At 38.4% G+C, this 1,097,629-nt stretch overlaps 2 protein-coding genes and 5 pseudogenes across 12 annotated transcripts; 2 read left to right on the top strand and 5 right to left on the bottom strand.

Annotated features, from left to right (window-relative positions):
* Nucleotides 1-17,087: 17,087 nt before the first annotated feature.
* LOC125281797 (tigger transposable element-derived protein 1-like) lies at nt 17,088-19,378 on the bottom strand (annotated as a pseudogene).
* Nucleotides 19,379-38,543: 19,165 nt separating this feature from the next.
* LOC113251103 (adenosine 5'-monophosphoramidase HINT1-like) lies at nt 38,544-89,610 on the top strand (annotated as a pseudogene).
* Nucleotides 89,611-142,680: 53,070 nt separating this feature from the next.
* Nucleotides 142,681-617,511, bottom strand: DIAPH3 (diaphanous related formin 3). 3 transcript variants are annotated; one of them, XR_008957915.1, is made up of 29 exons: nt 617,162-617,511; nt 591,091-591,123; nt 571,897-572,064; nt 546,707-546,811; nt 504,191-504,321; nt 478,530-478,604; nt 478,370-478,439; nt 473,707-473,843; nt 471,544-471,649; nt 457,780-457,890; nt 457,383-457,501; nt 456,415-456,531; nt 452,346-452,464; nt 449,601-449,665; nt 443,871-443,975; nt 440,365-440,673; nt 439,482-439,596; nt 403,622-403,717; nt 396,838-396,932; nt 392,236-392,337; nt 357,986-358,225; nt 342,988-343,117; nt 325,513-325,636; nt 317,384-317,549; nt 300,597-300,732; nt 266,565-266,660; nt 266,015-266,074; nt 144,960-147,065; nt 142,681-143,220 (listed from the first exon to the last, which is right to left on the bottom strand). XR_008957915.1 is itself a non-coding variant. In XM_057308188.1 (28 exons), the coding sequence occupies exons 1-28, from the start codon at nt 617,336-617,338 to the stop codon at nt 146,803-146,805; spliced, it is 3,570 nt and encodes a 1,189-aa protein (XP_057164171.1). In that variant the 5' UTR covers nt 617,339-617,511; the 3' UTR covers nt 143,576-146,802. The 3 variants fall into 3 exon arrangements, 1 of the variants encoding a protein (XP_057164171.1); XR_008957918.1 differs by lacking the exon at nt 591,091-591,123; XM_057308188.1 differs by lacking the exon at nt 142,681-143,220 and having other exon boundaries at nt 143,576-147,065.
* Nucleotides 617,512-730,775: 113,264 nt separating this feature from the next.
* Nucleotides 730,776-731,185, bottom strand: LOC113251055 (protein BEX1-like; annotated as a pseudogene).
* A 92,036-nt stretch (nt 731,186-823,221) lies between these two features.
* Nucleotides 823,222-987,397, top strand: TDRD3 (tudor domain containing 3). 9 transcript variants are annotated; one of them, XM_048215527.2, is made up of 16 exons: nt 863,567-863,658; nt 875,782-875,848; nt 878,013-878,097; nt 883,424-883,489; nt 902,650-902,810; nt 909,332-909,473; nt 916,764-916,835; nt 919,293-919,442; nt 924,388-924,528; nt 928,732-928,888; nt 929,792-929,917; nt 949,575-950,425; nt 955,949-956,074; nt 966,167-966,252; nt 982,312-982,437; nt 987,139-987,397. In XM_048215527.2, exons 5-16 carry the CDS (start codon nt 902,737-902,739, stop codon nt 987,167-987,169), a joined length of 2,082 nt encoding a protein of 693 aa, XP_048071484.1. In that variant the 5' UTR covers nt 863,567-863,658; nt 875,782-875,848; nt 878,013-878,097; nt 883,424-883,489; nt 902,650-902,736; the 3' UTR covers nt 987,170-987,397. The 9 variants fall into 9 exon arrangements, with proteins under 9 accessions (XP_026349165.2, XP_048071482.1, XP_048071483.1 ...); XM_057308173.1 differs by lacking the exon at nt 863,567-863,658 and adding an exon at nt 873,887-874,028; XM_026493380.4 differs by lacking the exons at nt 863,567-863,658; nt 875,782-875,848 and adding an exon at nt 823,222-823,706.
* LOC125281785 (tigger transposable element-derived protein 1-like) lies at nt 869,451-876,690 on the bottom strand (annotated as a pseudogene).
* A 53,210-nt stretch (nt 987,398-1,040,607) lies between the features above and the next one.
* On the bottom strand, nt 1,040,608-1,042,823 carry LOC113251104 (serine/threonine-protein kinase 26-like; annotated as a pseudogene).
* Nucleotides 1,042,824-1,097,629: the final 54,806 nt, after the last annotated feature.

The following is a 1,097,629-nucleotide window of genomic DNA, read 5'->3' as shown; positions in this document are numbered from 1 at the left end:
CCCATATTGAGGGAATAGAGATCCCAAGACCTGATAACAAATTAGCATTAAACTCTAGTCATATCCTTTTTTTTAAACTTATTTTATTGAAATTCAATTAGTTAACATACAGCTTATCATTAGTTTCAGAGGTAGATATCAGTGATTCACCCGTTGCATATAACACCCAGTGCTCATCACATCACGTGCCCTCCTTAATGTCCCCCCACCCACCTCCCCTCCAGCAACCTTCAGTTTGTTTCCTGTAGTTACGAGTCTCTTATGGTTTGTCTCCCTCTCTGATTTCGTCTTGTTTTATTTTTCCCTTCCTTCCTCTACGATCCTCTATTTTCTTAAATTCCACATATGAGTGAAATCACATGATAATTGTCTTTCTCTGATTGTCTGGTCATAGCCTTTTATGTGTCCTTCTCTTAAATTCAACATTGAATTTAATTACATTCATTGCCTTTGTCTTATCCCCAATTATAAAACTAATATTTTGTAAATTTTTTGCTTTTCCTGTTCTCCACAGAAGTTAGCAAACAACTCTCCCTCTCTAGGTGACTGATTAAAAAATAAAAATTACCCTTAAGCATACACATTACCCCTGGACTGACAGACTTCTACAAAACTAATTTCCCCATCCTCTTATCAGGGGTCTGTACCAAAGCAGCAGCCACATGGAAACTATTTATAAGCTGCACGGGGCAAGCAAATGCCAGGAAGCGAAACTGGCTGCCTTTAAGATTTCACACAGACATTCCAAGCCCAGAGCCATCTCTTTTTCAAAATTTTAATAATTAGTCACTTTCTTCAGCTGTGACAAAAAAAAAAAAAAGGCAAAAGCTTCCTAGGAGGACATTAGGATTGTTATTACGCTCCTTTGTCAGGCAGCTTAATAAGTGTCCCACTGAGAGGGTCAGAAGCCACAGCCCCTCCCAGTCTCACTGCAGATAAAAATTCCAGTGACAGGCGCTGAAGTCCCTGACCCGCAAGTTAACACTCCCCGTTTTTCCAGACAGCCGTTCTCCGGGGTGCAGGCTGGCAATCATGTCAAACGGGGCTAGGACCTGACCACCAGCCTCATTTTCAATTGTGAGTAAAATCAGAATTTAAAGGCAGGTCTCTGAAGATCAGGCGCAATGACATGAACTTGGTCCCCTAATAAATCACAGCCGAAGTTAGCGTTCAGGAGAGCAAATGCTGTATGACGCCGCTGGCAAGATGAACTCCAGTACGGTCTCGCTTGTCCCCTTTTGCCTCGGCGTAAAACTTTCAAAGAAGTTTAATCAGACTTTCCCAAACTCCATGTTTATCCTTTGTTTAAAAGCAATTTTTTTGTTCTTTTGGGAAATCATCGTACGGATGGCCTCAGGGGAAAAATTTTATATTTTATATTTATTCTGAGGGCTGTTGGGCTTTCACAGGAGCAGAGTTTAGAGTAAAAATCATATGTGGATCTAGGAATTCTGAGTGAAGAAGAACAAAAATTACATACCAAGCCATTTTTGAAAGAGCAAAAAATTACATATCAAGTCATTTTTGAAGTATTTTTAACATTTTATGTTTTCTATCTAGAAATGCTGAAAATAAATAATAATACCTGAAAATTGCGATGTACCTTCTGAATTCGGCTTCAGTGGAGCTGGTGGTACTTAAGAAAGCATCACCAGTAAATATCAAAACCTCACAGAACTATTGATGTTGTACCGCTATGTTCTTCTTAGCCATTTTTAAGTGGGCCAAACGGTATAAACTCAGCATTTAAATCTATAAAGTACAAATAGTTTTTTTTTCTGATTCTTAACACAAAGATGTGTACTCACAAAGAAAAATCAATTTGTCAACCTTGCGTGTACATGACATTTTTCATTTCCCCACTTGCTGAGGAGAAACACAGACAATGTGTGCTGTTGAATGAAGTGACATTTACAAGAATTGTGTTGTTTTTTTCATTTACTACCTTAGTCACATTTAAAATTTTAAATATTACGTGAATAAGCCTTCCCTACATATTTGAAATCAAACCAGTAAAATTCCTTGCAAGGAAGCAAAATTTTCACCTATTCAACGCACCCTTTTATGTCTGTTGTCAAAATGATGCATTTAATGGCATCAAAAGGCTGAACAAGTAAAAAAATGCAGGCTCTTTGGACAATATTTTACGAATTTATCCAAGTTTTCATTTGCCCTAAACTGACTTCTTTTAATCCGTATCTCATGCCTTTGGGATCTAGCCCGTCCTCAGTTTCATGACCGCATTATTCTAACTGCTGAACTAGAAGTAATTAACAGTTTCACATCATAGAAGAAGCAGGTTTACCCCTTGAAGAAGATAATTGGTCATTGATGGTTGTCTGCCATATTTAGAATATCCTCTTAGTCATCTTCCATACTTTAAAAGGTGAGCTTTGTGGAAATATACTGCCTGCCCTACTATTTTTCAAGCAGATCACTTTTTCCTAAAGTATCTTTATTATACCAAGTTAAGCCCAGTGCTCGGTTCCCCTGATGCAGGACAACAGCAAATACCCCAACCCATTCTGGCTTCAAGTGCTTTATACTCTGGGAAATGAGTCTTGTTCTACACTAGACCCATTGAACATCATGCCAGACTCTGTTACTTCATTTGTTTCTTGAAAACAGCCCTACAGGACTGGTCATCTTATTGCCATTTTATACTTGAAGAAACTGAGACTCAGAAGGGTTCAGTAGAGTTGAGCTCACTTAGCTGTCAGGAATTGGAATCTAAACTGTCTGCATCCAAAACCTGGATCCCAGTGACTGAGCCATCTTGTTTTTCTTTCTGGCCATAAGTGAAATATAATGGTCAAGATTCGAAGGCTGGATTCAAATTCCACCTCTGCTCCTTCCCAGCTGTGGCACTTTGGAAAAAGTGTTTAACCACTGAGTGAAATGAAGCTAGAGAGGTACATGTCCCATGGGAAGCTCACCAAGATTAGAAGGTGTATGGAAAGCACTCTGCCCAGTGCTTCCCATGCAGCCAAGTGCTGAATATGAGAAGGGCTGTTAGAGCATGGGAAGTACCAACTTCAAACACTCTAAGTCACAGTGTGTGTGTTCAAGGCATCTGTAGAGTTAAATGCAAAAGCTTTCACCAGTTTTTTAGTCATCCAGGACTTTAACAATCATAATTAATGAAAAACGCTTACCACTGCCAGGCGTTGTGGTGGGCACTTTACACACACCATATCCATTGATTCTCGCAACCATGCAATAAGCTAGAAATTAAATCTGTTTTATAGCTGATGAGCTCAGGATTGAGAGTGGTTATATATTCAACCAGCTAGTTATGTAGATGAGTGGAGATGTGAATCCAGGCAGATACCAGAACCTAAGCTTTTACTATAGTTGTGTGGACTACTCTTTGATTATCTCTGTAGTAGGATCCAAAGTGACTTGTCTAAATTCAACTGTTTTGTTATTCCTCTCTTTCTCTATACATTCAAAGGGTGGAATGCAAACATTTTAACTCACCTCCTAGATAATTTGAGGACTGAGACCTCCCTGCCTTCTAAGAAAGGGAAATTAGCTAATCAGTTGCTAACAGTTTGGGTTTTAAGGGTGTGAGCCCAATAATAGGCCACTCTGTAAGAAAAAGAAAACAGGGTTTCACAACAGTTGAAGTCCCTCTAGGGGAGGAGGAAGGATTCCCTCAGAATGAAAGTCAAAAGGAAGTGACTTGGAAGAGGAGGTGAATAAGAAAAGAGTCATGGGGATAGGAACCTCCCTCCTAAAAGTCAGCTTCCCAAAGGACAAGTCTAAAGGGCCTGGGTGAAAGACAATCAACCCAAGTGGTAAACAGCCATGACTCTGAAGCCAGCCTGCCTTGGATCAAACCCTAATTCTACTACTTACTAGTTTTGTGGCCTTTGACAAATGGCTTAACCTCTATGCTACTCAACTGCTGCCTCTGGTTTCTCTTCTGTAAAATGGGAATAATGTTAGCATCTACCTTATAGGGCTCTGAGGGTTAAATGAATTGATACCTGTTAAGCCATGAGAACAGTATGTGGCGCAGAGGACACGCTCAGTTATTATTTATACAGTATTTGAGAGTCGTGAGTTGGGTGGAGCTATGTCATCCTCCGCCCACAGTGGAAGTCTGGGCCCTGGCCCACCCCCACATCTGTGCCCGCACCAGCAGATCCTCCTGTCAGGGCTCAGAAATAATTCATTCTGGAAGGATCCAACGATGTACTTGTGATTTCCCAGTGGGAACAGGTCTTGACTTTGCTACAAAACCCTTCTCTGCCATTTTCAAAAGCCACAAGAGGACCACTGCAAATCCAAGATCAGAAAGCTTGTTAAAGTCAGAACCCAAATGATTAACAACTAAGACTCTAGTTCCCCTTTCTTCTCTCCCCACTACTATATTGCTCAGTTTCCACATGTGTAAAATGAAAAGACCGCCCACCTCACAGGCTCATTGAGTATTAAATGAGATAACAAATAAAAATCACCCAGCAAAGTGCCTGACACATAGTAGGTCATTAAAAAAATATTTATTTCCTTCTTTCTTTCCTTAAGCTAAAGACAGCACTTACTAAACACTGTTAAGGGGCTAATGATTTAAGGTAAAAGGCCTCATGAGAAGCAGGGAATTGGTTCTATCATTAAGACACTGCTGCCTATACCATACCTACCGATTTATTCCTTCCCCCAATGCTTGTTTTTCATAACATAGATAGGTCAGAAAGAATGCCTTCAACATAGGAATAAAATGAGGATAATAATAGTAGTGATCATTAATAACATCTAACTTCAGATATATAAGAAAATCGGCCTCTGTTTCTTTAATGGAAATGTCTATATTTTTCTCTTTTGGTCCCTAGAAAATTAATCATCATTTATTCCTACGTGTTAGGAAGAGATGTGTTCTGCTGTACTCATTAAATTCATTTACGCTCACACAACAGAAGGAGACATTCTGGAGGGCCTTTTTCATCATTAAATGAGCACCTATGTGGTGTTGCCAGAAGTGAAAGAAATAAAGGCACTTCGAGGAATGAAAGAGAAAAGGCACAAAACTTAATCAGATGAAGCGTATTAGTAGAGAGAGACCCACAATCTGTTTACTGCATCCCCTGTGTGACAACCTGACAAAGGTACTGAGGGAAACCACCAGAGAGGACCCACCATTTCAAGACCAAAATACTAGAAACAAAGGCTGACTTGAAGTACTGTTTGTGATGCTACGCCAGACCCTCTGCAGGACAGCTCATTTCTCACATCAATCAGTCCCTGGCCAGAAATGCTGAGGAGGGAGAAAAATCCCTGCTGCACACTTCCCTGTCTTTCCCCAGATTCTAAATCTTCGTACGGAAATCATTTGCAAGCACAGGCATCTCTGGGATTTGATAAATTTTCCCTACCACCTCCCTCTGTTCCTTCAATCCTAGAGGGATACTCCAAGCAGACAGGAAATGTGACCCAGAAGTGTGGCAGCACGTGTGTGTCTTGTTTCAGGAAGATGAGTGTTTCTCAGTCTCCTGCAGCTGAACTCACACATTCCATCTCTGAGGAAAGTTTTGAACAGTCCTGTCCCTTTGTTCTCAAGACCACTTTAGGAAACAGCCTTCAGAGACACAAAGACAATAAACTGCTCGGTGGGATGCTCTGTGCTCTGAATAGATATCTTCAAGGATCAGGATATGCTAGTGATGTTTTCCTATCATGGCACTGTCGGCACGATTCCTTGTTACCAACCAGGACTGTCAGTGCTAGACTAGGTTACACTTCAAGAATCTATCTCAACGATCACATGCTGGTTCATAGAGTGAATATAATATTTGCACATAGCCTTCAAATTAGTTCTGATTTTTCCCTGGAGTATAAAATTTCCTTGACAGTATTCTTCAATAAATGGGAAAATGGGGATATTCTACACCAACATCTACATGTAGCTGGACTTGACCTAAATGAACCCAGGCATAGAAAATTGATCTCTATTAGATAATAATAACAGTCATTCATTTGCTTTCTTATTGGAATGGGAATTAAAGCTAGCGAAAAAAAATTAAAAAATAAAGCTGGGGAAATCAGGGGTGGGTCTTGGGTTCAAACTGACATCAGAAAGTGCAAACATGCTCACAGTCAAAGGAAAATGTGGACACATCCCCACCTGACCCTGAGCAGATGCACCCTGTGGACCCAGTTTGTTGAGCAGAAGGGGGTTCTGAATTTCAGACCCCACCTGTGACCTCAGCCGGGAACAGCATGGCCATGGAAAGCCCTTCATGTACTCTGGGCTCATTCCACAGCAGAATGAATGGGGAAATCAGTAGTGGGCTGTTGCTTCATAATAGGGACTGTCCTACAATCGAGTCTTTAAAAATGTGGCCTCTGCCTCATCCTTGTTGTTATTCAAGCAGAAGTGAAAGGTTTTCCCATCCATGGCATAAAATCAGGCAAAAAATAATCACCTTATCTCCTGCCAATCTTGTCTCCTTGACTGGGGGAGATTTTAAATGCAGGAGGAATGCTCACTTGGCTCGTTCCATCAGCAGCAAACTAGCCTCCACTTCGCTGTTGGATTAATAATGTTTTAGAATACTTGTCCCCGGTATGAAAAGCTCTAGCACACCGAATACTCTGATACACAAGCAGTTTGTAGGAAGGGCTATAGTTTATAATCAAATGTAACATATGGGTGGTAATATTCAGTATGCTTTAGAGGAATGGCTTTAGTTTACAACCTAATTTAATATATGAAGGGTTATATTCTTTAAATACATAGGATAAATTTTATAGTTTCAAAATGAAAATTCCAACACATTACCTTTCGTAAATGTAACAAAAAAGTCATAATCAGGAAAAAAAATTAGAATCCACCCAAGTAATTTCTTCTGAATCATCTCTCTATCTGCTCCATTTCTCTCTTCCCCCGCCCTCCCATAGTCTGTTGTTGCCAGCAAGTAAACATAAATGCTGAAGCAAGAACAAAAGGAAAACAGAAACATATATTTATGTAAACTTGTATTGATTCAACTAGGAAGAAACCCCACAGCTTTCCAGGTCTGAGTCACAAATCATTATGAGCAGAAAAGCTGAAGTGCTATAGGGATGCACAAGTACTTTGGCTTGTTATCGTGGTTCAGGCCTGTTGCAGAGCCAGAGAGAGGTGGAAAACATTAAATATAGCTTTAAGCCTCCATTTATCAGGTGATATTTTGGGAGAGGGAGGACATGGTGGCCGTGAGTCCAAGCTCGTCTATTCAGCACCACACATATTTGCTGAGAGATCCGCATTTGGGAAAATCAGAGGGAGGTCGCATCACCTTTCCAAACATGAGAAAACTCTGTTCTTCCCAAGATGACCCGAAATGTTCTAATTATTGGTTATTCCCTCTGGTTGGTGATGCAGCCAACAAGCACGTAGAGTTCAGTGAACCCACAAGCGCACAGCTGTTATCTTTGACTTGTGGCCAAAACAAAAATTGGAACAGAATTTACCCAGACGAGTGTAAAGGCTTCTGTTTAAAGCGGCTATTTTCTGAGCCAGATAAACAGCTTTGAAATGGAGAAGAAATGAATCCTTTTCTAGAATATCTGAATCAAAGTGAGGTCAATGTCTTAAAGACGGGATGTTAACATAGATTAGCCACTCGGAGTGCAGAAGTCTTCCAAAGAAGGAGGCAGCCTCCAGGCTGCGTGGAGTTCTACCTGCTTCGTCAACTTGTTTCTGGGCTCGGAAACAACTTTCTGCATTCAGGAAAGGTGGGTATGTTTATTTAGTTCATGATATAAAACATCGGAAGACTGCAAACTGCTCTTCTGGAAGCTTCCACGAGCCAGCAGTTGTATAGGACAGTGGCCTGTTGGGCCGGGAGCATCAGCAGCTCTTATTTGGCAGTATGAGGGCAGAAAGAAACAGAGTAGTTTCACTTTGCGATTGAGTCAGTGATCCTGTCCTTTGGATTTCTGCTAAGAAATGACATTAACAAATACCTTGCTTTTTATAGGAAGCAATGGGACTGGTAAGAAATAGCTGGTAGGAGAAGCAGGGAAAAATCACTGTCCCTCTTCCTTACACAAACACTGTGTGCCTGTGCTAATCTGGCAATCCATCTTACAATCACCAAGCAGTACAGAGCAAGGAAGCAATTCACACTGCAGTAGTGCTCCTCAGAGCTTTTCATAGCTTGATGCCTATTGCGGCTGCTTATATTGTACCAGCAGGTGGGTATAAAATAGCAGATTCAGAGCCTACAGAAGTAGTGTCCCAGGGTAGAAGAGAAGATGATTTTTTTTTCCAATAGTGTGAATATGCATATCAGTGTACCTGACTGGAGAGTGGGTCCTGGTGAGCTGTCATCAGCAGCCATCCATCCGTCTGTACTTCCATCTCTAGCGGTCTGTTTCAGCAATAACAAGGCTTATGTAACAAGGGTTTGAAAAGCCTGCTTCTCATGATTCCAATGGGGTTATAGACCACATCTGCCGTGCAGACAGCCCTGAGCCTGCTATCAACTTTCATTCACTCCCCCAAGTCCCCTGCACCCTGCACTTGCAGCAGGAGTAAAATTGCAGTGGTTTCGGAGGAATTTAAGCACCACACACCCAGACGTGGTAAGAACTACAAGACACTGTGGCCTGTTCTAAAATACTCTATCGTTAAGGCAGTCAGCTGCATAATTGGTGTCGACTTCATACCCAATGGGCAGGGATAGTTATCAGAAGCCCATTGAACAAATGGATGGGATGTTTCAAACCTATGAGCATCAAGCTTCTCCAAAAATAACAAGAAGTGACAGCTGAAGTCATGCTTAACAGAATTGGTTTTAAAATGTGAAATGGATTTTAAAAGCAGCACTGCCTTCGTATTGGGTGTGAATGAGGCTTAGTAGGAAATATCACAGGAGGGGGAATCCCTATCAAAGCTGAGACTCTTGCGTTGCTCTCCGTGTATGACAATTGGATATCTCTAGATAATACTTGAAAGGACGAGGATGTGCGGGCAGCAGATGGGTGGGTGGCCAAGGCATGTATAAAACAATGCTCGAAGAGTTCCAGCGTACTTCATAAGCAGCACTTTAGGACCCATCCTTGTAACAATTCCAGAGCTGTTGTTTATCTGGTAATTTGTTTACCTGAAGTAAGCAAGGAAAATTGCACCTGACACCTTCCTCCTCCCCGCCCCCAGACCGTATGTTTTCTGCTGTTGGTTATCTGATTGCTTACCTTTTCTCTACCCAATGCATGCCCTTCTTATAATTCTCTAACACTGGATCAGTAAATTTTTTTTCTGGGAATAGTGAAGAGGCTAAAAGTTTGCAGACCGTACAGTCTCTGCCACAACTTTTTAACTCTGCCCTTATTATAGGAAGCCAGCCACAAAAAAGCCAGTGCACAAATAAATGGGGAGTCTGGGTTCTAATAAAACTTTATTTACAAAAATAGGTTGGGGGCCAGATTTAGCCCACAGCCATAGTTGCAGACTCCTTTTGTAAGACATTTTGTCTTAAGCAAAATTAATCCTGGGAAATACGTGAATTTTCGGTGTGTCTTGGCTCATGGTTCCCTTCCTCCATCCTCAAGGCCATCAAAGGTGGGCCAAGTCTCTTCCACACTTAGAATCTCTCCTGCATCTTCATTTATCCCATTTCTCTGACTCCAGTCAGGAAAAGTTTCCTGCTTTTAAGAGTTCATGCGATTAGATTGGGCCATCTCTGATAATCTAGAACAATCTCCCCATCTCAAGGTCTGTAACCTTTATTATGTCTAAAGTCCATTTTGCCATCTAACATTGCCTATTCATAGGCTCTAGGGCTTAGGGTGTGGACATCTTGTGGGCAGGGGGCCAGTTATTCTGCCTACCACAGATGGCTTGTGGCACTTGTGGCACATAACTTGTGGCAATAAAATCGGAGTTCTTAGTGTCTCTCAGTTACACTGAGAATTTTTTTAAAAAGGTGAATGCCGCTCTCAATGTGGCTGCTCCCCACCACAACCACGGTGAGAGCCACTCCGGTGCTTCTGCATCATCTGGACTCGCCACTCTTACTTATGGCACAGTGGTCTTCACCTACATCTGTGGACCCCTCTATCTCACAGCTCTTCTCCATACTTAGTTGTAAATTAGGGTTTGTGGACCATGACTCCCTGAATATGAGGTTTTCAAGAATGCTGTCGGGAACCCCTTATGCCATTATCTTGGGCAAATGAGCTCTAACAAGTCGTCATGTTTCTAGCCCAACTGCTTCAAGCCTGAGGTGGCTGAACTTAGTATAGGAAAAAGATTGTGTTCTAACCAGTGTCACAAGTTCCTACCTCTACCTACTTAGAATTTTGCAGACTGGTGTATTGTAGTTGATTGAAGTTACCAGGACCCATTCTATATCAGTTAGAATACCTTCAGCGGCAGGTAAAAGAAATCCTGATTTAAACAGGCACACACAGTATGAAAAATTACTATTTCACATCACAAGGAGCACAGACAAGAGACCAGACTTCAGGATTAATTAATTCCGTGGCTCAGAAAAATAATCAAGGTCCCAATTTCATATTCTCTCTCTCTCTCTCCCTCTCCCCACCCTGCCTTTCCTGGTGTCATCAAGCTGGTAGCAAGGTGTCCGCAGCTCTTCCTGGCATCGCATCCAATCATAGCTACATCTGGAGGAAGAAGAGAAATTGTCTCTGCCCGTGCCTCTATCTTTGTTTGAGGAAATGTTTTCCTGCATGTTCAGTGGTAGGCTTCCCCTCCGGGTTCATCGGCAGACTTGACCTAATTTTAAAGCAAGACAAGGAAGGAGAACATGTCACTTCATCAAGCCCTTCCCTGATCACTCTTTTAAAATCACAACCACTCCCCAGTGCTTTTCTTCCAGCATTCCCTTCTGAATTCACCAAGGCCTTTTTTAACTCCTTAGCTTTTATTGCTGTATGTTCTGCTTCATTTGTACATTTTCTTTTCACACACACTATAATGTCAACTGCATTGTATTAGGGATTTGGAACTTTTTTATTTACCTAAAACAATGCCTGGCACATAATAAGTTTCTCTCAATATTTTTAAGTAATTGAGTAAGTGATACCCTTGAACCAATGAGGCCCTTGGAGCTAGAGGTAAGATCCACTTCCCCATGTGGATGCAGTGGGGATGGTGGGTTACTGAACAAAACTGAGTTTATGTTAAGAGTAGATGGGGGGCTTGGAAGTGAATGCTAAATAGACAACCAACATCCTCACTCAACCCCAGTTCCCCACCACCACTGTCACTCATATTGGCCTGGGGTAACTTTGAAAAGACAGGGACTTGGTCATATTGAGTCTTAGAGGGGATTACTGGTCTCGGGTCTTCTTGCTAAGAATCTTGATCCAAGGACCAGGCTTCTAGAAATTTGTCATCACAGATCCATTCATCCAACCATCCTATCATCATTTGGCATTTAAGGCACATTACCAATGTTATAAGTCCAATGGCTTTATTTAATACTTTGTTCTTCCAATATTTGTAATATTTTTATATAATTACCCTTATAATTCTGAAGAAGCAATTTACCTAAAGTTGACATAGTAATAAGAAGGGTTTTTTTCCTGGAAATAATCAGGATGATCTAAAGCAATTAGTTGAAGCAATAAAAGGAACTAAGGAAAGCCATTAGACTGTTGTTTGGATATTCAAGCCACCCCACCTGGGGAAGCCTGAGTAGAGCTTGAAGAAAGACAGCAGGTGACCATATTCCTCTGATTAACATCAGACTTCTGTAGCATAATTCATAATATTCGTACTCATGTTCTGCCCTCAGTTCTTGAGAGCCCCAAGGTAGGGGAACATCCAGTCTCTCAAGCCTCCTTCCGGAGGCCCCACCCTCAGAGAGGAGCCAATATATTCACTGTGGAGGGGTACAGATCAGGCACCCAGTTTATGCCAGTCCCCAAAACCCATTCCCACTCTCTTTCCAAAGAACCTTTCTTTATCCTTGGGAAGATGCAGGGGGACCGTTTGGCCTATCCATCCCAAATTCCGAGAGTGGGACAGTCTTGCTACAACCACTGTAACCCAACATAACCCAGAGTCTTCCCATTTGAACCCATTCTGCCTACATAATGCTGGGCTTTCCTCAGAGCTGAAGAGTCTCTTAGCCATTGTCATCACTGCCCCTTTCAGATTCTGCTTCTTCAGGGGCTACTTCTCTCCCCTTTTCCCCAGGCAACCAGAGGCAACTTCTGCCCAGGCCCCTTCCCTGAATCCCAAGCTCTTTTTTGGAATTCTTCATGGTCTCTAGAATCAGCTCCTCTCAATAAAGACTGACCCTTTTTAGGCACTCTCTGAGGATACCAAGTTATAATCCAGTGTTTTCATTACTTTTTTTTTTTTTTTTTTTGGTCCTCAAATTGTTCCAGCTTTGGTCAGTAAGAGTTCCTTCAGGTTGACTCCGGTGTTCTTATCATAAGTGCCCTTCCTTCTATGAGCACTTTTCTATATCACAAGATAATCCAGATTAATCTTATATTTTCCTGCCCCACCCCAGGAATTAATGATTTCTTTATAAGACCTGGGTACCAGGTGTATTCACTGCTACTGCAGTGTCATTTCTCTCAGGCCCTCACAGCAGACAAAGCTATGAAATACCTGCGTCTATACTAACCCATACATACATACATCTCTGTATTTTTGTAATATATATAACATAGTCCATGCTGGGTTCAAGGGATATCACTTATTCATTTAGTTAAAAATAGTGAGAAAAACTTATTATGTACCAGGCATTGTTTTAGGTAAATAAAAGTTCCAAACCTCAACACAATGCAACTGACATGATAGTCTGATATATATCAAAGTCCATGAATTTATACTAATAGCTCTAATTCCAGCCCAACACTATAGGTTTTATTTTAGCCTTCCCTCTTTCCTTATCGGAAATGTCTTTCTCCAATAGTGAGAGTCTTGGGTAATTATCTACCTTATTATTTGTTATATTTATCATATAAATAAATTTCCGATCTCACTTGTTCAACTATAGTAGACATAAAGTCCTTCAGAATTTCTACCCCATACCCTGTGAGAAACACATTTATTAACTAGATTACAGCATTTGTATACAGTTATTTTTGTATTTAGTCTTACAGTATTCAATCAAAATGCTATTTTCCAAAGTTACTTAAGTTTATTCTTTGCTAGCAGTGGGATTCTTGACTCTGAAGTCTTTTTCAAACAACCTGGAGTCCTCCTCATAGTCCTGTGACCCATTTTATTCATATGCAAATGTATGTAGAGCTTTGGGTTTTAACATCATGACCCCTTTTTTTCCTAAAAGGCAGGCACATTTAAACATACTTTTAAGGTCCCACTTTTAGACTAAGATCCTTGGCCTAAGTAAGTGTCAAATACACATTGTGCCAGATTTTTAAACATCTTCTTTACAAGATAAAACCTCTTAATTAAAGAAGGGGAATGGGCTTGATTCCTGTGTATATTGTATTTATGCTTTATTATTTTTCTATACAATAGTTTGGATGCCTGAGATGATCATTATAAATTTCTTTTTATTATTCTAAATTTGTATTATCCCCTTAAGTGGTATATTGGATTGCTATAGTTCACAACCTCCAGCCATAAAATACAAAGCAATAAAATCTTCTAATTAATGCGCACATATGCAAAGTTTGTAATTAAATGCAAAGCTATAATTGGACCCAGTGCCCCATCTAACATGAAATAGCAATAGCAATGAACTAGGGGGGAAAAAGAAGAGCTGAAATACTCAGCATTGAAGTTGAATGGTTATTTACAGTAACTTAAAGAAAAAACATTATTCCAGATTTTAGGGAGAAGAAATATCCATAAAACCAATAAGGAGAAAATCTGTCTCAATTTATCATTACACAGGAGGATAAGGTCTACTGTATTTATGAGACACTAAGGTGGGGGAAGACTATAGCAAATTTATGGACGTAGTAGTTAAGGAAATAAGCTCATCTATTGACTGTGATCTGCCCACATAAACCCCTACACACAGAAAAAGAAATGCACACATATGCCCTTCCTTAGTGGGAATCTTAAATTCCCACTTCCCTTTTGTTTTTGTTCTACACATTTTCATATAAATATTATGTCTCTTGCAGCAAATGGAGTTGTTTTGTCTCTAACTACAAGCATTTCCAAAGATGATGTCATTTTGATTTCCAAAAATGAACAAGTACATTTTTCACAAGTAATTTGTTTCCACTTCTAAAAACCAATAGTAATAATTAACAAGTTCTGAATTTTACATGAAATGGAGGGAGAGGTTCACATTATGGTATCATCTTAATTTCAGGATCTAACTAACCAAAGTTGCTTCTCCCTTAGTCTTCTGATTGAACACTAACTGCCACTACCACCCACATAGTTACCCAAGCCAGAGCTTAGAAATCATCCATTATTCCTCACTTTCTCTCTGCCATAGGGCACCTTAATTAATCAACAAGTCCTATTAGTTCTATCTCCAAAACGTAGCATGAGTTCATCTTTACTGACACAACTCTAATCCAGCCTACTATCATTAATTTGCTGGACCACTGCAGTGGCCCCTTGGCTTTTTTCCCCAATATTTATTTTTCCCACCTTGAAGCCATCCTTTGTACGAAAGCCAAAGTGACTGATATTTCACAAATATAAGCTGATCACATTATTCCTTTTTTTTTTTTTTTAAAGAATGTTCAATGCCTCCCCATTCCTTGTGGGTGAGAGACCACATAAGTCACCAGAGTCACTCCTCTTACACCACACTTCACCTCACTCTCTGAACTCAAGCCCACAACCACCCTTCAGTTCCTGGAAAGCTTCCTTCTGCTCAGGTCCTTTGCCCATCCCTCCCACTCTGCTGCACCTGGCTAGCTCCCACTGATCACTCATATCTCAAATCTCCTGTCACCTCCTCTAAGAAATCCTCCCTAAACCCCACCTCATAAGGCAGGCTACTTTTCACATATTCTCAAAACACAATGGAATTTTTCTTCATAGCACTCATTATAGTTGAAATTCTGCATTTATCTGGAAAAAATGTTTAAGTTCTGTCTGTCTACTTCTACTGGACTATAAAGAATTACGTCTATTTGGGTTCTCTATAGTATTCTTAGCACCAAGGAGGACCTGGCACTTACTAAGTGATCAATAAATATTTATTGAACAAATACTGAATAGAAAAAGAATAGTCTAACTATGTGGAATTTTCACTTTTGTCTTCTTTATCAACCATCGACAGCAGGCGGAATAAAATCCTGTCAGTGCACGTGAATCTCCTATTGCGATCCCTGAAGTTCTGCTGAGCTCAAGACAGATGGAAACCCTGCAGCACCCTCACAGAATGGCTCTCAGATATGACCTGCATACAAAGCAGAGAGCAGAACACTCCAGGCAGAGAGCCAGCAGCCTGTTGACATCCATAAAATACAAGGCTAGCTCTGGCTTTGACCCTCTCAGGTCCAGTAAAACATGGTAAAGATGTAGAGAAGGGATGGGCTCATTTCCTGGAATTATTCCAGAAAATTTGAATATATGACCAATATTTGAATATATGACCATTTGTCAGCCACTCAGACTACATGTTTCAACAGTGATTTTTCTTCTTTCTGCCATTTCCAGATGACATATTTAATGAGATAAAAATGAGGATAATGCTTTCTGGTCCTCTCTTTTCTAGTTCCCATGAAAATATCATATCCTGACCGTGTGGACTATGGATGGCAGGAGAATGACCCACCTGGAGACACACCACCTCCAGGAAGGATCCAATAGGTCAAACAACTGGGCACAGGGTGTGTAGTGAATGCTTGCCTGCTCTGGAATGGAGTCAATATGCAGGGATTTGTTCCCAGGGAGCTGGATGAGCGTCACAAGGGATTTCCAGGTGGCAGAAGTTCTGTGTATCAGGTGGTTCCTGAGGCATGGACTAGAAAGGTGCTAAAAGCAGAATTCAATGTTAAAACAAAGGATAGTGGGAACTAGGCAAATGGAATCAAGGTTCATGGCCAAGCAAATGGTTTGTGAATGGTGGGAAGGGGAGAATGAGAAACAGAGGACAGAATGTCAACTGGGCGGACTCTGCCGCTCCCTATCAGTCACTCGTCCTTGAATCTTACTGAGATTCTATAAGATTACAGGCATCTTGTTTGGTCATTTTCTGTTCTTTGATGCTCTGATGAACCTGCTGGGAAAATTCTCAACATTAGATCATTTCAACCACCTACCTTTCCATGCATATAGCTGGCCTGGTGATCATGTACTTCAAGAGAGAATTCTCCTAACTATGCAAGATGGCACAATTCCTAGTTAATGACCTCCCCCTCCTCTGAGCTTCCAGTGCGTGCAGTCATCTTTCTCAAGATCCCACTCAAAAATGTTCACATCCAAGTAGACTCTTTTAAACTGTCTCTGCTTCCATCAGGCCCCATTCCCACCCTGACTCTCAGCTAACTGCACCTTCTATTTTACGCAGAAAATGAAAGCCATCGAGCAAGAAATACCTCAAACTCTTGCCCCACAATTTGACCTGAAAAGGTGCCTAGATCTTTGCTTTCTTTTTTCTACTTTAGAAGAGGCAGTTCTGCTGCCTAAAGCTAAGCCCCCCACATGCATTCAGGATCACACTCTCTCTAAGTCCTCAGAGAATTTGCTCCATCAAAGGTTTTCCCTTCCTTTTCTCTATCTTCAACTTCTTTCTTGCTACATACTCTTAGCAAATAAGTCTCTCCCTCTTTAAAAGAATTAAGTTATCCCTTTAACTTTTTATTCCCCACTTCCCCAGGTGACTTAAAAGGCTCTTTTATGCAGGCACACCTTGAAGATATTGCAGGTTCAGTTCGAGACAGCCGCAATAAAGCAAATATCGCAATAAAATGAATCAAGTTACTTTTTTGGTTTCCTAGGCATATAAAACAAGTTATGTTTATGGTATTAATTGTGCAATAGCAATACGTCTCAAAAAACAATGTACATACCTTAATTTAAAAATACTTTATTCCTAAAAGGTGCTAACCATCATCTGAGCTTTCAGCAGTTGTAATGTTTTTGTTGGTTGAAGGTCTTGCCTTGATGTTGACAGCTGCTGATCCATCAGAGGGGTGGTCCCGAATTTTTTTAAATGAGACAACTAAGTTTACCACATCAGTTGACTCTTCCTTTCACAAATGATTTCTCTGTAACATACAATGCTGTTTGATAGCATTTTACCAACAGAACTCCCTTTAAAATTGGAGTCAATCCTCTCAATATCTGCTGCTGATTTATCAACTAAATTTATGTAATATTCAAAACACTCTGCTGTCATTTCAACAATCTTCACAGCATCTTCACCAGGAGTAGATTCCATCTTTGCTCTTCCATAAGAAGAAACTTCTTATCTATTAAAGTTTTATCATGAGATCGTAGCAATTTACTCACATCTTCAGGCTCTCTTTCTAATTCTAGTTTTCTCACTATTTGTACCACATCTGTTGTTACTTCCACCACTAAAGTCTTAACCCCCTCAAAGTCATCCATGAAGGCTGGAAACAACTTCTTCCAAACTCCTGTGAATGTTGATATTTTGACCTCTTCCTATGAATCATGAATGCTCTTAATGGCACCTAGAGTGGTGAATCCTTTCCAGAAGGTTTCCATTTTACTTTGCCCAGATCCATCAGAGGAATCTGCAGCAGCTAAAACCTTATGTGATATATTTCTTAAATAAATACTCTAAAGTCTAACTTACTTCTTGATCCATGGGCTGCAGAATAGATGTTATATTAACTGGTATGAAAACAACATAAATCTCATTGTACTTCTCCATCAGAGCTCTTGGGTGACCAGATGCATTGTCAATGAGCAGTAATGTTTTGAAAGCCATCTTTTTTTCTGAAAGTAGTTCTCAACAGTGGGCTTAAACTGTTCAGTAAAACATATAAACAGATGTTTATATGTTCACCCAGGCTTTGTTTTTCCACTTACAGAACACAGGCAGAGTAGATTTAGCGTAATTCTTAGGGCCCTAGGATTTTTGGAATGGTCAATGAACAATGGCTCCAATTTAAGTCACCAGCTGCATTAGCCCCTAAGAGAGAGTCAGCCTGTCCCTTGAGCCTTTGAAGTCAAGCATTGACTTCTCTCTAGCTATGAAAGTTCTAGATGGCATTTTCTTCCAATAGAAGGGTGTTTTGTCTACATTGTAAATCTGTTGTTTAGTGTAGCCACCTTCATTAAGGATCGTAGCTGGATCTTCTGGAGAACCTTCTGCAGCTTCTACATCAGCACTTGCTGCTTCACCTTGCACTTTTATGTTATGGAGATGGCTTCTTTCCTTAAATCTCATGAACCAACTCCTGCTAGCTTCAAACTTTTCTTCTGCAGCTTCCTCACCTCTTTCAGCCTTCCTAGAATTGAAGAGAGTTGAGGTCCAGCTCTGGATTAGGCTTTGGCATAAGGAAATACTGTGGTTGGTTTGATCTTCTAACCAGACCACTCAAACTTTCTCCATATCAGCAATAAGGCTGTTTCACTTTCCTATCATGTGTGTATTCATTGGAGTAGCCCTTTTAATTTCCTTCAAGAATTTTTTTTCCCCCACTCACAACTTGGCTCTTTGGTTCAAGAGGCCTAGATTTTGGCCTATCTTGGATTTCAACATGCCTTCCTCACAAGCTTTAAATGTCTAGCTTTTGATTTAAAGTGAGAGACATGTGAATTCTCCTTTCACTTGAACACCCAGAGGCCACTGTAGGGTTATTATTTGGCCTCGTTTCAATGTTGTTGTGTATCTGAGAATAGGGAAGTCTGAGGAGAGGGAGAAAGATTGGAGAATGGCTGGTGGGTGGAGCAGCCAGAACACACATTAAGTTTGCTCTCTTAAAAGGGTGCAGAGTATGGTGCCCCAAAGCAATTACAATAGTAACATCAAAGATCACTGATCGCAGATCACCATAAAAATATAATAATAATGACAAACCTTGAAATATTGTGAACACTACCAAAGTGTGACACAGAGACACAAAGTAAGCAAATGCTGTTGGAGAAATGTTGCCAATAGACTTGCTCAGTACAGAGTTGCCACAAACCTTCAATTTGTTAAAAATACAGTTTCTGCAAAGTGCAATAAATTGAGGTATGCTTGTATTCAAAGCTTTCTACTTGTCACCTTCTATTCACTTGGCACAACTGAACCAGCTCTCACCAAATCAACAATAACCTGCTTGTGATCAAACCCAATGGACACTTTTCTCTTTTTATTTAGCTCACTGAAATTGAAAATGTTGGTCACTTTCTCTTCTCTTGGCTTCTGTGAAACTAATCTCTCCTAGTTTTATTCTCTCCCCTCTCCATTCCCTCGTAGTCCTCTTTGCTGATGTCTGTCCTTCTGCCCCTTTCTCTTCTCACAGTTCACATTACTTACAAAATCTCATCCGCATCAGCCATCACAGACAATTTATATACGTAGAACTTTCAAATAGCAACCCTGATCTTCCTAGTTCCGGACTACTCTGCCCAAGAATCTAGTAAAATTTTTATTTGGATTTCCCAGAACTATGTCTAACTCATCCTACCCCAAACTGAATGACTGTGCTTCCTCACAAAAATGCTTACTTTGATAAACCTGTCCCTGATCACTCCTTGGGTCGTCCCTAGTCACCCAAAGCAGGAGACTGAGAGCCCACCTATTTAACTGACTATCCTTTGCCCTTCACGCCCAGTTGGTCCCCAAACACTATTGACTCTGCCTCTTAAATACTTAACGGCTCTACTCTTGTCTTCTCCACTTTTATTGCTGTGGTCAGGTTCTCATCATTACTTTCCTGAAATGTAGCACTGGACTCCTAACTATCTCATTGTCTCTCCTTCTTAAATATATCCTGCAGAGTTCTTCTCTGCTTTTATTCCTTAAAAGACATACTATGAAGAAAACAATAAAACTTCCTAGCATGTCATACAAATGATTCACCATCTCAAGAACACCGTTACTTCTTCTAAAATGTATTATTTAGATATTAATAATAGCTACTTCATAAGATTTTTGTGAGACATACATGGGTTAATATATATAAAATTCTTAGAAGAGTGTCTCATACAAAGAGACTGCTCAGAAAAATTAGATAATATTCTAGTAAGAACTTAATAACGTTCAATAAATAAATGATAACTGAGATGATCAGCAGAGGATTTCATGATTTGTATCCCAGTGCTGTGCTGCACACAGGAAGTTAAGTGTAGGCACACTCAGCTTCCGATTCCAGACTAATAGGAAAAAACTGCTAACGTGATGTCAGGTTAAGGCCCTCACTGGTTCAAAACTATATTTCTGGTTTTTGCAACCCATATCAGGGTAGACGGGCAGTTTGGGACTAAAAAGCACATTACAAGATCTCTTTCTTTGTCTCTTATTTTTATTTCAATTGGGAATGATTTGTTTCCATTTTCTTTTTTGCATTTTCACGTATTTGAAACTTTGAGCATAGACAGACACATGGTGAGGACTATACTGCACACAGTGGAAATTCAAGTTCTAAATGATGTTCTTTGGGTGCATGGTGATGAGAACATGCTCCAGTGATGACCATGAAGACGCTGATCATCAGAATCCCCCTCTCCCACCCACCTGTGTCATATTAGGCTGCCAAAAGAGGTGTCTAACCCTTATAACCTTAAGGAAGATTTTACGTAAAAATACAACCGTCTTGCAGGGTCACAGGTGGCAGATCCTGTCTCTGTCAGAGGCACTGAAATTTATGCTGCAGAAGGACATCTCTGTGCTCATTCACATTAACCTCCAAGACATGCCTGAACTCCCATTAATGATCTGTCATTGTTATTTATCTAAACTAGGCCTACAAGCTGTTTATGTTATTAGTCTCCTTCACCATTTGTAGACAGTGAGCTTCTCAAGTTCCAAACTTCTCTCTTTTAAATTGAAAGGGGTCACTCAGGTGGACTTGGGTTTGAGGGGAAACAAAAAGGGCTGAATGGGGAAACTTCCTCTGTACTACTATGAGATCTGACAACAAAAGACTTAATATTCTCCCAGATCTTTCACTGGGGCAGGATATAGCCACAACTTTTAACACGAGGACCACAAACCACTGCTGATAATGCAGACACATATTTCACGTTAGTAATTAAGGCCAGAAAAGTACATTGTTTTAAAAAGAAAAACAAGTTATTTGATTTTAGACATTTTTAGTCTTCTGACTCTTCCCTGTTCTAAGGATTCAGAAAGAATCATATCATATAATTAAATTCTTTACATAAACATACAAAGCAAGTATAAGGCATTTAATATAGTGCCTGGCACAGAGTAAATGTAATAAATGGTCATCATGGATGTTGTTATTTTCATTATTCTGATCATCTCCCATAGTCCATTGGGGATACGACCAGAAAACAGAGCCAACCACAAGTGTGTCTTCTATTTAGGTAATAAATGTGGATAGAGATAGAGATAGAAGAATATATGAATGTAGATGAAAGTCTTCTGCACTTATCACATCACGTTCACTTAGGACCCCTGTCAGTCAGGAAAGGTAATATAATTATCCTAATGTTACATATAAGGAAACTGACACCAAAAGAAGCAGATCACAGCAGTCAACGAAAGACTTAAGCCTGCAATGTTATCTTTCAGACTCCTACCTTCTTACTCTTTCTCTCTGAGGTTGAGGGAAGGGTGCAGAGGAGGCTGGGGGACAGTGATGCAAGAGAAGTCAGGGAATGAGAAATAGTATAGGAAGCTGTTGTCCAGGTTATCTGATTTCCTCAGCCTATGCAAAGTATATTGCTGTCAAGCAGTTTATTTTGTTTATGAAATTTACCTCTTTACTTGGTCATCATCATCATAATTAATTGTAAGTAGGCATTAGTCTACTTTCATGATGTGTTGTTTATTGCACCAGCATGAAAAGCAGAAGAAAGCGCTATATCCTACAAAGATTCAAATTTCTCTTTGAATTTATCATACTTGTTCTAAAGGAGAAGAGAGATTCTGACAAGCATGGGTTGATTTCCCATTATGTTCCCTAGTTTCTTGGCTCAATAAGCTAGACCTTCAACAGTGCCAAGCATACGCTGACTGCCCTGGATCACCCAAGGTACGCTGGAGGCCTTAGGAGACCATATGTTAGGCATCTGACATATGTTAAAAAAAAGAGCTGGTCATATTTCTGAAGCAGATTTCCATAATGTAGCTTCTCCATGCAGGAATTAGCCCTGTAGCTCGTCATGTTTAATTCATGCTTAATTACATTTGAATCCGTGAACTTTTCCATGAAGTCTTCACAATTGCACTTCCATTGTAGTAGTCATACTTGCTAAATTTTCCGTGCTTTAAACACAAATGTCAGTGCCTTGTGAAATTTCACAATTATGCTATTCACTGTCATTTTTCATTCAGCCATGAATCAACATAATTTGATGATAGCTGTACAATTATGAAAATACTGTCGAGTAGACATCACCCATGTGAACCTAGTGCTAAGCATTATTATAATAAAGTCAGGGAAAAGTCATGAAATTCCTAGCCAGCCTGAACTTAACAGAACATGAAGTCATTTAACTTAATTGAAAGTGTTCGCACTGAGTTTTTCTACTTCAGCAACAGAAGTTCCATACAAATTAGAGCTGCTGAGGAAAGGACTGCCTCCGTAGTTGCCTTTCACAGAGCCGACAAAACTACCAGATTTACAGTGGCATTTCATATTCACTCATCCTTCCTCTCTAAGTACCATTTGATTATCTCCTACTGCCATGTTTAAGTCAAATCCTATGAAGCTCCATATCAGAAAGTCATTGACTCATGGCTGAAAGGAACTTTGCTCACATTCTCATCTCCAAAAGGAACTTACATTCATTTTGGAGGTGAGAAGCTCAGACCCAGACTTTCCTAGTATCACAGCTATTCAGCGACAGACTGGAACCGGAACTCAGGTTTCCTGATGCCCAAGCCAGGAAATCGTTTTCAGCACACACGAGGGCACATCTCAGTAATGGCAGCTGAGGGTTACAAAGTAAAGCTTTGGCCCGATGTGAGAAATGGAGCACTCAAGGCTCAAGTTCTGTCTCCTTCCCCACCCAGATGTACCATTCCCACTACTCTGGCCTTTTGCCTGGAAACTTCACCATTAGGAATTGGTTTTTGGATTTGAACCATCAGGTTCCTAGTAGAAACTTGTTAAAATGGAAATAATGTATTGTACAACAGAGGCTATCCCTTGAAATGGCCCAAGGAATCCTTTGCATGACTTTCAAGTCAGCAATCAGGGCCTGAACAAATGGTACAAGAGACAGATAATATTTGATAGACGTAACTGATGTGGTAAGATGAGGGATGAGACATTGGACATGGTGGGGAACCATAATGGGTACCTGGAATCTGAAAGTCTAGGTAGGAAAGAAGCTTCAGAGAGGCAGAAGTGAGTGCTTCTAATAGGTTGGGAAATGGAGGGGAAGAGACTCTGATAAAAGAGCATTGGAGTGGGTGACTGATACATACCAGAACCCAGGAATAATGACCAGTGACCGGTACTTTCTTCTCCAGAGGAAAATTCTATTTCCATGCAGCATTTTCCTTTTTCATCTCTTTCTTATTCAGAAAAGAGAAGAACACTTCTGCATCTTTCTTAAGCACTCCTGCCCAAGATGTTTCTCTGGGCATGTATTGTCTGCAGGTGGTCAATCCTTTAGCCAGAAGGTCCATGATTTTAGAAAATCTTTCTCTGAGTTCAGGCAGCAGAGAGAAAGCTCCCAAACAAACCATCCTCCTCCCATCCATTTGCTGCAAGCTTCCTCGAGAAGGCTGTGTTCAGGTTTGAAGACCATAAAATACAGGAAAAGAGTGGAAGCAATTACCTAGGAACACCTCTGCCTGCCTCCTCCCTTCTCCATATCTTCTCACACATGTTGGGCAGGGGAAGGTGGTGACACTTAGGGACTCTGGGCTTAGTATACAGCCCCAATTTAAACTGAGTAAAAATATAATGGGGTAGGAATTTCCCATTGAGAGGTAACCTCTTCTTGGGATAAGATATTATATTTAGGTCACTTTCTGGTATGTCTAAATCAAACCACCAGTGAGGCTAGTGTGCTAGGCGATTTGAGTAGAGAGAAGAACACAGGTCTTATACTCAAGAACTTATAACCCACTAAAGGGGAGAGAGCATCTGTGTAGAGAGATAGCCAACAATGACATCAAGATCTGTCAATGAGAGGAAAGGGGAGAGGAAGAAAATGGACGAGAGACATGAGTGGGAAAGAAAGATGTAAATGCATGAAATAGAAGGGATAAGACAGATACCTTTAAGTACATGATAACAATGATTAACTAAGCACTGTGTTCCCAGCATAGTGCTGTGCTTTATACACACTATCTTATTTGATGATATTTGTGACCTTTTCTACAACTCCAGGAAGAAACTGCAATAATCTGTGGATTAGTACCTGTCTTCAAAGACTTGCCTCTAGGAAAAGTAACTGAGCAAAGGTTTATCATTAAAGGATGACAAAACCAAAGCAATGCCTGTGGTTTGATAACGGTGAGTCAATGGCAGGAAGTCTGCCATAGAGCTTCTTACTCTAGGAACGTTGTCTGCCATCTTGTCAACTTTGCTTTGAACGTCCCCTCATACCTGGCTCAGCACCCTGGGCAGAGCAGGTGCCCACTATCATCTATTGGTTGGCCTTGGATTATAACTTCTTGTGCGGGAAGTGACCCTGCATCGTTGTCATCCGTGACCAAATCCTTACCTTTCAGTTTATTAGCACTTCAAGTTCCCAAGATGCTTGACTGAACATGGCCAGACAAGACCCACTGTGGACCTCTGGCTAGTATGTCCTCAACATGGTCAACCATAAAAACTCCCTTACTTCTCCACAGGCCCACGAGTTCCTCCAAGTGCAAAGTCACCCTGAACTGCAAAGAGCACAGTGGAATTGAGAGATTAGTAATGCAAAGGTGGTCAGACAGTGGTAGAGGACAAGAGAACAAAAGCACTTGTCATGTCGAAGACATTTTCACCCCGAGCAGGCCAAACCTTTGTCTGCCAGCTTTGAAAACACTGGCCACAATACATCCTCGGTTTGCCAGGATAAAAGAGATTCTATTGTGGAACTCTCTCTAGGCTCAGGGAAATAATTATTAACTGTGGCTTCCACGGGCTAGGATTATGCCAGGTGGAAAAAACCATGGCTTTAATCTGCTTGATCTGAAATGTCAAATTGGGCCTAAACACTTCCTAGTGCTCTTAGTGCTGCTGGGGAAGCCAAGCTCTTGATGCCTTAGCCCTTCTGTTCACAACTCAGCCTTTTCTTCTACATATCCACATTAATTACAACTCTTTGCAAGGGAGAGAATGATTGTTCTGGCTATTATGTACTATCAACAGGCCATTTTCAAGCTTTTACCCAAAATTCAGTGATTCGGCCTCAGTCGGCATGCCTTCTGGATACCCTCGTTTAGCCCTTCACACTTGCTGCATAGACAATACTCAGTCCTGTGGTTCTGAGATTGGAAAAATAGAAGGCCCCTTCCACCTTTAATCTCTGTGCCTACAGAACTCGGAGGGGGGAAGACCAGAGATGAATCCTCCTCCTGGGACCAAAGCAGAATCTAACTCACTTCCATAAAAGAGCCTGAGAAAGCCCGGCAGAGGCACATGGAAAACAGGCTTGAAACAACACTGGTCACATTGAGAAGCTGGGCACAACCAGGCCGGCAACGTGGACTCTCAGGAATGAGGTGGATTTACACAAAGCAATAAAACGAGACCAGAGCCAGAGGGGCACGAGGGCATTGGCCTCTCCAGATGGAGACTCTCAATGGTGCTGTATGCTGCTGCACGTGCCGGCCTGATGGTGGCTTGTCACTGCCATTCCTTTGCCATCAGGAGCACGGCTGTCATGCATGGGAGGTCACTAAACCAACAAAAACCACAAATTCATTACCTTAGTCGTCACTTAGCTCCATCTACTTTTTGGAAATCGGAAAGATCATTTTCCAAGAGTAAAGAGGATCTGTGTAACTAAGCTCTCAAGGAATAGCAAACACTGTGTAATAAAGAGTCTGACTCCATTTTTTATGTTTGCTGACAGTTTTCAAGGCCCACTACTTCCCTCCTCCCTGCCCCATGGCTGAGCAAGCTAATAAGAAAGCCCAGTGCTCCCTCTTTTGGCACCAGCAGCAAATTCAAACCACACAAGTCACAGTCTGGGTGTGGGAAACTGTAGCCCAGCCACACCCCATGACCACCATAAAACCTCCTTTCTTTGCCTTCTGAAGCCATTGTCAGACCAGCTTGGGAGCCTGCCTTGTCCTCCCCAGAGACCCTCAATGTGTGTCCAATAAACTTTTTCATACCCTTGTGGTGCATGTGTGAAATTGTCACAACCTAATATGAGGTAGGGGTCCACCCTACCTCTGTGGATTGACCACAACACACTGTTTAAAATGCATAAGAGCAAATACTGTTTAAAAAACTTGACTTGAAAAAAAGCGGGGGGTGGCTCAGTTGGTTAAGGGTCTGCCTTCTGCTCAGGTCATGATCCCACGGTACTGGGATCAAGTCCCATATTGGGCTCCTTGCTCAGAGGGGAGCCTGTTTCTCCTGGCTGCTTTGTATGCCATTCCCCCTGCTTGTGTTCTCTTTCTCTCTGACAAATAAATAAATAACATCTTTTAAAAAAATAAAAATAAATTAAAAATTTGACTTGGGGAGATTTCCAAGATATAGTCAAGTTTAGAAAGCAATTTGCAAAACAGCATTGATTGTATGATTCCATTGATATAAAAATAAGTATTACATGTAGTGTATGTTTATATATATAAATGTAATATTGTATATATGTGTATATATGTGTGTGTATATATGTGTAAATGTGTGTGTGTGTGTGTATATATATATATATATATATCTCCTAAAGAAAATGAACTGAAATCTGTTAATTCTGGTCACTCCTAGGCAAGGGAATAGAGAATAGAAAGAGATTAAAAGGTCACCATCATGTTTCAATCTTCATACTTATGTTAGGTTTGAATCATTTATCATAGATGTATTCTATTTGTCTAAGACTCTACCAATGATTAAAATCAAATAAAACAAAATAAAATATTAAGTCTAGGTGTGCCTGGGTGGCTCAGTCATTTGAGTGTCCCACTCTTGGTTTCGGCTCAGGTCATGATCTCAGGGTCATGAGATCGAGCCCCATGTTGGGCTCCATGCTGGGTGTGGAGCCTGCTTCAAATTCTCTCTCTCCCTCTGCCCATCCACCCCCCCAAATATATATATGTTTTATATATATATATATATATATATATATATATATATATATATATATATGGATATGTATATAGGATATAGGATTAGGATATATATATATGTATTTAGGAGATGATAGATAGATGATAGAAATTATTTCAGGATGTAGATAGATAGATCTATCTGTCTACATCCTGAAATAATTTTTTAAACTAATTTTAAAATGGTTTTACTCATCAGGCAGGAAAAACCTTTTTGAATGGGGGTACCCCACATTGAGAGGGATTTAAGGAAATGGGTGCTCTCTGCATTGCCAGTGAGCTGTGGAGAAAACTGATTAATATATATAAAAAGCCTAAAAAATGATCAAATCCTTTGACTCAGTAATTCCATTTCTAGTGATCAATTCTAAGGGAAAAAATTAGAGCTGTGTACAGCAAATTATATAAAAGAGCTATCACATTATTTTTAAAGTTAATTTTTATTTCTACCAGTAGAATACATGCACATAGTTTAAACATGACGTTTGTAAGGCTTATGGTGAACACAACAGCCGCTTCTCTAACATTTCCCATCTCCCGAAGACCATTCCTCCAATTCCACATCTCTCTGCTCTCTGATAGGTTTCTTCTAATGTGTCACTCCATGGTTTGTTTGTTTTGTTAAGATCTTATTTATTTATGTGAGAGAGAAAAAGAGAGCATGAGAAGGGGGAGGGGCAGAGGGAAAAGCAGGGAGCCTGACACAGGGCTCAATACCAGGACCCTGGGATCATGACTGAAGGCAGACACTTAACAAACTGAGCCACCCAGGCACCCCCATATTTTTTCCATACTATGCTTATCCTGCTACTTTTTGGTTCATGGTGGCTGAGACTTCAACTCCTGCATCATCATCCCCACCCATCCTTACTTCCTGTCCCCTCTTCCTCCAGTTCTGTTATCTCTCAGTTTTTATTCTCTATTATTATAACTGTGCAAGTATTGGATTGAGTCAAAAAGTGAGCTATAATCACATTTCCTTTCATGTACAGTACTTTTCCTAAAAAGTTAATCATTGCTTCTTTTTCTTTAACTCTCTTGTGTTTCCAGATGTTAAACTCCTCCTCAGTCAACTCCTCCTCACAGAACTTCCTAGGGCTTCCCTTTCCTGCCTCTCTCATGTTTGATACATATTCATTTTTCTTGATCTTCATCTTTCTTTGTTTACTCCCTACTTTGCTTGAAAGTATCTCCCAGCAGCCTCTCAAGAAGGGAAAAAAGGAAGATCCTTTTTTTTTTCCAAAGTATTGTATATCTAGAAAATCCTTTATTACTTATTATAATAATAAGAAGGTAATCTCCCCACCTTTTTTATTTTCCTCTTATTAGTTAGATGTTAGATGTTCTGCATTGATTTTCTAATTTCCTCCAGTAGCCTCCATTTCTGTCTCTTTTTGTTCTGTTTTCTGAGCATTTGTCAATTTCATCCTCCAATCCTTTTATTGAATTGTTTATTCTACTACCATATTTCTAATTTTAAGGGCTCTTTCTAATCCCTTGATTTTTTTATAGCCTCTTGTGTTTGTTTTATAGAGGTAGTATCTTTTATTGCTCTGAAGATATTAAATATAGATTTTTGTTTGTTTTCTTCAGCATTGTCTCTGTTTTTTATGGGTCCTTTTTTTATTTGTTTGTTTGTTTTTCTCTTTAATGTTGGATGAGTTCCTCAAATATCTAGTGATCCTTAACTGAACATTCACATTTCAGGCTGGCAATTCCAAAGCTGCTGATTAGAAGCTCAGTGTTCATGAGTGTGACTTGCCCACCATTGGAAGTGTGATGCACACAGGCATGATTTCTCCACCTATGAGCTAAACTGGAAGATTCTTAGCTGTGAAGTAAACAAGGCTTTTGGTGAGAAAGAAATAGCATCAGTATGAGATCTCTTCTCTGGAAGGATTACGTTTCTCCAAAAATTGTCTAGTCCCCTAGTGGGTGCAAGGGAATTTGGTGAAAAGGTATCATACGACCGGCTATCGGCATTCTGGAAGAGTAGGACAGGGGAAGATAGCCGAAGACTCGAAGAAGACTTAATGGCCCTGCTTTCAGCTCTGTGCCCTACCTGCTCATTCCTCCCACCTTCTGTGGTGCCATTGCAAGTCCTGTGACACTTAGTGTTACTACAAGAAGGAGACAGATAAATTGACAGTAAAGTGTGGAGCCTGAAGGAAATGTTATGTTATGGGGATGGTGTGCCATGCTCCTCAAAATGCGTCGGGCTGGAGTCTTCTGTAAGACCAGTGTAGTTTATTGACACTTCAGGTTTTCTAAAGATGAATCCTACTCTTAGGACTAACTCTGGCCAACATAAGGAGATAAAATGTTGTAAGCTGGATAAACAGTACCAGGCAGCAGCCTCACATACGGCTATATTGCTAAAATAAATCTTCCCGGTTGCTGGTCTAAAGCTCACTGTTTCTGTGTATTGAATTTTAGCCTATTTTTATAGTCATGCATTCCTATAAAGACGCTTATTACAGACTGCAAAGACCTGATTATGAAGAGTCGCTGCAGAAAATGAATTATGCAAAGGAAAGATCTTGCATTCTTAATAAATATACTTGTTAACAAATATGCAGCAAAGAAACAACAGACTGAGAACCACTACCCTAGAAATCAATGCTTATTATTCTAAGGAGCGGGTCATCTAGAAACAAACTGTCTCGTTTGGCAAACACACATGAATGACATCCTGCCACTGGAGCAGATGAAAGGTGTTTAGCCCACAAGGGCTTTATCTTGTGCCATCACTGGGAGGGAACAAAGGAAGTTCTTTCTGCCCTCTTTCTGGGCTCTTGGTTCAAGTTAGACTTCTGTCAGCATCAAGGTGAAACTCACTTCCACAGCTTCGTTGGTACTTGGCTCAAAGAGCTAAGGAGAAGCATCCAGAAAGCATGTTCAGAGATGGCTTTTGCATGACCTGGGGGATTTGGGAGCCCTATTTCTAGTCACTCCCAACCACCTGAGAGTAGTAGTTTTATGCTGTGAATAACTGAAATGCTGCTTTGCTGAACATCTCGTATGTGTGAGAAATTTTATAATGTATGATCCAATCCAAGGGAAGTCAGCTTGGTACAAACTCCAATGGATACATATAGCAATTCAAATATTTATTAGATATAATGCCGTCTGTCTACCCCCGTCTACTCATGCCTGCACATTAAAGTTACCATAGTGGTTAAATTATCCTATGACATATCCTTCAATCCTCAAGACCATAAGTAAGTACCCCTACTGTAAATTAGCATGTATACTTACTCCATCTTAACACTGTTATAATTGACTATTAATACATCTATTTACCTTTCGGACTCCTAGTTTTGAAGCCATAGATGGGGCAACTATTATATGCCCTGCCCAATGCCCAGCACAGTGCTGGGTACATAGCATACGCTCACTAAATACTTGCTGCAGGAAGGAATGGCTTACAATGTCTCTGTCAAATCTTCTCATCAAGCTTGCCTCACTGCTCATTCCAGCTTCTAAATAGTCTAGGGGTAAGTGTGGTTGTATAACGGGGGAGAGAGAGTGGATATGGATCAAATTGTCAAATGAATTTGACCACTTTCATGTATCTAAACCTGTCTGGAATGTGTATATTAAAAACCACAACTCCACCTACTTAGATGTATTGAGGGAAATGTAGGTTGAGTTTACATACTACGTCTACCATCCAGCAATTCCATTCCTATAGTCTTGAGGAACTCTTGCATATGCGCACAAAGGGACGTGCACACAAATGTCTATCGCAGCTTTCTATTACACCAGAGAAATGGAAACCCCTAAGGGACAATTGACAAGAGAATGTGGAAATGAAAAAATGGTGACTGAGCGGATGTGAACTATAGCTACACACAGTAAGGGTGAATCTTAGAAACATGTGATGATTAATTTTCCATGTCAGCTTGGCTAAGCTATGGTGCCCACTTGTTTGGTCCAAACACTAATCTAAATGTTGCTGTGAAGTACTTTTTAGATGTGATGAAAATTTACAATCAGTAGACTTTAAGCTAAGAAGATTACCCTTCATAGTGTGGGTGAGCCTCATCTAATCAGTAAAAGGCCGTAAGAGCAAAGATCGAGGTTTCTCAAAAAAAGAATTCTGCCTCAAGACTGCAACGTAGGAACCCTGCCTGCGTTTCCATTGCCGGCCTGCCAACCTGGCCTACAAATTTTAGATTTGCCAGTCCCCACTCTCACATGAGTTAATTTCTTAAAATGTATATAGATACATTCTTAATAGAAATTAATATACCTATAACAATATAAGTAAGTATAAAATATGTTTTTACCTTAAATTTTATGTATCTGTGTATAATATCTCCCACTGGGTCTGCCTCTGTGGAGAACGTTGACTAACACAAAACACAAACATGAGTGCTAGAGCGTGTAAAACTACACACAGTCGTACTCCAGTCTCAGGCCTATAAAGCTGAAAAAGAAGGGAAATCAAACAAAATCGTGTTAACAGATGTATACATATGTGAAAAAACATATTTTTAAAAGGAATGGTTAGGGGAACCTGGGTGGCTCTGATGGTTAAGCATCTGCCTTCAGCTCAGGTCATGACCCTCAGGTCTGGGGTCTGGGATTGAGCCCCTGTCGATTCTCTGCTCAGCAGGGAGTCTGCTTCTCCCTCTGCCCCTCCCTCTCCCCCTGCTCGTGCTCTCTCTCTCTCTGTCTCAAATAAATAAATACAATCTTTAATAAAAAAGGAATGGTTAAGCCCCACATGTGTGAATTCACATTTCCTCTGTGCAAGGAGTCAGGGGAAGGAGCTTAGTCTTTCCTTTGGGGTGGTGTTGATAATGTTCTAGTTCTTAGGTAGGGTGGTAGGTTTATGAGTACTCATTTTATTAATATACTTTGTTTTTATATGTATATTAAACATCGTCTTTTTATGAAGCAAATATTCTATGATTAAAACTTTTTAAAATAACAAATCTTATAGGCACCTATATAAAAGAACATTGTGCTGAGCTCCCTTTGTTGGCTTAGCCACTGTTTTTAACATAAAATATTTCCTCTTGGAAGCCTCTGTCTGTTCCTTTTCCTTTAGTAACACTCTTTCCTCTTTTATCCTTGTCCCACTTGTACTTTTCACAGCTTCTAATCCATTAACCACTCTGACATATGGATTTAAATGCCCTTCTTATTACACTCTGTTGGACTCAAGTTCTCCAGGTCCGATTTTCCCAACTCTGTTTCATAATCAGTAGCTTTTCCTGTAGCCCTCATTTTGAACCCCTCATCTGGTTGGACCGCATTTCCCTTACATTCATCTCGCCCAGACTCTGAGCTGAGTCCTGGGAGAGTACAATATCCCCTGTGGACTCCACAGTCTTTGATTACTTCTCCCCTTAACCTTGTTCTTTTGGTTAAGTAATTCTTCTTAGGCAAAAGTTCACGCCTGTTCCCCCAAGTTTCTTTTCTTCAATTCTCTCTTTGACCTTCTCTAATCCGGCTTTTACCCACTTCACTCCACCGAAACACAAAGCTACCAATTACGTCCTCCTCAGGGGCTAAGCCTCCTGGCCTCTGTGCCAGCCTCAGCCCCCTTGACCTCACAGCTGCCTTTGATCTTGTGAAACACTCTGTCTTTGGGTCAATTGATAACTCCCACAAGGGCCAGGCAGAATGCGTTCCTTGCCTAGAGTGTAGCCGAGTCAGCATACAGCTGGCTACCCAGAGTATTCTGCATGCTGCAAAGGAGCTCTCAGCTAAAAGAGGGGAGGCTTGAGATGAGAATTAGTTTTTCATTTAAAAGCTGAATAAAGGATTGATCGTGCAGGCTGAAGTAACTTGAGGAAAGAAAAGGCTGCCGATGATCAGCAAATGCAGACCTTCTTTCAAATAATTTCTCAGCAGTTTAACAAATAGTTGAAGAAAATGAAATTTTTTAGAGAATTTGAATTCCAAAGCTCACTGTAATAATTTGCCTCTGTGTTGTTGTTGTTTTTAATTTTCTGAGCGGCATATTTGGGTTTTAGTTTCATAGCTAAATATACGAGCAGCATATTTGGCCTTTTTTATTTGATTGTTTTTTTATTTAGATTTAGAAAGAGCTAGAAATAATCTTTTCTTCTCTGAAATCATACTAACAAAAATTCCTTTATGGCCCTTATTGAAATCTGTCATACATTAAGACAGAATGCATTATTAGTAATACAGTTGCATGAACTCGAGTTGATAATACGCAGTTGGATAGTCAAGATATCCTCTCGCAAAATATCTCCAAATTACTATTATCTCTATAATTTCGTACCCTTTAGCTAAACAGGACTTTTTTCTCCCTCATGCCTTTACTTTCCCTCCTCTTTATCTTTGCTCCTGAAGTTTTTTGCGTTTTTGTTTGTTTCTTTTTTCCTGACTTTAAGACCTCCTCGTTCTCTCATTTCCTCTGGTCAAAATTTCTCCCATTATTTGACCAGCAGTAATACTTGACTTGTACCCTTTCTGACCTTATTTTGTTTTGTATTATGCATTTGCTGTATTATTTAAACTTTTATTTGGAAATAATTTCAAACTCACAGAAAAGTTGCAAAAATAATACAGAACATAACACCCTTGCTTGGATACACAAATTTTAATATTCACCATATTTGTTGTTATCTCTTTCTTTCTCTGCATGCCTGTGTTACGTATAATATTTCCCTTTTGAACTTCTCTAGGATAGGTTGCAACTATTATGTCCTTTTATCCCTTAACATTTCAGTATGTATTTCCTAAGAATAAAGCTATTATTTTATAGAACCATGGTACAGTCATCAACTTGAGGAAATTTAACACTGACACTATACTTTTTATCTAAGCAGTCCATATTCCAATTTTGTCAATTGTGCCAATAAAATCCTTTAAACACTTTTTTTACTTCCAGTGCGGAATCCAGTCTAAGATCACGCATTGCATGTGGATTGCATTTCATCTAAGTCACGTCATTAGTTGGCCTGTATCATTGCAACTAACAAGCATTCTGAAGGTAGTCATGTTAAGAACATATAAATATCCTACTCTTCATCACACTCTTCCACTACATTAAGCATCCATTGATGATTCTTGCCCAAATTATTATGACCTCTGAAAAATGGTGAATTTCTAATTCTACCACCCCACATTTATCTGTCTGAATTATCCTTTAAGAAAGAGCCCTCCCTTTTCCTAATTTTGTTTAACTATCTAATTATTATCAATATAGACTCATAGGTTTCTAGTTTTTTCACTGGGCTACTGTCCTTATTTATCTTGATGCTTAAAATTGTCTCCGATTTGGCTGGTGAAAGCCTCTTCAGGCGGGCTTCCGGGCTTCTGTATGCTTCTGTTTCGCCCATGCATTTTCAGATCACTTCCTCACTTCCCGGCAGGATGATCCAGACTCTTCTTGCACCTTCTCAGCCCTGCAATCAGCTATTTATTCATTCATCTCGCAAACATTATTTTAGTACCTGCCATGTACCAGGCACTCTTCTAGGCTTCACCGATGGTGATAAGCAAATCTAGCCATCATCCTTTTCTTAATGGAATTTACAGGTAAGTGGATGATATGGACGTTAAAAATTTCTTTCCCCATGTCTCCTACTCATTCATCCTATCCCTGTGTGGTGAAGTACACAAATGTCTCACAAATTGGATTGCATGCTTACTGAATGAGTCTTCAAGTTTTTTTCCGGTCATCTCCAAATTTCTCCTTGTCAGAGGCTAGAGCGGGGTGATCCTGCAGGCTTGTAAGAAGTAGCTCTGAGTCTAAAGTTGTCTTCAGCCAGCAGGGAAGGAAGGTTTTTACAGGGAACTCTGTCCTGGAACCAGAGTGCACCTCAGTGTGTCCTGCTCACCTGCTGTGGTACAGACTTGCTGGGCACGTGCTGGCAGGAGGAGGCACGTGGCATTGGCTCTTAGGAACACAGGGCACTGGATCAACACTACATAGGAGTAATTAATGTCCATATCAGAGATCTTGGTTATGTGGAAAAGCCACAACTTCTCCAGTCACATGTTGAATGATTTTCCATTCATTCTCTTGCTCCTTATGCTTCAGCCACAGTAGTTTTCCTTCCATTTCTTGAAAAAGCCAAGCTCAACCACATCACAGCCTCTCTTATTCTTCTCCACACTATTCTTTTTTTTTTTTTTCAGTAGGCTCCACATTCAAAGTGGGACTTGAACTCATGACTCTGAGATTGAGAGTCTCATGCTCTACCGACTGGGCCAGCCAGGCAGCCCCCACACTATTTTTATCATTCACATGGAGGGGCCATCTCTGGTCATCCCACCAAGACCCTTGCTGACCCTGTTCATTCCTCTAACTTTACCTTTACAGTCTGAAACACAGAACCTTGAAGAACACGGCAGGAAGCTTGGATTTGTATGCAAGGGCAATAGACTCTGAAAAAAAAAGAAGAAGAACCATCATGACATTTAAGGTAATTGACTATAGATATACCTCTCACTTGAGCTATGAAAAGTCACAACCTAGACAAAAAAGTTAGTATTCTTACCTCTATAATTTAGAAGATTTGCTTGAAATCTGAAAACCTAGAAATGAACAAATCATTGCACTCCGTTTCAAAATAAATGAAATGTCCCATGGTGAGGCTTTAAGCACAACCTCTCGTCTTATCCAGGGATGCAACTTCCTGCTTTGGTCATGCTGTTTTAAAGTATTAGTGTGACTGTTAGGTACGCCTCAGGGAGTTCTGAGAATGTAATTTACAACATTTAATACAGACGAAATGTGAATGTTTTTCATACCCAGTTGCGCAAAGCTGAATGCATAAGAGCAGATGACTGAAAAAGTGTATTTGTGTTAGCGGTGCTCAATTTTGAAGACCTTTCCATGACCCTACAATCTTCTCTTTTTTATCGAGAAAGTGGTGGGAAGCAGTAAAATATCCCAGAAGAAAAGGTATCCTGGAGACTTCTCAGCATATAAGCTGTGGGAAGTTGAGGCCTTGAGAAAATGTAATCAATTCATCTGGAAATTGGACAGTAAAATAATCAAATTGTGACTGCTTTATTCACCAACAGATAAGAGTATCTATAATCATGAATGGAGAGATTGTCTCTCTAAAAAAGTCGATATGAAGGAAAGATTAGCATAAGCTTCTTTTAAATTATTTTTTTTCTGATGATAAAAGTAACACATGAAAAAATCTGAAATCTTGAATTGCAAAAAAATGGAATAAAGTAAGTTTGCTACAATCCCACCATCCAAATATACTAACAATTGTTATCATTTTGATATGGTAGTCAGATGATAGAGAATTCTACATTCTGACTTTTGTAATCATTTTCTATTCTGAGCATTTCTCCTTGTTCTTAAATGATCTTTGAAATCATGATTTTTAATGCCTACATATTATTTCAGCATACACATACACCTGATTTATTCAACAACTTCCTGGTTTAGGTAAATGGAGGTTGTTTGCAATTGTTAGTCATAGTGAACAATGTTGTGGATTTCTGGTATAAAAATTGGCAGACTGACTACTCACACTTTAGCCTTCTGCTTTCCCAAACCTGCTAAAATTTCAGGAAAAGGGCATTAATTCACATGGAAAAACAGAGTGTGAGAGGAGACTTCAGTAAATTAGAGATTTTAATATATTCCTTGGAAGATTGAAAGAGGACAGAGGAAGGATGCCTGGGTGGCTCAGTTGGTTAAGGTCATGATCTTCTGTTCAGGTCATGATCCCAGGGTCCTGGGATCGAGTCCCGCATCATGCTCCCTGCTCGGTGGGAAGCCTGTTTCTCCCTCTGCCTGCTGCTCCCCCTGCTTGTGCTCTCTCTCTGGCAAATGAATAAATAAAATCTAAGAAGGAAGGAAGGAAGGAAGGAAGGAAGGAAGGAAGGAAGGAAGGAAGGAAGGAAGGAAGGAAAGAAAGAAGGAAGGAAATAACTGGCCATGGAAATATCTTGCTATTTCTTCCCTATAGATAACCTTTCTTTAGCATCTTTCCCTGCAATACCCATGCAAGAATAACAACACACCTTGAATTTACACAGTGTTACATGTGAAATGTATTTCAATTTAATTAATAATTGATTGATTAATTACTTTCCTTTTACCCTTTAAAAAATGACATCACATTTGTCATTGACCAAGTTAAGAATCAATAAGCTCTCAAAGGGCCACCTGCAAAGAGGGGTGGGTGGGTGGGTCAAGTAGAACTCTCAGTCAGAAGAGAGAATATACTGGTTGGTCACTGATTATTTGGGAAGGCCCTTTATTTTTCATGAGACGTAGGATGTAGTGTGTAAGCACATCCTGTACTGTGGTTTTCCCCTCCTCCTTCCAACTCCTACTCCCCATCCTTTTGTCCAGTTTCTCATGAGTTCTCATTTTGGTTCATAAAGCAAAAACTTGCTTTTTTGGGGTAAACATCCATTCCAATCTATTATTCTCTGGTATTTCATTTAGCTAGACCCTACCTCCAAGTCCACTGCCCTTTTAATTTGCATGCAACATAGATTATCTCATTTTATTCAGTATATATGTTGAAAATCTTAAACCTCACAACTTATTGCATTATGGTAGGAACTATAAGTCTATTTATGTGACTTTGAAAGTAGCCCAGCTTGCACCAGCAAGTTTAATAAAAGCTTCTGATGATAGAATAAGTGGTTCTTATTATGTTCAAATCTGAGTGCTTGGTTTTTGACACTTTCCTTTGGTGTAGGTAACACACTCTTGAAGGCTTTCTACCTCCATGCTATAATAGCTCTTCTATTACTGCATCTATCACTTCACACTGTAACTATTTGTTCACAGAACTGCCTTACATGCTAGCCTATGAGATCACCAAGGTCAGGAACTGTATTTTCATTCCTTCAACACGTATTTTTGGAGCACCTGCCACATATCACCCAGTGTGATAGGAACAGGAAATACCATGATGAACAAGGTAAACGTGGTTTATTAGGCAAATACAGTGTGGTCCAAACCCCAGGCTGGTATATTACTTAGCCATTGCCACTGTAATGTTGTATAACAAACCACTCCAAAACTCAGTTGCTTACAATAACAAGCATGATTTCTCATGCCATGAGTTTGCAGGTTCTCCATAGTTTGCGAGATCCGGGCTAGACTCCCGTGGGAGGTTCTGCATCAGGCCGAAGGATGGCTGGGACTGGTTCCTCACTGTGGCTTGGGTTCAAGTCTAAGATACTTGCATTTCTCCTGGGGCACAGGCTTCTCAGAGCATGCTCTCCTCATGGTGGATCACTGGAACACATAATGTCAAATTCGTGGAGCAGGCAGAACAGCAGCTCCGCGACATCCATTAATTTTCCATTGGTGAAAGCGAGTTCATGACCAAGCTCAACATCAGTGGAGCAGGAAAGAGCCCCATGTGCAAGGACACGGTAAAGGGTGAGATTTTTATTTCCAATAGGAAATTGCAGAACGTAATTCAATCTACTAGATCACTGTTTTTGTTACCGCTGATCGTCGTACCCTGTAGTGCCCCCCTTTAAATTATTCATCATAAATAACTTGTTTGGTGTTTGTCTCTCTATTCTTCTGTAAGTTCTATAAAGATAGAGATCCTGGGGGTGCCTGGGTGGCTCAGTCAGTTGAGTTCCTGACTCTTGATTTCGGCTCCGGTCATGGTCTCAGGGTTGTGGGATCGAGTCCCATGACAGGCTCTGCTCAGTGTGGAGTCTGCTGGAGATTTTCTCTCTCCCTCTCCCTCTGCCCCTTCCCACTGCTTACATGTGGACTCTCCCTCTCTCAAATAAATAAATAAAAATCTTTAAAAAAAATAGAGATCCTGTTTTACTCACTAGTTATTTACTAAATTATCCCTTACACATAGTAAATGCTCAGTAAATTAATATTGGAGTAAATTGAATTGGTAAGAGTCATGATGGGGACGTCCGGAGAGCTGATAGATCATAAGGAACAGAGGTTCATACTATTTCCTGCTTATTGTCATCACCTGAGGACCTTTAAAAACTACATGCCTACGCCCCACCCAGCCCATTCAAAAGGAACCTTCTAGTTTTAATCTCTGAAAGTGGAGATGGGGCCTTGGCGAGTTCCCAGTGCATACCAGGTGATTCTAATATCTAGCCAGGGATAAGAATCACTGAGCTGGGGCCACCTGACTTGGATTAGGGCGGTTAGGGAAAACTTCGTGAGGTACGTGGCATCCAAGCAGAGGCTACCCGGGAAGTAGGTTTTGGCCCAGCGTGGGGCTGAGGAAGATGGAGGTTTTTAACAGAGGCCGCTGCGTGGGCCAAGGAATTAAGGTAAAAGCTGTTTTACCTGGTGTCTGGATAGGGTGAGGTAAGCAATGTGGAGCCTAACAACTATTGTTCAGGGCAGAATTCTTAGATAAAATGGCCAGAAAATCTTCAGCGTTGAGGGGAAAGTTTTCCCATCGGAAGCAGCAGTCTCTCAGGAAAGGCTCTGCCCAGTCTGAGTAACTTCCCTTGGCTGCTTGCCCAGGTGAGGCTTTTGTTTGGTGCCCTTTTGCTCGAGTTTATTTTTGCTGTTGTTGGTATTATGCTGAAGTCTTTCCAGCTCTTCTTTGTTGATGTAACTCTCTGGGCAGACATCTCACATTTGGTTGTGACAGCCTTTCCGGGTGGCGTTTTTGGTTCATGATGGCTGCTGAGTTACATTTTAATAATAGACAAGCACGTGTATTTTTTTTCAAGTATTAATATATGAAGTAATCATACCAAGAAACTCTCTGCTTTAAAAACAATTCCTCTTCGAGATAGACTTTATGCAGCTTAATATTCTCCCTACACAAATCCATGTGATGAATCAATTTCAGATTTTTTTTATCAGTAAAACTTTGTTGGTCTTGTCAAAGTGATTTACTTACTTGCATTCAGTTATGAAAAATATTTATCCATCATGTTTTATTTCTTGTCTCAGGAAGCTTAGAGCTAAAAATTGCAGGATTCAATATTAGCCAGGATTGGGATGTAATTCTCCTCCTGCCTATCAAATTTTAATTTTTTTCCTTTCATTTTTAGCAATTCTGCTCTATATGTGTCTTCAGTGGTAATCTACCTTAAATACTTTCTGTGAAGCAAGAAGCCAACAGATTACCAGGTAAGAAGGTTAAAACACTAACGAGATACTGTGGCAAATGGAAAGGTATAGGACTCATTCACTGTCCCCGAATTCCCAGTCTGTTAAATATTCAGAGAAGAATTTTTCTGCAAATAAGTATATTAGTGAAAGGCTTGTAATACCTAGGCCTCAAATTATCTCGACAGTAGGTCTAAAGCTAAAAATGTATTTCTTTGCATTCTATCTTAAAATCAAAGTTCCAACCATTTTGTAATTAAATTTTTTCCAACAATATACAGAGAGAGACCTGTATGTATGCATATGCACACATCTGCAGAGGTGACAGTAGTTAATACTACTGATTACCATCATTGTGAAGGTTGGCACATGGGAAATGTTTGTTTTTACCGGTTCCAGTTGGAAGGTATAGGGCACGGGCAGTGAAATCGTAAATGCATAAATGCCTGCTGCCTGCTGCAGCTTTCCAGAGAAAATCGTATCAATTGAAATCAAGTAATTTAGAGCCTTGTCATTTTGCAACAGCAGAAAATCTGAGAAAACTGAGCACCCTCCTCCAAGATGTTACGAATACAGGGTTCAATAAACCAACAAGTGGAGACTGCCAAAGAAAATTCTGCCATTGTAGATCCCAACTTTAGGGCTGTCCTCCAACGTCCCTCTTTTGAATAAAAAGAGTAATTTTTTTTAAAGATTTTATTTATTTATTTGACAGAGAGAGGACAAGCAGGGGGAGCATCAGGCAGAGGGAGCGGGAGAAGCAGGCTCCCTGCTGAGCAAGGAGACCCATATGGGGCTCGATCCCAGGACCCTGGCTAGGATCATAACCTGAGCCGAAGGCAGATGCTTAACTAACTGAGCCCCCCAGGCGCCCCAAAAAGAGTAATTTTTTAAACCCTCTGAAAAATACTTGTCACAATTCTACCTTCTGCATTTATTAGCAATTTTATTACCTTCATTTTATTAACCTCTATTAATCATGAAAAACATATTACTGGCATTCCATTGATCTTCTGGTCTGAATTTGTAAGAGAAAACCTTCTTATTTCTGTTTACTAACATGAATGAAAAAAGACACAGCATAGAAAACTCATAAACTTCCACCGAAATAAGCAGTTTCAGAAAAGCAGATGCACCTGGATTGCGTTGGTAAATGGTGCTTGGTTTGAGACCAGTCAATACGGCTCATGCTAATTGTAATGCATTCTGGTCAAAATTGTACTTTATCTTCATTTCTTCTGATTTATGTCACTTTCCATAAAGTAATTCTGAAGACTTAAAGCTGATTGCATTCAGTTCCTACTAAAGGAAGACTGATACAATTTAAATATTATTTTTATCCTGGGTATTCAGATATCAGTTACATATTGCTGTTAGTTCAGAATAGACTGATGTTTACTAGATCATACCCCACCTGCCCCAGACTTCCAGTAACCTAGCTCCGAGTACCCGTGATCAACAGGTCTTGACCTGAGGCAAGCATTTGTCTCCAGAGGCAATATCCTTTATGACTGCCTGTGCAAATATTTATAATGCGTGTGGAGTGCCTTGACCATTTTGTTCAGTAAGCAATGCATTTACAAAATGGAAGAAGAATGAAAATTCAATTTTTTTTAAACTTGATTACAAGTCTCTAGTGAACTGTTCTGTGGTTGCTCCTTATATACAGTTCCTATTCCTTGGGACAAATGCAGAAACGGCAGGAGCCAGATCCATCACATGCTATTCTAAAGCAGCCGGAAAGTTTCACAACTTCCTGCTTCTGTGGATGTAAAAAAAAAAATCCTGCCTGCTCCTCTACTAGGCGGTATCGTGTCAGATGATTGCATAACATGTCCTTGTGCGAGCGCCACTTCCTCCTTCCCCCCCACCTCCCCACCTCCCCTTCCCCATTTAGTTCACATTTACCTTTAGAGAAATTTTTGGCTAGATAATTCACACGCTTTGGGGAAAAATAAAACTTAGCAAAATGCCAGGCTCTATACTAAGACATTTACAGAAGAGAATCCAATAATTTCCTGTAGTTATCCTTCCCAACATAGTATGGAAATGCATTCAGTAGTTTTTCTTTTCCTTCTCTTGCCAGAATTATTTATTGCTGAAAATTGAGGAGTTGTATTATAGTCATTATTTCTTTTAGTTTAAAAATTCAGTTTGATAGTAATCTTAAAAAAAAAATCCCACAAAGTTTAAATGTGGTTTGGAAAGGCAGCAGAGGGATTTGAAGAGAACAGATCTGATGAAAAAGAAAAATGTTTTAGCATTTTCAACCGACTAGAGTGGAATCAGTGAAAAACAGAAGTCTCCAAAGGAAACTGCAACAAAGTATAAAGGGTTTATAAAAGAATACATAGCCATTTTGAGAGTTGTGTTGGAAAGGATAAGGTGATATTTTTTTATCTGAGACTGTAATGAAAAGACCAGAATTACAGATTTGATGCCTCTGTGAGAATCAAACTTCTCCATGACAACAAACTAGACTTCCATCCCTGGCTAAACATCTTGAAAAGATGTGGAAATATGGAATTGATTATACAGAGTTGATCCATGACAATTTGTGGGAAAACAACACATAATTAAGGGTCATAGTGATCATGTTAATTGAGAACTGTTCCCTCAAACTAATCTGAATGATTATTAGAGCTGAAGGTTTCCTAGGCTATACCACACTCTACAGACATGAAGTAAACAAATTATGGCAAAATCTACTCATTGTTGCTATCTGTGGAGACTGTTCTGCCATCAATTCCACAGCCATGATTATTGTCAACAGCCAAAGTGAACATGCAAACAGCATGGTGCTCTGGGGAGAAACACACAGGGAATAGAGGTGAGGCCTTACCCCCTTCTCTACTCTTCCACTAACCAGCCATTTGATGTCCTGTATAGGGAAGCCCTATAAACTCCCTTTTAGTTCCCTCAACTCTCATATAGAAATAATAATAGTCCCTTATCTTCCACCTTGTTAGGACTATTGAATGATATAAGTAAAAGAACCTTAGGAACGATTAAAAGCACTTACAAATGTAAGAGATTGATAGTGTTTATTGATCACAGGTGCCAGAGACTGTTCTTGCATCTACTCAAGGCTTTGCTTTCCTAGCAGTTGACAGCATTGATATTAGTTATGTTGTTTTTCAAACTTCATCTTAACACACTCCAATTTCAAAAATAGTACATGAGGGGTGCCTGGGTGACTCAGTCGTTAAGCGTCTGCCTTCGGCTCAGGTCATGATCCGAGGGTCCTGGGACCGAGCCCCACATTGGGCTCCCTGCTCGGCGGGAAACCTGCTTCTCCCTCTCACACTCCCCTTGCTTGTGTTCCCTCTCTCGCTGTCTCTCTCTGTCAAATAAATCTTTAAAAAAAAAAAAAAAAGTACATGAGATGGTTTTTGCAAAGGGGATTTGTCTTTTGTCCTTGTGTTGCTATAAGTGGAAAAGTTCCTTTGTAGAGACTTTCATTTTTAGTATTTGGGAAACTTTGGAAAGAAGTTCAAATTCAGAGGCAAGTTTTAAATCTCTGCAAGAATTTCAGTGGTGATGGTAACAATAATATTTACACTACCTGCATTGATAAAAGCCTTGACTTCCCTTTATGGTCATGTGTCTTGTGTCTACTGCAGTTCAAAAAAGACTAAGGAATACTTCCTGGGAAAAACCAACTGTCCTCAGACAGGTTCCCATAGAGAGGGAGAACATCGGTATGGTTATCAGGGGTCTGGGTCATGGATATGGAGGTTGGAAATTCAGGGTCAGTATATTCAGAGGTGATTGGGCTCAGGCACATGACTCATAGCAACTCAACTCAGAAGTCTGACATTATAAATATAAAATGTCAACTTATTCACTTATAATCAAAATTATAACTCTTCATGGGTAGATCTGGACAGCACAATGCTCATCAGAAGGTTGCTTGATAGATCTGGAATCAGAAGCTTACTGCCTAAACTGAATGGTAGTCAAGTCACCAGAGTTCTATGGGACATTTGTGCCTCACAGGCCAGGTTCTTGGGCTCATGGTTCAGGAAACCCAGTCTTTTAGACAAAGCTAGAGTTGGAAAGTCTTCCTTGCCCCTTTTGACCTGCCCTATTGTTGGCCAATTGGTTTTCAGATTAAGACATTCTTTTCCTTTTGTCATATGAATATTTTCTCTTCAGAATTAGCCTGGGAGGTATTCTACCTCTTTAAGGTCATTCTGTATCTTTGCTCTGATATAGTAAATGTTTGTTTCATAGAAACAATTGGAGGGTACTCTTTCCAAGTCCTCAGCTGTACTCACTGTTGCCCCACGTAATATACCACCAACCATTCTTCCTCACATTTCCCTGAGCTTGTTCTATGCTCTTCAACTTCTGGGCTTTTGAACATGATTTGGTCTGGAATGCTCACCATAACCAATAACCTCCTACGAAACTTTCAGTACCACTTTAAAAGTTCACTCCTCTGTGTCCACAAGGTAGGCATGGGCTAGTGTTCACTAAAAGAGCTACATTACCAAACTCAAATTGTACTGTAGGGCATAGTCACTTTGTTGGCACAGCCCTTCCTCAAAAGGAGAAAAATAGAGAAAAGCATCCTTCTCATTTTGCAAGAGTGACAACGTAGTAATCCATCCTCAAGGAGCTATTCTAGTTCTACAGGCCCACAGCAGCTATGGGACCTCCTCTTGGCCAAGGGGATTTTATTTCATCAAATAAAAAAGTTTTGCTGTTAATCACTGTCATACTTGGAGATTCAAGGAAGAGCCCCAGCACCAGTGGATTACATTTGTCATTGCAGCTAACATTTATCATGTGCTTACTGCATGCTAGGCAGAGTGTAAAGCAGCTTGTATGGATTATTTCATTTAACCTTCACAATAACCTTATGATGTAGGGGGTTTAATTATCCCAATTTATAGATAGGGAGACGGTAAGAACGGACAAGTGGTAGGAGGTAGAGCCAGGACATAAATCTAGTGAAATCTGAAGCTGTGTGGTGACCAAAAAAAGTGTTCCATTACCAAAAACATTTGTTTTTCCCCATGGAAGTTTCCCCTATAGTATGCCTGATACCTACAAGATAGATCTAGACGTTCCATGATGGCTAAGCATTTTGGCAAGATGGAGGCAAATAAGAAGTCAGTAGGTGTAGAAACTTCGACTCTGTTGATGTAGGAAGAATGCCGGGCACTCCCTGGATCAGCTACAGTGCCCAACGGACAACTCCCTCAGCGGCCGAGAGCCATAGACCTAGCTCCGGGGTCTAGTGATCGGGGCTCCGAGCTGTCCAGGGGAACGCCACACGACAAGGAAGGGTGAAGGTTTGAACTAAAAGAAGGGGGGGGGTTGTGCCCTAAAAACCATAATTCAAAAAAAATTGTCTAATTTTTCAGAGTTTTCTCATAATTTCCAGAATATTAGACGTCTGCTGTTTGTATCTATGCACAGTTTCTACTCCCAAGAACATGTATTTGGCACCTACCAGGTGCAGGCCACTTTGCTATCAGCCCTCAGTGTTTTAAGTTTTATAAACGTATCCAAGTACAGAAAACCATTTGGTCAGGGTAAAAATGTAGGATTCGTGCTTAATGCGCCTATGAAATGTCAAACAAATACAGGTATCCTCTTCTCAAAAGTTTACTTCACGCCACTACACTTTTACAAAAGACCTACTTTTGTACCTGTTTTCACTCACCAAAAGAAATCCAATGGGATTTTCACTAGTATGAAAGAAGGCAAAAAGCAAAAATAGCATTTAGCATTTGTTTCGCAGCAAGCAGCTATGGAGGCAGCGCGCCCCGGAGCAGCAAGGCGGCACCGCCACGCCCCTTGCCTGGGCTTGAGCTCTGTGAGCACCTGTGCTTTATCTTGATTTATTCTGCGCATCTGCTAGTAAGATGCATCCTAAGGTATCTGAAGAGGCTAAGAGGTTATTTTTTGGGTCTGGAAATGCTCAAAATTTTTTTCCATATAAGTTAATGGTAATTGCTTCTTCACTTTATACCATTTTGGTTTATGAAAGTTTTCATAGAAAGGCTCTGTTTTCAGATAGCGGGGGAAACCCAAGCTCTTGTGTAATTTAGACAAAAGTATGGCTTTTAGAATCAGAGGGCACTCAACTTTCGAAGCTGGTTGTTACCTCTCCCTTCTTCATCTGTCTTTTCCCCAAATCTATCTCCAAGTCACCTTCTCTCATCCCCTACATACAAACACACACTTAATCAAAACAGATCTGGAGAGCAGTTTTTCGCATGGCTACTCCATCATTAAGATCTATCACTTCACAGCACCTTATGGTTATAATAGGATTTCCCCCTTTGATTAATTCTTGTTCAACATCTCTCACACTTGCCTACCCGCGAAACTCTTTCCTGGGGGAGAAAACAAAATTATACCTTCTTTTACAATGATCCAGCAGAGAAAATGAGATTGCCCAGCACATTACAGCTTCTATTCAGCGGAGCCACATGCTCCCTCTCGAGATAGGATGGAAAATGAGCTGCCAGCCAAAAAAAAAACCCTCCTAAAGAGTGTCACAATTACAACTTTTCATTGGTGCTCCTAGTGACAGTACTTCTGACCTAAGACGACTGAGACATACAGATGTACTCCCGAGTCTGCTCATTAGCCTAATGAGGATGGAGTCAGGCAAAGAGTTAATTTGACTAATTTAATCAGCATGCCCCTCCATGTGTCTACTGGGAGAACACCAAAGTGACGGAGACAAACAAACACACAGAGGAGAGGAATTTACTGAGCTGTGTTTGCCATCAGGCAGAGCCACTGTGAAAACATAATAGAATCAAAGCTGGAAAGAACCTTAATGATTGTTTAACCCATTCATATCATTTTATAAGATCTAATGAGGTTAAGAAATCATCATAAAAATAAAATTTTTTGTCGAATGATATATGGGAAAACATAAACTGTAACCTACTATGTGTGTATGTAAATATTATTAGATTGTTTTTTCCAAACAACATAGGGGAATTTAAACAATGGATGTAATGTTCTATATTTTCATAGAACAAATACTATAAATAAGTTTCTTTTCCTCCTCCCTATACAAACTGATTCTTTAGCTGTGTGGACAACCTTCAAGCTAGTCATCTTATAAAGATAGTTGGAAATTATAAAAATTTTTTTCCCAAGCTTTTCCTGCTTTTGAAGACTTGAGAAGAATAAAGCACTGATGCATGTTCTTTGATGCTGGATATAAACTTTAGTTTTACCAGATTTAGGGATTTTCAGTTAATACTTGGTGTGGATGATTTATGTGTTTGATTAATGGTTTTCGATTTCTTTAAAGTTCCACCTTAAAATGAGCACCATAAAATGTCTATTTAATGTTGGCAGTACTTCTGATAGCGTGCCTTGATCTTACAATTAGAAATTAAGCCACAATTACCCATCAGATTCAGTAATTCTAAGAGAGTTGATTGAGGGTTTTTCCTGGACAATAGAATGTCATTTGCATTGATTATTTCATTATATTAATTTTCTCATCACTTTTCCTTTTTCTTTTTTTTTTTTATTTCAACATTATTAAGGAAGTTTTTTCAACAGGCTTAAGCCTAAGGGGATGAAAGAGAAAATGAATGGGTTTCTTTGGTTTAAAAAAGAAGAAGAAGAAGAAAAAGGCTTATGGGGATACTAAGCCTCATATCCTATAAATTGGTCCTGTTCTCTTTTTTCCTTGATGATAGTTGGTGGAATTAAAACAGGATAGGAAAAATTATATTTTGAGGTTGAGTCTTTTAAAAAATCAAACTTTTGTAGTGTCCCTTCTATTTGAACAAGATTGCTGCTATCCCAGCAGCCAGACCAGGCAATACATAATGTTCTTTTTCTGTAAGTTTTCTTACAAATCATTTTTCTTTATTCGGTTATTGGTGGAGAGCCTATTATGTATAGTAGGTATAAAATTTATACTCTTGTAGGAGAGATGGACTTTAATTAAACAAATATGACTTTAAATAGAAGTGCAATAAAAGAAAAGAATTTTGTTCTATCACAGAAAAAAAGGAGATAACCTAATTTATATGTGAAGGCAGTCAAGGAAGGCCTCTCTGAGAGAGGTGAAGAGCGGGTGCATGTTTAGGCTTGTAGAGGACAGGAAGAGGGACCAGTCTAAAGCAACTGTATATGAAAACGATCTTGAATCAGGGAAGACCTTGGTGGGTTCAAGGTCACCAACATCAGTGTAGCTGGAATAAAGGAAAAAATGGTACAAAATAAGGCTGAAGAGGAAGCCAGTGTCCAGCTTGGAGCAGTTGAAGAGTGAATGGAAGAGTTGATATTACAACAGTGGTGGACTGAATGCAGGATTGAACTCTGCTTCCTTCCAAAACCTCGCTACAGAATGACAGACAGAAAAGAAAATTGTTATAAAAGGCATAAACCCCCAAGAACAAAAAGAGATGCAGAGGAATCCTTGGCATCAAAATTTTTTGCCTCTGCAAAGCATGTGAGCAAGTGGTGATTGATTTATCAAATCTGAGAAAGTCTGCAGTGGGGGAAAGCTGAGAAGTGACCCAATTTACCAAGTTACCTCTAGAATTGGGGTAAAGACGAGGCTAAACACAGGAGTAGTTGAAAGCCCATTCGAGGAGAACTTAGACTCTGTACCTGTCAGGAGGGGATTCAATACAGAGAATGAGATGCTTCTAAAACAGTTGGAAGAACTAGAGAGGCACAGGTCAGAGAAAGCCATGGCTACTTCTTAGATTTACTGGCAGTTTTCAGAGAATCAAGCATTGCAGGAACTTAAGGAAACTGCCAAAGACATCTCAACTATCTGAAGCTTCATAGCAAGTAATTTGCAAAGAAATGCTCCTCAGTTGCTGAAAAATCTCATCTTTGCTGAAGTCCATAAATTGCCTTCAGTAGCCAGAAAGCAATAAAACCTTTCTTATGCCTTCCAGTATTGTAGGCTTGTATCTCATTGGCAGACTCGAATCCAGAACCTGGCCAGAAGATTATTCTGGAAGTGCAGTTCCTTGGCTTCTAGCTCCTGCAATATAAGCAAGACCTTAGAAGAGTCACGATGTCCGGGACAGCAGAAGGAATGTTGGAACTGAGTTGTTATCCATCAGTCCAGGATAGATCCACCCTCCCAGAACCCATTCCCCTTTGTGCAACTGGGCAATTGCCCTTCCCTCCACAGGCAGAAGATGAGGTATAGGGGCACCTGGGTGGCTCAGCTATTAAGCATCTGCCTTCAGCTCAGGTTATGATCCTGGGGTCCTGGGATCGAGCCCTGCATCGGGCTCCCTGCTCAGTGAGGAGCCTGCTTCTCCCTCTCCCACTCCCCTTGCTTGTGTTCCCTCTCTTGCTGTCTCTCTCTGTCAAATAAATAAAATCTTAAAAGAAAGAAAAAAGAGGTATAGAACAGATGGTCTTTAGACTGGAACACCAGATACAGCTAATGGCTGGGAGACAGTTCTTCATATGAGGGTGTGAGAAAAATTAATATATTAGACCTCTCCTCCCATTTAACTCTGGGTTTAAACTCCCTGGGCCAGACCCTGGATGAGCCTTTCATAGAATACCTCACCAGCCCAAGTGAAAAGGCCTCAGAGACACTGATCTCAGGGGTTTCTCCAGGAAATGTCCCTGTTAGGTCACTTTATAGAGAATCCACAATGGTAAGCCCACACAAGGGCTTAAGCTTTAAACTATTTAATTTTCTACCTTAAATATGAGCCAAGGAACATCAACATTTGAGGAAGGCAACAAACATGGAAATCACAGCCCAAAATAAACGAAAAGAAAAAAAAAAAAAAACACAGAAGACAGGTTATGAAGGAAAGAGGAAAATGTCAAAAAGAAAACCAATAATAACTATCTTTGGAGAATAAGGAGAATATACTGAAGTGAGAACAGAAAGCTTTTTTTTTTTTTTAATTAAAACATGATAACAGAACTAAAGACCTTGATAGAAACCTTAGAAAATAGTATCCCAAAAATTAGAGTAAAAAACTCAGAGGTTTTAAACAAAAAGGGAGGGAAAGGATAGAGAATGGTTCAAATGATGGAATCTCCAAAAATTAAAAACAAAACAAAAAAACAAGGAATTATAAATGAAGAAATTTTAGTGGGAATAATTCAAGATGCTATATCAGAAATGTAGGACACTGCTCAGTACAATGAATGAACATAAACTAAGACATTTAAAACACTGGGGACAAAAATCGTACAAAAATTTTTTTAAACATTTTTTTTTTAAAGATTTTATTTATTTATTTGACAGAGACAGCCAGCGAGAGAAGGAACACAAGCAGGGGGAGTGGGAGAGGAAGAAGCAGGCTCATAGCAGAGGAGCCTGATGTGGGGCTCGATCCCGGAATGCTGGGATCACGCCCTGAGCCGAAGGCAGACTCTTAACGACTGCGCCACCCAGGCGCCCCAAAAATCGTACAAAATTTTAAAGAAGAAACAAACACAGGACTTAGACCCAGGATTGGCAAACTTTTCTGGAGAGAACCAGATCATAAATGTTTTAGAACTTGAGGGCCATAAAGTAAGTGCCAAAACTACCCAAATTTGCTGTTATAGTGTGAAAGCAGACATAAACAATATGTAAATGAGTGAGCATGGCTGTGTTCTAATAAAACTTTATTAACAAAAATAGGCTATGTGCTCAATTTGCTAACCTCTGACTTACATAAAAATTCAAGAATCAAAATGGCATCAGACTGTGGTAAACAGACTGAGGACTAGATGGCAATTGCTCAATGTTGATAAAATACTGAAGGAAAATTATTTTTCACCTAGAATTCCATTCCCAGAGAAATTATCAAATGTGAGGTATGAATAAGTTCTCAAAAAAAATCTGATCTTCCATGAAACTTGACTCAGGACACTAACTGACACTGGGCTTCATCTAAATAAGAAAGAAAATCAAAGAAAAAGACATGGGATCCTGAAGCCAGGAATTAGCTTCCATTTCTTGGAACTCAGATTATGATAAAGCAAAATACCAAGACTGCAAGTCATTCAGCACAGAGGGCAATCACTCTCCATTGGAACAGATCACAGTGTTTTGATAGAAACTGCTTTAAGATGAAACTGAGAGAATACCAACTGTGTTTATATGGATTCACAGAGTATTTATGTAACAGGAGAGGTTTTGGGTGTACTTTAATTATAAGCATGTGGAAAACTAAACAGAACAACTAATATTAACTCCATAGGAAACAAAGTTGCACAGGAAAAAAAATTAATCATTGATAACTATATAATTCCAACTCAGAGGTCTCAGAGTCATTAATAAACATTATATATTGATCTAATCGAAATTATGATAGAACTATATTGAACAGATCGAGGGAAGTTATTGCAGTATGTGGTAGAGATAGGTGTTTGTAGATCAGGGACTTAAAACTTTGTCTCCCATTAGTAGAAAATCAAAAGATAATAGATAAAGCCTAAATTATAAAAATAAATAGTGCTACAAACATTTAGAGCTTTGGAGATAAATACCAAACAAGTCAGCTGCAAAAGTTTAAAGTGGATATTCTGGGTATTCTGGATTAGGGGTGGTGAGTCATTTAACAAGACTTGTAGAACAATTCAACTCTTTGAAACTCTGTCTAACACTTCAAATTTAGAGTTAATTTTAAAGAACAATAAGTAGTTTTTTAACAATAGGAAAATAAGCAAATGGTATATGTAATCAATAGATTTTTGTATAATTCTTAAAGTAATCAGGTAAAACTTTTATGTTTTAAGGTAGATAAAGGTTAATAGCAATGCTGAGCAAACAAAACAGCAAATTGCAGAAAGAGATGTAGGGTATGATAGGAAGCAATACTACATTTTATTTATACATAAATGTGTGCTAAAGAGTAATGACTCACACGGAAAAAATAAAAAATTCAGAATGTGATTGCCTCTTGGAGGAAGGACAATGAGAGCAGAGAGTGGTCCCGAAAGTGCTTCCACTCTAGAATATTTTATTTCTCATAAGCAGATGAGGGGAAGTACTACCTTTAGACAAGACAGGAAGCAGTTAAAGATGCAAGAAAGAGAAGGGTAAACATGAACAGCAACAACAGAGATGGGTTCCTCTTTCTGACAACTCTTGGGCCTTCCGTAGAGTCCTTCCATTTTCCTTTCACTTCTCTTTCCTTCTGTTGTGTTTTGCATTTGTTGTTTTGGGTGTCATGTTTGTTTGGGTTTTCCATCAGCATTTGAACATGCTGCTGCAATGACTCTACCTCTCTCCAATGACCGTCCTGTGCTGCCCCACCGCCTGAGAGGGTCTCCATTTTCTTACCTCCCATCTGCTTTTGAAGTTGCTTGTGGTAGTGTTTTTAAGTAACAAGGCCTCAGTAGGAGTAATTCTGAGTAAAATACAGTATCACCAATTAAAACTGTTTTCTACCCCAGCCCACCATGCAGTCATGTCTTTGGAGAGCAGGAGCTTTAAGTAAAACCCCTGTGAGATTTGAAACACGGATGTAGCATTAAGCATTATGAGAAAACAGGAAGTAGCTCCTGCCGCGATTGGTTCAGTCATGCCACACTGCCATTGGAGCCAAGCTCCTTGTACCCTGCCATCCACAGAGCATTGACTCAGTCCTCAGATTTGCCCCTTGCAGTACTGTGGGGATTGGCATGGTCCCAAAGTCCACTTGAAGGGAGTTGCACCTCTGTTTGTTACAGAGGAAACTTTTCTTGGCAACAAAAGCAGACATTCTTTCAGGTTGCATTCACCAGGGTTCGGTCCCATGCAAAGGGGGGTAGAAAAATGAGAATCTAGGATTCTGCCAGCAAGCTAGCGGGGGTAGGGCATAGCTGTTGGATAGGGAATCCACGGGGCCTACCACTGACCTCCGGTGCTTCAGAACATCCACCACCATACCCCGCAGAGGGCATAGCAGCGCCCCAGCAGACAGAGCCATAGCCAGCAGAAGCGGCGGCCGTGCCTACCAGAAGCGGCACTCCCCAGAAGGAAAGCCAGTACCGCATGGAAGCCTCAGTGGTGCCAGTGGGTACAATGGGCCCAAAAGACACAGCCAAGTCCAGCACAGGGGAGGCTGTAGCTGCGTTAACATGATCACCAATGTCCTCATGTGGTTCTTTACAATTTAAAATTCACTTCCTCAGTCACACCACCTACATTTCAAGTATGCATTACCCACCAGTTGCTACAGCTAGTTGCCATCATATTGTACATCGCAGATAAAGAACATTTCCATCTTTACAAAAAGTTTATTGGACCGTGCTGGGCTAGAGCAAGGAAGAATTTCTTCAATGACAAATCCACATATGTAGAAATAGGATTATATTATAGCTCGTCTCCAAGTATCTCTAGGGATTCCTAGAGTCATGGTATAAACCTTTGGCCAAAGTGGGAATGAAATGTATTAGCTAATGATTTGTAAGATGCTGTTTAAAGCCCAAAATTCCCGTGGAGGCACCCGTTGTCAGCGAGTCCGCATTGTTTAGTGAAAATGTATAGATGACGGTCCCTACCTGGTTTACCTGGTCGTTCGGACTGAGTCTGTGAGATCAGTGCGGTATAAAAACCTCCACGCGGACTTGTGCCGCATCCTCCCTGACACAGATATCTTGTTCTCATGTTGGTGGATCGTGATTTCCAGATGGAGCATATTCTGAGCAACTCAGAGAGGACTCTGGAAGCTGTGCCCAGGTGTTCCAGATCTCTGTAATGTTGCTTTGTGCTTCCTTGCTCCTGGTGCTGTGTATCCTTTGCTTGTAATAAATCTTTCATGAGTATACCTTGTTAGAGTCCTGTGAGTCCTTTCAATTATCTGACCCCAAGTAATTGCTGCACTCCGTGGTGGCCAATCAGATTTGGTCATTAACACATATGAACACCCTCAGGACACTGCTAGAAATAACTAGGTTGAACTTTACAAGGCTCTCGAGGTCCCACACTAGCAGATGTGAGCAAGAAACATCATTATATATATAAGATTTTATTGTTCTTCTTCATTCTTTCATGTCAAAAGGAAGTTATGAATGAAGTGATGTATTTTGGCATGAATATAAGTCAGATTATTTGTGTTCAAATAATTTTAGTGCCTAAACCTCAATTTTTCTCTTCTATAAAATGGGCAATATTACAGAATTCACATCATAGGATTGCTTGAGGGTTGATTTATATAATACATGTATTAAGGAAGTACAATGATGAGCATGTAGGAAGAACTCTGTATGAGCTCTTGTTAGCACGCTCCCCAAATGAACATATCTGTTAAATGTGAACATTAACAACAAACTGGGTGATGCATTACCTTAAAGATCTCATTATATGTCTTAGATTTTATTTTATTTCATCTGGTAGCTTTATCTCAATTACCTTCAATTTTGTTTTCCTTTAAATGATATTTTATAGAAATGCAAACTGTGTCTGAGTAGAGTGCTACATCTTCCCACCCTAAACAGAGTATATTTTCATATGCTCTATATTTTTATTCTATGCATGGCTCTTGCTCAGTGGGAAAATTATGGATGTAATTGTTAGGCCACTAACTCAAATTCTTCCCCTGGTGGTTAATCATGGTTTCTAATCCCAGTGGTATAAACGGCTTTCTGGTAGTCTTCTGGCATAATCCTCTCACTTTATAGTGAGATTTCACAGCTAGTAAATGATAGAACTGGGACTCTAATCCAATCAGACCCATATAAATGCTGAAGTTGTAAGAAAAGCTAGATGATACAGTACATTCTTGGGGAGGATATCCTTTGTGATGGAAGTAAGAGATTATAAAGAGACAAACATAATTTTAAGAAATTGCTCAAACTAATTTATAGGGCAGTGCTACAGGAGAGGCAACAAAGTATGAGAGAGTCTTCCTACTATTAAAGAACTTGGACCCCAATTATACTTGTCCTATTCAAGTTTCTTTAAGTCACATAAAATAAAAACCCATTCAAGATAACTCAAGAAAAATGGTCATTTATTATAAGGCTATCTCAGAGAAGAAAAGGTAAGAGGGATGTGTCTCAGGGCAACTAGAATCGGAAGGTAGAACGGGATTAGGAATTGAGGCAGACACTTCATCTCTTCCTCTCCTGATGATTAGTTCTCTAATCTCTGCCTTTCTTGATTCTTTACTTTGAGTTCTCTTCTGTCTTCTGTCTTTGAGTTCTCTGCCTGCATGTCTGAACAGGGCCGACGCAGCCTTGCTCTTAACTCTGGAGTTCATCACTTTGTCACGACCAGCATTGTGTCTCTTTTCTGTTGGGCAGCACCCTCCTTACCATTACGGGCCATCTGCATTGTTTGCCTTTGGTTCAGAAGTTTATCTGTTGTTAATCGGTTTGGCTGGTGGTTTGTGGACGCCTGGAATCTACAGCTGACCTTTATAGGGCTGTGGGAAAGTAAGTACCTCCAAACATATCCTTTATACATATATATGTATGTATCAACGTTCAAGAACCATACAAGGGCAGTCATTTAGGGCTATTTTAGAGGTGTCATGTGAGGTATATGCCAGATATACCTTTACTATATAGTAAAAACAAATGCTTCAATAATTCATGGTAGGAGATATCCATGTTCACTGAAGCTCCAGGAAGTCGGAATAGAAGAGGTGGGTATTAAGTGGTATCTTGAAGAATGGGTAGTGTATGATTATTTGGAAAGAAGATAAAAGGGTATTCCATTCAGGTAAAAAGGTATAAAGGTAGGAAATGTTAAGGTAGAAAGAGTATTTAAACTGGAATTGAATGTTCATCTACAGGTATAATAAAAGATAAGGTTGTGAAAGGTAAATCTTGGGCTAATTGGGGAGGGTCCTACAGTCCATATTATAGAGAACAGATTTGATTCTAGAGGCAAATTTGGGTAAGAGTCGGTTGTAAAATATATTCTATTTGGGGTAGATGGGGAGAAGTTTTGGTATTGGGGCTGTTAGAAAGTAAGTCTTGGGTGGTCCAGGGTAGGAAAAGAAAGGAAAGGTAGTGTAACATATTCTACTTCTAAGACTCCATCCTTATGAAATTTTAAAAGATAAAGCAAAAGATTTATGTACCAAAATATTTATGGCAACCCTACAAATAACACAAAAATCTGGAAATGATATAAATACCCAAAAACATGGAGACTCATGAATAAATTATGTATATCCAGATGTTGTATCAGAATGTTTCCAAAGAATATTTGATGATATGGAGGGAAGGGAGGTGAAGCTACTTGTCACATATTAAATGCAAAATTCAAGGACAAAGCTAATGTTTATGTATATGGTATTGCCAAAAACTTAAATCTTTCAAAGTTTTGATAATTCAGTCTCTACTTCCTAAACAGAGGAAATTAACGTTACTGTTTCATTCTGTTTTATTGTTTACGTTCTTGACAAAGATATAGCAAATATTGGTATCTGCTATATATGTTAAATGCTAAGTTTCTGTAGCAAAAAACACCAAAAAGTATGGCTTCAATAAGAAGTTTATTTCTCTCTCATGTAATTGGCTGGTGTAGGCTTGTTGGGTAGCCCCACTTTGCAAGGTATTTGCAGGGAACTAGAATATAATAGCTATTCAGAAAAACTTTATTAACTGTTTCTCAAAAATCGAAGGGTTTGTTGTTGTTGTTCTTGTTTTGCCTTTGGGTCAGTAATGGAGACTGTGACCATCAGTAAACCAGCCAGCCATTTGTTTTACTGTTAAGTGAGCAATTAGATAATCAAAATATAGGAAGGATAAATCTCAGATCAGAAACTTAGGTGGGAAAAAGTAACCATATTCCTTTATTTTCTTTAAATCTATTTAAATCTGGCTCCAACCCCATGCAGTCTGGTAGGGAAAAAATTCACTCTTAGGTATTACTGGACTCTTCTCCTGGGGCTGTGTCTAGCACTTCGACCAAGCCCCCATGGTCATCAGCCATCAATGAGCATTAGGTATGCGTTCCTTCAAGTGCTGAACTCTGCACAGGGGACAGGAACATTTCTGAGACCACAAGTGCATGACACAGGTCTTACCTCTGGAATCTTTCTGCCATCAGTTCCCATCCCAATTCTAGCGCTGTCAGGGAATAGGTCCCAGAACCCTGTAGGCGGGGCCTCTGGATCTGGGTTTTCTTTTTCTTTTTCTTTTTTTTTTTTTTTGGCAGTATAATTAACATACAATGTTATATTAGTTTCAGCTGTACAACATAATGATTCAATGATTCTATACATTACTCAATGCTCACCACCATAGTGCAGTCACCATCTGTCACCAAACAATGTTTTTACAATATTATTGACTATATTCCCCATGCGGTATTTTTCATTTCCGTGAGTTATTTATTTTATAACTGGAAGTTTGTACCTCTTAATCCCCTTTATCTATTTCACAATTCCCTCACCCTCCTCCCTTCTGGCAGCCACATTTGTTCTCTGTGTTTAAGAGTCTGGTTTTAGGTTGTTTATTTTTTAGATTCCACATATAAGTGAAATCAAATGGTATTGGTCTTTTTCTGACTTATTTCACTTAGCATATACACTCTAGGTCCACCCATGTTTTTGCGAATGGCAAGATCTCATTCTTTTTTAAGGCTGAGTAATATTGAAGAGTGTGTGTGTGTGTGTGTGTGTGTGTGTATTCTTCCTTATTCATTCATCTATTGACGGACACTTGGGTTGCTTTCATATATTGGCTATTAAAAATAATGCTGCAATAAACATAAAAAAGTACATGTCTTTTTCAGTTAGTATTTTCATTTAATTTGGGTGAATACCGGTTGTTGAATTACTGGATCATATGGTAGTTCTATTTTTAATTTTTTGAGGAGCCTCCATAGTGTTTTCCACAGTGGCTATACAAGGTTTCCCTTTTCACCACATCCTTGCCAACATTTGTTATTTCTTGTCTTTTTGATTCTAGACATTCTGACAGATGTAAGGTGATAATCTGTTTATGGTTCCGACTTGCATTTCCCTGATGATTAGTGACGTTGAGCATCTTTTCCATGCATCTGTTGGTCATGTGTATGTCTTCTTTGGAAAAAATCTCTATTCAGGTCCTCAGCCCATTTTTAAATCTGCTTAGTTTTTTTTGATGTTGAGTTGTAGGAGTTCTTTATATATTTTGGATATTAACCCCTTACTGGATATATCATATGCAAATATCTTCTCTCATTCAGTAGGTTGCCTTTTAGTTTGGTTGATGGTTTCCTTTACTGTGCAAAAGGCTTTTTATTTTGGTGTAGTCCCAATAGTTTATTTTTGCTTTTGTTTCCCTTGCCTGGGAGACATATCTAGAAAAATGATGCTATGGCCAAAATCAAAGTGATTACTGCCTATGTTTTCTTCTGGGAATATTATACTTCCATGTCTCACATTTAGGTATTTAATCCACTTTGAGTTAGCTTTTGTGTATGGTGTAAGAAAGTGATTCAGTTTCGTTCTTTTACATGTAGCAATCAGCTAAGAAAAAGAAACAAAAGGCATCCAAATTGGTACGGTAGAAGTAAAATTGCCATCATGTGCAGATGACATGATACTGCATATGGAAAACCCTAAAGACCACCTCAAAACTACTAGAGATGATAAATGAACTCATTAAAGTTGCAGGATACAATTTTTTTTTTCTTTTTGCTGTTCGCCTTGGTTGCTTTCCTTTACCCTATCTTCAGGTCACTGATCCGTTCTGCTTCTTCTAATATGCTGTTGATTCCCTCTAGTGTAGTTTTTTCTTTCAGTTATTGAGTTCTTCATCTCTGGTTCTTTTTTATATTTTCTAACTCTTTGTTAAAGTTCTCACTCAGATCCTTCATTCTTTTCTCAAATCCAGTAAGTAACTTTGTGACAACTACTCTAAATTCTTTATCAAGCATATTGTTTATCTTCGTTTAGCCCTTTTGCTGTTACATTGTCCTGTTCTTTCATTTGAAACATATTCCTCAGCCTCATTTTGTCTAACTCTCTGTGTTTGTCTCCATGTATTAGGAAAATCAGCTATGTCTCCTGGACTTGCAAATAGTGGCCTTGTATAAAAGGGGCCCTGCGATGCCCTGTAACACAATGTCTCCTGGTCAAAAGAACCAGGCACTCCAAGGGTGTCTCCTCTGTGGGCTGTGTATGTCCTACTGTTATGGCTGAGCTGCATTTGCTTTCAATCCCATTCACTGCAATGATCTGCTTTTCCGTTGTTGGTGCGCTGGGCAGGGTTCGGTCCCTGCACTCTCCGAGGCCACTGCGGGCTTGTAGATGGGCAGGGCTAGCAGTCAGACTAGATGTCTGCACTTAGTCTCTCTGCTAGGGCTGCAGGTACACCAAACAGCAGGGCTTTCTCCCATGTGGTCAATTGAAAGACTTGTTGCTGGAACTGCAGGCACGCTGGTATGTGGGGTTATCTCCCGTCTCCCCAGGGCAGGAGTCACTTTGGAGTGGCATCTGTCCCTACTTGGGTTGCTTGCATAATGTAGTAGGGCAGCAGCTGCTTTGGAGAGAAGTGGCAGGTTGGGTGGGGTAGGTCCACAGGGGCACACAGTACTAACAAGATAAGCAAAGGATGTTTACACTGGTCCCCACAAACGTCTGGCTATCTAGCCAGGGTGAGAGGAAGAGAAATGGCACCTGTCAGTACTTTTTTTATTGGAGAAGTCTCCTGAAGATCCCTGCCCTTCCCCTTATTTATTATACTGGCTCTTTAAGGGTGGTGACTCAATTGCCCTCTGGTTCTCCTGGAACTAAGCCTGCTGATGTTTAAAGCTCGTGAAATTAAGCCCACTGGTTTTCAAAACTTAATGCTGTAGACTCGTCTTCTCAGTGTGGGTCCCCAGTGCCCGGGGTGCCTGGCGTGGGGTCTGCTCCTCTTGCTCCTCCATGGTTAGTCTGGCCAGGAGTTTGGTTCCCAACCATATGTCTGTCCATCCTATTCTTTCAATGTGGCCTACTCTCTACATCGACTGTGGAATGTCTGGTCTTCCCAACTTTGGGTCATCTGCAGAGTTAGTTGTACAGAGGCGGCTGTTATCTCAGAGTATCCATAGGGTGAGATGAACTCAGGTCCTCCTACTCCACCATCTTCCTCACCACCCTCCCAATCTGTGGATCTGTTTTGACCTTCTCAGTTTGATGTAAAACTTTCTTTTCTCCCTCAGTAATGATCAGGGAAATATTGTGAAAGCCTGAAGTCTAGACTAACATTATAAATGACAGAAAATGCTTTAGCCTTTAAGCAGGACTGCTTTCCACCCTGTAAAGTTTCTACTGGCTTAAAATGAGAAAGGAGGGTAAAATAGAGCAAACAAGCCACAAATAATCACCTATAAAAATGATTCTGCCACCAACTTCTGGAATCCCATGTAAAATCGAACCAGCTTACTTCAGCATATGAACTATTTTTTTAATTTAATACTCCTTTATATTTTGCAATAATTATAGATATACATAAAGTTGCAAAAATAGTACAGTGAGTCCCATGTACCCTTCATGCAGTTTCCACCAGTGGTAAGATCTTACAAACTCTAGTACAACTTCAAAACCAGCAAATTGACAATGGCAGAAAACTGCTCGCTAGACTACAGACCTTATTCAGCCTCACCAGATTTTACATGCATTCGTTTGTGGTTATGTGTAGGTCTATGTATGAACTATTTTAAATTCACAGAGATTTTTCCGCTGTGCTTGGTTCCTCATGATTGGTCAGATTTCAGAGAGTTGGAAAGGTCAGATAACCTGCACCTGAGTGATGTGTCTGTGTCTGAGTTCCTTGAGGACAAAAATGGGCGAACAGCACAAGGAAAATGGGAAAGAGGAAAAGGTTACTTATTTAACTGCTGTAACTACAAAGTTTGCCTGGGGTTTGAAATAAAGAATCTGGAGGCTGTCATAAAGCTCGGAGAGCGTTTATTTATTACCAAAACGTAGGTCACCAGATGGATATAGAATAGCATAGGGAGACCTGAGCATACGAAGAGAGTGGGAAAAATGTAAGTTTCACCCAGTTCACAACCAGGGCAGGTAAACGGGCTCCTTGCATTCCGGCGGCAGCTTTCTACCCATTCCCACCCCCCTTGAGAGAAGAAAACTCTCTCTCTTAAAATCAGTTTTTCAAGAATCAAATCTCTTATTTCCCAGTTCTTTGCCTATCCGACTTCTCAAATATCAACATTTCAAATTTTTTTTTTTAGAAATATTTGACATTTTTCCTGTCAATTTAACACAAACTGGTGATTTTTTTTTTAAGAAAACTCATTTTAACACATGAAAACATGACAAGAAGCAGCGTGCAGCCAAGGCTCTGCTAAAGGCACAGGCTGCCTCTTAGCAGACACTTGGTAGGGCCTTGAAAGTCAAACAAACAAGAAGGAGGATCTCAGTTATTTTATGTCAAGGAAAACTTTCTCTACATCTTCACTTTTTCCTGAAGATGAAGAAGTGTGGTAGCAACTTTCCAAGCTGCTATGGTTGACATCTTTATTAATGATCTTGCAGAGACAGCAAATGGTACTTAAATGAAGTTTGCAGATGGTGCTAAATTAAGAGCTGTTGCTAATACCAGTAAAGACAACACAGTAATAAATAAACTCATGATGGTTAAAAATACAGTGAAGAAAAACCCTTACAGAAGAGGCACATTTTGTGATGGTATATGAAAGCTACGCTGCCCCCACAAAGGAGACCCATATTAGGGTAAATATGAAGACAGCGCCTTACGGAAAGAGGAAATTCCATGTCCCTTCCTCCCAACTACAACGGAACTGAACTTGGAACAGCATGTCTGATTTGGAGCCCTTTATTCAACCTGAAAAAGTCTTAGGAAAGAGAAGAAAGCTGAACTGAGAATCACTAAGTGTGATGCAAATTAAAAGGTTAATGGGAATAAATATTTACAATTTCAAGACTAAAAAAAGTCTGCAACTATTTGAAAGGTACAAATACTACAAAGAAGAGCAATTATTTAGTCTGGGGAAAGGGACTGTAACTAGAAATAATGAAGTTAAGTATGACATTATTTCAGAAATATCCAGAAAATTTTTCCCAGCCACAAAAAAATTATAAGATCTAAGCAATAGGTACAAAGAACATTCTTCTAGAATATTCCATCCTGTGGGGAAGAGGAGAAGTAATGGAAAGGATCACAAGGTAGTTTAAGGAAAAGCTTTAGTCCACCAGGGAGCAAAGAGCAGGGAAAGCAAAGACCTGGAGCTCAGGAGAACCAACAAATCCCTGGGGGCCTTGAGATGAGGAGCCGTGTGCCTGGACTTACACAGCCAAGGGGAATGCATTACAAAAAGAAGACTCAGGATTCCCAGAACCCCTCCTTCCAGTCTTAGAAAGACTCTACTCATGTATTATGTGAAATGCTTAGAAGAGATCTCTGACTCATATTGCTGGGGTCCTCTATCAATTAATTTTCCTGTGATGGCAAGTAGCTTATTCATCACAGCAGCAAGTGTACTGAGAACAGACAAATCTTTCAAGTGAATATTGATACATTCTGACAACAATGAACTTTGACGATTTCTCCTCCCATCTCTTCCGGATAGTTAAATTATTACACCATGGAGCAGCCCAACATTGTTGGCAAGCCTCAGCTCTGCCACAGACTATGATATCTTGACTAAGTTACCTGACCTTTGTGAGCCTCAGTTTTCCCATCTATAAAAACAGGTGTCATGATAATGTTTAAAAACTACCATTTGTAGTTTTCTACAATTCCCAAAAGCCAAGAATCTCCCTAATCCCCTAAATAAAATAGTTTCATAAACTACTAATTTTGTAAATAACTTACTTTTCTAAGGTAGGAGGTGGGCAATGGATGGCACATCAGACAGAGTTCTTGATCACACGCAACAAAAGCCATCTTATCAAAAGATGATAAAAATTATTTTTAATATAAATGTTAAGGATTGTTTAAAGGCTATTTAAAATAGAGATGGTATGGGAAAATTGGATATTCACATGCAAAATAATGAAGCTAGACTATGAGAGAATTAACAAAATCAACTTGAAACAGATCACAGGCTTAAATATAAGACCTAAAACCATAAAACTCCTAGAGAAAACATAGATGGAAAACTCTTTGGCGTAAGTCTTAGCAATGATTTTTTGGATACAACACCTTAATCACAAGCAACAAAAGCAAAAATAAGCAAGTGTGAGTACATCAAACTAAAAAGCTTCTGCCTGGCAAAGAAAATGGCCAATAAAATGAAAAGTCAACCTACAGAATGGGAGGAAATAGTTGCAAACCACATATCTGATAAAAGGTTAATATCCAAGATATAAAAGGAACTCATACAACTCAATAACAAAACAAAACAAAATCTGATTAAAAAGTAGGCAAAGGAGCCAAGCAGACATTTTTCCAAAAAAGATATTCAAGTGACTAACAGGTACAAAAAGAGGTGCTCAATATCACTAATTATCAAGGAAATTCAAATTAAAACCACAGTGACCTATCACCTCACACCTGTTAGAATGACTGCTATCAAAAAGACAAGAGATAACAAATGTCAGTGACAATATGAAGGAAAAGGATTCTTTGTGCCCTGTTGCAAATTTGTACAACCACTATGGAAAACAGTATGAAGAGTCCTCAAAAAGTTAAAAACAGAGCTACCATATTGTCCAGCAATCCCACTTCTGGGTATAAATCTGAAGGAAACGAAATCACTCTCTCAAAGAAATACTTGTACTACCATGTTTACTGCAGCATTATTTACAATAGTCAAGACAAGGAAACAACCTAAGTGTCCATCAACAGATGAATAGATAAAGAAAATATGGGATACACACACACACACACACACAGTGGAATATTATTTAGCAATAAAAAGAAGGAAATACTGTCATTTGTGACAACATGGATGGACAGAACTTGAGGGCATTGTGGTAAGTGAAATAAGTCAGAGAAAAATGAATATTGTCTTATCATATTCATACATATGATTCCATACTTATGGAATTTTAGAAAGTCAAACTCATAAACAGAGCAGATTGATGGTAACCAGAGCAGGGGGTAGGGAAATGGGTAAAGGTGGTCAAAAGGTAAAAATTCCTAGTTATAGATAAGTTCTGGGGATGTAACGTGCAGCATGATGATTATAATTTACAATACTGTACTGTATATTTGAAAGGTGTTATGAGAATAGATCTTAAAATTTCTCATAAAAATGTAAATATGTGGGGTGACAGATGTAATTCAACTTAGTGTGGTAATTATTTCACAGTATATTACATGTATCAAATCATGTTGTACACTCTAAACTCATATGTTAATTATATCTCAATAAAACTGGGGGTGGGGTCGAGGACAGAAAAATGAGCTCAAGGGTAAGCTTCTGGAACGATGCTCAAACCTCACCACAAAAACCACTGGTTTTGTCATCATCCCTCTCACCAGTAAAGTCTCCTGCCGTCTGGAGATGCTGTCATTCACAGATCGGCCAGAAACACAACTTGACAGCACGCATGGTTGCCATTAGCACTCTCACAACTTTTATGCCCCCAAAATGACCTTGTAGCACTGCTTATATCAACAGCCAAAAACCCAGGCAGTCATCTCCTATCAAATGGATTCCACTTATGGGAAAAGAGGTGTTATGACTTCTACATGTGGGAGGCAGGACTCACAAGGCTGAATATTTCTCCAGACATAAGAAGGGTTTCAAGAGATGCTGGGCAGGATATGTGGCAATCTGACTGTGACATTTTGATTCAGCTGATCTGGCTGGTGAGAGAAGTATTCCCCTCCTCATCACTCCATATGCGTCCCTACCCAAGCCGAGTGCTCTTCGGTCAAAGAGGACTACCTTCGCCAAGAGAGGGGGAATCGTTCTTCAGTCACAGGTGTATGACTAGCTGCTCTCCCCTGTTAGAACCTTCAAACAAGCTCTCGAGAGATTCTGGGCAGTCCAAAAACATGACAAACAGCTACTGAAGGACTTGGCTCTGAAACATTAACATACTTATGCTTTGTCCATATTTAAAATTAAACAGCAACAGATTTACCAACTCTGGAACACAGAACACTGCCACTGAGAAAGTTCCTCGTATGAGGCATCCCAAAAGACAGTCTCGACTGATACTACCTGTAGGCCCAAATCCAAGTTCTTTGAGTCAAGTCAGTTCCTCCTCTACATCTTTCACAATTTTCTCTGGAGTCTTTAAGCTAGGCACTACTTTGCAGACTTCACTCACACTAAATAAAATATGGAAAGGAACGGTTAGTTAAAATGTACAACAAGTATATGCATGAAACAGGGAGGATAATATGAGTAGCTACAACAGTCCTTATCTCTGAATGGGTCACAAGGTTATAGTACTATTTTTTAATTTCCTTTCTCTTCTACATGTTTCATGCTCCCATTGTTATCAACCAGTACCTCAGCTGGTCAGGATTCTTTGCCCAGTAGATAACCCCCATTTTATTCCCAAGGTAAATAAGCCCTTAGTAAACTTGCTTGTAAAGGGTTGCTGCAGTTTTCTTATCTTTAGCACCGGATAAGGAAAAACTAGGAGACATCACATGCGCTGAGGTCCCCATAAAATCTTCCTTGTCTCCATCGCATAACTTTATTTTCCATTGATAATAAGGATCAACCACTTCAGTTAACATGGAACCCTTATTTTTGCCTGTTTTCCAGAAGCAAGAGGAACGCTAAATGGCCAAGTAGCAATCTCAGCTTCCAACACTGTTGTATCACTTGATGAAGGAAACCTTTCTCTCAGGGCTACTGAGACCCATACTAGATTTCAAAGTTACAGGAGAGGAAATAAAGGCCATCAGAGTGATTTAGCTATAATAGTGCAATGTGCCACGCCCACTTCCACTCCTTGGTTTTCAGGGCCCCTGTTTTTGGGCTATGGAGGAGCAGCACTGGATATTGGTTCCTGGTTGGAGTCAAACAAATCTGTAGAAGAGCACACAACCTGCCAAGGAACTGTTACCTACCCAACCAGAGTGGTAACTGAGTTTTCAATGGACCATTCCACTGAGTTATCAGGCTGGCTGCTTTTGGATGGTTGGGTATACAGTAGGACCAGTAATCCCATGGCTCAAGTACATTGGCTCATGTCTTTTGCTCTGAAATAAATTTTCTGTTCTGTCAATTCTGGCCCCAGCTCAGACCTTACTAAGGGCAATTATCTTACATTTTTCAAATGGGCAGCCTTTGGTATCCTGCCTTTACATAGTTCTCTCCTTAAACTTTCCACACAGTTTAGGGAGCCAGAGAACAGGATTCTTGAGATTGCTCAGAATCACACAGCAATCACAGTAAGGCATTCTAACCCACCAACTGGACTGAGAGGCCAAGTTCACAGCAGTTTCTAATCTCCTCTCTCCCCTCCACTCCCCACCCTCTCCCCCCCATTCCCTTTACTTCTAGAACCTTTCTTCTTCCTTTACTGTCTCTCTTTTTTTCTCTTCCTTCCCCTTCTAATTCTTCTCCTTCTTCCCCTTGCACATTCTTCATCATTTTTGTAGTTTCAACCATCTGCTGCCTATCCATCTTGGGAGAAGCCCAATCCCTACCTAATTTTCCCAGGGCAACCTTTATCCCACTAGACTGCCTCCCCCAATCCCCAGCATGCTAGGTTGGAGGAAACTCAGCACATATAGAAAAACAACAACAAAATAGTCTTGAGACTATTAAATTATTCTCCCTAGCATAAAAACATCAATTTCTCTCATTTGTCTTTAAAATTCCAAACTTTCATTCTTTCACTATAAAGTGTACACATTTAGATATCAAGGGAAGTGTTAACAAATTCCTTCATACAATCTTTACAAATTTTCTCAGTTTCAACCTCTAAGATGATTTTTTTCTATAATAAAAATCCTCTTTCACATCCATAGTCTTATTAAATAATTGTTTTAACTGAGTATTTGATAGGCTTTTAATCTGCATAGTTCTTTGTTGGTTTTATCATGTTAGTTTTAAGTACAGATTTTTCAAGAACAGTACTTTTAACCACCTTGGGCATTTTCGTCTATCTGTGTTGCTGCTGTTATTGTTGTTTTACCCTTTTCTAACTTGTGTTGACAAATTTTATTTTGTGACTTTGATTTTAGTAATAGATCTGTGATAAAAGTAATCATTATTTCTATAATCTGACATCTTTCACAAACTTTGAAGCCCAGGCATAAGTGTTCTCTATTGACTGTCAAACATCTGTTTTTATTAATAATATGGTTTTATGGAAAAGATAAAGAATGACTTAAAATTTCAGTAAGGATTTTTCAATTGAGTCATAAATGGGAATGCACCAAAAAAGCAATTTATTGCAAATAACATGTGAGTAGAAATGGTCTGAAATGGAAGGAAATTTTCTGAGAATAAGAAAAGGAGTGGTTGGAACATACCCACACACATAAACACACACACGCTTTTCTCTGGGGTCATGATTCTTAGCCTTGTTAGGTATTGAATCCTTTTAAGAATCTAAATAAAGCTATGGACTTTCTCCCCAGAAAGAAAGGCATTGATACACAAGGTCCATGGACTCTAAGTTAAAAACCTACGTCTAAGGAATAATATCAGACAATCCTAGTCCAGGTACCCTCTTGTTCCCCTTCGACCCCAAAGCCCCACTTGTTGAAACTTAGTATTCATCCAGAGGCAGAGGTAGAAGGTCAGCACTACCCACGGTTTAACCTTCTATCCATTACAACGGAGCAGAGAAAGAAAGAATGAGGAAATGAGCGAATTAATACAAACACAGTTCCTCATTGATGTAACTAGGTACGAATGTTCTGGGGTTTGGAGAAGGTCATTCTGGGCCTGGGCAAAGGGAGGAGGTGTGAAGCACCATGCTGGATGTGGCAAATTACCAGTGTGAAGGGGCAGGAGAAGAGAGGGGATCATTTCATGGGGCTGGGGAGGGAGCCGTTGTATGTAGTGACTGGCACTTAGATTTTACCCTGTGAAGAAAGAGTTTGGAACAGTTGAGGAACTGGTCAGCTTTGAATGTTAGAGACATCACTCTGACTGAAGTGTGGAGAATGCATTTGAGGAGGACAAGACCAGAATCCAGGAGACAGGGACACCACTGGGAGGTGGTTTCAGCAGTCCAGGACAAAGATGATGGAAGACTGAACTAAAGCAGTGATACTACGACCCAGCAAAAAAAAAAAAAAAAAAAAATGAAACCCATGTAGGAAATTAAAAAGAGCTGGACTTGATAATGGAGTGGAGAGCGGAGGTGATGGAAATGAAAACGTCAATGTGTGCTGCTCTTCCTAGGGATGCTTATGTTTTACAGGAGACTTAAATTGTGGAATGAACAGCTTTAACATGCTAGGACCATCCCACTGAGGGCTTTGGCTGGTCTTGGGCTGAGGACACATCACCAAGACTTTTCCTTCCACAAAATTCCTTCTAAGACTGAAGCAGAAATATTGGGGAGGTGGGGTAAAGAAAGAGGACTCACAAAGAGGTTTATATAGTCTAACTGTGCTTGTAGTCTCCCAAGTACACACGAACATACACGTGCTCCTGGGGGTGCACCCCCCCCCCCCCAGGCTGAGCCCGGGAGCAGCGAGAAGGAGCTATCAGTGTCATGCACACACGTCTGTCCGGCCAGCATTCTTGGGCAACACGGAACTCCGTCACTGAGCACCTCAAGTATGTTTTCTCTAATTTTCAAAATACGTTCTTTCATACTGAAAAATTAATCCCATAAATGCTTACACTAGTAAAATCACAGCTGAAGACTCAGATGTCAGATTCTGCTTCACTGAATTTTGACTCTATTTATAACTGAAATATTTGGGGGATTTTTTTAAATTCCTGGTGAATCCCCCCTTTCTCTCTTCTTTGGGTCACTGGCAAATGAAAGATAGAATCAAAAAGGAAAAGGAAAGGTCAGTAATTTGTGTGTGTGTGTGTGTGTGTGTGTGTGTGTGTGTGTGTCTAAGTCCTCTGAACTAGTGTTAGCTACTGATGGTTATATCACAGCCCTTCACACTTGCCTTTTCTTCATCAAGCCCAGAACAGGTGGTGGTGTCAAGGGGGTGGCTACAGAGAGGGTTTCAGTGCCCCCCAGGGCTTTTTTTTTTTTTTTTTTTTTTTTTTGCACACCCAGTTACAAGTCTCCCAAGTCCCCACCTCCAACTTGTTGTTCCCAAGCCCTGTTAGGTTGAGCCATATTAAATAGCCCTTTTCATATGTCAGGAAGGGATGAATGAAAATTATTTCACATGGTTCAAGTTAATGTCAAGATTCTGGACTCACATCCAGAATGTGTCTCTTCTTGAGATCATAGGGAAGGAAGGCATTCTGAGCCACTCATTCTGCCAGTGTCACCTGTTGCTCGTCTCTGTGAATCCCGTGTCTCCTGCTGCACTTGAAGGTTCTCTGTCCTAGGTTTGTGTTGCGTTGTAGGAGAAATGAAAAGGAGTTCTGAAGAACTTCAGGGTTCTCTTGGAAAAGTCCAAAGGAAAGCCATCTGCAGTCTAGCCTGTTTCAGAGCCGGTGCCGTGATATGCAATCCTCCTCCAGCTTCCCAGGAGCCCCCCACTGAGAGCCGCGGTGGTCTTGTGGCGCCGAGGACAGAGTGCTAGTGCATGGCAAGATGAGGGGAGAACACACTGCCCGCACACCAGAGCCTGTGCTCACATCCAGAGCACTGTCCTGGGCTCCTGAGAATGATCCCTCCCTCCTGCACACAGAAGGAAAAAAATACAGATTTTACAAAATGTGGCCAACAAGAGCAGACTAAAGAGTCCAAGCTTGGAGACACTGCTGGAAAAATTCATATCTGACTTTAATAATCAATAGCTTATGCTGGCATGCCAGCTATCATCACACACGCTGTACGCCTGCAGACTATGATATAATCAAACTTTCATTTATATTTATGTGACCAGGAGGACTCTGTATTTGATGATTTTAAAAGATGCATGGACTCAGCTCTGTTTAATTCTGATATATTGGTCTATTATCTATAAGAGGCCATTGGCTAAATTGTACCATTCACATGAGGGTCCACGATGAAAATTTATCAGAATGATAGGGAAATATTCAGATTTCAGTTTTCTCCAACAGTAAAATTTGAGAATATAAGCATATTGTGTCTCCAAATGGCCGTCGGAACTAGATTTAAGAGGATCTCATTGTATAACAAATGCATTATTAAAATAGTTTGTTATGCTGCATTAAAAGAGAAGCAGTGTGACAACTGATGGAGCAGGAGAGATTGATCCACAGAAGTGCAGCCGAGGAACTGCAGCCTCAGGAGCCAGACCGGCAAGCCTGGCGGGTGCCCCTAATGCTGGAGGTAGCTAGCATTTCTTAAATAAGCAGTTATTTCAGTTTTTGCTTTGTTTCAATAATGCAATATTTATTTAACTTCCTCACTGCTAATTCAGTAGAGACAAGTCACGTCAGTTCTCCAGGCTCTTCAGCACCCAGTGTGATAGTTATTGTGATGGACGTGGATTTTCAAGGAGAATACTCATGGCCACCGCCTTCAGGAATCTCACAGTTCGGAGAAAATACACAATATTGATTGATAAAACACACTAGTTTTTTTTATTTTATTATATTTTATTTTAATTTAATTTTATTTTATGTTATTGGAGTTTCAAGTTTTTATTTAAATTCCAGTTAACATACAGTGTAATATTACTTTTGGGTATAGAAATAGAACACACTAGTTTAGTGTTCTTCTGGGAGGAGGTAAAGAGAAGCAGAAAATTCCTGGTTCCCAGTGGGAATTTCAATAGTATTAGAGAAAGGTGTTGTACGGACAGGAGTCCCAGTGAGCACGTTTTCCTCTCAATGTCATCACTGTGAAGTTGTCCTCTTAAGGGGCAGGGTATATGTCTGCCATTGTTTCAAGGAATGGAAAACGGCTTGCAGCAAGTCATTCTTGTGTGGGATCAGTGACACACATATTCAGAGTGCTTGTCTTGGTGAGCCAAAATAATCGACTTATTGTAAGCAACGTGGAAAATTAAAAATGTGTTAGGTTTAATGTCAGAAGGCCTGGCACTGAGCTGTAGCTCTGCCACTCCTGCCTGTGGGACCCTAGAAAAATCACGCCAGTTCCAAGGATCTCGGCTGTGAATGTTAATCCAATATGCAAAGTCACTAGAGGCCTACGTTTGATGGCTTGATGTGGCACTGAACCTTTGCCCACCATTTCTAGCTAGATATCTTTAAATGAGGGCAGCTGTGGAGCATTTTGACTTTGTTCTAGAGCCAGATATAGAATCCTGCCTATATGAGGCCACGTGGTCATGTGAATAAAACAGAGTTTGTTGTCTTTGCACATTGGAAACTAAAGACTGAGGACCCATCCATTCAATGAACATATACTGAGCATGTAACATAGGTATTGGGAAACAATGGGAATAAGACAAGGTGCCTTCCCCTCCCTGCAGGAATTAGCAAGAGAAAGATCCAGGAATTTAGATCAAGGAGCTCGAATATCTTCTAATAGAATGCATAGCTTATAGCTAGCATTGCAAAATTCTACATCTGAAGTGACCTTAGAGGTCATATAGGACAAGCTCTTCATTTTTCACTAGGGGAAACTGAGACCTAGACACATATATCTTTCCAAAGTCTCTTGAGAAGCTAGTTACATTCTTCATTTATCCCGCAAACATTTGAGCTCCAGACAATTTGCTAGGTACCAAGAAAATAACAATAAGGCACTCCCAAGTCTAATGGGTGACACAGATGACTAAACATGACTTGATCAGTATTATGATCTGGAAACCCATGTTAGACGGGAGTCAGAGAAGGTTTCTTTGAAGGAATCAAGTCCAGCCTGAACTCTAAAGGATGAGCAGGAGACAGAGCTAGGGCACTGAACCCTAATTTAGAGTTCAACCCTCTTCTACAAGCCAGGACTATGGGAACTCGTTGGGATTCGCTGCTCAGTGGGGAATGTTCTTAGAGATTTGCCTGCTCTCACAAAGTGTCAGGTAGCTCCTGAAAACTTTTGACTGGGTTCAGTCTGCCCCTTGCTTCAATGGATGGTGAGTAGAATAACAGTAGAACAAAAATGTCCAGCTGAGTTTGAGCAGACGTGGACTGAATCCTTTCTCTCACGGTGACTATAGCTGTGATCCATGGGCAAACCCTCTCTGAACCTCACATTTCCCCGATGCAAAATGAGGAAAATATCTCCTTAATAAAGTTGTTAAATCTTTAATCAAATAATGGATATAAAACAGCCAGTGCCTCCAGCAGCCAGGCCAGATAAAGAGCCCACAGAGAGTAGCTTTGAAGGGTCAAGCAACTGTAAGCACCTGAAATTGCAGGCTTCTTATCAGAGGTGACTAATTGATTTTGCAAAAGGCAACAATAAATTCAAGGGCTCTAAACACTAAGACACTATCTTCTGTTCTGCTCCTCTGCTTCCTTATTATCAATTAAAATTATTATAAACTTTCTTGATGCTTTACATCAAATCCATGAAAAGATAGCTCTATAAACGCTCCATCCCAAGCTCATCACCACTATAGGCTTACTGAGAAAAGCACAAAGGTACAATTCAAACATACAGACTCACTGATTAGAATCAATTCACTCAGCCATAAAGTGTGAAAGAAGCACAATTTCTGTTGTCTTGTTCTTCTGGCATAAATTAATTATAGTTTATTCAAAGGAATTTTTAATGAAGGACCTAACAAAATTGTAGTCCTGGCCATGTTTTAAATAAAAGTATCAAGTACTCCATTCTACTTTCTGCTTTAGAAGGATTCTTCCACTACAGAGCACGTATGAAAGAAATTGAGGAAGATACAAAGAAATGGAAAAACATTCCACGCTCATGGAATAGAAGAACAAATACTGTTAAAATGTCTATGCTACCCAGAGTAATCTACACATTCAAGGCAATTCCTATCAAAATACCTTCAACTTTTTTCACAAAACTGGAACAAATAATCCTAAAATTTGTATGGAACCATAAAAGACCCTGAATAACCAGAGGAATATTGAAAAACAAAACCAAAGCTGGGAGCATCGCAATTCCAGACTTCAAGCTGTGTTACAAAGCTATAATCATCAAGACAATATGGTACTGGCACAAAAACAGACACATAGATCAATGGAACAGAATAGAGAACCCAGAAATGGACATTCAACTCTATGGTCAACTAATCTTCGACAAAGCAGTAATGAATATCCAATGGAAAAAAGAAAGTCTCTTCAACAATGGTGTTAGGAAAATTGGACAGCCACATGCAGAAGAATGAAACTGGACCATTTTCTTACACTATATACAAATAGACTCCAAATGGATGAAAGACCTAAACGTGAGACAAGAATCCAACAAAATCCTGGAGGAGAACACAGGCAACAACCTCTTCGACCTCGACTACAGCAACTTCTTGCAAGACAATAAAAATAAATTTAAAAAAGGGCTAGTATCCAAGATCTATAAAGAATTTATCAAATTCAACACCCAAAAAACAAATAATCCAGGGGGGCCTGGGTGGCTCAAATCTGCCTTTGGCTCAGGTCATGATCCTGGGGTCCTGGGATCGAGTCCCATGTCAGGCTTCCTGCTCGATGTGGAGTCTGCTTCTCCCTCTCCCTCTGCCTGTTGCTCCACCTGCTTGTATGCTCTTTCTCTCTCAAATAAATAAATAAATAAATAAAATCTTGCAAAAAACAACAACAACAACAACAACAAATAACCCTGTCAAGAAATGGGCAGAAGACATGAACAGACATTTCTCCAAAGAAGACCTACAAATGGCCAACAGACACATGAAAAAATGCTCCACATCACTCAGCATCAAGGAAATACAATCAAAACCACAATGAGAGATCACCTCACACCAGTCAGAATGGCTAAAATTAACAAGACAGGAAACAACAAATGTTGGTGAGGATGCAGAGAAAGGGGAACCCTCTTACACTGTTGGTGGGAATTCAAGCTGGTGCAGCCACTCTGGAAAAGAGTACAGAGGTTAAAAATAGAGCTACCCTATGACCCAGCAATTACCCTATTAGGTATTGACCCCAAAGATACAAATGTGGTAATATGAAGGGGCACCTGCACCCCAATGTTTATAGCAGCAATGTCCACAATAGCCAAATTGTGGAAAGAGCCCAGATGTCCACTGACAGAAGAATGGATAAAGAAGATGTGAGATAGATAGATATATAGATATATAGATGATATATATATCTCCACACACACATAGATATATAGATATATGCACATACATATATTTATGCACATATACACACACACACACACACACAATGAAATATTACTCAGCCATCAGAAAGGATGAAATCTCACCATTTACATTGATGTGGATGGAATTGGAGGGTATTATGCTGAGTGAAATAAGTCAATAAGAGAAAGACAATTATATGGTTTCACTCATGTGGAATGTGAGAAACAGCACAGAGGATCATAGGGGAAGGGAGGAGAAACTGGGAAGAAATCAGAGAGGGAGACGAACCATGAGAAACTCAGCTGTAGAAAACAAACTGAGGGTTGCTGGGGGAATGGGGTAACTAGGTGATGGGCATTAAGGCGGGCATGTGATGTGATGAGCACTGGGTGTTATATGCAACTGATCAGTAACTGAACACTACATCTGCAGCTAATGTTGTACTATATGTTGGTTAATTGAATTTAAATTAAAAAAAGAAAGGGTTCTTCCAGAGTGGGTAGAAATGCTACTCCCAAAACTAATCCTCCTTTTTTGGATACAGAACAAAGTAGGTGAAGAGATGACATCCAGACACAAAGTCCTACACCCCAATGCATAATTTCTCTTCAGGGAGCTGGAGTTCTGACTCTGTCAAAAGTATCCATATTTAGTGATGACCACCATAGTTCTCGGCTGCCTGGTTTGTACTCCATACAATTTCCTTTTTATATTCTCCTCAAATGTTTTGATAAGCATCTCTTAAGACTTTGCAAAGGAGGGAAATGACAAGTTGCAAACTAACCACGCTGGGCCTGGACCAAGCTAATGAGTGGGGGTTTGGAAGACTAGAAGGCTGATCAAATAAATGCCTGCGGGTTCTGGCATGCAAGTTTTTGAGTCTGGCTTTTCAGAAACAGTGATGATACCAACTCACTCTTTCCTACTCAAGGATGTTATGCGCCATCAACTTCCAGTCTCTGATTTTTACAATGTTAATCATCTGTAACCAATAGATTTTTAATTCCAGCTGCAAAAATTCTAAAGATTTCTCTAACTGCTGGGCAAGCAACCAGCAAGTTCTTTTGTCTTTTTTTCTTCACAGATGCCAATGTTATCAATAAAGGTCGAACTCACCACCTTTATGAGAAAGGAAACATAGCACAGCATTTTCAGCCCTGAGAGAGCTTCATCCTGTGATTTAATTAATCCAGTTAGTGACCCTAGTACCTTTCCAGCTAATTTTAAACCTCTATCAGTGGGTGATTACCCCCATATAACTTTAATGAAGAGAGTCAAAATTTCAGAAATAAGCAAGAGTGCTCAAAAAGGGAATATGCAGTTATTCTAACCAATGTGAAAAGAGCCAATTCTAAGTTTTTAAACTCAGCAGGGGCTCTGGTACCTCCCACAGCTTCTGTGTTAGTGTTGTCACCAAACACACTGATAATCTAATAAGGTGGGCTTATTGCAGGTTCGGTTCTACCCCACCATAATAAAGTGAATATCGCAATAAAGCAAGTCAAGTGAATTTTTTGGCTTCCCAGTGCATATAAAAGTTACATTTGCACTCTACCGTAGTCTATGAACTGTGCAATAGCAGTGTCTTTAAAAATGTACATACCTTAATTAAGAATTACTTTATTGCGAAAAAATGCTAACCATCATCTGAGTTTTCATGATTTGCAATCACTGATCACAGATCACCGCAGTATAATAATGCAAAAGTTTGAAATACTGTGTTAATTACTAAAATGTGACATGAAGACATGAAGTAAGCAAACGGCATTGGAAAAATGGTGCCAATAGACATGCTCAGTGCAAGGCTGCCACAAACTTTCAATTTGTAAAAAGGACCCCATCTGCAAAGTGTGATCAAGTGAAGGGCAATAAAACAAGTTACGCCTATCGTTACCGACAGAGTCACTCTTCATAGGGTCTTAATAGCTCGATTCTCTTGTTCCTTCTCACATCGCAAGGCCCATACACCAGAGCAGTGATCCCTGCGGAGATGGTCAAACTGGGGACTCACAGATCTGGGACTACGCAAAGCCCTTCCGAAGGGCATAGGAATTCCTATAGGTTTTTGTTGTGGGTTTGTTTTTTTTTTTTTTCTTAAATTGAGGTACCGTTGACATAACATATTGGGTCAGGTATACAATGTAACATTTTGATATTTGTATATATTGCAAAATGATCACCAAGTCCAGTTTGCGTCCACCACCATACATGATTGCAAATTTCTTTTTCTTGTGATGAGAACTTTCAAGATCCATCCTCCTAGATACTTGCAAATATGCAATACAGTATTATTAACTATAGTCACCATGCTGTGGTGAAATTTATGGCTAAATTGTGTCCCAGCTGTCCAACCCGCTTCACTGTGGCCCTTCTTTTGTCAACCTGATGTATAGGGGTCAGTCAACCGGTTTTGAGGTTTTTCCCAGAGAAAGTCATTCCATATGTAGCTGTGGATTTGGTGTGTTTCTGGGAGGAGGTGAGGTCAGGATCCCATGTTGCTACCTTGAACCAGAATTCCCCTATAATTCTGGGAAATCGATTTCCAGGCTCTCAAACTTACCCATATACTTTCCTGAAACAGATTTGCCTAAGCACGCACCTGTGCTCACCAAGAGCCCCTTTCTCACTTTACTGAAAGTGAGCCGTGACCTGACTCCCCGCCTCCAGTGTCAAAATTGTCAGGGTACCAAAAAAAAAGGTGAAAGTAACTTCTTTCATGACCATTCTAAATGAAGATACACAATAAAAAGGGGCTGGTAGTAAAAATAAAAATGAAATGAAGTGGGAGTAATGATAATTTTTATTTAATGACTTCACTTTGTCTATCCCCTATTATCAAAGAATTCATTATTCATGAGGGAGAATCTGTTGAGAGCAAGGCAAAAAGAGCATCTGTGGGAAATATTTGGTACCAAAAATGGTCCTTTTTTAATGTATTTAAATGTAAGCACTTCTTTTCAGCTATTCTCAATGCTCATCCCTAAGATATGTTATTAGCTGGGAAAAAAGAAAAGCAACTTCCATCAGCCAAAAAAAAAAAAAAAAAGTACCTTCCACCAGCCAAAACAGTATGAGTTAGTGCCATAGATCTTTTAAATGTTACTGGAATGTTTTCTGAGATTTCTAATTTTTAAGGTACATTGGCTAAAATGCACAGATAACCTTCTGTATGGTTTCTTTTAGGATTTGGTTTGTGTTAGTATTAAATAAGGCAGTAAAACCTATTTTATTTAGTCATACCTTGAAATATTCTAATCCTTATCTTGTGAAAAGTTTAATATTTCCACCCCTTACTAATAAAATATAAAATTATGTTAGCTGCCAGACTGATTCATTTTCAGCAGTTTATATAGTTTTCTCTTTTGTTTCATATGTAAGAACTTTGATCTTATCAAACTTTTTTTAGGCTCAAACTAAAACTATGGTGCTATTTGTGTTTATACCTGAACGTTAGTGAAATATACTTAAAAGCCAGGCATCAAAATATAACACGCCACATATGCACATACATACATACTTACCCAAGAAATGCCATGACTTTGGTTATAATCTCTACTTTTTTGGTAACTCTTCATTTCACCTATACATTACACTACCTTGTTACAAATTAAGTAATGAGAAACTATGTATTGAATTATTTTGTTTATATATGTTAGTACAAAGAGGATAAATTATATCTATTAGATTAAAAATATTTAAATATGGATTCAACTGTATTATTCATCACTTTTATATGACGCATTCCATAATTTCTTTCTTCATAGTTTCTAGTATATAACTCAAAATCTACTTATTGGCATATTTATTTAGTTTAGAAATGAAGTCAGATTTGCAATTCTAGAAAATGATGAAGTAGGGCACAGTTCTCTATATTCTTCCTGCTAAGTACAGCTAAGAACTCTGAACATTATATAAAACGCAAGAAGACTCTGAAAGGTGGAGAGAAGAAGGCATTAAAGTGAAGGACCTTGGGACCTATGGAACAATGAGTTCCCTGGTTTTTCTGTTTGCCCTGTAGACCCTGGATTGGGCACTAAAGAAGTCAGAAACACCAACAGGCAGAGGAAAAAAAAATCTCTTTCTAACCAAAGATCAAAAAAGGGTTGCCTATCAAGATAAAAAATGTAGGCCACAACTGCCCTACTTCAACTCCATGGGAAAAAATGAGGCCATGTTCCCACTCCCACCAGCAAAGGCCATATAGAGAGCCAGAGTTTCATCTCACCAGGCCATAACAAGGAGTGCTCTCCTATGACAACAGTGGTGTCAGAGAGGGCCAAGTATGGAGCCAGGATTTCACTACCACCAGTGGTAAGGAGAGCACCTTCCTCCGTGGTGTCAATGAAGTCCTCATGGGGAGTCTAAATGTCCACTCCTGCCCAACAGGGAGGCACTCTATCCCAGAGTTAATGGAACCTTGACATCTACCCCTCCTGAGAACAACTGAGTGATGTCCACCTTTCCCTACCAGTATGGTGTCAGAGATCTACTAAAACAGAACATTTAAATAAAATCCCAGGTCTCATTACACAACATTCAAAATGTTCAGGATAACCGGGGATGTACTGTATGGTGACTAACATAATATAATAAAAAATCATTATTAAAAAATAAAAAAAAATGTTCAGGATATAATAAAAAATCACTAATCACACCAAGAACGGGAAAAAAAAAAAATCTTACCTGAGTTAAGATAATCAATATACTTGAACACTGAGATAACACTGGTGGTAGAATTATCTGATAGAAACTCCAAAGCAGCCATGATAAAACTATTTGAGCAATTTTGAACATGATTTAAACAAATGGGAAAAAAAGAAGTAAGTCTCAGCAAAGAAATAGTAAACTCAGTAAAGAATTAAAAGATACGAAAGAGAGCCAAATGAAAATTTTAGAATTAAAAAATATAATAGCTGAAATAAAAGTCCCAATGAATGGGGTCAATAGAAGAATGGAGAGGACAGAGGAAAGAATCAGTGAACTGGAAAATAGAACAATAGAAATTATCCAATCTGAACAACAAACAGAAAGACTGCAAAAAAAAAATTAACTGAACCTTAGGGATTTGTGCCTAAAACAATAGAGCTAACATTCATGTTGTCAGTCTCAGAACAAGACAAGAAAGGGAATAGTGCTGAAAAAGTATTCAAAGAATAAATGGCTAAAAATTTTGTAAGTTCGGCAAGAGATATAAATCTACACACCTGAAAAGCTGAGCAAACCGTAAACAGATTAAACCCAAAGACATTCATGCCAGACACAACATAATCAAACTTCTGAACGCAAAAGAAAAAATTTGAAAGCAGCAAGAAAGAAACATCTTACCTTTTGGGGGGGGGGTGTGGAATTCTAAGATTCTCATTGGAAAACATGGAGGCCAAAAGAAATAGTAAAATATTTTTCAAGTCCTGAAAGAGAAGAATTTTTAACCCCAAATCTTGTATGCAACAAAAGTATCCTTCAGGAATGAAATGAAAATTAAGACGTTCTGTGAAGGAGGAAGAATAAGAGAATTTGTTACCAGTAAGTCTACCCTAAAAGAACAGTAAAGGAACTTCCTGAAACAGAATGTAAATACTAAAAGAAAAAATTTTGGAACATTATTAAAGAAAAACAATGGAAAGCATAAAAATATGAGTAATACAATAAACTTCCCTGCCCTGAGTTTCTAAATCGTGTGTGGTGGTCAAACCAAAAATTATAATGTTCTCTGATATAGTTCTCAGGGTACATAGAGGAAATATTTAAGACAGTTATATTACAAATGGTGAAAGGCAAAGGGGCTTAAAGGGAAGTAAGGTTTCTACAATTCACTCAATCTGATCAAATGTCAATGGCAGGAAATTGTGATAAGTTATATATGTATAATGTAATACCTAGAGTAACCACTAAAAAAACCTCCCACACAAAGCTATGCACTCATAAGGATTACACATAAATCCTAATGGAATTCTAAAAAACATCAAGAAACCCATGGGGCGACAGGAGAAAAATAAGAAAAAGACACAAAAAACCAGAGGGATCAAACAAACAACAACAATAACAACAACAAATGACACATTTTAGCCCGAGATGTTAAGGATGGAAGTGGGAAGAAGGGTAACTTGTGGAAGATCTTTGTGCTGATAGAACAGTTCTGTATCTTGATTGTCATAGTGGTTACATAAATACATATATGTGATAAATGACCTGGACCTATACACACACATTGTACCAATATCAGGTTCCTGGTTTGACGTGTAAGATGCAACCATTGGGGGAAACTGGGTGAAGAGTACATGAAATCTCTACTGCTTTTGCAATTTTCTGTGAATATATAATTATCTCAAAACTAATTTTAGATTTAAAAAATGAAGTCAGACATCTTCTGAGTTGAAGTAAGTCTGATTTGGTTGATTGGTTTGACAATGTGCTATTGCTTTCTAAATAAGCTCTATGTTGATCATTAATGAACTAAATTTCCTACTCTAAGCTTTAAAGTAGAAAAACTAAGCCATATGACAAAAGTTTTTTATCAAACATATAATACTAGCAAAATGTAATAAAATTAACAATATATTTATTTTCCCCATCCTTCCTGAGTGTGTATTGGATTTGGGTAAACAGAGTGCCTATAAATTTTTAAATAATAGGTACAATTGCCATTTGGTAAGTCTGATAGAGTATTTTTGGTATACTGTGCTCTCCTGAAATTGGAAACTCAAGTTCAGGAAGACAAGGGAAAATTGTAAAAATTTCCAAATTTAAAGAAGAGCTTTGGGGCGTCTGGGTGGCACAGCGGTTGGGCGTCTGCCTTCGGCTCAGGGCGTGATCCCAGCGTTCTGGGATCGAGCCCCACATCAGGCTCCTCTGCTATGAGCCTGCTTCTTCCTCTCCCACTCCCCCTGCTTGTGTTCCCTCTCTCGCTGGCTGTCTCTCTCTCTGTCAAATAAATAAATAAAAACTTAAAAAAAAAAAAAAAAGAAGAGCTTAATCATATATATTTAAACTGGATGATAGTGTGTATTAAATCATTATGATATTTGAATCCCATTGGATACATTTAAAATAGTGATGTAGGGCACCTAGGTGGCTCAGTCAGTTGAGCGTTTGCCTTTGGCTCAGGTCATGATCCTGGGATCAAGTCCCACATCAGGTTCCCTGCTCAATGGGGAGTCTGCTGCTCTGTCCACCCCTCCCTCCACTTTTGCTAGCTCTCTCTCTTTCAAAAATAAATTAAAAATTTTTTAAATTTTAAAATAGTGATGTAGCAGTTTCATATTTTTTTTTAAAGATTTTATTTATTTGACAGAGAGAGAGACAGTGAAAGAGGGAACACAAGCAAGGGGCATGTGAGATGGAGAAGCAGGCTTCCCGCTGAACAGGGAGCCTGACGCGGGGCTCGATCCCAGGACCCTGGGATCATGACCTGAGCCGAAGGCAGACGCTTAAAGACTGATCCACCCAGGTGCCGTTCTGTTTCATATTTCAATGTGAGTATTTATAAAGTACCAAAAATTGCATCCTTTGCAGTTACTTAAACTTATGATGAAAAATCTTTGAGATCAATTTGAAAATGTGTGGGAGGTCAATTAAGCAAAAAATGCTTGAAGACCATATACATAAGCCCAGTATCTATCAGAATTGCCTTCTTCACCAGACCACTCTTGGCGCTGACCATCTATCACCCCAAATGACTATGTAGCCTTTCACATTGGACTTCTAGGATTCAACCTCTCTCCTATTTTCCCTTCTGTCATACTCACTACTGGACCCCTCCTAGAGCAAGTCTTGGAGTCAGGTACTCTGGGTGTGGAGACAAAAGACTTTCATTGTCATCTAAACAAAGAGTAAATGGGGAGCACCTGGGTGGTTCAGTTGGTTGAGTGCCCACCTCTTGATTTCAGCTCAGGTCATGATCTCTGGGCCGTGACATGGAGCCCGCCCCCCCCCCCAACCCACAGGCACCAGGGTCCAGCTCAGCAGAAGTCTGCTTCTCTCCCTTTTCCTCTCCCTTTGCCTCTCTACCCACTCACACTTGCTTGTGAGTGTGCTCTCTCTCTCTCAAATAAATAAATCTTAAAAAAAAAAAAAAAAGGTAAATGGAGGGGTCAGTCAAGGAGGTTTTGTGCCTGGAGCACATTTGACCCAGGACTAGTTCTGACCCATTTGATCTTTTTAATGGTGACTTTTTCAGCTCTTGATCTCCTTTACAAATTTTGCTTAAGAAATAGTTATAAAAAATCTATACACCAGACATGGTACTTCATGCAGGAAGATTTTACACACACACACACACACACACACTCACACATCACTTGGCTTTCAAGGACATTACAACTAATAGATTTCAATAGATTTCAAACAAATAAATGAAGTACTGAAGGAAAGGTGCAGTAATAGAATATACAGAAACACTATATTTTATCAAATCTTAGATACCATGGATTATAAAATGTACCATTACTTCATGTACCATTAAGGAAAACAGCTACCACTCAAATTATGACACAACACTTTCTTATCTCTTAGAATCTTTATTTTATACTTACTGAAAGGACTTTTAAAAATTATTTAGATATAGAGCTTTATCATATTGCATATACATTAAAAGGAAAATATAAGTGAAATAAATTAGGATGTTCCTGAATCTTCTTCCAGTTCAGTTTATCTTTTTAATATTGCATTTTGAATCAGATTTTTTAATGTCTGTGTCCTTCAACATGGTATTAGATTTTCTTTCAAGCTGCTGATACTCTCTCTGCAAGTATCTGCAGGTTTTGATGTTGACCCTTTTTAGACTTTAAAGAGAAATTGTCAGAAAAGATTTCAAACAATTAAGACTCATGATCTCATGAAATTTGGACTGAGCTCTATCTAGATTTGGATGAGAGTTCACGAGATTTGAACTAAGATCTCACTAGGTTGGCTATGAATCTCAGGAGATGTGTGTGAGATCTCATGAGAACTGGAAAAGATATGACAAAATTTGGACTACGTTCTATCAGGATTTGGAATGAGATCTCATAATATTTGGATAGAAATTGCACAAGATGTGTGTGAGATCTCAAGATGTGCACTGAGCTCTGGAGAGATTAGGATAAGATCTCAGGAAATTCAGACTGCATTCTAATGAGATTTGTACTGAGAGCTCATGGGATGTGAGGAGAAATCTCGCAAGATGTGCTTGAGATCTCACCAGATTAGGACTGAGATCGGGAGAGATTTGGATGAGATCACTTGCTACTGGCCTGCGTTCTCAAGAAGTTTAGAGCAGCAATGTCCACAATAGCCAAATATAGAAAGAGCCCAGATGTCCACCACCAGATGAACAGATAAAGAAGAGGTAATACACACACACACACACACACACACACACACACAATGGAATACTACTCAGACATCAAAAAAATGAAATCTTGCTATTTGCAATGACATGGATGGAACTAGAGGGAATTATGCTAAGCAAAATAAGTCAATCAGAGAAAGACAATTATCATATAATCTCACTTACATTTGAAATTTAAGAAACAAAACAGAGGATCAGAGGGAAAGAGAGGAAAAAATAAAACAACAAAATCAGAGAGATAGACAAACCATAACTCTTAATCATAGGAAACAAACTGAGGGTAGCTGGAGGGGAGGAAGGTGGGGGATGGGGTAACTGGGTGATGGACATTAAGAAGGCCACATGATGTAATGAGCACTGGGTATTATATAAGGCGATGAATCACTGACCTCTACCTCTGAAACTAATAATACATTGTATGTTAATTAATTGAATTTAAATTAAAAAATTTAAAAAGAAAAGCAGGAAAGCTAAACAGAAAAAAAAATTAAAAAAAAATAAGAATAGATTAATGGACTCAGCAACATCATCAAGCATAATAACATTCACATTATTGGGATCCCACAAGGAAAAGAGAAAAGGGAGCAGAAAATTTATTTGAAGAAATAACTGAAAACTTTTCGTATTTGGGCAAAGAAACAGACATCCAGGTCCAGGCAGCACAGAGAACCCCCAACAAAATCAGCTCAGGGATTGATCCACACTACACTACATAATAATTAAAATGGCAAAAAAGTAGTGATAAAGAGAGAATTTTAGAAGCAGCAAGAAAAAACAAAACAGTTATATACAAGGGAAACCGCATAAGGCTCTCAGCTGATTTTTCAACAGAAACACAGTCCAGAAGGAAGTGGCAGGATATATTCAAAGTGCTGAAAGCAAAAAGCCTGCAACCAAGAATACTCTATCCAACAAAATTATCATTCGAAATAGAAAGAGAGATGAAGAGTTCCCCAGACAAACAAATGTTAAAGGAGCTCATCATTACTAAACCTGCCTTCCAAGAAAGTTTAAGGAAATTCTTTAAGTGCAAAGAATGGCTACAATCAGGAATAAGAAAATTATGAAAGGGAAAAGCTTCACAGATAAATACAAACATAATAAAACTAGTAGATTAATCACTTATAACACCAGTACAGAGGTTAAAGCAGTAAAATAAATTCTATCTATAAAAATCAGCCTAAGGGTTTTACAAAATAAAAGGATGTAAAGTATGAGATCATATACATAAAAATTGGAGTAAAAATTTAGTGCTTTTAGAAAGAGTTCAAACTTAAGCATCAACTTAATATAGACTGCTATATGTATAAAGTGTTATATATGAAACTAATGGTAACCACAAATCAAAAACCTGTAATTGATACACAAAAAATAGGAATCTAAGCATAACACTAATGAAAGCTATCAAACCACAAAGGAAAACAAGAGAAGAAAGTAACAGAGAAGAACTACAAAAAGAACCACACAACAAGTAACAGATGGCAATGAGAAATACTTATCAATAATTACTTTGAATGTAAATAGACTAAATGTTCCAATCAAAAGTCATAGAGTGACTGAATGAATAAAAAATAAGACCTGTCTAAATGCTGCCTAAAAGAGGTTCATTTCAGACCCAAAGACACATGAACACATGCAGATTGAAAATGAAGGGATGGAAAAACATTTATAGTGCAAATGTTAGCAAAAAGAAAGCTGAGGTAGCAATACCTATATCAAACAAACTAGACTTTAAAACAAAGACTATAACAAGAGACAAAGAAGAGTACCACATAATGATAAGCAATAATCCTACAAGAGAATATAGCAATTGTAAATATTTATGCACCCCACATGGGAGCACCTAAATATGTAAAGCAACTATTACCAGATAAAGGAAGTAATTGATAATAATACCAATAATAGTAGGGGACTTTAATATCCCACTCACATCAGTGAATACATCATCCAGACAGAAAATCAACAACAAAATAGTGGCTTTGAATGACACATTGGATCAATAGACCGAACACATATATTTAAAACATCCCATCCAAAAATAGAGGAATTCACGTTCTCTTCAAATGCACATGGAACATTCTCCAGAACAGATCACATATCAGGCCACAAAACAAGTTTCAATAAACTCAAAATGATTGAAATAATTAAACATCTTTTAAGACCATAACAGTGTGAAACTAGAAATCAATCACAAGAAAAATTCTGGAAAGAACACAAATACAGGGGCGCCTGGGTGGCACAGTGGTTAAGAGTCTGCCTTCGGCTCAGGGCGTGATCCCGGTGTTATGGGATCGAGCCCCACATCTGGCTCCTCCGCTATGAGCCTGCTTCTTCCTCTCCCACTCCCCCTGCTTGTGTTCCCTCTCTCGCTGGCTGTCTCTATCTCTGTCGAATAAATAAATAAAATCTTTTAAAAAAAAAACACAAATACATGCAGGCTAGTCAATATGCTATTAAACATTGAATGGGTCAACCAAGAAATCAAAGAGGAAATAAAAAAAATAAATGATGCAAATGAAAAAAAAAAAATAATCCAAAATCTTTAGGATGAAGCAAAAGCAGTTCTAAGAGGAAAGGCAATAGCAATGCAGGTCTACCTTAAGAAGCAAGAAAAATCTTAAATAAACAATCTAATGTTCTACCTAAAGGAGCTAGAAAAAGAAGAACAAAGCCCAAAGCTAGTAGAAGAAAGGAATTAATAAAGATTAGAGCAGAAAAAAATGAAATAGAGGCTTTAACAAGAGAAAAGATCAATCTAACCAGGAGCTGGTTCTTTGAAAAGATCAACAAAATTGATGAAACTTTAGCCAGACACATAAAAAAGAGACAGAGGACTCAAATAAATAAAATCAGAAATGAAGGAGGAGAAATAACAACTGACACCATAGAAATAAAAAGAATTATAAGAGACTTATGAAAAATTATATGCCAACAAATTAGACCACCAGATAAATAATAATAGATAAATTCCTATAAATATATAGCCTTCCAAGACTGGATGACAAAGCAATAGAAAATTTGAACAGGCTGATTACTAACAATGACATTGAATCCGTAATCAAAAATCTCCCAAAAAACAAAAGTCCAGGACCAGGGCACCTGGGTGGCTCAGTCAGTTAAGCATATAACTCTTGATTTCAGCACAGATGATGATCTCTGGGTCATGAGATCGAACCCCAGGTCAGGCTCTACATTCAGCACAGAGTCTGCTTGAGAGTCTCCCTCCCTCTGCCCCTCCTCCTGATTGTGCTCTCTAAATAAATAAATAAATAAATAAATAAATAAATAAATAAATAAATAAAATCTTAAAAAAAAAAACCTAGAGATTTTCCTTCAAGATCATGAACAAGACAAGAATGCCCACTCTTGCCACTTTTTAACATAGTACTAAAAGTCTCAGCCACAACAATCAGATAAGAAAAAGAAATAAAAGGCATCCAAATTGATAAGAAGTAAAATTGTTACTACTTGCACATGGAATGATACTATATATAGAAAACTCTAAAAACTGCACCAAAAAACTAGTAGAACTGATAAATGAATTCAGTAAAGTTGTAGGATACAACATTAATACACAGAAATATGTTGCATTTCTATATACTAATAACAAAGTAAGAGGGAAATTAAGAAAACAATCTCATTTACAATTGCACCAAAAAGAGTGAAGTACCTACAGACAAACTTAACCAAGGGTGTGAAAGATCTGTACTCTGAAAACTATAAAATACTGATGAGAGAAATTGAAGATGATACAAATGGAACAATATTCCATGCTCATGGATTGGAAGAGCTCGTATTGTTAAAATGTCCATACTATCTAAAGCAATTTATAGATTTAATATAATCCCTAATAAAATACCACCAACATTTTTCATAGAAATAGAAAAACTAATCCTAAAATTTGTATGCAACCACAAAAGACTCCAAATAGCTAAAGAAATCTTGAGAAAAAAGAACAGAGCAGGAGGTATTATAATCCCAGATTTCAAGATACCCTACAAAGGTATAGTAATCAAAACAGTATGCTTCTGCTACACAAATGGACAGATCAATGGAACAGAATAGAGTGCAGAAATAGACCCACAGTTTTAGGGTCAATTAATCTATGGTAAAGGAGGCAAGAATATCCAATGGGGAAAAGAGAGTCTCTTCAACAAATGATTTTGGGAAACTGGACCACTTTCTTACACCATACACAAAGGTAAAGTCAGAATGGATTTAAAAGCCTAAATGTGAGACCTAAAATCATAAAATTCCTAGAAGGTGACACAGGCAGTAATTTCTTTGATATAGGTCATAAAAACATTTTTCTAGATATGTCTCCCCTGGCAAAGGAAACAAAGGCAAAATTAAACTATTAAGACTACACCAAAATCAAAAGCTTTGACACAGCAAAGGAAAACATCAACAAAACAAAAAGTCAACCTATTAAATGGGAAAAGATATTTGCAAATGATATATTCAGTAAGGGGTTAACACCCAAAATATATGAAGAACTTATAACAACTCAACACACACAAAAAAAAACCCTAATAATCTTATTTAAAAAATGAGCAGAAGACCCGAATAGACATTTTTCCAAAGAATACATACAGATGGCCAACAGATGCATAAAAACATGTTCAGTGTCAGTAATCATCAGGGAAATGTGAATCAAAACCACCATGAAATATCACCTCAAACAAATAATACTATTAAAAAGACAAGAAATAGCAAATGTTGGCAAAGATGTGGAGAAAAAGGGAACACTTGTGCGCTGTTGGTGGGAATGCAAACTGATGCAGCCACTGTGGAAAACAGTATGGAGGTTCCTTAAAAAATTAAAAATAGAATTATACCATAGATTCCAGTAATTCAACTACTGGGTATTTACCCAAAGAAAAAACACTAACTTGAAAGATATATGCAGTCATAGGTTCATGGCAGAATTACTTATAAGAGCCAAGATATGGAAATATTCCAAGTGTCCATCAAAAGATGAATGGATAAAGAAGAGATGGCATGTGTGGAGATAAATAGATATAGATATACATATAGATGATATATAGATATAACTTAACCATAAAAAAGAATGAAATCATGCCATTTGCAACAACATGGATGGACTAAGAGGGCATAATGCTAAGTGAAATAAGTCAGAGAAAGATAAATACCATATGATTTCACTCATATATGGAAGTTAAGAAAGTAAACAAATGAACAAAGGGAAAAAAAAAGCACTGAAGTATGGAGAACAAACTGGTGGTTGCCAGAGGGAAGGTGGTAGGAAGGGAATGGGTGAACTAGATAAAGGGGACTGAAAGTACACTTATCTTGATGAGTACTGATAAATGTATAGAACAGCTGAATCCTTATATTGTACACCTGAAACTAATATAACACTGTGTTAATTATATTTGAATTAAAAAAATAAGCTTAGACTTTGGTGGTCAGACTCTATGAATAACTAAAATTTTAAAGTAGATATAGCAGAAAATAACTAAAATTTTAAATCAACTTTTACACTGATTAAAAAGAAAACACTCCAGTCCCCAGGGGCTACACAGGAGGGAGGCCGAGGGAGCAGATGAGATCATTAAGGCTCAGGCCCCCTGGCCTGGTCATCATACAATCTTCAGGAAGATCATTTGCAAAGAAATCCCCACCAAAATCATTTTTGAAGACAACCAGTGCCTTGCCCTCCATGACATTTCCCCTCAAGCACCAACACATTTTCTGGTGATACCCAAGAAACATATATCCCAGATTTCTGTAGCAGAAGGTGATGATGAAAATCTTCTTGGCATTTAATCATTGTTGGCATGAAATGTGCTGCTGATCAGGCCTGAAGAAGGGCTATCGAATGGCAGAGAATGAAGTTTCAGGTGGGGGACTGTGTCCGTCATGTTCGGCTCCATGTTCTTGAAGGTGGGCAGATGAGTGAGTTGGCTTCCTGGTTATGCATGTTCTAGGGATAATTTTCCCTTCTCTAGACAATGATCAATATTTGCCAGTTCCAATATGTTACACAGTATACTTATTTTTGCCTATGTATGGAGAGATTGAGGAAATAATTTTAATAACCCAGATATAATAAAAGACAACATTGCATGGCTAAATAACGACTCCAATTGCCCAGTAGAGGAGAAGTTTAAGTGGTAGATTGCTAGAGAGTAAGGAAAACAGGAAAGAAAGCTTCTGGCGGCAACAGACCAAAGATGATGCTTGGATGCTAAGACAACAGCATGCCTCCCAGCAGTCCTACACAAAACCAAACCAGTGTCTACAACATCCACATCCATGATGCCATGAGAGCCAAGCTCCAGTGCAGTTCTGAGAAGATGGAAATTGTAGAGAGAATCTGGTGCTGGAGTGAATCTCCAGTGGTGGTCCTTTGCCTTCAACCTGTCACATCCCAACTAGGTCTATCTGAAGCTCACGCCCCCAATTCCACCCAAGCAGTATTGAGCCTCTACAACCAAAGAGCTTAATAGGTACTCTCTAGGGGAGGCTAACAGTAGGAACTCAGTAACGCTTTTGTTCTTCAGAAAATATAGTAGGGATTCAATAAACATTTGCTGACAGGAAGAGACAGAGGACAGAGGAGGAGAAGCCATGGCGGGAGGGTGGGAGGAAAAGAGAGAAAGAACTTTAAAAAAAAAATCACTTCAAATAAGAAATGTTTTTGTACTTTGAAAGTTTAAAGGGTTTTAACAGACAATCCAATAAGACATCTGAAGTTTCTTCTGACAGGGTGAAGTTCTGGTAAATTTCTTCATGCTTCCTCCTGTATTTTTACCCATTTCTATTCACTCACATGAATATTAGATTAAGGTATTCCATTCTCTCCTCTGCTTCCAAAACTTCAATTTTATATAAGTTAGACCTTTTTATATCATTCCATATGTCCCTGAGGCTCCATTCAGTTTTTTCATCTTTTCTATTATTCAGATTAGGTAATTTTTATTAATCTGTCTTCAAACTCACTGATTTCCCTCTATTATCCATATTCTGCTATTAAGTTCATTCAGTATTTTTTTAAATTTCAGATATTGCATTTTTCAATTCTAGAATACATAAATGATTCTTATGTCAGCGAGATTTCCTGTATTTCCATTCATTGCAAATGTTTTTTTTTTTTTTTTTAAGATTTTATTTATTTGACAGCGAGACACAGTGAGAGAGGGAACACCAGCAGGGGGAGTGGGAGAGGGAGAAGCAGGCTTCCCGCTCAGCAGGGAGCCCGATGCGGGCTTGATCCCAGGACCCTGGGATGACACCTTGAGCTGAAGGCAGATGCTTAATGACCAAGCCACCCAGGTGCCCCTTCTTTATGTTCTTAAGCATGGTTAAATAGTTGCTTTAAAATCTTTGCTAATTCTAACATCTTGTTCACCTCAGAGTTTGTCTTTTCTTGAGAATGGGTCATATTTCCCTGATTCTCTGAATTTCAAGTTATTTGGGATTGTATCCTCAATATTATGTTTTAGACACCGAATTCTTTTGTATTCCTGTGAAGAGTGTGGATTTTCTTTTTTAGCAAGCAATTATTTCATTGCACTCAAACTAAAAACACTGCCTCCTGGGCAACACCTTATGGGTTCGTTCAGTTCTTTAATCCTTTGCTGGAGTCTGCCCCACACAAGCGTGGTTCACAGCCTGAGGTAAGGTGGAGTTTGTAATAGAACTTTCTCTCCCTCTTGAAATCTCTGGGATCTCCTCTTCACTTGCCAACAACTGTGGTTGTCCCCAACACTGTCCTCTGGTTCTTTAGGACAAAAAAAAATCTGAGAATTTTCATTCAGAATTTTAGTGACATGTTGGTGTCAACTTTGGCCTGCCCACAAACTAAATACTGTTGAAAAATGGGTAATTCATCCAGGCAGTGCCCTTTAAAAAAAACATTTTTTTTTTGAGAGAGAGAACAAGCAGTGTGCAGTGCCCTTTTTAAAAGTGTCAACTCCTCGCAAGACTGCCTGCTTTTGTTCACTCTCCAGTGCCTCTCAGCTATTGGTTTTCCTGCTTTGTCCGGAACTTAACAGTTATCAGCAGGAAGGTGAGGCTCAGTAGGAGCTACTCAGCCATTCTGGAAGGAAAAGTCTGATTATGACTAATCCTAATTATTATTATTATTTTAGTAATCTCCACACCCAATGTGGCCTCCAAGTCATGGCCCTGAGACCAAGAGTCACATGCTCTTCCGACTGAACCAGCCAGGCGCGCCTGACTAACCCTAACTATGATTTATAATTACTTACTGAGCCTTCGCTCTGTACAGGAACTGTGCTTTGTAGATCTCATTTAATCCTGTAAGAATCCCAGATGGAAAGGAAGTGTCATTATTTACATTTTACAGAAAAGGCAATGGAAGTTGAGAAAGGCGGAGGTGGAGGTGATACTCCAGGAACAGATTCGAGGGTTTGGAGACCAAAGTCCGCACTCTTCCTGCTTTAAGAAAGAAAATTAGCTCTCGCTTCCAAAAGGTGCCCTGAGGCACCAAAGACTGCCTTAGGCAGGTTTCTTAATCAGAAGCCAACTTTAAACTAGACGATTGCAGGTGCTTAGAAATTCATCTTTTTACTCATTTAAAGCAGTGTTTCCCCATCTTGGCTTCTCAGAAGGATCACCTGAGGGGACTCTCTGGCTACAGATCACAGATTTTGTGAATCAGTCCCCAGGGGCAGGGGCTGAAAATCCAAATATTTAACAGGCATTCCAGATAATTCAGTGTTCTTTCCAGTTTGAAAACATTTACTAAGAGAAATGAACACCTGGTACCAAACACTTTATTCCCAAATCTGTGTTACCTGGTGTAAATAATGATAGTCATAATAAATGCTAATTATCCCCTAGGGTTGACCTCAGGTCTGGTAGGCTCTTCTCTAAGTGGTTTACATATAGTATCTCCTTTAATCCTCCCACCAGACCTAGAAGTCATTGCAGGTTTTTATGAGGAAACTGAGGCACCCGCTTACCCACAGTCATACCAATGAGCAGAGGACTGTAGGCTGTTTGATTCTATACCACTCTTCGTTGCCGCATTATTCCATTTCCCCGTGTTCCATCTATCCAGGTTGCCACCATCACTCCTGAAAAGAAGTTTGGGTAAACGTGTGGCACAATACATGTTTCCCAAGTACCCGAGAATAACATTCTCAGCCTGCAAAGACTCCTTCTTCCTGTCAGAACCCATTGAAGCTTTGGGTCGTATATGGAAGCTTCAGGTTGATTACTTTCAGCAGGAAGACTGGAAAAGAGGAGGAAAGAACCTGGAGAGGTCAGCCAATTGATTTGCAGCACGCACCAAATTATTTCCACACGTTTACTGTAGAAGTCTCAGTACTAGAGCACAGCAGGGAAACCAGAGGAGTTTAGTCTAAGGAAGGGGGAAGACAATAAACAAGAGTGCCAACTGTTGCAAACTGACCTGTTGGTCATATGCACAATCCTTGGGATCTTTTATAGATTATGGTAGCCACCAAAGAAGTTTGAAATGCATACCGTAGACTATTTCCTTGCAACAGTTTATGCTAAAAGCAAGTCTCAGACCAATAGATGTCTATTTTTTTATTTTTATTTATTTATTTTATTTCTTGAGAGAGAGACAGAACGAGCAGACGAAGGACAGAGGGAGAGGGAGAGAAAATCTCAAGCAGACTCCACCCTGAGCGCAGAACCTGACACGGGACTCAGACTCACCACCCTGAGATCATGACCTGAGCCGAAACCAAGAGTCAGTTGCTTAACTGACTTATCAAAAACAATTCATATGACTTCTGTAGACTGGAGAAGGCCTCTACTCTCTTCCCTTTCAGATGCTTTAACCATTAACTTTGCATGAAAAGCTCATTCTAGTTTAATGGCAAGTTTCCAAAGGCAGGATACTGTCACCCCAACGTCCTGACAGAATCTAGAGTTCATGGCTACTTTTAAGTGCCATGTCTGTCATGGCAGACCTTTTAAGTGCAAACCCTAAGGGTACAGTCAAAAGCTTTCTGGATTCTTACACCCTATTCATGCTTTTTATTAAACACTCAAGGTATATTAAATGCCTAAATTTCACAACTAACAGCTCATTTCTACTATTCCCCACATTAAGCAACAGGCTACATTTTACCTAAATAGAAACCTGTTTCTGACATCAAATATGCTAATGAAAACAATCTGTTGTTGATGGAGATGTGGATAACAGGAGCGCCGGTGATAGCTATCTCTGGAGTCTAATCCTTTCTGATGGAGTGTTAGCTGACCCCTCAGCTGTACCTGGTTAGCACACTAGCCGACCACGTCTTGACCTTGCTTTCTACGTCAATCCCTGGGTACTGGTTTAACCCGAATTTTGCATTTTTTCATATCATATTGTAATGTTGAAGAACTTTTAAGATAATTACAGACACTGTAACAACAACAAATAGGAAAATAGAAACCATGGTAAGTACTATAAAAGAAGCCCATTACCGGGTGTTTTGACAGAGAATTAGAAGTCAAACCAGTTTCGTCTCACTAGAGCCCTATGGCTGGAGCAGGGGAAGGGGGTTTGAGAGTCAGGGATCATCTCCTACTTTCCCTTCTCCTAGCCTTACTGCCTCGGTTGATCAGAAGTACAAGTAGTAAGGCAGTGCAGAGAATGTTCAGGGAGGTGGGGAGAATAGGAATCATGAAAGTCAGGACAGATAACGTTAGTGCCAGGGATCAGCAGTGAAGCTTCTCGAAAACACCCTAACTCACACCATCCCGAGAAGCAGCAGAGCTCATGGCGCAGTCTCAGCAGCGCTTAGACAATAGATTCCTCAGAGTGCGTGCAGTTCCCCACACCAAGAGCCCTGCTTGCTCCCACTAACCAGCTCTCACCTGCCTTGTCACTGCCTCCGCCGCCAGTTCTCCTCGCCTCTCCCTCCTTCCTCTCCAGCCGGATCGAACGCTTCTCCGGAGAAGCAGTACCTGGCCGTTCCTACCTTCCAACACAGATTTCCTCGGCTTCTGACTCCCCACATGATGACAACTAGTGCATTCTGTTCATTTTCATACGTCTACTGGGTGTTTTCTTTCTGGTTACAATAACGTTATGTTTTGCATGTTCATTATACGAAGAAATCAAGCCATATGTAAAAGAATAAGGAATAAAGCAATAATCACCTTAAATCTTACAACCCAAGGAGAACTACTGTTAGCAAACTTTTAATTATCTTGCTACATATAAATACACAAATTTGTATAATTTTACATAAACAAGACCTATTAAACATGTTAGTTTTATCATAGCTATATTTCTTTTTTGATAACATATTTCGTCTTGCTTCCACACATAACATTCTAATATTATCACACACGAATATATACACATGTGAGAGAGTTGTCATTGTTTTCAGCAAAAACATTATAAATTCTTCCCTTCATTTTTTATCACTTAACCATGCATTATGGAAATTCCTTCAAGCCAGTGGTTTTTAACTTCATTCTCGGGATCCCCCGGGTGGCTCAGTCGGTTCAGTTAAGCATCTGCCTTTGGCTCAGGTCACGATCTCAGGGTCCTGGGGTCAAGCACCGAGCACCCGAGAGCGTTAGGCCCCCTGCTCATCGGGGAGTCTGCTTCTCCCTCTCCCTCTGTGATCTCTCTTGCTCTCACTCCATCTGAAATAAATAAAATCTTAAAAAAAAAAATTTCACTCTTTAATGGTAACCTAATAGTCCATGGTATCGATTATCAGAATTTAACCATCCCTTTAATGATGGATATTTACATTGTTTCTAGATTTGTTTGGTGGTATTTGTTTTTGTTTTGTTTTTGGCCCTACAAACAAGGTATGAATACTTATCCTTTTACGTATGTCCTTTATAGATTGGCACTTTTAATTTTTTGGGGGGCCCTTTATTTTTTTTACTATAAAGGAAAAATCTGTTGGTAATTGGGGATTGGTCAAAATTTTTCAGTAGTACAAATAAGACTGCAATAAACATTCCAGATTATACCTTTGGTTGTTAGGTTAAATTCCTAAAAGTTAAATAGGTAAATTAATGAGGTGAAACATTTTTAAGATTCTTGATGCACGTGGCCAACTTTTTCTCCAGAAAGATTGTGGTTGTAGCCTTTTCAGTCTTTCTAGAAGAGTGTGAGAGGCCTTCTTTGAGAACACCCTCGCACTACAGACTGTTCTTATACTCATTTCTTCATTAACTCTACATCATTAGTCCACCTTTAACCATGTCCATCACTCTGTGTGTCCACCTCTCTTGCTGGATTCTGAAAATCTTGACATTGGGTTGGTGGTGTACTTTTTTTTTTTTTTAAGGTGGTACTCTTTGTGGAGTATCTTCAGTAACTTCTGAGCAAAAGGAATTTCCTTTTACATTGGGGGCAATTTTCGCTATTACTGATTACAAGCTACATACCCCAGTGCAGCCACTAACTTTATCTTCCAAGGTAACAGAGCGTATCCCCTGGGTTTTATATAATGGATATAAAGTATATTCATGGGTGTGTCTTCTTGACAAAAGACAGATAATATTAATCTGGAAGAGGCTTAAAGTTCTCATTTCTTCAACACACTTGCTTCTCAGAAATATCTGGAAACCAAGTGTCCATGAAAATTTGCTTATCAATGATTCTCAAACCTAATGTCCATCAGAATCACCTGAAAGGCTTGTTAAAACACCTTTGGCTGAGCCTCAACCCCAGAGTTTCTGATTCAGTGTGTCTGGGGCAGGATTGGAGAATTTGCATTTCTAACAAGTTTTTGGGTGTTGCTAATGATGTTGGTCCATTGGCAACACTTGAAAACTACTGTTCTATCCTTACCCTCCCCCACCTGCTCTGGTAATGGAGCCTCACTATGAAGTTCTATTACTTCTCTATACTCTATAAAGTATCCCTCTTTTTATTAGTTCTATCCTCTACAACAGTAAAGAACAGCTGGTCAGCACCTTCCTTGTTATAGCCTTTCCTATACTTGAGGAAAAAGATTAGGTTTTCCTCATTCTCCTTTTCACCTGAGTCCTGATTCCTTCAGCTTTTCCCTATAATCATATATTGAAACAGCTCATCATTTTTATTACTCTTCCCTGCAGCCCATTTTGAATTTCCACCCATCCCCACCCACTCGTGTCCCAATCTCAGTTAATAAGAAAATATGAAGGGAAGGGAATGTGCTAACATAAACCTTGAATGCATAACATTTTGGACTGCTCCTACCAGGGTCTCTGACCATGACATTTTATTTAAGAAGCTTCATAGAAATTGGTGATTTTTTTCTTCAGTCCTTTATTTCAAAGATTATAGCATTCCACAAATGGGTAGAAAATGTTGGTCACTTCCTTCATATTTTCAAACATAATCGGCTGCATCTTTTGGTAACAAATGCCCATTTATTTAGTCCACAAATATTTTTTGAACACTTAGAACCTGCCAGACACTGTGAATACCACATCAAGTAGATTGACATTAACTTTGGGTCAGGACAACTTGTTTAGGCAGGTCCTAACAGCCTGCGAATATGAGAAATGTTGTCAACAACCCCCACCTACAGTATGGCTGAAAGATAATGTTTATCAACCCAAAATTAGTTTAGCCTCTTCCAAATCCACTATGCATATAGAAATGGACCTAGATTATAGTTAACTTTACATTACCTACAAGGAGGGAATACTGTCTTCTATAATTCAAGTTGGTGCACCATTAAAAATAATCATTTGTCTTTGGGGTATGTTCTGAAACATACATATTCCATTCAATGCTGCCATGGGTAGATAGCACTGATCAATCAAAAACATTATGTCTGCAACTATTTTAGTACTCAAATGATAGGGGAGAGGGAGCTCTGTGAGGTCTCTTTTGTAGGAGCATTAATCCCGTTCATGAGGGCTCTGCCGTCATGACTTAAGCAACTTGCAAGGGCCCTACACCCAAATCCTGACCCACTGGACTGGGCATTAGAATTTCAACATACGAATTTGGCAGTGAGAAAGAAGAGAGTGGGCAGATGACAAAAATGTTCTGCTTATAGCAGAAATCTTTTTTTTTCCTATGGTTATGATTTTCCCCATGCCCTGAGCACTATTCCTTACTCTGAAGTTGCAACAATTTGCAGAGCCAATTGCATTATGCGTTTTTGGTGCTATGCATTCTCGGCACTATGCTGGTGGTTTTGGGACACCAGATGGTTAAGTGAGCCTGGTAACTCTCTTCTCATGTTACCCTGTGTGGTTGTGCTCTGCATGTGAACGGTCTAATCCTCTTTCTTTCTTTCTTTCTTTTTTTTTTTAAGATTTTATTTATTTATGTGACAGAGAGACAGCCAGCGAGAGAGGGAACACAAGCAGGGGGAGTGGGAGAGGAAGAAGCAGGCTCCCAGCGGAGGAGCCCGATGTGGGACCCGATCCCGGAACGCTGGGATCACGCCCTGAGCCGAAGGCAGACGCTTAAAGACTGCGCTACCCAGGCGCTCCCTAATCCTCTTTCTACCAGTTATTCTGGCTTCTGCTGAATGAGTTTTGATTCTTAATGCCCAATAAAATGTATGTGAATGATGGTACTGAACCTATCTCAAAGAAGCAACAATATTAAAACTATCCCATGAGGGGCACCTGGGTGGCTCAGTGGTTAAGCGCCTGCCTTCAGCTCAGGTCATGATCCCGGAGTCCTGGGATCAAGACCTGCTTCCAGCTCCCTGCTCAGCGGGAAGCCTGCTTCTCCCTCTTCCACTCCCCCTGCTTGTGTTCCCTCTCTTGCTGTGTCACTCTCTGTCAAATAAATAAAATCTTAAAAAAAAAAAAAAAAACTACCCCATGAAATGGGAAAAAGCAAGTTTTATGATAGCTCAAGTCTTTCAAGGAAAGGACCATGGAAAAAAGAAGAAAAATCTGTAGGCAACTGGAACTTGATGGAAGTGCTTTGACCTAACAACAAACATCAGACTTTACTGTGGTTGACGCCAGTCTGTGGCTTCCAAGAATTTGACGAATATGAGGACTGATTTCCAGTGTGCAATACCAGGGCCCTATTTCCTTAAGGGGCTGTGCTAATCCTATGCTTTCTGATATCAATTCCATTCTTTCCAGGAACACATGGACCACATCCCCTAGAGAAGAGAGGCAGGAAGTGAGCTCAGAGGCAAGCATTTGAACTTTCCACCCTCCAAACTAATTTTGAAATTTTATGTGCAAATTCTAAGTAAAGTACTAATGTATTAAAACCCACAGTACATTAAAATAATAATCCACCATCCCCAAGCATATTTTTATAGGAAATTTGTAAGTGGACCACTTAAAAAGTCAAAATAAGTAGGAAATACTGAAGGATAATAGTACATCCTGAAAAGACATTTGATAAAAATTTACTCCCATTCTTAGTCTTAAGGTCTCTAAAAATTTGGAATAGATTATTTTCCTTCTTGTAATGATGAACACCTGTCTCAAACCAAAAGGTGATATACTCAATGGTAAAATACCATAAGCTTTTCTAGTAAAATCTGAATGAAGCAAGAATGCCTACTACAAAATTACCCAGAATGCGTTCCTTCATTCAAAAATATGTATTAAACCCATACATTTTCCCAGGCACTGGGGGGTATAAAGATGAACAAAATAGCCTATTGTCTTGAAAGTTCTCACCAAACAAAAAGATATAAAGACACAACTATTGGAAATGAGAAAGAAAATCGTTACTGTGATGGAATTTCAATCTCAAATGGAACCAGAGGTTATCAAATTTAAAACCTCCTGCCCTTGTTGCCCTCAGGAAAAGAAAACTTCAGGACCGAAATACAGATTTCCTTTAAATACCTGATTTACAGAAAACTGATAATATTGGAATTTTCTTAAAAATGCTGAGAGTTGGTCAGGGGTTGCCTTACATCGACCTTGGTAAGGATTACTCATGGCTTCCAGCGGCACGAACAAGAAACAACGCAGGTCGGGCTGGTCTCGCCAAATAAACTGAACTGAGCTTTGTTTGTGTGAGTGGATTGGTTTTGTCTGCTCAGGGAATTTTCAAAGCTGGTCTCCCCTCGTTTTTGATTTTAACAGACTCTTAACTCTCTCCTCCTTACATTCCCAGCCGGTAAATACGCCCACCCCAAACGCTCCCACAGTCGCTCGCACCTTGCGGCGGTTTCCATGTCCCGAATTGCACTTCCTCTGCTATTCCCGAATAAACTCATCTTTTTGACAATTTCGAGCTTTTCTCAGTTTACCCCTTTACGCAGGCTGACATTACTGACAGACCATGTACATTTATGTAGACAGTAATTTACATAGAAAATATCAGATAATAAACTGAAAATGAACTAGAATTAACAAGTGAGATAAAAAACAGGCCTCCAGATTAGCATTGGGGGGAAATATTGCTCATAAAGTACTAAAAAGATAAAATAGCTAGCCATATTACCAAGGAATATGTAACACCAGAATGAAGGTGAAGGATACCGGAATAAGCCACCCCAAAATATGCCTCTTTGGCATACGGATTATATTGAGCTAAAGACCAGTGAGAGCTGGCAAAGGTAGGAGATCTATTTACTGCTCCCCTAACTGCCTAAAAATAGAGCATAACGGTCCCCCTTTGTAAAGAAAATTTCCATTCCTGAAAGTATCCCCACCTGGAAGACAGCTAGTCCTGAGATGAATCTCACCACCTGAGAGACTCTTGTTTGCCTAAGCCAAGCCTTATTTACCCCCCATTTCCTCCCCTCCCCTTCCCGGAACTTGCCTCCTTGGCCCAGAAGCCCCAATCCCTTGGATTTTGTTTAGCAGGAGGCGACACTGAAGCTCCAAACGTCTGACCACGTCTTTGAGTCTCATTTCTTCATAAAATCCCAATCGTCAGGTATTTTAAGTAACTAAGATTGTTTTTTCTCTTGTTAATCTGTCTTTATTAGTGTGATTCTCAGGGCTCAGCCACTGAAACTAGGAGGGTAGAGGAAGAGTTTGTTTGTTGTTTTGTTTGTTTGTTTTACCTCCTCTAAAAGGAAAGTATAGGGGCGTCAGGGTGGCTCAGTATGTTCACTGTCTGTCTTCGGCTCAGGGCATGATCCTGGAGTCCTGGAATCAAGCCCTGCGCTGGGCTCCCCACTCCACTGGAAGCCTCCTTCACCCTCTCTCTCTCCTTTTGCTCCCCTACTCCTCTCTCTCTCCCTCTCTCTCAAATAAATAAAATCTTAAAAAAGAGCGAAAAAGGAAAGTATGAAGTTTCCAGAAAGATCCTAAAGAAAATACCAATACATGGAGAGGCATACTAACTAAACAGAATACAATCTCAGTTTCTTTCAAAATAGCATATAGCTTAAATACGATTTCCATTAAAATTGCAATGATTTTTTTTTTACCTTGACAGAGTGATTCTAAATTTAATCTAACAAAATAAAAGCCAAGACTAGCCAAGAAAATCTTGAAACACATGAATGTTAAAGGAAGTCTTTCTTTAGCAGATATGTAAAATCTTCAGGGCCACAGCGGTAATTTTTGAAGTGTCTGATTCTGACAAAAGACTCAGACAAAACAATACAAAAATTTATAGGATAAGGAAGAAATTCGTCAAATGATTTGGGGAAAATTGACAATTTAGAAATAATCCATTTAGAAACTACAGGTGAATTTTAAAATTTAAACATAAAAATAAGTTCCTCAAAAAGTTGAAATAGAATTACCCTAAGACCCAGAAACTACACTCTTAGATATACACCCAAAATAATTAAAAGCGGATATTCAAATACTGGTACACGAATGTTCCTAACAGCATGATTCCCATTAGCCCAAAGTGAAAACAACCCAAATGTCTTCCCAGTGGATGAATGGACAAACAAAATATGGTGTATCAAATAATCCTATAAAGGACTGAAGTGGTTACACATGCTCCAAAGTGAATGCATCTCAAAAACATTCTATTAAGTCAGAGGAGCCAGACAGAAAAAAGGTCACATATTGTGTGGTTCCTCTTATGCAAAATATCCAGAATAAGTAAATCCACAGCCACTGAAAGCAGATTCCTGGTTGCCAGGGACTGGAGGAGTAGGAAGTGGAGAGTGATTGCTTAATGGTTTTAGAGTCTGCTTTTGGGGGTGATGAAATGTTTGGAACTAGATATGATGGTTATACAACATTGTGAATATACTAAATGTCACTTAAAAATTGGTAGTTTATGTGAATTTCACCTCAATAAAAATGTAAATGAGTAGAATTACAGAAATAATGTGGGTGTACTTTCTCTAAAATCTGAATTTAGAAGAGTTTCTAGATATAAAATCATGAAAGAAACAAGAGGAAAAGATAATACACTTGATGCATGAAAATTAAAATTTAGCGAGTCAAACTCAATAATAAAATTGTACTATATAGATAGGGTTCTCCAGGAATATGTCATTAGGTCTTCAAACCTGCCCTTCCCCATTCATCTCTTCCCTGCTCCACTAACCACTGCAAGACAAATTCAGCACCTTTTGTTAGTCTGATCTACAGCACCAGCTGAAAGAACATCAGACAAATGCATAAGATTGCTGCTTCGCACCTTGCCAACAGCATAGAATAAGCCTTAGTATAGGGTTTGTGAAGACCCTAGTTATGCCCACAAAGTGTTGAATTTAAAAGGGAGCAGATCGTAGCAAGATTTGCTCTAAGTCTCAGTCTGGTTAATCTATAAACAGATTTTATTAGATATTTAGATGCTCTGTACAGATTGCTTTAATTTTGAAATTAAGTTTCCAGGTTGGCAGTGGAATTTTAAATACTTGAATTCTAGAAAGGCAGCAGCTTTTAACCTTTGCACTTCTCTTTTAGAAGCTAATTAGGAAATTAAATCCAAAAGGACTGAATCCATAAAATGTTGGCTTTGTAATGCTGATGGAAAAATTTAAGTCACCTGCTATTTTGGTGTCATCTGATTAGTCATTGGAATGAGATATTCAAAGAATTTTTTAAAGGTTTAAAAAAATAATTTAGGATCTCCACAACCTTTGTTAATATTAGAAACTTTATTGCTCGGAAAATTAAATCTGAACAGAGAAGTATTTTAGATTTTCTTATCACTCCTGGCTAAACGTTTTCTTAATTTATTATGCACTTCATCAGTCGGTAAACTTTGGGGCTCATTTGTAGTGGTGGTGTCAGCTGGAGCTCCAGAGCCTGCCCATTATCTCTGTAGGTGCCCCGGCGCCCTGTGGGTACTCACCATAAACAGCGGGAGTCCACTGGGGCTGGGGGGAAGCACTAAAGCTCTTTCTGCCTCCAAAGGCATTTCAGCCCGTGAGCACTTGACGTGATCAGCAGCATTCAAAATTCCCCTTTCCTTCAGCTGAAGGTTCCATTTACAGCTGTGACCCTTGACCTCTTCAAATGAGTTGAAAATAGCTGGGTCTGAGGATTAAGTTCCTTTGCAATGTATGTATGTATTTTGTAATTTTTTCCCCCTTTTGTCTTGACTATGCCCATAATCCTATGAAATCCTAGCAATGTTCACGGAGATCCGGGTGTGTGCGCCCCAGGTACGTGCTTCCTAGGACTTACCTGTCAGCATCTCCATCTGAAATTCCTTCTCAAATATCGAGTGAAGCATATTTCTGGTGAACTTAATCCTCAGACCCAGATTTTTTTTTTTTTCCTTCAGCAAATGTTTTTAAGCACCTACCTTCTGACGCTTTCCTAGTACAGATGAGAAAACAGAATCAAGTCCTCAAGTGTTAAGGAGAAGCAGAAGTGTAAATTAGTGACTTAAATAATATGTCCGATTCCAGAAGAGAAGCCCCGAAAGGGAAGAGTAGGCCTACAAAGGAGGATGGGCCTAGTTCTGTCTCGCAGTATGGGGAGTCAAGGATGAAGTGGACCTTAAAATGTAAAGGATGTCTTTGCTTACGTTGGTGGAGTGGGAGAGAAGCAAGCATTCCTGACTGGTAGCTAGTCTCCAAAGACCGTCATCATCAATTCCTTCTCTCCTTGTATGTGCCTCATGTACGTGCACGATGTTCCTCACATCAAGAGCTGGAGCTAATTCCCTTACCTTTCAATATGGGCTGACCTTAGTGACTCCTTCTAAGGAGTAAAACGTGGCAGAAGTGTACTGTGTGACTTCTAGAGCGGGTAGGAAAGGACCATGCCCCTGGGACCTAGTCTGCGTGAGATGCTTACTCGTGAAACACAGGCACCATGTTGTGAGAAAGCCCAGGCCACAAAGAGGGGCCTGCACGGAGAGGAGCCCAGGGCTACCAGCATTCAACCTTGGCCAAGCTCCCAGGACGCAGCCACTATTAATTGCTAAACTTCTAAAGGAGGGAAACTTTGAGATGACTCTCGCACCAGCCACCCTCTGATCGCAAACTCATGGGAGGACACAAACAAGAATCACCTAGCTGAGCCTAATCAATCTACTAGCATGAAAGGTTATAATAGTAAATGATTTTGTTGTTTCAAGCCCTAACATTTTGCAGTGGTTTCTTCCGTAGCAATAGGAAACTAGAACACAGACCATTGAGGAAGCCTAAGTAACGGCACAGGGGACACTAAACAACAGCCTGACTTTGGCCATCACAGGTTCACAGAGACGGATAAAAGGGGGAAAGAAGGAGAGAAGGGAATAAAGCTGCAGGATCTGGGCCCTTGTTAATGCCCTACTGAGGGGAAAGGACTCAATCATATGGGCATTGGAGAAACCATTGACCCCTTGGGTTGGGGGGAAAGAGGCTAATATCCTATCTGGGGAAGCCTTTCTAGGGGCAGTGGGCAGAAGGGTTGGGAATACTACATTCACCCCAGCAGGAGAGGATGGTGGCCCTGAAGTAAGGGGAGAGCAAAAGGGGATGGGGGGAGAAGACAGATTTAAACATGCTAAGAAAGATAATCTGTAGGATTTGGAGATTGTCTCGGTTTGAGATTGAGGGGAGGAGAAATTAAAACATTCATTTATTAAATTCTGATTGAGAGCCTACTAAGCACCGCGCATGCTTCTGGGCCCTGAGGATAAAGCAGTGAATAAAATATTTGGGGCCTTCATGAACTTATAGTGAGGAAGAAAAACAAATGGGTTTAAGTGAGTTTCAAACTCCATTTCCAGTTAATGCTTTTCTTATTAATTTGTCTTCTCATTTATCATGAAGTATACAGGAGAAATGGACAATTTTCCAGAAAGTAAAATGAACTCCTTAATTTAATATTCTAATGGTGATCCATGAGGCAGATTATCTGGGTGCTTGAGGGAGTTCAAGACCTATTTTTTTTGATACTACTAGAGTCCACATGGAAATCCAGACACGTGGCGGTCAAAGGAGTACCCTGGGCTGTCGACTGTGGTCTTTGCTTTGACCCATAGCAAAAAGGAAGCATGAAGGACCTACTTCAGCCAGGAAGGAAGTGATTTCCATTCATTTTTCTACAGTCTTGCGCATATTTGTTAATTTAGTAAATATCTATCACTCTGACTGCTGGGTATATTTCCGGGAAAAAGAGAAAGAGAGCCCCTTAGTTCATGCAGCTTATACAGCATTTAGGAAGACCGATCATTAAACTGGTGAAGAAACAGCATAGTATCAATATATCAGCTTCCTTTTGCTGCCATAACGAAATACCATAAGCTCAGCGGCTTAGAACACAATACGTCCATTCCAGTCCTGGAGTTCGGAAGTTTGAAAATTGATCTCATGGGTTAAAATCAAAGTGTCAGCAAGATTGTATTCCTTCTGAGAATCCGTTTCCTTGCCTTTCCAGCTTCTCAAGATCATCATTCCTTGGCTTACAGCCCCCTTTCCCCAGTGGCATCACTCTGTCATCTTCTTCCCTTGTCCTATCTCCTCCTCTGGCCTGATGCTCCTGCCTCCCTTTTATAAGGACTCTTATCCCACCCAGATTATCCAGAATGATTTCTTCATTTCCATATTCTCACCTTAATCACATCTGCAAAGTCCCTTTCGCCATATAAGGTAACAAATCTGTTGATAGGTTCTGGGGAGTGGGATGTGGACATCTTTGGGGACTATTATTCAGCCAACTACACTCAAGGACTGATTACTATGAAGACAAAGCAACATAAGCAGAAAGTGTGAGTGGGCAGAAAAGAATTAAAAATGAGGTAAAATAGGGGATCTGACTATATAAAGACTAGGAATTTTACTCCTGGTATAGTGGGAAAACTGAAGGATTGGCCAGCTGTGGGATGATTGGACTTAACAGTTTTGAAGATTCATTTGATGCTGTGTGGAGATCAAGGAATTTTATCCAAGGAGGAACAGAGAAAAGGGACTAATAGGCAATGTGTGGTCAAAGAAGGTATTTTTTGTTTTTTGTTTTTTTTTGGAGATACTTTAGCAAGTCTGTATGTTGAAGGGAATAGTGCAGTAAAGAGGCGAAACAGGTGATACAGAAAGAAGGGTTAAAGCAGAGGCAAAATCCATGACTGGGCAAGAGGACAATAGGACCAGTGTACAAATAGAGGGGTTAGTCTGATGGCAACAGAGACCCTTCTTTCCTTGTGAACAAGGAGGGGAAGGTGGGACAAGAGGGAAGGGACAGATGCAGAGAGACCAGTACATTGTCCCTACTTTCCTGGTGGAATGAAATGCATAGGCATTGCTAAATGTGAGTGTGGGAGGGGAGAGGTAGGGGAGTGGTTATAAGATAGAAAAGTAATGGTGAAATAGTTATCCAAGAAAGTGAGAGAATGCATTGACTCTAGAAATGTCCTGGGCTAATAGTGAAAGCCCCTTGAGGATGGTAGTCATTAGAGCCAGTAGGGTGTATGTTTTTTTCTCAGCCATGATCCGCTGCTTGGGAAAAGTAATGGGGAATGTGTGATAAGTTGGATTTAATCAGGGTTAAAGTTTCGAATGATGTGAACACAATGGAGAGAGAAGGGAAGGGATTTGAGGGTGATACAAGGGAGCAGTTGTATGTATGGACTGTGACATCTAAGTGGGATAAAGAAGGGAAGTGAGGACATGGGCAGTGAAGAAGAGTAGAAGGAGGTAGGGCCAATGGATAGAAGGTTCCAGGGGGGTAAAAAAAAATTATTGGTGTGGGGGTATCTGGAAAAATAGGAACTAGTGATCAGAGTGGGATGCCTCAAAATGGGATTTTGGAGGTGATCTATGTATTGGTAACTAAGCATACCATGGGTGTGGATAACTAAGGTGCAATGGAAGATAAAATTATTGGAGGTAAGGCCAAGGTGTTGAATGAATTAAGCACAGAGATATTTAAAAACATAAAGGATGAAGAGGGGTGGGGAAACTTTTAGTAATCCAGGGACAAAATTCTTCAACAAATGAAAACAAAAGATTGGAAGGATGGTAAGTGATTAATAAAAGGCAGGTTATCAAATAGTACAATCAAAGGCATCTGGGAGGGGGGCAGGGAGAATAATGGTAACACATGGTTGTACAAAGCACTACCACTCTAGGTATGGAGCTACATAGGGTGGTGGGAAAGAAAACAGCCACCATTCAAAGAGAGCTACAGGGAAAGCACCAGCTTTGGCTTCAAGGGACAGCCAGATTTCCATAAGAGTAAGAAGATTAAAGGAACTTTGAGGATTTAGGGGATTTTGCTGATAAAACTCTGAGTTCTAGAGAATACAGCTGCAAAATTTAGGGGCTTGGAGGAGTAAGAGCCTAAGCCAGGGGAGGGCTACCAGAGCCGGAATGGGGTTAATGCCCTGGGAGGCTGGGGCTTTTTGTGGGGACCGTGGTCACAGGGGATGTAGGGAATCATGGGATTAATCCGATGTTCTCTTAGGGCAAGGGTCAGCAAACATTTTCTGTAAAGATAGTAAACCCCTGAGGCTGTGTGGAACGTAAGTTCTCCGTCATCACTCAGCTCAGCCGTTGCAGGGCACGAGTAGCCGCGGACTATGCGTAAGTGAATGGGGGTGGCTGAGGCCCAGTAACGCTTCACTGGAATAAACTGGTGGTGAGCTGACGCCTGCCTTAGGCCGAGTTGCTTGATGAGTTCTGGGGACTGTTGTTTAGGCAGTTGAAGAGCTCGAGCAGGCAGAAGTGGTGCAGGGGAAGGCTGATAGGAATAGTATTCTCGCCGGAAATTCATGTTCTCTTAGGGCCCTTCATCCTGCCAGGCACTCTCCCGTGTGGCATTTGGATTCCTGTGGGTCCGCTCAGACCCTGCGGTGGCCTCCCGGGTTTTAGCTAGAATGATGTGTGAATGGTGCAGCCCTCCTCCAAGACACAGTGATGAGCGAGAACCATTTCTGAGGGAAAGATGACGAATTTCATTTATGATGTTGACTTCGAATTGTCTGTGAGACTTGAAAGTAGAGATGACCGGGAGCTGGTTGGACTGGGATCTGGAGCTCAGCAAATGTCTGGTTGGGATGGTGGGACACGTCGAGGAAGGCATAGTCCTTGGGGAGGGTATACACTGAAGTCCCACCCAGGCTCTAGTTAGACCGCCTCCAACTAGCTCTCCCTGGGAACCTTGAAGGGCCCCCAGAGATGCTCAGTTGTAAAAATCCCCTCTGAGTCCTGAGGTTTCTGGTTTTATATATTGATAAGTTCAATCTCAGGTTTTCCGAATCTCCTCATTTTGTGCTAGATGGGCACCGAGATGCAGAGTGGGAGACGAGGTTTCCACCATGCACAGCTTGGAGAGGTGCACTACTCGAGGGAAGTTGTACACTGAGAAATCATAAAAAAAAAAAAAAAAAAAAAAGTCTTGAATCTTCCGTAGTTTCTGAGTAGAGCAGGACTTCTTAATGAATGGGGGGAGAGGGTGGTGTTTGAAATTCCCCTCCCCCCCTTTGGATGGCTCATTTGCCGGCCCATCATCACCTCTAGAAGGAAGACAAATAAGGAGGTGATATGTAAATCATCTGACATTGCTACCAATTAGCAGCTTCTGTAGAGGGAAGTAAAGGAAACCTTTGCCTAAATGCATGTTTTCAGGTTGTCTCTCTGCCCTGAGAACCCAGAAGGTCGGGACGAGGTAGTGGAAGGGTGGTTTTTACTGGGAATCTGAAAACTTGGATTTGAGGTGGTTTGGGCACAAACAGGACCTGTGACCTCGGGTCCCTCCCTTCTCCGCACCGTGTTTTTACTTAGGAAGCGCCACCTACGTGCCAAGTGCCTGCCAGACCCCTTAGATGCTTCTTGTGTCATTTGATAACTCCTGCCTGAGACAGGATTGCTGTGAGAGCCCCATACGAGGCAGCTGCAAGAGCACTGCGTAAGCCATAAGACAATATGCCAACATAAGGCACCGTAGAACGCTAATCGTTTGTTTGCTGTACCTTAATTGCCCTAAAAATAACAATACGTTTGCCCATGCCTGAAAGACTCATTTTTTTTGGTGCAATTTTCTTTTGGTCTGTTTTGTGTTATTGTTTTTAGGTTAAGGAACGAAATCACCCATTATTGTGTAAATTTTATATGAAAATTGCCAAACTCAGGAAAGGGAAGGTGGAATGAGAACATTCTTGGGTGACCTGAGCCCCAATCCTCTTACTAAATTTGCTGTGACTTTTATAAACCCACAGTCTGCTGCCCTTTCTAAAGCTCCCCTAAGCAAAGTAAAGGGTTTGGAAAAGGAAGCCATAGGGGTGCTCTTTCCTGGACTGAGGCAGCACTGCCATTAGAATATGATGGCATTCTTGCATTATAATTTACACCTGCATTTCATGCATTTTATTCACTGCCAATAATTATTGAATAATTACTGTGTTCTCCCACTGTGCCCTCTCTTTGTACTCCCACTTCTTCCTAGGGTTTCAGCTAGATTGTTGCTTTTTGAAAGTTTCTTTGCTTCTGAAAAGGAGGCAGGTGGTTTGTAATTCTTAGTTGTGAGCCAAGCATTTAAATAGGCAAGCTTTTAACCCAGTAGCCTGTCCTGTCTCTCTGGTTTCCGTGTGCGCTGTTTACTGGGAGAATAACAGGAAGTATTTGGGCCTGGGAAGTCACTTTTGCTTAAAGACCTTAAAATTCATGTGTTTGTGACTCCCATGTTACCTATTTTCATGTAGCATCTTCCAAATTTGCTAAGCTGATTTGAATTGAGATAAATTAGATCATTTGCAGCCCAACTTGCCTGCCAACTTCAAATTGGCACTTGAAGCACTTTATCTATGTTTGGGGGTTTGTTGGAAGACAAAATCATCAAGACTTAGCTACACTGAAGTTTGTTTTGTTTTCCTGCATGGGAAAACAAGAGAACTCCTGCATTTTTGTTGCTGTTGTTTTTCCTTTGCTGTGTAAAAAAAAAAAACAAAACGCAAAAAAACAAAACAAAAAAAACCCACCAAACCTTCCCCGATTACTCAGTTAGTCTGCCTTGGTATCCATTCTTGAGCTCAGAGGAGAGTCTTGTCTTCTTTCCAGGAAACAAATAAAAACTTCAGAAATGGCCACCTGGGTGGCTTAGTTAAGCATCTGCCTTTGGTTCAGGTCATGATCTCAGGGTCCTGGGCTTGAGCCCCGTGTCAGGCTCCTTGCTGAGCAGGGAGCCTGCTTCTCCCTCTCCCGTTCCCCCTGTTTGTGCTCTCTCTCTCTCAAATAATAAAATCTTAAAAAAAAAAAAAAAAAAACAAACCCAAACCTTCAGAAATGATAGACTTCTTCTATCCAGTACTAGAGATAATCTGGTTGCGTGACCTACACGATCTCCTCGTCATTCTAATGTCACTGCTCCCAGGGAAAATTTTGTTAAGACTAGAATCTCCTTCCTTGATGTTAAAAACCTCCAGTTAGTCTTGGGAGGAACCTCAACTGCTGTCACTTGCAGAAGAGTGCGTATTCTGTGCCCTCAAGTGTGTATTGAGTTTTTGTCACCTATTTTATAACCATGACAAACCTCACTGTGTGACGTTTCATAACCAGGTCTTTCTTGAGTCTGATTATTGAAATGGAGACAAAAGTTCTGGAGTCCAGGCTCCGCACACAGTACCGGGCTCCTTCCACCTTAGAACTTGTAACCGAGACGACTTGAGCTGTGGCGTTACGGGAGAACTGGGTGCTTGTCAGAAGGCCGACTTCACTGGGTAAATATGGACGCTGCTCTGACTGGTGGTTACCCCAGAACAACTAGCACTTGCTAAGGCAGAATTGTTTATTTTACACTCATTTCTCAGTCCTCACATCGAGGACTCCGTGAAATAGGTAGGTGGAAGGTAGGAAGTGATCTGATTCTTTGCTTCAAGAAGAATTGAGCTACTTGAAATCGGTTTGGAAATTTCAGCCGGGGACCTTCAGAGAATCATTTTGTTCCCAGGGGCCGCCTCCTCAGTACGAGGAGTTTCCAAGAGATTTTCCCATAAGAAAAGAGATGATGATAAAAAGAGTCCTAGGAATGTTTGAAATTTCATTTTGTTTCATTGTAAATAATACATTCCTTTAAATAATCTCCCTTCATCAGAACATATGTCACCTCACCTAGCCATCTCTGTTGGGGAAAACTCAGATTTGGAGGATGATGGATTGCCATCTCTAATGCCCCAATTATTATAAAATATTTGATAAAGACGAAGTTGGCCTCCAAGTATTTTTTTAGACATTGGTCAATTTATTCATTTAATAAATTATTACTGAACATCTGCCACATGTTAGATTCTGCACGAGGTGCTGGTGATAAAACAAAGGCCCTGCCCTCCACAGGGCCCTCAGCAGCTGCTAAATGGAAAATTAGAATCAAAAGCTAGGAGATGAAATAAAGAAATGACCGGTCTCACAAAACCGTCTGCACACGGCCTAGATGTTCAAACACACGACCAATAAACACACGTGCTGGTATCGCATCGGGGCTATTCTCTAACCCAGATACAGTGAACAGGAATGGTTGAAATAATTGAATGAGTTCACTCACAGCAGATATTTATTGCTTGCATCCCTTCCCCTGCCCTCACAAAACTTATAGCACTTATTGGCCAGTTTCTCCCTCAGTTTTCCCAGCTGTAAAAATATCACTACATCGTTCAGTTCCTGACATCAAATCGTGGGAGTCCTTCTCCATTCTTCTTTCCTTCAACCTCAAACCTTCCTACCCCTCATCCGCAACACAATCCAGAAACAAACTTTGCCAACTCCAAAACACACCCTGAGTCTCCCCTCTCCTCCGACCTCCATAGTCTCTACCCTTGTCCAGCCCCGCCATCTCTCCCCTGACCCACACAATGGAGTCCTCACTGTCTCCCTCCTTGTACGCTCCCTTCCAACCCCAACACATACATCACGCATCCTCAACTCAGCAGCCAGAGTGAACCTGTAAAAATGGAAGCCAGGTATATGCCAATTCTATCTCCATTAAAAACCAAACAAGGGAAACCAGATTGTGTCACTTCCAGTGTAAAGTGGCTTCCCTTATACAGAATAAAATCCAAATTTCTTTGAGGGCCATCAAGGCCACCATATAGGAACTATCCTCAGAAAATTTCCCTCCTAGCTCAACTCCTACCAATATGGCCCACCCCAAGCCATACTAGCCTTTTGGTGCCTTAAATTCACCAACATCCATCCCAAACTTGAGCCTTTGTACAGGCTGATCCTTCTGATCTTTACATAGTTGATTCCCTCATCACTCAGACCACCACGTAGAGTCACATCCTCAAAACTCTTCCTCGTTCTCTCCCTTCACTCTCTTATCACCAACACTTTAATTCTCCACATACCACTTATCACCACCTTGGGGTTTCCCTCGTTATTAGCTTATTGGATGGTTTGCCACCACGAAAATGGAAGCGCCATTGGGTAAACCGCGGTGCCGAAAACAGTACACGATGATGTATTGGGTGTTCAGCAAATATTTGTGGAATGAATGGGGGACTGGTCTGGAGGGAGAAAAGTTGAGAAGAAAAGGAGAGCTGGATAGGGAAAGGTGTTGACCAAGCAGGGAGAAGTGTGAGAGCCAGAGAGACCGTGAGAGAAATGAACGGAGTTTAAGATTGAGATTCCAAGGACAGAAAGTTAAATATGGCAGGAGTATAAAGTGGAGCAGGGAAGAGGGTGGAAAGGTGAAGATGGAGAGGCGAGCAGCAGACAGAGCATCAAGAAGTCTGAGATCCAAGCCGAAGTATTTGTGCTCTAGCCTATGGAACCCAATTAAGAGTTTTAAGCAGGGGAGTGATAGGATCAGGTTTGTGTTTTAGAAAGATCACTGTGGCTGCTGTGTAAAGCATGAATTAGAAAAGGGAAGACAGAAGAAAACTTATGGTAACAGAAAGGAATGGTCAGTGTGGCAGCTTAAACAAAGAGGAGTCAGGAAGCAAGGATTTGGCAGTGTTTTTCCAACAGTGTCAGGAAAGAGGCAGTAAATCTGAGAATCCGAGCATTCCAGTGAGGGCAGAGGAAGTATATAATGGTGGTTAAGCGTCTGGGCTTGGAGTCAGACAGACCTGGGTTTAACCTCAAATCTATCACTCTGTAGTTTATGTGATCTAGCACAAGTTATCAGTCCTAAGCCACAATTTTCTCTGTGAAGTAGGAATAATCATTGTGAGCATGTAAGCTGCCTAGTGCTCTGCCTGTTACGGTATGGGTGCTAAATAAGTGTTCATCCTATTATAGTATTGGTTGCGCTTTGTTATGGGCTTGCTTAGGTCTATCAAGTCACCCCATGGCTTTGATGAACTGTGCCCCAATAGCCTTCACCTCTTTTGATGTGATTCTCTGCAAACCAGAAAACTCGGATTATTTCCTTGACTTCCTACATACTTGATAGAGCAGTATCCTGGCTGCCAATAAAAGCCTATTTTCCAATGAATATTAATGAGATAATGCTCAGTTTATATTTAGTCTCTTTTGAGTTTGGTTTGGTCGAATCAGTCTCCTGAACTTACTGATCTTTGGGGGGGGGGGACCCAAATGGTGAGATGCAGTGTCTCCCAGGCTGAAGGGTGGGCCCTGGCCCAGTGGCTACAGCAAGGAGCCCCCCCCCCACCCCCCCCCGGAGAGGGGCCGCCGGGCTGCTCTGGACACCATTCCATTTGTGCCGTGGGGAATCGTGTGCTTGCAATGTAACCATTCTACAGGAGGACTCTTTGGATACTTAGAATTTCCTGTTTTACCTCCTTCCCCCAAGTCTTCCCTTGAAGAGAGATAGCCACGTCGGAGAAGAAATGGCTGGCGCTGTTTCACAGCGGGGAGCTTCAAATGCATCAGGAGTGATGCCCACCGATGCATTTGATGTGTTTTTCTTTTAATCTGTCTTTGGGGGCAAGAGCTATATCTGTTAGAGACTTAATATTTTTAGAAATTTAATCGGCTCATTTGGAGGTAAATATTTTAAACGGGCCACCCATGCAGTGCACTAACTGTACCTTACTGTGACATTATCACAAAGGCCTGAGACCTTAGGGACCGAGAAACCTTTTAACAGTCTGTAGGAAACGGCAAACCCTTGGTTGGTGATCTGAGTTCATTTTCCCTCGGTGTCGATCAGGCGCTGAGGCGGGTGATGTTTCAGTCATTTGAATGTCAGTCTAAAGGCACGAACGTCTCTGCCGCACAGCATCAGAGGCCCGGGTCATTTACACTTGTGGTTGTTTTACTTCACAGCCCAGAGCCTTCCCCGAGCTGCTGTCATTGTGACCCTGAGGCTGCCCTTCACAGCCTTCTGACTCCACTCCCAACATCCTCTTTCAAGCTGACACAGAGCAGAGGCTGACCTTGTCCCATCAACCACTTACCCACACAGACCCAATTAATCTTTGGTTGCCAGTCAATCTAACTCACTTCCCTCCTTGAACACTATAGAATCTCACAGAGGGGATGCTTTGGCTTCATTTGCTTCCACGTGGGATGAACGGGGGCTGAAGCCGAGACAGCTGCCCTGCGGAAGGATGCAAGGACCCCTGGTGACCAGAGGTCTCTTCTCATCAGAGTGTCAGGGCGTAGGAACTCCTACCCCTTTCTGTTGCTCCTAGGGCTTCTTTGCAAGGATAAGGAATTCCTAGAGTAATTAACTAATTGCATCCAGTCAAGGAGTCTGCCCGAAGACAGATGCCATGCAAGGATAAGGGGAAGAGGACGGAGAAAGAGCACTGAAGAAGGGGTGGAGGGTCCTAAGACCGAGGAGGGCAGGGGGTACCTGTAAGTCGTGGGTACCCAGGTGAGGGGACGGCATGGTCCTAGAGTCAGAGTAACCTGGGTTTTTTCGAGGTGATGAAACTATGAGACTTGGGTGAGAGATGTTATTTCTCTGAAGATCTGTACATCTGAAAGAGTACACACTACTATCCCCTATGCAAAGGGCTTCCCACAGTGCCTGGGGGCCGTGTAGCTATGCGAGAGCAGAGACAGTGTTGAATTTAACTGTGGCCAGACTTGGCTTCAGTCAAGGTCACAAAAACCCAAATCAGTTGCTATCTCAACAAATGTAGGGTGGAGATCTAGAACGAGGATTCAGCTTCAGCATTTGGTATTTAGAACTTCTGAAAGGCATTCAGATCACTGCAGGGAGATAAGTGTTCTCTACAGGAGACACTCAGGCTGGCCCTGACCTGGGTGTGATGAGCCGAGCTCTCAACCATGAATAGAGCGGAGACTGAGATTTTGGGAATACAAGGCCTGAAAAGAAAAAAGTCATTGCTCATGGAACAAGAAACTTGAGGGGTAGGGAAGGTCAATGGTCCAGCCGCCTTCCAACACTAGGAACGACATCCCATCACACCATCCCTGGAGTTGGTGGGACCCATGTTGTCTGTATGAGTCCGTCTATTCCCCGTGAGTTAGGGAATGTACGTGCATCCTGTGGCAGGCAGAATGACAGCCTCTGCCTTCGGAGCTGTCCATGCCTAATCCCTGGAAACTGTGAACATATTCGGTGACACGGTAAAGGAGAATGAAGGTCACGCGTCAGATCAGCAGGAGGCGGGTGAGACTCTCCTCGATGATGTGGGTGGGCCAGATGTCATCACAAAGAGCCTTAAAGGTAGAAGAGGGAAGCAGAGGATGTCAGTGATAGGGCAAGTCCTTCTTGTAGCACTGGGGGCTGTGAGGATGCAGGAAAGTGGCTGTGAGGCAGGAGATGCAGACAGCAGGAAAAGTCAAGGACGGATTCTCCCCTCAAACCCACAGAAGAAGCACAGCCCTGCCAATACCTTGATTTTAGCCAAGTGAGACCCGTTTTGAACTTGTAATCTACAGAAATGTAAGATAATAAATGTGTGCTGTTTTAAGCCACTGCATTTGTAATAATTTATTACAGTAGTCCTAGAGAACACCTCAAAAGGGACCTGCATTTGGAGACGCAGGGGCCCTCCCACCAGGGACAATTTGTCCAAAGTAGTGAATCTTTTTTTTTTTTTCTAGTCCTTGAAGGAAGGACCTTTGCATCTTTAACCAAAAGCTAAAAGCTTCCCAGTTCCACGTTCCCTTAGGGCATACGCATTGCTTGTAACTGCAGGCATTCAAAAGTTCAGGTGAGTAGCGGAATGCTAAGGGAAGACCATCCCTTATTGGAAGTCAACAGGAAACGTACCTCAGAACTTCTCAGACCCCCACTTCAAAAGAAGAAAGAAACGTTAAGGAGTTTGTTAGGGATCTGAGTCGGCAGCATTAGGGAAAAAAAATTCAGAGACAAAATGTGTCCTGTATCTCAAGTTTACGTTTATTGTTCAAAGAAAAGTGGGGATCTTAGAAGACTGTCATCTTAGAGCACAATGTGTCGAGTTAAAGATGGAGTGGCAGTATTAATGGATTTGCCTTGCTTTAGTAGGTTTAAGGCAAATCCTTAACATTATTTTCCTGCCGTTTTCTAAATTAAATTTATAAGAAATATTATGTATCCTGCTGTGCAGAGTGAAAGCTGTATTCTTGTAAAGGGCTTATAATCATATTAAAAAGCTGGAGGGTAAAGTTTGTTCATGCCATCAAAGTCACAAAGTAAAAAATAGAGTTTTGCATTGTGCATTTTTATAATGGTAATACCTTTTGGGGTATGTAACACCACAAAGTGCCTCACTGATACTGTTTCGCTAATCCTCAGAACGTCCCTGGTGGGGAGGTATATTTTTATCTCCACTTTGCATATGGGAAAACTGAGGTACAGTGAGTGTCAGCAGTTTGTCTTGGCAGCACACCTTGCACAGAGACTCCAGGTTCTTAGCCCGAAGACGAGTCATACCATTCATCAGATGACAGTCCTCTTTCTAATCTACCTTTCTGCAGGTACAGAAATAGCTCCAGGAGGACTTTTGCATCACTCAAATTTTATCTTCAAGTTCCTCAAGAAAAAAAAATCCTATAAATAGATTTTGTTAATTCCACTACATCTGCTTAACATACTTCTGAACAGTTGGTGGGTTGGAGAGAAGGGTTCAGAGTGGGGGCATTTTTGCAAAGTTGGTAGGAAATGTGGATGCTCTGGGGAAAGCCAGCAGGGACACGGTTTAGAGAGGTGGGACAAGGCTTGTGGGTAAGCCAGAAGCTCTCCACAGGAGCTTGCCCGCCAGAAACCACGCATCTCCCCTCCATCCAGGAAATTCCAGGCTCTTTGGGAAGTCCCATTCCTGGGCACGGAAGTTATTCCCCTTTTCTGCTTTCTGCAATTTTGCCCTGGCTTTTCAGCTTCTGCTTACCACGCTTTCGGCCAACTGGTACACCCCAGGTTTGACCGTCTAGATAGAAACCTACAGTAGCTTAAGGTCTTTATCCCTGCCCTGTGCTCTTGCAGGAGAGGGAGGTTTAAAATCTTGTTCTCCCTGCTTGTTCTCTGGGTTGTGTGTCCCGTAGTGACACAGAAACCAAAGGCTCGAGTACCTTGCAGGCAACAGGTGAATAAAATGATGTTTGGAGCGCCCCCTGTGGGTGAGCATTAGTCTCCATGTGTCGCTCCTGTGGCCTCATGAGAATTCAGGCCACCCCCGTTATTACACAAGAGAAAATGTCATTTGTTCAAGGCCACTAAGGGGTGGGGCTGGGTTTCAGTCCCAGGTCTGACGGGACTTAACTACCTACTTTTAACTACCACACTATGTTCCCTCTGATATTCTGGGCTCTGAGTTTTCCAGGTAGTCTGTGACCCACCGGCTCTGCCAACCAGACACTGTCCTCCTGGCACATACGATGCGCTCAGCTTTGTGGGCCGTTTGTGTCTTTAGTATCCCACCATTGAGCCTGATAAGCATGCCCATGTCTATTTTAATTTAAGGGCTTCATATCCTCAACACCCTCCGTAAAATATTAGGATCATGGTTTCTAGGTATTTTCCTGGGAACTTATTTAAAACAAAAATGGTCCATTTTTTTTGGATAATTAACATTTTCTATTTCTTTCCTTCCTGTACCCATATGTTGTATGTGTCACTAGTGTGCTGCAAATGCTCAGTTGTTCTATGGTTTATTTATGCAGATAGTTAATTGACTGGGTGGACAGAAGCACATTCTAGAGCGAAGTTTCCATTCCAGGATTAAGGTTAACAATGGGAGACAAGGGGCTTATTCAGCCTGTTTTCCTCTTGGACAGCATAGATGGTCTTACACACTGTTGGTTCTTAGGGTATCTGCAGCCAATTGGAGTGTTTCCCAGACATGCCAGCAGAGCCCCAGTCATGTCCCCTCACTTCACACCATTCCAGTATGTGTGAATGGCTTCATGCTGCCAGCACCCAGGGCTCTAGAATATCCACTGGCCACGTGCCTGCTGAGCTTGAGCGGAGGGTAGGTCAGAAACACTGGGTCATTACCCTGGGAGCAGCCCTGACCAGTGATGAATTGTAAGGAGTGGATCAATAGCCCATCTTCTTAGCCTCTCAGGTAGAACCCTTCTGAGGCATTTTCTACACTATCTCCCATTGGCCCTTACGGGATTTAACTTTGTCACCCACAGAAGCAACCAGCTTACTAATGCCCCTATATTGGCTTCCTTCAGTTCCCTGTCTCGTTCTCTCTCTCCCTGCCAGTGCTTCCTGTGATAACCTCCCAAATAAATGCAGGGTCTGCTTTTGCGGGAATGCAACCTAACACACCCATGTTTCCTGGACTCTGTCTTCTCTTGTCATCTAAAACACTGACCCATTGAATCATACTTGGACTGGACCTTCCACACCATCTAGCTCCGTACAGACCTCAGGGTGGGGATCAGGGCAAGACGGCAGGACTCTGGCCACTTCCTTCAACTAGAGCAGTAGAAATTTCTCTATGTTTTTATCTGTAATCTTCCATTTGAACTATGGGATCTAAACCTTAAATTGCTTGAAAACCATGGATCTAGGCCAACTTATTTCCCCATGCAGAATCCCATCTGTGTTAGTTTCCTATTGCTGCTGCAAGAAATTGCCACAACCTTAAAAACAACGGGAATGTACTCAGAGTTCTGGGGGCTGGAAGTCCAGAATCAAGGTGTCAGCAGGGTCAGGCTTACTCCCAAGTGCCGGTAGGAGTGTCTGTCATTGCCTCTCCCTGTTTCTCGTGGCTGCAGGTGTTCCCCAGTCCAGGACAGCACATCTGCCTCTATCTTCATGTGGCCTTTTCCACCGTGTTTGTATCTTCTCAGCCTTCATCCTTTATAAGAGCACTTCTCATTGGATTTAGGGTCCACCCCGATAATCCGAAACGATCTCATCTTCAGATTATTCATTATATCTGCAGAGATCCTTTTCCCAGATCAGGTCTTATTCACATGTTTTTGGGGTTAGGACATATGTATATCTCCTGGGGAGCCATCATTCAACTCATGATATCTGTTATAGCATCTCTGGCCATCACAGCTCAAACTTGTGATGATCTGCAACTCCTTCCTCACAGGACCGGGTGATTCCATCTTTGCTAAACTCTAATGTCATCAGAAATATACTTCATATTGTACCCAATACTGTGGCCAAATCAACTCTGTAACTTTCCCCCGTCAGTCCTGCTTCTGCCTCTACAGATACCCAAGAGGCATTCAGTTCTTCTCCAGTGAGACTAATGAATTAAGCTGAGCCTAAATATTATGGGTCAGAGAAATGTGCAAGTTTGCGAATTCAGGGCAATCTGGACAACTAATTCAACTTAATTTATCAATTATTCTGTGTTTCCTTTGTGCGATGTGCAGTGGCAGATAGTGTAAAATATTCTAAAATGGATAAGAGTCCAGGATCTCTAGGAAGTTACCATCTAGCAGGGCAATGGGACAGGTTCATGCATGAGTGCGGTGTACAAGATTAGGCAAATAACTGTAACACAGGTAGAAGGAGATGGAGCTCATGAGAGAATTAACAAAGTACAGTGGGAGTTAGACGACAGAGGGCGTGCTTTGCCATTTCCTCCAATCAATTTTCTACCGCGGAGCCAAAATGAGTTTAAAACCAAACAAAACTGAACATGTCCTTCCAGGCTCAAAGCAGAAAAAGTCAAACTCCTGGTATGGCCTCCAAAACTCCTCCTGATCAGGCCCCAGTCTGCCTCCCAGCCTTCTACACCTGTGCACAGCTCCACATTCCTCCTTGCTTTCTGGGCCAGCCCAGTGAGCTCACGGTCAGTCCCTCAGACGTGCCAAGCCCTGTTCTGCACCACGCCTGTCTCCCCAGCTGCCCCTTGAGCATGGAATCGTCTCACCCCTAATTCTTTGCTCATCTGTTTCTATCTTGGCCTCAAAGAAGGTGTTTGATGTTTGATTTAAATCAAGTCCCCTATCCTATTCTCTCAATGCACCTTGGCTTTTCATCATACCATTCACTATCATTTGCAATCACACGCCTGGGTGTGCGATTATCTGTTTGACATGGTCCTTTGCCATTGGATGGTAAGCGTCATTAGGGCCGTTATTTCTTCCAATGTCCTCATGGCCCACCACGATGCCCGGACGAAGGACGGGCAATAAAGACAGAGTGATTCAGCAGTGAATGAATGAGAGTAACTGGATAAAAGTTGTCCTGAAGGAGGTGACCTTTGAGGAGAATTTCGAAGCAGTTATAGAGATGGGGCAGGAAAAAATATTCCAGGAAAGTGAAGAATGTATGAACGGCAAGTTCAGAGCTTACTATTTGGAAAGCGGCAAAAAACAGAGTTTGGTTTGAATATAAGGACATGTCTAAGGGAGAGATCAGCTAACTTTCTGGAAAGGACCAAATAGTAAATATTTTAGGTTTTGCTGGCCATATGGTCTCTTGTGACTATTTGGTTCTGCCACTGTAGTGTGAAAGCTGACAAAGTGAACGAGTGAGTATGCTTGTGTTCTAACAAAACATGACTTGCAAAACCAGCCGGTAGCCCAAATTTGGCTCATGGTTTGCAGATTGCTGACCCCCGGTTCAGGGAATAATGAGAGGGCTAGGGTTAATTGGAGGCTGGTCAGCACCCTTAATGCTAAACTGTGGAATTAATAACTTTCAAGACAGGTAATAGGGAGCCATAGCAAGTCTTTGGAAAAAGTGTGCGATCAAGTGATTCTTTGGTATCGTTAATCTGGTAGCATCCTCTGATGCAGTGAATCAGAAGAGATTAGAGACACGGAAAGAAGCACTTAAGAGGCCAGTGTAATAATCTCGGTAAGAGATTAGAGTTTTTCACCTGAAGAGATTGAAAGTAAAAAGGTGAGGAAAAATACAAATTAATTCTGTTTTCATCCTGGGTATTAGAAAATAGTATGAGACTGGTAGGGGAGAAACAGGGATATGAGGAGGAGGAATAGCTCTGGTGTTGGAGGGAAATGGCCAACCGAGTTCCCAACATGTGAAGTTCAAGATGTGAGGAGGACCTACAGAGGATGAGAGAAAATTTCAGGCTTAGGTGAGGGATTTCTGCTGTGCGTGCAGACTTAGGTGAAAGGCTGAGACAGTGGACAGAGGGAGGGCAGAGCTTGGAGGTGATCTTCATTTAGACACTGAGTGAAAGAAGGAAAGCATTAGTAAGTGACCCGGGATAGCAGAGCGCCACGGGCAGCAAACAGAGTTTCGAGAAAAAAAAAAAGTGAAATCAGGCCCAAACAAATCCATCTCCAGAAAGCAAACAAGAACCAGTTCTGTTTCTGGGATTATTAAAACGTCTATCCACAACATGGTGCATTAACCAGAAATGAGGTACTAAAATTACAGTGAGCCTGGTCTTGGGGTTGGCACCGCCCTTTTCTACTCAAGAAACTGCATCACAGAGAACATGACACAGAAAAGAGACCTATTTGCTTTCTTCCCTAGGCAGAGTTCCATACTTCAAATGACCTGAAAAAATGCAATAATCCGTTCGTTCGGGTCTCTCTCTGAGACTCTACTGATGGGTGACTTATCAGAGCAGCCGAGGCCAGCACGGGGGCAGTCTCCGCACGGGCTTTCATGCCCCGATGCCAAAGCACATTGCCCATGGAAAACAACGGCTCATGGTTAACACCACCCTGTTGGCATATAATAGGGGAGGGGACTGGTGGCGATGCCGGGGTAGAGTTCGCTGCGGCCCGCAGCTGTCCTGTTGGAGCTGGTCCGCTCCGCGTTCCAGGAAGAGTGTGCTCTTTAGAACGAAGGCTCCAAATCCTGTTCGGCCCTAGGTAAAACCAGGAGGGGAAAAGCCCATCCGGGAGGGCACTGAATAGGCTGATTTCACTGGGTTTTTTTACTTCCACTCTGAGTCAAAGGCATTAGACCACAGATTCGTGTGGTTAGGCCAGCAGAGAAATTAGCGGAAGGAGGAGAGCGATGATCCCAAATAACCTTTCCTGGAAAGGGCCCAGTGTGTTCTCACCTGCTGATTTCTGCACTCTTTCCAAGTGCTCTTGAATCTGAACTACTGTTTATTAGTTTCTGTGGATTTTCTTTGTGGAAAGATTTACCGTTCTGCATTTCTGGGAAGAAAAAATAACTTTGGAGACATCTTTGGGGATTTTACAATCAGGAAGTAGAAAATCGTGTTTCAAAGTTGAAGCTAACGAGAGCTCATGCGGTAATAGATGGGATATGAGGCTCTGCGTCTGCGGAGTGAAGGGATGGAGGGAACAGGCAATCTGCCTGCTGCTGTTCTCTGTCACCAGAAAAGTTTCAGTTTCACCATCTGACAAGGAAGGGTTGCAGCCTGGAACATGTCATACTTCAAGTGAAAAACAACTGTTACCAATTCAGGTAACAATGCATCTGATTTTCACAAAGTCATCTGGCTACAGGATAATGAGTCAGTTATTTCTCTGAAATGACTTTCAATAGAGTTTCTCTGTGAATACATTTCAAATTTTAACAACACTACGGTGTTGCAGGTGTAAAAGCTACCAGGCCGTAAATTGAGCTGTGCTGGTCATTTGCCACTTACCCCTCCAGATCCATTTTCCAGCCTTGTCTGTGCTGCAGGAGGCTGACCTTTCGAAAACCTTTTCACCGGAGCTCCTTGTTCTCTGGCTTCCTGTTCGGTCCATCCAAAGGGAGGCACCAGCCTATCCCAGGACTGATTCCCTTGTCCCCTTTCTACTCCCTCCCTTCCCTGCCCAGATTTGGGTAGTGGCTATGTTCCGCCACCTGGCCCTTCTCGTGGGCTCCTTGCACAGGCTTTCTCCCTTTGCCGCTGCAGATTCAGGGATGCTAATGACATCCCGTAGCTTGCCCCTGGGGGCTCCCCCACCCCCTGCTCTTTTCTTCAGACCTGCCCATACCTCTGGAAGCAGTTCCTTCATTAACCTCTCTTCAGTGAAACCCTCTACAGGTGCCATCTGTTTTCTGACTGCTCCCAGAAGAAATAATAGCCATGTTTTAATGATACCATTTGTAAAATAATGTAAAGGGGAGTCTGGAAATAACTATGCATATCCTAGCCAAAATTTTAACAGGTGTATTGGGAAATTTGATAGAATAATTCTAAATTTCATCTGGAAGAAAAAAATAATATACTCAGGAAAATTCCGAAGGAAAAAAATGTCAAAAGTGATGACAGAGCTCTCAATTCAGCAGACATTACAATTGGTTATAAAACTTCACTAATTGAAACAAATGAACACTTGTGCAAGAAGACAGATCAGTTAGAACAGAGAGCCCACACAAGAAGGTGCGGAAACACTACTCAGGAATATAGTTTATGGAAATGGCAATATTTCTGATCATCAGGGAAAATGATTATTTAATATAAGGTGTTAGGGTAACTGGTTAGCCATTTATTAAAAAAAAAAAAAAAAAAACCGGATTCTCAACTTCATTACTTACATCCCAGCAAATTGCAAAGGGATCAAAGATTTAAGGGGGAAAAAAGACAATAAAAATACTAGAAGAACACATTTTAAACCTGTTTATAATCTTGAAACAAGTGTGTATGGGTGTTTCTAAGTATGTCAGGAAAATATAGGATAATAAAAGGTGCATTACTGTTAAGTAAAATACAGAATTCTGTATACTTAGAAAGAGGACATATATGAGGAAAAATCACCGACAGAACTTTAGTTACCAGCACTTATTGTGGAATAGCCTGAAATTTTTTTCTGCTGAAAACGACTAAAAATGTTGGATTAGAAAAACTTAATGCTCTTTCAATGTCTTGTCGAGCTGGGATAAAAATAAGGAGTTTGGGGAGGTTAAAGAGAAATTAAAGTAGGATCCTGTGAGCTACATAAGGACTAGAAGAGTTTTTGCTCTGGGGGTGTCTGCCAACCCTTTTGCCCTGGATCTTTTCTTTTTGCTGGTCATAGAGGGAAAAGGGGACAAGATAAAGCAAGGGCTGCATGGCCAGCTAAGGCTGCACCTTCACTGTAAGGATGCGTAAGAACCAAGACCTGTTGCGTGGAAGGCGAGAGCAAGGAGAGTTGCCTGTGACCATCTTGGTGCGGAATGGGAAGTCCATTGCCACTGAATGGAAAATCTTCCCCTGCGAATTTGCCAAACCGTTGGGGCTCTGTAATGGAGAGCTCTCCTTGTCCGTTGTAGTTGGTCCAAGAAACTTCATGCTGACAGAGGCACCAGGCAAGTGACAGGAGCAAGTGCAGATGCTCTCTGAGGGCATGAGAATTCAACCCAAGCCTCAAAGAATTCTCGGAGATAATGTTCCAAAGAAAATGAACTTAAAGGCCAAAATAAAGGAAATAAGTCACTAGAAGCAAGAGCCAGCAGATATACACTGGCAAGGTGTTTAGTATCAAAATTATCAGACACAAACTATAAAATAACATTTAATACATGTAGGTAAATACAAGAGAAGTTTGGAAATAAGAGAAAGGAAGAAGAGGTTATTAAAAGCAACCAAACAGACTTGAAAAAGAAGCAAATGGATTTCTAACATGAGCCATATAATAGTTAATATTAAAAACTCAGTGGGTGGGTTAAATGGAAGATTAGACACAGCTGGGGAGAAATTAGTGTCCCGGAAGATAGAGTAGAAGAAATTATCCAGAGTGCCACACAGAGTGTCAACTAGGACATTTAAAAGCACCATTAAGAGACCTAGGAGATCGGCAGTTTCTTATAGATCTAATAGGAGTTCCAAAAGATTATGGAACAGAAAAGAAGCAATACTCAATGAGAAAATATCCCTAATTTTCCAGAATTGTGGAGATACCAAAGCTCAAATTCAGGAAATTCAGTGAATCTTACGGAGAATAAATAAAGACAAAGCCATACCTAGGTAAGTCACAGCGAAACTGTAGAACCCCGAAGATAAATTTAAAACAATCAGAAAAGGAAGATTACCTCTAAAAATCAACAGTTGGACCAACAACAGATATCTCAATAGGAACAATGTAACTTATGGAATAATATCACTGGGCTAAAAGAAAATAAGCGAATGTAAAATCTATCTTTTAAGAATGGGAGTGACATAAAGAAAACTTCTTAATTAAACAAAAATCAAAAGTGTTTACCATTCATAATCCCTTACTACAGGAAATTCTGAAAGTATATGCAAAATAATTCCAGAGGGGTACGATATAAAAAGGAAACAATAAGCAAAGATATTAGTAAATATATGATAAATGAAAAGAAAGAATGTGTAGAACAGTGGTAACAATGTCTAACATGGAGTTAAAGGAAAATCATAGTAAAAATACTGGACAATGTAAGCACGTAGTTTTGAAGGTTTAAAGAGTTACATTATTTGGAAAAAGTGTGAAATAATAGAAGAAAAAAATATATATATATACACACACACATATATATACATATATATATATATGTGTGTGTATGTAAGTATGTGTGTGTGTGTATATATATATAAATATATATATACTCCAAGCTCCTGGCACAGAGCTCCTAACACCCTTGTAATTTCCTAAGTGATAAGAACACTAGAAACATCTCTTGTTCTAATATTTGGTGTTTGACCCCATCCCTGACAGGGCTTCTAAAACCCTTGTAAATTTCTAAGTGATAAGAGCACTGGGAGTGTATTTTGTTCTAATGAGGCACTCTAGGTGGGCTCCCAGACAGCTTTAGGATGGGGGCTGGTCACCCAGAAGATCAAACCATAATTAGAAGCTTGGGATTTTTAGCCCCACCTCTCATCCTCCAGAGATGGGAGAGGAGCTGGAAATGGAGTTAATAATTGATCATGCCCTCATGAGGAAGCCTTCATAAAATCTCAATTATAGGGTGTTCAAAGAGCTTCTAGATTGGCAAACACACCCACATCGGGAGGGTGACGCAGCCCGACCCCACGGGGAACAGAAACTCCTGTGCTCAGGACACCCCCACACCGTGCCCTCTGTAGCTCGTCATCCTTTATCATATCCTTTCATAAACTGGTAAGCGCTTTCCCTGAGTTGTGTTAGCCACTCTAGCAAATGAAACCCAAAGCAGGGAGGGGGCGTTGGAACCTCTGATCTATAGCCTGCTGGTCAGAAGCACAAACTTGGGTTTATGGCTGGTGTCTTCCTAGTTGTTGAGGGGGGGAAATTCCACACATTAGGTGACCAGAAGTGTCAGAGGTGAAGTGTTCTCTCTGAGAGGCAAAGGAGACTGATGTGCGGGATAAAAACACAGTGGGGGAGGAACTGGGTTTGTCCCTACATCAGAAGGAAAAAAAACTGAGCTTGTCACTTACAAAGAGTAATGGAAGTAATTAACCAACTTCAGACTTTCAAAGTTTAACAAGATAGCTAGGGAAACTACTAAAAGAATAGAGTGTAACTTCCCAATTTAAAGAGGAAACAAATGAAGTGAGAAAAGTTAGGGGTGGGGTGGAGTGGAACTAAAATGCATGGTTTAGGAATATATGTATTCATGTATACATATAGTTATATATATTCATATATACATGTATACATATATGGAAAAACCACACACACACACACAAAAAAGTGAGGGGACAATGAACACAAGATTCGGCAAGCCTGTGGAGGCCGGACACAAAGTGTGGCTCCTCTACATGGTCCCTGCTAGTCTGGGGTCAGTGGAGTCACAAGCAGGAGGGACTGAGAAGGACACCTTGAGCCTTCCGTAATTGGAGGCCTGTATCTCCCACCCCTCACCCATTTTTCCATGTCTCTGCTCCCCTCCCCCTGGCAGTCATCAGTTTCTTCCCTGTATTGATAGGTTTGTTTCTGCTTTTTTTGTTCAGTAGTTTTATTTCTTAGATTTCACATATAAATGAAATCATATGATATTTTTCTTTCCCTGACCTATTTTACTTAGTGTAACAGCCCCAAAGTTCCGGCCATGATGTTGCAAATGATAAGATCTCATTCTTTTTTATGGCTGAGCAATACTACACTGTGTGCATGTGTGTGCGTGTGCGTGCACGCGTCACATCTTTACCCGTTCGTCTACCAGTGGACCCTTAGGTTGCTTCCGTATCTGGGCTATTGTAAATATTGCCACAATAAACATAGGAGTGCATATTATCTTTTTGAATTAGTGTTTTTTTAATTTTCTTTGGGTAAATACCCAGTAGTTGAATTACTGGATTGTGTGGTATTTCTATTTTTAATTTTTTTAAAGATTCATTTATGTATTTTAGAGACAGAAGGGGGGAGGAGCAGAGGGAGAGGGAGAGAGAAACTCAAGCAGACTCCCCATGGAGCTTGTCATGGGGCTCAATCCGATGACACTGAGATCAGACCTGAGCCAAACCAAGACTCCGACGCTTAACCAACTACGGCACCCAGGAGCCCCTCTATTTTTAATTTTTCGAGGAACCTGCATACTGTTTGCCACAGTGGCTGCACCAATTACATTCCTACCAACAGTGCAGGGGGGTTCCCCTTTTCTCTGCATCCTCGCCAGCACTTGTTATTTCTTGTCTTTTCGATACTAGACATTCTGACATCCACGAGGTGTTCTCTCATGGTGGTTTTGAGTTGCGTTTCCCCGATGATGAGTGACGTTGAGCCTCTTTCATGTGTCTGTTGGTCATTTGTATGTCTTTTTTGAAAAAATATCTATTCAGGTTCTCTGCCCATCTTTAATCAGATTATTTATGTGTTTGGTGTTGAGTTGTATGAGTTCTTTATATATATTTAATATTAACTCTTTATTGGCTACATCATTTTGCACATATCTTCTCTCATTCAGTAGGTTGCCTTACCATTTTTGATGGTTTTCTTTGCTGTGCAAAAGCTTTTTATTTTGGTGTAGTCACAACAGTTTATTTTTGCTTTTATTTTCCTTGTCTGAGGAGACATTTAGATAAATGTGGCTAAGGCTGATATCCAAGAGATTACTGCCTCTGTTTTCTTTTAGGATTTTCAAGGTTTCAGGTCTCACATTTAGGTCTTTAATCCATTTTCAGTTTATTTTTATGTATGAAAGTGTAAGAAAGTAGTCCAGTTTCATTGTTTTTCATGTGGCTATCCTGTTTTTCCAGCACCATTTACTGAAGAAACTCTTTTTCCCATTGGATATTCTTTCCTGCTTTGTCATGGATTAACTGACCATATACGTGTGGGTCTCTTTTTGCACTTTCTCTTCTGTTCTGTTGATCTGTGTATCTATTTTTGTGCTGGTACCATACTGTTTTGATAATATTTAGCAATCATTCTTCCCTCAAGAGATTATTTTAACAAGACACATCTATAAGTCATGTTGTCACATAATACTATGTCACCTTACGGCAGAGGACCCATACATTGTGGGCCTTATGTAGCTACTAGCACATGTGAAAAATATTCTTCCATCCAAGTGCTGACCAGGCCTGACCCTGCTTAGCTCCTGAGATCAGACAAGATCGGGTTCATTCAGGGTGGTATGGCCATAGAGAGATAGTGCATGTAAAGAATATTCTCAAGGCAGAAAATAGGATCAGAGAGATGGCTGTGCTAGAGATTATCAGCACTTCCGTTGTTCTCCCGTCCTTGGGCACATAGAGTACAGTTCTCAGCTTTTCTTATAGCAAGGGGACTAACTTCTCATTGACAGAACATGAGCGCTAATGGTGTCTGCTACTTCCAAGCATGGCCAGGAAAACCTCCTGTGTCCCCCCATTCATGCTCTTTTTTCCTTCAGGTCCTCTGTCCCTCTTCCTCCCCCCACCCACAGTAAGTGCAAAGCCACAGGCTGAAATGACAAAGCTACCATCGACCTGGGCTCTGCATGGCTATGTGGATCATGCTACCCTCACACCAACCTCAAACATTTCTAGATTGCTGGGTGAGCAGGAAGTTAACTGCTATCATGTTGAGTCATGAGTCTTTGGGTCTATTTGTTTCCACTGTCTTGTCTACCGTAACTGAAAAGTGGCATATTCTCAAGAGCTGCTCGTAATGGCCTGAGAATGAAATTTCTTTAATGACTTTTCGTAAAGTTCTTTTCCGATGAATCCTTAAACACTGTGTGTTGTTTCACCCATGAATGTCAGATTTACCTCATTAGTTAATTTGATCTCCTGGGTGTGAAACCGTTCGTCTTTTCGCTCAGTGTGATACAGGGGCACACTCTGTGGGGTACATCTCAGATGCCAAAAGTTAAGCAGAGCAGCATTTTCCACTAGAGCCATTTGGCTTGTTACAATTACGGGTGGGGAATGTGATCTGGAAGCTGAAACTGCAGTTTTCAAAGTGCAAAAATAGCAGCAACAAGTCTTCTATTTAGAGGAAACAAAAGGTTTGAAATGACAGTTATAACAAAAACTAACATGTGCTGTTCTGGGGTAGTCTGCAGAAATTTCAGAAGAGCTTCTTCTAGAACAAGCCTGCTGTTGTGATTACTTTTCTTGAGCCTGTCTCAGATGTTACCCAAGTATAGTAGAGCTGTTTATACATAGCCCACAAATCTGACTCCAAAAGCCTTGAGAAATAATAGACATAATTTTTCAGGGTTTTGTGGAAGGCATCCTGCAGGGCTTCACACATGGTCCACACAGAAAAAGTGTCTTCAGATTCCTCTTCACTCACCTGTCTGCCAAATCCCTACAGCTTCTGCAAAAACATTTCTCCCCATGGTAATCACTTTATGCTTTTCCCTCTCTTCCTCTCCCTCTTTTTGCTAGTCCCTCTCTGTTCTTTTCAGTGTCACAAACCTGCTACTCTATTCTAGAGTGCCCCCATGTATCCCGCTCCGCACTCAATGTCCTCACCTCCACGCAGACGCAGTGAGGGGGAGGCAAGCAGGTGTGGAATGAAGATGTGAATTCTTACGTAATTTTTCTTTTCCCTGTCATAACCATATATACACTTCTTGAGATTTTATTGGTCATATGATTCTTTTTATACTTTTAAAAAAGAAGCTCTTAGTTCTCCAGCAGCCCCTTAGCCTTTAAGTGAACCAGGAAAGTTTTAGGGCAGGGTGAGGCTTTGATCTCTTCCGATATCTATTATAATTCTGTTAACAGGTTTTGGGAGGGGAGCGGAGGGAGCTAATGCTCCAATCCATTGACAGAAACAGTTGAGAACTGTTCAGTTTATGTCCGTTTCACCCAGGACTCTCATTCTGCTGGAGTTCATAAAAGAGCAGTTCTGTAAGGAATGCTTGTCCTCCTTCGTATGATCTTTGAGGACAGGCAGTCCTTCAGGCTGGTTGTCCAGAGCCTTCCCTAAAGCAAACCAGTGCGAGCACCTGCCCCAGCCCTAGGATGACTATGGTTCTGTCTGCATCCTTGCTCTACAATAGGGAATGATGGTGATTACCTAGCATTGCTATTTCTGTGTCTCATTGGACCTGGAAGCCCGTGTTGGGGTGACTGCCATGAGCCAGTGGGAGCAGAATGTGAGATAGCTGGCCACAGTGAAGACCCAAAGTCCTAGCTAGCAAACGAGAATCCTACTCCAAGATCTGCTTCATTTCACTTACTGGGGTAGAGCGCTCTGAACTACAGCGTGGGGTTCTAGGGGCTTGTAGTTCCATTGCCCTTTTCATTTGGACCGAACCCTCTGATAATTGGCAGCCCACCTGGCACCTCACCGCTGGAGCCTCTGCCGTCCGTGTCTGAGTACTGGGTCTCTGCTCTCCCTGACAGCTTCATGTTACCTATCATCATTTCCTTTGTGACCTTTACAGTTGTCAAGTGAGCTTATGGTCTTTTATCCTCCAGTTCTTTACCCCTGAAGTGAAATAAAGCTGCACATTAATCAACGTGGGTTCCCAGACACTTTGCTATGAGCGTCTTTTGTAGTTCTTTTCTGTCTAATAGAACACGCATTTAGAAGCACGGCTGCCCTGCCCTTTACAGAATACATTGTGTTCTCAAAGGCAGCATGACATAAGCTTGTTTAGATGAAAGGGCCAGGCCTGTTTTGGTAGCTTCTGTTTGGCTTATTTGACTTTGGTGAGATCATATTAAAGTTTCATGCTTTCTGGGTATGTAAAATTGATGTAGCATAAATTAGTTGGCTGATCTATGCATTTTTTGCTCCATTGTTTGAAAATTACTGTCTCCGGGAAAATCCCTAGTGGATACAATCTTGCCTGCATGGATCCTAGACAAAACACCACTGTTAGTATTTGTCAGAAAAGTATGCATCTGTGGAGGAAAAAAAAAAAGAGTTCTCAGAAAAATCATTTCTAAAGAATGTACATCCCACAGTCATGTGGGGGATCCAATGGCATTTTGTACCAGTAGTGTTAAAAATCAGAGTGACATACTTAATCTCAAACTCTACAGTTATTTTCTAAAATAAACACACGAAAGCATATACTGAAAATGTATCAAGTAGGAAGGTGATATGCGCGCCTTAAATATCAAGTTATCTAGAGCAGAATAATTTCTGCAATAATTAATATAACAGATGTTCACCTTGGAATACCTTAAATATAGAAATCTTGGTGCATATAAAATTAATGAAAACTTGAAGCTCCTAATCTAATTATATTTTGCTTTTATGAAACAAAACTTAAGGACATTCGATACCACAAGTAATTGTTAGTTATTTTCCTTTTGTAGGTGGCTTACAGAAATTTATTCAACCCTGTCCTATTAAAAATTTGTTTTACAATGGTTTAGGAAAAATAGTCTTTGTGTTATAGAGGAAGCAGTATGCTAGCTTGATTAGCTTTCCCTGAAACTTAGATCTGTTTTGTACCCCTAAATGAACATTTCATGCTGTTTCCCTCTTTAAAGCCTCTATACACGCTATTCCCTCTACTCTCCCTGCCTGCCTAGTTCTGCCCACCCTCTGAGTTTCAACTTGAGTCACTACCCAGAGAGCTTCCCTGATCCATCCCTCCCCACCCCGTCAATGCAGCCTCCCATTATATTCGCCTCTCAAAGCCTGTGTTCCCGTGCCAAGCATACTCATTCTGTGTTTATCTTCCCTGGTGTACTATACACCCCTCTAGAGCAGGGACTACCTGAGTTTGTCAAGCTTTATATCTTCAGCATTTCGCATAGCCCCTGGCATCATTGAATTAATGGGCTGATGTTAAGGATTGACACCTGAACAGTTTATGATGGACTCTCATATGTAATTGTTATTTTGCTTTTGTACATGGACTTTTCAGCAGAAGGATAAGAGTTGTCCGAGAATAAACGAAGCTCATTCCCTAATGGGTCCTTTGGTCTTCTTTCACTGAACAGATTGTTCATGAATTATTTTCAACAGAGTTGAAATAAATTTTATTGACCTTTATGGCAGGTATCCTATAGAACACTGAAGAGATGGTGATTAACAATACATTGTCCTTGGGTCCTGTATGCAAGACAGATAATGGATACGTATGTTGCTAGATTTGTGCGCTAAAGATAATGTCAGCAATTTCTAACTTTAGAAGGGTTAAACTGTGGAAACACAAACAAGGACTAATAGAAACCTTATCCTGGAATGCTTTAGTAATAAGAGGGAAATTTGCATTTCATTTAGGCTGTCTTAAAAAATCCAATTATTTATTTGTCCATATTACTGGCTATGGAATGGAAAAAGCATACCTGCAGGAGGCCAATACCAAGTTCGGTTCATCCACAACAAACGTCTTAACTTCAATAAGACTGGAACTTAAATTGCCTCTTATCCAAACGATGAAATTCAGAAATCTCTTAAAATACGTTATTCCAAAATGCATGGCTTACTACTAATCAAAGAAATACCTTGACGAGTGGACTAATCTAAAAACTTGATACATTCTGAATTTGTTTTTTAAAGAAACAAAACTCCAATGCTCTAAAATTTCTAGATATTAAGAGTCCTGTTTTGAGCAAAATAATTATTTTGGCAAAAAAGAAGTCTTGTCAAAGTTACTGCTTACGTATCGTGCTTCTATTTCCCACGAAATTCAGAAAGAAAGGAGGGAAAGAAATAAGCCAAGGGAGAAACAAAAATGATGAACATTGTTATTTTTCAGAGAGGCTAACGGTTGGGGAAGAACTCCTCTCTTGTACACACCATACTTATGGAGATCTCAGGAGTCTCCCAAACACAGGGCGTTTGACAAGCTGCTCGTCTGTGCAGGAAAAGCGTTCCTAGTGCGAACCGTGCGCGGAAAGTTGGCTAATCTCAGAGGACCCAAGTTCCTGACAACTGTTGGTCATTTTCACCAACGTTGGCAGCAAATGTTCTTGTTTAAACTTAGTCACCTTAAATTTATATGCGTGATTATTTGACAATGTTACATTCAGAGAGAAGTAGCGATGACAGGAATGTATATGAGAAAATATTTTATAAAATCTGTCCATTTTCATCTTTGGTATATAGGTATTGGAGATTCTGGGGAATCCTAGCATTTTGATCCAAAACAATGAAGCTGAGTGATGAGTCTTGTATAAGGGCAACTATAAAACTGCCAGCAAGTTTTGCAAGGGAGGCAAGGTGTTTGATTCTTATCCCTGGAGGTTTTTTTCCAGGGGGTAGCTTCGAATTATGCAGGGAGACATACAGCTTAGGATCATGAAGTCTAGAGTTTGAGAATGCCTATATTTTATTTTTTTATTTTGATATGTTAGTCACCATACAGTAGTACATCATTAGCTTTTGATGTAGTGTTCCATGAGAATGCCTGGATTTTAGTCTCGAGTTCACTCCTCACTAGCTTCAAGCCATTACTTCTTGACTCAGTTTCTCCGCTGGTAAAATGGGCCCCAGCAGCAATTCCCCTTCACGAGGTTGTTAAACACGGAAAGTGAGGTAAGACACATAACATGCTTACAATGGTGCCTGGCATGAATGCGTGGAACTCACGTTAGTTCACGTTTTCGTTACTTGCTACATTTCTACGTGCTCAAAAGAGCCGCTTTATCACTCGGAGGGACACAGTGCACCAGCCCAGGTCCTAAGCAGCTATTCTTTCCCGCAAGGAATTCTGCCTTTTCAGATCACTTCTTTCTAGAGTAGGGCTGATTTATTTCAGTTGTAAGACCTGGCGCCAGAACATGAATAAACGAAGACAGTTATTATGTTCCTCCAAGAGATAAGCAAGCGGAATATGTGATGGCATGTAGAAGGTGATAAGCCCCAAGGCAAGGGTGCCCACTTATGATTCTATAAAATTCACAGAACTCAGATTCTAAGAGTGATAAAGTCCTTCAGTGCGCCTATATGCCAGCATCGTACCTGAGTAATAGATTCTTTTATTATCTCCCAATCAAGCAGAGTGTGGCCTCTGCCTGTCGCGGTAACGGGGTAACTTGCTAACAGGACTGCGCAAGGAGGGAGGGAGGGCAGAGAGCAAGGAAGTGTGGGCTCTCCTGGCGGGCAGGTCACTTGACCCTTCAGATGGAGAACTGAATTTGAGTTAGGTGGCTTCCAGCACCCTTCCTGGGGACTCGCTTGTGTTCTAGGAATCAGTGAGTCATAATCTTGAAGCACAGCCTCGCATCACTGGGCAGCTTTCCAGTTAAAACTCTGCTTCACACATGCGGTTGACCCTCGCTCTGTCTCTAGAGACACACAAATACATTCAGTATCCTTTTCACATGAATCGTTGAAGGATTTGAAGGCGCTTATTCTGTCTTTTGGGTCCTCCCTCTCTCTGAACATGGCAGACACACCGTGCGTCTGCATTGCTTCCAGCCCTCACCGTGGAGGACTCCTTTCATGGAGGACCACTCAGCAAGCGTCCTTCAACCCCATTCTCCCTATTCTGCACCTTCTCCTAACTCCCCATATCGTGCGTGGTCTCCGTCCACACCTGCACTACCCTGCAGTCAGTGTAGCGTTAGCCCAGTGGGGTGTGCGGCTTCCGAAGGTGGTTACTGTTCAGCACCATGCCCCTTCCAGCAAAAGAACCACATACCCACATCCCACAAAGACCTCCAGGGTTCAACTGACTCCGGCATGGCCAACAATGCTATATAATTTGGGCAAGGCTGGTGTCTCCTTTCTGAGGTCCAGGAAAGGCTTATGTGCCCAGACAATCCTAATGGATATCATCCTGAGACTGAATCAACGGTCGCCATTCTGTAGGACAGCTGAAGATGTAAGAGCCTGCAGTTGTCACTCACGAAGGCACCACTAGGCTCCTTCGTCCCAGGCCATCCTCCTGGAGGACCACACTCCCCAGCTTCTCAAAATGGGAGGGGCGTTGTACTGTGGAGGAGGAGGACTGTTGTTTATTAGCATGGTATCTTTGTTTCTTGTGGCTTCTATCTATCCCTTCAACTTCTCCTCAGAGCTTTGTCAAGTCTTTTAAAAGTCCCTTCTTGTCTCAACTCTGCAAAAGAGAACGGAAGAAAAGGATTTTTGCTCATGCTCTGACTTTAGCATTAAAGTGGAAGGTTCCCTTAAAGTCAAGGTGATCTTAACAAGGGTATTCAGACAGAAAGAACAGGGGGAAGTTTCAGCTCAGGGTTCAGCTTAACATGTGAATGTAGATTCTCTCAGTTTGTGGCTTCTCAATTCTCCATTAGTAAACTTTCAATCCTTTTAGATGGGATGTTAGTTGAAATGCAAATATTCTCATGAAAGGGTAACACTTTGCTGTTATCATCCATTTAAAGAACTCAAAGGAGGCTCAGATATAAAGAGACAAGCCATAAGGATAACAAAAGCCTAGCTTCTTGAGAACATTGGGGCTGATCAAAATCGAGCTATGCCTTCCTCGTGCAGTACCTGGGACACACCCCCAAGACAGTCATTCTCACTGAGGTTATCTTACTTGAACAGGGCCTCTGGCCTCCACAGGCATTGCCTGCCGTTGCCACGTGACACTAACATCTTCATGCTTAACAGCGTCCTTGAAGTGTGTCTGTTCTTACATAAGTGTACTCTCCTTTGGCTCATCAGACGGAAGCTGTTAAGCTTCTCTGGAGAGTAGGAGAAAAGCTATTACAACATATCAAAAACTCCCCTTCTAGGTGGATTCATGAGGAAGTGCCTGAGAGGCAACTTTCCCCGGTGACTGCCAGGATAAAGGAACTAATCATTGAAATCATTGAAAAATGGATGGTAAATTGGTGAACTTGGTGAATACATAATGTGTCCTACAACAGCCTAGGACCCCCAGAAATTATTAAGGAATGAAGCTGGACCCTTCTTAAAGAGGTCTTTTAATCTCTAAGAGACCTTCAGTATTCATTTCATAAAGTGAGACATTTAATCTAACAGATGGAGTGAGTGTTCTGCAGAAAACATATGGAGTGACTTGTAGGACATTTTAAATGACTTTCTTATAAAGATTTTAAAAAATCAGATTTGTTTTCTCAGGTCAGCAATCCTTTATTTTGGGGAGAGACTATGGAAGGAGGAGAGGGTAACGGATACAAGCTATAATTCAGGAGGGTGATACAAGGAAGGTCAGGCGGGACAGAATGATGTGTGAGATCACGTTAGAAATATCACCAGATTCCTTTGGGAGTTATAAAGGTGCCTTAATTCTTGTCCTTGCCAAACATCCTGTAATAGTACGACAAGATTTTATTTATTATCCCAGTCAAATTGGACTCTTATGCTCAGGGTAGACCACAGGTGTGGGGTGTCGGTCATGGCTTATGATCATCAGAATGGCTCTTGTTAGGTCATTAAGGAAAGGAAAGAATAAAGATGAGACCCTCCAAAGAAAACGCCTCCCTCCCACCTCCTGACTGTCTCCCTGTGGAAAGGCACCTGTTTGCTTGTGTTAGGTAACTAGGTGGTTTTGCAATGTAAAGGCCAAGTATGTGTAGTTGATACGAGGGGAAGAGATATCTCATTTTAAAATCAAACTTCCCTCAGAGGTTGAGTACTTGTAGTTATAAAGTCTAAACTTTTGTTGCCTAATTTTGATGTTTTTTAGTAGGGAATGCTTTACACATTTTGAGCCTTGAAATTATTACAAAGGATATAAATAGACATTTCTATATTATTAATATATATTCATACCTAACTGTATTTGCCTTGATACATGTTAAGTGTTTTAAATTAAAAATACATGTTATTATTTATATTTAATCTACTGGGTTTTTTGATGCAAAGATATGCCTGTTCCACCTGAACCCAGCCATGTCTGAAAACACATATTCAGGGAGAGATTAACTAGAATATACCTATTGAAGGACTTGGTCCTGCATTTAAGAAATAATTCACCAGAACATTTGTTTCAATTTGTTTAATTATTCTATTTTTATTTACATTTTATTTATTTATTTATTTATTTATTTATTTATTTATTTATTTATTTTAGTAAGTTCTCTGTCCATTATGGGCCTTTGAACTCACACTCCTGAGATAAAGAGTCATGTTCTGTAGATTGAGCCAGCCAGATGCCCTCAATCTGTTTAATTATCTTATAGCTCCATGTTTGACCATCAATCACATCTGGTCAGATTATACATAAAATATTAAGATTAGATTGACACTAATTAGAGACTCATCATTAAAGTAAATTTTTAGTAACCCATAGTTAGAAAGCAAGGAGAAAAGAGAAATTTTTAAAAATAAGTTTATAATCCAAATATAACATGGGATAAAAATGCCAGGAGAAAAATTGATAGCTACAAACCTTAGATACAATTTTTTAAAAAGTTATGTAATAGGGGATTTACCAAAATGCTTTAGAATGATGTTATGAAAGGAAATGAATAAGCTGCCCTGAGGAAATACATTTGGCTTCCAGTTCTATCATCAGATTGCCTTTAAAATATTAAGATTTCAAACATGAAACATATAATAATGTAGATTTGTGAGAACATGGAGAATGTTGGTGTTATTAATTGTAAGGAGGACATATCTGAAACTTACAAAATATCTTTTTGTCCAATGGTTGGAGTTTCAAAGTGGATAGTAGAGGGGAAAAATTATTTTAAGATTTGCTGGAAGAAACCAAGATTCCTTTTAAGTTTTTGTCTCTTGAAGATGTCTACGGGGAAGGTACTCATTCTGGTAAATAGTGATGGGAATGGGGGAGATTATGCATGTGTGGGGACAGGAGGTATTTGGGAAATCTATACTTTTCTCTCAATCTTTTTGTAAAACTAAACTTGCTTAGAAAAATAAAGCCTTTAATGAGAAAAAATGAGAAAAAACTAAACTTGCTTAGAAAAATAAAGCCTTTAATGAGAAAAAATGAGAAAAAACTAAACTTGCTTAGAAAAATAAAGCCTTTAATGAGAAAATGAGAAAAAAAATGGAGGGTACTGTTGAAGAGTCAAACATGACACTAAACTGTAATTAGGTGAATAGAAGACAGAAGCATCTACAGGCCAACCCTAGAGGACACAGCTAAATTTCTTTCATTCTACCTCAAACCCCATCTCCCATCCTAGTTGTAACATCCTTACACCCACTTTATTTTTTTAAGGATTTTATTCATTTATTTGAGAGAGCACAAGCAGGGGAAGAGGCAGAGGGAGAGGGACAAGCAGGCTCTCCACTGAGCAGGGAGTCCGATGATGTGGGGCTTGATCCCAAGACCCTGAGATCATGACCTGACCTGAAGGCAGATGCTTAACCAATTGAGCCACCCCAGTGCCCCTATTTTTAAAATCTTAATAGAAGTATAGTTGGCATACAGTATTAGTTCCAGGTGTACAACATAGTGATTATATATTTACATAATTATGAAATGCTCATGAGTAGAGTTACCGTCACTATACAGCATTATAATAATATTATTGACTATATTCCCTATGCTGTACTTCTCATTCTTGTGACTTCTTTATTTCATAACTGGAAGATTGCATCTCCCACTTCCCTTCACCCATGTTGCTGATCACCCCCATCCCCCCAACCTTCCCTCTGGCCACCATCAGTTTGTTCTTTGTGTTTATAGGCCCGAATCAGTGTTTTGTTTATTCATTTGTTTTGTTTATAAGAGTCCACATATAAGTGAAATCATATGGTATTGGTCTTTCTCTGACTTATTTCACTTAGCATAATACCTTCTAGGTCCATCCAAGTTGTCATAATTGGTAAGATCTCATTCCTTTTGTTTGCTGAGTAATATTCCATTGTACACACACACACACACACACACACACACACACACACACACCCCACATCTTTGTCCATTCATCTATGGATGGACATTTGGGCTGCTTCCATGTCTTGGCTATTGTGAATAATGCCTCAATAAGTGTGGGGATGAGTAGATCTTTTCGAATTAGTGTTTTTATTTTCTTCAGGTAAATACACAGGAGTGAATTAGTGGATTGTATAGTGTTTCTATTCTTAACTTCTTGAGGAACCTCCATATTGTTTTCCAAAGTGGTTGCACCAGTTTACATTCCCACCAACAGTGCACAAGGGTTCACTTTTCTTCACATCCTTGCCAACTCTTGTTATTTCTTGTTTTTTGGATACTAGTTATTCTGACATAAGTGAGGTGATAACTCATTGTGGTTTTGATTTGCATTTCCCTGATGATCAGTGATGTTGAACATCTTTTCATGTCTTCTTTAAAAAAATATCTATTCAGATCTTCTGCCAGTTTTTAAAATTGGATTGTTCTTCTGGTGGTGTTATAGGAGTTCTTTATAGATTTTGGATATTAACTCCTTATCAGATACACAATTTGCAAATATCTTCTCTCGTTCAGGTTAGCATTTCGTTTTTTTGTTGTTTTGTTTCCTTTACTGTGCAAAAGCTTTTTAGTTTGATGTAGTCCATATTGCATATTTTTGCTTTTGTTTCCCTTGCCTGAGGAGACAGATCCATCTATATGTTGCTAAGGCTGATTTTCAAGAGATTATTGCCTATGTTTTCATTTAAGTGTTTATGGGAAAAAATAGAGTTTTATGGTTTTGTGTATCACATTTAGGTCTCTAATCCATTTTGAGTTTATTTTTGTATAAGGTGTAAGGAAGTGGTCCAGTTTCATTCTTCTGCATGTAGCTGTACTGTTTTTCCCAGCACTGTTTATCAAAGAGATTGTCTTTCCCTATTGTATATTTTTTGCCTCCATTGTCATAGATTGACCATGTAAGTGTGGATTTATTTATGGGTTCCCTATTCTGTTCCATTGATCTCTGTCTATTTCTATACTGGTACCATACTGTTTTAATTACTATGGCTTTGTAGTATATTTTGAAATCTAGGCTTCTGATACCTCTGGCTCGGTTCTTTTTTCTCAAGATTGCTTTGGCTATTTGGCGTCTTTTGTGGTTCTATACAAATTTTAGGATTATTTATTCTAGTTCTGTGAAAAACAGTATTCATATTTTGAGAATCTGTAAGTTGCTGTGGGTACTATGGACATTTTAACTATTCTTCCAATTTATAAGCATTGTGTATCTTTCCATTTGTGTTGTCTTCAATTTCTTTCAACAATATCTTACAGTTTTCAAAGTCTTTTTTCTTTTTGGTCAAATTTACTCCTAGGTATTTCATTTTTTTTTTTTTTTTGTGCATTTGTAAATGAGATTTAGAAAAAAATTCTCTCTGCTTTGTTCCTGGTGTATAGAAATGCAAAATATTTCTGTATATTGATTTTTGTATTCTACAACTCTACTGATTTCATTTATTCTAATAGTTTTTTTTTTTTGTAGTGTTTAGGGTTTTCTGTGTCTTTTGCAAAAAGTAACAGTTTAACTTCTTCCTTAGCAATTTGGATGCTTTTATTTCTCTTTGTCTGATTGCCATAGCTAGGACTTCCAGTACTTTGTTGGATAAAAGTAGTGAGAATGGACCTCCTTGTCTTCTTGATTTTAGAGAAAAAATGTTCAGTTCTTCCCATTGAATATGACATTAGCTACAGTTTGTCACATAGGCCTTTATTGTATTCCCTATAAAACCACTTTGTGAGAGTTTTTATTATGAATGGATGTTATAGTTTATTAACTGCTTTTTCTGCATCTACTGAGATGATTATATGATTTTTATCTTTCCTCTTGCTAATGTGATGTATCACATTGATTTGTAAACACTGAACTATTCTAGCATCCCTTGAATAAATCCCACTTGATTGCGGTGAATGTTAATGTATTGTTGAATTTGGTTTGCTAAAATTTTGTTGAGGATGTATGCATCTATGTTCATCAGGGATACTGGACTACTCTTTTTTTGGAGTGTCATTGTCTGGTTTAGGTATCAGGGTACTGCTGGCCTCATAGAATGAATTTGCAATCGCTCTTTCCTCTTCTTTTAGTTTGAGGATAGACATCAACTCATCTTTAAACTTTTAGTAGAATTTACCTGTGAAGCCATCTGGTCCTGGACTTCTGTTTGTTGGGAGTTTTTTGATGACTGATTCAATCTCATTACTAGTAATTATTTGTTCAAACTTTCTATTTCTTCACAATTCAGTCTTAGAAATTGTTTTCAGGAATTTATCCATTTCTTCTAGGTTGTTCAATTTGTTGGTAGTGGTCCAATTTTTCATGTTAGTCTCTCATGATTCCTTGCAGTTCTGTGGTGTTGGTTGTACTTTGGTTTTATTTCAGTTGATTGTATTTCTCTTTCATTTCTGATTTTCTTTGAGTCCCTTCTCTATTTTTCTTGATGCATTTGGCTAAAGGTCTATCAATTTTGTTTATTTTCCAAAGAACCAGCTCTTAGTTTTATTGATCTTTTCTATTGTTTAGTCTCTGTATCATTTATTTCCACTCTGGTCTTTATTATTGCTTTTCTTCTACTAAATTTGGGCTTTGTTCTTTTCGTGGTTCCTTTAGGGGTAAGGTTGGATTGCTTGAAATTTTTCTTGCTTCTTGAGGTAGGTCTGTATCATTATAAATCTCCCTCTTAGGACTGCTTTTGCTGTATCTCAGATATTTTGGACCATTGTGTTTCCATTTTCATTTCTTTCCATGTGGTTTTTTTTTTTTTTTTTTTTTTTTCCTCTTTGATTTCTTGGTTGACCTACTGGTTGTTTAGTAGCATCTTGTTCAGCCTTCATGTGTTTGGTTTTTTCCAGTTATTTTTCTTGTAATGAATCTGTAGTTTCATATGTTGTTGTCAGAAAAGATACTTGATATGATTTCAATCTTCTTAAATTCCTTCAGACTGGTTTTGTGCCCTAACATGTAATCTATCCTGGACAGTGTTCCATGTTGCCCTGAAAAGAATGTGTATTCTGTGGTTTTTGAATGAAATGTTCTGTATATGTCTGCAAAGGCCATCTGGTCTACTGTGTTCTTCACAGACACTTTCCATCCCATCATGACTGGGCCATGACTGCTGCAGGTGCACTGGTGGGTGGAGTTGCCCCCCAACCCAGCTGGCACCAATGGCTGGCTGTGACTGCTATGGCACACTGTTGGACAGGGGTAGCCCTCAGTGTGGCTGGCTAAGAGGCCTCAATGCAGCTATTGGGAATGCTGGTTGGTGGGGCTGGCTTTCCACTTCTCTGGGGCAAAAGCAGATCTGGAGGGGTGCACATGACTTAAAATTAGTCAATAAATTTCTTTCAGGTATAACCCAGGTATTTTTAGATTGCTATCTCTGGTTGGGTCTTGGAGTGCATGATAGAGTGTCCTGACCCTTTAAGAGCATATCTTCCATTTCTTTCTTTCTTTCAAGATTTTATTTATTTATTTGACAGAGAAAGAGGCAGCCAGCAAGAGGGGGAACACAAGCAGGGGGAGTGGGAGAGGAAGCAGGCTTCCAGCGGAGCTCAATCCCAGGACTCTGGGATCATGCCCTGAGCTGAAGGCAGACACTTAACAACTGAGCCACCCAGGTGCCCCTGAGATTTTCCATTTCTTATAGCCCTTGGGCTGTCCAGCATTAAGCCCTGCTGATTTTCAAAGCCGGAAATTATGAGGGCAGATCCCCACAGGGGGGTAGGGCATGTGTGTCCCTGATGTGGGGCTTGATCCCTCTGCTCCTCAGGAAGGACCTCCTGCCTCAGCTATCACTCTGGCTTGTGGGTTGCCGTGTTGGGGATTTTGTTCCCAACTGTGTCTCTGCCTCACCTACCCTTCTCAACATGGCTCTTTGTATCTTCAGCTGTGGACTAGCTGCTTTGCTGGGCTTGGGTTGTTCTGAGTGAACTGCACTCTATGTTGTTGCAGCCTGGACGGGTCTGTGGGAGGAGCTGAGTTCAGGGTCCTCCTGCTCTGCCGTCTTCCCAAATCCCAGGATATACTCTCCTTATACCTGTCACAAAAGGCAAAGATCTGTTTAGGAATAATGAACTTTTATGGTTTAGGTTACATTATTTTCATTTTATGGGGAGATTTGGATTCCGTTGTGAAATGCCATCCAGTTGTCATGGTTCTTTGGCAACTTCCTGTGTTTTTGCTAAAATGTAGCTCTTAGAGCAAGATGGCTTCACAGTTTGGCCCCAGGACATATTTTAAGAACACTCTTGCCTGGCAAGGCCACGTAATAACCACATTTAACAACTGACTAGACAAAACTGAGTATCGTTACACTGCCAGCTTACAATTCTTGGATTTCAAAAATTTTAATAATAAATACGAAGAAAAAGAATATGAACAATACTTTTTGAGTTTCAAACAAATTAGCAGTTTATTTTTTAGGACCTGTTGCTTTCCAAAAGTTACATAGTCAGTACAAAAGGTTGGCACAAAAGTAACCATGAAATATGCTCCCAGCCCACCTGTGCTTCACCATAAAGGAGAGTTTAAGATGAAATATAGCATAGATATAAATTATAGCCTAAATGATTTAGTTTTTAACTAGGAAACTCAAAGTTTTTTATATAAATTATTGAAATAGTCTACTTCTTCATATAAACTTTGATATATTTTGTTTAAATATTTAAATGCTAACAAAGGACATACGTGAATATAGAGTAGTACCCTCCCGGCCCCCATTTCTGGTTTAACGTTCCGTGGTTGCAGTTACGTGTGGTCAACCGTAGTCTGGAAGCAGAGGATCCTCCCAGTGACGTAATGTCAGAGGTGAACAGTACCCTAATGGTATGTCTGTGTCATTCCCCTCACTTCAAATCATCATGGAGGCATTTTATCAGCTCATGTCACAAAAAGAAGGGTGAGTATAGTACACTAAGATATATTTTTTTAAAGATTTATTTGAGAGGGGGAGAGTAGGGGCAGAGGGAGAGAAACTCAAGCAGACTCTGTGCTGAGCATGGAGCCTGTCATGGGGGCTCAATCCCACAACTCTGAGCCAAAATCAAGAGTTGGACGCTCAACTGACAAAGCCACCCAGGTGCCCCTACATTAAGATATTTTGATAGAGGCTACATTCATATAACTTTTATTATAGTATATTGTTATAAATATTCTATTAGTTACTGCTATTAATCTCTTACTGTGCCTAATTTAAACTGTGTGTAGGAAAAAGCATAATACATATAGGGTTTGGTACCATCTGCAATTTTCGTCATCCCCTGGCGGGGGCTGTCATTAAATGTATCCCTTGAGGCTGGGGGAGGGGGCGGGACATACTGTATGATTAGATTGCTTCCCTTGTTTTTAAATCACTTCAGATATTTGACTGGGAAAACTTACTAGCAGCAGGTCTTTGCTTTTGGACAACTCAGCGATCACTTAGTTGTCTGTGTGTGTTTGCCAAATTCTCTACACAGACCAGAGCGGGGATGAGAACCTCTCTGGGGTTTGTCACTGGCCTGGGTGGAACATCCTGGTCAAGGGTGCTGAGCTGTGTTTTGGCTTCAAGTTTACCTGCTAATTCAAATGAAGAAGACTGTTTGCCCAGAAACATGAAACTGTACCTCAATGTCTGCCCTCAAATTAAAGGTCATCGCTATGGTTTCCAGCTATAGTTGGCTAAACGAATATTAAGAATTTTCCATAAAACCCGAATCAATCATACCCATTGCTGAAATCAGCCCATTGTTGAAATATCTGCAGCAGAAAATGATCTGTTTCTTGGTTGGCTCTTACCGCTGTGGGCTCTTTAGCTGTGGCGAGGAAAATCTGAAACATGGTCCCCTATTCCGGCCTGCTCAGACTCCTGTCAGCGACGGGGAGCCAGCGGGCCGCTGACCCGCAGGAGGCCAGCCCCCGCTGGTGCGCTCCTGGCTTCGGGCTCCTGGTCCTCCTGCTAGACCGTTGTCCTTCGGCTCCCGCAGACAGCTGCTCTGGGGCCTGACGGCTCCGGTTTAGGTCTTGCCTGCGTTCCTCTGCCCCTGGGGGTCTGCGTCATCTTCGCTTCCCTTTACTTGCCGGGCTGCTGCTCCCGTGGGGCTGCTCCCCCGCGCCAAGTTTCTGTTTACCTGCCACCTGGTATGTCCCAACTATCTGGTTGAATTTCAGTTTTGTTTCTGAAAAGCCCCAGTCTTTGCAGAATCACGTGAAGAACTGACAGCATTCTCTTATTTAGCGCCCTTTCTTGCCGTTAGGGCCTGTCTGCTAAAATGCGTCAACATCCTTCACCTTTCTTGAGTTTGAAGATTTGTTCTCAGGAAAATATGCATTTTGCCCTCCAGTTGCAAATCCTATTTCAGCAATACAGAGGAGAACAATTTCTTCCTACACAGGCTGTGGATCGCACCATTCCCCAATGTCTATAAACAGGGCCTGGTTCATAGTTCTAATTAATTAACTTTATTAACTTGGAGCTGAAAGGAGGTGGCAACTTAAGGAAATAAAAAGCAGTGGGCCTCGCCAGACTGGTTCCACATAACTGCTTTTTAACTGAAGGTAAAAGAGCAGTCATTTATTTACTGCGCATAATAAAGCAAAGTAGACGCTTAGACGGCAGAGCAGTCTACTTACAGCTTATCCACAGAATACGCTACCTACAAAAAAAGCCCCAATTTTTTGTCACTTAGTGCAAGTAGCGAGTTTATTTTCTTGACTATAGAATTAAGAGTTAACGTGATGCCCCAAAGGAGGTAAAATTGCAACATTTGCATAGGAAAACCTTCCTTGACACACTTTAGATCTTTGTTAAACTTATTGATTGTCAGATCAAAGAAACCGGATTTTCAAGTTTGTTCACAGAAAAAAAAAATCCGTTACTCGGGAAATTTCAGAATGGCAATTCTATCCCAGAGTCACAATTACCAAGGGAAAAACGCTCTCTCGGTTGAGTTTGGGCAGCACTACGGTATTACCCGTAGCCATCCACTTGTTACAAAAGCAGGTGCATTTTACAAAGAGTGCATACATTCCTAGCACATGATTTTTGGAAATGTGCTCAATGGCCTTAGAGTCTCCTACAGGGTCTAATTAACATGAATTCAACAATGATAACAACGAGCTTACATGCATTTCCTCACAGATCTCTCATATTCAATTTTATGTTTTCGATGCTATGTTGTTAGCATGAAGAGCCCAATGAAAGAGAAACCTGGGCCCATATAAACAACATGCATGAGATATGTATGTATATATATCAAGAGTTGACGATGATTTGACGTACATTAATGCTGAAAACAGGATGGTAAAAATTACAGTGACTTAGAAAAATGGTATTTTCTTCAGGACACATTGCTGAACACATGGCCACCTACCTGTTTTCTAAAGCATTATGTATAATTTCACCACCAAATATAGAACACACGAATACCAGGAGACAAGAAAAGCATTAAAACCCATTACAATCTTGAATAGGCCAAGACCTCAAGTACATAGAAAAAGCACTGCAATATATTAGAAAAACAAAGCTAAATATCATAATTTAAACCATATAAAGTCACCTATATAAAACAATTCTTTTTCCAAGTGGTATAGCTTAGAGCATGGCTTTATATTTGGCTGAATCATTTTTTACCAGTTTAATTTATAAAGCTCGTAATCTTGCCAGCAGGGCTTCAACTTCGGGAACAGATTCGTTTTTAGAAACAGAGCCAAGAAGTTCCATTTCCTTTTTTCTGTTGCTTTCTACATTACAGGCTTCCTTCTTCTCAACTGCCTTGATCCTCCCCGTAGACGTATGAGTGTCTCGATTATAATTAAGCTCCTTGGCGACTGGAGTTCTCGTTGAGTTGCAATTGATATTGTAGTGTGAACGTGACCCTTCTGTCAACTGCACTTTCTGATTTTCTACAGTTAGTTAGGAAGAAAGAAACAGAAAACTTATCACTGCAATAAGCAAGGACTATGCTCATTATGAAACATTAATTTAAAATAATTATTCTCCAACAAGTCCTCTTAGATAAATTAAAATATTCAGAGAAAGGTAGATTGGAAATACACATAATTTAAGAATAAACTAAAATATAAGTAGACAACCCTTTCCTTAGCATACATGCTGATTTCCTTCTGGTCTCTGCTCAAATGTTCTACTAAGCAGAGAGGCATTCTAGGACCATCCAGCAGAAAGAGCACTGCCCCTTTCCATCACACATTTACCCCTCTTCATAGAATGCTTAACCACCAGACACATCATATACCTGTTTACTTGTCCACGGTCTCTTTACTAGGATGTAAGCTCCAAGACAGCAGGGGGCGCTGTTCTAAATACTAAATACCACTTTAACGTCAGTGCCTAAAATGGCCCTGTGGCAAAGTAGTGCTCCATATGCACTGGGTAAGGAAATCCTCTCCATACTCTAGTACCCCAAGACATGCATTAGTTGGACTAATTAATATTTTTTTTTCCTAAAAAACAAAATAAAAGTTTCTACTAGGTCTTTAAAAACTCAATGATTTCCTTCAAAAGATATATTGCATTTGGCAGGCAAATTAAACCTTCCTAGCAAATTAAAATTATGTCCTAATCTGTCAAATATACACACATATATTCATAGACATGTATACATATACACACATATATTCTTTTATTGGTAAGTGATAGTGAGCCTGGAGTGGAAGGCTGCAAGGGGGGAGTTGCAATAGCTAATAACTGATGGCTCTGGCTGATTGACTTTTGCAGGGAATGCTAGATTTTTTTTTTAAATTAACTGACTGGCCTATTGCACAACCTTATGAGTTATTAGACCTCAAACTGTTAAGAAACAGACACCCTCAATATTCATGTAACCTTGAATGGGACTTGAAAATGGCTTCAACAAACTTGACATGACATTTTAAGTTTTTTGGTTATTCGCTGAGAGATGTTCCATTATCCCAATAGTAATGACTTTGGAGCACAAGCAGTCACTCATGACAGTGTGTTTTATGTGAGTGCTGAAAATTCCAACCGAAAACAGCTTGTACATTAAAAGGAGGCTGCTGAAGATATTTACTGCACTGTCATTTCCTGACCAGGGGCTTCCAGTGATGGATGAGTGTTTTACACACCTTCTTGGACAATCTCAACAAATTTTAGAAGTATGATCACCTTTTAGCTGTTGGAAGAAAATAAATACAATTTTCCTATCACCTTCTCTATCAGGTGGGCAATTGTTACTCAAAAATCAAAATCAAACAGAGCGCGGATTTTCTTAGAGCTGTTTATGCTTTATAAATGATAACATACATATTGTGTTTGCAGTGAAGAGGACAGAGGTCATAGGATTCCTGCAGTTCCCATGACTGCACAATTTTTTTTTTTTTAATATATATAGTGTCCACCCTCCTGCCCCCAGAATGTCTGAGACTGCGTTTGTAGCTAAGTGGAAATCTTTGGTCAGCTTACTGCTCCTTTCTCCCAGACGTTCCTATCTTTTGTCATTTGATTTCTTGTGAACGACTCCATCATGATGTTATCGCCAATGAAGTTGCGGGTATTCTGCTGCCGGGCAACTCTAGCTCCAGTTGTGATGGCAAAGACGACATTAAGTTGGCTAAAATACGGGTGTATAATAAACACAAAGTATTCCCTACTTCACTACTGTAAAATGTTATCAAGCCCAATTCCATATGTGGCAAAATGAAAAAAGAGTTTGGAATTTTGAGGATTGAAATCTACACTTCTGCTTGGCTTTAACAAGTTAACCTCTTGTCTCTCAGGTTCTAAGAATTGACGTCCAAGAGTAGTTGTGAGAATTAATGCAAACGATGTGGGTGACACCAGCTTCAAGATACTTGTTTTCCCCTTCTATGAAAGCTGCTTTTTTTTTTTTTTTTAAAGATTTATTTATTTGAGCAAGAGAATGAGCAGTGGGGAGGGACAAAGAGAGAGAGAAGCAGACTTTCTGTAGAGCAAAGAGCCCGAAATGGGGCTCCATCCCAGGGCCCTGGGATCCTGACCTGAGCCGAAGGCAGACGCCCCTCTATTAAAGTTTCTTAAGGAATGCATTTACCGCCCGAGGCGGACCTTTTCTGACTTTCTAGTGACTGTACCGGTGAGGCCAGAAATATCATTTCATTAACAGCTTGCATTTATATAACACCTTTATTTCTAAAGCTTTTGTTGCACTTTAAACATTACCACCCTCATTTTATAGATTGAGAGGTAAAAGCAAAAGGAGGTTAAGTCATTTGGTTAGACTTAGTTACTGAGTAAATCAGTGGCAGAAGCCAAATGCTGTCTCTAGAGATACTAAGGCTGTCTTAAACAAATCTGAAAAGCTTTTTGCCAAGGAAAAGTGCTAAGTAATTCAAAGCTAAGTTTCATAATAATCATATCCTGTACTATACCTCAAAATGCTTTCTGTCACATTTAATTCTCTCAGTAACTTTGTAAAGCAGACCGCAGAGCCATGTAAACTACCTCAGTACAGTATGTCCAAGGTCATACATGTGCTCCTTTTCCTTCTGGGTCTTACTGAAATTCATGACAATGAATTTCAAATATGACCTTCCTACTACTGCAATTCCCTCGTCCGTTCGTTCTTCCATTCTCCTAGACAAATATTTCACACCTTCTCCTTTCTTATCAAATGTTCAATGTGTTCTCCTTCACTGTCATTTAACTCGTTCAGAGAAACAATCAGAAGAGAACTCCCACAAGCTTCCACCTGTCCCCAATGTCTGCTTACTGCATATAGACTGCTTCCCTCCTTAGGGTCTTCTGTGCTCCCCTCTGACGCCAAAGCTTCACAGTGAGCGCCACGTACTACTGTCATTTGTCTGTTCCAGGACATCCCTCTGGCAGCTGGGTCCTTTCTCTAAGGAAGGTTTCCTTCATGTGATCACTCCCCTCAGCATACAAGTATGTTGTAATAACCCCAATCTTTAGAGAAAAAGATGTATTTGACTCCACATCCTCCATTTACTACCTCAGTTGTCGACTGCTTTTATAGCAAAACATCTCGGAAGAATTGCCCACTCTTACTGTCTCAGTTCCTCTCTTCCTATTTTTCTCTTGAACCCACTCCAATCATGCTTTTGACCCTTTACTCTTCTGAAACCGCTCTTGTCAAGGTCGCTAATAAACTGTGTGTTGCTAACAGCAAGGACTGTATATCCACTTGGATATTTTAGTCCTTCTTTCCTCAACCTATGCCAGATCCAAGGATGAAATGCCTGGCAGAGCCCGGGCTGTTCTTTAACTGTTTGCTCTCTGAACTCCTTTGGAGGCTTAGGTGGATAAGCACCGGGTGCAGCAAAGCAGGCAAGAGCATTTCCACTCTTTTAAGGAAACCCCAAATATTATTTCGCTCCTACAACACGCCCACAGATAGAGAACCACCAAGCTGGCATTTAGCTCTTCTGTGTTTCAGGTGGAGAACCTTTTATGAGAAGCGACAGTCAAGATGACACACAACGGAAAGTGGCCATTCCTGAAACCACCAAAGAAATAAAAAAGTAAGTCCACCAGGTCTTCTTGAAGACTCAGCTTAGAGCTCTTAGATAACAACTCTTCACTGCAGCCCTCACATTTCTCGCTCCGCACCGCAGTAGTCTCCAGGCGGGGGCTGTTGCAGTCTCTCTCTCTGCTTTGTTCCCAGTCACGGGAACTGCGGAACTGAGAACAACTCATCTGAAATTGCAAGGCTGATAAAGCTGAGGGAGGAGTCTCCATCCCACTGCCACTAGCCACGACGTTTACAGGTAGAAGGGAGTGCCCAACTGGGACGTTCACTTTTATTATAATGTTGGTTCAAAGCCAGGTGGCTTTTGCCATTACTATTATTTTAAACATCGGCTATTGGTGGCTTCATGGGGGCTGAACTATAGATACAAATTCCACACAAAAACATGCACTTGGTTTCTAAATGGCTCACTTCAAACACCGAGGGTTGGCACAACGCTGTAAGTTGGAGAGAACTCTCAATAGTGCTCAGAGGCATAAAATAAATCGTAATTTGAAGTCGGCGGGCTCATTGCCTTTTCCCATGAAATTAGACCATTTCAAATATAAGATGACACACTTGGACTCTTTCAATGAAAGATAAGACTGGGGTATCAAAAAAAAAATTCTCTATATGCCATCGATTCTAATCCCCCAGTATACATTTTTAAATGGAAACTAAAGGCAAAGCAGAACGGTTGCTTAACTCTCCAAAGAGAGGAGGTTTGTGCTATTATTTTATGAATCAAATCCAGGGCTTTACAAGATGTTACAATTGATGTCTGTGAAGGGAAGTATGATATATCTAGGACTACGGCCAGTACCCAGGGCCATTGGTGATTATGGTACAGATGGCAAGGACCAGCTGCTGTTCTTAGTAGTAGGTCAGTAAGGGAATCTAATCCACACATCTTATTTCTACATTTCTGTGGACATAAACTGTGAGAATACATGCTATTTTCTTTTAAGGGAAAAAAAAAACCCCACCCTCCCTTATTTCAATGTAATTCCTCATATGATTCTCATTCTAAGAATTTATTCTGGAGTCCCACCACGGCTTTTTTTCCCCCTAAAACTGAATGAAAAGTTGAAACCTGTTGAAAAGTTGAATGGCTCTTAGATACAGAGAACCCCCTGGACTTGAATAAAAGCCTTACATGGATTTAGGGCCGGATCCCACATGACCTTTGGCAGAGTATAGATGTGGATGACAAAGCTAAACAAACCTGAAACAAGAAACACCCACCCTCTTGAGCTCATTTTCCCCTTGTTTCCCCCTGAAGAACACAGAAAAACAGGAAACTAGGGAAGTTTCTGACAAGAGAGTAAACATAAATATATGCCACTGGACCTCCACATGGGGAAATCTTTCAGCCACCAGTTGTTATCCTTCGTAAGCTGAGGCAAGGCTGAGGCCCTGGCTGATGGCCCTTGGGGAAAACCCTCTCAGCTGCAGGAAATATCAGTTATGGTTTAGAAAGAGGTATTATTCCCTTTAAGTCAGTATTGATCCCCCATCACATTGTGGTTCTAATGGGCACTGGCTTCTTAGAAGTGCCAACTCTCAGATGAAATATAAAATTGAGCTCCTGCCTTTTGTGGTCACTGGTGAGCCTGTGGCAGCTTTGACAGAAGGAAGAATACAAAACTCTGGTGTCCTAAATTGACTGCCTCTGTTCGGTCTTCCAGAAGTTCGGTCTCTCTTCCTCGTTCTTTACCTTTTGCTCTTAACTATTACTTTGACCTACTAAGTAGCTCTTTGTTTCCCCCCAGAAATGCCTTTACTTTGGTGAGAGAAAAAAATAACCCATAAATATAATTTTTAAAGCACTACTGGGTGTACATGATAGTAAAGTGTGTGACAAATATATGTTTTTAATCTATGCAATAACTGAAGTTAGTGCGGCCGCCAGCAGCCCATTTCCCTGTGGTTTTCCTTACTGTTGATTTACTGATGCTATAAATAATTGTCTTCCCTTAGTTTCATTTCACTGTTCATTTTACCTTTTGTATTGAAAATGTGTAAAAATGACAAAAAGAGCACTTTGTATACTATCAAAATCTCTTGGGAGTAGCAAGAGACTTCCTGAAACCCATTACATAAAAACAAACAACAACAAAACAATTACTCCCCCAATTCAAAAAAGACAAAGAGAATGATAAAGGATATCTCTGAATAGAGGAGATAATTGACACTTGTTAAAGAAACCTGTACAAAATGGTCACTTGTGCTGAGCCCCATGTCACCAAGCCAAGACTTTATACCTAACCTAACTACAGTTTCAGCCTCACCCAGGAATGTAACTAAAGGCTACCAATCAATCCGGAATTACCTGGCCAGTACTAGTAAGGTCATCTGCCTAATAAACCCTTTCTGTCTCCTTTCAAAGGAAGGTGACTTTGTCTGTCTATAAAAGTCTTCCATTTCTTACAGCTCCTTGGAGCTCCTCACTATGTGCTAGATGGGATGCTGCCCGATTCATAAATTTCTGAATAAAGCCAGCTTGATCTTCCCATTTACTCAGTTGAATTTTGTTTTCTAATAGATTTGGTGGCGGCAATGGGGTCTGAAGTGAGCTTTTGGGAGCTTTGGAAACAACTGGAAACAGAGGAGTGGTACCCATGAATGTTTTTTTTCTTGCCATTTCTGAGGGCTGTAAGTTCTTCTTGATTCTGACTTCAGCTTTTGCATTGAGCTTCTAATCTAACTGGCTTTCTAGGCAGTTCAAAATTGGGAGCAGCTGGTAGTTCAGGCCGCAATTCTTGTTTAATTGGCCCTTGATTCGGTCCCCAAATCCACATGGGAACTGTTAGTGGGAGTTTGCAGTTCCCCAGTTATGTGGAGCTCCCAGGCCCCATTTGTTGAGGTCTGCTGCTTTAGTATTTCCTCCAGGCCAAGGTTCCATGGTGGGAAATGGTAGTGGGCCATCCAGGGCCTTTTCCTGTCTGGGCTGCAGCAACATCTTCTGGATACTGCTGGTGTATTAGGGTGCACAGGTTTGTCTGTCTTGTTTTGTGTAGATAAAGGCTATTGCTAAAGGAATCTGGGAAGCAGATGCAAAATTGGCAGGCAAAGGCTTAGCTGTTACAGCTTTTGCCACCTACCCCATGTAAGGATAAGTTAAGTTGGTCACGGGACAGGTCAGATTGACCCTCGTCACAGGCCAACCTCAAATTCTGTGCAGTGAGGTATACGGCAAACACCACAGAACCCTCAAATCAAGAGGCATATCCCTTTTAAGTTTGACTCCAAGAGATCCAAAGGCTTAGCTTTAAAAAAAAAAAAAAAATCCTTAAATTCTAAAAAGTTGAGTGTACCACCTTCCAGCGTACCTGTTTATTTCATGTCTAAGAACTATTGTTACAGAACGTATAAGTATCTACTTATAAAATCTTACTGAAGACAACCAAGATTGTTCATTTAAGAAGTGAACTCAAAAGCAAGAGTTTCTGAATTAAACAGAATGGGGTACCTTCTAAAAGCTTTAAGATTCCTGGGGCGCCTGGGTGGCTCAGTCGTTAAGCGTCTGCCTTTGGCTCAGGGCGTGATCCTGGCATTTTGGTATGGAGCCCCACATCAGGCTCTGCTGGGAGCCTGCTTCTTCCTCTCTCACTCCCCCTACCTGTGTTCCCTCTCTCGCTGGCTGTCTCTCTCTCTCTCAAATAAATAAATAAAATCTAAAAAAAAAAAAAAAAAAAGCTTTAAGATTCCAAATTGTAGCAAAAGGCTCATGAAAAATTAATTAAAGACCCAAGAGGTACCTAAAACAAAGGATGATAAAACTGACAAGGACCCCTACTGTTCTCCTCTACCTTCTGTTACCTGAGTACTCACATTCTCTCTCTGTCTGAACTGCCTCTCCACTCTGAAGAGACTATTAAAGTTATTGTAAAGTTGTAAAGTTACCTTTACAATAAAGCCACCAAAAGTTATGGGTGATCCTTCTCTGGTATCTCTCATTCCTTGATCAAAAATGGAAATAAGGGCCACAATTATGGAAATTTCCTAAAGGGCGGATCCCCAAGAGTGTTCTGAAGAATTTAGTCATTATTGGGCCTTATCATTTTGTACAAATGATGGTGGGACCTGCTGAAGCCCAAGAATGAATGTGGGAAGCAAAATGGCAAAATACCCAGGATGATTTTTGAGATGCTTGATTTTCAACATGGTCCCCTCATGGACCAATAAAAGCTCACAAAATAGCAACTAATCTTTTACAAGCCATTCCTAGGTTCTTCCCTGCCTGCAGGGATTGTTTTTCAAACACACACACAAAAGATAAATCTATCTTCCTACAGCATTCCAGGTTCCATGCAATAAACATCACCCAGCCTGCTCCTGCATTATCTCCTGAGTGGACTGAAAAAAGGCAGAGCGCAGAATGGGAGATCACCTGTGTGTCTGAACTTGATCCACAGCTGAACACTGTGTAAGGTCTTTGGAACGCAACCACAAACAAAAGTCTACCAAGTGAGTGACCTTACAGCTACAACAGATCCAAGGCCATGTACCTGAGATAAACCCTGGCTGCCCACATCACACCCTCTAGGCATCCACCATTAGAATGATGGCCCAAGGGTTAATGTTTCATTTGTAATCAACTGGGACACTGGAAAAAGAAGTGTACTCAAAGGTCCTATGCAATTCTTAGCCTAAGCTCCAGTGAAGTAGCAATTTGGTCAGAAGCTGATCATAGGAGTCTGATGGGAATATTTTTAAGGCTTTCTCCCCTTAGCTAAAATAGAACTACGTAACTAGAAGACAAGAAAAACTTTCCAGCACCTTCATAAAAGGATTTATGAGTGTATTAGCCAGCGATGTCATTTAAGTTGCAACCCAACTCCTTGAGGAATTAAAAGCAACTGTCCTTATCTTATAAATCTTTACAAAACCGGAGAAGTAGCTCCAGAAACAATGTAAAGCCCACCTGTTCTTTTGCCCAATCACCAGACCTCTATTTATCTTGAAAGGCTTGTAAATCTTGTAAAAATTTTGGCCTTAAGAAACAAGCCAGGCACAGAGGAACTTGCATTCTTTCCCTGTGCCTTTGAGATGTAAATGTTCTACTTGATCCCTCCAGGAATTCTTACCCAGGTCATCTCTTTCAAATACTAATGTCAGGAATAAGATGGGCTACAGATGGTGGATGTAGGAGACCCTGAACTCCCCTCCTCCATAAGCACACCAAGTCGACACCTCTTTATGGAACCAGTCCTCCTGAAGAACTGAGGGCTGACTGAAGAGCTACAAAACCGAAGAGCCCAGATAGAGAATGAAAGCGGGATGGAGCAAAGGGACCTGTGCAGGTTCATCTGCTCTGGGGCACAGAAGAAAAAAAAAAAAAACCCCACAGTTTAAAAAGGCAACTAGATCATAAAGGAACCAGCCCTAGAGCCCTGCCAAATGGTAGCAGAGCTGCTGGAACTCTCTCCAGGTCAGAGGGGCCGGTAAGTGCCACTGTTTGTGTTCCTCCTCCACCTCGATAGTGCAGAGGAGAGCAGGGTCAGGCTCAATAACCAGACTGCCACCTTAGGGAGTCCTGGACACCTAGCCCGTACCAGCCCCGGATGGCATGATATAAAGGATCTAACCCTAGAACTTGGCCAAACAGCAGGAGAGCTCTCCAGGACAAATGGGCTGTGAAGTGGTACAGTCTTCATTTCCCCTCCACCTTGATACTGGAGAGGAGCAGGATTCAGGCACCCTAGCCACCCTACCACCTCAGTGAATCCTGGGTCCCACAGCCCACACTAGCCCCAGCCATCCCACCAAAGCAACTCAATACAAAACACACTGGGAAACCCCTAATCGGTGCTCACTACAGCTTCAGCCCTCTCACCAAGATGACACAGGCACAAAATACCCTGAAATACTCCAGGCCCATACTCCAGTTCCCAGACAACTTGCCTGGGCACCTTCCGTACAGAGCGCCTTAGGAGGTCCTGGCCTGTGCACTCCTGGGCTCCAGCTGCCACCTGGCAAGAATGCACCCCTTAGCCCTCACATGCTTCAACCTCAGCCACCCTACAAGGGTGCACCCTATAGAGGGCCCTGGGATACCCTGTTTGTAACCACTTCAGCTTCAGCTTTCCATGCTAGGGCACCCTCCATGGAGAGAGCCCTGAGACTGGACTGGCATGCTCACTTCGGTTATGGTCATCCTATCAGGGCAGCCCTAGCACAGAGGGCCCCAGGAATGCCAGCCCATGACAGCCCAAGCTCCAGCCAGCCAAAGTCACCAGATAAACACAGTCTACACAGGGATGACCACACACAAGATCATTTTTCAAGTTTAGAAGTAGGTGTTCTGCTTAATTCATAGAAATAAACACAAAGTCAAGCAAAATGAGGAGATGGAGGCATATGCTCAAAAAAAAAAAAAAAGGACCAAGACAAAATGTAAGAAAATGTAAATAAAATGAAAATAATCTACCTGATAATCTTTATGATTATTCTTTGAATTCTTTATCACTAGACTTGAGGAATGAATTCAGAGAAAACTTCAACAAAGTGGTGGAATTCATAAAGAACCAGTCAGATGGAGCATATGATAAATACAAATGAAGGAATCAACAGTGGATTGGAGGTTGTGGAAGAACAGATCAGCAATCCTCAAGACAGAGTAATGGAAAATACCCAAGCTAAAGAGCAAAAACAAAAAAAAATTTTTTTAAATAAGGATTTTAAAAAGGATAGGTTAAGGGATCTCTCAGACAAATGCATTAGAGAGGGTCCTAGGAGGTGAAGAGAAAAAGGGGAGAAAACTTATTTGCAGAAATAATAGCTGAAAAGTTCCCTAGCATAGGGAAGGAAACAGACATCCATGTTCAGGAATCAAAGAGAGTTCCAAACAAGATGAACCCAGGGAAGTCCACCCTACAACACATAATTAAAATGTCAAAGCTTAAAGATTGAGAATTTTAAAAGAGAGAAGCAACTAGTTATGTACAAGGAAACTCCATAAAACAATCAGCTGATTTTTCAGCAGAAATTCTGCAGGCCAGAAGCAAGTGGAATAATATATACCACACGCTGAAAGGAAAAAATCTACATCCAAGAATATGGTGTGGCACAGTTATCATTCAGAATTGAAGGAGAGATAAAGAGTTTCCCGGACAAATGTTAAAGGAGGCAATTAACACAAAAGTGGCCTTACAAAAAATGTTAAAAGGGCTTCTTTAAATGTAAACCAAGGTCATAATTAGAAGAAAAAACATTTCATGAGTAAAAGCAAATATACAGAAAAGGTAGTAGAGCAGCTACTTATAAAGCTAGCATAAAGATTCAAAGACAAAGGCAATAAAACCAATTATATGTAAACAATTAGTAAAAGGAACTTGCAGAATAAAAAGACCTAAAACATTACAACATATACGTAAAACATGGAGGCAGGGAGTAAAAATGAAGTCCTTATAGAATGTGTTCAAACTTAAGTGACCATCAACTTAATGTAGACTGCTATACACTTAGGATGTTACATATGAACCTTATGGTAACCATAAATCAAAAATCTGTAATATACACAAAAAATAAAAAGGAATCTAAGCATAGTATTACAGAAAGTCATCAACCACAAGGAAAGAGTAAGAAAAAAAGTACAAAACAACCAGAAAATAATTAACAAAATGGCAATAAGTACATACATACCAAATTACTTGTAAATGGTCTAAATGTTCCAATAAAAATATATAGCATGGTGGAGTGGAAAAAAAAAGACCCATTTACGTACTGTCTACAAAAGACTCACTTCAGGCCTGAAGACATATTTAGACTGAAAATGAGGGGATGAAAAAAGATATTTCATGCAAATGGATGCAAGGGGGAAAAATAAGCTAGGGTAGTAATACTTATATCAGAAAAAATAAACTTTAAAACAAACACTGCGATAAAGAGATCCATCCAACAAGAGGATATAACAATTGCTTAACTATGTATGCATCCAACATTGGAGCATCTACATAATATAAAGAAAATATTAATAGACATAAAGGGAGAAATTGATGGTAGTATAATAATATCAGGACACTTTAACACCCCACTTACATCAATGGATAGATTATCCAGGGAGAAAGTCAATGCACATGGAACATTCTCCAGGATCACAAGTTAGGCACAAATCAAGTCTCAATAAATTCAAAAAGACTGAAATCCTATTAAGGATCTTTTCTAACCATGGTGGTATGAAACTAGTAATCAATTAGAAGAAAATAAACTGGGGAAAAAAATGGCAGGCTAAACAATATACTACTAAACTACCTAAGAGTCAACAAAGAAATCAAAGAGGAAATAAAAATACATGGGCACCAATAAAAATGAAAACAGAATGCTTCAAAATCTTTAAGACACAGCAAAAATGGTTCTAGGAGGGAAATATATATATAGGCCTACCTTAAGAAATAAGAAAAAGCTCAAATAAAAAAAATCTAACCTTGCATCTAAAGGAACCAGAAAAAGAATAAACAATGCAGAAAAAGCCTTTAACAACATTCAACATCTGTTCGTGATAAAAACTATCAACAAAGTGGGCTTAGAGTGAACATACCTTAACATAATAAAGACCACATATGATAAATACACAGCTAACATCATACTCAATGGTTAGAAACAGACCTTTTCTTCTAAGATCAAGAATGAGATAGGATGTCCACTCTCACCACTTTTTCTGGTGGAAATAAAAGCCCTAGCCACAGAAATCAGACAAGAAAAAGAAATAAAAGGATCTAAATTTGTAGGAAAAAGTAAAATTGTTTCTATTTGTAGATGACATGATACTATACATAGAAAACTCTAAAGACTCCAACCAAAATCTATTAGGATAAATCCAGTAAGGTTGCAGAATACAAACAATATACAGAAATCTGTTGTTTCTATACACTAATAATAAAGTAGCAGAAAGAGGAATTAAGAAAACAATTCCACTTACAATTGCACCAAAAATAAAATACATAGGAATAAACTTAACCAAGGAGGTGAAAGGCCTATACTCTGAATATTATAAAACACTGATGAAAGAAATTGAAGATGGGGCTCTTGGGTGGCTCAGCTGGTTAAATGTCCAACTCTTGGTTTGGCTTAGGTCGTGATCTCAGAGTCCTGAGATCGAGCCCAGTGTTGGGCTTCCTGCTCGGTGAGGAGTCTGCTTCCTCCTCAACTCCTCCCCTGCTCATGCACACTCTCTCTCACTCTCTCTCTCTAAAAAAAAAAAAAAAAAAAAAAAAAAAAAAAAAAAAAAAATTATTTATTTTAAAGAAAGAAATTGAAGATGACACAAATGGGAAGACATACCATGCTCATGGATTGGAAGAATTGTTAAAATGTCCATACTTCTTAATGCAATCTACATATTCAGTGAAATCCCTATCAAAATGCCAATAGCATTTTTCACAGAACTAGAGCAAATCATCCTAAAATTTGTATAGCTCCACCAAAGACCCCAGATAGTTAAAGCAATCTTAAGAACAAAGCTGGAGGTATCACAATCCTAGATTTCAAGATATACTACAAAGCTATAATAATCAAAATAGTATGACACTGTCACGAAATAGGCACACAGATCAATGGAACAGAATAGACAGCCCAGAAATAAACCCAAGCATATACAGTTAAGTTAATCCATGACAAAAGAGGCAAGAATACATGGTGGGGAAAAGACAGTCACTTGTTGAGGAAACTGAAAAGCTACATGCAAAAGAATGAAACTGGACTATTTTCTTACATCGTACACAAAAATAAACTAAGGATAAATTAAAGACCTAAATGTAAGACCTGAAATCATAACACTTCCAGAAAAAAACATGGGCAATAATCCCTTAGACATCAGCCTTAGCAACATTTATCTAAATATGTTTCCTCAGGCAATGAAACAAAAGCAAACATAAACTACTGGGACTAAACCAAAATAAAAAGCTTTTGTACAGCAAAGGAAACCATCAACAAAATGGTAAGGCAACGTACTGAATGGGTGAAGATACTTGTGAATGATATATCCAATAAGAGGTTAACATCCAAAATATATAGAACTTAAACAACTCAACACCAAAAAAACCCCCCCAAAAAACAAAAAAACCCCCAAATAATCTGATTAAAACATTGGTAGAGAATCTGAATAGACACTTTTCAAAAGAAAATATACAGATGGCCAACATCACTAATTATCAGGGAAATGCAAATCAAAACCACACTGAGATACCACTTGATACCAAAAACAAGAAATAATAAGTATTGGCAAGGATGTACATAGTTGGTGAGAATATAAATTGGTATAGCCACTGTGGAAAACAATATGGAGTTTCTTCAAAAAATAAAAAATAGAAATACCATACAATCCAGTAATTTCACTATGGGGTATTTAGCCAAAGAAAACAAAAATACTAATTCAAAAAGATCTATGCATCCCAAGTTTATTGCAGCATTATATGCAATAACCAAGATATGGAAGCAACCTAGGTGCCCACTGATAGAATAAAGAAGATGTGGTTTATATGGGCAATAGAATATTACTCAGCCATAAAAAAAAGAGAGAGATCTTGACATTTGAAACAACACAGATGGACCTGGAGGGTATTATGCTAAGTGAAATGAGAGAAAAATATCATGATTTTACTAATATGTAGAATCTAGACAAAAAATGAATGAACAAAAAAAGCATTAACAGACCCATCAATACAGAGAACAAAGAGTAGCCAGAGGGGATGGGGTAGGGAGATGGGCAAAATGAGTTAAGGGAAGTTGAAGGTACAGGCTTCCAGTTACAGAATGAATAGGTCACAAGGATAAAAGGCACAGCATAGGGCATATATAGTTAATGATATTAGAATAGTGTTGTATGGTGACAGGTGGTAGGTAACTTATGATGAGCACAGCAAAACCTAAGAGTTGTCAAATCACAGTTGAACAGCTGAAACTAATGTCAGACTGTAGGTCAACTATTCTTCAATAAAAATAAAATACCAACTTCAAGGAGGAAATTACCAGAAAAATCAAAAACAAAAGGAGACAGGGTTATTTTAAAACTTAAGCAAATGAAAAACCTTGCACCTTTCGCACAAATATTATTAAAAGGCTTTTGCCATCTAAGCAGGTGACCTCAAATTATTCTATCTGCCAGAAATGCAATTTGGATTCAACATCTTTTGTAATTAGTGATTATAAATGGAAGATACATGGTCTCTCTGTCTGTCTTTATGTTCGTTTCTCCATATATGTGCTGTAGAGATGTGGTATTGTCTCCCTCTGGATGGTGTTTCTACAAATAATTTGTAAAAGAGCTCTATGGAATTGGCTTGAAGAGAATTAAGCACTTATATGCATTAAGGACTCCTAAAACTCTCAGAAATACAACAGAAACTAACCCAAATCCTTTCTTAATTTAGTATTTTTTATTTATTTGAGAGAGAGAGTGAGCAAGAGAGCTCACAAGCCAGGGGAGGGGCAGAGGGAGAGAGAGGAGCAGATTCCCCCCTGGGCAGGGAGCCCGATGTGGGGCTCGATCCCAGGACTCCGGGATCATGACCTGAGCTGAAGGCAGACGCTTAACTCACTGAGCCACCCAGGCACCCTAACCCAAATGCTTTTTAAGTTCATGTGATCTGAGATAATCTCTGGTAAACAGAAGCTAGTTGAAATTTGTTGGATTGATTAAAATAGATACATCTTCAGAATTATAAGCATTAAAATTAATATAGACATATATAACTTTATTCCGCTTGAGTTTATTAGTCAAACTGGGTCATGTTATCTCTGTTACAAAATTTGTCAGCAAGAAAGAGCAAGAGATGACGGTTGAGTTTGTCTCATGAAGTTTTTGTGGGTAATTTAAACATAATTATTGAGAACAGTGAATTATAAATAGATGCAAGAGGAGGGAAAAAGGTTTTAGGTCAACTTTTTAAATAGTGTCCCCAAATCTTTTTGGTAGCCTGAAACCTTAAAGTTTTGCTAATTTAAATGGTGGCTAGGCATTAAATAGCGACATCACTTCCAAAGAAGATTAAATGCTGAAACAGTTACTGAAAGCAGGTTTACCTGCTTTGGGCTTCCTTTTGCAGAGGAACTAAAGATATTTGGGTATTTAGTAAATATGTTTTGTGCCACACTGAAGAAAGCATATGTTTCTGCAAATTAAAAAAAAATTATAATTTCTCAAGCCACAGAATGCTCATATAAAAGATAGTCCACAATTGCTTACCTCTTTATTTTCACTAAAAATTACAGTTTTTAGTGTTAAAAATACCAATATATGTAATTAAAGCTGCTAGAAATAATAAGGGAAACATCTCCATATGTAGGAAAAGTAGGATGTTTGTTTTCAGTAAAAGAAGGTCTGAAAAATGGAGATGTATTTTTGTTAAGGAAAAAGTAATTTTGTCCTAAAGTGAGACTGCTTATTTCAGAATGGGAAAGAGTAAAAAAAAATTGGATAAAATTGTAGAAGGTTTGAATCTTGGGAAAAAGGAATTTTGGGAAAGGAATTTTATGGTAGTCAAGCTGGCTAAGATTTGAATAAGTTAATTTAAATTAAGAAAAGATAAGTCTTAGTATTAAAAGCACACTGGTGCAAAATTACAATTGGCTTTTTCTCTGTTAAAAGGACAAAGGTTTTCTGGATTTTGGGTCTGCTTTTGGTAACAGATTGTGAAAGTTTCTTTACCTCTTAATCTGCACTGGAAGCAAAGACTTTGTATCTTAAGAAAACAATTTACTGTGCTTCATGTTAAACTTTATCTTTGGGTCTTTGATTACTTAAGAAAAACTGAGTCTTCTATAATTCCTTAAGTCTTCTAAGTTCCTATGTCCTGCTACAGTATTATAATTCCACTTATCATTTTAAAATGTGTGTCACAGAAATAACCAAATTTCCTTGTCAATTTCATTATAATCAACTCTCATCACATCTTTAACAATGGGAATTTTTAAAGTATTTTGTCATTTGCAGACAGTTATTGTTTTACTCAGATGCTTTTGCAAAAGTGTTCCTGCAAAAGTGCATCATCTTCAAGGAGATTCATATAAAGCATTTTGACAAGTACAGGTTTTTGATACCTTTAAGATCATAAAAATTGAGCTGGGTAAGAATTTCCAGAACTAAGAGAAAAGCCAGATTCAAGCAGAACAAGTAATTAATACACAGGACTGAAAGAACTAAGGAAGATGATTTTAATTCTTAATGATGTTTTGTTTGAAATATTGCTGGTTCTTTAATGTTTTGCTTTTCAAATTTAAGGAAATCTTTTCTTAAGTGACCTATGACTTACAGCAATTTATTTAAGCATACCTTTTAAAAAATATTTTATTTGAGAGAGAGAGAAAGAGAGAGAAAGAGAGAGGGGGTGCCCGCCCCCCCCCCCCCCAGCTGGCCAGTGCAGGGTGGGAGGGTAGAAGGGGAGAGAGAGAGAGACTCTCTCAGGCCAACTCTGCTGAGTGCAAGCCTGACTTGGGGCTCAATCTCACAACCCTGAGATCACAACCTGAGCCAAAATCAAGAGTCAGACGCTTAATCAACTAAGCCACCTAGGCACGCCTAAAGTATATCTTTCTAAATGAAGACTGCACATTTACTTTTTCTCGGATTCATCCAGAATTTGAGAACTCTTAAATATCTGTACATGGCAATATGACTGGTTATTTGCATAAATTCAATAAGAATCTGTTCTCCTCGGAACAGGACACAACTGGAAACACTGGCTATACGTCCAAGACTTTGGAACACCATATTTAAGAGAAATGTGTGTAGACTGAGATACGACCCACAGCTTTGAGGAAATGCCTGGAAAGATCAACCTGGTATCTTGCTTTGAGGGTTCCCAGCAGCCTTAACAGGTAAATAAAGGATATTTTCAGGAAACTTGAGAAGAGAGAAATTCACTCGAAGTATAGATTTTGTAGGTAAAATCTAGTAGCTTTTAAGAGGTCAATCTGAGATTCCTTATGAAAAGTTCCATGAAACCAGTCTTAAAAAAAAGCTTATATGGCACTATTCTTGCTCCACTTATGTAAATAATCAGGCCAGGTCTAATGCAAACAAGTCAGTTTTATTGTGATTATCTTTGGTTAAAAAAAATGGGGGTAATTGTAGAGAGAAAAATCATGTTTGTATCTTTGTAGATATTCAATTCTAATCCTGTTGTCTTTGAGGTTTTGCTCTAAACTAGACTAGATCCTGAATTCTGGTTTCCTCAAACATCTGGCTATGACTCCAAACTAATGTTTCCCATTTCCTCTCACCCTTCTGATGTGGAATAATTAAGAACAAAGACTGTCCTTGAATCTCCTTGGAAGGGATTATGCCAGATCCCCCTCACAACCTAGATGGCAGCCAAACTTCAGGGACTTGCACTTCAGATATCATCTCACAGCCAAGGTAGGCTCCACCTGACCTGGGGTCCTGTGCAGATGCTGGAGATCTCTGAATCCAATTGATGAGGAAGAGTAGTAGCTCACCCCGACTGCTTCCACCAAAGACACAAGATCAATACTTCTTACCTGAACAGAAAATACCTGAACAGAAAACACTGTCTTCTTTTCTTTCTTTCCTTTACCCTGGCAATGGCCTTGAAAGATAACTCTATCACCCACATCTCCCTGGCTACTGCTAAGGAGGAGTAACTTTTCAGACTGCTGGGTTTGTCCTCAAAAACTCCAATCTGTCTATGATACTAAAATACATTAACAGTGCCATGTTAGCAGAAATGGTTTGTGCCCCAACAGAATTTATATTTGACTGCTGTGGTTCTCATTCTTTCAGGCCTAGGAATGCCTAGGTGGCTGACACATACTTGGCAATGCCTCTGAGGTTATTGAACTGTCTTGTAACTGTTCATAAACCGAGTAAGACACCTCATTGCTCAACACCCTGAATTTACAATGTCAAGTTAGAAAAGATCTATCAGGAGGAGTTCATGACTCAGAATTTGCTTGCTTGGACTGGTCCCCTACTTCCCTGGTTAGGAGTGAATGCAAACGAGGCTATGATCTGGAACTTCTTCTTGGCAAGTAGTACAGAATCTGCTGCTAAAGCAATAAAGTCATAGACTCTCTGGTTAAAGTTGGTCTTGATTATGGGATAGCTCTGGATTATCTTCAAGGAAGGAGGTATCTGTGCTATGGCCACCACCTGCTGCATCTTGATTGCTATTTCTGGGGAAGTTGAAACTCAGTTACATAAGATCACTGAGCAAGCCACATGGCTTAAAATGGTGACTCCCTCAATGGATTCTTTGAGTCATTTGATTTTGACTGGTTTGGGTCTTGGGGACCATGGCTCCTGAGTACACTCCAGACATTGGGAATTATCCTACTTACAATAATTATTGTAACCTCCCTGAAGTGCTCTATTCTTGAAAGCTGTCAATGTATGTTCTCAGCCTCTAATCACTAAGCAAATGATCCACTGAAGACTGGAATGTCAGAAAAGGAAAAAAGATAATGACCAACTTAAAAACTCTGAATCTGAAGTAGTGGCCTGTGGATATCACAGAGATTAAACAAGACCCACTGTGGCCTGTGAATACCACACAGAGGATCAACAAAAGCTGTGAGAACTACAGAGAGTTAGCGGAGAGTGGTACTAATGCCTTAAATTTTGGTTGCATTGATGCAGGGCCATCAAGCACAAGGGTCAAGAAAGAACTTTTAAGATGTGTTATGGTGCAAAAGGGTGCTTTTACTATATCAGGGGGACAGGACCCATGGGCAGAAAGAGTTGCACTTGTGATTGTGAGGAGCAACTGATTATATATTTTTAAGTTTGGGGGGAGGTAGAGATAATGGAAGTCTCTAAAGGGATTTCCAGATTTCCGTATGTTAAAGCACACTTATAGGATCCTGAATGTCTGGTTAGTGTCAAGATAAAGTTGCTTTTGGTCTCTAGAAAAGCATTAACATTAAGGCAGCTGTGAGTCCTTGAGGAATGTCACACTTTGCATGCGTCAGGTATTTATCAATGACTATAAGTTGTAAGGAAATGTACTTTTATCTACATTTCTCTTGCCTTTGTTCTTCTCATCAACATCTCTCAGTTAAGTTGGAAAGTTGGAAGTCTAACCAAAAGGGAGGAACTATTAAAAAAAGAAACAACAGGCCCAAAATGGAGTCCCTTGTGCTGAGTCCTATGTCAACAAACCAAAACTTAATACCGAACCTAATAGCAGTTTCAGCCTCACCTGGGAATGTAACCTTTAACCACTCAATCTGGAATTACCTGGCCAGCACTAGTGAGGTAGTCTGCCCAATAGACTACTTTCATCCCCTTTCCAAGGAAGGTGACTTTGCCTGAAACAATTCACTGCTTCCTTGTCTCTCCCCTTTTCTGCCTGTAAGTCTTCCATTTTGTACAGCTCATGAAAACTCCTTTCTATTTGCTACATGGGATGCTGCCTGATTCATCAACTGCTGAATAAAGCCAGTTTAATCTTCAAATTTACTTAGTTGAACTGTTTAACATAATTTAACTAGATTTTTTTCTTTTCAGAAACCCATCAAATATACACTTCTATTCAGTCTTGTTTTATACACTGCCCTTTAAATAAAAATTCAAGACAGCACTTCCATTTTACAATTTCCTGTCCTGGGCCTTCCTAATTGCTCACAAGGCTGGAAGGAACTCAAGATGCTGCAGGATCCTGACTACAGGGCATCCAGGTTAAGTCCAGCCTCTTTTTTTTCCTATAGTGAATAGTAATGTAAACCCTTCCATTCAATTCCTTATCTTTCTGATATGTGATCTGTTTGTAATATATTGCTTGAATTGAATGTCCCTCTCTATAGTTGCTTCCCTTTTTCCCACATCTCTATTCAATTCTTAGCAAATTTTAATTTGGTTTTTATCTATATCTCTCTATTGAAACTTAAGAGCCTCAAAATTCCTAATCTCAATGGAATTTGCAACGCTTTAGAATATGTATAAAAAAGAATTTGGCGGCACTTGGGTGGCTCAGTTTGTTAAGCCTCCGACTCTTGATTTCAGCTCGAATCGTGATCTCGGGGTCCTGGATTCAAGCCCTGTGTTGGGCTCTGTGCTCAGTGGGGAGTCTGCTTCATGATTCTCTCTCTCCCTGTGCCCCTCCTTCTGCCTGCTCTCTCTCTAATAAATAAATCTTAAAAAAAAAAAAATTTGGTTTGCCTCTTTCCAGGTTCCTGGGAAGTAGCCCTTAAACCCTTGGAATTTCCAGAGTGATAAGGGTGTCTTTGTTATTCATGGTAGGTCCCTAGATAGTTTATGGTAATTGCAATTCAGAATGGGGGGATGGCTACATCAAAAAGACCAATCATTAGAATGTTGGGGTTTTGAGTCAAGTGATGTAAGCCTGATCTTCAAGGAGGGGAGGAGGGTAGAGACTGAGTTCAATCATGTGGCCAATGATTCAGTCAATCATGCCTAAGCAATGAAGCCTCACTACAAAGTCTAGACACTGATGCTGGGTTTTCCTGGTTGGCGATATGATGTGGATTGTCACATTCCGATGTGCTGGGGAGAGATAGTATATGCCTGGGGACAATAGAGGCTTCATGTTTGGGACCCTCCCAGACCTCACTCTATGTGTGGTCTTTATTATTTGGCTTGTTCTGACTTGCATCTTTTTACTATAATAAAGCTATAACAACAGTAAGCTGAGCTGAAGAGCAAGCTCCTGAATTCTAGGACTTATGGTCGTGAATTATTGAACCACAGGGTGTAGTGAAAACCCCTGAATTTATAGCCAGCTGGTCAGAAGTGAGGGTGGCCTGGGGACCCCCAAGCTTGCAGCTGGTGTCTGAAGTGAGGGCTATTTTTCAGAGGACTATGCCCTGTGAAGTTTGGCCTAACTCTGGATAGTTGGTGGCATAAGTCATTATTGAATATTATTCATAACTTTTAATATCATATAATTGATAATATCAATATCATCATGTTACCTTGATATACGGCTTTCTGTAGTTCTCACACACTTTCCCGATCCTTCACTCATTTGATTCTCGTAACACCTCTGTGAGAGAGGTGATATATTTACCTTGTTTTACATAAAGCTGAAGAAGCAGACATAATTTTCTGGCAGAGTCAGAGACAAAACTCAGGTCTTTAGACCACTGGTTAGCATGCTCTCTCACGGTAATGCCCTTTACCATGCTTATTCTCCCACGTTTGGATGATTATTTTTAATCTTCTTTGGTAACTTCCACCTTCCCAGCCCCTCCCAAACACAATGCTACGTCTTCCCCGTGTGGCCATCTCTCACGGTTAGATGCTCAGCCCACCTTTCTGTCCATTCTACGTTCTCTTCACCAAGATCTCACAGCTCCAAGCACCTCTGCTACTAAGAAGACTCCCTCATCTGCGTCTGCAGCCCTAACGGCAGAGCCTCAACCCTGTGTCCATCTGGGGTTCCTGAAGCATTTCTGCCTTCAATGCCCTACATTACTTCAAACAAGACATTTTCAAACCAAACTCACGTCCGAAGTAGCTTCCTCTTCATCCCAACATACTAAAACCAACCATAGCATCTGTTTGCCAGTCCTGCTATCTGCTCCGGACAGCAGTCCCATGCTACTACGCACTTCTGGTAACAGTGTGAGGCTTAGCAGCTATTAAGTAAATACTCCAGTAAGCAATTGCCTGTCAGATAATGCCAGGCAGGAAATAACTTGGTGTTTCATAAGGAAGAGGTGGAGAAATAACACAGAGATAGGATTTGATATTATAGTTATTGGATATATACTATATTTCTCATAAACCCCTTTACATGTTACTTAAAAATTTTTGCAACAACTTTAAAGGATAGGTATTAACAAACTGGTTTTATAAATGAGGAAATGGAGGTTTTGAGAAGTCCATAAACTGCAAAGTCCACAGAGACTTTGCTATTTACCTCTGGTAAGCTCAGTCCCAATCTTACCCCTGCGGCTCTGGGGCATGTGATTAGACCATGGAAAATAGACCCATTGTGAAATAAAGAGTGCTTCACTGAGATGAGGGGTTGAGGAAAGGCTGATTTCCAGTGCTAATGACTTGGAAGCTATCTTGGAAAATAACCAGCGAAATAAATACCATGAGACCTAAACATTTTCCTGAATCCATTTCTAAGTAGTATCTTATAATAGTGTGTTTTCAAGTATTTTCCTTTACTTATCTTTCCTAATTCAGCACTTTTAGATATTTCCAATGTACAGATAGATGTTCCTTCTGAACAAGTAACTTATACTATTTTGACTCCATTTCATTTTGATTCACAGAGTCATATAATCTCAGGATTGGAAAGACCCTGAGGTACTTGGTAGAACCATCTCTCCAGTGCTTGAATTTAATTATTCAGCATCCTGTCAAGTGGTTGTCTTGTCTAAGTTTGAAGACCTCTAGTCAAATCCTCACAAGACAATATATTCTTCCTTTGGACAGGTCTAATAATTAAATGTTTTACCTTACATTTATCTAGTGCTTATTCCCCTGAAATCTTCATCACCGGCCTACTGATTTTTTCCACTAGGGATGTAGTAAGTGTGTCCGATTCCTCTTCCACCCACTGGCCCTTCTGCTATATTTAAAGATAGTAATCATATTCCCCAACCTCTTTGCCAAGCCTAGCAGCCACAATTTCTTCAACTGTTCTTCCAGAGATCATGAAGTGAAGTTATGATTATGTCAATTTATTAGTTAATTCAATAGGGGTTTAGCCACCATGCTAGGTGCTGAGTCCCTCAAAAATTTAGGATCTTGTCATTGAAATTATGAAAATACAAAATCATATTCATTTAGTAGTTCAAAATTCTGGGCGGAAAAATCCCCAACTATCATATCCAATACCATAAAATAATGGAATCCATATGCTCCACAGAATCATTTTGAATCTAAACTTTAAAACATTTCAATGTAGACTTAATAGTTGAGGTTGGTTTTCTGTATGTGCCTAATAAAATCTGCTTAAACAATCTGTTTTTATTCATTGGCGAATTCCATCCTGAGACACATCTGTGTTGAGGACCATTTTAAACTCAAATAATTTGATGTATGATTATAGAAATGTTTCTTTACTTCTTCCCAGCCTGTTATTAAATACATATTGGCCATATCTAAAAGATAGTGATATGTTCAAAGAGTAAGAAAAATAAACCCATATCCATGTGAATCTGACCTCACTTGCTCTGATGTAAGCTCCATGAAGGCAGAGGTCTTTGTTCTAGTCACTGGTGTATCCCAAGTTCTTGGAACAGTGCCTGCCTATGAGTGTTCAGGACATCATTCTTGACTGAACCTAAGCATGGCATAACTTTATTATCCTGTTTCACTTTATGTTTTATATGAGTCCTTTCCAAAGAAAACGCCTTGGAATAACATCAGCTGGGTAACAAATTGAAGACATACCATTTTTGTTTAATACATATTTTTTGAGCTTTCTGGCCCTTTGAAGACCTAACACTGAGTCTAGAACAGCACTGTCCAATAGAAATATAGTGAGAGTCACAAAAGTGGGCGGCATATACCACTTACAATTTTTTAGAGGTTACATTAAATAGTGGGAAATAATCACCTGAAATTAATTTTAATAACATATTTTCTTAACCAAATATCAAATATTATTTCAGCATGTATGCAAATTTAAAATATATTAATGAAATCCTTGCCTTTTCTGTTGGTTTGTTATAGGTCCTAAATCTTGAAAATCAGATATGTATTTTATACTTATAACACATCTCAATTCAGACTAGCTACAACAGGCTATTGGCTACTATACTGGACAGCACAAGTCTAGAACCTGGGGTTTCTACCAATGCTATCACCTGCAACATTTCTGAGTCAGATCCTTACAGAAAATTTCAGTGACTTTATCTCAAGTTAGATATTCTACTATCAGAAAGCTGATAATTATTAATAAAAATGGTTTAGGAATTATGACAAAATAAAATAAAGCTTTTTAATCTTTCTCCGTATTTACTAAAAATACTTCTATAGCTTATTTGTAAGTGACTGTATGAGGATCTGAAGTTCACTTGGCTAGAGCAAAAGTTACGAAACCAAGATCATAAGCTCGTTCCACCCTTGTAGAGACTAGCAAACTTGGCTTTGTTCTGTGGTCACAGATTGTTCACTAATAGTGGTTACTTATCAAATAAACAGTGTCGTTTGAATTACACGAGAAATAGATTTCAGATGTTAAGTACATTCCTAATGCTGGCAAAAAAAAAAAATCACAAAAAAATATAACCTACTTGAGACTAGGACGATGAATAAAAGATAATCTATTAATGAAATCTGTTATTACAGAAAATGCTTTTCCAACGTCATTTTGTAGCTACATGAAAAACAAGTGAAAGAAGACAATGCTCCAAAATTTAACGCGTCATTGTGATTTTGTTTTATATATAGAAGGAACAGTTACGCGTTCCTAGGTAGTCTGGATTTATGTAGCTGCCGTGAAAGGTAGGGTGTAGAATACAATCATGAAAGCTGCATGCTAATAATGGCAGTGCCTCCTCTTGCCACTGGCCATGTTCTGACAGGGGTTATCCAGCTACCCGAGCACAGGGAGACCAGGGTACCATTCAGGACTCATAGTCCTGTGCACATTTTAGTAAATCAGTGAAAATTAGAAGGATCTAACTTATTGAATGTAACTTTTCTTTCCAAAATGAGACTGCCCTTTATTTCTTGCCATTCTTTTTATTTTTATTCAAATTGGAACAGGGCCTGTAATGGGGCTGAGGTGCACAGAGTTGCCACTCTGAAACTGATAGACTTGCCTTTTTTGATAGTTCTATTCATAGCCCAGCAGCATTATCTTGTACCGGATTGATGGTACTAAGTTTCGTTATGAAATCTGACACTACCTCTAAGATTTTGGTTTCATGTATTTCTAGAAAATGAGTAAAAAAAGAAATCTGGCATGAGTCATAGGCGGTACCTTAAAGAAAGCAGCTCAGGCTGGTACACTACTGCCTCCTACTGTCAGTTGGAGGAAAATGGGGGCCTCTGAGGTCTTCGCTCAAACTTATTCCATTTGCAGATTACACCTCCCTGGCCCTCTTGCTCCAAAGTACAATTTTGCGTACTATGCCCCTGGACCAGTAACTTGGGACGATACGCTGATTTTTTAAAAAAAATTTCTTTCCCTGCTTAGACACTAGATCTGTGACAAAATCCAGCAAAGACTCCTAGTATGGATCTCATCCAAAAAGAAAAAAAGCGGGGGGGGGGGGGCTGGTTTTTCACAAAATAATATTTGTTCTTTTAAAAATCTGTTTCACATGTTTTCCTTAAGTTTTTAAGTTTTCTCTTCCCTGTTTCTTTTAAAGGCTTACCGCATACTTACCTGTTTGGAAAAGGGAAGAGAGAAAAATATATTATTTTAAAGTCTTTTAGCAGCTTTGTCTAAATAAAAGATATTAACAGTTATGATCTAAAATAATATAGTAGGAGGTATAACAATTCATTAAATCGGAAAAAAGCATAAAAGCTTTGTTATGTATCTAAAGCATGGAAGGAGTACATGACAATTTAGGGTAAATATAAACCATTCATTTCTAGAACTGGCATATCTGGATCAATGATTTGGGTGCTGGTTTTAGAGTCTCTTGTGCTCAAACTGAAATTTGACTTCTGATGGTTTCGGCTGAGTCAAAGAATATCGATCTGCGTTTTAAAGGTGAGATTTTTGATCAGCAAAGTAAGTCAGGCAAAGAGGACCTTTCTTAGAAGCTGCTCCCTTTTAATGAGGAAACAGGAAAAGGAATAGGTCAATGTCACTTCAGTGGTTTTCTTGCAAATAAAACACTAAGTTTGGTTCCTAAGAAACCCCAGGCTGCCCTGAGATCTTTGAAAAATTGGTTTCTGTAAACAACTCATTCTGAATGCAGCATGGCTGGGCCTGTGCACTTCCTACGACCCTATGGACACACAGTCAGATCTGACCACACAATTCCCTCTTTCCATTTACTGCTATAGATTCCTGCCTCAGGCTTCTCTAGCCAGTAGGGACTGTTTCCTCAAAGACCTGCTTCTATTTGTCTTCCCAGGGCTTTGGAGCACCTCCTGTCTCTATGGTAACACGAAACACAAAACACTGGAACTGTACCATACAGCAGACAGAAAAGAAAGAAATTAAAGTGCAGTACTGTTGGTAAGCTCAAGAAGGTGCTGACGGCAGGAAAATGGACAGAGGACAGGATGTAGCAATTGTTAGTAGTTCCATTCTCATATATTCTCTTTAAAGAGCTACAAGTGTTAGCACAGAAGAAACCTTAAAATATATGGAACTTTATAAACCACACGGTATTCGAAATAAAAAAAAATTATTGGAGATCCACATGGGCCATAAATGCGTAGCAATTTATGGTTCACTAAACTATTGAGATAAAAGTTCTCCATTAATTGAGATACAAAGTATAAAAAGAAAAAATTAAATCAAATATTCCAATATGATATATGTCAAAGACAAAGAAAAATATATTACTATCACATGGCAGAATGCTCTTTTTTATTCAACCTCAGTATAAATTGTTTTTAGTCTTTTTCAATTTGGGGCATCATATTAAATGTAGAATCTATGTCCATTTAGCTCAGTGGTTCAGAATAATCAGAGTTTAATTCCAGTCTGTTCCCTGGTCACAAACAGCATGCTTAACTCATGATGGACTACATGATGTACAGAAAGGCTGTGCAATTTGAATCTGAAAATATTCATAAAAACCCACACATCTACACATTATGAAAGACATATTACTTATACAGACATCTAATAAAAAATAGAGCTAGTCTGTCGATATTTTAAAAATATTTCAGACAAGCCAATAAAATAATGCTGAATGTCGATGGTGGAAGCTTGCTATGAACCTCAGAATGACAACTAAAAATGCCGTAGACATTACTTGGCTATTGGGTCTCAGGGCAGGGGTCTGCTGATACGTGTCAAGCACCTGAACTCACTGATGAACAACGCTGGTTCTGAACTCTGTTCTTGGAGTCATTACCTCAACATTAGGCTAGGAGAACTTCAGGGAAGATAATAACAGTACGCTTGCTTTTTGAACTCAATTCTTAGAATCTGAGATTTCTTTCCATAGCCTTATTTATTTATTTAAAGATTTTATTTATTTCTTGGAGAGAGAGAGAAAGGTAGGGAGAGACAGCACAAACAGGGGGGAGGGACAGAGGGAGAAGTAGAAGCAGACTCCCCGCTGAGCAGGGAGCCCGACGTAGAGCTCAATCCCAGGACCCTGAGATCATGACCTGAGCTGAAGGCAGATGCTTAACAGACTGAGCCACCCATGCATCCCCTTATTTTTAAAACCCCTTCAACTGAGATGCACCTACAAGCTACAGCCACTAGAGGTCAGACATTATACCTGTCACCAACCATTACATCTAAGGGGGCACTATGGGACCTTAACTTTTAGTGACTTAAAAATATGGAACAGAACGCATTCTTTTACAACTATTACATTGTGATAACAGTTTGTTTGCTAATTCATTCTGTTTCTAAAGGTCCTGGATTTTGCAATACCTTTCTATACTGGTTCTCATTTCTTTGGAAGAGGAAAGAAATTATAATTAATGGAACCAAGACACCTTTGAACTTATGGAATCCCATGACACGAGAAGGTGTCCTGTGGCGTAGAACACAGAAGCAATGTGTTCTGCTGTTTCATCAAGTCTACTCGGTCCCCCTAACATTCATGGGAATTCCAACATGCATCATTTTATTTCTCTAATGTACTACCTTGTGCCTATTTTCTCCAGGAATACACAAGTCCTGAGATCTTACATGTTTATGGCCCTACTTATCAGAGTAAAGAATTACTTATAATTCTGTCCAATGAGGTTTACAATGTGATAAACTGAAAATACTTTGTAAAAAAATAGAACTCAGATTCACTTCTAATAAAAATATATTCACTTTTTGTCCATCTTATCGATAAGACTCTTGTTTGCAAACCCCTCCCCCCCCATTTTAGGTTATATGTTAGGAAAGACTAATAATAAAAACAATGTGAACGTGTCTGAGCATTTCCTAAGCGCCCCAGCTGCAGGAGGGCTTTATCAGCACCTCTAGGCAGCCTAGTGAAGGATGATTTTTCTTCTCTCCATTTCACAGATGCGGAGGAGAAGCTCTGAGGGACAAGAGACTGGCTCCGGGGCAGGAGGCAAGTTAGGGGGAAGTTGGATGCAAGCCCCCAACCTCTGATTCAGCTCCAGGCCCCAAACTATAGCTGTTACAGTTAACTCTTTTTTTTCTTTTTAAGATTTTATTTATTTATATATTTGGGGGAGAGAGAGAGAAAGAGAGAATGAGCTGCAGAGGAACAGAGGGAGAGGGACAAGCAGACTCCCCGCTGAGCAGGGAGCCTGATGTGCGGCTTCATCTCAGGACCCTGAGGTCACGACCTGAGCAGAAATCAAGAGTTGGACTCTTGACCAGCCGAGCCACCGAGGCGCCCCTATTACATTTAACTTTTAAAAGAGAAACTATAAATGCTGAAGGAGCAGCAGATAGCATTCCTATATCAGCACAAGGAGCTGAAGGTAACTGATGAGACACTTCTTTTCACCAATATTGTTTGTGACAAATGCCTTAAATATCTATTGAGCTCTCTAGTTAAACAGAAATGGGAGTATTTTCTTTCCCAAGGCTTTTGCTTGTATGGTATAAAGTACAGCCTATACTCATACCTGCAACTAGGTACTCACAGAGGAAGCAAAATGTATGGCCCAGATTTACCAGCACATTAGACAATACTCAAAGCTAGTTATTTTGACATTGTTACACATTAAAGAAAAAACACTCTCCATTTTAATACTACCCAATTGGTGCCAAGTAGAGAGCCCAGAGTTATAAAATTATCTTCTAAAAACAAAGCAATGAACAACCAAAACCTCAGTCTATCTAAAATGTTCAAGTTTTAGCAGGTCATTTCCCCTCACTGTTAATCCACACTTGAGGAACCCACTATTCCTTTAGGAAATGGTACGATTCCTTAAACTAACACAGGCGTTTTAACTTCTTCTAGCTGCACTTAGACAGTGAGCTTTCTGTGTAATACTAGCCCCTGCTATTCCTCGGTCCTAACCATTGTCTCTAATAACCTATGACCCCTCAGATCTTATCAAATGCTCCCTCCACATTCCCCTAAAAAGGTGGTGATGTCACTTTCCAATGAACATTCACTGTCCCTCTCTCATGTATTGTGTTCCCTGGTCAGCTTGGTGGTAAGAGTTTTTCTTGTGTCCTTGCCTCACATGAGCCTTGAGTGTGAACATCACTCGGAGGAGGGTCTGTGTTCTTCTCCTCCCTGTGGTGTTAAAAGCAGTAGTTCACATGCAGGTGTGGGGCATTTCATCTTAAGATTCTACATTCAAGAGGGCAGAGGCCGTGTCTCGTAACGGTTTGGCATCCTGTGGGATGCAGGGTGGACAACATGCTTTCAGTCAGTTAGGACGAAATACAGGGAGCCAGCCGTGCTGTAAGTGCCCGGAGCGCAGCAAACAATGGGCAGACATGGTTCCTGCCGACAGGAAACTTAAAGTCTAATCACTTTGATGTATTGATATCCACAGAGATTGCTGGTTATTATCTTTCCTATATATCAAGGAGAAATGGCAAAAATCAAAGTGTTTTGTGTAGTCACTTAGGCCTTTTAAAAAACGTATTATTGAGGGGAGGGACGCCTGGGTGGCCCAGCTGGTTAAGCATCTGCCTTCAGCTCAGGTCATGATCCCAGGGTCCTGGGATCAGAGTCCTGCATCGGGCTCCTTGCTCAGGGGGCAACCTGCTTCTCCCTCTGCCTACAGCTCTCTCTGCTTGTGCGCCTCTCTCTCTGACAAATAAATAAAATCTTAAAAAAAAAAAAGCCATTATTGAACCTAGTATCTGTTATGGCTTTTAGCAAAATTAGGATCCATGACTCATAAATACAAAACACAAATGTGTGGTTAGTCCTGTGGGTGTGCTAGATTTCAAAAGAAAATGCTTAAGCCTGGGAGGGGGGGTGTCATTTGTAGCAGTGGACTATGCATGAAGGGAATAAGAGCAATGTGGGTAACAGGGCCTAATCAGAGGAAATCTAAGGAGAGCTAGTGAACTAGGCAATTTGGGGGACAGAAAAACAAGAGACAGGGAGAGAGAAAAGGAGGCTATATAGAAATACAGGTATGGAGTTGATCAAATTGGGCCTGGTTTATGAAGGGAAACAGGACAGGATTTACAGAACACATAAAGAAGGAAATGAACTTGTAATGAAAAATTCCAAGTCTGAAACAATTTTGTTCCAGACGTGGCTGACAATAATGGCTCCCTTGGCATCATTCTTTCAATGCAGTTGACCTATTACTTCCCTGTTGCTAATGCCATTTTTTCCCCCTTGTTGCTAATGTCCTATTAAATGCAGAAGACTGATCTGAATTCATCATTCTACCCCAGTGTCTCAAGGGACTGGTGATCCAGTTTCCCCTTTCCTCCATTGTCAGTCTGAACCAAGGTCAAAGGGCTTCAGTGCAGAAAGTCACTCCTGGGAAACCGCTGGCCTACATCCACCAATGTCCATCTTATAGCACCCTGTTCTTTGCCTTCACTGCCCTTTCCACTGGTGTCCTTTACTACATTTGACACAAGAAACCTTTCATGGGGTCTTTATCGGAATGGGGGGGACACCACTACCATTTAGTGTGCCTCTCTGCGTGCAGACGGGACCAGCAGCTTTAATGACATTTCCCCAGTTAATGCCCCCATACTCTGAATTTGTTGTTAACATCCCAATTATACATGGAAAAAGTCAAGGCGGAGAGGTCAGCTACTCTGTGGGACAGCATGACAATGTTTTTGGTTTCCTTGCTGAGACTCTCTTCTGGGTCTCCTGGAGAGGGCTCGATGACCTCCTCAAGCACGTTGAAAGCCCTTTGGCGGGAAGCAAGTGCGGCTTCACTCCCTTCCCTGCTGTCTCTACAGATGTGGTTTTAACTGAGCTGACTGCCACGGAACCACCTTTCTGTTTACCAGGGCGCGTGCTCATTGATTTGTAACTTGGATTTCCATGAAAGAGAAACAACAACAATTTCCCCTGGTTCATCTGGCTGGTTGCAGACTCTACGTCCGTAGATCTGAGGGTGCTCTATTAATGGGGCTAATTTATATTGAAAAGGAAAAATTGTAAGAGTTTCTTCTTAGCTCTATCATTCACTTTTTATACCTGGGAACGATTCACTTAATCTCTAGACTTCAGCACCTTTCTCTGTTTACTGGAGATTAAATAAACCAACGCTATAAAGGATTTTTATGACAAAAACAATATATGCAAGAACTCTTTGATAAATACAGACTGGCATACAACTCTAAGGCATTGTAAGTTGTCCTCTAATCACACAGCTTGAAAGTGGCTGTGGCTGGACCTCTTTTCTGATGGTTACAGCAGATGGAATAGTAACAGACACTCCTGAAGTCCTATAACTCTGGGTGAAACAGAGCCACGGATGCTTTTGGAATAACTGATCAAGACGTGTCTTTTAATGTTACCAAAAAAAAAAAAAAAAAAAAAAAAAAAAGAAAGGAAGGAAGAAAAGGAAAAAAAAATCATTGCTAATACTTTTAATGTAATCTATCTCATCAGCAAACTGGCTTATGCTTACATGTAGTATCATTAAATTCACAGTAAAAGTGATAAATCCGGTGATGTGTATTTATGTGTTAATTTGCTGGGGATAAAGTGGGTGGATATCCAAATTCTGAATATATCCGAAGAGAATGGCAGCTGTAATACTTATGCATTAAAGCTCTTTGTCATTTAAAATAATCTGACAGCTTCCCCTTAAAGCAGGATGACAACAATACATTTAAAACCAAGTTTGAGGATTTCAGGGCATCTAGAGTTATTAAAAATTATGAAAAGCTTTATTGGGGGGGAAGGAGATTCTTTCTTCTGAGAGTCAGAGAAACATTTCCCATTTTCCTAAAATGCTGGTGCTTTTCAAGTGACTTCCACGGTCACCTTCAAACATCATTGAAGGAGACACATCTGTGACTTGTTTGTTCGTTTTGAGTGGTAACTAACACATTATGTTCAGGAATCAACTGAAAATAAGGAAACAGACTAAAAGAACCACTGAAATCTCTTGTTCAATTAAATATAAGCTCTCTTGTTCTTGTAGCCTGGCCTTTTCTGAGTGTCTTTGTGGTTCTCTTTGGCTGTCAGGTGCAGGTCTCAAAGAAGCAGGGATGAGGACACGTTAGCACACATGTAATCCTCCTGCGAGGTGGCTGTTGTTTATCTCCATTTATCGACAAGGAAATTGAGACCAGAAGTTAAGTGGATTATTTTAGTGACAGCTAGGCAAAAGGAGATGCAGAATGAAGACTTAATAGTCTCTCTGTTTTACCTGGCACACTGCCATTGTCTTCCGGGTCACAGATTAGCTGCTTTGCTGAAGGGAGTGCCCTCTATTGTAGAAGTGGTTGGCTAATATGAAGAGCTGATGAACAGAGATGGGACAGTGGTCTAGTGGTTGTGGGAAAAAGTGGGATGCTGGTGGTTGTGTGGGGGAAACCCCCACACACCCCTGTACACACATACATATACATACTGGGCCTGCGGGAGAGCTAAGCAACTATGAGCTTAAAGAGTCTGTAGTAACAGAGTCTGAGTAAGAGGAAGTTAATGTTGACTCTAAGTCTTGCTTTGATGTGGGATCTGTTTGGGGAGTGTGGAAAGCACTTTTAGGCAACAGGCTTGAAGGATAGAAACCAGAGCAAGGCAAAAGGGCCCACAGTGGCCCCTGAGCTGAAATGCAAACTGGCTCACTAGGCGACCCACCCTGAAATAGCCTTAGGTCCCAACCGACCAGTGGGCTACTTACAACCAGGCTCCATTACCGAAAAAGGGAAGATTCCTTCTGCTCCCATATTTCCTTCCTCTGCCCTATAACTATAGCCTCTCACCACCACCTTGTGGCAGACAGTGTCTCCTTTGCTGTCCTGACTGCTGTGTATTCAATACACTTTTCTCTCCTTTGTTCTGCCGTGGGTGAATTCTTTTGCCACCCATGCAGCCAGCCCCCATCCGACTGGGGGTACGCCACAGGGAGTGATCTATTTATTTTGGAATTCTTGTTTTCTTTTTATTTGGTTTTAATCTGAGATAAACTAAAATTTACATTCAAAGTTAACATTTTAGTAGTTAAAGGTTGGAAACCCACCAAACCAAATATGCCATGATTTGTGGGTTTTCCTCATTTAGGCTTAGCTTCATCAGTCATGAAATTACCACTTTTCTAAAATCTTTTCCCATTCAAAAGTTCTTTGATTCTAGGAATAAAATAAAATAATACTATAAGTAACATGATAAATATTTGCTAGTAGAATTTTCTACGGAAGAAAGGAGGTAAGCCACAGAAAATGTGAAGACTCAGCAGTTTGTCCTTTCTTCTGAAACAAAGGGAAGAGACAGAATCCTCATTTCAGAAAATATGATCCAGAGCAGTTCTAAGCTGTAAATTTGCCAGTTATTGCTGGCCTGATTTAGTACCTTAGTAGACATTGTGTACTTTCTTTTTGTTTTTTAATCTTAAACTATAAGAATCAAATCACAAAGGATATCTATTCACATCAATGTAGCACTTGAAAAAGAGAAAAAAAAAATCAACTCACAGGTGGTTACCAGGCAGGAGAACTCATGGGTTCTAAAAGGATAAATAGGAAAATGATGAAGCATTTTGGGCTTTTCAGGAAAAAGGGACTGCTATTGACCAAATTCAAAGATCTCTTCCCATTGGGAAAATGTACAAAAAATGTTTTCACTGACAAAGAGGGCATTTATTTTTAACATATTTATGTTTTTTTTATACATTGACTTTGTTGCAGCCAGTGTAATGTCTGATTTGCTTTGGGCTCCAGGTACAGAAAGTTCAGCAGAAGAATAGGGAGCCCTGTGCCTGGTTTGTGCCTGAGGTTTATCACAGTTTACACACACCCGGGGTAAGCACATTCTGAAGCAGAGCCTATCATCCCACATCCTCGGGCAAAACCATGTGCACCAAAGCGTTGCAGAAACAGCCTTCAGAAGTAGAACAGAGCCGTGGCACAACAATGAAAAACATCGCAAAGACCAGAACCTTTCATGATCTTTGACAAGCGATGGCGTATAAAATAGTAACGACTTCACAGCCGTGGAGGTGCTGGGGGTTCATGTAAAAGCACCAGCCATTTCTCTTTGTCTGCTCTTAGCTGAGCTTCCCCATCAAGAGTGAGTCTAGACCAAGAGGCAATATTAAAAACAAAAGGTTAGAGATCATCATGGGACATTAATTATGCAAAAGAAGGCAAACTGAATTTAATCAGAAGCAGCAGACTCAGCGCAGGAAGAATTTTCTCTTTTTGACAGAAGCAGTTAGGAAAACATTTATGGTAATACCACAGCATCTGCTGATTACAGTCAAAGCTGCAGGACACCAACGCTAAATCACTGAGCCATCCTGACAGCTCCTGGGTACTCGAGTCACATCGACCAGCAATTTACAGTGAAATTCATCCAAGTCTAAAAATCAGCCAAGATGTTGAAACCAGAGAGAAATAACTCAGTTTGGACTTTCAAAAAACAATTATCAAAGGGATTATAGCTGATAAAACTTTTGATCTACTACAAATATTTACCCTCAACAGATACATTTTTTTTTTAAAGAACACATGAATTTTCAGATCTATTAACAGGCTTTGTGATCAATAAGATCTGGAAATTTATAGGCAGAAGGAATTTTATAAGGTCAAAAACACAGGAAGTAGAGTTTTAACTCTTGACATGAAATCAGCACAAAATCTGACATTTTTTTTTAGTGCTTTGAAATGAGAGATCTAAAGGATTCAGGGTAATTAATTAGAATATAATTTTTAATCAGTTAACTTGGTTGCCACGCAAATATGGGTAAGATCAAAAGCTCAGAGAAATAATAAACTACAAAGTGGTATAACATGAGGGCGCGTATTTTATGAACTTCCTACGGAGGACGGGCAGGACAACCAAATGCATTATTACCCATCTGAAAATTGCTGAAATGGTAATTAAAAGAATAATGAAATTCTATAGATATTAATAACTAAAAATTTCATACTTAGGTGTTTCAGTGGCCTTTCTTGTGGTCAAAAACATACTGGTGTTTAAATTTAAATCTCTGAATGACACAAGAGCCCAGGGAACAAAAGACTGTGTCTTCTGAGATTAAAATTCACAAAAGTAAATGTCTCATATTTTATCCAAAATCAACGCCAAAGATTTCCTTTTCCCAGTTGCTTTGGGAGTTCAACTAAATATTATTCATAACATGAGAGATTAAAGGAAGAAGGAAACAAAAACTTTAAAATGACTATTTTTGAAGGAAGCCATTGAAAATGGTCACAAGGGATGGCTCTATTGTTGTCTTTTTCTCAGCTAGATAAACTGTTTCAAAATATGTTTGCTACAGTTAATCACTAACACAATATTCATCTGCAATTTTAAAATCTGAACTTCTTTATTCAATTTATTTTCCCAAACACATTAAAAATGTCTCTAGACTTCTATTCATAGACATAACCTATTGATGGTAAAAATGCAACTGGGTAATCAAAACACTGACAAAAAACTAATAACTGAAAAGGTCAAAAATGGATCAGCTGGAAACTTCAACTTAACAAATAAGTCAATATGTAATTGAATAATGAATCAATAAATGTTTATTGAGCACCTATATGTATAAGCTACAAGAGTTAGATACTACCAGAAGTTTAAGGCACTCTTGCTGACTTGAAAAGCACCGTGAACAAAAAAAAGAGCTTACATTGGCTCATCTTTAGTGTTATGGAAATGCCGGATGGGATGTGCACACAATAAATGCAATAGGATTTTAGAGGAGTGAGGTCTAAACCAGGTCAGTGAAGTGAAGGCAGTCTTCACAACGGCAAGGTCTCAGTCGAGCTTTGCAGTAACAATAAGACTTGAGATACACCTGAAACAATGTGCAGGAAATCCTACCTAAGGGGAAATCTACCAAAAATGTTACAAATGTCCTATCTTGTAGATGTTAGGATTTAGAGTAAATGACACCTTTGCTGATGAACAGATGAAGGTGATGAAGAGAACACATTATACGGGTCATATAATACTAATATTTTTAGTATCGGATTGCATTGGAAATTTCACATGGAACATGTTTTTGTAATGGAGTCAGACCCAATAACAACTGTTTATATAGAAGAAATTACATATTTATTATGTACAAGTCAGTCCTTAGGCACAGAAGGAAAGTAATGACTGAGGAAGAGACTGATGTAAATCTCTTGTTACAGAAAGTTAAAGATTCTAAGAATTTACTTCTTTCTTTTGTTCCCGAAAAGTCTCCTCAAAGGTCATAAGATTTTCTGGGGAAGCTTAAATATAGGGCAGAATATAGAGAAGGCTTGACAGTTGAGAAAGGAAGCATTTGGGTCAGAGAGTAAGGGCTGAACCTCAAGCATTTTGTTTGGAGGACAGCGGACCCCCGCTGGCCACATTCTGTCCCCTCCCTCCCCCATAGGAAAGGAGGAAGGGAAAGTGGGAGGTGCAGGTGGTATGGTAAAAACAGACTAAAACGGATTGCACAAAAATAAAAAGCAGTAGTCATCGGCAAACAGATGGCTCCTAATACGGAATGAAGTTTGATTAGACAGTTAGCTGGAACATGTATCTACTGCACCAGAATCGACTCTGCGAATCTCTCAGGCAAACCACGAAGGAAAACTTGACTCTTCGTAGGAGAAACCAGAATTCTGAGTAAGGAGTAAGACTGCCCTTCTGCAAGTCTGGATGCAGATACTACATGACAGAAGTTAGTTTCTATGTAGATTTTGATGGCAGATGTTGGGGGAACATACTGGTTTCAAGGTGGACATATTAGCAGATAAAGGAAGAAACTGTATCAAGCAGTAAAGGGATAACGTACCCAAGTGGTATTTGAAGCAAAGTCGTCACGGAAGAGAAAATGAAGAAATTCAGACCATATTTATGACCCCTTGAGTACATTTTTGATTCCACCAAAGTTACCACTCTGTCCAAATAATGTCAAATACAATCAGATTAAAAGAACTGGACAGTCATCTAATCCAAATGTTTTGTCCAAGAGGAAACTTTTTCCCAGAGGATTTAACTCATGTGTCTTAGGGCTGGTCAGGGTGGAAGAAAGAGAACATGGTGGTTAACCAGTTCCCAGGCTTTGGGGGTCAGGCCAACGGAAGTTTAAACTCCAGGTGTTACTTTATTTTTCACTCCATCAAATGTTCATAATTCAGCTTAATTTCATTTGTGAGTACTTTATACCATGATACACACTGCATTAGCATAGTGCTCTAAATGTTTCAATATGCACTTACACAACATCATCTTGCTTTTTCTAACGGGGGAGCAGGCAACAAATACAAAGTTGGGGGGAGAGGTCGAAACTCAGGCATAGTAAAGTTAAATGATCTACAAGGCAAGGTAGTGAAAGAGCTTGGCTCATGTTCAGCGATCACGCTCTTGTCGCTAGGTCATGTTATGCCTGCCCATTGGTATAATTTGCCCTGGATTGCAGTTTCTACACAGAAGAGGAATTGTATTTACTTAATGCAATGAAAACACTGCACATTTGTAACAGTGCTATTTTCTGCTATTTTTCATTACAACTGCATTGTGTTTCAGCTACATTATGGGTTAAATAGACTCTTGAGGGCTAGCCTGGGAACCTAACCACCATTTATAACATTTATAACATTGTTTCTGTGGGAAATTGCTTTGTGAGTTCCAAAACAACTGATTTAAAAATTAACTTTGGGAATACAACTGGTTTCAAAGTAGAAGATGGTCTGTCAGACATTTCATGTAATTGGTTACTTAATTCATGCACTGAAGCAACAATAATGGACTGCCTACTATGTACCTACCAGCCATTGTGCTGGGGATGCAAAGATGAAGGAGCTCTTAGACCCTGAGGCACTCAAATGTAGCAGAGAAAAAGCATCTTATTAAAACAAATAAATTATAAATAAGTGCTAAAACAGCCATGAAAGAAAAAAAAATGTTGCAGGAAAACAGAGGACAGAGGAACTAAGCCTTCAAAGAACTGACTGTGGAAATAACATTTGTATTGAGTCTTGACAAGTCCAAGCCTATGAACTAAAGAAGGGTAAGAAGGACATCTCAGGTAGCAGTAGGGGCACATACAAAATACAGAGGGTCTCTACCTTATGATGGTTGGACTCACCATTTTTCAACTTTCTCACAGTGGGAAGGTGATACCCATTCAACAGTAACCATACTTCAGATTTGGAATTATTATCTTTTTCTGGGAGAGCACTGTGCAGTACGACACCCTGTCATGATGCTGGGCAGCAGCAGGGAGTGGCAGCTCCCAGTCAGCCACGCCATCATCAGGGTCAATAACCGATACACTTACAACCACTCTGTACCCATAAAGCCATTGCTTTTCACTTTTGGGACAGTATTCAATAAATTACATGAGATATTCAACAGCTTATTATAAAATAGGCTTTGTGTTCGATGACTTGGCCCGACTGTAGGCTAATGTAAGTGGTGTGAGCAGGTAGGTGTAAGGTAGGTGAGGCTAAGCTATGATGTTTGGTAGGGTAAGTGTATTAAATGCATTAGTGTATAAAATGTATTCAATCAGGGGCGCCTGGGTGGCTCAGTCGTTAAGCGTCTGCCTTCAGCTCAGGGCGTGATCCCGGCATTCAGGGATCGAGCCCCGTATCAGGCTCCTCCACTGGGAGCCTGCTTCTTCCTCTCCTACTCCCCCTGCTTGTGTTCCCTCTCTCGCTGGCTGTCTCTCTCTCTGTCAAATAAATAAATAAAATCTTTAAAAATATATATAAAATGAATTCAATCAGGATGTAAGTCCATTGTTAAGATGAGGAAGATCTGTACTCAGATGTGAAAGGGTCTGGTGGGTATGGGGGGGAACGACAGACGTACTGGTGGAGGGAGTTGGGCTGTGAACTATCAGATGTTTTTTAGTCATAAAAAAGATTAATTGTTGGAGAAAAGACTGATAAAGAAAGGATCAAAATGAGCATATAAGCAAAATCAGTCCATATGGGGGCATCTTAAATTAGCTAATCTTCTTGGATTTTCCAAAGGAAAGAGGATGACTAGATTGAGAAAATTATATAGACCTGTGCCCTCCATGAAAGATTGCAATTTCTGCTCTTCATGTCATTAGTGTTGTTTTTGTCTCCTTGTGTTGTATAATCAACCTTCACCAATCTTTTGCTGAACTATATCAAATCAAAGATTATAAAGCTTGCCTAATATTTAGTGTTTTAGAAAATATAGTAAAGGACCAGAACTTAAAATATTTTAACCATTTCCTTACGCTTACTTCTGTTAACCTAATGTTTTATATTAGCAAAAGTATCATCTTTCTGACTTTAAGAACTGTCTCACTGTAAATACGTGCTTTAGAAAAACTCAGAAAAGTTCATCTGACACATCAGTCGTGTATATAGATCAATTTTAGTTATTAATACAAGTAGAACCAATAAAATAAGTGAAGGAAACAAAGAGGGAAGAACGCTTCAGCTCAAGTACATTTTAAATTTACCAGTAACTTTTTTATATTCAAGTACATAATCCATTTGCAGATGGCTGACTGAGGGTGTTTAGGACTAAGTAAACTGTATTCCTTTCATGTGTAACACAAACAAAAGGATACAGTCCATTGATCCTCTGTAAACATTAGTTAAAAATAATCCTGATCCTTTGGTATAAAGCTTATGCAATGTACATGTTAGGACTAAAATACCTCATTCAGCCTAAGACAAGTTAAAAAGGGTTTTTAAAAGCCAAGAATAGAATTTAGTATGTAGAATACCACAGCTGTAGTTGATGGTACTCTTTGTTCTATGCTTTTGATAACTAAAAATAAAACTCCCCCCCCCCCCCCAATCTTACTTGGTACAGATTCCTCATAGCTTTGAGAAATTATTGGTTGGTTCTTTTATTTTTTTTTTTAAAGAAGATATTAGCTTTCATACAAATTCTTAGCTCTTTTTCTGAATCCTGATAATTTATCTATGAAATTTGGTGGGAGAAAGGATTGAGGTTTAAGACTAGGGGGCTAAGAAGGAGTGTGAATTTGGAGCCAAAGAGGTCACAATGAACTCTTAGTTGTACCCTTCCTTCCGACCCTTCTACATCCTTCCAGGCCCCCTGGAATCTCTATGTTCTTGCCTGTGTCTGGAATCCTTGGTATGACTCAACAATGTAACCTATCTTCTGGAAGGAAAAATACTGGAGCCCAAGCCTCAGCCTATTCTATTTGTGGTTGACAATATTACAGTCATAGAACTTAACCACAGAACATAGGCCAAAGACAAGCCCAAATAACTAGTGAGAGCAGACTCTTTCTACGTAAAACCGACACCCCCACCCCCACCGTCAGCACTCTCTTCCTCTTTGAGGCCTCTGAAGATGAACCTGTATACCCCCTATGCTGCACCACACAGCCTCGCCTTAACTTCACGGTTATCAGGCTGTGCGGTGCTCCCCGGGAGTTATTTTGGTCTAATTTACCTGTCAAAGTGTGAAATACTGATTATAATAAAGTCTTTCCTCTGACTCCAACTCCTTCTTTAATCATACAGCTTACACTCTATTGGGAGAGGCAGGCATTAAACAAATAATCAAACAAATGTGTAATTATAACTTGTAAGTGAAATGAAGGAAAAGTAAAGGATGCAATTATGAAGTGTAACGGGGGCCTGATTTAAGTTTTAGAGGCAAGGCAGCAAGAAGAAAACTCCTATGAGAAAATAATATTTGAGACCAGAAAGATACCCCGAGAGTTAGTGAGACAGGTTTAGCGGGAGAACAGCATTCCAGGCAGAAGGAACAGCATGAAGCCCATGAGTGGAAAGCTCTTTTGGTTGGGGCGTAGTGACCAAAGGTAGGAGTGACTTGACGGAGACTGGAGAGGTCTGAAATTTTAACCCAAAAACCATGGGGAGCCACTAAAAAGATGTTAGGCGGGAGTGTGACCTGGCATCTCTTTGATGGTCTTCATCATAGAACTCAGTTTTCAAAGGGTGGGGTGCCTGGGGGGCTCAGTCAACTCTTGGTTTCCATCAGGTCCTGATCTCAGGGTAGTGAGATCAAGCCCCACGATGGGCTCTGGGCTCAGTGCAGAGTCTGCTCGAGATTCTGTCTCTCCCTCTCCCTCTGCCCCTCCCCTTGCTCTCATGAATGCATGCTTTAATACAACAAAATAAAATCTTTAAAAAATTAAAAGGATATGTCATTAGTCTAAACAATAAAGGCAATCATCAGTGCAAGTCCTCTCCTACTTGTAAAAGCAATCTGAAGCAAGTGCTCCTCTGACGGTTTTTATGTAGTATCATAGTATCATGTAATACATGGTATACTAGTGTTACAATCCAACACGAGAACAAACTGCAGTGCTAAAGTTAGAAAAAAGTAACAAAGTTTCTGCAAAATTCATGAAGCTTGTGATATCTTCGAAATAGTGAAAACAATATAGTATTTTTATAAAAAGACAAAGGAAATTGTTACAAATTTTGTAACAAATTTGAGTTTCTTATCTGCAAAATCACATTAGAATCATAATTTATATTGGAAATTAAATTTCCTAATCTGAATTTCAAATGATCTTTATAATCCTCATTCTAAAAGGCCCAGAGTGAATTTTCAAAGAAATAGTTTCTGAAATAAATGATGAAATGATTTAGTATATAATATTCTAAAGTTATCATAAAGAAAAATCTTTAGTAATATCCTGAAACGTGATTTTTTAAATAAGTGACTTCATTTTTCTGATCTTGCATTATTCCTGTGGTGCTATTTATGAACCAAAGCTTCTAAATATTCCATCTTTGATTTTCTACGGTTATAGAGAAAGCGCAGATATGAGAGCCTATTAAATATCTTTGGCTTTGAAATTAATATTAATAACCAATAATCAACCTCAGTAATACTAAGAAAAATAATTCTTGGAATGGATCTAATCAAGGTAAAATAAGATAGGAGACTCGAAAAAAGTCAGAGAATTGTTTACAAACCCTGACCTCCATAGAACACTCAAGATTTACTGGCTACAGAAATCAAGGCTCTCTTCTCAGGTCAGGGTTTATGCTGAGAATAAGTATATATATGAGGTTGATAAACTTTGATTGTGGTCTAGCTTAGTAGAAAGGAAGCTATGCCCTTCTTCATTGCCTGATTCTTAAAAGAAAATTGTAAAGCTCTGTCAAAAAGATAATATGTTGCAGGAAAGCATGTTTTTAGTTTTTACAGTTAAATTTATTTCTTAGTTGGGTACTTTAACAACCTAAGGAGAAAAGTAACTGAAAACATTATAAAATAGCTAATTTTAAAGCTTCTAAAATACTTACTTGTTCAAATAAATAATGTTCTTGGGATGCCTACATTTCTGCTTAAGTAAATTAACCTTAACATAGCTTCTTCGAGAACCTAAGACTTTAGGAAATACTTGCTTTGTTTCTGATTCTTGGGAAAGTGTTACTAAAAACAAAAACAGAGTAAAAAAATGTTGTAGTTCTAGAATGAAACAAAGTTGTTTAGTCATTGAAACATCTGGTACTGAATGAGGATTTCTTAATTATTGAGAGGGCCCTGAAATATAAATATTCACAGGTTCAAAAGAGTGCTGCCAAATAGGTTATCAAGCAAAAAATACGCAACCACCTGGAGAACAAAATCCATCTGTCTGACTGAATTTAGTTGAAAATAATTTTTTAGACTTGTTAGTAAAACCCTCATGTAAAATTTATTTGATTGAATAATTTACTAAGAATATTTCCATAAGCATCATAAAGTGTTACAGTTGATAAAAATGAATATACTAATCATCTTTCTAACTTGGAACCACTGCCACAGCTTCTAGTGAATATACATCGTAGGTTACTAGTTAGGTTTCGTCGTGCTTGTGGTTTCAACGGGAAAAACAGGATTCCCACATCTGTACTGTGGCCAGTCCCATAAATGCTCTCTTTCCAGAAAAAGGGTGAGAGCAACTATTCGTGGGCACAGCTGTTATTTACTTGAAGGCAAGCATACTCGTCTTTCCCTCAGAGATGGGCACCATGGTACATTCCTCCTCTTCCCCCATACCAGACCTTGAGTGATGGCTACAGTCAGAACCAGAAAAGCCAAGGAACAACACTAATACTATATTCTCTCTCCTGGAATGTACTTTTGCAAGTAAACTGTGTATTTGGAAGAACTACTACTGCAAAATACCTAGGTGATTCCTCCCTTCAAATATTTACCAGTTAAAAAGGAGAATGTATTAAATGAGGTAGTACAATGTATGTAAAGCACAAAGCGCAGTACCTAACAAGTAAATCCCTAAACAAATATCAGTTCCATTAGGTGACTACTTGCTCCCCCTTCTAAGCATCCGAAAACTGAACCCGCAAAGTTCCTAACAAAGAAGAGAGGTGGACAACCAGGTAAATCACCTAGTAGGTGAACTGTCACAATCCAACTGGATTCATAATTTTGATACTAACATATGCGTTTACTCTTTCTGAAGACTAATAGATGTACTTTAGTATGAAACTTTTCCAGAATAAGAGCATTCCAACAAAAAAGACATTAAGCAGAAGAATAAAATGACCCTTATCTAAAAAAGAATGACAATTCAGGCTGAATCAAGCAATTAAAAAGATATGCACTGGTACCCTTTCTTCTAACCTAATAGTATGACAAGATGTCTCCTAAAAACATCCTTTTTTCCACCACCAAAACCTCTCTATGTGGTTATCTTTCAAGACAAAACAAAAATCAGAAAGATACACACCCTCATCTTCCAAACAGAAGAAAACAACAGCTTACTAAATCCTTACTGAAGAAGCCTGAGAGGTAGGGACGCAGTTCTTGTCTCTCATGCAAAAGAATTTCTATTTCAACTGTACGCAGTCCCATTCACTAGTTTCTATTCAGATGAGATGGTTATTTGATCTTATGCTTTTAGGAAGAGATCAATCAAGATAATCTACTAAAAATCAAAACTATCTTTTAAATTAATAATCACTTTTTAGGAATAGCTCAACGGATTTCACATCATCTGGATCGACTTTTGAACATTCAACAGCAGATGGCTATTAATGGTACAATATTAGAATATGGAATTTAGGGCAATCTGAAAACATGTCAGTTGATACGATTACCATCTGAGAACACGTGGAGTTATTTCTTAGAGACAATGCCATATTCCCTTATGTCACAAACCTGTTACCATGACAGGGAGGACAGACTCCTGCCATACAGTGCTATGCATCTCATTACGGCAGATTCATTCATATTTATAATACAATCTGTGATGTTGATGCAATCACTTTAGATCTCACTGTTATTTCAAACAAATCCATAACTGAGCAAAAGGCAGAATGTTGACAGGAGTTAATGTGGGTTTTACGCTGTTTACAATTGCTTTCTAATCTACTAAATGGCTGTGAAAATTGATGCACCGTTAGGAGTGCTTTTATATACTAGTTCAGATAAAGAGCTGCTGTGTTGCAGTGATCTCTGTAGCACTAAACTGAATTTTCCACAGTGCTTTATCTTCTCTATCTGTATATGATGAGGCTTCTGATCTTGTGTAAACCATTAATAAACCAAAAACTAGACTCTCATTGTATTAATTGAGATGTATTTGCTTTTACTTCCCAAAAGAAAGTCAAAGTAAACTTGCAATTCTATTCTAGTTACTTGTAAAATGAACCTTTAATTGTATTTCAAATGAATTAAGGAATCGCACATTCCCAAGAGAGTAGGATGATTTCATTCCAAACCCCTGAATCATCGAACTTGACTAAAAACTTGCCTGGCATGTGGTACATTCGATGGCTGTGTAACCTAATGATGGTTGAAAAAACTCACAGGCATCAAAATGAAATAATAATGCCTCCTCGAGTGCTCCGCATGCTGCCGTAAGGTAGGTAAGACGGCAGAAAGGTTTTCCAAAGAAGGAATCAAGGCTCGTGTAGCAATATCTCTAATTATTTCATCTCTGTGTGTGACAGAGTGTCTGTGTTGTGTGTGTGAGTGTGAGAAGGCCCGCAGTCATCACAGCGACCAGGAGACTGTACTGCTTCTCTGGCTGTGACAGATGTAGGATTGTAAACATGTGACAGATCTAAGAATCATTTCTCCCTTTAGTGAACGTGACTCCTGTTTGATAATTGGAACAACCTTCAATCTGAGGACTGAAAGCTGGGTTTTCACATCTACACAAGCTGTGAATAAAGACTACCTATTGATAAAAGCAAAGAACAACAAGTGTTCATGATGTTTAGAAACAACTTTAAATCATCCAACTGATTAAGAGCTACTTGTTTATTGTGCTAATGGTTTTATATTTCCATGAAAGGGGTTAGAAATAGTGGATAATTATGCTTCCATTCTAGGATGTTAATTGTGCTTGTAAACAATGGTTGCTTCTACATAAAATTTGGTTTAGAAGTAAATAATGCTCATGGCCTTTAAAAAAAAAAAACTAATATCTGAAATTACAGTAGTCAAAGAAAGGAGAACTCTATTATGTATTGACATGAATAAACACTCAGGAAAGTCCAATAAAATGCATAGGCCCAAATATGCATATGCCAAAGAATGCCTCTTTTATGGCTATTGAAATAGGGGCAGCATCTTTTCAAAGATCTGTCTTCTTGCTTTTTACATTTATCAATACATTTCATGCTCTTATTATTTCTCTCCCTATGACAAGTTATTGCATTGACATTTATAAAGTGCATCGTTAAGAAAATTAAATAATTGGTTGTCTGATTACAGTTTCACTCTGAGCTTAATGTGGGGTTTTAAAGTCTTTTCCTGTCTGCCATCTCTGATTCCCTGTGGTAAACGGTCTTCTCAAGGACTTAAAATAACTTAAAATGTCTTTCTAATGAAGAAACACAAGACTACTGCCTCAAAACAACCAATAAAAGGAGAAAATAAAAGTAGTGACAAGAAACCTATGACAACCTGCTCCCTCTGCAAGTTGGAACTTGAGAACATAGCAGTTGCTGAACTAACCTGAATATGAACATTACATTTGATGAAACGAAAGAGAACAAAGCACCAGCAAATATCCCTCTTTTCATAAAAATCGTCTACCAACATGGTGGCGCAAATGGGCAAAAAACAAGTGTCGTTAGATTCCTGCATGAAAAAGTGCTGTCGCTGCAGATCTTGACCAGAGGAAGAGCGCAATAAGCCATAGTCCTACTCTCCGGAAAACAGAGAGTCGGCCATATTCTTATTTCCTTAAATCAGCTTGCAGTAATTTATTTCCTAAGAACAACACACATGGTACACGGCAAGGATGAACCGGCCCAGAAGCACGGGGACGGCAGAGTGCAGTGGTCTCCGGCAGCCCCTCGCAAGCGTTCAATATAATGACTCCTACAGTGAAATCTATACAAATCTAAATTAACATTAAGTTCTCATTTGGGGGAGTGTACAAATATTCTTATTAAAAGTGAAATAGAGAGGCTTCTGGCTGGCCGAGTTGGTAGAGCGTGGGACTCTCGATCTCAGGGTTGTGAGCGCAAGCCCCACGTTGGGGACAGAGATGACTTAAAAGTAAAATCTTAAAAAAAAAAAAAAAAAGTGAAATATAGGTATAGATACATATTTTTCTAGTAAAAAGAAAAGAAATATAGGTGACTGCAAAGCATCTCTTACATCCATCCGTTTATCCAACAGTTACTGAGCTCCTATCACAGGCTCTGCTCTAGGAAGAGCAGAGAGCAAAACTAGAGGGTGCCCGCCCTCCTGGAGCCCGCATTCTGGGTGGAAGGCAGGAGGAGGCTCCCAGAGACGGACACGTACGAACACACGTCCGAGGCCAGTCGGCACACATGGACAAACAGGCAGGGCCGACATGCTGAGGATCGGGCTGGCTATTCGACAAAGGATGGTCAGAAGAAACCCCTCGGATAATGTGAAAATGGAGCGGAGATCTGCAGGGACGCAAGGGGTGAGCGCACATATGTTTTAAAAGGAAAAACGTTCCAGGCAGCGGGAATCTCGAGTACAGACTGATGTGTTCTGGGGACAGCGAGGTGGCTGGAGAGCTGGAAAGGAGGAAGCCGGGGCTGGAAAAGAGTGAGGCCGGCGATGTGAGGGGGACAGATGGTTTGGCCTTGTACATACATCTCTTACCCCATGGGACGGTTCTGAGAGGAGTTCCCTGATCTTACCTGCAGTCCAGCAAGCTCCGCCTGGCTGCTGTGTTCACAACAGACCAGAGGAGTACAGGAGAGAAGCAAGGAGGCCAGGGAAGAGACAACTCCAATGATCTGCGTGAGAAATGATGTGACTAGATTTGTTCTCCTTCTCGAGAGATCCACAGAGATCGTGAGAAGTTAATTCCACTGCCATCATTTGAATACTGACTTCTTAATCTATTTCCCCACATCCCAGTCTCTCCAGAAACACTTTTGGGCAGAGATGGGTCTTAGTTCTGGGTTTTTATTAGAAAGTGCTGTCATGGACTTTCTCCAGGACTTCCTCACGGCCTGTGTATTGTGTAGTTCGGTGTTTGGAAGCAGAGCCCACTGGGGAAGGGCTGGCTGTTTGTGACCTTGCACGGGCCATTGGAGCGGAATCAGAATGATGGCCTCATTTGGATTTTCTAATCTCTAAATTGGGTGGAAAGAGCTATTCTTTCTCTTCCGTCTCCTTCCAAACTTCTTAGCAGATCCTTCGCTGGCCCGGAAGTCATACGGCTCGTTCACTTCTCTTTGCCCGCGTGATCCTCTCACTCCTCCACCCTCTCCCTCTGTCAACCCTAAACGTGGGTTTTCCCCCTGCAGAGTGCATGGGGCTCCACAGCTTCGACCTGAGGCTTTGGGTTCCCAACTTTACACCTCTATGCTAAACACTTCTTTTAGTTGCAGGTCTGTTTCTGTGTACAGAATGTTGCCCCCTACGCCTGCCTCTTCCTCTTCCAATTCCTGATGTCTAAACGCAGACTTATTTTCGCCTAGGGGGGAAAACCCCGCTCTTCTTCCTTACATGCCCTGTTTTGTTTAGTGGTGTCACCATTTCCTACTTAGCCCATTATTTCTATCCCGAGGAAGGATAAAGGGGGAGGAAATAGTAATTCTCATGACAGCGTCTCTCTCTACAGTGCAACAGCAAATTGCCCCTTCCCTCTTATCCTGCAATCGCTTGACCACAAAGCTTTGTAACAGTAGTCAAATACCTCTCTGGTGGATACTTCCTGTTTTGGAGAACCTGGAAAAGGAGGATGCGTGTGTACACGCAGGGGTGCATAACACAGGCACATACACATCCATTCTTTTGTCAGGCCGCAACAATATTTTTACTGACAAGTGTCCCCAGAGAATGTAATGTTGAAGGGTGAGGCAGACAGTGCTCACCAAATATTCCACAGGCCTTCCTACACTTCCTGCACTACTCTACAGTTACATTGGACCGTGTGACTACCTCAGATCTCGTAGTAGGAGCTGAAGTGACATGTGTCACATTTAGGATCAGGCAATTAGGGGCCAGTGTCTCCTCTGTCTTTCTTTCCCCTCAGAAGAAACCGTGGTCCTTCTGAGGATTTAGTTACATGGTAGAGGCAGGCTGCCTGGCCCATACTGGATCTTGTGGGGGAGAGGAAGCAACCTTTACTTTGTTATGTCAGTGAGGTTCCAGGGCCTGTCTGCTATGACAGGAAGTCTTTCTTACACTGACTAATAAAGACTGTTTGGTTATCCTTGTGAAATCAACCTTAACTGTGAAATACATTATTTTAGTATTCCTGTCTAAAACTTATCAGAAATCCTCAATTCCATTAATAATCCCTTCTAGTACAATTTTTAGGATAATGAGTCTAAAAATATTTACTTTGTAAAGGAAGTTACCCAGATCAAGCTTCGAGGATACATATCTTTTATTCTAGTATTGGGGGATTTGGTAAATAAGTCTTTCTTAACACAATATCAGCTCCTTCTCCAGCCCTGTTAAAAAATAATAAATTAATTTACTTATTCCACGTGTGTGTGTGTGTGTGTGTGTGTGTGTATACGTCTATTTTATTCTGTTCTCTCTCAGCCTCTTTGAGTCTAAAAAAAATCATATATTTAATAATTGCTTTTATCATTCTGCTCTTTTTAGTTATTCATTCCATTTACCCATCTTGAGGTATATCGGAACTACAGATACTAAATCTTTGAAATATAGATATAACTACATTATGTGTCTGTGAATTTTTAAAAATTTGACTGAAAGTAACCATTGGATGTCAATTAGATGCCCCCCCCGCAGCTATCTCTGAAATCTCTTTGTCTACCCTACAGTCTGAATTACCTCCCTCTCTAGAGTCTTCCAAAGCATTTTGGCAAGGGTGAGGGAGCAGTTATCACATTTTGACATAAATGCTTTTTTATCTCCTTCCCAAAATTGTAACCTATGTGAGTTCAACTGCCAAATTTGTCTTGGTCTATGTATTTCCAGTACTAATTTAGGACCAAGTTTATAAATGAAACTCAGTAAATATTTGTTCACTTACTGAATGAACGGATTGAGGAAAATCACTTTGTAACTTTTTAGCTAATTCAAGATCACCACCTTTAAACCTGACTTCTTATTGTGGGGATTATAGGGTTTTTCCTAGGGAAATGATTCATAATTTTAATTGGATTTTCAAAGGAATTGGGGTACCTTTCAAAAAGGAAAAAAGCCACTGCTTCAAAGTCATATACACAGATATATGTGCACTGGATTTCCACCGACCAGCTATGGAGCATTGCATTTGCCCGTTTCCACACTCAAATGCCCACCTGCACAGAGCCACATGGTTTTTCCTGAGGACTCTTACCAATTTATTGACTTTCTGCTAGAAAGTTCTGTGTTCTCTAAAACCTCTGACATTTGACTGAGTCCTACCTTTCTCCAAATTATGTGTCAAAGTGTTAAGTAAGCTAATATCAATCCTTGAAGAAATTCAGTCCTCACACAACCTTTTCTTCTCATCGTTTTCTTTTCCTAAGACAGATCCTTTACCATAATTAATTGTCTCATCCAACCTCAGAAAATGAAGATTTATACTTATTTTCTCAGATTGGCTATCGGAATTACATTTTTACGTACCTCTGAGCAAAAAGACCATATAAAACACCTGAGCATCCTCAGTCTTACAACCTGCATTTGTCAGATAAGGAAGTGTCTCACCTTTCTAACTAGATCTCTTCCTGATCCTAACATATAATATACTGTAGACTGAGCCACTTATAATTAAAAAAAGAAAAAATCCATGCTTAACTCACTAATTGAATGTGGTTATTTTCAATCTTAAAAAGAAAAAACCCTACATGTAAAAAATTTGGAAATGAATAACTGTATTGATTTTCCTGCTAGATATATTCACAGCATGGAAAAGGTGTTATTTAAAAAATTTATGCTAACAGAGTTTGATCATATTCTAGGGACTAAGGGAAAAGAATTTCTGAAAACCAACCTCAAAACAAACCATACGTTCCCTGACTCTTCACACTGCATATTTAGTGGTCCACTTATGAAGGCATTATAGGACTTGACTAGTCACTTTCAGGACACATTTTTTTTAAAATTAACAACAGCAGAAAAACCAAAGCTAATTTTTAAATCTTAAGTCCCCCCTTCTCCCCTTAATATAAGTGAGTAAACAAAATATGGAAATATACATGTTCCTTACTTCTAGATAAACTTTAAGAAGTCTATTGAGGCTTCATATGATCTGGCTCCCTGTGCTTCTCTGTTATAATCTACTTGTCTCTCAGTTAATCCCTCCATCATACACTAGGCTCCTTGATGTTTTTAAAAATGCTGTCATACCCCTGCCTCAGGTCCTTGCCTTCAGCCTTCTACCCTCATTCTTTTGGAGGTCTCACTTACTTCCCCATCTCCTTCATGTCTATCCTCAAATACTGCCCTGTGGGGAGGCCGTCCCATGTCTTTATTTATTTATTTTAGAGATTATTTATTTTAGAGAGAGTGAGAGAGAGTGCACGCTCGCGCACGCAGGCGCACCCACACATGATTGGTGGAGGGGCATAGGGAGAAGGAGAAGCAAACTCCCAGCTGAGCAGGGAGCCTGACTTGGGGCTTGATTGCAGGATTCTGGGATCATGACCTGAGTCGAAGGCAGATGCTTAACCTACTGAGCCATCCAGGTGCCCCCCTCCCATGTCTTTATTTAAAACTGTATACCTCCTCATGTCCTCCCCACTGTCAATATTTAGCATTCTCTATCCCCTTCCCTACCTACTTTAAAAAAGATATTGCTTCTGATTCTTTCTTCTCTTCCTTCTGGGATTCTAAGTATAAGGATGCAAATCTGAGCTGTCCAATATGATAGCCACAGCCACATATGACTAGGGGGCACTTGAAATGGAGAGTCCAAAATGAGATGTGGTGAGTATAAAATACATATCAATTTCAAAGACTTTGCATGAATAAAAACAAAGTAGCTGATTAATACATGCTAATTATATGTTGAAATAATACTTGAATACATTGGGTTAAATAAATTAAAATTAATTTCAACTGTTTAAGTTATATATGTGTCCTGCCATGACATGTCTACTGGACAGTGCTGTTAAGGCTTTTTGTGTATCTCATGTCTATTATGCTTTTTTTTCTATGTTTCCTCTTTTTCCTTTCTGTGCTTCTGATTGGATATTTTCCAACTGTCTTCTAGCTCACCAATTTTTGTTTACTGTTTGTCTAAATTGACATTTATTCATCATTTTACCCATCCACTTAATTTCAGATTTTGTATCTTTCAATTCTAGAATTTCCATTTGATTCTTTTTTGAGATTCTAATTCTTTGGTAAAGCACTCCATCTTCCCATCTATTTTATGTTTTTGAATATTTTAATCTCAATTAAACTCCTTGTCTAATAACTCTAATGTCTGGATCACCTGCATTCACTAATTTGTGTGTGTTCATATATTCTATCTCTTGACATGCCTAGGAATGTTTTATTGAAATCTGGACATTATCTACATATTAAAAAACAAAGATCAAAACAATAAGACACAGGATGTCTCAGATGACACTGTCTTCTACCCGAGGGTTCATACTTTTCTCTTCTAGGAAGAGTGAATGATTACACCTTAAACCAATCAGGGACTGAGCTGACACTAGGCTAAGTAGCCAATTTAGTAAGACTTAGTGTATTCTGATTTGCTCCAGTTCCTAGTTCCTAGGATATAGTCCTTTAGAGTTTCAAGTGATTTCCTGGCAGGCTGTTTCCTCAACAAGACGTTTTCTGCTTACTTTTAACCTTGTGCAACTTCTCACCATCCACTTCAGAATACAGTCAACATCACAAGGGGGAGCCGACTCTTTTCTGAGGCCCTTCCAGTCTTGCTTTCTGCCAGTTCCGCTTCATACAACTGCCAAAATGTGGCTAGTTTCACTGCTCTGAAGTTGATACCCCACTTCTGGGTCAAGGCCTGATTCCCTGACTCCAGCCTTAGCAGCTACAGGTATCACCCCACAGGGGCAGATATACACACCTCGGCTGCAGGTATAAGAAATGGGTAGACTCCTCTCCAAAATGTCAGTTGCTCTGGTCCTCAGTGTTTCTATTATCCAGCGGGGCTAAGGATCGGCCACCTGCCCCACCACCACCCCGAAGCAGATGTTTGCTTTTTTTCTTTTTCTTTTTTCCACAGCCTATTTCCCCATCTAACATACTATGTATTTTTTTTTAAAGATTTTATTTATTTATTTGACAGAGACAGCCAGCGAGAGAAGGAACACAAGCAGGGGGAGTGGGAGAGGAAGAAGCAGACTCCCAGCAGAGGAGCCTGATGTGGGGCTCGATCCCAGAATGCTGGGATCATGCCCTGAGCCGAAGGCAGACGCTTAACGACTGCACCACCTAGGCGCCCCACATACTATGTATTTTATTTATTTAGTTTATCATGTTCTTTCTTTAGAATTAATCCTCTGGGAGGGCTGGGGGTTTTGTCTCTTTTTCACACCTGTATCCTCAGTTCTCACAAAATGTGGAAAGAATGAAAGAATGCATTTATGACCACTGCATTGCTAAAATTAAGAAAAACCTAAATAAGTGATTCTTAAGTAAAGATGAACTGATTTGTCTTCCCAAGAAAGAGATATTTATTCTGCCATCATTTACTGGGCTCTTGCTATGTGCCAAACAGTATGTCAAAGGTTGGGCATTCAGAAGTGAACACAGCATATTCCCACCCCAAAGAAACAGATCAGCAAAAAAGAGATTAAAAAAAAAAAAAAAAAACCCAAGACCCAAAATGTAATTTCTTGACTCATGACAAGAGAGTAATAATGGATTTTTAAACATTTGAGAACACTGATTAACAAGAAACCCCTTCAAAAGGATCTGGGGGAAGTCACAGTCTTACTCCCTTGATGCCCCTCTCACTCTGCTCAGAACAATCTGCCAAAATTGCCCTCAGGACCCACAGCATCTTTGTTTTCAATGGTAGCAAAAAATTTTCCCCTTGAGGGCAGATTTGACCTTAGAAAAAAATTAGCAGCCCTTTGGAGGTTTGATTAAAAAAAAAAAAAACCTCATAAAATCATTTCTGATCAATGAGGGAAGACTATGAAGCAAACAGGCCTTTTCTTGTGTGGCTTGTAAACTGGCTCAAAGGCAATTTCAAGAAACTGGAACATTTGTGAGAGTGAAAATATTGTTGAAATAAGTATTTTAGTCTTTTGTATTTGTACTTATCGTAGTCTATGGTTAAATACTCAGTTTACAGGATGCAATGCTAGTGAAAAGTGAGAAATAAAGAATACATGGAAGAACAACTCGTATATTAAGAATACGTGGGCACCTGGGTGGCTCAGTCGGTTAAGCATCTGCCTTTGGCTTAGGTCATGATCCCAGGGTCCTAGGATGGAGCCCTGCGTTGGGCTCCCTGCTCTGCAGGGAGCCTGCTTCTCCTTCTCTCCCCTGCTTGTGCTCTCTCGCTCTCTCTCTCTCAAATAAATAAAATCTTAAAAAAAAAAAGAATACAGAAGTATATTAAGAATGGTAAGAGAAATTTCTTGACAGTGTAAGAAGTTTCTAGATTTCACAAAGCCTGTATTTCACAGCTGAAGTGGCAATGCTTTCCTGTGCTAATCTTAGCAAGAAGGTCTTTAACAATTCTATTTTGTGTTTCCTCATACTGAGCTGTGCCCATAACGCTTCAGTTTTCCTCATATGTTGTCACCCACTAAAGACACATGCATACATATATTTTTTACATCTTACGATTCTGAATCACCTGCAAACTTAATAATGTGTCTAATAAGAGACAGCAGTAAAGAAAGAAAGTCAACTTTTCCCGTTTTCAGGTAAGAAGTTACTAGGTAAAACAGGAAGAAGAAAGAAAAGAGAAACATTAAGAACCTGAATAAAGTACAATCTACGAAATGGAATGTGAGCTGCAAATAATGGTGATTATGTTACTTCATTCTATTTTCTTAATAGACTTTGCAAAATGCTGTGACATTTTTATTCATTGACTATTAAAAGAGACTCAAAATGAAGAGATGCTCAAACGTGTCTATAAGCACTAAGCCACCACTTGAAGACACTGTTTCTTTTGTTATCCAGATTCTTGAACAAAACAAGCCTCAACTATGAGAGATCTGCTACCAATAGGAGGAAATAAAGTAGCCTGGAGAGGTTACCTTTCTTCCTTTCCCTTTTTCTCTCCTGCTAGTCATTCTCAGATTACTACTGATCATTTAGATTCGTTACATCAGCATTTTTGGACAATAGAGTTAAACTGATTTCCTCACATTGAAATGGCCAACAAAAATACGTTAATATTTTATATTAGTAACATATTTTCCATGGGAATATTTTGACTGAGTAGAATTGACACATACATATAAATGCAAGGAAGTAATTATGATTATATTATTAGCAGTTATCGTGGCAATAATTTCAGAAAATGGTTATATCCATCTGCCTGAGAAAACAGACTTTCACACAAAATGAAGTCATATTCATGACATGAAAGAAGTGATTAGAACCTAGTAGTAAAGCCAGCTAAATGTGTTTCTAGCAAGCTCCAAGTTTAAGTTTTAATGCATTTTTAAATGTTTCTGGTCTCAAAACATTGAACAGCTGACAATTTCCCCCAAGAGAACAATACCTTGAGGGGAAAAGCAATTAGAATATGGATTGACCAGCAATCAGTAATCATTACTTGGTACATTAAATGCACTATGCTGGCACCTGGTTAAGTAATTTAGAAACTGGTTAAATATCTGGAAAACAGGGCTTTCTCAAGTTAAATGTGAAAGCTCAGAGAAATAAAATGGACTTTCTCACAGTTACAACGTATCAGGAAGAAAACTGCAGAATAAGGTTTTAGAAAGTTAAAATTGGGTGAACATATTAAAGGCAATTGGAATCAAAGGGACTGAAGTAGAAAATCTGGTATTTCTGGAAAGTTTAAATTCCCCCAAGTTTCTAACTCAGAAGAGCACATGATACATGTCATAGCAAGGTTTAATATTTCTGCAAAGATGGCTTAAATAAACTGTACCATTTGGAAAAGGGTTTTTAGAAAATTCTTCACCTACAGGAGAAGAAATGAAAATTAGTTACTCCACCAGGGAGACAAGACCTTCCACAAACTCTCTCCACCAGTGACATTTTTCTACCTACCTCACTGTGGCCCACATACTCTACCTTCCCTCCCATTCCCACCCACAGACTGTGTAGACTCTAGTAGGGTCAACCTCCCCACTTGCACCCAGACCTCAGCCTCTCATCCAAGGACAAAGCTCCAGCAATCCACTCCTCTTTTTCTAACATCATCAATTTCTGCTCATGTCACTGTTCTCTTTAGCAAACCAACATGCTATTTCCTCATCTGGACCCTGACTCCTTCTACTAATCCATTTCTCTCTCTTGTTTCATAGAAAACTACCTTGCAAGAATTACTTAGAACCTCAGTTTCTAATTTCTCTTGTGCCCTTTTGAACGCATTTCAGTATTTGTCCTACCCACAGCACCCAAACTAGCCTTCTCAGTCACCTGTCTCCTCATTCACAAATCCAATGGTTGTTTCTCAGCTCCCTTGAAGGCTCAGCAGTATTGGGCACAGCTGTCACTCTCTCCTTCCTGAAATGTCCTTCCCTTTAGCTGCCAGGATACCATCCTTGCTGGCTTTTCCTTCTCAGTGTTCTGATGTGTCCTCTTCATCATCTTGAGGCCTAAATGTTAGTGAGTCTCAGGTCTCAGTCCTTGGAAATTATCTCCTTTCTATTCACACTTACTTCCAAAGTAATCTACTTTACTCACGTTGTTTGACTACCATTTGCCTACTGAGAATTCCCAAATTTATATCTCCATAGCTCTGACCTGTTTCTGGAATGCATTTTCTGAATATTTTAAGATGTGTTGTTTTTGTAATTATCTCATCCCCTCAAAAAACCAAAACAAAATGCTGCATTTTCTTCTGGCTTAAAAACAAAACAAAACAGGGGCACCTGGGTGGCTCAGTCGTTGAGCCTCTGCCTTCGGCTCAGGGCGTGATCCCGGCGTTCTGGGATTGAGCCCCACATCAGGCTTCATGCTCTTCTGGGAGCCTGCTTCTTCCTCTCCCACTCCCCCTGCCTGTGTTCCCTCTCTCGCTGGCTGTCTCTTTCTCTCTCTGTCAAATAAATAAATAAAATCTTAAAAAAAAAAAAAGAAGGGAGAGGTAATTCCTAATAAAACAGGGAAAGCTCCCCAATAAATTAAAAAAAAAACAAAAAAAACACAACACAACAACAACAAAAAAACAAACCACAACTCTGTTGTGATCAAAACTAATTGAAAAGTGAATTTGTTAAAAAAAAATTTATTGACAAGATTTTTCTTAATTACTAAGATTTGAGAGAGATAAAAATGAATAAAGAAACTTAAAAATCATCTGTCCTCCCATAACCTAGAGATACCTGTATTCAGACATGTAGAAACTCATTAGAATCTATGAAAAAATGCAGATCTATAGCCATTTGAAATGAAATAGTGCCTGACTAAAATTTTTAAATGGACACATACCTTGTATTCTTTCATATTCTTAATGGCTAACTTTTATTTCTGAATGAGCCTGTAGCTTTTATAGAATTATTAATTGAACATGATTTACTAAGTTGGTCATTTTGAATAACAGAATGAGGACATATAAGGTAGAAAAGTTGTGCTAAAAAAAATACCATGCAAACATCTTATTATTACAGACTACTATTACAGACTTATTATTACAGACTTCAAGGAAAAAAACCAAACTTCATTATTGCTATTTTAAATGTATTCTCTGCCTTTAATCTTAGTTTAAAAATGACACAACAAATGATAATCAAAACAGCAATCTGAAAAAGGCATGCAATTAAAAATATAGGAGTAGATTAGGGGCATATTAATAAATTGGTGATTCAACTCTCAAAGTATAGGATCCACCTTCCACTGAATTTGAACTCAATCCTTACTAATCCAATTATTGCTAAACAAGGAAGAGGAAATAATAAAGAACTTGCTCAATCAACAGTGTGGTTAAAAATATGAGGTGTGAATGCTGGCTCTGTCTCTCCAGAGGCATGTGAGCCTGGGGAAGTCTAAGTTTCAGTTTCTTTATCTGTGAATGATGATAATACTAGCATCCATCTCGGGACTATTATGGTTACTGAGATAATATATGTAAATATCTTAGCATAGTGACTGGTCTATAAACTAAGGGCTTAACAAGTGTTAACATTAATATCCTTATATTTACTTTCTTAAACATATTTACAGCATGTTGTTTATTCCTAAGAAGTTTTTTTTCACTAAAGCTGTTCAAATGAACAAGTATCGAAAATAATTAAAACAAAGAGAGTATTCACACTGTGTTCTGAATTCTGCCTGCAAGTTTTTATACAAAACAGTTTATTACGGAGAACAAAGCTATACTTTGAAATCAGTTTGTTCTGTCAAAAAGACAAAAAAGCTCAAAGGACGTAATTGAATGACTATAATGCACCCTGGCCAAGAAGCAAGGCTTTAACTTGCTCTTTAAAGTACATGCAAGTGAGCATTGTTCTTTCCATTTTAATACAGACTTCCCACCCCTAAATTGACTTTCTGAAATAGTTAGATAATTGTTGTACACTTTTAAGTCACTTTGTCAGTGTTCTTGAACTGTGAAAGTAATTCAGCGTTGAACTCATAAAATACACTCTCCAAGGTCCAAGTTTAAGTGAGCATAGTGATTTGTTTCCTAACAATAGAGCCCAACTAAATTTAAAAACTCCTTTGTACTGGACAGTCCTTGAAGCTTTGAGTGCCTTTCTTATCCATAGCCCTTCTGAGCCAAGGGCAGTTTTTTGTGCATATAATCTACTGTCACCACCCCCGCAAGAGTCATGATCAAAAACTCCCATTACCTCCATGCCCACCACACTATTCCGGTTGCCTCAGTGATTCCCTCCATCGCTATCACGACCACCGCCATCACTCCTGCTACCACCACTGTTAATGCCAGATACGAATACACTAAACCATTACTTGAATTACTCCCTGTGATCCTCAGAACAAGTCAAGATACGTTGTATCTCTTTTATGGATGTGAAAATCGAGGCACAGAGAACTTAATAATTCTTAGCCTACATTCATATATTTGATGAACAGAAAAGCCAGAAGTTAGACCGAAGTTTTAATAACTGTAAGTCATGTATTCTTTCCATGGCCTAGTGTATCACTTGGACAGAGTTAATGCTAAAAACAATTTATTGCATGAATGGACAAAAAAGAAGTTGCCATGCTCTGGGTCCTGCAGCGGTGGTAACGGCTCCCTGGGCAGCGGGGAGGAGATGCTGCCCTCCAGGACATTCTGTACTTGATATCTTCTAACTCACTCTGTCAACTCCCCTGTGGAACAATGAAACACATAGAGGGGCACAAATAGTATAGAGATATTAAAATCAAGAAACAGAGAGAAGGCAGTGGGTTAGAGCCATAAAGTCAAGAAAACCAGTGTTAACATACACCAGAAAGGCACAAACACTACATCTGCTGACAATGACAACAGAGACAGAGGCAGAGACAGGAAGAGGGTGCATCATCAGGATGGCACAGCACCCCTGTGGCAATGGCAATATCCCGAGCAGCTTTCTAGTTCTCCAAACTTGGTTTGACTGGGTAGCTGTTGACATGCTCTTTTCAAATGTTTTCAGGCTCCTTTTTCTCTAAACAAGCAGTGATCCTTTCCTTAGGAAACAAAAGTCTTATCCATCTGCTCAAGTCAATGACTCATGAGTCCCACGTTTATTCTGTACATACAACCTCTTACCATGTTCAACATTTTCTCCCTGTCCTCACTGCTTCAATTCTAGTCCAGGGGCATGTGGGTGGCTCAGTCAGTTGAGCGTCTGACTTTGGCTCAGGTCATGATCTTGGGGTTGTGGAATCAAGTCCCTCATGGGGCTCAGGGCTCAGTGGGGAGTCTGCTTGAGATACACTCTCTCCCTTCCCCTCTGTCCCCTCCACCCCCAAAAATAAATAAATAAATCTTAAAAAAAATTCTAGTGCAAGCCACCACCATCTCTTGTTCAGATCACTGCAGTTTCCTCTTTAGTGGCCTCCAGCCAATCTACTCTTACTTCTCTCAATCCCTACACCACACACCTACCTTCTGCACTCAGACGCATTTGGTTCTCACTTAACACATCATTTCTTTGAGGAAGCTCAAAGTCCTCCTGGTATTGGGTCTTTTGTCATACTCTTCTTTCTTCACATGTATCACCCTTAAAACTACTTGTTAACTTTAATAAGTCTTCCTTTCTAGACTATAAGCTCCTTGAAGGCAATACTGTGTTTAATCCTGGACTCCAAGTACAGTACATGGCCCATAAGAAGTGCTCAATAAATTCTGCTATTTCTCTGTATAATACACCATCTGTAATAACTTGAAGATCTATTTTTTAAAATAAAAAAAGAACCTCAGTATCTGATCTAAAATGTTTACGAATATTTCACAATTAATAGAACTAGAATCCAACCCACCTCCATTGAGGACTGCCATTATGCATGCACTGTGCAGGGTGATCTGGGATGGGGAAGGGGTGGGGGGGCACAGTATGCAAAGGGAAGCCCCCAACAATTTTTAAACAATGGAATGATGTGATTGGATCTATGTCTTGGGTAGAAAACTATGGCAGCACTGAACGGACTCAGGTGTGTTAAGACTTGAGGAAGGAAGAGTAGTTGGGGGAGCTGTTAGAATACTCTAGGTAAGAAGCTTTTTGGTTGGAAGAGCCAGTGCCCACATGGCCACGGGACCTAGTTCTGACCACTAAGACTTACAAAGTCTGTTAAAGGACTTCTGAGAAAGAGTTGCCTTCCTAAAAACACAAACTCGGGAGAAGTGAGCCCTTCCCCAGACCCAGATGTCTTTGGACATGGCTGAGCGTGGATGATGCCAATTATCTTGCAAGCATGAGTGGATGCGCCTAAGGACAATAGCCATGGGGAGCAAAGAGGAAGGTTAAAAAGAGTTCAAAACTTTGATAACGCTGTCGCGCCCTCAATGAAAACTAAAAACAAGTTTTACTTAAATTTCAAGATCTCAAACCTCTGCTTATATATTTACTTTTTTCCTTCTCCTCCTCTAACAAGATGCCACATCCTCAGCCTTACCTTCAGAGTGCTCCCTCCATGCCTCCTGTCTCCACCAGTGAGGATGCTCCAACTTCAAGTGACAGACTGTGATGTAAGTGCCTTAACTGAGAGGTGTATTTATCTTCTCATTCACCAAGAAATCTAAGCTATTTCATCTTTTAAGGGGCTGACTGGGGTGTTCAGGGAGCTGGCTAGGGGTAAGGAGAGGATGCAATTCTATTTGCTAGCAAGTACCATACAGCTCAATTTTATAAGAAAAATGTTTTCGGTGAGCAGACATTAGTTACCGTTTATTACAGAACCATCTATTATCTAGATGTTAATGAGGGCACATCATTTTCTCTGCCCTCAAAGAATTATTCAAAATTCACCTCAAGAAAAAGTCACAAATTATCTGCTTAGCCAAGTTCCCAGCACATGGTAGGTAATCAAATATTTGTTTAATGCATCTGTTCTGTAGCATTATGTTTTTGAGGGTTCTAAAGAAACCTTGTGAATGCAAAATCTTCTGGATATGGCAACTGATTAGAGGAGGGTATGAGAAAACAAATCCTTGCAAGTCCTAACTTTGGGCTTTGGAAGGTCTTTCAGTCATTCATATAAATCTCAATTTCTTCATAACATTCCCGCCAAGCAACAATTCTGTCTGTGCTATCTGACAACTGGTAAGGGAGGTCAGCCCACCATTGTACGATATTGTTAGAATGTTCTGTAGAGTGAGGCAAAATCTGTTCCTCAGCTAACAGAGGAGAGGAAATTCCCACAGTTTGTCCCAACTATAGCACTTTCAGAAAGTAGCAGTGATTCAATGAAATTAATAGTGACCCAGTGATACAAGACCAGGTGTAACTTTGAACAAGCCCTAGAAGCTCTCTGAGACTCATATTCTCTTTCTCCAAGATGACGATGATAATCCTCACCGGCTGCATTTATTGTGAGCAGTAAATAAGATACATAAGTGGAACTACACAGCACCTCTTCACACGCCAACGTTTTTCAGGGTGTGTAAGAATATAATGATATCACCGAACGCTTGGTAAAGACTACTCTTTGCAAAACAGTAAGAGTAAAGAAAATTTTTTTAAAGTGGATCAGCCATATGAATGCCATAATTATAATTAAAATCTAAACACACAAATGTCATTTAACAGATATCCCCAGTTATAAATTAGAAGTTGGTTATGGACATATTAATATTTTGATGAAAATTTTTATATTAAAATGAATATTCATGATTCCATCTTTCTTACATTCACAGGAATAATGCCGGGCTTAGGCATATAAGAAATGTTAATTCAAAAGAAATGATAATGAAGATGATGTCGACAACAAAAATAAAGGTGCCCCTCCTGGGGATGCGCCCGGTGCCAGGCGACATCCTAAACCTTTCACATCTGAGTAACTTCGAGTGCTCATAAAAGCCATTTGAAGTAGATATTATAGTTATTATCTCCATCTTACAAATATGAAACTGAACTTAAGCTAGCTTAAATAATTCAAAAAAGGTCACACTATAAGCAACTGAGGCTGGATTTGAAACCTGTTCTTTGATTTTATACTCCCTCTAGTAGGTTCCTTGATACATAAAATTAGTGGGTCTGACAGAATTATTATAAAATATATTCACTCCATGAATTCTGTTTTAAATGAGATGAACTATCTACCAACCGGGGAACACTTGACTGCTTCTCAATGCACATTATTATGCCAGCATTCCTTCACGGTGACCGTGACGACAGTGACAGGTGTGTCTATTAAAAAATAAAAGGTAATGATAATAAAAAAAATTGTCATTTAATTTTTATCTTTAAAATTGTCTCCACTGTGGTAACAACCACAAGATGCATCAGAAACACTGAGTGGTGTGTATCAAGCACACACATACTACCTAAAAAGCACATCAAAGATCTATAATGGAACACTCCAGGAGAGCTGATATTTGAAATAGGGATCAAAATAGAGGGCTGATGAGAGCTAGTATAATTTCAGGAGAAAAAAAAAACGGTAAGTTTACAATGATCTTATAACTACTCTGAGTTTATGAAACAGTTAAAAAATCTTAGCATTAAAATGTTAAGAATTTTTAACATATTAGTACAACTTTTATATTTACAATTTTTAATCTAGATGCATTTAAGATGTATTTAAGCTGTAAATACTTCAAGTATTTTTGAGTATTTTCTCAGGGGCCTAGTTAACAGTCTGCACAGAGGATAGCCATCTGTCAGCCAGTCGCCTTCAGTGCCAACCAGAGATCCACGATGGCAGGAACTTGTGGTCTCTATTGTTTTGTCTAGTTCCAAGTCCTGCATTAATTTGTCACCCAACAGCCCACTTATTCTGGTTCAACCAAGGCCAAGTGTCTACAGTCTGACCAGTTACTCAGACTCTTGGGGAGAAATCTTACCTTCTAGCCATGTGCCTATCATTAGGTTATAAATGGATATTATACTGTAAGAATATATTTACAGAACTAAAAAAAAAAAAAAGAAATCCATAATGATTATGTTTTCAGTTACCTATGCAAGAAAAACATTGGTGACTTTCCTACAGAACCACCAACACACCCCAACACTGCCACCATTGGTATGGTATAGGAGGAGAAATCTTCCAAACCACAAGCTTTGGATTTCCAAATCAAAAAGAGTGAGTTATTAAAATGGACAATCTTATATGTCACTACTGAACTTTTTATCTCTAATCATCTCTATAGAGATCACTAAACACACAACATGAAATTTTGACATTAGAAAGAAAGAAAAATCAATGGTTACTGAACTAGTATATACCAGGCACTAGCCAGGTCCTTTTATATATCAATTCATTTTCAAACTCCTAACAACCATTCAGGGTTGGAACTATTACTATAGTTTTACAGTGAGGAAATGGGCTTAAAGGCCAAGGTCATGCTATTGGCCCCCTTCCTGATACCATGCTGCTTGTGGCAAGGAAAACCCTCACACTTCACTTTCCTCTGTTTAAAAAGAATATCACAGAACATAAACAACCCTAATAAGATCCTAAACCTTTAGAGAAGGTACTATGATATGTCCTTGTAATTAACAAAGCTAAATTCCTCTTGTTCTGAAATCTATTTGAATAACTCAAAAAAAAAAAAAAAGAAATCAAATCCGTTTAGCACTTGACAACCCATTCAAATTTTCAGAAATAGTGGCAGTGTTTTATGCAAGGAAAATCATTATAAACACCAAAGTGGCCTAAATAAAACAGACTACCTAATCCTATTCATAGCTACTGAATGTTAAGTGCTTAAAAAATTAGCTTAATGTGATGTCCCTTGTTAGGATGATACTAGGCAGAAAGGAGACCACCATAACCAAGTTTCCAAAGTCAAATGGTAATGTCTTCTAATAAATGAACACATATTAATGCCATACATTAATTACACAGCATGTGTAATTGAGACATTTTTGACAGGGAAATGTTGAGAAAGGCAGAAACAAGTAATACTATTTTTATAAAGTAATTGTTATTTGTTAAATCCTTTTGGTAGGCTGTATTCCAAAAAGTAACACTTTGAGCTGGTTTTCAATTATCAAAAAGATTAGAGAGGAAATGAAACCATTATCTGGAAACGATATCTGCACTCCCATGTTCACTGCAGCATTATTCGCAATAGACAATAAATAAGGTAAGTGTCCATCAGTGAATGAACGGATCAATAAGTGTGATATATATATATATATGAATAATAGTCCTTTTTACATGTGGGTATGTATATGCATACATATATTCCATTTTATAATGTACACACACACACACACATATACAATGGACTGTAAAAATAATTAAGGAAATCCTATCATTTGTAACAACGTGGGTGGACAACCTGGAGGGCATTATTCTAAATGAAATAAGCCAGATAGAGAAGGACAAATATTGAATGATCTTACTTATGTGTGGAATCGAAAAAACCATCAAACTCCTAGAAACAAAGAGTAGAAAAGGGGTTGCCAGGCGTTGGAGAATGGGGGAAACAGGGAGCAGCTGGTAAAAGGGTACAAACTTTGTAATAGAAGGAATAAGGCCTGAGACTCTAATGTGTAACATGGTGATTAAAGTTGATACCACTACACTGTAGAATTGAAATTTGAGTAAATCTTAAAAGTATTTACCAAAAAAGTTGGGGTGGGGGGGAAGGTAAATTTGTGAGCTGATGGATGTTTTAATTAACTCAGTGGGGGAATTCTGTCATGATGTATAGATATCAAATCACCACATTGTATACTTCGAATACCTTACAATTTTGTCAATTATCCCTTAATAAAGCTGAAAAAAGGAAAACAGATTAAAGAACAGATTTCCATATGTTTTATGAAGGTTTCTGTGAGAAGTAATAGATACTTCACATTCACATATTTTAGTGAAACTGCCATCTCAAAAAAAAGCTTTTTCCCCCAACTCTGATAATTCATATAAAAAAAATATATTCAGAATCCAGCCCTGAAATAAGTATACGGTAATGACCACTGATAGTCCATTTCTTTTCCTGAGGGTTAGCTCATGGAGCCTCTGGAAAGGAAATGCATGTCTCTAAAAAGCCCTCACAGTTTTTAGCACAAATAAATGGTAGACTGCTCTTTTTCTGTGATACCTCATATTATTCCTTCTTTCCAGAATATTTTTTTCCCTTGAAATTAAGTCATACAATAAAATGTCTTGCTTGAAAAGGGGTATTAGTGAGGTGGGACACAGGTACGTGTGTAATCTGAGCTGGACCAAAGCATATATAAAAAGCTACATTTTAACTTAGGGAAGACATCTATCAAATACAATACTGGATATTACATCTATTTCATATTTTTAGGTAAAATTTTACTTAATGAGACACTCAGCTTTAATGAAGAATGGATTAAATGGCAAGCTATGATACACGGAAGTTATGAAAAAAAAAGCTGAGTCTAGGCAAACTGGTTAAATAAGTGAAGCCCGTCGTTGGCCACTATTGCCTCTGGTGACATTCCAATACAGGTACTACTTTTTGTCAAGCTGCTCGTGGCCCTCCTACTACAGGCAATCCTTTCATATGAAGTCTGCTGGGATCGGGACGTCTCCCTACATCTCCTCTTCTGTGTGTTGGAAAAAAAGCTCTTTACCGAGCCATGCCTTTTGGCTCTTGTTGGCTTCTTCCCCCTCCCGGGGAATACAGAAATGACAGATGGCGTTCCAGTAGCCAAAATGGACCACGAGGCAGCCTTGAGATTAGAAGCTAAAGGCGAAAGATAAAGACAGAAAGGGGCAATCCCCCATTTTTGTCCTTTCTAACCTGGGCCTGACAGAAAGGGTCCCATGAAGAAAGATGGCGAGGAGGGTTGTGCCTGCCATCAGTGAAGTGGTGACCAGTGAACACATCATCAATGTTCGCAAGCCTGCCCCCTTGGGCACTCAAAGACTTGGAAACTTGCCGTGAAGGAGGTGGAAAATTCAGATGTGCACGTGGACACCAGGCTCAACAAAGCTGTCTGTGCCAAAGGAACAGGAATGTCATATACTGTCATCCATGTGTGATTGTCCAGAAAAGATCGTGAGGATGAAGATTCACCAAACAAACTCTGCACGTTGGCTACTTACCTACCTGTCACCACCTTCAAAAATCTGCAGTCACTGTGCATGAGAACTAACCACGGATTGTCAAATAAAGTTATTAAGTGGCATTCAAAAAAGATAGAAGAAATCCAAGTCCCTGATGACATCGTAGAACTACTCTGCTGAAGTATTTAAGTCAATGATATGTGAGTTTTCTTTCATATGCATGTGAACCCAACCCAAGCCAACACTCACTTTCGCTGGGGAAGGGAAACTGGCTGGTTGAAAGACAGGTGAAAGAGAGGGATTTTTCACTGTATTTTCTTTTAAAAAAAATCTCAATTTGAACCATGTGAATTGCTTGGTTGAGATGAAATTATACTTAATTAGAAAAAATTCTAAAAAATTAAGAAAACTTTAAAATATTAGAAATTGTGATTTTTAATGAAAACATTGAAGTTTATTCTACAAAAAAGGTCATAAAAATCTGGATATTGATATTTTAGTAAATATGGGCAATGTGATATAACTTCTAAGTATATTAAGGTAGGAACCATTATGTTCACCTTTATAACAAGAGCAACTTGTTCTGCATGTGGTTGGTGTTCAAAAATGCTGGTTGAATGAATAAAATACCAGGAAATACGTTACCATTGCAAGTGCTCTCCTCTGTATGTACCTGACAGTAATCTATAAAACTGAGTGTGTAAGGAAGACATGAGGCAAACACAGAGAAAAAAGATTAGGATTTTTGAGTAGAAGCTTAACAGAACAGTTATTGGTAGATATTTAAGCCACTAAGCAAACATTATAAGCCAAATGATTTATCTGCTCCAATAACTCATTTTCCTCTGCAAGTATTCACTGATTGACTAGTATATGAAATAATCCTAAGTGAAAAGTCTAAAAAAATGTGTGGGGTGGGGCAGACAGTTGCTATTAAGGAAGTATGGTAGGAACTTAGCTCTAATTCTCATTTTTACTTTTCTAATACTTTTATTCTATTATAGCAATCCAAAAGAATAGAACTTACTAAATGTACACTTGGCAAAATTTTCATACTGAAAAATTCCACAAATAACTCTCTAAATATTAAATAAATCAAGAATTTTAATTTACATTTTACATTTACACTATAATACCTTCTTGTTCTATATATATTAAAAAAAATCACCTATCTTCCCAAAAGGGACTGTTAACAATTATAACCAGCTTATATGAAAATTTGATTAGAATAGCTCAAATGGAATTTGCAAGTAAGGCCTTTTTATTGAGCAAATCCATGAAAACTTCAAAAGATTGATAGGAATGTGTAACTTACTTTGTCAGTTTCATTTTTCATGTCTTGGTAATAAATGTTATTTTGATAAATAAAGATGATTTTTATTGCATTTATTGCACTGTGATTTTTATACAACAATGCTTCCTTGAGTGATATAAAAGAAGGAACCATACTTCAATACTCAAGCTGTTAACTCATGTTTCTTTTGAAGTTATTTGTCAACATTTCCACGTCTGTATAAAAACTAGGTGAACTGATAATGTGGGTTTCTCTATGCTCTACAAAATGAAAATCCCAAGGAAAAAAACAGGTGTAATTGCCCTATAAATATTTCTGGACGATCACTAATTCTAACCTACTTGCCTCTCACCATTGCCTGAGGAACCTTTTCACTTTGCATCCATTTGACAAAATAATGGTAATGACAGTGGATAAGATGGCTATAATACCATAAACAAAACAAAATAGAGTGGATCTGAGTATGTCCCACTTGGCATCAATCCAGCCATCAAACTCGGTGAAAAAGGGAAGGAAATTCAGTCCCATCAAGTTACTTCCTTGTGTCTGGAGGAACCAAAGTAGAACCCATCAAGGCAGATTAACTCTGAAATCAATTTCTGAGCCCCATTCAAAGTAATGGCCACAATGGTACTGCCTGCTTGTGTCCTTTTGAGAGTCAGGCTTCATTTTACAGCAAAAGCTTCTGAATAAAGATACAACCATATACAGAAGCTTTACCTTGTATATAAAGCGGTTGTGAAACACTGTCAGTAAGACATGGAATTATCTCTGTCAAAGGTACTGCATTCAAAGTGCTTAGGAGTTCAAGGCCAGAAAAAAGCTTGCCATTGTTCAAGAATTGGTAGATGACCTTACAGATGGAAATAATAATGATGTTACAGAAGGACCTCAGGAGCATTTTCCTAAAGGCATCTGAGATCCTCAGTTTGATTTTTCCCTTCTGTAGGGGGCAGATGAATTAATATGATGTAACTATCACTTGCAAACAAGGTTACACATCCTGGTTATGGTGCACTGACATTCCACAGTCCATTTTAACCACCATTGGAGTGTCTTGTACTGTATTGGCTGGAAAGCTAAAAACCACATCAAGAATCCTTTTGCAGTTTGAATGTGATTTGGCTTGGACGATCTCCATACTGCTCAAGGTTAGTAAGTTGGAAGTGATGTAGAGGCCATGTTTCTGCTGGTTTTCCTTGCAAGTGTGACTGGAAGCATCTGGAGTTCTCTTACAGCATTACCAGAGCTCCCAGTATCTGCTTACTAGGTTTGTGGGTGCTGCAAGGCAGGAAGATGGCTATCTGTTACACTGGCGTAGACAGTAACATGCACGCCCGGGTCTGCAGCTGGCAGGAGTGATGGTTGCTCCCTGATCACACACAGGGACTTCCTGTCGGGGAGCGGCAGTGAGGCTCTGGAGCCAAGAGCTGAAGCAGCAGCTTCCAAAATTCAGCAGGCAGTTCGGCATCACAGAACTGTCCGCTTGTGTTATGGCTTTGGAGGCTCCCTATCAAAGCTCAATCTAGATCGTTTCTTCGTTTATCCCAATGAGACTGTATTCCACTTAATATGCCATTATAAATACTTTTCCACTTGAACTGGATTCTGGTCTTTGCAGCTGAACCCTGATCTCTACATATGCCAGTGCGTATATAACCTTTCCAAGAAACGGATTTCCAGTCTGCAGTGGAGAGGAAGAGCAATGCAGGGTTTAAAGGTCTGTAGGGAATGGCACACTCCGAAATAATGTGTAGGGACTCGTGGGCGCTAACTCAAAACGAAGATGTGCTCTTGGGGACACTGAGCCGCGCTCAAAGACCAGGGGAAACCAATGTTTAAAATAGTCCCTTGACACCAAGTGTTCAGATTGTTAGTATAAGTAATATCCAAGATTTAAAACCCGGAGGATAAAAGGACAGTAAGCGCAGTAAGAACCAAGCTTCTCAGAGTCAGTGAGACTCTACTTCTGGGGCAGCGTCCTGGAAGCTCCAGGCCCTCGAGAGCTCCTAGAGGCAATGTTGTTCTGAGATATGTTACATCCACTCCTGCCATGCAGCCGGCTAACTTCCCGCTGCCACTCTCTCTCTGGCTATTTCGACTGGAACCTTAACGTGTGTGCGCACACAGGCACATGTACGCGCGTGTGGGTTCTCCCCTCACCAAACCATAGCTCCCTTGAAAAAGTCAAGTCTCTTGATAAAAGTTTCCTTTTCGGTTTGATTATTATGTACTGTTTAAAGATTCTTTAAGTCTCTGCCAGAAAATAATGATCTATCTATCTATCCCACTAACCTTTTTAACAAAGGTTTTTAACAAAGGTTAAAACAAAGGTTAAGAAGTTTTAACAAAAGTTAAAAGAAGAGAAAAAGGAAAAAAAAAACGACTATGACTGATAGTCACTGTGGGCCCTTGGTTTTTGTGATAAAGGGACAGTCGCCTATTACAGTTGGTGAGGTTTACCTGCAGGCTGTGGGTAAGGATGCCTGATTTAGCAAAACAAAAATGAAAACAGTTAAATTTGAATTTCAGATTGACAACTGTTTCAGAAAAACAATGAATAATTTTCAGTATCAGTATATCCTGTGTAATATTTGGGACATAGTTACATTTAAAAAGTATTTATGGGACATACTGCAATTAAAAAAAGTATTCATTGTTCATCTGGAATTCCAAGTTAACTGCACATCTTGTGTTTTAACTAACAATCCAAATTATGGAAAACCGCTTGCAAGCACTACAACTGCACAGTGATTTTCTTAGGCTGAGCTTAGGTGCTGCAGAGTGTCCCAAGAATTCAGGACACCCAACTTCAGGCAGAAGCAAAGAGCTCAGTGTGCATTATTTATGGCATTTTATATAATAGGGGATAAAGAATAAATGAAACTCTTAATTGGCCTTGGACTCTTGCTATTTCCTGGGTTTTGCTTTACCAAATACACTCTTGCCCAGGGGATGCAGCCCACATTCTGGCATTCTATATAACCACGCTGCTTCCTTTCTTCCCCCTGGCTGTCTGGAAGCTCAAAAATAAGTCACTGTATTGACTTTTCAGTTTCTTCATCCTTTAAATAGACAAGCCACCTCAGGTTCTTTTAAAACAAGAGATGGATCATACAATATTGATTGAATCAAATGAGCTGGCTTTCCTCTATGGCAGCCATGGATAACCAGCGAAAAAAACAGTTCTAAAAATGACACCCAACAGAAGTCACCTTCCTAATTTTTCCATCTGTGGGGAATAAAACATAATGATTATGCTACTTTAATAGTTACAGAAGGTAGAAATTTGGCGATCCGAGTTTAGAAGCAGCGTAGCATCCTGCACTACTGTTGGCTGTGATGAATGTATGCCCCAGAGCAGAAAAGCTATTCCAGAATTTCAACTTTTATTTGCCAAGGCATGTACTCTATAACACAAAGAGAGCAGTATCAAGCAATTTTGTGTTTTTATTTGTTAAAAGTACACTGCTGTTAAAGTATGAGAAGTGAAAATGTGGCTTAACTTTGAAATGTAATATATATCTGGAAAATAAAATAATTTGCAGCATAGTTAAGTTTTGCTCAAGTCTGGAGAGATCACATGAAAAACTCTCAGACTAGCAATTTGCTGACTAGAAAATCACTATATTTTCAATCAGCCTAATATGGCAGTTGTTTTTCATAGGCAAAGAAAAGCTAAGGAAGACTTACAGTCTGTAGATATTCGGCATAGCTTGGCAAAATTTAGCTGCTAGTTTTCTTCTTATCCTTGTTATACGTTTTCCATATGGGACTTATTATTATCAACAAGAAGAAATAATAGAGGCAAACAGAAGCAAGAGGAAAGGTCCGGACTGGCATGCATTAACTGCTTGTCAACTATGGTTTTCCTAATGAATTGCCCTGTTGCTCTGTATCTCACTGATTACAGTACAACAGCTTTCATTAGTCACTGCAAATAAGACTTAGTGCCACCTTATTTACATTCTATTGCAAATAATTAGCATCTCATATTAGAATCATCCAAGGCACTTCTGAACTTACAGCAGGACTATTTGACATCATCCAATACTTGATTCCATCCTGAACAAGCTTGAAAACAGATTCTGTGCTTTTTAGTTACAACGGTGTCACCAATGAATTCTACCATAGCTTAAATTCCTGCCAATATTGTAGCTGGGGATATCAAAACGCTGCAGTAATTAGACCTTGCAAGCCTGACTTCCCTAGTGGTAGAACTGTCACAGAAGGGGAGGAATTGATATTCAAAGTTTATAATAACTCAAACCTTTACAATTATTGCTAGAACACGAATGCTACCATTTTGAAAGGCAGAAAGCGATTTAAGAAAAAACCTTATTACAAAGGTAAAAGATGGAAAAAAAAAAAAGGCATCATATGCTTTGCTGACCGATGCCTTTTCTCTGCTAAAAGTTCATAATTACTTATTAAAACTCAAATCTGATTATTATTAACTTGGTGAGAAAGTATTTCTTTTGAAAACATACCTGCAACATTTAATAGAGTGTAAAGCCCATTCTATTACACAAATTAGAACTTTACAAGTATAGTATTCTAGAATTAAATATATAGATTTGTATATATTATTTACATAACCAAATTTATAGAAAGAATTTTGTACAAAGCCAGTTATTTCCATCCCTATATAAGTAAGTGTGTGTGGGGGTGTATGGACCTACATATGTCCACACGTCAGTAATTCTTTAAATGAAACTGACATTTTCCCCAGCACGCACGGACAATAATGCAGGAAACAATGCATCAAATAATTATGAATTTGTGTGACTACGTTGTTCACAGGTAAAACGAGTTAATCTGAACATAACACCTCAGGATAGGGTACTAACGGCCCCCCAGGCAATGGCTAGGTCCATATACCTGCTCTTATTTCCCTGACGTTTCCATCACTGGGCTCTGTACCATGTGTATAGATCCTGATACATCCTTCAGGACCTCATAAGAGTGTTGAGACTCCTGGTCCAGTTAACCAACTCAACCATCCCTAACCCTTCACATATTACTTGTGTTTCCACTTAGTCACTGATCCAACACCTATCTCCACATGGCTGATCCGGCAGCCCCTTCTCTCACAAGAGCGGTGATGAGCGGACTCTTCCTGCTTCAGTATTTCAGTCTTGAACTAATAGTTAACTACTTTCATTAGACATTTCAGAAAAACAGGCAAGTAGATGTTAAAATGAAATATAATAATAATAATAATGATAGTAATAATAATAATAATAATAATTAGCCCTAGGTACAAAGAATACAAAATATATTAAAAATAATAGTGTTTAGGACTGTTGGCTAAGGGCTCTCAGAAAATGCAGTAGAGATTAGAGTTTAGAAATCAACGATGATAATAAAATCTACTCAGCTGATAAAGGCCTTTCATACAAATTATCTTTCCTATGAAAAGATCGAAGATCTTCTTTCACATTAAATGTTTTATTCCTTACCACGTCTCTCAATGGGGGCAGTGAATTAGTTCTATCTGAAGAAAGCTCTTCAAAAACAAAACCAACCCCTGCGGGTTTCTTACAAGGTCAGTATGACCTGCAGGAACAAAGGGGTGTTTATTCTCCCCTGGCAACAGCTAGGTGGTCAAATCCAAGCCACAGTTCCTTAGGGGGATAGGTTGTTGTTTAGGAAACTGGGATGATAATTAGGTCCTATATTGATGAAGTCACATAGAACATAGTAAACAATTATTTGATATCCAAAGAAGAGGACCATTAGAACTTGTCTGTGGCTGATACATAGTCCATCTCCTTCCCAAATGTCTGCCTAAAATGAACCAGGGAATTTGGAAACTCTTCTAGGAGTCCCTACCCTTATAAATGCATGGGTTCGAATCCCACTATGCCATTTTTACTAGCTTTTTAACCTCTCTGTGCCTTAAGCTTCTCGCTTATAAATAAATATATAGAAAATATCTACATATACATAAAATACATATGCCTTATGGAATTTTTGTGATGATGGAATGAGTTACTACACATAAGGGCAAAACACTGCCTATATATGGTAGGAGCTACATACATGTTGGCTGTTTTTTCTACTGTTAGGAAGATGTGATATAGAGAAATCATTGTAAACTTAGGAAATTATAAAAGGAATTTCTTATCCAGTTGTTATTAAAGGGGCCCGGCTGTGGTCTTACACAGCCAGCCTACCACCTCATACACAATTTGACATGCAGCCCTAAGGATCACATTCTGGTCTCTAAGAGTCTTCTCCATTAAAGAAAGGGTCTGCGGAGGGTAATTGATTCCAAGCTCTGCAGCAGGGAAAAAAATAGTCAAAAGGAGCTTGAGACATCTTGTTGCCCAAAAGTATGGACATATTAAAAAATGCCTGGGATGGTGTTACAAGGACACAGAGATTTGAAGAGGGTTCTTACTGGATAAGTCAGACAACTGGAACATCAAAAAGATGACAGAAATTTGTCCTTTGTGAGTCGAAATATATTGTCCTACTTTCTTGTTTGTTGCTTCATGTTGTAATACCTGCTAAGGTTAGATCCCCTTCAGTCACTCTCTTCTTTTCTTTTTACTTTTTCAAGTTTTTGCTTCTTTGTTTTTCCATTTGAATTTTAAAATTAGCCTATCTATTTTTAGGTAAAATTCTGTAGCTACTTTTATTGTAAATGGTTTAATGTTGGCTGATAACTTTATGAATTACTACACAAAGAATTCCTGGAAATAATTAAGAAAAAGGCCAAATAACACAAAGATAGAACAAGAATATAAAGAGATGTAAGAGATTAAAAAAAAAAAAAAAGAACAGAAGAGTTACTGGTAACATCAGTTGACTCTGAAAAGAAACTGTATGAAGGACAGGGGTGGGATCAAATTTTTGTAGATTTTAAAGCTTGAACCATAAAAATGTATTACCTATTAAAAATAAATTATAAAGTGAATATAGTCAGTTTATTGGAACCAGGTGAATATGTATAAAACTAGTTAATTACAGCATACATGCCATTTTTACAAAAATGTTAATATTAGGACATGAATATAAAAACAGGCAATAATAATAGGATGTTCAGGGGCGCCTGGGTGGCGCAGTCATTAAGCGTCTGCCTTCGGCTCAGGGCATGATCCCAGTGTTTTGGGATCGAGCCCCCCATCAGGCTCCTCCGCTAGGAGCCTGCTTCTTCCTCTCCCACTCCCCCTGCTTGTGTTCCCTCTCTCGCTGGCTGTCTCTATCTCTGTCAAATAAATAAATAAAATCTTTAAAAAAAATAGGATGTTCAATTTTTTACTAATACATAGGGGTGTATTGATACTTAATGGAGAAAAGCCAATACACTTAAATAGATGATTTTTCTCTATCTGTATAAGGAGAAAAGCATATGCATAGGGACCTATAAATAAGGAACATAGTTTCACAAAAGTAGGATATATTGTAAGAAGTAGGAAGAGTTCCAGAGAAGGGATGTAAGAGGTCACATAAACAACATCTTGAGAAGAGAGTTGACTAGGCATCCTGAACCCCTCCTAGCTCCAGGGAGTTGAAATCTCTGCATGACTTCCCTCATTACAAGATACTCAAGGGGCACGATAAATACATGCAGGTAAGCAGCCTGTGACTGAAATGTTCATGTGGGAAGAAAAGCAGCATCAGGTTTCCCGGCAAGGTGTGGACTTCAGAAGTTCCACCAGTGCAGAATGGGAAGCTTAACTGTAGCCAGTGTACCAGCTCAGTAAATATGGCCCAGGATAGGCTTGCCTTCGAAGAAACAAGAGCCTATGCAAAAATCAGCCAGACAGTTACTTAGAATGGCTGATCTGAGATCATATTGTCTCTCTGGTCTGGTAAGATTGTGGTAACCCTGAGCAGATAGAGAGATAAGAGCTGGAACTCCAATATAAACCAGAAAAAACTCTAATATAGAAGCAATCAATGTTAGGGGCGCCTGGGTGGCTCAGTTCGTTAAGTGTCTGCCTTCAGCTCAGGTCATGATCTCTGGGTCCTGGGATGGAGCCCCATGTCAGGCTCTCTGCTCAGCAGGGAGTCTGCTTCTCCTCCCGTTGTGCAAGCTCTCTCTCTCTCTCAAATAAATAAATTAATTAAAAAAAAAAAGAAGCAATCAATAGTGAAATAGAGATCAGAAAGGAATTATCGAATAATACACACTATGATGGTTCCGGGCAGTTTTCTGTGTGTTTGTGTACGTGTGTGTTGGGGGGAGTGCACAAAAATCAATGGGCCATAAAGGGGTAGCATGAGATCTTTGTAATGATGCAGTCCATACCCTGATTGTGGTAGTAGTGACACAAATTTACACATGATAAAATTGCACAGACTTATACACACATACTAACACACATACACATATGAATGTATGAAAACCGATGAAATCTGAATAAGGTCTGTGGAATGTACCCATGTCAACCTGCCAATTTCTTAGCCCTGTACTAAAGTTATGCAAGTTTCCGTTAGGGGAAACTGGGTGAAGAGTCCATGGATTCTCTTTGTACTATTAAAACAACTTCTTGTGAATACGATTATTTCAAAATAGCTTTAAAAATGTTCAAGTTATAGCAAACACTATGAATCAAAATAAAATTCAGATGGATCACAGAATTAAATACACTTCTTAAACATGAGAGGAAAATTTAATTGGGCTCTTGAGCAGCGGTTGAAAGGGACCAGCCCACGGGGCACACACAACTACAGACAAATTTTATGTGGTCAGACTAGCTTTAAAAAGGAGCTAACATTTTTAAATTGTGGGATTTCACATAAAAATAGAGATTTCTGGTTTTTCATGGGAACCAGAAGAACTGGCACCCCAGGTACCATGTGGCTGAGCTGAGCGGCAGCTGCCTCTATAGACTGAGGACAGAGTCTCCAATCCCCCTCAGCCTCGCTTGGGTGTCCATTTCCACTTGATGTCCGGTCTCTAGGACTATATTAGTTTTTGTCCCTACTCCAGCAGTAGGACAATTTTACACCCTCATGTTTCATAAATCTGGAAGTGCTTGAAAAAATGATAAATGGAAAACAATGCATTTGACTACATAAGGGGCAAATAAAACAAAAATACGATAAACTGGGAAGAAATGAATACCTCTTAAATTATTTTTATTATAGAAGGAAAAACTTAGGGCAGAAATTCATCAAGGTAGAGTCTGCTATTTGTTTTGTCGCTCATATATTTAGCAGCCCCAGTAAAGTATTAAAAGATACCAACAGGAAGGCAAATGTGATCTTAGCGAAACGTCAAATGAAGTTGGTGTGAAGTTTACTGTGGTAGTTGAGAATGTGAGCTCTAGAACCTAACTACTGGGATTCTTCCTTATACTAGAGGTTATAGTGGCCAGTTCCTTATCTCTTTGAGCCTCACTTCAGCCATCTATAAGGCAAAGATATTACCTCTTGCTTCACAGGGTTGTGGTGATTATTAAATGGGATACACGAGTAAAACACTTAGTACAGTTCCTGGTACCTGGTAAGTACCCAAGAAAAATCAGATAGGGTTATTGCTGTCAGCATAAAACTAAGCTCCTTATGTTCCCTACAAAGACCATGGTCCTAAGCCCCAGCCTACCCCTCTGACTCCTCCATTCATTCATCTTCACTGCTCAATTATCACCTTTTCATCAACATCACTCTTTTGTTGATTCCCCTAACAAGCCCAGATCTCCCCTGCCTCTGTTCCTTCAGTATTGCTCTTCCCGGCTCTTTGATTAGCTGTCACCTTCTGGGGCCTCTTTTCACACTGTAGCTCAAATGTCACTACGAAAGGCTCCAGCTGATTATCACATCTCATTTATTTTCTTCACAGCACTTTTAATAAGCTGATATTTCTTTTCTCTATCTACTTGCTGTTGCAAGAGAAGGTGGAGCTTGTAAGGTCCATAAGGACAGGAATAGGAGAGCCCCAGCATTTACAAGAAACAACCCTGGGAGCTACACAATGAACATCTACAGAGCGAATGTCTCAGAATTCAACTACAAAGCACTGATGAAGAAACTGGATATTTTATGTCCAACTGCAAATCATATTTTGAGCTTAAACATTTAACTCTGATTAATGTCTCATAAAGTGAAAAAGAAAATCCAATCATGTAATTATATTAAGAAAGAATATTCGGAACACCGAGACAAGCAAGGCACAACAACAAAAAAGAATGCCACTTTGGTAAATATTAAGCAATCTAATTAGACAGCCACCATACCTACTTCTGCATAACATTTTTGACCTGCAAATTGTGCCTTCACACAGTACAGGCAGCTCTGTAATTACACCGATCACTATAGTTAAAAAGCTTAGAAAGAGAATGAGCCAGTAAATCAACGTAGAAGACATAATTGCCATAATTGCCATATTCGAAGACCATTCAAGGCTGCTTGTTATCTATAGTCCAATATAGTTTTATATATATATAAAGGAAAACAGCAAGATGAACCAAAAAGTCAGGTTGTTTACCTTTTTATAGCTGAAATGAAAATTTTTGTACCTAAATTTAGAAAGATTTCTAGCTTAGTTTCTGCTGGTTTCACTTGAATTTAAAGATTTTTTTTAACATCTCTATGGTCTTTACTGATCATCTGTCAGAATCCTGGTGAAAATATTTAAAAAGCCTGTCATTGTGAAAACTTATCTACTATGCTAAACTACACTGAATCTTGGCGGGGTATTAGATTAATTTAGAACAGCAGCATAATGTTCCTGATACAGCTAGAGTGTGTTAATCTTCGACTTCGACTTTCATCGTTCTGTAAAACCCGATTTGTCATGTTTTCATATCTGTACAGAATACTATTAAAATACCTTCCTAAAAAGGTCCTTTTCTAAAAAAATATAGTTTACGCTTTTGCATTTCTTCAAAATTTAGTTCAAATATTTTGTTTATAGTCTTTTTAGTCTATCTATATTCTTCTCATTAGTATAATCTAAGTATTTATTTGCAATTTTATTTGCTATCAGCTGGTATTAAAGGGAGTGATTGTTAATGATGTAATATATTTAATTGTGTTTGTCCTATTTACATTTCAGCCTGTAAATTCCTCGAGGGTCTGGAACTTAATTTCTGTTCTGAATAGGAGACTGTGGCGTGTGCATTTTCTTCTTCTTCTCCTTTTGTAACAAAACAAATCTCTTGGTTTTGGCTTCAGTTTCTTAATCAGTAAAATGAAAGAATTAGAATAGAATGATATTTTCTACATTTCAGGTCCCTATCCACCAAGGCTGGCATTATATATTCTTTTGTAAATGGAATACAGTAGATCAGAGTAGATTGGATTAGAAAATCAACTATTACATAAAGCAAAGGTAAAAATTGTGAAATTTTTGTCTTCAGATTTTTTTGGTAGGTGTGTGTGCAGATATATGTACTGGGTTTTGATGTATTATTATTTTTTAAAATGTGGGCTGAAATAAAAAAGGTTTGAAAAACACTGGGGATAGAAGATCTTTAGGTTCCTTCAATATCTGCATTCTGTATTTTCTAAGGCATTCACCTAGGTGTTAACCTTTCTTCTTATATCATTGCTCATTAAGGACTACTACTGAATCACATGGAATTTTACCCAAAGGAGACTATTAAGAAAAATTCTAATACATAAGCACATTCATGATAAGAAAATGTTCATTACAGAATAAAACCTGAACTAAATAGATTTCTAACAATATTTCTCAAAAATAAAACAGAGCTTAATTTTCATTAAGAAGTTTTAATTGGAAACATCTTAATCTAACCACTGAGAAGACAAAAACAAAATCTTCTATTGAAAAGGTAGTGTAACTAGTGTATCCTATCATCCTATTATAAAGTTTGAAATAAAAATATCCTGGAATATTTCTGGGAGAAGTCCTTATAAAAGGAAAATATATAAACTTTGATGAATTCATTACAGGTAACATTTAAAGAACGATGTTCAAGATAGGAGGGTTTCATTATACCTAAGTCTTCTATGCCTTCAGTATCACAGTCCTGAAGTTTCGGACGTACGTTTGCTCAGGGGAAGAAAACCCCAAGCACATATTAGTCCCAATCTCTTTCCATGATCAAGCTTGACAGGTTAAAGTGCTGTTCGGAGGGGACAGATGTGTGGGGTAGCAGGCCCCTTCCCTATCCAGCACCGTCCCACACTTCGCTACCTGAGCACAGTGCTCTCCCACTGGAGCCTTCCTAAGCCAGCGCTCCAGGAAGCCAATGTGAGTCAGTAAGTTGTTGAGAGGAAACCTTTCTTTTTCGGGCCCGGATCAGAATCTGTTTATGTCAGAAAACCCTGACATGGAGACCAAGTTACCAAGTTACACACCCCCCAACCCTTGTATGTTCACCTGACTGAATCATACATGCTTTCAGGAATCTGGTTTGATTTAGGTAACACTGAGTCATGATACAGTCCGTTAACTCTAACCTTTTATTGTGTTCATTCCTGAAGTTGCTTGATTTAATAAAACCCAACTGAACTCAAGAGTCAAGGTCATATATGAAAACAGATACCTGGTTCTTACGATCTTTTTGTTGTTCCCCTTTAAAACTCACATTCCTATCAAATAGTTTAATAATGAAAATGACACATAATAAGTGCTATTCTACACGAAAATAAATATAATAAGATAACAGAGCCTTGGGGGTGAAAAAAATAAAACACACGAGGCTAGTCTAATTCAATAAAAAGCATCTTAAAGTCTGTTAAAAACAAATACCAAATTTTCTTTTTGGCTCATCAATATCATCTCATATCAAAAGTTAAAGTTTATGAATTATTGAATTGGTGAGTAAATTTGCCCCTTGAAACCATCTGACTTTGCCTCCAAGGAGTCATGTCACTTCCTCTTCATGTCAGTATCTTGCATGGCTGAGTTGCCACAATCCGCTTTGGCCACTAAAGCTCAAGTCATTCAAAGCCATCAAATCAATTATAACAGCCCCTGCTGTCTTACAACCACAACTAGTGATTGATAACAAAACCTATCTGCTTTCGGTTGTCATCTGACAGCAACAAGCTAGTCCCTGCCTGCTCTTACCAGCATTTGTCATAAATCAATAGCCATTCCATGCTGCAGAGAGGGGCCGGCCACTCTTACTCTTAGCCCATGTAGTCTCACTTTACTTTCAAATTTTGAAAATATAACTATTAAAAAACATCAATGCCAAAAGTTTATTTCTTGAAGTATCTGATGTCACATGTAAGTAATCTCATAATTTAGTACCACGTAATGTTCCTACTCTTCAATTTGATTTCTAAATGCCTAAAACATCACTAAAACTTTGAAAGAGAAAAATCGTACACTCTGGCATCCTGTGATCTCACATTTAGTAGAGAAAAATGACATTTTCTTTCAGATTATTTCAGATCTGCTGTCATGTTTTTAAGTGATTGTTTCAAAATAGCTCGAAAAAGAGGATTTTGTTTAACTATTTGGGAAAGTCATTGCAAAAATGAAGTAAAAACTTCAATGCAATATTCTAAGTATTAGTCAATAAGCATTTAATATTAACTGCATGTAGAAGAATGTACTTTGCAGATAGGAAAATAGACAATTTTCTGAAAAAGCTACATATAGACTGAGACCAGTACTCTTTACCTTATGGAGATGAAAATAACACCTCAGTCATTTGCAGGGAAAGAAATAACACTGATCTAATTTGCAGAATTTGGAAAACACTTTGAGAGTCTGTAACACCTTACTTGGCAATTTTCAACATGAAAAAATACTTAATAAAAAATCTGGATACATTTGACATATTAGGTAGGATGCTAACTTAAGCAGGAATGAATGAGTCTTGCAGGGATCTTGTGCAACAAGAGTAAAACAAAGATAATTCATAATAACATGAAGCATTTATACAGGGAGAGAGGAGATGGAAAGGGAAGAAACATATACTAAGCATCTACTTTGTATAAGGCACTCATACGGCCTTTGTATACATGATTTCATTGGCTCCTTTAAATTCTACGGTGGCATTTTTATTCCCAATGTAGAAAACAGACATAGGGTCACATCCAGCTGAACTGGAAGTCAGTTCTGCTTGATTTTAAAGACTATATTCTTTGTGTGTTCATTTATCATTTACTCACCTATTATTACTGTAAACCTACTGTATGGCTTACGCTAAGGTAAGGATTACACACAGAAAAACGAATGAAGGTCACACCCTGGGACGACAGATAAACAGTATGGACACAAAACCGAGGAGGTCATACCAGCCATGGCATACAAAAAGAGAACATCGGAGTAACTAAGGCAGTAATCATGCTACCAGCTCCAAGCCCCAACATGTGTGTGCTTAAAAGTCTGATTTAAATCTTAATTCAGAGCCAGCAAGTTGTATGACCTTGGGTAAGTTGTTCTCTTAACCTCACCTCTTTCTCATCTGAAAAAATGGATTTACCCCCAAAAAGGTGGATTGGAGTTCAAAATGAATTAACCTGTGTAAGAAAACCCTGGGCATTTGGTAGCTGATCCTTAAATATTAGTCTCACTTCCCCTGTATACACAAATCTTCACCTTCAAAACACCTTCCAAGTTTAGCTGCCATCTTCAGAAATATACAAGATCTATCTTCTTCATTTAACATGTAAAATTTAAAAAAATAATAAAATGTAAAATTACCTGATTTATAGAATTCCCTAACGGAACTAGAAGCCCGGTAATAATGGTCTGGGGTTATCTGAATAAAGATCCTGGTCAGGAAGGTGGTCTGCCAAAGCGGGGGCACCACAGGAGTGAGAAGGTGCAGGTGAATGGGGTGGGGGAAGCTTGGGTGGACAGCTGAAGGAGAAGGAAGGGCTCAGTGGAGCAGCCTCCACAGAGCCCGGGCTCTACGCATTGCCCAGACCCAGAGCACGCCACCGGGCAGCCAAAGCAGTACCTAAGTTGCTTATGAATGGTCAGATTGCTTTTAGCTTGCTTCTTTCCTTCCGTGTTCTGGGGGAGGAAGGGGCTGTTGTGCGAGGCAGGCTCCAGCCAAGACAGATTTGACCTACTGTCAAATACTAACAAGAAAATATGCACAAGAGAATATATTCCTCAACATTACATGATGAAAACCCATAATCCCATTAATCCATGAAGATATTTTTAAAGTGGTACCACTTCAAAAACCTAGTCCTTCATATAATAGCTTGCAGCTATTCCATAAGGGAATTCTGTAGATCCAGTCAGTTCTGCCTCTCTTCCAAGAGCAGTTACAGATTGCCTTGAAACCTAGCTAAGTTTAAATACTTGGCTTGACCACTGTACATATTATCTATGTGCCTCTTTGTATGTTGAGATATTTTCACCAACCTATCATCTGTCCACAAAAACCTGTTTACATGTTTACAACCAATGGCTTTCCCACCTCTCGATGCCTTTTCTTTTTTTTAAACAGCAGTGCAGTAATATAATTTCATGCATTAAGAACATTTCAGAGGTGAAGTTAAGACTCTCCTTACTGGCCTCCTGTCTCTCCTGACCATGCTGTAAAGCTCTATCCCTCATGCTCAGGTCCAAAGTATCAAAATTAACAACTGTTAGTAGAGGGATTAGTAGAGGGATTTGAAGGTTTGAATTTGCATTTCGTTAAGAATGTGATCCTGTATAAAATAAACTAACCACATTCCACCTACTGAATTGTAATTTGAATCTTGAATGTATTTAGCATTCTAATACTGAACTGTCGGAGGCTGCATGCTACAGTAGAAAAAGCACATCAGAAGGAAGAAGCAAATTCTCTGAGCTGGTCAGGTAAGGACTGTTGAGTACCCTTTCTCCATTCATTAACTGAGAATACTAATACCAACACGAGTGCCTTGCAGTGTTGTTCAGAGCATCAGTGACAATACCACCAGTAATAGTGACATCAGAAGGACAGCAGCCTCTGTGCTCATTCACGTCTGTAACTACTAGTCCAGGTCAGGCATTCTATAAAGAGCTTTAAAACACAGAACTTACTTAGTACCTACAGAGTGCCTTTGTTTATGGATTTTAAAGAAAAGGAAACAGACCAGCAAGATTAAAATGCCAAACCTGGAATTTGAACTGAGGTCTGTTCATCCCAATGCATATCTTCTTATCACAGTGCTACAGTGACCCTGGTTAAGCATGCAAAATACAATGGAGAACACCAGAAAATACACAAGGACGTACTTACATCCCAATCATGACACTTTAGGAGACACGCACCATTCACATTTTTGATACCATGTATATGCTCATCTTACCTATGTACTCAAGGGTAGGTTGCAAAATTATTTCAGAATATTCTTTCCTTAATTCCTTGGAAAATATATTCTTGTCTAAGAATAATTCAGGAACGTTTTAAACACAGAACTTAAATACTGGCTTTGAAGTCAGTTCATCTCTGCTGTACTCTACATATGAGACCAACTACAAACGATTTCACCTCTCTTTACCCTGGAACAGGAATAGTTTATCTTGCTTTATCAGACCATTGCAAGAGTCAAGTACACAGTGCTTGCCACATAGACAGTGCTCCGTAAGTGATATCTGCTAACACTAATTGTAATGATTGTTCATGTGCTGGGATTTCTCACATGTTCAGTGTGACATCATGCACCAAGGCCTTCCGTAACCTGTGAAATTAGCAAACAGTGGACATGTATGTAAGGCAGTGAATAAAAATGCCACGGAAGAGAATAAAATCCAGTTACATTCTCGCTTAGGTATCCTTGAGAAAAACTTCAACAAGTTCTATGTGAAGGATCAGGAAACTTATAACCAGCCAGAATGAAATATCTTATCTACCTTTCTTTTACACGTTAAAATCATTTGACCTAAATTAGAGAAACAACAGTTACTCCTCTCCTCCTATTCTTCATGCTGTAGTGAGAGGCTGAGGAATGGGGGACGGGGGAGAAAGAAGATGAACAGAGGAGCTGTGGCCTAAAAGCATGGAGGGCATTTTCTCAAACGGAGTTCGAGAACAGTGGAGTAGCTCAAGGAATCCACACCCAAGGCTGGGAAGGGAAAATAAGCCATGGGGATGAGGAGCAAGTCGGGGCGAGGTCAAGGGGTGACCTGGAATTGCAGGAAAGCAAGGTGGCTCATTATTTCCCATGTGCCACTCCCAGTCCAGCGATTAACAGGTCATTTTTACAGTTTAACAAGCTGGCACCCCCGATAAGACAAACACGATCAACTTAAAGGAAATTTTAAAATGAAGCAGGTGCTGTTTAAAAGAAAGAGAATGGGTACAAGGGATGGGGTAGTTAAGAAAGAAGAAATATATATGGAGGGTTTTTTTTTCCTTGAATTTCTTAACATTACAGGGATATTTGGGGAGGTGTATGTGGGGGAGACAAATATATAAAGAGAAAATGTCAGTAAATATGTGTAAAGGGGAAAGAAAAAATATATCCTAGTAGCATTTATGCTATTACACTTATTTGAGTTTCTCATATCTATATAAGAAAAATATTACAGATTTAAGCGTATTTCAGAGAGAAGAATACCAATGGAAAGCAAAGCTGTAAGTATTGCTGATAGCAAGTGAAAGAGATGGAAAATGCTACTTTTTCAGACGTATACTCCACTCTATAATGCTAAATTATTTATATAATCTTTTTTTTTTAAAGATTTTATTTATTTATTCGACAGAGATAGAGACAGCCAGCGAGAGAGGGGACTCAAGCAGGGGAGTGGGAGAGGAAGAAGCAGGCTATCAGCAGAGGAGCCTGATGTGGGGCTCGATCCCAGAACGCCGGGATCACGCCCTGAGCTGAAGGCAGACGCTTAACCGCTGTGCCACCCAGACGCCCCTATTTATATAATCTTAAGTAAATTAAAAATGATTAGGTAGATAATGAAGACTTCATGCAAGAATAAAATCTATGACCTAATTCAGGTATAACTAATATATTTATAGTAAACATTAATAAAATCTCTTAAATTCCAAAATTAAACTTATTTGAATATTATTCAACATAAAACAATTTTAAAATAGAAAAAACATCCATGGAAATTACTTGTATTCCAATCACATTCACAGTTTATTTTTTTCATCATTGGTAGTGCCTCAAATTTACATAACATTTTTCTGTGGGGCACCTGGGTGGCTCTGTCGTTAAGCGTCTGCCTTAGGCTCAGGTCATGATCTCAGCATTCTGGGATTGAGCCCCACATTGCATCAGGCTCCCTGCTCAGCGGGAAGCCTGCTTCTCCCTCTCCCACTCCCCCTGCTTGTGTTCTCTCTCTCACTCTCTCTCTGTCAAATAAATAAATAAAATCTTAAAAAAAAAAAAAAAAGAATATTTTCTACTTCCTTCATGTAGTTTCAACAGTGCTAAATCAAAATTATATAAAGTAAATTAAAAATACATAAAACAAAGAGTAAAACATTTTCAAATATTTAAGCCATATTTTTTTTCTGACAGCTTGTACTTCACACTTGGGAATTATAAAAAAAAATAGTAATTAAGATTTTAAAATATGTTTTTGTATCCAGATCTGGAATTGTTGACTTTGTTAAAGAAAAGTGGAAAGTATTAAAACTATTCTTTAAAAATATTTAAGTAAGATGGGGAGTTAGTGTTTAATGAGTACAGAGTTTTAATTGTGGAAGATGAAAAAGTTCTGGAGGTGGACAGTGGTGATGGTTGCCAACACTGTGAATGTAATGCCACAGGACTGTACACTTAAAAATGGTCAAAATGATAAATTTTATGTTATGTATATTTCACCAAAATAAAAAACATTTACAAAAAGATGAAAAATACAGGATAAAGATGTAAATAAACAATAGAAGATTAAAAACCCTACATTCTTTTTTAAAAAGATTATTTATTTTAGAGAAAGAAAGAGAGCATGTGTGAGCATGCATGGGGGGGAAAGGTAGAGGAAAAGGGAGAGGGAAGGAGAGAGGGAGTGTTAAGTAGCCACTGCGCGGAGCACGGAGCCCAACGTAGGCTCGATCTCATGACCTGAGCTGAAACCGAGTAGGATGCTTAACCGACTGCAGCACCCAGGTGCCCCCAAAACACTATATTCTTGATAACAGTATTGAATATGGAAGATAAAAAAAAAAAAAACCTTTAGAAGAAAACAGAATGTAGTCATGACCTTGAGATAGGCAAAGATTTCTTAAATAGGACTCTGCAAGTGCTAACCATAAAAAGAAGGGTTGAGCTACATTAAAATTAAGGTGTTCATGAAAGCACCAAGGAAAAAGTGAAAAGGAAAGCTACAGAGAGGAAGAAGTTATTTGCATTATAGAATATCCACCAAAGAACTTGGATCCAGAATATATCAAGAACTCCTTAAATGAATAAGAAAAAGGCAACTTATTAGAAACCTGGAGAAAGACTTAATCATGACATTTCATAAAAGAGGTTACAAATTAAAGGAAATAGAACTTGAAGCCCCAGTGTAATACCAGCAAATTGGCTAAAAAAAGAACTTTAAAAGACTGGTAATACCAAGGGTTACTGAGAATATGAAATAACTGTAATCTCCTTCACTGCTGATGGAAGCAAAAATTAGTAAGATTTCCTTGGGACATCTGCTGGTAGTATTCACGTAAGTGAAACATAAGCACACACTATGATCCAGCAATTCCACTCCTAGGTGAACACTCAACAGAAATGCATAATTATGCTCACTGAAAGGCATGTTTGAAAACATTCACAGTAGCACTGTTCAGAACAGCTCTAAACGGGACACAAATGAGATGTACTTCAACAGCAGGTTGGGTAGATCACACTATTCAAATAATGGAATATTAGACAGCAGAAAGAATCAGCAAACAATTGTCCCATGCAACATTATGATTGAATCTAACAGGTTGAGTGAAAGAAGACAAATTCTAAAGAGAACATACTGTGATACTCCATTTATATGAAGTTCCCAAACAAGCAAAAGGACTGAGGGTCCTAAAATGCACAGAATGGTTATCATTGGGGGGTAGGGTGGGGAACGAGAGGAGTGAGTGACTGGTAAGGGACAGAAAATGGTGCTTCAGGGGGTGCTGGTGATGTATTATCCCTTGGTATGGGTGGGGTTATATGCTGTGCACATTTTGAGAAAATACACTGAACTATATACTTTTACGATTTCTACATTTATCTGCATGCATGCAATTTATTACTAAAAAGCTCAACAATGAAACAACAAATCCATAACTATTAAAACTAAAATCGGAAAATGGGTTAAATGAAAAGATAAAAAACCCTCATATTCAGTAAAAAAATAGAAAGGATCATAATGAACTGAGAGGCATATCTGCAAAACACCCAAGTGGGAGATGCTAATTGCTGATACATACCTCTGTTGATTTTGAGCAAAACAGAGATTTTCTAAAGGTTTCAGAGTCTGGAAGGCAACTGATTCGATGGCTAAGTGAGGGAAGGGCTGGGGAAGGGAGAGCAGAGCCACATTGCAGGAGCGTACAGGATATGGGGTTGAAGGAGAAAGAAGAGGGACATACACCCGCCCAGCCAAGGGAGAAAGCTACAGGCAAAGAATTGAGACCACTAGGCTCCATCAGAGGCGCTACTAAGTGCCACAACTACTTGGACACTGAAAAGTATGAGAAGACCCAGGGCAACAAAAAGAAAATATTTGAAGAAATCTGAATCTCAGTTTGAGATTATTATACAAACTTGCTCTCACCACCCACCCACCTCAATTCTTCCCTACACTATTTTCAGCAATCCATGGATGAGTAGTAATCTCAAAAGACCAGCATGTGATCTAAGCATAGATGCTGCTAAAAGGAGGGGGAAAAAAGGGAAAAGGAATGTATAAAAAGAACAGATCAAGACACGTCTACTCTACACAGTAGGTCATGTTTCTACTTTATTCTATTTTATGTTTATATTTAAGCAGCTTCGACAATTCACCCTTCATGAATTATAACAAGACTCGTTAAAATTGAAGAAATGACAGATTTTGGGGGTGGGTGTTCTCAAAGAGAACATTAATAACTCTTAATGCAAGCAGTTATAATGTTAACATTCCTTTTTAAAAAAGATTTTATTTATTTATTTGAGAGAGTGAGAGAGAGTGCAGGACATGAGGCAGGGAGGGGCAAATGGGGAGGGAGAGGGACAAGCAGACTCTGCTCTGTGTGTGGAGTCCCACTCGGGGCTCAATCCCATGACCGTGAGATCATGACCTGAGCTGAAATCAAGAGATGGCCACTCAACAGACTGAGCCACCCGGGTGCCCCAAGAGTAACATTCTTAATCTTAATGAAATGTTGGAATGTGACATACAGGAGAACATTCCTAAAAGATGAAAGAACTATACACATTGAAAAGTGTGAGTCCCACGGGGGACTACAAATGGCCATGTATAGCCAAGTGGTGGAATCTGGCCATGGCGTGTGTACACAAAGATGAGCCTGGGGAGAAACACAAGGGGTCATGTGGGGAATTTACACTGGAAACTATTGGAATTTACACAGAGCACGAAGACATTTGTATTTTTGGATTATCTCTCTAGTAGCAGCAGTATGAAGGAATGAGTTGGATGGGAGGAACACGGGAAGAAGGGAGTGTGAGCAGGATTACTACTGCAGAAGTATCTAGAAAGTACTATGGACTGAAAGAAGGCAGCAGCACTCAGAGGGAAGGCCAGATTTAACCAACCTTATGGAGATGGGAAAATTGTACCGGTGACCAATGCGGTGTGTATGTACGTGCTGGTGGTGGTGATAAGGCAGGGAGGTTTCTTGGGTGGAGAACAAATCAAGCAGGTTGGGTTGGAGTTAGGAGGTGAGAGAAGAGGAACAAGAAGCATCCTGTTGGGGATCCCTGAGGGGTGATCACGCAGGGAGAGAACATGCTCAACCTTGCCTTACCCCTTATGAGGTCTACGTGACAGCCCAATCTGAGGACTGTCAAAAAAAAAATATGAAGTATTCTTTTCTGAACATTTTAGAAAAAGTGCCCAATTATCTTCGTGTAATGGCTATTCACAGATCTACTGAAGGGCCCCTTCTAGCCTTTTGATTCTATGACAACTGCCTTTTCACAGTCATATAAGGATGCTTGGGGAATTAATGGGATATTTGTAAAGCATTTTCATTTCCTTTAAAGTTTTTATTTACAATCCATTTACATACATTTAAATGCAGCTAGAAAAGCATATTTAAATTCAATTTCCTTTGAAATTGCCAAGGGACTGCAACAGGGAGAATAAAAAGGCACTTTAATAGAGGAAAAAGGTCTGTATACCACAGGCATCACTGTCACTTCCTTGTCTCAAAATACACACGGGTGTGCACACAGACAATTAAGTAAAATGGTGGTAGACCATACTATTCCTACACTGAATTTATAATAGGATCAATTTCTTTATTTTCTCTGGTAAATTCTATATTGCAAAAACACCATATGGATGCTGGTTACATGGTGAGTTCATTTTGTGAAAATACATTGAACTACATATACACTCATGATTATAGCATTTTCTGTATGTATGTAATAATTCAACAAAAAATCAAACAACCAAAAGTAAAAACCCAACTTCTAAAAATGATTATGAGTAAGTCCGATACCACATGAAGATGTAACATCCAATATTTAGACTGATGAAATCAATCATCTGAAAAAAATGTAATTTTTGTGTTAGGTAGAAGCTAGACATGAGCAGTGGAAGGAAGGTTCTAAGGCCAAGCCCCAAGTCCTAGAAGGGAGGAGTGACAGAGAAGCAAGCTGGAGGCAGGGACAATGAGAACTAACTCTCCCCGCCCCCACATCAGTAAGGAAGGCTGATAGGAAGTTTTGGGTACAAACCTTGTAGGGTCAAAAACTCCCTTTGGAGGAGTTTCCCAAAGGACTAGAAGAAGCCTCCATTAGAGTTCACCCCACTGTACATCACAGTTCCTCCCAACCCAGAGAAACCCAGTAATATCCAATTCCAAACAATGTAGGGGCTGGTTCCACTTCTCAGAACCTGCCCGCTCTCCCACCTCGAGAATGTACTTTCACTTTAATAAACTGCTTTGTGCTTGCCACTATCCTTCTGGCCATCTTTGATCTGAGCACGGATCCCCACTTAAATCTTCTTGTGGGGAATCCAAGGATGGAGACCTCCATTCACACAATGCGGATAGATACTCTCTTATCCCTGACATTGGGGACAGATGACATTATGGGCAGAAATAATAACCAACGAACTCATTTAATACATATTACCTGCCAGACACTCTGCTAGGCATCAAAGAACCAAAGATAAAGATGGTTGCTGCCTTCAGCTCATATTCCAGTAAGAGAGACAACTACATAAACAACTCACCAAGAGATAATGGAGACAGAATATAGGGCTGCAGCAGAGAGCAGCAGGGATTATCAGGAGGAGGGGAGGGGTGGGGGGGCTGGGAGGTGACATCTAAAAAGCAAACTGTGAAACTAAGAGTGTGCCTGCAACAAGGAAGGAAAAGAATCTAAATCAGAGAGAATGACCCAAGATGTGGAACGACCAAAGCATTTTAGTTAGGAATGACTAGTGTGGAGTTTATGGACAACTTGTAAAACTCAGAGCCTTTTTGTTCTAGAAAGGTTTCTTGCAGTAGCTGCTGTCATAAGAACTGACAACTTTAGCCTGCCAGGAAGGAAGTATTTTAAAACTTAGTTACTTTTTTGTCTTTCTTTTTCCTCCAGCTTTAACACACAGCCTGAGGTTTGTCAGCACGTTTAATAAGAACAAAGCTAAGAAAGTGAAAGAGAAGGCAAAATAGAAGGGAGACCAAAACCCAACATGGCAGGAACCAATACTATTTCAAGTGTGAATGTTGTTTACCCTGGAGGTTAGCTATCTTTTAAAAAGCGAATGCCAAAGGTTTAACAATTTCTTCTGGTATATCTGGAGAAGGTACTTTCAATAATGGGGGAGCAAAAGCTCTTAGAAGAAGTATTGCAAGCAAATGAGTCAAGGGTGTTGTGTTCTCTCATGATTTTAGTCGAGAGAGAGAAGAAATACTCACTAATGGCTGGTGTGTGCCATACAGCTATTTCTCGCTCGCATGAGAATTACCTGCAAGCCGGTGGTTACTAGTTCCCGAAGGTATGTAACCTATCAGGTGAAACAAGGCTGTGCATATAAATATAGGGTAAATTAAATTGGCATTAATTATAATCCCACTAACCAGCTGCCCAGACTTTATTGAAACAATGAGTTGCTGTTGGGGGTGGGGGGCAGCCTGGACCCAGAGTTGTCAGGTCCAGGGGCCCTGTCACTAGCAAACTGGTCAAAAATGAATGCATACAATCAATGCACACTTTAGGAGCTTCTGAAAACTATTTTTCAAACAAATTTTCTAATTAAATTTCAACCAATTATGTCTGCTCTGCTTGATAGTTTTCATTAATGTTGAAACTATGTTTCAAGCTCTAAGTAAATTGTTTGGAAGGATATGGATTGAAAACAAATCTTTCCAAGTACTAGCTCATGCAATGGTTTTTTTGGGTTTTTTCTTTTTTTCACTCTAGAATTAAAAAAATTAACAACTTTTTACATCTTAAAAACCGCAATTCTGTCCATGTTTGTTATTACTTATACTCTAAATTTATTTTTAGTCACTAGTATTTATCGACTTATCACATTTTACTGCAGATATCTTTTATATTCAAATATATGAAATATTTTCCCTTTAAAGAGAAACAAATATCAACAAAGGACTCAAAGGACAAAAAGAAAAATATAAGCTAGTTTTGAATATCCCTGGAACTGACATCAAGATTTTAAGCTTTGTTTTCATACCGAAACCTGATATCAAAAGGTGAGAAATATTGCTCTAGTTCATTGTTTCCAAAATGCTCCTTTTCCAACCAGGGACATCTCAGGTACACACAATAATCTTTTGAGAAATTTGTTTAAAAACTTCCTAACCCTAGGAGTTCTGATTCAGTTGGTCTCGAATGAGGCACATAAAACTATTTTTTAAAGAAGCTACCCACTTGATTATGACACATAGCAAGGTTTGGAACCACTGACAGTTTTTCTCATTATGTATAATTTAAATAGTGCTAGTTTCTGGCTTCACTGGTTCGTTCTTTCTTTCTTTCTTTCTTTTCTTTCTTTCTCTCTCTCTCTTCTTTTTCTTTCTTTTCTTTCTTTTCTCTTTCCTCCTCCTTCCTTTCTTCCTTCCTTCCTTCCTTCCTTCCTTCCTTCCTTCCTTCCTTCCTCTTTCTTTTCTTTCTTTCTTTCTTTCTTTCTTTCTTTCTTTCTTTCAAATGCAGGGCTTGAACTCACAACCCTGATATCAACACCTGAGCTGATATCAAGAGTCAGGTGCTTAACTGACTGAGCCATTCATGCATCCCTAACTAGTAATTTCAAGCAATGACTGACAAAGAGAAAAATGAATCTAAGTTTTAAATATTAAAAACTTGAACCACCATCACCCAAAGTTATAAAATCAAATTGAACTGCAAAATAATAATAATAATAATAATAATAATAATAATAATAATAACAATAAATACTTAGTAGTTGGAAAAACTTTGAACCAGTTTTCCTAGGAGCAAATTGTTTAATGCTCGGCACAATTAAAAATAAATTAGATAACATTGCTAAACTGTGAATAAGATGTATTTGGCTTAAAGTAATTGAGAAAATAACTATAAAAGTGAACCAAACTATAAAACACAAAACTAATAAAAAAAAATCTAACAGGTTGCCAAGTTGACCCATATCTCCAATTACCAATATGTGGGGAAAAAAATCACCAACATTATTGTGCCAGAACTGTTTTTGAGGCATATGTACTCAGGAAGGGATTTCCAGATAATGTCCTGGAAAAGCTTGATTATGGCAAAGATCAAAGGAAACCAAGTCTTCTAATAAACATTCACATAACATAGAGATTTTGCTGCAAGATTTTCAAATCAGCCTGCTTCCATCAATGCATTGCTAGAATGGTTCATCGACCTAATGGCACATAGGTCCTTCAAGCTTCCTTTCTTTAGGAGGAACAAGGAATGAGTGGTTTGAGCACGGGTTGAAATAGAATTTTTTAAAATAGAATTTTAAATTTCAGGTCACTCATTCTCTCATCTTCCCAGAGGAGTGATTCTTTTAAGCCACATCGGGTCCTGTCTGGGGACTGCCTCAGAATGAATCTCGAGCTGAAAGAGACGGTCATCTAATAAGCACACAGACAACATCGCCTCTTGGCTCTCTTGAGTTACATCCTACAGCGGACGCACATGTGAATGACTGTATTCTTCTCATTTCAGGAATTGATTAGCCTACCATCCACGCCAGCCTGAAGACAGGAGAACCAGTTTGGGCCCTGGATTCCTTTTCCCCATAGTCAATTCTTCTTTCCCACGTGACAGTCCTTGGGTAAGTCCCACTCCAATCGAGTGACCTGATTCTCAAAGCCTATGGACTGTCACCTTCCACTAGATGTTTGGGGACGCTCTGGTTTGTCTCGGCCCAGATGAGCTTAGCTAGCCAGAAGGGGGGCCTGTTGCATCACTAAAGGCAAAGGTCTACCAACCACCCAGTAAGACAAACTGGACAGCCCCTTTTTACACTGGAAGCCTATGGAACGCAGTCAGCCATGGTTAGGATTCTGCCCCTGCAAGAAAGTGGGGTAGGGGAGGGAGCTCTAGCTACCTCAAAGTGCTGGCTTTCCCGATGAAGTTTAATATTAATATTATGTGCTTTCAGAACACTCCTTCACATTAGAGCACTCCTCATCCCATATTCAGGTTTCAGCCCTTTCATCTCTCTGGCCATTAAGGAAAAGAACTTTGGCAGAGTGAAGATGGACTGTCTACTCATTTCTCCAGAGGGCTACTGTGCCCTGATCATGATGGAAATTTATCCTGCCAGTTATCATCCAGTCTACTGCTAAGTTTTGTGTTAACACAAATTCTCCCTGCCAAGGAAATATGAATGTGCAGCCTCATTGTAAGGGTATTTTAGACTTCATTTGTTCTCAGAACCCTATGGGAGACCTAATCATTTGAGGAGGCTGGAAGCCATGATTGGTGATAAATTTGACAGTAATTTGATCTCTCTTGACTGAGGAATTAAGAGTATTTCTTATCTTTTGGAGCTTTGCTCTTATTTATTATGCTGGGAATATAGTGTTGTAGGAGTAGAACCAAATATCTTAAAGTTGAGAATTTAATAAAAATAACCTATTAAAAATATATTCTATAGGGCTTATTAAGGAATATCTGAGATGGCTTTCATATAAAATTCACAAATAAGACATACAGTATTTAAAAAATAGTATTTGTTACATAGTATACAGATTGTTAATTAAAAATTAGGAGAAAAGAAAAACAGATCTTACAATATTTCAACAATTTCAAGACTTTTCTCCTTGGAATTTATGGATTATCTATTTTAATCTAGATGGGAAGAATTTGTTTAGTGTTTGAAGCACACAAATGACTCATGATCGCTATCATCAGAAACTAATTTCTTCAGGGCACTGAATGATACTCTGGTGGCTATCTCCCTGGAAAAAGCAGGACCAAGGATAAAAACAGTAAATAATATGGAGTTCTTTCAAGGAAAAAAAAATCATATTGAATTGAAAGGCCTACTTTCCCTGTTCTCCAATAAAAAGAGGAATCTGTAGTTAATGATTGGGCCAATTTAGACCAATTTTGACTGTCTGAATACAAACAAGTGTGTGATATTAGGTCCTCTGAATTTTAAGAACATTTCAGCCAGGATGCACCTTCTCCAGTCTCCTCGATTAGGAGACACGTACATTAAATTTATACTTAAAAAAACTGCCTTGATATTTATTACTCTGTTTACACAGTAGATGGTTTTAAAAATCTCATGAACTTGACCATTTCTATGAGTCAATATACTTTTAAAGGAAGATCTGATTTAATAACGTAGTAGTACTTCACATGTTCCCTCTTAGCATTATAATAATTTTCCCAAGTACCTACAGCAATTAGGTTTTACAATGAATTACTGCACACTGGGTTTAAGAACATTTTCTCAAATGAAACTAGTATGAAAGACCATGCAATTGGTAGATGTCACTTTGTCTTATTTTTGCAAAGGGTGCCTGTTCTCATTTACACCACGTTGATTTTCAGTTTCAACTCATTTCTGGCATCTGAGGAGGGAGTTGCCAATACAGACTGAATCTGATACCTATGTGAATTACAATTGGTTGTTTTCAACCAAATGAATATTTTTACCTTAGGCCACAGGAACGCAGTTTCAGTGGAAATAAAGGAAGAACCATTGATCTGTCTCCTACAGCCTCTGGGCTTTCCAGTATTGAGTTGAGCCTGGATAAACAGTTGTTATGATATGCCTCGCACCTACCTCTGAGGGATTGGTGTCAAATTAATCTCCATGTCATCAGTACCTTCTCAACAGGTTTTAAACAGTCTTCCCTTCCCCTCTTAGTCCCAGAGCAACAGTTGTCAGAGTCTGAGTCAGGCTGTGCTTCTGCCCACATAGTGGCACTGTCAGCACTGTTGGCTGCTCAAATGATTTTTTAAGCAGAGCAGCCGGTTGCCTTCAGCAGTGATGCGTTTGGGGGCACTCTGTGCTGTTCACCCAGAGTCTCTGGCTGCTGTACAACTGTGCTAGTTAAGGGATCGACAGAAGGAACAACAAATGGCTACAATTAGCATCCGCCCTGCTCCCACAAAAGAATTTCATTGCTATGGCAACGGGAGTTGCCCAGACAACACGGGGCTTTGGCTGAGAACAGTGTACTGCATTATACCAAGAACTGAACAAAATAGCCAGAGATCGGGCTCTCGCTTCACGGCACAAAGATCTCTGCCATCATATTTAAGTTTAATTAACAAGAACTGATTTCTTAATTTTGGGAGCCAAGGTTCTGGCTGTTAATAGCCTGAAACAAAAATACCATTATTGATCCATTCTTTCAAAATCCAGTAAAATAATCAGAGTGATTAAATTAGATTCCTCTTAACTTGATTTTCCTGTTACCGACCTTAAGAAGCAACCCCTACTTTTATTTCTACAACAATGTTATTTACAAACCCATTTTTTTTGCCTCAATCAGTTGCTATGATACAAATGTATACAACCTGTGAAAAATTAACATGAACTTCCTTACGCTTGGATAGTCAAGCAAATTCTGGATGTCTGTAATTGTATGAAAGAAGGAGCCACAATATCTAAGCAATTTATACCAGGAATTACAATCTTATATGTCTTCTGTATTGTTTAAAATCAAATCAGAAAATATCACAGTGTTCGTGAAATAAACTTTCAAAGCAGAAAACTGAAAATTTCTTGAAATTTGTTTGGTGGTAATACAAGCAAAATGGAAAAAACGAATCTAAATGACAAACATAAGCTATCTTGGCTACCGTTCAATACTCCTGCAGCCAACCTACATATCGGGTCACTGCCACTCTTAGTCATGCAGACCGTTCTGTGGATGTGGTCTGGGAGCATCTCTTAATGAGCCATGAAGGGGGATATGTTCAGGCAACAACAGGACAATGTGGCTACCTGGAATAATTTGGCAGATGATCATCTCCTTTTCCTTCTTTTCTAAAATTTCCCAAACTCAAACATTTCCAGAGTATCGTCTCTTTCCCGGCCAACATCTTTGTCCATGCGGGGCCCAGTGTTACCATCGGTAATCATAGTTCACACTTACTGAACGCATACTGCTTTGCATGACTTGTTTCTTTTCTTTTTTACCACAAAGTGGGTATAATTTCTGCCAAGTGACAGGTGATGGAACAAAGGTGCAGAGAGATACGGTAACTGCCAGCATCTAAGCTGCACAGCTGGAATTCGAAACCGAATATACCCTCCAGTATTTTCTTCAAGGATATTGTAAGCATTACGCCACAAGTAGTAATAATGTAGTAATTTTAAAGCTTCAGTCCTTTCAGAATAATAGGAAGTACAGATTCTATAATGGGAAAAGTCCGACAAAAATAATGGTAGTATATATGAGCATAACGATACTCGGTTTGATCAAATTTCTGAAATAATTATCTAGGGATATGGGTGAGTGAAAAGAGAGAACTGAATTCTTCACTGACCACTTTGCTAGCACTAGTTCCGGGACAAAATGCTTAAAAAGATCCGTATAAATAGTGTGAACAGAAATTGTATCCCTTAATAACTTATGTAGATATTTATTTTCACTTCATAAATGATGACTTTAAAAAGTAAACACTTTCTTAGTAAGTAGCCATTAATGAAAGGCAAGAATTTTATTGTATGGCAGAAATAACCCTGCTTTACATGCTATCTGGATAGTTAAGAGCATACCGTATTACTTAGCTCCTGGGTTAATGTTAATCAAGCCAGGTGAAAAAACAAACAAACAAAAAAGAATTTTAGAGTTAATGGGAAAAAAAACCAACCCAAAAACCCATCTTCTTTGTAACAGACAAACTTAAGTCTAATTGTAGTCTAATCTAATGACAAAGGGCAAAGACTGGAAGACTTTCCAGGAAATTCATTATCAGAGGCTTCTACTCTTTCACGAATCACTAGGTATTTATATATGCAATTCTAATTTATGAAAAGACTTTTTGTAAATAATCAAACTTCAGATAAAATGCAGTACCGTACAAAGTTGTTTTTCTTTTTTTTTTTAATGACTCCAAACGCCACAGTAATGTAAGCCTGAAAAATCGTTTTTTTATCAAACTGGTATTTTGGGATTCAAAACTGTATTATACAGGGAAAATTACTTCATTTTGAACATGTTTGAGCAGTGACAGTATTGAGATTTTTGAGATCGAAAAGGAAGGTGTAAAATGAGAGGGAAGAAAAGCAAAGATCTTCCATGACACTGCCTGATGGCCATCGTTTCCCGAATAATAGCTAAATTTAAATTTTGATCATAACTAAACTTGTCATTTATAATGAGATAAATGCACTACAAAGATATGGGCAAAGAAACTCCAGTACAGTTGTGGCTTCTATCCAATTTGGTATAGACATGTTTCTTGTACTTATGGATATTTTGGGATAATAGAAGCAAAATTGTAAAAGTGCTCACCAATATGTTAAGATCAAACAAAATAATGCATGCGAGAGCACTCTGAAAACTGTAAAGTGCTATAAAAATGTGTGTTTCACCAAAAAAGTGTTAGCTTTTATGGGCTCAAAGAGATCACCCTTGATGTTTACTTATTTTAAGTAAATCAATGGAGAAAGGAAGTATATAAATTGCCTACCTTTCTAACTCACCCCACCCCCCTTCTAATCTATAAACCCCCATCTGGTCCATTTTCAGCCTCCTTCTTCTGGGACACCTTTACTTTTTAGCCATTTAACTCATTTAAATACATGCTAAACTCCAGAGAAAAATCCCTTAGCTGATTTTCCCCATTTAGGCTGTCACAAAATAGTTAGGAAGTTAAACACAACTCCTATCTCCACCTTATCTTTCTGTAGTCTAACTCTGATCTTTTTAAGCATATCTTCTCCAGGAAAAAGTAAGTTCCTGATTCCACCCAAAGATAGGCAACTAATTGAAGTGATTCAGAGATGGAATTTGCTGTCACAGACCTGAGTTTAATCAATGGCTGTCATGTGTCAGCTGTATGATTTTGGGCAAGTTCTTTAAGCTCTCTAGGTCTCACTTTGAGACAATGTAAATAATGCAGGTCAACAATGTCTGACACACAGTAAGTGGTCAAACAGTGGCTACTTTATTCTTCTGGGAACCTCATTTTTCTAAACTAGATTCCCACTCCCCTCACTCCGCCTGCCAGGGGCAATCTCTTCCCTTTGTTGCTACCAGTTAGCAATTATCAGCTTGTAGACAGAAGTCCTGAGTTTGAATCCTGACTCTGCCACTTGGTAGCTATAATTATCTACAAAAACACACTTTCCAATAATAACCATAGCACACGGAGAATTAAAATCTCGATTCTGTTTGCTTATAGGAAACCATGCTTAAACTTGTGAAAAACCAAAGGTTCCAGGATCAGTCTCATTCGTCAATGAAGAAGGCAGATCCTAGACCAGTCATCTCTGTGACACTTGGACTATTATCAGTCTTGTCCAACCAAACCTAAAATGCCTTCTACTATCACTTCTTCAACTAATTGAATCTTAATCGTTAGCATTTAATTGAACTGTTGCTATGTGGTAGGCTCTGCTGAGATTTTTCCATGCATTATCTGATTTAAATCCTCACAACAGACCAAGGCAGGAATTAATAAGATGCCACTTGATGCACAAAAAACCCCTACGCACAAGGAGCAAGTAACTTGCTCAAGGTTACACAGCTAATAAGAAGCAGCTGGTACTTTAACTTCTATACAGCCATAGTTAGGCTCGTTACATCCATCTGACCTATGAACTACATTAGCAATGTTCAATTTTTGTAGGTATATGCTTATATACTCTGTGTTGCTCACGCAGCTCATGTTATATACATATTCTCCTTAGAGTTAAAGCTACATAAAATCAGATTCAGCATTTATTTTCAACTATTTCGAAGTCATAGAACTTGACTCTGTAACACACAACTTCTAAGCACTAAATAGATGTTCACCGATAATGAAGAAAATGTGCATGACCAGGGCAAAGTCAAGGTAGCATCACCCACATGGTAGAAATAATTTGCAATAAAACTATAAAATATTAAAACTTAATGAGCACAGTCTCAATTAGGAAATTGAAAATCTCATTAAACTTGCAGATGATACTTAGTTGGGCAGGGGTTAAATACTCTGGAAGAAAGAAATAGAATTTAAAATGACTTGATAGATTAGAGGAATGGTTCATCAAAAAACTGGATGAAGTTCAGTTAAGAGAAGAACAAAACCGTGTGCTTAAGACCGAAACCACAATACACAGGCAAAAAAAAAAATGGGAATGAGTGGCTGGGCACACTGATGGAAAAAAACAACAAAAACCCAAGCCACAAAGAAATAAGCTGACTGTCTTTTGGCAATATGGGCTGTTTTTCTCTCCACTGGTAGCTTACAATTCTGGCTGCACCCTGGAATCACAAGGGGAGCTTAAAAAAATATAGTGCCTAGGCTCTGTCCTTGACCAATTAAATCAGATTACGTGGAGATAAGGTTCCATGTTGGTGTTACGGAAAAACTCTCTAGGTGTTTCTAATGTGGCCATGTTTCAGAACTACAAAGATATATAACCAATCACAGCTTTTATATCCATATGAAGAGTCTTGTAAAACTGATAACATAGATATCATTATGCATGATCAGATATATGGTTTATAAACTATTTAATGAAAAAAAAACTAATATCAAAAATGATTCCAGACACTCCAAACAGAACCAAGATGATCTAGATCCGTGGTTCTCAAAATGCAGTTCCTGAATGAGCAGCATCTGGGAATTAATGAGATATGCAAATTCTCATGACTGCCACAAAGCTACTGAATCACTAAGTCTGGGTTGAGCCCAGCAACCTGTGCTATGATGAGCCCCCTGCGTGATTCTAATACACACCAAAGATGAGAACCAGGGCTCTAAGCTAAGGGAGCCAAGTTTCTTCTGTTTCATTACAAGATCTTTTTTTCTCTTAGAGGATGTTACATGCCTTCTTTTGTAAGTCATCTCAAATTCTTCCTAGAAGCACATATATCAATTTAAGTTTAAAGAATCACATTTTAACAGTGATCATAATATACAAATACCTTTATTTTTGAAATATCTTTTATTAAATGGATGCACGTGGTAAACTCAGTGAAGGAAAAAAAAAGTCTGTTAAAATTGGTGTTAAAAAAGTCCATTAGGTGGTTGGGTTTCTTTTCAATTGGCTCTGCTGGCATCAAGCAGACAAAATTTAGTCATGAGCATCCTTACAGATCTATTAAGATGCTACCCGATGACCCAAAACCCCTGGGAAGGAAGCAGCAGTCGAGGTGATAGTCCAGCTACCCCTTCCTTAACCAGGTAGGTACTGCCGGGATTTAGGTCGATCTCGGATTTCCATCCCCTATCTCTACCATGTCACTCCAAGAAAACAAGTATTAGTTGTATTAGTATTAATGGTGAAAACGTATAAATAAAACCTATGGCTGGGCGGGCAGCACTGAAAAATCATCACAGATAAACAGTAATAATAATTGCTCCTAGTGGAGAGAAACAAGACAGGAGGTAACAATATTAAAGTTTATGATTTTTCCTTAATTGGTGACAGTTTGATAAAAAATACCCAGAAAGTTTCTCTCCCACTGCCCTCTGTTTCTGGTCTCCCTGTTCCTCACATCTTGTCAGTTTTATTAAAAGATAGAAAATTATACAATTTTACTGCTAATTAAAAATGTAAAAAAAAGACATCTGTGTAACTGTAAAAATTTTAAAACACATCTAGTGCTGTTGAGGGTTTGAGGAATGGACATGGTCATAGGCTGCTGGGAGGAGTATAATTTCATATAATTCCTTCACTCTACCCAGGTCAGTGTGGCAATATGTATAAAAAGCCTTAAAATTGTTCCTATCTGTTAAGTTATCCTAAAGAAATAGTGCTATTTATTATAATGATGAAAATTTAAAAGCCATGAAAAGGTCAAACCCTAGGGAAGCTGGTTAAATAATGTATGGCCCAGCCTTACTATGGGGATATTACGTAGCCATTAAAAATTATTCAAAGAGGAATTCATATTATATGGAAAAAACACGTAACACAAGTTACTATGCACAACATGTCTGAATCACAAAAAATATACGTATGTTAAAAATTAGAAAAAGTGATGTCAAAATGCTAATCATGTTTATATATGAGTAGTCAAGTCAGGTTATGGGTAGATTTTATTTTCCCCTTTATAATCTTCTCTATTTTTTAAATATTCTACTATTGATAGATAATTCCATGAGAAAACTCAAATATATTAATTTTTTTTAAAAGATTTTATTTGTCAGAGAGAGAGAGAGAGAGACCAAGCAGGGGGAACAGCAGGCAGAGGGAGAAGCAGGCTCCCTGCTGAGCAGGGAACCTGATGTGGGGCTCGATCCCAGGACCCTGAGATCATGACCTGAGCCAAAGGCAGACGCTTAACTGACTGAGCCACCCAGGTGTCCCTCAAATATATTAATTTCTAAATGAACTAAATGCTTACTTTTAACGAATATATTTTATCCCAAATGGCAGCTTAATTGGTTCAAACGTAGCAATCAATATAGACTACTGATCTCTAGATCATGATATAACTATTAATCAAATAGTCTAATGAAAAAGAGTGGGAGATATAAGTTGTAAAAGAATAATAACTAGTCTAATATCACATTTTACTGAGGAAGAAACATGGTAAGTGATGGACTTTAGAACACACACTTAGCAAGGTACTTATCTTTTCCCCCTTCCACAGAATAGAGTCAACATTTAAAAAGGAAGAACAGCTTCCACTTTATACTCTTTCTCAATGTAAAACTATCTCAATTAATATGTTGCAAATTTGGCCTTGGAAGACAGTGTATGTTTTTTTGAGAAAAATAAATGAGTAATAATCTAGGGAAACGTAAATTTTGGCACTCAATTCTAAACCAAACTCATCAACAGTAGAATCATGTGTTTGGGGTAACTATGAAGGATTTTTTCTTTGGCAATAGACTATTTAAAAGTAGTCTATACAGAAGTCACTTACATTTTATCATAAATTAAATGTAAACGTGTTTTAAGTTTGTGAATCGGAGAGTTCAATCCCCATTCATGTTTGTGAGCTACACGTTGAGGACAAGATTTTATGACAACAGTTCACCACAGTCCAGCAGTATTTCTTGATTAGTAGTAAATACTGAGGCATGACGGAGTGTACATCAGACAACAGTTGAGAGGCCCAGTCAGCTTTTCTAGAAGAATGTTCTTGGAGTGTCAGCAGTTCAGAGAAGCTAGAAAGGTGCTGGGCTGCTACCACATGACAACAAAGACAGATACACCAAAGGCAGTTAACGGAAGAGGATAAGCAGGTCCTTGTTCTTTTATGTATCATACTGAGCAGACCTGTCATTCTAAGGCTTCTTACTGGAAGATCTGAGGGATCAATAAAATTTATAAAACTATCAAATGACACAATCTTTCCTTTAATGGGCAGTTTGACCTAAGTTTTAGTATGGAATTCTAAGTTGTATCAAAATCTATTCTCAATATGAAAAACATCTGTGAACCGATAGAAAAATAGGCAAAGAACCTGAACAGGCACTTCACACAGCAGGATATCCAAAAAGCCAACAAGCAGATGAAAAGGTGCCCAAGTTACTCAGGAGGAAAATACAAATCAAAATCACAATAAGATACCTCACCAGAGTTGTCGAAATGAAGCTCTCACCTATTGCCAATGGAAGCATAAGCTGCTACCATCATTTTGGAAGGGTGTTGTACAGGAAGTATCTGAATGTATGTATACCCAATGAAAGGGCAATTGCACTCCTAGGGATACACCTGACAGAGCACAAAGCCAGGTGTGAGAATGTTCTTAGCAGGACCATTTGTACCAGCGAAAATCAAGAAATAACACAAAGGGGGAAAATACGGTATACTCAGAGTGGAGTACAAAATAACAAGAATGAACAAATTACAAATTCAGACAATGTGGATACAAAGCATATGATCCCGTTTATAAAAAGAACAAGCAAGACGAGTTGATGCTGTCACAGTGAGGGTATGTGTGGGATACAGGGTTATGAACAGGAGGAGTGAGAGGGGCTCCTGTGTTTCTAACGATATCATCTGTTGATCTGTGTGTTGGTTACATAGGTAAGTTCATTTCATGAAAATTCATCAAGCCACATACTTGGGACCTGTGTAGTTCCTTATATTTATGTGACTCTTCAATATAAAGTGTACATTTAAAATGAGGGAAGAAGCAAAAGAGTATATAAAGAAAGTTTAAACAAAATCAAACCTCCCAGTTCAGTGCTATACATAACGCCAAGTACTTAAGTAAAACAGAGAGAGGTTTGCTGAGGCATGAATTTATACATTTATAGTCTTTTGTTCCGATTTTCAAAGTAGAAACAGTGTTTGGTATTTGTAGAAAGAGGATAGTAACAGGGTTAAAGAAGATTTTAGAACAAAATGACAAAGAGATTCTAGATAGAGCTGGAGATCTGTTTAGAAGAGGAACATGTGATGAACCATATGGGCCTAAAATGAGAAAAAATCAATTACACTTTTCAGCACAAACAGGCATGGGGGCAGGGACACAGACACCACCACAAGGAGAGCATACCAGCAGGATAAAATAACTCATCACCAAAGAATGATTTTAGAAAAATGACTCTCAAAACCCTCCCTTTTGCTGACTTTAAAACAAATATGGAGGAGACACGGAGTTCATTTCTAGGAAATATTACAAATTTTGACAACATATTACCCAGGGTTACTAACTTTCCTTACCTCATTCCACGAATGAATATATTTACTTCTTACCCTGAGCAGATCGTGTCTTTTTATGTTAGAGGACAGAAGCAAATGGGGGTCAGTGACTGAAGAGGTTAAGAGGACAGAGAGTAATGGGCCAGGTCCAGTTTCTAGGAAGTGAGGAGCAAGCAGTGTGTAAGAAGTGATGAAGACCTGAGCCTTAGTAGAGGGAAAGTGTTGCCACAGGCGACCGGGGTAGCACAGGACCCAGGTGCTCCTGGCAACGCCTTCCTCCGCCCTGCGAGACTGTCTCGGGGGTCTGTGCACCCGCTGTCCTTCCTTTACTGGTACCTGCACATTTAAACACAACGCAGCAGCATCATTATTTAAGCAGTTGCCTGACGGCAGATCACAATGAATTTTAAAAGATCCTTTTCTCTTTTTCCTTCTCCTTTGGGCCTTGGGGAATAGTAAGAGAAAGATATGAAAATACGCTTTTTCTTCTTTTTTTTTTTACCCTGATAAAATACACTTTGAATTAAACAAAACCTACTGCATGGTTTATCAAACATCAGCTTAAGAACTCCTCAGGCCAACTGTATTAATAAGAAGTAATAAAATGACATGATAAAAGTTTCTTAGTTGTGTCTTATATTTGTAGCCTTCTCAAGTTCTATAGATTGAGTTATTGGCTTGTCAGGACTAAAATACAAGATGCTATTAACATTTTTAATGCTAAATCTAAACAGTATTTATTGGTTCATCTTTAAATATGGATAGGTTAGTAAATGAGGATTTTGTTTTTATTTGCATATCATATTAGGACTTTTCTGCTGCGTGTTTTAATGGGAACAGTATGTACATATAATTTAACAGGCCTAATCATCATATTTCAAAAAAAAAAAAGCTGAATCTTTTAACCTTGAGGCTGTTATAATGGACTAGGTGAAGGTAAATAAAATTGATATATGATGTAAATGGTGATACTTTTTTTTTTTACTATATTTCAATATTCCCTTATTTCATTATTCCTCTAGAAATCGGGATTAGACAGCTCTTCTGACTAATTAACCAAAGGAGGTTTGACTAATAGAAGGAGATTGCAAGCATGATTAGTTAAATGATGATGTACATAGCACTTAATGATCATTATCATTTATTCTAATATCAGTGGTAATAAATGGTGAAACTGTTTAAGCCAAATGCTGTCACATCACAATAATGTACATCATGGCTAATGCTAATAATTTCTAATTTACTTGGGAATCAATGGGACATGCAGCTTTCTTAATGCATGTCAATGCTTTCTTTGATAAATTTATAGACCCTTTATAGTAAAAAATGTTTAATATTTATCTTCTTACCTAGACTACATATAAGGTCATCATAGCACCACTTCCCTCCAAAGCACAAACAGTTCCAGTGTAAAGTATGAAGACACTTACTTACTTACAAAGATGCAATGACTATAACCAACGCTACTGCTTCAAAATACTGATCTCATCCCAGTCTCTTGCTTTCTACAGATTTAGGTCAGCCATCGGGTTCTTACACAGCACTGAAAGGCTACCTTTGCTCTAAGAAACAAACCAGAGTGGTACTTGATTTTCTATATTACTCATTTCCATCACCGTTTTCTCTCATATTAAAAATTACAAGGGAAAGAAGATTCAGGTATGTGCTATAAAATCACTGGCCAATGTTATCTCCAGAACACAAACAAAAAGGTGGGGAGAGTGTCCATTTTATGTGGAGAGACACATTCATTATCTGGAGCTAGAGGCACTCTGCTATTGACTCTTCATCATACCCTATTACTCTTTAGGAATTCACTTTCAATTTGGGATCACATAAAAATGAAAAGCTGAGAGCTAGGACAGACAGAAGTTCCCTTTAGGTTCATGCACGGTACTGGAAGAGGGAAAAGGAAAAAGGAAAAATACAAATGCAGTCAGCATGTTTTAGGAGAAAGGATATTAGGTAACTAAGGACTGAAAGAAGAGATGTGGCTTCTGCTTGTATTTTAATGGGGACAAACTAAGTTACTCTTGGAGTGTCTTCCTATCTCGATTGCCTGCCCGTTGCCCATTAAGACCTTTAATATTTCTAATTTTAATTTTCTTTAAGGTTGTTATTTTACAAAGAAATGCAAAAGGCCTCCTATAAAATAGCAATTCCTTGTCTCTGACTCTGCCTTATTCATGTTCCTCTTGCTATCTCCTGATTAATCAATCTTAGACATTATTTACTGATTTCCTAGTATGACAGACCAAAGCTTAACTTCCTTACAGCTTATCTCAAAAGGGGGGCTCACAACATGGCTTTCCCCAGAACCGAGAGGGAGGAAGAGCAACCAAGATGGAAGCCATAGTATCTTTTTTTTTATAGATTTTATTTATTTATTTGACAGAGATAGAGACAGCCAGCGAGAGAGGGAACACAAGCAGGGGGAGTGGGAGAGGAAGAGCAGGCTCCCAGCAGAGGAGCCTGATGTGGGGCTCGATCCCGTAATGCCGGGATCACGCCCTGAGCCGAAGGCAGGCGCTTAACCACTGTGCCACCCAGGCGCCCCATAGTATCTTTTATAACCTAATCTCAGATGTGACATACCATCAGTTCTGCTGTATTCAATTGGTTACAGACTAACCCTGGAAAATGTTTGTGGAGGTGGTACAGATTACAGAAGGATATGAACACCAGGAGGCAGTCATCATTGGGGCCATCTTGGAATCTGGCTACCACAGAGTTTATATTATTGTGACTGTAAAATTGTACACAAGGCTATGTCAAATTCAAGTAGTATACTACAATTATAAATCCCTATTTGCCCCCAGAAAAGCTCATACCATCGTGCCTCTTCTCTTTTTCTTAGCACCTACCACTCTTTGCATACTCGTCCCCAAAGTTTTATAATACAATTGTACACATAGCCAAACAGATCAGATTATCTTTAAGTTCTACATTTTCCTCCTGATCTTCCCCTAGAACTTTGTTTCTGTTTCTATGTTTATGCTTCTCCAAATATGTACTATTTTCTTTCTGCTACTGTATTTTTCATATCTGAAAGATCTTTTTGTTTTTAAATCTTTTTTATACATACATCTTTTATATTTCAATGATGAAAAAAGAGGATCATATATACACTATTATGATTTAATATATATTAATTATGATGCTATTCCTTACATTTTCTCTGTCTACTAAGAATTGCTTTGGTTTGTTTTTTTTCCTTCTTTTTTCACATTGAATGCTCTTGCAAATGTCAGCTGATGAATCCTTGTCTCAAATTAATATTTAAGAACAAACACTTTAAATAAGTGAATAGGTTTGTTAACTAGTGAGCTTTTCCATGGGAAGTTCTTGTAGTAAGCTAGCATTTTTTTGAGGGAAGGGAGCCAAGATGCCAGGATCTGAAGGCCTTTTCTCTAGACTGCTCATTATCTACAGAGGCATATTCAGACATCTACTCAGAATATAAGCCTCGCTCCTGTGTAGTAAAGACTGGGCGGTGGGATGGGGTCAGGAGAGGATTTTGCCATTCATTTCTCCTCTTTTCTCCCAAAGACCTTCCTCTATGTTCACGTAATCCCTGTTTTTGGTGGAGAACCTCAGCTCTGGTTTGTACTCTAATTCTAGAGCTTCTAGCACATTTTTTCCAAACAGCACACTTTTTATCTCCTGCACGTGTGGAGGAAAGGCTGAGGTGGGGTGGAGGGCTAAGTGCAGCACAGTGGTTGTAAGTCTGGATTTGGAGCCCATGCCTAGTTGGAGGCTGAACTACCCCCTTAAGATTCTCCCATTTTCAGCTCTATGCCTCCTTCCTCCCATCTGTGGTTCCCGAAGCCTCGAGCCCTCGTGTGGAGCTGTGAGGAGTAGATCAGTCTGTTTCTCATCAGGGTCCCCTATTGTTGGGGGTTGAATTGTGTCACCCCAAATTTATGTTGAAGTCCTAATACCTGGTATCCGTGACTGTGACTTTTGCAGATATAATCAAGTTAAGACGAGCTCAAAGTAGATTAGTGTGGCTCTAACCAAATGATTAATGTCCTTCTAAGAAGGCCACGTGCAGAGACAGAGACAGGGAGAAAGCCATGTGAACATGGAGGCAGAAATTCGAGTGACCCAGCTGCAAGCCAAGGAACATAAAGGGCTGCTGGTTACCACCAGAAGCATGGATGAGAAAGAGGACAGAGTCTCCCCCATAGCCTCCAGAAAGAACCAACGTTGCCAACACCTTCAGACTTCTAGCCTCCAGATTTGTGACAGAGTAATTTTCTCTTGCTTTAGGGCCCCCTGGTTTGTGGTAATTTGTCATGCTGGCCTTGGAAATGAATACACCTGGATTCCAGTTTTCTCTCCCTGCACATGTTCTCCCCTATTGTCATATGTTGTTCCAGGCGAAAGATGTCTTGGTTTCAGAGGACTGGAGATTGGTTTTTATTACTCCTTCTCTTAGTGGCTCTATGGTGACTCCCAAGGGGAAAAGGGGGTTAAAACATCTTTACTATCCTATTTTAAAACTAAAAATCTCTATAGTCTTTCAATTTTTCCTTTTTTTCCTTCTAAACTAGTTCATACCAATTAATGTACTTTAAGGGCAATATAGGAACTATTCATAGAAAGAAAATTAATTTCAATCTCTAATTAGTACACCCATTCTATACACTACTGTCACTTTGCTCACGAATCTATAATAACTTTCTAGTGACAAATGCATCACAGAAGGTGGGCAGAGAAGGGGAAAGAACAAGGAGGAACTAACACTGAAGTTATCGAACATCTATCCAGTCTAGGTACTGTAGTAGAGTACTTTCCCATACTTTTACTAAATCTTCCTAATAGTTTATGAAACGTGTGATTTCTCTATTTGACAACTAAGGAAGAGGACATGCAAAGGTTAAATCACCTGTTATCGTCACCCTTTTAATGAGTCAAGAAGTCAAACCAAGACCTATCTGTCTCTAAATCCCAAGCCTGACTCCATGCTGTCTTTCAAGGAACTGCTTGGCTCGATCATTCAAAAATATGGCTAGTTTTATGTTTTTACAAAATAGTCAATGAATAAGAACAACTACTGCTCTTTTTTAAGGAAACTACTATGTGTCTGGTGGGCACTTTGCAAAAGATTCATTTTTAATACAACCATCGTGAAAATGGGTTCTGTATCTGCCTATTCCAAACTCACCTTTAATGAGGACAAATAAGATATAAAAATAAATCTAATGGTACCTTAGCAATAAGTAGGTGAGCACCAAGGGCTGTTTCATAGGAAAGGATCTCAGACACGTACTATAGTGGACACACGCCGGGAAGGAGACCAGCTATGTGAGGGTCACCACTATCCGTCCCTGTTAGAATGCCTGCCTCATACGTAACACAGCACCCCAACAATGCTGAAACACACATCATGTACGACGTCCCAACAGAGTTTCCTTTACTTTCCTAAATAACCACCACACTATTTTAAAGTATGCAATATCTTATCCTCTCAGAAAATGGGAGGACTCTGCTTGACTGGTGCTCCGAAGCACGCTCAGACTGCCTTCCGCCACACTGAGCACTGTGCTGACACCTGGAGAGGAACTTTTAGAACCTTTAGGTTATTGGGAAACCAACTGCCTTTTGTCACAGGGCCTGAGAAGCACCCTGGCCCCTTTTCTTCTCCCCAGGCTTTACAGACTGCTATCATTACATAAGTCATAGTCTCCCTTTTCAGCTGGACCACTGATGCAAACATGGTTTTGTCTCCCTGAGCAGTGACCTCTCACAGTCCATGCAGGACATGCACCATCGGTCCTTCCCCATCACCCTTGCCTCTCTTTCTACTCAGAGACTTTCAGGAGGAGACCTTTTATCTTTGCTCTCGGGGAAAACAGATGTCATCAGGTGAGATCTTCAGATTCCCCCTTCTCTTTGTATCCACTTCTCTCTGTACATCCTTCCTTTTCACTGTCCAAATTCTCCACACTTAGGCTCTCCCATGCCATCCCCCAAGAACCTCACTCTAACCACTGCCCCACTAAATGGTCATCCCTCCCCTCCAGAGCTCCTCCCCTTCAGAATCCAAAGACAGTAAAGCCAATGCCACAAAGGCAAAGAAACATAACCTCCTCATTACACCATGAGGCGTTCTAGTTCCAGCGATTTCTAGCTATTTCTCTTCCTTTTCTTCTTTCATATCCAGGCATTTAGAAGGAGGAGTCTAAACTCCCCCAACCAATGCCTTCTGGCTTCAGTTTCTACTATTCTATCGAAACTGCCCTTCCTGAGGTGAACAATGGCACCCGAGTTCTCAAGCCAATCTCTGTCCAGGTGCTCCCCCATCCTTTTTTGCCTGGCTTCCTGAAGCCTATGGCTTTGCCGACTGCATTTTCCCAGGCTCCTCTTTTCCTTGCCTGTTCCTTCCAAGTTGCTTAGCCCAGATGAGCACTGCACACCACCCTGCCCAGAAGACCCAGTAAGACTAATGACTGTCCACGGCACAAAGGATGCCTTCTCCTCCCTGTATCCTGGGGGAAGCTTCCCAGTAGCACCGTTTCACTGATTTGTAACTGTTTATCTTAAACAATTTATTTGTCATTAAAACTGTAGACTTGCCAACCATTTGACATGTTTTCCACATTTGTGATTATGTCAATGCAACTTTAGTTCTCAAGTGACAAAATGACAGTACAAGTGGCTTCCTTTTAAGGATATACATGCAAAAATATTAACATGTGGAAAAAGAGAAAAATAAACAACACACAAGCCAGTAATCAAACCATAAAATCAACAGCTCTTCTTTAATCTTTCTGGGGGGTTGTGGGGTGAAGTTTGATTAAATCAAGAGATCCTGTCACCAGGAAAGAAAATATGCCCAAACACAAAATTTAAAACAAAAGGACAGAGTTCAAGGAGCTTCTTAAAGTCTATCCACTGACTCCTTCTGAACTTATATTATGAGGAAAGGGAGAAATTTAGTGGGCCAGAAATTTTGAAAGATCATGTAATTATAGTCCACTATGGCACACAAACAGAACACAAGACATATTAATCATAACAACTATTTCAGGGAAGTCAAGGACATTACTTTCCTTATGCAGTAGTCCTTTATCCCTTTTCACTCAATTTAGTTCCAGCCTTCAGCATACATTTGTGAATGCTCATTAAATGAAAGGCATTTGCTATTCCTTGCATAAATGTCCTTTTAAAACAACTTGAAGTCCTCACTGCTTGAGGATTTTTTTTTAACCTGTTCGTGCTTAAGAGTGTGTATGATAATGACTAAGCCAGAAGGTTGTCCCTGCCTTGACTATAAATTAGAAATGCCTTTCCCTTCTGCCCACGGGGCATCCTTACCTAGGCAGGAGCCCTGCTGAGTCCATTCTTCCTTTTGCTTGACTACATAGTAAATAGGAGAGACTGATATTTGAATAAAATGTGAAATCACCCAAATTGTTTTACATTCCTGGCCTAGAAAAATCTCCTTAAAAAAATATTTAAGTCTTTTTTTTGACAGTTACAGGTAGCATTTGATTCTGCTTGAAAGCGCCAGTGTAAGGGTGTCAAAAACAATTAGTATTTTAATAGCTCCCTTTCTTTCTTAGGCATTTAGCAGCACAAGTTCATCGGAAAGAGAACAAAAAATATTCTCAAGAACATGAGCCAGTGACATTTGGCAAAATCATATAATTTTACTTTATTATTCCCTAGGCTCTTTTCTACTTTAAATTAGGATACAGTTCAAAGAAATTAAAATGGTAGTTGTCAACATTCACTTTGACAGATAAGGTTTTCTAGACAAGGAGTGGTTTGGTGTTGTCCTCATTGTTTTCAAACAAGGCTTAAGGCAGCTAGTGTTCAGTAGACACTATTGAAAACCTTACTAATTTCATAATTCTGCCTCAAGACAAATTCTTGTTGTTTGGGGGAAGGTAGGTCGAGAAATAAAGAGGACCCAAAACTGAGTGGATTAGAGTGGGTGGGGTGATTATGTGTGAAGTTTTGATAGATCAAAAACAAAGCTTTTCTTGTGTGCCTCCCTTATTTTGTGAGAAATATGCTAATTCAAAGATATCTAACTAGCTTCACATTTAATTCTGACTTCAAATCTTAGAGTAGCAGAGCAGCTGTGCCTGGCGGCAATACAATCTTATTTCTATAAAAATCTCTCAAAGCTCCGTATATAAGTGGAAGAGTAAAAATAGATAATCAAATCCAAATTAAGGCTATTAAGAATTGATTTAGTGTAAAGATAATATAGCAAGATTTTGTTTAGGTTATGGATGTTCACTAAAAATGTGTAATACTTGTTTGCCTAAAATTTTGATTATGTTTTATCTTATTTTGTCACAGTTAAATAGTTTTATCATTAGGGGTTTTAATTGCATATAGTTTATAGAATTCTTTCTGATTACTCTATATCCACTTAACTGAGGGAAAAAACCCCACTGTACTACTTAATGAAAAGAGAACCTTCTACTGAAGATGCAATCAAACTGCAGGCAGATGTACCACAAGGTGTGGCTCAACCATTCCTATCTGTGAAACCTTTGTTGGGAACATTTTACAGCATCTACATCGTGTGCAGGGGAAGAGACGTCCTGGAAGAGAGGAGGAAGTAACATATCCTGAAAAGCACCAGTCACTCAGCGGTATACCACCGAGTTGTAGAAACAAAGAGACAAACATCTAAAGACAGAAAATGAGAAAACCAAGTCCTTGAAAGTCTCCTTTCCACCTTCGTAATGTTGGCTCGACTATCATGCAATTCCCCAATTTCTTCATCTTTCTTCGGCCTCTTGCTCACTTCATTACCCACCTGTGTCCATTCCTGAGGTGTAGCCCTTGACTTGCATCCTCTAGATTTAAAGATTTTCCTTTAGAGAAATCATTAGCTTAAGTAGCATTAGCAATTCTCTGTGGGGGTCCCTTAACCCACAGCTCTAGACCTGGCTTCTCCCCTCAAACCTTAAAAAGCTCTTTTATTCACTCCCCATCCCTTGTGGCCAATCCATGTCGGCATCAAGGGTGGCTATGAAGTCCTTTTGATTCTTTCCTCTCTCTTCCGTTTGTCACTTCAGTTTCAGAAAACCTGCACAGACCTGTCATTTTCCTGCTCAAAACCCTCAACAGTCCAATTTCTTGGTCTGGCATCAGACTCTCCATATACTGCTTTCCTAGCTGGTCCTTTATTTTTAAGCAGACCATTTGATTCACTAACACCCAAATATGGTACAATCTTTAGAAAAACGCATTAATAAATACTTTGATTATCTTGACTTAAAAGGAAAACACTATTTTCCACAGATTACAGAAAACCTTCAGATATGCAATGCACTGTGTTGAGTAAAGACACGAGATAATGCCCTGTACTCATTAGCAGAAGCTTTCCTTTGTTTTATTTACTGTTGTTAAACTCTGCTTGATTAAGCAAGGGAAAGAAATCTAATTAATAAGCAACCCTCCACTTCTAAGGAGTGAATAATCCAATCAAGATTGAACCGCATCCTCCCTATTTGATATAACACCTTTTGAAGCACAGACCACTGATGATCAAATAGCTCCTTCTGATGACAGATAACATTTTAGGGAGGAGATGAGAGGGGTTAACAGTGTTCACAGCTGGAGCTTTAGCAATTAGCATATTAAATCCCACTTATTTGGGTGACATCCAGCGACCTGATTTTGCTCGATATAGTACATTAATTGTTCCATTCAAACCTAAACATAAACACGTCTGTTCATTCAACACATTCTTACTAAACATCCACGTGTCAGGGCTCAATGCAGCTAAGAGCTGAGGTTACAGCAGTACGTAAGTCCAGTATCTTTTATCCCCTTGTCCCCACCTTGATGGGACTCACGAGTAGTGGGGCAGACATTGAATATTTTATAGGAAATGACTACCGCAAAATGGGAAAGCCATTGGGGTTATTAGAACATGTAGTTTTACAGACTGGGGTTCACTGGAGAACCTCTGAGAAAGTACACACATGCTATTGCTCTTTCATGGCCCACACTTGCCCCTGGCCTTTTGGCCTCACTTCTACTCATCCCTCAAAACTCAGCCTGGATTTCAGGTCCTTCTAGAAGTCAAGTCTGAATTGTCTTCATAAGGTCTGGATTAGTATTCCATACCTGTAGGTATTCCCAATACTTTGTGTGTTGCCTCTATCCTGGCATTAACCAAATGTATGGGAATTGTTACTCATCTGTCCCAACTAGATGATGAACTCTTAGGGAGTATCTCTATATTTTAAGTGCCAAGTGAGTGCTTAATAAATTTTGCTAAATTGATGAATGAATAAAGGTTTAATGAGGAAAAATACTGGACATTTCATTTCTGCTGAGGCTGTAAAAGGCAAAGCAAAAGATAAAACAAGTAATGGTTTTAACCAAAGTATTTTTGGCAGAGGTTCGGAGCAGGGCACAAGGGCTGGATTACTCAGCATGTATAATTTCTGCGCTTTTGAAGCTCATAGCAGCTAGAATGCTTGAGGTCATCTTTTGTCAAAATATATACTGGGACATTTTAGCTGCGAGGTCTCAGAGGATACTCTACCAGGATCTAATTCTGAAATAAAAGATGATCTATGTCTGCAACTACATTTGTATCTGCAGGTATAATCTAAATTTGTACTTATAATCTATACAATTTATATGTTCCATGGTCTTTGTAACAGAGTATAAGTTGGCTAAGATTAATATAGATGTTTTTAATACCGAGTTTATTTTTTAATTTTTTAAAAAGATTTTATTTATCTATTTGTGTGAGAGACAGACAGAGAGAGCACAAACAGGGGGAGCGGCAGGCAGAGGGAGAAGCAGCCTCCCCGCTGAGGAAGAAGCCCGACACAGGACTTGATCCTAGGACCTGGGATCATGACTGAGTCAAAGGCTGATGCTTAAATGACTGAGTCATCCAGGCGTCCCTAATACAGAGCATATTAAAGAAATAAAAAGTGGTCATAATTCCAGAAAATGGTATATTCTTGGAAAACAGTGCTACCTAGGGAGTAAATCTGGGAACAATGGACAAGATGCACTGGAAGCTAGAAAACCTCTGAAAGGGTATATCTCAGTAGGTCACCCTTAGGTTAAGAAGAGGGGAAAAAAAAAAAAGGTACATAGATTGCTCATAGCCCAAGGATGTGAAAAGGAATAGATGCTGATTCAGGCCAAGTATTCAGAGTACAACATGGCGGAGAGATTAAGAACGTGGAATCAGAAGTCAGCTCAGGTTCAAAACTTGGCACAGGACCATAAGCAAACTACCAGAACTGTTTAATCTTTAGTTATTTTCAACAATGAAATGGAGATAAAAATATTGACTATCTGATACGATTACTGTGAATGATATGTATAAAAATTCTGCATGGTACTTGGTATTTAGTAAGCTAAATAACTTAGTAGACATTAGATTATTTTAATACTTAAAAATATTATTTTACTAAGAATATAAGCAATTTTAAAATAATTGTAGAAAATCTAAGTCTTCAAAAAAATGAGATAATATGAACCGCTATAAGCATATAGAAAATGTTAGACATTAAGTACATGAAAGCAGATTAAAAAGTAAGAGAGGCTCAAGTTAGATTTCATTCACATCGTTCAGTTGAGTTGTAGGATTAGCATTTTCAAAACAAAAAGCAATTTTTAGAAATAGTAAGATTATAAAATACTCTGAAATATCATCTTTTCCTAACGATAATCATGATCCTTGTTTCAATGACAATATTTTCCTTAAATTCTATACTTTTCAACATCTAATCTAATAAATCTATCTTTATATATAAAGAGTTCTTGAAGATTAACTGGTCATTTGAATTTTTCCCCACTTGGTTAGAAATATGAAAGGAAAACACAACAGAAATACTGATAGAAAATAAGTGTTAAAAACACTTTAATCCACTACATTTATATTAGAAAAGAATTTGACCTTTATGATATATCTCCTTTGGCTTGCTGTATAACCTATTAGTTTAATTATCACAAGAGCCTTAGAACTTCAGATAGTACCTGTCAACCCGAGTAAAGATAGAAATGCAAGGTTCATCTGCTTTTATGCAATGGACCAAAATACCACAATTTATAAGTAATTACAGATGAGACTTTGTAGCCTGTACACTTTACTGACACTACAGTCGGAAAAGGACTGGGTTCCCCAAGGCCAGTGCACAAAATTATCTTAAATAATCTTCCTCTACATGATACCTAAAACACTTACTTTAAATTAAGCATAACATGGGTATATGTATGCCATTATAATTATTTCATGATCATTGTGTTGGCTGTGGGTCTTTAATGACACACAATGGGGGCTGCTTTCTTTATTTTATACATTTTGTTATTAATAAAAAATAATCCAAAGTACCCATATGTAATAAAAAAAAACATGATGGGAATCAGAACTGCATTAAGGTCATATTTGTGTCACTAACTAGCTCTGTACTCTTGGGAAGGTTTGCAGCTTCTCTGAGTTTCCATTTATTCATCTACAAAACAAAATAATCTCTAGGGTCCAAGATAGCTCTATTCTCTAGACCTTTTGCCATTATTTACTATGTCACAATGACTCCAAATCATAAACCCAAAGTTAGGAAGTACTTAATTACCCACAATGAATATCTGTGACATACTACAGTTCATCTTTTCTTCTGTTAGAGTAGGGAAAGGCCAAATGGTAACAAAAGCATACTGTTGAAAAGACTGGAAAGACCTATTTAAACATTTTACCTTGAGCAATAAACATCTACCCATCTATTCAGATTCATTACCCACATCCACTTCTTTTTCTGATTCACTTTATAGTTTTTTTTAGGCTACCCTAGAAATTTGACACAAATGTCTGTACTTAGTCACACATTAACACTTCCAGAACTCAACTCATCCGTATCCAAAACCACCCTTGAATGAAAATCTGTCAAGTATTTTGCTATTTATAAATCTGGCAAACTTTGATGACAATCTCACTCTGAATAAATGACAATGGTAATTGATAAATTTGTTTATGACTATGGAAGGTGAGGAGAACCCCATAATATATAATAGTGAGAGAAAGGAAACCAACGTAAATAAAACTTGGTCAGCATGAATTGGCACCTTGAAGAGGAGAACTCCATGTGGGGGGTGTGCAGGCACTGGTTAGGGAATTTTGAAAGCAGTCAATCTCGGATAAACATCAGAAACTCAGTTAACTTACCTTTTTTAGTGATTCTAGTGCATCCTTCCACAGTAAGAGCACATGAAACTCATCTGTATTAATGATTTTGCCAAAATGCTGGTCACAGTATTTCAAACTGTACTGGCAAATACGGTAGAGTAAAATACTTTAACAGATTAAATATTTCAAATTGCATCTCGATGTAAAGCAAATCCACTATATAAAATATTACTTTGAGAGCAAACTGTTTTTGAAAGGACACATTGGGCAACACTGATCAAAAATGTTTGAGATAATTTCAAATAATAATAACTTTAAAAATTCATCTGAGACCTGAAAGAAGAACCCTAGATACTACCTCAATCCAATCACATAAGCATGGAATATATGAATATATAATCTCAGGGCAATAGGTACCATCTGCTCATTTCTACCCCTACAGTTATATCTAAACTTGAGAACCTTCACAGCAGCCTACTAAAATAATAGATCAACAAGATAAAAGTAGATAAGAAGAATGTGCAATTTATGAATACGGTTTATTACCATGGTTACAAACTTTCAGAACAGGCCTCTGAGACATGGGACTGAGACTTTGCCGAATATCTGTTAAAAGAGAGAGAGACAGAGAGAATTAGCACAGAGGTCTGTGCATCTCAAGAAGTGTTAACAGTATTAGACTGTTTTCAAAGGTTAAATATGTCTGGACCCAAAGCAATGCTTCAATACCCTGAAATACTTGAAGCAGTGATGTTATGACTTTTACTTCCCATTTAATTATGCTACAGTAAACTCCACTGGGATAAGGTGCATATGGTTCTTCAGATGAGACTTGTCACACTAATCAAGATTTTCTAGGTTCAGTGCTTTGGTTTGTTAATGTGCTACTGACATCGGCCAACTGGAATGCTTCTCTCTCTGACATTTGTCATTGCAAGGGAAGGATCAAGCAAACTCATGAAACTTCTGAAGAGTTGTTGCCCAGAGCACTACATTCTTGACACACGACTTTAAAAGAATTAAAAGGAAAAAGAGAAAACGGTTGTTCTTTGTGATAGTTCCCTAGAAAGTAACATGAAACAAGTATAATGTTCACCTTTTGGCTTTGGTGTCCTTTTTCTTCGGTCGCGGAAGGCAGCCCCCGACTGCAAAGCCTCCAGCAGACTATCCATCACTCCTGTCTCATCACCCTCTGTGAAAAGAGATGCAGGGAATCCCATCAGCCCTCAGGGTTACCATAGCAATGTCAAAGCATACATAGAAACTGGTGATGGTGATGGTAGGGAGAAGAAAGATCGGATGCCAGGACTAAACCAGCAATTTCAAAATAAGATAGGACTGTAACTCTCTCATAAATCAAATATCTTTTAATGAAATCGGTTTCATTAGTGCGTGTGTTACTGTCCACTAAAGAGGACTGGGTTCCATTGATTCACTTCAGAGGGCTGCTTTTATAGTCTGGAGGACCAATAACTTTAAATAGAATGCGGTTCTAGTCATATCTGTGTCTCAGGTTATCATAAATCACATTTCCCTTGTAGAAATGGGCTATTTTCAAAGCATCAGCTTCTATTCTAAAGTTGACCAGGTGTGGGAGAATGTTTTTGTTGTTGTTATCGAGACTCTGCTGCCTAAACTTTTTGCACAAAATTGTATTTCTAGGTTAACTATTGTGAACATGCTCCCAACAACTGATATTTCATATCAGAAGATAATCGTCCCCTGACTTTAGGTGACACAGAACAATCACTACAAACTTTCATAGAACGTAGGAAAAGTTTGTCCTCTGTGATGAAAAATAAACCAAAAGAGGCTCTCAAACACCTAACGTGTTTTTCATCCCATTATGATTGGTTTAAATTGATATTCTGTATATATTTAATGAAGGATGCGGTTATAGAGTCAATCCTCTCTCCAGAGAACAGATTATCTTGCAATGTTCATAGTTATTTATAGTTGTCAGTGCTAAATATTATTCAAAGGGAGTCGGTGGGGGGCAGGGGGGAGAAGCTTCAAAGAAACTACTGACTCAAACCCAAATTCAAGGAAATGCACTATTTTGCCACTCAGAAAGAGGTTATTTGTGGGATTCTCTATGAAATTGTATGGCTGGTATAGTTACATCTAAAGTAATAGAAAACTATTTTCCTCTAGATTTTTTATTTCTTTTTATTGAGACTCAATGCCTTGATTGGAAACAGATGACAAATGAATGCAGTAGAGTACAGACAGCAAATTCACTTACAGTTTATAAAGAGATATATAAATATAAATATGTATTGGCCTCTTTCCATCTGGTTCTATCTCATATTTTTAGAAAAAGTACTAAACTTTGTAGATGTAATTAAAAAAAAAAGGTGGGTGACAGGTAGAATATCTGAAGGTTAATTTACAGATAAATTTAATTCTAAAGTGGCTTGATGGCTATTTTAATTAAAATACATTAAAAATTTCAGACACCTTAATTAGAAACTAGATATCTTTGAAAATTTACACTCAAATTAAAAAAATAAAAAAGAACTGCAAGTAATGCCAGATATTCAAGGTTGTGGATGTATTTCCTTAGTAAAAGGCAAAATTTAAAATATCTAAAACTTTAAGAAAGCAAGCACGAGATTAATGGCATACACTTTAAGGAGGAAAAAAAAAAACACACCAAAAAAAACCCAAAACAAAACCAAAACCAAAGAACTACAAAGATAATTTGGACTTGACATAGTGATTCTGAAACCATTATGTGTGCATTATAAGACTGAGCAGATGGGTAAACTCGCTGTGGGAAAGAAAGGAAATACAAATATTGAATAGGAAGAGAAAAAGAACCATAAAGTGTTGGATTGCATTTACAAGTATCATATAGGCTCAAGGGTTAAAAAAAAAAAAAAACCACTGTTCTTAGCTTTCCAAAATAACCCAGAAGTAATGACTCTGTGGCAGAAATGAGCACACCTGGGCTCCAGATCTTGGTTTCTAAACACCATTACTAATGCGAACCAGAATACTTAAATAGCTGATTTGGGGGCTGAGACCAAGAACGTGTGAAAAAAGTCAGGAACGTACTGGTGTATCAGATGATTAGAAAGTGCTCACAGACAGGGAGGGATGTGTCAAAAGGGCAGAGTGGAGCCAGGCTGAAGGACAGTCTTGGCCAAATTTAGGATGATTTGAGCACTAAATGAGTAACAATAGGGATGGATTATTACACATTGGGGAGAAAAACAATTATGCATCCATACTGATACTAAAAAATTAAAAATATATATGGCATAAGGGAAAGCTCTTCTTTACAGAAGAATGTCAACCAATAGGTGTCAAAGATATGGGGGAATATAAAATATACTATATTACAATTCACATGGTAAGAATTGATTGAGGCAGAAATCATCAATGGGTGCAGAAACTATTGGGTATAAGGCTGTCAGGGAACAGGATTTGGAGAAATCTGGCAGATGTCACCTTACCTAAATAATCAAATCTGACATCAAATGTGACAGTAAAGTATACACTGACAACAACTGCCTTCTGAAAGGGTGCACTGAGACAGACTCAACCTGTGTAGTACTTTGCACAAAAATATTTATCCTGAATCTAAATGTGAGGAAATGATAATAGAAATCCAAAGTGAGGAAAATTCTGGAAAGTGACTGGCTTGGATTCTTAAAGACTATCTATTATTATTATTATTATTATTATTATTATTATTATTATTAAGATTTTATTTATTTATTTGACAGAGAGAGAGACAGCCAGCAAGAGAGGGAACACAAGCAGGGGGAATAGGAGAGGAAGAAGCAGGCTTCCCAGCGGAGCAGGAAGCCCAACATGGGGCTCAATCCCAGGACTCTGGGTCACGCCCTAAGCCGAAGGCAGACACTTAGCGACTGAGCCACCCAGGTGCCCCATTAAAGACTATCAATTATGAAAAACAAGGGAGAGAGGGAGAGCAGGTGGGAGGGAAAGAAAGGATTAGGGAGATTAAGGGAGGTTCAAGAGATAGGACAACCAAATGTAATACACAATCTTTGATTAGCTCTTCGATGGTATCATATAAATGACATTGTTGGGAAAATTGGGGAAATTTTAAAATGGACTGCATATTACATAATTATATTATGCCTCTGTTAAGTTACCTGAATATGGTAATTATGTTATCATTAGGTAGGTTAATTCCATTGTTCTCAGGAGGTAGATGCTGACACACTCAGGCTCACTCAACGACTTATGCCCCCCTTTTCATGTTCTCCATTTCATGCCCTTGAACATGCTGTATTCTCTACACAGAACATCCTTCCCTTTTCTTTGCTAAGCTAACTCCTCCTCCAAGACAGAAATGAGAATCCTTCCCTGATCTATGTGAGCTGAACCTGGTGGCCCTCTGTGTCTTAATGACATGGGGTAGCCACAGCAATCAATCCTTTACAATATAATTTACTTGACAGTTTCTGCCACTAGACTGAGTTCACTGAGGACAGAGATTATGGCTTTCATTTATCCTTAATACCTAGCTAAATGCCAGTATTACACAGAAACTGTTCATTAATAAATGTTGACTAAATAACAAGTGAGGCATTAATATGGCCAATGGGAAGGAGTAATCATGCAGGAGAATAAAGGTCACAGGTGGGAAGAGGGCCAGGGAAGTGGTGGGAGCACATTCCCACAACCACTATAATTTCTTCCTCTTCCCTTGGCTCACACAACCATTCAGTTGCCAAACCTTGTTCGTGCACACTCCCCAGTAGCTCAAGAATTGATCGACTGTTTCCTTTTCTGACTGAACTTTAAGTTCACCGTCCAGAATTGAATTACTTTTCACCTGAAATATCGCATGAGTTGCCAGGAGTCACACTGTGTCTAGTTAATTCCAAATTCAAATTCATCCCATACAGCACTGGTCAGCTCAAAAGCAGAGCCACGATCTTCAGTCTCCCAATCACAAATTTCCAATATCTCTCACTTCCCACAATATAAAGTCCCAACACTTTCACTTGCCCTGACACTTGATTCCAATTGTGTTTCTAATCTTATCTCTTTCAATTTCACAACCTGTTCTTCAGCTAAAGGCAACTTTCTTCACATACCTTTTCTCTCCCATCCTTCACTCTCCAGCTGGAACCTCTGTGCTCTTGCCCCCCAGAGCTGATGGCTTTTCTTGGCCTTCACTCCCATGTGCATAATGGGAAGAATTTATTATGGAAGTAAGAAGACTCATGTTCTAGTCTAAGTTCTCAGACTACCTACCTATGTGACACCAGACTCATTACATAATCGTTCCTGACAAGTAAAAGAAAGAATACCTGTCTAGGATTAATGAGAGGATCAAATGACAAAATACAAATGAGAGTACTTGGTAAACTGCTAAGTGATTAAAAAAAAATGTAGGGAAATAAATTCATAAATGAACTCCATAGCACACTACAGGAAGTTTATGAAATATTTGATTATGTTTCAAGTATTGTTTTAGATACAATATAAATGACTTTTAGAGTGTATTTTATTATGTCCTCGATTATCACCATTTCTAAGGGAAACTGATCAGAAGTACCTATCAGAAGTAGGCACTTTAAAAAGTCTCTAAATAATCTAATGTGTAAGATAAACACATATAATGGAGATGTTATTCCAAATGTTAAAAGTGCATTTAGAATATATTCATTCACCATATGTTTACTGAGGGCCTACTACGTGCCAGGACACCACTAGGCACCAAAAATACCTAGGCCCCCAAAATACCTAGGCCCCAAGAATTAATAAGACATGTTTTCTGATCTCAAGAAGCAGATCAGTGTGATAGGTATGGGGGGGATCCATACGAAGTACTGGAGATATAAGGCTTCCTGGTGAATTATGACCTGACAAGCAAGCAGGAGCTAGCCATGGCAAAGACTTAAAGACAGAACAGTGTCCCTGGCAGAAGGAATAGCAGGTACAAAAGCAAAAGATATGAATAAAAACAAAAGTGAGCTAGAGTCAAGTATTGAAATGATTTATATTTACATGATTCTAATACAAACTTAATAACTCATATTTATATCGCTTTTCCTCTACAAAGAGAAATAAAAATTAGCTATTTTTTAATTGTAGACTAGAATTCAATATCTCTAACTACAAGTCTGTTCGTATTCAAAATATTTATAGCCTCTCTCCTGCTATGAACTCTTTCAAATCAATAGACTAACTGTAATAGTTAGAGTTTTGCTATATCTGAATAACACTTCACCTTGTTTAATTAGTAAATGGTATTTACAGAAATCGTACAGTGTCAAGGGACATGGAGGAGGGAGAGCTAAGGAGGCGATATCCCTAAAGCAGAATCAATAGGACATGCAGACAAGCAGAGGGTGGCCTACGGAGGAGCCAGACAAGTCTGAGGTCTCAGGGGCCTAGGACTGAAGGAGTAGAAAAGATGAAAATTTTTAAAATTAATATTCAGTTTGGTGGAGAATAAATGTTGAAGATAATGAGCTTCCTTTTGGACATGTGAGCACAAGGTGCTAGCAGGGACCTCCTGATAACTTCCAAAAGTAAGCTGAAAATTCTGGCCTCAAGTTCAGACAAAAATTTTGGTATTATTTTCAGAAGTCATTTCTATATTAGAAAAGATACTCATTCAGCACTATGGGCCAGACCCTGAGAAAGGTCCTGGAAGTACCAGGGTTGGCTTCATCCTTGCCTCATGTGCTCCTCTGGAAGTGCATATGACTGAATCAGGAGAGGTGCCATCTTGAGAACCAGGAGGAGAAAAAAGATAAGGCAGTGACTTGATAAGGTATATTCTTTCCTTTGTTCTACTTTCCCCAAGCCAAGGCCCAACACAGAAATTACAGATAACTACAGATACAGAGAAGATCCTAAAAGGCTCCAGAACATTAAAAACAAACCAAATAGGTTGCACACAAAGTAGAGAATCGGAATGGAAATGGATTTCTCGAAAGCAACACCGAGCTCCAGAAGACAAGATACGGATTTCAAATTCTGAAGAGAAATGATTTCCGATGAAGAAAGGGTTAAAAGGCCTGTAAGAGGAGGACAGAAAATGAACGTGCAAGTTTATGAGCACTCATTCTTAGAAAGCTACTGGAAGGGGTGCCTTGGCAAAAAAGGTAAGAAGAAAAAGAAACAAATATGGGATCTCAGAGAGGGGAGGGGACAAAATAGCAAAGGGCAAAAATATTTCCCAGGATGACACGTGTGTCTCAGGCCCAGAACAGCCAGCTCAGATCACACGGGAGAAAGATGGAGTGCAGGAGAGAACCACAGCCAAGGACCTAAAAGCAAATCTGCTGTGTTGAGCCATTTGCGCAAGTGACTGCTGATTTCACAGACCTGTCTGAAAGTCTGGATAAAATTGTGACAGGTGTACACAAATACTGAGCAAATTGAAAACGAAAACAAAAACAAAAACTGTTGGTATAAACCTAGAAATGACATTGTTGCTCAATAGGAAACAATCATGGAATAGTAACTGGAGGGGTAAGGAATACTTCCACAGTTGCGATACTATGAACACTTTTTTTTTTTTTTTTTTTTTACTATTAATTGCAATATAATTGTAATGTGAGGACAGCAGGGGGAGTACAAGGTGGGGAGAAAGCAAAAGGGAACTAAACTTTCACTTACCAGGAACTCAGTAATACCCAAAATAAATTAACAATAGTCTAAGCATATTATCTAGAAATAGAGAAGAGGTAAATAAATATCAGAAAAAAGATCCTAAGATTTAAGAGTGGCTGTCTCTGGGAAGTAGAAGGAAGTTGAGAGGAGAGAGGGAAAGCATATTTTATCATGCTAGGAGCGTAACATATTTCATTTAGGAATTTGCAGACATTATGTTGATAAAGTAATGACAAAGAAAGACCCCAGAACAGTAAAAGACAACAAGGTAGGTAGAAACGAAGGAAGAAGTTGATTTTTGACCTACTCGTGCTTTCCTCTGATAAGGGGAGCAGGAGAGGTAACAAATGGTACAACACAACATGATGAGTTGTGTGATGGAGATCTCCAGGCCAGGAAGGACAGCTGATATGGGGCACAGGGAGAAGGGACAGCAGTCACTGAAGGCCTCCTGAAGAGGGAAAGATCTGCTCGAGCTCACAGAACAGGCAGGGGTTCCGGAGGGTCATAAAACACTTGGGAGACTCAGATGTGCATGGGAGTGGAGAGCAGAGTGCCTGTGGGGCAGCGCTGAGAGGAGCTGAGGGCACAGGGAGGGGCCAGTGCCCCAAGCATTGAATAAGCCACAGGAATCTGGGATTCATCTTTAAGGGAGCCATCAAATTATTTTTATTTTATTTTATTTTATTTATTTATTTATTAAAGATTTTACTTATTTATTTGACAGAGAGAGAGACAGCCAGCGAGAGAGGGAACACAGGCTGGGGAGTGGGAGAGGAAGAAGCAGGCTCCCAGCAGAGGAGCCTGACGTGGGGCTTGATCCCAGCACTCCGGGATCACACCCTGAGCTGAAGGCAGACGCTTAACGACTGAGCCACCCAGGCGCCCCTCAAATTATTTTAATCTAGGACATAACATGGTCAAATTCCCGTTTTAGAAAGAACACTCTGAGGACAGACAAGATGGAGGGCAAGCAAAATAAGGAGAGAGCCTGTCTGAGGATTTAAATCTATGTAAAACATGATTGCAGAGCCCAAGTAAGGAATAGAAGGTGGTGAAAATGTGAAAGAGAATGAACATTAAAATCTTGGTGAGCACGGATGGGAGTATTAAAAAATAAAGTTGAGGTTAATTTCTAGGTGTTCAGTTTGGCTAACTAGGTATGTACTGATATTATTCCCCAAGTACCGAATGACTCTTGTTTGGTGGTGGGAAGGGGCTGAGCCTAGCGAGGAATTCATGTTTGGATGTGTTGAGATGTTCAGGACACATCCAACTGTAGGTGATAAAAGGTGTTCAGAAGGCTGATGGTTTCACAGGTTTAACACAAGAGGGAAGAGAACCGGTTACACTAATAGTGGTTGTACCTGAAGCTATAGAACAGAGCGTAAGCATAGCAGAAAGGTAGCGAACGCACGTGCTGAATTCAAACGACTTGGACTGAAATACTGGCTTTCCAATTAGCCATCAGTGTGACTCTGGGCAAATTATTTAACCTTACTGACCCTCACTCTCTTTCCCCTCGACTTTAACGCAGAAATAAGAATAGTACCTGCCTCACAAGGTTATTGGAAGATTAAAAGACGTACATGGTACGCAGCGCTCAGCAGACTGGCGCACAGCAAGAGCTTCGCGTCAGTTGATCTCTGTTGTGGTGGCTGTTGATCGCCAGAGCGCGAGCTCTCTTAGGAAGAGTGTGCTGAGCGTAAGCCACTAGACAGGCTCACGTGTGAAGGGGATTTCAGGAAGAAATGAGTGTTTTCAGTCTCTGAGCGTTGCCATCGTATTTACTGTGCATGCACGTTGAGAGCTCCTCTTTTTACTCCATTGACCCCTCCATACCTTCTTTAATTCTCACCACATTCTTTAGGGTTCCAGAAGCAGTAAAAGATGGAACGATAACCACCTGGAACTGGGAGTGGGGCTAGAGAAGAAAAGCGCAGTTTCTCCAAAGAAGTGTTGAAATTATGCAGCTGCTGCACAAACTTCATAGGCTCACAGTTTAACCCAGATCTTTCTAAAAGAAACAGTGACAGTTGCCCTTACAAAATTACATGAATTATTTTTCTATGCTGCTGGTTATAGACCTTCTGGGAACCAGACTGTATCTGCTTTACTTGGTAACCCAGTTCAGTCTTTAACCTAGAACAAAGCTCAAAATACAACTTAAACCAGACAGCAAAAAGACAGGAATAACTTAAAGTCTTTGAGCTTGTCTTAATCTAGATGTGAAACTGAAAATTTGAGTCAAGGGAGTTAGAAAGCCAATTTTGATTGGGATTTAACTGATAAAATGATAATTAGAACAGTTCTCTTTTATACTGTAGTTAAGTGGCTCAACCATAAGTAGAATTTTATATTTAAAAAACACAATATTTTAAATCTTTTTTTCTCCATTATTCTTCATTATTTGCACAACTTGAACTCAACGTATTTCCTGTTGTAAGTTAGAAGGAAAAAAAATAGAATCTTTTGCAAAGGAACAAGTTTTTACTGTTTTCTCTCTCCTTTTTTTTATTAAAAAAAACCTCTCTACTTCTGCTTACAATCTTGAGTATCTACTGAGCTGTGACATAGCTCTGTCTGCAATCACAAGCGACTACCTACTTCCTGCTATCCTGAATATGCTCGGGCCTGTGGTGGTCATCTTCTAACTCTGAGCACAGACTATGGGGCCATTCGTAGAGTTGCTCTGGATAAAATATAGGCTATATTTTCAAAGCTTGAGTAAAAACATATTTCACAGGTACATTTGAATGTATAAACCATGGTTATTATACTATTTATTACACTGTATGCAAATTAGAATCTAAATAATTTCATGTCTTATAGTAAATAAGGTTATAGTAAATAGAGCTAAAAATGTATTTGTGAAAGAGAGTATTTTTCTCATCTGAACTCTCCAGTCTCAAAAAAAAAAAAAAAATCCATATTGAATGTCATGCATAAAGCATGATTCTATTTTAATTATATAAACAACCAGGCAAAAAAGGTAATATAAATATACTATAACAAATCATATTGCATTGCTATTAATTTTTAATTTCCCAATTCTTACGATTTAGATTCTGATGTAAGAAAATGATTCTGGCATCATAGTCATTTAGATCAACTCATGAAGATATCCAATCTATCTTCTTCTGAAATCTTTTATTAGAGTTCTTTCATTTTTAAAACTAATGTAAACAAATAGCAAAATTACAGGAAAATAAGTTAGTTGTGTGCTCTTTTAATTCTCTTTTCAAATAAAAAGGGCACACCATTTTTGGAATGTCAACATACTTAAGGCACAAGATTTACAAGTGCCCATATAATCAATGAATGAGTTTGTTATTACAAAATGATATAGCAAAAACTTAGCTGGGCTGTATTAAATAGACATGCCACATTAAAAAACAAAATTTCAATAAGAAAGAGTTTCCTAAAGTGTGTACCAAAGAATGGTAGTCCCATGACTAGCAATGTGTGTGTGTGTGTGTGTGTGTGTGTGTGTGTGTGTGTTGTGGGGGAAGGGAGGGTAGTTTTGTGGTAAAATAAGCTTGGAAAATAATGTGTAGTATATACTGCCCTTGAGAATTCATATCAAATACACACAAAAATTTAATTCATGATTATGATAAATGTGGCATTTCAAATCAGTAGAGGATAAGAAAATGTCCAAGAAGCATTATGGCGACAATGTTTTATCTGGGTCCCACTCTGCTGCTTAAACCAACGTAAATTCTAAGTAGATAAAACGTTTCAACATTAAAAAATTTAATTGCAAAAGTACAGCAGACAGTATGTAAAAGTATATTTTTCATTACTTCTGGAATGGGAAGATCTTCTTGTAAAAAATCTAAATACCCAAATGTCATACAGATTTTACTACACTGTCTGCAAACTGAAAGAATAATAAGAACAAAGTTTATACAAACAATAAAAGGAGAAACCAGAAAAAAATTTAAAACACGGGTATTCCTTATTACTGGTTTTCTTGAAATAAAGAAATTATGACTCAGGAAAAAAAATCAATTAAAAAAAACAAAAAAAACAGGCAAATGGTATGTTCAGGAAACCCATCATTAAAATAAATAAGCAAAGCTTTTATACAGAGAATATCACACTCAAACTCATTCATAATTAAGGCTATTCCAAACACATCAGTGAGAGATCATCTTTCACTTATCAGCATGGCAATAAAAAGTGAGGATAATTGGTATAGGCTGGAAAACAGGTCACTCCACACATTGTTGGTGGAAATATAGAACTAAACCTCTTTAGAATGCAATTTAGCAGTCTATCACAAATAAAACTGCACATACCACTTGATGAAATAATTTTTTCTAAGAAAATTATCCCACTTATAACTCACATGTGTGCAAGGCAGTATGTACAAGGATGCTCAAAACAACATTGTTTATAATATCAGGAGATTGGAAACAGCCTAAATGCCCATCAGCAAGAGACAGACTAAGTAAACTATGATATTCACAATATTAAAATATATTGAGAGGTGAAAAAATAATGAAGCATATTTATTTATTTTAAAGGTTTTATTTCTTTATTAGAGAGAGAGAGAGCATGCACGCGCATGAGCAAGCGGAGGGCAGAGGGAGAGGGAGAAGCAGGCCCCCCGTGGAGCAGGGAGCCCAACACAGGGCTTGATCCCAGCACCCCGGGGTCATGACCTGAGCCGGAGGCAGACGCTTAACCGACTGAGCCACTCAGACATCCCGAAGCATATTTAAATTGTTCGTATGGACTACCTCCAAAATATACCAAGTGAAAAAAGTCAATTACTACTTTGATCAATAAGGACATTGGATATAGACCTTTCAATGACCACACACAGATATTAGCTATAAAGCGGAAGATATTCTCAGACTCCTTGCTTGGCTATTACTCTACCACATGTTGCTGAAAAAGACATTACTTAATCATTCTTCCAGTGCTAAATGTTTGCTAAAATGTCTCCCATGTAAGTACTCAAGTGCCCAACTCTGATTAGCTTGATCACAGTGACCTATTCTAGCAATTACTAAAGAAAGCAAAATTTAAAAACCAGTGTTGACTTTGGTTTAAAAAAATAATGTTGCCGAAGTTGTCCTTGTGTATCACGTAGGGACGAGGATGCTGAGCAGATGCCTGCAGTTGCAAAAACATAGACTGTCAAGGGAAAGATCATGTATCTATTTAAATATATATGTAGATGCGAAATGATAACGGCATTTAGCAAGATGTGACTCACACACACTGAACACCCATGGCCCTTTAACCACACAGTAACCCAGATAGGAAAAGGTTAATTACATGGCATAACATCACTACTTCCGAGTAGCAGTTTCACCTGTTACCCACAAGAGTGTCACTTTACTCTGAGAAATCAGGCTGACAGTGTTTAAGTTTGGCAATTGCTTACTTCCTGTGGAAAATATGTTAGGATGTATTTTAGACTAGTTTTAATATTTTAATATTTTCTAGACTATTTCAATATTTAATATTTTCTTGATACTTTCTCACTATATGAGTGAGGAATTTTGAAAAATATTTTTCAATGGCTTTGTTTCTCAAAGTTTTGAACAAAGAATGGAATGATTTCATATACAGAAGATGAAAATGTTTGACTCAATACCCTGAATTAAAAAAAAAAAAAAAAGGAAGGTAAACTAGGGGACAGTAGTAATTTCACAGGAATTTCCTTCAGGAGAAGCTGGGATAAATGGACTTGAGGCCATGAGGGGCCACTCTCGGCGAGCATACCTGGACGCTGAATGGTGCCCAGAGGGGCCCCAACAGTCAAGTGCTGACAGCAACATATGGTGCACACAGGAAGAGGGGGAGGAAAGGTCGGGAAGAGAGGCCCAGGGAGCTGAGATTCAAGGCTTAAGAACTGCCATAGAATGGTTTTGAAAGGTGTGAAATAATCAAAACTGTACTTCACCATGATTAAAGCTGGCATAGTGTGAAGGTGTCAAGCCTGGGTGACTGGGAAATTGGTGGTATCATTAACCCAAAATGAGAACATGAAAATCAGATTTTATGTGGAACATGATAAGTTAGGTTTTAGATGAACTGATTTTGAGGTGCTGGCAGAATAGTCAAACTGCGTTGTCCAAGAAGTCGTTGGAAATATACAACTATAAAATCTGTAGTTCAAGTCAATCCCACACGTAAGCGCTAAGGAATACGTGGCAGCCACTGAAACCAGCCCCAACCCTTGTTCTCATGGGACTTACAGTCTAAGGGCAATTTCAGCACAAAATCTGTGACTACCTGTGTGATAAAGGTCCCCAAACAGAAAGCAGAGTGCTGTGAGCCTGCTTACTGTAGAGACAGTGGATGAGAGGTATAGCTATGGCTGCCGAGTGATGATTGCAGGGGGTATTCTTTGATACCCGTATTTGCACTTAGATTTCTGAAGACAGGTTTTAATTGCACTTTGAAAGACTCTGTGGATAACACAGTAAACAGTGGAAATTTGTATATTAGCATTCTGAGTGCCAGGAATATTCTTAAATGGCACCTCGCTGCTGCCAACTGTGCCCAAAGTTAGTTTACTAGATTCGAGTTCTAGGTTCATTTCTAATATGAATTTGTGGCTCAAAGTATTATTTTTTTCAGTTTATTTTGAAGGAGAAACACAGATTTATTCTGCACAAATACGGTATTCCCTCCCCATTCCTTCCCCAACCAGATGCACAAGTGTGGCATTAATATTACACACTGAAGAATGTAAAAATCCTCATCAGAGTAACAGCAACATACTTTTCAAAGAAAGGAAGTCTGCAAAGACAATAGGCAACTCTGAATGAGAGGAAAGTGGGGAGGAAAGGAATTGACATATGCTTCCGGAGAAAGTAAATAACACAGAAAAGAAAAGAAAGTGGGAGACAACTGAACTTTCAGTGAACTCATTAACAATTGCAAAGAAACTGGAGGCAAAAATGTGCTAAACTCTTTCAAGTGAACAATGGAAGATTTTCCTCTCAACTACAAAAAAACTGACAAAATGAATACAGAAGCCCCCAAATAAAACCTGATATTAGGTATGTTTGAGCACAATTTTATTTAGAAAAGAGTACATGAGAAAAAAAAATCTAAATATGAATTAAGATATCTGAGGAACCATCACTTTGAGTGAATGCCTGTGTGGAATATTTTACCTAAATTTCCTGATTTATTTCTCACTACAACCCTGCAAAATAACTATTATCACATCGATTTTAAAGCCAGGGAAACTGAAGCTCAGCAAAGTGAAGGAATGTTCCCAAAACCCTACCATGGGTAGGTAATAGAGGGGAGGTATGAACCAGTATCTTTCTGATTCTTTCTATTATATGCTTTTCTTAACATAGAGGTGTTGCATGCTGAGAAGTACTCAGATCCTTAGCTTAGCTGAGTTGTACTTGGAGGTGTTTTTTCAGGAAATGCCTTGAGGTACAAACAGACAATGGCTTTCGTAGCTGGTAACTCAATCAACAAGCACAGGTTAGGTTCCCCCCAGTTCACTAGAAACCTGCTCCCTTTCTCTGGAACCTGGCAATAGATGAGATGCAGGTCACAGAAGACTCCCTCCCCACAGAGAAAGGGCAGAGACATCTTCCAAGTCTCCAAGGACCAAGAGTATCTAGAAATACTAGAATCAGTCTAGTCTGCCTGTGGCTTCATGGTCCCTCCCTACAACCCATTCATTGGGTAATGGTTACAGTTGGGTTAAAACCTTGAGGTCAGCTAAACAACTATCACTATCACTGTTGGTCACAACTGGCCAAAATTTAAGTTCTTCCTGGTCTTTACTTCCTCAATATTTATTAGCATAAGCAACTTTTCTATTCCTCAGTGTCTTCAGTGAACATTCCTTTCACCTCTACGTAGAAACTGGACAGATGATCTCCACTGCCCCTTCCTAGATGTCGTTCATCCTCTCGAACATTATGTGTGTGTAGGAGTGTAGGCAGAGGAGAGGGAGGTAGTTTTCTCCCTCATCTTTACTGCTACATCAGAGCATCACTTCTTTTCCTGGGTGTAAAAAGAATGCTTTGAGAAATGTCATTTGGTTATATCACTGCCATCCCTCTGGGTCAATGTCACCTAATTGTGTACTAGTCTCCCCTCAAGATAGACTTGGTCATCTGATTCGATCTTCTTTTTCCAGCCAAGCTCTGCCGTGATCCACCATGAATCCAACCCCTCGTGAACAACTTACCTAACAGCAAATGAGATCTTTGGGACCAATTCTTTTCTTTAATGGTCCATTACTCATTCTCACATCCATAACTGAACTTTGCCTCCACCCACAACTATTTTATTAATAATAACTTAAACTCATATAAACTGTTCTGACTCCTGCCCTTCTTATATTCTCCCTCAATAGTTCCGTCACGTGTCCCTGGAAATCTCCAAAGCCCTGACCCCACGGTCTTCATTCCTTGCGTGTCTGCTAATACTCTATAGTTCGTTGCTTTGACCATGGTTCACCAGCCAGTATCTTACTTCTTCCACTGATGTCCTTTTTCAGACTCCCAGTAAAATATAAATGAACCCCAAATTCCATCTTCTTGAAACTATATACCAGCTGCTGAGTAATCCTGGTGAAAAATATTAACTGCAGGATCAGGGCCAGTACCTGATCACAGTTGCCGACCTCAGCTGAATTCTTGACGCTATCCAGCACACCTCCTATGTTTCACCAGGAGGCTCTCACTCCCACTCCCTGATAGAGGTTGTTTCAATGCTTCCACACTTTCCTCAAGTCTCTCAAGCAACCACTGTCCTTCCTCAGTAGAGGACTTCCTCTTTTCAGATATAAAATAGAAACCCCTTGACAAAAATACCTTTAATTTCCTAACATCAAATCTACCAGCGTTATCTACACCTGGACGAGCCTTTCTTTCTTCCCACCCATCACAATAGCAGAGCATGTTGCTTTCCAACGCAATTTCCTCCACCTGCACTGTTATCTTATCCTCTGCACTGTTCCTGCTGCCCTCAGGACCTTGTTCTATTGAGCAGAGTCCCCAATCTCCCTTCCTTTCTCATTCCCCCCACTACATCCAAACAAATTTAAACACCTGCTTGGCCCTCTCTTGACCCCAAATCTCCTCTAGTTATTACCTTTCTTACATCTCAGTCTTAATTCCCATATTCATTTATCAACCCTTTAACCTTCCCCTTTTAGTTGAAGTCAATGGGACAGCTGTCATTCTCTTTAATATAAGATCTCTTGGTAGCATTTGACAATGTAGACTAACTCTTCTCCTTTGAAATGATCTCTTCCCTGGGCTCTGTGATGTCAGAATTTTTGTTCCCTACAACTTTCATGGTGACTCCTTCTCAAGCTTTTCTTGGCTCTTCTTCCTTGGCCCACATGTACACCATTCCTCACATTCTCCATCAGCAGTTTATTAAATCCCACAACTTCGTATATTAAGAACTCCAAGTTTTTATTAACAGCACAAGCTCTACTCCTGAGCCCCTACTACCGTGACCAACAATCAACATTTGGCAAAGACTAAGGGGTTTTCTGAAACACAGCACTTGCAGTGCTAACAATGGGAAGTCTCAGGCAAACTGGCTTGAGTTACCCTCACCCCTACCCAATCACTGAGACAAGGTAACTTGGGTGTTCTATAGATATCTCAAAGGTAACATCTACAAAATGGAATTCATCCTCATTTTCCCCCAAATTCTACTTCCTCCCGTATTTCTTATCTCAGTGAATGGTATCACCTATTCAAGCAGAGGAAAACTGTCAAAGGCAAGTATGTATAAAAGGATCTCATAATCTCAAAGCACTGAGTTCCCAGTCACTTTTCTTTCTAGGGAATATCCAATACGATTCTTATATGACCTATTAGTATTTACAAATCCTGTTGAATAAAAAACAGTAAAAACTAGTATATCACTTTTCTGAAAAGTTACATGTCTACTGGCGAGCTCCAATACTGCAAGATTTCTTTCTTCAGTGCTGCATTCTTCCAGCAGTCAAGTTCTTGACACTAATTTTAGTCACCATTTAATGTATTTAATTTCTTCTTTAAACACTCTGAAATATTCCTAACATGCAGTTATGGAATGATTAATTTTCCTTTCCAATAAGTTGAAATAAATAAATAAATAAGTTCCAATAAGTTTCCAGTAAGGAAACTCTGGAAAACAACTGTATTAACTTATGAATGCCTCAGCCTGAAGACAGTATACATTCTGCAGGTCGCCAGGAAATAAAATGGTTGCCTTTCACAGCACATTCTGCAGACTCTGTTATCTTCACACAGCTCCCGTCTCTGGGTGAGCTCTATCAAATACTGCCTTTAAACTTTCTTGGACAAGTGAAATACACCCAGTGCACAAAGGACAATAAATGAAAGTTTTAGATTAAGAACGTACAAAAGAAGTGCAAGACCCAAGACTCTTTAGGCTGAAGGAAATAAGGCAAAGAAATAACTTCATGGTGTTTGGGTTATTATATTTATATCTCTTCATCTTCATTCAGCACGAGACAGTAGATAGGCTGACATTTTAATGAAAAATTGAGGCTAAATTAAGGAAAGAATTATCTAGAAAAAAATGACTTTTAACACAGGACATAAAGTGCCAAAAGAAATGGTGTTTTTTCGTTTATCTCAAATTTAGGGAGAAATTCTCTTCTGTTCCAAGAAGTTCAGGTAGGAGCTAGACATACAGCCAACAGCACGTAGGAACAATTCTCCATTGCTTAATACATTTATCTAAGCTTGTGGGTCCTATTTTCATCCTTTTGCCAGCCATCTCGTGACCACATATGTACGTATTAGTGCTTCTACCACAGGGTATGTGCATCAATAGGAGGAGAAGTTGAAATTACATTAGTTAATTTGCTACTTCATTAACAGCTGTGGTAAAAAGTCCAAAGAGAAAGGAGATTGAAACTAGCTAAAATGAGTGGTTTGCATTGTAAGTGAATCTAAATTATCTATGTCCCCTATTCCTGCGGATAACTGAGAGTCAGCTGTGCACACATCTGTGGGTGTTTATAAACATTTACCATCTGTGAGAAGCTTATGGGTTGTAAATGGTGGGCTAATTAGTTGAAATGCTAGTCATTCCTAATGACAGTTGTTATGGATAAAGGTTTTACCCAGGTTAAATTGATCTCGGAACCCTGTTGATCACTGGAGGCCACTCTACCTTTTATTACAAGACTAAGGAGCTACACTATGCTGTGTAAGTCACACATTAAAGATGTATTATAACTAGATCAGACTGCTAGTTTATGCATGTTAATAAGCTCTGCTCTTAATAGACTGAAGTGCTGATTGAGTATTTGTCAGGGAAAATGGGAAGTTGTCAGTCTGTAAAAAGGTCAGCCAATTCTGTAATATATAACATTTTCATTTCTGCTCTACATATATACTAAACACATTCCATTCAGAAAATTAGGAAAGCATGGATAGCAAACTAGTAACTGATGTAAGAGATAATTCATTTATGAAAAGATGTGTCCTTATACATATTGGCACACGTATGCATTTTCCTAAATTCCCCAAATTAGTAACTTTATCTAAGCCCATGTCTCACTTGGACTAATCAAAAGTGTGGGGAAAACATTCTAAACAGGTTACTTTCAAATAAAATTGTCCTATAACCAAATGGAAAGCAAAACCAAACAAAAAACATACTGCATGGGAAGAGAGACTCTTAATTTCCTGCCAAACGAAAAGTGTCTTATAACAGAGCTTGTATTTTAATAGAGGATAGTGCTGTAGAATGAGTGAGTGGAGGGCCTAGACAAATTTTGACTGCTCAGGTGTGTTTTTATTTAAAAAGTGACTTACAGAACATAGGTGGAATGTGCAGGGTTAGAAGGAGCCTTCTTTGACGGATAAGGAGACTTATATTCCGGGAAGCTAACTGGCGTGTTTACTATCACTTTAGCTACCAGTGGAGCGGGGCTGGAATGCTGGTCACCCTATCCCCTAGGCTGGAGCACTCCACACTACAGGCCGCCGCTTGCATTCGAAGACAGTAACAGCACTGTCCGTAGGACCAAGAACTTTGGCAAGGGAAAGAAACTGCCCTATCTAAAATGTCACTCCTTTGCACACTTCCTATCCCTCATCCCTGCTTCATCTTATCCTCCTTAGAACTTACTGACTTGTGACACTATATATCTTAAACATCGTCTGTCTTCTACGTCAGGACCCACAAGGGCAGAGATACTTGGTTTTGTTTCCTGCTATATCCCCAGGGCCTTGGAAAGTACCCATAACATGATACGTGTTCAATAAGTATTTGTTGGAGAAAACCTTTTGATAGGAAGAATTTCTTTTTACCACTACAGTACCAGTTTTGTTAATAAAGGAGGTATTCCAAGACCAATTTTTATAATTGGTTGTCAGAAATGTAAAACTGCAAGAGCAAATCACGCAGGAGCCTTGGGAGTATCTTTTGGAATGCTAGGTAGGGTGTGATCGATGCTTTTTAAAAATTCACAAAATACGAACTAAAACAATATCACATAGGACAGAAAAGATAAATGTGAATGCAAACTTCAATAAAAAGAATCCCAGAGTCTTGGAACTGAAGGCCTGAGCTGATTTCCGCTAAAAAGTAAGGAGTGGCCTTGCCCCTCTCTCCTCCGAGGGGAGAACGGGATACGTTCTCCGTTTTACCTGACAGGCATCACAAGCTTTAGTCAGCCGCTCCCTGAGACGCCCACCCCTAGTTTACCCTTACGAGCCGACAGGATTTGTTTTCAGCTGTTCTTGGTTGCTGTAGCTACAAAAAGATGCTCAAACTGTCTCTCTTAACCAAGAAGTTTGTTCTCTTCCTCTAGAAAAGAGTTTAACGTATATGTGCAGTTGTGTTTCATATCCTATGCCAGGCCCTTTCAGGTGAAATTATGCCCCACATAAAAAGGCTTTACATTAGAGATGTGAAATCAACATGTCCTAAAGCTCAGACAGGTATCATCTACCCTGTCCCGAAAGCTTTTCCGTGTTCCCCACACATCATCAGCTACAAAGCCCTACTGGTACCAATTTAAACTGCCTTTCACATCTGTCTTCTCTTTCTCAGTACATCAGAGTTCAGGTTGTAGGTATTTAGCTCCTACAAAATTGCAATGGTCCCCTAACTGGTCTCACTCTTTCTACTCGCGCCAGATCCTCTAAGCCTCTGCGTGCATTCTTGCCATCAGAGCCATCTCTCTAAAAGAAGACCCTATCACTGCTCCGCTCACTGCCTTACAAAGTGCCTCCAGGATAAAGCAAAACTCTAATGCTTAGCATGCTCCCCCGATTTCCAATTTAGCCTCGCCGCTTCCTGCAGCTCTACCCAAAGGGCATTTTGGGCCTGCTACATTATTCGTTGCTGTCCAAATATGAATTTCATGCCTCCACGTCTTAGACAGCCCAGTGGATTTCCAGACTTGGAAGCCCTGGTTCATTATACTATGTTCATTTGGTATCCACCTAATTCAAGATTTTGCATTTCAGAGGACCAGTAGAAGTCTGGGCACTACTGCTCAGAGGCCAACCCACCTTCCCTGGCTCTACTCTAAGGTGGAAGCCAAAAGGACTATTCTCAACACTGGAACTATCCGCATAGGAGAGAATGCACATCACATTCGCAGGTTGTACAGAAATGGAAAAGCTGCCCCCATCTGCTGGGAAAGAAACTGGGAAAGGAGGAGGTTTCCTGAAGTGCAGGAACCCTGCACACAGCTCCTCATTCCAGGAGGAAATGGGACTCAGAGTAGGATTTCACATGGAGTGACAGGGAGTGGAATCCGAGAGTGGAAGTGTCTTGTGTCCAGCGTGCAGCCCCGGGAGAGCGGCGGGCCCACCGCTGCACCGTGCGGATGCAGCACGCGCTCCAGGGAAGGGGCCGGGGGCAAACCTAAGCAAAAGGCTGCAGAAGCCCCCGCAGAAGAGCGCTGCGGGAGGAGCACAGTGACTTCTAGGGGCACTGGCTGGGGACAAAAAGAAGTGAGCAGAGATAAAGTGCAAATCCAAGTGCAGAGCAGAGACAACTCTGAGTATCGCCAGCATCCGGGAGCAGAGGAGGTGTCTAAGAGCAGCCAAGCAGATCTGGATTCCCACTCAAGAGTGAGAGACCTCACTCTTACCAAAAGAATACACAAAAAATTATGTCAGCGTAGGGAGGCTGGTTTGGGTCCAGTCAGAACTGAATCAAGAAGAGTGCACGCCGCTAGAAGTGCCCGCGAGCTGGCTTTCAAGCCTGGCATCCGTTTGAGAGAGGAGGACAAGAAGACAGCATGGACGCGGATTTCAAACAAGAATAACTGAATCCGACGCTGGCATTCCTGAGCTGAAACACATACTCAGAGAGAAATGACCAAGCTGTTTCCATTAGGCAGGCGGCTGTTGCAGAGTCAGAAATGAAACTTCATTTATAACAACTTACATCTTTGCACACCTGAGTTTGTTCTGACCGTGAAATACCTGTTTGTTACCGATACTACAAGAGCACATAAAACAAACTGGACAGATGCCATATCTCATCCGAGGATTGGGCCAAGTGTACCTCTAAGTGGTCGGCTCAGATAGAGTATGTACAACTGAGGAATTTCCACCCCACAGATGTGAATTCCATAAATATTTTTAAAATGCTTATTAAACACCTGCTATGGAAAGATAAACAGCAGCTCACTTAAAAAGGTTCTCTTTTAAAAACATGGCTAATTTTATATACAAGAGTTTTATTTTTATAAGATATATTAATTGAGACATATTATGTTAGATTTTCCTCTTTAAAGAAGCAAATCTTTTATTGCCAAATTAGAACATTAGCTGAAGTATCATGCAAAGTAACTCGGTAAATGCTTCAAGTCACTTTCCACTTTTCTTGTATTTTATAAAAGACACATATCATCTAATTAATGAATTAAGCTAGACCTTTATTCCACAGAGGACTCTGAAAAGTTTCGAGGAGGAATACACCAAATTTTTAAGACGTTTCATTTCTGTTTTCAATATTAACCGAACTTAAATGAGAGCAGGCTCAAAGCGCGCGCAGGCACACAAGCCTCCCTAGCTAAGCTGTAACACTCGGACGGAAAGTTTTCTATGTCTAAGAGTTCCTGAGATTCTAACATTGCTAAACACTGCCGGAGATTCTTCTCCTTTCTTACCTTCCCTGTTTAGAGTTGATGAATGGCGACTCAGTTAGTATTCCATTTCCATCACATCCAAGTGCCATGTGTTAGAAATAAGATGGCGCCAAACATAAAATGGGAGTTTTCTCATGGGTGAGCAGAAAGATTTGAAAAACAGTACTCCTTCCCGAGCTTTCCCACACCATGAGCAAAGCAGTTCTGAACAAAGCTCAGCATCATTTGGGCTCTCCTAATTTTCCAAGTAGAGGAGGAACAGTTTTTAAACTCCCCACTGTGCCTCCAAATATAACATTAAGACATTTTACGTTCAGTCTCAGCAGATACCATGATTTAGGAAACAGCATTTCCTCACATTGCAATGCTGTATGTCTTAAAAGTGTCAAGATGTAACAATCAATCGGAACAAAGTATAACCCAAATGCCACGTTTCCTCAGGCCAAGTTCCTTTGGAATCCCACCAATAAGGTCCCTAGAAAGGCTGCAGTCTATGGAGAACGTGAGCAGCATTAGGGTCTTTTTGCAAGAATGAAAGGTATTTTAATTTTCATAAATGATATTTTCCTCCACCAAAGCTGAAATCAGAGTCTAATCAACAGAGGCACAGCAAAATGGTAGGATAATCTATTAAAATATTTAATAGATCTATTCATTGACTAATTTAATATTTATCTAGTAAAAACATTCCATGCATTCAAGAAATAATACTGAGTGACTCTACCAAAAGGCACTACACTTTTTTGAAAGATCAATACTGTTCCACAATAAACATTAAAATAACTGAAGGCAAAGTAAAACAAAAACAAAACAAAAACTTCTATTCACATGTGAATTCAAGGGAAAATGCAATCTAATTAGCATCAAGACTAGCCACTGGAAACCAGAGATCATAACTGCAATCCAGCCCTAGTAGAATCAACACTTATAAAATACACCTGAAGTACAATAAAAAGACTACCTTTCTCTTAATTCTTGGCTTTTGAATTAAAATAGTCCCTTTGGTTCACCAACCTTCTTGACTTTACGACATTTGAGGGCTGCTTTGCAGTAAAAAAGAGGAACTGTCACACTTTTAAAATCTTAGAACTAATGGCAAGTCAGAGAATCAAAGTCAGGATGACTTTGGAGGGAAACTATCCAGCCTCTAAGGGCACTGAACCTTCACACAACACTTGCAAGTTCCTGATGGAGCCTCTAACTCAACACTAATTTGACAAAAAAATGTTTCGACTTTGCAAGAGTTACTGCATGGATAGCACTAAAAGTTTAAAAATAAACCTTCAAAGGATTGTGCTGGACTAAAATTACTGTCACTTTTAACCATTAATGATAATTATTGGTGGAAGTTCTATAAATGACAGTTCATTCTACACAGGCAATGGCCTCCCAAGAATTGCTTATTCCAAAAACAGTCAGTCATCTATTTTCTGTTATTACACTAGTCTGTCAAAATCTTCCTGCCTTGGGGCATCCTAGCTTGTGTTAAGGCTGCCCTCAATGTTAACTCTGTTAATATTATGCTGCTTCTAATTTTCTTGAAGAACATTGGCTATCTGAGGAAGGAAGCTATCCAGGAAACAATATTTTAAAATCCTATTACAAAATAATGTCTAATTTCATCTAAACACTAATGCCTATTTATACCATTTTCAAGTAACACATAAATATTCAATTTCTCTGCTTAATTTTCCCCGTCTGCCCTAGGGCTTATTTATTCATCATCAAAAGCCAAATACTACTGAGTTCCTTTTTTAAAATGGCAAGATAATCACTTTAGACTTAGCAACCTTCATGACCAAGTTCAGCACCACTGAATGGATTTCCTTCAACTTTAAGAATTTAATGTCAAAATGACCAAAAATAGGAAGAGAAAAGAGACAGCCTATTAATAAAGAAATAAAAACCTGGCTTCCCCTATGACCTTTTGACACATTGGTATTTTCATCTCAAAAGATATACAAACAATAGTACAGCAATACTGGGGACTATAAGCTGGGATAAAAGGATAAGAGCACAATAGTTGTGCTGGATTGGTGACTGGAACAATCGGCAGTCCAGATGCTTGCTAGCATTTCAAAAGTTCAACTGCACAACTTTTCATTTTAAATTAACAGAATCTAAAAATCACATGATTCTCTTTCTGTGCTGAAAGATTAAGTTTTCCCTAACAGTTATCATTATTATCAATATTTTTGTTTAACTACAAGATCATTTTCTTTTCTTTTCTTTTCTTTTTTTTAAGATTTTATTTATTTGAGAGAGGAGGAGATAAGGGGCAAAGGGAGAAGCAGACTCCCTGCTGAGGAGGAAGCCTGATGCAGGGCTCGATCCTGATCCTGGGACTCCAGGATCATGACCGGAGGAGAAGGCAGCTGCTTAACTGACTGAGCCACCCAGGTGCCCCAAAGATACTAATTTTCTAACACACACTGGCCATTTTGCAAATGCATGCCTTTGGTTACAGGAAGAAAAGAGAAAAGTTAACGGAATAGGTTTGTTTGCTTGTCTGTTTTTTTTTACATTGTGCCATAAAAATAAAAAAATAGTCTCTATAGATTACTGATCACCATCAGGAGTTAGTAAACTATTTCTGTAAAGCACAAGATAGCAAATATTTTAGGCTTTGTGGGACATATGGCCTGTGTCCCAATTGCTCAACTCTGCACCTGTAGCGCCAAGGCTGTCACAGACAATATGTGAAGGAATGAGCGTGGCTATCTTCCAATAAAACTTTATTTATAAAAACAGGTGCCGGCTAATTTGGCTCAAGGTTCTGTAGTTTGATCTATATTTTTACTTCACACATAAATAACAACATGCTAAACTGAACACAAAATGGAAGAGATGTCATTTGACCAGTTATATTTTTATCAACTGTTTGACAAATCTTATGTGTGTCTTCTGTGGTATTTACTACGCACATACTGCGTGCTAGGTCCTATGAGATAAAAAATTGCTGAAGGCCAATTTCTTGAAAAATGTTCACTTGATTAACAACATAAGACAAAAGCAAATGAAATGAGTGGAACCAAATATTCCGTATGTTAAGTTATACAGCAAGACTACAATGGTTTACCAAAAAGAGATTGTCATCAAGGACAAATATTCAGAGAAGACATTTTAGAGAACACTGGAATTAAAACAAACATTATTGTTAGATTCAGTTAAGAATTAGAGGAAAGGTATTTATGGCAAAAAGGACACCAGAGATAAACACAAAGAAGTAGGAATGAGTGTGCCTGAGGGAAAGAGGGGATGCTATAACCAATTCAACAGAGTCAGAGAGCCGTCACTGAGAAGTACATGTTCGGAGTCTCTTATCCACAAACTCTACAGTCAGATGTTTTAGAATCTCTTTTGCAGACTGTATGAAGGTCAAAAAGGTGAATACGCTGTAAAACACCACCACATCCAGAATAACCTAGGGCAGCATCCTCTAATTAAACTCATTATTATTTCGGCTTCGATGGGGCCTCCTGTCAGTTCAGGCCAGGTCTGGCATCAAATGAGCTTGGGCACTGAAGTTACTTAAAAACGTCTGGTTTTCAGGGGCAATTTTGCATTTTTGGATTGCAAAGGGGTTGTAGACAGAGTGGATTTAGCTGCCCCAAACCCTAAGCAATCCAGTTTCTTTTACCATTTTGTCTGGTTGGTTGTTACTAGCTTTTTGACTGGTGGCATACGTTTCACCTCTTTTTCAACTGTGATATAATTTTTTTTTTCTTTTTAGAAGTGTTGGACTGGACTCTATGCAGGCACCAATCAAGTTCAAAAGTCTGTCTCTCTCTGGAGGACTGTGTTTCTCAAGGTAAATGCTAAAAACAGACATTTACGTGATGTGTAAAGAGTATGGATTAAGTAATAGAAGTGGGATAAGTTTCTTAAAAAAATGGAGAGATCTATGGTTATGACTGAAAGTAAGACAATACAGTCTATCTCCAAAATTAAAAATAAATTTAATTACAAATACTAATACTACTGAGAACTGGCAATGTGACATGGGAGGGCTCATCATGACAACAGTTCACTGGTTTGGAAAGAACACACCATGTAAATAAGGGATGGAGGGACAGTTACGTAAGGAGTAGTCAATGTCACACACACAAAAGATGCACTGTGATTGTAGCCTATGTTGTCAAAGTTATAATGTCCTCCATATGGTACTAAGATTAAAATAAGATTGGTAGGATTTCTGCCCTCAAATACGAACAGGGTGAATTTGTGCTTGGTAATAGAAAAGTCGTAAGTTAAGTGATAGTCATAAAGAGTTTGGTAAAATTCTTAGAAGTAACCCATGTGACACCATGAGGATTGAAATTATTTTGCCCCCCAAAAAGTTTATGATAATTGGCATTTAATCTTGCATTACAAAACAAATTTAAACAACAACAACAAAAAACTGGAGTCATTTTCTACTCAGCCTATAGCTAATGTTACAGAATACTCAGAAGGGCAATGACCCTTTTCAAAATGGTTCTTGAATACTGGATGAACAGTAAGCCAATCAGTATGAAGATGTACCATAAAGATGTTTAACGACAAGTGACAGAACTCAAGAAAGTTACAAAAAAAAAAAAAAAATCTCAGTTTCAAGATAATGTTGTGCTAGAGAAGTCGAGAGCCTCCTCTCCTTACTTTTCTTTTCAGAGACTTTTGTAAAGAGACAGAGGATGCTGTGTGGGCCTTGCCCAGCCGCACAGAGAAGATGTGTCTTAGTGCGCATAGAGGCAGGACTAGGAATGAGTTTTCCCAATTGAAACTGTGCTATTCCAGTGAAAGACATTCCTGCACACAAATGAAAACCTGTGTAACTACCAACAACACTCTCGGAAAAATTTCCCACTGGACACTCCTTGATACTATTCATAGAATATCAGTCTCCTAACACCATCAGAAAATGAATTATTAAATGGCAGAGCTGGTGGCGGGGGTGAGGGTGCCTAAGGGCATTTGTTCTCAAATAAAGCACACCAAGGTATTAGTGCCCCTTCCACAAACTACTATCCTACAAAATTTCCTGGTTCTTTCACTGCGAACTTGGGTCAAGTAATGAAAATACTACAGACGTTTCCACTCCCTTCACAACTATTGAGCTCTGGCTACTCAGTTGGGCCGCGAACTATTCAGACCATTGCAAAACCCTTTTCTAGAGGGGAAGAGTGGTGCTGATGGTATCCTCAGGGTTCCGGGCATTGGGATAAACTAATGCTTGAACAATCGGAAGAAGGAACGTGGAATCTGAACCAGAGTAGAAAAGCCTTCCTAATTTGACAATCCTCCTCAAACTTCCCAACACAAAGGAAGAGGGTATCTATACTTTAAAACCATTGACTATGATACCAAAGACAGAGCTGTCCCTCTCACCCAACGTTTCCAGGGAAGATAATTCTCAACCTCCGTACATAGGTATAAAGTCTAGTGCTAGTTATTAATTACTAAAATTCATTTTGGTCCCTTTTTTCTGCACTATGGTTAGGTCATCAATGGTAACGGCATAACAGCACAGTAGTTTAAATATACGTCCTCTGGTCAGAAAACCTGGCTTCAGTGCTTGCTCAGTCTGTGACCCTGTACAAAGACATTAAGCAACTCTGATAAAAATAGTTCCATAAATTTTCTGTAAGCATTACACGCAATAATGGACACATATAGAACCTGGCATATAATACATGATCAATAAATGGTGGCAAAAGTGGGTGTTGCTATTATTACTGTCCCATAAAAGATGAGGGTGAGAAAAGAGAAATATATCAAAGCCAGGGCAATCTTATTTGTTCTATTCTTCTAAAATAGAGAAATGATTAAAACCATTGGCCTATTTCTATCCATCAATTTCCAAAAATGCTAGAAAGCTGAAAGCACCACTGAACAAAACTAGAATATACACCATTATGGAAAATAATCTAAGTTTTATGATATCTGCAGAGGACAGGGTAATTGTCAAAGCCTTTATGAAAGCAAGTACACACATTAATTGCCTATCTGTTGAGATTGGCAGAGACATTCCTAAGTAGTATTTATGTAATATGCATTTCCTCTAAAATGGAGGCCTAATTGCTTAGTTATTCTAAATTGCAGAATGGAAAACAAAGGAGCCGTTTTGGCCATGTGGGTAAACAACAGATTTCTAAAAGCTAATTATCTCTTTATTTAATAGACTGAAGTTGTACCAAATGAGACATTTAAGCCTAATAAATAATAAACAAATTGTAACCTAAAGACTGAAATATAGGAGCTGCTCATATAGTTTTTATTGCTCCATTAAATAAGCTCTTATTTACTTCCCCCACAAAACATAATTATACAACACTGGGTCCATTTCAAGGCCATTCTGATGTGCTATTTAAAAATTATGTGAATCAACTTACATACTCAGGAAGTCTTAAAGCGTAATATCTGAATTCTATTATCAAATGCCCTATTCGTTTCCATGATTAAGAAACAGAAAGGCAGTCTCGAAAAACTTGCACATAATCACATAAAATTGCTATTACTATTTGTCTTACTAGAAATGATTACACATAAGGAGAGCTGTGCGCTTCAAACAAATAAATACTAGTGTCTATACTTACTAGTTTCTTACATCAGATGTTTAATACTTTGGATAGCTTCTCAATTAAAATAACTCAAATGTAAATACCAACCTCAGAAAATGTATTCAAAATTCACATACCGATTAAAAAAAGACATCACGAAAATGTAGTTAATTTCTTTGCTTGTTTAATGTAATAACAAATCATTCAACAGAAATAACCAAAACTGTATGTGTGACTATTTAAGAGACCTCCAGGCTCCTCATTTTTAAGAGAAAACAAAAATGAGAAAAATGACCTCTTAAAGCTATAATATGACAATACGAGATTCTGTGCTTTCTTAGTTTTGTTGCACAAGAGGATTTTCAATGCTTCGTTTTTCCTCTTAGGGAAATTTAGCCCCCTATTCTATTTTTATTTTCATTCTATTAGCAAAAATCACATCCTGAATGATAGTGATAATAAATAGTAGACTTGAAAATCGTTACCTGCTCTTTCGCCAAGGGCAGGTAATGATTTATGGTGGATAAGAAAGAGCAGGGATTTAATTTACTCTGCTACCTCAGGTGGTGATAAAAGAATTTGTACATCTGTAAAAAAACATAGCTCTTATTTGCATGTTGAAAATGCTAAAGTCATGAAAATATATAGAAGGAAGCTCCCTGTGGGTTTATGTGAGCATTTTTTTCTCTCTCTCTCTCATTCAGGGCTGCGTGCCCTACATACGAAAATAAGAACAAAAGTTCCTGGTCTAGAGAGGTGACAAAGCGCTAACGTAAACTCAACAGTTCACCCTTCTACATTTTTTTTTTAAGATTAGGAAAGCCAGGCTGACAACTTCCACAAAGACTGAAGCCGTACTACGCTCTGTACTAAAATAGAACACTCACAAGGAAAAATAATACAGAGTTCTACTCACAATATTTAAAAAATAAACTCTATTAGCATTTATAGTATAGGATATGAACATGAACCTGGTTATTTCTCCTATCCATTTCTAAGGAGTTTTAGAACCAATATTTTAAATTAGTACATTCCATATACATTAGTATTCTTAGTTCTCTAAGACCAAATTTGTCTCAGCCACCCACCATGTCAGCATCCTTATCTTGTTGCGCTGCCTTTGTTTTAGCTCAGATAACTGTTTATAATCTGAAATTATCTTTTACATGTGGTTGTCTGGTTGACTAGTTAGAATTACAAACTTCATTCCATCGGGGACTTTATCCTTATTTATCAGTGTAATCCCAGCATGTAAATACAAAAACTATTTCTATTAAATAAAACAAGAGTGACCTATTAGATTTCTTTTACATACTAATGAAGAGAAAAACCATAGCACTTATATTTTTCAGTGATACAACGTTTCAGTTAAAGACAGAATTTGTCAAGTACAGGAAATGCATAGAATCCAGTGTATCTGTTAAGTGTCAAAAACTGATATTTTGCATAAGATTATTTTCAGTAATTGTTAGACAACCTACTTTATTGACTTCTACTTCATAAAGCCTCCAAATGTTACGAAAATCATGATTTGACAAAAAAGCATATTCTACATCTAATATTGAAAGGAAAAGGTGATTGCATATGTGTACTATTTTTAGATGTAAAAAAGTTATCAACAAATAATATATTTGATACACAAATGACTAACTTGGCTATAGCAGCTCTAGTAAGAGATTGACTACTTTGCTCTTCTGTATTAGCAACCTTCTTAGGTTTAAAGGCAAACCAAAGACCATTTGGAATAACCATCAACTATTTAGGGTTTTAGAAGAGGTGTTTCACTTTGGTGAGGATACTATATATTTAGGTGCTCTGAAATTTGGGATATATCCCTAGATTCTTTAAAACCCCATAGGCTACAGGAAAAATAGAAACTCAAAGTTGATTTCCAAAATTTTCAAATGTTTTCCAAAGTAGCTTTCTACATGATAGCTCTTTCCTATTAAATGACTTTCTGATTAAATCTATTAAAATATTCATACATAATATAGAGTATCTAAAGATATATTGTCTTAAAGTATTTATTTAATATCATCTATATAAATTAATGTTACCCTGATTATCCTTTGAAGAACACTCTCCTGGGAAATGTCAAAATGTCTGGCACATAAGGACCTTAGCATATTAAGGTTTTGGGGGGAACTTTTATCAAGTGAGAACCCTACACTTATTTGAGACCCAGAGCATGTTTGGGAAGATACAGTATGAAGTTTTATAAGGTAATTCAACAGGTCAAATAAGATAAGTTCTATGATTCACAAAAGATGCAAGAGAAACCTTTATTTAAAAAAATTCATATCTACTTTAACAATTAAGAATAGAAAAGTACAGTCCTCTTGGGAATGCAAACTGCTGTACTTCTGTAGAAAACAGGATGGAGGTTCCTCAAAAAGTTAAAAATAGAACTACCCTATGATCTGATCCAGTAATCGCACTACTGGGTAATTATCCAAAAACTACAAAAAACACTAATTCAAAAGGATACATACGCACCTATGTTTACTGCAGCACATTTACAATAGCCAAACTATGGAAGTGGCTCAAGGGTCCATCAATAGATGAGTGGAAAAAGAAGAGGTGATATAGATAGATAGAGAGGTGATATACACACACACACACACACACACACACACACACACAATGGAATATTAGGCATAAAATCTTGCCATACGCAATGACGTGGATGGAGCTATAGAGTGTAACGCTAAGCAAAATTAGTCAGGGAAAGGCAAATATATGATTTCACTAATATGTGGAATATAAGAAACAACAACAACAACAGAATGAGCAAAGAGAGAGAGAGAGAGAGAGCTAGAGGGCGAGGCAAACCAAGGAACAGACTCTTAACTATAGAGAACAAATTGATGGTTACCAGAGGGGAGGTGGGTGGGGGGTGAAATAGGTGATGGGGATTAAGGAGGGCACTTGTCATGGTGAGCACTGGGTGTTGTATGGAAGTGCTGAATCACTATATTGTACACCTGAAACTAATATTACACTGTATGTTAACGATACTGGAAGAAAAAGAGAACATTCTCAATATAAAATTACCCACGTGAAACCAATATAAACCAATTATTAACCATAACTGATAGGTAAGTATTAGAACAGTTTTAGTAAATTTCAGAAATACACCCTACTATATGAATAAGAATTACAATTAAGTGGAGAATAGTTTTATGAATAACTAAAGCTAGAAAAAGATTGAAATGGATATAAAATTGCTGTAAAGATGACTTTCTAAATTAAAGATGAGAAAAATCACAAAAGCAAAAATTATAAAACATTTTTATATATCAAGATATAAAAATAGATAGCCAAGGTGAGAAAACATATTTAAAAGGTAAATATTGATGCTCAATGAGTTAACATGTATAAAAATCAATAAGGAAAAGACTAAGACAATTCACAAAGAAGGAAATACAAATGGACTAATAAATACTTGAAAAAAATGTCCAACTTCATTAGTACTCAAAGAAAGGCAAATTAAGACAAAAAAGAACTTTCTACTTTATTAACAAAAATCTTTAAAAATGAGAATATCCAAACAAAGCATGTTCATAAACTAATACTAAAAGTTGGTGAAATTAGAACAATATTTTTGGAAATCAATTTGGCAATATGCATCAAAAAGTCTTAAAACTATCCTTTTCTAGTCCATATCCTGATAACAAATATTTGTCAACTATTTATGCATGAATGTATCACATTGAAAAGATGGAAATAACTATTGTTCTATGACCTCATTATGACTAGTGCAAATTAAATTAGATATATCCAGTGAATGCAATGATACAGATATTGCAATTTGCAAATTAAGAATCACAAGAATAACAAGAAACATTCAGAAAGTTTAGCAAGATACTGAACAGCACATTCACTACCGTCATAAGGCTATTATTAAAAAGTAGAAAATTTTCAAAGTGAAAGATGTGCCAAAATAGTAAAAGAGATCTTTTTGGATAGGAGGATTATGGGTAATGTTTTTTTTTTTTTTTAAGATTTTATTTATTTATTTGACATAGAGAGACGGCCAATGAGAGAGGGAACACAAGCAGGGGGAGTGGGAGAGGAAGAAGCAGGCTCCCAGCGGAGGAGCCTGATGTGGGGCTCAATCCCAGAACGCTGGGATCACGCCCTGAGCCGAAGGCAGACGCTTAAGGACTGCGCCGCCCAGGCGCCCCTGAGTAATGGTCTTTTGATCAACTACTTTTTAGGTGTTTTCTGTAACACAAACGTATTACTTTTAAATTGCAAAAATAAAATGAACTTAGTTATTCCTAAAAATAAAATGCCTTCAGGAAAAAGGAAAATTTAAATGAAAACATTATTGAGATTACCCTGGATCTAACATTTTGTTAAAATTTTTGTTCCCTATCAGGTTTTAAATTCCAGGTTGACAGAACAGAACTGCTGAGAGGCTCTCTATGACAGACCAGGGGGTCTGGGCAAAAACTACAAACAAAACAGCCCATATGCTTGCTATCAATAACTCACACAGATGACACTTTGGCCAATACTAAATGAACTAATGTTCAAATACAAGAATGTTGGTAAATTAAGCAGCAATTACTTTCAAATGATTTCCAGAAACATTAAAATCAATGTTAAACCTTTCTGATCTCCATTTTAGTTAACACTTTTAAGATATTTTTGAGAACACTTCCTGAATTTCAAGTGTACTCTTCTAACAAGAAACTGTCCTTAGATGATTATTTTTTTCTCCTGGAAGAAACGTGTGATACATTAAGGTACTCAGTTTGCTTTATTAAAGATAAAATATGTCTGTAAAAGTGAAAGTAAGAAAGGCAAAGAAGGCATCTCTGTCTACCCTGGGGAAACTTTAGGTGAATTTGCAGCCCTAAGTTGTAAACTATGGTAATTTAGCAGTGAAGTTGATGGATTTTAATTAAAGCCTTCTGCAATCCTTAGTGGCTTAGAGGTGGAAGAGCCAGAATTTTGAGGGGAGTGAAATGTAACTATGATTTACTTAATCCCTTTGCTTCTAAGTTAGTGGTATCTTTTAGCTTTGAAATATATACCTATACATTTCTGTAAAACTGTAATTTTTCTTTTTCTTTTAAATTTTTTTCTAAGAGCTTTTTATTAAAGAAAATTTCAAAATATATAGAAGTAGAAAAAATGGTATAGTGAACACACCCTTCCCTCCAAGCACCCATCACCCAAGTTTAGCAATTATTATTTACAGCCAATCTTGTTTCATCAACACACCCCCCTATTTCCCTGGTCATGCTAGACTATTTTGATTGAAGTCCCAGACATATTTTTGTCTGTAAAATTTCAGGGTAAGTCTCTAAAAGATATTTTATAATATATTCACGACAACATTGTCATGTCTACCGGGGAAAAAAAAGCATTCAAATTTTTCAGACTGCCTTTGTTGACACTCATTTGGGTTAGAATATACGTAAGTTCCATTTACTGCAATTGGTTGATAAGTCTCTTAAGACTCTTTTAATCTACATGTTTCCCCTCCATCACTTTTTCCCTCCCTTAGAATATTTTGTTGAAAAAAACAAATTACTTGTCCAGTAGAATTTCCCAGTTTTCTATAGTTGTTAATTTATTGATAGACATAAACTATTACAGATTGGTTATTGAAGTAGCAGTCAAAACAGTGCAAATATACTGGGACTACAAGGATAGACCCAGGGGACCGGTATCACATACAACCAATGACCAGTTAGAATAAAAGCACTACTTATTAGTAAACTAAAGGGTGAGAGCCTTAAAAAAAAAAAAAAAAAAAAAAAGTGCTCTACAGTTTAACTATACAAATAGGTGATCGTATCTTTTTTCACAGAAGTTCATTAAACTGCTAACAACCAGTACAAATAGCAAATCTGACAGTACTCACCAGTCTTCATTTCTAATAAGCGCTTTTTCTTTTGTTGGCGTTCAAGTCTTTCTTTCTCTGCCAATTCTTTGGCTATTTGGGCACGTTTTTCCCTTTCCTCTGCTTCTCTTTTTTTGATGTTCTCCTTTCTTGCTTGCTGTTACAAACAAATTTTGGAAAACGATCAATTTTAACCATAGCAATTCCACAAAAATTAATCTGTAAAACTGTGATTAAATATCTTTTAGATAATGGCTACTTCTAATATTAGTAACACAGTCTTTTAAAAGATTAGCACAGGAACCCTTGTTAAATATGGATCTATAAATACAACTTATGTTTGAAGCACCTGCATCTTAGTGGAATCAACTAAGGGAGACAGAAACTAAAAATAAAAAAGCATTTAATTTACAAATCAAACTGTTTCCCTATATGTATTTCCAAAAGAGGGTCTAGCAAATGTATTAGAGCCTTCCATACATCCTCTGCTAGGTAAACTACTGAGTGCCAGAAAAGTAGTCGAAGAAATGATAGAAAAGAGCTGAAATTTTGCAATGACTGTTTCATATTACAGTCCATCATTTAACAATTTCTCTCACATGAAGACAAGTGTCATAGGGTGACTAGAAGAATATTCAGCATTTCAAAGCTAGACTTCTGACTTCTCTTCAAAACCTACAGGGTCCCAAATAGATAGTTGATTTAATTCCTTATTTTCTAAGTTTTGTACAAATCAAGAAATACCTCTCACATGGCATTAGTGTGAATAGGTAAACAAGGATTTCTCTATGTGCCAACAAACAGCATAGCACATAGTACAATCTCCTATTGTGATTCTCAGTACCAAGGGATGCAAACAGACTATTGAATTGTTTGTTTATCACTAATAGCATTAAATAGAAAAGTGCATAACTAAACTTTAACAAGTAGGTGGCTTAGGTTATTTTGGGGGGAAACTATCATTTCTCTACTGCCATAGTCTTGTTTTTGTTAACCCTAGAGAGAGTGCATGGTCTTCATTAGGAATCAAATAGCAAAATCTAATATTATTCACAAAATGATGAAAAGTACATGGGGAAAAAAGGAGGAACAAAAAAGCCTAGAGTAGAGGCCATATTAATTCATCCACCCATCCCTTCATGCAAGAAATACTGAGACACCGACTAGTAAGTGGTATTATGCTAATACCAATTGACATATGTATGTCTGTGTGTATAGGAATTACATATGCATAGATGTAACCATAGTTCTAAAACAAGTTTATATTCCGTGTGATAGGGTCAGCCAGGGGTCAAAGACAGACAATAAATAAAATGAGTTTGATAAATATCGTACCATGAAAAAAACAAGTGATGTGACAGAATGGCGAGTTACTTTATATTGGAGGCGGTCAGATAAGGTCTCACTCACTGATTGGTTCACACTGAATCTGCAATGTCAAACAGCTAACTAGGGATAATCTGGGGAAAGAACAAATGCAAAGGCTGTTGGTGGGTTTGAGAGAGAGAGAGAGGCCAGGGTGATGGTAGAAGAGGAGGTCAGGAGATGCACTGAAGACTGATCACTTAGGGTCTTCTAGCCAAGATAAAGAGGTGGGATTTTCTTTCAAGGGAACTGGAAAACCACTGGAGATTTCCCAGCAAGAGAGTGGAAGACCAAGCACTCTAAGGTACAAGTGCTAATCAAGTCCCTTCATTCCAAACGATCTTTTCAAAGATATTTTTATTATGAACAGTTTTGGAAGATAGAGGTAGGGTCTCCCTCTTAAGTAAATGGATTTGTTCACCGACCAGTATGTAAACTGGGGCAAAGGTCGGGCAGTAATGCTCTTAATACTCTTAAAAAGATTGGGTTCCCTAGGTTCACAATTTCAGTCCAGTAATACAAACCACTGTGCATGTAGCTATTAAATCTGGCCTTCTTCACATCGCCCTGTGGGAATGTAGACTCAGGAATCTACACAACTGTTGACTCTGGCTAGTGCTATTGCTGTAATAAATTCTTTGACTCCACAGTCTTGTGTCTTCTGCCAACATCCACGAAACAATAGCAGGCTAACAAGCTAAATTCTCCTACTCCTCACAGTTCATGACATAGATTAACACTCTTACTGCTAAGCTACGCAATGCCAGCTACAGCAATAGGTGCTTTCCTATGCAATCCCTCCAATCTTCAAAATGGATTCTGCATTCTCCATTTGGCACAGTATGGTTCAATAGTTTGCTCATTGTAACAAATACAGAAAGAGGCAGAGGCAGGACGGGAAGGCTGCCTGTGGTTATGTTCTTTCCGGCATGCTGCTTCAGACTTACGGGAGCGTATATTAAGCACCAACTCTAAGACAATGGCTGCTATAAAAATCAACATAAGAAAGGTAGCAAAAGGCAGCACAATAGTCGAAAACAAGTGTGGTTTCAAAGACAAGCACGCACACGCACATGGGGTACCCATGTGTGCATAGGTAAGGGAGACGGGGAAGACTGGATTGTGGTAGAGAAAGATGGGCACCTATTCAGAAATCAAAACTATATTTCTTGCTTGAGGGAAATGAGTAAGAGGAACCTACAATAAATAAAAATATATATATAAGGTAGCTTATTTATGAAACTTATTAAAGTACAGAATTTTCTGATGTAAATTTTCTACCTTAATGACTGGATGCATTTCAATGAGAACATTTAATAGACAACCTATTACCAGACATAACTGCCACACCCTTTTAGTATTCCATTGGGCAATAAAAAGTCAAAATTACTTCCTAGGACCTATAAAAATAATGTTTACATTTTAGGAATAAGGTCTGAAGTAGTTCTTAAAGCTATTTTGTTTTATGGAAAATGCACTATTGATTTTCATTTAAAAGCCAATCTCATTTAAAACATATCTTATTCTGACATAACTACCAGAAGAATTTTAGCTGGAAAAACATCAACAGACAGCATAGAAATAGGTATTTAGTCTGAAACTAATATCCCAGTTCAAACAGTAATTGTGAATTTTCTTTTATTCTAAATGTTGAGAAGCAAAAATAGCCGAAAACAGAAAAGATGAACAGTTAGAGAACCACATTATTCTAGATACAATTGCCTCTTAGTTACTTCAATTCTAAATTCAACGCTAGAAAGAAAAGTCAAAGATGAACTGTACATAAAGATAGGTATAAGACATTGATTTTTTAATCCTCTTATTTTAATTTTTTATTTTTAGTATAGTTCACACAAACTGTTACATTAGTTTCAGGTGTACAACTCAGCAATTTGAGAAGTTTATATACATTATGCTATGTTTACCTTATTCTTGACCTGGTTTTCTACTTAGTCAATTGGCAAATAAATTGCACTGCCACCAACTACTTACAGCTATGCAATGCCAAGAAAATTTCTCTGGGTGCTTGCTGCAGAATGTTCCCGAGATAGCCTGGCACATGCTCCTGTCTGAAAGATCTGTGGGCAATGACCACAGATGGTTTTAAAACTTCAGTCACATTTTGACTGTTCGTTTTGAAGTCATAATCAATAATTTACCTGAGCTCCTAAGGCTCACATGCATTTTATGGTAACAGCAGACTCTAAAATAGCTCTATAAAAATACATAGGTATGCTGATAAATAAGTGTACACACAAATATAGATACGTCAAGTATTTGCACATTCGTGTGTATTCTGAATGAAAACGAGCTCACAATTATTTCCCACTTATAATTTGTTTTCTGCATAATATGAGAACTTTGCCACGAGTTTAAATATATATTATAGCATCATACATTTTGTCCCAAAGCCAGTGAATTTCAATAAGCACATGCACGTGTGTGTGCGTGTGCACGCGTGTGTGGAATTTAGAAGAGTCTGGCATAATGTAATCTTCCATAAATTGTGGCTATTCTCCAAACAGTATCTTTCAGTTTTCTAAAAAAATTTCATTTTTATTATTAACTTCTGTGACTCGCTTTTTCCACTCAACATTATATTTCTAAGACTCATTCACATTTTTATGTATAAATAGCACCTCATTTTCACTGCTTATAATACTAAGTCATTTTATTATTTACTCACCTATCTGGGATTTGAACTGCATTGGATTTTTGGCTATGATGAACAATGCAGATACCAACATTTTTGCACATGTCTCCCTGTACCTATGTGTAAGAGTTTTTGAATGGTAGATCCCATTAGTTGGTTCTTAAATCTGTTTAGAAATTGTTGACAGTTTCTTTAAGTGAAAGAGAACAGAACATTTTAGAATGTAACACAAGCAGTAAGGATAAGCATTCTTTGTTGATACTTTTGTTTTTGTTCTAAGAAGTGCTGGGTCCCCTTGTAAAATATTATCTGACCGTGTGGGTTATGACCAAAATAGTTTGAAAGCCACTGCTCTCTTGGGTAGGAGTGGAGTTGGGTGATGAATAAAAGGAGAGGTTCCTCTTCAATCTTACTAGATGGTGTCAAATTTTTTCCTAAGTGGTTGTGCCAAAGATACAGCTACCATCAGTGCATTATCACAGCCTACATCCTAACCAAATTGTTATCATCAGTGTTCTATTTGGCAAGCTTATAATGGTATCACGTGGTGCTTTTAACTTGTATTTCTATGGTTACTAATTAGTTCAAGTTGCTTCGCACATGTTTATAAAACATTGTATTTCCTACTCTGTGTAATGCCCAATGTATCTTTTGCCCACTTTTCCATTAGGTTATCATTCTCCTAATTTGCAGTTCTTTAAATATTCTGGATAGTAATCTTTTGTCAGTTTATTTTATAAATAGATTTTGGATTTTAACTGTCATACTTCGTTTACTTACGTAGTCTTTCAATAAACAGAAGCTCTTAAATGTAGTCAAAAATATCTTTTCTCTTACTGCTAGCACCTTTTATAACTTAAGAAATCCTTCCCTACTTCAAAGACGAAGAGATTCTTCTACACATTCTTCTTAAAGTTTTAATGATGCTATTCACATTTTACCTAGAATACCTACTTTATCTAGAATCAAAGTTTTTGACTGGTGCAAGGTGGGGATATTTACTTTTTTCTATAAAAGAAGAGTTGAACCATAACTTTTGACAACTAACCCACCCTTTGCCTACTGATTGGCAAAGCCATCTCTTCTGGGTTTGAAGCAGCTATATATGTTGTTGTTGGGGGCTGTTTCAGTCCATCTGGTCCAATATATCCCTGTTTGCATCAGTAACACTCTGTCCTAAGTATTATAGCTCATGCCTGATTTTTCTTCTTTAGAATTGTCTTCACTCTTTTTTTTTTTTTTAAGATTTTATTTATTTATTTGACAGAGAGACAGCCAGCGAGAGAGGGAACACAAGCAGGGGGAGTGGGAGAGGAAGAAGCAGGCTCCCAGCGGAGAAGCCTGATGTGGGGCTCGATCCCATAACGCCAGGATCACGCCGAAGGCAGACGGTTAATGACTGAGCCACCCAGGAAGAGGAAGAAGCAGGCTCCAAGTGGATTTACTTCACAATTACTGTCTAGGAGTTAAGCTATGTACCTCCTTTTCTAGGAAACAAGTTAGACATGGTTTTATTGTATACTATCTTTATATTTAGTTTCTTAGTAGGTATGCCTTCTTGTCTCTCAATTCTTTCTTTCTGAAGAAAAAAAAAATGTTGCTTCTTTAAATACATCCTTTAGAGTAGGGGTCAGCAAACTACTTTCATTCGTGGCTTGGCCGGCAGTTTTTATAAACAGCTATATTGGACACAGCCACACCACTTCATTTACATACCACCTATGACTGCTTTTACATGGCAACTGCAGAGCTGAGTAGTTGTTAACATCTGGTTTGCAAGTACTTACTATCTGGCCCATTAGACTGTTAGCCAATCCCTGCTTTGGGAGATCCTTTAAAGAGAGATGTTCATGAAAAACAACCCTTTGCCCTTGAAGATTTCCCCAACTTTCTCACAAGACAGCCATGTTTTAAAATAATTTGTTGTACTGTGGTGGGATTGATCTTTGAGTCTTTATTATATTGTGATAAAATTCTCACAAGTAGGTTCTTATAGAAGGCTGACCAACACATAGCTCTTCATTTCTTAAATACTTTTGTATAATGTGGCAATTCTTATACACTATATATATTTCTGGGTAACTTATGCATGTGTGTTTTAGGACCCAAAGGTGAACAATTTACACACACACACACACAAACACACACACACACGCCATATAAGGTCCTGGGTAGTCACTCAAATAAGTTTGTTGACTGGACAATCAAGAATATCATCAAAAAGACAGTAAGTATGACATTTAACTACTTTCAGAAATAATTTTTAAAAATCTGTTCATTATTGCTTCTTAGAAAGGCAGTAACATGGTTAGGAGGAGGAAATCTAAAGTCTTGTGTCTTAGTTTCCTCTTTAGTAAAATGGGCAAAATAACACCTACTTTATGGAGATATTGTAAGAATTAAGTGCCTGGCACACAGTAAAACTTATATAAATGCAGCAGTTATTAATAATACTAGTAATATTACTAATTTATATTATTTCCATTACTAGATCATTAGTGAAATGCCCCACATAATTATTTATCCAGCAACAATTCAAGCAAGAGCCACTCTCTAGCTTGCATCCATTAGACATACTTCAATCAAGCATACGGGGGAGTGTCAATTTTCATAGTCCCTATGAGAATACAAATGTTTTCCATTCAGAGATGTTGGGATATGACCGTACACTGACTTGATATGAGATTTCTACAAAGCATACATCTAATACAGCTGGATTACTTTGTGGGGAAGGTACAGAGGTGAATTAAATATGGATATTCTTGATCTCAAGTGTAGCTATTTACCACTAACAATTTATATATTTATATTTTCTTATATAGATACATTTTTTAATACTTCTAAATCTAATATACTTTGAGATTTTATTCTGAAGAGTTTACTTTTCTAAACTATTTCCTCCCAAAGTATTGCTTGCTTTTGAAATTAGACATACTTGATAAATTAACTTAAGAATTTGTCCAATGACACAATTCAGATTTTTTCCCTCAAAAGCAAAATTTAAAAAATCAATGTGCATATTGCCTCCTTCCAAAAAAGCTTAACAGTCTATATTCCAAATATACCTTCTCTTGTCAAATATATTAGTCTTATTTTATAAGAGAAAAACTGTAATATGAAAATGAGATTATAAAACACAAGCGGAGGGGCGCCTGAGTGGCTCAGTCATTGAGCGTCTGCCTTCGGCTCAGGGCGTGATCCCGGCGTTCTGGGATCGAGCCCCGCATTGGGCTCCTCTGTTGGGAGCCTGCTTCTTCCTCTCCCACTCCCCCTGCTTGTGGTCCCTCTCTCGCTGGCTGTCTCTCTGTCAAATAAATAAATGAAATCTTTAAAAAAAAATAAAAATAAAACACAAGTGGATTTCCACAGACCCCGACTTTTGGATCATACCTCATCTCTGTTTCTAACTCTTGGCCCATTTAAATAATTTGTCTACCCAACTCAACATTTCCAACATATGATAATATTGTATATATTTTTGTAACTTTGAAAACTACTGGAGAGCTTCTTATATGAAAAAACGTTTGAAAAGTTTATAAACGTATTCTTGTTCAGAGTTATAGTTCTTTCAACATTAATGAATATTTAAACTATGCAAATCAGGGATCTCTTCAGTTTTCACTAAACTCAAAAATTTTTTCCTTTTGCTTAAGTATTTAATTTTTATCTCGGATCCCTAAAGTAAGATTAGACAAACTGAATTTAAATCTGCATGCTTTCCAGAGGGATGGATATCAGGTACTATGAAAACACAGGCTAATTTTCTCAGAGTAAACAACCATGCAAGAGTCCAACACATTCCCATTAAATGCTTTTTTAGCAATTTACTTAATTTTGAGAAGACTCAACGTCCAAATATACTAAATGACTGCTTTCTAGAAATTCCTGATGACTACATTTTCAGGAAGAAATGGAAAATATTTTAACTAAGAAAATCTTAAATATGTATTCCTATACATATTCCTATACTGGAACATGAAAGAATAATTTTTCTTGTAATGAATACCAGTCACAAAAGTGTTTAAGAATGTAAAACATATGTGACCTATTTGTCCATTTTCCATTAAGATTTTCTTTTGTAACTAAATACAAAATTTCCCCCACATGCAAAAAATAAACAATGGAATATAACTACCTTGTGGAAAATGAGTTATTCTTAAAAATCCCTATTTGCAACAGTTATAAGTAGATGATTTAGAGAGGAATCTAGCATGACAGTAAAAATTAAATTAATTTCTCTGGTATTACCAAATTCAATGAAGAAATGCTACCAATGAGAAGAGGAGAGCATGATATACTATATACTGGCACAAACAACTCATCATCTTAACATTCAATATAAGGTGGTATTAGTTGAACTTTTCGTGACCATGAGACTCATGAAAATGGGAAACTATCCTTTGAGAATATCCCTCCCAAGAATGTGCAGGCGCTGATGATTAAACTATTTCAGCTTCAAGTTGCTTTTTTGGTGAAATTAGTCTCAGATGAAACAGCGAATTACCTATAAGCCTATCAGGGACTTAACATTATTGAGCCTATAGAAATACACAATGAGTTTGCTGGCAATTCTCTCACACATTTTGCAAAATTCTCAAATAAATGAGATGATAGTTCAACCTATTCTACAACTTCTGTAACAGAAAAAGTATGAAATACTCTCAGTTATGGTTTCCCAAAGACAACCTGATTTTCTATTAAGTGTGTTTTCTTCCTTCGTGCTCTGAAGTGATATAGTAGTATAAAAATACTCTCTTTATCCTGCAGTTGTGAGGCTTAAAGGCACAGCTAGGCACAAGACGGTAGTCATGAAGTGTAGTGCTTAACAGTAGGCTTGATGTGATAGTGTAGTTTTGTCTGTTTTTGAGCTACTGCTAACCACCTCTTCAAGGAAAACATCCAACTAAAGGCCTACGATCTTCCATGTAAACCTGGTAACGTTTAAAATATAACATTAAAAGTAGCTTCAAGTCAACAGTGCGTGCACTCTGTCTCGTTTAGAATGTAGAGGACCAGTATATATGATGTACAAAGAGCAAGCCATTTTATTCATTTTTGTTTGTGGTCTCTTAGTTTAATGTTGCCTTTTCAATTACATGGGTTAATATACTTATTATTATGTATTAGTTTATTTCTTTTCTTTCCATTGTCTCTCAACAGTTGACCTTATCATTTTATTAGAATAATTCAGTCTTTACCTCTTGCTAATATTATTTCAGTGAACAAACAAAATATTTTTAAAAAGGGAAATACAAATTGCCAGTCATTTAATCATATAGAACCTGCCGTCAGGTGCACTTGTAACCTCAATGAGTAAGGCATAGTGAGAACAAATCCTATCGGTAAAGAGAAAATTTAAGTCAATTAGTCTAGCTGTGCTTTTACTGTGAAGAGCCTAAAAAATAAAGATTAGAAAAACCTACCAGAATTGCTTTCAAAGTTGCAAACCCAAAATATTCAGCACCTGGAATAGCTCTAATTCCTTAAATACTCAATACTAAAGGATAATAAAACCTCCTATAGTTAAAATATTTGTTTTATTCTAGGTTTGGAGCTTTACACCTCCCAGTAGGATCTCAGAATAGCAGTCCTGTCACTAAAGACATTTTTTAAGCTGTAAACTCACCAAAGCAAGCAAGGAGAGAAGATATTTCCTACAATAATTACACAAGTGGGCTCAACATCCAACCACGGGACTTTTACATGATCTTCATTGCTCTGATAACATCATGAATCAATCTACAAGATTTAGGGAGCACACAGGAAAAGCTTGTGCTTCGGCATTCCTGTTGGTCAGCTAGTTAGTCCATACAATGGTCCTCAGAAACAACATTTAAAGTTGACAAGCATCAAATTTGTGTAATTTAAATAATCAGTTTTGTTCTGGTTGTCCTCTTTATCAAGAAAATTTCATACTAAAAATATCCCCTCATTGGATGACTTCATTTTTGTTTGGCAAATCACTACTTTAGTCTCAGTATTCAGAAGACTAAATTGTATTTGATCAACCCATGCGGCAAGATTAAATGAGTTACAACTGATTTTATATTTGTTCGCTACACAGTGTATTTCAATTGTATGAACCAAAAATTAACTTAAAGTCTTCAAGTAGCATGAATGATGGCTCTTTACCTGGATGAAACAGAACCTCAACAAAATTGTAGAAATAATCTAAACACGGAGCTATTGATGAAAAATAGCTATTTAGTTCAAAGTATCTATGCGGAAGCATAAAATAAAAAAGGGACACAATACTTAAAATATTGATCCTATTATAATGACATGGCAGAGGAGAAAATTATTTCTATTCTTTGTAGATAGCTAACTTGTTTTGAGGGTGTATGTACATTATGTCATTTGATCTTCAATATGGAACATCCCTAAGGAGCACATGGTGTTATTAACAGAAAACAGGCTCAGTAAGGTTAAGCAACTTGCCCATGGTGCTAACACCCTGGAAGCTCTGGCGCCAGAGCCCACACTCTCAGCCACTGCCATCTTCCCCAAAATTAGACAGATGGCAAAATACCACTCTTAAAAACAAGCAGCAAGGGTGAGGCTTACCGTAGGCCAAGTTCATAAATCACTTAAGATTTGAAGAAACGAGAATAAATTCTTCCTCTGTGATTTTCATTACACAATTCAGATGGAAGGTATGTATGCGGGGAAGGAAGTTTAGGCAGGAACTGATTGGACTTTAGGGACAAGAAAAACTGCAAAGTTCGGCCCATACACTCAAACCCAGAGCCTGAAAAAGAAAGAAAAAACCTAACAGAGGCTACCACCCCTTTTATGTTTGTAATAGTATTCCCTTTTAAGGCAGGGATTGCTTTTCTCGCCCTCAAAATCCTAACCTAAAAGTGGGATGCCCAGATACGCAGGGTCTGAGAAATGAAAAAAAACGATGTCCAGTGATCTTTTTCAGCACTTTACAATCTCTACAGAAAATGTTCATGTGCTCAGAAAAAGAGCTACCCGAACCAAAAAAGTCTGACTTAAGTGTAATCATACCAATTCTGTATGGGAATATATGACGTTAACTGAGAGGGTCATCATACTGGTTACATATGTCTAATTAAAACAGAAAATTGACAGAAAGAGATCCCTAAATAAGAGAAGACAGTGGTGGCTGTCAGAGGGGAGGGGGCTGGGAGGACAGGAAAAATGGGTGAAGGGGAGCAGGAGATACCAGTCTTCCAGTTATGGAATGAGCGAGTCACGGGGATGAAAGATACAGCATCGGGAATATAGTCAATAACGTTGTCATTGTCATGGCAGATGGTAGCTACACTTGTGGTGAGCATAGCATAATGTATAGAGGCGCTGAATCACTATGTTGTATGCCTGAAACTAATGTAATACTGCGTATCAATTATAATTCAAATACACAGAAAAATGACATATTCTTAATAAGCATAATTTGGTAGGAAAATTGTTTTCAAACATGTTATCTATAAGGGAACAAATAACAAAGGAGAGCCAAGAGGGGAAACATTCAGAAGTATTTCTCTAAGATGAGACTGTTAAGCAAAATAAACAAGGTGTCAGATGAAATTTGCTTAAGGAGTTAAGAGTGTTGTTGCACTGTGCTAATAATTCTCGTAAAAGAAAGAATAGCAAAAGAACTTTCAATGATGAAAAAGGAAAGTATCACCAAGATAAGAAATGAAAATGTTAGGGAGACCACATATTTCAGGCATGAGTAAAGGCACTTTGAGCAAAATTCTCTAATATAAGTATGAGTGGAAAGTGGGGCCAGGACAAACAATATGCTTCAAGGCCACAGGGCCCAACGAGACACGTGAAAATTAAGTTTAAACTCGAAGGACCAACATGAACATGCTACAGCTGTTAGGTAGAATAAGGTGGGGGTGGAGGGTCCTAGTAAAAGCCAACAAGAATTCCATAATGGGCTCAATTCATCCTGTAGAAGCACTGACCTCTGTGAGTAATGGGGTGCATTGGTAATTGCCCCTAACAATGTGTCTAAAACCAGTCACAAGTGGAAAACAATGATTACTGTTCTACGACACTACATAACTGAAGGCACGGACTTCACTTGTAAAGCCTGATGCCTGGGAGGACACAGATCTACTCAGCCTACCATGTGGGGTCAAGTGTTCCTACCTGGTATCTCCAATTTGAACTCTATGCTCCCCATGAGTCCTACAGGAAAGAAAGATCTATTACAGAAAGGTGCTGACTCTCTACCCCTCACCTTAACTCTCACCCCAGCCTTGGGGTACATTAATAGTCCTCTCATTTTAAAAGAGAATATTTTATGTTTTGAAATAGAACCAGACCAGCAAACATCCTTCTACCATGAACCCATCAATGTAGACAGAAAGTTATTCTATCAAGGAGTGAGGAAATTAAGTCTTGTGCTTATTCTCTCTAGTAAGTTACCAAAAATGCCCTTAAAAATCATATTTGAACAATTCTTCCAAACTCTCTGAGCAACAGTCTACTTGGAAATATTTTCAAAAGTACAGGCTTTGTAGTCAGGCAGGCTATCATTCAAATCCTACCCCTACCAATTCTGAAGCCTTCTGCAAAGGCACTGAGATTCTCTACCCCCCAGTTATCACACGGGTGACATTCTACAAAATTGGATAACACACGTAAAGCATTCAGCATGGAGTTGAGCAAGAAGCAGGCACTCGATTAGTGGCAGTTGTTTTTGGATTTGTCCCGTTGAAGATGGTAATAAAAATAAAGCTATATAAAAGATGACAATGGAAACTTACTCCCTATTTCTTGGAAACTGATCAGTTCTAAATAGAAACACCATCTACCTAGAGTAGATTGTTAAAACAACAATAAATTAATTGCCGGTTGAGAATCTCCAACTAGAAAAGAGGTGAGGTAAGCTGCTGTCACAATGAGCAGGTGCTCCTCAGAGGAAGCTACGTGATCGTGGAACTTTTCACCCTTGGTCTACATGGCTTGAGGCAGCAGTCTAGAACAGATGTTCCTTCTTTAGCTATTGTGTAGGGGCTCTCAGAAAGGAAAGGAAAAATAAATAAATGAATGAATGAACGAACCTGAACAGCTATATTGACACAAAGTAGTTAAGAAATCTTAGTGACACTGGTAAGAGATTACACGAGTTGGTAAAAGGTACAGTAAAAGGCTTTAAATAAAAATGAGCCAGGCTTTAATTGCTTATGAGTAAATTCTGGGGCAATTCTAAAATATAAATATTTTTGGATAAATTACTCACAAACCAAATCACTATTAAAAGTGGCCACATTTTTTATTTTGGGGAGGTATTGAGTTTCAGATTAGTCCTCTTAGTCATTTAAATGTGATTTCCATGTTTAACAGGAATTAATAGAGTTCAGCCATATAAGGCAGAGACTGGTGCAAGACTTCCGGTGTTAGCCCCTCAGCTCCATCAATTGCTGGCAAGTCACAATCTCTCCAAGCCTCAGTATTCTAGGACACCTGGCACTTGGCTAGCACTATATATATTCACTATTAAAGCCTGGACCCATTGTAGATGAGATTATCTATTACTCAACAAATTTATCTGTTTGTTGAGTAATAGATAAATGCCATGAATTACACCAGAGAAACAAAGAATGTTTCAAGATAGACACAGGTCTTACTAGATGAAGCGAAGTCTGAGCAGGGAGCAGAAGGGTGAGTATAGTAATTTTGCCAGGCTAAATATGGACAGAATGCTCCAGGCATAGGGAACCATAAGTAGAATGATCTGAACTTGGGAGAAAACATTCCATGGAAAACTGCCATAGTTGGGAGAGGGGGTAGGTATGGAATGAGGACAGTGGTTTCAGCTCCATGCATATAATACAAAGTGGACCTCCACTTTTATTTGCTCACTCATGACCAGGAGTATTTCTAAATGCCAGTGGATAAAGTAACAACATAAATGTATCTTACCAGTTTTTTTCTTAAAAAGGAAATATATTTTTTTGCCTATTGTATTGATATGACTTTCCAGAACAGACCTTCAACACATTAAAGTTCTACATCTGTTGCTAAAATTTTCACACCGATTCAGTGAAGTTAACTGGATTTTCAAAGTTGAATAGTGTGGAATTAAACAGTAACATAAGGGATCAGGAGAATTTGAGAAAACAAAACATTTGTCAAAAATTTTTGCCAATATTGACACTGTCATCTTTTTAAACATACACTGTCTAAAATTCAAGCAATATAACCATATTTACCAGAAAGGAAGAAAGAATAAATTTTGTGTGCCAAATTTCACCACCTTGATATAACCACTTCCCTTACAGTCTTCTTTATTTTTAACCAAAAAAATTTCTTCTCTGAATTATTCATTTAAATAAAATATATTTTTTATGTTTAGCTCTAATGAGGTTAATGCAGTACAATGTGCATATGCGTGTGTGACAACATTTCTAGGACCCACATAAACTCTGAAATAGACAAAGTATAGCTGTCACTCTATTATCTCCTCTTTTGAATACTTCTCCATTCAAACACTTTCTCCCTCTGCCTACCACTTAGTAATACAATGACCAAGTTACCCCCAGAAGGCCCCAAACCCTCTAATCCTACCAGATCTTAGGAAAATTTGGAATTATACTTGATTCAAATGCCAATCTAAATGCTTAAAAGCAGTGTGGCCCTGGTTCCATTAGAAAACCCTTCCTATGTCAGTGATTTTATTTGTAAAAGAGAACACAAGCTATAAAACATGAGAGGGAGCACTACATAGCATTTAATTGCACAGGCTCTTGGAGGAAGCCCGTGTGGGTTCATATTCTAGTTCTACCATTTTTGTAGCTAAATGACACTAAGCTAGGTATGTTCCATCTCTGTGTCACAGAGACATGGTAACAGTGAAAGGTGGAAAATTCTTATGAAGATTGAGATAACATACATAAAGCATTTGGAAGAACATCTTGTTCATGAAACACTCAATATATGATAGGTGTTATTATTTCATATATCTATTTTATACTTTTATGCATAATTGTGTCAGGGGTCCCCAAGACCACCCTCCGGTTTGATAATTTGTTGGAAGGACTCAGAACTCACAAAAGCTCTTGTACTCATGGTTGCAGTTTACTACAGTGAAAGGGCACAGATTAAAATCACCACTGACTTCTCCCAGAGGAGTTCCATTATTCTAGCAATGATGTGTGACAACACATGCAAAGGGCAGAACTCCAAGGGAACTCTCCCATGCCTTGGTGTAAAGAGTTTTATTGGGAAGGCCAGTCACGTAGGCATGGATCTTCCACATGGGCCAACCTTAGCTGCTCGGCTTCTAGCTCCCTATAGAGGAGAAACTGAACAGTGCAGTCCAGGGCTTTAGGTGAACAAAAACAGGTGCCCCCATAAATCACATTTCTAGCAAAATCTATAGTTTGGTCCAAGGCCCCAGGCATACAAAGACATCCTGATGAGACAGGGTATTCCAAGGGCTTATAGGTGATCTCCCAGGAGCCAGAGGAGGGCTAGTACTTTCTTTGAAATATGCAGGGTTGGAATACCTCAAGCCTACTAAGTTAATCCTTCACTGCACACTAATTTATTAAACACCTACCATGTGCAAGGGGCTGTGATAAAAATACTTAATATATATTAGCTGGTTTAATAAACACTCTTATGAGAAAGGAATTAATATTTCTATTTACAAATATGGAAGCTGAGGCTCAGGAAGGTTATGTCAGTTCACAGTCACATAACTAGCGTGGGGTCCAAACCTAGCTCTCCCAGACTGCAAAGCCTGTATAGTAAGATATAAAATTTAAATACACTGTACAATATATCACACATATAAGCACATAATAAATATTATTTATCAGTCAAATCCACTTCTTCCACTTCTGGTAGTGAAAAACTAAAGAATCATTTTGAATTTGTGGAGGGAAAAACTAAAGCTATGAGCAAATATGTATTTACTGTAGACCAGTTTTCCTTTAAAGTATTGAGTTTTTATTAAAGGACTATCTCATCATAACCAAATGATTATAACCAAGTCCAATAAATTCAGCAATATATTTTTCTTGAGAGTAAAAAGAACCACTTCTTTAAAATTCAAGTTTTTTCTTTACCCTTCAAAACTTTTTAATCCCCACAAACATTTGCTGAAAGAGAGAAATGACTTACCCATCTATTAAGAATAACATAATTTTTTGTTGCAGAAATGTATCGCCAGTTTCCCCAGGGAGGCAACAATGCTTTCGCACTTTAATATGTGTGTGGTTTTTTTCCTCATCTAATCAGCTAATACTTTTCAAAAGATCTTTTTAATGCCTAAATGAAAGGATTCCACATCAAAGACCTGACCTCCCTATTAAAGTATCTAAAGGAAACCCTAGGATTGTAAAATCCATTCAAAGGCAAATCGCAGGTAGCTTATTGTACAATGCATTAAGGAAAAAAAAAAAAAAGCTTCATAAGAGCTTCATGGAATTTGGTAAAATTATACCACAAAAATACAAATTGATCTGAAGTATAAAGGAACAAATTCATAGCCAAAAACATATTACAAAAGTGCTCTATAATTGGCCAGGAGGGGAGTCTTTATGAAAAACTTTAGAATTTGTCACATTTTCAATCAAAATTTCTGATTACAGCTTAATGTTGGGAAGGCCAAAAGGAGAACAAACCAAATATTTTTCAAAAGTATTAAAATCTGAAATTTTTAAAGCTAACTTTCAACATCGGGAAAGGTAGGTTTTACTACAGACAACAAGAGTGGAATAAAGTAATGAAATTAATCATCAATGCAATAGTATAGACACAGACACCTTTTTAAAAAACAAATTAAAAATTTTTAACATACCATGAATGTGGTTCTGAAGTTATTCAAGTCATTAAAAAAGTCTTCCACGGACATCTTCTTCACATCAATGGCATAGTATTCCATCATACTCTGGTATAACTTCTCCATATTTTCATGTAACTTTAAAAGTTTCTCATATTGTTCTTTTGCACTGATAACAAAGCTGTATGTTATAGTTAAGGGATTCAGAAATTTACAAAGTAATGTTTTAGAAAAAAAAATAAACCCGTGAGTCCAATGTTTGAATTGTTAGTCATGATTACACATCTCCGAAATGCCAAAACTACCTCTAACAGTTCACTGTTCTTATAACCTAGTCTATCCTGTACAGCAGAGAAATCTTAAATTCAATCTCTTAACTCTGTCAAAATTATCAGAAAAGTTAGACATCTATTTAATATTTCAAGGAAATTCTACTTCCAATTTGCGTATCTATGTCATTCAGATTATGCAATAGGATTTAAAGTATAGCTCAGTACCCGAAATTGAGTAATTTCGACGATATTGAAATCAACTACATGGGCACTGAACATAGATGTTAAACTGGACAACTGGGGTCAATTTCAGGCTCCTGCAGCTGGTGGTAGTTGGCTGTGGACGAGTGTCTCAATCTCTCTGTGCTACAATTTCCTCATCTGTAAAATGGGAATGAGAATACCACCCATTTTACAGGGCTGCTGCGAGGACTAAATGAGTCTATAATGCAAAGTTCTTAGAGAAATGAATAGCATTTAGTAGTTAATGTAAACAGTATCTTTATTGTTCACTTACTCATTTTATGCTTTAAGTTTCTATAATCAATCGAAAAATAATTTGAGAGTTACGTTGAAAACTTCAAATATTTTTTTTTGAAAACTTCAAATATTATGTAACTTCATGTTTTAACTTTTCTTTGGAAAATTGGTGCGTACTTTATTCTATGCACTGCATGATTTAAAATTATGATCTGGCACACACCCATGCACATATAGAAATGTTCTTCTCATTCATGACAACAGTTCAAAGCACACTGATTTTTCAGAAGACTAACAGTATGAATGTAGTGATGCCATTAGAAAACATTTTTTTAAACAAAACATTCCATTTCCTTTGTGCTGTGACAAATCACTAATGCAGTTAGATACATCTCATTCTGAAAAGATGACTCTGTTAAGAGCATCGTTCATAATCCTCAATGGCTCCTTTAAATTGGGACATTTAAAGAAATGGAACATATAGAATTAAGCTTATCAGAGCCATCTTATGCCTCTGATGTAAAATAAATAAATAAGTAAATAAATAAAGATATTGGTATAATTTTTTTTAAAGTCAGTAATAAGAATAACTAGATTCAGACCAAGAAAACCAAACACGGAATGTTTATAACCTAAAGGAAAGATTTTCCATAATTTCAAAAGATAGGATTCCTCTGATCAGAGCATTCCCCAGTGGAAGATGAAATAAGGAAACTGACCTGGGCCCTTTATTTTGAGGAAGAAAGAGGTGGCACTAGTGCCAGGTGGGTGGTGACATCCCAGGGGCCTGGAAAATGTCTCAAAATTAGAACCCAAGCTCCCCAAAAGGAAAGGCGCTCCAGGCAATCACAGCTCACTTGGGCCCATGTTAGGTCAGACCACAGATTACCTACTACCCTTCTATGCTGGTTCTTTCTTCCCCCACACTAGGCTCTTCTTACTTTTATATATAGTATTTTAGGGGGGAAAAAAAAGAATAAACGAGAATGTAGGAAGTCTGGATTCTAATGCAAGAGTTGATATATTTTTTAACAACCTTAAGAAAATCTATAGATCTTTCTGTGGCTCAGTTTATATTCATCTGAATAGCAAAATGCCTCCTTATATTTTCTAGAATCTAGATCAGAATAGTAGCAGTGGTTGATGAATTTATGTGTGGTATCATTTCTTAATGCTTGGATAAAAAACAAAAGATTTTGTATAATTACTCAAATCACAAAATCACAAGAAATTGTAACAATACAGTCACACGTGACAGATTTCCACTTTGTCTTAGGAAATATCCATATTCATGAAATATTATAAAGTGAATTTATGTAAATTAAAAAACCACATTTGAAACACATTCAGGAACTAACATTAAATGGACCATATGGTGATTCATTTGTAATGTGAAATAATCATTCCTTCATTTATACAGTAAGGTCAGAAATCAACACTGGTTTATTTATTCAATCTATAACTCTCACCTAAAATTATTTATGTCCCAGATACAGACTACATCCATATGGATTATTTCTACATCCTCGACTCTTGTCTAAAAGAGAAACTGTTTTCTGCCTTTGCTTGTCCAAACATATCAGTCAAAGCTTCCTTCAATTCTTCCTCTCCCACAAAGCCTTCTTCTCTCATCTCTACGGCTGTAAGTTCTTTCCACTGAACACACAGCATTTGTAATCCATTTACTCTGCTGGAAAAGAGTTGAGTTTTTCCTTCTAGTCCAATTCCCTATTCGTGCTTTGCTCCTGCCACGTTTCTAGAGGATGGTCACCTCTGTGAGCCCTTCTGCAGATGATGCCTTGCTCTGTCTTCTTGGCTGCATTAAGTCTACTCACCTGCCACTACATCGGTGCCAATTATTCATTTTCCCCTAGTGTGCCATCATTCTTAAACTTTGGTGGCAAGGGTAACAGGCCTCCTCAAAAATGCGATGAAAGCCATGGAATTTCCATTCAAAAATTTTTACATCTACGCATTCACACACATACAATTTGGATGCAATGCTAAGGGCAAAGAGAGTCCCTGAAAAGTAGGTGTGCTGGACAACACGCTAAGTATACTACTTTAGGGGGTGTTTCTAATTGTATGGTCCTAAAGCTACTCCTTTTCTTCTCCCTCACCACATGGTAAGGCTTTGCATTTTAATAATAGGCACTTCACAAACACTAGTAATTTTATCCTAATACCTGGGAATACGCCCATTCTCAGGAATCAATTTGGTTGGGGCGCCTAGGTGGCTCAGTTGGTTAAGCGTCTGCCTTCAGCTCAGGTCATGATCCCAGCGTTCTGGGATCGAGCCCTGCATCAGGCTCCCTGCTCAGTGGGTTGCCTGCTTCTCCCTCTCCCTCAGCTGCTACCCACCATCCCCCCCACCCCGGCTTGTGTGTTCTCTTTCTCAAATAAAATATTTTAAAAAGAATCAATTTGGTCAACGGGTTAAAATAAAGCTGTAAGTATTGTCCAACAACACTTACAATATTTTTGGGTAGTAACCACAAGTAGATAAAACATTAGAAATATGCCTGAGCATCTTTTTTTTTTTTTTTTTTTTTTTTTTTGAGAGAAAGCAAGAGAGAACGTGCATGGGGGAGAAGAGGGAGAGAGAGATTTTTTTAAGATTTATTTATTTATTTGAGGGGGGGTGCAGGGGCAGAGGGAGAGGGCAGAGAAACTCAAGCAGACTCCCCACTGAGTGCGGAGCAGGACGTGGGGCTCCATCTCATGACCCTGAGATCAGATCTGAGCTGAAAGCAAGAGTCGGGTGCTTAACCGCTTACTTCACCCAGGTACCGAGAAAGAGTATCTTAAGCAGGCCCCACACCCAGCACACAGCCTGACACAGACTTGATCTCACAAGGGATCAGATCATGACCTGAGCCGAAAGCAAGAGTCAGTCGCTTAACTGACTGAGCCACCCAGGCGCCCGCCTGAACATTCTTAATAAAAATACTACAAATCTATATAAACTAAAAAGATGTGATGGGAAAGAAAACCAAGAGCCAAAACCATGGAAATGACATGGTCTTGTCTTAACAGCTAGAGAGCTTTCTAAGTTAATTTTCTTATCATTGTTATCTATGAAACAATTTGCTCCCAAAGGAATGAAGTGGAGCTTTGAATAACTGGAATTACCCACAAGAATGGCAAAATTGTGATTGAACAGAAACAATTTTCGAAATAGGCAAATTAATTTTCAGTTTAAAATGATTGTCGGATAGGACAGAATAGATGGTTACATTAATGAGGCACTCTACATCATTACTGACGGGCTAGTCTCTCATTAAGAGATGGTGAAACTACCCAGCACAAATCCATCCCACATTCAGGCTCATGTCCTGCCCTGATCATTGTGCTTCCCCCAGCAAGGGGGGAATATCTGTTACTTCCATTAACACATCTTACAAGGACCAGCTTCAATCGGTCCTCTATGTCTAATACCTTTTATAGATCTTCTTAAGTACTCAGGATCCAGCCAGCCAGGCAGCCAGCCAGGCAGCCAGCCAGCCATTCTGTAAGTATTCACTAAGCTCCACTGCATTCCACTCTTCTGGGCAACAGAGAAAACACTAGTTAACGAGGTAGGCGGAATCCCTGCTTTCATGAAACATACCTTCTGGAGAGTGGGGACAGAGGATAAAGAAGTAAATGCATGAGATAGAGAGTGATAAGTATGATGATGAAAATAAAAGCATATAGTATTATACAGACTGAGAGAGGCTCTTTTACGTTGGGTTGTTGCGGAAGTCGTGGCTAGGGTGACATTGCCTGGAACAACTGGTGTGTAACTGTAAAACAGCCGTGAGCACCAAGTGCTGCCCCTCTATGAGCACAATGAGACCTCAGGGAAGGCAAAGATCATTACCAATTTGGATGAGGACCTGGATACTGTCATCTGAGTTTTAAAAGCTCGTGGTGATGGGTAGTAAGGAGTGCACGTATTGCATGGTGCACTGGGTGTTATACGCAACTAATGAATCACCGAACTTTACATTAAAAACCAGGGATGTACTGTATGGTGACTAACATAATATAATAAAAAAATTATTATTATAATAATAATAAAAGAATATAAATGGAAGATAAGGAAGGAAAGAAGAGGGAGGAAGGAGAGGGAGAGAGAGAAATTCAAGAGAAAAATCTATTACAAATCACCCAACTACCCAAACTCCGACTCTTGCAAATGGACACATATTATACGAGTTTATATTTCACAGATCCCATTCCTCTATTTTACTTTCTAACCACTGTTCAATTAAACAGAAATGTACTGAATTCCTTTACCTAAAAGATGTGTTTTACACAGTGTGGAATACAGATATAAGACCGAAGTCTTTCAAGGAATTTATTGGAATAGTTTTAGCATCTACGTAATAATTTCAAAAGTGCCTGACACATTGCTATTACAAGAAAAAGAAAAAAAAGTATGAAAATAGAGTAGGATTGCAGTGAAGAAATTTAAAGACTATAACATGGGAAAAAGCCAAGTAATTGTAACATAAGTTGTGACAAATACAAAAATATTTAACTGTCAAAATGATTTTTTTGTAAGAAACTCAGGAGATGGGATAGGAAGAGAAGAAAAGGTAAATCCTGGGCAAGGAGAACTTCAAGGGCAATGCTCTAAGATCTATTTGTTATTTTCCTTAAAATAAGAAGTATTCTAGAATCCAAAGTTCAAAAGAAACAAATAGGCATCACATGACACAAATCCTGGCTTTTTTCCTAATTTTCTCACGTATAAGAGCTAAGTGTGCATACTTCACATGTAATAGTTTGCATATAACTATGTTGGTGGCCCTGCCTCAAACTCGTGTCCCACATTTTTCAAGCAAATACTTACAGCGGAAATCCCCAACTCCAATTATATTTCTGACCCAGGCTTAGCAACGGGAAAGTAACATAATTATTACTAAAAAGTTAATGTGAATATATGAAATAATTGTACATGCATTTTAAAGGATGTATTAAATTCATATTTTTATACTCAGTAGCATATATAAATAAAAAGCATGCACTGGAAGAATAAAATTACAATATACTATAATTGAACGCTAATAGTGAAATTTCATACAACAAAATTCCATTATAATTTAAAACAATTCAATTAACAGATTATTTAAGTTACTAAGTCATGATTGTTTAAATATCTACTTGTAAAAACGCATCCCTAACAAGTTAGATAATACACATATTCTTTCAGAATTGATGAACCAAATAATTTGATGTTTTAACTAATAAGCACTAAAACTTAAAACATAAAGTTTGAGCGTTACTAACCCAAACTTTAGTTGAATACATTTTTATTCATTGCGCATTTTAGTTTCCAAATTCTTTCATTTTCTAAGATCTGATAAGAAGCACACAATTTGCCATTTTAATAAGATCTATATAAATCCATTTAATATTCAAAATGTGACTTGTTGTCAGTCCTAATTAAAGTAAACAAAGCTTTGCAATGAATGAATTTAATTACTTCGAAACTAGTATGTCTAACCAAGATGAAAAGCAAACGAGTGCAATCTAATCTCAGCAAAGAATATTTATGATTATAAGCTTTGTCAATAGCAAAGTGCACCAACTGTTCATATATCTGACTTCCAAGAGATACATGAATGCTAATCAGTTCATTAGAGGCTTCTAGGTTGTGATATTTAGCGACAGGATGTAGTAGCTTTCTTGTCCATGGAGTATAATTGTACTCAGAATGAAAAATTGTTTCCAACAAAGCATCATCCTTCCTGTTTCTGATTTCCTGCTGGTTGCTTTTTATGAGCTGCATACCTTTCAAGACACCGACATGAATAGAAGTATGCATAGGTCCTGGGATCATCTGCTGAGCAGGATTCTACCACCTTCACTCCAAGCTCACGAATTTATCTTAGGTTATAGGTTCCAGAAACCTGAGCCTCCTAATTAGTACGCTCACAGAAACTGTATGCAAGTAAACCCTTTCCTACAATGCCTTCTCTCTATAGGGAACAATGAAAGCACTTCAATTAACAGTGCTTAATGATTAAAATAAACTGTCACATATGAATATTTTAACAGGATAAAATGATTGGGGGGAGCTAAGAATGAGGAAGCTAATGCAACTCTGCAATAACCAATTTAGTTTCAAAAAGCATACTTTGCCAGATGAGAAGGGGCTGCGAAAGCGTTTATTTATTTATTTTTGATGGGTAAATACAGATTTCACCTTTAGTTGAAAAAAAAAAAAACCCTTCTCAAATGTAGTGATAATGGTGCTTTACCTAATAAAAGAAGAAACTGGATGGGTAGGAAAGATAGGAATGGAAACAAACACATTAGCCTGAATTGATTGTTGCTGGAGTGCCTTTTTATATTTCCCAAAAGAGACAGGGAAGAAAGCTAAAAATTGAACTAATTCACAATTAAGCTGAAAACATATACAATAAAATCTATGATAAACCAAATAATAATTTTGTGATTTGCTAAATCTCAGGGGAGCAGACATGGAACGAGGAAAAGTAGTTATTTTATTTCAAGTATCTCAGTTTAAAATATTAGGAGTGTCTATTTATAAGAGCTCATTGGAAGTGGGTTATCCTTTCATATAAAATTCTGAGGTCCATATGGGATTTTAATAATGCATAGCAGTAATACTTTATTATAACACAAAAGATATCAGTCTCTAATCTCACAGAATGGTTTGCAAAGCAACTCAACATTCATTTCAGGAAATTAAAAAAAGTTTATTACTTCAATTACTCATTAGAGATTAAGCCACATAGTGAAACCAAAGATAATCGAATTCAAAAGAAACCTTAAATGAAGCAGGACACAAGTCTCATCTATACACACACACACACACACACACACAGGCGCATACAGGGATTTTATCTTGGGTTTGGAGAAGACCCTATACAAGTAGTGATCACGACAAATTCCGTTTTGATTTTGGAACCAGCCAGTATTTCTAAGGGAAATATTAAAGTTTCTGGAACATGAGATAACTTTCTGTACCAACCCTTGAAATTAAGCTGACTAATCATACCAGTTTATAAAATCTTTACTTCCTTCCTGAAACATTTCAAAAGTATCTAAATCACATCATGACGTTAGAATCGAACTTCCTCAAACTGAGTTTTCACGTCCTTTCAACATGCCATGAACATCAGAAGGAAACAGGGCAAATGGAAGGGAAAAGAGGAGAGAAAATATTCAAACTGATTAAAAAAAATGAAAGTAGAATACATTTCTGTATTATTCATATAGGTAAACACACTGATAAATTCCCCTGCAAGAGAGCAAAAGTTAAACTGCTATTTGGCACTAGAGAATAACCACTGGTTATGCAAATATACCTACAACATTAAATAAATTGTAACTCTAGTTGACTAGTGACTTATGTTATTTAGATATCAGAAGGATATGGACATCTTTGTCACAAACTTATCATGCAAGTCCTCAGGAGGGGGAAAGGTTTCCAAATCTTTCTCAAGCTGTTGAAGCTGCCTTCCCATCTGCTTCAAATTCTTTTCCAGCGTTTCTACAGAGACTAAAAGAGAGTATATTAAATGCCTTGAAAGGACAAAATTATAATATATAAGAGGTAAAACACTCTAGGAACAAAACATTTGTGAAAAACCTTACAATAATAAAGTAAGATTCTACTAAAGATAAATTTACAAATTTATTTAAACCTTTAAATTTTCAAATGCAAAAATAAAGAAAGTTCCGTATTTTAAAAAACAAGATGAAATTTAGGAAATGATCACACAAACAAACCACATTTATTAGAGTTTTGTTTAAAATTAGAGCCCTTGACCTCTATAAACACTACAAAATAATCAGTCTATTCAGAAAAAGAGAGGAAATATAGACTCTTAAACATTAAACCCATTTCAATACAATTTTAACATTTTTCAAAAATCACAATCTCTTGAGAGGAAAACAGAAGTACGTGGAAAAGATAGGGAAGACAGTGTTCTGTTGTCCAAGCTAATCTATAAGAATGAAAAGGTATCAGAAGCTACCTGAGCAACACGTAGAACGAATGTCACATTTTCTTTACTGGTACCCTGAGCACAATCTGTGTTTATTATCTAATACCAATTGCCCTTCCTTGACGGGGAGTTGCTCTCACAGTGCACGGAAGGAACAAGTGGTAGAGCAGGGCACAAAGACCCCATCAGAACATACTGGTCACCCAGCAGGACACTGAAGAATCACTGCCTAAAATCTATGCATAATTTTAGATGATATCAAGAAGGAAAATTCACAAAATATAAAGATACAGTGACTCAAACCCAATTTGGGGGTTCAGATGAATTTTGGTTAAAACTTTTTTTTCTTTTGCTTCCCATTACCATGAACTATATGAAATAATGTTTAAAAATGCATATAATAATTCTAAGTACACTACCATGTTTAGGCTTCCAATTAATCCTGAGGAACGGATACAAAAGTCAGGTCTCACCTGTAAGAATAGGAATACCTTTGGAAAGCAACCTAAGTGCCCAACAAAATGGGACTGAGTTAAAAAATACATATTTACAGTCTTGGCTCAGTAAAATGGAATAGTAGGGAAGCATGAAAAACAATGTTGCATAAGAACATGGAGAGCTTGTTTTAAACTAGCCGCCTACAAAATAACATTTGCTATTCTAACACAATAGCTGTTAATAAAACCTTAACATACTTTGTTGTAAAATCAATTAGCAGGCTGATTTTCAGATACAGTGGTTTGTTGTCGTTGTTGTTAATTCATTTGAGAGATAGAGCTTGCAAGCAGGAGCAGGGGGCAGGGGGAAGGGCAGAGAAGCAGATTCCCCACTGAGCAGAGAGCCCAATCTCAGGACTCTGAGATCATGCCCTGAGCTGAAATCAAGAGTCAGACGCTTAACCAACTGAGCCACCCAGGCGCCAATGTAAAATGAGGCCAATGAATGAACTCTTCAGAGAGCCACATATACTAGTTGTGCCCAGAGTGATAGGACTTTAACCTTTGGCTCCCACTCTAGTGAAGCCATCTTGAAGTTATATTAGTGCGTATTTTCTTATTAGTTTTGTGCTACTCATGTTTCCCCTTTCTGTCAGCCTTACGTTTAAGATAATAACACAAATAAAAGAGTGCATAAAATATTTTTATCATGACAGCATTTAGCGCATTAATTCAATCTATTTAACTCAAGTGCCCAAATCTTGCTGTACATTGCTCGTGACGGTAACGCATGGTTCCTATGCTCTGCTCTTGCAATTTTATGTCTGTTTGTCAACTATTCACAACCAAGACATCTATTTAATTAGGCCTGGGGTGTTTCATTTATTCTTCTCATTTCCAATTTTTTTTTTTTTTGCCTTTTTCAAAGTTCTGTATCTGCACTACAAGAAGAGATTCCCTTTGCTCTCCTAGTCTATTTGATCTCTTGTCTGATATTTCATTAGCATTTCCTCTATCATTTCTCAAGAAATCTTACAGGTGGTTCATTTTTATACTTCCTTTAACTGTGAAACTTCTCATTAAATAAATACGAGTTCAAAAACACATAAAATCATTTTGAGTAAATACGTGCTCAGAACAGTTTATACGCTGTACAACCACTTTATGCTGTAAATCAGGTTCAAAACAAGCCTATTAATAGTATAATATCAGGAGTGACAGTTGTAATGGTAGTAGTAGGGATAATAGTAGCAGTGGCTAAAATGTACTAAGTGTCCTGAGGTCCTGTCTTAAGCATCTTCCATTAATTTTTTTAAAGGTTTATTTATTTATGAGAGAGAGAACGCAGAAGGAGAGGGTGAAGCTGACTCCCCGCTGAGCAAGGAGCCCAATGTGGGACTCGATCCGAGGACCCTGGGATTATGACCTGAGCCGAAGGTAGACGCTTCCCCGAATGAGCCACTCGGGTGCCCTGGATCTTTCATTAGTTTTTAAAATCTTCACAAGGGGCGCCTGGGTGGCGCAGTCGTTAAAGCGTCTGCCTTCGGCTCAGGGCGTGATCCTGGCGTGCTGGGATCGAGTCCCACATCGGGCTCCTCTGCTGGGAGCCTGCTTCTTCCTCTCCCACTCCCCTGCTGTGTTCCCTCTCTCGCTGGCTGTCTCTCTGTCACATAAATAATAAAATCTTTAAAAAAAAATTAAAAAAAAAATAAATAAAATCTTCACAAGATAATCATGAAATAGATATTGCTATTATCCCATTTTACAGATAACAAAACTAGAGTTGAGTGAGTAAAAGTCAAACAACTAAAAGTAGTGAGGTCGGAATTCGAACTCAGGCAATTAAATTCCAGACTTAACATTTTTAACTGTTTTGCTCTATAGAGATTTTATTTTTACAACTGCTACCTATCTGTCAGTAACAATGTTTAAGTACACAGATGTGGCTTTCACACAATGACTGTCTTTTTGTGTAATCTTGCCTCGTGCAATCACAAGTAATCCACATATGGCCAAACTCAGGGGACTAGATGTAAGCATTCTGGACGGATGGCTGGATGACACATAGATATGCTACCATATTTTTTAAATGAACATTTCAACTTAATGTGTTAATACACTATGGAACAAAACCACATGCTTAAAATACTATCTGTTTTCAGTCCACTAATCCTATTTGTTATACATACACATCACACTTGGGAAATACCTACAGAAAGGACGAATAAAAGTCTAAGGGACTCCAATGTAACAAAAAGCACAAGGCAAACATTGGGAGGAAACGCTGCTGGGTTTTTTTTCCCCCTAACACCTAATACAACGTTCCAATACCTATCAATTCTCTGATTCTCTGACACCGATTGGGTAGTCTTCCACTTCAATTCTGACACTAAGTACCTGGAGTTAATGCAGACCCCATGGAGTTTAAGGCCTCAGCTCCATGAGACTGCCCTCACTTCAGAAGACAATCACAAGACCCAGGGACCACCCATAACCCACACTTCTGCCTAACTGGCTATAGATTCAGAGTTTTCCATGCCCCTACCCCACTTATTTTCCATAATTTGATGTTTTAAGAACTCAGGAAAACACTATACCTGCTATTACAGTTTTATTATAAAGGATGCAAATTCAGGAACAGCCAAAGGGAAGCTATGCATACAACAAAGAATGGGGGTGGGGAGGTGGTACAGAGTTGCCATGGCTTCTATGAATATACCCCAGCCTCCTCAGCCTCATTGTTTCAGAGTTCTTAGTGAAGCTTCATGACGCAGGCATCAAATCATCGGTCACTGGTGACTCAAATCTACCTCCAGCCCCCTTCCCCTGCCGCTGGAGGTGAGAGGGTAGGCTGATAATTCTAACCCTGTAATCACATGCTCATTGCCTCTGGTGACCAGACCTCATCCAGGAGCTAGCTAGGTTCCTCCTCCCCCCTAATCTGCCTGAGTCATCTCATTAGCATACAAAGTACACTTTTATCACTTAAGAAATTCTAGAGGTTTTAGGAGCTCTATACCAGGAAAGTGGAAAATGACCAAATACTTATTTCTAATATACCACATGGATATACAGAAGTACACGTCTGGAGAGAAGGCAGAACTCCAGTTCCTGTGAGGAGGTATTAAAAAAAAAAAAAGTAAATTTTTGATTCCTGAGTTGTGTTGCTCAGAAGGGTCTAATAGCCTGGGCTGCCCTCAGAAGAGCCAGCTGCTTGTAAATGGAACACACAGCCATCCCAGTGAGTGATGAGCACTTCCCAGGGTGATGAGAGAAAGGCTTAAGAAAGAAGCCTGTATGAAGCGCTCCTGTGAGCCTTTTCCAATTCTTGGTTACCCAGCGGGTCAGAAACTGTATTCTACTAACATTTGATTTGAAGCAATTTCTCACTGGCTTAATTTTCACATCAGTGAAATGGGGAGAATCCTACCTCTTATTTTTACCTCATAGGCATTTCATAAAAGATCAAATGCTGTAACACAGGATAAGGAATTTTTTTTAAGGAGAGTGCATGAGGCAGTGTTATTCTTAGCACTCGATAAGAAATGAAGAGATTAAAGGCTGAAGAAGTAATAGCAGACTCAAAGTAAAAGGAATCCTCATCATCAGGCTAGGAACAGGGCTGCAGAAGTCAGTCTAAAAAGAAAATTTGCTTATTTCAAGAATAAAATAGTAGGACTGTTTGGGGCATATTCAAACATTTAACGTTGATAGGATAAAGAGTAAGCAAGTGGTCTTTAAAAATGCTTCTTGTAGCTACTCTACAGATGGGAACCCCACTAAACCATTATTTATGCTTCATCAGCAGTCTCTGGTTACATTATTTCTACATTATGGTTAAGAGGATTTAAGTGACCAACTTTCACTGGTTTTTAAATAAGGACCAAAGCACACTTGGAAGAGAGAAGGATGTGAGCAAATTGCAGGCTAATAATGAGTGGGGCATGCAAGGGGTAAAACTAAAGAGTGTATAAGAATTTCTTTGGTGTCTTTCTTTTTTAGCAATTCTGTTTCCACAGATAATTACTTTATACATCTTCAAACACAATTTTAACCACACTGTTCGTGTCAAGTTCTTTGAGGTCAGTGATTACATATATATATATATATGTATATATAGTATTAGAAACCCAACTACAGCAGAGTTTTAAATTGTACACCCTCAAAGAAGTGTTAATTTACTGGTGTCCCTGTATGTGACCTGTGTATGAGTTTTATCTTTCAACACTGTCACATTCCTTGACCAAGAAATTAATCTTGCTTTTTATTCCTTTCTATTATTTGGAAGTAACAAAACTCAGCCATCATCATACAGAGTTGACTAGATTATTTTAAGGGCAATTTCAACTTTTGCATTGTACTCAGTTAATATTCAATCAAACGGGGCATCTCTCAGTCACCTCAGATGTCATGTGTGTCTGCCCCCAGGCAACTGTTCCTCTGCAATCTCCACATCTTGGTGGGCAGCAAAACCATGAATTGTGTTTCCTGCGGTAGAAACCTGCTAGTCTTTACCCTTTCCTGTCCTGCAACCCTCAAATTCAATCATGACATCCCCGGCACTTCACTTGGCAAACAGCTCTTCATTTCCTGCTCACTCCTTAATTTCTTGCTCACTGGAGCACCATTCAAGTGCTGGGATCCTTATCTCAGGGCTCCTTTTTTTTTCCTTCAGTGCCTTCTCCACATGGCACTTAGGAGTTTTCAAACACTAATTTAAAGATGGCTTCAAGCCAGCCAGTAAACTGCTTTCACGACAACATCTGAGCTCTACCCACAAGCTGGCCTGTTTCACGTTCTGCTATTTTTTTACTCTCAGAGCAACAGCCTGCTTGCAGTTCCCCCACCCTCTTCATCCACTCTGTAGGTACTGACACTGGGAAAAAATACGTCTATTTGCCTTGTCCACTGCCCCCCTCGATCACTCTCACTCATATATAATAATGAGAGTCAAAACTCTAGCTAGCCCCCTAGTGAGGTGCCCTCCCCACCCATCATACCTGGTAATTATCTCTATCTTTGCAATTACTACCTCTATTACTTTTATCTTTGTGTGTGTCTTCCTCTCCCAAACGACTACGAATTCCTTGAGGGAAGATACCATATTTTATTTATTTTTGTATCTTCAGTTACATAACATACTGCAGACACTCAAATATTTGCTGAAGGAATGGATTTTGGATTTAGCTTTAACCTCTTGAGGTTAATAGAGTAAATATCTAAAACCTTAAAATTCAACACACAGGTTTGTCTTCAAGGGCCTTGTCATTATGATAATTATGCATTAGAGGTGTTAAGTATAAAAGTTAAAAGTCACAACCATAAATATTTAAGTTTAAAGTAATCACGAATACAGCCTTTCTGTAATGCGATGGCCTCCGCCACTTACTAAGATTTCAAGAAAGGAGAGCAGAAATTACATACACGTAAGTAATTTTTACAATTAAATAACAATCCTCTGTGAATATCTCCTGGAGATGCTGGTTATTATTTTATAACAAACATCCTAAGAAATGTCACATTCATTCTTACCTATCATGATACATTCCAGGGAAGTTGATTTCTTTAAAGAAAGCTTACACAACAACTTATTACCATAAAACAATTCAAACGTTCAACTAAATGAACCTTCCTGAGCTCACAAACACAGTCCTTTTGCGAGGGCAACAAACTAGGCATTATAGCATTTCAGGCTCCCAACCAAATAAAGGTATTTTATAAAACTCTAAGAGTATTTTATAAATGTGAGTTAAAAAAACAATAAACTGGATGGACAAGATGGACAAAAACCTCAGCAGCATTTCAAAAACCTCCACATTAAGTAGGCCTCTAACAAAATCTAAGTTCTAGAATAGCATTATGAAACCCAAGATTATTTTGAAAAAGTATAAAACTGAAGTAAGAAGACAGAAAAGCACAAACTCAAATTGCAGCTCGGTCTGCAAAAGGCAAAGGTAAATTGAAAGAAGCAAGTGGGAAACAAGTGGCCAGTCATCCTCACCAAGCTCTGGCCTTCCTCTGCTCAGCTTTTCTTTCACCCCATTGTTCTGATTCTTAACAGGACCCCTTATAATAAATTGTCCTAACTCGCATTCCCTAATTTACTGTACTATATGCAATGAGAGTTTTGTAGTTATTTTCTTTTTTTAACATCATGCTGCAGGAAAATGGCCTATGTCTGCCATGGAACCTGGAAGGAGGTAAGGTAGAAAGCAAGCAGAGGTGAGGGTGAATACAGCCCAGTGAAAGGGCCCCCTGGGGTCTGTCCTGCTGAACCCGCCTCCTCTTCCCCTGCTCCCTGCTCCGGGGGATAGAAGCAGCCTGGGCTTCTATAACCATGAAGAGAATGTTAAAGGTACATCAGCTTTTTAGAAACCAGCAGCAGTGGTACAAACCTCTTTAATAAACCATGTTTACCTATCAGAATTTGAAAATTCCTTCTTGCAAATAAGATGTGCAAGAACACAGTAAATATGACACAAAAGAGGTCCATCATAGAGACGTCTGCCACAATATTCAAAACGTTCCCTCGGGATAATGGTTGTGTGTGCATGCGTATGGGAGGGAGACGTTATCCCTTCTACTGTATCCCATGGTAAATATTAAGTATAGATTGGATGATGTGCAAATTTTAAGACAAACTTTCATATATGGCTATGAGAGACCACGCAGCCCAACACAAGCTAAACGGAGTATCTCTAAACCTGAAAAATTGCAAATTTTTTCTTTGGACTATATCCTTCCCCTAAATTCCAACTGCCTCTTGAAAATCTTTCCTTAATATTTCATAGGCATCTTAAACTCCTATTTTCAAATTGGAACTTATCTTCCTCCTTGAATCTGCTTCTACATCTCAGTAAACCACCGGTGTTGTGACTCCTCTTTCTCTCATACCGAACACACCCACTCATAAAGTCCTGTTGGTTCTACCTTCAAAATCGGAATACTTCCCACCGCTGTTGCTACCTTCTTCTGGTCCCAGCTGACATGCTTTCTTTCCTGGATGATCATTATAGCATCTGAGTGGTTTCACTGCTTCTGCCATTGTTCTTCTGGATTTTTCCCCAGGACAGCAGCCAATGCAATCCTTTGAGAATACAAGTCAGATGCCAGTCTTCTGGCTCGAAACCTATCATGGCTCCCCATCTCAGAGTAAAGTCAGAGCCGTCTAATGGTGAATCCTGTCATATATGATCTGTGACCTTTCTGGTCTCATCTCCTCTCATGCCCTCCCTCTCTCGTTCCCGTCTCATTTGGGTATCTTGGGACTTCTACACTGCTGCTCTCTGTAGAGTGCTTCTCTCAGACACCCAACTGCCTTGCCTCCTCCTCACACCTCCTTCGTGTTTTTTCACAAAGGCCACCTTCTCTATGGGGCTTCTCTGACCACTCAACCCTAACTGTGGGAAAAACAAAACAAAACCCTGCTCCAGAATTCCAGAGCTAATCATCTGACATAATATACATGGACTTCCTCCTTTGACAGATGTTCCAGGAAATGTAAACTTCAAAAGAGCAGATACTTTTCTTTTGCGCTCACGGCTCTATCCAGTCTTCCAAATTGTGCCTGGACAGAAGGAGGCACTCATGAAATGGCTCATAAAATAATGAATGAATCCATCTTTGGGCCACTGTTCCATTTTTCACTGTCAAAGTGAAAATTTTTTCACTCATCAGGTCTGATCCTTACTGACTCAAGTGCCTAGCACCTTGTTTGCTATACAGTGAGAATTCAATAAACTTTTTGCAAAGATTTCTTTCCTTATGGGGTCAAAACATACCCAAAACCATTAATGAGCACTAGTACTTTTTTCCTTAAAATACACAGTTTGACAGACAGCTGCTGAGAAACTGTCTTAACAGTGCCACACGTGTTTACATGACAAGAGTCTCATTGCTGATCAATTTTAAATCTGTACTTGAAGATTACCTCTTCTGAGGGGAGGGGGGAAGATTATCCAGAACATATTTTCTTTAGATTTTTCTACGCAGGCAAATAAATACCTTTCTCAATGTTTCTATCACTTGTACCATTTATCTTAAGTGTTCGTTCATATTTCGTATTTTCATATGGAAATGGAAAACATTTCCAAGTAACTAGTCCCTTAATAATTCGAGGTTGGTAAATTTGTTTTTTTAAATAACATGCAGACATGCAGACACTTCCAGAAAAAAAATAAGCTCCAAGTTGCTGGAAGAGCTGTTGGACCCTAGCTATTTTTTATAGCTTTTTAATAGAAGCCCTCTTTCAAAAGAAATCTTTCTATCAAAGTTCAAAACAGGAAATAAAAATAGTGACTCAGGCTGAAGCAGAGGAAGGAAAATAGAACTCATTTTCCAAATTACATTCCCTATGCTAGTATGCTCAACCAGTGAAAATGCATTGTGTTGTGCATTTAAGATTTGTACAATTTCCTATATGTATATCGTTCTTTAATTCTTAGAAAAGGAAATACATTTTTCAATAACATAGATCTATGAAATTCTAATGTTTGCATAAGTTTCAGGCAAGGCACAGTTGGGATCTGTTCAAATAACTATTGAGAATACATGTTAAAATTACATAATTATACACAGAGACTCGCGTTTATCTGCATCATTAATGATAAAATAGGCAGATGTGTGTCAATACGAAATAATCACTGAAAAACAACAGCTACAACTACAGCAAATACAGAGAATATTTACATAGTCGTTATGGTGTGCTATTCAAGCTTTATAACTATTTGCACGTATTAACCTATAACCTCACAACAAACTCCTGAATTAAGTACAACTATTATCCCCATTTTACAGGTAAGAACACTGAGTCCCACTGGGGATAAGGAACTCATCCAAGGTTATACCTCTAGCAATGGGCAGAGCTGGTGTTTGAACCCCAGTTGTCTAACTTCAGAGTCTGTGACTGTAACAACAGCTTCCTCCACAATATAACGTCTCTACAACCTAATGGAGGTCACATTTTTATTTTGTCCACTGAAATTATTTATTGGACTTATTAAAATTGTCACTTTTAATAAAAATTCCTTACATTCAGAGGCATATGATGGACTTCAGTTTTAATTGCTTTAGTATTTGCATGTGATGATGAAAGAAAAGGGTATTTCATAAGCTCGGCAACAATAAGCCTTAAACACCAAAACATGCCACAACATAATGCTAACTGCTTTCCATATATATGTCAATCTGTGTAATTGCGCTCACCGTTTCATGACGCTCCGAGAGGATGGTGCTACTTCCATGCAGTTATGGGAGTGAGGACAAGGATGACTGTAGGGAGCTGGATAGTATCCCTCCCACCCCTCAAATCCATGGCCAAAAGCACGTCAGCATGTGACTTATTTGACAATAGGATCTTTGCACAGGGAATCAGTTAAGGATCTCGAGATGAAATCACCCTGGATTTCGGGTGGCCTTAAATCAAATGACTGGTGTTTTTACATAGGAGGCGAGAGCCAGAGACACAGAGGAGAAGAGGACACCAAGGCTGCTGGCAGCCACCAGAAGCTAAGAGAGAGGCAGGAGATGGCTCCTGCCTGAGAGGCTTCAGAAGGAACCCATCCTACCAACACGGTGACTTCAGACGCCTGTATTCCCGAATAACTAGAGAGTAACCTCAGCCACTTCCAGTGGTTAAAGGAGCCTAGTGTGCGCTCATCGGTTATGGCAGTCCTACGAAGCTCACACAACTAGTACTTCAAGGCTCTGCAGGCCGCACAGAGCCTGGTTTCCGGGGAGCAACTGGCAATTTTGCCTGCAGCATTTGAGCCACCCCGCGGCTCTTCGCCTAGCGGGCGACAAGTCCACCTTGCAAGCAGTGACATTCAGCAGACTGCCGTGAGCGCTCTCCACCCACTGCTCAGGCTCCCTCAGACTGCACAGATTTGTTATGGTAAGCTAGCCTTCAGAATGCTCTCATTCTGAAATTTTCTTTCACCCACCTTGTTTCTAATTTCCCACTTCCTGTTGCAACACTGAGGGGCCGTAAATACTGCTTTGCAGTCAGCCGTCCGGGAGAGCTCTAAGACCTTGCTTGTCACTGTTGATCCTGTCCTGTGACTTGATGTCCTGTGACTTGATGTGAGCTATGGCTCACGGGTGACACTGATAGAACTGTTCCAGTAGCTATTTCAAAAATCTGTAGCTGGCCCCAAATCTGCAAACACTGTAAACTGTTAGTTTCTTGAAAAGATTAATGGTGTATTGATGCCACTTTCAGTCTGCTAACCTCCAAAAAGATAGAGAGGTCTTCCTGATGTGTTTTTCTTCTTCATGATCATCTATCAGCCCCAGCAGCGGCCGATTCAGGAAATGTTCTCGGTTCAGTATCCCAAAAAGCAATCTTGAGCTGGAAGTGTAGTTGCTCCATGCCTAGTGTTCTTCAACATCAGTCTATAGAGTCCTTAATCCTTCAAGGGACTTTGGCCATGGTCTTTCGACATTCCATTATGCTGCTTTTCAAAATATTTGCACAGAGCAACAGTACAATACAACCTTACATGCAAGTCTCCCATATAAACTTTGGATGCCAACTCTATATAGATAATCCCTGGAAATTAATTGGGAGAATTTAAATAAAATGCTAGTCATCAGACAACTTGGACCTTGTAGCCCCTTATCAGCAACCTGAGCTCACAGTATACTATATATATTTTTCATATATCTTGTAATTACCTTGTGAATGACCCAGTTATATTTCATCCTACCTTTTTATGTTAGAAGTGTTCATCTGAATATAAAATTTTACAAATACTGCCCTTTTAATACATATATGCAAACCTATACATGAATTATATTTTAAAAATAAATTTATCTTTTATTATATTTGGCTTGTAGTGACATTAAAACTATTCTACAATTCCTAAGTACACTTATTAGATCGGTACAGATTATCCAATTAGACCGTTGAGACCTAACTACACAGGAGTCATGAAGTAGCTTCCCAGACATAACTTGTGACTCTACCATCTAGCTGCAGAAGCATGCTACACAGGTAGGAGATACCAAATGTTTTCACTATTTCTATAGGATAATGAAAAAAAAAAAAAAGTACAACCATCCATCCACACCTCCCTTTCAGAAGAAGAGTCAACGGATAATTCAGAGTGTTACTAGCTTTTATCGGCTACTTGCTTATAATAAAATTACAACTATTAAAGTAGCAAAACAGAGGTAGGTAGTAAAGAAATATACATAGGGATGCAGTGAGTATAAGAAAAGACAACAGAACAAAAACTTAATATACCAGTGTAAACAAACGCATTCTAAAATAAAATCTAGGAGATACCATAGATCTAACCCCAAAATTAAATGTGAATATTCATGAATATATTTACCTAGATTGCCTCAATATTTCCTCATATATGTGTGAATTTATATCGTGTCTATTCAAAAATGGAATTGAGGCATACTTGTAATTATATAAAATCGTGTGATAATTCACGGTTTGTACAAGAACCTTTGATATCCTGAAATCGCGTACTAGTGAACACCTCACACGGCAGGTCTATGACTGTTTAAGTGATCTAATCAAGTAGAACATCATCTGCACATGCTACTCTATCCTACAGCTGAAAAATTCGAAGTCAGAAAAGTGCCTTAAGTTATTCTATTATAATGTGTGCTAGGTCCGCATCACAAATGCCATGGGCCGGGGCTGGGTGGCTTAAACAGCAGAAACTTCTCTTCTCACAGTTCTGGAGTCTAAGATCAAGGTGTCAGTAGCTCTGGTTTCTTCTGGAGCAAGGAGATGGCCTTGGCTTGCGATGGCCGCCTTCTTGCGGTGTCCTCACATCCCTGGTCTGTGTGCATGAGAATCCCTGGTGTCTATCTGTCCGAATTTCCTCCTCTTATAAGGAGACAATTTACACTGGATTAGGGCCTACCCTAAGAGCCTCATTTTACATAATCACCTCTTTAAACAGCTATCTCCACAATCAATCACAATTTGAGATACTAAGGATTAAGGCTTCCACATATGAAGGGCTTGGACATGGGGGACAGAATTCAGCTCCTAACAGAATATATTTTTCTGCCCTTTATTGACAATTCAATTAAAGCAATACCCTATGTGGTTGTCGTCTATCAATTATTTTATTATGAATGTCCCCTCCCATGTTCTTTCAAATGATTTCAGTGTATTGGCAGAAATATACACAAATTAGTATTTTCATAAAATTCTAATATCCTACAATTGATTTGAAATGCCAGATGAATTATTTATCTCACAAAATTGTGAGGCCCCAATCTATGACCTCCCTAACATAATGTTATTTATGTTAAGTCTGTTGCACAATGAATATTTTTATGTAGTTATAGTACACACTTAATGTCTAAAATGCAATTGAATAATTAATCCTGAATATTCAAAATATATACATCAAACTAATAAATTTTAATTGGCATTTTTAGAGGTGTATAGTATAAGAAGGTTAATGGGAGGCTTTGAAAATGCTTTCTGCTTGTTAGAGCAGATGAATTTGAAATTTCAAACACTATACATTTCCAGGTGGCAGCCACCTGGAAATGAAGTGTTCTAAGTGCTCACAGTAGGTGAATAAAAGATAAACATTTGGTATTTAGTAAGCCATTTATCATAAAATGTTGGAAAGTCATGAGGCACTGGAATTGGAGATGCATTTGAGTAGACAAATATTTGGGTCAGACCAAAGAGTTACTACCTAAGAGCAAACAGTCTTAAAATATTAGAAACAGAGAATCATTAAATCCACTCTGACAATACGCTGAAGGCGGCCCATTCTCTAGAAGCGAATTCCATCTCCAGCGGTTCCAGGAATAATCTCTAACCTACACTGAGTTCTTAGAAGGTGGTCTAAGATTTTCTGGAAAACATACGAATTTATCCTTAAGGAAAGAGTAGAGCACACTGAAACTTAGGTGAGGCTCCCCAGAACAACCAGGAAAAAAGCACCAGAGGGAAGGTGACATTTACTCTAAGCTGCTCGATGAAGGAGGGAACGAGGCAACATTCTAGGCCACAGCCGTCACTTCCCATAGATTTAACTTAGAATCTACCACATGGCTCGCTGTTGACACGCTGAAGGCTGTAAAGAGACAAGGCGAATGAGAAGGAGGAAATCAAAAGAAAGGATGCTAGGAAGGAGTTTCTCAAGTAAATAAAATTTGGGGAGGAGAGGTTATGGGTGTAGGAATTAAGAGCCACATTTGATGGCATATTGTGATCTATGCATGTGGTATGGCTGGAGATGGCCAGTACACTGTTGGATATGCAAGTGTGGAGCTTAGAAGGGAAGACTGGGGTGCAAATTTGTAAGTCATTAATGGAACGATGGTACGTAAGTCCTTGGAAACTGAAGAGATCACCTAAGGAGCTATGGGGAGAAAGGAAAAGAAGGGCTCCGTATTAGGCTAATAACACTGACAATACTTAGAGGTCGCATCAAAGAGGAGGAGGAAGTAAAGGGTCCTGAGAGTGTAAGAGGAGCCAGTTAGGGCAGGAGCCAGATGTCAGTGAGGTGAGGTCACCTGGGTCGCACCAAAACACAGAAACTAAACCTTGGACCAGCAACAAGACAAGGGTGCAGTTTCCAACACTGAGTAATCACACAACAGCTGCTTTCAAATGAAGAAGTGAGTTCCAGACTGGACTTGCATGGCATTCCTAGAATTCAGACTATCTAGGGAAGAAGAGAAATATATGGCTGAGATACGATAACCCTAAAAGAGGGTTGAAAAAAGCGACACTATAAACTTACCTTGGTTTTACTTTAATACACTCCCCAAATCCCCAGAGTTTTGTCATATTTTCTACTCATTAATAAAATACCAAGTTAATAATGAAGCAGGTTATTGTGAAATAATCAATAAAACCTTCACATATTAGAGTCCATTAACTTCAACTGTTTAGACAAGAGAACAATGTATTCAACCCTTCAAAGACCAGGAAAAAAAAGAAAGAAAGAAATATTGCAATGGTATATAGAAATACAATAATGACCCAAAATATTTTCACTGAAATACAACAGAAAAGCTGTAAGCCATTATCTCTTAGAAAAGAAGCAGCCCTAATGAAGTAGATATTTGAAAATTGTCATACAGGCAAGCTCATTAGTTGCAATGAAAGATCCCCCTGCTGATCCACGAGGACTTAATGGCCAGGATTTTGTTATGTCTCAAAAACAAAGGTACTTTTTAATACATGTGATAGCTCACTGAGGAGATTTCAAATATGGAAACTTTTAAATGATGATATATAATATAAAAGCACTGAAAATTTCCAAAGCAAACATAGACTTACTTCGTCCAAAACTACTACATTCATTCCTCTAAAATCTCGTTCATTAATAAGGTAATAGAATCACATGAAGAAATCGTGCTCAACAATCACCTACACTATATAAAAAAAATCTATATCCGTCTATATCCATATATATCTATCTATATCTCAGTGATGGCTTTTCTATTTCAAATATCTAGTTGGCTGCTCCCGGTGAAACACATTTGTGCTATCTGCTGACTTATACACATATGCATGCCTCCGCTATAACAGATGGAAATGAAAAACCTCCAAGGCCCGAGAATGCCCCAGTAGAAACATTAAAAAAGAAAACAAACAGAAGTATCTAATTACCAAGTTACTACTCTACAAGCCCTTATCAAAGTTAGTTTTCAAAAGCAAAATAATAAAATATTTATACAGAATTTTAAGTACAATCAAGTGAGTCAAATGGTATTTTAGAAACTTAATTTAGAGCACAACTGCTGGACAATAAATTCTACACTAAAACGTACATCTGAAAGAGAATGTTCCAGCTCACTGTTCAGTTTTAGAACAGGAGGAAAAGATGGTGAAATGGTCATGAATGCAAACTGTTATCATCATAAGATGACTGCACAGATTTAATTCTTCCCAAAGACCTAATGTTGATATAAGCTATTACTCTACTCAGCTATCTTTTCTCCAGAAAAAGAAAACTCTATAAAGTTCAAGGCATTATGTACAACTTTTTCATCTACTATTCTTTTACTTATCATGCTCATCATTCATTACTTTAAATTTTCCCACTTTCAATTCTCTTTTGGCCCGTTTACTTAAATTTTATTCCCAAATTTCAGAAATCTCATTTTAGAGAAGTTACCTTCCCTGAATTAATGAATCAATCACTTAAAAGCTATTTTGACTATCATTGAGTTATTTTTAATGCTTTTTTTTCTGTGCACTTTGTCCTATGTCATTGTTCAATATAAGAAAATAATTTAATTATTTTCCATTAAAACACTTATATCCATATATTCCATTAAATTCCATTAAAACACTTATACCCATATATACAGTCATTACTTTCTTATACCAACGACATTCTTAGGTAGTACTAGGGCAAATTAACTAATTCCAACATCATTACAACAATAGTATGCAAGAGCAAAAAGTAAAGTAAAAAGCTTATTTTTGGTCTTAAAAATCCAGACTTATTATTTCTAACTCTCCCCCACCCTCCCACCACCTCAGCAGGCTATATGAGATCAGTACTTCGAAGAAACATACATCTCAGAAAAAACCGTCAAGAACATCTCATCCAATCACATTGCCACTCTGAAGATACACTGCTACAATCCTCATTTTATGGAAGAAACAAAGGGAGTAGAAAATGACAAAGGTGATTTTTTTTTTTTAAAGAAGGAATATTCACTAAAATGGGGGGGATGAAGTATTCTTAAGTTGACAAATTCCAACTTTAGGAAGACAATAACAAACAACACAAAAATAGTCTGACATTTCTAATGATCAGTTTTCAACACAATGACAATACAGATTCCCACCGTTTCAAATGAGTTGTCTTCCAAGAAGTATGTATGTACACAGATACTCATAGAAATGTGTATCCATAAATTGGTTGTTGGAGCAAGTAAAATTTTTTCCATAGAATAGGTTATATAAATAAAAACTGGATGCTTCAGGTGGTCAAAAATTGCATTTAAACCGTATTATAACCAACTATTAATAACAGGTCCTATCCTATCCTGACCCTTTGCAACCTGATCTAAATCCAGTAGGGACAGAAGCAGGTGAGGTATCTGGGTATTAGAAAGGACTGGAAGGAATTTCCAGCAGTTTGGTCTCTACTCGGACAAAGGATGCAGTCTCTACCTTCAGTGTGGATGGAGACAGATCTAGAACTTCGGCTAACTGGGGACATTGATTACTGGGGCTTGGCCCAGACACAACGATTGTCCCCAAGTGAAGGATCCTGGCTCAAGTGAGCGTCACCATGGCAACGGTGGAGGCAGCTGAGTGGCAGAGGGTGGGGCCGGCAAGTATTCATAAGGTTTCAACTACACAACAACGTATGTTTTATATTTTTATAAATATATTTAAAATACTGTGGCAAAGTAGCAAATATGTTCAAATAAAAGGCATTATTTTCCATCTATATGTACTAATTGAAGACCCAGAGCGGTGAAATGTTTTCTATAAAAGCACAAACCTTTACTGGCTTTGTCCAAATGTTCCAAATCATCCACAAAATTCAGGATATCAGGGTACTTTTCTTCACATACTTCCACCAGAAAATGAAGTAGTGTTGTTTTCTGATCAGCAGATTTCGTGTCCTTTAGCTAGATAGGACAAGAGGGAGCAAAAACAGTCAAAAATATTTTGATAATCTGCCTACTTACCTGATGTTAATACTATATTCTGTAGGTAAGAGGTAAATGAATTGTAAAATTAGTTAATTCTATTTTTGAATTGCAAACGTTTAAGTACCTGAAAAGCTACTCTTTAAGTATTGTTGTTTTAAGTCATAAACATTTTTTTTTAAAGATTTTATTTATTTATGTGACAGAGAGACAGCCAGTGAGAGAGGGAACACAAGCAGGGGAGTGGGAGAGGAAGAAGCAGGCTCCCAGTAAAGGAGCCTGATGTGGGGCTCGATCCAGGAACGCCGGGATCACACCCTGAGCCGAAGGCAGATGCTTAACGACTGCGCCACCCAGGCGCCCCTTAAGTCATTAACATTTGTTGAAAAGAAAGTATAAGCTTAATCCAATCTACTATGCAACATTTTATGGGAAAAAAATACATGATAAACACTTAGGAGAACAGAATAACCTGAAACTCTACATAATAATGGTATTTAAAACAACCCCAGGCTTTCATTCCTTTTTTTAAATTTATTTTTAATTTGGCACATATTTATGGACTGCCTACTAGATGCTGTAGGAATTGGAGGTGCAACAGCAAATAAGACACAGAGTTGTTCCGCAAGAAGCTATTTGGGGGGGAAATACACGCAAACACACGTACATTTACCTTGGTGTGACCAACAGTATAGTAAAAATAATAACAAAGAATGCCTCAGAGGACAGGGCCTCTGGACTGAACACTGCGAGACAGGAAGTTGTATGGGATTAGGGAAGGCAAGAAGAAAATTCATAAGTGCCGTACCATGAGCAGATGGAGCAGTATTTGAAAAAGGCCACACTTGTGGAAGAAGACACATTTGAGGAGTCTGAGTGACTCGGAAAATGAAGTGTGTGTGGAAGAGGACAATAGAGAGAGTAGAAAGGTATAAAGCTGGGAAGATAGGAAAAGACCAGAAAACAGGGGGAAAGGTATGCCATGCAGCAGAAAGAAGATTTCGATCCCTAAGAACTGGGAGTCTAAAGTGGGTAAGAGATGATAAGATCTACGGTTTAGAAAGCTCCCTCTAGCTCTGTGTGGATGAAAGACAAAAAGCAAGGGAAAGAACAGACGCAGGGAAAGTAACTTAAAAACCTGTAACAACAATCCAGGCAGGGAAAGACAAGGGCCTGAGCCAGGACACTGCGCTGGGGATGGAGATAATGGGACAGAGGGGCCATGGAGACCCAGGAGGTGCCATTAATTGAAGTAAAGGGAAAGACAGAGAAACAGAGTTGGGTGGGGTACGCTGTGCAAAGAGACTGGTTTCAGTTTTGAACAAGTTTGAAGCTTTTAAGTAACATCCAAGCAAAAATACCCACAAAGGACGTAGATTGATACAGGCGTAGAAAAATGTTTCTCGGTCTTTTTCTTTCCTAATTGCTGGCTAAAGAGCATTTTTAGGTATTTTTTTCCTCATCATGTGCACCCATGAAATTTTAAAATCATAGGTATACTGTATATCTATTCATGCACTGTATGTATATCTATGCTTTGCACATAAAAACAGCAAGATACTTTTGCTTCCCAAGAACCAATTTTCTATCCCCTGGGGGTGGATAAACTGTTGAGCATACCTGGCTAGAACTCAGAGGAGTATAACGGTCTAGACCCACCAGATTGTGAGCCTTTAGTCCCCAAAGATTAACAGTTGATCAAATGAACACAAATGGGTACACAGAATGAAAGCAGGTATTTATATACAAAGACTTAGTTGTAATCCCAGTTCACAAGTTATTTTTTTTCCATGCTAAAGGCAGTTAGAATCCTTCAGTCTGTTTTCACATATATTGAGAATGTTAATCTGATTTATTAAGCTACCTTTCGATCCATAGTTTCCCTCATACTATCCTCTTTAAGGAGTAAGGCCAGAGTAAAAGTAGCAAACTTTCATAAATATAATAATTTCTTCTTGTATAACCAAGATGTAGCATAAAAGCTGTCTTTTGGTTTTGTTTTAATTTATTTTTTAAAGCACCCTAGTAGTGAACTCTTCTATCCCCCTACCCCATGAAAGCAATGACCGCTTGGGGAACAGCATCCCTTCTGTGGACTCTCAGCTCCCGACTGCCACTAATTACATCCCTTCTTCACCATGCTCCCTTCCTGTGAAACTCCATATGCAGCCCGTATGGAATGCTGATTAGCACAAGCAACACCCACCTCTATAATGTGTAAAGCCTGGAAAGAGCTTTCCAGTACTATATATGATGCAACTAAATAGCCAGGAACTGCTAGGATTAATAGATCAAGAAATCTCATGATCTAACAACAACCAACTGGATCAATCTTGATCTTTATTCATAAGCAATAAAAATTCAGAATTAGAATTCTGGAATAAAATATAGTTTATGGCATCTACCAGTTTAGTCAATGTTAAGTATATAAGTCAAACAAAGATTCAAGTTATTCAGAGACCAACACAAAGCTAAGAGAGTAATTCATGGAGGAGGGTGCTGGGCTGGCTGTATTACTGAAAACATCACCTGGTTAGCAAGTAGAGTAGTGGCAACAGTCTAATACTAAAAAGTAGATCTACTGAATAGTAAATGGAAGCAAAAGTCTCCCATCCTTTCAGAATCTGTGTTTAACAACTGCAAGACGAAAAGAAAAATCAAATTTCCAAATGAATTTCAAAGTAAACCTAATAAATGAGAAGAAGTTCAGATGAGAAACAAAGATGGCAACCAACTGTGGATAACATACTGTGTCTCATTCACAAACTGCTACGTGGCTTTAAATTCCAGGGAGGACAATCTTCATACAGGTCCTAACATTCTCAGGAAAAAGTACACAAAGGTATTCTTCCTGCCCCAATTACTCTATTCCCTCCCTTCTTCCCCTCAAATCGCTTTATGAGAAAGAATGAAAAAAGGCCACCTTCTAAAAGCATGAATGCACAACAAAATATTTATCAACATCTTTATCTACACGCTCAATTTTTTTCCACTTTCTGATGAACATGAACAAAAAGGGCACAATCTATTTCCACTAATTACTCATATCATATATAATGGGCAACTGAGCTAGAAGAATAAGGAAAGCTCGGGGGATGGTGCTGATTTTGTTGAAGAGAAGGAACAGTTTACGTGAGCACATTTTGTAACGCTAACTCTTGGAAAGAAAACGAAGCTAAAATATTTCCTTTAAAAATTCGTTTAGGTTTAAAAAATATGCTTTAAATTTTAACAGACATTGCTTGACAGGCTTCCTTTTGTTTTATTGCCAAGAGATGTATCTTGCTGATGAGTAATCATGGCTGTTAAGGAGAGTTTCTTATTTGTATATTGTTTCTTTGAGGTACATTTAATGCAGCATGGATGTCAAATAAACAAAAAGATGGATGGAGTTTCTTCAACTGCTCTGTTCATTCCAGACAAAATAATGTTAAAAGAAGATCCTGTAATAAATCATGGCCTAGTTGTCACTCTGGAGTAGAATTCCTTTGTAGCTACAATGCAATGTTTTGAAATATTTTTAAGCTATTCAGCACAAATTTGGATGACATTTAAAGAATATTCCGTTGTTTTAATCACAAGGAAAATTCCTTAAATAAAAACTGAGTAAATTTTTGGTGATCCTCAGAATCCACAGACCCCTTACTCTTTGACTAATGACACTTAAATCAAAAGAATATTGCCAAACTAACTCTGCTCCCATTATTGTGTTTCTGTTATCTAAGTATGTACTAAAACAGCAGACACTCTAGCTGTTGCAGACATTGCTGAACATCATAAAATGACAAAATTAAGAGACCCTGTAATTGCCCCATGAACATTCTAGAAGACTCTAACTTGAGAATAGCATTAATACCATTAATATTGATAATGATCAATATTAATAATCAAATTTTAATTATAAATATTAATAATAGTCAATGTTAATGCCGTTAACACTAATACCATTGATATTATCATAGCCGCAGCTCTTATGTGGCGCTTTTCCTGAGACCAGGAGTAGCCAAAAGAAAAGATATATTTAGTGCTCAAAACACACAATATCTTTATGAGGAACCAGTATTATACCCGTAACTAAGGAAGAGAAAAAAGATTTGAGAGATCATGTAGCATACTCCAGATCATATAGCTACTATCTGGTAGAGTCAAGGTTTGAGTCCATGTCTGTGCAAATACAAAGTTCATAACCACTACAAAATATAGTTCCGCTACAAAAATCTTGAGATTATTATGTATCAAAATAAACAAATTTCTCAAAACCACAGTGGACAAAAATGGTAGTAAGACAACAAAAGAACATCAATGCAATTTGAAATACTGAAGCCCTATAACCTTCTAATTCTAGCCTGGAAAGCCTCTAAAAACAGACACCTTCTACCCTGAGGTCATCTTTAGTTCTGAGAGCATGACATTCCTTCTAGTGCTTTATCTACAAACTTCATAAAACACCACCTGAATCTTACCACCTAAACAGCAAGTCTTTCAACACTGCTGGTAGATTAGTGCTGACAAAATACTATACGAATATGGTTAGATGAAAAGACAGCTGTTAAGTTTAACCTTTAACAGATTTGAATAAGTATATGTACTAACATCATATTCCATCTTAAATCCTACGCAGAATAAAGTGATTTGTGTACGTACAAAATAGCATCTCTAAATTTAAGTTAAAGGTATTCACATAAAAATAGATGTGTTAAAGAATATATACTTTCTCAGACAGAAAGTCAACATCCCAGTAAAAACTCACTAGTGAAAAATTCATTAGTGAAAACCACAATTATACAATGAGTAATGTTTTTGATATGTGTAACCACATTAAGAAAATAATCAGCATGCTGATTAAATTTTTTTAAAAGATTGGTTTTGTCTCTATAATGGAAATAAAAATCTTAATTTAAATGAAATAAGATGCTTAACATCATCTATGTCTGCCATGACTATTAATACCGATAATAAAACTTCCATAGTGATTTTCAAGATTGAGATCAATTAATATTAGGTAAAAAAAAAGATATTAGACAAATAATTTGTGATATTCATTTATAAAAATAATTTATATTGTGTAATTTTCATTTTAAAATGAGAGCTGAAACATTATTAAATAAGAAAGTTCTTTCTTTAATATGAATTCCTATAATTATAAGCTGATTTCTTCCAATCCCCCCCAACTTTCTCTGAATTATGTTTTAAATTTATTTGTCTTGGATTTTAGTGAGCACAGAAACTGCAGTGTTAAAAGCATTTTTGCACTGTAGTAAAAATTTTAGATTACATTATCTACTGTATTGTTCAATGTTCTGTTTATTTGTACAGCCTTCTTATTCCACATTTGAAACAGCTCACTGTTCTTTAGTTAATATAAATGGATCAAATACGTTAATTTTAAATTAAATGTTTTACCTTTTATTTTTTAAACACTTTTTTTTAAAGCAGTTTCAGCTTTACAGAAAAAAATGAGCAGAAAATAACAAGGTTCCCATATACGCTCTCCTCCACACCAATTCCCCTATTAGTAACATTTTACATTAGGTGTGGTACACATCACAACTGATGTGCTGATACTGATGCACCATCATTAACTTAAGATCCACTGTTTACATTAGGGTTCACTCTGCCTTCTACAGTTGTAGGAGTTTTGAAGAATGCATAATATCACGTATCTACCATTACCTTGTCATACAGAATAGTTTCACACACACCCCAAATTCCCTGTGCTCTACCTTCATCTCTTTCTTCTTCCCTCCCCAACACAACCCCTGGCAAGCATGGATCTTTTTACTGTCTCTATAATTTTCTCTCTTCCAAAAAGCCATATAGTTGCAATCGTCCAGTACGTAGTCTTTTCAAATTGGCTTCTTTCCCTTAATAGGCATTTAAGTTTTCCTCCACGTCTTTTCTCGGCTTGGGAGATCATTTATTTTTATTACTGAATAATATTCTATTGTATGAAGGCAACACAGTTTATTCATTCACCTACTGAAGAACATCTTGGCTGTTTCCAAAGTTTGGCAATTAAAAATAAAGATGCTGTAAACATTTTTGTGCAGGTTTTCAACTCCTTTGAGTAAGAGTGTGATCACTAAATCCTATGTTAAATATATGTTTAACATGGAGCGCCTGGGTAGCGAAGTCAGTTAAGTGTCCGACTCTTTGTTTCAGCTCAGGTTGTGATCACACGGTCATGAGATTGAGCCCTGCATCAGGCTCTGCTCTCAGTGTGGAGTCTGTTTGAAATTCTCTCCCCCTCTCCCTCTGCCCCTCCTGCTCGTGCTCTCTAAAATAAATAAATAAAACTTAAAAAAAAAAAAAATCTACGTTTAACTGGGTACCTGCCAAGCAGTCTTCCAATGCAGGCCTACCATTTTGCATTCCCTTCAGCAATGTACGAGAGTTCCTACTGTACTACATCTGTGCGGGATTCGGTCTTGGCCAGTGTTTAAGATGTTAGCCATTCTAATAGGTGTGAAGTGTTATCGCATTGTTTTAGCTTGCAATTCTCTAATGGCAAACGATGCTATCTCTTCATACATCTATTTGCCTTTTGTCAATCTTTGGTGATGTGTCTGGTCAGGTCTTTTTGCCATTTGTTTTCTTGTTGAGTTTCAAGAGTTATTTGTATATTTTGGATAGGTATTTGTATATTTTGGATAGGTATTTTGCAAAGATTTTCTCCCAGTCTGTGGTCTGTCTTCTATCTTAACAGTGTTTTTTGCAGAGCAGAAGTTTTTAATTTTAATGAAATCCAACTTAGCGATATTCTTCTTTCAAGGATCATGCTTTTGGTATCTCACCTAAAAAGTCACTGCCAAACCTGAGGTCACCTAGATTTTCTCTTCCCTTCTAAAAGTTGTATAGTTTGCATTTTACATTTAGGCCTCTGTCCCTTTTGAGTTAATTTTTATGAAAGAACTGAGGCCTGTATATATATTTTTTTTCCCCATGCTATGTGCACTGGTTCCAGAACCACTTCTTCAAAAGATTATTATTTCTCACTTGAATTACCTTTGCTTCTTTGTTAAAGATTTGGTTGTATTTCTGTGGAGTTATTTCTGAGCTCTCTATTCTGTTCCATTCATCTACTTTTTTAACCAATACCACGTTTTGATTACTGCAGCTTCTTAAGCCTTAAAGTCCAGGAGTATCAGTCCTCCAATTCTGTTCTTCTTCAGTGTTGTGTTGGCTATTCTGGGTCTTTTACATATCCATATAACCTTTAGAATCAGCTTGTCAATATTCACAAAGTAATTCACTGGGATTTTGATTAGGATTGCATTGAATCTATAGATCAAGTTGGGAAGAAGAAACATCTTAACAATACTGAATATTCTTTTCCATTAACATGGAATATCTACTTCTTTATTAGATCTTTTTTGATTTCTTTCATCAAAGTTCTATAGTTTTTCTCATAAGAATCTTGTTCATATATTAGTATTACTCTTTTGTGTACTAACATAAATGATACTGTTTTTACTTTCAAGTTCCAATTGTTCATTACTGGTATTTGGAAAGTGATTAACTATTTTTTATGTCAATCCATAACCTGAAACTTTGCTATAATCACTTATTAGTTTCAGGAAGTGTTTTGTTTTGTTTTCTTTTTCTTTTTTTCTTTTTGGTCAATTCAGGGGGATTTTCTATGAAGCAATCACTTCACCTATGAACAAAGACATTTTTATTTATTCCTTCTCAATCTAAATACCATTTATTTCATTTTCTTGTCTTACTGCATTAGCTAGGACTCCCAATACAGTGTTGAATAAGAATGGTGAGCAGGGACAGATTTTCCTTTTCCACAATTGAAGAGGGAAAACATTCAGTTTCTTACCATTAAGAATGATGCTAGCTGTAGTGTTTGTAGATATTCCCTAACAACTTGAGGAAAACCCCCTCTATATTTCTAGTTCAGTTTTTGCATGAATGGATGTTGAATTTTATCAGATGCCTTTTCAACATATATTAATATGATCAAATGATTTTTCTTATTTAGCCTGTGGATGTAATGGATTCCATTAAGTAATTTTCAAATGTTTAACCAGCCTCCCATACCTGTAATAAATCTCACTTGGTTGTGGTATGTAATTTTTTTATACATCATTGGTTTTGGCTTATAAAATTTTGCTGAGAATTTCTGCATCTATGCTTATGAGAGCTATTGGCCAATAATTTTCCTTTCTTGTAATGTCTTTGCCTTTGGCATGCACCCATTTTATCATCATACTCCCCCGTCTCTGCCACATAAAAACAAATGTTCACAAATGCCACTAACTATAAAGATAATAATGCTGCATGTTTTGCCTCTATCCCAAAAACATAAGAGCAATGCAGACCCTTGACAAAGAAGAGATAAACAATAAGTTCCTCCAGGAATGGAGCATCTTATTCAATTCTTGCTTTTTCATTTTTAAAACATATAAAAACAGGAGACTGGACTAAAACAGGGATGGCTGGTAAGACTCATCTTGGGTGCAACCTCTAATGGATAGTAGCCGTCAGTAAGTACAATATTAAGGACAATGCTGAGTCTGCATGTTGGGGGTAAAGGAAGTTTGATAGATTAGCTATGCTTTTTGTGAGAATGGTGAGATGATGGCACACAAACAGTGTATTTGCTGTTTACAAGCAAAGCCACTCTAATTCTAGTGAAAGAATAATTCCAAGTTACAATGCTTAATAGCAATTAAAAAAAGGTAATGTGAATAAAATTTATCAAAAACATTACTTAGCAAAACCAATCAAATATTTTTTCGAAAATGCTATAGGTTAATTGTGGTAATGAATGAATCAAAGGGGTTAAGAATCCTAAATGTTTCACATTGCTTTGGAAGTCAGTATTTCAGTGACTTAATTGGCTGGATGTGAAATAAGAATGGCATTTGTTATCTGCAAGTCTTTGGCCAAAAATTGCTTTACTTTCAAAGGGTGCCAGAATTCACTGGTGTGATTTTGCCAATCCGATAAAGAATAAAAACCTCCCTAAAATCCTTCTAAAACACAATGCAGATGGAACAATGGATTTGTTTGGCAGAGGTCTTTCTTCAAAATAACTCCACAGAGTGAAGGAAAAGGTAATATACGAGAAGCGAAATTTCACAAAAGAAGCTTCACAGTATTACCCGATGTGGCTGTAACAGGTGACAGGCAGAGGTATTTGTCTCCTGCTTTTTATAATGGCTGAAACTGCACCCATACAAGATAGAGCCCTGCCAGATAACTCAGGACAGTGGCCATCAACTTATGTCAGTTCCTCTGTGTGCCTGAGATTCACACTCCACTCGCTCCTTCACTTCACTTTCAGAGTAGTGCTCAGCTTGGCACGGGAAAAAAAAGCAGCACTTTTTGGAAATATTTTCAACACTCATCCTTACGTGAAGACATGGAGTTGTTTCTTTTTTGTTTTTGTTCTTGTGTTGCCTGGGTTTTGCTTTTGTATGTTTGTTTGCTGGCTGGTTCCATACCACCAATCAGGAATTTTCCATTGTGGGATAAAGAAGGAGGGCAGAAGACAAAGTGATTCTCAGTTCAGTTTGTGTATTAACATTACCTGGGGGACCTTTAAAAAGCCACTAATCAAGATCCGCATCCATACATGCTGAAGTAATTGATCTAATGTGGAGCTGACATGTATTTCTTAGAGGGCACTCCAAGGTACTACAAGAAAAGCTGTTCATAATTTCACGAAATCACCCACTGGAGTTGGTGGGGGCATTAAACAAAAAGGAAATTAAACAGTTTTGTTCTTCGGTTTTATTCCTTTAAAAATCTTCTCCAGGGGTGCCTGGGTGGCTCAGTCAATAAAGCAGCCAGCTCTTGATTTCAGCTCAAGTCATGACCTCAGCGTCCTGGGATAGAACCCCAGTTGGGCTCTGCACCCAGCAGGGACTCTGCTTCAGGATTCTCTCTCCCTCTGCTTCTCCCCCCATTCGCTCAAGCGCACGCTCTCGCTCTCTCTAAAATAAATAAATAAATCTTTAAAAAAGAAAGAAAGAAAGAATATAAAAATCTTCTCCATCACAGCTTTGGTCAGCTTTATTCTACTTTTGGTTAGCCTGTGCTTGTAAAAAGAATATATAGGAGATCAGATAAAAAATTTCATGCACTTCAATGAACGGACAAAAAAAAATCTTTTAAATGGACAAAAAATCAAAATCAAGAGAGGAGACAAAAACAAATCTTGCTTCCCACTGCCTACCCTTTTAATACCTAACTTCTAACCCCTCCACGCTCCCATTACTAGGTATCCTTTGATGACTTCATCTTTGAGATGAACTCACTGCATGGTCTACTGCCACAGAGAATAGAAAAATTTCCTACAAAGTGATTAATACTGATACATTTATGATGGAATCAATAATTACTTGTTTCTGCAGTTTTCCTCAAAGTAGCATAAACACTGACAAAAGTTACTATAATTTGTAAACTCTTCCAAAATTCATATCTACTATCCTGATATAGTTTATTTGATTACTCAGAACAAAGAGCTACATTTTATAGCTACATCATCCAGTTGTATAAATCGGGATAATTTGTTACTCCGAAATTACCTATCATTAGACATTAGGAAATATTAAACAGATGTTATAGCCATGGTGTATGGATTGATAACATCTGCTTTTTAAATTTACAAGTTAAAGCTCTCTCATATACTTTTATGGTGTTAAACTTTGATGACTGTGTCAACTCACTCTTTTGCTAGAATACAGATCTACCTGAAGAAAAAAAAAGATCTGTGCCCTACCAACAGGTTCTCTAAGAAAATTAACTTCAACACTAAGCACATATGAATTTTTTCTAGGTGGGCATTATGGTTAGGTGATCACCTACCATTTACTGACTGAATTTCTAAGGATATGGATATGCATTTAATCAATAGCAAGTCCTGAAAAAAGAATATAATCTCATTGCATATTATCCAACTCTTACCTCTTTGGAGGACTTCTGAATGACAAGAAGTCCATCCATTCTTTTATATATTCTAAGGTTTAGCCTTCTAAATAGATGAGTCATCAGAAAGCAAGGTACTTATATCATTTTACTTAAACTAGGAATAACTTTATGTAACTGAAAAGTGCATTTGTATCTTACCATGAGGGTTCTCTTGGAGTGTCAGACACTAAGAGGCTCTGGTCCACACTTGTAGGGAAAGGAAAGGGGGAGGGGAGGGAAAGAGATTCTAAAAGAAAGACCTTAATGAAAATGACTCTTTCATTTACTGTTTTAAAGAACACGGCTCAACATCATATTTTTCTTTTATAACAATACACATGAAAATTTTCTTGTGAAGTTCAGCTTTAGCTAATGAGAGAAACCTCATCTTTAGCTCATGTAAAATTTCATTACCATGTTTGCCCTTCACTGAGTCTCAAACCTAAACACCTATACCTTCATAGATTCTCACTTTTGTTTATCTTATTTCTCATATTTTACTTTTATGTTTATTTATCATAGGCCACATCAAATCTTCAGGTTAAGAAAGTGCTCACAAATCTTTCTTTCTGAACTCAGAGAGTTACTGTACTTAGCTATCTCAATTATAAATGTATACAAAGATGTACTATAGCCCCCCAAATTAAACTATACTATATATAGATTTCATGATTCATGTAATTATTTCTAAACGATACAAAGTTAACAATATGAATTTTCATACACTTCATACTAGAGCTAAATTTGTAAAGCGTATTTAAAAGTAAAGATTTTGAATATAGAATATTAGATGTCATATAATTACACAGCATGTTTTAACAGATTAAAATATTACCCTGTCTTTCTACTGTCAAATAAATATGGAATTCCTTTTATGGGGGCTTATCATCAAACCAAATGCTTTATACTCAGTGTGAAAATTCAATCACAATTGTCAAAGATCAAGCTGCTACTTCTGATAAGAAACATGATGAGATATCATCTTGTTCAATATATGCTTTCAACTTGACATGTAGGCTAATAAAAAATATAAAGTTGTAGTATTTATTTTGTTCCTTGCACAACAGAAGGCTTCTAATAGGGATGATCAAAATATCTAGTATCATTACCTGAAAATACAGTTGACTCTTATCTGGAGACAGATTAACTACAGTAAAATAATAGCAACATGCATTGCACTTGTAAATTACTATGCATCAGCCACTGCATATCAGTATGAGAGCTTGTGTACTTTCAACTACATAACTAAGAGGCACAACTTTGTGTCCATTTTGTCTATTGTATTGTCATTCACTCTACAGCTATTTATTATTTACTATGCACCAGGCACTGTATTAGGCTACTCTACCTCATCGATCAGACCTCATCTCTTGTCAACAGCTTCTCTGTAAGGAAAGCATGAGGGAGGGCATATGGTCAACTCTTTGTGAGTCCACTGGAGTTCTGAGATGCAAGCTCTCAAGAGGAATAGACACTTAACACCAAGAAACAAACTCCAGTTGATTTGCACATGCAAACTTCTCCCTGACCTTGCTCTTCATCTTCTTTGTCTTCCTTTGGTTCCCTGCTCAAGAAAAGCCTGAAATCTGGCAGTTGTGCTTGCCTCCTTGGCATTCCACCTCCAACTTCATTTTCACCACATTCTCACAGTTCCCTAGATGCTCCTTAAATGTGTATATGACACTTTGCCCCCCTCCCATCCTACCCCAAACCCTTTTGCCGCTACCGAAGCTTGCACTTCCATTGTCTCAACATACAGTCACTGTTTCATAATAGACACACATTGTTTCATAACATTTGCTAATAATGAAGGCAGCTTCCATCATCTTCCCCATCTATCTCCTCAGCTTGAGTTCTTCGGTCACTTGCTACACATCATCCAGTCACCGAGTCTCTCCCAACTATAACCCTCTAGGCCAGTGCTGTCCAGGAGAATAGTCTATGGTGATGGAAATACGCTATATTTATGCTGCCAACACCTATGGACACTTGTTCACTTGAAACGTGGCAAAAGTGACTGAGGTATTTCCTAATTTTATTTAAATTTTAATTAATTTACATGTAAACAGCCCCACGTGGCTCATGGTACCAGGACTGGACAGTTCAGCTCAACTTCCTTCCATACTGCTGTTAGAATTATATTGCTATGGGACATCTCTGAGAATATCACTTGAATTAAAGAACTAACATGTCTCCATAAATCTTCACCATCAGGCATAACACTGGAGATGCTTTTCAATCTAGACCAATTTACTGTTTCATTTCCATTTTCTCCACACCTCTCCTGCCTAGGCTTCTGATCACTTGGTGTACTCACATATCAGACCCTTCATGCCAACTGATGGCTATCACCTAGAATGCCTTTCCCTCTCGGGAACATCCACTCATACTTCCAGATCCAGCTCAAATTCCTATTCCTGTCTGAATGCTTAGCTGTCCTCCCTTAACCGAGCTAGCCTCACTCACTCTCTCTCTCCCTCTCTCTCTCAGCTCTGTTGTCATAACTTCGTGGATATAGCTCTATTAAAAATTTTAATCATAATGGTTTACATGTGAAAAACTGGGGTTCCGTGTACGCCACATAAATAATTACATCCGTTCGATGAGATGATCAGGTCAAGCATTTGGCGCAGGAATAAATAAGCACTCTACACATGTGCAGTCTTCAACACATATTTGCGAATTGCAGCGCCCATGCTAGGAATCTTAACTGAATATATCAGGCTCAGAAAATGAGAGGAAAATAAAAAGATGGAGATGGAGTAAAGCAAGCTCACAAGCTGTTGATACCAACAGGAGGCTTAGGTTAGGAAAATTGTATAAGGAAAGTCATGAAAGCACTGCAAGATCAACCATTCAAGCAAACCCAAAGCTAAAACTGGACTTGCTTCTCACCTTCCCTAAGTGGCAACAGCATCACAGGTCTCCCCCACTACCCGAAAGTAGAGCGTTCCCATGAAACCTTTCATAAGCCAAATGGCATAAAGCAGAGAAGCAATCACCATTTTGTAAAAGCGGAAATCCTCTTCGGATTTCAGTTTGGAAACAGGTGCATACTAATGTAGGTCTCTTATGCAAGCAAAGTTGCGTGAAGTGAACTCCTGGACAGCAGGGAAAACCAGTCATCAAATTCCTTACTCAGGTAGTATAGATGTTAGCAGGACAAGAACAAAAGAAAGCTTTTCTTGTGATGTGTAACGGAGAAGAATTTGTTGTAAGCAGATCAATAAAGCACTATTACTACGGCCCGCTTCTGAGGAAAGAGCTCTGTTACATAAAACAGTGAATATATTTGCCATAAGGACATTTAACCTGTGGAAGAACCCAGGATAAAAAAACCTAATCTCTAAACTTACTTAATTCTCACATCCTTTAAAATTATATTTAGATAGAAACATTTCAAAATCATCAATGACATCCGAGGCATGTTTATTCCTAAAATGATTTTCCCTTTATATGAAGCAGTCTCATTCTTTTCTCCCTTCCTCTCAGCTTGCAAAAAAAAAAAAAAAAAAAAAAAGCAAAGAAATATTTAAATACTAAAGGTAAAAAATGTAGTGGCAATCCTAAGCAATTCTCAATACGTCTATACCATCATTTGCAGCTACCTGAATTGAAGATGAGATTTAAATAATATTTCGATGTTCCATTTCATTAGTTTGGGAAAGCATAGGTTTACGACATAATTCTGTTATTAAACAAAATCCTTCCGTTGGATTTGCAGATCAGAGAAAATTAATATTTGGATTTAGCTCTGAGGTTGAGTAAATTAGCTCAGTTCACTCTGGGTTTGGGTTCATGGTTTTGTTCAAATTCTTGATAATGAGCACATCAAAATAAAAATATTTAAATAATGTAATCAGGGCTGACATTTCAGAGTAAGTGTTCAGGCAAGTATGTGTTTTTAAAAAACAAACTCACTTTACAGAGAGAGCTAAGGTTAAATCCGAAGGTTTGAGCATTCCGGGAGCCAGCATTCATGTAGTTTCCCATTAGCAATACAAGTTCCAGCAACTTGCTGAAGCTTTTGCTCTTCTTCATCTCCTCGCAGGCAGTGCTGACAGCCATGATGTCAGGTCTGATGTTGTTCACCTGCTCTTCAAACTGAAGCTTAAAGAGAATAGCACTGAGCCGTGGCCGTAGTCTCTTCACATTGCTCATCTGATTGAAAAGAAAATAGCAGATTTCCTTTAAAATGCATGGTATACTTCAGTACTGTACGACTGCAAGTAATCTGGGATGATTTATTGGTATGACAGTGCCGAGGAAGCAATATGTCCCTTCAAACTGATAGCAGGGAGACAGAAGAGCCCTGCTTGTTTTTCTGAGCAATCAAGAGTCATTCCTCAAAGAAAAAAATTAACAATTTAGATGCTCAATGAAAAGAAGGCTTTAATTCAATCAATGACAATGGTCAAGTAATCAAGTACATATAATTTCTTAACAGAAACCAAATTTTTAAAAAGGCAACACAGTACAGAGGCAACAAATTACAAAGCATTTCTACCATTAATTTTTGTTCGATATAGAAAATGTGGGGTCATGTTTAAACATTCAGAAAGATCCAAAGAGGGTTTGTTTTCTTCAAATAGCAACCGCTGTCCTCAGAAGCCCTGCTGACTAACAGTATGTGTTAGATGGAGGGAAAGTAAATAGGTCCCAATTTGTACTAAATTGACTTTCTTGAGAAACACAGCCAAGTAGAATGACTTCTGACGCACACTAAATTAGCAGGGTCGGTGTTCAGGAACGTGGGCGTAGCCAGAGACAAAAGCCACACAGAGCCACGGGTCCATCCCATGCCAAGTGAACCTTGTTCGGGACTCTGGGTTCCCTTGTTGCGAATGTGGAGGGGTTGAAGACTTTAAAAAGGACAAAAAGGCTAGAGGGTCAGCAAGTTCTTGCCTTGAGCTTACTCCCGTGCGTTCTATCCCAAGGGAGGAGAAGCGCCATTTAACTGAAGGCTGGAGACAAAGGGCATTTAAGCTATGAATTCCTTGGCTAAATATACTAGGGATTTGAGACTTAAAACACCTTGGTGAGGCAATAACAGTAAAACTGTTGAATTTCAACAACTATTATAAATACCAAAAGCAGTGTGAGGCAAGGTCAGGAAAGAAAAAAATAGTGACAACACCAGAGGGTTAAAATAGGGAATAGTTCTGTTGGTCACAAACCCTAAAGGAAAAAGAAAAGGACAACGTCACACAAAACTTATACGATTTCTGTTCAGGAGGCACAAGCCTATCTGCTCATAATATAATGACTGTTACTTAAAATTAAATAGGCCAGACAAAAGCCTGACTTTATTAGATTCAAAAGGCTATTACAGACAGCGCTTGGCTGTCACAGCACAGCCCAGCATCCCCGTCTAACCACAGCTGAGCATTAATAAGGGGTTAGCTCTCCGGAGATACCTCCGAGAGAACATCGTCGGATGGACTGAACCCATACAGTGCCTGAAAAGTTGCTTAGTAAATAATATAGCTAAATCACATTTAGTGTTCTCCCTAGCCACCTGACAGATTAAGCATTTAAGTGCATACAGGCAAGATTCTAAGAGTTCGACTAATGTAGTTAATGACTCCCCCTACAAAGAGCTTTAAGAGAGATCTTAAAATTCCCAGAGCTCAAGGAATGTCTTCAAGTTTGCCTGTCTAAAGGAAACTTTTTTTTCCTCCTACAAGAAAGTAGAGACTGTACGCTCAAATAAGGCTTAAAAACAAAGCAAAAACTAATAACGGTTCCATAGAATAAATATAAAATGTTAGATAAAATGAGGCCCTATCAGAATACCAACTCTGAGTGGGCACGAATCCTTCTGTTTGGACCTCTAAGTCCAGCACACGAAGTAGAGTTAAGCAGAGATCACTTCTCCTAAAGACATTTCATGTGTCTTAAATGTTCCCAAATGGGTTAAATTCGCTACATTTTTATCCTTAATCGTTGCAAATGGTGTTCATACTATATTGGGCCAATTCTGTATAATGCTCTATTACATTTACTAGAGCCTTTAGAATAGTAAGACAAAGGAGTAATCACCTGAGTACACACAGTTATGGGCCTTCAAAAAGTGCATGATGCACCCACGGCAGGTTTTTCACCTGTCCCCTCATTCACGATACTTTGCTACTTTGCAGTAAACAAGAAAAGTACCCCAGGAAAATGAGTATTACAAAATATTATTACTTTGAACCTATATTAAAGTACTACTTTATGCACAAAGAGAAAAAACTCGCTTAAATGCTTATATTAAACTGCCCCAGAATATGTTAAAGCTTTCCTGCTGACAAGCTAACCATATGTAGCCAGTATAAAGTAATTAATTTTCCTAGAAAAATATAACCTAGATTTCTGTGAGTAATGAGTCTACCTGGCACTGGGGACAGGTACCTTGAAAAGACAGAGTAAGTGTATGATGTAATGCAGAACAAAATCCTATGAGTTCATGAGAAAGCCTGACAAAGCAAAGTCAGGCAAGGAACCCTAAAAAACACATCTTGGAGCAACATCTTTTAAAATTAGACGTCCTCTGTATATTGTTTTTCCTTCCAAATTTCAAAAAAATATTTTGACAAATATGAAATTTATTTTAGAGAACAAAACCACTGAGCTGGAAAAGAACCCAAGAGATACCTGGAGCTCATTAAGGTCTTGAGGCCACGATCGAATAGCCTACTCTGATTCTCCAGGACACATGGCTGGCCCTGTGATCAAAAAACAAAACAAAACAAAACAAAAAAACAAAAAACCCAAACCCGTAAAGAATGATAACATTCTAAGATCCAGATCTTAGGATCTATGATAATCACAGGGTTCTTTTTGTCATTAGTCAAATCAAAGTCTTTCATCACATAGGATCAAAGAAAAAAAGTGTTAAAAATTAGAAGAGAGGGGCGCCTGGGTAGTACAGTCGTTAAGCGTCTGCCTTCGGCTCAGGGCGTGATTTGGCGTTCTGGGATCGAGTCCCACATTGGGCTTCTCCGCTGGGAGCCTGCTTCTTCCTCTCCCTCTCCCCTGCTGTGTTCCCTCTCTCGCTGTCACATAAAAAAACATCTTTAAAAAAAAAAATTAGAAGAGAATTCTTTGTTTAAATTCCTGAAGCATGTTTGTCACGTCACATGACCAGTCAACACAGGATTTGCATTCTGCTTGCTTGCTAAGGAGCCTCTCATTTGTCTGCCACAGGCGAGGCTGGATGCAGAAATGGAGCACTACAGTGCTCAGATAATCCTCAGTGGTAACAGAAAGTCACTACAGGAGGAGGAGGAGGAGAAGAAAGAGGTATAAAAGTTTAACTATAAGATAGCTAATAATGAGAATGCTAGAAGAAATCAGAATTCCACTTTCACAGAGGTATCCTTTCAATTTATTGTTACGGAATCTTAGCAATATAAACTCGCATCACCAAACTCTGACAATAATGAATTGTAATCTGAAGATCAACGTAAAGGCATAGAAAAGAACGTGAAAATGCTTTGATTTCCCTGTTGTTTGAAAGCAGGAGGCAGGGTTCCTGTAATCTCCCCGCCCCATGAGCATAGATGGTCCATGCCGCAATGAGAATACCTTTAAAACAGTGACTGGTGAAAATCCAACCACAAGCAATACCCAGAATGCCAAGGGTAATCTTTAGTCACACTTGCGTTTGTTGGCAGCATGAGTGTTGTTGAAGAGACGAAATGAAAGGCCTTTAGAGAATAATGAACCAACAGGTACCCGCTCAGCGCTGTGTGAGTCACCTAAGTCATGACTGCCCCCCTTGGATCACTCGAGTCCTTCCATCTGTCTTAAAGGCTAAAAAGTAGAAGTAGTCCCCAGGAAGATGGCACCTTCCATCATCTCATTATGTTTTTCACATGTAATTGTAATGCTATCCATTCTTTTATTAGGAAAAAAATAGACATTTTTACACCAACTACGTCTAATACCATATCTGGTTTTTATAGATAAGAGATATTCAGAAACCGGCTTATTCAAAACTTGCTGGGGCGCCTGGGTGGCTCAGTCGGTTAAGCGTCTGCTTTCGGCTCAGGTCAGGATCCCAGGGTCCTGAGATGGGGCCCAGCATCGGGCTCCCTGCTCAGTGGGGAGCCTGATTCTCCCTCTCCCTCTGCCTGCCGCTCTGTCTACTTGTGCTGTCAAATAAATAAAATCTTAAAAAACAAAACAAAACTTGTTGGGTTCCCCCCACCTTCTTGCCTGCAGACTTGTGTAGGGTCCCCTCAAAAGAAATTTCAGGACATGCTCCGTATCTTTGTTATTCTTCCCTGAGGTTGTTTTTAAAACTATTTTAACCATTCATTTGGCTAACACTACAAGTAACCGACTGATTGAAAGGCCACTCATTTCAGTCTTAAAGGACCGGCCACTCTAAACCTTTACTTCATATACTTTGTACATGTATCAGGAATAACAGAATAGGATTTCACAAAGGTTCAAGGACTCCTTCAAGGTCACATGCCAGCAGGACAAGGCCCTCAAGCTAACTTGCTGCCAATCACGTGTTCGTGCCACTCAGAGCATCACAGTGTGGAAATTAATAATGACAACTTAAAAACCATCTGATACTCAAACTACTCCTACGCTTTTCCAGGAGTACGAATGGACTTTAATTGCGCCACAGTAGTTCTTAGACAAAACACTACGGAGATGACCCTGCTGTGAGCACTGCCTGCTACTACTTCAGACTCCTCTCCTTTCCCAACCACCTCCTGTTGTGCTGAACTTTTAGTACTTTCCAGATTCGTGTTTGTTGTCCCCTCACACTGCACTTTCTGCTCATACTTCCTCATTAGCTAATTCTTCCGTTCTCTGTGGGAGAGGCGCAATAAGCAAGGAGAACGGGAAAAAACAAATGCTTCGTTGTCCAAGACAAGACTAGAGAAAATGACGAAGGGTTGAGGGAGGAAAGCGACATCTAAGAAAGCAATGTGAATCTAATAACGGAATTAAGACACTCAGAAAAAAAGTTTTTAACTTGATTTCTTAAGCTAAACTACATTTAAAAAATCTGCTTTTTACTATTAGTTGGCCACTATTTTCAAGACTTCCAGAATATGCAGGAAAAAAGAAAAGTTCATTTCATGTCAAGAAACACATAGAAAGGGGCGAGCGGGTGGCTCAGTTGGTTGAGCATCCCTCTTGATTACGGCTTAGGCTGCGATCTGAGGGTCTTGAGATAGAGCCCCATGTCGGGCTCCACATTCAGCAGGGAGTCTGGTTGAGATTCTCTCCCTCTGTGCCTTGCCCTGCTCACTCGCGCTCTCAAATAAAATCTTCAGGAAAAAAAAAAAAAAAAGAAGAAGAAGAAAGAAATGCATAAAAACATAGCTATTTAAGCACCTTATGCCTGGGTAGTGCTCAGAATACAAAAAAAAAAATTTTTTTTAATAAATGTGCCCTTAAGATATTAAAGCTCTGAAGCTAAAATTATTTTTTAAAAACTACACAACAGCAATGTACATATGGTATGTTTTTTTAATATTTTTTCATAGGAGCAAAGCCAAGAATTATACAAAAATTATTAAAAGGATAAAATGTATATTCCTTAAGCTAGTCAAGAAATAGAAAATTGGTTATAGCCATCAGATATTGCTTTATCTTTGCTTACAAGTACTTATCAATTCTGGACCACTAAGGATTTCACAGGAGGTCCAAATGAGTTCTGTCGATGCTCAGGATCTGTAAGTGGGAAAGCTAGAGAGCGAGAGACTTCTTATTTAATTTGGCAGTCTTAGCAAATACTCTTAACACAGAAGCTTCATATCTGCTGAATTAAAAAGCTGGCATAAAACCCAGAACCATTCTGGTGTCTTAAATTCACTCATGTGTGCTTCCAGACAACCCCCACCCTACCACAGGAAACCAATGTTTTGATTTCTACAATAACTTCGTTTTGCCTGTTCTTGAAACTTATATTAATAAAACTTTCAGTAAACACTTTTCACATCTGGCTTCTCTCACCGAACAAAATGACTTTGAGATTCATATACATATAGCGTGATTCAGTACTTTATTTTTATTAGCGAGCAAGATTTCATTGTAAATATATGCCAAAAATATACCATGTTGAGGGACTCCTGTTTTCTAGTCTGGGGCGACATAGGGGTTAGGTTAAACAGGGAACTGGAAAAATGGTAGGTCAAGTTCTAACCCAAGGTACCTGTGAATGTGACTTTATTTGGAAAGAAGATCTTTGCTGATGTAATTAAGCATCTCCACATGAGATCATGCTGATTTAGGGTGAGCTCTAAATTAAGTGACTTATGTCATTTTAATTTTTTAAAAAAAAGGGGGGGGAGAAACAGAGGAGGCAGCAATGCAAGGGAGGAGGCAGGCTTTGGAGTCATCCTACGAGCGAGGAAACACAGAGTCGTGACTGAGAGCAGCTACCACAAGTGAGAAGACAGGCAGGGGACAGATTCTTCCTCATGCCTCCAGAAGGAACCAACCTGCCAACACCTCGATTTAGGATTTCTGGTCTCCAGAAATGTGAGAGAATAAATTTGTTGCTTTCAGCCACCACAGTTGTGGGCATTTGTTATGGAGGCCCATGGAAACGGATACAGGACATTACGAATATTCTTGTATGAATTTTGTCATTTCTATTAAGTAACTAAAAAAGAGAGTATAAATGTATGCTTTATAAGAAATTGTTAAATTGTCTCGCTAAGTGGTTTCTACCACTTGAAACCTGTTTTATATTTGATCTTTGCATGTTAGGTCTGTATTCCATTCCTCATTAGTTATTCTGTGTAGTATGGTGCAAGACTTAGGATTCATTTCAGTTCATAAGATATCCAGCATCGCAGCACAGTTAGATACAAAGAAGTTCCTTTCCCCACTCACTAGACTTGAAGTCTCTGCTGAAAATCAGTTGATGATATCTTCGTGGGTTTATTTCTAAACTTTCTAGAAAAAGTTTGTGTATTTTTAAGCCAAAATGTTACTGCCTTGGTATCATATCAGTAGTCTACGTCTTCCAAGTGTGTTCTTTTTTCAAAACAGATTTTTAACTCTTCTAGGTCCTTTGAATGCCATATGAATTTTTTGTAGCTTGTCAATTACCATAATAAAACCTGCCGGGATTTTGATTGGGAATGTGTATCATATATTAGAAATCTAAGATCATTTGGGGGAAAAATGAAATCTTAATACTAAGCCTTCCATTCTATGAGCCTGGTAAATATCTCATTTATAATTTCTTTAATTTCTCTCAGCAATATCTTCTGGCTTTCGGTGTAGAAAATTAGCAGGTTTTAGTGAATTTTTCATAAGTATTTTAAGTTTTTGGAGCTGAAGTAAACAGTACTATTTTTATTTTGCTTTCTAGTATATCATGGCGTACAGAGAAAAATACAACTTATTCAGGAATCTGACTATTCTGTTATTTTATTAAATGCACTGGTTACTTCAACCAAGTTTGCTTATGCAAATTCATAAGGGATTTACAATAATCAGATCACTTAAAATAAAGATGGTTTACTTCCTCATTTCTAATGCACAGGCCCTTAATTTCTTTTCTTTTTCTTATTATACAGGTTAAAACATGCATTATAATGCTGAATAGAAGTGTAAGAATAGATAGCCTAGCCTGGATTCCAATCATAAATGACAAAGCATTTAATCTTTCACCATCAGTTATGAGGAGAGTTACAGCTTTTCTGTGGATGTCTTTTATCAGGTTGAAGAAGTTCCTCCTATTTCTAGTTGCTAAGAATTTTTATTTATCATAAATTCAAATTCTGAATACTTCTCATTTTGTATCTACTTAGATAATGTGATTTTTCTCCCCTTTTTTCTGGTAATATGGTTAAATACATTAATTTTTAAATGTTAAGCCAACCTGTACCACTTGGTCATGACATACTCTTCATGCACTGAAATATTTGATATAAAACTATTTTGTTAATTTTTGTATATATGTTCAAGTCTAATTCTCTGTACTGAAATTCTTTTGACTCCTGATATCAGTAATTTAAGAATCTGGTTTTATTTTTCAGTGTTTGCATTCAGTTCAAAATAGCTTTTACTTTGACCCACAAGTAATTAAAAACAATTTGTGCAATTTTCGAACAGAGAGATGTTCCATTATTATGGTCCGGTTTAGTTTTAACAGAAAACCTACTCAGCAAGATTTCAATCTTCCAAAAATTAACAAGACAGAACTGTCTTGATTTTCTATTTGTTTACTTTGGAGGGGGGGGGGTCTATATTTTTTCTAGAATTTGATGAAAAAGGGACAATAAAGGCTAAGATTAGGGAGTTATCTATTACTCCATTTAACTCAGCCAGTTCGTGCTTGATGAATTTGATGCTGTTACTAGGAGCTTATATATTTAAGGTGATTATTCCTAGTAAATTACTCCTTCTATCATTGTATAATATCACTATTTCTTATAATATGCTTTCCCTTGAAGTATACATTCTCTGAAATATACATAGCTAGGTGACTTTTCTTATTGTTGCCGTTTTCCATTTGTCCCCTCTGCTTCTCAACTACAAAAGCGGGGGAAAAGATGACAGATGTAATCAAGCAGTTTTTAGTATTCCATTTTATTTTTTCTACTGGCTTCTGAGTTCTATCTCTTCATTATATTTTTTCTGGTTGCTCTAGGACTAGCAAAATGCATCCTACATTAACGCTACATCCTTATGTATCGGTCTACTTAGTGTTACTACCAAGTCAGTATTGCACCCGTACACGTTTTCCTTCTCCTGCTTCAGCCTTCTTCCATGTCATACCACCTGATTCAGGTCGGCTCTGTAATGTTTTCACAGCACAATTCCCTTTGCTGTGCTCCCATCACTTGTGCAATTACCATCATATCTTTTACTCCTATGGACATTATAAGCCCCATCCTGCAGTGTTTTGTTTTGTTTTGTTTTTAATGATCAGTTTTCTTTTAAGTAATTTATGAGACGGGAAAACAGTTTATTTACTATTTCGGGTGCTCTTCATTCCTTTTTGTGGATCTGAGTTTCCATCTGGGATCATTTCCCTTTGACTTGAAGGACAACATTTAGCATTTCTTGTAGGACAGGTCTGATAGCCACAAACTCTCTCGGTTCACTAAAAAGGTCTTTATTTTACCTTATTTAGGGAAGGGTATCTACTAAAGAGAAAATTTTGAGTGTACAGGGTTTTTATTATTATTTCAACACTTTACATCCTTTGTTGACTTCCACTTTCTATTATTTCTGCAAAGTCCGCAAAATCTCCCGTTTACCCATAAGCAATGTGCCTCCCCCCAACCCCTGCATCATGTTACTTTCATGATTTTTTTCTTTATCTGGCTTTCAGCAGTTCGACTGAGATGGGCCACAGTGTCTTTTTCTTTACATTATCCTGGTTGGAACATGCCTAACTTCTTTAACCTGAAATTTCTGCTTCTCACTCAATTTGGAATTTCTTGCCATTATTTCTTCAAATAATTTGGCAGCCACAATCTCACTCTCTTCTCCTTTGGGGACTCCAGTTATAGGTGTTTTGGAATGACTGGTATTTACTCAATAATACCTAAGGTTCTGTTCATTTTTTACACAATTTATTTTTGTCTACACACTTAAGATAAAATAACCTCTATAGAGCTGTCTTCAAATTCACTGACTCTTCTGCTCTCTCCAATATGCCATTAAACCTACACACTAAATATTTCAATTCAGTTATTAAACTTTTCCGTTTGAGAATTTCCATATGGTAAATTTTTATAGTTTTCATTTCCCTGCAGAGATTTCTCAATTAAGACCATGTTGTTGTTGTTGTTGTTTAATTCCTTGAACATAATTTCCTTTAGTTCTTTGAACATATTCATAATATCCACAGTAAAGTCTTTGCATGTGAAATTCCAAATCTGGGCCATCGTAGGTCTAGTTTGATTTTTTTCTTTGTTGATAGATCCCATTTTATTTTTCTTTACTATTTAATATTATAATATTGCAACAACTGTCGAGTTATAATACTGCTTTGAAGAATGTTCACTTTTTAAAAAATTTTTTTATTCAAATTCAGTTTAACATACAATGTATTATTAGTTTCAGAGGTAGAATTTAGTGATTCATCAGTTGCACATAATACCCAGCGCTCATTACATCAAGCATCTTCCTTAATGCCCATCACCCAGGTACCCCATCCCCCCACCCACCTCCCCTCCAGCAACACTCGGTTTCCTATAGTTAAGAGTCTCTTATGGTTTGTCTCCTCTGTTTTCATCTTTTTCCTTCCCTTCCCCTATGTTCATCTGTTCAGTTCATATGATATTTCTCTTTCTCTGACTTATATTATGCTAAGCAAAATAAGTCAAAGAATGTTCATTCTTGTTTTAGCAGGCAAATCACTGGGTGATCACCTTACGTTGAACAGGCCTGAGTTACACACTACTAGCATCACTGATAGAAGTAAAAGGAGTTGCCTAGCCCCGCTAACTTGGTAGGATTATCTCCCAACTTTCTTCCCAGAGGAGTCAGCAAGACTTGATTATAGGTTTCCTTAAGGTGGGTCTAGAGTAAATACTTCTTTAGGGTGTGGTCCTCATTCCTAAAGTACAACCTTTCCAGTTGTTTAAAGGCCAGTTAGTAAATGAGGTGCTAAGACGACCTCTCTATTTTGGCAGAGCCAGAAATCCAATGCCTCCCAGCAATGCTGGACCTCTAGGATCTCTGCTCCATTCACAACCTGTAGCAGGTGCAGTATGACACATCCTGTTCAGAATAGGAACAGGCCAGCCTCCAGGCGCAGACTCCGTGGAGATCTGCACAAGGACGACCGGAGTCCCCTTCTGCACAGTCCCTCTCCTTTCGATGCCCAGCAGATTTCAGCTGTTTCTACTGCTAGATATTCTGATCTCTGCCTCTTTTGCTTAGAGAAAAACACAGCTTCTGTTTAAACTCCAGCTCTCTGTGCTGTTAACTGTAAAACTTCCACTAGGCCAAAAGCTGGGCAATCATGAAGTTAGGATTTGTTTGCTTTCTCAGGGTTTGCAATTTTTCCTCCACTGGTTATCCACTGCCTTACAATAGACGACTTGCATATTTTGCCTAATTTTATCTTTGTTAGTGGTTTACACAGCTTTTGTTAATGTATTCCTAAGTATTTTATGTTTTTATGTTACTGTAAATGGAATTTTAAAAACTTATAAATTCAGTTTTAAGAATACCAAAAAAGAGACTTTATCCAGATTAACCAGCTAGTTCAGCTAGTTCTATTTTGCCCTATTTGCTTTATCACACTCTCTCCCTCCATCTTACACACACACACACACACACACACACACACACACACACACTTGGTTAAAGTGATGCTCACCAGTTCTTCCTATGTCAAGTTACTATACTTTTCCTTTGTAACTAAATAAACAATTTATAGGGAGATACTTTAAGTCTATGTGACTAGTACATATACATTTTCATCAAATTTTCACCTTCATGTTAGTGGGGACAGCCCATTGAGTAGAATATTATAGTATATACATAATTTTAATAAAAATGCACTCTAAGACCCTTTCAGAAGGCCTCACAAATGAGACATGAAGCAGTTTACACAAGGTGTAAACCTTAAGCCGTACGTGTGATGCAACTGCCTGGCTCTACAGTAACTTAGTTCCATGAGTCCAGCTTCCCCCTTTCCATTATGTTTCCAAAACGGTCTCGGAAGAGAATATGGAAACCTATATAATGAGATTTGCAGAATACAGAAAATGCTTCCCAGGCACTAGATGATACTTGGATCTAAAAAAAACAACCTTAAAACAATGTTGTTTGCAAAGTGATGAATCATAAGAGACCTTTTTGCTTATAACTACAAAATGCTTTAGGCTTTATTTCAAATGAATGATGTATGGCTAGTAATTAGTATGTGACTGTAATGATGCTTTGTTTTGTTTTTGCAAATGAAACAAATTAAGCAGATTGTGCCATAAAATTTCAATACTACATAGAGGGTCTAACTAGAAAGCATCATGTTTCCATACCAAAAACAACAAAGAAACCACATTTCCTATTATGGGCTTAAATGCCCCACTTTTCAGTTGTGTATTTAGAAGATTTAAAATCCCAAAGAAAAGAAAATCCCAAATTTCTAAAAACTTAATTTCAAGTTCAACGATTTCAAGCTCCCACTTGAACATTCTAAGTAATTTGTATCTATTATTAACTCAACGTTAATCTTTAAGTACTAAAAATAAATTGCTCCAGTAATGAAGCATACAGAAACCACCACTAAAAACAACTTCAGGTACAGTGGGCACCTACAGCAAACAAACACTAGAGCAGTGGCCACCCCAAGAGATAGGAGGATTACCCTTTTAGTGGCATGAAAGTGTGAGTTCATAGCAAAGCAGTAATAGTTAGTGGTTGAGTGAACAAGTTGTCTCATCTATGAAATGGTAATGCCTACTTTTGGAGTCATAGGAGAGTCATAAAATTACTTGTTTATATATCAAATATTTTTTGAACATTTACTATGTTCATTGTTTTTGGCCTTGGAGATTCAAATTAAAAATAAGATGATAAGGACCTCATCCAAATGGAGTGTGCTATAAGTAAGCAAGCAGAGAAAGGAAGAGAAAGAGAAAAACAAATAGGCAAGATCCTTTTAGATAAGGACAAGTGCTATGACTGAGTAGGGTATAGGAGATAGAGAATGATGGGGGAGATCATGTGATGTGTGCTTCCATGACGAAGTGGTGTTTGGGCTGAAGCAGAGGGAGTTGCAAGAGTAAAGGCAAATCTGAGGTGGGGACAGCAAATGAATAGGACTGCAACACAGTAAATAAGGAAGGGAGCAGCAAACTATGAGTTTCAAGAAATAGATACTCCATCATCTTACAAACTATAATAAAATTAGAAACCATTTGAAATTGCAAAGGGAAATTCCTCTTCTGGCCAAAGATGGAAAAACAGGGACAGACTTAGGCCTCGAACAATAGATTTCAGACAGTGGACACCAGGCAGTGTGGGACAGTGGCACCTGAGAAAGGGGAAACAAGGTGAGTGCTATGACTGTGCCAATTCACTTTTTGGAAAGTGTTTCCAAGGAGCAGCACGAGGAGAAGGAAGCAAGGTGGAGTCAGCTGTTCTCCATAAATTGAGGAGAGACAGGTAGGAGTCAGATAATGCTAAGGCAGCTGGAGTTCTTGGGATCGAGTACCAGAAAGGAAAGATAGCAGAGAGTGAAAGCTCTGGACATCTCAAGAGGTTCCCCGTGTGTTTTTAGCTCTGGTACTGATCAGCACAGGCATGTGAGTCAACTGCTGGAGGCTGGGGAAAGTATCAGCTAAAAGCACTAGAGATAACTATGCCTGATTCTCACACAGGGTTGGGAAGAGTACTTGCTCTCATCAGCCAGAGTGGGAAAACGTCAAAATTCATGGGACATTGAGTAGAATACTCAGAAAAGTATTGCCTCACTCTTGGGATTAAATAAGCTCTAGATTGAAGGCTACTCTGATTCCATGGAACAAAGCTTAAATACAAGCACATTAGGTATCAAACTGTTGGCAAGTAATTTAACCATCTCCCAAAACAAAGCTCAAGAATATTTTTAAGAGTACAAAAGTATCTAGAGTACAACATGGTAAAAAGAAAAAAATTTGGCACCCAAACAAAAATTATTAGTCACCCAAATCAGCAGGAAAATGTAACTATTGGGGAGAAAAGTTAATGAATACAGATATAGAATTGCACAAATGACAAAGTACTAAACAGGGGAACATTATTATAAAACTATTTCATATGTTTGAGAAGGTTGTAGAAAAATTGAGCATTTTAAGGAGATGAAAGATATTTTTTAAAATACCCAAGCTAGAATGTCTAGAGAAAAAAATTACAATATATGAGATGACTGAATGGGAAAACAGCAGATTAGACACAAGAAAAAACTGGTACACATAGTCATGGACATTATCACAAATGAAAAAGATGAAAAAGAAAACAAGAAAAGCATCAGTGAGTAAGGAACACCTTCAAAAGGACTAATATATATGCAATGATAAAATATATGCAACTCAAGTCCCTGAAATAGAGGAGGGAGGGAGAGAAAAGTTGAAAAAAAGTAGTGGCGACAATTTTCAAATTCAATGAGAACTATAAACCCATATATGCACAAACTCAGTGAACTCCATGGACAAGAAACATGAAGAAAACTACACCCGCGGTACATCATAATCAAATTGTTCAAAACTAGTGATGAAGAGAAAATCTTTGAAAACAGACAATAAAAAGAAAAGACATGTAGAAAGGAATAAAGATAAGAATGATGGCGGATTGTTTGCCCGAAATAATTCAAACAAGAAGACCATGCAGAAACATGTGTAGGAACACATTTGGAGGACTGAAAAACAAAGCTATCAGCCTAGAATTCTATATCTATGAAAACACTTTTTAAAGTGAAGGTGAAAAAGAGACTTACTCAGACATACAGAAACTGAAAGAATTCATTAACACTGGAAGAAATGTTACAGGCATTTCTTCAGGGAAAAGGAAGAGGATTCTAGATGGAAGTCAAGATTTACATGGATAAGTGAAGAACACTGGAAATGGTATGTACGCAAGTAGATGTATAAGACGACTGATTGTTGGAAGTAAAAGCAGTCAGCATGTGTTATGAGTTTTAAACCCACGCTGAGGCAAAATGTAGAGTAACAACGGCACAAAGCCCTCCAGTATGGGAAACAGGAGTACGTTGTTTTAAGACTTTGTATCACATATAAAGTGGTATAACATCACTTGAAGTTTAAAAAATAGATACTAGAAACACTAATGCAACCATCAATAAAACAAAGAATAATAACTAGTAAGTCAACAAAAAGATAAAGTCACCAAAATACTCAATCCAAAAGAAAGAATACCAAAGAATAGATGAGAGAGAAAATAAATAACAAGATAGTAGATTCAAAACCCCACCACATCAGTCGCCACATTAGAAGCAAATGGTCAACACTACACTGAAAAAGTAGAAATCATTAGATTGGATTAAAAAACTTACATGCTGCCTGTAACAATAGAAGCGTAAAAGGAAAAGAATGAAAAGGATAGACCATGTTATCACTAATCACAATAAAGCTGGAGTGGCTGTATTAATATAACACAAAGTAAATTTTAAACGTTTAGAGTATTTTAAGCTTAGAGGTGACATAATGTCATTTAGAAGTTTGGTTCTTCCCCCCCCCCCATTTAGTTTTATAATAAGAGATCACTAGCAGCTCTGTGGAAAAGGACAGTACATTTAAAACGGGAGGCCTAGGGCCTGAAACACACCCGGTAATCAGCAAAGAGTAAAAACAAAAGTATACACAGTTATGATGGAATGGCCCAGTATCACCATCCTTGAGGGTTTACGTTTTCTCAATATCATTCTAAAATTAATACTCACACTTTATTCTATTTTAAATTTGGCTTTCCGGTTACCATTCATTAACATGTATGAAACAAAAGCACTCTAGGCATGGCAATCCCTGCCTGACTTGCAGGGCTTCATTTAATAAAAGAGGGATTATGAGAAATCATCAAAATACCATAAACATGATACTTACATTTAAGAGCCACTTTGGCTAAATCCTCTACACTTGCAAGTGGTTAATTAATTACATGCTCAAGATTGATCAGTGGACCAGATAAAATAGTCACAGAGTGAAAGAGAAAGTTGGAACTGAAAGTAAGATCCCCCAAAATACATATACACACACACATACACAACACAGTCGGATCCTTAGATGTAATTCTAGCCAGCTGACCCTTTTATCTCTAGCTCTAGAAGCTGATCTCACAAGCAGACATTCAAGATCGGGGTGGGACTATGGGGAAGCAGGGTCAGGGGTAGTGGAGGTAAGAGATAAGGACATAGGAAAAACTGTTGTAGATTATTCAAAAGTAATGAAGAATAAGAGGGCCTTTTCTTTTAACATTTGCTAACTACCTCATATTTTAAGGTAACAACTGTCCCCAAATACCCTTAAATGACCAATTCCTTGCCTTCATTTTGCTTTCTTCTGTGCCAATTTACAAAGTCTTGCTCTTTGCCTGGTGCCAGAATATTAATGGCAAAGGTGTTTCTGTATTTATTCCAAACATAAAGCCATTAAGAATGATACCTTGCTGTATTTCTTAGTATTGACTGCTTGTAGTTCTTATTTTCTGTTTCTACATGAGGACAAATAAAATTCATTCAGGGGCTTCTAAGAATAAAATCAATGGCCTTTCAGAAATTCATTTGGCTTTTGGGCTTAGGTTTCAGTTCAAGCCATTGATTTGGTGGGTGCGTTTGGGAGCATTCAAACCAAATCACTGTGAAACAGTTTTCCAGCAACTCCTCTGCCCTTCAGTCATTAAGTATGTCTGCTACTTTGTCCGAAGATGCAGAGGGGCCAGGTCTGAGTCTGCGTTTCAGGCGAAATGGGGGAACTATGGAGAAACTGATTAAGGTGTGGTTGGACTAAGGGCATCTGATGGCAGGATTCAGGCTATGGCGCAGAGCCACGATTAAGAACAAATAAGTGGAAACCTGCATTTTGGAGGAGGATAAAATAGGGGAAAAGGTAGCCTTATCTGGCAAGGGAGGTAACTACTAAAATCAGCAGTCAGAATTATAGATAGTTCTAAAGGAGATTGTAAGTATCTAGTGAGAAACAAGGGGCTAAGAACATAGCAGATAAAGCCGCTCCTAAGAGAAAAACTTAGAAAAGTAAATGAGGCAAAAAAGTGCATCAAGTAGTAGCATGAGAGAAAACAGAATGGTAGACAGAAAACGAAACAATCAAGGGAGGGACTATCAGGAAGCTAAGTGAACTGGCTTCTCTTAATTACATTCAAACTATAGAATACTTTTAAAAAATTCTGGGTAAGAACTTAGGCAAAGCATGAATATAGTGTCAAGAAAATCTAGACAACAAAGCTGCCGGAACCTTACATCCTTTCAGAACTTACCAGCATTGAATTGATCAGAATGATTTAGATGCTTTACTGTGGCTAATGGTTCCAAGGGCAGCTACCTTCAAAGGAAACACTGATAAAATAAAATAGACAAACTCCACTTGCCCAGAGCATAAAACTTCAGTAATGCCACACTGCTTACTGCAGGAAGAGCAATGTGCAGTGACATCAGTGAGCAAAAAAACAAAACAAAAACAAAAAACAACAGAACACTGGGTCCAATCACAATTTCAGCAGAAAACCACCAACTATGAGCACTACTAAACATATCAAAATTTATGCTAAATCATGACAATTTAATATATCAATATAAGTTAATGTACTGTAAGTGCTATAGTACACACACACACACACACACATACACGCACACACGCACACAATTAAGATTTTTCTAGCAGATGGGAACTTGGACAAATAGAATATGTCACATAATTTGGTAGTGATGAGGCTGGTGGTGTAAAAGTTAACATTAGCTTTTCAATAAAGGGGGCTGGGGAATCCCTTTGTTCCCTCTCCCATCCCTTAAATAAATAATAATATGTGGACTTAGATACAAAATTGCCATCCATGGTAAAGAAAGAAAAATAACATTAATAATGGATAATAGTTGAGTTGCAGGACAGGAAACTTGACCCAATGTTAGAGGAAAGAAAACAAACACATTTATCCTTTCAAATGGGCCACGTCTGGGTATGGAAGATAAGGATGTTTAATGAAACATACAATTCAATACAAAACGAAAATATAAGCAAAGAGGGAAAAGGAAAAGACAAAACAAAACTCAGACAAGTACTATAATGAACCAGAAAAAATACAGGATCAAAACACTGGCACCTTCTGTCTCAGGACCCACAGCACAAATTAAGTTAAATGAAACTATACAATGGATTCTGGGTATCCCAGTAAAGTTTTCAAGGGCTCTCACACTTAGCATCCCAGTGCCAGTTTTCTGTCCACCAGGGGACAGAAAATGAGGGAAAGTCTTCTCAGTGAAGTCAGTGGTCAGGCCACAAGAGTAATGAGCCTGATAAGGCAGTTCACATTCCAGAAACATCTACACTCATCAGGATCTTCAAGGAAGGACAGAGGATTTCCCTCTATCTGGGCCCTGAGCTTCTGAAGATAAAAATGGTATTTGGTTTCCACAAAGAAAAGGAGGGATGGGGTGGGTCCTAAGCAAAAATGCGATGTAGGCTAAAGACTTTAAAAACCTTTCCCTTCATTTGCCTTTTGCCCAACTCCTGTATGCATCTACTTCTTTGCTAATATATCAGGAGACTTTTATCTAGAAACAACACAGTATGGTGGAAACAAAATATAATGCAGAAATCCTGAACATGAATCCTTCTCTTCTGTTTATAAGATGTGGGGGTTAAGTCACCTACTCTATACGAATTTCAGTTCTTGCAATCCTAAAGGGCAGCCATGAGGGATATATCAGGCAAATGTATTATCACGGTACAAAAGTCAAATAATTTGTCATGTAGTTGCTTGGCTGCTCTATGGTTGCTCATTTGATGCAATACTTATATCATTGAACTGAAACTCCAAAATTACTCTCCCTGCTAGCATTAAAACCCTCCTCTAAGCATAACAAGTCTCAAATATTATAATGAAAAAATAATCATACTAAACTAACATGGGGTCAGATTCTAATCTCTAACGACCCCACTGCATGAGATGACTCACAAGCAGAGGTCTAACCTGCTGTGTTGTAATATCTCATAGAGTTAAATTCAATTTCTAGTATCTTTTTCTTGTCCTTGAACACAATTTCTATAATAACCATCAAGCTGTTTCTGTATGCAACTGGATGTTTTTAATTTCAGGGGATTTCTAAGGCTAAGGCCTTCAGTTGAATAGACCTGGTCAGGTCTACTTAGCTCAAACTTTTGGCTCTAACATGCGCAACTAATATCAGAAGGGAAACTTATCCTAATCAGGTTTTCAGTAACTTGAATGGTTCTCTGGAAGGTTGTTCCCATCAACATAAAACAACTATTCTGGCACCACATCTCAACACGAGATCTGGGGGTCAGGATCACTGATCATAACCAAAATGTTCCTCGGTCGGTGCTTACTTTTGTCTCATACCCTTACTCATCACCTTGGCTGCTTTGTGCGACACTGAATTCCGTATATTTAAGAAATACACAAAGTACAAAAAGGCTAGAATATCTAAACATTGTTCAAAAGGAGTTAATAAATAATTATGGGGTAGATAAAATCATTGAGAAAGAGGAGGGTATGAAAAGAAAGCAAAAGACAGAAACTGAGAACGACGCTGATTTAAATATTAGAAGAAACCGGAAAAGAGTCAGGGAAGGAGTCAGACAAGCAGCACATGGGAGCTGGAGGAGAAAACAAGCAGCAAGTAGATAAAGCTAACAGGATGAAATGCTGACCACAGGTCGAGAGTCTACAGATGAGACGCAAAAAGACTTACATTGGATTTGGAATTACAAGGTTGCACATAACCTGAAAATAATTCTTAATACGTAATGGAAGGAAAATCACACATATAAAACATGCGAGAGTTTCAGAGAACAGAGAGAGAGAACATTCCAACTGTACATTAGGAAATGACTCAAAGCAAGAAAGTGGGTCTTCAACTGGATCTCAACACATGGGAAGAAAAACATTTAAAACATAAGTCTGATGACAAGAGGATAGCAGCTAACATAACTGGGTACTGATTCACTACTGATCACCCACGAATGCTCCCTTTAAATCTTACCACAACCTAAGGAGATAAGTTCTAAATTCACATACATTTTATAAATACAGAAAATGAAATTGAGGGGTGTTCAGAGAACTTGTTCAAAGTTTCATAGCTGGTACATGGTAAATTAAGTATTCAAACCCAGATCTAATTGGGATAGAAATGCAATGAAGGATATCTGAAGGAATTTGGAATACCAAGACCAAGTTGTTTTAACCCAGATTCATGTTTCAATACTAGGAATATGTTCCATAGCCAGCCTCAGGAAGCCCAGAGCTAGATAGCTTTAGTATTTCAGTATTTAAAATAAATAATAAAGTACCTTATGGAAAATATATTCATTCATTCATCAGATACTTATGGAGTGCTTATCACATGCCAAGTAGTGTTCAAGACATTAGGAATTCACCAAGAGATACCTGAGAAAATGATTCCTGAGATGACAAATATTCTTATGATAGACTTAATAGATAGGTTAATGGACAAAACATAATGAGAAGATGACGAATACTTGGGAGAAAAATAGAGCAGGGATGAAGAAAAGAAGTGCTTTGGGCAAGTGGGCATACAATTTCAGAGTACTCAGGAAAGACCTCCAGAAGTTGACATATGAACAAAGACCAAAAGGACATTAAGAAGCACGCCATTTTGGGTATCTGGTGGAAGCAAGGTCCAAGGAGAGTAAACAGCAAGTATAAAATTCCCAAGAATGTGACTGGCACTGAAAGGAACAGTATAGAGGCCATGTGGTTAAAGCAGAGTTAGCCAGGGGAGCACAGTAAAAAATGAGGCAAGAACACCAAGGCAATGGCAGATTCTACAGAGTTTCCACTGACCTTTCTCTGAGGTGGGAAGCCATCATAGGATTATAAGTAGAATATTATCTCACTAAGATCACTGGCTGTTGTATTAAAAATAGAGTGGCTGAAGATAAATTAGGTAGGGACTATTTAATATCAAGTCTTTCACATTTTACGTGCATGTTATATAAAACATAAGCAAACATTGAATCTTTTTGTCATCAAGTGAATAAAGAGAGAAGATCAAGACAAATCACAGCTGAAAATTCAAACTTTTGAGAAACTCAACAGTTAGGAACTCCGTGAAAGAGCTTACTATTCTGATCATGCTGTGTTTTCATTAGTCCTAATAAATTAAGGAATTGCAAAGTTATTTAATATAGCTGACATTCTACTAATTTCAAGGGAACGAGGGTAACAAAAGCTCATAAGAGGATTCATTTGGAGCCCAATTCAACTTACCCTCCCACTCCACAGAGAATACAATTGGTAGTATGTGAGTGATTTTTCCCCCCTTACCGGCAGGATTTGATATTACTATTTTTATGTCGATTTGAACTAAATGAATTCAATCCCTTGATTAAATGAGAGGGTTATTTTTATCATGGAATATGCCTACATACTTTTGGCCTTTTAACTTTATCTTAGTTTATGATATAGGCACTATACCTTAGTAAGATGATGTGTTAGAGATTATTCCATTTTATATTTCATATGAGAACAAGATTAGAGGCAAAAGAAGTTTTTTCTTTTTTTCCACAGACACATATTCTCATGAACACGAGCTTCTTTCCAAAGGTCCCTGATGAATTATATTCTACAAATGCCAAATAGCCCTCTCACCCCAGCTCACACTTAGTTTTTGAAACAAACTGCAAGAGTGTCATACTATAAAATCACCTGGCACAATTCCCTAGACCAGGGATTACAATTTTCCTCAGAGAGGTGGTAGCTGTAAAAACAAACAAAACCTTGCTGATGGTGAGTCTCTCTTGGGAGAAGATTGGGGAAAAAAAAAAAACACCCAAAAAGCAAAACAAAAAAACACAGTAGGGTTTGCATATTTTGCCTTGCCCTTCGCTGCCTCCTGCGTTGCATTTCTAATTCACTCCCTAGGTGATCTCATCAGAGCCACAGCTTTAAATACCATGGCCCCAAGTTTATGCCTCCAGCCCTGAACTCCCAGCTTACATCCCAACTACGTACTTCATATGTCCACTCGGAGGTCTACAGACCTGTTAAGTGATGCTCCTCCCAGTCTGTTCCTCTTGGAAGCCTTTCCTCATCTCTGTGACTGGAAATGCTTATCTTTCTAATTACACAGGCCAAGAACTTTGGAGGCAGCCTGATTTGTCATATCCAGAATCCCATCTATCCAAATACATCTAGAATCTGACCATTTCTCCCCAGTGACAGTGTCATCCAGCCTGTCAAGCCAGCACTATTTCTCACCTTCATCATTAGATCATGAGAAGGGCCTGTTAACTGGCCACTGACTTCAATTTATGCCCCCTCTCCACAACCTGTTCCCCCACACAGCTACCAGAACAATTCTCATAAAGCATCAGGCTGATCATTTCACTTATTTCAAATTCTGATGGCTTTCTTAGAATAAAGTTCACGGGCCTCACGCATGGCTCCAAGGCCCAGGTGGTCTAACTTCATCCCTTACACCCCCCTTCATCTCCTCCTTACTCTGCACAGCCACTGCCCTTGGCTGGACCAAACTCACTTATCCCTCAAAGTCTTGGTGCTTGTGGTTTCCTCCACTATAACATGCTTTCCCCAAGACAGCCACAGAGCTAACTACCGTCACTTGAGCTTTGGCTAAATATTATCTCTTCTAGCCTCGTTAATCTCACACACACACACATACACGCACCCTCACCCCACCACTTCCTAGGGAGTATTTATTATTACTTGATATTACATTATGTTGTTTATGTGTATATTGTTATCATCTTCAGAAATGTAACACCAACAAGGAATAAGAGACACGTCCAATGCACTTCATCCAGGGCCTAGAGCAATGCCTGGTACACAGTAAGTAGTCAATAAATATTTATCAAATGCACAAATGAATGAATCATTTCTGAACCTCAGGAGACAAGGTATTAAAATAAAAAGATCAGATATATGGTGCTGCAGTTACCAATACAATTTCGAGGTCACAATTCTTCCATAAAATATCTAGCTATCTAAGCCCCTCTAACATCGGAAGGCCAGGGCCTACACTAATGGAGAAATTGCTACCTGGAGCCATTTTGTAAGAATCTAATGCAAGCTCAAATCAATATTAGAATGGTTCTTAAATATACTCAATCTATTGGCAGTGAAGCCATGTTAAGTTCAACCGTAAGAAAACCTCTAATTTTCTGTATATTTCAGTATATTTGGTTTAATTGATACATCTGTTACACATTATTTTGTACTACCTGTTAAACTTGTAAAGAGAAGACGTAAGTGGACTTTTAAAAGTTTTGCCAATGTCTAACTCCATTGTGTCGGTGCAGGAAGAATTACAAGAGAATCTGTCTGGAACAAGATCTTCCAAGAAAATATTAAAGTGGGCAAGGTGAAAATACCTTCCAGCTGACAACTGATTGTAACTACTCACACCAACAAAATTTCTATAAGTTTAATTAAAACTTCAAATGGAATTGTGACTATTTTGGCTTAAACTACTGAAGGTGATGGAAGACAAAAATCAGAGCATGAGAAAAATTATGGAAGTTACTAAATGTCTGCAGAATTTTAGCTGCAAATCAATGAGAATTGAAAGCAAGCTAAATTAATAAGCCTTGAACTAGGTGAAAGAAAAACCATCTGTGCTAGCGAGCCTATATTAAGTCCTGGATCCTGGTAGAAGCATGTCAAGAAGGTTGCAAAGCAGAGTGACAAGAATAACTGAACAACAGCTGAATGGTTAGGATCTTAAGAGAAGCAGACCTCTAAGATTTAAATAGCTATGAATCTAGTTATAATCATTTATTATTCTAAACAAATGTCCTCCCTGGGTAGTGAAAGATTTGCAGATGAGTTTGCCAAAGTGCTGTCTAAAGCATCACGGAATTTGAGAGAACTTGGACTCCAGGACAGGCACCAAAAAGCAGAAGACAAAACAGAACTCTATCTTCCAGGAGGAGAGACTGGCAAGATTTCTCTCATTGACAGATGAGATGGAAGATGAAATATCAAAGAGAAAAGGAAGAAATAATTGCAAGAAACCAAAATGGAAAAGAAATTGTATCATACTAACCTCATGTCTTTTATTAAGTTTTAAAGTGATAACGCTGTGAAACAAGACTGATCTTGTAGCAGGACATTTGCAAAGCTCTTGAAATAACCAACACCCAAAGCATGAAAGACAGACTTGGAGATATTTAGTCTGGAAAAGCAATAGCTCAGTGGAGATACTCTTTCAGATTCCTCACCTCTCTTGCTCAGTTTTTCCTAAAGGTGTTTCAATAAACCATGATTCTTACACCAAATCACAATTTCCTCAACACCTATTATAAAATAAAACCACTAAGTACCATAAGAAATATTCTACAGGGTACCCTGAATATTCAATGGACTTTTAAAAAAATGGCCTTCTGAGTTAAAAGAACATCAAGGTAAAAATCCAATGTAGTTGTGATATCAAAAGAACAGCAGTGTATTGTGACAAGTGAACTAGTGGCAACAATACACAGGGTGGTTAAGTTCTACTTTTTTAAAAAAAGGTGAACGCAGACTTATGCTCATAAGTTACTAGGTTTGCTTTTGAATTCACCCATTCTTGCCAGAAGTCATTATCTAGAGATTCATTTTAACAAAAATTAAAATAATTATCTCAAAAATACTTAACATTTTCATTTTTAAAAAATGAGTTTAGGTCTCTTGAGGTAAGGGAAACAAAAGCAAAAATAAACTAATGGGACATCAAAATGAAAAGTTTGTGCACAAGAAAGGAAACAACAAAACTGAAAGGCAAACCTATGGAGGAGAAAATATTGGCAAATGACATATCTGATAAAGGGTTAGTATCCAAAATAAATAAAGAACTTATCAAACTCAACACCCAAAAAATGAATAATCCAATTAAAAAATGGGCAGAAGACATGAACAGACATTTTTCAAAAGTAGAAATACAGATGACCAACAGACACATGAAAAGATGCTTGACATCACTCATTGTCAGGGAAATACAAATCAAAACTACAATGAGATATCACCTCATATCTGTCAGAATGGCTACAATCAACAACATAAGGAACAACAGGTATTGGTGAGGATGTAGAGAAAAGGGAACCCTCTTGCACTGTTGGTAGGAATGCAAACTGGTGCAGCCACTCTGGAAAATTGTACGGAGGTTCCTCAAAAAGTTAAAAATAGAACTACCCTATGATCCAGCAATTGCATCAGCAGGTATTTATCCAAAGAATACAAAAATACTGATTCAAAAGGATACATGCCCCCCAATGTTTACAGCAGCTTTACCTATTATAGCCAAATTATGGAGACAGCCCAAGTGTCCATCGACTGATGAATGGATAAAGAAGAGGTGGTGTGTGTATATGTTTCAACACACACACACACACACACACACACACACACACACACACACACACCAGAATATTACTCAGCCATAAAAAAGAATGAAATCTTGCCATTTGCAAGGATATGGATGGAACTAAAGAGTATTATGTTAAGTAAAATAAGTCAGAGAAAAACAAATACTGTATGATTTCACTCATATGTGGAATTTAAGAAACAGAACAAATGAGCAAAGGGAAAAATGGAGAGAGGGAGAGAGAAAGGCAAATCAAGAAACAGTTGTAACTACAGAGAACAAACTGATGGTTACCAGAGGGAGATGGGTGAGGGGATGGGTGACGTAGGTAATGGGGATTAAGGAGGACACTTGTTGTGATGAGCACCAGATGTTGTATGGAAATGTTGAATCACTATGTTATACACCTGAAATTAATACTATACTGTATGTTAACTAACTGGAATTTAAATAAAAACTTTTTATAAAAGTGATTTTAAAAGACATTTATTTTAGAGCAATAACAATATCCATTTGATACCATAATGATGGACACACATCACTCTACATTTGTCCAAACCCAGAAAATGTATAACACCAAGAGTGAACCGTAATGTAAACTATGGAATTTGGGTGATAATAATGTGTCAGTGCAGGTCCATCAACCGTAATAAATGTACCACTCTGGGGTAAGGGTTGGGGGGATGTTGATAATGGGGGAGGTCATGGATGTGGTAGGGGGAGGGTATATGGGCAATCTCTCTACCTTCCCCCCAGTATTGCTATGAACCAAAAACTGCTCTAAAACAACAAAATCTTCTTTAAAAAATTCTTCGAACTTCGTTATTTTATTGTTCTTACCACATATTTTCCCTCCTTTCTGTTTTTCTCTTCTTTATTTCATATATTCATTTAGCTAATATCATGTGGTCACCATGTGCTGGAAGATACTCCATGTGTTGGAAATATGAGGATGAACACATGCTACTTCAGCCTACAGAAAATTCTGAGCATAAATGAAGACTGTCATGTGTAAAAGAACACTTAGGTTCTAGGGGAATAAGAGTCATTTGGAGATAGGCACAGGACATTACAGTAACAAAGAGGAGGGATACTGAATCTTATAGGGAAAGTATTCCAGAGAAGTCTTCCTCAAAGTGAAAAGGGAGGGGCAAGGAAGTATACCAACTGGCCTAAGTATGGTGCCTTCAAAGCTCAGCAAGTTGTTAAGGAAAGGCAAAGGACAGGGGAAAACCAAGACTAGAGGAGGGAAGGGAGGCAGGAACGCTTCATTAAAGATGGAGTTCTTGGTGGATGCAAAGGAGGGGCTTCTAGAAAGGCCTGAGGAAACATCTGGGGGTGAGAGTATGGTTATTATCTTGATTACGGTGATAGTTTCAAGAGTATATTCATATATGTTGAAATTAATCAAATTCTACAAATTTTAAATACGTGCATTTTATTGTATGTCAATTATACTTCAATGTTTTTTTTAAGACCTAACGCTATTTGAAGAACTGTAAACATCCATCTAAGAGCTATGGGAAGCAACCAAAGGATTTTAGGGAGGCAGTGAAGGATAGTCTGTGGTATTTGACACTCATTTTACATCTTTACAGATGTTCCCTGCAATCAAACTAAAAACTGAATCAACTGGTCCTATTATAAACAAGGAACCATGTTCCTATTACATACAAGGAACACGCTTGTCCATATACCCAGAATACATTCCTATCATTAAGTGAGTAACATGGGTCTTTTTTATCTCAACTCACTTTTAAAACCAACCTTCAAAATGCCAAAAAACAACAGACATCATAAATAGAAGCAAAGAGACAAGTGAGAAGCATTAAGAAAAATTGCAAATATTTACAAAGGAGTAACAAAAAGATTATATAAGAAGAGCCTACAAACTAGAAGGAAAAAAAAGAAAAAAATGAAAGATATTATAGGCAGTTCTAAGAAGAAAAATAAATAATAAATATATAACTGCTTCAATATCATCTCATAACCAAGTAATATAAAGCAAAATATATAAAAACAAGTGAAAAATGATAATATTAAGTATTGGTGATTGTACCAGAAAAAGAAAAAATCCACACATATATTGTTCCTAAAAGTATACGTTAACACATATATCTTGGAAAAGTAATTTAGCAATAACTATCAAGATAAAAAATACCTTTAACCTAGCAATTGAAATTCTGAGACTCTTTCCTAAAAAAATATTAATAACAAAGCTAACCTTTTTAAAGAGTTCATCGTTATAAGAGGATTTATACATATTCACTATATTGATTTTTTAATACTCAGGAGAACAGAATGGAGGTAGGCACTACTACTGCCCCTGTGATTGGTACAATAATGACCCCTTATATATAACCACTAATCCCTAACACTTTTGAATATATTATTTTACATATCAAAAGGACTTTACAGATGTGATTAAATTCAGGATCTCTAGAGGGGGAGATTACCCTGGGTTATCCAAGTACGCCCAGTATAGTCACAGGGCTCTTATAAAAGGAGAGCAGAGGGTCAGAGGAGATGTGAAGACAAAAGCCACAATGATGCTGGATCACAAGCCAAGGAATGTGAGCAGCCGCCTCTAGAAGTTGGAAAAAGGAAACAAATCCCCTCCACAGCCTTCAGAAAGAATGCGGCCCTGATGACCCATTTTGGACTTCTGGCCTCCAGAATTATAAGATAATAAACTTTTGTTGTTTGAAATCACTAAGTTTGTGGGTAATCTGTTACAGCAGCAACAGGAAATAATACAGTCCCATTTCATAAATAAGAAAATCGAGGTACAGAAAATTAAGTAACTCCCCAAGAGCACACAGGCTGGTCTACGATTTAAACCCAGAGTCCATACTCACAACGTCTAAGATACACTGCCTTCAGATGCATATAGAAAGACGAATGAAGAATTATTCTTTTAAAAGCCCTGGGAACATATAATTTAATGGGTACTGACATAATATTTCTGAATAGTACAGACAAGTACAGACACAAAGATGTATACAAAATTATTTTAAAACCCTCCAACAAACCACCCTTCTTTCGAGGAAGTATTAAAAGAAAAAGTCACAGCAGAGACCATAAAATACCGTTTAAGAATTTAAAACCAGGGATGCCTGGGTGGCTCTGCCGGTTAAGCGTCTGCCTTAGGCTCAGGTCATAGTCTCAGGGTCCTAGGATCAAGTCCCGCATCGGGCTCCTGGCTCCTCGGGGAGCCTGCTTCTCCCTCTGCCTGCCATTCTCCCTGCTTGTGCGCTCTCTCTGACAAATAAATAAAATCTTAAAAAACAAAAAAAGAATTTAAAACCAGTACATCATGAAAATAACTAACTCCAATATGTAATTTTTTTTACAATGAAAAAGTTTCAGAACAATATATTTCTCTAAATGTTCATATGAACACGCAAATATTTGTGAATACAAAGAAACAGGATTGGAAGTCCAACAAAATGTTAAAAATAATTTGTATGGAATGCAGTGAGCTAGTGAGATACAAGGAACTTCCACATCATATTCAATATTTTTATACGTTATTTGAATGTTTTACAACAAGAATATTAGGGTACATTTTAAAGCAGGCATTTTTAATGCAGGGAAATATGCATAAACTTCCTACAACAGTTTTTGATTTAAAAAAACAAAACAAAACAAAACAACGAAGATCTCTACTGCACAAAGTTTAAAAGCCCTGCCCTACAGTGACACCAAATGGTGGCAGCTCAAAATACAGAACATGAGCAGGACATTTGTTCAATTCAACCTTCCTGTAAATGTTTTAATCCCTTCGAAGAACAGGCAGCTTAATAGAATTAAATAATGTGGAGACAAATACTCAAAAACCTAGAATTTTTAATCAAAGAAAATCTACTGCACCAAGTTTCAAATGCAAATTTTTAGGCATTTTTCCAAACTTCAGCTCATCTTCTGATCCCACTGAATATTCACGTATCTTATTTCTCCCACAGTTAAGCCATGATACTGTGAGAACAGAGATTTTATCTAATGGTTTACTGATCAAAGAAACTGCAAATATAAAAAAATAGTCATACAACTAAAATCAGGTTCTACTCAATGGGAGCCAACCTTTGGTAAGTAGGCAACATTTTTGGAGAATAAGTGAGGAGGTGTTAGAGGTGAAGAGGGAAGGAAGGAATCCAAGAAAAGAGGCAGGTATATTTTCACTTCTTCACTTACTGATACAAAATTAAGTTGAATAAAGCATGAAGAGAGGGCATACCAAATATAAACCGATTTCTCAACAACAAAAAGAGTCCTGAACTGTCCAGGGAAAAGAATATTTCAAATTAAGCACGTCAGTCAGAATTCAATGTCCTCTGCCCAGAACCTAAAACAACAAATAAAATCAGCAACCAAATGGTCTCATTCAAGTCACACAAAAAGATACAGAGATAGACCAGCTCCCAGAGCACTCCTTTAAAATACCATTTGACTAGAACCTTTAGTCTCTCAGTATTAAATGACAACTTTTTCAGATTTTTGATGGGATATTATTTTTCATATGTCAAAATCTCCCAGAAAACATAGGACATATAAGTGTACTCTACTCAGCTACAAAAACAACTTAATGGTATCGTTAAACTATTAGACGATGAATTTATAGCACCGGAAGAGGATCCGTTCCGAAAGGTACCAGACCGCCAACCACCACAAATGTCACCATCACAACTAGACTAGACAGCACAGACAGGACCAGCTTCAGAAAGCCTAGCAACTGTCCTGCTCAAACTGGCCAATGTCCCAGTCGTAAAGATTGCGAAGAGAATTAGTTCAGGAAGGTACCTCAAGACTCTGACTTATTAAAAGTAACAGATGAGAGGCTATACCCTTCATAGCATAAAAGTACCTGTATCTAGTATTCATGCATTAAAAACTTTTTTTGAATAGTGGTAGTATCTGCATTAAAAATTCTTGCTTCCAGTTTTAAGGGAGAAATAAAGTGCATATGAAATACTATATTATAGAAAACCTGGAGTGAATACAGACATATCAAAGCCACTCAGAGAAAGACTATTATATGATCTCACTCATATGTGGAATTTAAGAAATAAAACAAGAAGACCATAGGAGAAACACAAAACAAGACGAAATCAGAGAGGGAGACAAACCATAAGAGACTCTTAATCATAGGAAACAAACTGAGGGTTGCTAGAGGGGAGGGGTGGGGGGATGGGGTAACTGGGTGATGGACATTAAGGAGGGCACGTGATGTAATGAGCACTGGGTGTTATAGAAGACTGATGAGGGGCGCCTGGGTGGCACAGCGGTTAAGCGTCTGCCTTCGGCTCAGGGCGTGATCCCGGCGTTATGGGATCGAGCCCCACATCAGGCTCCTCCGCTATGAGCCTGCTTCTTCCTCTCCCACTCCCCCTGCTTGTGTTCCCTCTCTCACTGGCTGTCTCTATCTCTGTCGAATGAATAAATAAATAAAATAAATAAAATCTTAAAAAAAAAAAAAAAGAAGACTGATGAATCACTGACCTCTACCTCTGAAGCCAATAATACATTAATGTTAATTAATCAAATATAAATTTAAAAAATAAAAATATAAAAAAAAGAAAGCTTCAGGGATATACAATTTAATATATATTGGCATGGTATTTCTCAGTAGCCTATTTGTATACCATACTCTCTACAGGACATAGAGTCCTAAAAAGTTGTATCTAAGTAATACATGCCAAAAGTAAAACATATTTCTAATTTGTATGTTATATCTTATATATTCTAATTGGTCTTCAATTGACATTAGTTACTAGCATTTTGAATGTGTTACTTTCGCACAGTACCTTTCTATGAAAGAGAAAATAATGTAAACAAATGCCAATATCCTGGTGGAGCTGCTTTTTGTTTATTGTTTTACATAATTCTTTAGTGGAATTAAGGTTGATTACATAATGCAAACAACTATGGTGACTTTATCATATCAAATTTTGATGTTCATTGAAATAGAACACAACTTTCTGAGAAATCTGTAATTCACATGAATCAAATTAGTAAATTTATGTAACTGGATGAAAGAAAAGTTAAACTGGCAAATAATATAATGGTAGAGTTTTAACTGATTCCTTTTTTTTTTTTTTTAAGTTACAGAGAGCAAGAGGAAGGAGAGAGTGAAAAGAGAATCTTAAGCAGGCTCCACGCCCAGTGCGGAACCCAGCGTGGGACTCGATCTCATGTCCCTGAGATCATAATCAAGGGTCAGACACTTAACTGGCTGAGTACCCTTAACTGATTTTTGTTAAAATGAAAACAATATAGAAATCGCTATCAGGACACAGAACCTGAAGATGACACAAAGCTAAAATTAAGTCTCTCTTGGGTGAAAATGAAAAGGCAAGTGTTGGCCTTTTGGCGGGTACGAAAGCTATCCTAACCCTTACCTATTCCTTGTCTGTGATACATTGATGGTTTTTAGGTAGAAATAATTAGTACTTTAAATCTAAGTTTAGTCAATGAGTAAATGTTTTTCTACAAGATCAAAGTCATGTAGGAATCTGCAGGTTAGCTTACCTCAAGGTAATAGCCCATCTTCGATACAACATAATTAAGTCTATTATTTTTTCTTAACAATTTTTATTATGTTATGTCAGTCACCATACAGTACATCATTAGTTTTTGATGTAGTGTTCCATGATTCATTATTTGGGTATAACACCCAGTGCTCCATGCAATATGTGCCCTCCTTAATACCCATCACTGGCCTATTCCAATCCCCCACGCCCCTCCCCTCTGAAGCCCTCAGTTTGTTTCCCAGAGTCCACAGTCTCTCATGGTTCATTCCCCTTTCTGTTTACCCTCCCTTCATTCTTCCCTTCCTTCTCCTACTGATCTTCCTGCTATTTCTTATGTTCCATAAATGAGTGAAACCATATGATAATTGTCGTTCTCTGCTTGACTTATTTCACTTAGCATAATCTCCTCCAGTCCCATCCATGTTGCTGTAAATGTTGGGTAATCATTCTTTTGATGGCTGAGTAATATTCCATTGTATATATGGACCACATCCTCTTAATCCAGTCATCTGCTGAAGGGCATCTCGGCTCCTTCCACAATTCAGCTATCGTGGACAATGCTGCTATGAACATTGGGGTGCATATGGCCCTTCTCTTCACTACGTCTGTATCTTTGTGGTAAATACCCAGTAGTGCAATTGCTGGATCACAGGGTAGCTCTATTTTTAACTTTTTAAGGGACCTCCACGCTGTTTTCCAAAGTGGCTGTACCAACATAAGTCTATTACTTTAAAAATGAAACAGCATAATGGCAATCATAGAAATATACATGATAATTATAATCAGCTTCCTAAAAAAAAAAAAAAACTTACTTATATAATCTTGATAAATTGCAAATATACCACTCTTTGAAGAAACTTAATATTGAGCTTTTAACCTAAAAGAAAAAAAACTTCAGGCATTCTACACTGTTCTATGAATTTGTCCATCATATTTTTTGGTAATTCTCAAGCATTGTTTAGAACTTTAAGCAGGTTCCTCCCTCTTTTTTTGGTGGGGGGAGGTGTCTGAGAAGTAGAGGGAGACAGACTGGGAATGGTGAAAAGTTGCAATGGAAGAAGGTAAAGTTGACGAACATTACTATTTGACAAAATACATATATACTGTATTTACCCCCCAAATTTCTTTCTCCTTTCTTCACAAAAGCAGTTGTGTCTTAAAATGTTAGTACCACAAAAACTAGAACTTACAAAAACGTCTTTAAGAATATTCACAATCAACATATGATAGCACTATTCATATTGTCCATAGCAGATGTTTTTCAATAGCATTACTCTTCCTACATTAAATTCCATTTGCAATCAGGTATGACCCGGCATGGAATGTGTAGATTCAAGGTCAAGTATGAGTTGACATGTCCTGAAATGGAAGTGGCCCATCTTAAAATCAAAGCTATAACCTCCAGCACTAGTACCTGGAAATATAATTGTTTTAATTTTCAGACCCCTACGATAACACCGCTTGTAAATCACGGCTCTTTGATGTGAACTCCAGATTTTCAAAGGAGGGCATAACCTGGCTATTTTAAATATACCTAAAATAACTGCAAGTTTGAGCTCATTCTTCTGTGAAAATCACTAAAACATGGCAAGAGTTTTACATTTTTTCTGTGATGATGTGCCCTGTAAAAATTTACCTACAAAATATGCAGTTCCATCATATCCCTGGAGGTTGGTAATAGAACTGAAGATAAAAGGGAAAAAAGTAATCTTACATATAAAAAAGAAATGGGTGGCCTGGGTGGCTCAGTCAGTTAAGCATCTGCCTGTGGCTGAGGTTATGATCCCAGGTCCTGGGATCGAGCCCCATGTCAGGCTCCCTGCTCAGTGGAAAGTCTCTTTCTCCTTCTCCCTCTGCTTGTTTCTCTTTCTCTCTCTCTCAAATAAATCTTTTTTTAAAAATTAAAATGAAACACTAAAATATTGTCATGATGACTGAATGTAACCAACTTCAAAATGATAATTTAATGAAAGGAAAAAAGAAGAGAAGAAAGAAAGCTTGATAAAATTCTAATTTTAAGTTGCAACTCAGTTAATATATAACATTGGCAAGTATTTTCACCTCTACGGACCCCAACTTCTATAAAATAGGAGGCTGGTACAAGGTGATTATCAAGTTGTCTCAAAGATTTTTTTTAAAAAAGATATTCATTTTTCATCTTCTTTGCCAAGAAAGAGACTGTATTTCTAATTCCAGAGTCTAAAATAGGAGATGAGCGGAGGTGAGCGATTAGAACTAGAAACTGAAGTTACTCTTGCAATATGTTGGAATACATAGCTCCAGAATAAATCATAGATATACTCTTCTGCCACAGGAGTGCAGTTTTCATCTTACATTTTGACATGAAATAGAGCGCGTGTGCGCGCACACACACACGCACACACACACAAAATCATGTTTATACTTTTAAACTCCTCGGACTTCCTCTAAGGCTATAGTTTCAATATATATTTGAAATCAAGATAATTTTCCATAAATAGCCTTAGGTTGAAAAAAAAAAAAAAAAAGGCAAGATGGACATTAAAGGTTTGTGAAACAATCGTGATGTGAAAAGGCCGGACAGTTCCTTTCCTGTGTGGCACAGTCTAAAAATCCCCGCCCAGGAGAGCCAACGCTGAAAGACAGACAGTACTTACCACAACAGCAAACTGCTCGGGTTCACATAAGTTGTTATAGTCATTCTTGAACTGAGACAATGAACTCAATTGTTCTTGATCAGGTAGATGCTTTATTAGGTTCTAAAAATTAAAACAAGAAAATATCTTTACTAAATGTGCTTCCTGAATTCTAGAAAGATTTATTAATAAACTATGGGAAAGAAACCACTGAGAAAGTCAATCTTTAGTTTTATTTCTAGGTAACCTCAGCCTTGTCCTCAGCCTTAGACTACATTCTTGGCATCTTGAAAGCAGTCAATTTCCCTCTTCTCTCTCCAGAGTTACATATTCAGATCAAACGTTACTGACTGTTTATTTGATTAACTATATAACTGAGAAAGAAAAACTCAACCTACACCAAAGCAATGGCTTTCTCACCTGGGTAAATGTGATCAATTACATTTCAGCTTTAGGGAATTAAATGTCAGAAATTTCAGGCAAAGCCAAACATTTTAACACTTCATTCAAGGGGGTAAAAGAAATGATCATATTGCTACTAAAAGGCAAGAGAAAAAAATGAAATTCAGGGAATTTTAATGAAAGTGCTTGCAAGATTTAATGAACATGATTGCAGTTTTAATAATAAAAATTAAAGTATCTCTAAAACAAAGACTAACTTTTCTGATGGGAAAGAAACTTGAAAAGGCACTGAAGAGACAGAATGATATACTTTGCAGATAAAAAGGTTATAGAGAGATCCTTTAGGAATTTAAGTGCCCATGGCCTTTTGCCTATATCATTTGCAGTCCAGAAACCACAGGCTCTCGGTCATTCTGGCTCCTTTGTCTTTTATCCATGGCCTTTCTCAAGCCACACATTTAGACAACAGAAACACTCCCAATGGAGAAAGACAAAATGAACACACAAATTATCTTTCCCTGTTAGAATTTTAATGATTACACAATCCTGGGGACAAAGTCTATTCAGATCCTCCGTATCAAATATAATTGACTGTAACAGTGTTATAAGCAAGTTAGTGTCCTGGTATTAAAATTAAGAAAAAGAGTGGTTGGTGCTCACAACTCCAGATTATAGCATCAGTATACTCTGTACAAGCCCAAAGTCAAGGACAAGTTATAATTAAGCCTACATCATGCTGTATATGTTTATGGGGGAAAACTCCCCCAAAGGTGTCATTAGTTAAAAATAATGTTAGAGAATGTTATATATCAAAGTAGTTAGATCAAAGAACAAGTTTTGGACTCACTGTGTACCTTTGGACAAAAACTTGGTTGACTGGCCAAAAACAAACAAAAGAAGTGGCAATTTAAGACCATCCCTAAAAAAGTATTTACTATTAATACTACCAACTGAATAAAAGCAATAGAGGATTTTTCCATAGAAACAGAAATTTCTCTTATTAAAATTGCCTGAGGCCCAAAGATTGGGTTATTTATGTTTCTTTCAACAATTCTAGCTGACAGCTAGATTATTTGAGTTATTTACTCATCAGGCCTTGAATTTCTTCAGTATCCTTTTAGATGACCATCAAATCCCCTTAAATATCTGTAGTTAACATATAATTAATCTTTTATCATGAATTTATTAATTTTTCACTTCATTAGTTTTGCTTTGTAAAGTAATAAAACGATTATGATTTGTAAGAATACAGGCCCAAACTTCCTTTGTCTCTCCCTTTATCAAATTTACCATCCTTTCACAAATCCTTTCACAAATCCTAAGGTCCTATCAAACTACACACTCTTCTCAGTTGCCCAGCCCCCAGCCCCCAGCTCTTCCTTCATGGTACGTGGAATTATTAGGGCCAGAAGAACTGACCCCTGCTACATTACTCTCACAGCCCTACGGCCTTTTCCACATCCATGCTGTGTCCCACCCTGCACAACCCTCACCTCCACCCATGGCACAGCACTCCCCTAACACAACCTCTACTTCTTTAAATCAATCAATCAATCAATCCTGATCCAGTCATGTTTATTTCATGTTTACATAAATGTTGTTTCCCTTGCCAAACTATAAATTCCAAAAAGGTAAAATCCATGTCTAATTGAGCCTGACATAATGCCCTGCACATAGTGTGTGTAATAAAATATTTGCTAAATGAATTAATGAATAGAAGACAAATGAAGGCAAATGGGTAAAGAGTGAGGTAGAGAGCTGACATCAAAAACAGAATACTACTGGCATCTGGTTATATATGAATAAGTAATAAGATATGCCAAAATAAAGTTATGACTGTGAACAGAGCTTACCAAAACGGTGATTCTATCAAGAAATGTTTTCTCTGTGCCAAGTTCAAAATCGGCAGTTCTTCACTTTACAATTAAGAACATATTCTTAAAATTAAGACTACAAAGAGTATGAAATTCTTATTTTTTGATCAATATATAAATGTCCAAACTAAGTCTTTAGATTTTAAATTCCTCAAACTTGTTTTATATTTAGTAGATGTGGTAGGCAGAAGGACGACCTAAACTACATCCCCCAAGATGTCCACACCTAATCCCAAGAACCTGTAGAAATATTTGGTTACATAGCAAAGGGAAGTCAAGGCTGTTATCAGCTGACCTTAAAATAGGAAAATTTTCCTGGATTATCTGCACTGCTGAACGTAACCACAAAGATTCTAAAAAGTGGAAGAGGGAGGAGCACCTGGGTGGCTCAGTCGTTAAGCGTCTGCCTTTGGCTCAAGCCGTGATCCCAGGGTCCTGGGATTGAGCCCCGCATCAGGCTCCCTGCTCCGCTGGGAGCCTGCTTCTTCCTCTCCCTCTCCCTCCGCTTGTGTTCCCTCTCTCGCTGGCTGTCTCTGTCAGATAAATAAATAAACCTTAAAAAAAAAAAAAAAGTGGAAGAGGGAGACAGAACAATGGAGCGAGAGGGAGATGTGATTGTGAAAGAAAGAAGAGAGATAGGCAACATTGCTTCAAAGTTGAAGAAAAGTGTCCCAAGCCAAGGAATGTGAGCAAGCCATGAGGAGCCAGGAAAAGGCAAAGAATAGCATTTTGTTCTAAAGCCTATAGAAAAGAATGAAAGCCTGCCAACACCTTGACTCTAGTATGGTAAGACACACGCCGGATTTCCGTTCAATAGAAATGTAGGCAGATACATTTGTGTTATTTTCAGCTACCGAAGGTGTGGTAAATTGTTGCAACAGCAATAGAAAGCTAATATATTAAGAAATTTTACGGAACTGGATGATCTTTGGACTTGAATTAAAAAAATCCAAATTCTTCCCCCATCTCTACCCAAGAGCCACCTGAACCATCCAGCACATTCATGTAATCAAGTTAAAAGCTACTCTCTAAATACTCAACAAATGCATTAGGAAAAATACAAACATGTATTAAGTAGAAAAATTTTCTTTAAGGAACTTGAAGTCTACACCCAACAACAAGGCACATTTACAATCAACAGTAACAAAGACAAAAATCTAGGGGCGCCTGGGTGGCTCAGTCATTAAGCGTCTGCCTTCAGCTCAGGGCGTGATCCTGGCGTTATGGGATCGAGCCCCAGTCAGGCTTCTCCGCTGGGAGCCTGCTTCTTCCTCTCCCACTACCCCCGCTTGTGTTCCCTCTCTCGCTGGCTGTCTCTGTCAAATAAATAAATAAAATCTTTAAAAAAAAAAAAAAAGACAAAAATCTAGTAAAAAGAAATTGCTAGAGAGTGAAGGCTTCAAGAGTTACTGGATCACGTGTTTGGGAGTCTCAGGGACTCACAGCACAAACTCCTACCAGGATTACGTCACAATCACACTGGGAAGGCAAGGTAGGAGAGGCAAAACCAAAATCTCCTAAAGACACCACCTACTGATAGATTAAACTTCCAAAATAATTTTAAACATGTGTTGACGCTAACAAATAATCTCTGGTTTCTTTTTATTGTTAAAAAAATCATTTTTCTAAGTATATCCATTATAAGAATGAACGATAGTAAACAGAAGATATTTTTCTCTCATTAGATAATTTGTGGTTGATTTGCCGATTTTACATTCTATCAAGATCTGCATTATTGATGCCTTCGGTGGAATCAGCGGGTAACTCTGGCACCGCACTAGCATTCCTTAAATACTACTGTGGGTAAAAACCATTTAAAAAACCTCGCAGCCTCCTGAATGAATTCAGAATGCCATGCCCACAATTTCTAGTACTCACAGGAACACAAATGACTCAAGGAAGCGTTGTTAATAAAGGTAACTTTAAATAAAGACAACACTCCCCCTATCTTCTATACCAAATCATAATATGACTTTATAAAGCAGAAGTCTAAGAAAAACATATTCTAAAAGGATTATACAAATAAATTTTAACTAACATATTACTAATCTTAACTGTAACCAAAACAAAAACATATACATAAAATTAAACAATTTGCCTTTCAGAAACAGTCATTTAAAATAATTGAAATGTAATCATTTTGATAGCATTATATTTGGTTTGCAGTTAAGAGTGATGCAGAGTTTTATCTCCTGGCAAAGTAGGAGTTATGCTAAAACTAATTATGCAGCAATGATTTTCCAGTTGAATGATTTGGTTTAAGAATTTTGCTTCACTTACAGATTTCTATTTAATGAGAAGCCTGCAATGAAATATTGGAATTTAAGCTCTCTGCCAGTTTGTTTACCTGAATCATAGACTCTGCCAACTGTGTTTCATCCACTTCCAATATCATCATTTTGATTTCCTCATATGGCACCCGAAAAGAGCTCAGGAAGATTGCTAAAAGGAGGAGAGAGAAGTTCACGATAGGTAAGGGAAGAAAAGAATTTGAGATGTAGTACTATATAAAAAATCAAAAATAATTCATAAAATGAGAGACTTTAAACATTAAATGTAATTACTACAGGGGAAACTTTCATTAGCACATTTTCTACTCAAGCTTTAGAACTACTATTTAAGCAACAGTCCTTTATTATTATGCTGGTTACAAGGTTGATTTTTTAATACTTAGTTATTAGCCTATCACGGAATGGTGCCAATTTTCATGTGATTTAAAAAAAAAAAAAAAAACCCTGAAATATCTTTAGTATTCCATAAAAATATCACATTGTAATAAAAGAACCATGAAACTCCAAGATGCACATGTAATATTTGTCTAAACATGTGTGTTATTAGCTTGTATAATATCTTCCAGCCCTACTAAGTAGTTCACAAAAAATATTTTAAGAAAACTGTTAAGTAGTGCATTAACGCTATTGTAAGTTATAATAGCACTTCCCTGTTTTAAAATATAATAGACAATATGCCAGAAATACCCTCTGTATGTAACTAAAGCTTGAATATCCAAAACTAGAGAACAAATTTTCTTGGAAAACTATCCAAATGGATTAGATTGGATACTGCATCCAATATAGATTGGATAAAATTACTAAGAATTTCAACATTATTTACATTTTTTTCTAATACCTCATATATCCAATATTAAAACACAATGATCTTCTCAAACGCTACTGAGGTAAATAAGGATATTTTCACAGTATTAGATTTAATGCTTTTGCTGTTTCCTCCCTTATTCTACTATTAATGTCTCTTCTTCAGCGACAGATGTCACTTCTTGAACATACTTAGAATTTGCTACCACTAGCCCACTATTTTATAAGCTGAACTTATGTCATGTTGTCTGTAGGCATTTTCATAGAAAGACAGCATTTTTTACCAGATTGAGAAAACATGGCTGTATTTCATATACCTGAGGACACCATGGATCATCCACAGATGAGCAACAAGGGCACTATCTGTGCTCTCATCACCAGCTTGACTGACACATTTCTGAACTCAAATAGTCATAAATATGGGATAATGGTGCTAGAAATTATAGATGGGTATAATTCTTAATATCCCAACAAGATGGAATAAACGATATAAATATTATTGCAACAGAGATTAATGAATTATAACAGGATAACTCCATAGTAGACACTAAAAAGCACAAAAATATATGAACTATATGATCTCAAAGTATCAATAAGTAATTGTTGGGAAGAGAAAATCTCAGTCTGTGTATCATGTACAAAACAAGTTGTATATGATTGCAGAATTAAATGTAAATATTAACAAAAACAAATACTAAAAGAAATTTAAGATGCCAGTTTAGCTCCTTTATGGTAAGAGAACATCTTAAGCATAAAAGTTGATGGAAAATATGTTAAAAGATTGATATGACACCATAAAAGGGAAACACCATCAAAGCACAAAACAATTAAAAAGCAAGGAAGCTGAGGGTATAAACCTGCTTCAAGATTGAAAGCGTTTTTTTTCTTCATTTAGAATAGCCTGAGATCTAAGAAAGAAAATGAGCAAAATGTGTGTAACCTTAATTAAAAAAGTAAGAAAAGAAAGACAAAAAAAATATGTAATAATATGTTAAACCTTAGGAGTAAGCAAACTGAAAAAGCAAATCGTTAAAATATACCTGAACTGCAAATTTAGGAAGATTGAGCGGAATCTTTGAAAGTATTAATTCCTTTCAAGAAGCAATAAATTTCACTCAAGAAACCTAGTCTATGGATACAACACAGAAATATAGAAAAGATTATAACATTAAATACAAAGATCAAAGAATAAAATTACTCTGAAGCATAATACAGTCATTAGGGAAAAAAAATTATACTTTTATGTACTTCAGCCATTATGGCAATGTAGAGAAATACCCTTGAAATACTGATCTCCTCCATTCTGAAAAGGATATTTTTTATCTTAATCAAGAAATATCCTTGGCATAGCATAAGGTATAGGGCTCTCCAATCACTATGTTGTACAACTGAAACTAATATAACATTGTGCACCAACTATACTTCAAGAATAAAACATAAACCCTTGAAATATCTAAAACACATACATATGTGTGTGCACGTGTGTGTATGCGCACGTGTGTGTGTAAATCCTAAATTCACTTCCAAGCTGGCTGGAAAGGAAGGAAAACAGAAATCCTGGGAAAATATTTTAAAAAATGAAAGTTCAAAATAATGGCCAGGAAAAAAAAAAAGATTATTAAGAAGAAACAAGATTTGAGGGAGGAAAACACTTGGAAATAAAAAAAAATTATTTATATATATATGTATACATATTATATATGTATATATATTATATATCTATATATACGTGTGTGTGTGTATTAAACTATTGACATTAAAAACTCAATTTATGGATCAGACATTAGATAAAGAGAAAACTGAGGACATCAAAGACAGGCAAAGAAGCGATCCAAAACACAAATTTAAAGAGATGGAAAAATTCTAGGTTAAGAGACATAGGAGTAAAGGCACCTTAAAAATGTCTACTTGGAGTTACAAAAGGCAATCACAAAAAGAACACATTGAAGGAAACCTTATTTGAAGAGGAAAAAATCAGAATTTTCCAGAATTATAGACACAAATCATTACAATAAAAAGGCTCAACGAATCCTAAATATAATTTTTTTTTAAACCACACTAGATCCTTGTCAAACACACGGCATTGGTAAGGTTGGAAAGGGGGAACATTCAAGCATTGACGGTGGCAGAATACATTGGTACAAATACAGAGCAGTATATACTTAGAGCAGTAGTCACCTGTTTCTGTTAAGAGTCACATAATAAGTATTTTAGCTTTTGTAAGCCATACAGTCTCTATCACAACTATTCAACTCTGTTCGTGTAGCACAGAAGCAGCCACAGACAATATATGATCAAATGTCCGGCTAAGTTCCAATAGATTGTATTTCAACGAATAGGCAAAGGCAAGATTTAGCCTGAGGGCCATGGTTTGCCACAACCTGCCTTAGCACCACCAAAAATGGGAAACAACCCAAGAGTCAACCAAATGTTGAATGAATAAAGTATAGCATTCAAAGAATGTGTTATCAAAACTTCACCCTCAGAACTCTCCTGGACTCTGCCCCATGTACCTCTCCCTTGGTTGATTTTGATTTGTATCGTTTAAGCATGAGTCAAATAGCTTCCAGTGACTTCTGTGAGTGCTTCTAACAAATTATCATACTTAAGAGTGGTCTTGGGGACCCCCAAACTTGCAACTGGTGTCCAAAGTCAAGATGGTCTTGGAGATAAAAAAAAAAATTGCAGATAAAAACCTTCTATGATGTCACACACTTTTAAAGTATATAAACAATATGAATAAATATAAATAACACAACAAGCGTAATGAATACAGTTAACATACATTTAAAAAAAGATAAAAGGTTAACAGAAGTTTACTTTGCGAATGGACATAATTTATTCCTTGACTTTCTTCCATATTTGTAATTCACCCACTGCTTTAAGGTATTATTACATAGTTACAATAACATGCACATCAAATACCTATATTTATAAAGAATGAACTACGTTGTTTTTATACCTTATGAATAAGGCTTTAGGAAAACATTTGCTCTAAGGGTAAAAAAAATGACAGAAGAGTTGAAAATGGCCTAATGCATAACACACAATTCAGAAGACAAGCCTAGACCTTTAAAAAACAAATTAAAAGTTACTGAGAATATGAGATACTCATTTAAAGCCTCCAAAAGACCCATTAAAGTGAATATTTTTACTAACATGCATCTTATCCTTCAAAATGTGATTATATAGATCCCAGTGGGAAGCTTTGAGTTCAGTGAAGAAGTGTAAAGTGTGCAGATTTTGGAACCAGTCACACATGTTTTCTTCAAGGGAACTTATAAATATTTAAACCTTTACATTAATTCATAGATTCCAGGGTTCCTCCCTTTATAGCTCTAATACTCCAAAAATCTGGTAAAGCATATGAACCTTGTAAAATTCCTAAGGCATCTCTGGAGCCTGGAGTGGCTAGAATTCTACCTTTTATGCTGAGCCCGGGGACTTTGCCAAACCCTTTACGAACTCAAATACAGGGAGAGCCTAACACACCCTTGAATAAGTAGGTGAATAAAGGAGTAGATTTTAGAGCCTTTCCCCAAAATTCTATCAAATACTTCAGTTAAGAGAAATCTAAGAGAAACTATCTCAGATTTCCAAGTGACAACAGAGAGTCTTGTCACTATCACGAGACTCTCTTCGCAATTCAGCATCTCAAAAGACTGAATTTCAGAGACAAAAACCAGCTGTGAATCAGACTATAATTACGGTCAAGATTATAGGTTGCTAAAGCTTCTTAAAGCTTAAATCATAACACTTGCTACAATCAAAGAGGGCAAGAAGAATCCAGAAATGGATTACATCATAATATGACATGGTTTAAATTCTGGACTTCTCGATCTTATACTTTAAAACGTGTTTAACAACTAAATGGATGCATATATATTCTCTAGCTAAAACAACAACAACAAAAAACCAATATCCTCTGTATAATATGATTTTGTTATCTCTAAACAGGAATAGTATAACCTATAGCTACTGACCATTTTCAAAGTAAGCAACCTTAGTCAAGTCACTGAACTGCTATACTCACCCGTAACGTCAATGCTACTACTTATGTGATAGGGTTGTAGTAAAGATTAAAGGGCCAAATACAGAACTAGATTATAAAGGTAATCAATAATTATTAGCCATTATTAAATTTAAAATCTCATTTAGCACATGTTCTATCACATATAAATAATACCAAAGTCAATTATTCAACTTTGAGATGGACATTTATGCTAACTTATCATGGCTGACCTATCTGAAAAGAATTCTATTAAAAATGCTACTTCTTGGGGCGCCTGGGTGGCTCAGTTGGTTAAGCATATGACTTCGGCTCAGGTCATGATCTGAGGGTCCTAGGGATCGCTGCTCCACAGGATTCTGCTTGTCCCTCTCCCTCTGCCCCTCCCCCTGCTCATGCGCACGGGCGCGCACGCTCTCTTTCCCTCTCTCTCTCTCAAATGAATAAATAAAATCTTTAGGTGAATAAATAAAATCTTTAGGTAAATAAATAAATAAAATGGTATTTCTTCAGGACCCCTAATGAGGCTGTTTGGAGTTAAGCCTAGGAATCAGTAAAGCAAGTCATGGACACTTTTCAAGAAAAACTCTCTTTCAGATCACAGAGAATAGAACTTTTGACATTATCTAAGTTAATAATGCTTTGAAGTCAATGTTCCTTTAAAGGGGAAAACTCCCTAAAATACAGTATCGTATAACAGTCCCTAAAATCTCAGTAGTCTAACCATGCATACACATACACCTCCACACACAAATCATTTCTAATTCAGACGGTATGTCCATTAGATATCAGAAAGAGCCCTGACACAATCTTCACATCACCATTTTGACAGCCATTCTGGGTGCTGGGGAAAGAACACTGGAGTTTCTCACACCAGCAATAAATGCTTCCACAGAAAACTACCTCATCTCCCCTTACACTGTCAGTGGCCCAAGCAAGCCACATGGCAACATCTACCTTCAAGAATGTAAGGATATGCAATCAACGCGTGCCCAGAAACAGAGATTAGTATCTTGGCCAATTACATTAATGTCTACACACTATCCACGGGGATCTTGGCACACCCACAATGCAGAAAAGGGGTGGCCCTCTGTCATAGTAAGCAGGAAAGGAAGGAGGTCTCAAAACTTTCACAGAAGGAATGTCAACTCTGTCTTTTACACTTACTGCCTCCAACATAATTCCTTCTTTAATCGATAGCATGGAGCTTTAAGCCTCTCACCAAAGAATTTTTGTTTCCATTACTTAATAAAAGCTCTCTTGAGGCATGTAATAATTGAAAGGCAGACTAAAAGTCATGTTAACTTTCCATGCCTCTAGATTTTCCACATTGTATTCCTCTCACAACATCAGAAAGTAATATATACATATGGTATTATCTCAGTTCCAAGCAAACTATCTTTGATGCATTTAAGTTACAGTTAGAAATGAGTTAGAAGCAAAACTCTTTGCCCTCTTCTCCCATAGTAATTCAGTCAGGGAGACAATTCAAAACTAAGTATTTAGCTCCTGTAACAGTAATTAAATCTAAAATATTTCCAGTCATTACTTTTGAGGAAAGGCTTTGAACTGCTCAGATGGGATAATGGAATTCATTTTACTCATCATCCTAATTTCCATTAATATTCCAACCTCTTTTGTGTGTGATCAAGTATCAAAAATAATAGAGATTCGGAGGTATAAAAGAAATAATCCGCTACCACTTTTTAAAATATGATGTCATCACCTAAATTTCTTAACTCATTATTTATATCCTTAGACAAAGGGTAGCTTTTCTCTCCCAGTCATAGAAGATATATTTTTGTTCTAAATAGTCTCCTTAGCTTTCATTTTCTAATATGCATTAATTTTTTGAAGAATTTAACCCATAAATTGCCTAAAGGAAAAGAATTATCTTTGAAGTTATTATGCAAATAATAAAATATTAAAATAACAAAATGAAAAACAAGTCATAAAGAAAAGGAAGTAATTTACAGGAACCACCTCCAGTGTTTTGCTAATGTAATAGATTGAAGTTTCATACGTACAAAGGTTCTGGGCAATTTTAGAATCTAAAAATTTAAGCTCTTTAATTTTTTTCTTAATAGCTTTCTTCTCTTCAAAATCTTCCTCTTCTCTTCTCTCTGTAAAACCAAGGATAGATCCATGTCAGTAAGGCATTCAGCAGCAAAAGGACAGGTTGTGAACTCTTATCAAACAATATAAAAAAGATAGAATTCTTTTAAATAACATGGTTATAAAAATAATAGATATCTCAAGACCTAAACTGTTTCAGGTAGGCACTGGTGGTTCTGATGCTAGAAAAACTGAGAATAGATACTTGGAGGTCTAACAGCAAAAACAAAACTAATGTGCATTATGGAAGCCAATACCACTGGTAATAAGAATGAATACGCTTAGCTCATTTGAACACTATACGGGACACAATTACAAAAATGAATATACTTACACATAGGGGAGGTTAAGAAGTTAGCTCTAAGAGTGCTGAGCAAACACACACACACAGCTATTTTATGTCTGACAGAGCACGCTTATTTAAAAATACAGCTCCTACTAAACTGGAAGAGTAGGTGGTCTGTAATTTGTTTTCCAAATCTTTGCAAACCGACAAAATTTGTTACTTAGCTTATTTTATGAGGGCTTTAGAACCAACAAATGCATCTAACCTCCCTGTCCTTAGTAAAAAATAAGAGAATAAATGTATCATGCTAAATATCAATCTATGACCTGTCCTTACGGCAAAGATATAGGACAGTCAAGGTTAAGAGTTGGAACCAATGGTGATCCTATCATCTTCCCTCTCCCTTGTGTCCACGGATAGCACCTCTGGTCAAAGCCAGTCATCTGACAAAATTAGGATCCTGATAATAAAAAATAATGGAGCAAAGTATTTTAGATATGTATAAATAAATCACTAATATTGGGGAAAGTAGTTCCAAAAGCATCTTCATATATATAAGATGGCACATTATAATTACATTATATCAAAAAAAGACTATTATAATTACATGTTTTGGTACATAGTGTGAGACAGGGGTCAACTTTTATATTTTTCAAAATATTTAAGTAATTATTTCTATCATTTTATTAATAGTCATCTTTCTCAACTGATTTTACATTATACTTTTATCCTATACTTGTTTTTTGGGGCTTCTAATTCTGTTCCACTGTTCTAAGTACTACATCTTAATTGAATGTTCAAATTATTTTTCTTCCCTTTCTGAATTTTCTTCCCTTTTCTCATTTATTTTTCCACATGAATTTTAGAGTAATTCAAAAGTTCCAGAAATAAAATTCATTTGAATTGTATTTGACTCATGAGGCATCTGCAAATAGATTCAATGAAATTTGATATGTTGACAATTTTCAAAATTCCCAGTCATCAACATGACATGTGTTTGTAATTATTCAACTTAGCGCAGTGTTCTTTGTAGGCAACCTGTACATTCATTGTTAGTGGTAGGGGTCCTAAGTATATCTAAATTATACTCTTAAGTATGGGCATGGGAGGCGGAGAGATTGGTTAATCCTACCTTTCCCACTGTACGTGGTAACTAGTTACTGCTGGAATATAGAAACTTTGTTGAATTTTGCATACATGTTTTATAATCAGATTATTCTTTCATTCAAATGAATATTAAGCACCAATTAAAAGGGACCATGCTAGGCAATATAGATACAATGTTAGACAAAATAGAGACATCCTGGCCTCACAGAATTTAAAGATCAACAGTGGTGAGTGCGAAGCAAATGTCAACTACAATACCTATATAAGTCTGCAATGTTTTGATAAGAACCACACGAGAATAAAGAAACCCATAACCCATACTTATCAGCAACAATCTTGACATAATAAATGTTACTTAATCAAAAACTTGAGAGAGAAAAGGAGTTAGGCATGAGACACGGTTTTGGGGCGGTAGGAGGAAATATCAGACAATGGAAGGATAGTGTTTGAAAGTCTCAAGGTGCAAGAACTTGAAGGGCACAGAAAGAAGTGAGAATAATAAGAGCAGAGAATATTTTGTGGAAGTAAATGACACTAGAAACTAAGCACGTACCACGTCATGCAAGATCTTTTAAGCCAGGTTAAGAAGTCTGGATTTTATCCTCCAAGCAATGAGCAGCCACTGAGGTTTAAGTATGTGACAGACATCAAAAGAATTGCTTTTGAGAAAAAACTCAGGCTCTTCAAAGTGAAGTGAAAGAGTGGCAAAGGTAACATGGTAGTAGGTCAAGACAGAGGGAGTTACAGAAATCCCAAGGACAGCACATTGTGCCCTCATCTACAGCAGCGGCCACTGGGACGAAAAGAAGGGAGGATTTCCAAAAGTAGAATGCAGCCCGCATCTGCGTCCTGAATTTCAGACTGAATACCCAAGGGCCTACTCTCAACATCTCTACTTAGATGTCCAATGTGCACGTCCACGTCCACTAACATGTCCAAAGCCAAACACACACCCCCCTACACCTGCTCTGCCAGCAGTTTTCCTCATCTCAAAAACAAAAACAAAACAAAAAATGGGAATGCTCTTGTAGCAACTGCTGAACTCAAAGAGCTTGATGTCATCCTGTTTTCTACTATTTCCCTCAAAATCCCATCCAATCCATCCATCCATCCGGGCACCTCTAACTCCAACATGTTCCCGAGTTAAGCACTCCTCCCCATCTCCTTAGCTCCTACATTTCCTCTTCCCATGCCCACCATCCTTTCTCACCTGCATCACAACTGCTTTCTAACCCATCTCCCACTTCCAGGCTTGACCAACTGCAGTCTCTTCACCACAGGGCAGCCAGAGAGTCCTGATCAACACTAAAGGAAGAGCTTTCCCTCACTGCCTTACATGGCATAGCAACCCCCACTCGGTATTCCCTAACACCATCATTCTGCCCCTTTCCCTCCTCCAAAGCACCTTCTCCTCACATACTATAAATCTGACATTTATCTTTCTCCCCCTCTTACAAAACAAGTCTCTTAAATGTAGAAACTTTGTTCATCATTATATCCTTAGCACCCAAGAATAAGACTGGAACACACACTGCAGGTATTCAATGAACACCTGTGAGGCGTATGTATAAATGTATGAACCTGCAGACCAAAGGAGAAAGGGCATCCAGGGCAACCCAGCAGATGAGGATGGTGATTATCTAATTCAGCAACAGTCCAATTTTAAACATGTTCTGTTTGAGAAGCTCTGGTACATCCACACAGTCACGTACAAGAGGCAGCTGTACGTACAGAGGTGGAAAAGAGTAACCGAGAATGGAGACACACGTATCCGTCCCACCAGCTAGTCGGCTCACTGTCATAGATTTTCCAGGAACCAGCAAAAAATGACACGTTTGTCACCTTATTCCTAGTATTTAAACCTCCTGTCTTACTCTCAGTTAAAGTTTCAGATGAAGGCTAATAAAAATTATATTAGTGGACTTCCTTTCCTTAACCTGACCAAATGGCAATCATCTACTTTTTAGAAAATGTACATTTTTCTTATCTTTATCTGCAAGGGGAAAAAAAGGCCAGATTCTTTTTTTAATCAGTTCATTTCTCAACACCAATATCCTTTGACATTCTGAAATATGTTCTAGCTTATCTAAAGAAAAAAGTCAAAGAAACTAATAATCTTTAATTTTAAGCAACATGCTCTGCCCATCTCCTAGGCGTTCCACCGAACACATTCTGTTGCACTCGCTCACATAATTCTCATCACCAGTCATACTACTGCTAGCCTCATAATCACGATGAGAAAAAGAATGCTTAGGGCAAGTAACTCCAGGCAACGGACTGGTAAAAGAGTGATCGCAAGACTTTCTCTCTGATACTGTTTCCACTAGTTTTGAAATATATTAGGTATCACATAAAAAAAAAAAAAAAAAAAAAGAGGGGGGCGGTAACCAAGTAATTCTGACCAATTCAACCTCCAAATCAGTCACTGAAATGATTTTAACTAATTCTGTCTTTTCATAAAAGTGACAAATTAGAGTCTAAGTTTAATGTATCAGCATACCCATAATGCAATGAAATTACAGTTTTCTCTTTTTTTTTTTTTTTTAAACCATATAGTCAAAGGGTGGTTGGAAAAAGATGGAACTGAAATAGTGAGCAGAATATGGACAAAGGGATAAGGAGCAAAGTTTTCTGGGAGAGACAACAACGGGAAAAAAAAAAAAATCACACACACACACACACACACACACCCCAACAGGATAAAAAAAAAATACACACACACACACAGAGAATAGAAATCAGATAATCAGTCTATTAGCCAAACAGACTGATTTGGATAAAATCTTCAACATAGAAAAATAATTAAAAGTGAGATTGAAAAAAAAAAAAAAAAGCCAGATAACAGACTGCCTCAAATCAGTGTAATACCAGTGAAAATGTTTATGCAAAGGTCCTGATAAAGCAGGACCCAAATGTTGGCAGGAACAATAAACACGCATTCAAGAGGAATACGAACAAATGAGGATGTTTAATGGAAATGAAGTTCATACACAAAATCCTATTCATTTACCCGTGGTGATGTCATTTCTGTGAGATACTATCCAGGGCAGAGTGCGGGGTCCTGTGGGCACACTGGGCTGGACATCTCCAACCAGGTCCTGCATCCCCATCCCCACACATACCCACCACTGAACCCCACTGTGGCTTACATCCCTCGTCTAGGACCTGGGGACAGCAGACCTCTAAGAGGAGTTGTGAGAAGGAAATAGGACAATAATTACCTTCCTATGACCTTCCCTCAGCTTCCACAGTGTCAGGGAAATAAGAGACAAGAATCAGAGGGCCTAACTACAGCTCATGAGCCGAGAGAGGACATTTTGGACTCATCCCATCCGCCAGTACAGCTCTTCTTCTAAGGCTATTAAAAAATACACTTTCACTAAAAGACTAGATTTTCTCAAGTATAAGATGAAACTCTGAATCATAAAGTCAGACTATTAGTGCCATCTATACTTGTGATCTAGCTTTTTTGCCATTAGAGGTCTGTGTTTAATCTTATTTCCTAGAGATGTGTAAGACAGCATTTTTCCAACAGAAGATTAATATTGTTCAAAAACAGTTCTGATCACTAACACAGCATATGCTGCATTTTATGAGGGTTTTATGTCAGAACGAAGTCAAAGATGACAAAACTTTCTATGTTGCCAAGAGCCATGAACTGAAAAAGTCTTTTTTAATTACGTTTTCTCTTTATTCTTTTTGTTTTCAGTTTCAAAAATAGCAGCAAAATTATATAAAGAATCTCCTTTCAAAATCTTTGCTTTCATACTAAATTTTCCATTAAAAATCATAATTCCATGGTACATGGTTATACAGTTTATTCCAGTTCATTTTCCATTATGTTCTAATCAGATTGATTAAAAATGTGACTTTTTTCAGGAGTAAGATTCCACATATTCTATCATACATTATGTCACCATTGCAAAAAAATTCTAGAATACGCAGCTCTACATGTGTAGGCAGCTAGTGGTAGCACAAAAGGTTAATAGCACAGTTTTCTCTTTACATAATGGAATATTCTAAATCAATGAATGCTCTAACAATTGTTTATTCTATTTTTATTGGCGCTTCCTGGTTAAGCGTATCTCATGTCAGTATGTTTTTAAAATACTACACATTTCCATTTTTTTCTAGTATTCATTTGGCACAACCGCTATTAAATTTTACATGTTAGACGTTCACAATAAATTACCTTTGTTCATTAGATTACACTAGCCTGGAGAGGATAAAAGGAAGTGTACCAGATTAAATAAGCATTCTCTGTGACACTGAGAGAAGCCAATAAAATCAACTCAACTACAGAAATAAAGCAAGCATATATCAAGGACTTAGGAAATGACAAGTGAGGCCTAGCACAATCTTCATATAAGGCAAAAGGCAGGGGCAGGGAGACATCCATAAACTAGAGATTCTTTGCATTAATTGCACCTGTTTTTCTTCTTGTTTTCCAACTGTTGAGGTTCTAAGAGGCTAACAAAGAGTATCAAGATTTTATAGGGTTCAGATTCTAGAAGAACAGTCCATGAAGCTTAAGCCCCTCATTCTACTGACGAGGAAGACTAAGCACGGAGTTTTTTAGTTACTTGCTCACAGCCACACAAACGGCGAGGCAGTGACTGACCCCCAGGACAAGGACACTGATCGCCACACCACAGGACAAGAGCAGTCTCTGGGGCAGGGAGTCCACATGAGGAAAGTGGTCTGTAATCCAACACGTAAGAGAAAGGTAACTCCTCAAGCTTTGCATTGACACTTGATACAATTTTCCCTCTGGGCACATGTTCACAGGGAGAGAAAGTAGGAAGGTGAGTGGACCCAGGGGAAGAAAGAGAGATGCTTGGTTTCTTGAGTACAATGAATAGGATTTAACGCTATGGAAAAATGTATAGTTCCAAAGGAGATTCTTAATTTCACCCATCACTACCTCTCTTCAAATGGTGGTTAACTGAATGTGGTTCAGTTATCCAGCAATACATTGTGAAAGGAATATACCTGGAAATCTCAAGGGTCGGAATTTGAGAATAATCTAATGGCTAGGAAAGGAAAATAGATTTCTGAGAGTTACCACTACTGGTGGCTGTGATAGGAGAATATTTTTCAAAGAAGATTTAGGCAGCTTGAAGGCAGAAGATACGGAATACAAAGAAGTGAAAACTTGGAATGAACTATTTTTTAAGTTGGCAATATCCCCTTGGCAAAATGTCAAAGTAAATGCTTTGGTATTGAAAACCGTAATTGTATAAATAGCTTTAGTCATATCTGATCTGTCAAACCCAGTTTTAGTATTTCTAGGCACATAAATAAATGACTATGTACCTAACTACAAGAAAATAAACAGAGCAGAAACAGATAGGCTATCTTTCTAGTCAAATATTAATATATGACTGCCATAACTAATCAGAGTATTTTACTAGCAAAGAGATGTCTGCCTGGCAATTCCAGACTAAGAATGATATAATAAGAGTGGCTAACACGCTAACTAAAATTCTGTGGAATAGATTATTTCAACTAGAGCAATCACCAAAAGTGTAGCAAACAAATGCACATTTCTCTTTATTTGACATTCTAGTTCAGTAACCAATGTCACAGAACAAATGGTCTTCAAGGACTTTTCTCTACAACTCAAGCCTTCCACGGACAGGGAGAAGGATTTCATTGTTTCCCAAATCTTTAATTAGAGGTGTATCTTTTTTTTTAACCATTGCTACATGTAGAAGAGGATCACTAAGGTATGGGGAATATAAGCTATTAAAAAAAAAAAAAGACCCTTGAAAAATACACTTCAAAACTATGTTGATCTCTACACAGTTGACATAAAAGTATGTTCCCCCCTTTATTCCCATATACAATAATAAACAAATCAAGGAATGTTATAAAAACTGCTCCATTTCTAAGGACATTTGCAATCACAGAAATTAGTAGTTCTGCTCATCTCAAAGGTATTTGCACCACAATATAAAAGAACCACACACTTGAGGTCCCCTTGTACAGAAACACCCCTTCTTTTTTTTTTTTTAAAGATTTTATTTATTTATTCGACAAAGATAGAGACAGCCAGCGAGAGAGGGAACACAAGCAGGGGGAGTGGGAGAGGAAGAAGCAGGCTCATAGCGGAGGAGCCTGATGTGGGGCTCGATCCCAGAACGCCGGGATCACGCCCTGAGCCGAAGGCAGACACTTAACCGCTGTGCCACCCAGGCGACCCAGAAACACCTCTTCTTAATCAAGATTGAGATAACAGGAATACAGGAACTCAAACCAAAGAAAATATCAATATCGTTCAAATTCACATAGTCAACAAAATGTTTAACAAGCCATGCAGTGGGGAGAAAAATAACCGAGTCAGTTAGGTCTATTTGTCATGTATATATTGGTGTTAAATGTTATAATTACATTAAGTTACAAACTGAGATGAGCTTTGATTAGATGGACCAAAGGTATTAGGAAAAAAAGTAAAAGAAATCAGGAAAGAGTTAAAAATTCAGTCCAAAAAATACCAAGGCCTATTATCGCATGATCTTTCTTGGCTCATCACAATTCATAAAAACATCTCTTTTTTTTTTATTACATATCCTCAAAATCTCCCCACTGTAAGTAACTACCCCCGAGGAATTATTCTTGAATGTTGCTGTTTCCCAGTCATGGAATAATACATGTACTCATAATACATAACTTTTCTACTAACTATTGTTTTTGCCAGTCCAGCCTATTCCCATATATCCTCAGCTGATATTAGAAAGTAAAAATATATCCCTGCTAATAGAAATTACAGAGCAAAGACTCAGAAAGTTAATGCATGGCATGCTAATGCACACACAAGAGAGTGTACTAACGGGGGGAAAACCTATTATAAAAAAGAATGAAAACTCAGTGTACATTCCTAATTTAAAAGGAGGATTAAATCCAAATGAGAACACAGGTAATTCAGGATATCTAGCATGCTGTAGGATGGAAAGACTTAATAAGCCAACTTATTAGTATTTTTACACACAGTGCTAAGCAACTTGGGAATAGAAAAAGTAACAAATTGTCTTAACTAACAAATAAGAAGCAATGTCGTACTAAACTGTGAGCAGACCATCTCTGCTGTATCAGAGGATGGGGAAAACAAAGACAGAATTTTGTCAAAACGGCCAGAGTGATTATCTAAACCTTGATAGAAGAAATGTGATCAGACATAAAAATGACCATTATTCCAAAATAATGAGAAAGAATTTCAGGTGTAAGAAGCAGAATTTTACAATGATCTCAATTAGACTCAATGACAGCATGCCTATGTTCTTTAGGATCTTGTATTTTTGCAAAAAACTCATCAGAACATAGAGCATCAATGTATATTTCACATTACCATCTGTTTTAGTATTAGAAAAATAAAGTTGTTACCCATCCCTACCATAAGAACCATGGACTTGTCTCCAACTATGCTTAACATTGCCCTAGGGAAGGAGTATACACATCATCTCTGATTAAAAAAATACTTTCTCGTATTTGTGTGTGTGCACATGTAAAAGAGGAGGAAATACCGACAATACCTAGGTATTTGTTCAATTCAACATTATACAGCCCTTCTCATAAGTAGTTACCCTGTCCCTCTGATTTCATATTCCTATCTCTGATAGCTCAGTTGAAAATTCAAGTCATTTCCCCAATGTCTCAGTTATTAAATCTTTATTCCTCTGTGATCAAGGGTGCTCCCAACTAGTAGTCCAGATCATTTTGGTCTCCAATTGGTCTACCTAGTTAGAGTTCCATTATCTGACTGGTCTGTTTTCTAGAATCGACTAGCCTGTGCTCTTTTCTATCCCATACCCACTTGAACTTACAATGATTTTTTTTTTAATCTGGTCTTTTGATACTTACGTATCCTCATTATCATCCCTTCAAGCTAGATCTCATATTGTGTAGATCCTACACAGTCTATCCAAAACTCTTGGCTCATGTTCAGACCTCTTTTCCAGTGTACCACCTTTCCTATAAGCAACCCAAATGTCCCTCATGTACCTTCCAACTATAGGGAACTGGTTAAGGGAGGACTAGCAGGGTTTGTATAGACTATGATAAGGGAAATGTTTAAAAAAACGATCTTTGTATGAACGAAAAGGGAATGGGAGCTGGTGTTTAATGGGTACAAAGCATCAGCAGGGGAAGATGAAAAAGTTCTGGAGATGGACGGTGGCAATGGTTATGTAACAATATGAATGTACAAAATGCCACAGAACTGCAGACTTCAATGTGCTTTAAGTTATCAAATTTTATATTAATTAACCATAAAAAAATACCCAAAAAAGGCTGGATTTCAAATCACTTTCTTTTTTAATAATGTGAGTTTGACCTCTTTTTGATTTAAAAAGGTATGTAGGGATTAGGTGTTTCTTTTAATGTGAAGACAATAAATCTTAAGTGACCCTCAAATTCTCAAACCAGATCAAAGTGGGATCATTTAAAATGCGTATGGTCTTTCCCAAGAGCTGCTCAAAGACAGAGATGGTGCTTCTTCATGGCACAGTGCACCTCAAACACAGACACTGGCTTGACTGCTCATGTGATGGCATAGAAAATGCAGCTCCAGAAGAATCCTTCCTCTCCTACCTCCCTCTGGACCACCTCTCCAAATTGTACAAGGAGTTTGCTTTTTGGGCAATCCACGGTTTCAAGAACCTAATCACGTTTTCGGTTTCTCCAATGTCACAGCCCGGCTCTCAGATTTCTAAGACAATGGCAACCCAGGTCAACTATTGTCATTAGGGAGGACAAGCGAGGAAGTAAGGGTAGTCTTTGACATGGATGGCAGATCTTAGCTCCTCTCTCCCCCTTCTTCCTACTCCTCCAGTTTAAAAGGTTCAGCATGGAGTGTGGCCCTCTCATCTTTTATTTCCTTCCCTTCTCAAGAGCAGGCACAGGCAGGAGAGCCTGACATTTTCTAGCACTGAAACCAACCCTCTCATCTCCTTGGTCTTTGCCCCACATAAGCAGCAGGCACAGGGAGAAACTACCGTACTGGGTTCTAAAGAAAAAGCCAGCCTTAGGCCTTTAGTATCTACAGACAACCAGATACTAAGCTACCAAATGGTGCCTTATCCTCCTTTGTTGTAGATCCCCACACAGATATCTTACCAAGGAAAAAGGAGGGCTGAACCAAGAAAAGATTCAGAAATTCCCTGATGTTTTATAATCCCCAAAAGTCCCATAAAAACTCCTAAGAATTTAAGATAAGCAACATTTCACCTCCTTCCTAATGTCCATATTTAAAGTCACAGGCTTCTTATAAAACCATCATTTTCCAGTATCTTCCAGACTGCCTCGCGAAAATATTGTATACTGAGCACACTAACCAAATATGCTATGAAAAAGAAGAAAGTACTTAACAGAACCATTCTGTGAAAGGAAAAGGGTGAGAAACTTTTCATTAATGGGATAGCAGTAGCTTAAATCTTATTAGAAAATCTCACTTTAAACTCAATTACTTCACATTACGTTAGGCCACCTGACAATTGAGCAGAGAAGCATTAACATCTTAGTAGAGAACAATCTTTACAGGAAACGAAATATCCCTTACTGTAAACTACCCGATCTTACTAATTAAAAACTATCTCTGGTTTAAATGCTTCATGAAAATGTCAGACAGTAAAAATTAATGTTCAAAAGACATATACCAACAAGCCAATGCAGAACACAGAATGAAATACTAAGAACATTTTTGACATCTAGGAACACCCCTTAACTGGGGACTCTGGTGCATGTCAAAATTCTGAAACTTTAAAATGTTTTAATAAATCATATCACTATTCCTATTATTTTACTTTTTTGTTTACCCAAGAAACATGGAATCCATATTACAAATGATTACTTGAATTTTTCAAAGTTTCAAATCCTTTCTCCCCCCCTAAACAGGAATAGTAAAATATCATCTAATAAAGGTCTTATTTTACAGTTAGAAAACTGAAGCAGAGAGTAGCAAAAAATGTGGCAAATGGACATCAGGACTCTAGACTCCCGTTTTGGTGTTTTTTCTACTCTGGAAATTTGATCATCCTGGCCATTCAGAGCCTCTGGTCCATCAGCAGAAACTGCAAATGTGAGGACATGTGAGCTGAATGGAATTAAAGGCAGAATGACTAAGATTCATTCCACCCTGCAGAGAAAGTAGAGCCAGATAATAATTGGAGATGATAACTGAAGATTAATTTTTTTGTTCTATCCGGAGATTTTTCTCATAGCCTTGCCATTTCAGGATCAATGGCATTTATTTCCTCTGGGGGAAAGATAACGCTTAGAGTAAGAGGTCATTCCTCAACACCAAGTGTAAAATTAGGTTTCTGTTAATATCTACACTGAGACAGTGGTCTTGAAAGCTATGTGGTTCAATTCAAGAGCTGGGTACTTACAGGGAGAATATGTTTAAATAAGCTCACAATGTTTTCTTTTACTTAAAACAGGACAAGATCCCACTGTCCGCACTGCAAAGGAAAGATGCAGAAGAAAAGGTAAGGACAGAGTCTCAGGCACAAGGAAGACCAAGAGAACTTCTTGGACCAAGAGAAAACTTGCAGAAATCTGGAGGCGACAGGATCAGAATTTTGACCCAACCATACAGGGTGTGCTCCCTTCCTCCTCCCACAGGTAGGAATAGGCTGTGGGACAAGGGTCTGAGGTAAAAGAAGACTGAATAGGGTTTGGAAACCTAAGAGCAGAAAGTACTTGTGCCCCGCTTCCTGTCTGGGCCTCCACAGGAAGAATGACCTTCAACCAACGCACCGCAAGTTCTGGAAAGCGAGCGCGTTGAGGCAGCAAGCGCACCTGCCTACAAGGCTATCTTGCTCCGTAAGTGGTGAATGGGAGATGTGCAGGTGCTAACTGGCCAGCGGACAGGCTATTTTCCGAAATATGGGCCATAGTACATTAGCCTTGTCAAATAATAGAGAAATTCACATTGGATATAAATTCCCCTGCAATTCCAGGAGGAAAAAAAAATATCTATATGAGCAACAAATATTATATTCCAAATTTTACGAAGTCGGTAAGGACTGCAAGAACTCTTCTCAACATGTATGCATACACACGCCCAAAAGGAACATAACCTGTAACACACACACTTCTGTTGACTTACGGAACACTTGACATCGAATGATTTAAAATTCAAAATCTCATTCCTATACTCAGCCCTGTTTACTTGGTTACTTGAATACTCACAATGCTTTCTCAGCTTTTCACAAGCTGCTCCTTCTAAAGCCTGAGGAAGATATATGCAACTTGCACTTCATCAATTACTTCTATCCTCACACTTGTGCAAACATTCTTCAGGATAACCATTACACGATTCCCTTCATTACAAATGGGTGTCCCTTCTGATCACTGGCTCCATTTGGAATAATTAACTCTCGAATATACTACTTTCTTTTTTTTTTTTTTTTTTTTAAAGATTTTATTTATTTATGTGACAGAGAGACAGCCAGCGAGAGAGGGAACACAGCAGGCGAGTGAGAGAGGAAGAAGCAGGCTCCTAGCGGAGGAGCCCGATGTGGGACTCGATCCCGCAACGCCGGGATCACGCCCTGAGCCGAAGGCAGACGCTTTAACGACTGCGCTACCCAGGCGCCCCTCGAATATACTACTTTCTGAATGCAGTTTACTGAATTAATGGAACCCTGTGTATGTAATACACTTGACAAAAATTTCTTTCACTTTGGAAAGCTAAGGTCATTTCTAAGCGGAGACTATTTAAAAATCAAACAAATGACTCACACATCTTGTTACAATTTTTGAGGTTCATTTACATTGACTAAGGCAAAGTCACCTTTTACTTTCCAGTTAAACATATAAAACAGAGTTTTAAAAAAAACAAACTAACTAAGCATAATAGTCCAGCTAATTGTCCTATTATGCTGGAAATGTTTTCTAGCAGAAAGAATTTCTAAACATCACTGTAAAACGATTCAAACAATAAAGCAAAGATTCCCTTTACCTTACTACGTTATTGTAAACATTCCGCCAAAGAAAACTACTGGTAACAACAGTTACTAGTAACAAAAGCTAATGCTGGTAGTTAAAGTGGTTTTCCCAAAGTTTATTTTGGTAGCTTAGTTCTTCATTTTAATGAAGATAAGTAGTCTCAAAAATTCCCAAATACTAAGCTAAAATGAAATCCCATTTTATAGATATGTAACCAAGGCCTGGAAAACTGCCCTCTTCAAGGCCAAAGAACTACCTAATGGCAGATTCAATAAAAACCAGATTCTCGATTCTAGGCTATTCTTACTGTACCACATTCCATTTTTGGAAGGAGGGCATCTGGAGCAATGAAAGCCCTATTAGAGCAATGAAAACAACTAGAATTGCAATAGTTGTCAATACAGAGCTCCTCCAAGGGCTCCTCTGTCACCGCAAAGACAATTTTAAGCAGCTTCATTCACTCATTCATTCACAAGGCACTGAGACAGCCAAGGACAGATATATGAAAACATAATCCTGGCCCTTTAAGAATTCCAATTAAAACTGGAGCAGTAATAGGCACAAAGATAAAAATGATACAATAATACAATCATTTATATAAAGTGAAACATTTTAAAGGGGTCTTTTGAAAGATAACCCATCAGAAGCCCACTACAAGAGTTCACTGAAAAACTAGGGAATTTCTGAATGACTGAAAGAAATGAGACCAATCAAGGGCGAAGACGCATGGAGGTTCAAAGCCAAAAGTAAATCTGACTAGACTAGTCAGGATAATCTTCATGGAGTAAGTGGTTTTAGGTGTGGGCCTTGAGAACTGAATAGGAGACAGGATTAGAATGCATCTCTTTCCTCGCTCTCTGAAGAGTCACTTTCCATATGTAAATATGTGAATTTATATTCATATACACAAAGAAGTAAAATACAGTTCTGAATAAGTTTTTTGAGAATGTAGCAAAAAAATCTTAGTAAAAACTAAATCCAAAGGGAAGAGCTTCAGTCTTTTCCAGTCTCATTCTGCACAAGGCAGTTGAAGAACAGAAGGGTTTATTTCAAGAATTACCACTACACATGAACTCATAGTGCATCTCTGAGATACGAGGCAAACCAATCCTCCCAGGAAAGCAGAATTCCAATGACAGAATTTGGAGAGGGTAGCTGAGACATCTGATTTCTACTGTCATCCGTGCCTTGTACGCAATGGGATTTTCAAAGTTTATTGAAATATATCTTTATTATTTGTTAATGCATAGTTAAGTCAAAAACCACTATGTTTAACACTAACTTGTTTCAAATAACTTTCCTGTGCATTAGAAAAAAGGGGGCTTCAGCCATCAAAAAAAAAAAAAAAAAGAAAGAAAGAAATCTTGCCATTTGCAAGGACGTGAATGGAACTAAAGGGTATTATGCTAAGCGAAATAAGTCAATCAGAGAAAGATAGTCATTATATGATCTCACTCGTATGTGGAATTTAAGAAACAAAACAGAGAATCATAGGGGAAGAGAGGAAAAAATAAAACAAGATGAAATCAGAGAGACTCTTAATCATAGGAAACAGAGGGTTGCTGGACGGGAAGAGAGTGGGGTAACTGGGTGATGGGCATTGAGGAGGGCATGTGATGTAATGAGAATTGGGTGTCATAGAAAACTGATGAATCACTGACCTCTACCTCTGAAACTAACAATATATGTTAATTAATTGAATTTAAATAAAATTTTAAAAAAGAAAAAGGGGGCTATAGTCCTTTACACCTCCTTTTAGAAAGGAGAGAGGCAAAGCATCTAGAAAGAACTTGTCCTCAGCTTCAATCACTCCAGGCTCATAGCAGACCACTTCGTAATGCACCACCGCACCCAGGCCAGCAATGCCTTCCTCGGTCCTATGCCCTGAGCAGACACCGCCAACAGTGTGCCAAATCTTCCTCTGAGGTGACCATTCCTTCTGTAGGGTTAGCCTTCCTTTCCTTCCTGCTTTCATAAACCACATTCACCTTCCCACACAACTCAAATGTTTGCCTGAAGCTTTCGCATACAATCCAGACCTCAAACCTTATCTCTTGCCATTCTGCTCCTCGCATAATATGCTCCAGCCACACTGAGCTTCTGAAGGATTCTTGATTACAGATTCTTTCCAAGCTACGGGACTTTGAACATGCTCTTTCACACATCTTAGAGCTTGTCCTTCAATTCCTTGCCTGGCGAATTCTTAATCCCCCTTCAGGTCTCCAATTAAATGTCGGGACCTCAGAGGCCTTCGGGGACCAGCCTCTTCTGTCTAGCACCTACCACCTCAACTTGCTCATTACTTTCACAGGACGTTCAAAAGACTGTGGTAATTTTTTACTACCTATTTATTTTCTATCCTCTCTCTCTGAAAATACACAGCAAGAAGACAAGAATTTTATGTGTCTCGCTCAGCACTGTATCCCAGGAGCTAGGACAGTACCTTTCATAGGAGGGGAGTCCGGTATTTGTCGTTCGGCTGACTGGCTGGTTGGCTGGGCTGCATGATTTGGCGTGACTGATTCAATAACCAAAACCAGAGCCTCGGCTTGCTGATTGATGGCGGATAACAGCAATCCCAGGCACAGTATTAAGAAGTAGCTAGCCCTGAGGGAGTATGATTTGTATATCCAATTTCACTTGCTGACAGAAAAAAAAAGCCACACGAGCACTAAGTCTTAAGCACTTAATACAATAGGGATTACGGAGCTCCGAGGAGAAAAAGTTCGTAAGCACAAAGCTACTGGGCTAGGAGATAAGAAGGCCCTCTTCTGCAGAGGAATATCTATCGATCTATGGCATAGATGTGGGAACCAGTGCCAAGAGGGACAGGGGGGTATTCCTGTCCTGTTTCCTTCAGAATTAACTCATCAGTATTTCCTACAATAATTATGATTCATTTTTGTCAGGAAAAACCCTATAAGTTAAATTTCACAAAGCAAGCTTCACATATTAAACATACACTCACATAGAAAACAGAGAACGCTCTAGCATATTGTTAAAATCTCCTAAATAGGCCTGAGTTACAGGTTGCTGTCTCCACAGGACACACAGAGAAAACATCTGAGTGATACATCATCCAAACATGACCAACGACGGTTCTACTGGCAAAGGTTTTAACCCTGTGTTCAGCCATCACGCTTTTCATCTATTAAATTATAAAATGATTACTACAGATCATACTAACTTTATAATTCTATGCTTACCTAACCAACATTCCCACTTTTTCTACTTCCATTTCAAGATTCAAAGCACTGTGATCCTGTGTTGTCCTTTCAGCTAAAACTGATTAAAAACAAACATTTGTGTAGCATTTTAGACCTTATAAAGCACAACTTCCAGCTGGAACACCAAGTTTCGGATTATTAATAATGGATACAATGATGAGGGGGAAAAAGCCTCATCAAGACTACTTAATACTGTTCCTTGCATCATCATTTCTTAAACAAACAAACAAAGAAACAGCTTATTTGAAGTTCAGGTTCAATACATTGCATGGGAAATGCAATGTTCGCAAAAATCAACTCCAAAAATTTCTAAAGAATATATATGCAGCTAATTTTAATTAGCATACAAATAACAAATGCTGAAAAAGTACTTGGGTCATCATTTAAAAATACATGCAAACACAAAGAAGAAGAACAATACTACTGATGAGTACTGGACCATGCTTATCAGCTTGAAGAGCTATTGTATATAATATTTTAATTTGGTCACACTTAAAATTGAAAAGTTATTATTCTGAAAACCTAAGTACATAATGGACATGTTAGTGTTTCTTTTTAAACTACACCACCATCACCAGGCACAACTTTAAAATAATGTGTAATACAAAATGAGAGAATTTGAAAATCTGGTACAACAGAAAGAAAAGGAAAATTGTGAAATAAAACTGATGATGAAGTGTAGGAGCCGCACCAGGGGTCAACAGCACTGTGTCTGTTATTCAGCGGAAACACAGAATTTGCCTTTAGATACCATTTTAATGTTAAATCAAGAACTGTCAATCAGCACCATTTGTTTGTAATCCCTCATCAGAACCCATTGCCTCTGTCTGAACATTCACAGGGAAGAATGCAGAGAGCATATCTGCAAGCACTTAACCTTCATCAACCAACATTCATGCGTGCTCATTAACATTTTTTTTTCCCACTTTCGAGCATGACACAGCTCATACCAGAATAATAACTCGCTGATAATTGTTCAAGACAACAGCTGGACAGGCAGAGTGCAGAGGTGAACACTCTCATAGATTATGGGGTACAGTAATGCATTACAATTAGTATAAAGAGTCATATGCTCATGTTCGATAGTTTTCAAAAAAAAAAAAAAGTTAAGAAAATGTCATTAGCAAAAACAGCAATCCCCTCTAACTTTAACTCTGCATGGCTCACTGCCTGATTCTCTAAACGCTTCACTGTTTTGGTATAAACCAATGACAACCACTGACCCCAGTTACTTTCATGAATGGAAGCAGTCATTTTGATGTAGTATAGTCAGACATGATCTAAACTTCAATCTAAAGACCACAATGAGGGAAGGGAACATTTTACACCTTTCTAACAGTTGTTTTGTATTAAATCTCATAAGATTATTATTATACAAAAAAGTGGCATTGAATACTAGGTCTTAAAGATGAATTCAAATTAATATCACTGAAGAAACCTTAAATATCAATAAAAAAGGAATCCTAAGCTATGGAAGGAACTTAGAGAATATACAGTCCAGATGCCTAATTCATAACAGCTACTCTTCTTCTTTGCCATCAAGCCATACAAATGAAATTACTATAATGGTTGGAAAAGGTAATCAAGAGGACATGATCACCAGTTGATCCTTGAGCTTGACTCAGGCAACTGGAGATTCCTCACCTGCTGCCTTTGGAATGTATGCTCTGACTACTGTTCCCACAGTGGGAGCTGCTCCAAGAACATAGCCTTGAGAGAGTAGGGTTTTGCTGAAACCATCTAGATGTATACATGACTGAACCCAGTTAAAGCCTCTATATAAACTTTTAAGATTTGATGGGTAAGAGCAGACATCTACTCATCTTGCAGCTGCCCAAAACATGTCTAATAAGTTAAGTTCCCTTCCTTTTTAAACCTGCCACCTACCAATCTGGAATGGTCTGCCTCCTTCTATGGTCCCTCCTTGCCCTCTGTAAACAAGGGACCAGTTTGTGAACCAATACTAAGAGTTGCCATTTATGAAGTAATGTGAATCAGGTATCATGCTAGGCATTCAGTAGACAGGGTCTCTTAATAATCTTGTGAGTAGCTATTAACCTCTTTTCAGATGAGAAAATTTATCTGAAAAAGACTGCAAATTCATCCGAATTAAAAAAAAGAGAGCAAGAGAGAGACAGGATTCCAACCACGCATTCTGATTCCAAAAATGAAGCTTTTCATTATTAATTTTTTTATATCAGAATCTTGCTTCTATTTCCATATTATATTCCAGCATTCTGGCTATCTAACTATTTGACTCTCTAGAATTAGGCCAATTCCTGAAAGGTCTTTATTCTAAGATACAGCACTTAAAATTCCACATTTTTCCCCACTATTTTCATGTACAAGAAGCCTCTCTTAAAATTCATATAATCTCCAGTCTTTGTACTTTAATTCGTTTCCCTTTGACATCCCTCTACCTTTTATTTCTGTCACCACCCAACTTAGAATTTCCAACCAAACTCCTTCAGGTAGTTGCTACTATATCATTTCTCCATCTTACTTCTGTGTCATTTAGTCACAAATGTCTATGAGGTGAATTGCCAAACCTAAGTAAATGCAACAGTCCATTTCTCCAGTCCTACTTCCAGTTAGTGGTCATTGTCAAAGGAAATCACATAATCCACATTGGGATCCACTATAGTTTAATACAATAATCTTAAAAAAAAAAAAAAAAAAGCTCAATAATATAACCCAGAGCTCAATAAACTACAGCCCCATGAGCCAAGTCTGGGCTGCTTTTTGTAAATAACATATTACTAGAACACAGCTATGACCATCAGTTTACACAGAGGATGTGGCTGTTTTTGCTCTGTACTGGCACAACTGAGTAGCTATAACAAAGATCCCATGGCCCAGGGGACTAAAATATTCCCTATGTGGACTTAAACAAAAAAGCTTTGCCAGCCTATGATATAACCTATAATGAGGATCCATAACAGTATCTCAAGTCAACTGGGTAAAAATAAAAGCTATTTATCTTCAGCCTAAAATCTACAGACACCAACTTAATTCACACTATTAACCCTCAATCAGCCTATGTGCCACAACGCTTTCCAAAATCCACCAGCTAATGATGGTCTAAACCTGGCTGATTATACTTCCACAACTGTCTCTCATATCTATTGTACTCCCATGGAAGGAACCTAGATTCAGGACTTCAACAGCAATTTTCCGGGTAATTAGAGTGGTTCTCTCTACGGTACCCCAGCCTGCAGATTTTACCTACTACAACACAGAGCTGTCCAATACAGAGTTGTCAAACCAAAGCAGAGATTGAATCACATTGTATCTCTATTCAATACATTTCAATGTTTGTAACAAAATTTAATATATTTAATATTTTAAATTATTAATGTTTATGTTATAGAGCTAAACTTAAATGCCTGGATTTTCCATACAAAGACCTCCATAATATGGACACAACTGTATCCTGGTTCATCTTCCAGTGACATTGCCCCATCTTTGTCCCTCAATCCCCGCAGAAACTGAAGTACACACCATTACTACTCCTTAGCTCCCAAGCTGACAAATTTCCCCAAATACACCCAGCACACATGCCCATGCCTTTACTCACACTTTTTCTCCTTCTCCCTGTGTGTTCATTCACTAACCCATCCAACAAACTTATGAAGCAACAGTGAGCATCAGATACTGGCCTCAGTGAAAGGAATATAGTGGGCAGAAGGCAGACCTAGTTCTACCCATGGAAAGACTACAGTACAGTCCATTAGGAAAAGAGAACATTAAGTAAACACACAAATAAGAATTTCATGAGAATCACAAACCAGTGCTATGAATGAAAAGTAACTACATGGGATTGAATTGCAAAGGGATCTATCCTAATCTGGAAAGTCTGAGAAGGTATTTCTCAAAGGAAAAGTCACTAGAGCAAAGAAGAAAGTTTGCATGGGGTCAGCAAGATGAAGCTACCTCCCCTCGTGAGAACTTTTCTAATTAATCCAGTTTCAATCAATAGAGTTTTAAATATGTATAGTAGTTGTGATATAATGACTAGATATAATACCATATGGTCAGTCAAGATATTGTAAGAACTGTTTAATGGCATAGAATGCATATGTGCAAATAACACGAAAATATATCACATTCACACATTTTGAAAAGATAAAAGGGAATACAGGAAAACCCTACATTGATTTCAGGTAGGGTAGTAGTAGAGTTTAGGGTGGTACTTTTTTCTTTCATCCATTTCTAAACTTTCTGTAACATAATTATTTTATAATGAATAAATTATAGCCCTTTAGTTAACTATCTTCACAAAATTTTAAACAGATTATTTCATATACACTTCACTCATATATAATATTTTATAGTTATAATATAGAATAACCCATAACACATGTATCTTTCATGTCGACTTGCAAGCTTCCCAGTCATAAAACCTTTGAATCCTATCACTGTTCAAATTTGCAATATTATTATTTGTATCCCAATAAACTTGTATTAGCCTCTGTAAGAAGAGTTAATACACTTGAGTTCCTTATGCCCAATCAAATCTTTATATAAGAATAGCTTCAGGGGCGCCTGGGTGGCATAGCGGTTAAGCGTCTGCCTTCGGCTCAGGGCGTGATCCCGGCATTATGGGATCGAGCCCCACGTCAGGCTCCACCGCTATGAGCCTGCTTCTTCCTCTCCCACTCTCCCTGCTTGTGTTCCCTCTCTCGCTGGCTGTCTCTATCTCTAATAAATAAATAAAATCTTTAAAAAAAAAAAAAAAAAGAATAGCTTCAGTAAATTTTGAATATTTTAAAAGCTTAAAGTCAACACGAAAGAAAGAAAGAAAGAAAGAAAGAAAGAAAGAAAGAAAGAAAGAAAGAAAAGAAAAGAAAAGAAAAGAAGTGTTTGCAAGGATGTGGAGAAATTAGAACCCTTATGCATTGCTGGAGGGAATGTAAAAAGACTCAGCCACTGTACAAAACAGTTTGGCAGCTCCTCAAAAAGCTAAATACACAATTACCACATGATACAGCAATTCCACTCCTAAATCTGTTACCCAAAGAATGGAAAACAGGTATTTAAACAAATACATGTTCACACATGTTCATAGCAACACTACTCACAATAGCCCAGAAGGGGGGGGGGCAGTTTCAATATGCAAAGAACGAATAAAAACTTCATATACACACAGGATGGTATATACAGGCAAGAGTATATACAGAAAAGGAATGTAGTACTGATACCTGCTACAACGTGTATGATCCTAAAAACTATCATGCTAAGTGGAAGAAGCCAGACACAAAAAGGTCACATATTGTGGGTCTCCCATTTATATGAAACAGCCAGTATAAATTCACACAGACAGAAAACAGATCGGTGGTTGCCAGGGCTGGAGAGAAAGAACGAAGGGGGAGAAACTGCTTAATGGGTACAGGGTTTCACTTTGGACTGATGGAAATGTTTTAAAACTAGACAAGTGGTGGTTGCACCCCGTTGTGAATGTCCTAAATGCCAAGGAATTATTCACTTAAAAATGGTTTTTATGTGATATGAATTTCATCTACCAAAAAAGAAAAAAATCAATACCTAACAAAGGTGCAATTTTCAGGGGGGAGAAAAAACTATAAATGTGTTACAATCTGTTTTTTAACACTTATTCGTGGTTTGCACACATGGAATCAAGGTCCATCCAACAATAAGACAGAATTTACCTCAACTCTTTCCTCCTTCTTATATAGATTCCTGCTGCTAAACCAAGCAAGAAAGGTCAGTCATTTCAGCATCTAGATCCTGAACCTATCCCACTCTCAATCACTTTTGTTGTTCTGATTTTTTTTAACCTAATTTACAGAAGAGCTTGTCTTTCAATCAGAGCTACAGTCATCAGTGGCAGAGTTAATTGGAGTCTTGACCGCTTAAATATTTCTACTCTCCATCCAAAATTCCTATTTGTTTAAAATGAAAAAAAAAAAAGAGCTTGTTGGAGGAGGATGAAATTATCGTATTTCTCTTTTAAAGGAATGAGAAATCATTCATTCATTCGGCAAACATTCATCCACTCCCCACAAATGTGTCAGGCATTCTGTTAGGTGATAGCAATACAGCAGTAAAGGAAAACAAAGACCCCTCCCCTAAAGGAGTTTAAATTCCAATGAGGGCAAAGAAAGAACAAGACAAACATATGCTCAGTAAATAAGAATATGTTAGAAGTTGATAAATGATTTTTACAAAGAAAACAACAAACTGGGTAGAAAGAACTGGCACGGAGACAGAGGGGCGGAGCGCATGGAAAACTGTGGCAGTGCTGAGTAGGAAAGCAAGTGCAAGAGCCTCACTGCGAAGGTGACATTGGAGTCAAGACTCAAGATGGTAAGAGACTTCGTTTTTCCTCTTCCATGTCCAAGGAAGGGAACTTCTGGGGGCGTATCAGGGGGCTCTCCAATGTGGCTGAAGAAAAAGAACAAAGGTAGTACGAGATGAAGTGAGCGAGCAGAGCAACAGGAGAAGGAAGGGTTTCCAGAGGCTCTGGCACGCTCCCAGGAAAAGAGAAAGGGTTCAACCATGTGAAAGCAAAAGCCTGCATGCCAGGCGGCAGCCAGGGGCAGAACCCAGGCAAGTTCTCCAGTGCCCACCCTGGCGGAAGGCATCCCGCCAATAAGGCGGCCGCAGCAGCAGCTCCCGCGGGGAACTTTCCTAGGAGATGAAGAATGGGTAGAGACCGCAAATTAAAACATTCAGGCTAAATGATGAAGACACAGGGAGAGGCAATGAGATGCACAGCCAAACTTGGTGAAAAAATAGACCAAAGTTACTGAAGTCTAGTGTATAAAGCAGAAAAAAATAACAGGAAGAATACAGCTAGAAATACAAGTTGGACCAGACCCCAAAAAGCTACCAATAACAGAAGTTTTTTTTTTTTTTCTTTTTAATCCTTTAGAATGCGTGCACACATGGGATATGATAAATGTGCTATTTGTAGGGGTGGAAAATCTGAAGACAGCTGGCATTACTGTCTTAGGAAGAGGAAGAACAGGAGAAAACAACACAAAAGGTATTTAAGGGAAAAAAAGGTTGGAAGTACACAGGTAACGGATGAAATGGTTATTAGAGCTTCCAAAGGTTAAAGGAGCAAGAGAAGAGGTCACTGTGCCACACAGGTAGTCAGGGGAGCTGACATCAAGGTCATTTCCATACCAGTGCATGTGGACTTTGACACACTCTCCCTCTTCCCGTTTCGGTCTAACCAGGAGATAGGGGCAAGAACACAAGGTATGACGTCAGGAAGAAGTGAATTCTTGACTTCAGCGACCTAGAGCGCCAGATGTTTAACTTCTCTGAGCCTCAGCCTCTGCATGTGAACAGGAGATGAAAGCCTAAATCTCACCATGCAAGGACCGGCCACAGTTACTGGGGCCGAGCAGGCGCTCCTTTCCCTGTACTGTTTAAGTCAGCTCCTTTTTCTCATTGCTTTTTGCTTCCAACAGCTGTTCTGGACTTCTTACAACCCTAATATAATCAAGAATAATGAGAAATTTTGATTTATTGAGGTTGTAAGTTACGTTTATTCATTAAGAACATATTCACGAAAATAGCTTTTTTGATAAAGCACACCTCAGAGATACAAAAATGGGCATGGAATGATCCCGTCAGTTGCCTTCTCTGTACTCAACAATCTTGCAGAGGAAAACAGACAGTAAAAAATGAAGTCACAATCCAGGGGTGATCAATTTTGGATTATCTGCTTCATGGAAGGATATTCTTTCATAAACATGTAAGTTTACGAAACACACACACATCTAGGAAATTCTATGACAACAGTATCGTTACCACACTGAAGCTGACACGACTGTTGCTTTCCTGGCTATCAGCACTGAAAACACGGCTCAATCTACCACAGCGGGTAATGGAAATACAAATGACTGGTCAGTGGAAAAAGCTCCTATTCACTTTTCTATAGATAGGCAAGATGTGAAATGAAGCACAATAAAACTTGAGGAAAGTATTATTCAGAAAAAGTATAATTTTAAAACAGACACACATTAAATCTCCAAACACTAATATCCCTCATTTAAAAACAAACACAATTATTACGCTGGCCATTTCGACACTTCTGGGTTGACTCTTATGCTACGGGAGCAGAGCGCCAAACTGTCCCACTGTGACCTGTGAAACCCTGAAAAATAATTGGTTCTCTAATTGAAAAAGAAAAGAAGATGAACGGAGGAAGAAGAGCTCTGCTTCGGGAAGAATGAGGCTAAGGCAGTGTCATGATGGAAGAGTAGACCGGCAAATGAGTAAGAGCCAACAATTAAATTAAAATAAATTGCTTATTTTGTGTGAAATGTGATTGCATTAGATGTTTCTGATAAATGGGATTTCCTCAGTGATGAATTTTTTCCAATTAAAATAAACTTTTTATATATTGTATTTGAAATTGCCCAGTAAAATATGCAATTATACCAATATATATTTTCCAGGTTGTAATGAAATTATATGTTCATATCCATTTACAGATGCTTATGAGGTCTGAGTAATATCTGGACCAGGAAAACATCCCTCTTCTCAGGGTCTCTATCACAAAACAAGAATTATTCAGATACAAATATGTTGTGAAACATCGGTAGAACAAGAGTAACAATCTGGATTTTAAAATATTTAACTAAACTTCAAAGTGAGGAAATTGTTTTTCAACAGTGTAGAAAACTAATAATGTAATCATAAGTTATCTCCCAAGAGTTAATAATGTATAAAACAGTACACATTTTTCTAAATTAGAACTAGTCTTTCTTTCTTAAAATACATTGTAACAAGTAAGAGTAAAGAACCAATTTGTTTTTATTTTATTTTTTTTTAAGATTTTTATTTATTCATTTGAGAGTGAAAGAGGGAGCGAGAGCATGGGGGAGGGAGGAAGGGGAAGTCAGAGGGAGAGGGAGAAGCTGACTCCCCACTGAGCAAGGAGCTGGAAGCAGGGACTCGATCCCAGGACCACTGGGATCATGACCTGAGCAGAAGGCAGACAGTTAACCGACTGAGCCACCCAGGTACCCCACCAATTTTTTTTAAATACCAATGGTTCTTTAGGTTTTTGGAGGGTGTTTCTGGGTTAATACACACACACACACACACACACACACACAGAATTTAATAATTTCTCAGAAGAAAAAATAAACTTTATAGTGTGCATTACAAGCTAGGAAATACATAGACTGTGATACCTGTTGCCCATTAATTAAATACAGTAATATTTGAAGAAAGGAAAAAAAATCTTTCTTGGCACTTAGAAAGACATATATAAGGAATTCCAGAAAGGCACTTAGCTGTGTTAACAAAAACATGTTAATGAGATTAATAAAGATCTGAAGCTCAATAACACTTAGTGAACAGAACAAATAATTTATAAAGTTAAAATGCCCCAGGACCCTGAGACGGCATTCCTGTAAAAGGAACGGAAAGCTGAAGGAGACACACGTAATTTTAATGAGTGGAATTAACAGGGCCAAGTACCTTGTGAAATGTTGCAATTTTATGACAACCACTCATCCTAGCACCCCGTCCTCCTCTGTGGAAGATGACCCTATTCTAATCCCTAGAACCATAAATATGTTACCTTAGGGGGAAAAAGGAACTTTGCAGATGTGATTAAGGTTAGAGACCCAAAGACCGGGACATTAGCATGGATTAGCCAGGTGCACCCAATTGAATCCCATGGTTCTTCAAAAAGAGTCTGAGAAGGATATAATTAAGGAAGCCATGTACATGGGCAGCTCTAGAAGCTAGACAAGGCAAAGAAGGGGACAGACTGTCCCCTAGAGCCCCCAGAATGTAGCCCTGTTGACACCTTGATTTTAGCCCCGTGAGACCATGATGCACTTCCAACAGAACTGTAAAACAGTAAATTTGCATTAATTGTCAAATTCACAGTAATTTGTTATAGCAGCAATAGAAAATTAATACAAAGCCCCATTTGTGAGCATAATGATTCCTCTCTACCCTATGTTGGAAATGGACAGAAAGCTAAGAAAGTGGAGAAGCTAATCCTGAGTCCCAACATACTGGGATGCTGAAGGTACCAAATCTGAAGACAACCAACCACCAGACTTCTTGTCTAAATCACTTTTAGCTGGGTACTGTTTCCTGCAGGCAAAGCTCTTCACAGAATCAACGGAAAACACTGATTTATATACACTAATACAGCACGTAAATTTCCAAGGTTGCCCTCCAATCTTAGATTTGGAGGCTGTAAGACATTCTAAAATAAATACCTCTCACTTCAGGAGTTTCACCCCCCTTACCGATTATTTGACATGCAATGAGAAAAGTAGAAATACCAATATTCATTATCAATTAAGTTATAAAGACAGCTCTATGTATTTCCTTTATAAGTCACCACTTTAGGAAACAAGAATTGGGCAGAACCACTCGAAGTTCTTAATATGTTGGAACAGTGGAACTTCAACAATTGTATATGGTTCGCCTAAATCATTTCTTTAGCTTATATCATAAAGCAGGAGGAGGGAAAAAAAAATCTATTCCTGAAAAATTATCACTCCTCTGAACCTTCTGCTAGCACTCTATGAAAATAACAAAATTAACAGTTATCACCCTTCCTGCAAACCCTGGGGAGAATTTAGGCCATAAGCTCTACTTGGCTCTTGTATTTGCCTATCAACTACACGTCCCCTAGGCCTTAATGCATCCCAGTTCTGTAATTACATTAAGCCATACATAGTATCCTCGCTAATCTTTGAAACCGTAAATAACTGTCAAAAATAATCATGAATAATTAACAAGAACCAGTCAGGTTTTATAAGATACAGACTGAGCTTTTCAAGTTCACACTCAAATCATTAGCTCAAAGCTCGAAACCCAAATCACACCAAGTTAAAAGTTAAGATTCTCAGTTTTTAAATTTCATAAAATCACAAAAATTATTGGCTCAGCTCCATTAATGATCTATAAACTGAAAGAAATCATGTAAAAACTCAGAAAAATTAAGAAAAAAAACCAAAACAAACGGTTCTTTATGCCTGATTCAACAGATCCCTCCCTCTCCCTGAACTTAATAAAGCCTTTGACAGTGAAGACATACACGAAAATGAAAGAAACAGGATGTACAGAATCTATTGTTTTCTAAAACTGATGGTATGAATCAGTGTTACAGAAATAAATCTTCTGAAGTGGCCACTAACATAGGTCAATCAACTCAGCAGTCCTATGGTTTGAAAGGCTTCATTTGGAAGTGGGGCTAAAGCTGTCCAGGTCACGAGAGAGATTCAGAAGAGGTACACAAAATTTTACAACTGGAAATGAGCCCGCATTCTCAAAATTTAATTTCGGCTAATAATTCCTGATCAACTACAATGAGCTGGGCATTGCAAAAGATGCTTTAAAATCTTCATGCTATAATCCTCACATCACCTTGTGAGATGGATATCATGTCCCCCATTTTATAAAGAACTACAGCTGCCAAAGCCGGGGTCATACACGGGTGTGGGGGGGGGGGGACTCCACAGTCCCTCTCTCCGCCTGTACACGCCACAGCATGGTGTTAGTATTTACAGCTCAAATACTTACAGAAGTGAATAGAGGGACCAAATGATGAAAGACGGTCTTAATAAAAAATGGCAAGTTTTTAAAGCCTTTAATATAAATTGTGGGATGAGGGTGAACTGCTGTGGGGCAGCGGTAAGGTGGCGGGAGATGAGAGGGAAATTATTTTAAATCAAAGAAGAGCACTTTAAATAAAACATAATAGGATTTCTTTTAATCAGAGAACCAGCGCGGCACAGCAGAGGGGCAATGGCTTTAGACTCAGATCTGTATTCCATTCAGAGTGGCAGCTCCTTTTAGCTCAACTTCGCTTGAAGAGTGTAACTTTTTCTTACATATAAAATCTATGCAATATTTGCCTTGGTTCTTCCGCAGGATTGTTTTGGGGAAAAAATAAGATATAGGAAGTACACACAACTGCTAAAAAAACAAAAGATATATATATCATCAATACTGTTGTATTATTATCTAATTAAGGAGTTTTGTATTTTTGCCAGATTTGATATGTGTTTTTATTAAGAAATACATTAGTCTATTAAAGTGGACCCCAAAACGGACAACCTGATGTTAAAGTCACCATAAAAAGGAATTCCTAGTTGGATAAATTACAAATAATGTACTGGTCCCTTGAATTAAGGAACTGGACCGCTTCTCAGAATAATTGTTAAATGCAGAAAATAAAATACGTAGATCTCCCTTTAGGAAGGAGCGCACTTGGCTGGCAAGGTCCACGCTGTTACCACCCTCAGGAGGCTCCCTGGCTTCTGAGTCCAGACCACGCGATTCCTGGGCACCCTGAGCCAATGGCCGAGCATGGCAGGAGCACTAGCCCGGGCTACCAGGGCCCTCCCAGGACTCCCCTAACAGGCACTCTGCTCCAGAGCTCCCTCCCAACTAGGATGGCTGAGAATTTGTCATATTACATCATGGCTTAAGGTTCTTCTTACCCACTCCTGCTTTCCCCACCTTCTACCCTTCACAGGCATTACCCACGGCATACCCCCTAAAAACCCCTCCTGTGCTCCAACCTCTCAGCATCTGCTCTTGGAAGACCCAACTGACAAAACAGGCTTCTTTGTGAATGTATTAAACAACATCTAGCTGCAGGTCTCACAACTACCCTAACTTTGAAGTAGTGAGGAGTTTCAATAGTATTTTAATATATCTGAAATAATTCTAATGGGATATAAATAAAAGTATATATAAATTTTACAGGTAGAAATGGCATAGGTGATGTGTTTGTTGCCTATATTTATAATTAAAGGAAAAGTTAAATTTCGATTAGAGGTTAGCAAAAGTATGATTTTTTTTTTTCTTCATCCAAGTTCAAAGACCCCAAGTTAAGACTTGGAAATAACCACTCTTTAAAGACACAGACAACCAGACAAGTGACAGTCATGATAACCAAAGGTTTCTAACCTGGTGTTTCTCCTTAGATGCCAGGAAATCCGTGAATGCTTGTGTTAAATGCACAGAACGTGTTACAGATCATAAACTGTGACTAAACGATTTAACTTTGAGGGACAAAACACACCCAGCTCACCTAAATACAAATATATAATTACCTCTAAATCTAACTTAGGAAATTCAAGGTGAAAAAGTCATTTTCATAAAGAGGTTTTTTTTTTCCCCATTACAAAAGAATTTACTACATTGTTTATTTAGTATCCAATTCCGACAGCACACAATGCATCAGGAAGCCTCCTACCCCTATCTCCTTCGGACTCTCCTACCACGACCCCACGCTCTCGAGCTCCAGTGGTGGCATCCGGGTGCAAAATGAACGCCACGTGGTCCTATCTCCTCCAAGCCTGGCAAAAGTGTGTGGAGGTAGGCATGGGGGGACAGGGAAGAATGCAGAACAGGGAGAGGAAGGGGGCAGTGAACAGCCAGATTTACAAATATTAAGATTAAAATCGTGCATTCAGAAGGGTGAGTCTCCTTTGTATTTTCAGGTGAATGATACTGTACGCTAATGATGAGTGGGAGACTTGAGCGCTAGAACATAATGCAGACAAGGCAAAAAAAGAACCGCCTGAAATAGGGACGTGTCCTTTGAGCAACCAGGGGCCAACAGAAGATGCCCAGAGTCAATGGGGGAGAAGAAAGAAGATACAGGAAATCCTGAGGGTAAAAAAAAATGTTTGAGGACAATAAAATGTAACAACCTTACAATGTTGTCGAGAGGACAGCTACAGGTGCAAACTACAGAATTAAAACACCAATCTAGAAGGAACACAGTTTACCCCAATCTACTACTAGTCAAGTGACTCCAATGAATCCAGGGCTCCCCAGTACCATTCCTCTCTCCAATGTTAAAAGGAAAAGAGAGAAGAGGAAAAAAGCAGAGGTGGGGAGGGAGATATGTTTATGGGCACCTCCTCCCCCCCCATGCACACACATCTAAGCCTCCTCCCTTTCTGCTTGTAGCTTCTGTACAAGTAATATGCCTAGTTACAGGAGCCTTTAAAACTCCAGTCGCAGCCTGCCAAAGATATGCTGTATAACTAAGCATGTAACTAGAGCATTCTGGGACTTGAAAGTTGCCTGTGGCTCCAGGCTAAATAAACCCACTCTCTTTAGCCTTTTTCTCTAAGTGCTATTTCTTTAAAGCTTTCAGAATACGTTTCTGTTTCTTTGGCAACCCAACACAAAATACAAATAATTGGTAACAATGAGATACTTTCTAATGGTGAAGCAAGACATTCCTGACCTATCCTATCATTTCTTTAAGTCCTTAGTTATTATCAGATTCAGACAAGAACCAAAGGATAAATCCCTAAGGAAATATTTCATTCTTCATGGACTTCCTCCTCAATCTTTCCAAATTAGTGTTTGTCAAATGTCTCTTCAGAAAACTTTAAGATATGTTGCATTCATCTTGGCATCACCTCTTTATTAACACACATTCCGGAAAAAAACACTCTGTTATAAATTATATTATTCCTCTTAATGTAGGCTTGTGAGGTAGTTTAGGATTTTTTTTTATACACTTTTGTTCATACAGAGGAATAAATTGTGTTTCAAATACAAAGCAACATCCTGAACACAGCCAAGTCCCTGGGATAATCCATTGTTTATCACTCCCTACCCCAATACTTTGTCCACTGAACTATGATGTCAGAAATCTAAGCTTGATTTGTTTTTAAGTGCATAATCCATTAACTGTTTCCATATGCCATAACTGTTCAGTTGAGAAATTATTTATAAACCAGTTTATTGGCCCTATCTGGCAAATAGGATGCACCTGTTATAAAATGTGATTACTTCAGAAAGCTAACAATTGTGGAATCACATTTTTACAATAAATCAGTCTAAGTGAATTAGACTATTCACGTACTTTCAGAAAGCCCTTTAATCCCTATTAAGCGAACAGTTTGTGAATAATGAAAGTAATTAATATTAATTTTAGTTGATATATCCAACACCAATAACCTGTTAATATACTTGAATCCATTTTCCAACAGCCTGTAAAAATTAGCCAACAGATGCTTCCAATCTGGTAAAAAATACGCAGGTCATTAGCATTATTTTGATGATACCAAATGTTCGATATATGAATACTGTGTTTAAATTTCAAAGAGATATATACACAATTTTCTTTTATAATCTTGTTAAATTTTAACAGGAGCCCAAGAGAGTACAACATGGCAGTCCTTTCTGAATCAAAATCAACATTTGTCATTCCATTCCTCGTTCTTATGCTTCAACTTGACGGAGAACTTGACAGTTTCACGGAGATTGTGAAAGCAACACATGAATGGGCACATGTCTGCCCTTCTCTCTACAGTGTCCCCAGTGCCAAACACAAGGCCTAGGATACAACATATAGCCAATAAATATTTGCTGACTTGAACCGTGGTAGCCAAATATAGGAAAGAGAACAGGTTGGAGCAATGGATGAGAAAGAATGAAAAAAAGAAAAATATGAGGGAAAATGCCTACATGTTATTTTCAGAAGAATTTAAAATATGGAAAGTTAAGATAGAACTCAAAAATTTAGGACTGAGAAAGGCAAGGAAACCAAAGTGATACCTGAGAGCAAAATAAGGTATGAAAGAAAATGTGATACAACTGCATCAGGGAAACATGTTGATTTCAGAGGAAAAGGCTGAAAGAGTTTCCTGTACTCCTCAAGATAGGGCACAGGCACTTTCCTATTAAAGCAATGTTACAAACATCACAGGGAGGTTAGTTTAAAAGACAACATTATTAAAATCTAATGGGGGGGGGCATATAATAAAGAACAACCCAAATCAAGTGGAAACGTCCAAGCTCATACCTAGAATATCTTGTTATGTCTACCAGAGCATGGGCCAGGGTGGTATTCTGGGGAGTTAGCATTGCTGTGCAGAAGAAAAATCTCAGCAGAGATGTGGTCCTGATTAGGCAAGGTAACGTGAAGACCACTCCCTGAGTGGTCCACCACAGGGGCTCTACGGGTACTATTGGGCCACCATAAGGCCCTCCTCCTTTTCCAACTTTCAGGGTATAAGACCACTAAAACCCAGTCATCTTAACCTGAAAGTTTGTAAAACCCAAAGCAGTGTCTTCAGTGAGAAAAAATAATAATTAGTAAAAAAATAAAAAATAAAAAAAAAAATAAAGGAGAGAGTATGTGATTAGAACAGATAGAGAGTAAATGATCGAATTCAGTTCCTTTTTTTTCTTTCTACCGGTTTCAAATGTTTAGGGAGCACAACTGATTGGCATTTACCATTGTAAATTCCTGGGATGGAACTGCTACCTTTGTAATCAGAGAAATAGCTCTGGGTTTTTTAACAAATTTATACCCCACTTCTCCCATTTCCCCTACCCACGCCTCTGGCAACCACCAATCTATTCTCCGTATCATAAGCTTAGTTCGCTTTTATTGTTTGTTGTTTTGAGTTTCTACTAAAAGAGAAGTCATACAGTATTTGTCTTTCTCTGTCTGACTTATTTTCAATTAGCATAACGCCCTCAAGGTCCATCCATGTTGTCACAAAATGCCCTGGTTCTTCAACAAAAGAATTACTGCAACGAAAAACAGATAGGCTAGTTCTCTAAAAACCCTGTAGAGTCTCCAATGATGAGAATGCTGAGTCCTTCCCTGTTAAGCTGTGATGCAAACCAATGATGAAAATCAACCAGGAGGCAATGCCTCTACCTTCCTCTGCTAGCTGGGGGGCAGAGAGCAACTGTAGGGGCCACCTTGGACTGAATAATAAGTGACTAGGTGTATTTTTGAATTCTGCAGAAATCACAAAATTGATTCAAAGTAACCTCCGGAGTCATGGGAGACAGGCAAAAAATTAAGGTATGTACCTAAAGCCTCAAGGGCCAGGCCGTGAATAAAGAGAAAGGAGAAACATATCCACACGAGCAGTCTTCGGTCTTGTCTAAGCTTTCCACATACTCTTCTCTGGCCTTCCTTCCTCGTCTTTTCTACATAATAGTTATAGGAAATCCTGCTTTTCTGAAAGCAACAATTTTGTTTTCCAATAAAATACTAAAGTACTAGTCATGCTAAAAGGCACTCTTAATTCTCCTTGAATAACGTTTTCTAGGAATTATTCTTTAAAATCCAGACAAAAAGTTGTCACCTTCTCAGCTTGTTTCCTGTTGCCACTGTGAAATGTTGGCATCGCCCAGGGTGATAACCTTGGGATCTCCCAACTTTTCTGATCACCATGGAAATATACTCCACTGTCACAGAAGAAAGAGGGTAGCATTTGAGCTGGGACCATAGAAGTCAGGGGCCTCTGCCAGCCTCTAAGTCAGATGAGAGACTCTGGGCCAAGGGGACAGCATGTCCAAAGGCAGAGAAGCATGGAAATACAGAACACTCAGAAAGAGATCATCCTTCCCTCACCTTACTCTTTATAACCGATATTTGAGTCAGCAAATACATTGTGTTTTTTTTTTCTTCAACCTTGAATCTCAAGGCTAAAGTTAGATGACTTAAGAATTTTTTAAAGGTCCAATTATTTCATTTAGGGCTAGCACTACAGCTAAATTAAAGACATGCTAACAAGTTTCCCTTTTGAGGCTCATTAATTAAGAAAGTAATCAGAGTAAAGAGGAAAAAAAAAAAAGAGTGTAGCTGGATGGCAATATTACTTAAATAGCTTTAAGGTACCACCATTTGTACCTACTAGGAAAGCAAAGGGAAAACTAATCAATTCCAGATTATGACATCTGAAATTCTGAAGTGTTTTACATGTAAATACACATTTTAACTGCCATATATTTTCCTTGATTGCCTGAAGAGTGCACTAATCTTATTCAAAGAAAATCTTCATTCTCCATAATCAAAAGGTAAAATTAAGATCTGCTTACTTCACAAGTTTTCCTGGGATAAGCTTGCTGAGAAGATTCCTACTGTTTTCAAAGATCAAAATGCATCAGTTTTATTGTTTTGGTCAAGAACAATGCCCAAAAATATCTGCTGAAGGCTTTGGGTTTATCCCAAATTCTGGAAAACCACCTTAATTTACAATTACATTTTAGAGTTTCTAACTTACAATTACTTTTTAGAAAGAGATTCTAATTTACAATTATATTTTATAAGCATTTCAAAGGAATATCTTCCAATATCCTTTCACTGCCGTGGTTGTCAAGTTAAATCAGATACATAGCACAGTGCCTAACACATGGTATCTTTTTTTTTTTGAGAGCACAAATGGGGTGATGGAGTGGCAGAGACGGAGGGAGAAGCAGGGAGCCCAACGACATGGGGCTCAATCCCAGGACCCCAAAATCATGACCTGAGCCAAAGGCAGACACTTAACAGACTGAGCCACCCATGTGCCCCCATAGTAGGTATTTTAAGAAGTTAATTCCTCCTCTCTACAGCAAGCCTCCCATCTCCAGCTGGAGTACAATCTCTGTTCTCCAGCTCTCTGTCCTCAAAGAGCCCAGGGTCATAAGTGGCATAGTCTATGGTGAAAAGTTTCCTTTTTGAAAATTAAAAGGTAATCACGGATCTAAGTGTCTTGTAATATAGGCCTAAAATGTAAGCATTACATAACTTAAAAATCAGCTTAATAGCTTAAGTGGATAAGCTCGGAAACATGTGTAGTGGAAACCCAATTTTCAGACAAGAATAATGTTTGAGTTATTTAAAAACAAAACAAAAATCACACCAAACAAGTAAAAGCTACCGCAAAAAAAATTTGGAAATGAATGCTCTTACTTTTAATGAAAAGATCATATAACCTACTCATATACTCCTATTTTAAGCTCACTTTCAAAGTATTCTATAAATTTGGTATTTCTATCCCATGTGACTCATACTAATTATTGTGACAGTCACTCTAATATTAAAGGGAGGTAAAATTCTGACTAGAAGAAGGCTCACATTTTGTTTTTCTATGTCCCACTGACTAAAAGGAATTCTCATGCCAAATTTCTCTGGGAAAGCATCCTCCTTTTCAAAAGTCCAATTTAGAACATCTTCAAAAAAGATATTATACTAAAAATTGGAGAAAGTTCTGTATTAACCATTTGCATTTTAAAGATTGTTCATGAGATAATCCAAATAACAAAATTTGTATTTTAAACATTTCTTTTCATTAGATAATTTATTTAACCATTAGTGAAACAAAAATATCATGTCTAGGACTCTTAAAATACTGCTCTCAAGAAGTTAATGTATAAAAATTGGCAGCGTTAATGTACTAAAATGAATAAGCACGATGTTCAACCTACCTTTTTGTTGGCAACAAAACGTATTCTCAAGTTTACAAAGCAAATCCACATTTTCATACTTATTTTCATTTGCTTTTATCCAGAAACAGTTTTCAGTCATTTCGTGAGGTCTGATCTGCAATCAGAGAGATGGATTCATAAATAGTTCGGTGTTTCATCTGTCCCAATGCAATCGCTATGTTCAGACCCAGGGTCCCCTAGCTGCCAGCAGATGTTTATGAAGTAATCCCTGTAATATTTTTCCCCAAAGTGTGTTCAATACAATCCAAGTTCCCCAGGAAGCTAAGGTTTTATTAAGGGAGGGAAAAAAAAATGTTCCACTATCACATAGTTGAGGGTTTGGAGAAGAGTGAAATAAAATTTGTTTCTTCTTAATTATACCTCTCAGAGTCTTTAATAATGCTCGTGTGCACTGCAACAATTCAAGTTCAGGATACATTACACACCCCCCACCCAAGGTTGTGTGACCATGAAACCATCTTTCTGCAGGATTCAGAATTTCTGTGTCCTGACTAAATATCAACTTCCAAAAACTAGTCTTAGTTTTCCCAATGGCTACCAACATAGAAAATTTCTGAAGAACACTAACGTTCTTTGTACTTTTGAGAAACACTTCATATAGGGTTCAATGATGATAATGCCGGGTTACCAATTTAATGACTAATCAAATCCCATTTAACAATTATTGACTCTCATCAAATTTCTAAACCAGAAGGTCTTAGTCGAGAGAAAAGGGCTTTGTCTCAACACTTTTATTGAATTCACATAATGCCTGTCTATTTACTGTGATTAGGATTTCCAATAGAAATTAAATATAAGTAAATATAAAATTAAATTTTAATGTAAGTGATAGTATGTTTTCTTCCATTTAGTTCTGTTTTACCTTTAACCAATTCAATCTTCTCATGCTGGTTTCAGGTTTAAATTCTTTTTTGGGTTTTAACCCAAATGGTAGGGTTGGTGGAGGAGGCGAGTTTCGCCCGTTGAGAAATCCCAGGGGAGGCGGTGGAGGCACAGAACCACCAAAGGGCAGTGGCATTCCTGGAAGTGGAGGAGGGGGTGGAGGAGGGGGTGGAGGCGGCACGCCCCCGCAAGAGGGCAGTGGTGGGGGAGGAGCCAGTCCTGGGGGGCCAGTTCCATTTTCTTTGAACAGCGGCAAAGCGTTATTTGTACCAGCGGGCAAGGCACCAAACTAGAGGAGAAGAGGAAAAAAGACATGACTAAAAACATCTACGACACATGTAAAAGTACACTTTCCTCAAAAATTATTACTTTAAATCAAAGATAATTCAGTATCAGCAATTTTACATGGGTTAGCCAAAAGAACAAAATTCCAACCAAGTTGGTTTTTTCCCCCAATTAAAGAATTTCGCTTTTGTCTTCATAAAAGTGTAATTGTGTGAAATATTATTTCCTATTTTGGTAGTTATGCCATCCAAGTGGAGATGTCCAGGAAGGATATGGGTGTATGGGTCTAGACGTTTTGAAAATCAGCAGTTTCTAGGTGAGAGTTCAAGTTATGAGAGTTGGTCAGTTCACTCAGTATGTACAGAGCATATAGCATAAGGAAAAGTCTATGTACAGAATTCTCTGGAATACTAGCATTTAAATGAGAAGCTAAACAATAAGAAGATCAAGACAGACTTAAATAGTATTGTCAGATCATGTACTTTACCTTGAGAGAAAAAAAATCTGAAATTCATAAGTAGGACCTGCAGGGACACGTCATGATCCTTGTGAACTGGCCTTTCAAGTGGCTTTCACACACAATTCCACTAGCGGTCAACCTCACAGTGACTTCAGGGCCCCGGCACATGCTATTCCCTCTGCCTGGAACTCGAGTCTCAGCACATGGATCAATTAATTCCTGCTGATCCTTTCAGTCTTAGCCAGCATGTCCTTTCCTCAGGAAAGCCTCATCTGACCACTCCTTCTACACTGATGGCACTTTGTGCTCCTCTTTGATTGCACTTATCAAAGTGTTAAATACTTAAGGAATCATTAGCATTCATCTCTTTGATAGATTATAAGCTCCATGAGGGAAGTGACTAAGTCTGTAGAATTTAGGACTCTTTCTCCAGCACTTAAAGTTGCAACTGGCAAATGACAGCCATTGAAGAAATATATGTAGGATGAATGAATTAAAGATAAGAGAAAAGCAGACAAATACAGATTCATGAATCACAAGTGAAGGAAGGGGTGCTATTCTACAGGGTCCAACGTCACAGAGAAGCAATGCAAAATCAGGAGTGAAAAAGAGCCAAGTATGTCCACTGGTCACTTTTGTCCTTTTGTTTCTATGGCTTGGTAAGAATAAATGCATTTTAATTATTATAAAGAAGATGAGATTTGATAATTGTGATATGATTATTTTCCTGTAATTACTTCAATTCTGAGATACACACACACACACTACACCTTGCAAATGGTGGCATTTAATAAATGTTAATAAATCAAGTTTCATGGCACGATTATGGAAAACATGTATAAAAGCCTGAAACCGACATCTGAGATCAGCACAAAGAAAAAATGTTATAAAAGAACTTAAAACCACAAATCAAAGAACATATCTGAATGAAAACATTAACTATAAAGTAGAATCAATTCAGCGTTACGCTGCATTGCTGTTAACATGGATAGTACTGCCCTCTGAATGTAAAGGAAGTATGAATGTTATATTCACACTCAATATGAATTTTATAATTAACTATCAATGTCTTAAAGATATGGTTGGATTTCTGCTCTATACTAGCTCATTTGATAGAGTATGGTTGACTTAAATATATCCTTCATGAGGTCAGATTACCCTGTGATTAACTTGCTCACCATTATATCCCCAGCACCTGACACTACTTGGTTGTTAAGTGAATAAAGGAATAAAATCACAGATAACAGAATATATTTAATTCATACCCTTCATAATCATTGTGGCTTTGATCAAAGAGAAGGATCTTAAGACAAGTGAATAGATTTCATGAGAAACACACACCAATCCATTAAAAAAATTTTTTTTTTTCCTGTTGTTCTTCAAAAATTAACGTGGTGGCCGATACCAAGACTCTAATTCCAGGCTTGCTTCTGAAGTACAAAAATAGTCATCCTTGTCCACATTTTTAAATAACATAGGAGATTCCTGGATTTAATCTCAGTTTTAAAACAAATTCATTCCCATATTTATATAAAACACATGAGGCAATAATATATCCAAAGTTGGTGATTTTTTTTTAATCAACAGGAATTCTTTAGATTGGATTTACAAGCAATCCTTCAACCAGAAGAAATTAAAAAGAAAGTTTTTTAAAATTTATATTAGCCCAGACCAAGAGAAACTGGACGTAAATATCTCAGCCACTGTCTATAATTCAATCCGAAATATAAAACACAATCAAATGTTTCTTGTAGTGGGAGAGACAAGGAGCCACACAGGAAAGATGAAAAGTTTCAATAAATTGTACTTCCTTCTTGCACACTAAAGATAGATCAGTGAGAGTCATTTTCTTACAGAAAAGAGCCTTTTTTTCCCTAAAATGGAACACTTAACAGATAGCTCTCTCTTTGGGTATCTTCTTACAGCCTCTGTAGCAAAACTATCCACTAAGTATTTAAAAGAAAACAAAATAGCCAATAATATAGGAAATAGTACACCAATACAGGAAATGGTACATCAGAGACTATTTCGACATAACCATAAATCAGGATGAAAGAAAATGAGCAAAAACTATACTTATTGCTCATCATCCTATATGTAAATCTGCATGAAGAAATTTAGCTATGCATATTCTACCGCCTTGCTGTCATTTTACAACGCGCAGATGATATATTTCTCGCTATCTAAATGTTTTATGTGTCGAGGGTGTATGTGAGCTATCTGCTCCATAATCCAGATTTGCTCTCTTTTTTGTCCTGTTTTAAATCTGTTTACTTTTGGAAATTGAAAAATTATCAGAAAATGTTCTCATTCAGCTAGAGGTTATCTTTCACCACAAGGTACCCATAGGCTGAAGGTTTTGAAAAATAAATAGCTCGAGCAATAATTTCCTGTAGTGGGATAAAGATCAGTGATGAATGACAAATCTAAGAGTAAAAGACTTCCTTACCCTTTATGATTACATATGAAACATGTGACATTAAGAACAAAACCCAAATGAAACATAAGGAAGCAGACTAATTAGTAAAAGTTTAGACATTCTTAAAAATGCAAACGGAAAAAAAAAGTGGCAAAGTCATTTTTTTTTAGTTTACAGAACAGAAATACATATAAACAATACTATGAAAACATACTAGTGAAATTTAAGTTTAAACATTTAGAGCTATGAAGATATGACATGACCTTTGCTTCCCTGGTAAGCTTTCAATACCCAAATTCAATCCAGGAAGATGGTATTTTACCTGTGACTTAAAAGCTTGTAACTCTGCTTGAAGTTCATTAATCTTTGCTTCCTTTTTCTGCAATTGGGCCTGAGTTTCTTGGTGGTCGGTAAACTCTTTTTCAAACTGCAAAGAAAAAAAAAAAAAAAACAATAACAAAAAGCCAGGAGACAGAAAGATGGCATTGAAAAGCACTATTTTTCATAGAGAAACATGACTCTAATGATCTGTCAGTAGAACACAAACTTTTTATGAAAGGAATGGCAGATTTTGCTAAGTCACCCAAAGCCTCTTTCTAGGTCCCTCCAGGTCCCACCAAAAATCATTCAATTTGCAAGGGAGCAGACAAAGCCAGAGATGGAGTCTGTGACCTTCTCCTCTCGGCAGAGCAAAGTGGCCCACAGGTATCTTCAACACTGACATTTTTCTTAAAAGTCCCTAAATATCATTGCAACTTTGTGTACAATAATAAAGAGCAAAGCATTGCACTGAGCTCCGTGACCCCTATCTGCAAAAACTTCTACTTAAAATTTATGGGAAGTTTATCAATAAGAATTTAAAGAATGCCATTTTAATATTTTTTATTAGTAAATGACTCCATTTTGTAAATGTGTTACTTTTTGTAACATCATCGTGAGAGTTATGGGCCCTGATGTAGGCTCTAACCTTCAACAATAATTTAAGAGAATAAAATCTGTGTTATCATTAATCTTTGGGAGATTAATGGTAAATTAATCTTTCAAACATCCTGGTGCAATACCTTGTGGGAGGAAGGCAAACAGTAAAATTTGGTGATCCAATGAGTTTTCTAATTTATATAGCCCCTCATCACAAATTCCCATCTTGCATTCAAATATCTTCACCCTGCCATCAATGTGACTGAAAACCTCTCCTAGCAGAGGTGAATTTCAATAGGGTACTGTCTCACAATCAATAACATTTGACTCTTTTTAAAAAGAAAAAGTCAAAAAAATACACAACTGCTGCCCAAATAAAGCCTTCAGACTTTAAAATATAGTCAAACCTCAATTAAGGAAAAAACAATAATATAAAACTCAACAGTTGAGAAAAGACACTTAAAAATTTATGAATCTTATTTTGTCCCTAACTCAAAGAGGTGGTTAACTAGTCCCTCATCATACAGCAAGTAAGTGAAGATGTAAGATTAAAAGCCAGATTATGTCTTCCAACCCTGAGTTTAGATGAAAACACACCACCTTCCTACAACTTACATTTAGGTAATCTTTTTTTAGGTAATGTTTTATAGTCTATTTGTTTTTTTAAGACAGATTTTATTTTTTAGAACCACTTTAGGTTTACAGCAAAATTAAGCAAGAGTTCCCAAAGATTTTTCATATGCCCACCCACCCAATAGGTGTTGCCTCCCCCATGATTTAGTGTAAGCAAATTTGCCCCATGTTCATTCTCTGTGCCCCAATGTATTCCATTACAACACACTGTTCTGGTTCTCCTACTAACTCCTTGACTGTTCCTACCAATTCTTCTATAGTTCCTATTCCTCAGTCCCACTCTCTAACATTTCCATGTTAGAGGACTCTTCCTTCACCCTCTGTTGGTCTCACTTCTCATGACTGGTAGAATGGTATCCTCCATACCCATATGCTTCAATCCCCATTCATACACTGATGGCGTCCAAATCCCTGTCACCAGCTCAGCTTCTCATCTGAATTCCACACACAGCTAATCAGCCCATAAATGTATTTTCAAATGCTCAATGAACATTTGTCAAGGCAAAAAACAACAAAACCAGTATTTTTAAAACCAGTATTATCTTCCCCTCTACAAACTTCTTTGAATGTTGCTATTCTTTCTAAAGGATGGCTCAAGAAACATGACTCCTTTTGCTTAAACTTTCAGTGGCTACATTTAAAGGCTACATTCATTAACCTAATATCTAGGAAACTCCTGGGACTTGGCCCCAAACTACCTATTTCCCGTTATACAGTAAGTAAGAGCATGCGTCTGATGTGTTCCTCAAAGTGGTAGGTGTTGAAGATACAGAGTTGAATAGAATACGGTCACTGCTTTTAGTAAGTGTAGTGTCTGGTGGCAAAGTAAAAGCAAACTAATAACCCAAAACTATGAAAATTGCCAGCAATAGAGCAATAGACTGCAGGCATGGAGTGATTCCTGGAGGAATGATGCCTGAGCCCACGTTTAAAGAACTTGAGTAGTTAGCTGAGAAGGGCAGCTAGCACTTCAAAGAGAGGGTCTAGCACAGTGCATAAATGACAAGCAACCACGTGTCAGGGCCATAAAAGGAGGGAGGAAGAGAAATTGCAAGGGATGAAGTCATAGATGTAGACAGGAAAGAAACTGTTCAAAGGAATTTTACAATAAGCCAAAAAGTTTTCTCTTTTGCCTGAAAACCATGGAGAGCTATTAAGAGTACTTACAATAAGAAAGTAACATGACCAAATCCGCACTTTGGAAAACCCAACTTGCAGCACGGTGGAAGGTGGACTGAAAGAGAAACACTGGAGGCATGAAAACGAGTTTAGATGCTACTGCAGTTATCCAAGAAAGAACTGAAGGCCTGTCTGAACAAAGGGAGAAGACAGAGGAATGGGGGGGGCGGGGGGGGAGGAGGTAGTACTTTTTTTTTTTTTTTAAACAGAATTCAAAAAATAAATGTACAACTGAATGTAGGAAATGAATGAGGTAAGCATATCTAAGATGACTATGGTGTTCTATTGGTTTGCAAGCTGGAAACTAAATATTAGGTTTTTAGGGGGAAAATAAGGATATAAAATGCATGGAGGGAAAGCATTTTTTTTTGAAGATTATTTGGGGGGGAGGGGCAGAGAGAGAGAGAATCTCAAGCAGACTCCCCGCTAAGAGTAGAGCCCGACAACATAGAGTTAGCTGTCCCGACTCATGAGATCATGACCTGAGCAGAAATCACAGAGTCGGATGCTTAAGTGACTAAGCCACCCAGGTGCTCCTGAAAGGGCATTTTTAGGGAAAAGAAAAATGAATTTGGTTTCAGAAATATTAACCTTGAGATGCCTCTAGGAAATTCACAATAAATTTCCATATACCTCCTTCTTGGCTATCTCAGCTTGTTGCCTCACATTAGCTCTCACTTCCTTGGGTAAGACTCCCTTGACCACCCAAGACTAGATGAGGAATCCTTTCTATAGGGTTACACACGGCACAGGGTTTAACGACCATAACAGTTATTACACTGTAATATAAACATATCAAAATGCACTATCACACACCTCAGTAACACTCACCAACCTGGGAGCTTATTAATAGTGAGAACCTATTTTATTCATCACCTTTCCAAAGCCTTACATTTGTAACTAAACTCAATAAATATTTCTTGAATGAACAGATGGAGCCAATTCCTGTCAGATCTCCCTTTATATGTTGTAAATAAATATGTCAATATCATATATTAAAGTTCCTCAATCTCTCAGCATGAAAAACCTTTGAGAGGTCATGTTCTCTATTCTCCATTTTATGACTGCTCAATGTTTACTGCTGCTTAGCAAGAAGTAAAAAATTAAATTCTTGAGAGTAAAAATGGAAGTCTTTTTCACAACATCAAGATGTACACTATCCTATCTCATATGGCTTAGAATAAGATTTGGAAGGAAAAAGGATTATTTACTGGAACAAAGATAAAACCACCAAAATAACCAGAGTCATAATTAGTAAACTCTAAAAGAATTTATTAAATTAACTTGGCCTTAAAGTATCTCTATTACTTAACAAAGAGAAATTTCTACATCCTTCCCTATTAAAAGGATCAGACAAAATATAAACTTTGCTTTAGCATTTTTATAATATCTATAGTCAAATCACAGTAGCCTTAGGGATAAAATGAATCTCCATGAAAGACGTACTTTATAAAAACAGATATGATAGCCTTCTTCTCCAAAAAGAGTTACTAGAGCAATATTACACTTACAAAATTACATGCAAAAATGTCAAGAAACACAGTTAAGGCTGAGGCTCTGCTTAATTTCATTCCCTAGGGTAAATGTATTAGTGCATCTGTACAAGAAGGTTGATAATTCAATATTCTCTATGTACTTTCTGACATTTCTGGTCTTCATTTTTCAAATTTATGCACCAAAATAAAGAATGTGTCTTGCAACTATGATAGCTTCCTGCCTAAAGCAAAGTATTTACATGTGTCCTTATAAAGCTATCGGAAAGAAGTTCTTGCTGATATATACAAAATGGTATGGCAATAGAAATCTTTTACGGAGCAAACAGTATTTTCTGAATATACCTAAGACATATAACTTCTGACTAAAAGGAGACAAGTAACCTTGAACAAGGTCTTTCTTCTACTTATACTTAAACTTTACAATTTTAAAACAATATGTTGAGAAGAGTATCATGTTTAACAACACTCATATATGCCATATACCTAAAAATGATTATAAAAGCAAATTTATACTATCTGAGATGCATCCAAATCAAGTACTTGAAAGTTTGCTACTACTTTTCTCATGAAGAGTTAGCTTCGGATACAAAGTCAGGGTGAGAGGTCACCCTACAATACGATCACCTATCAACTGTAACACATGACACTTAAAGGATCCATTAATTTGTTTCCTACGTTACTACAGGGCAATGATAGTATCATATTCATAGCTATAATCCTAGTCTGCAGCCAGAGGCCCAGAAGTTAATAATCTCTCAAGTGGTGAGCCTCGGGACTTCTTATACAGAACATTTACAATGTTTTTCATAAATTACCAGTAACTTATGAAAGACTGTCTATCATTTATAAGCTACATTATCTTAAAACCTTATAAAAATGTACAATACTCTCAAGATTCATCTAGGTCCAGATAGATAAAAAATGTCGCCTCTCGGGCATGGTACCAAGCACACAGTAAAGGTTCATTTAGTGTATGTTCATTCAGGTGCTGTGGTAGTAATTATTGTTTATTCCTCCGGTGTGAGAAGCCAGCTACAAGAATTTAAGTCAGAGTGACTACTTAAAATGTGAAGAACGGCAATGTAAATTTTTCAAAACAGAGAAAAAGTCTAACAGGTACATGCTGAGCAGAGATGAAACCACAGAACACCACTTTAAGGAAAAGCAGGGAATGGCTGGATGGTCAGCGATACTACTGGGCTAAAACAAACGTAAACTGGTAATATCGTATACTTCTGACCTATAAAAATGACAGTTTTATATGTTCAACTAGTTCTAAGGAAGCAATTTTACTCAAAACAAAAATTAACCTTTCTTTTAAAACTTTTAGATATAATTTCAGTCTTCAGGGCCTAAGTTGTTACAGGAGTTCTTGAGAAATACTCAAGAATTTATTCATTCACACATTTTTTTTTTCTTTTTCTTTTTTTAAGTTCTGAAGGCCAGGAATTGTTCTACGTGCAGGGACAGGGAATAACAAAATCCTTCAAACAACAAATAAACAGACAAAAATCCTTCCTAAAGTTTACTCTAGAGGTAGAAAGAGACAATACATTCATGGACACACAGGTAAATACATACACCATGTGGCATGTCAGATAATGAATATAACAGAAGAAAACCTAACACGGAGAGAGCCAGGGTTGGGAGTGGAGAGTTAAAATTTTTAAATATTAATAGCCTAGGAAATCCTCCTCTAGCATGGCATTTGTGCTGCCAGAAGGAGGTAAAGAGGAGAGTGGGAACCCCAAGCAAAATCCTTGAGGCAGAAGCAAGCCTCAGGTGACTCCTCACGTAGTCTTGCAAAGTTAGTCAAAATTACTTACTTTCTTGTGAAGTTCCGATGCTTTCTCTTCAAACTCTTCTAGTTTCGCTTGATCTATGCAAGTATCTGAAATTGCAATGACAATTTTTTTTTATTCCAGTACTTCTTTAAATCATTAGGACTTTAAAAGTTCAGAAGGCAAATCATAGAAAGGAATTAGAAAGAGTGCCAGTAATAAAATATGCAAAACGGAGAAAACGAACACTGGGATGGAGAAGGATTTTCCAAGTGTGACACCAAGGCCATAAAATATAAAGGTAAAAGACAAACCCAACTATAATTTCAAACTCGTAGACAAGAGAAGGAGAAAGTTCAAACATAACATAGAATACCAAAAGGTTTCTATCATCGATCCATAAATATTTTGAAGGAAGAAGATGATATCCAGCACAAGTTAGGAAAACGGGCAACAGTAATGAACAGAAAATTATGAACAACAAAATTAACAATTGCTAAGACATATGAATGGGTATTTCATTTTACCTAATACAAAAATATAAATTTTATTTAATGAGACCCAGCAAGGATTAAATGAGCCGTAATGCCAAGTGTTGCAGATGCCACAGAGAAACTGACTTGCCTATAGTGTAACGGAAGCATAATTAATGAACTTTGCTAACGAGTAACTAGGTAATATGTACTAAAATTTAAAATATGCATTTTCTTTCACCCAACAATTCTATGGTTAGGACCGTGCTTTTAAGCAAGAATGTTCTATTGTTAGTCAATATCTGGAAATAAATGTCCATCAATACCAGATTGATTAAATAAGCTACTATATTCACATGATGGGATACAAAGCAGAAGTGACTCATATAGATTCCCCATGATGTAGTTGATCCCTTTTTTAAATGAAAGTAATACATAAACACGGTTTAAAAAAAAACACATTACAGAAGGCTTATGATGAAAAGTAACAACAAATCACTACATTAAAAACTCATTTCCACTTCCAAACTGCGAACTCTTATTATTCAGGCAGTTACCTTCCTAACTCTAAATAAAATGTATATACTGTAATTTCTTGATTTACCTATTTAATATATTATATATAACTTCCTATTATAGAAGATGAAAATGGTGTTCCTTGTCTAATCCCATTTATTTTAATAATTTTGCTTTCTAAATTGGCTGGTTCTGGAGCACTAAATAAATACTTAAACCTCTGATCTCTGTTACGAAAACAGCATCTTCTGATTTGCACTCTAATATATGAAGTTATCTGTGCCCTACACTTTTCAATATCTCTCTACCCTAATATCTGACCCCAGGTCCTCACACTCACCTATTCATGTGAACACAGACATTCTCTTCTGTAAGTCCTCTGCACTGTGTCTATAAGTTTTTTGTAAATGTTTAAAATCAGCACATACAATGTATTTGTTATAACTATGTAAATAGGTTTCACTCATAGAGCCAAGCAGTAGTCATGGAGTCTATTTCCTTCTCAAGGGTTCAATGTCTAAACCTCTCATCTACTCAGGAAAAAGCATTCCTAATGGCCAGGTGAAATACACTTGATTTTCAGATACTATTCAAAATTGTCCCACATTTTAGTTTGCTTTGTGTTTACAGGATGTTTTTCCTCATTTCTTTGTCCCACCCACTACCAGGAACTTCTAATTGTTTCTCTCCTATGGAGAGAAATAAGCACTTTCTTTATCAGTGCCACTAACATTATCTAGTTTCCTTCTCATTTTTGCATTCCATACCTCTTTCTGGACTCAAATACCCCATGAAGAAAAAAACCACCTCACTCAAATAATGGGTATTCTTTTTTCATGTTACACCAAACTCTGACATACACATACTCCTTACACATCAGTTGTTATGTGGGAACCCACATCAATGACTATTTTGTTTTCCGTTACTTCAAAATCCATGAATTCTTTACCCATGCTGGTTTTGTATCAGGCACTGGAATTTGGAAAAGAGTGGCTTGCAGAGTCATGCAGTCTCCAAACGCTGACACATCTCATCATACGATATCAAAATAATCACCGCTGATCTCATCAGAAACAAATTTGAGTCCTGGGAAGCTGTCAAGCCAACAGCAGCAGATGCAAGCTTTCCAAAACTCAAATTTTTACTTGAAAGCTTGAATTTGATCATTGGTAACAAATTCTATCAGTCGTTGTCCCTGACATCATAGACCTGCTTCATTTCATTTTTAAAAAGAGTGTGTGCCAAAACTGTCATGCCTGGGTAACCCCAGCTTTCATGATGTTCATTCCTTCAAAGTAAAAAATCAACCAATCCAGCTTGCAATTCAAGCAAATACACAGCTATGTGATCATTGTACTTTGGGACGCAGAAGTGCTAAATGTGTAAAGACAATTCATTTTGTCTTAGGGGATGTTAACGTGCACTTGAGGGTTAGATTTTTAATAAAATAGTGTTTTTCAGTTATCAAGGACGCTCAAGTAAAACACGGCAGTTTTAATTGTTTTGTTTTAGTCAAAGCGGGGAATACAATGGCTACTAACAAGGTTTGGTGTCACTGCCTTGATTCCTAACCAAGTGCCAGCAGTTTGACCCACCACTGTTTTCCTCACTAACACAAGTATCAACACAACAGAAAAGGCAAAAGTGTAAGGTCTTAGGATTGTTAGGATCCCCTGACAGGAGGGTTTCGAGGGCCCTCAGGACTCAACAGGTCACACCATGAGAACCAATGCTGCAGCATTAACCTGCAGGATAAAGGGATAATAAAAGATTTCTGTTTAAATATTAGCGAAATACTCACCAACAAACTGACTTAAATCTAAATCTAGTCTTTTCCGGTATGTGAAGTCTGGATCCATCCCATCTCTATGCAGTACAATCTGAGATACACATTCATCAATTAATTTGAAGTATTGTTGCCTAAAACCGAGAAGAATAAATGTACACCCAATTTATTAGTGGAAATTTACATCAAAACAAAGCATTTTGCTAAGCTTGATTTCAAGTTCAGTAATTTACCTTTTGTATAGTTTCAACAACTGACATGTCAGATTTAACACAGGAGAGTAAATACAATGGTCATCACTTTCCTTCTAATGATCTTAAGACATTAAATTTTTTTTGTTTTAGTAAATATAATGCTTTAATGATGATTTGCTTACAAACGTCAGAACCTTAATTAGTTAGCAATAAAAAAGAATAAGATGAAGTGATATGTGCTTAAAAGCAGTCAATAGAGATCAACCTACCACTATACCATACTGAAATAGCTACCACTATTCATTGTATTAACACAAGCCAACACACATATTTTTCAAAAAAATTCTCTGAAAGGTTCTTAAAACTACACAGTATACTGTTTTTTAGAATGTTTGTGGAGTCCAATTAAAAACTGAACTATAAATTATATATAATACCAAATGAATATTTCTTACTCAAAAGACAACTGAAAAAATTTAGTGTAACATTTTTTGTCCAAAAATTAAAGTTTAACTAAAATCCCCCAAAAGGGATCATGTTTTCATTAGTTTTCAGTCCACTTACATTTTTAATAAGCAAAAGAATGTCCCTTAAAGCTTAAGCCAACAAATTTAAAAGAAATACCCAGCAGATTTTATTGACAAAACCAAACGCAAGTGATAGAAAGGGTGGGTGTGACCTCAATGAGGTCAGTCCTTCATCCCCAGCCGCCCCTAAGACTTATTTCTTCCCTCAGTGACTTCTGGCCCACACCGCCTCCCCAAATCTTGCTCATCGTGTATGCGACGATGCCTCTAGTCACTTGAGCTTCTCGTCCCTAGAAACCGTGACCTACTTGCCCTTCATCTACTTACCTCGCACCTAATCAATCACCCGCTGTGCGGAATAAAATCCGCAACAACACCAGCAAAGACATTCTAGGGTACATATCAAAGCAAGATAGTATTACCAATACTTTCTTCAATGTTCTAAACTTTTTTCAAAAAATTAGTCTCCCATTCCCTAATATTTTGTCTTAATATTTACAGTTAAGGTACATAAACTACACACATTTATATCTATCACATTTGAAAACTGAGATGATGCATTCATTCCTTTTTTACTCTTATTAAATGTTATCCTAGTGTTGGGTTTTTTTAAGATTTATTAATCTGAGAGAGAGAGAAAGAGAGAGAGACACCATGAGTGGGGGGAGGGGAGAAGGAGAAGCAGACTGCCCGGTGACCAGGAAGCCCGACTTAGGGCTCGATCCCAGACCCTGAGATCATGTCCTGAGCTAAAGTCAGACGCTCAACTGACTGAACCACCCAGGACCCCCATCCTCATATTGTTTTAATACAAACGAGTTTTTAATTAACAACATAGGCTATTTTGTATCCTTTCAATTGTAATTTCAGTATGTTTTCTCAACTCCACAGCTGCCAATGATAAGATCATTTACAAAGTAGCTGAAATTTCATGCAAAGCCTCTTTCAAGGCAACACTAGCAAAAAAATAAATAATGTTCTTCTGGATTCCAGAAATATAAATCTAGAGAATAATCTCCATGAGCAATATTGGTGAGTTAGTGAGTATGTCAGAGGAATATGTGAATAACCTAATTAAGGGATGAACATAAATTGTCATGACTTCACTGATACATCATTTTTGTTGGAGGAATTTTAAAATCATCTTCACTTTCTCTTTGGTATTTTTACCAAATATCAAATTATCTCCCATGAACACTCAACTAGAATATTTTGGACACGTAAGCCATTGAGTACTTATTACAGAATTGAATCTGATCTTCTACTCCACCCTCCAATTATCTTTCCGCATTTCATTTTTCTTGGGGGCAGAGCGAAAGTTCTAATTTCCCTATCCAGTAATTCTTTTAAATGGGAATATCTTGCATTCAAAAATAGTGCCATTTATAAAAACCTTTAAAAAATTATATCAATACAATCAAAGATCTCTAAAAGGTAAAATCCAGGTCCTTCTAAGTAGTGAAAACCAAAAAAAATGAAGCTAAAACCAAAAAAGCAAGATTCATAGAACTGCACACCACTGAATGAACATTTTTCTGTATGTAAATAAAAAGTTAAGTAATTTTTAAATGGATGTATGGAAACTTATGTAAGTGACCCAAATCTGACTCAATCTTATAATAAAAATATAGTCTCTATTAGAGTAAATAATAACAAATACCTATGAGAATTTGGGAACATGGGGGGAAAAAATAGACAGAACTGTCTTGATTACACCAGTCATAGGAAGAACGATGCCTTCACAGGGACCATATTTGGAACAAAGACCAAAGTCCAGGGGCTTAAAGAGTCAAGGAAAAATGCAGCATTAAGTATCAAATTAAAAATGTGATACTTGAAAAATGACCAAAATAACTAACCTTCTGTACCTCACTAATCTCACTCTGGTGATACTACAGTTTAATATTTTTCTGAGACTCTTAATTCCACTGAAGTGATAGCATTGCCTGAGCAAGTCCTAGGAGAGTTGCGTTTTTCAATCTGCTTTAAAGGTAGACACAACCGCATACGCTCTTAGAGCACAGATTAAGGGATTAGGGTAAAATGAAGGGATCAAAAGTAAGATATAGCCCCCCTGGCAGCACTAAGACACATTGAAAACTTTGAAAGCAAACAATATTCTTGAATTGTTGAAAACTCAAGCAGCATCAAACAGAGGTTGACAGAACCAACCATACAGGGATCAAGAAAACCATGAGGTTACTTTAGAGTAAATGGAAATTTAATTTTATTTTTAAAAGAATATTTGGAAAAAATATAGCAGTATAATTAGCAGCAAGGTACCTCTGATATTTAAAAATATTATTTGATCAAAATATTCATATTTTCATTAATATTTTCATCCATGTTTTAATATCTATATTAGTATTTACAAAAGGGGGAGATAAGATGAATGATCTCTACTCATCCCAAAGAACCTAAAGTTTTATTTTTTTTGACTCTTTTATTCTATTCACTTGTCAGTTATATCAGAAGCCTGAATTACACCCCCTGACATCACCCACACAGCCTGAATGAGACACACCTAGCAAATTTTTCTACATGAAATTAGAGTAAGAAAAGTCATACTACCCAAAGTCTTTGAGAATGAAATTTTAGCAGAACTAAAATAAAGGCGACGAAAATAGTTTTATATTCAAGGATCTCGGTTTCCCTCATAAAACAGTAGCAAAGTGGAAAGAGGATATAGAGAGCACTTACTGAGGAGACACCATGTGCCAGGTATTTGGCTAGGGGATCTACTCATGCTACTATAGTCCATCTTCGTAACAACCGAACAGCTTAGGTGCTAACATCTTTACACAGCTACAGATAGACAACGTACAGATGGGCTAAACAATCTATTAAGCTCAAGATGGCTAGAATATAATCAAACTTGAAACATCATTTGTCTAGTTTTTCTGATACATTAGCAACATTAAATGCAACTGTATTATCAAGGCACTTGCTAGCTACTTAAACACTGATAAAAGCAATGTTTAGTACCCTTCATGTAACTTAGAAAAAGAAACTTATCAACATTATTCCTACTACCCTAAACTCTAACCAGAAAATATTACCCTTCATATGATAAATTAGTAATTTGTTGCTAGTTCGCATTTTTATTCAGATGAAAACTTGTTACCAAGAATCTTCTGCAACTTAAAACATAACAGTAATATCATTTTACCATCACCTGTCTAAATATATGCCGAGAAGAAACTCCACATTCCATGAGTCAGTATTAAGACAGAAATAAAAATCTGGAAATTATTTGCCTGCCCAAATCAAATATCAGGTGATTTTCACAATTAATAGTATTAGTAAAAAAAAAAAAAAAAAAAAATAGAACATAGCTTCTTCTTACCTTATAAATCCTCTTACCTTATAAAATAATCATTTCGAATCAGCAAAAGATGTTGAAGAATAGAAATGAAATATCCCTCCGCTCTAGTTTCCTTAACTGAGTTCCACACCATGTTGTAAATATCATCTGCTTCAGTAAATTGATTAAGGAATACACGGATTTATTTACCTCTACACCAAACTACTGCAATAACATGGCATGGAATCTACTCTGTAAGGCTTCAAAAGATTATTATGTGCCTTAGCCTAAAATAGGCATCATGTATATTTAACATCAAGTAAAACACAGGTATCTAGGATTCAGAGTAGTGGAAAACATTTTGCAAATGACAACCTGACCTGACACTCCCTGGCTTCTCCTCCACAATCAACTCCAACCAGTTGCCTCTCTCAAGCCAAGACGTTGCTGGTGGCAAGGGTAACAGGCAGCTGGTTGTGAATACCATATTATGTTTTCAGAGTGTTTTTACCAAGAGAGTGGGTGCCAGGCATTATCCACAGTGGAGCAGCCCCAGTGGAGGACAGGAACCTGGTAGATTTCTGGAAAAGCACACAGATCTGCAAATCCACAGAGTTAACAAAGGCCCATGTGAGTGTGCCCCCAAGGTGTAGGGCAGGAGCTAACTAGCAGGCTAAGGATACCCTACTCCTAAAGCTGAAAAGCAGTAGGGGAGGGGAGGTGCCCAACATGAAAAGAAAAAACAGATAGTGTGTACACACACACATACACACACACACACACACACACACACAGAGAGGCCTAATAAAATCCATTTGTGGGTTGTAATGTTGATTTACATATACATGTACTCAGAAACACACACATTAAACTAATAAGTTTATATAAAATCAGTGATTCATAAGGGTTTGACTTTATACTGTTTATATAGAAATGGCTTCAGAAATTTAATATTTTGGGAGGTAAAGACTGGTTGGGGTTTAGCAACAATTTTTCATATTTCACTAATTTCAAAACAAAAGGATATTCAAGTTCAGCTCTAATATCTTCAAGGCGATGGGAGAACTCAAACAAATCTTCTTCCTTATGCTCATCAAACACTTTAAGTTGGATATCCAGGCCATCACTCTTCATACATTTTAAATTCTAGAGATATTAAATAGAAATGACAATGGTTTTCTTTTTAATAATGCAAAACAGTTAATGAAAAACACATAAACAATAAACTAACCAACTGACTGGATTTACAGCATTCAAACACTTAAAGTGTTAAATAATACTCACATCTTATCTATATTTCACAAATTTTTATACTCAAGCTCTTTTTCCCCACAAATTATTCTTGAAGGTAATTTATCTAAATTTCCCCCTATTCAAGTACTCCTCTGATTTAAATATTAATAAGGAGACTGCAGGGCACTTACTGGCAAGATCTCTTTCAATCCACAACGCATAAATTCATTTCTGATGTGAAGCCTGAAGTCCAAATCATCAGGAGATGTAACAAGGGCGTTGATGAGCTGCATACACGCTACCTACAAAAGATTGCGTGGGGAGACTTAGGCTCGGATTCCAACATTAAAGAAAGAGTCATAGAACTGAAATATTAAGTTTTTGTTCCAAGAATCCAACATCTTCCTTCAGAGGAGAAACTATTAAAACAATAACCTGTATGTTAATTATTTTAGTCAATTACAAATTAAACAAGAAATATTGTTTCGGTGGAGTTTTGTGTTTTGTTGTTGTTTTTTTTAATTTTCATTTGTTTGGGAATTCTTGTGGAATAGGCAAGAAAAACATTAGGCACTGGTACCATTCCATAAAAAATTCACTCTAGCCCAAAGTTAAATCTTGTCCAAAAATATCATTCCACGCACATACAACACAAAACTAAACATTCTAGTTGAAAAATTATAGATCTCTATTGGATATGTAATACTTACCTAAAATAGAACGGTAACTTGCCATTCATCAAGAGAAACCTAAAATTCCAAACGCTTCAAGGTCAGCAAATATCCTGAAACTGGTTAATGGGGTTGTTATAACCAAAAGCTATCTTACGAACACTGCACAATTAATTAGAACTAACCAGGTGATGGTTCTTACACTTTGGCAAGAATTCAAAATAAAGGGGCGCCTAGGTGGCTCAGTCATTGAGTGTCTGCCTTCGGCTCAGGGCGTGATCCCAGAGTCCTGGGATCGAGCCCCGCATCAAGCTCCTCTGCTGGGAACCTGCTTCTTCCTCTCCCACTCCCCCTGCTTGTGTTCCCTTTCTCGCTGGCTGTCTCTCTCTCTCTGTCAAATAAATAAATAAATTCTTTAAAAAAAAAAAAAGAATTCAAAATAAATATATGTCATGTTTATTCCAAAGGCATAAAGAAATTACATAGCTAATTAAATCCTTTAGTATATACCTTAACTAATGAAAGTATAAATTTCACAGTATTTTCCAGTTATTTAACACTCCAAATTTCAAGGTGGATCTATTTTTTTTTTTTTTAACCCCTGGCTGAAATCTGTCTTTCATTATCTGAAATCCCTATAATTGAAGCAAGAGATTGGAAGCAAAGGAGATGGTCTCCAGAGAAGCAAATTATTCTTTGTTGTGGATGATGATGCTATTTTTCTAAGTCTACATTCTACCAGAGTCTAACAAGAATGACTGGCTTACTGATCAATATGTTTAACCTCATGCTGTTCCCTAAATTGTCCTTTCTCCATCCCTTAAGGCAAGGTTTATATGAATTTAAAATGCCTTTTTTGTATTAAGACACCAACAGGGGTCTCAGGTCCTGCTGGTTGAAATATATCGTAATTATTGTATTTGATGTCTAAATACTAAAATCTGACCAGCATGCTTCTACTGTCAAAACGTAAGACTATTTAAACTGAAGGAAATGTGCCAGAAGATAAATAGGGAAAAGGGAAACATTTAAAATTTAAAAAAAATAAAATAAAATAAATAAACTTAAAAGGGAAGCTACCTTTCCAGTACACATTGACTCAGCTGTAACTGGCTCACATCACAAAGTTTAAAATGCTTTCTTTCCACCTCCTTGCCAGTTATTAGCCAGTAGCCACAAAAATAGTTTTTCAGCAATAGTATGTAGTTTTAAAAGATCTCAAAGAACATTTAAATAGTGTTTCTCTACATTCAGAGCAATTAAATTAGTATTAGTTGCTAGGTTTCTGGAAAAGACGTGAATTATAGACAACTCAAAGCAGCAAAAATAAGCAGCATAAAAATTAACCGGAAATAGGACTTAAATGTAAAGTAAATATATGCAGAACAATAGCAGCATGAAATTGAAGAGAAAGAAGGGAAAAGGATAATCCAAATTCTTTCCAGGAAACATCCTAAATGGCCATTTCCTATAAAAGGAAAAATAGAATATTGATTTAAGCTGAAAGAATGAATTTAATTATCTAAAATCCCTTCCCAATTCTAATGGTAATTTGCCATTATCATGACCTATAACACTCTTTAATCGATGTCATGTAAACATATGTCTATGAACATATGCAAGCTTACAGCAAAATGTAGTGTTCCCTTACAGAAAAATAATTCTATCATCAAGGTAAAGATCAAAGAGTTCCTTCTAGGTTTTTAACATGTATACTGAGATATATAGACTTGTTTGATCATAGAATTTCACACGAATATAGCATACTAGCAGAAGCAGGTGCCAATAGAGCATCTATGCCATTGAAATCAATTCCTACAGACAGTGGGAAAGGCTCAGGAACTCTGAAGATAAACAGGACATATTGCCTGCCCTCACGAAGATAGATACAATGATAGACATACTATGTAGAAGAGTTACATTCCACATATAACAGGAATATGGAGACACTAAAGACAAGGACAGCTGGGTAACAGCACAGGCTCTTAAGAATGAACAAGAAGGCAGCCTGATGAAGTGAAGGACCGAGATGAGATGTGTGAAGCATCTAAAGAATGAACTTGTTAGAGGACATGGGACCTTCCAGTGAATTACAAGGAATTCCGATTTCCTGAGCAGTTTGTGAGGGTGAGAAGGGAGAGAACAGTGCAAGGAGTCACGAGAAATAAGTCTGAACAAGAAGACAGGCCAGGTCAGGCACAGCCTCATGTGCCAAGTCAGAAAATTCAGGTTCAACTGGAAATAGGGGAAACCACAAGGAGCAGGAACAGTAGAGGGAACAGTGTAAGTTAAGAAGCTATTGTAGAAACAACTTTAGTGAGCAATGATGAGAACCTGAACATTCAAAATGTAAGAGAAACTGACAGGATTTGATGGCTGAGTGGACATGGGGCTGACACAGAAGAATTCATGAGACCTCCTCACCTTTGTTCTTCAACTAGATAGGAGGTGGTACTATTAACAGAGCTATAAAATGCAAGGAGAGAAACAGGTTTTAGAGAAGAGGATAAATCCCGCTTTTAAAATTGTGAGGTTGTCAGGGATGTACTGTATGGTGACTAACATAATATAATAAAAAAAATTTAAAAAAAAAACAATAAAAAAATAAAATTGTGAGGTTGAAATGTACATTAGGAGGGGCACCTGGGTGGTTCAGCTGGTTAAGCTTGACTCTTGATTTTGGCTCATGTCATGATCTCATGGTCATGAGATAGAGCCCTGAATCCAGCTCCTTGCTGAGTGTGGAGTCTCTCTCCCCCCTCCTCTTTCTCTAAAAATAAAAAATTAAGAAATGAAAGAAATATACATTAGGAATCATTCATTCATTAAAAAAAAAAAAAAAAAAAAAAAACTAGTTCTTGGGTACCTGGCCTACATCAGCCAGGGATATTAACAGAAGCTCAAAGAAATAATGGCATTGTGATATTCAGCATAAACAATCATCACGCTGTTTGATGTTCCAAAAATGTCGCCTATATAATCTCCATTAATTTGCATTTAACATATTAATTGTTTCAATAGCATGACAAAATGTACTTCCCTGTGGAATAGATGAGGGTAAGAAAACCAAGAGCTTCTGCCCTCCTAGAAGCATCCTAATTTAAAGCTTCTATCTTTGGACATCAAATTCACTCTCTGCAATACCTGCTCAACCATTTCATTTCCTCCAAGCCTATTTACTGGTGCCCACTAAGCACTTCTCAGTGCTAGGGATACAGCTGTGGAAAAAGACAAATCACTCTCAGAGATGAAGAGTCAAGACTGACTCCAAAGTTTTTGGCCTGGGCAATTCAAAAGATGTGATTATCATTGATTAGGATGGAGAATAAATCATTCACTAAGATGGGAGAAAGAGGCTTGGGAAAACAGATCAGGGGAGTTGGGTTTTAGAGATGTGAAGTTAGAAATATCTATTAGTGATCAGCATTGAAAAAAGAGGAGGAGGAAACTGGCTATAGGAAATCTGGGATCAAAAAACACATGACCACAGCAACTCATATAAAACTCGGGGTATTACATGGAATCACCCAGAAGTAGCAAGGAGAAAAGACGTACAGGAACTGATGGGGCATTTTGATTGCAGGTTTTGCTTTAATGGCTGGGGAAATAAAGTAGAAAGGCATCAGTGAAGTAGAAGAAAAAGGAGACTTGGGTGCCTAGGAATTATGGGAGGAAAGTGTCTCAACAGAGAGAGTGATTAACTGAGTCAGAGGGTCTAATAGGTCAGCTAAGATGACTAGTAAATTACCGCTGCATTTGGCCAATTGGTGACTTGACAAGAACAGTTTCTATAGAGACAGAGTTGCTGTCCCAAATAGGAAAACACCTGCCCTCTCATATGTACCATATGCAACCAAGACGATTGAAATCGGCACTAAAATAGTCTCCTCCTTCCTCTGAACACATCTTTATACTTTAGAAATACTGCTTATTAACCTTTGGTCTCAGCAAGTAAGACACTTCTCTTTAGGTGTTAAATCATGAACTCAGTTCTAATGATTAGGAAAGCAGATATTGCAAGCTCATTTTGATTCTCTTGTCTCAATTATCAAGAAGGAGCCTTGCATGAGAAAAAGTATTTTTAGCATAACTTGTAGCTGGAGGGGTGTGTGTAGGTGTGTGTGCGCGTGCATGCGTGTGTGTGGGCGTGTGTGTGTGCATCCAGGGCTTAGGATAGCTGAAGGTTTCCTCAAGAGCAGCAGCAAACAGAAGGTGCTCTGCAAGGACTGGGACCCGCCAAGCCCACAGACCAAGCGGAGGAAAATGAGCAGCCAGAAGTGTAATTACAAATAGTGGAGCAATGTCAGCAATGCAGTAAACCCGCAGCACAGACATACAACAGGGGGCAAAGTAAATAAACCGCAAACAGAAATCTCAAAGATAGTCAATATGAGGGATAGATCTGGTCAAAGGCAATCTCGGGAACAAGGCAAATGATCAAAGAAAAATCATTAGACCTAGAAAGAGGTTAATGAGCAAAACAAAGAAAGGAACATGCCACCATCTACCACACTTCATCAGCAAAGGAGCTCTCTGCCCTTGAAAACAGTCAGGTTTTTCACCTGTGAATACCCATTCCCTAAATTTCCTCTACAACACAATTTAACTTACTCCTAACCGTCACCACGCTCAATGCAAAGATGAGAAAAAATAAACACTTAGCGCATTTTTAAACTTGGACCCAAAACCTTTGACCCTTTCGGATGAACAACATTAAACACAAAATTCAAGGTACTCTAACAGGTGTGATGCCCAAGGTTCAAAAATAAAGCTCATCCAATTTTTTCAAAGGCCACCAGAACAAATGCTTTCTCCGTGACTGTGCGGAAGGAATGGACAGGGTGTCTAAGAGCCAAAGCAAGGATATTCTTTAGAAAGCACACACTCTGGTCAACATGTTCGCCCTGAATACAAGTAGATGTTTTTACAAGTAAAACTATGGCTATATGAACGCTGAAAATATATCAGCTTTATAAGCTAAATTCACATTGTAAACAAGTACCAGTCAAGTACTTACATAAAAATTCTATCAGAATCTGTGAATAATTATTATGTGGGCCTGGAAGATACAGCTTAGACTGCTATTCATCTTCCCTACCCCATAGCACAAATCATCTGTTTCTCTTTGCACAATCAAATTTCAGATTTATCAAGTTAAAATGAGTAAATGATGCTTACAGAGAAACAGTTTGCCGCTAGTGCAAAGAAACTCCAAAGAATTTAAAACGCACACGCGTTAATTCAGAATAAAAACTAACCAGACTACATTATGCAGACAAACACAGAAGCAGTAAAGTAGATCGACAGATGTAAAGTCCTTTTTAATTTTATTTAGACTTCCAGTTGAGTATTCTGTAAATGATCGACACAGTACGAGAACAAATCAGAGCGTGAGGAAACTGCAGAGTTCCCATACAAACACAGATTTAAAAAGCGCAGGATTCAAGAAGCTATAATTTATATGAACGGGAATACTGGAAAAACAAATGGATTTTTAAATATTTATTCAGACACTCCCCACGGAGACAGCGTTTTTGCTGGAACTCCTATTGCGTTTTACTTATGAAACATTAGCTAGCTTTAGATTCCCAAGTATAAGCTTCTTAAGGGCAGGAGTATTTTTTTTTTAAGATTTTATTTATTCATTTGACAGACAGAAAAAGTGAGCTTACACAAGCAGGAGGAGGGGCAGAGAGAGAGAGAGGGAGAAGCAGGCTTCTGGTTGAGCCACTAAGCAGGGAGCCCAACATGGGGCTCCATCCCAGGACCCTGAGATCATGACCTGAGCTGAAGGCAGACACTTAACAGACTGAGCCACCCAAGCATCCCGGGCAAGGGTGTTCTTCTGCATCGCTCTTGTATAACTCAATGCACAGCAGTCACTGAATAATTAACTAATTGCTTAATTATGAAACTCTGTGCAGTTACCTTTGAAGCATGAGCTAAGTTTATTTTTCTGGTGATCTACTGTAGCGTAAGTGAAGAAATTTATTATGTAAACTCAGAAAATTGGCCGTATATTCTAGACAAAAATTTTCACCACTAATTTATCTTTAGATGTGTGCTTTGGCAGCATGAGTTCACATTAGAGTATTAGTCCACTGTGTTTCCTTAACGTCTTAGCTTAATGGCTTATTATTTACCAGTCCATTTCAGTACACTGAACATTTTCATTTATATTGATATATTAATCCTACTGACGTAAACCTCAATAGAAGTAGTCAAAACAGAGAGGAATTAAAACAAATTGATCTCTGCATCCTTCTGGGATGCCCCAACACTGGTCCTAAACACAAAAACTTTCTACTATCTCTATTCTTCATTTAGTTCTTCATTAAATGTGAGGACAAGTTACTTGAAATTGAAAATAACTTCGGTTAGTAACTTGGGGGTAGAGGGGGTGGAAATATTTTTTAAAAAAATAGATTTAGATAGGACTATTCATTATAGTAAGACCTTTATTTGGTCTCAAGCAAAATTAAATCTGGGAATATTTTGAGCATTTAAGGGGTACAGAAAACAAAAAGAAAGAGAAGCAAATAAACTTGACTGTATCTAACAAGTGACTTTAACCTATGATTTGTTTCAATGTCATATTTCTCAATTACTGCCCAACAACAAATTTCGAAGTCCAGCGACTAAAACTCAATTAAAGGTAAGAAAATAAGAAATACGTGACCCAATCAATTTTGCAAATATCTATTCTGCTATTGAACTCAATGAAATCCAAAAATTGAAGAGCTTTTTGGTTTATTTTTTTTTATTTTGGTTTATAACTGTCTTTGCAGCAGCCACGGGAATGCAATTCTCAATCTCTGACTGCAGGGAGTATAAATGACCAACAGCCCAGTCCCAGCTGCTACCCTGTGAAATCCATCACAACAGGTGAGCTGAGGCCACACTCCCCAAGGGTTTCTCCCAGCCAATGTCTGAACACAGCAAGAATACTAAAATGGGACACAAGGGGGTTTGGCTTGAGGATTCCTCAACAACCCTGCCAAGTTCTCCTGGAAGTGCACAGGGGCCTAAGACACCTCCCTCAACCCTCCTTCCTTCTCTCCTCTACCCGGCATCAGTCTGCAGTGAGCTGGGCATCTCCCTACCCACCCACCCCCCCAGCCCTCTCCAGGCCTTCTAGTAGGCCTTTCCCCCGGTGCCATGCATACTAAATCTCTTGCTTCTCAAAAGACCCAAATTAACACAGCCTTGTTCTACAAAGCAAGTTCCAGCAAGAATATCGTTTTCAAGTTGTCTGATTCGTATTATAAATGAAACTTCATATTCAATAGGACACTTTCACTTTTTCTTCCCATTCTCTAAATGTGAGCACCTTTTCTTTAATATGTAACCATGAGATATTTGTTAAGACCATGCACATGCCAGGTGTCTCTCCTATAGCACAACCTGGCCTCTCCACCAAATCTTCAGATGCTCCAAAAGCAAGGATTGGACTCAATTTTATCCTGAACTGAGAATCCTAAAGTTTATCAGCCAGTTGGGAGGCCACATTGAAAGCACTATTACCCAGTAGCTGCCTGTTTGATAAAGGTCCCAATTAGGGGACCCCAATAACTACAAACAATACTTTGCTTCCAGAAGCACCATGTAGACCTTCAAGACTATATATGTTATGACGAAGCCAAGTGTTAACTTGCTGGTCTCTCCAAAGACACTGACTTTCACCTCAGAGCTGATCCTAAGAGCTGTTCAAGTGTCTAAGCAAACGCTACTCTTCAGACAGCCATGAAGGGCTCTCCACACTGAGGCTACCATTGGTCCTGCAGAAAAAATTTATTTATGTGTGCCCCACAGGCATTTACCCCTATGATGGGTGTCACCCAATTAGAAAAGGAGGTAAGATATCTGTCCCTGATTTTAATTGAAGTTCTCAATGATACCGCGTTGGCCCTGGGAAGCACTCGGCTTCAACTCACTAGCCAGGGGTGTTATGGATAAAAGAATTGCCCTAGACTTCCCTCTTGCTAAACCAGGGGAAGTCTGTGCAATCACTAATATATCACTCTGTACCTGACTACTTCAGGCAAAGTGGAAAGATCAATAGAAAAAATTCAGAAGAAAGCCTTCTGGTGTTCTAAGTTGGACCCTGATGGTCTGTGGGATTTGTTCAGCGGGCCGTATGTAGGACCTGGAAGGCCTGACTGGAGTCCATACTGCAGGTGCTTGGAGTCTGGCTGACCAACAGCCTTCATTAAATACTCTGAGATAAATTGAACTGATTTCATCATCACCTGCATCGATCAGAATAAGTGCTGCCTGTGATGTAAGAGTTGAATTCCCTATGCTCAGTGTTTCTCTCCTAAAGCACAGCCGACTGCAACTGGAGATTGGGGCTGATACAAAGCTGTCCACAAACCACTACTGTTGCTGTGGGTAATGAAGTCCTTTGTTGTTGACCCAGGGAGTCATGTCTTCTCACAGCACCCATAAAACTACGGCAGACTAAGATGCTAATACACAAGTGACATAAAAATCACAGACCCTTCATGTTCTTGACACTCCCACCCATGAGTCCAAGAGGCCTGAGGCAAGGTTTGCTGCTGCGGCAGGAGCACTGACATGTGTCCTAATGTGTCACGTGCTCACCAGTGTAGAGTGTTGGGACTAGTGTTTCCCTTAGAACATTTCTGGATGTGATCTGGCACTTCTATATTACTCCTGGCCAATATCACCCACACAGAGCTCCCTGGCCCTGCCAAAACTTCTGTTAAGGTACCCAGTACCATTTCCTGCTTCAATTACCCACAGCGGATTATGCTGCTTGAATCTGAAAAGCCCTCTCTGACACACTTGAGAAAAGTAGCATATGTTTAAGTCTGATATTTATATTAGTACTTTTTTTCCTGAGGCCTGGAAATAATTTTAAGTTACTTCTGGTACTTATTTTTTTCACTTTCTTACTATACCATATGAGTGGGAGGAATGAAAGGATGTTCAATTTTATCAGAAACATGGGCAGTCACATTATCTTCATTATTATCAGACTCAAAAAAAAAAAAAAATCTAACAGTCCTCCTTGAAAAAGTACTTTGTTACAGGTTGCAATAAAAGAACAATGAGAATTTTTTTTTATTTTACCATCTCCCATTTTCTCCAATTTAAAAGCAAACAACAGGTTTCTATTTTATTCAGCAATAAACAAGTTTTATTTTTAATTTGGTGATTTGCTAATATCAACCAGACTAGTAATTTCAATAAATGCAAATTTTACATAGGTAATGGTATTGAAATGGGCACTTAGAGCAATAGCTTTATGGGAAAATTGATAACCAGCTAGCTCTAAAATATACTTTACTTAAAGAAAATTCAGGAACACCCAAAGAGGAAAGTATTTTTAGATATTACTAAAGGGTTTCTTGATCTTTTTAAAGGAAATAGAGAACAACCAGCAGTCCCAGAAAAGACAACCTACTTATTTCCTCACCACCCCCCAACTCCCTAAGTTAGCTATCTGGAAAACAGTACCTTCACCTCTTAACTTAAGCTTGCCACCTGCTAGCTTAGGCTTAGTAATAATGAGAAACTTTTCTTCAAGAATAAAAACCCAGAACAAAAAGGCTGAGTAGGAAAATTAAAAATTAAAAAAAAAATTCTCCCCATCATTTATTCATGATCAAGAGCGTAGAAATTTAATCTGAGCTTATCAGAAAAAAAAAAAAAGAATAATGCTAAAATGAACTTCCACTTCTCAATGAAAATTAAACTTTAAAAACTGTATCAAGAAATTTTAGTGTTTCAAAAAATAACCATAAAAGAAAATATAATTACAACTAAGGCAATTGGTTTCATAAGAGCAAATGTAATCAGTCACCTATGTCTTGGTAAAATTTCTCAAGAATTGAGTCAAATGGTTGACTTCAACTTACCCAAGGGAGATGTTGCTGGCTAGCCATGCCCCCACCCCTATTCCCTTAACACTAAATATGGCAAACAAGCAGTCATTAAAAAAGAAATTATCTCCACCAATATTCACAGGTAGCATTATCCATAAAAGCCAAAAAGTAGAAACAACCCTCATGTGTAACCAACTGACAACTGAAAAACAAAATGTGGACTAGCCATACAATAGCCTAATATTTGGAGGGGGAAAAATGAAGTTGTGATACATATTTCAACATGAATGAACACTGAAAATATTAAGTGAGAGCACCAGTCAGAAAAGACCACATATTGTATGATTTTTATCAAAAATCCAGAATATGAAAATCTGAAATATGAAACTGAATTTATGAAAATGGAGACAGTAGATTAGCAGTTGCCTAGAGCTAGAGGGAATGAGGGTATCACAAGGGGTTGGGAGGTGGGGGCTGAGGAGATTCTTTTAGGGGAATGAGAACGTTCCTGATGATGGTAAAGGTTGCACAACTCTGATTATACAAAAATACTGAACTGCCCACTTTCCATGGATAACTTTTAAGATATATGAATTTTATCTCAATAAAGCTGTTAAAAAAAAAGGAATCATTTCAAAATTTCATCAAATCTTTAAATATATTTTAATTTCTTTATGTCTTAGTATCTTCTATAAACTAATAATCCATTCTCAATTTTTTTAAAGATTTATTTATTTGACAATGAGAGAGACAGCTAGAGAAAGAGGGAACACAAGCAGGGGGAGTGGGAGAGGAAGAAGCAGTCTCCCAGGGGAAGAGCCCGATGCGGGGCTCGATCCCATAACGCCAGGATCACGCCCTGAGCCGAAGACAGACGCTTAAGGACTGAGCCACCCAGGTACCCCCCCCATTCTCAATTTTTAACTGGCCAGAATGATAGCACCTTCAATAAATGGAGAGCAACTGCCCTCAATAGAAATGACTAAACAAACTCAAGAATGTTTTTGATACATGTAGTTTGCCTTCAGGTTCATATGGTAATCAATTATAATTCCACAAGATTAGATAGGTTTACCTCAATGTCTGATAGCCAAAACAAATTTAATATTCGAGTTACCAAGAATTTTAAGGTTGTAATAGTCACCTTTCAATTAATGAGTCAATCACATTATTTACCTAGATGAAACATGGCTTTGTTCTTAACAAGACATTCTTTACCTCTTTCCTCAGAGCTTTAAAATGTTAAGTGAGCATAATGCTGCTGTAAACAAATTGGGACCCCAGTTTTACCAAGATATTTTGATTCTTTATTGTGAAATAATTGTAAATATACAGAAAGTTGCAAAAAGAAAAAATGTATAGGTAGGTCCCAGGTGCTCTTTGCACAATTCTGCCCCATGGTAACATCTTGCATAATGTAACACTAAAACCGGGAAACTGAATTGGCACAACCCAGAGAGCCTATTCAGATTTCAGCAGCCTTACGTTATTTGTGTGTACAAGTGTGGTTCTATGCAATTTCATTGTACATACACTGAATTTGCCACCATCACCACAATCAAGAAACACAACTGTTTCACCACACACAACTCTCTGTTGCCATTTACTTATGGCCACACCCAACACTTTGCCAGACCCTATCCCCAACCTTTGGCAACCACTAAACTGTTCTCCATCTCTAAAACTCAGTTCTTTCAAGGCTACTATATAAATGGAATCCTCCAGTGTGTAAACCTTGAGGATTGGCATTTTTCAATCAAGGTAATTCCCTGGAGATTCATTGTTGTTGTATGTAAATTGTTGTATGTATCAATAGTTGTCGGATTAAGCTGTTGTATCAATACTTGTTGTATGTATGTTGTTGTATGTATCAATAGTTCATTCTTTTTCGTTACTAAGTATTCCATGGTATGGGTGTCCACAGTTTAACCATTCACCTGTTGAAGAACATCTGGATTGTTCCCAATTTGAGCCTATGACAAATAAAGCTGCTATAAAAATACGAGTATGGGTTTGCGTGTGAGCCCGTGTTTTGTTCATCTGGGTCATGTTCATGAGTAGAACTGCTGAGCTGTAGTTACATAACAATTTTAATACCAACACAGCTAATGTTTCTGAAGAAGGAAGATCCTCCTCAATCTCCATTCTCCACTTTGTTTTTAATTTAACAAAATTACTTTCTAAGGCTAGCATTTACTCAACATTTAAAGCAAATAAACTAAGCGTTTTAAATACATTAATCTATGTAATAATCCCCACATCCACAATGAAGTAGTGATAAATATTATCGTTACAAGTGAGAGAACTGAAGCATGGGAAGTGGTCTGGGACATGATCAGGGGTCACAGAGCCAGGATGTGAAGGGTTGGGGCTTAAATTCAAGCGGCTTGACTCACAAGTCTACTCCTTCCATCACAAGACACCACCCCTCCCACTGTAGGGACATGTGTGTTATTAGATCAAAAAGTATACATCAGTAGGGGCGCCTTGGTGGCTTGGTCAGTTAAGCGTCTGCCTTTGGCTCAGGTCCTGGAATCAAGCCCCGCGTCAGACACCCTGCTCAGCGGGGAGCCTGCTCCTGCCTCTTCTCCCCACCAGTGCTCTTTCTCACTATCTCTATCTTTCTCTTTCAAATAAATAAAAAAGAATCTTAAAAAAAAAAAAACTAACTTTTTACTAATTAAGCATAAATAAATTTACTTTGTAGCTATGAGTACATCTTGGTTTTCGAATATTGCTGCAAATTAGAATCATCTGAGAATTTTTAAAAATCCCAACAGCCAGGTCACACCAATTAAATTTTAAAAATATGGGAGATGGGAGTCAGCTATCAATTATTTCCTTAGAGATACTCAGATTATTAGCAATAACTTTAACAGTAATTCCAACAATAAAAAACTCCTCTTAAAAAAAAAAGAAATTAAATGAATATTAGTTATGCAATTTGGACAATATAATCTTTAAGTCTAAAAGTGACTGTCTAGGAACACTGAAATATTTAAATATCTTTGAAAATTTTAGTGTACCTTGGTCTCATTATTATTCATGTAAACTCTCAACTTTTATGATATACAAACTAATAAATCAGTGAAAAGCCATAATTCACTTAATTGCCAAAACTTCTTAAAATTTGTAACAATCAACAAATGAGAGTAACAAAGAATAAACAGTTCATGGGCTGTAATTACATATTTCACAGATCTCTAGTAAGACAGCTTCTAGGAAAGTAACCTAAGGAAATAATAATAGATACGTGCCAAGTTACATACGTAAGATCCATTATGATATATTATCTGATGTATTATCTATTAGAATTCTATACATTATTTGAAATGTTATAAAATATTAGATGACATGCAGGGTTTCATACTTGAATATAAGCCAGTCAGCAAACAGTTACAAAACAGTGTGTAGGATTATACATGAAACCTACTTGCAGTTGAACTGAATCGTGCCGGAGACCTTCCACAATAGATGAAAATCTGTCAATTTTTCTTTCTTCTCCAGCTGATGTTAAAGCTTCTAAAACTTCTTCAAGGCTATCAGAAATTTGGAAATTAATTAAATTGCAGAAATTAAATAATCCAATGCCTTAATACAACTGCTTGATCTACTGAACTCCAGAATCACTACTCCTAGGTAAGCAGCAACATTTTAAAAACTAACTGAGTGCATAGCATGTATCAAGTAGTAGCTACATGTTTTTATTCATTTATTCCTAATAACCCTATGATGAGGGTTATTTATCAAACACTCATCAAGTGCTTTCTACACATCAGGCACTATTTAAACCAGTTTACAAATATTAACTCGTTTTAATGTATATAGTTCTAAGAAGTAGGTATCATCCCTTATTATAGATTAGGAAACACAGGGAGAGAAAAGTTAAGCAATTTGTCTGAGGTCTCACATCTCCTAAATGGAGTAAGGATCTGAAATCGGACAGTCTGTGTGGTGTGCACTGTCTCGGCATTCTTAACCACTACACTCTCCTTCCTTTTAAGTATAAAGAAGTCTGGTAGCCAAAAATACATAGTAGTAAGGATTTATAGTCAAACATAAAAAATAATGGCTGCACAAGAACTACACTTGCTACTCCTTTAAAGAACAGTGTGTTAACATGACCTGGTATACTGTAGAAACTCAGTTTGTAGACACAGACATGTAGACAGTAAACATTATTTACATCATTTTGATAACCTGTTATGAAGTCAAGAAATAATAAATATGGACGTGGAGGAAGAGGAAGGTGAAGAAAGAGGAGGAAAAAGAGGGTAAAAAAGAGGAGGGAAGGAGAGGGACAAGAAGAGGGAAAGGAAAGAACAAGTGGTGAGGGAGGGAGAGGGAGAGGGAAAAGAGAAGACAGGAGAAATGGAAGGGGAAAGAGGGAGGAAGAGAAGGATGGAGTAGGAGGACAGGGAGAAAGGCCAAGGCGGAGCACAAGCAGCATCGTGTGTGTCGCATTAAATAAACACTTCGGGTTCTGCAATACAAATAACAGGGTCTTTTGAAAATGGGAAAGGGAACGTGCTGAAGGTGTGTGCCTGGCTTGGTGTGCTGGGACTGCCGCTGGGGACATCCATGGATACACCACGGAGGGCAAGGCCTGAGGAGTGCCTGCAGACTCTCCAACTCGTCCACACTGGGCAGCCCAACAGAACCCAGCCCCGGCAAGGTCAGCACAAGGACAATTTTCAAATGTGTGCTGGAGGTTCCGCTTACAGGCTTCTGCCTAGCCTTTATGAAAAAGCTATTTCTCTTTGTTCTGTTAGTTGTTCAGTTTTTTCCTATCTTTATCCTTTTTATTTGTTTGGTTTTTGTTTCAAGGTTTTATTTGAATTCTAGTTAGTTAACACATAGTGTGATACCAGTCCCAGGAGTAGAATTTAGTGATTCATCACTTACATGTAACACCCAGTGCTTATCACAAGTGCCCTTATCTTTAGCCTTTTTAAAAGGCATTTAATTTTTAAATGCATCCTATAATAAGTAACCCAACCTTAAAAAAAAAAAAAACAACTTATCTTTATAATTATCTTTTAATATGTATGTGATGGTCTTTTAGTTACAACCCTAACACATGTGGATAATGTCTTTAAAGCTTAAAATTCCAGGATGTACTCTATGGTCAAAGACTCTGTACCTTCGACCAGTAAAGTACTACTATTTCATATTGCACTTTTAAAATCTCCCTTACAAATAGATTTTCAAATATACAATGTTTGCTTTTATAAGGGACTATACATGAGTCCGAATTAACTATCTGAAAAACAAAAATACATAAGAAACAGAATCCATTTGTATATATTTTTAAGTCTTCATTGAGAATTTTTATTTAAGGTTTGAATTCAGAACAGTTTAAAATAAATAAGATGAAGAAACAGTTTTCATAGAGACATGTTAGCCTATAACTACTATGTTGACTGAGAGATCATTATTACTCAAACATTTCTGTTTAGCCAATTATGAATCTGAATCAGCTGCTTTAGTATTCATTTATTAACAGTAAATTCCAGTCTAAAATAGAATAATGAAAACATTAAGTAAATCAAATTATACTGTTATATAACTAGAGAAATGAGTTGAGAAGACTCACATGCTTTCCTCTCCTACAATGCATACCGCAGAGAGGAGTTTCACCACATCTGTCATCATACTCGGGTGCTCGGGATCGATGGCTTTGGCTAATAGAGAAAGACTCCTCTCTTCACTCATAATTCTTTCCAAGCCATACTATAACATTTTGGAAATAAAACGTTAAATGTTAGCCGTTTATTGGGGAGGGGAGGAAGTAGCACCCTAGAGGAAGCATAATTATTTAAAAAGTTGATAGGATATTTTTACACTTAGTAAAAGCCAGAAAATATAAGGAATATACAACATTCTAAAAAATTTTTTTAAATAAAAATTCATAGAAGTAGGAGAGTCAACCAAATATAAGTAACTTCTCAAAGTTGATTTTACAATGGTAGGACTGATAATTATTAAGAGAGATAAGTAACCAAATGGAGAAAGGGAGAAGCAGTGAGGAAAATTGAGATTTCCCAACAGAAACAGACAAAATGAACAGTCCATTTTTGAATCAGGCCCTGAGGGCATGAGGAGCTTTCCTGGGAAGGAAGGTGGGTGAGGGACACACTACCACAAGGAAACACACAGATCAACTCTATCCCACAAAGACAGAATGAGAACCCACAGGTGCAATGTCAAGTTTTCAAGCAAAAAGTAAAATTTTAATGAAATTAATCCAACATATCTAAAATATGATCGTTTCAACATAATCAATATAAAACATTTGTTGATGAGCTATTTTACCCTTTTTTTCTTCTAAGTATTCAAAATCCAGTGTCTATTTTCTATTTACAAACCCCTCAATTCAGACAAGCCGCATTTCAGGTGCCCGGCAGCCACATGTGGCAACCACATAACTCAGTGCAGACCTAGAGAGTAGCACTGAGTTCCTAAGATGGGCACGAGTTGAAAGATGACTTGGGCAGATACCATGCAGAAACTGCCATGAGGAGCACAGGTATTCTAATCAGAATGATATTTTATCATCGGAAAGACAATGCAGTTGTAAACACATTATATAAATGGGATGATGCTGGCTAAGGATAAAGTTTGTTTGCTACTGCTAGGATGTCACATCCAATTAGAAGATAAGGAGTCATGTTAATGACTTCATGTTTTGATTTAAGGATGTATACATCTCTTAGGGCCCACTTACAATCTATGGAAGATAAGTATCAAATAACAGAGGATAAATAGAAGCAATAAAATGATACGATTTATCTTCCATGCATCCCAGAGGATCCTTCTAAAGAGTGAGAAATTGGTTGATTAGAATTACTACTGAACGCAAAAAAAGGACCTTAATCCCAATTACAGACCTATGAACTATGGCTCAACTCAAAATTAACACTAGATATAAGTATCAAAGTTAAATCTGTAACAAGCTTAGACTCAAATGCTGTGAGTATGAAATCTTATTTATAATTTTCCTATCTCGCAGATTCCATTTATAGAAAGAAGCCGTTACAGTGTGCTGAAATACCGCATTTGCTTTATACCGCTACCTAAGGAACACAGGTACAAAGGAAGCAGCACAGGCAGGAGGGCCCAGGGCCCCAGGATATGCTTTCTGGAGAGACTTCTCCCTCTTAGTGGTGATAGAGAAAAGTTTACAAATAGACAGCAAAACCAGCCAGGAAATGATCACTTTCATGATGCCCTGGGCTGTCTCATAACTGAAAACAAAGAAAGAGAATACAGGCATGGGGCCAAGGACCACAATATTTTTTTTATATTATATTATGTTAGTCACCATACAGTACATCCCTGGTTTTTGATGTAAAGTTCGATGATTCATTAGTTGCGTATAACACCCAGTGCACCATGCAATACGTGCCCTCCCTACCACCCATCACCAGCCTATCCCATTCCCCCAGGACCACAATATTCTTTGATAATCATTCCAGGGAATTGTCAGAAGCTTATAAGGTACCACTTAGATCCAATTCAAAAAGTCAATCAGTCAATGATTACCAAGTACCAAAGGGCTGGCTCTGTCCTAAGAAACCTGAGGACTGAGTGAAGCATTTCCCCTTCATTTCCCACCTACCCAGACGTCCTTAACCAACGCCCACACCTCTGGAATCAGAATCCAGGGGCTCTTCCAACTTACTCAAGGCAAGGCACACCGATTTCCTCCAGACGATACTACCTCCCTTCTCTGCGGAGCCCTCCAGCTCTAAACCATTTCGTGTGGAGAGCAGAATATGAGCATTCTCGGATTTCATAGTTTTGACTAGCACCCCCTAACCTCCAAAAGCTCCATCATCGGTGGTATTCTGACTCTGCTAACACAAAAGCATGTAGTGCTCATTCTAAGGCTGGAATGAGGCCAGCTGACCACCACTGCATACCTAGAACTACAGGCAGAATTGCTGCCTACTTGAATAAAATTACTCTTGTTCAGTTATTTCAAAAAAAAAAAAAAAAAAAAAAACAGTACACAACAAAAACTGTGGATTCTGAGAGAAATCATCAACTTACCAGTGCTAGCATCTAAAGTGCATTAAATGAAGCCTATTATAAGGTTAGAGGCAGTGACAAATTTTGGAAGGTCTAAGGATGTCTCTCTACTGAATGTCAAGGACCCACCCTGGTTTATATGAAAACGTATGTGTTCTAAACCGAAGACTAAAGCCAGGTTCCATCTGCATTCTACTTGAGACCTATTATTACCTAATAGATGGAATTTCAAGCCATTGCAAAAGAGTTCGGTGGGAGAAGGGGAAGACCTTAAACCCTGTGTAGGTGCTGAACAGGCCATGAATACTGATGGTGGCTAACTCCCTCTGGTGAGCTCATTCCAGGAGCAAAGAGAACACGGGTGAAGGTAAGGGCGCTGGCCTCAGGGGCAAAGCACCTTTGCTGCGGCTGCACACCTTACAGCAACACACAGAAAGTTAACTGACCAAAATGAAGCCCCTGCTCTCATTATCTCTCAGTTCAAATATATTTCACTTCTCGTCCTTTTGTTTCCCCCTAATATTCAAAATCTTCTTCCAAATAGAAAATATTTATCAGTCCAGTTTATTATAGGATATTCACTTCCACCTGTTACCAGATTTGCTCATTATATTAATAACCAAATACGAGTACCTAATAAGGTACCACTTTCTTTTAAGACCTGTATTTTTTCATCATTCAATTAACTCCTTTAAACACCACACAGTGAGATAAATGAAAAATCATCAACCAATCTTGGGGGGGGGGTCTTTACTGAAAAATTATTTCATATATTATTAAGTTTAGAATTTAGACATTATAATACTAATTCCAAGTATCAGCAACTTTCTATTCTTATTGGCACAGGTGATAGCAATCAACACAAACAATATATTCCAGCTCCACAAATACAAACTATAAGCAAAAGCAGTCTATTATAAGAGACACACTACATCAATTAGAACCTAAATACATAAGCTTTACTCGCTCTCCAATTCAATCTCAAGCCAAGCAGCACTATTACCCTCTGTATACTACCTCACCTCACTTTGATTATGGGTATTCTCAAATTCAAAGAATGATCCACAAGATTACTCACGGTACCTAAAATCTAATTCTTACAGAACTGTGAGTTCAAATCTAGAATATATTTGAATATATAACAACATAGAGAGGATTTCTATATCAGATAGTCCCTTGAAAATCTTATCTGACTAGAGAAGGCAGGGAGGTAAAAAATATTTCATTGGTTAAAAACAAAACTCAGCTCAAGGAAGTGCTGAAAAATAAAACAAAAATAATCTGAAAATATAACTTTTTGCTACATTTAATAAAAAGAAATATGAATGTTAATTTAAGTACCATTACTTGAGTGTGTAGTCAGTCCTCTAAAGGCTTATTTTAAAAATGTGAAATATTAAAAACTAAAATTAATCAGAAATATATAGACAGTTTTGCTCTAAAACACAAACCATCCTAACACCATAGGTAAAATTCCACTCCTGCTGTCTAATGGCAATGAAAACACTATCATTACTGCACCCATCATGAGGTAGATATGTTTAGATGCTGAAGCTAAAGACATGGCATGGGATAGAGCTAATTTCTGCAATTAACAGTACAAATTCTACTAAAAATGGAAATGCTGTCAGATACATCTGACTTCAGTTAGGAGCTTCCATTATTTCTCTCTTCTAACGTATCCCTTCAAATATGCAAGCTCTGCAGACCCGCCCTATTACCCTTGGTCTCAGTATTACTTACATTAAGCACCATTCCTCCCTTTCTGGGACCTGCTTCCTATCGGTTCACATTAATTTCATTGCAGATTTCAGTTCCTAAACTAAAAAAACGGTCTTTCCAACTTGATTTTTTGGTAATAAGCGTTACTGCAGACCACGTTTAATTATCATGTATGACTTCAAAACTTATTCATGCTATTCTTTGAGAAGGAAGGGAGGAAGAGAGAGGGGAACAAAAAAGAGAGTAGAAAGAGAGGATTAATGTGCACATGAGGATTTAAGCATCACGAGAGGATCCATTCATCCCCAAGTTTCTCCTGTTGAGAGATGGTTGATTTGATACAAAACTAGAAATCGACACAATTCAATATTTTTTCCATTATGTACTCAACAGCTTATCAAAGCAGTACATCTCTTTAGTGCAGATTCCTAATACACAACTGTATTTCATAAAAATTCTCTAAGAACTGGTGAAGAATACAATATAATTACCTATGTACATACCTGTGTATTCATCAAAGCCTTTAGACACTGTATGACTTTATGCTGATTCTTCTTTACAATTTTTTCTTGTCTGCATTGGCATAAAAAACATCAGTATTAGAATTATAATTGGACAGGCAAATGTAGCTTAATTGAAAATAAAAATGAACAATATACTTACATTTTGCCACTTATCAGTCTTTCCAAAATGTCCAGTAATAATCCAAGCCCCTCTCGTCCAAAGCTTTCTACCCAACTGATAAACAGGAAAAGAAAAAAAAGAAAAAAAAACAAAAGGCAGTTTACATGGTCAGTATTCTAGTTTGAATATCCCAACACAATATAGTCACAAATATTTTACCCTTATCATGTTCTAATCATAAATACAAGAATAACACCAGGTACAAAATCAATCATGATTTATTATCTTACTTGTGAAAGGAAGAGTAGCAATGGGATAAACCAGCTTGTGAGAGCTCACTGTGCCCATCGCTTTCGTTCTCTGTGTCCAGCACCATTGTGTTAGTAGCTAGAATCTGCCATGTTGGAAGTACTACACCACAGAAATCAGCAAATGCTGCCAGTCAGAGCATCTCCCCCCACCCAGAGAGCTGGCTGTTAAACATTTACCAACACACCACTGGATAAGACTCACTTTAGAATTTTCCTAAAAGCAGAAATCAGGCAAGATTAAAAGAGGGAAGACTCAGGGATGCGTGGGGGGCTCAGTCAGTGAACCACCTGCCTTCGGCTCAGGTCATGATCCCAGGAACATGGGATCGAGTCTCACATCGGGCTCCTTGCTCAGTGGAGAGTCTGCTTTTCCCTCTGCCTCCTGCTCCCCCCGCTTATGTGCGTGCTTTCTCTAACAGATAAATAGAAATCTTTAAAAAAAAAATTTTTAATTTAAAAAAAAAAGAGGGAAGACTCAGATCTAAAGATTGCTGAAAAAAAATTCAAGACATTGAAAGAGATGTTTTAGGAAAATTTCTCAAACCACTGACATGCATTCTACAAATGTTAATTTCCCAAGTTACAAAATTAAATTTTTTTAAAAGAGCTTTGTCGTTATTTTTAAATGAATATATTCATCTTGACCAAGCCACCTCTTTTCATAAACCAAATGATATAATCACAGTACTGCAATATAATTAGGACACTACCACCAATAGTCAACAGCTCACCTTGATTATAGAAAAACTACCTCAATATTAATACATTTTTTCAGTAGTGATTTAGAAAGCCTTTGAACAATAAAGAATATATTGTTTCCCAAAAAGCAGGAGGAAGGAAAAGATAGGATATATAACGGTTTATTTCTTTGTATATATGTTTGTATGTATGATTTTGTGCGTAAGCCTTGAAAAATGGAACTTTAAGGGCAAAATTTCATCCAATAATTAAAAGCAATTCTTAAATACGAAGAACACATTTAAGTCACATACCAGTATATAATACCATCTTCTTAAGACAGAACATTTCCTATGACAACAATAAAAACCAAACACAACATTTTTAAATGAAATAATATTGTTTAAAAAAATTCATCTTCATTTGTACACTTGTGAATACAGCTTATTTACCTGTAAATATTCAGAATCTGAATCCTCCCACCACCAAAAAAAAAAAAAAAAAATGCAATTTGCCATTTAGATTGCAGACTCTCATCAACTATTTTATTCATCTCTTCCCTGTCCAGTGAAAGCCAGTGAGTAACTAATTCAAGAATGTACTTAAGCAACAAACATACTCTGATTCTCTCCTATAAAGGAAAAGCCTAAAGATCACTATTAGAGTGAAGGTGAAGAAAACAACCTAAATAGAAGCCAGTGTTTTGAAACCGGGATGCTACTTCAAAAGTGTTGAGTTTACTCTCCACTATCAGCAACACACAGGTTACCTGTAGGCATTTCAAGCCTCACTTTCATGTTTTATGGAAACACCTACAGCATCTGCTGAACCGTTTACCTTGCTGACATCCTATTCCGTGTATTTATTCTTATTTTAAATGAAGCAGGGAAGCTTGAAATCAAACACATAAAGAGTAATTTGAGAGGGGCGCCTGGGTGGCTCAGTGGGTTAAGCATCCAACTCCTGATTTCAGCTCAGATCAGGATCTCAGGGTCGTGAGATCGAGCCCTATGTGGGGCTCTGTGCGGAGTCTGCTTGAGATACTCTCTCCCTGTCCCTCTTCCCCTTCCCCTGTTCTCTCTTTCTAAATGGACAAACAAGATCTTTAAAAAAAAAAAAAAAAAAAAAAAAAGCAATTTGAGAATGTTACTTGAGCCAACACCGAGACACGTGGACAGATTCTGCTCATCAGGCCCTCCTGTGTTCATTAGCCACAGCAGGACTTCAGTATTTTGTTTGAAGTGAATTTTTAACAATCTCTGTATACAAAGTATAGCCATGAAGATATTCCAAGGCTAATATAAGTGATTTAGGATTAATCATACTGCTATCTCCTTCAATGACTGTGGAAAATAGTCACTATTCCTAAAACTGCCTTATACCAAAATAATTCTAAATTATGTTAATAAAACAAAAGATTTTGTTTCACTTACTATGCTTCTGTTGGAGCCCACTATAAAATTTAGGAAGCCTATCAATCCAAATAAATCAAGTTAAGTCTTGTGGTCTGATTAATAGAACATATCTGTTGTTGTTTTTTTTTTTTAATCACCCTGAATATAACAATTATAACCAGAATAATGGGACCCACAGAAGTCCTCAAATCAACTATTTCTGGACCCGCCAAATAACTCTTCTGCACTATAGATTGTGAGTCATTAAAATAAAATTTACATCCACGCATGCATATTACATATGAACTAATTCTCTATAAAACAATCAATTGAATGTAAAGAAGCATTATATCAAATTATACTATAATCTTTTAACTCACAGTAGGAATTAATTTCTCAATAGAATCAGAGAGAATGGTAACAACCTAATGAAAGTCAGACTATACATTTCACAGAACATCAAAAACAAGCCAAGTAAGACAAGGCACAGGGGAGGAAGCAAAGATGCTTGATAACAAAGAAACACTAGAACATTTAAACATAAAAAGCTGGTAAAAGTACTTATTGAAAACTAATATTAAAACACAAATTAAATTTGCATAAAAAGGCTCCCTGTTTTCTTAGAAATTTGCAAGGCCAGCAGGGAGTTGTACTAACAAGCTGTCACTCACAAACCCATTCTCTCCAAACCTTGGCCCCCACCCTTACTGTTTTCGGCAATATTTTTAAAATGAGGGGCAAATATTACTTCTTATCTTTTCTGGAAAAGATGTTCAAGATAAAAAGTGATATTGAGTAGGTAGGTCTGTGGTACTGACAGAGGTTCATTGAAATCCATAGCTTCTTACAAAAGTAAAAAATTTCTCATCATCAACGTAAGCAGCAACGTGGAGAAAAAATAATCAACTGATCTATAAATGATCAATCTTCAGAAAACAAAATCTGTTCTATTTATTCTGTGCCTGTCAGCACAGTCCCATCAGGCATTATGTGGTTTAACTACAAACGGCATTCATGGATGAATGAGCACTGTGCAAATGTTTCTTCTTCATGAATAGAAATGACAGAGAGATTGGTATGTCATTTGTATTGGGAAAAAATTGCTTTAAAACAGCAAAAAGTAATGTGCTAAGTACTAATTTAACACAAAATCTACCTCTTAAAATTCTATAACAGGAAATATCAAACTCTTCTCTTTTAATTGCTTCAAAAAAAAAAAAAAAACTTCTAAGTATATTGCCATTTAGCACTTCCTAGCAGGGGGCTCAATGCAGGAGCAAAGAAGAGGTGAAGAGGTAACAGAAGGGGAGAAAAAAAAGAGAGAGAAAAGGAGAGCAGGTCTCTAGGATTAAATGTTCAAACCATCTTTAAATAAATGTTCAAAGCAGCTTAGGCTTTGAAATTCAGTTATTGCTTCCTCAGGATGAAATCAAAGGTATGCAAAGTGGTTTCCTAGGTGTTGTTGGCTTTATGAAGCAAATACAGTCACCTCATTGAGCAGAAGAGGCAATAATCAGGTTTCAGATTTACTTCCTGGCCAAAGGAACACTACCCCCGTAGGTTTCCCACAGACTACAGTTACCCTCTCTCCTCCCAAACATGCTCCCAGGAAGAGAAAGACAAATGCACCACAGATCGTCAGAGCTAGAATAAACCTACCACATCCTAAGGGCAACCTGACCAGTTACATACACCTGGAGGAGAGGGACCATTTCTAATTTGTCTTTAAATTCCCTAGCACCTGAAACAGACTAGGCACTCAACAATGGTTTGAAAATTGAATCTCCTTCCATTTCTATATATAAGGAAAAGAACACACAGAGAGAGGTTAAGGTCACTTAGAAATAGCATCCAGGCCCGCTGATGCCCAGGCTCATACCCTTACTTTATAGATGGAGAAAAAGGTACAAAGCCTTGACATTTCCTCGGCAGCATCACTGAGCCTGTCTCAAACTTCGTGCCAAAAACAGCAATTCTGATTTCAGAACTGGTACTTATCCATACTGAACCAAGGATGCGGAATCTAGAGTCCCTGTCCTTATCACACTCTAGGACTTGATTGACTGCACCTCAAAGGGTGATGTTTCATTACCACTAAAGCAAGTGTTCACTAATGAAGTCACTCAGCCTTTAGGAAGGGCTCACTGTGTGCTCAAGACTGTAGTAGGTATGACAAATACTAAACTGAATAGAACACGTTCTCTGTCCTTAAAAGGATCACAGACCAGTGGGTGAAACAAATGTTGACCTAAATTATCTCCATAACGTAATAAGTATTAAAATCGTGGTGCTAAGGGAACAGAAGGCTCTACCCCTCCTAGGACCAAAGCCGCTGAGGTCTGACCTGAGTCTTGAAGGATAAGTCTGAGAAAGAGCAGTTTCTGAGGCGGAGGGAATATGTACAAACATATTAAACAGGAAAGACAGGCCTTTGCTGACTACCAGAGGAGGCTGTATCAGATAAAACCAAAAAGGTAGGAAAGAGCTTCTGAAAAAATTCTATATAATGTCGTGGGCAATGGGAAACCATTAGGACTATGTGGTAGGCAGAGTAATCTCACCCCTGCCCCCAGAAAGATACCATGGCCTAACACCAGAAGCTATGGTTATCTGATATAGCAAAAGAGGAAATAAAAAAGGAAATTGAGGTTACTAATCAGGGCATTTTAAAATAGGGAGATTATCCTAAATTATCCAGGTGAATCCAAGCTAATTACCTAGTTCATTAAAGTCGGAAGCATTTCCCAGTGGGATCAAAGAAAATGGAGGAAAGAAGAAAGATATAAAAGCATGAGAAGAACTCAACCTGCCTTTACAGGTTTAAAGACTGAGGAAGGGTAAAAGGAGCCAAGGAACGTGGGGGTGGGGGAGAACTCTAGAGCTGAGACAACCCTCACAAGACAGCCACCAAGAAAAAAGGGATGTCAGTCGCACAATTGCAAGGAATTGAATTTTGCCGATAACCCAAACAATCAAGCAAACATCAAGAACACGAGATCTCTCTCCATTTATTCAGAACTTCAATTCTCTTCATTGTGATTTTGTAGTTTTCACCGTAAGTTCTCTACATGATTTGTTAGATTTACACCAGTTTTGCTTTTTTTAATAGTATTTTTCCCCCAAGGGGAGTGGTGTTAGGGGAAAGCAATAGTAAATGGAGTTTTCCAAAAGTTCATAACTAGTAAAAGAAATACTTTTTTTTTTTCAGGTGAAAAACATAAATTTCCTCTTAATATTGAAGTATACAGCACAGTATTGTCAGCTATATGCACACTATTGTACAAATCTCTAAAACTTTGGCATCTTGCGAAATGCAATTGATTTTTATCTTGAATCATGCACTGTTGCTGAACTTACTGATTAGTTCTAGTTTTTGCAGATTCTTTCAACTTTTCTATGTAAACAACCATGTCATCTACAAATAGGGACAATTAATATTCCTTCCTAACTTACATGTTTTTGTTCGTTTTGTTTGCGTCTCATTGCTCTGGCTAGAACTTCCAGCACCGTGTTGAACAAGAGGGGCAAGAGCAAACATCCTTACCTTATTCCCAGCCTCAGGGGGAAATGTTGAGCCTTTCATGTTTAATGTTAGCTTTAGAATTTTTGTAAATTCATATTAAGTGGAGAAAGTATTCCTCTGTGTTAGTTTCCTAGAGTAGCTATGACAAAGTACCACAAAGTAGAGAACTTAATAGAGAAGTTCATTCTCATAGATCTGAAGCCTAGAAGCCTGAAGTCAGCAGGGCCAGGCCCCCTCTGCAACTATCAGAAGAACCCTTCTTTGCCTCTTCCTAGCTTCTGGGGGTAATGGCTAATCCAGGATTTCCATACCTCTCACCACATGGCACTCTGTTTCTCTCTTCTTAAAAGGACATAAATCAGATTAAGAGCCAACTCTATTCCTTTATGACCTCATCTTAGTACATCTGTAATAACCCAGTTTTCAAATAAGGTCACATTCTAAGGCATCAGGACTTAAAAACCTTTTTCTGGGGGACAGAACTCAATCCATAACATTCCTATTTTCCCCCCGGAGTTTTTATCAGGAATAAGTGTTCAGTATTGTCAAAGCTTTGTCTGCATCTATTGATATAGGATTTTTCTTCTTTAGCCTTGTTGATAAAGTACATTACGATGAAGATTTTCATGCCTACGTTCCTGATAGACATTAGTTTGTAAATCTGGGGTTTGGGGTTTTGTTTTGTCTTTATTTGGTTTTGCTAGCAGTACCAGCTTCATAAAATAAATTGTTTCCTGCTCTTAGATTTTCTGGATGAGGCTGTGTAGAATTGGTATTAATTTTTACTCAAATCTTTGGTAGAATTCTCCAGGGAAATCATCTGTACTTGAAGATCTTTCAGGGAGTCTTAAAATCATAATTTAATTTCCTTAATAGAGGACAATTCAAATTTTCTTTTTCATATTGGGTGTGTAGTACTTTGCTCTTTGAAGAACTGGTCTTTCCATTAAGTTGTCCCATTTGTGCTTCAAGTTTGTAGTGTTGCCTTACTACCCTGGTAACACAGGATCTTCAGTGACACTCAGTTTTATTACTGATCCTGGCAATTTGTCCATTTTTTTCACCAATAATAAAATTTTAAGTTTTATTCATCTTCTCAAAGAACCACATCCTTGTTTCATTGATTTCCTCTATTGTTACTGTTTCCAATTTAATTGATTTCTACTCTTTATTATTTCCTTCCTATTTGTTTTGGATTTTTTTTTGTTTGTTTTTAAGATTAAGGGTTAACTAAAATTATTGACTTGAGCCCTTTTTCTCTTTCTCTACCTAATGCAGGTATTCAGCACCACAGATTTCCTTCCCTGTACTACTTTAGATGTGTGCCACAAGTTCTGAAAGGTTGTATTTTCATTAACTTCAGTGTATTTTTTTTTATTTCCCTTGAGACTTTTTCTTTGACTCAAGGATTATATACAAGTGTGTTATCTACTTTGCAAATGTTTGGATATCTTCCTGTTATCTTTCTGTTATTGATTTCTAGTTTGAGTCTTTTGGTGGAAGAACACATGTGGTAGGATTTCAATTCTTTTAAATTTGATTAGATTTGTTTTGTGGCCCAGGATATCGCCTGTGTTGGTACACGTTTTAAGAAAAGAATGTGTACTCTATTAGATGGAATGTTCTATAAATACACATTATGTACTTTTGCTTGATAGTAGGGTTGAGTTCTTATATCTTCAGTGATTTTCCACCTAGGTGCTATACTGATTGTGAACCGAGTTATAAAGTCTCCAAATATATTTGTGGATTTATCTATTCCTTTCTAGTATTTTTGCTTCATACACTGTGCACATCTGAGTTTGACGTGTACACTTAGGATGGGTCTTCTAGTGGACTGACTCCTAAAAATACATCCTTTTCTTTAATCTGAGATCCACACTATAGGATATCAAAATAGCCACAAGTGCCTTTTTATTAATATTTGCATAATACATATTATCTTTTCACTTTCCATTTGTCCATATCAATATATGTGAAGTGAATTTCTGATAGAAAGCATATAGTCAGGTGATGTTTTTCATCTACTCTGCCAATCTCCTTTAATTAGCATAACCATTTATACTTAATGTAATTATTGATAAGTTTTCACTCTCGTATTTATTTCTTGAATAGTATTCGTTCTGTTTGTTCATTTTCTTTTCCCTGTCTTCCCATGGTTTACTAAAACGTTTTAGAATGATTTTTTGATTTATGTTTTTTATTTATAGCTCATGTAACTTTTCTAGAGGTCGTTCTAGGTACATCATAATATATCAAAGTTTACTGGCATCATCATTTTACAAGCTTGAGTGACTTGTACAAACTTTCCCTCCTGTTATGAATCAAAACAGTATACCTCAAAATTCACATGTTGAAGCCCAAACCCACAATGTGATTATATTTGAAGATAAGGCCTTTATAGAGATAAATAAGGTTAAATGAGATCATAAGGATAGGGCCCTAATCCAGTAGGACTACTGTCCTTGTAAGAGCAAGAGACACCAGGATTGCACACCCACAGAGCAAAGGCCACGTGAGGACACTATAAGACAGCAGCCATTTGCAAACCAAATAAAGAGGCCACATAAGAAACCAACCCTGCCGGCACCTTACCATGACCTGAAGGCTTCCAGCCTCCAGAACTGTGAGAAAATAAGTTTCTGTTTAAGCCACCCAGTCTGTAGCCTTTTTGTTACGGCAGCCCAAGCTAACACACCTCCCTTTATGCGCCTTTACCCTCCCCGTTTAGAGTATAGCTTTTCTAAGTATTTCTTCTACACAGATTTAGAACTGTGTCAGACAGATATAATTTTTGCTTCTACCAACCATAATTTAGAAAATTCAATAAAAGTATACTTATCCATATTTTTACTGATATTGTACACTTTTTCTTCCCAATATTTCAAGGATGCCTTCTTTCATTGTTTATTTCATTTAGAAAATGTTCTTTAAATGGGGCGCCTGGGTGGCTCAGTCGTTAAGCGTCTGCCTTCGGCTCAGGGCGTGATCCCGGCGTTCTGGGATCGAGCCCCACATCAGGCTCCTCCGCTATGAGCCTGCTTCTTCCTCTCCCACTCCCCCTGCTTGTGTTCCCTCTCTCGCTGGCTGTCTCTGTCTCTGTCGAATAAATAAATAAAATCTTAAAAAAAAAAAAAAAAAAAAAAAAAAAAAGAAAATGTTCTTTAGCCATTCTTTTAGGGTGAGTTTTCTGGCCACAAATTCCCTTTGGTTTCCTTCATCTGAGTATGCCTTGATTACCCCTTCATTCCTAAAGGATACTTCTACAGCACATAAGATTCTGAGCTGACTGTTCTTGCTTTATTTAAAAACTGCTTTACCACATGCTTTGGGCCTCCATAGTTTCCAAAGAGAATTTCAGTGTCATTCCATTGGTTCTCCCTGTAACTAAAGCAGCATCTCTTGCTGCTTTCAAGATTTCTCTTTTCAGTTGTCAGAAGTTTAACTAGGATACATCTTAATATGAGTTTCTTTGGGTTCATCTTATTTATGGTTCAGTTTCTTGAATCTGTAGGTTTATATCTTTTGCCAAATTTAGAAAATTTAGCCATTATTTCCTCATATACTTTTTTATCCTGCCCTCTTTCTCAAATAATTCTAGGATTTGGGTAACAAAATGTTAAATCTTTGGTTACAGCACCACAAGTCCCCAAGGCTCTGTTTTTTAATTTTCTCTCAGTGGAGGCTGGGTAATTTCTTTTACTCTATACTGCAGTCCATTTCTTTGTTCTCATCCCTACATTTTGTCATTGTACTCCAGTAAGTTTTTCATTTCAGTTACTGTATTTTTCAATTCTAAAATTTCCATTTGAGCTTTAAAAAAGAATAAAGTTTCTTCTACGTATCTACTGAGACTACTCTTTTTCTCCCAGCATATTCATAATTATTCATTAAAACATCTTTATGATGGCTCCTTTAAGCATCCTTATTAGAATATTCACATAACAGGGTAACTCAGTCAGTTACTCTTGATTTTGGCTCAGGTCATGATTTCAGGGTTGTGAGATTAAGCCTTGCATTAGACTCCGTGCTCAGAACAGAGTCTGCTTGCCCCTCTCCGTCTGCTCCTCCTATTCTCTCTCTAAAATAAATAAAATCTTTTAAAAAAGAATATTCAAATATCTGCCAACCCAATGTTGGCATCTATTAATAATGGTCTTTTTGCATGCAGTTTGTGATCTTCCTCCATTTTAGTAAGACAGTTGTTTATACTGAAATATGGAAACTTAGACTATTACGTTACGATAGTCCAGGTTTTATTTCAATCTCTTCTTTTGTAGCTTACATCCTATGATACTGCTCCAGTGGAGGAAGGAAAAGCATCACCTCACTGCTGCCAGGTGAAAACAGAGGTTCATGTTCTCCAATTGGTCTCTACTGACATCTTAGGAAGAGGTCTTTTTTTTTTTTTTTTAAGATTTTTATTTATTTGAGAAAGTGAGAGCCCAAGCAGGGGGAGCAGCAGAGGGAGAAAGAGAGGCAGGCGCCCCACTAAGCAGGGAGCCCAACATAGAGCTCGATCCCAGGACCCTGAGATAATGACCTGAGCCGAAAGCAGGAAGAAACTTAACCGATTGAGCCACCCAGGTGCCCCAGGAAGGTGTTTCTTGTTATTGCCAGACATGAATGGGAGTCTGAGCTCCCCACCTGGCCTCCATGGTACCTCCCTGACAGGGAGAAGTAGGACTGCCTCATTATGCTCAAGTAACCTCCACTAGAACCAATGGGAGATGAGGTTTGTTTCCAACCCTATTTTTGTCAGTTGTACTAATTACACTTATTAGATAATTTAAATTACATAAACAGACAAATCACTATAAAAATAGCTATTTCTATGAAAACGAAGCCTAAGGCTTTGAAAAAGTTTTTTCAGTAACATTTTAAAAAGTGGCATAGAAGTATATGTGGACACAAGTGTATATTATTGAGAGACATCAGAACAATTTTTTAAGACAAATTCTATACTCTATACTTTGTAAGAGCCTTACATTTCTGTTCCACCTTAAAATACTAATATGAAGAAGATAATGCATCAGGGATGTGGTTTAATCAACCTGTGTCTATTCTTAAGAAGTAGAGTAGGCACTACCCTAGCCTCCACATCAAAAGCCTAAAGGAAAAAAAATGGATTTTTAATCTTTTGAATCCAAAGGATGTTTAGGATATATATGAATCATTTATCACTCCGTGCTTTTGCCAATTTCCCCAAAAACCAACAGCATTAAACAAAAGGACCTCCTCAGTAGACACATACACAATTCCACCCAAGAAGTGGCTTTCTAAGTAGGCGATATTATATTTTGTCTTCATTTTGCTTTTGTGTATTATCTATTTTCCTATAATGAACTCTTTTTGTAAGAAAAAAAAATTTTAATTACCCCAAAGAATAATCTTACATAAATGCCTAGGGAAACACAAAGTTATTTTGCTAAAAAAAAAAAAAATCAATATAAGAAGCATCCTGAAAGGGGAAAAAAAATACCACTGGTCTTATGTGACAAAGTAACAAATTTTATACCTTAACCTTAGAAGGTCAGCTTTAATACTGTGTAATATCCAAATCCAATTTACATTCCTCTGTCAGAGTAATATATCACCAATGCTGAATATAATTATAGCTTATTTTAGCTTTCATTTTCACCTACTCTTAGCAAGGTGACTAAATACTTAAAATGAATGGGGTGGGGAGGGGGGTACAAAGCAATTAACATGCCCTGTAGGGCAAAACACACATACACCCACATCCTAACCAATGGCCCATCCACAAAAATTACACTAAATTATACAGCCAGATAGGGAATTCAGAAATTCAGGAACTAAATAATGTTCTGATTGAAAAATCTACCAAACTTCAAGATACAATCATTAACGTGTATTTTCTAGGAACTGATTTTTAAAGGGATTATGTATTTAAAACCAGTCACTTATTCTCCCTTCTAATATTAGATGAAACAGTAGAATAACAAACTAAGAAGTTTATTCTCCTGGTTACTTTTTAATATATTGAAAGGTATAAAATGTCTAGAGGAAGTGTTCAAAATAAAATGAAAAGAAAACCAGATGAACTGCAGTGATGAAAAACAAATCACCAATATAAGAAACATGAGCCCTTGATCATTAGATGAAAAAGTAAGAGAACTATAGAGGTAAAATAACATATCCTAGCATGTGCTCTGATCAAAACTTCAGTCCACTATTAAAAGAAACATTGTAGAAAAAGAAATAGTTGGTAAGGTATTAAATATGAGTAAGGAGGTTTCTTAGTATCAAATCAAAACATCATTACTTCAGGAAAGCATTAATGAATTATTCATTTTAAATTGACTAATTTGACAACCAATGTATGGGGGAAAAGAAATCATTACATTGCCGGTCTTCCATCATCTGTTTTCACCCTAAGTACCTGCTGCCCAACACTTGTCCCATAAACTTCATTATTAAGTCTATCATCTGCTCCTGATTCTATCAAGTTCATTGCTACGTTCACTCAGCTGCAAATGAAACTATTTCATCTTTCAAGAGCCAAATCAAGTGTCCTTCCTCTTTGAACTCCCATTAATTTAAGTTTCTCCATTCGCTTACTGGGTTTTACCCACCTGGCCCCAGATATCCGTCTAGTTACTGCCCATTTGTCTTACTTTTATAGGAAAATGTCTCAATTTCATCACAAGAATGGTTAGTAGTTCTTCACTGCCCATTTATTCCATCTCACTTAATCTGGCTTCTGCCACCCAGACTCCACAAAATTGCTTTTCTCAAAGGTCACCAACAACCCTCCTCTTGCCAATTCTGAGAGTACTATCTTGCGCCAGGTCTCAGGAGCGCTCTGTGTGGTTTGTCACTTTCCCTATTGAAACACTCTCCCTCAGGCTCAGGAAATCAGCCTCTTTGGGTTTTCTTCCTCCCAAATGACCACTTGTCCTTCTGTGTTCCTTGTTTCTCTTGCCTTTCTAGACCACGGATAATTGTTGGAGATCCCCAGGGCTTGTTCTGGCCTTCTTCTATATCTTTTACACACACACACACACACACACACACACACACACACACACACACCTTGTCCTACCTGAATTCTCAACTATTCTCAGGGCTTTATCTACACGTAAACAATAGATAAGTATCTCTACATTCTCCACTGAGCTCCAGACTCCATCATCTAGCTGCTTCCTTGATATCTCAAACTGTGAATCTCAAACATATCAAACCTAACATGATTAAAACACATATTCTGATTTTCTCCAAAATACATGAAACCAGTAAGAAAACCATCTTCCCTTATCTGCGTTAATGGCACTACTATCCACCTATTTGCTCAGGTCACACAACCTAGACGTCATTCTTGATTCCTCCTTTTCATTCGCACCCCACATCCAATCTATCAACATGTCCTACAGTTTCTACCACCAATTTGTCTGCAAAATCCACCTCCTCCTTGAGCCACCGCTACTACAATCCTCATCCAAGCCATGCTCATTCCTCCAGTGACTGTGCCACAGTCTCCTCTCTGATCTCCCTGTCCACTCTTTCCTCCTTTCAATCCATCTCCCCAGAGCAGTTCCTTTTAACAGGTAAATTTAGAAATAGGCCATTTCCTGTGTAAAACTCATTAACAGTCTCATACTTAGACTAAAAATTTTCTCTCTCTCCCCCAAATCACCTTTAAGGCCTCTCATGACCTGGGCATTGCCCAACTCTCTGATGGCTCCCTGGCCTCTGGGACTCCACCTCCCTCTCTCCACTCTCCTGCCTCACTGTTTCCCCACCTCAGGGTCTCTGCTGCCCAGGAGGTGGCTCCAGGCCCTGCACCAAAGCCTGGGACTCTCTTTACTAATTCCTTGTCTTCTTAAGCTCTTAAACTTTACCACGTCAAAAACATTCTCTGACCAGCTTGCATCTAAAAGCCTTCTATCGACTACCCTCAGTCCCTTATTTTTTTTTTTTAACTGAAGTCGAATCTTCTATGAATTACATATTTTCTAGATCTCTCCCCCATATGCCTCATTACTGTGGTACCTACCACAGCACCTGAGAGTTCTGGCTGCATGAGTAGATTAGCAAATACACCCTCTGCTACTCTGTTGCGTTTTATCCATGCCACACACAAAGATTTAATTCGGTAGGAGCTGGTGGTACCACTTACTCTATGATGTGTTAGACATTTCTCTCCAAATGGAATCTCAGTAATTTGAGGACAGGGAGAAGCCCTTGTACCTCTACTAGCTTTCCAACAGAGAAGTGTGTAAAGACATTCAAAATACTTGATCTCCTATCCTGAAAAATGAGCAGTATACCAGCTCACGCATTTTATTTCATGCTTTAATTTCCCTGTTCTTTTTACTATTCAACTCCATTTAGCATACACCCTGATTTCTTGAGTCCCATATTACAGTTCCACAACAACATAATATTCGGTGCACCACCTCAGAAATCCATAGCATGGTAGAGAGCGGCCATACCTACAGACTCGAGAATGCAAAGGCTGAAAACAAGCGCACCAAGAATATCACATGACTTTCTCATCTGTAAAACTATTGTCCAAAAGGGAAGCTTCTAGTGACATGTGGATTTAAGTTTAAATTCCATTCCTTAGTCATATTAAGCACCATACAAGTGCTGAATGGTCACGTTTTGAACACTGGACAGCACAGACCAAGAACATTTCCTGTACAAAGTTCAATTGGACTTCTGCTCAAATGAGCCTACTTTCTCTTTAGCTCCACAGAGGCACTCCAAGTGACCTCAGTGGATCTAACCCTCAAGTGTTTATCTTTTATGAATTTCAACATATGAAAGATGTTTAACATATGAAAACTACACCTATTTCTTTCTCATATATATCGATTACCCCAATCAACAAAAGACCTAGAAATCCATGCCCAATATGTATGATAAAGTTGCATTTTATTTCACATGAGTTTCTGAATCATAAAAATTAAAACTTCCTTCTATTGCCAATATTATTTCACCTACATTTGTATTAAGGCCTTCTATATGCAATTAATCCTTGAACAACGTGGGTTGTGTTAGGGGTGCTAATTCCCCTGGCACAGTAGAAAATCCATTCATAAACTTTTGACTCCCCCAAAATTTAGCTACTAATAGCCTACTATTGACCAGAAGTCTTAACCATTAATATAATCAATTAACACACATATTGTATATATACTGTATTCTTAGAATAAAGAAAGCTACAGAAAATGTTGAGAAAGTCTAAAAGAAAATAGCTGGGGATAAGTGTACACACACAATTCAAACCTGTGTTGCTCAAAGGTCAACTGTAGTTACGTACTTTTTTATGTATAGAGACAACAGGGAATACCAAGACAAAAATTGTGTTTTTAATCTTTACTTAACTCACCACGTAATACTTGAAGAAGAAGAAAGAAGAAAGAAGAAAGAAGAAAGAAGAAAGAAGAAAGAAGAAGAAGAAGAAGGCGGCTCCACACCCAGCATGGGGCCCAACACGGGGCTTGTACTCATGACCCTGAGATCAAGACCAGAACTGAGATCAAGAATCAGACACTTAACTGAATGAGCCACTCGGGTGCCCCACCAAAGCAATACTTTTAAAACATAACAAGGCCAAAAAATTAGTATAAAGAAGGAACTACATAGACTCTTTGTATGTAGGATACTAAATAATATCTGAATAATATTATTCAATGGAATAATATTATTATTCACTGAATAATAATATTCAGTGGAAAAATTACTGAACTGTAGGCCCTATCCTTGCCAAAGAAACTGAAGTATTCAGTAAATAACATCATACTGAGACAACTGGGTGGCTCAGTCACTGAGCATCTGCCTTCAACTCAGGTCATGATCTCAGGGTCCTGGAATCAAGTCCCACATCGGGCTCCTTGCTCAGCGGGGAGCCTGCTTCTCCCTCTGCCTGCCGCTCCCCCTGCTTGTGCTAACAAATAAAATCTTTAAAAAAAATTCATAACATCATACTGATAACTGTTACAGATGTCAACATAGAGGCTTCCATTCTCTGAGGACATAGACAATTATCATTGAAAAGCAAAGTTTCTTGTATTTCACCTCTACGGTCAGGAGCAACTATACAAGTTTAAGAGCAGTACTTTTCCCAAATTGTTATAACACTCAATCTTTTGTTGTCTTTTAAACAGTAATCTAGTCTTTTTGAATAATTAGTTTTCAGTCACATATTCTTTCTTTTATGCTGAATATCAGACTACTGTATTTTAAAAAGGTCTGAAACTCTAATTGTGACTGACTTTACATTTGAATAGAATGTTTTTTAAAATTAATCTTGGCTATTCAAATGGCAATTCATATTTTATTTTAAATAGACTAGGAGATATATATATATTATAAAGTAGATTGGGAGGATTTTACAGTTCTAGGACCTTTCAGGTCAAGTATAAATTGAGCTACACAGCTCTTATTCACCACGTACAGAAAATATGTATTTCTCCGTTAAAAGCAATTACTATATTTTCAATGTACTGTACTTTTATTGTTAACCTTGCATTCAAAGTCAAAGCTTTTCAGACATAGAATTAACTTCGAAACCAAATAATTATAACACATTTTAATACCTCTATAAGCCAAAACCAAACTGTAGTATGAATGACAATACACCAAAGAGAAAGTCTCCTACCAGGGGGAAACATTCAGTCTTCCGGAAGGTCCCTCAAAGAAATTATACCAGCTTTGGAAGGACTGTGAAAATGCTGGAATGTATTGGCGTGCCCTTTAAAATATTAGGTTAGTACTCATTTATAAACATTAATATTTTCTTTCAGGGCACTTTTCATTAATATTTCATTCTTTTAAAACACTTTGGAAAGGACCTAAACACTTTGCAAAATGACCTAAAATTAGAGGGCATTTTTCTACAAATATTTCTTTAATAAGCAATATTAAGGGTCATAAAAGTTATGGATCCTGAATGTTAATTTAGACATAAATAATACAAAGCATATCCTAAGATACATGGTATTGTCTAAAGAAATAAAGAATATTAACATCCCACCTATACTTTATGACCTTATTGGAAACAACCTAGAAAAACTACTTTGAAGAGGTAAAAGTGTATCTCCCTGAGAAAAGTTCTGTAAAATAAATATGCACTTTTAGCCTACCAAAGACAGTGTTTCTATGAATTCTGTGATGTGCCATATTGCTGATTTCTCATCCCGGCTACAGCCAGCCACACTGAAGTCTGCCATTGCCCGTGGCTTTGGTACTGTCTGTCAGACACATCTCTCCTCTCCATTTCTATTCCTTAATAGCTAGTATGAAGCCCATTCCCTTTGCCTTATCCTTCCAAAACAGCACTCCCTGCTGAAGACAGCCTCTCTGGGATCACTCATTTCTTCTCTCAGGACTCTTGATGTAAATGCTCACTCATCCTTGGAGGTTTTAAAAATCCTTTAATCTTTCAGACTTCAATTCTTTCACATATTCCCATAGTCCTGAACCTAACTTTGGGGCTAGAATCATCATGCCGTATTTATGTTAAAGAAGTAAGCAGCTACGCAGAGGAACCAAGGTGTTTAAGCAGCAATGTCTAATAGGATTTCTTTTAGTGACATAAATGGTTTATATGTGCTGTTCAGTGTCCTCGCCACTAGCCACATGTGCCTCCTGAGCACTTGAAATGTTTTGGATCTTTTTCCCTCCACTTAATTAGTTTAAATACTACAACTAAGTAGCAGCTACCTTATTAAAACAGCACAGGAAGAAAAACAGAGCCACCTGAATGACTTGCCTCTCTGGTATCACTAATTAGAGGAAAAAGGAAAAAAAAAAAAAAAAGGAAGGACCGAAGAAAATTCAAGAATGTAGATCACGAAGGAAAACCTTTACTCCTCTTGTCCACTTCAGAAATTATCACCATTAATAACACCATACACCTGTACATACTATTAATTCTCAAACTTTTTTCTAAGGCTTCTTTAAAAAAAAAAAATTTACAGCTCATGTCTTACTTTAAAACTCTAAAACATGTCAGGGGAATAAAAATAAACTGGAGCATATTACTAGTTCTCACTATCCTTCTCCTCTCATTTCTACAAAGGGAGAGGCCTTCCACTATGTTCCCCAGAAAAGAACTGCACTCCCCTCAGCTCAGGAGGTGAAGATTTCCCCCCACCACCACTACCCAGAAGGACTGATTTATCCGACTGGTGAAAGTGGTTCCTGACCCTGACCTACAGTTGTCTGTTCTTTCCGTTCAGGACAAGTTTGATTCAGTGGCAGTAACTACACTTCACCTTCAGAAGTCCCAGCCGTGCTCTGCAACTTAGCCTTTCCAGCAGTACAGAGATTATTCCTAACTTCACTTCTGTCTCTACTTTAACTTATTCAGAACTCCAGGGCAAAAAAGGGGTCTATCAGTACCTCCACAAAACCAGTAGTTTGTACGTATATGTATGAAACAGGACAGCTGTTAGAGAAAATGAAATAAAGTTTTTTTGATGGAATCAAGGACTAAGTCATAAATAGAAAATGAAGATCTTTGGGAGGTGAAACAAAAGTAAGATACTGGAAAAGTATCAAAGTCAATGTAGGAGCTGAGTACGTGGCCATTTAGCGGGACTCAACTGACAATCTTCAAATCAAGATAGTTTCAGGAGATTCAGAGCAGGATAGTGTTTTGTATTCTTAGAAGTTTATGACCGGACTCAAGTCCTGTAGCGAATTATGAAAACACTTATTTACAGCTCCAAGTAGTAAGATAAAGAACCTACATATCCAATGAAACTAAAAACTGGAAGAAATGAGAATTCAACATTTACTGACATTTACAGATGTCTGACCCCTGTCCTCACTTTCCCCTACTTCCCCTTCTGCTGCTCTGTTCTAGCTTCAAAGGGGCTGACTCTGGAGGCTGTTCGCTGCTAGGCTGGAGCACTGGGAAGAAGGAAGAAACAAGGGTAATGCTCTCTCTCCCTCTCTCTCTGCCTTGCGGGTTCTCGGGCCACACCTGCATCTTCCCCATGGATCCAGTTTCTGCCATCGACACTAGCCTCTTAGCTTCCAGAACAGAGTTCTCTTCCTCTTCCTCCAGCACAGGGCTGGAGCAGCTTCCTGCTGCTGCTAATTAAGTGCTCACTGTTTCCTGTTTGGTTTCTCAGTCTTTACATCAGTTATTTAACCAATCTCTGGTATTAACTTAAAACAAACACCTTACAGCATGCTCTCCGGTGTCTGACTTCCCGTTAGGACTCTGACAACATACCCACTGCACACAGCTACACATGTGCATATAATCAGTCTCATTCTGGTTCCATTCCATCTCCTTCCTAGGAAAGCATCTTTGGTAAGACTGACAAAAGCAACAGAGACTCCTCTAGGGTCATCATGCAGTATAATTAAGCTTTAAGAAGAGGTCGTCCATCTTGGTAAGAGAAAGGTTTGACTTCTCAATGTTTTGGTTTGAGTGCTCTGAAGAACCTACAACTCCCCCGCCCCCTCACCCCACACAATGTCATTTAGATCCACTGACTAAGAGTAGGGGCTCTGTGGGCAGGAGAGAAGGATGAAGGCCTGGGGGACTGGCAGTGACAATCAAGGAGGGACACTAAGTCGTCTTCACTCAACCAACATCGTACCTCTCATCATATGCATTGTCCCTTCCCCCAACCCTGGGACGGGCAGAGGACGTAGGAAACCCACACTTTCTACCCATTCACTGCCTCCATGTATTTCTAGGATAGTTTTGTGGAATACTACCACATTCCACAAACCTCTAATGTCAATCCATGATTTTCGAAAAGATAGAAACACCACTTCACCCAGATAAAGTGAGCAATGTCAAATATTCATTTACCACATTAATGAGGGAACCAGCAAGATGATGACCCTGGTTCAAAAGAACTAGAAAAAAATCAAAAAAATTTAAGGTAACTTAAAGGATAGAAGAATGCTAATTTAAATACAAGACTGACATCCTGCCGAGCAATAAAACTGCAACTTCTAGGGCTCGTCTTTAAAAAAATAAATAAAAGTATATAACAGTAAGGTAAAGTAAAATAAGAATATTAAAATACTAACATATGCACTTAAAAGATATGGAGCAAAAACACACAAGAAACTATTAAGAGGCATTCACCACTGACCAGCAGGTCTGACAATCAAATGACAGAAAGGAGGAAAGCTTTTACTTTTCTGTTTACATCCTTCTGAGAAATATGGATTTGGGACACACCAATTTAATTCTTTCTTTTTATTGTATTAAACTAGAGATCTAACAAATGTAGTGATCTGAAGGGGCACCTGTACCCCTATGTTTATAACAGCAATGTCCACAATAGCAAAACTATGGAAAGAGCCCAGAGTCCATCGACACATGAGTGGATAAAGGAGATGCGGAATGCGGTGTGTGTATTATATCATATATATATATGATGTATGTATGTATGTATGTGTAAATTTCATTTTTTGATGGCTTAGTATTCCACCGTATGTGTGGGTGTGTGTGTGCGCGTGCACGCACGCACACACACACACACACACACACACATACGGTGGAATACTACTCAGCCATCAAAAAATGAAATATTGCCATTTGCAATGATGTGGATGGAACTAGAGGGTATTATAGTAAGTGAAGTAAGTCAGAGAAAGACAATTATCCTAGGATCTCACTGATATCTGGAATTTAAGAAACAAAACAGAGGATCATAGGGTAATAGAGGAAAAAGAAATAAAACAAGATGAAACCAGAGAGGGAGACAAACCATAAGAAACACTTAACTGTAGGAAACAGATTAAGGGCTGCTGGAAGGGAGGGATGTGGGGGGATGGGAAAACTGGGTGATGGACATTAAAGAGGGCACGTGATGTAATGAGCACTGGGTGTTACATGCAACAGATGAATCACTGAACTCTACCTCTGAAATTAGTGATACACTATATGTTAATTGAATTTAAATTAAAAAAATACGGGGCGCCTGGGTGGCTCAGTGAGTTAACCATCTGCCTTCGACTCAGGTCATGATCCCAGGATCCTGGGATTGAGCCCCACATCGGGCTCCTTATTCAGTAGGGAGCCCGCTTCTCCCTCTTCCTCTGCCTGCTGCTCCCCCTGCTTCTGCTCTAATAAATAAATACAATCTTTTAAAAATATAAAAAATAATAAATATATAATAATATTTTTAAAAGTAGAGGCAAATAAAGTCAATTTCTGACAAGAGTTTTACCCTCAAAAGACTTTTGCCAAGGAAACCTAATGATATACTTGAAGCAAGAGTGAAATCAGAGACAAACGTAAAAGACCTAAAAAGGAATGATTATATCCATGTGCAAACATGTACACACATACACTTATCTGTAGTTTAACTCAATACTAACAGCTAATCTATAATATTAAAAAAATAAAATTAGAATATCACACTAAACTAGCATGCACATTAACTGAGGGTGATTAGGTTCAAAATAAGGGATATTGCTTATTTTTGTCCCTCTTATGTACATGCATATTAAATTTCCATCTTAAGTGTGTATAAGTTAACTTTCTTTTCTAAGATCAGAAAGGGACTATGTCTTCCAAATTAGTAAGTAAGGAAAAAAGTGACATGAGAGATTTAAAAATCTATCCAAAAGAATTTAAGGAAGAAGAGAAAGACTACAGAAAAGGAATAAAGAGCAGAAGGGGGTGTGGAAAGGGAGATGAACATGGTAAAAGAAGTATAAATTAAGTGAAAATTCAGACGAAATATCAGCTCCAGATTCCAATAGTTTTTACAGTGACTATGAAGACAAAGACTATCAGAATTATTTTAAAAAGCATTTGCATGCTATTTACAATAGCTATGCCTGAAACAGAAGAAAAAAATAAAGGCATGGAATAGTATGAATTGTGACGATATGTGAGTGGTTGCACATATCAACACACAGAAATCTATGAACTAGAGGGAAAAAGCCACCAAAGAATGCATAGGAGATGCCACCATTGACACGAAGTTCGAAACGATATAACACCAAATAATACATGAATTAATTAGACATATATGGTGAAATGATAACGAAAAGAAAAGAAGATAAGCCCGAAATTCAAAACAGTGCTAACCACAGCACAGTGGGAGAAGGGGACATAGAACTTAGCAGGAATGCATGGAGCTTCAAAGTTCCAAGCAGTACTCCTAGCTTTTCATTAGTGGGCAAGTGGGTACTTGTTGTACTCTTATGACGAGGACTTTTTTAAATATATTTAACATTTTATAAAAATAAAATTTTGAATAAGTACTGGTAATTTCAAAATATTGGTCCTGACTTTTTTCTCCAGGTCACGTTGATACCGAGGAATATGTTGATCTTGGTGCTTGCCACAACGTTTCTATTTGTCTCTTCACACGTGTGGTCTGTGGCACAATGTATGCCAATTCCAAAATTAAACACAAAGCTGGAGGAAGAGCTTAAGTCCAGAAATGGAGAAAAACTAGATTCCAAACAGGACACTGATCAAATGGAGTAATGACCCACAACGGTTGCTCACTTGCTTTGCAGTAAACATACATGTTACTGCATGTTTTTCTGAAGGTTTTTTTTTTTAATTAGTTATTAACTTTATCAGGCCTAGTTCCATAAACTCCTTAGAAATTTAACAAAAAGAGTTAGCAAGAAAACAGGTCTTGGAAACTTCAAAATGTACATGTTAAACGTAAGTAAAGAGAAATAATGCCTAAGATCACAAAACACCAGACCAGAGAGACTGGCTTTTCTGAGACAGAAATCATGCCCTTGACAGCTCCATCAAATTGAGAAAATGAAGATGTATTCTGTAACTAACTTACTATATACATAGATGAGTATGGACTAAAATGCTAGATATCAATCATAATAATGTTAGTGCCTACTCTTTTATGTTTCCACCTCAAAGTGTTCAATAGCTCAAACATAATTGTTGCCTATGTCAAGATCCACTAAAAGTTATAATGGACAATTTGAAGAAGTTGGTCTTTTCTTGTGTTCCAAAAGTAAAGCAACTATGTCTTTTAGCTTAGAACTGTCACCAAGAATATTGAATAATCAATAAAACTTCAAAACAGAAGAATTTTGTGATCTTCAAATCAACTCCTCATAAAAGGTGGCAAATAACATGGTATTTAATGCACTGGTTTTCATATAATTCACTGTCTGGATGGTAAAAGGTTGACGTGGCTCGTAACTGGGAGGCAGAGTTTCGCAGACAGATGGCTCTGAAAAGTATTGCCTATCTGGGTGGAGGTGAGGCAGAGGGAGGTTTCCTTCTTGTTCCTTCATTTTTGATTTAAATAAAACCCAATCCCAAACCAGCATTGGAGAACCATCATTAATTAGTTCACGTGTTTCATTCTCAACTCTATTCACAGACATTGAAGAATTTTAATGCTGATTTACTCAATAATATTACAGGTCTAACAAGGATCCCAAAAGCTGACAAAAAGTCTACTTTTTTCTCTTGAAACTGAGTCACATAGTGTACATTTAAAAAAATAAGAAAATATGAAAAACTGACTTTAACAATAGCAGACACAAAACTAATGGCCAAGTCCAAAAATTTTGAACATAGGCAGAACTTCAACTTTTACACCTCCAGGTAAGTCGCTCCTCAAACTGGAGCACCGCACACAGAGACAGGAGTCTCTTCGTGCTACATCATGCGCCACAGTTTCAGAAAAACATCTCCAATAGTGAGATTGCTATCATTTTCAATTAAAAAGGCTTTTATAGGAAACATCCACAGCTTGTGGATTTCTGACAATATATTCTAGAATTGGCCTTTCTTGGAAAAATAATTCCACAATTTTTTTTTAAATAAGGTTCAAGTGAAGGAGATATAAGATTATTTCCCAGTAGTTTAAGAAAAAAATCACATATAATTGTATCCACTGGAATATACATGAATTCATATATAAAATCCTTCCATGGTTTTTCTTTTGCTACCATTTTCATCTAATCAAATTATGAAGATAAAGGGAAGGCTCTACTACTAATTAAATTGAAAAGCCATGAATAAATCCATTGCTCAGTGGCTGCCAGATAAACTAAGACATGAGTGCATCTCCCAATCAACCCCAGAACACCCTCCTCTACATTTAAACTCTTTAAGAACAGGGCCTGGATCCGCTTTGCTATTTATCTAAGCCCCGCATCTAAGACTGTACTTGGTAAATATCGGGGGCTCAATAATTATTTTTTAAATGAATATATTAAAACAGGTACAGATTAAACTGGAAACCAGAGCTCTTCATGTATGATTATACCTGTCAGATTCCTAATTCAACTTAGTCTCTAACAAGAGCCAAGGTAAAACTGAAGGAGACTAAAATTAAACTTCATGTTTCAATCAACAGACCTTCACTGAGGGCTTCTTATGTGCTGGGCACCGTGCCTGGTAAAGAGAAGTAACTAAGACATATGAAGTCCCAGGCCTCCTGCCCACCAGGCTTGCCATCTAAAGAACAGTCTGGAAGTGGGGAAATATGGAAAAACAAAGATAAAGTTGAAACATGCTGAAATACACTTTGTTAACTCTTCATACTCCTCCGTTAAACCTCACTCGCTTTCGTGTGTCAGCATGTAGGGTCTTTTTATTTTAAATAGTTGTACTGACAAAGATTTTTTCCTATGTAGCCAAATTTCAGAAGTGTCCAGAAAAGTACTAATCAGAGAGGATATCAAAGAGATTCTATTGTGTATTATTAACTTCCATAGTCAGTCATTCTAGCCCTAAAAATATATATTTATATAAATATACATCTAATACAGATATATTCTCATGTAAAAACAAGCAGTCATTTATTATACAAAAGCAGCCAAAACTGATCTTAGACCCTTGCAGCTCTGAAATCCTGATTTTATGACTGCTCAGACGTTTTTTAACAATTTCTGCTTGAAGTTTTTCAAGAATATCCTGAGCTTAAAAGTCTAAAACCTGTTTTATAGAGACACCTGTAGTAGTGTTGCCAGATCCAGGACACCTAGTTAAATTTGGATTTCAGATAAACAACAAAAATTCTCAGTGTTAGTATGTCTGAAATTCAGATTTTACTGGGCATCTTCTATTTTTACTTGCTAAATCTGGCAATATTAACCTATGTGCCCCTATAAATATATTTTTTTTCAATAAAGGAAAAGTTAATTAATGATATTTCTTTCTGTGTCAAAAAAAATTTCAGCCAGTATATATACACTACCAAAATTCAGAGTGAAACTCAGTTTCTGATCAGGATTGTTCTCATTTAAAAAACACCATAATTTTTTTTTTAATTTTTTTTAAGATTTTAGGAAAGAGAGAGAGAGAGAGTGTGTGTGTGTGTGTGTGTGTGTGTGTGCACGCGTGCCCATGAGTGGAGGGAGCAACAGAGGGAGACGGAGAGAGAAAATCTCAAGCAGACTGCCTGCTGAGCACAGAGCCCAACATGGGGCTCGATCTCACAACTCATGAGATCTTGACCTGAGCAGAAATCACAAGTCAGACACTTAACCAACTGAGCCACCTGGGCACCGCTATTTTTTAAAACTTTAAGAAAAAAACGTAAGAGTAAGTTTTTGTTTTTAAGTCCATAGGCTATGTATCATTTGGTAATAAATACAAAAAGTACTACCGACACTATATTTCATCATTTGGTAATAAATACAAAAAGTACTACCGACACTATATTTCATCATGCATATAAATATTACATATTCATTTTTTACCTTGAGATGTCGTTGATGTATACACCACCTATTTACAGGTGCTATGACTAAAGTATTTAATAAAAATAACAGATTAATGACATCTGTTTAATTTACTAACGTGCACTGATGATGTTCAGAGAGATGAATTACCTCACAGGATTGCTAGTCAAAGACACGCGGAGGGACTCCAGGCATGTGACAAGTCTCTCATCCGCACACCCCATTTTCAGTTCATAGATGAATTCCTGGGGTGAGATCTGTCGCCTACTCTTAAGGCTTCCCTGTAAATTAAAGAAAATAAATAAATAAATTTATCTTCACTGAAGTAATATCAATTACATTAATCCCACCTTTCATATTAGCAGCTGCACACGACTACTCTGAGTGGTATTATTTTGAGGGAGTGATTTCCTTCTGCCCACAAATACAAAGCAGAATCCAGGATATTCACAAAAGATAGGTCTGCAAATTAAAAGGACTTTTTCAAATCCCAAATATCATGGAAAACAATGACGTATTTATTATAGAAATACCTGAAAATAAAGTCAACTATTTTAGGCCCATGCAAAATAAAAAGCAAACCTCAATACAGGAAAAACCCTATTAAAATTAATATTTTAATTACCACAAAATTAATATTTTAAGCACCACAAAAAATGGCTGTAAGTCATTAATTGACTCAACTACCATCAAGTGCCCAATTCTAAGCACACAGATTATCAAAACCTAAGTCTGGAAAGAGAAATTCAAGTAAGGACATAATTCCTATGGCACTCAGAAGAGGAAGCCCTAATGGAGCAGATGAGGGAAACCTGAGTAACAGGGAGAAGGGAAGTCAGTTAAGGAGACAAAGAATTAGGAACTCCTTCCAGACTCACATGGCACATATATGTACAACCACAAAGAAAACCAAAAGCACTGACAACAGAATGAAGATAGCGGCCCGATCATGGAGGGACAGAGCATCGCTATCCAATTGGATTTTCCAGCGCAGCTTCGGAAGGCTCACTCTGGCAGATTGTCAGAGCTGGAGTTCGCTCGTTATGCAACACTGAGTGGCTACTACGTGCCAGACACTGTTCCAAGTGTTACACAGAGAACGGTAAACAAGGGACAACAATCCCTAGATGCATGGAGCTTTCTTCCCCATGGAGAAGAAAGCCAGGCAGACAATAAATGAAATAAGCAGTTAAAACTGCTTTGTGGCCAGTAAAAAGTGCTCCAGAGAAACATAAAAGCAGAGAAGAAGAATAAGGAGCCCAGGAGGTGGTTGGCAATTTCAAACAGGGTGCGCACAGAAAGACTCACAGAAGAATCTGAAGGCCTCAAACTTGAATATTAGAACAAAGGTCTGAAGGAGAGAGAAGCAAGCATACTGATAACTGAAAAGTTGTGACGGAAGGGACTGTCCCCTCACAGGCCACCAAAGGAACTCTGACTTTTACTCTCAGATCAGGAGCATCAGAAGACCTGTTAAGACGACACTAAGATAGTCCAGATGGAAAATGATGAGCACAATGAACAAACCACGACGTCCAGAACCGTATCTATGTCAATCGCAGATTGTACACCCAAGGGCAAGGAATTATACATGTTCAAAAGCAGGTTAGTGGTGATGGCAGGAAATCAGATGCATTTTTTTCATTTCTTTCTTATTATTAATTTGCCATAATAATGTGCAAGGAAACATTCCCAATAATGCAAAACAAACTAGCACTGGAAAGACTGATGGTTTTCATCAATAGCAAAGTGGTCATTTACTAAAGAAAAATTAATGAGCAAAATCTCAAAATAAAGAAAATAAAGTGGAAAGGGGAAATGAAATGGTAAGAACGGTGCAAATAAACATTTTTAAAATCAGTGACTATGTTATGTATCATTAATGAGAATACATCTAACTTGTACAGACATAGCATTTATCAGTATCTTTTTCTGCTTTAAATTACTAAAGTATTGCCTGTTCAACACAGAAAATTTGGAAAACAGAAAAGCAACAGGGGAAAAAAGTGCTTCAAAATGACTTAATTTGATATTTCTCCTTTAAGTGTTTTCTTTCTCATATAAGAATATGTACATAATATTCCATATATATTCATAAACACCTGTACTTTCAAAAATATTATAGCATACATATTGTTCAGTAGGCTTTTATTTTTAGTCATGTTTCATGAACATATCCCAGTATCTTAAATTTTTTTCCTCCCTACAGACTATTAACATACCTAATTACCTACCTTAGACCCATATCATTGGGCGTGTAGGTTGCCTAGCACAATTTCTTGGTATTAAATTTTCAAGTTCCCTGTGCATATTGTCGGGCCAATATTTTTAATCCGAATATATACAAACAGAAGTTAAACCAGATGATCTTTTTGTAGTACTTGATATTTGTAGTACTTGAGTCAGTACTCTGAATTTATCATTGAAACAATTATGATTGGGGGGGGTTCAAAATAAACCAAAACTGAATAGATTAACTGGTTCCCTTCAACAATATACGGGTAAGACCAGATAGTCAATACTTTAAAAATATAAGAATAAAAGGTAGTAAATGCATTTGAATAAAAATTAAAAAAAAAAAGCAGTCACCTGCCCTACCACTTAACCATATCTTTCAGAGGCAATCATTTTCATTCCCTTAACTGTTTCTTCTGATAGCTACTTAATATGTCTAAATAACATGATTACTCTGATCTCTTTAAACTTGTAGGTTTAATATTATCTTTGACTTCTATTATGAAAGATAATGATTTAGTTATCTTACAACATTGGAATTTGTCCTCTTCCACCATCTGACTGCAGTTAAAGGTAAACTCAATTGAGCCAAAAGAGGTCCCCATGAAACAGAAGCTCTATGAGATCCAGAGATTTTTGGATAACTGAACTTCATAATTCTTTAGTTCGTTTCATGACACAAAATAGAACATCATATACTCCCATTCATAAAGTCTTCCAGCTCCTATAATTCCCAAACCAACACACTGGTCTCCTTAAAAGTGGGAACACGAAAAGCATGTTGGCTCTTACCATCCCCATTAGGTATTATCCTGGAGGGACTAGCTAGTGTGGTAAGACAACAACAATAGATTAGAAAAGAAGGAGTAAAACTGTCTATTTGCAAATGAAATTGTCTACATGAATTTAGCAAGATGACAGAATAAAACTCAACCTCTTTTTTTTTTTTACTTCTCAATACTACTCATAGTCGGGAAATAAAATTTTATTATTTATCATTTTTAATAGCATCAAAAGAGCCCTCACAAAATAATTAGGAAAATTTTTAACAAAAGAAGAAAAATACTTATATTCTAAGAAGGATAAAACATCGTGAGGAGGTATTAAAGGTGGCCTAAATAAATGATGTTATGCCAGGTTCATGGATCAGAAGACTCGATATTATTGTTAAGAAATATATTTTCTGAAGAACAATGTATATATTCAATATAATCACACTGAAATCCCAGCAAGTTTTGCAGAAATTGAGAAGTAGCTTCTAAAATTTATATGAAAAGAAATAAATAAATTTTATATGGAAATGCAGGAAACCTAAAATAGAATAATTTAAAAGAATAAAGTTGGGGGATTTCATCTGATTTCAAGACTTACTATAAAGCTACTGTAATCAAGTTTGAATAGTATCAACAGAACAGAGTCCAGAAATACATGTGCACCTACGTGGTCAATGACTTTCAACAATGGTATTAATGTCATTCAATGGAGCAAGAAGAATCTTCTCAACAAATGGTGTTGGAACAACTGGACATCCAAATGAGAGAAAGTGAACCTAGACCTTAGATCTAAATGTACAAGCTAAAATTTAATGTCTACAAGAAGAGAAATGAAAATCTTCACTACCTTCAGGAAGGCAAAGATTTCTAAGGACAAAAGGCACTAACTATAAAATTGATAAATTAGACTTCATCAAAATTTAAACCTTCCATTTTGCAAACAACTCTTAAGATAGTTTCATGAAGACCATGAAAAGTAAGCCACAGATTAGGAGAAAAATATCTGCAATACAAGCCAAGAAGTGTGCAGTCTGAGACTTTACCCTACATAACAGAACAAGCTACGGGAGCCTCTTACTGGTGCATGAGTGCTGGCAGAAAACATACGAGTCCTCGGTTAGAGACAAAGGATTTTATTATGCCTCTACTGGTCCCCAACCCACCAAGTCCCACAGGGGCATCACAGGACTCCCTAATGGATGCCTGTACATGCAGTGGATTGCAATATAGGACACTATGCTTGGGGGACTCACCAATTGTATACTGAATAATAACAAGTCTGGTCACTGTCTACAGGGAGACCTAACCATCTCTCAAGGCAGCTCACTGCAAAAGCAACGCTGAGAAATGGTTTGGGTAGGGCTTGCCTTCTTGGTGTAATCAGAATAAATACACAGGGATACTCAAGGCCCATGGCAGACTGCCTCTCCCAACAATAAATGTAGTTCATACAGATTTGTATTCGGAACATTTAATGAAGTCCTACAACTCAGTAGAAATAAAACAGCCCAATTAAAAAATGATCAAAAGACTTCACCAAAGAAGATACATGAATGGCCAATAATCACATGAAATGACGTGCAAGACCATTTGTCACCAGGGAAATGCAGTTTAAAACCAGAAAGAAAAAAACCACAAATGGGAAATAACTAGACACTCCCTGGAATGGGGAGGATGTGAGGTACCTAAAGCTTACCTACTCCACTGGTGGAAACAAAAAACGGTATCGCCACTTTGACCAAAGTTTGGCAGTTTCCTTTAAATATACACAGAACAGCAGACTCAGCAAATGCACGGCTAGGGGTCAAGCAGGAGGAAAACCAGAACAACAACAGAAACATTCATACAATGTTCAGAGCAGCTTCATTCATAAGAATCGAAGTCTGGGAATGACCAAGGCACTCATCGAGTTGTGGCATATCTATACAATAGAATACTAAGCACCAATAAAAATCCACTGATGATGCAACCAGACAGATGAAATAAAAAACAAAAACAAAAAAACAAAACAAAAACTGCTGAGTTAAATCAAGCAAGAAAAAGTACATAATATATGGTTGCATTTATATGAAAGACCAAGACCAACCTGTCAATCTTTTTTCTAGTGACACTCTCTGGTTCAAGGCAGAGAAGCAAATCTGTGAACAGTTTTAATTGTGTTTGGGTGGAAATGGGGGTAAAGACACACAATATTTTAAATGGGGGCAGTAAGTAGATTTTACCAATCAAAACGGGAAAGCCAGAATAATCTCACTGGCTAAAAATAATTCTTGATTTCAACCATAGTTGTTTCCAGTTTGAGCAATTTATTATCTAAAAACTTCTGCATTTTTACCTCAGATTCCTTTCCTCTTAAAACCCTCCCCCTCTCACCCAAACCCTCACCATCACTACTGAATCCTGGCACAGGCCTACACATCAGATCTGGGCTGAGACTAACTTCCCGGGACAGGCCTTTCGTGAGCCACAAAAGGGGAGTCCCCCATCTATGGATTCATTGTTCTTAATGCTCACCGCTCTATTAAAATAATTTTAACTACCATTTATTATGTGAAGGATATTTTGAGCATCTACTCTTTCCAGACATTGTCTACGTGATGTAGATACAGTGCAGATACACCGTTTACATGAAGTCCAAGTCAAAGATAACTCCTATCTATGTCTTTGGCCCAAGCAAAAATGTGATGCTTTCTGCTAAAATGGGGAAGATGAAAGAAGCAAAGTAAGTGGTAGGGGAAGGAGATATTTGAGAGTCCCAAGTCTGAGCAAATGACATTTTCCTAAGAAAATAACATTTGAGGGGCATCTGGGTGGCTCGGTCAGTTAAGCGTCCAACTATTGATTTTGGCTTAGGTCATGATCTCAGTCAGGGTCGTGGGATAGAGCCCCACGTCAGGCTCTGCACTAAATGGGGAGTTGGCTTAAAATTCTCACTCTCCCTCTTCTCCTCTCCCCCTTCATGCAGTCTCTCACTCTCAAATAAATCAAGAAAGGGAGGGAGGGAGGGAGGGAAAGAGAGAGCGAGAGGAAGAGGGAAAGAAGGGAGGAAAAGAAGGAGGGAGGGAGGAAGGAAGGGAGGAAGGAAGCATTTGAGCAGAGACCAGAATGAAGAGGAGGGGGGAGATGTGGGAAATCTGCAAGAAGGGTGTTTCAAGCCAAGGGAAAAGGCAGGAAAGAACTGGGTAGATTCAAAGGACAGTAAAAGACACCTCAAAATGGCAGGGAACATGACAAAGAGTTGGAGAGGACAAGGAGAGACACAATAAGCTGGTGTCTGGTCCCAGATGCAGGGAACGGACAAACTGCAGCCTGAGTGTCAAATGTTTTTATAGGACTCTCAAGCTAAGAGTGTTTCTAACATTTCTAACTTGTAAAAAGGAAGAGGAGGAAGAGGAAACACGGGCACTAGCACAGGTAACTGGAACCCTGGGTGACTTAAAAGCCTGAAATGTTTACTGTCTGGCCATTTCACACAAAAGTTTGCTGGTCCCTGATGGGGTCTTACAAACCAGGTGAGGGCTTTTGGTTTTATTCTGAGTGGATGGAAAACTACCGGAAGATACACAGTCGATAAATTTTAAGATCTATTAAAATCAAACACTTTTAAAAGATTATTCTAGCTACTGTGTGGCAACAGACTGTGAGTAGCAAAATGTGAAACAAGATGACCACCTGGAAGGCTAGCATTCTGGGGTGCCTGGGTGGCTCAGCCGTTAAGTGTCTGCCTTCGGCTCAGGTCATGATCTCAGGGTCCTGGGATTGAGCCCCGCATGGGGCTCCCCACTCAGCGGGAAGGCTGCTTCTCCCTCTCCCACTCCCCCTGCTTGTGTTCCCTCTCTCGCTGCCTCTCTCTTCGTCAAATAAATAAATAAAATCTTAAAAAAAAAAAAAAAAGGTGGCTAGCATTCTGTCTGGTCAAGAGTTGACAGTAGCCTGGTATAAGGAGCCAGTGATGGAAGGCATGAGATCGGCTCAATATGAAGTTAGATCACACAAGACAGCCGAAAGTTTGGAGGTAAGGTGTGAAAGAAGTTAAATTCAAAGATGATTCCAAAGTTTTTGGTCCTAACAACTAAGTGAGCAGTGCTGCCATCGACTGCTCATTGAGACCCTATCAAGGGCAGCATGAATTCTAGATTGGGGATAAATCTGGTCAGAAGGTCAAGGGGAAAGCAAGAAGAATGGACAACTCCTCTGAGTAGATTTCCCATAAAGGAGAGCAAAGAACGGGGGCAGCAGCTGGAGGGGAACCCATAGTGGGATTTTTACGGGGCGGGGGGGTTGGAACCATACCACGTTTGCATGCTAAGGGGAATAACCAAGCAGGAGGAAAGAAACTGATAATGCATAAGGTAGGTACAGATGCAGGAAAAGAAATAAGGACACAAAAACACTCAAGCAGATGACACAGGATGTGGCCTATGATATGAGAGGAAGGGTTGATCTTATAGTCACTGGTAAAGTCTATCAGTGTAAGACGAGCCGAAGCAGAGTGGAAGGGAAAAGATTCAGGCAGACTGTTAGATCTGGTGATCAGGAAGTGAAGTGTGAAAGTTCTATTCTGATTGCTTCGACCTTCTTGGGGATAGATACAGCAATATAATCAGCTAAGAGGGAGGACACAGAGTTGGAGGTAGAAGGAAAGGTATGAAATCTTTTTCAGAAAGTCATGAAGTGCCCTGGCAAGGGCCCTGTGGTGGGGTTACTGGCTCACCTGTCAACTGTGATCATTCAGAAAACACTAGTCAGTGTGGCCGCCTGCTTCCTTCCAGATGCATGCTGTGCAGATGTGCAAAGGAGGTAGGAAGTTGAGTTTAACCAAGGGCAGAGTCTATATGGACCGAGAGGCAAATACACAGATTGTTACTCAAGGTAACAATGGAGTAGGTGTCTAAGGTCAATAAAAAAAAAAAAAAAGAAGGGTGTGGCAGTTAGAAGGCAATGGACACAAATAAATGGTAGAGTCAATGGATCAGCAATTCTAAAAGCGTTATGGAACTCTCACAGTGGGAACAGGAAGTAAGCAGAAAGATTGCTAATGCTCAGCAAAGTTTATAAACCATATTTATAGGTGGTATCTTAACCCAAGGCAATGAGTGGTTTAGACTGGGTAGAGAAGCAAAGACTGTTGGAACTGAGAAAGTCGAGGAAATGAGAGGATGCAATGCTGGATGGATCCTCTGGGTGAATGCTGACGTCAGTAAGGACAAGGGCAGCGGTAGTAGCAGGAAGAAAAGCAAAGGCTAGGGAGCCATATGAATAAGAAGGGAGCTATGACCAAGAAGGAGTCTGTCAGTCCGAGCTAGCACCTCTCTGTGGGAGGCCTTCTGCACGAGAACACACCTACCAGGACAGCGTCGGCTGCGGCCTTATTCATGACTGTGCCGTCAGTCCCTCGTAACATGCCTGGCATTCAGGGATATGAATGAGGTTGTAATAAAACCAAAGATATACATAGACTAAGGATTAAAACAAGAAAGGAGAGGAAGATAAGTCACCAGGAAGAATTCCTGAAAGAATACTCACCCAGAAAGGAAGATCTCAAATTAAAGACATAGGAAATAGACCAGATAATTGGGTGATCAGGTTTCATAGGATTTCCCCTTTTATTCGAGTACTATCAACATACATGTACATAAGAGATGAAATTGTGGGCAGAAATAGGATACATGAATAATCAGAAATATTCCTTTTAAGCAGAGCTCTTCTTGTGTTTCTTTCATTTTACAGAACTTCAAAGGAAGCAGGAAGTAGAGGGAGAGAGGAAGGACACTCACGTCTGCCGATCTCTGATTCCATTAGCCATGAAGATGAAAATACTTACAAAGCTTTATCCCCTGTGGTATCAAAACACATTAGTGAGATAAGGATGTCTGGCTGACATCACAAAAATTAGAAGGATATTTATCCAACATAATTTTTAAATCTTTTTTAATCCCTCCGTAAATTTTATTCTGAAATACCAAATGCAGGATAGAAAGAAAAGTACATAATGTTCCCCCTGTCAGATTCCTTATTAAATATATTCTAAGGTACAAAAAGTATTAAGGTATAAAATATAATACATACTTTCACCATTCACTCGCTTCACCATTCCTATATTTCTAAAACCAAATATTCTTTCTTTTTCTAGGTACTATTCATGGTGATGGTAGTCATTTCTGTACCTGAGTCCATGCCTGCATTTCATCTCAGTTTAGGTATCAGACTTCTTCAGTAAGTTTCTCCATTATTCTATCTCATTTACTTGTTTGCAGAATTTGAAATACCTTTTCTATGATAATTTAAAAATACATTCCATTTCCAGTTACCAGTAGAAAGTATTAAAGAGCTTCCATTTTTCAAATAATTGAATGATTCCTACACAAGTATGGAGAATCCACCCTTTAATGGTGACCTAATTTTAAAAATAGTCAAACGAGCTGTCTCTAGAAAGTCTGCATGCTCTGCAGGAAGAGAACACCCCCTAATGTATATCTGGGTGAGGACAATGACCTTTTAGCCCCTAGTAGAATGTCTAACACGTGACAGTTGCTTTAAGCAAGTTTGCCTACATTATCTGAGATATCACAGAAGTTAGAAATGATACTCTTACACACAACTCCAATCATTAAAACTATTACTAAACCCATTAAACCATACCTTATTCCTCCCAGAATGTAGCCTGCACCCAAATTCCCCGTACTACCTCCTCAACAACAGGTAATGGTCGCTTACAACTAAACCCATAAGGAGAAATCGGCATGTTTTAACATGACCCAAAATATATAGCCTCTAGCAGTTAAAAACTTAAAATTTGGGGGGACTGTAAGAAAGCACTGAAACCTTAACTGATTTTTATATGTGGTTCCTAGACTCAAGATCCCTCTCCCCAACACTCACTTTGTAATTTTTAGCAGGTAAGCTGCAAAGAACAAAACATTCCCATCAATGTAAGGCCACAGGAGTCAAAGAGCCTAAGTTCCCACAGTGATGAGAGAGAAAGAGAGAGAGAGTGTGCGTGTGCGTGCCTGCTTCTATCTATATGTCAGTAATTCTAAGTTAACTGCCTCAGTTTCTTTTTAGCATTGTAACTGCTGTATTCTTGGTACCTAATTGCGGTGAGGAGACTAGTGAAGACAAATAAGATAATATGAAATGTGGAGACTATTTAAAGAAATAGTTTGCATTGATAATGACAGTATTTTAAGAAAACTGCAGAGTCAGCACTGTGCAAAACAAGGATTAGCACAGTTGCTGCCAAGGGGGTAATTATAATCTAAATTACTATCATGTATATTGCTATTAAAATGCATTGCAACAATTCCTTGCATTTTTCAAATGATTTCTAGCATCTCTAATGTCACTGATCAACAGAAACACTAAGCTGTCATTGCTGTATGAATTACTTGTTTTCAGAACATTTACAACCCCAACAGATCTCCAGCACCAATAAAATCTGTTATTCAGAGATGGTATTATGCAAACTCATAGTAGAAACTATGAGCAATGAAGAGTACTGCAGAAAGGGGTATTCACCACCAACAAAAAAGAAGGTTAGCAAAGAGTTCCTTTTAGGAGGTTTTTTTTTTTTTTTCCATAAACATTTAATGAGCACCATTATGTACCAAGAACTCTGCCTATAATTTTAGAGGCTGCTTTTAGCATACATTAAAAATAGCATACGTTAAAAGTTTAGAATTATCAAGTACATTTTACAAAGGAACGTGATAAGAAAAATCTGCAGCTCTCCCCCTTTCAGTTTCTAAAATAGCTCTACAGAAAAAAAAGATTGATCCAACGCTAATTTTAGCCACTCAGAAATTAACTTGAATAGAAGAAATTCAACACATTACATTCCTCTTATTATCCATCAATACCTAACTAGCATCGACATCCCTTCTATTCACAGGAAAGCTTTCTCACATTAGCCCATTGCCTTCAATATCACACTTGAATTTTTAGACTATTACGTGTATTTAAAGAAGTGTTCCTTCAACTGCTGAATGCAATATCCTGCTATTATAGCACTTTCGCCTGGTTACATGACCAGGACTGAGGCATTGTTCTAGTTTGCTTTTGTTGTCGTTGGGGATTTGGTTTTTTCATTTGTTTGGTTGGTTTTAAGAGAGATTGCATGAGCAGAGCAGGGTAGGGATGGCCAGAGGAAGAGAGAGAAAAATCTTAAGCAGGCTCCACGCCCAGCGTGGGGCTCTATCTCACGACCCTGAGAACCATGACCTGAGCCAAAATCAAGAATCTGACACTTAACCAACTGAGCCACCAAGGTGCTTCCGTTCTTTTAGTTTTTAAATCTCAAAAGGATGTACTGTTAACAGTTAACAGTCAACTGCTTCTAACCATAGCCAGAGAAGGGAAGCCAAATAAACTATAGTCAGCCACACACCATGAACACACCACAGGAACTGTAACACGGATTTATAAAAAAGAACAAGGAGATCTCTGAGCTTGACAGCATGATTTTCGTGATATAGTTTGAAGTGGAAAAATTAGCAAAGAATCTAACACCTTGTTTATGAAGAGATATTAGAAAATAAACATTTTACAAAGAGGCAGAAAGAAATAATCAGGAACATTCATGAGACTGTACACCTTCAGGGAGTAGACGGGAATATGGGAGGTAAGACGGGGAGTAGAATGCCTGAGAGGCAAGAGGCCAAGTGACAATGCTTTGAGTCTACCTCTGTATGTTCTTTTACTTTTTCGCATACTCAAAAAGGAAAAAATACAATCAAAGAGGACGGGAAGAAAATCTTAAAATGAAATGAATCCAAATAAGTGAACCTAATTGTATTTCAAATAGATATTTATTTCAGAGAAATAAGCTAGAATATAAATATCAAAGATAACAGTATAAACTTGTGGTTTGAGGGAAAGGAAGAGGTATTTGTATAGACATAGCTAAGAAAAAAAACAGATTTAAGATGGGTGTGTGTACACACACATACTATAGGTTTTCTATATATGGATTTACTTATATTTAATATACATACATATATGCAATTTCCGAATCTGCCCACACTCATATACATCTTATACAAGCATCTACACACATATATATCATACACGTGTGTGTGTGTATATGTGTGTGTGTGTGTATGTATGTATGTGTGTATATATATATATATATGCTGTAGCTCTGTCTGAAAGGGCCTAGAGATAAAGACAGCCTGTTAGAAGACCAGCTTTTTTTTTTTTTTAAGATTTTATTTTATTTATTTGACAGAGAGACAGCCAGCAAGAGAGGGAACACAGGCAGGGGGAGTAGGAGAGGAAGAAGCAGGCTCCCAGCAGAGGAGCCTGATGTGGGGCTCGATCCCAGAACGCCGGGATCACACCCTGAGCAGAAGGCAGACGCTTAACGACTGAGCCACCCAGGCGCCCCAGAAGACCTGATTTCTAAGCAGCATTCTCCACTGAAAGAAACTATTCCTTAGACAAAGGACTGATTCCAGGGCCAGGGCTAGGACACCACAGGAGGATCTCGGGAAGATTTTCCACAAGATGATACGAAGTGCTCAAAGAACAGTGGTGATAGGCCAAAGGACAAAGGAACCAGCCTGACAGGGTTTCTATTGGTTTCTATGGGCTAGAGGGTAGGATATGGAGTGACTGCTTCAAGCACACGAGGTTTCCTTTGGGGCTGATGGAAAGGTGCTGGAACCAGACCGTGGTGACACACAATACTGTGAAGATACTAAATGTCAACGGATTGTACACTTTAGAACGGTTAAGATGGTGAGTTTTGTATTATGTGGATTTTTCCACCAAAAAAACAAAAACAAACCCACAAGTTTTACCAAACATTTATAAAACAGAAAATCTGTCGTCTTAGAAGTCGGCAGGTTCTTGAGGAGAAGGAAGTGTAAGAACTAGGAGTACGCGCTGGCCAACAATGTCCTATAGCTCCAGCTGGGTCCTAGTTACACGCGTGTGTTTATTCTGTATTGGTTTATCCAGCAGTATACTAAAGATTTATCGACTTTATTATATAAATTCTGTTTAAAAGTATTTAAAAACCATATTCAAATTGACTAATTTTTATGCTTTATTCTATTTCTAAGGTTACACCGTTACATTCAAATTGAATTCCTTTCAAATCCTTGGCTTTCAAAGCATGCCATTTAAAAGGTTTTACATTAAACGTTATATCTTCTTGCTGAAAAATGAAATTAAATGAAACAGGTTACACGGTGTCAAATGAGGCCACTTGTTTATATTTAGCATCTTCAGTATACCTTTTAGAACTAGAAAATGTTAAGCTCTATCTCAACAACAAATTGCACTTTAAAACTTAAAAAAAAAAAAGAGGCAAAAAAGCTGGGGGTGGGGGAGCTGGTTAAATAAACATGGATGCTCTAATTTGCCAGCCTCTATTTGACGGTTCAATGAAGGATAAAGATCTATTTGGCACATCTGAACAGAGGAAAAAAATGTGCTGATGCTCTTAGTCATTGGTTCATTATCCTCTTTATTGTGTTGATTATGTTTATGTAAGAAGAAAAACAACAAAATTTCATTGGGCATTTACCAAAAAACAAGGGTGGTTGGGAGGTAAGAAAACACCAGCTGTTCCAGTCTTTAAAATCAGGCGATTTGTTTTTCAGTCCCTCCAGGTAATTGCAATTATTTGCCTCCACCATTCTGAGTACTTTCAAGTGTCACTGTTACATTTACAGTATAACCCTTTTTTTCTTTTTCTTCATTTATAGAAGAAAACCGACTTCTTCATATACACATACTATCCTACAAAACTAACCTAAAAAAAAATAAATATACAACAGCACAAAATGTAACATTTTTCAGATTGTTCTCAATATAATTAACATTAGGGATGCCTGGGTGGCTCAGTCAGTTAAGCATCTGCCTTCAGCTCAGTCATGATCCCAGGGTCCTATGATCGAGCCCCACATTGGGCTCCTTACTCAGCGAGGAGTTTGCTTCTCCCTCTCCCTGCCCCTCCCCCTGCCTGTGCTCTTTCTCTTTCTCTCTCTCTCTCTCTCCCCCCCCCCTTCTGACAAATAAATCAAATCTTTATAGGGGCGCCTGGGTGGCTCAGTCAGTTAAGCATCTGCCTTCGGGTAAAGTCATGATGCCAAGGTCCTGGGATGGAGTCCCACATCGGGTTCCCTGTTCAGTGGGGAGCCTGCTTCTCCCTCTCCCTCTGTCCCTCCCTCCCACTCGTGGGTTCTCTCGCTCTTTCTCTCACATAAAAAGTCTTTAAAATATATATATATATATATATACACACACACACACACACACACACATATATATACACACATATACGTATATGTATATACACATATATATATAATTCACATTAACAGCAAATATGGGACAAAAAAAATAATAGGAAAAAACAAAATCTTGGGATCAGAATCACATCCTACAATGATCAGCTGTGGCACTTGGGCTTCTGGTCCACTCAATGTCAAATGTTCCCAGTTCTTACGGAGTGGAGGAAGCTGTGAAATTGAAATACACTTGGAATATACCAGTATTATGTGATTTTTGTCACAAAAAGCATATATCCTTCTTTACTTAGCAATTTTTAAAGCTGTGCAAGTTTATAGAGCAAAGCAAAGGAGGGACCATATTCTGCAGGGTTGTTCAGAGAGGAAGCAGCATGAACTAACAAATTGATTAAAATGAGAAGTAACTGAAGTCCAACAAAAAGGAGTTAATTTTTCATTTGTGTTCTTCCTTGTAACAAAGTACATACGCAGAAAAGCTAAAACTGCCTCATATTTCTATTTCCCAGAATCCCTAGCACTGTGTTCTAAGCAGATACTGCATAAACACTTATGAGAGGTCAAAAAAAGTTAATGGCCCAAAATTTACTCAACTACTATGCTCCTGCCAAGAGCATTCAAAAATGCTAAGTTTAAAAACTTTGATAGTCCCACGGTAACAATTTTATAAGTTCATAACGTCGAAGGTGTTTTGTAAAACCTACCTATCCATCTAACAAGGCATTCAATAAAGGTGGTTAAGAAGGACCTATTGTATACTAACCATTATGGTCAATAATGGGACTCAAAAGTGAGCAAGAGAAAATTCTGCCCCTGAGGTAGTCATCATCAGGTGGAAAAGAGCTCCTGAACAGTTACAAGGTTGGGGAGCCTGGAAAGGAATCCATCCTTGGTGAACAGAAGGGGGGCTGTCCCAACTGTCACCCAGGAAAACAGGGAAGGCCACCCAATAAAGGTAATTCAAGAACCCGGTATTAAAAGATAGGGAGTGGAAAGTCGAATTACACAGACAACATGGGCAAAATAAGGTGTGAGAGATGGGGCATTTTAGGGACTAGATGGCTACATTACGGACGGTGCAGGGAGTGGAGACAACGAAGGCACAGAATGTGGAAGGTGCCTACCCCACCCTGAGGGAAGTCAACTTTAGCCCACAGCTAACAGGAAGCCACTGCGTCATCGGAAATCAAGTACAGAAAAGCTGTGTGTCGGAAAGATACTAGGGCAACAGTGAGGAAGACAGAGGCATGAGTCTCTGAGGTTAGAGACACAAGGCCAGTTCAGGTGAACCTGTAAGAAAGATTTCATCTTCTCAGTTTTATTATAACCTTTAAAAAACAAACAAAAAAGAAAGAAAGAAACAGCTTGAAAGTGTTACTAGAGTTGGGCACAAAAGTGTGTTCGCCTCACACAAGGAAACCTAACATGTTCTATCTCCAAGGCGCTTAAAAGACAAAAGAGGGAGAATGGTTTCTCCTGTTAACAGACACAAAGGAGCCTCTCTCTAACCATCCCACTCTTCTCAAAAATATTCCGTGTTCCCGTAGGGGAGGGAAAAAAATATTTCCAAACCTGCTTTTTCAGCCTCATATCCTACTGTTCTCTTTCAAAGGAACTTCAGTCTGGACAAAATAAACAACTTCCGCTGCACAGATGCGCATCATGGTTCCCCGCACATAAAATACCCCTTTGCTGGTGTGATTCCTACAGCCTTCCACATCCCGACCTCCAAAGGGTTCCAATCCTACCTGGCCAGTCCTGCTGAATGCCACTCCCCATGGAAGCTTTTTCTCTCACCTCAGCAGGAGAGGATCTTAACCTCCCAATTCCCACTTTAAAGTTTATTTCTCCCATTGTGTGTCAGTTACATCTAGCTTCTTTTAGCAGCATATTTATATATTTTATGCCTCCTAGCAGATTTAAAACCTCCTTGGGAATAAGATAAATGTTGGGCTCATCTTTATATGCACTGCAGAAAATGGGAGCTCAAACACCAGTGTAAAAAAACTTCTTTAAATCCCACCTTGATCAAAACCATGTTAGGGCAGTTGGTTAAAGCAACATAGTTACGCCCATCCCTTCAACAACACTAGCTGAGCACCTCTTAAACGCCAGCAGTGATTCACACATTACAAATAATGAACAAAACAGCAAAAATCCCTATTAAGCTTTGGAAACGCACTCTTGAGATTTTTACCAATTTGGGGGGTAATTCTTTCCCTTCCAGGGTAGTTTCAGTATCATCACTACTTAGACCAGGTGCTCGGTATATTTCTCTTCAAACACTTCCTAAAACTTTATATTCTTACATCCACCAAGCACTGCCCCCCAAGAATCGCATGGATAAATAAGGATACCTGTCCTACTAGAAAAAAAAATCAAAGGGTCAAATCTCAAGCTCTGTAGTACTGTGGAAGAATGTGAACAAAAGTCTTCACAGTAAAAACTAATACAAATTCTTTGTGTTCCCAAACTTGATCTTACATTACATTTTTATTATCCATCTGTTTCCTCCACTAAAATGTAGGCTACATTAGAGCAAGGGTACTAACTGTCAGTTCTGTTTATCACAATATTCCTATTGCCTTGAACAGGGCCTCACACAAAATACTTGTTTACAGTAAACAAGAAAAAAAAAAAGAATATATGAATGAGATTAAACAATTCCACTCAGAGACTATTTCTACTAATCTCATACTGGAAGGACTCAATGTAAAGATCATGACTCAGAGACCTGCCCTGTGTCAAGCTGTCAACATGTTTTTCATCTCTGGATTTGATCTCAAATTCCCAAAGTAGTTTATAAATAGACTGTCATTAACTACCAAAATCACTGCTAACTCAAGAGGAGGGAAATGCCCATTCATCACAGCTTTAAGCAACAAAAAGAGATGCTCCATAAAGAGCTGCACAAATTCAGGTCTAAGGCCAGGGGTGGGGGGTGGAATTAAGTATCTTGGCAAAACCCAAGGACGAAATACATGATCCTGGAGGCGTTCCTTAATCATCATTGCAAATGATGTATTTCAGAATGATAACTCTGATGATCGTCTGCAGAAATTTACATATTCCCTAATTATTAAATATCAAAATAAAACTGAACACTTTTAAAAAGGAAATACCCTATTTTGTGAGTATGTCCTACTTACTCATTCCTGATAAAAATAAATTACAACTAAACTCTGAAATGTAAAATTTGTCTTCCAATTTTTAGTCAACAGGACACAAGTCCTGACTCATAATTAAGTAACATGGTATCGCTAGAAAGTGTTTCATAAAATGATTTATGTAATTTTTTGCATCTTTTCTGGTTTATATCACATGGAAGTTTTTCAAATTAGTTAGTATTCTAATTCGTTCTTGTTAATATTGGCATAATACTCAATGGTAAGGATAATTTATTTACCCATTCCCTTCTGTTTCCAGGTTTTTAACATACTAACTACTACTGAAGAAAACGCATCTTTGAGCAATGTCCTCATCTATCGGTGCTTTTATTTCTATTTCATAGAATCCCAGAAGTGGAACCCCTGGGTCAAAAAGTATGTGTGGTTTTTTTTCACAGACATTTCAGATAGCTTTCCAAAAATGCTGTATCATAGTACAGTTCCACCAGCCATGTACGAAGGTACTTTTCTCCCACATTCCCACTAGAATAATATGTATGTAATGGGCAGGGGCACACCTGGGTGGCTCAGTCAGTTAAGTGTCTGCCTTTGGCTCAGGTCATTATCCCAGGGTCCTGGGATTGAGCCCACGTTCAGCGCGCATGCGCTCTCTAATTTAAAAAAATGTTTTTTTTAAATATGCAATGGATATAAAGTACTTTTGTTATCCACAACTCCAGGTATTTCTATTTAGATTTCTTCTTCTTGAACAGTCTTTTCAGACCCTTAGCCCATTTTTCTATTGATTTTTTTTCCTAGACATTTCATAAAAGCTTGCTCTAGGATACAAGTATTAATCTCTTGTCAAAACCATTAGAAATATTTTTTTTACCAGATTATTTGTCTGTTGCCTATGATGTTTGTTAAACAAGGGGTTTTAGCTTCCACAATTCTACGCCTTTGTTTTCTCTTACAGCTGCAAGGTTCCCATTTCTTGGAGTAAGCTGTGCTGTAGTCGGGGTGGAAGACACTAACATCCAGAGGCTGAGGGAAGAAGAGAGACAAAGTCCTGGCATCGGGCATTGAACCCTCATTCTACTCATCCCTTCTCTTCCAGGTAGAAGAGTCAAGAAATTGCCTCATTTGCTCAAGTTAGTTCAAATTGGGCTTCCATCACTGAACCAGCACAGGTTTGACTAACACGGTGATGTACTGTCCCAAATGAATTGCTATATTTGATACACTGTACGTTTTCTGCACGTACCAGAAAAAAGAAATCAGTACTATATAAATTATTTCCCATTCTCACCACCCATGTCAGTGTTCCTAAGTCTCCACATGTTTATACAAAGAAAATATCACTACATGCTTTAAGGAAAATGAAATCTAATTATTTCTTAATGCACAATAGCGAAAGCTTTTGAGATTTATGTATAATTGACAGTATTATTTAAATTACTCCTAAGAAGTATGGTAATAATACACTTAAAGTTCCCATTTGACAAATGTGTCATTTTCTTAACACACAATTGCACACAATTTTTGTCTTTTAAAATGTTCTATATTTTTATAGCAGAAGTGAGAGCAGCTTTACTTCCAGATACCGGGTTCAAAAGCTATGGATAGGATGGCTAATACTGAATTTTAGAAAATACTTATTTTTTACATGTTTGTTCTCATTTTAAAACCCAGATTCCTAATAGTTTTATTGCTACATAATTCTAACTTTCTTTCTTAAGATTTATTTATTTATTTTAGATAAAAGAGAGAGCACGACAGGGGGGTGGGGCAGAGGGAGAGGAAGAGAATCTCAAGTGACTCCCTGCTGAGTGAGGAACCCCACTCAGGGCTCCATCTCACAACCCCGAGATCATGACCTGAGCTGAAACCAAGAGTCGACGCTTAGGGGCGCCTGGGTGGCACAGCGGTTAAGCGTCTGCCTTCGGCTCAGGGCGTGATCCCAGCGTTATGGGATCGAGCCCCACATCAGGCTCCTCTGCTATGAGCCTGCTTCTTCCTCTCCCACTTCCCCTGCTTGTGTTCCCTCTCTCACTGGCTGTCTCTATCTCTGTCAAATAAATAAATAAAAATCTTTAAAAAAAAAAAAAAAAGAGTCGACGCTTAACTGACTGTCCACCCAGGTGCCCTTCTACCTTTCTTCTTAAAATTTAGATGAAGAGAAAAGAAATTGGACTACATAATAACCACTGAGTAACAACTACGTAAGACAAAATTTATATCAACATTGTGCTGCCCCAAATAATCTGTACTGAGATCATCTCATGCTTGGAGGAAAGAAGCAATCAGATATGCAGGCTCACCATACAAGTAAGTAAAAGAAGGATTCATGAAAGAACTCTGAATCTGAGGCAAAAATCAATCCATGAACCCGTCTCGAGAGCTCTAGGAAGTTTTAATAAGGCTCATATTCGATTTACCCATTTACCCAGTCGTCAATGAGGCTACTGGCAACTCATTCCCTGAGCTTTAGAAGGCACCCTCGAAGGTAGCAGCGAAGTCACGGAATCATCTGGTGCTGTTCGCAGCACCTATGAAGTGAGATCTTGAGAAAGCCTTCCAATACCCTCCTCCCAACAACAGCCATCCACAATTCCAGAAGCAGCATTTCCCTTTAGCCACCAGACCTCATGTACCCCAAGAGCGCACACTCCATACTCTTATCACCCCACACTGTTATCCATCCACAACAGCCCAATGGATGTATGAAAACAGGATGAAAAAAAATCAACCAGGCAATCTTAATTGCCAGCATCTCCTATGCTACACAGCTTTTGCTCCCCAGACTTGTGGAACTATTTCCTTCGGATCCACATGTTGCTTCTTCCTTTGGTGATTTGCCAGGCATGTGTTCCAACTTCTTACTTGATCTTCTGGTATCTGCTCCTCAGCAGAGCCTTAACCTCAGGGTCACTTGAATTGGTGCTATTTGCCCATTCGGGATTGTTCTCGCCTATTTGTAGTCAAAAGGAAGGGGATTATCAAGGTTCTAATTTATCTAGACCATCTTCCTTTTCGGTGTATTCTACTTGTCTCCTCTCAGGACAGTGTCCCTTGGAGCTCTAGGCTTCAGGAGCCGAGCCTCCGAGTTGACCATACGAGGGTTAACCATGGCCCCTAAGACACGCTAGTGCTTCTATCTGCAATTTGATGGGGGAGCCATAGAAGACTACATTTTTATTAAAGGGTTCTTTCACTAAACAGAATTTAGAAGCCATTATTCTTCAATAGTATTTGTTTCTATTTCCTAGCCTCAAATGGCCCTCAAGATAGCTTTCAGATATTTTTGCTCATGTTCCATCCCTTTAATACCTTTCAAAACCCATCAACTCTTTTTGAAACTATCCCTGTTTCTGCCTTACTCTTGACACATGACTTTGCCCTTCACCTCCCTGAAAATAGCAAAACTAAGCAGTATTGACTCCATTTTCCTCTTGTCAAGAAAATCAGTATTCTTCTAGCTTTACTCAGTCTCCCACACAGCAAAACCATGTGCTTCCTTATTCTTAAGACTGAACACTAAACCACCAGTCTAGTCCGAGCACCTCTTTTCCACAAACCCTTCAACCATACCTACCCTCACCTCCCTCAGTTCTGCTTCCCATCAGGCTACTATTTTTCTTTTCTATCACTCCCAACTGAACAGACAAACATGGTGTAATCTCACTATCCCCCTTCCTCACTACATCCACTTCTCCTAAGCCCTCCCAGATTTGGTTACCTGCCCCACCAACCCCTCCTAGAGTTTCTCTTACCGACGACCATCAGGGAACTAACTCCTCATCTCTAGGCCTCATCTCAGGACCCAGGAGACAATCTCCCTGAAGCCCAACTCTGTTCTACCTTCCCACATGAACCCTCCTCTCCCTAGACTACCCCATCTAATCTTTCTCGACTGCCCTACATCCTATCTAAAGATGCAGATCTAGCAGCAGCAGCTTCGCAAAATCCTCCACTTCGTTTCTCTTCTTTTCCCCACCTGATGGAGGCTTTCACCGTGTCTCTACTACTCCTCTCTTCTTGCTAACTTTACCCTTAAGTTTTCAACTATGTTTTTACACCAATAACATGAGAACTAATCTTTGGCATGCCATGACCAATTTCATGAATTTCAGAGAAAGATCCATACACCCTGGTGTTCTCTACAGCTAGGTGTTCTGTCAGATGTCACTTTTATATAAATCAACATTAAGATTTTCCTTGAAGTGGAGAATACCAGAAAACACTGGATGACAAATGCATTTTTCTCAAAGAGTAACTTACGCCACCTCCCGCAAGTCACAGTTACTAAGGGTCTCTCATAAGCCCAGAATAAAAGCAGTTGGAACATTATCAGGACAGTATTCAAATAAGAAATACCAGAAGTAAGACAGACACTTTAAAAATCACTAGAAAACACACCTATCATCAGTACATACTGCTAAATGCTTAACATGTATGCCACATGCCACACACATAGTAACAACGTGCAGAATTTCATTTACTCTCCACCATTTATTTAAGGTTGATAGTCTCAACTTCCTGTCTCAAGATTCAAAGAAAAGCAACCAAAACTGCTAACAACCATTATCTCTGGCAAAGAAATTATGGTTTTTATTTTCTTCTTTTTGGTTAGTGTGTTTTTTCTATAAGGAGTATATATTACTTAATGAAAACATTACTGAGTGAAAACACTAAGATAAAGACATCAAGTTTTCAACTAAATGGCTTTGAAAGCAGGGCTTGTACTAGAGGGACATTTCCTGATAAAAGCAGGAATCAAAGGATTTTAAAAAATGGAAAGTAACTTGGAGGTTATCAGATCTACTCCCCTAATTTTTAATATTAGAAAAAAAAAACAGTTTAGGTAGTAATTTCTAAGGCATAGAAAAATCACATGACATACTTCAAATATAAATAATACTTTTCATATATTTCAATATACCTCTTTCATAAATCAAGTCTCCAGGTCCTCTCTCTCTTTCATTTAGTGTGGTATTTACAACAGCCAGCATTGTCACACATAGGTAAAGGCTTAATAAATGCTATTTGGCAATAATCACAAACTGAACATTTAATTTATTTAGAGATTTATCCAGATGTTTCCAAAACTTAAGGTCTGCAAATAAAAGTGATTATGAAATGAGTGCCAATTTACTCCAAGAATATAAAATGAATCTGTGTGCTATTCCAAGTTACATTTAAAAGCTTTGCAAACAGCACACTATTAGCTCTGCTGATTTGTTTTTATTTTTGTAATTGAAATGTGGTCCATGTTATCAGGCCATCTGCACCGTGGCAAAATGACTTAGTAAACAAGACAAAAACGGTGTTCTGTTAGGAACAACATCAGATTTTGTTTCTGCTAAGAAAATATTACTCTAAAAAGACAATTTCTGGGACCAAGGCTGAAGACTCAGTGGAAGGAAGCCACAGCAGGAGCAGTCTGTTACCTTGCTTACGGTGCCAGCCAGGAGACAGATGAGAGTCCAGCGGCTCCCCCAGCCACTCCCCAAGACAGAGCAGAATGCATTCCCCACACGGTGCCGTGGGCGAGAATCCAGCACTTGACCAGACACTTACGGCCCACGTATCCCACGGTATTCTTCTGTTACACATTTGCCCTCTCAACTGTGAGCTCCGAGTGCTAAAGACCTTGTCTTATTCACATTAGCTTTCCCAAATTTCCTACGCACAGAATGGATTGCTGTAGCCTAAAAAAATCAAGGGGCAGGCACCAAAGTTCACTGTTCATGTCTCGCCACATCCAGAAGTAGGACATAATCTGATAGATGGTTGCCTTCCCTCTTCCCCAAGCTCTTCACCCAGTATCATTCTCTTCATTTTCAGTCCAAAAAAAACCTGTTTACCCTAAGAAATACACAAAAACACCAAAAACTAAAAGTGACCCACAATCCCACGGGTCCTTTCTAAGTATACAAGGAAATTGAAGTCCTTGCCTCAGTTTCTCCAAACATAGCCTAGGAGGACATTGAATGCTTTTGCAAGTTTGGGGAGAAGCCATCAAGAGTTTTCTTTCCAATGGGTAGAGAACACACAGACCACTGACTCACATATACCTCAATGTACTCACACACCAACTTTTTTTAAACACAAACTTGTTGTACCATCCACCTGCTTCTATATTTTTTTCTAATCAGCTAACTTTCCAAGTCATATCTAACGCACTCATTTTAAAGGCTGTATTATCCACCATTGCATGAATATGCTATAAATTCATCACTTTTCCAGTGATGGGTATTTTATTTAAGTTTCTTGGCATTTTACATAGTGCTGCAAGGACCCACTTCGTACATACATCTTTACACTTTCAACTTGTTATACAAATAGATTCAAAAGAGTGGGGTTGGTTAGATCACTAGGGTATACCAGTTTTTTACTTAAATAAACACTGCCAAATTATACTCTAATAAGGTTGCATTGCTATCTATTTCTACTCCCTCACCAAACACTACTGTCGGCAATACTGTTTAGCTTTTCTTTTTTGACAGATGAAAAATGTTGTCTATACCTATTTTAATTTACGTATTGAGATTGAATATCGTTTCAAACGGCTGTTCACCATTTATGTTTCTTCTTGGGTAAATTGCCTGTTCATATTAAGTGAAATTTTTCCTATTGGGTTATTCATCTTTTTCCTAATGATTTGTAGGTATTCTTTACCCAGTAGTGATATGTAGCAAATATTTTACTCCATTTTTTTTCGTTTCTTCTAAATTTTTAAATTTACTCCCTTTCTCTCCCCATCACCACCCATAGAGAAGGTTTTAGTTGTTATATTAACAAACGTACCCAATCTTTTTCCTCACAATTTCTGGAATTTAACTTAAAAATATTCACCTCAAGATTATTTTACCTCAAAATAGTCTACATTTCACATCACTTATCTGACATAGTAAGGAAGAGTGAATTCTTTTAACATAAAAGACAAGTATAGTACCACAAATTTCAATCTTAAAGTCCCTCCCCCTCCTCAGACTAGGAAATAGTGTTAAACAGAGCTGTGGGTCTTCACTATTTTCCCAACTAGTTCTGCAACTCCATTATCCCTACTGATCAGGTTTTCTCCAACACCTTCAGGACTGAGGGGAATGGGGAAGAAAGAGTTAAGATGGAGAAAACTGTTGTCATCAGGTATCACAGTTATACTCCAGTGCCATTGTCCTCTGGTTGTGGCTGATAAGCACCCCAGGAGGCAGCATTTGCATATGTGGGTTATTCAGAGACTCCCTTTCCTAAGACTTCTAAGTCTACCCTACATAGACTCTGTTGGGGTCATTGCAGGTGGTCCCCTTAGATAAAACTCTTAAGATATCTCGAACCCAGCTACCTTCTGAGAGGTCTACATAGCTGGTCGATGTTTTGGTGCAAGAAACTTGTTCCAACAGCAGGTCTACTTTTTCCTTCATGTTTTGCCACCACAGCAGCTCACACAGCCTCTTACCTTTCGAGTCCACCATTTGCAAATAGAGTCCGTTTCCAATCCTCATGTCCCCAGATTGAAAGGGATACGGTCTACTTCTGAGAGGTTCTCTCAAAGGGACACTCATTTGGTTTTATTCCCTCACAAAGAGTTGGTGGTAATGACATAGCACCCTGACACCACTCTCTCCAAAGAAAGCCTCTCCATCAATCTTCCATTTTTTAAAGTATTTGTGAACTTATTCTCATATAGCCTAGAACTGAATGACAAGTTAACAGTATCACGATTACTCTCACAATCTCTTCTCATGACCACAATGGTCTGGCACCTGCTATCTTCAGTTTCTGGACTTCCACCAAAACTCTGACACAACAGAAAAAGTCACATTAAACATTTCTGCTGTAGAAACTTTAGTTTCACTGTTTTAATGCCTTTTTAGGCTGCTTTGAAATCAAAACCACCTTAATACTTTAGCTGGTTCCTTGGGTTGGTAGGATTATTTTTTTCCTTCTTTATGTCTTATACTTTCTAAGTTTTCTACAACAACGCATCCTTTTTGAAATAAGAAAAAAAAATTAAAATTGCTGTTTTAAATATCTTCTTTTAGCGCATTCCTGTTAGTCACATTCTTAACTTAGATTTTGCTATTAATTTTAAATAAGCAATATACAAAAGTAATTACTTAAAGCCATTCATGTATTCATTTTTTATTATGCATTAAGATGGCATTTGAATTCTGATCATATCTTTCAAGAAAAGCATTCCTTCTCCAGAACTTTTAATGTAAAAAGTACCTGGAAATCATCTATCTTTTTTCACTGGAGAACAAAGCAATAAATAGTAAGAAATTCTTCCATATTGGTCGTAGACCATCTCATTAAGTGATACTTTATCTTTTTAAGTTGTATCTTTGATTTTAATAATTTTAAATTTGAACATCTGAATAAATGAATGACACTTGCAATGTTACTTGATTACTAAACAAGTTGATCTTAGAATTTCTAATCACTTTAGTCATTGAAACACTCTAGGTTCTAAGAAAACTCTCAAAAATACAGGGGGAAATATATAAAAATCATGACTGATGAAACTTAGATATGTATTGAGAAAAATAAAATGAAAACACCAGTTCTGGTCACATTCTATTCTAAATGAAATGAACCTCAGGGGAGATGTATTTTGCCAACTCTAACAGATCTGCAAAACAAGTTATAATTAACTTCAGATAAAGAAATGCAGAAAAATCAAAATTTATCAAATATGAGCCTATTAACATGTCTCAAGAGATCACACATGTGCACCAAGATCAAATATGACCTCAAGATAAAATGCACTTTGTTCCCATAAAAAAATATATATATATATGACCTTAGCAATTTCAGGGTACTCAAACAGGTCCTTTACCATAGGAGGAAGCAATCTGTTTGGCTACTAGCAGACATACCCAGAGACCCAAAGTTCTGCAGAGTTCCTCTGAGACATTCCAGGAAAAGAAGTACCAGGCACATTAACACAAATACCTGCTTTGTGCTGCATCGGGTATTCCCTGCCTTCATGGAGCTTCTAGTCTATCACCTTAATTCAGTGGATAACTACATGAAGTAGGAGGAGCATTAAGGTAGGAAAAGCACATAGTGCCATGGGTACACACCCCATTATCTTCACAACACATTAACCAACAAAACAAGTAATTAATTCTCGATCATTTGGCTTCTTATATAGACTAACCTACAAAGAGATGAGAAAACAATTTCCTCCTTAATGATATTTCTAAGTCATCGAAGTGGCATTTGCATTTTTATACAGTCTCTATTTGCTTAGATCGTATACCTGTTCACAAAATGCATGCTAAGTCTTACAATGTTGACTGATCAAGTTCGTGAGCCTTCAAGATCCGTCACACGTGGGCAATCACAAGTTCACCAAGATTGTCCTAAAGGGATCTATCTTGCCCAGGTGACACGTGACCTCGATATCCTTTTTCTCCAAGTATAACATATGAAGGCAGAGGGCATATAGTATCTTAGCCCAGCAGGCATAAAAGGTGGCAAAGTGGAGGGCATGAGAGCGAATTCAAATGAGTCTTCAAATGTGGCTAAATAGAGGATGAGCGCTAGTTGGTGGTACCATAGAGAAACCAGTAGAGGCAACAACAAGAAAGGGCTGATGCCGGCAAGAAGAAAATCAACATGAACTTCAGAGAACTGCAATGGTTACTGCAGGTGTATGTGTGCTCCCAGAACATTCCTGAATGGATAGGATTGAGTCAGTTAGAAAAAATAGAATGGGTAACTTAAAATTAAGAAGGCCTTTAAACTTGGGGAGAAGTATAATATTTAGAAGAAAACAGATAAAAAAAATTTAACATTTCTTTTATCTTAAAAAGGGCACCAAGCCCAGAAAATCTTATAGTTCTTAAAAACAGCAAGTCACCAAGTAATTTGTAGATTGTGTAAAAGTATTTGAGAAGATAGAGGACATATTTATCAGTTTGTATCATCAAACTGGCATAGCTAAAATGTGTTCATAACAAAAGAGAAACCAAACATTTGTGAAAGAGACAAAATTCTCAAATGAAATCCTTCCCATCTTAGTAATTCATGTCACACACTTGAGATAAAATGTTAATACATTAGTTTATACATAAAATGAATATACCAAATATGAAGTACTAGTACAGTAGACACACTTATAATAAGCCAATATTTACTGGTATATATAATCAACTTTTTAAAAAATTGATGGGGTAAGTGACCAAGAATTTTTAGAGACTGTTAACCTAAAATACAGGTGTTAAAAGCCAGAAGCTTCAGTTATCCATCTAGATATATCATGGAGAAAAAACCTGTATGAATGAAGCCAAAAGTAGTAAAATGGAGCTAGCCAACGTAGAAAGACTGAGTCCCTTGGTCATTTGAGAACCTTGATCTAGGCCTGTCTGAAGCCAATATACTGAAGCTATACTAGCCCCATATAAAGCCAATAGCTTCTTAGATGCATGAGTCAATATGTTCCTGTTTTTCTTTAAGTCCTTTTGAGCTGAGACCATTATTCTAAACAGAGGGTAGAACAATTAACTCGGAGAAAAATAAAACTATGGAAATTTTTATGACCCCACTGGAGAAAGGGAAGAAAAATAATCAACCGAAGTGTAGCTTCCTTAAGGTACTAGACGTAGATCTCCAGTATGAAGCCCTCTACTATTCTGTAACTTACAAGGCAGGTGCGCAGAGCATGCCGTAACCACACATAGCAACTACACATACTTACTCCTATGCACTGAATTCTGTGACTACCCAGAGTCGATTTTTTGTACCCCAAATTGTTAATGAGCTGTGATATCTGTCCTAGTTGTATAGCAGAATGAAAGATAAGTTGGTTCTGTAATAAATTACTTTAATGCTTAGAAAAGACAAGATTAGGATGAGTGCTTTAAACAAAAAAAACAACTTGTTTTCCAATTAGGTAGGGGCAAGATGACTGACAAGATCATACTGTAAAAAATCAGACAAACCTAAGTTTGAACTTAGACTGCTTTACTAATGATGTACTCTATGTTGGCTAATTGAATTTAAATTTTTAAAAAAAAGGATACATTCTCGGTCCAATTAAAACACACAGGGGGACACAGATGATGCTTCCTGGCTATGCTTTATGTGGGGGAAAAACCGAAGTAGGAGCAACTCCTATTCAAAGAAAAGAACTTGGCCCTATATCCAAAGATTGACATGTGAATATACACATTCATTTTTTAAGTAGAAACAAAAATAATTTTTATGATGCCTGGTTTTAATAATTTATTCCACTTTATTCCATTATGAATCCAATGTAAGAATGCTTCAGCTGCAGCATACATTTACCCAGTGCCATTTGACACGTTCAACTTTGATGACTTGAACTTATGTGATCATCGCCCTACTTCCTGTCCCATATGTTCCAACACAAACACTCCTAAAATTTTAATATTTAGTAAGTCATGTCTTAGAATGAATTTCCTCAACTCACAAAGCTAAAATAACAAAGCGGGATTCTGAACTCAAAAAAACATAGTCTGCCATGACAAGTACAAGAAGCTTTTACAAAATATTATAGAACACAAAGTTAATAATTCATACCTTCTGGAAAAGATAGAATGTAGTTTTTGTTCCTATTTCTAGTCATTAATATTACTATACTTCAAATAATATTTCAGCAATTTTCTTAGTATTTAAAAACAGTATCTAAATACAGTTACGATTTTTGTAATTTATTTTACTACTGTATATATAATAAAGTCCTAACGTCCATAACATTTTACAATGTGTTACAGAAATTGATGAGTTTAATTACTTAATGTGCATGGATCAATCTGAAATAAATTGAAAATGAACACACCGTACACTCTACTTAATCTTGTTAGTCTTGTTTCAGAATTCACTTTCTAATTTGCAACCCAGTAGGCTATATTTTAAAATAGATTTCTTCTACGTTTCAGCACAGTTTAAAGCCAAAGCAACTATAGGGAGGTGGAGTTCTAGTAGTCACAAAGTCTGACCTCAAGGGAAAGAAAGGTCCCAGGCTTTCATTCTCTAAGCCAATTTCCCTTGGCTGGTTATACTTTTTTCCCCTCTTAAAAATGGGGAGGAGATATTCTACTTCTCTGCCTATAAAATAATTTTTAAATGAATTACAGGCACAGGCAGTAGACAAATTTGTAGAAAAATGAAATAACAAAGGAAATAATCATTCAAAGTCACTTCTGGTTGGTTAAGGATGGCACAGAATTATATAGTTAAGAGGAGGGATACGTTTTCATTAGTAATACATTTTCGAAGTAACACAGGTATCTGCAAAAGGGGCCACACAATACCTTTCACATTACTGAACCATTTTAAAATCCAAGGTGAAATAAACCCTCAGATGCCTATGAACTCCATTTACATGGAGTACATCACTGTAATTTTTAAAAATGCATTCATATTCAAATCTGAGAAACAGGATTCTGAGCTCATCAGGCCTGCTTAATTGCACCAACATCTGCAATCAATTTAAATTCTTTAAGATGGTCTTTCACAGTGCTTGAAGTGATTTCATGCTGTGATAGATTTAACACACTCACTAATTTATAGACACACACAAGCAGATGAGACCTATTTTTCCAGGGGTGGGGTAAAGTACTGAAGGGCAGTCTGAATTTTCAACTGTCAATGGGATATAAAAAACGATGCATAACTTATTGAAATTATATGAGAAGATGATAGCACTGCATAAACATAATAGAGAAATTAAAACTAAAACTAGTGTTTTACCTAAATCTATTTGTAGGTCATGGACCAGTAAGAGGTTTGATGAAAGTTTACGGGTGGAACAAACAGCAAAACCCAGAGCTATCAGTTAAAGTCACACAGAGAAATGTCATTCCTTAATAGATGATGATATTCCACCCTGAGTCAAGGAGAGTGGGGACAAGCAGGAAGAAGAAATGCTGATAATCCAGAATTGTTTTTTAACCAAAGGCATACATTGGCATCACATCAAAAATGTGAAACTCACAATCGGAAAACTAGAGGATCTGGGCAGATGGCAGCGGCAGTACAGTTTCTGAAACTCACTGGATTCCCACAGAAGAAAAACAACTAAAGGGCAAAACCACAAACCTGACAATCCCGAGCAACAACTTATCTCTGTGATCCTCAAAATACAAGAAGACAAACCACCAATGGCCACAAAATCTATACAATATCAACTTCTGTGTGGGGAGAAACAGAGGAGGCAAAAAGATGCCAGGTGAACATGAAAATACCAGAAACCTGAAAGAGCCCAGAGGTCGTCCTTAGAAGCCTCAGTAGGTTAATTTGAGGACAGCAGCTAAAACTAGGTGGAGTCTGGCCCACTCCAATTGTGGGTGAGCACCAATGGCGAAAACCATCTATGGAGACCGGAGCGGCCTGGGTCCCATGAGCTCCCAGCGCTGAGCTGCATGGGCTCCCTTGCAGGAGAGCACCCCACAATGAAAGAAAGTGCTCACGATGAAATCAAAGTTGAGCAGAACATTCCTGCAGAAGATGAACAGTCGCCACCAAAACAAAACCATGAACATGGCAAAGTAACTTACAATTTCAAAATGTGCAGAGACACTAAGACAATCTATAAGACATGGGGGGAAAAAATGAACACAGAATTCAAAAACCTCAGAAATGAGGTGAGAGAACTTGGAGCAGGGGGTGGAGAGGAACTAAAAGAAAATCACTTCAGAAGTAAAAACTAAACTAGAAGGAATAAGAACAAAAATATAGAAAATAAGAAGGATTTGGGACAAAGTGCATACTGAGGATACACAAAAATCTAACATGCAGATAACAGGATCTCTGAAGAAGAACCCGAAGCAAGACAACAAAACACTTTCATGAAATTTAAGAAAAAAATTTAAAACGAAAGTACATAATGAAAATATACTGTTTATCAGATAATCCCAACTCAGACATCTAGATAAAAAGAGCCAGTAACCTATAAGGGATAAAAATTAGTTACCAGCAGGACTTTTGACCGGAATATTGTCATGCTTTATGCCAGAAGAAAAAGATATATTTAAGATCCTTAAAAAACCATGTGAGCCCAAGATTTTATATCCAATAAAACTGACTAAACGATAGAAGGCATATACAGTCATCAGTACGCAATACTCAGGAAGTGCGATTCCCAAGAGCCCTGCAGAGGAATCCACTGCAGAACAAGCTTCAGCCGAACAAACGTCTAGAGAAACTTCAGCTTAAGGACAGGTGGTGAGCCTTCAAATATAGTTACTCAGAAATAAAGAGAACAGGGGGGCTAAATTCAGTTACTCATAGAAGGAAAGGCTACAGGAAGACTAGAAAGAACTGTGAAATATAACAGCTCTATGCTCAATGTAGAGACAGTCTAACGACAGCAGGTGGAGACCGCATAGGCCAAAGACCACTTTTTTGAATATATCCACACCATGTTTTTCTTTTGTTCTCTCTCCACTGAAGAGGCCCGGAAACAGTGATTAATCCACCAATAAGCATCCTTATGCCCAAACTGTTCTTGAAATACCATCTCCCACTGAAGGAAAGGATGGATTCCAGGCATAGTGTGAGAGAAGAACTTTGATCATCATATCTTACCAGATAGGAACGAAACAATCCGAAACTCCTAGGGTCACGCCAAAATGATAAGGAGCCAACTGGTCAAAGATGGGACAATTTGAGCTTCACTAAGAATAGTAATTATAATGCATTAATCATAATCATATCTTAATATTAAAAATAATTGGTTACCTTCAGAGGTTGATAGGAAACCAATTCAGTATAGTGAAAACTGGCAAAGGAAAAGAATCTAGCATTTAACCTAAATTTCCTATATCATGAAGTAGTCAGTAATTGAGAGGAAATATCTCCTTGCGAGTGTATTTCAAATAAGAATATGCAGTGGGAAGAAGGCAGTCTCTTCAACAAATGGTGTTGGGGAATCTGGCTTACCCCAGATACAAAGATACATTCAAAATGGATTAATGACCTAAATGTGAGACCCGAAACTATAAAAATCCTAGAACAGAGCACAGACAGTAATTTCTCTGACGTCAGACATAGCAACTTTTTTTTCCTAGATAGATCTCCTGAGGCAAGGCAAACAAAAGCAAAAATAAACTATTGGGACTACATCAAAATAAAAAGCTTCTGCACAGCAAAGGAAACGATCAACAAAACAAAGGCAAACTCTACCTGATAAAGGGTTAGTATCCAAAAGAGAACTTATACAACACCCCCAAAACAAATAATCCCATTAAAAAATGGGCAGATGACACGAACAGACATTTCTCCAGAGAAGACATACAGACACATGAGAATACGCTCAACATCACTCATCATCAGGGAAATGCAAATCGAAACTACAATGAGGTATCACCTTACACCTGTCAGAATGGCTAAAATCAAAAACACAAGAAACAAGTGGTGGCAAGAATGTAGAGAAACAGGACCCCGTGTGCATTGTTGGTGGTAGCGCACTCTGGTGCAGCCACTGTGGAAAACACTATGGAGGTTCCTCTAAAAGTTAAAATGGAGCTACCCTACCATCCGTAATCACACTACTGGGTATTTACCCCAAAAATACACAAACACTGATTCAAAGGGATACAGACACCCCTATGTTTATAGCAACAGTACTTACAACAGCCAAATTATGGATGAAGCCCCAGTGTCCATCGATAGATGAATGGATAAAGAAGAGCTAGTGTGTATATATATATAGAGAGAGAGAGAGAGAGCGCGCGCACGCGCGCACGCAATATTAATCAGCCATAGAAAAGAATTACATCTGAGTATAATACTAAGTGAAACAAGTCAGAAAAAAAGACAAATACCATATAATTTCACTCATATGTAGAATTTTAAAAACAACACAAATGAGCAAAGAAAAAAGACAAACCAAGAAACACTCTTAACTATAGAGAACAAACTGATGGTTACCAGAGAAGAGATTGGTGGGGGGGTGGATGAAATAGGTGATGGGGACTAAGGAGTGCACTTGTGATGAGCACCAGGTGTTGTACAGAAGTGCTGAATCACTGTATTTTACACCTGAAATTAATATAACATTATATATTAACTATATCAGAATTAAAATAAACCTAAAACTAAAAAAAAAATATTCCAACTAATAAATAGAAATAAAATTATAGCATTTTAATTGTAAACCAGACATGAAGAACCTCCTGAAAACAAAACATAATACTGCCTATGGTCTTGCCAGAGGGATCAAATCTGAGTCTGATCAAGCTTCCAAATCTAGCTGCCATTCTGCAGGAAATGAAACATAAGAAACAGGATTATGCAATCAGAAAAATCCAGACTCTCCTGGATAAAATAAAGAAATTGATGGGATCGTGAAGATTAAAAAGAAAAAAAATTTTAAAGACATTCCAAATTTTTAAACAGAATCATGAATAAATTATGGTGTCTGGTGATATACTTTTGGGTAATAAAACTATAAAGAAACTCAAGGAAGTGACTCCTATAAAAGTCAAGGTAGTGATTAGGAGTTCAAAAAAAAAAACAAAAAACAAAAGGGGGGAAGCGGTGGTTTCAGATGGACAGGGTAGATGAAGGGCTTTCTAGGGTGGCTAGCAAGGTTCCATTTATTGACATGGGTGGTGTTTCCCTTATGATAATTCATTAAGTTACATATTTGGTTTTAGTGTTTTCTAAAACTGTTCCAATTTATAATCAAAAGGTTTAAAAAAAAAAAAAAAAAAGGCCTGGTTTCTAGTTCTAGCTGCAGAACATGGGGATGTCACTCCCTAGGCCTTCACTCATTCTCAAAATGTAGAGGTACCCTAAGATATATTCCAGACCTACTGTAAATAAACGACAAAAAGGTCTACTAAATGAGTATAATGAAACCATTCTTTACAAAAACCATGCCAGAAAATGACTTAACTCATGGAGAGTGATAGCACAGCTTTCCCAAGGCGGGGGGGGGGAGATTCACACAAAAAAATAAATAAAATTTAGCGTAACTATACAAGAAACAGTCAAAACTTAAGGTCGTCTAAATTTACTTTTGGACTATTTTTTCACATTTTGATGAAGCCCAAGGATAGAGTTCCCAGCTTACCTGGTCTATCCCTGGAAGGCTTTCTGATATTGAAAGGATTTGAAATAGTTCTGTATTACATTAAAGGTAAGAAGATTTACCAACCCTATTTTCTTCGAAGTGGGGGGAAACCATTATTCCACACCAGTTAGGAAATGGTAATAAGTCAGGGAGGCATGAAATTAGAAATTAATGCTTTTTGTACATCAAGATGATTACCCTATGAAGGATTTAAGTATGAACAGAACGTATTCTACTTAGGAATAATTAAGAACTGAAAGGCCGTGTCTTAGGCCCAAAGTAAATAAGGAGGGTTTTAAGTTTACAGCCACCAACTAGGAAGACAAATCAGTCCAATGAAGCTTTTAAACCAGGCATACTCTTTTCCTCCTTACAAATACCGATCAGGCATCCCTGCCCAAAACAGACCAGGTTCTTCCACCTGTTAGAGACAGAATCAGAAGAGAAGGTGAAGTGGCCAAACATCAGGATGTCTTAGTAGCTACAGTATACCACTTGAACACCCAGTTTGACCTAATGCTGAATTCTATCAACCCCTCATCTTTCGTTGAATTAATGTTACACTAGAAGATATCTAGTGATGAAGCTCATCCCGTACAGCCCAGTAGAGTTTTCATCCCTGATTATACACGAGAATCACCAGGAGAGCTTCACAAACTATAGGTGCCTGGGTCCTGCCTGCAGGAATTCTGACTTGTTAAACAGTAGGGCACAGACACGGATTTTTTTTTTTTTTTTAAGTTCTCCAGAAGATTCTAATGGGTATCAAGGTTGAGAGCCATCGTTGCTGTCCATTCTCTTTCCCCCCTCATTTCATGAATTACCTTTCCCCTTCGCTCACTGAAAGGCAACTACAGATACGTAGCATTTTTTTCACTTTCAAATATTCCTTCGGAACTGTTTCTTCTATCAAACGGTTCATTCCATAGGGCTATTTGCTCATCACTTTCATCTCCATCAAATCACATGCCTCTTTTTTTCTGGCACTTTCAAAGTTTTTACTATTTTTGCAGTTATTGGTCATGATAAGTTTAATTACATTTGCAAAATCTAAAAAGCACAAGCAGAGCAAATTATCTCAGACCAAGAAACAACTCAGTGAAAAAGATAAAAGCAACCTCAGATGATCTCCAATGCCACAATTGGTATAAGCATCAGGGACCACATCAGGTTCTAAAATTCTAGATTTTACCAAGAAACATTTTTCCGTATCTGGTGAATCTTTCTAAAGAAACATTTTTCTGTATCTGGTGAATCTTTTTAAAAATTGCTTTAAGAGGGGCGCTGGGGTGGCTCAGTCATTAAGCGTCTGCCTTCAGCTCAGGGCATGATCCTGGCATTCTGGGATCAAGCCCCGCATCAGGCTTCTCCGCTGGAAGCCTGCTTCTTCCTCTCCCACTACCCCCGCTTGTGTTCCCTCTCTCGCTGGCTGTCTCTCTGTCAAATAAATAAATAAAATCTTAAAAAAAAAAATTGCTTTAAGAAAAGGCGTCTTTAAGGTGTTTTTGTTTTTTGGGGTTTTTTTAGGATTTTATTTGAGAGAGAGTGAGAGCATGCACCTGCCAGCAGAGGAAGTGTGGGTGGGGGCGCAGATGGAAAAGCAGGCTCCCCGCTGAGCAGGGAGCCCCATCCAGGGCTCAGTCCCAGGACGCTGAGACCATGACCTGAGCCAAAGGCAGATGCTTACCTCACTGAGCCACCCAGGTGCTCCTAAGGTTTTTAAAAGACCAAAAAATATACAATTCTAACTTGAACCCAATATAATTTCTTACTAGAAAAAAAAAATGATGAAAAGATGCCTGGTTTCTTCATTATCATCTCCGGCCTAAGCAAGAACACAGTGCAGTCATAGCGGGAGCATATTACCCGCCACTGTGCTGCCCAGAAAGAACTCATAATGAAGCCAGATGAATTTGAGCTCTTGGAAGATCATTTTAATTGTACATAAATAAAACCTGTCCTATACAGGCAGAAATGGAAATTAAAGTGCCAGTTAGATTATTAAGAAATACTCCTAACAAGAAATTGGTTCATTGCCCTGGGGCTCTGATATTTCCTCCGAGTCAGCAAGCAAGACCTGGAGACAAACAGACAAAATATTGTAAGCAAGGGCATTGTTGATAAATAGGTAAGCATCTAGTACCGAGTACCAGCCACAAATTTTTACTAAGCTTTAATGTTACAAGTGTGCCCAGATCAAATCCCTAACCTGAAATAGAAGGCAAAAAATAATCCATGTTAACTTTACCTAGCAAGAATGTATAAAACTGTCTGGTTCACCTAAGTTTCCAGAGGCTAAAATAGAAACCTTTAAGTAATAACAAGGATGAAAAGTGAGAGAAAACAAAAAGAACTTGATTTACCAGCAACTGACAATGTTTTCCAAAATTAACATATGAAAATGAACCCCCTCCCAAAAGACAGACTGAAAGGTATGAAAATGCCCCCACCATTAATGGAATTTTAATAAATCAGAGCTAAAAGAAATGGATTCCAGGTTTTCTACCTAGGGAAAAATACACAAATCTGAACATCACTAGTATTTTCCCAAAACAATTCTTTCTTGATCAGGATATGCCTAGAGGGGCTACACTGGACAAAACCACCTCCTCCATGCTTGAACATCACGCCTTACTGGGCTAGGGCAAGAGGTACCGGTAACACCTTTCCAAATACACTGTACATACACATGTACACACACACACACACACACACACACACACACACGAGAACCTACAATCCTACATTTACAAACTCCAAGTAGATTCATTTTATCACATTGTTTAAAAAACTTGTCAGTCTTTCTACATGCCTTTTAAAGTTATGTTCTGTAATATCTGGTATTTATTCTTATTAAAGAAGTCTAAGCAAGAACTACAGAAATAATTAAGGGTCAAAGAAGTATAGTCCAACACTAAGCAAACTCTTCCAAGAGATGCCTCAGAGAAGCCTTGCAGTCAGTTGTGTGTGGTCTCGAACGACTAAGAGAAAAGCTGAAAACAAAGTCCAAGGAGGCTAGCAGACTTCTGGGAGCAAAAAGATTAATTCTGCTTCTTTCCCCTTTTTTGGGGGGGAGGGGGGCGGGCACCAAAAAAGAAAAAACTATTAACAGGAAATAAAAGATGGAGGTTCTAACGAAGCTGAGAAATGTGAAATTAGGCCTTACTGGTTATCAGCCCCCCTAAAACTCAGCTCTTTACTTGCACAGGTGTGATACAGCTCCTGGGGACATACAGATGGAGGGAGGGACAGAGGAAGGTCAGGGAGCAGGGAGCCTACAGGAATTTTTTTTATTCCAAGCTAATGCGTTCAGAAGGAACTAGAAGTATACATTTTGAAGAGAAATTTCTCGAGCCTTTTATCCACACCTAATGGTGCACCCAAAAGACAAGACTACACGCTGACAGGTAGCAGTCCAGCTGTCATCTGTAGAGAAGTAAACTGTCAGGGCTGTCTCATCATCTGGTATTTAAGACTAAGTTGAGGAGGGACACCTGGGTGGCTCAGATGGCGAAGCATCTGCCTTCTGCTCAGGTCATGATCCCAGGGTCCTGAGATGGAGTGTGGCATGGCGCTCCCTGCTCAGCGGGGAGCCTGCTTCTCCCCCACCCCGGCCGCCTGCCGCTCCCTCGCTTGTGCTCGCTTGCGCTCTTTCTGTGTCAAATAAATAAAAATCTTTAAAAATAAATAAATTTATATATATAAAAGTTGGGTGGGGGAGTCAACTTCAAAAGCACCAATAAGCAAATGCTCAAGTCCACTACTTGCTTCCTGGAGGCAAAGGTGTTACATTCCACCCCCTCCCTCCCTCTCACTCCCCTGAGCTGCTCTTTCCTTAGGGGGATTTGCATTCATTTCCGGGGCTGTGGGTGTTGACCTCTCAGGATTCCTCCAGGTTTGTATTGCCACGGATTACCCTGAAAAAGCCAAAAACTGAAAACAGTACTTAGAAGATTCTTTCTTGGGGCGCCTGGGTGGCACAGCGGTTAAGCAGCTGCCTTTGGCTCAGGGCCTGATCCTGGCATTATGGGATCGAGCCCCACATCAGGCTCTTCCGCTATGAACCTGCTTCTTCCTCTCCCATTCCCCCTGCTTGTGTTCCCTCTCTCGCTGGCTGTCTCTATATCTGTCAAATAAATAAATAAAATCTTGAAAAAAAAAAAAAAAAAGAAGATTCTTTCTTAACAGATGGCACAAGTAGAGTGAATTTTTTATTTTTACGATTTCTTTGTGATGGGGGTAGAGGAAGGGAGGTATCTTATTGACCTAAATCCTTCTCTCTGCAGGTATCCTTTTTAACACATTTTTTTCAGTTGTTTTTAAAGTAACCCAGGGCTTCCTGAGACTTTCTCTTTGCCCAGACATCATATACCCAGAGCCAGTTCACCCTGAATACAACTCAACACAGACATCAACACGGGTATCACAGACACAGGGTAGGATACACCAGCACCAAGAAAAGAAAGATTTGGTAAAGGCAGCACGTCAATTAGGATTTATCTCCAAAGCCTAGTTTGTCTCCTCAAAGCACAAGAGTCCTGACAACAAAATCATCATTTAACATTATCTGCAGGAGTACTTTAAGAATTTTAAGGGGAGAAATAACTAAACCACAATGAAGAATGAGAACAACACTCAAAGCCTAGGTAAGCATGACTAAATACATTTACGGGTCAGATTTTATTAAATTATAGTTCCCTTCCATTTAGAAAATAAGCAAAATTTTTATGCAATTTGTGGCTTTAGAGTTCCTCTGTGTTCAGTTTCAGAATTTTCTTCTTACATTTTTTTGGCAACTATGGATTCTCTTCCATTTGGACAATCCTGTTACAACTTCATTTCAAGGTCCTTACCCCTTACTGCAGAATACTTACCATCCACCTAGTAATCAAGTAAAAGTCAAGGCTATTCATTCTTTCTGAAAGAAGTTTTCTTCAATAAACCTGCTACTGAACATCTGAGGCAAGTCATCTGCCAAGGAATGGCCACTTGGCCTTGTAGTACCCACTCTCACGTATGCTGAGTATACTTGATGAGGGGAGTAATTTCCAAAGTGAATTAGAGATAGAGAGGCTGCATAAGCAAAAGGCTATCGGGACGGTCCAGCCAGACGTGCACGACAGCAAAGCAAAATCCCAACTTCAAGTAGTTTAAATAAGAACATGATGGAAGAATCTGGAGGCAGGATTGTACAAGGTCAGAGCAGCAGCTCTGAAGTCACATGCCGAGCATCCTACACCCTTTCACAACCATGTCAAGTAACAGGAAAAATAGTGGCTTTCTGCTCTGAATCTTTTTATGAGGGAGGGAAGCCTTCCTTGGAAGCCCACAGCAGACGGTACCGGCCAGACCTGGATCACATACCCAGGCCGTAGGAAGTTGGAAAAATGCAATTCTGGCATTTTCAGCCTCTAAAATAGGCTCTTTACTTTAAAAAAAAAAAAAAAAGTTAATAATCTTTTCTAACTGAAAAAATTCAGCGTTACTATTTGCCTACCTAAACAAAATTAAAGTCTGAGAAATAACCTAGCTTGATTGAGGATTTGTTTCACCCCCTGCTATTCCAAAAACCAAGCTTAGCTACTTTAGGGCTGGTCTGAGGCTTACTATTTCTAAAGCATTTTCAAATTATCAACTGTAGACATCAGTGCTATTTTCAAAAATATTAATGCTTCCCCACAAAAATAATCTCAAAGCAAAGTCTAAGGCTAAATTTGTAACAAAAGTTTATCTGACACAAACACCCCCATGCTCCCTAGAACAGGCCATCTATGAATTTCCTCAGAGCAGCCTTTCTGGTACTCATTAACCTCAATACACTGGTATGACAAAGTCAGTATCTGAGAGTTAATGTGTTTCTACTTCCAGAGCAAAAATAGATGACTGGTCAGCTTGAACTTTCTACAATGTTAACCATCTGCCACATTATTCAGCACCCTCCTAAGAAAAGCCATGATCCTCCACACACTAATTAAATGAGTGAATGTTTTAATCATACTTTAGATAACTAATCTATTTCAATCCTGATAATCTAATTATCTAATTTTAGTAAATAGATTCCAACCTCAGTCCAAAACGATTAGAGGATTAAAGTTTAAAATCAGTGAATGCAAACTGAAAGAGATCCACTCTAATGAAGTTCAAAGCAGTTTGTTCTATTTAAAAGTCTGTTTATTATCTGAAATTCAAGAATTAAAATGCACAATTATGCCAACATTTTCTAAACCAGTTCTAACTAATGCAGTATCTCTTGTAATCTTATTAAGTGAATTCATGCTCATTGGATTTAAAATTCCCTAACAGGGGAGTCATCCCTGAATACTCCATGCAAAGGTTACCTCAGAGGGAGGGGGTGGGGAGACAGGTAAAATAGATAAAGGGAATTAAGAGCACACTTATCTGTGATGAACACTGAGTAATGCTGAGAATTAGTGAATCCTATTGTACATGTGAAACTAACGTAACACTGCATGTTAACTATACTTCAATAAAAAAGGAAAACAAATGTACCATCTCCATTCCCATGTTTTTTCCCCATCACATTTCACATATGTTTGTTACATGTGTCCTACATCGCTCCATAAGACACAATGATTGACTGTCTTGGTGCTCCAACTCCGTTGCCTATAACATTGCCTGATATACAGACACTTAATAAATGTGATGTAGACTCACTAATGGTCAATTTGTATTTTTAAAAATATAAGTCAATGTCCATCAGTAATTATGGTATAATGATTTCAACAGCAAGAACAAACCAACCACAAAGAAATAATAAGAAACTAGCAATTGCTAACAACCACCACTGCTACCCCAAGAGGCAGCCACCAGTTATAAAATCTGTTATGTTCCACTCATGGAATAAACAATTAAATTCTTTCTTTTTTTAAATACTTATTTGAGAGAGAGATAGAGCACAAACTGGGGGGGAGGGGGTGGATGCACAGAGGGAAGAAGCAGCAGGCTCCCCACTGAGCAGGGAGCCCATGGCGCTTGATCCCAAGACCCCGGGATCATGACCTGAGCCGAAGGCAGACACTTAACCAACTGAGCCACCCAGGCGCCCCATGAACAATTAAATTGTAACAATAAGCCTATGCTACAGATATTAGTCCCATCTTATGGATGGGACATTGAGAATCAGGTAAAATAAGATGCCCAATATCAAAGGGATGATAAGTCGATCCACAACACAAGTGCTCTGACCCTAAGTTCCTAACGCTCACATGTGATATCCAGGTAGCATTAAGGGGCAAAAAGCAATAGCAGGATACAATGCCCACCTACATGAGGAGCCAGGAAAAGTACAGCACTCGGTGATTTCTACAACTCAACATCAAGCTGCCGAACACAAGGCGCGTTTAAAAATTAAACATCATTTGAGTCTGTCTTCCAAAAGGAAAGCCTCCAAGTCACTGACTGGTCTAGTAGATAAATGGAGCTTAAGTGTAAGTAACTTATATTCTCGTAACCTGGCCTTTAGTTAAAGTATCCAGTGAAAACTGCAGTGTGTTATTTTTCTCCAACCCAATTCTACTTTAAATTCAGCCAAAATCATGTTCCACTGTCTTTCTGATTGCTTCTTCATTAGCTCCCGCTTTGTAGATCTCATCCAATCCATCAATTCAATTTCTATATGACTGGTCAAGCTCATTTGTTGTCCCATGAAATAAATGTAATGGATTCTGTGTGCCAGTCACGGTTTCTTAGACATTTACTCATTACTTCCACCCACATATTTCATGTTTCCTTGAAAAACTGGCAGCTACGTGGAAGCTTAATGCTCCTTTCAACGTCTACATTTATAATTTGTTACAAGATAATTTTATCCGTAGGGAAACTCACATTAAAGATATGCCCCTCAGCCACTATTAAGTGAACTGATTTAGGTAGTTAGAGTAAAATCAGTCTTACTTTTCTGTAATACAAATATTATCCCAATTTATAAGTGACATCAGAGATCAATAGCCATTTAATCCACTAACAAGGAAAGAAGTCTTAGAGGAAACCAACCCAGTCTGTGTTCCTCATCAATGTTCGGGGCTAAAAAGCAAAAGCAGTTTTAGAATGTATGAGAAATATTTTTAAGTTAAATAAACATCCTACTACTGGCCTTTATACATTCAAAAGCCCTGTGATTCCCGCTGCCCAAAAACTTAAGTGCTTCGTTAGACAAATGCATTGTTTTCCACACTATAACATGGTTCAGCAGTATTTTTCAGCTTGACAGTTTTACTTACTGTCTTGGAAGCAGTATTAATGTACTGCATCACCATTTCTTTTTTGATGCTGAAGTCCTTTTCCCGCAATGGTGCCTTCTTATCTTCATTTAAATTCATATCTTCCTGGAAAACACAATTAAAAAGCCTCATTTTAGAATCTAAGTAGAGCAGCAATTCTACATACCCTAGGAATGGGGGGGGCGGGGGGAAAGATCAATAATTTGTGACTAAAGCAGCATTAATTGTTTTGGAATGATTTACGTGTAGTTCTGCCTGGAGAAAAGCAAGAGCAGGAGATACAGACAAAAACATGTTCTAGATCATTTTAACAGGTACAACACTTACCAGAAAATCTTTTCAAATTGACAGCAGGCTAGCAAAATTACATTCTCATCACTACAGATAATTAGACTGATTAGGTTTCTACCTTTATAAGGTCATCCATATTCACAGTTTAAATACACACATACACACACACACACACACACACTAGGTTGTTGTTGTTGTCATTGTTTTAAACAACAGCTGTACCTGAAGCTATCTTGCACTATTTCCAGAAGAGCTGCTCCATGTACCATAAAAATTTTAAAAAGGTAAATAAGCCAACCACTTTCCAGATTGTGTAGTTACAAGCTCATAGGATCAAATACCTGGTATAGATCCTAGCAAAAGGCAAAGCATTCTATAGTTATTTCTTCTCTACCAGTATCAAAAATATCCATTAACTACTTAGATTGTGTATTCTAAATCACCTAAAAGTTGCACTCCTAAAAAGAGGTACCACCAAAAAATCTAATATCTCTCAACAGCACCCATCAAAATAAAGGTTTAAGTAACCTAGATCACTTAGGTTAAGTAACCTAGATCTTGCTACAGGTCTCATTCTAACTAAATTGACTAAACGTGACACAAGTCAAGAATATCCACTTAAATGTGGGAATTGCTACCAGTTCAGTTGCTTTATTTAGAGGCTGCTCTGGAGCCTTCCGGGTTGGAGGGGGGGGGGCGGGGGGAGACACCAAAATAACTAAAGAAGAAGGGCAGCTCAAATGGATTTCCTCCAGATAGTAGCCCTTGATCATTTGGCATATGCAGTATAACGCACCTGAATGTATATCAACTCCATATCCACTCAGAAACAGGTGTATAAAAATCAGAACTTTGGATCACCTGTGGAGCCCAGCAGGTTAAATTTATTCTAAGTTTTATAAGAGTGCTGCAATTCATCGGACACTGTAGTTTATGCCTTTAGCTGACTCAGGGTTTGGCTACTAATCCTTCCAAGCACCTAAAAGTCAAAATCTCCTTCATTTCACCTTGATATAAATATTTAAGATCTTAGAAATTGTTCCACTTGGGCACTAATAAAAGGTAGTAATTAATAATGTCACTCCTGGCTGTTCAGGTTAGAAATATTCTATTATGTGAATAATAGTTTATTTTGTCCCCCTTCCCCATTTTTTATTTTTTCTTTAAGCCAGGGATTCTCAATAGGCCTTCACACCACTTAGGATTTTAAAAATGTCTTGGGATATTCTGGTCATCAATGACTGAGAAGATGCTACCAGCATTTATTAAGGTGTGCCAGACATTCTTCAACATCTGGGCTAATCCTATACAATAAGAAACTGTCCTGTGTCCTACATAGAGATGCACAACTCCTTAAAAAAAAAAAAAAAAAAAAAGTAACCTCGAAGCCTTGACAGATTCAATAGAACTACATGTAAAATAGAATATGTAAATTGTTACTGATTAAATACTTTGCATTGTGTGGTTTTCATATACATTGATTTTTCTAAGAATTCAACTACTCTGCAAGTTATAGTTACACTGAGTTTTTTGCTTTTGTTTTAAATAAGCTTTACCATCAGTCGTGCTCTATTTTTAAAATGTGGGTATCCCAGGACAACACGGGCTGGGGTACCCACGTCACTGCAGCAGCACAGCTATGTCGACCTGCACCATAGCTGTTACACTCACATGACACAAAGATTCAAGAATGACTTTACTGTACCTTCCTGAGCAGTCACGGCCAACTGCTCATATTGAAATGCATGGGGTCGTATTATTCAGTACAATAAGGCATTAAATGGATTTTTTAAATTATGAACGTAGATAGCTTATATTACCTGTAGAGAATTTCACTGGAAGAAAGTAATGGGGATGTTACGGAGAAAGTAATGTTGTAAAAGTAGTTGTTCTAAAAAGGCGAGGGATCTAAGAGTATGGAGAACCTCTGTATTAAATTATTCGCTGTATTTTTATTTTCTGTTAATGGGCAAACGTGACCCAGCCTCTTTAACCAGCAAATTAAAATATGTAGTAAATATAGATTATGAAAAAAACAAACAAACTAGAAAGTCTACTGCTTTCTTTTTGAAAAAGTATATTCAAGATGACAGGAACTCATACACAACAGTGGTATATCTGGAATTAAGAAAGAAACCCAAAGTTCGCCCAACCTCTTTCCTCTGCCTTATCCCACCTCTCTTGTCTAAATATAGCACTTGGTTCATGAGAGTACCAGTTTAAAAGCAAAGAGGAAACAAGAAGAAAGGACACTAAGAAGTTTGGAATCAGCTACGCAGTACCATGGACACGTCTCATTAGGCATGTAACTCACAGGTGGTCATTCTCTATATGGCCAGAAAGAAATGGCACTGGAAAAAGAAATTCTGCCATTTACAGAAGGAAAAAAGGAAATACGGGAGCAATGAAAATGAAAAATATGTTTTTGTGTATAAGAAGTACAGTATCTGTAAAATAGATGATTTTTATCTCTACAAAGATAAAGACTGAAAGAAGAAAGCCCTATTGGGCATGGACACTGGATTTTGGGGGGGGGGGGCGGGTGTTGCACACAAGTCCTTGGGAAATGTATTAGAAGCGTTTTCCAAAACAAATGCACATCTATGTTACAGGGTTTCTTCCACTCTTTATAGGTTTTTCTAGTTAATCTAGGAATTAAGTTGCCATGAGGCAGATTAATGGGAGAAAATCAAATTTAATTCATACATACAAGAACCCCATATACGTGAAAGATTTCAACACAGAAAGGTAAAATGAGGCTTATATGCCACACTGAGCTAAGGAATGGGGCAGGAGCCCAGGGTTTCAAAGGGAAGGAGGGCAATTCACAGGGCAGTAAGAGAAGTTTGGTAATTAGATATTTGTCCTCACATATGGATGGGTCACTCAGATAAAATTCCTCTCTCATAATAACTCTCTGGGAAAGGCTCCCAATTTAGATGCTTCTAGGTGATTCAGAGAGGGACAAACAGTTTCTCTTGAGCCCACAGGGTCTCAATTGCCTTCAGCTCTAACAGTGCACATACCAAAGTGGCACATTCTGGGGAGACTTGCTCTGAACCCCTTCAGTGTTCTTATGTTTAATTCCAGAGCAGGTAAGCTGAGCAGCTCTGAAGGCTCTCCAAGAAACTGGAGTGGGGGGAGTGGGGATCAGGAGCCTAGCATCTTCATCTAATAACCCTGCCTTAGGAGAAAACCTTCAACGTGAGAATTTAAGTATCACATTGTCTAAACTCCATGAATTACAGAACAGAAAATACAGGCTCACAGAAATCAGATGACTTATCAGGGCTAGCTGTCTATTTGAAACTCGAGAAACTGGAGCCCAGGCTCCCAGTCTAGTGCAGTTTCCAGGTAGTTATAATAAGTCCCTTGAAAGCAAGTCATCAATTTTTATGTTACTCAGTTTACATCTGCTCAAAATGATCATATAGTAGCTCTACTGTCTTTGGTCAGGTTCCCTAGAGGTAGAGTATGAGACAGCGATTCTGGTGCAGAAGACTAATGGAGGGGATGCACTCAGGACAGGGAATGGAAAAAAGCAAGACAGAGCAGGGGAAAGAGACCTTTGAAAATGTTGCCTCAGCTGGAATCTTGCTTCAGCCCGAATTGCACTGCTGTCGGTACTACCTAGAGAGAAAGTGCACTTGAACAACTCCCAATCAGCCAGCCAGTTAGCTACAGGATCCTAGTTCCCAGAGACCAAATCTCTGGAGAGGGCAGCTGTGAGCCACTAGGAACCAATACGTATCACCTGGGGTTTGCGTGCACCAGCCTGGTAAAGGGGGTCTTATAGGGGCACCAACAGCACCCACTACACCTTTTGAAAATAACTTACTGTATAATAAGGCTTATTTCTAAGCAGAACTGAATAATCCAGAAACTCATATATATGGCCTCAATGAGCAATACAAACCACTGTATTAACCAATTCTTCCAATCAAACACCTACTACACTGCACAGGTACAAAATGATACTGCGGGGATAGATTTTAAGAGAACCCTGCAATGTGGTTTACCTCAGTGTATCAATGTACTGAGATATATGTATGTAGTTCATTAAATACTGCAAATCAACTACTGAACAGAAGATACATAGAACACGTAATTGCAAAAGACCAGATGAGTAATTTGAATGAGGCTAATATTTAGTGGCTAGGAGATAAAGTTTTCCCACTCACAGATATTAGTTGGCTATGTAGCTGAATAGATCTCAAAAATACCTAAGCAGTGATCAAATCAGAACTGTGTCCGAAGAGTATTGTTGTTAATGTTCTATTACTATCTTAACATACATTATAAAGTAACTCATTTATCGTGCTACCTTCCTATACATGTTGAGACACGGTTTTGCCTGGGGAAACTGGGAGTTGCAACATCAAAAACTAATTTTCCTTTAGTTAATTACTTTCTAATTAAAAACTATACCTTAATTGAACCACTGTGCTATTTTACTATGAGAGTCTGACTGGAACTAAGGATAGAGTTTAGAAACAGAAAAAATACTGCAGAAAAGAAACCCAAACTGAGGAGCACTCTACAAAATAAGGCTTCGTCTCAAGTATCAAGGTCATGAAAGATAAGCAAACGTCACTGATTAGAGGAGACTAAGGATACAAGGTAATCTGAACTCAAGGAGTGATCCTGGATTGGATCCTAGAACAGAAAAAACATGAGTAGAAAAATTGGCAAAACCTCAATGTAATTTAGTATTGTACCAACATCAATGTCTGTTTTAATAACTGCATTCAAGTTATAGAAGATGCTGACATTTGAGGAAGTTGGGTGAAGAGTATCTAAGAATTGTCAGTGCTCTTTTCGTAACCCTTCTATAAATCTAAGATTGTTTCAAAAATCATTTTTGTAAGACTAAGAGGAAATATTCATAAAATTTCTGCCATAAAAATAAGTTAAGAAAGAAAAAATTGGAACATCCCTCATTCTTAGAATTTTTTTTTTAAAGTCTACTAAATAGAGTACATTTGCAGTGTATTTGGCTACAATAAATACAGACTTGACAGAGGGGAAGGAAGTAAAGAAAGCACTATCAAAACCAAGCTGAAGCTATTAAGAGGTAAAAACACAAGTACCAGAATTCCATTCCAAATCTCAAGGTCAGGCACCCTTTGGAATTTTCCCAAACCAAATTCAAATTGCTCACATTTCTGCCCATTTTCATTCCAAACCTGCTCTGTAAACCGTCCTCATTCTTCCCACAATTCTTTCTACATCTTTTCACAAAGATTTAGTATTCCTGTCATCTCAAATAACAGTTAAGTTCTTGGGCCAGGCACAGTACTAAACATTTATAAGCACTTTCATTAATCAGCACTAATAACCCACTGGAGGTATGTACTAGCCTCTTTTCATTGAGGAGAGAATGGAGGCTTAGGGAAATTCTTTCAGTTGACCTAATCCTATGGCTGAAATTTGAACTCTGGTTTATCTTAACTCTCCATTCTTATTCCCATAGTATTTATCTCCATCATCATCTAAAATCCCAGTTCCTTGGGGGCTAATACTATCCAACTTACCACTTATTTCACCAGGGCCTTCTGTTGACTCCTCTCTCATCCCATGCCTTGCCATCCAGTCTTTAGCCTCCCCACCACCAGCAGTCTTTAATAAACTTCCTCTTTTCTCAACCACAGTCTGCATGACCACACCTAGACCTTTTCATTATCTAAAAACTGTTCTATCATCATAATCCCCATGACCCTATTCTCTGACCTCCATCTTTTCTCTTTTCACTTGTCCTACTCCCAGACCACCACGGTCTTGACCTCAATAAAGCCTCCAGTTTCTTGATCCCCTCCATTTTCTCCCAAAGCAGGTCAACTCCATGATCCATCACTTCCTACATTTATGGAAAAGCCAACTAGCTTTTCCCCTCTTACATTCCCCAAGGTACTTATTTCAAACTTGCCCTTCCCCGAAAACTATGAAACTACCACTTCTAACTATCATTTTCAGTAAGCAAATTTCAATTTCCTCTGTGGAAAAAAAAAAAAAAAAAACCTTTCAATTTCCCATTTCCTATATTACCAATTTATTTGCACACTAATCTTTCTGTATCAATTCTTGCGTCCATCCAAAGATAATTCCATTTATTTATGCTCTGGATCCTCGTTCTCTCACCTCCTGAAAGGGCACTGCATATCAATTATCCTTTTTCAATCCTGTCTCACTAAATTGTTCTCAGTTGGTTGGGTCTCAATATATAAACATGTTAATCCTTAATGGATTAAAATTAAAAGGAAAAAGAGCCTTCCCTCAACCCTAGCTCTCTTTTATATATGGCTTCCTTTATTTTCCTTCACAGGTCACCTTTAAAAGAACTTTTTTTTGTACACTCGCTGCCACTTTCACAGTGCAGAGACCACAGTGCATTTCCTTTCAGGTGTTTGTTAAATAAGACCTAACACAAGTTCCCAAACGTGCCAGTCCTATTTCGGGGCAAACCAGGAGATTAAGGTAATTTTCTAAAGGATGAAGCTGGAGCTAGAGAGGATACTCACATCCCTAGCTGAGAACAGTGACAGAAACAGGGTCCAGCCCCAGAGAGAGATTCTTCAGGCAGTAGGACTGACACGGGCACATATGGCCAAGCTGAAATCCAGGACATTTTCAGGAAGTACTAGCAGAACCACACACGACCTCTGTGACCTGGAACAAGGGTGGCATCTGAGGGAGGAGTGAATAGAGCAGAGATCTTCCAGACTTCCCTCAAACTGTGTCCGTTTCTATGATGCACTGGGTCCCCCCAGAGGAATGAGGGCTACACCTTTTTCTAAATCACACTGGGGCACCCTAGGTGTCAATAGCAGCCCTGACCTGGAAACCAGGTCCAAGGAATATAGTCAAGACTGCAGCTTTTAAGCTACTGCAAAGGATTCTGCCTGTGTGTTGGATGGGGCCATTAGTTCCCACCAACAAGAAAGTCACAAGCTTGCTACTCTATTTTACACACTTGACTCCATCCTAGACTGATAAAATACTGGTAAAAATAAATATTTTCCACATTTTCTTGGCAAAACTGAGGAGGGGGGAAAGATACAATCTTAATACTCCTGCACATGCATGCAACTAGTTAGAGCACTAAGGAGCAATCAAGCAAAGAATGGCAAACAGAATGGACATGTATTCAACCGAGTTACAAACGTTAGTCTCACTATTTTCATTCACGGATGTGGATTTTACAAGACAGCATGCTCATTAAATTTACATACATCAAGTTCAGTGGGATAGTTAACACCATGGAGAGTCAGATTAAATTTAAAATGATTGACTATTTGGAGAATTAAGCAAGTATGTACAGGCAGCAATTTGAAGATGGTCAGGTTGGAGGTAATTCACCCAGAGAGGAAAACCTCTACAGGCAGGCGGAGGCATGCCGGTTAGAAAATGTATGTGGAAAGCCAGGATAGTCCTAGATCCAAACATTCATGTGGATCAATAAGCAGGATATCAGAAGGTAAAAACTGGAAGCACAGCAATATCAAAACCAAACATTAAGTCTTAAGCCAAAAGTAATCCTCTAATTTCAATAGTGTATTAAGGCTTCTGTTTCATGGGTTAAAACCAAGAGAACGGTTCTTGGAAACAGTCTTTGTTGTGCTCACATTTTTATCACTACAGCAAGAAATTGACTAAGCATTTTACGAGGTCCACAAGGTCCCCTAATTACTTCTCCTGAGACTTCAGAGCCCACCAACCTATAAGCACAATTTTACCCATATTTCCTCTAAAAGTGTTCTTCTGTTCTTAACCACATTGGAATTCATCTCCACACCACGTGGTCTTGCTAATGTTTATCCCTACGCTAAGGTAGTTTACCACCATGAATGGTTTACTGCCAAATAAAGTGAAAGATTTCGTGATCTCATTCCAGATCATCATATATGCTCAAATAGTGCACGTTAACTGAATCTATCTTGTTCTGCGATTTGTTTTATTCTTAAGTCAGGTTTACATAAAGTTTTTAAAAATTTTAAAATTAGAAAATCTTTAAGAGATAAATATGCCTTGGAAAAAAGAACTCAGAATTAACTTTATTACTACTCTATATTCAGCATGTCCATAAATATGCTAATGCTACAGAACAGCTGATCTTTCTCTTGATCATTTTTTACTATATTCTTATATATGCCTTTATAGCAACTTTATCAGTGTGATTATAGAGAAGTTTATATATTATATATAATAATATATAATATATAAATATATATAAGTATATAATATATAAATATATTATATATAAGTATATAATATATAAATATATTATATATAAGTATATAATATATAAATATATTATATATAAGTATATAATATATAAATATATTATATATAAGTATATAATATATAAATATATTATATATAAGTATATAATATATAAATATATTATATATAAGTATATAATATATAAATATATTATATATAAGTATATAATATATAAATATATTATATATAAGTATATAATATATAAATATATTATATATAAGTATATAATATATAAATATATTATATATAAGTATATAATATAATATATATATATTTTTTGGTTCTGCCGATAGTGAGGTTGGATTTTCACGGTTTCATCCATGGTATCTTTACTCAATCCCCATTAAAATTAACAGGAATCTAGACAGCTGGCTCATTAACAGGACAGCAGCCAAAAAACAGCATTTACCCAGAGACTGACAAAGAACTCACATAAAATGTTTGACCAAATACTCTAACTGGAGCTTATAGAAAGTGTAAAGTATCTCAATTTGAAAGCAAATTTCAATTTGTCCTAAAGCCAGTATCAAAAAAGAAACTCAAGCATCACTTTTCTTCCATGTAAGTTTTAGCTGAAGAGACAAGAAATGAAATTAATATGCAAGGAGCTGCACAACTAATTTATCTTGAAGTATTATCTTACTGGAACTGTTCAAGCATATACATAAGCACCTATAATCACAAACAATTGTTTTGTGATCTTTTAGAAAAGAACACACCTAGTGATAAAAGTTTTTATTTGCTTTTCAACTTTTCTAAACAGCCATTTTTTCATGAATTACATGAAGGATAAATAGTCACTGGACTGAACATACAAAAGTCAACTTTTCTAGAGATGAAAGAAGACTGAAAAAAAGCCCTCACAGTTGGCAAACAGATTTGCACACTTCCTAACTGGTGAAAGAGCATACCTAAACTTTATCATAACACTCATTCCTCTTAAAATTCCTCTAACCGTTTTATTGGTTCAACGAACTCCCACCAGGCAAAATCCAATGTTCCTAAATCATTTATTTTCTCATTTATCTGGATCTAAAGAGAAACAACTAGGCATTGACATTATTCCCCCCCCCCCCCCGACAAACACAACTCATGAATCAACTTGACAATTGCCTCATAGTTCTACACTCTTCTTCTCCTCCTCCTCCCCCTCCTCCTATTTGGATTATTATTCGGATTGCTTTTAAACCACCTTTCCCTAAATTTTTCAATTTCTACCTAAAGGAAAGGGAAAAGGTGGCAACTAATAGATCAAAACAAACCATTCCCACACAACCACTCTCATTTTATCTGACCAACCCTAAATATACTTTTTAAGTTCTTAAGAAATAAAAAAATACTCATGATACAGAAAATCAAATTTGTAAGGAATGCTAATACTTGAAATAAACTAACTGCTAGTAGGAATCTATAGCAGTCAATAGACAGAATTAACACAAAAGAGTCTTTGTTGGTTTCTCTTTTCATTTCCACTCCTGGGTAAGATATCACGTACACAGTCAACACAACAGGCATTCATTTAACCTACTAAAGAAATAGCCATGAATAAATCCTTAACACCAAGGATTAAGGAGAAAAAAAAATGATAGGGAAAGAAAAAGGAAAAACTGTCCTTCACAGGTCCCCAAAGAGTGGGGACATGGAATAAAGTTAGCATGATGAGGCGCCTGGGTGGCTCAGTCAGTTAAGCGACTGCCTCTTGGTTTCGGTTCAGGCATGATCTCAGGGTGGTGAGATCCAGCCCGACGTGGGGCTCCCTGCTCACTACAGAGTTGGCCTGAGATTCTCTGCCTCCTTCTGTCCCTCCCCACCACCCCTACTCAGAGGTGCTCTCTTCCTCTCACCACCGCCGCTGCCCTCCCCCTGGGCATGTGTGCACTCTCTTAAATTTAAGTCTTTACAAAAGTAAAACGAAGTTAGCAAGATGAACCCTCCTCCCACCAACTACTGTAAATATCCAAACACATGTACACAGTCATATTCGATTTTTTTTTTAAGTTCACGTGAGCTCTTTTTTTCTTCCTCTGGACCTTATGCTTCAAATACATCTGAATTAATTATAAAAAGACATCTCAATATTTAACTCTAGGTGTAATAGTTTTTATCATTTGATTGCTTCAACATAGTGTTAGGCAGAAAAAACCGATCAGCTCACCAGACAATACATACAATATGCACTGGGAAGGCACCATGGAGATGAAGAGGAGTAGAGCTGAATATCCACCATCCACCAAAGTACACTTCTTAGAAAAAATTCTTATCAAAGTTCTCACTAAAGAAGTTCTTATAGTTCTAATGAATCAACAAGTAAAACAAATATCGGAGTCACTCATTTAATCAGTAATGGAGGATATATGCAGTTAAAAAAAATAATAATAGCAGGATCAAGAATCTACCCTACTGGAAAGCCAGTGTAGTGGGGAACTAGCCAGAACTCAAGTGACTGAAATGTAAAATGAGAGAACTTCACTAAATACGGAGAGAAAAAGAGAACACATTAACTTTTGTCTAGGGTTTTTGGAAAAGGCTTTATGGAATGGACTGTTTCATCTTCATTTTGGAGTCAGAAGAGGACTTTTTTTTTAAGAAGGTGGAGCACTTACTTGGAGGCAGAAGAGGACTGTAAGAAGCTGGAATACATAGAAATAAGAGCAGCTTTCACTTCCCCTAATTCAGAGTTTATTATTTTTGAGTGAAAGCTCAGATTTGAAAAATATTCACCACTTTCAAGAAGACAGTTTTGACTTTTATGTACCATTCTACTCAGTACAATGAAAAAGAAAAGAAGAAACGTAAGTTTTTCACAGATATTCTGATAGGACATCAAAAAAAAAGGGAATCTACAAATCAAAATAAGAATTCTGTAACATTACCAGATACTAAAATTCATAAACAAAAATTGACAATTTTCTTAGTAAAAAAAAAGAAAAAAAAGAAAAAATTTAAGATGGTTACATACTAGAAATAAAGAATAAATCTAATAGATGTGCAATGCCCCTAGGGAGAAAAATCAAATTTTTACTGTTTTAGGAACCAAAAAAATCTAGAGATAATATATACAATAGTCACAGATGGGAAAACTTAATATCACAAAAGTATCCATTTTGCCTCAATCAATAAATTCACTGCGATTCCAATCAAGATCCCAACAGGGTTTATAATGGAACTTAATTGATTCTAAAATTAATATAAAAACACAAAGGCTCAAGAATAGTCAAGATAATTTTGAATAGAGGGAGGGGGTCTTAGATAATAAGGCTTATTATACAGCTATAGTAATTAAGACAATGGACGTAAATGAGAGCTAGACAAATAGACTAATGGACAAAATCAAACCTCCAAAACAAACCCACATATGCACAGGAACTTGGTGTTTACCAGTGGAGGTATGATAAATTAAGGATAAGAATGACTATTAAATCAACACTGCCAGAAAAACCAGTTAATCCATGTAGGAAAAAAAAAAAAAACTGCATCTATATCTTACAGAAATAAACATACAGAATCCTGAAATACAGAACAGATTTATGATGTCAGGATCGAGAAGCATTTCTTAAATATACAAAAAGCCAAGAACATGAAGAGATGGATAAATCGGACCACATAGAATTTTATAGTTCTGTACTTTAATCCATCTACCCCTAAAGAAAGTAAAAAGACAAGACCCAGACTGGGACGAGATGCTTTACAGCTTATAAACAGACATGAGCATTAGTCCAAATAGTGACAAATTCTACAAATCAATATGAAAAAAAAGACAAACCCAGTAACAAAATAGGCGAAAAGAGATGAAAAAGAAATTTATGAAGGAATAAACCAAAGGGCCAATAAATGTGTGAGATGTTTGAACTTCTTATGCTTATTAAAAAATGAATTAAAGTAGGTGATGACCTGTTTACAATTAACAGACTTACAATTAAAAAGTTTTATAGTACCAATGCAAACTCAGGGACATTCTAAAAATTAACCAAGTGGAATCTTCAAAAATGTCAAATTCATAGAATACAAGGAGACTGAGGACTATTCCTAAATGAAGGAGGTTTGGTTTTTTTTTCAATTTTTTTTTTATTATGTTAGTCACCATACAGTACATCCCTGGTTTTTGATGTAAAGTTCGATGATTCATTAGTGCGTATAACACCCAGTGCACCATGCAATACATGCCCTCCTACTACCCATCAAAACTTGACAGCTGAATGAAACACATGATTCTAAACTATACTCTTTTCCTACAAAGACAATTTTTGGTACTACAGATAAAATGTGAACAGGGTCGGAAGATTAGTTGATAGAAATTGATCACTGTTAACTTTCCAATTTGGGTGGTTGTATTGTGACTACGCAGAAGGATGTCCTTATTTATAGGAACTAATACTAAAGAATTAGGAGATAACGGAACATGAAGTCAGCAACCTGCCATCAAATGGTTAGGAGAAAAGTTTCTGTACATTGGTCATTATTACACAGAAAAAGTTTAACAAAGGAATGAAACTATCAGATTCAGGGTATTGTTCATCTTTGGGAATTAAGGAAGAAAAATGGAAATGGAATTATGAGTATATAAGCCACTTCAATTATAACTGTGGTGGTGTTTTTATGTTCCATTTTTTGCGTACTGGAAATATCCTATTTAAAAAAGCATCTCTCAACGACTAGATTCAACATTATACAATGAAAATAGTTTCAAAAGTCAAATTGTAAATGCCTTTACTATTATCTATGTTTCCCCACACTAAAACCTGATATATGTATTAAACAGGTCATCTAAGCTCTTAATACCAGTAGACACCTAAAGCACATGCTTAAGAGATAATGATGGCATTTTATAAATGTGCTCTCTCCCATATTAGATAAAGGCTGACAAACATCTTCCCCAGAAAAGATTAGGGCATCATTATCCACACTTATGTACTCTGTGCAATTTAGGGACAATTTTTCTTCCATACTTACCAGAGATGACAGGAAGTCCAGAATTCCAAAAATTTGTCAGGATTTTATCATCGTTGGCACTCATTTAATGCCTGTTAATGATCACATCTAGATAGGTGACCTTTCTTGCATAGCTTTCATTCTTTCAGAGAGAAGTGAGAAATCAAAACAAGGAATGGGATGAATGCATGAAATTTCTCTTCCTATTCATTATTTTAATGTTTTTGTGTAACTGGGAAAACTGGCAATTAAAGCTAATTTCCATCCAAACATAGAATTCCAGGTTAAAAAAAAAAAATGGTATCCTAGAGATCTTTAAGGTTAGGAACAAACAAGTATTTAACAGGCAATTGTTTAAGATAAACTAGTTGGATAATGCTTTATGAATTTAATCTAGCAGGGAAGATCTATTGAAATAACAAAGGATAAGTTCTACAAGGGATTTACACACAAGCAGCTGTGAGAAGCAGGTTTAATGAGTGCTAGGTCTGATAGAACATGGGAAAGTGTCAAAGAAGAGTAATGTTTGGGCCAGGACTTAAAGTGTGAATAAGAGTTCTCTCGCAGAGGCATGGAAGGCATGAACGGTGGATGAAAGGCCAGTACAATAACCCAGGGAAGAGGTAATGGAAGTTTTAACACAGAAGAAACAAAATCAGAACTTATTAAGGACAGAAATGAATGGATGTAACTAATGCCTGAGGGGAGATCAAGAAGGATTCCCAGATTTCAGTGTGAGCTTCTGAGAGAGAATTAAGGGAGCAGCAGTTTTGTGAGGGATTTTTCATTTTGTTTACAAGACTATGACAGAAAGGTGAGGTCAACAAGATGGCAACATAGGTCATTGCCAAAGTCAATATCCTCCACAAAGGCCATTAACTACCCATAGGCAAGACAGCACTGTGAAAATCCCAGGAACCAGGAATAAAGCTGAAGCATGCCCCTGACTTACATCGAGATGGTAAGGACAGTACTAAAATCAATTAAACAGAACACATGAAGGAAACATGTTAAGTTCCAGTAACTGATCCTAAAGAAATAGAGGTCAAACAGCTGACAAAAAATTTCAAATAATCTTCTTTGAAGAGTTCTAAAACAGTACAGACAACTAAATGAAATTAGAAGATAGTATGAGCAAAATGAGTTCAAAGAAACAGAAAACGAAAGGAAAACAAAAGTCAAGGTATTCAAAGGTAAGTCATTTGAAATTATCTAGTCAAAGGAGCAAAACAAAAAGAAAAAATGTCTATGGGACACCACCAAGAGAAATAAAATATCCATTGTAGAAATCTGGAGAGGAAGAAAAGGTACAGAAAGTCTAAAGTAATAATGGCTGAAAACTTCCCTAACTTGGGGTGAGAAATGGACATCCAGATTCAAGAGGTCCAAAGACTTACAAATCAGTTGAACCCAAAAAGGGCTACACTGAGACACATTATAATTAAATGGCCAAAAATCACAAAGAGAATTTTGAAAACATACAGAGGAAAAGGGACTAGTCACACATAAGGGGGTCCCCTAAGACTATTAACAGATTACCCAGCAGATACTTCACAGGCCAAATGAAACATTCAAAGTGCTGAAAGAAAAAAGTCAACAAAGAATACTATTATCCAGCAAAGTTGTCCTTCAGAAATAAAGGAGAGATAAGGACTTTCCCAAAACAAAAGCTGATGGAGTTCATCACCAGTAACCTGCCTTGTAAGAAATGCTAAAAGACATTCTCAAGCTGAAATACAAGGACACTGATCATCACAAGAAAAATATAGGAAAATATAAAGTTCATCAATAAAAAAAGTTCAAATTCTGATTTTGTAATATTGTAATAGTGATGTGTAAGTCACTTAGGCTAGTTTCAAAATTTAATAAACCTATGAACTATTACTACAATTTGTTATTGATACACAATACTAAAAGAAATGTCAATTGTAACATTCACAACCTAAAAGGTGGAAGTAGTATGACGTTTTCATGTGTTACTGAAGTTGTCAGCATAAAGTAGGATATTTTAACTCTAAGATATTTAATATAAGCCTCGTGGTAACCACAAGGGAAAATCTTTTGGATAATACTACCAGGTATTCATAACATACTGCCACAAAAAGTCAATCACAAAAGACCACCACAATGAAAGAACAAAAGGATCTAAAAGAAAACAATTACAATGGCAATAAGTCCTTATCAATAAACATAGACAAATAAAATTCTGCCAAAAGACACAAAATGGCTGAATGGATTTTTAAGAAGATCCAATGATATGCTGTCTACAAGAGTCACTTTAGCTGTTAAGGGCATACATAGGCTGAGAGTAGAGGTATGGAAAAATAAATTCCAGACAAATGGTAGCCAAAAGAAATCACTTTTCGGGCACCTGGGTTGCTCAGTCCGTTAAGTGTTTGCCTTCAGCTCAGATCATAGATCCCAGGGTCCTGGGATCAAGCCCCGTGTCGGAGCTCCCTCTTCATCAGGGAGTCTGCTTCTCCCTCTCCATACCTCCAACTCATATGCATGCATGATCATCTCTCTCAAATAAAATCTTTAAAAATTCACTTTTATTAGAAAAAAATAGACTTCGGCTAAAAACGGTCACAAAAGATGAAGAAAATTATGTAATGACAAAAGGGTCGATTCATCAAGAAGCTAAAAACAATTCTAAATATTTATGCATCCAACATCTGAGAACCTAAATATATCTAGTAGATATTACAGAACTGAGGAGAAATTAACCACAATAGTTGAACAATATAACATCCCACACTCTCATCCAGACAGAATCAGTCAGGAAAGAGCAAATTTGAACAATACTATACAGTGGATAGATCCAAAGTGTATTGTCCATCAGTAGCAAAATACTAATTCTTCTCAAGCACACATGGAACATTTCCAGGATTTACCTTATGTTAGGCCACAAAACAACCTCAAAATTCAACAAGATAAAATTTTATCAAGTATCTTTTCTAATCATGATGGTGAGACACTAGAAAACAGTAACAAGAGGAAAGCTGAAAAAAATAAAATAACTGGAAATTTAACAATACCATCTTGCATAATCAATGGGACAAAGAAGAAATGCAAAGGGAAAAATAAAAATACCTGAAGACAGATGAAAACATACCAATACCAGTAGGATACAGCAAACATACCAATACCAGTAGGATACAGCAAAAGCAGAGCTATGAGGCAAGTTTACAGCAATAAATGCCAACATTAAACAAGAACTATCCCAAATTAGGGCACCTGGTGGCTCAGTCACTGAGCAGCCGACTCTTGGTTTCAGCTCAGGTCATGATCTCAAAGTCCTGGGATCAAGTTCCGCATCCAACTCTGCGCTCAGGGGGTAGTTGGCATGAGGATTCTCTCTTCCCCTCTGTCCCTCTCCTAACTCACACTTGTGTGCGCACACATGCTCTCCCCCCCCCCCCCTTCAAAATAAATCCTTAAAAGAAAAGAAATATCCCAAATTAACAAGCTGGCTTTATAGCTCAAGGAACCAGAGAAAGAATAAACTAAGCCCAAAGTTAAAGAAATAATAAAGATTAGAACAGAAATAAAATACAAAATATTTTTAAAATAGGGGGAAAAAAATCATGAAACTAAGGTAGATTTGAAAAGAAAAAAAAAAAAGGTCAACTCATAGGTAAAGAGAGAACACTCAGAATCACAAATCAAAGAAGACACATTACAAATGCTACCAACGATACACAGAGGGTCATAAGAGACTACAACTATATATACACCAAATTAGACAACACAGAAGGGATAAATTCTTAGAAATACACAATTTACCAAGACTGAATCATGAAAAACAAAAAATCTGAACATACCAATAGAGCACTGAAGTTTAATCGGTCATCAAAAATCACCCAAAGCCAAGACCGGATGGTTTCTCTGGGTAACCAAACATTTAAAGAAGAATTAACACCAATTTTCCTCAAACTCTTCCAAAAGACTGAAAGGAGGGAACACTCCTGAACTTTTTACCAAGCCATCATTACCCTGATGCCAAAGCCAGACAAGGACACTACGGGAATACTATAGGCCATTATCACCAATGAATTTAGATGCAAAAACTCTCAACCAAATACTAGCAAACCAAATTAAACAGTACATTGAAAGGATAATATACCATGAATAAGTGGGATTCATTTGATAAAATTCAACATCCATTTGTGATAAAAATTCAGTGAACTGGGAATAGAAGGAGCATACCTCAACATAATGAAGGCCATATGACAAGCCCACAGTTCACCAGTAACTCAGCTGGTTATAGATTGAAAGCTTTTCCTCCAAGATCATGAACAAGGGCACCTACTCTCACCACTCCTATGCAACCTAGTACTTTAAGTCGTAGCCGGAGCAAAGGCAAGAAATGAAAGGCATCCAGATTGAAAAGGAAGAAGTAATACTGTCAACTATGTATAGAGGATATTACAAATAGAAAACCCTGAAGGCTCCACCAAAAACCTGTGAGAACAGGTAAATTCAGTAAAGTGACAGGATATAAAATCAACACACAAAAATCAGTTGCACTTCAATACACTAACAATGAACTATCTGAAAAAGAAATTAAACAGTCTCATTTACAATAGAATGAAAGTCAATAAAACAGGAATAAACTTAGGGAAGTAATAAAAGACCTGTACACTGAAAAATGTGAAGCAATGATGAAAAATACGAGGACACAAATGGAAAAATATTCTATGCTCATAGGTAACAATTAGTATTGTTAAAATAACCCTCCTACCTAAAGCCATCTATAAAGTCAATGCAGTCCCTATCAAGATTCCAACCACGTTTTTATAGAAATAGAAAAACAGCCCTACGCTGTATGGAACCACAGAATACCATGAATAACCAAAGCAATCTTGAAAAACAAAGTTGGAGGCATCACGCTTCCTGATTTCGAACTACGTTACAAAGCTACAGTAATCAAAATATTATAGTGGCATAAAACATATATATAAATCAATGGAAAAGAATCAAGAGCCCAGAAAGAAACCCATACATATATGGTGAACTAATATTTGACAAGAAAGCCAAGAATACTCAGTGGGAAAGATGGTCTCTTCAATAAATAGTGTTGGGAAAACTAGATAATCACAGGCAAAAATGAAACATGCAACTGGACCCCTACCTTACACTACTCAAAAATTAACTCAAAATGGATAAAGGCTTAAATTTAAGAACTAAAACTGTAGAACTCCACGAAGAAAATATAGGGGAAACGTTCATGGACATTGTTTTGGATAGGACAACAAAAGCACAAGCAATAAAAACAAATATAAACAAGTAGGCTTTCATCAAATTTGCACAGGAAAAAAAAAGCCATCAACGAAATGAAAAGGCAACTTACAAAATGGGAGAAAATATTTACAAACCACACATCTGATAAAAGGTTAATATACAAAATATACAAGGAACTCCTACAACTCAAAGCAGAGAAAGAAATCTTATTAAAAAGTGAGAACAGAATAATCCTCTATTCCAGAGAGGATAAAGAAGCGGCCAACAGTTTCATGAAAAGGCGCTCAATATCACTAATCAGCAGGGAAATCCAAATAAAAAACCACAAGGGTATCACTTCATACCTGTTAAAATGGCAGTAATTATAAGGATATCAAGTGTTAGCAAAAAAGGAGAAGAGGGAACTCTTGTGCACTGTTAGTGGGAACGTAAATTTTTACAGTCAATGTGGACAATAGTATGGAAATTCCTAAAAAAGTTAAAACCAGAGCTACCGTCTGATCTCAGCAATCCCGCTTCCGGGTATACATCCAAAGAAAATGAAAACCACTCTTTGGAAGAGATACCCTTACCCCCACGTTCACAGTATTATATATGATACTAAGAAATGGCAAAAACCTAAATATCTGTTCAGATAAATGGATAAAGAAACGTGTGTGTGTGTGTGTGTGTGTGTGTGTGTGTGTGTACACACATAATAGAATATTGCTCAGCCATAAGAAAGGAAATCCTGCCTCTTGCAACAGCGGGGATAAACCCTGAGGGTATTATGCTAGGTGGAATAAGTCAAAGAAATGCTACATAGTATTACTTATATGTGCAATCTAAAAATAGCAAATTCCTAGAAACAGAAGATTAGTGATTGGCAGGAGCTGGGGAATGGAGGAAATGGATGAAGGTGGTCAAAGTACAAATTTATAGTTCCAAGACAAGTAAATTCCCAAGGATCTAATGTACAGCTTACTCAATCTAATGCTGTACTGTATACTTGAAAATTGTTAAGAGTGAATCTTAAAAGTTTTTTTTTTTAAAGATTTATTTATTTAAGGGGGTGAAGGGGGAGGGGCAGAGGGCAAGAAATCTTCAAGTCGACTCCCAGATGAGCAGAGAGCCCAATGTGGGGACTTGATCCCAGGACCCTGAGATCATGACCTGAGCCAAAATCAAGAGTCGGACACTCAACCGACTGAGCCACCGGGCTCCCCTAAATCTTAAAAGTTCTGACCATGTAATTGAGGGTGAGGAATGGTAACTACGTGAGGTGATAAATGTGTTAACTACCCTTAGTGTGATAAACATTTAGAAATATATATGCTCCAATCACCACGTAGTTCAACTGAAACTCAACACTGTATCAACTATACTTCAATAAAACAAAATAAATACCTGGGCCATTATAAAACATTAAAATATATATGCATCTATCAAATCACGCTGTATACCTTAAGCTTACACAATGTTATAGGTCAACTGTATCTCAACAAAGTTGGAAAAATAGCAAAAGAAAAGGATGAGAACAGTTTCTGGTTTGTTGAGGTTTAGCATCTTTTACAGAGCTTGATTATAGCTGCTCTTCTGAGGACAGAGCTAAGCATCAGAATATTGGGGATATTCTGACGTGAAAGGGCTCCCATCCCCCATGATAGATGTGTAAGGAACCAAAGCGGATAAAGAAAAGGCAAGAGGGCCAGAGGCAACACTCTGAGGAAATGAAAATCAGAACAGGAAAGCTGGAAAGGAAACTGGTAAAAACTGGCCAGAGAAGATGAAAATCAGAAGGAAAGGAGTGTCATGGTAACTAAAGGAAAGAGAATTGCAGACAAGAGGGAGTGGTCAGCAGTGTTACATAAAGATCTAATGAGTAGAAAGCCACTTAGAGTTAGGAGGGTAAACATCTGGAATAGCAAGAAAGAACCAAGTAGTTCATACTCCGTAGAGGGCAGATGCCGAAGAGAATGAGATAAAGGACAGGAGCAAGGGACAAAGGATACATTAGCTTCCCGTGGACAAGATGTGCCTCCCAGGGAAGCAGCAGCCCTAGCCATCTAAGAGGTCCTGCATCCAAAAGGTGACTCCAGCAGAGGAATGGGCTCACGGCAGACCAGAGCAGAAGACCAAAGGAGACGTCACCAGTGACAAGGGAATTGTAGAGGAGACTGGGCAGCGGCGGGGGGGGGGGGGGGGGGGGGGGGGGCACAAAAATGTCACAGGAGAAAAGAATTGGCATTTGTAATCTCCTGTACCTGTAAGAGGCAAAATGGTCCCCCAAAGACATCCATGCCCTAATCTCTGGTCCTATAAATGAGTTCTATTACATTAAAAGGGGACTTTGCAATACTATGTTGGGTTATCTGAGCCTAATCTAATACATGAGCCCTTAAAAGCAGAGAACTTTCTATAGACAGAGACAAGAGATGCCACAGGAGAAGGCAGAGATTCTAAGCAGGAGAGGCATTTGATATAACTGACAGGTAGGGGCCCACACAAAGGATAGGAAAGAGGCCTCTGGAAGCTAAGGGAGCCTTCAGATGACAACCAGGACCTCAGTTCTACAGTAGTGAGGAACTAGATTCTGCCACCACGAACTGGAAGAGTTTCTTTCCAAAGCATCCGGTAAGAGCCCAGCCATCAGACACTGATTTTAACCTTGTGAAACCAGAGAAACAGGTGAGTCGACCTGGACTTTGACCTGCAGAACTAGAAGACAGTGAGAAAGTACACTGGTGTTTAAAGCCATCAAAGATTTATTACATCAGCAATAAAAACTAACATCCCCAGGGTACCAATGCCAGATTATAAACACCCCAGGCCAGAAGCATACTCTTATTCCTCCTCTCCTCACCCCCCATCTAGTCCTGAAGGGGACGGATGCAGTCTGGAGAGCGGAACAGAGCAAAGTAAGGTGGAGAAACAGAGGAGGCCAAGCTTACTCCCCAACCACTGCCCCTACCAGAGACTTGAAGTGGAGCCAGCCTGTTTGGGAAAAGGGAGAGCTTTTTTTTTGGATCAAAATTATTTTTATTAATCTTTCTGTTTCATCTCAAAGCCAGGAGAAAGCTCTGGGACCTGCCTGGGATTTCACCTAGGGGCAGGAAACAGCAGCCAAGGGGGCTGATATAAAAGACGCAACAGCTACAATGACCAAGTCACTTTCAGCTTTTACCTACGATGTTCAACTCATTCAAAAACCAGTCAGCATAGACCTACAGTGAGTCCAATAGTAAACACTGAAACTTGACTTCCAGAAATTAAAGTTGTATATACAGGATGTTCGCACAGCTACTTCACAAAACTAGAGCCACAGAGAAACCAATAGGGGCTTTCAGGTCACAATTCCACTTTTACCAAAAGACAAATGGGAGAAAGAGCCTTTAAGTAGGCTAAGTATTCATCAATGCTTAAAATACAAAACCCGACCCAACCTCGACCCAAAAACCCCCTGAAACTATTACCCAGAGACCAAGTAAATCCATCTCCAAAATAAAAGTGAAAGGATTACAAATACTCAAGTATTACACTCCACCTCTCATTAAGGAATCAAGTCAGCACACTGAAGACTACTAAAAAAAAAAAATGGTTCTGTAAAAACAGTTTCTACTTTATGTAAAAATTACTTCAATACCTTTGGTAAAGGTTTTAAAAATTGTACAATGTCAATACTAAAAATTTAATTGCAAATTTTAAATGGTAGGAAACCCCTGTAGTTGCAAATGCCAATACGTTAGGATTGCAGATTCAATGTGGCTTCCTCAGAAGAACAGAAGTACTACGGATACTACGGACGGGGCACATAGATGCAGCGGCTGGTTAAGCGATGACTCCTGATTCCCACTGAGGTCATGATCTCAGGGTTGCAGGATGGAGGCCCACGCTGTGTGGTTCCGCACTCAGCAGGGCGTCTGCTGGAGAGTCTCTCCCTCCCTCCATCCTTTGCCCCTCCCCTGCTCTCTCACTCTCTCACTCACTAAATAAAAGTTAAAAATTTTTAGAAGTACTACAGATAGGTAGGTACAAAAAAAAAATCAAAAATCAATACTTCATTTGGCATTCTCTACAGACATAGGAACAGCTTTAAGTTTGTCAAAAATGCAGTACCCTGTAAGATCACTCAGAGCCATCAGTGGATTTTCCCCTATCATGTACTGTCATACAGTCAAGCAATCAGAAGGGGAAGAAGAAACTGGTCCTCATTTTTTTTTTTTTTTTTAAACAAGACCTTAGTTCCCACAAACTCACTTATTAGCAAATTGGGCAGCCCTGACCCATCAACAATTTCATTTTACTGCTGCTGAGTAAAACGAGTTTGATTGCAAACGATTTTCTGCCAACAGGGATACCTGTTTAAGATTTAACAACTGATCAGGCCCAGTTATTAAATATGTATTGTGTAAACACTTCAAAGATGTCAATATCCTTCTGCCCTATATATAACGGCAAACACCGATTGTCTAACCCTTCTCCGGGTAACTTACCCTTTTCAGAATAACTGAAAAATACCTCAAGTAATCACAGTCGGTACAGAAGACTGTGAACTATATTCAGTACTCTCCAGGTAGTTGTACTTTTAACAGCTTGTGGCGCGAAGACGTGGCCTCGTGAACACCGAACATCAACAGCCTACTTGCTCTTCCGCAGATGACGCCAGCAATTACGATCAAGAAGAAAAACGTCTCAACAAAAGAGTCACCAGGGAATGAATCTGCTAGGTAATTTATGTGAGTGGTTCCACATACCACACATGGAATGACGAGGAAGCTAAGGGCACTTCACTACCTGAGTCCTCCGAGGTGGTACTGAAGAGAACTACCATTATACAAGCCTCATTAACACAGGCAAAGGCCAGTAAAACAAAAACGAAGCACATATACTAAAATTGGGAAAAAACATTTTTTGTGTTCAAGGCTGAAATGATACCAACTCACAGAGATGAAAGAGTTAATAAGGAGTTATACACATGTGGTTAATTAAAACTAAAATTAGCACTTCATCAAGAGCTGTCGTAATAGGTAAGACTGTCCCAAGCCTGGGGTTCATGCAAAACAATACTAATGAAATGTATGCTCCGTGACGAAAAGTTCAGGATCACTAACACTAATTAATCCTATGGAGACACAAACTAGGCATTCTCTTTCTGGGGCCTTCTAAAGCTCCATGTAGAACACTGGACACAAACATTTGATGAATAGAAAATAAGGCAGTAGGGTGGTAAATATGTTGTTGATTCCACCTGAATAATAAAGAGACCAGCTATTAACTTTCTCAAATTTCAAACATTTTACAATCTAAATAATTTCCTTAAAAACTAATACGGCTGTCAAAACCAATAGATGAAATAAAATAGATAAAATAAATCCTGAGTTGAAATATTATACAACTCTTCAGAATGGCATACAAAATCCTCTCACAATCGGCCCCAAATTATCATTCCAGCCTAATTTTTCCAACCTCTCACACGTTCCCCCATGAGCTGTTTTTACCTAGCTCTGTCTTGGCTCACTGTCACTTCCCCATCTTAAGAGAATGCCCTTTCCCTCTGCTTATTCCAACCCTGTAAGGCCACACCTGCCTCTAAGTCCATCTGCTCTACTAAATTTCCCTAAGCTACTATAAAAACCTTTCAGGTTTGGCTTCCCCTGAAGCTAATGAGGTATCTCGAAAATTAATTTCTTCCTACTCTGAACTTATAAAGAACTTAACCATGAATTACGACCCTCTGGCATTTCTTACTCATTTAATTTTTCAAATGTTTGCTTTGACTCCAAGGAGATAAGCAACTTGAGGGTAAGAACTATATGTGAAACTATTTAGATGCAATTAGCATTCATTTTGTGCTAAATGATTTTGGACATATTTAACCTAGTGGGTTGTTGGTCGAATTAGGTTAGCCATGGCAGAGTCAGGATCACCATTTTTTGGAACCAACACAACACGGCTTCTAACAACACTGTGTTTCTCCACCAGCAAAGGCACACCCCAAAATGAGTCAGTTCTAGTCTCCTCAGATGTAAGTATTCTAGGACTGTATGAACCTCCTGAGAACAAAGAAAGGAATCAAACAAGAAAAAAAGACAACAAAATCAGCACACGTAACATACACAGCCCTGTGATCATCATTCTAAAATGTAAATGAACCCCAATAGACAATTTAGATAATCTTTAAGACTCAAAAATGTATCATTTGATACTTGAGAGGATTTTTATGTATTCTTTAAACATACCCATCCACACACATACACACCCCAAATAAACTAGTGTGCCAATTTTCCTCTGGTTCTAATTTTTGTAACCCTAAAGCCCTGTATTCCTAGAGTGCCATCTTCAATGACATCAGGAATCACCCTATGGAACACGAACCTTAAATGTTTATTGTTCCATTAACATAATTAGAAGCTAAGGTTTTTACATCAACCATTTTATGGAAATAAAAAAAAAATCAAAATTGTTACCATCATCTTTTCGAAAAGTTCCAAGACTTCATTCTGAGACAGTGGCTTTGGAATGTTTTCCATCACCTCTGAAGAGCAATCATTGCTTGCAAACGCAGTCTTCAGGTTGGAAAGCGGAGGTCTCTCTTTCTTGCTCCCTGGAATTCTTATGCTGGCAAATTTGTCCAGCTACAAAGGAAAAGTAGCACATACATTAATATTGCCTCCAACACCATTTATCTAACTGCCAAAATAAACCCCCAGAGGATCGATCACATTATCACTAGGATTTCATCAGAAGGCATTCAGCACTAGAATCTAAGATTTTTAAAAACACAAAAGTTTTCCGTAACCATCCTGTCTAAAGACAGAAAAGAAATCGGATAACCTCCAAGATTCCTTCTAATCTTAAATTATAGAATTAAGATTCTAATGAGAGGTGACCTTTGCTTTACAGATTAGCAAACTAAGCAGTTTTACAAAGGTAACTGAGTTAATTTAAGGGTTGGCAATCAAACCAATTTTTAGCATCCTAGCTCCCAGGCCCCTTGTCCGGTGCCCTTTTCATAGAATTCCTAAATCACATGTCAGAGTATTCACTAAGAGATGAAGTCTACTTCTATCTCCAGAGCTTGTTGGTCTGATAAATACCACATTTCTCTTCATTCAGGCTGGTCTGTATTTGAATTTCATGAGCATCTATAGAGTAGGATGGCTGAAGTCTCAGGAAATAGGGGCGCCTGGGTGGCTCAGTTGGTTAAGTGTCTGTCTTCAGCTCAGGTCATGGTATCAGGGTCTTAGGATCAAGCCCTGAGTTGGGCTCCTTGCTCAACTCTCTCTCTCCCTCTCCCTCTGCCCCTCCACCCGCTCGTGCTCGCTCACGCTGTCAAATAAATAATTTTTTTTTAAAAAAGCCTCAGAAAATAAAGTTAGGGTTTTTGTTGTAATGGGATTTCTTCTATTAAATCAAATAGTTCACAGATATTTGAAAGTATATAGAAATTAGTTTATAAAGCTAATTGTTTATTCATTGAAAATTGCTTGATTTCACAAATTCTATTCCTCACATAAAACCCAGACTCAAAGTTTCGAGTGGTAACAATCAAAAAGGCAAAAACTGTCTTAAAATAGTTAACAGAAGTACACTCAAAAACTACAATGGTTCTGTGAATTGCTCAGCATAACTATATCTTACATGGTTTTGCCATAATGTATAGAATGTATCGATTTGTGCTATTCATGGTAGCCACTAGCCATGTGTGGTTGTTTAAATGTAAATTAAAAGTTCAGTTTCTTAGTTGCACTAGCCACATGTTAAGTCCTCAAGAGTCGCATGTGGCTAGTGGCTCCCATACTGGTCAAAACATATATAGAACATTTCTATCATCATAGAAATTTCTATTGGATCATGCTAGTACAGCTGAGAAATGTGATACAAAATACTGAATTTAAAAGGACAGGAAGTCACAGTATTGTTTCACTCAAGAAATAGGATTTAAGTAAGATGCAAAGATAATGTTTATCTTTTTTAAAACAGATCTTTAAATTCACTGTGAATATAAAGCCTAGGAAAAATGCCATGTACTACATTCACACATGGTCCATCTAACAGGACCTAATCATGAAAGTACGAAGAATAGGACAGCTTCCAGTAGGATTTAGAAAGTAGTCACAAAATACCACCACCGTTCTTATCCTTATAACAAAAACAAGCCAGAAAACCTCCCAAGTTACAGTTACTGTTGTTATCAACCCATCAGGGGGCTGAGGACATAAGGAAACCTGGAAGAACTACCAGGAAATGACAAGCTGCTTTGAACCCTGACAAACAGTTATAGGCTGAGAGTTAAACAAGGATAAAAAAATAAATAACCAGCGAAATTTTTAATGAACTATTGACAGCATGGGTTCTGGCATGAAAGACTAAAATTCCAAGGAGCCCTGGTCATGCAGCAAACCTACACCCACGTACCGATGCTTTCCCTCAGGCCTTCACCAACTGCATGGGTTAGAACCGCCAAAGGCTGGAGGGAGGGCAAGATGTCCTGAAACATGAAGTGTCCCAGGAGACCTCTCCCTGGGCAAAGAGACTGCCCTTCCAAACACTCTGAATTAGGCAAAAGACGGGAGGGAATCCCCAAAGACATATTCTGGACCTTCAGAGAATCAATGGCAGCTGCCACTTGAAGGCCACGGACAGACACCAGGTTGGCGAGATCTCCTGAAGAAACAGAGCCACAAGTGGAACTGAAAACACAGAGAACTCTACACGAACCTTGAAAAGGACATCAGAGCTTTAAAGCAGAAAGAGTTATACCAGTCTTGAAAACAAATAGTTCAGTTGTAAAGCCAAAAGCAGAATGCCAGAATCTCGTTCGTGCTGAGCAACCTTGAAGGCCCAGACAACACTAATCAAGCTAAAGCAGCACCTTTGCCAAGCCCCGCTCAACGAGATACCACACGGACTCAGTCCCCCATGCTAGCAGCCTGAAGAAAGGCACATCCTTTCTTCCAAGTATTATTTCATTTCCACAGTATTCAAATAAAATGTCTACCATATAATCAAATACTGCTAGATTCAGGAAGGACCAAGGAAGTGTCACCCAGAGTCAAAGAGAAGCAGACCTAGAGATCACCTAGATGATGGACTTACGGGTCAGACCATCTCAAAGGATATTTATAAAAATGCTGACGAATATAAGAAGAGCAGACACAAAGTAGAAGATGGGCAATTTCAGCAACCAAGTCGCAGAAATTATTCTTAAAAACACATTAGAAAATGAAAATGTATCAAGAAACGAAGAATTCGTTAGATGAGCTTCAGAGTAACGTGAACGCTGCTGAGAAGAGGACTGGTGAACCTAAACCCAGACTAACAAAAAGCATGCAAGCTGAAGCACCACGGAAGAAGGGAAAGAAAAGAGAACAGAGAAACCAAGAGCTGTGATACAATACGAAGCGCTGTAATACACGTATAACTGAGGACCAGAAAAAGGAAATGGTACCGAAGACCTACTTCAGGAGATAATGACTGGAATAACTGATTTTTTAGAAATCAATTCCTGGCTACCAGAAGCACAGCCACCGAGGAAGACTACCAGAACAGACAAGCCCGCACCTAGGCACCTCACAGTCAAGCCACTAAAAATAGAAAGTAAAGGGCAAACCATAAAGGCACAGCCAGATACATCAAGACACATTATATACAAGATAAAAATGACACAAATAACTCATTCCTCACCAGAAACTGTACCAAAAAAAAAAAAAAAAAAAACAATGGAAGGGCATCTTTAAAGGACTGGGAAGAAAACAACTGTCATCATGGGATTCTATATCCAGTAAAAATATCTTTGGAAAATAGAAGCAGAATGAAACACTTTTAGACAGCCAAACCTTGAGAGAATCAGTCTCCATCAGACCCTTACTATAAGACATATCAAGTTTTTCAGGCTGGGAAAAAAAAAAAAAAAAGATACCACATAGAACCCCAGATCTAGAACATGAAAAACAGAGATGTTACTCTATCAGATGTTTATAAATTAAAAAAAAAAAAAAGCTATATTCAAGTTGAATAACAATCAAGTGGCAGAGACAAGCATATAAGAAGGCAATTACATACAGATATAAAAAAATGTAGCAGGAGGTATGTGCAATGAATTACAGCAGCAGAGAAGAGGGCATCCAACTCATCAACATAAATACTCTTTTAACTTTGGAAATAACCCAGAAACCTACAATTATCCCCAGTGATTAGAGGTCCCAAAGTGAGTGATCATATGTACCTCAGTACCCCAATTCTTGATACTGGTTTTAAAAAATGAGAGGAGACCAAAAATTTAAGAAGTGGGACTTGTTCCTCCACCTGTCTTCTGAATCACTACTTCATTGCTGTAACTTCTCTACAGAGAAGATCAATTCCTGAGTGTTAAACCTACGCTGACTACACACACACACACACACACACACGTAACTTAATATGTTAAACTCATAATGAAGTGAAATTAAGCAAAACATCATTAATGCAACATCAATTTTATAAACGTAAACATGTCAATGAATGGAATAGTAAGCGTAAGCAATTCACAAGCTAATTTGTGAATATATAACCTAATGGTTCCATCAGTGATAGTTATCAAAAAAATTTAATTTTCACCACAAACCAAAACTTTCTAAAGATTCTCTCGAAGTCATTGAGCCCCTTCTATATTTTATACACTTGTGTTAAAAGCTTGAAAGGCAGCATCAGTCTGGATGCGTTTGTTTAATTTTTAAAATAAGGAAACTGCCTGGCTAAATAATAAAGGACGAGCTCCAAAACACTTTTATATGTAACAATTTCATAGTATTTAACTTATACAACCGCATAAATGAAAAAAATTCCATTATGTTTTTAGAAGTAGAACTGCATTTGTATCAATAAACAGCATCATAATTTGTACAATAACAACAATAAAATAGAATGAGCACACTTCCCCCATATGTTCAGTGCCTAAACTCTGGGGGAAAGTTGGATTTTATATTAGTGGAAAACAATTTCACACATTACCACTAGGATGCTAAAGGCAAGGCAGGAAAAATCAGCACAAAGAACCATAGGAGAAAAATACATACAACCCTCCAGTGCTAGAACAGTAAATTGAATTTGTTGAATACCTCGGGCCTAGAGTAAAAGCATCCCCAGGTATGTGATGCTCTCCTGAGCACTACAGACAGATTCCCATAATCTGGGCACTACTGACAAAGCTAGGTACAAAATGAACCTGACTATCAAATCATTTTGAACGTTCTCAAGTTTTCTTTTTTTTGGGGGTGGGGGGTGGGAAGTGATTTGTTTTTGTTTCAAGGGAGGATGCTGTGACTCCATGCAGAAAGGGGAGGGGGGTGAGAAACACTCCGAATTTATCTTTCCTGGAATTACTCCTACCATTTGCTTGAAGCAAGGTACAACGGAACCCAAGAGCCAAAGTTTTCAATGTTTTTGTCCATAAATACACAATAGAAATCCTGTTACTCTGGCTAGAAGTTGGTTATTTCGTATTTGGCAATTTGGAGGTTTTGCAGTTTGTGCACTTGCATAGCTACTTTTCATTTTACGTGAATTCTCTTAAAGTTGGACTAGAAACACAACCCAAGGAGGTGAACTACACCAATGACTTGCCTTTGTTGAAGAACTGGTTAAACACACAGAAGACTGAGAGAATTCTATTTTAACGCTGTTTGGAGGTGGTACACCACATTAATTAATATGGCTTCAGCTGCATCTGGGGTGTATGGAGTTTTATAAATTAATATCACTTATCTTCACGGGAAGTTAAATGAGCACCCTACTGAGTATTATCTCACACTGATAATCAGCAATTACAGTTTAAATAAAATTAATTAAACCAAAAACAGGCTCTAAAAAAACTATCTGGATTTTAAGCTATAACACTGTAATAGCGACAAAGTTCTATTACGGTGTTTTAAATACTAACAGCAGTGATATTTTTCTGATTTAAAACAAAAGGAAGATACTGTAATTATCAGCCATTTTAAATTTGAAAAGCCCAAAAAAGTATCCCCAATGTACTTCCTTAGAACCTCTAAGGGAGTACCTATTTTCATGGATTGCAAGAGAATTAAGCAAATAAAAGCTCATTGTAATTATAAGTCAGTTCCACGTGAATGCATATCTGAAATCTAGAAAAAAATTTAAAATTATCTACCAATTTTCACGCAATCTTGTACTATATTTAAGAAGAAGATGGGGCACCTGGGTGGCTCAGTCAGTTGAGTGTCCAACTCAAGTCATGATCTCTGGGGGGAGGGTGGTGAGATGGAGCCCCACATCCAGGCTCTGGGCTCTGCACTCAACGGGGAGTCTGCTTCTCTCCCTCTCTCTCTCCCTCTCCCTCTCTCTCACTCTCCCCCCCCTCAGCTTCCCCTCCCCCTGCTTGTGCTCTCTAAATTAAAAAAAAAAAGAAAGAAAGAAAACAAACCAAAAAAAAAAAAAAAAAAAAAAAACCAAACAGCTAAAATCGCTTGGCTTTTTAATTAACTTTATTACTAAGCAGGCAACTTGCTGATGAAAAAACTGGCTCGAGTCTAACTTCTGAATCCTGTCCAACCACCTGTTTGCTGAGTCACCCTAACCAAGCTATTTACATCTTTCATGATAATACCTACCACAGTGAGCAGTTAATAGGAAACAAAATTGCTTTGCATCTTTCAGCTTTGCGTTAAAAGGCCTGAAATGCCTTCGGTGACCACTCGATCACATGGATCCCCATACTCCCATTAACACCGCACACAGTTTATCCCCTTTTTATGTTCTTTCATAAGACTTATGAAAACATGTAATTTCTTCATGTATTTTGAAAAGTTTAACAGTCTCTTTCCCACCAAAATATAAGGGCGGTGCTAGACAAACCATCATCTGTCTTAGTCACTGTGGTAGCCAGTCTCTAAGATGGTCCCAAATAATCCTGACTTGTATAACCAGTAGGATACTATGGAAATCATGGAGCTTCCAAAACTAGACCATAAAAGACCTTACAGCTTTTGTCTTGCTCCCTCTCGGATCACTCAGTCCCGGGTATGCCACGCCAGGAAGACACTCAAGACCTAGGGGGAGGTCCACATGGCAAAGAACTGAGCTAACGAAACCAAAGAGGCAGAGAAGCCTCTTGCCAACAGCCATGAGAGGGTGCCATCTTGGAAGCCCAGCTGAGCTTTCAGACGACTTATTACATAGCAACAGAGGACTAATAGAGAGCTCCTCAGAGAGTCATATTTTTTTTTTTAAAGATTTTATTTATTTATTTGACAGAGAGAGACAGCCAGCGAGAGAGGGAACACAGCAGGGGGAGTGGGAGAGGAAGAAGCAGGCTCCCAGCGGAAGAGCCTGACGTGGGGATTGATCCCACAACACCGGGATCACACCCTGAGCCGAAGGCAGCCGCTTAACGACTGAGCCACCCAGGTGCCCCGAGAGTCATACTTTTAAATAGCTCTAGCCAACATCTTCTCTACAACCTCATAGGACCCCCAAGCTAAAAATCACATAGCTAAGCAACTACCAAATTCCTACCCCCAGAAAAAGTGCATGAAACTAAAAGTTTGCTGTTTTAAGTCACTAAGTTTTGGGGTAATTTGTTAACATAGCAGCAGGTCACTGTTACAGTCACTGTTGTATGTTCGGCCTATAGCACAAAATCTAGCCAATGGCCAGCAATCACTTAGCACGTGACGGTATAAGTGAATGAGCAATTTAAGATATAGTACCGTCTCTGAAGAGGCTCACCACTTGAAGAAAAAACATGAGAAGCTACTATAAATAAAGGTAAAACACATAGATGACCCCAAGAAAAATCATAAGCCAAGTAAATTAGCAACAGATAGGAATAAGTGATTAATTCTAGGGTGAGGGCACCTCAAAAGAGGCGTGGAAAGAGTATACATCAGGGAAACCTGTGAGGCTGACAGGAGAATTATGGGAGATGGCACACATTGACAGCCCAACAGTATGCTTGCCTGTTCCATGGTCTTTACTTAAAGGCTGGTGACATCAGTATTACTAAGATAGAATACGGTCAGTGAGAAACTGGCTGTTCATGGTTGCAGCTGTGAAGCGCTAACCATCCCAGTCCGAGGCCACAATCCCATCACTCAGTAACAATTCTCACCAAGCCACCCGCTATTGCACTCTAACTTCAATAGCCCTCAATGTTAGAAATGGCCCTTCCTGGCCTTAAATTTAGGTTTTAGTGAAATTATAAGAAATTCTTTAGCCAGAGGCTTTGACAAGAAAGTTTACCATCACCCCCCAAAAAACGTACCTACCTACAGTTTATTCACGTTTAAATTTCATAGGGTATCTTATTAAATGAGAAGTGTACTTATTAGGTTATTAAAATGCCTTGAAAATAAATTACAATAGGCAGTAGGTCTTCCACAGCAGACTGCTGCAGAGCAGCCAGTGAGGACGCCCACAGAGGAAAGACCAGGGGTGCCCAACTGGCATCACCAGCTTCCCAGTCAGAAGCCTACACCCTATAAATGGATTCTCCAGCCCCATCAAGGCTTCGCGTGCCTGCAGTCTGAGCCAAGGTCGTGCTTATAATCTCATCAAACCAGCACTATCCCGCTACGCTGCTTCCAAATCTTAGACCCAAGAAACTGAAATGTTATGTGTTTTATTGTTTTAACACACTCGGCTTTAGGATAATTATGTAACAGAAGACTAATACAGAGATCCTCATAGAATACTTTTAAATGCCTAAAATAGATATAATTACAAAAACTATGTTATGAGAATATTTTAAAATTTTATAGAAATAGGTCTTCATGAACGCATTCTACAACATGAGGTAATAGGAAATCTAATTTCAACATAGTGTTGAACACAAACCACCTTTTGACGTATTTCCAATAACTAACGAGCTTTGAACATATCTGTTTTCTGTGGTAATCAAGTCACAGGTCAAATCTTACTGTGTATGTGTGTGTATTTGGAATTTTTTGTTTTCCCCTATATTATTTTAAAAAAACAGTTTTAAAGATTAATGAAAATACTTAATCTATTTTCCATTCAAGTTCAAGGACGTCATGAGTTTTACTACAGACCCCCTGGTGGTCCATGGCCTGCAGTTTAAGAACCCCTGGTGGGTATAGAATCACAGAAATAGGGGTGGAAAAGTAAACAACTCAAGTTCTAATGCCATTCATGCATTAGTGGCAGAAACTACAAAACCTCAAGTTGAGACCAACCAGGAGAACTGCACCAGAAATGCTCAAAAAGAGCTGGAAGCTTTTGAAGGAAGAAGCCAACAGGAATGTAAAGCCTTCAAAGAACATCTAGGTTTCAATTAGAGCAAGAAGGAAAACAAACATTCAAAGACAGGCTTTGACTGCCACAGGGCAAGCAAAGTAGGAGGACTTGAGAAGACCGGAGGAGTTGGGAGAGGGTATCAGAGAAAAAGTAAATGGACCTGGATAGGGAGAGAAGCATCGAGGTGCTGATATGGATTGACTAGGACTTCCGATTTTGGCTTAGATCAACAGAAAAGTCATTTGAATTGTAGTGGCTAATGAAAACTAATAAAGGAAACAAATCATGAAACCATATAGACAGACTCTTCTTAAATCATCTTCTCTCTCTGTCCCTATTGCCTCTGTCCTACTTCAGGACGCTTGGACAACAGCCATAACCTCCTCACTTGCCTCTAGGTCTGCTCCGTCCCTCTACCCCCAACCACTCTGAGCTACTCTCTACACTGACATCATTCTGATCTTACTGAAATGCAAATCCAATCCTGCCCTTCACTCCCATACTTAAAACCTTTCTACGCTTGCATCCCCATTACTCAGAGAGGGACATTCTAATCTTCCCATGGCTCAACAAGATTCAGCTTGATCGAAACTGCACTTTCTCTCCAATCTCTTCACCACTCCACCCCCCCCCTTACATTGTAGGATCCAGATGTAATGAAAAAGCCAGAGTCTCTTAAAAGTGAAGGTTGTTCCTTGGGCCTAAAACCTATCCACAACCACAACTCCTATCCCATCCCCTTAATCTGGCTCATTTCAACTCCATCTTCAGCTCAGTTAACTACATCTTAGGTAGGAGCCTTCCTGACCCCAGACTAGGCGAGATGCCCACAAGTCTGGTGCCTGCCATTACATAGCACGAACACTATTCTGAAACTGCCTCTATCATATGTTTACTCAACCAGAGTATAAGTCCTTGAGAACAGGAATTATTGTTTTATTCACTACTGGACCTACTCCTGGAACTTAGCATTGTCCAAAGCATATAGTGGGTGTTCTATTCATTTTTGTTACGTGAATAATAAATAGCTTTCTATCTTCCATGTCTGGAATACAAGCCATTACTTCTTGCTTTGCTAATTCCTTCCTAGCAATATCAGGAAGAACTCCAAGTGTTATGCCTTTTATATATTAAGAATAACCTAGACTCCTCCCAACACGGATCCTTTGAATATTAGTCCCCTAGACTGAAAACAACCTTGAGCTCTGTAATGCAACACCAGGTAAGAAGAAAAATACCCAAAGGAAAAGAGAAGCACTTAAAAAGAATATTCAAAACAACCTCAAAGTTATACCTACTCACATCTTTAATACAATTCTAATTTTTTGTATGCAAGTATTCATACTATATACATGAAAGGAAATCTAAATTAGCTCAACATTTCCACTAGGCATCCATTCAGTTAGTATCCAGGAAGTAAAATTATCAGCATGAAAAATTACTACAACTCCTGCCAGCTTAGATTCTAGATTGTCCTTCAGAAGTAGCTGAAAAGTCACCTCCCCTACCAAGTCTTCTCCCAACATCAAAGTTGACCTTACCAATTCCAAAGAACCCTATATACAGTGTGATGGGCCTAGAACGGTATTAGTATATACCTATACAACTGTAAACTGTATACACACCTGCTTCCCTACTGTTCCCAGAGGCAGAGGCAGTCATATCTATCTTTGTATTCCTATAACAGTACTAACAAAATGCTTAATGAATGAAGGGATAAAAGGATGAATAAACAAGTCTGCACACCCACTACATCTTAGTATATTCAACTCTAAGAGCTCTTGATCTTATTCCCAAGTTTCTACTGATTTGAGTAGGAGCTCTCTAAACTATCCCATAAATATTTAAAGATTCTAAGACAGTACTTAAGTGTTACTACTGAAAACCTAAGTACAGGAAGCTCTAATTAACTCATATTAATGGGCTCAGAAAGGCTCACCTGACTTAGTGAATAATTTAAGCTTATAGAACTTATTTGATGTATTTTACCACATGCATTCAGTTGTCCCAGTCCATGCTGGTTTATCTACTTTACACAGAAGAGTTTCTTGTGAATCTATCATTTCAAAGAAAAACTGGAAAATATCACACTCTTTGCATTATTATTCATGGTTTTCAAACTTACCAAGGAAAACAGAAGTTCATTAAAATGTAAAATGAACTTAAATTATAGTACAGAAAGTTTTATGCCCTTATTAGGCCAATAAGAAAATAATTTAATCCTTTTAAGCTGTTTTTTTAAATCTGATGATTTATGTTCTATTAACTGACTTGCAAGTGAGGCACATAATCAGATAAAATGATTATTTTCTTTCCTAAGTACAATGTCCAATTTAGCATACATCCCACAAGAGATGTCACATCTAGGTAGGTCCAGGATTAGCCTGCAGATAGACAAAACCCAGTCCTGTCAAGCATATTCCTCTGGGCAACTCATCTTTAAGCGGACCAGTCTCATAAAACACACTAGGAACATGCTAGAGTCATCTGGTAGCAGTTACATCAAATTAGTCACAAGGCCCACAGAGAACACTGAAAGCTTCTCAAAGTACTCATCAGAACCCACATGCAGATGATATCTTCAATGGCTCTAAGACTGCATTTCTGGTGGAGAAATTTGAGGGGATCCAGGAAAGCCCATACTGGAAGCAGACTGCCATTGCTAGATCTGTGAAGTGTTTTCCATACAGAGTTTTTCCATGTCGTTCGCAGTTAAAGAAAAAAAAGAAAGAAAGAGAGAGAGACTCCTATCTTTTACCTATTGACATCTCTCAATCACACATATCACTATTCCTTCGGAAGAAAGGTTTCTCAGTTTTGTTTACTGGAAGTACTAAAAATAACTTACTCTTAATCACAGAAAACTTCTTAGAAGGTTTTAACATTATAATTCTCAGACTTAAAATCAATGACTAGGATATCAATTTAAAGATCAGAAGTCTCATAAATGGCTTCAGAGGGAAAAGCAGTAAACAAGAAAATATACTTTTTGAGATGTTATACTGGCAGTCTCAGCAGAGAAAGGAATAGTACTTAAGTAGCAATAGAACTCTCTCGGTAAAGACCATGTACTCTGGGATCAGTCTACCATAATTTTTTCTCGCTGCCCCCATGACATTGAACAAGTTATTAAATCTCTTTTGCATCAGTTTCTCCAACTTTCAAAATGGGAATGGTAATTTTCACAACAAGCTTCTAAGGGGGCATTAAGTATTTATAAAACTACCATTTAGAACACTACTCAGCACATAGCTAACCATTACAGGGTCTTTATGCATAGACTAAAAAATGTCTATCAAGTTAGAGAGGCAGGGTCCTATCATAAAGGACTTATAGGCCATATTAAAGAGCTCAGGCTTGGCTTATAGATAACAGGTGCACCTAAGCAGTTTCAAATGAGGTAAAATATGGTCAGATATATAATTTAGATGGGTCAGCCTGCTGTGCAGGAAGTTGGCATTTTAGGGAGTAACAGAAAGTTGCTTGAGAATCCTGACAAGAGATAGGGAGCCTTGTGCTCTGATAGAAGGAACCAAGAAAAGGAAATAGATTCAAGAAATAATCAAGAAGCTATCTCCTATGAGAATATAGGAACAGAAACAAGCTTAAGAGGAAAGAAACTCAAAGGTTTCATCCGAGGCATGTAGAGCTTCAAGTACAGAAGAGGCATCCATACGAAGGTACTCAGTAGGCCAATGCAGTAATAGGTCTCAACTTAAAGGTCATAGACAAAGACATGGGCTAAGGTGATCACCCCAGTCCAGTACTATATACAGAGGAGAGCAGTGGCTGCAGGAAAGAAACCTAATAATAGTTTTAAGATAGGCAAAGGAAAACCACACAAAACAGAAAAGGAAAGGTCATAGGGGTACAAAAAAAAAAAAAAATGATGTGCGTGTGTGTGTATATATATATAGATAGATAGATACACACACACACATACATATATCCACGTATATACATGTATATATATATACACATATATATGTATACATATATATGTATACATATATATGTATATATGTGTGTATACATATATATGTGTGTGTATATGTATCAAGTTTGTGTCCCATGAGCCAAGAAGTATTTGTTCAAAGAGGAAGGCAATAACTGTATTAAGTATAGCCAATAAATCTAATAAATTTCCAAAGACTACAACTTAATGAATATTACTGGGGATAAAAGTAATCATTTCATAATGATGAAAGATTTACTGCAATCCCAAGTATATATGCACTTAACTTCAGAGCTTTAAAATATACGGAGCAAAACTGCTAGAACTGAAAAGAAAAATCCAAAATTATAGTTGGAAACTTCCCACTTCTCTCTCAATTGTTAGAACAAGCAGACAGAAAATTCCAGAATATAAGATGTGAACAACACTAACAACCAATGACTTATTCATAGAGCAATTCTAGTATAAGCAGAATGCACATGTAACATTCACAAAGAAGGACCACATTCTGGGACAGAGAGCAAGACTCAGAAAACTGAAAATGATTGAAGTCACACAAAGTATGGTCCCTGGACACAAGAGAATTAACTTCTAAGTCAGTAACAGAAAGATCACGAAAAAACCCAAAAATGTAAAAGTTAAACACAAACCTAAAAAGCCAGTGGGTTAAAGAAGAAATCAACAGGAAATTAGAAGACATTTTGAATATTCAGAAAATGATACAGCTAAAGTAGCTCCCAGAGGAAAATTTATAGTGTATTTTTTTTATATTAGGAAGCAAAAGACTCAAATCAATTGTGCAAGTTCCTACCTTAAGAAACCATAAAAAGATTAAAGCAAAAGGAAAGATAAAAACAAAATTATCATCCAGAAATTAATGAAACCTAAAGCTAATTCTCTGGGGCGCCTGGGTGGCTCAGTCGTTAAGCGTCTGCCTGCGGCTCAGGGTGTGATCCCAGCATCCTGGGATCAAGCCCCGCTTCGGGGTCCTCCGCTGGGAGCCTGCTTCTTCCTCTCCCACTCCCCCTGCTTGTGTTCCCGCTCTCGCTGGCTGTCTCTCTGTCAAATAAATAAAATCTTAAAAATAAATAAAAAAATAAAGCTAATTCTCTGAAAAGATCAATAAAATTGACAAATCTCTACCCAGACTAATCAGCGGGGGGGCAGGAGGGGATTATTTATCAGTATGAGAAAGGGAGAAATGAATACAGATCCTATATTTAAAAGGATAAGGAAATATCGAAAACTCCTAATTCAAAAATATAGATATGAAAACAATTCCTTGAAAGCCCAAGGTCCACTCAAAATAATTTGAATGGCCCTGTATCTTGTGAAAGATATTACAAGATAGGAATGGTAAATAAGCACAATAAATGATACTGAACATTAGTCATTAGGGGAAACAAATTGTCCATTTCTTATAAAGTTAGTCATAGTTACCACATGATTCCCCTTCCAAAATGAAAACACATCCACAAGAACTGTACTCAACTGTTCGCAGCTTTACTCAATCTCGAAAAACTGGAAACCCAAACTACTGAAATATATCAACTGTAGTATTACCAAACAATGGAATATTACTCAGTAATAAAAAGAAATTTCTGATACACCCAAGCACTAGCAGGGTCTCAAAAGCATTAGGCCAAGTAAAAGAAGCCAGACACAAAGGCAACATACTAAGTGATTCCATTTATATGAAATCCTAGAATCTGAATTGTGTAGTTCAGAAAGCTGATCCATGAGCCAAGATGGGGGGGAAAAATGGACTGCCAAGGGCATAGAGGGAATCTTTTGAGGGTGATGGAAAACTTTTATAACATAATTATCCTGTATACATTTGTCAAAATTCATCAGATTATACCCATAAAACTAGTGCATTATGTCCTAAAAAAAGAAAAAAAAAATTGCACGTTCCTAACTATACCACTAGAGTATGGTGAATGCATAGTTCACCAAGCATTTCGGCAGTATTTCTCCCTTAAAAAAAATCTCCATGACTGGGGTTACCAAGGCTCCGCAGCTAAATGAGTCATGCGCAATCACACCGCTAAGAAGTGGCAGAGCTGGCAACCGAACCCAGATTTCCACTTCCAACTACAGGTCAGAAAATGAAGAGCAGACATTCGGAGGGACCGGAGGACGTCCTCTAGTTGCTGTCTAGGCCCAGGTCTGTTTTCAAGCTATGGTTGTGAGCCACATGTGGGACAAGAAATCAATGTAGTGGATTCGATCCACACCCGCAATTTTTTTTTTTTTAAATGGAGGGGAAAGGAGTAAAAAAAATAGAAAAGAGTGGAAAAGATCAGAGTTCACTATGCTCAGAAACTTTAAATAATCGCTCATAAAACTGTTTCAACTGAGGGAGAATTTGTAGGTCTTTGTGTGCTGGGCTACAAAATGAAGGTTACTTCTTACTGTAGGTCCCAGCGAAGAAAGTTGGGCAATCATTACTACAGCCACACCAGAGATCACGACGGTAATACTGGCTGCAGGAGGGATAAAAGAAGAGACAGACAACAGGAGCCCCACACTTGAGACAAATGGTTGTGAGGGAAAGCAGGCAAGTCAAAAAAGACTTCTAGACCACAAAACAGTCCATGGACACTGGTGGAGAATTCAGCATCGTGTCATCCACGTTCAATTTCTTCCTGTTTACCTTTCCAAACTCAGCTCCCTTCACTGCCCTTGTCTCAATCTTTTTGTCTCTACAAGAAAAGCGCTCTTTTCAACCCAGGTACAGACAGTGGATGGTTGTAAACTAAAGGACTTTCTCACCTTGGATTGCACTTTATACATCGTGAATGCTCAGTTATTTGTTAGAACAAACAGTTTCAAGTATATGAATTCTGCCCAGGGATCTCAATACCACAGCAATACTTCCCTCCTGCAACTGGACAGTGTCCTATGAAATTCTGACTGTAACTCAAGTAATAACCTTGAGATGTGAAGTATTTTTTTGTAGGCCTTCAACAAAGCAACTTAAAGAGACGGGTTTTTAACATTAATGCTTCCCAGAATGTTTCAACTTAATGTTTCTAAAACACTCTTATTTAAACATGTGACTACAGCTGACACCATTCTTATGCACCTTCTCTCAATTTCTGCCCAAAACACACTATTCTCACATTAAGTTCTAAATTGGGGCGCCTGGATGGCTCAGTCGATTAAGCATCTGCCTTCGGCTCAGGTCATGATTCCCACCCAGGTCCTGGGATTGAGCCCTACATCAGGCTCCCTGCTCAGTGATGAGCCTGCTTCTCCCTCTACCTGTGGCTCCCCCTGCTTATGCTCTCTCCCTCTCTGTCAAATAAGTAAATAAAGTCTTAAAAAAAATTTAAAAAGGGGGCGCCTGGGTGGCACAGCGGTTAAGCGTCTGCCTTCGGCTCAGGGCGTGATCCCGGCGTTATGGGATCGAGCCCCACATCAGGCTCCTCTGCTATGAGCCTGCTTCTTCCTCTCCCACTCCCCCTGCTTGTGTTCCCTCTCTCGCTGGCTGTCTCTATCTCTGTCGAATAAATAAATAAAGTCTTTAAAAAAAAAAAATTAAAAAAATATAAAGAAAGCTCTAAATTAAAAGTACACATGCAACAGATATGCTGTGAGCTAGCCACCTTTAATTAAAAAACACATCACCAGCACACATCAAAGCACCCATGGCAAATTCTTCCCTGCACTCTAACTCACCAGAAACAGTTTACAGAGGCCCCAACATATCCAGCTACCCATTCTTGCCTCCCTCCAAGTTCTGCACTGGCCTGTGACATAGCATATAAGGCTCAACTGCAAATGCATCATATGACCCCACTGTCTAGACATTGGGAAATATTTTTAAAAAGGTTAAAAAGGGACAGAAACAAATGCAGCAGTTCAACACACTTCAGCTTTAGTGAAACTCAAAACTATGAGGAAAGTAGAGAAGGTATAATGAGTCCCACTTCACAAGTGAACAATCAAATTAATTGATTTGCCAAGGTCAAAGAGCAAAGAGGTGAAGCTCTGTCTTTCAACAAGAGTTTTCTGATTCCTAATCCAATGCTCTTTGCACACTGCATCAATCAATGAGTAAGGTTTGCTTTTCAGTATGTCTTATTCAAGATAGCCAGGCCTCTTCTCTAAGCTCCACAACAATGCACCCAGCCGCCTGAACTAGACTGCCTGCTTGATCCTTCCCGGGACTTAAGCCCTGGCCAACTCAAGAGCCAGGCTTAAGCGTGAGAGCAGAAGCGAACAGTGAGAGCTAGACAGACAGTAGTTCAGCCAGCTGGTCAAGGGGAAAAAGGCCAAGGAGGAATCTAGAAGAAACAGTCATGTCTTGTGTACATCAAAGATAAAGGCAGGGGCAAAGCAATCATCAGTGATCCAGGCAGGTGTTCAGAAAGTCTGACAGCAATCTCTTGTCAAAGCCCTTTTTTTAATCTTTATTAAAAAAAAAAAAAATCTTCTTAACCCTGTGCACAGGCAAGGGTCCACCTATGGAAAGCCCAACCAGGACCAAGCCATCCCCAAGTCCAAGGAAACCACAAAACCACAAGTAAGCAAAAACAGGGATTCATCATTTTATTCCCTCAATGAAAAATTAATGAAAATGCTTACCATGTATCAGACAACAATCCTGGAAGTAATTAACACATTGTCTCTTCCTTGAAGACGTTTAAACTGGTAAGAAGGTCATAGAGTGATATACCGCTTTAATAAAAATACCACACAAAGCACTATGATAAATTCCCAGAAGTTCTGACCTTCCCAAGACCAATTACAAGGATGAGGGAAGAGCAGGAATGGCGGCAGAATGGAGAGAGAAGACTTTAGTCTTCACTGAGGAGCCCATTTATTAAGATCTGAGTAAGATGGCTTCCAGAATGACCTGCTAAAGCCACTCTAGAATAGAAACAGGACTGTTTCTAGAACTTAGGGTGGAGGCTGTTGGTTGGCAATGTGCAAGGTCAATAGTAACGAGGGTAAGAGTGGCAGCTCAAAGAAAAAAGTGTATAGTGCCCATAAAATATGAACAAACCTCACATGTCCTAGAATAGCATTCGGCAATGGAAAGGAACACAGTAGTGATACAAGCTGGCAGAGTTGGGGTCAGTGGGGGGTGACTGCTTATAAGTAGGAGGCTTCTCTTTGGGTGATGGAAATGTTAAGATTGTGGTGATGGCTGTACAACTCTGAATATTTACAAACCATTCAACTGTACACTTTACTTGGGTGAACTCTATTCTATATGAACTGTATTTCAACAAGGCTGTTACACCATTGTAAATTCTCATGAATGTTCAAAAAAATTACAGATGGTTTTATTATCAGTCATAAGCAGCCATCTGAAGGCCAAGTCCGTTCAGTAAGTGTATGGATTCAGAGCTTTGTAGAACAAGATTCAAGTCACAGCTGCACCACTGGCCAGCTGCGCATACTTGGGCAAGCTGCTTACTTACCCGAGCTGACCCTCAGCACAACTGAGTGCTAAGATGAGGACAGCATCTTACATGTCCTCTGTGTAAGCACTCCAGATTGCTACAGCTTCCTAAATACTATTGTGTGAAAAACGTTATCCAGAAAAGCTTACATCAACCTTCTTTTCTTAGATAGTATCCAGAGGAATAAAACAGAACATTCTAATTGAATTTCTCCGATCCTGCATGTCAAGATCTACAGCTCAAGCAACTTCACATGTCCACTTTGTCCAAGTACCCAAGATGGTACTTTGGAGAACAGCGGTGCTAAACATCTTTTTGAGTGCTTCCTATGTTCTAGGCACTGTTTCATATTGGATTAAAGGTGAATTCGAATTCAAAAGCAGGTCAACAGGGCACTGTGCTTTCTCCTAGCATTTTTTTTTTATACTATTACTGTTTATTTGGGCCTTGTTGCTGTTCTTATTATCCTTTATCATTAGCCAAGAGTTATATTCAAAAATTTCTCAAAAACATGTACTTGAATATACAAGAGCCTGTAATGGTCCTATAAAATGTTAATTACTTGTAAGCAAGTCTATTATCAATAGGCAGAATAGGAAAGCATGCTTGGTTCTCTCGTTTTGGAGCAATATTTTTTTAAAATACATGCATGAGATTTTCATCTGGTTTACTTTAATTAGCAACTACATATTTCAAAAAAGCTGAATGTTTTTAGCTATTTTTTTTACCTCTTTCTGAAGTGTGCAATTCATCCCCAAAGAATGAGAGCTGATTTGAATGATTCAAAGTTGACTAACAACTTGTAATTAAACAAATTTAAGTCAACATATCGACTAGTTCCTTTTACTATTTAAAAGCAAAAAATATCATGTATTTTTTTAACCAGTTCTGCCTCTTATTTTAGCACTATAAAAAACAGCATTTTCAAAACATGCAGGTTTTTAAGCAGTTTCAAAGGTGTTAGCATAGCACGCCATCCACATCACATGGTTAGTTAAGATTCACAACAGAAGAAATGTTGAGCATAACCTTACCATATCATCCGTCAGTGTCCTAATATTTAAATGCTGCAAATGAAAGAAACCAATCATATCAGTAATTTATAACAGCTTTTATTTTAGTTAATAGAATACATTAAAAAATTCTATAATGCTAAGTTGAACATAATTAAATTCCTGACAGTCTAATAAAAATGAATTATATATTGTTTTAATCACCTTCTCAAGAAGATGGACAAAAGGTACCCTGAATGTGTAGTTTCAAACATTTCTCAAGATTTCTTGGACTTCCAAACCTGACTAAAAACCTGTGCAACAGTAAGTATATATTCCCGACTAACAATATTAGTTACCATTAAGTATACAGACTTAGAACACAAAGGATACGGAGATTTAAAACATGGAAAAAAATCTGAACCATAAGACAGTGAAACTTTAAATCTACCATTAGCATGCAGCATAGGAGATAATGAAGTACTTTGCTGGCTTAATTAACTTAAACAATTCTAGTAACGAAGAGAGTACTGGAACGACTATTTGCATCTTTAACATCAGTTTGATTTATCACCAGTGGTGACAGTAGACACTTTTCAATTTCATTGCTAGCTTCTTTGAGAACCCTTTTGCTGATTTCCCTGCTAGACAAACATAAGGCCACTTTAGAAAGTGAATAAATTAGTTTCTTACAAAGTGGTGTTCAAAAGAAAAAGTATTTAGGAGGAACAAGAAGACCAGAAATCAGAGTCTTATAAATTCCGGAGTCAGGCAAGATTTTGCATGCAAGGAGCTGGAATCAATGCTCCCTCGTCTTATTCAGTAGCCTTAGACCATTTAAAAGGGCAGAGGAAGGGTCACGTGCATTCCTAAATAGATCCAATTTTAGAAGTATAAAAGAACACGTGTTAGCATTCATCATCTAACAGCCTGAGTGGCACTAAATTCAACATGGACGGAATGAAATTTCTCATTCATGTTTGTATGCTCGAATACACCTTTATGCTCATCAATCTATCTCAGTGACGACCCAGATTAAAAAATTGTACAGAGCAAATGACTATTTCAGATTCTCTTGCTCTTGGACCAAGAGGTTCCTTCTTCTAGGGCAAAGAATAACAGTAACTGGAGGGGCCCCGAATGAGCTTTGTGTAGAACCAAAGCTGAAGAACTGGCCACACTTACCAGCCACCCCACTAGGTTCTGGCCTACACGCTCTGTTAAACTGGGAACAAAGAAGGGATACTGAGCTAACAGAACTAGTGTTTAATTCTGGGTTAGAATTTATCTTCAATATTACCTTCAGCCCTTGAAAATAACAAGCACAGAAGTCCTTAGGAGTGGGTGTACTCCTGGGCAGAACTGTTAAGATTTCGAAGGCAGTTAGGGCCACAGTCTCCTCCCAGAGGCCATTACTAGAATTAAACGCCAGCCTACAGGGCTCTCAGGTTCGCAAAAAAAGGAGTAGAAAGACTGTGTGGGGTACCCCTCCCTCCAACTGCCTGCTGTTTGTGTGATTTCCTGCCAATTTCTGCCAACAGATTTCCAGCCCACTGCACGTGGTTAACACATTTCTATTCTTCAGCCAGAGATACCACCCCAGTCACAATAGGCATCACACCTGAAAGGGGGTCGTTTTGTATTCCTCTCCCAAGAGGAACATAACCAACTACCAACGCAATGGCATTTTAGGTGGCCCAATGCTTAAAAAGTAACGCCAAAGAAAAAGGATCCAGCTGGAATCCTGTTTAGAAAAGTACACCACGGTAAAAAGAAAACACCTTCTTCAATGAAATAGTCCCAAAGACCAGTTTGAGTTGCCTGAGGAAAATGCCATAAAAGCAACACTGAGAGAATGGAAAGAAACAATTTTAAGAGAAACTAGAGCAGAGCCCAGGCAAGATTCATGATCTAAAGACTGCATAAAAGATACAGAAAATACAGTGCCAGACAAGAAAAGAGGGGGGTGGAGATCACAGGATGCAAAATACAGAAGATGTAAACACCCAGAAACAACATTTTTCGTTTACTTCGAAGGCCTAAAGCTGCGCAGCCCTTTCAAGTTAGAGTTGGGACTCATTAACTCAGAATAGAACAGTCACCCTTACGTAGAAACAAGACGCATAAGATCCATTTTTTTGGTCATAACTACTTTAGACCCTTAAAACATTTCACTGAGAATCTAGCTTTTAGGGGCACCTGGGTGGCTCAGTCAGCTAAGCATCTGCCTTCTGCTGGGTAGTGATCCCAGGGCTCCCTGCTCAGCAGGGAGTCTGCTTCTCCCCTCCCCCAAAAAAATCCTTGCACACACTCTCTCCCTCTCTCTCAAAAATCTTGGGGGGAAAAAAAGAATCTAGCTTTTAAAAGGATTCCATTTATTCAGTGCTTTAGTTGTTTTTCAAAAACTATGTAGGCACATACTTACGCCAATCTTCTACAAAAAAGAACATGTGATGAATTAGGACAGAATTATAATGCAGGGATAAGAAAACTCGAAGGGATCCAAGAGTGCAGGAAGTTTAACAGTCGGAGAAAAGAAGCCAAGGTCAAGTTTCTTATTCCTTCTCTGGAAAGTGCTTGCCTATCGATTCTCCCCACTATCCACACCCTGTTCCAGAGAAGCCAGTAGGGCAGGAAGTGATGGCAAATTCAAGGACCCACGACGGGACTGCAGGTAGTGACTAACACAATAAAGAGCTGGAAAACCCATCTAAAAATTTTGGTTCCTATATCAAAACAAGGAAGCCAGAGTAAGTTTCCCTTCAAGATTTAGCTTTCAAAAGAATAGAAATGACATAGCTGTTTACATGCATGCAATCTGAAGGAGACTCCTAAGACCCGTCAGCATTTAAAAATTTAAGTAGATCTAAGCATGAGTAATTGCCCCTAAAACTGAATGTCCAATCCCAGTCTACTTCAAATAGGACCCAAAGAAAAAATAGACACTACTTTTATTTTAAACGTACAGTTTTATCAAGTGGTACCCTTTTGTAGGATGTTTGCGAGTATCGATTCACATTTTCTGTGAAGTAGACATTATGTCGACGTTTAGATCAGACTTCTGAAAAGTCAAAGGAGCAGGGGGAGATGAAATGATGGACATAAAACCCCGAGATGATTCTGTGGGGTTTCAGCCTTCTTGAAGTAGATATAAAACTGCAAGGGTGACATCCTTAATTTAAAAAAAAGAACTTTATTATAAAAGTTACTGCCTTTATACTGCTACTCAAGGAACTGTTTATATGTCTGGTTAGCTAAGACACTTTTTAAAATGTACTTGTTTTATAGCTACCAGCAATGCTCTTTACTCTGGCTTCTGCTTAGGAGAAACAGGAACTGCACCCATCAGTCCAGCTCACGAGCAGCATTTGCAGATATCCGTACCAAGAAGGAAATGGAAACGTTCAATGGAAGCAGATAGGACCACTTTAAAAATAACCTAATAGCAACTTTTAGGGTTATATTTGTACCTCCACACACATGCACAGAAATTGAAAGCATACAGTTTTAGACCTATTAAGACATTCATACCTAAATGTGATTTTGTGACCTTTAGTTACATTACCTGGTCTATGATTGTATAGGTGTTATTAATGCTGTGTGGCAATGGGATAAATCAAACTGGCAGTAATTTCAAGAACAGTTCTGTACACAGAACCATTGGCAAATGGTTAAGGTGTGCTATTAAAGCGTATTAGGGCTCCTTTCCCAAGCCAAAAAATTCACCTTTCTTCCTGTGTTCCTACATTGCTCAATTTGCTAATTTTACTTTCTCCCTAAAAAGTAAGGAGCACCTCATGTAGATAGGGAACAATGTTTCCTGCTAATGACAGTCCTAGGATGAATGGTCAAGAGGATCACTCTGCAACTGAAAGAAAAGTCTTTATAGATTTTTTTTTTTTTTTGGATCCTACGTTCTTTTGAAGAAAAAAAAAAAAGGTAGAAATACAGAACATAGGCCTCTATATTCGCATTTAAGCAAGGTATCAAAACCTTTATTGAAGACCGTACATGCTGTCAAAAAATAGATCTCGACTTTCAGAGCACTGTATGAAATGCTGTAAATATCAAGGGGTCCTTCCCCAACCAACTTAGTCTACAAGGAAATAAACAAGACTAGATAAATTATATAATACAAAGCAACATACAAACCCAAGGTCCACATACACTTAAAAAAATAAAATAATAAAATAAAATAAAAAAGATTCCAAGCTGTAGCCCAAGACTTTTAGCAAACCTTATATTTTCTTTCATTGGTTAGAACATTGGAACCAGCAGGGAGCAGAGAATCTGTCCATTCGTGTCATTAGTTACATGGCAGCCACCACCAAGGTCAAGCTAGCAGGCCCTGATCAATGTCAAAGCCAAATACATGGTAATACTTAGGGGCGCCTGGGTGGCACAGCGGTTAAGCGTCTGCCTTCGGCTCAGGGCGTGATCCCGGTGTTATGGGATCGAGCCCCACATCAGGCTCCTCTGCTATGAGCCTGCTTCTTCCTCTCCCACTCCCCCTGCTTGTGTTCCCTCTCTCGCTGGCTGTCTCTCTCTCTGTTGAATAAATAAATAAAATCTTTAAAAAAAAAAAAAAAAAACAAATACATGGTAATACTTAAAAACTAATTTTTAGCTGTTGCAATTTAATTTCATAAATTTGCATCCTTTAACTAGGTCAGTGAGGAGCCACTAACGAGGAAAACCTGTAAGATTAAAGCCTCTGATGGCACCTCAGACCCAATTTTCATCAACGAGACCCTCTCAGGCTCCTGGTTTTCACCTTGTTCGTGTGTACTAGAAACACATGAAGATTTGCTTTGTGAAAGAAGAGGACGAGGTCTCGGTTTCTCAAGATTCTGATTTGGCTTCTCAAGATTCTGATTCAGTAGGTCCAAGGAGGGGCTTAGGCATCCACAGGCTCCAGGGGCCCTGAAGGGAAGGCGGCGGCCAGCCCAGGACCCCTTGAGAAACCCTGCTCCGCACTCCACCACCACCAGCCGTGAAACCACCCCTCAGCCTGCACACATTCGAATCTCTCGTCACGTGGCTCACTTGAAAACTGGTGTCCCTGGAGCAAGCTACATGAAGGGTACAGGTAGGAAGTACAAGCCGTTTTCAAAGAAGGAAGAAACACTGAGCTGGTACAATTGGGACAGGTCTTACTGCCACGTAGTGACAGGCACCAATGAGTACTGTTTGAAGAGAATTCAGCGCTCTCTGGTGGGTAGGGTGGATTATTGCATCATTTATTCAAATGCTTAGTCTATCTCTAAAGGTAAAATAATTCCACCTCATAAGCATATAATTAGTACTGAAGGATCGAATCTTGCTCATTAAGATCAGATCAGGACATGACACTATTTGCTTGTCAAAATAAGTCTGTAACAGGTTACTGACACAACAAAGTTACACCCAAAAGAAAAAACGAATCAATCTTCTTTCAGTCATAAGACGCACGTAATGTTATGCTGGGCATTGCCCACACTTGTTTCAAATTCCAGATTATTCCTTTCCACTAAATACTAACATGTACTTTATCCTGAGATTTCTGGTCCATACGTCTGTTTTAATGCCAATGCCAACTGCAAAGATTGCAGGAATATAAAGGAGTATTACTAATCATGACACTAATCATACCTATAGAGCCTAAGGTTCATTTCCCAGGCAACAACACAACATACCTCGATGTGAAAATATTCAAGGGCTCCATATTTAAGAGCTCAAAAGTATCCAAAAATAATACTGAAGCTATCATAGCACCGAGGATAAGAGTAGGAGGATAAGAGTAGAGCTAGCTCTTTGATAATGTAAAGAAAAGCTTTTAAGTTGACTGGCTCTTCATGTGGGCCTATTTTTAGTCCCAGGTGGAGATAAGTGAGAGATGTTAGGGATAGGTGAGAATGAGTAAAAGCTCTCCAGTTGCTTTTAATCTGTTCATTTATTCAAAACCAAACCCTGCCTACCTCAGAAAGATAAATACCTGGCCATTACCCCAGGCTTCTCTACTCTCACCCACCCCGAGAATCCAACCTCCCTTCTCCATAATTCCTTCTTTGAGAAAGGAGAGTCATCAAGAAACACTAACTTTCAGGAAGAGACGTCATTCAAGCATTCATAGAAGTGAAAAAATTAATATTTAAGAGAACTCAAGGTTTTCACAAGGATCAAAAGGCAGCAACAGAACTGCTAGAAAACTACCACCTCTCCAGAAAAACCAATTATCAAATAGTTACTTGACTTCTCTCTTAGATGACACATTACAGGAGCTAGACACCCAACAAGTCTTTTTCTTTGGGGGATTTGTTGGTTTCTGGGGGTTTTTTGGTTGGTTGGTTGGTTTTGGGTTTTTTTGGTTTTTTTACTCTAGCAGAAATCCCATGTTCTTTTTCCTTCAATAAACCTCAACAGTAAGGTAAAATTAAAGGGAAAACAGAATAGCTAACTCTAATAACAGCTTTAATACATATTTGAATACCTATTTTAAGATGTTCTCCTCAGCCATTCCAGTTATTTTCACCTCTTCTACCAGATCAAAAACTCCTCTGCCATGGGTCCAAGGAAAGGCAATTCAAATCTCTGAGCTGCTCTACAAGGGGATTTAGTTCTAGGTCACCAGAATCCAAGACCTTTATAGTCATCTGGAGAAGGCTGAGAACTATTTAAAGTATTCACTGTAGGAAATGGTCCTAGAGCTTCCAGAATTACCCTGAAGCTTATCTGAACTACTGGGTTATTCCTGAGCGTGATTCCTAGAGGTCTTGGCCATGACACAAACATAGACTGAATATTCCCAAAGCTAACACAGCACCATGCATCATTCCTTATCTGTTCGAGAAGGATTTTGGTTTTTTTACATTCTGGCATCACTGTAAGGAAATTAAATTTTGTTGAACCTTTTTAGAGAATGATTTGGTGAAATAAATCCTATGTTCACATGCTTTAACCTAGTAATTCTTCTAGAATTACAAAATAAAACGAGAGGTTTATACACAAGTATTGTTACTATAGAGTTTATTTTAAATAGCTAGAATTATAATCAACCTAAAACTTCCCAGAATATGGGAACGATTAAATAACTATAGTCCCGCCATATGGACTATAATGACATAGGAAAATAATTACAATTGTTACATGAAAAAAGTTACATTTAAAATTGCATATGCAATGTAATTCCAACTCCATTAATACATACTCTTCTAGGGGGAAAAAAAGACAAGAACCATTTTTAATTTTATATATCTGGATTGTGGGATTTAGAGCCATTTTTCCCCCACATTTTCCTGCATTTTCCCAGTTGTCTAGAATAGGCTTATTTTTATAATGAGAAAAGCTTTTTCACATTACTATGGATAATACTTTCCACACCAAGCAGAAAATACAGATAAGTTCCTTTTCAAATAATAATGTATGAAAAAAAAATCTTAAAAATCTAATATTGTAAACACAGACTTTAATAGGCTAGGGTTTTTTTAATGCATATTTTCAAATATGTCAGAATATATTAAGCACATTATTCACTGGTTTTGTAATTCACATATATAAATTAACCAATTTCAAAGAGCTCCTTGGTTTCGTGAATTATTGATGTTGTCACCTGCTAGAGACTTAATTCCAAGAAAAATATACGAATCACTACATCACAAGCACAAATCCTTTTGACACAAATTCAATTTCTGTGGCAATAACATATTGACTTAGCTTTATTTTTCTATTTTATGACACTTATTAATGGCAGAGATAAAAGAAATCTATCATTTTTCTTTATTGTAAATGTAAACGATCTCACGCTATGTTAAGAATGTTAAGGTAAATACCACTCACCTGATAACTCTTTCATGCAAACGAGGACATGGTACCAAATAAAATAGGATTTTAAGAAAAAAACCTAATCTCCTACTCCTAATCTTCCTACTACACAATTAGAGTGCCAAAAGGGGCAAGACACTACATCAAAAATGAAGAGGACTCAGTCCCTACCCTTAGAAGCTTAAAGCCAAGAGAGCTGCAAGACAATAACCACAATAAGACAGTGAAAGCAGCACACAGGAGAGGTGCTCACTGGTGACCAGAAGGAAAAGCCATCTCTCCTTGCTAATTACATCTGCTTCAATACATGCTATTAACAGGCAAACATTATAGCCATGATCGAAGACTCAAGTCCAATTAATCTTTAGCCAGGATTCGGGTACAACTTGTAACAGAAAATTTCCTCTTCTGCCAGCGTAACAGAATCCGAGGGCGGGCACTCAGCAAATGTTTATTAAATATGACTATATTCTTGACAAGGAGTACCGTAGTAAATAAAACAAGGACTCCGGTCCTAAAGGAACTTTCCTTCTCTTGAGGAAGGGACGGTAAACACAATAAATAAGTTACAGAGGATGTTAGAAGGTGACGCTTGTTACGCTAAAATGAAAAGCAGCTGCACGGTGAGGGGAGGCCAGAAAGCCCAGCGGGAGCGTCCACGGGCTGTGATTTTAAATGTGGGGGGCTGGGGCCGGCAGGGGCCGGAGAGAGTAGCGTTGGAGCAGAGCGGAAGGCGCCCTAAGGGGGTAGCTGTGTGGACAAGAAGTAAAGAAACTCAGAGGGAAAACGGCCCCCGAAAGGAGCGGGTCTAGGGCGCTCAAGGAACAGGAAACCAACGCAGCTACAGCAGAACAAGACAAAGTCGAAGGGAGGGAGCCGCAGCAGGTGGGAGCCAGACCTCTGTAAGGCCAGGGGCTGTTTTATTCCTCCAACGAACAGTCACAAACACAAAAAGTACAAAAACACGCTCTGAATAATCAACTTAACCAGTAAACAACAGCTGAATACGCACACGATACAAGAAGCCTCAGAGGGAAGGAAAGCAACAGGGCTGTTCACAACCATTTCCTTCAGGGCGCTGTAAGTGGCTTGTTGGCCCATGTTGCCAGGCCTTACTTACTAAGAAGTGTTAGAAATACTCTCAAAACACTGTAAAGCCCACAAAGGCAGTTTTTGCACCAACTATTTCTATTGCATTAACAAAAGTATTTTAAGTATAGAATTAGGGGGTGCTGGAAGGGATGAGGGGGGCGGGGGGGTAGTCGAAGGAATAGCCAAGCATGTTTGAAGAAAGTTAGAAAAAATTTTTAATTACAGCAGTTTAATTACAGCATAATCCGTCAGACCCCACTGGAGTCTGAGCACCAGCCCTAGGGGTTCCTCCCACAGGGGGTCCACAAACGGTCAAGTGCCCACAGATATCTGAGCCCCGCCACAGGGTCCCTCTCAGGCAGCATCCCCTCTTTGCCCTTTCCCCTCCAAAACCTTTGTAAGCAATTCCCCTGCTAGATTGATCCACCAATGTTTCCATTTCTCGTCTGGGCTCTGCTTGAGACGCTGTCCTAGTCCCTTCCTTCTCCATACCTGCGCTCAGGCCGTTTCTGTTACCCTGTACGGTCGGTCACCTACTCACCTTTCAAACAACGCCTGCCTCAGGAAGATTCTCTATCTTTCCCACAAGCTCACCTCTCCTATGACTCTTATATACTGCCCTGCGTTCCCCCAGCAGGAGGCTAACAGCCTGGGTTCCAGAAGCAAACTCACCTGGACTGGAATCCAGTTTAGATACTGATCAGCTGTGTGACCCTGGGCAATTAAATTCTCTGGGCTTCAGTTTCCCCTGGTACCAGGAGAGTAGGAAGCGGCTGTCCTCATACGCTTGTTCAGAGCCTTAGTTGAAAAAGCCACATCAAATCCCCTTCCTTCCCACTAACATCTCCACCAGTATCACCTTGGTTCAGGTCACCATCATTCTCAAGGCCACATCCAACAGTCTCCTCCCACTGGGCACTGAAATCATCCATTAATCCACTTAAATCCATTTGTTATTGATGTAAATGTATGCAGGTCCCCTGCCCAAAGTGGGCGTGGGCTCCTGAGAGCAGGATTTTTGTCATGGTCATTTTGCCAGCAGCTCTATTTGCTGGGCGTCAGTTACAGTGGACCATTCTCTTTACAGCTGCTGAGGCCTCTCGCGTGTTGCCATCTTACTTTGGGGCTGAGAACTCAAGCAGGGGCAGTTTCCCAACGCCATGCCCAGAGCCCGGGCCTCAGGGCAGGGACAGCTAGATGGGTGAATGAGATGGGTGGAAAGCAGACATACTGAGTAGGTATTCCACACATAAACCTGTGGTAAGGGTGGGTCACCCTTCATTATCATCAAGAAATGATGAGCCCACCTCTCTTCATCCAAAGCTCTTTGTTTACAGTTCCCTTGGGTCACTGATCATTGTTTGCAGTTGGTGTTTACGTCTTTCATTTTCTTGTTTTATTTTGTTTTCTTTTGTTTTTAATGTACCAGAGACCTTGTTTCCCTCATCTTTGAGTGCCTAGACCTCATACAGGGCACATTTTAGGGTCAGTGGTTTTCAACCTGACCACAAAAGACAATCAGCTGAAGAGTTTCTGTTTTCTTTTCTTAATATTCCAAACCAATCGAATCAGAATACCCAAAGGTAGAGCCTGTCACAAGGACTTGTAAAGCTCCCCCAGGTGACTCTACTGGGCAACCACGGTTAAACACCAGTAACTTGGACAAACTCTTCTGAACTCAGTCTTCCAGTGCCAAGACTATCATCAAGGAAACTCCAAAGACCCACATGTGTTGACATGATAGATACTTGGCATCTCTGCCTCGTGCACAGAGTCCCTTCTCTATGTCATAGGGGTGGACCCAGCAGTCTTCATTGTTCTCTGTGAGCCAGGCCTGACCACAGATGTGACAGAGCTCAATCCCTACACCCAAGCAGAGACAATCATATCCTCACTCTACCGAAAATCTGGATTTGGGATTCAGGAATGAGAATCTGTTCTTGCATAGGCCAAGACCATGTATGCCTGGAACTGTGAGGCTCTGAGCTTGGCTGTGTGAAGATCAAAGGAACAGAAGCTGTGCTCTCTGGAGATACAACAATGGAGCAAATGCCTAGTGAGAAGCAAAACAAGGCTGTATGACCCCAGAAAAAGAGAGAATGACGGAAGCTGCCAGCTCTTGGTTCTAGGTTCCAAACCCTTGGGAGGACCAGCTACATTTACTGTGCTTGATCCAAGAATATACCGCTCTGTCTTTATGACTGCCCTTTGCAATTTCAAGCGAGATATTATATGGGGGTCTGTTTCTTTAAGCCAAAAAAGGCTCTGACTGAGACAAAACCCAAGACTCCCCCCAGCACCCAGATGATACAGCCCACCTCGTCATTACCACCACCACTTCCTGAGCACTCCTCATAATTACCAGTACACCCAACGGTCCTATTAATTAGCCATTATCCCCATCTTAGAGATCAGAAAACTTTCACAGAAGTGATTTGCCAGGCTGGAAATGGACCCTTGGTCACTGTGACTCCAAAACCTAGACTCATTCCCCTTCCTTTCCCATAGTCCCCGCTGCTACCATGAGACAGCAGCTGTTATCAAATCTAGGGAGGACTTGCAGTGGAAATGAAGCAGTTTCTGAGGCAAAGAAATTTGAAAGAGAAATCTTAACAAGAAAAATGAACGTAATTCCAACTGGATGATTATTAAGCATTATAACACTGACCACTAAGTTGTATCTTAAAAGTTCGGGTGAGTAAGTATAAGAAGTTGGGGGTGGGGGGGGATTGTGATTTCTATAAACTAACAAGAATATGTTTTGCTAGGGAGTTTCCCCATTTATGTCTTAAAGTTGCTCTCTTAAGTGTGTAATAGAGATGGAGTGAATAGTTTATTTCTAATTTGTAGAATTTAAGCTGCAGTATATACCACAAGCCTTTGAAAACCATGCTCTCCCAATTCAGACTAAAATATAAACCACAAAAATATCCACATTCAAGAACACACATACACACACACACACACACACAAATCAAAAATTACAGGGCAATAGCTAATCAAAGAAAATTAAGTATTTTTAATTATTGATGAAGTTTGAACTCTTCATAATAACTAAATCACCACAAAGTTTTCTTGCATAATTTGATTACTACTTTTTGTTACTAGTCTCTACATTGGTTTGTCACTACAAATGAGCCCAAAGGACTCATATTACGAAGTGAACATCTGAAAAACAGAGGAAAAGAGCACAATCCCAACTCTTACATTCAGTCCTAGTATTATGCATAAAATGTAGTTCATTTTACATTTCTTCTAGAAATATTAACCAAGCTGGATATAGTTAGCATCTAAGCTAAGCAGACAACACATTAGGCCTGGCCCAAAAAGACCTATGAAACATGGCAGCTGCCCTGAAGGAGTTGACAATCCAATAAATAGGCTCTAGAGAAAGAAAAAAAAAAGAGCCTGGGTCACTTATTTTCTCCTCCTGGTGATTCAAAAAATAGTATCACAAAAGTAACTGTCCTGCGAAGGCTACCCATACTGAAATACACAGGTTCCTCGTCTTAATGCTCTTCTTTGCACGTGTCATCCAGAGGAATTTGGAAAGATAAGTCCTTGAATGGGATCAGATACAAAGCAGCCCAATACTGCACCAAATCTGCACTGTGACATATCACGACATAGTGAAACTCCAACACAGAGCATTCTATGTCACACGTTAGGTTGTGAACACACCAATTTCTGCAGTCAAGCTGCAAGCTCAAGCAACTACAGTCTAAATTGCTTGACAATCTTCCAGCGATGTCAAAATTCAGCTCTAACAACAACCCAAGTATATTTGCAAAGTACTTCTAAAAGTCCAAAGTTTCACGTTGATAATAGCTCCATTCAAGGACCCCAATAAAATAGGTCAACAAGGATTATGGGGAAGTCCTCAGCTGACAGCCAGAGCCATGAGAAGGCACCCAATGATCCTAATAACTTAGTGCAAATTACTGAGGACTGCGGCTCTTCCAAGGGTGTGAAGACAATCCTCCCCTATTTCTTTTCTTTTTGAGATATCACTGACACTTAACATTGTGTAAGCTTAAGGTGCACAGAGTGTTGATTTCATACATTTATATATTGCAATGATTACCACCATCGCATTACTGATACCTCTATCATATCACATAATTATCACTTATTTTTTTGTGGTGAGAACATCTGAGATCTGGTCTCTTAGCAGTTTTGGAGTAGATGGTACAGTATTGTTGACTCTAATTGCTATGCTGTGCATTAGAGATATCGAACTTATGTTTTAGTTGGAAGTTTATAGCCTTTAACATCTCCCCAGTTCCCCCATCCCTCCCCCGTCGCTGGCCCGTGGTAACCACCATTCTTCTGTTTGTACAAGTCTGGATTTTTTTAGATTCCACATTGTAAGTGATATCATACAATATCTGTCTTTCTCTGTCTGGCTCATCTCACTAAGCATAATGTCCTCCAGGTCCATCCGTGTTGTAGCAAAGGGCAGGATTTCCTTCTTTCTCACGGTTGAAAAATATTCCATTGTGTGTTTATATATATACTGCATCTTTTTTTTTGTCCATTCGTCTGTCAACATTTAGATTGTTTCCATATCTTGGCTATTGTGAATAATGCTGCAGTAGACGTGGGAGTGCCATGTCTCTTTGAGATCTTGATTTTATTTCCTTTGTATATATATCCTGTGGGACTGCTGAATTATATGGTAGTTTTATTTACAATATTTTGAGGAACCTCCATACTGTTTTCCACAGTGGCTGAACTTATAGTCCCACCAACAGTGCACAAATGTTCCCTTTACATCCTCACCATCACTTGTTATCTCTTGTCTTCTTGATGACAGCCCTTCCAACGGGTGTGATCCTACACCTGGTTCTGTCACTGCTGATGTCATTTGGCTCATAAACCTATCACTGATGGTGGCATCAGAGGCTATGAAAGTGCATCATCTTGGCCAGAATAAGATGTCCATGATCTCCAACGGGAATAAATCTTCACATCACCGCAGGCAGCCTGACTTACAAGAGAAGACACTGAGGGCCACAGGCAGTCCCTTTAAAAATGAATGTAGGTCAAAGTTTGTCATTGGCCACTAGCTACACAGGGCTATTTAAATTAATTCAAATTAAGCCAAATTAAAAATTCAGCTCTTTGGGAGCATTACCCTCATGGAGCTAGTGCTATCAAAGTGGACACAGCAGAACAGAATATCTCACCACAGAAAGTTCCTTCTAAAAAATGTTGATCTAGGTAGTAGTAAAAGCTAAAGAAATGGACAAGCTCAGGCTGAAAGGAGGTATAAACTGGAAGATGACAATCGGAGACAGTACTTAGGAACACCAATTTAAAGGGGTGCAAAGAGAGATGAGCAAAGATCAGAAGAGAAGAACACATCATGGCAAAGGTTTCAAGAAGCAAGAGGTCGGTGCTAATCCTGTGAAGTCAAGTAGGATAAAGTCTGAAATCAGCCACCAGGTTGGCAATTGTTGATCTGCCAAAGCAATTTCGGTGGAATGAACGGAAGCAAAGGCAAGGTTGAGGAACAATGGCAGGTGGCTGAATCTGTCCTCGAAGAAAACACTCTACCCTTGGCCAATGCCATCGTAAGAGCAGCAAAGAGCTAAGAGCTGTTTAATACTTATGTGTCAACCCCCATTCTAACACACCGAACCATCATATTCAATGTACCATATAGGTACTAATGTTCCCATCTCGTAGATGAAGAAACAAACAAAAAAAGGAGTAATTTTCCAAGGTCACACAGCTATCAAATACAGAGCCAGGATTTAAATCCAGGTTAATTTCAGAGCCTGAGTCCTTCAAGATGACATAAAATGGACTCCTTGGTAACACTTCCCACTTGTTGGTTCACACGTCTCTTCATACCAGACTGGATGGGAGCCTCTTGAAGACAAGGACCAAATTGTATCTACCTGTGCCGTACTTGGTATAAAGAGCATTCAAATATTTACTGAATAAATGGAAAGAACTGACTGTAAGGGAAGGAAGCAGAGCATAGTATTCAGAAGGGGAGAAGGGTCAAGAGAAAGTCGGAGAGGGAGGCTGTTTGGTTTTGCTTCTGCTTTTTCTTTTATAATGGGAGGCACTGGAGCGTTCTTAGAGAATGCAACCTATAAAGAGTGAAACATACCTAATGGAATGGGACTGGGTCAAGAACAGGGGTAAAGGGATTAACCCTGAACAGGAAAACAGACATTTCTTCTGTGGATATTGGAGGGGAAAGGAGGAAGAGTTGCAGATAGAGAAGATTACAGGTGCAGACAGCAGGAAATTGAGCAAGTTCAAGCAAAACGGCCTTTATTTTCTCTCTGAAGAAGGTGTCAAGGTGAGCGCTAAGAGCCAGGGGTAACCGTCTCTAAGATCTTTTAAGTGAAAGCTGTGGAATGTTCCCATGTGGGTACAAGTGGGTATTTTACACACACATAGAGTATCATTAAAGGATACAAAAGAAATGAATAGAAGTCACCATGGCCGCTGTTTGGGAACAAGCTGATTTGGTGGCCTGGGACGTAAGAAAGTCTTGGGGATCTCGCTCTGTATTGTTACACTGCTGGCCTTTTTAAGAGGTGCATACATTACTTTTTCAGTTTAAAAAAACTATTTACAACAAAAAGGAATCGAGCCCATAGCAAAGGTAAAAAGAGTAATGATAACGGTTTAGCACAAATGTTAAGAGAAATGGAAAAGAAGGTAACCAAAGTTCAAGGTCATAGCCAGGGCTCTGGAGTTAGACCGGCTGTGCTGGTATCCATCACCCCTTATCCCCAGCTGTAGCAGCTCAGGAAAGGCCCCAAACCCCTCTCCCCACCTCACGCTTCCGCTTCCGGCCTCTTGCCCCACAAGAGGGTGGTGAGAGTGCCTACTTCAAAGCAGTGAATGAGGATTAAGTGCTTAAAATAGCGCCCAGCCCACTGGGAGAGCTGAATAAATGTAGCTATTGTGATGATGATGATTATCCAGCAGGTTTGAGGACCCAGCAATCAGCGGGCCCCTGGATCCAGAATGTAAGGGAATCAGTTCAGAGCTGGAAGGGTTTCCACCCCGATGCAGCAGCCCAGTTCAAGACCCAGAGGGCCTGTCCGGTTGCTCCAGGTTTGGAGATGTGAGGCAAATGGACAAGGAAACCAGAGATTCTCTCTTTAGTTAAAGTCTACCTTATGTCAATTTTGAGGAGGCGAGGAATGGGAAGGATCCTAGTTCAAAAGTTCCAGGGTTAAACCTTTGTGGAGTGTGGGTATAGTGTGGAGCGAAAGTCAGCAGGAAACTGACAAAGAAAGACAGAAAAGGTCAAGGGGCTGGAGGTCTAGATGAAACAGGAAGGAGGGGAGTAGGTCCAGGAAACAAACCTCTCGGTGTGTTCCCCACTTGAATTAAGGTCGGGTTTCTGGACACAGTGCAGGTGTCTAGCAGGAATGCAAGGAGAAAGGGAGGTGGGAAGCTGAAAAGAATGGTCAAAATGCTGCCAGTAACTGGGATCCTGTCACATCTCCTTCAAAATGACCAGCCCTAGAGAATTCAACACTACAGATGAGAATCCCCCCTCCTCTGGTATCTGAGGAAGAATCACAAGAGTAAAACTCATAATAGCTGTCACGTAGTAACTGGTAGGCACTGTGCCCACGCTACTGAAACATCATTACCTCAACTAATCCTGACAACAAGCTCTAAGTGGATATACTGTGGTTCTCTACTCCATTTTACAGACAGGAAAACTGAGAGGCACAAAAATTCATTAATTTGCCCAAAGATACGCAGCCATATTTGCATCCACTGAATCTATCCTAAGTCCTTTTTACCACAGCGGGGCTGTAAAGCCACATTGCCGGCCCCTGGAGGAGCCTGAATGGGTAAGCTCAGTTCTCCAATGACCCAGATATGCTTCTGATAGCCTTTACATGTCCTTCCCCACCACCACCGAAATCTTTTATAAAAAGAAACAGACATTTAGGGTATATCAATAACATTTAAATTTAAATTAATCATGAATAGATTAATGAACCAGGTGGTATAAGGTTACAAGAGTAATTTTGCATAGATTTTCAATTAGCCAAGCATTCACAGACCTCCAGTAGTAAGCTCAAGCCTATGCCAAGCATTGCAGAGAAAGTGACTTCCAAGAGCTCACAAACACATGCATAAAGTAAGCGAAAACAGGTTCAAGATACAAGATAACATATCAATAATAGCAAAATAATAACTTCAGAAGAGAGGCTGAATGAAGTTTGAGCATGGTCTTAATTGGAGACCATCACCTTTTATAAAGAAATGAGACTGTCACATTGAATTTCTGATTGCGGATGATGTACATTCTGGTTTTCATGTTCATTTCTCAGACTGTCAAATTTTTCATTAGAAATGAATTGTAATTGTCCTTATGAATTGCATTCTACCCAAGGATTTGATCAACACAACAGTTTAATACCACAGTACAGTCCATAATTAATGTCACCAATTTGTAAATCCTAGTTAAAAACTGAATGTTACAAAGTTTCAGTTTCTGATGCCCAAATAAACAACCCACCATGCAGCAATTACAGAATAAACTCCCCACATCCTGGGAAGATACTTTATAATAAAATAAGCCAAATAAATGCACTATTATGGATCTTACAATTAGACTAATCCATGTATCTCACTAAGAGTTTCAAAAAATTCTACATCACAACTCCAAAAGAAGCATGTACTTTTCTCTTTTAACTTCCAGAATAACCTAGAATCAACGATAATTGCCTTGGACAGCTGAACAGGTATTTAGCCATCTTTAACCCATGAAGGTCCCTCATGAAATAAATAAAAAGCCCTGTAAGCCCCTACACCTCAAGGAAATGAAGAGAAAAGATTATAAGGAAATATTGATAGGAAAGGAGAAGACAGACATTTCAATAGGATTTATAGAGTTTCACTTCTGACACTTACTGGTGAGCACACGGTGTTCTATCCCTTTTTTGCATGACAAAATATATATATTTTTTTTTAATTACAAGGGAAAAGTCTCAATAAACTATTAAGAAAAACTGTTTTGAAGCACACTTTATACATCCTTCACAACTGAGAAACACGTACTCATCACTTTGAGCTCATCACTAGACGAAGAACTAAAGGGGCAAAACCTGTGCCAGGTTCCTGTACTTGACCGCCTTCTTAAGTCATCTCTTGGATTCCTCAAACTGAGTCTACTGATCCCTTACTGGACTCTCCATGTCCATAAGACTTTTTCAATTTTGTATTTTTCCAAGATTATCTTAAGCATCTGCAGTAAAATAAGCATCACCCGGACAATCTGAATGACCACTCTAAACCATGGTCCTCCCACCAGAAGTGTGGCTTCCAGTGGCCACACTTGCATGTGTGTGTGTGTGTGTGTGTGTGTGTGTGTGTGTGTATACACCACAATAGGGCACCAGAAGAAGGCTAAACAACATCCATTGCACTACACAGGTTTTCACAATCTCCTTACTCAGTAAGAATTCCGTTCCAAAAGGTTGTCCGTAATGCCAAAATAACACTATTCAAGGAACCACACACTCAGAGCTATGGCGAGGTGCATTTCAAGAGAAAAATGAATATAGATGCCGGTGGTCTTGGCTTCAATTCCTTCTGCTCCTTTTCAATAATTTCATACAGTTGAATAGGAAATACCTACATATGGCTAGATTATCTTTTTTACCATAACCAGGTTTATAAGAGTTCACTACTTCACCCAGGGCCTTAAGTTAAGATCTTGTGAGAAAGACAGTAATGGTAGATGACAGGTCTCTCCCAATCGTGCGGGGCTGCGTCTTCGGCTTTATCACTGTCCTCTGCTTCCTCAGCCTCTGGGATTCCATTTCCATCCAAGAGTCAAGCTGACAAAAGGAAAACAGCCATACGCATATCTTCCCACTATTATATCCAACGACGATGACTTAATTTCGGCAAAACATCATCATCAATCACATTAAATTAATGTTGTTGTTCATTTGAATTTTATTCGTTTTATAGTTTTGTTTTGGGTTTTATGTGAAAATCCGTTTGAGTTTTACAGTTGTAAAAGAGCCATAAGCATAAGGAGTTATATTTTTGGTTTATATCTATACATATATAAGTAACATTATTTTTATTATCATTCAAGTCCACACTGGAGAATCACAAGGATTTTTTTTTCTAAGTTTGAGGTTGTTGCTTTCGTAGGTTTCTTTTCTAAGTTTCATCTGTATGCAAGCATCATCGTTTCATGGTCCCCATTTTACATATAAAAACGTAACCCCTACAAAGCTTGAAAACCTTGCTTTGACCATGCAGCCATCACAATTAGAAGCCTGCATCAACCCAAATGTCACCTGGCAGGCCAGGAGAACTGAGAACAGCAGGACTCTGCCCCCGCCACACACGCCATGAGGAAAAAGCCTGACCCTGGGAAGAGTTTCCAGTATAGGAAAGTAATTCAAATACCCGATGTAATATCCCCAGTGCCCTAAAACCTAGAACACATTGTACTACCACTATTACTACTGATGACAGCAACAACAATCCTGTAAATGGCAAATATTTACATCGTGGTTACAACGAGCCAGGTACTCTTCTAGGCCCACCACACAGTAATTTCTAATCTTCCCAACAATCCCATTTTACACATGAGGAAACAGAGGCACAGAGAGAAGGAACTAGCCCAAGTGAATGCATGGCAGAGCTAGGATTCGAGCCCTCACAGTGGTCCAAGTCACTGCTCATAAATGCTATTCACAAGGCCTCGTCTATAAAAAAAAAAAAATCTAAGAAAGGATGACAGTGGGTCTTTTTGAAGAACATAATCTATGGCAAGCGTTTCCAAACAGTTCTCATTAATTAGCTAGTAACTGAAACATTCCAGCACCAAAACTTAACTTACTGAAACTCTTAAATCCTTGCCTAAGTTAATAATGATTATTTGATTTGCTATTTGAGAAAATTATTCCCAACAGTAGGCATTTCAGTGCCACCCTGCTGCTATGGAAAGAAAAGTTACCTTTGTAGATCCTGTTCAAAGAAAGCTCATGCTTTGATCCTTAATATCCCATGAAGTAAAAGGTTATGCTTAATCTATATTTTATAGATCTAAAAGTCAAATTAGTTTCTGGGAGAAACAAGCAGAGTGTGATGGTAAGCATATTCTGTAGCATTCGTTTCATTCCTGGTTGGGAGGATACTATGTGCTGAGTTAAAGACAATTACATTAGTATAATACGTAGCAGTTTTTTCTGGTATTATTCTGCAAGCATAAACAAGTTATACACATGTTATTTTACATTCTATATAAAAAGCCAATTTTAAATCCAATTTATAAGGCAATAAATATATAAAGATTCTAGGACACAGCAATAAAGTTATGCCATAAAGTAGAGTTAATTCACGACGACAATAATAAAAGCATGACAAATTTTAGCATTGTACCAACTGCACAAAGGTGTTTCAGGTAACATCTGTTCAGAAGCAATTGCTACAAGACAGACGAGATGAGATGCAAGGTTTCACAGTGTAATAAATGTATGTCAGTTTGCTTGCTTCATAATTAAAGACATGAGTCTTTGAAAAAAGCAATTAAGACTTGCTCTAAATCTGAGACAATTATCCCTACTCCCATCCCTTTTTACCCCCCACCACACACACACACACACAAAAGATCCAAAATGATCCAGAAGTAATAAATGCCATATATCATCTACTTTCAGCAGCTAAACATACTCCCAAAAGCCACTTGATATATTTTGTTTCTTTTGATAAATCATATACTAACAAACAACAACAACAAAAAAAAAAAAAACTTTTTTTCTCTTGTTAGGAAGGATAAACAGGGAAAAAAAGTCTGAGGCAATTCAGGCAATTTACTTAGAAGACTGGCCTGAATAAAATAAATTATCTTACCTTATGAAGGTTTCAATGTCGAATGAGTTAGGTGGATTTTGACATGAATTGACACTCAAGGGCCTAAAGACTTCAAATAAGAACACTGTGTCCAATTCTTGACGATTTAACTCTAGGACAACTGAAAGCATCACTTTCGCTGAGAACTTAATGAAGAAATAAACTCAAAAAAAGCACACAGAAATCACCTCCACCTTTTCTCAGCTTTCTAGCAACTACGAAAATGATGCAGAACAAGACGAATTCAAGTTCTAGTTGCTGTTCCAGAAGACCAAACTGTTATCTTATATCCACCCCAATCATAAGCAGTCCAAAATAAAACGATACCACAAGGAAGAGATTTAGATGAATCTGATGGTTCTCCTAAAACACGCGTATATAAACTGTTAAACCACACCTTTCAATGTGGTCACCCTCAGAACCATACCTGCTATTCGTTTCCTGTGGCTGCCGAAACAAATTACCAAACTTGAAGGCTCAGAACAAAAATGTATTCTCTCAGTGCTGGAGGCCCAAAGTCAGAAATGAGTTTCACTGGGCTCAGATCAAGGTGTTAGCAGTAGCGCTCTTCCTCTGCAAGCTCTAAAGGAGACCAGTTCCTTCCGTCTTCCAGTTTCTGATGGCTGCCTGCATTCTTTGGCTTGGGGCCACATCACCCATCTCTGCCTTGGAGTCACATCACCTTCTCCTTTTCTGAAGTCAAATCTCCCTCTGCCTCCCTTCTTACAAGGACACCTAGTGTGCATTTAGGGCCCAGCCTGATAATACAGAATAATCTCCCCATTTTAAAAGCCTTAACTTAGAGTCCTTTTTAGCAATAGAAGGTAACACTGACAGGTTTCAGGAATTAAGACATGAATATCTTTGGGGGGGGGGGGGGTCATTATTCAGCCTGCCATACCTTCCTCAAGATATAACCAAAGCAACGAGGTGAACGTGCACTAATCTCATCAAGCCTACTCTGATTTCAAATCCCCCCAAGTTCCCAGTACAATAGACAATAGTTCTCCAACTTCATACCTCTTCCCATCTCACAAGCTGCCTATGATCAGGAAATCACTAATTCTATATTCATTAAAAGTGTTAGTATTTTTAACGGCACCTGAATGAGGAAAGTAGTAAAGATTAAAACTCCAAATGAGAGAGAGAATACAGGACAGTGACTAAAAATGTGGGAAACAGCTTGCCTGGGTTCACTGCCATCCTCACCACCAGGCAGCTGTGTGACGTAAGGCGGTTCAAGCTCTGCGCTTTGCTTTTCCCATCCAGCAAACAAGGCTAGTAAGACCACACACCTCATAGAGTTGTTGTAAGGATTAAAGGAGTGTGTGTGTGTGTGTGTGTGTGTGTGTGTGTGTGTGTAGCACCTAGAACAGAACTTGGTTCATTCAATAACAATAAGGTTAACTATTATTATTAATGATGCCCAAAATGGTAGACACAGATATTACTGTGTGAAAAATCACAACCAAAATTGAAGGTACTGTAATGACATAATTAAACAATAACTAACAATCCGTTCGATGGAAACCATAAGATTAAATGCGAGATTTACACTAAAGTCTGTGAGAACTTTTAAAGGATATTCCTAATTAAAAAGGAGCGCTGCTCTGCCAACTAGGATCACCAAATGCACCGACCTCCTATCAAAAAACTGGCCCACAGCCTAGAGATGGGAACTTCTCCAGAAGCCACACATCCTGCTCTTAATCTGGATGTGGGGGCCACTACCGTCTGTACTATATGTTTCTAAGAGCAGTAAAAGGTAGGAACAAAGTTCCCAGCATCACTGAAAGACATTTCATGACAAGTAGGGCAAATGTTTTGTTTTGTTCTAGAAGGGAAATCAGACTCAGGCTCAGTTACTGGGAGTGTGACCTAGGGCTGGACAAACTTTAATGGTCCTCCTGCACTCTATCTACCTTCACAAAGCCTTCGTCCAGGTACCTGCCTTGTCCCCCCGGCCTCCAATGGTGGCATCCTGTCCCCCAGTATCTAACCCCAGCATCTCAATACCCACTGCTTACCATATTTTCTACTGAAGTCAAGTCAGTTAGTTCACGAACAGCCCAAAAGTCGGTGATTTCCTGTGAAGCCAAACAATCATACTTTTGCAATAGACTAATTTCTACTATTTACACAGATCTATGAGGAGAAATTCTGGACTACAAACTTCTATATGCAGTTCAAAAGTAACTTGAGACTCGTCACTATACCTATAGCAGGAAACAAGGATGTGTCTGCTTTATTAAGGCTCAAAGTAAACTAGGATCTCAGTGGGCACCAGAGCTCTTGCCTTCCTCATCTAAGACTGGAGCAAGGGGCAATTTCCCACGAAGCTCTACTGCCAGCTTGCAGCTTTGTGGAATATGCAAAAACACCAAAACACCTAGATCATCCCTATTTCTGTGACTCACTGACCTACCTTACTCATTCCAGTCAAAAGGAGCTGCCCCTGGCAAGTAGGTGACCAATGACTAGGTGGCCCGAAGAGATTCAGGCTAACAAGGCTCCATACGAAATCCAGAGAAAGCCAAGAACCGACTTGACATCTAGCAGTAGAGCAAACTGAACTACAGAACGATCTCGTATAGAGGCATTGTTGAGATCTCATGAGGAAGGGACGGTCTCCATCCTCAAAACAAGAGTTACTAGGGTAAGACCGAGAGCAGTGTGGAACTAGGCTGACTGGGAAGAGCTGCTTAGAAGGCAGCCTTAAGATCGGCATACCAAGCCTCAGGCCAGGAACAGAGTTGGGGCTAAGCATGGAACCCTGGGCTCTCTAAGAGTCCTACTTCAATAAGAGGTGGTCCCAAATCAGTGGCACTCCCAGAAAAGTACTCCGGAGAAAAGCATCCCCACTATGGCCTCTTGGAAGACAGGTTAAGATAAAGCACTGAGCTTACAAAGATCTACTAGCACAAGAGGAAAGAATAAGCCACCATGAGCACAAGTCAATGTAGACAGTCCAAAAATTGCACGCACCAGAACTATCAAATAAAGAATAAAAAGAGTCACACAGGAAATGCCTAAAAAAGTAAAAGAAACAAAGAACTATCAGGAACGACCAGGCAGATTTGAAAAAGAAACAAATGGAACCTACAGAAATAAAAAATACAGTTGACCCTTGAACAACACAAGGGTTAGGGGCACTGGCTGATCCCCATGCAGTCAATATTCATGTATAACTTTTGACTCCCCAAAAACTTACTATCAATAGCCTATTGTTGACTGGAAGCCTAACCGATAACATAACAAATTAACATATATTTTCCATGTTATATGTATTAGGTCTGTATTCTCACAGCAAAGCTAGAGAAGAGAATATGTTATTAAGAAAATCATAAGAAAAAATAAATTTACAGTACTGTACTGGAAGAAATCCATGCATAAGTAGACCTGCGCAGTTCAAACCCATGTTGTTCAAGAGTCAACTGTAATTGCTAAACTGAAATATTCCAAACAAGTTAAATAGCGATTAAACATTGCTGATAACAGAATTAGTGAAATGGAAAATATAGCTAGAGAAACTACCATTTAAGCAGGAATCTAAATTAGTTTCAGGGATTACCAATACTCCAAATTACCTCTAAATTAATTATGAAACGATGATTCAAATCAGACTCCAATCTGAAAACAAGCACTGTGGGGGCTCCTGGGTGGCACAGTCAATGAAGGGACCAAGTCTTGATTTCTGCTCAGGTCATGATCTCAGGGTGGTGAGATCAAGCCCCGTGGCAAGCTCTGCAATCAGCACAAAGTCTGCATGGGACCATTTCCCTCTCCCTCTGCCCTTCCCCACCCATGCGCACGCTCTCTCGCAAATAAATAAATAAATCTTAAAATAAATAAAAAATAAAAGCAAACATTGTTTTAGATATATTTATTAACTTTAAAGCTTCAAAGTATTGCTTTTAGAGGTCATTTCATCTTTACAATAACCCTTTTAACCTACTTAAGAAATGAAGAACAGATTGAAATCCAAATCACCTGATACATCCTTCAATGAAACTAACCTAAATACTAGTTTAGGTTCTGTTTTCATGCCTTCCTTGCTGGAAGAGTCACAGAAAATCACACCCCATGCATTCTGGAGCACAGGAATGAGAAACAAAATGGAATGACATTACTAACACAGAGAGTAGACTCTAAAAGGAAGAAAAGTCATTGCCCCAGGATTCTTCTCACACTGGCTAGAATCCCACATTGCCAGTTTAACTCTATCCTGTTTATTCCTCACCTCTGTTAAAATAACAACATAGTGATCCTCCTGCAAAACGTCCCCTGGCCTATGGCCATCTTGATACTTAATTTAGCAAAATTAATCCATGTTGTCCCTCAATTTCTGTATTCTGATACATATCATAGCTCTGCTCCCAGTTTTATTCAACCATCATTTTTAACTGTTATACCTAGCAACTCACTCCACAAATCTCTGTTCCCTTAATGTGTGTATACTGACTTAAATTCCTAATGAGTTTTATTTGTTCACAAAAGGCACATGCAGTACTGTATAATCTATAACTTAAAATTTTTTCCATACTCCTAAGTAAAATGGACGGGTCCAATATTAAATTTTCAATTGTTAGATTCACCCCAGAGCTACCAACCTATAGTGATTTATTTACCCACACCTACATAAAACAATCATCATTGCATTGCATCAATAGGCCTTCTTTCACTAGCTGACACCAACAGAAAGATTCACAAGCCGCTGATCATGACATCTCCCTCGGGTGCCAAAGTGAATAAGAGAAGCAACCAGAATAGCGAGTTTCAAATACTTAGACTTCTTTCCAATCTAAGCAAAACATTCCTTAGCCGTGACTACATAGCCCGCCAAGTTTTCAAACGAGTTGTTTCTACTTAGAAAATTACATCTACCTTAAAAAGTTCTTCGTGGATTAAAATATTAAACAGAAAAAGAAATCTTATCACCTAAAAGTTCACTTTGCTATGTCTCATACCCTCAAGACGCTAGAGGGGTGGGGAGAAGTTCGGCTTAAAAAATGCAAAGTTCACCTAAGTGACGTCAATACAGACACATCTGAACCGCTTTCCATGTCAGCCAGAACAAATATGGGGCAGCACAGTGATCAGTGTGTTTGTCAGAGGATCCAAACAGAATTGGACCCTGTCGTCGTAAATCTATTAGGAGACTGGCAGCTCTAGAAACTTAGAACAAAATTTATCCCCCACCCATCCTCATCTCCCAGGCCCTGTGGATCCACCCATGGCTGTCAGCCAAATAAAGTTTAATGAAATCGAAGGATCCCGGGACCTGAGCCGCAGCCCTTCCGCAAGGCAGGAAAGGAGCTGCCCCACCACAGCTCCAGGCGAAACTTACAAACTTGGGGCGTTTCTCTCCAGGCTCCTCCGCGGGGCCGGGCGGAGGGTGCTGGGGGCCCTTCCTGCGCTGCATCTTGCTTTCCCCGCAGCTGCGGAGCGAGGCGGAGGCGGGGTAGGGGGCCCCGGCAGCCGAGCTCTGCTTCGGGTGGTGCAGCCGCGGCCGGTGCCGATCCATCTTTCCCGGAAGCTCTGGAGGACGGAAAGAAGGCGGCCGCAATGCGAGTCACAAGAGGGGAGCTCGGGAATCCGCGGCGGACTGGACTTCCCGGTTCCGCCGCCCGCCCAGCCAGCCAAACTCAGCCCAACCGCTGCTGCCGGTGTCACCGCCAACACATCCGAAAACTCCCGCCACCGTGGACCGCTCGGGACCCGCCAATCCCGCGCTGCTTTGTCAAGGACACTCCCGGCACCCGCCTTTTCCGGGCAGAACGAAACGTGATTGGCTGTGCGGCCCGTTTATTTCGCCATTCAACACCTCTGGCGGTCCGGGCAGCCCACCTTAAGGGCACCGGTGGGATCAGCTCGGGAAAGCCTGAGAACCTACTAGAAGTCACTTGTGTGGGTTTATTTGGAATTTGGAGAGCCGGTTCCTGCAACCTGGAAGGCAGGCGAGACCCTCTGAACCACCATGTGAGCAGCACTGGAATATGAAATCATCTGCTAACCGTGGTGCTATGGCCACTGGGAAAAGTAGTTCTAGGATCTGTACTTGAAAATGCTCTAGGCAAGTGAGAAACCATGACGCTCCAGAAGGATGCCTTTTGGACATACTGAATGCCTGCTGAGTACCTAAGTGCTGAGAGCCTCTCTGGGGTGGCAGAGGGGTCCACCAAAAATCAGAAGAGGCTCGGCCACATCCTTAGGGAGTTCACAGTCTGTGGTTCACAACCCTTTACACAAATAATATAAACGCGTAACAGTTATTTTAAAGGTTCAGTGAGAACAAAGGGGGGATATTAAATCTGAAGGAGCAGATCTGGAAAGGCGAATGGAAGAGTCCATGGATTTTCACTAGGTAGGAAAGACTGGCAGGACATCAGATATATGGCACTGGGGGCGGAAGCAAGGCCAAGAGCACTCAAGACCAAAAAGCTGAAAAAATTTCTAGAGCTTACAATGAAGGGCCTTGAGCTAAAATCATGCAAGAGTTCATTGTGTAAACCCAAGGTCAAGCCTCAAGGCTAAAGCAGTTTTCCCACACAGCAGGGTGCTTTTTCCCCCTTTTGAAGTCATCTTTTCCTTTGAACTATTTCCTTAAGTTATCCATCTTCTGACTACATGGAAGTGGTGTGGGCCAAGACTCTGGTAAACATGCAGTACTTGATTTGGGCTCAAGAAACAATTCCAGCACCTCTGGGAAAATTAGCACAGAGGTTCAGAAAAGGGGCCTTAGTTCCTAGTAGGTCTTCAGGCTACAGTCATTGGGTTGTTGTTGTTTTGTTTTGTTTTGTTTTTTAATGTTTATTTGTTTATACCATACCAGACTTTCTGTGCCAGTCTCTATCTTTAAAAAGCAAGTAATCTTTAAGGGAAAGTCCAGGAGAACTAGGGTCATCAAGGGCCAGAGACCTGAAGTAGTTCATTAGGTCTTAATAACCATTAGACCCAAGTACAAATTTTATTCCTGTCATTTACTAGCTATGAGATGTTGGAGATGAAGTTAAACTTTCTTTCTCTGCCATTCCATCTGCAAAAGGGGGTAACAATAATAATAATACCTAACAAACAGGGGTATCATCAGGCTTAAATGAGATAGCATATGTAAAGCTCTTAGAAATGTCTGTGAAAGCCCTTCCCACCAAAGACCACCAGGAGGAAGACCTATAGTTGAATTCAAGTGGAGTTTATTACTCACTGGGGATGAGACCATGCACTATGGGGAACTGTGGGATTTCTCAGTAAGAAAGTGTTAGAAAGGGCTCAAAGGATTTGGACATTGGTTAGGTGATTTGGAAAGCTCCTTAGAAACTGAGTGGGGAGGGTTACTCTGGATTTCAGTGCTGTCAGGAATTGGAGACAGTTTAATGACTCGGTATCTTAATACATTTTATCTAGAAGAATGGCAGGTAAAGAATGAGGTTAGAGTTGTAACTGACAACAAAGCAGCAGTCATTCATAGTATCAGGAAGGAGGGCTTGGTATTTTGTGATTTGCACTTGACCTTGCTGTTGTTTGTGCGTTGATAAAATTAGAAGTAGTCTTGTTCTGTCTCACTTCAACACAGTCAGAGTGACCTTATCTGATATTGATGCTCTGAGAGATTGTTTATGTCCATGAGGAGAACAACATGGTTAAGCTGTGAGTGTCAGGCTAGCTTTTAAAAACATTGAGCCCTTGCTGTAAGTGTCAAACTAGTTACCTGATGTGAAGGGCTGCTCTTTGCTTTCTCATGTCCTTGGCATGTAGAAGGTACTAAGTATAAATAAACAGAAGTTATTGTAATTAATTTTCAAGCTTCACATAGATCACTCTGAAATTTTTCTTATAGAAATGGTTGGGGCACCTGGGTGGCTCCACGGGTTAAGCGATTAAGCATCTGACTTCAGCTCAGGTCATGATCTCAGGGTCCTGGGATCAAGCCCCGCACAGGGCTCCATGCAGCAGGGAGTCTGCTTGTCCCTCTCACTCTGTCCCTCACTCTGCTATCTCTCAAAAAAAAATAAAATCTTTAAAAAAAAAAAAGAAAGAAATTCTTTGCAACTGCAAAGCATCTGTGAAAATAATACTTTTGCCTAAGTTTTACATTTTTAAAAGTACATTTTTAATTTATTATTTAAGCTTCACAACAGCATGCACTGCCTCTCATTCTGGCACCCCCACAAGAAGATGATAAACCCCACTGAGTCAACAGTTTTGGAAATGTTCCCTGTGCCAGGCTCGGTGCACAGGACTAGGATAAAATTTAATGAGACAAAAGGCAGGCCTGGAGAAGCTTGGAATCCAAAAATACATTTCCTTCCTTTATCATTTCTGTTCAGTCTCAATGTCCAGACAGTTATGAGTGCAATTTTTATGAGGGTTCACTCTTAATGACTGCATAAGAGAGAAAGGCATGAAAAGCTGAGGGAAGGGATGGATCATTCCCAATCTATTTTTTGTAATGACAATTTTATGAGATACCATTTCACCCTTATCAGATTGACAAATATTACAAAGTCTCGTGTCACCAAATTCTGGCCAAGACGTAGGGATTCCTACAAAGATGACGAGCGTGCACAATGGGCACAGCCACTTTGGACAGCAAACTTGCTAGGACCTAGGAAAGGTGAAGGTACACGTACCTGTGACCCAGCATGTCCATGGCTACACGTTTCCCTGGAGACACCCAAAGACACCCATGCGAAGATACTCCTCGAACACTTCATAATAGCAAAACAGAGTAAACTGTTTGACCAGCCTGCAGTCACAGAAAGAGTAAAACACAAAGAGGTTTCTCACACGGTAGAATCCTACATTGTATTTAAAATAAATAACTAGGTCTACATGTGGATATATCTCAAGGATAAAGAGAAAAATCAAGTGGTACTGTATATTTATAGTGTGTGTCTGTGTGTGTGTGTGTGTGTGTGTGTGTGTGTAAAAACGAGGGAGGGACACCAGGGTGGCTCAGTTGGCTAAGTGTCTGCCTTCGGCTCAGGTCATGCTCCCAGGGTCCTGGAAGCCAGACCCACATCAGGCTCCCGGCTCAGCAAGGACCCTGCTTCTCCCTCTGCCTGTTTCTCCCTCTGCCTGGCACTCCCTCTGCTTGTGCTCGCTCTCTCTCTCTCTGACAAATAAATAAAATCTTAAAAAAACCAACAAATAAGGAAAATATACCCCAAAACTTCACCTACTTCCAGAGAGTAAAGGAAGAAGAAGCAAGGAATCAAAGCTGCAGCTTTATAGCTAAAGTATCCGTAATGTTTTATTTATTAAAAGGGAAAGATCTGAAGTAAATCTAGCAAAATATGAGCAAGTATTTAATCTCAGCAGTGAGTGTATTTGTGTCTATTTTACTATTTTCTATAATTTTCTGTTTATCAGAAATGTTTCATATTCAGTTTTTAAGAAAATATACAAATTAAAAGAAATATAGGAACTTTGGAGGTAGCTCCCTTAACTCTTTCCATTCCTCAAAAAAATCTTAATTTATTGGCATTGAGACCATGATGAGCTATTAAGTGCACATAAGGAAAAGTGAAATAATTAATTTCTTTTTTAGGATGACTCTAATTTTTTTAAATTTTGGGTAATAAAATCTATTCCCTTCCCTTTACTTGTCTTCCACTCTCTTTGATTCTCTCTTATCAGATGCATTTTCCTTCTCTCCCAGAGACCCAGGAACCAACAACAACAAAAAACACTGCATTTCTCTCTTTCTATGAATTTTTTTTCTACAAATTTGAGTCCTACAAAAGAAGTTTTTGTAGTTCAACAAAAGCCCTACAAAAAAAAAAAAAATTACAAATTCAGTGCTTTGCTGTGCATGCTTTCCAAGGAGTCAGTGGATTAGAACAAGAAACATAATTGCAAGCCTAATTCAAAGCCCAATTTATGTAACTTCACCACTTTCCGCATTGCTTTACCGCCAGAATGCAGTGGAGGCATACCTCATTTTACAAAAGCTCTATAGCACTTCGTACTTAATCACAGGGTATTAGAAAAATTAGCTGGCCATTAGCACTGACTTGGCGCCTTCATTTCAAACCTTTAGTAGCAAGGTATACTACCATTGCTTACCCTGCTGGGTTTGAGGCCTGGCTCCTTCCTTATTCTCCACCTGCTTGTCTGTCTTGGTTTAAATTGCTGCTGTTTTACAACATAACGTAAGATGGGGAGAGAGCAAATTATGTGCACAGAATGCTCACTGATATCGTCATATAATGTACAGAAACCAGGGTTTCTCAGTCTCAGTCCTATTGACATTTGAAGCCAGGTAATTCTTTGTTACGGGAGGGAGAGGGGGGCGAAGAGGCGGTCTTGAGCCTTGTAGGATGTTTAGCAGCATTTCTAACTCTGGCCACTAGATGTCACCAAAAATTTCACAAGACTGGCAAATATCCCTGAAGGGCTGAGTAATATTCCATTGTATGGATATACCATCTTTTGTTTAGCCATTCATCAGTTGATGGACATTTGGGTTGTTTCTTTCAGCTATTATAAATAATACCACTATAAATATTCATGTACTTGCTGTTCTGTGGGCCCAAGTATTCATTTCTCTTGGATATAAGCAGAGGAGAGGAAATGCACGGTCATACAGCAACTCTGTGTGTGACGAACTGCCAGACTCGACCAAAGTGGCACCATTTTCCATTCCCACCAGGAGAGCATGAGGGTTCCAATTCCGCAGTATCTTCACTAACATTTTTTTCACCCGACTTTTTGATTTGAGCCATGTAAGTGGGTATGGAGTGGTATCCATTGTGGTTTTGATTGGCCATCTACTTTTTGTTACTAAAATGCTATTGGAATACAGCTATGCCCATTCTTTTACATACCGTCCAGAGCTCCTTTTTCTGTACAACTGTAGACCAGAGTAGTTGCGACAGAGACCATCTGGCCTGCAAAACGTCAACTGTTTACTATCTGGTCCTTTATGGAAAATTTTTTTCTGACCCCTGCTAAATGATTTCCACACACCCAAACCCCTTGGTATATCACAATTAATTCTGTTCAGTTGTTTCTTTTTCTTCAATGAGAGGAGTATTCTAGTAAGAAGCAAATATTAATTTTGGACACATGTTCACAATAGAGCTAAATACTTCCCTTTGCCGTGTTACACACTTACACAGGCCTTAACACCTTTAAAAAGAAATCTGTTTAACAAGGTCAACAAGATCTTGCCACCATAATGAATCACTGTGGAAGACAGAGTTTATTTAAGGTAGGTATGAAAAGCAAAATTATTATATGGATATGTAATTCTTCTTAAAACACATTTAAGCAATTTGTGCTCTGATAAGTTTTCTCCAGGGTCTTATGCTGTAAGTTCAGATAGAAATTCTTCATAGGGAATATAATTAGTATAACACAGTTTAACGTCATGCTTAATAGTTTCCCAGAATGTTTTGATTAGAAAATTAATCTGCCCATGTTTGTAGATGATAGAGCTGTGTAAAGGAGAACAGGAATATTCCTATTAGTGTGAGACACTTAACTAAGGTTCAATTCAAAGTGTTGGATGTTGCTACCAGATCGCACTCCCCATATTTGAAATAAATAGCAAAAAAGAATTAAGTAATTATTTAAAGACTCTTGTAAGATTACAGTTTAATTCCCTCATACTAAAGCACAATTACTAAAGCCCAAACATAATTTGTTGAGTCACTTGGATAATAGTTTGTCTGACAATAGCAAATAGTAATGATGTCACTCAAAGCTAAAAGTGCATGTAAAATAAGTTGGAAGAATTCTGTGGTGCTCAAAGAGATTTTCAAATTTTCTTTTTTTTCATCTATGTCTCTATCTCATCATCATATATGTTTTTCCTTTTTAGCCTCAGGTAAATTGCTGAGTTCCAGACATTCTATAAAATCAAATGTACATAAGGCCTTTCTTTGTTGAGGTCTGTCCTGAAGGTGCCCATTTTGCACATTGTTTGTTTTGTGTTCCAATTCTTTAGCTGAACCCATCTTAATACAATAGACTAAAAACTGTTTTCTCAGTTTGCTATGTTTAACGTATTGATGTTCTATTCGATCACGGAAGGGTAATTAGTTGTAGTGGTTAGCAAAATTAACATCCTTACCTATTTGCTGATGGTCTGAAATACCTAGTTTCCTGTGAAACCGAGCTCTGCCCACATACCGTCCTGAAACTATGGCCTCCCCATTTGCTGCTGCTAAGTACAGTACCCATTTTCAAATTAATTTATCTTTTGAGATATGATTGACATATAACCTTGTATTAGTTTCAGATATACAACATAATGATTAGATATTTGTATATATTGTGAAATGTTCACCACACTTAGTCACCATACACAGGTCCCCCAAGTTTTTTTCTTTTGATGAGTATCCTTCTTAAATATCTCTTCTCACTTATTTGTCTTATCTTTCTAAACATTCTTTACCTGCCCTCTGTTCGGGTTTTTCTTTCTCTTCCCATCTCCTTGTGTGTCTCACCTCCATAGTATGCCTCGAGATAGAAAGCCTGATTCAGTTCTACTTTGTGTGAATAATAAAATTACCATAGGAATCCATGCTTACACATTACAAGCTCGCCTCAGTTTACTCAGCTGTATAATAAAGAGGTTAAATTATGTCCCCCAGATATTCCAACTAAGATGCTCAGAGCTCTAAGCTTCATTTCAGTATCTCAAGGGCTGCCACAGAAGGTGAGGGAAAAGGCATAGGAAATGGTATTTAAACCAACACTGTTTTTACCTGTTGTATGTATTATGGTTTAATGTGAGATTTAACATGAAACAAAAAAAGAATTCTGCAAAAATGAAAAGAGTAAAAACTTTATTAAATGAAATGGGTCTACATCAATGTTTTTCAACCTCTTATTTATTATCACCCCCCCTTAAAGAGTTATTGCAGACATTTTTCCTTATATCCCCCATAAAATTTTAATACCTTAAATATACTCTATGTTTTTTATATAATATATATAACATATAAATATCAGTGCTTTATATATTAAAGGAGACCATTTTTTTTGCCCTCCAAAAACCAATTTTCATATCTTTGGTATAGGGCACCAAGGGTGACATCATCCTTCCTCCTATGTGCAAAATGCTCTAATAACCCACTGAATAACTGAGTGACTTTGAGCTACTTACTTATTTTCTGAGAATCTTTATTGCCATTTACACAACAGGAGAAATAATTTGCAAGCGTGTTACCAAGATTAAGTGAGGTAACATATATGAAAGAGTTCTGGCAAAGTGCCTGGCACATATTATATGATCAATAAGTGTTAATTTTCCTTCCCCTTGAAAGTCCGATCCAGTCTTTCTATGAAATCCCAATTCTACTTGGATATTCCTCATTTAAACACCTAACAAAACTGAACCTCTCACAATTCCATTTCCAATTGCCAGTGTTCGCCAATACCACCACCCTTCTTCAGGATTCCAGGCAGAAATCCTGAAAGTTCTTTTTGACTTTTCCTTCTCTTCGATGAATTACACCCAAGTCAAGGGGATATAGGGTGAACAGTGAATGACACCCTGAAATCTGGAAGGAGAAATGAAATAAGGTTTCCTCTCTGAGAATCGAACTAATTAAATCAGCAGATAATGGGAAGGTGGTGGTGGTGTTGTCTCCAGGTTAGAAGACTGATGACTTAGACTTCAAGAGTCTATTAATGAGTCCATGTAAAGAAAAATATTCATCAAGAGTTTGGTGGTCAGAATTGGGAAGGAGAAAAAAATGACACTACCCCACAGACACCTAAAATGCAGCACAAACCAAAGTGAACTCGGCATCTTTCTCTACCTGCCTCTCACCCCGTGAGCTCACCTCTGGGAAGAGCAATGCAGCCGTCCCAGTTATCCAAGCAAAGACCTGCTCCATTTCACATCCAGTCTCTAAATCCTGTCGATTCCTCCTCCTTAATCCCCCTCAAACCCATTCTCTCCACACTGTTGACCCTGCCTCAGATCAGACTCTGCCGCCCGCCCACCCTCGGGGCTGAGCCAGCCTCGGTCTGCTTTCTCAGACTTCACTCTGATCCCTCCGTGCACCCTGCCGGCCCAGGCCACAGCACTCTGCAAAGGTTATTCCATCTGCACTCTAAGAAGATGTTGACTTTTCTTCCTGGATAGGAAGAACAGATTTGCATTGTAATAAGCACAGAATTCACTCATTTATTGTCAGTGTCAAAATGTTTCTGATCACTTTTTACATATAATTTCTTTGTGAACTCTGTTCCATTTCTCAGTACTATTCTACTACTCCTATAATAAGGAAGCCTGATTCGTAGTTCTGTATTGTTTAAATTACTATATATTTCCTGTCCTCATGTCCCAGGTTTTAATTTTACTATAAAATATCTCCCAAACTCTGCAACTTAGACTAGATTGCCATCTCTCTTTCTTTTCTTTTTCAATAAATCTTTTCCTTTACGTTGTGTCTTCATAAATAAGTTTCCAAGGTTTTCCTTTTCTTAAAGGCAAACACTGGAGCCTAATTATCATCTCACCATATGGTTTCTCTTCTCTTCTTTATTCCTCAAAACTATCACGCAGTTCTTCTGCAATTGCTATCGAAATTCATCTGACCTCCTCCCATTATATTTGTACACCTCTAAACTTACCATCTGCCGTTGTCCTTCAGCTGGTTACTAAATCCTGAATTCATTTTAAGGTCTTGCCATTTCTATAACTCTACTCCTCACCTCTCTCAGTTATAGGAGTCCCTCAACCTAATTTCCACTTCTTACTAACAGGAGGGAGTGAACTGTTGTAAACAAAATAAAACACCCTCTCTTCATTTACACTGTGACAAGGAGGAGCTGCACCTTACCCATCTCCTGAATAGTGGTCTCGAGCAAGGACAGACTGGTCAGGCAAAGGAAGAAACAAGGAGAGCTATGGACAATGCAGGGAAGACAGTCCGGGGACACCGGGGCCCTGCTGAAGTCCTCTGGCCAGAGGAACCCTCAGAGCAATCTAGACCAGAAATTTCTTGGCAGGTAAAACCATAAAACTGTGGAAACCTGCATCAGCCCTCCATCAAATCTACATTGAACCTTAATGTTCAGGCTTGGTCTGTTTACTTTGATAACTGCGTATTTTTGTTCTTCATAAATTTACCCACATGCTTTTTGAAATTAAGTAGTACTTCTAGTTTCACCAAGCTTCCTACAGTGAGGTTTCAGAGGACAGGACCTCATTCAAGTATTTCAGAATGTGACGCACATGGGCTTTTCCGTCTAATGAATGCATGGGATTTCTTGCATCCTGACCATGTCCTCCAAAAGCTTCTCTGTCTTTGAGTTCTGTCTCCATAAAGCAGCACCTGATCCCTTCTGTTGTTTTGGTTGATCATAGATGGAGTTTTCTCTGCTTCTCTGTATCTGTACTAACTTATGATGACTAGTACCACAAACCGAATTTCAGATGTAGGCAAACCCTGCTTTTATATGGCAGTAAGATACCATTTTTGTTTGTTTTCAAAATATTAAAATGTGAAAATGTACCCATTACCAGGGAGATGGTTTACCTATCAATGGCCCAGTGGTTCTATTAAAAATAGAAAACTTCTTATAGTAATACATTGTGTGTAAAAGCATTTTATAAACTGGAAAATACTCTAAAGATGTTATAATTTTCCCTGGCATGTATTTGCTACGTGCTATATAGGTATCATATATATTTCTACTTTCAAAAATATATTTGAAGTATTTATATTATATATTAAAATATTACCTATAAGTGAAATACATACATATGTACATGCATATACATACATATGTACATGCATACACATGCATATATATGTGTGTGTGTATATATACACACACACACATACATTTATATATATGATTTTTTTTTAAGGAGTAGTTAACATTCGTTTTCATTCCATGGACTATTTAATTGATGCTGTGAAGTCAGCTAAAGGCATGACAGATGGCAGGAAAACAAGATTTAGTGTTAAAACTGTGTCATAAATCATTCATAAGTGAATAATTTATTCTTCAGAGATAATCAGGGTTTGTTGGTATCACAACCTGAGGACCGAAAGAAAGCACAGATTTGAAGACATGTTTGTCGCAACTGTTTCCATTGCAAGTTACAAATTCTCAACTCAAACTAGCGTAAGCATGGAAGGACTTTTTTATCTTCCTACAAAGCAGAGAAAAATACTAAGGAAGCTCACATTATAGAAGGAACTAGATCTCAGAAACTGGACCTAGAGATCAGAACTGGCTACATAATTTACAAAACGAAAAAGCAAGATGCCTTTGTTTAAAAATCATTAAGAATTTCAAGATGGCTAAAGCACGAAACCTTAGGTGCTAGCCCTTCCAAGGTCAGAATCCTGTATGACTGTACAGGGTGTGTGCCCATAAAGCTGGTTCTGCTAGAGATGCCAGCCAACCAGGACCTCCCTTCTCTCTTTTACCCTGACATCGCTCACATCTACTTTGCTCTTTCGTTTTTTTATGATTTCCTCATTCTGTCCAACTGGCAGTGGCTTAGCCACTCATTTTTCTTTGATAATTCAAGCAAGTTAAGTTGAGAGAGAGCTCTGATGGATCGCACCAGAGTGAAACGCCTTACTTTGCTGAGGGCACCGAGCAGGGTGAGGTGGAGTGCTACAGGTGGGATCCTGGTACGCACAGATACGTTCAAGCCACAAAGAATTGTGGAGTTCCTCATAGGAACCAGTAAAAGTGAGACATACAACCTGTATAGTCATACAGTCCCCTCAGTAAAGATGAACAGTCCGTAATGACAAAAAAAAAACTCTTCCGAAGATTTGGAGATAACAAGAGGGAATTTTACAAATTTACCAAATACAACTTTCCTAAGAATCCTAAGAAGTCCTTTTATGGACAATCCCCAGCTGCCATCACCTAGTTAGGTATCCAGACTGTTTTATTTCTGGACCTTTCTCATTCAACTTTTGAGCTATATTCCAGAATTTCTTTTATTTTTACATATAAGTATACCTTAACCCATGCATTACTGAAATTTTATTGAAGATTAGTAAGAGCTCTCTACACCTTCAGAGAGAAAGGAATTAAGTTTAATTTCTAGGAAGAGCTGAATAGGGAATTACAGACAAGAGAATTGGTAAAAGAAAAACATGAAGGTGGAATCAATGTTTTGTTTTCATTACACAGAGTAACATGGAGAATTGCCCAATCACCAGTATAAACAGCCAGATTTCTAAAAAGCTTACTCATTCTGAAAATTATTTAACAACTTTAATGCTTGACTCTGCTTAACTTTTGTTAAAATGGACTATACCTTCAGAACTAAATTGAGTAAAAAAACATTTTAATCATGGTAGATGATTAGCAGGTTTTTGTGTGTGCAAATTTGCAAAATATAAAATATAATTGAAAATATACTATAGAGTATTTTATGTGTACTGATTCATGGAACCTTCTCTGTATACATTTAATCCTTATTTTCTCATGGAGAAAGCATGCTAAGTGTTTAATATACAACCTATGTTTCTCTCTCTTTCTCCCTCACTCTCTCTCTCCCCTCCGAGGAGTCAAAGCCTTTGTAATGGTCCTGGAAAAGCAATAGCAGCAAGCTGGATTTTCACATGCATTCAGAGAAAGCTGGGACCAAACAAATAGTCTATCTGCCTTAATTACCATGGATAAGATTGGACAACAGATGTTCTCCTACATGTGGTTTGCTAATTTATTTCATTCTTTCTGTCTATTTACATGATTCATTCTGAAAATTAGTATTGAGAAAGTGTGATCGAATCTTCTGCTCCTCTCAGTAAACAAAATCTAATTTTTCACATTAATATGTCATCTTTCAATACCAAAACTTACAGAAAAGAATGTGTATTACCAACCATCACCTTATACCATGCACAGATTTAAAACCCACACCATTCTTTAGGTGCATACAAAAATGCCAAAGTGCACTTTTCTAAGAACAGCAGCAGGAAAGCAAACAAACACAGCTGCTACCACACTATCATGCTAGATTTAACATCTATAAAAGGTGATTTGATCTTTACTCACAAATTCTCGCAAAACTTGATCACTCCCCCCCTCCCATATTTGCATTCTCTGGAAGTCCGGAAATTTGCCCACAATTATATTTAAAGCCATAATTTAAATGTGACTAGTTTTGAAAGAAATGAATGACTTCTACTAAAATTACTCAACATCAAGCATGTTCTAGAAAACCTTTTAGATCAGGATCCATTTTTCTATTATGTCTGACTAATACTAGTAATGCTAAAGTGCCTGGATCCACTTAAGGAGGAAACTGACATGGTTTTCCATTATATAGTATAGCTGACCATAGGATATTTAAATTGGTTTCCAATTTTAGGTTAATGTTCTTACTGCTGTCCTGCTACTCACCTTAATTCATCTTAGTACTTTATGGTGTTAGACATTACTGTCTGCATAATGATCATAGAAGTTTTAAATGCAGTGCCTCGTGTTTCCTTATGAATGCTGCTTCTAAACCTCACTTCTTAAGGAAAAATGATCGTATTATATACGTATTTAGAAACAGATAATTATATTGTTGAATGATACTGCCTTATGGGGTACTTTAATTCTTATGTGGTGTGTAACTTGATTGTAAGCACCCAGAGAATATGTACTAAGTTTACCATTTTTTTAATTATAAAAACAAAATAAATATGGTAATAAAAAAATCCAACACTACAGAAGATTATAAAACACCAAGCAAAAATCTCCCATTCTTTACTCCTAGTTCTATTTAGCAGAGATAACCACATTTAGCCATTTTAATTTCAAGTTCTTCTGGTCATTACCTCTATATTACTGAATATTATACTTGTGCCTTGTTTTCTAAATTTATCGGTACTCAACAGCATCAACTGACTCTATTATGAAAGAAAATTAGCTTACTTCTACTCCTTCTGCTATCTCCTACCCTCAATTTTTGCTAATCTAAATTTTATTTCTGTTTGATTACCTTTATTTTATTTACATATATTCACACAAATATTTTTGCATTTATAAGCATATAACATGCTAATATGGTATAGGTTTTGTCTTAATGCAGTTTTTCCTGGGTTTTGTTTTCATTTTTGTTTTGCCTGATTCTTCCTCCCTCAATTCAGAAACACAGCCTTTCCCCATTATCAAATGTTTACAACCTATTAAGAATCCTTTGATATTTCTTCATGATTGTATAAACATATAAAACATTCGTTTTGCTTAATGGGTGTAGAGTTTTAGCTCTGCAAGATGAAAAAGTTCTGAAGATCTGTGATACAACAATGTGAGTATACTTAACACTAATGAACTGTGTGCTTAAAAATGATTAAAATGGGTAAATTTTGTGTTATGTGTTTTTATCACAATTAAACTTTTTTTTTTTTAGATACATGATTACTGGAGAGTCCAAGATGGCAGAGATGTAGGACACCTTAATTTCTTCTCGTCCCAGGGATTCAGCTAGATAGCTATCAAACCATGCTGAACACCGGCGAACTCAACCAGAGATCTAAGAAAATAGCTGCAACTCTATGAACAGAAAAGCGACAACTTTCTGCAGGTAGGAGATGCAGAGAAGTGAATCCAAGGCTGTATATAGGAAGATAGACCTGGGTGGGAGGGAGCCTCTGTCAGCCGGCTACCAGCAAGTGATAGAGCAACCGAGCACAAAATCTATGGAATTTTTAAAAAGTCTGCTCCTGCGAGGGACGTCGTTCAGGAAGCTAAGCAGGGGGAGAAGAGGGGAACCTAGCTGGGACAGTATGGTCTCAGGATCTTCAAGGTCACAGGAAGACTGAGGGTGCCTGAGTGCAGCAGAGCTCCCAGGCATCGGAGGGGGGATGCCAGCTGCAAGGAGTGAGCCCAGGAGTGGGCTCTCAGCTCAGGGTTGCCATAAACCTTGAACCGAGGCATAGTTGGGCCACTGCTCTGAGCAGGGACCCAACAAGCAGCAGAACTGGAGAGACCCCCCCCCATCGTCCCCCAGGGGGAGCAGCCTGGGAATGAGCCACAGGAGTCTGCAGGGTTTGGAGACCCCAAATGGGGTCGTGCACCTGAGATAGAAATGCTCAGTCACAGGCCCGATGAGCACAGAGAGTGGCCGGAGGCCAGGGAGACAGGAGTGACTGACAGCTTGTCTCTGAGGGCGCACTGAGGAGTGGGGCCCCAAACTCTCAGCTCCAGGGCTGAAGATTAGGAGGCCACCTTTTTCATTCTTGTCCTCTAAAGCAGCATGGAAAGCCTTCAGGGAACAAAAGCCACAGAGAGAAAACCAGAGCAGATGACAGCCTGGACCCTGGCAAGGGTGGTGCAATTCCACCTGGGGTAAAGACATTTGAGAATCAACGCAACAGCCTCTCTCCTCCAGAAGATCAGCAAGATCTAGCCAAGACCAAGTTTACCGATCAATGAGAATTCAAAACTCCCACGCTAGGCAAATACACACACAGCATTCATAGCTTTTTCCCATAATTCTGTAGTCTTTCAACTTTTTTTTTAATTTTCTTCTTTCCTTTTTCAACCAATTTATTATTTTATCAACTCCTAATTTTCATTTTTACAGTTACACTCTATCCCTTCAGTGTATTTAATCTTATTTTTGCATATATGTAAGTTTCTCTTTCTATACAATTTTGGGATGCAGTTTCTTCTAACAGACTAAAATATACCCAAAATCTAGTGTATGACTCTGTTCCATTCCCCCTTCTGATCATATTCGCTTTTTCGTTGTTGTTGCTGTTTTCTTTTTCTTCTTCCTTTTTTTGTTTTGTTTTTGGTTTTGTTTGTTTTGTTAAAGTCTTTTTAAATTTTCATCTTTACAGTTACATTCTATCCCTTCAATGTATTCAATTTTATTTTTGTATCTATAAGTTTTTCTTTCTTTACAATTTTGAGATGTAGTTTCTTCTAACAAACTGACCAAAATACACTCAGGAGACAGTGTATTGCTGTGTTCTGTTCACCTGTTTATATCCCTTCCTTTTTTGTTGTTGTTGTTGTTGCTGGGTGTTTTTTTCTTTTTTTTTTTTCTTCTTGTCTTTTGATTTCCATTTTTATAGTTACATTTGATCCTTTCATTGTATTTAACTTTATTTTTGTACATATGTAAGTTTTTCTTTCTTTACAACTTTGGGATCTAGTTTTCAAAAAAAAAGACCAAAATACACACAGAATCAAGTGTATTGCTCTACTCTGCTCACCTGTCTGATTATATTCTCTTTTTTTTCCCCCCTGGTTTCAGGTCTCATCTGATTTGTTTAGTGTATATTTCTCTGAGGTCGTTGTTGCCATTTTAGTATTTTGTTCTCTTGTTCATCTATTCTTCTCTGGACAGAATGACAAGATGGAAAAACTCATCTCAAAAAAGAGAAGAAGAGTCAGTACTGACTGCCAGCATTCTAATCAGTACGGACATAAGTAAGATGTTGGAACTAGAGTTCAGAATAATGATTATAAAGATACTAACTTGGTTTGAAAAACACATAGAAAACACTAGAGAATCCCTTTCTAGAGAAATAAAAGAACTAAAAATGAACCAAGTCGAAATCAAAAAAGCTATTAATGAGCTGCAATAAAAAGTGGAGGCTCTAACTGCTAGTATAAATGAGGCAGAAAAGGGATACCTGGGTGGCTCAGTCATTAAGTGTCTGCCTTCGGCTCAGGGTGTGATCCCGGAGTCCTGGGTTCAAGCCCCACATCAGGCTCCTCTGCTGGGAGCCTGCTTCTTCCTCTCCCACTCCCCCTGCCTGTGTTCCCTCTCTCTCTGGCTCTCTCTCTCTCTGTCAAATAAATAAATAAAAATCTTTTAAAAAAATTATTAAATGAGGCAGAAGAGAGAATTAGTGCTATAGAAGACCAAATGATGGAGAATAAAGAAGCTGAGAAAAACAGAGATAAACAACTACTGGATCACCAGGGGAGAATTTGAGAGATAAGTGATACCATAAAGTGAAACAATATTAAAATAATTGGGACCCCAGAAGAAGAGGAAAGAGACAAAGGGGCAGAGGGTATACTAGGGCAAATTATAGCAGAGAACTTCTCTAATCTGGGGAAGGAAACAGGCATCAAAATCCAAGAGGCACAGAGAACACCCCCTAAAAATCAATAAATATAGATCAACACCCCAACACATAATAGTGAAACTTACAAATCTCAAAGACAAAGAGAAAATCCTGAAAGCAGCTCAGGACAAGAGGTCTGTAACCTACAAGGGTAGAAACATTAGACTGACGTCACACCTAGCCACAGAGACCTGGCAGGCCAGAAATGACTGGCATGATATATTCAGGGTGCTAGGTGAGAAAAATATGCAGCCAAGAATACTTTCCCCAGCTAGGATGTCATTCAAAATAGAAGGAGTGATAAAAAGCTTCCAGAACAAACAGTAACATAATGAATTTGTGATCACCAAACTAGTCCTACAAGAAATATTAAACAGGACATTCTAAGCAAAGAGAGAGCCCAAAAGTAACATAGACCAGAAAGGAATAGAGACAATATACAGTAACAGTCACTTTATAGGTAATACAATGGCACTAAATTCGTATCTTTCAATAGTTACTCTGAATGTAAATGGGATAAGTGCCCCAATCAAAAGACACAGGGTATCAGATTGGATAAAAAAGTAAGACCCACTGATATGCTGTCTGCAAAAGACTCATTTTAGACCCAGAGACACCTCCAGATTGAAAGTAAGGGGATGGAAAACCAATTATCATGCTAACAGACATCAAAAAAAGTTGGGGTGACAATCGTTATATCAGACAAATTAGATTTTAAAACAAATACCATAATAAAAAATGAGGACAGACACTATATCATAATTAAAGGGTCTATACAACAAGAAGATCTAACAATTGTAAGTATTCATGCCCCTAACATGGGAGCAGCCAATTATATAAGCCAATTAATAATTGAAGAAACACATCGATAATAATACGATAATAGTAGGGAACTTTTACACTCCCTTCACTGCAATGGACAGATCATCTAAGCAGAAGATCACCAAGGAAATAAAGGCTTTGAATGACACCCTGGACCAGATGGATTTCACGGATACATTCAGAACATTCCATCCTAAAGCAATAGAATACACATTCTTTTTGAGTGCACATGGAACAGTCTCCAGAATAGATTACTTAAGGGTCACAAATCAGGTCTCAACTGGTACAAAAAGACTGGGTTCATTGCCTGCATATTTTCAGACCACAATGCTTTGAAACTGGAACTCAATCACAAGAGGAAATTTGGAAAGAACTCAACTACATGGAGGCTAAAGAGCATCCTACTAAAGAATGAATGGTCAATTAAGCAATTAAAGAAGAATTGTAAAAATTCATGGAAACAGATGAGAATGAAAACACAACTGTTCAAAATCTTTGGGATGCAGCAAAGGCGTTCCTAAGAGGGAAGTATATAGCAATGCAACCCTTTCTCAAGAAACAAGAAAGGTCTCAAATACACAACCTAAACTTATACCTAAAGGAGGTAGAGAAAGAACAGTAAATAAAGCATAAACCCAGCAGGAGAAGAAAAATAAAGATTAGAAGAGAAATCAATGAAATAGAAACCAAAAGAACAGTAGAACAGATCAACAAAATTAGGAGTTTGTTCTTTGAAAGAATTAATATGATTGATAAACCCCGGGCCAGACTTTTCGAAAAGAAAAGAGAAAGGACCCAAATAAATAACATCATGAATGAAAGAGGAGAGATCACAACCAACACTGAAGAAATACAAACAACTATCAGAACATATTATGAGCAACTACATGCCAACAAATTAGGCAATCTGGAAGAAATGGATGCATTCCTAGAGACGTATAAACTACCAAAACTAAACCAGGAAGAAATAGAAAACCTCAACAGACCAATAACCAGCAAGGAAATTGAAGCAGTAATCAAAAATCTCCCAATGAACAAGAGCCCAGGGCCAGATGGCTTCCCAGGGGAATTCTACCAAGCATTTAAAGAAGAAGTAATACTTACTCTTCTGAAGCTATTTCAAAAAATAGAAATGGAAGGAAAACTTCCAAATTCTTTCTGTGAGGCCAGCATTACCTTGATCCCCAAACCAGACAAAGACCCCACCAAAAAGGGGAATTAGAGACCAATATCCCTGATGAACATGGATGTAAAATTCTCACCAAGTTACTAGCCAATAGGATCCAACAGTACATTAAAAGGATTATTCACTATGACCAAGTAGGATTTCTTCCTGGGCTGCAAGGGTGGTTCAACATTTTTAAATTAACCAACAAGATACATGACATTAATAAAAGAAAGGACAAGAACCATATGATCCTCTCAACAAATGCAGAAAAAGCATTCAACAAAGTACGGCATCCTTTCTTGATTAAAACTCTTCACAGTGTAGGGATAGAGGGAACATACCTCAATATCATAAAAGGCATATATGCAAAGCCCACAGTGAATATCATTCTCCATGGGGAAAAACTGACAGCTTTTCCCCTAAGGCCAGGAACATGGCAGGGATGTTCACTATCACCACTGCTGTTCAACATAGACCTAGAAGTCCTAGCCTCAGCAATCAGACAACAAAAAGAAATAAAAGGCATCTGGAATAGCAAATAAGAAGTCAAACTCTCACTCTTTGCAGATGACATGATACCTTATGTGGAAAACCCACCCCAAAATTGCTAGAACTCATACAGAAATTCAGCAAAGTGGCAGGATATAAAACCAATGCACAGAAATCAGTTGTATTTCTATATACTAACAATGAGACAGAAGAAAGAGAAATTAAGGAGTTGATCCCATTTACAATTGCACCCAAAACCATAAGATACTTGGGAATAAACCTAACCAAAGAGGCAAAGGATCTGTACTCAGAAAACTATAGAACACTCATGAAAGAGACTGAGGAAGACACAAGGAAATGGAAAAACTTTCCATGCTCATGGATTGAAAGAACAAATATTGTAAAAATGTCTATGCTATACCCACAGCAATCTACACATGCAATGCAATCTCTATCAAAATCAACTTTTTTCACATAGCTGGAACAAATAATCCTAAAATTTGTATGGAACCAGAAAAGACCTCGAATAGCCAAAGGAATATTGAAAAAGAAAACCAAAACTGGTGGCATCATAATTCCGGACTTCAAGCTCTATTACAGGGCTGTAATCGTCAAGACAGTATGGTACTGACACAAAAACAGACACACAAGATCAATGGAACAGAACAGAGAACCCAGAAATGGACCCTCAACTCTACAGTCAACTTATCTTCGACAAAGCAGGAAAGAATATCCAGTGGAAAAAAGACAGTCTCTTCAACAAATGGTGTTGGGAAAATTGGACAGCCACACACACAAGAACAAAACTGGCATTTCCTCATACTATACACAAAAATAGACTTAAAATGGGTGAAAGACCTAAATGTGAGACAAGAATCCACCAAAATTCTTGAGGAGAACACAGGCAGCAACCTCTTCAACCTCGGCCACAGCAACTTCTTGCTAGACACGTCTACAAAGGCAAGGAAGGGAAACAAAGGCAAAAATGAACTATTGTGACTTCACCAAGATTAAAAGCTTTTGCACAGCAAAGGAAACAGTTGACAAAACCAAAAGACAACTGACAGAATGGGAGAAGATATTTGCAAATGACATATCAGATAAAGGGCTAGTATCCAAGATCTATAAAGAACTTATCAAACTCAAATAATCCAATCAAGAAATGGACAGAAGATATGAACAGACATTTCTCCAAAGAAGACATCCAAACTGCCAACAGACACATGAAAAAATCTTCAACATCACTCAGCATCAGGGAAATACAAATCAAATCCACAATGAGATATCACCTCATACCAGTCAGAACGGCTAAAATTAACAAGTCAGGAAACAACAGATGTTGGCAAGGATGTGGAGAAAGGGGAATCTTCCTACACTGTTGGTGGGAATGCAAGCTGGTGCAGAGACTCTGGAAAACAGTATGGAGGTTCCTCAAAAAGTTGAAAATAGAGCTACCCTATGACGCAGCAATTGTACACCTGGATATTGACCCCAAAGACACAAATGCAGTGATCTGAACGGGCACATGCACCCCAATGTTCATAGCAGCAATGTCCACAATAGCCAAACTATGGAAAAAGCCCAGATGTCCATCGATACATGAATGCATAAAGAAGATGTGGTATATATATACAATGGAATATTACTCAGCCATCAATAAATGAAATCTGGCCATTTGCAACAACATGGGTGGAACTAGAGGGTATTATGCTAAGAAAAATAAGTCAATCAGAGAAAGACAATTATCATATGATCTTACTGATATGTGGAATTTAAGAAACAAGGCAGAGGATCCTAGGGGAAGCGAAGAAAAAAATGAAACAAGATGAAACCAGAGAGGGAGACAAACCATCAGAGACTCTTAATCATAGGAAACAAACTGAGGTTGCTGGAGGAGAGGGGGGTGGGGGGATGGGGTAAGTGGGTGATGGACATTAAGGGGGGCATGTGATGTAATGAGCACTGGGTATTATATAAGACTGATGAATCACAGGCCTATACCTCTGAAACTAATAATACATTATATGTTGATTAATTGAATTTAAATTTAAAAATGTTTAAAAATTAATAAATAAATAAACACATGATTATATAATCACACACACATGTTCATATACAGGAAGTCTTCACTTTACATAATTCCTACATAAAGGAACGTCAGTTACTACAATACAGTTAAATAACACCAGTGCCCCAACAACATGGTTCAAATTTTAGTTACCACAATGTATTAGCTGTGAATAATTGCACAATGTACAAACTTCATCACTAGCTTGTCAGTCTACAAATCACAATGTAAATAACAAATGTACATCATGATCAGTGACCAATCACGTCTCCTGTTTCAAAATCTGTGGCTGGATTGGTCACTGCACATTTTTAATTCAGTCACCCACAGACTGGGAACTGTAGTTGTGTTGCCTCTTTCTCTGCCAGCAATAAAACCACATGATATTTCAGAAAACTTAAATAATCAAGAGAGGGAAATGGGTGACAAAGAAGAAATATCAGCAATGTTATAAAAAGTAATAATCCTGGAAGTGAAATACAAATAAAATATAAATGGAGTTTAAGAGAAATAGCTGGCCATGGGAATGTTGACAGTGCAGCCATTCAGAAGACCCTAGCTGTGCACTCAGAGGAACTTAGGAAGGTGGACTTAACAACAGAAATGAGGAAAGTGATGGTGATTAAAAGAATCATGCCCCAGAGGGAGTGACATCTTCGAAAAACTTAACTTTAATTAAAGGCATCTCTGGAGATATTTCACAACACTGAAAGTTCAAAGGATAAAGTGTCAGAAACTGATCTAAAGTCATAAAAAGCATGACAAGTCCCCAGGTCATAGAAAAGATACTTCACCCATCCCCCTACTAACATCCCTTCTGGTAACCATCTGTTTGTTCTCTACAGTTAAGAGTCTGTTTCCTGGTTTGTCTCTCTCTCTTCTTTTTCCTTTGATTCTGTTTTGTTTCTTAAATTCTATATATGAGTGAAATCACATATGGTATTTGTCTTTTTGTAATTGACTTATTTTGCTTGGCATAATACTCTCTAGCTCTAGCCTATCACTGCAAATGGCAAGATTTCATTCTTTTTATGGATGAGTAATATTCCATTATATATATAATATATCACCTCTTCTTTATGCATTCACCTACTGATGGACACTTGGGCTGCGTCCATAGTTTGGCTGTTGTAAATAATGCTGCTATAAACATGGGGTGTATGTATCCCTTTGAATTCGTGTTTGTGTGTTTTTTGGGTAAATACCCAGTGGTGCGATTACTAGATCTTACGATAGTTCCATTTTTAACTTTTTGAGGAACCTCTATACTGTTTTCCAGAGTGGCTGCACCAGTTTGCATTATCACCAACAGTACATGACGGTTCCTTTTTCTCCAAATCCTTGCCAACAGTAGTTGTTTCTTGTGTTTTTTATTTTAGCCATTCCAGCAGGTGTGAGGTGATATCTTTTTGATTTGTATTTCCCTGATGATGGGTGATGTGGCGCATAGTTTCATGTGTCTGTTGACCGTCTGGATGTCTTCTTTGGAGAAATATCTATTCATGTCTTCTGCCCATTTTTTAATTGGATTGTTTATTTTGGTGGTGTTGAGTTGTCTGTTACTTATATATTTTTGATACTAACCCTTTATTGGAGAAGTCATTTGAAAATATCTTCTCCAATTCCATAGGTTGCCTTTTAGTTTTGTTGGTTGTTCCTCTGCTGTGCAGAAACTTTTTATTTTGATGTAGACCCAATATTTTATTTTTGCTTTTATTTATCTTGCCTGAGGAGACATATCTAGAAAAATTTTGCAATGGCCAATGTCAGAGAAATTACTGCCTTTGCTCTCTTTAATGATTTTTATGGGTTCAGGTCTTACACTTAGGTCTTAATCCATTTTGAGTTTATTTTTGTGTATGGTGTAAGGAAACGGTCCAGTTTCATTCTTTTGCGTATAGCTGTCCAGTTTTCCCAACTCCAATTTTTGAAAACAATGTCTTTTTCTCATTGCATATTCTTTCCTCTTTTGTCTAAGATTATTTGACCATATTATTGGGGGTTTATTACTGGGTTTCTATTCTGTTCCATTGATCTCTATGTCTATTTTTCTGCCAGCACTACTGTTTTAATTACTGCCACTTTGCAATATAACTTGAAAACTGGAATTACAATACCTCCAGTTTTGTTATTCTTTTTCAAGATTGCTTTGGCTATTCAGGGTCTTTGTGGTTCCATAGAAGTTTTGGAATTGCTTGTTCTAGTTCCCATTATTCTTGATGAGTTTGTTTTAATAAGTTTTTTTTACAAAGAAATACAATGCTTTAACTCTTAATGCTCTTCATGTTTTAATTTACAGTGTACTCAATAAATATTAGTTTTACAATTGTGAATTTCTCCATACATTTATGACGAATTGACCCAGAGGTTTTAATTTTGCCTAAATTTTTAAAGGCCTTAGAACAATCATAGTTTTCTCCATTGATTATTAAGATCAATTTGCATGGTTTTAGCTTGCATGTTTGTTTGTTTTGGGGGTCCTACTCTATTTGCAAAAAGATAATGCCTGTATAGGTTTTTTGGTCACTATTTATTATACAAAATTGAGATCATGTTACTGAACTTTTCTGCATTTTCTCTTCTCAGTCAAGATTTTTTTTTATGGAAATCTGTCCAAATCAACCGTAATAATTTTAAAGAATTCTTTTTAAATTATTGAAAATTTCATGATATACAGGTACCATAATTTACTGTACCATTCTTTTACTAATGGGCATGAAAAATGCTTTTAGTTTTGTGCCACAATGATCACTGCTTCAATAAACATTCTGTGCAAATATTCTCAACTACTAGTTGATTTATTTCTAGGATATAGATTCCCAGGAGTGGAATTTCTAGGTTAAAGTTATATTGTTCTTAAGACTTTTCTTAGATATTACCAAAAGGCCGTAACAATTCCCAAAAGGCCATAACAATGCATATTTCAGTCTCCCGTCAGTAGGGTAAGTAAAGTAAAGTAAAATAAAGTGTTCCTTTCCTTTTGCAGCCTCAACAGAAAGAGATATTACAGCACTTAAATTGTTGCCAGTCAGACAGGGTAAGGTTATGTCTCATGGTTAATTTAATCAGCTAATATTGTCCATTAGAGAATTTGAATTTTTTCATACATTTATGTGTGTTGGTCATTTGGAATTGCTCTTTTGTAAATAACCTTTTTTGTGATCCTTGCTGATTTTTTAAATTGAACTGTCTTTTTCTTGTCCATCTGAGCTTTTTGTACATTATAGATTGAATAGCCCATAAATGTAGAAAAGAGAAGCAATTTGAATGAGGTCAGAACTTGCTTTACTAATTAGCTAGAGCATGCATTCATCAGATCAGTAAGGTATTGGTACAGGAAGGAAAAATGGATCTGTAGAACAGAACAGTCCTCAGAAACAAATCCAAGTGTATATGATAACTCATTAAATTTATTATAATTTTTTTACTTAAGTGGGAAAATGACAGATTATTTAAAAGTTTTGCAACGAAACTGACTAGTCATATGTGAAAAGTCAAACTGGACTCCATTTAAACAAAAAATACATGTTACATAAATTAAAGTTAAAATGTAAAATTTTAAAAATATTCATACACAAACATGTAGTATACTACATGTACAATCTATGGATAGAGAAGCTAAAATTTTCTGAAAGAAATGATGAGAAGGGGGCCCTGGGTGACTCAGTCGGTTAAGTGACTGACTCTTGATTTTGTCCTTGGTCAAAATCTCAGGGTCCTGGGATCGAGCCCCATGTCAGGCTCCATGCTCAGTGGGGAGTCTGTTTGAGATTCTCTCTCTCCCTTTCCCTCTCCCCCTCCCCCTGCTTGCTCTTGCTCTCTCTCTAAAATAAATAAATAAATCTTTAAAAAAAAGGAATGATGAGACATATTTGAGTCTATAAAAATTAAAATTTTATATGGCAAAATTTATTTATAAAGTCAATAGAAAATTATATATGTGTATGTATGTGTGTATATATGTAAATATCTATATAAACATGTATAGTCACATAATAAGTTACCTACATAATGATAATACCCAAAAAATTAATATAACAACACAATTTACTATTGCAAGATTTCTTTGGGTCAGGAATCTGTGTGTGGCTAAGCTGAGTATCTCTGACTCAAAATTTCTCATGAGGCTGCTGTCAATTCACCAGCCAGGACTTTGGTCTGTGTCTGAAGGCTCACCTATGGAAGAAGGATCATTGCAGGACTTTCCAGATGACTGTCTCACAACCTGGCAGCTGAGCAACACAACAAAGAACTCAGGTGGAAGTCACAGTCCTTTTTTATAATCTAATCCCAAGTGACATCCCATCATTTCTACTGAATTCTACTCCTTAGAAGTCAATCAATAAATCTAACCCACGCTCAAAGTGAGATTACACAAAGATGTGAATACCAGGAGCAGGGATCATTGGGGACCATCTTAGAGGCTGCTTAGTACAATATGTTACATTCATAATTTAAAATAACATACATACTTAAATCTTATTTCTCATTTCAACATCTTTAGATGAAATCTCTCAACTATCACAAAATGAGGAAATTAGTTCCTTCTACCTCTCTCTTGGCAGGTCCCACTTGCCTTTTCTATCAGTCAGATTACAGTGTTTACACTCACAGTGTTTATAACATTTACCTGACAAATATAATTAAATCTATTGACTATCTTCATTTTAAGTGAAGGAATAGGCAGGATTCTTTTCTCCTGTCTTTCAGTTTGAGGGAGGTTTATTCTGTTGGACAACCCCCACACTAGACACCTTAGCCCTTCTCTGCCAGATTATCTCATTTATTTTTAGCCTGGGGATGCAGATGAGGAAATTTGTGTAACTGATCTATAGAGTTTGCTTCTCCCAATCACCTCGATTCCTGTTTCACTTTCTAATACAGAATCTGAAGTCTCCAGGGACTTGGTAGGAAATAGCGATGCTCACTTCCCCTATACGTTTTCCTGCATAGGTTTTGGTCTGTAGATTCTTCTTGTCAAGGTTACTCATCAACAGGCTCCCATCTACTTCCTGTCTTCTACAAACTTATTAAAATCTCTTATCTGATGATGTTCCCACTCTTGTTTTTTATTCCTTAATGAATGTATTTTCCTATTTGCTTCTTTACTAATATTTCAATAGAATTCTGGAAGGAATAGGAGCTAAATCCTTTCATCTAGTTTGCCAGAGTGAAACAAACCAACTTTATCTACCTATTAGACAGTCAATGGATGCTTATAGAACAATTAAATTAATAAATTAATGCTTTGAGGTGAATATGATCATATTAGTTTTCTATTGCTGTCACATAAATTACCACAACTAGGTTTAAAACAACAGATATTTTTATCTTATAGTTCTGGAAGTCAGAAGTTCAAAATGGGTCTCTCCAGGCTAAAATTAAGGTATTGATAGAGCCACATTCCTTCCTAGGACTCTAAGGGAGAACTCATGTCTATGCTCAAGCAAGTTGTTGGCAAAATCCACATCTTTGCTGTTGAAGACAGATGGGACTCTGTCTTCAGAAGCTGAAGGCTGTTTTCAGCTTCTAGAAACCACTCTTGTGCCCAGGCTCACAGTCCTGTTCCTCCATTTCCAAAACCAGCAAGAGCAAATCGAGACTCTCTCATGCTTCAAATCTTACCTGTCTCTTCATGTATCATCTCATCTTTCACTGACTCTTCAGTCTTCCCTTTCTGCTTTTAAGTGTCCGCTTCAATAATTAAGTATAATCTCCCTATTTTAAGGTCAACAGATTAGCAATTTTAATTCCACCTCCCCCCTTAGTTTTCTTTTGCCATGTAAGGTAACCCATTCACATATTCCAAGGATTAGGACATGGACATCTCTGGTGGGCCATTATTCTGCCTTCCACGGTGGTCATTATCTATTGCCATTTACTAGGAAAAGTAATTGTACAATTCTACTGACTTGGAAAAGGTTCATAAAAGAACGATATAACTTCAGGAAGACTATGAAGAAGCTGAGGAAATATACTTGACTGAGAAGAGGAAGGTATTATATGGGTAGTGGTGAAAAAGAAAATATGGAATATTAATTTTTAATCATAGACATAGAATAAATAACTGAAGTCAGAATGTCCTATGTCTCAGAACATTCTACCTCAAAGTACCTAAAATATTCTTATGGCAGATCTTACATATTTGCCTTATTTACAAATTAAGGGAGATCATGAACTCAAAGAAATATATACTATTAGAGCCAAAAATAGCTGCGGAAAAAAGAAACGTGGTATAATTTGCAAAGACATTTCTGGTTAAACTGAAGATATATGCAGTAGAACTATAATGAACCTTGAGATTTCAAAATAGGTTTCCTTAGAGAGTCAACGTATGTGTGAAAACAGTGAGAATAACGGTTTCCTGGAGTAGATCGCAAATGGTGACTTTGTTATACAAAATTTAACTATCCCCTAAAATCTAAAAACAAAACCATTCATAAACCCTTGTTTCTACATTTGCAGTATGGTAACATCAAATGTCATGCTCCATAGACTAGTAAATATCATTTTCTCTGTCATGAAGAAAAGAGATGTTTTTCCACAGAATGATATCTCTATTAATGCATTTTGGAGAATTTTATTGCTAATGCATATAGCCCAGAATGGAAAGAAACTTGGCAAATGAAAAAAGTTGATTTTTCACAATGGTCTATAGATGATTTTTTCTATTTTACATAACATAGGGAAAAATATAGTTTTAAAATACCCATTTACTGTTATGCTATCATTTGTGTGATTAAATACGTTAGTATTAGCAAATAAGTTTGCAGTTAAATTGCACATTTCTAACTCCATGTAAACTTCATCACTAATTGATTCTTGCGTCTAATGCCAGACAGTGAAGCTAAGGGATAGGTTCAGACGTTCATTTAAAGGTTGACTACTTTACCAATGTTGTTGTACTGTGTAGACAAAAATAAGTAAATAAGCATGTTCTATATTCTACTGGTGAACATATACATGAATACTATTCACCCACAGTGCTAAGTTGGCTATATATAGTGCCTATTGAGGTGTTGTATCGCTAAGAAATGTACCTTTAACGTTTAAATATGCACATAAACATTGAAAGCTGATCTGAATATAAATTTGCTACTATTTCCTACAACTTGCAGAACTCAATATGCGATTAAAATAAAAAGTCAATGTAACTCACCTAGTTTAAATAAGTACTTAATGTTCATATTTACAGTTCACAATCACAAAAGTTACTCAGAGTGGATTTCAAACATCTTTGGAAATGCTAATTTTATTTAATAAAGTTCTTCTATCTAATGTCTTTGTTCAAAATGGAATGTCTAGGTAATATTATTTTTTAATGACTACAATATCATCTTGACATCAAATGATGGTTGTGGGTTTATGAGCATTTTTATAATGTCAGAATTTTAATATTTTAATTGTGAATTCTTAATAACATGAATTCATTCTTCTGTGCTAACTCTGACATCTTTTCTTTTACAAGAGAATATGTAATTTTATTTTAAGCGGAACAGAGTCAGTATTTATTCTCTTAAGATTACCATTTGTTTCATTTTTGTGCCTCTTATAAAGGGTGTTAGATAAATTAAGAAAACTCCAGGACTTTATAAGGGAGAAAAATAATGACTCAGTCTCTCTTCTTCTTTCTTTCTTTCTAATTGTGCACTTTTGAAGACTTCTCTTATGTACTAACTAAAACAGTAACAAAACTAAAATCCTGTGAGAAAATCTTTCTTTTATGTTTTATAGCCTTAGACTTTCAACTATAATGGACCCTCCCCATATCTTTGCAAATCCCTCCATTTGTAAATACCACCATAACACATAATTGTTGCCATAAAATGACAATATGAATCACTACACACAAAGGCTTTGTGTTTATGTTTCACTTTGTGTATGGCCATAAAAGTCACAAAACACAAAGCTGATTTGAATCTGAATGCAGGACAGGAAGCTAGCCTTACTCACTAGCTAAAGGACAGCTACCTTGTAACACAAAGAACTGAAACTAGCATCCCTAGCAAAATTACAAATTACTGTATGAAATGAAACCTTGGGGTCATTCATAATTAGTCACAAGTGGCAAAGTCAAATTTCTGAATGCTTGAGAATAATTTATTACATGTGATTTCTCAGTGTAAATGTTTATAACTTATTAATACAGTTGACCCTTGAACAACATGGGTTTGAACTGTGTGGGTCCACTTACATGCAGATTTTTTTTTATAGATACAGTACAGTACTGTAAGTGTATTTTCTCTTCCTTATGATTTTCTTAATAACATTTTTTTTCCTTAGCTTACTTTATTGTAAGGATACAGTATATAATACATATAACATATAAAATATGTGTTCATGGTGTGGATAAGCTTCCAGCCAACAGTAGGTTGTTAATAGTTAAGTATTTGGGGAGTCAAAGTTATAAATGGATTTTTGCCCTTGCCAGGGGCAGTGCCCCCTAACCTCTGCATTGTTCAAGGGTCAACTCTACTTGTAAAATCGAAAGAGAAGGCAAGTGAAATGGGAAAGAATTAAGTAGAAGCCTTCAGGGAAGAGCTGGAACATTTGGGCCAGCAAGAGATATATAGTGGTATAATGTGGTGTACCTAGGAAAGCCCCAGGGTCTATTAGAGATTTAGACACAAGTTCTCATTCCTGAACATCACTTCTTCTCCTGAGCCTCTTTTTTCTTTCCATCAAATGAAATGTTGTAATCCATTCTCTTGGACCACATGCCTAACAGAACCTTCATGAACTAAGAACCCACTGAGATACCAAGAGAGTGTCAGTTCCAGCATGAGGCTTGAGGACTCCTGCATTTAAGATTTGGGAAGAAGACCTAGGTCTTGAATCAGTCTAGCCATTATTATTTGTTGTGTTAAGCTCTCTCTTTCTCTCTCTCTCTTTTTTTTTTTAAAGATTTTATTTATTCATTTGACAGAGAGAGCACAAGCAGAAGGAGCAACAGGCAGAGGGAGGGGGAGAAGCAGGCTCCCCGCTGAGCAGGGAGCCTGATGTAGGACTCGATCCTAGGACCCTGGGATCATGACCTGAGCAAAAGGCATATGCTTAACTGACTGAGCAACCCAGGCATCCCTTTAGCTCTCTTTAGTTTTCTGATTTCCCATCGGCTCTGTCTCTGCTAGACATATTGGCTCTTCTGACTCTTGACTTTACCTGTTTCTCAAAACCACCACACATAGAAAATGTATTGCATGGGTATTGGTCTCTTGCCTGTATTAATATCTTCTATTCACCCATCCAGATCCATTCTTGATCCTTCTCCATACAGCTCTTTGTCCCAGGAGGTTGACCTGCATAGACTATCTGTGAACTCCTTTGCCTCCTGGCTTTCAGTTATTTTTTGCTAAGGGGAGCCTTATTATGACATTGGACAGGAGAAAGATGCTGAACTTGAAGTACTAATTCTCCCACCTGTCCCCAATCACACATATTCTCCATGGGGACAATAATAACCCTCTAGAGGGCGAAAATTGATACTTAAGGCCAAAAAAATTATAGCTAGTTTCAATGGCTTGTGGCTTTCCAAAGGGCTAAAGTACAGAAACATATATATACTAAATATGTAGTATTAAAAATTTATGGGGAAGCGGTGATTAGGTATAAAATGTCTATGAAGGCTCCTTGGGGTAGTGATAATGATACATCGTCTTACAGTGTAGGTATGACCTGGATGCATTGTCTAGCTCAACGTCAAAGCTGTTCTGAGCTGATGCAGTAGGTAGAAACATAGAAAACAAAGATGGTGGGAGAGATTACAGGAGAGATTACAGGGGCCCTCTTAATTAACTTTAACTACTCAGAAATGAAAGAAAGAGAATTTAAGTTTCCAAGAGGAGAATAGGAAGCCCTCTCTTTTCCCTCATATCTCCAACCTCAATTCCCGTGCCTAATCTTATTTTAATGTATACACTTTCCCTAGATCAAACTTTTACCAATAAATCAATTAACATCACATTTTCTGATCCCTGATATAAACAAAGAGGGAGTTTTAATAAAAATTAATTTATGCAGAGTGTACTGCAATTTACATAATTCCTTCAATAATATGCACTTATTTTATTCTCAAAATTACTTCTTGTAATCAATATGATAGACCACATTAATAAAACAAAGGAAAATGATCATCTCATTAGATGCAGAAAAACATAAGACATTGATGAAAGGAATTGAAGACAACACAAACAAATGGAAAGACATTTTGTGCTCATGGATTGGAAGACTTAATATTGTTAAAGTGTCCAGACTACCCAAAGTGATCTACCAATTCAATGTAATCTCTATCAAAATACCAATGGCATTTTTCACAGAACTGGAACAAATAATTCTAAAATCTGTATGGAACCACAAAAGACCCCAAATAGCCAAAGGAATCTTTAGAAAGAACAAAGAGAGAGGTCTCGCAATCCCAAATTTTAACATGTACCACAAAGCTTTAGTAATCAAAGCAGAATGGTACTGGCACAAAAACATACACATAGATCAATGGAACGGAACACAGAGCCCAGAAATAAAGCCATGATTATACCATAAATTAATCTATAACAAATGAGGCAAGAATATACAATGGGGGAAAAGGGGCGCCTGGGTGGCTCAGTCAGTCGTTGAGTGTCTGCCTTTGGCTCAGGTCATGATTCCAGCATTCTGGGATTGAGCCTCGCATCGGGCTCCCTGCTCAGCGGGAGGCCTGCTTCTCCCTCTCCCACTCCCCCTGCTTGTGTTCCCTCTCTTGCTGCCTCTCTCTCTGTCAAATAAATAAATAAATAAATAATCTTAAAAAAAAAAAGAATATACAATTGGGAAAAGACAGCCTCTTTAATAAATGGTGTTGGAAGAACTGGACAGCAACATGCAAAAGAATGAAGATAGAACACTTTCTTATACCATACACAAAAGTATACAAAAATAAACTTAAAATAGGTTAAAGACTTAAGTATAAGACCTGAAACCATAAAACTCCTAGAAGATAACATAGGTAATATGTTTGCTCTTTGATATTTATCTTAGTGATAGATATATATTTTTTATCTGTCTCCTCAGGCAAGGGCAACAAAAGCAAAAATAAACAAATGAGAACACATCGAGCTAAAAAGCTTCTTCACAGCAAAGGAAACCATCAAGAAAATGAAAAGCAACTTACTGAATGGGAGAAGATATTTGCAAATTCTATATCCAATAAGAAGTTAACATCCAAAATATAAGAACTCACAAAAGTCAATAAAAAAACAATTCAATTAAAAAATGGATACAGGATCTGAATAGACATTTTTCCAAAGAAGACATACTGATGGCTAGCAGGCACTTGAAAAGATGCTCAACATCACTAATCGTTAGGAAAATGTAAATCAAAACTACAATGAGATACTACCTCACACCTGTCTGAATGGCTAAAATCAAAAAGACAAGAAATAACATTGTTGGTGAGGATGTGGAAAAAAGGGAACTTTAATGCATTGTTGGTGGAAATGCAAACTGGTCCAGCCACTCTGGAAAACAGAAAGGAGGTTCTTCAAAAAGTTAAAAATAGAACTACCCTATGAGCCAGCAACTGCACTACTAGGTATTTACCCAAAGAATACAAAAACACTAATTCGAAGGGATACATGCACCCATAGTAACATTATCTACAATAGCCAAATTATGGGAACAGCCCAAGTGTCCACTGACTGATGAATGGATAAAGAAGAGGTGGTGTATATACACAATGGAACATTACACAGCCAAAAAAAGAATGAAATCTTGCCATTTGCAACAACATGGATAGAACTAGAGAATATAATGTGAAGCAAAATAAATCAGAGAAAGACAAATACCATATGATTTCACTCATATGTGGAATTTAAGAAACAAAACAAATGAACAAAAGCTAAAAAAAAAAAGAGAGAGGAGAAGCAAACCAAGAAACAGACTCTTAACTGTAGAGAAAAAACAGATGGTGACCAGAAGGAAGGTGGCTGGGGGATAAGTTAAGTAGGCGATGGGGATTAAGGAGTGCACTTGTGATGAGCACTGGGTGTTGTATGGAGGTGTGGAATCACTATATTGTGCAACTGAAACTAATATTACACTGTATGCTAACTAACTGGAATTTAAATAAAAACTTAAAAAATAAAAGATTTTGTTGATGAAATATAAAATGGTGTTTTATAGAACATTCTGGATATAAAAGCAGATATGGTGCAGAAAATCATTGATTCCAGTATAATAATAGAAACTTGAGTATATAATAATTCACACAAAAAATCCTAAATAATCCAAGTGCTCAGGAAATAAATGTATTAAAATCAAGAGTGTGGAAGAACTACTCAGTTTAAGGATTTTAATGAAATCCCAGCCTATCTTTTAACTCCTCCAGGACAAAGAACTCTATAGAACATGTGGCATAAATCCATACCACTAAAGGATTTTGACAAACAAAATCTGTTTGGGAAATAAGATGAGAAGGAAGCCAAGTGAACACATCAGATAAGGAGACAACTTTCATTGAAAAGATATGTGTTTGCAAGTAAGCAAAATATTCTAATAATACAAAGGATTAACACTATTCAGTGGGGTGTTAACAAATATATCAGGGGAAGGAGACACAAAAAAAGGAGGCAAGCTTCTGATAAATGAGGACAAGCATGAAATTAATTATGTCTCTTAGATGTCTACAATACTGAAATTGGTTTTTTAAAAAAATCTTTAACAAGAGAAATGAAAAGGAATTTGTGCAATTTGGAAATAGAAAAGATCTTGCCAAAGTAAACAATTCATAACAAGCATAAGGAATTTAGGTACTCTGGACACACATAAATCAGCAGCCCAAAATGACAAGCTGGTCAGAGATGAAAAGCAATTAGACAGAGAGTTTATTGGGTTCCTTGGAAATCTCATTGTTAAAAGTTAGTGGAAATCTTTAGGAAGAATCTGTTGAAAAGAATTTTGCCCTATTGAAGAAAAAGGTCAAGGAACCAAAGCAGAAGGAATGACCATGTGGAAGATACATTGTTAACTATTAGCAAAATAGCAGTTTTACCACCACAGGACAAAAACTGTATATATCAGGAAAAAATAGTTCCAAGAGAAATGAATAACAGCACATTATCAAGATAAAAAAAATCCTATTCAGAATTATCTTTTCTATAGAATTATCTAGAAAATCTCTGGTATTTCAACATTAATAATATTTCTGTGCAGTCTTCCTGAACTTTCTGTTGGACAAAATGAATTTGACTTAGAATGTGGTCAAGAGGAACCAAAGCTTTCTGAATGTCTATAGAAAAGATTATAAGATGAAAACATATCAGATATTTTTCATACAAGCTACTTGAATTTATCAGGGGAAAAACATAGTACCCATGGACTCAATTTTTAACCAAGCTGTTTTAGCAAAATCAAATTAAAGATTTCTAGCATTCCAGCTATCTGACATTTAAAAATATTCAATACAGTATTTTTAAGCCAGAAGTTATTATTTTTTTTAAAAAAATAATGCATTGGTTTTGCTACCATTCATAGTTTAACAAGTCTTAAATGTTTATCAGTTGAATTTAGTAGGTTTCACTTGGTAGAAGTACATTAGGGGAAAAACTCAACAAACATGAGTTTTAAATTTATGTTTATTCCTTTTAATGGCTGTGTAATATTCCACAGCATCTTTTACTTATTTTAAGTAGGGATATTTCAGTTATCTGGAACATAATAACACTAGTGTTTATTTATTTTTTTTTAATTTTTTAAAAGATTTTATTTATTTATTTGACAGAGAGACAGCCAGTGAGAGAGGGAACACAGGCAGGGGGAGTGGGAGAGGAAGAAGCAGGCTCCCAGCGGAGGAGCCTGATGTGGGGCTCGATCCCAGAACGCCTGGATCACGCCCTGAGCCAAAGGCAGACGCTTAACGACTGCACTACCCAGGCGCCCCAACACTAGTGTTTATTTAGAGAATTGTTTATTAATATCAGTTAATCAAGAATGTCTTTGAAGGAGTTACTGATATTTGAAAAAATCCAACGCGAAAACACTTTTACCTATAAAACAATTACATGCATGGATTTCTCTCTTTATCACCTGCCTCTCCTCCCCAACACACACACACACACACACACACACACACACACACACACTCCAAAGTACCAAGGGCAACAGTGTATTGAAATAAAATATGAAGGCCATGACAGTGAATTCAAATTTTCAAAATCCCAAATAGAGTTTGTATTCACAAAATACCAAATCACTGGTTGTTTCCACTAACCCACACAAACAACTGCTTCGGGAACTGCCAGGTAAATCCCCTCACTGAATGAACTGTTCATCTGAGTCCAGATGTTTGATCTGGTAATCTGGTGTAAACACTCTCACAGGGCTTTCCCCTGCTTACTGCAGAGGGTATATTTCCCTCAAAGACACGAGATACACACCTACCAGACAAAACAGTCTAACCTCTTAGCAGACACAAAGCCAGCAGGGATGCAAGTCCTGTCACCTAAGTCTGAATAGCAGGAGGCTACATGGAGAGAAACTGTCTAGAGACCAAGTGTTCCAAATTATTTTGAAAATCCAAACAATTCTGCAAAGAACAGGCATGGCAGGAAGAAAAGTGTCAGGTGAATGGGTTTTAGAAAGTCTATTAGTTTGTAGAAGGAAAAGATGTCGAATGTGAAGCATAACTCATTAGTTGAAGCACAACATTAAATGACTGTGCTTTCTTGGGGACAAGCTGTTATAAACACAAGTGTATAACTTCAGAAAGTCATTCAGTTATGCCTGACAGCTTTTGAAAACCTTGAATCTTCAGTTAAATCAAAGTACATTTATTTATTTATTATGAAATAAAGCCTGTTGACAAGTGTCACCAAAAAGTTTTTCTTTTTAAACGTGCCTCCTTGATCCAAGCATTCAGATACCACATTCTGCAAATCACAGACAGCACTAAAATTAAAAGCTGGAGTACTACCTAAATCAGAACATTTAAAGGAATGATTGACATACTTGACAATCTCATGGGGCAGAGAAACCACAGAAGTAAAATTTTAAAAATGTAGAATCTAAAAAACAAAACAAAGCAGAAACAGACCCATAAATACAAAGAACAAACTGATGGTTGCCAGAGGGAAGGAGGTTGGGGGATGGGCAAAATGGGGGAAGGGGAGTAGGAGATGCAGGCTTCCAGTTACAGAATGAATAAGTCACAGGAATAAAGGCACAGCATAGGGAATGGTATCGCAATAGCTTTGTATGGTGACAGATGGTAGCTACACTTGGGGCAAACACAGCATAACGTATAGAGATGTTATATCACTATGTTGTACACCTGCAGCTAATGTAACATTGTGTGTCAACTATGCTTCAATAAGAAAAACAACAAAAAAGTAAAATAAAAAAAGGAAAAAGAAATACGAAGTAGGAAGGTAAGCAACAAGCATGGGGAAAATTGGGATGGTGTACAAAGGCTAATCTGAAGAAGATGTAGAAAAATGGGATGAGAATATAATTGGTGAATCTAGAGAAGGAATAAAAATGGCCAGTAAACATAAAAAAATTATTAACCTGACTAATAATCAAAGATAGACAAAGTAAAATACCAATTTGATCTTATTTTTGGTCCACTGAGGATAAAGAAAAAATGAATAACACCTGTAATTGGACAGAGTATGGACAAACTAGGACCTCACACACTGGAGTTCAGATGAAAGCAAAAATTGGTACAACCAAAAGATGATTATTCTTTTACTTCCACCATAAAAGAAAAGCAAGTGGGCAATAAATTTCTAAATGTAAAATGTGCATAAATTTTGACCTAGAAAATCTGTTTCTAGGGCTTTTCCTTAAAGAGATGATTTTATGGGACACCTGGGTGGCACAGCGGTTAAGCGTCTGCCTTCAGCTCAGGGTGTGATCCCGGCGTTGTGGGATCGAGCCCCATGTCAGGCTCTTCCGCTATGAGCCTGCTTCTTCCTCTCCCACTCCCCCTGCTTGTGTTCCCTCTCTCGCTGGCTGTCTCTATCTCTGTTGAATAAATAAATAAAATCTTTAAAAAAAAAGAGATGATTTTATAACTTATCAAAAATGTATATACAAGAATATTCATGTCTGCATTTTTTATACTAGTAAAAATTTGACAGCAATCAAAATACTCATCAAAAGGGAATTGAGTAAATAAGTTCTGGAGTAATCATATAATGAAATATTCTGCAAATATTAAAAATGTTGATGGAGGTCTACATGAGCAAGGTTCAATTGCAATGATATTTGCCCAGCTTCTCTCTCCACAAATCACTGAAGCAAGTGCATTCATTGGCTCAGGAGAAGGACAAATATAACAGAACACATATGTTTGTGAATGAAATTTTAAATCAGGAAGCTTTAGGTTTGCAAGAGTGGACTTTGTAAGAGAAAGATGTTTAGTTTGAAAATTTGGCTTTGCATATTAGAAGCCAAAGCCCTGAAGTGTTAAAACAAATGATAGATTTGGAGGAATAATTGGCCAGTTTTCTGTCAGAGCAGGGAGACAGGGTCATTCTTCACAGAAAGGAGGATCATAGACCTGGCTGCTGGTGGTGCTAAGAAGGAAGGTAGTTCTCTATATCTCTCTTGGTCAACCTTTGAAGGAGGGATGAGTGGGGGCAATAGAAGTCCAGTTGAGTTTGGCAGCAGGCTGGGGGAGGACCAATGGAGAGGACACCTATATTTTATTTCCCTAGATAAAGACCAGGGACACTGCAGGACTTTTAAAGAAACTCTACGTTTCATATGTGTATTAGTTTCCTCTTACTGCCACAAGAAATTACCACAAACTTAGTGTCTTAAAACAATACATATTTATTATCTCCTAAGTCTAGTGGTAAAAGCTAAAAATTAGTCTCAATGGCCTAAAGTCAAGGTGGTTGAGAGGCTGGCTGGCTTCCTTCTGAAGGCTATAGGGAGGAATCTGTTCTTGCCTCTTCTGACTTCCAGAGGTTGCCCACATTCTTTGACTCATGACTTCTTCTTCCATCTCTAAAGCCAGCAGCATAACAACTTCCAGGCCCATCTCTTACTCTCTGCTTCCATCATTTCTCCTTTTCTGCTTCTGACCCTTCTGCTTTCCTCTTATAAAGGCCTTGTGATTTATTGGGCCCACTAAGAGAATCCACTATAATCTCTCCTTACCAAGATCTGTAGTTAATCACATCTGCAAAGTCCCTTTTACCATGTAAGGTAACATATTCACAAGTTCCGGGGAGAAGAATGTGAATATTTGGGGGGTTATTATTCAGCCTACCACAACATGGTACCCTAGTAGTAGAATAGCAGTGACTCTCAGCAGGTAACCCCACGGGCAACATCTTTTGGCAGGCAGAGAGTAGTTGAGAGGATACAGATGGGGTTATGGACTGAATGTTTGTATCCCCCAAAGTTCCTTTGTGAAATCCTAACCCTCAAATGTGATGGTATCAGGAGGTGGGGACTTTGAGAGGTGATTAGGTCATGAGGGTGGAGCCCTTGTGAATGGGATTAGTGCCCTTATAAAGGAGATCCCAGAAAGCTCTCTTACCCCTTCCACCATGTGAGGACAGAGTGAGAAGACAGTTGTTTATGAACCAGGAAGTGGGATCTCCTCATGCACTGACACGTCTGCTAGTGCCCAATCTTAGACTTTCCAGCCTCTAGAACTATGATAAATACACGTCTATTGTGTCAGCTACCCAGTATATGTTATATTGGTTATAGCAGACTGAACAGATTAAGACAAATGGGATGGTGGGCAAACGTGAAGAGACCTTGTGCTTGGAATAAGGAGGATGGAGAATGTACCATCTGACAGCCAGATGTCAAAAAATGATTGCAACCCTTTTGCCAGATATGGCAAGAGTAAAACTGTCAGCCAAAAGGCAGGTGAAAGGCGGCGTAGAAGAGAAGAGCATTATCAAGGATCCAACCTTGTCTTCAGTGATTCATGGCTCTTGCCCATTAAGTGAAAAATTGCCGCAGGTGAAGGGAAGGAAAAGAGAGAGAGAACAAAAGTCCTAAAGTGATGTAACTATGTAAAACCAAGAAAACACAGGAGTGACTGATTCTGCAAAGAATTAGACAGACTGACTTGTAGATTTTAAGAATAGATTAAGTACTGTTTCAGAAAGGTACAGGTTTTTTCCACCATACTATTACAATATTATTCACTATATTCCCTATGCTTTATTTTTCATTCCCATGACTTATTTATTTTATAACTGGAAGTTTGTACCTCTCTGTCCCCTTCACCTATTTCATCCACCCCCAGAACCCCCCCAGTTTGGCAACTACCACTTTGTTCTCTGTATTCATGATTCTGCTTTCGTTTTGTTTTTTTAAAAAGGTACAGTTTTATACATCTTAGTAAATACTTTGAAATTCATAACTAAACCTTGATTTATTGGAAACATGTCTATAATAAATTTTATGTAAAACAACCACACTACAAACATGATACATATTATCTTAATTGTTACATTGTATTTACATGTGTTTATGCATGAAAAAATGTCTTAAAGGTTATACTCCCAATTAGACATGGTTCTTTCTCGGTAATTCAATGAGGAGTGATTTTATTGAACTTTTTTCTTTATATCCATCCAATTTTAGAACTGTACAATTATTTATATAATGAGCATGTATTATTTGAATAATCAACAAAAAAAAGCCATTTCCATTTTCAAAAACTGGTAAAAGATATCATTATTTATTTTAGACAGTGAGAGGGTATGGAAAGAACACTGAACTTGCCACCAGCAGAATGAGATCAAGTGTCAGTTTTCCAGTTTACTAGTCACATGACCTTGGGCAAGCCACCTACAATTTCTGGTCCTCATCTGTAAACTGGGGATAATAATGCTAACTGTATTACCTCACAGTGGTATCCTGTGGCATGCGTTGGGCTTGACATTTAATGTGTTATCCAATCTGCAAAAGGACTCTTGATGCGGCTATTATTATCCCCATTATGCAAAATGAAATATAGAGAATATATATTGCAGTTCTTTGAAAAGCGTAACGTAAACCTTAGCTGTTCCTGCAATACAATCAAGAAGAAATGCTTGCAGTGCTCAGCGTAGATATAGATGCCACATCTTTAAACAATATATAGATAAATTAGATTCCATGAATATCAGGCTCCTCTAATATATTTAGCAATTTGAAGAAAAATCTGTGAGTTCTCTGCCTGAAGATAGCCTCTCTAAAACCAAACATTTCAGTAATATTCCTTCCTACCTGCCAGGGCTCTTGATTAAAGCTTTGCCTCTGAGAATAGATTGTTGAATGAAAGTATCAGTTATATCCTTTGTGTTTGCTAAATTCAAGGTGTTTGCCATAGCAGTTCCATGTGTATTTGTATATACACAAACATATATATGTTTTCTATATATGTATGCACACATATTATCCTTTTGAGTGCTTAGTTGTCATTAATTACCTAGCACGCTCATTTAGACATGTTATAATTTTTGGAGACAGATGAGGAAACGAGGATCAGGAACATGGGCCAAGTATAATGCCATACAAAGAAAAAATGTCTAGAATAATTCTATACAACCTAAGTGGAAAAATCAGGACTAATTCACACTTCTTTTTCTAAAACCTTTGAGGCTAGAAGAATTTTAGAGTTCAGAAGCTTTTGAGTTTCAGGAAGGTAATTAAATGCATATACCTTATGTCATGTGTGGAGATAGAACATCCCCAATGGGTGTGTGTCCTGTAATCAAGCATATTGTTATTTAGGCAGAGAAAGAAATGAATATTCATACTAAGCAGGATAAATAGTCTTTAAACAGTCTTATATCAGTTCGAGTTTTGCTGCCAACTGAGTTTGCACCAAACTTAGGGAAAACTTTTCAGTTCAGTTAAACTCTGTAATGAGACAGGAGGTGCTTCCGTTTTCCTCAAGTTGTTTTCAGGTTTTCATTTGCTCTTCATTTTCCTGCTCTTGCTGATGTGCTGGGAAGGTTCTCACAGTTATAGAAAGAGATAATACGAAGGCGCAGTGTTGACTCTTATCGGGAAGCATCATCACCAATGGCAATAAAGAAGTTGTCTTTAGGGAGAGAAGTTTTTCTTTTGCCACATTGATATGTACTTCCCCAGATGAATAAAACATATCCATGTGACTGGATATAAAGAGTTGATAAACAGTTTCTGATGTAAAAGCTTGCAGAAGCCTCTAGTTTGTATGAAAACCTAACTCCTGACCTCCGCTCTCAGGGCTCTTGCTAATGGTAATGCTTATTACTGTTTGTAGTTGTGATGACCTAGTTGGAATTATTTGTAATGTTGATACACTTAGTCAGGACTGTAGAGATATCCATAATTTGATGATTATATGAGTAAGGTGAGTAAAGGGGACTTTTGTCCTGGACTTTGGGCAGAATATTTCCATTAGTAATAGGTCAAAATAAATGGTGACTTAAGGTTGGAGAAAAGTTTCCAAGCAGTGACTCACACATTTTTCTGCTTCAAAAGGAAGCAGATGTCTAAGTACTGATGTCAACATGTAGGATATAATAATGGCTGGGATATTCATGAAGGATATAATGAGGGGAAAGGGTATAAACACAGGGTTGAAAACCCTCCTCTCCAAATCTTCCAGCTATTCTCTCAAGCTAGATCCAACTATGATTGAAGAGAATATTGAGGATTTAGGAGCTTATCAAACTATAAGGAAGGAGCCTTACAACCACAGGTTCATGAAGAAAAGTCAATCTGGCCCCTTCATGGTGAACTGAGGCACTCCTGTGTTTCCTTGTCTTACTCATGGTTTTACACAGTCACATTATTTCAGGATTTTCTCTCTCTCTCTCTTTTCTCCTTCCCTTCATTGGAGACGTTTTTTAGTTAATGAGCGAGAGTTATAAATAATCTGGGCAGCAGAGAAGAGAGGGTTGGGTCTTCGATGATGCTCCTCTGTCCTACGCTGCCTTTTATCTGTCCTTTGGCCAATGGCCTCTATTCTTGCCATGTGCCAAGAGGACTGGAGTGAACATGTGGTGGACCCTCTCAACAATCTTGAAAGGAAAGAATTATCCTCTTTAAGAAAGAGGAAAGTAAGACCCAGAGAGGTTGGGTACATTGCACAAAGATCATGTAGACATAAATGATAGGGCCTGCAGCCTTGTCTAGTTTGAAACATGGAATGAGAATAACTTAGGGAAAAAAGAATTTTGTTGACTATAGTGTCTAGCAAGCCCCTAGCAATAGCCATACTTGATTAAATTGCACATATAGAGATATATTCTGTGGAGGTGCTTCTTAAAGGAATAAAACTTATAGGGATAGTAACATTTATGATCAGGATAAATGGACCAAAGAGGAAGGAAAAACCTGGACATGATTAAAACAAAAATTTCCCCCTCCTCCATATAGTCAGCATGAACGTTATTTTGTGTAGATCTGGAATGAAAAGACATATAACTGTGTACATACCCATATAATGTGACAGGAGTAGGAGATAAAAATTTCCTAACACATGGGGTGCCTGGGTGGCTCAGTCAGTTAAGTGTCTGCTTTTGGCTCAGGTCATGATCCCAGGGTTCTGGGATCAAGCCCCACATAGGGCTCCCTGCTTGGTGGGGAGCCTGCTTCTCTCTCTCCCACTGCCTGCTGCTCTTCCTGCTTGTGTTCTCTCTCTCTCTTTCTCATATAAATACATTTTTAAAAAATCTTTTAAAAAAGTAATACATTAGCGAAGAATATTTTTTAAAATTTTCCTAACACAAATGGCAGTTTTGTTTTTGGCGACAATGCAAAGAGCCAAAAAGCAAAGAAACAAAAAACATCTACACTAGCTAGTTTAAATTACTTTCTTAAAGCAGACTCTATCAGTGATTTGGTTCCTAATCTGTGTTACCAAATGTGCACCTTTTGCCTCTGGGTGTTTTATTTACTCTTCCTGCATTTAAATTCACACATCCACATCCTCCCTCTCTCTCTCTCTCTCTCTCTCTCACACACACACACACACACACAAGCACACACACACTCCACACACACACTCCACACACAAAGTATATGTGGAATAAGACTTTTCCAGATCTAATCATTAATAATACATTTCCAATGGGAGATGTCCTAGGCACAGTGATAAGCCTGTGGGGAATGCTATAATAGCTTAAAAATATTCTTTTTTTTTAATGTTTTTTTTATTATATTATGTTAGTCACCATACAGTACATCCCTGGTTTCTGATGTAAAGTTCGATGATTCATTAGTTGCGTATAACACCCAGTACACCATTCAATATGTGCCCTCCTTACTATACATCACCAGCCTATCCCATTCCCCCACCCCCCTCCCCTCTGAAGCCCTCAGTTTGTTTCTCAGAGTCCATAGTCTCTCATGCTTCATTCCCCCTTCTGACTACCCCCCTTTCTTTATCCCTTCCTTCCCCTACCGATCTTCCTAGTTCTTATGTTCCATAGATGAGAGAAATCATATGATAATTGTCTTTCTCTGCTTGACTTATTTCACTTAGCATTATCTCCTCCAGTGCCGTCCATGTTGCAGCTAAAAATATTCTAATTAGACTTTATGCCAACTGGTCTTGTTAATCAAATGTTTGACAGACACCTTAGAGGACTCATTTAGCATGGTAAACAAAATTAATTTTTTAATGTACATATTAGTTAAATTGTTTGACTCCCATTTTGACATCTTCCTGGGGTAAAAAAGTCAGAGGAAGTTGAATTTGATGTTGAACTGAGTGTGTAAGCATGTGCTCAATAAGTCAAACCCACACATAGAACTATCAGCAAGAACTCAGAGGAAGGACAAAACATTATAGACCTGATATGTCTGATATATATGCATAGCTTGGTGTAGTAAAAACAAATAAATATTCAAGAAAATAAATGTTTAAAAATTGGTCTGGGGATCAAGGAATATAAAAATGTTAATTAGATTTGTGACCTCCTGTTTCCGCCCTTAAATATGAAATAATTTTGTATGTCAACAGGATAAATTGTGAGAAAATTATTGTAAACAGAGGTTTTTAAAACCTTACTTATCCTCCTTACGGCTAAAACACATTAATATTTCTGGATAATGAAAAATTACTAGATTAAAATATAATGGTTGGAGAGTCACTGTTATAAAAAGCTCATTAAAGTTGATAAGAAAAACACTGAGACCCCAATATGAAAACGAGCAAAGGACATAACAAACAATACATGCCAACAGAGATAATTAGCAAGCACACATATGGGAAAATGTTTAACCTTGCTAGTTATCAAAAAAATACAAGCTAAAATAACACTGTGTTAATACCATATCATTTAGATGTGTAAAGGAAATTATATTCTGGTGAATTCTACCAAATGTTTAAAAAAAAAATTAACATCAGGGGCGCCTGGGTGGCACAGCGGTTAAGCGTCTGCCTTCGGCTCAGGGCGTGATCCCGGCGTTATGGGATCGAGCCCCACATCAGGCTCCTCCGCTATGAGCCTGCTTCTCCCTCTTCTACTCCCCCTGCTTGTGTTCCCTCTCTCGCTGGCTGTCTCTATCTCTGTCAAATAAATAAATAAAATCTTTAAAAAAAAATTAACATCAATCTTTCATAAGCTCTTCTAAAAAATAGAGGAGGAAGGAGTGCTTCCCAGCTCCTTCTATGTGCTTCCATTATCCTGATACTAAGTAAAACCACATAAAAACAACACGATAAAACTACAGACCAATATCTCTTATGAATATAAATGCAAAAATCCTCAACAAGATCCTAGCCAACCAAATCCTGCAACATGTAAAAAAGATTATATGCCATGATCAAATAGGTTTTATCCCAGGAATGCATGAATAGTTCAACATATAAAAATCAATCTATGTAACATACTACATTAATAGAATGAAGGGGGAAAAGCACATAATAATCTCAATAGACACAGAAAAAGCATTTGAGAAAACCCAATATGCTTTCATGAGAAAAACACTCAATAACCTAAAAATAGAAACGAATTCCTTCAACTTAATAAAGACCATCTATAAAAACCTATAGCTAACATAATAATGGTGAAAGACTAGATGCTTTCCCCTAAGATCAGGAACAAGACAAGAATGTTTGCTCTTACCACCTCCACTTGATATTGTACTAGAGGTTTGAAAAAGTAGGCAAGAAAATGAAAAAAAAAAAAAGAACTGGAAAGGAAGAAGTAAAATTATATGTATTGCACAGGACATAATCTTATATATACAAAATCTAAAGGAATTCACAAAAAAACAATCAGAACTTATAAATAAGTTTAGCAAGGTTGTAGGATACAAGATTAATATCCAAAAATCAATTGTATTTCTATAGACTATCAATGATCAATCTTTAAGTGAAATTAACAAAGCAATCACATTTGTGATAGCATCAAAAGGAATAAAGTACTTAGGAATAAATTTAACAAAATATATGTAAGACTTGTATGCTGAAATCCAGTTGAAATTGTTGAAAAAAAAATAAAGATGACCTAAATAAATGGAAAGATACTTTATATTCATGGACTGGAAGACTAATATTGTCAACATGGCAACACATACCAAATTAATCTGCAGATTCAACATAATACCTATCAAAACCTAAGCTGCCTTTTTGGGGGGTAGAAATTGATAAGCTTATTATAAAATTCATATGGAAATCTAGGAAATCTAGAATAGCCAAAACAATCTTGATAAAGAATAAAGTTACTACAAAGATTCAGTAATCAATACAGTGTGTAACTGGCATAGGATAGAAATATAGATCAATGGAATTGAATTAAGAATCCAGAAATAAACCCTTATACTTAGGGCAACTGATTTTCAATAACAATGCTAGAACAACAGAATATCCACATAAAAAGAATAAAGTTGGACCCTACTTCCCACAAAAATTAACTGAAAATGGTCCATAGACTTAAACGCAAGAGCTGAGACTATAAAACTCTTAGAAGAAAACATAGGTGTAAATCTTTATGACCTGGGATCAGGGAATGGTTTCTTAGATACTACAGCAAGAGTGCAAGTGGCATAAAGATAAAATAAATAAATTGGACTCCATCCAAATTGAAAACATGTGTGCTTCAAAGGACACTATTAAGAAAGTGAAAAATAACCCAAGGAATAGGAGAAAACAGTTACAAATCATAAGTGAACTTTTACAACTCAACAACAACAAAAAAAGGCAAATAACCCAATCAAAAATGACAAGGATTTGAATAGATATTTCTCCACAGAAAATGTATAAATGGCCAAGAAGCATATGAAAAAATACTCAATATTTTTAGTCATTCGGCAAATTCAAATCAAACCACAATAAGATACCACTTCACATGCACTAGGTTGGCTACCATAAAAAAAGATTGATAATAACAAGCATTGGCCAGAATGTGGAGAAATTGGAATTCTGAGACATTGCCTGTGGGAATGTAAAATGGTACAGATGTTTTCCAAAACAGTTTACCAGTTCCTCATCAAGTAAAACATAGAATTACAACCCAGCAATTCCACTCCTAGCTATGTATCCAAGAGAATTTGAAACATAGCCACACAAAAGCTTGTACACAAATCCTCATAGCTCCCATATTTATTATTGCCCCAAAGCATCAACAACTCAATTGTCCATCAACTGATGAATTAATAAAAAGGTGTATTATAGCCATACAACAGAATATTATGCAGCCATTAAAAGGGATGAAATACTGATTCATGCTACAACATGGATGAACCTAAAAAACAGGCTCAGTGAAAGAAACCAGACATTAAAGATCACATGCTGTATGATTCCAGTTATAGGAAATGTCCAGAATAGGCAAATCCATAAAAACAGAAAGTAGATTAGTGGTTGCCAAGGGCTAAAAGGCAGGAAAAATGGGGAGTGACTGCTAACAGGTGTGGGTGTATATGAATATCTCAATAAAGCTATTATTTTAAAAAAATTATTTAAAGTTGGCAAGACTGGTGAAACTGGTCTTATACAAATGGCAAGACTGGTGAAACTGGTCTTATACAAATGGTCTTATACAAATATATATACAAATATATAATATATATATTGCTAGAATTTGAGAAATTAATACAATCCTTTTCTAAAACAAATTTGCCTGTATGTTTCAAGAGCCATATAAGTCTTCTCATGCAATAATCCTGTACCTGGGAAATTAGGCCATGCTCACTATCAGAACAGTGAAAAAGTTACGTGCTCAAAAATACTCTTTCTAAAAAAACTGAAAACACATCTAACATTTTACAAAATGAGAATGGGTAGTTAAATAATAGTATATCAATTTAATGAAATATTTTTCAAAATTCTATGATGAATTAAGGAAAAACGTTATGGATATGAATGATTACACATTTTAAATTATTTATACATATAGGAAAAGCTGGACTGAGACAAGGGACAGAGGAAAAGAAGTGATTTGTTAGTGTGCTGTAATCACTAGGACCCCATTCCTGTGTTTCTCGTATTAGTTTTGTTAGGAATATGGATCTACCGCAATGTTCTTTGCTACTATGATGCTGTTATATTTAAAATAATTTTTAGGGGTGTGTGGGTGGCTCAGTTGGTTAAGTGACTCTTGATTTTGGCTCAGGTCATGATCTCAGGGTTGTGAGACCAGGCTCCGTGCCGGGTGTGGAGCCTGCTTAAGATTCTCTCACTCTCCTTCTCCCTCTGCCCCTCTTTCTCTCTCTAAAAAAATAAAATAAAATGAAATAAAATATGTCTTAAATATTTGAAGAAGGATTTAAGGAGGATTTGAGTGTTCTTTTGACTATGTCTGGCATATCCAGAAAGATATGTGGGTAATCCAGATGTCCAGATGATCCTGACCAGGCAAAAACACAAGGTGATCATAGTGACAGTGGAAGACCAAATCGAATGCAGAGAGGAGGTGGGGAAACTACCTTCTCTGCATAGCAGAGTGCCTGGGATTGCCCTAGGGGAGCAATCACGCTGGGAGTGAGCCATGAACCTCCCCACTGACAAAGGCTAGGACTACAAACTGTGCGCCCTGAAAAGGAAACTTGTACTTACAGGAATGATGAGCCTACAGAATGCACCTTATATGAATCAGAGACTGAAGCATGTCACTAGTTCTTTAAAAAAAAAAAACTTTTCTAAAAAACAGAGGTATACTTTTATAATTTTAAAAATTAAAGCACACTATACATACATTTATACATAGTAAATGTATACTTGTATATAGTATATACAAATGAGTACAGCATGAATTATATATAAATATTTGTAAGTGTGTGTTCATATATCAAGATATACATTCATATATAGTAAAGTACACAAATCTTAAGTCTGTAACTGGGTGAATATTTATATAAGTATACATTAATTTTGTCACCACCCAGATCAAGACGGAACTCTCCTGGCAGGAGCACAGTGCTCGCCAGCAGCTGATAGCCCTGCCCACAGCAACCACTATCGGACCTGTATCACCATAGATTAGGTTTGTTGCTTCTGTACTTGATAAACATGGAATTATTCAGCATGTATTCTTTTTGTGTCCCCCTTCTCTCGCTCACCATTATATCTGGGCGATTCATCCATGATGTGCATGTCGCCAGGATTCCATCTTTTTCATTGCTTTGTAGAATTGTCACTGGATTTACAATTTCTGTAATCTGCCTCCTGCTGAACATAGAAAGGTTAGCGAATTTCCTTTTATTTAAATTTCATTCTGATGTCAAACAAAGAATGATTAAATAAACTATCTTAAGAGGAGAAAGTTTAAAATAATAACAAAAAATTCCCTTAAATGCAGTTGGTCTCCATGGGAAGTCAGACTAGTCAGCTGGAGACCTAGTACTTCTGCATAAATACAACGGACAGGTATTTGGGGAAATCTGTAGCAGTGCATGGTGATTCTGTGCGGAGAGTAGGCAGAGCCGCATAGGAGAAGGATTGACTAGCAGGCCAAAATGGTGCACAAGGGAAATTTGCAAGCCTGGAAGCATTTTCAGGAAACACATGGTGATCACACCACCCTTTGGACTCTTGGGTGTGAGGCACATGCAGCTTGATTCCAGTGGTCTTGTTCTATCCTACCATAAAGCCATCAGGCACAAGAGCAGATTAGGTTTCAGGGGGAATGACCTCAGGCTTCTGTAAACCTCAGGCTTCCAGACAACAGCAGATATGCTTTGGTCGGGAAAGGAGAAGAAATTCCTAAGAGCTGCAAACATTCAGAGCATTCACAGCTTGTTCCAGGACGACACTTGAAGTTAGATTAAGTTAAATAATAACGTCACGGTAGTAATAATATTAGTAGTGTTAAGTCTGTTCTTATTGAATGGGGAGATTGGGGCAGGTGTTTCCTGGGTCGACAGCTGGTGACCTTCTCAGTGGTTTCTTTCCCCCTTGGCATTGCCCTTTCCCTCTCAGAGACTGGTGTACTGAATCCTTATTCCCTAGAAAGGTAAAGTAATTACTAACTTGTGAATCTATAGAAAGTGGCAGGTAAGCTGGCTGGCTGCGTGCTGATCCAGCTTCCTATTGACAGGGAAAAAAATTCTTTGTTTTTCATAACTAAACATATTAAAATGTATAGAACATATTTTGAACAGTTAAATAGTTTCACTTTCTCCATAATTAAAGTAAAACAAAATTATGTTCTAGCGTAAGTTAGCGCTGTTACTAAGATCTGTGTGACCTTGGGGAAATTACTTCTTGGAATCTGAGTTTCCTCAACTGTGAAACTGTGAGCTTAAATTAAGAGATCTCTAAAGTGCATTTTTAAATGCTAATATAATTTATTACGAATTCAAGTCATGAGAGAATCTTAAAAAAAAAAAACGTTCCCCTTTGATGTTAGGCTTAGCCTGACATTAGTATTGAACCAAACACTTGCTTCAGAATGCCTTAGAATTATATTCTGCTGGAGTTTGGGTGCTACAGTTGGAGATCACAAAGTATCAGATCGGAGCAGCAGGTAAGTACCAGGAGGCAAAATTACAATTGCTTCTTGAAAAAGAGTGATGAGACCTTGATCAAAGAGTGGTCTTTTTGGTTTAGATAGAGAAAGTACCAAATGTCAGATAACATTAGATTAATTTGAGATCCTGAGAACATTTAGGTCAGGCCAACAAATTTATCTTTATTTGAGCTCTTAGCAACCTGTGTGCCAGGTGTTTATTACTTTTGGACAAGTGCTTTCTGTTTATCTGGGAAGCGTGCATTGAGACATGAGTCTCCATTATACAGGTGTGACATTAAGTGATAGGGCATTGGCATGCCAAACCCATGTTGTGAGGAACCACGCTTTATGAGGAAGAAATGTTCACAATTAGGAATTTCTTAGACAACACGTAGGTCACATTCACGCTTAAATTATCCCCAATTATAAGACGATCACCAGAGGAAATGTGTGGTCATCCTCCATGGAATTATGCTTATTCAGGCAAAATTATTCCTGATGACCATCCCTCCTTTTTGGTGCCCAATATACAGTAACTCCAGCTGTCAAGTGCTGATGCAAAGCATGGAAATGCCATTTTTCTTTTCTTTTACAGAAAACACAAAAATCCTCCCATGCAATCTTCCAGGCTATTGTCATACAGCATGATTTATGTATTTCTTGTATGTTTCTTTCTTTTTAAATCTGGAAGTATATTCTTTTGTTTTATTGGGCTATTTATTCTCTTGACATCCTTGGATGTGAGTTAATGGAACCCTGATAAAAGGATAGAGAAGTAGAACAAACAAGTCTGATGGTATAGATTCAGGGCTGCCTGACAGATTAGGGATGGCAAGGATAGGAACAAAAGATAAAATCATCTGATTCATGTGTACTGGGATGGCCCAAATAAACCAGTGCTGAAGGTTTTGCTCTGCTGTGACTCTGAAAAATAAATGCAGGAAAAACTAGGTTATGACTGTAAAGACTAAGAAAAAATGTTTGTTTTCTTTGAAAAAGTTAATTTTGAGACCTAAAATGTAAGTGCTTAGTCAAAGAGCTTAACAAATGCTTTGCACTAAATGAGCATTTAATAGATATCTGTTAAATAAAGTCAAGGAAAGAAGCTGGTGGATGTGAGGATGAGGGAATAGAGTGGGCAGACATCTATTATTTTGTCTACCCAGAAGAGCACCCACTCCCTATCTGGCCATGTCCCATCTATGGGCTGAGATTGGAAGTTCCCACTGTCCTACAGATCCTACTGGTCATGATCCAAAGGGAAATAATCCCAGTGCCTTCCCTCAACTGTAATTGGCCCAGAGAAGTACATTTAACACAAGCTGAACAAACTGGGGGTGGGGGGGCTGCCCCGGGTTTTCTCCCAAAGTAGAACCATGGAAAATCATGATGAAGCTGGAATAACAGGAGCGTGAAAACTGGTGGTTACTATTACATACCCAGGAGGAAAAAAGTCTGCCATGGTGAAGGCAAGCCTTAGATAAAGACAAGAAAGGGAGAAGAGTTCTGACCATATTTGTCCCTGGTTCCACCTATCCCCAAGGCCCAGTTTTTTCCCTCTCTCTTGTGAGATTTGGCCACTTGAGCCAACACTGCCCCCTTTACTGAAGCTCAAAGATTCCAAACTAGTACAAGGGACAATTAGAATAGCAGTAGAAATGGGCTGATTCGGGAATAATTTAGACTCTACACAATGGAAGGTCTAGGATCATGTCTTTCATCTTGATAATCGCAGTACCCAAAGTAGTGTTTGGTACCCGGTTGGCAATCATTCAAAATATATTTACTCAGTTTCCAGGAAATATGCTAAGTGCTGAGAATAAAATAGTGAGCAAGACAAACGCTGTCCTTGCCCTTAAGAAGCTTTCAGTCAAGTGGAAAGCACAGACAAGATACCTGGTGATGAAAATAAAAAGTGATGCTTTTTGATAAGGAAATACTTTAGCTAAGGTTATTGGATGACAAGTAAATAGCCTAGCTAATCTAAGTTAAAAAGGGAATTATTAGGTAATGGGCTATTTCACAGAACACGAGAGGCGGAACACAGCCCCACCATAGGAAGAACAGAAACCAGGAACTGGAGGGCCACTGTCTCCCCAAGAAGTGTTCTCTTTCTCACTCTGCTCTCTACTTCTGTTGGTTTTTTCCTAAAGCCTGACTTCTTTGTTGACCAATCAGTGCTATTATACAAGTGGTCACAGCTTCCAGATACTAACCTATCTGAAGAAGAACATGTATTGACCAGCGCTCCCCTGAGGGGGAATATCTAGCTAGGAAGTAATACTTTGATAAGTTGATTGGCTTAGGGAGTCAGCCCTCAGAGCATGCTCAAATTGCAAAAGACGATTACTCTAAACTACTCTGCAGACACACTCTAAACTACTCTGCAGACGCGAGGAGAAGAATGAGTGTGACCCAGGAAAGACAGTTAAGGAGAGGGAGGGAAGGGTCTGAATGACTGTCTCCCCTTCACTGAACTTACTGTAGAAACTACAAAAATTAAAACCCAGAACCCTGGGATCATGACCTGAGCTGAAAGCAGATGCTTAACAGACTGAGCCACCCAGGAGCCCCACAGATGACCAGAAATTTTCACGAAAACTAGTGAGAGAGCTAAATTCTGTGTTGAAGCAAAACATGACAGTCTATGACGAGGCCAGGAGCAAGGACTTGGCTGTCCTTGGGGAGATCAGGTCGTACAAAACGACTGCTGAGTCTACACTTACAGGCCTGGAATGGACTGTTAAGGGGATTCTTGTGAACTGGTCAAATATTCTAAAAAGTATTCAACACAGGGAAGAAATAAGAGTTAAGGGAATGTATAAAGGTGATGACCAATCCAAGCAGAATATTCTTTGAATGAAAGAATAAATAAATTAGACTTCCTTTTAGCATAAGCTGGGATATACACAGAAGCCAAAGCCACGAGGCTGTTGAAGCATTTGTATAATTAAGAGTTAACTTGTTCTCTCCAATCACTGTTCCTCTCATAATTTCTGTTTTCCTTCCCATTCCCACTGTATGGCATATACAATACCTCCCCTGTGAGTCTCCAAATAAAAAAACCTATCCTCCCCATTTTTCTCCTTTCCCTTTCTACACAGTTATAGCATAATGATGTACAGATGCTCACTGGGTGACTCAGCACTTGACTTATGCAAACTTGACCTTATACAAATGATTGCATGCGGCACATAATACAATTTTAGAGATGTAGAAAATTTCACATTATGTAGGGAAACAAAAAGAAGTTGAGCGCATAGATGAATGCTCAGAAGCAAGGCCCAAAATGGGCCCTACCAGGAGAAGAGCAACTGCTCTCCGTTTTCCGCAGTTGCTCAGTCCCTGTGTGGGTCTCTGTGGCCGGAGTACTTGCCCACCATTTCCTCTGACTCTACCCCTGTATAGTATGCAGTTCAGTGCTCAGACCCTGAGGTCCCACGGCCTGGATTTGTAGACTTTTTCTACCCTGAGCGACTTTGGGTTAAGTCTTGACATCCCTCTAAATTTCAGTTAACTCGCCTACAAAGTAGGGGTAATAAGGTTTCCTTCCTCGGTGTTATTAGAAGAAAGAAATCAGATTATCTCTGCACAATGCCCCACCTGGAGTGAATACTCTTGCCCGTGAATGGGAAGCCTGATGTTGCTCACCCCAATGACGGGCTTCTATTTCTCCTGACCTCCATGCTAAGTTCTTTCCAACTGTTGAGTTAGGGAAAAACAGAAGAGAACAACAGTACAAACGGAGAAGCACTCATAGCAGAAAACGTGGTGCTCTGGGGCTTCAGATCTAAAGAGACTCTTGCTTGTTTTTGTTTTTTTTTTTTTTTTTCTGAGTGAATTGGACTGATCTGAGTTAATACAAGGATGAAGTGAGCTTGATGTTCCAGATGTTTTTCCAGATGTTTGGCAGAGCTCTCGTCTTTCCTGATGGCTGTCTTTCATTTCTAGGTTCTCCTGGATTACTACATGTGGGAGGGCGTGGGATCTCTCAAACCCCATGTGGAGAAAGAGAAGAGAGGAGAGCAATATTCGAACACTGTAACCTCAATATTCTCCCTATAAAAAAACAACTTTCTGCAGTAACTCAGGTCAGACATCTTTAAGCTACAGTGCAGTGGAAGAAAACATTCCCCAGTTCTCATTGAATGGAGAATTTATCAGCCTGCATTTTAAAAAATCTCCTTTTGTGGAAGTAGTGAGAGTCTCGGGAACCATGTTCATCTCCATAATAATGAAGCCAGATAAGGGTGCCTGACTCAGATCCTGCCCATCAAAACAAACCGTCCAAGCACCATGTGAAAAGCTTTGATAAGGCCCCCCGTGAAGACAGTTTATGCAGTCCATTTGTCACTGAATATGGTTTCATCCTCAGCACAACATTTTTAAACAGCTTGATTTAAAAAAAAAAAATAGATAGTCCTTGAGTATGAATGGTATCAGGACAACAATCTTCAATTTAATATTAAGGGCTTTATTCACATTTCTTTTAGCTTTAAACCAACTGGCTTGTATCATAGTCTAAACTCCAACAGTGATTTTCTAACACTTCTGGATTAATTCTTACTTTTGTCATGGGGCACAGGTAGAGCCTCTTCTCTCTTACTGGTGGTTTTCACACTTGACTTCTGAGCACTGAAAACTCTTTTTTCAAATAGACTCTTACTCAGAACTCAACAGCCCAGTGGAACTACTCAGCAAGTGTCTCCTATCAGGAAGATCTTTGGAAAACCACTGCCCTATACCAAAAGTGCCTCGTTTGACTGGCAGAGTTCACAGCTAGAACAGAGAAGCCATCAAAATGTAATTTCCTCAAAGAATGGAAATTCATTAAGTAGCATATAAATAGAACCTGATCATGTTTAGTAACGACATTCACGAAAAAGTTGTATTACAGTATTATGTTTCATCACTAGAAATAGAGTGGCGACAGGTTCAAAACCACATTTTCAAGTCTGCATTTCCTGCTTTCTTCCAGGTGTGATGAGCTAGGGCTCTGGAGCAACACAGAATCAGCTGGCCTCTCTCCCGAATGACTCTCCTCCCAGAAACAGAATTTGCACATGCCCGTGTTCGGAAAATGGCCCATCTGGAAGAATCTATAGCAGAGATAGTACAAAGACCATCTCCTTAGTTGCTCTGGCTTGGACATAAGACTGGGGAAGATGGAAATTTTCTTCCCATCCAAGCATGCCCCGTCTTATTTTGTTAAAAACAAAAACAAAAAACAAAAAAAGAAAGAAAGAAAGGAAAGAAAAGAAAGAAAGAAAGAAAGAAAGAAAGAAAGAAAAGAAATCCTTGATCCTAGAAGCATTACTCTACAAATAATAAACCCTATATTATTTTTAAGAAGACTCACCATCTTTATGATAAGCCTTCATTTTCCAACTCCAGAATGAGATCCCTGGTTTTTATAAACCTAGAGAAGCAAAACATTCCAGTTCCTAAAGAAAGTTACCCAGCAGAGAAGTGGAATGAGGCAGATCCAGTAGCATGGCCCTACTGGTATAGCACAACCCTAGCTGTGTCAAAGCATCATGAGTTTCTCAGAGGACAAAACAGTCACGGTAATATATTTTACTCTTGGACCCCTTGCATCAAAAGTTTCTTTTCCTGAGTCTTCCAGTTTCTCTATTCTTGTTTCTTCAATGCAGGCAGCCACCATCCCTCAGAGCTGCTGCTAGTCCTTTAAATAAGTTTTATGGGACGTGTGGGTGGCTCAGTTGGTTAAGCATCTACCTTCAGCTCAGGTCATGATCTCGGGGTACTGGGATTGAGCCCTCCACGGAGCTCCTTGCTCAGTGGGAGTCTGCCTCTCCCCCTCCCTCTCCCTCTGCCTGCTGCTCCCTGCCACTCCTTCTGCTTGCGCTTGTTCACTGTCAAATAAATTAAATCTTTAAAAAAAAATTAAAATTAAAAATAAATAAGGAATTTTATGCTTCAGGTCTGTCTCCTCATAACCCACTGCTTTTCGCTCAAGTCAGTAAGGGGCAGTGATGTCCCGGAGCTGGAAAGCGCAGGCTCATTGGAGCTGATTGTTAAATTTTCAGGAATTTTGCAAGCCACTATTAAAAATTAAATTGTGTAAACTTAGAACTAAGTAAAATTGGTTGTAGAAAAGAGTAGCAAATTCTCAAAATTCATCACTTCCTAGTTACTTTACAACTACCTCTACCCTTATATGTCCCTTGTATCTGTATGGTGGCAATATCATACAATAGTGTGCAAAGACATTTCATATCCTGTCCTGTCAGGTTGGCAGCTTGAAATCAATCATAGATTTATAACATCAAACTTGGCAAACACAAAAAAATTGCGGCTTTTTTATTTTCTGGAGAGCTGGTTTTTAAATGTTTATGATCACACCACTGGCAAGGAGCATATGAATAGATATCTACTCCTTTGCCGATACCTGACAAAACAATTACTTAAGTTTACATGATTGGCTAGTGGGACATTTTGCCGTCAACTAGCTATTTTTATAATGCTGTGAACTCTGATACTCACAAGTGGATTCCCTCATTCTCTCTTTATCACCAGTGAAAATTGTAAGTCAGTAGCAATAAAGAATTAGGTTAGGTTTCAACAAGAAATAAAAACTATGCCAATCAACTGTGTGGGTAGCACTTTATACTGTTAGAAGAGGAGGAAAGATATGAAACTCATAAATCTATTGCATGAATATATCAGACAGAGATGGAGAAAAAGCCATCACAAGAGGAAGGACATAAATTGTGCTATGAGGAAGGAAAGGAATGTACTGAAATAAGGAAATGTACTGCATGGGTTTATAATTTTGTAATAATGTAAGCTCATTATCAAGAGTGTGGGATATTTTTGATGGGCAGTAAACAGTTTGTTATTGGTAGAAGGAAGACTTTACTGAAGACACGGAAGTTAGATCATAGAAGAATGACTGAGGAAACGCTTAATGATGATTACATGTGCTCACATTCAAAGTGAGGCCCATCTGCTGTGGGGTGGGGGGGGTACCTTGTGGGTTCCTTTCTGTATAGTGTCTTTCCACAGAAGTCACTGACCATTTCTCCCTTCCTAGCCTCCAGGCCTCACACCCCTAAGCCTCAGTGTCCATCCCTGCCTAAGTCCTATAAGCCCAGTCCCCAGTGCTTGTTTAGAATAACCTCTTTTCTGGATGATGAATCCTAAAAGATTTTCCTTGGTGGAAAACATGTGTGAATGTATAAAACAGGGCTGGGACTAGGATGAGGCAAGTGGGGCACTTGCTTCTGGTGCAAAGTTTAAGGGGCACCAAAAACCTTTATAATCGAGATAAATAATATTTTTAAATTGAATTAAAATTTTTAATTTTTAAAAAATCAAAATTCATGCAAATAACCCACAATCTTTAAAATACCAAATTTTAAAATAATGACATAAATAAATAAAAATCATAATTTAGTAAAAAGGGTGGGTGTTCTCACCTGTAAACCAGTTTTCCAAGTGGAACGCTCTTGTTCCCATTCTCTCTTGGCTTCTGTGAGGGTTTGCTCAGTTCGCCATTTCCTCTCTCTCCTAGATTCTTCTTCTCCAAAGCCGACAAACTGCTCAGGTTGCCTTGATTTCCTCCTAGCTGACACCTCTCTCATGTTTTCCTTTTACACTAGAACTTCTTGGAAAAATAACCCATGCTCAATGTCATTATGTTCTCCCCTCCCATTCGGCATTTCCTCACAGGACAATGCTGATTATTCCTGTCTTCTTGAGAAATCTCTTCTCCTTTGACTTCTTTGATACCATACTTCTATCATTTCTCCTCCTCTTTCTCAGCATTCCTTCTCAGTCTTGTTTGCAGGCTCATTTATTTCTGTCCTTTCTTCAAATGTTGGTAATTCTGAGGTGCTGACCTCGGTCTTCTCCCCACCCCCCTTGCCCCGTCTCTCTGGTGACCACGTCAACTCCCATGATATTACTATCATAGATAAGTACATGACTCTCTTTTCCAGCTCCAAAGCCTTTCCGAGCTACAGTTTCTTACATAAACTGCTCACTAAACATCTCCTCTTGGCCGTCCCTTGGACACCTCAAACTCAATATATCCAAATTGAAATCATTTGCCACCTCCCCAGTTTGCTTTCCCTGTATTATTGGGTTGGATGGCACCAGGAATCAAACAAGGAAGCCTGGAGTCACTTTTTTTAAAAATTGAGAAATAATGGACGTATTGTATTAGTTTTTAGGCATACGATATAAGGATTTATGTATCAAATATCAAATCATTACAATTAACATCCATCACCATATATGGTTATAAATATGTGTTTTCTCATGATGAGAACTTTCAAGAACTATTCCCTTAGTAACTTTCGAATATACATCACAGTATTAACTATAGTCACAATGTTGTATATTACATCTGTAAAACTTATTTATAACTGAAAGTTTGAACCTTTTGAACATCTTTACCCATTTCACATCCCCCTCCACCACCACCTCTGGCAACCACTGATCTGTTCCCTGTATCTATGAGCTCAGCTTCTTTTAGCTTCTACATGTAAGTGAAATCATAAGGTATTTGTCTTTCTCTGTCTGACTTACTTCACCTAGCATAATGCCCTTAAGGTCCATCCATGTTGTTGCAAATGGCAGGATTTCCCCCTTTTTTATGGCTGACTAATATTCCAGTGTGTGTATGTATATATGTATATCATAGTTTTATCTACTCAAAAATGGACACTTACTGGAGTCATTCTTCAGTTTTCCCTCTCCTCAGTGGTTGGGGTTCTCTTGCCCTGTATACTCCCAGGGATGCCTCTGCTGTAAAATGGAGCCACCAGTGGAGGCCCCAGAACTCCCTTCAATATCTGCTCACAGAACCGTTAGGACACCTGCACTCTTGAAAAGACACCCCCCCACAATCTGCCCAAGATCCTCCCATCATAATGTTCCTCTCTGTCCTCCTCCGCTGCCTCTCTCCCCTGCACTCCCCCTGGGCCACAGACACTAGCCTTCTTGCTTCTCCCTGGACTTTTCTCTTCTCAGATACTTACTTGGCTCCCCACCTTCCCTCATTCATCTGTCTGCTGATATAAAACCCTCTCAGAGAGGCCCTCCCTGACCACCTGATGTAAGAACAGCAACCACTGCCCTCCCATTCTCCAGTGCTCCTGTCCTGCTTCCTTTCTCTTCATAGCACTTATACATACCCGACTTACCCGTTTTATCTATTTGTTTCTTCTCCCTTCCCTGTTAGAACGTAAATTTCTTGCCAGTAGAGTCTGTTTTATTAACACTATGGCCTCATCACCTAGAACAGTATTTGACACTTAGTAGATTCACAATAAATACTTGTTAGCTGGATGAATGATGAATTCCTTCCTGTCACATCTACTGTAATATTTATTGTCTTTATTAGTTCTTACACATATTCAATAAATATTTACTCAGCCCCTCCTGTGAGCCCTGCATAGTCCTGGGTACTCTCCATTCTGCTGCTCTCCAGATCTCATGCTCTCCAGCCTGGGCTCTTGCAGTTGTCCCTTAACTGGTCCCCCAGCTTTCAGTCAAGTCTCTCTTTATTTGTTCTTCATGCTGCTGTTCAATGATCTTTCCAACTTGGCTCAAATTGGTAGGTTGTCAGGGAAGCCTTTATCAATAATTTTGGTGGAATTACTAGACCTTCCTTGTGCTTTAGTGAATCTAGTACAGATGGTTATCATGGCATATATAGCATGACATTGTGCTGCGTACATTTACACATCTGTCCTGCCCTATTTGACTGCAAACCCAGTGAAGGCAGGTACTACCATTTATTTGCCTCTGAGTCTTATTCTTACCCTATGCAACCCCATTGTATCGTCAATGCTTGGTAAATATTTGTTGAATAAATGAAGTAATATTATATTCAGTGAATTATCTGTCTTTATGCCAAAGAGTACAAAGCACTTATATATACATCATAGTATGTTTTTCTAACTTACAAAATGATGTTTTTCTAACTTACAAAAGGCCACACATGTCTATATAATAGGTAAAAAACAGGTAGTATTATCTCTAACAGAAGAAGAATTAGATTTATATCTGTTTCCTACAGAAGAACTGGATTTATATCTGTTTCCTAAGATTAGTTTGCACCCAAAGCTCGATTGATAGCATCAAGTCCAGTGTGCAGATTATTACATTAGTTGCTAAAGGATTAGCAAAGCCAAGTAGAAACATTTCTGCCTTTAAGGCTCATCCTAACTGTCCGAAGGATAAGACAATACACATAGAAAATACAGGTTCATCAAACACTTTAACAACCCTAAAAGGGACCACCCAAACACTAAGGCAGAAAAAAGAAAAATGCTGAAGGGCCCAGCTGAACTTCTTCCATGGGAGATCAGCATCTTTACACAGATGACAGCTGCTCTACCCAGAGGGCTGTACTCCAAGGAGGAGACGAGTCACCTCTTCCAAGCCTGCAGTGCTCCCTCACGGCCAGCTGTCCAGGGCATGCACAGAATCACACAGTTCAAGTCTGAGCATCACTTCCACCCTTTACCTGGAGGGGAGATGAAGCAGGTGGCAGAATACATAGGGAAATGATGACGGATTCCGTGTGACTAGTCTAGGTTGACTATCAGCATCAAGGCAGTAGGTAGAAGGTACCATTTTGAAGGAGGCTCCTGAAAAGGACTAAGACAATGTTTCTAAAACTAAATCAAAACTCTACCAGTTATTTAACTTCAAAATTGTGAACTCTGATTTTGTGGGAAAGGATTTTGTTAAAAAAAATGGGGTGGGAAAAGAAGTTAACATTTACAGACACTTTCCATGTGTTTTGAACTGCTGCTTTGAATCCTCTGTCTCCATGCACCCTTACAGCAACATTGCAAGATAAACACTATTGGCTCTATCTTTATAGCTGAAGATATTGTGGAAAGAAAGGCTCACATAAAAATATTAATTATTTGTTTTTATCAGCATGGACTCACGGAATTTTATTTCATTCTGTAAGTTATAATCTATTAATCTCATTATATATTTTGTGACTTTTCCCAGCTTTGACCATGGGAGTTATAATCTATTAATCTCATTATATATTTTGTGACTTTTCCCAGCTTTGACCATGGGAGCTCCCTCAAATGAACCCTTATGTCCTTTCCCATGCCCCCATCAGTTTTTGAGCATTCCCTTACTTTCAGGCACCACAAGATACCTCAAACACGCTTTGTTTCTTTTTCTTGCCTCAGCTCTGGAATCAGCCAAGGAGCCCTGGCTCCTTTTATTGAAGAATCAAGTGCCAGTTGGGCTCACTGAGGTGTGAACTTTGTGCGTGTACATCTGTATATACATTCCATACACACTCATCCTTATCTTTTTCTCTATCTCGTTCATACTGAGACCTCTGATTCCAAACCACACCTCAGGTTCATTCCACCCTGCCTCATTCCTTCCTCCAACAGTGAAAAACTAGTCTTTGATTATCCACAGTATATTCATTTATTTGTTTGATTCCGGAATACACATAGTTATTGAATTGCTAACCCATACCCCAATGAAAAAATAAATATAGAAACTAACAACCCAGTGCTTTTCTTTCTTTAGCCTTACTGTATACAGTTTAAAAACTGTTTTCCAAATTTGTTGTTGTGTGTATTTTGAGTTTCCTCTGCTTCTTAACTATTTATTGAGTATAGCTAACATTACTCATGGAACTACCATGATTCCCACAGTCAGAAATATATATATATATGTATATATATATTTATATAAATATATTTATATAAAAGGTATACTCAAAGAGGTGTCACTTCCCTTAGCTCTTATACCTGTTGGCATTCTGTCCACCCAGTCCCTTCCCATTTCCTTTAGGTGACCAATCTTCTTAGTTCTGATTTAACCTTCCTGCATTTCTGTTTGTATGAGAACATATACGTACATTTCCCCATGCTGTATTATATATATTATGATACTCTATTGCACTTAGATGTTTCACTTAAAAATATATCCTGGAAATTAATCCATATGAGTTAATAAAGATCTTCCTCACTGTTTGTTTGTTTTTTTAATATCCTCGTGGTACTTTACTGTGTGGATATACCATCCTTATTCAACCACTCTTTGATTCATAGGCACTTAGATTGTTTCAAATATATTGCAGTTATAAATAACGCTGAAATGAATAACTGTGTGCATGTACTTCTTCATATTGTTAAAGATATACTGTCAGGGTAAATTCCTAGAAGTGGGATGTAATTTTGTGAGATATTGCGAAATCATCCCCCCAGTGGTTGTACTGGGTTACATTCTCCCAGCAGTATATGAGAGTGCCTGTTGCCCACAGCATGGCCAACAGAATATATTGTCATACTTTTTAACACCATCAATTACATAGGTTAGAACTTGTATCTCAACATTGTCTTAATTTGAATTTCTCTAATTATGAGAAACATATTATTGAACATATTTTCATATGCCATGGACCATTTTTATATCTTTTGGGGGAATTGCTATTTGTACCTTTTCCCATTTTTCTATTAAGTTCTTTGTTCTTTGTCCCTCAACTTGCAAAGGGGCTATTTAGACATCTTTTTATAGATGGTTCATTTGAAATTCTATACACATTCTACTGCTTATGTGATAAATTTTCATTTATCTTATATAATTTCATTTAGTGTACATATCCCATGGTTTTTTCTTTTTCATTAGAAGAAATTTAGAGCACTTCACATATTGTATTGCAGTTATACTGTTTGCATTGTACAAGCACACATTTTTATCACAATGTGGCTAAATGACACAGCAGAACCAAAGAAACAAATTCATGAGAGAACTCCTTCATGCAATTCCTTCATGAAATATTTACTTAGAACAAACATTTTCTAAAAAGAAGGTATATCAACGTGGCCATTCTATGACTCTGACACTCACTCTTCTAAAAAGCAGGAGAGGGCCTCATAAGTCATTGCATTCAAGGTAATAAACAAGTAGAAAGAGTGAGACAATGGAGAAAAGTACCAAAATGGAGATTTAATCCAGATTAAACAGCTTTACTAAGATCACATACCTAGTCAAAGACTGAGCTGTGCAACTTCTGATTTCTATTTAAAAGATTTCATTTAATATTCTTGTTAGTTCTACGAAAGAACAAATAAAGAATTTATTAAACTTTGCAGATGGTATTAAATGAGGTGTTTTCAACAGAGGGAAGAATAGAAACACAGCACATATGGAAATAACAAGGTTCCAAATGTGTGGGTAGATGATCATGACATGTGATTCATCTTGGGAAAATACCTACTGATATTCATTGCGGGGGGAAAAACATTGGTATTGCAAGTCAAACGAAATCCAAGAGGATACAATTCCACAGGGCTTGGGGGTGATAAATGGACCTGTTAATAACTAATACAGTAAAATCACAGATATTTGATCTGAAGAAGCTTGAGAAACAAATGAATAATAGCCATCAACTGCATTAAGGAGCATTCCTCTGCCACCTAGGAGCTCACAACGCAGGTTGGCCTGGTCAAATTCAGTCAGTCAATGTGTTTTGTCGGAGCCATGGTATGTATGTATGTATGTATGTATGTATAGATAGATAGATAGATATCTCCATTTGAATGCATTTACTCATCCCTCTTGTTTTATATGACAGAATTTTACCCATCTGTTTTCTTCCTTGTCCCCTTGTATGCATTTGTGTTTGTTAAGTCTCTTGTGTATCATAGTATCCTTCCCTTCTTTTTAATGCAATTGATTTGTTGAAGAAACGGGGGCAGAATGCGCCACATACTGGATCTGACTCATGGTATCATTGTTGCATCATTAAATTGATCTTACATCCACTATATTTCCTGAAAATTTTAAGACAGATCTGGAACAGAAGTTGGCAAGCTTTTTCTGGAAAAAGGGAGGGATAGCAAATATCTGAGGTTTTATGGGCTGTAAGTTCTCTGTCACAACTGCTCAGCTCTGTCATTGTAGCAAAAAAGCAGCTATAGACAAAACTGAAATGCACAGGCATGACTGTGTTTCAATAAAACAGTTTGTAGAAACTGGTGATACAGTGTCAGTTGAGGCAGATGGAATGGTACGTGTGATGCCCTGGAGACAGTGAGAACACGCCACATTCAAGGGATAGAAAGACATTCAATGTGGTGGAGGGCAGAGTGGAGAAAAGATTGAGTGAAGGCCACCAGCCTTCAGCAACATTACCAGAGGGCTTTGGTTCCGTCCTTGACGCTTGCACATACCAAATTCTACCTTCCTCCCTGCAAGTTGTCTATACCATTCTCATAGGTCAAACACCTACCATCTGTTGTACAGTTATGATCACGTAGATAATTATGGATCAATCTCCTAAAAGATGGCAGCCAACGTGGCATTTAGCCATCAAATATTTATTGAGCACCTACTATGTGCCCAGCTCTGTGCCAGGCACTTGAGGGCATGGTGATGAACAAAAAGAGTTCTCTTTCATGGAACTTATAGTCTAATGGGACCAAAGAAATACATTAAGGAGATAATCCTAAAACTGAAACTGAACCCTCTAAACTGAGGTAAGTGCTAAGGTATAAGAGGAGCAGTTGTTGGAGAGAATATAACAAAGAATCTTGATCCCTTATGGGATAAGGGAAGGCTTCCCTGAGAAATCTTTCTTCCTTTCAAATTTCAATCTGCCCCTAATCTTGTTGAGGACCACAGCTGGACTGGAAATGCTGTCTCCTCAGTCACTACTCCCATCAGCAGTAATAATTCTGGCTGGGTGTTCCCGGTCCTTCAGGTAACAGGCTTCCGCTTTTCTTTTCAATTTTACTGCTGTCAAAGGTTCAGTTCTCCTAAAGATTGGACCCCCTTGAGATTCCCCAATTCTATGGTGGGAGTGCTTGTCCCTCTTCTAGTTTTGTTCTTCTGAGAAGACCCCTAGCCTATCTCACTCTCCTGGGATTTAGACAACACTGTCCCTGGGACTTGGTAAAGGCTGGAAACATCTTTGAATCCAGACCCTCAAGGAATTAGTGCTGCTCCAAAGACCAGATTGCTAGGGTAATGTGTGCAAAAAGGAAACAGAATCCATCAGATAAGTGTGTGGGCAGAGGAACAGCAGGGGAAGAAAGGGCACTGGCCCACGACGGGCTCTACCCTCCTTTCTAAACCCCCACCACCACCACCACTGTGGTGCTGCTCCTGCTGCATCTGAGCCATCTCTGCCCCTTCTTTCAGAAAGCAACTCTGACATTCATTTCATCTGCGCTCCTCTATCTGTCAGTGTGACAGGTGGAGATTAACTTTTTTTCTCCAAAGTTTCCTCTTATCAGAAGAGGTCACTTGATAGGAGACTTTCCAGACTATCTGCTTCCCATACACTTTTTCAACCATTCAACCCACCCTGGCTTTTGCACGTCTCTCTTTCTGTAATGGCTGTCTATGCCCTCTCTACTTGGAGAACTCTGGCTCAGCTGATAAATATACCCATTCCTCTGCCACGTGCTCCCAGGCTCCTTTTTCCTCAAAACCTAGCAGCGTGAGTTCACCCCCCTCTCTGCTCCTGCAGCTCCCTGCGTAGGCCCTGCTCTAGCAGTCACCACACTTGGTCATTAGACTGTAATCAGCTGTTTGCACATCTGTCTTCCCGGCCGAGACCTTGACTGCTGGAGACCTTGACTGCTCCTTTCCATGTCCCCAGTGCCCTATGGTACCTGCCATGTAGTGGGTGCTGAGGAATGTTTCAATGATTTCATTAACGACACTGCTTTGTCTCACATGCACCCTTAGCACAGATACTAAAGAGGTACAACTCTAAAGAGATTCCACACATTCTGCGAATGCGAAAGAAGAAACTAAAGCCCAATAAGTAAGTGAGGAGTCTCTGTGCTTCAGCTGTGGAGTGTGAAGACTTGTCTCCCTAAAACCTGAAAGGGGCCCTGAAACCAATAGTCAGATTTTCCACAAGCTGAACCTGGGCCAGCTGGGGAAATTTCACCCTTTACCAGTCTACCTCTTGCCTGCACCCTAAAACTTTAGGATTGTAGCAAGGGGTTGGCTTATGGAAGGTCTCTTCCCCTTCTAGGGAGAAACTGGATTGCATCAACCGCGCAACTGGTCTGTGAATTTGACCTTTCAATTACCAACAGCCTGCTGACCGAGGATTCCCTAGCATCCTCAGATCAAGGAAAAAGTATCCCCCCCGCAGGAGAAAGAATAAAAACAAAACAAAATAAAACAAAGGAAGTCTGATACCCAGCTATGCTGGTATCTTTCTAAAGTACTAACACCATAATAAAGGCTTTCCGCTTCTGTTTCATTATGTGACAGCCAGAGACTGTAAACACTGTCGGTGGCAGAGAAAACAGTGTCTAGAAACAAATAAGAAAAACTAAAGATGAAACTGGGAATATGCACACAGCGTATGCTTTGGTATTCTGTGGTCATGACAGCTTTTGCTCTTATGAAAGTACTGTGTGTGCTGTTCTTTTTCTCTGTAATGATTTCTGAAACTGTGTGACTTGTAGAATTTGCCTTTAAAAAACATGCAGTGAGTGTTTAATCGTTCAGGGTGTGAGTAACCACATTCTGTTTGAGTAGCTTCCAGCCTTCGCTTTCCTCCTTATCAGCGACAGTACTCCAAACACTTGTCTCAATTTTCAGATCAAAGCTGATGAAAAACAGACCTCTAAAGGGTTGAATTGCTCTCTGCATTTTTGTGCCTCAGAAGAAAATACCTTTAGCACTTGAAAGGGCTGACTGTTTTTTGGTGCTTTATCTTTAGATGGTGAATTATGCTTTACCTTTCTGCTTTGCTTACTTTTTAACTCTGCCAATGTCATCCGCTTCGTGAAATATATCTTTTAATTAATTATTCTTGTCTTAAATTGTCTGCCGTGGCTTACGGTCAGGGCAAGAATTTATATTAGCAAAATAGATCCTGTCACTAAAGGGGAATATCTTGGCTTCTTTCAACATGGAATTAACCTCATTTAACTGATAATCACTTTAATTGATTTTCCAGATAAATCTTTTTGTTGTTTATATTTTCTTTGAAGTTGCATACAGCGTGGCTTTTCTACAAAGAGCAGGAATTCAGAAGCATGAACACACTGCATTGTAGAAGAGCTGCAAAGTCTGATTGAGAAAACGTTTGGAGAGAATTCTAAAGCTAGAAGCCAAATCAAAACACAACAATAACAACCCATTCACATTCTGCTCGGTGGAGGATCTTCAGAAAACATCTCTCAAAAATGCATTATAAAATATGGGTAGTTTTATACAGATTCCACATTGCCTGTCTGAGTTTTATTAAAACAATGGAAATTACTACAAATAATACAGTAAATATGTATAAGGCAGGTGAAGGTAAATAAAGTTATGAGTGGTTATATAAGTCGATATAGTTTTCCAAAGGCAACCTTAAAAACAATGGTAGATTTTCAAAGTTAAGGTATTTACCAAAGCAAACAGAAGCAAAATTTCCTATGCTTTGGAGAAAAATAATTTAGTCCTTTGGGGATGAAATTGAGGTCTGAGGATTTACATTTATTTCTTCAGTCTATTCAGTATAATCCTTCAGGACTGGACGTGTATTCCTTTCTTAAGAATGGGGAATGAAGGTCATCCCTTTCCTTTTAGTCCAGATACTAGGAACACCACAATAATGTGTTTAGTCATTAGACCCACTGCATGGTATAGAATGATCATTGGGCTAGAAATGAAGAAATTCAGGTTCCCGTCCCAGATGCACCATTAACTGGTTTTGTGACCTTGTGGAAATCAGTGAATTTGATAAATAGTCCTTAAGCACGTAAATACTATGCAAGATGTTCGAAGATACATTATTGGCAATAGAAAAGACTCCTTGACTTCCAAGTTCTTTCCCCCTTGTAAAGAGAGACGGAGAGTAAAAAAAGAATCACAATAAAGAACCACAGGTGCAATAATAAGAAATAGATGGGATGGAGATGGGAGCATTTCAAAAACTTCAAGCCCTTTGGCCTTGCTTGCTTCCAGGGCATTTGACAAGGTGGGCCAATAGATAAAGCTGGAGTTAGAGGAGGAAAACAAAATCGTGGAGTGGGTTTTCCATGATACTAAGGAGTTGAGACTCTATCATGTACCCAGTGAGTCTCAAATTTTGATAGGCAACAGAATTATTTGGGAAGCTTGTTAAAACATATATGTCTGCCCTTAGTGAGGGCATCTGAATCTCCAGCAGCAGGACCAAGACACTAATGTTTTTGACAAAGCCCTCAGGTTCTTCTAATCTACACAAAAGTTTGAAAACAACTGGTATAGTCAGTTGGGAGCCACTGAAGGCCCTGAGGTAAGGGAATAAACCATATTTGTATTCTAGAAAGATCACTCTACCAAGTGTGTGGAAAATGGACTAGAGAGGCATGAGCCTGGAGACAGGGAGGCCAATTAAAAGTCTATTTTCCCTGTGACCCATAACCCAGCATCCCCTCTTGGGGATATGTCTGAGAAAAAGTCTAATATATGGACCTCAGGAGATAAACAAGAATGTTCACAGCTGTGGTGAGCATAGCTGCAAAAACCAGGGACACCCCAAATAGCCACTAATAGAAGAATGGATAAATTTTGTTATCTTCCCACAACAGAATATTCTGCAAAAGTGAAAATGAGTAAGTCAAGTCTGTGTGCAACAGAATAAACGAATCTTAAAAATAGTTTTGAGAGTAAAAATGCAAGTAATGGAGGACTACATACTGTATGATACTATTCAAAGTTTTAAAAGGAGCAAAACTAAATAGTCTGTATACACACACAGTTTTTCAACCATGAGAGGGTATAAAAACACACAATTCAGGATAGCATTTACCACTTCTAGAGCACAAAGGGATGGGTCAGGTGGAAACATTTGTTGATGGCTGCTGTTGTTTTGATTATACATTACAACTTATATTTGGTAACCAGTCTGCAAGGATGGCCCTCCAGTGCACCATACTTCCCAATATTACGCTCTTGTGTAGTCCCCTCCCACATTAAACCTGGGGGGATAATCAAGAAGATGCAGCAGAAGTGACACTGTGCAACTTATAAGCTAAAATCATAAGAAGCATTGGGTCTGCCTTTATGGTCTTCTAGAACACACACTCTGGGGAAGCAAGCCACCATGCAGGAAATCCAGCTACCCCAGGACCACCATATTGTGAAGAAACCCAAGTTAGCCACATAGAGAGACTGCACGGAGACAGGGAGATGTCTGACCAGCTATCCCAGGGGATGCACCAGATATAAGAGTGAAGAAGCCACCATGCGTGTCCAGCACAGTCGAGCTTACAGATGACTCTAGCCCCAAACACCATAGGACTGCAATGACAGGAGATACCGAAGTGGGATGTACCCCATGAGATAGTAACTAATTGCTGTTTTAAGGTCACATGGCTTGAAGTGGTCTATTTTGCAATAGATAAACAAAATACTATATGTTATAGATATTCTTTTGTACACAACAGAAGATGTGATTATTTTTCAAAAATGAGGTTACTAAAATAATTAGTCAGAATTAGACAGTTCTGGCTTCAAATCTAGACTCTGCCACTAATAACCTGTGTGGTCCTGGGTAAGTGACTCAACTAAGAATCCACTTTCTCACCTGAGAAATGGGGGAAATAATAGCTCCTAACTCGTAAGGAGGTCAAGTGGCTTCAGAAATACAGAGTTTATACATCCTTACCCAGGTAGAGCGCAAGGACTTAAATTGTAGGGACTGGGTCATACTGCACACATTTGCTTCCTCTGGATTGAAGGAAAAAAGAAAAAGTCTTTTGTAAATGAAAAGTATGGATTATAGATCAAGAACTTCTGTGAATATCCGTGGTGAACAGGACTCAGCTGAAACAAATGACTACACAGTCTTTTCCCACTCTGTGGTTTTATGAAGATTCATTGATTTCCTGGGGTTTATTTCAGGTATAAAACATTTGAATTCAGGTTTCCCAGGGACAGAGTTCCCTGCTAATTTCTCTATTTTTAGCAATATCTCTGTCTTTTGCTTCCCTCTCCTGTGGCGCTTTCCACATCCCGTCCTCTTCTCATAACAGGTGACAGAAAAAATCGAAAGGATAATTCAGTCAATCCACTTGATAGCTGGTTAATACCTCTTACGGGAGGGCTGGGTGAGAAAGGAGGAGCATGAGACTGAATGTAGGTTCTTTCTGCAGGGTAGGTGAAGTCTGGGAAGAGAAGCTGAAACATGACTTTCAGAAGCCATCCTGTTTGAAAGATGATTGTACTCTGGGAAGCATTGAACTATGACCATTGTGTGTCCCCTCTATATCCTCAGAGTATAATGAAAGGCAGTTTCCGCCCTTTTGCATTTAGCTTGGTCCACAAACGACACAATTCAGGAGGATTAACACCACCAGCTGGGAGGTAAGCATTGCTGTCCCGAAGAACTTGTTGCCCGTGGAGCTTGTGAACCACAAAATATCAACATCCACGCGGGCTGGAGGAGATCCACAGGGAGTCAGGCATGGCATGGCTGCACCCTGCACGGGGGTCAGGCTCTCAATCTGCAGAGCCTGGAGCTCACAGGATCAGAGGATGACTTCCATCTGTTCTCTATACCCACCAGGGCAGAACAAAAGGGATGGGGCTCTAATCCAGCAGGAGGTATTTGGGTTAGATGAGCTCCAGAGGTCTCTTTAAGGTCTAATACAATGAACAGTATGTTTTTCTTATCTCTGAGAAGAGGTAGCATTTAAAAAAAAAAAACAGTGTACTTCTGAAAAAAATGTGAAATATTTGTTGAAACTTCATAAATGTCTGTACTTAAAAAATTTTTTTTTAAACTGCAGTTAAGTGTTGAAATTTGTTAGAGAGTTGCTGCGGAAAACTTTGGGCTTTGCTTATTGCCGTATCTTTCTCTTCAATCCTTCAGAAGGATGCTTTCCTTCTTCCACTGAATTCTGAGGAGGAAGTAAAATAGTCATACTCCTTATGAGAGTTCCCTCTACTCCCAGAAGTCCTAAATGTTAGAAGCAGAGTAAGACCAGTGATTGGAAACTCAAGGTTAGATTTTTTTTATACTTACCTAGCAAATTCTCACATAGTTTAGCATATCTAGTATCTAGAGGGTTGTTATTCTCCTGCTTTCTTTGGGGAAAAGTATGTAAATGCACCTCTCTACCTCATTGAGCTTTCCTAATAAATTCCAGTGCACTGAAATTTTTTGAAACAATTTCAAATACACAGAAAAACTGCAAATACGATACGGAGATTTTTTTTTCTGAGCCATTGAAGAGTAGGTTGCTGACTTGATGTTCCATAATCCCCCAATATTTAGTTCAAAGGCATATCCCTATATCACAACAAATACCCAAATCAGGAGATCAAAAGTGACATTTTACTACCATCGAATCCTCAGCCCCCATTCAGGGTTTTCTAACTTTCCCAATGTTGTCCTTTACAGAAAAGGGATCTAGTCTAGAATCAAGTTTACATTTAGTTGGTGATGTATCTTTAATGTCCTTCAGTTTAGAACAGTCCCTCCTTGATTTTCAGGATCTCAACAGTTATGAAGATTACAGAACAATTTTTAAAAAAATAGCATCCCCTTCATTTTGTTTCCTCATGCTTAGATTCATGTTATGCGTCTTTGGCAGGAGTATCACAGAAGAGATGCTGTTCTCGCGGCATCCTATCAGATAGAATGTGACTTTGATTCATCTTCTTATTGATGATGTTAATTTTGATCACCTGAGTCAACGGGTGTCTGCCTGCCTTGTCTAATAAAGTTACATGTTTCTTATTTCAATTAATAAGTATTCTGCGGGGAGATGCTTCAAGACTATGTAAATAAGCTGTTCCTCATTTAACTTTCATTTTTAAAATTTATATCAGTAAGGGTTCATGGATTCCTATTGCATTAAATGGATTATAATAAGTTACTGTATTTATTATTTTGGTACTCAAGTTGTCCCAGATTTAGGCAGTGGAATTCTCTTGAACTTGGTTCCTGTGTCCTTTTGATGTGTCATCATCATTCTTTCAGCATTTCCTTACTTTCTGGCACAATGGCCCAGGCTTATCTTGCTCCTTGCTGTTCTAGCAGTGGACTCAGCCATTGCTCAATGGAGCCTAGCTCCTTTCATGGAGGATGGTATTTAGAAGCCAAGATTTGCTTGCTAGGTGTGCTCATTGATATTAGGGTATTGCTGCACCCAGCCTTCTCAGCCCTTTCAAGACCTTTATATTTTAACAAAATGACCAATTTGTCAAAATGTGGCAAATAGCGTTTCTTAGTTTGAGAGTTTTCTTTGGACTCTGTGGTGATTTGGGCTATGCCAAAATAATTGATAATATTATAGCCTATTTATCAATTGTTTTCATTTTGGCTTCTTGAATTTGTCTAACCTGGGCACTTCATACCTCAGAGTTATAAACATTTCTTCCCATGTGTCCTTCCAGCAGTAAATATTTCCACATATTTCCACAGAAATATTTTGAAAAATTTTGAAGTGCACCTACAGGCATGTTGGTGAGAAATTGTGTTTCATTTAAAGAACAAATGCAGTGCCACAGACTGACACACCCTCTGAAGAAAACCAAGGCCAGATCCACTTTTTTAGATAGGCAGGTATTTTGTGACTTCCTTATCCGAACTGTTGGCTTTCTATCCTGGTTGACCATTATCATTACATTTCCAGCTTTTATAAAACACACTGGTACAGGTATCCACTACACAAAACAACTGAATCAGACCTCTGGAGATTGCTGAGTAAGGAATTTTTTTCAAAGCTCTATAGGTGATTCCAATGTGCTACCCAAACTGAGAACCACTGATCTAAAAATATATCCTCACAGCTGCCTAAAATTCTATCACTAGGAACTGCATCCTTTGGATTAAGCAATTGCTTTTTGGTTATCTTCTTTTAAAACACAAATATTTTTCAAAGGTTTAATCCTCAAGTTTCTAATAATTTAGCATTAGTAAGTTGAGCAGGCTCTTAAATCATGACACAGCATTACAATTATACACGTGAGGAAACAGTACATGCAGCACCCCACTCCCCTGTACTGGTTATGTGTAGAAGTCAGCAGCTACCTAGATAAAGTGATATGGTGTGAAAACAGGAAGAAACACTGCCATCAGAACAATCTCAAGAGGAACTTTAGAGATAGATCTGGACTTCTGAAAACAAGAGCAACCTGAGAGGCGTGTAAGAGAAAAAATGCGTGATAGTTCATTATCTATGTGATTATGGGAAGATACTTCTCAGAATCTCCATTTCTTTATTTGCAAACACTAAGACCTCATACTAATACTAATCCTCATTTCACGGGAATATTGTGAGGATTTAATCATATTATAAAGCTAAAGTTTTTTACAGGTACCTGATACATACCAAAAAGTCAGTAAATGGTTGCCTTTAAATAAGTAAGAGCTACTCTTATCCCTTCTAACCAGCACCACTTCTAACAGATAACTATTTCTGAGCCAAGTTATCAATTGGCTTAAATTTGTTTCTTGAGTGGCCTATACATAATATTCATTAATATCATTATTTAACACTAATCTTAGCATAAGAGTTTTGAGATGATATGGTATTTTTTAAATAAATGAACGTGCATTTCTTTATTTTTAAGGAAAAGTCAGTAAAACTACATTTAAACAAAATTAATTTTTAAATAAGTTACTCAGTATAATTGTTGGAACTGTACTGAGGTGATGGATGAATTCAAAGTGATAAATAGGCTATAACTGTTCAATGCATTAAAACTCCGATGCTATAGCATTTGCAGTATCATGTGTAGGTAGCATATGTTCTGGAAACAAAAAAGAAAAGGTGATGTTAGGACATGAGGTGATCATGGATGATACTGAATATGGGGATTTATTATGGTATTTAAATTGGTATGTATATACATATTTCTTATTTTACCTGATGCATGTAAAGAATCAACCGACCTTGTGACAATATGAAATAATAGACAAAGCATCTCAGAAATAAGCTCAGAATTATGTAGCCTGAGTCATGCACAATTTCCTGTAGTGTCAAGTAAAATGAATATGAAGTACATCCTTAATAAGCAGAAACAAAAACTGATAGCCCTTGCAAAGGGGGAATTCCCTTAAGAATACACACACACACACACACACACACACACACACACACACACATACTACAGTTCTTCTATTTAAAGGAAATTGATGGTTTAACTAAACTATACTTATATATCCATCAATTCTCTTTATAAAGATCTTCAGCAGGGAAACTTTTGCACTTGCTAATCAATTCCAAGCCATGGTCAGTTGAGGCAGTTGGTATTGATGCCTAAACCATGCCACAGGTTGGATGGGCGGAGAGAACAGCAAATCTATTTGTTTTTAGCTGGTAAATTTTTATGAAGCCTTCAAAATGAGCTAGCTCTGTGTTTGGGGTTGATATAACTCAGGGTCTGTATAATTGAATACAGGATACATGAAATATTACAGAGAAAAGTGAAAAATATGTTACTCAACTGAAGAGAGGTATTTATATGAGTTGCAGTCAAAGAAGCCTTTGTGACACCGCACTGGACTTGAGTCTTAAAAGTGAACAGATGCAAGTGGAGGAAAGAGAAGGAGGCATTCTAGGAAGAACAACATATAAACATAGAGCTGGGAATAACCATCGAATGTACCTCTGCAACAAATCACCTCCCAACTTAAAACAAAGGCTATTTGCTATTGCCTATTATTGTAAGGTTGGCTGGGTGGTTCTGCTGATGTGAGCTAGGCTCAGTGTATCTTAATTGGGCTTACTGTCAGTTGGGCTATAGTCAACTAGGCCGACTGGGGGCTGGCTGGTCTGGAATAACTCACTTACATGTTAGGCTTGCTGGTTGGTTTGTCAGCTGGCTTTTGGCTGAAGTGCCCAAGCTTGTCTCCACAGTCTTTCATGCTCTGACTACTATGTGTTTCTTTGGCAGGGGGCAGGGGGACAAGAGAGCAAGAGCAGAAGCATGCCAAGGCCCCTTGAGGCCCAGACATGAACCTGGCACTCTATCACTTTTGCCACATTATTTTGGTCAATGCACATCACAAAGCAGGGGTAAAGTGGTAGGGAATTAGGCTCTACCTCTCAATGGAAGGAGCTGCAAAGTCACATTGCAAATGGTGTAAACCGCAGGGAGCAGCCATTTTTACAAATAATCCTCCACATGGGCCAACCTCACTGAAGTACAGAACTTGTGTGGGGAGGAAAGGAAATCATATCTTTTTAGGAAGATTAGCTTGGCAAGAGCACATACTCAAATGTGAGAAGTCATGGAAGAGACTGAAGGAGATGGGGGGCTGAGTCAGTAATCCTAATAAGAGGTACAAGGGTCATGTCTTAGTGCATTTGGGCTGCTATAACAAAATACAGACTGGGTGGCTGATAAACAATAGAAATGTCTTTCTCACAGTTCTGGAGGCTGGGAAGTCTAAGAAGCCTTAAGGCACTAGCACGGTTGCATTCTGGGAAAGGGATTCTTCTTGGTTTACAGCTGGTACCTTCTCACTGTGTCCTCATGTGGTAGAAGGAGATAGAAAGTTCTGTGGTGTCTCTTTTATAAGGGCATGAATCCTATTCATAAGGGCTCCACCCTCATGACCTGAACATCTCCCAAAGGCCACACCACCTAATACCGTCTTTTGGAGGTTAAGATTTCAATACATGAGTTTTGGGGCAACACAGACATTTGGCTCATAGCAGGTCAAGTCAAGGATAGAGGCAGTATCACAAGGATTTTTTGTTTTGTTGAAAGTAGCTACCAAATATTTTGGGACATTTTTGAGTTGGTCGTGACTCACAGCTGTGTTTCTAAACTGCGTCTTTTGCTGCCCATGTCTTTGGGCTGCGGCCTGTCCTTGGACTCTGGCAGGTCATAAGTATACAGCATGTGCTAACTCCCCAAAATAGTACCATATCCAGCAAATCTGCTGCTGTGAGCACTTCAGGTGCACGTTCATCAGCATTCAGCTGTTCGACAACTGAAAGATTTTTTTATGGTGTTTGCACTCTCTTGAGCTGAAGGAGTTTCCCAAGAGATCTGAAACAAATTCCAATCTTGGTTTCCCAGATCCTGTTTGCAGCCTCAAATATGCTTACTTTAAAACTGGATCTGCTCAGCACCTTGCTTCATTATTTTCTTGATGGGACAATCCCCAACATGAGATCATCAACTATGACCTGCCAAACATCATCATGTATTCACCTGAACTCTACTTAGAGCAGGGTTAATGGTATTGCTTCTAGCAACTCTAGACATCACATCAGGTTTAAAAGAAGTGTGTTTATAAGTATTCTACATTTGCTTGACAGCTAACTACCATAAAAATTATACAAAATAAGACAAATACCATACCGATTTTTAAAAATACTTCACTGCTTTAGAAAGTCTGAGAGAAAAATATAATAATTGAGTTAGGTCTTGAAGAAACCTGAAGAGGTCAGTCTGAGAATTCTTGTCTTTGGAGAGAAAAATCATTTAATACCAAGTAAAGATTTCAGATGCTCATCATACTTCCCAAATTTATTAAAAATTTTATTGCTTTAATAACTCAAAAGTTCAATTGTTATTACCTACTCTGATACAAATATCTCCTGCTTTTCAAAAGTTCGCATTATGTCACTTTGCTTTTATAAAAGACCTATGTGAGTGTGTTTTTGCTAATGGAAAGAAATCTGAAGAGGATTTTTGCTTTTACGAAAAAAGGTGAAAAGTGAAAATAGCAATCAACATTTGTTTTGGAGTGAGCCTTTCCAGAGGCAGCATTCACTCCTTCCAGTGAGAGGGGCACCACCAAACTCCTTCCCTGGGAACTGCACTCAGCATCCAGCCGCCATAGCTTTGAACCATGCCTGTGAGCATCTGTGCTTCATCTCATTTTGTGCATCCGTTAGCAAGATGTGTTGTAGGTATCAGAGAAGCCTAACAGAGGTTATTTTTTGAGTCTCAAAATGCTCAAAAATTTTCCATATAAATTAATAGTAATTGCTTCCTTTCTTGATGCCATTTTAGATTATGAAACATCTCATAGGAAGGCTCTACTTTTGGATAGTGGGGCAAACCTGTACTTTTTTCAAATAGCCACAGGTTTTGTTCTAATGATTTTGCTTTTCCAAAGACTTGTAAATCTTCTATGCAAAGATTTAATTGCTTCCTATGAAGGAAGGAGGAGAGGATGAAAGTGCCTGGTGTGGAGCTCCAGAAAAACAAAGCATTTATCTCTATTTCTGTCTGTTGAGATGTTTTAAGGTTAATAATTGGGAATTGCTCATTTTAAAGCCACACTGCATTAAAAAAAGACACATGCTTCCTGCTGATAGGATTTTTCAGACTGCCTAGAATTTATTATAATTTTATGAGAGAAAAATCTTAATAGCTCAGCAATCAAATACATTATAAAATAATTTTAGAAAACCTAAGTATTTATAATTTTTCTAATTGTTCCTTGTAAATTTCACTTTCCCCTCTTGTACAGTTATGTTATCAGGATTTGGAATTTTAAATTGCAGCTTTCATTCATTTTACAACAGTATGATGAACGTTTTATCTTCCTTGGGAATTATTATTTCCAGAGGTAATAAGAACAGTGATCTGTTATATGGTCTGCATTTCTTGAGTTGTTTTCCATGCTTTTTGTTGTCTGCCTAGCAAAATTAATTAGATTAATTCCCTAAATTCTAGAGAATATTATTAGATATCAATTAAGCATTCAGAAATGGGTATTTTACATACTAGTTTATAGACTAATTTTAAAAGAAAGTAAACCCATCTAGATTCATATATTTTAATGCTTAGTCTTCATAATACACCCTAAAATCTATTAATGTTGTCATTATTTTTGTAGGAATCTAGTAGAAAGTCATTTATATGTATTTTGAATAAAATATTAACAGACCTTAAGCATTATTTTCCTGTTTCCTTATCTACATTTCAAGTAAGTCTGTGTATACCCTCAAAAAAATTATAATAAAACCTTAAAAATGAAAATCACGTACTCAAAACAGATTTGTTACCAGTTCTAAATGCCTGACTGGATGCCCATTTATTTTATTATTATTATTTTTTTAATTTTTAAAAAATAATTTTCAAAAAGCCCACATGCACACAGTGTAACGATAAAGACATACAATAGTTCTCTAACCCACTTCTTCCCAGCCTCCGGTCCTACTTCATAGAGATATTGACTTCAAACTCAGCTCTTCTGAAAATGTTGGCAGATGACACTTGCTAGCCTCTCTTGCAATGAGTTGCAGTCAAGTTTTGAGTTCAGGCCAACAGAATATGAGCAAAAGTGATGTAAGTCACTTCGGGGGCTATCAAAAACCTCCCGTGTACTATTCTCAACTTCTCACTGAATGGTGATGACCCCAGGAACTGGGGGTTCTTGAATCACGGGTATTTGGTGTGGCTGGTTGCCATATTATTTTTATGTAGTGTTTCAGCTGTTTCTTACTCCACCAGAGAGACCAAGTCATCCCCCACTAGGTGACTTTTTGCCTCTGCTATTATGTAAGAAAATGCAAAACTGGCTTTTAAAAACGTATCATCAGAGTTAATAATATGTTGTCCCAGATTGAGTACCGCATGTCTCAAATGTAGCTGAAAAATAGTAGAGGTTTGCTTTATGGAGTTGTTTTAAAAAGTCTTGCTAATCGTGATGGTTTCACTGATATCCCAAGGAAAAATACACACTCATGGTTGAATTAGTTGGTACTGGGAGATGTAAATCCGTACTGCAAATAATCTTACTCATCATTTTGATTTATTTTTAACCAACTTGGAATCAGATCTTGGAATCGTTGTTTTGACATCACGATGTGGCTATCAAGAGCTCACTCTGGGAGTAGAAGCATTCTCACAACCACTGAATTGTTCACTTGCATTTATATTACTAATATTATTTCTAGTCAGTGGTTTGTGCATAAGAGTCCTTTTGAGCCATTTGTTTGTTTTATGAAGATTCGTTGACATTAGATTATATAATCCAGATATCCACTGAACAATGTATTATAACTGCAGTACGTGGCTATAAGTTGAAATCTGACATAGAATAAAAGGTGTTATTGTCAATGCCTCTAAGTTATAGAATGCCTGCCTTTCCTTCAGGATACCTTAGATATTACACATGTCAACTGTCTAGCAGACAGAGTGAGTGAAGGGGCCAGAGTTGATCTGGTATCTTACTGTAGCAAAGTTTAATTTTCTACTTTTTTGATAAAGACTAAAAATGTAAGTTCTCACATTTTCTTCCCTCACTCCAAAGGAACGTTTCCACATCCACTCTAAAGACGAGTGCACTCTAAACCCTTGCTGTTCACAGTTGGTCCATGGACCAACAGAGTCAGCATCACCCAGGGGCCCATTAGAAAGGTAGCATCTCAGGCCCCTCTTCAAACCTAACGCATCAGAATGTGCATTCTAGCAACATCCTGGGAGAATCATGCACACATTAAAGTTTGAGAACCACTGGTTCTAAATCTCTACCTCGGGCTGTAAAACCTGGATTCTGGACCTAGAGTACAACCTGAAGTTATACCTTCCTTTGTGCAGTCTTCCATTTAATGTCCTTGTTTTCAGTTCTCTGCCTCCCCTAATCAGTGGCTCTATCTAGTGTCCCCCAAGGGCCCAGCTTTACCTGGTCAATTTCTTCCAGAATGCAATGTTTCTAGAGGCATCATTGTTTTCCAAGCCGCAGTATCTCTTTCACATTCTTTTTCCTCTGCCTGAAATTTCTTTCCCAATACTTCTCTCCTTAAAAGGTTTTGTCCTTCCAAGACCCAGTTCAAGGGGCACGATCTTGGGAACATTTTCTTGGTCTGCCTCCCTCTCTGTCTCTCTACTGCCACAAACCCACAGAACACCACAAATGTCTCTTTGGAGGCACACATCTCACCCCATGCTTGCCTCCAACTTTTCACAGGCCTTGATCATTGCTACCTTATCCCTCTCTTCAACTGAGCTGTAAGCACTTAACGTCCTTTGCTCCCCTAATACTTAGCACAAAGCCCAAGATAGACAGGAGGTCCTTAGTCAATATCTGTCAAATAAGTATGTCTGAACTGACCTGGAATTTTTAGCACTCTCTCACCTATAGTGAAAACACAAGTACCCTATAAAAGTAGCTTTAGTGATGCCCCAGTAGTGTGGATAATTTCCTCAGGCTTCATCTACTCTGGGTGGAGATTCTGTTCCTCCCGGTTTCTGACTTGTGGCCTCAAGTCTGGACTTCCCCTCTTATCTTGGACTCCTTGGAATGCAGTTAGTTGGATTGCCTGCCTAACTTTCTCGTTCATATTGACCGCTGACGGCTGATGCTTGACACAAGTTCAGCACGAGAGAGCACATTGAGAGCTCATCCTCTTAGTCCATATCCAGCCAACTCTGGCTTGTTCTAGAGCTCAGTCAGAATGAATGGATGAGGTACACTCAGAAAAAGCTATACAGTGCAAATAGGTTGCTGGGTTTTGTTTCATTTTGTATTATTCTGATGACTGCAGTTTGTTTTCTCTTTGTTTTTGCCAGAAATAACATATATTTATGTTACCTTGTGTTCTTTAGAATAGCATTTTTATAGTGTGTGGGAAGTTGTCATTCATTCCCTCCTAGTAGTTCTACCACGCCACATGTGTGTGATAGAATTTTTTCCCACAGGCTTTTTATGGGATTACATGAAATGAATATGAGATTTTTGCTTTATTCCCGATAGAATATCACAAGTTGACCCTAAAGTTGCTATTCTCAACCTGAGATGATTATGTAAGGAGCATTTACCATTTCGAATATGGTCTATTGTTTCCCAACTCAGTGACCTATTTCTACTGTAGTCATAAATGCTAAAAACTTATTAGCTTAAATTAGCCTTTGTCTTAAGTTTATACTTTTTTGTATTTACTATAGTTCAACACAAATAATAACTGAATGAGTTAGTGAACTGAAAAGTGATAGAAGAGACTACCTAGGCTGATACCCCCCCTTTTTTTTTTTTGAGACCACTGTAAATCCACACACATTTGTGTTAAAAAAAAAAAAAATGCAGAGAGGTCCTGTGTATCCTTTATCAATTTCCCCCCAAAGGTAACATCTTACAAAACTAAAATCCAATGTCAGGATCAGGAACTAACATTGATACAGTCAAGCTAATGAACACTTCCATCATGGTAAGTATATTTCGAGTTGCCTTAAAAGCCACACCACATCCCTCCCACCATTACCCACTCCTTAACTGCCAGCAGCAACGAATCTGTTTTTCCTTTCTATAATGTTGTCATTTCAACAATGCTACAGAAATCTAACCTTTTGAGATTGGCTTTTTTTCCACTTAGCATAATTCTCTGGAGAGTCATCCAGTTGTTAGATCAATAGCTTGTTCCTTTGTATTGCTGGGCAATACTCTGTGCTATGGATGGCCCACAGTTTTACTCCCTCACTCACTGAAGGACATCTGGATTGTTTCCAGCTTTTGTCTATTCTGAAGAAAACCATGATCTACTCTTGTGTACAGGTTTTTTTGTATAACCATAAGTTTTCATTGCCCTGGGATAAATGCCCAGGAGCGTAATTGTTGGGTCATATGGTAACCGCATGTTTATTTTATTCTTTTAAGAAACTGCCAAGCTGTTTTCCAGAATGAATGTACCATTTTACATGAGTGATTCACTTTCTCCACATCCTCACCGATGTTTGGCGTTGTTGCTATTCTTTATCTGAGCCATTCTGATACGTATACAGTGATACCTCATCCAGTTTTAATTTGTATTTCTCTAATGGCTAATATTGTTGGACATTTTTTCATGTGCCTATTTGTCACTTTATATCCTCTTTGGTGAAATGTCTCTTCGTGTCTTTTGTCAATTTTCTAGTAGGATTGTTTGTTTTGATCAGTTCTGAGATTTCTTTTTATGTTCTAAATACTAGCCCTTTGTCAGGTGATTTACAAATATTTTCTGCCAGCCTGTAATTAGTCCTTTCATTTTCTTAACAGGGTCCTTCACAAAGCAAACATTTAAAAATTTTTGATAAAGTCCAATTTATCAATTTTTCCTTTTATGGATATTTTTAGTATCAAATCAAAGAAGTCTTTGCTTAGCTGTTATTATTATAGACTTTCTTAAAAACTTTATAGTTCTCACATTTATGTCTATTATCCATTTTGAGCTAATTTTTTTTTTGAATAAGGTGTGAGACTTAGGTCAAGAGGTTTTTTTTGTTGTTTTTTTAAAAAAAAACTAAGATTTCCAATTCCCACAGCACTATTTGTTGAATGGACTAGCTTTCTCCCACCTTTGCACCTTTGTCAAGAATCAATTGGGTATATTTTTGTAGAGGTACTTCCAGATTCTCTATTCTGTTCCTCTGACCTGTGTGTCTATCCCTCTGTCAATACCACAGTCTTGATTAATATATCTATGTTATACATCTGTAAACAAGGTAGGCTGATTCCTCCCACTTTATTCTACTTCAGAAGTGTTTTAGCTATTCTAGTTCCTTTGGCTTTTCATATAAAATTTAGAGTAATCTTATATATATATCTATAAAAAACTTGTTGGAATTTTTATAGAAATTGTGTCAAACTTGTATGTCAATTTTGAGAGAATTGTTATCTTTATTTTGTTGACTCTTCTAACTCATGAACACTGTATTTCTACCCATTTATTTAGATCTTTTATCAGCATTGTGTAGTTTTTGCATACAATCCTGTACATGTCTTGTTAGATTTACACACACACACACACACACACACACACACACACACAGCTATTGTAAAGGTGTTGTGTTTTAAATTTTAGTGTCCATATGTTCATTGCTAGTATATGGAAATGCAATCAATTTTTGTATGTAAATCTTGCATCCTGCCACACTGCTAAATTCACTTAGTTCTAGGAGATTTTTTGGTAGATTTTGAAATTTTCTACATAGGCAATTATGTCCTCTGTAATAGAATATGTAGTTCTATTTCTTCTTTTATGAATCCGTATGCCTTTTATTTCCTTTGTTTGTCTTACCGCCCTGGCTACAAATTCCAGCATTATGTTGAATAACATTGGTAAAGGCAGACATCCTTGTAATGTGCTATTTAGTATGCTAGTTGTGGGGTTTTTTTGTAGATGTTCTTTATCAAGTTGTGTAAATTCTCCTCTACTCCTATTTTTCATGAATGGGTATTGAATTTTGTCAGATGTTTGCTCTGTATTGATTGATGTTATTTTTTTCTTTAACATAGTAGATTATATCAAATTGATTACATTGAATAGTTTTCAAATAGTGAACTGGTCTTGCATCTCTGGAATGACTCTCACTTGCTTAGGGTGTAATAATTCTGTTTTATATATTGCTGAATTCTATTTGCTAATATTTTGTTAAAGATTTTGCATTTGTATTCATGAAGGATATTGGTGTGTAGTTTTCTTGTTTTGTTCTGTCTTCATCTGGTTTTGATATCTGAAAAATATTAGCTTCATAAAATGAATTAGGAACTGCTCTTTGCTCTTTTATTTTCCAGAAGAGATCATGTGTAGAATTGGTGTTAATTCTTTAAACATTTGGTGGAATTCTCCATAGAACCACTTAAGAGTAGAGAATTACTTTGGGGTAGCGTTCAAAATTATGAATTCAATTTTTTTTTTTAGACATTATTTATTTATTTATTTATTTGACAGAGATAGAGACAGCCAGCGAGAGAGGGAACACAAGCAGGGGGAGTGGGAGAGGAAGAAGCAGGCTCATAACGGAGGAGCCTGATGTGGGACTCGATCCCAGAACGCCAGGATCACGCCCTGAGCCGAAGGCAGACGCTTAACCGCTGTGCCACCCAGGCGCCCCTATGAATTCAATTTTTAAAATAGTTATAGAACTATTCAAATGATTTCATATTAGGTGAATTGTGGTAATTTGTGTTTTTTGAGGAATTGGTCCATTTCTTCCAAGTTGCCAAATTTGTGTGTATACCTGTTTTTAGTATTCCCTTAATATTATTTGATGTCTGCAGTGTTTTTAGTGATAGCTTCTCTTTCATTCCTGATATTGATAATCTGTCTTTTCTCTCTTTTCTTGCCATGTACAAAATTTGTCAAAGTTATTATTTTTTTTCAAAGAACCAGATCTTTGAAATTGAGAAAACAATCCCATTTACAAATTGCACCAAAATAAAATACCTATGAATAAATTTATCCAGGTGAAAGATCTGTACTCTAAAAACTATAAAACATTGATGAAGGAAATTGAAGAATGGCATAAACAAATGGAAAGATGTTCCATGCTCATGGATTGGAAGAACCAATAATGCTAACATGTCTATATTACCCAAAGCAATCTACAGATTTAATGCCATCCCTATCAAAACACCAACAATATTTTTCACAGAACCAGAACAAATTATACTAAAATTTATATGGAACCACAAAAGACCTCAAATAGCAAAGCAATCTTGAGAAAGACCAAGCTGGAGGTATCACAATCCCAGATTTCAAGATACACTACAAAGCTGTAGCAATCAAAACTGTAAGTACTGACACAGAAACAGATGCATAGAAAAATAAAACAGGATAGCAAGCCCAGAAATAAACCCACACTTATATGGTCAATTCATCCATGAAAAAAAAGCAAGAATATACAATCGGGAAAAGACAACCTTTTCAACAAATCATGCCAGGAAAACTGGACAGCTACATGGAAAAGAATGAAATATGACCACTTTCTTACACCATACAAAAAAATAAACTCAAAATGAACCTAAATGTGAGACTTTAAACCATAAAGCTCCTAAAAGAAAATACAGGCCGTAATCTCTTGGACATCATCATTAGCAACATAACTGTGGATATATCTCCCCAGGTTAGAAATATAAAAGCAAAAACAAACTACTGGGACTACATCAAACTAAAAAGCTTTCTCACAGCAAAGAATACCATCAACAAAATAAAAAGGCAACTTACTGAATGAGAGAAGATATTTGCAAATGACATATCCAATATGGGGTTAACATCCAAACTATATAAAAAACTTACATAGAATTCACCACACAAAAACCCCTCAATTTGACCAAAAAATGGGCAGAGGAACTGAAGAGACATTTTTCCAAGGAAGACACACACATGCCCAACAGACACATGAAAAGATGCTCAACATCATTCATTATCAGGAAAATGCAAATCAAACCACAATGAGATATCACCTTACATCTTCCAGATGGCTAAAAGACAAGAAACAACAAGTACTGATGGGGATGTGGAGAAAAAGGATCCCTCCTGCACTGTTGGTAGGAATGCAAATTGGTACAGCCATTATGGAAAACAGTATAGATGTTCCTCAAAAGATTAAAAATAGAAATATCTTATGACCCAGTAATTCCACTGGTGTGTATTTACCCAAAGAAAATGAAAACAGAATTTGAAAAGATGTATGTACCCCTGTTTGTTGCAGTATTATTTATAATAGCCTAGAAACGGAAGCAACCTGAGTGTTCGTCAATAGATCAATGGATAAGGAAATATGGTATACACAAATACAGACACATTGGAATATTACTCAGCGATAAAAATGAATGAAATCTTGCCATTTGCAACAACATGGATGGACCTAGAGGGTATATTGCTAAGTGAAATAAGTCAGCCAAAAAAGGACATATATGATTCTATTCACGTGTGGAATATAAGAAACAAAACACTCTTAAATGCAGAGAACAAACCGCTGGTTACCGCAGGGGAGGTGTGTGGGAGGAGGGGTGAAATAGGTAAAGAGGATTAAGAATACACTTATCTGAATGAGCACTGAGAAATGTATAGAATTCTTGAATCATTGTATTGTACACCTGAGACTAATATAGCACTGTATGTTAATTATACCCGAATTTAAAAAAAGAGCCAACTCTTTGTTCAATTCATTTTTCACCATAGTTTTTCTATTTTGAATTTCCTTAACTTCTGCTCTTTATTATTTCCTTCCTTCTGCTTTCTTAGGGTTTATTTTGCTCTCCTTTTCCCAGGGATGTTATATTATTGATTTGAGAATACTTCTTTTTATTAATATACTAATAGTGTTATAAATTTCCCTCTCAGCACTGCTTTAGCTTATCACACAGACTTTGGTATGTTCTATTTTCATTTTCATTCAATATATTTTTCTATTTTCATTTTCTTCTGACCTTCATGGTTTTATTTTTTGTTTGTTTTGTTTTGTTTTTAGAGAGAGAATGTGAACGTTGGAGGGGGGAGGAGCAGAGGGAGAGGGAGAGAGAGAGAATCGTAGCAGGCTCCATGTCCAGCACAGAGCCCATTGTGGGGCTTGATCTCACGAACATGAGATCATGACCTGAGCCGAAATCAAGAGTCAGACACTTAACCGACTGAGCCATCCAGGCGCCCCAGAAAGTCTTTTTAAATTTTAGATATTCCTTGTTATTGGTATGAGTAATTTTCAATAATCTGGACATTTTTGTATTTTGTAATGAGATGCTATTTAAGCCTTTTATTTTGACTCTCTTTCTTGGATACTGTTCTTTCAAGGCCAGGGGAGAGTACCTCCTTATAACTGCCAGGTGGAGGTAGCCTCTGTAGTCATTCAGCCTCAGGGGACACCTGGTAGGGGATCCTCACTACTGCCTGAGGGGTGAGACTTTCAGCTCCCCTTGTGGTCTTTACTGACATTGTTGTGGAGATGGCCTTGTTACTACTGGTTGATGGTAAAAGTCCTGATTCCCCTTTAGGCCTCCTCTGACATCACCCCAGGAGGGAGGGAGTAGGGGTAACTTATTACTGCTGGTTGAGGGTGAAGTTACAGACTCTCGTGTGGTCTCCAGTGATATGAGAGGGAGAGGGCTCATTACTGGTTGGCAGGGATGAATGCCCTGGCTTCCCACTTGGCCTTCTCAGACATCACCCTGGCTGGGGTATTGTGGCACCTTGTTACAGCAGTGTGTGAGTGGAAGTCTCAGCTCCTCACTCTACTCAACCTTTGCTAGTGGGGATGGGGATGGGGCCAAAGTCTTTCCTGTGATGCTTGGCTTTTATTGTCTCCAAGTTTTCTGTCTTGCCAGGCTGCCTTTTTCTGATCCTTTGGCTAGAGTGAGAAGAGCTCTTTGTTGTGGCTTTTTTCCCTTGCCCCCACCGCCATTCCCATATTGTTGGCTTTTTCAACTCCAAGTCTGGGATATATGAGGCTAAAAGAAAACATAGAGAACTCACCACCATGTCCTAAGTCCCAAAGTCTTTTACTGATCTGTCTCTTCTCTCAACCTTTCAGTGTCTTCAGTTTGTTTTATATACAATGTCCAGGGCTTTTAAGTTGTATTTAACAGGATATATAAGGAAAACAATGCCTATTTTAATTTTCCAGAAGCAGAAATACAATGCATTCAGTTTTAGGATAAGGATCCACAGCTAATAGTGGAATGACCAAATTAGATCCCTGCTCTCTCAACTCTGGTCAGTGCTCTTACCATTGTAATAGTGAGATGCAGGCATCTACCTTCAACTGTGAGGGTACAGAAACAATGTCATGAAAATACTGTACTCCCACTGCTTCCCAGCCATTTATTTTACTTGGTACTCCTTTAGAATCTTGTATAATTTTAGCTACCTCACCATACTGTTGTCTCCAGTGGTGGGTCCAGAATTCCCATATATGAGCAGCTCAGAGGCACCAATGTGAATTCAAGGGAGGCCGGAGGACTTACAGCTATATCCTAGCAAGTACTCCGTTTTTACTTATCTATTATTGGAGACAGACTGAGGGATGGTGAGTGGAAATAGGCGCTAAATCACCTCAAGCTATCCAAACTCCACCTACCTTGTATTAAACTACAATGGTAGCAATATGTTGATCTGGTAGCCTCTGTTGGTTTTAATTAGATATTTTAGGATGAAGATGATGGGATATTTTATTGAATATAAATATGAGGTTCTTTTTGGTATTGGAAGATTAGAGAAGACCTTAATAAATTTGCTTGTTTCCCCCCTACTGCTGGCATCAGGTACACATTCATATCCACATAAAAGCAGAGTCTGTCATCTCAGAGTTCCACTTATCCTTGCATCAGTCTCAAGTATCAAAATTGAGTTTTTTAAATGTTCATTTGAAAAACAGCAGAGATAAGATTCAAGGATGCTTGCTCTTAGAGAAGGATTATTTATTAAGGGAGAGACTTGTCCTTTGAAAATTATTATCATAATTATCACTAAGAACCCAATTCTATATTTCTTATTAAGGCAAAATCCCTATTGAGGCAAACACAAGAAGGATGTTGATTGCAGTGGGATATCTGTCTGAATAGGGCTAAGTAATCAGCTTTGAAATGTCACTCAAAGGAATCAGCGGGGCAGAGGCTATTCCCTAGCAGGTCACTGTGCTTTTGGTTTTGGGGTTTTATTTTTGGTTTTGTTTTGGGAAATGCCTAGGGTTTGATATCATCCTTCCATAGATAATTATTCTGGATAACTCCAGAAGCAATATTTAGGACTTGAAGAAAAATTATATTAGAACAAAGAAAATGGCACAGAAATGCAAGGAACCATATCAACTCATTGAATGTTGAGAGTCATTGAATCATATATTGTCAGAGCTAAAGTTGTTTGGTCCCAACCCACACGGGTGTATAATTCTACTCTAGAGTCACTTTGCCATGATTTTTTCTGTCTCATGCTAGAAATATTGGAGATGTGCACAGATAGCCCACTTAAGTCCATGTGCTGACTTCCCTGTCTTCATTTGTAGGGCTTGACTCTATTCCTTGGGGCCATGCAAGTGTTTTGTGAGTAAATAATGAGAATGCAATTTAGCTTAAATCATTTGAAAACATTAAAAACCTCAATACAATAGGCACTTGACATTTTGAAAGGCTATATTCCAAAACTTTTAATATTCTCCAGACATGGAAATATTGCTATAGGTCATAATTTCTTCCCTAAACTGTATGAAGTCCTCAAGTAGCAAACTATAGCCACTCATTTTCAGATACTAAGCAGTTGACTAGTTTCACTCACTCACCAAGAATTTTGTAGAATACTTCTATAACGGCCATCAGTTCATTTATTTCTTCATTCGTTCTACAAATATTGAAAGTCTAGTAGGTGACAGGTATTATATTAAGCTCTTTAGATAATAAAACAAATATAATCCCTGTTCTTAGGGTATTAGCAGTCTAGTAGAAGGGGTGGTCAATAGACAAGCAAATAAAAAATATTAAATACAAATTATGATGAGTGCTTTGAAAGAAACAGGCAAGGTAGAGTGATACATGGTGAATCATAGGGGAAAGCTTACTCAGAACTGGTAAGCACGGAAGACCTCACTGAAGGAGTGGCATATGAGCTGAGAATTCAAAGGGTCGGTCACATAAAAAGCAGGGGAAAGGGTACTTCTAAAGGAAAAGCATGTTTAAAGTTTTGGGCACTGGAAAAAGCATGGGACATTTGAGGGGTTGAAAGAAAGTCAGTGTGGCTGGAGGGAAGTCAGAAATGCAGAAGGGGCAGCAGATGGGTAAATTTTGCAAGGCAAGGGCCAGATCACATGGAGTCCTTATGAACCATTTGCCTTAGTGCGTTTGGGTCGCTACGGTGGAATACCATAGACTGGTTCTAGAGGAAGGGAAGTCCAGTATCAAGGTGCCAGAAGATTCAGTGTTTAGTGAGGGTCATAGATGGCTGTCTTTCTGTCATGTCTTTACATGGCAAAAGGGACTATGGAAGCTGTCTGGGGTCTCTTTTATAAAAAGCACTAATCACATTCACAAGGGCTCCACCCTCATGACCTAATAACCTCCCAAAGGCCCCACCTCCTAATACCATCACACTGGGGGTTAGGATTTCATCATACGAATTTTTTTTTAAGGGGGGCACCAACATTCATTCTATAAAACCATAGTAAGGAGTTTTGATTTTATTCTTAGAGAAAGGAAGCCACTAAAAGGTTTTACTAGAAAAGTGGCATGTTCATAGTTTAGGTCAACCTTGGACAACCCAGAGCAGCCACTTTGCAATAGGCTATAGAATCAACCTGTTAATTCTAAGGAGAGGAAGCTTGTAACAATTTAGGACATAAAGATTACGCTGTTGTTGTTGCTGTTGTTAAAGAAACTGGTTATAGGAGTAACCAGCCAGTACCTGTGAGGGAAACCACCAAAATTGTCTATGTGGGATGGTGGCTTACACTAGAATGAACAGTGGAAGAATCTGACAGGTTTTTCCACATAGACGTGACAGAGAGGAGTGGCTCAGTCAGCTAAGCGGCCGACTCTCGGTTTCAGCTCAGGTCATGATCTCATGGGTTGTGGGATGGAGCCCCACATGGGGCTCTGTGCTCAGCAGGGAGTCTGCTTGAGATTCTCTCTCTCCCTCTCCCACTGCCCCGCCCCCCCCTTGCACACACTTTAAAATAAATGAAATCTTAAAAAAAAAAAGTGACAGAGATGTTGAGTTGCTATTGAGCAGCTAGAATGGGTAGATGTGATACTAGCCGCTGAAGTAGAGAAGTTTAGGGAGGTATGGGTGGTGGACCACATCAAGAGTATAGTTTTGAACAGGCTTGCTACACGTGAGATGCTGCCAGACAGCTGAGAGGTGGTGACTGGCAAGCATTTGCAAACCGCAACTCAGAGGGCAGGTGCTCGGGTGTCAATTTGGTATTTGGGGCCCAGAGATGGAACTTAAAGCCATGGAAACTGAAGAGATCATCCAGAAGTGGGTGACAGGAGGAAAGAAAAGAAAGCTCAGGACTGAATTAGAGGTCAGTGGTTCAAGGTCAAAGAGAGAAAGAGGGGCCTGTGAAAGAGAAGGAAGAGGAATTGGCAAAGAGATGGCAAGTTCATGGAGAACATAGAGTCCATTAAGCAGGGAGCTGCGGGGCAGAGGGGAAAGAGAAGGGTGGAGGGGCTACCGTACTACATGCTGTTGAGAGACTTGTTCCAGTATTCAAAACAACATAAATAAATCTAATTTCGATTTGATGTTTATCACCTTAGTTATTTCGTGTGTTCTCCCCACTCGCATGTTTTTCCTGCCCACCTGCAAAAACAACAACTGATATCCAAGTCAGGGACACTGTCAAATCCCCATCCTTTAAAGAAAAGTCTTTCATCTTTCTTTCTTTATGAATTTTGATTCTCCCTGAATTCTCTGGATCACTTCTACAATTCTTTCCATTTTGCTAGCATATGCAGACTCTATAATCTTCAAAAGTCTCCACTTTCCAAATGTAAAACTATTTTAGATGCAGTTTATCATCTTTTGAAAATTATCCATGTTCATTTAAAAACTTATTACCTCTTCACCTTCAGTGTATTTGAATCGCCATGTTGTAGGAGCCCTGGAATATTAAGCTTATCGGAAAGTTAGGACAAGTTTTCCCTAGAGGATGGAGAAGTAGTTTTAAATTCAAAGTGGGAAAAAAAAAATTCCATATCTTAAAATAGAAGCAAATTTTTTCTCTGTTTCACATTCTCTCAAGATATCCGCAATCCTTTTTAAACTCTCTATTTATTATTAAATACAAGCAATTTAGCTCCTTTGTGAGGTTATGCAAATAACTCAGCCAGAATTAGCATTTAACATGCAGTTCTTATATCCACACAAATGTTTTGTATAAAGTTGTTTTAAAAAGATTCAAATCTTTATAATTAGGAAGGGAAAATATATTAATAGGAATAAAGGGATACCCTGCTAATCTCCCATATGTAAATTAGCTTATAATTTCCATCACTTACTTTAGAGGCAACAGAACAATGGAACTTTTATTCTTCAATATTGCTGTCTCTCTCCTTCTCCTGCTAGCAAGTATGTGCTTATACATGTATATCTAAAGGAAAATGACAAGGAATGTTAAATGCTTTAGTTTTGTGGGAAGGAGAAGGCTGGTAAATTGTGAGTGGGATTGAAGTTGATATTCTGTGCTTTGACAGCCTGCAGGATAAACGGCAGCGCAGACCCTCTCGGGATCTCCTTTCAACTGGTTGTTTCTCCTTGTCCTCTTTGCTTTCGGGGCTGGATCAACCCTTGCCCATGTGACCCTTCCTCTGGTCTCTCCACCTGCTCCCTAATCTTTATTTGGAGGACATCGTAGCACGTATGGGGAAGTTGTTCACTCCTTTGAAGGACTTTCTCTTTGCTTCGGTCTCCAGCCTGGCCTTTGGAGAAAGGGATCATGCAACTAGGAGTGGACACTGGTCAAGAATATAGCACTGGTTAGATTCTTCTGTCTCGCCTTCTGGCACTTGGCTGTTCTCTCTCAAGATTCTAGAAGTGTGATGCACAGTCCTAGGAGTTTACTGTCATTAGGTGAGCTAGGATGGTGGAGGATTCAAAACCAAGTCGGATACACAACCATGGAAAGGATTAGGTTGTTGAACCTGGAGGCAGATAGATAGGGGAGCTCTGGAGAGACTGTAAATATAGAACAAGTTTAAATATGTTCCCTATAGCTGTCAAGGGGTACAACTGGAAAAATGGGTGAAATGCGTAAGGGATACGTACCTCTCCCTCAGCAAGCATCTAGGAAACTACCATGTGCCAGGCAAAGCCGGTGGACTGGACACAAGATGGAAATAAGCATTTACTCCCTGCGGGAATGTTACCATCCAGTGGAGAAATACACATGCGGCCAACATTATAATAGGTCCCCAGACATGCGACCACAGAGGTACATCTAGTTCTCAGGAACCGAGGAAGGCCGCCTGCCCCTGCCTGGGGTGCCAAGGAAAGCTTGGGAGCAGCCTACTTCTCCCCATCTCCGTGGCCACTGCTCGTCCTGGCGGCTGTGAGCTCTCCTCCGCCTTCTGCAGCCGCCTCCGGGCCGGTCTCCGCCTCCAGGACTCGCTTCCACTCCTTCACCCACAAGGCAGCCAGAGTCCCCAAAGGAAACCTGAGATCCTGTTATTTCCTCCCCTAAAAGCCTTCACTAACTGTCCATGACCACAGACTAAAACCCAAACCCGCCACCTAGCTGATAGGCCTACCTGGCTTCTGCTTCTACCTCTAATCTGTTCTCCGCTTGCTTCCCACATTACGTTCCAGTCAGAGTCACTAACTTGTTGTTTTCTTAAGTCATTTGTTTCTAAGCCCTGAGCCTCTCCACGTGTGTGCTCTCGGCCTGAAACTGACTGATGTGCCCTCAAACTTCACACATATAAATATGCACAAAGAGAAGTGCGCATACACACGCATATATACACACACTGCCCTTTGGCCTGTTCACTCGTTCTTTCCTCTGGCCCACAGCACCGCACAACTCAGTGCTGTCCTCCTGTGGGGACACCCCTGTGTATGCCTTCTGAGTGCACCTCGTCGACGAGTTCTGTATTGTGCTTGGCTGTTTTATTTATCGATTTGAGAGAGCACGCGCTCCAGCAGGGGGAGAAGCAGAGGCGAGGGAGAGGGAGAGAATCTCAAGCAGACTCCCCATTGAGCCCGGAGCCGGATATGGGGCTCCATCTCATGACACCAGAGACCATGACTTGAGCCAAGACCAAGAGCTGGATGCTCAACCCACTGAGCCACCCAGGCGCCCCTATATTTTTTAAATAAATGCGTAAAGAAACTTTTGAAAAATGCTATCCAAAAAACGTAAGGAAGTAAGATTCCTGTCCTTGTCAGCGTACAAATATATGTCACTCATCTTAGTGGAGGACCATTTCAAAAACTCTGAAAGTTTCTAAAAGACTATGATGCTATGAATCTGCCTTAGATCATTTCTAGAAAGAGGCAACATCTTAATAAATAGGATATGGATTATTTCTTACCTGTGGGCAGCAATGATCAGACTCCTTGATGCTTTCTCTGGATTGGGCAACATTCTGATTTCAGGGTAAAATGCTGAAGGTGTAGTCACAAAGCAAAATATTCCTCCCCAGCCAGAGTAGCCAAGTCTAGCGAGCTCCGCGAAGCTGGCTGCGGGACTGCCGAAACACAGGGCCACTTAGCTGAGTGTAGGAGAATCAGGCTTTTGGTTTTCCTTTTCACATCTTATAAAAGTGTGAAAATTTTAGCATCTTCATAACAGACCCAATCTTCTCCCAGTCCTATCGCCTCCCCCTTACTGTTTCAGTAACTTCCGACTGTGAGCATCTGGATGCCTTTGCTACACGCTTTCTCAGGCTGCCAGAGCCCACGCTGTAGCCTGCCAACTGACTCTCTTCTTCAGTCCTCAAACACTGACTCGAGCTGGTATGTGACTGCCCCTCAGGTGGGATAAATTTAGGGCACATGTCCTGCCCTGGCCCACAGAAGTTCCAGTGAGATTTGGCTCTGGCTGCCGAAGTGAGAGCTGGCTTGATGACACACCATTCCCGTCTCCCTGCCTTACTTCCCCCTTCATGGTTTCCTGTGATCAAACCCACGTAAACTCAAAGTCTTGCCTCAGGGTTTGCTTCTAGGGGAACCCCAAACCAAGACAACTACCGACAAGCACGTGTTCTCTATTTAGGAGCGTGAATCTGTCAGAGAAGCCTAAGACAGGTGGGAATGACCATGAGAGGCTTTCCTCCTCGTGAGACATTATACTGGGCAAGTGGGAGATTGAGGATGGACGCTGGTTCAGAAGGCCAGGTTTACAGAAGTTTATAACTGTGGGCAGCTGGAGCCAAATCCCACCAAGGAAACTCTGGGACCCAGGGCAGGACACGTGCCTTAAAATGATCCCACCTGAGAAGCAGTTATATACCAGCTCTGGTCAGCCTTTGCCTGAGGGTTCAAGAGAGGAGTTAACTCCCGGCCCTTCCAGCCTGTCCTATAGGCCATTGTTTACACTGCCTACTAAAGAGATGTATACCCTTTCTCATACGTATCTTATAAATCTGATTAGGCCAAAATATTATAGAGTCCGAGTAGAATATGGCTCAATATTTACAGCTTTATCCACAACCTCGGAAGTTACAACATGGTAATTAAAGTCAACACCTGCAAAGCTCTTAGAAAAATATTCCTTTCCATCCCTGAGTTTGTGACAGGGAGAGCGGGGCTCTAACCTGTGGAGGTATCCGAGTAAAAACAGAAACCCTCAGCTTTTAAAATTAGGGTCTTCGAGGCTCCTGGGTGGCAGAGTCGGTTAAGCGTCTGACTCTTGGTTTCAGCTCAGACTGTAATTTCGGAGTCCTTGAGTTAAGCCCCGTGCTTGAGATTCTCTTTCCTGCTCCCTTGCCCCTCCCACTCATTCTCTCTCTCTCTCTCTAAAATTGAATAAATAAATCTTAAAAAAAATTAAATAAAATCACAGTCTTCATGTTTATCTAGTCCCCCCAGAAGTTTTACCCGTGAAGAAACTGAAGCCCAGAGAGGTGAACTCAGGTGCTCTCCGTTACAGTAGGTTCCCATTCCTACCTTAGCGTTCTTTCTACCACATTCCACCACCGCACAAGCAAGGCAGGATGAGTGACCTGGAGTTTTACTCCTATTCTCTTGACTATTTTAGACCAGATTTCACTTTAGAGAGTGAGCTCCTAATGGGAAGCCAACACTAGTTGCAAGTAAGTCTGTTGTGTGAAGGCCTCCAAGAGACTGTTTCATTTAGGAGTCTTCCTTCAATACTCAGATAACTGAGAGAGGCCTCACAATGTGCTTTTGTCTAGAAAATCAAGCCTCTTGGTGTCTCTAGGGTAAGTCCAGGACTAGTGTTCCTGCCCCAGGCCCTCAGAGCAGCAGTTCCTATGCAACTGTCTGCATTCCTGTTGAGACTGTTGCAAGTCACACCATACAACCTCCAGTGGCATCCATGACCCCCAAAAAGAGGTGCTATTTAGACTGACCTTTCCTCGGGAATGCAACAACTATTGTTAAGGCTGTGGGATTCAGCCTCTTGTCAGTCTCGGGATCTCCAGAGTCCTCCCTCAGAAGCTAAGATTCCTTACTGCATTTCAAAGCCTTACCGGAAAGCTCCCTAGGCCACCAGCGGGGGGCGGAGGGCCCCCTTTTTGTTGGTCCTGGCAAAGAAGTCAGTTACCTCGATTAACAGGAAACGTATTGTGCAAAAACAGAGCATAAAAACAGCAAATGTTTCAGGGAATTAGGGAGGCATTTACAACCAAGCCTCACGGAGATGGTTTTGATTCTCGAGATTTGTAATTACCACGACCTAACTTCTCTCTCCTGATGTTTCAGAAGAATGTCTCTCTCATGCCCAGTTTCTACTTTATGACTCTGGCATTATGAGAGCTTCTGCTTGCTCACAACCTCTCCTGCTACGGTCTCTGCAAATAGCCTTCCTGGTGTACCCTTTCACCTTCAACTCCTCTGCTAATTGCTCAGCTGCGCTGTTGTTGTTCACTTTCAAATTTCTGAGGGAAAAATCTCATTGCCCTGCCTAATGAACATTATCCCTTTCTGAATGAAGCGTTGTGTCAAACCACCTAGGAAACCTCTGGATAGCCTATATATTTGCTGGCTTTTCATCACCTGCTCTAGGAGCTGGTGTGTTATGTACAATGTTATACAAATGCGTAGATCTGCTTTCCTTGACCAGGGGCTGTGGATGGGGGCTTCCTAGGACAGTAGTAAACTTTGACCTATGAAGTCCATATCCCAGAAAGAGGTATGCATATGGTGATGATGCCGGCCCTGTCCTTAGGGCACCTCATATTCCTGCACAGGTGGAATGGCCTCATGGCTTCCAGAAAAGAAGAAACTGTGTTGCTTGCTCCAGCCACTGCCCACTGCCTCAAAAAGATTCCAGATCCCTATTGAAAGAGGCTTTGGTAGCCTAAAAGGAGGGGTGGGGGGGTATGTTTAGATTCTTTGGTGCCCAACTTTATTCCATAAACTTAGGCAATAAAGAAAAATGGACCCTAGGTCTCTTTGAACCAAACCTTGAATGCATTTTAGTACATGATTCAGATTCAGAAGAAGTGATTATTGGCTAAAAATCCTATCTCATGATAATTTGGATATTGAAAAGAATGCATTTGTGTTTTGGCTACTTTATGGACGAAGGTGCTCCCGAGTTACGGATGATTCACTATACAAAGCATTTGGCATTACTAAATGAAGTTTAAATTGGAGAGACACTATACATTACACATGGAAAAAATTTGCATTTTAACATCTCCAGAATGCTATTAAATATCTCAGAAAGATCCATAAAGAAAAGTGTGTCCTAGAGCTTGAAATAGAAAGTGATTGGAAAAAGTAGAAATAGAGTTCCTATTTTTCAAAAAGGAGCCATATCATCCCATAAATCTTTGAAAAGAAGTTTTCTTGGGCTCTGCTCTAAGCATTCAAATGCTTCCCAGGAGCACCTTGACCTTAAATTAACATTTATAGAGTTTAGCTGACATCAAGCTTTGCAGTTTAATGGAAGGTTTAAAGTTGAAGAAGGTAAGTAGTCTAAATTGGTATTGTATATTAAGTTCTGAATAAGGATGCATTTCCACAACTACCACCATTTTCATTTATTTGCCCCTCTAGAACAATAATAACAATTGGCAAAATATATGAAATGCATTTTCTTTCATGAATAATACATTTTTATATGTTAACCTCATGGAAACAGGAACAGCTCAACAGTAACAGCAGCATTTTAATGCTGTCTTAAGAAAGGGTACGTGCGACGATATCTGTACCGTCTGACCTTGGTAATGCTGTTTTCTGTAGCATCTGTGGTACAAATATGGGTCGTAAGAAATATTAACCAACTGGTAAAATAATAAAGAGGCATCTTCAAAAATAAAGAAAAGAATATATAGTATAACCTATAGATGCCATTACAGATCAAATGAACATGAGACACATTCCATTCCTGTTCAAACCAGGAGTACATTCTAAGTGGAATATGAATGTCTGGAGAGTCATATATAAAGCATGATGATGGTGTTTTAATACTGTTAATGAGTTGCCCCTTGGTTGTCTTGCAGATGAAAACTGGCTTCCTACATAGACGTATTTCTGCACTGCATAAAATCCAATTTATAAACGCTCGGCATTAGCACGCAAAGGAAAGCCCATTTCTCCCAGGGTTTAGTCGGCCAGAATAACAGCGATTTGGTCTTTAGAAAAGATGCTTTTGAAAAAGCAGGGGAGGAGGAAAGCTAGCACTGCCCTTAGCCCCTCAACCAAGATCCTCTGGCCTCCTTCTCCCTTGAGTTTTGGAGCATCTTCCTCTAAATGTTCTAAGTTCTCCTCAGGTGGCCGGGACCAGCTAGAGGGTCATGCCATCCCAGCAGGGTGCCCTGACCCAGACGTCCTGTGTGGGCCCTGGGCTCCATGGTTCCTCTTTGTGGTGCTCTGCAATCCTCTCCCCACCTCCCGCCCCCAGGCGTGGAGATTATCCAGATGCTCTGAGGAGCTCCCAGGTGCACATCAGTGGGCTTGCCCTGGGTCCCTGTGGTCAGCTGCCCAGTCCTGGATGCTAGCCTGGTGAGCAAATCATTCTTGCCCAAGGTTCAGTATTTTTTTTTAAGAAATGTATGGGCCATCAGAACAGTGCTAACAAGCTGATTTGGGTAACTCCAATTGTTTAAATAGACAGCCGCTTTTTGAAACAAAATAACTGCCCCCCGCAAAGTAGGGGTGACCCTGTGGGTTGTTATGGTAAACAATAAGGATTACAATCCTAGCCAGATTAAAAGGAGACAAGAAAGTTTCCGTTTTTTCAAAATTGAGGACATATCACTGACACAAGAGCTAAGAAGTAAATTAGTTCTTAGTAGTGAAATGTCTCGGGAAATGAGATAGTTTACAAAAACAGGAAAATATAAACCAGGACCTCCTGATAGAAACTTCCTTATTAAAACATTGATTGTATCATATAGGGCCAAATCTCTTTTGCAGAAGACCTCCCTGCTTACACCCCGTTGGGAGACTTTGGGCCCTGTCAGACCCCCTCGGGCACTGCCCTGTATCTTCTTAATCTTGCTTCCTACTGTAGCCATGGCTACTGGGAACAGAGGTGCACAAGATGTGCCCATTTTATGCTGACAATACCAATTCTCTCACCTGCCCTGGGCTCCTTGTGCTCTGGTGTGGGACACCTATGCCCTCAGGAGTGGGAAGGAGTTAACTCTCCATAGGCAATTCTCAACCAAAGGAGATCCAAGGGAGATCCTGGAGTCAATGGATAAGTGCCTCTCCCGAACTGTTCTATCCAGCCACTGAGAGGGTACCAGCAGGGTAGAGCTCCAGTTGCCCGCAGTGGTGACCAACTCAATAATGCACACTTGATTTGCCTTCTTCTCTATCTTCTCGGTTTGACTCTCCCTGGTTCTTCACTCCTGGTCCCTGGCATCGCTTTCCAAAATAAACTACCTGCAAAAAGCCTAAGTCTCAGGCTTTATTCTCCTGGGAGGAACTTAGGAAAAGAAAATGCAGTAATATCCCTAGGTCGCTGTAATTATTCCCCTAACTTCCACATGGTCTCACTACCATGAATTATCTATCACTCCGCATGTCTAGGTACAGCGCAAAGAGCCCTCCACAGGTACGTGTATTTACAAATCTTACCACACTAATGTAAAGACCCATGATTATCCCATGACTTTCTACTGGAGAGTATGGATTAATAGAACAAGACTGAGATCATATGTTACCTTGGTACTCCTGGTAGCAGCCAAGATGTTGTTCTGCGTTCACTGGACAGTTCATGGTATCGGACCACCGGTAACCTGCAAAAAGTGGCCATATAAATAGTCCCATTAACTGCAGACCTCAGGGCTGTCAAGTGAATGAAGGCAAGGAAAACATTTTCCTCTAACAAGAGTCTCATGAACAGCAAGGTATTATAGTTTATAAGATGTCTAACTGGCTTTATAAAGATACAATCATTTATTTATCTTCTACCTACAAACCAAATGTCATTGAAATTGGTACAAAATCACTAACTGCTGTGTTTATATAGAATAAAATGATTGTCAGACTAGTCAGAAAATTTCAACATTCCTAGGATTCCGTGTTTTGGAGAAAACATTTACAGTTATGTCACCGTATAATTTAGATGACTGAAGCCAGGCTGCCAAAATATTCAAGTTAAGACTTACGAACATCCAGGATGGGGGCGCCTGGGTGGCTCAGTCAGTGAAGCATCTGCCTTCAGCTCAGGACATGATCCCAGGGTCCTGGGATCGAGCCCCACACTGAGCTCTCTGCTCAGGGAGAACCTGCTTCTCCTTCTCCCTCTGCCTCTCCCCCTGCTTGTGCTCTCTTGTCCTCTCTCACTCTCTCTCACTTTCTCTCTCTCTGGCAAATAAATAAATAAAATGTTTTTTTTTTTTTAAAGAACATCCAGGATGTATAGGAAAACGCAGAAGTACTGTTAACACAAAACAGGCAAGTCAGAAACGGAATAACCTAAGTTATACACAGTCACATATCCATACTCACACGTGATCAATTAGGTCTGCAGCATGTGCGTGCACAATTTTCCATAGTCCCAAAGGGAGAGTGGGATGATTAAAGTGTTTCTCTTGGACAGGCATCATTGCTCTTTAAAGAGGAGAAAACTCTAGTTAACATCTGGTTGAAATACATTATTGAAATACATTCCAGACCTTGCTTCCGTCGGTTGAACAGCTGGATTTTTTTTTTTTTTTACATCATTTTGATCCACCAAATCTTCAACTTTTTCTGGTGGGGGAAAGGAAAGCATGAATGGCAATATATATATATATATATATATATATATATATATATATATATATCCATATCCTTTTTATGAGTACCAGTTCTGTTCCAAGAATCTAGGTCATGTTTTACATATGTTATTTCTAAAGGGGTCACTGAGAAACGCACAAGTGACAGTCTGTATATAAAGAGATGTAATCAGCACACTTGCATGCATTTTGTGGTTATATCTTATTTGTTATAATACCCCGTATGTAGGTTCTAGTCAGGGAAATGGAAGCCAGAATAGGTATTTTAAGCAGAGGGGATTGCATACAGGGAATTATTTACACAAGAGTTTGAAGTCTGAAAGAGCAGGAAGGAAATGTTGGAGTAGTTTCAATCTTAGTTAACTGCTAGGAGCAGCTACCACCCCCAGTCCTGGGAGAGCAAAAGAGAAGAGGCAATCAGAACCTTGGAATTCATGGGAGGGCCCCATGTCACCCACAGCTCCCCCCTGAACAGAGATGACATGTCTGGTGCTGGGAATGCCAAAAGAACCCAGAGGCTCCCAAAGCCTGGGGGTGTCCAGAAACTGGAGAACAAGACAGAAATACCTTCCCTTCCTTCTGCCTTCCAACCTCCTTTCTGTGCTTCCACTAGAGAACCTAACAGAAGGGAGATGTCAAGGGAGCCTGGAAAATGTAGTTCGTAGAATCCCAGCCCCAGCTTCACAGAGCAGATCATAGAAAACTGGCTTTGGACCATGCAAATCATCAATCCATAGCTCTACAATAATTATTAACTAATATATTACCTTTCTGTTTAACGTTTTATACCAAGCAGGCAAAATTTACTTTAAGATCTTTAAAACATTTTATAGTTGTTTTATACCTTGGAGTTTTGTGATTACAAGGAGTACCAAGTAAGTTTGGATTCTCTCATTAGTAATACTCCTAAAATAGTATGAGACGAAGATACTATACTGTTTTATTAATTCATATACTCACACATCGAAAGGTTTCTAAGCAGGTTTTTTTTTCATTTGACATCACGAGTCAACTGACAGATATAATAAATTTTAGAGAACTAGACGAGTTTCCACTGGTTTCAAAACTAAGGTACTCCAAAATGTGAAGGTAGTGTAGCTTTCCAAATTCCACACCAGAGACTGTGGTTCAAGGTTTACTTTCATTATACACAGCTGAAGCCAACTTTCTACACAACCACAATGGGCTTGTATCCTTAATTGGCTCTGAATTGGTAACATTTAGCAACTCTTCCTAACCTTTTCTATTTGTCACCCAACGGGCTTTTCCCCAAAGACTCTGAGAGTATTAATTTTCTTATATTGTACCTTTACACACAAAGAGGAAATATTGTGACTAAGTCAATGCCCAGGGTTAAAAGTAGAAATGCTTTCTTTCTGCTGGGGGAAGATGATGAATAGAAAAAAACTTAAAAATCAGAAAACTTTAGTTCAAACTCAGTTACCATGTCTATTATCTATGATGTAATCTATATATAGTATCCTGTTTTGATAGCATGGTTTCTCAACCCTGGCGCTATTGACATTATGGGACAGGTAATTCTTTGTTGTGAGGAGCTGCCCTATGTGTTGTATGATGCTGAGTTCCACCTCGCCACCTCCCCGCGAGATGCCAGAAGACCACCCAGATCTGTGACAACCCAAAATGTTTCCAGGCACTGCTAAGTGCCCAGTTGAGAACCACTGCTCATATGTTTCCTCAGCTAATTATAATACTTCACATGGTTGTGGTAAGACAAGATGAGATGTCCTAGATATGTCCATGGTCTTAGCAAGCACAAATTAGCAGACTGATGCCTAATTGGCAAAATGAGGTGGGGAAGGGTAACTCCTCAGAGGAAGTTAAAATGTTCTTGGCTATGCGACCTTACTGCTGAAAATATGGTCAACATCACTTGGGATCTTGAATCCTGTATTTAAAATTTGGATATTTTGTTCATCACGGATGTTTCTGGCATTGATTTGCATTTTTCAAAATATTGCATTAAATATTATCTATATTGCATTAATTAAATATTTCTATAAATATTCTATTAATATTTAATGGGTAATAAACATTAATTTTAATATATTAAAACAATTTGATTATAAATAAATATTACATTTCAAATATTGAATTAGGTATTATTAATATTGCTTTAGAATATTATTTATGTTGATTACTGAGTTTTTTGTAGCCCCTAAAATTTTGAGCCTTGCCCCTGCTGATAAATGCAGGCCCAGGGCAGCCTGACTAAAACAGAATTTGCATTTTAACGAGGTGCCCAGGTGATTCGGATGCAGGGAAGGTCAGAGAGGCGCTGTGGTAGTTGCCCCCAAGACACGGCAGTGGGGATGGGGGTGCCGGACAGGCGTCGGGGCCTCAAGGCCTGAGAGGACACCATGGGGCACATTTCAGATATGGGTGGGATAGTGGGGGCGGGAGAAGCCCAGGGAGCTGTTTTCACGGGGTGGGGGGGGGGAGGTGGCGGGGAGGGGAGAGGGAGGTGGGTTAGGTGAAATACCTGCTCTTTGGATGCCTAGCTGAGAAAGGGTGACACAAAGTGGGAAAGAGAGGCACTCCCTCCTCTCCTGGGGCCGGCAAGGTGAAGCGTGGATGCGAAGTGGTCAGGGACTGCGTGCGACAGTCCTCTGCAAAGACGGGCCGGCTGCTCCGGCTCCGGGAGCGCGCGCCTTCTCAGGGTGGGCGTTGGCGCCCTCAAGCGGATCTGCGGGCGCGGCGCGCGCGAGCCGGCCCCGGCGGAGCACGTGCCAGTGGCGGGGGGGCAGGCGCAGAGGGAAACACCCGGTGGGCGGGGCTTTCCAAGGGCCCAGGGCCAGACAGGTGCTGGGGAGGGTGGGAGTCCGTGAGGATGTGGGTCATGCAGATGACTGCAGGAACAGCCCTAAGCTGGGGAGAGGGAAGGAAACTTAGTTTACAGAGATGCATTCATTAATTTCTTTGGATCTGAGATTTTGAGGATGTATTCTGTCTTAAGCAGTGGGTGAGTAAACAGTGGTGAATGCGTGTGGCTACTCTTCGACAAATATAAGCTACGTAAACGCGTGACTCCTGAGTTCGAACGCTTGACTTGGGCCACATCAACGCTCTTCTCTACTGTGAGCACATTATAGACCAGAAATAGTTATTGCCTATTGTACACCTAGAGCAGTGGTTCTTAAATCTGCCAAACCGTTATTTTGAAGAATAGGCAAATTTTTATGCATGCCCAGCCTGCACTGACCCTTGATACATCTCACACGTGTGTGTACTAGCCTGTCAGAGAGTATGTGGAGTTGCTATTGTTCTTAATAAAATACAGAGTCACTGAAAGTTTTAGTAAGTTCACTTTATGTCATTCTGCATTTTCTCCTGTAAGGTGTACCAAATATAGGTAATTCTAGATGGGAACACGTGTGAAGTGATTTTTTTAAAGATCATCTTTCGTAGTTTATCATTGGCTTTCTTGTAGCTTACTTTTTTTAAAGATTTTATTTATTTATTTATTTTGAGAGAGAGAGAGACAGAGATAGTGACAGAGATAGCAAGAGAGAGCAGGAGCAGGGCCTCTATCCCAGGACCCTGGCATCATGGCCTGAGTTGAAGGCTTAGCAGACTGAGTGCCCCTGTAGTTTACTTTTCACCTGCCAAGTAAAAATGGCAAAGATCAGACTCAAGGACAAGAATCTGGGGCACAAAATTTTGATCCCTGCCCCTAACACTGTGTATTTTTTAACCATCTCGGCCAAACTTTAATTTCTTACACTCACATATATTCAAAGCAGATTATGTGCATATAGTTATGTATTTATTTTTTAAGGGAATCTTATGCTTAAAAAGTTGAAAATCCAGGGTGCCTGGGTGGCGCAGTTGTTAAGCGTCTGCCTTCAGCTCAGGGCGTGATCCTGGCGTTCTGGGATCGAGCCCCACATCAGGCTTCTCTGCTAGGAGCCTGCTTCTTCCTCTCCCACTCCCCCTGCTTGTGTTCCCTCTCTCGCTGGCTGTCTCTCTCTGTTAAAGAAATAAAATCTTCAAAAAAAAAAAAAGTTGAAAATCCTACGCTGTGGACTCTGCCTTTATAATAACATTTAGCAAATGAGGACATTAGGAAATTAGAATTTTGCCCAGATGCTTAAAAAATACACAGTGTTGAAAGCGGTTATCACAGTTTTGTGCTCCAGACACTCCTGTCCCCAGGCTCAGTCCTCTCTGCCGCTCTCACTCGGCAGACGAAAAGTAAACTAGAAGAAAGCAAACTATTTTAACTAAGAAAGGTGACCTGAAGAAAAATCATTTCAAGACCAAGTTGGTTGCAGCACAATTCATTAGCTTCCTCTAGGATGAAAGCGGGTGTCTGGGTGACACTCCAAGGTTACTAATGCTCGTCAGCCCCACAACTTGCAGACTGTACATGATGGGGAATCTTTGGGGTTTGGCATCAAAGGAGAAAGGATGTAAAAATGGCCCTGATGGATGTTCTGAGGTTGTTTGATCTAAATCCAGAGAAAATAGCAGCTATCACAGCTGATGGAGTACCCGCTATGACTGAGAAGATGAATAGTACGGAGAAAAAAAATTAAAGTCAGAAAAGCTTGTGCCAGACATTTTATCATATCTTTTTATTTTATTTTTCACAAACCAAGCTTGACAACTTGGAAATCCCTTTGTGCAGTTTATAAAATAATGAATTCTAAATGAAGGCCTGGATTCACCAACAGACCAAGCAATTTCGTAAACAATTTCTGTTCCCCAATATGGCTCCCTGTCATCGCATTTTCAAGTCAGATCACTTCCACGAGGTGGAACAGTAATACGTATGATGCATATCTTTGAAGCCGTAGCTATCAGACATGGTAGGATGCCAGTGACTCGATGTCCCAATGACAAGAAAGGTATCCTGTGTTATATTTCTGCTTCAGATTTACACTCAGGGAAGAGTCAACTGAAAGACAAAAGTGCTACAGGATAATTTGTATTCTCGTATCATTTCTCCTGTGTTCAGTGGTGTTTATTCTCTGATTTCATTACCATGGCTGTTTCTTACTTTCAAGCTCCCTTTAAATGCAAACGAACATGAATGCGCCCACACACGCTTACACACACACACACACACACACACACACACACACACCTCTTCAAAGTTGCAATTAATCGTATGCTTTACAAGGGTTTCCTCCTGTTAATGCCTGTCCTTCCATCAGTTTCCAAGCTCCTGGAGCACAAGTGCTGAGTCTATTATGCCCTTTGTGTTCTCCCCACACAGTGAGTGTTCAATAAATACTATTGACTGACTGACACATCTCCCTCTTTTTCTCTTTGTCTCTGACACCTCTGCTTTCTTTCAGAAATAGTATTTTTTAAGTGGCAATATTTTCCCACTCCGGACTTATAAAAAGCTCTTCTCGGCCTCTAACTTTTTCTTTATGTAAGATTTTTTGGCACTAGACAAACTACAGGTGGAAAGAAACCGATCATCTACAACCCGTTGACAATGAATCTGTCTTTAATTGGAGTGTGACAAGTATCTCACGGAATGGAAGCTTTTTCCCCAAGAACAATGCCCGTGTCAACATCTCTGCTGCCGTGGCCATTAAAAAACCACCACACCCCCTGCCTGTCCTACCCACTCCAACTACTCCTGAATTCAAGGCAGGTATTCATGGACAGCCCCAGCTTTATTTTTCTTTTGCTATACAATGGGTCAGAGCCTCTGTCTATGTTCAGGGTCTCTGTTGTTCTCACACAGAACTTAAATAGCAGTTTGTTCTCCTTTTGAAACAGACGCCTAAACCACAATTATTTTTTTAACCTCACCTTAGGAAAAGTCTTGGTAGTTCAGTGATATCCAGAAATATGGACTTTTCCGGAGACATGAAAGTGTACCCTCCATCAACCTGAGCATTGTTTGGTCTCACAGAGGCAAGGTAATAATGTGCCTTTATTACTGTTTGCTTTCTCTATTACAGCCATTATGGATTGTACAGTGGCGGTGGGTGATTGTTACAGGGAGATTGCTCTCATGTCACATCCTCCCATTTGTGGCAGCCTCCTGGAGAAGGTGCCGGGGAGAAAAATCTCAACCCCACGTGGCCACCCTTCTTCACACCCTCTCTCTCCGCTCACATCATTAGAGTACAAAGCCACCTTCTCTTTAGTACCGTTTCAATAGCCTGTTTCTTTTCTTCTAATATGAGTTGAAAGCCTCTTAGAAAACAAGAATGTTCAGGAAAGGGAAGGCTGTAAATAGAAGTCATCCAGATTTGCATAAGACACCACTGTTTATGGTCATTTCTTACTTCGTTCACCTGCTGACAGGGCCTGCCTTGTTGCTGTTGACACAGGCACCAACTAAGTGTCTTAGTTTGAGTTTCCCCAGAAGAAGACCCTGGACAAGGATTCTAACAAAAATTGTGTGTTTAGGAGGTGATCTCAGGAAACCAGTGGAAATGATGCTATCCAACTTCAGAAGACTGGAACTTTCCGTAGTTATGGGGAAAGTGAGGGAACAGGTGTTCACGGTGGGGTGGCTCCATGTCCCGCATGGTGCCAGGTCTTTATTCCCATGCTTGGAAGCAGAATAACTCGTGGGAAGATGTAGTTCAAAGAAAGGCAGTATGGGCACAAGGGGCCTTGGCCCCAGCCTACCACCCAGGTCTCAGCGCCTGCTGGAGAGGAGGCCCGTGGGGATCAGCCCCACCAGGCCCCAGCTCCAGCAGGAGCAGCCGCTCAGGGTGGGGCTTCTCCGGGGGAGCCAGGGCAGACTCGGCCGAAGGGAGTCGTGAGAGAGTCTCAACATTTCTCCTCTCACCTTCGCATCAAGGAAGAAGTGGCAGTGCCATGTCTTGGATAGAATTGCACAGTTTCTTCTGTGGAGATTCTTGGATTTAGGCCTTGTGCCTGGTGCCATCAGTGTAGACCCTCTTACACGGTCTTTCTGATGAATCTCTAGAAGGAAACCATGATTTACCAAAGGAAGCAGACCCAGAATAGTATTCTTTTTTTTTTCCTTTTTAAAGATTTTATTTCTTTATTTGACAGACAGAGAGAGACAGCAAGAGAGGGAACACAAGCAGGGGGAATGGGAAGGGGAGAAGCAGACTCCCCGCCTGACGCGGGACCCAATCCCAGCACCCTGGGATCATGACCTGAGCCGAAGGCAGACGCTTAATGACTGAGCTACCCAGCTGCCCCCAGAACAGTATTCTTAGCATACGGCAGAGGGCCTCATGCTTGGGATTATAAACTCTGCGTTGACTCATCTTCTACCTCTTGTGTTATATTCCTATTCCCCACGTTAACCTACCTACTTTCCCTTTTCGAAGTATCTGACGAAAGAAGTGGAAACCATTCCTCTTTCCAAGGCAATGCCTACAACACTGAAGGGAAATCCAGCCATCATAACACTTTGCTATTTCTGTCGGGGAACATAGGCTGGGCCAGGTAATTATTCAGGTAATTTTTTCCTCCCAGGAGGGCAGGCAGTTATTTTGACAGCTTATGTCACTGTTACAGATAAAGTTTACATTGTCAATTAATGGAAATCCACCAGGTAATAGTCAAGAGTTCTCGGGGGATCATCTGGGAGCCATTTCCAAATGTCCTTTATGGAAGCATATGGTCATATCCTCCACTTCATCACCGGGTCAATCAGCAGTTGCTCTTTAATACGGTATGTTCTTCACGCACTAGTGCCGTTTCCAAGCTCCATCACATTTGTTTTTTCCCCCACGGTGCTTGAAAGTTGCTTAGGCCGCTGATTATTGCCTTGCCACGGGCGCTGATCGCTCTTCTGGATAGTTGGCATTCCGATGTCATCTTTAATTTGCGATATTAATATTGAACCCCATCACCGTTCAGTGGTTTTAGTGAAGTATTTACATATAGACTAGCAAAGTGTTTGAGCAGTGCATTGAAAACTGTCCGTTCCTAATTGGAACCGTAAAGTTTACCGCAGCATCTGCATGACATGGATATGATTTCTGGTTATAAAGCAGCCTTGGAGGTTTGCTTCCCAAAAACAAATGGGATATGTTTTCGCAGCCCTGCATTGCCCCACCCAGTCAGACCGTTAGTGATTGGGGGGTGACAGGGCTCCAAGAACTGTTTTTTTACAACCTCACACACTTGTAAGAAAGATTAACTATCTCAAAGATTTTTTACTGGGAATCACATTTAAAATTAATGAACTAATTAGTTAAGAAATGTATGACTTTATTATGGAGAGGGAAACCTGGCACCATAATGACAGTATGAAATGCATGAAATGTCCTTTTAGTTTATGACATTAGAGGAAGGTGGACTTGTTAAGGAACTTTGGACCGCTATTATTAATTATCTGATTTAAAGATCACCTCACCCTGTGAGAAGGATGGATATCCATCGGGATTTGAGAGATTCAAACGGAAGAAAGAAAGAAAGAAAGAAAGAAAGAAAGAAAGAAAGAAAGAAAGAAGGAAAAAGAGAGAAGAAAAGGGAACATCTTCCTAGTTGTGCTGTTGGATGACCTTGTGCCCTGGTATGTTTAAATTGCTTACTTCCTATAACTCTATAAACTTCTGTGTTTTCATTTGCCGGATTAGATTGAAGTGTCAACTATATTTGATGAATGGCATTGGTAATATATGTTCATGTTCGTCTTTGCTCTTTCTGCTTTTATTTATATAGAGTCAGTATAATTTATTTCTCCTGAAAAAGCTTTCAGCAAAAAAGATTTTTTAAAGTACAAATACTTTTTAACAGGGCTCTGGGGTTCGTGATGATCAAATCACTCATCTTTCCTTCTTCTGTCTAGCTTTTTTTTTTTTTTTTTTTTTTTGGCCTGCTTACTTTTCTTTTAAATCTAGCAACTGAAAAAGAACATAGGAAGGCAATCTCAGTGGTCATACCTAAGCACTTAAGCGGTTGTATAGAACATTACTAGGCAGACCAGCCTTTAGCTTGGTCTAGGTGTATATTAGCATAATGATATCAAGAATTGTGCAATTATCTGAATGATTTAATTTAAAAATACCAGTCTGCAGCCTTCCCTATTGAAGCACTTTATTGTCTTCCATAGCAGGCTGAGCACAAGATTGCGGATGCATTGCCATTCTCGCCGACTACCAGGAGTCTGGTCTTTCTTTTGGAGGTGTTGAGAAGGAATCCTGGGTCATCCTGAGGTTAAAACAGAGTATGCTGTTAATTGTATCATCAGCTACTCACGCTGGACTTTTATTTAGATCAAAATGTTACATTTAAGCTAATAGGCATGCTTATCTCTATCAAAGCTCTCTGGGGGTTAATAGAAAAAAAGGGTGGTGGGGAGAGCAAGGAAATGGAGGGAAATCACCAAATAGCCTAGTCAGAATCTTCAAAACTACCTACCACAATAGCAGCTGGGAAACTGGAGGGACATAAAAACTGGGGACAATATAATAAACACACAGCTGGATTTGGGGGGGGTCACTGGTTGCCCCTCTCCCTACTATCCTCCCTCCTTTACTACCTTCCTTTTTAAAAAAGATTCTATCCTTATCCTGTACTGCATCTTTCCCTCATTTCTCTTTTCATTCTTTTGGCCATCCAGGAACTTCTCCTGCTAATTGAAATCCAGGGTCTTTTTATTGTTTACTGAAAAGCTGTTGAAACAAATGATCGATGTGATAAAATGCCCAAGTTAAACGAGTTCAAGCACAGAAATACTGACATGCATATAACTGTATTTCTGCTTCGCATATCCATCTGTCTCTGATCCACAGTCGTGGTGATCCCCACGACCCACTAGCCTGGGGTCAGCACAACCTGTGTTCTGAGCCCCATGGGCTCAGACCCCGACTTTTCTGGGACCCTGTCAAGGAAGAAGGGATAATGTGCATGCTTTTGGAAGACTCTGGACACATTTGTTCTGACACCAGAGAGTCAAATAAGCTGAACTTTAAAAAATAAAGAGAACATATGAGCAAATCACAGTCCTGCTTGACTGAACGCCAGTTATAAGCTCATGGATTTAAAAAAATAGAAATAGCCAGATTTTACTTCTCGTGTACATATGGATAAAGTAGGATCAATAGATTTTAATTTTTATAGTATTGACAACACAGATGACTTTGAAAATGAAATCAACATTAGGCGGAACAGAAGAATGTGTTCATGTTTGCTTCTTTTTAGTGCAAAGATTTCCAAATGGTGTGATTAATATGCTAAATAAGTTGGATCAAACTCTACTTTTGTTTATTCTTGTATAACACTCTTTGCAGTCAGTTACAATTCCTGTTCATTTGGAAAAAGAATATGTTAATATGTGGGATAACATAAAAGGAAAGTTAATTTTAAATAACTAGGTATTTATAGCCACACGATCATCTGAGCGGACTTAAAAATTATACATATGTGAAAATGTTTAGGGGTTTGGCTCTGGAGTGAACGTGATCATATTATGAACCTTAGATGTCTAACAGACAATTTAAATTTAACACAATCTCAACTGGACTCTTCACGGTTTACATCCCTGTAACTGCTGCCACCATAGTTTCTCCCATTCCACCCATTCGGTCAGTTGTTCAGATGAAAAACTTCAGTCTTCCTTACCCCTCTGACTCTCTCACAGCTCCTGTCCAATCTTGTTGCAAAGCCTATTCCTTCTACCCTCAAATTAGGCCTCGAGTCTGACCACGCCTCCCCATGTCCACCACGATCACTCCCCCTCTCCCCTGAATTCCCCTGAATTAATAGTTGTCTAACTCCTCCCCCTGCTTCCATGCTTGCTCCTACAGGGTCTTTTCTCAACAGAACAGCCAGAGTGATTCTTTACAAATATAAGTCAGAGCATCGTTCTCTTCTGCTCAAAATCTTCCAGTGGCTTCCTTGCCACTTGGAGTGAAAGACAAATCTTTCCCATGTCCTGTATGATATGCTTCCATTTCTGGTTTGACTTTCCCTCCTATTATGCTCCCCTTCACTCGGTCCATTTGAGTCGCCTTGTTGTTTCTGTTGCTCCCTCTGCCTGAAAGTTCTTCTTCCAGATATTCTCACGGATGACTCCATTATCTCCTTTATTTTTTTTTTAAAGATTTTATTTATTTATTTGACAGAGAGAGATAGCCAGAGAGAGACGGAACACAAGCAGGGGGAGTAGGAGAGGAAGAAGCAGGCTCTCAGCGGGAGAGCCTGATGCAGGGCTCGATCCTGTAATGCCGAGATCACGCCCTGAGCCAAAGGCAGACGCTTAAGGACTGAGCCAGCCAGGCTCCCCTCCATAATCTCCCTTAGATCTTTGCTCAAAGGGCAAATATCCATAAAGTCTTCTTACTCACCTTACTTACAGTTGCATACCATACGTGCTGTCTCTCCCTATCTTTCTCACCCACGTATTTTTCTTCATAACACACACACACACGCATACATGCATACATACACACAAAGTGTTAGATTTATGTTAGTCATTCCATGATAGATAGTAATACTATATGTACATATAAATACTAACATAATATATATTCCCTGCTTTTGCGCACGCGTGCACACATATACACACATTTTGTGAATTCTCTGTCTTTCTTTACCAGAATGTCAGCTCTGTGAGGGCAGCGATTTTTGGATATCCTGCTCACTGCTGAAACCCTGTGCCAGGAACAATACCTGGCACATAGTAGAAGCTCAAGAAATTATTGTCAATTGAATGACTACACGGATGGATAAACTAATCAGTGACATGACTTAGCTGATTTATTTCTTGAAGTATATCATAGGTGAGAGCATACCGAGCCACTGTTTATTAGGCTAAATGCTGTGAAATTGCTTATAATTTGCTTTCATCTGCACAAATGGCTCTGGTTAATAGTATGTGTACACTTCCCTTCCATTTCTTGTGCCTTGCCTTTTTCTGTCTTCTCACGGCTGGTATCTTCTCTGGTTTGTGTTCCTCACACTTACCCCTTGATTCTCAATGCCACCATCCCAGTGAAGAATTGGCTTGGCCAGCAGATTTCATGGCACTCTCACTCAGTGCTTTATCCATAGCTCATCTGAGACCTTTCCCACATCAGCCACACATCAGGCCAGCAGTAGAGATGCTGTGGGAATCAGATGCCATATGGAGATGAGTACCCTTACCTCTCCCATTCACCTCTCTTGCATATTTCTGGAGACTCATGATCAGTGTCCAAATCGGCCGACACGCATAGCCAGCTGACAAGCATGGTGCTAACGTTTTCTTCTACATGCCTTCGCCATCTCAGGCAGAACAGGTGCTCAAGCAACTGTGGCGTAGTCACTTCAAGTGGAATGATCATGAACAAGATAGGCCAACGGAAGAAGTTAAAGCTGCTGTTAGAACCCGTCTAAAAACAGGGCCTTGCTTTGGCCTCGTGGGAAATTAGAGAAAGGTTTGGCCTGAGTGGGGGTGGGGCTGGATTACTGAGCGGTGGGGATTACATGGGAGCATCATTGGTCTGCGTGACCCAGTTCAGAGAAGGACAATTGCTGGTCAGTCTTAGGTAGTTGGGTGAGCCAGTGAGGCCTGGACCTGCTCTTGTCTCATCTAGCTCACAAGGATGGGGGCGGGGATATAAATAGAGGAGGTAAAAGGGTCAGCAGGTTGGCCTTCCTTCCCTTCTTGGCCCCTAAGAGGGATGCCAGTCCCTGGGCCAAACCAAGGGCCCAATTCAGGAATGGGTCATAAATTGTGTGTTCGGGTATTCCCAGCTTGCGCCCGCTGCACCACACCCTCATAAACCAGGGGCTTTGCGAATTTTGTTTCCCCACATATGACAAATATCCAGAAGTCTTTTCTTTCTTTCTTCTTCCTTTTTTTTTCCTTTTAAACTGCTTTATTAACATCATAACTTATAATGAGTGTCCTGCCATGCAGTAGGGTGAAACCTTGGGCTGACAGAATCTTACAGATTGGGTCACAATACAACATTCAATTAAAAGCTGGTCATAGGAGACCCACAGGAGACACGTAACACCAAAAGGTTTACAACAAAGGTACATCAAGCCCATGTAAGTTTAGGAAGCAGGTGTGTCTTCCTATTAACTTCAGGGCAAACATCAGGATTCAAGGCATAAGGCAAACCTCATGATGGTCATGGTGAGGAGGGTCAGGGCTAACTGCCCGCAGACAGTGACTGACTTGCTTTTCCCTCAGCTGTCTCACCTCCTCCCCAGTCCTTTCCATATTCTCTTCCCATCCTTGCCTGCAGTGCCAGGCCTCTGAATCATGTCCCAGCTACACTGCAGGATGGGCTGCCTAACACCGAACTGCCCGGGATTTACTCTAGGCACACGATAGTCACCAGCTTCCGAAGGGAGGGCCAAGGGCTCTCCTTTATTAGCAACTTGCTCCTTTTCATCTTTTTTTTCATTTTCCTGGTTGGCATGGTCCATGCTGAGATTTTTTGCTGCTTGTCCCTCTTTGGACACCATTGTTCCTGGGCCTATCCTTGTAGTCTCCTCCTCCTCCCGATTCTCGATTCTCAACTCAAGTGCGTCGCAGTGACACTTAGACCACACACACCAGCTCCCCCTGTGCCTCCTACTCTCTGGGGCCGCCCCCAGCCTGCCCGCCTCTGGGACCGCCGGAAGCAGGTACTGAGAAGGAAGGGAGCGAGCAATGGCCAGGTGACAAATATCCAAGTCTTAATACATTTCTGTCCCTATACTGCACCTGCATAGACTGGACCTAGTCCTCACACCTCCTCCATTACTACCTTGAAACAGTAGGTAACGTAGAAATCTGGAACAAGGTTAGGAAGGGAAGCACTCTGCTAATGATGCAGATAATTTTTTTCTCATAGATCACTGGAAATACACTGAGACAAATTTGTATGCAAAGGATCTTTTTGTTTTGTTCTGGTACAAGACTCATAAGGAGTTGCAAAAGAGTTTCCGTGTAACCCCCACCCAGCTTTCACCAACAATCGCTTCTTACGTAACTATCGTATGTTGTTAAAATCATGAAATCGACACAGATATACTGCTATGAACAGACAGGGATGTTATTTTCTAATGACAAAGGAAGAGCTTCTTAGATTACATTTGTTTTCACCTAGGATAAAACAAAGTGACTCACAGCAGCCTCTTTAATGCATTTTCCTCTCCTGTTGAAGAACTACAATTATTAATAGTTGGATGGTTGGAAGGTGAGGTAGTAAATGTGCTTAAATCCGATCATGCCATCCCATTTTGCCTGTCCTCGGGTGTTCACGTTTGATTGGTTCCTGGGTCTTTGCTGATGTCTGAGATGCATAATTTTCAACTCAGTGCTCGATATCAAACCAGCGATTCTCAACGCTCCGACACGAGTGGGAGGAGCTCCAGCAACAGCCTTTCATGGGCTGATCGTTAGTGAGGAGACAGGCTGTGCCCTGGGTAATAGAACCTCTATCTCTCTGAAGCAGTCCCTGCTATTTCAGTACATCGTACAGCTTCGTCGTTTCCTTTCTCCTGGCCACACATCTAGGGCTTTACTATTGTGGTGTAGACAACCCACAAATTTGATTTTCCAAGTGGATTGGCTATGGATAAGAGTAGGCAATGAAATTGTGCCTTCAGAATGGGTTAGGCTTAGCGGACATATGTGCTCCTGTCTTCTTTATGCATGTATGGTATTTACATTTAAAAGTTTCACATATATTCCAGCCCTAGGAGTCCAAAATCCTTCTGGACCAGCCAATTTGAACAACTCTTACAGGACTTGATAAAGGTTAATCAAAGATTCAAGGGGGCTTCCTTATAGAATTGGCAGCAGACTTCCCTCCCGGAAGTTCCACCAACGTGTTTGCCTTAAATGTAGCCATAAACCAATGCAGCTCTTTTCGATCTACCTGGGGGACTTGTCCAAAAGCAAGACAATTATTTCACCAGATGCTGTGACATTGTGGGTCCCACTTCACTGTGGTTTGTCAGATTTATGTTATGTGGACTGAATCTTTGGTCACCTTTCTAAGTCTACATCTAACTGTTGATGTAATTGAAAAAATTCATGACACTTAAAGAATGGTAAGGCAGATGTTATTCTGGGGGGACTATCACAATAGGTGTGGGGACCCCTGCAGTGGGGTCTTGCAGTGGAGAAGAGGGATTGGCTCAACCCTGATTACAACCAGGAAAAGTGAGAATTTAGAGTCAAGGAGCAGGGTGGGGATCAGTAGATGGAAAATTACTAAGAGGAAACATCAGCGGTAAGGGGATTCTGGCAAAACCGACCTACCAGGATCCTTGCTGAAGGCAGGCCAGGGAAACAGTGCGAAATGAAATTGGCTGTTGGGGGTGACAAGATACAGAGGATGAGGATTCTGGCTAAACTAACTTAGCAGGATTCTTGCTGAAATTGGACAATGCAGAGATGAACACAGAGGTTCAAAAGTTGAGGCTTAGTTAAAAAGAAGAGCTTAGGGGAGGAGCCTGATTAGAGTTTGGGCCAAGGGCAGAATCTTTGCCGATGTTTGAGGGGTAAAAAGATGCTTATTATTACTAATCAGACAGGTGAGCTTTGTTGGTAAGCTACTCAAACTTTTCTTAATCTGATACATTTTTTTGGTAAAAATGGAAGGGACAAGATCCTGAAGTTGTTTCTTGGCAACTGTAAGGACGAGGGCCAACTGACTTCACCCTCTGACTGCTTCCTTTGAAACCCTGAAGTAAGTACAGATTGCAGGCATTTCCCCCAGAATCTTACCTTCAGAGACGAAGATATTTAGTAGGAACCAAGGTTTCATAATGATGTTATTGCTAGGAGACAGCCTCATGCATCGGGCCCTGGGAATCATCTCTCTTATCAGTCTGAGAAGAACCAGTTTTTGCAAGCATGGGTAACCTGGGAGAATTGGAGATTAATGTATCAGTTATTTCAACCAGAGCAAAACACAAACTATGTGTGTCTTTTTTTTTTTTTAAGAATAATTTATTTATTTGAGAGAGAGACAGCATGTGCAGGGGGTTGGGGCAGAGGGAGAGGGAGAGAGAGAGAGAGAGATCCCAAGCAGACTCCATGCTCGGCACAAAGCCTGATGTGGGGCTCGATCCCATGACTCTGAGATCATGACCTGAGCCAAAACCAAAAGTTGGACACATAACCGATGGCATCACCCAGGTGTTGCACCCTGTGTGTCTTCAGCAGCCTAATGAGGAATATGTATGCGAAAGAGTATGGAAGTGCCACAGACGATTGAAGGAGAACCTGACAGTCATGTGAAAGATTTAGGATTCTAGATGGCCATCTTTGGGAAAAGATGTAGAAAAGAAAAAAAAGAAGTGTCGCTTTTCCTAGGGTTAATCCCAGTCCTGGATCTGTGACAATGACTAATGCTTCATTTGGTTTTGCTTTTAATTTTAGCTCCCCCCACCTGCCCCTGCCTGCCCCACTCTCAGAAGATAATCTCGCCTCCCAATTAATCAAGAAAATTGAGGCCATTTAGTATGACCTTTCTTAAATCCTGACCCCCTATTTATAAACTCTTTGCATTCACCCCTGCACTCTGCTCCTTCCCCCTTGTCTCAGAGGCTCAGGTGTTCCCTTCTTTTTAAAGCCAAACCCACCACCTGTCTCTTGAGCCAGTTACTCTCTGCCTCTTTCAGAACCTTGTTCCATCTTTCCATGCCCCTCCCAGGATTCCAAATCTATGCAGAAATTTCTATGCTAAACTCGAGATTCTGGAAGAAATGTTTTTCCCTTCCATTTTGGTTAGCATCTTCTCTTCTATTATTCTATACTAGATTGATATTTAAATTCCCTTTCTTAGGGCAAAGATACATTGAGAGTGGCTGAAATGCATACAAATGTTCACATCACATTGATAACTTCTTTTTGAAACATTTTTATAATGCGTACAAATTTGGTACCTATGGAAAAAGCAATTAGAAACAATCTTTTCTATATTTGAAAAGCATAACTCAGCTCAAATCCCCTATTGATTCAGGAGGCAGTTTTATCTTATTTAAACACCTGGTTTTTATAATAGGGCACATGTACCCTTATATGCTGGTATTTTGATAATTCACACTAATTACACTGGACTAATTTCTGTTTGAAGCATTTTTTAATGTGCATCTTTCCTCTTTTATGACAAAACTATGGTTGTTAATAAAATATAGCATTTAATTAAAACAATTCTGGAGGAAAAAAGTGAGCTCGTTATTTTCTCTAGCATCATGTTACATCTAGACCCAATAAGCTTTATATTGTTTTGACCATAACCTTTTTTCCCCTTTCCATGTTGACTGAGACATACTGGCAATATGACCATTAATGATAAGTAATACTAATAGTGACAACCAAATTAATATTAATATAGTGTCTCACCAATTGCAGAGTTCATCACAACATTATCTCATACCGTCCTTTCGATGCCAAGTGGCATATCCTGGAGATGCCCTTAGCTCCCTCCCACAGATCAGAAAACTGACACTTGGAAGTATTTAAGTGACAGCTCGAAGAGACAAAATTGGATGCAAAACCATATCATTTGACATTTGAAATCATAATTAACAGTCATTAAGACAGCACACTTGGCTTGATACCAATATGTATACATAAATATAAATATTTTTGAACGGGTTCTGAAGTGGGAGATCTGTTTCAAATAAATAGTTAAATATGCTCCTTGATTTTCACATTTGTTTCTAAACATGATCTAGAATAACAAGTGATATCTTTCATCACTTTTCTTGGTGATTTTCTTCTGCTACCGTTATTTACTTTGTGCTATTTGTTTGGTATTTCCCCGAGGACACGGTCAGTGTTTGGGAAAGGCTCTAAGTTTCTCTGTTTTAGTAGTTTCTGTTGACCGCATCTCCTTGAAACTTCTAGGAGAGAAACTCTGGCCCCTGTATCCCTGATTGCCAGTGACTAATTATGTATTTTGCAGTCAAAATGAGACTGTGCTTTTCCAGACTTGTTTCTTCTGAAAATTACGTTCTGAACCGCAGCACCTCTTCACCTTCCCTATCTACACATTTGAACGTGAAGGCTAAAAACTCATTTATGCGTTTGATAATGTTACTGCTTTTGCGCCTCATCTCTGGGCTTTCTGTCACATGCCCTCACTGCCTCCTTCGGCGAGCTTGTATTCCATCATCTTACATTTTCATAATGTTTGCGAGCAGACCCTTTATTCCGTTCTCAGCTTTAGCTTTCTTTCTTATTGTGCCATGTCTTTGAAGTTCAGGCTGTAAACTTTGTCATCCTCTCTCTCTATTCTGTGTCTTGTGCCTCTGATACTCGTTATTCTTATCTCTGATTACTTCCCTCAGGTCCTATTCACTCACCGTGGCCCCTTTCCACTCCCGGGGCACCTACTGTTAGATCACTCGCAGAACCCTGGGATAGCGAGTAATTGCTTCCTGAACACTTTCCATTTCTTTTTCCTATTTGCTCTCTTATCCTGCTGTATTGTACTCAACATGGTCTCCATTTTTTCAAATTGCTTTTCTCCTTTTTTTTTTCAGATTAACTTACCCTAATCATTAAAATTATTTGAAATAACTCTATCGTGCCATCTCTATAACTCAGACCCAACATGTGGATGTCTCTAGTCTTCTTTCTGTACTGAAGAATGCCTCCACATCCCTTATTCTGATAGAATGCTTTGTTTTGTATGCTAAGATTATTTAAACCTAACCTCCTCAGACTTTTTTTTTTTAACAACGGACCAAAGATAGACTGAAATTTTCCTTTGCATTACTTTCAGAAAATGGGCTATACAGACCAAAGCTCTACTGTAAATAAGATTGAGGGAGCATATTTAAGCTCCTTGAAGTACACCAATACATTTGATGATGATTATATAATTTAATGAACTATAAATAAGTTATCTATTATCCACCAAAACAATTGAATTAGGACTTTTACTAGGTAATTGATTCAAAAATAGACATTTAAAAAACACCTATTTTCATTTCATTCATTTAAAAAGAGCTTCTCCTAAGTTTGCAGTAGAGAGGGCTTGCTTTTGTTAAGAATGTTTTTCTATGGAAGTTTTTTGTTCGTAATATACTTGCCACTGGGCTCACTTTTTTTGTTTCCTGATCTTATCACATGTTCATTTATTCAAATTCTGATTGTCCGGTGCTTCCTGTCCATATTTTTCTGAGCTATAATTTCAGTGGCTTTGAGTTTTCATTCCTTAACTTTTTTTTTTTTTGAGGTGAAATTCACACAACATTATGCTCACCTCTTTAAAGTGAACATTTCAGTGACATTTAGAATGTTCACAGTATTGGGAAACCACCGCCTCTATCTAGTTCCAAAACCTTTTCATCATCCCGTGTGCATTAAGCAATTGCTCCTCATTCCAAGCCCCTGGGACCACCAGTCCGCATCTGTTTTTATGGACTGACCTCTTCTGGATATCCCGTAGAAATGGAATCATGCAATATGTGGCCTTTTGTTTCTGGCTTCCTTTACTTAGCATGTTTTCAAGGTTTGTCCATGTTGTAGCATGAATCAGTTACTTTATTCCTCTTTATAGCTGAATAATATTCACCTGTATTTATATACCACAATTTACTTATCTATTCATCCACTGATAGACATTTGGGCTGTTTCCACCTTTTGCCTATTAGAAAGAGTGCTGATATGAGCAAGCACGTACAGGTATTTGTTGGAGTACGGGCTTCAGTTTTGGGGGGTATATACCTAGGAGCAGAATTCCTATGTGATGTGGTGATTCTATGTTGAACTTCTTGAGGGACCTACCAAACTTCTTTCCTCCTTAACTTTTTGAGGTTCTCTTCAACATGGAAACTAAAGTTTTAGACACTGTATCCCTGAAAGTTAGCATTTCTTGAATTGCATCCAGACTTTTTTGAATCAAAGTCATTGTTTGATGGCTAACAGACACATGAAAAAATGTTCAAAATCATTAGCCATCAGGGAAATTCAAATCAAAACCATACTGAGATACCACCTTACGCCAGTTAGAATGGCAAAAATTGACAAGGCAAGAAACAACAATTGTTGGAGAGGATGTGGAGAAAGGGGATCCCTCCTACATTGTTGGTGGGAATGCAAGTTGGAACAGCCACTCTGGAAAACAGTGTAGAGGTCCCTTAAAAAGTTAAAAATTGAGCTACTCTATGATCCAGCCATTGCACTACTGGGTGTTTACCCCAAAGATACAGACGTAGTGAAGAGAAGGGCCATATGCACCCCAATGTTCATAGCAGCAATGTCCACAATAGCTAAATCGTGGAAGGAGCCGAGATGCCCTTCAACAGATGACTGGATTAAGAAGTTGTGGTCCATATATACAATGGAATATTACTCAGCTATCAGAAAGAACGAATTCTCAACATTTGCTACAACATGGACGGCACTGGAGGAGATAATGCTAAGTGAAATAAGTCAAGCAGAGAAAGACAACTATCATATGATTTCTCTAATCTATGGAACATAAGAACTAGGATGATCGGTTGGGGAAGAAAGGTATAAAGAAAGGGGGGGTAATCAGAAGGGGGAATGAAACTTGAGAGACTATGGACTATGAGAAACAAACTGAAGGCCTCAGAGGGGAGGGGGGTGGGGGGAATGGGATAGACCGGTAATGGGTAGTAAGGAGGGCACATATTGCATGGTGCACTGGGTGTTATATGCAACTAATGAATCATCGAGCTTTACATCGGAAACCGGGGATGTACTGTATGGTGACTAACATAATATAATAAAAAATCATTAAAAAAACAAAAAACAAAGTCATTGTTTGATTATTGTATCTGTACCTTTGAATGATAAAATCTTCAAGAAAGGCATCCTTACATTAAATACGGTTATACAACAGAAGCTAGAATTTTCTCTGATATGTTGGGCATTGGTAGAGGGGACGTAACTAAAGACTCTGGTCATTGAAAAAGAAGCCCTAACATTGCCTGGGTCACCACAAAACTCATTCACCTGCATTGTCAGTGAAGAAAGAGTCTACGGTTTTGTAGAGGATTGTAGTAAGGTCCTTAGTTTCAGTGCTTTTTATTTCTATTTCATTTACCAGCTTGTTTATGTGTTTTTAATATAACTAACAAATCCTGCTTTGAACACAGCAGGGGAGGAATGCAAGAAGGAAAACAGGGGAGAGAAAAAGAGAGAGATAAAAAACCTGAGGTCAAAAACCTAATGTCACAGGAAGGAAAACATTTTTAAAAACAGCTTTGTCAATTAACCTCACAGATTATTCATATCGAGAGCCATTTTTAATAAAACACTCCCATGTCTGTTCAATTCTCTTTATTTTTAACAAGTAATATTTATGTCTTTCCTGTGGGAGTTACCTTCTTTGTTGGAAATTTAAATATCCCAATAAAAGGCCTTTAAATAGGTTTTTTTTTAATTAGCCATCCCTTCTATTTATGTGTCAAACTGGTTATTTAAAATTATTATGTAGATAAATAGTAGATGGACCTTCGTATTTGTGTATTCCACTATTGTTTTTCCATGGCAGCGGAAATGCCGATGAAATGAAGATCATTCTAGGTGAGAATATTTATTTTCATCGAACCCCTTGCAGTTTTCTGTAATGTTTTAAGGAGAATTAAATAACCCTTGAGAATTGAAATGCAAGGATGAAATTACATATTATTGTGGCCATGCTATGTCACATTTTCTTTTATTAAAAATGAATACATTGGTTTAGATTTATTTGACAATGGTTTTTGCCTTCAGAGTCCAAGCTTTAAAGGTTCATTCTGTACAGTAATACTTCAGCAAGATACATCTCCCTCGTCTGCAGGATCTCATTTATAAGCTAGGCTCAACTTCTGCTTCCTGCAGTAATAAACGCTCTTGCCTGCAAGATTTTAGATGAGATATTGTGGCCCCCTCTTATCCCCTTTTCAACCCAGCACCCTGTTAGAAGGGTGTTTCTTTTTCTGTGGCCTTTAAAGGGGAAAAAACTCACTTGACTCATTTTTCCAAAGCAGCTCTTTTAATGTGTTTGGAATTGCTTTCTGAATACTGTCTCTTATGTTACTGTTGAGGTGTTTTGTTATACATGAGATAGGAAATAGGAAAAACCACTTAGATGACTGCTTTCTCGATTAAAAAAATATCGCTGCAATTCAATAAAAAATATTTTTCTCAGGTCTCTATGTCTTTGAGGCATTTGAGGTTTAAACAACTTCTATAACTGGTGGGGAGGAAATGTATTTAAATATGCATAGAAAGCAATGCAAAAAAAATTGCCACCCAGCCACTTTAAAGCCCACTTTCACAGGAGTGATTTTTAAAATAGATGATGATATACGCTCTCAGAGCATGCTTCCCTGTGTGTGCAGGGCAGAAAGTCCTTCTGTTGTCCTCCCACAGATTCTCCTTCCCAGAAAATTATCAGACTCATTCCCCAGCCGTGGTTGGCTTAGAAGCCAAAGGAAGCCCCATCAGGACTTCAAACAGGACTGGTCCATTCTGGGTGCATCTATTTCCCTGCCATGTTTCTGGCCAAGCCATCTCTTCTCTAGCTCTCTGTGCAGCTCTCCTCCCTAGGGAAGAGGCTTTCTGCAGCCATGTAAGTTTCAGGGGGTTGTAGAACATTTGCAGGGTACGCAGAGCATGGCCAAACAAATGTGCATCCACGCCAGTGATAATGCCGGGAGGAGGGATACATAGTGTCTAAGAAACTGAGCCAAGGACCAGGGAAGACCTGTCATCTGACAACTGGGCCTTGGCACAGGACAGTTAGACAATATCTTGAGCCTCTCTTTCCTCATCTGTGCAATGGGGACAATACCTGCATTGGAGCTGGTTATAAGGTTAAAAGAATTATTGGATGATTAATACATGGTATTATTAGCATTTTATTTTAAATATACCTTATTTTTTTAAAACATTATTTATTTTAGAGAGAGAGAGAGACAACAAGAATGGGAGGGGCAGATGGAGAGGGAGAATCTCAAGCAGATTCTGCGCTTGTCTGGAGCCCGATGCGGGGCTTGATCCCTGGACCCTGAGTTCATGACCTGAGCCGAAACCAAGAGCCGGATCTTTAACTGGTGGTGCCACCCAGGTGCCTCTATTTTAAATATATCTTTAGAATAAAGAAACTATCATTTAAAACCAAATCTAATTACACAGAATACATAGATTTGAAATCTTTCTGGAGTTAAAATTCCCCAGTTCCTCATCTTCCAACATTATCAAACCAAACAACAGACATAACAAAAACCTCCTGGAGGAGAACTTTTAGAGATCTCAGTTTGAAGTGTGGAACATGAAGCTAGGGGAGGCGTATTTTCATTTCCCCCTCAATTAATCTGTCTATGCCCCATTCCTACTTGTCTAGCTCCGTGCAGCTATATGGTGTCTAGAGGCCCTTAAAAGATTTTTATTTTCTTTTTCCTGAGATGATAAATATTTTGGCATGACTGATTCTCGATTCTTGAAAGACTGGAAATGGAGGGAGAAAGTCAGGCCTTTAAAGCTATAACTGGAGGAAATAGTCTTAGCTCTGTTTCCCTTAGCTATGTTTGGTTTAACTGTACAATTTAATTACATCGCAATAAAAAAGCACATTATGAAAGTAACCGTGCCAAAGACCCCATACAAAGAGAACACGCGAATGCTTTCATTTGTTTTGTTGTATATGGGAATAATCTTAGAATGATTTTCTACAACATAGAAGGCCAAATATGTGTAAAGGGATACTAAATGCCACAGTGCTCCTACTATGTGCATCGGTGCCGATGTTCCATAGATAAACTAGTCCCTGCCTTCTCAGACCTGATGATCATGGGAGAGAAATAAGACATTTCCACAAATATCAAAGCTATAAATCATGTGGGAAGCACAAGAAAGGTTAAAAAGTATTTATGGGAACAAAAAATAATGGAAGTGAATACTTCCTGCTGAGACCTTTAGGAAGGCTTTGTGGAGTGGTGGCATTTAAACTGAATAGGATTTCAGCAGAGGGGACAGATGAGGTTAGGATGATCCAGAAGAAGAAAAACTGTGAACAAAGGCACGAAACAGTGAGTATCTCACGTGGCTGAATACATAGGAGCAGTGAGAGAGAAGGCATATTCTGGTCACATCGTGGGTCACGTTGGGGAGGGTGAACATATGTTAGGGATATTGGCAGGACATGAAAGATTGGGGAGGAAAAGTAGGGAAGAAGGAAAGATCTCAGAGGACATAAAGATATCCAAGGAGAGACCATTCTAGAGAAGCCAGAAGGAGATAGTGTTTACTGCTAGGGTTGAGGGAGGGCAGTGGGAAAAAAGGGATAAAGGAGAGAACAATTGATGGGATATGCCATTACTCTCCTCTGGACATGTGGATGTTTCTAGGTTGATGCAGAGAGAACAGAGGAGATGGAAGGAGGACCAACCAGGAAAACAGCATCCGTCAGCACTCAGCTTAAATATGACTCGGTCAGGAAGTCTTCTTTGTCCTTATACCCCTTCTGTCTAACCTAGGTCAGATTCCCCAGATCTCTGCTCTGCTAGTCAGGATCTCAGAAGGACATGGATGGCACACACAAACTGGAAAACTGTTGGGTTCAACAAGGAGATGATTTGCAAAGACTCATACAGGGTTGAGGGGAACCAACAGGGGTGGTGAGGAATGCCAGACTGGCACGTGGGACCTCTGACTGTCCCTAGGCCTGAGTGACAAGAAAATGAAGTGATTCCCAGAGTGCAATGCAACTACTTTATATGTCTCTCCCTTATAACTGAAGAGAAAACTGCAACTACAGCCTGACCATTGGGGCTGGGAGGGAGCGGGGACGTAATTACTGTGACCTAGGTCCCCTTCTGCCCTCCTATCTTCTGCTGAACCTGAAGGCAAACCAGACAGCAAGGAAACTCCTGGGTGCAGCCCAAAGAGGTCAGCCTCCCAGGCCACAGAGCAGAGCAGAAAAAGCAGAGATGCATGTGGAAGGGCCTGTGGAGATTATTTGTCTTACGTGCTTTCACAGGTTCTTGGTTTCTTAGTTATAGCTGTTGTCACAGTTATAACTAAAAAATGGATTACATAATTAGCTGTTCAGTGTCTGTCTTTCTACTCAAATGTAAACTCAATGAAGGCAGATACCCTTTGGGTCTTTTTATCTGAGCATTTCTGGTACCTGGCCCAGGGCTTTATGCCTCAGAGGTCTCAATGAATATTTATTGAATGAATAAATTAATTAATTAAAATAAAATAAACTTTATCTTCTTTAATGGATATCGCAGGTGTTTTGAAGACAGCAAAGTTCAAAAGAATTCAAATGAAATATACTTTACACTGAGCTTTGGATTAATTTTAAGCTATACCTAGAAGAAAAACTGATGTCGAAAGTTCTTACTCCTAGTTGTTCCTATCATTTTATTTATTTATTTATTTATTTATTTATTTATTTATTTATTTATTGCTGTTTATCTTCCATGGATGTAGACCCTTGGAATAGATCTTTGTGTGATCAGCAAGTCGAGGCTGAAGGTCCTGCATTATCTGTCGCCACTCCATGTGTAATTATGGTGACTGGCCCTATAGGAGAAAGTTCCCTCACAGAACCTTTCCGTGTCTCTGACTCTTCCACCAACTGCAGAAATTGCTTGCTTATCTTATTTGCTTTGTGTTCATCAGATAAGGGTCAATAAGCCTGCATTGACTAAAAAAATCCACTTAGATCAGTAACAGGATTCTTTATGAATTACGTGTGGGGAGAGTGGTCTACCAGAGAGATGTTAAATATGAACTATGATGGTTACAAAGGAGAGATAAAAGAAGTAGGGAGAGTCATTCATCTATTTATCCTTATTTATGAAAGAAATCCTATCTGCTAGACAACTGTGTTAGATGCTTGGGACATCATCGTGAACACAATAAGCATATTCCTAGCTCTGAAAGAATTTGCAGCATTATGAGACAACAAGGAGAGAGTGAAAGAGTAGTAGGGGAAGAGCTGGCTACCCTGTGGCTATGGGAAGGGCAACTGGTTCAGATTTGAGGGTGGAGGGAAGAAATTTATCTGGAGAGAGGGACTTCTGGGCTGTGCCCTAAGGTGATTAAGAGTGTATTGTCTGTATAATGGGACGCCATTAAAGGGTGTGCTAAAACATGCAATTTACATTCAAACAGATTACTTCTCCAGGCTGTTTTGTGCAAAATAGACTGGAGCTGGTCAGCGGTGGCAGCATAAATCATTTTAAGAGAACATTGTACTGGAAGAGAGTGGCAATAGTAAACAGAAAAAGACAGAGGCAGATTCCGGATACTTGTTGGAAGTGAAGCAGAGGAAGAAACAAGATGGGAAAAAAAAATGCCCCTTAGATGTTTGGCTTGAGCTTCTGGAAGGACAGTGGTTCCACTATCCGAATAGTGAAGACTGGAAGACAGATAATTTCAAGGGGCGGAGGATGCTTTGGATAAGTAAATTTTAGATACAGTTTAGAAACTGAAGTAGAATGGTGGAGGCAGAAGCCAGACTGAAATTATTGGAAGAAAAAAAATGAGAATAATGAAGTAGAAACAGTAAGTGCAGAACCCATCTGGGAATATTTTGCAGAGAAAAGCAAACGAGAAATGAGAAAGTGAAAAGGAAATGTGGGGTAAAGGGCAGTTGTTGTTTTAAATAGGACACAGCCCAGCATGTCTGGTGTGCTGACGGGAGAATGATCCTGTAGAAAGACTAATTATGTTGGGATGAGAGGAAATAATCCAAGCAGTGAAGTCTTTGAGAAGGACGGAGGAAATGGTAGCCAAGATACAAGAAGAGGAAGGTGGGAAGAGGAAGAGGAAATACAGGAAGACAGAGAACATGAGTAGGTTTTTCTATTTGGTAGTAGTAAGAAGAAAGAGTTCTTAATCCTTTTTTTAATCAATGAAGAGCAAAGAAAGAAGGACTGAGGGAGTAAGAAGGAGTGAGACAGCACACTCACTAGAGAAATGTACTAGGATTGCTGGGTACCATCAGGTGTTCACCTGGGGTTTGTCATCATGATCTGGACACAACCAGTCACCCCGGAAGTCCTGCGTGTCATTTTCCTAGCAACATTCAGCAACTTTGGTGCAGATATGTGTTCAAGCAAGTTGGAGTTTTGACAGGCGAAGTGACGTCTTCATCAGAGGGGCAGGTGTATTGAGGGGGGTTGCCAGGGAGTGATGGACCATGAAATCTTATCTGGGAAACAGGGATATGAAAACAGAAAAGGAATGATGAATAGCGAAAGTGGTTGCTGAAATATGTTGGGTGGTGGGGGAGGGAGTCAGAGAATTAGCACCGTGTGTAAAGGCACAAGTGGGTTGGAAAGATAGGAGGTGATGTTTAAGTAGTGTGGTGAAAGGAAGTTTCAGAGGGCTGCCATTACTGGTGATGACCAGGGTCATCGCCACGGGTGTGGGTGGCTGAGGTGAAGAGAAAGTATACTGGAACTGCGGGGGGGGGGGGGGGTTTGCCAAGACCAGGGAGTCCAGGATGTGCCATCCTTGTGGATGTCACACATCACTGAGAATAATGACAACTGTAAGGGGTGGAGAAGACAGTGAACACAAATCTCCTACGAGAGGATTCTAGGAAGGGAGTCAAGAGATGACAGCCAAGAAAGGGAAACAAATGCGGCAAAGAAGAAGGCAGGAGAATCAAAAGATCTGGGCTGTGAAGGAAGAGAAATGGCTTGGGTATGGAATTCAGGAGCATTTTATGCTTTACTTCTAGCTCTGAGGTGAGGGGAGTGTGCGAGGGTTTCCAGGGAGTGATATCCTCAGGGAACAGCCAGGTACATTCAAAAGGTCCAGACACGGGGGATTTTGCCGATTACGGATCTAGAAGGCATGGGAAGGGCTCACAGACGTCAGGAAAGGGTGAAGGATTACATAAGATTAGGCACTGTGTGAAGGACAGAGTCTGGAAAAGGGACAGGGAACAAGACCAGAGGGTGAGAGATAAAAATGGAGAGAGTCTTGTGACTATAGATAGAGATGGAGAGGAAACTGTAAATACTGGGCTGAGGGGAAAGAACCGTTTCTTCTGAGGTTTCAAAAATAAATGTTCCCCCCCTCCCCCGATGTTTCTCTGAAATTGATACTGGCTCTCTTTTAAGGAATGAAGGAGATGCCAGAAGAAGGAAAAAACGAGAAAAATTGAAGGGAAGAAAAAAAAGATTTCTTTCAGTCATTTGCAGAACGGTTTTTTTCTGATCAAAATATTATTAACTGTTCTTTCCTGACAATTTGCAGAGGATGGAAATATTAAGAAAAAAGTAGCAATGGCTTATAATTTCTCTACCAAAGAATACCAGTGCTAGCTAACATTTTTGCAACATTCTTGCCTGCCAACCCCAACACACATACATTTTAATTTTTGATGAGATGATACTGATACCGAGTGTCACAGTGGGAAGGAGGAAAGCTGAGCAAGCTCCCCTTCCAAAGCCTTGATGGTCTCAAAGAGAAGTGGGGGTTTGAGGAGGGTTTGGGAGAGTGGCCAATGTCCACCAAGGCTGCTCTGATGACGGCAGCAGGAAATTGGCATGGGATGGGTAGTGTTACAGTGTAACACTGAGCACTTGGATAGCTGGATTCTGCCAGTCTCCCCCCACCCCAGGATTCTCAATGTGGGGATTCTGCCAACTCCCCCCACTCCCCTACACCCAAATTAGAAAAAAAGTCACTGGGGAGCATCAGTTATTCTATAAAACTCACAGCAATTTTTAAAAGATCACATCAGCCAAACTGCGTTTCCAATTCTCCCTTGTAATTGCAGCGAATGCCATTAGTAGATACGGTGGGATGATTCTTCTCTTCTTCCTAGCTGTTAGCTTAAGAAATGAAATAAAGAAAAGAAGAAGTGTTTAAAAATAAATAGACTTTAATTCAGATCTTGACACATAGCGTCAAAGAGCAAATGACTTCAAAGAATACGGTGGGCAACGAGAGGAGGCCTGACTCCCCATCTAAACCAGAATCACCCTGCATTCACCCTGAATTAGATAACATAACTGAGACTTATGTAAAAGTTCTAATGTTTCTAAGTCTTTCAAATACACTCTAAAAGAATTCTAGAAGAATTCCTAAACAAAAGTTCCACATTTAAAAAAAACTGATTTGCTGTCCAAAAAAAAAAAAAAAAAAGGGATTTCTTTTGTACTTGTCTCCCCTTCTGGTGGGTAATACAACTCCCAGTAATTCTGTTGCTATTAAAAGTCTTAGTCTCCAAGGTCACGATTCTCACTCTGGCTTTCTCTTGACAGCACCGAGGCATGAGGCGGCAGCAGGTGCACGGAACTGCTGACCTGCAGAGCGGAGAGGTGGACAGCGCCAGGCCAGGAGGGCTGCGGGGCCTGAGCAGGTGGGCCAGGGGACGGGCAGGCAGCAGAAGCTAAGGAAATAAGGAGGATCCATATCAGGCCTGGGACACCAAGGGGTGTTCGGTCCCTGACCAGAGGCAAAGGTTGGGGAGAGCTAGGGGGCAGGAACAGCACCAGGCAACTGCAAACGGAGAGGTAAAGCGTTGCATCAACATGTCAATGGAACTTTATCCTTGGAAAAAACTTCCCTCCTGCCCTTGCTTCCGAGACTTTCTCAAGCCTCAGTGGCGATGGGGAAGTAAGCCACAGAGACACATGACCAGGTGAGGGGCTTTTCCCTTAGATGCAGCCTGGAAAACAAATGCATCTCAAATCCTCACGAATCTTTCCTCTTAGGTTTTGAATCTGAGATAAAAATTCTCCTGGGTTTGTCCTTACTGAATGGATAAGGGTTCCCAGCAAATAGATTTTTCTCTTTTAATTAACCAGGCAATTGTGTTCTTATCCATTATAAGGAGGTCCCTCAAAGGACGTCTTCTGCCCATGGAGTCTTATGTCCTTCAGAACCCAAAGATGTCCTCTTATCGCTCCCTCCTTGCTTAAAGCGACAGGGACAAAGGAGAAAAACATAGTCAAACCAGCACCCATGACTTATTTCCTATTCCCTCATTCTCATTCTTCAGTGCTTTTCCTCTTTCAGTCCAATTCTTCAGTTTCTGCAAATCTCTCCTCTTACTCAGTGTTTCTGTGTATTTTAGATGATAGCGAAATCTGAGAATAATAATAGCTATCTTTAGAATAATGCCCAACATAGAGTAAGTCAATAAATAATCAAATGAATTAATTTATAAATGATTGTCATTATTAGCTGAATAAGCAATTATGTGCCATTTTAACATTTATGTGCATTTAACATTTATGATTTCACTGTACCTTCACAATAGTTTGAGATTGGCGTTTTTCTCCCCATTTTACAGAAAAGGAAACTGAGTCACAGAAAGGTTATGCTGCCTCTCCCAGCATGTACCAATAGTACCTGTTAGTAAGTGGTGGAGTCAGGATCCCAACAGTAGCAGTCTGGACCAGACCAAATTCTCTATGGCAAGGGTTTTAAGAGCAGTATGGTCACCATTATAATCTTAGGTGGGATTGGGAGAATTGAATCTAGGAGGTTCCAAAGATATTTTGTAAGGATTCTATTAAACTTTTGATTATTAACAATATCAAACAAATAAAAATAAATAGAATAGTATAATGAACATCCATATATCATCATCTAGGTTCAGTAATTATCTATCTTGCTTCATCTAACCCTGCAGTCCCCACCATTGCCCTAAATCATATGAAGCAATTCCCAGGCAAATATTATTTCATCTGTAAGTATTGTATTTATCTCTAAAAGATACTGACTCTATTTTAAAAACTCAATAGTATTATTTCAGATAAAAATAAAATAAAATAAAAAATAATGAGACTATTCTGAGTCTTTAAACACTTTTTTTAAAAAGATTTATTTATTTTAAGAGAGAGCATGTGAGCAGGGGGAGGGGGAGAGGGAGAGAATCCTCAAGCAGACTCCCCACCGTATGGAACCCAATGCAGGGCTCAATCCCAGGACCCTGAGTTCAAGACCTGAGCCAAAGTCGAGTCAGCCACTTAACGGACTGAGTCACCCTGGTACCCCTTTAAACACTTAATTTTTAAAAATCAAATACTTTATCTTAAAGTGGAAAAAAAAAAAAGAAAGAAAGCTGTTATCTGATGCATATAGGTGTCCTGAAATGTAGAAAGTCTAGTTGCCTCTTTTAACTGAGATACTCTTTGAAGGTAGGGTGAGGTTACAAGTGAGGAGATTTAGTATTAGGAAGTATGCTGCCGTTCAAGTACTGAGATTTTGTTCTTTTGTCCTTGAATGTGATGCTGGGGAAAATGGGCCTCACTCTACATCTGATCCCCCATCACCAGATTTGTGACCTGCCATCTTTCAGTGCTACTGCTTTCCAAGGATGCCTCTTTCTTCACTCATTGCTACCTATTGAAGTGATATTCATTTCTGCTGTACAGATCCAGAGAGTCTTTGTCCCCACCTCCCTGGTATTTTTTTATTGACTGCATATTTTCTGGCACATAAGCAATCTGAAAATGGCAAGCAATTCTGATTTACACATTTATTTTAAGATTGTACGTTAGTATCCAATGGAGATGTTTATTTTTAGAGAATTGTTGATAGAAACTGGGGAGCAGTTTTTGAATGTCTTCTGTTTCCTGAAAGGACACTGGATTCTCCATCAGTTGAGCCACGAATATTGTTCACATTATCTTTCTAACATTACACAAATCCTTTGTGCACTTAAATGCTTCCCAAAATAAAAGGACTACTGTTAAAAAATAAACACCTACTATGATTCAGGTATTGTCTTAGACTTGAAGATGAAATGGTAAATAAAACAGTTTCAGCCCTCTCACAAGATATAGACATTAAACATATAATCCCCTAGAATATAAGGTTAGAAACTATGAAAGAGAAAGATACTATAAGAAATAATTATGGGAAAGCCCCACTTGGATTGGAAGAGGAAGGTAACAGAGTCTGTTGTGAGAAAGTAATATGCGCTGTGACTTGAAAGATGACCAGAGTCAGCTAGATGAAGTGTTTGAGGAAGTGTTTCAGGCAAAGAAAACAGCATGTGCAAAGGCCCTGAGGCATGCAAGAGTTCTACAAGTTCAAGGACTCAAAGGAAAGTGAGTATGACTGAGTATAAAGGGCAAGGTAAAGTGGGAGAAGATGAGGTTGGAAAAATAGGCAGATCCTTATAGATCATATTAAAATATTTGAATTTCATGTAAAATGAGAAGCCACTGAAAGGTATTAAAGCTGGAGAGTGATTTAGTCTTTTAAAATAGTTTAAAGGTCACCTTGGTTGCTCCACAGAAGCTTCAGGGAAGGACGTTAAAGAGAGGGACTGGGAAGACCAATTAGCAGGATATTGCAAGAGAATGTGTCCCAGAAGAAAGAAAGAGGCCTATAAACTGAAGGTATGTTTTGGAGGTAGAATCCGCAGAACCTAATGATGGATTATTTATCTAATACAGTTGACCTTTGAACAATGTGGGTTTGAACTGTGCAGGTCCACTTACATGCAGATTTTTTTTTATAAATACAGTATAGCATTATAAATGTATTTTCTCTTCCTTATGATTTTCTTAATATCATTCTTTCTCTTGCTTACTTTATTGTAAGAGTACAGTATGTAATATGTATAACATACAAAATATGCATTAATTGACTATACAAGTTATCAGTAAGGCTTCCAGGCAACAATAGGCTAGTAGTTAAGTTTGGGGGGAGTCAAAACTTATTTGTGAATTTTTGACTGCATGAGGGGTCAACTCCCTAACTCTCATATTGGTCAGGGTCAAATGTATAGCTTATATTGAGATAATCAACATCATTTCAGGTTTGGGGGTTTTCATATATGAATCCTAAATATTGATGACCCTGTCACTTCTATGGTCTCATGGTACACTGAGAATAACTGATAATACTAATTGAGCACTTACTGGTTGCCCAGTGCTGTGCTAAGTGCTCTACTTTGATGTCTCATTTAATCTTTCTTCTGATTCTATGGAAAGATTTTTTCAGAGATTAGGAAATGGACACTTACAGAGGTTAAGCAACTTGTCTAGCCATATGCCTAATAAAGAACAGATCTGGGATTCGATCTCTTTTCTCCAACTTCAAAACTGGTTTTCTTAAGTACAAGATGACATTACTTCAGCATACTGAAAGCAATAATGATATAGGGTTTGCTTCTCAAATGATCCCTGCCTGCCGGTGTCCACTCCCTCATAGAATCCCCTTCCTTTGTGTGTAGAACAGACCTCATGACTTCTAACAGGATAGAGTAAAAATGATAGGATGCCACTTGGACAGATATTAAAAGATTATGACTTCAGTCTGAATAGCGCCCTTTTTGCCCCCTTACTCTCTTGCTCTGATGAAGCAAGCTGCCATGTTGTGTGCTGCCCTATGAAGTGGCCCACAAGGCAAGGAACAGAGGACAGCCCAGGGATGTGGAATTGAAGCCTGCCAACCAACAACCATGTGAGTAGCAGGGAAGGAGATTGTTCCCAACTCGAGCGTTGAGATTTCTCCAGCTGACCTGTGAGAGAATCCGAGCAAAGGACCTAGTTATGCCATGCCCAGATGCATGACCTACAGAAACTGAGATGATAAATATTGTTGCTTTAACCAAGTTTTGGGAGCAATCTGTTACATGGCAATTGATAGCTAATACAAATGATAATGTCAAAGTGGATAATATTAACTATCATAATATCTTGCATTTGTGTAATGTCTCAAATTTTTGCAAAGAAAAATCAAGTTTCAAAATAATGAAATTAGGAAACTTTATTACTATTACCTTCCCTTAAAACATAGCAGCTGCACTTGAAAGTACCACCTGCATTTTCAACAAGAAAAATTGGTTTATTCACCTGGCTTTTATTGCCTTAATTCCCATCTCTACAACCATTTGAAACATGCTGTCTAGCAAGGGAGTTATTATCTCCTTTATACTAAGTTATTAGTAACAAGGCACGTTTAAACCATCTGGCCTGGGTGTTCTGTTGGACTTCAAATTTGTAGCAGCCAGTTGGATTTCTTACCCTGTACTGGGGTTTCCTAATCCCTGTATCAATTCCCACTCCAAGAGAGGGACATGGATTTTAAGCTGTCAATCAGTATTTTTGCCAGTTGAGATGAAATATAAAGGGTGGAAAAAAATTTACATAAGACCAGTGCTCAAATTGGGCAAGACCACAAAGAATTTTTCTAAAAAGTTTTCCCAGAAGGAGCTAATTACTGTGGGAGAAAGTAATCTTCATGTTTGGCTTGAATAACCACAGAAACAACAAAATGCAAATATTTTAAAAATGATGGGAAAATTAAAGGAAGAAAAACTTTTGATTGCACTCTCATGGGGACTTAACTTTTTTTTTTTAAAGCAGTGCATATATGTGTAAATGTATACACCCACACATATACACTTATAGAAAGAGGAATATAGGAAGCACATGGAACATTCATTCATTTCACAAATAGTTATTGAGCATCTAGTAAAGTGCCAGGTAGTTCCGAATGTAAGAGATACACTGCAGAATAAGACAACGCAGTCCCTCCCCTGATAAAGCCTAAATTCCAGCGAGAGAGACAGATCAGTAAAAGCTAAAGCAATAAATCAATAAATAATTACAAGTTGTGATAGTGATTGAAAGTGAACAGGAGGAATTGTTTACATTGGATGTTCAGAAAAGGCTTGTCTGAGATCTAAAGGAAGGGTGGGGTCGGCTATGTCAGGAGCTGGGGGAAGGCTTTCCAGACAAAGGAAATAGCAAATACAAAAGCCCAGAAATGAGAATGAGCATGGCATGTTCTAGAAATGGTCAAAGGTCTGGGAGCCTGGTGGGAGAGTGCGGTGAGAGGAAGTAGAGCAGTAGTCAGGGGCCAGATCATTTCGGGCTTTGTAGGCTCTGGAAAGGAGTGCAATTTTACTCCCAGTTCAAGGGAATCCATTGAAGGCTTTTAGGCTCCAAATGGCATCTGATTTATGTGTTCAAAAGATCATTCTCTTTCTTTGAAAGATTTTATTTATTTGAGAGTGAGTGAGTGGGGAGAGGGGCAGAGGGAGAGGGAGAAGCAGACATCCTGCTGTGCAGGGAGCCTGCCCCTGGGCTCCATCCCAGGACCCTGAGAACATGACCTGAGCTGAAGGCAGGCGCTTAACCAACTGAGCCACTCAGGCGCCCCCCAAAAGATCATTCTATGGCTGTGCAAGGAAGAGACTGTAAGCACACAAGACTGGGTATCAGAAGCTGGATAGAGGCCCACGGCAGGATTCCAGGCTAGAGATAGTGGCTTGGGCAGATTTTGGAGGCAGCATGAAAAGGGTGTGGGAGCTAAAGGAAAGGATGAATCAAGGGAGGCTCTTTGGTTTGGTGTTTGAATTAAGTGAACATGGTGCTGTGTATTGTTCTGAGAAATCCCTAAAGAGATCTCTGTGTTGAGACACTCAAGAGATTGGTTTGTTGTTTTTGTTTCTTTTTTGGATTTTATTTATTTATTTGACAGAGAGACAGCGAGCGAGAGAGGGAACACAAGCAGGGGGAGTGGGAGAGGAAGAAGCAGGCTCCCAGCGGAGGAGCCCGATGCAGGGCTGGCGTCCCAGGAGATTGGTTTTGAACATGCAAAGTCTGAGATGTCTATGAGAGATTCAAGTAAAGATATAATTTAGGAAATGGGATATCGAAGTTTGCACTGCAGGGTGCCTGGGTGGCTCAGATGGTTAAGCGTTTGCCTTCGGCTCGGGTCGTGATCCCTGGATCCTGGGATGGAGCCCCACATTGGGCTCCCTGCTCAGCGGTGAGCCTGCTTCTCCCTCTGCCTGCTGCTCCTGCTGCTTGTGTGCTCTCTCTCTCTGACAAAAAACCAAAATCTTAAAAAAAAAAAAAAAGGTTTGAGCTGGATAGAAGTATAAATTCAATTTTATTCTATGATTGGTTTAAGTTACAAATATATACAGCACGGAAGATTATGCTTGGTGATTTAATTCTTTGATTTTTTTTTCAATTTTATTTATTTATTTTATTTTAGAGAGAGACAGGGAGAGAGAGCACATGGGAGGGGGGGATGTGGGAAAGGGACAGAGGGAGAGAATCTCAAGCAGATTCTCCACTGAGTGGGGAGCCTGACATAGCTTCATTTCATGACCCTGAGATCATGACCCTCAGAGCGTGACCTGAGCCAAAACCAAGAGTCCATCACACAACCAACTGTGCCACCCAGGTGCCCCTCATTCTTTGATTTCTTAAAGAACTGACATAAATCTCAGACCCCTTTGAGTGATTTTACATTTTTAATTGTATCCAAACATAAACCAATACCATTAAAAATGTTTTTTTCTATTTCATTTAATTTTAAAAATGTTTTTCTCTATTTCATTAAATTTTTCTATTTAATTTTTTTAGTATGCTAATTTTCCACTGTAACATAGATTTCTTATTTAGTTACAGAAAAGGGAAGCAGTCTATAATTTATAGAGCACTCGCTATAAAACAGGCAGGGGCAGGAAACAGAGGTTCACAGTATTTAAGTAACTTGCCCAATGACACACGGTTCAGATTTGAAGCCAACTTTGCTTTTGGCACTAAAAGCCATGTCCCGTCTTTAGAGAGACTGTAAAGCACCGAGTTTCTCCTTCTGTTTCTCTTTTAGTTTCCATATTTCTTTGCACTGTTCTTACATCTCTTTTATTGTTCAACTCAACTGAATTCAAGAAACACTTAGAGCACTCATGACATGTGTATTGCTGTTGACTGCACTTCTGGTGAGTTTGGGACATGCTCTGTTCCTCACCTCCATCATTTGACAGTATCCTGCCATTGTCTCAGCTGCTTAATAAAAAGAAATTCCCAATACCCGTTTCTTCCCAGAATGTCGTAAATAGCTGCTATTGCCTTGGCAATTTTCTGGACCTCTGCATCCAGTGAGGATTGACTGTCACCTAAACTGTTCATTTTCTCCTGGCCATAATCCACAGGAAACTAGATTCATTAACTCCAAGGCTTGCTTAATGGAACAAACAACTTGATTTTCATCCTCTTTTTTCTTTGTGTTTCTATAGTATGTTTCCTTACTATATTCCTCATTCTGTGTTTCACCTTGAATTTCATTATTTTCTTTTTGATTGTTTTTAACATAATCCAGCACCCTTTCCCAGTCTCAGTTTTCTCCCTTGCATTGGTATTTTCTGGAATAGTACTATTTGAATCTTAGTACTTATTTATTTATTCATTCGTTTAAATAGCCCTGGGGCAGGACCGAATGGTTCTATTTCAGAAAGAAATTAGTATTTGTCATTAGGAGATATACACGTCTTAATTAGATACACTAGTCAAAGGAACTCCCACATTATTTTCCAATACCAACTCCTCTGCAGTGATTTCTATGGGTCAGTCATGGTTACAAGCTGTGAGCTATCACCTAGGCGTCCAAGCCACTCTCTGAGAGCGGCTGCTATTATTATCTGCATGTTACAAGTGAAGACACCATCAAGAAAATAGAACAGGTCCTCAGAATAGAAAATCTACATTCACTTTCACACATGGAAATGGAATCAAACCCTAATCATGACGTTAGTATATATTTGGGGTATTGTGTAATGGGAAAAGGGAAGGAACCAGGAAATGGGGTCTTTTACTGTGCAAAGATGTGTTCCCAGGGGAAGAGAGCGTAGCTGCAGGTGGAGAGAACTAAAGAAGAGGGCACGACTTTTCCTGTAAGCAAGAGAGGCAGGCTCTGAAGGAAGACTGACCTCCTTGCGAAGGTAGATGTCTCTGGTGCCCTTCCTTTTGATACCAAAATAAAAAATTTTATGTAGCTAGAAAATTATACTTTCCCTGCTAGCACTCTAGTAGAGAAATTTGCAGATCCCTGCACAGTATGATGTACTTGTCTGAAGAGCCCAAAGAAAAATGGTGGCCTCAGGGAAGTGGACTGTGGGTCAGGGTTCCAAGGAGTGATTGGCAGTACTGTTGGGTGGTCCCAGTGGGAGCATTCATAAGAGAAGCATTCTAGAGAAATGTAAGGCCAAACTGGCTACTATATAGAGTAGAGAATGCTAGGAATGGGGAAAAGAGGAAACTAGGAAACTCTTGTGTCTTATAACACATATGAATTCTATATACTTTAGGAAAAGGATAAAAATATGGTTTTGTATTTAAGCCTATGTAATCATATGTAGTTTTATGACACCCTGATAGCATTTGCATATTAAAAATCACAAATCCATATTAAAAATCACCTTGTACAAATAAGTTTTTGGTGAGAGATTCTGCTTTATCAAGAGCAACATGGTTGAGTTCTATTTGAACCACAGGGCACACACGAACTAAAATCAAGTATTTGGAAAATCAAAGATCAAGTAAAAATAAGCCTACACGGTAAGCATAACCAAAGAATGCAAAACAAACTAAATTGATAATGATAAAGCTAATAGTCTTGTATAATTAAAGAGTAAGATTCGTGGTGAATAAGAACTGTGACCAATCCAATATAACATCATCGATATACTGAAGATAAAGGATACTTTCAGAAAGTAGGAGGAATTTCAAGTGTCTGCAACACATAAGTAGTAAACACTTGGCAAAGTTGGTGAACAGGTGGTAGGATACTGACTTAGAGTCCTTGGTAAATTCTAGAATCAGTGTAATTTAGTTCATAAATTCCACATTTTAGTAATTCTTAATAACTCACTCTCTGTAGCAATTAGGACTGCTTTGGGCTGCATATTACAGAAAACTCCAGCTGACAGTGGCTGAAGCCATAAAGAATATTGTTTATGTAACAAAAGCCTGCATGCCTGTGGTTTGGGGATCAGATCAGCAGCTCCAAATTTTAGGGCATTTGGTTGACGGTTCTGTATTCTCAGGGGCACCAGACATCATGTCCTCAGGCCTCAGAATTAAAAGACAAGAAGCAAGGGTATGGCCAGGGTGGGGAGAGAATTTCTCTCTCCTGCCTGTCTGCTTTTATCAAGGAGGAAAAATCTTCCCTAGAAGCCTACCAAGAACACTTCCTCTCGTATCACATTGACCAGAACTGGGTCTCATGGCTAAGTAAGCTACAAGGGAGACCAGCAAGATGGATATATTATTGTTTTCAGCTTCTAGAAAGAGAAATGGGCAAGAAGGAACTTAAAAATGGCTATTGGATTGTTCATTAATAAGTGTTGGTTATATTTTCTGTGTTTGGAATCCATTACTTTGTCTGGTTTTCTTACAACATGAAGTCAAGCCTCTTTATCATGGCATAAGTCTTTCATAAACAGGCCTTTGCCCGCCTCTTTAGCCTCACCTCCCCCACCCCCACCCTATCCCACAGGCAACCTAGGTTTTGACCATTATGGGCCAACTGCAGTTCCTACACCACAGCATCCTGTCCTATACTTCTATGTCTTACCTTTTCTCCCTTCCCTCCCTCCCTCCCTTTCTTCCTTTCTTTTTCTTAAGAGAGAGAGAGAGGACACACACTGGGGGTGGGGGGAGAGAATCGCAAGCAGGCTCCACACCCAGCCTAGAACCCCACACGGGGCTCCATCTCACGACCCTGAGATCATGACCTGAACTGAAATCAAGTCAGATGCTTAACCTTCTGAGCCACCCAGGCACCACTGTGTTAGCTTTACTGTTCACCCCTTAAAGACAAAGTCTGGGAAGTATTTTCCAGCCTTCTCGATCATCCTAGGAAAAAGTCATTCTCTCCTCGAAGGTCCTGCAGCCTCCTATATTCTGCTATAGCGCTTGATCCATTCTTTTGATTCTGCTGGCTTATTTGTCAGTCTTCCTCACCAAACCCTGAAGGACAGGGATTTTATCTTGTCATCTTTGTGCAGCACCTTGCCCAGCACCGAGCACATAATAATAATGCCATAAAAACTTGAGTGCATAAATGGACAGATGAAAGAATGCTTCATTGATCCCTCCTCAATCCTCAGTGGCCTGGGTATAAATGTCCTGGATGTAGGCATGATTTTTTTTCTACCCTCTTTCTTTTTTCTTGGGCAGTTTTGCTGTCCTGCACATTTTTCTCTGGATGTTTATCTTACCTTCATAGCCCAGGACTAAGGGCCTGCTTTCTGGGTGGCTACTCTGTCCATTGTCACTCGCTTGTAGGGTTCTTCCTAAGCCTCAGGCTTAGTCTGACACCTTGCTGCATGTCCTCTCCTTGCATTGACAGAGGGTCCCTCTATGCTGTCTGCCTCCAATGCCAAGGCTACACAATCTCAAGGGGCCTCAAAAAGGCCCTGACCACAAAGCCAACCTCTTGCCTAATCACTTTGTAACTGATTTTACTGATTACATTCTTCTCACTCTGTTCTCCAATGGGATAGAATCTCCATGAGAAGACACTTTGTTTAAAAAAAGCAGACTGGTTTCCTATTTGAAGGTCTTTACCACATTCAGAAAAGAAACCAAGAGAACCCATCGTTTCTAAGGTTCTCACTGGTTTCTTTCTTGCCTGGCTCAGTTAGTTATGTCTGGGATGAGGAGGTCAGCAGACAACATTTTACTCCTTTCTGCCTGTTATTTACTTATGGTTTTGAAAATGTTCTGCCTCCAGGAAAGGAGTAAGATGACTGTTCCCAAATTCTCACACTGACTTTCAATATTAATTTTCCCAGACTTCTGGCCTAATATGTACTACACAATGTGACCCTGTAGTTGAATTTCTCGGTGCAGTGTATATGGGTAGGGGGTTGAGAGACTTTGTACTCTGGGCTCAGAATTAAGAAGAAGCCAAAGGATTTGTCAATGGACAGAGGAACAGAAAGAGTGCACGAGTGACAAGGGGGCAAGCCTCTCTGCTTTAACATTAGTTTTCATAACGTGACTTTAATATGATTGATTAATTAGAGAACATTCTACTTTATTGGATTGAGATTGGGAATAAGCATTAGTTGGAACAAAATTGCTATGCTAGTTGCAATCATCTTTGTTTAAATGGCTAGGTGATAAGACAATGGGGGTTGAAGGTGATAAGAGCATGTCTTTATTTTAGTTATTTATTTATTTATTTTTATTTAAATACAATTAATTAACATATAATGTATTATTGGTTTCAGGGGTACAGGTCTGTGATTTATCAGTTTTATATAATATCCAGTGCTCATTACAACATATACCCTCCCCAGTGTCTATCACCCAGTTACCCCATCCCCCCACACCCCTCCGTTCCAGCAACCCCCAGTTTGTTTCCTAAGATTAAGAGTCTCTTATGGTTTGTCTCCGATTCTGGTTTCGTCCTATTTCATTTTTTTCCTCTCTTCCCCTATGATCCTCTGCCTTGTCTCTTAAATTCCACATATCAGTGAGATCATCGGGTAATTGTCTTTCTCTGATTGACTTATTTCACTTAGCATAATACCCTCTAGTTCCATCCACATCATTGAAAATGGCAAGATTTCATTTTTTATGGCTGTGTAATATTCCATTATATGTATGTGTATATATATATATATATATATATATATCTCACATCTTTATCCATTCTTCTGTCAATGGACATTTGGGCTCTTTCCATAGTTTGGCTATTGTGGACATTGCTGCTATAAACACTGGGGTGCAGGTGCCCCTTTGGATCACTACATTTGTATCTTTGGGGTCAATCCCTGGAACTGCAATTGCTGGGTTATAGGGTAGCTCTATTTTTAATGACTTGAGGAAACTTCATACTGTTTTCCAGAGTGGCTGCACCAGCTTGCATTCCCACCAACAGTGTAGGAGGGTTCCCCTTTCTCCGCATCCTCACCAACATCTGTTGTTTCCTGTGTTGTTAATTTTAGCCATTCCGACTGGTGTGAGGTGGTATCTCATTGTGGTTTTGATTTGTATTGCCCTGATGCCAAGTGATGTTGAGCACTTTTTTATGTGTCTGTTGGCCATTTGGATGTCTTCTTTGCAGAAATGTCTGTTCATGTCTTCTGCCCATTTCCTGATTGGATTATTTGTTCTTTGGGTGTTGAGTATGATAAATTCTTTATAGATTTTGGATACTAGCCCTTTATCCAATATATCATTTGCAAATATCTTCTCCCATTCTGTCAGTTGTCTTTTGGTTTTGTCAACTGTTTCCTTTGCTGTGCAAAAGCTTTTAATCTTGATGAAGTCACAATAGTTCATTTTTGCCTTTGTTTCCCTTCCTTGCCTTTGGAGACGTGTCTAGCAAGAAGTTGCTGTGGCCAAGGTTGAAGAGGTTGCTGTCTGTGTTCTCCTCAAGGGTTTTGATGGATTCTTGTCTCACATTTAGGTCTTTCATCCATTTTGAATCAATTTTTGTGAATGGTATAAGGGAATAGTCCAGTTTCATTCTTCTGCATATGGCTGTCCAATTTTCCCAACACCATTTATTGAAGAGACTGTCTCTTTTCCATTGGATATTCTTTCCTGATTTGTCGAAGATTAGTTGACCATAGAGTTGAGAGTCCATTTCTGGGTTCTCTGTTCTGTTCCATTGATCTATGTGTCTGTTTTTGTGCCAGTACCATACTGTCTTGAGGGTTACAGCTTTGAAATAGACCTTGAAGTCTGGAATTGTGATGCCGCCAGTTTTGGTTTTCTTTTTCAATATTCCTTTGGCAATTTGGGGTCTTTTCTGGTTCCATACAAATTTTAGGATTATTTGTTCTATGTTGATTTAAAGTTGATGGTATTTTGATAGGGATTGCATTGAATGTATAGATTGCTCTGGGTAGCATAGACATTTTAACAATATTTGTTCTTCCAATTCATGAGTGTGGAATGTTTTCCATTTCTTTGTGTCTTCCTCAATCTCTTTCATGAGTGTTCTATAGTTTTCTGAGTACAGATCTTTTGCCTCTTTGGTTAGGTTTATTCCTAGGTATCTTATGGTTTTAGATGCAATTGTAAATGGGATCAACTCCTTAATTTCTCTTTCTTCTGTCTCATTGTTAGTGTATAGAAATACAACTGACTTCTGTGCATTGATTTTATATCCTGCCACTTTACTGAATTCCTGTATGAGTTCTAGCAATTTTGGAGAGCATGTCTTGAGGTAGGTACTGGGATGATGGTAGCGCTGATGATGACTGGAAAAAGAAAAGCAATTAGTCTTGCAGTGCAGTGGAGCTAGTCCTCAGAACATACGTGAGAATTTTTAGTTGCCGAAGTAACTGGCATAGGAAAGAGATTCATTGGCTATGAGAGGGTGGAGGCCAGAGATTCTGAATGCCCTGCAACGTGTAGAACAGACCCACACAAGGAGGAGTTAGCTTGCCCAGAATTTAAAATGCCTAAAGTCGTACTTCCCTGATCTACTCCTGACCCAAAGACAGAAATGGAAGTGGAGAAAAAACAATACACACAAAAAAGCTATAAGAAAACTCATAAAGGAAAACCTTTATTGTTGACATTTGAAGTCTAAAAAATCTATGGCTTTCTAACCCTCTTTGTTTCACTGAAATGGAAGTTTTGTTTTGTTTTTTAATCTTTTGTTCACTCACTTAACAGAAGGTTTCTTAGGAAGACAGCTAACAATTTTTTTAGCAGGACAAACAATAAAAGAGGAAATACTTCCCACCATTTGACCTGTTACGCATTTCCTTAACCAGAAGTGGGCTTTCTTGTACTTGTCAGTTCCCACCTCCACTTTGGGCAACTTTTCCGTTAACGAGAAAGCCATGCTTGTACAAGAGGAACATGTTGACCAACTCATACTTCTCTCAGATGTCATAGATAAAGCTAGAAGTGTCTTTAATTTGCCCTCACTTTACAATAAAATTTAATACACTCAACACCCGTTTTGTCTTGGAACTTTTTTTTTTTAAATACACCTTCTCTAGGGGCATCTGGCTGGCTCAGTCAGTAAAGCCTGTGACTCTCAGAGTCATGAGTTTGAGCCCTATGTTGGGAGTGGAGCCTACATAAAACAAACAAACAAAAATCTTCTCTTGCTGATGGAAAGTCAATGTCCATGTTGATTATCCATTTTAGAAGTTAAACTGTCTCTTCTCTGGTTTCTCCTAAGATTTTCTCATTACTCTTAAGTTTGGTCACTCTATCTTGCAATTGTATTATATGTCTAAGAATGAATTTGTTTTCATTTATCTTGCTCAGAACAATGTTTGTTTCTTCCGTGTGAGGTCTCATGTCCTGATTCACTTCTGGAAATCTCTTTGCCATCTTCTCTTCATACCCAGATCTTTTCATTCTATCTTCTACTTCTCTTAACTCTTCTTTCATGGTTTCCATCTTTTTATTTCTCTGTGTTCTGGTTTATCTCCAGAGATTTATCTTTCATTTTGCTAATTTTCTCTTATACTGTAACTAAACCATTATTTATCAAGTCAGTTGAGTTTTTAGAAGTGACTCTTGTGTCCTTTCTACAATTTTTTTAATGGTCTAATTTCTTTCAACTTTAGGGATCTATTCATTTAAAAATACATATATTGTCTCTTTAAACATTTAAAACATGTTTATATTCAAGTCCCCTTCAAATTGCTTTGTTATTGTAGCTGTGAAATCTCCCCTTTGTTAGGACTGGGGGTTCTCTTGTTAGCCACTAAGCTTTGTCATGTAATTACTGTGCTTGAGTTAATCTTCCATAAGAGTTATCTTTCCTAGCAGTTTCTCATGGGCCCAGGAGGACCTCTCAGGGCTGATTTTGCATCACTTCTACTGAGGTTCCAAACTAATGCAGGTGGAGTGAATTTAGATCCTTTAACCTGAGCAAAGGTTAGACTCTTCCATATGGATTATTTCCTCCTCATCTCCAGGCAGATGGCTACCTCTGGGGTCTAACAATTCTTTCTAGTCTTTTTTTCTTTCGGTGGAAGGTGGAGTTCTTGCTATCTATAGGATCTGCACTTTACATCTTATCTCTACTAAGTATTAAAGTCCCAATTATGGTATCTGGTGGCTCATGGGCTATGCAGCTTTAACTCCTTCTTACTCTGAGCCTTTGAATCCCTTCTTCATTTACGTAACCTGCATATTTTTTTTCTTTCTTTTTTTTTTTTTTTTTAAAGACTTTATTTATTTATTCGACAGAGATAGAGACAGCCAGTGAGAGAGGGAACACAAGCAGGGGGAGTGGGAGAGGAAGAAGCAGGCTCATAGCAGAAGAGCCTGATATGGGGCTCGATCCCATAACGCCAGGATCACGCCCTGAGCTGAAGGCAGGCGCTTAACCGCTGTGCCACCCAGGAGTCCCTGCATATTTTTTTTCTAGTGTTGAACTTGGCTACATACCATTAAAATAATTTAAAATGTTTTATCAATATTTCTATGTAGTTTTGTGTTGTTAGAATGATAGAGGAATTTTGCCCTTCTGCTTCGCCTACCGTCTTAATTGGTAGGCTAGATGATAGGCTAAGCCGAAGGGCAAAATTAGGCCAGGCCCATGTTTAGCGCAAAAGTGTTTTTTATTCTGGGACAGATGAGGTGTTCGAGAAATGGTTGTTGAATTGTTATATAATTAAGGTACATATCATATTCTGGCCAAGTTGAACCCTGTAAAGAAGCTTTAAATCAACATTATGGAAAACACATAGAGCAAAAAACGAATGCTGTTGTTGGTGGTGTGTCAAATTGCTTACTCATAGTGGAATTTTTTTCTCTTTTTCACCACTTAATTGCCTGTTAGGTTATCTGAGAAACTGATTCTTTATAGCTCTGTGATTAAGTGAATGAATCTTGGATTTGGGTCTCAGCAGATTCTGGGTTTAAATTCCCCGTTCCAATGTTTAATTCACATAGTAGGTACTCAATAATCACTTGTGGAAGGAAGAAATGAATGAATGAATGATCTTACTAAATGTCAGTTCCTCCCAAGTAAAATATGGATAATTATAGTAACCACCTCACAGGGTTTTAAGAATTAAATGAGCTCATGCATGTAAAGAATCTAGCATAGTGTATACCATAGGGTAAAAGATCAATAAATATTAACTATTATGATTCCATAGAGTTACATGAAATGCATATTTCAGGGCCTTTGCATGGAAGAATTTAAATAATTATGTATTTTCTTTACTTTTTCTTTTGTTTCCCCTATTGCTGCCATTATTTAGATCTTATTTTGAAAAGATGTTTACTCTTTATAGGGTCACACTCATAGATGGGTAAATAAAATTCCAATTTGAACTCATAGTTCTATGATTTTCCCCCAGACTAAATTTCTGGAAAAACAAAATCTGATATTCTTATATATTAATAACAATGGAATGGTTGATCTCCAGGTAAGAATTTACTACATTATTAGAAAAATTAAACCGAGAAAGCAGAAGCTAAATAGGGGCCTAGCATCTTTGTACCAGTGGAAATACCATATCATGTTATTCTAAAGAAAAGAAAAGGCTTTCCTGATTTAATAGATACTAAAAACAGGGAGAAATAAAAACACAAATTTCCTTGAGTTCATTCTGATTTTCACTGATTACTTTTTTTAAGGGAGTTAAAATACCTTAAAGAAAATTAGATCACCATATAGTTTTGTGCTCTTATAGTCCTTTTAATATTCAGCTACGATTTATGTAATTTAAACTATGAATTTTAGAATTCTTTTGTTATTTCCCTGCTTGATAATAAATACAGAAAGTTATAGTGCCATCTTGTGAAAAAGATGCAGAATTGCACTGTATTAAATCATTTGAATAAATTGACATAGGTGGGGAAAGGGATCCTGAGCGAGTTGTGCATAATAAAGATCAATCAGCATGTTTCTCTTAACTTAGCTAGATTTAATGCTAAAAAAATAGAATCTAGGTGGGTTCGCCATCCTCCCAGATTTTGCTGTAGCATGGATAATAGCCAGAAAGGAAAGGTTAACATACTGAATTGAAACCATGGAAGAGGAATTGCCAAATTTCAGAACATTTTGATTCCAAAGGGAAAAAGAATGAGAGGAATAAATTATGCCTGGTTCTCTGAATTGCAAAGCTATACATGTGATTGAACCAAAGATGTGCTACATAGAATTGAGAGGAGAAGGAATTGTTCCCAACCCTGGAGAAATACTGCACTGTGCACTCACTGGAGCCTATACAAGGCAGGGACACCCTTTAGTCGTCATAGAAAAAGAATCCAGGGAGTTGTCAGAGGTTATCGTCACTTATAGAAAAGAGTTATCCTGTACGAATGAAAGTGACTCCAGAATATTTATTTTAATTTGCTATAGGAAGAGCCAGGAAACATTTGTTTGTAGGCTCGATATGAAGCACACTGTAGCTATGTTCAAGGCTCTTTGAACAACCTGGTACAAGAGACAAAAGCTACTACTTGCCCACTGATTCGGGAGCTCTCCCCTTGCCTGCTTATAGGAGAACACCCTACATGAGTGCACGTCGAAACAGTCATACCTGGTCATCAGGACGCTACAGAGATCTAGTGAACGTGCCAAGGTGGAAAATGGATTGTATTTGAGGTTTAACGGGGGGCCAAGTGAAAAGAGCAAAGATTGTTCTTGTTAAGATCAGCCAAAAGAAAGAAAGAAAATGAACATGAGGAGATAGAATCTGGGAGGCAGTAATGGTTGGAGCAGGAGACGATAAGGTGATTAGGTGAAGGGATGGTAATAGCAGTTGAAAGAGAATCACATTTTTGTGGTATCATTTTGGTGGCCAAAAGATAGCTTCAGGGAAGTACGCTGAAGAAAATACCAAGGACGGAAAAGATGAGAGAATAGTTAACAACGGAAGGGCTCTTTTTGGGAAAAAAAAAAGAAAAAAAAGAAAAAACTTGGGTTCTTTACGATCCTGCTCCTATTACCAATATTTTGAGTTCCTTAACTGATCTAAAGGTCCACGGGAGTTGCCCGCTAAATAATTTCACTGCCTCTACTCCCTCCTACATGTTAAGGAAGTGGTCATGCACACACAGTGAGGCGTGAAACTGAAAGAATTTTATTCCTAAAACCTTGCTTTGAGTTTTCTTGCCTTCATGGATTTAACTGAGATCCTTTAATGCTATAATAATTTGGTTTCATATTGAATGTCCTTTGGGCTTTCATTGTCATTTTTTTTTAAAGGAGTTTTCCATGAGTTCAAAATAATCCTTTTGGCAAAAGGCAATTCAATTATAGTGACAGCCTTAAAAGAACCCAACATGATACAATTCTCTAGTGGGATCAGATTTCCTGCTAAACCCAGATGATTTCATAAAACCAAAATTTGTATTTGCATTTTGAGACACTTGGCTGAAAGGCTTGATCAGAACCTAAAGCATCAGGGGCGCCTGGGTGGCACAGCGGTTAAGCGTCTGCCTTCGGCTCAGGGCCTGATCCCGGCGTTATGGGATCGAGCCCCACATCAGGCTCCTCTGCTATGAGCCTGCTTCTTCCTCTCCCATTCCCCCTGCTGTGTTCTCTCTCTCACTGGCTGTCTCTGTCTCTGTCAAATAAATAAATAAAATCTTTAAAAAAAAAAGAAGAAGAAGAACCTAAAGCATCAAATAACAGTGAACCTCTCATCTATGTAAGGTAGAAGCGAAAGAGTTTAAGAGACTCATCTAGGGCCGTGAGTTACCATGGCACAACCACTTAACCAGGTTTAAAGCCCGTTGATTAGATACAAAATCTCCCCAATACCCATCCACTCACAGGCAGAGACTATGTCCAGTTGCTTCCATAGGATGGAGATTTCCCACCCCGAGGAATGGTTAACACACGTTCCCAACCTTATCACAACAGTGAAGAGGTTGTATGGTAACTAGTTTTCTTTAAAGTGGCACCATTCTCTGAAGACCCACCCGCTGATGCAACATTGAACTTTTGGCTCCACCAGTTAATGACAACGTGACCTCAACCTCTCTGCCTCAGTGATGTTCAATAGGCAAAATGAGGTGATATTAGTTCCTATCTCATAGATGTTTATGAGTATCACAGCGCTTGGCATCCTTTAAGCTCTCCGTAAGTGTTAGCTCTTATTGCTATAACATATGAAGAATCAACAAATCAGGTAAGCTTATAGCATATAAATGTTTATGCACTACTAATGTTCACAGGATCAGATCACAGAACATGGCATTGTATGCCTGGAAAACGGACTTTCCTAAGGAGTGACTGATGACCAAGGATGAGGAGTTAGAAGCCAAAAGGAGGGAATTAGGTCAAGGTTTAAGTGGAACAATGGAAGAGTATTGGGGAAATGCAGGGGTGCTTTTGAAGATGTGGAGAGACTATTTGTTGTGAGTGGGTGTTCAGCAAGCGTTTAGAGTAGGAGTTGATGGCAGAGGTTTAGATAGAGTCAGAAATACTGACGTGAACTGGGAGCGGTCTGAGGGAGGTTCCTGAGGAAGCAGCACACACCAGAGGAATTTGGGAAGCCCCGTTCTTTCTGTTTCTCACCTATGTATCGTTGTATCTATAAATCTTTATTGCTTGAACTTAATTATTTATATTCCCCTCTTCCTTCATCGTTATCAAAATGGATCTCACCTGGGAGCCTTTCAAAAATACAGCATTTCCAGCCCCACCCCAGACCTACCGCGTCACATCTGCATTTTTAACAAGGTGCCCAGGTGTTTCCTCTGCACATTACAGACTGAGAAGCACCACTTTTTTAGGCCTTAAGCTTCAGGTGTGGTGCCTGGTACTTAGCTGAAGCGCAATTTTATTTATTTATTGAATGAATTAAGTTGAATCTATGGAGGCCACCAAATTGAGCTTCAGGTGGAGATGAGAAAAGTCATTTTTTAACCCAAGACCAAGCCTTGACCTACAGCTAAACGTCTACAGGGACTACGGAAACTAGGAAAATCTTCTGCGTTGGTCAAGGGATAGAAGTAGGGTTCTACAAGAGGATCTTTCCTCCCAAAGTGATTAAGGATTGGAGCTACTGTGCAGCTGGGCCCTGGGGAAGGAAGCCCTGGAAATAGCCCACAGAGACTCCGTGAGGATCGTTCACATCACGAACTCCTTCCATAGCAGTGTGACGTGTAGTGTTCTGAAAACAAATGGTGCCTTGTGTCCTTCGCCAAGGGAGACTGTATGCGGCAGTGGCAGAGGCCTGAACTGGGGGACAGATGATCCCATCCTACCTCGGGGGGAGGCGGGTTTATCAGGGAGGTTTGTTTGGAGGACTGACTCAAGGGTCTGAATTTGTAAGATGATTAAGTAGGAAAAGTACCGACCCATTCTCCTGGACCACATTTGTAGATGCACGTAGAAATTGCTGCTTACAAAGTAACAGTTCATCTTCATGTCTGCTTCTGGAGTGGATCCTAACTCACTGGAGATGCTGACGATGATTTTAAAGTGTTCGCTTTGCCTCTAAATTTAACATATTTATTTTCTAGACTTCCTTTTTTAAAAATCGTATCCCTGTGTTTGCACTCAGCTTTGAAAAAACAATCACTTTTTATCCTTTTCCCATCTATCCCTAACTCTTTCTAAGCTGTCTTCCCAACCCGTCTGGCATGAGGTTCTCCCTTCACATTCGTGAAGCCGCTGCTCTGATGCCGATGTCCGGAACAGTCTTCTGGCTGGGAATTTGGCGTCAAGGTTAGAACTCTGGAGTCAGGTGGAACTGGGCTGGACTTTCTGCTTCATCCCTTGCTACGTGTGTGACCTTAAATTTCCTAACCTCTCTGTTTCAGTTTCCTCATTTGTAAAATGGCAGTACTGGTGGCATTTTCCTCATAGAATTGCTATATGAGGGCACCCGGATGGCTCTGTCGGTTGAGCTTCTGACTCTTGATTTCCGCTCAAGTCATGATCTCAGGGTCCCAGATCCAGCCCTACGTTGTCGGGCTCCTCGCTCAGCAGGGAGTCTGCTTGAAGATTCTCTCTCACCGCCCCTCCCTCCCCTCACCGCTCGCACTTGCTGTCACGCTTTCTCTTTCTAAAATAAATACATAAGTCTTTAAAAAAAAAAAAAGAATTGTTCTATGGAAGTAAGATAGTGCTTGTGTGTAAATTAATACCAGTGTTTAACGCACAGACTCTGGAGCTAGACTGCTTGGATAAATGTTTGCTACCAACTAGCTGTGTGTCCTTGAGCAAATTGTGTCACCTCTCTATAACTCAGTCTCCTCATTTGAAAATGGTAATAATGATGTGTTTACCTCATAGAGGTTTTATGAGAATTAAACGAGCACACTGCTTCATAGGGCCTGGTACATTTAAGTGCTATACATGCCTCTTAATTTAAAAATTGCCCACAAGATGTGCTTAGTAATTTTTTTCTGCTGCCTTCATTTCATTACAATCCATTCCCATTGATCCCTTACAAGTCTTCCTCAAATACGCTTCCCAGCGTTAGTTAGAATGCCCTGACCACAAATAACAGGAAACCTGACCACTAGTGGCTGAAACCATAATATACCTACAGCTTACTTACCTGGTCATCTGGGAATAGGTGGGCCCAGAATTGATTCAACAGACCAATAATATCATTAAAGACCCAGGTTTCTTTAATCTTCCCACTTAACCACCCTCAGTGTTTGAGAGAGACCTTTGCTCATGGACCCAAGATTGCTGCTGAAGCTCTAAGCCCCACAAGCCTACACAACAGAATCACAGTGTGAGTTCAGCAAGGGGAAGCAGGTGCAGAAGGAGAGATCTTAGTCATCTTTCTCTTAAAAAATTCATTTTCCAAAAGCACCCAGTAGATTTCCCTCACAGCTCATTGCACACTTGCGTTACATTGTCAAAGCCGGTGGCCAACAGCCATTAAAGCTTGGCAAACCAAGGGTAGGATGGCTGTGATGAGGCGATTAAGTGTCTGCCATACTTTTATCATGTCACTTTCCTACCTGGCTTCGAAACTCTTTGATGCCACCTCACCGCCTTCTCCAGCCTTCTCAGGTTCTGAGACTCCTCCATGATATGGCCCTTCCATGTGCTCATCTCCATGGGCCTCCTCTGTATGCCTGTATTGGTGCCGGCTATCCTGTCGGCCGCTGTCTTAACTGCCTGGTACTTGCCTGCTCTCCTTTCCCCATGTTTTACCGCCCGTGATATTCTGCTAGTTTATCAGTTCTCCCTCTTCGAGTCCCCATGACACACATGCTTCCCTGATGGTCTCTGCAGGTCAAAATGCAACCTTTCCTTAAAGGTCTCAATCAAATGTCTTTTCTACTGAAGCATTGTCTGACCATCCAAGGCAGAAAGACCTTTCCTTCACTCACATTCCTCGTGCTGCTCTATATTACTGGAGTGTTCTCTGAGAGTTTAGCTATGGAAAGAGGCTATCTATTTTTCATCTATATGTTATGTTTCTTTCAAATATGCTTCATAATAATTATAAAGCTGTATTTTAGGTGTTTATTATTTTCTAGACATGCAGGAGATTGAGCACTTTATTATCTCATCACACTAACATTTTAAAAGTGTAACTATTTCTTTTTAAAGTGTAAATATTTCCTTTTTTAAAGAGGAGTAAACGAAAGTTAAGTGAGATTTAGTAACTTGCCTTAAGGTCACCATGTTTTAAGTGGCCGTATTTAAGTATTTATGTGGCCTGTGTTTTCAAACAGTATGCTATATGACTCCTTAATGTCGTTCTTTTCAAAGTACTAAGTCCTCATTAAATTTTTATATAAATGAACAAGAATATTTGTCTAAGTTGCTAATAAAGATAGCCAGTCTGTGTAATATGTCCCCTGCATCCACATCTCTCCCCTCTAAATTTAAACCCCCAAAAGCAAAACTGTGTCTTTTATGTGAGTTAAAATATCTGGATATCTACCTCAACCTTTCTCATTTTACCTTAGCTATGCAGTCTTTTACTCATTCAACAACAACAAATGCCTGCGTTAATTGAGCACATACTGCTTATATTGTCCAGCAATATGCTAAGTCACAATACATTTGGCTCCATCTAACCACCTCAACAGAAAGTGGCTTAAATATGTAGTATTTTTATTATCTCCCTTAACAATTGATAGGTGGTTGCAAGGCAGGCATAGCAGCTTAATGATTTAAAAATTAGTATCTCAGGATTGGTATCTCTGCAATTCTCTTATCATTCCCTCATGGTTGCAGTATGGCTGCTGCAACTCCAGACATTACATCCTCACACAGCTCACAGGAGATTTTCCAGATTTCTCATTGTATCTCAATGGCTAGAATTGAATCGCATGTCATTCCCTAGACCTCTAGTCCCATCTTCGCTGAGAACAAGGATCTCCCATTACCTGAACTAAATTAGGATTCTGCTAGTAAGAAAGAAGGGAAGGGACATGGTATTGAGTCACCAACAAAAATGGTCTCCTTATATAAGTAATACAGAGATGAATAAAAGGGCATGGTTCTTGTCCTAATGAAGCTGATACCTAGCAAGGGAGACGGATACTAAAAAAATAAAATAAAATAATGCATTGTGCTGAGTGATAAATAGGAAATAAGAAGGATCTGTGAAGTAGACTGATACCTGCTTAAAGTGTTTCTGGAAAGACCCCTCAGTGGAGGTGACACTTCAACTGAGATGAAAGAATGAGGATGAACCAGCCACATGCAGAGCGGAGAGGAGCATGTGTGTATTAATTACGTTTTTTATTTTCTGCCTCTTACAATGTTTTGACATTTTGAGGGCCTTGCAGGAACAGGACAAGACTACCCCTCCGAAGGCTAGCCAATTCTTAAGAGATAGCAAAGAGCCAAGCCAGCAGCATTCCTTTCATAGGCAAACCCAACCCATCCTAAATACTGTACTTAATCTAGTTCTTGCACTCCAAGCCAATGTTTCCCCTGCCCTTATCATCCCAGGACAAGACCACCAGCCACCTAGAGACCACCTCTATAGCTGAGATGATTCAAACTAACCAGTCCTCAACTGCATGCCCTGCCTTGCCTTTCCGTGGAAACCTCAATAAAGACTGATCGACGCTTTCCTCTCACTCCTGTCTTCTGCCATGACCAAAACCCAGCACTTCCTTTTGGCCCTGCGTGGCATGGTATGTGTGCCCTTTTCTCTTGAGAAATATAAGTAATAGAAATCTTCTTTCAATGGCATTGGCTTTTCCATGGTGTCACCTTGATCATTTAAGACCTGGGCACAGAACAATGTGGAAGCAAGTGTGAAAACCCTTGGTGAACACTGTAGAAAATAAAAGAAAGCTAGCACGGCTGCTTATTAGTTGGTATTATAAGACTGGAGAGAGGTGAAGACTTCTAGCAGTCCACTAACAGCCATTCTTCTCTTCTTTTATGGCACTAGAATGTAGCCAGGGAATGACTGTCCAACCGCATCATAATTCCCAGTTTCCTTTCACTTAGGGGGAGCCAATAGAATGTCGGTGGGCATGATGAATAATACTTTAGGGCCAATGCCTCAGGCAGTGGACGTACCTTCCTTTTCCTCTCTTCCCACCCCTTCTTTGTGGCAGTGACTCAGCTCTGGACATTCCCAGGGCAACCCTCTGGGACACTTGTTCTCAAAGTGTTGTCCCAGATCGGTAGTGGCTGCTTCACTCAGTAACTGGTTAGAAAAGCAGACTCTCTAGGACTAACCCAGACCTACTGAATCAGAAACTCGAGGACAGACCAAGCAACTTGTATTTTAGCAAGCCCCCCATGTGATTCTGATGCATGCTGAAGTTTGAGAACCACTGGTTGTAGGAGAAAGAGGAGACACAAAATGAAAGAAACATGAGTCCCTAAATGTGGCACTTGGAATAGAGCTGGATATATGAATCTGGAGCTCAGGAGAAAGTTTTGAGTGGGAGATTATCAAAGTAGGGTGATATCCAAAACCACAGGAATGGGTAAGATAACCCAGGGAGAGATTTAGAGAAAGAAAGAAGAAGAGGGACCTAGGAATGTGACACATATAGCTCCAATATTTAGGAGGGGAGAAGAAGAGTTGCTTGAAAAGGAGTCCAAGCCACAGAGACTAGGAGCTAAAAGGCAAGCAAAGAGTGTAATGTTGTGGAAGTTAAGAGGATAGGATGTTTCGGTGGGAGTTGGGGCCTCCTCTCCTCGATACAGAATTTCTTCCCTCCCCATCGTGTAGCAGGGATGAATTGTTGGAGAACTGGCCCCTGACTCAAGGGTCCAGGCACACTGAGTTAAAAGTTGTCCCACCCCCTTGCCAACATTTGGTACAAAAATGAATGTGAGGCTCAGCTCTGTTCAATGAGATGCAAGAAATGTTCTAGAGACTTCTGTGAAAATTCTTCCTTTCTCTTAAGAGAGAGCAACTGGAAGCTAGTGTCTGCCTTTCCCATTGGATGTAAATGCTATAACCCTGATTGCTACTGCAGGCATTTTACGACCATGAAGGGACCATGAGGGTATCATTTTAAGGCCATAAATTTCCTCATTTGTAAAATGGGAATAATACTAAAACCTACTTCACAGAGGATGAAGCCGGCATTTTGGACACCCATGCAAAAGATGGAAAGAACCCAAGTCCTTGGTGGCACAGCTGAGCTGCTTGTCCGCCAAAGGAAACTTGCCGTTTTCGTGAGCTAATACATTCCCCTGTCATGTAGTCAGTTTAATTTAGGATTTCTGTTACTTGTAGCTGGAAGCAGCTTATCTGATACAGTGATATATGAAGGCTATTTCTATTTTTAATTGTCAGAAAGTCACCGATTTATTACAAATTCTCAAGAAAGATTATTTGTATGAAGTATTGTTCAACGAATATTGTTAAGCGCTTTTCTAATAAAATGAAATCAGCAACCTAATCTTATAAGACAACAAAAAAAAAATCAGCTTAGAAATAATGGATTAAGCATTTTACTTATCTGAGAATGAATATATATTTCCTATTAATGTATTCTTCCACAAGTCACATTTTAATATTAAAACCTCACTGAAACTAATTTTTTGAGCTCTCATTTGGCATAAAAGATGCAAATATTGAAAGTCTATGTCTTATCCTTCCTTCGACCTTGAGTAATTGTAGGGATTGAAAATTGGGTCTATGGAAAGACCATCCTGAATATTAAATATGCAAAATACTATAAACATGGAAATATATCCACACAAAGTCAATGGTTTGACTGGTTGAAATATTGATATCTTAATTTAATTTAGAAAATTGATCTATTAAAGCACAATGAAGCTTACTACTTCAGATTAATTTTATTTACTAGTGGAAGACCGAGGTTGCAGAAAGAATGTGAATCTAGAAATCAGGAGCTTTTTGTATTAGTTCCAGCCTTTCTACCGGTTGTTGGTCTCAGGTACATAATTAACCTCTCGTTACCTTATCTAGGAAAATGAAGAGAGGTTGATCTCTCATATAAAGCTCTTCCAGTCGTATAATTCCATAATTTAAATAACATCTTCAATTTTGAAAGTAAAATAACTAAAGGCACTTTTTAAGCAAACACGTTATATGAAATGTACTCTATTTCTAATTCCAAATTGGTGATTGCTTTCAATTCATAACTTGGTCGTTGTTCCAACATTCCTATTTGGAATTATTTCCTAGAAGCAGGTAGGAAGCTCCCACGTAGGTGAGTTTTAATTAAAATGTCCGTGTACCGTGCACTAGAAAGACACATTTTCAAGAGAGGTGCAAATAGATTGTCACAATGAAAAAGGACCATTTCCTCTTTGCAGTGGTTAGAAACAGGATTAAAATTAAGCATGATTCATAAGCCAGTAAAGCGTTCTGTAAATCATGAAATTATCACGAGCAATATTCTTATTAAAAATGCCACTGTCAACAAAGTGTGGTAAGCGCTGCATCAGCAGGGTTAGTCGTGCGGTGTGAAGTTTCTAGCTCCTGGTTTGCACTACAGTGTCTGCTATGACGAACCTGTTTCATTGGTCCATCGACCAAAGTCAGCCTGTGTGACTATTAGCAGCAATGATGCCTTCAATGTATGTCCCCCTGTATCAGTCAACAAATGTTATGTTTACTTCTTTGATCTACTGTTAGTTCATTTTATTTCTCTCTTCACTACCTACCCCTCCACAAAAGATGTGTATATGACACATGACTATTAACTTGGGGCGTTTTCTTAGTAAGTTCACAGTCTTCTCTAACTGTAAAAGGCGCTAGTATTTAACCTTTGGCTTGATAAATATGATTCAGTTGAGTTCAACTGCTATTCTTCTGGAACTTAAAAAGTAAAATGCCAATATAAATAGGTAGTAATTATCACTAGAACTGTTCATTTTTAACTATTAAATTTCAACAAAGAGCAATTGCTGTTTGTTCACGCAAAACAAACAGAGCCTGCTTCAGCCCCTTGTGATTAATCTGCTTGCCTGCGTGCAGACTTAGGAGGAAACACCGCCTCGGGCTCAGCACACACATCGATGAAATGGAAAAAGCTTTGCTGTCCCAGTCAATTGTTAAGGTTTTCCCAAAGCAGGGGTGTGGTGGGAAACAATGCAGGGTCAGCTGGGGGAAGGGACACCAAATCCCAGGGAAGGGCAAGGCGTGGCAGAGGCAGCCCAGTTTTAGAACAAGTATGGGAACCGAAAGCGATGCTTCGCTCCTGGGGAGAGAGTGGTTGAATCGGTGAGAAATGGAGGGATTTACACAGAAGGAACTGTTACGAGACACAGAGCCAAATCATATGAGAAATTGCATGCACAACAAATATAATGAGGAAGAAGAAACTTTTTAAACCAAAACTGCTGGCAGGAGCGCTGTGGTATGAGGGCCAGACACATGTCCCCGGGGCTGTGCTCAACAGGTGAGGTCACCAAGGAGGACTCCAAGGCCTGAAAGGGATGCCTAGAGGCAGATAGAAGGCTGTGAGCCTCCCAACTTGAATAAAAATCCATGTAAAATTACAAACTATTTTATTTGGCTGGATTTCTTGTAGGAACTGGTGTAAAGGTTGAGATGGATGTTCAGGACGTAATGAAGCAAAATGAAAGCCTTCCCAGAGGAGTCGAGGGCAGTGAGCTGTGGACAGGAATTTCTCTTGGGTCTAAGGGGAAAGTGGGCCCCAGGTGACCTTAGGTTACACAAAAGAAATGAAATGGTAACTGCCTATTGTATTTTAGGCACTGGCTAGGTCTTTTATGTCATTAGTGTCCCCAAATCAAGGGAGGGCGGGCTGGACCCAGTCCCCCCGGGGGAATATTGTTGGCAGGAACCCAATAATGGGCAGATGTCCACTGCTGACAGGAGACGTCGCTGAGCTTCCGTGGGAAACCAAGGCACTGAGCAGGGTGGTTAAGGCTGCACGTGTGTGAGCAGGCATCTGTGTGGGGGAGATGTTGGCTAGAACACAGGAATCCTACAAACCCAAGCAGAAGAAGCCAGAGAGGCAGCCTAGCCCCCGATTATTTATGAGGTTCTCCTAGGCGGATTCATGGGCTCCCTTAGCAACTCTGGCTTAGGCTTGAATATTTTCACACCCTAGTGATTCCTTGGATGAGAAAGTTGATAGATTCAATACCTTCTCATTTAACTTCGAGGCAGGTCAGAGCAGACTGCAGATGCAGGGGGCCATCAAGACCATCTGGAAAGGGGACAGGGATTGACATCAGTATGGACAGATTTTGATTTCTGAATGGGGGGATGAGAATTGTAAATGCTAACTTGTTAAGAACAAGTCAAGATAATATATGATCGATTGCTATAATGTGACAAAGATTAGGTAAGAACTAAGGCTTTTTAGAGCATTAATTCATATATTAAATACATGTTGAGAAAATACCATAGGACAAGAACCATAATAGCTACTGAGGACAGAAAGATGAATGACCTGGTCACTTTTCTCAAGAAGATCCCTGTCTGGTACAGAAACACATGCATTAAAGAATAATCAAAGCCCAAGGTGTTATACCTGATGTGGGTACAAAGTCTTATGGGGAGCCCAGAGGAGGATGCCCAGCTCAGCCCAGGAGCCATGGACAGCCTCCCAAAGGAAAAAGTTCACATCAAATGAGATGTCAATATACAACTGTATATAAAGAGACAGATAGCTGGGACAGGGGGTCCTGGATTACCAAATTCTTTTGAAACCAGTAGTCCCTTCTTACAAAGTCCTACAGAGAAATGTATACACGGAAACTCATGATCAGCTTTGGCCTTAAATCATTTGAAATGAGTGAGTTAGGACCGACCATAAGGATCATGCAAGCCAGGTCACCTTGAGCTGAAGTAATCCCAGCGTCCTTCTTTGCCTCCTTCTGTCCTGTCCTTCACCCCGGCTCCCACCCACCACAGGCTGGCTCGGGCTGAGGCTGCAAGAGCAGTCTCTGGGCCACTGCACCTCTTTAGCAAACATCAGAAAACCACAAGGACCACCTTACATGGATTCACCTCTTAATCCCTTTGCTCAACCCAGGGAAGAGCCCTTTTGCTCTCATGGTGATCAATGAAATACCCTTCAAATGACCAGTCTTGGAATGCCTGGGGGGCTCAGTGGATTAAACGCCTGCTTTCGGCTCAGGGCATGATCCCAGGGTTCTGGGATCGAGTCCCGCGTCAAGCTCCTTGCTTGGCAAGCAGTCTGCTTCTCCCTCTGTCTGCCGCTCCCCCGGCTTGTGCTCCCTCTCTCTTTCCAAAATAATAAATAAAATCTTAAAAAAAGAAAAAAAGACTAGTCTTAACAATATGCCTGTACCTGTGGAAGAGGGAGAATGTAGGAGAGGAGGCCTGACCTCCTCGGAGATTCTGAGAGTTCTATGTGACCTAAGTTTTGAACATGAGGAAACCTAGAAATGAGTCTTCTTATTAGAAGGAACCCTACACCAAAGACACCAGGCTTGAGAGATCCTAGCAAGTCTAGGGAATGCCAAGAAACACAGCATAGGTGGACCCCAAGATGTGAGGAAGGCGGGTGGGGAACAGCATGAGAGGGGGAACACTTAGTAGCTGTGGCATCATGAGTGGAGATTGACAGGCCTTCAGAGGATTGAAACTAGCAGTGACGTGATCAGATCCCGATTGTAGCACTAGCACTTGCTTGTATAACAAAGCCTACTCTGTACTTCACTACTATCCTCCTTCTCATCCAGTCCCAGAATTTCTTATAAGGAGGTTCCTATAGTGGGTGGTTAACCATACGCCCACTGTAATTTGGGCGGTTTTGGAGAGTGTCTAGGAGGGATGAGGCCCTAGTGTGAAAGCAGCATTGTGTCCTTGGGAGAAGAAACTATGGGGCACATGGGGCTGAAACTCTGGTTAAAACCACCAAGAAAAGAAGGAGGCATAAACTCCATTTTCACCTCTCCAGACAGCATACTGGGGCGAGGAGGCAGCTCATGGAAAGGAAGAGAAGCAGCATGAATCGGTTTGGTTCCGGGCCTTGAGAAAGGAGTAAGTAAGGATAAATTCTGAGAGTAGTTTAGAATAAAGTTATGCACAACAAATTCTAACCCTGACCTGTAGAGAACTTGTGTCAAGATTTTGAGGAAGGGGTACTGTATTGGTTATCTCTTGCTGTATAAGAAATTACCCCAAAACTTAGTGAGTTAAACAATATTTATTGTATCAAAGTTTGTGTGTGTCAGAAATGTGGGCATGGCTTCGTTGGGTCCTCTGTCTCGAGGTCCCTCACAGGATGCAAATCAAGTTATCAGCTGGGCTGCAGAAAACTCAAAGTTCAACTGGGGGAATATCCACTTCCATGTTCATTCAAGTGATATGGACAGGATTTAGTTTCTTGGGGATTTGGGGCTGGAGGCCACCTTCAGTTCCTTGCAATGTGGGGCTCTCCAAAGGGCAGCTCGCAGCATGGTATCTAGCCTCTGTCAGAGTGAGAAAGAGAGGGCAAGCAGATCAGAAATCAGAGTCTTTTGTAACCGAATTTTGAAGGTGATGTTCCATCACTTTGGCTTTATTCTCCTTACTAGAAGCAGGTAGCTAGCCCAACCCATTCTGGAGAAGATGGGATTATACATTTGTGGGAAGAGTTGGAGATCATTGGCAGCCATTTTAGAAGCTGTTGAGCATAGGCAGTAAAACACAGAAAGAAAAGCCCCATTAAAAATCCTTCACTGTGGGACACCATTGAAGATGGAGTCTAAGGTTGTAGGTAAGGGGTGCATGAGAGACTGGGTTGGAGGACAATCCTTCCCTTTAGGCCTTGGAAATTGTGGGAGAAAAGAGCAGATTCTAGAAGACGGCAGAGAAAAGATACTCTCAAGATTTCTCAGGAAATCATGTGCGACTTCTGCTGGGCAAAGAATTATAAGGTTAGATTCCACTTAGCTGTTAATGACTCATTAGTCAGAATTCTGCATGTTGAACATCTAGGCCTAAAGTCACAGCTGGATGCAGCCTCTCTTCATGAGGGTAATATCTTGTAGTTCAGCTTCGGAGAGTGCCAGGCCTCCATCCTCCTATTTAGTAACCTTAAGATTTCTCTGCCTGGAACATTCCTTCATTCCATAAAAGTATTGGTTGGCCCTGCTTATGTTACATGCCCATGACTGGACCAATCATTGTATCCAGAAGGGTGTGTATCACAATTGGCCTACCCTGCAGCTCATGCCTACCTGTATAGCTAAAGATTGAAGGCATCTTTTTTAGTCCTTAATACTGTTCACCAAATGTTTCCACTTTCTTCCAGGCATATGGTAGGATTGCACTTCCCTGTTCTATTGGAGAAACTGATGGACATATGACTTTCTTTGACCAATGAAAGTGAGTGAAGTGATTTGATCTGACTTAAAAAAAAAAAGCTTTATCGAGATATAATTCGTATACCATAAAATCCATCCTCTTCAATTGTACAATTCAGTAGTTTTTAGTGTATTCACAAGTTGTACAACTATCACCAATATCTAATTCCAAAACATTTTTATCACTCCAAAAAGAAACCCCATACCCATTAATTAGCAGTCACTCCCCCATTTCCTCTTTCCCTTTCCTTGCCAATTACTAATCTATTTTCTGTCTCTATGGAAATTTGCCTATCCTGGATGTTTGATAGAAACATGTGGCCGTTCATGAATGGCTTCTTTCACTTAGCATGATGTTGTCAAGGTTCATCCAAGCTGTAGCATGAATCAGTACTTCATTCCTTTTTATGGCTGAATAATATTTCATTGTATAGACTTAGCACCTTTTGTTTCTCCATTCATCCATTGATGGACATTTTGGTGGACTCTATTTTTTGGCTATTATGAATAATGCTACTAAGAACATTTGTGTACAGTTTTTGTGTGGACATATGTTTTCATTTCTTTTGAGTAAATGCCCAGGAATAGGACTGCTGGATCATGTGGTAACGCTATGATTATCTTTTTGAGGAACTTCTAAACTGTTTTCCAAAGTTGCTGTACCATTTTACATTCCCACCGGCAATGTATAATGGTTTCAATTCCTCCACCAATAGTTCTTATTTTCTGTCTTTTAAATTTAACTAACTTTTTGGGTACCTCATTGTGATTTTGGTTTGCATTTTCCTAATGACTAATGATGTTGAACATCTTGTCATGTGTTTACTGGTCATTTGTACATCTTCTCTGGAGAAATGTCTTTTCAAATCCTTTGCCCATTTTTTACTGGGTTGTGTTTTTATTGTTGAGTTGTAAGAGTTCTTTATATATTCTGGATACAGATTCCTTGTCAGATATGATTTGCAAATATATTTTCCCAATCCTTCATTTGTCTTTTCACTTTCTTGATAGTATCCTTTGAAGCTCAAAGATTTTCATTTTAATGAAGTCCAATTTATCTATCTCTTTTGTTGTGTCATATATAAGAAAACTGAGATTTAGTCCTATGTCAAGAGTTTTATAATTTTAGCTTTTACATTTAAATTTACATTTTACATTTATACTTTATACTTATATTTTACATTTAGATTTTACATTTAGGTCTATAATCCATTTCAATTAATTTTTCTATATAGTGTGAGGTAGGGATTCAATTTCATTCTTTGTACGCAGATATCTAATTGTCTGAATGCTATTTGTTGCAAAGACTATTTTTTCACCATTGAATTTTCTCAGCACCCTTGTCAAGAATCAATTGACTATGAATGTAAAGATTTAACTCTGGACTCAATTATATTTCATTCGTCTATATGTTAAGCTTTCTGCCAGTGCTTGTGTGTTACTTCTACATGAAAGTTTTAAGAGCCAGTGCACAATTTGCCACACTTTGTTCCTCTGCTTCTTCATTGGTAATGTTCCAGATAGGGACTGGGATCTTATCCTGGGTTCCAGAGTAAGAATAATGTGGAAAAGAGCTCTGAACCGAAGCACACCAGACATAGCGTGAGTGAGAATTCAAACTTTATTTAAACTTATTAATAACCTGAGTTTGTTTACTAGCCTGTTCTGACAAATACAGCACTAAAATTGACAACTTTACACACAATAAGGGTGGAGTCTCCAGAAAAGCTAGACGGGAAATGAGCAGGCATGCCAGGCAAGCAAAACTTTAGCCATAATTATAAACCCCAAGGACTATCAGCTAGCCCTAATTGTATTGTATATTTCTTGATGTAGCCTGGAGAAATCTTGGTTACCTTCCAACATTGACACAGGTTGGTGATTACTATGTTCTGGGTACTGGGGTGCTGGAAATCAGTGTGTGAAATGGCATCTCTACTGTCAGGATCTTACATTCTACTTGGAGAGACAGAATGTGCACATGAAAGATAAACAATACAAGCTACCATGTAATAAGTGGTGCCAGACAGGCCTACAGGAGAATAGGGGCAATTTAGGATGGCTAAGGAGGGTTTCACCATATTGTGATTTAAGTTGTGCCTGCAGGGATAGGACGGATGTAGGCCATCAAAAAGGAGAAGGAAGGTACAGGGTAAAGGTGAGCAGAGGGGTAGACAAAGTAGTACCAACTTGTTTGGGAAACAATAAATAAATAGACCAGTTTACTGGGAACAAGAAGATCTGTTGAGAAGTCATAAAAACAGTTTGCGGGTGAAACAGAAGTATGTGAATGATGAGTCTTAAGTTTTATTTTGTAGGTTGTGGAAAAACATTGAAAACCTTTCCGGAGGAAAACTGATGCTTTTGTGAAATTAATCTTACGGTAGTGACATTAGAAGCAGTAAAAGTGCTTCTACTTCATCACCTCTGAGATGCCCACTAAAGCCAGCTCTTTAGTGTGTCTGATTTACCATAGTTAATCAGTACAATCCTGTAGAGACTTGGAAATGCCAATTCACTATCATTCTCTAAACTTCAAGCAGTCCAGAGTATCATAGACTGGATGACTTATAAACAACAGAAACTTATTTCTCACCATTCTGGAGGCTGGGAAGTCCAAGATCAAAGTGCCGGAAGATTCAGTGTCTGGTGAGGACCAGCTCCCTGGTTCATAGACAACACTTTCTTCATGTGTCTTCACATGGTGAAAGGGGAATACATGTTCTCTGGAGTCTCTATTATAAGGGCACTAATCCCATTCATGAAGGTTCCGTTCTCATGATCTAATCATCACCCAAAGGCCCCACCTCCAAATACCATCACATTGGAGATTGGGATTAAACTTATGAATTTTGAGTCCACAAACTCTCAGTCTCTAGCAATTACCACCTAATATTGGGCGTTGTCTATACTGGGTAGCATCGTGCCGGTACACTGACTGATGATATTTATCAAAATAGGCAAAAAAAACATACTGAATTTGGGCTTTAAATTTTTGGATCTAGCAGGACCTTGCAAACAGATTCCAGAGACAAATAGTAGACTTTAAGAGTGAGGGAAATTGAAGACTCAACCATCCGAATGTGGCAATCATGGGCCGTTTTGAGTGAGAGTTGGCAAATATTTTCCCAACTGTCAATTCTAAGAAACGTGCAAACAGATTCTGTGCAAGTGAATGCAGAAGTGAACCTGTGTCTCTGTTAAACCACAGAGAAATGAAATAAGCTGATTTGAAATTTCTAAAGGGAACTTAAACCACCTGCTAAGTTGTAGAATTTAATTTGCAAGATGAATACTTGGCAATGTGACACTTCTTTCATAGCTTCGTTTGCTGTTTTAATAAAAATGTTCACAATGCTTTGGTTCCATCTGTTAGAGAGAATGCAAACAGCTAACTGCTATTCAAACAACAAAAAATACAGCTTTCTAGAAAACTATATCTAGTGCCGCCAAAATGTAAAGAGGTATTTATAAATTTCAAACTTCTGCCTGACTTCTAAAAAATGTTGTCGTAATTGCACTGCATCTTGGACTCAACGTATAAATAATTTATGCAAAAATTTTAAATTTAAATGATTCCCCCACACTCCAAATGCAAACAAATGCTTTCAAAGTTACCATGACCATGAATCTTACTGCAGCAGGCTACAGATTTTCATTATAACAATTTGTAAGCAAATATTTGGTTATTTTTATAAGCCACAAATCTGGCTGAAGGAGAAAATGATAGGTAATAAATAAAAACTGTGCAAACCACAAAGTATGTTTGTTGTTACATTTCCAGATTGGAGATAACAATAAGCTGTACTATGACAGCCTCTCTCCTTTATTGATTGAATTTCCATAGCTTTTTTTCCTCAGAATAGATCAAAATTTTATGACTTTCAGTAAGAGTTATTTCTCAGGCACTAACCCCCGTGCTTACCACTGTGTTGGCATGTGCTAGGCACAAACTATGTGTTTGTTGAGTCAGAGTACAACAGTAGTCAACATTACATCAGAGAAAGACAGTGAGGGGAGAGACAGAGATGGGAACCAACTGTCGAAGAAAGAGAGGAAGAGACTTTTCAGCGCTCTGTCCCGTGGAATTACCTAGGACATTAGTTTCCATTTGTCTAAGATTGAGATGCTGGGTAAAATTGAACTGTTTGCAGGGAGAAGTAAGGTTGACAATAACACATTAGGAGTCTGTAAAATGTTCTGTTGTCTTTCCCATGCTGCCTCCTCCCATAAGGCAGCTCTGTACTTACGCTTGCTGTGGACAAGTAGAGCTGTAAGTCTCATCTTGCGATTCAATCTTATATTTGACTCCAGATGCTTGTTTCAGTTCAAAAGATATTGAGAGTTAGACTCTTTGAATATTAGTTTTAGATATTTGAGTTTAAGCCTAGGCACTTTAAGGTGAAGAAACTGAGACCCATGAAGTTAAATAACCAGCTAATTACCCATTGAGCAGGAAATAGATACAATATTCCCTTACGATCATCCTGGGGGCGCCTGGGTGGCTCAGTCGGTGAAGCACCTGCCTTTGGCTCAGGTGTGATCTCAGCGTCCTGAGACTGAGCCACGTGCCGGGTCCTATGCTCAGCGGGGAGTCTCCATGTCCCTCTCTCTCTCCCTCTGCCCCTCCCTCCAGTCGTTGCTCTCTCTCAAATATAAAAAATAAAATAAAAAAAAGATCATTCTGAATTCTACATAGTTTAAAGTTCAAATCAGAAGAAAATGAACAATAAATAAATTTACTCTTTTGCCTAGTCATTTCATAACAAAAACAAAACTTATGTCTCATTGCCAATTTTAAGATAGACTAGAAGCACTGAAAGGAAAGATACCTATGCAAAAAGAGTTACTAGTTCAATATATGTGGTGGTGGAGCCTGGACTTGGGAACTAGGTTTTAATCACTTACCACTCAGAAAAGTTTTATAATCTGTTTGATTCCAAATCTCCTCGTCTGAAAAATAGGTATAATAATTACCTTAGCTAGTTCACAGAGTACTGACGGGATGAAAATAAAAGCATATGTCCAAAGTGCTTTGTTAATTGCATGGTGTTAAATAAAAGTAAGGTATCCTTGACAATATAGTTGCACTGGTTTTAACGGCAATTCTGTGAACTCTTCTATAGGAAACAACTCCAAATAGCCAGTACAGGAAAATATCACTCATTAAAAAACATTGATCAGGGGGCGCCTGGGTGGCTCAGTTGGTTAAGCGTCTACCTTGGGCTCAGGTAATGATCCCAGGGTGCTGGGATCCAGTCCCACATCGAGATCCCTGCTCAGCAGGGAGTCTGCTTCTCCTTCTGCTCCTCCTGCTTATGCTCTCTCTCTGTCAAATAAATAAATAAAACTTAAAAAATAAAATAAAATAAAAAACATTGATCAGGAAAAGAAACTGACACAGCATTGATAAAAAGATACTACAGAAAAAAGATAAAAGTAAGTGTTAATATCAATCAAGAACTGAACACTCTCCAAGAAATAATGCCACAGAATAGTAGTGTTTGGTACTAAGCACTTCATAATGAATATTTTTTAAATGGTAAAAGAAATAATTATTTCTGGGGTGCCTGGGTGGCTCATTCAGTTGAGTGTCTGACTCTTGATTTTACTCGGGTCATGATCTCAGGGTCCTGGGATGAAGCCCCACGTCCAGGTCCTTGCTCATCAGGCAGTCTACCAGGGAGTCTCTTTCTCTCTCTCTCTCCCTCTCTCTGCCCCTAACCATCCCCCGGCACACACACACACACACACTCCCAAATAAATAAATAAATCTTAAAAAAAAGGAAACAATTGTTTCTATAAAAAGAAACCACATGGAAGCACTATATATGAGTGTTGTGAAATAATAGAAAGAAATAAAACATAGGTGGCAGAACTCAAAAAAGGTAGAAAAGGGAAAATCATCACAGAAATGAAGATGAACTGTAAAAGATAGAATAATAGATACTGTGGAAAATTCATGAGACTATAAAGGATAGAGAAATAGAAACGGGAAAAGTTAAAAAAATTTAAGGAGTTTAAAAGAACTAGAAAAAAACACAGTGGAAAAGTCGGGCAAAGAAGAGCCAATGTACGCATTATTGGACTGCTTAAAGGTGACCAGAGGGGCGCCTGGGTGGCACAGCGGTTAAGCGTCTGCCTTCGGCTCAGGGCGTGATCCCAGCGTTGTGGGATCGAGCCCCACATCAGGCTCCTCTGCTATGAGCCTGCTTCTTCCTCTCCCACTCCCCCTGCTTGTGTTCCCTCTCTCGCTGGCTGTCTCTATCTCTGTCGAATAAATAAATAAAATCTTAAAAAAAAAAAGTGACCAGAAATGGCAAATAATACAAGAAATTCTTAAGGTTATAAAAATTGTTGAATCAGTCAAATGAAAGAGTCCATGGAATCCTGGTTCATGGAAAATTGACCTAAAATGGTCAATACCAAGGCATAGCCTAGTAAAGTTGCTAAGCTAAGAAATTTATAACCCCCCAGATTTTTCTTCAAGGACTTGAGAAACATTTTAAGCACATAAGAACTCAAAAAATAAGAATGCCCATGAGTCTCTACTAAGGAAATTAATGGGGGATATATTTCATCAGCCAAGAAAGACTAGGGAAACAAAAGTAAAAGAACTTGCAGTGAGAATTAAATACAGTTAACTGTAGAACTAAGACTGAACAAATGAGACTAGAATGACAGAAATAAACCGCATATGTCCTTACAATTTATAAGTTAAGTAGTTAAGCAAATTGGAAGAGTCAGGGGAGAAAGAGGTAGATTGGCCCATCAATTGTATCTGAAAGTCAAAGGATGTTACTTCAAGTTGACAGTCATATACTGGAAGTAAAAGAAAATTTAACAAACACTAGGAAATATAATTTTATTGATTCATAATGAAACGTAAAGGCACAAAAAGAAACAAGGGGAGGAGAAAATATTCTAATATTATCATTGATCTTCATAGGAAATGAATAATGTCTAAAGAAATAAAGGTAAATAGAGAAAAAAATTAGACCTTTTTAAACATCAAAAAAACTATATACATACAAAAAATAAGCAAATTACATTGGAAAGACTTTTAAAAACAACTGTGATCAGATAATATAAGATAGAACAATATGACAAAAGACCAAACATATCTATTATATTGATAAATGTAAATGCTTAACCCACCTACTAAAGGAAAAAATATTTTCAGGTTAGAGATCAAAAAGAAAAACTTTGTCCTGTATGCAGAAGACATCTAAAACTTTCAGAAGAGTTGAAATTGAAGTAGGTCTTGAGAAGTCAAAATCAGATAAAGTGGAATTCAGGATAAAAAGAATTATATAGTACATGTCCTTTATAATGCCAAAGGAGACATTTGATAGTGAAAATATAAAAGTTACAAAAATCTATACACTAATAAAAATAGCAGTGACATTCATAAAGCACAAATGATAGGAATTATAAGGAGAAATAGACCAAAAAAATGAATGAAGGAGAGTAAGTTCTAAAAGACCCAAACAACATTATTAAATAAATCTATTTCATGCATGCTGAACTCTGTTCCTGAAAATATAAAATCTACCTTGTTTTCAAATACCTGAGCTGTAGTCATGGAAATTGATTATAATTAGACCAAAAAGTAACCCTCAACCAATAAATTTGATTACAATAGAATAAAACTAGAAATAAATCAGAAAATAAAAATCCTTTTCATCTGATAATTTAAAAAAATTGCAAACAACTTGGGTCATGGGTCGAAGAAGAGCTATAAACTAAAACTGTAGAATTTAAAAAATATAATGATAATTATAATGGAAATACTATATCACAGTGCTAAAAAATATCATAGTCCTACATATGTTAATTACTTTAAAAAGGGAAATAAAAATAAGTGAATTAAACTACCAATTTAAAAGGTTTGAAAAAGAAAAGGGAAATAAACTGAAAGAAAAGAGAAGGAAGTATTAATAAATATGAAAGTGGAATCAATGAATTTTAAAAATAGAAAAATAAAACTGATAAATAAATCCAAAACCTGAGTGAGGGGGAAAAAATAGAACATATAAACAAGTTAATGTTATCAAAGGAAAATAGGGAAAGTGTAACTACATGGATTAAGAAATGACAGTAAGAAAGTAAGTAAGAGGAAGGAAAGAAAGTAAAAAAGTAGGACAAAGAATTCTGAGATTACTCTGCTCAACTCTATGTAAATAAATTGAAAAACCTAGATGAAATGAATAAATTACCATAAAAAAGATAGAATATGTAAACAGACCAATTTCCAAGAAAAAACTAGCAGTTGTCGGAGCGTGATCTTCTAAAAGCATTATCAGGTCCAGGCAATTTTACAGGAATTTTATAAGACCTTTAAAAAAAAAAAAACTCCAACGGTATTGGAACTATTTCAAGAAAATTAAAATTCCAAGTCTATTTTTTTCATAAGTTTGCAATGCTTGTATGAAAAAAGACATTTAAACACAAAGGAAGGACACATATAGAACACTTGAACTAATGGAAATACATATTATATGCCTGGTTAGGATTCAAATCAGTTTCTTCTAAGTTAATTATCTAATTTCTAATTTAACGTGATCCCAATAGAAGTACAACAGATTTATTTTTACCTAGACAGGTTGTTTCCAAATTTTACATTGAAAAATTAAAAAGCAAAAATAAAACACAAAAATTCTTTTAAAAGAAATAGTGAGGTAGAACTACTCCTACCAGATAGTAAAGATTCCTGCCCCTTAGTTTACACTTCCTGTATAATCCTCTTCATTTGACTACGGACAGGACCTGTAAATGTGATGGGTGTCACTGCTGTGGTTAGATTAGAAAAAGTGAGTAATCAGTTGGCTTTAAAACAATCAAAATGAAGATTGTCCTAGGTGGGCCTGATCTAATCAGGTGAACCCTTTAACAGAAAGTTTAGATGTCAGAGAGTCTTTTGTTGACCTTGCAGAAGCAAACCTCCCTGTTGTGAGAGGTTCTCTGGGGATGGGGGACACTTAGCAAGGAATTGCAGGGACCTTTCAGAGTTGAGAGTGACCCACAACTATAGTAAGAAAGAGGGTCCTCAGTCCTACAATTACAAGGAAGTGAATTCTGTCAACAACCAGGTAAACTTGGAAGAGAACCCCAAACTCTAGAAGGGGTCACAGCCTGGCTCACACCTAATTTCAGCCTTGTGAGACCTTGAGCAGAGGATCCAGTTAAGCTGTGTTTGGCCTCCTGACTCATAGAAACTGTAAGATAATAAATATATGTTGTATATAGTCACAGTTGTGGTAGTTGTGGTAGTTTGTTATACAGAAAGAGATAACAAATATATACCTAAAATCCTAAATTCCTAAATAAAAAAAATGAAACTATTAAGTAGAACAGGACATAAATATATATAAATGTAAATAATGACATTTTAAGGAGATTATTGTTTTCCAGGGAATGTTAAATTTTCTAGCCTAGAGTTGCCAGAAGTGAAAATCTCTGACAATTTAGAAATTAGCAGTTTCCCCCTAAGGGGGAAAAAACTCTGTGGATTATAATCAATGTTATATTTTAAATAAATAATATACACAACTAAAACATGGGGGGGGGGACCAAAAACATAAACAAAAAGAAAGCAGGAAAACAGACATGTGAAAGGATGCTCAACATCACTCATCATCAGGCAAATGCAAATCAAAACCACAATGAGACATCACCTCACACCTGTCAGAATGGCTAAAATTAACAACCCGGGAAACAACAGATGTTGGTAAGGATGCGGAGAAAGGGGAACATTCCTACACTGCTGATGGGAGTGCAAACTGGTGCAGCCACTCTAGAAAATAGTACGGAGGTTCCTCAAAAAGTTAAAAATAAAACTACCCTATGATCCAACAATTGTGATACTAGGTATTTGCCCTAAGGTTACAAAAATACTAACTTGAAGGGACACATGCACCCCGATGTTTACAGGAGCATTAGCCACAATAGCCAAATTATGTAAGTTGAATCCTTACCTCTCTCCTGACAGCAAAACAAGTTTCAGAGAAATTAAATGGAAACAATTGGCAAAAATATATATACCAGAGAACAAGTAGATAAATATTCATATAATTGGGGGGAAGAAAAAGTATTTCTAAGCCTAGCACTAAAGACAGTAACATAAAAATTTAAACATCTAGACAGTAATAAATAAACAACATTAAAGCCCATCAACAAATTTAAAGTACCAATAGCAAAATAGAAAAAATTTGCAATTTGATAGACAAAAGGTAATATCTTAATGTATAAAGAGCCTTTTAAGTCAGTAAGTAAAAGACCTCAGTTTTGTAAATTTGGGTGCTTCTTAGAAACATCTCAATAAGTTTATGATGGCGGCAAGGTTGATGACTTGGTACAGAAGTATAGAGAGCTTGGGGCGCCTGGGTGGCCCAGTTGGTTAAGCGTCTGCCTTCAGCTCAGATCATGATCCCGGTCGGGCTCCTGGTTCAGCAGGGAGTCTGCCTCTCCCTGTGACCCTCCCCCATCTCCTGCTCGCTCACTCTCTCTCTCAAATAAATAAACAAAACCTTAAAAAAAAAAAAAAAAAAGAAAGAAATACAGAGAGCTGTTCTTAAATATGTGGAAAGTGTATGGGAGGGCAGGGGATTTAGAGGATTTAAAAGTATTTAGAAAAGCTTCAGGGAGCACAGTTACTCCTTTGATTAGTCACTAAATAGATGTTTATCAGGTCTGTACTCTACTAGGGGCTAAAGTCACAGTGGTGAACAAGACATGGAGCATAGATCCCAACTGTGGGAAACTGTAAATTAAGGAGAGAGAGAGACAGAGACAGAGAGATGAAAAGGGAGAGAAAAGGGATGCCAAATAATTAAAACTGGTTAGTGTGACTAACAATAGCTGGTCATGAAAATGTCTTTGAGGAGGTGAAATTTAAATGGAATTTGAGTGACGAGATGCCCAGTGATGCTATGGCAAGAAGTGATTTACATAGAGAGCAGAGGTGGGGTGACAGTTGGGAAGGTTACTGCAGTGGTCTAAGTATGAGATGATGGTGTCTTGGACTAGGGGTAATGCCAATATTTTTGATTCTACCAACTAGGTCTGGGTTGATGGTGTATTACTTACTTAGGTGGAAAAACTGAGAGGGAAACAAGTAGTTTAGGTTGGGGGATGGGTAGCATGTGAGAATCACAAATTAGCTCCACCACGGTAGGTCTGAGATTCCAGGGACATCTAAGGGGGATGTCAAATAGGCAAAAGTAACAAGATGGATGTGGAGACTGAGAGATTTGGGTTCCATTATCATATAGATGATCTTTAGCTCCAGGGTCTAGATAAGAACCTCGAGGGCAAGAGTGCAGGCAGAAAAAGAGAAGGGAGCAAAGGCAAGAACCTTGGAGTACTCGACACTTAGAGCAGCTGAGGAGGAAAAGCCAGCCAAGGAGCCTTAGAAGAAATGGCCAGTGATGTAGGGAAAAATCAAGTGTGGAGTCATAGAAGGCAAGGGAAAAGTTCCACAGAAGAGAAAGGTATCAACCTGTAGCCAAAATGGTCAACTGCTTTGAATGCTGCTGAGAAGTCGAGGAAGAAAAGTGAGCGTTTTGGCAATCGGAAGATATTGGGACTCTCGACAAGGCGGTGTCGGGCAGTGGGGCAAGCAGAAGCCCAACCCAAAATTCACTTCCTCTCAGTTTCCTCATTCTGAAGGAAGTAAACCTCAGCTCCTAGGGAAGGTTTCCAGGGGATCGTCTTGAGTCAGTTGTCCACTGTACGGTAGCAGGGAGGTAAGGTGGCATAAACAGCCCAGCTTAGGCTGCATGCTTATGCCTGGATCCATCACTGTGCCAGGGAAGTCAATTCATGGAGCAAGAGTCCATACCAAGACTCCTTGCATCCCAACACACAAAGTGTACAGACTTTTTTCTATGTCTAAAACAAATAAAATAAAATAAAATACAAGTCAGAAGAGCAAAAGCTTAGGTAATATGTAACTATGGCCAATGTTAAGGGTCAATCTCAGCTTTAGGATACAAAACTCTGTAGATGACAACAGAAAGTTTAAGCACTTAACATTCTTGATTCATCATCTCTTTGTACCAATAACTTTTCTCATAACCAAGAATCAGAAACAACCTAAATGTCCATCAATGGATGAATAGATAAAGACGATGTGGTATATATACACAATGGAATACTACTCAGCATTAAAAAAGAATGAAATCTTGCCATTTGTGACAACATGGATGGACCTTGACGGTATTATGCTGAGTGAAATAATCAGGTGGAGAAAGGCAAATATCATATGATTTCACTCATATGTGGAATGCAAACAACAACAATAATAACAACAAATGAACAAACAAAATAAAACAAAAACAAATTCACAGATACAGAGAACAGATTTCTAGTTACTGGTGGGGTGAGGGAAAGGGGGATGGGAGGTGGGCAAAGTGGATGAAGGAAATTTATTTTGTGGTGATGGATAGTTACTAGACTTTTAGTGGAGATCACCTTTTAGTGCATCAGGTGTCAAATTACAGTGTTGTACATTTGAAACTTATACAATGTTATATATCAATTTTATCTCAATAATAAAAGAAGAATAGTTTTTTCTCAGTATCTTTAATCTAGAGTCGATTTGATTCACTGATCATACCATAAGCTTATCTAATTCTTATTTTCAGGTATCATCCTTTAATATATTGTGAACCATGCGTTAACTAAGCGTAGAGAATTGTAACATGAAGATAATAGGGTAGTTAATTTGAATACAAGTTAAGTTTTAACAGTCCTACAGTGTATACAAGTATTTCTCTGAATTCTCTTATAGCTAGACTTCTCCCATTTAATTATAACATATTTAATCTACTTTTAAATGAGCTAAGAACACCAACTTTTTAAAGTTTGTTTCAAAACTTAGGTGAATTTGTTTGAAAAGTCAAAACAGTAAAATAGAAATGATTATATTAGTCAGTCCATATGAAATGTAACTCTCCATGTTTGTACCTTACAAATGTTAATTCTGTTGAACCAATGGATTATAATTTTACTTAGCAACACTCTCTCCTTTCCATTTTCAACTTCTAAGAGAAGATAAATTTAAGTAATCACTAGTAAATTGCTCTAAACTAAACACGATGTTTGGAACATTTATCACTTATATTCACAAAAACTCATGATAAAGAAAGTTATCACTAACTTGTGTCAAATAGGTTCTTAAACATGATCTGCAATCCATCTCTTGGGCTCAAGAACCAAACGGGGAAGAACAGTGGGGGAAGGAGGGAACAAAGGACACAGAACATCCCACGGAAATAAACTATCAGGATTATTTTATTTTTTTGTAGAACCATGTGATGGAACAAGGGTTCTGATTCCCCATGGACAGATTATTGTCCTGACATATGGCTATTGTGGGGATCAACTATTTTCTTTTTTTTTTTTAAAAAAAAGATTTTATTCATTTATTTGACAGAGATAGAGACAGCCAGCGAGAGAGGGAACACAAGCAGGGGGAGTGGGAGAGGACGAAGCAGGCTCCCAGCAGAGGAGCCCCATGTGGGGCTCGATCCCAGGTCTCTGGGATCACGCCCTGAGCCGAAGGCAGACACTTAATGACTGAACTACCCAGGCGCCCCGGGGATCAACTATTCTTGTACTGCAGGTCTGAATGGAAAGTCTACTTGCCCTCTGTAGATGATTGAGTTGCAGCTAAAGGATGAAATCACAAATTGGGCAAATCAGTGTGGCCATTCTTGTTGTTTAGAAAAATCCTAACAACTTCATCCTCACCCGCAAGGTGGGGGGAGGTACAGGCTTCTTTCTTACCCACAAGTTCCCTCGGCTGTCACCTTGGTCATCCTCTCTGCTCTGCCTCCGGGAACTTTCCATCCTGTATGGCCTCAGGGCTGACCCGTTAATTTCCCTTCTGCTCTCTTTCTCTGCTCAGTTCTATAGACCTGTTCAACTCACCTGGGCCTCAGACCTTGACAGACACCCAGTTTAGGTTAGTAAATATTTATTCCATGAAATTTAATTTTAATAATGAGTTTTCACTTCTAAGATAATTATTTAGTGTTTATAAATTTGTTATTGATATAATCAATTTTGTTGATTATTTCTTCCTGTTATAGTAATCTTGAATTTTGTGGGTAAACCTCTTGCTTTTAGCATAATTTTTTTTACTGTGTTGTATTATCTTTAGATTTTGCTATTATCCATATATGTGCTCTGTGATTTACAAAATTCAAAAAGTGAAAACTTAGCATTTGCATTAGTTTCCTATTGCTGTTGTGACAAGTCATCACAAATTTAGCGGCTTAAAACAACACAAATTTATTATCTTACAGTTCTGCTGGTGGAAAGTCTGAAATGAGTCTCATGGGGCTAACATCAGTGTATCAGCAGATTATATTCCTTTTGGAGGCTGAGGAGAGAATCTACTCCTTGACATTTCCAGCTTCTAGAAACCGCCTTTATTCTGGTTTATGGCTACATCATTTTTACTTCACTTTTGTCTTCTTCACATCTCCTTTGACCCTTCTGCCTTCCTCATATACGGACCCTTGTGATTACATTGGGTCCACCCAAGGAACTCAGGACAGTCTTTCATTTCGAGGTCCTTAGCTTAATCACATCTGCAGAATCCCTTCTGCTCTGTAATGTAATATATTCACAGATTCCAGGGATTAAGACATGGACATCTTTGGGGAGAACTTTATTCAGGCTACCACAAAATTCATTAGTTTTATACCAGACAAGGAAAGAAATACATAAAATTGAGACCAGATTCTAAAACATTAATTAAACTTTAATACCAAAAGATTGAAGTTGTATAGAAGTAAAAATTATTAAATTATTTAATAATGAGATTATGTGACGTCTAGAGTTAATCTAATAATTAATAAATTTCAGGTTTAAGAAAAACCGTGAACAGAGCTTGATCTGAAGCCAAGCTTTAACTAATCTAGTAACTACCCAGGGATAATGTGTTTGAGAATTTAGCTCTCGATGGTATCAAACTGGATATTCAAACATACTCTTCAAGCCCTGACCACGGTATTCTTTTTAGTCATTTCTTTTTGTAGATACATACAAGGTAAAAAAAAATATATTTAGGAAATTCCCAAAGGGTATATAGTGAAGGGTAAGTCTCCTCTCGGTCTTCTTGTCACTCATGTTCTTTTCAGAGGCAACCAAGTCACTAGTTTTCAGTTTATTCTTCCGGGAATTGCTTGATCATTTTAGTTGCTTCTTCCTTGAATCAGCGAAGCTCGAGGAAGTCAAACCATGCCTACTGCCTGTTTATAAAACTGTCTCTATACCAGTTACACAGCCATTAGAAATAATTTCTACTAGTCATCGAGACTCCTGTTTTCACAGTTTCTGGTGTTTACTACCTAATAAAGTATGTACTGCTTGATACTCTACAGTACGTCCTTTGGTACTTAGGTCCTTAATCGCACTTTAATTTTCTTTACTCCCCAAAAGGAACAACTGTCATGTGGATGTCAAAGCATGGGCTCTCAAGGCAGCCCCTCAGCTTAAAGTTTGGCTATTCCAATTTCGAGTTGTTTGATTTTGTTAGTTGAATAACTAGTTGACTTCTTTTGTTTTGCTCTCCTCATGTGTGAACGGGGTGTAATAATAGTACTTACCTGTTAGAGTTATTATTAAAGTTAAGTTAGGGGGTGCCTGGGTGGCTCAGTCAGTTAAGTGTCTACCTTGGGCTCAGGTCATGATCCCTGGGGTTCTGGGATCGAGTCCCGCCTCAGGCTCCCCGCTCGGCGGGCGGTCTGTTCCTTCCTCTCACTCTGCTTCTCCTCCTACATGTGCTCTCTTTCTCCCTATCTCTCTCTCTCTCTGTCAAATAAAGAAATAAAATCTTAAAAAAAAATAAAGTTAAGTTCAATATTTCACAAAACACCTGCCATTCACCAAGTATTAATAAACAATTGGTCTTGTGAAGAACTCCAGTAAATGTGCAAGGATAATCTTCTTGCCTTTGCTCTACTTCTCTTAGTTGCTAGTGATTAGTATTATTGTACTCTTTACTCATTTGCCCAGTATGGAAGAAAGATTACTGACCTGTAATTCTCGAAGTTAGCATTGGGATCTTCCTTATGGATAGTAACCACTGATGTTCATTGAGGATTGTTTATTGTGTACTAGACTCTATGCTCTTGTTGCATTAACTTTTTTGAGCTTCTCAAAGACCTGTGAAGTAAGTGGCCTTATCGCCATCATCCTCACTACAAGGGTGGTTACCTAAGGATTAGAGACCTTGGATCACTTCCCTGGCTAGTTAAGGACAGAGCCAGAATTTGAACTCAGTCCCAGTCCTGTGGCCATTCACTTAATTATTGAGTTATACTGTCTCCTGACTACATTGCTTTACCGTGGCGTTTCGCTAATCTTTAAACCTTCACTCCCCCATTCTTTCTTTCTTTTTTATAGAAAAATAAGCATTTATTGAATGCCTAGTATGTGCCAGGTACTCTCACGGGCAATAGGTGTGCAAAGATGATCGTGTCACATGTGACTAGCCAGAGGCTCACAGTGGCTAACAGCAGCAAGCCCCAGGTTCTGAACTACCATAACCTAACTATTACTAACTTGAACTAGTACATAAAGTTGCCCATATTTGATATAGTACCAGCTATTTTGCTCTTTCAAAAGACAATATGGAAATGAGAAGTTCCCTCATTGTCTTTCTCTGACTGAAGCAAACAACTCCTTATTCTCTGTCTATTCTTCTCTGTACATGTTGTACACTGGTTATTAAGAGCCTATCAAGCAAGATGCCTACCTTTACATATTTTAAAAACTTATCCTTGATATTTTACATTAGTGTTTTAAAATTAAAATTTTTATTTTGAAATAGGTGCATATTCACATACAGTTGTAAAAAATAATATACAGAGATCCCGTGCACCCTTTATCGAGTTTCCCCAATAGCAACATCTTGCAAAAACAATCGTACAATATCAAAAGGATATTTACATATTAACATTGACCAGTCCATTGACTTACTCAAATTTCCCATTGTGTGTGTGTATGTGTGTGTGTGTGTGTGTGTGTGTGTGTGCGCGCGCTTCTGTACATCATTGAGACATTAAGTCAAGGTTAGCTCTGGCTATTTTTTTCCTCACATAATTTTATTTTCACCTGATCTTCCCCTTGAGCAATCTTTACATTTTAAAAGAAATGCTCTATCCCTTTCTGTGATAGCATCTTTGACATTGCATTATTTTAGACATTGCAATCAACCATGAAGAATTTTTTTCTTCCAGAAATCTGGTCTTTTTAATTCATGCCACACATTTTCTTGAGCTTCCAGTGAGTTATTTTTAAATTATCTGCAGAGAGCCTGTGGCTTATTACCTTTAAATTAATCCATGAATTTTCCCCTAATAAATGCACTTATTTTATTACATTTGTAAAATGAAGTAAATGTGCTATAGTTTTTTGGGTTTTCCCCTGAGTTGAATCATGTTGTGATAGTTCATATAATAGCGGTACACTTTCAGATTATCTATAGATAGAACTTCCTACTCTTACTTCCAAATCTAATATAATTTATCCTTTTCTCGGCATTAACATCACCCTTTAGAATAAATCTGAGTACTACATAGAAACTAATCCTCAAAATCTCATTCACATTAGGTATTGTCGACGTAAGTGGTTTATGGCACTCTGATCTTTCTGAGTTCTCTATATGTAGCTTGGCTTATATCCACTTGGTTTTTCTCTTTCTACCCAAGCTTTTGAGATGAAAATGAAAGCAAAATTATCACCTTCAATTCCAATTCAATGCAATATAATAATTATATTACTACAAATTCTAATCTCCCCATTTTGTTTTTAGAATCTATTATTTTAAGTTGGTAGGGTTATTTTCACTGTCTGATAGAAAGACATAGGAGCCCCAGATCTCTTGATTCCTCAAACAACAACTTACTGCCACACAGAGTCACAGGGACATCAAGATCACATAACATGTGGTACAATCCTGGCAGAGACGACAAATTGTTGGCCCATAAATCATATCCTGTTTGCAGCTATTATTTGCTTGACCTGCATGGTATCCACCAGCAATGTTGTTGTTTTGTAAGTTTCAATTAATTGACAAAACCTAATAATCAGTAGATAACACATACAAAGCCAGATTTCCAATTTCCCTTGAAATCTAGGATGCCTGATGGCAATCAGCTGGAGCAGAGGGGCAGTAGCTCACTTTGGACAGGGCAAGCATTCCAATTTACCACCACTTACTCCTCTCCCCTGACCTTGAAGGTGAGTGGCATTGATCATTTATCATGGCACTTATGCTGTTATTTTCCTTAGGCATGGCCTGCCTGGCTCAGTCATGTTACCTGCCTGATACCACAGGCACTGTGATATGCAAGTCTGATGCCTGGGCTTTGGACAAAACCTTTAACTGGCCATCTACCTGGGGCAGTAGTTGGACATGAGATCCATGAGAATTCCTTCAGATTATACTGGAGAGAGATTGGGGTTGTTCCTGGGTCTTCTTTGTTCGGCTTAAAACACTGACCTTAGCTCCCTGAAACAACACCTAGGAAGCCTGGCAGAGGAAAAACAGTGCCCTGTCTTTGAGGGCTGGAGAGGAGCTTTCCTGTCTTCTTTTCCTGGCGCCACCCAGCCATCCACTAGACCTTCCAAAGTCAAGGCATCCTCAGTAAGGACTAGGTTGGTAAACAGCCCTCTGTTAGCTCTGCAATATCCCAGTACTCCAAAGGGCTACACTGTTTAAACTGGGGTAGGGTGAGGTTCCCTTACAGGAGATACCCCCAGGCTCTACCTTGACACATTAGTCAGAGTGAGGGAAGAGAGTGAAGAAAGCCAGTCCAGTGGCATAGTAAGGAAGGATGATGGTCTCATTTAAATTCTATTGACTATATCTTTGCAATTTCCACTAAATTGTCCTTTTTTGATATCAAGACCTATATTGGGTATACTTGGGACTTCACTTTGCCCTTGACTCTTTTCACTAGTTGGAGTGAATGGAGTTAGGGAAGAGCTCTGATTTCCCATAGAAGTTAGTAACACATTGGGCTATTAACATTTTTAAGTGTCAATTTTTAAGTGTTCTCCATTTCACATTGCTTGTGTATGCATAGCTTCAAAACCTTAGGCTTTTGGCCCATTAAGTACTGCAAACTTTGAATTTTGAACTGTCCTCAGGGTTTTGAGAACCGTTTGTTAGTCTCACTATTTTGATACCCACCAGAGAAAATATCCAACGTGCTATGGAACAGGATCATTAACTGAAGCGTCTACCAGGAGAAGGAAAGTGCATAATGTTATAAATGAAGTCACTGCCATGAAATAATACAGATGTATTCTTTTCAGTGAATTCTGTGCAAAAACACCCAGTCAAGCTGAGACTTCCCTGATTATGTACGGGGAATGTATTTCAGAATATCACCAGCTGGGTTTTTCAGTGGTTTAAAAGCTGCTGTGCTGTAGCATTCCAGAATAAAATAAGCAAATACCACCTACCAACCAGTCAAGTTTTTGATGCAACATCCCTTTACTTCAAAGCTTATAATGAAATTGATTTTTCACTGCTTTTTCATTTCAACTTGCAAGCCCCATGAATAACTACTCTAAAATAATTTCAATTTAGGAATGTTCAGGAACTGGTGAGAAATTGATAGTGACTGTTTTATGCTTAGCCAAAAGATATTGAATAAAAATGTAAAGGAAGAACTTGCTGTGTTTAGATGAGAAGAACCATATGATAAGGAGGCAAAGAGCCAGAACATGATTTTCCATGATAACCAGAGTAATTTAAAACTTTCTTTAATTTTCAGTGGGATTCAACCCTCAAAGAAATGAGGTCTCATTGCCTGGGGAATTCACGGAGGCCGTAAATCAGATTTGATGTGGTTTTTTTTTTCCTACAATGTCAGTCATTGATTATGACTCTCTGATGAGACAGTCATTTTGATGAGAGATTTTTTTTTTAATTCAGCAAATCATCTAGATATTTGGAAACTCCTGGAGAATAGCCAAAATTTTTTACTCTGCATTCAAATAGATAAAATACTATTGGTATTTATTTTGAAGGCATGTGTGGATCCAGGTTTTGCGTGTTGTGAAGCTTATACAATTTGGAAGAGAGGGGTTTTTAAGAAAAAAAAAGTATAATATAAATATAAAATCTGGAAAGCATTTAGAAAGTAGAAATCATGACAAATTACAAATCTCAAAAGCTTGAAATGTAACAAAGATCACAAAATGCAGAAAATCAACAAAATTCAATTGATGAACTTCCTGATACATGTCTCTAATAGTTTTTTCCCTACACCTTTCGGCTGCATACTCATTGTCTCTTTATATGGCAATAATTTCAGAATATAATTTTTTACTCAGAGAATAGATAATTCAGGCATTTCGTTAGCAAGGTTAATTTAAACTTGTTTATTCTCACTGTAAGTTTAGAAAATACTCAGCTTCATAACTCTTTGTTGATAAAGTCTATGTACAATTTTAATATTCCTGCTAGATTTGGGGAAACCTCTATCAAGTTTCTTTCATACATTAGCTACAGGACTTCAGGACAGTTTCAGCATCTCTTAGGCAGTGAGCGGTCTGATAGCACTCATTAACGAGTCATCACTAGTGTCCTTGTATCACAGTGCTGGGTGGGTCTGCACCGTGGGGTGTAGGAAGGTTCCTGAAAGTCATTCCTACCTTGACACAGCTAGTGATAACAACTATCTAGGAGCTCCATCAATATATGCCACCAAACCCAAACTAAATGTGTCCCCAACTCAGTTCCCACTAGGCAAATCCCTGAAATGCCTGCAGAGTACAAAGAGACACTGGTTTTAATGGATTGCTGTAGAGGCCACTTGTAGGCAAACCGGCTTGAGCCACGAAATGTAGAAAAGGGCCATTGCGACCCCCTGGCTGAATATAGAATATAGACAGGACCATCAGGCTACCCACCTCAAAGTATCCATAGGCCCTAACTACCCAATGGGCTACTTATAACCAGGCACAGTTGCCAAAAAGGGAGAATTCCATCCATACCACCTCGCCATATCTCGTCATCTTCCCCCTTTAAAGAGCCCGCACCCACTGCCGCAGGACAGACACCTCTCCTCTGCTGTCCTGCCTGTGGCTCCTTTGTGGTCTGTTGGATAAACCTCGGTCTCCTTAGTTCTGCCTCAGGGGAATGCTTTCAGCGCTTGCGGCACCGACACCGGCTTCCACCAGATCAGCTGCCCCACATTTGGGAGCCCTCATCTGATAGGGAGAGACACCCCATTTAGATTTCACAATTGTGATTAAAATATCGCCCCCTCCCTTTTTTGCAAGTTTTACAAAACAGGCACAATAAGTCCACTTCTATCCCAAGGAGCAGGAACTTGAAGCCAGAGAAGCAGATGGAGCATTTTAGTTAATTTATCTGTTCCCTGAGAAATGCCCCACCCCCGCCAGCACTGCATGAGTGTGGGTCGAGCCATCGCACAGCTGATTAAGAACAAATGTTCCCTGGATTTCTATCCCATGAAGTGCCTATTTTTTTCTTAAGATATAAATTTTTGTGCCTAATTTCTTTCCTTCTTGGCCTGCACAAATTCTCTGCCCTCTGTTCAAACTATAGACTTTTTGAGACTACCAACCGAGTTCTGAGAGTTCAGGAAACAACCTGGGAATTTATCTGACCCTCATGTAGGACAAGACATTCCTTATGAATCTGAGAATGGAAAGATGAAATGTTACAGAAACATACAGTTGAAAAAAGAGAAAAGGAAAATGTAACATCTTTGTCCAGTGAAAGATCAAATGTATTATTTTAGGTTATAGATCATTGAATGTAAGAAACAGACACATTAATTTATGTTGGATGGCAATTTCCTGGTGTCAGTTGATACTTAATTATTTCATGTAAATAAACCTTTGTCATCATCAAAATCCTATTCTCTTTCAAGACATATTTCACTTATGACTTAAAAAGAAGTCACTGGGATTGTTGCAATAATTTGGCAAAGTGGGAGTTTCCAGTACAATTTTGATTTGAAGGACACCAAAAGGTCGGCTTGTTCCAAAATATTTCTATATGTGATGACAAAAGGGATATTTTACTGGAGCATGTCCTTCTCCTATTATGATAATATAAATTAATTATATGAGCTATTTGTCATCTTGATTTCTGTAGAGACAGGTCTGAGGGTCAATAAAATTGAATGGAACATCGTGAAGACAGGATCTTGATGGCAGCAGCATTTTTGATCATAGATGACAGGGCTGGGGCAATGTCACAGCAACAAGCTACTGTGGAAATCTCCATTTTTCAACTTACTTTAGTAAACATAAAATATGCACATGTCTGTTTTATGCATTAATTTTCTGGAGTTTGTAAAAAGGTAGCAGATAGGGAATAAAGTAATCAGGATTCAATCTTGCTTAAATGTGACTTGATTTTTTTGTGTGTGAAATGTTGGTATTACATTTAATTTAAAAAGCAGATTGTGGCTAAAGGAATCTAAGGGAATCTGAGGAAGCATAAATATTAAGAGATAAAACTTTTATTAATTTAGTGTAAATTTTTTCTCTTTAATTTTAAGTAAGCTAAGTACTTGAAATGGCCCTAAGAGGGGAAAAAAAAAATCCAATCCAAACTGGCTAAAAAACCTACTGGCTCATGTAATCTACTTTCTTCAGGTTTAGCTTGATCCAGGCACTGAAATCAGTTTGCCTCTTTCAGCCATGCCCTGAAACTTCCAAACATGCCCTGGTTTGGCACATAATGACATCCACTTCCAAGTGTACTCCTGCCCTTCCCAATGGGAGACAACTCGGCATGTGGTCCCGTTACTGCATCACACTCTAAATTTAAGATAACTGGATGATGGATGCTTTCAAATAGGTCTGGCTATAATGCTCATGGTCTGAGAACCTATGGATAAATGCAAAACCTAATTACTTCTGATGTATTCCTAAGGCAACTACAGATTGAAATCAGCTAATTTTGATTTAGAACTCTTACAGAGACGAGGGCAGAATAGGAAATAACTGTGGTCACTGATTCCATATCATATCTTGTAGATAAGGAACAATGTAGACTCTGTGCTTGGAAGTAAAGGAAACTCTTTGGTCAGTCTGGCTGCGTCTGGATCTCCCTAGATGACTTCGTCCACAGCTGATGAGCATCGGGAGGGAGTCCTCTCCTGGTGGGTGCACGTCTTCAGCAACCCACTCCCTACTGTGACAAAGAAGGCAGCGGTGTGAGGACCAATTGTGTATTATCTCTTCCCAACTCTGTATTCAGTGACACGGCAGTGTGAAATGGCCACGGCGGGAGTAATTATACCACAGAAATCAGTGTCATCGTCGCCCTCCCTCTAGCCAGTGTAACCATTCATCAGAATGTCACGGAAAGTCCAAGCATTAAGGACTTTCGGGTTGGCAATCACCAACTTTTTTTTACTAAATTTGAGATTTCTCTAACAATTACAGTTTAAGAATTTAGTTGACTCTGAGTTTGCAATTCCACGGGTTAATCCCCAAATCTGTTTATCTTGTTAAATGAGAGTCTGAATTCAGAAGCTGGGCAGGGAATTTGTGAGTCTTAGCAACCACCTTCGGTGTCTCCATTTGCCCAGACCTCAGTGTCAAGGCCTTTCTCGTGGCCTTTGTCTCACAGCACACTGAACATATGGTCTGCAAGTGAAGAGGCAACAACGAAGCAGCTTTCAGCCCCCGAGCTGCAAGCCCACCGAATATTTGCAATTAGGATAATTAGTCCCTTTTGCAAGAAGAGAATTCATAACAACAAATCCAGGTAAGAATCTGAGCATTAGACATTTTTAAGTGCCAGTCTCATCTCATGCTAGGTTTCCCCACTCCTGCTTGGTTTGCATTTCTCTGGTTTGATGCAGAGGATTTTGTTTTTACGATATTGCAAACCTTCAGATCACTGGCCCCTCAGGCATTTTGGATTACAGGGCATTAGTGAAGAGAACTTCCCTGAGCATGGATGTATTTTTTTTATATATATATATCTTTCAAATGGGTCAATTTCTAGGAAGTTTTTGTCTTTCTTGCAGAAGAAAAGTTGAGAGGATAGCATCTTGCAAGCCAAGTGAAGGATGTGTATCAGGGAGGAAGAAGGGCTCAGCTGTGCTTAGGGTCAAGGCTGATAGATTAACGTACTAAATGCCAATGCTAGACAGGTCAAAAAGAGTGAGGAGGAAAGAGTGAGCACTGGATTCGGCAATGTGAAGGTCTGTGATGACCTTGACGAGAGCAGTTTCAATGGCATCATGGGGCAAAATGGAGTGGATTTATTTATTTATTTATTTATTTATTTATTTATTTATTGGTTCATTTTTTTTTAATCATGATATGTTAGTCACCATACAGTACATCGTTAGTTTTTGATGTAGTGTTCCATGATTCATTGTTTGCATATAACACCCAGTGTTCCATGTAATACGTGCCCTCCTTAATACCCATCACTGGACTAGCCCATCCCCCCACGCTCCTCCCCTCTAAAACCCTCAGTTTGTTTCCCAGAGTCCATAGTCTCTCATGGTTCATTTCCCCTTCTGTTCACCCCCCCTTCATCTTTCCCTTCCTTCTTTCACTGATCTCCCTGCTATTCCTTATGTTCCACAAATGAGTGAAACCATATGATAATTGTCTTTCTCTGCCTGACTTATTTTACTATGCATAATCTCCTCCAGTCCCATCCATGTTGCTACAAATGTTGGGTAACCGTTCTTTCTGATGGCTGAGTAATAGTCCATTGTATATATGGACCACATCTTTATCCATTCGTCTGTTGAAGGGCCTCTCGGCTCCTTCCACAGTTTGGCTATTGTGGACAATGCTGCTATGAACATTGGGGTGCATATGGCCCTTCTCTTCACTACGTCTGTATCTTTGGGATAAATACCCAGTAGTGCAATTGCTGGGTCATAGGGTAGCTCTATTTTTAACTTTTTGAGGGACCTCCACACTGTTTTCCAAAAGTGGCTGTGCCAACTTGCATTCCCACCAACGGTGTAAGAGGGTTCCCCTTTCTAAAATGGAGTGGATTTAGGTAAGAATGGGAGGAGAATAATTGGAGAAAATGAGTCTTTGACGGAGTTCTGCTGCCAAGAAGAGCTTTAAAAATTATTTCCACCCCCATTAAATTTTTGCTTGCATGTCCCCGAATATATTTCCTTTAATAAAAAAGGTATTTCCCTATGGGTCCTTCACATTCCAGTAACTACTCTAGTGAGCCCTCACTAATGACCACCTGATGACACCTATGGATATTACAAGAATGAGTTAAAACAAAAACAAAAACAAAACCTTCAACTTTTTTCAGTTAGTCAATAGGGTAACAAGGTTATTAGCTAGGATTACTGGTTGAGAACTTGCCATAGCTTATATATCTACTGACTTGAATGGCTCAGAATTCCTGAGTTTTCCTTTTAACTCATTCACCATTCAAATGACCAAGAGACAGTTACCTAATTTCCCATATATATGTGCATGTGTATATATAAAGTTTTTTCATAACCAACATGAAAATTAAAAGAATATTTATACAATGCTGCAATAAGAACAAAACTACCTGTAATAAATAATTTCAGGTGTAATGAAAAAAATTATATAGATTCAAGGCATTACTAATCTATTTACATTTTTATCCATTACATTTACTTCCACTTATTAATAGTTACTGGGAAATCTCATTTTACTTTGTTAAAGTCAAAATAATCAATTTTTAAGCTATCATCTGCTGGAAGGTCTAAATTTGAGAATGAATGAACTTACTTAGGCTTTTCCAAGAGGCTTGAATTTTAAAAGCCTTACAGTTTATATATAATAAGGATCAAAACTCCCCACTATTTGTAGATATAGTGTGCGTTTTAGGGTAATATCATTCTGGCTATTTGCTTGACATTTCTGAAAAGAGCTTAAGTATAAGAAGAAATGAAGAGCAGTGATAAAGGAGGGAGATGTTGAATGGTATTATTTAGCTCAGTTTTCACCTCTTACCTCGGGCATGCTGTTTTTAAGTAGTAGGAGCTGTCCTTGATGTTATTTTGCGTTTTCATGCAGAGAGGAGGAAATGATCTTCAGTCTTTAGATGACAAAGAGGAAGGGACAAAGTTGATTTTTTTCCCCTCTATTTCGGAAACCCTCTCCAGTTGGCCTGAGAAGGACTTCTCTGCTCTCCAGAGACATTTCCACTTTGTTCAGCTCTGAGTTCAGGACTGTAGCTTCAAGCGGTTGGCTGCTCATTATTATTACTGTCCAGGACGATGAATAAGGTTAACTTATATCCAGGCAATTATCCAGATGAAATTCATCCTCAGAGTGAGGTTGATACTGAAAAATGCCAAATGTTTCAGACTTTTGGCCCGGTAGCAAGAACATGAGCAGATTCCATACCAAGTTCACTTGCCCTCCCGCACACTGAACGTGTCGCATCTTTGATTGTGGCCTCTGCTGCGTGATTATGCTTCATGGGAGCCTGTAGCTGCCCCTTTGGAAATACTGACTTTCACATCATTTAATAGGGCTAAGCATAACGCCAATGCTATTACATAAGAAAACATGATAGAAAACTATTCCTCTGTTGTTCCTACTTCTTTTCCATTAGTCACCATTTCTAAAGATACTAAATAGTGATGTATTTTGGATATTTCATAGATAATATTTTCCATAGTGGTAATACTGAATTCATTTTCATATTTAATTTTGACAAGTTAATTTAAATGCACTTCCATATTAACAGAGATTGTGGGGAGTGAATTTGGTATAAATCGATAACTGTTAGGATGACAGTTTTGGTGATTGTTTTGTGGTTTTGAGGATGTCCAGGAACAGGTGAAGCTATTGAGTCAAATGATATCTCCATGGATTCTTTTTATAGTAATCTCCATGGATTGCAGATGTACTGAATAACATTCATAAATGCATGAAGTTCTCTTAATCCAGAAAGGACAAATGGTATCATTACACTAATTTCAGCCTACTAGTCTGATCTAACCTAGAATAAACATTTCAAGTTAATCGGATGACGGCAAACACTTACTACATTCAGTAACCCATGTTTGTTGAGGACTTGCTGTGTAACAGGTAATTTTCCCCTCATTTGATCTTTTTTTTTTTAAGATTTTATTTATTTATTTGACAGAAAGCGACAGCAAGAGAGGGAACACAAGAAGGGGGAGTGGGAGAGGGAGAAGCAGGCTCCCTGGTAAGCAGGGAGCCTGATGCGGGGCTCAAGCCCAGGACTCTGGGATCCGGCCCCGAGCTGAAGGCAGACGCTTAAGGACTGAGCCACTCAGGGGCCCCTCCCCTCATTTAATCTTCCAAGCAATCCTGTTAGGACCGTCCGTTCAGAGATTATGAGGTCAGAAGCTAAGTAGTTCTCCCTGGATCACACTGCTAATAACAGGTGGAGCTCAGATCTAACATGGGTGTCTAACTTCCAAGTCCCTACTGTTGCCCACCAAGCTTTGTGACCATGCTGGGGAGTAACAGGGTGAAATAATGGCCCCTGCCTTTAAGCACCTCACAGTGGAAAGGGAGACGTGGGTGTATAAATACATCATTGCTATCAATGTGGTACAGTGAGGACTGTAGAAAATGGATCTACAAAATGACTTGTGAGCCTACGGGCAGAGGAGGCAGCAGTGGTACCTGGGTCAATCAGGTGAGGGTTCCTAGAAGTGGAGTCTGCGGCACAAAGGAAGGGAGGGGTATTCGAGGCTAAGAGTGCAGTTAGTAAAGAGCCACCAAAGAGGAAAAGACATTATCATATTATGGAAATCATGCAAAGTTTGGTATTGGGGTAAAGGTGCTGGTGGCAGGAGTGTTAGAATTAAATACAGCAATGCTCTGAGTTTACTCTACTGAATAACTGAATATTAAAATAGTCTGTAGGGATCAGGGAGCGTAAGTTAGAGGTTAAGTGACTAAGACAGGACTTTTGACTTGCTAAGTTTTAAGCTAGGTCTATTTTTCTAGTTATTTTAATTACTTTGTCAGCATCCTTCAGAACACATCCTTTCTGTAGATTTTTTGTTTCAGGTCAACAACTCTGTGTGCATTTCAGCTAATGCCTCATTATTATGCTAACTGTATTTTCTTTGTTGAAACTCTACATTACAGCGTGTTACTATATATGGCAGGGTATGATTTGGCCTTACCGAACTTTGGGCCATTACCAGTGGCTTCAGATTGAACAGGGTTATTTTGAGGTCATACACTGATGCTACAAAGGATTGAATTATTTATGACTTTAATATTCACCAGTGTTTCTAGCTCAAGATCCAATATACCACTGAATATTATCTGTCAACAAAAAACTGCATCTGTTCCATTTGTTGATGACCGATGAAACAAAGCAGTTTGAATTGTTGCTTTGAACTCAATATGGGTGGAATTTCTGCCCCAAGTATTTCAATAATAATAATGATATTTATAATAAATATTTAAAATATTTATAATTGATAATAATAGTCTTTGTGTCTGATACTAATTAGCATCAATCATAATGAATGCATAAAATTAATCATATATATAAATATCTATGTGTATATATATAATTTTACTATATTACAATATTTACTATTTTTCTTTTTGCATAATAGAGACTGGGGGAAATAGGTATCCTCCTGAAACACTAGCTATAAGCTCCAGCTACATTTCTGTGAACAATTGGGGTCTGATCTAAAACATATATATTTTTTTTAAATTATGAGAGTGAACACGTCTATCTCATTTGACCACTTTTTTTCTTATACTTCTTACCTTCAGCAAAGCTTAAGAAAAATGGATATTAGTTATTATAAGAGAAGAGGCAGAAGAAATATTTTATAATAGAAACAGAAATTCCTCTTTCTAAAAGACATCTGAAAAATAAATATATTGTATACTTTTGCAGAATTAAGCTTTAGAGATAGAAGGCATTGTGGAGTTCACTTTTAATCATTTAAAAAATTTATTTTTTTGAACTCGACATAAAAATATTTCTCTCTGAGCATCAACCCTGAAATGGCTTTTCATTACCTCACAGTAGTTTTTCCTTTGTACAAATCAGGCAGCACAGAGCATTTCTGGGAACAGCGCTAGAAAATGGAACATCTTAAAGTATTAATTATTTTTCCCAAGGGACAACGTTATATCTGGTAGTTGCATTACCGACCAAAAACTTGGAATAAAATGAATTACAGATATGTCCGATATCATAGCATAAAAGCAAACATTGGGTCATAGTACAGACTAAAGGGTATGGGATACAATTCAGGGACCTAGCCCAGTGCCAGGCACACAATAGGCAATTCATGCATGTGTTTCTCATATCCTGGGATCTGATTGCTGTGGCTGCCTAACAGATTATCCCCAATTTAATGGCTTAAAATAATAATAGTCACTTATTCTTTCTCATGGTCCCTGTGGGTCAGGGACTAGAAATCAGACAGGACATTGCAGGTTCAACTCTTCTCTGATCCGCAGTGTCTGAGGCCTCAGTGAGAAGAGCCAAAGGCTGAAGTCTGAATCATCTGAGAATTCATTTACTCACTTGTCTGTTCATTTACTCACTTGTCTGGCAGCTGCTGGTGATTATCTGTTGGGGCCTGATGAAGGCTGTTGACTGGAACATCTACACATGGCCTCTCTGTGTGGCCTGAGCTTCCCCACAATATGGTGCTTGGGCTCCAAGGGCAAGCATAAGCTAGATGCGGCAGGGGGTTGGGAGTGGGAGGGAGAGGCTACACCGAAGTGTTGGGGTTAATGGAGAGCATGAAATCAGCCATAATACCTGTCTTGCTAAAATGTTATCACCGAGGCTACTGAGGGAAGGTTTTGGAGAAGGGCGTAGGCCGTTGGAATGCCGCAGGGAGTTCCTTCCCAAAACTTTCCTCGCCCTAACAGTTGCCCTGTGATCTAAGAGACGTAGGCATTGTCCCTTAGGCTACGTTTAGCAGAACTCGTAGAACACGCAGATTGACATATCTTTCCCGTAAACAGATCCTCCCAGTTTCAGTAAGACCCCTCGTCACACATCATGTGCTTGGGGAACAGTGATAAGGATTTGTGATTATCCTGAAGGACCAATAAAGCGGGCGCAAAGAAGAGCAAAGGGTCTTCGCCTCTGAGCGTTGACCCCCTTGCCTTCTCCTCTCTTTCACAGCTAAGTTTGGAGTAATCTTTCATCCTTTGGTACAGGGATTGCTGGCCACTCCCGGCACTGAAGCTGTTTTGTCTTTTATGATCTAGCCTCCGAAATCTAGCCTTACTTCACCCATATTGGAATGGTCAGGGAAGTTGTAGAGACTGGAAAAGAGCAAATGATCAACTCCACCTGTCAGTAGAGGCATGTGAATGTCACAGAGCGTGTGGGTTGGGATACGTATTGGTGCAGCCATCTCTGAAAATACAACTTACCAACCTACCAATAATCGGAAATAATAAAATTATACTTGAAACCATGCAAATTTGGAGGGTCTAAAGGACTCTATAATCCAATTATTCAGAAATCCAACGCTTTGGAGAAAAAACTCTCTGGAGTCCCTGAGAAGTAAATGGTCTGAGTGAGGCCATTCAATGGGTTATTCTAGGGTCAGGAGTCAAACTCAGGTTTGCTGAATTTTGATTCTGTAATAAGTTATTGTACAAATATCCCATTAAATGTGTCTGAGTTTGTTCATTGATTAGAAAAAGGGCTTAATGTATTTAAAACCATCCACCTGTGTAAAAGAAATACAATGCTTACATAAGAGAAATCTGAATTATGGAAACTAATATTGGGGCAGGATGTTTCCCAGCTGGGGTTAAAAAGATATAGGTGTGTCTGATAAACAGGCCAGCTTGTGACCTCCCTGACGTCTGCTTGCATAAACTAGATGTAAGGGGTGGTTTTCAGCAAGAAAGAAGAGTGGAGAGGACAGTGTAGTGTCTGTATCTCAACCCTGTTCCACGCAGTTTCCTGTTTGAGCTTGAAGAAGTCCAAGAGCTGAAGCAAAACTTTTTCAAAGGAATCTGTAAGACTCAGAGTAAGGAGGGCTACTTTGGGTCCTGGGTGATGCAGTACAGCCAGGATTGGGAGAGGGGCAGTCCCCATTTTAAGTACGGGACACGATGGAAGGAACACATTGCTATTTGACATATTGAGGTTTTGTAGGTTTGGGGTAATAATAAACATCTCCTGGATAGAGAACCAGCATTTTCAGAGAGGTTGTGGGGCAATTACAATATTGAAGTACTTTCTCTAGTGGGTTGTGAGTCAGTGGACAGGAGTAACAGGCCAGGACAGACCACAGTGAAGGACAGTTGGTGCCCATGTGTTACACAGCGTCTGAGGAATCCTTGCAAAACTAGGATCAATTATTGCAGGGGCCAGAAAGGGGATGGTCAAAGTCAAGTAATGCTTACGTCTTGTAGTTGTGTTGTGAAGAGGGACAGTAAAATTGACGGATAAGAGCTAATGTAGCCTCATGTGAACCTGCAGGCAGAGAAGGTCTCTGAAAGTTTGGATCACACTAATAAACTATCTATAATTAACATTTAATTAGCAATGATTTTATTTGACTTCTCAGAATTTTGATGGGCATCTGGAGGAATGATTTTGGATAACTTATGTCTAAAAAAAAGGAACTGTTTACTTTCTCTCCTTTTCATTCTGAGTCAAGCAGAAGCATTATAAAATTACTCCATTTATCACCCTTTTCAAAAACATTGAGTGAAGTATTTGACTCTTTGAAAACATCATTATAGGGTTTTTGTTGAAATGTAGAGATCCACAGCCTCTTCCATTTTGTTTTTATCTATTTATTTATTGTTTTGTTCTTTGCTATTTCCAGAACCTGACCTTTCTTCTCTCACTTCTAAGTCTTCTCTCACCCAAAATCCAGGGTAGTTTTGGGAGTTTGCAAAAATCACAAAAATGCAGTTGGAATGGCTTGCACAAGTGGAATGGGATTGAGTAGGTAGGGGATGATGGATAACTTGTTATCAGAAGTTTAGGCTCAAACCCCAGCTTTGCCATTGACCGACTACGAATTCAGGCCTCAGTTACCTCACCTGCAAAGTGGGGATTTTACACACACACACACACACACACACACACACACACACACACACACACACTATCTCTAGTAGCTTTGTTATTAAGTGAACTAGTACAGAGAAATGTATAAAGCACATTATAAGAACTCCCATTACCTAGCTCATATGAGAGTTATGAGTCAAGTTTTCTTTTTTTTAAAGCACTAACTAGATAGAACCAGTGTGCCCAGCAACTCCCTTAATCTCTGCTCACATGCTCTTCTTCTACAAGAGATCATCTGTGTCTAAAAATCTTTCTTGAGAAGTGGAACACAGATAATAGGATAGTTTCAAATGAGCAGAGGGGTAAAACAACCAAGCTCTGGAAAGCAATAACCAACCTTTTATTTATTACTGAGACATTTTAGGCATAAAAGTGAATGTGAACCAGCTTTATTTCCCCTGGGCTTAGAAAAGTCTCCTTCTAATCCTTTACAGCAAAAATTATCAGAGGTGACTCCTGGCTGGTAATTCAGAGCTCTCAGTATTTTTAGCCCTGGAAAGCCAGTGAAGGGATTGAGATTGTGAGAGCAGTGTCACAGGTCAGTTCAACTTTCTGGCCTACTAACATTCCATTCGAGTGCGGTATGCCAGCTAGTGCTCCTACAGCCGATGAGCGGAAGGAAGGGAGGAAGGGAGGAAGGAAGGAAGGGAGGAAGGAAGGAAGGAAGGAAGGAAGGAAGGAAGGAAGGAAGGGAGGGAGGAAGGGAGGGAGGGAGGAAGGGAGGGAGGAAGGAAGGGAGGGAGGAAGGAAGGACGGAAGGAAGGACGGGAGGAAGGAAGGGAGGAAGGAAGGGAGGAAGGGAGGGAGGAAGGAAGGAAGGAAGGAAGGGAGGGAGGAAGGGAGGAAGGAAATGAAGATAGAAAGAAAAGGAGAAAAAGAAAGAAAGAAAGAAAGAAAGAAAGAAAGAAAGAAAGAAAGAAAGAAGAGAGAAAGAAAAGAAAGGAAGGGAGAAAGAGAGAGAGAAAAGAGAAGAGAAGAAAAGAAAAGAAAGAGTCAAGACAAGACCTACCGTATAAATGGCAATCACTCGGAAAGCATTGCTTGCAACAGCGCTACAGAAAGAATGATGGAAATAAATGGTGGGGGGACGGAAATAACTAACTGATCCCTGGCATCAAGGTTATGATTAAGGATTTCACAGAAAGGGAAGAGATGTTTGACATAATGCAGTTTTTCCTAATTTTAGTCATTCCACAAGCTACCCTCCCAATTTTGTCACATCCACATACTTCCTATAGTATTATTTGCTTAATATATGTTTTTAAACAAAGCCACTTTTTAAAATCTTACATGCATTTAGATAGGAAACTTTATTCATCACTGTAAATGGAAAACCAGAATAATTTGCCACGAATAGCCATTTTTTAGCTATAAAAAATAAATACCGTGAAAACAGAGCAACATTACTAAATTCTGGTTCGATGTTGTCTACAGAAGATCCTGACCTTCAGGCAGCCCTGCTACCTTTTTTGTGAAAAATGGAAGTTGGCAAATGCTGGAGGGATGTTAGAAATACTTGCTCCAAACTGACACCACTTGTTTGAGACCATTAGACAAACTGAAAGAGAATTGGAAAAGGAAGCAACTTTCTCACCATGTTATTGATTCAATAAATATTTATTGGGTCAGTGTTATTTAAATCATGTCTACAAACATGATAGAAATGTTTAGGATAGAAATAATAGGAATTTCATGATAGAAATCTAGAAACGATCTCTATCTGCACTTGTCCCATATTTTGGGAATGGTGTATTGGTTAAGAAGGTGGTCTGAGTGTTGGATCCACACGGATCTAAATCCTAGCTTTGTCATGTAATGGCACAGCGACCTTGCAAAGGCCGGTTTACCACTATAATCCTGTTTCCTCATTTGCATTTAAGAAAATACTTAGCACTTTCAATCAATTTTGTTCTGATGATAATGATGATGATGATATGTGAATATCAATGTACAGGATGAGACTATATGTATTTTGCTATTGTTTTCTTAAGGTGTTGTCTGCAGCTTGTCAAGCAAATAGATTTTAACTGAATTCGGTTTATTTGGTTTAATCATCCATCCACACGATTTACCCTTGCTTCATCCCCCTTCTTCTGGCCATCTGAGTACAGCTCTGGTTATTTCTTTGCTCCTTCCCCTTCCTTTGGCTCTTTATTGTGGTTGCGCCTTAAGCTTCAACTTTGAGCCTCTCCTCATTGTTTCTGTCATTCCTCACAACCTGTTTACTTAGAAGCCTGAACAATCTCTTGTATGAAAATGACTCCAAAAATCAGCATCTCCAGATCTGCCCTTCATCTGTTTATAGCCCCAGTTTCAATATGATATTCGGCAGGTTTCCTCATTTTAGATTTAACACACATAAAATCAGCTCGTATGTTTCATCCTCCTCTTGTCAAGGCTCCCAGTGTTTACCAGTTTCTTAGGATACTGGAGCTAAGTGTGTGTGCTTTAGGGTCAGAATACTCTAGAATCTTAGCTCTACAATTTACAAATTTCACTGAAAATTACTTGTCAGTAAGAGCTCACTAAATAAACAGATACATATATTTGGATATATATATTTTTTTGTAAATTCATATGTGTGTATATTTGGTCAAAACTTCCCAATACTTCAAGAGAAACGGAGAGTGGAAGAAATATCCATAAAGAAATGTAGCTAACATTCATTTTACGTTGAATTTTATTACCTTGCTGACCACTCTAAAGGGAGGAGTTAACATCAGTGGAAAACAAGGGGAAGGATAAAGCCTATTTATGTGTTCTTTCATGTACTTTCTCGTGAAATGTAGTTCTAAAATTGATTCACATTAGTTTAGATAAGTCTCAGCGTGCTGAAAAGGGGCTTACGTACCAAAGAGCAGGGACGGACGAATGACTGTGATTGAACTCTGGAAAAGATCAGAAGAGGGAGATGCACGTTAGGTCAGGTGTTAGTGGCAAGCTTTTAAGAGAATAAGTGATTTGTAAAATATTTATAGGGTAATTCTGTCAAAGGTGAGAAAATATGAGAGGTAATCTGGGCAAAATTCATTAAGTGTGAATATTACAGCAAAAGTCTACGAAGATTTGGGGGACAATTTCCACTGCTCTTTGAAAACAGATCACCTTGTGCACTGTTTTAGCTCATGTGTGGACACCAAATACATATGGTCTCTGTCCTGAACAGCTTAAAAGGTAAGTTTAATGGCTTTAAGGAGTATGACAGAATGTAGTGCTTGAAGCATATTGAATAGAGTAACAAAAATATATGCAGCCTAACTTCGTGACATGAAGAAAGCAAAACGGGCCAATCCCTCTTGTACGTACATAGGAAACTTGTATATGTTGTAAAGTTGGTGCAAAATGACTGTCCATGATTTTTATTTAAGTAAAAACGATTACGGGAAAATTGCACTACATCCAGAAGATCCATTAAATAGTGCAGACCGATTTTATAAGTGGATGCAACTAGCATTCTTTTAAATTGTAGGTTCTTCAAATTTTGACTTATAAACATTTAGGAGGAATACAACTGCGGTAGATAGCTTTTGGGGTGTCTGCTCACATAAATACCTCAGTTCCCTGCTTCTCTGATGTGGTGGTCCTCTGGCAGGCTCTGTGTAAAGTGGGCTCCCATCCTCTGACCATACTGACCCCCATGCTGGGCTCTCTTCTCATGCTCTGCCAGGCCAGATGCCTTCCCTGAAATTTGCATTTGGGGTCAAGAGGGAGCAAGGGTCTGGTCTCTCTCGGGGGTGGAACTATACTAGGTAAACTCTGGAGATAAGCACATACACTGTCATTCAAATTAGGAAGTAAAGAGAAAGAAGGAAGATGCGCCGAGAGCCCTAGAGAGGTAGAGATGGAATTTCGCCTTGGAGTCTGGGGGCTGTCAGCTCTTTCTTCCTGTTCTTTCTGAGCTACTACTTTTGTGCTCCTGGGTTCTATAGGACCCCCTGTATCTTTATATACTCCATTTGAAAAAAAATTTTTTTTACTTGAGTTAGGTGTAATGGAAACTGAAGAGGCCTGAACCAACATCTCCTGTATCTACTGCACTTTCAGTGGAATATCAGAACTACTTAATGTAGATTTGGAAATGTTCAGTGAAATCTAAAACACATTGGAAGTACTCAGTTACTTATAAAAAATGATTAAGTGAAAAGGATATGTAGGATACCTACGGCAAGTAAAGTATTAAATGAGTAATAGTGTTTCAAATATATAAATAGAATTTATGTCATCCATAGCAAATAACAAAGAGAAATAATATAAACAGAAATATAAAATACATCTCATGAGAAATGTTGCAGTATATTAGATGATAAAATCCCTGACAAAGGTAGAAGAATCTTCAGATTGATACAACTACCAACCATACAGCACATAGATGTGGAACATTAAGATTTCAGAGAATGAAAGATGCCACATAAATTCACTCTGCCATATTCTTATTGGACCTGTATATGTTTTTATATGAGTAGTATGTGCTAATTTTGGAAAATACACATACCTTTAAAGGGCATAAAATCATACTTCTGTTATCACCAAGATATCTACATTAGTAATATTTATGTATATGTCCTCTCAATCTTTTCATCACTTTAGAACTCATTTTGCAGTATTTATGTCCAATTATGCTCATATTTTATTATATTTTGTAATAATTGACAAAAACCACAGTGATCATTTCTAATATTTAATGTATTAAATAAAACACATGGTATCTTCCCTAAACAATTAGAATAATTTCTTGGGTGTTCAGAATGATTTGATAATTACCTAGCTGTTTTCAAGGGATGAGGCAAGGTTAGGGTTCCCTACTCCTCCGCCATCTTAACTCCTTCCCCCTAAACAGTCAGAATGAAATCTCTATGAGGACAAGGACTCCATCGGTCTTACTGCTGCCTAACCGTGCCTAGCCCCTAAGTAAATACATGTTGTTAAAATGATATTTGAATAAATAATCTAATTCAAGGACACACATATACAAAACATGGAATCAAGTTTTGTTAATAGTCATTTTAATAATAAAAATACGGATTCATAGTGTCATACATAGGATTGCAGGTTTGGTTCGAACTTCATAGCACTTACTACAATTGTAATTAATTAACTTTGAATATATAACTTAATGTTTTTATCCTCAGATAGACTAAACTCCAAAGGCAGGGCCCATGACTGCTGATATTACCTGCAGCTCCTGGCGCAATGGTTGGCTTATAGTGTGGGTTTAATAAATCCCTGTTGAATGAATAACTGGTTTATTCATCTAGCCTCAGGGTTCTTATAACTTCCTTTTATTTGTTGAATCCTTCATTCAAATTAAATCTTTCATCAAAATGCAATGTGTAAAGCAAGTTAAAGTAGTGCTATTCAGCTTTGCGTGGCCTTGGAGGTCTAGATTCCACGTTCCTCACCCTTCTCCTTGCCCTCTACTATGGTTCTTGCGGCACCAAGTGGAGCCACTAGGCCTCCTTAGAAAATCCTTTGACAAACCACTGAACCGGTCTAACCACTTGGGTTCCTTTCTATGATGTGCAGTTGTAGAGGCTTAAGCACTTCCATCCCTGGGCAACTCACTCTGTTCTGAGCTTTCCTGTTTCCTTGCTGGCCTGCCTCTAGATTAAGATTATTATATTAAGATGAAATCTTCTCTTTAGTCCTTACAACTACTCTCTGGGGCTGACAACAAATCTAAATTTTCTTGTACATGTGTCTTTCAAATTTCTGAAAGTCACTATTACAGTTTTGGTGGGTTTTTTGCCCCCCTTTCCCTTTTTTCTTCCTTGTTTTTTCATATTGCTTATATTTTGATTATATTGACAATAGAACAATATTTTACCGAAAATAAAAGTAAATTACTAGCATAAAGTATGATGTAATACAACAGTGTTACAACTTGTGTTTTTGAGATATTTAAAATGTAACAAAAATTATAAATAATAATATAAAAACATCCATATTCTTACTACTCAAGGAAGAGTAATGTATTGTCATAATTGCTTCTATTCTTTTATTAAAGAAATAAACTTTACCGGGGCTTCTGCCTTTTTTTTTTTTTTTTTTTTAAACCTGGCATTACATTGTTGAGATCTACCCAAATTTACACAGAGAGAGCTCTAGTGTATTCCTTTAGACTGGCTAGGGCATTTCATTTTATGAATATACCACTTTTTTTTTTTAAACCCATTTACTCTCAATTGAATATTGGAGTTGTTCTCATTCTTCTATTTTAAAGCAATGTGTCAATGAATCTCTCTCCCTGGAATAAGTATCTAAAAATGGAAATGTTCAACCATAGTATATGCACATTTTCAGTTTTGCTAGATATTGCCAAAATACTCTCCAAAGTGGTTGTATGAACTTCGAATCTTTGAGCAGTGTATTAAAGAATCAATTTCCCCATATTCTTGTCAACATTTAACATTCTTTACTAGCTTTTGCCACTGGGTTAGATAAAAGTGGAATTTTAATTAATTCATTCATTTTTAAGATTTATTTATTTATTTTAGAGAGAGAGGGAAGGGGGGGGCAGAGGGAGAGAGAGAATCGTCAAGCAGGCTTTGTGCTCAGCCTGATGAGGGGTTCAATCCCACAACCCTGAGATCATGACCTGAGCTGAAATCAAGAGTTAGCCGCTTAACTGACTGAGCCACCCAGGCACTCCGAAAGTGGAATTTTATTGATAGCCCATTGTTTTAATCACTATGTTGTATACCTGAAACTAATATAATATTGTATGTCAACTACATTTCAATAAAATTTTTAAAAATTCATTTTTGTGGTTATTGATATGGTTAAACATATTTACATATTTATTGATTATTTAGATTTCATTTTTGTATATTGCCTATTCAGGTACTTTGCCCATTTTTCTCATAGGATTTTTACCTTTTTCTTAATGACTTGTAGTAATTCATCATGTTACAACTTGCTTCTATTCTTACTCCACATATGTATCTGACTAATATATCTTAGTACACAGTGATCTACTTCATTTTTTTGGTAATGTCTACATGGCACCCATTATAACTTATTTAAATAGTCCCTCATTGATGGACATTTTGGTTACCTTCAGGGTTTTGTTATTACAAATAATACTGGTACCTCATTGTTGTTACAAATAATCCTGGTACCACAGTCTTTAATCTTGCTCATTGAATATTTATGCCTCTCCACCTTCTGACGCCTGGTGATTGACTTCCTGTGTTGCCATATGTTCAGTCCTGGCAGAGCATTTATTTCCTGTGTGAGATTCTCCAGAGCTTTTTACCCTTACTGCTTCAATCAGCAATGTTACTGATGGTTAATGCTCTGTCAAGATTCTGAAATGAGGATAACCATTATGATCAGAGACCTTCCTCCCCACCCTCCAAACACCTACACTGGACATATAACATGAAAGAAAAATGAACATTTTTTCTTTAGAAAAATTAACTTTTTTTTTTTTTAATTAAAAGCCACTAGTATTTTGTGGTTGTTTATTGTCATGGAAATGACCTGGTCTGTCCTGATGGCCACACCCTACTGCTTGTATTCACTAGTTAAGAAACTTAAAATAATAAAATGAGGTTCATCTGGCATGATTTAGAATCATAGAATTCTGAAGTTAATCTTTAGAGGTTAGCTATTTCAGTTACTCTTCCTCCTAAAAATTTATCTCCTAAGTCATATGTTCTAGAATCATGATTAATGGGTTAACAGCAAATTCCCTTGTCTTTAGTTTGTGAAACTCCACTCCTTTTGTTTATCTATACATCAGTTGATGGACATTTGGATTGTTTCCACTTATTGGGTATAATGAATGATGCTGCTATGAACATCAAATACAAGTTTTTGTGTGGACATTAGTTTCCATTTCTCTTGGATATATATATCCAGGAGTAGAATTGCTGAGTCATATGGAAACTCTATTTTTAACTTTTTGAGAAACTGCCAAACTGTTTTCCAAAATGGTTGCACAATTTTACATTCCCACCAGCAATGTATGAAGATTCCAATTTCTTCACATCCTCAACGTTTGTTATTGTCCATCTTTTTAACTATACCCATTCTAGTGGGTGTGAAGCATCTCATTGTGATTTTGATTTGCAATTCTCTAATGATTACTGATGTTGGGCATCTTTTCATCATTTATTGTCCATTTGTATACCTTCTTTGAAGAAATGTCTGTTTAAATGCTTTGCTCATTTTTGAGTTGTCTTTTCACTATTCAGTCAGTAGAGATCTTTACATATTCTTGCTTCAAACCCCTATTTTCTCCCTTTCTGTAGATTCTCTTTTCATTGTCTTGGTGGTGTCCTTTGAAGCACAACAGTTTTAAATTCGATGAAGTCCACTTTATCTAATTTTTCTTTTTTAGCTTATACTTTGGATGTCATATCTATTGCCTAACCCAAGGTCATGGAGAATTTGGTTCTACTTTTTCTAGAGTTTTATATTTTTAGCTCTTATATTTAAATATATGATTTAGTTTGGGTTAATTTTTGTGTAAAATGTAAGGAACTTACTTTTTTGCATGTGGATATCCAGTTGTTCCAGCATCATTTATTTTAAAGACTCTTTTCCTGTTCTTAAAACTGGAAATAATTTTGCTTGTTTCCAGGCTTCTACCACGTTTCCTGATGAGCTCAACAGTTGTCAGGGCTCCCTGGCATTGGCTCATCTAAGTCATTCACAGGTTATTTTAGTATTCTCTGGGATGTTAATGGCTTAAGATCAAAAGATTTAATGTGCTTTAGAGTGACTAGGTATTCTTAAAATCTCACCTTTAATTGTGGTTCCTATTCCTATTTTTCCACATTCTATCCTTTTTCACTCTGAACCACTTCCTTCACTGAAATAAGGACAAAACAGAAGTGAATGGATTGTCTCTCTCTTCTGTTAACTTACACCATTGACTCCAAATAAATTTATCTCCTCCTTTTTATTCTCTTGTACCTAGCAAAGCTCTCTTTCTCTTTTAAAAATATATTTGAGAGAGAGAGTGAGAGAGAGCAAGGGGAGGGGAGGGGTGGCGGAAGGAGAGGGGAAGAGGGAGCCTGATGCTGGGATCAATCCCAGGACTCTGGGCTCATGACCTGGGCGGAAGATTAACACTTAACCAGATGAGTCACTCAGATGCCCTGCTTTGCAAAGCTCTGCTATCATCCTTAGGATTTCCCCCAAATTTACGCTAATTGCAGACTTTACATTTTCTGTAAATTGATGATTTATCTTATTAAAAATGAAAATAATAATAATAATTATTATTTTTGGTTTAGTCAGCTGCTACCATTTTCCACGGCACTAACTTATCTATACAGACCTTAATTCCAATTAAAAATTTTGGATGTGAAGGAAATTAGTATAATCTATACTTTTAACTTTTTACTTTGAAAAATTTCAAAGAGAAAAGTTACAATATAATGAGCACCTCCAATTAGATTCACCCATTTTAAACATTTTGCCACATTTACCTTGTCTCCCTCTTTAATACACATACACATATATGTGTATATATTAATTTCACATATATATATTATATATCTACATATACATTTTTTCTGAATCACTTGGAAATAAGTTGTAGACACCACAACTACTCAGCCTAAAGCCATAAAAGCTTTGGTATGAAATTTCCAAGATTAAGTATTATACCACAAAATATCTTTCTTTTTTTAAGATCCAAAATTCCAATTTGTTGTTACATCTTTTGAGTCTCTTTAATATGCAGATTTTTTTTTTTTTTTTTAATTATATTGGCTCAATGAACAGTCCAGGCCAGGTTTCTTACAGAATATGCCACATTCTGGGTTTATCTGCCTGTTTCTTCCTGTTTGACTTGTTCCAATATCCTCTATATCCTTTAAGTTTTTGCTTATATCTAGACCAGGGCTGCTCAACCTTGGCACTATTGACATTTTGGGCCAGATAATTCTTGTGGGGAAGCTGTCCTGTCCATTGTATAATTTTAGCAGTATCCATTAGATGCAGTAACAACCCCACTCTCCCAGGTTATGACAACTGAAAATGTCTCCAGGCATTGTCAAATGTGCCCACTTGGGTAAGGGGTGGGGATCCAGCTCCTGTTGGGAACTACTGTATAGAAGCTTTATTAGATTCAGGTTAAACAATTTTGGCAAGTATATTTCCTAGATGATGTTGTGTATTTCTAATTGCACTGCATCAGTAAGCACATAATATCAGATTGCCCCATTAGTGATTCTAGCTTTAGTCATTTGTTTAAGGCAGTGATTTTCTTTTTTAAGGTAAAGGTACATTTTTTTTTTCTTTTGTAGTAATTAAGTTATGGCTTGATACCTTGAGACTGTGTGAAGATCCTGAAGATCTTTCACCAGGGGCTTTTAGCAACCTTTGATGAACTTTGCCTGAATCAATTGTGAATGATTCAGAAAATGGTGGTTTTCTAATTCTATCAATTGGTCTACATTTGTTCTCTGGTATATCTCTGAAAGAAAAGCTTTCATCCTTTCTCCTTTATTTCTTTTTAAGATTTTATTTTTAAGTAATGTCTACACTCAGTGTGGGGCTTGAATTTACAACCCCAAGATCAAGAGTCACATGCTTTACCAACTGAGCCAGCCAAGGCACCACTTGTTTTTAGTGCCATTCTGAAAACACGCATTTTACCTATTTTTTTAATTTAATAAATTATCGTCATTGTTTTTGATGGTAATATTGTCCCAAATTTTTCCAGTGGGACTCCTCAACCCATTCTTTAAAACACTTCTTAAAGTAAGGGGATATAAGTGTTTCATGGAGCATTTTATTAAAGTTATTTAAGCGTTATGCAATGGTAAATTCTTACTACACTGCACCATGAGAACAAACATGTAAGGGATTCACATTTAACCACTGAAGAATTCTGATACTAGGACAGCATAGTTAACAACTTACACTAATTGCAAAATGTAAATAATTGCTAAGAGTAGATCCTATTTAACAACCAATAAAAATTATTAGCAATTTGAGTCATCTATTTACCTTCAGAATGGCGAATCTTTTCCTGACTCCTGGATAACTGGTACCATTAAATTGAAATTTACTTGTAGCATGTGTATGGTCTAAACACAGTATACTACTGCAAATTGCAGGGAATAGGATGGAATTTCTGATTCTAAGTACCTGAAAATACCTTTCATTAAAATAAGTACCTAAGCAATGTGCTTGAAAACATATTTCGATGGCATTAGAAGCATCGCGATTTTAAAACTATGACTTGGGAAGCCCAAAAGGAGTTTCCCGACTAAAAGGAGAAGAATTTGTATTGAGTTTTAGCTCCACCCATGGTAATTATTTCCTTCCTTCTGTAACTATCAATTTCCTCCCCAATTCCAGGAGCGGCTCTGTCCAGTTCCGCAGTCTCTGCTCTAAGTCTGTGTTTGTGATGATGGTTTCAGATAAGGCGGCGGCGGGTGATGGGGCTTAAGTTCTCGGTTTCTCCCCGTGACTTGACACTGGAGGCCGGAGCCACACAGAAGCGTCTTTATTCCGTGCAGCCGCAGAGGTGGAAAACCATGGAGGGCGGAGCAAACTTTTAGGGCGTGTCTCCCCGGCCAGCAACCTCTTCCACCTGCTCCTCTCCGATTGGCTGTCGTAAGTCTCAGCTGTCCAATCGTGCTGAAGCGTCCAACGCGGCGTTCGGCGGCGCCGCCGCGCAGGCTCACTCGGGGACCCGTCCTTGCGCTTCAGCGCTCCTGAAAGCCAGAGAAGGACACCGGCGAGGCTGTGGAGCTAGCTGGTCCGGGTTATGCCGATGCCAACGTCACAGGGCCGCGCTGGGACTTTGGACGGGTCCAGTGGCAGAGCGACCGAGAAAACAAGCACTGACACAACTGCGCAATTTACCCATGTCCCTTAAGTCCAGGTTTTCTTGCGTTGACCATTTTCATTGTGCTCTAACCTCTACAAACTGATTTGCCTGTGGGGACTTGACAAAATGCTACTTTATGCTTTCCTCTGCGTCAGGGCAGATCGAAAAGCAGAGTGAATGGAGCGAGTCTTTATTAAAAAAGTAAACTTTTCTCCTATGTAGAGTGGCTGGCAACACCTCTTTGAGTTTCACTGTCCCCAAACTGGATGCACTGCCCCCCAACCGACCCATCCGTCTCAACCCTGGCATATCTTGGCCTCTGGTGAAGTGATCGCCTGTCGGCGCTGGAAACGCGGACGTTAACTTTATGCTCTACAAAAAAAAAAAAAAGTCCGCATTCGTTTCCAAGGTGTGCAACTCAGAAAAGTGACCCAAAACAAAAGATAACCAGCCTTCGGTGGAAAGCAAAGTCTCACAAACTGGTCTCACAAACTGACCCGCGATATCCAGGCTCCTGGGCATCACGGCCTCCAACAGGCTGCAACCTCCAAGCCCCACGCCAAGCCTGCCCCTTCGGCCGCTCGGAAAACGCGGCGAGCGGAACCCGCACGCGGAAGCGCCGGCCGCACTGAGCATGCCCAGTTGCAGAGCCGACCAGAGGAGTTTTTTTTTTTTTTTCTTTTCTTTTCTTTCGGTTTTTTTTTCTTTCTTTCTTTCTTTCTTTTTTTTTTTTTTGGTCTCAAGTAGGAGGCCTACACCCCCACCCCCACCCCAGCCCCCCACCACCCCCGGCCTAAGCAGCTACCATGTCTGAGGTCCCCGGCGCGGCGTTGTCCCAGGCGGGTTGGTAAGTGGCGAGTCCCGCTGGCCGCCCGGCCGCGGGTGCGGGCAGGGGCCCGGAGGAGGGTTGGGGATAGGGGCGGTGGGGTGCGTGTCGGGGTAGGCGGAGGCGGCCGCCCGCCCCCGGCCTCTCCCCAGGCCCTCCGGGCCGGCTCCGCCCCCGGCGCCACGCGGAGCCGAGCGAGTCCCCCAGCTCCCCTCGGGGCGGCGGCGGCGGCGGCGGCGCGGCCTGGGCCCCGGGCGGCGGGCCGGGGAGAGGCCGGGGACCGCGGGCTGAGCAGGCAGGGTGGCCGGCGGCCCAGGCCCGAGCGGATCCGCCCGGGAGGACCTGCCACGCCGTCCGCGCCGCTCCGGGGCGTGTTGCTGAGGCGGGACGAGGGGAGGCGAGGGCTGGAGGACCGAGTGCGGCGGAGAGGGGCGAGCGCGGCCGGGTCCCGCGGCCCCGCAGGAAGTTGAGGGCCGACCAGGGCAAAGCCCGGGCTGCTGCCTGGGCCGCCTCTTCTTTCTCCTAATTTCAGAGTAGTGTGTACCGACCGGTGTGAAGCTGCCTTCCGTGGCACACACACAACTTCTCAAGCTAAGAATGACCTCATTGTCAACTCGTGTGGGTGCTCCGTAGAACTTTTCTTGAAGCGATGGCAGTGTTCTGATTTTTAAAGACGTTTCATGTCAAGATTTTAGAATCTGAAAGCAGTAAAAAAAAAAAAAAAAAAAAAAAAAAAAATTATGCGAAATTAAGCAGTTTCTGGAACTGAGGCCATTGCAGTTGTTAACTCCAGTTTAATTCAGTAACGCTTTTGCATGCCTGCATAGCGTCTGAGAGGAGGAGTGGGAAGGAGGATGAAAAAGACTTGCCCCAGCTCTCTGGAAGTTCAGTATTTTGGTGAAAAGAGGAGGGGGGGGGGGCATTACACGAGCAAACACAAAAACGGGAAACAGTGGCAAACTGTGCAGAAGGGCAGGCAAATGTGCTATGGAATTCGAGGGGAAGGAGAGTTCATTTCCTAGAGAAGTAGGTTTTGAAAGACGGTGAGGAAAAGACTTTCTAGACAGCCACAGGAGAGGCGACACAGAAGTAGGGAAGTGCTTATTAGTTTGCAGTACTGACACTAGATCCTTGTGGTTCGTGGAAGTAGGAGAGTGTCCAATGAGGATTAAGACCAGAAAGGTTGGGCCAGGTTATGGAGGCTACAAGTGCCTGAAAGATATGGATTTGATTTTGTGAATAAAGTTTTTGATTGGAGTGTTATAATAACACCTGTGTTTTGAAGAAGGGGCTCCTGGCTGTGCAGGCATTTCACTTTACAGGTGAGGAGACAGGCACAGAACTGTTAAGTAACTTTCCTGACCTAGCTAGGAAGTGGTGGAGTTGAAAGGTGAGCACAGGGGGCTTGTTCCAAATCTGGTGCTTTTATCTATTATGCCTTGTTGCTCCCATAGTTGAACACTATTACAGTAACAGACTGCGGTGTTATAAACTTACCTTACTCAGTTTTTTGTTCTGGAATCTCTACCTTCAGTTTCTTTACCTCACAAGGACATTTCTAATAATCTTGGATCATTCTTTTATTTGGGTTTCTCTTCATTCCTCATTTGACTGAGCCTTAGTTCTTCAACCTAGTTATGCGATTTCGTTTAGAAACTTGGCCTTTAACTTCTTTCCAACATAACCCCACCTCCAAGGGCTAGTCTCATTTATTTTGGTTGCAAACACATACTAAATTGTTCTTTTTTGGACTACAAGCTCTTTAAGGATGGGGAACTGCAACTTATTTTTCTGTGTAGTTATAGTGCCAGGGAGCCAATACAGTGTAGATTCTCAGTAAAGTCTGATAAAATTGACCTTGGAATAACCCCTGCCAATCAGAATTCTATCGCCAGGGTCTCTTCCCAAGCTTACATAGCTCCTCCCTTTATTGTTATTTTGTTATAAGTCCCTAGCAACATTATATTGTAACATTTGTCACTTTATGTTGCAAATGATCTGTTTAACGTGTTTCTTCTTCCACCAGACTTGTTGCTTTTGTGTGTCAGTGACTCATAAAGGCAATAGTAGTCTGTGGGTCTAATAAGACTTTTTCCAGGCAAATCTAATGTTTGTGCCAAAGATTAGATTTGTGCCAAAGAAGAGAAGAGGATCTTCTAGGTGTTCAGGTAGCCTGTATAGATCTTATATTTAAGTAGAGACTTACTATGTTAAAATGCAGAATCTCAAAAGTTTAGGCAGAGAAGAGCACTGGAAGAATTTAGGACCATAGAGTAGCTTTGACCAACTAATTACAGTTCTGACATTCCGAGTTTCCTCTAACTCTTGGGATTCTGTTATTGTCACTGACAAAACCATTCTTTTCCTAGTACTTAGTCTATACACTTAATTACTTGTAGGACCTGAAAAGATGTAGATGTTAAAACACCTAAACTATTATTAAATCCTTTCTTTCACCTTCACCTAAAATAATAGGTTAGGGTAATATTTTTGTCTTTAAAAAAGCTTAGGTTTTTGATATATTATTCCAGTTTATGTTTGGGTTTTGTTTTGTTTTTTGAGAAACCCTCCCCCCCCCCAGTCTCTAATCTTCATTAGAACCTCCACAAAATCAATACTTTAACATACACCTCCAACAATAGCCACCCTGGCAGACATTACAATATTTTTTTTTTCTTTAGTGATGAGTAGCATAGAAAGCATCAGGTTTTGCTGATTTGAACTTAAAAGTTTCAGGGACTTCTGAAGTATGGTGGTTATGTTTAAATAATACATTAAGTAGTACATTGGTCTTTTGTAGTGTTTAGTTATATGTGTGGAATAAACTTCACTATGAGAGGAGATTTGTCTCAATTTGTCTCAGTAACAGATTTACTTAATGCCTTTTTGTTTTTTCTCTTTGGGGAGTCCCCTTAAGGGGGAATTGCATATTTCTACTATCTGAATCTTTAGAATTTTTATAGAAATATCAACCTTTTGAAACTTTAAAAAATAGAAACATGTTAGAACATAATTAGTTGTGATTGTGTTTTTGTAAAGGTATTTTCCATAGAATTAGTGATGGTACAGCTTAGCACCCTTATGTGCAGATGAGGATATTGAAGCACAGAGAGAATCAAAGATTTGCTCAGTTATAAGTGGCAGATCCAAGAATACTGCCCGAATGTGTGGAATAAAGATTCAAAACTCATTTCCATCAAACCATGGTGACCACTTCTAATTTAAATTGTTGATCAAAAATAACACATTTTAAAATAGAAAATTGGATTAAAGCATTTTGTGGTGTGTAAATTTACTTTCTTCTTTGGGAAAGATAAGGTGCTTATGCTGAGGAGTGGTGATTTTGGAAACAAAGAAAGCTTTACCTTGCAGTGGCTCATCTAAGTGCTGACTAGAGTTATCTGAAAATGGTTAATCCTGTATTTTAGAGTCTAAGAGTATCTGAAAGGTAAGGCACTATATCGTATGTCTTTGCCTTACCTAGCAGTTTTGAGTTGAAGACACCATAAGGTAGCATTAGAAATAGTGTTTCCATTTTATTCCGAAGAAACATATTTTCTTAGAAATTCCAGGTTTCTAACATGCAAGGCTTAACCAGGTTGTGCTCTGGGGGTTTTGTTTTTGTGTTTTTGGTGAGGAGGGAGAGGTTAGAGGGAAAATAGAAGGATGAACACACAAGTCTTCTTACCTTGTTCCTCTTGAACTTCCCCTTCTCTTTATGTTCTATTTCTTTGATTACTGGTTCTACCACCATACTGACCATCCTCTGGCCCAAGTGTATACCGCCAAACTCCTTTCCCTTTCTTTCACCTTTGAACAACTAAGATAGACTACAGCTTATAAAAGTCTTTATCAAAATTTAGTACTAGAGAAGAACAACTGTGAGATAAATAAAATAGGAAGCACAATGGCAGTATGGAGTATAGAGGGAATGCTCTTTTGTCTTGAGGGGCCTGCCTTATTCCACACGTTGCCTTGAGATAGCTATACCAAAGTGGTACTTCAGGACAATTTGCTGGAATTTATAATTTCTAACTTTTGACCCGTCCACAGATGAAGAGCTTCTTTTCACATGCCATCATGTAGAAGCTTCCTCCCAAACACATTAATGATCAAGACTAAGAAAGTCAGATTCCTGGTTCTGTAGCCCACTCACCCTGCACCTTTCTTGTATGGCTTCTGTTTTCTGAGAGACACACCTCTTCCCCAGGAGATTGCTGATGAACAATGTTTTCAAATGGGAAGCAACCTTTACAGCACCATCAGCATAACTTTACTTTTACATGCTACACTGTTGGTAACAGTCACATGAGAAGAGTTTATACAAAGGGGATCTGAAGTTTTGCTCCCTCATATTCCAACATAACTCTTAGGCATAAGTACATTTGTAAAGAATATTGGTAGCTGTTTATAAGTTTTTATATTAAGTGCAAGAGATTTTATTATCTAGAACTTTAAAATATTTTATCATTACCACTTTGATATAAACATACTCTTGGTACACTGTTTTGGAAAGGATCAGAACCATTAAAACACTTTTTTAGCCAAAACAATAATAGATCATGTTGAAGAACACTAGAAGAAACCAATTGCTTTATATTTGGTTATCATGGGAGCTTAGCAGAGATGTCCTGTTTTGAAACATTTCCCATTTCTTTAATGAGCATTTGTAACTATCTCTTTGGTTTACGTTGTTTGTGAAATTATGGTTCAACAGTAATAAGCCTTGTTGACCTTCTGTCTTAAAATATGTTACATATTGCTGGGCAGCTTCTACTGATACTATAAACTGCTAAAAATGCCTGGATATTCTGTTAAACTGTGCAAGTTTTAAGGTTTCAAGGTGCTGTTTGCAGTGATTTTTTGGTGAATAACCTATAAATCTAGTTTCAACTGCCTGTAGACTTGACTGCCTCAAGCATAAAGGGGGTATAAAAAGAAACTTGCTACCTCAGCAAGTTGAAAATAATTTTCTCCTCTCACACAGCAGCATTTGCTAAATCAAGTAAAAATTACATAGTAACATTTCAAGAGCCATAAAAATATAACTATGTCAACTTTTTTGGCTTATGTTTTCTCCTTTTGACAAAAGAAGGATATTGGTAGTTTGACTTACCATGTTGCAGTTAAGTCCCATCTCTCTAGAAATTCTGACTTTTTGTAATGTATAGGATCTGGAAGTAGCTAAGGAAGACTTTACCTCCAGATGATTTTTAGAAGGATCAAACTGCACTCCCAGCAGTGCAAAACAATTTATTTAAAAATTGAGAAACTTGTGTGAAGCCATAGAATGAAAGCAAAAGCAGAGAAGAGGGGGCAAAAAATGTGTGGTGATAATGTAAAATATTAACAGGGGTGTCAAATCAAAGATACTGAGAGCAGAAAAGAAGCACCCTGGTGGTATAGAGAAAGGGCAAAGAACCACATCATGTTCCAGGGCTGGACAGATCCTACGTGTACCTTAGTACTGTAATCCGTACAGGTTTCACACCCCTACTCTGTGGGTATGAGTCTGTGTGCATGTGTGAGTGCTTCTTACACTTATTACAGCTTTACAGCCTTTATAGTGGAGACAAATAGCTACCCTCATCTTAGGATAGTGCTGCTGAAGGTATGGTATCTTTATAACAGTAAGTCTCTGCAATAATGCAAAGAAATATGTAACCCTGTATAGTAATGTGTGTACTGAAATACATGTAGTAAATGTTTATGCCTCTTATGCACAAGGCACTGTTTGTTTTTGTGATGATATACAAGTCAGTCAGAATTTAAACATGTTATACAGTGGTATTTTACTTGGGAAGTCTGGAAGGCTTTCCAGAACTAATGATATGTGGGGAGGGTGTGTTGTATATGCCATCTCATATGGTGTCTAGTCCTTGTCTATGGAAAAAACAAGGCAGATTCATTGATGCATTCATTCAACAAATAATTATTAAACATCTTGCTGTAGCAGATACTTTCTTTAGTAGAATCAGATATAGTCTTATGGGGGAGAAAGCCACTAACTATATATTCGAACATTGCACCTGTAAATATACTAGAGATGAAAAGGGACATGGTTCTAGAAGAGCTTATAGAAGGGAAATTCAGTGTCTTTATGGTGGTCACAGAATGTGTCCCTGAGATCTGGAGGATGAGTGGGAATCAAATAGGTTAAGTAAGGTTAAAGAAGCATATGCAAAGTGCATAGGGCAATAGGGAGCATGGTGAGTACAAAGGTCTGAAGGCCTGGGATGAATGGAGGACAAGATAGGGACAGTATAGGGAGATGGGACTGGAAGATACTGAGGGTCTAGATCATGTAAGTTGGACCTTGCTTTTATTCTGGAGGCAATAGAAATCAGTGAAAGTTTTATCTGGGATTGGAAGGGTTGACGTAGGGATGACATCATAGTTAAATTTTGAGAAATGCTTGCATTAAAGAAAATGGCTCAGAGCTTGGTGTGAGTAGTTGGATAGAGTGGTGGTGATGTTTGAGATGGAGAGCAGAGACTGATTTGAGCAATACTTAGGAGGTAAAATGGACAGAACTTTTAGATGGATTGTATATGGGAAAGAGAGAGAAGGAGGTGTCAAGGGGTTGATTTCTAGGTTTCTGGTTTTTATACCAGATATATATATATATATATATATATATATATATATATATATATATATATCGATATCTATCTATCTATCTATATAGATAGATATCGATATATATATGTAATCGATATTGATTACAATACAGTTAGATAGGAAGTATTAGAAAAGGAACACATGTTTGAAGGGTGGATCATGAATTGAAGTTGAACATTATTTGAGTGTGAGGTCCCTTTGAGTCATCTAAAATAAGATGCTAGTTAGGCATTAGGAAATACTAATCTTGCACTAGGGAGAAGACTGGATTAGAGATATAAATTTGGAGTCATTCAAGTATAGCTGATGATTGAAGCAGTGCATCGATGAGATCATCTAAGGTTGCACTGTCCAGTATGGTAGACATTAGCCACATGCGGCTGCTGGGTACCTGATATACGTCTAACTCAAATTCAGATGTGCTGTAAATGGAAAATACAGAGTGGGTTTGGAAGACAGTACAAAAAAGGATGTAAATATCTCTCATTCATTTTTATATTATTTGCATATTGAAATAATGCTGTCAATATATTGTGTTAAAAGATATTATTAATTTCACGTTTCTTTTTACTATTATGTGTGTAGTTTGCATTATATTTCTATTAGCACTGATCTATGATCTAAAAAATCAAGCTTTAAGTAAGAAGAGGCTAGGTTCAGGCACTGAGAAATTTCGGCGCTTTAAAGGAGAATTAGCCTTTTAGGAGCTGCCAGAGAGGGGGAAAAGCATTGGAATATGAAATCATTGTCTTTTCTATAAGAGAAAATGGACATATCTTTAAGAGTTCTGTGACAAGGTTATTTGCTTAGGTCAGTATTGGATTACTGACTTGCTAACATTAGAGATTCAGAGCAGTTTTTAAAACATTTTTAATAAATTTAGGTATCTGAAGGTCCCTTTTTAAAAAATTCTACCCCCATCCCCTCAAAATTCCTTTAAATATAAAATGCAGATAGGGGGCGCCTGGGTGGCTGAGTTGGTTAAGTGTCTGTCTTTGGCTCAGGTCATGATCCCAGGGTCCTGGGATTGAGCCCTGCATTGGTTTCCCTGCTCAGCGAGGAGTCTGCTTCTTCCTCTGCGCCTCCCCCTGCTCATGCTTTCTCTCTCTCTTTCTCTCAAATAAATAAATGAATAAATAAATAAAATCTTTAAAAATAAAATAAAATTCTTTCAGAATTTCTTCTTTTCAGAAGACAGTGTCATGGATATTAAATGAAGACGTTAAGAGAAAACATTTTTATTTTTATTTTACTAAATTTCTAAGCAAGACCTTGAGAAGTTTGAAAATTAATAAAGGTGGATTTTTAAAAACACATAATATGAAACTTTAAACATAAATGTTGTTGGGAAAACTTGCTAAAAAAATAAGCCAACATTTTATAATGGTTTTTGGAATTAATTCAGTTTAAGTTTTGTTTTGAAAGAGACATAGGGATGTATGCAACTTTAAGTGTCCAGAAAGTTGGTAGATGATCATGATAAAGTGAATGAAATAATTTTTCCTTTTTCCATAAATATATTCTGATATTAAATCCAAAGAAATAAGTGACTATTCCTTTTGCCTTAAAGATATTCTAATATTATTAGATCCAAAGAAATAAGTGACTATTCCTTTTGCCATAAATATATTCTAATATTATGAGATCCAGAGAAATAAGTTTTTCTAATTAGTTAAAATAGTTTGATTGGTGTTTTGTAAGATCCTGTAGGACAAGGATCAAGTCTTCTCATACTTCTTTAGCATTCCTAGTGTTTATCTGGGCATGAGGTCCACAGTAGACACAGAAATGAATGTTGCGGAATGAATGTTAGTACCATTGTAATTAGTCTCAGGGTGTCTCATCATATTGTTTTTGTGGTCTCAAGAAACATGAAACTTATTCAAGCTTTGTATAGAGTAGAAAATTGTTACTTGTGAAATGAATGTGAAATTTTAAAAATCAGTTTTATGAAAAAATGTAGTTTTTACAGAATTGCAGGAAATAGCCTGTTCAAGCTTACTCTATTTATTGACATTTCTGTGACTGAACACAAACATATACATTTACAGATATGTTGATAACATTTCTTTGCATGGGACAACCAACTGTTTCTGTAGGGGTTTGAGATGTTCTCTCTCAAAGCAATGTTAGTAGAAATTATTTTCAGAAGTTTGTTTTTAGTAGAAGTTTGTCCTAGGTCCTAATTATTTCTTTACTCATTTGATATTTTATGAGATGCTACTAATTTTTACTTATCTTGTTGATATTTCGGAATTGCTTATTATCTCGGGGTCCCTGGTTAGAAAGGCATAAGGATGATGAGGTTGTGATTTATTCTATGCCTTTGATGAGGCAAAGCAGTAGGCACTTGGACACTTTCCTGTTCAGTAAGCTGGCATAGGGTTCCAGTCCATTGGGTTTTTATATGCGGACCCTGCCAAGTACAGGTTGTTCTTTTGTTAACCTGCAATTATGAACACCAGAAAAGATCATGTATATTTGCTAGTTAGGTCACAAAACGTGTAAAATAGGCTTCTTTTTAGTGGCCTTCCTCAGTTTACTCGGATGCCGTACTCAGAATGGCAGATACTATTGACGCTTTTTCTCCCAGAGCTGAGAGCCTAGGTTGAAATGCAGGGGCTTCTGCTCCTGGGGGTTTGCCATGATCTTTTGTCCAGGCTGCCTGCTGAGTCTCTTGGTTTGTTTCACTCTAAATTGTGAGTGATAGTGAGATTTCTTCAGGATTGTGTTGATTTACTTCTTTTGTTAGTTGTGCTTTTTGGGGAGGGGCGGTACAGGGTTAGAACTCAGGCTCTATCAGACTCTTCTTTGGACATTTTGAAGTGTTATAGGATCAGGATGTACTTTTTCTTTATTTGGATTGCTGCTGATAAATTTTTTGACTGCTTTTTCTGGTTGTGGTTATTTGCTTTGTTTTTACTTTTTTTTCCTTTAATTAATTACACATTTATTAGAAGTCTTTATAAGCATATGTTAATTGGGTGTTTCTTTGATAATTAACCATTGGTAAAAATGAATGTATTTTATATACATATATTAAAAATATGGTTGCAATATCAATACCATGAAATTTCAGTACCCATTTTTGTGTCTGTGTTTACATCATTGCTGGTGCAAAGTAACCACCCAAAATAACTTTTAACTTTGTTGGTAAACACATCTAGCTGCTCTTTGCTACACAGACACCTGCCATTGTACTCATTAAATTTTGATTTGACATCATGAAAAAGATAGTGCAGTGTGGTGGTGTAGATGTTAATGGGTACAGAGATTATAATATTTAGATGATACATGACAGAAATCATAGTGTGCATTCTGGAGTCTGATTATCTTGAAAGGGCAATAAGGCTTTGAAGTTTTTACCAGTTTATACTTATGTGAATAAGCATTTATATCGATATTATTTTAATTAAAATGCAAAACTGGCCTTCTAAAAACACCCTTCTAATATTTACAGAACTGCTGTATATTAGTTTGGTTGAAATCTAGGCTGATGTACAAAGACCCCACATTACAAAGTTCCAAAAATCATAGCCTTTTTTTTTTTCCCTCATCACAAAACAACACTCAGTGATGGGGAATCTGCTTTGTGCTGTCATTTAGGGACCCAAATTCCTTCCATCTTACTGTTTTGTTGTCCCCTAACACCTGCTATTCCAAATATGGTCCTAAGGCCAGCGTCATTAGCCTTACGTGGTAGCTTGTTAGCAGTGTAGAATCCCCGTCTCTGCCACAGTGCTGCTAGGTCAGCATCTGTGTTTTAACAGGATTCTCCTAGTGACTTTTTTGTACCTTAAAGTTGGAGAAGCACCACTTAGGGCATCGTCATTGTTTTCATGCATATAGCAGAGTAGCTGCCACATCTAAATTTTAGCTCACGGGAAGGGAAAGGGCAGCTGAGAGCCATCGGGTCAGTTCGCCCATGGGAAAGGTGGACACATCACTTCCTTGGTTTCCAAGAACTTAGTCTCACCTACCAGAAAGGGATTCTGGGAAATGTGGTCTAGCTCAGTGATTCTCAAGCTGTTGCCAGTTTTTAAAGTTTCCAGTTTTTCACACATCAGTACTTTTGTAAAGTATAAAATCTTGTAGCAATGTCAAATTGCTCTAAGAGATTCTAAATGCTCACTTCAGTTTCTGTACTTACCATCATGAAGCAGTAACTAAGAGTTTGAAGACTGGCACAGATCCATGGCCCGGACTTGAAGTAGTTCCCTTCTACCTGAACACATTTTTAATTTTTCACTTACTGATACTGTTCAAATTATGGTAAATTTGCATGAATTTTGTATGAATGAATGAGGCATTGTTGATTTTTTAAAAATTTTATACTTTTAATTTACTTGTTAATATTCTACTTAAAAATTTTTTATTATTTTTAGTGATAATCGTATGTTTGTAGAGGTCTTTTTAGTTTGCAAAGCCCTCTTCCCCTAATTATACGTCACTCCATAATAATAAGTAGTAAGTAGATATGTATTATGTTTGCTTGTAAAAGGGGATTGCAAGCCTTCTTGGTTTAATCATGTGGTTGGTGTCTAGTATGATACATTAAAGAATGGTCATGTTTGTTATGAGGTAATACCTTTCCACTGTATTTTGTAACTTTCTTATATTTTAGTTATGAGTTAATACGAACTAATATTAGTTTACAATTGGTGTTATGAGACTTGTCTGTGCTGTTGTCGTATTGGCTAACATTGCTTGACATGGTTTGAATTACTCCTGCCTAAACATGTTTTTATGGAAAATAAAATTGAATCGGACTGTTGGTGGTCTTTTAAAATGGTTTACCTTATCTCAATAACTTTCATGTGTAAATTGAATTGTTTATCGTTACTGGTAATGCTGTACTGCCTTAAGCGAAAGTATATTTAAAAAATGTATGATTATAGATTTCTGTGTATCTAAGACATGTACTTTCAAAGTGGAAAAATAGGCTGTTTGACTGAATGTTTTTGTTATATTCAGCTTGCTTGTTGCTGTTATGGCTTGCCTCGTATTGCCCCGCAGCACCAGTTTTTTTTCTTTTTCGCCTAAGTACCCAGTGTACATGAACTAAGAAGTCAGCAAGTCAGCATTGTGGAAGAGGAACAGGCTTGCGAGCTGGAATTGATTTGTGTTTGGAACTGAGATTAGTAAATTACATGATTTTGAATAGTTACTTTATATATTAGAATTATTAATTAATTAGAATTAATTAGAATTATATCACAAAACTGGGTTACCATGAGCAGTTACTGAGAAAAAGAAAATAGTTGTGAAAACACCACATGTATCCTTGATTTTCAGTTAAATTTATACCTACTTATTATTTTTTTTAATTTTAAGGTTTAATTGGAGTATGGTTGACCACACAAATATACCTGCCTTTTGAGAAGCAATATGGTTCATGGTTAAAAGTACGGACTCTGAAGTCCAACTCTCTTGAGCCAGGGTCAGTCCTGGTTCTGCCACTGATTAACTATAACCTTGAGTACATTAATTAACTGCTTGCTGCCTCAGTTTGCTCATTTGTTAAGTGGTGCCAATTGTAGCACCTAACCCATAGTATATTTAAGAGGATTAATGAGTCGATACACGCGAAGTGTTCGGAACACTGCTTGTCGTATGCTGAGCACCCAGTGAATATTTGCATCCTTTCTATTGCATGTTAAGCCTGGACTCTCATAACTTACTGCTGCCAATAAATAAATTCATGTAATTTGCATGTATGTGGGTTTCTGATATTGTGTTATTTTAGAAAAAAGTTGTCCCTTTAGAATATCTTATATAGTCTTTTAAAGATTTTCTTTATTTTACAGGGAGAAAGAGAGACAGCCAGCGAGAGAGGGAACACAGGCAGGGGGAGTGGGAGAGGAAGAAGCAGGCTCCCAGCAGAGGAGCCTGATGTGGGGCTCGATCCCAGGACTCTGGGATCACACCCTGAGCCGAAGGCAGACGCTTAACGACTGAGCCACCCAGGCGCCCCAGAATATCTTATATAGTCTTTTAAAGGATTACCTTGATAAAGAGAAAATCCTTATATCTTACAGGTTTTGAATCTCATTATAAATATGTCTTACCATTTGGTAATCTTATAAATGTTGGTGCCTCAAATTAAAGATAAGTGATACAGATAGATAGGATATTTCATATAATATTATTTCACTTGTACAGGAAAAATAGACATTTGAGAGAGAAAACTGTCAATATTCATTCTTTTATTTTAGATGTGAATTTAGTAAGTCTCAGATGCTGAAGGCAGGTAATTTAATGTTCTTGTTGAAATGTTGCATTGTTATTAAGTATTTGCCTTTTAATTTTATAAATAAGGGTTTCATTTAAGGAGTAATGGGATGTCCTACTTAAAATTAAATGTTTGGAGCCAGTTATGTAATATGTAAATTTATGGAACAATATAATTTTTTAAAGATTAAATACATTTTTTAAGAGAGACATCTTTTGAATCTATTTTATATTTTTATTTTTTTTTTAAAGATTTTATTTATTTATGTGACAGAGAGACAGCCAGCAAAAGAGGGAACAGAGCAGGGGGAGTGGGAGAGGAAGAAGCAGGCTCCCAGCGGAGGAGCCCGATGTGGGACTCGATCCCGGAACGCCAGGATCACGCCCTGAGCCGAAGGTAGACGCTTAACGACTGCGCTACCCAGGTGCCCCTGAGTCTATTTTTTAAAGAAAAAAGATTATCTAGCTTTGTCCTAAGTAAGGAGTTGGCAAGCTAAGGCTCAGTGTGACCTCATGCTTCCTTTTGTTAATAAAGTTTTATTCATACACAGCTATGGGCAGAGTTGAGTAGTTGTGACACAGATCCTATGGTCTGCAGAAAATGTACAATTTTTACTACCTGCCCCTTTACAGAAAAAGTTTATTGGCCTCTGTCCTAGGTAATTAGTGAGGTAGATTTATTAGTTCATTATTGCTTAGAAGAGGTTGGAATAAGTACTACATGCTGCTTTTCCAGTATTTGTCAAAAATAACTTTCCAGAACAACCACAGTCCTTGTTTATATCCTTATTTGTAATGTCTGGTATGAATGGTGCTGCCTCACAGATTAGTAAATCCTAACGATTTGATAGGAATGTGCTGCTACTTGCAGTGGGACTTTCTATCAAATACAGAATTGTCAGGTGTTTTTGAAATGGTCTACTGATTTTAATAGAACTTTTCCATTATGTCCTAGGGCAGATAGAAATCCTTCATTGCTTTCAATTGAGAATTTCTATCACACCTGGACAACTTTTGGATTTTATAGAAAACCTAGACTACAGATAGTTTTTATCAAATCAGTACTGCTTAAGGGGAGGAAACGGTGCGTGTGAGGTTGAAAAACTTGTTAAAACATATCAATCCTGAGTAAAATATAGAAGTTTGTTTTTAAATAACAAAACCTATTTGGTAGCCAATCATACTTAAATTAACCTAATTTATTTGTAATAAGCTGTTTTATTTTTTTGTTGATTTATTTTTAAAGATTTTATTTATTTATTTTAGAGGGAGAGAGAAAGAGAGAGAGCACAAGCAAGGGGAGAAGCAGGTTCCCTGCAGAGCAGGGAACCCAATGCGGGGGGGGGGGGGGGGGGCTTGATCCTAAAACCCTGGGATCATAACCTGAGCTGAAGGCGGGCACTTACCCAACTCCAGGGGCCCCAGTAACAAGCTGTTTTAGATTAGAAATGGACCACTACATCTAAAACTAATGATGTACTGTATGGTGATTAACATATCGTAATAAAAAAAATAAAAAAAAATAAAAAAGAAATTGAATTCATGTAAAAATTTCATGCCTTGATTTTACAAAAATTTTAGATGAGGTTTTTTTTTTTTTTTAAGATTTTATTCATTTATTTATTTGGCAGAGAGACAGCCAGTGAGAGAGGGAACACAAGCAGGGGGAGTGGGAGAGGAAGAAGCAGGCTCCCAGCGGAGGAGCCTGATGTGGGGCTCGATCCCAGATCACTGGGATCACGCCCTGAGCCAAAGGCAGACGCGTAACGACTGCGCTACCCAGGTGCCCCTAGATGAGGTTTTTTAACAGTGTTCAGGAGACTAGGCAAAAAGGTCTAATAAAATCCAGTTTTTCAGTATCCATTCTTATACTCATTCATATTTTTCCTTTATGGATATGAGTCTTCAAACTTGTAGAGTTGCCATTCCCACCATATAGAGATTCATATTCACTGAGATTCTATTTCACAGGTTCCATTTTTGACATTATTCTCATTATAGAATGTTTCATCAGAACTTTTACATTTCACCTAACCACTGTGGTATACTGGGGTATAACTAATATAGTGATAACAAGCAAGCATGCCATTTAACAAATGTAACCAATAATAAGCAAATGACATTACTGAGAAAACCAGGCCCTGAATTTTAGCTAAATTAAATAGACCACTGCAATCTTGATAGCTCACCCATGCACTTATAGAATATAATAGTTTTGAAGAGTGTATTAGTTTTTCTGTAAAAATCATGATTAATTTTACATATCAAATTGTAAGATATATGCAAATTGAATCGCTCTTTTCTCAAATGGGCGAACATACAAAGGATGACTTGATGGATTCCCCAAGTACCACCCAGGTCCAGAGATCCATTGAAAGTTTTAAATCAGAGCCATGAAAAGATCAGATTTGCTGAGTTTACAAAGATCACTCTGGCTTCTATTTCAAGGATGGGTTGAGAGATCAATATTCAGGCAGGGACAACTTAAAGAAAAACATTCTTCAAAGATAAACTTCATCAGTGAATTTTTTCGTAAGGGAAATTGAAGAAATGGAGAATTCTGGTTTGCTCTCAGTGCCCTTGACTTGTTTCTTTCCTCCCCCACAATTTAAAAATAAAATCAGTTAATACTATTTATTCTATTAGTGTTAGTGCTGGTGGTTTTTTAATATTTTTTGCTTAAGAGTTCGTAAGGTTGTTGGAGGCCTCAAAACTAAAATACCTTTTGAGAATGTATTTTTAGAATAATATAATTTATATTTGCATTTATATTTATATAAAATACTTTTAAAAATAAGGTATTTTGAAGTGTAAAGATTTTTAAAGGAAGAAAAGGAAGACCTCATAATGTAGTTCTTAGATCTAGATTTCTGAAGAGAATCAGGAATGTTATTTTTTTTAATTAGTGAAGTTTTAAGAACATATTGATGAAAAAGCAGTGATTACTGCCAGGTGAGAATACTTGCTCTCACCTTCCTCATGACTGAGCTGATAGGATCAACTACTGATTCCCTTCTTATTTTAGTGCCATTTCCAAGCCAGTATGTGAAGGAAGCTATGTTTAAAACATTCATTTAATAGGTAGATATTTATTAAGCAAGACATTTTTCTCCAAGATCTGAGTCTTCTTTTTAAGAAAATATTTTACAAAGGCCTTTTCTAGTATTCTTCCTTCATTTGAAAGTTGCTGCTTTAATGTTGAGCACATGGATGATTCTATCACATGCATAGCACATACATAGAATTTAGTCACCAGTCTTTGCATTATTTTCTACTTTTTCACCTGTGCCTACTGTTGCCTTTGCTGTTTGCTGCAGTCTGACTTGTGTTTCTTCCACACTACTGAAGTCCTTTTGCTGAAGTTATCAATGACCTGTTGGTGAGGTACATTTCAGGCCTTTCCTTACTGACCTCTTTGCTGTATTGGAGGATACTGGTCAACCCGCTTCTTGAAATTCACTGTTCCTTGTCTCCCTGAACACTGCAGAATTCGTTCTCTTTATCCTTTTCTTTCATTTGCTGTCTTTATATAGTATTCTTATCCCACACTTTCCTGCCTTTTCTTACTTTCCCTGTTTGTACTACCAAAATTTTACTTTTGTTCTACCTTCTCATTCTTTAACTGTTGAATCTCATTTGATGTCATGTTTAAACTGATGTCTACATGCTGATGATTCCTAAATCTGCCTAAGCCTGTATTTCAACACGTGTGCTTGTATATGAAATACTTGCTGTACAATTTGAACTAAGTATCACGGAGCCACCTAAAACTTCCATGCTTCTAACTGTGCTTCTCTTCCCCAGTCTCCCAAATTGTTCTCTTTATATTCTGGCTTAGTCGGTGGTGCATTTATTTCACCAGTCACCTAAGAATCAGTTTTGCCTCTTACCATTCTCTTATATTTAAATTTAGAGTCAGTTCTGCCAGTTTTACCTTCTAAATATTTTCCCATTTCAGGCCTTCATTCTTGGGAGGTCATTAGGAGCCTCCTGATTGGTCTTCTTCCTCTCTCAAATCCATCTTTTCTAGGGCTGTTAGAATAAGTTATCTAAAATGGTTGTTTAAACCTTTAGATTTCTTATCGCCTACAGGATGAAGTCTGTGTTCCTTACAAAGATTTGTATGTCCTGTTGTTTGCCTCTGGCTTCCTTTCTTGCTCCTTCCTCTCTGTAGTAGCCGCTCCAGCAACATTAGCCTGCTTATTGGTCTCTCATGTATGCGGTATATTGGATCTGATTATTGTATCATTTCTCATCTTGTTCTTTCTGTCTGTAATGTTTTTCTCCATTTAATTTAGTCTTATTTTAAGATTTATTTATTTTAGAGAGAGAGAGCTTGCAAGTGGGGGGAGGAGCAGAGGAAGAGGGAGAGATACAGAAGCAGACTCCCTGTTGAGTGGTGAGCCCCTGCCAACGCCTATGCCAGGGGTCTCAATCCTAGACCCAGAGATCATGACCTGACCTAAAATTAAGAGTCGGTCTCTTACCCAGCTGAGCCACCCAGGCGCCCTGCCTTTCATTTTAAAACAGCCATCATCTTATATAGGAAGTCTTCTCTAACAGGAAGAAGGTATCCTTCCTTCGAGTTCCTATAACATTTTATCTCTAGCTCATTGTCCTATAATTATTCATACGACTCTGCAAGGCAGCTAAGCTTCACTGGAACTGAACTTATTTGAAGTCAATGACCATGTTCTTTTTTATCTTTGAATTCCTAGGACTAGGGTCTCAAATGTTTACTGACTAAAGAAAGTGATGGGACTTTTCTTTTTTAATTGTATTGTAATTAACATAAATTAAAATGTGTAGGTCTTAAGTGTTTAGTGGAATAGGTTTTGATAGTTGTGTGCACTTAATGGAAAAAAAATACAAAATGTTTCTGTCACCCAAGAAGGTTTTCTCATGCTTTGTCCCTTCCACTGGCCTGTTCCCTCCAGGTCATCTTTTTCTGACATTTGTCATTATGAATTAATTTTCCTGTAATTGAACATCATAAAAATGGAGTTATTTTTTTCTGACTTCTTAAAAGACATGTTTTTGAGATTCATTCATGTTCTTACCTGTATCAGTAGTTCATTCTTTTCTTATTGTTAAGTAATATTATGTGTTAACTATGCCATAATTTGTTTAGTCGTTTTCCTGTCGATAGCCATTTTGGGTTGTTTTTTGTGTCTGGTTATTAGGAATAAGACTGAACATCTTGGGCAAGTATTTTTGTGAGCCTGTGTTTTCACTTCTCTTGAATAAATATCGAGGAGTGGAATTGGTGGATCGTAGGTCAGATTTATGTTTCTCTTTATAAGAAATAGCCACTTTATTTCCACAGATGTAACATTTTACACTCTAACAATGTGTGGGACATCTGGATTCTCTGCTTTCTCCCCAAAATTCAATGTTTTCAGTCCTTTTAATTTTAGCCATTCATGCTGATATGAAATGGTATCTCATTCTGGTTTTAATGTGTATTTTCTTGATGACTAAAGTTATTAAGATATTGAGCCCTTTTTCATGTGCTTATTGGCCAGTTGTATACATTATTTTATGAAGTATCTATTTGAGTCTTCCGCCCACTTAAAAAAATTGGATTGTTTGACTTTTAAATATTGATTTGTAGGAATTATTTATATGTTCTAAGTCTTTTGACAATTACATATGCTGTGAATATATTTTTCCATCTTTTTTTTTGGTTTATTTTATTAGTAGTATCTTTAGATATTAGAAATGTTTAATTTTGGTGAAGATCAATTTTGTCAGTTTTTTTCTCTTATGATTAGTGCATTTTATGTTCTGTCTAAAAATTGTTGCCTACCTCAACTTTGTGGAAATAGTCTTTTATGATTGCTTCCAGAAGCTTTAGGGTTATATTTAGATATATGTCCTAATTAATTCTGGTGTATGGAGTGGGAAAGAGGCTGGCTTATTTATTTTTTATGCAAATATTCAGTTATTTCAGTAATATTTGTTCAAAAGATTTTTTTTCCCAATTGGATTGACTTGGCATTTTGGTTGAAGACCTATTGACCATATTCTATGTGTCTATATTTAGACAGTATTCTGTTTCCTTGTTCTAGTTCACTTTCCCCATGACCATATCATACTGTTTTGATTAATGAAACGTAATAGAAGAAATGATACCAATTAGTATAAACCCTCCTCTTTTCTTCAGTGTAATTTGACTATCCTTGATCTTTTCATTTTCATTGAATTTTAGAATCAGCTTATCTATTTACAAAGTGCACTCAGACTTCTGATAGCTAGAAAATGGTAATAGTGTCATGAACAAGCTCCCCAAATCTTCTTAACCTGTATAAATAACTGCACACATATGAAAATTCTATGTAAAAAACACACTCTCAACATTATGTGAAGACAGAGAATGCTGAAACTATCAAATAGCTGAGGGTAAAAAGAAAACATTAACAAAAACCAACATCATGGTTCCACACAACTCCAACCCTATCCTACTGTGGGGCTTTGATTCAAGCCAAACCTTATAAAACTACTGCAAAAGCAGAGTAGAGATGAAAATGCAATGGCTTGAAAGTGAATAGGGATGACTACCAGCAGGATGAAATCTACCCTAAATCTGAAAATACTAAGGTAACTTGGCATATCAGGAAAGTATTTTAAAGTATGCATATCTTAAAGGGACAGGTTCCAGTTAAGGGCCCCAGGTGGGAGATTTAAAGAGACAGATGCTGTACAGTAAGCAGGCATACAACTTAAGAAGTATTAGATGCCATATAAAGGAAAAGGAATGTGATTTAAAGGGACATTCTGTTTAAAAGATTAAGACTAATTTCAAAGAATAGGAATTAAAAGGATGATTCTTCATCTGTATTGCTTCTGGGAGAGAAAAAAGGCAAAAAGGAAGGAAAAAGGTTCCTTTGGCCATTTGGGTTGTAAAGAAGAAAAAGGGAAAAATTAGATTCTTACAAGACACAGAACCACAAAATTGGAGGATTCACATTTCCCCTACCCCCACATATTAATTTTGTATCCTGCAACTTTCCTGAATTTATATATCAGTTCTAGTAGTTTTTTGGTGGAGGCTTTACAGTTTTCTATGTTGTATCATGTCATCTGCAAATAGTGAAAGTTTTCTTCCTTACCAATATGGATGCTTTTTATTTCTTTTTGTTGTCTGATTGCTGTGGCCAGGACTTACAGTACTCTGTTGAATAGAAGTGGTGAGAGTGGAGAGAGTCCTTATCTTGTTCTGATCTAAGGAAAAGCTCTATTTTTTCCCCATTGAGTTTGATGTTAGCTGTGGCTTTTTCATATATGGTCTTTATTGTGCAGCAATATGTTTCCTCTAACCCCACTTCTTTGAGAGTTTTTGTCATGAATGGATGTTATAATTCCATCAAATGCTTTTCTGCATTTATTGAGATGGTTGTATGATTTCTATCCTTCATTTTTGTAATGTGATTTGCAAATCTTGAACTACAAAAAATTGACTTGCAAATATTGAACTACCCTTGCATCCCAGGAATAAATCCCACTTGATTGTGGTGAATAATCTTTTTAATGTGTTGTTGTATGCAATTCGCTAATATTTTGTTGAGGATTTTTGCATCTATAGTCATCAGAGGTATTGGCCTGTCGTTCTCTCTCTTCTTTTGGTATCTTTATCTGGTTTTGGTAGCAGGTAATGTTGACCTTATAGAATAAATAAATTGTAGAATAGATAAAGCCTTCCTTCCTCTTCTATTTTTTGGAATAGTTTGAGAAGAATAGGTATTAACTCTTCTTTAAATGTTTGGGAGAATTCACCTGTGAAGCCATCTGGTCTCTTTTTGGGAATTTTTTGATTACTGATTCAATTTCAGTGCTAGTAATTGGTCTGTTCAAATTTTTTGTTTCTTCCTGATTCAGTTTTGGAAGGTTATATATTTCTAAGAATTTATCTATTTCTTCTAGGTTGTCCAGTTTGCTGGCATATAATTTTTCATATTATTTTCTTATAATCTTTTATGTTTTTTTGGTGTTGCTGGTTTCTCCTTTTCCATTTCTGATTTTATTTATTTGAATCCTGTCTCTCTTTTTCTCTCTCTTTTTATGAGTCTGCTAAAGATTTATCAATTTTGTTTATCTTTTCACAGAACCAGCTTCTGGTTTCATTTATCTGTTTTATTGTTTTTTAAGTCTCTATTTCATTTATTTCTACTCTAATCTTTATTTTTTTCTTCTTTTTACTGGCTCTGGGCTTTGTTTGTTCTTCTTTTTCTAGCTCCTTTAGGTATAAGGTTAGGTTATTTATTTGAGATTTTTCTTGCTTCTTGAAGTAGGCCTGTATTGCTGTAAACTTCCCTCTTAGAACAGCTTTTGCTGCATACCAAAGTTTTGGACCATTGTGTTTTCATTTTCATTTGTCTCCATGTACTTTTTAATTTCCTCTTTGATTTCTTGGTTGACCCATTCATTGTTTAGTAGCATGTATTTAGCCTCCATGTATTTGTGTTCTTTCTAGATTTTTTTCTTGCGGTTGATTTCTAGTTTCATACCAGTGTGATCTGAAAAGATGAACAATATTATTTCAGTCTTTTTGAGTTTACTGAGACTTGCTTTGTGGCCTAACATGTGATCTCTTCTGGAGAATGTTCTATGTGCACTTAAAGATGTCTTTTAAATATTAAAGCCATATAAAATAGTTTCCAAGATGTCATAACTTAAGGAATCCTGTACTCCTCATGCCTCTTGAGAAATCTAGAAGATGAGTGTCATCCAACCAAATGATGTTTGGGAAACTTCGCCAAAAGGTTTGATGGTGAACATTTTAAAACATATATAAATATATGTATAAGACTGGAAGATAGGGATGAGGATGGAAAAATAATGTAAAAATGTTATATATTGTGAAAACATTAGAAATGATGAAACTAGAAAGCAGGAGGAGAGGGAAGGAGGAAAATAGGTAATAGGTATTACAGAATGCCAGAAGCACCTGATAAGCCAGATGCTAAAAAGTTAAATGAGGAAACTGAACTCAAGGAAATTAAAAAAGGTAAAAGTACAAAGGCACTACTAAAACAAAAATACAGAACTTTGTAAAAACAAAAAATTTTTAACAAAATTAGCAAAGAATACACATCTAATGGACAAACATGCTAAAAATAACAAAATACGCAATTTATAAAATATTATGCTAAAATTGAGACCAAATGTATCAGTTATAACAATCAATGTAAATGGGCTTTAGTCACTTAATTTTTTTTGATTGTCTCATATAACAAAAACCAACTATATTCTATTTATAAGAGAGGTACTTTAAAATAAAATGATTCAGAATGGCTAAAAGTAAAAGGATGGACAAAAGTATCAGTTGGACAAAAGGACCAGACAAATGGAAACAATATGAGAACAGACACAGTGATCTTGATATCAGATATGGTAGAATTCGAGTCCGAAAAGCTTTAAATGTGACAAAAAAGGTTAGTGCTAAAACCCATCATTGACAATTAAGATACTACATTTATGAATATTTAATATTGAATAACACAGCAACTACCTTTCTGAAACAAAACTCACAGCAGATGTAGGAGCACATAGATAGAAGCATACAAATAATGGACTTGACTACACTGCTTTCATTACTAAGTAGCTCAAGTGGACAAATAAAGGAGACAGAAGATCTAGACAATTTAATCAATGAGGTTGATCTTATGAGTGCATATTAAATGCTACACCCTGATAATAGAGAGTACACATTTCTGTTGAGTGCCTATGGCACATTGACAAAATTGATTATGTATTAGGTTATAAAGAAAACATCTATAAAGCAGAAGTATTACAAGCAACATTCTGATTACATGGCAATAAAACTAGAATTTAGTAACATAAGTGAAATGTTCTCTTCCATCTGGAAATTTAAAAAATGATCAAATAGTTCTTTGGTAAAAGGGAGATATAATTACCATCATGGAGTTGAACATAACAACAGTGAAAACACTGCATATTATAATTTGTGATACATTTAAAACAGTGATCAGAGAAAAATTCCTTGCACTAACCATTATCATCAATAAAAATGAAAAAATAAAAACAAGTGAATTAAATTTCCAGTTTAAAAAATAAAAACTAGAGGAAGAACAACAAAGCAAGGCAAAAGAAGACACAAGGAAGAAAAATACTGAAGATAAAAGCAAAAATTGATGAGGGAGAATAGAAAAACAGTAACTCTAATAAATAAACCAGATTCCTGGTATGTTTTTCTCCCTGGCCATGCAGTAACTTTTTTAAAAACTGGCAGCTTTATTGATATCATAAAGTTTACCCTTTTAAAGTGTACAGTTCAGTAACTTTTAGCATATTCACAAAGTTGTACCATCATCACCACAGTCTAATTCTACAACATTTTTATTACCCAAAAAGAAGGCTTGTACCCATTACCCATTCCCCCACCCCTTTTTCTTCAAGCCCCGGGCAACCTCTAATCTGCTTTCTGTCTCAGTGGGTTTGCCTATGGATATTTCATATAAACGGAATCATACAATACATGATATTAGATATTTGGTTTCTTTCATTTAGCATAACGTTCTTATGGTTTGCTCATGTTGTAGCATGTATCAGTACTTAATTTTATGGCTGAATAGTATTCCATTTATGGGACTAACCACATTTTGTTTATATCCATTCATCACTTGATGAATAGTACTGGTGTTTTTGAAAAGTTAACAAAACAGGCAAATCATTACCTAACTTATTCAGGGAAAAAAGAAAGGACAAATATATAAAATAAGAAATAACAAGGGGAAATAACAATTGAAACAATAAAATAAAAATATCATGAGGCCACTTTGCGAATACTTTTGAAAACCTATAGAAATAAGTAATTTTCTAGGGAAATACAAATTACTAAAGTCAACCCTATTACAGCAGACCAGAGAAGCAACGGAGAAAATTATCAAGGAATAACCCCCAAAAGCACTCGGGCTCAGGTGGTTTTCCAGGGGAATTCGACCAAACCTTCACATAACATATAATCCTAAATGTTTTGTAAATGACTCCAGAAGAAAAAGACAGAAAACTTCCTAATTCCTTTTATGAAGGATGTGTAACACTGAAACTTAAACCATATAAACAGCACAAAGGAGGAAAACTACAGACAAATGCAACTGATTAATATTGATGCAAAATTTCTAAACAAATAATAGCAAACAATTCAGTACCATATTAAGAAAGAAATATACACATTTGGTTAAATATTAAGAAATCTAGTATCATAGACCACATTAAGAAATCTAAGGGGAAAAATCACATTATCTCCATTGATGCTGATTTTGAAAGCCTTTGAGAAAATTCAGCATCCACTCGTGATAAAAACATTCAAGAAAATAGGAATGAAAGAATACTTCTTTAACTTGATAAAATATTATATAACTTAGTCTTAAAGCCTCTATCTTAATGGAGTAATACACAAAATCATTAACAAGGCAAGGATGTCCACTACTTTTAACTATTCAACATTATACCAGAGATATTAGCCAGTATATTATACAAGATAAATTAGGGTAAAGAAGTTGTAAAACTGTCTCAATCTGCAGATGATGTAATATACCTGGAAACCCCAGAGAATCAATGATAAAACTAAATCCAACAATAAAATAATTTAGAGAAGTAGCAGGATATAAAATTAACATACGAAAATCAATTTCTTCATACACACCAATTATAAATAGGAAAAAATGATAGCACGTGTTTACCATAGAAACAAAGAGGTTTAAGTATTTGGAATAAATTTAACAAATGTGCAAAAGCTATATGAAGAAAAATTTAAAACACCCATTAAAGACACAAAAGTAAAATTGGAAAGACGTCCTAGTTCTTAGATGGAACAACTCAACATTATAAGGATGTCAGCTCTCCCTAAGTTAATTTATAAATTCAATAAAATCACAGTAAAAACTACAAGTTACTTTATAGAATTAGGCAAGTTGGTACTAAAATTTACATTTAAAAAGCATGTGAGAATATTCAGGAAAACACTAAAAAAAGAAAAAACTATACAGGAGTACAGGGAATAGTCCTATCAAACATTAAGTTAAGCCTCTATAATTATGGCAGTGTGGTACTGTTGCATGAATAGAAAAGCAAACTAGTAAATGGAACAGAAAGTCCTGAATTAGACTCAAGCACAAATGGAAACCTAGTATGTGGCAAAGGTAATGTATCAGCCTGGTTCCAATAAGGAGAGAGGAACCCACACAGTAATTTGAACAGAAAAAATTTAGTATAAAAATTATGAAGTATAACAGGATGTTGGAGTAATGAAGGCTTGGTAAAGAGAATTCCAGAGAGTCTAGGAATAGCAGATATAAAGAGCAGCTATTACCTCCCTTGGGAGGAACTTCCCCTATCCTTAGGGTTGAGATTCAGACCATGTTTCAGAGGACGGTGAATGGAAGTGGAGTTGCTGTGGTCCTGTACTGGCAGAACTTGCTGGAAATCACTTCTTTAAAACTTGTGGAAATTTACCTTTAAGATGTAAGGAAAAGCTGTTCATAAGGGATGAATCTTCCTGGAGTCACTCCACCGTGCAGCCTCCTGAGGGATGGTGCAGGGTGATACTGCTGGTCACTCTGCACCGCAGGAGCCTGGTGTACCTGCACGCTTGAATCATGAAGCAAAACCCTTTGATCTTGCAGTCCCCAGTGCCCTCTACTGACAAAGCTTAACGTGGTGCCAGCTGGCAAAGAAAAAATATGTAAAGGCTCAGATTCTTTTTCACAGTTCAGGCAACAAAATGTGAATTTGGGGCTGAAAAACAGATTACTGGCATAGGCAACATCTCAAAGCAGTACAGTGAAGACTCACTTTTGAAAGCATGTTACTTGGACAACTTGGTAGCCATTTGGGGAATGATAAAATTAAATCCATGTCTTTATACCACACACAGAATAAACTCCAAATTGATTACAGTCTACTTGAAACCATACATGTAGTACAAAAAAATGTGGGAAGGGCAATTCACACACAAAAAAAGAGAAAAATGGTTCTTTTTTTTTTTTTTAAAGATTTTATTTATTTATTTGACAGAGATAGAGACAGCCAGCGAAACAGGGAACACAAGCAAGGGGGAGTGGGAGAGGAAGAAGCAGGCTCATAGCGGAGGAGCCTGATGTGGGGCTTGATCCCAGAACGCTGGGATCACGCCCTGAGCTGAAGGCAGACGCTTAACCGCTGTGCCACTCAGGCGCCCCAGAGAAAAATGGTTCTTAAACATATGAAAAATTGTTCACATGCAAATTAAAGTGACACTGGGATATCCTAGAACACCCGTAGGGTGGCAAAAATTTTAAAATGTATGACACATTCTGTTGGCAAGGTCGTGATGAAACAGACACTCTCCTAAGTTGCTGTTGTGAGTGCGAATTGATGTAACTATTGCAGAGGGCAGTCCGGCCCTGCTCCCTCTCCTCAACCTGCGTTGAAGGCTTGGAATGCCTTCCAATGCTTTCTCCTAGTTCTCCTGGGAGCCTTAAGCCTCTGGTCGCTGAACAACATGAGCATCTCAGGGGACTTCTCTCAATTCTTTTGCCCCACTTCCTGCTTTTAGTAGTTGAAAGTCTGGAGTTAATTCATTACTTTTATATAATTACTACTGTGGCTTATTTTAGTCTCCCATTTTATTATTTGTTTTCTCTGTATCCCAGTTGTTCTTTGTGCCTCCTTTTTCTACCTTCTTTCGGTACAGCATCTATTTTTTAGTATACTGCTTTGTCTCCTATGTTGACTTTCATTACACCTCTTAGTGTCATTTCAAAAATGGCTGCTCTTCTAGAGATTACAGTATGAATCTTTACATTGTCATAGTCTACCTTCAAATAATAGTTCATGAACAATGTAAGAATTTTACAGTAGTGTGATTTAATTTATCCCTGCCTGCCCATTGCCCTTCTGATTTTTCATAGTATTTTTATTATTTCACTTTAAACAATCTGTAGTCTTAAAGAAATTTGCATATATATGCAAAGGTAGGGTTTTTTTTAAAGATTTTATTTATTTGAGATAGAGTGAGAGTAAGAGGGAGAGAGAGCACAAACAGGGGGAGCAGCAGGCAGAGGGAGAAACAGGCTGTCCACTGAGCAGGGAGCCCGATGTGGGGCTCAAGCCCAGGACTCCAGAATAATGACCTGAGCTGAAGGCAGATGCTTAACCGACTGAGCCACTCAGGCGCCCCGCCAAGGTAGCTTAAAAGATTTTCTGTATTTACCTATGTATTTACCATTTCAGATGCTGTTAATTCTTTCCTGTGGTTTCATCTTGTATTATTTTGCTTATGACTAATAACTTCTGTTAGCATTTCTTGTGCTGTGTGTCTGCTAGTGATGAATTCTCTCAGCTTTTATCTAGGATTCTTTTTATTTCATTTTCCTTTTGAAGGATATTTTTTCTGGGTATAGATTTATAGGTTGACTCTTTCCTCTTTTTTTTTTTTTTGATGTGGCTTTATTTTCCTTTTTTAAAAATTTTTTTTTCACAGGCAGGGGTTGGGGGGAGATAGAGAGAGAGAGAATCTCAACCAGGCTCCATGCCCAGCACAGAGCCTGACGTAGGGCTTGATCTCACAACCCTGAGATCATGACCTGAGCTGAAATCAAGAGTCAGACACTTAACTGACTGAGCCACCCTAAGATGTGGCTTTGTTTTCTTCTGGAATGAATTGTTTCTGAAGAAAAGTTAGTGGAAATTCTTATGTTTTTCCTCAGTGTGTAATGTGTCTTTCCTCTCACTGCTATTAAAATGTTTTTTACTATTTTTTCACTATCGTTTGAATGTGATATGACTTGCTGTGGATTTCTTGTATTTAGTCACTGTGGGGTTCATTGAGCTATTGCATCTTTGGTTTGGTATCTTTGATCAATTTCGGAAATTATGTAGACATTATCTTTTTATATGTCTTTTCCTGCCTCATTTTTTCTCATTTCTTTTTAGAACTTTACTGACACTCCATGTTAGACTTGGTTATCTTGGATTTTCCGTTCTATTCATTTTTCACCTTTTTTTTTTTTAACTTAGCTACTACCTTTTTACCTGTGTTCAAATTCACTAATCCTTTACTCTTTTGTGTCTGCTATAAATCCTATTTATTGAATTTTCTGATCCTTTATTTTTCATTTTTAGCATTTCTATTTTTTATAGTTTACATATCCTTTGAAATTCATTATCTCTTCCTGCTTATTGTTCAGTTCTTCCGTGTCCTTTTACTTATAGTGTAGCTAGTTTCAAGTGCCTACCAGTTTTTTGTTTTTTTTTTTAAAGATTTTATTTATTTATTTGACAGAGATAGAGACAGCCAGCGAGAGAGGGAACACAAGCAGGGGGAGTGGGAGAGGAAGAAGCAGGCTCACAGCAGAGGAGCCTGATGTGGGGCTCGATCCCACAATGCCGGGATCACGCCCTGAGCCGAAGGCAGACGCTTAACCGCTGTGCCACCCAGGCGCCCCCAAGTGCCTACCAGTTTTGACATTTGACTTACCTCTGTTCTGTTTCTACTGTTTTGTTTCTTTTGATTGTTTTATCTACTTTTGCTTTATTGTGTGCCATGTAACTTTTTATTGCATTGTTTTTGTATAAAACAACGGTAGAGAATGAAATAAATAACACTCGTTTTAAATGCCCTTCTGGATCTGGAGTAGTAGGGTTGAAGAGGGATGAGTTAATCAGCTTGGTGGTTATTGTGACCTTTTTTTTTTTTCTTTTTTCAGTGTTAGTTTGCAGCAGATCACCAGTGATTCAGATGCTGTGAGGATAGGGTCACAAGTCTCTCTTTAATGGGACCTGGAATCCAAACACTGGCAAATTCCAGGGATCTACTCCTGCTTCATAGCTAAGCTGCCAGCTTTAAAACTGTGGGAGTACTGTTTCTCTGTGTTTTGCTGTCTAACTTGTCAGACTCATGATTCATATTCTGCTTTTTATGCCTCTTTCAGCCTTGTTGTGTCTTTCCTCTGTTAAAGCCTGGAAGGCTTTGGAATGGTTACTTTCATCCCCTGCCTTATTCCTAGAGTTGAAAACTTAGAGTACCTGGAGATTCAAGAGTGGGAAAAGTGGGGGGAGATGAGAAGTTCTTTCTTCTCTCCTGCCCTGCCCATAGTCATTTGTAGCTGAAAGCCTGTTGTGTTCAGATGGTACCTCTCAGATTCCCTGCCCTGGAATCACTCTTCTGTAGCTAAAAGTCCAGTGTAGATCTGATGGACTTCTGTCTCTACCCTGCTCTCTTTCTCCACCCCCCTCCCCATTGCAGCTTTTGGATAACAATACCTGAGCACTTGGTGAAGACCAGTGTGAGATGGCATGTAGTTGCAGACTTGCTTGTGGCTGGAAATCCTTGGGATTCTAATCTGTGAGGCCAGACTATATGTGGCTATACAGTTTGTGAAAAGTCCGGCTGATTTCTCCTTACTCAAAGTGTGTTAAATCCTCTTTACCAGGGATGGAATCACTGTGGGTCTCTTCTCTCCTATGAAGGACTAATCATTTTCTAGAGTTTAATTCATAGAAGTTTATTTGTGGCCTTAGTTCTCTAATGGGTTTAAAAACCAATGAATTTGTAGTTTTTCCAGTTTGTTTTGGTTGAACGGTTGAGGGTAATGGTTTCTTGCTGCTTTGTGGAATGTTTCTCTTCTTGATATTTCTAATTTTATAGATCTTTCTCCTTTCATAGTGAGAAAAACATGAAATTAATAACCAATGAATCATTCTTCTCTTGATTTTTAAATTGTTCTTACAATTTCCTTCAATATTACAAGTTTCTTTTTATTTTTTAAAGATTTATTATTATTTGCAAAAAACATTATTTTAGAGAGAGAGCATGCACATGGGAGGAAGGGGCAGAGGAAGAGGGAGAGAAAGTCCCAAACAGACTCTGTGCTGAGTGCAGAGCCAGACGCGGGGCTAGATCTCACAACCCTGAGATTATGACCTGAGCCGAAACCAAGATTCCAGTGCTTAACCGACTTTGTCACCCAGGTGCCCCAATATTACAAGTTTTGTACACTTGAGGTGGTATATTGACTGTGTCTACTCTTAATTTGAAATAACAAAAGGTAGCTCATTGCCCTAGAATATCACCAAGCAAAGAAAGGTTCTTTTCAATGTACCTTGATAATTGTGACATAGAGATGCTGAGTTGGAGACTATGTGGTCCAACCCTGTTATTTCACCCATGGGAAAATAATGGCTGTGTTCTAGCTGGCCATAATGAGGTTGAGGGTAATTCCTGGTTATTTGAAGCTATTGCACTTTCATTTGTCTTTAGTGAAATGTTTTTATTCTTTAGATTTCCACTTTGTAATTTTTAGTCTGCTCTGGCTATCTTATTTTTTCAGATGTTAATTTGAATTTTAAAATGTTTAGAAAGACAGATTATTTCTCTTGGGTGCTAATTATTTGTATTTGTTTCTCCTATAACATAAATGGGATTATATATATAAATGGATTTAATGCGTGTTACATTGACATTAACTAAAACTGTTGATAATACTGTGTATGTAGTGGGTTATTTAATTAAAACATAGATTAGTAGTCATGAATAATGTTTTTCTTTGAGTTATTTTATGCAGCATAAAAATTGGACTTTGATACTAATTTTTGAGATATGGGATTCCAATACAAATAAGTTTTGTTTATTTTAATTACAAAAATGAAAAGCTAACCATTTCAGATATGTAACAAATAGTTAGCAATGAATAGCTACTTGTTTAATCAGAGAAAGATAAAAATGTAAAGTGCAGTCTTCCAGGAATAGGTGCCAGCACAAGTTTTGTTTGTTTGATATTTTTATAAATGACTAGAGAATGAAAGAGAGCAGAAAAATTTTTAGGTTGCCAGAAGGTATTAATAAGCTTTTCTAACTGGTAAAATGCTAAATGCATGGAATTAAAGTACAGGAGGGTCTCTCAGTGAGTACATATTTGCCATTAAAAGCTATATTTTATTAAATATATAAAATAAACTTTTTATGTGTTTTATTTTAACAAACTATAGACCCAGTAAGCCTTTTTTCTTCCTTTTTTTTCCTTAGGAAATGTTGAGCCAGTTATAAGCGGCCTTAGATAACTAGAGTCTCTTGTACCTTTTACAAAAAACATTGAAGAACTCTGTGATTTTTTTTTCTTGTATCTGCCATAAATATAGTTATGGAGTTTTAAATTTCCTTTCAGTTTTCTTCTGCTTTCACTTACCTCTCTGTTTTATTTCCTTCTGTCTCAAATCCTTTATGTTATGAAGGTGGGGTATAGTTACTGAATCATAAATCAAGACTTACATTGTTCCTAAGGTAGGTTAATAGGATAGTGGTTAGTACTTCCTCCAGCCACTTTTTACTAAGTTTGCCATTTCTCTCAAATACCGTTCCACTGTTTACTAAATGTATAATTTCAGGTAGATTAATTAATCTGAATATTCTTATTTATAAAATGGAGATAAATAATATGGGGGGTTATTATGACAAATGACATATTATATATCAAATAATTAGCGTGATATCTGGCATTTAAGACACAGTATTTGTCATCATAATTGTTATCAACATCATCATCATCATCATCATCAATTTATCTTCGCCTCAGCTTTCCTTCTGCCTGTTCTGGCAACTACCATCATATTCTACACATTATTTCTTATTACTTTGCATTTAAACTTGCGTGATAGAATTTATTTGCACTTTGTAGGGGCACCTGGGTGGCTCAGTCGGTGGCTAAGCACCTGCCTTAGACTCAGGTCATGATCCCAGGGTCCTGGGATCGAGCTGCGCATCGGGCTCCCTGATCACTGAGGAGCCTGCATTCTCCCCTCCTCCCTGCTCATGCTCTCTCATGCTCTCTCTCGCTATTTGTCATTATCTTGGTCTCTCTCTCTTAAATAAATAAATAAATAAAATCTTGAAAAAAATTTGTTTTACTCTTCAGACTAACATACCTAATGCAGAACTTTTATTTATTTATTTTACTTTTTTTTTTTTAAAGATTTTATTTCTTTATTTGAGAGAGAGAGAGAGAACACAAGCAGGGGAAGTGGCAGGCAGAGGGAGAGGGAGAGAGAGAAGCAGGCTCCCTACTGAGCAAGGAGCCTGACTTGGGGCTTGATCCCAGGACCCTTTAACCGATTGAACCACCCAGGTGCCCCAAGGGAGAACTTTTAATCAGGACACTGCCCAGTTCAAGATCTCTCCATTGCTCATATGGTCAAACCTGGCTTTTATTTAACTTATTTTCAGTCAATTAATTCAAAATTAAAGTAGGTTTTTATTAAATATTTGTTGAATAAATTGAATCAGTGTCTATATAACAATTATAAAATTAGATTATAGTGAAATTTCAGTAAATGAATGGCTGATGATACCGTTCTGTTTTTATTTATGTAAAAAAAATTTCTTGTAAAAGATACTAATTGATTTTTTTTTTAATTGCTTAAAATTTCTATCAAAGTGATACATGTTTATAGCTAAAAAAAACACACACACACAAAGAAGATACCGAAGGACTTACAATGAAAAACAGTAGTTCCTGGGATGTCTGGGTGGCTGGGTTGGTTTAAGTGTTTGACTTTGGCTCAGGTCGTGGTCTTGGGGTCCTGGGATGGAGCCCCATGTCAGGCTCCTCCCTTAGTAGGGAGTCTGCTTGTCTCTCTTCCTTTGCCTACCCCCCACCACTTGTGCTCTCTTCCCTCTCTTTCTCTCTCTCTTTCATGTGAATAAATAAAGTCTTTGAATAAAACAAAACAAAACAGTAGTTCCTGCTCATCCATCTCTCTTTTCTTCCCCATCCTACTTTAACTCTTAAATGTTTCTTTTTTTTTAATTTTTAAATTTTTTTTATTTATTTATTTATTTATTTATTTATTTATTTATTTATTTATTTTAAAGATTTTATTTATTTATTTGACAGAGATAGAGACAGCCAGCAAGAGAGGGAATACAAGCAGGGGGAGTGGGAGAGGAAGAAGCAGGCTCATAGCGGAGGAGCCTGATGTGGGGCTCGATCCCATAATGCCGGGATCACGCCCTGAGCCGAAGGCAGACACTTAACTGCTGTACCACCCAGGCGCCCCTAACTCTTAAATGTTTCTGATGGTTATTTTCCTCTTTCAAAATCATATGCCTTTATCAAGCTGTCTTGACTTTATAAGTTTTAATTTATTATCTGTTGATTCATGGGCTGGATGAATATTTAGCCTGTCCAACTACTTACCTGCCCTCCCTAATAAATATATTACTATTTTTAGAAGCCCATTACTTCCCTCACTTCTTACTTTTTATTTTCTCAATGTCAAGATAGAGGATATGTACATTTTGTTATGTAACTATAATCAAGTCTTCCGTATCTCTCATATTAGCTGACACTGTAGCCACATTTAAATTTATAGTGTTTCTATTATGATGACTGTAAATTTTCTGTATAGAAAATCATGTAAATAGCTCTGGTTTTATTTTCTTTCTTATATAGCTTCTAGTACTTCCTGCAATTTCTAATTGCCATTTTTTTTTTTTTACATTGCTTGCTTTTATTTATTTTTTAGTTCTTTTAAGATAGTGGTTCTTAATTAATGGCATTTTCCCAACACCCTTGCCTGCCCCCAGGATAGTTGGTAATGTCTGGAGACATTTTTGGTTGTCACAAATTGGGGAGCACCACTGGCATCTAGTGTGGAGAGCCTAGGAATGCTGTTAAACATCCTACACTGCACAGAGCAGTCCCCTAAAATAAAAAATCATCCAACCCAAAATGTTAATATGTAAGATTGAGGAAAAAAAATTATCACATGTGTGGAATGCTTTCTTCCCCCCCCCCCCCCCACCACTGGGCAGCTCCCTTCTAGTGTTCCCTTTTTTCTAATCTGAAGTGATTTTTTTTTTTTTTTAAGTTCTGCTGTGTATCTCTCTTTTGAGATTTCAATTTATCATTTTCTTGTGTTGGATTGATTTCCTTGTTCCATTTTCTTTTTTAGTTTATTCCATTTCCTTGTTAGTTCACATCCTTATGTAGTTTAATTTCCTGTGAATGGATGGATAAAAGTAAATTTTCTTAGGCGTTCCATGTCTGATACTATATTTATTTTGCCCTCACACCTGAGTGATGTTTTGGATAGTTGTAGAATTATAAGTTGAAAGCATTTTTTTTCATAATTTTGAGGGCATTTATCACAAAAATTCTGGTGCCAGCCTCATTCTTATTTCTTTTTCCTTTTTCCTTCTTCCTTCTTATTTGCTGTTTTTTAGAGTCCTCTTTTTATATCCCTGGTATCCTGAAAATTCACAGTTAAGTATCTGGGTATTTTTTCCTCCATTTATTGTATTGGGAACTTTTCCTTTTTACTGAGTTCTTTCAGTGTCACTATTTATATGTTTAGCTTTGGGAATTTCTGTTATATTTTTTCCTTGCTAATTTCTTCTATACTCTTTTCTTTTTAGAACCTTTATTAACTGGATGTAGGACCATCTGGATTATTTCCTAGGTTCTCTTACTTTTTGGCAGTATATAAAGCACAGAGGTCAATAAAATAAATACTAGTGTTGCATATACCCAGAATTGACTGTTATTAGTTGGTAAATTGACTTTTTTTTCCCTAATAAAAACCAGAAATTTCAGATAGAAATTCCCTTTGATCCACATCTTCAGTACTCTCTCCTTTTCTTTTTCAGAAGCAGCCCTACTATAATTTTTTCATGTATTCTCTAAGATCATTAAAGAACACATTTACCTATATATGTACATAAATAATATGTAGGATTGCTTAGTGAATAATTTAAGAATTTATATAGTTAATATTTCACAGCTTACTCTTTCTATCCTCTGTCTGTGCTGGTGTATGTAGATCTATTTGTAAGCTCCCTGGAGGCAGGGACTTTGTCTTGCTCATTGTGGAATCACCAGCACCTTGATCAGTATCTGACGTATAGCTAGCACTCAATATATATTTAAGTGAATTAGTATAGTTTATTTTTAACTGCTTTGTAGTAGTAACTGTGTGAATATACTGCATATCACATTTTATATATTCATTCCCATACAGATTGACAATTTAGATCATTTCTAATTTCCGTGCTTCTTATTATAAACAGGGTTGTGAAGCATCCTTATATAGATCTCTTTGTACTTGTGTTTCAGATTTTTATCAAGATTGCTTACCTAGAGTTGGAATTGCTGGGTTGTAGGAAATAAATTTAAAAATTTTAACTTTTAAAATCATGATTTTAAAACAAGTTCTTTTGATAAATTTTTCCATTTTGTGTTCCTTCCTTTGAGTGCTTTGCATCCTGGACCTGTAGTTTTATCCTAGTCTTTCTTTGAAATTATCAGCTTTCAAAATGATAATCTACAGCCCCAGGATCCATTCATGCCTGACACTTGAAAGAGTTAACCTTTGATTTTAAGTTATATTAGCCAGGAAACTCTTCCCTCCCAATCCGGTTTTCTGTTGTACACAGCCAGCACATTCCTAGTTTATCCACATGATAGTTAAAGAAAAGGAAGAGGTCTGAGGAAAGGACTCTTTTTGTAAAAGCGAAGCTTCTCACAATGTTATCCTGACTGTTAAAATTCAAGTTTTATGGTGGCATGATGAGGTGTTTCAGGAAAATGGTTGAAGAAACAAAGGAAAAGGATCAGCAAGCCTGGAGAGGTGGACCTATAGTTGGAAGCTAGAAAATGCCTATTATGACTTCAGAAGTCTTTAATGACTCAGACCCAGATGGGACATTAGAGATATCTCTTCCAGTTCTCTTATTTTATATGTGACTGACCTGAGACACAGCACAGCTCACACAGTGAGTTAGTGCTGAAGCCAGACTGTGGACTTTGAGTATTTTTTAACTCTGGGTTTAAGTGTATTTAGTCAGAGCATAGATTGGGACCAGACTCCTGGGGTTAGCATGCTAAGCTCTGTCTTTTGTAAACTGTCCGTGAGCAAGTTTAATTAAGCTTTTCATATTTGAGATTCCTCATCTGTAAAATGTGTAATACCAGTATATACCTGGTATATACCTGGTGAGGACTAAATAAGTTAATATAAACAAAGCACTTAGAACAGTGTCTAGCACTTAGTAAACAGTGTTAGTTGCTCTTGTCATATATTAATGTAAGGCATCCTGAATTTAATTATGCATGTGGCCTAATTTATATACCATGTTACTTAATATTTTTATTTTACAATGTAAGGAAATAGCCATGGTGCTTACAATATATTCTTCATGTGTACAAGGATTACAGTTTACCTCTCATATTGGTGAAGGATATGGCCTGATTCCTTGTGAATACCACTGTAGAGTACTGAAGAGCTGCCCTAAGATGGGGATATCTGGTGGTTAGCAGAATTCTGTGACTCATTCCTGTTAAGCAGCAACTCAGCAGATGGGCTTCAAATTTGTGATTTAGCAAAATTACACATTATGATGTTGAGACTTTTAGGGTTACTTACAAATAGTGTTAAAACCTCATACTAATATGTTAATATAAAATATGTTCTGAGGATATTAAATGGCAAAGTTAGGTTCCCTTGTCTAATTAAGTCTGTATTAAAAAAATAGAAAGAAATGGGACACCTGGGTGTCTCAGTCAGTTAAGGGTCTGCCTTTAGCTCAGGTCATGATCCTGGGATTCTGTGATTGAACCCTGCCTGCATCAGGCTCCTTGCTCAGCAGGGAGCCTGCTTCTCTCTCTCTCCCCCTCTTCTTGTTCACTCTTCCTCGCTATCTCTCTCTCTGTGTCAAATAAATAAAATTTAAAAAAATAGAAAAGAAAACAGGTTGTTGATTATAGGACTCTTCAGAGCATTTAATATTTAGCTTGTCTTGTGACTTTCTTAAAGGGCAATATGGTAAGTAGCCAGACTGATCCTGAGATTGGTTGTTTTGGCAAGTGGTGATGTACTGGATTTTGTAGAATAATAATCAGCTGCCTTAGAATTGTATTAACATGCCTCAGTTATAAATAAAGTCTTTTATTAAGGTGGATGATGTAAGAAATTTCATATTTGTAAAATAAGAAAACTGCGAATGAGAAAGGTATAAAATTAACAAACAATACCTTTTTTACTTATCAAAGACTTTCTGATGCTATATACTAGTTTAACCTTGCAGTTGTGGAATGTATTACTGATGCTACAGTTTGGCGCTACTTTTGACCATACAATTTGCCTGTTTCACAACTCTGAGCTTTTTGCACTCATGCAAGATTTATCATTCACAGAAATGAGTGACGGTTGTGTTGTTTCTAATCTCAGCCCATGATACCGCTTCCTCCTCAGAACTTACCCTGATCTTTCCATGCAGACTTAACTGCCCAGTTCATCTTATTCATAACAGGGTACATTACAATATTTTTGTTTCTTTTCATTATAGCTTTTCGGTTTCATGTCTGCCAGTTCACTGGACCATAGACTTTTTGAAGATGGGTCTGAACTTTAACTTTGTAGTACTTGTAGTGCCAAGCAAGTCCCAAATAAAAATTTTGTGAGGGAAGAAAAAATAATTCATGAGACTAAATTAGCTTTAAGGAAACTTAAAAAAAAATTATTTGTTAATGTTTTTTTGGTCCTGTAAAAGGCCAAATTCTTGTAACCTAATTCCTGTAACCTAATTGATATATGAGTGCTGTTACACACACTAGAAACTACATTTATTTGACATACAGTCTAGAAACTGTATTTGTGTCTATATCCGTTGGCAGTGAAGTTTCAGATTTTTTGACAAATAAAATAACAAGGTCTGAGTTTTTATTTAACATTACCTGCAGGATGAATGTACTGTCAAAATATGTGTTTCGTATTTACTAAATTATGGAAGTTAAAAAAATAAATTCACAAAATACAGTTTTGTCAATGTACAGTTTTTATATAGGCATGTTTTTAAAATAATACTTCCCCAAATAACCTGACCTCTTGCCAGTCTGACTTTTATTCATTTTAGGATTATTATTAACATATGTTTCATAGAAATGCATATATTTAGTTATTTGTGACTGTTATTTGATTAAATATCATCTTTGTTGACATGTACATCTTTAAAGTGGGAAAATGTTTTTATTGGAAAATGGTGATGGCCTTGTGCTTATAAATGTTCAGATTTTACTAATCTGTAACAGTAGAGTTTTATATGCCAGATATTATTTTAAAAATGTGTTACTGCCCTTTTAAAATTGAAAGTCCTATCAAGGCTTCTTTCATGATGAGATTAATGAAAATATAACTATTACATGAGTGGTGCTGTTTCTGGACAATCCACACACATGAGAACGAATAAGTTGATGTATAAATATAAAATCATGAGTTTATCCTGAAACTACTATTTTTAGTCCAACACCAGATGTTTATTTCTAGCCTTCTACCATCTATATTTGTATCTCCTTTCTCCAGCAGTGAGAACCCTGATTCCTAACATCATCATTAGATTTACTCATTTGCTCAGAGAAGTTTCAGAGTTGTTACGTCTAAACCACTGTGGAAAAAGAAACCTATTAGAGTTCAAGATTTGTTTAGAGTTTTTAATGTTTAATTTAAATGTTTAATTTAATGTTTACTGGATTAGTTTTTTATTTGAGTGTGGTTATGTTATTAATTTGACATATAGATCATTTATTTCTTTCTACTTGTATTTAATTTTAGGCTCATATCTTGTTGATTAGGTTTTATATTTTGAATGTATTCATCATCATTTTCAGTAAAAAAAGCTGTAAGGCAGCTCTGTACTAAGGATTCAAAGGCTTTTGTTTTGTCCATTGTTGCCACTTTCTATGTATCATTAGTAAATTAGCTAACTTCTCTGAAATTCTGATTCCTCTCTTCTGTTTCTCTCCTTTTTTATGTTTACTAAGGTATTGTTTACATGCAATTAAATTCGCCAATTTTAAAAGTACAGTTTGATGGATTTGGTAACATACTTAGTTGTGTAAATGGATTTCTCACCCTCCAACTCCTTTGTATTTGACAGCCTTCCTCACCCCAACCCAAGGCAAACTCTGATCTACTTTCTGTCAGATAGTTTTGTTTTTTCTAAAATTTTATCTAAATGGAATCACATGCTGTGTGTAGTCTTTTGTATGTCTGCCTTCTTTCACTTGGGATCATGGTTTTGAGATTCACTCACACCATTGTGTGTATTTTTATTTTTATTTATTTATTTATTTTTAAAGATTTTATTTATTTATTTGACAGAGACAGGCAGCAAGAGAGGGAACACAGGCAGGGGGAGTGGGAGAGGAAGAAGCAGGCTCCTAGTGGAGGAGCCTGATGTGGGGCTCGATCCCATAACGCCAGGATCACGCCCTGAGCTGAAGGCAGCCACATAACGACTGCGCCACCCAGCGCTTCTGTTTTGTTTCTTCTTATTGTGGTATAAATATATTACAATTTTAAGAGTCCGTTCACCAGTTGATGGGTGGGTTACTTACAGTTATTGCAGTTATAAATAATGATGCTTTGAACATTCATGTATACATTTTTGTGTAGACATATGCTATTGTTTCTCTTTTGCATTATTTTTATAGAGGTTTTCCTAGGATTTTATTATATAATATCTTTAACTTTTCATAGTGCATTTACTGTTAATAATGTACTACTTTATATAAAATATAGAAATGTTGCAACAACTATCTTATAATTCACTTACTCTTTCCACTATGTACATCCTGCTGTTAACTTCATTTTATTTCAGAAATAATTTTCCATTCTAGAATTTTCACTTGATTTTTTTAAATGTTTCTGTCTCTCCCCTGAAACATCATCTCTCTGCTAAGATTTAATGTATTGAAGACATTTTTTCTTAATTATTAATAGTTACAACATTTATTTAAATATTCTTGTCTTTTAGTTCCAACATCTGGTTCAAATTTGATTGATTTTCTTTTTTCTAGAGAATGTGTTTCATTTTTCAGTTCTTTGTCTTTTGGGTAATTTTGGATTGTATTCTCGGTATTACCAATTGTTAAGTGGTGGAGATTTTAGTTCTGTTGCTTTTCACTGATGATATTGTTTCCTAAATTGTAGATGGCACCTTTTTTTGCTGGCATGAACTGCAGAGTCTTAATTTGTGCAGCAATTTCATTCTCCTTTCAAATCTTTTGTCTTTAGCTGGATTGCTGTGAGTGTTCTGCACGTGGGTCATTCTGAAGTTGTCAGAGAGGTGGGTAGACAGAGTCTGCAGATCCCCTCTTTGAGTCTTTCCCTTACCAGATTACCCCCCACTCTTCAGTGCTCTTGGTTTCTTTACTTCCTTTTTCTGTTCCCCAGAGCATAAAGATTGTCAATATGTCCTTGTGCACACCTCCTGCTGGTCTGCCATTTGGACTGTACTCTGTCCTGGACTTAAAGCACCAGATATCACAAGTAACTTGTAGCTCCTGGTCTTCCACATCCAAGTGAGCATACATTCCCCGTCAATATTTTCTGCTCACTTTGCTGTAGCTGGAGTTGATTTTTGTATTTTTTTGAGCTTTTTGGGTATTTTCTGCAGGGGGCAGAAGGTGTCATCACACATCCAGTAGGTTCTTACTCCATTATACTCAGAACTGGCACTTTAAAGAACATATATTAATTCCTGTCTTTTTAACACACACACACACACACACACACACACACACACACACACACACCCTAATAGGTGTGGGAATCCCAGGAGTCAAGTATATAAACTTTCACACACAAGACTCTGAGACAGGTTGGGGAGGGATCATATTGTTTACCAAAATTCTTATTCAGTCATTGAGAGTGCTTTGTTAATTTTAAAACTCTTTAGGGATATTTGTTCACCAAGTAAGATTTCTTAAAATTAGGAATTATTTACAAACATTTTTATTAAAACATTTAAATATTTCCAGAAGCATAAAATATTTCATAATTTCAAAGTTTAAAGTTCTTTTTCTCTGTTCTAATAAATATAATATCATACAGCAGCACCACTTTTAGAAATATCTCTTATAAAAATATTAATATTTGTCCTCTATTGTGTATCTACAAATATACTCAAGGAAGTATTGTTTATATAAAATTAGAAACAACCTGAATAGTTAAAATAAATTTTGGTATAGCGCCTACGTGGAAGGGAATACTTTACATCTGTTGAAAAGGATGAGATGGGGAAATCCATGTGCTTGAAATGAAAGTTGGCTATTACATATTCTTAAATGAAAAGATTTACTGTAAAACACTTTTATGTACAATGATTGTTTTTATAAGCAAATATTTTCTTTTAAATTCCACTCCAATTTATGTGTATGGATATATACACAAGGATATACAAGGTCTAATATTATTAATATTGTTTATTTTTTAGAAGGAGAATTGGGGAAAAACTTTCAGCTTTTTATTAAACCTCTCTACAGTTTGTATTTTGTTATTTATAGATTTAAAAAAACAATCAAGTTCACCTAAGGAATTTATTCAGGAATAGTTAATGCATCAAGGCATTGAATTTGAATAGAAAATGTACTTCTATGTAGATTCTAATCTAAAGGATTACTTTTCAAAAAATTATTCTTATTGAATTGAATCAGTACTTCCCAAATAATTACTTAAATTCATGGTAGGTATATTAGTTTACTGTGGCTGCTACAACAAATTACCACGAACTGGGTGACTTAAAACAACAGAAATATGTGCTTTTGCATGTCTGCAAACCAGATCAGTTACTTGACTCTCTCCCACTTCTGCGGGTTGTTGGCGATCCTTGCTTTGAGACCTCATCGCTCCATTCTGCTTCCATCTTCTCCTGGCCTTCTCTTCTTTGTTTCTCTTCCCTTCCTGTTTCTGTCTCAGAACTCCCCTGCTTCTCTCCTATAAAGATTCTTGTTCCCGGATTTAGGGCCTACTTGGATAATCATCTCAAGATGCTTAAGTATATCTCTTAGGACCATTTTTCTAAATAAATTAACATATTCACCAGTTCCAGAGATTATCACATTTGGGAATCCCCATTCAGCCCACTATGAAGAGATATGGGGATATATTTAAATGATGTCTTCTAAGGTAAAAATTAAAACGTCTTAATTTATTTGCAGCATTTCAATTTCAAAAATTTTATCAACACAAAACATTTTGTATATAAGATGCATTTTAAAGAAATGAAAATTTAGAATCCATATTTATTAACCAAGATATATATATCTTATGGGCTAAGATATTTACATATATATATGTATATATATCTTATACACACACACACACGAGGCATATATATATACACACACACACACACACACACACACACACACACACACACATATATATGTATAGGGGCTGTTTCATTGTTTTGACAAATAAGTCATTTATTTGTTTAATATTAATTTGGTAGCATATTTAAGTGACTGCTCTTTTTTATTTTAGGCCTTTTTCACTTTCATTTTAATTTATGGAAGATTATTATACTATCAGATGGTAAAATATATGATTATGTATACTACAACAAGTAGGTATTTGCCATATTGCTTATGATAATTGAAGTAGATTTTCATTTTTAAAGTTTTAAATAAATGGCATTAGTTTAAATAAATTATAAGTAAATTATAAAATGTCTAATTTTAAAATTAGTTATTACAACTGTAATTCTGTGCTAAAGAATTTTAAGCTTATTACTCACCAGCTATTTCTTATCATTAATTGTTTTAAATTTTGACGTAAATGGTAGATTGGGCAAAAATGATGGCAGTGTATTTTGCATTGGAAATTCTGCTTTGGGCAGAAATAGTTGCACAGTCTCATGGAATAACTTATTTTCTTATTGTTACAAAGCGTATACATTTATCTGTATGTAAAATTGGAAGATATCCACAAATTAAATAATGAAATTCCTTCCATCTTGCTGACACTTATCTTCTATTCTCAATGAACTCCTTGTCAGTAAGAATGTTAGAAATATGTAGTTCAGGCTTCCTATAAAGAAACATACACACACACACCTGTTAGTTGTAGCTTTGAGGAAAATTCCCTTTATTGTTTGGCAATTCTTATTGTTTTTCTTTCTTCTAAGAACCCAGAAGACATCTTTGAGTATCATGTTTTGAAAATATTTTCCAGAACAAACACCAAGGGTACAATGTTTAAGAAGGAAGAAAATGAGTATTTATTTAGCATATACTTTATACCAAGTATATGCTAGGTTTTTCATGCTGTCTCATTTATTCTTGAGAATAACTATGTAGATCAATATTTTCAGTATGATCTCCGTTTTTTTTTCTTTAGGAAAAGAAACAGAGGTGCAAAAAGGTTAAACTGCCTGGGATTCCACATGTATTCAAGGATGAGGCTGAGATGAGCTTCTAGTTCTGCCTTACTAAACAGTAAAAATCACATGACAGTCTCTCCAAGCTTTTCATAGAAATGGCTTCTCATTTTTGCTATGATATCTTATGTTTTTAAATAAGATTTCTTATACAACCTAAGTGAGTATGCAGTCTCCAGTGGTTAATCCTGGGAGGCCCTTGACATGGACGCTGCAGGTACTCATGCCCTGTTGTGGTAGTCAGTGCACAGGGCATTAGGCCTGAAGTGAGGCTTTCCACCTGACGTATAGTTTGAGAGCTATCATCACCTTTGTGCTGAGGAAAAGATGACAGAACTATCAAATACTCTTACATTTTAAGATATGAGTTTCTAAAACATAACCTCAGCTGTGCTTCTGAATTAAAGTATGAAAATGTTGAATTAGAGGAAGGACATAAATTGTAGCCTCCAATGGAGGTAAAAATATACAGTCTTCATTTTATACTTTTAAATTTATGTGAAGGCTTGGTTAGCAAAAATGAATAATAACATAGATGGGTTCCCATTGCCACTATTCTTTGTAATATAGCTATTATGGGATTTCACAAGAATCACTTAGAAAATTTTACTTGCTTCAGCTGTTCAAATTTTTTTATACCAAATAAGCATTCTGGGTTAATATCATCATAGGTTGGTTTATGTATAAGGAAAATATTTTAATATCCGAAAATGGGTTATAAAAAAAATAGAAGTTTGTAATTTATTGTTACCTGTCTTCTTATGGTTATTATCTTAAAATTGTCATGCTTATTTATTTTGATGTCAGAGAAAAGCAACTATTGAAATAATGTTGAAAATACTCTTTGTGACTACTCCACAGCAAAAAAAGCCTATTTCTGTAATAATTTATATGTACTTTTTATAAGTCTCTATTTCCTAAGGATGCACATAGGAGACAATACAAAAGAAAATTATCTTTTGATATTGAATTTTTTTTCTTATCAGCTTTCTCTTAAATGCTTACTAAATGAGTTTGTTTTTAAACCCTGAGTGATCTTTATAGCAAACACAAATTTTAGAATTATAATAGTCTATTTTATTTTCTTTGATATCTCTCCTATTCCTTAAAAGCCAGTAAATGTCAGATCCTTTATTTTAAAGCTAGTTTAGTACATCTTTGGAGGCTTACCTTTCAGTAATAGTATGATATTTTACTTTGTGAAGCAAGGTTGTCACCTAGTGGTGTTTTCAAGTAGTACAGCCTTCAGAATTTGCTAATCTTCAGTATTTTAAAGGAAGTGCCTAACAAAAGTAAATGTAGCTTTGTTTTGTTTTGTTAAACACTTTCAAGTGTTTAAACTAGATATAACTTTTCAAAGGATTTTCCTTATAATTTTTTCTAATTTCCATCTTTCAGTGTTTAATGTTGGGTCAAAAAATTTTTGTCTGGCCACTGAAATGTTTGAGTAGTAGGGTATTGATCATGGTATGTATCAGGGCTTTTCATAATGCTTCACATATCTAGAAGTTGTCTGTTTAGGGGGAAAAATGCTTCTGTAGTACTAAGTAAATTTTCTTTTTTTAGTTTTTGCATATTCATCCCTTCAGTTTTTGTGCTAGTTAATTTTATGAAGAACTTGCATTTAAAATGTTAAGGTTTTTATGATGGCATCTTTGCTTCTGGTATTTCTATTTTGATACTATAACAATTTGAAAAATTAATGTAGAAATTACAATAGATTTTCTGAGGTGTGAGTGTGTGTAAATATGTATATGTGGAAGAAATTTAATGCCATAAATTTGCCAAATGGAAATAGCGTACATTTGTGTATGTAAAGAAATCATAAAAACTAAAAACTGAAAAATTAATGTACTTTTAAAAAAAGTTTATTTCTGGATAAGATAAATTTTGTATTAAAAATAATATACTATATTGATTAAGATCAACAGCTAGTGATTGTACTTAGAGGTACTTTAAATAATATATAACTTTATTCGTCAGATACATTCATAGATAAACCATAGAGAAAATTAAATTTTAAGCTAGTGTTGTTTCAGCTCCTTATTGTAATTGTTGGAATAAAAATTCCAAGAATTCAGTAGTAGTTATTTTGGCATAGTAGATGGCCACTCTACTTAAAGAAACAAAATGGTAGTGATAGAAGAAATACTTGGTTGTTAATGGAAATGCAATAAAAGACCTCTTTTTTTCATTTTTATCTTTTGTGTGTCATAGTATGTCCTCTTCTGATTTATCTTTAGTAGTGTTTTGGTCCTCCTAATTACTGTGCTTAATAGGGATTTAGACAGAATCCCATGGGTTCATTCAACTTACTGTGAGCATATCAATTTGTATTCTCATCAGTGATTTTTTTACTCCAACTGTATCTATAAACTATACTGAATATATTGATTTCATCAGTACCAAATGACCTGAAGCAAGTTTTATGCCAATTTTTATTAGCTTTATTATCTTACTAATTTTGTTATTCAGTATGGTTAAATACAGGCATATCTCAGAGATATTGTGGGTTTGGTTTCATGTCACCACAGTAAAACAAATATCACAATAAAGCAAGTCAAACTAATTTTTTGGTTTCCTAGTGCATATAAAAGTTGTCTTTCATTATAATCTATTAGGTGTACAATAGCATTGTATCTAAAAAATATGCATAATTTAAAAATACTTTATTGCTAAAAAAATGCTGTCATCTGACCTTAAGCGAGTTGTGATCTTTTTGCTGGTGGAGGGTCTTGCCTACATGTTGATGGCTGTTGACTGATCAAGGTGTGGTTGCTGAAGATTGGGGTGGCTGTATTAATTTTTAAAATGAGACAGCAATGAAGTTTGCCTCATTGATTGACTTTCTGTCACAATTTCTCTGTAGCATGTGATGCTGTTTGATAGCATCTTACCCATAGCAGAACTTCTTTCAAAACTGGAGTCAAAACTCTCAAACCTGCTGCTGCTTTGTCAACTAAGTTTATGTAATATTCTAAATCCTTTGTTTCAATAATCTTCACAGTATTGTTACCAGGAACAGATTCCATCTCAAGAAACCACTTTCTTTGCTCATCCATAAAAGTCAACCCATCATCTGTACAAGTTTTATCATGAAATTGCAGCAATTCAGTCCCATCTTCAGGCTCCACTGCTAATTCTATTTTTCTTGCTATTTCTACCACATCTGCAGTTACTTTTTCCACTGAAATCTTGAACCCCTCAAAGTCATCCAAGAGGGTTGGAATCAACCTCTTCCATACTCCTGTGAATGTTGGTATTTTGACCCGTTTCATGAATCAGGAATGTTTTGTTTTGTTTTTTTAAGATTTTATTTATTTGACAGAGAGAGACACAGCAAGAGAGGGCACACAAGCAGGGGGAGTGGGAGAGGGAGAAGCAGGCTTCCTGCTGAGCAGGGAGCCTGATGTGGGGCTTGATCCCAGGACCCTGGAATCATTACCTGAGCCGAAGGCAGACGCTTAACAACTGAGCCACCCAGGTGCCCCATGAATCAGGAATGTTTTTAATGGCATCTAGAATGGTGAGTCCTTTCCAGGAGGTCTTCAATTTACTTTGCCCAGATCCGTCAGAGGAATCACTATCTATAGCAGCTATAGCTTTACAAATTGTATTTCTTTTTCTTTTTTTTCAAATTTATTTCTTAAATAACAAACTTGAAAGTCTAAATTATTCCGTGACTGCAGAATGTATACAGAATGGATATTATGTTAGTAGGCATGAAAACAACATTAATCTTGTTGTACATCTCCATCAGAGATCTTAGTGACCAGGTGCACTGTCAATTAGTAGTAATTTGAAAGGAATCTTTTTTACTGAGCAGTAAGTTTCAACATTGGGCTGAAAATATTCAGTAAACCGTGTTGTAAATGGGTTTGCTATCATCCAGGCTTTGTGGTTTTATTTATAGAACACATGCAGAGTAGATTTAGTGTAATTCTTAAGGGCCCTAGGATTTTCAGAATGGTAAATGAGCATTGGCTTCAAGTTAAAATCACCAGCTGCATTTGTCCCTAAAAAGAGAGTCAACCTGTCCCTTGAAACTTTGAAGCCAGTCATGGACTTCTCCTTCTAGCTATGGAAGTCCTAGATGGCATCTTCTTCCAATAGAAAGTTGTTCCATCTACATTGAAAATCTATTGCTTGGTGTAGCCACCTTTGTTAATGATTTTAGCTAGATCTTATGCTGCATCTCCTATATCAGTACGTGGTGCTTCCCCTTGCACTTTAATGTTATGGAGATGGCTTCTTTCCTTAAACCTCATGAACCAACCTCTGCTAGGTTCAGGCTAGTTCTGCAGCTTCTCACCTCTCTCAGTCTTCCTAGAATTGAATAGAGTTTGGGCCTTGCTCTGGATTAGGCTTTGGCTTAAGAGAATGTTGTGACTGGTTTGATCTTTTGTCCAAACATGAAAACTTTCTTTGTATCAGCAATAAGGCTGTGTCACTTTCTTATCATTTGTGTGTTCACTTGAATAGCACTTTTAATTTCCTTTAACAACTGTTTCTTTAAATTTACAACTTTGCTAACTGGTGCAGTGGTATAGCTTTCAGCCTGTCTCAGCTTTCTACATGCCTTCCCCACTAAGTTTAACCATGTTTAGCTTTTGATTTAAAGTGAGAGATGGGTGATTCTTCTTTTGCTTGAACACTGAGAGGCTAATGTGAGGTTATTAATTGACTTAATTTCAATATTGTGTCTCAGAGAATAGGAAGGCCTAAGGAGAGGGGAGAGAGACAAGTGAGCAGTGGTTGGTGGAGCCATCAGAACACTACACATTTATTAAGTTCACCTTCTTATACAGGTGTGATTCATGGCACCCCAAAACAATTACAATAGTAACATCAAAGATCATTGATCACAGATCATCATAACGAGTATGATAATGATGAAAAAGTTTGAACTATTGGGACCCCTGGGTGGCTCAGTTGGTTAAGCGGCTGTCGTTGGCTCAGGTCATGATCCTGGGGTCCTGGGATCAAGCCCCATGTCGAGATTCCTGCTCAGTGGGGGGCCTGCTTCTCCCTCTCTGTCTGCCACTTCCCCTGCTTGTGCTCTCTCACTCGCTCACTCTCTATCTCTCAACTAAATAAATAAAATATATTTTAAAAAGTTTGAAATATGAGAATTACCGAAGTGTGACAACAGATATGAAGTACACAAATGCTATTGGAAAAATGACACCAATAGACTTGCTCAACACAGGGTTGCCACAAACCTTCAATTTATAAAAAGTGCAATATCTGCAAAACACAGTATGGCGAAGTACAATAAAATAAGGTATGACTGCATTGTATTTTCCCCAATTATATTCATAAATAGGAATTTATAAGTCATTTTCTCTTGCCCCAGAGGAGGGAATTAGCAAGTTATTATTTCAGTGTCTTTGGGGTATAAGAATAATAGCAAAAACTGAATTTTTTGGCAAACGTGTTACAGTCCACTTATACAATGGTGATGGAAAAAGGATAGGCTGAGAGAATAATTGAGAGATCCTTATTCAGACAATTTTGTAAAATATTTTTTAATATGTTGACGGGGCGTCTAGCTGGCTCAGTTGGTAGAGCATGCAACTTGATCTTGGGGTTACGAGTTCAAACTCCGTGCTAGGTGTAGAGTTAACTTAAAAAAAATACATATATATACATTTTTTTTCCCTAATGTTTTGAGAATTTGCAGTAGGTTGCCAACTTCCATATTTGACAGGAACAAAGATACCTTTGAATATAATTGATTTTTTTATTATCTCAAGTTTTATTCTCTTCTTTCCCCATATGAGCTTGGGTAATTGGAAGTTAGTTATCTTTATTTTCTTTGTGTCTAAGCAGGAATTCATTTGTTAAAATGTCCATTTTGATAATTAGATTACATATTTGGGCCAATAATCTCAATGTGGTAGCAAATAATCATATATAGATCAGAGACCCCACAAAAACCATACGAGGCTATTTGATTTGGGTTTTATTCAGAGGCAGTTAAGACCACTGTATGCCTGTCATTGTCCAGTTATGTCCATTATTTTTTTATTTTATTCCTATCCATTTGGGAAGAATGTTTTCATATTGGCATTTTAAAGAATTTTCTTATGTCATCAATTTAATTTGTATGTGCAGTAATAGATTCTGTCTTTGATACTTCAGGAATTCAGGTCTTAGTTCAGACTGCTTGAATGGGTGAGGTGGGTGAAGGGGAAGAAAACTAATGTTTACTTTTTAGTGTTTCTGGCCAATTAATTAGAACATTCCTCTTCCCTAAAAAAAATATGTAGTCTGGAAATCTAAAGTAAGAATGAATTCCATATATGTCCAGTTTGTAAAATATTTATGCCAAATGAAATGATTTGACACTTTTTTGTCCGATATAGACAACTCTGATAAAAGCATTTGTTACCTACATAGTTGTGTTCATTGGCTCCCAAAAGTCATACAAAGTGACCCAAAAGACAGTTCTTTTACTCTTTTGCTTGAACAGGAAGTCAGCCATGAATATTATATCATTTGAGAGACACTTTGGTACAAACTTGCATTTGAAAGAGACAACTTTGAAGTATACAGGAACAAATAAGCAGATAATTTTATGAACTAATATGATTAGTAAATACAAAGGGTGTGTTCCACATGCAGGCTGAACTCTGTTTTGTTTGGCTTATATATTGCTTTATAAAAAACTAAAAGCTAAAAATGAGAAGATCTGACACTACCTGCATTGTCTGCTTTACCTCTCCTCCCATAGACAGTCTACTGGAGGTAAGTTAAGGCCGCTCCCTTTTGATCAGGCATGTAGTCTTCAGTTTGTCTTTGTCCTCCTCATTATGTGTCCATCATAGCCAGCAAATTATTAGACTCAAAGATTTTACCTGCTTTCAGAGGAATGAATGAAAGGGAAATTGGCTGTCTTTTTCCCTTATTGGTAGTAAGAGGTGTTAATGGCGATCCACTATCTCAATCAAATAAATGAGATTAAAATAATAATTTTTGTTTTATCACAGTTTTCTATCAATTGAGATTTTTGAGTTTTAGTTTGGGTGTGTTTTTTCTATTTGCCCAGGTGACTTTTTTTTTTTTTTTTTTTTTAAGATTTTTTTTTTTTATTTATTTATTCGACAAAGATAGAGACAGCCAGCGAGAGGGAACACAAGCAGGGGGAGTGGAGAGGAAGAAGCAGGCTCATAGCGGAGGAGCCTGATGTGGGGCTCGATCCCAGATCGCCGGGATCACGCCCTGAGCTGAAGGCAGACGCTTAACCGCTGTGCCACCCAGGCGCCCCTGCCCAGGTGACTTTTGAACATGAAATGAAGATGGTTCTGGTGGTAGCACTTAGGCTGTGACCCTTCTCATTGAATATATTCGTTACTTGCAATAGGAAATCCCTCTCCCCCAAATTGGTGGATAATAATTAATTCTGGAGCTTTTACTCCTAAAGTGAAAAGAGTTGCTCAGGATTACAAATTAAGTGACTCTTAGTAAGATGGAATTTTAATATCTTCTACTTATAAAAAAGCAATTTCAAAATCTCTTTTTTAATTTGAGTACTTATTAAACTGTGATTTAAAATGGCATTATTTGAAGTTAAAATTATTGAGAAATGTTAGTCTATTCTGTATCATGAAGAAATTTAGCCCTTTAGTGCCTTGCTTGTCAATAAAATGTATTTCAATGTATTTTTAGTACAGGATAGTAATGACTGATTTTATAACATTACTGTTCCAAAATCTTCACTAGAATGGAAAAATGTGTGCTTTTGCTGTTTTAGTAAACAAGAGCTCTCTGGGGTTTGTTTCTTCTTTAAGGTCTATATGCCTTTGGGTGTTACGTGCTCAGAGATGGTACATGGGAACTGATTCTAATTCTCTTCCCTCCAGGTCCATCATGCAGATGTGTACAGGGATCAGATCTGGCACGCTTGCTCCAATTTTTCAGTTCTTTTCTTTCCCAAAATTTCTCACATTAAGGCTGCTGAATTTTGTGTTTTGTTCTTTCAGTTACTGTATTACTGTGATGCATCTTGAAGCCAATTTGGGAATTTGACTTTTATTATTTGTTTTATTACTTTTTGTTCGTTTTATTCATTGATAGTGTTGGAGTTTTAAATGTTTACAAAAACAAAAGGATGAATTTCTAAGTCCCAAGTTAATGGTTAATTTAGATTCAGTCCTTCAGTGAAAATGGTACAGTATTTACAGAAGGATCACCAAGCTGTTACTGGGGAGAGCTATGAATGGGTCTCCTGTTCCTTGATAGGAGTATAGCTGTAAGGCTAAATCCTTTGATTTTTCAAAATGTGAAGGCTGAGTAAGGGAGACTTGTAAGATGTGGATATTGAGACTGAGCCACATTTTAGAATTTGTTATATTCAGGAGGCCTTTTAGAGGCATTATTTGAAAGAAATCACATGATATTTGACTTACACATGTATAAAGTCAAATTTCCACCCCTTTATGGCTTCTTCCTTTATAATTTTTGTTGGAGTTTCCCTTTTTATATTATGTAGTGATAGGTATTTTTATTGTTTTTATAATATTTGAATCTCTATTAATATTAGTTCTCTGATCTTTCCCTATGAAACTAGACTTTTTTTTTTCTAAGATTTATTTGGGAGAGAGAGAGAGTGAGCGAGCACTTGGGGGCAAGGGGCAGAGGAAGAGGGAGAGAGTATCTTAAGCAGACTCTAGGTTGAGCTTGGAGCCAGAGGCGGGACTCAATCTAATGACCATGAGATTAGGACCTGAGCTGAAACCAAGAGTCAGCTTAACCGACTGTGCCACCCAGGTGCCCCTAGATATATTCTTCTTTAATATATTGTGGAGCTCACTGATCTGAGTTTCCCTGGTTGTCCCTTTTTGTGTATGTTGATAAAATTGACTAGGGAATCCGGAAATTGATTTGCACAGATACTGGCTTATGTTTGTGAGAAGATCGTTTTTCTCACATTAGCAATTGTTGTTAAATAAAAGTTGTATGTTGTAATGAAAAGACTGATGAACTGGGAGTCAGGAGGTATTCTTGTTTTAACTTGTGTCATTTCAGTTTCTATTTTTGGGAAGTTCTGTTAACATCTTTGGGCCTTCTTTTCCTCGTCTGTAGAACTGAAGAGGTAAATTTTGATTATTTTAAAGATTTATTTCAGATCATCTCACTTCCTATGATCTTTTAAATTTTAAAGACTTGCCTTTCTAGAAGAACAAAGTATTTTATTAGTCATTGCATACTATTTCCACATTGTGTAGGAATTTTGAAAGTTGTGTTTTTGTAATTACTCAATCAGCATTTAAGGTAATATCTTTTTGTGTACTGTTGCTTTCTAGAAATCCATCTCAACCTGTACTCCTATCTCATTTCTTCTCCATTTTCCAGCCAGAATATTCCATGATTATTACCTCTAAAATGCGCTTCACCCTTTTTACTTTTATGTTGTTGCTCATACTGTCCCCTTTTGTGCACTCTTTCCCATCCCCTAGCCACTTTGAGCCCCTGTAATGTGTCGTTTACAATTATTTTGGCCTTGCATGTTAACTGTTTATATATTTATTGTGTTGTGCTGTTTATGAGGTGGTGAACTCCTTGAAGGCAGGTATTTAATTTTCATCATTTTACTAATCTTATTACTGACTCACATAGTATTTTTCACACAAATAGGGACTTAATATTTCTAAACCTGAATTTGTAAGATGATTAATGACATATAGTCAGTGGTTAGGACCAATGAAAATTTAACAACATAATAAGGAAATTAACAGCCATTTTGAATTTAAGCAGTGTTTTAACTATCCATGCTGACTGTAGACATTTGTATTCCTTGGTCTCTTATGTACTATTATTACTGTCTCCTCTCCATTCATTCTTACTGACTCATGTACATACTTATCACTTCTATTTGTTCTCTGTAACCGGGTTAACTACTTGCCTTCTTTTATCATTGTAGTTTAGCACTGCCATGGTCTTAAACTCAATACTGTGTAATTTTTTTAAATACATTCTTGCTTTGGTCTTGTTCTTAGGCTTATCAACTTTAATCTCTTATTGTTCTTTTGCATTCTTCAATTTACATTGTATTTGCTCCTTCATTTTTGAGAAATTATTCAATCTCTGTTTCTTAAAGGCACACGTTCTTTGGTTGTTGTCTCCAGGTAGAGGTTACATTGGTAAGCGTCTTAGAATCTGTCTGATGTTGGGGATTGATGGTGGAATTGCTGGCCATCGGGAATGAGCTTGAATTAGTTCTGTCAGACCAACACTTCTGTATCTTTTAAGTGGGAGAATGTCTACAACGGCAATGCTGGCACCAGCCCTCTGGTTAAAGGAGTTGATACTGATTATAAAAGGTGTGAAATGGGGGGTGCCTGGCTGACTCAGTTGGTAGAGTGTGGGATTCTTGATCTCAGTTGGGGTCATGAGTTTGAGCCCTACATTGGATGTAGAGATTACTTAAAATCTTTTAAAAAAGGGTAAAAGATGTGAGATGTTAATGGGCATTTGTACAGGTGGACTTTTGGGGGGATGATACCTGAATTCTAGAATTTATCAAAGAATTTAAAAATGTCTGAATTGGGCATGAATGGTGGGTAGAAATGATTCTCTCCCTGGACTCAATAATCTTTTTACTCTTAAATTAATTATTGTCTGCAACAAATGTGTGGTTGGTTTAGACTGAATAAAAGATCAAAAGGCATTAAGATAATGAGTAAAAAAAAAAACTGCAAAGAGAACAGGAAAAGCTAAAAAGTTGCCCATTTTTGTGTCACTTTGAGTCAGTAATATTTACTCAAGTGTTCTCAGGAATGTTACGTCCAAGAAAGGGGACTTGAGAAGATAATATGAGAAAGTAGCGGACAGAGGAAATTGTCAGAGATTAAGTTTAAATCTATGTTGTTTTTAGTTCTATTTTTATAGTACATCTCAAGTCTCTAAGAACTTCTGTATTAACAAATACTGAGTCAGATATTATATTTGCATAATAGTAAGAGTAGCTCATACATCCATTAAGAAGTATTTTGATATTTAAATAGCTTTTCTCAGAAAGCATATGGATAATTTTATTGACACAACATCCCTTTAAGGATACAAAAGAGGGAAAATATGCATCGCTCATTCTGTCCTATCAGAGATGATAAATAAACAGGGAATATCCAGAGCTCTTTCCTTAGTATTTATAGTAGAAGCTTTTTTAGTACAGAACAAAATTGCATGTTGACTTAAGAATATAATTTTGGTTAATTTTGATTTTAGGAAATATTAAGCCATTTATTTTATTTTAACAGGTATCTTTCAGATGAAGGCATTGAAGCTTGCACAAGTTCTCCTGACAAAGTCAATATAAATGACATCATCCTGATTGCTCTCAATGTAGGTTTTGTTTATTAACTTATAAACATTTTAAATCTAGAAGCTTTCATGAAAAATGTCTTACAGAATAAACTGGGTCTTAAGTAATACGGAGGACATCTTTTGTTTTTACTGTGTATTTTAAGTTGCAGTGATGTTTGTTGAATTCGGTAATCTCTTATCAGCCCAATTTTTAGAAATACATGTTTCTTATAACATCTATTATACAGAATCCAACAAAAAAGGAAAAAAAACACAATTAAAATTCCCATTTCCCCCCAGTGATTAGTTATAGAATTTCATAACATTTACAGTAGATATATAATAGCAGAAAATACTGATCATATTTATTAAAACAAATCACTTCATTAACATAGGAACTCCAGCTAGGTTATAGCTTTTTGACAGTTGTATCAAAATAACTTTTCCTGTTGATAAAAGTAATGTATATTGTGGAACACTTCACAAGACAAAAGTAAAATAAGGATATTAAGGCTGTCCATAATTATAGTTATGTTGTGTATATATTTCTTTCCAGTCTCTCTCCTTCCACCTATCTCTATAGCTGTATGTTTTCCATAATTGGGATTGGCTTTTGGATTTTATTGAAGAGTTATAAAAATTGTTTGAAATTTAGGGGTAAGTAAATGAATATTCTTTTTTCAACCTTGCAGTTACCCCATTGGAAGTATTTTCATATTATCTTTATAGTAACACTCTATTAAATTTATTATTTAATCTATTGAATTAAATTTATACATTATGATAGGTAGTCAGCAAAACCCATAAGAGAATTACTTATTCTCTTATGAATAAGAGAATGACAGATCCATCATATCACTGCAACATAGGTATAACGTGAAGCAGAAATGGCAGCAACTGATAAGAACATTTAAAATATAAATACATAGCTGTATACTTTTTCTTTTCACATTACTTTAATTTATATATAGTTAAATGGACTTAAACAGATCAAATTTATGTTTTGAATCCTGTCATTTTTTCAGCTTCTTTGAATTTTATTTAGTAAAACTAACAAGATCATTTATCGTTTCTGAGCTAAGAATGTAGGTTTTTAATGAAACACTAAAATTTTTTAAAGTAAGCTTTGGAAATTATGCATGTTGTCTATGACTACAAATGGAAATATTCCCTATACACTTTAACTTTTTTTGACTTGCAGCCTGATAAGTGATTTCTGCTTTCAAAAAATATTGAAAGAACTCCATTAATTAAAAAAAAAATTCTAAAGTTGACGAGGAAGAGATTTTGTGACAATCTTCTGCTCTTCTTTTTCTTATTTATATACTTAGCTATAATTTGGTGCGAAGCTTTAAATAAATCAAGATGAAGTATTTGTCCTATGTACGTAAGAGGTACATAAGGACCATTATTTTATGAATTAATTTGTCTTTATAATTTTCTCTGAAATACATAGTTGAATACTCCAATCCAAGCTATCGTGCCATACAATAGGAAAAAGAAATGGTTTTAATTAGGATGAAGTCTACACCAGACAGATAATTTACTTTTCAAGGTTATCACATTTAAATAAAGTCAGACATTTGTAGTATTTCTGTTGATTTTTTTTTTAACTTTTTAAAGACTAGGGGCTATTAGTCACTAGTTGAAAATGACTTGTATTATTGATTCTTATTATATATAACTTATTACATATTGGGAGAATAATCCATGCATAAGCTTTCTTGTGTCACCCTCCTCCTGTGTGGGACACACTGAACTTATTCCTTTATCTAGCAATGAAAATGCAATAATATATGTATAGGTTTTCCCCGCTATCCAAAAGTAGAGCATTCCTAGGGCATTCCTAGGGCACTGCTATCCAAAAGTAGAGCATTCCTGGTGACTCAGTCGGTTGAGCATCTGACTTGATTTTGGCGCTGGGTGTGGAGCCTGCCTAAGATTCTCTTTCTCCTTCTCCTTCAATCCCTCCATACCTTCCCCTCCAGCTCATGTGTGTGCTCTCTCTCTCTCTCTCAAAAAAGTTAAATTTAATTAAAAAAAAAAAAAGTGTAGGGTATTCCTGTGAAAACTTTTGTAAGCCAAAATGGTGTAAAATGAAGAAGTAATTACCATTAATTTATATGGAAAGATTTTAGAGCATTCCCAGGCCTAAAAAGTAACCTCTCAGGTCTTTCTGATACTTTAGGGCATATCTTGCTAAAGGATGCATGAAATAAATCAAGAGAAAGCACAGATGCTCACAACACAGTTCAAAGCTGTTGCAGCTTGATGCTGAGATGCTGAGTATAGTTCTAGGGAAGATGCTTGGCAGTGCCCTTCTCGCTGTTTGGGGTGTATTCTGTTTCTATAAAGGCTCACTGTAACACAATGGCTGAACACTATTTCTGCTTTTCTCCTTTTCCAGTAAAATGAAAATCTTCGAATTTCTTTCAGTTAGTGAAAACTCACGTAGGTTTTTTTGTAAGAGCAAAGTGGCCTAATATGAACTTTTGAAAAGCAAGGGTAACTGTACAGTGTTTCTGCCCACAGAAGTCCCCTAGAGACTAGCACCCAAGGCATTTATTGGTCTGCTTATAAAGGTACTCTCTGCCTAAATGAACAGTTCTAAGACTCCTCCCCCCAAAGCAGGTGTTCACCATAAATCACATTGTTTATACAAATCGTCTAAGCAGTGAACCACATTTACAGTTAGGAAGTGGTTCAAGTGCAAGTTCCCACATGCCAGCCTAGGGCCAACCTTGTAAAAGCAGACCCTTCTAAAAAGAGCAGCCTCTCAGCTGCTATGTAACTCATTTCTGTATAAATTTTTATGTTGAAAGGAGGGTTCTTAATTTTTTACTCTGTAGAATGGGGAGTAAGAATATTAAGAAGTGACGTTAAAAGCCAGCATGCAGTTTTGGGCCCAAATACCTGAATTATTCAGAGGTAAATTAAGTGATAGCTTGGTCTTAAATTACTGAATACCATGTATTAGTAAAAATTTAAAAGTAGATTTTTAAAAATTTCTTTTAAGATTCTGTATAATATAAAATGATTTGCCAAATAGCTATTCCATTGAACTTAATCAAATAAATAGTCAGGAATCTTTTGTATGTGTGCACATGTGCATGTGTACTTATAGATTAAATATTTCTCCTGCATAATTTTTTATGTCCGATATAAATGTATTTTTGGACCCAGTTTTACTAGTGATACTGATATAATGGCATCTGAATCATAAAATTGCCTTTGCAGAACTTATAAATTGATTTTGATTTTATGATGTTTAAGATTTGGTAAGTCATTTTCATCTTGCTAAAAGAATAATGAAATAATATTCATTATATGTGTGTATAGCACTTTGAAAGTTATGTAAACTTTGAATATATTGTCTCCCTTTAGCCTGATAACAACTTTATGAAATAGGCTTGGTGATATTTTTTCCATTTTATAGAGGAATAAATTAGCTGGATTTAGAGAATATGGGGCAGTGTCCATGGTCCTATTAGTTAATTACAGTTTGTAATGACTTAGAGTTTAGGATTTTAGTATAGTGCTTTTTTGACGTTATATTGATGCCCCATTTTTAGTTTAGTTTAGTTTAGTTTAGTTTAGTTTAAATTAAATTTCATAATTATTGCTAAAAACTAGAAATGAGGGACCGTGGTATATCATAAAATTTGTATATTTTCTGTTTTACATACATATTTAAATATTTCAGCCTTTGAGTGACTTCAGAATAATTCCTTTATTTTTATGAACTGTTCGTTGTATTACTGACTTGATTATTCATGTTCAGATGATAACAAAATGTATATCTTATATTCAGTAAAATAACATGATAACATTCATTAAGTGCTTATTACTCTTTGCAATTCATTGTACCAAGTACTTCATGTGTATTAACATTAGGAATAAAACAACCCTAATATACAGAAGGTCAATATAAGAAAATATTTTTTTCCCATCTGTTACTTAGTATTTTCAAAGTGAAAAGGCATGCATCTCGAGGTATGCTTTATCATTCTTTCACTCTGTTATTGGATGGAGGCTGCAAAGATGATAAAGCTAACACATTGTTACACAAGTGTTTTGGATTTGGGGCTTAGTTTGCCTGGCAGTTCCACTTGGTGAGTTTTAGCTTAGGAGTGACCCTTGCATTACATTAGGAAATAAAAAATGAATTATGGTAGTAAAAGACTGAAAAGATCTGTGGGGATTGTATAATTTATATGCTCATTTCTTAAGCTGACCACGTACTGGTATTTCAAATAAGAGGACATTCTATTATTGTAGGTGATGAAAGAAGACTATCCTACTTCTCTCCATGTCTTCCTTTTATGTTACAGTAATTTTAATCATCCAGTGTTTTCCCCTTAAGTCTAACATGAATTTTTGCCTTACAGTTTTTGTGATTAAATGCACTCTAAATCTATTTTCTTTTATTTTGCTCTTAAGGAGATGAAAAGCTCTTGTTATATTTTAAGGAAGAACAGAACAGTATAAATTTAGTTATCAGTCTAACCTCATAGTCTCAGTCATTGAGAAAATTTCTTAGCTTAACTAATTAGGCCTTCTTCATGAGTATTGATTTTCCTCTGAGCAAATTTCTTATCGTTTCTTTAGTTTTTACTCCTAAAGAGGACAATATCCTTGAAAGTTCTGCTTTTTTGTAAATTGTATAGTTGAAGTTTTGTTTTAATATCAGAAATGCTGTAACTTTATCTTAGTTCTTAATGTTTTCCTTTTTATGTTTTGCTTTGCTTTGCTGAGAAATATGTACTTCTGCACTTTCATATAGTCAGTCATTTGTTCACTAACTTTGATTTCTGTAATTTCAGCAAATGATATAGATCTTTACTACAATAGTCTTCCTATCCTTGCTGCTGCAGTGGTATTATTCCCTAGGATATTTGTATGTTATATAGCTTTGTTACAGGTATCACAGCCAGTAGAATCATGTGTTTTCATGACTCTTTATATGAATGTTATGTAGGATTCAGTTATCAAAAATGTATTCTGTTTATGTACTTAAAAGTAGTCACTTGGTTTGGGTTTGGGGCATTAATTTTTTTAGTAAGGCTACAGTTTAAAATCAAGTATTAGGTTTTAATAGAGAAGATTTAGTAAGTTAAGTTATCAAAAGGAATATAACCAGAATTAAGGCCTTAAACATTACTGTTCAACTTAAGCAGCATATGTGTGGGACTATGTTATTTGAAAAGATCGATTATATGCATAGATCTCATAATCAGCTAAAAGATACTGATTTAAATTTTATTCTACAGGCCTTAAGTAATTTCATCTTTTGTTTATGAGTGAGATTAGATTTAGATTTACTTTTCTCTATAATTAGATTTTAATAATAATATTTTTATTTTAGACAGACTTAAGGACAATTGGCAAGAAATTCCTCCCCAGTGACATCAATGGTGGAAAGGTAGAAAAGGTAAAGAAAAAAATTAACTTCCTAAATTATGCTAACTACAATAAATACGAATTTACTAAATTACTGGAATTATTTTTTGTCAATAAAGACTGCAACTGCAAAATATTTTAGAAGTGAATGGATCACAGAGTTATCCTTATAGTGACTTCCTATACAAATGGAAAATTATTGACTTGAACTTTTAAACTTTTGGTGACTTTTCAACATTAAAAAAAAAATGTTGGTTTCAGGAACTATAATTATGGCACACTTACATGTGAGACTTACCAGATATTGCTGGAATACAGGACAAGGACCTTTTTGTCCCTTTTAATTTTAGTTACCTATTTCCATGTTTATTTCATGAACTTATTTATATAAAATTATAAGATTGTGAGAGGATATTAGGAGCAATTTGTCAAAGCTGTGCGTTTGGTTATTGCTTTCATTTTGTACTACATATATATATTGGAGCATAATATACATAATATGATAATATGTGTATTATATATGTCATATATATTAGATAATTTCAAGCATACATATGTATATTCATGTTATGAATTTTTTCAGTCATCTTTTTAAAATCCAGGGATATAATTTTTAGATGACAACTACTCAGTCTTTCATTTCTTTTTTATTTATATTCAATTTCTTCTTTTTATTTGAAAATACATGTGAATTTTGTCAGCCAAGAATTTTATGTGCTATTGATCACTTTTTGAATTATTAAAGAACATCGTTGTCTACAATTTAAATAAATACTTTCAGTGTGCATATTTTGTTTTTGGATAAATAATCTTACCATTTTAACACTTCGGTATTTAAAATAGCTATCAGATATTTTAAATTTTAGATAATTGTAAAAGGTCTATAATGTAACAACATTTCTCACATTTTCTGAATATTAATCTGTTTATGTCAATGTTGGTCATATTTTGCTAGAAAAAACCATGAGAATTTCTAATCTACTCTCGTTTTTGAGATAGATACTCAGAGAAGAGGTCCTGTAAACTCCTCAGCAATTCATTTTAATGTTTAACAACACTCTGTGTCAGCAAACTTTAATTATATTTTAATCTAAATTTCTTATGCTGCAACTTAAAGTCCATAATGTCTTCTTGATCTTCCCTCAGGGGAAATGGAGAACATCTGCTTACTTTCCCTTGGGAATCATTCTTCATATACTTGAGGACTTGTAAATGTCATTGCCACAGGTTTCTTTTTGCTAAACCTAGTTATCTTGATTCCTTTGTTTATTCTGTCTCAAATTTTTCATTCAACTTCATTGTTCTCAGAGTTCTCCCTAGTTTCTGTACATCTCTGTTGTTGGTTGTGGTAGTAGTTCTCAGACTTCATTGTACACCAGAATCACAGTGAAACTTGGGTAAAACACAGATGGCCAGCCCCTCCCCTTCTACCTCCTGACTCTCCCAGTTTCTGATTCCATTGAAGTAGGCTAGAGCCCAAGAATCTGTATTTTGGACAAGTTTCCATGGGATATTGATTCTGGTCATCTGGGAAGCACACTTAGCAAGTTTCTGGATTATAGAACCCCAAATTAGGCAGCAATCTTGGATAGGTCTGATAAGTGCAACTGTTCTTTGCAGGAAAAGTGACTAACATCAAAGCAGTAATCCCCTTTGGAGGTAGATTAAAGGAATATAGAGAGGAGTCTTCAAGTTCTCCCGAAAGAGGCCAAAAATAAATGCTCACATGGTGTGTATTATTATTATATTTACTAAGTCTTGGATAATACCATTTTTAGCATTTGGTAATTTGAGAGTGGAAAGGAAGAATGGAGAGCCGATTGATCTGTGATCAGGTAAGAAAGATTGTAGGCCTGTAGTTAGAAGACAGTTAATCCTGGATACATTGAATTTACATCTTTTTTGTTCTAAGACAAATCGGTGCCCTTGAGAAAGGCACTGTCATCTGGAGTTCGAGACTGAAGTCTTAATAATTGCTTTTAGTTATCACTATTAATTTGGGAGAAATAGAATGGCAAAAAATGCAAGTAAATTAATCATTAATTAATATAGTAGTTTCGCTCGGGTTCTTTTCTCTTTCCTTCCATTCTCAGAACGTTATTTTGCAGTTTCTATGTTTTCTCCCTAAGGTTGCCCTTGACCTTAATGAAAAGCTTTCAGACAAATTTTAAATATGCTAAAGGGGAGTGGGGTGCCTGGGTATCAGTTGGTTGAGTGTCTGACTCTTGATCTCAGCTCAGGTCTTGGTCTCAGGGTCGTGAGTTCAACCCCCCACTCCCAGCATACTTAAAAAAAAAAAAAGAAAAAAAAAATGTTGAGGGGGAAGATGACTTTTTTCCAGGATTCCAAGCCTAAGCCACGTCTTCCCATAGGCAGTTTATGTTTGAGGTTTAGGCCATAAAGAATGTGAGAGTGGAGGGAGGTGTGGTGGGGAAACCATCTTTTGCGACTTCTTTTCTGAGTGTTTGAGGGCAGGCTTTGCGTTTCTTAGATATTACAAGGTCTTGGAACCTGGTGGCTTATAAGCTAAAAATTGTGGAACAAAGTCATGACAAAAAAGAAGTAAAACTATTCTTTTTACAAAACTGTTTAGTATTTTTCATATTCTTTTTTAGGCTTAATATTTTCCAGTAGTTATTTTCATAGCTTAAGCCTCTGAACCAAAGTACAGAATTATAAAATATAGGTTAACATAAAAATACTTTGTTACCAGTCCAGCTATGTGATGACCTTTTGCATTACTATGGAACCTTAAAAAGGAGGGGCTTTCAGGTCTGTATTTATTTTTTCCTTCTAAGTTTTAAAAATGATAGGTTGTATATGCCTTTTTAAACGTCAAAGTGTGTTTAAACACCTAATTTTACAAATGAAAGGGACAGGCTCAAAGCTTTAGTAGTACCGACGTCAACCACAAGATGGCTTTGCTGCCTTAAAATTCACAGTGAATGCCTTTTCACCATCAGTCTAGAAAATTAGATGTTTTTGAGAAGAAAAATAATTGAAAAAAGTTTTAAGTTATAATTTAAATAAAATTATATCATGTTTTATGTATGTTAATATATTCTGTGGTAAATAATACAATTTGTCAGTGTTCCTTCTGGTGAGTTATTATGATTAAACATGCACTCTTATTTTTCAGAACAATGGATTACTCTGAAACATTGATTTTACTGTGCCTTATTTATAAGTGTTTATTGACAAATATTAATAGAACTTCTGTGGAGTTTAAAAATGACTGCACAAAACAATATGTAGTAGACAAATACTCTTCTGATAACTGAAAAACAAACTGTTGACCTTACTTTTTTTTTTTTTTTTAATTCTCCCAGAGAACAAAAAGCTAAAAAGGTGAAGGATAGAGGTGTGGAAATAGGCAAATGATACCCTAGTAGAAGGGTTACTTTTGACTGGAGGGTCTCACAGTGTGTTCCTCATATTTCACTTGCTGTAATTGCTCTGAACAATTGAATAAGAGAAATTATGTTCTGTGCTATACTTTGATGTATAAATTGATGCTTTTCACAGGGTTTCTCAAATTTGGGAGAACCTATTCAAGATCATGGCTATTTTTCACTTAATAGGCTTTTATAATACCCTGTTTTTAAAACTTCTAAGGAGCAGAAACTTTTAGGTTGTCTTTTAGTAAAGGTACTACCATATTTATGATTGAGAAATTTTCTTTTTACTGCTGTTTATAAATTTTTCTTTTACATTAATTTTGTTGCTCTATGTGAATATGACTTGAAAAATTTGAGCTAGGGATGAGGGACAACCTTTGCAAAGCTGTTTTTTCCAGCGTCCCCAGTGCATTTGACTTGCTTTCCTCTTGATCCTTTTTTGGTGCAAGCTTCTGACTTACCAAGGAGAACACCGATTTCCAGCAAACTCTTCTTTTTCTTCTCCTTCTCCTCCTCTTTACTGAACATCTACTCTGCTAGATCCAATGTTAAGCAGTTTTATGCATTATCTTTGTGGTCTTCATAAAAACACTGAAAATAGAAATGATTACTGCCCTCTTTTACTACAGAGATGAAGGAACTCTAACTTTCTTAAAATCTGTCTATGCTGCCAGGCAAACTGCTATTTATTCTGCAAATCCCTACTCATATTCCACTTCTCTCCTAATTTTCTGGACCCTTTTTGAGCAGAATTAATTCTTAAGCATCAATATTTCCATTGCCATTTATACCTATATCTGCTTTTGCTATGTAACAAATTTTGTCATAGTTTTAGAATGTGTAATAGAAAGACGACAGACTTTGGTATAAGACAGATCCGGATCTGAATCCTGATTCTGCCTCTTACTAGCTGAGTGATGTTTGGCAGAGTACATTACCCTCTGCTCTCAGTTCTCATTTAAGATACACAAGTGATCCTATCACACTTTATAGATCTGGAGGTAAATTTAAATTATTGTAAAGACAAATGAAATACTGTGTTCATCAAGGAGTTTTGAATGCGTATTTATGCTAAGTTCAAGAGATGCAGTGATCAACAAGACAGCCCCTGCCTCATTGGAGCACATAACCTAATGAGAGATCAAGAAACTTACGTGTTCATATAGTAAAACAAGTATTATGTCAGAAGTACCTGTGATCAAGGGGCAGCCGTCTCAGCTTGGTGAGGTGGGGAGGTTGCTTTTCTTGCTAGACTATTACTTTTTAGAGATGTGCTTCTCAATGAGGTAGTAGTGGGCAGATTCCCATTTGGGGGCATATTTAAGATCTTAGGATGGGAGAGTGTATGTGTGTATAGGTATATATATATGTGTGGGTGTGTGTATTTGTGTGTATTTGTAGAAATACACACACACCCACACACATGGTATTCAGCATTATTATTTCTATTTGGAAAATTGCAAAAGAATTAAAAACCTACTTTATTGTATAAACTATGAAAAACGGAGCTTGACACAATCTTGGCTGATAACAATACATGGAAGATAAGTATAGTGGACGTTTGTGATTCCTAGAACCTGAGTTCTCTTCCTGTGTGTTTGAGAAGGTCCCATCTTTCGAGTCGTGGTGGTGGAGAAGAAAATGCGGAACACGCCTTTTCTCCTTTGCAGCTCTGCCATGCATATGTACCTCAGCTCTGCTGGTCAGCTGTAGCTGCTATGGACTTGGGCTAATCACTCAAATAAGCAGGAACTGTAGTGAACGCTCTCTGCTAGTAGTAGAAGCTACAGCAAGATTGAGTTTCAAGGGCAATAGCTGTAGCAGTACTGGGGTAAGTGTCCAGGGCCAGTGAGACTGATAGTACAAGCTGTACAGCTCGGTGCTTGCAGTGTGCTGGGTCCAGTTGTTACAGCTCATGAACGCTGTCACCATGTCTTCCTAGTTTAGCATTCAGTGACATCTTCTTGGGAGTTGAAATCAGCCATGGAAGTTGGCAAATGCTACAAATATTAAGGCTGCTTCTCTCCCCTCCCCAACCAAGAACTGTTTTACCAGCACACTACAGCCAACTAAGCCAGTTCTATGGTTTGATTATGAGTGTTTTTTCTCTGTGTGTGGGTGGCAGACCTAGTTTTTTAATTCTCCCGACATTTCTGTGAACTACCCAATGTCTTGATTTCAAAATATCATGTAAACTATTTGAACTATTTTAATGTAATATTTGATATATACAAACATATATGTTTTAAAGCGTAGTAATGAAGTGAGCACCTGTGAAGTCTCAGCCTGATAAAAGCACTAGAACATTATAGTACCACTCTGCCTACCTACGTGTCCTACCTATTCCTCCCTCCCACACCAAGAACTGATTGTTGTGAATTTTGAGTTTAAATTTACTTTTAAAAATACTTTAGTTACATATTTAATTATTCCTAAACAATGTGTTTTTGTTTTTAAGCTTTATAAAATGTTAACATATTGTTTGCTGTAATTTGCTTTGATCATTCAGTATTCTATGTCTAATAGGTGTCCATGTGGCATATACCTGTTATTCATTTGTTTTCTCTTTTATATGATACTAAACTGTGTAAATATACCTCAGTTTACTTATTCATTCTCTTGTTGATCGATATTTAAGTGCTTTTCTTTTTCTTTTGTTTTTATAATAGATGCAATACTTCTAGGAACAAATTTGTATATTTTTCCTGATGCATGTATGTAAGAGTTTCTCTGGGGAACATAACCAGGGATTGAATTATGATGTACTAGAGCTAAGCCAGTGTTCAACTTTATAAGATTATGCCAAATTATTTTTTAAAGTAATTGTTCCAAATTTATATTACCTTTAGTAGTATATGTGAGATACCATTAATTTGTATCACTTGTGGCACCTGAAATGATCAAATTTTTCTAATCTTGTGGTTGTAAAATATGTTATTCTTCCTTAGGATATTCTCTCCTTGCCCATCCCCACACCCGTATAAATTTTAGAATCAAATGATAAGTTTCTTAAAATATGTTGGAGTTTTGATTGAAATTGCACTGAATTTGCAGATCAGCTTAAAGATAGTTGATAGCATTGTGATACCAATTTATCAGTGAAATGCTTATAAGCTGCCTCTGTGAAGAGAAGAAAAAAGCCCTGATATGCAGCATTTGCTACTTTTTGTAGCAGAAGTGTTACTTCCATGGCTGATTATAAGCTACACCATGAAATCACTGGTGCCGGAATTGGGAAGAAATGTGCATAATAGGCTTTTGTGAACTGGTATGGGCTGCCTCTAGCACACTCCTGGATGTATCTCTTCATTTATTTAGTTTTTCCATAGTTTTATAATTTATTGAAGTTATATAGGTCTTGTATCTTTTGTAAGCTTAATCCTGGAGTATTTGATTTTTGTTGCTATAAATGGTGTTTTTAAAAAATTACTTATTTTTCTCTCTGATAATTGTATATTGATCTTAAATTCTGCTAACTTGTACTTACTATTCTTAATATTATATCTGTATATTCCTTTATGCTTTCTTTATAAATTTGCCTTTTGTTGACATTTCACATGAGTGGAGTCACCATATATACTCTCTTGTATCTGGCTTCTTTAACTTTGTGTAATGTTTTTGACGTTAATATATAAGTAGTTTGTTTCTGCTTTTTTTTTATTTTTATTTTTTCCAATATAAACATATATATATATATTTTTATAATAATTTTTTATTTTGTTATGTTAGTCACCATACAGTACATCCGTAGTTTTTGGTGTAGTGTTCCATGATTCATTATTTGCGTGTAACACCCAGTGCTCCATGCATTATGTGCCCTCCTTAATACCCATCACAGGCCTATCCCAATCCCCCACCCCCCTCCCCTCTGAAGCCCTCAGTTTGTTTCCCAGAATCCATAGTCTCTCATGGTTCATTCCCCCTTCTGTTTATCCCCCCTTCATTCTTCCCTTCTCCTACCCATCTTCCTGCTATTTCTTATGTTCCATAAATGAGTGAAACCATATGATAATTGTCTTTCTCTGCTTGACTTATTTCACTTAGCATCATCTCCTCCAGTCCCGTCCATGTTGCTGCTAATATTGGGTAATGTTCTTTCTGATGGCTGAGTAATGTTCCATTGTATATACGGACCACATCTTCTTAATCCAGTCATCTGTTGAGGGGCATGTCGGCTCCTTCCACAATTTAGCTATTGTGGACAATGCTGCTGTGAACATTGGGGTACATGTGGCCCTTCTCTTCACTACGTCTGTATCTTTGGGGTAAATACCCAGTAGTGCAATTACTGGATCATAGTGTAGCTCTATTTCTAACTTTCTAAGGGATCTCCACACTGTTTCCCGAAGTGGCAGTACCAACTTGCATTCCCACCAACAGTGTAAGAGGGATCCCCTTTCTCCACATCCTCTCCAACATTTGTTATTTCTTCTCTTGTCATTTTTTGCCATTCTAACTGGCGTAAGGTGGTATCTCAAGGTGGTTTTGATTTGAATTTCCCTGATGGCTAATGATTTTGAACATTTTTTCATGTGTCTGTTAGCCATTTGTATGTCTTCATTGGAAAAGTGTCTGTTCATATCTTCTGCCCATTTTTTGATTTTATTATTTGTTTCTCGTGTATTGAGTTTGAGAAGTTATTTGTAGATCTTGGATACCAGTCTTTTATCTGTAGTGTCATTTGCAAATATCTTCTCCCATTCCATGGGCTGCCTCTTAGTTTTTTTGACTGTTTCCTTGGCTGTGCAGAAGCTTTTGATCTTGATGAAGTCCCACAAGTTCATTTTATCTTTTGTTTCTCTTCCCTTTGGAGATGTGTCATGAAAAAAGTTCCTGTGGCCGATGTCAGAGAGGTTACAGCCTGTGTTCTCCTCTATGATTTTGATGGATCCTGTCTCACATAGAGGTCTTTCATCCATTTGGAGATTATCTTTGTGTATGGTGTGAGAGAGTGGTCAAGTTTCATTCTTTTGCATGTAGCTGTCCAATTTTCCCAGCACCATTTATTGAAGAGACTGTCTTTTTTCCACTGGATGTTTTTTCCTGCTTTGTCAAAGATTAGTTGCCCAAAGAGCTGAGGGTCCATTTCTGGGTTCTCTATTCTGTTCCATTGGTCTGTGTGTCTGTTTTTGTGTCAGTACCATGCTGTCTTTGTGAACACAGCTTTGTAGTATAACTTGAAATCAGGCAATGTGATGCCCCCAGCTTTGTTTTTCCTTTCCAACAATTCCTTGGCGATTCGGGACCTTTTCTGGTTCCACACAAATTTAAGGGCTGTTTTTTCCAGTTCTTTGAAAAACGTCATTGGTATTTTGATCGGGATAGCATTGAAAATATAGATTGCTCTGGGTAGCATAGACATTTTAACTATGTTTATTCTTCTGATCCATGAGCATGGAATAATTTTCCATCTTTTTGTGTCTTCTTCAATGTCTTTCAAGAGTGATTTGTAGTTTCTAGAATATAGATCCTTTACGTCTCTGGTTAAGTTAATTCCGAGATAACGTATGAGTTTTGGTGCTATTGTAAATGGAATGGATTCCCTAATTTCTCTTTCTTCAGTCTCATTGTTTGTGTATAGAAATGCAACTGATTTCTGAACGTTGATTTTGTATCCCGCCACATTACTGAATTGCTCTATAAGTTCTAATAATTTGGGTGTGTAGTCTTTTGGATTTTCCATATAGAGTATCATGTCATTTACGAAGAGAGACAGTTTGACTTCTTCTTTGCCGATTTGATTACCTTTTATTCCTTTTTGTTGTCTGATTGCTGTTGCAAGGACTTCTAGTACTATGTTGAATTAATAATGGCGAGAGTGGGCATCCTTGTCGTGTTCCTGATCTTAAGGGAAAGGCTTTCAGCTTTTCCCCATTGAGAATGATGTTCACTGTAGGCTTTTCATAGATGGTTTTTATGAATTTAAGAAATGTACCCTCTATCCCTACACTCTGAAGGGTTTTAATCAGGAAAGGATGCTGTATTTTGTCAAATGCTTTTTCTGCATCAATTGAAAGGATCATATGGTTCCTGAGTCTTTTCTTGTTGATATGATCTATCACACTGATCGATTTGCAAATGGTGAACCACCCTTGCATCCCAGGGATGAATCCCACTTGGTCATGATGGATAATCCTTTTAACGTACTGTTGGATCCTATTAGCTAATATCTTGTTGAGAATTTTGGTGTCCATATTCATCAGGGAAATCAATCTGTAATTCTCCTTTTTGATGGGATCTTTGCCTGGTTTGGGGATCAAGGTAATACTGGCCTCATAGAATGAGTTTGGTAGTTTTCCTTCTGTTTCCATTTTTTGAAACAGCTTCAGGAGAATAGGTATTATTTCTTCTTTGAGTGTTGGGTAGAATTCTCTGGGGAATCCGTCAGGCCCTGGACTCTTGTTTTTGGGGAGGTTTTTGATCACTGCTTCAATCTCTTCATAATTAATCAGTCTGTTTAAATAATCAATTTCTTCCTGTTTCAGTCTTGGTAGTTTATAGGTTTCTAGGAAGGCATCCATTTTTTCCAGGTTGTTTAATTTATTGGCATAAAGTTGTTGATAAAAGTTTTAATGATCCTTCCTATTTCATTGGTGTTGGTCATGATCTCTCCCCTTTCATTCATAATTTTATTAATTTGGGTCCCTTCTCTGTTCCTTTGAATAAGCCTGGCCAGTGGTTTATCGATCTTATTTATTCTTTCAAAGAAGCAGCTTCTGGTTTTGTTGATCTGCTCTACTGTGCTCCTGGTTTCTAATTCATTGATCTTTTTTTTAATCTTGATCAACTGCCTTCTGGTGCGTGGGTTAGGCCTGTTCTCTGTTCCAGCTCCAGCTTCTTGAGGTGAGAGTATAAAAACTGCATTTTAGATTTTTCTATTCTTTTGAGTGAGGCTTGGATGGCTATGTATTTTCCCCTTAGGACTGCCTTTGCAGCATCCCATAGGTTTTGGACCGATGTGTTTTCATTTTCATTGGTCTTCAAAAATTGTTTAAACTGATTTTTAATTTCCTGGTTTACCCAATCATTCTTGAGCAGGATGGTTCTTAGTTTCCAAGTGTTGAGTTTCTTCCAAATTTTTCCTTGTGATTGAGTTCCACTTTCAAAGCGTTGTGGTCTGAGAATATGCAGGGAATAATCTCAGTCTTTTGGTATCGGTTGAGACCTGTTTTGTGACCCAGTATATGGTCTATTCTCGAGAACGTTCCATGTGCATTCGAAAAGAATGAGTATTCTGTTGTTCTAGGGTATAGTGTTCTGTATGTATCTATGAGGTCCATCCGGTCCAGTATATCATTCAAAGCTCTTATTTGTTGATTTTCTGCTTAGGTGATCTGTCTATTGCTGAGAGTGGAGTGTTGAGATCCCCTACTAATAACGTATTATTATCTGTATGTCTCTTTATTCTGGTTAAGAGTTGGCTTGTGTATCTAGCTCCTCCCCTGTTGGGGGCACAAGTATTTATAATTGTCATATCCATTTGTTGGATACATCCTTTAAGAATAGTATAGTGTCCTTTTGTATCTCTAACTACAGTCTTTAGTTTAAAATCTAATCTGTCTGATATGAGAATTGCTACCCCAGCTTTCTTTTGAGGTCCATTGGCATGAAAAATTGTTCTCCATCCCTTCACTTTCAGTCTGGATGTATCTTTAGGTTCAAAATGAGTCTCTTGTAGACAGCAAATGGATGGGTCATGTCTTTTTATCCAAACTGCAACCCTGTGGCGTTTTATGGGAGGGTTTAGGCCGTTCACATTGAGAGTGATTATTGAGAGATATGATTTTAATGATGTCCTGTTGCCTGTGAAGTCTTTGTTTCTATAGATTGTAAATTTCTGTTCTGTATCACTCTTGGGGTCTTTTTACTTTTATAGAACCCCCCTTAATATTTCTTGTAGGGCTGGCTTGGTGGTCACATATTCCTTCAGTTTCTGCCGGTCTTGGAAGGTCCTTGTCTCTCCATCAATTCTGAATGACAGCCTTGCTGGATAAAGGATCCTTGGCTGCATGTTCTTCTCAGTTAGAGCTCTGAAAATACCTTGCCAACCTTTCCTGGTTTGCCAGGTTTCTGTAGACAGGTCTGACATTATTCTGATGTTTTTCCCTCTGTACGTAAGGATTTTCTTCACCCTGGCCGCTTTCAAGACTGTATCCTTGGATCTAATATTTGCGAATTGCACTATGATGTGACGTGGTGTAGGTCTGTTCTCATTGATCTTGGGAGGGGTCCTCTCTGCCTCTTGGACACAAGTGCTTGTTTCCTTTGCCTGATTAGGGAAGTTCTCAGCTACAATTTGTTCAAATATCTCTTCTAGACCTCTCTCTTTCTCCATCCCCTTGGGGATACCAATGATTCTGACATTGGAACGTTTCATTGAGTCAGTAATCTCCCGTAATCTACATTCTTGAGATTGGATTTTTTTTGAGCCAAGTTTCCATTTTTACTTTCTCTCCTACCATCCCATCTTCTGATTCACTAATTCGTTCTTCTGCCTCATTTACCCTGGCCATCAGAGCATCTAGTTTAGACTGCATTTGATTCATAGCATTTTTAATTTCTGCCAGATTCGCTCTCATTTCTGCCCTTAGAGAGTCTATATTCTCGTTAATATTTTCATTAATATTTTTTTCAAGCCTACACATCGTCTTGACCATTGTTACTCTGAACTCCATTTCTGACAATTTGGTTATATCCATATCCATTAGTTCTGTGGCAGAGGCCACAGACTCTGTAGCTTTTCTTTGTTGGGGGGGATTTCTCTTCCTCGTCATTCTGATAAGGAGAGGTTGCGGGGATGCCCAGAGCCCAAATTATTGACTAGGACCCAAGCAATGTGCACTTGTTTTATAGGGACCTTAGGGTTGTGGGCTTCTTGATTTTTCAGCCTGCCTTCTGGGGGAGGGGCCTGCTGTGCTGATACTCAGGCAACCCTGTTTGGGTAGAGTTGCCCCATCCTCTGCAAGGGGGGATGGGGATGGGCACAATGTGAACTGGTATTTTTGGGCTTTTGTTCTCTGGTGGCTTTCCCTGGCGGTTTTCTGTGACTCTTCTGAGAGTCAGAGCAGCAGTGGCCGTATCCTAGCCTCTGTCTCAGAACAGAGAGATCGCAGTCTGCTCTTCACTGAGCTCTCCTGGCCACTAACTCTGTTTCTGTCGGTGCTGCTAAGAACCCCGCAGCATCCTGGGATGTGCACCCCACAGCCACTCTCCCAGCCCTCGCTTCCAGGGCTGGCACGTCTCTGTCCTTTGTGCTTCTAACACCGCCAGCGCCCCAGGTTCCTGCGCGGCCTCCTGAGCTCTCTGTTTCAGTGTGGTTCGCGTGCGCTCTGAATCTCCAGTTTTCAGTCTTCCCGGTTTCACTCTAGTTCGAGTGTGCACTCCAGAGCTTCCGTTTTCAGTTTGGTCTCACGTGTGCGCTCCCAAGCTCTCAGTATCAGTCCAGTTCCAGTGAGCGCTCCGGAGCTCCGGTTTTCAGTCTGGTCGCACTCACGTTCCCAGGCTCACTGTCTCAGTCTGCTTTCTCCGCGGCTACCGGTCCGCGAGTCTGGCCTGCTCCCCAGTGCAGATGGCTACTACTTCCTGGCGCCCAAGCGGGTTGGCTTCCTCCCCCTTCCATTTATCTTCCAATATCTGTGCACGGATTCACGGCTCCCTGCTTCGTACCTCAATACTTAGCACTGGAGATGTTTGTTTGTAGAGATCCAGATGTATCTTTCTACGCCTTGGGCTGATTTCATGGGTGTTCAGGATGATCTGGTAGATGTCCAGCTCGATTCAGGGGACCAGCTGAAAAAAGGTCCCCTACTCCTCTGCCATCTTTTTCCCTAAACCTGTTTCTGTTTATTGCTGAGTAGTATTCCATTGTATGGATATACCACTTTTTTCTTTTCATTCACCAGTTGGTGGATATTTAGCCTGCTCTGCATAGTTCTTTTTTACTTTTCCACTGCTGATGAAAGTATGTTGATGTTTTTATTAATATTATCTCTTAAATCACTGATTGGCATCTTTACTCTCTGCTTCTTGATCAGTCCTGTTCAGTATCAATTTCATTAGTCTTTGCAGAGAACCAGCACTAGTCTTTGCTAAGCTTGAATTTTGTTTGCTATTTCATTAATTTCTCTTTATTATCTTCTTTCTTCTACCTTATTTGAGCTCAGTCTGTTGTTCTTTTCCTCACTTGTTAGTTTAGCTCATTAATTTTCTTCTTTTCTAATATAAGCTATTAATTTTCTCCCCCTGCTGCTTTAAATATATCCCAAAGTTTTACACATATTATTTTCATGATCATTCAGTTCTAAACACTTTCCAGTTTATATTAAGATGTATTTGTTGTCTGTTTTAATCATAAAATAATACCCTTTGTCTTTTTGTTACAGATTTCTCATTTAGTTATATTGTGACCAGAGAATTTGGACAGAATGAGAGCTGTATTTGAAATTTCATACTTACATTATAAATTTCAGGCTTACCTTATAGCTTGATATATATTTGTAAATGTTGCATATCTGTTTGAGAAGAATATTTGTTCCCTACTTATTAGGTTCACAAGTCTATATAAATTCTCTAGACCAGGCTTATTATTTTATAGTCTGTTTTTGATAATTTCAAATTCTCCAGGCCTTGGAGACTTAAATTTTTTTTATTTTATTTATTTATTTTTAATGATTCTCATGCTTTGTGGCTTGTTTCCTTATGAGTCTCTTGATACTTTCTTGTGATTTCACGTTTCTTGATCTTTCTATATGGGAATCGTGGGGACCTGAATCAGCAGTGCATTCCTCTAGAAGGAATACATGGAGCTAGTTGGGGTACTACTAACTTACAGTGAGTTGAAGTTTTGGCTAAGGTTATTATTTTTTTGCCTCTTTTCCTCTAGCCCAAAGGTGAGGCTCTCTCAATTGCAGGGTTGTTACTGCTAGAAGCACACACAGATCTTCTCTGGAGGAAAATGTCCACCAAATTGAGATTTACCATAGATGCCTGAATGGATAATGTGAGGAATGTTCTGAAATTTCTAATATTGTATAGATAGTTGTCTTTCATTCTAGTTTTCTTGAGTCTGATATTATCCTTATAATAGTATGGGGTCTGACAAATCACACTTTTTTTCCGCTGTGGTCTTTTCCTGCCCTATCCTCATGTTTATTAAAATAAAATTTTATTAAAATGATATTAAGAGTTGTTTTGAGAGGGCAAAAAAGTAGGTTAAGAAAGAGAGCATTATAAATGCTTTTTAGGGCTTGTCCTTCAGGCTTTTAAAGTAGCTAAAGCAGAACCACTATTCTTCCAAGGCAGCTTTCTGGAATCATTTGTCCAGTTGCTTGGATCCTAAGGTAGAGATGTGAATGGTCTAGTCAAAAATTTTTCTAGATATAAGTGAATGAAAAAAATGAACCCTAGGAAATTTTATTGAAGCCACTAGAAATGCTTTGAAAGTTGTGAAAAAGAATGAAATGAATTAAGATTTTAAGTACTTAAAAATACTGTGGAGGATGAAACTTTTTATTCTGTTAATTTTAACTCACTTTGCAATAATATTGGAAAATTTATCAGAACTTAATCATCCTCACTGATTCCTTCATAATTAATATACTTATAGGCCCTGGGTCTAGGGTTGATGGAGAATCTGATGCATATGTTGTTAAGTATTGATGGGGGAAATTTATTTCTCAAGAAAACTGATATTATAAAAAGAAATTGCTAGCAGATATTTCACAGTAAGTATCACAGACTATCTAAATTTAGATAGTTTCTAGGGTCCTAAAGAAAAATCTCAGTTTTCCAGGTGTGATCAGACTGTAGATAACTGGTTCCATGTTGTCCAGTCTTTGGAGAGTCTCATTGATAAACAGGAATGCTATTTAATATAATCAATAAAGTAATAAACAAATAGAGCCATTTAAATCTGGTATTCCATATCAGTTTATATGACTGGTTAGGAGTTCAGATGACAGAGATATCCATCTTTCTAAGGAAAGGAAGGAATGAAGCCTGGCCTTAGATAATATTTCTGGCAAATACTTGGTATCATTTATTATGATGAGAAATCTTTACCTGGAGAGACTATGATGAATTACTCTTACTTATTTAAACTTTTTGCAGTAATTTCTTTTACTTGTTCCTTATTACTCACGCAAAAGAGAAAATCAGACATTAAAGAAATGTTGGGTAGGGCGCCTGGGTGGCTCAGTCAGTTAAGCGTCTGACTCTTTATTTTGGCTTATGTCATGATCTCAGGGTTGTGAGATCAAGCCCCACGCTGGGCCCCACGTTGGGCTCCACGCTGGGCTTGGAGCCTGCTTAAGATTCTCTTTCTCTCTACCCCTCTGACTCTCCCCCCACAAAAAAGAAGAAGAAATCTTGGTTAAGATTAATCTTTGTTTTTTATTATTTTCATTTAAAATTTTTATCTTTTTTTACTTTGGGGTTGCCATTGACACTAGTTGGACACAGATTTTGAGGTTAATTTTCATTCAGTATTGTGGATGCCTTTAGATGATTTTATTTTATTTTTTAAGATTTATTTATTTATTTTAGAGAGAGAGAAAAAGAGAGTGCACAAGCAGGGGAGAGGTAGAGAGAGAGGGGAAAGCAGATTCCCCACTGAGTGTGGAGCCCAAAGCTGAGCTTGAACTCATGACCCTGGGATCCTGACCTGAACCAAAATTGAGCGTTGGATGCTCAACCCACTGAGCCACCTAGTGGCCCCACCTTTAGATGATTTTAGATTCAGGGTTTAAAGTTTCTACTACTGGTGTTTTTTTTAGGTCCCATACTTCTGTATTTTGTTTACTACAGAGTATAATAAACTGAATTCTGTAAACACAATAATGAAAACATTCATTATATCTGTTGGCTTATTTACAGAACATTTCTGAATTGTGGAATCACTGTTATTACGGCTTGATGATTCACATTGAGAAGTGACTATGAAAAGATTTTAGACTCATCTTTTAAGAGTCTAATAAATAGTACCTCCTTTTCCACTTTGCTTTTGAATCAATTGAGAAGTAAAGTATGGGAGATGTGGGCCAAAATATCAACTTTATTATTGATGAAAATTACTTTGAAAGATGTGGTTTAGTGGAGGGGCAAATGGACTCCTGAACCACAAACTTATATACTCCATGGTAGTGTCAATCTAGTGAGGAGACTGAGTAAACACCTCCTCCTTCAGAGCTCCTAACTAGATCCCTAGAAAAAGAAAGGTGAGGATGCGCCCAGTGTGAGCCCAGTATATAAAGTATATTCTTCCCAATCAGATAAGTCATTCCATGAGCAGGTATATTAGTTTCCTAAGGTTCCTATAACAAATCACCACGAACTTGGTGGCATGAAACTCAGAAATTTATCCTCTCACAGTTCTGCAGGCCAGAAGTCTAAAACCAATGTGTTAGCAGGTTCAGTTCCTTTTGGAGGCTCTGAGGGAAAATCTGTTTCATGCCTCTTTCCTAACTTCTGGTAGCTATGGGCAGTCTTTGACATTCCCTGCCTTATAGATGTGAAATTCCAATTTTTGCCTCCATCTCCACGTGGCTTTTATAGCCCGCATCTTTCTGTGTGTATTTATACTGTGTTTTTATTTCCCCTTACCTTGTAAGGACACTCATCATTGGATTTCCAGCCCATCCTAATTCAGGATGATCTCATCTGTAGATCCTGACTTCAGTTATATATGCAAAGTCCCTTTTCCCAAAAAATTTCCCAAAAAACTTTACAGATTCCAGGTAGATGTAGCTTTTGGAGGGGCCAATATTCGCTCCACTAAAAGGACTAGAGAAGCCAGGAGTTAGAGTAATTAATTGTTGCTTACTAGGAAATATTAGGAGCTGGGGGCAGGTCTTATTTCCTAGCATTCCCCAGCTTTTTGTTCTCATGGTCAACTAGGATGTAGGAGATGAACTCTCTATTTGTATCATTGACATTATCTTCAATTTATGTTTCTTTGGTAGAATCTTAAACCTACTTGTCTATTTTGTGAACATTAATGGTTAAAACTAGGTAATATAATCTATATATCCATTTAACCGCACACAAAAGGCAGTTTGTTACAACACATTGAAAGCAAACAAACCAGCAAAGGTGTCCTGTAAACTTTCATGGAATGTAGAACTCCCCAGTTCCATAAAAATACATTGTGATCTGTATTTCGTATGACCGAGTTAGGGTGCCCGTGTCATGCTGGATAAGAAACACCAGGAAAGTTTAATTTCTTTCTTACTAAGAATTAAACAGAAGCAAAAGTTTTCCTGTCACGATTCAATGGATATGCTCTCCCTAGGATGCATGAGTCTCACTTTGGAACACATAGATCTAGATCATCGATTATCTGATAGAACTTTTTGTAGTGATGCAGACAGCTTGTATCTGTGTTGTCCACATATAGAACATTTGAAATATGGCTAATATTACTCAAGAGATGAATTTTAAGTTTCATTTAATTTTAATTAATGTAAATATAAATTTAAGTAGTCGTATATGGTTGGTGGACCATATTGGACAGCACAAGCTGTCAATGTCTAAAGTAAAAATATTAGGAGTAGTAAAATAAAGAGAATGATAAGCATTATAATAACTATAACCTGCCTGTGGTTTAATTTAAATGTCCTTATTCTAAGGGCATTAACAAACCGAAAGGAAACGTTCATCCTGAATTCACAGCTTATCTGTACTTGTTAAAGGTTTTGGACTTGTTTTAATTTGGGATTTTTTTGGTAACTGAAAATTAGATGAAATTTTAATCTTTTTTCTAATTATATTTTTTAGGGCTAAATTTATAACAAAATTATTCCTCTATAGGCAAAATACTGGTAAATATGAATTAGAAATTTGTTAACTTGGGACAGGCTTACTCAAGAAATTAAGTGTAACTGTTTGTCAATCATTTCACATTTTTCTTATTGAAAATATAAATTACATTAATATGCACAGAAAGATTTTACTTAACACTATGTAACAAAAAAGTAGCCTTTTTTTTCCTTTGTAGGTATGATACTACTGAAAGGTATAATATTTTATAATGTAGGAAATACCACCTTGTGATAAAGTTGTTTTTCAGCCATGTAAGCAGATTTTACCAGCATTTCCCAATTATATCATAGGCATTTTATTATATAAAATTTTTAAGAGCTGGTTGGTCCATCAATTTTATTTTTGGCTTTGATTGAAATATGGCCAGAGAGAACATTTCTTCTCTTTAGTGCCAGGCATGTAATACAGCATTAGATTTAAATTTATTTAAAAAGATAATGTGAAAATAGATCAAGTACGGCTCACACTTCTTGAACTTTATATGGTTTAAATTTTGGATTATTGTATTCTTCATTAATGCCAGAAGAGGGTGTACTTTAAACTTGATGTTTTTAAACAGTAAACACTCCTTCCAGCTGGTGCTGTAAAGTTGATGTCCCTTAAAAAATTACCAAGTTCTTTTATTCCAGATCATCCCTTAATGTACATGGGAGAAGATGAGGGGGCGCATGTGAGTAATTTAGAGCACATAATACTGAAAACATCTATTAATACACCTTTAATCCAGAAATACAACTATGTTTTCCTCATTACGTTCTGAAAATACATTCAGAATTAATGAATTCAGAAGATCCTTCTGAAGTTTTATCTTTAAATCCCCAATCCCTGATGTATGTTATATAATTTCACTTTTGACCTTATTTAATTGAAATTGTTATAAATCATGAAGTGTGACCATTAAGGAAGAGAGAAACAGAATAAATGAAAAACAAACCCATGGCTAGAAAGTGATATTTATTCCTTTCTGTTTTGACAGCTTGAAGGTCCATGTGTTTTGCAAATTCAAAAAATTCGCAATGTTGCTGCACCAAAGGACAACGAAGAATCTCAGGCTGCACCAAGAATGCTGCGTTTGCAGATGACTGATGGGCATATAAGTTGCACAGCTGTGGAATTTAGTTATATGTCAAAAATAAGGTGATTGACACTTTAATTTGTATATTTGTTACAGAGCGTGAAGGTGCTATTCAAAATGGATTTTGTTTTATGAATTTTAGAAAGAAGGAATGAACTGTTATAAGTGCCTATTAAATTTTTTTCAAAAGAAATTAAAGAATTTGTATTTCTACTTTATCTATGTAGGAAAATAGGAATGGAGTTACTCTTTCCTTAAATGTTATTTTAAAAAATTCGGGGCGCCTGGGTGGCACAGCGGTTAAGCGTCTGCCTTCGGCTCAGGGCGTGATCCCGGCGTTATGGGATCGAGCCCCACATCAGGCTCTTCTGCTATGAGCCTGCTTCTTCCTCTCCCACTCCCCCTGCTTGTGTTCCCTCTCTCGCTGGCGGTCTCTCTCTCTGTCGAATAAATAAATAAAATCTTAAAAAAAAAAAAAATTCAAGGTGTTTTTGTATGAAAAGTAGTAATTTCCATTTTTTTCAGTAAATTTTAGGTCACTCAGAAATTTCCAAGAACAAACAATTTCTCAAATATGTTACCATTTCTTCTTTAACAACTGTGTCCATCACACTAGGAAAGTTTCCTTAGGAAATGATTGAAGCTAGAGACAAGTGCCACTCACTTTCTGAGAGGATAAGGAACTCCATAAGGAACAATTTTCCAAATTCTTCTTTTTGCTATTTTTATGAGAAGTTTTTATTTTTATTTGCATAAATTTGATGTGTAACAATGTGTAAGTTTAAATTGTACAGCATTTTACTTTGATACCCTTATATATTACGATTGCTAATGTAATAGTATTTATCACATTACATAATTTAATATAATATTGTTTTCTGTGTTTATTATACTGTGTATTAGATCTCTGTGGCTTATTTACTACCCATGACAAATTTGTACCCTTAAACACCTTTAATCTTATCCCTCCCCACCATTTCCTGGTAGCCACCATTTTATTCTCTTTTTACAGGTTTAACTTATTTGGATTCCACGTATAAATGATACCATATAGTCTTTCTCTGTCTGAATTATCTTGCTTAGCAAAATAGTTTGAGGTCCATCCATGTTGTTGCAAATGGAAGGATATTCTTTCTCATGATGAATAATATTCCATTGTGTATATGTACCACATCTTTTTTATCCATTCATTTGAGTTACTTCCATATTTTGGCTATTGTGAATAATGTTGCAGTAAACATGAGAGTATGTATTTCTGGTCAAAATCCTGTTTTCATTTCTTTTGGAGATATACCCAGAAGTGGAATCGCTGGATTGTATGGTAGATCTATTTTTAATTTTTTGAGGAATCTTCATATTGTTTCGTGTAGTGGTTGGACCAGTGTACATTTCTACCAACAATGTTTGAGTTCCCTTTTCACCACATCCTCTCCAACATCTGTTATCTTTTGTGTTCTTGATGATAACCAGTCTAAGAGGTGTAAGGTGATAGGTCATATGGTTTTGATTTGCATTTCCCTGATGACTAGTAATGTTGAGCAGCTTTCACCTGCCTTTTGGTCATTTTCCTGTCCTCTTTGGAAAAATGTCTGCTTTGTTCTTTTCATTTTTAAATCAGATTGTTTTTTATTATGTTGACAGAATTCTTCATATATTTTGGATATTAACCCCTTATCCAATATATGGTTTGCAAAAATTATCTCCCATTCCGTACATTGTCTTTTCATTTTGTTGTTTCTTTTGCTGTGCAGAAGCTTTTGAGTTTGATGTGGTTCCATTTGTTGATATTTTGCTTTTGTCGTTGTACTTTTGCGTCATGTCCAAAGAATCATTGCCAAGACCAATACTGATAAGCTTCATTCCTGTGCCTTATTCTAGAAGCTTTAGGTAGCAGGTTTTATATTTAAGTCCTTGATCCATCTCAAGTTAATTTTTGTGAGTGTTGTGAGACAGCGGTCCAATTTCACTGTTCTGCATAGAGTTGGCATTCCTGTTGGGATGGAGAAAAGCGATGAGAAGGAAGGGAAATGTTTCCTTTATCATCTATGTCCCCACTATTTCAGTTTGAGCAATTTTCCAAGGTGGGAATTTTCACTGGACATTTGTAGTGTTGTTTTATATGCTCATGTTTGCTGCTCTGGGTCCTTTGAGCTTTTTCACATAATATAAACTCCTAGACCATATTTCTCTCCTAAGCGAGCATTTAACAAGCGTTTAGCATCTGCTGTGCTCCAGTCCCTTTATCCGGTGCTAGAGGTACAAAGGTAAAAAAAAAAAAAAAAAAACCTTTAGATTTTGCCCCCAAATAGCTCCTCTGCTAAGGAGGTAGGCATATAGGCATATAAGTTATAATAAATATATGGGGCGCCTGGGTGGCTCAGTCGTTAAGCGTCTGCCTTCGGCTCAGGGCGTGATCCCAGGGTCCTGGGATCGAGCCCCTCATCGGGCTCCCTGCTTTGCTGGGAGCCTGCTTGTTCCTCTCCCACTCCCCCTGTTTGTGTTCCCTCTCTCGCTGGCTGTCTCTCTCTCTCTGTCAAATAAATAAATAAAAATCTTTAAAAAAAAAGTTATAATAAATATGTCAACTAAAAGGATTAGGAGTCAGGATGCCTGGGTGGCTCAGTCAGTTAAGTGTCTGCCTTCAGCTCAGGTCATGATCCCAGGGTCCTGGGATCGAATCCCGTATTAGACTCCTTGCTCAGCGGGGAGCCTGCTTCTCCCTCTGCCTGCTGCTCTCTCCCTGTCGCTCTCTCTCTTTCTTGGACAAATAAATAAATAAAATCTTTTTTAAAAAAATAGAAAAAAAAGGATTAGGAATCTAAAAAATTGACGCTATTGGGGGAGCCAGAAATAAGACTTAAAATATGAATAGGTATTTCGAGAATGGTGAGAGGGAGGAATAGCACGTGCAGGGACATTTTGTCCTGAAAACAAATGAGTGAAAAGTTCATTTGGAAGAGTTTAGGCAATTTGGGATGGTGGTATATGGGAAGAAATGTGATAGGTTGAGCCCTCCAAGCCATGCTCAATAATTTCCCTTCTTTTTTGTTCTTCCTTCAACCTGTATCTGTCTCTGGTAAAGGCACTTCCTTCCTTAGAAGATATATGTTTGTCTAAAATACTGATTTTTATATACAAAGCAGGTTTTGTTGATTTTGTGTTTTGTTGTCTTTTTTTTTTTTTTAAGTAGGCTCCACGCTTAGCATGGATCCCAGTGTAGGGCTTGAACTCACAATCCTGAGATCAAGACCTGAGCTGAGATCAGGAGCTGGACACTTAACCTACTGAGCCACCCAGGTGCCCCTGTTGTCTTTTTGAAGAGTGGGAGGGTTCCTACCTTTATGGAGAAAGACAGCCTCTCCTCCTTTGACAAATTCAATTAAACCCACTACAGAGGAGTTCACAAATGACTCAGAAAGACTTGTCATGTAATGGCCGCTTCTCTGATTTTACTGCTGTGTATTTCTCTGAGCTAAATGAAAACACAAGATCGTCCAGAGAGGAGGGTCCCTTATGTTGTTAACTGTCTTCTTTTGTTGAATTTATTGCAATTTGACAATTGAAAAAAAAAATACTACCACTTGCTCATTGGCTCGTCATTGAAGTAGCATGTCTACTTTTGTTGCTGTAAAAGCAACAGCCTACAGAACTGTTCTTACATGTGAACATTTGGGAGACTTTTATCAAAGTTGTACTGGTTAGTGGTTATCTTAGAAGCAAAGGAGAATAACTCGCTAGAGAGGATATGCCAGGAGCCGGTATGGACTGTGTTGCCTTCAGTGGACATTGCATTTCTCTGGGGTGCTTTTTTCAACTCTTCTGTCCTACTTCCTGATTGGCTTCAACTTTTAAACACCCACTTCTCGCTGTTTTTGTGTTTATTTGTCTTGTTATAGCTTTTTTTTAAATAATATTTTTTATTATATTATGTTAGTCACCATACAGTACATCCCTAGTTTTTGATGTAAAGTTCCATGATTCATTACTTGCATATAACACCCAGTGCACCATGCAATACGTGCCCTCCTTACTACCCATCACCAGCCTGTCCCATTCCCCCACCCCCCTCCCCTCTGAAGCCCTCAGTTTGTTTCCCAGAGTCCATAGTCTTTCATGTTTCATTCCCCCTTCCATTTACCCCCCTTTCTTTTTCCCTTTCTTCTCCTACTGATCTTCCTACTTCTTATGTTCCATAAATGAGTGAAACCATATGATAATTATCTTTCTCTGCTTGACTTATTTCACTTAGCATTATCTCCTCCAGTGCCGTCCATGTTGCAGCAAATGTTGAGAAATCGTTCTTTTGATGGCTGAGTAATATTCCATTGTATATATGGACCACATCTTCTTAATCCAGTCATCTGTTGAACGGCATCTCGGCTCCTTCCACGATTTAGCTATTGTGGACAATGCTGCTATGCACATTGGGGTGCATATGGCCCTTCTCTTTACTACGTCTGTATCTTTGGGGTAAATACCCAGTAGTGCAATGGCTGGATCATAGGGTAGCTCAATTTTTAACTTTTTAAGGGACCTCCACACTGTTTTCCAGAGTGGCTGTACCAACTTGCATTCCCACCAACAATGTAGGAGGGATCCCCTTTCTCCACATCCTCTCCAACAATTGTTGTTTCTTGCCTTGTCAATTTTTGCCATTCTAACTGGCGTAGGTAACTAGGTTTTTAAAAATTGCACTGAAGAGAGAGTAGAGGCACTTTGGGGTGCCAATAAAAATAGTAATTAAACCAAAATATGCTTTCTGAATAAGGGTTAGTTAGGGCCCTGAAGATATGATGTATTAAAAATTATGTTAAAATTTTAATGCCTATTTATCCTTTTGTGGGAATAGAACTATCATTTTATCTGGTGAGTGGGACTTTTTATCAATTATCCTGATGAAATTTTAAGTACATCTTCAAATAATTTGATGACTTTTTCCTCTTAACCTATTAGGGAGAATTTGAGAAAGGTATAGTCATTTTATACAAAAATTAGTTTGTCATTTGTTTTCAGATTAGCTTTTAGTTTTAAAGTTATATTATCATAACTTAAACATCCCTGTAATTTGCATCCAGTCTTTTAAGTTCTGATGTAGTTTCTTCTATTGCTAATATATGTTTCTAGATTTTCATTGCGTTTTCCAATTTCACCAATTTGTAAGAAATTATTGGCTAAAAATGGTTTTGAAGAATAAGTTTTATGTAAATGATACAATGCAGTAATTATAGTAGTTTCTTTAAAGTAAAGAGTATAATACATCCTATAGTTGAAACTTTTTTTAATCCTTAAATGATGATACGGAGTTATGAAAACCTGGATCTGCTGATTGCCTGAAATTGGGAAAAACTTCACTTAGTATAACTGTATTCAATTGTTGCTGATACTGAAGCCTGATAAATACTGTCCTTAGTTATTCACTACCACAGAGTTCTCTCCTTAAGGGTTAGGTTGGGCACGGCTCTTTATGACTATTTGTTCTATAAGTTACATGTTATGACAAAGCTAGGGATCCTCAGAATAGTGTTTACCAGATAATGTCTTACTGTCTAAGAGATCTTTGAGGATTTAAAAATGGGTGTATTTTATTTCTTCTTGTTTATTGTTTTCAAACCATCTTTCTTCAAAATAGACCAAAGATATCAATGCTTTCACTGATTTTGCTGTTGCATATATATCAGCACATGGTGAATATCCTGAACTTTAAAAATGTGGACAAGATGAAGCCATTTCAGCCTGATTTTCTAATTTGTCCTAAGTGTTTGAGAATAGTCTTTACTCCTATTTAGAGTACTTTATCCCTTGCTGCATGTGCAAAGAGATGGGGTAGGACACGGTATCTGTGCTTTTACTTTATAATAAATCTCAATAATGAAATGGTTCCTTCCACTGTTTCTTTTACCAAGCAGCTGGTAGGGGGATAAACATTTTGTCTCTGGCTTTTGTAAAAGGGGTCATGGTGTACTGTTTGCCCTAAGTCTGATAATATTTAGCCTATCACAGACAAGTTCTTTTAAGATTAGTAAACTTTAAAGTAAATAACTCTCATTTGATCTTTAGATGGTTAACAAAAAAGAGTGTTGTTTTGTATGGATTATGGTAACTCATATAGATGTAAAATTTCTAGGATTATTACTGGTCAGATATCTTTTCGTGTATTGAAATTTAATTTTGCACATAATGTATCTTTGCGATGCATAGTCAAAACTCAGAGGGAAAAATGGCACATCTTCCATTTGTACGGCATGCCATGCACAGCATGAGAAAGTATTTTCATATCTCTTATTTGGTTTATCTTTACTGCAAATTAGTGAGGTGTGATTTTTATTGTCCACATTTTTTTTTAATGGGGAAACTGAGGTTCATTTGTCAGTAAGGTAAAAAGTGACAGCCTTGGACCTGGTCTTCAGACCTCTTCCCTGTAGGTGATCTATTCGCACTATATAGCCAGTCTCTTGAAAAAAAAGTTTTTGTATGAGTGTGGTTTGAAGAACTTGGCCAGGTTTAGGACTGAATTCCAGTTTGCGGAAGGAGATTCAGTGTGTTTTAACTCTTTTTTGTTTGTTTGTTTTTTGCTCTGCTTTAGCCTGAATACACCACCTGGAACTAAAGTGAAGCTCTCAGGCATTGTGGATATAAAAAATGGATTCCTGCTCTTGAATGACTCTAACACCACAGTTCTTGGTGGTGAAGTAGAACACCTTATTGAGAAATGGGAGTTACAGAGAGTAAGTGTAAACTAAGAAAAAATGGCTTGAACTTTAAAAAAAACTGTACTTTTTTTAAATTGTATTCTGTGTTTTAAGGAGATCTTCCCAAAATGAACAGTAAAACTAGTCTTTTATGTCAGAGTTGAATCACATGGAACACAGTGATCTTTATAGAAAACTATCTACCTTTGTTAAAGTAGAAATATTCTTTGTCTTGAGCAGGTGTCATTTTCAGTATTCACTACATTTTAGTACATATTTTAAAGAGTAATTCTTTACTGACAAGTTTTCAAAACTCCCAAGATGCCATTTATAAACTATGTGTAATGTATCTGTGTATAATTTTGCAAAAAACTAGCGTTTGTGAATATATATGAATATAATGTATGTCTGTATCTCATGTACAATCACACATACATACAACTGAAAGCAAATTTTATATATAGAATTTCACATTAATGGAGATATTCTTATTCATTGTCTTCCCAGGCATGTTAGTTGATGTTTTCCCCATTTATAAGTGATATCTTCATCCTCTTAGTCATCTAGGTTATCTCATGATTTTGTCTCTAGTTTGCCTCCAGCAATCAATGCTCTTGATCCACTGCAGTCAGATCTTAAATCGATCCCTTGCTCTCCAGTTCCATTGTTGTTGCTATAGTTTGTCTTTTTTTTTTTAGCTTATTTTTTAAAATATTCACAACTTGATTATTTTAGTTTAAGTCTTTTGCATCTCTTGCCCGGACTATTGCAGTAGCCTTTTTACGGGTCTCTCCATATATCCTTTCTCCATATTCTAATTTATTTTATATATTTCTTCAAGATTATCTTCCTTCAGCATCACTCAGAACACATCACACCCTGCTTTTATGTCAAATGCCTTAATTCGGCATTCAAGGCTGTTCACAGTCTAGCCCTGGTTCCAGTTTTCCTTTTTAACTTTGTAAATTATTTTACATGGATTTTGTTCTAACCAAATGGAACTACTTACTCTTTCTTTGATTCTCTATGCTTTCCTCAGTTATACTTTTGGGGGAAAAAATTTTCCCACATTTATATCATTCATCTTGTTCTCTTTCTCCTGATCCCTTCATGGCCCATGCTTTTAGACCCTGGTCAAATGCTTGCTTTTTTACCAAGTGAAGTAGTTGCTTCTTATGGAATTCTTGGAACATTTTTATTTGTATCAAGAAGCATATTACTTTCTACCTAACACTAAAATTATGTTTACTTATCTCCTTTAATAGATTGCAAGCTTTTTGAGGTCAGAATTATTTGTGCGTTTGTTCAATTCCATGAATATTTGTTGAGCAGTCTGTAGTATTATGCTGGGCTCTTGCATCAGTAAACCATGTAATCCTCCTAACAGTCTTATGAGGGAGTACCATGTCCATATAGATCAGAAAATGGACTTAAAGAACTGATAAATAACTTCTTTTATGATTAGAGAGCTAGTAGGTGATAGATCTGAGACTTCCCGTATCTCTAAACCAGAGCCTGGATCCTTACATATAAAAAACATTATAACTAATGATTGTGGAATGAGTGAGTTACAAAGCACATAGAACTAATTACTCTTTGCTAAAATTGATGTTCTTGTGCTACCCTCAAATCTTGCCTGTTACCTAGAATGAGCCAAGGGGCATAGCAGTAGAAGCTTTTGCTATTTTATGATACATTATTCTTCTCTATTTTCTTAGTTTGAAAGTGCCTCTGTTTGGGAGGTAAATAGAAATAGAAATTTAGGCACTTTTTTTTATTCCTTAGTATTCATTACATATACTAATGTGCTACATTTAGGTCTGCAGTATTATGCATTATAAGATAATGTTCCATAACTGCATTGTTTAGTTAAAATGTGACAAAAGTAAGTAATTCGGAAGTGGCTTGATAAGTTTTACATAAATAGCCAAGTTTATGAACTTTGAATTTCCTAGAGAAATCCCACCCATTCCATGTAGCTCTTGCTTTTCACAAGTTAATAAATTGTTTTTTTATTATTAGAGATTTTTTTAAATGTGGTAAGATGCCCTCAAGTCAGACCAGTACCTTGTATTATTTACCCAACCCCAGCCAGAACTGCTTCACTAACTGTAAAGTGAGTCAAAACATTCCTAGAAACTTCCTCACCCCTAAAACACACACACACACACACACACACACACACACACACACACACTGATTATTAGTAGTTTGATAGTTGTCCTTGTAATGTTTTATTATATTATGTTGCGTTTTGTTTCCTGAAAGCTGTGTTTTTTTTTCTTGTTAGGAGGCAATAAAAATTTACATTAAAAAGAGTTTAAAAACATCTTAATATGATTATAGTTCTCTTTGGTTTTATAGCTGTTGTTTCTGTTTTCATTTGGTAACCATAGTGATGTAGAAACCATGGAGAATTCAATTATTTAATAAGCATCTGGCAGGTGGCACACATAGAAACCATAAACCATAGAGTTAATTTTGAAAGAGGGCCCTAACCGTTTTGTAAAATAAATAGGGGACATTGGGCAGTAGTTAAATTAAATGTCCAGGTGTTGTAGCTATAACAAATTGGTAATAGATCGGTGATGAGGAAGAAAAACTCAAACCTCGAAATGTTTTGTATGTTGGATAAAGACAAATTCTAGAGAGTTCTGAACAAGATGTAATTTGCAAAGTAATGTAGTTTCTGTAACATCTTAGTGCCTCTTACCCTGTTCCCATGACAGATCTGGTTTGTTTTTTTTTCCTTTGGGATGTATGTATGGTAATGTATACATAACATAAAATTTGACATTTTAACCATTTTAAGTGTAAAATTCAGTGGCATAAATACATTTATATTGTTAATACAACCATCACATCCATCTCTAGAATTTTTGTCTTCCAAAACTTAAACTCCATACCCATGAAATAACTTCGCATCCCCCTACAGCCACTTCTAGTCCCTGGTAATCACCATTCTACTTTGTCTTTATGAACTCATCTACTTTAGGTACTTCATATAAATGGAATCATATGATATTTGTCCTCTAGTGTCTGGTTTATCTCACCTGGCATAATGTTTTCAAGGTTCATTCATGTTGTAAAATGTGTCAGAATTGCCTGACTTTTTAAGGCTGAATACTATGTCATTGTGTGTGTGGTAACATTTTCGTCATTCATCCGTTGATGGACATTAGGGTTGTTTCTACTTTTTGGCTAATTGTGAACAATGCTATTATGAACATGGTTGTGCAAGTATCTGTTCAGGTTTCTGCTTTCAGTTCTTTTGGGCGTATAACCAGAAGTAGAATTGCTGGGTCATATGGTAATTCTATGTTTAATTTTTTGAGTAACTTCCATATTGTTTTCAACAGTGATTGCACCATTTTATATTCCCACCAGCAATGCACAAGAAATCTAATTTCTGCACATCTTTGCCAATCCTTTTTATTTTACTTTATTTTATTTTTTGTAATAATCATCTTAATAGGTGTGAAGTGGAACCTCATTGTGGTTTTGATTTTCATTTCCCTAATGCTTAGTTGATACTTAGTAGCCTTTCGTAGGCCATTTGTATATCTTCTTTGGAAAACTGTTTAAGTCCTTTTTCCGTTTTTTAACTGGTTGTTTAGTTTTTTTGTCATATGAGTTCTTGGTATTTTCTGGATGTCAATTCTTTATCAAGAGGTGTGACTTACAAATATTTTTTCATATTCTGTGGGTTGCCTTTTCACTCTGTCAATAGTGTCCTTTGATGCACAAAAGTTTTTAATTTTGGTGAAGTTTAATTTCATGGTTTTTTCTTTTTTGCCTGTGCTTTTGGTGTCATATCTAAGAAATCATTGCTAAATGCAGTGTACTGAAATTTTTCTTCTGTGTTTTCTTATAAGATTTTTATGGGTTTTAATTTAGGTATTTGATCCATTTTAAATTAATGTTTGCATATGATACAAGCTAAGGGTCCAATTTCATTGTTTTGCATGTGGATACCCATTTTCCCAGCACCGTATCTTTCCTTTCCCCAAAGAATGGTCTTGTCCACCCTCATCAGAAATCATTTGACCACATGCGCAAGCAAGGCTTTATTTCTGGGTTCTTTATTCTTTTGTTCCATATGTCTGTCTTTATGCCAGTACCACACTATTTTGATTATAGTAATTTGTGGTAAGTTGTATAATTAAGAAGTGTGAGGCCTTTTTAGGATAGTTACGGCTATTCAGGGTCCCTTGAGATTCCATATGAATTGTAGGATGAATTTTTCTATATCTGCAAAAAAAACTTCTTGGGATTTTGATAGGAATTGCATTGAATCTCTAGACCACTTTGAGTAGTATTGACATCTTAACAATATTAATTCTTTCAATCCATGACCACAAGATATCTTTATATTTATTGGTATCATCTTTAATTTCTTTTAGCATTTTTTGTAGTTTTCAGTATACAGGTTTCTTTACTTTAGTTTATCCCCAAGTATTTTATTCTTTTTGATGCTATTATAAATGGAAGCTTACAACTTGCTGTTGTTTTTTGCTCATTCTGGTTCCCAGCAATGACTTCAGGGAATTCGTATGTTGGTTTCTGGGGCCTCTTTTCTCTACAGGTCCCTCTTTTACAAAACTCCGCCCTACAACTTCCAGTTGCTTCAACCAGCCTAAACCATGAAATTCATTTTCTCAACTTGACTGTCTATGCTCTCTGTCTGCATCATGCTTCTGAGCAGAAATGCAGAGCTCATCTGTTTTGTTTTTTTCTCTTTCTTTCAGGGATTATAGTCCTGCACTACTTATTGTTCTGTGTCTTAAACAGTTGTTTCTTACATGTTGTCCAGATTCCTACTTGTTTATAGATAGAGATGAAGTCTGACTTTTGTGCATTCATCAGGATGAGAAGTAGAAATCCTGTGTTTTAAATTGTATAATGTGTATTGAGAGATGGTATTATTAGCAGCTTATGTGAGCTTTTTGAGGAAGTTATACTATAAATTGAAATGATTGATGTTTGAATAATCCTTTTCTTATATCTAAACTGAAGCTGAGAAAAGGACCCCTAGATAATTGTATGGATTTGCTGTTTTTTGTTTTGTTTTGTTTTAAGATTTTATTTATTCATTTGAGAGACAGAGAGAGCACATGAGCAGGGGGAGAGGCAGAGGGAGATGGAGAAGCAGGCTCCCTGATGAGCCAGCCAAGAGCCTGATGTGGGGCTCTGATCCCAGGACTTGGAGATCATGACCTGAGCCAAAGGCAGATGCCTAACCATCTGAGCCACCCAGGCACCCCTGCTGGTTTTATTTTTTTAATAGGTTAAAATCTCAAGAATAGCTTGTAAAGAAATATGACATTCCTATACAGTTTAAATTACTTTTGCTTAATCAACTAAACAGTATTACTGCCTTTGGTCTTAACATTCTTTTTTTAAGACTTATTTATGAGAGAGAGAGAGAGAGAGAGAGCACTCGCTCCATGAGTGTGAATGGGGGGAGTGGCAGAGGGAGAGAAACTCAAGCAGACTCCCCACTGAGCACGGAGCCTGATGTGGAGCTCCATCTCATGACCCTGAGATCATGACCTGCTGAAATCAAGAGTTAGACGCTTAACCAACTGAGCCACCCAGGTGCCCCTAGTCTTAGTATTCTTTATATAAATTACCTAAAATGCATAGTATTCTTTACATAATTTGGGAACTCTAGAAAATGTTTGAAAAGTGCACATGATGATTTTTTTAAAACTTCTTTCCACCCACTATTTAACAGCATATTTTAAACATAACATTTTCTAATGATAATTGTTAAAGATGCTCAAGAGATTTTAAAGTTGAAAAAATGTATTAAATGACAACTAGTGCTTAACAGACATATGTTAACACCTCAAAAACAAATCTTCTCTCTATAATCTTACATATGAGAGGGAGAAAATTAGTAGGGTTTGGAACCTTATTTTTATTTAGAGAACAATGGGCTGAATACTTCTTCAAAGTATAAATTGATTTGAAAAATGACTTTATTAAGGAAATTTTACTATAATTAAAAGTAACCTCCATATCATAAACTATAATAATATGACCTCTTTAAATAATTAGAAATCACTTTTATTATAAATATCCCTATGAACTGTTGCTAGTCACAACACTTTGACACCAAATGTGTGTATTTTCCACACCAAGCAATTCTCCACTTCTCTATAGACACCACATGGATGTCCTAAAATTTAATTCAATTCTGACCCTACTCAGAGTTAGTACAGACCCCATAGCTTAGGGACTCAATCTCACAAGACTGCTCCACGACTGCAGTTGCCAGTTGCAAATAATGGGTCCCCAGGTTGCCAACACTACTGTCCAGTGTGGTTACAAATTGGGGATTCTCATGACCCCCTGCTCAGGTTTGATAATTTGCTATAATGGCTCACAGAGTTCAGGGAAACGCTTTACTTACTGTTACAGGTTTGCAATAGAGGATATTATAAAAGATACAAATGAACAGCCAGATGAAGAAGTATAAGATGTGGAAGAGTCCCTAGCACAGGAGCTTCTGTCCCTGTAGAATTGGGTGTGTTCTACCTTCCCAGCACATGGATATGTTCACCAGCCTGGAAACTCTGAACCTCATTGTTTAGGGTTTCAGTGGAGGCTCATTATGTAGGCATGATTGACTAAACCACTGGACATTGGTGATTAGCTCAGACTCCTTCCTTCTAATCTAGCAACCATCCCCCCATCCTGGAGCTATCTGGGGGCCCATCAATACTTGCCTCATTATCGTAAACTCAGGTGTCCTCAAAGAAGCTTATTATGAGTAACAGAAGATGTTCCCGTCACCCCTATCACTCAGGAAATTCTGAGGGTTTTAGGAGCTCTGTTTCAGGAACTGGGGAAGAAGATCAAATATATACATTTTTTTATTTTATCACAATATAACAAGTATGTTGTTTGCTAATAGTTTTTATGTCTAAAAATTTATTTTGAAGATCATTTCTAGGTAATATTTGTCTGTCAGATTATAGTTTTAATATGTTTTAAAGTGAAATTCTTTATGTTTGTTGTCTTGAATTTACCCCTTGTTGAGAAGGGTCTTTTTTTTTTTTTCTAACTTTTCTTTTTATGGGAGCAGGTTGGTAGTTACTTCTGAAAATTGTATTTGAATGTGTAGTTTAGTATGGGGAGGTGAGGGGAGAACCTTTGCCTAATTATTGCCTAATTACATAAAATATTTTATGTAGTTTGAAATAATTTATAGAAGACTTTTTTTCCTGCTCTGTATAATCTACTAAAGTAAGTGGATTCCTGGTACATTGTACATTGTAAATGGTATAATTTCTGTTTTGTGACTCACTTTTCTCACAGAGCTTGTCAAAACACAATAGAAGTAATATTGGAACTGAAGGTGGACCCCCTCCTTTTGTGCCTTTTGGACAGGTAATGACTTTCATATTGGGAGATGAATTTTAATCAGCAAAAAATTGTTTTTCATTTGTATTCAAACTGTGTTTAGTTTTGTGCTGAACTATTCATTTAGAGGTCATGGGAGTTATGTGGAAATATATTAAATACAGAAATTTAATAATTGTAGGGTTTTTCTTTAATTAAATTGTTGGTGTAGATGCTTTTCTCAAGAGCTGTTAACCCAAAGATTGAAACAATTAAGAGGCACACCTGAGCAGCAGCAACTTAGAACTAATTAAGATAGGATGGGGGGGCTTTTTTTTTTTTTTTTTTTGAGAGAGAAATTCAAAAGTAAGAAGACAAATGTATGCTGTAATTTCCCACTTTGTCAGTAGAAACACAAGAGGGAGAGAGAATGAAAGTGTCAACAGAAGGATGAGACATAAAGGTGAGAGCACAGGCAGGGAAGGGCGTCAGTGCACTTCAGTAGGGCCTGCCGTCTCAGCTGTCCTCTCCTGGATTCTGTTCTTCTGCCTTGATCCAAATACCCCTGTCAGGCAAGAACTTAATTTTATTTCTACTTGGTATTTATTTTTTTAACCACAGCAACCCTGATCCTTCTCTCATAAAAGCTAAAAGTGTTCTACTTCCTATTTTTCAACCCACTCTCTGCAAAATGTTACATTGAGGTAACACCTTGGCTGGTGGGTATCTTGGGTCTTCCCGACTGTACTCAGCATTAAATTGTATTCACAAGTCTCCTGCAATCTTTCCCTCCTTTATCCCTGCTGAGTCTGAGAATATTGCCTGTGGCATCTTTCTCTTTGCTTCATGATGCCACCAGCATTTAGCTGTTGGTAATCTGCCTTGCATTTGCTCTTTAGTTTTCTTCGAGAGCTAACTCACAGTGAAGATGAGTTGGGAACACAACAGGTGGGAAACAGAGCTATAGCATAACGGCTTTTTTTTTTTTTTTTTTTTTTTTTTTGGTGTGAAAAAGATATCTGGCTGATCAGGAGATAAATGGATAGAATCCGTTGACTGGCATCAGACGAAGGCAGATGCTTAACTGAGTGAGCCACCCAGGCATCCCTGCATCATGGCTATTTTGAAAATACTTTTAAAAATACACCAATTTTACCATGTTTTGGAGCAAGGCATGGTCAAGATGAGAGGAGGCATGATGCCCGATAGTCTGATCCATGTTGTTGCTATTCTTTCTTCTACCAATGTAATAAATCTTCAGAATGGAAACAGAGCATAAACAGTCTGATAATTTGTATTTGAATCTAATAAATATATGTTTGCAAGAATTTGCTTTCTTCTTAAATATTGTAGTGATAATATTTCTTTCATGAATTGCTCAGAGAGACTTATAATCTAATTATTTCAAGATTATGAAGAATGTTTTTTAGTTTTTTAAATTAGGAAATATAATAAAAGTTATATTTCCGATAATATATTTTTTATAAAGCCCATTCTGAAAAATTCTTATTCATTTTATCTTAGCCTTGTACATGGGTTAGATAGATAATGCTGGATGTGTTCTGGTATCGACACGATATATTTATGTTGCTGAAAATCTGTATTTGTATAACATATTTGTTTGATAGCGTGTTTTTCTTTTTTTATTAAGTTGAGACAAGGTTCATTTTATAGGATTTTTACTGCTAGGATTAGAAGGGAGAGCAGCACTTGGGGCTTATTTTTATGCGGTGATAGCTTTCTTAATTTATCTTATGAAACTAAAAATCAAAAACTTTGTAGCCTGATTGAGAGAACAAGTATGTTTTTAGTTTTTGGTTTATAAGTTCAGAGACAGCTCTTTATATTTAAAATAACCATACTGGGGCGCCTGGGTGGCACAGCGGTTAGGCGTCTGCCTTCGGCTCAGGGCATGATCCCGGTGTTATGGGATCAAGCCCCACATCGGGCTCCTCTGCTATGAGCCTGCTTCTTCCTCTCCCACTCCCCCTGCTTGTGTTCCCTCTCTCGCTAGCTGTCTCTATCCTGTCGAATAAATAAACAAAATCTTTTAAAAAATAATAATAAAATAAAATAAAATAACCATACTATTTAACCTTCATATGCATATTGCGGCATAATACGGAAATCAGACTTCTAATAAAAAAACTGAACTTATCTCTTCTTGTACAATAGTATTGACTGTTTGAAATTTAGAATTATTTCAAGTCATTATCCTAAAATGCAACTAAATTTCTTGGTTCAATGTATGTTTTAAATATGTGCCCTATTTTAGTTGGCCACATTTTTATGTAGCATTACATTTTATTTACCAGTTACATTTATTTAAAAGTTAATTTAATCAATTTTCTACCTTTTTTTTAAATCTATGGTAAAGAATTATATTTTTATGAGCTCTCAGTTGTTGTCAGTGACACAAACATTTTTTTTTGAGGTATTACTTTCTTATTAAAAACTTGAATTCTTTTGGAAATACTGAAGTGTTTTATTTTTATTCATTACCAGAAATGCATATCTCACGTCCAAGTGGATAGTAGAGAACTTGACCGAAGAAAGACATTGCAAGTTACGATGCCTGTTAAACCGACAAATGATAATGATGAATTCGAAAAGCAAAGAACTGCTGCTATTGCAGAAGTTGCAAAGAGCAAAGAAGTAAGAAACTAAATCATTATAAATTTCTCTTATTTGTTGTCAGTATGTTCTATTTAGGTTACTCATAATCATTATTGTCTTTTCATATAAGGTAACTAATTCAACAAACTTTTCACATCCTTCTTGCATATTTCATCGGTAGAAATGCCACGGTAACTTACAGAGTCTTAAGCTTATACATTTTGCTCATATGTTCTTTTTCTTGATCTCCTTTACAATTCTTTTTTTTGTTTTTTGTTTTTTGTTTTTATTTGAGAGAGTGAACTGGAGAGAGAGAGCATGAGTCATGGGGGTGGGGGAGCTGAGAAGGAGAGTGAGACGCAGACCCCCTGCTGAGCAGAGAGCCCATACAGGATTCAGGACTGGATCCCAGGACTCCCAGGACTCCAGGATCATGACCTGAGCTGAAGGCATACGCTTAACTGACTAAGCCACCCAGGCATCCTCTCCTTGACAATTCTTGCTAACAGACTACCCTTTTCTCCCTCTTCCTTTTCTTTTCTTTTTTTTTTTTTTAAAGATTTTATTTATTTATTCGACAGAGATAGAGACAGCCAGCGAGAGAGGAAACACAAGCAGGGGGAGTGGGAGAGGAAGAAGCAGGGTCATAGCGGAGGAGCCTGATGTGGGGCTCGATCCCATAACGCCGGGATCACGCCCTGAGCCGAAGGCAGATGCTTAACCGCTTAACCGCTATGCCACCCAGGCGCCCCTCCCTCTTCCTTTTCTTAATAGAGTAACAACCGAATGCAATACTTTGCGTTATGGCAGAGTTAGTTATGTTAGTTGGGCTAAATGCCACTTTGGAACGCAGGTAAAGATCAGAGGATAAATCAGTAGTTCAAGGATTAACATTTTTGTTAGTTTTCATTCTTCAATCTACTTAGTAAAAAATAATTTTTTTTTCTTTGGATCATATGTATTTATACACACACACACAATATCCATCATGTTCTATTAACAGCCAGATGGTTTTCTTTTAATTATTTAAACTTTCTTGCTTATTTGAAATAGGTGTTTTCTCTAGTTATTTCTTGATTTTAGACTTTGATAAGAAATTTTTGTTCATGAATTTGTTGCTTAGACAGACTTTTCTTATCAGTGAGATTGAAAACTTTATTCATTAGAAGTTTAGCTAACCTTGAGATCATGACCTGTGCTGAAATGAAGAGTTGGATGCTCAACCAACTGAGCCATCCAGGCGCCCCCTAGGGAGTGTTTTAAATGCTTAGGTTAAATCAATGAACAAAATAGACAAAAGATCCCTGCCCATATCAAGCGTATATTTTAGTAAAGGAGACAAACTATTAGCACACTGTTTAAGTTAGTTATATAGTAGGTTAGATGTTGGTTAAGTGCTATAGGAAGAAAAAAAAGTAGAGTAGGTTGGGGAGTCGGGAGTGCCAGTTGGGGATGAGGTGCACTTTAAAATGGGATGGTCAGAAATTGAAAATTCTTTTAAATTTTTGTGTAGTTTATATTCTAGTGAGGACACTAATATAAACATGCTAAATAGGTAAGTTGCAAATTTCAGTTTTAAATATAGTAATTTGATTAGGTCTCAGGATGATGAGATTTGAGCCAGGACTTGAAGGAAATAAGAGAATTAGCTATATGGTTACGTGAGGTAAAAAAAGCCCTTGCAAAGGTTCTAAAGCAGGACTATATATTCAAGGAATAGGAAGGTAGCCAGTGGAAGCAGAGAGAACAAAGGGACAAGAAGTAGAATAGAAAGTCAAGGGTGATGATGGAGGTCAGCTTATGTAGGTCTCTGTAAGTCATGTTAGAAACACTGACCTTTATTCAGAGAGAAATGAGAGCCTTTAGAGGTTTTCAGCACAGCAGTAACATCAACTTTAAAAAGCTAATTCTGGCTGCTAGGTTCAGAGTAGATTTTAGAGAAGAAAATTGAATCAGACGAGTTAGGAAATTATTAAAGTAATCCAGGGAGGGAAAAATAATGGTAGCCAGGATGATGATGGCAGCTGTATAGATGGTGCCAAGTGCTCAGATTTTGGATTTTTAAAGTAGGGCTATCACGATTTCTGAGAGATTGAATGTGGTACATGAGAAGAAGTGTCATGAATAATTCCAAGGGTTTTGCCCTAAAAAGTTGGCAGGTAAGAGTTGCTTACTTTGAATTGGAGAAGACCATGGTGGAACGGGTTTGACGATAAAGATTTGGTATTCGGTTTTGAACATATTAATGTTGAAGTGTGCCTGTTAGACATCCATGTGGCTTCATAGGCAGGGAGACAGAAGAGTATAATTGAAAAAGTGAGCTTTGGAAGAGATACGCATTTGGAAGTTGTAGACATATATGGATGCCTTTTGAAAATCATGAGGCCAAACGAGATCACCAAATGAGTGGTGAAGGGAAGAGAAAGGGGTAACGAATGAACCCTGTAGCACTAGAGGTTGTATGAAAGAGGTTGAACCAACCAAGGTGCAACCAGAAAGGTAGGATCAAAACAAAAGAATGCAGAAATTGCATCATGGAGAAAGTGGTATTGAACTCGTCAAAAGCTGTTGAAAGATCATATAAGATGTGGTCTGAGAAATAGTGTAGAGTTGAGGAATTCATTTCCTCTAGATTCCTCTAGACATTCATGGGGATGGTAGTAAGATAAAATATACAGTGCTAAGGGAAAAGTGAGTATGAAGATATCAATGGGTGGGTTGATGTGGTGAAAATCTGTTCAAGTTCTGTAATGATTATTTCAGTTTTTTCAGTGAGGAAGTAAGCAAGATCAATAGTAACAATGGAGGAGAAGATGTTGGAGGTTGAGGAGTAAGGGGAATATGTAAAGTAGTGGTCTAGAAGACTGGGAGGGTGGATGGGCTAGGGAAATATAATAAGATTGCTAGGGAGCCTTAAGGGCCCACTTGAGTTTCATGGTCATGATGATTTCACAGATTCCTAAATTGTACAGTATGGACAAGGTGGTGTCACTCATAAAGGACACCATTTATCTTATGGGTGGTGTTTAAGTTGTGTTGTTTCTAGATATTTGTATGTTTAGTGAGTGGCAACTGTTATAAAACAGTGAAAAGCAATTCTGAAAATTTATCCTATTGTTTAATCCATAAAAATGGAAAGAAAACAATAAAGAAAAGCATCCAGAAGATGGGACTGTTTCACTAGTACCAAAAGAAAAAGTACTTTTGGAGTTACGGAATTTAAATTCCAGAAATATATTTAATTTGGAACACATCAGTGTCCAGAGTTCTCAGGTAACTATATTTTAATATATTAAACAGAACAGTTAATGTTGCCATGGATTGTGAATGTTTACTATGTGCCAGTTACTAAATTGATCACTTTGTGTTGTTGATGTCATTTAATTCTTACAGTGTCCCAATTAGGTAGGTTTTCTGATCCCTGTTTTAAGAGTGAGAAACCTGTCTTGTAGGAAGTAAAAGTAACTTGCCTGAAGGCAGGAGCTGGGAAGTGGCTGAGCTAAGATATAGTCCCAGTCTTGTCAAGTTCCAAAGCCTGTTTTCTTAACTATATCACACTGTCTCCCAGTCTAATAAACTTTATATCACAATAATATAAACTCATTTTTTTCTTTATGACTTTTAAAGTGATGACCGTCAAGACATTCCAAATCTATTACATAAAACAAAAAGAAAATGAATGAATCTCGTTATACACTTTTGGTCTTTGAAAATGTGGTTTTAATTTTGGTTTAAATAAAATTTAAATTTAAATATTGCGGTGCATCAACTGCTTAATCAATATTTAATACGTTGTCTGGTTAATGCTTATATCATTTTTCTATTTTTCATGTTCTGTTTCTTTATATTTTCATCTGATTCAAAATAATTTCCCAGTGTTATATAAATTTATATCTAGGTATGTGTTCTTACTGTCATAATTTTAAAACACATGTAAAACTATTATCAGTAATAAAAAGCAAGTGTTCACTTCTTCCTTTTTTATTAGATCTATTAGAACTATAAAGATATTGTATAACCAGATGTGTAATTTAATATTGTACAAGTAACAGCAATGGGTTGCTTTTCAGTCATGATTTTGTATCTTTCCAAACTAATATTCTTTACATTCTAGTCTTTTCACAATAGTTTTGATAAAAATGAGATCAAATCAGATTTTCAAATGTGATTAAACATAGTTATTCTAATAAGTCATGCAAAATAAGAAATAATGGACTTTAGAGTTTCTATACATAGTTGGTAAGATGGCATATTATGTAATTAATGTAAAAATAAATTAGTAATGAGAGTTTTAATCCAGTGTTAAAATTCATATTATTTGTTTACTTTTTAAGATCATATAATCAGGGGCACCTGGGGGGCTCAGAAGCACATGACTTCAGCTTGGTTTATGATCTCAGGATCCTGGGATTGAGCCCCGCTTCAGGCTCCCTGCTCAGCGGGGGGTCTGCTTGTCCCTCTGTCCCTCCCCTTACTCTCTCTCAGTCTCTGTCTCAAATAAATAAAATCTTAAAAAGATTATATAATCATATTACTGGATCACAGATATAATGTAACTGATTCCTAGACATGTTTAGTGCCTTGCTAAAGATAGACTTGCTATGTAACCCAGGTCTTATGATATCAGTAAAGTATCGTACCCGAGAATTATTTTAACACCTGATCTCCGTGATGCTGGTACTATTTTATTTTCTATATTGTTGTCTACTTAAGTTTATTCTGATGACTTGCCTAGAAGACTTAAAGATTTAAATTAATGTACTTTTTGTATTGCTTCACCTGGACTTGTAGAAAGAAGAGATTGTGGCCAGTAGATATTTGTTTAAAAAGGATTAGTTAACATTTCATTTTTTTCATGTAAAACATAATCAAGAAGGTTTTAGTTGCTTCAGTTTTACTAGGTGTTTTTAGTTGCAGGTTAGTCTTAAGAGCTATTTTTAAATGTTATTTACTTACATCTGTTTTGTTTTTCTCTTATCAAAAGACCAAGACATTTGGAGGAGGTGGTGGTGGTGCTAGAAGTAATCTCAACATGAGTGCTGCTGGTAACCGAAATAGAGAAATTTTACAAAAAGAAAAGTCAACCAAATCTGAGGGGAGACATGAAGGTGTCTATAGAGAACTGGTAAGGCTAAAGAATCAGCCACAAAATTAATGTGTTCTTCCTTGCCTTGATGATTTTTATGTTCTTCCTTGTAACCACTACTGGCTTTGTTCAGTGTATTATGGATAGAATTCACAATTCTAAGAAGGCTTTCGTTAAGGATTATAGTTAACTTTTGGAAAATTTGGATTAATTGAAAGATGATTTACTCAAAACCTCCATTTTACTTAAATTTCTAATGTCCAAATAGCATATTTTGGAACAGATTGGTAAAAAGCCATCAAATTAAATAGAGGACATTTAATAGAGAGTATATTCTATAAGATGATGCATCAGGAACATCTCTTCCCTTCCCCCCATTTTTCTCAAATTTTGTCTAAAGTAATTTTGTTTTCTTTTGCTTCACTCTTTGGGAAAAATATGTTAGAACAAGTACATGTGTATTATGGTCTCATTTGCAAAATATACCTGGATTTTTTAGATAAATGGTAGGAGTCAAAGTTATTTCTGATATTCTGCAGTGTCCTCAGATATAAGGGAACTGACAAGAATTCATTTTCCTCTGCCTTTAGAAATTGAATGACTTTAGATGATTTTATCTGTAGAGTACAGAATACTAAGACTGGCTTAAATAATAGGGATTTATTATTTCACATAACTAGAAACTCAGAAGTAGATGGTTACAAAGGTTGATAAATTCAGCAGTAACAATGTTGGAGCTCTGATGGGCATCTCTGTGATTTTTTGGCTTTCTTCTCAGGGTTACAGGATTCTCTGTGTATTAAATCTTCACACAAAAAGTTCAAAGGCAGGAAGGAAAGGGTGTAGGTCTATTTTATCATATATGAAAATATTTTCTGAAATCTCCAGAAAATTCCATTTATGTGTTATTGACTAGAGCTAGGTCACATGTCCCCTTCTAAATCAGTCATTGGCCAAGAAGAATGGGTTTATAACTGTGGGCCAGGCTGTCTCTCCCTTGAACATATGACCATTTCATTCTTTTAAAAAAGTCAGTTTTCAGTTTAGAGTAGATATAGTAAGCTGAAAAAATATGGTCCCTAACTAAAGAAGCCTTCAAACTTCAGTAAATTGAGAATACTTCTCTGGGAATGTCTTGCCATAGACCATCAGAGACCAGCAGTTTGGGGTTGTGGTAAGGATTAAACGCATGAAGAGAATGATATCAGAAAGATGGTGGAGTAGAGAATCCAGGAATTGGCTCTGCCACCCAAACAACTGTTGAGCTGGCAAGTACTCTTTGAAACAACTATTTTAGAAGTCTGGAGCCTGAGAGTCAGACACTTGAGCATCCAGAATAATAAGTGATGAAGAAAGAGGCTGGTTACTGGCTGACCATGGGGATAATGGAACAGAGACGTCAGTGATGCTATACCACAAGGAATATAATCCTTGCAAAGAAAGTTTGGAAAGGTCACTAAACAAACTTACAGTGGCAGCTTTCATCTAGTAACAACAGCAGTCCCTGAGGAGAAGGGAGAATCTGATTTCCAAAATTACTGCCATTATAGTTTTCGAAATGTCCAGTTCTCAACAACAAAAAAAATTACAAAGCATATCAAAAAACAGCAAAGTATGACCCATTCATAGGAAAAAAAGAAATTGACAGAAAACATCCCTGAAGAAGCCCAGACATTGGACTTACTAAACAAAGACTTAAACTATCTTAAATATGCTCAAAGGTCTGAAGGGAACCATTCCAAAGAACTAGAAGAAATCAAGAAAACAGTATATGAACAACTAGGGAATATGAGCACTGGTTGTTATATGCAACTAATGAATCATTGAACACTACCTCAAAAACTAATGATGTACTATATGTTGGCTAACTGAACATAATAAGAAAAAAAAAGAAATTATAAAAAAGAAGCCAAATAGGATTTCTGAAGCAGAAAAATACAGTACCTGATATAAAACATTTAATTAGCAGATTCAACATCAGACTGGAACAGGCAAGGGAAAGAATTGGTGCACTTTAATGTAGGGCATTGAAATTATCAGGTCTAAGATGCAGAAGGAGAGAAGAGTGAAGAAAAATAGAGGATAAGGGACTTATGGGGTACCATCAAACATACCAACATGCACATTGTGTATGGGAATCCCAATAAGAAAAGAGACAGGAACAGAAAAATTACCTGAAGTAACAACGACCCCAAATTCCCAAATTTGATGAAATTATGAATCTGTAAATCCAAGAAGTTAAGTGAACTCCAGTAGGATAAACTTACAGAGAGAGACACACCAAGACGCATTATAATCAAGTTGTTGAAAGCTAAAGACAGAGAAATCTTGAAAGCTGTGAGAGAGGAACACCTCATCAAATTCAAGGGATCCTGAGTAAGATATATGACCAATATCTGATCAGAAACTATGAAAGTAAGAAATCAGTGAGGTGATACCTTGAAAGTACTGAAAGGAAAAACAAAAACAAAAAACCTGTTAACCAAGAATTATATGTCCAGCAAAGCTATTATTCAAAACTGAAGGAGACCATCAAAAGGACAATTTGAAATACCAGTGTAAATATGAATGTACATCAATTGTTCTAATGACTAAGTACCAAATTTTTTTGCATGTTGGACAGTTTTCAGTTCCTTACTTCCAGCAATTTAAGGAAGACTTGATTGGAATGTCAGGCAATAGGTCCTTAAAATAATTTTTAATAATAGATAGTATTATAGGTTGAATTGTACCTTCCCAGATGTGTTGAAGTCCTAACCACCAGTACCTTAAAATGTGACTTCATTTGGAAATAGGGTCTTTACAGAGGTATCAAGTAAAGAAGGTGGGCCCTAATTCAATATGACTATTCTTATAAAGAGGGGAAATGTAGACAGAGAGACTGATATAAACAGAGGGCAGGTGAGCAGCAGATATGCAGTGAGAAGATGGCCATGTGACTAGAGTACATCTACAAGCCAAGAAATGCCAAGGGTTGCCAGCAAACAACAGAAGTTAGAAGAGGCAAACAGAGTTCTTCCCTAGAGCTCCCAGAGAGAGCATGGCCCTGCCAATACCTTGATTGAGAGTTTGGTTCACTGCAAATCACATCTTCAAGGAAGGTAGAATAAATTATACCAAGATCAGGTATTAATTGATTTTTTATATTTTTTTATCAAGTTCTATGTATGGAACAATATTCTTCATTAGGTATTTATTTGAGAGATAATTGGGGAAGAGAAAAGTTTTAGAAAGTTTGATTATATTTTTTTACATTCATTTAAGTTTTTGAATAGGAAAGATGCATTTTAGTTTTGATGTCCAGTCCTTTCTGTGTTGACTTTAGCAATTGCATAGTAGAGATCTAGATTTTCTCTTACATGTCAACTCTGATCTACTGGTAATAGCTACTGTGTTTAGAAAGGTTTTTGTGTTTGGAAGGATGCAGTCATGATTTGGAGAAAAGTATTGTGCTTTTATCATTGTCTACACAGGTATCAGAGTGGCTGTCTGCAACATGCAGACGATGTATATGCTATCTTAAAGCCTATCAATCTTCACTCTTAGACGTACACGTTAGTTATATATTCCTCAGCTGGCAGTGGTTCAAGAAATTTCTTTATGGGATATGTTTGTATTACTTAAAAGGTTTTTGAATTCTACTCAACTCTAGATTTTTCAAGGAGATTTTGGGTTCTGGTGTTTATGAAGTAGATTTTCCTGTTTGAGGTACACCAAAGCACCGTAGATAGTGGTGCTAATGAGTATAGAAAGAATACTGAACAGAGTTAAAAAAAAATAAAGCTACTAAGATAGTACCATTTTGTTAACTTCATTTTATACTTTGCAGTTTTGGAGAAGTGCTATATTTATAATTACATTGACTTTTGAGGATATATAGTCTTCACTGTATTATTTTCAGAAGCTTTATTCTGACACTTAAAATTTCCTTCCCTCCTTCCTTCCTTCTCTCTCTTTCTTTTTCTTTTCTTTTCTTCTTTTCTGCTTTCTTTCTTTCTTTCTTTCTTTCTTGCATTTGTAATGGTAGTTGTGAAGTCAGAGTATTAGAGGCACAACCCCGCGTATCATACAGGTTTTTTCTTGACTGTTGGTATGAAAAAGCAGCAAGTGAATGTTGTATTAGTATGACATTTTTTCCATAAGCAGGAGGTGTAATCTTTAGTTAAAAAACAGTGTGTAGTTAAAAACTTATGCCTTGCTTATTATGGCCATCAGCACAGCTTTGCTCTTAATTTCTTACAGGTTGATGAGAAGGCTCTGAAACATATAACAGAAATGGGCTTCAGTAAAGAAGCATCAAGGCAAGCTCTTATGGATAATGGCAACAACTTAGAAGCAGCACTGAATGTACTTCTTAACAGCAATAAACACAAACCTGTTACAGGACCACCTCTGAGAGGTAGACTTCATTAAGCAAAGTGCCAGATAGTATTGTTTGCTTTTCGGGCTGGGGTTTTGTTGCGGGGGAGGGGGGGGCTATAAATTCATTTCTATTTGTGGTAAGTGGATGGAGCACCAATTTTGGAACCATGGAGACTTGTTCAAGTTACTCCAAGTCTGTTTATCTTCATCTTTTTGTAAAGTAGGTCTAGTAATACCTTATTTAACCAGGTTGTTACAAGCAGTAGAGAAAATATGATATGAAGTGAGTACTTCTAGTCATTATTTCTAGAACCGTGCCCCTTGTATAAATGACTAGTCTGCAAACTTTTTTAAATTAACAAGCACATGACTTTTACTTAGTGTTATTCTTTAGTCATTCAAGCCTTAATCCTATGTTCTTTTAAAGGATAAGTGGTTAAAGAAAAATTTTATAAAAATGATTTTTTTCTCTCAAAAGATAATTTACATGAACAAATTCAAATTTCCAAGTTGATCATTTAGAGGACTAAAGGTGCTAGTTAATATAATCATTTAAAAACTTTTTTATTGGGGCGCCTGGGTGGCACAGCGGTTAAGCGTCTGCCTTCGGCTCAGGGCATGATCCCGGCGTTCTGGGATCGAGCCCCACATCAGGCTCCTCCGCTATGAGCCTGCTTCTTCCTCTCCCACTCGCCCTGCTTGTGTTCCCTCTCTCGCTGGCTGTCTCTGTCTCTGTCAAATAAATAAATAAAATATTTTAAAAAAATAAAATAAAATAAATAAAATAAAATAAAAACTTTTTTATTTAAAAGATGTAGAATATATGGAAAAATATGAAAAGAAATACAAAATCAAACTTAAGGTGACAGGATTATATTTTAGTGTGTTTTCTCCTTTTGTTTTGCATGTACAATAAATATGTCTTGCTTTATTTCTTAAGGTAAAGGAAAAGGCAGGGGGAGAATAAGATCTGAAGAAGAAGAGGAACTGGGAAATGCAAGGCCATCAGCACCAAGCACACTATTTGATTTCCTGGAGTCTAAAATGGGGACACTGAGTGTGGAAGGTAAGTTAACTTTTTTTTTTTAAATATTTTATTTATTTATTTGACAGAGAGAGAGAGACAGCGAGAGAGGGAACACAAGCAGGGGGAGTGGGAGAGGGAGAAGCAGGTTTCCTGCTTGAGCAGGGAGCCTGATGCGGGGCTCGGTCCCAGGACCCTTGGGATCATGACCTGAGCCGAAGGCAGACGCTTAATGACTGAGCCACCCAGGCACCACTGAAGGTAGGTTAACTTAAAGTAGATTTCTTTTTAAAAGACCAAACTTTATTTGGAATTGTACAAAAAAAGGTTAATAAAGCAACTGACAGTAGAAACCTCTATTCTGGGTGTTAAAAATTTTAGTTACAAATTTCCTGTTTGACAGAAGCACAGAACAAAATTTGAATTGTTACATTCTGAAAATACTAAAAGGTAGCTTATTTTGCCCTCTAACTGTATGATGGGAGATCTCACCAAACTCTTACCCCCAGCTTCACTAGATGACAGATTTAGCTATGAAAACAGATCGTTATGGTGGAGAATTTATTATTATATAATCTTATAGGACGTTTTCCCTGTGAATCATCTCTCTCTTTTTTCTCCACATATTATATATCACATGAAAATATTCACACAGTGAGTCAATATGCTGTCACAATATGATTTATTCCTTAACATGATATATTTTAGGATTAACGTAAATACTGAAAAGATAAATAAGTATGTTAAATGTATAACTTTTTTCCAAGCCTAGGATATACTAAATATTTTCTAAAATAGTATGTTTTTAAAATATGATTCCAGGGGCACATGGGTGGCTCAGTCAGTTAAGCATCCAACTCTTGATTTTGGCTCAGGTCATGTGCTGGGCATGAAGCCTGCTTAAGATCCTCTGTCTCCCTCTCCCTCTGCCCCTTCCTCCACCACCACCCCCCCCACACAAAAAAATAAAATAAAATATGGTTCCCAAAAGTTAGGGAAATACACTTTTAAATTCAGTTTTCTCTTTTCAGACATATTTTTAATTAAATGAAAGCTTGGAGATAAAAATGCTTTGATAACAAATTTGAAGTGTCCAGATTTCATAAAAATGGAAGCTCATTGTTAGATTATATAGAAAAGGCAGTGTGTTTTGAAAAAAAAATGTTTGATATAGATGAGACTTGTAAGCAGACACATATAACAGCAATATTTTCTTGGTTATAAAGCATAATGTGTTGGTTTTCCATGCTGTTTAATAAATTACCACAAAGTTAGTGGCTTAAAACAATGCAAATTTATTATCTCATAGTTCCTGTGGGTCAGGAGTCTAGGCAAACTTAGTTGGGGCCTTTGCTTGAGATTTCAGCCGGGGCTATGATCTTAGCTGAGGCTTGAGGTCCTCTCGTACACTCACTGGCTGTTAGCAAAATTTAGTTCGTTGTGGATTAAGATCAAAGTCCACATTTTCTTGCTTGATGTTGCCTGCGAAGTGCTTTGAGCTCCTGGAAGTTGTTGAGTTCTTGCCACCTGACCCCCTCCATAGGCAGGTCACAACATGTTTGTTTGCTTCTATAAAGCAAGCAAGAGAATCTCTACTGCTTCTTCAAATCTCTGACTTCCTGATATTTTTGTCACAACTTCCTTTATACTCTCCCAGTCCGAACTTCTGTGATTTTCTTTTATCCTTCTGCTTCCGTACATTTGGTTTTGACTCTTGCATAATGAGGTTGAGACTAAGAATGGTAATTTTATGGTGATCTGTGTACCTATAATGCTTCAGTTCTCACGGAACATACTCTATTCCAACAAAATTAAATAGTATTAGCATTCCATTTGGAAAAAGGTGTCAAAGTTAAGATACATGACATAAATACTACACTAAATAACAAATATCAGTGTTAGAGAGATATGCTTCTGAGGAGACAGAAATTTCTGAACACATGGTAATACAGGCCATTGTTTTAGTAGATATGATTTGTTTATGTCACTCTTACAGACATGACGTGGGATCTGCTAGAATGTGAGAAAAATATGGACATTATGTAATATATATAATAATATTCCAGATCCCTGGTTTTTACAGGGATTACAGGGAATATAATCTATGACCTTCATAAATTACTAAATTCAAGAAATTAGATATTTCTAATATTTGTACAGTACAGCCTCTTAAATTTGATCCCAAATCACATGTTTCTGCAATCATCCTAACATCAGAAATCATCCCCTCCAACTTATATTAGTTTTTGTTTTTTTTTTGAAGAGAAAGAGCACAAGTAGGGAAGGGGGCAGAGGAAGAGGGAGAAATCTCAAGCAGGCTTCACACCCACTGCAGAGCCCTATTACGGCTCGGTCTCACGACCCTGAGATCATGACTTGAGCCAAAATCAAGGGTCGCACGCTTAGCCAACAAGGCCACCCAGGTGCCCTTTTTAAGTTTTCTATCATATTTGGTGACCACTATTCTCAGAGGAGCAAAATTTTCTTTCTTTCCTAGAAGTACTGTGAGGGCAAGCCAGCTAGAAAAGATGGGAGATGGGCAGAACGCTTCTTGGAGGACGTAGCATTTTAGACAGGTCCGCGGAGCAATGTTGGATCAAGGGCAGTCCAAGTAGAGGGAGCTCCGGGTGCCCAGGCTTGGAGGCAGCAGAACAGCAGTTCCCGGTCTTTGGGACAGTGTGGGAGAGGTGGGGATAGAAGGCCGGAGATAGAAGTGGTAAGCTGGGGACAGATAAAGAGAATTTTGTCCTAAGGGATTTTTATTTTATCTAGATGGCAGTGCAAAGCCGTAAAAGGGTTTTTGGCATGAAAGCGATGAAGTTTGGTGCTTTCATGAAAAACAAATGTTTTTTTCTCTGTCTGCAAGGTGGAAAATGGGATGAGACTGAAGCGAAACTGCATTCTATGGGTTACGAGGAATTCTTCATTCTGTAAATGTCTTTTACGTAGTATTTATTTGTACCAGGTCTATGGCTAGTGGTGGGGATACAGGATATAATAAAATAGCTCTTTCTAAACATTCAGGGAAATATAGGGATCTTGTAGCTCTTGCCCCAAAGAAGCTTACTGTCTAGTTTGTGAGACAGAAGAAACCACAAATTAAAGGGAATAGAAATACTTATTAAAAAGGATTTTGTCATTTACTAAGTGTAAACAACATTGAACAAAATATAAAGACTAAGCAGAAGCAGTTTCGAATACAGCAATCAGACATGGTATATATTTCTCCAGGCATTCCTTGGAGACATCACAGGTTCAATTCCAGACTGCCACTGTAAGGCTTATAGTACAATAAAGTGGGTCAAAATTTTTTTTGGTTTTTCAATGCATACAAAAGTTATGTTTACACTATACTGTAGACTATGAAATGTGCAATTGCTTGTCTAAAAAACAGTGTGCATACCTTGATTAAAAAATAACATTATTGCTAAAAAATGCTAACCATTATCTGAGCTTTCAAAAAGTCATAATCACTGATCACAGATCACTGTAACAAATATAATAATAATGAATAAATTTGAAATATTGTGAGAATTACCAAAATGTGAGACAGAGACATCAAGTGAGCAAATGCTGTTGGAAAAATGGTGCTGGTGGACTTGCTGGTCAGAAGGTTGCCACAAACCTACAATTTAAAAAAAAAAAAAGTAATACCTGTGAAGTGCAATGAAATAATGTATGCCTGTAATCTTTAATAATATTTAATCCTTTATTTCAAAGTTTTATTGCCAAAATAAGACCAAAAAATTATTTTGAATGGCTAGGTAATACTTTAACCAGACTTGAAAATACTGGTTGGTTTAACATTTCATTGCTTTAAATGTTTGACCAAAAGCTGATTCTGTGAGTAGCAGCTCTTTAGACCCTAAACTTTTTCTTTGATGATGTTGACATCACTCATAAGAGATTGATGATAACACACATGACCACAAACACCTGGACAATAAATTGATACGTATATATACTGAAGATTATTGTGCTTATAGATGTTTCTTATATTGCCGGGGCCCTGCCTTCATGTAATCAGTCCTGTTACAATGAATGTGACAGGAAAGATGTGAATGCTTGCCTGTGGCTGCCAACCTCACTGTTCTCTTTCTCTTATAACCCACTCAATCCTACTGCAGCTTTCGTAGGTGAGCTGGGGTTCATAGCAAATAAATGGATGAGTCAAGCAACTGAATTGTTTTTCTGCTCATTTTATGATTTTATGTGTTTTCTAAATTGGAAATAAAGCCTAAAATAACTTTTTACTTTCATAAAATTGAATCTGCACTTTGGTCTTCTCTCAGAATTTGGTCGCTGTTCTATAAATCTTGAGTTCTAAGATTAACTCTTCCTTGATGGTAGAAAATGTTGACCATTTTTCTAAGGAAAATTTAGGAGGCTTTTCAGGATGGAGTCTCCATACTATTTAATGGGTAAATGCTTCATGGACAGCTAATGAAAAAATGTAGGATCTTATAATTTTAATGTTCATAACGTTGGTGTCGTTGTGTGGGTCTGTTACGTCTCAGATTGATTATAAAGAAATAGTCATGATTCAGTGATACATATATTTGGGTTTTTGCATTTTTGTTTCTAATTTAGTTGAATAATCAAATCTTTCTTGCTTCTAAGTTTTGTATCGTATGAGCTGTCTCAGGATTTTGTTTAATTTGAGTACCCTGAAAATCATCTTTTAGCTGAGTAAATGTAGGCCTCGATGGACTTGTTATTATCATATCAGATTCTATGTAATGTGTCAGGCTTCTTGGGAAAAAAAAATGCATCCTTTAAGAATATACTTCTGACATGGGGAGCCTGGGTGGCTTAGTCGTTGGGCGTCTGCCTTCGGCTCAGGGCGTGATCCCGGCGTTCTGGGATCGGGCCCCACATCAGGCTCCTCTGCTGGGAGCTTGCTACTTCCCTCTCCCGTTCCCCCTGCTTGTGTTCCCTCTCTTGCTGGCTGTCTCTCTCTCTGTCAAATAAATAAATAAAATCTTTAAAAAAAAAAAAGAATATACTTCTGACAAATTTAAGGTAGGTTAGTAACACATTTACCTTCACATTATATCATATAATTTTCTCTAAAAGCTTGCTATCATTTCTTTATTCTAATTTTTTAAAATTTCTATCAGAGATCATTGATCATCACATAGAGATTTTCTCTTAACATTAATTTTTTTGTTGTATCTTTAAATTGGAATCAAACATAATTCTAGTTGACATTTTTATCAGTATTCTGAAAAAAAATGAGGTTGGATTACATTATTCTCTGAGAGTAATCACTAATTAAAGTGTTTCTTTGTGATATGTAATGACTTGATGTCAACTTGGGAAGATTTAATTGGTCAGCATGTGATAGGGTTGTGTTCCAAAAGGCTCTTGTATATAGATTTTTCTTTTTGAATTTGGTTTTACAGACTAGATATTATAATTGGTGGCTAGATTATTAAGCCAACTTTCAAAAATCAATTTTTATTCCATCATATGCTTTATCAGTATATCACGTCAGTGATACATATCTACCACTTAAAACAATGTCCACTGGGAATATGTATTTTAAATTTCAACTTGAGGCAGAAAGAGGTTTGATTGTTTCTGTTAGTATGGAAGATAGGTTGTCTAGGGATGGGGATAGGAATGCCGTGAGACAGTAACTTTACTGTTTTAACTTTCTAAATCTAAATAAGAACAGGATAACCTTAATTTGTTCTGAATGGGGAACAAGGGGCCTTGTGAGACTAGTGGACAGAGTAACTCTCTTACATTTATATTTATCTACCATTCCTTTTTCTGTGTAGTTTATTCTGTAAATTATATGTTATCAGTTTTATATGTTTCTTCATATTTTGCATCAACATTTTAGAAAGCAGAATAAAGAATATAACCTAGTTATATGCAGAGTAAACAGAAAAATATGAAGAGAATTCAAAGAGACATTTTTATGAGAAGAATAAGATTTAAATTAAATAAATATGGGAACTAAGAACTCATCCAACATATATAAATGTTGGACATGGTCATAGGTGATCAAGCTTCCTCTTTCCAGGACCACTCTTATCTCCCTTTCCCTCCTTTGTTTCATGGTTCATAGAGTTCTGTAATTCCTCAAGAAGCCCGATTATTTGATTCTGTCTTTTTGGCTTGTTGGTGATAATTGAGAGGAGCACCTCTTACCTAGTTGTATCTGTGTCCCTTCTACTTTCAAACTTGCCAACTTGTCTCTTTCTTGTAGGGTGTACTGAAGGCATAAGAAGTAGCCAGAACCTTCTTTTCGTACCACGTTCTCTTAAAGCATCAGGCTCCTTAGTTAGGTGGTCTCAGGTTCAAGACAGTAGGCTACAGTGTAAATGCACAGTAAGGAGTTCCAGCTTCCGGTTAGGGGATGAGGAGACGTTCACTACCCTGTACTCTTTCTTTGCTAAAAAGTTTTACATTTGAGATTCTGTCACTTGTGTCACCGTTTTCTGGCACCAACTTCTAAATTAGTTTGCTTTAAGTTATAAGCCACAGAAATGCAAATAAGCAAAAAAGGAATTTTTTGGCTCAATAACTGGAAAGTCTTTTTGTCTCTGCATTCCGCTATTTTTATTTGTTGACAGAGTGTCTCCACTTGGTAGCAATGATTGACCTAGGTAGCTCCAGGTGTAGCATAAGGCCAACATATAATGACATATAAAGATATGCAGGTAAAAAGACTAAGTTTTGCAAGAAAATTTTTGGGGGGCAAAGATAAATACCTTTCATCATATAATTATTGGTTACCCAAGCTCAACAGAATCCTAATAGGGATTTTGGCATTCATGTATGTGGAGTGGCTAGAACAGAAGCCCAAAGAGACTTGGAGAAATGAGCACTCTAGCTGTTGGTGTGTCAAATCTCCATTCATAATATGAGATAAAAGGTAATAAAAAAATATTTGTCAGAAATAAGGAAATGGTCCTCATACCTGGAAAGTCAGACAGGAAAAGGCCTTCTTCGTCAGGAAAAGCCCTTGGTCAGGAAAGCACAGGACATCTTTATTGATTAATTGATTTAATTGATTTCATCAGTATTATATGTAAGGAGGAAAGAGTAATTCCCACAGCTACCTTCCCCCTCAAAGCAGGATTCTATTACCAAAAGGAGAGAATTGAACAGGATTCTGGGACAGATAAATAGACAAACTATTCTATTACTAGCTTAACTCACAACTTTTTTTTTTTTAAGATTTACTTGTTTATTTTAGAGAAAAAAGGGGAGCACTCACACATGGGGGGAGGGGCAGAGGGAGAGAATCTTCAAGCAGACACCCTGCTGAATATGGAGCCCAACACGGGCTTGATCTCATGACCCCGAGATCATGACCTGAGCTGAAAACAAGAGTCAGACGTTCAACCGACTGAGCCACCCAGGCACAGCTTTTGTATTTACCAGTTGTATGTCTTTGGGCAAGTTACATAACCTCTTAAACCGTAATATCTTCATTGGGAAATGGGAAAATAGTAACAGCACCTAAGTTGTAGGGTTGTTGAGAAGATCAAATTAGATAATGCACATAAAGTGCACAGTGCTTGGCACATAAGCCTCCGTATAATGGTTGTTCTACCACCACCACCACCACCATCATGATTAGCAATAGCAGCAACAGCCTCTTCCACTCATCATCTCCTCATCTCCACCCCTACTACCCTCCCTACTCCAGGCGCTCATCAATGCTCCACTGACTCTTTGCAGAACTTTATCATCCCATTCTCTATATCGTGGTCTGCTTCTCCCTCTACCCTTCCCCCTGCTTGTGATCTCTCTTGCTCTCAAATAAATAAAATCTTTAAAAAACGAAATGAAACAAAAACATGAATTTGATCCCACTACCCCCTTGCCTAAAATGGTCCATTATCTCTTCAATGGCAGAAAAACATTCAGACTATACTACATGCACTATTTTTGTAGTGTTCTATTATTCTATTTCCTGTGAATTTTGTGAGAAGTAGCATTTACTTGATTAACATGACTGCATAACTTCAAATTCTGCATAACATTCAGATGTAAATAATATAATTAGATGTTAGCAGATATAATATTGGTGGTTTGATGGGTAATTGACATGAAGTTGCAGGCTTTTGATTGTTGGTAGGTGTCTTTTTTGTTTTTGTTTTATTATCTTTTAATCAAGTTTCAAGTCAGCTTAAATAGTTTGGCTTATAGATTAATAGCTCAGATTTTGAAGACCGAAGAAGAGGGGGCTGTAGGAAGGAAATGTGATATAATGGTAATGGCTTAATTGGAAAGGCAGGAAATGAAGTTAGGAAAAGAGAATATGGATGTTTTAGGCCAGATGTTCTTGTGAAGGGTTTCCTCAAGAAAGGATCACCCAAGTACAGATCTTCCTTCACTTAAGAGGGTTACATAAACCTATTGTAAGTTGGAAATGCCATAAGTCAAAATACATTTAATACACCTTAGCCTAGCCTAACTTAAATGTGCTCAGAACACTTACATTAGCTTAGAGTTGAGCAAAATTATCTAATACAAAGGTTATTCTATAACAAAGTGTTGAATATCTCATATAATCTATGGAATACTGACATAAAAATATTCCACAGTGCTGCACATGTAATGTCCTGATTATGAATGTAAATTTAGTAGTGATTTGAATTTAATTAATATATAATTAATGATTATATATATAATATTATATATGGATTTAGGGATAATCTTAGTGAAAATTTTTAAAGAAAATATATAGAAAATTGATTAAAATCAGCTTACCATAAATTTGAAATGCACTTTTTAAAGCATGTCTTAGAAAGGCATTTTAAGAATAGGAAACTAAGAATTGAGGTTAATAAATGTCTTGATCAGGTACCACAAAAGTGTATTGTTTCCTGTTCTATTGGTGTTAATTGATAAATTTAGAAAAAATTAAAAGTATAGGTAACAAAAGAAAAGGAAAATGACTCATGATCTCATCACCATATTCTGGTTTTGTTTCTGTTTGAGATCATACTTATATACAGCTGCTTTTTTGTCCTAACAATACAATATAACCATATTTCTATGTAATTATATATTCCTGCTAGCACAATTTTTAATGGCTCCATAGTTATTGTTATAATTCCATTAGTGTTGCTAGTAATTTAAAAGTTTCCATACTTTGCTATAACAATAACCTTCCAAAATAATATTTTAGTTTAATTATTTACATAGCGATGGTTATTTTTTTCAGGCAAATGTATGGAAATCAAATTATTTGGCATACATATTTTTAAGATTTGTTAACCGTGTTATCAGTTGTGATATATAATTAATTTTCTTTGGTCCTTAGATCTATAGAAGATAGATACAGCTTTTCTCAGAATGCTGGGACACATGAGCCTCTTTTTCATTTTTGCCATTCTTCTATTTTCCTCCTCCTCAATTAATGGTCCATTCATTTAAGCATTTATTGACCATATAAATAGAATAATAAGTAGCCATTATTGAGCATCTGCTATATGCTAAGAACTGTTCTAGGTGCTTTGCATACTATTAATTTGTTTAATCATCTGCAAATTCAAAATAGCATTTGCATGTTGTTATTTCCATTTGACAGATAAGTAATAGGCTTGAAGGGATAAAACATTTTACTCTTAAGAAGTATAGAACTGGAACATGGCCCCCTGTCTATCTGATTCCCAACTCAGAACTCTTTCTATGATGTTCTGTTTCTAAGCACCTGTTGGTTTTAGGGGGAAAGAGCAATCGAGTTTAATTTTAAGATATGTTAATTTTTATAAATCAAGGAGAGACATCAAGCAGGCTGTCGAATTTAGAGATCAAGTAGAGGTGGAGGAACGAGTAAAGGAAACTGAGAAAGCCGCTGCCAAAGAAGTAGGAATATGAGAAAAAGTGAGAGATAAGGATGGAAAGTGTCCATTGAGTTTACGTAGCATCAACAGTGTGCAGGTGAATGTTCAACAGCAGGCTTTGGGAGAAGAAATGGGGGTGGGGGAATGCCCTTGTGTTTTAGCTTTTCCTGATTTCTGTGTAAATATTTCCACTGTGGCCAATTTCAGACTATCAGTAGTTTATTCCGGAGTTTTCTGAAAATTTAATGTCAGTTCTAGTACAATGTTCAAGTTGGCTCCAGCATACCACTCATTGAAGACCTTGACAAAAATAGTGCCAGTGAAGTGGTGGAGTTAGAAGACAAGCTGAAGGATATCCAGCAGATAAATGTTACATGGACATTAAAATGATTATTTTGAGAGGTTGGTAAGAAAGAGAATATTTAATATAGCATGAAAAAGTTAAGCTATATGCTTGGGATGATGGGTGATTTCTCTTCCTGCCTATCACATTATATTTTTAACAGGTTACATTTTATTTTTATAAACATGGATAACATAGTCATTTAATAACTACTTGTGTTTATATATACCTGCAAGGCATGGGACATAATCCCTGGTCTTATATTTTATAATCTAAGTCAGAATTCATACAGAATATATTTGTAGAGGAAATAATTTTTTATTGAGGAAACAAGTATATAAATGTTGAGCTGATAGACAGATTTTCAGAGCCAAAGAATTCTGTGGTCATTACAGAATATACACAACATTTAGAGATATTTTATACAAACAGCCCTGATTTGTATCATTGAAATTTTTGAGGTAAAAAAAATTAAGTATAAAATGGCTGAAATGTAGACATAGAAATATTAGAGAGTGTTATACTTCAGATATGATGTGAATTCATGTACTAGTCAGTTGAGACCAGCTTTTTGTAACAAATACCTTTAATGATTTATTTCTGTTTTGTTTTACTTGTTGGAGGATTAATCTGCAGTAGTTTCAGCTATTCACCTTGAATCATTTTAGACATCAGTAGGTAACCTGTTGTACCGTGGTACTATGGCTTTTTAAAAATCGTATTCTAGCCATAAGTGGACATTCCTTTGCTTTTTCTTTATAAAAATCCTCTTTACTTTAACTTTGTTGTACCTGAAAATAAAGTAGCTTTAAATTTCACTAGTATATTTTGGCTTCAAGTTGTAAGAGTTCTCATTTTTGTTTTGCTGTAGTTTTCTGTGAAATTTGCAAGAAATGTGTTACAAAGATAATATGGAGTCTAAAATTATCATGTTCATGATCCTGGAAAATATTAATCAGCTTGGAAGAAAAGATCACACAAGTTAAGTTTAGTTTCTTACATTTGACTGATGTTTCCTGTGTGAGAGTTTTAGTTGTTTTGACACATCATCCTTTCAGTTTTTACAAGTTTGATAATAAGTGACATTTTTGTTGGTATTTCCATTATATTTTCTGCAGTAAACATTGATATTTAAGTTAAAGCAAAGATAATATAAATTGTTATTTCTAAATGGTTTCTGACTCACAGGTTTAGCACCTCCTGTATAAATGCCCAGCTTATTAACCAGGGAGTGTTACCTGACTTAACCAAGTCCACTAGTGCACAATTGAACTAAAGGCATTAATGGCAGGGAGTAATATGGGGATGATAGTAAGACTGCAGTACCTCATTTGATTAAAAATTCTTGTGTTCTTATATGTCCAGGATGGGCTAGGAAGACGAAATAATCCAGTTTGAGAGGAGTTTTATAAGAAACACAGAAGTATGACTGACAGTGCTTATTTTGGTATCAGAGTTGGTTGCATGGAAAGAAATAAGGAATGGTTCTTTATAGTTTAGGGTTAATGCATTGGGGTTAAGAGCTCTGATGACTCAGGTAAAATGGAGCAACTGCAGGGAACATGTTAGGCTCCACGAAACAATGTCACCATACCCCATTACCTCATCTTCTTTAATGCTCCTTCATTAGAGGAAAAAAGCATTATACCCATAGGGGGTGACCCAGAAAATGTTTTTTCTTCTTGAAGTTGTTAGAAAATACAGATTACAAGAGATTATGTTACCATGGTGGTATGAATAGACAGTAGTAATTACCAAAAAAAAAAAAAAACCCTTTATTTTTTTAAAATGGTTTTTTCTTCATAAGAGTGCATATTCAGTCTGGGAAATAGTGAATAATCATTTATTCATTCCACAATATTAACTTGAGGCTTACCATGTGGCAGGTACTATGCTAGAAGGGATATATTGGTAAAAGAACACAGTTCAGAGATCTTAAAGTCTAGCATAGGAGAGAGATTCTGGCAGTTCTGTGCCAGTGTGTACATTGCTGTGCACAGATCGAGGGTGCTTGGCTCAGTCTCTGTGGGGTTGGGGGAGAAGGATCTCCCAGAAAAAGTGAAATCCAAGCTGAGAACCGAAGAGAGGCTAGAGGGAACACTCCTGGGACATGTCAGGCACTGTACAGGGATGGACGCGTGTGTGATCATAATACACTGAAAACACTCAGAACAAGACTTCTCATTTACCAGGAAGCGAAACTCTGTTTTCAAGTGTCTGTTAGTTACTGATGGAGAAAAGGCGAAATTGTGGCTAGAAATGCCCTCTGGAGAGGACGTTACAAAATTTGTGTTTAATGTGTTGAGAGGTAGAAGAAAAATTAAATTAATCCAGTGGCATATTTGACATATGAAATGTGTGATGTAGCCATATTCCTGCAATTTGTTTATAAAGAAAAGAAGGAAAATCAGCCAAGTTAAACAAAATGTATTCTCACTTAATGAATTGATTTGTACAGATAGTGCTTTTTTTTAACCTGGCAAAAATATTTTTATGGTAATCCTAACCTGTGTTCCATGAGGAAATACTGAAAATGACTCACGATTATTAATGATTTAATGCTACTAGCACAATGGTATCTTTGTTGAGGAGAGGTAGCAGGGAAGTTAATAGTGGAGTCTGGAACCTGACTGCTTGGTTAATCCCAGCTCTACCCTAGTTAGTTGTACGACCTTGGTCAAGCTTCTCCAACTTCCTTATTTGTAAAATGGGAATGTTATTATAGTTGTACCCTGAGCTAAGTTCATTTGGTCTTTTAACTATACGAGGAATTTTATGTACTCCCTGAACTAAACTTTTTTTTTTCTTTTGCATTCGTAAGGGCTGGCTTAGACTTGCATGCCTTTTTGAGTATGACTGGAGAAGGGGCATCTTTGCAACTGTATCACTAATGCACGTTGTGTGTTTTCTCAGCATTCTCACATTTGTTAATTTATAGCAGCAATGATTTTATGCTTCACGCCCTCCATTTTTGCATTGACTTTTGTCTCTGTTTTTAAAGGGGTTTTGAGATACAAAAGGATTAATTCTGTGAACATTGAGTATCATAAATTGGTTTATTTGTGAGCTTAGCCTTAAGCTTAATGTGTGTCACAATTATGAAATAATATCATGAGAATAACAAAATTATATCTTTGAGTCACAAAAGAAAAATGCCATGTCAGATTACTAATGTTCATTTTTGTGTCCTTTTATTCTGGGATTTGCTGGGGGTTTTGTTTTTATTTTTTGTTTGTGTTTTTTTTTTAGATTTTACTTATTTATTTCACAGAGAGATAGGGAAAGCCAGAGAGCATAAGCGGGGGGAATGGCAGAGGGAGAAGGAGAAGCAGGGAGCCCAACGCTGGGGCTTGATTCCAGGACCCTGGGATCATGACCTGAGCCGAAGGCAGACACCCAACTGACGGAGCCACCCAGGCACTGCTGGGATTTGCTGTTTTTACATAGCATAATGGACATCAATTTTGGGATATTAGTATATATAACCTTTTCCCCCCTTGAAATTAATAATTAGTGGTGATTGTGTTTTTACCTAAAATTGTACCTGCAAGGGTTTTTTCAGGAACACGTCTTCATGAAGCAAGTTTCCAGCCCAGGACTTTTGTGTGTGCTGTTCCTTCTTGGTTACTCTTCCTGACTTTGTATTGCTTCTCATTCTTTAGTTCACAGCCAAAGCACACAGAGAACTTTTCCTCCTAAACTGGTATACTCCCACTCCTCCCAGTTTTATATAAAAGTCTATGTATTTCCCTCTTAGTCATTATCACAATTTTAAACTGTGTTATTAGTTTATTTACTTATTTGTTGTCTGCTTCTTCCCATTTTACCTAAAGCAACACAGGATAGAGAGAGCATGAGTCTTACTACTGCTTTGTATATAATGACGCTTGTCCAGTGTTGACACTTGTCCAGAGTCCGTGCTCACTTAACTATAGTATAACTGAATAACTGAATGAAGAAAATGGGTAGGTAGCACACAGCTGCTCGATGGTAGGACTGGGATTTAATTCCAATTGTCGGTCTAATTCCAAAGACCTCATCCGGGCCATGAGAAAAGCATTTTCACAACTATTTTCTAATTGATTCTTCACCATAATCTTGTAATAAATATAATTATCCACACTTTACAGATGAAGAAACTGGAGGTCTTTGTGACTTTGTCAAAGACACATCACTCAGAAGTGGGAGAATGAATTTATTTGGCTTGAGCTCAGTGTTTTCTATGCTGTGCAATATCACTTGAACTCAGTCTAACTCTGTCCCAGTGTGCTTGAATGCAAACCTTTCTGAAGGAAAGTAAGGCAGAAAGTGTACTTTCCATTTCAGTGTTGCGCCCTTCGGTGAGCCCAGGTGACAGTGTTAAACAGGTAATGATTTTGAACTTAGAAGCTTGTTCCATTCCCACTGTTTTTAGTAACTACATCTTTCTTTCAGTAAATACTTACTGAATACCATTTGTTTGACCGTATTATACCTAGGCACTGGAAAAAACAATGCTGAGTAAGACTTACACTCCACCCTCAATTTGATTAATACATAATAATATTTAAAGTACACCACTTTAAAAAAAAAAAAAGAACATGGAGTATCAAAATGAGTGAGATACCTCTGGGCATGGAAAGATGGCCTTGATACATAGTTGATTTAAAAAGTATACAGCAGCTGTTGAGATGTGCATGAGTCTGCTTTTTTGTTTAAAAATATATAGAATATGCATAGATATGTCTATATGAATTATATAAAAAGGAAGAATAACCTCTGAAAATGTTAATAGTGGCTATCCCTAGAGGTGGGCTTGGGTAGGCAGAAGGTAGTACTTTCATTCTATTTGTATTACTTATGATACGATTATGAGTGATTTTTACTTTTTAAAGTAATTCTTAGTATTTTTTAATATAGAAAAATTTTAAAGGGTATATAAGAGAATTTTATCTAGAGAATGTTTATAATATTTTAAGTGAAAAACAGTAAGATTTTGATTTTCTGATCTATCTGAATTTTCTCTATAATATGATTTTTATAATTTGACAGTGAAGTTTTTACTAAAGCATTCTTTCTGCCCTATTTTCAACAACAACAGCAAAAACAAACGCAAACAAACAAATAAATAAATAAAAATAAAGCAAGGTAAGGATCCTAACTAAAGGTAGGGGTTGGTGATAGGGGAGATATGTAAATAGGAGCAGCTTATCATTCAAGTATTGTTTAAATTTGTTTGCATTCTTATAATGCCAGTAATAATCATAATTATAACAATGACAGCTCACATTTACTGTGTGCTTATTAAAGCCAAATATTGTTCTAAGTATTCTGCATGTATTAACTTAGTTAATCCTCTGAGGTAGACTCTGTTGTTACCCTATCTTGAAGAGGAGGCTCAGAAAAGTTATTATCTTGTTGAAAATTACAAAACCACTAAGTGTCAGAGCTGTGGTACAACCTATGCAGCCCTTCTCCAGAGGCTGTACCCTACACACTACTATCTCTGTCGTTTGTGAGATTCCAAATACCAGTCCAACTCTCAATAAGGGTTTTAGTTTTTTCCTATATTAATGAAAGAGACTGTTAATTTTAGGTCAGGATTCTGGTAGTATCCAAATTTTCCTGGTATCCAAATTTATTTTTTTGGCCCATCAGGGATTGGGAAAAAGCCTTTGTGATTTCTGCATCTCACCAGAAATGAACAGATGTAGGCAATAAAGTTGTGGCTAACATGTTGTTGATTGCATTCTGTTTTGTTTTCTCTGGGCAGGCAGCTTGGCATAGTGGAAAATAGTGGCTTCAGTTAGATTTGAGTATAAATTCTGGCGTCAACGTTCTCTAGCTTCTAGCCTTTGTTTCTTTATTTGTAAAATAAAGACAATATGGCTCTTCAGGGTGCTTGTGAGAATTACATGAAATAATGTAGGCAAAAGACCTTCAGAGTAGAGTCAGGCACATAGTAAAATCTTAATAAATATTACGTCACTTCTTCTGGTAGATAACCCAGAATTTATTGAAGAATCATCTTAGGAAACAAAATGTACCTGATTTTTTACTATAAAATACAGGTACAACTATGACTGGAAAATGTATATTCAATGAAGAAATATTAATATTTTAAGATGCTTGATTAATTCAGGACATTCCTATATACAAACCCAAATAATTTGTGGCAATTAATAAATTCATTTTTAATGACCCTTGCATTTCAAATCGTGGGAATGTAAAACATTGTAATCAATTATCTTATAAGCATATATTTGAAACTCATGATCTGGGATGATAGGAACATTTTATCACAAGTCAGACTGAATTCATACAGCAGTCTTTTATTAGTTTCTCCATATGAGCTTTTATGACTTTGATCTTTTAGGGGCTCCTGACTGGTTCAGTCAGTGGAGCATGCAACTCTCAACCTCAGGGTCGTGAGTTCAAGCCTCACAGTGGGCGTGGAGCCTACTTTTAAAAAGGGGGGGGGGGCTTTGATCTTTTAGATGTTTTCACATTTTTATACATTTTTTGATGAATTTTTCTATTATTTTTGCTAATCTCCCCTTTTTTTCTCCTATTTAATATTAAATGTTACCAATTTCTATATGTTTTTGTTTCATGTTTCTTCTTCAGGTCATTAAAAGAAAAAACAACTCTGCCTTTTACTACACTGCCTATATAGAAAAATATCTTAGTATATTTATTACTAGACCTGGCCTGTAGTGTTGAGTAGTATTTTGGGTGGTTTGAAAACATCATGCCTTCTGAAGTGTGGCAGAGAGCAACTAGATTCTGAGTGGAGAACAGAGGAGATTTCTATTTGATTTTTGGGCTATTTCTTAATTTGTTTAAAATCACATTTTCTACTTTTAGTCATTAGGCATATTCTGTTATTTATTTAATAGGTTAGCTCACTTTCAAAATACTTAACTTTGTACCTCACTTCATTACTTTTTTTTTTTTTTTAAAGATTTTATTTATTTATTTGACAGTGAGAGACAACCAGCGAGAGAGGGAACACAAGCAGGGGGAGTGGGAGAGGAAGAAGCAGGCTCATAGCAGAGGAGCCTGATGTGGGGCTCGATCCCAGAATACCAGGATCACGCCCTGAGCCGAAGGCAGACGCTTAACCGCTGTGCCACCCAGGCGCCCCCCTCACTTCATTACTTAACAACCTAAGAAAAGATACTGGATTTAAGGACATTCAAGAATGATGAAACATTTAAGGACCTTCCCTTCTTGGCTTACTGTTATTTAATTTTTGAAAAAAATGGATGTATCTGAAAACTATGTTCTTTTAAAAGCACAATTGTATTTTCTGCCTTATTAAGTTTAATTTATTTCTAAGAGCAATTTTTATTTTAAAAAATAATTTTCTTTATGGGTTCTTCTCACTATTATTATGTCAGCATAATAATAGAGATGAAGTATATTCAAAATTAGTAAATTCTTTTATTCTGTAATCTAATGTACATCATCAAACAAATATGGAAATGTTGTCCTTTTATTTCTTTTAGAAGAACTGAAATCAAATTCTCCCACACCTGCATTCTGTATACGTGGTTATCCAGATCCCTATCTGTAGTCCAGGATACTCAGTTACTCTTGTGATGACCTAAGTTATTTGTACTTCCTGACTGTCATAGATATTGGTGGCCCTAACTGGAATAGCTTAAAAAGTGATTCCTAAACATAGCAGATCTAAAATGCTTATTACTTCTCAAATATCTATTCAAACCTAAATGACAGCAAATAAAATACCTTCATATTTGACTTGTTTGGGAGGCTGAAAATTTTCTTCAATGCACTGTACAAGGGACCTCTCTCTATTACATAAATCTTATAGCATCTGTATCTTGAGACTACTGTGGGGACTATTGATAATGTGTATAAGGTGCTGGTGCATGGTGCCTGATACATAGCAGATAGTCAGCAAAAGGCAACTGCTGTTTTTATTCTTTAAGAATGACTGGAACAAATGCCAGTACATGCTTTCTGCTGAAAATGCTCGTTTGTGTCCTGCTTATGTTCACTATTTTTGTTTCCCTAAATTACTACTCCTGGATAATAGTGCCAGCAGAAACTAAAGGTGACCATTTTTCTTCTCTCTAAAGAAAAATTATAATATTGACTACAGTTGTTAAAAATAAGGTATTTGTGTTGTATTTATAAAGCAAATCTTGGGAAAGGGTGATTTTTAAAAAATAACTCTGTAAATTGTCTTGGCTACTGTTCGAGATCTTGCATATTTCAAAAAATGTGTATTCTTTGTCAAAATTAATGGATGATTTGGCTGGGTATAGAATTGTACTTAGGAAATAATTTTCCTTTAATTTCAAAGACATGTAAAGCCTATTAGGTTGGCTTTAGCTTCCAGTGGTTCTAATGAGAAGTTTCTTGCCATTTTGAGTCTTGATCTTCAGTCTGTGACTTGTTTTGTCACTCGGGAACTTTTAGAGTTCTTTTCTTTATCTTTGTTGTTTGAGACATCTTAGCTGGTAAGCTTTGCCTCCAGTGGGTGTTTGAAAATGTATGGAAACAGTTTTGGTCATCACAGTGACTAGGGAGGATGCTTTGGCATTTAGTGCCTGGATGTCAGAAAGGTTAATTTTCTTACAAAGCAGGAAAGCATCCCACCCAAAGTGTCAGTAGTGCCACTGTTGAGAAATATTGTGACCCTTGTGTATGACAAGAGAAACAAGACATGTACACCAAAGACCAGTCAATATGCTTAGTAGTAAGGTTGTAGACATGCTGTATGAAACAACGGAAGAAGAAAGTGTAAATGACAAGTTACAGATTGAAATAGAATAAAAATCACTACATGAAATACAGCCATTAAATTATCTATGAGTATATATTTACCATGTTACTGCTTTGGGTTACTAGTTGGACATTATCTGCACTATTAAGCTTAATCACATTTTGGACATTTTTTTTCTGTATTTCCAAGTAGTACCTGCTCTTAATTACTTCAATAAGTCAAAAAATTTATTTATTCTTTTCTGTGGTAGGGTATCTATTCGTAATCTAAACACTTAGCAATTCCAGTTCCAGACGGATTTGAGGAGTAACATTTTTGCCAAGGCTAGAACTTGACTGACCCTGATAGCATATGGATTTAAATTGAAGTGGAATTCAGGAAGGAGTTGAGCAAGGGATGTACTTGTGCAGTTTCATAGCAGCTTCTTAGCAGTTTGCAATTCTGTTTCATTAGTGTCTTGGGAAATGAATTACCAGAATAGCACATATAGATAGCTATATTATAAGAATGTAAACATTCAAGGACAAAGCCAAATTCCTTTTGGATTATCCACCATTTTCTCATGGTTCATATCATTGCTTTCCTTCACTAATGTGGCTGACCAGGAAAACTGTACTTTAGAAACACAGAACTCTAAGGAAGCAGAGAGGGATTATGATAATGAGGTGGGAAGATAGTGGAAGATGTTAGAATAAGTAGTTTGATAATTTGTATTAATATAATAATTTTTAGGTATTTTTAAATAATTCAGTACTAATGCAGAGTCTTCATTTAATATGTATACAATAAACTTTTACTTTTCAGAACCTAAATCACAGCCGCAGCAGTTTCATCAGGGACAACACAGATTGTCACATACTGAGCAAAATGGAGTCAAAGATAATAATCAACCAAGATATCTTCCTCGAAATGATACCAGACAGCCAAGAAATGAGAAACCTCCTCGTTTTCAAAGAGACACCCAAAATCCAAAGTCAATTTTAGAAGGCAGTGGATTACCTAGAAACAGAGGTTCTGAAAGACCAAGTACTTCTTCAGGATCTGAAGTATGGGCTGAAGAGAGAATCAAGTGTGATAGACCCTATTCTAGATATGACAGAACTAAAGATACTTCATACCCTTTAAGTTCTCAGCACAATGATGGTGCTTTTAAAAAAAAGGATAACTCCATGCAAAGCAGATCAGGAAAAGGTCCGTCCTATGCAGAGGCAAAAGAAAATCCACTTCCTCAAGAATCCACTGATTATAATAATCAAAAACGTGGGAAAAGAGAAAACCAAACAGCAAATCCTGATCATTTTTATGACAGGAAACCACGAACAATAAATAACGAAGCTTTCAGTGGTGTAAAAATTGAAAAACATTTTAATGTAAATACTGATTTCCAGAATCCTGTCCGAACTAATAGTTTCATTGGTGTTCCAAATGGAGAGACAGACATGCCACTGAAGGGCAGGCGAGTAGGACCTATTAAGCCAGCAGGACCCATCACAGCTACACCCTATGATGATAAAGTATTTTACAATAGTGGGCCCAAAAGAAGATCTGGGCCAATTAAACCAGAAAAAGTACTAGAATCATCTATTCCTATGGAGTATACAAAATTGTGGAAACCTGGAGATGAATGTTTTGCACTTTATTGGGAAGACAACAAGGTATGCATGCTCTAAAGTTATCATATACTAATATTATTAAATGTCACCTTCTAGTGAGACTGTAGAAGACCATTACTTTGGGACTGTGAGTTTCATTCTATAGCCGTAACTGTTTAACAGACTTATAGATATGTAATTTATAAAAGAGGAAAAATAAAATATTTAATATTCTTTATGGATGCTTAGGGAGGTTTGATTTTTAGATTGTATTCAGAACAGTATTTAAAAGTAACTAAGTGAAGTTGATCAGTTACTTCATTTATCATCAACTGAACTGTCAATGTTTGCTTTTCTTTCTATTCAAGTTACACTGATTCACAAGGAAGAAAATGAGTTGAGTGGCACAGAGTTAAATTCTGCAGATTTCATTTAACTTAAAGAAAATATGCAATTGGCCTACTTAAAAAAATAAGAACAGAAAGGTTAATTATTTAGCTAACAATAAATGATAATTATTAAGCCAATAATTTAAACATTCTTTAGTTCTACGTTATATGCTGGCTACAGTAGAAAGCAAGAAATCATAGAGAAAAGGGAAGGGAAAGATAGATAAGGTCATGAAGGAATATAGTGGATCAGGTAAAAGAATCTGGCTGAGAGGGAGAAGACCAACAGAGAACAGGAGGAGGAAGAGGAAAAAGGTACCCTCAGAGAGAAGGACCTTTGCACGTATTTTCCCTTCTGCCCAACATGCTCTTCTACCAACTGTTCTCGTCCTTGAGGGCTTGGCTCCAACATCAATTCCTGGAGAAGTCTTCTTTGCCCTGCCCCCTCCTCCCTCCTTCACTATTGTCTTTTTCAATCAGTGCCTTGTTCACTTTCTAAAACTTACCACAGTTTGTAAGTACTTTTAGTTTTGATTCTTAGATTGATATCTCCTTCCCCTACCAAAATTTTCAGTTTCTTGAAGGTAGGGCTATGTCTGTCTAGTTTTCCTTGCAGCGCTGCTTCTCCCACAATGGAGGGATTTCATAATTACTTGTTGACCCTGTTAATTGGTTAATTCTGAAGGGGGCACTTATACTGGAAAAAAAGAGTAGTAGGGGACTGGAGATATCAGCAAGATCATAGTAAAAAAAGAGGAGTTATAGTGTGGAGACATGGGTGGATGTGAGGATCAAGTTAAAGAAAAAAATACTCGAAATAAATATTTCATAGGTAGAGTAGTTTCAGTTGATAAAGTAAGGCTGTGCCCATGAGAGTTTGTGTTGGGCTAAAAGGAGTAGTGGAGACAAAGTTAACTGTAGTTTTCAGGGAACTAGAATTCAGGCTAGCGAATGTGGTTGGATCTTTTAAAAGGATGCAGTAGGGCCAGGGATCAGGAACTGGGCCCTTTTGTGTTCGGTGAATGATGAGGCGTAAGAAGGGTGTTAGATATTTCCTGATGATAGCAGGGAGAGGGGTACAGGGCGGTATAACTAGATGGCGTAGTCTTACAAGGTTTTTGTATGAATGTGGGATAGCATCTGTCTAGAAGCAGCATCTCTACTGTTGAGTTTTTATTCAAGGCTAGAAGGAGGGGAGGAGACAGCACTAGCTGTGTCTTTTTTTTCTTTTTTTTTTTTTTCTTCTAGAAAAGCAAAAGCCTTTCCAGAAATACCACCAGATAATCTCACTGGTCGGAACTATTTCACATGGCTCTTGCCTGATTAGGAAGGCTTGGAAAGCAAGTACAGGTGTTCTTCACCACCCAGACTCCTACTGTTATAACTTAGACCACTTGCTTTCCAACATACAGGAACTATTTGATTTAGGTAGTGGGAGGCTAATGTTTAGCTGTTTCTCCCTCATGGTAAAGGCAAGTAAAAGGGAAGTAGTTGGAAATCAGCTTGGTTTGTAGAGCTAACAGCGTCTATCTTAGAGGAAGTGGCTACTTGTGTCAGCTGCTTCTGTGAAAGTTTGATAAAGCTGAGAATGGAAAATGTGTTTTGGTATTGGACAATGTAAGATTATTGGTGATCTTGATGAGCAGAGGAAGTAAATGGAGTTCCAAGCTCAATAACTTTCGAAAGGCTTAGTATATGATTCATGCTTTATATTGAAATCCCACAAGGATCATGCCCTAGTAGTAAGTGCAAAACTAATACAAATGAGCCATTACAAAGCCTAAAACCAACCATTTACAGGCTCAAGGATATCTGTTTGTACTCTTATCTGCTGCCAAAAGAACATATAATCCTCTTTTTGTGAAAAATAACATTTTCTAAAACCCCTTCTGTATTTCATCTGCTATGTCTGGTATCCTGTAAAAAATTAGGAGGCATGATTAAAAATACGGAGAGAGAAAATGAATGAGATACAAATAAGCAACAGAGAATAATAACAGACCTACATATATTCAGATATTAGACTTAACAGATAAGTTCTTCAACAAATACTGAGCAAACCGTAATTGAGTAGCTGATAAGTATCAGATGCTTGGGATATATCAGATAGTTCTGGCTATGCTATTACCCTAATTTCTTCAAACACCTGGTGAAATTATTAATGAAGCTTTACTTTTAACTAATTATCTCAAGAAAATCAATAATACTAAATTCATCTGTTACCTTTTCTGAATATATTTAATATAATGTACAGTTTGTGAAAGAGTACCTAACAATTCCCAAAATGTTTTGAGTTTTTAGAGTATGCTTAGAATAATTGGATGATCTTCTAAGGTGACTATTTTGATTTTAATTGGATGTGTACTTTCATTTTAGAGTGAGGGACTGTGGGCTCTCTGAAATTACACCATTAATTACACCATTAAACAAACAATATTCACCCTCTGAAAGAGATAGGATTAGTTGTCTTCTGAAAACAACTAATTTAAGAGATAGCTTTTAAATGTTTTGTCAAGAATAGTCAACTTTCTGGGGCGCCTGGGTGGCACAGCGGTTAAGCGTCTGCCTTCGGCTCAGGGCGTGATCCTGGCGTTATGGGATCGAGCCCCACATCAGGCTCCTCCGCTGTGAGCCTGCTTCTTCCTGTCCCACTCCCCCTGACTGTGTTCCCTCTCTCTCTCTGGCTGTCTCTATCTCTGTCGAATAAATAAATAAAATCTTTAAAAAAAAAAAAAAAAAAAGAATAGTCAACTTTCCAATTTTCTAACCAGAGACCAACCAAGATAAAGATTTAAGAAAAACATGAGTTATAACTGTCGTTAAGAAACTGTAATCTTAATTGCATTATGGTGCTGTAATGAAGATAATCAGCTAATTTGTATAATTTTATCATTTAAAAAACTCTTCACACTATCTTGCCTTCTCTCAACCTTTATTTCCCTAGAAGGATTTGAGAATTTGGGACAATTCTCCTTCTCCCTCTAGACTGCCATAATTACTTCAGTTCTTTCTGCCCTCTCAACTGGAATACTTCAACAACCTCCAAATGGTTTTCTTGCTTTAAACCTTATTCCTCTTAAATTTGTCATTGAAACTACTATCACTGATCCGGGGCTTATATCATGTCATTCTTCCTAGTTAAAATCTTTCACCTGTGGAACAAATACAGCCTGTAGCATGCATATAGAGCCTCTGTCTGCTGGCCCTTACCTTCTTGTCCCATCTGATTTCCTATTGGTTGGCCCTTCTCACGTCATGCCATAATTAACTCTAAACTTTTTCCAGTTTCCTGCACTCATCTCCATATTTTATGTCTCATAAAATATGTCTGTGGAACACCCTCCTCAGTTTTTTTACTGAGCTAACCCTTCTTCATCCTTGAAGACTGTATCTGCTCCAGCAAGTTCTTCCCAAACTCCTCAGCCTTATTAAGTGCATGGCACTGCACCATTAGTACACTCCACATTATATAGAAGGCATTTTTTTACACAGGTTGTTTTTATTAGACTCTAAGCTTCTAAAAGGATGTCAACTTATTTGTTTTCCTAGGGTATATTTTGACTCTTATTTGTTGAACTTACCAGAACTGACATAATTATCTGAGAAGCTTACAATTGAAGCATAGGTCCAGAAATACAGCAATTCACAGATCACGGAAGTATGAGGTTAAGAAATAAAGGAGGAAGGGGCGCCTGGGTGGCGCAGTCGTTAAGCGTCTGCCTTCGGCTCAGGGTGTGATCCCAGCGTTCTGGAATCGAGCTCCACATCAGGCTCCTCCGGCTCCTCCGCTGGGAGCCTGCTTCTTCCTCTCCCACTCCCCCTGCTTGTGTTCCTTCTCTTGCTGGCTGTCTCTGTCAAATAAATAAATAAAATCTTTTTTAAAAAAGAAAAGAAAAAAAGAAATAAAGGAGGAAGAGACAGATGTGAACGTATATCAAGAACTCTAATATAAGAAGAATTCCCCAAAAAAAGAAAGAAAGAAAAGAAAAATTCCAGCATGGTATCTCTAAACTTGCCAGCATGCAGACCTAGGAAAGAAACACTATAGATTAACTTAATAACCTTTGTGATGTTAATCAGTAAAAACAGATTTTTTTCTTTTTCTGGTATACTCAGGATAACATATTTTAAAAGATGTAGACAATAAGAATTTTTGTTGCCTTTAGCATTTTCTGATTCTGGTGAGCTTATGAAGAGAGACTGTTGGAGTAGATAGTGTTATAATAAGAGCATCCAGCTACCGTAGTCTGAAGGAAGTATTGCGTAAGAGTAAATAGTTTTTCGTTTTCATTTCATCTTCACTAAGCAACATTCAGACCTATAATTTCGGTCCTGAGTGGGTTGACCTATCGTAGAGAAGTACTCCAATTAGTTGACCTACTTCTAGTTTCCTTAACAGAAAAAAATTGTTATTGTTATGTTAATCAGTTCCTTGTGAGTTTGTTACTGTGAATTAGTTCCCAGGGCCAAATTACACTAGGTAAACTGATAAAATAAATGTGTCTGGTCTTGCAGTGTGTCAAATCGTATAAATCCTGGATATAAGTAATGTGTTTACTCCTTATCTGATATCCCTACTTCACCCCAGCTGCCTGTGGTGACTGTGGCAGTGAGCCTTCTTCTTTGAGATTTATTTTTGTCATATATTTCTGTTTGTTACATAAATTGCTCCATAGTTATATTTTCTGACTATGTCCTGCTAATGTTGTCAGAGGGCTTGAGTGGCTAACAACAAAACATAACACTAGTTCTTTATACACCCATTAACATGTGAATATTCTCTACTGACACTCTTCGTTCTGTCCTGAAATCAGTGTATGTCAGAACTCATACGGATGAGAGAATTTCTCTTTTTTTAGCCAATTTGTGATTATCTAAAGGTAAGTTTTCTTTCTTAAAAATATTATTCCCTTAAAAATTTTCTTTCAAATATTGTATATTTGAAAGTTGCTTAGAGAGCAGATCTTAAAAGTTTTCAGCACAAGAAAAAAAGTTTTGTAACTATGTGTGGTGATGGACATTAACTAAACTTACGATGGTAATCATTTCACATATATACGTATTTCACTAAAATTAATCTTAAAAAAATGAGCTTTCAAAAAAATGTACATTGTGACACCTTGAGCATTTACGTTTCCATCAAATATTGCCCTTTGTAGACAATCGTCATATTTAAAAGTTGTTTTTGTCTCCTCAGTTTTACCGAGCAGAAGTTGAAGCTCTCCATTCTTCAGGTATGACAGCGGTTGTTAAATTCATTGATTATGGAAACTATGAAGAGGTGCTACTAAGCAACATCAGGCCCATTCAGACAGAGGCATGGGTACGTGATCCAAATTCTGTACGGAGGCATAAGCTATTTTGAAGAAAATACATAGCTCTAAAAGATTAGTCATAGCAATACAAAATTTGCCAGTGGAAAAAAATATTTTGAATTTGCTTAAAACTGGCTAGTCCCAAAGTAAGATTCTAATTAATTGCATTGACCTACAATAAAAATGAATGCATTGGAATTAACTTTTCTTGTGTAATGCTTTGTTATAGTATGCTTTGGAAATAGGTGCCCTTTTTTACGTTTGCAAGTTTTTATGCATATTTTGTTCCTTTCCAGTTTGTTCCTTTAAATTTGACTAAATTACATCCAGCAGTTGTCAAATTTAAATCTCTGTTGGATACATGTATATTCTTTATTATTTTAGTTACACATCAAATTAAGAAAAACACTTTATATATGAATTCATGCTGCATTTACTACATATATATTTACATATGTATATGTACAGATTAACTGTAATATCTCTGTCTAATAATTATTTGATTTTGTTGCCAAATGTATGTCAAAGCTCTGTGATAATTTTGATGATGTAATTTAGAACTATTGGCCTCATGGGAATCCATTTTATATAAGGACTTATATGACTATATAGATAGATTCTCAGCTACATTTCAGGAAAAACAGGAGGGCAAGGCATATTAAAATTAGTTTCAGATAGTTATTTTTTTATTTCCTTTCTCCAATTTATAGGTAGCTAATAATAAACATATTATTTTTAAGTCTAATTTATTTCTATTTCTCTAAAATACCAAAATATACTATGAAATTGTATTATCCAGACATTAGCCTTATCATTGAAGTACAGTGTTTTCTCGTTTGCTGACTTTAGTTTAGTTTAGTTTTGGTCTTTGATGTTTTTCTGTCACCTCCTCAGTGTCACCTACCCCCCATCCCTCCTCCCCAAAAGAAATAAAACTACAACAAAAAGCCTAGTACCAGTAATTATGCTTTGGGCCATGGAACTTTATTCTTTACCTTTTTATTTAAAAAAAACTATCATTTTCTAGATAATTTATCATTTCATATTTTATAGTATATTACTAATGGCTCATATGTTTAATTAAGAGATCTTATCCCTCACTCTCATTGTCTAAAGTTTAGCCACTTTTTCTCTAAAAGACTGAAATACCATCGATATCTACTTTATGTCTTTTCTTGGAGAAACCTGATGTAATCATATCTTTGCCCTTCTGATTCTCATATGACTGCTATTTTCATTCTCTTTTTTCCATTAATACCTCTTAATCTTACTTTGATGGTAAGAGTAATTATTTAGTAAGTCTGTGTTTTGAGAAGATGAGTCCTGGTTTGCTGTTCATACTATGCTCTCAAGTGTGTTTAACTATTACAGTCAAAGAGTCAAAATAGAGTTTTTAGCTTTAGGTTTTTTATATTTTTTAGAGGATTTGATAAGAGATTGATTTTATTCTTTTCTCCCTAGAGAAATATTTAGTTTCCTTACTTCACCTCTTTTCTACTTCCTTTTTCTGTTTCAGGGTGGCCATAACTGATGAGCACATTTGTCATTCCTCACTGTAGCTCTTCCATTGAAAGGTGTTTGGTACTGAGTGATCATTTTCTTTCTACAGTCAGTGACTTTTCCTTTCCCCCCTTAATAGTCCTCGTTGTTTTATCATTGATTTTAAGTCCATGTAAATTTAGCTGGACAATAACTTTATCAGATGTCACAGCCCATGTAGCGATTCTGAACCACAACAATATTTTCATATTCTTCCTACCCATTTGTGAATATTCATCTATGTTTTATTCTGTTTTTTTACCTATTTACTTTTTTGCAGTCAACTTAAAAATCTTTTATAAGATCCCTCAACTATTTTACAGAAAGAAGCAGGATAGAATCACTAAGTATTTTGGATATTTTCTCCTGTGATTATTGATATTTTATGATTTTACATAAATTAATATAACAGATATTTTTGGATCATTAACATTGTTATTGGGGACAAGATCATTCTTCTTTATCTGCCTGAATAACTGACTGAGTTTGTAGAAGCATCTCCTTGACATGCAGAAGCCACCAGCTTAACAGATCTTCATTCATCTCCATTTTAAAAAAATACATACGTGCCTTTATCCATAAAAAGCCCCTGAAGAAAAAGATTGCATGCAGTTGTCAATACATTTAATGTAGAGTTAGTGTTGAGTTCTCTTGGCCTCCAAGAGTATTAATGTTGGGGTCTATGGGTACTTTTTCTTTTTGTAACTGGAATTGTGCCAAGTTTTAATTTAATCAAAAGCAAACATTCACTAGATCAATAAGAAGATAATTCTAATTGGTAAGTCCCACTAGAAAAATTAAAGGGCTGCAAAGGTACAGTGAAGTTTCTAGAAGCTTTAGCATAGTTGTTCAATCACACCATGGATTGTGTAATTTTTAATTTTTAACTCTTGCACTATTTTTAATTGTGAAATTATATTGTATCTTTTATTAAGGTGTTTGTTATTGGTGTAAGATTTTGGAAGAACCTCGTTTTCCTAAATGTAGCAATTATCGTTCATTGAAGAGTTTTCTAATAGTTTGCAGGGAAAACAACCCAAAAACCTGCATATAAACCAAAAGCTTTTGAAGAAATCAGTTGCCTGTATTGTCTCTTAAAGGCATAAGGATAAATCATTAAATAAAAAGCATGAAATATGAAGAGACCCAGTGACTAAGTTAATAGTCTCTTGTATGGAAAATTAAAATAAAAATCAATTTAATACTTTAAGGGTTAATGTTTTTTTCGTGAGGTTTAGGAATTATTCACCTTTGCTCTGTAGACTAAATACTTATTTTCCCTTTCCATTTGGACTCATCATTTTACTTCCAGAACATACTGAGTGATGGTATTTTAGACGGTGAAAATATATGCTCTGGTTATGATTAAATACTTTATTTCCTCCAAAATGATTCAGTAAACTTTTTGGTAAGTCATCCTGATTTTTTTTGTGTTCTAGCTAGATTTCACCTGGTTCTTTTAGCTGTTGTTAAATATTCTCTTTTAATTTAGTGTCTTTATTATAGTGAACTCTCTAACTATCCCACATAGTGTGGGGTTCATAACTTATTCTTAACTGGATAAATGCTCTCACTTTTCCCCCCCAATGTTCTTTAAACATTGTATGATTTTCCTTAATTTTCCAAAGTAAATGAAGCATTAGGGAGTTTCTTATTATGTGTAAAATTATATAGGAAGAAAAGTGTAATATTATTTTCTATTGCTGATGACTGTATGAGAAAACATTAGGACCAGAGCAAACTGCTATTTGTGTTTCCTGCAGGCCCTTTCCAAATTGGTTCCTTTTAACTCTAAAACTAATACCGGGAAACCAGTAAAAAGATGCCACAGGCAATTTGGAATTACTCTAAAATACCCTGGCGCTGCTGCTGAGACAAACCTTTTGTGTTTTTAGAGTAGTTGCTTCTGAATCGCTTTCCTAAGCCTGGAGAGACACTTGTCAAGTCTTGATTTTCCAGGTATTTTTATGACCTGGATTCTATGGAGGCTTTTATATCCCAAGAAATGTTTTAGAACTTGTTGGTTTCTAAACTTCTTTTTTTAAATAAATTCATAGTACTTGTTTCTTAAAATCAGGAAAAGATCTGGTTCAGTTGTTGTTCCGATGAAAATAATTGTGATTATGTAGATAATGCTTAGTTCTAAGGCCTTAGCATACACACCATCTTGGGCATTAATTCTGGACAGATGGATTGTTATTATCTTTTAGATGATCATCCTGTTTTAAATGTTTTTCTGTATTCATCTATTCAACAAATATTCATTATATGTCTATTAGGAGTCAGGCACTGCTGAAGGTGAGGGGTATAGGTTAGTGCACAAAACACACAAAAATCCCTGTGCACTGCACGAAGTTAGAAGAAAGTTATAGTTCCAGTTATGTGAAACAAACTTAAAGATCTCATGAGGGTCTTTTTTCTTTCTTCTTGAAGCTTTAAGATAAAATACAAGTGGAAAAAATCTTGTTTACTGAAGTTGTAATTTAAGTAATGTTTAGGTCTTTATTCCACCTTAGTTTGAAGATAAAATTAATGTGGAAGAAAAAAGTATGACTAAATGAATTTTATCTATTTTAAAAGTTATTATCTATTTAAAAAGTAAAATTTGTTTTTAGGAGGGTTTGGGTTCTTTTTTTAATAATTATGATATATTTTTTTTCAGTTTTAGTATACTTTCCAAAAAAAACAATCTCAAGTTTTACTTTTGAAGTAACTTTGCACAATATTTTATAATGACATCCTTGGAGCACATTTGAAAGTTATCTTTTCAAATTCAAATGATGTTCACAAAAAAACTATAAATTATTCTATCACTAATAAAAATATTAAAAAGAAACATATAACCAAAAAAGCCCTAAACTATTTAATGAGGAAGGAGATTGAGAGTTATGATACATAAATTAATGAGTTAAAATGGATTCTAAACGTATTAGAACAAGGTCATGTTAGTAATTTTAATGATGTAGTGATAAAGTTAGGCTATAACTAGTTTGTATTTGATATCAAAAGATCATAATAGATATTAAAAAGAGGACAATTGTTATAGAAATCATTAACTTCAAAGGAAAATTAGAATTATGTAACAGTGAGGTTCTGCCAATTAGTATCCAATAAAAAGTACAAGCACGTATTTGGTCATAGTCCAGAGGTTTTTCATTCTTGCTGATAAATTCTTAAACAAATTAGTGGGTATAATTTACCATACTTAAATTTCTGCACTAAAAGCGTAAGTTGATTAAGGTCACTGAAATACTGAAATACATTTTCTTCCACGAGACATATTTCGGGAAAGTTTCCTTTCAAACATTGTCATATGAGCAGTGCTTATTGTGTTTTGTTTTATTTTGTTGCGTTGTAAACAGTTAATCAGAATGAAACTGTACAGCTAGCTTAGCCCCATTTAAGAACATAATTTTCAATCACAAGTGATGGAATTTGGAGATTCCATGCAATATCTTCAAGCTTTGATTTAATAAAGTTTGGTTGTATTTGATATTCTTTATTTCTTCATCAATTACCCAGCCTTTCATAATTCCCACCAGAGGTTGTAGAACATACAAGTCTTTACTGGAGATATGAAAGCTGTTCACACAGAGCCTTGTTTTCTTCCAAGGGTCAGTTTTTGTTTTTTCATTTACTTTACTTACCAGGACTTTTAAAACTGCAATTTCAAACCTCACTGAATTTTACCATTCCTTCGCATATAATGCAAAAGATTTACTAATTTACTCACTTCACAGGAAATTAACTAGTAAAATAAATGAATCTGAGGAATATTTTCGTTTGGTTTTATTTCTCTGTTCCCAAAGATGTTACTCATATTGGGCATGTGCCTTGACTAGACACTCATGTCAGTACATTTTAAAGATTGTTATAAATCTGAAGAGGCATTCTTGAATTAAAAAAATGCACACAGTTCTATTTTAGTTTCTAGTAAATTTCTGTCCCTCTTCCATCTGCACCTAAAAAAGCAGAAAAAGAATGTTGCTCATTGCACCACAGACTTTATTCGCTTTCAGATGGAGCCCCCGCAGCACATCTTTGAAGTCAGTGATTGTGAACCTTGATGGTGATGGGCTACACGGGGAATTGGGAGACATATTTGATTGCATACCATAGTCAGATGTCAGTTGTCCATTCTCTTTTTTAATTTTACATGGTCATCTTGTGTTTCTACTTAATACTGTTTTTCTGTATTCTTTCTTTGGTCATCTCATTTATTAGTCATCTCTCTCTGTTTTCACTCTATTTCCAAAACAGCCTTGTATCCTCTTGGCTTTTTTTTTTTTTTTTTTTTTTTTTTTTTACCTTTAGAAGGTGGTATCTCTTGATACCACTTTGATGTATATGGATTACCCTTCCTACTGATCTTAATTTCTGAACTTTACTGGACCTGTACTGTTTATTCTAGAATTATGAGCAGTAGGCTTCACTGTCACATCTCTAGGAAAGAGTGGAGTTGGTATGTCTCCTTGTGAGAAATACTCTGGTGTTATAGAGTTTCCCATTCCATAAACTTGAGAACTACTAGCAAGAGTTTTACACATTGACTTGAAATAACTCCCTTAGCAACTGTCATTGACTGAGAGCTCCATTCAGAAGGGAAAGGAAGTACTACAACAGTGAGTACATTTTATTTGCCTTAAAAAAGAAAACTCATGTAGTTTATTAAGAGTAAACATAATTGAAGAGGCTCTAGGTAAGCAACTTAGACCACCATTAGAATACAGAAGTCACTAATTTTCTGTGTATATTTTTTAACGTCTAGTCCATCTAGCTCAGGGTTTTCTGAAGTGTGTTCTGAGAACATTAGTTCCACTTTCCAAATAAATTTGGAAAATCCTGAGTTAAAAAATCACGTGTGCTTTTTTATTATGGGACTTATCAAGACAATATGTATTTTATTTTGTTTTGTTTTTTTCCATTTGTTCAAGTCTTCTGTAATTTACTTCATCAGTGATTTGTAGTTATCCTGCAACCTTGCTAAATCACTTATTAGATCTATGAGCTTATGTTCATTTGCTTAAAGTGCTTTATTTTTTATTATTTTTATTTAGAAATTACAGTTGAACATTCACATCAGTGCTGTATTTTAATCTCTAAGAGAGAGAAAATAGTGTGTATTGCTTCACAAACCTATTTGCTCGTGGAATTCTTTCTTTTTTTTTTTTTTTAACCTGTTATAGAAAGTCTGTGGGATATATTTTGGAAAAGATCTTAGCTATCTTGTTACCTTCTTTCTAGTAAATTTCCCAGCTTTAAAGTAGGATGAAGATTTATGTTTAAATATATTGTTTTAGATGTTCCAAACTTATTAGTAGCATAATTCAATTTTTATGTTACAAATAGAGACTAAATATATAAAAGACAATTTTCTCCTCAAACGTGTTTTAAGATTCTTAACCTTTCTTTAAATAGAGGACAGAATATATTCCTGAAATTTTAGGTCCCTTCTAAGTACTTATGTCATTAGTAATAGTGTTTTATTACATAAAAATAAAATTAAGATCTTATTTTACATATAATTATACATAATTCACTGGTCTTTTAATTTTATTTTAACTTAACTCTAATTCTGAAAACTTCTATGTATTAACTTTTAGAAATTGTCATTTGTGAAGACTACCATTATAGCTTTTATAATATTGCTATCCTTCTCTGTAATTCTCACCTAATAACCCACATGATATTTACATGTTCCAACAGTAAGGCATTTTCACCATTTATTTGGGTTTTGTATTTGTTATTCTCCAATAAACTAGTCTAAGGCAAAATGTGAAATCCCTTTTTTTGTTAAGATGACATTTCAAAAGAAAGTGTCAAAGCAAGTTAATTCCACTGGGTAAATGAACATTCTTAAGTGAAGGAGAATCCTAAAAGACCGAAAATTCTATTTTGTTTCAACATTTATATTGATTTTTTACTAATATGCTGGTATGTTCTAAATCTTCTGAATAATATTGTTTTAATTAGTTAAAAGCTTGTTTAAAACCTCCTAGAAAATAAGCAAGCTCTTATACTTAACTGCTCTTGAGCTCCTGTTCTTGTTTTCCTGGTAACAGCGGTTAAGTGAGATGAATTGGTAATCTTGGATATAATTCCAGAGCTCACTTGAGTGATCTGGAGGGGGAAAATTCTTATTTTAAGAAACCTGCCCTTTCCAGACACTTATAATTATAAACAAGGGCAGAATTTATGGTTGGATAATAGCTAGTGGAAGTGCATAGGAACTCTATAAATAAGCGGTAGATACATACTCTAAGTACCAGTCCTTTTAGAGCTTGAAGGGATTAGAATTTTAAGTGAGCACATGAACTGGCTTGATAACTAAAACAGTGGAAGGAGGTCAGAAATTATGTGTTGAATTATTTATGTATTTCTGGTGGTCACCTTTATTACTGAAGAGTCCTTTGTCAGACATCAAGCCTGAGCATAACAGTTTAATAGGATAGTTTTTCAATAAATATTATTTGAATGTTTTTTGTAGCAAAGCTACTTCAGAAAATAGATTGTCCTATATACCCAAGGGATTAAAAGGATAGAAGTAGAAGATATATTTCTTTCCTTCCAGGAGCCACCTAATAAATATTAATAAGGCCTCCATCAGACTGAGATGGGTCCAGTCTGGGAACCATTGTTGGCATGGTTCTTGATTACAATTTTGTTATACATGTTAAACGAATAGGATAGCGGGAAGAAAGTAAGTGGGGAAGGCTAACATTGGCTTTTCGAAACTAGTATTAACTTTTTAACAACTTTTATTGGCATTTTTATCTTGCCTGAGGTATGCTCATTTTTTCCCAGATCATGTGGTTAAGAAATTAGGGGAAGCCCTCTTGATCATGCTTAACCAAGAGCTTATTATACAAAGTAAGATATTAGGAGTCAGTTTTATTCTGTTTCTGTATGGTTCAAATTTTAAAATGTATAGACTTGTGTTCTTTTTTTTTAATATTGGCAGCCATTTTTGGTACTATTTAGTGAATGATTTAGGAGAATATAATGATCCTTTTATCTTGAAGAGACTTATGTAAATAAGGCTGGAAATAACATGGAAAAAAGTACACTAATTTTTTTTTACCTCACAAAGTGATCAGAGAATATAAATATTATTATTATTATTATTAGGAATTCCTGAATTTTACCATGTGTATGCAAAACAATTAGATTTTTAAAATATGGAATTGAAGTCTTAAAGCAAAGGGAAAAGAGAGGCATATCGAGAACTTGAGAGTGTTAGTACTTACTTGAAGTTTTTTGTTTATTCTAGGTAAACATTTCTTTCTCCTCTATTTTGTTCCCCTTCTCTCCTTTTCCTCTTCCTCCTTATCCAGACTCCTCCTCCTTGTCCCCTTCCTCTTTTGTTTTTATGTTTGAATATTTGCCTTTTTATTCATCTTAAAGGTTTCACGTGGCTTTTAACTATTAGATTGGGTATGTTCCATATCAGACAAGGCTGATCCTCAAATGAAGTCTGGTTAAATAGGGCATCTTTTCAAGGTCAAAAAGCCTCTAAAAGCTTTGGGCACAAATAAATTGATATTCCTGGCTGATCTTTTATAATCCCTGATTATAACTGATGCTTATTTAACACCTAGCCCTACTGATAGTAGTTCTCATAAATGCAAAGACTGTTAGAGACTGAAATGTACTATAGCTGAGTACAAAAAGATCTAGAAATGGTAAAAAGTTGGTTATATGCCTAGTTGATTTAAATCATATCCTTGCATTCTTAGGAAATAAGCAAAGAAGATAAAAATTTCTCACTGAATGTGTTTAAAACTTACTAGAAATGGAAGTAATTGAGATCAGAAAATAAAATATATAATACCCTAAGAAAAATTAAGGAACTATTCAAGAAACTAGAGACTGGAAACTCTAAATTTTGTCCTAGAAAATTAATTATAAAAGGCTACATTAGAAGCATTTTGGATATAATTTAGAAGTGAACATAAGATTTACATCTCAAGAAGAAGGTACGCTTTCCTATTAATTTGTTGAAAATACTTAAAATTGGCTATAAAAAGACTGAATATTCTGTCCATTTTAATGATTATAATTGCTTTAGTGAAAATAATCGCTGAGGGAAGATCATTAAGATAGAAAAAAAAGGGGGGGCCATAGAGTAGGTTAAATGTAGAATTGGTATCTTGGTTCTTAGGTATTTTTCAAAATAATTTTTATAATGGTATAATTTGAAAGGTTTGACTGAAACTGCTAAACAAAAAATTTCAAACAAATTCTTTTAATAATTTCACATACAAAAATAAGTTTTGCTCTCTGAAATGAGATTTAGTATACTTCGAGATTCCAGTAAATTTCACATCAGTGGCAAAGTACTGCCAAAATTACTTCTGACATCATTTACTACTTACAGCCATTCTTGAGCCCAAGGCTGAGACACATTTTCAGATTCTGTGTGCTGTATCCTGAGAGAATTTGATGAAAGGGGGTCACTGCAAGAGTTAAATGTTTGCTGTGCTTGGCCCTTAAAAGAAGGGGAGCGGGCAAGGCTGGTCTTGGGCAAATTACTTCCACCTCCCTTTTTGCCCCTGCTTCAGCTCCAGGGGAGCTGGAAATGCACAGGAGGAATCAGAAGACCTGGGTCGAGTCCCGGCTCTGCCACTTACTACCTGTGTGACTTTGGGTAAGTTACTTAATATCTCGGGGTCTCAGTTTCAGCACAGGGTTGTTCTGAGGATTAAGTAATATAATCAACAGAAATGGGCTTTGTAAACTCCCAAGGTGTATAGAAACATACCTTTTTATTATCAAAAGCTTGGCCTTCCTCCCCATTCTATAGTATAGTGTCCTCAGCTATGTTATTTTTAAAGCAACTCAAAGTGACTTAATTCCTTTTGCTTCTCCCTGTGTCCTCTCCATATGGGAATTCGTATTCCTATCCTCTGCATGCTTCAGAGTTAAGTATTCCAAGAATATAAAACCAGTCTAGTTAAATTAATTTCACAGTGAAGTGTGGATTACTGTTACCCCTATGTGCTTAGTAATGTCAAGAGTCTAGTGCGTGGACATTCAGACAGTGCTGGGGAGAAAGGTTTTTGGCAGAGGGAAGTCCTTTAAATCCTGTTACCCAGATCACATCTGCATGAGTTAATAAGGTTGACTGGGAAAATGGGAATACTTTGAGCCTCTAGTCCTTTCTTTTTCTCTATGGGGAAGGAGATGGAAATAGTTCAGAATTTAAAAGTTCTTCAGAAATCTATTGAAAACCTGGGTGCTTAGCTTGAGGAATCATCATAGAGAGAAGAAGCAAGGGATTTAATAGGCATTTCTTTGGTCAGCTCTTTGAGTTATATCTGACTGGGCCTCATCTTTGCTTCTCAGTAAATTAGGTTCTAGCCCACCCTAAGCCAAACTGTTTATAATGCCTGTGATCTCTACCGGGTGCTTGGTTTATAGAGGCTTTGTACAGCTAAGGAAGAAAGAGAACTTGCCTTCTGGATCACATCTGGTTCCAGATCAAGGGATCTTTACGAGGGCCTAAAAAGACATTATACCTCTACTTGGTCCAGCCCTCCCCATAATCTAAGGATGCTTGATCTGGCTATGTGTAAATAATAGTAATAATAGCCACTTATGTGAACTGCTTGCCATTAATGCCTAATTATCATGGAGCACAGTAACAGTTAATCATGCCATGATTAGATTAACTTAAAGATTTCATTTTGTTTTATTTTTATAGCCTTGAACTGTTGACTTACGCTCAATATGGTTTCTTGCTGAAGTAGCAGTGTCATCTTTCATAACTAAAAATTAGAGAGAAATATTGAACTCTAGTAGTATTCAAATGCAAATTGAAACAATTAACCACAGTGTTAAATGTATGAGTGAATGGGGTAAAATTAGGTAATGCTCATGCTGGCAAGGATGCAGTGATGTGAGTACCTCATACATTGGTGCTGGCAGTGTAGATTGATGTGATCCTTCTGACTTTTTTTTTTTTTCCAAACCTTAAAAGTGTTCATACCTTTAAACCAGTAATTCCAGTTGTTAATCTCTCCTAGGGAAAGAACAAAAGAAATAAGCTAATTGCTGAGAGATGACCATTGCAGCATTACAATAGTAAAAACTAGAAGTTACCTAAATGCCTAACAATAAGAGAATGGTAAAATAAGCGATCTTCCATCTGTTGGATGAAATATTTTACAGCTCAGATGAAAGATCTTGATGAAGGCTGAAATATCAATGGAAATATTTATGATGAGTAAATAATAGCAATGTATAGATTTGAATGAGAATAAACTCAAGGTAAAGTGGTTTAGTGTAGTAGAATTATATCTATTCTAAGTGTGTGTATACATACATTTTTTTCAATTTTATAAACTTTCTGTAATTGTATATTACATTTTTTATTTGAAAAAGTAAAAGCAAGCAAAATAAAATTAGCAAGAAGAAAGTTGATCATAATTAGGGAATTTTAGTTTTTAAAAAATCCCAAAATTTGCCAAAAGGATCTGAAAATATAGGAGGAAATACATAAGAGTAAACAAAACATCACCTTTCAACTTTTAATTTTGCCTTTGCCTTGAGTGAGGTTAACAGCGACATGATTATGGTTTTTCATGATAAAATACCATCAGCCTTAAACTTGTTCCTTTCTATCATTAGTAAATGAAATACTCCCACAACTAAACGAATAGAGTTACCTATACACTCTTATCACCTACTTTCACTCTATCCACACAACCTGTTTCCCAATTCCTTGCAAAATTCTCCCTTAATTATACTGTTCCCAAAATGCTTACACACCTTCAAAATTTAGTCTCTTCTAAGTGCTTTCAAATACAGCGCAAAATACATTTCTCCTATGAAATATTTCTTTAATTTGTACTTTCCTACCATACATAATTTCAGGAATATGTTACTATGTAGTAGTTATAATATTTTGTTTGACTCTTTGTTCCTGCTTTAGTATTGATATATTATTAAAATATTAAGTATAAAGTGAAATTTTTATATTTGAGGTTTTCCTGTTATCATTGAAAATATGTATCAGTCTATTCCAAAAATCCTTTTTTTTTTTTTTGAGCACTTAATATGTGGCTTTACCTTTCCACCCAGAACAGTGCTGGGCACATATCCTTAGAATGATTATGTGCCAGACAATGGAAATGCATAGATGAGCAGCAGAGGAGCCCAGCAAGTAAGCCAGCATCTGTCTATCATGAGCAGAGCACCAAGTACTTAACTCATTTAGGAACTGGCTCATGGAGGAATCAAGGCCTTCCCAGACTATCCGATTATAAAACAGCAGTGTGCCATCACACAAATTCTCTAGCCCTTTTGCCCTGCTTTATTTCCTGCATATCTTTCTCCTGCTTCCAACCCCTAAGTGAAATCAGTGTGAGAACAGGGACTTTGTTTCAGCTAATACTTAAGCATTCAGAACAGTACTTGGAAAATAAAGCGCCCTCAATAAATATTTGTTAAATCTGGATGACTGAAGTTTAATGTGAGTCTTGAAAGTGTTGAAGGTCAGTTAGGACTTAGCTTGGGAAAAAAAATGTCAGAAAAGAGAGAAGTCTGGGAAATTCTAGAGGGCATGGTAGAGCGAGGTATATTGGCAAGAGTATGGGTGGGTGTAGTAAATGTCAGTAGATGAAGCTGAACAGGCAGCAGGGTCAAAGGATGAAGAGTAAGGTGGGTTATGGTAAGAAGTTTGAATTTTATCCCTCAGAATAGGGACTACTGAAAGATTTTAGGCAGGAGAGTGTCATAATATGATCTTTGCTTTAATAGATTATTGCCCTGGGGCACCTGGGTGGCTCAGTCAGTTAGGCATCTGCCTTCAGCTCAGGTCATCATCTCAAAGTTCTGGGAGAGAGCCCTGTATCGCATTAGGTCCCCCTGCTCAGCGGGGAGTCTGCTTCTCCCTGACCCTTTGCTCCCTCCCACCCACTGCTTTTGTGCTTACTGTCTCTCTCTCTCTCTCAAATAAATAAAATCTTAAAGTGAGAGAGATTATTGCTCTAGTATAGAAAATGGGTTTCAGTGAAAGCAGAGAGCATGGAGACCAATTATTACAATAGTTAAGGCAAGAGGTGAGGACCTTGGAGTCATCAGAATTTAGGCAAAAATAAAGAGTATGGGTGAGATTGCCTAGAGAAAATGTGCGAAAAGAGAAAGACAAGAACTGGAGTCAGACTTCTGGGGAATTTTCAAAGTTAAGGGGTGGGGAGGGGCACTGAGAAGGTGTAGCCAGGGAGCACAGCAGGAATGGGTGCTGAATCCATAATATATAATGCTGGAAACAACAAAAAAGATAAGAACTGGAAAGTACCCATTGGATTTGGCTATCTGTAGGTGACTGGTAACTAGAATGCATTTCCCGCGGAATGTTGCATGTGTATCACAACTTACGGTTTCTTGAGAATGAGTGGGAAATAAGAAAATGAAATGTAGGCTATTTTGAAGATCTTGGTTGTGAAGATAAAAAGCATAGAGGATGAAAATAAAGAGTAAAAGAACTTAGGGTAAAAACCCAAGTCTGTTTACATCAAAGGCACAGTGAAGCAAATAGAGAAGGAGAGGTTGTAAAAATAGGAGTGAAGATTTTTAAAAACCCAGGCTATGATAAGAAAGTGGGGCACAATCACATGTGACTTTGGGGATTTGAGGAACACTAGGGAGAGGAGGAGAGAGAAGTAAATATTGGTGTGGTGAGGTTAAATTGTTGGGTTTCAGGGAAGGAAGCTGAATAATTCTAATGAACTCTCTTCTCTGTGAAGTAAAAGCAATGAGGTCAAGAACAGGAGAGGAATTTTGAAGAGCAAAATAAAGATTTAGAAACTGCCCAGGAACATGGCAGAGGAAGTTAACCAAGAATGTATTTTCACAGCAAAAGTTTTCAACCCTTAGTAAAAAAAAATCCTGTGTAGGGGCGCCTGGGTGGCACAGCGGTTAAGCGTCTGCCTTCGGCTCAGGGCGTGATCCCGGCGTTGTGGGATCGAGCCCCACATCAGGCTCTTCCGCTATGAGCCTGCTTCTTCCTCTCCCACCCCCCCTGCTTGTGTTCCCTCTCTCGCTGGCTGTCTGTATCTCTGTCGAATAAATAAATAAAATCTTTAAAAAAAAAAAAAAATCCTGTGTAAAAAAGCATACTGTGACAGTTCACCCTGTTCCTAGTCTTTTAGTAGCTACTAGAAGAGGTTAAGTGGATATACAGATAAGAACTTTCCATGTTTATTAAGCAGAAGCTAATAGTTAACCCCAGTTTTTGGTAGAGGTTCTCACTAGGAACCTGATATTTGGAAGTCTGTATAAATATAATGACTATATTATTGCCCTATGACTTCAGCAAAATTCAGTATTGGAAAATCCTCTGTGAAGGTGGGCATTTATGCCTAAACCATTAATATTAATATAATCCTAGCACCATTAACGAAGCTTTGGGGCTTCTTGAACTCATCTTCATGCCAGATAGTGATGTATTAAATAGATAAAAATGTTAATTAGGTACTTGAACATTCTAAGACTCTGTGTGTGTGTGTGTGTGTGTGTGTACACGCATGGAAGCACATGAAAGATACTAGTGTTTAAAAATTGTGATAGTTACTCAATTGTTCATTTAGAGAACAAAATAAGGTAGGAAATTAAAGAAAAAAGCCTTTAATCTCATGAGACCTCATCTATCTGTTGACCTATGCATATATTCATGACCTATTCATGGAGAGAGATTTTCCCAACACCAACACAGTTTTAAATGAGGAAATTTTTTTTAATGCTCTTCATACTTTTTGCATGACACTTATAAAGAATTGTCCCCTACTAGCTATGGAAGTATAAAACAAAATCTAAATAAGAAACTAGGTAATCCTCTTAAGAACATATGCTCTTCACCATCATACAGTTTATTTACCAACTACCATGGAATGTTCTTGTTCTGGCATTGAAGGGAATAGCCCACCATGGACATACCACTCCACAATATTGAGAAGGTTTCTAAAAAGAGCCTAAACAATATATAGTCTCTCACTGAGACCAGAGAGAACTTAGAAAAATAGTCTCTCTCAAAGTTTATGCTGCTGAATATGATAACACTCAAACAGAGAAGCATATTACTACTATGAGGTTTATCAAATTATGAAATTAAAGAACATCCCTTGTTTAAAATGTACTATAGTCCTAAGTTCTTTGGTAAACTTAGGACATTGACAAATATACAACAGAATTATTTGTGTTAACCTAAGCCTCTGAGGATAAATATCTTGGAACATGTAAACGTTTGTATTGGTACATTTTACTGCTTTATTATACTTTCCTTCTCAGTAGTCGTGTTCTCTGGGGAGTTAATTCTCCTTGTCTGTAGATAGCAAGATGGGGAACATTCACTTGGATGAATTTTATAAAGACAGTTATTGTATTTGGTAAGCTGGTAAGATTTTCCCCAGTAAAGAAGATTGCCTCTGGGTTCCTTTCTTCATTGGAAGAAAAGTGAACATGTTGCTAATTGACCAGATTTCTTAGCCTCTCTTTTATATCACATTGGTTATTAACACCAAAAATTTAAGAATCAGTTTGGAAATGTAAAGTGCCACCTAAAGGCTCATTTGCATTGTGTGTTAGGTTTTCAGCCTCTCTCATTCACTAGGATAATATAGTCAAATCGCTTGACTCAAACCAGTGAAAGAAAAACTGTTTATGTTTTACGTGACATTATAAAGAATAGAACTTTACATTTGTGAAGTAGTAATAATAGCGCACTTTATTGAACACTTAATTTTGCATCAGATGTTATTCTAAGCTCTTTACTTAAATTAATTCATTTCAAGTGTAGTAGCTGTTTATGGAGAGTGTAGCCATCTCAGGGCTGTTTGTTCCCTCAGTTGAGCCCTTCAGAGTAGCTAGCATTGTGGATAATTTGTTTTACAGTAAGAACGGTAGCACCTAAATGTTATTATACCTACTTTATAAATTTCATGATGTGTTTAAAATGCAAGTGAGGTGGAACACTTGATTTTGATCTATTTCTATAAACCTCTAAAAGTTTCACAAGTTCAATCTAATTCTCTCCGTCAGCCTCTGCGTCCATTGGGATGTGCGGAAACAGCAACATAACCTGAGCAAGATATATAATCCTTTTTCAACCTTACTTTTGTTTTTTCCTCTGAAAAATAGTGATAAAAATATGCAATTTGAGAGTTGTTGAAAAGATCATGGTAGCTGCTCAATAAATGTTTTATTCAGTCATTGAAAAATTGAAATGCCTGGCACATAGATTCTTAATTACTGTTGGTTCCACTTCTTCAGTTTTCTTTCAAGGCTTTGGAAAGAGCAGCTTCCTTTATTGTCCATCTTTTCAGAGTGATGTTTGCTGACCCTGGACTGCAACATCAGCAGCTGCTGACTGGAACTTTCTGATCAACAGTCGGGTATCCACCTCACATTCTCTCTCTTGGAAGGAAACCCAAACTGCTTTTTGCACCATCTTTTTCTTCAAATTAATTCCTTTTTCTTTCATATTTCTTTTTAAATTTTTCTTTTCTATTACAATGTTACTAGTATAATGAACTTCTGTATTAGGACTCTTAAAATGCAGGCCTAAAATAAAAATCCATAAATCTTTTTAAAGTACACTAGTTTTTCCCACAAAATGAAAGAACTGTGTTCCTTTAAGCTAATAGTATTGCCTGCAAAGTTGTAAAAATTTCCATCATTTTCTTTATGCAAAACCATTTTTCTTCACACTTTTGAAGTCCTATGTTTGTAACAGCCTTCATAAATTGGTGACTTCCGTCCTAGCTCTGACACAAAGCTGTTCAGCCCATCCTGCTGTCAGTGTACCTGCTGCTTGACATTGACAGGATTCTTGTCAAAACCGGGGATTGCATAAATTAGTGTTTAACCCTGGGCAGGCTTTTCTCCTCATTTCAATTCAGCTTTTAAAAGACTGTCATGTCCTTATTCATAGATCATGAAAGTGGAATTTGACTATCATCATACACTTTATAACTTTCAGAGTTTATAAACTGTTCAGAATACCATAAACTTTCCTAGTCTTACTGATTTTTCATTAATCCTTAATTAGTAATCCTCAGTTTTAGAAATTCCTGTACAATAATGGCATCATCACTGATTGTCTACTGTCCTTTTCTTCTAGTCCAGAGGATCTACTTGCCTTACTTTTTATTTTAATAAGCAGCTTACATTGTGTGTGTGGTGGGGTGGGGAAGAGAAGAGGGAAGGAGTTTTAAGTTGCATAAAGTCGTTAAACTTTAAATAATCTTTCAGATGAATTTAGAATTTAAAAAAAGTTGATTGTTTTACTTTAATACTTTTCAGAAAAGTACATATTAAGTGTGAAAAACCTAAGAAAATCTCTTGATTCTGTAATACCTCCTAACTCGTCCCTGCTGTCATTGTTCCACTGTGGCTATATGGACAAGGAGAAATAGTTTCATTCATGAACAAGCAGAACAAAACACATATTTAACAGGAACAAACATTTATTATGTTCTCCCTTTGTATAAGATGATGAGGAAATTACTCTCAAGAGTATATTACCAGTTCGCGTAGCCTGTGTTGAACATCTGAAACAGGGTTCTTGAATTTTAGTAAACCTAGAAATTGTTACGGAAAATATAATATGTTTAATAGCCTTAATTAAATCAGGTGATATATACGTATAATTTTCCTTTACCTAAGTTGACAGAGGTAAGTTCCTCACCCTTATTATTCTTGGAGAAAATCTTTGTGATACCTTTCGTTTTCTTCAACCATCTAACCGTCAAAAATGATTGAGAAGGTCTCCTAAACTTGGAAAGAGAATGATTTTTTTTTTTTTTAGAAAAAGCTAACTCCTCATATACTGAACATTTTGAAATCTCAACATGAGGAAAAGAAATCCATAAATTTAAGCATACTGAGAGTAATTTCTATTTCGGTAACAGCAAGGTGATATGTTATTTCTCTACTAACATATTGAGGTAAAGGGGACTAAATGGTTGAGAATGTGAAGATTAGAGTCCTTCTCTTTAGAACCTGATTTTAATTGGAACACTTACACACCAGGCACCTTGTATAACTCTTGACCTGCATTAATTGATTTAATATCTGCAGGAACCCTCTGAAATAATGACTAGTATTCCCATTTTACACACAAGGAAAACTACAAATATAGCTTCAGAGTCATGAAGTATGTTGCCTAAAAACATTGAGCTAGTAAATTGCAGAGCTGATATTCAAGTTTCAGACTCATTGACACCATAGCACGTGATCCTACATTTTACATGTAAATGAAGATAAATGATACCGAACTATTTGAGGTTTTTTGGAGTAGCGTAAATAAAAATATTCAGCATTGCAGTAAGTTTGTGCTCAATATGTGATATACAATTTTAATTAAGGTATCTTTCAAACATTTAGTTCACTCAATCTTAATTCTCATCAGTTTAGAGAATTTTAAATAAAAAAATGAAGATGTATGTGGGTAGAAGTATCAGCTCATATTTCTCAAGAGGCTAGACAGCAATTTACATGGGGCAGGAAAAAATCAACCTATTCTTTTAAGCTACTATTCTGTTGCTAAGAGAGTTTAATCTCAAACTGAGACACTCTTTTCATCTTCTAAATTTCCCTGGAATCTAGTTTCAAGATTAAACGACATTTTAGCCATCTATTTAGGTGTTGCCCTTTTAGATGGTAGTCCTCTAATTTTCATTATGCAAGAGAATAAATAAATAAATCAAAATAACTTGTCAGAAGAGCTGACTTAGTATTATAGTTATTCAGAATACACCAATGATAATACTGTGCCAAAAATAATATCTTTCTTTAGTATGTGGAATTCAACTGTGGTTAAATTTAAGGTTTAGATTTAGATTGGGAAATTAATTGTTTTCAAAAACAGAATGACATAGACCTATATGTTCCAAGCAGATCCTACCTGGAATATTATTCTGAAAAGTAAATAGAAAAGTAAATATTAAAATGCACAAAGGAAAAGATGGTCAAGATGATGGAAGATTCTGGAAATAATGATATTTGATAGGTGATTCCAAGAGTTGAGTCTTTTGCGTCTAGAAAGTAGAAGACTAATACTTGCTTTAAAATAGCTTGAGGTCTTTCATGTGGCAAAGGAAACAGGCTCAGTGAGAAAATGTAGGTGGAAATGCAGGTCTGTCCTTTGTCGCACAGGACACAGAGCAGTGGAGTTGGCTGCCTGAGGAAGCCTGAGTTCTCTCACCAGAGCTCTCTGAAGGTGGTGGGTAGATCTTGAACCACAAACATCAGATCACTGACTCCTGGGTTACTTCACATTTTTCTAAAACTGTGGCTTTGCTAACTATCCTGTTAATTGGTAAGGGTTTCTAAACATCTGTTATCATTATGTTTCACTAAAGAGAAATATTTTTAGTTCTTTATGCAGACTTTGTTAGTATGGGTTTTTAGGTGTGAATGGAATTTAAATGCAGAAATGATGTTTGTCATACTGGGTGCTATCTGCTTTAAGATTTAAATGTTTAACTCTTTTTCCTTTTAGTCTTATGTTCCTTTACTTTCACTAAGTGGGTGAAAACATCAGCAGTGATTTTATTTCTGCTATTAGGCATGGCAATTTTTTCTGATAGTTATATAAAACGTGTCAAGTCACGTGTCCCATCCGCACTCCAACCCTCTGTACTTTTTAATGGCAAAGATCTGGCCTATATTTCATCAATTTGACATGGAGTTTTTTTCCTATCTCTGTTTCTTACATCTATATTAAAGGTCACTGTAGTATACCATAACTGTCTCAAGTGGTCAGTTACATAATGTACATTGGGCTGACTTTTAGAGTAAGAAGTAGTCTGGCATGATGGTTCAGTAATTATTACTTTCAGAGAAAGATTGGGTTAACCTATCTTAAATTATGTTATATTAGCCTTCACATTTAAGATGTAAAAGTGATATAAATTATGAGAGTGAAGTGATTAACCATTTGTGATTAGTGCTCAAATGTCTTAACCATAAAATATTCTAAAACATATTTGTTCAGTTAGCATATTTGAGAAAGCAGTTGCTTGTACTCATTGACCTGAAAACATAGCAACATAGATAGGCATTTTCTATTATTAATCATCATTGCTGTACTTCCACTCTTTAAGTAGTCTTTCTAACTGGTTCCTTTTTATAGCATTTACCAAAATTTCAAGGCAAGATATTCGAAGAGGTTGATCATGTTAACTTATTTTTGGCTTCCTCTTAAAATATTCAGATTTTATGCAAATAGTGTCTATAACTTGATTGATTTCAAGAACACTTCTTTGCTAATTTCCTCCCTTTTTTTTGTTCTAGTTGCCCTTTCTATCTGTAATTTTTTTTAAAAAAAAAAGACCTCCTCCAAAAAACAGAACTAGTGGTAACAGAGTGATTTAGAATATTAAGTTATTAGTTTTAGTGTATAGATAGTTTTTTTTAATTTCCTTAGAAATAAAAAGAGAGCAGGTGGCAAGAATCCTTCTCCTTGCATTGGCTCTTTCATTTTTTTTTCAGTGGCTTTTCTACTTTCCTTATCTGCCCAAAGCAATTTGAGGATACTTTAGCAACAAACTTCTGAATTTTAGCAAAGTCTGTGGGTCTAGATAATAGTTGGACTGACGTAGGCATGTATATTGTATTGTCAAAGAGTTACTTATTTCAGAATAATAGACAACATTGAAGGCTTATTTCATAAACCCTTTATAGGTATTACCTCCTATAGTTTCCCATGTAACCCTGTGAATTCATTACTGCTTTCTGTGTGAGAAAACTGAGACCAAGAGAAGTTGAGTAAGATGCTTAGAAGTGGTAGAGTCTAAACTCAGACTTAGATCTGACTGAAAAGACTGAAGTCTCAAATACCAATGTCATGAAGTATCTCTCAAGGAAATCTTTGAGTAGATTGGCACATTTGGGAGCAGGATATGCTCTCTGCCTTGATTTCCAGGCAAGCTTTTGGAATCTATTTAACCTTTAGCTAAAACAGCCAGTGAGTTTTAGAGAGGTATATGTTTTTATAAAACATGTATTAATTCTTTGAACTTTAGTATTTCAACAAAGATTATGACCAGTAAATGATGTTTATGTTGGGACAGAGGCCTCAGGGCAGAGGCCTTCCTTTTACTTGAAAATAATCTTTAGCTAGCTATTACTAAAAATTAAGCAAAACTGTCTGAAGCAAGATATGTAAATATGCACTATGTGATGCAGTGGAAAGAACTTTGGAGCAGACAGCCCAGGGGTCTTACTCAGGCAGGACCACTTACATAACTTTGGGTAAATTACCGTGAGCCTTAATTTCTTCATCTGTAGAATGGTGAGCTGAAGTAATTCAAAGCATTGTTGGAAGGATTAAATGAGATATAATGCAAAATGTCAGGCACATAGTGGAATAAACATTCATTCCATTTTTCTCTGTTCCAAGTTGTAAGTAAACTCAGGTGTGTTTTTGAATGAAAGAGTGTCTATACTTTTATCATTTGCAATTTGATATAAGGGTAACATATTTACTAGTCTCTTTTTCATATTACATGCTCATAGTTAAAATATGGATGCAGCCTTTTGAAGTTCAGTTCAATTTCCTTGAGTGCCTAAGCTGCCAAAAATAGCTTGTTTACTCTGTGTGAAAGGGTAGGTGGTCTTAATGATATTAGAGGAAGGACTGTGATGAATAGTACTATGCATTGGTTGGCAGAACATAGAGTAGACTCCTTGAACTAGGTATTCAGATGATTTCCTCATGTCTTCTGGAATCATCAACAGTTTCAATTTTTATGTAACTCTAGAAAATGTAGTCTTCTCTGCAAGAAGATCAGAACCACAGTGACGTGTCTCACAGTTCTGAAATACTGCATGATACAGGAACGAAAACATTGTGTTCTGTCAGCCATGCAGTTTGGAATAGTTTTTTAGTAGTTAGATTTTGAATCAGATTTTTTGGGGGGTTCCTGAATCCGTGTTTTTCTTTTCTGCTATAAAATATGTGGTTTAAATAAAGTATTCCTGGACATGGTATATATTAAAGAGATGATCTTAGATCTGTTCTGAAGGGGAGGGAGGCTATAATTCCCTGTTTTGTTTTATTCTCAAATGGTATCCTATTTTACTCAAAGTTTCAAAAACAAAGAAATTAGCCTATTATAAAATTTACTTATTTTGGCTATATATAATGACTTTCTCATATGTTAATGAAACCTGAGATTTTTTTTTTCCTCCTGGGTATGTTTTTATTATCAAATAAGACACTTAGTTCATAGAAGTCAAAAGAAGAGTTTAGATTTTCTCTGTGATAGAAGGCAAAGGTGAAAGGGCTCTGAACTCAGAGTCAGAGGCCTGCGTTTCAGTTCCTATTCTTCCATCAGCTCGCTTTCTTATGTTACTCAGGTCAGTCAACGCAGCCAGTTCCTAGTGTATGGCAGAGGTTGAAGTAGGTGAGGCTTTTAATTTTTGTCCCTTAGGGAGTTACAGAGCGTTGAGGGACTGAGAAAGGGAAAGCCAAGAGGATACTGCTTGCGTACACTCATTCGAACCTGGGCCCATCTATTTTATATTGAAATTCTATATAAAATTTCATTTGAAAGAAGAGTGTCACATTTACCCAAAATAATAATAATAATAATATTTTTAAAAATTTAATCTGCTCAGATTATCTCCGATTTCCCCTTCCAATTCTGAAATTCGTTATAACTGTATTCCTTACCCTCATTACTTGGGAGCAGAGCGAAGGGCAGACAGGACTATGAATCAGAGGACCTGTGTTCTAGCTCAGGTTATGGTACTACTTACTTGAACAAATAATCGCTTCTTGGTTATTTGGATTATTCTTCTTTACAGAAACTTCCTGTTTTATAGTTTGTGGTTCCAGACTACCACAAGCCTGGTTTATTTTGTGATAAAGCTATAAATATTTATTTGGAATATATTTCTTAAACAAGAATGATTGGTAAACTAAAGTTAGTGTTGATCATAATACATTATTTTTGTGGACACAGATGTTATCCATAACCTTCACAAAAAATAAAAGCCAATCCAGCTTTGACTTTCAATTTTAAGTTACTCTAATATAGTAGAATATTAGTATAATTAATCTAAAATAGATTACTTAAAAATATTCTAACTTCTACTTTTAGGGTCCATTATGTGATTTTTTTCTTTTTGTTTTTGAATGGGACAGAGATACTTTATTTCACTGTTTGGACTGAAACATAAAATCAAAGGTCAAAGTTTTTCAGTGGGGACAAAAAAATGAATCTGTCAGATTTTTAAAAATGTGTTCGTGAACTATAACACTAAAAATTTTTTTTTTTAGTTTTAAGTATGTTACAGAGGAGCGATACCTAAAGAAGTTAGAAGGAAGAACTAGGTATAAATGTCATTCAAAGATGACTCCAAATAAACTCCTCTATTAAATTGAGCTGTTTATTGTATAAAATGGAAAGAGGTACTCATTCAGTGCTAACAGTTACTAGCTGTGGACTGTAGGAAGTAGTTCCAAGGGTGACCAGTTTTGCCCCCAACTATCCTGTAAGAGAAATACTTAAAAGTTAAAAAAGCAGGATTGTGCCTTTGACAGTAACTGAAAACCAAGCTGTCAGAATCATTTTTATTTTTTGCTTCTACTTTGTATAAAAAGATTGTGAAGACATCAAATAATGTGAAAGAAATCTCATGGTCGGTCATCTTTATAAAACCATTTAATTGGCTCTGGCTAGTAGGGTCTATGAATCTTTTAAACACAGTAGAGACAGCCTTTCAAATAGCAACGCTATGTTGTATAAATCCAGCTCACTCCCTCAGCACATGCAGTCTCCTACCCTTAACAGTGGTTGTTATTGATCAAGTATAGATTTTTAGGTGTCCTCTAGCCAGTTCTGCAGCTGAGTGTGGAGGAAAAAAGGCATTCGATTCTAACCCCTGAAATAATTACTTCATCTACTACAGGGCAAATATACTTTCATTCTTCTCGGTTGATATGCAAAGCTTCAAATGTTGTCATATGTCATGAAATTAAATAGCTCCTTTTCAAATTTAGCTATAATATTTGACAATCATCATTCAGAACAGTGACCAGAATAATAAAAAATAATTTTCTCCTTTCCCGAACACTTTTTAATTTTTCTTCCTGCATTTAATTGCTTTACTAAATTATAGACATAATATCTGACACTTCTAACCACTTTGAGATTGATTGTTAATGACAGGGGCATAGAGAAAGGAGAGCTAATCTGGAAGTTTGTCTCTAAAATGCAGTTGTTGAGTGATGTCGATAGATTGTCAAATTTCTCCATTCTCTTATTTAGGTGATGATGGCCCCTTAAGGATGATCATTAATTATTGGCTATTGGTTTATTTCTTTGACATGCAGACTGAGATGTAAAGATTTAAGCAGTTGCATTTGAATCAAAACCCATGTTTGCCTTAGAAGTATCAGGGCAAGGTCACAGTTTTCCTGGGCTTCAGTGTCCTTTGTATAAAAATGGAAATAATGGTTCTTTCTTAAGAATACCATGGAGGATGCCTAATAATGAGAGTTATGTTTGTGCCAAATATTAACTATCATTTCTAAATGATAGGATTTGATCAAATTATCTTAGCATCTTTCTGCTCTCAGGTAAAATTGCATTATTTGGATCTGTAAAATTTGAAGAGTAGAACTGAGTCTCTCATAAAACTTGTTATGGTATTAGTAGGGTCAAAGGAAAGCAATCTTTTGGGGAAGAAGATTCAGAGATAATGTGAGGAGGAGGAAGAAGTGGGATACATTTCCAAAATCATTTAAATTATTGTGCTCTGATAATTCAGTTGGAATTTAAACCCTACTTTTGAAATAGATGCTATTTCTTTCATAAACAAAACCGAGAGCCAATTTTTTTTCTGTCTTTAAAAGGGAACATAGTTCATAGCTGCATTAATTTAAAAATACTAAAATAACAGGGTGGCAGCACTCAGTAAGAAACCAGTGTGGCTTTGGCTACATTTCTGTTGCTTCTAAGTTCTTTTCAAATATTATAATTAACTGTATTCTTTCTGCTGTTTAATCTGCTTATCCTAATTTTCCATGCTATTCCTTGAGCTGATAGATCTATCCCCTCAGTAAGAAAGAAAATGAGAAGAAAATAGTTTGTGTCTTACTGTGGCGATTGCTATGTCTTGCATGAAGCTTTCTTTGTATGTAAATTGTATTTCCTCCTCATTCCAATCCATTATTTTTTCCTATCTCTAGATATAAGGTTCTTAACGAAGTTGGAGATTTCATCAGATGAGGACAGACAGCTGGTGAACGTTCTCTGGCTCTTCATCCCCTTTTCCATATCTTACCAAAATCCCTTTCCATGACAAATACCTAGAAATATTTAGAAGCCCAGATATTCAGGAAAATTTTTATTATAATGCTTGCTTTTCTGTGATTTCACCCCCTTGTGTCAAGTCATTTGGTGAGTTAATCATGCTATTATGTGGAAATAGTTTCCTCTTCTAGAATTAAATTTGATTCTGATCTTACCACTGTCAATTTCATTCTTCTATTGTCAAGGACCAAAAGAGTTTTAACGATGTCCCTGCTTTTTTTTTTTTTCCTTCCCCTTGCTTCCCTCTTGTTATAAAAGTTAACAGATGTGAATCCCAGGGCAGCTTAAGAGGGCATATCAAAATCGGCACCATAAAGTATTTAACTTAGGAAACTTGGAGCTATTCTGAGCATGTTTAAATCACTACTCTTTACAAATAGGAGGAAGAAGGCACCTATGACCAAACGCTTGAGTTCCGTAGAGGGGGCGATGGCCAGCCAAGAAGATCCACTCGGCCCACCCAGCAGTTTTACCAACCTCCCCGGGCCCGGAACTAATATGAGAAGGTAAAATTGGCATTGTGAGATGGTTCCCATATAAAGAAAGATGCTGTTTATGTTGAATATGTAAATCCAATTGTTAATATTTCATAATAATATAATAGAAAAAACTGATGTTTCAAACCTTTCAGTTATAAAGTATATAAGATATACCATAGTTACAAGCTACTTTTCCACCAAACCTTTCCCCACAAATGCTACCTCTAACCCCCTTTTTTCTATACCCTCTCTCTTCTATTGGAAGTGATGCCAATCAGTGAAATGTCTTTAAGTTTGAAAGCAGGAAAAAAAAAAGAAACAAAGGACCAGATAATCACCAACTTGGATAATTGAGTTTTTTATTGTTTAATTAATTTCAATCCTCTTTAAGAAAGAGGAAATGTTTCATAGTGTATCTTCAAGACTTTGATGAAGATAACGTGATTGCTTACAGAGATAGGATTTCGGGGCCCTATGCTATCGATCCAGAAACTTTCATCTTAGAGTCTCAGAGAGTTATTCTCTGAAAATCATCTTCAATAGGAAGGATGAGAAATATAACAAAGAAGTCAGGAAATTATGGGACCAATCTAAGGCATCTCATTTTGATCAACAAAGACTTTATTTTTTAATGTGTTATCAGAAGGAAATACTTTTGTCATCTTTGGTAGCATTTCTGTTTTTTCATTATGCCAAGGCTTTTGAATATTTTCAGTTTTTCCTTTACAGTTTTTGTTATATATCACTCTAAAGACCATGAGACTATTTTAGACTTAACTATATCTTTTTTTCTCAGTCTCTTCTCAGTAACAAGACCATTGAGAATTTTTAAGAAATTGTTCTCAACTTCTCATTTCAGCTATTCATTTTGCTAAGGCTGTTATCCACATTGTATTTTCCACCTGCTAAGTGACCCTCTCAATTTTTCAAACCAACTGTGGCTTTTTAGCACTAGAAATGCAGCTAGTCTGAATTGAGATGTGCTATAAATGAAAAATACATATCAGATTTTAAAGACTTAGGTAAAAAAAAAGTAAAATGTCAGTAATTTGTATTGTTTATATATTGAAATGAGAATATTTCTGGTAGATTGGATTAAATAAAATATGTTACTAAAGTTAATTTTTTTTAATATGACTAGTGGAAAATTTAAAATTGCATGTGGGCCTCACGTTGTATTTGCACTGGGCAGCACTGTCCCAGAGTCTTAGATCTCTTTAAGCTTCCCAAAGCTCCTTCACTGGTTACAAATTAGCTCTGTCATCCTAAGGGAAGGAATGTTTTCTTCTATGTTCTCGTCCTTAGCTCCTTACGTAGTAGTCTTCCTGGAGTGGAAGTCTCGTGCTACCTGACTTCTGATTTACCTGAGCGGGCCAGAATAGTGTCTTTTTTGTCTTATCACTGGCTTTTCTTTGTGCTTAATACAAGGCTACTGAGTAAACAGATGGGACCTACTGTCCATATTGTCACAGAAAGACTACCTCACAACTTGGGCGTTTTTCTGTAGCAAGCACTGACCAGAGCAGGCTCAATTATATGCAAGGACTTCCACAACTTTACATTGTGCGAGGTTGAACATCCGCTTCGAACATAAGTTCAGTGTGCTTACAATTAAATCACCAAGGTGAATGAAAACTGAGAATTCCCTTGTAGCTTCCTGAGGGCTTCTAAGTTGGTTAAACCAAGGTTTTAAAATAAGGCTGAAGGTTCTCAACTCCGTGATTGCTCTAGGTTGCCTCACAGCGGCTGCAGGTCTAACTAGGGCTTTTCAGCGGTATCCTGAGGCTGCAGAATAGAAGGTGGGTAGGTTCTGGCAGGGCTGGAAGTAGAGAGGAGGTCGTGAGCGTCAGAAAGGCTGCAGCCAGAAGGCTCGAACTCTCATCCTCTCGGCCCTTTTTCAGTTTCTTTCATATGTTTTCTAGATTAGGCTCCCACGGAAAATTTCCTCTGAAAAAGAACAAACTGCTTAAAGTAAATCAGAAGCCATAGCTCCACGGTAATTGTAGCTCATCGATACCAAATACTCCGATGCAGGCTGCTTCCCGTCAACTGAGACACCACAATGGTAGTGGTTTGCTGTGTTCCCTAAGTTAAAACGCCTATTTTCCCCAGATGCTTGCTTTGGACTATACTGTTGATGCGGGAAATGTGTGACACAGAGATTCTGGATTCCTGACATTGATAAGAAGATTAATTTTGCTGCCTGGGGGAGGAAGGGGGGACAGTCTCATGATGGTATCACTAAAAAACCTCTCACTACAAAATTTACTCAGAAAAGTAAATAAATAAGCAAAACACATGTGCTCTTGGTTGAAAAAATTATTAATTTTTTATTTAAATTCAAACATAAAAGATTATGAAGTAAAATTATCTTTTTGATATACTACTTTTGAATGGGAGGCTCACCAACAATAAGAATTATACTTCTTGTTCTTATCACACAACCAATATGTTATTTTCTTCTTGAGAGAAAAGATATTTTTGTTTCCTCATTCCTGGTTTCCATTAAAGTAAGCATTTAAAAAGAAAATATACATTGTAGCCCGCCATTTGACTTCCAACAAATTTAAGTGTGAATTCTAATATATGCTGAAATTTTTCTCAGGTTTTGTTATCTAAAATTATTCAAGATAGTAAGAAACACTTAAGGCACTTTCTATTCTCACTTAAAAACCATAATTTCATAGTCATACTTTTTTTATGTTTTGGGTACTTTGCTAGGTGATGAATGACACATAGTACCTGTTCAGTAAGTGTTTGTTAAATAAGTATATTTTGATAAAGTTTTTGGTGTGTAGTCTACACATTCTTTGTCCTAAAAAGTTTTCTTTACAAGCCCTCTAGCCCACCACCAACTCCTCGCATGCACATGTATACTTCACCCGACATGGAGAGGGAATTGGATTCTACTTGGTCTTGGTACTAAGCACACATCAATGACTAGCAAAAGCAGGAGATACCTGGGAGTCCAGGCTAAGTGAGAGAAGGAGGTGTTGGGGGGCAATGTGGGGAAATAGGCCCAAGTCTGAGACAAAATGCTGGCAAGTCAGCGCTGAGCCATGATGGGAGAGAGGGCCCAAACTCCAAACTTCTAGTTCCTGAACTTGTCATAATTGTCCCACTTAACTCAGAAATATGAGTAGATATGGATAGAGGAATTATACATAGTTCTTCAATCCGTGAAAGTGGCCAAAACTAAGGGCATTTGAAGAGGTTTCCGACAGGAGTGGAGTCCTGGGAACTGGATACCAATTAGTAGAGGCGGGCCTCAGGAAAACATTTGGAGCTTCATTTTCATGGTGGAGTAGAGTCCTCTGAAGACATTCTACAGGCCAAGGAACGCTCAAAGGGGGGAAGAAGCAGAGTTCACAGCAAGCGGCTTTCAGTGGCAACAGTTGAGTATGTGGACCCCAACAATAGATGTTAAACGTGTGTTGGTGGTGACACAAGAGTGTGGCTTTAGCTGCACTGGTGGCAGTGAACTTCTGTGTAAGAGTGAAATGATCAAAATTAAGCTTGGGCTGTATTGCTGTTGGATATCGGGGGGATTACAGCACCAGGAGGGGAAGAAGCGAAGGAGCTTTTGCAGTAGTCAGTCGAGGAGTGGTTAGAGTGTCACGTCCTGCTGTGAAAAGACAGAAATGACCTGTGTGGGGAGACTCCGGAGCCCCCCAGGGCCACCGCAGTGAAGACTCCACGTGGAAAGTAGTTTAATAAACGTTGAGTCGCTTTGAGTGTTCACTTGAGTTCTTACTTGATGTTTGATGAAGAACCATCCTCACAAGTTCACCTCTCAACCAGAAACCAGAAACCCGAGAGCTAAGCATCGACTACTACATAAATGTCATGACTTTACTCTCTAAAGTCCAGGTTTTAACACCATTTTCAGCTGGCTTTTTTTTTTTTTTTTTTTAAACAGTCTGGTCCAGCATCCCTTTGTAGAACTTTTGAAATGAAGATCAGGGAAATGGTTGCTGTAAAGACAGCTGTCGCAGAACCCCTGGTGCCAGCAGGATAGGCATCGCGTGAGGATAGCAGTCCCCAGGCTCTTCATTTTCTGGGTGGGAGGCTGTTTACTTGGGAGACGTGGGAGCTGTTGGTATGCAGTGGGGGTGCTCTGCCCTCCCTGCCCGAGCGCTCTTGCCTGCACACAGCCGGAATACGACCCTGGCACACAGACTTCCCTCCCGGCCTTTCTCGGCTCTTTCGGTTGTCACCACCCAAAGTGCTTCAGCTAGAGCGGTGCTGGTACAGGCTGGGTACAGGCTGGGAGGAGCAGGCAGGAGCGGGTGACAGACTCACAGAAATTACCTGCAGGGCCGGAACCAATGCAGAGGCGTTCAGAGGGGAGGTGGAGGTGGGGAGGAGGGGGTAGAAGTGGCCCACTGGCCCACTGCTGCTTTTCCAGGTCGTCCTCTGCTAAATACCATGTAGTTAGCCCAAATTCCGGAAATCGACGTGCCAGCAATAATGGGGCTCACAATGACAGAGAAGCACTCTAAGAATTTCGAGAAGAAAAATTATTTTGATTTTGCTTTTTGTTTATATACTGATTTATAGAAATCATGTTTATAAATTAGACAGCAGTGTGCAACTTACTCTACTTGAGATCTATTAATATTTATACAAGCACTTCACATTTACATATGTTTCAGCAGAAGTGTATCTTGAGTACAGAAAAGTCAATTTGAGGATCCAGTCTCACTTTCCTCCTCTCTTTTTGAATAGAGCCTTTGTGAAGAAAGGAGCCATTGACTGAAACATCCTGGTCGAGACCTGTTGATAGTCTTCCTACTTTCCCTTCAGAATAAGCTGCAGCCGTGATGAATATTATTACTGGAGAATGGAAGAGCAGATTTTAGACAGGAAACAATCCAGCTCACACTAAGAATGGGGAAAAATACTAAGTTAACTAGAGCAAGTACCTTTTACAAGTGAAAGAGAATTTTTTCTTCTGCCATCAATAAAACCAATGAGCTGTTACATACACTGTTTTACTGTATGTTTTATTTGCTGGATAGCATCTTTCTTGTTCATCTGGTGTTAATCCCACAGTATAGAATCGAATAGCAATCACAGGATACTGGAGTCCCCCCCCACCACAATTACAGAATAAACTGACTGACACAGTTTGCCACATTTCCTGCAAAAACAACGTGCAACCAGATAGCAGTTCTTCGTAAGGTAATAGCTGCTAAATATGATAGCAGAAAGTGTTCAAAGTTTGAATATATTGTTTTTAGCACTCAGCTAGCTTTTTCAAGTGTAATTCAATTCAAAACCAGGCATTCCCTTCCTTGTAAAATTTGCAACGGATCTTTCAAAATGTGTCTGGTTGCTGATAACAGAAAACCCCACTCAAACTGGCTTAAATACTAAAGGGAACGTACTGGCTCGCTGAACTACCAGAAGCTCAATAGGTCTCAGCTGATTTAATTCGGGGCGCAGAGTTGTCACGAAAGACCCTGATTCCTTGCATCTTTCATTTCTGCTTTCTCTGGCATCGGCTACATTCTACAGCAAGTGCCCCATGGGATCATGAGATGGCTTCAACTCCCAGAGCTATTGAATCCAGGGATGGGCTTGGGGTCACTTCCAGAAGGGCCCTCAGAAGAGAAAAGAAGCCTTTCTCCAGAGGCTGCGTTTACTCATACTGTGCTACTTTCCTGCCTGTGAACCAGTGACTTCAGCAGGGAGTCTGTGGATTAGTTTAGGCCCGACCCAAATGCCCCGACATTACAAGTGGGGGCGGAAGCATGTTTCGAGAGAAGATTTGTGTCTGCAAGCCAAGGTTCTTGCCAAAAGGAGAGGGAGACCAGAATGTCCATTACAGAGAAGGACTATGTCTTAACTATAAATTTTGTGTAATACGACAATCTTCCCATAGTCTCAGTTTGTGAAACCAGAAGAGAACAGTTGTAAAGAAAGTGTAAGAGAGAAAGGAGAGGGGGGGCAAAAAAGGAAGGAAGGAAGAAGAAAACAAAATCCTCTGGCCAAAGTAATTGACAGAATGTCATACTTGGCTTTGAAGGAGAGGGCTCTAGGCTCTCGCTCAGGGCCTATGAATTCTACATTGTCTTTATTAACCCGCAGTTGGCTGTTTCTACAGCATCGTAATAAGTGAAAGGGCATGGCTAGCAGGGTGAGTTTTTTGGTTTTTCTTCTTTACCATTGCTGTGCCTCATAATCAACTAGGAAGCGGATGGCTTGGGCATGGTATTTTTTAGAAGATCTCCAAGTAAGCTAAGGTGTATCCTGGGTTGAGAACCGGAGGAAGCCCCATGGTAGTTTTCATGAATTTGACAGCTGATAGGTCCATGAGGGAGGAGGCAGAAGAGCTTCAACGGAGGTACTGGTTCTCCACGCTTCCTTGGTTAACCGATGGGAACGGTAATACCTAGGAATACCCAGTGTTACCTAGACCAGACTCAGTGGATGGCACTGGCGTTGGCTGCGGTTATCTGATAGCTCAACAATCCCCGAGAACAGTTTTGAATGATAATATGAGCTATATCAGATTTGACCTGAAGATCTCAGGAACAGTTTAAGTTGGACAGCAAGTGGGCCAGCCTACCTGTCATCCTGGCTGCTGGTGGCTGCTGGAGCACTGAGGGGGAGGAGCCCGATGCTGACAGAGCAAGATACCCCAGGCTAATACACCGAAAGCTAAGCTTCACTGTGACTTTCTGTTCTTAAAGGCCAGCTGCAGGCCAGGATGTGAGGACGGCACGTATAGTTATAAAAGAATCATTACTCTTTCATTACTCTTTGCAAGGTTTTCCTGGGTGCCAGCGCTGGGTTGAGCACTTTTCGTTCATTACCTTTTGTAATCTTTACCACAACTCTGTGAGGTTTGCATTTCTGTCTCCATTCTGCGGCTCTGGTAGCTCCTTCAGAGAGGTCCTCACTCGAGGACACAAAGTACAAGTGTTCGAGTCAGGATTCAAAGTAGACAGTACCCCCAAGGAATTGGGTTAGAAACCCGCATTAGGGGAGTGTCTTTCTCTCCCCTCTTTCCCCCTCTTATCGTCTGTTTTGGTGTTTAGCTTTTATTGTGGGTCTATTTCTGTCGTGTGAATTAGCCCTTCAGGTTTGCTGTACAGTTTGATATCGCAGTAAAGGATCATGTTCATCTTGCGCTTTTCCTCCCAGTTCTGTGGCCCATCCTTCTCTCCGCCGCTCACCCTCCCTCTCCTTTCTTCCGGCTCTCCCTCTTGGGTCAAACCCTCCTTTTCCTTTGACTTTCCATATGCATATTCTTAGCTCAAATTCTTTTTTCTCCTTTCAGAGAAAAAAATGGCTTTAATTACAGTTTGAAAATTACTGTTTATGTATTTGTTCAGTAACTATTTACTGAGTACTCACAGTGTCCTGGGCACCGTGCTGTAAACAAGGCCAGCACGATCTCCAGTCTCCTAGCACTCACGGTCTAGCTCCCTTTATCAGTTTGCTTTGCTGTCTGCATATTATCCTTTTCCACATTCCTTTTATTTATTATAAACTTCATCTCTTAAATTTTTTCATTGACTTATTTTTGCCTAAACTTCTAAAAATTATCCAGTTATAGTTTTGATATGTTACCATCTGTTCTCTATCATTTTTAAATGTTGTTAATTTTAAAATAGTTTCCTCCTCTGGGCCATGGGTATTAGTTTTTTGAAAAAAGTCTTCAAAGTTTGGGGGAAGCACCTGAGGCTGCTTCTAAACTTCCACCACTTCTCTGGGTGGACCTGACATGTGACATGAGGGGTGGTCAGTGCTGCCAACCGTGTCTTTCCCACCATGCCCCTTCATTTAGTAAGATACTGTAGAAACAACTATTGGCTAAAACATGAAGAAAACTAAGAGTTGGTAGGCCCTACAGGAATTTGTCAGGCCCTCTCCTTCAAAGCAGAGTACGAAATTTTGTCACTTATTTTGGCCAGAAGAGAATTCCCTTGAGCCCTCTCCCATCTTCTTTTCCCTCCCTCCAACCCTCTCCCTATTTCTTCCTCTCTCCCTCTTTCTTTCCTTCCCTATTTCTCTCTCCTTAATTATTCACTTTGAGCTTTTTAGGACTAACCGTATGGGGAGACTGTCTCTGTCCCATTAAATAAAGAGTTTGTAGCTTACCTGACCTTCCAGGCTTGGGCCATAAGGGCAACACCCCCAGGCTCATATTTTTCTAGTGTTTCTATAGTTACATCTCCTGTGGGCCTTTCTTTGTAACTCTTAGCTAACACACCGTCCCTAACGCCGTGTCTGGTTCAGCTGACTGCAAGGAGTAACCACAAGGAACAGAGGAGGAAAATGCCTGATGGCGGTGGGAGAGGCGCTGCCCCTGTGACTAGCCCTGCCACTGACTGGCACACGCAGGAGAACAAGATCCTGTCCCTCCTTTCCCGTGTGTGAGCAACTTAGAGCAGCTTGGCCTGGAGAACCTGTCGTTGGCCCTGTCTCTTGTCCCTGTTGGGGGTGAATATTTTATGCAGTTTTTCCAAAGTAAGACGTGCCGGAGTGTTTATCATTGTGCTCTATCTCGTATTCCAGGATTACTTGCTGCAGATAAAAAATTCTTGTAGGCAATATGTGTGCATAAGGAAAAAGACAAGGCCACAGACATTAAAAAAAAAATGGCTTAATAGAAAGAGGAAAGAGAACAGGGCCAGCTCAAGTGTTTTGACTCTAGCAAGAAAATCGAGTTTGGTGTCCCATACTTTACATGCACCGGAAGGAGGAAGTGCAGTTGTGAGGGTGTCCAGCTGGAGGAAGACATTGCACACACAGCTGGGCCAGGCCCTCACTGGGGCTCAGTGCCAGTGCACACCTAGCAAGGGCTGGGTGGAGGTCAGGGCTGGCTCCAGGAGGGTGCCGGATAGGCAGGGGGGTCCCAGAACCCCCTCAGGATCCAACACAGGGAGAAACGCAGGGCACAGGGTGCAGGCTCGGTGGGTCATGCACCAGAGCCCTGTCCTCTAGGTTGCCCTTTCGTCAGGTTTGTCAACAAGTGTGGGGAGTGCGCCTGGCACATTACTCAAAATAGGGTCACACTGAACTGCTTCAGTAAAAGAGGCCTCTGAAAGGGGTATTTGGGCCCCCACTCTGGAGGCACAGCTAACTAATAACTGCTTTCAAATCTGAGGAATGACAAGGCTGATAAAGAGACAAATTTGGCAAACATTTATTTTTCTCTCCTTTATTTTCTTTCCTTTGGGAAGACAGGCATGAAACACACCAGTAGCACAGTGCCTGCTACAAGACTTGGGATCCCTCTGGGCTACAGAAATACCAAGAAAACCTGGGTTTGCTGCCTGGAGACCATGGGGCTTAAAAAGGTGCTTACTATAAATATTAGAGATTGTGCTCACAAGAAGGTGAATCTCCCTTGACAAAGCCTAGTGGGCGCCAGGAACACAGTGGTTAAAGGGGAAGTGGAAAGTCAAAATAAGGATATTATATGAAGGAAAGAGCTCTTAGAGAAATACCTGAAAACAAAGAGCAGACTCTTGCAGCTCTCATTCTCCAAGGGAGGAGGCCATCTGCATATCGGAGAATTCCCACCCCCACCCAGGATGTAAAACTCCTAGCATTATTACCTCTTACGTTAAGAGTTTGCTAAATGATCCAAGGGTGGTAACTCCTTTCTCTTTTCTTTGCTGATTTTTCCATCTGCCTTCCTTCCAGATAGCACAGTTTATGACCATGGTTAGACTGATGACGTAGGTTAAAATCTCAAGACACCGCTTGCTAGTTTTGTCAGGTGCATATTATATAATCCAGGGTAGTGAACATTATCACTTAAGAGAACTATAGTGGCATCATATTTTGTTTAATATTAAGGTGGCCTTAACTGAAGTAACATAATGATTCAGTTCAGAGACTGCTGGAGCACCCTCCTTGAGTCATAGAAGGCTTTAAGAGACTAGCTTTCCATCTTGTGGGGTCTCAGTAGGGTTTGTTGGCGTTTTTTTTGTTTTTTGTTTTTTTTTTTAAGATTTTATTTATTCGACAGAGGTAGAGACAGCCAGCGAGAGAGGGAACACAAGCAGGGGGAGTGGGAGAGGAAGAAGCAGGCTCATAGCGGAGAAGCCTGATGTGGGGCTCGATCCCATAACGCCGGGATCACGCCCTGAGCCGAAGGCAGACGCCTAACCGCTGCACCTCCCAGGCGCCCCTTGTTTTTTTTTTTAATGATAATAAATTTACAGCAGCTGTAGTTAGGAGCAATACCAACAGGAAAGGGCAGACAAGACTTTTTTTTTTTTTTGATACGTGTTTTTATGTTGACTAGTTGGAGGAGTGCAGAAATAGCCATAATTATCACAGACTAAGTTCTTTGGGGGTTTTATAGCAATTCTGTTAAAGTTCAAGAGTTCTAGGACTTCTGCTTTTGGTCAGGATGGAGAAACAGAGGATGGATTTACCTTCCTGCCTGAAACACTTAAAGAACTAGACAAAATATAACTGGAACTGAAGACATTGGACACATGGCAGCAAGATACAGTGAGCCTTGAGAGACGGGAAGCAACCAGGTGAGGCCTGTAATTGCTCCAGATTGCTGCCTAGAGAAAGTTTCAAGACCATGATGGAGGGAGGGGAAACCCAGGCAGTGCCTGTTGTTCTCTGTGAGTTGAGAGATGGAGGAGGGAGTTTAGGAAAGACAAGGGAGTTGGATTTTGCAGGGCAGAATATCGGAGAAATGGCTTATTGACCTAAATACAATACCTAAAACTATAGAATGTCTGGGAGAAAATATAGGAAATCTTTATGACTTTATGACTTTATAGAACTCTGTCTATAACACTAAAAACATGACCCATAAAAGAACAAATTGATAAATGGTACTTTATCAAATTAAGAACTTCTGCTTTTCAAAGACACTGTTAAGAAAATGAAAAGAAAAGACACAGACTTGGAAAAAAAATTTGCAAATCACACATCTGATAAAGGACTTCTATATAGAATGAGTAAAGAATTCTCAAAACCCCGTAAGAAAACGAACAACCCAATAAAAAATGGGCCAAAGACTTGAACATAGAGGTGACCAAAGAAGATAAACAGATGTCAAGAAAGCACATGAAAGGATTCTCAACATCATTAGTCATTAAGGAATTGCAAATTAAAACCATAATGAGGTAACTACTACACACATATTAATATGACCAAAATTGAGATGTCCCTCCATACCAAGATGTGGAGGAACTGGAACCCTCATAGCCTGCTGGTAAGAATGTAAAATGGTACAAACTATTTGGGAAACAGTTTGGCAGATTCTTAAAAAATACCTATGACATTACCCAGTCATTTTACTCCCAGTAATTTACCCGTGATAATGAAAGCGTATGTTCATACTTAGACTTGTACATGAATGTTCATAGTGTCTTTATTTGTAGTAGCCCCAAACTGGAAACAACCCAAATTCTATTAACACTTAGGGGACCAAAGCTTGTCACCCCAAAATGTGTTTCTTTGGCATGTGGATTATTTTAGGCTGATTATTTTTAAGAAACAGAAGGCTCAGGAAGAATCTTTGACCTTCTATCTAATTGTTTATAAGAGTTTAGATGGAGGACCTGCTCCAGGAAGGGAACCATCACCATAGAAGATTACAATGTGATATGAACTAGGGGTGGTGGAGAGGGAGAACTTGGTAACATCTGTTTGTTAAAATTCCTCTCTTGTTTCTCTATGGCTCAGCAAACATTTGTTTATCAAACATTTAGGCTTTTTCATTTTCCTGTAAATTGTCTCCCTTCCCTTTGACATCCCAGACCAAACCCCCTTCTCCTTAGCTCTGGATGGCATAAAAGCCTCAATTGCTTGACTGCCTGTGGGCCTCATATTCTTATAGAGCCCTTGTACGTAATTAAATTAGATTTTCTCCTGTTAACCTGTTTCATGTCAGTTTAATTCTTAGACCAGCCAAGAGGATTTTGAAGGGTAAAGGAAAATTTTTCCTCCCCAACGAACATGTGAGGGCATTAGTAAATTGTAGGATATCCATAAATGAAATACTACTTAGCAATAAAAAGAAATAAAAAGCATCAACGTGTATAAATCTCAGAATAATTATGCTGAGCAAAAGAGGCTAGACCCCTCTCCCCTTCCTGAGATAAAGAGAACAAGAGAGCAAACATACTGTATGATTACATTTGTAGAAAACTATAGAAAATGCAAAGTAATCCATAGTGACAGAAAGCAGATCAATGAGTGTTTGCCAAGGCTTGGGAGGAGTGGTGGGGAGTTGGGGGAGGGAGGAATTACCAAAGGACATGAGGGAACTTTCTGGGGCAATGGATGTGTTCATTCTCTTGATTGTGGTGATGGTTTCATGATGGTTTCACATGTATGTGAAACTTTATCAAATGGTACCACTAATTATATGCACTTTTCTGTATTCCAGTTATACCTCAATAAAAGCAATTGTGAACCAAATGTGCGTATTTTCTTCCTCCTTACCTAACTCACTGAAATAATAGTGGACATTACGGCCGCGTTCAATGAAACACTCATAACTTTTCACTCTTCATTGGGTTTTGCTAACAATATGTTGACAGTTATAATTGTCTTTGTTAGGAATTATTTCACATGAAAACAATAATTCTTTATGATTATTTTAGAGACTCTTTAAATTGTTGCTGTTAACTTGTAAAGCTCTTGATTCTCAGAGGACAGATAGGTTGTTATAATTGTTGATATTTCCGTTGTGTTACTACTGCTTAGACTAACTCTTCTGTGGCCTTTGGTTTTATATATATGTATGTAAGCCTAAGTTTTCTGTTGTTAAACTTTCATCTGTCAGAAACCCCAGTCATTTCTTTAAAAGGACTGGGGATTTGGATAAACATTTGCCTGTCGGAGCCCTTTCGGTGCTTTTTCTTTGTATTTACTCTATGGTTTTCAAGTGCTGACAGAAGTAACTCTAGTACATGAGGCTTAATTTGCTACTTAATAGGTACTTGTTTTAATTTTATAAATCTTTTAGATCTCTTGGGAAAAGACAGCTCATAGATGAATAACTTTGGCATTTTTACAGTGCTTTGAATTCTTCTAAGCTTTACACAGCGGTTTTTTTCAAACATGCAGTAATTTCTCCCCCACTGATTTCACATTCGGTCTGTATGGACAATTACACACGAAAACAAATGGTTCTAGAGAAGTATTTACATGCTTACTGTAACTCTTCCATTCTTCGCGCTCACGTTTATGTGCACTGAATAAATAACTCACCACATTTTGTCTTAACCTGTTGCTTTGGATTTATAACCCGCTAACACTCAGAAACTCAAGGGAGGAATCCAAATACATGTGATAATCACAAGGTTGGAGATTTTCATAACCATTTTATACCAAACATTCCATTTTGAGATGAACCATAGTCATTTTTCCATGTCTTCATGGTATGCACGAAACAATAATCCCTTTGTATATACAACCGCTTCCATCTAAGTTTTTCTTTGTATCCCTTAAAAAAGCTTTGAGAAGTCATTTCTTATTTTTTGTCCTGCTGAGGAACAAGGCCCAGGCAAGTAAGGCCATTTGCTACATCCTCACTCCCGGACAACATGGGTAGAAACATCTTGGCCTGGTCAGATTACAGTTTCGTTATCTCCTAAAATTATTTCTTCCCTGAATTAATCACCTTTGCCAAAAATTGCGCCATATGCTGTAAGTAAGCTGCTTATAGCAAACCAGCTTATTCCGATAGGAATGGTTCCTTCCAACTGCCATTCATACCACTTCCTGGAACTCGGTTCTTAGATTCATCGTGGCAAATAGTTCCTACTTAGCAAGTTCATGTCCATTACTGAGTTAGGACTTCTCTGCGTTCAAATGTTTCAACTTTAAGCCCTGAATCTGATTCTTTACTTAGATTTAAGACACTAATAAAAGAAGGTGACTTGTATTATCAGAGTAACACTATGACACACCAATGGAATTATTTACTAATTCACTTAAACACATTTGCAGAACAGTGGACATCTTTTTTATTGTTCATCCAGACCCAAACCCCTCTTCTCTTGGTATTGCTTTTCCCTCTCTCTTCAGCACGTAGTTTGAGAAAGAACCACTACATTTGCACAGTTATTTACAGTAGGGAGGAAGTAGAATCATGAGGTAGCTGGAAACAAAGGCTCTTTAGCTTCTTGACTTTGTGACTTCAGTAAATAAGCTTAACCTCCCTAAGTCTGTTTCCCCATCTGGGAAATGGGGATAATAGTAGTACAGTTGATCCTTGAACAACATGGGTTTGAACTGCACCGGTGCAATTACATGCAGATTGTTTTGGGTAAGCACAGTACAGTACTGTAAATGTATTTCTCTTCCTTACGATGTTCTTAATAACATTCTCCTTGGTCTAGCTTGCTTTATTGTAAGAATACTGCATATAATGCATATAACATACAAAATATGTGTTAACCAACTGTCTATGTTATTGGCGAGGCTTCTGGTCAACAGTGGTCTATTAGTAGTTGAGTTTTTTGGGGGGCAAAATGTATATGTGGATTTGTGACTACACATGGAGGTTGGCGCCCCTAACTCCTGCCTTGTCCAATGGTCAACTGACTTATCTTATAGGATTATCATGAGAGAGACAGGCCCGCCTGGCACTCAACTCTCTCATTGCCCATAAGCGATTTCACAGAATACCAACATCAGACGTCACTGTGACCATGCTGTAGCAAGAAAAGAGAAAAGCACTCCTTAATCATGTCTGAATATCAAAAATCGACAATAGAAAAAAGAAAAAAAACCCAAAACTAAGACCAAAATAAGAATATTGTCCAAACCACGAAAAGGATGAAACATCCCCTTTTTCTGGCTATACCTCAAATGCCCGCAGCTGCTTTCCCAGTTACAGCCTTAGTTCTACCTCATTCGTCCCACCATCTAGATAAAAATTATACAGATATCCAATCACAAACGTTTTTTGCTTCTTGACAGCATCCAGGGCTGAGCAAAGCCCACTTTTCTTGTACCATCCCTAAAGTTCCCTAACACCAGGCCAGATCTTACTGTATTAATCACATTTTCCAGGTTCTGTATCCATCCGATGCTTTGACATCTGGGGCATTGCTGCCTTGATCCCCTCTTTCATATGCAAACGAACCAATCCAGAGCCCACTTACACTGGTGAGACACTAACCCCCTGTCCTAATCTTCCCAGCACCAGGCGTCAGACAACTAAGGGCAGCCCCTAAACCCCACAACCCAGTGAAATTATTCAAACTGTCCTAAACCTGGTCTATCCCTTCCCGGGAAAACCACAATGAAGGCTTTTCCCATTCCCCTTGCTCTCTGCTTGCCATCAGTCACAGTGCTCTTTCCTGTGGCATGGCCCCTACTCTGGGAAACTGTACATAATAAACTATCTTTTCAATGGCAATTGTCTTCTGATCTGTTGTCCTCACCAAACTTGAACGAAAGCAAAATTGCATGACATTTTAAAATGCCTGTAAGTTTTTTCCAGCCTCCTCTTACTAAGACATCCTGCAGTTCTCCAAGGCATATGTGGTCTCTTTCAGCTCAGTGAGCCGGTAAACCAAGTTCATTCAATGGCAGGTACGTTTTTTGTGGTCTTTGGCTGGAGGACATTAATATGAGGTTAAATGAAGGAATGATTATAAAGCCCAGTGACTGAAAATCTTGAACGATTCAATGACATTATTTAAAATGTGATCTAGTTCCTTTGCCCATGGCTCATGGGCCCAGGAGAGGACCTTGGTGGGCCAGTGAGGTTACTCATTAGACAAATAGACCTGCAACAAGTGAAATTTAGAAGTTACTGAACCTGTTATCATTTTCTTTGTTTAGGGACTAGAGCTGATCTACTGTGATAGAGTAGAAAGCAATTTTTAAAAAAGAATTATTTATTCATTTGAGAGAGACAGAGAGTGTGGGGGGAGCAGCAGAGGGAGAGAATCTTCAAGCAGACTCCCTGCTGAGCACAGAGCCCAATGGGGGCTTGATGGGGGGCTCGATCTCACAAACAGAAGGGAAGGACTAAGAGAATTTCCTGCGTTCCTCACCAATACCTGATTTAGGCCCATTTCTTGAGTCTGGGGCTATCTCTTCTGTGAGATACCCCAAGATTCTAATCCCAATACAGTTTGTTTAAGGGAAACTAAGGTTGTTACTTTCAGCCAAAATAAATCCTAATAGATATAATTAACATGATAATCATAACAAAGTAGTAAATGTTAAACAGATAAGTTCATAAGCACCTTTCATATATCAAGGAATTGGTAATATTTTCTAGCTATGAGAAAATTTTCATTGGCATGTCTTTTTCTAATTATTGTACGCTTCCACTTTTGTTCTTTTCTAAGTTCCTACTCAGCATCATATAGGCTTCCTATCAGGAATTTTTGCAAGTTTTTTTATTAGGCCCCTTCAAGACCTTGTTACACTTACCACAAAAATAGAGCTGTCTTGTGATCACAAAGACAGCATGGTACTGGCACAAAAACAGACACATAGACCAATGGAACAGAATAGAGAGCCCAGAAATGGACCCTCGGCTCTTTGGGCAACTAATATTTGATAAAGCAGGAAAAAACATCCGGTGGGAAAAAGACAGTCTCTTCAATAAATGGTTCTGGGAAAATTGGACAGCTACATGCAAAAGAATGAAACTTGACCACTCTCTCACACCATACACAAAAATAAACTCCAAATGGATGAAAGACCTCGATGTGAGACAGGAATCCATCAAAATTCTAGAGGAGAACATGGGCAGCAACCTCTACGACATCGGCCAAAGCAAACTTTTTCATGATACATCCCCAAAGGCAAGAGAAACAAAAGATAAAATGAATTTATGGGACTTCATCAAGATTAAAAGTTTCTGCACAGCCAAGGAAACAGTCAGAAAAACTAAGAGGCAGCCCACGGAATGGGAGAAGATATTTGCAAATGACACTACAGATAAAGGACTGGTATCCAAGATCTACAAAGAACTTCTCAAACTCAATACACGAGAAACAAATAAACAAATCAAAAAATGGGCAGAAGATATGAACAGACACTTTTCCAATGAAGACATACAAATGGCTAACAGACACATGAAAAAATGTTCAAAATCATTAGCCATCAAGGAAATTCAAATCAAAACCACACTGAGATACCACCTTATGCCAGTTAGAATGGCAAAAATAGACAAGGCAAGAAACAACAATTGTTGGAGAGGATGTGGAGAAAGGGGATCCCTCCTACATTGTTGGTGGGAATGCAAGTTGGTACAGCCACTCTGGAAAACAGTGTGGAGGTCCCTTAAAAAGTTAAAAATTGAGCTACCCTATGATCCAGCCATTGCACTACTGGGTGTTTACCCCAAAGATACAGACGTAGTAAAGAGAAGGGCCAAATGCACCCCAATGTTCATAGCAGCAATGTCCACAATAGCTAAATCGTGGAAGGAGCCGAGATGCCCTTCAACAGATGACTGGATTAAGAAGTTGTGGTCCATATATACAATGGAATATTACTCAGCTATCAGAAAGAACGACTTCTCAACATTTGCTACAACATGGACGGCACTGGAGGAGATAATGCTAAGTGAAATAAGTCAAGCAGAGAAAGACAACTATCATATGATTTCTCTCATCTATGGAACATAAGAACTAGGATGATCAGTAGGGGAAGAAAGGGATAAAGAAAGGGGGTAATCAGAAGGGGGAATGAAACATGAGAGACTATGGACTATGAGAAACAAACTGAGGGCCTCAGAGGGGAGGGGGGTGGGGGAATGGGATAGACCGGTGATGGGTAGTAAGGAGGGCACGTATTGCATGGTGCACTGGGTGTTATACACAACTAATGAATCATCGAGCTTTACATCGGGAACCGGGGATGTACTGTATGGTGACTAACATAATATAATAAAAAAATCATTAAAATAAAAATAAAAATAAAAATAAAATAAATTAAGAAAAATAGAGCTGTCTGTGCTGGTGGTGCCAATGGGGGGTGGGGGTCGGGGGTGGGGGGATGCTCCCTTCTTCTGGTGTCTGCTTATTCTGGGCTGCATAGTCCAGAATGAGGTGTTTGCTTAAGGTCTCAAGCATCCCAGTCTTTTAAGGCTATGCTTTTTACACATTCTTTTTCCACATAATCCCTAAACATTATAATATAAAACAAAACCAACCATATAACTTGTAGCATACTTTTAAGGTGATATAAAAATTTTATGAAGGGGCGCCTGGGTGGCCCAGTCAGTTAAATGTCTGCCTTCGGCTCTGAACATGATCCCAGGGTGCTGGGATTGAGCTCTGCATCGGGCTCCCCGCTCCGCAGTGAGTCTGTTTCTCCCTCTCCCTCTGCCCCTCTGCCTGCTTGTGCTCAGTCTCTCTCTCCAATAAATAAATAAAATCTTTAAAAAGAGAGAGAGAGAGTCTGTTTCTTTGTTTGCCTCTCTCAAAAAAATTTTTTTGTGAGAATTTTATAAGTTGTGAAGATATAATTCCTACCATGTTGTTCATGTGCTTTTAATATATTTATGTATTTTCTTCAAAGCCTTGGAGCTGCACGTTTAACTCATTCAGTTTTTGGACAGTGTTCTCCATTTTCCATAGGTTATCCAAAGCCAGTCCTCATGTCAGACCAGTCAGGCAAATGAAAGCATGGGTTTGGGGGTCAGAAAATGTCTAATTTATTTTCCCCCCAAATCAACAAACACAGTATAATACCTTTCTTTTATTTTTTTTTAATTTAAAAAATATTTTATTTATTTGAGAGAGAAAGAGAGCACGAGTGAGAATGAGGGGAGGGGCAGAGGGGGAGGAAGAGGGAGAGAGAGAATCTCAAGCAGACTCCCCGCTGAGTGCGGAGCCCAAAGTGAGGCTTGATCCCAAGACCCTGAGATCATGACCTGAGCTGAAATCAAGAGTCAGGCGTTTAACTGACTGAGCCACCCAGGCGCCCCAATACCTTCCTTTTAAACGTTCATCCCACTCCTGAATTCCCAGATAGATGGAGCCTTGCTGTGTGTTTGTCACAGTGAAAGAACATGCCTTCAGTACTTCTTGGCCACGCTCTCTTCTCAGCTGCCCCCGGACTCCCCCTCAGGAGTTCTTTCTTCGTGAATTGTCTCCAGTGCAACCCCTTCTCCGCACCCAACCAGGAAGAAAACATCATTTTAAGAGTCATGGAAGTTAAGAGGTATGCCTTTCTCCTCCTCCTTCCCCTCTGCACCTCTTACTTCTCCTCCTTCTAAATGTACAAGGAGGTATCCTTGTATGGAAAGCACAGCGGATCGGGGCAGGGTGTTGGACAACCACAAATGCACAGCCCTCCTTTTTATGCCTTTCCTTTGCTGAAAGAGAGAGAGAAAAATGACCCTGAACAGATGGGAGGAAGAGGAAGAAGTGGCAGAGGAGACACAGGCCATATGCTCAGAAAGATCAGTTTGGGGAAGAATAAAAATGAAAATTTGAGGATCTAGAAAATGATTCCTTCAACTACTCAAGTCTGTGCGGCCTGTGGAAATCATCAGGTCTCTCTAGATATAGGTATCCCCTTGGGAAAATCAGCGCTATCGCCTAAGGAAGCATGCCCCAACTTTAGAGACCAGCAAAATCCTCCAGAAGCCTGGCTTACAGCTGCTGGCTGCACCCTCCAGATTCTGCGGCTGTGGCTCTTGGCTTTTGCCCTGGGAATATGCATTTCAGGCTGTCTCCTCGGGATGCTCCCCGCCGGCTGCAATGCTGGGCAGTTGTGAACTGATTAGCAGAATCGCCCGCAGAGCTTTAGAAATGCAGATGGCGGCCTCGGAACCAGAAGACTTGGGGATGGGGGTGTAATAAGGAGAAAGAAAAATTAAAAGTAAGAGGTGTAATTCTCCCTGTTGAAAATGAGGGAAGAGATTCCTCTCCCTCCTCTTTCTCAGACTTTTACTTCAGAAAACGCGTAATTGTATATAGTTTCTTCTCTCTTCGAAATGTATATAAATCCTTTGAAAACTAGATAGGCCTTTGTCAGCCTGATGATGCGTGAATGCCATTCTCAAGGACCTGGGAGGCATCGTTTTGAAATGTAAACAAGGGATATAGCCCCCATCTCCCAGTTTCTTTGGGAGGCAAAGTGCCCTGTTGCAAAGTTGCAAATAACCTCGTGTCATAAAGATACGAGAATTTGTTTCTCCACTGGATAAAGCTAATAAGCTAATACATTCACCCTGTAAACAGGGTTAGGGGTCCCCAGAAAAAGAAAGACAACACATAGCTTTCTCGACAAGAAAAATCATTTGAGCCCCGCCCCCACCCCACCATCTTGTGAAAGAGTGTGAAAGCAAACAGCCACTATTGAGTAAGGAAAGGGTTAAGGTCTAGGCAGGAAGAGATGGGGGGCCCTTGACTAGGCTCTGAAAGAATGAACAAGAGCTAAGGGAATAGAACAGAGCACCTGGCCCCAGATGTTAGGGGGTATTTTTCTTTTGGCGGCTACAGTGTAATCACAGAAAACAACCAGACCTCAAAGAAGTTAAGTCATTAAGGGTGTTATCAATTGTCCTTGCTCAGACCAAGAGAATCTCAAGGCCACAGCTCCCTGGTGCAGTTTTCAATAAAAGACTGGCCCTAAGAACCCTCAGTGGCAACCCATTCGGGACCCCTCTCACTCTAGAGAGCTTTTCCTTTCCTTTCTGTTCTCACCGTCACTTAATAAACTTTCACTTCACTTCACTTCACCCTCCGTGTCTGCAAGATTCATTTTTTGACTCCCTGAGACAAGAAGCCTGCAATCCTGTAACGCTATGAGGCCAGGAGATAGCCTGACCACATTCAGAAGTGAAGACTGACCTCACGCACACTCTTGAGTTCTCTTTGCGGGAGAAACCCTAACACTGGACCACCTGAAGCCAGAGAAGTAATGATGCTGATCCTTGCAGGTCCTCATGATGTTGACCTGCACTCAGTCACAGGAAGGTGACTTTTGCCCCAGTTGCATGCTGTATTCCCCATTACACAAGCCCCTTCATGAATATGTACACAACCTTATCTTAAAATTTCCCCGGTTTGGTTGTTGGGGAGACTCTACTTTGGGAAATAGCCCCGGTGTTCTCCTTTACTTGTTGCAAGTAAAACCCTTCCTTTTCCTATTCTTTGACTTGGTTGTGTCTTTTGGCTTGACATCCACTAAGAGGCAAGCCCAGTTTCTGGTAACACCCGGCTTACCACGAACTATGTAACAAATGATGCTATCGCCTTACTTGAGGACGAGTTATTGTCTATCCTGAGAACACGTTTGTAATGGGTTCTATCTGCTTGGCTAGATAAGGAGTGAGATTTCTTCCTGTTTTGGCCATCTCTCGGCAGACTGCCTGTGGTGGGCATCGCGTTCTGGCTTAACGCTCCTTCAGTAATGATGTCAGCAGGCTGGGTCCGGGGATCAAGAGAAGACCTGGTCCAGTGAACTCTCTGCACAACCTGGAGGAAAACCCAGTGTTCAGTAGTGCAGTGGTTCTTTGTAGGAGACTTCATGGTACAGTGGAACTGGGTGTAGCAGAACTTTGTGGAATACACGTCAGTGGTAGAGTGCAGCCTTGGAGCTGCCAGTTGGAGGTTTGAATGTCACATTCACCACTCCCTGGTGAGATGCGAGTCATGTAACTGCTGTGAGCCTCTGTTCACAGAGCATAGCAATGATAGTACTGTAGGGGAGGGAGACTTGCTCCTTCCCTTCTAAGTTCTTTGGCTGGCCTAATAATTAAGTCAACATTAGATTAACAGGAGAAAAACAATTTAATTACGTACATAGGGGAGCCCCACGTGAGAGGCTCCCTGAGGACAGTCAGGCAGTTGAGGCTTATATACGATTGTGAGCTAAGGGGGAGGGAGTAGGAGCATAGGGCTTCAGAGGGAAGGAAGACAAGTCACAGGAAGATGACAAGAGCAAATGTTTGACAAACAGATGTGTGTCATGCCAGGCAGAGACAGCGAGACCCAGAGAGGAAGCTGACCCCCGGGCCTGGCTGAGCTCCCTGCAGCTTACCACACCCAGCCCACCCTCCACAGTTTCTGCTGGTGATCGCTCTCTTCCCGCACAGGTCTTCTGTTCAAATTCTTAGGAGTTAAGGAGGAGGTCAAAAGCTCATCCTGAATCTTTGGGCCTTTTTTTGTCCTCAGCTCAAAATAATCCACATGCCAAAGTGACGCACTGTGAAGAGGCTCGTTCTGAACCCCTTTGGTTCCCATCCAAGAGGGCAGCTGTGAGGTTTAGACGAGACAGACACACGTCAGATGGGAGTTGCTCTTGCAAGAGCCAAGACTAATCAGCCAGGACCCAGCATCCTTTTTTTTCCTTTTAACTGAGGCATAACTGACATATAGCATATTAGTTCCAAATGTACAATGTGACAGATCCATATTGGTATACATTGTGGAATGATCCCCACGATAAGTCCGGTTAACATTCATCACCATACATTATTAAGAATTATGTTTTCTTGTGATGAAAACTTTTAAGATCTGTTCTCTTAACAACTTCAAAGTATATAATATTGTGGGTTTTTTTTTTAAGATTTTATTTATTTATTCGACAGAGAGAGAGACAGCCAGCGAGAGAGGGAACACAAGCAGGGGGAGTGGGAGAGGAAGAAGCAGGCTCATAGAGGAGGAGCCTGATGTGGGGCTCGATCCCACAACGCCGGGATCACGCCCTGAGCCGAAGGCAGACGCCCAACCGCTGTGCCACCCAGGCGCCCCCAAAGTATATAATATTGTTAAGTGCAGTCACCATGTTGCACATTAGATCCCAGAAGTTAATCATCTTATAACTGGAAGTTCGTACCTTTGGATCCTCTTCACCCATTTTGCCTGCTGCTACCCCCTACCTCTGGCAACAACCAATCTGTTCTCTATTTGTGAGTTTGGGGTTTTCTGGTTTTGTTTTTGTTTTTTGAATCCACATATAAGTGAGAGCATACCCAGTCAGTGCCCAGCATTCCTGGCTTGAAGCTGGACCCTCTCATATGTCCAATATCAGTGGCGTCCCCTGTGGGACAACTGTCCCATACTGAAGGACCACAGGCTTCACTGCCCACCCCTGAGACCCATCGTCCGTCGTACTTCCTGTGTCGGGGAATCCCATGTTGCCGCTTACGCCCAGGGCTGTGTTGTCTGAATGATCAACTTGTTTTTGATTGTCAATGTCCGTTTCCGGTTCAGTGTCTTCACCCGCTGAGTGCTCTTTATCGTCTCCCCAGTGAGGGGCAGAGAAAGACCTACGAGAGTCACTGAACAAATTCCAGGAGAAAAATCTTAATACTGCTTTACAAGCCAAAATTAAAATTCTCAAAGTGTATTGTATATCCTGAAGTACAATTTAATGAAGAGCAGGGCGGAAGTCGCCAGGTTTTTTGAGTACTAAATAGCGACTTATTGTCTTTTGAGAATTCATTTAACATAGCACTTTCTAACACAATATATGAAGAATTTGGGTTTTATTATTAAACTCAGTTGCAATTTCATTTAAAATTATGACATGTTACATATACTGTTTAAAGTGGCTAATATGCAATTTATATGTCTTATAAACTCTAATTACATTTTAAGGAGTACACAGGCAAAAATAAATTTTAGCTTCCAGGCTTACTATAAAATCAATTAAAGAAATTCAAAAATACTAATGAAAATCTTGGAGATATTACACTTGTGCAAATGGAGACCAAAATCCTACTCTACAGCTAAATGTTTAATTCTTACAACAGTATTGTATTATTAGTAGGGCTAGGAGAGGTGTTAATGAATCCATCCATCCATCCATCCATCCATCCATCCATCTATCCATCCTGCAATTCATTCAGTAAATCAGTCACTAATTGAGGTTTACATCACCTGCTTTTGGGATTCTGCTAGATTCTAAAAGGATTAACATTAGGAGACTGTCCTTATGAAGTCTGAGACAGAAGATGAGACTTGATGCAACAGAGGAAGAAGAGATTTCTTCAAACTCGGAGGTAACATTTGGGAAGATAGAGATCATCTTTAAAGAGATAGAAGGACAGACAGAAAAAGCATGGGCTTTGAAACCAGAAAACCTGGGTTGATTTCTAGTGCTACTCTTTCCTAGTTCTGTGACCCTGGGCAACCTGCTTAAACTTCCTAAGCTTTAATTAGCTCACCTATAAAATGAGAGATGTTATAGCATTATCACACACTGTGTTCTGAGGATTAATTGAGTTAAAATCCACAAATCACACTACTTTGCATATAGTAGGTCTCAATAAATTCCAGTTCCACTCCATTCATCTGATTTCTCTTAGTTTCGATCTATTTATTTAAATATCTAAACCTCTGGATTAATTCATTTATTTAGTCACCTAAATACTCATTGAACACCTACGATATGTTTGGCACTGTGATGGGTGCTGGGGACCCAAAGATGAATACTTCAAAATCCCTGCTGGGTATAATCATTTACTAGAAGAGAAAGACCAATAAATAAATTGATACAGTGGAGCATAATAGAAGAGGAGAATGGCCCCGGAGTCCACGAGAGAACACAGTGCCTCTGCCCTCAAAGGCAGGAGAGGAGGGTTCAGATTTGTGGCTGACTTAGCAACAGGTAATCCATAATGTCTCTAAATGGAGACTTTTTCCAAGCAAGTAGTCCTGGCAATTCTTTAAAAAAATCCTCCCATTTATCAGACACTAGTGGAAAGGGGTAAAGAAGGCCAAATGGTTGCCAACAGAGGGGGGCAGAAATGCGAAGTCCAAGTGCCTGCGGGGTCTGTGTCTGCGCTCTATCCTTTACGCACTGTCCACAGGCCACTTCGCCTCTCTGAGCACCCAGCGCCTCCCGTGAGCATAATAATTGCACCTATCTCATTGACAACGACATGAAAGCAAAATTTACATAAAACATGGAATTCTATGGTTGGGACATGTTAAATATTTAATATTAGCTGTTATTATTACTTGCCTACTATTCTTACAAACATTAAATAGGTGTTTTGGGGACGCCTGGGTGACTCAGTTGGGTAAGCCTCCAACTCTTGATTTCCGCTCCGGTTGTGATCTCTGGGTGGTGAGATAGAGCCTGCCTTGGGCTTCCTGCTCAGAAGGGAGTTTGCTTCTCTCTCCCTCTCCCTCTGCTCCTCCCCATCACCCCCCCCCCCGCCCCCCCCACACACACTGGAGCTCTCCCTCTCAAATTTAAAAAAAAAAAGTGTTTTTCTTTTTAAAAGAACATGCTCCAATTATAATGGCAAAAGTAAAAAGGCCTATTCAATCCTATGATGTAGGAGCTTGCGGTTACCCATTGTCCCTGGTGCATTGCTACTTTGGGGAGGTGTATCTGCTGGGGCTCCAAGAGGAACCAGCAGGAAGGCACTACTGTCCCCTCTCATCATGACTTCACACATGCAGAAACAGCCACTCCTCTATAAGGTGGGGACACTGTCCGTACTCAGGGATGTCCCAAGGGTGGAGGCCACGATCTCTATGAAGGTGCCCCTTTGAAGGAAATAACTGTTTTCATTCCAAGTTCAATTATAACCGTTTTGAGAACAAAGTGATTTCCCAGGATTCTCTATAACATAAGCTCTTTTGAGCTTAAACATATTTACTTTTTACCCTCTCCTTCCACCTGGCACCATGCCTGATACATAAAACATGTCCTCGAATGATGGTTAAGTTGAAAAAATGAAATTATACGTACCAAATGCAACCTGCACTGAAGCCATGTTCAGGAATAGTTTATTTAAAAACATTTTTTAAATCGCTTTGTAAGTTGAGCTACCTAGATGCAAACGTTTCAGTCTTTGGGGCCAGCTGGATGTTTGCTTCCGTGGCTTAGTTTTCCCATTGCCAGTAACCTGGACATGGACACCCATGCGCACATACTTGCTCTTTGTTATTCTAACAGCACCTGGCGCTCCGGGTTGACGTTTGGCTTTGGGTTTTGAGGCCAGGCGGTGGGCTCGGGGATTGCAGGGTGACTCTCCCAGCTCAAAGGCAATAGGGAAAGGGGCCAAAGTCTTAACTGGCGCATAATCCTCCGCTTCCTCCTCTTGGGAGCACACCTAATTCCGGGATTTAGAGAAGCCCGCCACACCTTTCCGCTGTATTAGGCTTCCATTCATCTTTGGAGCAAAGGGATTCCACATGTAAAAGTCAGAGCACTCGGAAGCTGCCTTGGCATAGGGGCCGCGGGATTCGGTATCCCCGGGGCATCTACCCCCCACCAGGGCCCTCCCGGCGCGGGATCCGGATCGCTCCTCGACTGCGCCGGCTTTTGCTGTCACCGACAGCCCCGGCTCCGGGGCGTTTCCATTAGTCACTTGCCAAAAGGCTGCAGCCGGGGTGCCGTCCAAGTGCCTGGCTTGAAAGCGCTCCCGCGCAGTGTGCCGCGGGCCTGAGGTCTGCCCCCACTCGCCCTCGCCGTGTGCGGCAGCCCCCCTGGGAGAGGGGGCGGCGGCTCCGCGCCCGGCTCAGCAAAGCCCCGGGGCCGTGCGGCGCCGGGAACGCGGCCAGGCTCGTTGAGGAGGCTTGCAACTCGCCAGTTGTTTTCCAGGGCACCTCGGTGGGCGGCTTTCTTCCTGTGCTCCGGCCTGAACCTAGCAAGTTGCTTTTTCTCATTCTTGTCCATCTCCTTTTTCTTTCCCTTTCTCTTTTTTTTTTTTTTAAGCCACAGAATTGTTAAGTTCCAATTTTGTATTTCCTGATGACGTTCTCTTTGTAAGATTTGCAAATACAACCTTTCAATCTGGCGGCGTCAATTGCTTGTTCTCTTACTCCATTCCCCACTCCCCTCCCTGTTCTGGGTTTTACTGCTGCTTAGCATCTAGGTGATAATGTCTTTTATTAAGATCAGAAATTTTATTACGTGTATATTTGAAACCTGAACCCGTTAAGTCTATGAGTCCCTTGAAAATGCTGTCTGCCAGGTGTGCAATCCCAGTGAATGTGCAGAAATGCTGCCCAATTACTTCCTAAAGCTTAACTTAAAACAGGCCGAGGGACTAGCTTTTTAAATAGAGAAAAATGGCTCCCTATACATTAGAGGAAATAAAGAAAATGCATGAAAATGAGCGAGAAATAAAATTATGAGGATTGTATCCACAGGAAGGATACTGGGGGAGAGACACTAAAAGGAAAGAAGAAAATGAAGACTTTACACCGTAATCAGTAGCAAGTTCCCCTGGCGGAGGAAGGCCGAGGCTGCTCAGCGGACCCTGGCCATGCAGCCCCCTGGGTTCTCCTGGTCCTGAGTCAGTCACCCCCTCCCCTCTGTGTCTGTACACAGCCACCTCCTCCTTGTGTGTCTGTAGACCTTCATGTGTATGATCTTATGCTTCACATTGTCATCATGATTTATTAACTGTCTTCTCCCACCAGACTACAAGCTCCTGAGGCGCAGGAATCCTGACAAGTGTCTGACAGTAAAGGTTAGTCATGGGAGGGAGAAATAGTGTCTGATGGACATGAACCCCTTCCAGGGGCTCAGGGATGTGTTATCCTGGCTGCCGGAAGTGCTCTCAGGTGCCGGGCCTTCAGCTCTGAGCCTTTCCGGGCCGCCTCAGCTGCGGACGGACAGGTGTTGCCCCAGGTCACACCCTTTTGGGGTGGCCCAGCTCCAGTGACTGGGGCCCCCCATCCCAGCCTAGCGTGGGGCGATCGTGAAGGGCTGCTCTAGCTCCGGGGCCTCTCCATGGCTTGGCCAGGCTCTCAGTGGCCTGCATTGCCGATGGACTTTTCTCTCTGTCCACTCCTGTTTCTGCCCTCGCTTCCACGGGTGTCTGGCCAAGGGCACTGGCTGATGAATGCTCTGTACACTAAATCCCATCCCATCTGAGACTGCTTCTTGCAGAACCCTACCTGCAGCACTTTATTATCCTTTAGCTGAGGTTAATAAATCATTAGGGAGTGGGGTAGAGAATTTAGACGGAAGTATTTTAATATCGGAAATGGTGCGGAGTTCTAGAGGAGAATAAACAGCTATAAAACCCAATGAAACATAGTAGTCTGGTGGGAAGAATAATTGCTGGGAATTCCCAGATCTGGTGCTCAATGTGGGCTCTGCTAAGAGCTGGATGCGAGACCTTGGGACAGTCCCGGCAACCTGTGGGCCCCCCTCCTCTTTTACAAAGGGAAGGGAGTTGGAACAGGATATCCCCCAAAGGACCTCCCCGCTCTGTCCCTCCATCAGACTGGATTAGAAGCTCTAAGAACTTTTAGCAAAATTTGACGGTGAGCCGAAGGTTTCCACAGATGACCTCAAAACTGTAAAATCCAGGAGACAAACCTGAAGGTTTGAAGAAAAAGGAAATGTGCTGTTCAGCCTCGGAGGCTGTGATGTAACATCCCTCAGTCTGTCATTCTGACAACTCCCGGACGTGTGAGGAAGACATTCCTTTGGGGCTGCTCGTCTAGAGATAACTGTGCCTTTCAAGGGAGTGAGGTGAGGGAATGAGGAGGGCATGGGCTTGGCAGACAGTGGAAATTAGATGGAAACACCATGGGGAGTAAATCAGACAGAAAAAAAACACCATCGTGGACAGTTAAGATGAAGAGACTGACAAAGAGGAACACTTTGTCGCCGCAAAAGTGAAACTTACTGCAAATCAAGAAGTTTGGCCCAAATGAAAAGTTAGAATCTTATTTAGTTTTATTTTCTCACTTTGTTTCCAGGATCCTCCAGTTTATAGTTTGCTTTTAGTTAAATAATGAAAGGCCTCCTTTTCTCAGGTAGGTTTATTTGATGAGAGCAAAAAGAGAACAAAACAACAACAACAACAACAAAAGAAGGCAAAGCTGAACAAGCCAGTTCCCAAGCCGGAGCCAGGAAGGTGCCAGGGCTCGGATGACAGGAGCAGGAGAGCGGTTTTCCCAGCTTCCATGCCTCCCAACCTTTGCACCCTGTGAAGTCTTAACTTTCCAGGAGAGAAGGTGAAGTGATGAACTTGTGTCACGTCCCGTGCCTTGGTTGGAAGGATCGGAAGGACCCCTTGACTGACAGTTGGAGAGGGGCCATTCCCCAAAGAAATATCAAGTTTCTGTAGCCAAAAAGAAGGGACAAAGGGTGGATGCTGGGCCAGCAAAACTTTTAGAAAGCCCCCCACCCCCTAACATGACGATAGTGATGGCAGATGTCAGTGAGAAGCACAGACCTGAGCCCTGCTCACAGGGAGCACGTGGCTTAGTAAGAAAACACGACCTACAAGTAAGAAAACTTGTAGGTTAGCCATGTATAGCCACCCCCTGCCTTGTTTTGTTCTTGCCCTCCTCTACTACAGACTTCGGCACAGTGAAGTACTCACTTTCCCAGACTTCCTTGCAGCTAGGAATGGCTAAGTGAAACTGTTTGGGTCAGTATGTATAAGCAGAAGCCTGCAGGAGGGTTGAGGCAAAATGCTTTGCTGTTATCTGGTCCTGTCCTCTCCCCTTTTTTCCTGCTCGAGACATCACGTCTGGTGCTACAGCAGCTGTCTTGTATCCATGAGGATGAAACACCAATGAAAATAGTGGAGGAGAAGAAATGGACAAGCCTAAGGCCTAAATTTCATAATTAAGTGACTTCCCTGTTATTTGTAAGCCCCTTTGCTATTTGTAGCTGAGTGTGTTTCTAACTGATGTGTAGGGAACCTTATTTAAACTACGGAGTCTGCTGTGATGGAATCTCTGAGGGAGTGAAGGAGATCTAAAAAGGGGCTATCTCGGTGTGGACTGGAGGGAAGGATGAGCCCCCCACGGGTTCTAGGAGTAAGAACATCTCAGCCCACTTCCTACACGATCCATAGAGCCTGGGTCAGGCTCACTTTTAGAGCCCAGTCTCATCACTCAGGAAGCCACCTTCACCAACCTTCCTCCACCTGGGAGAATACGGTCTTTTTTTTTACTCAGGGAAAACCCCTCAACTGTGGTCTGATGCAATTGTCTCCCAGGAATTTATGGATGATTATTATTCTTTCTGTTTTAGCATCTCTCCCTCTCTCCTGGCTCCATCCCCACAGACCGCCTGTGTTCTCAAGACTCTCACATTAAAAAAAAAAAAAAAAGTCCTCTTCCAGCTACTGCATTGTTTCTCTTTTTCCCTTGCATGTTTTATTCTTTTTGTATTTACCTCCTCACTTCCCCGTAACTCCCTCCCTTAGTGCTCTTAGACAGCTACGCTCTACCACCATGTGAAACTGTTCTGAGAAAGGTCACAGTGTCACCAGAAGGTAATTTATATGAATGCAGGGATTTCTGTTTTGTTCACCACTGGGTATCCTGACTCCAGAGTAGGGCCAGGAACATAATACTTGCTCAAGAAATAAATAAATGTTTCCCTAACCATTAAAGCAAATGAGCTCTGCCCGTTTTCTCTCACATGACTTCTCAGTAGCTTTGTCATTTTTGACCATGGTGAGACTCACTCATCTTAGTTTTCGTAACTTAATTATTTTTCCTTTTCTTTGAACTGTTTATTATGGAAAAAAATCATAAATGGATATAAAAGTAAGAAAAAGAAAATAATGAAGGCCCAGTTACCCATCACTCAGCTTCAACTCATGGCCAATCTTGTTTCATCTAGGCCTTCACTCCTCTCTCACATTAATTTGAAGCAATATCAGACAGTATTCCGTTTCACCCATAAATATTTCAGTTTCTGTTGCCAAAAGAAATGAAACCTTTTATGAAGCATCATCTTGATTCTGTCATTACACACAAAAAAAGAACAGTTCCTTAATATCATCAACTTCATGCTTTCTTGATTTTTTTTTTTTTAAACTCTTTCGATTATTTTCTGGAGGCTGGGATGTCTTTCTGTTTTTGTTTCTTCTACCGGCATGTTATCTTATTGGTAAATCGGGGAATCAGAGCAAGGTCTGGTCAGGCTCTTCTGAGCTCTTTCTAGAAGCAACCAGGTTGCAGGAGTCCCACACCTCTGCCCTCCCCGTAAGAGTAGCTGCCAGGGTCATACTCTGCAGTTTGTCTACCTCCGCCCTGGGTAGGTCAGTTAAATTCAGATGAACTCTTAAGAGCCCATCTGCTTTTCTCGATAATCTGGCTGATATTTTATCTTTAGCCGTCTGACTTCCATACCGGCCTCCTGATCAGTTCTGAACTCAGGAGGAAAAATGTCAAACCCAGTCAACAGAATGAGAATATTATTTAGAAACACTGAGGTAAATACCAGAAAAAAGAGCTAAAACACTGAAACTGTTTGCTTCCCGGGGTGAAGGGCGGGCAGGAAAGAAGATGTAGGTGGTGTGTGTTGGGGGGGAATGAACTTTTTGATTTAAGTCTCTTACTAACATATGACTGTTGAATGTGTATACATATGACATCATATTGATAAATAAAATCAAAGAAAACATATCATATCAAAACATACACAAACTTAACTCAAAATCATCTCCTCTTACCTGGCCCTTCCTCTTTCGGGGAACACTGGCATCCACCAAAAATCTGGGAGTACTCCTGCCTCCTCTTGCTCTGTCTCCCAGATCTCGGTGGTGCCCAGGCCTTCCATAATGTGTCCTGTGTCTGTCAGCACCTTGTGCTCCCACAGCTCTCGTCCTGCTTCCTGCCCTTCACTGTCCCTCTGCCGGACAGTTACAGCAGCCCCTGCCTCACCCAGCAGCTATGGGCTGAACTGGGTCCCCCTGAAATTCCTATGTTGAAGTTCTAACCTTAAGTACCTCAGAGTGTGACTGTATTTGGAGATGGGGCTTTTAGGAGGCGATTAAGGTAAACTGGGGCCATATTTGTGGGTTTTAACCCAATATTGCTGTGTCCTTTTAGAAGGGGGGGAGAACAGAGAAAGACATAAGGGAAAGTTCTTGTGAAAACAAACAGAAGACCATCATCTACAAGCCAAAGAGAGAGGCCTTGAAAGATACAATCCTACTAAACCTTGGTCTTGAACTTTCATCCTTCAGAACTCTGAGAAAATTAATTTCTGTTGTTTAAGCCACCGAGTCTGTGGTGCTCTGTTACGGCAGCCATGACAAGCTAGTATACCATCCCCCCGGCCTTCCACGGCCATGATCTGGTTCATCTTCCAAAATGGTGTTGGAGGGAGCTTTCAATAATGCACATCTCATCCAGGTATCCTCCTTCTTAAAAGCCTTAAGTGACTCTCCTAGGTGCTAGATGAAACCTATTTCCTTAGCATGACCTGGAACGTCCTCTCTTCTCTTCCCTCCTGACGTCTCAGTCCCAGCTTTCGTGAAGGACCTGCGCGGCGGAAGAGGCCAGCCTAGTTGACGCTCTGCTGTCTTTGCAGTTGTATCTCCTTACTCAGATTACCTTCACCCTTCTCACCATTTTCGTCTCAGATCAAACCCCACTTCCCCTGGGAAACCTTCCTTAGCTCCTCCGTCTAAATAGTATCGATTTCTTTCCTTATGTCCACTTTGGACCCTACATAGACTTCTACCTGACATTCGCAGTTTTGTTATTGCCATTACTTTATCTTATTCACCTGATCCTTAAAAGCAGAGGCTATGGTGTAACTTTGCATACACAAGACCTAGCATAATACCAGGTACATAGTAGGTGCTCAAAAGATGCTGACCAACCAGCTGATCAAATGAATGAATCTGTAAAACTGGAATAATTATGTGAGTTTAGAATACCTCAAAAAGCTATTGTCCAGTAATAGATGCAGAAATTTTAATCAATGCATACAAATAAGTAATTTAAAAATTTTTAAAGATGAGTTGCAATTGCAATTTACTGCTTGATCTTGAGTTTGAATGTACTCTAACAGCACGTCACTTCCAACTCTTAACATTGTGTTGCTTCTTCTTAAGACATGGAATCATGAAAATATATTGCTGGAGAAGGTATTAGAGATGATCTGATCCAACCATTGTATTTATCAACAAGGAAGCTAAGAAATAGCAGCTGTGCCCATGATCACGGGGCCACTGTTACCCGAGCCACGATGCTTGATTCCAGGTGCGAGGCATTTACGCTGCCTCCGGCGAAAACAGGAACACTGCAGTTAGATTGGTTTGAGGAGAAGGGAACTTACATGTAATTCAACAAAGAAAAAAAGCCACCAAATTTACACTTATAAAAGTAATAGAAAGACTTTGATTCTTAAATTGTTTCTAAATAAAATATTGTGAATGAACTTCATCCAATATTGATATATCCTTTGGCACTGGGGCCGTTTAGAGTATTTGTTATTGTGAAAAATTGCGTTTGAATAATGTATAACAAGATGTGTATTCAAATTGCCTCTGAATAATATATAACAAGAACATTTATTCATTTAGTGCCTTTTTTTCAAGGAACTACAAGTACCTTGCGTACTTTAAATTAGGTATGGCTGGTTGGCTACACGCTTTTTCACTTAACCTTAACATTTTGGTTGCCACAGCAATGGCTAGAACCTATAGCAACAGCACTCAACAACCCGAGAGCATCTTGACAAAGGAAAACATTTACACTGTCCACTTCATCCATCAGCACAACTTGGAAGCACTATCTCGGGCGTGAAGAACTTGACGCTGTGTCTGTTGGTAGACCGCAGGCATTTCTGCCCTGTCCGAGTCTGTGTGTAAGCTCGTTGTGGTGCCTCAGGGACAATGCATGCACATGAGAAAGGTGAGTGCTCTCTCTGCTGCCTCCAGAACACAATATTCAGCTGAGCAAGGGCTGCAGGAAATGCAGCGCAGCTTTGCTGCTTTGGAGCGTCTAGAGACTTCGTTTTGTTTTGTTTTTTTTTGTTTTTTTAAAGATTTTATTTATTTATTTGACAGAGAGAGAGAGGCAGCAAGAGAGGGAACACAAGCAGGGGGAGTGGGAGAGGAAGAAGCAGGCTCCCAGCGGAGGAGCCTGATGTGGGGCTCGATCCCAGAACGCGGGGATCACGCCCTGAGCCGAAGACAGATGGTTAACGACTGCGCTACCCAGGCGCCCCCAAGAGGCTTCGTTCTTGACGCAGGTATGGGCTGGTGATGGTGGTTGTGGGGCTGGCCGCAGGTGTGGGCGGGGGATGGGGTTCCCTCAAGAATCAATGTCAGAGCAAAGAGCAGAGAGAGCTACTCATGAACTTACTGGAGACACTCCCGGAGATTCCCCCACAGTCCTGGGCAGGACTTTGGGGTCCCCCACTGGGTAGGACTTTGGGGGATGCAGGAGGTCCTCTATCGGTACAGCGCGTGCATAGAACTCATTCAGTCATTAGCAAACCTGTGCGAGGCGGGCTTCTTGGCACTGGAGACACAGCAGTGGACAAAACGGATTCTGTTCTGGGGCGCCTGGGTGGCACAGCGGTTAAGTGTCTGCCTTTGGCTCAGGGCGTGATCCTGGCGTTATCGGATCGAGCCCCACATCAGGCTCCTCCGCTGTGAGCCTGCTTCTTCCTCTCCCACTCCCCCTGCTTGTGTTCCCTCTTTCGCTGGCTGTCTCTATCTCTGTCGAATAAATAAATAAAATCTTTAAAAAAAAACAGATTCTGTTCTTGTGGAGTTTACACAAGGAGAGGAAGGGGGGATGCCGCATGCATGAACTGAATTGTTGACCCCTAACATGTATCTGTTGAAGCCTTACCCCCAGTGTGATGATATTTGGAGATAATTGGGAGATAATGAGGTTCAGATGAGGGGGCGTGGGGCCCTCGTGATGGTGGTGGGTGCCCTTTAAGAAGAGACACGAGAGAGCGCGCTTCCTTTCTTTCTACCACGTGAGGACGCAGTGACTGTCTGCAAGTCAGGAAGAAAACCCTCACCAGGAAATCATGTCAACCAGCATCTTGATCTTGCAATCCTCAGTCTCCAGAACTGTGAGAACTAAATTCCTGTTGCTTTGGTCCCCCAGTGTCTGGAATATTTTGTTACCGCAGCCTAAGCTGACGATACAATAAAGAACACGTAAGCAACCTGGTGTGTTAGGAAGTGATACACACTCTAGTTTGGTAAGTGGCTCGATTTTCAGCACTGGGCAATGACATCTCTTTGTAGAAGGATCTGAATGCTTCCAGGCGAAACTATTTTGGATCCTTCTTTTTTTTTTTAATGAAAGCAATTATTTCTTTATGTGCTTGCTTCTCCCATTTGATGATGAGTTCCTTGAAGGCAGCACTTTCTATTTCAAGCAGTCGGCAACCTGGAGTGCAGATGCAATAAATGCTTACTGAGTGAATAAAGTTTTGTCTCTATCAACATCAACTAATCATTGTGCACTGGTAAACTATTTTTAAATACTTAAAGTTATCTATCTCCCATTTAATGTTCAAAATCTGTTTTTATAAAACAAGGCATAAAGTTAAAAAAAAAAAAGCAAAATATGATTACTACAATGCCAACGTGTTGTGGGTAAACACAATGTATTTTTCATCTCCTAATGAGGTGTGTCTCAGGAGTCTCTCACCTGTATATTATGCACCTGATACAATGGCTGCTGTCTGCTACTGAAGGTGTTGTCCTCAGACCAGTAGCATCACCTGAAAGCCAGTTAGAAATGCAGACTCTCAGGGCACCTGGGTGGCTCAGTCCGTTAAACCATCTGCCTTTGGCTCAGGTCATGATCCCGGGGTCCTGGGATCGAGCCTCGCATCAGGCTCCCTGCTCAGTGGGGAGCCTGCTTCTCCCTCTGCCTGCTGCTCCCCCTACTCATGCTCTTTCTCTCTCTCTGTCAAATAAGTCTTTTGAAAAATATAGACTCTCAGGGTCCACTTACTAACCGGTCTTTTAAGAATTCGTTTGCAAGACTCTCCTCCAGTGTTGTTCTGGATATGCTTTCCTGAGAGGCCCCATGCCATGTGTGGATGGTGTGCTCTTAGGTACAAATGTAAACATTTTTTTCTATTTTTTTTAATTGGGAAAAATTGTTCAAATATTTGGAATGCATTTATGAATTCTTCTAAGGGAGTACTATAAGATTGGGTAATGTGAAGCCCATTCATGTTCCAAAAATTTTTTTTTAAAGAAGTTTCTTTTTCTGATTATAAAAACGTGTTCATTATTGGAATTTTGAAAAGCACAGAAAGGATGAACAAGAAAAAAATACTACCTAGGTTTTAATACACTTTTAATATACCTTTAAATTGGAACAGTACTATATTTGTATTTTGTATTCTGATTTTCCCCAATCCTATTGCAAGTCTTTCCCCAAGATATGAAGAATTACGTTGAAGTATCACGCTTAGCGGTGGCCAATCTTCCATCACAGGGAACTGTTTCATTTATTAACGACTCTCCGATGGTTGATTATTCAGATCAATAACCGTCTAAGAGTGAAAATTAGTGCTTATTATAAAAGTGACTAGCAAATGATGTGCTCCAACCCTTCTAAGAGGGACAGGAAAACAGAGGATGAAATTCCAAATTAGCCTCTTACTATCGATGTACCTTTGTATATATAGGAGAAAAAAAATGATTTAGGAGACTTATAACTGATTGAACATGATAGAAAATAAAGATACAAATTGTAATCCCTTAATGAAAAAGTGTGATCTGTGAAAAATAGAGAAAGCATAACAAACACAATGCAGTGAGGACAGTTTTGACACAACACAAATGAAAGGACATTAAGCCCCAAATTGTGAAATAAAAAGCGAGGCTAGACTACTGACAGGCAATTAAAACATCATCTTCCAAACAACATGGCATCTGTAGGCCTAAGGTGCTATTTCTTTTTTTTTTTTTTTTAATGATTTTTTATTATATTATGTTAGTCACCATACAGTACATCCCCGGTTTCCGATGTAAGGCTCGATGATTCATTAGTTGTGTATAACACCCAGTGCACCATGCAATACGTGCCCTCCTTACTACCCATCACCGGTCTATCCCATTCCCCCACCCCCCTCCCCTCTGAAGTCCTCAGTTTGTTTCTCATAGTCCATAGTCTCTCATGTTTCATTCCCCCTTCTGATTACCCCCCCTTTCTTTATCCCTTTCTTCCCCTACCGATCATCCTAGTTCTTATGTTCCATAGATGAGAGAAATCATATGATAGTTGTCTTTCTCTGCTTGACTTATTTCACTTAGCATTATCTCCTCCAGTGCCGTCCATGTTGTAGCAAATGTTAAGAACTCGTTCTTTCTGATAGCTGAGTAATATTCCATTGTATATATGGACCACAACTTCTTAATCCAGTCATCTGTTGAAGGGCATCTCGGCTCCTTCCACGATTTAGCTATTGTGGACATTGCTGCTATGAACATTGGGGTGCATATGGCCCTTCTCTTTACTACGTCTGTATCTTTGGGGTAAACACCCAGTAGTGCAATGGCTGGATCATAGGGTAGCTCAATTTTTAACTTTTTAAGGGACCTCCACACTGTTTTCCAGAGTGGCTGTACCAACTTGCATTCCCACCAACAATGTAGGAGGGATCCCCTTTCTCCACATCCTCTCCAACAATTGTTGTTTCTTGCCTTGTCTATTTTTGCCATTCTAACTGGTGTAAGGTGGTATCTCAGTGTGGTTTTGATTTGAATTTCCTTGATGGCTAATGATTTTGAACATTTTTTCATGTGTCTGTTAGCCATTTGTATGTCTTCATTGGAAAAGTGTCTGTTCATATCTTCTGCCCATTTTTTGATTTGTTTATTTGTTTCTCGTGTATTGAGTTTGAGAAGTTCTTTGTAGATCTTGGATACCAGTCCTTTATCTGTAGTGTCATTTGCAAATATATTCTCCCATTCCGTGGGCTGCCTCTTAGTTTTTCTGACTGTTTCCTTGGATGTGCAGAAACTTTTAATCTTGATGAAGTCCCATAAATTCATTTTATCTTTTGTTTCTCTTGCCTTTGGGGATGTGTCATGAAAAAGGTTGCTTTGGCCGATGTCGTAGAGGTTGTTGCCTATGTTCTCCTCTAGAATTTTGATGGATTCCTGTCTCACATCGAGGTCTTTCATCCATTTGGAGTTTATTTTTGTGTATGGTGTGAGATAGTGGTCAAGTTTCATTCTCTTGCATGTAGCTGTCCAATTTTCCCAGCACCATTTATTGAAGAGACTGTCTTTTTCCCACCGGATGTTTTTTCCTGCTTTATCAAATATTAGTTTGAGCCGAGGGTCCATTTCTGGGCTCTCTATTCTGTTCCATTGGTCTATGTGTCTGTTTTTGTGCCAGTACCATGCTGTCTTTGTGATCACAGCTTTGTAGTACAGCTCGAAATCTGGCATTGTGATGCCCCCAGCTTTGTTTTTCCTTTTCAACAGTTCCTTGGAGATTCGGGGTCTTTTCTGGTTCCATACAAATTTAAGGACTGTTTGTTCCAGTTCTTTGAAAAATGTCCTTGGTATTTTGATCGGGATAGCATTGAAAGTGTAGATTGCTCTGGGTAGCATGGACATTTTAACTATGTTAATTCTTCCGATCCATGAGCATGGAATATCTTTCCATCTTTTTATGTCTTCCTCAATGTCTTTTAAGAGTGATTTATAGTTTCTAGAATATAGGTCCTTTACGTCTCTGGTTAAGTTAATTCCAAGGTAACGTATGGTTTTTGGTGCTATTGTAAATGGGATGGATTCCCTAATTTCTCTTTCTTCGGTCTCGTTATTCGTGTATAGAAATGCAACTGATTTCTGAGCATTTATTTTGTATCCTGCCACGTTACTGAATTGCTCTATAACTTCTAATAGTTTGGGAGTGGCTTCTTTTGGGTTTTCCATATAGAGTATCATGTCATCTGCAAAGAGAGACATTTTGACTTCTTCTTTGCCAATTTGAATACCTTTGATCCCTTTTTGTCGTCTGATTGCTGTTGCAAGGACTTCTAGTACTATGTTGAATAATAGTGGCGAGAGTGGGCATCCTTGTCGAGTTCCTGATCTTAAGGGAAAGGCTTCCAGCTTTTCCCCATTGAGAATAATATTTGCAGTAGGCTTTTCATAGATGGCTTTTATGAGATTGAGAAATGTACCTTCTATTCCTACACTCTGAAGGGTTTTAATCAGGAAAGGATGCTGTATTTTGTCAAATGCTTTTTCGGCATCGATTGAGAGGATCATATGGTTCCTGAGTCTTTTCTTGTTGATATGATGTATCACGCTGATTGTTTTGCGAATATTGAACCACGCTTGCATCCCAGGTATGAATCCCACTTGATCGTGATGGATAATCCTTTTAATGTACTGTTGGATTCTATTAGCAAGTATCTTGTTGAGGATTTTGGCGTCCATATTCATTAGGGAAATCGGTCTGTAATTCTCCTTTTTGATGGGGTCTTTGCCTGGTTTGGGGATCAAGGTAATATTGGCCTCATAAAATGAGTTTGGTAGCTTTCCTTCTGTTTCTATTTTTTGAAATAGCTTTAGGAGAATAGGTATTATTTCTTCCTTGAATGTTTGGTAGAATTCCCCAGGAAAACCGTCTGGGCCTGGAGTTTTGTTATTTGGAAGGTTGTTTATCACTGACTCAATTTCTTCATAATTAATTGGCCTGTTTAAGGAATCAGTTTCTTCCGGTTTCAATCTTGGTAGTTTATAGGTTTCCAGGAAGGATTCCATCTCTTCCAGATTGCTTAGTTTATTGGCATATAGCTGTTGATAAAAATTTCTAATAATCCTTCCAATTTCAATGGTGCTCGTCGTGACCTCTCCTTTTTCGTTCATAATTTTAATAATCTGGGTCCTTTCTCTTTTCTTTTGGATAAGTCTTGCCAGGGGTATGTCAATTTTATTGATTCTCTCAAAGAACCAGCTTCTAGTCCTGTTGATCTGCTCTACTGTACTTCTGGTTTCTGCTTGATTGATTTCAGCTCTAATTTTGGTCAACTGCTTCCTCGTGCGTGGATTAGGCCTGTCCCTCTGTTGCTGTTCCAGCTTCTTGAGGTGAGAATATAAAAACTGCATTTTAGATTTTTCTATTCTTTTGAGTGACGCTTGGATGGCTATGTATTTCCCCCTTAGGACTGCCTTTGCAGTATCCCATAGGTTTTGGACTGTTGTATTTTCATTCTCATTGGTCTCCATAAATTGTTTAATTTGATTTTTGATTTCCTGGTTTATCGAGTCATTCCTGAGCAGGATGGTTCTTAGTCTCCAAGTGTTTGAGTTTCTTCCAAATTTTTCCTTGTGGTTGAGTTCCAATTTCAGAGCGTTGTGGTCTGAGAATATGCAGGGGATAATTTCAATCTTTTGGTATCGGTTGAGACCTGTTTTGTGTCCCAGAACATGGTCTATTCTTGAGAATGTTCCATGGGCATTAGAATAGAATGAGTATTCTTTGGTTCTGGGGTGTAGTGTTCTATATATATCTATGAGGTCCAACTCGTCGAGTATGGCATTCAAAGCCTTTGATTCTTTGCTTAGTTTTTGCCAGGGTGTTCTGTCTATTTCTGATAGTGGAGTGTTGAGGTCCCCTACTATTAATGTATTTTTATTTATATGTCTCTTTATTCTGGTTAAGAGTTGGCTTGTGTATCTTGCTGCTCCCCTGTTGGGGGCATATATATTTATAATTGTCATATCCACTTGTTGAATACTTCCCTTAAGAATAATATAGTGCCCTTCTGCATCTCTAACTATAGTCTGTAGTTTAAAATCCAATTTATCTGATATGAGAATTGCTACCCCAGCTTTCTTTTGAGGTCCATTTGCGTGAAAGATGGTACTCCATCCCCTTACTCTCAGTCTGAATGCATCTTTGGGTTTGAAATGAGTCTCTTGTAGACAGCAAATGGATGGGTCATTTCTTTTTATCCAATCTGCAACCCTGTGGCGTTTTATGGGATGGTTCAAACCATTTACATTAAGACTGATTACTGAGAGATATGATTTTAATGTTGCCATGTTGCCAGTAAAGTCTTTGTTTGTATTGGCTGTGACTTTCTGTTCTGTATCACTCTTGGGGCCTTTTTACTTTTATAGAACCCCCCGTAATATCTCCTGTAGGGCTGGTTTCGTGGTTACAAAATTGGTTAGTGACTGGCGATTCTGAAATGTCTTTATTTCTCCATCAATTCTGAATGACAGCCTTGCTGGATAAAGGATCCTTGGCTGCATGTTTTTCTCTGAAAGAGCTTTAAATATGCTCCCCCAACCCTTTCTCTCATTCCAGGTCTGTATAGACAGGTCTGGCGTAATTCTGATGCTTTTGCCTTGGTACGTGAGAAATTTCTTTGCCCTGGCCGCTTTCAATACTGTATCCTTGCATCTAATATTAGCGAATTGCACTATGACGTGACGTGGCGTAGGTTTGTCGTGGTTGAGCTTGGGAGGGGTCCTCTCTGCCTCTTGGACACGAATGTTTGTTTCCCTTGCTAGATTAGGGAAGTTTTCAGCTACAATTTGTTCAAATATCTCTTCTAGACCTCTGTTTTTCTCCACCCCCTCGGGGATGCCGATGATTCTAACATTGGATCGTTTCATTGAGTCAGTAATCTCCCGTAACCTACATTCGTGGGCGTGGATTTTTTTAAGACCATCTTCTATTTTTATTTTTTCCTCTATTAACCCATCCTCCAATTCACTAACCCGTTCCTCTGCTTCTGCGACCCTGGCCGTCAGAGCCTCTAGTTTTGCCTGCATTTGGCTCATAGAATTTTTAATTTCTGTCAGATTCGCTCTCATTTCTGTCCTTAGGGATTCTATATTCTCAGTAACCTTTTCGTTAATAGTTTTTTCAATTCTACTCATCATTTTGACCATCGTTACTCTGAATTCCATTTCTGATAATTTGGTTACATCCATATCCATTATTTCTGTGGCAGAGGCCACAGAATCACTGTCTTTTCTTTGCTGGGGGGGGGCTTCTCCTTCTTGTCATTGTGATGAAGAGAGGTTGCGGGGTTTCCAGAGCCCAAATTATTGACTGGGACCCAGGCCGTGCCCCTTGTTTTATAGGGATCTTAGGGATGTGGGCTTCTTCTTTAAGGATTTTATTTATTTATTTATGTGGCAGCCAACCAGCGAGAGAGGGAACAGAAGCAGGGGAGTGGGAGAGGAAGAAGCAGGCTCCCAGCGGAGGAGCCCGATGAAGGACTCCTTTCCGGAACGCCGGGATCACGCCCTAAGCCGGAGACAGGCGCTCAATGACTGCGCCACCCAGGCGTCCGGGTTGTGGGCTTCTTGATTTTTCAGCCTGCCTTCTGTGTTCTGGGGGAGGGGCCTGCCGCGCCGATACTCAGGCAGCCATGTTTGGGTAGAGTCTCGGCGTCCCCTGCGAGGGGGGATGGGGATGGGCACTCTCTGAGCCAGTATTTCCAGGCTTTTGTTCTCTGGCGGCTTTCCCTGGCGGTTTGCTGTGCCTCTTCTGAGAGTCAGAGCAGCGGCGGCCAAATTTCAGCCTCTGTCACAGAACAGAGGGATTGCGGCCCGTTCTCTACTAATGTTCTGGCCACTTTAACTCTGTTTCTGTTGGTGCTGCTCAACCCTGCAGCGTCCCGGGATGTGCGCCCCACACCCGGTGTCCCAGCCCTCACTTCCAGGGCCGCCACGTCTCTGTCCTGTGTGTCTAACGCCGCCAGCCGCCAGCCGCCCCGCGCGCGCGCGCTCCCGGATCTCCCGGTCTCAGTCTGGATCCAGTGAGCGCACCGGGATTCCGGGGTTCCGCGAGATGCCTGGTGGCGCGCGCACCCAGCTCACGGTCTCAGTCTGCTGTTTTGCGGGTGCCAACCACGAGCCCGCCCGCTCTCCCGTGCAAGTGGCTACCGCTTCCCGGTGCCCAAAGGCGGCGGCTCCCTCCCCCTTCCATTTATCTTCCGATATCTGTGCACAGTTTCATGGCTCCCCGCTTCGTACCTCAATACTCAGCGCTGGAGATGTTCATTTGTAGAGATCCAGATGCATCTTCCTGCGTCTCAGGCTGGTTCCGTGGTTGTTTAGGCTGGTCTGGTACCTATCCAGCTCGACTCGGAGGACCGGCTGAAAACGGTGTCTCCTACTCCTCCGCCATCTTAACTCCCTAAGGTGCTATTTCTTACTATTGACAACACAGCATTTTTTTTGGTTAGAGAATCTCCAGGCTGTGGTTTAGGTACTCCACTCAAGTAGATAAGCTCATCTCACCTTGATTGGCCTGAGTGTTCTCAAAGGTAGCACTGAGAGGAGGCACCACATGCCGGAAGCCCAGCCGTGGTTGTGCCCCTTGGGCCTCCCCATCGCTGCCTGGCCTTGCCAAAGCACACCTACTCTCAGCCTTGACCTACGAGATCCATTTCTGCAGAGAGCAGCTGATCTCTGTCCTAGAATAAATTATTGTCCTCCATTCTAAATAAGTAATAAGTAAATAAGGATTTACTTATTTGTTCTGAGCCCAAGACTATACTCCCATCCCTGTTTCTGGAATGATCTTTTGGCTCATGCCCTTCTGTTTGGATTTTAACCCCAGCTGGTTTACCTGGAATCTTCTCCCTGTTAGCTGCTCAGAACTCTCACTTTTGACCTTAGCTTGCTCTTTGTGATATGTAGTGCTTACCTGCCTTCCTCGGAGAACCCAGTTTTCTAATGGGATCGTGACTTGCACAGCACTTGACCATCTAGAAAACCTGTAGTCCTGTGTCCACCTGAACTAACCGGTAATGAATTGTTTGTGACCTGCTGACTGATGCTATCAGAATGATTTCTGCAGTCTGCTGTGTCATCATTAAATACATGGTGAAAGAAGGAAGTCTTTATCCAAAGAGACAAATGCAGAACTTGAGTAAGGGGTTTTGTGGTGTCCTCTCCCATCTCTGTTACTCAGAAACGTTCTGCATTGGAAGTTGGAGGGTCTGGTCCTACAGGGGTTAGGAAGTTTGCCAGGGTGGTTGTAACAAAGTACCACAGTCTGGAGGGCTTTAAACAGAGGGAATTTATTCTTCCACAGTTCTAGAGGCTAAAAACATATAATCAAGGTGTTGCCAGTCCGTGTTCTCTCTGAAGCCTCCAGAAGAGTCCTTCCCTGCTCCTTCCAGCTTCTGGTAGCCCCAGGCATTCAATGACCTATGGTGGCATGGATTCAGTCTCAGCCTCCATGGTCACAAGGCCTTCTGTCTTTGGTTTTCTTCTTTTTTTTTAAAGATGTATTTACTTGAGGGGGAGCAGGGACTGAGGGAGAAAGAATCCTAAGCAGACTCCACACTGAGCATGGAGCCCGACACAGGGCTCCATCTCACAACCCTAAGATCATGACCTGAGCCAAACCGAGGGTGGGATGCTTAACCAACTGAGCCACCCAGGCGCCCTCTTGTTTTCCTTTTAAGGAGACCGGTCATATTGGATTAGGACTCACCCTATTCCAGGATGATCTGATCTTAACTAATCACCTCTGCAATGACCCTATTTCCAAATAAGGTCGCATTCTGCAGTAGAGGGAGTTAGGACTTCAACAAATATTTTGGGGGACACAATTCAAACAGAAAGGTAAAGCAAGTGAGGGTGCAAGAAATATGCTTTGTTTGCAGACTAAATGCATAGGTATATTCTTCACTTCTGTGATGAAATACAATATTTGTTCCATTTTCCTTGAAACATTCAGTTCTCTTGTTTTTTTTACTTAATATGTATAAAGAGATATTTATTTTTACATCTACTCTTTAAAATATTATACTATGAAAAATTGCAAAAACTATATCCTAAAAAATGTAATCATTAATGGCAACTAATACTGGTCTCAGTGTCAGACAGATGTTAGGGTGTAGTGAAAATTATAGCAAATTCGAGTGTGCATACATATTTAAAGGAGTCATTACTACTTGACTCCTGCAGATTTCTGCTAAAAATAAATGTGGTTCCAGTGTTGTTCCCTCCTGTAAGTGGACTATATAATCTAATTCTGACGTACTAAGACAGGATATGTGTCTGTATCTTCTCTTTTTCCTTCCTTTCAAATCATGGGAATGTGTTTTGGGATAGACTCCGTCAGTTTTCTTGAGTGGAGCCTAAGACCCAATTCCAGTGTGTGAGAGAGGGTTTCCCCGCACCACCAAGCCATTCTCTGACACCAGCTGGGTATCCTACAATTCAACTCAATTCTGACACCATCCTGCCAGAGGTAGAATCAGATTCACAGCTTGCTGGCTCAGTCCCGTAAGATGGCCCTTCCCTTCAGAAGCCAGTGGCAAATCCAAGTTGTTACCTGTACTTCTGACTGACTGTAAGTCAGAGGTTCCCATGATCCCCTGCATTAGCTCTTTGATCATAATGTCCCCACTGTTTTTATTTTGTTTCTGGAATGTATATTGACAGAATGTGGAGTCTCCTGGACTGATTCTCTGATTTTCTCATTGTTTCTTTCCTGTTGTCCATCTCAATATCTTTTTGTTCTTCTTTCATAGAGATTTCCTGGCTTCATTTTCCATCTCTTCTATAGATTTAAAAAAAATCAGCTGTCTTTCTCTGTTTCTTTAAAGTTTTCTTCTACTCCTTTATTGAGTTTGGTTTTTGGAGTTCTTTTTTTATTTTATATTTTTGTTTTGGTCTCTTGAATGTTGAAGGATTTCCTCAAATACTTGGCACTCCTAGGCTGTCTTTTGATACTTCAAGTAAAGTACTAAGTAAAGTACTTCAAGTAAAGTACTAAGACACTGTATGCTCCGTATGCAAGGGCAGGGTTGACTGGCTGGTGGATTTGCCATGGGGTTATTGGGCACATCTGAGTTTTTCTTTGGAGTTCTAAAATATCAGTATCTGTAGGTATTTCTTTTGGAGTTCAGGTTTTCAGGGAAGACTCCTAGTTGTGTGAGTCTGGCTGCTGGTACTCTAGGGCTGGGCAGGAGAAGAGAAGAGGGCGTTGGGCTTCTCAGTAATTCTGTATGGAGTCTTTCAGTGAATCACTCTGCCTCAGCCCTCCACTGTATGAGGTGTCCTTGAGTCTAAGATGGCTCCGATTCAGTTCCTCTGAAGAGTAAGCATTTGGTCTCCTCAGAAGTGAGCATGAGAGGAATGCCTAACCACACAGACTGGAAAACGGGAACTTGAAGGTCTGCCTGCTTCTTAAAGAGGTTTTTCACCCATCCCAGTATTTAGCTTTGAAGTGCACTCTGAATTCTGTTACTTCTTTTTTCTTTTTAAGATTTATTTATTTTAGAGAAAGAGAGAGAGAGAGTGCATGCAGGGGGAGGGGCAGAAAGAGAGAATCTTTAAGCAGACTCCTTGCTGAGCATGGAGCCCAATGTGGAGCTTAATCTCACAACCCATGAGATCATGACCTGAGCCAAAAGCAAGAGCGGGTTGGGTAACTGACTGAGCCACCCAGGGGCTCCTGAATTCTGTGTTACTTCTGATTTCTTGGACTGTGCAGACTTCCGAAGGGCAGATTGCATGGCTTCCAGTTACCTCTGCCCTCTGAAGGTGCTTGAGTTTCAGCCATTTCTGTGCTAAGTTACGGATCAGATCCTACAGCAACAGATGCTTTCATGTTGAAAATTCCCATACACCTAAGTGATTAACAAGGCTTAGCTAGTGCCCGTCTTATTTCTGCGTTGGTGGGAGTTCACATGAACGGAATCTGACGTTAATGAATTACGCTTTGTGGCTAGGTGCCTGCCTTTCGTCTTAAACACTAAAGTCAGACTCACAGCTCCGTACATCGTCAAGCAGATGCTTGGCCTCACCACTTGTTTTTCAGTTGCAGAAAATATGTTTCATTGCAAAATTAAATCAGTATGGTTGTCTAATTAACTGTGAGTATTGGGGCAAATTCTTTCCCTCTCTTCTTCTTTTATTCCATAATCCTATTGAAAACCAGACCCCAGAAGGAGAAACATGTTCTCACCAGCTCAGCAAGTTTCTCATGAGGCCACGCTTCTTCCATTCAGCTCTGCTGCAGTAACAAAGAGGCAAGAATGTGAATGGTGACTCTTCAGTGGCCGAGGGAGTCCCGTTGGCTCTCACACCCCAACACATAAGCCCCAAGGATCCCCCTTGATCAGGATTCTGTCTGAGCAGAGGTCTTTGAACACAGCGTGTTGGGTGGTATGACCAGCCATGCCAGTTTTCCTGGGACAGAGGCGTTTCTCAGACAAATCTTGAGTGCTACAACCAGCGGATGGGAGGGGAGTCAGCAGAACTGTGTCGGGCCGAGGATCATGGGAAACATCGTCGGCTGAAGACGTCTGTGAGCTGTCCGCGCAAATGGAGATGCTGCTCAGTAACAAGAAAGACCCGTGTCGCGAAGCCGGAGACCAAGCGGCCACTGTCCAGCTCATCATCCGACTGGGACAGCTGGGCAGCCCTGGATTATTATTGCATAACTAAATAAGGAGAGACACACAGAGAGATTGATTTGAGGAGTCACAAGCAAAGAAAAGATGATTGCTGTATTAGTTAGGGATCTCCAGAGAAACAGAACAAATAGTAAAGGAAGACCCAGTCATTGAGCTGACTTACTCCATTTTCCTTCAACGTGTACCCCCCCCCTCTTTTTTAACATTAGCTTTTTAATATGTTTTATTTTTTAAAGTAAGCTCTATGCCTAAGGTGGGCTTGAACTCCAGCCCCCGAGGTCAAGAGTTGCATGCTCTGCTCACTGAGCCAGCCAGGCATCCCCAACCTGTTCCTCATAATGGCTTTGTTTTTCCCTCCAGCTTCTCTGTTTACTCAGGAAGGGGACAGGGCTGGCAAATATCCCATGGTGGGAACCAAAACCACCCCGTAGGCAATGACGACTGCCCTGATGTCCCCAGGATCCCACGTGACTGACCTCAGGACAGCGATCAACCTGACCTTTGTTGCTCAGCTGCACATGCCCACCAATCTTTGTCCTGCACTTTCCCTAAATAAACTTAGAAGTATTCTCAGCAGTTCTTGGGACACTAGTCTGCTGTCTTCCTGGCGTTGGCCTCAATTAGGTAAAACCCTTTCTTGTTTCACACCCCTCCTCCCTTCATCTCTCTGTCTACATTTTGTTAGCAGTGAGAGGCACAACCTGGTCTGTTTGGGACCCCCAGGCCAGGTGTTCTTGTACCCCTGGGCTCTGGTAACAATAGGGTATAGCTATACCTTATATCTATATCTAATCTTTCTCTTTTATTGATGTTTGAGATTTTTCTATATATTATTCAAAGTTAAGCCCCCCAGACTGATCCGAATCCTGACTAAACCGTGGATATTCATGTCTTTAAATTCCTTTATATTTATTTAGTCCTTTCTCTTGTGTATCTTGAGTTTTGAGGTTTGCTCACTTTCCTCTGTGTTGAGCTACTAGTTGGTACAGGGAGTTTGAGCTTTCCCTAGAATCCCTGAGAAACTCTCTCTCTCTTTTTAATAGAAATCAACTAGTATTTTAATTTTATTACCTCGTTTAACAGTGAATTCTGCTCCGACTCACATTTAAGAGCATTCTCTTCCCACGAAGGACCCTATTAATGCATCCTGTTTTGATCATAGGGTCTTTTTCAATGTATTCTTTTTTTTTTTTCCTGGATTTAAAGTTAGACTCTGGTTGCCCTTTCATATTTTGTTTTATTTTTACTTTTTAAGTAGGCTTCACAACCAACGTGGGGCTTCAACTCATGACCCTGAAATCAAGAGTCTCATGATCTGACTGAGGCATCCAGGGGCTCCTACCCTTTCATATTTTAGTGTTGGTTACTATGCAGTTTTCATTTTAGTATTTTCTCTTTTCTAGTGTATGCTTATTCCCTAAGTATATTACTTTATAAACTTGAGATCTGGATGTTATTTTATTGTTTAGATCCATATGACTACCATTTGTAATTTTTCTTCTGATTGATTGATTGATTGATTGATTGATTTTTGAGGCCTTTGCATATTCTCCCAGTTTAGTATCCTCTAAACATTTCATCTGGTGTGTTCTATTTTCCTTTTCTGTTATTAGTGTTCAATGTTTATGGATCCTTGAGAGGCACAGGCCAGGAAAATCCCGGGGGAAGGCATAATGCATGTGTTCAGCAGGACTTGTTGAAAATGATCCCACATCAGCAGGATAGTTTTAAAAAGAGTTACCACCTCCTTGTGTGATTTCACTCCCTTAGCTCTGTTGTCAAGGAAACATATCAAGACTTATCACTTTTATGATTTTTGGCCAATTTTAGTACATATGTAACAAGTGTCAAAGTCTCCAACTTCAAGGGGCAGCTTCCTCAATATATTTGGAAAAGAAGGTATTTATCATGTGTTTGTCAGGGAGTTGTCTACTTGGCAGCTGATTCTTTGAATTCCAAGTTCTCTGCAGTGAACCACACTCTGCGGCTGGTTGCTGCCTTGATTTCTTGGGCTCTGTCCTGTTCAGTGCAGTGCTGCCAGTTCCTTACTCTCATACCCACTAGACTATAAGCTCTGGGAGGGCAGGGCTGAGTTCCCAGTTCCGGAGCATCAAATTCCAGGCACTCAGCATGATGTCTGTCCATGGTATTTTGTAAGAGATATGTTTTGGGTGGATGAGTTTGTTAATTGTTATTTGTAACGCAAAATGATGCTAAGCGCTGGGGATCCAATGGCGATTAAGAAGCCCCTGCTTCTTAGAGGCTATAGTTTCACAAAGAAGATAAAGTATTGAATAGGCAATTTGAATGGAATATGATAAGTGATGTGCCAGGTTGGTGAGGCTGAACGGATGGGAAATGAAGTTGATGGGAAATGAAGTAAGGGAAGACGCTGGTGAGGGTTGAAGTAAGGATCTAAGGATTGTCGCAGGATAGGGAAACCCTGAAGATAGAGCGTGGTAGTGGGGGTGGGGTGTATTGTCTGGAGGAAGCACTAAGTGAATGAATTAGGAATGAAATTGTGCTCAGAGATGGGGTGTTTGGCTCATTTTTTTAAAGGTACAGAAGTACCAAGTAAAATCTAAGTTCATGATGTACTATGTCAAAGGATGGCCTGATGGAGAAAATTGCTATCTAGGAGTAGCTCAACCGAGAGGTCAGAGGCTGGGACAACTCATTGACATGCTGATATTATTTACAATAATCAGAGTCTACACTAAAAATTCAACCAAAGAGCTCAAACTCTTCTTCCTCTGGGACACAGATCACCTCTCTTGGGTGAGGTTGCTGTTCTAGGTGCACCCAGCCATATCTCAGCACCTGTCACACTGGTTGGTCATTGCCCTTCTACATGTGATTGAAATCCAGAACTACATCGTATCTCTGGCTATAGCAGAGGGCAGTGTACATAGAAGGGCTTCACAGATATTTTTCAATGAAAACCTGAATGAAGAATTCAGTTATTGCAAGTAGGCTTGGTTTCAGGTTTATCTTGGTGAAGGGACTCTACTTCACCAGAATCTTTTTTTTTTAAGGGGGGGGGGGGGGTCTTTCTCTCCTCTAGTTCTGGACTCAGCTTCCTTTGTTTTGGCCCTATTCTTAGATATCTCACTCTTTGTGCTAGAGAAATGGAACCACACCTCATTTTTTTTAAAGATTTTATTTATTTATTTGACACAGAGACAGCCAGTGAGAGAGAGACAAGCAGGGGGAGTGGGAGAGGAAGAAGCAGGCTCCCAGCAGAGGAGCCTGATGTGGGGCTCGATCCCAGAATGCCGGGATCACGCCCTGAGCCGAAGGCAGACGCTTAACTACTGAGCCACCTAGGCGCCCCGGAACCACACCTCGTATTGCTCAGTCCATTGTCTCCACAGTTGGGCGCATGCACTCTACAGCGTGCAAAAATGTTACCCAAAGCATATGGGCTGAGGGGAGGGAAGGCATGGTTACTTGGAGGGCAATCAAGGCATGTATAGATATAGATACATCTCACAAGAAGAGCGAATGGAATCTGGACAGCAGGAACAACAATGATAACAGCAGTTATTTTTCTTATGACAACAACAACTTTAAGAAGCAAAGAAATTGAATCTTGTTTGCTCTTTATGGCACAGAATCCTCACCCAGATGATTTTGAGTGAAGATCATCTGCCTGTGTTCCTGATGAGAGGCTCGCTTTGACTTATTGGAATCTCAGGGCAACTGAACTGCAGAGTGTGGAGGTTGCTGGCTGTGGGTCACACTCCACACATTCCAGGAGCCCTTTTGAGCCTTGTAGACAGGAGCACTGTGGCTACCATAGACCGATTCCTTTTGGGGAGTCCCTTTGACATACACTGATGGAGAGCTGACAGTGACTTCCATTTGAAGTGAGAGCCACAAGGCTTCCAGTAAATAGCCTCACTGCTGAAAACAACTCTTGTCTTGGAGGCGAGAGGAAGATAAAGGCATAAGGAGCCGGGGAGAACTGTGTGTGTGAGAGTTAAACTGAGAACCACTGAAAGCTATAGGTGAAGACAAAGGTCTACAATAGATTTCAAGATGACAGGAAAAAGAGAGGCATCGATGGTCAGTGTTACATCTTGGAAGCCAAGAGGCTAAATCCGTTCATGGCATTTAGCCACACATAGTGATCTAATAATCAGAATCTCTTACAAAATACAAAAGCCTCAGTAGCAGGGTAAGTAACAAAATCCATTTTAGAAGAACTTAAGCAAATCTTAGAAAGAGAAAAACACAGAGTGATAGACAAGTTATTATATGGAACATTCAAGAGAACATTATCTTAATCTCCTGGCCAGTATTCTCCCAGGCTTTGGGCCATTTTAATTCCCTTTCAATTTACAAATTACTTTAACATTTCTAAGGGACACAGATGTGTCTTAAATTGATAAGTGGAGTGTCAAGCATCACTTCCAGTAACAGAAAAAGAATCCACAGTCTTTAATTTTTACATCTAATTGACTTCAGTTGAGGTGTAGTCAAATGTATATTATTTCTTAATTTGACACCTTCCATTTAAGGGGTCTTATTTTATATGCATCAGAGTCACAGGTGTGAAATTAGTCACTGGGAAGGCTAACTGTTCCAGATTCTTTTGACCTTATGGCTGGAAGGAATTTAATTGTAACCTCATAAAAAAGAAAGGAATTCTGGCCACTAGGGAAGATGATTACACGGTCATTGACAATGTGAACTTGAATGGCTACATTAGCTCTTTAATTATAATGAATCAAGAAGAAACCTTCAAGGTTGGAAAGGAGGCACTTGATAGGGGATAATGACAGGTACTTATGCAAATGGTATCAACACTGACAGAATGAAGAGGCTGGAGCCAGAAGGGAGAAGTGCAACACCTACCAAAGATTCAGCATCTGTCATTAAAACTACCATGTAAAGTGACACGTTTCTATTCACTAAATCTCATGGTGGAGATTTTCTTTGTTAGGTTAGTGCTTCTGTTGTCTTTTCCCTCCTGAATTTTTTGTGCCATTTTAGTGTGAATTCCCCTAAATGCAAATGGAGGGAGAAGGAAAAAAATAGCTGAGACCAACATGTCACAACTCCCAGGAACTAAATGTTCTTTATATAGGTTCTTGTTCATTTAAAACAAAATCAGTTTTGTTTTTTTAATTCCCAGCTATGACTTCAACATCTGTCCTCTCAAAGCACCCAGGGCAGTTCTTAATGCATAGAACATACTTATTCGGACTTGATGAATAAATTAATGAATGAATGGATGATTATGGGGACATGATGTTGTAAAAGAGAAATGAAAGAAACTAAAAACCGAACTGAGGGAAACAGCTTCAGTATTAGATCTCAACTGTGAAGCTGAACGAAGGAAACCTCATTTCAAATGGAGTTGAGAGGCCAAAAGGGGGAAACTCTCACAGACATACCGCTGGTTGGAGCTCTTTGCAGATCCCAGCAGGAAGAAGCCTACTCTACTCCCCCAGCAGGAGGAAGATTTTCTCCTTGCCCAGCAACAACCCAGCCAATGAGAGACTGTCACAAATCAGCCAATGAAGAAACACTGCATCTCCAACTCCCAGTTTACTCCAAGGAATTTTTTATTTATTACAGTCTTTCCCAACTCCCCCCTTTCCTTTATAAAGGAGGGTTCCTCTCCTTTGCTCTTTGGGCTTGCCTATGGTTCACCATAGCTTGCTTGTCCTGAATTGCAATTCCTCTGCTATTCAGGAATAAACCCATTTTGCTGTTAAAAAAACTGGCTATTTTATTTTCAAGGTTGACACAATTTCTATACCTTTTACAACGCTGAAAATAGATGTATTTCTTGGAATTCTTTAAAGAAACTCTGTTGAGAACACTTATGAGATAATCATTTGTAGTCAGAGATTACTTAATTAAGGTAAGGATATATAAACAGCTTGTACCACCCACAGGCAAAGTACTGTTGTTTTTCAGGGTAATGAAACTAGTTGCTGCTTAGAGAAAACGAGGCCTTCCTCACTGGAGCTTTTTCTTCTCAATGACAAGCACAACAACAACAACATTTCACAGTATTCTATTAGTCATACAATTCAGCTGTATTCACTGTGGGAGAGGGCTTTATAAGGACATGAGTGTCAGGTGGCAGGGGTCATTGGGGGCCATCTTGGAGGCTGACTACCATAGTCTCTCTAAATCAGAAAGGAAACATCGGCAATGTAAGTTTCCCAAATGTCAACCTAAATAAAGAGGTAAACTGAGACAAACTAAAATTACCAGAAATTAAGTTTTCTTGGGAATAGCTGAGGAATTGCAATTCGGGAAACCCATGCTGCAACAAGCCACAGATGAATCTGTGGAGGGTTTCGGGTAGGCTGTATTTATGGGCAAGGAATGCAAAGAGGAGGAAGTCTAGCCAGAATCTAAGCAGTAAGTTCATTGGCTTGAGGATGTAGAGTCTTGGCAGATGTTCACAGATCAAGAGATCAGTCTTGGTCTTCTGTAAATCAGACACTTAATGCAAATCAGTCTCTTGGTTATTTTTTTGAAGATTTTATTTATTTGAGAGAGAGAGCATGCATGCATGCACATGTCAGCTGGGGGGAGGGCTAGAGGGAGAGGGAGAAACAGACTTCCCACTGAGCAGGGAGCCCTGATGTGTGGCTCAGCGTGGGCTGGAGGCAGGACCCTGGGATCATGACCTGAGCTGAAGGCAGACGCTTAACCAACTGAGCCACCTTGGTGCCCCCAGTCTCCTGGTTCTTAAGTTCTGTTTTCCTGAAGGCACCTGTTTGAGATTCTCCGTTTTATATCCTCTGGTTCCATTTTAGGTTGAAATCCTTTCACACAAGCATGGCATATATCTATACTCAAAGGTGATATTTTGCTTCTGTTTGCTCATGCCCATGTTTCATTTGATTGCCAGCTTGGATGGGGAAAAGCAATGTTATTGACCCTCTCAAAACCCAACATGTAATCAATTGTAAATCATGGTAATCTCTCCCATGCTTTACTGATTAATTGCCTACGATACATCTCTGTCTGGATGCCCCACAGCCCCTCAAAATTAAACCCCTGGTATACCTCTCTAAACCTGTTTTCTTTTGTTTCCTTCTTATAGTCAGTAACACCACCATCCATCCACCTGCCCAAGTCAGGAATCTGGGGGTCCCTTTTAAGCCTGCCTCCTTCATCCCCCAAAGCCTGGTAATCATCAAATCCTACTGACTTTACCTCCCAAATAGCTCTTGAACTGCTCCACCTCCTTTCTTTACCCCCACAATGCTTTTCTTTCAACAGCACTGATGTTACAAGTACCAGCGGGTCTCCCTACTTTCCCTGGGGAATAGTTTAGAGGTGGAACAGAGGGGAGCCAGGGAGACCAGGTAGAGGTTGTAGTGTCAGTCCTATTGAGAGAAAAGTGGTGGTGGCGAAGAAAAGTGAACCAATTTGAGTGATTTTTCTTTTCTTTTCTTTTCTTTTCTTTTTTAAGATTTTATTTATTCATTTGACAGAGAGAGAGACAGCCAGCAAGAGAGGGAACACAAGCAGGGGGAATGGGAGAGGAAGAAGCAGGCTCCCAGTGGAGGAGCCTGATGTGGGGCTTGATCCCAGAATGCCAGGATCATGCCCTGAGCCGAAGGCAGACGCTTAACGACTGAGCCACCCAGGTGCCCCTTGAGTGATTTTTCTAAAGCATTCTCTTCCTTAGACCCCCCTAAGTAACTCCCCTTTGCCCTTAAAGTCCCAATTCCAAGTATGCCTGCAAGGTCTTCGTGACCTGGTGTGCTGTCTATCTCCAGTTTGCTCTCTTGCACACTATACTCAGCCAGGCTGAACTTCCTTCAGACTCATGATTGCCTATTTCTATTCACCACCATACCCATTTCGTTCATTTTCCCCTCCATCTGAAATGTCTTTTGCTTCACCCTATTCACTTGTGAAGTTTTATGTGTTCTCAGGTCTTGGTTTATATGTTCCCTTTCTGGGAGGTCTTTTCTGACTCCCACATTTGGGGTAGAAGCTTTTCTATGGTCTCCCTCAGCACCCTATGGTTAATCACAGCATGTACCAATATTGAGATGATGATTTGAGTCTCTCTTCCACTAAATTGCACAGCACCCGAGGCAGGGACCATGTCCTCCTAACTGTTGTATGCACAGCCCTGTCCCAGGTTCGGCACTTGATATGATTTGTTGAATAAACGCCTTTTCTATTTATCAGCTAACATAACTTTTGCTTATACTCTCAGTGGAGGATTGTCTCCTTCGATCGATGGCTCGTTATTTCCTTTTACATTTTCCATCCTCCTTTTTTCCCTCTTGCCCCTGTACCTCCACCACTTTCCCACTTCCTTTCTTCTCTTCACCCTCTCTGAGATACTTACTGAGCCTCTGCTGTATTCCAATGAGTGTTCTAATAAATTCGACCATTTCTTCTCACCTTCTGCACCAGAGTTCTCTGTTTGCTACTTTTCTATTTTTACCAAGAATGTGGCTGATTTTGGGAATCCTTCTTACCTATGTCTGCCCCTGTACTAAGCACAGCAGAAAGCAAGGCTTTGTGTAGAATCGGAGATGTGCTGCATTTGACCCATGCTGATGCACGTGTCTTGCTTTATTTTTTTTCCTCAAACATATAAACATATCCGAGTGAACGGATCTACTAGGCACCTTCTTGAGGACCGAACTTGTGAGGAAAAGGATACTAAGGCTCTCTGCAGAGCTTCACAGTGTGAGAGTAGATATTAATGAGGCTGTCTCCAACATCACAAATTATGGAGGCTTAGGTGACAGTGTGGTGCTGGTAAAGGGACTCTGAAAAAGTATTCTCTGCTCTATAGCATTTGCCAGTCTGTGCAGTATAAATACTCCCACCGTGGTTGATTTCAAGCTACGCATATGACCTCATTAAACATGGAGTTGGGAAGTGATGGGTAGACTCGGCTCTCACTGATGGGTACGAGCTGGTCCAGAGCATCACTGCTGTGTCAGGGGGCATAGGCTTCTGGAAGGGGGTGCTGGACAGCTACTAGTAGTTTGACCAGCACCTTGCTCTCTTTTCTGAAACTTGCCCTACCCCCCTGGTGGAGTTGTCAGCTGGATTATCATGATGGGATTGGAGGTGCTCAACTCCAGCTGGGCCAAGCAAAGTACTTTCTAATGAACTTGGCTGATTTCATGGACAGAGATGTAGATCAGGAGTTACAGTGGCCATTCCCTTTCCATGGACTTAGAATAGAAAAACCCATCTGCAGCAAGAGAGAAGCAGCAACAGGACATATGAAGAAGAGAGTGACTGGGTTTCTATAGCTCTTTAGTATCTGAGATGAGGAGCACCTCTGTGTATGGATGTGAGAGACTGCGGACCCTACCTTACTTCTGCTTAAGCTAGCTAGCGCCATGTTGTTTGAAGATAGAGATGTTAATAGTACAAAGGATCTGGCTGAAAAACAACTATTAAGCCTTTCTTTTCTGTGTTCATCCTCCTATTTGTTTAGAAATTAACATCCAAAATACTAAATTTTTGATTATAGGGGTTTTTTTTGAAATTTATATATTTATTTTTAGACCCCCCCCCCCCCAAACATTGGAGTGTGTTTCACCTAGAAACAATTTACAGGACTAATAACTCTAATAATGAATAAGCGATACAATTCATATCCATGGAGCAGCTGTGTTGTAAAGTTTCAAGTAATCAAAAAAAATAGTTTCAAATAGTTTATAAATTTGTTGCTTTTACTTTTATAAAAATATTCATTTACTCCATGATATGAGTTGCAAAATTATTTCCAGATCTCTATAGATTATAGATTGTAATTGAGTTTCAGTTACATAGCAGGTGAAAGTTATAACTGAACCATTACTTCAAAATACAATGTGTTAAAATTAATTGTTACAGTATAAGCAGAAATGAAGAGAAATTTCTTGGCAGAGGACACAACTGCAACTTATTCGAGTGCCTGTGTTATTACAGAAAAAGAGGAGGTAATGGCCCTTTGATGAAAAGCTGTATTCTTTACTTGAAGAACATCTTTCTTCTGACATTTGACAATTATTCATATTTTTAAAAATGACTTCTGTGCAAAGACAAAACTGTGCAGATCCAAATAATAAAACATTAACTATCAAAACTACTGAATATCAATAATTCTACAACTACTGAAATACAGGCCCAGTTCGGGACTTAGGCTGGCATAATATATATACTGGGATTAAAAGAGAAAAGGTATTGCTCACATAACAATACCATAACTGAAAATTAACTGTACGGTCTAACTTTGTATGGGCAGAGATCAGCCTGTACTGTGGTTCTTTTCATATGAACTAGAAAATGTTTATTTAAATATCCTTTCAAAGATGAACACATGATGCTTATGTACTGGATGATTATGAAGAACAAAAATGTATAAGTAGTTTATAGGATATTTTAGTCCCATGACAAAAATATGCTGGTGTGAGTTACATGTCGATCAGGTATTTAATTACATGATTATCAGCTTTTTTTAAGCTCCCCAAACCCAAGCATACAATATGCAATATGAGTTGAAGACTTTAAAAATGAAGCCTGGTTAATTCCCCTGGTATTGTCAAAACCCCGTCCATGGCTAATTAGCATTGCTTTAAATTTCCAACATGTCCAATAGGGTTAGTTGCCTCTTCTAAAAGAGAAGGTAAATACTACCTCTGTTGCCTATAAATATTTCCAACACACAGCTCTCAGATGTGATCATCACTGAGCTGCCTAAAAGATCACCCCAACCTGGTAAAAGAGTCACTATTTTTCCAGGTTTCATTTCCAAGAGCTTATGAGAAACCTCTGTTTTAAGAAGACACGACTTGCTTCTACCTCCCCCTGATAGTCACCTGTAGCGTATGTTGTTAAACAAAAGTGTTTCGCAGGTTGATGATTTACCAAAGTTGAATTTAGGATGACTTGGAAAGACCTGTACATTTCGTGAGTGTTCATTCAACTAAAGATCAAAACATGAAAGGAATTCATCCCAGTAACTTAGGTAATAATGACACCTGAAAGCAAAACTAGATCTCAACATTTAGTAGAATGTAGGTGAAACTATAGTATGAAAAGTTCTTCCATAAAGTAATCTCTTTAAATATAAAATGATAAACACCATCACAAAATAGTTGAATAGCTTCTTCCAAATCTTCAATGCTGCAAAGATCCCAAAGGCACATAAAGCTCATGAGTGAAGCATTGTTAAGCTCGAAGTAACTTCGGTGGGTTTCTCTGGTTCATATGCAATAGAAGCCAATAATAAGTTCCTTCGGGGGATTCATCTGCTAAACACTTACAAAAATTTTCAGTTAATTTCTTCACTATTTTATCTGTGACACCAGGACAGGCAGCTTCTGCCACAGCAATACGTTTCTCGAGTTCTTCAATTGCCTGATTCCTGCTAGCATTATCCTCACCCCGCTGTCGAGGCTGAGCAAACGCAGGTGTGATTATCGTAGACAAACAGCTCAGGGTTTGCACAAGATCTAGCTTCGCCCCATTCTGTGGTTTCTTTGGATTGGGCTTTCTTTCACACGATGGTAAAGCTCCATTTAGGATGAGTGTGATTTTCTCTGCTGGTGGATTCTGAATCAGAGCCCTCAGAATCAATTCCATCATCACTGTCTCCTTCTGCCTTCCATCTCTTACATTGAACTATCAGTTCAGTCAGATAAGAAGTCTCCTTTGAGGGGTGCCTGGGTGGTTCAGTCGTTAAGCCTCTGCTCTCAGCTCAGGTCATGATCCCAAGGTCCTAAATAGAACCTCACAGCCCGCTCCACTGGGGAGCCTGCTTCTCTCTCTCCACCCTGCTCCTGCTCTCTCTATCTCTCTCACTATCTCTGTCTCTCTTTCTCAAATAAGTAAATAAAAATCTTAGAAAAAGAAAAAAAGAAGTCTTCTTTGAATCTTTTAAATGAATTTGTGTTTCAGAAATTCTTTAGCTGTAGGAGGAAATGATGGATCTGTGTTCAGGCAAGCATCAATAAACTCCTTAAAGGACTTAGTAAAATCTACAACAAGATTTGGAGGATTGGTTTTTGGAATAAGGTACAGAACCCTCATTGGATGCATTTCAGAGTTAGGTGGCCTTCCCTTGGCTGGTTTAATAGCAGTAATTCCCAATGACCAAATGTCAGCTTTTGAGTCATGAGCCCCCTGTTGAAGAACTTCAGGAGCCATCCAAAATGGTGTTCCCAAAAAGCTAGTTCTTTTAATTTGTGTATCTCTCAGCCGGCCAGTAACTCCAAAGCCAGCCAAGTTTTAACATCTCCTTGTTCTGACAGCAAGATGTTGGCAGCTTTCATGTGTCAGTGAATTTTCTTTTTTGAATGCAGATAGTCCAGACCTTTCAACATTTCCTTGAGCATGGTAGCAATCTGGAACTCCTCACATGGACCAGCTCCAAGAAGACCCAGTGCTGAACCACCGCCACCAGGTATTCCATTATTATCTGTAATTTTGAACGCTTTAGATATGATCCATGGTATCTGGTTACACACAAGCTGTCACACTGACTCAAAACGGTTACTTCTTGCTGAATGTCTTCAGTTTCATCTTCGACTTCCTCAAGGTCTGTGATTTTAATAGCAACCACTTGCTGGGTACGGTTATCGATTGCATTGAAAACGTCTCCAAAGGGGCCTTTCCCAATGTGTTCTAATGTTGTCAACAGTGCTTCTGGGTCGGCTGTGTTATGCTGCATCCCGGGAACGTGGACAGCCGCCCGGGAGTGGGCCGCGAAGGCGACCGCTGCGCTCTGCTCCTGTGGTGGTGGCGCCCGGGGCTCGGACTCTCTCGTCCTCCAGGGGTAGCTCAGCCACCTCCCGGGCTTTTCCACTGGGGCTCAGAAGGACGTTATGAAGTGGGATGCGTGCTTCACCATGCGGCTGTCTGGGACTCAGTTTACCTTGCTGCGGTCGCTGCTCCTCCTGCAGGCGGGGCGCTGCAGGTGACCGTGGCCGGGCACTGGGCTCGAATGATGCCACGCCTCTGTGCCTCCCCGCTGTATAATTACAGGTTTAAAGGAAGGAATGGTTCTTTTTTTTTTTTTTTTTAAATATTACACTTGACCACTTAGTGAAAGATTATACATTTTTTTTAAAGATTTTATTTATTTATTTGACAGAGAGAGAGGCAGCCAGCAGAGAGAGGGAACACAAGTGGGGGGAGTGGGAGAGGAAGAAGCAGGCTCCCAGCGGAGGAGCCTGATGTGGGACTCGATCCCAGGACTCTGGGATCACGCCCTGGGCTGAAGGCAGACACTTAACGACTGAGCCACCCAGGCGCCCCAGGAAGGAATGGTTCTTATATCAGAGATGATCTTTCACTATACCAACTTCTAACGGGCTAGTGGTTTTGCAAGCATCAGGAACGGAAGGACAAGTACAGTGGGCGGAGTTCCAGGTTCCAACTAACATCAATCAGAGCAGCTCTGGGCTTATCTGTTTCAAATGTTTTTTTGTTCCATGTATGATTTCATTAAACACGTTTGCCCTGCTGACGCCTGTAAAATTGTGGAGAGATCAGCTCGTCTTCAGTGCTCCTTCTCTCCCCGCTGGGCATTTCTGTCCTCTCGCACTCTTTATTCGATCTTTTCACCAACTGCAGCTCTGGAGAGAGGAACAGCTAACTTAGAACTCAGGAGCACATGAGGTCGAAGCATTCCATTTCTAAGACTATCTGCATCCAAGTGGAGGATAGCAAGCGAAAACCACAAATGCAGCTCTAAAAATAATAATTTCAACCATCATCCAAGAGGTGGTGCCTTTTCGGTAGATGTGGGTATGTGATGTGGTTGGGATGGGGATAATTTTCTGGAATTTTTGGAATTTACCATCTAAGTGATTATATGCTTTGAAGAGTCATGAGATCTGTTCTGAAGTCAAGGGCATGATTCCCCACCCTTATCTGGGAACTGAGTTTGACGTGAGCTATCTCCAGTTTCTGTGCTGGTTTCACTCAAAGTACTTGTGTTTTCAGTACTAACATTTGCTCTTTTAAAGTTTCATTTTTCAATAGAAAATATGGAGAACTGTGCTCTGCTGGCTGTGTGTGTCTCTGACTTTCTTCGAGACAACAGTCCTTAATGATGTTTAGCTAGTGCTTGTCTTTTTCAGCTCAAGATTTGAGAATGTTTTTTAATAGACCTCCCAGGTCTCTAGATGGCGGTGGCTTATCAAAGTTATAGCATTAATAAGATCATCAACAGGAAGATGGGCATGTGAATTTAAAAAAAAGAAAATGAAAACAGAAGACTCCCGTGAGCATAGCCATTTATATAGGTGCATAAGGAACGATGCTCCACGCGCAGGGGAGACAGAGGTGTAGATTACACATTGGCTGAGAAGTTCTAACAAGCCATAGGCTTCAAATGGAATAAAATGCATTCCTCAGAAACCTCCAGGAGAGGAGATAGTGTGACATTTTCCACATGCGTATAAAATCTGGAAATTACCTTTGTTCCCATGGGCTTTCTTTCTGGCCTTAGAAATGTAATCACATGTACTGGATTTTGTACTGAGCACATTGACTTTGAATGTATTCACCGTAGCCCCTAGATTTTATTGTGTATAACTCAATTAACAAAGTATTGAATAGATTTTCGGCTAGTACATTTAAAGAGCAATTTCTCCTTGAATACTTGAGAGTTACAGGGAGATATAGAAAAAGGTGATTTCATTGCTAAATAGATATGTAATGTAAAGTATTTCACACTCTTTTCTTGTTTTGTCTTGCTTCTTGTTTTTGGTTTGCCATATAATCATTTAGCTCTGATGTTTGTAGGTTTTCTTACTCAATGGGACGATTATATATGACTTTAATTTTAATAAAAATTTCTCTCTGAGGAAGATATCTTGTTTGCTTATCTTAAATTTATAGCCTACATTTTATTCAATTAATAGTCATTATTTCCTTTTTCTCACTTTTTCCTTAGGTAAGTTTTTCTTTCAGATTTTCTTTTATAGTTATTTTAAGGTCACTGATTTACTAGAGTGCCTGCTATCTGCTGCTATGATTTGATATTTTCTTATGAAGGTTTTTTGCAGTGATGGGACTTCCTGTCCTCGCTTTGTTTTTATCATTTCCTCTTTCCCTGCCACTGAGTGTAATTTGATTGTACATGGACAACTATATTTTTTAGAACTTGACACCTCCTTGCATAAGATTGTGGAAGGCTATGAGAGCTAAGATTGCCTAACATATAAACTGTTTGCCATGGTCAGAGCTTTCTTTTTTTTACAAGTTCAACAAACACAGACACTGACCAAGCATTTGCTACCTTCCTTCCCGCACCTCTGGGATGAAAATCGCTACCCAGATAAGCTGGAATGGAACATTTACTAAATATCTATACGTGTTAACTTAGTACTTTAGCCACGATAAGAAACATATATACCACTTCTATTACTCTTTGTAGCAAACCTATGTTTGAAGTAGTAATATCTTCAATTCACCCATGAGACAGCTTAAGTGTGAATCAGGTGAATCACATGGATTTTATGGGACTGGGCATTTCTTATGTTTCTATACACATTTTTTAAGACTGCCATGGGGAGATGTGAGTTCTAGGCAGTATCAAACAGCATTTCTGATATCCTGATGTCCTTGCTGCTGCACTATTTCTGAGATTCCATCTAAATATTGGTGTTGCTTGATTTGTTCTTTTCTCCTTGTGAGAAGGGGCTGGAAAAAATCCAGCTAAGAGGAGTATAGATAGCTGTCACTTCTTAGTATTTCTACATCTGATTTTTCTAATAGAAGAGATTTCTAGAATTCAACATCGAGGATCCATTGGGGTTGACTGGCTTATAGGAAGGTCAACCATTTACTATTTCCTAAATATTTAGAGAGAACTGACTGCATGTGTGAAGTTATTTATTTGTTACTTCTAACTCTCTGCCAGTCATCTAAAGGATTGGATCCCAATTGGAAAAGCCAAGAGACCAGTAAATCTCTCTGAAAAAAAAAGGGGGGATATAGAAAGTTGAGGGTATGGATGGTAAGATGAAGGTTGGAAGGGTGCATGGGGGAAATGGTCTAGAGAGGAGACCTGCTGGCTGGAGTTGCTAGGGGCTTTTGAAGGAAGATAGGTGTTCATCTTCGTGGAAACCTAGAAGGTGTTATTAATCCCCTTTTATAAGCAAGCCAAGGAAGATGAGGCTGCCTGAGGCATATGATTATATCCGTGTAAAGCACTATTCCAGAACAGCAGGATGTGTGTTTGTGTGTTGGGGGTGGGGGACACAAAGGCGAACATCGTAAAGAGGTGTCCTTTTCCAAACCACAATAAGGTATGTGGATTTATAATGTTTTATTGTATGAACCACAACATAAACCCTTTTTATGTGTTTGACCACAAAATCAATAGTGAAATATTTCATTGTTTTGAATGAGAAAAGCTCTTCTATGGAATATATGTATATACTTCTACTTCTTGTTAATGATTTAAAGTTGGGACTAGTTGGGGATTGGTCAGAGTTACAAGTCTTGCTTTAGGCTCGTACTGGACAAGAAATGAGCTTTGAAAAGTAAATGTTAGCAAGGGCTTGAACTCTGGTCTACCGACCCTGAAGCTGATATTCTTAATGACTGGGTCTTACTCAGAGTACATTAGTAGGGTTACCCACAGGTGTCTCATCAGAAGCATCCCAATTACTGTGTCATTCCCAAGGATGTTATGGCCCCACATGAGGGGGTCCATTGCTAATAGAAGAAATGGTGAGAGGGGCGTACTGTCATCTTATTTGTTTTAAATCATTGATTAACCAGCTAATGTTTCTTTGTGTTATTCATAAGAAATTCAACTATAATTTGTAGGTGTTTTCTTGTTGAGATGTCCTACCTATCAACAAATCAATCTGCAAAGATTCACTGAGTGAGAAAGGAATGACTTTAGACAGCCTTGTTAGGATAATGAGACACCTTTTTTTTTTTTTAAAGAAATGAAATACGTGGTGAAATGTAATTTACCAAGCTACATGCACAAAATTATAGCTAAAAAACCCACACTTATTTGGAATAACGAGGTCCTTGCTTTTCAGCGTGTGATGCTCTCCTCGGCAGCCTTGGTATCCCAGGCAGCTTGTTAGAAATTCAGGGTCTCAGGCCCACCCAGACCTTCTGTTAGACTCTGCTTTCTAACAAGGTTTATAGGTGATTCGTAAGTACGCGACAGTTACAGAAGGTCTGCTCTAAGGCAAATTTAGGCTCTCAGGTGGATTAAAAATATCAAGAATCGTCTTTATCCTGCCTGAGCTTGCTTGTAATGGCAATGAGAGCACATGAGCTGGCAATTAACAAAAGGCGGCAAGAGTTAAGTGCTAAGCCGGTGGTACCAACAGAAGAGGCTCTAAGTGTTCAGAGCAAAGAGCAATCACAGCCAATTAGGTCCACCAGGGGATTTCAAGCTTACTGCCTTCTGGCGTTTCAAGTTTTTTATTTTTTCCCCCGTCCTGTGCTTGCCAGTAACTCCGGCAGCCCTAGGGGGCGGTGTGGTATAGTAAAAATCAGGAGGGATCTCCTCCCCAGCGTTCCTCTCCGCAGCCCTGTGACCTTGAGAAATCACTTAATAATCCCGCTGAACCTCAGTTTCCTCATTGGAGGGCTAAAATAAAATAATGCCTTCCTCAGAGGGTTGTTGTAAGCATTAAGAGCAAAATAAATAAAATGTCCAACACATACTAGATACTCCATGTCTCTGCTTGGCGCCTCTCCTTGCCTAATTCATACCTAGCCAATTCATACTTAGAGTGAAGAAAACGGTAACTTGGTATTGATGCTCAGAGTGTGACCATGTTGTATCAAAGCAAATAAATCTGAAAGAAGTTGTCAGCAGTGGCTAGTTTGGCAGACAGCTACGTTTCCCAGAGGGCGCTGCTGGTAAGCAGTTTCTCCAAATGCCAGTTCAGGCAGGGGTGCGAGAGGTCTAACCGCGGTGCTTGCTCGTCGTGGCTGTGGGAATTCAGAAGATGCCACTAGCTTCGTGCTGACTTTCTTCCCTTCCACAGCACTGAGAAGCCAAGAGCGTGGCTCCGTTGTAGCCACGAGAATGCCCACAGGCGTGGGTCCCAGGAAGGGCTTCTCAAGCTTTGGCTGTACATTAGGCTCTCCCAGGGATTTGTAAACTATTGGTTCCCAGGGCCAACCTGAGAACCGCTAAAGAGAATCTCTGGGGGGACAGTGTGCAGAAAGCACCCCGGGTGATTTTCCTGTAGAGCCGAGGTCGAGAACCACTCTAAACCGTTCGTTACAGGCTTAGTCCTTAAATGCAGGTGAGACACTTTCACCCCAAAGGCGGTGTCTCCCCTGGCTGTCAACACACTTGCGTGGATTTTACAGCTTCTGAGAAAGATTTCTGTTTTATCTGTTTTACAGTGTGACAGTTGAGAAGAAACAAAACAAAACAAAACTGAAATAAAAGTAAGTTTTATACATCCAGATGTTGGATTGTTTTTCCCCCCGTCTTAAGTGGGATTTTTGGATCCTGTCTGGTTTTCTTCTACATACTTTGGAACATTTGGGATACTTGTTAATAAAGAGTTTATTTCCTTGAAATTTGCTTGCATCTCTTTATCTCCTTGTGATGGAGAAATCACTTTTTCCCCCCAGTCTTGATCAGGTGAGAGATTGATTCGTTTTCCCAATATCTGTGTGTTTCCTACGTTTTTCATTGGCTATTTTCACCAAAATTCTTCAGCAAAGACATTTAAGAGTCAAGTGTCATTTGAGCAGTTTAAGACACACTATTTGGTGTCAACGTCACAGCTCTAAGCCCTAAAGTTTCAGAAACAGTGAACATGTTGGAATTCACATACAGTGACTAGGAATAAGAAGAGTGACTTTCTCTCAGGGCTGCAGTGAGGATTAAACCTGTTAATATTTCCAAGTGTTATGAGCGGTGCCTGGTGCCTAGGAAGCTCTCAGGAAGCATTAGTCTATTTTATTATTCCAGGCAGTAGGGTCAGGTTGTCACGCATGTGTTTGGAAACAGGGGCACAGATTAGCTGGCTGTGGTAGTGAGAGGCTTCAAATAGTCTACTTTCATGAAAATTTGAGACCGGAGAATAAACAAAATAATGACATGTTACTTAAACGTCTATGGTTTTATATATATCTGTGGATGATTGAAAGGGTTTGTGACGTTCTGACATGTTTGTGATAGTTCCGTGTGTTTTTCCCCTGGGAGAAGCTGTGCGCCTTCCATCGGCATGGGCAGTGCTGTCAAATGCTATGAGTCATCTGGAGGTTTTTGTTTTTAGTTTTTTAACTTCTGTCAAAGAACACAGAAATCCATGCACCCTTAGCAAATGAGAACTATGTACATTTTGACCTATCACTGTTTTAGATAATTTTTCCACATCTAATTTATCAACATATCTTATTAATTCCGTTTGTAAAATATACCTTGACTCTGTTCACTTGATTTCTTTTTTTAAAATTTTTTTATTTTTTAAAGATTTTATTTATTTAGTAGAGAGAGAAAGAACACAAGCAGGGGAGCAGCAGAGGGAGAGGGAAAAGCAGGCCCTCCGCTGAGCAGGGAGCCTGATGTGGGGCTCAATTCCACGACCCTGGGATCATGACCTGAGCCGAAGGCAGATGCTTTACTGACTGAGCCACCCAGGCGCCCCTGTTCACTGGATTTCTGCTAACACTGCTACAATTCCTGTTCAACTCTCTAATTCGCTTCCAATCTACTATTACCACAGTAATTGTCTCCCAGTTTCTACTATTCACTAACTAGCAGTCAAAGTCATCTTTGAAAGCAGAAATTGAATCATGGCTTCTACACTATAACCCTTTCCATTTCTTTCTATGGACTTGTGAAAAAAGAATCAGACTCCCTTGGCATGGCCTTCAAATTTCCAGCCTACTTTTCCAACCCCACTTTTGGCCTTCTCAACAGTCTACCATTCAGCTCCTACATTCCTAGAGACCAAAATCTCTATTGGGTGTTTTTACAAAGAGTAAATTTTCCCACATAATTTTATTTTTTATTTTAATTTTTATTGTTTGTATTAAAATCTGAGTTAGGTTTATTAAGCCACAGATGACACTCATGGAAAGTATTGTCAAAGTACAAAGTACTTGTTTTCAGATGGTCTCTATTTTTGTTTTATTTTGGAGAAATAGGTCAGACATACAGTGAAATATTTGACATGTCTGTATGGCCTAAAAAATAACAAAATGAACAATAAGATACATTAATAAATGGAGCAAAACAATTATTTTGAATGCCCTTATGTGTCTCTCCATGATCTCATCTCCTTCCCCTCCTCTCCAAAAGGGAATGAGAATTCAGTTTTTTGTTTTATTATTGGCTTGCTTTTTAAAATGCTTTTTACCACAGAGGTATGTTTCCCTGAGAAATTTATTATTTTTGATCTTTGTATAAATGGGGTTATACCACATATGTTCTTACATGTCTAGCTTTCTTCTTTCAACGTAACTCTTGAGATCCAGCTGTATTGGTGAATGTAGGTTTAGTTCATCTATTTTTACTGTTGTATAGTATTTCGTCGCAGTGTCCATGACACATCATTTTTTCCTCACTCTATTCTACTTGGACAATTGGATTATTTTCAGTTTTTTGATAACACAAGTAATACTCCTATGAAAATTTTTAGATATATGTGTTGGTGGACATCTGAGAACTTCCCTAAGATGTAAACTCACACAGAATTGCAAGGTTATGAAGAATACATATGTTCAATTTTACAAGATAATGCCTAATTATTTCTCAAATTGCACCAATTGAAACTCACTAACAATGTCTCAGAATTGCTTTTGGTTTATATCTTAGTCAATACTTTCAGATTTTTACCAATCTCATGAGAATAAAACGGTATATCATTGCGGGGCTTTTTTGCTTTCTCTTAATACTGAGTTTGAATATCTTGCAATGGCCACTTGTATTTCCTTTTCTGTGAAATGTCTGTTGATGTACTTTGACCATTTTTATAAAAGATTGTCTTTTTCTTATTGTTTTGTAGGAGTTTCTTATATACTCTGGATTTTAACCTTTTAACAGTTACACATGTTGCAAATATCTTCTCACAGAATGTAACTTGTCTTTTACCACCTTTATTGTGTGTGTGTGTTTTCCTGAATAAAAGTCCTTTAAGTATAGTTGAATTCATTTATCTTCTCTTTATAGTTTGCACTTTTCGAGTTGTTTAAAAGAAATTCTTTCTTATGCTGAAGACATAAAGGCATTTCCTATTTTTTTTTTTTTTCCTAAAAGTTGTTCCTTTCATATTTAAGTCTTTGATCCACCCAGGATAGATTTTTTATCAATGGCAAAGTGGGTATTTGAATCCATTCTCCCCCATATAAGTAACAATTGTTCCAGCTTAACTTTTCGGTCTTTTTTTTTTTTTGGCCTATTTAGCTGTGTTACAGCTCTATCTTATAGTAGGTTTTTATATATGCATGGTCTGTTTCTGAGCTCTCTGTTCTGTTTCCTTGGTTTGTCTATCCATGTGCTGCCTAAATTATTTTAGCTTTATAATAAACCAATATTCATAAGAAAAAGTACCTCCAAGCTAATTTTTTCCTTCAGGAGTGTTTCAGTTCTCAGCCCATTGATCTGCTATATACATTTTAGAATCAGGTTGGCGAGTTCCAGAAAATACACTCTTAAAATTTTTCTGGCAATTGTATTGAATCTATAGAACATTTTGGAAATATTGATATCTTTATAATAGTGTTTATTTCTGTCCATGAACACAGTATATCTCTTTATTTACATCTTTAATATTTTAAACATTAAAAAAGTATTTTCTGAATAAAGGTCTTGTACAACCTTTGTTAGGTTTATTACTGAACATCCTACTTTTTGTTGCTATTTTAAATAATATTGTTTTAAAAGTAGACTTTTCTAACTTTTACTGATATATTGAAATACAATGGGATTTTATATATTGATTTTATTTCCATCAATCTTGCTAAACTCTTAATATTTCTAATATGTAATCTCTACATTCTTTGCGGTTTACTATGTAGACAATTATCATTTGACACTGTCAGTTTTATTTCTTCCTTTACAATCCTTGTTTTAAATTTCCTCTTTCTATTTTGCTGGCTGGGAAAGAATAGCGTGGTGGTTAAGAGCATAGATTCTGATGTCAGAGTGTCTGGGTCAACCACCTCTGCTATTAACTTGCTATATAATTGTGGACAAGCTATATAACCTGAGTTTTCTCATCTGCAAAAATGGGTAACAGTAAACCTACCTCATAGGACTTTGTGTGGATTAAATAAATTAATTCATGTAACATGCTTGGAACCGTGCCTGGCACATGGTATGCCTAGTAAGTGTTAAATGTTATTATTAGATGTTCCAATATGATATTGAAATGACATGTACTGAATTTTCTTTTTATTTAATTGAGTTTGAAAGTATTTCTCTTTTAGTATTTAAATACTTTCTTTTGTTTGTTTGTTTGTTTATTCCTGTGTCAATACGTTAGTGCCTAAATTCTCTAGCTTTATTTTATAACAAGTCAATATTCAGAAGGACAAATACCTCCAATCTTTTTTTCCCCCTTCAGGAGTATTTTAGTTATTGTTAGACCACTGATCCTAATATAAATTATTTCAAAGTTTTAAAAATACTCCATGAGGTGAGGAAGTTACATATTGCATTTCTCTTCCTTTAGTGGTTTCACTGAAAATTGTACAGTTCCTTTTTAATTTAGCAAAATCTAATATTAACATCATTGCTTTTCTCCTAAAAAGCACTCATGTTAATAATCTGCTAGTGTTATGCCATTGTAGTGTTTTAGGTTTATTTTGCTTTTTTAAAAGCCTTAAAAAGTAGACATTTTTTCCTGATTATTAAAATAGAAGGTTGATGTTTATTTACATTTACTCCCTGTTTATCATTTTCGAAGCTCACAATTCCTTCCTGCATCTTAGACCTCTCTTCTGAGATAATTTTTCTTCTTACTGGTGTTCCTCCTTCGGAAATTTCTTTGGAGTTTCTGATGGTAGTAAATACTCGGTTTTCTGTTTTTCTTTTCTCCTCTGATTTTTTTGAGGTACAGTTTTCTTTTTTTTTTTTTATTTTAATGATTTTTTATTATATTATGTTAGTCACCATACAGTACATCCCCGGTTTCCGATGTAAGGCTCGATGATTCATTAGTTGTGTATAACACCCAGTGCACCATGCAATACGTGCCCTCCTTACTACCCATCACCGGTCTATCCCATTCCCCCACCCCCCTCCCCTCTGAAGTCCTCAGTTTGTTTCTCATAGTCCATAGTCTCTCATGTTTCATTCCCCCTTCTGATTACCCCCTTTCTTTATCCCTTTCTTCCCCTACTGATCATCCTAGTTCTTATGTTCCATAGATGAGAGAAATCATATGATAGTTGTCTTTCTCTGCTTGACTTATTTCACTTAGCATTATCTCCTCCAGTCCTGTCCATGTTGTAGCAAATGTTGAGAACTCGTTCTTTCTGATAGCTGAGTAATATTCCATTGTATATATGGACCACAACTTCTTAATCCAGTCATCTGTTGAAGGGCATCTCAGCTCCTTCCACTGAGGTACAGTTTTCTTGTTTTTGTAATTATTTGCTATTTTTTCTGGGTATTTTGAAAATACAATGCTGTAATCCTCTGGCTTCCATTGTGACTGTTAAGTTATCTTTCATTGTTTTTATAATTTCCTTTTATCTCATTGGTCGTTTTTCCCCCTGCCTGTTTTTAAGATAGTCTCTGTCTCTGGTGACCAGCAGCTACAATATCATGTGGGTTTATTTTCATGTGTTCTTGCATAAGACATGTTGCTGCTGAATCTAAGGACCAGTCTAATCAATTCTGGAAAATTTTCAGTTATTTCTCTTTAAATAGTTCCTCTCTTCTATTCTTTTTTCTCTTGCCATACGATATTCTATACTTTCTACCCTTTTGACTGTTTATACTAAGTTCTGGGTAATTTCTTCAGATCTATATTCCAGTTCATTAAATAATTTTTATGCTGTGTCCTATCCTATTTAATCTCTAATTGAATTTTTAATTTAATTTAATTGTTTTACTTCTAGAGATCACAATTTGGCCTTCGGAAGTGTCTTATTCCATTGCCATACTTTTAATAACCTCTTTTATTTACTTTTAAAATGTCTTAAACCCATTTTAACAAGCACATGGTTTTGTGAATCTCCTTCTGTACTTTGTTGTTTAGGTCAACTTTCCTCGTGTTACTTTGGTCCTCAGGTATTCCACGATTTTTGATTCTGAGTTCATGTCCCTGGGTTGTTCTGTCTAGGAATTCTTTGAAGTGTGGGCTTAAAGTACCATCTCTCATGTAGGATTGTGTTTGTTTCTGCCAGGTGCTAGAAGATACTAGCAATGTGAGTCCACTTTCAAATAAAATTTAGCTTGCAGTTTTTGGACTCCCCAGGGATATACCTTCTATTTCTAAACGTGTGTGAGTGTGGGCTCCATTCAGAACTAAGCATGTAACTTCCCCATCTCCCTTTGTCCAACGGGGCTTTCCTGGAGACCACTTACTGCTGTCGTTGCCTTATGGAAGCCCTAACTTCATTCACTTGTCTCTGATACAAACTCTTGCATTGTGCAAGCCCCAGGCTTTGCCTCCTGTTCCCCAGTCATGGGACCATTAAAGCGCAGTATTAAAACCACCAGCGGTAAGCATATTCCCTCAGAGCACTGCCTGCTTTAGAGCTTGCTTACCTCTCTGGAAACTTTCTACATTTTTTTTCTGACATCTGCAGATTTCCCTTAGCTTGCTATTAGCTTAGCCATGTGGTTAAAATGCTGGGTAAAGATTTTTAAACATATTTTAGAAGGACTTTCTGGACATCTAGTCTGTTCTATTCATTCTTTTTGGCAATTTCTTTTTGTTTCTGGTTTCTACATCTTAACTAACCATTTCATAGAAGTACTACTTTAAAATAAAATACTAGTAGCTAATATTTATTTTACTTAAGTGTTAGGACTCAGCTAAGTGCTTGACATGTATAACCCAATTTAATGCTCATAATAGCCCATTCTGCTATGTATGATGATTATTTTCATTTTAGGGATGAGAAAACTGAGGTCTGGAGAGGTTAGTAACTTTTCCCAGTTCATGCTGCTGGACTATTTGGAGCCAGACCTCGACTCATGGTGATCTGATTCCAATAAAGGTTTTGTTCTTTTTTTTATATAAAGGTTTTATTTATTTATTTATTTTAAAGATTTCATTATATTTATTTATTTATTTAAAGAGAGAGAGGAGAGACAGAGCACAGGCAGGGGGAGGGGCAGAAGGAGAGGGAGAAGCAGTCTTCCCATTGAGCAGGGAGCCCAATGTGGGGCTCGATCCCAGGACCCTGTGATCATGACCTGAGCCACCCAGGCATCCCAGGTTTTGTTCTTTGTAGCTCCTACTTTTTATCAAAATATTCTGAATATACGAAAAAACTGAAATAATAATATTATGAACTTGCACCCTCAATATTCAACTGTTTTGAACATTTGGTTGTATTTGCACATGCTCTCTCTCTGTACACATGTGTTTTTTTGCTGTAATATTCGAAGGTAAGTGTTAGATACCATGACACTATGCCTCTCAATATTGAGACTTCATCTCAAAGTGAGGTTTTAGCTATCTTCAAAGTGGTCCCTTTGGTAAATTCTTATTGCTTTTTCCAGTAGTGGGGAAAATACTTGAGAAGAGGATTCTGTTTTCTCTGAAATTGAGGGTTTAGCAAAGTGCCTGGGACCTTGCAGGTGCATCGATGAATAGTTTGTAAAGAGGACCTAGGTAAATAGAAGAGGAAAAAAGTTACCTCAGATAAGACATTTGTTCCAGAAAATGGCAGGAGAAAAGAAATACTTTGAAGGGGCTAGCTATTTTTCCCTGAGGATCATGGTATAGCATTTCACCCTGAGAAGGAAAGCAGAAAACATCCTTGTATATCTATGTGTCTGAGCAGTTTTCCCCGTCGTGCACTATTTTGTCCCCCAGCTAGATGGCGACTCCCTGGGCAGCGACTCTGTGTTTCTAGCCAATTGTGTGGTTCCTGGTACAATTGAATGAATGAATGAATGAATGAATGAATGAATGAATGAATTCCACTGTACTGTTTATATAGTAAATGTAGTTTCTACCTTCTTATTGTCACTCTTCTTGCTACAGAAGCCAATTCTGACACTGTTACTGCTACTGAAACTATTGCTATTTCTGCTGTCCATCTCTCTGCTGAAAGCAGGGCCAAGCAGGGGATATTACTCCCATAGGATAGCTGAGGAATATTGGAAGGGTATTAGTCCAAACTTGAATCTAGATATTCTAGCTCCAAGTCCAGTTGTTCCTCTACGCCATTCCTTTTGATTTCGTATCTGTCAAGGTCTCACTACATACTGGGAACGACTGCACAGATTAAAGCAGCCAAGAAACTAGGAGCAGAAGCTGTATGTTTGCAGAACTGCTGATTTTGCTAACACCTGATATCCGTAATAGGACATGACTGGTATTAGCTGCTTTTTAAAACTCAAGCTATTATAAATAATTATGCAGTACTAATAGAATACCAAAATATACTTTGAGGTGAACATATATTTAGATATTTATAGGCATCACTTGTGAAATGTAAGTATTATTTATTAAAATATATTTTGTATGTAGATATATGCAAAATGTGTGTGTCTGTGTATATACAGCAGTGACCTGTGCCTAACTTTGCCTGCACCCAGGTGTGGGAAAGCAAGAGGAGAGGAAACTGATGGATCAGGGAAGGTCTAAGGTTCCTTGGGACCGAGAGGAGAGATGAGGGTTAAGAAGGATTGAGGGGATTGCCTTTAATGTCAGCTCGAGTCAGGCTCCGAGTTTTGGGGCCAGTAGGTACCTGATGTGGGAGTTGGTTGTCAGACTATCGATGCAGGGATTGTTTGCACACTTTTTCCCCCTGTGCACGCCAGCTGCTGGGGGCCTGCTCACAGGGCGGCATGGATCGGACCTTTGCTGGAGATGGGCGTGAAGCCGCAGAGGAGCCAGAGAGCTTGGTATGGATTGGCTTCAACGAGCTGCTTTTATACTAATCCTAAATCTCTTCCTACATTTATATCGTCTTTCCTTTCGAAAAGCCTCCTGCCAATGCACAGATTGCTACTAGATTGTTCTACGCTGACCTCTAAATTGACGTTCAAGTTTTTATAGGAAGGCAAACATTGTGCAGTTCAGAGTGAATCTCCGAGACAAATCGGTGCTTAGTGGTGGTGATCTGCAATGTTGATTCATTGGATCTGTTCCTGGATCTTTATACTCACACTCGAATATGAATCTATTACCGCTCTGGTATTCAGTACTTCTTTGTCTGATGTTTACCTCCTCTGTCATCATCATCTATACAGCTAACACACACTTGCAAAGGAACACATATTTAGTATCAGGGATCAAATGTAGGAACACGGCATAACTGCTGAAAATCAACTGCAAATTGGCAGTTTTATTTCATGCCACATTCAACCTTTTGGCAGTAACTACCTCTGTGTAATCTCCCGATTCTCCTCATTATATGGAGCTTTCCTGGCAAAAATATTGTGAATAATATAAATGCAATCTTTAAAAAAAAACTCGGTGATGTCTGTAATTCTTTCTATGATAGACCTCCAATTTCTTAGAGGAATATCAAATACGGTTGCAGCCACCAGTGTATTCTCAATGGCATTATTTCATTTTTAAGCAAAATGGAAGGAAATAAAAACATTGGCTCAAGTTCAGACCTTAAATGCATTAAGATAGGAATAACACAGGGCATTCGAGATACTGTGCAAACAAATCGAACAGTAAAACACCATTTTCAAACAGTGAGGAAACAAGATGCGTTGAGAAATCTTGTATTTAGACTTTATCCATTTAGGAACCTATGGGCTCCATGGAAGGCATACTCCATGCAAGGTAAGAGGAATTGCATGTTTTTTGGGGGGAGGAATCAGGTGGCCCTCTAGTGCAAAGTGGCTTCTTGGAACCCCAGTTTCCTATTTAACAGAGTCAGACCAGTGGCCCACCTGCCTGCCACTTTGCATAACAGCTGGCTGGGTAGGGAGTTAAGATGGAAGGTGGACTTATACCGAAGCCTTGATTCTCATTGAATGCAGAGCAGAGACGAAAGGATGCTGGAGAGGGAGGGAGAGAAAATAGAAACAAATCACTGACTTTTAGATTTTGAATGTTTGAAGTGAAAGCTGGGAGTGGGGAGAGGCTAGGAATGTGGGCCTTCATAGAAGAACTTCATACGACTCTGTTACTTCTTTCTCAAGAACTTGCAGACTATTTCACACTATGGAGTTGAAGGCAGAAAGCTCAGTTTTGAATATTTGCTCTGCCACTGAGTTCTGTGCTCTAGCTGGAAACAGCTCTCTATCTCCCACATTCACCATCTCCCCAGGTATATGGAGAGAGCTCACCCACATGGACCTCTTCCCAAAGGAAATCAGCTCAGGAGAAAAGACAAACACCCTGGCCCCCTGCCTGCCAACTGCAGGGTGGAAACAAGCTGCAAGCCAAGCTCCTTTGAGCCCAGGGCCGTGGTATTCTCACTCAGAACACCTTCTCTTCTTTATTGTCCAATCCTTGACCAAAATGGCCTTATTTGTTAGTTGTTTGTTTTCTATCTGTGTACTTAGGCTCGAAGCACCCTGAAGGCAAAGACCATGTTTTTGATTGTTTTGTTTTTGTGTGTATGTGTATATAAAATAAATGATATATACAATATAAATGTTACATAAATATATACATAAAAATTTCACCATGCTATTCCTAATGCTAAGTATAGCCTCTAATATATCAAAGTTGGGATGAACAAGGGAGTGGATTTTTTTCTGTTATCTGTGCTTCATTTGGGCAACTTCCTGACTTATTGTCACTTCCTTTTTCAATCCAGAGGAGCTATGCTCCCTGCAGAACTGGGGCTCTGTCACACTTACCCCAGCCATCCCCAAGCCCTGATCAACGTCCTCCCACCTGCGCTTTTTTGAGCTGTGCCAGCATCGCTGTAAGACGTGTGAGGGCACCGAGGCCGAGGTGGGCCGAGGTGAGTCAGTGCCATGTCTGTGGCCTGAGATGCTCTTCCCTTCCTGCGAATCGAGTAGCTAGTGTGCTACAGGGGCTTCTCTCATCTTGGCTGGGGAATGGAATCAGCTATTTCCTGGGTCAATTCTAGCTCCATGTTCCATGTTTGTAATAAGAGGTTAATTGCTTTACACCTGTACATCCCCAGCCCGGCTTCTCCCAGAAAGGAAAACAGTGCAATGAGAGCTGCATTTCTACTCTCATATCATCCGCTGCGTCAGGTGCACAGAATCTCTTTATTGGAGGCCAAATGCACAATCCCATTTGAGAGACAGTTGCTGTTGGCAGCGAGTAGCAACTGCTTGTTCGGAAACCCTTGAAGATATTGCTCCGTCTTTCTGTTTACCGTGGGCTGCTAGAGGATGATTCCTTATTTTCGAAGGGCAGTCTTTAATGAGCAGTGGTGGCTTTTTGATGTTGCCCTCCCACAGACTGTGGGTAAAGGCAGAGCTAGGAATCATACATTTTCAATTGTAGAAGTATTTTGTATCGAACCCTGTCAAAAATAACACTGCCTTTGGGACACAGAAAATCCAGTTTGATAGCAATGTTGCTGCTCTTTTCTCTTGGACACATTGTATCAGTTAGGGTGTCCGTCTTTGCACCTCAGCTATTTTTCACCTGGAAAGTGATTTGGGATCGGGCTCGGGCTCTGTGCTGTTGGTAATGACTTGAAAATCTATATTTATAAGCGGTCGTGTCCTAAAGTTACCCAACTTAATACCTAGCGGTTTAAAGGGTAGGGAGAAGAAAGGAGGAAAGTAGTGCATACGCTTTTCTTGGGAACTCTCCATGTGTGTAAGGTACTCACTTATTTCATGAGGGCACTCCTCTGTCAACTGCTCTACACCCAAAACATCCTTGGCGAAAGAGAAAAAGGGTTTGGGGGGCTGACAGGGGAGGGTCTGGTACTTGGAATGTCTACTCTCTAAACTGGAGACAAATGATGGATGAGGGATTGTTTTCCCAGATAGAGATCTCATCGTGAGTTTGTAAATAGTCATTCATATGGTTTGTCCATTAATGTATTCAATATGTATCTAAGTGTCTACTGTATGTCGGACAGGACTAAAAAGAATAAGATCTGGATCTTGTCCTCAAGATCTTATAATCTAGTAGGGGAGAGTGACAATAAAGCATTAGAAGGACTGAAATTCAGATATGTACAGATACAATGTCACCTTGGGGCAGTGTTTCCTACCCTTTTTTTTTTTCCATCTCTTCCCCCCGCCAACCCGCCCAAAGAGCCTTTCTAGACATTTTTATCTCAATCACTTCTTCCCACATTAAATTTAAATTACCGCAGACATGTTGTATATCTGTTTAAGAACTGTATGTATATTTGTGCTTTATACAAAAAAGGGCAGGTTTTTTTTTTTGCTCCTTAAAACCAGTGTTTACCCACTTGGGTGTGATGTTACCCCACTGAGAATGTCCTAAAGAAAAGAGAAGTCTTTTCTCTCTCAGGAGAGGCCAGTAGGACCTTGTAGAAGAGAGATGTGTTACCTAAAGTTTTAAGAGATGAGTAGGCATTCTTTCGAGTAGAAAAAGGATTAGCAGTGTAAAAATGGGAGCAAATGTGCAAAAGTAGAGAAACATGAAGGGGATAGGTTGGCATGTAGCATCGCTCTCAGATGAAGAACGAGGAGGACGATGCTGGCTCAGGCTTACCAGAGCGTGTTGCTGATGCCCCCTTCTCCCCCTGTCCCCCCACGGCCTGCCTGCTGAGCCCCTGCCCTTGTCTGCTCGCCCTCAGCTATGCAGGGAGCAGGTTCTTGTTGGCCAGGAAGTGGCTGAAGGGACAGCAGTGTCAGTATGGAATGTGGACATGCTCTGAGAGCAGTGCTGGGTGAGGGCCCCCGGCTGCCTCAGCAGAGCGACTTAGCTGCAGGCCGCTGCCACGTCCTTGGGCACGTTTTGGGTCCCATTTTGTTGTTTTGTTTTTTGTTCATTAACATGATCTTGAGGACATCAGTGACAGGGAAAATATGCACTGTGATACTAAATTAGAAATAATTTGCTAGAATCAGATGTCATGAAAGGATAAGAAATTCATTGACACCTCCCTGCCTGCAGAACAAGGGAGGAGGTGAGACCATAGGGCAGTCTTCTGTGCCAGTCCTGGGACAGCAGCAAGAATTCAGCCTGAGAGGCAGGCTACAGTCAGCCCTTGTGATGTTTCTGGAAATAACTTTTTGCGCTGTTTTCCCCCAAGAACCGAGTGGTCGGCCAAGTTGGCCAAGAGCCAAGTTCAAAGCGGGACTGAAGGTAGAAAGCCTTCTGCTCTGCAGTGGCTATCCTGCTGCTGGGGTCTGCCGGGGGCCCTGCAGCTCTGCGGTCAGAAAACTTCAAGGCCCACAGCATGTGTCTGAGTGAGTCCACTCAGGTGTCTTCCACTTACAGACACATGAAGGTCCCCTGGACACCAGGGTGGCGTGAAGAGGGTCAGATCTGGAAGTTTGTCGAATCCAGTCTCCTGCAGAATTTGTCAAAGCTAAATAAATCATGCCAGTGACGTTAATAATTGCTCAAGGCCCAGGGACCCCAGGATCCAGACGGGGGGCGGGGTGCTAGAACTTCCCCCGCTTGGCCCCGAAAGCCTTTCCACTTGGTGATTCAGAAGCAGAGCCCCTTCCGAAGTCTGTTACATTCACTGTCAGCCTTGATTGCATTTCCCTTTTTCTTGAGTGATCTGTGTATTTCCCTGGTGAGCAGAGCTGCTGAGTCTGGAGGGGCATCCTCTTCACTGGCCACGTGGGGGCGACCCTGTGCCTGCCGTGCAGCAGTGGGAGCGCCTGGGCCCTCACTCTAGGACTGCCCGGTGCTGAGGCCACGTGTGGCCAGGGATGCTGGGGGGGCGGGGGGTGGGCAGGCTGAAGCACAGCCTGTTTCACAAAGCACGGGGCTTGCCCTGAGAGGCACCCCGATGAGCCAGTGCCCTCAGGGGCCAGGCAGCGCTGACCACTTGTGGCTGGCGGGAAGGAAGCACGAGAGAGACCTGCAGGGTGTCTAAGGGTGGCTGCTGGCATGTATAGTTCTTCTCCTGCTCAGTGACGTGGTCTTCTCTTGCCTTCCTTTTGGCTTTACTCTATTTTCAAGCTGCCTTAGATATCACTGCTCAGTGTGTGAGCCTTCCTATTCCCTGGTTAGTCAGTGCAGTGGGCACCCTCAGAGACCCAGCAGAGGAAGAAGCTGGAGTGTGCTGTGGTTACAGTAGGTGGCATTTCCACACTGTTGGCCACCAGGCGTGACTGCGAGACTCCTGCTCTGTGAAAGGCCCTTTCAGGACTATTGTCAAATGTTCTAACTGCAGATGGGCTGTTCAGGTGAGTTCATGCTGGAGAAGTGCCCACTGGTGCAGCTGGAGGTCTGGGGAGACGCGTGGCCTCCTGGCACCTGGCTTTGGGGTGAGACTGCCAGCAAGTGGGGTGGGTGCTGGCACTCAGGCTCGCACTAGAGGGACCAGGCAACACACAGGCGGAGCGTGGGGGCCCTGCCTGACCTTCCTGGGCTCTCAGCATATCTCCCCAGAGGGACAGATGTCAGAGTATGGAAAGAGTGGCTGACCTCATTCCTTTCTCAACATGTGGATCTGTGAGCCCATGTGACACAGAACCACCGTGTTTGCTTTTTGTTATTTTGGATGTGAATTCTCCTGTGGAATTGGCAAAAGCTACGTTTGTACTGTCCTTACAAGCACAGGTGGCATTGTCTGTGCTGTAGGTGTGGGCCGTGGGTGTATCCCTGTGTGTACATATGTGTTTATGTGTACACCACACGGCAGGTATGACTGCTGCTGTCCAGCGGCAAGCAAGTATACAGTAAAAGTTGGCTCAAAAAGAAAAAAAAAAAACCCGAAACAAGCAAGCAAACTCTTTTAGGGGGCATTCTGTTCAAAGTGCTGCTTACCTGATTTGCCTATCATGTGCGCCAAGACACTGATTATAATAGGCAGGTTCTGCCTAGTTCAGGTAAATGTCTTAATAGTATCTGAAACTATTCTTATTCATGTGATTTTTTTTGACAAAAAAGAATTTGTCAAGAATATTTGAGCTTGAAATCTGGGATGAAAGCTATGTTTATTTCATAAATATCCACCAAAAAGTGTGCATAGGGGGAAGGGCTGATGAATAGGTAGAGCACGGAGGATTTTTCGGCCAGTGACACTACCTGTACATGGATACATGTTATGGGCAGGCTACTAAAATTGTACTTGATTCAAATAAGCGAAGAGCTCTGGATCTTGCAAACGGTAGTCTTGACTTCAGTCACCAGGGAAGAAGAGTGTTGCAGTACTTCAGTTGTTTCCTGGATGGAGCCAGTTCACAGATCGAGAGCTCCTGAAATGTAGGGGAGACTGAGTCCCTTTGAGGAAAAGTTCTGCTACAGTGCCAAAAATTTTAGTGTAAATCTTTCTCCTAGCCTTCCTTAAAGGAACCATGGTTATTTACCTGGTGTCTGTGTGGAAGGAGAACTAACTAGACTTTATGGTTCGGAACTGACACTAATTCTTGGAGACTCAAAACACCTCCATGGTCCACCTATAAGATAAAGGGCTTGAGGAGTTCAGGTATTGGAATCTTGGCTTGTGTCCATCTCAGAGTGGTCCACTAGCATGGCAAACTAGCATGGGCTAGTAGAGTGGCAAACTAGCATGGGCTGATGCACCTATCCATAGGAAGAGATTTTTTTTCTTCATTAGGAAACCCTCAGTTTTGTTCGTAAAGTCTTTCAACTGATTGAATCAGGCCTACCCAGGTTATTGAGCATAGTGTCTCTTACTGAAAATCAACTGGATATCTAATCATATCTACAAAATACCTTCACAGAAACACCTACATTAGGGTTTGGGTGGACGACTAGGAACCACAGCCTACCCAAGTTGCAGATTAGATGCCAAGAGGTATTGATTTTCTCCAGCAAAGGAAACATATCTGGAACAGCAGTTGGAATTTGATTCACCACTTTATTAAGTTTATAAAAATCCCATTGTCATTCTCTAAGATCCAAGATCCATCCACCCTCTGCAAAGGCCAAATAGGTGAGTTGAATCAGGATGTGGTAGTTTGCCCTTCCTTACAGGCTATGTTATGGATTTTCGACTTGCCTAGCCAGCCTCTATAATCACGTCAGCCAATTGCTTGCTATCAATCTCTCAACATATATCTCTTACTGGTTCTGTTTCTCTGGTTCAACCTTGACTGATACAGCAATTAATGTGGTAAATGCTCTTTCACTGTATGTGTTAATAAATATTATCAGAAGCAGTTTGCTTTCAATACACAAAGCCAGCAATACTTCTTCAGTGTGCTACCTCAGGATTAAAATTCTTCAATTCTCTGTGATAGTCTTGTCCATGGGGACCTTGATTACTTCTTTATTCCATAGGACGCCATGCTGCTGCACTAATTTGATGATATTGTGCTAATTAATTGTATTAGTCAGCAGAAAGTAGCAACAACTCTAGACATCTTGGTAAAACACATGCAAAGCATAGGGTAGGAAATATATTGTATATAGGAAATATATATGTAGGAAATATATATATAGGAAATATATATAGGAAATATATATATTCATATATATTATATATAATATATATTATATTATTATATATATTATATATATAGGCTGGAGAAGAGTATATATGGAATGCTGAAGACCCATGGGGTCACCTTTCAGTAGTCCCATGTTTTGTAATAGAAGTAATGGGAAACCACCCCAAACTGAAATGAAAGACTCTGTCACTCCATAGGCAAGGATCCATGACCAGTGCAAGTACTTGGTGAGGACAAAGTCAACATGGAATAGGTAGTAGAGGGAGGACACAGCAAATACCAGTATGACTGTGGGGCCAGTTTTAGAATTAATAAGTTATGTGTTTTTCTTACTTGCTTCTATATAAATATATTTGTATATACAATTAACCAATTAAAACATTTCTTTTTCCCTCTTCTCTTCTCCTACTTGGTGTCAGGTTGATTACTGTAGCAACTTGTCTTTCCACTAACTAATATAAAATTAATAGCGGTTAATTTTGTATCTCAGTATTTAAGTTGCAAGATATCAAACAAAACAGGAGTGTGACTCAGATAGAAGAGGAATGAATTTCACCTAGAGATGGATTAAGTATACTTTTTCTCTTTGGGGGAGAGGGTTGGCAGTTTCTGATTGTGTGACAGTTGCATTGTATTCAGTAGAAGCAACATTTGCCACCATCTTTATTTGAAAGTTAAGCATGGCTAAAAGAGTTGTATGTGGATGCTAAGATGAAAGGAGTAAAAAGTCCTGGATTGTGCTATTATCAACGTAAGAACTACATTTTCTAGAGTCCCTTGCGTGGCTAGATTAGAAGTGGCCAAAAGGGGAACTTGCACAAGATTTAGGAGGCGGAAGTGAATCAGTGGCCATTGCTTTTGGAAGGTTGTAGTGCTCAAATACGGTGATCATCAGATATGGAGGTGTCTAGTGAGTCTCAGCTGGTCTTCACTCTCCTCTTCCACATCTAGCTCATCTTCCTAACTGCTGGCCTTGCTGACCAGCAGTGGCCCCAGGCCAACCACCAGATGCTTGGCTGTGAACCCACACAGGTGGTAGCTACACAGAAACAATGACTTTCCGTAGATCTCTCCATGAGCTCCTCCTTTGTGGTCCCAATTTGGCAGCTAGAAATATTGGTTTCTTGGATTTTCCCACAAGCTTCAAACTATCAACCCATGCCATCTAGGCAGGCTGACTAGTAACTCTTTCTCTGGCCCTACAAATGTCCCTTGAAGACCTTCCTCTCCTCAGCATCTCCTATGTAAGTATAAATTCTAATTTCTATAATAATTTTTTTCTTCCCATATTATTCATCATGTCTCAGCTTGACTGAATTCTGAACAACTAACTTCCTTAAGGACATTGACATTGCAATTGTCTCCTCTTTCTTCTGTATCATAAATTATCTCCTCTTGAGTAGGTCATTCCCACAAGGCAAACAAGATATAGTTCTCTTCCATTAAACAACAAACACTCTTAACTCTACATAATTTTTCAGCCACTAGTATATTTATTTGCTTCAAGTAAACTCTAGTTACAGTAAAACTCTAGTTACAGTAAAACTTTAAATTTGCCTATCATCAATGTGTCTAGTTCCTATACTTTCCTTTCTTTTTGGAATTCATTTCAGTCAGGTTTCTCCCTAGCACTTTCTCCTGAAATTTATTTCTCAAGTTCCCCAGTGGCTCTCCCAATGCTAATTTCAACAGGAAGTTCTAATTCCTCATATTATTTCACCTGTCAATTGACCATTTATTCCTTCTTGCAACCCTTTCTTCACTTGGCCAAGCTCTCTCTGTCTCTGCCTTTCTCTTTCTGTAAAGCAGATTGCTTCTTCTCAATCTCTTTTTCTGTTTATTCTGTATCTTCCCAAACTTTATTGGTGGAGTGTCCCAGGGTTCAGTTGCTGAACTTTTTTCTTCCCTTTTTACTGCTACTTCTTAGGTAAGTACATTTACTCTCATGGCCTTTTTTAACTTTCTGTGTGCTGATGATGCCAAAATTTAATCCTCTACCTCAGGCCTCAGTCTTGGATTGGGTTCTTCATCTGGATGTCTACCAAGAACTTAATATGTCCAAAACCAAATTCCTAATCTTCCTACCTATCCCCATTCTGTTCCTCCCACAGCTTTCCCTCTTCAGTAAATGACCACTTCAGACTACTAAATGTTTAGACCAAAAACTTGGAGTCATCTTGACTTCTCTCTTTCATAGCTCATCTCAAAGACACCAGCAAATCTGCCAAATCTACCTTTGAAATGCATGTAGAATCCCATTTCGTCTCACCACTGCTGCCATGGTGGTCTAAATTGCCATCATACCTTGCCTGAATAATTGCCATCAACTCATAATTATAATTATTCTTCCTGGTTCTGCCTTTTCTCTCCTCCTGATCTATTCTCAAGGCAGCAGCTAGAAACAGCCTGTTAAAATGTAAGATTCATCATGCCATTCTTCTGCTCTGGATTTTTCAGTGGCTTCTTATCTCATTCAGGGTAATGTCTCAAATCCTTACAAAATCCTTTAATTACTGGAACAGTCTACTTTTATCTACTTCTCTGTCCTAAAACCTCTAACTCATTTCATTCTAGGAACTCTGGACTTTGTGTCATTTTTTTGAACATGTTAACATACTTTTGCCTCAGAAACTTCATACTCAGGTCCTTCTTGAAATGCTTTTTCCCGAGTATCAACAGTACTTAGGTTTCTGTCCAAATGTCCCTGAATGAATGAGGCCTTCCATGATTACTTTCTTTAATGGCCACTTTATTTAAAGAGCAACCTTACCCTCCCTGCATTTCCTAAACCCTTTTCCTACTATGTTTTTCCTCCACAGAATGTGGGTGTGTGCACAGAGAATGACATATATAGGAAATAATATATCCAGTATGATATATTATATCCATTATTTTTGATCACAGAACATGGGAGTACTAAAAGGTGCACTCTGAGGATCTCCTGCATTCCACACATACTCTTCTCCGACCCGGTTGTGTAATAGTTATTCCCTTGATAGTCCAGTACAGAAACAACTTCTCCTCTCCTCCTTCTTTTTCTTCTTTGCCCTTAAGTTTATTGGCAATCGGACAATGATTTGTCTTTGTTTTTTTCTTCTAGAATATAAGCTTCCCCTCCTAGAATGTGTGTAGCTCCCCTCTTCTCCCGGAGGACATAGTTTTTATAAAATAGGCTTTATTTTTTAGAGCAGTTTTAGGTTAACAGAAAAATTGAGAGGGAGATTTCCCATATACAATCTGTCCCCTCACATGCAGAGCCTCCTCCATTATCCACATCCATTTGCTATAATTGATGAACCCACATTGACACATCATTATCATAAAAAGTCCATAGTTTACATCAGGGTTCACTCTTGATGTTGTACATTCTACAGGTTTTGACAAATGTAAGATGGCATATATCCACCATTATAGTATCAAAGACGGTAGTGTCACTGCCCTAAAAATTGTGTGTGCTCACCTACTCATGCCTCCCTCCATCCAAATTCCTGGCAACCACTGGTCTTTTTACTGTCTCTATAGTTTTGCCTTTTTCAGAATGTGATTTGGTTGGAATCATACAGTATATAGCCTTTTCAGATTGGCTTCTTTCACTTAATAATATACATTGATATTTCTTCCATGTCTTCAAGTCTTGCTAGCTCATTTCTTTTTAGGGCTGAATAATATTCCATTGCCTGGATATACCACAGTTTATTTATCCATTTGCCTACTGAGGAGCAATGTTGTTCATCATGGTGGTACTAGCTCCCAAAACACACCTAGCACATGGTAGGTGTTCAATACATGTCCCTTATCCTCATCACACATTATTCTTTCGGTGATGGCATCATTCTCCAGTAAGTCGTCCAATCTTAGAGTATAAATGGATGCCAAATTTCCAGGAAATTGAGATTCTCTCACCTGTCCTTTCACTCCCACCTCTCAGATCTACCTCTTGACTATCCCTTGAATTCATCCTTTCCTCTCCATCCCCAATGTCAATGATATGACTCACTCTTCATCAACTTTTCCCCAAATAGCACATTAACCTCCTGCCTTTTCTTTCTGATTTTTTTGCATAATCTATGCTCCTAAAACACACACCTTATTACATTGATCTCTTGATTAAAATACCCAGCAGATTAAAGTTTAAACTCATTTACATGTGTTTCCAGTTTCCCAAGATCTGATCTTTACGGTGAGCATAGCCTCCCGTTCAGCTTCTCTTTTCCAAAACTTCCACCATCTACTCTGTGAGTCGCACGTTATTTGGAGTACTTAAGTCAACGTGTGGCTGTTTGTAAAATTCCAGCACATTTGTATGAATCCTAAACTGCTTCCTACTTTCTTGGAAGGTTTCCCCTGCCTTACTCTCGCTGTTTTTGAAATAATCCATTTAATTCCATTATCAGTTCCATATTTAGGAAATGAATTTCACATGAATCATGGCGAATGACGTGGCATTTTTGAGACCTGGTGCTGATGGTGTTGGCTTTTGTAGTTCTGCAGATAGCATTGAGTGGTTATTTCACTAGGTCACATGCTAGAAGTTAAAATCCCTATGAACTCATGGAAGCTTTGTGGCTGCACAGAATTGTACAAGGAAGGACTCTAGATTCTGCAGTGAAATAACAGCAAACATTTAGAGACTGGGCTGACCAGTCCTTTAAATGGATCTCTGCTTTAAAGCACTTGTGAATTGTTCACCTTCCATTTTTATAATACCCATTATCCTGATATTGGATTTTTATTTTTTTTAAAGTGAAGCTGAAAAAAACCTTTTGAAAAAAATATTTGAAAGGTCTGGGGAAATGGAATTCTTTCTGTGAGAAGAAGAAAGAGCTAGTTTTTCAGATTCTGTGAGCGCCCACTTTGCTTTGAACATTGTGCACTCTCTTTCTCACATACACATACACATGCACATGCACACACACCTATAATTAAATCTAAGAAGGTTTGGAATAATGTTAAGAGCCAAATGTATGAGGTAATGCACAGTGAAGAGAAGAATGTCAGCCTATCTTCTGAACAGACAGGGTAATTTTTTTTTCTTTTTCTGTAATAGTTGCAAAGTCTAGTAACTAAAGGATCTGATGTAATGAGATACAGCTGAGCTTTGGGAAATTTCATCAACCATTTGATTTCAAGTGATTTCATTCTGTCCTTAACTCGCAGCATTGGGCTTTGATATTGAAATCGGAATAGAACATTGAATCAGATATTTTTCCTTCTAGTACTTGCCATTTCAAAGAACTTTACATTATTATTGCATCCCCAAGAAGCAGGTAGGATTAATATCCTTATAAAGTGCTTTGGTTTTCTATTGTTAGAGTATGAGAAATCCTAAAATGATAAATGACTTGGACGTTAGCATAGAGCAAATCAGGGCCAGAACCATGTTTAACATTCAGATTTATTAGTTTCCAGGATTATAGTCACTCAACTGATCTATTTTCCTCTTCAGTTTCCTGGGGTATTACACTTTGGATTCTGTGTGGTTGAAGTTAAAGTCTGGTGAAGCTATTTTACCCAGAGAGAAATTTCAAGTTCTAATCCCCGTTACAACTCTTACTTTCCAATAATGCTAACATTTCTGGAATTCACTTCATAATCTGTAAAATGAAACAATTAAAATTTGACTAAAGTTAGGGGACTGTTTTGTATGACTTTTTTTTTTTTTTAAAGATTTTATTTATTTATTCGACAGAGAGAGAGACATCCAGCAATAGAGGGAACACAAGCAGGGGGAGTGGGAGAGGAAGAAGCAGGCTCATAGCGGAGGAGCCTGATGTGGGGCTCGATCCCATAACGCCAGGATCACGCCCTGAGCCGAAGGCAGACGCTTAACTGCTGTGCCACCCAGGCGCCCCTGTTTTGGATGATTTCTTAACCTTAGGGTTTTTTTTTTTTTTTTTTAAATCAATGTTGTTTATTCAGGTGGAAAAGAACATGCTCCAGAGATGGCACCTCCCATGGACATGAAATTGGCAGAATATTGATGTTCATATTCTTCTCAACAGCACCTTTTTACTTAAATAGGCAAAGTATTGAATTCCTTTTACAAGGAAGACACAAAGCCACTGAATGGATCCTTTATTCCTATATTCCTACTTCTCTGGCACCAAGGGGGCGGGTGAAGAGGGGCAGAGGGAGAGGGAGAGAGAAAATCCCAAGCAGACTCTCTGCTCAGCATGGAGCCTGATGTGGGGCTCAATTTCACAACCCCGAGATCATGACCTGAGCTGAAATCAAGAGTTAGATGCTTAACTGACTGAACCTCCCAGGTGCCCTAAGAGTTGATAAAAGTTTTACGTTCATTCCTGATTGCTTAAAGAAAATTGAAATTCCAAGAACTGTAAAGTCAGTATTTTGCCCCATTTTCTTCAAGAGCCAACTACTTTACACACATCAAATTCCAGCTGAATAGAGAAGCAACATCTAGTTTCAATAACTGGCCTCTGTGGAAAACAAAGAACTATAACTGGAATCATCTAACTATTGCTCTTTAGGAATCATATCCTTGGGGAAGCCTTCCAGGATTCTTCAAGGCTGAACTAGATGTCCCTCCCTCATGCTGACTCATGCTGGACTCGACACAGTGTTTCGTAATTGTCTATGAGCTTGTGTGTTTACTTCATTGGTCTGACAGACCTGTGAGAGCAGGAGTTGTGTCTTTATCTTTGTAGTCATCTGCCTAGTAGATACTTTGTCCATAACAGGCATTTAATGAATGTTTATTCAAATAAAATAAAGGTGTGTTAAAACTAGTTTGGAAAATCCTGGAAAGATTATGCATTATTTCCTTATTCTAACCATGCCTAATTTTTACTGTTTCTATTGAATATCTACTTTATGCAGGCAAATATTTACCTACCTTGCGTATTTGTATATAGTAGATATTTAATATGTGTTGTTAATTGAATTATAGTGGGATAGGTTCTTCAGATGTGTTAAAGAATTGGAAATAGTTTAGTCAGTTTAAGCTAGGGTATGTTGTAGTAACAAACACGCCTTTAAATGTTGGTGACTTAACACACAAAGGTTTATTTCTCAGTCATGCAAAATGCACCACAGATCTGGTAACTCTGTAGAGCTGCACCTTTTCAAATGGTGCCTCCAAGGTCCAGGCCCTTAACGTCTTGTAGCTCTGCCATCTAAAACAGGAGGCTTCCAGGTCCCCATTGCAGGAATAGAGAGCCATGCACTGGTTCCCAAATACTTTGGTCTAGAACTGACACACCTACTTCCGCTCCCAGTCTTTTGGCTAGAACAAGTGACCTGCAAGAGGACAGGAAAATGTTGAAGAGCACAGCAGGAAATGCCTCTGCCATAGAGGGAGAGATCCAATGATCAATATTTACATTTAGTTTTCAGTCTGATGTGTTCATTAAAAAAAAAAAGGAAATTCGTTAATTTTTTTTTTTTAAATGGTAAAGCATTTCAAAAAGAATTCATGACCTAAAAATCAGGGAATTGCCTGCAGATGAATCCCACAGTGTGGGCTACGGAACTCGGGGTGGGGCGGGGGGCAGGTAGAAGTAAGCGTAGTTGCTGAGGGAGGAGCAGGGAAAGTATGGACTGGAACAGGCTGTGCATCAGGGGCGGTTCAGAGAATGGCAGAATCAGGCAGGAGGCAACGTGGCAGGTGGCCCAGAGCACACGTCCCAGAGGAAGCCTAATCTCGCGGGATCTCAGGAGTTCCCGCTGGGAACTAGCAGGAGAGTGCTGAGATGAGAAAACCCTGGATGCCCCAGGTGCTGGAAGGCCCTCCTGTCAGACTTGTCCCGAAGGAATGTGGCTCATGCCTCCTCTTACGCAAACCCCAATCCTCGTGGCCGCCTTGCCCCCTCACCTCCCTCAGAGTCACACTGCAGCGGTGACTCGCCCCACAGGCCAGGAAAGGTGCGTGGGAACTATTCTGGCCCAAAGGCTGAGCGGGGGAGGTGTGACTGACGCCGGAACTGCAGCGTGAACTGCGCATGCGTGGCCCGCAAATCTCTAGCCTTCTGGGAGCTAGAAAAACCCCGGCAGCTGTAGGCTCTGGCGGGGATTCCTGTGGGCCCCAGACCGCGCGGTCTTCAACTGCAGCAGGTTCAAAGCGCCACTCCGTTTCACATCCCTGGTGCCAGTTGTTTCTCCAGGCAGCTGTAAGGTGTCTAAAATTAATCTCAGGAGACCATTGCTGCCTGTTCCTTGAACCTTTCTCCGAACGTCATGTCTCAGAGTCTGACCCAGCTCATCTCTCAGCATCCTGCGATGGGGAAGATGGCTTCTTCACCCAATCCCCTTCATCAGGGGATTGAACAGTGAAATTGTCGGTGAGAAGCGGCCCTTTGCAGTATAAAAACAGGTATGATTTGCTCATTTTGTAACTGGACATTTTGAAAGTCATGAGTATGTAATGTCCAGCATGGTGACTATAGTTAATAATACTGTATTGCATGCCTGAATGTACCTAGGAGAGTGGATCTTGAAAATTTTCACCACAAGGAAAAAAATTTGTAACTGTGTATGGTGAGAGTTGTTAACTGGACTTGCTGTGGTGATCATTTAACAATATATGCACATATTGAATCATTGCATTGTACACCTGAAACTAATATAATGTTATGTCAATTATACCTCATTAAAAAGTGTATATGTTATAATTCACAGAATCCAATTAATTGCCCTTTAATTGTCAGTTATTCTTTAATACTCCTTTAATTGATAGTATCCAAATTAATACTTTTAAATTTAATACTTTTTAAAAATGAGTTAACAAATGAAAGAGTCCAAAAGTCTTGAGTCACCTTGTGGAGGAGCTGTAGGAAGTAGGATCTCCTGTTCCCTGTCAGACTGTGATGTTAATGAGAAATAAACATCTGATGTGTTAAGACTGAGATCTCAGGGCTAATTGACCACAGCATAGTATAGGCTAGCCTGCTAATTCAGACATGATATATCCATATTGGACATGCTGATGCACAACATTCAAGAGATCTGAAAGGCCTGACCATCTCCTTTGTCAGAGGCAAACACTATTACTGGTTTCTTATCTATCTTTCAGAGTTATGTGCTAATAACAAAAATAGTATAATTATGATAATGGCAGCAAACAGTAAGAGCTTGCTGTAACAACTGAGCCTAAAAGTTATTATTCAGACCCAACGGAAAGTGATCTAAGTCAGCAATATGGGTGTATGTGGGGAAGGAAGTCTTTGCTCCAGTCAGTCATTAAGGGACCTCAACTGTGAGAGGCCCTACAATCTTTAATATGTGTCTTTGAGACTGACCTGGCCAGTAATATCTGCCTGGCAAAAGGGCAAAGAGCATAAAGGATGGGATATGAAAGGCTTTTATAGGCCAGGTCTGCCAATCATTGACTAGAATTCAGTCACATCCTCACATCTTAATGCAAAAGAGAATTGCAAGTGTAGTTGAGTGTGCACAGGGAAAAAGAGGAACCGTGTTTGGTGATCAGCAAGCAGTCTTTGCCTTATGTGTTGATTCATACAACAGTTCTAGGATCGATAAACTAAGGAACTGAAAAGTTAATTCATTTACTGAAGATCAGCTAGTAAGTGGCAGAACCTAGAAATGTCTGGCACCAGAGCTGAGCTGAACCACTGTGCTCTGTCCTTTCTTTATACAAAGTAGTGTACTATACACACTGTTTTCTATTTTGTTACTATTTTTTCCCCTTAAGGATATTTAGTTGAGATTATTCAATCTTAGTGCATGTAAGCCTGTTTATTTCTTTTTGATAGCTAATACTATTCTATGATGTGAGTCAATTTAAGTACAGTTATAATGATGATTGTATCCATTTTTTCCCTATTTCAAGTAGTGTTGCAGTATATATCTTCAGAAGTTTGTGTTTGCACACATGTGCATGTATATGGAGAATAATTTCTGGAAGTAAAATTGCTCAGCTAAAATGGTATATGTATATTTACTCTTACGGATGTCTTCAAATATTTTTTAAACAAAAAGTACAATTTACATTTCCATCAACAAAGTATGAAAATATATATTTCTCCATAGTTACATGGCACAAAAGTTTTCTACTTTTTGCTATTTGGTCAATTATAAGTAAAAATGGTATTTGATAATATTTGTTAAGAATACAATGGGTGAAAATGAACAGATTCTTTAGATTTGGGATCAGCAGAACACTCTTCTATGAGAAAACCAGATAGAGATATAAGTGGTATGGTTTAGCCAACATTCAGTTATTTTGTGCTATATTGTAACATCTCATTTTTAGAGAAAACAATTTTAAGAGAAATGTCAGTAATTTTCTATGAAAATGATTAAGCCAACCAATAATTTAGAATTGTCTGTCACTTTGGGGATGGCCCCATCCCTTAGTGCCTTAAGAACTTTTCAGATAGCAAATTGATTTGCTAAATACATTTTCATTTCACTTCCTCTTTGCTGGGTTGCCTGAGCTTAACACAGGTAGAATTCTATTTATGATATGCGGTGAGGTATCATGAAGCCACACAGTATTTCCTGCTGCATAGGGACTGGGATGTTGTGAGATTAAAGAGTGCCTCTTCCTGTGCCAGTATTTTTTTTTTTTTAATCAACATAACATATTTACTGAGTTTTACCATGTCAAAGAAACTTGTGCTTGGTTCTGTGGTGGATGCAAAGATAAGCAGGCATGCCATGACCGATGTCCAAATTAAGTTGACCACCTAATATCTTGACCATATAATACAGAGTGTGATAAATACCACAAAAAATGCATAGACATATAGGCAGCATATAAATCAGCAGCACTTCTTCTGTATGAGTGTGTTCTTCTGATTATTTGTCATTATTTGTTTTTGAAGGAATCCCAGCATTAAAAAGTCTTTGGTAATAGTATAAAGAATATTCAACATTAATTTTTGGCAAAGGGATCATTTAAATTTCATTTTAGAATGGAAATATTATTGACATCTGAATATCTTTAGTTTTAATAATGTTTTGATTTCTTAAGCAGATATCAAGAATAAAACAGAATAATTTAATTAGATCATCTTTAGATTTTATATATGCATATATTATAATTTTTATTGAAGTACAATTGACATACAATATGCTGTTAGTTTCAGATGTACATCATGACAGTTTGATATTTTTGTACATAAAGAAATGATCCCCACGGTAAGTGTAGTTACTTTCTATCACTCTACAATGTTATTACAATATTATTCACTGTATTCCCTATGCTGTACATTATATCCCTGTGACTTGTTTATTTTATAACTGAAAGTTTGTACCTCTTAATCCCTTTCTCCTATTTCACCCATCCCCATAAGCCCTCCTCCCTTTGGTAACCAACAGTTTGTTTCCTCTATCTGTGCGTCTCTTTCTGTTTTATTTTGTTTATTCATTTTTTTTGTTTTTTAGAGTCCACATATGAGTAATATTATATGATATTTGTCTTTCTCTGTCTGACTTACTTCACCTAGCGTAATACCCTCTAGGTCCATCTGTCTTGCTGCAAATAGCAAGATTTCATTTTTTTTTTTTTTTTTTTACAGCTGGATAATATTCCATTGTGTGTATGTATATATATGTGCATATATACATATATATGTGTGTTTTCCCATTTATCTATGGATGGACACTTAGGTTGCTTTCATATCTTGACTGTGTATATAATGCTGCGATGAACATAGGGATGCAAATATGTCTTTAAATTGTTGGCTTTGTTTTCTTCGGATAAATACCTAGAGGTGGAATTGTCAGATCATATGGTAGCTATATATATATATTAAAGATTTTATTTATTTGTATGAGAGAGAGCATGCAAGCTTGAGCAGAGGAAGGGGCAGAGGGAGAGGAAGAGGCAGACTCCCTGCTGAGTCATATAACAATGATTGTTATTAAGAGGCTGTGAGTATAATGGGTAAGATCTCATGGGTCAGTGCCAGAGGGCCTGGCATTTGAACCCCAGCTCTACCACTTACTGGCTGTTATTATGAGAATTACAGATAATCCATGAAAAATGCTTAAAATAGTACTTACCCAGTTTAACCATTATTCTTAATCAGATATTGGTATAGAAGTTAGCTTGCTTCTGGAGAAGAATTTTGATGCTTTCTTGTTTCTATACTTAGGAAAAGTTTAAGATGAATAGGATACATTTTCTTCCCTGCTGGGGTACTCTATTTTCATTTGCCAATTCATTTGGTCCTTCAACTCTCCTTTGATAGAATAATAATTATACTAATTTCATAAATGTGAAATTTTACTCAGAGTGGTTAAAAAAGTATCTGAACCAAAATGTAAATCCAGGTTTCCCTACTCTAAAGCCAAAATCAAGATTCAAACGTGCTAATATAGTAAAAGAAAAGATTTATTTGAAAATATATGCCTTTTTAGTCACAAAATTTGTTCTTACACTTCCACATTCATTGATTCATGAAATGTTTTTCTGTAACATCTTTAATATACAATGTGCTTTAATTACACAAGTTCAGTTTGTGGGAAGCTCTTAACTATGGCTTCAAAGAAAAAGTAAAAATAGTACTACCCGTCTGACCCACTTTAAAAAAATCTTTTCTTCTTTTGTATCTTTCCCACCCTCTCTATCCCTATTCCTAGTCATTGTAGCCCATATAATACCTGACCTGGGTTACTACAACAGCCTGAAAAATGGTTTCTTCATCTCTAATCTTGTCCTCCGTAGAGCATTCTCTGCACTGTCACCAGAGTGGTATATTGCCGGTAGTAAGAACATTTCTCCCTCTGCCCAAGTTAGAGCTCATTAGGGTAGCTTCAAGGCTCTCCCTGCTTGCATCTCTTACCTCTCCAGCCTGGAATCTCACTAGAATGCTCAAGCAATAGCAAATGCTCAAAGTTCTCTTGAGCACACAGAAGTGCCTTTTCATCTTTGCGAATTCGACCCCTCATTGCCCTACTACTTTCTTTTCCCCCCAGTAATGAGCACTGTGCTTCATATACCAGAAGTTCTTAGTAGATGTGTTTCCTGAAAAAATAAACAAATGTTTCTGCTCTTTTTAAAAAATCTTTTATGGAAGCAGTTTTTATTGTGGAAAATCTTGAGAAGTTCAGTTACATACCAGGAGTCCTGGCTTTTAGTTCTGATTCTGTCCTTGGCTCACTGTGGGAGCCTGGACATGGGTTTGTAGGTTTGGGCATATAAGTGTCCGAGCAGATATTGGCATTGAGACAGCTCACTCTTGGGGTAAAATTAGGAGAGCATTGAAGGGGCAGGAAAGCTTTGCATATTATTTATTTCAAGTCTTATAACTACCAATGGAGTAGGAATTAATATTCTCATAATACCAATGGAGAACGGTGACACACATAAGTTAAATGGTGTCCAAAGGGAAGAAGGAAAATGCTTCTGATGCAGGGGCCCTGAGGAAGGAAGTGGAGAAAAGCCAAAAGTGAGACTGTCTTCATTCCTGAATCTATCTCCCTCCACTCCCTCCACAATTGAATCTTTGGGAAGGAGGCAAAGGGTAGGGAGGGCTGGAGAGAGTTGAAGAATCTGGAACAAGGGGGGCTTCCTTATTTCTCAGGGCATGGCCTGGGGAGGCTGCACCTCCTTTAATGAAGTTGAACATTCAGTATATTCAGTGTGCAGGGCTGCCCGCCACGGTTGCTTCGAAATGTCTGAAGAAGAGGTCTACGCAAATCAGGTTATGCTAGCACTTCTGGTTCCCATGGTATATGTGTGTCATCTGGGGAGTCGACATTTCTCATGGTACTTGTGGGGGTTGCCCAAACGCTAAGAGGACTGGAAGAGGCATAGGGTCAGGACAAGGAGGTTGCAGAACGTGGGGACTGTGTGACTGGAGTCTGTAGGAGGGCTTACTGCTTTCAACACTGGTGCTGGTTGGAAATAGGCAGGACCAATCTCACTTCAGCAGGATGCCGAGCCGGCTGGGACAAAGCTAGACCAGAGCACATTATTGCCAAAACTTCTCTGCCTCAAATTGTTAAGTATTTAGAAAGTCTCTGGGGAGGAGGTCATCAGAAAGAAAGAGGAAAAAGATGTAATTTACTGAGATTGAATCCTGAAGCAACTGAGATAATACCTGAAAAGTATTGGCTATAACTGGAAGAGACTGAGTTATAATCATTGATGAGTCAAGATGGTTGTTTCTATTCAATGGGCTCAAAAGCAAGATGAGATTCCTTGCAGAAAATAGTGACTTTTTTTTTTTGCACATTTGAATTGTGGCATGTGTCATCAGTATATTTTTAATAATTCAGTCATTCAACAACTATTTATTGGTCATCTGCTATATACAGGAATCCTCCTCATAACTCTTGCTGATGTTTCAAAGCCCTTTTTGAAACAACTCTTTCTGTGACCATACGTTCTCTTGGAGACTCATGGAGGCCTTTAGAGCCCAGCTTCTGAAACCCAACCCTACCTTTTCTTACAACAGAATTGCCTTACTCTTCATAATTCCCCCTTTAGTAATGTTTTCCTGGGGATTTCCATTATTATTATTGTTATTTTTTAAAGATTTTATTTATTCATTTGAGAGAGAGAGACAGAGAGAGCACACAAGCAGGGGGAAAGGCAGAGGGAGAGGGAGAAGCAGACTCCACACTGAGCCAGCTGGGAGCCTGATGGGCTCAATCCTAGGACCTGGAGATCACAACCTCAGCTGAAGGCAGACGCCTAACCATCTGAGCCACCCAGGCACCCCTGGATTTCCATTATTTTTTAAGCAATAGTCTACACAGAAGGTGTGTTAGGCCTATATATGTAAGTGTATATGATATAAATTTGAAAATTTATTAAGCTGTAAACACACTGATTCCCCTTTCATTAGCTCTGTGGTGACCCCACCTTTTTTCCTGGATGTTAAGGGTAAAGCAGTGGATGGAAGTTTTTAATAACATAACTCAAAGCTGGAAAAGGAAAAGCTTCTGCTTTAGCAGAATAAGGTTGACGAGGTATGCCAACAGGAGGTGATCTTTCCTGCTCCAGGAATGCCTGGTTGTCTTTTGGATAGCCTACTTGAAGATCAAACCAACATGGAGAATAAGAAGCATCATTTCTTTTTTCTTTTTTTTTTAATTTTTAGAAATTTATTCTAATGAAAATAAACAAACCACTGCTTAAAGATTACAGTTAGAGACAGAAGGAGATTTATCAAAATGTTAACAGATCCTATCTCTGATGTGTGGAGAAAGAGATTATAATAGGACATTTTTACAGTTTTAGTTTTCTTTATACCTTTCTGTACTGCTTCAAGTTTCTAGAGCGAGTACATGTTACTTTTATTTTTTTATTTAAATTCAATTTAAATTGAATTTATAATGTAAGTTGGCTTATAGTATAAGTTGGCTACATGTTATTTTTTAAAATAATATTTATTTTGTTATATTCATGGAACATTGCATCAAGAACTGGGGATGTACTGTATGGTGACTAATATAACAAAGAAGCATCATTTCTGCCTAAGCAGTGAAAGGACCAGACAGAGAAGGGACTGATTGAAATTCCTCTCTGGAGGCCAGCTAGAAGAGAACAAAGGGCTAGGACTGGGGTGTGGGAGTGAGAGGTTAAAAGGAGTGAATGGCAATGTGGAGCAGGAGACAGTTTCTGGAGGGGTCTGGAAGAGCGTCTCTTCTCCTCAGGGAGAGTTCGCATGCTGTCCTCAGGAGACCAGGAATGTGGCGCCATGCCATTAGTAGGACTATGACTCCTTTTTTAGGAAACCTCCTAGGTCTCTGCCCCCCTTGTAGACATTGTATTGTTTGAATTTACAGTAGATTACTAACTGGACATTAGTTAAAATTCTGCATATGTGCTTCGTGGCCTAAATAAGTGGTAGATGCTCTTTTCTTCCTTCTCCCTAGCTCATGTCCAGACTCCCTCAGGTGGAAGGCAACATGGTGAAAAGACCAGCAAGGGGCCCCATTAGACTGTAGTAGACAGAGCATGTTGTTTGCTGACTGTGCCCCTGTTCCCTTCCACAGTAAGAGGGTTCGTGTCCAGGTAGTGCTCTCAGGAGCTGCAGAAGAGTAACAACCACAGCATGGTTTAAAATTCAATTCAAGAAATTGGCTTCCTCCTCTCCCATCTTCCCCTGTCTTATGTTAAGCATTCGTAGTAGCTTCAGGCTTCAAAACTGTCATTTCATCAAATTATACTTTTATATATTGTTATAGAATGCATAACAATATATTGCCATGCCAAAGCTATTTTGTTGTTATAGAAGTTAGGGATATAGAATGAAAAAAACAATAGAATAAAATAAAATCATTTGAAACATTTCAATTCCAACTTCCTGGGTTTTTTTGTTTTTTGTTTTTTACATGAGATGATGGAATATGGAGGCAAATTCTTTTCTTCATGTCAGTAGAAAGTATAATTTTCCTAGGGCAGTTTTTCCATTTCTTGATTGTAGGCTCTATGGTGAATGCTGTTACCTAGTCCTGCAAAAATACTGTGACAAAAAAAATCTGAACACACAGAGGTTTTGGGCAAACAGAGCACTTTCTACTAAAGACTTGCTGCTGACCTCTGCTTTGATACTCTTTCAGGTTTCACTGGAGGTGGAAGATGGGAGTTTGAGAGTCTTAATTCAGTCTTTTTCTGATTGCATAGACACAACCTATGCACAGCCCCTACCATCTTCCATCTGCCATGGGTCTCCTGTTGCTTTTTTCCCTTCCTTCCTTCCTTCCTTCCTTCCTTCCTTCCTTCCTTCCTTCCTTCCTTCCTTCCTTCCTTCCATTTCTCCTTTTATTAATATTGTCTTTCAGTAGTGAATTATTTTAGAACAGTCACCATGTAACTACTATCCAACTCAAGAAATAGAACCTTATCAGCCATCCCAGAAACCCCTTGGTGAGGCCCATCCCAGTTACAAACCCTCCCTTCTGTCAGAATAGCCACTATCTTGACTTCTATAGTAATTACGTCCTTGCATTTTTTTTTACCACCCAACAGTACATCTTTATACACTGTATCTTAGTCTTTTTCATTAAAAAATGATGTCTTTAGATTCTCTTTTAATCTACAGTTTTTCTCTCCACCCCTACCTACCTCATCCCTTTTTTTCCTTAAAATTTTCTTGTTGAAGGACCTCGATAACTTGAACTGTCGAGTTTCTTTTTGTCTAGATTTTGGTAACTGTATATTCTTGGCTAAGTTGTTATGTTCTATTCTCCTTTCTAATTCCTAAAAATTGGCTACAAGATTCAGAGGGTTGGTCATACTCATGTTTGACATTTTAGCAAGTCGATAGAAGGCACATATATCTGGTTGTCTCTTTTTGTCAGCAGACATTGATACTTATTATATAAATCCATTAATTCATCGAGTGGAGGGTGGTTGCAAATGATGATAGCCTATCATTTAAAAAATTATCTTAAATATTTTTAAAAGTAGACACTTGCTCCCATCTATTATTTGGTTATCTAGTGGTCTAGTCATATAGGAAAGACAATAAAAGCTTGTTTCTTTCTCTTTATTTACTATCCTTTGAAGGTGATCGTTTAATTTTTCGTAATTTAAACATTAATGAATGGATTTATATATATCCATCGGAATGGTTTTCCTTATTGAAGCCACATTGTCCCATCTGATAGTCTTTGCTTTTTAACAAGGTATTTCAAGATCATTTTGTACATGTCCTGCTCCAGACATGGAATCAACAATTTGTCCAAGAAGCCTTGGTTCTTATTAATAGGAAATGGCAACTCAAAACTATAGTCTTATTGCTAATAATGCTTTCTAACTTCAGAGTGCTCCTTCTTCCACTGCTGTTGAGTAGTGTTCAAAACCTGGTGGCTTTCCTTCTTCACTTTCCTCTGGACATTCACTTTCCTTCATCTCTGTCTTCCTTGTTCTGTGAAATTTTGATTCAATTGCCACCAGTTTCTTTTCCTTAAAATTTTCTTTTCAGCGTGAAAGTCTATTTCAGAAGCAAAGTGTGTCTAGACTGCTCTGTTTCCTTCAGTCCTATATGCCATTTTCTTGTACTCTCCTACCATAATATTGGACAAAATCCTTCCAGTTTCAGGTGCTGTTTTAAAATTTACTTGTCATGATTTCTGTGAGCATATGTTTGCTATTGGCATTTCTTGTGCTTAGGACAATCAGATATTGCTTTGCTTTCTTCTGTACAAACACTGATACCTTGGAGATCTTGTGGTTGTTGGTGATTTCTCCTCACTGCTTTGCAGTTGATGGTTTGTGGGGATGTCTTGTCACTTAGCTTGTTGGAAATTCTGTCTGTGAATTTTTTCCCCTGCTATCTATTTAAGTAAAGATTAAAGGAGATTCAAAAACTATGTGGCCACCATCTTCCCAGAATATTTCTTTTCTGATGGAGTAGGAAGATAAATAGTGCCCTTAATTTTGCTCCTTTAATTCTAGGCATTTTAGATCTTTTGCTTGAGTTCAGTAGTTTTATGAATAGTATAACTAGTGTCCAGTTGGTGTATAATCATAGCATGAATGATAAGATGATTACTGGAAAATAGGGTTTTTTAAAATTGCAGGATCACCATCAACCATATTAATGTTATATATCATTCTTTTCTTTCATCTTCCTTTTTAAAAAAAGATTTTATTTAATTATGGGGCGGTGGGGAGAGAGAAAGAGTGTGTGTGAGCAGGGGGGAGGGCCAGAGGGAGAGGTAGAGAATCCCAAGCAGATTTTGTGCTGAGTATGGAGTCTGATGCAGGGCTCGATCCCACGACACTGAGATCATGATGTTGCAGGATTGCAGGGTTCTTGTCTCAAGGAGTCGAAGAATGAATCTTGTGGACAAAGGGTGAAGTGAAAGTTTATTAAGTGAAGGTGAGAACAGAAAGGAAGGAAAAAGAGCTCTCTACAGTGAGAAGGGTCCCCAGTGGGTTGCCCCTGAGGGCTTTTATGGTCCTTCTTATATAGAAAACTGACCAGGAAACTTGGTAAATTTCATGTCAATAACATGGTGGATTCATAAATATGAGTATATCCTGTCTATATTTAGAACGAACAAAGTGTTCTTGTAAATATCACAAGCACAAACAAGGTGTTCCCTTCTCTTTGTTAATATCTCATCTATTTCTCCTCATCTGAGATTTCTGTGAGCCTAGTCACATTGCCCTCTACCTGTGTCTTCCTACCTAGCCTCGCCTGTCCTTTACTCGATGACCTGAGCCCAAATCAAAAGCCAAATTCTTAACTGACTGAGCCACCCAGGTATCCCATCATTTTCCTTTTTTATATTCGTTCTCTCTCTCTTTGTAGATAGTGCCCTACTACTTCTAGGGTGGTGTATACATCTTTCAGTGTCTTATAGCTTCCCTGGAGTAGCTTATAAAGAACCAGTGATGTTCTTCTTCACAAGAATTCTTCACAAGAATTCTCCCTAATTCAACCCAGGCCTGTCTTCATGTAGATAGGTAAGATGCCTCATGGACTAAAATAGTGACTTTATTTGATTAGTCTCATCAAAGATAATTATTCAAAATTAGTTTGGCCTATAAATATAGATAGCAATTTGTTTTGCTTTCTCCCTCAGTGTAAATTTTAAGTTTAGTCATTAAATATTTGGGGCCAGTTTGGAGAATTATGGCCAGAGGAAATATCTGAGGAAGGCTGTTTCTCTTGGCCCCTGTAAATAATCTGACAAAGAGACTTGTTGCTTAACCAATGCCTAATGTGTTCATTTGGAATGCTCTGATGCTCAATTTTATTAGGCATTTACAAAACAAAGGCTGTTTTCCCCCTGCATTGTAATTAGTGTAATTAGAGTTTATGTGTGAAGTATCATGTATCTACTGTGGAGGTATCTCAGGGTAACAAGGATACTGAATTATCTCACTAAGATTGTTGGTTTAAATAATTTGTTTATGTAGTATATTTGATAATACCTCACATTAGAAAATTAAAGTTCCTCCGATCAAAATAGTGTTGAGCTGTGGAATGAATAAGTCACGGGAATAAAAGGCACAGCATAAGGAATACAGTCAATGATATTGTAATAGTGATATGTGGGGACAGATGGTAGCTACTCTTGTGATGAGCATAGGATAATGTATAAACTTGTTGAATCACTGTGTTGTGCACCCGAAACTAACATTGTGCGTCAGCTATACTCAACCTCCACCAAAAAAGACTCCCCCCCACAAGACCCAAAATAGCCTTGAGCAATTTGGAACAAAAATGTATTCTTGCTTATACTTTTCCTGCTATTCAGGGCTAACTGGCTCTAATATTTATATATGAAATGAAAAACAGACTAGAACAAGATTATAGAATAATTTTTTTTTCCCTGAGAGGCTAACAAGAATAAGCAAAGTGTCATGCCATGCTAACCTAGGGAACAAATTGTAAATACAGAGAGAAGAAACAGGTTTCCGAGTTTATATTACTGCTATCTTTTGGGGGTCAGCTTCCATTGTTACCGTAACGTGTTATGTTGAAAAGGGCAGATGAGGTTGCTGAGTGGCTGGTTGGAGAGTCCCCAAGAGAATACCCAGGAAACTGAGTTGCAGCACATGTTGGAGCAGCCTCACAAGTGAAAATAAATCCACAGCATGTGGTTTTCTGCCTGAGAGTACTTGCCATTCACTGCATAGTTCATCTGGATGGTGTACCAGTATATTTCTCTTTCAAATCACAAAATGCAAAATGTTTTATGTTGTGTAGACCAGCACTGGGTCTCCAGTTTTCTAGATCTCATGTAAAAGTGGAATCTGTAGACAGTAGCCAGGTGTTGTATTGGCCTTTTAGAAGATCACATTTTTCAAATGAAGTTCATCTGAAGTAGCTCCTGTTATTTCAGACCAATTTTTAATTGATATGCTCAGTCTATTTTCTCTTTACTCCCAAACGCCACTATTGATCAAAAGTTAAATTGGACCAAGTTGCTATGCACAACATATTGTCAGCTCTAACACCATTTCCCCCCCAATCATGGTGCCCTTAATTATATTTACCCAAATCAGTGTTAAATTAAATTCACATTAGAGTTAGAATTCATATGTAGATTTGTTGCTGTTGTGAATTTCAGAGAAAGAAGCACTTTGCAAGGATATGCATACAATTCAGTGAAGTGAGTAGAAAATATTGCAGAGGCAGATAGTGATGTGTGTTGTATGGAGAAGTGAGAGGTTTCCTGTATCCTTTTGTTGTGTCTGAAATGGGTGAGATGTTGTGCAACATACAAAGAAGGTTCAGTGATTATAACTCTTAACCTGTTTCTAGAAATTTTAAATCTCAGTTATTTTTATCATTTGCCATGGCAAATATTTTACCCCCATTTGCCACTCTTGCAAATTACTTTGTTCTTCAATTTTGTTCAATAGCAGAAACAGCTGCATAGTATTCATTTTTTTTTCCTCGTGGCAGATGATTTTCATGAGATGTAGACTGAATTATTTGTAACTTCCTCTTGGGAGATTATGACCTAGTGCTCCACTCAATTTTTTTTTTTAAGATTTTATTTATTTATTCGACAGAGATAGAGACAGCCAGCAAGAGAGGCAACACAAGCAGGGGGAGTGGGAGAGGAAGAAGCAGGCTCATAGCATAGGAGCCTGATGTGGGGCTCGATCCCAGAACTCCGGGATCACGCCCTGAGCCGGGGGCAGTCGCTTAATCGCTGTGCCACCCAGGCGCCCCCACTCAATTTTTTTTTTTTTTGAAATAGCTTAGGCAATAATGATTTCTAACTAGTGCATTTTCTATGGATTACTGACCACTTGAAAGAGTTCAGTGTTTCATTAGATTTATTCAATCCTCTTGGAATTGCTAGTAAAAAGACAAAGGCCAGAGGCAGAGGTTGATGTCATTAAAAAGTTTCAAAAATACCTTTGTGAAGCTCTTCAAATTTGAGTGCTAGAGCTACAAGTTTCTGCTGAAATTATGGTCAGATTTCCTTTGGGAGAAAATGAATAGGTCATATTTGTGGCATGAAATTTTTTTAAGTATGGGATCTATGACTGTAGAAAAGATCATTAAAGAGTATATTTAAGACCTACTTCTTCACTGATTTAAACTGGAAGTGCCATGGATATCACATATTCCACTCCTGGAGATAAAAGTTGATTTCTGTTACCACTTTCTAGTTTCCTGTGCATCGAAGCTAGCAGTCACATGGAACAGGACAATTGTATTGTCAATGAATTGTAACACTTGATGGGTTGTGGATGTCACAAATAACATTTATTTTCAAAATTACTTAACAAATGAAAAAAATCAGTAGTCATTTTGAGTCTCTCCATGGTTTCTTTTTTTGACATGTGTCTCAAAGGTAACATAGGTAAACTGAGGTTGACAGCATCAGGCAGCAGCCAGGCAGTCCTGTTCCCAAGCTGCCTTAGATCTCATGTCTCCGATGAGGACACAAGTGTGGCAGAAACATGGAACTGTTAAGCAAAATATTTGTGCTGTCCCTGTGCCCTTCACCTTATATGTTATAGAGCTGTTGGTGAGAAACTGTGTGGCCACGCAGGTGGGGACCACATTATCCGAGACCCTCTTGTAATTAGATCTAGCCATTGACTGGGTTTTAGCAAGTGGAAAGGGATTGGAAATGATGCATATGAATTTCAAGTCTGACACATACTCTTCTGTCATACTCTTCTCCAGGCTCCTCTTTCCCTCTAGTTAGTTGGGAAGGTGATAACTCCCAGGATAAATTTACAAGCTCTTTGGTGAAAATGGCAGAATTTATGTAATCCTGAGTTCCTATGGCCTCATGGAAGGGCTACTCCTTTTGTTTTCCTGTTCAATATTATTAGGTGAATAAGAAAGAAATTTTAATTATTTTGAGTCTCTGAAACTTTTGGTTTTATTTGTTAAGGCAGCTATGGTTTCTCTAATAAAGCATGCAAATTAATCCAAGCATATATAGGCCAAACCTAAAAACTGAGTTAAAGGCAGGGAGAAGGTTGGCAGAGAGGGAAAAGAAGTTATTTTAGGTCCTAAGTTGTTGAAGATAACCATGGAAGAAAGGTATGTGTAATCCATTTCAATTTTAAGACAAGAAAAGGAATTGTAAACTAGTTTTAGAATTGGGGCCAGTATAGGATTTAAGCATACTCATTCATTCATTCATTCATTCATTCATTCATTCATTCATTCATTCAACAAATGCCTACTGTATGTAGGCATTGTGGATAATTCAGTAAAAAAGAGGCCAAAAAATTTCAGGCTATCTCCAAACCTCTACTGCTTCTACTCTTTAATTCTTGTTTTGTGTTTGGTTAATGAGGGAAATTCTAACACCTTCAGTGGCAGGTGTCATCTTAGTCTGTAAAATCCCACTGTTTGCTCTTATAATTTTAGTTCTTCATGAATGTTAAGTGGTTCTAGTTAGGGTCCTTCTGAAGGGAAAGGGAGTACTTTATGTGAATTTTTTTGGTGCCTTTTCCTGGCCCTTGCTTTCTTGGCTCTAGGTTCTGACAGCAGAATAAATGGGGATATGCATGAGGCTGTGAAATAACTTCTGTTAAAATGTGCAGTGTTCAACATTTAAAAGGAATTGCATTTCAATATATGATAAAATTTCCAGATTACCTTGAGAATTGGGGCTGCTGCTGTCAGTTATATTGAAAGAATTCCAGCACGCTAAATTACCTGACAAGTTGTGGTGTTTTATGTGCTGTATTGATATTGGAGTATTTGTTTTGCTTCAATGGGTACTTAATTATTTGTTTCTTTTTGACAGTGTACTAGAATTCATTCGCAGCATTATGAAGCTGCATTGAACATCCCCTTGAGTGCAAGGGCTGGAACTTTTAACCCTGGTGCATCATCTGAATGTTTAGCCCACAGTTTAAATATATTAAATTAGAGTTATGAATTACTTTTAAAGGGAAAGAAATTATAGCTTTTCCATCCTAATGGAGATTTCAGAGATATAAGATGAAAGGACACAACTGAAGGATATGGAGACAGTAATCAGAATCCAGTTTACATGGGCTCATGGGGACATGGCTTTCAGTAGAGTATGGCACAACTCAAGGTGCAAGTTTTGTCTTTCAGCAATTAAAATTCTTTCCTTTCCTTTTCTTTCTTTCCTTCTTTTCTTTCTTTCTTTCTTTCTTTCTTTCTTTCTTTCTTTCTTTCTTTCTTTTTTTTTTTTTAAGATTTTGTTTATTTACTGAGGGTGCATGAGCAGGAGGAGGGGCAGAGGGAAAGGGAGAGAGAGAGAATAAAAAAGACTCCATACTGAGCATGGACCCTGATGTGGGGCTCGATTCCATGACACTGAGATCATGACCTGAGCCAGAATCAAAAGTTGGATGCTCAACTGACTGTGCCACCCAGGCGCCCCTAAAAATTATTTTCTATGTGCAAACAAAGCAAAAGTTCTGGCAGAAGTTCTTTTTTGAAAAACGAAAGACATGGAATAAGTTGATCCAAGGCTTTGTAGATCCTTAGTGTGTTAAATCTCTATTAGTAATAATCTATGGGATAGACATGAATTAATCTATTAATATATCATGTTGATATATTAATAATTATGAGCTCTTTAGCAAGAAGAAAAAAAGCCCCAGAAAGTTACATGTTACTGTTTTTGTTTAGTGCTGAAATGCCAAAATTTTGTTTTTTCTGTCTGAAAGATTATTGAAAATATTGGAAAGGTAAAATAATTTCCTTTAGGTATTCAGGAAAGTGCTTTTTTTTCTCTGAAGAAAACAAAGTTCTACATATAGGAAAAACTTACTTTCACTTCCAGAGATGTAATCCTTTACTGGGTAAGCAATATTTTCTAATCAAAATGACACTAATGGGTCAGATTTCATGGTCAGAAATTTGAAAGCCTAAGTGAAAGCCCATTCTTTCATAGAATGGTGTTAGCAATTTTGAAAGATAATGGTAGTATTTCTAATTTATTTTTTGATGAACTCCTAAAATGCATTTAAATGTGACTCTAATAATGATCCTCTCCTTTTCCTAAGGATCTCAGCAGAAGCTGGTTTTGTGGGAAAAGGCCTGTGTGAATAAGTCATCCAGTGATATTCTAAAGTGGGTATTCAGGAGACACTTACGGAAGGGAAAGAGAAGGAAAGAAAAAATACTCCTACATTCATAATGATAATGGAGAAAAATGTTACAAAATTGAAGCCAAAATTCAGCCTTTTCTTTGTGCTCCTTAGTGGTGCTAACATGCTCTATATTTTATGATGATAACAATAGTCATGACAATAATTATACATGGAGGGGCGCCTGGGTGGCACAGCGGTTAAGCGTCTGCCTTCGGCTCAGGGCGTGATCCCAGCATTATGGGATCGAGCCCCACATCAGGCTCCTCCGCTGGGAGCCTGCTTCTTCCTCTCCCACTCCCCCTGCTTGTGTTCTCTCTCTCGCTGGCTGTCTCTATCTCTGTCAAATAAATAAATAAAATCTTAAAAAAAAATATACATGGAACTGTGACCCAAGATTCCCCATGTATGCTCCATTTTTCTAGCTTGTTCACTTTTGAAGTGGGTTTGGACAAAATATTATCTAGACCTAGCCCCTGCTGTGTTTGGAGGAAGTAGTTTTATATTAGTTTTGTAGTTTTATGTGTAGTTGAAAAAGAACATCTTCTGAAAATGGAGAGCCCATTAAGAAGCGTGGTATCTATATCTGTTTGCCAAGAAGGGCTAACTGATGCCATTTTGGGGAGGAAGAAAAGAGAAAGGAAACACACAGAATATTTGAATCCCCACCTTGAATTCATGGTACTTTTATGTTCTTTTCCAAGTTCAGGGGTTCTTATTGTAGGGAAATAACCAAGAAACTTATCAAATAATATAGTATTAAAATACTAAAAAGTAGCTCTAAAATGAAACTAATGAACATTTTAGACTAAGTGCTGTTGGTGAGACCAGTTACATTTTGCTTAGAGTGACTTAGTTTTTTCAATGTTCATGTAAAAGCTGGTGATTTTTATTTATTTCTTAGTGGTACAGATCTGTTCTAGTACTTTGTAGAAATTAGTAAGTGGGATTTTAGTAAATGGAATAAGTTCTTATGATAAATTTTGAGAAAACTTTTTCAGATATTCTTTCAGTTTCAGATATTGTAAGAAAATAAGCAAAAGAAATAGGTATGGTGTAAAAATATACTATTTTACCTAACAGTCGCTATAGGACTATTTTCAGAAGAATTGTTAATATACTACAAGTAATTACATTATGCCCCATTTATATATACTGAGTCCTTTCGTGTTTTGAGAAAATAAGAATGTGATATCGTTTTCAACATAGTAAGTTCTATAATAGTCTTTTGTATTAATAAGCAGTAATCTATAATAAGCAATACTTTATAATTTTGCAATTAATTTATGGAAATTTCTATTAGTTAACAGCCTCCTGTAAAGAATATTATTAAATTGGGGTGCCTGGATGGCACAGTCGGTTGAGCGTCCGACTCTTGATTTTGGCTCGGGTCATGATCTCAGGGTCCTGGGATCTAGCCCTGTGCATCGGGCTCCTCACTCAGTGAGGAGAATGCTTCAGGATTCTCTCTCCCTCTGCCCCTCCCCCTTCTCACTTGCGCTCTCTCTCTCAAAAAAAATCTTAAAAAAAGATATTATTAAATCATAACAAAGGAGCTTTGTTCATTTATGAGGTAGAATTAGGGTGGGCATATGAATATATTTCTTTTATTGCATTTACATGTCTCCACCATTGTTGTACTTTTTCTATAGATTATTCTCTTAGGAGCAATATAAACAGCTGGGCAGTGAAAAATATGTAATAACAAGGGAAACATTTTTAGTTACATATTTCTTGTAGCAAAAATGCCTCTTGGCAAAAAAGGAGAAGATTTCCACTGTAAGAGGAAGGTATTACTAAAAGTAAAAATCTGTAATAGGCCAATTATAGTATCTTAAAATCCCATAACAGCTCTGTTTCTTAACATCCACCAATGAATTTTCCCAAGTGATTTGGTCTGTGTTGGACAAACATTTCACATTGAAGATCTCATGATTTACTTGTTAGCGTGATCTGGTCTCCTACCATCTTCTGCTCACCATTTGTCCCTTTGCCCTATCTCCACCGTATTACACCGAGCATCAACTCTGATTAGCAGCAAATACACAGAGATGGAATAATCATTTTTTTGCCTGAATTATTTTTCCAGAGTGTGTATTGGATCATGTCACTCTTCAGTTTATAATCATTCAGAGGTTTCCTCATTGTCCTAAGCTTGAATTCTCAAAGCTGTGCTGATTTTGCTGTCCTTGTGCCTATCAGTCTTCAAATGATCCTCATTGCCTGTGGAATAGAATTTGAGTAGGAAATAGAGCTTGGAGCCAGGTTAGAGTGCCTTGTTGCCAAACCAAAGATTTTATTTCATCCAACATGTTTTCACATGAGCTCCAGCCAAAATGAATTCATTGTCTTTTCCCCAAAATGTCACATCTTTTCTGCTTTCATGATTTCACTCCAAAGTCTCTTTCAGTGGATTACCTGGGTAAAAAAGATCTGTGCATATTCAAATTCATTAGCTATTGTTAAATTGCTCTTCAAAGTGATTGTACCAATTTGCTCTCAATGGTAGTGTGTAAATTTCCTATTACTCCATATTCTTCTCAACACTTGGTAATATTAGATGGCTGTGTTTTTCTTTTGGTTTTCTTGTTCTGGATATTGATCTCTTCTGGGTTAAACTGGTTACAGGTATCTTCAGTCTAAGGCTTGACTTTTGACAATTTTTCTTTTAATATTGCCCTTTGATATGCAGAAATTCCTAATTTTAATGTAGTTTAACTTATAATCTTTTCCTTTATGATTCTTTTTTGACTTTTAAAAAGCAATATTCTATTTTTTTCTAAATGTTCTAAAGTTTTGTTGTCCACATTTAAGTCTTTACTTAGAATTTATTTTTGCTTATGAGGTGAGTCAGGGAATCCAATTTTTCCCACACATCTAACCACTTGTATGAGCACCATTTATTGAGTCGTCCATGTTTTCTTAGCTGATCTGCAGTGATATTCCTCTCCTATGTCAAGTTACCAGATATGTACAGGTCTGTTTCTGGGCTCTCTCATCCCTTCCATTGGTTTAGTCATCTATCTCTGCTTCAATATTATCTTGTCTTAAGTAATATAGCTTATAGTAAGACTTGGTATATTGCAGAGTGACTCCCTTCTTCTTCTCATACTTCAAATAGTTTTTTTGTTCTTTTAATACAGATTTTAGAATTAGCTTGTCAAGATCCAAAGCAAGACCAATCCATTGGGATTCTGTTTGAAATTGTATTGAATTTATAGTTTTCTTTTTTCAAACTGCAGAAAAAATGGGTCTGATTGCACTTTATTTCCTACTTACCCTTCTAGGAATAATTTTGCATCTTGCATTCAAAGAGCCCTACATCCATTCCCTGGAGGCAGACTGCCTTCAGTACATCAAAGGAGATCTGCTCCATTAAAGTGACCAATGGGGACCTTCTAGTACCTCCTCTCTAACCTAACTCAAAGGAGGAAAACCAAGCAAGTTTATTCTCTGGTGAGGCACCCCATTAGGAGATCAAATGTAGACGGCAAAAAAGAACAAATCAGCACAAATCAGTACAGTTAAGAGAGAGGTTGAGATTTCATTTACATTCTTTGCAGGCCTCCTTTCTTCCTATCTTTGCCATCATATAACATCCTTTACCCTAGGAAGGGGAATATAGAGTTAAGAGACATGAGGCATAACTTTAAGAAGGGAAGGGGTGAGGTATGAAATTGATTTGTGGAAGAATATGTATGGATGTAATTGTAAAGATTGTCTGATCTAATATACTCATTTTATAGATAAACAAAATGGTGGCCCAGAGAATTTATTTATTTATTTATTTATTTATTTAAAGATTTTATTTATTTATTCGACAGAGATAGAGGCAGCCAGCGAGAGAGGGAACACAAGCAGGGGGAGTGGGAGAGGAAGAAGCAGGCTCATAGCGGAAGAGCCCGATGTGGGGCTCGATCCCATAACACCGGGATCACGCCCTGAGCAGAAGGCAGACGCTTAACTGCTGTGCCTTAACGACTGTGCCACCCAGGTGCCCCTAGAGAATTTAAATAGCTTGTTTAAAGTGGCCTAACTCGTAAATGAAGAGCCAGGATTACCAAATTATCTGGCTTGTTGTCCAGTGCTCTTCAAATTCAAACATTTAAGAGGCTGTAAAAAGTAATTAATTATTATAATTACTATTGTATTTTAATTAGAAGAATCCCTGCTCATTACCTAAATTCACCATTTCTACTCATTTTACCATTATTTCTGATGCTTTCATGTTTTCTGAACTTTGAATCTCTCACAGTATAAAACAATGCTCTGATAGCAGGCTGGCTCACTCTGTCTGTCTATCTATCCATCTATCTGTCATTATCATCCAATCTGTCATTGCATAAATAATACAAAAACAACTATTACTTCATTTATGTGGGTGTGTAGCTATATTTCTTTTCCTGATTGGCTTTAAATCTGCTGCTGTTAGGAAAGTATTCATAGGCATTTTTACTTATTAAACATAGGTTATATGATGTGAGTTTTTTCCACAATTGCTTTAGTAAATGATCATTTCTACCTGCTTTTCTGTTTTTTGGCAAAATCTGAAAAATATCTTCTCTTTTTTATTACTGTTACTAGTTCTTCAGACACAATTTTTAGCATGCAGGAAAGTTATGTTGTATCTTAATTTCAAAATGGTAATGTATTTTATTTGGTGGTAATGTGCTTTAAAATTACTTTGGGGTAAGATTATAACTGGAAATCATTTGGTCTAGGAAGGTTGAGAAAGATGGGAATTTGGAGAACATGGCTCAGTAGAAGAAATGAAGTAGGAAAGGAAGCTGCACTTTTAAGGAGCAAAGTGATCCAGAGAGGGCAAGACTGCTCTTTTAGGGTGGAATCTTGGATAAGGTTTGTTTCATTTTTTTAAGGATGTGGCAGATCTGTTAATTTCTGTAGTTTCACATATTAATAATCCAGCCTCACTTGTCTAATTTTAAGTTTCTCCTTTTCCCAGGATCAGAAACATACAGTGGAGGGTGACAGACATTTTTGTCCCTCCCGACTCACTGCTGTCTGAGGGCTTCAGGGTCAGAGAGGGACGAGCAGGAACTGGAGGAAAGGGGCTTATTTGATTGGCAGTGGTGTGGTCTATCATTTGTACCCTCTGTGAGACGAGAGCCTAAAGCTGGGTCTTTCTTTCTGGGGAACTTCTGGGTTCTAGCGTGACACATTAGCAGAACTGGTAACACTGCACTGTTCTCTGATTCACCTACCTCAACTCTACTTCCTGCTGTGAACCCATACCCAGCCTTTTGCATTCGGGGACACTGCACCTGGCAGGTAGATTTCTTTGTCAAAATCATTCAAGATGAATAATTTCTGGCCACTCTCTGTAGCACTTATTTGGCGCATGGGGTAAATTCAACCCCCATATCCCTTTAAATGCTGGAAATGCGAACCATTTCCAGTGCATCCCCTTCTCTCTTCACTCTGCTCTGGTTACCTGCTCACTTTGGACTATTTCAGGTACCAGCTCCCGTGCCTTTTGAATACTAGGGTTACGTGTCAAACTGTCTAAACAGTTCTCTTGGGGGAACCATTTGGCTTGAGGAAGCAGTGGGAGTAGGAGAAAGTTTCCAGCATACAGCACTTCTACAGTTCTTCGTAAAGTATTCTTGTCTCAACAGTCTTTGCTCATCCATCTCCTGGTAGCCTTTTCTTTATATAACCTGGATGTGGGGAATGAGTTAAAGGTTGCCTAACTAGCTTTGGGCCAGTTCTTAGCAAATCATACATAGGTGTTTCAGTATAGGTGTTTTGGCGTATCTTTTGAAGTATTGTACTTTACAGTGTTCATCTTTACCTTAAGGGCTTTAGCTAAAGCTTTGAGACAATAGGAAGTGTTCCACTTAGTATACTGTTACACATGCCAGGATGTTTTGCTGGGTTATTTTAGCATCTGTCATTGAAAGATGTCAAAATTCATTCCTTGGATCAAGGCAGAGCTGCCATTGTGGCTAGACAGCATTTTGATGTTTTGGTTTTGTAGCCCTTGGGTGTGTGTTTTTTTTTTTGTGTGTGTTATGGGGGTTGCCTGTGTGGTGTAGGGACAACAGTATATTGGTCAGGGTTCTCCAGGGAAATGGAACTCTGGTCTGGAATTGGCTCCTTATAATTGTTTGGGGAAGGGGGAATTGGCTCATGTAATCATGGGAGCTGCTAAGTCCAGAATCCTTAGGGCAAGTCAACAGGCTGGAAATTCAGGTAAGAGTTGATGTTACAGTTTTAAGTCTGAAATCTGAAAGGAAGGCCAGCGGGCTGGAAACAGACAGGATTTCTATGTTGCAGTTTGGGGACAGAATTTCTTCTTTGGGAAACCCCAGTCTTTACTCTTACAGCCTTCAACTTATTGGATGAGGCTCACCCAATCCAAGACAATTTGCTTTACTTAAAGTCAACTGATTGTAAATGCTAATCACATGTGAAAAATACCTTCATGGTAACGTCTAGACTAGTGTTGGACCAAACAACTGGCCACCAAAGCCTACCAAATTGACATACAGGATTAACCATTAAAGGTAGGTAGCAGTATTAGTTCCTCCTTCCTTCTTTATTGTGCTTCTCAACAATGACTGAGGCCAAGGTGTGTCATAATATCCCAAACACCCATTTCCTCTTTCTTCACGGACAGAGTGACATCATATTACAGCCTGAAACCACACACTTACTAATGTGGCTCTGTGACAACATCTGTCTTTCCTACTAGACTATGGGCTACTTAAGACCAGATAATGGGTCTGCTTTTAACTGCTGTTGTATCTCCAGTGCCAGGGTTATTGTTTTTGGAGAATCAGTGAAGAGTAGTTATAGTTGTTTAGCCCATTTCAGTGGGGTAGGAAAGTAGACAGGCAGAGACCTAGAAAGAGACAAAGAGGTATTTATTATAGAGGTCCCCATGTTTCATTCTCCAAAACCAACCAAGCAAGGCAGTTGACTGTGAAATGGGACCAGGATTTGCAGGGTGAGGGGACCCTTAACAAACACCTTGCTCTAGGACATTTTTTTTTCCTTTGCCTGGTCACTAGATATTAAAAGAAGTAAAGAGAAATTACAGTGAACGAGCAACAGACTATACTCCTATAATTTATAAACTGAGGATTAAAGTTTACTCGTTAAAAGCTAAAGTGGAAAAATGTTTCAAAGAACTTTTGAAGCTAAGCTGTTTTGAAACTGAGAAGTCAAGGAATTAGGAAACATGGAGAAAGCATTGTGTATATGCCCTAAACAGATGATGGACTGATCTGAAGGCTAGTATGTGTGTTGTGGTCATTGCATGAGGGGAAGTTATGAAATTATGGGAAACAAATCACAAACTTTCATGCCCTTTCTGATCCCATAATTAATTTCTTGAATTCTTTTCCATTATTCTTCCTTTAAACACCCTCTTACTATCACCTAATACAGAAACAATACAGGATAGAACAAAAGTGACAAAATAGATTGGGTTGGGTTTTCTGAAATCAGTATTTTAGGGCTGTGGACTTAGTCCCAAGCCATTCTTTTTTTTTTTTTTTTTAAAGATTTTATTTATTTATTTGACAGAGCGAGACAGCCAGTGAGAGAGGGAACACAAGCAGGGGGAGTGGGAGGGGAAGAAGCAGGCTCCCAACAGAGCAGGGAGCCCGATGTGTTGCTCGATCCCAGGACCCTGGGATCACACCCTGGGCCAAAGGCAGACGCTTAATGACTAAGCCACCCAGGCACCCCCCAGTCCCAAGCCATTCTTATCTCTTTCCTCCAGCAGCCTTCCCAGGCAGGCTGTGTCCAAGGGGAAGAGTGCAGTGTGGATACCATTGTGCCCATAGTTGAGTTCAGAGAGAGGTGGTGGAGGGAAGATCACACTTTTTTATTGCCTACTGGATACAAACACTGCAATGGGTACTCTGTTGTGCAACATCTCATTTAATCCATGGAAATTGAGCATATTTATTTGAGAAAACAGGTTTAGAAAAGTTAGTGATTTATCAAGATTCTCATCTAGAAAGTGGTGGATTCAGCATTGAAACTTAGATCTGATTTCAAAGCCTAAGTTATTCTTGCTCCTCCACACAGCACACAAGACAATATAGATTCCTTCTTATAAGGAATGCTGTCTGTCATTCCAAAGGACAAAGCACCAAGGCTCAAATTGCTGTGCCATATCTCCCAGGACAAGGCAATCGATTCTGTGATAAGAAAGAACACTACTCCCCAAAATTACATCTTTCACTTTATTGCTAGAATGTGAAATTACACTTACACATATATATACACATGTTGCATACACTTCCACCCCTGCCATATGATTTATTGAATGTACTAAGCACTTTACACACTTTGCATTAGTTGTCACCCATAATCCTGCCAGCAGTCCTGTAAGGTATGTAATATGATTCCTATTTTTGAAGAAGAAATTGAGACTCAGAAAGGTTATTTGTCCAAGGTCACACAAGTAGTTGAGGTGGGATAGATACCCACATATCTGACTCCAAAGCTAAATGCTTTAAACCACTGTATTGCATTCATTAATTCATTCATACAAAAAATATTTACAGTGCATTCTCTATGCCTGCACTATGCTGGGTAATGTGGATACAATAATGAAAATCGCCAACTTCTATCTTAAAGGAGTTCAA

The sequence above is a fragment of the Ursus arctos genome, unplaced genomic scaffold (assembly GCF_023065955.2).
Source record: "Ursus arctos isolate Adak ecotype North America unplaced genomic scaffold, UrsArc2.0 scaffold_10, whole genome shotgun sequence".
Taxonomy (NCBI): domain Eukaryota; kingdom Metazoa; phylum Chordata; class Mammalia; order Carnivora; family Ursidae; genus Ursus; species Ursus arctos.
The sequence above is the reverse complement of the archived record's forward strand: the minus strand, read 5'-3'. Positions and strand labels throughout refer to the sequence as shown.

What these genes read in the sequence shown, in the direction of transcription:
- DIAPH3 (XM_057308188.1), bottom strand. Translation starts at nt 617,338, where the DNA reads ATGGATCGGCACCGGCCGCGGCTGCACCACCCGAAGCAGAGCTCGGCT. An exon ending in TTAATACTGCTTCCAAGACA is followed by an intron (nt 504,322 to 546,706) that starts GTAAGTAAAACT and finishes TTTAATTTACAG; the next exon opens with GGAAGCCTTAAGAGTAGGCG. An exon ending in CCGAGCAGTTTGCTGTTGTG is followed by an intron (nt 358,226 to 392,235) that starts GTAAGTACTGTC and finishes CTTTTCAATCAG; the next exon opens with ATGAGCAATGTGAAGAGACT.
- TDRD3 (XM_026493380.4), top strand. Translation starts at nt 823,666, where the DNA reads ATGTCTGAGGTCCCCGGCGCGGCGTTGTCCCAGGCGGGTTG. An exon ending in AAGGTGTCTATAGAGAACTG is followed by an intron (nt 924,529 to 928,731) that starts GTAAGGCTAAAG and finishes AATTTCTTACAG; the next exon opens with GTTGATGAGAAGGCTCTGAA. An exon ending in CCATTCAGACAGAGGCATGG is followed by an intron (nt 956,075 to 966,166) that starts GTACGTGATCCA and finishes CCCCTGCTTCAG; the next exon opens with CTCCAGGGGAGCTGGAAATG.